This window comes from Macaca nemestrina, chromosome 3, assembly GCF_043159975.1.
Source record: "Macaca nemestrina isolate mMacNem1 chromosome 3, mMacNem.hap1, whole genome shotgun sequence".
In the NCBI taxonomy this organism is placed as follows: Eukaryota; Metazoa; Chordata; class Mammalia; order Primates; family Cercopithecidae; genus Macaca; species Macaca nemestrina.
Genome location: NC_092127.1, coordinates 141,455,654 through 142,609,086, shown reverse-complemented (window position 1 = coordinate 142,609,086; position 1,153,433 = coordinate 141,455,654). Strand labels below are relative to the sequence as shown.

The following is a 1,153,433-nucleotide window of genomic DNA, read 5'->3' as shown; positions in this document are numbered from 1 at the left end:
AGAAGTGGACATTGAGGTGGAGAATAACTGAGAGAATGTGAAATCTTGGAAGTCAGATGAAAAGAGTTTGAACAGTGTCAGACACGGAAGAGGGGGATGTGAGATGAATGTTGAAAATTAACCATTGAAGTTAGCAATGTGGAGGCCATTGGTGACCCTGAAGACCAATCTCAGTAGAATGGTATGGGAAAAAGTCAGAAGGAGTTCAAGAGTTAGGGAAAAGAAAATTAAAAACTGTGGTTCCCAGCTTCATCCATGTCTCTACAAAGGACATGAACTCATCTGTTTTTATGGCTGCGTAGTATTTCATGGTGTATATGTGCCAAATTTTCTTAATCCAGTCTATAATTGATGGACATTTGGGTTGGTTCCAAGTGTTTTCTATTGTGAATAGTGCCACAATAAATATATGTGTGCATCTGTCTTTATAGCAGCATCATTTATAATCCTTTGGGTATATACCCAGGAATGGGAAGGCTGGGTTAAATGGTATTTCTAGTTCTAGATCCTTGAGGAATCGCCACTCTGTCTTCCACCATGGTTGAACTAGTTTACAGTCCCACCAACAGTGTAAAAGTGTTCCTATTTCTCTACGTCCTCTCCAGCACCTGTTGTTTCCTGACATTTTAATGATCGACATTCTAACTCGTGTAATCCTTTCCCCATTTATTGTGAGATTGTGGTTTTGATTTGCATTTCTCTGAGAGCCAGTGATGATGAGCATTTTTTCATGTCTGTTGGCTGCATGAATGTCTTATTTTGAGCAGTGTCTGTTCATATCCTTTGCCCACTTTTTGATGTGGTTGTTTTCTTTTTTCTTGTAAATTTGTTTGAGTTCTTTGTAGATTCTGGATATTAGCCCTTTGTCAGATGAGTAAATTGCAAAAAATTTCTCTGATTTTGTAGGATGCCTGTTCACTCTGATGGTAGTTTCTTTTGCTGTGCAGAAGCTCTTTAGTTTAATTAGATCCCATTTGTCAGTTTTGGCTTTTGTTGCCGTTGCTTTTGGTGTTTTAGACATGAAGTCCTTGCCCATGCCTATGTCCTGAATGGTATTGCCTAGGTTTTCTTCTAGGGTTTTTACGGTTTTAAGTCTAACATTTAAGTCTTTAATCCATCTTGAATTAATTTTTGTATAAAGTGTAAGGAAGGGATCCAGTTTAAGCTTTCTACACGTGGCTAGTCAGTTTTCCCAGCACCATTTATTAAATAGGGAATCCTTTCCCCATTTCTTTTTTTTGTCAGGTTTGTCAAAGATCAGATGGTTGTAGATATGTGGCATTATTTCTGAGGGCTCTGTTCTGTTCCATTGGTCTATATATCTGTTTTGGTATGAATACCATGCTGTTTTGGTTACTGTAGCCTCGTAGTACAGTTTGAAGTCAGATAGTGTGATGCCTGCAACTTTGTTCTTTTTGCTTAGGATTGTCTTGGCAATGCGGGCTCATTTTTGGTTCCATATGAACTTTAAAGTAGTTTTCTCCAATTCTGTGAAGAAAGTCATTGGTAGCTTGATGGCGATGGCATTGAATCAATAAATTGCCTTGGGCAGTATGGCCATTTTCAAGATATTGATTCTTCCTATCCATGAGCATGGAATGTTCTTCCATTTGTTTGTGTCCTCTTTTATTTCGTTGAGCAGTGGTTTATACTTCTCCTTGAAGAGGTCCTTCACATCCCTTGTAAGTTTGATTCCTAGGTATTTTATTCTCTTTGAAGCAATTGTGAATGGGAGTTCACTCATGATTTGGCTCTCTGTTTGTCTCTTATTGGTGTATAAGAATGCTTGTGATTTTTGCACATTGATTTTGTATTCTGAGACTTTGCTGAAGTTGCTTATCAGCTTAAGGAGATTTTGGGCTGAGGCGATGGGGTTTTCTAAATATACAATCATGTCATCTGCAAACAGGGACAATTTGACTTCCTCTTTTCCTAATCTAATACCCTTTATTTCTTTCTCCTGCCTGACTGCCCTGGCCAGAACTTCCAACAGTATATTGAATAGGAGTGGTGAGAGAGGTCATCCCTGCCTTGTGCCAGTTTTCAAAGGGAATGCTCCCAGTTTCTGCCCATCCAGTATGGTATTGGCTGTAGGTTTGTCATAAATAGCTCTTATTATTTTGAGATACGTTCCATCAATACCTAGTTTATTGAGCGTTTTTAGCATGAAGGGCTCTTGAATTTTGTCAAAGGCCCTTTCTGCTTCTATTGAGATAATCATGTAGTTTTTGTCTTTGGTTCTGTTTATATGCTGGATCACATTTATTGATTTGCATATGTTGAACCAGCCTTGCATCCCAGGGATGAAGCCCACTTGATCATGGTGGATAAGCTTGTTGATGTGCTGCTGGATTCGGTTTGCCAGTATATTATTGAGGATTTTTGCATCGATGTTCATCAGGGATATTGGTCTAAAATTATCTTAATTCTGAGTAAACTATCACAAGGACAGAAAACCAAACATCGCATGTTCTCACTCATAGGTGGGAATGGAACAATGAGGACACTTGGACACAGGATGGGGAATATCACACACCAGGACCTTTCTTGGGGTGAGGGGAGGGATAGCATTAGGAGATATACCTAATGTAAATGGCGAGTTAATGGGTGCAGGACACCAACATGGCACATGTATACATATGTAACAAACTTGCACGTTGTGTACATGTATCCTAGAACGTAAAGTATAATAATAATAATAATAATAATAATAAAAGGTTAAATATCTCCACACACACAAAAAGAAAATTAAAAACTGTGAACACAAACAACTTGTAAAGAAAAGACCAGAGTGGAGAAGCAGCTATAAGGGGGCTCAGGAGGTCAAGAGAATTCTTCTGCTAATATTGGAGAGATAAAAATATGCATGTACACTGTTAGAAACTATTTAGCACAGAGGGAAAACAGTGATGTAGAAGAAGAGAAAGAACTGATGGAGCTATGTACTTGAGTAGGCAAGAGGTCATACAATCCAGGGTACAAGGGACCTTTGATAGGAGCAATTTGTACAAAATTTCAGGATGACAGGAATCTGGGAGGAATGTATGGGCATGGAGGCAGAGAGGTGGTTAGATGTGGTCATGCAAGCTTGTGGGAGCTCTCTCTTCATTGTTTTTATGTCCCTTGTGAAATAAGAAGCAAGATTAACAGCCAAAGTAAACATGGGAGAGGTGATGCTGATATGCGAGGATGGAGAAGGAAGTTAGAAACGGTCCTCTAGAAATGTGGGAGAGTGAATAGACTCAGGAAATGTATGTGGTTTCTGAGCAACACTAGGGGCCCATTTGACAGTGGGGCATATACATTTAAGTTGGGTACTTTTTTCCAGCCATGTTCAGCTGAGTGTAGGTGCAGAGTAATCAGAGTGGAACGTAATCCAGCTGAGGTTTTTGCAGCCTAAAATGATAAAATGAGAGAGGTGCAAGAGAACTGAGTTGTGCACAAAAGAGTGATTTTCATAATAGTGGTTTTATATTAGATAGATACATGTTTTTGTTCAAATGAATTCTCTCATCTGATGTTAGGCTTTCTATTGGAGATATCACATCTTATTCGTCTAACTATGAAATCCCAGAATCCTTTTTGTATATTTGCCCCCTTGTTATACAAATACACTGAATCACCAAGCAGCAGCTGCCTTATCATGCCTGTCTTCATCAGTTTCACTGCCACAGAAGGTAAATATAGGACCTGACAATGCATGGTGGGAACAGTGTAGGGAAAGGTGAGAAAAGCAGTCTAGGATCACAATACGAGGGTTCTGGAATTCTGGGTTAAAGAATAGCATTTTTAATTAAATGGAGGAGCCCAGGGACTTCTTACATGGTGACAGTCTTCCCAAAGTGAGCAATCCTAGAGAACCAGAAGAAGGGGCATAGTCTTTTATGATCTAACAAAGAAATCTGGGTTAAAGAGTAATATTCTTAATTACACAAGACAGCATTGATTCTTTCTGATATGATTAGGCTATGTCTCCACCCAAATCTTACCTTGAATTGTAATCATCCTCATATGTCAAGGGTGGGGCCAGGTGGAGATAATTGAATTATGGGGGCAGTTTCCTCCTTACTCTTCTCGTGGTAGTGAATAAGTCTCATGAGATCTGATGGTTTTATAAACGGGAATTCCCCTGCACAAGCTCTCTTGCCTGCCACCATGTAAGACGCACCTTTGCTTCTCCTTTGCCTTCCACCATGATTGTGAGGCCTCCCCAGTCATGTGGAACTGTGAGCCCATTAAATCTCTCTCCTTTATAAATTACCCAGTCTTGTGTATGTCTTTATTAGCAGCATGAAAATAGACTAATAATACTCTTTCAATAAAGTGAATCTTAGTAACACACATGCTTTAGAAAAATTAATTTTCAAATTAAATGATATTGGGGAGAGATCAGAGGTATGGATAAAAACAGAAGGTATGGATAAAAACAGAATTTGTTTGAGATAGGAGATAATACTAGCTAGAAATAGAGTAGTAGCATGAAAATGGAGAGAGGGTGACTGATGAAAAGATATTGAAGAGAAATAAGAGTCTTGACAGCTAGCTGAAGGTGAGTATTAGGGAGAGGAAGGAAGTTAAAACTGTCTCTCTGCATGATTGCCATACTTTGCTCATGAATTCCTGGTCAGGAATTTTTGGAAGGGCTTAGCTAGATAGTTGCTTTGAGTCTCTCATCCAGAGGCAGTCCGATGAGGACTGGGGCTGCAGTTACCTGAAGACAAAGTTGGGATAGACATCAAAGATAGCTCAACTACATGCTGGCTGCTGGCTGCTGGCTGCTGCTGGGAACTCAATTAGGATGGTTGCCTTTACAGACTATGTACAGTGTTTCTTGCATGGTTGGACTTTTTCTATGGCAGCAGGCTTCCTCAGAGTGATCGCCCATGAGAACCAGAAGGAGGCTTCAAAGCCTTTTCTTACCTAGCCTCAGAAGTGACACAGCCTCATTTCCATAATACTCCATTGGTCAGACCAGTTGTAAGCCCTCCTAGATTCAGTGGGAGGAGATTATAGACCACCAAATTCTTGGGAGAAGTATCAAAGAACTATGAGTCATTTAGAAAGAAATGTCCCTCCTGCAGTAAAATGGGAATAGCTTATTACACTTGTCCATTTTGCTCTTTCCCCCAAGTGAATATTAACTAATTAATTATACCTAATTAATACTTTCATCCTGAAAACCTTAAATCTTGACTCTGCAACTTACTAGCTGTGTGAACTTGGAAAAATTATACAATATATCTATACCTCAGTTTTCTTCTCTGGAAAATGGGAATACAGTAGTGCCTACCTCATAATATTGTTGTGAGGATTAAATGAGATAGTCTTTATAAAGTCCTTAATTCATCTTATGGTAAGCACTCAGTACATATGAGCTGTTAGTTTTTGATGAGCATGGTCAAGCAAATTCAAATAGAGAGATTCTAATGGAATGTTTTCACCATTATTTATTAAGCACTAAGTATGAGTAAGGATTCCATGAAAGCTAAAACATATTCCCCAATCTTCCAGTAATCCTTCAGGGTTGTGTTTTTATTGCTGATTTACAAATGAGAAAACTGGGTCTCAAAAACATTACACAGCTCCCTTTATATTACACAACTAGTAAACCTACACAGTGGAAACTTGAAATTATCAAGGAAAGCATTAATGGTTTTGCAAAAAGCTTTACTCTAAAGAGGGATCAGCAAACTCCAGCCTACTGCCTGTTTTTGTAAATAAATTGTATCAGCACACAGCCACGCCCATTTGTTTACATATTTTCTATGGCTGCTTTTACACTTCAACAGCAGTGTTGAATAATTGCAACAGGAACTTTATGGCCTACAGAGCCTAAAATATTTGCTATCTGGACTTTTATGGGAAAAAGTTTGCTAACTTCTGCTTTAAAACATGAAAGAAAGTGTCCTAAGTGGAAGTTTTTGAACTGATTGTGGCCTTTGCTGAGTAAACTGAACCACATAACATGTAATGGAAATCTATAATATTTACAGAGTGATATGAATAAAAAGGCCAAATTTCTCAGTGAAATCAGAGAGCAAATCTTACCCTTCATTCCCTACCTCCAGAGATGTTCCCTAAGACAAGACAAAAATACATGAACTGCACCCAGATTTAAACATTAATTTTGGGATGTTTGCCAGACCAGATGGTTAGAAAAGCTAAGTACCATTGATTTATTTCTTACCCTTTAGAAAGCAACGTTAGAGACAACGGACCTTATCAGAACAAATGAGAATAAACAACAGAATGCAGATCAGAGGAGAATTAAGAACAAATGCTATTGGATTTTATTATGCTATAATTAATTTTGTATGTAGAAAAAGCACTAATTATTAGCAAATTGTAAACTGCATCAACCAAGCTTTAATGTTGCATGTTACATTGTGACTATAATTTGCAGTACCCTGAGAATGTTCTCTTCTTGCAAATGCAATTAATCATCTATCAAATATATTTTTAGTATTTAGTAAATGTTAGAAGCTTGGAAAACAGAGATTAATAACACTTGATCTCTGCAAACATTATTGCTATACAGTAATGATTTCCATTGTAAAGGTGTGAGAGTGGCTTTTACATTCTCTTGGATCAGAGACCCTACTGAGAATATGATCAAAGCTGAAAATCCTATTTCCAGGAAAAAAAAAGTGTGCACTGGTACTTACCAAGAAAATATTACATACAATTTCAAGAGGGTTTAGATTTCCTGCAGGTCATTCATGGAATCCATACAGGCTTAACCACATTTTTAGAATCTTTGTGGTATAGCATGGGCACAAATGAAAGAGTGAGGCAGTGTATATGTATTTAGAGTGTGTGTGTGTGTGTGAGAGAGAGAGAGAGAGTTGGGAAGGAAGATAAAGCTTCAGAAAGAAGTTGTGTCTTAGCTTCTTCTGCAGGAGATGAAGATGGAAAAATATTTTCTAGGTAGAAGGACTGGCTTATGAAAAAGTAATGAGATGTGATTTGGCAGGGGAATTCAGCAAATCAAGGCAGTTTAGTGTGAATGACACAACTTTAGAGTGAAAAAATAAAGCTTTGGAAGAAGAGGCTGGAAAGAGGCTAGAGATTGGATCACAGAAGTTTCTGAATATTACATCAGAATGATAGTCTTTTATTCTTGATAGATCATACAACCCTAAAGGGGATGCACACTGTAAGACATGCCATTCACCAGAGAAGATTTAGGCCATATATTTGTTTCAGCCTGGTTGTTTATTATTTATTTTTTCTTTTCTGTGTTTCTTTTTTTAAAATTAAGTATGTGCTAATAAACAAAGATTCTTATGTGTAACATATGATAGAATTTGATTTAATTTTGTAGCAATCCTGATGAGTAGATTTCATTTTACCTGCTTTACCGGCAGGAAAACTGAGACCTATAGAGGTAACTAACAGGATCAAGCCCACATAGCTAAAAGTGGCAGAGCTGAGAATTAAATGTCTTTTTTTTTTTTTTCTGACTCTAGGTTCTATACCTTTTCCCCAGGGCTAAGATACTGAGCCTACATTTTTTTTTTCCATAAAAATTACTGATGATCTCTGGCTAACGTGGAACACTACCTTAGAGCCAGTCAGATTATTAATTAAAATCATACTTTAAAAAAAATCCAATAATTTTGAAGGGAATAGGATTTGTTTCTCTTTTCAGTGATCCCTTTACCCTTACCAGCCCTTATTCAGTTTTTTATTGTGGTAAAGAAAAAGTTGGAGGTAGGCTTATAGCTGGGGTTTAACTGAGCAAACTGGACACCTAGATTACAAGGTGCTAGGAATTTATTTCCATCACAAATTCTAAGCAACTGACAAAATTGCAGTGCAATAGAGGGACAATAACTTAAGAATTTTGAAAAGTGTTTTAAGGCTTCTTCTACAGGAGTGAAAATATATAATTACATAACCACAATGTGAAGAAGGCATTGATGGCCAAGGGATAGCAAAACTTGAAATAGTTGCAAATACAGTCTTCTCCAGTATCAAGTACGGCTTGGAAGTCTCTCTCTTAGCTTTGCTTTTTGGCATAATCGATTATTTTTAGATGGCCTTCCCAACATTTGAACCTAGTTAGTTCATCAGTTCTTATTGAAACTACATGTCAATTAAATACCACAGATTTTGTGATGATAGTACAAGGAGGAAGCGGCAATGCACAAGTAAATTTCGGTTGGGATAAGATTTAGAACACTGTCATGAGGAACATCAGGCTGAGGCACACAAGGCATGACACTTTAACATTAGATGAGTGCCACTTAAGGATATTCAAAATCTAATAGAAAAGGAAAAGATGATGATTGAAAGCATCAAAAGGGAAGAGGCTTCAGTGGATGAATCTGGCTTGGTCTGTAATTGTGCTCAGGACCTGCTCTGATTATAATACAATAAGACTCATCACTTGGTAAAATAATTTATGATGAAGCTCATGGAATCATACTGACAAGAAAGGAGGGAAACATCAAAGACACCTCCTCATGTGCCATAAATGACAGGAAGAACATCTGGAACAGAACATGCTGGGCGCTGTTTGTCTGTGTGCCCTCTTCTGTGGAGGAGAACCTCTTATCCTGTTAATTTAGAGCCAGGAAAACCAGAGCTCTGTTTACATGGAAGTTGCTGTGACCTTCCCGGCATGCTTTCCTGTCAGCTGGATCCCAAGCATAGCCCCCTTTCACAGCCTTGCATCATCTTCTCGGAACACAGCCATGTGGAGAGGGAACAGCTGGGAAGGGATGGCTGAAAAAATCCCCAAGGATTCTACAGAGGGTCTGGTAATCCTCTTTTTACCAAGTGAACTTAAGGATCCTGAGGTTACTTTTATCAAATACAATGGCAATGTGAGGAGAAAGAAAACAACAACAACAAAATGCAAGTTTGAGTGGTATGACCACATTGCAGGGCAAAACACTTTTGTAAACAAGGCTTAAAGTTTTGTATATTTTTTAACATTTGGTTATGTGATGATACACATGTTTACCAAAGCCTAAGAACAGATGCTCTTGATACAACAATAGGGCATAAAGTCCTGCAGAAAATACATACATTCTCATTGTGTTTTCATCATTGAAATCCATATTTTAAGGGTTCTTTCAATGGTTCAGTGTCATTCTTCACATTGCGACTCATTTTTTAAAAATCTCAGTTTTTTAAAAAAATGACCCTTTAGAACTATTGATGTGTCCATAATACAAAATGAAAGTATGTTTCAGTTGTTATTTAATTTTATCTTATTCCTCTTTATTGAAATAATCAATTACTAATGCATATCTCAGAAATACATGAGACAATTTTTTCCCCTCTACTTTGACTCTTTAAATGAATTTCATTGCTGCTTTATAATTGACAAGCTGGGTGTTATTGTGAAAATTTTTAATCTCTCTGTGCCTGAGTCATTGCACCTACAAAATGGAGATGATATCAGAGTCTACTTCATACAGTTGTTTGATAATTAAATAGAATAATATACGTAAAATACTTAGCAAAGTGCTTGTGACGTAGAAAGTCCTCAGTGCTACCTATAATAATCTTTATCATCATCATAATTCATTCAGATGAATATTATTTAAATAATGATAGCCTCTCTTCTAGTGGGTCAAGAATACACTAATTTTAAAATAAGCTTTATGTTTATGATAGCATTTAACTTCTGTTATTAATTTCACAGTTGTCACTACTATCTAGTTTGAGAACACAAAAAATGTCAGCACCCTCCAAATTTAGTTAGTAAGGGAGTTATAGATAATGAGGAGTTTTTGGAAAACTTATTTCAAACTCTAAAAATGTTCAGGTTTAACTTTCGGGCATGATAATATTTGAATTGTGACAAATCTGAAAATCTCAATAACTAAAGTTTGTTGATAATCATATTGGCAATCATATACTTCATCTAACCATTAAAACTAATATGTCAACACAGAGTTTTGAGGTTTTAACATTTGTTTATTCAAAGAAAACCTGGAAGCATGTATGCCATTGTGAAATGCTCAAAAAAATGTGCCAAGCAGAGGAAGTTGAAAACAATGTTTGTGAACTCCAAATGCATCTTCTTTGCTGTTTTAGGGGACCAGATTCTCAACCTTTTTGAGAAATGCTCAGAGATGAGTGGAAAGTGTTTTGAAATCAGAAATGACATGTGTCAGTGTCTATCTGCCATAGCAGGGAGACTTCCCTTTGTGTAAAGGGCAGCCAAGCATTGTCTTTGGCTCTTCATGCACGCATCCCAATGACATAAATGGGAGGGTCAAGTTGAAATCTTTCCAGACTTGGATACATCATGTGTTGAATTCTTTAGATCTAGATATTATGATAATTTCCAGGCTTAGATTTAGATGTGATGAGAATTAAATGGCCTCAGTTACTTTTCTAAAAGTTTCAAACATAACTTAATTGGGCCAACTCCTGATGTAATAAACAAGGAAAGTTTCCTACACCCCTGTGTAGAAGTATACTGCATTAACATGATTAATATTTTCGTGTTCCAGAAATTCTTTTATTTTGGCTTACCATGACCTTAGATTCCCTAATAGTCACTTGTTTATTGTTTACATATTTTTTTCTATTTTAAATTATTTTATTTCATTTTTGTGTGTACATAGTAGGTGAATATATTTATGGAGTACATGGATGTTTTGATACAGGCACGCAATGTACAACAGACACATCATGAAGAATGGGGCATTCATCTCCTCAAGTATTTACCCTTTGTTTTATATCCAGTGAAATAATCCAGTCATAACATTCATTTGTTTTAGACATTTTCTGAAAGCAGTTTCTAAGACAAAGCTTCTGTAGAGGCAGTTTACTTATGAAGCAATTTTGAAAAGCAAGAAATGGTGAAAGATTGAATAGGAAAGAGGAAAAGCAAATGCAATAATGCATTACTGAGTCCGCCACACCAGCAGTGCCCAGTTCTGTGGGTCACTGTGAAGCGCTTTATGGTATGCGCTTTAGAATTGGTCCAAAAGGAGTAGAGAAGATATCCATCCTTTAGCTTCTGTGTCCCATTGGTCAAGGAACACCTCACTGATATTTACTCCCTTGCACTTCTGAATGATGCATAAGTTCTTGCAGAATTTCCATGCAGGCACATCAAAAACAAGTATAACCACCAAACAAACAAACCCCAGCTGGAATTGAGAGATATTTAGCCCAGGCCTGAGTCAAGTGCTGTCAGGTTGCACTTTTGGGAGACTAATTGAAACCTTCAAAGAACTGATCAACACCGCAGTCTTGGAGTAGGCTATAAAGAAGATTCTAGGTAGAGCCCAAGAGGTATCATTTCTTTTACCTACAGTTCATCTTTTTCACCTCTCAGTGATTCTTATTCCCTCCAGTCCTTCACAGAATCTTTTTCAAGATAGTGGCCAAACTTGCAAGGATTTAATAACAGAGTTGAACTAATAGTAGAGTTGAATGAACTACAGTCCTCACTAGTCATAGCTAGTCCTAAAGCCATGATCAATATTTTCTCTCTTCCACCATCCATTTTGAATTTTCCTTATATTTGTCCAGTGGCTGGTCTAATTGTATGCCTCGTGGAGAGATCCCAGAACTAAGGGTTTGAAGCCCTAGTTTCCTTGCCCTTGCTGGACTGTGGTCGCCGAAGTTGCTGATTCTGTTATTACTGAGTATAGAAGCTCCAAAAGACAACCCAGTGAATCTCTTCCTTTCCAGATATATTCTTGCATGATCTCAATGTATAACAGCAATTCTAATTCCTCATGGAAATCAAGGTCAATTATTATCCCCAGCGTAGTTAACTCTTTGTCTGCTGATCCTCCAGCATCATGAGCTCAACATGACCAGTGATAGTCATAGCTTCAAGCATAGTAGAACTCTTAAAGTGATACACTGATGGAAGCATTCCATCCTAGGAAATAGGACTTCTAATACAACCTAAAATGGCAGTGACCAGAAGCATACATTCTGAAAGTGAGTCACTGAGAGTTGTGGCGAAAATCACCAATCCCACTTCTACCTTTGGTTTCCAAACCTGTGTACATTTTCTACTGGGGATACAGGACTTGCAATGGGCTATTGATTCAGAGTACAAGCCACATTCTAGGGGACTGCATCCCAACCTCACAAGATGTTATCCCTGATCTGTTGTCTTTGCAAAGCCTCTTAACAGGATATCCTATTGTTTCATCAGACTAACTGCTTCTGGGTGATGAGGTGTCTAATAGGTCCAATGGATTCTGTGGATATATACACATTCTTACATCTCCTTTGCTGTTAGTGTCTACTAGTGTGAGGCAATGTTGTATGTAATACCATATTAATGGTTCAGGTAAATAATAGTAGTATTGGAAAAATTTTCTGTAGGTATGAAATGAAAACCCAGATTCCAATTGAAATTACATAGTTGGATGGTCTCCTCAGGGATGGTGTCACATTGCTGCTAGTGTCAAGGCATTCTATAGTGGCAGCAACTAGATCATTTATGGTAAGCAAAAGCCCATGTTATTTAGTCCTCTATCCCCATTTAGTCCTGTATCTCATTATGTCGGGGTTATCCTGTATCCTTGAGTCAATAGCCATTTCATTCATGACTCATTGTGTCAGCACAACTGTGACTGAGTAAATAAGAAGGTTGACACCCAAGGGAGGGGTCATCTTGTCCAGTTGGTTGTTGGTTTCCTATTCTGTCGTGAATGTTCTCCAGTGGGCATTAGTGCGAGACATGATATTTGCATATTTGTATACTTTGTGCCCACTTCCATTATTTTATCCATTTTCTTCTTTTGCAGACTTCTCTTCCTCTGATCTTTGATTATTGTTCCTTCAGGTGCAGGAGTCAATGCCTGAATTAGGACAAGAGGCCCAGACTTTTATACCTCTTCAAATGCTAGCTTTTAAGTGAGCCATCTTTGACACCAAGTCCAGTTGGGCTTTGAGATGATTGCAGTCCCTGCTGACATCTGAGTACAACCATTTCAGAGCCCCATAGAGTAAATGGTCTAGCCAAGTCCTCGCCTAACAAATGAGGAACAAAGTAAAGTGTTTGCTTCCATAGGTTGGGGGTAATTTGTTAGGCATCAATAAAAACTAGAATTAGTTACCATGTGCCAAGTACTCTGCTCCACCTCCATGCATTATCTCAGTCAACTTCCTTACTCCTGACAACATTGAAAAGTGTTATTTTCATGTTAGAGATGAGGAAAGTGAGCTTTGAAGAGGTTAACATTCTTGCAATTCCATGCAGCTAAGAAGAGAAAGAGTTGAAATTCAAATCTAGTCTAACCGTTACCTGAGAAATAAGATTAAAAGAAAGAAATTTATAGAGTAATGCACACTCTTTAAGCAGGAAAAAAATTGGCAACATACATGATATTAATTGATTTAGAAATACCCATATTCAATAAAATAATTACAACATTTTCTAGAGATCAGCATGTGCAGGCTGGAAATGAAAAATTTGGCTGAGAGGGCCCTAGTGAAAAACAAATTTAACTATTACCATATGAATGTTGTTGCCTGAATAGTGTTGATGCCAAATTGCTGAGCAAAAGGTATTGGAAATAATCTGTAACAATTTTTGTAAAGATGTTTTGGCATGAAAATGAGGAGCCATTTTATTTTGAAATACTGAAAAGCACGAGTGAAAACATAATTAGTATCTATAAAAAGTGAATAAGTATAGTGCTTTGCTTTAAGTGACCTTTGATGAATTCTAGTTCTTTCGTTCTTTATATATTTTTTTCTTTTTGAAACAGTGTCACTCTGTTGCCCAGGCTGGAGTACAGTGGCACATGATCTTAGCTCGCTTCAACCTCTGCCTCTTGAGTTCAAGCGATTCTCCTGCCTCAGCTCCCAAGTAGCTGGGATTAAAGGCACGTGCCACCACACCTGGATAATTTTTGTATTTTTAGTAGAGAAGGGGTTTCACCATATTGGCCAAGCTGGTCTTTAACTCCTGACCTCAAGTGATCTACCTGCCTCAGCCTCCCAAAACGCTGGGATTACAGACATGATTCACCGCGCCTGGCCAAATTCTAGTTCTTTAATATGCCATTACCTATTTAACCTAACCCCCAAAAAGGAGGAATCAGTTTCTTTGCTTATCATAGTTTATAGGTCTACTTTATTATGCTTTATAGGTCTATTGTCAAAACAGAAATATCAAATTTCTTCAGTGGTTCTTTCCTATGTCCTTCTATATAATATTCAGTACTTAGGGAATAGGTTGGATGTTTAGGGTAAATTTATTAGGATTTGATTTGTTTGACCCATGGTTGTCAAATATGAGAGTGCATAGAGTCATCTCGGGATGCATAATAAAAACTGTAAATTCCTGAACCACATTGCCAGAGATTCTGATGGAAAGGCTACAGGTTGATGCCCAGAGGTCTACTTGTAAGGAAGACTCTTAGAATTTCTTTTGCATATGGCCTGAGTATCACATTTGGACAAACATTGTCCTAGATATTATGCTAGTAATTTCATTAACTGCCATCAGATTATAGGATGCCATTCACCATAAACTGCCAAATGTGTAGAGGTCATACATTTAAAAGTATATGCTTTCTAAAAAAAACCAGAAAAACAAAAACAAAAAGTTACTCTACCTTAAAAAATATTCAAAATAAATTAAATCCCTAAATTATATATAAAATGATTATTATAACTATATGGAATATTGCTTAAAATACACTTATATTAAGCGTTAAAGTTGTGCAACAACCTTAGCACAAAATTTTTTCTTTATAATATGGATTATATTTAGGTATGATTACATATTAATATGTAGTATATTACCTATGTCATAATTATATAGAAAATATAGCAGCTATATTACTATATATTAAGTAAAATAATTATTATTTAGTTTAACTTTGCTATCACCTTAAAATTGCATGAAAACTTGCAAATACAGGTAATAAAAATTAGTCAAGGTTTAAGCCATTACCTAGTACTCGCAGGCTGGCTATTTATTTATGTGTTCTCAATTGCCTAGAAGTATCAAAAGTCAATATAAAGTCTATGTATGTTTTTATTGCCTTAATAGCTCTTGGACTTGATTTATCTTTACCTATGTATCCTTGTCTTTCAGGCTTTCCCTCATGTAATTCTACATAGAATTTCCCTTTATCATCTGTGAAAGAGTTATGCCTTCTCTCAAAATGATCACCACCTGAAATGAAAACTAGAAAGGACGGAGTCTTAAATTTTTCCCTCAAGAATTCAATTTTGTATTAATTCAACAACTAATCTATTAAGTAATCTTTATTACTAGACAGTCCCTCAATACTAAGAATATAAAACAAAACAGAACATCTGCTCTCTAGAATACCTGTTAAAATAGTCCTCTGTACCTCAAAATCTTGAGTAAATTATCACAATGTTTTTTTGAAGTAATCAGTTTCCTCTTGTATCTTCTTTTGCTATTAAATGAACTAGTATAATACCTTAACAGAAGGGGCTTTGAAGTCTGCAATTTTAAGAACTTTATTCAAATCTTCTCCCAGCAATGACTTGTACTGTAGAATAAAAACAACTTTCTCATCTATAAACAATTTTCTCATCTATACAATAAAAAAGTTTCATTCCCAAAGATTTTTTTGTCAACGTAATTCAAAGACTAATATATATCTATATCTCTATCTATCTATCTATCTATCTATCTATCTATCTATCTATCTATTTTTTTGAGAGTCCCATTCTTTTGCCCAGGCTGGAGTGCAGTGGTGCTACCTCAGCTCACTGCAACTTATGCCTCCTGGGCTCAATGAAAAATATACAGAAAGTAAAGAAATATTAATTTTAAAAATCTTCTAAATCTTGGCAAAAGCAGTAAGAGCCTGTAGTATTTGAACCAAGACACACTCCCCACTTTGCCCTCCCATGTCAGCAAGATGCAAACTCCACTTCAGATTTGTACAGCTAATAACACAGGGTTGCCTCTAATCCTTGCTCCAAGTCAGAGTGCTATTCTCCTCGGAAGAGCAGGACATTAGCATTTCTTATCCTGCTTATAGCTACTTGTTCTGAGGTTAAATTCTGTGTAAGTATAATTGAGCGATGAGAGCTCCTTCCTTCCCACCTCCACAACCTCAAACCTCCCATGCGTGGAACATAGACTCTTTAACTCCTTGGGCATAACTCCACTAGAATATTGGAGCCTGTCTTTCCCTTGGCTTGTAAGCTAGAGATTCCAGGCTAAGAGAGTCAAGCTGAGAATACCTGAAGCTACTGCCTGTGCCCTTCTATTTAGTATTCAGCTTCCAAAACAGTGGAACTGCTACTCAGCGAGAGAAATGCACATTATCCCTATGCCCAGGTCCAGAACCATGGCTCACAGATTTTGCCCAGGGTGGGAGAATCAGGCTATAAAAACAATCAGAATCTCTTCAGAAGAAAACTGACTTCATTTGCAACACAGTGTGGAAAAATTTAAGCCTAAGTGTGATCTCAAAATAGTGAAGATTGTAGTGACAGGCAATTGGGAGAAAAGTGGTAGATTCTTTGGGGATATAAGATAAAATGTTGACTGGCTACTTTGTCAAACAGAGCCACAGAAAGAGACAGCATGGAGGAACGCTTCGTAGGCCAGACCAAATTTCAAACACTACCTCTGAAGCTATTCCTTCAAAGAAGTCTGCATCTGACTGGATCAGTCTGCTGAGAAATTCATACTCCAGCACATTGCTGAAAACAATAGAACAATAATCTGGCAATTATTGGGCTTAACAGCTGGGTGTGGTCAGGAAAAGAGTCAAAGAGATATCTGTCAAAACTATTGTCATTCCAGTGCAATCATAGACTCTTTAGGCTAAAAATCAGCATTAGAAGCTTCCTGAAGCAGGAAGGGGTATGGTAGGTAATATACTTCACTAAAATAATTCAGTCAGTCATTAAACAAATAAAAATCATTAACAATTTCAAGCCCTGGAGGGGATGAACAAATACCCTGAATTGCTATATTATCTATATTGTGATTTGCAACAAAAGTTACGAGACCTACAAAGAAAAAAGAACATATGATTCATATGCTGGAAAAACACCTCACATACTATAAACTACCTGTGTAAATGGCCAGATATCAGGTTTGACAAAGATTTCTAAATAGCCATTATAAATATATTCAAAGAAAACTATGATAAAATAAGAAGGAAGGTGTGATGATAATGTTGCAAGAAATAGAGAATATAGAGACAGAATTTTTTTTAAAGGAAACAAATGGAAATTATGGATTTGAAAACTTAATTACTGAAATAAAAAATTCACCAGAAAGGCTGAACAGTATATTTGAACAAGCAGAAGAAAGGATTAGCAATATCAAAAATAGATTGATAATGCAATCTGAAAAACAGAAAGAAAAGAATAAAAAGAGTACTTGAAGAAACCAATAGCTAAAATATTGCCAAATTTATTGGAAAACATTAATTTATGCATCTAGGAAGCTCAACAAATTTCAAATAGGATAAATGCAAAGAGATTCACAGACAAGTCATAGTGAAAATGCTGAAAGCCAAAGGTAAGGACAAAAATCTTGAAAGCACCAAGAGAAAAATGACTCATTATTTACAAGGGAACTTCAAGAAGATTAAAGGTAAATTCTCATCAGAAACAATGGAGGCCACAGATGGGAAGGGAGGTAAAGAAGGGATGGATAACACAATCAAAGCACTCAAAGGAAAAAACAAAGCTTTTGAAAGAAAACAGGCACATTCCTCAACCCCGGACTCAACACAAACAGGCCCAGTACAAATGCATCCCGCCATATATCTCTTAACTTCCTGAGCCCAGTACAAACACATCCCACCATATATCTCTTAACTTCCTGAGCCCAGTACAAACACATCCCACCATATATCTCTTAACTTCCTGAGCCCAGTACAAACACATTTCTCAACTCAGAGACTACCATATATCTCAACTTTAGAAAAACACCACCTGGAAAGTCTCCGATAGGGACACAGCTGTTCGTGGTTTTACTGAAAGCGCGGGAACCAATAGAAAACTGCTAAATGTATAACTTAAAATGTTAACCAATTGTAGTGCTGTAACCAAAAGAATTCCCTTGTTCCTCTGTAACTTTACGTATCCTATTTACATCGGGCTATAAAAGGCAAGCACTCGCGTTGTTCGGGGCCCTCTTGTATGCTGTGGAATGGAGGGACCAAGTTCGAACTTGCAGTAAAAGATCCTTGCCGCTTGGCTTTGACTCTGGACTCTGGTGGTCTTCTTTGGGGAACAAATGGTCTGGGCATTACACTTTCAACCAAGAATCCTATGTACAGCAAAACTATCAAATTGAAATAGGAAAATGACATGAAAAGATAAACAAAAAGTGGACTGATTTGTTGTTAGTAGACCTACCTTACAAGAAACACCTAGGAAAATTTTTTAGGCTAAAAGCAAGTGACCTCATTTTTCTTTTCTTTGATTTCTATTTTTTTTTTTTACCACAATATCTCACAAAACAGCCAAATATACTCCTGTAAAGACAGAAGGTAAAAGTAATGCTAGTTCTGTGAATTTTCTCTGCTCACATGAATCTATAAGCTTCCACCAACAGACAGAAAGAAGCTCAGTGAGAAGTCTGACCTCATTTTTTGAATCCACACAGATAAACAAAGAGTACCTGAAAAGGTAATTATGTGATTACAAGAGTATAAACACGTATTTATTCTCTTAACTGATTTAAAAGGCAACTGGATGAAACAAAATAAAATGTATACAATGAATATAGGAATGTAATACATTTGCCAATAACAGCACAAAAGAAGCGGGTGGAAACACAGCTCAATTAGGCTATGAAAATGACTCCATATGGTAACTCAAATCTACAAAAACAAATAGACCCAGAAATGATAAATAAAAAGACTAGTATAACAAAAGTTATAAATATATACTTGCTCTCCTCTCCTTTAATGGCTTCTTTAAAATGCTTAAATTGTATTGCATAATAATTATACTCATGAAATGTTGAACTTGAGACATTTATAGAATGAAATATGTATAACAATAGTATTACAAAAGAGGAAAGAAAATTGTGCTACAAGAATAACATTTCTAGATCATATTGAAATCAAGTTAATGTAAATCTGAAGCTAATTCAAATAAATTAATATATATATATAGAACAAACACTAGGGAAATAACTCAGTATGTGTAGTAAAAAATCATTTAAAAATAGTATGCTACATAAGAAAATATTCATTTAATGCAAACAACATAGTAAAGGTGAAATAGAGGGGCAAAAACAGTACAAAACTGAAAACAAAAATTAAAATGACAGATGTAAACCCAACTATAGCCATAATGACATTAAATGTAAATGGATTAAATAATCCTATCAAAATGCATAGATTGTCAGACTGGATTTTAAAAATTAAGATCCAACTTTATGTTCTCTACAAGAGACACACTTTAGATTCAAAGATACAAATATATTGAAAGTAAAAGGATGGAAAAAGATGTCATGCAAAGAGCAACCACAAGACAGCTACAGTGACTACAGTAATATCAGACACAATTGATTTTAAAACCAAAAATATTGCTAGAGATAAAGAGTGAAATTTTATAATAAGAAAAGTGTCAATAAATCAGAAGACTATAATAATTATAAATTCATTATCCACCTAACAAGGCACCAAAATACATAAAGCAAAAACTGATAGGCATGAAGGAAGGCCAAGTGTGGTGGCTCATGCCTGTAATCCTAGCACTTTGAGAGGCCAAGGCTGGAGGATGCTTGAGCTCAGGAGTTCGAGAAAAGCCTGGATAACATAGTGATACCTTGTCTCTAATAAAAATAAAATTACATTTTAAAAAGAAATGAAGGAAAAATAAATGATTGTATAATATTAATGATCTCAATATCCCAGTTTCAATAAATGATAGAATAGGTAGAGGACCAACCAGAAAATATAAAAGTAAAATGAAAATATAAACTGAGTAAGCTTAAAGACATATATAGAATACTGTACCCAACAGCAGAATATATATTCTTTACAAATAACATGTAGATCATTATCCAGTGTAGATCATATGCTAGACCATATTATTAAACAAAATTTTAATAAATCTTAAAAGATAGGGATAAAACAACATATGTTCTTTGACCACAATGGAATGAAACAAAATGGGCAAACTCATACTTAAGGGAACTCTAAACGACATGTGTCTTATTAGCCAATATGTCAAAGAAGAAAACATAGAGAAATTAGAACATATTTGAGATAAGTGAAAATGAAGAAACAACCCACAAAAACTCAGGAGAGACAGTAGAGCAGTGCTTAGAAGGAATTTATAGCTGTAACTGTCTGTGGTAAAACAGAAAAAAAAGTCCAAACCAATAACCTAAACTTTCACCTTAAGACACGGATAAAAAAGAAGAAATTAAGCCTAATGCCAGAAGAAGGAAGAAAATAATAATAATTGAAGTGGAAATTAATAAAATAGAAATACAGTAGGAAAAATCTGTAAAACCAAGAGCCAGTTATTTGAAAATATCAATAATATTGACAAACTTTATCAAGATTGCTCAAGAAAAAAGAGACTAAGAGAAGATTGAAATTACTATAATCAGATTTGAGAGGGGACACTACCATCAACTCTACAGAAACAAAAAGGATTATTAAGAAATACTATAAAATATTGCATGCTAATAAATTAGACAAATTAGATAAAAATGGACACATTCTTAGAAAGACACCAATTGTGGAGACTGACTCAAGAAGAAATAGACAATCTCAATAGACCTTTAAGTGAAGTTATTGAATTAGCAATCTAAAAACTACCCACAAAGGAAGGCCTAGTCTCAAATTGCTTCACCAATGGATTCTACAAAATATTTAAAGAATTTATACTAAATCTTCACATACTCTTTCAAAAAGTAGAGTATCAGGAAACACTTTTCACTTCATTTTGTGATGCCAGCATGATACTGACACCAAAACCAGAAAGAGACATAAAAAGCAAAATAAATTACAGACCAGTTTCTTTTATGAATGTAGACACAAAAATTCTCAACATACTACCAACAGCCTAAATCCAGCAACATATAAAATAAACTATACACCATAACTAAGTGTGATTTATCTCAAGAATGTAAGTTGGTTTAATATCCCCAAATCAATTAATGTAATATACACCATATCAACTGAATAAAAATGAGGCAAATGTTAATCTTAATAGACTACATAAAAGCATCTGACAAAAATCAACATCTTTTATAATAATAACACTGAACAAACTAGGGATAGAAAGAAACTTCTTCAGCATGATATAGGGCATGCTGTATAGGGCACATACAAAAACCCACAGTCAATATTGCATGTAATGGTGAAAGAATGGATGCTTTCCCCTTCAGATAAGAGACTAAACAAGACTTCTACTCTCACAACTTCTAGTCAACATTGTGCTAGAGGTTATAGCTAGGGCCATAGAAAAGAAAAAAAATAATAAAAGCCATCTAGATTGAAAAGAAAAAAGTAACCTCTATTCAGAGATAAAATTATCTTGCATAAAAAGATGCTAAAAAATCCACCAAAAAAGATAAAAACTCTTTTAGAACTAATAAATGATTTCATCATAGTTCTAGGGTAGAAAATTAACATACAAAAATATATTTTGATATGCTTGTGATGAACAATCAAAAAATAAAATTAAGGAAAGTCTATCTGTGATAACATCAAAGAGAATAAAATATTTAATAATTAAATAATATAACAAAACATATGCTCTGAAAACTATAAAACAGTATCAAATTAAATTAAATATCTAAATCAATGGAATAGCATTTCATGTTCCTAAACTAGAAGACCTTATATTATTAAAATGGCAATACTCCTGGTTACGAGCTGAAATGTGTTTCTGGCCCACCTTTCCACCAAATTTGTATGTTGAAGTCCTAGATCCCAGTACACTAGAATGTTACTGTGTTTGGTTATAGGGCCTTTAAAGAGGTAATTAAGTAAAAAGTCATATAGGTGGGCCCTAATCCAATATGACTAGTGTCCTTATAAAAAGAAGACATTAAGACATGAATGCTCACAGAAGGAAGAGCATGTGAAGACAGGGAGAACATAGCCATCTACAAGCCAATAGGAGAGGCTGCAGAATCCAAAATACACTAAGAATTTAAGCACATCTTGATCTTGAACACCTGGCCTTCAGAAATGTGGGAAAATAATTTCTATTATTTAAACCACCCAGTCTGCAGTACTTTGTTATGGCAGTCATATTGAACTAATATAACTCCCTATGTTTATCTACAGATTCAAAGCAATGCATATCACAATCTCATTTGGCTTCTTTGTAGAAACTGTCAAGCTGATTCTAAAATTCTTGTGGAATTACAAAGAACCCAGAATAGTAAAACAATGCTGCAAAAGAACAAAATAGGATTCACCACTTCTCCATTTCAAAACTTGCTATAAAGCAACAGTAATCAACATATTGTGCTACTAGCATAAAGGTAGGCATAAAGATTAACACAATATAATTGAGAGTCTAGAAATACATTCATGTGCCTATACTCTAGTTTTTAACCAGGATGCCAAGGCCATACAATGGAGGAAAGAATAGTTTCTTCAAGAAATAGTGCTGGGACAACTAGATAGCCACATGAGAAAGAACGACGTTGGACCCTTACCTCACACCATATATACTAATTCACTTAAAATGAATGAAAGACTTCAATGTAAGAACTAAAAATATAAAACTCTTAGAAAAAAAATAGGCCTTGAATTCATGGCCTCGAATTTGGTACTGAGTTCTAGGTATGCAAATAACAATAAAAGAGATAAACGACTTCATCAAAATTAAAAACATTTGTGTTCCAAGGACACCATCATGAAAGAGAAAAAATAATCTACAGAAGAAGAAAAAACAATTTGCAAATCACATATCTAATTAGGCATTTGTATCAATAATACATGAAGATAGACCAATGGAACAGAATGAAAGTCCAGAAATAAAGTCAAATACTTACAGCCAACTGATCTTTGACAAAGCAAACAAAAACATAAAGTGGGGAAAGGACACCCTATTTAACAAATGGTGCTGGAATTATTGGCAAGCCACATGTAGAAAAATGAAACTGGATCCTCATCTTTTACCTTATATAAAAATCAACTCAGGATGGATTAAGACTTAAATGGTAAGACCTGAAATCATAAAAATTCTAAAAGATAACATGGGAAAAATTCTTCTAGACATTGGCCTAGGCAAAGAGTGCATGACCAAGAACCCAAAAGCAAATGCAACAAAAAACAAAGATAAGTAGATGAGACCTAATTAAGCTAAAAGCTTCTGCACAGCAAAAGAAATAATCAGCAGAGTCAACAGACAAACCACAGAGTGGGAGAAAATCTTCACCATCCATATATTTGACAAACGACTAATATACAGAATCTACAAAGAACTCAAACAAATCAGCAAGAAAAAAGCAAGCAATCTCATTAAAAAGTGGGTGAAGAACATGAATAGACAATTCCCAAAAGAAGGTACATAAATGGCCAACAAGCATATGGAAAAAGTGCCCAACATCACTAATTATCAGGGAACTGCAAATCAAAACAACAATGCAATAATACCACCTTATTCCTGCAAGAATGGCCATAATCAAAGAATCAAAAAATAATACATGTTGGCACGGATGTGGTGAAAAGGGAACACTTTTACACTGTTGGTAGGAATGTAAACTAGTACAAATACTGTGAAAAACATTGTGGAGATCCCTTAAAAAACTAAAAGTAGATCTGCCATTTGAGCCAGTAATCCTTCTACATCCAGAGGAAAAAAAAAGTCCTTATATGAAAAAGATACTTATACATGCATGTTTATATTAGCACAATTTGCAATTTCGAATACATAGAACCAGCCCAACCCCCCATCAAGCAAAGCAGATAAAAAAAGATGTGTTATAAATATACCGTGGACTACCACTCAGCCATTAAAAGGAACAAAATAATGGCATTTGCAACAAACTTGATGGAGTTGGAGACCATTACTGTAAGTGAAGTAACCCAGGAATACCTAACAAAACATTGCATGTTCTCACTCATAATTGGGAACTAAGCTATCAGGACGAAAAGGCCTAACAATGATACAATGCACTTTGGGGACCCGGAGGAAAGGGTAAGAGGGGGCCAAGAGATAAAAGACTACACATTGGGTACAGTGTACACTGCTTGGGTGATGGGTGCACCAAAATCTCAGAAATCACCACTAAAGAACTTATTCATGTTATCAAACACCACCTGTTCCCCAGAAACCTACTCAAATAAAAAACAAATTAAAAAAAGAATATATGAAGAAGTTTTAGAATTCAATAATAAAAGGCAATCTGATTAAAAAACAGGCAAAGAATCTGAATAGATATTTTGCCAAAGAAGATATAAAAATGGTTAGTAGGCACATGGAAGGAAACTTGGCATCATTAGTCATGAAGCAAATGCAGACCAAAATCAGAGTGAGACACTACTTGACACCCAACAAGATGGCTACAAGTTTTAAAATTCAAGTAATAACAAGTATTGAGAAGGATATGGATAAAAAATTGATGTCCTCATACACTGCTGGTGGGAATATAAAATAGGGCAACCACCTTGGAAAATACTCTGATAGATCCTGAAGTGGGTTAAATACAGAGTTACCATATGATATATGGTATAACTCTGTGTTATATACTATATAACATATGGTAACTCTATGTTTAACCCACTATATATACTACTACTAAGTATATAACCAAGACAAATAAAAACATATGTCAAAGAAACACAACAATAAAAACTTGTACCAAATATTTATAGCAGCATTATTTATTTATAGTAGCCATAAGGTTTAAATGATGTCTATCAACTAATAAAGTGTGGGATAGTCATATAATGGAATATTATTCAGTCATAAAAAATAATAAAGTAGTGATATATGCCATAACGTGGATGAAGCTTAAAACATGCTAAGTAAAAGATGCCAGTCACTAAAGAGCATGTATTATATGATTCCATTTATATGAAATGTCAAGAATAGGTAAACCTATAGAGGCAGAAAGTAGATTGATAGTTGCTTATGGCTGGAAGACCTGGAAAAATGTCTAAGAGTTATAAGATTTCTTTTGGCCCGTGCAGTGGCTCATGCCTGTAATCCCAGCATTTTGGGAGGCTGAGGTGGGCTGATCACAAGGTCAGGAGATTGAGACCACCATCCTGGCTAACACGGTGAAACCCCATCTCTACTAAAAATACAAAAAATTAGCCGGGCGTGGTGGTGGGAGCCTGTCGTCCCAGTTACTCGAGAGGCTGAGGCAGGAGAATGGCGTGAAGCCAGGAGGCGGAGCTTGCAATGAACCGAGATCGCGCCACTGCACTCCAGCCTGTTGACAGAGAGAGACTCCATCTCAAAAAAAAAAAAAAAAAAAAAAAAAGGAAAGAAAGATTTCTTTTTTAGGTAAAAATATTCTAAAATTCACTGTGTGATGGTTTCACGTATCTTTAAATATACTAGAAACTATAGCATTGTCCACTTTAAATGGATGTATTGTATAGCATATTAATTTTATATCTCAATACAGCTGTTTTTTAAAAAAAGAAAAAAGATAACGTAGGTAAATTTCTTAAAAAATAATTTTGTTGTCTATTTCCAGTAATATTTCCTTGCAGCCTTTGGAAGCGGCTCCTGATACAGGTGGTTTATTTGCTCTCATAGGGATACTATATAGGGACAATACTAGATAGACAAAGTCAAGTTTTCTTCAGATCCTCTCTCCAAGCTTATTTATCATTCCTATTTTTCCTTTTTCCTGCTCCAAAAAGAATGCTTGTTTCTTCCTTTCACTTACAGATTAGAAAAAATTGTTAGTGGATGAAAACTGTTGATGATTTCTATAATCTGTCCTTGCCAAAGGCAGTACTGATGTTACATACTCTGTTTCTCATTCTCTCCTGGCTTACAAATTATTTCCTGCTGTAGTATGCTTTTCTGATGCAGAATTAGGAGGAAAATAACAGAAAAAGAACAAGAGGCATGAGTCTGCAATCATCAAGGGACCCATTCACCTAGTTTTCCAGAAAGAGTGAAGCCAGGGAGAGTTTGTAGCTGTATTATGTAAGAAAAGAGGAATTTAAAAAGTATGGTGCTAGAATTACATCATGATATTCAATCAATTTAAGTAAAAAGCTTGAGAACTTATTTTGAAATTAACTTTTGTTTGCTGATTTGATCTTTTGATTGATACATTTCTGAGCTATTCTTTTTTAAGGAAAATATGTGTCCAGCAGACTCTCTACTAGCTTTTTGTATGCCTGCTTCAAGTCTTTTCTGTTTGTTTGTTTGTTTTTCATACTGTATTTTGGACATATAACCACTTGGTTCAAGTAGTACTTTTTCTTTTCAGATAAATAATGTTAACTTAAATCCTAGCCAAAAAAGAGACGGTGAGAAATAGAAAGAGTAATTGAGTGAGAAATCTGGGTTGTAGTACAGTTTTTACATAAATATCCTGGTGTCTTTGGACTATCTGCTTAAATTCTTTGAGTATCAAGCTTCTTACCTGTTATCTGAGAACGATTTGGTCAGGGCTTGCCTGAATAGACCTCAGCAGGTATATGAACAACCAGAAATTTTATGCACAATTATCTCAGGACATATATTTATTTTTTTAAAAAAAATATTAACTAATTTTTAAATTAATGTATAAAAATTAAACATATTTATCAAGAACAACATGTTTTGAAATATGAATCCATTGTGAAATGGCTCAGTTGAGCTAGTGTATATATGTCTTACCTCATATAGTTATTATTTTACAAAGAGTACCCTTAAAATCTATATTTTGGCAAGTTTCAAAAATACACTATATTGCTAGTAACTATAGTCACCAAGTTGTACAAGAGGTCTCTCGAATTTATTCCTTCTAACTAAAATTTTGTATCTTTGGACCAACATCTTTCCAACCCACTCCCCCTACCTAGAGTCCCTGGTCACCACCATTCTCTTCTCTGCTTCTATGTGTTAAACTTTTTAAATCATATAGAGTTCAATCTACCTGTGAGTGAGATCATACAGTACTTGTCTTTCTGTGCCAGCCTTGCATATGGTTTGTTTTTATCAAGAAAGAGACTGTATAGCTTTCAAATGATTTTCCAGTAGGAAAATGAGTTTCTTAAAAAGGCCAAAAAAACAAAAACCCTCTGAACTAAGTGTTCTAAGGTCTCTTTTAATTGTAAAATCATAGTACCATTTACTAACCTACATTTTCTTCAGTCTTGAATATTACAAACTTGCTTACCTCTTGCCACATAAACTGCGATTATTTCTCAATTTATGCAATGTTGAGTTGACTATAAAAGAACTGGTTAAAAAATTACAAACTTCTTGTTGGAATCTCCTATTACTTATTTCTGCCTGTATACTCCTTCATTCACAAAGGATTTGTAATTGTTCGTGTACTGGTATCAAAAAAGAAGTACCATTTAGTTTTCAGTTGTGTGTTTCTGTACACAGTGAAAGAGTCATAATAGATCATTCAGTTTAGCCCTGAATGTTGAAAATAAGGAAATGAAAATAAACTGGCCATTTCACTGACTTATGTAAGACCGCACTGGGATCAGTACTCATTCCACCAATCTTTCTGGTCCATCTAGGGCCTTGTTTTTCATTCCGCTCACAGTTTATAGTTCTAGCTTACACTTGGATAGTCATTAACTATATTATCAGAGAAAGTAGAAGACAGTGGAAAACATGATAATATGATTCACTTTCAGTAGTGGGATGATATGAGAAAAAAAGATTCATTTCAAAAGCATTTGTGCTGGTATAGCTTTGAAGTTGTTTTATATCTGGTGATGTGGTTATTTAAATGAATCTTCTCTACTGACTGATACCCAGATTATATTTGTTAAGCCAGAAAGTATAGACTGTGATTTTAGTCACAATTGAACTATAATTCCTATCTGTAGTGTCTTAACTAACACTTTTTCTAGAGATGTTTGGGATGTGACTCTACACAAAATAGGGAAAGTAGAAAGGTCATTGTATGTGTAATGGTATTACACTGGTGGAAAAGTAATTGCAGTTTTTGTCATTGTTTAATGTTATACCTTATATTCATTACCTTATAGTCATTGCTATACCTTATATGCCATTTCTTAATGGCAAAAACTACAATTACTTTTGCACCAACTTAAATGCAGAGAACACACTTTTTTTTCCCTTCATGTCTGTGGTTTAGTAAAAATTACCTCAAAGTTTGAAGACCTTTATTTTTCTCAGGTAAAATCTAGCCAGATTGGGTGAGTTGTGCAGAAAACTAAACCCATTTCTCCAGTGAGACATTGTGGGAAAATATACTGTTTGAACCTTGTTTATAGGGAACAAGGAGTGTTTTCCAGATGATTGTTTCTGATATAAGCAAGAAGCATTCATAAAAAAAATTCCACATACATAAGTAACTTTTATATGACCAGTTGTGGAAGGACATAGAAAATTTAAAATACTCCTGGAGGCTTAAAAAGGCATATCAGTCAGTGTTCTGTCAGGAAAAATAAAATAAAACACTTTTTTAAGACTTTCAAACAGAAAAAAATTCGATACAAGTAGTTGATAGATGACGTGGAAGAACTGAAAAGCTTAAGGTTGAGGCAAGTTAGAGATTAGCCACAGCCAGGAACCCTTACCTTCTTAATGGATAGATAAATCACAAGAAGAGATGTTATCACCAGAACCCAGAAACTGGGACATCTGGTGAGAGGTAGAGCCATGGTACAGACTGCCTGGCAGGAGCTACAACCATGGATAAAACACAATTGCTGCAGGAATAGCCACTGCAGGCAGAAATATGCCAGCTTCTCTCCTCCTCCCTCTTTCTAATTTTCCATTAATTTCTCCCATTGATAAATGTATTAGAAAGCCAGAGAGTAGAAAGCCTCAGAAATGTAGACCAATATAAAAGAGGACAGAGCAGGGAAAGGCTGGTGAATGAGTCTGAGAGCAGATAGGCAGAAGGCAAATACTGGAAGACCTATGTGTAGAAACAATGCCAAATGCTAAAATATTAGATGGAAACATCAGAAAACATGTAACCAAGTGCTCAAAATTATACAGATGGAAACTAAAGCAGAAGTTAAGACATGAGAGATGTTTCTGGTTGGAAAGGATATGGGTGCAGAAATCAAGAAAGTGGAGATGAGAGAGAACTTGTGACTTGATTTGACCAGGAGAGAAAGCAGGCAGATATTAGAGGGTAGAGATATAGCATAAGAAAAGGCAAACATAAAAATTATCCTAAAGTATGAGGTGAGGATGGAGAAGGAAGGAAGTAGGTGGGATGGTCATTCAAGAAGAACCGAAAAATAATTCCTTCCTCTCATCTTCCTTCTTCCATCCTTAATTCCTTTCTCCACTAAATCAACAAATGTTGATTGAAAACCTTCTATTTGTCTGGTACTAATAAGTAGCCTATAGAAGGTACAGGATGTACAGTGGTAAACAAAAATGTCTATCTCTTGCCCTTGGAGAGTTTATAGTTTAGATGTAGCCAAACAGAAATAGAAAAGAAATACAAAATAATCAGTAACAAACAAATAATGTAATTTCAAATTGTGAAAAGGGTATAGAGGAAACCAACAGGGTGAAGTCAAACAGAATAATATTCAGTAGTCAGAAGGAGACCAGGGCTTTGACCCCTCATGCATAAAATGTTAATATTTTGGTCATATTTCCTGATACTGTAAAAAATGATTCATTGCAGATTTTTGACCAAGGAAGTGACAAGAAAAATGATATTTTTTGTTTTTCTGATAGGCTTCCTGGATCAGTATATTAGGTGACCAGCAATATAAACAAAAAGTGAGTTTAGATTTTCAGAAGTTGTGGTCACAGGGAGAAAACAAGTACCTGAAATATCTTAAGACTTAATGACAAACTTGAAACTAGGTTTAACCCTTTTCCCCTTTAGAAAAAAAAAAGTGCAATTCACTGCCAGTGCTCATTTAATTTTACATAAACACACTCTTTGAGGCTGAAACAAAGCTGATAGTTTTTCGATGTGAAAATGAAATATAAACACTGATCTTGGAGTTATTTCTAAATAGAACTAACATCAAAATTGTCTGAATCATCAGAATTGTCTATTTTGGAAAAATAAAATTCATGAAATGAATCTTCTGGCAACAGCTGTTTGGGAACGATATTCACATCACACACCTCCAAAAGGAATCTTGTAACTCTTAGTTATCCTTCCACCCCCCCACCCCAAGCCCTAAGCAACTACTAATCTACTTTCTGTCTCTGTAGGTTTGCCTATTCTTGCCATTTTATATAAACTGAATCATATAATTCATGTTCTTTAGTGAATGACTTCTTTTACTTAGCATAATGTTTTTAAGATTCATCCATGTTATAGCATATATTAGTACTTTATTATTTTTTATGGCTGAATAATATTCCACATGGATTTCCTCCACTTTATCAGTTGATAGACATTGTTTCAACTATATGGCTGCTATAAATGTTTGAAATAAGTTATGTTTTTATTGTTGGATATATACTTAGGAGTAGAATAACTGGGTCATATGGCAACCTATGTTTAACCCACTTGAGGATCTGTTGGACTGTTATCCAAGGTGGTTGCCCTATTTTATATTCCCACCAGCAGTGTATGAAGGTACTAATTTCTTCACATTTTATTTTATTTTTTTACTTTTTTTTTAATTTTTTTTTTTGAGACGGAGTCTCGCTCTGTCACCCAGGCTGGAGTGCAGTTGCCGGATCTCAGCTCACTGCAAGCTCCGCCCCCCGGGTTCACGCCATTCTCCTGCCTCAGCCTCCCGAGTAGTTGGGACTACAGGCGCCGGCCACCTTGCCCGGCTAGTTTTTTGTATTTTTTAGTAGAGACAGGGTTTCACCATGTTAGCCAGGATGGTCTGGATCTCCTGACCTCGTGATCCACCCGTCTCGGCCTCCCAAAGTGCTGGGATTACGGGCTTAAGCCACCGCGCCCGTTAACAGCGGTTGAGAATTACTATATTTTGTAAATGGAAAGACCACTATTAAAAACATAATGCTATAAATAGAATGATGCCTTTTGTTTCCAAAGTTGATATACTAGAGCAATGTAAAAAAAATAATAAAAGTGAGATATTTCATGGCAAAATGATCACAGGTAAATACTAGAGCCACGAGCACCACCAGCGAGTATTTTCGGGGCAAACAGGAAAAGGACCAAGAAGAAAAAGTTCAATAAATTTAACTTGAGAGGCCGGAATAATAGTAATGCTACTAATAAAGGAAGAGAAGTTGCGAAAAGAGGCTATAGGGGAAAACAATCATTTTTGAACACAATCTTAAAAATGATGTCCATTGAAGACAACTGTTGACTTAGAAAAGCGATGCAGCTGATTGTGATGTGATGGATCCATTCACAAAGTTAATAAGGAGAAGCTGGACATAGTCAGGGTATTCTTAAACACTGAAGTTACATAATATCATGCTTTCAGAGCAATGACAGACAAAATAAAAGATTGGATTGTTTTCATTCATTATAATGAAATGATTATTCATTAATAATGAAATAATAATTTCATTCAACAATAATTGATAATTTATTATTTTTTAAATTTTTGTAATCTTATCACAACTTCCACTGAAACCTGCGAAGTATGTTACTAGATTCTCAGAGATTATTCCTGGAACACAGCAATACTTAAACTCTTTATTGATGATTGATTATTTGAATTGTGCAGATCTCTGGGAAGGTGAAGATACTTTTCAGAAACATTTGGGCGCTGAGTCTTTCTTTCCCTGGATGGTGTGTGGCCTTGTAGATGCTGAACTTGATACAAAATCAATAAGAAATATAATCTGTTAACATTTATTTAAATAAAAGTGCATAGATTAGGAAACTGTTGCAGATACTGTTAGTATTCAACCCATCTCTTGTCAGGTTTCTTTGCCGTTGTCATGTAAGCTCCCAGTCAGCTTTCATTCCTAACAGCCAACACCTGTGTCTCTTGGTAGGTGGATGCTTTCAGACTTTCAGATTCCATTTTTCTACATGTATGGAGATCTAAAATTGCCTAGGAATTTACTCCACTACCTCATCACCATGGGTGGTGTGTAAGCAGTGTTTGGTCAGAGACGAATAACTCAATCTTCTTGCCATTTGACTTTGGAGAACTGACAAATGACCCACATTTTCTCCAGAGCTTCCCTATGGGATTAAAAATATTTTCTTTAAAATTTTATTGTGGTAAGAACACTTAACATGACATCCACCCTCTTATCAAATTTTTAAGTGTAAAATGTATTATTGTTGCCTCATATAGGATTGAGTCTGAGTCCTGCATGAAACATAGCATGACTCGGCACCCATACCTGGCCTCTTTTCCTTCCTGATCTCATTTTCCTACTTCCCTGAACAAGTTTTCCCGGGAACACTTCCTACTAAAACACTTTCACACGAATCCTCATTTCAGAGCCTAAAACCAACCCAAGTCAGAAGGTTTATTAGTTTTTTATTTGCTGCTGTAATAGATAACCACAAACTTGGCGGCTTAAAATAACACAAATTCATTAACTTGTAGGTCTGAAGTCCAATATGGGTTAAAACCACGTCACTGGACTAAAACCAAAGTGTTTCAGAGGTGCATTCCTCTTACAAGACTCTGGGGGAAAGTGTGTTTCCTTACCTTTTCCTGGTTCCCAAGGCCATCCATGTTTCTTAGTTCATCACCCCTTTTCTCCATCTTCAAAACCAGCAAACGGTAGTAGATTTCACAACACATCACTCTGACTTCCTCTTCTACCTCCCTCTTTCACTTTAAAGGCCCTTCGTGATTACATTGAGCCTACCTGGATAATCCAGGCCAATCTCCTTATCTTCAATCAGCTGATGAACAACTTTAATTCTATCTGAACCCTACTGCTCCTTTGCCAGGATACTTAACATAGTCACAAGTTCTGGGGATGAGGACATGGACATATTTGGGGCTGAGGACTCCTAATTCTGCCTATAGCAGTTGATAAACCCCAAATATAAAAGGCTTGTCATACCGCAAATTCGATTATTTTCTCATATCAGACATTATCCTATTCTGGAAATGTGTTAGTTTCTGCCTTTTTAGGGAATTACAGGCCTAGAAAAATTCACATCAAGAGAAGTTATATCTGTTTCTAACTGGCTCCTGTTAATTATTTGTGTCCTTGACTAATGAAATCAGGAGTTTAATCTGTTTATATTTGGGGAGACTGGAGAAATCTCTGCTTGCCAATCCACAACCAACACAAAAGACCAGAAATTCAGCAATAACTTTTCCAACTTGGAAATTAAGGATTAGAAGCAGGAGCAGTGTTCTTTGCTAATGAATTCCGTTTCGATCCCAGTATTCAAGAAGAGAGTGAGTGTTATTGTTAAGGATATTGCAATAAGAATTAAAAGCATGATGGGGATTAGACTAGAGTGTGTCTAAGATAAATTCTGTGGTATGTTTTATTATTGCAATTATATCAACACAAGGAAGATTGGCAGAGATTTGGAAACGGTCTTTATATCACAGTATAACTCAGCCAAGTCACCATTAGCAGGGCAGTTACTGGAGACTGTATCTGCAGCAGAAGCTGCCCACATTCTGACCAAAGAAATAATAAAAAACAAATTGGAGAAGGATGGAATTCTGAGTCACCTTACAAAGGAAGCTTTTGCATGTCCAGGGATGTTTGGAAAACTCTCCTTGGGGGACACAAGTAAGGTGCACAAAGCTATGAATTAAGTGCTCCTGTGAAAAAAGAGTTTAGAAGCCAGATGAAGATGGATGTTTAAATATGCTTATGCTATTTCATTTGAAGCCAAAAAAGGAGACACTAGAATTGTTTGTCATATCTGAACTGTTGCTGAGAAACTAAGAAAGGTATTTCCAAAGTAGGATGCCAGCCAACGCTGAAAAACCTTGGAGGCTGCTTGCCAAGACTGTAAACTCCATTTGTCACAGAGCCTGTGTAGTACAGAGTTTCTTCTAAATTTATCTTCTCCATTTGTTTTTGTCATAGAATTATAAACAATGTGAGGTTAGACACATGAAATTGCTATATGTGTTGCTTCTTTTAGCTCTGTTAGAAGCAGCTTTGTTTAATATCAACTACACTGCTAAAATCTAGGAGGACTCAGAGTCCATTAGATCTTAAACTTTTGAGGGTTAGGGATGATGTCTTTCTCTTTTATGTGTGCTCTAAATTGCCCCACTTATTGGTTATTTCATACTAAGTATTAAGTATTAGCTCAGACTTGTGGGAAAATGAATGAATGAAGAAAATGAATGATTTATTGACTAAAAATTCAATATAGAGGTGTTTCTTCAGTTTTGTAGAATACTATATTGAGCAAACATGGTAAAATATAAACATATACAATTTTTGATATTTTAATATTTTTAGTCTATAGAAATGACAATGCCTAGTTGGTAGGTCAACTGTCTTCCATCCCTCCACATATCATATTCAAAATAAATGATACTTATTAGGTCCCTATTAAGGACTAGGTATTCAGATATATGTTTTTCTGTGTCATCTTATTTAATCCTTAAAACAACCCTGTAATAGACAAAATTCTAAAATGTCCTCCAAGATTTCCACTTCCTGGTGTACATTTTGATACATTGTCCCTAGGACTGTGAATCTCATAGATTTTTTTAATTCTTGTAATTAGATAATGTTCTATGGCATAATTTTTAAAAAGATAGATTATCTGGGTGAGCCTGACCTAATCTCATGACCCCTTTAAATCTGGCTGTAGAGGTCAGACACAGAAGAAGTCAGAGATTTGAAGCATGAGAGAGCTTTGATGTGAGACAGACCCTCTGTTGCTGGCTTTGCAGATGGAAGGGTCACGTGACAAGAAACCATGGGCAGCTTCTGGATGTTAAGGGTGGGTGTAAGCCAATATCCAGCAGAAAAGCAGGAGCCTCAGTTCTACGACAAAAAGTAATTCTTCCAATAGTGCTTTAAAGAGGGCCCTGAGCCACAGATGAGAATCCTAGACCCAGCTGACACCTAGATTTCAGCCCCGTGAGACCCTAAGCAGATAAACCAGTCATGATGTTCCCCCAGCCTGTGATCTACAGAAACTGAGAGATGTTAAATCTGTGTGGTCTTATACCCCTAAGCTTATGATATTGGTTACACAGGAATAGAAAATAAATGTAAACTGCTATGGTTTGAATGTTGCTTCCTCCAAAACTTCTGGTAAAATTTGTCATTATAACAGTAGTAAGAGGTGGGACCTTTGAGAGTTGATCGGGCCATGAGGGCTCCACCCTCAAGGGTGGGATCAGCATTGGTGTAAAAGGGTGAGCCTGGCCTTCTCTTGCTCTCTGGCTCTCCGGTGTGCTTTCTTGGCCCTTCTTCTTGCTCTTTGCTGTGGGATGATACAGCAAGAAGGGCCTTGCAAGATGCTGGAAACTTGATCCTAGACTTCCCCGCCTCCAGAATTGTATTATAAGAAATAAATGGGCCGGGCGCGGTGGCTCAAGCCTGTAATCCCAGCACTTTGGGAGGCCGAGACGGGCGGATCACGAGGTCAGGAGATCGAGACTATCCTGGCTAACACAATGAAACCCCGTCTCCACTAAAAATACAAAAAAATTAGCCGGGCGTGGTGGCGGCGCCTGTAGTCCCAGCTACTCGGGAGGCTGAGGCAGGAGAATGGCGGGAACCCGGGAGGCGGAGCTTGCAGTGAGCCGAGATCGCGCCACTGCACTCCAGCCTGGGCGACAGAGCGAGACTCCGCCTCAAAAAAAAAAAAAAAAAAAAAAAGAAAGAAATGTCTTGTTCCCTATAAATTATCCTGTTTCAGGTATTCCGTTATAGCAGCATGAGTAGACTAAGACAGGAAATTTGTACCAGAGAATAGAGGTGTTGCTGTAACAAACACCTGACAATGTGGAAGCAGCTGTGGAACTGAGTGATGAGTAGACGATGAAAGAATTTGGAAGGGCAGGTGAGAAAAAAAGGCTACATTACTATGAATGGAGCAGGCAGAGTGATTCTGATGAGAGCTCAGAAGAGGAGAGCTGTGGTGAAAGTCTGAAACTTCTTCGAGATTACTTAAACGGTTGTAATCCAAATATTGGTGGAAATACGGGCAACAAAGGCCATTCTGATGAGATCTCAGATGAAAATAAGGAACAAGGTTTTGGAAATTGGAGGAAAGGCCATTCTTGTTACAGTGTCCAAGAACTTGGCTGAACTGCTACCAGTCCCCTAGGACTTTATGAAAGGTGGAATTTCAAAGCAGTGTGCTAGGCTATCTGTCCGAGGAAATATCTAAGCAGCAAAGCATTTAGGGTGCTGTGTGACTTCTTTTAATTGCATATAGGAGAATGAGAGAAGAGAGAAAGGGTTTAAAGACAAATTTAAAATTAAAAAGAAAACAGAATGTAGGGATTGGAAGAATTCTCATCCTAGCCCTGTGGTGCAGAGTGAAAGAGAATTTTCAGGAGAGGAAACCAAGGATGTGGCCAAGCAACCATTGGACAAGAAGATTAGCATGGATAGAATGAAGCGAGAGGCTATGGATCAAGACAATGGAAGAATGATCCTAAGGGCACTTAGGAGATTCTCCCAACAGAGGCCCAGAGTGCTGAGGCCTGGGGGAGGCAAATATGTCAAGAGGAAGGCCTAGAGTACCCTCAGGACCTTGGGGCTCACTGCCCAGCACTGCCTCAAGTCTCAACTCCCTGCATTCCAGGCCAGCCCTTCTCAGCTGCCTCAGCCATGGCTCAAACAGGCCCTGAATTTGATTCAACCCAAACTCCAGAAGGTACAAGCCATAAACTTTGGCAGTCAGTGTGGTGCTAACTCTGCAAGCACATCAATTCCAAGAGCTGGTGGGACATGACTTTCTTCACCTAGATTTCAAAGGATGTCATAGATAGACTGGCAGCCCTAACAGACTTGTCATAGGAGCAGAGCTACTGCAGAGAGTCCCCACTAGGGCAATTCCTGGTGGAACCATGGGGACAGGGCCATCTTCAAGATCCTAGAACTGTAGAGCTACCAGCCTACAATACCAGCCTGGAAGAGCTGCGGGCATGGGATTTCAACCTGTAGAAGCTGCTGCATGGACTAAGCCCCACAAAGCATAGGACCAAGTCTGCCTGAGGCCTTGCGGTTCCAACTCCTGTGCAAGTGTGCTGGAAGACAGGACATGAAGTCAAATATTACGCTCAAGCTTTAGCACTTAGTGTTGTTTGCCCTGTTGAGTTTTGAACTTGCTTTGGACCAGTTACTACTTTATTCTTTCCTGTTTCTCCCTTTTGGAATGAAAATTGTCTGTCCTATGCCTGTCCCACCATTATATTTTGTGGTTTGTAGCAACTTTCAGAGTTCGTGTAATTTTTCCTTATTTATATTTTCTTTTTTGAGTAAACAGCGTATCAAGAACAACTTTTGATCAACTGTTTTTTTCTTGTAAGTCATATTATGCAATTTCGTGATATGTTGCTATGTTTCCTATGGATCTCTAGAACTAAGAAAAGCAGCATATAGCAAGATAACCGAATAGACTCTGTATTATCAAACAATGTGTGTGTGTGTGCACATGTGTGTGTAATACCATTCTGACATCAAAACCTATGCGGTTTGCTTAGACATTCATTATTTTTTGAAACACATTTTACTGTTTTATTCCTTTTGGCAGGTAATAGTCATATTTTATATAAACCATGTAGTTAAGATAAGTCGTAAGAAGACTTTTGAAGTTACTCACAGAAATATTGTATTTAGAATTTTCACAATTATCATTACGGAAAAGAATCTTCTGTTTTTTTTTTTTTTTTTTTCTCTTCATATCCTTTTCAGTTAAGTATAAAAATTATCTGGGACTCATAAAATAATGTGTCTTTTTCCTAATTTCTGAAATAATTTGAGTACCTTCTTTTTTCTTAAAATTTCGGGATAATTTACTGGAGAACAATCTGAATTAAATACTTTCTAATGAAAACATTTTAAACAATGAATTCAGTTTCTTTAATACATTTAGCATTATTAATATTATCAATTTCTTTTGGGGTCAAAATTAATCCTTTGCTTTTCTCAGGAATTTGTTTATTTTAACTATACTGTCAAACTTGTTGGTATAAACTAGTTTTACTATAGTCTCTTCTTTCTAAGTTATATCTAGGATTTCACTGTTGTATATTCTTTCATCACTGTTACTGGTAGTTTGTGTTTTCCCTTTACTTTTTGGGCACTCCTGTTAGCATTTTATCAATTTAATTAATCTTTTCTAAGAATTACCTACTAAATTTGTTGATTTGTCCCTACCATAGTTATTTCCCCTATTCATTTATTTCTGCTTTTCTGATTTTATTTTTCTTTCCTTTTACTTTTTTTTTTTTTAGTTTGATTTGCTCTCCTTTTCCCAGCTTCTTAAGGTGAAATATTAGGTCATTGATTTAGACCTTTCTTCCTTTTAAATCTAAGCATTTAAAGCAATATATTTTCATGACTTTAACTGCAGCCAACAAATTCTGATATTTTCTAATTAAAATATTTTCTAACTTTCTAATTTATTTGCTATTTCTTTTTTGACCCGGGGTAACTTAGAAATGTGTTGTTTCTATCTGTGCTTCTCTAGGAATCATTGTAAGCAATCTCTTATTTAATTTTACTGTGTTAATAAAAATCACTCTGAAAGATTTTAGGTTTTTTGATATTTATTGAAATTTGTATCTTGACTCAGCATATGGTCTATCTTAGTGACCATCTCCTGTGCACTAAAAGAGAGCAAATATACTCCGCTTGTTGGGTTAAATGCAAGTAAAGTAAGGTGTTTGATAGTAGTATTCAAATTTTCTCTAGACTTTTTGAGTTTTTCACTACTTGTTCTGTCAATTGCTGACAGATTGGTGTTAGAGTTGCTATGAAGCTGTGCTCAAGTAATTCTTCCTTTAGTTCTGTTTTTCTCCCACGTATTCTGAATTCTGTTATTAGGTGCACATATATCTGTGATTTTTATGTCCTCTTGATGATTTGACTATTCTACCATAAAATATGTTCTCTTTATCTCTAATAAAATTCTGTAAAGTCAATTTTTATACTAATATAGGCATGCCAATTTTGTAATGCCCATTGTCTTCATGGTATGTGTTTTCATATTTATTTATATCTATTTGTCTCTTAAGATGCATCATTTATGGAGAACTTACAGTTGCATCTTACTTTTTATCCAGTCTGACAATTTCTAACATTTAAATGGAATGTTCAACCATTTTACATATAGTGTAATCAGTTCATTTAGTTGAAATTAAGTCTACCATTTTGCTATTTTCTTTTTATTTGTTCTTTCAGTTTTTTGTTCTATCTACTTTACCTTCTTTAAGGGTAACCAAACACTTTTTAATATTGCATTTCAATTTCTCTATTGCCTTTTTAGTATAATTTTTGCAGTATAGTTTTAGTAGTTGATGTAGGAACTCACATTACAAATCATTAATACAGTTAATGTTTTACCACATAACATAAAACATGAAACTTTGCAATAGTATAACTCCATTTACCATCCCATCCTTTGTGTTATTGTCAAATATCTTAACATAAATATGCATTATAACCCCTGAAATATAATGTTGTAATTTTTGCATTAGTCATATTTTTTTAAATTGGCAAAAGAAAAATACATGTAATAATCAGTCCCAGTGTTCCTTATTTATTTCTGTAATTCTGAGTTTTCATTTGGTGTCACATGCCTTCAGCCAAAAGAACTTTCAGCGTATCTTGCTAAAATTCTCCAAGTTTTCATTTTTCTAGGATGTCTATATTATGCTTTCATTTTTTGAAAAAAAATAGAAATGAACATGAAATTATTTCAGTACTTTAAAGATTTTATTTTATTGTCTTCTGGCCTCTGTTATTCCTGATGAGAAGTCTGCTATCATTTCCATTATTGCTTTTCTGTAGGTAATTTGTTGTTTTTCTCTGGTTAATTTAAGTATTTTTTCTTTTTCTGTATTTTTTATTAGACTGCTTGGTTTCATTCAGCTTTCTACATCTGTAAGTTGATGTTTTTTACCACACATTTTCGAAAATTGCTAGTATTTAAAAGTAATTTTTCCTCATCCACTCTCATCTTCTGAGGCTATGTTACATTTATAATTGATTTCTTGATATTGTCTCGAAGGCCATTGAGACATGCTTTTCCCAGTCCTTCTATTTTTCAGATTGAATATTTTCTATTGATCTATCATTAATTTTACTGGGGCTATTCCCAAGCTGCTCTTAAGCCTAACCAGTGAATTTAAAATTTCAGATATTTATTTAGATTCCAATTTTTAACTTGCTTTTTAAAAAATAGTCTCTAGTTCTCTTTTGAGGTAGTCCATCCATTAATTTATTGTGGCTTTCTTTTACTTGATCTTAGGCAATATTTGTAATAATTATTTTAAATTCCTATATACTAGTTCTGACATCTGGGTCATCTAAGATTTGGTTTCAATTGCCTGATTTTTCTCTTTATTATGTGAACATTTTTCTGTTTTTTTTTTAAGGTGTCATAATGTTTATATTATACTAGACATTTTAGGTAATATGTTGTAGAGACTCTAGATTTTGTTACCTTCCTCTGAAGAGTACTGTTTCAGTTCTACCAGGTAGTTAACTGGGCTTGACTCAAACTTTCAGCTTTGTCTCTCCTTCCCAGAAGCAATTAAATTTCTACTTGTTTCTTTAAGCTTCCAGCAGTGTTTCCTTCTGCTCTCTTTGGAGTCAGTCCATTTATTTGCAACTTTGAGTTAACCAAAGATTTAATCAGAATTGGTAGACTAATTTTTATATTTTCTTTTCTGAAATTTTGTGGCAGCCCTAAATTTGGTCCTCTGATTCTTCAAGACTATGAGTTTTTGTTTAAGTTTTAGATTCTTTATGTTATTAGAACTGGGAAATGCCCTCAGTTAAAAAGTTGTGTTAAATGTATATATAGCAGTGCAGTTCTTTCTTCTTTTAAGATTCCACTTTCTTCCAGCTTCTGCCTATTTCTAGTCATTCCAGTAGCTCAGAATGTTGTTGTTAATGTTTATATATATTTTTTATAACTATTTTACATGGAAAGAGTTAATTCAATACAAGGCATTCCTGTATCACCAGAAGTAGGATCTCTATAAGATCTCTTTAAATGTCATTTTATGTGATTTTCTCTTTCTTATCTATCACTTCCTACATTTGTATTTTGTGGTTGTATTTTGTGGTGGTTGTGTTTAATGTGTTTTTCTTCTCTCAATGTATTTGTTTTTCTCTTACAATTTGTCTTCAAGGTCTGTTGGTTCCAATTCAACTTCTTGATTTTGAGTAATTTCATCTTCAAAAAAAATGTAGTTTTTCTTTATTTTTAAAAATACAACACCTACAAAGAACTATTCTTACAGTTTCTTTTCCTGTTTCCTTGTGTATTTACTCTTGTATCTTTCACCTGTATTTTCCTCGTGTTCTGATTCTTCTTTATTTATCCTCTTGCCCGCCTAAAGAGTTTCATACTAATTGGATTGTCATTATTACTTTCAATGAAGCTATTTGTTGAAGAATCACTTGGGGAGGAATAGAAACAGTAAAATGAGCCAGTCAGCACCTTCTTGGAATTGCTGTTGCAAGTATCCTCAATAAATCTATTTTCCTTTGTCCGGGGGGCAACTTTCCAGTCCTTGTTACTGTTGTTAATGTAAGAGGTTTATTGAAGACAGCTTTTTAGGTCACAGCTTTCTGTGCTACTATCACTTTGTACTTTTCTTCCTTGATCTGCTAACACAATGAACATACAACTTCGTGATCAGCACAGTTTCCCCTTCAGCTCCATGTTCATTTGTATTTTGTGATCTCAGAAAAGGTTTATACAAGGGTCTTATCCATTCTCTCATGTGATACAGATATATTCCTAGTTCTTGTCTCTACAATCAAAGGATATTCATATAGGCCATTTAAGACAATGCTTCTTAATTTTAAGAAAAATCAGCTGGGTGTGGTGGCTCATGCCTATAATCCCAGAACTTTGGGAGGCCAAGCCAGGTGGATCATCAGGTCAGGAGTTCGAGACCAGCCTGACCAACATGGTGAAACCCTGTCTTTACTAAAAATACAAAAAAAAAAAAAAATTAGCCAGGTGTGGTGGCATGCACCTGTAATCCCGTAATCCCAGCTACTCCAGATGCTGAGGCAGGAGAATCACTTGAACCTGGGAGGCAGAAGTTGCAGTGAGCTGAGATTGCATCACTCTACTACTCCAGCCTGGGTGACAGAGCAAGACTTTGTCTCAAAAATAAAAAAAAAAAAGAAAAATCTGAGAAATAAATAGGTCAAATTTCATCTTTGCCTATATATTTCATATACCTGATATATATAGTATATAATTATATATATATAATTATACATATACATAATTTTTCATGAGTTTCAAAGAAAAAGAATAAGAAAATAGACCTTTATTCTCCTATATTTAACTAACAGTCCAACCAGTACTTTTTAGAACTTTCAATTTATATTGCACCATTTTAGATAAAGGTGATAAAAATACTGTGATGTGAAAGATTCCTGCTTTCTTTTCTCCCAGGTGTTTTAGGATTTCTTGAGTCCTCCAGTACAAATTTTAGGGTATGTAAAGTAAAACCTTCAACTCAAGCTGCACTTATTCATGGAGATAGCCTAGTAAAGAGATTAATACCATGTTTGGAAGTTAGACAGATCTCGGTGAAAGTTATATCTGCCACACACCTGTTGAATTATAATTCAGAAAATTGCTTAAATTCCCTAAATCCTAATTTCCATTTCTGTATGTTGGTGATAAAAACACCTACCTCACACAGACGTGGTAAGGATTAACTGAAATAACAGAGAGTGAACAATTGGTACAGAGTTATTGCTGAATAACAGTAGCAATTATGATTAATCTAGGTTGAGTCAAATTATGATACTAATTGTCATAAAGTTTTTTTGAAGAATTCTACCCTCCATAATCTTCCGGTGGAATAATATGTATAACTATGCCCCCACAAATAAAATACTTAGTTGGAGAAACAGGAAAATGTTTAACAATGGTTGATATGTGCTAGGATCTTGGTGTCTGAGGGTTAGGCTTGCTGCGAGGAAAGTTTTGCTCATGGAAGTTTGTGCCAGCTGGTGGCATGTTATCTTTTGTCTTGACTATACCCTGACCTTTCAGCTTTATAACTTCCAAATGTTTATGTAATGAGAACTGCCCTTTTAAAATTGACACAGTGATTAAAATTGAAAATGAGAGCTGAGAGTGTTCTCTAATAAATAGACTGGATCTGAGCATACATCTGTCCAGCAAAAATCTTCTAACCAAGCCGGCACATATTTCTTTGCTTGTATCAAAAAAGTGAAGGTGACATTTATACCGTTTAATAATTTTTCTCTCCATCTGTTTATTCAGTGGTGAGATTTAAGTTGGCAAATGCTACACTCACATTGATTCTACTCCTAGCTATCTCTCAAATATTCAACTAGACGAATATTTAGATGGATGCCTCTAAAGCTTTGTTGAACACATAGAAATTTCAATTCATAGGAAAAATGAAAATATAGTTCTCTTCTTTCAAGAAGAGACCTATAATCAAAGCAGAATGTTACCCTACTCTAGCAGTTCATCTTACCAAAAGACTTGACAATTCTATAAAAGTTCCTTTTAACAGTTCCTTTAAGTTTTTTCTTTTTAGCTATTTTCTTCACTTTCAATCATTCATATATATCTCTATCTATCTATCTATCTATCTATCTATCTATCTATCTAATTTTTCTATCTATCTATCATCTATCTAATCTATCTATCATCTATAACTCACGATTCTGAGTGACTAATGGGGAAGAAAACTGAAAGACGAATAAAACAGTCATAGTATGCCAACTTGACACTTTTCAAAGAACATAGTTTCATAGGAAAGATTTAATAGCCACAAAATATTTTTATTCAAATATGATTGAAATCAAGTCACAAATATGAACTGAATAGAGAATTTAATTTGTTTTCTTCCTCAATCTGTTTTCCTCTACATACATTTTAATCACAGTGGCCTTCTTGTTCCTTGGACAAGCTAAGGGAGTTATTTTTTATTAGTTTCAGGACCTTTTTCACTAGCTGATCCCTTTATTTGGAATACTTAGTCTCAATATTTTTGTATAAATTCCTTTTCAACTCAATTCAACGCTTCCAGGGGGCTTTCCTGCCCATTACCCTTTAACCCACTGCCCTGTATTCTTCAGAGCACTTAACTCTATGTAAAATTGTTTTATTTGTCTTTTAAAATATCTTCTTTCTTTACAATGTAATCCGCATAATAGTAGGGACTTGTGTTTTTCCGCTATCTTTCTGTGTGTAGAAAAGTGCCTGGAATATAGTAGGTACTCCATAAATAGTTTTCAAGTAGACAAATAAATGAATAATATTTCCCGCCCAGATTTTAGATTTCTGCTAAGCTTTATTGAAGTTTGAGTCCACCACCTTTTGTTTTAAGCTGAGATCTAAAAGCTAATCACCTTAAATCATGATGACCAAACTTAACTTAAGCGTGCTTTGCTCTTCTGGTAGATAGAGGGTGGCTTCTTTGATGTCAACAACATAAATCTTCTACTTGTCCTTCCACTAAGTCCTGTATTTAAATTTGAAGGCTGCATATAGTTTTTTTATTTGCATAGAAAAGAACATTAATATCACTGAATTAAATAAATGTGACTCACTGTTCACTTTCAAGTTGTTCTAATTGACACCCTCCTTTGGGAGATAAAATGATTGTCACATCTGAATATGCCAATTTAAAATATTCAAACATCTAAATATTTGAGTAACCATAACAATAGTTTTTCTATCATTCAGGTATTTACAAAAATTCAGAGAAGATGAAAAATTATCTTTGCTATATAAATGTACATTCTTATTGAAGCATGACATCATTTTTTATACTTTAAGAAAGGATAGTACAATCTGCAGGATGTAAGGGAAGGAATCCTAAAAACCAGCCAGTCCAACTACTCTTCCAAATGCTTGTATTCTCTACACAAGATGTCTTCTAAGTGATTGTCTTGTGTTGTGAGTCTATATCTGAATATCTTCATTAATAGTGTCTACATAATGAAATATGATCATTTCCATCTTTGGGCAATTTTAAGTGTGAAAAATGAGTACTCTCACATTAAGCAGTAAGTATTTTTCTGAAGTGTCTTTCAATTGTTCCATTTATATTCAATGGTACATACTGAGCAATTTTATTTCCAAATACCAAAATAATTTTCCTTTTAGTATTTGTATTGTGAAAATAATACAGGCTCATAATAAAAACGTAATGATGTAAAAGTATATAAAATAAAAAGTATCACTTTTTAACTCCATCCCCTTAGCTCTAATCAGCAGAGGTGGCCACTATCAAAATTTTATTAGAGATCCTGTGAGAAATTCTCACCTAAAAACGCGTGTATCTGCTGACATAAAGCACAAGTTGGAACATAAAATACACACTATTTTGGCTTATTTGAAATTTTACAACTGATTTATGTTTTTCTATAAAATGTATCTATGTACTTTATTCTCTTTTGTAATTTCAGGGTGTTCCATTAGAGAAATCCTGGTTGATTTAAGTTTACATGCATGCTGAGAATATGTGTAGAGTAAGTGTTTTAAAAAGGAATTATTTGGTCTCTCTTTTATTTCTGAGCAAACGTTTTGCTTTCTTAAAAAAATTTTTTGTTCTAAAAAGACAACACAAGTTTTCTTCCCAGTTTCTCCTCTTTGATAGTAAAAAGCATGAAACACTGGCAGCTCCAGTGAAAGAAAACAACAAAGAAAAAGAAAAAAGCATGTAATAACTGTGACTGAGATTAAACTTCTTTCAATTTTAGGAGAACAAGATGAGATTTTCAATACTGTCTTTAATTAGTGCCTTTGAACCCAGCTTAAGCGTACGTGAGCATGTGTACACACACATACACTAACACTGTTTTTCACATATAGCAAGTTTTTATAGAAAAAGTGTGAGATTAATTGTTGAAATGGCATAATTTTCTTTTATTGAATTTCAAAGATAAACTTCTAGAAGTACATCTATTTACATAATTTTTCTATAGTAAGTTTTAAGAACCTTTTTATTTTAAAATAAGTTTAGACTTACAGAATACTTGCAAATACAGTACAGAGTTAATGCATAGCTTTACCCAGATTTCCACAGTGTTAATAATTTACAAAATCATAGTACAATTATCAAAACCAGGAAGTTAATATTGGGATGATACTGTTGGCTGAGCTACAGACCTGTTCAAATTTCAGTTTTCCATACACACACACACACACACACACACACACACACATATGTATATGTATTCCATAATCCAGGTAGGATTCTACCTTGCATTTAGTTGTTGTGACTCCTTAGTTTTTTCTCATCTGTGACAGTTTTTCAGTCTTTCCTTATCTGTCACTACTATGACACTTTTCATGAGTACTGGTCACTTATTTTATAGAATGTCTTTCAATTTGGATTTGTCTGATGTTTTCCCCTCATTAGAATGAGGTAGTATATTTTGGAAAGAAAACAACAGAAGTAATCTGTCTTTTTCACTGCATCATAATCAGAGGAAAAAGATTTTCCCATGTGTGAATTATTACTAGTGGTATAAACCTCTATTACATGACGAAGGTGATGTTTACTAGGTTTCTTAAGTATAAAGTTACTATTTTCCTTTTTTAATAAACAAATATCTTGAGGGAGATATTTGGGGACTTTGTGAATATTCTATTTCTCTGCCAGCTTTCACTCATTTATTCACTGATGGATCTTGGTTGGAATAATTATTAACTGTCATGTGTACCTAATGATGAATTTATGTTCCTTCATTCCTCCTCTGGTAAGAAAGGGCTGATACTTCTCCATTTATTTGTTTGCTCAATTATTTATTCATATCTATATAGACCCATGGATATTTATTTTATACTCTGTGTTATAACTAAATGCTTCTAATAATTATTTTGTTTCTCATTGTTCCAAATTTGGCTATTGGGAGTTTCTTAGTTTGGCTTCTGTATCTTTTTGACATGTTTCCATCTTTTGTGCAATCTCTGTCTTGCTTTTGGTGCTATAAAATATTCCAGGTTCATCTTACAGTTCTGCCCCAGCCCTGGGATCGTTGATTTTTCCAAGAAGCTCTAGTTTCCTTTATTAGAGAATAGTATTTAGAAACCTAGATTTAAGTACTAGCCATAGTCATTGCTTTAGGAGCATGATCGCTCCTAGGTTCTTTCAGTAGACAGAAAAAAGAAATATAAATACACCAACTCACATATTATATATACAAACCTATTTGATTTCCTGTATCTATCTGAATACATATTAAAAAACCATGAGTTCACACTGATGCTTTTTATCCAATTAAACTCTACAAGGTTCATATTAGATCTCACGTTTTACTTATATATAAACTGTTTCTCAAAGAGAAAAATCCCCATCAATATATGCAACATATTCACTGTTAAATTTACACACACATGCACACGATTGTATATAAATACACACACACTATGTATATATACACACTCTACATATATATAGACACACACTACCTCATATATACAGTGTGTATGTCTGTACATACACACACACGTGGATTGAATTATATAGAAGTATATGAAGTAGTTTATATTTTACAAAATATATTAAATCATATATATACACACACACACATATATATGTATATAGTAGTTTCATGATTTTTAACCTACATCCCTATAGATTCACTTTTTATTGTTCATATTCCCTTTTGGGTTCAGTATATAATTTAATTAAAATTTTACCAAACAAGTTTGGACCCACTTACAGTCTCACAAACATTATTGAAGAATTTATTTTCCTGCACATCCACAAATCCTGTGCATTAACTGAAAAATTTTTTGGCAATATAATGTGTAAAAATTAGAATCCTATTGTGTTTTATATTGCTTTTATTTACAAGTAAGATTAGGTATATTTTCCTGAATTCATAACGAATTTGTACTTTTTATGACCTTATTCCTTATGCCATTGGCCATTTTAAAAAAATGAATTTCAGGATACAAAATCAATGTGCAAAAATCACAAACATTCCTATATACCAACAATAGATAAGCAGAGAGCCAAATCATGAAGGAACTCCCATTCACAATTGTTACAAAGAGAATAAAATACCTAGGAATACAGCTAACAAGGTAAGTGAAGGACCTCTTCAAGGAGAACTACAAACCACTGCTCAAGGAAATCAGAGGACACAAACAAATAGAAAAACATTCCTTGTTCATGGATAGAAAAAATCAATATTGTGAAAATGGCCATACTGTCCAAAGTAATTTATACATTCAATGCTATTCCCATTAAACTACCATTGACATTCTTCACAGAATTAGAGAAACCTACTTTAAAATTCATATGGAAAGAAAACAGAGCCCATATAGCCAAGACAGTCCTAAGCAAAAAGAACAAAGCTAGAGGCATCACTCTACCATGACTTCAAACTATACTACAAGACCACAGTAAGCAAAACAGCATGGTACAAGTACAAAAACAGACACATAGACCAATGGAACAGAATAGAGATCTCAGAAATTAGACTGCACATGTACAACCATTTGATCTTTGACAAACCTGAAAGAACAAGCAATGAGGAAAGGATTCCCTATTTAATAAGTGATTCTGGGAAAACTGGCTAGCCACATGCAGAAAATTAAAACTGGACCTTTTCCTTGCACCATATACAAAAATTATCTCAAGATGCATTAAAGAGTTAAATGTAAAACTCAAAACTATAAAACTGTAGAAGAAAATCTAGGCAATACCATTCAGGACATGAGCATGGGCAAAGATTTCAAAAGCAATTGTGACAAAAGCAAAAATTAACATATGAGATCTAATTAAATTAAAGAGCTTCAGCACAAAAAAGAAACTATTATCAGCATGAACACACAACCTACAGAGTGGGGGAAAATTTTTGCAATCTATCCATCTGACAAAGGTCTAACATCCAGAAGCAGCAAGAAATTGAAACAAAGTTAGAATTAAAAATAACAAGCAATCCCATTAAAAAGTGGGCAAGGGACATGAACGGACACTTCTCAAAAGAAGACGTTAATGCGGCCAGCAAATATATGAAAAAAAGAGCAACATCACTGATCATTAGAGAAATACAAATCAAAACTACAATGAGGTAGCATCTAACTCCAGGCAGAATGGCAATTACTAAAAAGTCAAAAAACAACAGAGGCTGGTGAGGACATGGAGAAATAGGAATACTTTTATGCTGTTGGTGGGTATGTAAATTAGTTCCACCATTGTGGAAGACAGTGTGGCTATTCCTCAAAGATTTATAACCAGAAATATCATTTGGCCCAACAATCCCATTACTGGGTATATACCCAAAGGAATATAAATCATTCCATTATAAAGATACATGCATGCATATGTTCATTGCAGCACTATTCACAATATCAAAGACATGGAATCAACCAAATTGCCCATCAGTGATAGACTGGATAAAGAAAATGTGGTACATATACACCATGGAATACTACACAGCCATAAAAAAGAATGAGATCTTGTCCTTTGCAGGGACATGGATGGAACTGGAAGCCATTGTTCTTAGTAAATTAACATAGAAACAGGAAACAAATACTGCATGTTCTCACTCATAAGTGGGAGCTGAACAATGAGAACACAACGCAGGGAGGGGAACAACACACACTGGCAGGGTGGGCAGGGGAGGGAGAGCATCAGAATAAATAGCTAATGCATGTGGGACTGAATATGTAAGTGATGGGTTGATAGGTGCAGCAAATCACTGCGGCACATGCTTACCTATGTGACAAACCTGCATGTCCTGCACATGTATCCTGGAACTTAAAATAAAATAATATTACATTTTAAAAAAGAATTGTTAGTGGATTTTTACCTGCTTTTTTTCCCTACAGTAAATAAGGAAATGAGCCTTCTTTCTCTTGTATATGTCACAAAAAGTCCTCAACTATTCACTTAGTTTTTTGAGTATTGAAATTCATAGTTTTTATGTGTACATTTTGATAAATTAATAGAAAGAAACATATAGAACATTTTAATTGCCCTTTTATTTTTCATTAAATTTAGAGCCTTATGAAAGCTTTCAATTTACCAATGTATTCTGGTTAGAGACTTGGGTTTACGTTGTTTATAAAAAATTTTTCTACCATAGGATTATTTCTAAAACTTTTCTTATGCTTTCTTCCAGAATTTTTATGATTTGTTTTTATATGAAAATCATTGCTTTTTAAAATGTATATCTATGTGTTCGATAAGATAAGGATTTTGATGTGTTGAACAAAATACAAATCTAGCATTATTTCTTTTTTTCTTTCTTCCTCCTTTTTAAAATGACTGCTTAGTTTCCCAGCATTGCTAAGGAAATGGCCCATCTTTTCTCCACTGATTTGAAATGCCATGTTCATCACATAACAATATATCTATGTTTGAGTCTGATTCTGACAGTCTCTTCTGTTTCAGTGATCTGACTGTCCATGAGCCAATTCCAAAATAATAGTATTAGAATATATTTTCACATCTAGTAGTTTTGATTTCTCTTTCTCATACACATTGCTTTAGGATTCTTTGCTTGCTTGTTTGTTTTTCAGAATTTTCCTGGCAAATCTTACAGCCTATTTCTTATTAGGAACTTTAAAATTGGTTTGTCAGGTTAAAATTATTCTGTTCATATTTTTATCAGTATGACATCAACTTTCTAGATTAATTTAGAGAGAAATGACACCTTTAAATATTGAAAATTCCTATCCAAGAAAAAGGTGTATATTTCAATTTACCATACTCTTTTTTCCTGGACCTCGATAATATTTTACCTGCTTTTTTATAATGGCAAGTTTGAAACATACATAAAAAAGACAGCAATTAACATAATAAATTTCTATGTTGCCACCACTCAGCTTCAAAAAATATTAATCTGTGGCAAAGTTTCTTTTCATCCATGCACCTCCCTTCAGGTCATAATAGAGGAATATTGCAGAGATATAGCATTTCAATATTAAATGATTAGCATGCATGCCTAAAAGATAAAGACTTAAAAAATAATAATATTGTCATTCCTAAAGTTAATGATTCTTTCATATCATCAATTATTCTTTATTGTTGAGATCTCCCTAATTATCTCTAGACATTAGGAAAAGAATATATTTTAAAAAGCAATTATTTCTATACAAAAGCAAATTATAAAAATTCTAGAAGAAGGCATAGGGAAAATTTAGAAATAATTCTATGGTAGAAAAATTTTATATAAACCAGACATAAACCCAAGTCTCTGACCAATTTTAATTATAATTGATTTTTCAAATCAACATTTAAAGTCCACACATTGTATTTGCTTGGTAATGTCTTTTATGTCTCTCCTTCAGTAATAATTGTAGTGAGATACACTTTATATTATAAAATTCAACCTTTTAGAGTGTATAATTTAGTGTTTCTTAGTATAGTTATGGTGTTGTTAAATTATCACCACTCTAATTTTAGAACGTTCTCATCACCATACAAAGAAACTTTGTACTCATCAGCAATCATTCTCTACTCTGTTCTTCCCCACACCCTTGGCAGCAACTAATTTGCATTTTGTCTTTTAAGACTTTTTAAACTAGAAGTTTTTAATCTCAATTTTCCTCTTACTATCTATCGCTACAGTAAACTGAGTTATTTACCCTATAGATTTTCCTCATTCTTAATGGAGTTATTCATATGCTCCTCTGTCTCTGTGTGAGCTAGAGACATAGCTTTATGTGGTTTTCTTCATTGTTGTTGTTTGTTTTGCAAGAAAACTTTATAGGTGATTTTTTCATTTCCTATTATGTAATATCAGTAGGTCCCAAATATCTCATAATCTCTCACTTCTTATTTTAAAATTAAATGGTGAGTTTGGTTATTGTCACCCTGATTTATATATTGTAAGACACTCATTGCCATTCACATAATGATGACTCTATCCTAGGTTAGTTATGATATTCAGATTTTTGACGTGGTGATACTACATGAAACTGTCATCCCCTGTTAATTTATTAGATGAAAGTTTTCTACATTGAAATTGCCCTCATCAATTAGATGATTAATGAGTACAATTTTAAAAATGCATGATACATTCTTAATTCTGCCATTTTTGGGGTCACTTTTCAGAGTAATTAGTTGATTTCTTCACATAATCCAAAAATGAATGATGGGCATTACATCTTTCTCATTAAGTATTGTTAGAAATTTATGAATGTTAATACTGTATATTGATGTATGTTGATCCATTGTAGATAGGACACTCTTTCATGTTGAGTTGTCTGTCTGAAGACTGTCTTTGACCAGTTGTCCACCTGAGGGAACTGTTTTAAATTAGACTCTTTTTTTTTTTTTTTTTTTTGATTTAGCTTGAGTAGGTTTCAATAGCCTCCTTGCTTGCTGTAAGACAATTAGGCTTATTTTGTATATTTCTTGCCACAGAGCTGGAATTAGCCATTTCTTCAAAGAGTTCTGTTCTTTTTTTTTTTTTTTTTTGTAAGAAATTATATTAAGAGACCTTAGTAGGCTCTCTAAGAATGATCAATCATTGCTTTGGGGTTGGTCATTGTTTCTAAGCCTTTTCAGTGGACATAGCTAGAAAATATGCATTTCAAAAACCATGAGTTCATTCTAACAGTTTCTATAAAAAATTTTTTGTACATTGACCTTGAGATTTTTGGGATTTCTGTGTAGATGTTCATGTCGCTTTGAAAAGAGATAGTTTTAATTCTTTCTACACCTTGATCTATGTGATTTTTCTTGCCTTATTACACTGGCCAGAATTTTAGTAAAGTGTTGAATATGAATGATAAGAGGCTCTGCTTGTCTTCTTCCTAATTTTAGGAAAAAAATGTTCAAACTTTCACTACTTATATAATGTGAGTTTTAGTTTTTTGTTGATGTTCTTTTCAAGTTCAGGAAGTTTTCTTCTAGTCTTCATTTGCTAAATATTTCATCATCAATGAGTCCTATTTCTCTACTAAATTGAGATTATCATATAGTTTCTTAAAATGCCAGTTAATATGATTACATTCATAAGTTGATATTCAATTATTAATTCCACTATGCATTCTTAGAAAAACTCCACTTGGTAAAGATATATCATCCTCTTAATATATTGCTGGATTTTGTAAGTCATAATTTAGATGAGGATTTTTTTAATGTATGTTCATATGGAGAATTGATCTGTGTTTTTCTTGTAATGTCTTTGTCATATTTTAGTATCAGAGTAATGCTGGTCCTATGAAATGAGTTTAAGAGTGGTCTCTTTTCTGAAAGCTTTTGTAGAGAGTTGATATTATTTATTCTGAAATGTTCAGTAAATGTCAACAATAGAGCCATTTTGATCTAAGGCTCTGTTATAGGAAGATTTTATCTGAAAATTTAATTTCTCTACTATATAGGAATCTAATCAGTTATTTATTTCTTTTTGAATGAGTTTTGGAAGTTTGTCTTTCAGGAAATTTGGTATAAAGGTAGCGCATAATATTCCTTTATCATGCCATTCCTAATAGTAGAATCTGTGGTAATGTTTCCTTTCATTCCCAATATTGGCAAATCGTGTCTTTTCACTATTTCTTGATCAGGTATATTATAGTTCCATCATTTTAAATAATCTTTACAAAGAACTAACTTTTAATGTCATTGACTTTCCCTATTGTTTGTCTATTTTCTATTATATGATTTCTATTCTTATGTTTATTAATTTCTTTCTTTACTTTTAATTTACCTTTTTCCCCTAGTTTCTTAAATGAAACTTAGAAATTTGCATGTGCATGTGTGTATGCATGTTTCCTGGGGCCACTTTAAGTAACCTGAAAGAGTTGCTTCCTTTTGGGTTTTGCTTTTATATTTGGTAAGGCAGGAACAGACCTGCACTTAGGGCTAATTTCCCCCACACTGAAACAGGAATCTTCTGAGTATTTTGTCAGATATCACATAAGTTATGAAAATTGTTATTTTGGCTGGTGGGAATGGAACTATTACTGACCATTTACATATATGGGGGTTGCTCGCCTTAATGCTTTCCAGTGCTTCTTTCCTTAGCTTTGTTTTCTCTCATTTTTGCACTGACCAGTACTTAGCTGAAAACACTAGAGAGACCCTCTGCAGATTTTCAGTTATCTCTCTATGTGACTATCTACTCTCTGATAGTCTACTCCAAGGACTCTGCCTACCTAGGTTTCTTGGGACTCTCAGCTCAGTCTCTTTAACTCAATGAATCTATCAGACCCTAACCTTTCTGTGCAAACTTATTTTCCCTGGGGACACTCTCTGCAGACAATAAGTTGTGGCAACTATTGTGGCTATCACATTTATTTGCTTTCTCTAAGGGATCATTGTCATTCATTTTCTGTATTTAATATCTTGATAACCTTGTGGCATATACCGTATTCAGTTTTTTAGATGTTTCATGAAGGAAGATAAATCCATTCCTAGTTACTCCATCTTGACTGTAATAAAAGTCTACCTTTGTTAGGTTTTGGTAATAGTAATATTCTGGCATTATAAAAAATTGTAAGATTATCTTCTCTATAATTTGCAACAGTTTAAAGTGTGTTTGTATTTTTACTAATTAAAAGTTTGATAAGATTTGATAAAATATTCTTCATCATGGCTTGGGGGGTGGTGGCTCACACCTGTAATCCTAGCATTCTAGGAGACAAGGGTGGGTGGATTGCTTTAACTCGGGAATTAGATACCATCCTGGGCAACGTGGTGAAACCCCATCTCTACTTAAAATACAAAAATGCCTATAGTCCCAGCTTGTTGGGAGGCTGAGGCAGGAGAACCACTTGAATATGGGAGATTGAGGCTGCAGTGAACCAAGATGACACCACTGCACTCCAGCCAGGGGGACAATGTGAGACCCTATCTCAAAAAAAAAAAAAAAAAAGAAAAAGAAAAGAAAAGAAAAAAGAAAAAGAAGAAGACAGAAAGAAAAATTTTTCATCAGTGTCTCTTTGGAATAACTCTGGCTAGTCTCTCAGTGCCTTCCACAAGTAGCTAATTTTTATGAAGCTAATTTTTTAAATTTATATTTCCCTAGCTAATCATAAACTTTTTTAAGAATTTCAAATTTACAGTCCCACCAACAGTGTAGAAGTGTTCCTATTTCTCAACATCCTGTCCAGCACCCTATTATTTCCTGACGTTTTAATGATCACCATTCTAACTGGTGTGAGATGGTATCTCATTGTGGTTTTGATTTGCCTTTCTCTGATGGACAATGATGATGAGCATTTTTTCATGTGTCTGTTGGCTGCGTAAATGTCTTCTTCTGAGAAGTGTCTGTTCATATCCTTTGCCCACTTTTTGATGGGGTTGTTTGCTTTTTTCTTGTAAATTTGTTTATGTTCCTTGTAGATTCTGGGTATTAGCCCTTTGTCAGATGGGTAGATTGTAAAAATTTTCTCCCATTCTGTAGGTTGCCTCTTCACTCTGATGGTAGTTTCTTTTGCTGTGCAGAAACTCTTTAGTTTAATTAGATCCCATTTGTCAATTTTGGCTTTTGTTGCCATTGCTTTTGGTGTTTTAGACATGAAGTCCTTGCCCATCCCTATGTCCTGAATGGTATTGCCTAGGTTTTCTTCTAGGGTGTTTATGGTTTCAGGTCTAACATTTAAGTCTTTAATCCATCTTGAATTAATTTTTGTATAAGGTGTAAGGAAGGGATCCAGTTTCAGCTTTCTACATATGGCTCGCCAGTTTTCAAAGCACCATTTATTAAATAGGGAATCCTTTCCCCATTTCTTGTTTTTGTCAGGTTTGTCAAAGACCAGATGGGTGTAGATGTGTGGTATTATTTCTGAGGGCTGTGTTCTGTTCCATTGATCTATATCTCTGTTTTGGTACCAGTACCATGCTGTTTTGGTTACTGTAGCCTTGTAGTATAGTTTGAAGTCAGGTAGCGTGATGTCTCCAGCTTTGTTCTTTTGACTTAGGATTGTCTTGGCAATGCGGGCTCTTTTTTGGTTCCATATGAACTTTAAAGTAGTTTTCTCCAATACTGTGAAGAAAGTCATTGGTAGCTTAATGGAGATGGCATTGAATTCATAAATTACCTTGGACAGCATGGCCATTTTCATGATATTGATTCTTCCTATCCATGAGCATGGAATGTTCTTTCATTTGTTTGTGTCCTCTTTTGTTTCATTGAGCAGTGGTTTATAGTTCTCCTTGAAGAGGTCCTTCACATCCCTTGTAAGTTTGATTCCTAGGTATTTTATTCTCTTTGAAGCAATTGTGAACGGGAGTTCACTCATGATTTGGCTCTCTGTCTGTTATTGGTGTGTAGGAATGCTTGTGATTTTCACACATTGATTTTGTATCCTGAGACTTTGCTGAAGTCGCTTATCAGCTTAAGGAGATTTTGGGCTGAGAAGATGGGTTTTTCTAAATATATAATCATGTCATCTGCAAACAGGGACAACTTAACTCCCTCTTTTTGTAATTGAATACCCTTTATTTCTTTCTTCTTCCTGATTGCCCTGGTGAGAACTTCCAACACTATGTTGAATAGGAGCGGTGAGAGAGAGCATCCCTGCCTTGTGCCAGTTTTCGAAGGGAATGCTTCCAGTTTTTGCCCATTCAGTATGATATTGACTATGGGTTTGTCATAAATAGCTCTTACTATTTTGAAATATGTCCCATAAATACCTAGTTTATTGAGTATTTTTAGCATGAAGAGCTGTTAAATTTTGTCGAGGCCTTTTCTGCATCTATTGAGATAATCATGTGATTTTTGTCTTTGGTTCTGTTTATATGCTGGATTACATTTATTGATTTGCAGATGTTGAACCAGCCTTGCATCCCAGGGATGAAGCCTACTTGATCATGGTGTATAAGCTTTTTGATGTGCGGCTGGATTCGGTTTGCCAGTATTTTATTGAGGATTTTTGCACTGATGTTCATCAGGGATATTGGTCTAAAATTTTCTTTTTTTGTTGTGTCTCTGCCAGGCTTTGGTATCAGGATGATGCTGGCCTCATAAAATGAGTTAGGGAGGATTCCTTCTTTTTCTATTGATTGGAATAGTTTCAGAAGGAATGGCACCAGCTCCTCTTTGTACCTCTGGTAGACTTCTGCTGTGAATCCATCTGGTCTTGGACTTTTTTGGTTGGTAGGCTATTAATTATTTCCTCAATTTCAGAGCCTGTTATTGGTTTATTCAGCTATTCAACTTCTTCCTGGTTTAGTCTTGGGAGGGTGCATATGTCCAGGAATTTATCCATTTCTTCTAGATTTTCTAGTTTATTTGTGTAGAGGTGTTTACAGTATTCTCTGATGGTAGTTTGTATTTCTGTGGGATCGGTGGTGATATCCCCTTTATCATTTTTTATTGCGTCTAATTGATTCTTCTCTCTTTTCTTCTTTATTAGTCTTGCTAGTGGTCTATCAATTTTGTTGATCTTTTCAAAAAACCAGCTTCCGTATCCCATTACTGGGTATATACCCAAAGGATTATAAATCATGCTGCTATAAAGACACATGCACACATATGTTTATTGTGGCACTATTCACAATAGCAAAGACTTGGAACCAACCCAAATGTCCATCAATGATAGACTGGATTAAGAAAATATGGCACATATACACCATGGAATACTATGCAACCTTAAAAAGGATGATTTCATGTCCTTTGTGGGGACATGGCTGAAGCTGGAAACCATCATTGTGAGCAAACTATCACAAGGACAGAAAACCAAACACTGCATCTTCTCACTCATAGGTGGGAATTGAACAATGAGAACACTTGGACACAGGGTGGGGAACATCATATACCAGGGCCTGTCGTGGGGTGGGGTAGGGGGGAGGGATAGCATTAGGAGATATACGTAATGTAAATGACGAGTTAGTGTTGCAGCACACTAACATGGCACATGTATACATATGTAACAAAACTGCACATTGTGCACATGTACCCTGGAACTTAAAGTATAATAATAAAAAAAAAAAAAAAAAAGAAGAAATCAGAAGAGTGGCTACTTTAGGAGGGAAAGAGAACTGTGATCTTTAAAGGATGCCTGGACGGTTTTGGGGTGCCAGCGATGTTCTATTTGTTGACCTGCATTATAATTACACATGTATTTGCTTTAGGACAATTTGTTAAATTGTTCATGTACGTTTATGTACTTTTCTGTTTGCATATTTATAGTTTATAATAAAAATATTTTTTAAATCGCCAAAAGGAATTTTAAATTTAATTGCATAGAATTAAGCAAAGCATTTTATTTATCTTCTTTTAATTTTCTCTGTATCCAAATTCATTTCTCTGTTCTCATGACCATTGTGTGATTTCATGCTTTCTCATTTTCATATTTTACCTTTTCTAAGAACAAACTCTGTTCTAATAGTATAGTCATTAAGAGTAAAGGCTTTGGAGTCAAACTGCCTGTTTTCAAATATCAGTTCCACTGTGGCATGACCTTGCATAAGTTATTTAAAACCTACATGATTTGGTTTTCTCATTTATAAAATGGAAATAATAATAGTTGCCTACTTTATTTGGTAATCAATAAGATTAAAAATTTTAATAAATGATTTACATACTTAAAAGAACAGTATATGCGTTTCATGTTATTATTGTTCTAGTTCATACTTTTCTGGATTTTGTTTTTGTTGTTAATGGCTTTTTTTCTGTTTTGCTTTTGTTTAGTCCTTTTTTTTTTCTTTAGCTTCATTCAAATCAATTTTTTCTCCTTAAAAAGTGTTTTAGCCGGGCGCGGTGGCTCACGCCTGTAATCCCAGCACTTTGGGAGGCCGAGGCGGGCGGATCACAAGGTCAGGAGATCGAGACCACGGTGAAACCCCGTCTCTACTAAAAATACAAAAAATTAGCCGGGCGCGGTTGTGGGCGCCTGTAGTCCCAGCTACTCGGGAGGCTGAGGCAGGAGAATGGCGTGAACCCGGGAGGCGGAGCTTGCAGTGAGCTGAGATCGCGCCACTGCACTCCAGCCTGGGCGACAGAGCCAGACTCCGTCTCAAAAAAAAAAAAAAAAAAGTGTTTTAAAATTTTAAGTAGTTTCTTAGTGTTTTTAATGTTATAAAATTTCCTGTGGAAACTATATTAATCATATACCATAGCTTCTGACATATATGTTATAGTTACAGATTTTTGGCATATTATACTTGTTCTTTCACCAGTTTTAGTTTAAAATAATTTTATTTCCCAACTTTTAAAAGTTTTGGTTTGTTTTCTATTTTTATTATTGATTTCTTGTCTCATGATCACAACATGGATTATTTGCTATACAACAATTTGACTCATATTAGTATTTTTATTGGAACTAATATATGTCAGTTTTGAAAAGTGTTGTTCACTTAAAGGAAAATTGTATGTCTTTATGGAAATGTATCATCTTTGTTTATGAAAAATATGAGAACAATCTTTCTCTTAATTCTCTTTTTAAATTTTTTCTGCATAGATTTATAAATTATTCTTTACTTTCCCAAGATACACTTTGGTTTTGATTATTCCCTATAATTTTTTTCCTGAAACAAGAATTGCTAATTTTTACTTTGCATTTGCATGTCCTAGATTGATCTATTCAGTTTTCTCGGTTTCTTTAGAACCACCAATTATAAACACGTGGCTCTTCTTTGTATGATTTCTATATCTTTTTTTGTTTTACCTCAATCATTTCTAGTCACTGCTGTGAGTTATTTAATATTGCTGTGTGTTCAGGTATATTTATATTCTGCATATGAGTGGGTATTTTTAACAGTATATGTTTGTCTTTTTGATATCTGTAATTGGGGTTTCATTTTCTGTAGTTGTTGCCTTTTTCATCTTTCCTTGCTAATTTTTACATTCTATCTGTTTTCCTATTGTAATTTCATTGATTGTTTTTTCTTGTTGCATATTGAAAATTTTCCATGTTTAATATTTATGAAAGTTTAAAATTCAGATATCCTTTTACCCAGCAGTTCTACTGCTAGGAATTTACCAATGAGTACTCTTAAAAATAGCTCCCATGATATATGCATGAAAATGCTCATTGAAGTGTTTATAATAGAAAAAATTGAAAACACCAAAGTCTTTTAGTAACAGAGTATTTAACTTGATTGTGGAATACATTGTTGTTTAAAAGAATTAGGTAGACCTATATATACAAAAAAGAAAAATTTCTAAGATATAATAATAAGTGAAAAAGGCAAGGCACAAAAAATTATGTATAGTAATATATCTTTATGTAATTTTTAATAAAAATTAATGAAGAGATTGGTAGGTAGATATATGCATAAGTTGTTTTTAAAAGAAATCACAGAAAACTCTTAGGATTAGTTGTGGAAGTGGTGACTGAGGCAATAGAAAAAGCACTTTTTTTTTTAACTTAAATGTTCTAATTATGATCTTAACTTTTTCAAGATATTAAGAAGGGTGAATTTATAGTCACTTTTTGTCTTTATAATTCTTTGAGTTAAGAAAGACCCAATCATGCCATAAGAATGGAAAATTCTTATTGGATATCTACTTAGATATGAAGAAGATTTCTTTGTGACTACTGCTTACTTTGAATTATGGCTCTTCTATTTAGCAATATGGCAGAAGTTGTAATCAGTACTTGGTTAAAAGATGTATAAATGGAAAGCTTCAGTGTAGTTATCCTGTCTCACAATGCCTTCACATTCTCTCTACCATGTACCTTGCTACCACTGTGTCTTCTTTTGGAATTAGATATAAGTGGCCTAGAGAAAAGCCCTGCGATACCATAGGTTTTGGCTTCATTATATTTTAAATTCAGATTTAGTGTTTGTATTAGTTTGCTGGGGCTGACATAACAAAATATCACGAACTAGATGGCTTAAACAACAGAAGTTAATTTATCACAGTTTAGGAGGCTGAAATCCAATATCAAGGTGTCAGCAGCTTTGGTTTTTCCCAAGGCACATCTCTTTGGCTTTCAGATTGCCACCTTCATTCTGATTCCTCACGCGGCCTTCCTCCTGTGTATGTGCATCCTTGGTGTCTTTCTTCTTATAAGAACACCAGTTAGATGGGATTAAAGCCCCACCAGTGACCTCATTTAACCTCAGTTACATTCTTAAATAGCCACTTTCCAAATATAGCCACATTGGAGGTTAGATTTTCAACATATAATTTTGGCAGGGGGTGGGAGGACACAATTCAGCCCACAATAATGTGGATTTATCTTTGGTTGACTTTGATCCACAGTCAAAACTGGCTGCACTCATGACGTGTCCTTCCACTCTGGCACTCTGCCTCTGCTAGGGCTGTCATGTCTCCCCAGTTCCTCATTCTGCCCTCTTTCTCTGCTTCTCTGTAGTGTGAAATAGCTATGGTGATACTCCCACACTCTTCACTTCTCCTGACATTCTTATTACTAGTTGAGCTCCTTGGGCTTGGCTAATCATAGGGAGACAGTATGATGTGAAAGATTGATAGGTGCTGACATCCTCTCAGAAAGCTTTCTTAATTTGGTATGAATTCCATTGGCTTTGGCAGCTCTCGTTCATAGTTTCTGATTTATTTGTGCCTTCTATGTTTTATTGCGGAATAAATTTTCTCCTCTGTTTTTCATTTTCTTTGGTTTTAGGTGGCATCAAGAAGAGTGGGGTGAAATACCTTCATTTTTGTCATTACATTCAATTTCAGATGAATTATTCAGGATTATTATTATTATGAGAGTTCTAAAGAGACAACTGTGGATGTTATATACTGAAAAATCTTTAGTCTTTCCTCAAAATATTTGTTTGTACTAAATATAATAATAACTATATTAATAGCCACCAACATTTATTGAGCTTTTACTGTGTGCCAGGTGTTATAGTGCCTACAAGGTAAACTAATCTGTTCCTTAAAACCACTCTGAAACAGGGACAACGGCATTACATTTTACAAATATAATGATACTTATTTAGGACACGCAAATGGTAAATGTTGGAGCTGGATATAAATGCCTATTCTCAGCCACTATGTTGTAGAGATTATCTTTGAATGAAAAGAAACAAAGACAAAGAAATAAACACAAAAGAACAACAGCAACAACAATAACAAAACACATCTCAGCATTTTATAATACTATATTCTTCCTGATAATTGCATTTCTAATAACACCCTTGAAATATATGTTAACTCACCTTATGCATGTACCCATAGAGTAAAACAAATACATACTTGTTATGGCTATTATTAGATAATTTTCATTGGCAGAAGGAACATATTGCCTCTACTGTGAGTAGCCTATTTGTTTTATAGTTATTTACTTCTTTATACACCAAATCTACTCTACATAGGAAATAAAGCCTTGGCACTGCTCAGTTTACACTAATATAGCCAATACAGACTGATGCAGTTTTCTCTCCATGCTCAAATATCTATTAACATGGAGAAAATCTGGATTTTCTGGTACTGAATGTGCAAAAAATGACTTTAGCATTCTGCAGTGGATGATTGAATACATCCTTGGATCAGACTATCAAGTTTTAATTGAACTGCAAATCCAAGCATAATTGTAATAGAACTCCAGTCCAACACAGGACAAAAATATTTTAAGCTTTAGTTAATGAACAGAGGCAAATGGTAACTTCTGCTTATGTTATGGCATCTTTTGATGATAGTGATTTAAAAAATACTTAATTGTAATTAAAATTAAATTAAAAAAATTAAAATTAACAGTTGCATAGTAGTAACTATATAGTAGCCATTTCATTTGTCCATAAATGAGTAAATTGTAACAACAAAATATTTTAAAATAACTTAAGTCTTTATCTGTATTTTAAGTTATTCAGAGCTGGATTGGTTGGGCATGAAGGCTTGCACCTGTAATCTCAGCAGTTTGGGAAGCCAAGATGGGAGGATCACTTGGTCCAGGAATATGAAACTAGCCTGAGAAATATAGCAAGACTCCAACTTTACAAAAAATAAAATTAAAATTAGTTGGGCATAGTGGTGCATGGCTGTGGTCCCAGCTACTCGGGAGGCTGAGGAGGGATCACTTGATCCCAGGTGTTGGAGGTGCATGAACCGTGATCATGCCACTGCACTCCAGCCTCGGTGACAGAGAAAAACCGCATCTCTTAAAAAAAAGCTAGAAGTCAAAGAGAGAGAGAGAGAGAGAGACAGAGAGAGAGAGAGAGAGAGAGAGAGAGAGAGAGAGAGAGAGAGAAGGCAGTCTAGTGTGTACAGAATACACTGACAACATTATGTCAAAAAAAGCTAGAGGTTTCTTCATACAATATTAACACAGTATTAGGTTTCTAGTGGTTGCTAAATACATGTTTTATTTGCATGTATGAATGGTTACTTTTTGGAGGAAATAGATTAATAGATGTGTTAGTTCATTCTGCATTGCTATAAAGGAGTACCTGAGACTGGGCAATTTATAAAGAAAAGAAGTTTATCTGGCTTATGGTTCTGCAGGCTGTATACAAAGCATAGTGCTGGTACCTGCTTGCGGTGAGGTCTTCAAGAAGTTTTCACTGATTGCAGAAGGCAAAGAGGAACTAGTGTGTGACATGGTGAGAGTGGGAGTAAGGGAGAGAGAGGGAGGAGGTGACAGACTTTTAAATAACCAGATTTGCAGAAACTCATAGTGTGAGAACATACTCGTTACCGTGAGGACAGCACCAAGCCATTAATGAGAGATTCTCCCCCATGACCCAAACACCTCCCACGAGGCCCACCTCCAACATTGGAGGTCACATTTCAACATAAGATTTGTAGGGGACAAAACATTTAAGCCATATCAGTAGATAAGGTATATTAGATTCCATTCATTGTAAAGGTCGTATCAACTGATTTTTTAAAAAGAAGATTTACTTACTGAAATAGAGAACATATACTAGTTAGTACTGCAGTTGCCACTGTCAATACTTTATCTGGTATATTGCATGAACTAATTGGTTTAGAATTACCAAAATTAAGACACACTCATATTCACCGAACATTGACTGAATCTCTGATAAGATTTGATAGCTGTGATGTTTATTTCTGAAATATTTATAAAAGTGACATTACTTTAAAATTCACATTTGCAAATGCATAAAAACTAAAGAGAAAAATAATTGAGTAAATTACTATGACAAAATTATAGAGATGGTGAAGAGATTAGTGGTTGTTAGGATTTTGAGATGAGAAGAAAGAGAGAGGGAGTATGGCTATAAACATTAGCATGAAGATTTCATTGTAATGGGATAGTGCTGTATCTTGATGTTTATTTCACAGATCTACACATGTAATAAAATGACATAGAGCTATGTAATACATTATAACAAATATCAATTTTATGGGTGTGATATTGTTCGGTAGTTATGTAAGAAATGGGAAGAACTGGGTGAATGATACATAGAACCTCTCTGTACTAGTTTTGCAACTTCTTGTAGACCTATAATTATTCCAAAGTAAAAGTAGAAAAAATGATCAGAGTTAACTGACTTATAAAATATTATATTTTTCGCTCAGGATTTACATTTAAATGTTTTCTACAATCCTAGTTTGAATGATGCTATTTACAAGCTGTACATATTTCCGTTTTTGACAAGCAGTTGCAGGTGCCACATCAGCTCATCAAATGCATCATGTACTCTTGTTTCTAAGTGGTGAACACATGGCATTCAATGATATTTTTCTTTGGAGGGCAGAATTTTTCAAGTGTTTTGGTTGAAACACTGTTGTGACACTTGCTTGTTTCTACCTTTATTGCAAATATGGTCTTATGTATTTCACCAGTACAATAAAAAATGTGAAGTATTGGAGTTGTCTTCATTCTTTAGTTTCTCTGTAATGTCAAGTGTTCTTTGAAACAATATATCAATATTCTGTTATCCACAGACTCTTTCCTGTGTTTATATATATTACACAGAGAGGAATGGTGTAGAGCCTCCTCATGATATATAAATAATGCTGCAAGACATATCACTGGTATCTTAGTATGTATGTATAAAAGTGTACAAGAAAGATGTAAGAATTCTATTGTCCTGCCTGTCTCTGTCAATGCTAGGAAGCCTCAACAGGAAAAAAAAAAAATCTATGTCTTTTCAATTTGCATTTTGCTGAAAGCCAGTGAAATTGAGTATTTTCATGTTTATTTCCAGCAGCGTTACTTATTGTATAAATTGTCTCGTTGTAGTGATTTACTTATTTTTTCCATGTAGATAATCGTTGTTTCCTGTTTGATTTAAAGAGTTGCTTTTATCTAATTATACAGAACTTTTATTGTGTATGTTGCAAATATTCCTCCTTAAGGTATCTTCAGTGGCAGGAGAATAAAGATGGTGTGTTTAGGGAAAAGAAGGAGAGAGAGAGAGAGAGAGAGAGAGAGAGAGAGAGAGAGAGAGAGAGAAGGAAAGAAAGAAAGAAAGAAAGAAAGAAAGAAAGAAAGAAAGAAAGAAAGAAAGAAAGAAAGAAAGAAAGAAAGAAAAGAAAGAAAGAAAGGAAGAAAGGAAGGAAGGAAGGAAGAAGAAAGAAAGAAAGAAAGAAAGAAAAAGAAAGAAAGAAAGAAAGAAAGAAAGAAAGAAAGAAAGAAAGAAAGAAAGAAAGAAAGACAGGAAGGAAGGAAGGAAGGAAGGAAGAAAGAAGAAAGAAAGAAAAGAAAGAAAGAAAGAGAGAGAAAGAAAGAAAGAGAAAGAAAGAGAGAAAGAGAAAGAAAGAGAGGCAGGCAAGTCTAATGTGTTGGATGTGTGGAGAATTGAAGAGTTAGCAGAAGTGGAAAAAACTATCAGAGATATAGAAATATGTAGGCTGTGTGAAGGACTTTAGTTTTTATCCTGGCAATAAGAAGTCATTGAAATGTTTTAGTTTGGGCTTGTGGATGGGAAGAAGTGTGGAGATGATAGTGGTGCTGTAATTGAAGTTTATTATAAAATTCAAAATAATCTATCTGAATCTCTTAGCAAAGAAAAATGAAACAAAGTAAGTATTCAACAAACATCTGTCATTCATTGTTAATATAACGATTATTATTAACATTCCTGTCAAAAGGACACTGAAGTCTGGTGAACCTAAATGACTCTTCCAAACTTTGAGAATCACAAATAGCTGTTTCTAGGCTACATCTCATTCTCATTCTAATATCTGGAATGTGAGTATTTCTAAAGCAGACAATTCATGAGCTCACAACACAAACCCAGCAAGAGGAGTGATCTTGTTACAGACCAAAACATTAGGAGTATTAACAACAAAATTTTAATCATGCAATTAAATTTAATCATGCCGTTGGGTCACTTTCATAAGATTCATACCAAGTACATGTGATTAATGTATTGGAGGTCAAAAGACCCAGTTACAATAGCATTTACGAAGAGTAGGTTTTGGGAAACAATATTATCTCCAGTATAAAGTTAGTCTGCAAGGATTTACAAGTGCCATTTTTCAAAATTAAATAATCTGCAAGCTTCATGTTCACAAACATGCATGTACTCTTTGGGCCCTCAATAAGTAGTAGCTGACTGACTGACAGATAAACACCGCCATAAACAGATAAATACTTCTAAGTGAATAGTTGCCATATATTTAAAGAGGCAGTATCAGGTCTATATGTGTATAAACTGAAGATTAAATAAATGAGAAACATAGCAAAAATGTAATAGTAAAAATGTTTTTCTAAATTGTGAGTTCTCCAAATAGTAAAGAAAGTCCAGTAATTATTAAAGTATTCCAAATAAAAGTTTTATTAAGTAACTTTACCCCACAAAATGAGTGTTCTTCAAAGATTATAAACAAATGAATTTTTATAATTTCAAATCTTTAACCTGCCCATCAATTATTGTTTTTTCTTTATTTCTTCTAAAAAAAAAAAAACAAAAACAAAAACAAAAAACAAAACAAAACAAAAAAGAAGATACCTGTGCAGAAAGTTCAGGTATGTTACATAGGTATACATGTGCCACAGTGGTTTGCTGCACCTACAGACCCATCCTCTAAGTTCCCTCCCCTCAAACTACCCCCAACAGTCCCTAGTGTGTGTTGTTCCCCTCTCTATGTCCATGTGTTCTCAATGTTCAACTGCCACTTATAAGTGAGGACATGTGGTGTTTGGTTTTCTGTTCCTGTGTTAGTTTTCTGAGGATGATGGCTTCCAGCTTCATCCATGTCCCTGAAAAGGAGATGATCTCATTCCTTTTTATGGCTGCATAGTATTCCATGGTGTATATGTACCACATTTTCTTTATGTAGTCTATCATTGATGGGCATTTGAGTTGGTTCCATGCCTTTGCTATTGTAAATAGTTATGCAATAAACATATGTGTGCATGAGTCTTTATGGTAGAATGATTTATATTCCTTTGGGTAGATACCCAGTAATGGGGTTGCTGGGCCAAATGGTATTTCTGGTTCTAGATCCTTGAGGAATTGCCATACTGTCTTCCACAATGGTTGAACTAATTTACATTCCCAACAGCAGTGTAAAAGCATTCCTATTTCTCCACAACCTTGCCATCATCGATTGTTTTCCTGACTTTTTAATAATTGCCATTCTGACTGGTATGAGATGGTATCTCATTGTGGTTTTGATTTGCATTTCTCTGATGATCAGTGATGAGCTTTTTAATATATGCTTGTTAGCTGCAAAAATGTCTTCTTTTGAGGAGTGTCTATTTATATCCTTTGCCCACTTTCTGATGGGGTTGTTTGCTTTTTTCTTATAAATATGTTTAAGTTCCTTGCAAATTCTGGACATTAGACTTTTTTCAGATAGATAGATTGAAAAAATTTTCTCCCATTCTGTAGGTTGCCTGTTCACTCTGATTATAGTTTCTTTTGCTGTGAAGAAGCTCTTTAGTTTAATTGGATCCCATTTGGTAATTTCGGCTTCTGTTGCAATTGCTTTTGGGATTTTTGTCATGAAGTCTCTGCCCGTGCCTATGTCCTAAATGGTATTGCTTAGGTTTTGTTCTAGGGTTTTTATGGTTTTGGGTTTTACATTTGAGTCTTTAATCCACCTTGAGTTAATTTTTGTATAAGGTGTAAGGAAGGGTTCCAGTTTCAGTTTTCTGCATATGGCTAGCCAGTTTTCAGAGCACCATTTACTGAATAGGAGATCCTTTCCCCATTGCTTGTTTTTGTCAGGTTTGTCAAAGATCAGATGGTTGTAGATGTGTGGTATTATTTCTGAGGGCTCTGTTCTACTCCATTGGTCTATACATTTGTTTTGGTACAAGTACCATGCTGTTTTGGTTACTGTAGCCTTGTAGTATAGTTTGAAGTCAGGCAGCGTGATGCCTCTAGCTTTGTTCTTTTTGTTTATGATTATCTTGGCTATATGGGGTCTTCTTTGATTCCATATGAAATTTAAAATTGTTTTTTCTAATTCTGTGAAGAATGTTAATGTTAGTTTGAAGGGATTAGCATTTAATATATAAATTACTTTGGGCAGTATGGCCTTTTTCACAATATTGATTCTTCCAAGACATAAGGATGGACTGTTTTTCCATTTGTGTTTTCTATTATTTTCTTGAGCAGTGATTTGTAGTTCTCCTTGAAGAGATCTTTCACATCCCTTGTTAGCTGTATTCCTAGGTATTTTATTCTCTCTGTAGCAATTGTGAATGGGAGTTCATTCATGATTTGGCTTGCTGCTTGCCAATTGTTGGTGTAAAGGAATGCTTGATTTTTGCACATTGATTTTGAATCCTGAGACTTTGCTGAAGTTGCTTATCAGTTCAAGAAGTTTTTGGGCTGAGATGATGGGGTTTTTAAAATATAAAATCACGTTGTCTACAAACAGAGGCAACTTGACTTCCTCTTTTCCTATTTCATTACCCTTTATTTCTTTCTCTTGCCTGATTGCCCTCGTAAGAACTTCCAGTATGTTGAATAGGAGTGGTGAGAGATGGCATCCTTGTCTTGTGCCAGTTTTCAAAGGGAATGCATCCAGCTTTTTCTATTCAATATGATACTGACTGTGGATTTGTCATAAATAGCTCTTATTATGTTGAGATATATTCGATCAATACCTAGTTTATTGAGAGTTTTTAACATGAAAGGATGTTGAATTTTATCAAAGGCCTTTTCTGCACCTATTGAGACAAACATGTGGTTTTTTTCTGTGGTTCTGTTTATGTGATGGACTACATTTATTGATTAGCGTATATTGAACCAGGCTTGCATCCCAGGGATGAAACCAATTTGATCATGGTGGATTAGCTTTTTGATGTGCTACTTGGTTCAGTTTGCCAGTCTTTTATTGAGGATTTTTGCATCGACGCTCAGCAGTGATATTGGTCTAAAGTTTTCTATTTTTGTTTTGTCTCTTCCCAGTTTTGGTATCAGGATGAAAGGCATCAAGATGACAGGATCAAATTAACACATAACAATACTAACTTTAAATGTAAATAAGCTAAGTCCCCCAATTAAAATACACAGACAGGTAAATTGAATAAGGAGTCAAGACCTATTGGTGTGCTGTATTCAGGACACCCATCTTATGTGCAAAGGCACACACAGGCTCAAAATAAAGGGATGGATGAAAATTTACCAAGCAAATGGAAAGCAAAAAAGCAGGGGTTGCAATCCTAGTTTCTGACAGAACAGGTTTTAAACTAAAAAGATAAAAAAACACAAAGACGCGTTACGCAATGATGAAAGGAACAATTCAACAAGAAGAGCTTTCAGTTATAAATATCTATGCACCCAAAACAGGAGCACCCAGATCCATAAAGCAAGTTCTTAGAGGCCTACAAAGAGACTTAGACTCCCATACAATAATAGTGGGAGACCTTAACACTCCACTGTCAGCATTAGACAGATCACTGAGACAGAAAACTAACAAGGATATCCAGGACTTGAACTCAGCTCTGGATTAAATGGACCTAGTAGACGTCTACAGAACTCTCAACCCTAAATCAACAGAATGTATATTCTGCTCAGTACCATGTGGCACTTATTCTAAAATCATCCACATAACTGGAAGTAAAACATTCCTCAGCAAATACAAAAGGAAGGAAATCATAACAGTCTTTCAGACCACAGTGCAATCAAATTAGAACTCAGGATTAAGAAACTCACTCAAAACCACACAACTTCATGGAAATGGAACAACCTGCTCCTGAATGACTTCTGAGTAAATAATGAAATTAAAGCAGAAATTAAGAAGTTCTTTGAAACCAATAGGAACAAAGAAACAACATACTAGAATCTCTGGGACACAGCTAAAGCAGTGTTAAGCAGGACATTTTTAGCACTACATGCCCACATCAGAAAGCTGAAAAGATCTCAAATCTACACCCTAACATCACAATTAAAAGAATTAGAGAGGCAAGAGCAAACTAATCCAAAAGCTATCAGAAGACAAGAAATAACTAAGATCAGAGAAGAACTGAAGGAGCTAGAGACATGAAAAACTCTCCAAAAAATCAATGAATCCAGGAGCTGTTTTTTTGTTTTTTGTTTTTGAAAAAAATAACAAAATAGATAGACTGCTAGCTAGACCAATGAGGGAGAAGAGAGAGAAGAATCTAATACACACAATAAAAAATGATAAAGGGAATATCACCACTAACCCCAAAGAAATACAAACTACCATCAGAGAATACTGTAAACACCTATGTGCAAATAGGAGAAATGGATACATTCCTAAATGCATACACCCTCCCAAGACTAACCCAGGAAGAAGTGGAATACCTGAATAAACCAATAACAAGCTCTGAAATTGAGTCAGTAATTAATAGCCTACCAACCAAAAAAGCCAAACACCAGGCAGATTAACAGCTGAATTCGACCAGAAATACAAAGAGGAGCTGGTACTATTCCTTCTGAAACTATTCAAAACAATTGAAAAGGGGGGGACTCTGTCCTAATTCATCATAAAATGACTTAGTCATCAGTTACTTTTTAAATAATGAAGACAGTGACCTTGCAAATATTTGTGATATTTCTTGAGAGGGGGTATATAAAGAAACAGCCTAGAAAACTGATTCGATTAAAAAAAAAAAAAAAAAAGGGCAAACTATATGAATAGACATTTCTCAAAAGAAGACATACAAATGGTCACCAAGTATATGAAAAAAATGCTCATCTTCACCAATCATCAGGAAAAAGCAAATCAAAACTACAATAAGATATCATCTGACTCTCATTAGAATGGAAATCATCAAAAAGAAAAAGTAACAAATCCTTCAAAGGATTTGGAGAAAAGGGAACTCATACACTATTGGTAGGAATATAAATTAGTACAGCCATTATGGAAAAGAGTATGGAGGTTTCTAAAGAAAACTAAAAATAGAACTGCCATATGATTTAGTGATCTTACTACTAGGTATTTATCCAAAGGAAAAGAAATCAGTATATTGAAGAGATATCTGCACTCCCATATTTATTGTATTTCTATTCAAACCTAAATGTTTATCAATAGATGAGTGGATAAAGATAACGCTGTACATATACAAAATGAAATACTATTCAGTTATAATCGGAATGAAATCCTGTCATCTGCAACAACATGGATGAGCCTAGAGGACATTCTGTTTAGTGAAATAAATCAGGCATAGGAAGATAAATATTGCATGTTCTCATTCATGTACAGGAGCTTTAAAGAAGTTGAACTCATAGACTTTATAGATACAGATATTGGATTGTTGCTATTAGAGGCTAAAAGGATAAAGAGGAGAGGAGGATAGAGAGAAGTTGGTTAACAGCTAAAAAGTTAACAGCTAGATGGGAGGAATAAGTTCTGTTGTTCTGTAGCAATGTAGGGTTAATATGGTTCAAAACAATATACCGTATATTTTCAACAAGCTAGAAGAGAGGTTGTGAATGCTCACAACACAAAGAAATCATAAATGTTCAAAGTGATGGATATATTAGATACCCTGATTTGATCATGGTATTAGCCTGTTCTCACACTGCTATAAAGAAATGCTAGAGATTGGGTAATTTATAAAGAAAAGAGGTTTAATTGACTCACAGCTTTGCATGGCTGGAGAAACCTCAGGAAATTTAAAAATATGGTGGAAGGGGGAAGTAAACATGTCCCTCTTCACATGGTGGCAGGAGAGAGAAGTGCTGAGAGAATGGGGAGAAAAATTCCTTATAAAACCGTGAGATCTCATGAAAAACCACTCACTGTCATGAGTACAGCATGGGGGAACCACCCGCATGATCTAATCACCTTCCACAAGGCCCCTCCCCCAATATGTGGAGATTACAATTTGGATTATAAATCAAGATACAATTTGGGTGAGGACATAGAGCCAAGCCATATCATTCTGCCCCTGGCTCCTTCCAAATATCATGATCTAACATTTCAAAACACAATCGTGCCATTCCAACAGTTACCAAAATCTTAACTCATTCCAGCATTAACCTAGAAGTCCAAGTCCAAAGTCTCATCTGAGACAAGGCAAGTTCCTTCTGCTTATGAGCCTGCAAAATCTAAAGCAGTTTGGTTACTCCCTTGAAACAATGGCGTTACAGACATTGGGTAAATACACCTGTTTCAAATGGGAAATATTGGCTAAAACAAAGGGGCTACAGGACCCGTGCAAGTCCAAAATCCAATAAGGCAGTCATTAAACCTTAAAGTTACAAAATAATCTGCTTTGACTCCATGTCTCACATCCAGGTGATGCTGATGCAAGAGATGGGCTCCCATGGCGTTAGACAGCTCCACCTCTATGACTTTGCAGTGTACAGACCCCCCCAGCTGCTTTCATGGTTAGTGTTGAATGTTTGCAGCTTTTCCAGGTGCACAGTGCAAGTTGTTCATGGATCTACCATTCTGGGGTCTGAAGGATGATGGCCCTCTTCTCACAACTTTGCTATGCAGTGCCCCAGTGGGGACTCTTTGTGGGGTTCCCAACCCCACATTTCTCTTCCACACTGCACTAGCAGAAGTTCTTTATGAGGGCTCTACCCCATGCAGTAAACTTCTGCCTGGACACCTAAGCATTTCCATGTATCCTCTGAAATCTAGGTGGAGGTTCCCAAACCCTCAATTCTTGACATCTGTGCACCTGCAGGCCCAACACTGTGTGTAAACTGCCAAGGATTGGGGTTTGTACCCCCGAAGCAATGGCCTGAGGTGCACATTGGCCCCATTTAGCCACAGCTAGGAAGGAGGGCACCAAGTCCTGAGATTGTACAAGGTAGCAAGGCCCTGGGCCTGGCCCATGAAACCACTTTTTCCTCCTAGGCCTCCAGGCCTGTGATAGGAGAGGCTACACAAAGGTTTCTGACATGCCCTGCAGACATTTTCCCCATTGCCTTGACAATTAACATTCAGCTCCTTATTACTTATGCAAATTTTTACAGCCAGCTTGAATTTCTCCTTAGAAAATGGAACTTTTTTTCTATTGCATCGCCAGCCTGTAAATTTTCCAAACTTTATGCTCTGTTTCCCTTTTTCAAACTGAATGCCTTTAACAGCACACAAGTTACCTCTTGAATACTTTGCTGCTTAGAAATTTCTTCCACCAGATACCCGAAATCTTATATCTCAAGTTTAAAGTTCCACAAATTTCTAGGGCAGGAGCAAAATGCACTACCAGTCTCTTTGCTAAAATGTCTTTTGCTCCAGTTCCCAACAAGTTCTTCATCTCCATCTGAGACCATGTCAGCCTGGATTTCATTGTCCATATCATTCTCAGCATTTTGGTTGAAGCCATTCAACAAGTCTAGAGGGAGTTACAAACTTTTCCACATTTTCATCTTCTTCTGAGCCTTTCAAATTGTTCCAACCTCTGCCTGTTACCCAGTTCCAAAGTCACTTTCACATTTTGGGGTATCTTTTCAGCAATGTCCCACTCTACTGGTACTAATTTTGGATTTTGGAGTTGCATGGGGCCTGTGGCCCCTTTGTTTTGGCCAATTTCTCACATTTGGAATGGCCGTATTTACCCAGTGCCTGTACCCTTATTGTATTTAGGAAGTAACTCACTTGCTTTTGATTTTACAGGTTCATAGGTGGAAGGGACTTGTATTGTCTCAGATGAGATTTTGGACTAGGATGCTACTTGTGCAATAATGCCCATTGTTCATTAACACACCATTTGAACCTCTGTCAGAAATAATTATGTGGTAAAGTACAACAACATCTATTCCCTCCAACTTTTCTTTTAGTTTCTCCACTTAACTCATGACTGGAAAATTTAGTATTCTTCATAATTTCCTCCTCCCTAAAATTTCTCTTTTTTTTCCCCAAAATTTCTAGGCCTTCTAACCCAAATCCCCATTTGATTAGAACTGCTAATATTAGCTAGAAATTGATTTAAAAAATACACACCAACATGAGACATTCATATTTTCTAAGGTATCTGCATTTGTGCAAATAAAAAATATAAATGTTATTGATCTTATTTTATAGATTGAAGTGACAAAAGGGTTCTACTGATTGGCCATACAAGATTATGGAGAGGGCCACAGTTAAAATTCAGGAAAAATTATCTTCTGAACAGTTAAATCTGCATTTTCAGAGATCTGCCAACATAAAATCCTCAAACCTGTCTTTTTAAGATGTACACAAATTATCAGCAAAGTCCCAGACCCAGAGAGATTTGTGTTATGGGTTAGATTGACTTTAAACTGTGACCCACAGGTTAAACTCCATAGCGGAGCCACCTGATATTGCAGATGATAATAAAGTCAAAAGAACAGTAAATAAAAAAGTCCTATGTAGTCAGACACAGAAGCCGGATCACTTAAGTACCTGGGCTAAAAGATGGTAAATGCCAGAAATCGGTGCAGATAAATGTAGAATACTGCATCTTGAAAAAGAAGAAAAAGAGGCAATGTTGGCAAAAAAAAAAAAAAAAAAAAAAAAAAAAAAAAAAAAAAAAAAAAAATACTGCAGCATATTGCTTGAAGAACAGATTTTGGAATTATGGAAAAATTTCTAAAGTGTGCAATGCATTGTGTAGCTTTGCAAAGATGAAGGCAAAAAGAACAGTGACACACATTTGTCTCTGAAATACAATATAAATCACAGGGAATAGGGAAGGTTTTCAGACACTCTCCAAGGAAGTAACTGAATCTCTGGAGTATGTTGCTAATATTATTAGCCAGGTCTATGAATGGAAAAGCATGGGAAGCAGACAAGACATCATAGACAATTTTAATGGCCCAGAAAATTAGAATTTAACTTTCTTCCACCACTTTTGTCAAAACAGTTTTATGAATTCTTCTTAGGCAGTGAACCAAATATCAAGTTAAATAGCTTGGGTATCTGTAAATAACTTTGCTGTTTAAAAGAATCAATATTTTGAGGTAAAACTAATCTTCTTATCCAATACATTCTTCTCAAAATAATGAGAAAAACACTATTTTAAAAATAATTCCCATTGACAAATGTTGATTTTTTTCTCTCCTTTATTCCATCTTTTCTTCTTTCTTTTTTTTCTTTCTAATAGCAGTTGATAGAAAAATGCATTTTTTCTTTTCCCTAACTCTGTATTGTTTTTATCTTTTGCCAACCACAGAAGGGGTATCCAAAAAACATATGCCTTAATTTTTCTTCCTTACATTATTAAATTATTTGGTATCTTTGCTAGATCGAACACACAATTAACATTTGGTGATTATAAAATAAATTTTACAAGGTCAATAAAGAGTGATAATCTCATAAAAATGATTCCATGCTGACTGTGTGCCAGGCATTATTTTAAATATATTATTGTAAGTTTTGGGCACAATTTTTTAAGATAAATCCTATAAATACCACATCTGCAAAGAAGAGAACTGAAAGTAAGTGGTAAAGACGATGTTCCTGAAGGCAGAAGTGTCTAAGTCTAGAGGACTTCCTATACCCCACCATACCATTGCTCCGTAGGTCCTGCAGACAACACTTAGCTCCTGTGGGAAGCTTCCAAAATGGCTCAAGGCACTTAGGAAATAACAGTACATTCTGTGGTTCCATGGTAAGTGAGGAGCTGTGTCAAGTCCTGGGAGAGAGACAGTGATCCATCACTCTGCCTCGTTCTTCTCATTTCCTTATATGTACCTGTTTGTAAAATCAAATAAGAATATATTTCATGAGAAACTTGACTTTATAAGGAATATGTGCAGCCTGCTGGTTTCATAGTATATAATATATAATATAATAATTATGACTTATTTATAAGTCAATATTATATAAAATATAATATAATAATTATGACTTATTTACTTTTTTCTATTTCTGTGAATAAAAGCAACCAAATTGAAGCTCAGTCTTCATCTTTGTCTCCCAGGTGAAACTGTTTTATCTACCAGGAAAGGCACATCCAACTTTGCCTCAAAGGTCACCTGGGAAACTATCAAAGATACATTACCATTAGGTTGAAGGATTTGAAATGAGTATAAAATTACTAAATACATGACATGGTCATTAGAGGAGTCCTGGGTAGAAAGCAAGAGAGGATATAGGCAAAGCCAAAACGATTGTGTCATCTTGTTTCCTCAGATGTCAATATCCTGAGAGCTGGTCCTTTAATTAGAATTTTTTATTCTATTTAAGCTCAATACAAAAAACTAATTGCAGTCACCATACCTAAAAACAGAGTTGGTTAGAACAAAAAGAGCTGGTCTGAAAAAAGAGAACCATGGTTATAACAGTTCAGATATATAAATATGTACATGGACTATCATTTTTTTGTAACAAATGGTAAAAAGATAGGCTGGTGACAGTGAGAGAGTCGTGTGGAGGGTCTGCTTTATCACCTACCACAGACTATGTTTCCCAAGCAGCACTCTCGCCAGTCCTCAGCACCGGGACATCATTAGTCCTTGCACATGGAAGCAATGAAGGTGTCTCTTAAAGTAAATCATTTGAGGATTTTTATAATCTCAAATAAAATTTTCTAATATTTTTTCTAAGTTTTCCAGGTTTAGGGTTTTAATCTTTTATTATTTATTGTCCAGCAGTTTTGAGGAGTGTGATGAGAAGCCCTGGATAAATAGTTGGATGGCAAAATCTGTGCTGTTTAATGGTCTATTAAAAACTAATGAATTCTTTCTTTTTCATATTATCACTGTTCTATCCTTCGGTGCCTAAAAGTTAATAGCATGTGGGTTTATAAACCTTTGGCTGTCAATCAGTAAAATTTCTGATAAATATCCTTTAGAGACTGCATGGGAAAGAAAGTCTGTATATAAATTTTTTCTTCAATCATCAGAAAGACCGTAGGCATCCATTTCAACTGAACATATTGTCCAGTGTTTCTTTTCTTTTAATTATGTTAAGATAAAAATTACATATCAAAAAACACAAGACAAAAGAAATCTACTTCAAATAGCAACTTTGAAAATTAATAAGAAAAGATATTAATAAGGCAGGTGCTGTGGAATAAAGGTAAATATATCTTACTTTGTTAGTAATAAGCATTTGATAAAATAATCATTGCAAATTTTTTTGGAATCAATCATAATAAAGGTAAGGGGGAAAGTACACTGTTCCAAATTCTTTTCTGAAAGTCTTAAGTCTCTGTATTTATTTCTCATATTTGAGTAGAATTGATTTGCCTCTGCCTGTTAAGACTTAGATATGGACATAGAAGATTGTGAAACCTGAAATGGTCTGACCCTTATCTAATGAAGGAAAACTAGACAGCAGACACACTAAGGATCACTGCAAATGTAAGATCATGGACATTGACTACTGAATTATTATTCCTGTATACACATGCATTCAGAAGTCCAACACACATAGGAAGGCAGGAAGAAGAAAAGGAGGCAAGAATGAAAGAAGCAATGTAGAAAGGAAAGGAGGGGATGCAAAAGAGAGGGAGGCAAAAAAGGAGGAAGGCCAATTATTACTGTTGAGTGTGTGATGATAACAGAGTTAAAGGTAAAATGGCTTAAGCCCTCTGATGCTTTCTAAACACAATTCTAGCCATATATTTTCAGAGTATAGAACAAAATATCATATCTATTCTTTGAGGAGTGTGATGTATTTGAAGATAAGTATTATTCCTGCTTCTCTTATACTGTGATTGATTGTAAAAAGGACTTACTCTAGTTTTGGATTATGTATGCCATTTGGACCTTCAATTTATTTGTGGCAGCAAGCACTCTGATGAGTGTACTGTTTGTCCTATAACTGCCATCTTCCAGTGAGCATTTTGTTCCATTATGATCTCCTAGAACATTTTAATCTTGAAAAGACGTGGCACAGACTGATTTTTCATTTTAAGAATTCCCCTTTAACTTCTCCAGGTTTAAAATTTAAAAATTACTTTTTGAATAATAAAAAGTGGAAAAAATGATCAGAACTGGGACATATGCAGAGTCATGCAGAGTTTTAAAGACTACCAGTTCAAGTGTTGGGTTTTTTTTAAAAATGATAAGTGAAGAATAATGACTTTAAGAGTGTTATGTTATTGGCCCCAAGCCATCTTTGTGATTTTTAAAAATGATCAGTGAGTTATTAGGAGAATGTGTACCTTATTTTAAGTACATTTAAGTCATATTAATTTTTTATGAACATTGGTTTTAGGCCCATGTGAAAGTATCTCGTGAGAAATTACTATAGAAATAACTGCTCAAAATGCACATAGTCTTCTAAAAAATGGTCTGAGGTAACTTAACACAAGAATTGCAGGCAAGTTATGAAGAAAGTTAAATAGAGAGGTCCAAATACATATTGTTCAACAAGATATGGTTGTTGAAAAAATTATAACAGGAACATATGACAAGACACTTCAATTTAGATTTACATATAGCTCTGGGATTCCTGATTGTCAGGTCAAAATAGGAGTATATTTCTCATTATATGACAAAGGAAAACATACCCAATCTTCTGAAAAGAAAAGGTAGAGTATCACCATGCAAATAATATGGTAAATAGTTCTACTTGGAAGAAGACAGTTTTGAATACACAATGTAAAGATAAGAATTTCCTAGATGTTTTTGGGAGGAGGAGGGGACATGATTGCTTCCCATTTCTATTAATTTTTTATATCTATTTATATACCTATTACATATCAAAATTGTATGTAGTGGGGTGAGCACTTCCAGTTCTGTACCTGAAATGCTGTCCTTTTTGACTCTGCTGTATTTAGGTAACATCTACTTATTCTTGAAGCCTCATAGCAAACTTCTTCTCTTAATGGGTTTCCCTAAGCATCCCTAAGCTTTCTCATAACACTCAGAGTATAGCACTTTTTATTCTGTGTTGTCATTGTTGATTTACTTCTTCCTGATAGATTATTACCTTTCTGAAGGCAAGAAATATTTTTGTTGATATTTTATTTCCATTATATAACATGGTCTTTAACACCTGGTAGATGCTCAATAAATCTTTGGTGGATAAATAGATGAGTGAATGGGTGAATTGAGGGTTGCACTGGGGAGTCGTGTTTAAATGGGTTTGAGGTAAAATGGTGAGGTAAGTGAGAAGTAAATGAGGGGAAAGGAAGCATTATATATGGAGGGGGTGGGTGTGTGTTCTTTGCATTAGAGTTCATATTTTACCTACTTCCTTGGGCAGTTGTTAAAAGTCAGTGTGAATACGAATCTTCATGAGTGCAACTTGGTAAATGATAAGAAAGGGTTTTGTTTAAAAGCTTAAGCTACTGTGAACAGAGAAAATCTTGATCTAGCTCTAGTCTATAAAATGGATTTTCTCATGCATTCATTCTTAGCCCTGTCTTAATCATATTTGTCTTTGAAGAAGGCAATTTATATTTAGCAAGAACTGCTATTAATTAGCATTCATGGGCATAGCCTTTCTTTCCGTTTGTTCCAATGTTCCAAAATTGCAAGGAAAAAATGCCTGCCGTTTAATTTTATTAAATCAGTTATGTGAACAACGGAATTCTGGCGTCAAGGACTGTATAAGCAAATTGTGCCAATTAGAAACACACAGCAAGTACCATGCACTTTCCTTTTGCATTGGTGGCTTTTAAATCATGTTATAGTGGCATAGTAACAAACACAGCTAGCATGGTATGACTGTCACATTTTCTACACGTTCATTTTTAGCTACTTTGCCTTTTAAAGAAAACATACAGTATGCTGTAGGTCTACACATAAAATGCTTCCCAAAATATAAGAGATAATTATATGCTTAAAGGGTAATATGCAAACACTCTCCTTCAGATAATTATGAACACTTACTTCTCTACATGGGAAGCTAGCCAAGAAATAAAGATATGACACACTTTGGGAAGTCATCCATTTTTAGTACATGAGGCAGTGCCCCATCAGATACTGTGAAAAGAAAGTTATCTGATTTTTTGTGATCAAATGAATGAAAAAAGTAAAAGGAACTTCCAAAATGACAATTAATATCAATCACATAATGCCCCATTAAAAATCCTATAAGAAAAAATCTGCTATAAGAATAGGTGTCATCAATCATAAAATATTCAGTTTTTAATAGATTCTAAAGATATTCATATATATCTTCAGGAATATTTTTTAAAAAATCAATGGAAATTGAAAAATGAAAACAAATTTATGCGAGCTATACTCTATATTTACACTTAAGTAAATTTTGATTAATTATGGTAAAATGTGATGGTTATAGCATTGAGTGAAAAACCTACATAATTGAAATATACATGACACTAAGTCATACTTTTGGCCATAGCTTAAGCATTCTAAAATATAAAATTGTACCAGATCTCTCTTAAGATTTTAAATGGTCTAGTTTGAGTATGAGGAAACTTTACATTGGATTTTATTCTTGGGAAATTTTATTTATTTAAAGGTAAAATAAATTGGTGATTAATTTTTAGTTTCTTTTAAAGTATTTTTAATATATTATCAAGAATTCTCTTATTTAAAAATGTTTACTAATAGTGCAATATTATCCTCTAATTTTTTAAAAGATTCTTTTACTAATTTTGATAAAATTTACATAGAGTTAAATTCACAGATTTTTAAGTGTGTACTTTGATAAACTTTGACAAATTCACACAAATATGTAACTAACATCCCAACCAAGAAGCACACTGCCATAACCCAGCAACTTCCCTCATTCTCCCTTGCTATCAATGCCCATAATCTATAGGCAAACATTGTTCTGATTTCCATCACTATAAAATAGTTTGGTACATTATTGAACTTCAAATAAATGAAATTATCCAGTATGCATTTATTTATGCTGGTAATTTGGGAGGTTTTTGTGATCTACTGACACATGCAACCAGCTAGATAAATCTCAGAAATCTCCCAAACTCCTGGCATAAATAAATCTAGATAGATTTATCTAGATTTAGGTAACCTAGATAGATAAATCCATGTGGATACGGATCTTCATGAGTGCATACCCACACTGATTTATCACTTAGTAGCATTACATTGTATGTATATATAGTAATTTGTCCACCCTCTTTTTGGTATACAAACGGATTATTTCCAGTTTGAACTATTACTGAGTGCAATGTAAATACTTTTGCAAGTTTTATACAGACATTTAAAATTTTTCCTTTGGGTAAATACTATGAGTTGAAATCTTAGGTCACAGGTACAGTCAGTATATGTTTAAGGAAGTGCCAAACAGTTCTCCAGTTCTCCAAGTTTAGGTCAGTTTACACTCTCTCCATCACGATAAGAGGAATCTAATTGCTCTGCATTCTTGCAAACAGTCTATGTTATCAGTGTTTTTACAAGTGTGTTGTTTAATTTCTAAATATTGGAGGTTGTTCTAGATATTTTGTTGATTTCCAGTTTTACTTCATTATGGCCTTAGAATATCCTTGTGTGATTTCTGTCCTTCTCTCTGTAGTAAGGTTTGTTTTATAGCACACAACTTACCTATGTTGATGAAGACTGAAAAGAATATATATTCTGCTGTTGTTGAGTGGACCTTACATCAATTACGTCAAGTTGGTTGATAGTGTTGCTCGATTCATCTGTATTCTTACTAATGTACTGCCTCCTTTTTCTACTAATTTCTAAAAGAGAGGTGTTGAAATCACCAACTATAAATGTTGATTTGCTTACTTTTCTTATCATAGTTATCAGTTTTGTCTCATGCATTTTGAAGCTCTCTTGTTAGTTGAATATATATTTAGTGTTCTTATGTCTTCTTGGAAAACTGTCCTGTTTATTATTTTGTGAGTTTCTATTTTATCCCTGATAATGCTATTGGTGTGAAGTCTGCTTTGTCTGAAATTGATACCGCTATTTACATTTCCTCATGACTAGTGTTTGCATGGTATATTTCTCCATCCTTTGAATTTTGACCTCTTTAAAGCTTTATGTTTAAGGTGAGTTTCTTGTAGAAAGTATACAGCTGAGTCATGCTTTTTTCTCCCTTTACTGCCAAACAATTCAGTGCATTTCCTAAGAATAGGCATCTGTTTTTAGGAACTCTTTTACATAACTACACTTCAGTAAAAATACTTTAGAAAATTTAACTTTGGTAGAATACTACCCTCCAACATACTACCTTTATACAAATTACGTACATTATGCTAATAATTTCCTTTTATGAAGAAACATATTCGTTTAGATACAGGATCATACCAGAATTTAGTTGTCTTTTTAGTTTCCTTTGAGTTGGAATAGCAACTTGGTTCCTTCCTTCCTTCCTTCCTTCCTTCCTTCCTTCCTTCCTTCCTTCCTTCCTTCCTTCCTTCCTTCCTTCCTTCCTTTTCTTTCTTTCTTTCTTTCTTTCTTTCTTTCTTTCTTTCTTTCTTTCTTTCTTTCTTTCTTTCTTTCTTTCTTTCTTTCTTTCTTTCTTTCTTTCTTTCTCTCTTTCTTTCTCTTTCTTTCTTTCTCTCTTTCTTTTTTTCTTTCTCTTTCTTTCTTTTTCTCTCTTTCTCTCTCTCTCTTTCTTTCTTTCTTTCTGTCTCTTTCTTTCTCTCTTTCATTCTCTTTCTTTGCAGGTGACTTCTCCAGTTTTATTTCATATTTATTGAGGTATAATTGACAAAAATTTTATACATATTAGGTGTATGAATTTGTTTGGAATATATAAACATTGTGAATAATCATCACAAACTAATTAGAAAATTTATCAACTCTCATAGTTCCCATTTTTTTTTATTTTTTTTAATGAGAACACTTAAGTTCTACACCTTCTTAGCAAATTTCAAGTGAACAATAAAGTATTGTTATGTATATTCACATTGGTGTACAATAGGTCTTCAGAACTTATTCATTTCACGTAATTGAATCTTTGTGCCCTTTGACCAACAACTTTTCATTTCCACCACCTCTAAACCTTGCAACCACAATTTCAACCTATATATCTAACAGTTTGAATATTGGGTATTTCACATATAATTGAGATTATGCAGTATTTATCTTTCTGTGTCTACCTAATTTCACTTAACACAATGTCCTTTAGGTTTATCTATGTTGCTGAAAACATCAATATTTCCTTCTTTTTTAAGGCTGAATAATGTTTCACTATGTATATATATCACATATTTACTCCATTCATCTATTGGTAGAAATTTAGTATATTTCAATATCATGGCTATTGTGAATAATGCTGCAATGAACATAAGAGTGCAGATATTTCTTCAAGATAGTGACTTCATTTTGTATGGATATATATGGATATATATATATCTCTCTCTCCAGCAATCATATATATGATATACATATATACATATATGATATACACATATATGATATACATATATACGTGTGTGTGTGTGTGTGTGTGTGTCTATATACACACAGACCATATGATTGCTGGGTCATATGGTATTTCTGTTTTCAATTTTTTGAGGAATCTTCATACTGGTTTCCAAAATGATTTTTCACCAAAAGTGCAGAAGTGGTCCCTTTTCTCCATATCCTTGCTAACGCTTGTTATCTTTTTTGTTTTTGATAATAGCCATTCTAACAAGTGTGAGGTGATATCTCATTGTGTTTTTGATTTGCATTTCTCTAATGATTACTGGGGTTTAACACTTCTTTGTGTATTGTTGGATGTTTGCATTTCTTCGTTTTATAAACATCTATTCAGACCATTTGCCTATTTTTTAATAGGGCTTTTATTTTGCCATTGAGTTGTATGAGTTTCTTACATGTTGTAAATACTAATCCCTTGTCTTATATATAGTTTGACAATATGTCTATATAATCCATTGTCTTATATAGAGTTTGCCAATATATCCTCCCTGTCTGTAGGTTGCCTTTTCACTTTCTAAATTTGTTTTTCAGTTCTGTTTTCTTGTTATTGTTGTTGTTGATGTAGTTGATTGTTTAGGGTTTTCTATATAGAGGATCATGTCATCAGCAAAAGACATAATCTTTCTTTGTTCTTTCTGATTTAGATGCCTTTTTTTTTCTTATCCAATTGCTCTGCCTAGGACTTCCAGTATTTTGTTGAAAAGAAGTTGCAAGAGTGGTCATCTTTGTATTGTACTTGACCTTAGTGGGAAAGTTTTCAGTTTATCTTCTTTAATTATGATGTTATCTATGAGCTTTTCATCTATAGCCTATATTGTGCTAAGGTAATTTCTTCTACAACTATTTTGTTGAGAATTTTAATAATAATAAATTAGTGTTTACTTTGTCAAATATTTATCTACATCTACTAAGATGATGATGTGATTTTTTCCTTTTCATTATGTTAATGTGATGTATCAGAATTATTGATCTGCATATATTAAATTATTCTTGCTTTTCAAGGATAAATCTCACTTGGTTGTGGATTCTGATTTTTTATAGCGCTGTTGAACTTGGTTTGCTATTATTTCATTGTGAATTTTTGCATATATGTTCATCAGGAATGTTAGCCTGTTGTTTTATTTTCTTATGGTGACTTTTTCTGGTTTTGGTGCTAGGATGATACTGGTCTCATAACATTTTGGAAGAGTATTAAAAATGTTATTAGTTTTTTGAGTGTTTGGTAGAATTCACCTGTGAAACCATCAGGTCTTGGACTTTTCTTTCTAGGGAAATTTTTGATCACTGATTCAGTCTTCCCCAAATCTGGGAACTTTTCATCCAACAGTTCTTTATATAAACTTTCTGTCTCGCTATATCTCTCTTCTCCCTCTTGAATTCTTAGAATAGACATCTTAGTTCAGTTAATAATTTCTCTTAAATGCCATAGGCTTTCTTCACTCTTTTAAAATCTTTTTCTTCTTCTCTGACTGCATAATTTCAAATTATATGTCTTTTAATTTGAAGATTTTTTTTTCTGCTTGATTGATTGTTAAGGTGCTCTATTGCATTTTTTATTTCATTCATTGTGCTTTACTGCTCCAGAATATCTGTTTTTTAAAAATAATTTCTAATTCATCATTAAATTTTTAATTTTATTTGTGTACTGTTTCCTAATTGTATTGATTTGTCTATCTCTGATCTCTTGTAGCTACCTGAACTCCTCTAAAACAACTCTTTTGGTAATTTTGAACTCTTTGGAAATTTATACATCTTTATTTCTTTGGGGTTTGTTACAGGAAATTCATTGTGGTTTTTGCTTTCTGGTGGTATCATGTTTTCTTGATTTTTGTTTTCCTTGTAGACTTGTGTTGATTTATGCACATATGAAGGAGCAGTCACCTCTTTTGGATTTATGGATTGGCTGCAGTGAGGAAAGATCTTTTCCTACAGGAAGGTATGAGGGCACTGGCTGAGAGGAGTGTGGAGGCTATGGGGTTGCAGGGAGAATTCAGTGGCTCTGGCCCTGGAGAAGTTCAGTGTTGCCTAATGCAGTCATTTGGGGTGGCAAAAGCTGTGTGTATTTGTAAAGAAGGTGAGAGCTGCTGAGATCTTCAGTGGCAAAGTCTGCTGGGGACCTTTTGCTCTTTCTTTCACTCACAGCGGGAGATTTTAGCCAACAGGATCAATCTATGTGACAAATTGTGCTGGGCTAGGGAAGCACTTATGCAGGTAAAATGTTTCATTTTCTTCTCTATGCAGCCATTCTTTATGTGCTCCATTGGATGTTGCAGTTTCTTCACTATAATCCAGCGTTCTCCCAGAGCTATTTTTGTTGGTTGGTAGTTATTAAATTGTTTTGTGTAAGGTACATAAACTGGAACTTCCTATTCTGCCATCTTGCTGTTGTCATTCCCCAGGTCATGCTTTTTTAACCAATCTGATAATCTTTGTCTTTTATATTGTGTGTTTACACTATTCATTTTTACAGGGATTATTGATATGGTTTCATTAAAACATACCATCTTGCTAGCTGTTTTTCATTAGTTCCATTTGTTCTTTATTTTTCATCCTCTTTACTTTTTGCCTTTTCTGGGCTTATACTTTTTAAAAATAATTTCATTTTCTCTTCTCTACTGAGCTATTATTTATATTTTTCTTAAAAATAGTAGTTGTTCTTAGAGTTTGTGTTCAAATAACATTATACCACCTTCATATGCTAATGACCTGGGATGTGCCTTTATATTCCTAATTCTTTCCTCTCGTTCTTTATGGTACTGGTATCACATATTTTTACACATGTACTGTAAACACACAATACATAGTTACAATTTTTGCTCCAAGCAGTTATAATCAAAAGAGTAATTAAAATCAAGAACCTCATACATTACTTTACCTTAATTAATTCTATTTCCAGTACTTTTCTTAAGGTAAATTCAAATTTATTATATTATATTCTTATGCCTGAATGTTTTAAGAGCCCCTTGCTAAATTCAAGTTCTAGTATCAGAGTGACTAACAACCCTGCTTTAACATAAAATGAAGGACTGCTGGATGTGAGTGTTCTTGGTGTGCCTTTCATTGGATGCTTTTTTTTTTAAACCTGGTAGATAACCTAATAACACCTACTTGTCCAACTTATGATGGGGGTTTCCTTCACACAGGAAACTTGCTTATGGTTATCCTTGTGGCTCTTGTCTGACAAGTTTCTAGTTTATGCCTACCTGATCATCATTCTGGCAGTGAGTCCAAACTCGTGTTCCCTCAGCCTAGGGAAACTCTTGGTTCTTTAGATGGAAAGTGCAAATTCAATATAACACCAAAAAAGGAAACAAGTACAAAAATCTTTATGTACAGATTCTGGGAAACTGCAGTGTGGTGAGTCAGAAGGGCAACCCTCTATCTTAGGTCATGAAAGGCAGGAATGAAGAGTTAGATGGAGAGAGAGAGAATGAAAGAGAGAGTTAGAGAGAGAAAAAGAGAGAGAGAGCCCAGCAACTGGGAATGTATATGAAGGAATATGTGTGGGTTACTTTAAGTTGGTGAGCAAATGGCTGAACAGTCCATTTAAAGGAGCTAGTGGGAAAGCAAGGAGCCCAGTCTGCTAGATGGCAGAGACACCTCTAAGTTCTTATCTGTGGCCACTGGCTTTAACTATTTGGATGTGGCATACAACTGGAAACTGTGTGCTTCTGGTATGAGAAAATTAAACTTGTATTCAGAATAAGCTAAGGCAACATAAAATTATAAGAATTAATTACATTGAAGAGCATTCTCTAACATTTCTACATTTCTTTTGAAAACATCTTCCAATAATAAATCATTCATTTTTTATTTACCTAAGAAAATCTTTATTTTTTCCTCAATTTTTGAATGGTATTTTACTAGGTATAGAATTCTGGGTTGACAGTGTTTCCCTACCAGTGCTTGAAAAGACATCACTCCATTGTATACTTTCTTGAATGCCTTCTGATGAAAGATCTGCTGTAATTCTTATCCTTGTTTCTTTGTAGGTAATATGTCTTCTTCCTCTGGTTACAAGACTTTCCTTTTGTCTTTAATTTTTAGCAAATATTTGCTGGGGTTGTTTGTGTATTTATCAATTACATATTTTGGATACAAGTTCTTTGTCTTTGTCTTATAGATGCATTGCAAAATTTTCTCCCTGGCTATAACTTACCTTTTCACTTTTTAAATTGTGTCTTTTGATGAGATGAAGGTTTTAGCTTAGATAACATTTAATGTTTATAATTTTTATAATTTTTATAATTTTGTTGTCCCTGAAAAAATCACCTATTCCAATAACAAAAACATTCTCTTACTTTTCGTAAGCACTTTGTAGTTCTAGATTTTATATTTAAGTGTATGATCCATTTCAAATTAATTTTTGTGTGTGGTATAACGTAGGAGTCAAGATTAAATTGTTTCCTCTAAAGGCATGTGTAGTTGTTTCCAGCACCATGGGTTGAAAAGTCTATTTTCTCCTGGCGAATTATGTAGAAACCTTTGTTGAAAAGTCAGTCAGCCACATGTGTGCCTATTGCTGGACTTCACATTATTTTCATTGATATATTTGCCTATCCTTAGGGCAACATCACACAGACTTCATTACTATAAGTGAAAGGTGTATCTTTGTTTGTTTATGAATTTGGACCTTTTTATTTTGTGATGAGAGGAAACTGCTGGATTCATAAAATTTGGAGTCTTGAGTCTGTTTGAACTACACTGGAAACCAAGACCTTAAATCTAAGACCTTCTATCATCTCTCCTTCTCTCTTTCCTTTATTTATTTTTTTCTCCATTTCCTTATTTTAGAAATTAAAAATATAATATATGCCTTGCCTACACATCATGCAAGAATGCTTTGAAAAATAATATTCTATATAAACTTATGGAGAGTTTTGTATTTACATGATGTGAAAAGACAATTCTTATACTTCTAAATGTTGACATGTGTACATGTAAGCTTTGGATTTCAGAGAGCTCATTAGAAGTCTTGGATATTTTGTTTCTAATTTTGACTTAAAGACAAGGAGAACTGGGAAGATAAAGTCATAGAAGAATGACTGTTGTATTTCAGCTAAAATATGACCTCTTTCCTCTCATCACCCAACACCTCCATCTATACTCAGGCAAAACCCAATTAGCTATTAATTGATGTGCATTAAAATTCATTAACTTTGCATGTGAGGCCTAGGCTATAATTAACTGTCTTTCTTACCTTTTGTTCTGAAATCTCTAGGTAAAAGATCTCATTGCTAATAAGAAGGAGAGAAATAATTTTGTGTAGTTAGTTAGACACAAGGTCTCCAGAAGGCTGGGTGACTGAGTGTCCCAAATGTCTGATCATAGCCAAGTAGCATTGCCAAATCCCTGAAATTATTTTCCTAGGTGAAATTTATTTTTGACATATTTGAAAAGGGAAAAAAAGTAGTAATAGTTGTAATAGTTTCTGTTACAATGCTATGGTTGGATTAATATACTTGCACATTTAATTACACTTTGTATACGTCCTCAATCAAATCAGAATCTAGATTTAAACTTTAGATCCAAAAATAAACTTTCCGAATGTGCAATTTTAAGTAAATAGTTCAGAAAGTAGATCAATTTTAATCTAACAGTATTGAAATCATTATATATATTTTTAAAAAGTCAACTTACAAATGAGTGATAGACAAAATAAATTTTTACCTCAGACTAAACAAAAGTTAGAATTTTCCCAAATGGCTTGCATCTGGCTTCCAAACATGATATTTGAATAGATTTACAGTAAGAGTTATTTTAGAACATGAGTATATGGGATCTACAAAAATCTCTATGATCTCAAGTTCCTTAAAAGTTGGCTATGAGAAGAATTATGTACAAACTTTATTTAAGTGAATATTTTTAACCCATTTTGCAGTTGATTCCATCCATTAGTAGACATAAAAGAAAGAAAACAATGTCCAATAAAAAATAAAGAAACTTTTTTTAATTAACCATTTTTTAATTTAAAATTATTATTTATTTATTTTTTAATTTTACATTCTGGGATACATGTACAGAATGTGTAGGTTTTTTACATAGGTATACGTGTGCCATGGTGGTTTGCTGCACCTATCTTAATATTCATAAAATTTACAGAAAACCATTAAGAAATTTTAGTCTCTCTACTCTCCATTCTGCAATTTGGACTACTGGGGCCTTGTGATTTAAATGACTTTTCTAAAGTCATGATTCTGGTAAGTGCCAGAATTGTAAGACATATCTGTTTTCTACCTAATTCATAACTAGTTCTTTCCAGTACATAATGAGCTGAACATTTAATTCACGCCTGACTCTAGAAAATTATCCCATATTTGTACATTAATCTGGATATACCATAGGTGTTTTAAACTCCCAGAAGATAACTATATGTTCTACTCATAGCTAACATTTATTTTAGTGCTATTATGTTATAGACAGTTCTATTATTGTTATCTTCATTTAACAGATGAAAACATGGAGATTCAGAGAGGCTAAGTAACCTGCCCAGGGTCTCAGCTTCAAAGTGAAGGTTGGTGCTTAAAAAGCCTATGCTTTTAACCTATGCATACTAACGTTTATGTATAATAATGGCCCATGATGGCTAGAGTAATACATAAGTCCAATTCTACAGTAATCAGCAATAATAGAGAAGTTTTCCAAACTTTAAAAAATGTTTTCAAATAATTGCCTATTGAATTACAAATTGGACAATTTCCTCTTAGGTCTTGCTGTTTTGTATTCTCATCAGTACTGAGGTGAGATAAGACTGAGGAATAAATTCTGTTTCATTACCTGTATATTTTAAATGTTAAAACATTGTTGAATAATTTGTATCCTGATTCTTCTCAGTTTCTACTGCCTGCTACTCCTGTGAGTAGCTTCTCAATGTCAGTTGTCCCAGATCCAGACCCTTGGCCACTCTTCTTCTTCCACCTTCTGTCATAGATATTTTCATTCATTTATTGAATTTTCAACCCGTATATAGGCCCAGGAAAACTAAATTTCTATCTCTAGTCATAGCCACTGAGTTCCAAATTTAGATATGTTTTTATTTGTTTTTTTGGCATATCCGCTTGAAATTCCAATAAAAAGCTCAAATTTAACACAGTTGAAGTAGAACCCCATAATCCTTTCTGCCCTCAAACACAGAGCAGGAATGAAAAATAAAAATAAAATCTGCTCTTAGCTCAGTATTTTCCATACCAGTTAATACTATCCCATCCACCTAGTTGTTCTCCCCCAAATTAGAAGTCATTCTTAACCATTTACTTCCCTTACACTCTGCATTAGCCCTTTAGCACATCCTCTCAACTGTACTTTCAAACCATTCTCTCTTATTTGTCACCTTCCCTTCTTCTTCACTGCTATCATTCTAAGCCAAACCACATACATCTCTTGCCTGAATTACTTGGTAGCCTCTTATTTGGTCTCCTTGCTTCTACTCTCCCCCCTTTATAATACATTTTCTATATACCAGCTACAGGTGTATCTTTAAAAGGTAAATCTCAGTGTGTTGCTCATATCCCTTTCCTGCTTAAAGACCTCCAATGGCTCCAATGGCTATTCACTGCATTTAGAATAAAACTCAGATCTTCATCATAACCTCAATGGTTTATGTGATCTCAGTCTTGCTTACCTGTCTGATTTCATTGTTTGTCACTCTCCCCTCACTAATTACACTCCAGCCATAAAACTTTGGTTTCAGTTCCTTGAATAAGCCAATCATGCTTGCCTCAAGAATCTGTTAATAAATATTGGGAGTTTAAGGAAAATTAGGTAAAAAAGTGCTGATGTGTTGTATATTGCTTCAACCACTTCTCGAGAAAGTAACTCTGAAGATGATTCAAAGATCATTAGGACCAACACTTTGGTTACAAAAGGCTGGGTGAAATCTGTTCAAAGATTCGGGGATGGAACTACTCTGTAGAACCATGGGCAGTGGGAGCCCTGCCTAGAGTCATTGGGTGATGCTGCCACCCTCAGTGGGCCAAAAAGATGAGACATGGAGCCAAAGAGAATTATTTTTGAAACTGAAGGTCTGATAGAATTTGCCTAGCTAGATTTTGGACTTGTTTAAGATCTGTCACCTTTTTCTTCCTTTCTATATTTTCCCTTTTCAATGGAAATGTCCATCCTATGCCTCTCTCATCATTGTATTTTGTGGGCAGATAATTTTCAGGTTTCACATGCTCACAGCTGAAGGGGAATTTGCCTTGGGATTAATTGTACTTTGAGTCTCATACATATATGACTTATATATTATTTAGCTAAAACTTTGGACTGTAGATTTTACAGTTGATGCAAGAATGACTTAAGACTTGTAGGGCTTTTGGTGTAAAATGAATGTATTTTACAGGCAAGAAGTACATGAATTTGGGGGGATTGGAAACAGAATGTTACAGACTGTGTTTTCCCCAAAATTCATATGTTGAAATTCTATTCATCAATGTGATGGTATTTGGAAATGGGGTCTTTCGGATATACTTAGGTGTAGATAATGATGGGTGATCATGATGGAATTATTGCTCTTATGAGAAGAGATACCACAGAACTCTTTGCTCTCTCTCTGCCATGTGACAACACAGCAAGAAGGCAACCATCTACAAGCCAACAAAAAGGCCCTCACCAGAAATTGACCAAGATGGCACCTTAATCTTGGATTTATAGCCTCAGAAACATGAGAAAATAAGTGTTTAAGCCATAAAGTCTATGGTATTTTGGTATGGCAAGCCAAGCTGACACGTGGTTTCCAATTTACTAACAAAAAGTTTTCCCAAGAGAAAAAAACTATTTATTTACACTTGCCACATTTTTTAAAACTAGAAAGGTACATACAACGTTACTTTTTCCACCTAATCCCACCTCCCTTCCTTGATCGATCTGAGACTGAAAGGGCAACTAGGGTTGGGAAGAAGACTGAAGAAGAGAGAGTGCAAGGAAGAGAAAGGAACTGGATAAACTCTCCCTCTGTCCTCGGGATTCTGCGACTGACTTAGGCCCAAGCTAGGGAAGAGAAGTTTTAAATTGGATAACAGATTAAAGGTTTTTTAAATTTATTTTTAATTTTTTAATGGTACTGTGCTTTTTGATATATGAAAAAGGTTTTTTAAATTTTGTTTTTATTTTTCCATAAGTTGTTGGGGTACAGGTGGTATTTGGTTACATGAGTAAGTTCTTTAGTGGTGATTTGTGAGATCTTGCTGTCCCCATCACCTGAGCAATATATTCTGCACCATAGGTGTTGTCTTTTATCCCTCGTCCCCCTCCGACTCTGCCCCCCAAGTATGTGATATCATTCTTATGCTTCACTTAAAATATACAGAACCACAGAATGGATATGAGGTAAAATATTTTTTTTTAATGGTGAGATGCACTCAAGATTTAATTCATTGTCAAGAAAGAACTATTTGACAAAGTTAGTTCAAAGGGATAGTGGTAAAATAGAATAAAGTTGCTTTCTGTTTCTTCTCCACAAAATACAGATTAACTAACCATATACAGAAGTAAAATAATATGATACCTATCATAGGAAAGCATAAAAATGTCATAGAGGAATTCATGGAAATCGTGGTAGAAGGCAGGGAGCAATTCATTTTGCCTGTTGGGTCAGTAAGGCTAGAAAGAGAAAAGAGACTTTGATCTGTGCCTTTAAAAAATGAAGATAAATGCAAATCAAAACCACAATGAGATACCATCTCACACCAGCTAGAATGACTATCATTACAAAGTCAGGAAACAACAGGTGCTGGAGAGGATGTAGAGAAATAGGCACACTTTTACACTGTTGGTGGGACTGTAAACTAGTTAAACCATTGTGGAAGACAGGGTGGCGATTCCTCAAGGATCTAGAACTAGAAATACCATTTGACCCAGGCTTCCCATTACTGGGTATATACCCGAAGGATTATATATCATGCTGCTATAAACACACATGCACACATATGTTTATTGTGGCACTATTCACAATAGCAAAGACTTGGAACCAACCCAAATGTCCATCAGTGACAGACTGGATGAAGAAAATGTGTCACATATACACCATGGAATACTATGCAGCCATAAAAAAGGATGATTTCATGTCCTTTGTAGGGACATGGATGAAGCTGGAAACCATCATTCTGAGCAAACTATTGCAAGGACAGAAAACCAAACACCACATGTTCTCATTCATAGGTGGGAATTGAACCACGAAAACACTTGGACACAGGGTGGGGAACATCACACACTGGGGGCAGTTGGGGGGTTGGGGGCAGGGGGAGGGATAGCATTAGGAGATATACCTAATGTAAATGCGAGTTAATGGGTGCAGCACACCAACATGGCACATGTGTACATATGTAACAAACCTGCACATTGTGCACATGTACCCTAGAACTTAAAGTATAATAAAATAAAATAAAATAATAGAACATTCTAAGACATAGGGTAGCAAAGAGTGGAACATTCCGAAAGGAGTAAATAACATGGGAAAAAGAAGGGAAACTTGAAAGTCCTTGAGAGCTCAGAGAATGGCACTTAGTTAAGCAAGGCTGGATAATAGAGCGTTTGTAGGAGAGAAAAAAAGGCAATTATTCTAGAAATGTAGGCTAGTACCTCATGTGCCTTTTTAAGTAATTAAACTTGCCACCAAAAGATTTTTAAATAAAGAAATGCCTGAAAATTATGTGCATGTAATCAAAGAAATTACTAATGAGACATGTAGAGAGGAACTATAGTGGAGAATTTAGAATGAAATCTGGAGAAAACACTCATAATGAGTGAACAGAGAAAGAGTATCCAATGAAAAGTCAAGAAGGAACAGGTAATGAGAAGCAGGTGTTAAGAAGGGGGTAGCCAATTATTATTTGGCAGAGAGATCAATAAGAATAGGGACCACAGGTTCCAAAGTTGTGTTTTCATTTCTCTATTTAGAAAGTAAAGGTGGTACTTTGGATAGTTGAGATGTTGCAAAACGAGCAACATGTAACCACACAACACTAAAGTATTACAATTAGCAAACCAAGATTGTAAAGGGATTAATAATAGAAATAGATTATGTTTTGCACTGTTAGAGCATTTTATCAAGTTTAGGTCTCCTAGTATACTGTGAAACTCAGGAGTATTTTTACATTGTTTTAAAGAGTTATCCCCAGAATTTGATAACTGATGATCCAATGACCTTTTAAAAAAATATTTATGTAAACGTGTGCCATTTCACCAAAAGTTACATTAAAATGGTCAAAACAAAGGCTTTTCTTTTTATGTGAACAGACTGAAACATTAAAGCTGGGGGCCTTGGGTAATATCTAGCATATTCCCCACATGCAGATGAGGAAACTGAAGTTCAGAGGGGTCAAATGACTCCCTCCATGCTACTTGAATAGTTATTGGCAGAAATGGGAATCAAAAGCAAGTCTCACGACACCTTTTTAAGAGTGTATTTTCACTGTATCACACTGGTGCTTCTTAAAAATTAGTGACTGGAAAGTAGAAAATGATCATTAGCAACGGGATGAATCCCAAGCAGATGCTCTAGCGAGGTAAAGCTTATGGCATGGAGCAGAGACACCATTAACAAATACTGCTAGATTTGCCATGAAGGAAGTGAGTTTTATGACTCAAAACAAAACCCCACAAAGGAGAATTTTGGCAGTCTCAGGTCAACTTTCAGCAGCCCTTGCTTGAGACTCAGCTTGCTTAATGGGCTGAGCTACTCTAGGACCTCCTGGGACTCATTATACAATGACTATGGTCTTTAGACCTTGAGATTTGGAGCTTAAGCTGCTTGTCTTGTCAGAGACAGACTAGCAATGAGTGTTAATATTAAAGAGCAATAGATCACTGGGATTTGAATTAGGGGAAACAATTCAAGTTCTCTTTGGAGGAAATAGAGATATTATGCAGGAAAGCATAGAATAAAAAGTATGTTGTCAACTATGTTTTAGTCACAGAGACTTGAATAAGCAAAATAGTATGTGAGCTATATCTTCTCATGGTGTTGCCTCTTAATTCCAGGTCGCACGAGTAAAGTTACTGCTTTCTACTTATTGACGAGAGATAAATGTCACATTGAAATAAAATGTACAGTAGCAATAGAGAGTTCTTTGTTCTTCTGGGTGGCACAAATAATGATGAAACCAAAGCAAAATCTAGCTCACAAATCTACAGGACAGGACAAATTCCACATAATTAATTCAGGCAGTTCTTCTAATAGTTGCTACTAATTTAACATTCAAACAATAGTACCTTAAATTTATGGCTTTCTAATCAAGACCTCTAGAACTTGTGGAAAATTAAATTATAAAATCTAAAAAATTTAGAAATGTATCCTTTAAAACACAGGAATATGTGACTCAATGGACATATCTTTCCCCAGCCTCATAGCAACTGGTGGCAATGAAACATTCTGGCCCTATGAAGAAGAAAGCGTAACATGGGGCTTACCATCATCCGCATAGATGAACTTTCCTTTCATCCAGTTGAAAGACATTTTGATGAACAAATTTCACTGTCAATGATACTTTTGAGACTGGGTGCATGTACCGATTGTGCTTTCTTTTGTTCCTCAAAGGATTTGTCCTTACGGGGCCTGCATTAGTCTGTTAGAAAACATTGCAAAAAATGGTATTAATTCAGGTGAGGGTGCATTTTTTGAAAAGGCCTATGAGAAACTTGGACTGTTCACATTTCAATTTTAAACTGAAGATGAGAATCAGCATAAATGAGAAGATGGGGCTGAGCCTTGCTGAGCTTATGGTGAAGAAGACTGGAAAGGGTGGGTACCCTAAACCTGTTGACTACTGATGTACTTCATTATGTAAATCTCTCATCCAATGGACAGCTTGCTGAACCAAGAGTTTGCTGCCTCTATGAAATTCTAACTTTCATTCTGTTGGGGAATTTTCACATTGGACTGGGATCAATATTTTGTCCTGCCAAAAATAATCACTATAGACAGTGGTGCATACAGATCTGCAATCTCCTTGCGCTCGAGATTGTATTTAAAAACGCTTTTGATATTTTCTATTAAGTAATCTATCTTGTATTCACAGTCTTGAAGGGTAAAAAATATACTATTGTGGGAAACACTGTGAAAATGTACAGCTCAATAAAAGTCTTCATTTATATATATATGAATATATGTGTGTATATGTATGGATATATACTTATATATGTATGTATACATAAAAAAGCACACATATATTTGTGTGTATCTCATTTATATACATGCATGTATAGTTATCCTTATTTTCCTAGTCATGAGTTTTCTAGCACTACCTGTAATTTCTTCCTCCTTTATTAAGCAGAAAAGAGCAAGCTAAAGTTAGAATAGTAATCAGAAAAGTGATGAAGTCCATAGTTTCTCATAGGTCACTAGAAAATATACTCAACTCTTTCTATCTCTCCGCCATTTTTAAAGCTGGGAGTTACAAGACAAAGGAGAGTCTATATTAATTTGGTAGCTGGAAGGAAATGATAGGACAGCAATGGGTATGAGTTTGCCATGGATGGCCAAGCAGAGGGCTCTAGAACAATGGCTTCTGTCCGATGTTGTGTTGCTGTTCAGCACGATGTCCTCAACTTCTATTCCCAAGTTAGTTTTGTTGCCTATAAAAACAGTGATGAATTATTGGCTCATGTTAATTGCTCTTCATTTACTTTGAAACATGTTTTACTAAGTACAATTTCCAAACTGTTAAATTATATTCCAGCAGAGGTAATTCTAAAAAGTCACCCCGTTTGGAAGATATCATGAGTGTAGTGGGAAGGAAGAAAAGGGAGAAAGGGAAACTCACAGTGCATTACACCATGGTTCTTTGAGAAATAAATTTGCTGCCAACACATGTCACTGTGACAAATTCCTAAGCACATTTTACAGCTTCTTAGAGATGTTTAAGAGGTTGTATTAGTCAGCAGCTATGAAGATCACCAATGAACAGCTGAATGATTCTCTGCTTAAGTTAGTATAAACCCAGTTAACAGAAAAATGAAGAAAAATGAAAGAACAGGGCATTGTGCTTTATTGGTTTTTACCCATGATGCTTTATGGGTTATTAAGACACCCTGTGAAGACAAAGAAGGTGTATAGAGAACCATACTCTTGTCATTATTATCTCTAAACAATGAGCAGCCCAAAATGAAAGTCTCCTTCTGATGGGGGGGGAACTTAGGAAATGAGTTTTCAGAGCAATGAAGCACTGTCATTGCCCAGCATTTAAAAAAGAAACAACCATAGGTAATAAGTATTGGTTATTCCAAGTTTGAAGAATGCAGAGGCTATACATTACTGACTTGAGGCAGAAAAGTTTTCTTCTTTTATGAAATCAATGACCCCCAAACTCTGTCATTAGTAACAATAATTAAAAGGTGCTCTAAGAAGAAATGGATGGATGATTGTCACTAAGAGGCACATTCTTATTAATTTATTACCAATTTTTAACTTTTCTTTATTAGGACATGTCTGTTGAAGGCCATTTAGGACTCAGGGGATATGCCTGCACTTCATATTGCCTCCATATTGGTTCCAGGAGGGAGGATCATTCCAGTTTGTTGTCCTCCATGGACCTATACATGCAGAGAGGTGGAGAGAAATCTATTGCCTTGTAAATTTTCCAATTAGGTAAGTGGTCAACTTCTTTAGGATGTTCTTGGAACTGACTGAGTAGGCTTTTAAGAGTCAGTTCTGGAAAACAATCATTAGTTAAGCAAACTGTAAAGCAGTCTGCATCTTATTTATGCCTCTGCCTCTGTGAGAAATAGCAATAAAACTTGTCCCTGTCTTAGATAAATTATAAATGTGATCTGAGGATCCTGAAAGCACCCAAAGCTTAAGTTCCCTCAGTGTATTTTGCTCTCTGTGTTTCAGTTGTCACATACTTCATGAAGATTGCCTTAGGGGGAGAGGATGATCTCTGAAGATGTCTAATCTTTAGAGCCATTCAGCAGGTACCACTAGATTTCATAGCATAGGGTTCAGCCCAGAGATGTTTTCTAAATGAGCTCACTTGGCAGGAGAGTTTTTCTACTTTTTAAAACTACTTCCAGTGAAATACATTATTCCTATTATCTCTCTGCCTTAGGGATAAACATACAGATCTATGTCTCTTGGTTTCCCCATAGGTATCTCTTGTGATGGAGCTGTAAAGACATAAATTGATCTATCCCAGAGTGGGCAATCACCAAGGACAATGGAATTAGGCATTTGTTGACTTTCTGTAGCGTAGTTTACTAGAGCTTGTCTTTGTCTCCTATAGAAAAGCAAGTGCCATGCCAAATGCCCTTAAACTTTATCTGAAAGGATCAACTGTTTAGGAGTCTCTAGGGTGAAATTTTCCCCATTGTTACCAATGCTTTCATCTCCACAAAGCCTAACACAAAACCTGGCATAAAGTAGAAATTGAGTAAATGAATAATTGAATAAAATGTTAATTCATGTCATGAATGCAATAGCCTTTTATATGATTTTCCTCCATTGTGCTAAGTATAGAGAATATGACCTGAGATCATTTGAAATAAACTCATGAATAAACACTGGAAATTGTGTCTGCTTTAGCTATACAACTAAAGGCAAGATTTTATTTAATTTGACTGAAAGCTTGAAAATCTGAATTGTGCTTTCAGGAATATTTTAACAAACCTATTAAAGACAAGAGAACCCCAAATTGCCTTGGTAAAAATAAATGCACAAAATGAATCCATTATCTAAATTCATAGACCACTGTTTACCAATAATTAACAAATCCAATGGTTATTAAGAACTTAGCCCCCTCTAATGGAGCAGACCATAGGGAAATATCAAAGAAGTGCTAACAGCTGGCTTGTTAATATCCTCATTCTTTTTTCTTTTACGAGAGAAAAACAAATGGGAAAGCACAAGAGCAATTATACAGTAGTGCTGCTTAAGATAAACCAGAAGAAGTAAAGTGCTAAATGAATTGATAGCATAACTATATCACAGATCATAAATGCTAATATTGAATCACAAATACATGAAATGTTACGAGCTTAAGAAATGCTAATATACAAGAAATTGATTTTATTCTTTGGTAAATACTTTTTCTGAGAGAAAGATCCAGCCACAAATCCTAACTTGGGGAGGAGCATTTATCTCATTAAGTCACTACTACATGCCATCTGTTTCAAGTCAAATCCACAGAAATGAGCCTTTTAAAGAGCAAGAAGACCAAAAAGAATGCCAGCTTTCGCCTTTCCCTCATATATTCTTTTTTATACCTTTATTTGTAATCATTGTGAATGTATCAGAACAAGTGAAAATGAAGGCTAAATAGAGTTAGTCTTTTCAAGAGAAAAGAGCTATTCCATCTTTTTTTTTTTTTTTTTTTTTTTTTTTTTTTTTTGAGACGGAGTCTCGCTCTGTCGCCCGGGCTGGAGTGCAGTGGCCGGATCTCAGCTCACTGCAAGCTCTGCAAGCTCCGCCTCCCGGGTTCACGCCATTCTCCTGCCTCAGCCTCCCGAGCAGATGGGACTACAGGGGCCCACCACCTCGCCCGGCTAGTTTTTTGTATTTTTTAGTAGAGACCGGGTTTCACGGTGTTAGCCAGGATGGTCTCGATCTCCTGACCTCGTGATCCGCCCGTCTGGGCCTCCCAAAGTGCTGGGATTACAGGCTTGAGCCACCGCGCCCGGCCGCTATTCCATCTTTGTCTTTTGGATTCCCTCTGCCCTTCCTCAACACCTCCTGACCACTTAAATAAGGTCTTTTCTGAGAAGTCACTTGGTCAAAGATGTCTTTCCTGACTCATAATGGAAAGCTCTTTGGCCACATGTATTGCATATTGCCTGGATCTTAACACTCATCATATTAATACTTATGTTCCCAGGGTGCTAAAACAACATTTATTTCTGGCACAGTTCTACTCTTTTCAGTACTCAGTAGAGTGCTGGAAACATGGTAAACATTCAATCCACACTTGTTGAATAAATGAACAAATAAATGAATGAAAAACTTAAATGGTAAAGGTGGATTGTTCCAACATCACCCTCAAATTAAGTAGAGATTTTCAGATGATATTTTATGGGTATCAATTGGGAAGGTACATTTAGTCATTTAGAAACATTTTTTAATGTTTCTTTTTGCTTATTAAGACTGACATAAGTATTCTATATTAGATAATGAGTCCAAAGACATGTCTATCTCAGTAGTGCCCAACTCATTTAATATTTTTATGTCTCTCTGTCTCTCTCTTTCTCTCTCTCTGTGTGTGTGTGTGTGTGTGTGTGTGTGTGTGTGCGCGCGCACGCGCGCGCACGTGTGTATGTGTGCTTATGTTGTGGGTGGAGATGTCAGGTGAATCTCTCCACAATTTCTTGCTTTAAGATACTCTAAGTTCCTAAAGATTTATTTATAGAAGATAAGCTTTTGAGTTTTTGTAGCTTCCAGTTCTGAGACACTGCTTGGATCTGAAGTTTTAGACTTAGACTTAGATCTGAAGAGAAACCAACTAATTATTATGAATCTGGAAGCCATCCTTTGGGCCACTTCGTTCCAGCTGCTTATAGTAATAGTTTTCCTATTGCTCTAGTCATATCAGACTACCTCACCTCACCCAGCAACTTACAGTGGGACTCAGGACCTAGGCTGAAAGAATCGATTACATATATATGCACATTTGAGGCTATGAAAGTCCAGCAAATAAAACTTAAGGCTAAAGATTGGTAAAATCAAGTTGTACTGAAAGGAGAAGCAATATGATTTATTACCTTATACTTTGTGTGGTAATCAAACTGTTTCAGCTTAAGTATGTCTGAAGAGAGTATATAAAAACCAAAATTAATGTTCACACACCTTCATGAATACTAACTACAAAATGGCTAAGACAGTAAAATAACACCAGAAAGAAGAAAAAAAGGTTCAAAATACCATTAACCTTTACTTCAATTTCCTTACTTGAAGTCAGGGGCATGCTTGGTGTACTTTCCAGCTTTTAGTCATTTTTGGTTTTGAACATTGATAGTGTAATGAGTTAAGTTGCTGCGAGACATCTTGCTAGACTTGTTTTGAAATAAGCAGAATTTACATTTAATTTCACAAGATTGAACTTCAAAATGTTTTAGTGTTTTAAAATTGCTCCTCAACTTTTTAATTTCAAGAAAATAATATAAACTTTATAAATTTGTCAACATTGTGTTTATGTGTATGTATAACAATTTCTCTTTTGTTTCATCTTAATTTTTGCATTTATGTACTAATGTATGTCAATCAACAACTTGCGAGTGATAATTGCTGTTTCTATTTATTTGTTTTTTAATTGACAGATAAAATTGAATGTATTTACTGTGCACATCATGGTGTTTTGAAGTAATAAACATTGTGGAATTAATTAATGTAGCTGATTAATGTATTCATTACCTCACATAGTTATTATATTTGTGATAATACTTATCCATTTCTTAGCATTTTTTAAGAGTATAATATATTGTTATTGGTTGTAATATTTTGCAATAGATCTCTTGAATTTATTCCTCCTATTTAACTGAAATTTTGTAGCCTTTGATAAACACCAAGCCTCCCCCCCCTTCCAATAGCCCCAGGCCCTGGTAACCACCATTCTATTCTCTAGTTCTATGTGGTCCAATTTTTTAGATTCCATATGTGAATGAGTTCATGTAATACTTTTATTCGTGTGTCTGCTTTATTTTATATAACATAATGTCCTCCAGGTTCATCACTGTTGTCACAAATAGCAGGGTTTCCTTATTTTGTATGGCTGAATAGTATTCCATTGTGTATGTACACACCACATTTTCTTTTTCTGTTAGTTTGCTGATCGACACTTAGGTAAAATCTATACCTTAGCTATTGTGAATAATGCTACAATAAACATGGCAGCACAGTACTTCTTTGTGATATTGATTTCATTTCGTATGGATATATACCCAGAAGTGGGATCACAGAATTAAAAGGTAGTACTCTTTCTAATCTGTTTTTAATTTTTTGAGGCTCCTGCATACTGCTTTCCATAATGGTTGTACTAATTTGCATTCTTATCAACAGTGTTCAAGGAATCCTCTTTCTCCACATACTCTCCAACAATTGTTATCTTTTGTCTTTTGGATAATACCAAATTCTAAGTAGTATGAGGTGATTTCATTCTAGTTCTAATTTGCATTTCTCTGCTGATTAGTAATGCTGAGCAATTTTTCAGATACCTATTGGTAATTTTTATGTCTTCTTTGAAGAATGTCTATTCAAGTTCTTTGCCTATTTTTCATTTGGGTTATTCATTTTCTTGCTTCTTGATTCTCTGTCCTAGTCTATTGGTCTATGTGTCTGTCTCTTTTTATGCCAGTGTCATGCTGTTGTGTCTACTATAGCTTTGTAGTATATTTTAAAGTCAGGTAGTATGAGGACTAAAGCTTTATTCTTTTCTATCAATTTTTGGGGGTCTGTTTGAGGATTTTTATTGTTCCATATAAATTTTAGGATTTTTTTCTATCTCTGTGAAGAATGTCATTGTTATTTTGATAAAGATTGATTGAATCTCTAGATTTCTCTGGGTAGTAAGGGAATTCTAAAAATATTAATTTTTGTTGTTGTTGTTTTTTGGAGACAAAGTCTCACTGTATCACCCAGGCTGGAATGCAGTGGCACCATCTTGGTTCACTGTAACCTCTGCCTCCCAAGTTCAAGCAATTCTCATGCCTCAGCCTTCCAAGTAGCTGGGATTATAGACATGCACCATCATGCCCGGCTAATTTTTGTATTTTTAGTAGAGATGGGTTTTTGCTATGTTCGCCAGACTGGTCTCCAACTTCTGGCCTCAAATGATCTGCCCACCTTGACCTCCCAAAGTGCTGGGATTTACAGGTTTGAGCCACTGCGCCCAGCATCAATATTAATTATTTCAGTCTATGAACATGGGATATCTTTCCATTTATTTGTGTCTTCTTCAATTTATTTCATCAAGGTTTCATAGTTTTTAGTGTAGAGAACTTTCACCTTGTTGGTTAAATTTATTCCTCAGTATTTAAAAAAACTTTCAGTAGCTGTTATAAATGTTCTTTTTTCTTGATTCCTTTTACAGGTAGTTTGTTGTTAATGTACAGAAACATTCCTAGCTTTGAATCTTGATTTTTGTATCCTGCAGCTTTACCAAATTCATTTATTAGTTCTAACAGTTATTTGGTGGAGTGTTTAGGGTTTTCTCAGTATAAAATCAAGTCATCTGCAAACAGGGGCAATTTAACGTCTTTACTTCTCATTTGTTTGCCTTTCATTCTTTTCTTTTTCCTAAATGCTCTGGCTAGGTCTTCCATTACTATTTTAAATCCAAGTGGTGAGATATCAGAGAAAAAGCTTTCAATTTTTCCTTGTTGGGTATGGTAGTTCTGAGTTTGTGATATATGGTCTTTATGAGGTACATACTTTCTATACCTAAATTTGCTGATGGTTTTCATTATTAAAGGATGTGGAATTTTGACAAATGTTTTTTCTCCATCTACTAAAATGATCGTATCAGTTTTTCCTTTATTGTGTTAATGTGATGTATTACATTTATTGATATACATACGATGAATCTCACTTGATCATGCAGAATGGTATTTTTAATGTGCCACTGGATTTGGTTTGCAAGTAATTTGTTCAGAATTTTTACATCTATGTCCAACAGGAATATTGGCCGACAGTTTTCTTTTTTGTAGTGTCCTTGTTTGGCTTTGGTAGCAGGGTGATGCTGGCCTCAGAGAATGAGTTTGGAGGTATTCTGTCCTCTTTAAATTTTTTGGGCTAGTTTGAGAAGAATTAGTATCAGCTTTTCTTTAACTGTTTGGTACATCCCAGCAGTAAAACTATTAAGTCCTAGGCTTTTCTTTGATGAAAACCTTTATTACTGAGTCAGTCTTCTTACTATTGGTCTGTTTCAATTGTTTGTTTCTTTATAATTTAATCCTGATAACTTTCATGTTTCAAGGAATTTATCCATTTCTTCTAGGTTATCCAATTTATTGGCATATAATTGTTCATAATAATTGTTCATATAATTGCTCTCTCTTATGATCTTTTGTATTTGTGTTGTATCAGTTGTGGTATCTCCTTTTCTATTTATGGTTTTATTTATTTGAGTCTTACCTTTTTTTTCTTAGTTAACATAGCTAATGACTCATAAATTTTATTTTTAAAAACCCAACTCTCAGTTTTGCTGAGCTTTTGTTCTGTTATTTTCTAGTCTCTATTTCATTTGTTTCTGCTCTGATTTTTATTTTTATATTATTTCTACTATCATTGGACTTAATTTGTTCTTTTTTTTTCTAGTCCTTGGGGTGCAGTGTTAGCTTGTTTATTTGAGATCTTTCTTTCTTCTTTCTTTCTTTCTTTCTTTCTTTCTTTCTTTCTTTCTTTCTTTCTTTCTTTCTTTCTTTCTTTCTTCTTTCTTTCTTTCTTCTTTCTTCTTTCTTTCTTCTTTCTTTCTTTCTTCTTTCTTTCTTCTTTCTTTCTTTCTTTCTCCTTTCTTTTTCTTTCTTTCTTTATTTATTGCTATAAATGTACCCCTTATAACTTCTTTTACTGTAACCCATAAGTTTTACTATATTGGGTTTCTATTTTTGTCTTTAGGTATTTTTAAATTTCCCTTTTAATTTCTTCATTGATTGATTAGTTGTCCAAGAGCATGGTTATTTAACTTCCTTGTATTTGTGAACTTCCTGAAGTCCTTTGTGACACTTATTTTTAGTTTCATGTCATTGTGGTCAGAAAAAATACTTGATATCATTTTAATCTTCCTAAATTTGTTGAGACTTTTTTGTGGTCTAACAGATCCACTGTGAATAATGGTCCATGTGCAGTTGAGAAGAATATGCATTCTTCAGCCTTTGTTTGGAATGTTCTGTATATATCTCTTAGGTCTGTTTGATCTACAGTACAGTTTGAGATTCACGTTTGTTTATCCATTTTCTGTGTGGATGATCTGTCATTGATGAAAGTAGAGCATCCTCCTATGCTTATTTTACTGTAGTCTTTTCCTTTAGATCTATGAATATTTGGTTTATATATTTAGATACTCTAATGTTGAGTGCATATATATTTACAATTGTAGATCCTCTTGCTAAATTTACCCCTTTATTATTTTACAGTAACATTCTTTGCCTCTTTTTACAGATTTTGACCTAAGGTCTATTTTATCTGATATAAGTATAGATATTCCTTCTTTCTTTTGTTTTTCCATTTGCATGGAATATCTTTTTTCATCCCTTCACTGTCAGTCCATGGGTGTTCTTCCAGGTGAATTGAGTCTCTTTTAGGTAGCATATAGTTGAGTCCTTTAAAAAGGTCATTTAGCCACTCTGTGTCTTTTGATTTGGGTTATTTAGTTAATTTACATTCAAGGTAATTATTGATAAGTAAGGACTTATTGCTACCATTATGTTAATTGACTTCTAGTTGTTTTGTCTATCTTTGTTCTTTTCTTTCTTTCTTGTTATCTTCCTTTGTAGGTAAGCAATTTCCTCTAGTTTTATGTTTGACTTTTTGGTTTTTGTGTATACATTGTACATTTTTGCTTTGTGGCTATCATGAGGCTTACAAAAACGTCTTATAGTCATAACAGGTTATTTTAAACATATAACAACTTAAATTTGATCTCAACAGAAACAAAAATACTCTACAGTTTTACTCCACTACCTTCCCAACATTTTACATTTTTGATGTCACAATGTACATCTTTTTATATTGTAAAGTCCTTAAAAAGTATTGTAGCAATTATTATTTTAGTAGTTTTGTCTTTTAAGCTTCATGCTAAAGATATAGTGATTTAAACACCAACATTACAGTATTAAGAGTATTATTAATTTGACTGTGTGTTTACTTTTACCAGAGATTTTTATCTTTTCAGATTTTTATTTTTTTATCTGAAAAGACAGAAACAAGTTTTCCTGTTACTTATTAGTGTCAATTTCTTTCATCTTAAGCTCCCTTTCAGCATTTCTTGCAAGATAGGTTTGGTGGTGATAAACTCCCTCAGCTTCTCTTTGAGAAAGTCTTTCTCTCTCATTCACTTCTGAAGGACAGTGAAGTGGTGGGGTAGGCCCAAAGCCTTGGGCTGCTGTGGACAGAAAGGTGTTGGGTTACACCCAAAGTTGGAGTCCACTGTGGCCAGCCTGCATGTCACTGGGGGAGCTGGAAGCTCAAGGCCCCCAAGGCCTACCAGGCACTGAGAGCTGTCCACTTCCTGTCACCATTAAGGGCATACTGGAGATTGAGTCTACCTCACAGGCCTGAAGCCTGAGGCTGGAGGGGTCCTACCTAGTGTGAGGGCAGGTCTGGAGGCTCAGCCTTTGGGTACTGGCCTGGATTCTGGTGCTGTGGGGCCTACCTGTTGCTGGGTTTTGCTGTGGCCATCCTAGTGTTAGGGCGCAGGCAAGGTCCTGTGCTCAATTTCCGCTCTTTCCTGACATGGACAGTATTTGTTGCTGGACTTTGCTGCCTAGGATTGGAGACGGGCAATGTGAGTAATATAAGACTATCCCTCCTACTCTCTTCAAAATTTCTTTCCTTATTGTGCTTCAAGCAGTTACTATAATCTCTCACCTGATTTCCTTAGCTCTTGTGAAAAAGTATTTTAGTGCATGGATAATTTTTCAAATTAATGTCTCTGTGGAGAGTCCCATCTTACCATTTTGCTCTGCCCCTCTGCTTTTGTTTTCTTTTTTTTTCTTTTTTTTATCTTTATTTCTTCTGCCTCTTTTATTCTTTCAGACTACGAAATCAAAATAAGTAAATGTAATCAAATGTTATCAAAAAAGGGGTCAAAATCAAGCCTAATTTTAAAGCAATATTATTAGTTATATTTTTCCCATGTATATTTTTAATGTGTAATACTTAACATAGATTTGGCATTTTTTTTAACACAGTGTTTTCAATTTATATTATGACATAAGAAATTACTAAGTATAGAGACTCATGCTTCTATTCTACTCAATCTCATATTTTTCATCTTAAATGTAGGATGACCCCTAAAGAAAAATTGCAACGTATTACAGCATCTTTGCACTTCAAATGCCAATCACTGGAAATGCTATGTTGAAGCAATATATAATATAGTCAATTTTAGTAAGATTTACATTTTTTTCCTGTCATTAATAGTCAAAGTTTTGCTCTCCCAATACACATGATATCTTGGTAATCTCTCAGCTAAACTCTGGAAGGATGGATGGGAGAGGTGTTCGCATTGACATGGGTTGAAGTCTTTCAGGGTGTGTGTAGCAGAATGCAAAGTGGATGAGATTATTGAGAATGTCTATAAATATTGAGGAAAGATTGAAATGTGTGGGTGACGAGAGAAGAAAGTAATTCAGGAGGAGTCAATGGATTAGGAAAGGTCTCTGTTAAGTCTAAGGCCTAATACAGTAGGAGTAAGGGAGTGAAAACTGAATAAACAACAGTATTTTTAAAGTGGCTAATGAAGCTTTCAGAGGTGGGACAATTCCCAGTGATGATTACATAAGAGTGAAATCACAAGGACGTGCTGTGGAAATGGAGAAGTGATCGTGGAACTTCGAATCTACTTAATTGACAAAATTGTAACTAAGATTGTGGCAGAAATTGGGGCTCAAGTACCTATGACCTGAATGCCACAGTTACCGGTGAACTGGTTAAATCCCTCGAATGTAGGTAAAACTGCAAGGGGATAGAAGGCAAAAATCAAATAGGCAGAGCTCAAAGAAGAGAGACTTCACGTCTAGTGAGTTAGAGCAATGAACTTGTAATCTGGAAGCCATAAATCTTTCCACAGTGAAGAACTATAGAGAGCCATTTTTGTCACAGAGAAAAAGTAGGCTCCACTGAAAAGAAATGTGCTTTCTTTGGAGATGGGCCAAGTTTCCAAAATGGAAAGGAGGTGGAAGGAGTTTCTTGTGAAGAAAATGAGGAAATAGAAGATACTAACAGACACTGTTTGTACTCCACTCAGATCCCACTCAATCTCTCTTACCGTTTTTATGAACCTCCATTGCCCATGTCCCAGTTCCCATGTCCCCACCTTCACAGCCCTAAGTGTGAAAGCTCAGCAACCCTTAGGGTTCCCAGATTTACTAATCAAAACACAGGGTGGCAAGTTAAATTTGAATTTCAGGTAAATGGCAAATACTTTTTTTAGTAAAAGTTTGTTGCATGCAATACTTGAAACATACTTTTACTAAAGACAATTCATGGTTGATCTGAAATTCAGATTTAACTGGATGTCTTATATTTCATTTGGCAACCTTATGATGGGGACAAACTTATATGTGTAATCTATGCTCCCAAACTCTGTGACAACAGGTGAGGCCAATCCATTGATGGTTGCCTTCTTCTCTCTCCCTACCTGTTTCCCACATCTTCTTGCAGGTCTCTCCTAGCAGTTTTTCCCTAGTGAGTCACTTGTACAGGAATCTTTGTCTCAGGGTTTGCTTTGCTGTATCTGAATTATGATGGAGAGTATATTTAAAGAGAGACCAAGTATATCATTGAAAGAGTTTCATGAAAGATTAGCAATGACACCATGGGGTCAGGAATAAGACAAAGAGAAGGAAACTACTCCCAGTTTTATAAATGAGAAAAATTGTCACTTGGTAAAGTTTAACTTGTCAAGCTAGTACAATTAGAAAGTGGCAGGGCTGAGTGCCAAAGTCTGTGCGTGTCTCCATACAACATTCCTTCTGTAAAACAAAAGAACAACATCTATGTAAGGAATGGATTAAGTGCAGGGTATTTTCAATATACCACTTAGCTCCATCCACAGTGCACGATATGCTGATGTTATGGAAAAGGGCCTGGTTTATATTTTGCGTGAGCTCTTAAAGAAATAGAGATCAGAACAATGGATAAAATCAAATGACTTCAAGACCTGAGACCTGAAATGACCATGTTGGTAAGTTGGAAGAGTCCAGAGCTCGGAGGCTGCTGGGTGTGTTCTGGGTGCTGAAACCACCGGTAGTACTCTCCAGTGGCATTGGTAGGGCCAGAACGGGAGGGAAATCAGCCTTCCAAATGCCCTTAATGTAGCACATACACATAATTTCAGAAGACCTTCCAATATGAATCGCTTCAATGTTTATATGCACATTATTGTCCCTTATTATTTACATTTTAATTATGAAACATATTCAGGGTTAAAAATCACAAACATTTTTGGGTGAAAACATGAGGACATTATTTTAAAAGTAAAATGTAGTTGCTTAAAGATACGTTAGTGATTTATGTATCATTTTCATTCTGATTTCTTTACTATGACCTATTTTTGCTTTTATTTCCATTAATACACATTCCCTAAATATGAAATATTAGGGATGTTTAATAAATAATAATAGGTGCTTTCAATTGGGAGAGAGTAAAAGTTTGTTGTATGTGTAGCTGGGAGAGGTAGAATATATCTTTGGCATTTGGACAGCTGTGGCTCCAAAATTTGGAGTTAAGAGGCAAGCAAAGAGTGTTTTATTGCCAGTATCTAAAACAAATTTTATTGGAAACTTTTATGTTTGTAGGTTTGAGTAGTTTTTATAGTGAAGAGTTCTGAAAACTGCCATAAAATTTTGCTTTGGGGGTTATGATTACATTTGTATCTTTCCCAAACTTATATAAATAAAAAAGACAGTTTTTACTGTGAAAGCTTAAAAGGTTAGGGCGGTATTTGGTCTGTGATGAACCTTTTATAGGTTTGATGTTATCAGAATTTATTTTAAAAATATCAATAAAAATACAGCTTTAGAGGTCTTGATAAAGAAATTGCAAAAAACTTGAAGTTTCCTTTTAAATGGACTCACTAATTTAATGAATTTTCTGTAGTTTGAAAACTATCTTTAATATTAGCTGATCCTACAATTTTACATGGTCTGATACATAATTTATAATACTTTTTGATGGCTGGGTAGTATTAGGGGTAGAATTTTCCTTGGGAGAGCTGTTTAAGCATAAGCTGGACAATAACTGTGCTGGGAAATTATAGAGGATATTGTAACATTGTAGAGGAGACTGGATGAACCCTAAGATCACTTTCCAAACCAGACAGTGTAATTTTTAAACTGTACAAGGAGATATTTTAAAATTAATATGTGGATATGTTCCTCTTTCTTCTTCTTCCTTTACACCTTCCTTTGCAAAAACACGTTCTAAATCAGAGGAAGAAGAGAAGGAAGTGGGAAAAAAAAATAAGGAGAATGGGGGGAAGGATGGAGGGAGGGAATTTTTATAATATAAATATGTATCACACATGATCTGAATAACTGTGAAAAGAGGGAAACATTTCTTTATTTGATGTAACTGAGTCAATGCAGAGCTAGAATTCAAACCTGAGTCTTCCTGATACCCAAGCTTGTACATTTCTCCATTATACCATTAAAAACAGTTTATTACTTAGCATGAGAGGTGATGTGAGAAGTGAGAAAGTGACATGTTATGAAGCAACTTGACAATTCATTATGACTCTCAGATAACACGGATTTGTGCTTCAAAAGTAGTTGTCTGTATATTTCTGGGTCAGTCAGTCAGACAATGTGAAAATATCTCTTGGTCACCTATTATGTGTGAGACACTTCTAGTCTCTGTAGATATGGCAGTAGACAAAGTAAATAGAGTTCTTTCCCTTAGAAAGCATACCTTCTAAGTCATAAGGGAAAATGAAGAGGAGACCAACAATGAACATAAATAAGACAGATCCAGACCTCGATAAATGTTTAAAAGAAAAAAGAGAGAGGGGGAAGAGAGAGACAACATCATGAAAAATGATCTTTTGTTTTGAAGGAAAAAAAAAAGAGGTCATGCCATGAAGGCAGCTTTAGATGTGATCAGGGAAAGGCTCTCTAAGGGGTGTCATGTGAGTTGAGATCTGTATTAGCATGAGAAGATCTAGATCAAGTCATTTCCAACTGGGGGAAGAGCAACTGCAAAGGCTCTGTGGTGAGAACATCCCTGACGAGTCCACAGGACAGAAAGTGCAGCCAGTGGTACAGGAGGAATACACATGCAAGGAAGTGGCAGCATTCAGTGAGTAGTCTGGGGCCAGTCATTTACATCTTATAGATCACAATGAAGAGCGTAGATGTTATTCTAATTATGATCAGAAGGCTCTGAAAAAGTTCAAGAATGGGAAAAATCAGGAATTTGTATTTTTGAATGATCATTCTATTCTGCAAAGAATAGGCTACAAAGAGGCAGGGACAGATTCATGGGGAGCAAGTAGGTGCCTGTTGCAATCAATTATCCAGGAGAGAGATGGACCAGAGAGGTTATAAGAGGGTTGTGAGTAGCAGTCAGATTGTGGGATTATATTTTGGAAGAACAGTTGACAGGAACCAGCGATATATTTTCATATAAGGACTGGAGAAAAGAGAGAAATTAAGGATGACCTGTAGATTTTGGAACCTAATTCCATTAGTTTTAAAAAGTGACATCAAAATGGAAAAAAATATAAAAGAGGAGAGAAAAGACAATTGGAGGATGATATGGAAATCAACAGTTCTGTTTTGGTAGAGCTAAGATTCAGACAAAGACATTTTGTCTTTGAAGCAAAAAAGTAAAATTTGGTTTGGCTATGAGTGGAAGGGGCCTTGGATGGTATAAAAAGGTTGAGTGTAACTTGTTCAGGGCGTTAGAAACCATGCTTTATCTTGTGGGAAGTGGGGGATATCACAAGAATTTCTTTCAACAAAATTACATGATTACATTTGTGTTTTAAACAGTTGCCTTTACCAACAATGTGAAGACTGGGATGGAGGCAGAAAGAAAAATTAAGAGGCTCTCAATGTCATTCAAGAAATTCAAGAAATAATGAGGAAATTACCAGGGCAATGAGGATGGAGAAGGCCAATGAAGAACAGATTTATGAACATTTCAGGAAACATAAGAATAGGATTAGTGAATGGATATAGGGACGAGGAAAATGGTGAGCTGCACAGAGTCTGGGTTTGCAAGTCTCGGGTCCTTGGCCGGGCACGATGGTTCATGCCTGTAATTCCTGCACTTTGGGAGGCCAAGGTGTGTGGATCACCTGAGGTCAGGAGTTGGAGACCAGTCTGGCTAACATGGCGAAACTTCGTCTCTACTAAAAATACAAAAAATTAACCAGGCGTGGTGGCAGTCGTGTGTAATCCCAGCTATTTGGGAGGCTGAGGCAGGAGAATTGCTTGAACCCAGGAGGCAGAGGTTGCAGAGTGCTGAGATCGTGCCATTGCACTCCAGCCTGGGTGACAGAGCAAGACTCTGTCTCAAAAACAAACAAACAAACAAGAAAAACCCAGCTGTCCTTGTCTTAGAGAGGTGAAAGATATAGAAGGAGACAAGAAGAGGAATAAGACATTTTCTTAGAGATCCTAAATTTGATTTCAGACTTGCTGAATTTAAAGCATTGTTCAGGTTAAATTTTTTCAGTGGGCAGCTGGAAATATAGTATTCTTAGAGAGGTTGGGTCTGGGAATGATAATTATGAAGTTAGCAGCTGAGATGTGTTAACTAAAGCCACGGGAGTGGATTGAAGATGATGCTGCAAAATTTAGGAGAAATGGATGTTGGTTAGGCAGTAAGAATTATCTGTGATTATCATGCTTTTCTCTGGGTAATATTTTTACAGACTAAAATAACCAAAGCTACTCGCAAAATACAGCAAACAAAAGAAATTTCTACGATGTCTGCCCATGTCTTTCGTTGCCCTATTACCACTTTTCCCCTCCTCTCACTCTCTTGCTTTACCCTTTTACCATTCAATGTATTAAAATGAATTTTCCCACTTCCCTCTTCTCTTCAATATCATTCTCTCCCTCCTCCACATGTATGCTACTTTGCACTTGGATCCAAAACACTATATAAGATATTTAGCCTTTTCATTTTTTGTTGGTGATAAAAATAACTCTTAATCAAATAAAATTAAAGTTATAGGAAGAAGAATGCCCTATACAGTATTGACCTTGTACAGACGAATAGGAAAGTTAACAATGTGTACTGGAAAGGTCAGGGAATGTGCTGCTGAAGAATCTGGGTTTCACATCCAGCATTTCTACCTACTAATAAATGACCTAAGTCATTTATGTTAAGCCTTTTGAATTTCTGGTTCTGGTATTCAATGTTTATATAAGAGTTTATCTGTCTGGTGTTAGTAAAACCGAATGTCCACAGGCAAAATAATGAAATTAGACTCATATCTTATACCACAATATCACAAAAATTAACTTAAAGTGGGTCAAAGGTCTCACCTAAGATCTGAAACTGTAAAACTCCTTGAAGAAAACATAGGGGAATATCTCCTCATGAGAATACACACCTCACAGGATTGAAACAAGTATTAAATGGAATGATATATGTGAATGTGTTATGTAGAGAGCTGTACAGATTTTAGATTTTCATCTACTGTCTTGCTTACTGAATAAATGTTTGTTGAATGAATGATCACCTCTATTAAAGAATTCTTGGATATGCTCCTATAGATCTGTCGGTTTACAAAATTTTGTCTTTAAGCATTTGTAGCTGCAGGATTTCTGGCCTTAGATATGCCTTTAATACTCCTCTGTATTTTTTATTCTACTGGCTTAAGTAACACGTGTATTAAATTATTATATGAAATGTATATAATATAGTAATTAGTAAATTATACTAACAGTAATATTCACTTTCTTCTTATTGATTCTACTTTTTCAATAATCTTGATTTCCCTTTTTCTGTAAATCTTTTTCATTCAATTCTCAACTATATACAAAGGACATAAAAATATTTAAAATACTCTATAAAACTAAACATAAATGTATAGGAACAAGAGAAGGCTATCATTTAGTTAAGTCCCCATTCAACCATGATTTTTATACGTCCTAGTAAATCATATTTACCTTCTAACATTTTTCCTTATTGTAAAATATTCAAAATTGACTTGGAGGCTTGTCTTAAAAACTCAAAACTTAAACCATGATTATGTCTTAGGTCTTCTTATAGACCTGTATATAATTTTATGACCTCAAAAAGAGCATTGCACTACACAGTCTGTAGCTTTCTTTCTTTTCTGTCAAATACAGTAAAGCCCCATTCCAAGCTCTGCTATTAAATTTGGCTAGACTGTAGTCAAAATTTAGCATAAATAAACTATAAAGATTAATAATGATGAAAATGTAATACTAGACTATAGGTTTTATGATAGCAAAGAAAATTTCACATATTTTAAATATACTTCCAATCTAGCACAAAAGTTACCCGTAAAAGCTTATGTTGAACTAATGTATTTTGTGTGCAACTACTTTTAGACAATGATTTCATAAATGTTGTTTCATGTAATTAAACATTTATTTCTTACTAATTTAGAAAGCACACTCATTGTCCACTGGCTTCTTGCTATTCTTTCAACATGCCAAGTTTGTTCTACTTCAGGATCTTTACCCTAAATATTTTTTCTTCATAGAATACTCTTCCCCTGTAGACTTTTATACAGTTTGTTCCCTCACTTGGTTCAGGTCTCTCCTCAAATGTCCTTCAAAGGGTCACCCCTTGAACACATTATTTAAGTAGTGTATCCCTACCTTGGCCCTTGTTACCAATATCTGTGTAATTTTCCTAACATATTTTTATTTATGCCATTTATCACTATAAGAAATTAAACATTTCATTTTACATTTGAGTGTTGTCTGTTACTCCCACTAGAATGTGAGATCTGTCTATGTGGACAGGGATCTTGTCTGTATGGATCACTGCTATATTCCCAAAGCTTTGAAGAGTGGCTGGAAAATATTAGGTACTCAATAAAAATTTATTGAATTCACAAATGCATTCTTGATATTTTTATTTGATTTATTTCCCAGGAAACCTGTAACATCTTTGAGAGTAGAAGTTAAATCCTGTATCTTACTAGAATCAAAGTAACTGAGTAAATATTTACATTTACTGGGGCCTTGTTCTAATTCAGGCACTTGTATTTTCACATTTAGTCCTCCCAAAAACTTTCTGAGGTTGTTATTATTATCTCCATTTCAATGATAAGGAAAAAGATTCAAAGAAGTTAAGGAATTTCTTTAGAATTATTCAGTTAGTAAGTGGCAAAGCTGATATTCAAATTGTTTATTTTGACTTGAAATCCTATGCTTTCTGTCACTCACCTATGCTCTATTTAATATGGAAGCCGTGAGAACATTCCTGAATAGAAACATATTGCATTTCGTTTCTATTTTACAATCCAGTAGCAAAAATGTCCGTAGTTTACTTAATACTAAACTTGCAATTCCATGCTGCACTCAACAATGCTGTCATACTGGGAACATCCTCTCTAACCTCTAAAAGTCTTCCTTCTCCAAAATAGTCTCTCTGAACCTAATGGCTCCCAAATTTTCTTCTACTATAATTCATTCATTCAGATAACATTAACACCAAAGCTTAACACCTGAGTGAATCTCATCTATCTGCTATCTCATATAATTCATTCATTCAGATAACATTAACACCAAAGCTTAACACCTGAGTGAATCTCATCTATCTGCTATCTCATCACTTAGGATCATATAAATGCATTTTGTTAGAATTGTGTTACTAATATACTGAGTATAAAATAATTTGATGTACAGCAGAAGTTGTTAATCCATTACTAACAAAAATAAATAGTAAATATTTAAACAAAAAATTGGACTCCAGGGTACAAAATCAAAGAAAGAATTGTCAAAAATAATTGCATGAGATAAGTAAAACAAGCAAAGGAAGACTTTATTCAAAAGTACTGAAATAGGGAAAGAGATTTAACTCAATTCTACTGTAACAAAAGGTGAGAGAGTTTTAAGCGCTGGGATGAGCTAGAAAAGAAATCCTGGAGGGTATCAGGGGAATTTGGTCAATGTGATTGGGCATCTGTACTTGCTTATTGGTACTTATTAAGGTTAGGCTCCTACCCTCCCTTAGTGAGGGAGAGATAGGAGCCCTATATTTCTTGATAACTCCATTTCAAAAGGACAACCCTCAGGCCCTTGTGAAAAACATTACTGTATTGCAGAACTGGCAAGAGGTTGAGAGATTTACATCTCATAAGAACAGAGAAAGGATTTATAAGTTTTCTGAAGTAAATATTTTAAGAAAAAGGAGGTCAGAGGCCTGTAGTCAGGAAGAAGCCTGTCTAAAATTTAGTCAAACTCTGAGAAATGTTAAGGCCATTTTGATCAACGTAAATAGGTGGTCATCAACATATACAATGTATTCATAATAATTGTGTCTTCAGCTAATATCAATACATGGCATTAAGTTTTTCTTTTGAGTTTGGCTTACAATGTGATAATTCTTGTAGCTTATCAGATGAAATAATCTTTTACAGCATTATGAAGTTTCCTTCCCTCCATTCCAGAGATTATTATCCAGTGAGAACTCTTTGTTAGACAATACCCTCATCTTCTTAACTAGCCAAAAAGGCCAACTTTGGAGTAGGAACTTCAGATCTTCTTTATGAAACATCTATAAATGGAAAGGATATTTCAGAAACGTAAAAATTTAAACACTTCACAAAATAGCATTTGTTATGGTATTCAGTAGCTGTGTTCCTGTGAGTTTTGAATATAGAAATTCTGACAATTTAATCATTTTAAATCTCCTATGGAATTTATTCATTCAATAAATACATATTAAGTGTATTACCAACTATATGCCAGTCACATTTCCACTTCCAGGCACTGAGGATTTATCAATAAAATGAAAATGACTGCCTTACTAGAGCTCACATTCCAGGTGGGCAGTGGGGAAAAACACAGTAATCAATAAAGTTAATACATAAGTAAATTATATAGGGTATTCATGTTGGGTACTAGGGCAAGGTAAAAGGAATTGAGAGAGCAAGGAGTAGTACAGGGACAGAAATAGGGTTTGTAAGGGCAGGTCTCATTGAAAGGGTAATGTTGGACAAAATGTCGCAAGAGTTAAGGGAGTTAGCTCTGCAATATCTGAGGAAACAGTGTTGTAATCAGAGAAAACAGTAGCCCCATGTTCCAAAGACGGGATCATGCTTGGTATTCCTGGAATGACAGTGGTTCATTTCAACGTGGCTACAGACCAGGGAGAAAGGGGGGAAGTGGTAAAGTTAGAAAGGGGGCAGTGAGTCCTGTACTTTAAAGGGTCCCATAGACCCTAGAGGGCAACGTCAAAGCAAGGGAAACTTAGCTGGTCGTTGAGGTAAATCAACTTTTAAAGCAATTATGTATTAAAAGAGCAAATCATATTTTGTACGTGGATTACTTCTTAAATGATATGTTTATTAGTTTGGGTTTTGGTAAATTATATTTCTGTATGAAAGCTTATCTGTATGGTATTGAGGAAACTAGATATCTACAATTAAAAGAATGAAATCAGACTCGTATCTTACGTCACACACAGAAATCAACTCAAAATGGACTGAAGACCTAAACCTAAGACCTGAAACTGCAAAATCCCTTCAAGAAAATGTAGGAGAAAAGCTTTTTGATCTTGAACTTGACAATGAATTTTTGGATACCACACTAAAAGCTCTGATAACAAAACCAAGTGGGACTATATCAAATTAAAATCTTCTACAAAAGAAAGGAAACAATGTAAAGAAAAGGCAGCCTACAGGTTGGAAGAAAATATTTGCAAACCACTTATCTGATAAGGGGTTACTATTAAAAATATATATGGAACTCATGTAATTATATAGCAAAATAACAAATAACTAGATTTTTAAAATTTGGAAAAGGATCTGAATAGACATTTCCCCCAAAAAAGACATTGAAGTAGCCAACAAATATATTAAAAAGTGTTCAGCATCACTAATCATCAGGAAAATGAGAATTTAAACCACAGAGAAATATCACCTCATACCTGTTAGGATGGCTATTACCAAAAAGATCGGCAATAACAAGTGTTGGCAATAATGTGAAGAGAACCCTTTTACATTGCAGGTAGAAATGTAAATTGGTGTAGGAATTATTAAAAACAGTAAGGAGATTCCTCAAAAAATTAAAAAGTAGAACTACTATATGACCCAGCAATCCATCTTCTGTGTATATACCCAAAGGACATTAAATCAGCACCTTGTAGAGATACCTGCACTTGCATGTTGATTTCGGCATCATTCACTGTAGCTAAGACATGGAAACAATCTAAGTGTCTGTTGATGGATAAAAGGATAAATTGTGTGTGTGTGTGTGTGTGTGTGTGTACGTGTGTGTGTGTGATGAAATAAAATACTGTTCAACCTTAAAACAGAAGAGGATCCTGCGATTTGTGACAACATGTATGAAACCGGAAGGCATTACGCTAAGTGAAATAAGCCAGACATAGAAAAAACTACTGCATTGTATTAGTCTGTTCTCACACTGCTATAAAGAACTGCCGGAGATTGGGTAATTTATCATGAAAAAAAGGTTTAATTGGTTCGCAGTTTCACAGGCTGTACAGTAAGCACAGCTAGGAAGCCTCAAGAAATTTACAATCATGGTAGAGGGTGAGGAAGAAGGAGGCATGTCTTATGTGGCTGGTCAGGAGGAAGAGAGAGAAGGGGGAGGTGCTACACACTTTTAAACAACCAGATCTCCTGAGAACTTACTCACTATCATGAGAACAGCAAGGGGGAATCCGCTACCATGATCCAATCACTTCCTAGTAGGCCCCTCTCTAACATGGTGGTTCGCAATTCAACATGAGATTTGGTTGAGAACACAGAGCCAAACCATATCATATATCATCTCATTTAGATGTGAAATCTATTTTTTTAAGTTGACCACATAGAAACAGAATAAGTTATAAGGAGTGGGGTTGGGGAAATGGGGAGACATAGGTCAAAGGCCATATGCTGCAAATATGTAGGATGAATAGGTCTCGAGTTCTAATGTACAATATGAGGACTATGATTACAATATTGTACTAAATGCTGAAAGTCTGCTAAAACAATAGATTTTAGGTACTCACCACAAAACAATTGATAACTATGCAAGGTAATGGAGGTGTTAATTTGCTTGACTATAGTGACTGTTCCACTGTGCATATCAAAACATGTGTTGTACACCTTAAGTATACATAATAAAAAGAATGCTAATAAAAAGAAAGACTTAGAAAAAAAAAGAGCTCACTGGTGATGTCAGGATTTTGATGAAAGCTGCAGGTTAACTCTAAATGAAACAAAATCAAATGCTCAAATCATAATAATAATAAGCAGTCCACTTTTAGAAAAAAACAGATTTTAGTAAATTCTACTTTTTAACTAATCGATTTGTCATCCTATGATCAGTCAGACAGATGATAGGATGGTACCTATCATCCGAGGTACTTATAATCCTTCATAGGTACCTATTATCCTTGGTACCTATGAAAGTTGTATGTACCTGCGTTTCCCAGAAAAGGCTCAAGAATAGTTGTTTGTTTTTTTAAATAACCCTATGCTGTTATCCCAGAAAAAATACAAAGCTACCAATCTATAGCAGAGGCATCATTGTTATCCCGATATTTGGAGAGAAATGCTCAGTACTTGCTGATGCCCACCCTATCCACACTTTTTGACTTCATAATATGACACCTAATTCTAAATTCATATCTATTACTTATTTTTGTTAGTAATGAAAGAACATTCTTCTGATGTTCAAGCACATTAATTCCAGAGCCTCTTGTGAAATCAGAAGGACGTATTTATGTGAATCTCATGGGATCTACCAACATCTATTTCTGTAATTCAATGACACCCCTGGACAAGACATCATTTTATAGTAGATATGCACAATGGAATGAAAATGATTATCCTCTTGCACTTTGCTGGTTTTAATTACCTTAGAAACCAAAAAAGGAACAGAAACAATTTTCATATTATTCCAGTAATTTGTTGTCAGTATCTCAAGGAAGCTATTTGAATGAAAAAATATATAAAATCATAAGAAATGTCCTCACTCAGTTAATGTCAAATATTCTGTTGTGTCTACTGTTTGAGTTGTTCAAAAATTATCTTATTACATAAAGAGAAAATTGAAAGTTTTCAGTTCCAGCTTTACCAATTTCAAGGGTAGAGCTTTTTTCCTTCAGCTCTGATGTATTTCAGGTAACATACCTCTGCTTTAGATACTTAAAAATATGACTTTTGTAATATCCTAAAATAAGACTTTGATATCCAAATAATATGATATTTAAAAGTCCAATATTTTTGCTTCTTGACTTCATCATTTGATATACAGAAATTCGTTGTTGTTTTAATATTTAAATCCTTTAACTCGCTAGAATGGTGGTCCTTAATCTTCAGTGTACATATGAATCACCTGAAGAACATGTTTAAATGCAGCTTAGTGCAGCTCATCCCCCACATCAAGGAATGATAAGACTGACGAAGAACCCAGGGAGCTGTATTTTTAACAAGATCTCCCTTGATTCTAATGTAGTTCCACACACTAAGAACAATAGTTTAAAAACATAAACTATGTGTATTTTATGTGTATTATAGAAGCATAATACACAGAGGATAAATGTACATGTTTTAATTATACAGCCCAAGGAGTTCTGAAAAATGTATAAACTGATGTAATATACCATCTGGTAAGGTTTGGCTCTGTGTCCCACCCAAATCTCATCTCAAATTGTAATCCCCACGTGTCAAAGGAGGGACCTTGTGGGAGGTGATTGGGTCAGGGAGCTGGTTTTCCCTCACTATGCTGTTCTCATGATAGTGAGGGAGTTCTCATGAGAGCCGAGGGTTTAAAAGTGGTAGTTTCCCCGGCACTGTCTCTCTCTCCTGATGCCTTGTTAAGAAGGTGCCTGCTTCCCCTTCACCTTCCATCATGATTGTAAGTTTCCTGAAGCCTCGTTAGCCATGCAGAACTGTGAGTTAATTAAAGCCCCTTTGTTCATAATTTACCCAGTCTCAGGTATTTCTTTACAGCAGTGTGAAAATGGACTAATACACCATCCTAATCAAAATATAAAATATTTATATCACCCTAAAAAATTGCCATGTACTCCATCCCTGGCAACCAAAGATCTGATTTCAATCACTATAAATCAATTTTTTTTCCTAAAACATCACATGACTAGAATCATACAGTACATACTCTTGTGTCTACTTTCTCATTCAGCATAATTTTGAAGTTCATCCATGTTATTGTGTGTATTTGCAGTTTATTCCTTTTTATTGCTAAGTTCATTATCTCAATATACCACAATTTGTTTATCCATTTATCTGTTGATGGACATTTTTGTTGTTTTACTTTTAGTATATTATGACTAAAACTACTATGAACATTTGTGTGTAAGTCTGCGTGGATCTAAGTTTTTGTCTCTCTTGGGTAAATACCCAGGAGTGAATTGTGCCAATGGTAAATGTATGGCTACCTTTATTAGAAACCGGGAAGCTGTCAATCAAAGTGGTTGCATCCTTTAACATTCCTACTGGCAAACTATGAGAGTTTCAATTGTTCCACATCCTCTACCAATGCTTGGGATTTAGTCTCTTTAATTAGCCATTATAGTGTAGATAAAGAGGGGGTATCATATTTTGGTTTCAATTTTCGTTTCTCTGACTAATGGTGTTAAACATCTTTTTATGTGTTTATTAGTGATTTGCCTATCTTCTTTTTTGAAGTGCCCATTCCAAGTCTTCTTTTCATGTTTTAATAGAGTTGTCAACCTCATTGCATTGTAGGGGTTCTTTATGTATCCTGAATGCAAGTTCTTTGTCAGACACATGTATATCAAATTCTAAAAATAACCTATTTCTATTTTCATTTTCTTGATGGCATATGTTAAAGAGCAGAAGTTATTAATTTTGATGAAATTCAACTTGTCACTTTTTTCTTTTATGCTTAATATTTTTATTTAGGTATAATCTAAGTAATACTTGCCTAACACAAAAGGCATGATTTTCTTTAGTGCTTATACCTGGAAGTTTTGTGGTTCTGTTGTGTAAATTGTGATCTATTGTCTATTATAGATTAATTTTTGAGTTTGATGTAGGGCAGGGATTGAGGTTCACTTTGTTCTATTCACACTTGAATTTCTTGAGAACACCAACACCATTTGTTGAGAAAACAGTATCTTTTCAGGGTTGAACTGCCTTAACATCTTTGTAAAAAAAAAACGTAGTTTGACTGTATATATGTGAGTCTATATCTGAACTCTCTGTTCTATTGAACTCTCTTTTCTTTCTTTCTTTTTTTTTTTTTTTTTTTTTTTTTTTTTTTTTTTTTTGAGACAGAATCCTGCTCTCTCGCCCAGGCTGGAGTGCAGTGGTGCGATCTCTGCTCACTGCAAGCTCCGCCTCCCAGCTTCAAGTGATTCTCCTACCTTAGCCTCCCAAGTAGCTGGGACAACAGGTGAGTGCCACCACGCCCGGCTAATTTTTTGTGTTTTTAGTAGAGACAGGGTTTCACCGTGTTAGCCAGGATGGTCTCAATCTCCTGACCTCGTGAGCCGCCAGCCTCGGCCTCCCAAAGTGCTGGGACTACAGGCGTGAGCCACCGCGTCCGGGGTGAACTGTCTTTTCTTATAGCCCTATTATGATATCTTAAATACTAAGTCTTGAAATCAGTGTAAGCTCTTCACCTTTGTTCTTGTTCAAGATTTTTTTCCTATCCTAGCCCCTTCATATTTTAGATCACTTTGTCAATTTTAAAAAGCTAATGGGATTTTAAACAAGGCGACATGGAATTTATAGATCAATTTGCAGAAAATAGGCACCATAAAAATTCATAAACTTTATGTATCCTTTAAATGTATATCTTTCGCCTGTCTGTTCCTTAGTTTCTCACAGTAGTTTTTGTTTTGTTTTGTTTTTCAGTATAGTGATTTATAGACTTTAGTTAAAAATTTTTAACGTAAATATTTTAAACATATGATACTATTGAAAATGATATTTAGTTGCATTTTCTAACTGTTTGCTGCTAGTCTATAAAAATACAACTAACCTTTTATATTGATTACATAACCTAAGGTATTGTTATATTCACATAAATATTAGTAGCTTTTTAAAAAAGATTCTTTAGGAAATTTTATTTAGATATTATTTTGTCTAAATAAATGTTTTTTGTTATGAATAGAAGTTCTCATTCTCCAGTTTTGACGGTTTTAACTTCTCTTTCTTCCTTTATTATACTGAATGGGACTTCCAATATAAAATTTGCTACAGAGCGGATGTCTTTGGCATGCCTCTTAGGGAAAAATATGTGATATCTCAGCTTTACATATGATAGTAGCTATATTTTTTCTAGTTTTCTGAAACAACGTATGATGATTGAATATTGTTTTTTTTCCAAGTGTTTTTTTCCAAACGTGTTGAAATAATATGGTGTTTTAACATTTATTCTGTTATGTGGTTAATTATATTGCTTGATATTCCAATTCTGACATAACCATGTTTTCACAGAATAAATTCCACTTGCTCAAGGTATGTTATTCTTTTTGAATATTTATTTAATTGATAATGATAGTTTGCTGAGAGTTTTTGAGATCAGTATTCATGGAGAGGATAATTTTCTTTCCTTACACTATTTTTGTCTGGTTTTGGTATCATGGTTATTCTAGCTTCCTAAAATGATTTGATAATATTTCCCCATGTTCTAAGATTTTATTTTAACATTTAAAAAATGTTAAACCTTTAAGTTAAGGGCTTAATTTTTAATTAAAAATTTAAATTCTTTAACTGAGGTTTAACATATTAACCTCATTTATGAGTGAGGTTCAGGTATTTTTTCTTTAAATCTTTAACAGAATTTACTAGTAAAACCATTTGTCCTTGAGTTTTATTTGTGACAAGATTTCTGATTATGAAGTCATTATCACAGATAGATTCTGGCCTAGTCATATTTTTCCAAGGAATTTGTTTATTTCATTTATGACAGTGAATATTTTGTCATATAGATTTTCAAAATATTTTATTGTTACTTATGTAATATATTTAAGATCTGTAGTGATATCACCTCTTTCATTTATGTTCCTAATCTGAGTTTCTTTTCTCTTATGCTCGATTATTCCTGCTAGATTATAAACTTCATTATTATTTTTAAATAACTAATGTTTAATTCTGTTCATCTTCATATTATCAGTCTGTTTCAATTTAATTGATTCATGTTATCTTTATTTTCTTTCTTCCAATAACTTAATTTATTTTAATTTATTAAATTATTAATAATTTGCTTTACACCACTCTAACTTTGCTTTACATCCATCTAATGTGCTGTACACCCACTCTAACTTTGTAAAGTGGAAAACTTGATAATTAACTTCAAATGTTCTTTTTTTTTTTTCTTTTTAAAAAAAAAACAGGGTCTTGCTCTATTGCCCAGACTGGAGTGCAGTGGTGCAATTTTGGCTCACTGCAACCTCTGCTTCCTGGGTTCAAGAGATTCTCCTGCCTGAGCCTCCTGTAGCTGGGATTACAGGCGTGAGTCACCAAGCCCAGCTAATTTTTGTATTTTTAGTACAGACGGGGTTTCACCATATTGTCCAGGGTGGTCTCGAAGTCCTGACCTCAAGTGATCCCCCTGCCTTGGCCTCCCAAAGTGCTGGGATTACAGGTGTGAGCCACCAAACTCGGCCAAATGTTCTTTTATAATATAACTGTAAAAGTAAAAAAATTATTTTCAAACATAGGTTTAGCTGTACTCATCCTTCAAATTTTGACAGGATATGATTTTATTATCATTTACTTTAAAATATTTTAAAATTTTCTTTGTGATATCCTCTTCAGCACATAGATTATTTAGATGTATGTTATTAATTTTCATTTTTTTTGTTTTTATGTATTTTATTATCATTCACTTCTAGTTTAGTTCTGTTGGGGTAAGATAAAATACTCTAAGATTTTCATCTTTTGAAATTCCCAGAGACTTAGGCCTAGAGTATGGTCTATCTCATAAAGCATTCCATACTCACTTGAAAAAAAACATATTATTAATTCTTAGGCACCATAGTTTTCTACAAAATTTGTTAAGGTTGTTGTACTAGGGTTCTCTAGAGGGACAGAACTAGTGGAATATATGTACATATACATATCTATATATACATATATATATAAATACACATATACATGTATATAAATGTGTGTGTGTGTGTATATATATATGTGTGGAGTTTATTAAGTAGTAACTCACACAATCAGAAGGTCCCATAATAGACTGTCTGCAGGCTAAGGAGCAAGGAGAGCCAGTCAGAGTTCCAAAATTGAAGAACTTGGAGTCCGATGGTTGAGGGCAGAGGCATCCAGTATGGGAGGAAGATGTAGGCTGGGATGCTAGGCCAGTCTCTCTTTTCACATTTTTCTGCTTATATTCTAGTCATGTTGGCAGCTGATTAGATTGTGCCCACCCAGATTAAGAGTGGGTCTGCCTTTCCCAGCCCACTAACACAAATGTTAATCTCCTTTGGCAATACCCTCACAGACACATGCAGGATCAATACTTTATTCTTCAATCCTATCAAGTTGACACTTAGTATTAACCATCACAGCTGTATTGCTTGTGAGTGTAATACATTTATTTACTATTTTTTCATTTATTTATTCTACAAGAGAGGGGTGTTAAAATGTATGATTGTGGATTTGTCTGTTTCTCCCTTTAGTTCTGCCAGATTTCACTTCATCTTATTCATCATCTGTCATCAGGTACATTCATATTTTGGCTGTTATGTCTTCTTGATAAATAATTTTTTGTTATTATATAATGTCCCCAATAATATCCTTTGTCTTGAATTCTATAATTTTTATATTAATATAGTCAGTCATACTCGCTTTTGTAATGTATGGCATTTATTTTTCCACGTTTTAAAATGTTTAGCCTTTGTATCTTTATTATTTTAATGAGTATCATATATACAGCATATAGTTAGATCTTCTTTTTATAGTTAGATTTTGTTTTTATATACTCTAATAATGTCTGCCATTTAAATATTTTTATTCACATTTAATATAATTATTTATGTAGTTAGATTTTTAAACAATGTTTTGTTAGAGATGATTTGTAAAAATTCCAAGGAAATCCCAAACCCTTATAACTTGGCAGGTCAAATTTTTAACTTTACCTTCAATGCAGTCATTGTCAAGCCTGTTTTTAGAATTTGTTATAGTGGGTCTGGAGTAGTCCTTATTCTGGGAGCACCTAAATCTAAATCTTGGCTATTCTGGCATCTTAACTGGCTGCTTGAAATTTTTAAAGTCTTTCTCCTGTGGTAGACTAGGACTTTAAAAATCCCCTGGCATTGTCTTACCTTAGTATCCCCATTCTATAGTCAACCTAATAGTGACTGCTCTCTAGTAAACCTTGTGTAATCTTGTCTTGTTCACATCAAGTCTAACTCTTGTCTAAGGACTGTGAGAAGTCTCTAACTCTTGTATAAGGACTGTGAGAAGTCTCAAACAGACTTCTGGTCCCCCTCCACCCTTGTGGTGCCACCTTTCCACCTCGTGTTCTGCTTTGCTGAATCTAGGTATTTTATCAGCTCCAAGGTGTGATCTTTGTCTCTTTAGCCTGTTAGGACATGAGCTCCATAGTCCTATGCCATGATGCATATACTATCTACATGCAGAGAGCAGAGGAAATATGGGGCTTAGGGATCATAATCCTGTACAGCCTATTGTTAAATATATAAAAACATTTATCTCATATATAGCACAGTTCTATTGCTGTTTATGGAAGAAAGGCTAGACTAGTGCTCTCTCATAGAACAAAGTAGAAGATGTCTCAGAAGAGCAATTTTTAACCTTCTTTTAGGGCACTTTAATAACATACTGAAAGCTACAGACTGTTTCCTCAGCATTAACAGTTAAATTATTTAGATTGTTTATAGGTGATATTTTTACCTTATTGTTTGGGGGAAGGTAGCAGAAGAATTGGAAGGAGTGCTTAACTTTTACTTATATCTTAAGCAATTTAAATAAAGTGTAATTTGGTGGATACAGTTTCCTGAGATTTTCACTATGCATCATACTCCTAGTTACTTAAAAAGGACTTTATTGCATTTATGTACAGCCATCTTTGTCAAATATTTATATTGCAACCTTTGTTCTTTTTATTGTACTTTAAAAAATACATTTAATAATTTTATTACTGTTGAGGAAAAGAGTCAAACTGTGTAAAATATTTCAAAAGATTTATTCTGAGCCAAATATGAGTGACCGTGACCATGACACAACCCTCAGGAGATCCTGAGAACGTATGCCTAAGGTCGTCAGGGTACAGTTTGGTTTTATATATTTTGGGGAGACATGAGATATCAATCAAATACATTTAAGAAATACATTAGTTTGGTTCAGAAAGGCGGGACAACTCAAAGCAGGGAGCTCCAGGCTATAGGAAAATTTAAACATTTTGTCATTGACAATTGGTTGAGTTTATCTGAAGACCTGGGATGAAAGGAAATGTTCAGGTTAAAATAAAGGATTGTGGAGACCAAGTTTTACTGTGCAGAGGAAGCTCTCAGTCTTCAGAGAGAGCAAGCTGAAAAATATTTCTTATCAGATTTACAAGGATGCCTGGCTCTTAGTTGATTATTTCTTGGATCTAGAAAGGAAGGAAAGAAAACAAAGGGGAAAGGGGGATTCTCTATATAATGTGGATTTTTCCCACGAGAGACATTGCTGGGCAATTTCAATTATGGATGAGAAACATGTTTTGGGGTAAAACATTTTGATTTTCCTCCTCATTATACCAGAGTCAGATTAGAAAGTAACTCATAATATAGAGGGTTAAATAAAGCCCATCTGATGAGAATTTATGGTTTGTAGGGCATAACTCCCCAGACCACTTAGATAGGAATTTGGGCAAGATAAATATATAATATTTTATCAGAGCTTAGTCCTCATTACTGTTAGCACAGAGGGAGAGACAAGAAGGAAGATGAAATGAGAGAGTGGCTCAACAGTTGAGACAGATTTATTGAGAGTAAACCTGATAAGGGCTTCCGGCCAGCAGGGTCAGGAGCAAACTTCTCTTATAACCTGAACCTTTTTTAAAAGGCCCCAGTGGAGGAAGTATGCTCTAAAAGAGGTTCCTATTGGGGAGGGGTTGGGAAAGTGTTGGCTGGACTTCAATAAGCTTTGTTGTGATTAGGGTCATTATGTTCTGTTGAAGATATGGTCAGGGTCGACATTTGCGATTTGATCAGGTGGCAATGGACAGTTCTGAAAAATAAAAACCTGATACTTTAAGATGGTGGACTCTTGTTAAGATGGCAGTCTCTTGTCCTATCAATTACCAAAGATCATTCTGAGTCTTCTTTTAGGTAGGTCTGTAGAATATAGTTGTAATGAGACTTTCTTATATTTCTTTTATCCATTCCATGTAATATGTGAGTTTATTACATTTAGATCAATCTTTGAAACAATATTTTAATTTTACTTCTGCTATCATATTTTTGGTTATTTTTGTGTGTATAAGGGTTTGTTTCTTAAATTATTATCTAGGCTTAGTTATTTTGAGTAATTAGCAAAAGACGTAGCTCTGTTTTTAATTCTAGTAGAGGTTATTGTTATAAACTTAATAATGCTAAACCTTATATTTCTTAGTCTATCACCCTCAGAAATGAAGTAATATCTAATGAACACCTACTATGAAATATGAACAGATTAGTACACTTACAGTCACTTTTACATCCTCCCTCTTCTCTGTTTCCCAAGTTGTGTTAATTTACTCTGAGATGTTTTTCCTCCCAGTCCATTTTAACAAACGTATTACAATTGGTCACATGGCTGCTTCAATGATAGCCTTAGGTCCATGTTTAAAGAGATCCAATGAGTCCTGATACTCTTTCATACCATACCTCATGGTTGGTTAATTTACACCCCCAAGGTAAATTGAAAAGATAGTCTATTCTGGGCAATGTGCCAGGAACTAGGGATCAGCAATAGGTAGGGTAGCAACGAAGTACTCTAACAACAGCTCTCAGTGTAGTAACTGGAACTTTCAAATTAGGAAAGAAAAGTTACTTTACTTTTCTTATAGTTTCAATAATGTTCATTTAAAAATCTCATTCTTTTACTTTTTGTTGAGATCTCAGTTGATATTAGGGAACTCTATGGGCACTCCCGTCTCATTATTTTATTTATGTTTCCAGGCATGCATGCTTGATGTTTTAAATTGCTATTCTATTTAATTCTCATTGCTTCACAAGCATTATCTTCAGTTTACCTCTGAGTAAAGAATTACCCTGTCTCGTCTGTTTCATTTACCCTCACATATTTGTTTTGAACATTTCAATTTGTGCTTGTTCCATGGCATGTGAGTTTGAAATGCTGGGGGAAATAATTGGACAATGCAACCCACTCAAAGTTTAAAAGCTTAATTATATGTCTAATGTTATTTCAGTTGTCAGAAGCCCATTTTGTTGAATCCCAGAAAGTTAACAGGAAGTTCCTGTTTCTTGAAAAGTATCCTGGGAATAAATTCTTAAAGCATTGTCTCAACTCATTGCCTTACAGTTCCCTTTCCATTCGCAAATCATTACCACTGCCTTCCCAAGCTATGTTGTGAGAAGGGATTCCCTGAGACATGGATTTATTTTTTTAATGGGTATCTACATTATCAAATGAGAGTGAAAGGGAAGTTCTAAATGGTAGGAAACTGTTTCACTTCTTAATCAGGAGTCCCTACCTTTCAATGGAGAGCTATGAAATTATTTTACTAATTTATATCTTGGGGAAAAGAAAGGAGGAGACGGAAAGGTTACAGCAGTTACCTTCAAACCATCCTCCTGATATCTCATGGGAATATCAAGGCCTGAATAGCTCACTTGCAAAGACATCTTGAAGGAAGTGTCACCTACACTTCCTTCAGTAAACTACATTTATATATAAAGTTCCATATAGAAATATCTTGATAAAAACTTCATTTTGCATTTCTGAAAGCTTCACATTAATATAAATTATTTTACTACATCATATGAAATATAATACAAGTAGTTTTATTGAGCCTCTCTTTTTCCAAACTTAGTTGACTTCATTTCTCCACAAATACCCAGTAACATCTTGTTGTTGTTCTAGAAAACACAGTTTGGGGAACCTTGCCTTAGGAAAATGCTTTCCTTGAAATCTGTAGCTTTGAGATTTGAGTTAATAGTTTAAAAAGGAATGAAGTGGGTGGCAGGAAACACTTTTATTTTATACTACATTCTTGACCAACTGGCACACACAAACACAAATAAATTCATATAGAAATAATGTTTCATTTAAAAATTATGTTTCAAAGTTTAACCGCTTACCCACTGTCACACAGTATGGCCAAGACAGAAGCCAAACCCAGGTAGTCAGGCTCCAGAATCCACCACTCTACAGTGACTGGGGATAGAATTTTTACCAAAACATTTGGGAGACTGAGGCAGGCAGAACACTTGAGGTCAGGAGTTTGAGACCAGCCTAGCCAACGTGGTGAAACCCCGTCTCTACTAAAAATACAAAAATTAGCTGGGTGTTGTGGTACATGCCTGTAATCTCAGCTACTTGGGAGGCTGAGGCAGGAGAATTAACTTGAACCTGGGAGGCGGCGGTTGCAGTGAGCCGAAATTGCACCACTGCACTCCAGCCTGGGTGATAGAGCGAGACTCCGTCTCAAAAAAAGAACTTTTACCAAAACAATAGTCATTTTCTTAAAAAAAAAAAAAAAAAAGAAAGAAAGAAAAGAAAAAGAAAGAAGAAAAGAAAAGAAAAAAAAGGTCACCAACAAAAATAAATGAATAAATAAAAATTCTGTTTCTATTCTTAGGCTCAACTCTAGAAGCAAGATGAGTATGTGGCTTCTTATCTCCAAAATATTAGCCACAAGACCTTATCATTTCCAAATATTAATACCATTCCATATTATTTTAATGCTTAAAAAATTAACCCCATTTATAATATTTAAACTGAAATATTATTGGAAGTAAGTTTATTCTAAAGGAGTGATTGTTTAAAAAATTCTTATTTCTAAAGGGATTACTTAAATCAAGAGGTAGAATTGAACACATGGTGAGATCATGAAGAACATGAGCAACTCTGCTGGGGCTTGAAAGTGGAAATTTGAAATTGCCTCAAGGCAGAGGTTGAAGGATTGCTACAAAGATAATCTTTCGTAATCGCACAATTGCCCAATTCTACTGAAATAGAGTAAGTCTATTACCTACTCTAGCTACACTATGCAAAATTGTACCCAAATGCAGATTTTAAAAGGGATTTCCAAAAAGAATGTTCCAATTATTATTAACAGTATGGTACACTAGACATATCTTATTGTACCCTTGCCAACATAAAATATTAGATTTTTTTATCTTTACTAGTTTTATGCAGAAAAAAATATTTTATTATTTTTCATTAAAAGTTCTTTATTATTAGATTAAATATATTTAATCTTTCTACTCTTTATATATTCTCATGAAATATATTGATGGGGATAGGAGACAGATAAATTCTAGGCAGAAAAGGGCAGGTTCCCTGATGAAGACCCACTCTCAAGTCGAAAAGCCTGAGACCCTGGCACTAAGTGAGAATTTATATCCCTCTTTCTTTTCCAGCTTGAATGTTGCCTTTTCCTAAACCACCCATAGCTCTGTGCCATCCCATCCTATACATATAAAGGCCCCAGACTCAGCCAGCAGAGGAGAGAAGCAGCTAGACCTCAAGGACCATGGCTACACACCACGAAGAAGCTGCTTGACAGCGTAACTTCGGAGAAGAATCTGGCCGGAGACGGCCGGATTTCAGGGGAAGATTACCTTCCCGCCTTGTCCTTTTTATTCAGCCCCTCTTTCTGCTGAGAGCCACTGTCACTGGCAATAAAATCCCCTGCGTTTACCAGCCTTCAATTCGTTCACGTGACTTCATTTTTCCTGGACCCTGGACAAGAGCTCGGGAGCCACGAGTAGGGATACAAAAAGGCCCACTGAGCTGTTAACACTGAAGCCATTCACAGATGTCACAGCTAAAAGAGAACTGTAACATGCCCTCTGGGGCTTCATGGGTGGCAGGTACCCTCCCAGATGGTGCTGTGGGGCCTGCATGGAGTTTCCTCCTGCTGGCGCCCCAAAGCACTCGCCCTAGCTCCAGCACTCACTCACCTCCCGCGAAGGGTGGAACGCAGCGAGTCTGAGTGAGTGGAGTTCGCTCCGGCAGGTGCCGAAGCAGCTAGGTGGTTCCAGAGCTCATGTACTCCAGCTCCTGCCTCATTTACTCGTGTGCTCTCTCCTGTAAGGAGTTGAGAGTAGCGGGATGAGTAAATGGGGCACCCTTGTCACGAGTCCTGAGAAAGGGTCAGGGAAATATCCTGCTTCAATATAGACTATCTGGGGCTAACGATTTAAACTATAATAATTCTGGCTTTTGTCTCATTTCCTTTCAATTATTCGCTTTATGAACATATTGAGTGAGGCTGACTTATAACTGAAACCAGTTTATTGTCTCAGTAACCATGGGGTGTGATTTGATTATAAAGTTGCTCAAAACTGAGATAAGACTACAGTGAGATTGTTTATATATTTTATTTACCTTGTTGTTTTTAAGATGATTAAATATTATGAGTGTCAGAAAGAAAAGATATCTGTGATCACCTTTATTTGTCCACCTTTATTTGTTTAAAAGATCTAGTCATTGTGATATAACAAGAAAATAAAATTATATAGTTATTAGAAACAAGATAAACAATATCATTTTAAAATGTAGATATTTGTGTTAAATTATGAACATAAGTGGAAAATATTAGAAATAATAAGAATTATATAAGATGACCAATAAAAAAACAGAGACAAATCAGTTCTTCTTTATATATCTATAATAATGAATTTGAATATAAGATTAGGAAAAATTTCACAGTAGTTAGAAAAAACATTGAACAAGAGTAACAGTATGTAGGAACAGAGAAGAAAAGTCTGTAACTGCCAATAAACATGAATAAAGTTTTGAATTGAGGAATAAAATTATTTTGTGCAAGATATTTAAATGTTTACTGAAATTATGCTGTGCAAGATATTGAACTATAAGACCAGAGTGACTAAAGTTATATGATAAAATAAAACAGAGAAAACTGACCATATATGCTTATTTATCACCTGTTTATGTTATATATGAGCAGATATCATGGAAGACCAGTTACTCCATAAATAGAACTGATATTAAAATATAAATCTTCTGTACATCAAAAAGATACCTAAATTAAGATGAAGAGACAAGTTTTAGACTGGGAAAAAATGTTTGTAATTGCTAAAACTAATCAAAATTTAGTATGACAGTTTTAATACACACAACTTTTATAAATCAGAAGTAAAGTGACAAAGGAATAAAAATGGGAAAGGATATACAGTTTTTAGAAGTAGAAGACTGAATGACCAATACATTTGTAAACAGATGTTCAGCATCATTTGTAGTCAGATAACTAAAAATTAAAATATCTTATTGCAAAAAAAATGAAAATATTTGTCGATACCAAGCATTAGAAAACCTTGAGAGCCCTGGGAGTCTCTCATATTAAGTCTCCTTGTGAAAAACTTTGTCAATATTCAGAAAAGTTAAAGAGGCACATATGGACTTTATAACCCAAAAAACATATACATATGTGTGTACATATATAAAATATACATATGTCTTATAGAAGCTGAGTGATAATACATAACTTGGATTTACAAGTATCACCTTTTATGGCCTTTTATGACTGCCTGTAGGGAGGGAAGGACTGTTTCCTGGGGTACTTCAATATTAATAATAATATCTAGGTGACAGGATATCATGATTACTATTTTCTTATTTGTTTATTTTCTAAATTTAAAACAATTTTTTGTAATAAAGCACATAAGTACATAAGTTATAGACAATGGACAAAACAATCAATGTCTTTGACCATCCATAAAACTTAAAAAATAGAAACATGATTGAACTTAAAACTATTTCAAGGAGAAATAATTCTCAAATATTCTGATATAAATTATTCAGATAATATATATAAGTATTTTAAAACATCTTCTAATAATGTTTAAAATTAATATGACTAGAACTCCATAAGTAGTAAGATATTCAAGTTTGTCAAGACTTTGGTTAACACATTCATTCAGGCTGACTAAGTGCACTGAAATGCATTAATTTAGGCCCTGTAAAACTCAGTAATTATTTGATCATAAATTTGAGCCTAATATAGCCAAGAAACATCTATGTGAATTTTTTTCTGGGAGGAAATAGATTTTAAATACAAATTATTCAAATTGTTTTTACTTAAAAAGAGATGCTTTTAATCTTTAAGATTGCTATATTTTGTAAATATTTAAATTTGCATATTTTATTATTCATCACTTTAAACTGAAGTGGCAAGTTAGTCTTAACAGATGTTAAAGTAACTGTAGCTAAAGTACAGAAATATTCTTGATTTCATATTACAGGCAATGAGTCTTGCGTAGCTCTTTCCAAGCAAAAGCAAGTTTCCAGGCCTGTGTTAACGCTGTCCTGTGAAACAAAGTTTCTTCTTTTGAATAGACACAATTTTTGGTTTGACTTATAAACAGTTAGTTGAATGAGGACTTTTAGAAATAACTCCAGATGCTAAAAAATTTTTCGCAACAATAAAAAGTAACATGTATTGGCATTTACCATGTGCTAGGCACTATCCATATTATCACAAACATGATGAGATAGGTGCTCTTATTAGATTCACAGGATAGCACATCTAGTATACAGTATTGCCAGTGTGGAAACCCTGGCCTGCTACCCACTCTGCCGCCCTCTGTTTGATGTTATTTCTTCTGGAAAGCCCCTTATGTCTCTCTATATGGTCTCTACATCCCTCTTATTGAGGGTATAACATGATGACCTCTCGTAACATTATGCATTTATTCTGTTCATAGCATTTAGCTCTGTGCCTATCAACCTTCCAAGACAGCATCTGTATCTTACGCATCACTGTATTTCACAATCTAACATATATACTGGACATTGTAGATGATTTTTAAAATTGTGAAAAAATGAATAATCTTCCAAAAATCTTTAGATATCTTGGATTGTGTGTATCACAGGTTTTATAAAAAAAGAAAGCCTGTCTTTCCTCACAGAAAAGACACCGTTTATCATTTTCCTCCTTGTACTAAAATTTAGATGAAACCCTGGTGAATTATTATACATAGGAAACAAATTCTAATTTCTCAGTATTCAGGGAATATGTATTCAGTCTTATTTAAGGAAAGGTTCACTGGTAGAAACAGTTTTCATATAATGACTTATTAAAATAAAGAGTTACCTGCAATTTTTAATAATTTGACCAAAGAAAAGGCTCAAGCCAGGTGTGGTAGCTTACACCTGTAATCCCAGCACTTTGGGAGGCCAAGATGGGAGGATCACTTGAGCCCAGGAATTTAAGATCAGCCTGGGCAACATCACAAGACCCTGTCTCTACAAAACTGAAAACATTAGCCGGGCATGGTGACGTGCATCTGATGCCCCAGCTACTTGGGAGGTTGAGGCAGGAGGATCACTTAAGACCAGGAGGTTGAGGATGCAGTGAGTCACAAGTGATCGCACCACTGCACTCCAGCCTGGGCCACAGATCAAGACTGTGTCACAAAAACAAACAAACAAACAAAAACCAAAAACAAACAAACAAAAAAAACCCCATCAAGACTGATAATTGGATATAGTTGTTAAACTGGTATTTTTGTTTTACACTGATAATATGTATGTGGCCACTTTTTGGACTTGCCCTGAATAGTCAAAATATTCCATACTAGAGACATGGAAAAGCATGAGGAGGAAGAAGAAAGAAATTAGGACTGTTGCAATTGTTAAAGGAATTTGTGAGACGTGGAAATGAGAAGGATAGAAATATTTAATGACATTAACAGTTAAAATATTCTACTTAGGCCGGGCATGGTGGCTCATACCTTTAATCCCAGCAGTTTGGGAGGTCGAGGCAAGTGGATCACTTGAGGTCAAGAGTTCAAGACCAGCCTGCCAACATGGCGAAACCCCATCTCTATTAAAAATACAAAAATTAGCTGGGCATGGTGGCACATGCCTGTAATTCCAGCTACCTAGGAAGCTGAGACATGAGAATCACTTGAACCTAGGAGGCAGAGTTTGCAGTGAGTGCAAATGGTGGCACTGCACTGCAGCCTGGGTGACAGAGACCCATCTAAAAGAAAAAAAAAATTTAGTATTTGCCAGGTATTTTACTAAGTGCTTAACATAAAATATAAGTTTTAGACTTCACAACATATTCATGAGGCAGGAGATATTTCTATTCCCAATCATGTGAATAAGAATATCCACAGAGAAGCTTATTGAAGTGAAATGTCTTTTCCAAGATCAAAGAGCTTAACAAAAGAGATGCAATTGGAGCACAACTCACATGATTTAGAAACTTGGAAGGTTGTTTTTTTAATTACAGTTGTATACATATGTAAATTGATTTTTATATAAATTTAAAACTCAAGTCATTTAACAAGGCATCAAACAAACTAACAAAAAATGTCATTATCTACCCTAAATCTGAAATCCTACTCCCAAACTCCAACTCTTCAATTCTTTTATCTGTATTATTTGGTCATGTACCTCAATATTTCCAAATAACAGAGGTTATATCACTATTTTAATAAAATAAAATTACTGAGCTATAATTTATATCACACAAGATGTGCAGTTTAATGAGCTTAGATATGTGTGTACAGCCTTGGCCTCACCATCCTATTCAAGAGACAAAACACTGTGATTGCCCCAGGAAGTTCCCTGTGCTCTTTTTCAGTCAATTCTTCTAGCCCACCCTGACCCAAGGCACTGATATCATTTTAATCAGCATACAATTACATATTAGTTTTATAGTAAGTCTTCTTTTGTTTCTCGCTTCTTTTGTTCAGCAAAACAATTTTGAGATTTGTTCATGCTGCTGAATGTATCAGCACTTTATTCCTTTGTATCAAAGTGTCATATTCAGCTGTGTGGATATGCTACAAGTTTTCAAATCAATTTTTCGTTGGTGGATATTTGAGTTATTTCCGGTGTTTGACTAGTAGAACTAAACTTGCTATAAATATTTGTGCACAAGTCTTGTGTGGACATATGTTTTCATTTATCTTTGTAGTGAAATGATTGGTCATGCAGTAGATATATGTTTAACTTAGTGAGAAACTGCCAAAACACTTTCAAAGTTGTAGTATTTAAACTCTCGCTAATAGTGTATGAGAGTTATCTAAAGTAGGTTCACTAATTACCAATCCCAAGGTTGCATCAAGAGTAGCAACATCATCGTTATGCCCACAACCAAGAGCAGAAGTTCTAACACTGTGCCTACTGTATCCTGGGCTACTGTTTAGGTCCACCATGCACTGGCTTCCAATTTGTCTAAGTCCTATGAGACAGAGCACATTCACACATAACAAGACTTATGAGGTGGGCTTATTACTTACAGGTAGGCAAGGGAAGTCTCAGATCCACTGGGAGCCAGTCCCAAAGGCTCAAGAAAGCTACCTAGGGCAGATGGAGTGTTGACTTTGTGTGCCCTGCTTGCATTTCGGCTGAGTGACCCTGAAAAACAACCTGCCTTGGGTTTGATAGTTTTGGGGCAATATTAATCACTTGGCAACACTTTGAAGAACATCCTGCTTCCAGAGGAGAGAGCACAAAGCCTCAGCTGTCTTGGTCAGTTTTTCCTTATCTCAAGATTTCTCAGCATGGTCAGGAACAGGACCCGGGCTGTTTCAAGCAGTTTTCCCCAACTTACGATACTGCATTCCCAGCACATTCTACGGTTACTCTTGAGAACTACAAGCAAGAAAGCGGGGAGAAATGGGTTGGTACAAAGACACGGAAGAACTGTCCTGCAAGTTCCAGTTCTATATTATCACTGACACTTGTTTTTGTCAGTATTTTAAATTTTATCCGTTATCAAGAATGTATAGTCATATCTCATGGTTTAATTTACATTTTCTTAGAAAGTAATCATTTTGAACATCTATTCATATGCTTATTGGTCATTCATATATTTTCTTTTGAGGAACAAATACTGATTTTGTTAAAGGCCAATTTATCATTTTAATTGTTTTATGAGTGCTTTTTGTTTTCTGAGAAATCTTTGCCTACCCTAAGTCACAAAGATTCTCTACTATTTTTTCTTTCAGAAGTTTTATAGTTTTAGGTTTCTCATTTAGGGATACGAGTCATTTCAAATTAATTTTTCAGCATAGTATGAGGTATGATCAAGAGCTATTTTTCTGTACTGATATTAAATTAACCCAGCACAACTTTTTTTTTTTTAAAGCCATCATTTCCATTAAATTATTTTGGCACTTTTGTCAAAAATCAATTGACCATATACATGTGGGTCTCTATCCAGAGTCTCTTTTTTGATTCATGAATCTATTTAAATATTTGTGTGTGTATAGTGCACTCTCTTAATCACTATATCTTTAAATGAGTCTTAGGTAGTATAAGCTCTCCAGGCTTGTTTATCTTTTCAAAATTATTTTAACTATTCTAGGTCCCTTTGCCACTACTTTTTGATATTTCAGTTTTAGACATTATGTATTGACTACTTAATTATCAAGATGAAAATTTGGTAATTTGTTATTTTCCCCAATGTAATTAATTCATCAATTTTTTTGTTAAATTAGTATTTAATTTATTGCTTAGTTATTGTAAGTGTGTTATATTATTTACAGATGATTCATGTGATGTACAATAATTTACATTATTTTTCTTTCAAAGAAAAATTTTACAAGGTAATATTATTTTCCCTGGAGTTTTTATTTGCCTTATCTTTACATTTCTTTAATCTCAGATGTAGCTATCTCAAATTCTTCCCTAATCCTATGTCAGAAATTTAAAACATTTTGCAATATGTTCAAATATAGCCTTGGTACTCCACTACCTTCCTGTTTTAATTTTTAATGATTTTTCTCTAAGCTTGATATACAGTTGTCATCCCAGAATTTTTGATCCCCATAAACTCTGGAAATCTTCTTGATTTACCTCCTGTGTTTGATAAGAGTTTTCAGTCTCCTGTATTTTATAACTTTTTTTTTTAACTTAGTATAGACCATATCCTCCAGTGGCTAAGTCAGAAATGTTTCACAAAAGCTACGTTTTTTGAGGACTGTGTGCTTGAAAAAATGTCCTTGTTTTTCTCCTGACTGACAATGTGAGTGGATATAAAATCATAGTATGATTTTTCCCCCTTCAGAATTGCTTAGGTATTTGCTTCATTTTCTTCTAGCTTCCCATATTTCCATTGAGATCTGAATTCATTCTGAGTCCAGATCTTTTTATAATTGTGTGTGCACACACATACATTAGAATATTTTAAAGATTATTTCATGTCCATTTATCTGAAATTGCTTGATATAATGCCTCATTGTGTCTCTATTTTATCTATAGTGGTAAGTACTTTTAGTGCACTTTTAATCTCATATGCACGCTCTTCAGTTTTGGGATATTTTCTGGTATTCTTAATATAATTATCTGATTTTTGTTTGTTATTTTCTGTTGGAATCCTATTACTCAGTTATTGAATTACTTGAAGAGATTTTCTAATTTTCTCATCTTTACTTTCCTATATTTTATATCTTGGTGATTTTATTTTAATTTCTGGATGTTTCCTCAAATTTATCTTCCAATTTTTCTTTTGTATATTTACTTTTGCCAGAGCTCTTTTTTTCTTGAAATTTCCTTTTGAATATATGCGGGGTTTATTTTTGTTTAATGTATTAAATATTCTGATGATAATAATTTCAATTTCAGTGTGGCATGAAGTTTTCTTGCCTGGTGAATGCTTGGTTATCTGTCCATATTTACAAAGTAGGTAGTAAAATGTTGTTTGGAGATTTTGTATGTGAATAAAGTTGTTGCACAGCAGCTACACTGTAGGGGGATTTGCTGGGAATACAACGTTTCGTTGGTGGTATACTCAAATGTTAATACTTAACTGTTTTTTAGCCCTTCTGGGTGATATAAGACTGGGGGCCAACAATCACTCAGCTGAGTGTGACAATTTGAGCTGGGAGGTTGGAGTGTTTCATTTTTGTATGTAGTCTTTTACATAACCCCTAAGTTTTTGCTATAATCTCTATACCCTAAGCTGAGCTGGGTGGTCCTATGCCCAGAGTCCCCTTGGTTTGACAGACAGTAAATTCTCCACTTTATGCTGTAGTGAAAATAAGGGTGGGGATGGGTAAAAGTTGCTTTGCTGTACGGTAGATGGGCAGGACCTAGGGTCTCCAGTGATGTTCTTTATTGCCTATAAAAACTGAGTGATGAGATTTGGATGTTTCTTGCCTTCAAATCTCATGTTGAAATGTGATTTCCAATGTTGTTGGTAGGGCCTGGAGAGAAGTGATTTAATGATGACGGTGGATCTCTCGTGAATGGTTTAGCACCATCCACTTGGTGATCAGTGAGTTCTTGCTCCTAGTTCACTTGAGATTTGGTTCTTTAAAAAAGCTGGACCTCCTTCTCACTCTCTGTCTCTTGCTCCCACTCTCACCATGTGACCTGCTGACACCCCTTTGCTTTCCACCATGATTGTAAGCTTCCTGAGGCCCTCACCAAAAGCAGATGCCAGCACCATGCTTCCTGTGCAGCCTGCAGAACTTTGAGCCCATTACATCTCTTTTTTTACCCAGCCTCAGGTATTTCTTTATGTCAATGCAAGAACGGCCTAATATGCTCAGTAAATATTCATTGGACTGATTGATCTTGTCTTTCAACACTAGTGAACTGATTGCTGGACTGAGGAATAGACAATTTGGACCAGAAGAGTACAGGAAAAATTTAAGCAAAAATTGATACTGTTGAAAATGAAAGTTACAAAATTGTTAGATCTCTGAAATTTCTAACTGTAACTTATTAGTGAATGTGAATAGTATGATTTCCTCACAAAGCCTTAAAAAAACCCCAGAAACATTACAGAATACATGTCCACAATATTTAAAACTCTGCAGCCACATACAGAGAAATTAGAATTTTAACTGGACAATTTTGGAGGTGAAACTGTTTAGTTTTTGCAGGTAGAATGCTAAATCTATAGGAAAACAGTTGAATTTTCCTGAATAGCTCATCATTTTTCTTCTCGGGTTTTTCACGTAAGCTATTTAGGTGAATATTAAAAGTGTGAATAAAAATATTGTGTACCCATGATGCTACAGATTGGCATCTTCAAAAGATGAGAGACATTGCCAAGTCTATTGCTAATCAAGTTTCATAGTTTACAACCTGTGCAAACTGTGGGCTGAGAACCACAGCAGTTGTGCTGAGCATTTCTGGGACATTACCATCATCCCAGCACCAATTATTAAAACCTCTCACACACATTAAAGCTATAAAGATTAAAAATATAGCACACTTGTCATTAAATATGGATGACTTCATGTAATATGCATTATATACAAAAACAATGTCCTGCCACTTGAGCTTTATCATCACCCTACGGAAAATCCACAAACCCAGAGTCCCACATCAAAGCTCATTTTGGCAAAGCCAAGGAACAACTTCCTCATGCAAAATAAACACAGATGTTCCACACTCAGGCAACTGGCTAAGAGGAGATAGTGCATATGAGGATGCACAGCTCAGTAACAGATAATGCCTCCTTGCATACCCTATGTTCTGCTCTGTAGAGGCTTCAGACGTTGTTTAAAAGGACCAATTCTGCTGTTTTAAACATTGCATTTCCTGACTGTAGAGCTGTGAACACATTGAATTAGTTCAGTATGTACACAGAGGTGTGTGAATACTGAAGACGTCAATTTGGATGTCTTTGAGCTTTCATGAAGAACTAAATTTCACATGCATCTTAAGCAGTACCTTTTTTGTCAGTGATTTATTGATTTCTGGCTGTGAAGTATAATATTAATAGCCATATTAATTATAAGAAGGTCTGAGGAAGCAAAAGTTTCTAGCCTCTTCCATTAGCTGACAGTTAATGCTGCGAGGTTCCAAATGACCAGACAGCTGTAATTGACTTCCCTTTGTTTCTTTCATTCTCAGCTAATTGCAATAGAATATCTTTGCTAAACAAATATTCCTGGGGCTCAAATACATTTTTTCTAAAAATTAAAACACAGTTGCAAAAGATGAACAACACATGCTTAGAATTTTTTATATGCATCCTAGAATTATGTTAATATTCAGTTATAGCCTATTCAAAATATCTATTCAAAATCGAGTTTCCCTCTTTCCTCATACCGTCATGTAATTAATTGCCAAGGATAGGATAGGGTAGGATTAGAAAGAGAAGAAAACGATTTGAGTGTTAATTGTGTTAATTGTGTTAAAGCTTCTGCCTTAAAATAGTTTCAGTATGAAATACATCTGAATCCCATGGAGATGAGGAGTTGTTAAAAGGACAACAAAGTCTTCTTGTATTTTTCCAGCAATGTTGTCTTGATTCTAATGGGAAATGGATCCTGGCAGTCATATTTTAATTAGTAAAAACAAATGTACAAAAAGTGTCTTAGGAAATAAGTAAACTCTTGAGAAGATGAAGTCTTGTTTATCATTTTCTACCATCTCATATTTTAAGTATCGTGCCTTAGGTGTGACAAGCAGAGTTGTTAGCCTCTGCCCTGTTTCCCTGTCATGCTACAAGTATTTGTGTTTACTTCTGCTCTCTTTATTGCAATGTCTTTTACATTTTTCTAATAGTGCACTCTTATTTATATTTTAAGCATACATGTCAAATATGTATTATTTATTGTTTTATGAGTTATATATCAGTACTATTAGACCAATATATACATTTAAGGTATACTGAAAAATAAAAATTAAAGACAGATCATGCAAAAATAAAGTTAAAGACATTTTAATTTTATTTCTTATTATTGTTTCAAAAACCTTCTTGTATTACAATTTTATTTTGGATTCCAAAATAAAAGACTGAGAGCAATGCAATCAATGTAACTAAATGTGCTTTTCATATCTGGTTTGAGCTTTGTAATACAGAAATTCAAAGCTCTGGTTCTTAAGTACTATTTATTTCCATATGTGGTTGTAATAACTGCCATGGTTGAAAAAGAGACTTTATAGAAATACATTGAGCCAAATGTGAAGAGACATTTTTGGTTGTGATTACTAAAACATCATGTAATTTTGAAATCCCATCCCCCATTAAAGTAAACTATCTTTATTGAAATTTGACTAATAAATGTTCACCTTCCCTGATGTCAATTCCTTTTCCTTGCGAAGTAATCTGAAAGTACTATATTAATGTTAACAAACTACTTCAAAATCCACACTTTTTTCCTCAATTTAAAGCATGCCCAGATTTGAAAATCTTATATATCTTTATTTATTTTTGGCTAAAAGTAATCACTTAATAATGGGGACATTTCAAGATGCCCTCTCCATTATCCAAGTTACTTTATTAGTTGTTAAAGTGCTACCTTTACCTTGAAGGGATATGTTGGAAAATTTCCCCAAAATACCTGCTAGTTAGCATCCTCCTGTCAGCCACTTGTCATCACAGAAAAGGTCAGTAAATTCGGAATGCTTTACTCTTCATAATAGAAGAATGAATAGCTCATATTTTAATTCTCAGAATTGTTTGGGCATTACCAGGAGATAAGAAGTGAACTTTCATGGGCTTATAAAAAAGCATGATTTCTTTCTGCTTAATAAAATATAATGCAATTATTCTATTATATTTAAAATATTCTGATATAATGACCATATTATAAAATATCCAATAATTTTTATATTTCTCATTTCAACTTCTTTTCTGCAATAGATAAAGTGATACAATGCATAAATTTCATGAAGGTACTATTGATCAATGTAATTCCAGAATCTCACTTCAATTTCATTTGGAGCAACTACTCAGAGTTTGGACTTTCAAAGTTGGACTTACATCACATATTGGTTTTGGTTTTATTTAAACTGTCAATACTGTTAAAGTATATCTTTGCTAGCATAGCTTTACTTTAATAGTTAATAAAAACACTTATTTATATATTTCATTATAGATAATACTATAAACCAAGATACCTGTTAGCAGGTGATTGCTGAAAAGGTAACTTGAATGAAATTCCTTCTTCTACTTCTGATTTCCAGCTGTTTGTCTCTCTGGTCTGAGAGGTACTGGGACCTAGATACAGCTGGGGTTGAGTCTCGAGACTGTGTTGTGCTTGTATCTGTTCTAGGAGAAAGAATAGCGAGTTGTTGGTGAGCTTCCACCTCATCCCTGCTGTGCCCCATCCATGTGTCCCTTCCCGGTCCCTCAGCAGGGGCTGACAGCTTGCCAGCTTCCACAACACAGGGTCACAGAGTTAGAGACCTTTCATGATATTTATACTCTTTACTACAGTCCCAGAAAGTAGAACTAAACCCTACTAAGCTGATAAAGAAAAACAATAAACCTCATAAGTGGTTCAGTAGTTAGAGAGAGGAAGAATAGTCCAAATAATTGGTGTCAGATTCAGTGAAACAGAACAGCTTGGGGAAACAGAAGAATATAGTAATTTAAAAAAGAAAGAAAAAATACAAAAACATGCACACATGCAATTTCTTAAACTAAAAATTCAGTAGATGAAGTGAGAGCAGATGATCATTGTTGATACCTGTATTAAACATACTGTTATCCATAAAGGAAATATCAATTTTTTAAAGTAGGAATTACACAAGTTACTCTCTAGTCGTAATTCAATAGAATTAGGAATAAAAAATTAAAGAGTATGATTAGTCTTACGTACATAGAAATTAAGAAATACATTTAAGTCAAAGAGCAAATAAAAAGCAAATTCTAATCTTGATTTAAGGAAATGCTGGTATGAAAACATATGATAACAGCAAAAGCTATAGAATACTCACAGAAAATTTCATATCTTCATTATTAAAGATGGATGGCCCAAAGGGAAGACACTGGATACATTAGAAGTTGGCAAAAAAGTCTGTAAAGCACATCAAAATAAAGTAAAATATGGAATTGTTAAAGATAAAATCTGAAATATTTTAAACTGAAAATCAAGAAATAGTAGAAGGAATAAATAAACCCAAAACATAGTTGTTTGAAAGAGATCATGAAAGAATTACCTCAGGAGGAAAGGTGAGAGAGCAATTATAATGATAATAAAAAGCTATGAATAAGAAAGGAGATACAATTACAGATGTAGAGGAGATTTTTAAGATTTTGATTATTCAGTGTGCAAAAATCAGTAGCACTCATGTACACCAACAACAGTCAAACCGAGAGCCAAATCAGGAACATAATCCCAGTCACAATTGCCACACACAAAAAATACCTAGGAATACAGCTAACCAGAGAGGTAAAAGATTTCTACAAGGAAAACTACAAAACACTGCTCAAAGAAATCAGACATGACACAAGCAAATGGAAAAACATTCCCATGCTCATGAGTCAGAAGAATCAGTATCATTAAAATGGCAATACTGCCCAAAGCAATTTATAGATTCAATGCTATACCTGTTAAACTACCAATGATATTCTTCACAGAACTAGAAAAAACTATTTTAAAATTCATATGTAACCAAAAAACAACCCAAACAGCCAAGGTAATCCTAAGCAAAAAGAACAAAGTTGGGGGCATTACACTATACCAACTTCAAACTATACCATAGGGCTACAGTAATCAAAACAGCTTGGAACTGGTATAAAAACAGACACATAGACCAGTGGAACAGAATAGAAAACCCAGAAATAAATCTGCAGAGCTGCAACTATCTGATCTTCAACAAACCTGACAAAAACAAACAAGGGGTAAAGACTCAGTGTTCAATAAATGGTGCTGGTATAACTGGCTAGCCATATGCAGAAGATCGAAGCTGGGCCCCTTCCTTATACCATATACAAAATTTAACTCAAGATGGAATAAGACGTACATGTAAAACCCAAAACTATAAAAAGCCTGAAAGACAACCTACGCAATACCATTCTGGACATAGGAACGGGTAGAGGTTTCATGATGAAGACTCCAAAAGCAATTGCAACAAAAGCAATAATTGACAAATGGGATCAAATTAAACTGAAGAACTTCTGCTTAGCAAAAGAAACTATCAATAGAATCAACAGACAACCTACAGAATGGGAGAAAATTCTTGCAATCTATGCATCTGACAAAGGTCTAACACCCAGCATTTATAAGGAATTTAAACAAATTTACAAGAAAGAAACAAACAACATCATTAAAAAGTGGGCAAAGGACATGAACAGACACTTCACACACACACACAAGACGTGGCCAGTAAGCATATGAAAAAAATCTGCAACATCATGGATCATTAGAGAAATGCAGATCAAAACCACAATGAGATAGCATCTCATACCAATCAGAATGGCTAGCACTGAAAAGTCAAAAAATAACATGCTGGCAAAGTTGCAGAGAAAAAGGAATGCTTTCACTCTGTTGGTGGAATTGTAAATTAATTCAAGTATTGTGAAAGACAGTGTGACAATTCCTCAAAGACCTAAAAATTGAACTACTGTTTGACCCAGCAATCCCGTTACTGGGTTTATACTTAAAGGAATATAAATCTTTCTATCATAAAGACACATGCTCATGTATGTTCATTGCAGCACTATTCACAATAGCAAAGACATGGAATCAGTCTAAATAACCATCAAATAGACTGGATAAAGAAAATGTGGTGCATATAAATCATGGAATACTACGTGGCCATAAAAAAGAATTAGATTGGCTGAGCGCGGTGGCTCAAGCCTGTAATGGCAGCACTTTGGGAGGCCGAGACGGGCGGATCACGAGGTCAGGAGATCAAGACCATCCTGGCTAACACGGTGAAACCCCGTCTCTACTAAAAAAAAAAAAATACAAAAAACTAGCGGGGCGAGGTGGCGAGCACCTGTACTCCCAGCTACTCGGGAGGCTGAGGCAGGAGAATGGTGTGAACCCGGGAGGCAGAGCTTGCAGTGAGCTGAGATCCGGCCACTGCACTCCAGTCTGGGCGACAGAGCGAGACTCCGTCTCAAAAAAAAAAAAAAAAAAAAAAAAAAAAAAAAAGAATGAGATCGGGGGTGGGGCCAAGATGGCTGACTAGAAGCAACAGCATTCAGAGGCTCCCATTGAAAAAAAAAACCATAAGCAGGTGAATTCTTCACCGGCAACCAAGATATTCAGGTTCTCTCATCAAAATTGACTAGAAGACTGGTGTGACTCATGGAGAGAAGGAAGAACAGTGTGGTGCAGCAGCCCACCAGAGAGCCATAAAGGGAAGTGGAACCCCCTCTCCCCAGCCGAGGGAGGCAGTGAGTGAGCATGCTACCCAGCCAAGGAAACTGCTTTTTCCATGGAACTGTGCAACACACGGATCAGAAGATCCCACTCGCGAACCCATGCCACGGGGTCCAAGAGTCCCAACCCCTGAACGTGCAGATTCTTACAGCGTCTCAGCTGCAATCTGCTTAAGCCTACCAAATTCCCAGGGTAAGGGGTGTCCAGCACCCCTGCCTGCTGTCTAAGCCATTTGAGCTTCTTGGTGGAGGGAAAGCAGCTAGCACTGGGACTCACAACTGCCTCACACACTAAGCTCCCTTTGCGGGGGGGAGGGCAGCATCCATTTCTAAAGCTCCAGGCTGCACTTTTCCCCTGCTGGAGACAGGGAGGCTGGACAGCTTGATCCCAAGAATTAAACTCACAGCTCAACACACCAACTGTGGCAGTCTGTGGCCAGAGTACCTCTTTAGGCCTAAACCTGACCCATCCTTAACTCATTGGGTGGAGCTTCCCTGAAGGATCTCCAATAACTCCAGCCAGAAACTCAGGGACAGAATTCGGATATCCTTAGGCTTGAGCCTCTAGGAGTAGGGTTAGCTGCAGTCTCTGTGGACCAGCAGACTTAGCCTCTCCTCCTGGTAGTTCTGAGGAATCCAGGCATCCCAAATGAGTGGGTTTCCCACCAGCGAAGCACACCCTCTCCACCAAGGTACAAAGTGCTTCATTAAACTTGTCCTGCTCCCCATGCCACCCAAATGAGTGAGACCCTTCAACAGGGGTTATCAGACACCCCATACAGGAGCAATTCTACTGGCACCCTATACAGGAGGAACCTACCATGTTGGTGCCCCTCTAGGTCAGAGGTCCCAGAAGAAGGAACAGGCACCCATCTTTGCTGTTCCCCAACCTCCTTGAGTGACTTCTCCAGGCACAGGAACAAATCAGATGAATAGGGCCTGAAGTGAACCCCCAGCAAACTGCAGCAGCCCTACAGAAGAGGTACCTGACTATTGAAAGAAAAACAAACAAGCAGAAAGCGACAACAGCATCAACCACAACAACAACAACAAAAAAGGCCCCCACAAAAACCCTATCCAAGGATGAGCAGCCTCAAAGACCGAAACTAGACAAGCTCATGAAGATGAGAAAGAATCAACAAAAAATGCTGAAAACCCAAAAGGCCAGAGTGCCTCTTCTCCACCACATAATCACAATGTCTCTCCATCAAGGACTCAGAATTAGATGGAGGATCAGATGGACAAATTGACAGAAGTAGGCTTTAGAAGACAGTTAATAAAAAACACTGAGCTAAAGGAGCATGTTCTAACCCAACGCAAAGAAGTGAAGAACATTGATAAAACGATAGATGAATTGCTAACTAGAATAACCAGTTTAGAGAAGAACATAAATGACCTAATGGAGCTGAAAAATACTGCATGAGAACTTTGTGAATCAACAGCCGAACTGATCAAGTGGAAGAAAGGATATCAGAGTTTAGAGACCACTTACTGAAATAAGATATGCAGACAAAAATAAAGAAAAAAAATGAAAAGGAATGAACAAAGCCTCCAAAAAATATGGGGCTTCATAAAAGACTGAACCTAAGATTGATTAGAGTATCAGAAGGAGACAGGAAGAATGGAAACAAGCCGGAAAACACATTTCAGGATATTATCCAGGAGAACTACCAAACCTAGAAAGACACGACAAAATGCAAATTCAGGAAATACAGAGAGCACCATTAAGATACTGCATGAGAAGGTCAATCCCAAGACACATAATCTTCAGATTCTCCAAGGTCAAAATGAAGGAAAACTGTTAAGGGCAGCCAGAGGGAAAGGGCATCAGACTAACAGTAGACCTCTCAGCAGAAACTCTACAAGCCAGAAGAGATTGGGGCCCAATATTCAATATTCTTCAATATTCAATATTCAATAATTCAATATTCTTTTTAAATTTTTTTTGTTATTATTATACTTTAAGTTCTAGGGTACATGTGCATAATGTGCAGGTTTGATACATATGTATACTTGTGCCACGTTGGCGTGCTGCACCCATCAACTCATCAGCACCCATCAACTCGTCATTTATATCAGGTATAACTCCTAATGCAATCCCTTCCCCCTCCCCCCTCCCCATGATAGCCGCCAGGGCATGATGTTCCCCTTCCCGAGTCCAAGTAATCTCACTGTTCAGTTCCCACCTATGAGTGAGAACATGCGATGTTTGGTTTTCTGTTCTTGTGATAGTTTGCTGAGAATGATGGTTTCCAGCTGCATCCATGTCCCTACAAAGGACACAAACTCATCCTTTTTTATGGCTGCATAGTATTCCATGGTGTATATGTGCCACATTTTCTTAATCCAGTCTGCCAATGATGGACATTTGGGTTGATTCCAAGTCTTTGCTATTGTGAATAGTGCCGCAATAAACATATGTGTTCATGTGTCTTTATAGCAGCATGATTTATAATCCTTTGGGTATATACCCAGTAATGGGATGGCTGGGTCATATGGTACTTCTAGTTCTAGATCCTTGAGGAATCGCCATACTGTTTTCCATAATGGTTGAACTAGTTTACAATCCCACCAACAGTGTAAAAGTGTTCCTATTTCTCCACATCCTCTCCAGCACCTGTTGTTTCCTGACTTTTTAATGATCGCCATTCTAACTGGTGTGAGATGGTATCTCATTGTGGTTTTGATTTGCATTTCTCTGATGGTCATTGATGATGAGCATTTTTTCATGTGTGTGTTGGCTGTATGAAGGTCTTCTTTTGAGAACTGTCTGTTCATATCCTTTGCCCACTTTTTGATGGGGTTGTTTGTTTTTTTCTTGTAAATTTGTTTGAGTTCTTTGTAGGTTCTGGATATTAGCCCTTTGTCAGATGAGTAGATTGCAAAAATTTTCTCCCATTCTGTAGGTTGCCTGTTCACTCTGATGGTAGCTTCTTTTGCTGTGCAGAAACTCTTTAGTTTAATTAGATCCCATTTCTCAATTTTGGCTTTTGTTGCCGTTGCTTTTGGTGTTTTAGACATGAAGTCCTTGCCCATGCCTATGTCCTGAATGGTACTACCTAGGTTTTCTTCTAGGGTTTTTATGGTATTAGGTCTAACATTTAAGTCTCTAATCCATCTTGAATTAATTTTCGTATAAGGAGTAAGGAAAGGATCCAGTTTCAGCTTTCTACTCATGGCTAGCCAATTTTCCCAGCACCATTTATTAAATAGGGAATCCTTTCCCCATTTCTTGTTTCTCTCAGGTTTGTCAAAGATCAGATGGCTGTAGATGTGTGGTATTATTTCTGAGGACTCTGTTCTGTTCCATTGGTCTATATCTCTGTTTTGGTACCAGTACCATGCTGTTTTGGTTACTGTAGCCTTGTAGTATAGTTTGAAGTCAGGTAGCATGATGCCTCCAGCTTTGTTCTTTTGACTTAGGATTGTCTTGGAGATGCGGGCTCTTTTTTGGTTCCATATGAACTTTAAAGCAGTTGTTTCCAATTCTGTGAAGAAACTCATTGGTATCTTGATGGGGATGGCATTGAATCTATAAATTACCTTGGGCAGTATGGCCATTTTCACAATATTGATTCTTCCTATCCATGAGCATGGTATGTTCTTCCATTTGTTTGTGTCCTCTTTGATTTCACTGAGCAGTGGTTTGTAGTTCTCCTTGAAGAGGTCCTTTACATCCCTTGTAAGTTGGATTCCTAGGTATTTTATTCTCTTTCAAGCAATTATGAATGGAAGTTCATTCATGATTTGGCTCTCTGTCTGTTACTGGTGTATAAGAATGCTTGTGATTTTTGCACATTATTTTGTATCCTGAGACTTTGCTGAAGTTGCTTATCAGCTTAAGGAGATTTTGGGCTGAGACAATGGGGTTTTCTAAATACACAATCATGCCATCTGCAAACAGGGACAATTTGACTTCTTCTTTTCCTAACTGAATACCCTTGATTTCTTTCTCTTGCCTGATTGCCCTAGCCAGAACTTCCAACACTATGTTGAATAGGAGTGGTGAGAGAGGGCATCCCTGTCTTGTGCCAGTTTTCAAAGGGAATTTTTCCAATTTTTGCCCATTCAGTATGATATTGGCTGTGGGTTTGTCATAAATAGCTCTTATTATTTTGAGATATGTTCCATCAATACCGAATTTATTGAGCATTTTTAGCATGAAGGGCTGTTGAATTTTGTCAAAAGCCTTTTCTGCATCTATTGAGATAATCATGTGGTTTTTGCCTTTGGTTCTGTATATGCTGGATTACGTTTATTGATTTGCGAATGTTGAACCAGCCTTGCATCCCAGGGATGAAGCCCACTTGATCATGGTGGATAAGCTCTTTGATGTGCTGCTGGATCCAGTTTGCCAGTATTTTATTGAGGATTTTTGCATCGATGTTCATCAGGGATATTGGTCTAAAATTCTCTTTTTTTGTTGTGTCTCTAGCAGGCTTTGGTATCAGGATGATGTTGGCCTCATAAAATGAGTAAGGGAGGATTCCCTCTTTTTCTATTGATTGGAATAGTTTCAGAAGGAATGGTACCAGCTCCTCCTTGTACCTCTGGTAGAATTCAGCTGTGAATCCATCTGGTCCTGGACTTTTTTTCTTTGGTAGGCTATTAATTATTGCCTCAATTTCAGAGCCTGCTATTGGTCTACTCAGGGATTCAGCTTCTTCCTGGTTTAGTCTTAGGAGAGTGTAAGTGTCCAGGAAATTATCCATTTCTTCTAGGTTTTCTAGTTTATTTGCGTAGAGGTGTTTATAGTATTCTCTGATGGTAGTTTGTATTTCTGTGGGGTCGGTGGTGATATCCCCTTTATCATTTTTTATTGCATCTATTTGATTCTTCTCTCTTTTCTTCTTTATTAGTCTTGCTAGCGGTCTATCAATTTTGTTGATCTTTTCAAAAAACCAACTCCTGGATTCATTGATTTTTTGGAGGGTTTTTTGTATCTCTATCTCCTTCAGTTCTGCTCTGATCTTAGTTATTTCTTGCCTTCTGCTAGCTTTTGAATGTGTTTGCTCTTGCTTCTCTAGTTCTTTTAATTGTGATGTTAAAGTGTCAATTTTAGATCTTTCCTGCTTTCTCTTGTGGGCATGTAGTGCTATAAATTTTCCTCTACACACTGCTTTAAATGTGTCCCAGAGATTCTGGTATGTTGTAGCTTTGTTCTCATTGGTTTCAAAGAACATCTTTATTTCTGCCTCCATTTCGTTGTGTACCCAGTAGTCATTCAGGAGCAGGTTATTCAGTTTCCATGTAGTTGAGCGGTTTTGATTGAGTTTCTTAGTCCTGAGTTCTAGTTTGATTGCACTGTGGTCTGAGAGACAGTTTGTTATAATTTCTGTTCTTGTACATTTGCTGAGGAGTGCTTTACTTCCAATTATGTGGTCAATTTTGGAATAAGTGTGATGTGGTGCTGAGAAGAATGTATATTCTGTTGATTTGGGGTGGAGAGTTCTGTAGATGTCTATTAGGTCTGCTTGGTGCAGAGTTGAGTTCAATTCCTGGATATCCTTCTTAACTTTCTGTCTCATTAATCTGCCTAATGTTGACAGTGGGGTGTTGAAGTCTCCCATTATTATTGTATGGGAGTCTAAGTCTCTTTGTAAGTCTCTAAGGACTTACTTTATGAATCTGGGTGCTCCTGTATTGGGTGCATATATATTTAGGATTGTTAGCTCTTCCTGTTGAATTGATCCCTTTACCATTATGTAATGGCCTTCTTTGTCTCTTTTGATCTTTGATGGTTTAAAGTCTGTTTTATCAGAGACTAGGATTGCAACCCCTGCTTTCTTTTGTTCTCCATTTGCTTGGTAGATCTTCCTCCATCCCTTTATTTTGAGCCTATGTATGTCTCTGCATGTGAGATGGGTCTCCTGAATACAGCAGACTGATGGGTCTTGACTCCTTATCCAGTTTGCCAGTCTGTGTCTTTTAATTGGAGCATTTAGTCCATTTACATTTAAGGTTAATATTGTTATGTGTGAACTTGATCCTGCCATTATGATATTAACTGGTTATTTTGCTCGTTAGTTGATACAGTTTCTTCCTAGCCTCGATGGTCTTTACACTTTGACATGTTTTTGCAATGGCTGGTACCAGTTGTTCCTTTCCATGTTTAGTGCTTCCTTCAGGGTATCTTCTAGGGCAGGCCTGGTGGTGACAAAATCTCTAAGCATTTGCTTATCTGTAAAGGATTTTATTTCTCCTTCACTGATGAAACTTAGTTTGGCTGGATATGAAATTCTGGGTTGAAAATTCTTTTCTTTAAGAATGTTGAATATTGGCCCCCACTCTCTTCTGGCTTGTAGAGTTTCTGCTGAGAGATCTGCTGTTAGTCTGATGGGCTTCCCTTTGTGGGTAACCTGACCTGTCTCTCTGGCTGCCCTTAAGATTTTCTCCTTCATTTCAACTTTAGTGAATCTGGCAATTATGTGTCTTGGAGTTGCTCTTCTCGAGGAGTATCTTTGTGGCGTTCTCTGTATTTCCTGAATTTGAATGTTGGCCTGCCCTACTAGGTTGGGGAAGTTCTCCTGGATGATATCCTGCAGAGTGTTTTCCAACTTGTTTCCATTTTCCCCCTCACTTTCAGGCACCCCAATCAGACGTAGATTTGGTCTTTTTACATAATCCCATACTTCTTGCAGGCTTTGTTCATTTCTTTTTCTTCTTTTTTCTTTAGATTTCTCTTCTCACTTCATTTCATTCATTCGATCCTCAATCGCTGATACTCTTCCTTCCAATTGATCAAGTCGGTTACTGAAGCTTGTGCATTTGTCACATATTTCTCGTGTCATGGTTTTCATCTCTGTCAGTTCGTTGATGGCCTTCTCTGCATTAATTATTCTAGTTATCAATTCTTACATAATTCCTCCTTTAGCTCTGAGAAGTTTGATGGACTGGAGGCTGCTTCTCTCATCTCGTCAAAGTCATTCTCCATCCAGCTTTGATCCATTGCTGGCGATGAGCTGTGTTCCTTTGCAGAGGGAGATGCGCTCTTATTTTTTGAATTTCTAGCTTTTCTGCCCTGCTTTTTCCCCATCTTTGTGGTTTTATCTGCCTCTGATCTTTGATGATGGTGACGTACTGATGGGGTTTTGGTGTGGGTGTCCTTCTTGTTTGTTAGTTTTCCTTCTAACAGTCAGGACCCTCAGCTGTAGGTCTGTTGGTGATTGCTTGAGGTCCACTCCAGACTCTGTTTGCCTGGGTATCAGCAGCAGAGGCTGCAGAAGATGGAATATTGCTGAACAGCGAGTGTACCTGTCTGATTCTTGCTTTGGGAGATCCACTGCTCTCTTCAAAGCTGTCAGACAGAGTCGTTTGTGTCTGCAGAGGTTTCAGCTGCTTTGTTGTTGTTGTTGTTGTTGTTGTTGTTTAGCTGTGCCCTGTCCCCAGAGGTGGAGTCTACAGAGACAGGCAGGACTCCTTGAGCTGCTGTGAGCTCCGCCCAGTTTGAGCTTCTCAGCCACTTTGTTTACCTACTTAAGCCTCAGCAATTGGTGGTGCCCCTCCCCCAGCCTCGCTGCTGCCTTGCCGCGAGATCGAAGACTGCTGTGCTAGCAATGAGGGAGGCTCCGTGGGCGTGGGACCCTCCCGGCCAGGTGTGGGATATAATCTCCTGATGTGCCCGTTTGCTAAGATCCTTGGTAAAGCGCAGTATTGGGGTGGGAGTTACCCGATTTTCCAGGTGTTGTGTGTCTCAGTTCCCCTGGCTAGGAAAAGGGATTCCCTTCCCCCTTGCGCTTCCCAGGTGAGGCGATGCCTTGTCCTGCTTCAGCTCTCGTTCGTCGGGCTGCAGCAGCTGACCAGCACCGATTGTCTCGCACTCCCAAGTGAGATGAACCCAGTATCTCAGTTGAAAATGCAGAAATCAACTGTCTTCTGTGTCGCTCGTGCTGGGAGCTGGAGACTGGAGCTGTTCCTATTCGGCCATCTTGCTCCACCCCCCCTCAATATTCTTAAGAAAGTAATTTCCAACCCAGAATTTCATATCCAACCAAACTAAACTTCATAAGCAAAGGAAAAAGAAAATCTTTTCCAGACAAGGAAACACTGAGAATTTTGTTGCCATCAGACCTACCCTGCAAGAACTCCTGAAACAAGCAGCTCTACATATGAAAAGGAAACCTGGTACCAGCCACTGCAAAAACACACCAAAATATAAAGACCAATGACACTACGAAGAAACTGCATCAACCAGTGTGCAAAATAACTAAATAACACCATGATGACAGGATCAGATTGACACATAACAAACTAACCTTAAATGTAAATGGCTAAATGCCCCAATTTAAAGACACAGACTAGTAAATTGGAGTCAAAACCCATTGGTGTGCTCTATTCAGGAGACACATCTTATGTGCAAAGACACACACAGGCTCAAAATAAAGGGATGGAGGACAATTTACAAAGCAAATGGAAAGCAAAAACAAGCAGGGATTACAATCATAGTCTCTGACAAAACAGACTTTAAACCAACAAAGATCAAAAAGGAAAAAGAAGGGTATTACATAATGATAAAGAGAACAATTTAACAAGAAGAGCTAACTATTCTAAATATATATGCACCAAATACAGGAGCAACCAGATTCATAAAACAAGTTCTTAGAGACCTACAAAGAGTCTCAAACTTCCACACAGTAATAGCAGGAGACTTTAACATCCCACAGTCGGTATTAGACAGATCAACAAGACAGAAAATTAACAAGGATATCCACCACTTGAACTTGGCTCCGAACCAAGTGGACCTAGTAGATGTCTACAGAACTCTCTACCCCAAATCAACAGAATATACATTCTTCTCAGTGCCACATGGCACTTTTTCTAAAATTTACCACATAATTAAAAGTAAAACACTCCTTAGCAATTGCAAAAGAACTGAAATCATAACAAACAGTCTCTCAGACCACAGTGCAATCAAATTACGACTCAAAGCCGCACAATTTCATGGAAATGGAAAAACCTGCTTCTGAATGACTCCTGGGTAAACAATGAAATTAAGGCAGAAATTAAGAAGTTCTTTGAAAACAATGAGAACAAAAAGACAATGTACCAGAATCTCTGGGACACAGCTAAAGCAGTGTCAAAAGGGAAATTTATAGCACCAAATGCCCACGTCAGAAAGCTAGGATTATCTCAAATCAACATCCTAATATCACAATTAAAAGAACTAGAGAGGCAAGAGCAAACTAATTGAAAAGCTAGCAGGAGACATTAAATAGATAAGATCAGAGAAGAACTGAAGGAGATAGAGAACGAAAAACCCTCCAAAAGATCAACAAATCCAGGAGTTGGTTTTTTGAAAAAATTAACAAAACAGATAGACTGCTAGCTAGACTAATAAAGAAGAAAAAAAGAGAAGAATCAAATAGACACAACAAAAAAATGATAACAGGGATCACTACTGACTCTACAGAAATACAAACTACCATCAGAGAATACTATAAACATCTCTATGCAAATAAACTAGAAAATCTAGAAGAAATGGATAAATTCCTGAGTGCATACACCCTACCAAGATTACACCAGGAAGAACTGGAATCCCTGAATAGATCTACAACAAGCTCAGAAATTGAGGCAGTAATTAATAGCCTACCAACCAAAAAAAAAAAAAAAAAAGCCCACGACCAGAAGGATTCACAGCCGAATTCTACAAGAAATACGAAGAGGAGCTTGTACTATTCCTTCTGAAACTATTCTAAACAATTGAAAAGGACGGACTCCTCCCTAACTCATTTTATGAAGCCAGCATCATCCTGACACCAAAACTGGGAAGAGACACAACTAAAAAAATGTTCAGGCCAATATCCCTGATGAATATCAATGTGAAAATCCTCAATAAAATACTGGCAAATGTATCCAGCAGCACATCAAAAAGCTTATCTACCACAATCAAGTCGGCTTCATCCCTGGGATGCAAGGCTGGTTCAACACACACAAATCAATAAACATAAGCCATCACATAAACAGAACAAATGACAAAAAGCAAATGATCGTCTCAATAGATGCAGAAAAGGACTTTCATAAAATTCCACATCGCTTCATGTTAAAAACTCTCAACAAACTAGGTATTGATGGAACATATCTCAACATAATAAGAACTATTTATGACAAACCCACAGCCAATATCATACTGAATGAGCAAAGCTGGAAGCATTCGCTTTGAAAACTGCCACAAAACAAAGAGGCTCTCTCTCACCACTCCTATTTCACATAGTATTGGAAGTTCTGGTCAGGGCAATCAGGCAAGAGAAAGAAATAAAGGGTATTCAAATAGGAAGACAGGAAGTAAAGTTGTCTCTGTTTGCAGATGACATGATTGTATATTTAGAAAACTCCATCATCTCAACCCAAAAACTTCTTGAACTGATAAGCAACTTCAGCAAAGTCCCAGGATACAAAATCAATGTGCAAAAATCACAAGCATTCCTTTACACCAACAATAGGCCAGCAGATAGCCAAATCATGAATGAACTCCCATTCACAATTGCTACAAAGAGAATAAAATACCTAAGAATATAGCTAACAAGGGTTGTGAAGTACCTCTTCAAGGAGAACCACAAACCACTGCTCAAGGAAATCAGAGAGGACACAAACAAATGGAAAAACATTCCATCCTCATGGATAAGAAGAATCAATATTGTAAAAATGGCCATACTGCCCAAAGTAACTTATGCATTCAATGCTATTCCCATCAAACTACCATTGATATTCTTCACAGAATTTTAAAAACCTGTTTTAAATTTGATATGGAATCAAAGAATATTCTGTATAGCCAATAAAATCCTAAGTGAAAGAATGAAGCTGGAGGCATCATGTTACCTGACTTTGAACTATACTACAAGGCTACAGTAATGAAAACAACATAGTACTAGTACCAAAATCGACATATAGACCCATGGAGCAGAACAGAGACCTCAGAAATAACACCATACATCTGCAACCATCTGATCTTTGACAACCCTGACAAAAGCAAACGATGAGGAAGGGATCTCTTATTCAGTAAATGGTTCTGGGAAAACTGGCTAGTCATATACAGAAAACTGAAACTGGACCCCTTTCTTACACCTTATACAAAAATTAACTCAAGATGAATTAACGACCTAAATGTAAAACCCCAAACCATAAAAACCCTAGAACAAAATCTAGGCAATACCATTTGGGACATAGGTATGGGCAAAGATTTCATGACAAAAACACCAAAAGCAATTGCAACAAAAGCCAAAATTGACAAATAGGATCTAATTAAACTAAAGAGCTTCTGCACAGCAAAAGAAACCATCATCAGAGTGAACAGGTAACCTACAAAGTGGGAGAAAATTTTTGCAGTCTACCTATCTGACAAAGGTCTAATATCCAGAAGTTACAAGGAAGTTAAAAATATTTACAAGAAAAAAAAAACCAACCCCATCAAAAAGTGGGTGAAGGATATAAACAGCCACTTCTCAAAAGAAGACATTTATGCAGCCAACAAACATATGGAAAAAAAAAAATTTCAACCTCACTGATCATCAGAGAAATGCAAATCAAAACCACAATGAGATACAATCTCATGCCAGTCAAGATGGCGATTATTAAAAAGTCAGGAAGCAATAGATGCTGGCGAGGCTGTGGAAAAATAGAAATGCTTTTATACTGTTGGTGGGAATGAAAATTAGCTCAGCCATCGTGGAAGACAGAATGGCGATTCCTCAGGGACCTGGATCAAGAAATACCATTTGACCCAGCAATCCCATTACTGGATATAACCCAAAGGAATATGTTATTCTACTATAAAGACACATGCACACATATGTTTATTGCAGCACTATTTACAATAGGAAAGACATATAACCAATGCAAATGCCCATTAATGGTAGACTGGATAAAGAAAATGTGGTACATATACACCATGGAATACTATACAGTCATAAAAAGGAATGCAATCATGTCTTTTGCACGGACATGGATAAAGCTGGAAGCCCTCATTCTCAGCAAATTAACACTGGAACAGAAAACCAAACACTGCATGTTCTCACTCTTGAGAGAAGTTGAACATTGAGAACACATGGACACAGGGAAGGGGAACAACACATACCAGGGCTTATTATGGGGTCAGGGTTAAGGGAAGGGAATTTAGAGGATGGGTCAATAGATGCAGCAAACCACCATAACACACATTATACCTATATAACAAAGTTGTACACTCAGCACATGTATCCTTTTTTTTTTTTAAGAGAAAGAAAAAAAGTGGGGGAGGGGTGGAGAAAGAATGAGATTATATCCTTTGCGGGAACATGGATGAAACTGGAGGCCATTATCCTTAGAAAACTAATGCAGGAACAGAAAACCAAATACCACAAGTTTTCATGTATAGTTGGGAGCTAAAGAGTGAGATCACATGGGCACGTAGAGGGGAATAACATACACGGGGGCCTATTACAAGGTGGAGGGTGGGAGGAGGGACAGGATCAGGAATGATAACTAATTGGTACTAGACATATTATCTAGGTGACAAAATAATCTGTACAACAAGCCCCCATGAAACAAGTTTACCTATATAACAAATTTGCATATGTACGCTGACCTTAAAATAAAAGTTAATTTTTGAAAAAAGAGTATGCATTTCTTAACAGAAATAGAGTAGACCAAAAAATGTACAGAATCCGTTTTTAAAATTTTTATGAAATTCATAAAAGTGAATAAATGGATAATAAATTAAAACATGGAAATTTTTAAAAACTAAAAAATAAAATTTTGATATTTTATATATGATTTTTGGGTCAGATCTTATCAGATCATCATTGTTTTTCCTTCTAATGTAGTCATAAATAAATTGCACTAAGAGTAAAAGTTTCCCATGCTTGTCTTTTAGAATTCTTTTTTCAGGCTCTCCTAATCCTACTCCAACCGAGCCCCTTCACATCATTGAAACTCCACTTGTCAACATCACCATAGCTTTCTGCATTATCTAATCCTACTCCACCTGCTGTCTTCCTCATTTCCATCCTTCTGTTTGCTCAAATAAATATCATTGGCATTCCTTTCAACTCCTATCTTTCTCTAGCATCACATGTCCAATTTGTCAGAAAATCCTGTTGTCGTCCTACTTTCAAATGTCCTATTTTCAGAAACGATATACACTGCTACCATCCTGGTTCAAGACATCATTAGCTCTATTCTGTATTAATTTTGGTTTCCTTATTTCTACTCTTATCCCTTCATGGTCTGTTCTCAATACTCCATCCAAAGCGATTTTTTTAAAAATATAAAAGTGTAACTCAAATTTCATGATTCTTCTGCTCAAAACCTTTAATAGTCTTTTGAGAAAGATAACTTGTATGTTCATCTTTGATTAGTCTCTATTAGGAGCTATATCAAATCTGTCATATATTTATACATTGTATACTATATACATTCTATAGGTGCAGTCACTAAACAATGCAGTAAATATCAGCATAATTGTATGAAAATTATCTTCAATTAATACATCTTACCTTGGAAGGAAATGTATGGATTACAACGAAGCATGTAGTGTGTATGCTAAAATTAATTATGATAATATAGGAAGAGTATATTATAAACCATGATATCTTATGCAAATATGTGAATTCATTAATTCAACCCAATTTATTGAGTACCTGTTAAGAACCAGATGCTGTTCCAGATGCTGGAGAAACAACAACACAAGATAAAGTCCCTGTGTTTATTATTTAGTTCAGTCTTCTCATTTTACAAAAAAAGGCAAGTTTGTCTAGCACAAAGTAGAAAGCTACTAAAATAAAGAATGTTAAGAAGTATAATTTCAGGACTTCTATGCACGTAGAAATACATATATAGCACAGTGTCTGTCTCATAGCAAGCATTTAATATGGTAGCTCTTGTGCTGCATATTTTCTCAATTAGTTACTATAACAGACCTATGGATGAGTTCTATTATTTTCTTAATTTTTTACTCATAAAATGAGGCTTGGAGAGGTCAAATCATTTGGCCAAATTCATTATAACCCCACAACAATGTTTAAATGTTCCCATTAGCCTACATCCTCTCCAGTATTGGTTCTGTCGGGTTTCTCAATTTGTGTCAATCTAGTAAGTACAAAATGGTATCTAATTGTAGCCTTATTTTTGCATTTTCCAAATTACTAGTGAATTACATATGTTTGCTCATATAAAAAGATGTTCAATAATTTATCTTTGGTGATATGCCTATTCATTACTTTTGTCATTTTCCTGTAATGCTGTTTGTCTTTGACCTTATAATTTTGATTAGCTATTATGAATGTTACATAACAAATATAAGGATTGGCATATACCAGTATTTTGTCCATTATATTTCATGCAAATATATTTTTCAAGTTTGTGTCTTATTTTTTAAATTTAATATAGTCAATTTAGCAATCTCTTTTTATGAATAGCACTTCTTAAATTTAAGAAATCCTTCTCTAATCTAATCTCAGAATGATATGCATTGTCTTTTAAATTTTTAAATTTTGCTTTTCATTTTTGAGTGCTTAATTTATCTATAATTGTACATTGTGAGATAGAGATATAATTATATTTTTTACATATGGTCCTTGCTTGTTCTAACAGCATTCGTTGAATAGTCTCTCCTACATACACAGATACGCAATGCTTCTTATCTAGACCAATTAGAGGTCTGTATCTTTATGGCTTATTGATAGACTTTCTAACTTTTTTTCATTTCTTATTTTATCTTATTTCTATTGGTTAAACTGTCTTAATTATTTGAAAGTTTTGACATCCTGTATTATAAACTCCTATTCTGAGTTTCCTTTTCAGGAATATTCTGGCTAGACTTAGCCAGTTGTTCTCCTTTTAGCTTGTCAAATTTCATGAAAAACTCTTTGAAATCTTCATTTTAATTATGTTGAATCTATGCATTTATTTAATACAAAGCAGCATCTTTGTAATCTTGAGTTTTAAAAAACAATTTGGGTTATCTCTTAATTTTTAAAAATATTTTAATGTCCTCTGCAAAAGTTTTACAGTATTCTGGATACAAGCTTCATGCATTTTTAAGACTTTTTCCTTCATGATTTTTAAGTATTTTGTTATATTAAATACAAAAGTATTTATCTCATTAAATCTTCTATTTGTTGCTACTATATATGCTATTTACCTTAATAATATCTTATTTCTAAAAATTTATGTATAGATTTTTCAGATTTTTAGGTACTATCATCTGAGAATAAAACATAATGTCTTCCTAACCAATCATTAAATCTTAAATTTATTTTTCTTGTCTTAGTATATTAATTAAAAGTACAGAAGAATTATCAAATAAAATTGGTGATCATAGTCATTCTTATCATTCCCTTATTCTGAAGAGAATGCTTCCAGTGTTTTCCCATTATTGATTATATTTGCTCTAGGCTTTTGTGTGTGAGTATGTGTGGAGGGGGCAGTGGTAGAGAATTAAAAGGTGTAACTTTGAAGGTTAAACATGTGGTGATGTCATTAATTAATATCAGAAACATAGGGAAATGAGAAATATGAGTAGGGAGTAGAGGGAAGAAGTTCCACTGGTGATGACATGCAAGTCCAGAATTGCACTCTTTACCTCTACTCAGTACTCAGATATGTTCATCCTTCAAAACCATTGTACAGCATTCTTAGATTCCCTCAGGAAATCTTAGACTCATCTTTTTCTACATGTCCATTGAACTCTGCATACATTAGCTTGCAGCAATCATAGCACTGTGCCGAAATAGTGTATTTACATGCCTATTGGCCAAAATTATATCAGGTATTCTTTTTCATTTTATCAACCTCACATCCAGTCTCTCAATTAAAAGTCCTGTCAATTTATCGATAAAGTAGGCTTTGAATGTATCTATTTCATCCTCATAGTCAATTGCTATATTGCCTATGTGTTTAAAAGATTGCTAAATTGACTACTTTCTTCGGTCTAAGCCCCCATTGCCTCTCTCCTGAACTGGTATCATAGCTTCCTGTATTCCCTGCCTTCACTCTCATCCCACCAGTCTGTGCTCCATAGAGCAGCCTTGGTGATCAATTAAAATAGAATTAAAATCATGCCACTTCTTAGACAATGGCTTCCTATATATTTGGAACAAAATTCAAACTTCTTACCTTGGCTTAACAATACCTATATTATTTGGCATCATTTTACTGAATGCCAGAATTACTGGCCTTCTTTCAGTTGTGTAGGCAAATCCTGCTTCTCTTACCTTGAGGTCTTGGTAGGTAATATTGTTTCTCACCAGAATCTTCTCACTGATCTTCTTATGGCAGACACTCTTCTGTCACTCAGATCTCAACCCATTACCACCTAAGAGGCCTTCCCTGTTTATTCAATATAAAGCAGATAATCACGTTTATCATATTATGTAATTTTCCATTTTAGTTTTCTGCATAGCAATTATCATCATCTAATATTTTTCATGTTACTATATGTTTTATTGTATTTTCCTTTTATTAGAATATAAAATCAATGAGAGCACAAACACCCTATTTTTCTTCAACGTTGAATCTCTTATGCCCTGGTGAATGAAAAGGACTATGTAAACTTATTGAATTGACCTGATGTGTACGTATGTCTGTCTCCTCCCCAAGCTGTGAGAATTCATGAAGGTGGGGTTAATTTGCTAACTTTTAGGCAAAAAACACTTTGCAAAATTTCTAGAATAATTCCAAGCCCCCTGATGTATACTATAACATTCTTCTCTCACAACTATACCTACAAAAAATCTGCTTGTTCTATAAAATGTTTGAAGATTCCTTATCTTTCTCTTAGTAATTCTTCTCACTTCTGGGGTCTCCCGTATCTTTTAGTGGATAAAGCAAAGGCTCTGCTCTCAGCACTGATGGTCCACTTCGTAACAAAACAAGCCAATGAAAACCAAACCAAGACAAAGTAAAGAAAAAGTACTGTTGACAAAATAGTTTAAATCCTGGTGCCTAAATTCTCTTTGTATGATCTAATGATTTTAAAAATTTTTAGTCAGTGCCTCATTAACAAAGTCAAATGTATGTTCACATACACACACACACACACACACCTCTAACTTGACTTTTTGTCCATCTAGACAGTAAAATGATGAATCACAGTTGACTGATAGAAAGTTTATTGTTTATAATTCTAATTTTTCCAGTATATATTATATATTTAATTAATATTTGTATAACTTCTGAATAAGAATATTGTCCTGAGAATCTTTCACTTTTTCCTTTAAGTCCACTTTCTACCAGTTTTTCACTCTCCTATCTTTTCTGAGAGGCTGGCCTGTATGGATTTTGAGAGGTTCTCATGTCTTCTAACGTCCCCTATGTTCAGCCAATGGGGAGCCCCAGAAGTTTAGAGGGGAGTTGCAGAATGAGGTCAGGGCATTACTTGCCTAACTCTCTCCCTGCAAGGTAAGCTGACCTTTGTCCAGGTCACTGTTCTAAATTCTCTGTAAACTAATCTCTTCTCTCTTCTCTTTACTAAGTCTTAGATTGCGACACAACCTCTCGCGGTTCCCCTATACTTAACACCTCTGTAACTAGGTCCTTTGTAGATGCACCCTCCTCCAGGTGCCTTATTTGGAGTGTGCCATCTGTTTTGTGTTGGCCTGTTGACTGATATAGGTGTTGGAGGACTGCGAAAGTGGTATCCAAAGCATATTTTTGTTAATGATATGAGGACAGATTCCACATCCTAAGCCAAATTTTATTTTTAAAAACTTTCATTTTTAGAGCTTCAGATCTCTACTTTATATACTCAGATAAGTATTCAAAATATTCTTGAAGGGCTTTGTGACAACTTTGTGTGCATGTATATGTGTGTATGCAGGGGTGAAGATGACAGGCTGAAGAAAAGATGGGGGTTTAGGAGGAAGATGACAGATAGGAGACAGGACAATTGTGTAGCTCCCACTTGGACAGACGGAACAGTGTGTGGAGACTCACACAATGGACAGACGGAACAGTGTGTGGAGACTCACACAGTGGATTTTGCTCCAAGAACCACCACAGGAATGTAGCAAGAAAACTGAAATAATTCACAGACTCTTTGAAAGAAGCAGCATGCCTCTGCAAATTCCATGAGACAGGAGAAAAACTGTGAGTTACCAAGGGCGAGAGGGGAAAACCTGCCTCCAAACACACAACCTTGTCATTCACGTCCGTGTGAAGAGACCACCAAACAGGCTTTGTGTGAGCAATAAAGCTTTTTAATTACCTGGGCGCGGGCGGGCCGAGTTCAAAGAGAGAGTCAGCAAATGTTGGTGGGATTATCGTTAGTTCTTACAGGTTTGGGATAGGAGTGGAGTTAGGAGCAATGTTTTGTGAGCAGGGGATGCATCTTACAAAGTACGTTCTTAAGAGCAGGGAGAATATTACAAAGCTCCTTCTTAAGGGGGGAGGATATTACAAAGTACCTTCTCAAGGGTGGGGAGGGTGTATCATACAAAGTACCTTCACAAGGGTGAGGGAATATCACAAACTACATTATCACAAGGGCAGGGAGGGTGTATTGTCACAAAGTCAATTGATCAGTTAGGGTGGGGCAGGAACAAATCACAATGGTGGAATGTCATCAGTTAAGGCAGGAACTGGCTATTTTCACTTCTTTTGTGGATCTTCAGTTGCTTCAGGCCATCTGGATATATACGTGCAGGTCACAGGGGATATGATGGTTTAGCTTGGGCTCAGAGGCCTGACAATCCTCACTGGGGAACCTGAAAAATCCAGATTACAGGATAAGGATCTAACCTTACCTAGAGCTGAAACAGATTTAGCATGAACTATAAAAGTAGAAGCAGTAGCAAGAAGAGCCTTGTAGGTACTCCTATTCTCCATCTCAAACTCAGAGAAGCCATCCCTGACTATATCTCACAGGGGCCCTTGGGGAAGGTAGCCAGAAGAATTTGGGAGAGGTTCAGGGTGAAAGAAGCTTCCAATTGAACATTGTAATGATTTCAACTGATGCAGACTCTTTTGAGCAGAATTGGATATTGAATGGAAACTGCTGCAGAAGGAGTGCACGGAGCTGCAGCCCACAGTGTGGGCAGTGGGCGGGGGGAGGTGTGTGTGGCCTGAACACAGTGTTTGCTTTCTCAGCAGGGAAGCTTTTAGCCTGGGGCAAGGTCTGAGTCCCATGGACAAGCTACCTGGAGGTAAACATGGCAACTTTTTGTTGCCATGTCCAACTGTTAGCAGTACACTTTGGGAATGAGACTAGCCTCACCAACTGTGTGGGAGCTAGATGAGGCCTATTGCTAGCTGCTTTCCCCCACTTCCCTGGCTACCAACCCCATTGGCTAGAGAACCACCCCACCATCCCCCTTAGTAACCATGGCAAGCCCCACCCAAGGAGATTCTGAGCTTAGATCTGCCCAAATCTGCCCCTACCTGATGGCATTACTCTAGCTGCCCTGGTAGCCCATTACAAAGACATAAATTATTGGTAAGCTTTTATCCCCTTTCTACTATCACAACTGTTGCTGTCCTGAAAGCATCACCTCCTGCTGGATGCCAATCAACTCAGGACATGATAGCAACTGATGACAGAATAACCCTGTTCCAAGGAAGAAGAAAATAATAGCAAATTCCACTGCCTGCAACATCCTGACTAACAAGAGGTCCTGCATCTGTCCACATGGCAACCTCATTGCTATCATAACCAGCATTCAAGAAAGCCAGCACACTAAACATATCTACAACCAAGGACTCTCATGGAGTCTACTTCACTCCTCTACCACCTCTACCAGAGCAGGTGCTAGTATGCACAGCTGGGAAACCTGAAGTGGATCACATCACAGAAATCATTGCAGACATTCCCCAGCACCAATCTGGAGACTGGTAGCTCCACCCACTGGGTGGCTAGACCCAAAAGAACAATAACAATCACTGGAGTCCAGCTCTCAGGAATCCCCATCTCTAGGGGAAGGGAAGATCACCACATCAAGCAATGACACTGTGGGATAAAAACATCTGAATAGCAGCCTTTGAGTTCCAGATTTTTCCACTGAAATAGTCTACCCAAATTAGAAGCAATCAGGAAAGTAATTCTGGTAATATGACAAAACAAGTTTCTATAACAGCCCCAGAAGTACAAACTAGTTCCTCAACAATGTATCCTTACCAAAAAGAAATCTCTGAATTGCCAGATAATGAATTCAGAAGGTTGATTATTAAGCTACTACTCAAGGAGATACCAGAGGAAGGTGAAAACCAATGTAAAGGAATTAAAACACAATACAGGATATGGATGAAAACTTCCCCAGAGAAATGGATATCATAAAGAAAAACAATTACAACTTCTGGAAATAAAAGACACATTTACAGAAATACAAAATGCACTGGAAAGTGTCTCCAATAGACTAGAAAAAGTAGAAAAAAGAACCTCAGAGTTTGAAGACAAAGCTTTGGAATTAACCCAATCCAACAAAGACAAAGAAATAAGAATTTAAAAAAATAAAGCCTCCAAGAAATTTGGGATTATGTTAATAGCTAAACTAAGAATAACTGGCGTTCCTGAGGAAAAAGAGAAATCTGAAAGTTTGGAAAACATCTTTGAGGGAATAATCAAGAAAAACTACCCTGGTGTTGCTAGAGATCTAAACATCTAAATACAAGAAGCTCAAAGAACACCAGGGAAATTCATCACAAAAAGATCATCACATAGGCACATAGTCATCAGGTTATCTAAAGTCAAGATGAAGGAAAGAATCTTAAGAGCTCTGAGACAAAAGCCTAAGTTAACATATAGAGGAAAACTTATCAGATTAACAGCAGATTTCTCAGCAGAAACCCTACAAGCTAGAGGGATTGGGAACTTATCTTTAGCTTCCACAAACAAAATAACTGCCAGCCAAGAATTTTGTATCTAGCAAAACTAAGGTTTATAAATGAAGAAGACAGAAAGTCTTTTTCAGATAAACAAATTCTGAGAGAAGCCACCACTCCAAACTTACCACTACAAGAAATACCAATAGAAGTTCTAAATCTTGAAACAAAACCTCAAAATACAACAAAATAGAACTTCCTTAAACTATAAATCTCACAGGGCCTATAAAACAATAATACAATGAAAAACAAAACAAAACAAAACAAGGTATTCAGGCAACAACTGGCAAAATGAATAAAACAGTATCTCACACCTCAACACTAACATTGAATGTAAATGGCCTACATGCTCCACTTAAAAGATACAGAATGGCAAAATGGATAAAAACTTACTAACCAAGTATCTGCTGTTTTCAAGAGACTCACGTGACACATAAAGACTCACATAAACTTAAGGTAAAGGGTTGGAAAAAGATATTCCATGCAAATGGAAATCAAAATTCAGCAGGAATGGCTATTCTAATATTAGGCAAAACAGACTTGAAAGAACAACATTTTGAAAAAGACAAAGAGATAATATATAAAGATTAAAGGATCATTCCAACAGGAAAATATCACAATCCTAAATATACATGCACCTAACTCTGCATAAATTTATAAAACAGGTATTACTTGACATAAGAAATGAGATAAATGGCAACAGAATAATATTAGGGAACTTTAATACTCCACTAACAGCACTAGATAGGTCATCAAGACAAAAAGTCAAAAAAGAAACAATGGACTTAAACTATATCTACAGCAAATGGACTTAACAGATATTTATAGAACATTCTGCCCAACAACTGCAGAATATAGTTGATTCTATTCATTAACGTATGGAAAATTCCCCAAAATAGATCATATTTGATGGGCCATGAAACTCGTCTCAATAAATTTAAGAAAATCAAACTTATACTAAGTATTCTCTCAAACAACAGTGGAATAAAATTGGAAGTTAACTCCAAAAGGAACACTCAAAACTATACTAATACATGGAAATTAAATAACCTGCTCCTGAATAATCTTTGGGTAAAAAATGAAATCAAGATGGAAATTAAAAATTCTTTGAACTGACTAATAATAATGATACAACTTATCAAAACCTCAGGGATACAGCAAAAGCACTGCTCAGAGGAAAGTTCATGGCATTAAATGCCAATATATCAAAAAGTCTGAAAGAGCACACATAGACAATATAAGGTCACATCTCAAGAAAGTAGAGAAACAGAAACAAACCAAACTCAAACCCAGTAGAAGAAAAGAAACAACAAAGATCAGAGCAAAACTAAATGAAATAAACAAATAAAAATACAAAGGATAAATGAAACAAAAAGCTGGTTCTTTGAAAAAATAAACAAAACTGGAAACCATTAGATAGATTAACCAACAAAAGAAGAGAGAAGATCCAAATAAGCTCAATTAGAAATGAAATAGGAGATATTACAACCAATATCACAGAAATAGAAAAGATCATTCAACATTACTATTGAGACCTTTATGTGCACAAATTAGAGAACTTAAAGGAGATGGATAAATTACTGGAAATATACAATCATGCTAGGTTAAACCAGGAAAATATAGAATCTCTGAACAGACCAATAACAAGTAACAAGGTTGAAATGGTAATTTAAAACTTGCCAACAAAAAAAGGTCCATGACCAGACAGATTTTCAGCTAAGGGAATAATCAAGAAAGATCCAAAAAAGAGGCCTTCAAAAAAAGAGTTGGTACCAATCATACTGAAACTATTCCAAAAAACAAAGAAAAAGGGAATCCTCCCTGAATCATTTTATGAAGCCAGTATCACCCTAATATCAAAACCAGGAGAGGACATAACAAAACAAAGTAAACTACAGAACAATGTTCCTGATGAATGAACATAGATGCAAATATCCCCAACAAAGTATCAGCCCAATAGCATATCGAAAAGATAATACACCATGATCAAGTGGGTTTCATATGAAGGATGCAGGGATAATTTAACATACACAAGTCAATAAATGTGATACATCACATAAACAGATTTAAAAACAAAAATTATATGATCATCTCAATAGATGCAGAAAAAGCATTTGACAAAATCCAGCATCACTTTATGATTAAAACCCTTAGCAAAAATCATCTTAGAAGGGACATACCTCAAGGTAATAAAAGCCATCTATCACAAACCTGCAGCCAACATTCTACAGAATGGGGAAAAGTTAAAAGTATTCCCCCAAGAACCACAACAAGGCGAGGATGAACACTTTCACTGCTATTCAACATTTATTGGAAGTCCTAGCAAGAGCAATCACACAAGAGAAAGAAATAAAGGGCATTCAAATCAGTAAACAGGGAGTCAAATTGTTGCTGTTCACCAACTGAATAATCTTATACTAATAAAACCCTACAGATTCATCCAAAAAGCTCCTAGATCTGATAAATAAATTCAGTGAAGTTTCAGGATACAAAATCAATGTACACAAATCAGTAGTACTGCTATACACCAACAATCACCAAGCTGAGAATCAAATCAAGAATCCACTCCCTTTTGCAACAGTTCCAAAAAAACTAAAATAAAATACTTTGGAATATAACTAGTCAAGGAGCTGAAGGATCTCTACGAGGAAAACTACAAAACACTGCTGAAAGAAATCATAGATGACACAAACAAATGGAAACACATGTTCATGGATGGGCATAATCAATATTGTAAAATAACCATACTGCCAAAAGCAATCTACAAATTAAATGCAATTTCTATCAAAATACCATCATAATTCTTCACAGACCTTGGAAAAGCAATCTTAAAATTTATGTGAAACTAAAAGGTGCCCACATAGCCTAAGCAAGACAAAGCCAAAAAAAAAAAAAAAAAAACTGTGTGTGTATATATATGTGTGTATGTGTATATGTATACATGTATATATACATATATATTCATTCAAATATATATACATATATACATATTTGAATGCATATGTATTCATTCAAATGTATTCATTCAAAAATATGTATATATGTATATACATATTTGAATGCAAATATGTATGTATATATGTGTGTGTATATATATACACACACATACACACACACATATGTAAAGATATTACATTACCCAAATTCAGACTGTACTACAAGGCTACAGTTATGAAAACAGCATGGTACTGGTATCTAAATAAGCAAAAAGAACAAATCGGGAGGCATCACATTACCCAACATTAAACTGTACTACAAGGCTGTAGTTACCAAAATAGCCTGGTACTGGTATAAAAATAGGTATGTAGACCAGTGGAACAGAATATAGAACCCAGAAATAAAGCCAAATATTTGCAGCCAAATAACCTTTGACAAAGCAAACAAAAACATAAAGGTGGGGAATGGACATCCTATTCAACAATTGATGCTCAGATAATTGGCAAGCCACATGTAGAAGAAAGAAATGGGATCCTATCTTCCACCTTATACAAAAATAAACTTAAGATGGATCAAAGACTTATATCTAACATCTGAAACCATAACATCAAAAAACTCTTCTAGCCATTGACTTAGGCAAAGAGTTCATAACCAAGAACCCAAAAGCAAATGCAACGAAAACAAAGATAAATCGATGGAACTTAATTAAATTGAAAAGTTTCTGCACAGCAAAAGAAATAATTAGCAGAGTCAATAGACAACCCACAGAGTGAAAGAAAATATTCACCAACTATGTATCCACCAAAGGACTAATACACAGAATGTACAAGGAACTCAAACAAATCAGCAAGAACAAACAAAATAAACAATCCCACAAGAATGTGGGAAAGGACATGAATAGACAGTTCTCAAAAGGAGACATACAAATGGCCAAACATATGAAAAAATGCTCAACATCACCAATTATCAGGGATATGCAAGTCAAAACCACAATGCGATACCACCTTACTCTTGCAAAAATGACCATAGTTAAAAATTCAAAAAATAACAGATGTTGGTGTGGATGTGACAAAAAAAGGAACACTTTTACACTGCTGGTAGGAATGTAAACTAATACAACCACTATAGGAAAGTAGTATAGAGATTCCATAAGTAACTAAGTAGAACTACCATTTGATTCAGCAATTCCACTAACAAAGTCATTATATGAAAACGATACTTGCACACACATGTTTATAGCAGCACAATTTGCAATTGGAAAAATATGGAACCAGTCTTAATTCCCCTCAACCGACATGTGAACAAATAAAATGTGGTAGATATACACCATGGAATACTACTCAGCTCTAAAAAGGAATGAAATAATGGCATTCACAGACACCTGGATGGAGTTGGAGACAATTATGTATTTTCATTTATAAGTGGGAGCTTGTGGACTGTAAGGACACATAGGCATAAAGATGTCATAATGGACTTTGGCAACTAGGCAGGAAGAGTGGGAAGCAGCTGAGCGATTAAAGACTAAACATTGGGTATAGTGTACACTGCTTGGGTGATGGGTGCACCAAAATCGCAGATATCACCATGAAAGATCTTTTCCATGCAAACAAACACCACCTATTCCCCCAAAACTGTTGAAATTAAAAAAAAAAATTGTCTGCCAGACAAAACAAAATAAAACATTAAAAAAGAAAAGGAAAAGAAAAGGAAAAGACAGTGTCCTTACTCTCATGAGTTTATAGCCTAGTAGAAAATATAACACAAAAAATAAGTTCCTATAATACAGCAGGTTCATAGCAGGGTTAGAAATAATCACAATGTAAGAAATTTCTCCAAATATTATATAATTAAAGCATAGGCTCAAAATAAAGCACATGGATAATGGATATTAAATTTTGACTCAGTCATTCTAGAGGGTGGTCTGAGTATTTTTTGTTGTTGTTTTTTAAGTTAATTTAAATTCGTTTAAATTTAATTGATTTTAGTGTTGGTGATTCTGATGCAGACCATCCACAGAAAATACTTTGAGAAATATCACATTAGAAGTTTAAAGGAGGAAGAGCAACCGACATGAAGTTAGGAGGAAAAGCCTGATAGAGAAATGCTATAATCTGCATTTAAAGGTGGTTTGATTTTATATGACTAGGTATGAAGAAAAAAAATATCATTTCAAATGGAAAGCAAAGGAGTGTAGATTTTCATGACATAATGGTTTCTGGATTAATAAGAAAAAGTATTAAGTATATTCTAAATCACTAAAAAATTAAATTTTAAGGTGTCAGGAATACTCACATATTATCAACTATTTTTGCACTATCGGGTAAAATGTTTTTATGCATTTCAGGTATATTATAATCATGTTATTAGCTACTGTAAGAGAATGTCAGCCTGGTGCCCTGAATTCACTTTCATCAGGTCATAGAACAACTAAGGTTGTAAAAATTATGTTACTTTCTCTGTATTGAGGTCATAAAACTGCCCTGAGTCCCAGCACAGGTGGCCACTCTCCGTGTGAAATGTCCAAGCCTGTAAAACAAGAAGGTGTGTCATGGATCTGTGGTGATGGCTGGAAACTGAGTACCTCCCTTGTTACATCTGCCTGAGAACTGACATAAGTCAAAGACTTCATGAGGCAGAAAATACAAAGATGCCTAATTAGCAAAGTCATTTCCCATTTAAACTGCATATATACTTGAGAGCTGGAGCATTGCTAAGTAGAAGTCTCTAGCTAACTTATTTTCTTTAGAATCTGATCTTGAATGCTTTTGAATGGTTTGTTTGTTTACTTTCTATGAATTTTACCAACTATCAATCACTAATCACTCACTGGTTTGATAGAACCTCCTTCATCTCTGCTAGCTAATTTTATTTCAGTGGATTCTGTGGCTACATTTTCTTTCTCATTAATCATAAATGAAGGATTCTATCATGAAATCATTTTAGGGTTAACTAACAATAAAGCTCAATATTTTAATTTTAAACATGCATTATCTTTGCCTTCACATACTTAAAAAAATGTTTTTGACAATTTTATCAGTATTTTCTTTTTGGAAGTGGGTACACTGTTCAAATATGATTATAAATTATAAATGCAATACTTATATTACAATCACCATATATGGAAATGTACTGATTTCCAGTTAAATAGGATAGTAAAAAATAGAGTATATTTGCATTAATCATTACCTTTGGTCATAATTTAGCTACTGAAGTTAACTACTAATTTCCTCTTACTATACATTCTGTTCCCTTTAAAATATTTCCCATACTGGTTTATATAAGTTCTGGGAGGTATGATCCTATACCTCTCATTTACACACTAGAGAAATGAAATATAATTGAGTTATTTATTTTATCCTTGGGAATATGATTAATGGAACAATTAGAATCCTTAAGACTGCAACATTAATAGGCTATTTCATGAGGACTTAAGACAAGTATATGCCATAGCTACCAGTTACCAACGAAAATGGAAAGACAGTTTTTAAAGAGAGAAATAAAAGTAATGGCCTTTGAATATTGTCAGTTGACTTCTCAGAACAGTAGAATCTGGAAGCCAAAGTGTTAACATCTATAAGCTCTTCCAACAAGGGAATATATACTGTTAAATATTGGGAGTTATTTAAAATGCCAGTGAGTATAATAGCAGTGCTCTGAAATAACCATTTCATCTGCCTACATTACTCTAAAATTAATGAATAATGAAGCGATGCCCTTCACATTCTCTTCCCTTTCCATTCCAAGATATATTGATCAGATGACATTTATTTAAGTTTGGGATAATGTATTAATTTCAAGATAATTATTCAATATACTTTTGTCACTGTTGATATGCTTCAATGTCATCCAGGGGCCGGGGGATGAATAAACTGTTATCTGACATTGCTGGACAGGGTGCTAGAAATAAATGCAGTTTTTCTCCTTGAGATTCACTGACTTGGGTTTTTATTTGTTGGGGTGGGGGGTGTGGATTAAAGAGGAGAAAGCTGAAGGCAGAGAGGGTATGATGGTGTAACCTGCAGGTTAAGAGGATACAGATATTTTAAAAGATGGTACTTTAGGACAAAGTGCTTTTCCATTGTTTCAGGGGTCAGACTGATCCTCAGCAAAGCTGACAGAGCCCATCCTTAGTGGATGCCACTGCAATATTAACACTCATTTGGAGCAGATGTGGCTAAAAGCATGAAACATTGAACAAACAGCTGCCACAGATCCAGTGCCATTGCATAAGCACTTATGTTCTATTAATGCAGTGGATTGCTGAGGCCAGTAGGGCAGACGTTATTCCCTACAGTTCTTTAGCAGATGGGCCAAACACAATGGCTCCTCAGAGAAGTGTTGCCCTGTTGAAGCAATTCCTCCATCTTATGTAAGATTCTAATGTAAAATCATCTACCCATAAAAAAGATGCATTAAGGTCAGATTATGCTATGTCGAGATATTTTGTAGATATACTATGTACTTCAATAGGTGCTCATTTTACTTTATTCCTTTTAACTTTATTTTGATTTTGATAGTGTACCACTGCTCAATGCTATTTCTTCCTTTCTCAGCTTGTGATTGCCTGTGTTAATCCATGATATACATAGAACTCTTGTGTTTCTACACATGAGATAAGTTGAGATCCCAGTACTTCAAACTTGCGTCTCTATTTATCTGATTCAGTGGGCTCAGACGTGGTGTTTCCAAGTCTTCACTTGCTAATTCGACATCCATATGGGCTTCTAAGATTTTCTTCCGTTCATTGAAGCAATTTGGAATTTAGGATTACAAAGCAAAAATTTCAGACATTATAGGTCATAGCTATAATTTGTTCATAATAAAAGTTAACAGGTCTCTTGCTTTCCTGTAATGATGAGACTATATATGGCTTGTATTTGCAAATTCAAAGAGAAAAAGAGCAGGTGATGATTCTAGTTTGTTCTCTCTCAGGCTGATTTGTACTGTTGCTTTCTTACTTCCCATGTAGACAAGGACCACCTGTGTAATTAATCTGTAACAGGCTGACACATTAATCTCCAGCAAATGGGTAATTCTTTCAAACTGGGCAGAAATGAGAGAAGTGTTATATGAAAATATGTTTTTATGGATTCTCAGAGAATGTTTCCTAACTACAATTGTACTTTAGCATATTATACCATCTAAGTTCTCTTCTCCAACTTCAGGATGGAAAACAAAAAAGCAAGGGAAGGACTGAGTGAGGAGAAGAATAATTGAAACCATAACCAGAAAATGTATTGGAAAGCAAAAAGTATATTATTTACTTATTCTACAGTTCTAGGGGGCACATAAGATTTGTCAAACACTATTCCAGGGGTACATTAATTAAATCAATGATCACAAGAATCCCATATTTAATACAGAGCAACTAATAAAAAACAATAAACAAATAAATAACAAATTTATCAGATAATTTCAGATTTTCATAAATGTTGTAAAGATATTAATAACAACACAGGAAAATGTATTAGAAAATACTGGGGTGGGAGTAGCATGCTGCATTAGACAGAGTGATCCGGGAAGGCTTCTCTGAGGAAGACTTATTTGAGAGCTGAGAGCTAAAGAATAAGAAGGTGCCATTGCTGAGGCAATGGGAAGCATGAGAGTCCCAGGTGGAGGAAACAGCTGGGATAAGTGTTCTATGGCTGAAACAAGCTCGGGCTGCTTGAGGAACTGAAATAAGCCATTTTAGTTGGCTTGCTTGAAGCCTCTGTCAATTCACCTTTTTGAACTATCTCTTGAGGGGAGTTGGTGATACAAAAGGAACTGTGACCTCAGTCCTGTTCAGCTAGTAGGTACCCACAAGATCCCTTCAACAGTAATTGTTCATATGGTTCTGTTCAATATTCAAGATCACCCTCCAACCCTCCAGCAGCTCTCCCGAGAGAGAGAGAGATGAGTATGTGTGACTGTCTCAGTTTAGACTCATCTTGTTTACCATCCTGACAGCATCAGCAGTATTTTCAAATACGAAGAACAATGTGAAATGTTATCATGGGCCCAGCAAATGTCAGGAGGATGCTGTGAGTAATGCATTAGAGTTTGCCCAGATGTCTCAGAACGGAATGAAGTGAGATGAGCTGAGAACGGTATTAGAAAGGAAGTCAGCTCAAAATGTTTTACGTGTTTTCCTCCCAAATCTAACATGAAACAAATCCAAAGCCAGGAAGTGGTAGTTCTAAACAAGTTGTGCTAGATGCTGCTTAGAAATGGCAAGGAGATGTGTGAAATGACTCTGCCATGTTGAAATGTCCATTGCTTCATGTGAGGCAGGATGGCTGGAGTCTACTTTTCTCAAAACTTTGGAACACAAGTGTGAACAATCCTGTGTTAGCAAATTGAAATTGTTAACAGCAAAAGAAAAGAAAGAAAGGAGGGATATGGTAACATAATTATAAAACACATATACAGACCTGAGTAAAGATGAATCAATGTATATGGGGGGTGGACAGGTGGAGTGGGGGCAAATGCAGTGCTGGGAAGAGGAGAGGACCTGAGTATGGTGGCAGGAAGAGGAGTGGTTCTATAACCAGTTCCAGAATTTTGCATATCAGTTGTTTCATACACTGTTTTAGAGACAATATATCTGTAGCCTAAGCTTCAACTTGAAATTACCACCTGGTATTCTTAGCTTTATTTTCAAGATCATAGACTCAAAAGGGTTTTGGAAAGTTAGCCTATCCAGCGATTTTCAATCTTTATTTCCTGAGTCTTAGGATTCTAGTTAAACTACTTCAAGTATTCATTCCCTGGGGATTGAGGGGAGTAACAAAAGCTTCCCACTACAGTTTTAGTTGATTCTGCTTTTCTAAAAAGCCATAGAAGCATTGTCTGTAAAGATAGGAAATTGAAGGAAGTTTTAACTAAGACGATCTGGTCTGCTTCTTCCTTTGGGTAAGTTTGCTTTGTTGGACATACATGGTGGTCCTCAGGCATAGAGAACAAGCCAGATTTAATTTGAGTGAACTTACCAGCATTTATAGCATATTTACTGGAGTCTTTACTTCCCAAAACGATCACAACCTGTCTTGTTAACAGTATTCTAATATAGTTCCTGGCTTGTGATTTATTCTAATGATTGAACTTATCATAGTAATCACCATTAGATAGGGGCAGATGAAACTCTGACTCCTAGTCTAGGGCTTTATATAATGAAGTCTTTGGAGTCCAATCTTACCCATGCTAAGTCCTAGCAATTTATCCCACCTCCTCCATGCAGTCTTCCTGTACTACTCCTGGCCTCCATAATCTTTTCTTTCCTCCTGGGCTGATTGCAAGAAAATTCTGGAACTGCATCTCCTTTAATGTTGGCTGGTAATCCTCTTGTTGGTTTTGCTCTGTCAACAAGATTGTAATATCCTCAAAAACACAGAGAGTCTGTTTTAATTTTTTAAATGTATTTCTCAAGTATACAAATTCTAGAAGAGTGCTTAATTTGATATAGGCAAGCAAGACTATTTCTTGATTGATAGGCCCTGCTCATTTCAGAAACATATTACAACTTGTTGAAACATTCCAACTTGAAAGGTATATTTTATAACATCTGTTTTCTATATTATCTCTGCTCTTTAAAGGATTTAGTTTTATAATGAATAATTTTCACTTCCCTAAAGCACATGTAATCCTATTCTGTATTGAAATTAAGAAAAGAGGCTAGTATTCTGTATTTCAGTCTTGCCATTTCAGGGGAATAGAACATGAACACAAATGTACTGACATTACTCAGACTTTTGTATACTACATCAACTGATATGTTGGATTGTGTATTAAAATGACATTCAGAACTCCTGGATTTTTATTTTAATTTTATCTCAATTTTTACATGGTCTGAATTCTAAAACATTGTATCTACATATCAGGTTTCAAATATTTTAAGTGGTTAGATAGCATTTCCTTACCAATTTGTGAGCAGTAGTCTAAATCTCACTTAAAGTGCTGCCTGTCAGGTACATTAACTGCTTTATAGAACAGAATTATATAAATACTAGAACTCATTGTTATTGTATCTCCAAGATATTATTCCAAGAAATGTAATTCTCTGGCCTCAAGTGTAAGTTAAATGTTATAACATACGCTCTGCTTGGAGCAATGATGACTGGTAAGACTGCCACCTGGCTAACAAGCCCAATGAGAAATGTACAGGGGGCTCTGATGTCATTTATAACAATGCCTATACATTGGATAACAAGGGCCGCATTGGCTCCCACCTCAGTTGGCTGTCTCCACTACTGGAAAGACTGATCTGCCTCTCTGAGCTGCTGTTGGCCATTGCCACCTGCTGACTCTGGCACACTGCTCCCCTGGCTCCCCTCCTGGTGTTGTCCTGGCAGCCTCTCCAAACTGCCAAGTTTGAGCCAGAGAGTGCAGGGGTGTTTGGAGCTCTTCACGTTGCTGAGGCTGTATCCTGCAAACCGGTTGACAGCGGGGTGTCTTGGTGCTCTCCTGGGTCATTGTGTTGACTACTATGGTGATCAGCTGGCTGGCAGCAGCAGTGATTGGAAATTGCCCCAGAGAACGTCACAAATTGGCAAAGAAAAGATACTGAGGGAACAAGTCTTTACAAGAGAAAATAAACAATGCTTTATGTGGTAGCTGTGAGCATTTTCTATTCAGCCTGAATTCATTTTAGGCATTCAAAACTTTTCTCAGAGAGAGATGCATTTAAACATTTATGTTTTAGTCTTGCAACTCTTCATTCTATTGGTTTTACTTTTAACTTCTTGCATAGAGCTTAGACGTACCCATTTACTATGTGAGGGGTCAATGCGTACATGAGCTCACACAGTGTCTGGGGGCAGATCTGTAATGAAACATCAGGCTGTTTCCCCATCCCTTGTTTTAAACACTGACACGACATACTGATATTTTTAATCATCTGTATGACAAACAAAAAGATTTTGTATACATTATCAATACACTGAAGAATCCTCTCTTAATATGGATGGAGCCATTTAAAAGCTATGGTCCAAACCAGGCTGTAAAAGCCCCAGTTGGAATCACAGCTGACTCTGCTGTGTTCTTTTAATGCTCAGCACATACAGAATCATATTAACAAACATAGCATTCCAGGAGTGTGAATCATGTCATGAGACCGGGCTTTTCTGGAGTGTTTGAAAATATAGATTTCGTTTTTATTCAACTATGGTGGGACCAACACATTAGGAGATGACTGCCATTGAAAAGACAGCTTGTCATACTCAGCCATACCAAGAGGAGGGCACATACCTTGCCATGCTGTGGGGGAGCCCACAGGGCATCACCAGAGTCAGTCAGGAAACAGAAGGTGTAGGGGAAAACATGGACAAGAGCATTGTTCCATGGGAAGGGATAAATGAGACAGAGTAAAAAGGTTTAGGGTTTCCTAGTTGGAATAATCCCAGCAGGGTCTAAGGTATAGGGGCTGTCTGTAGTTGTCTGGTACCTGGCCCTGGGGTGACTAGGATGGAGAATAGTGGCCTAGAGTATGAAAATCTGATGGATGAGGTAGTTGGGATATGGGCTCTGGATGGGTTAGTTTGCATATAAAAGACACCCTTAGAGATGTGTCATTTCTATCCCTATTAAGTAACCCTGAGAAGGGCAGTCGCTCCTGGGCTCCAGGTGTCAAGTCATCAAGAATAAAAAGTAAAAGAATATTTTTAATATGTGGAGTTAGCTAGCCTTCACACTGTCATGCTACATTGAATTTACAGCAACAGGGCTGTGGCTTCTTTGCTCTTTATATTGTCTTCAAGGAAGAAATTTCAAATCCTTGAGTCTTTTGAGTTTTCTAATAATGACTTTGGTACAGAAGGGAAAGGTATGGTGACCTCTGACACTCAAAATGGCCAGTCATAGTCATTGTATGGCTGGGTGCAAAGAGAAGGGGAAAATAAAAGAAAAAAAACCTCCACAAAAGTATAATTATGTCCAGTGAAAGCACTATGGATCATGATGGCAGGTCCATGTGATAGACCGCAAATCTAATGAGAGAGAGACATGTTAGAAAAGCACCAAATCCTAATTTTGCTTTGTTGGGCATCAGGGTACATAAATCAGAGTTTTTTAAATGTTGACTTGAGATTATTTGCCTTGTAAGCAATAGGCAGTCGTGTCTAATGTGGAGGGAGTGTGACCCGGGATGGAACCTGGCTCTGGCACTTAGGAGCTCTGTGATGTTAGGCTAACCTCACCAGATCTAACTTTCTTTATTATTAATATGGAGAAAATATATGAAGATAGCAATAGTACCTTGAGTAAGTGCTCAAAAAATGTTAGTTTTGAGTAAATCAAATCTCACTAGAAAGAGCCAACATAGGAAAATTAATTTGATCAACCTTATATCTGGTATATGTTTTTCCCTCTTTCACACTCTTACTAGTAAACATAGTACTTTCATTTTCCATTTTTATCCCCTTAAACCTGATGTTACAACATTTCCAGTCTTTCCACCAAAATTGCTTCTGAAAAAAACAGGTAATTTAAGCACATGTTTGCATTTTAAAAAAGAACATAAGAAGACTAAAGAGTACAGACATCTGCAAGGGAAGGTTAACACACCAAGAAATTCCTACAGTCTTCTGTTCTGATTTTCCTTTCACTTACATATAATAATTCACATATATTTATGGATTTTGTACTTTTTGGAAGCCATGTAGTCTCATAGAAGAGAATTAGGAAAACACTGAATAGGAGAAGGAAGAAAATATTTTAATCACCCATGGTCTTTCCATCCAAACTTATAAAATTTTTCATTTTTTTATTGTCTTTATTTTTTCAAGATCAGTGTCCTAAGGATACAATTTTTAACAAAAGATACATAATTTTCCTATTTTTATTAAATGTTGTATTATAAGTATTTGTAAAGTTGTTGCATATTGTATTATAACTGTTTTAGTGTCTGAGTAATACTCTCTTTAATACTTTTCAGGTCATTATAAGAATTATTGAGACAACTGAGAACATTTGAGTATTGAACAATGGTCCCAAGTTGATGATCCATAGGCTAGAGTTAGCCAGAAGATGCAATCGGCAAAAAGAACTCCCTTAAAGAACAAAACACCAACCTTTAAAAACCTCAAAGGAGTTTATTTAAAAATAGGAATTTGTGATTCTCTCAAAAACTTTGACCCCGACAATGCTGAACTTGTATTCTCCTGTGCAAGAATTTTTGAAAATAGAGTCCTCTTCTGACTTGGCATGAGCTTATCAATTTGTTATAATCTTCCATTCCCTCATGCTCTCACTCAATTTAACTGCATTTGAGAATTTAAAAGACTTAGGAATCAAGATAAGTGCATGGTTGAGCTAGATGTCACTAAAGCCACATCAAACAAACTGTAAGAGTTTAAGCCTTTAGTTTAGTCATAAGACCCCAGGGACAAGAATGGTAGTAGCAGAAATGAAGTGAAACTAGACAAATCATTGGATAGCAAAGATGAAGATTAGAGGATACTTATAAAATTTTGAGTCTGGAAGTGTGTGCAAAGGTCATTGACTAATGGGGGAAGATGACAAATTTGACTTCTTGTTTGTTGTCGTTGTTGTTTTTAGAGACAGGGTCTCGCGCTGTTACCCTGCCTGGAGTACAGTGGCACAACTGTAGCTCACTATGGCCTCACCTCTTGGGATCAAGCAGTCTCCTGCCTCAACCTCCTGAGTAGCTAGGACAACAGATCAATGCTGTTGATCTGTGCCACTACACCCAGATAATTTTTTTTAAGTTTTTTGTAGAGATGAGGTCTTGCTATGCTGCCCAGGCTGGTCTCAAAGTCCTGCCCTCGAGCAATCCTCCTGCCTTGGCCTCCCAAGGTGCTGGGGCTACAGACATGAGCCATTGCATCTGACCAAATTTGATTTTTATTTATGTAATTTTTTCCTCCAAAATTTGAAGAAATTCAAAGTATAAATTATTACTATGTGTCTGCACTAACTGTGTTGCTTCCTACAAATCGCCAGTAATGTCTTCCATTTCTCTTTCTGTAGTTGGGCTGAGATCATAGGAAGAACTTAACTCTAGTTGACAAAGTCCAATCATTGAGTCAGCAAAGTAACAGGCCCATTTTACGGCTTAATGATCTAATTACGCTTTGAGTATTGAGCTGAGTCATCCCATCCAAAAGAGAAAAGACTTGAGACTCTGTTACAGGAACAACCGCCTAATGAACATGACGATTTCTTTCAATTTAAGGGTGTACTTGTATAAAAAGGAGTCAGTTTCCTATGAATGACCTCAAAGTGCAAACTCAGAAATAGTAAATACAAATTGTATTTTGGCAGGCTTAAAATAAATATAATGAAGAATCTTCTAAAAAATAGAAATGTATCTGTGGAAAGTGTTAGGTTTTCTTTCACCAGAGGTATACAGTCACATGCTGGAAGAGGACTTGTCAGTGAGCTAGACAGGAGGTACAAGTACTGATTAAATGACCTATAAAATTGTATTCAGTCCTGATTATATGATTCTGTTAGCTAGCGTAACTTGCAAATAACTCCAGAGACTTTGAATTGATCAACAGAAGTAACAAACTCTGAAACACGACTTTCACTTCCAGTGGAGCTAAGAACTCCAGAGTAATCTTCCATCTCCCACTCAGCTCTCCACTGGTTGCCAAACTGCAGGGGAGTAAAAGACTGTGTTATCTTGATAGACGAGCTGGAGAATCCCACACAGCTGTGTTGTGGAAATGTTCTCAATTTCCCTCATGATAACATTGAGTCATAAAAGGAAGAAATGAACATTTATTTGCCAACTCCACCTGTCTGTTGGGCCCACCATATCTATATTAGCATCAAGGGAACTTGCCTATAGTGCTGAAATTTTTATCAGTAGGAGAGAAGCAACTGTTCTTTCCCTTAAGTTGTGGTTAAAGCCAGTTACTTTGTTTCATCAGAAACTAAATGATAAGAACTAAGACTTGGATGACTCATTTGTCAATGTTAACATTTAGTAAAATGTTTGGAACCAAAAATCTCAAAACTTTTGAGGTTCACATTTTAAAAATTCAATACTAGGGTGAGAATTACTTTTGTTCTGAATCCAGCCTGAATATATAAAACAACCTTTTAATTAGAAAAAAGGAAGAAAGAAAGACAATTTATTTGTGTTTTCTGGACAGGAGTAAGGTCAAATAAAGGAGGTAAATGAAAATGTAAGAGGGACAACAGTTTTTTTTTTTTTTTAACTCCAAAGTTCTGGGATTTAACCTTTTCTTCTCTTTTTTACTTTTTCTTTTTGGAAATTCATTATTTCTGAAATCACTGCATAAAATGTATTGCATCTGACCAAATTTGATTTTTTCCCCTTATATTATAAAAGAGGATTAATTTTAGAGTTGAATTGGAAGTGAGTTTTCAATATATCCAGATTAACTGATGCACTAAGTGGCTTTTTTCTTTTTGTTTATATTTGCAATCACCTCCTCTGCTTCCTTTACACTTTTAAGTCCAGATATTTGTTAGGCAGATTCCTTTTAAAAATTGAGCCTACAATATCACTTTGGATCCACACTCTTAAGTTGAAATGTAAGTCTCACCTGGTGGGACAACGTGTGTGTTTTTCTGTTTTTCAGAATAATGCAAACACCAAACAAAAATAATAAATAACAAAAACAAAACAGGTTCTCTGGACCACAACAACAAATCAGACTTGGCATCTGTACCCACCAGATTCACCATTTGATTGATAACTGTGATTTGCTGACTCTCTCAATTACTCTGGTTTCATTACAGTGTGAGAAATGTGCCAAGCACTCATTTGGTTTTTATTATCTTTCTAGTCTTCTGCTTTCACAAAATACCCCAAACTGGCATTTCAGGAAAAGGATAGGTAAATTAACGATAGCTGAAAAGAAAAGAGAAATCAGTTTTCTTCAGTACGACCCCCACAATCCGTATTATACAGTAGTCCTCCCTTATCCCCAGGGCTTACGTTCCATGACCCACAGTGGATGCCTGAAACCAGCAATAGTATTGAACCCAAGCACTGCAATACCACCACAGCCTGATAATCCAGAGGAGAAGTGACTAATGGGTAGGTACATTTACAGCGTGGATATGCTGGATGAAAGGATGATCCACATTCTGTATAGGATAGAGTGGGTTGGCATTGGAGATTTCATCACATTCCTCAGAAAACATACATTTAGAAACTTATGAATTGTTTATTTCTGGAATTTTCCTCTTAATATTTTCAGACTGCAGTAGACCACGGGTAACGAAAATAGCAAGAAGTGAAACCACAGATAGGTGGGGGCCATTGTATTACATTATCGCTGAAAACCATATACAAATGCACAATTACCATTCAGAACCCTACAAACTAGAGTACAACCTGTTCTGAATTCTCCAATGTATAGCTCCTATATATCTTTGGCTTTTCTTTTCTTATACTAATAAAATCCTCTTTCTGGTCTCAGGTTAACAGAGCCATTTCCAGTCAATTGTCACAATCTCCTTCCTTTGCACCTACCTGGTCACTGATCCATGCATAACATAGTTTTGGAATTAGCTTGAATCAAAAGGATGACACTGAACCTTATGACTCACGCAGCTTTTGAGTGTGTTAGAAGCCCAGGCTGTCTTAATTATGTAACACTTGGAATCAGAGCAAAAATGACAAACCAGATCCTTTCTTTCTGGACATACACATTTGAGAATATGGACTGTTTCTTGGAGCATCTTTAAGATCATGGATGGCCCAACCTCGACCTAGCGGCTGGGAAAATGTGCAAGCCTTTTACAGATTCAAATAAAACTAACTCTGGTAACAAAATGCTAGGAACAATTTTAAGGTATGAGTGAACTCTAGGTGTTTGCTAGTGTGTTCATATTTTGTTTGAAAACTTTATTGAGAACTCCAGCCCTGCCCTTTCTTTCATTTCCATATTCTGCAGTCACCATTAGGATGGTGGTAGATCTGTTTCCAAATGTAATTCAGAAAATGAACAGTCTAAATGTTGCCACCTATAGATAACATACTGCATTTTATTTTTTGACAATGCAAATTGAAAAAACAAAGAGCAGGGAAAGGAAAAATGAGAAAAATGAGTGATCCCATTTGAATTCTGTTTCCAATCTGGCTATTAGTAATTTTGTGTATATTCTCCATTGTTAACACTTACGAGTAGTCGCTCCAATCACCCTGCTTTTTTGACTAATGCCCCAGTGGGGCTCTTTACCATTAACCATATTGGAAAGGGATTTGAATGGAGAGCTTCCTCTCTGTAATAGCAACATTCCAACCTATAATTTTAAGGCTTGGCTCCTTTACACTAGGCCCATATTTTCTGTAAGCAAATCTGCCTCTTTCTCATCTTACCCATTTTTGCTTATTTACTTCCCTATATTATTTGTGAGCAATTGATTTCCTGGATGATGTAGCAAGGTATTTCAGTGTTGGGGTACTTTCAAATGCATGCTTGTGGTTTTCCCAAGTTCAAACACAGACTTTGGCATAATAAGCATGTATTAATCTTTGATATGAAAATAAATAGAATTGAAAAATTATATATATATATATCATAATGTTATTGGTCTAGGTTAATATAGAACCCATCCTAAATTTTGCTCAGTTAACATTTATCTTATTTTTCATACAAAGAGTTTATCATTTTCTTAAGATCACAAGCTTTTTTTTTTATTGATAATGAACAGAAATTTATTTCTCACAGTTCTGGAGCATGGGAAGTCCAAGATCAAGGGGACAGCATCTGGTAAGGGCCTTCTTGCTACATCATCCCATGGCAGAAAATGGAAGGGCAAGAGAGAGAATCTATTCCTGAAAACCTTTAAAAAAATGATTTTTTAAAAGAGGTGGGGGTCTCACTATGTTGTTCAGGCTGGACTGCAATGTCTATTCATAGTTACAGTTATGGCACACTACAGCTTCAAACTGCTGGGCTCAAGTTATCCTCCTGCTTTAGTCTCCCAAGTAGCTTCCTGAAAGCTGGCTCCTCAAAAACCTCTTTTGTGTATATATATGTATTCTTCAAGTTCCAGGGTACATGTGCACAATGTGCAGATTTGTTTCATATGTACACATGTGCCATGTTGGTTTGCTGCACCTGTTAACTCGTCATTTACATTAGGTATATCTCCTAATGCTATCCCTCCCTGCTACTCCCACCCCATGACAGGCCCTGGTGTGTGATGTTCCCCACCCTATGTCCAAGTGTTCTCATTGTTCAATTCCCTCCTATGAGTGAGAACATGCGGTATTTGGTTTTCTGTCCTTGCGATAATTTGCCCAGAATGATGGTTTCCAGCTTTATCCATGTCCCTACAAAGGACATGAACTCATTCTTTTTTATGACTGCATAGTATTCCATGGTGTATATGTGCCACATTTTCTTAATCCAGTCTCTCATTGATGTACATTTGGGTTGGTTCCAAGTCTTTGCTATTGTAAATAGTGCAGCAATAAATGTACATGTACATGAAGATCACAGACTTTTAAGTGTGTATTTTCTGTATTCTGAAATTAAAATGTATTTGTGTAGGGATACAGCTATTTAAAAACATCCTTAGAAAAATAAAACAAATAAAAAGCAAAAAAATAAAAAATAAAATCTCTACATTAAACTCTACTTTCCCGCAAATATATGTTTTCTACATATTTTTATTCTTTTAAAAGCCTTTCCATCCTGGCTAACACAGTGAAACACCGTCTCTACTAAAAAAATACAAAAAAATTAGCCGGGTGTGTTGGCAGGTGCCTGTTGTCACTGAGGCAGGAGAATGGTGTGAACATGGGAGGTGGAGCTTGCAGTGAGCCGAGATGGCTGCCACTGCACTCCAGTCTGGACGACAGAGCAAGACTCCATCTCAGACAAAAAAAAAAAAAAAAAAAAAAGCCTCTCATAAGCAACAGTTTTAGAAAGTCTTGTGCCTTCTCTTACAAATTAATGGATTGACTGAAGGCAAAACTGTCAATGAATGCACTCTCTATTCAGTGACAACACTAGCCTTTGGATTTGGTCCAGATTTTTATATAAAATATCTCCTGGGCATGTTTAATAACTTCAGAAAAATCACACCTGAAAAGAAATAATTCATTAAAAAATGCAAGGAATGAAAAGGCAGAGGATGTTCAGGAAAAGAAGATATTTTTAATGACTTAGGTCACATTTTTCTTAAAGTTACATATTAAGCACCGTGCTTATGTACAAATTTCACAAGGTACACATGTGGTATCACCCCTGTAATACAGCTATGTTAAGACACTACTGCCGAAGTGGTTCCTCATTCCTTTGTTTCTAATAAATTACAATGATGTATGATATTTACTCACATGGTCCTCAGTGTTTATCTGTGGGCTTGGGCCTAAAGAACCCCATATCTAGGTTGTGTGTATATTTCCTTCTTTAACAGTTGTAGCACTCCCTCTTTCTCTGTCACTGACCTTATGCTGAGAGAAAAGAGGTGAGACTCTCCAAAAATTTTATCTATTGTGTAAAAACAGATGTGGAAAGAGCAGGGCATAAGGTACAGTGTTATGATTATAACACAACTTTAAAGTGAGATGTCTAAATATTTCATTTTTCATTTAGTTATTGAGTTTTACTAAAAGTTCCAGGCACTGCTCAGTTCAGAAGCTAACATTTCCTAAAGAAGTGGAGAGCTCCGGTGAAGCTCTTCCCTGGAGACCCAGTGATAAACACAAATTCCAGGAACTCCATGAATCGTTCCTATTCTTATGGAGTTTCGAGTCTAATGATCTTTAACCTGAAAAGACATCCTAATTTTCTGAATCCATACTATGTTGTACTAGGTCAGGAATTGGCAAACTATGGCCTCAGGGCCAAATCTGCCCTACCACCTGTTTTTGTAAAGTTTTACTGGAACACAGCCATTTATGGGCATATTGTCTGTGGCGGCTTTTGTGCTACAAAAGCAGAATTGAGTTGTTGTGATAGATGCCATATGGGTTGCAAAGCCTAAAATATTTACTGTCTGGTCCTTTACAGAAAAAAAAATTGCTAACCTCTGTACTAGGTGAAATGATAACGTATAAACAACTATGTTATCTATTTAAAGCTGGTTTTACTTCCTACATCCCAATGAATCCTTTTTAACACCCCACTGTTTTTACTCTGCTGATTATTTCTTCTGTTGTGCAGGAGATTTTTAGTTAATTAAGTCCCATTTATTTATCTTTGCATTTGCTTTTGGGTTCTTGGTGATGAAGTCTTTGTGTAAGCCAATGTCTAGAAGTCTAGAAGTGTTTTTCTGATATTATCTTCTCAAATCTTTATGGTTTCAAGTGTTAGATTTAAGTCTTTCATCCATCTTGAGTTGATTTTTGTACAAGGTGAGAGTTGAGGATCCTGTTTCTTTCTTCTACATGTGGCTTGCCAATTATCCCAGAACCATTTGTTGAATAGGGTGTCCTTTTCCCACTTTATTTTTTTGTTTGTTTTGTTGAAGACCAGCTGGCTCTAAGTATTTGGCTTTATTTCTGGGTTCTCTATTCTGTTCCATTGGTCTATGTGCCTATTTTTATACCAGTACCATGCTGTTTTGGTGACTATAGTCTTATAATATAGTTTGAAGTTGGGTAATGTGATGCCTCCAGATTTGTCCTTCTTGCTTTGGCTATGCAGGCTCTTTTGTGATTCCAAATGAACTTTAGGATTGTTTTTTCTAGTTCTGTGAAGAATGATGGTGGTATTTTGATGGACATGCAATGAAGTTTTAGATTGCTTTGGCAGTATGGTCATTATCACAATATTGATGAGTTACCATTTGTTTGTGTCACCTATGATTTCTTTCAGCAGTGTTTTGTAGTTTCATTGTAGAGTTCTTTCACATCCTTGATTGGGTATATTCCAAAGTACTTTTTTTTTGGGAACTATTGTGAAAGAGGTTGAGTTCTTGATTTGATTCTCAGTTTGGCTGCTGTTGGTGTATAGCAGACCTACTCATTTGCATACATTTAATTTTGTATCCTGAAACTTTGCTGAATTCATTTACCAGATTTGGAACTTTTTGGATGGGTCTTCAGGGTTTTCTAGGTATACATTCACATCATCAGCAAACAGCAACAGTTGACTTCCTCTTTACCAATTTTGATCCTTTTTCTTTCTCTTGTGTAATTGCTCTGGCTAAGACTTCCAGTACTATATTGAATAGAAGTAGTGAAAATGGACACCCTTATCTTGTTCCCTTTCTCAGAGGTAATCATTTCAATTTTTCCCTGTTCAGTATAATGTTGGCTGCGGGTTTGTCATAGATGGCTTTTATTACCTAAAATTATGTCCCTTCTATGCTGATTGTATAGAGGATTTTAATCATAAAGGATGCTGGATTTTGTCAAATGCTTTTTCTGCATCTATTGAGATGGTCATGTGATTTTAAAAAATTGTTTATGTGGTGTATCACATTTATTGACTTGTGTATGTTAAACCATCCCTGTATCCCTAGTATGAAACCCACTTGATTATGGTGGATTATCTTTTTGATATGCTGTTGGATTTGATTTGCTAGTATTTTGGTGAAGATTTTTGCATCTATGTTCATCAGGGATATTGGTCTGTATTTTTCTTTTTTTGTTGTTATGTCTTTCCCTGGTTTGGGGTATTGGAGTAATAATGGCTTCATAGAATGATTTAGGGAACATTCTCTCTTTTTCTGGCTATTGGAATAGTATCAATAGGATTGGTAGTAATTCTTTGAATGTCTGATAGAATTCAGCTGTGAATCCTCCTGGTCCTGGACTTTTGTATTTCTTGGTAATTTTTTAATATCCATTTCAATCTCGCTGCTTGTTATTGGCCTTTTCAGGGATTCTATATCTTCCTGGTTTAACCTACAAGGGTTATATATTTCCAGGAATTCATTCATCTCCTCTAGGTTTCCTAGTTTATGCAACTAAAGATGTTCATAGTAGCTTTGAATAATCTTTTGCATTTCTGTGATATCAGTTGTAATATCTTCTCTTCCATTTCTAATTGAGCTTATTTGGATCTTCTCTCTTCTTGGTTTATCTCACTAAAGGCTTATCAATTTTATTTATATTTTCAAAGAAACAGCTTTTTGTTTCATTTATCTTTTGTATTGTTTTTTGTTTGTTTGTTTCAATTTCATTTAGTTTTGCTCTTATCTTTGTTGTTTCTTTTCTTCTGCTGGGTTTGGTTTTGGATTGTGCTTGCTTCTCCAGTTCCATGAGGTGTAACCTTAAATTGTCTATTTCTGCTCTTTCATCTTTTGATGCAGGCATTTAATGCTATGAACATTCCTCTTAGCACCACTTTTGCCATATCCCAGAGGTTTTGATAGGTTGTGTCACTATTATGGTTCAGTTCAAAGAATTTTTAAATTTTCATCTTGATTTCATTGTTGGCTCAATGATCATTCAAGAGCAGGTTATTTAATTTCTATATATTTGCATGGTTTTGAGGGTTCCTTTTGGAGTTGATCTCCAATTTTATTCCACTATGGTCTGAGAGAGTACATGCTATAATTTTGATTTTCTTAAATTTACTGAGATTTGTTTTGTGGCCTATCATATAGTCTATCTTGGAGAATGTTCCTTGTGCTGAGGAATAGAATGTTTGTCTTCAGTTGTTGGGTAGAATGTTCCGTAAATACCCATTAAGTCCATTTGTTGCAGTATATAGTTTAAGTCAATTGTTTCTTCGTTGACTTTCTGTCTTGATGACCTGTCTAGAGTGCTGTCAGTGGAATATTGAAGTCCCCCAATATTACTGTGCTGTCGTTTATCTCATTTTTTAGGTCTAGTAGTAATTGTTTTATAAATTTGGGACTTCCAGTGTTAGGTGCATATATATTTAAGAATGTGATAGTTTCATGTTGAACTAGTCCTTTTATCATTATATAGTGTCCTTCTTTGTCTTTCTTAACTGCTGTTGCTTTAAAGTTTGTTTCATTTGATGTAAGAATAGCTACTCCTGCTCACTTTTGGTGTCCATTTGCACGGAATGTTTTTTTTTTCCACCCCTTTACCTTAAGTTTATGTTAAGTCCTTATGTGTTAGGTGAAGACTGCAGAAACTTGGTTGGTGAATTCTTATCTATTCTGCCATTCTGTATCTTTTCAGTGGCACGGTTAGGCCATTTACATTCAATGTTAGTATTGAGATGTAAGGTACTATTCTTTTCATTGTACTAGTTACTAGTTGTTGCCTGAATACGTTGTTTTTTTGTTTTTCTTTTTTTTTCTTTGTGTTGTTATATAGGTCCTATGAGATTTGTGCTTTGAGGAGGTTCTATTTTGGTGTATTTTGAGAATTGATTTCAAGATTTAGAGCTCCTTTTTGCAGTTCTTGTAGTGCTGGGTTGGTACTAGTGAATTCTCAGCATTTGTTTGTCTGGAAAAGACTATATCTTCCCTTCACTTATGAAACTTAGTTTCACTGTATACAAAATTTTTGGCTGATAATGTTTTGTTTAAGGAGGCTAAAAATAGGACCCCAATCCCTTCTGGCTTGTAGAGTTTCTGCTGAGAAATCTGCTGTTAATCTGAAAAGTTTTCCTCTATAGGTTACCTGATGTTTTTGTTTCATGGCTCTTAAGGTTCTTTTCTTTGCCTTGACTTTAGATAACATGATGACTATGTACTTAGGCAATGATCTTTTTGTGATGAATTTTCTAGGTGTTAGTTGAGCTTCTTGTACTTGCATGTCTAGATATCTAGTAAAACCAGGGAATTTTTTGTCGATTATTCCCTCAAAGATGTTTTCTAAACTTTTAGATTTTTCTTCTTCCTCAGGAACACCAATAATTGTTTTGTTTGGATTTCTACCATAGTCACAAACTTCTTGGAGGCTTTGTTCATTTTTTTTAATCTTTTTTCTTTGTCTTTGATGGATTCAGTTAATTCAAAAGCCTTGTCTTTGAGCTCTGAAGTTCTTCTTCTGCTTGTTCAGTTTTATTGCTGAGACTTTCCAGTGTGTTTTTCATTTCTCTAAGTGTGTCCTTGATTTTCAGAAGCTGTGATTGTTTTTTATTTATGCTATCCATTTTACTGAATAATTTACCTTTCATATCTTGTATATTTTTTATTTCTTTAAGTTGGACTTCGCCTGTCTCTGCTGCCTCCTTGATTGCCTTAATAATTGACCTTCTGAATTTCTTTCCGGCCATTCAGAGATTTAGTCTTGGTTTGGATCCATTGCTGATGAGCTGATATGATCTTCTGGGGATGTTAAAGAGCCTTGTTTTGTCTTATTACCAGAATTGTTTTTCTAGTTCCTTCTCATTTGGGTAGACTATGTCAGAGGGAAGATCTGGGATTCAAGGGCTGCTGTTCAGATTATTTTGTCCCATGGGGTACTCCCTTGGTGTAGTGGTCTCCCTCTTCTGCTAGGAATGGGGCTTCCTGAGAGCCAAACTGTAGTGATTGTTTTTTATCTTCTGGGTCTAGCCAATCAGCAGAGCTACGAGGCTCTGGGCTGGTACTGGGGAGTGTCTGCAAAGAGTCATGTGATATGATCCATCTTTGGGCCTTGCAACCATAAATACACAGCACCTGCTCCAGTGGAAGTAGCAGGAGAGTGAAGTGAACTCTGAGGGTCCTTGGTTGTGTTTTTGTTTAGTGAGCTGGTTTTGTGTTGGTTGGCCTCCAGCCAGGAGGTAGTGTTTTCAAGAGTGCATCAGCTGTGGTCCTACATAGGGAGGATGCAAACTTGCCCTAGGGACACCTGGTTAAGTGTTCAGGTTTCTCAGGTGGTGGGCAGGGCCATAGAGCCCCCAAGAGATTATGACTTTTGTCTTTAGCTACAAGAGGGGATAGAGAAAGACTACCAGGTTGGGGCAGGGATAGGTGTGTCTGACCTCAGCCTCTCCTTGGGTGAGGTTTGCTGAGGCTGCTATTGGGGATGGGGATGTGGTTCCTAGCCCAATGGAGTTATATTCCCAGGGGGATTGTGACTGCCTCTACTGAGTCATACAAGTCACCGAGGAAGTGGGGGAAAGCCAGAAGTTATAGGCTTCACCCTGCTCCCATGCATCCCACAGTCCTAAAGGCCAATCTCACTCCCACCTTGCCCCCGCCCAACAGCACCAACTCTATTTCCAGGCAGCCAGTCACCAGGGAAGAGAACTTACCCAAGACCATGAGCCTCCCAGTTGAGAAAGCAAGCAGATTCACAGTTTTTGGCATCTCAGGGAGTCTGCAGGGGTGATACAGTTCCTTCAAAGGATCTGTGGATTCTCTTGGCTTTCCTGGTATGTTCCTGCAATAGTTCTTGTAGCAAAAATTGATAACATGAGTCTCCACATGCTGTTCCATCCATCTGAGTGACAGCTGTAAGCTAGTCCTGCCTCCTACCTGCAATCTTCTGGCATTTGACTTTCAACTGCTGCCATGGAAAATGACAAACCATGTTATAAACAACCTTGAACCTTGAAAGTGTTTTAAATGCTTTTCTTGTTACTTCTCAGATCTAAACCCTAGAATCTCAATTCTTCACATAAAAAAATACAGGTTGAAAAATAATTTTTAAAATATATGTTAAAAAACATATATTTATAAATAAAAAATTATATATATACATATATATATATATAAATTTCAGTCAACAAACCACTGACATGCCAAGCCATATGGGAGCCTGAGGCAAAAGTAAAAATCAGTAATAGTGATCCTGTCTTTGTAGTAATACTATCAGCATCACTGATACTGATACAACTGATACAGCACTGACAGCAATACTGTAGGCAGTACTGAGAGTATTACTATCAGTGTAGTATACTGATACTTGACATTTTGATATTTTGTTTATCATAGATTTTTCACACCAATTGATTCTGAAAATGTTGCATAAAGTATTTTTTATGTTTATTACTGAGTTTTTTGCACTCCCTTAAATTTTGCTTGAAAAGCCAGTGCCTCACTCACCCTAGTCCCAGCCCTGCACAAAGCCAAATATTTTAAAGATAATTGTCTTTCACTGAGAAAATTATGTTAAATAAAGTTGCAAAGAAAAAAATCATTCTGATATTCTTTTCCTGCATGACCTTGTTTTTAGTTTTACAATAGAATAAAATTTTATAGAAATATGTGTTTTTCATCTGCTTGTACTTGATAGCTGAAGTGTCAGACGAGGCTACAGAAATCTGCATGGTGGATGATAATCATTGGTGGATGTTTCACGGTGGGTGAAGTGTGAAGGCTATCTAGGAAACAGCTTTAAACTCTGGGATTGGTTCTCTTTTACCTCTTCTTTCATTTTTGAGTCGATGTAAACTACAGTCCCGGTAAGTGCACCTCTCCTGACTTTCACTCCCACGTCTATCCCAGAGTTTCTACAGAAAGGAATTCAGAGAGTGTTAGAAAGAAGCAAACTTTTCCAGCCAAAATCTGAAACCATGCCCTCTACTCCTTTTTTACTAACATTGCCAACATCTTCTTGGTTAATCTACCTCTTATGCCTTATTCTCAACTAGTTTTAAACATGAGATGGGAAGAAAGGGCTGTTGTTCTTTATTAACTTTAAATCTAATCAGAAAGATCTTTTGGTTTTAGATATTTTAACTCTAATAGTAAACTTTAAAATCATCTCTGGTCTGTCCACACTTTACTCATAATTTTGATTCCTTTACAAATGGAGAAACTTAACAAAAAGGAAGCCTTTTATTTTAAATTAAACTGAAGTATCAACAAAACAGACTATTTTAAAAACAAAACATAACTTGAAAATTTTAAATCTTATTTTCATTTCGCATATTGACCTGACCAAATACATGTTTGCTTCATAGCTGCTATGTTACATAGCAAATATATTCTGATTTTTCATTCTATATTATATCAAATATATTTTTCCATATTTACATAATCATAACAATATTTATATATTTTGCTATAACTTACCAAATCGTGTCCTATATAAACATTTTGATTTTTAAAAATTTTTATTCTAATGAAGACCATGAATATACGTATATACACACACACCCATATGCACACACACACACACACACACAATATGTTTCTGTTTACAGTAACGTTTTCTTCATATGAATAACTAGAAGTAGGGTTACTAGGTCAAATGTATGATTACTAGGTCAAAGGTATGACTATATTTATGGTTGTAGTTACCTATAGTTACCTATTCAAACTTTTTTTTAGAGGTGTGATTCTGTTTTTAAAAATAAATAAATAAAAATCAGGTGTATTTTTAAAGTCACATCTCTAAAGATGATTATATTGTGGTCATCATTTATATTTGAGCTTTCCTTTCCAAATTTCAAAATAATTTATATATTTTGGTGTTATCTTACTGATAAATACCAAAACTCTAATACATAGATAAGAAAACTGAAGTATAAAGCAATGTAAGGTATTTATTTTTATGTGTTACAAATAGTTGGATTTAAAAAAATCAACATTGAGTTACTTCATTTATATAACAAAAACATCTGAATATACAAAAGTAGACACTTTTTTTTCTAAAAATTTTTTTTAATATTTTTTATCTGGCTGTTATAATGCTATGTAAATATACCTTGTTCCCAATTAAAATATTAGTTACAAAATAGGAGCATGTAGTAAATGATGATCACATATGTTCAACACATTAAAATTGAAATAAAATGTACTGCTGTTAGAAGGTAAACGGACACATTTTTAAAGAGTTTATTTGAGCAAATAGCAGTTCATGAACTGGGCAGCTCCAACCTAAAGGAGGTTTCAGGCTTCACCAAGAGAACTAAAGAAGAAGGTTTTTTATAAGGCAAACATGGAAATAAAGCAAATATATATATATGTATTTGATTAGTTACAGTTACATAGTTGCCTTATTAGGTCTATCCTGCCAAAAAGTCTCTAGTAATACATATACTTGTAAGTTGATTGGCAGCTTCTGTTTAATTAGCCTGAAATTTCATATTTATTTAATGTAGGTAATTAAAAAAAAAAAAAAAAAAAGGCAAGGTTAAAGTAACTTATGAGACCTAACTGGCTTTGTCTGCTTGGGGATTCTCCAGGCCTGATCTCCATCTAAATTTATTTTAACATTGCTAAAACTGAGGTCAACATAAAAATGACAATTCTTATTTTATTATTGAAGGAAGACTAAGGCTGTAAAGCAGAATATAGAAAGTACAAAACACTATTTTCTAACAGTTACTAAGATTATTTTGGAATTCCTTTCCTTATTTATTATATTTTACTAAGCCAAAATTATTTTGTTTAAAAATCTATGAATTGAGTGTAACCATTAAAACATTATTTTAGTTTTCCTTTGCTCTTTTAGTTTTTGGTTTCTTGTTTCAAACTTATTCTCAAAGATTTCTAGTATCAAAACTCATAGAAACATTCAGATTTCATCTGGCACCATTTTAGATTCTTCTGTAAAAATAAATCCTAATGTGAAGACCATTGCTAATTGAGAAAAATAAGCTAAACAATGACTTTTGTAATTAAATTCCCATATCATTTTTTCATTAGTATATTTTGTTTAGGGAAATTGACTTTTGAACTTTTTATTTCAAGTCTCAGCTCTGATGGTGTAGATTGGAACTGTAAAATTAAGTAAATAAAACAAGTCAATCACCATTGTCACTCTGGCTGTTGTAGTAGTTCTTAAATTTGACCAGATTGTGTTTCATAGTTACAATATACTTCGCCTAAAAATTATCAAGATAATTTGCAAGTTATATGAAAATAGAATAAATTAGGAATACAATTACAGGTGCAACCAGCCTTTTTTTATTTAAAAAAAAAGGCAGATATAAAAATAATGTATTAAGTAGCAGATATATTATTTAATGAGTCCTTGAATTAGAAAAATTAGAAATGGGTGTATTACTATGATAAGGATTCCTTTTTTCCTAATGCGTTTTCCTATTTCCTATTTATATATTTATATAAAATATTATTTGATTTTTTAAAATTCCATTTGGCAAAATTTTCAGGAATATGTTACTTGCCCTCTGTATCAGACTCTCTGGTTATAAAACATTGGTGTTTCAAGTAGAGAAATATAAGGAATTGTATAAAAAAGTATTGGAGTGGCTGGAGGAGCAAAATGAAGAGGTGGGTTAACCCAGATATTAGTAAATACACAACATTGCTATCACCCTAGGAAGGAGAAAGGAAAATCACCCAGATCGCATGACCACTTTGTAGCTGAGGCTGAGAAAACTGCTGCCATTGGAATCAATTGGTGGAAACCAGAAGCTCACATCACAACTAACACTGCCAAATCCCAAAGCCTGTAGCTACACTCGCTGAAGCTGGAGCCCAAAAGCACTTTGCTAAAGACCACATGACGCATCTAATGCCTCCACCACCTCTACAACAGAAACCTGAGCAGAAACCTGTAATCCATACTCCTGTGAAGGAGTCTGCACCTTTGCTATCACTTATTCTACTACCACAAGTATAGCCTAAAAGAGTAAAGCAACAGAAAAATGGCATCCTTCCTTTCAGTTTATAACTTTCCACCACTTACCATTGTCAGAACCTAACAGGAAGCATGCTGGCGTGGGGAGATGGAGTAGCTGGGAAACGTAGGTTTCCAGGTTTCTAGTCCTCATGGCACAGAGCAGAGCAAAGGATGGTAAGAGTGGAGCAAAGAAACAAATAAATGATATCACAGCCTTACATAGCATACAACTTATAAATATTTTATTTCTTCTTCAAACACTTAAAAGGTATAAAAGTTAAAATAATAGTTATACTTGTAATATCAACAAATAATTATTTGATTCTTGTGCTGTAAACATGATTTAACAGGAATACTTGACTACATACATACACACAAATAAACTGTGATTAGAAAGTAGGGTAAAGTTCTTGTTGCCTCAAAGAGACAAGATGATTTTGCAATTATCTAAGAACACAGATCCCATCTGTGTTGGCTATCTCAGCCCATTCTCATTCCAGGGGAAGCTATTGCAGTTGCAGACTCTGCTCTGAACAGTTAAAATGACTTCTGATGCTAACTACCTGGAGTTAAGCCATGCATCACAGGTTCAGGGCACATTCTTCCACATGACTGCTCTCACTTCAAACACCAGCCACAAACTTAGGTGTTTCTCAGACTATCCTCACTTCTGACCAATTAACTGCAAATCTGGTGGTTTCCAATATCCCTTCCATTTTGATAATTGTCTAGAACAAATCACAGAACTCAGGAAAGTGCTATACTTAAAAAACAGTTTTATTAAATCAGAAAAGAAGCAAATCAGAACCAGCCAAAAGAAGAGACTCATAAGACGAAATCAGACAGGATCGAAATATGAAGCTTTAGATATCATCTCCCCATGAATCAGAAGGTACCCCTTTCGCCATGTGAATTACTACCATGTGAATCACTGCCAGCAGGGAAGCTTACTCAGGTTCCAGTGTCCAGAGTTCTATTGGTGTTTCATTGCATCGACATGATGGATTGAATCATTGGCCTGTGATTAAACTAAAAGCCCACATTCCCTTTGCTCCCTGAAGATCAGATTCGTATCATGTGGCTCAAAGTGTCAGTCTTCTAATCACATGGTTGGTCTTTTTGGTGTGGTTAGCCCACATTGTAAGTCACTGCCTTATTACAAACTCTCTACAGATAAATGTGTCACTTTTTAGCATAAACTACCCGTAAATGACAGACACTCCTACAACTCCAGAAATTCCAGAGATTTAGAGGCTACCTCTTAGAAACTAAGGGAAAAGTCCAACCAAATTCTGTCTTAAGAAAGCACTTTTACATTATTCTTTTACTAAATTCTTGTTGTAAAATAATTTCAACTTTTATTTTCGATTCAGAGGGTACATGTATAGGTTTGTTACCTGGGTATATTGAGTAATGCTGAGGTGTGAGTTAAAAATGATCCCATCATCCAAGTAATGAGGACAGAACCCAAAAAGTAGTTTTTCAGTCCTTGACTCCCCTCTCTCCCTTTTAGTAGCCCCATTGTTTTTTGTTCTCATTTTTATGTCTATATGTACCCAATGTTCAGCTCCCATGCTTAAGTGACAACATGCAGTATTTGGTTATCTGATCTGTTCCCATAATAATTCACTTAGGATAACGGCCTCCACCTGCATCTTTGTTGCTACAAAGGACATTATTTCATTCATTTTATGACTGCATAGATTTCCATTGTGTATATGTATTACATTTTCTTTATCCAATCCAGCAATGCTGGGACCCCAGGTTGATTGATTCCATGTCTGCTATTGTGAATAGTGCTTCCATGAACAAACAAGTACATATGTCTTTTTGGTAGAACAATTTATTTTTCTTCAGGTATATATCCAGTAATGGGATTGCTGGGTTGAATGATAGTTCTGTTTTCAGTTCTTTTTTTTCTTTTTTCTTTTTCTTTTGAGACGGAGTATCACTGTCGCCCAGGCTGGAGTGCAGTGGTGCAGTCTCAGCTCACTGCAACCTCCACCTCCTGGGTTCAAGTGATTCTCCTGCCTCAGCCTCCCAAGTAGCTGGAATTACAGGTGTCTTCCACCATGCCCAGCTAATTTTTATATTTTTAGTAGAGATGGGGATTCACCATGTTGACCAAGTTGGTCTTGAACTCCTGATCTCAAGTGATCCACTCGCCTCGGCCTCTTAAAGTGCTAGGATTACAGGTGTGAGCCACTGCACCTGGCCTGTTTTCAGTTCTTTGAGAAATCTCCAAACTGCTTTCCAAAGTGGCTGAACTAATTTACATTCACACCAACATTGTAAAGGTATTCCTTTTTCCACAGACTTGCCAGCTGTATTAGTCCATTTTCATGCTGCTGATAAAGACATACCCAAGACTGGGAAGTAAAAAAGGTTTAATGGACTTACAGTTCCACATGGCTGGGGAGTCCTCACAATCATAGCAGAAGGCAAGGTGGAGCACGTCATGTCTTAATGGTGGCAGGCAAAAACAGGGAGCCTGTATAGGGAAATTCCCATCTATAAAGTCATCAGATCTCATTAGACTTATTCACTATCACAAGAACAACATGAAAAAGATCCATGATTTGGTTACCCCCATGAGTCAATTACTTCCCATCAGGATCCTCCCATGACACATAAGAATTATGGGAGTTACAATTGAAGATGAGCCCCAGCCCCTCCCAAATCTCACATCCTCACATTTCAAAACCAATCATGCCTTCCAAACAATCCCCCAAAGTCTTAATTCATTTCAGCATTAACTCAAAAGTCCACAGTCCAAAGTCTTGTTTGAGACAAGGCAAGTCCCATCCACTTATGAGTCTGTAAAATCAAAAGCAAGTTAGTTACTTCCTAGATACAATGGAGGTACAAGCATTGGGTAAATACATTTGATCCAAATGGGAGAAATTGGCCAAAACAAAGGGGCTACAGGCCACATGTAAGTCTGAAATCCAGTGGGGCAATCAAATCTTAAAACTCCAAAATAATCTCCTTTGTCTCACATCTATGTCATGCTGATGCAAGAGGTGGGTTCCCATGGTTTTGGACAGCTCCACCCCTGCAGGGGCTTTGCAGGATACAGCTTACTTCCCCGCTGCCTTCACGGGCTGGCATTAAGTGTCTGTGACTTTTCCAGGTGCACAGAGCAAGCTGTCAGTGGATCTACCATTCTGGTGACTGGAGGATAGTTGCCCTCTTCTCACAGCCCCACTAGGCAATGCCCTAGTAGGGACTCTTTCTGGAGGCTCTGACCCCACGTTTCCCTTCTGCACTGCCCTAGCAGAGGTTCTCCATTAGGACCCCACCTCTTCAGCAAATTTCTGCCTGAGCATCCAGGCATTTCCATACATCTTCTGAAATCTAGGCAGAGGTTCCCAAACCCTAATTCTTGACTTCTGTGCATTTGCAGCCTCAATACCACATGAAAGCTGCCCAGGCATGGGGCTTGTACCCTCTGAAGCCATGGCCCAAGCTCTCCTTTGGCCACTTTCAGTCACAGCTGGAGGGATTGGGACAGAGGGCTTCAAGTCCCTAGGCTGCACACAGCACAGGGACCCTGGGCCTGGCCCATGAAACCACTTTTTCCTCCTAGGCCTCTGGGCCTTTGAAGGGAGGGACTGCCACGAAGACCTCTGACATACTCTGGAGACATTTTCCCCATCGTCTTGGTGATTAACATTCTTCTCCTTGTTACTTGTGCAAATTTCTGCAGCTAACTTGAATTTCTCCCCAGAAAATGGGATTTTCTTTTCTATCACACCATCAGCTGCAAATTTTCTGAACTTTTATACTCTGCTTCCTTTATAAAACTGAATGCCTTTAGCAGCACCCAAGTCACATATTGAATGCTTTGCTCCTTAGAAATTTCTTCTGGCAGATACTCTAATCATCTCTTTCAAAGTTCAAAGTTCCACAAATCTCTGGGGTAGGGGTAAAATGCCACCAGTCTCTTTGCTAAAACATAACAAGAGTCACCTTTGCTACAGTTCCTAACAAGTTTCTCATCTCCATCTGAGACCGCATCAGCCTGGATTTCATAGTCCATATCATTATCAGCATTTTAGTCAAAGCCATTCAACAGGTCTCTAGGGAGTTCCAAACATTCCCTCATTTTCTGTCTTCTTCTGTATCCTCCAACTGTTCCAACACCTGTTACCCAGTTTCAAAGTCACTTCCACATTTTCAGATATCTTTTCATTAGTGCCCCACTCTTGGTACCAACTTACTGTATTAGTCCATTTTCACACTGCTGATAAAGACATACATGAGACTGGGAATAAAAAGAGGTTTAATGGACCTACAGCTCCACATGGCTGGGGAGTCCTCACAATCATGGCAGAAGGCAAAGCAGAGCAAGTCACATCTTACATGGATGGCACCAGACAAAAGGAGAGAGCTTGTGCAGGGAACCTTCTGTTTTTAAAGTCATCAGATCTTATAAGACTTATTCACTATCACAAGAACAGCATGGAAAAGACCCACCCTCATGATTCAGTTACCTCTCACTGGGTTCCTTTCACAAAACATGGGAACTGTGGAAGTTACAATTCAAGATGAGATTTGGGTGGAGGCACAGCCAAACCATATCACTAGCTTCTGTTATTTTTTGTCTTTTTAATCATAGCCATTCTGACAGGTATGAGGTGGTATCTCCTTGTGGTTTTGATAGGCATTTCTCTGATGATTAGTGATTTGGAGCATTTTTTTTTTTCATGTTTGTTGGCTGCCTGTGTGTCTTTTTAGGAGAAGAGCCTGTTCCTGTCCTTTGCCAACATTTTAATAGGGTATTTTGGTTTTTGCTTGTTGATTTGTTTAGGTTTCTTAAAATTCTGGATTTCAGACCTTTGTTGAATGCATAATTTATGAATATTTTCTCCCATTCTGTGGATTTTTTATTCTGTTGATAGTTTCTTTCATTGTGCAAAAGCTTTTTAGTTTAATTAGATCCCACGTATCAATTTTTGTTTTTGTTTCAGTTGCTTTTGAGGACTTAGTCATAAGTTCTTTGCCAAGGCCAATGTTCAGAATGGTATTTCCTGGGTTTCCTTATGGGAATTTTATAGTATGAGGACTTACATTTAAATCTTTAATCCATCTGGAGTTAATTTTTGTATATGGTGAAAAGTAAGGATTCAATTTTATTCTTCTGCATATGGCTAGCTGGCTATCCTAGTACCACTTATTGAATAGAAAGTCCTTTCCCCATTGTTTATTTTCATCAGCTTTGTCAAAGATGAGATGGTTGTAGGTATGTGACATTATTTCTGTGTTCTCTATTTGATTCCATTGGTCTATTTGTCTGTTTTTGTACCAGTACCATGTTTTGTTTGTAGCTAATAGTATAGTTTGATGTTGGGTAATGTGATGCTTCCAGCTTTGTTTTTTGTTGTTGTTGTTGTTGTTGTTGTTGTTGTTGTTGTTGTTTTGGTTTGTTCATTTAGGATTGCTTTTGCTATTTGGGATTTTTTTTTTTAATTCCGTATGAATTTCAGAATTTTTTTTCTAATTCTGTGAAAAAAAAATGACATTGGTAGGTTGATAGTAATAGCACTGACTCTGTAATAGCTTTTGGGCAGTGTGATGACTTTAATGATATTAATACTTCTAATCCATGAGCATAGAATGTTTTTCCATTTGTTTGTGTCATCTATGATTTCTTTCAGCAGGATTTTATGTTGTATTTTTTTATCTGTACAGATCTGTCACCTCTTTGGTTAGATGTATTCCTAGGCATTTTATTTTTTCTGTGGTTATAGAAATGAGATTGTGTTCTTGATTTGGCTCTCAGCTTGGACATCATTAGTATATAGAAATGCTACTGAATTTTTGTATATTGACTTTGTATCCTGCAACTTTACTGAAATCATCTATCAGATTGGTGTCTTTAGGGTTTTCTAAATATAGAATCATATCATCAGTGAAGAGAAGTAATTTGACTTTTTATTGTCCTATGTGGATGCCTTTTATTTCCTTCTCTTGCCTTATCTCTTTGTCAAGGACTTCCAGCACTACATTGAATAGGAGTGGTGGGAGTGGGGAACCTTGTTGTGTTCCAGTCCTTAAGGGAAATGCTTCCAGATTTTGCCTGTTTAATATGTTGCTGGCTGTAGGTTTGCCAGAGACAGCTCTTGTCATTTTGAGGCACATTCCTTCAATGCCTAGTTCACTGAAGAGATGTTAGGTTTTCATGAAGAGATGTTAGGTTATTGTCATGCGTGTCCGTGTGAAGAGACCACCAAACGGGCTTTGTGTAAGCAATAAAGCTTTTTGATCACCTGGTGCAGGCAGACTGAGTCCGAAAAGAGAGTCAGCGAAAGGAGATAAGGGTGGGGCCGTTTTATAGCATTTGGGTAGGTAAAGGAAAATTACAGTCAAAGGGGGGTTGTTCTCTGGAGGGCAGGAGTGGGGTTCACAAGGTGCTCAGTGGGGGAGCTTTTTGAGCCAGGAAGAGCCAGGAAAGGGAATTTCACAAGGTAATGTCATCGTTTAAGGCAAGGACCAGCCATTTTCACTTTTTTTTGTGGTGGAATGTCATGAGTTAAGGCAGGAGCAGGGCATTTTCACTTCTTATGTGATTCTTCAGTTACTTCAGGCCATCTGGGTGTATACGTGCAAGTCACAGGGGATGCGAAGGCTTGGCTTGGGCTCAGAGGCCTGACAATTATCATGAAGAGATGTCAGATTTTATTAAAAGCTTTCTCTGCATCTATTGAGATGATTACATAGTTTTATTTTTAATTATGTGTATGTGGTGAATCACATTTATTGATTTGTATATGTTGAGCCATCCTTGCATGGCAGGAACAAAGGCTACTTTATTATGGTGACTTAAGTTTTTGATGTGCTACTGGATTCAATTTTCTATAATTTGGTTGAGGATTTTTGTGTCTATGTTCATCAGGAATATTGGGATGTAGTTTTTTTGTTGTTGTTTTGTCTTGCCAGGTTTTGGTGTAAGGGTGATGCTGGCTTCGTACTCAGCTTCATAAGCAGTGGAGAAATTAAAAAATTTCACAACAAGCAATTGCTAAGGAAATTCATCACCACTAGGCCAGCCTCACTGGAGAGCCTGGAATTTCTAAACATGGGGAAAAAAGAATAATACATGCTACCACAAAAACACACTTAAGTACATAGTCCACAAACCATATAAAGCAACTACAAAGCAATTACCATAGAAACTACAATGCAACCAGCTAACAACCTGACTATAGTTTGAAAACCTCACAAATCCATATTAACCTGGAACGAAAATGGTCTGAATGCCCCCACTGAAGAGACACAGAGTGAGAAATTGGGTGAAAAAACAAGGCCTATTCATCTGCTGTCTTCAAAAGAACCATATCATATGTGATAACACCCATAGGCTCAAAGAAAAGAGTTGGAGCAATATCTACTATGTAAATGGAAAACATCAAAAAAGCAGGGGTCACTATTCTTATATCAGATAAAACAGACTTTAAACCAATAATAGCAAAAAAGGATGATGAAGGGCATTACATAATGAAAAGGAGTTCAATTCAACATGAAGCTCTAACTGACTGTGTAACTAAATATATACACATCCAACACTGGAGCACCCAGATTCATAAAACAAGTTCTTATAGACCTACAAAAAGACTTAGATAGTTACACAAAAATAGTTGGAGACTTCGACACCCCACTGATAGCAGTAGACAGATCATCAAGGCATAAAGCTAACAAAGAAATTCTAAACTTCAATACTTGGCCAATAGGTCCTAATACACATCTATAGACTACTTCCCCCATCAACCACAGAACATATATTTTTCTCATCTGCACAGAAAACATACCCTACGACTGACCATGGGCTCAGCCATAAAACATATCTCAATAAACCAAAAAAAAAAAAAAAAATCAAAGTCAGACCATAGCATAGAAAAAATAGAAATAAATAACAAGAAAATCTCACATGGCTACATGTAAATTAAACAACTTGCTCCTGAATGACTTTTGGGTAAACAATGAAATTAAGGCAGGAATAAAAAAATTCTTTGAAATAAATGAAAATGGAGACACAACATACTGAAATATCTGGGATATAGCAAAAATAGTGTTAAGAGAAAAATTTATAGGCTAAATTCTCACGTCAAGAAGTTAGAAATATCTCAAATTAAGTACCTAAAGCACACCTAGAGGAACTAGAAAAATGAGAACAAACTAACTCCAAAGCTAACAGAAGAAAAGAAATCACTAAAGTCAGAGAAGAACGCAATGAAATTGAGACCAAAAATTTATACAAAAAATCAATCAAAGCAAATGTTGGTTCTTTGAAAGGGTAAGCAAGATTGACAGACTGCTAACTATTAACAAAGAAAAAAAGACAGAAGATCCAAACAAGCATAATCAGAAAAGACAAAATGACATTACAACCATTTCCACAGAAACACAAAATATTTTCAGAGATGGTTATGAACACCTCTATGCACACAAACTAGAAAATCTATAGGAAATAGATAAATTCCTGGACACACATCCTTAAAAGATTGAATCAAGATGAAATTGAAACCCTGAGCAAAACAATATCAATTTCTAAAATGGGATCTGTCATTAAAAACCTATGAATCAAATAAATCCCTGGACCAGATGGATTTATAGCCAAATTGCAGCAAACATACAAAAAAGAGCTGTTATCAGTTCTACTGAAACTATTCCAAAAAATTGAGAAAGAGGGACCTTTCCTTAACTCAGCCAAATTCTTTATTGCAAAAGACCAGTTTTTAAGCCAATCCTTAAGAGGGCACACCCTTAGAATCTATTTCTATGTCACTAAATGAGATCTGAAGTTATTTCTGTGGCTCCAAACCTGGCATACAGAACATAGCTAGTCTCCCCTCGAGGGGTTACTAGGAAACGCCTCTGCACCTCTGTGTGTGGCTACTCCAACATGTATATACTCCACCTGCACCTAAGAATATAGCTGCCTTACCTGACTCCCAATAATTAAGTTCTGCCTAAAGCCTCCCATTGTCTTGCCTTTGTTCATTTACTAAGATCTCTTGGACAATGACTGCAGCATGTATTTGGAGTGACTTTTTCCACCTTGGACAATGTGACTTTGGGCTGTAGACATTTTCTGCTCTCACTGCTACTTCACTATGGAGGATTGAAGATAATATTTGTATAGCCTATGACAAGATGAAGAATCAATTTCAGAAAAGAAGCTTCTTATTAATATAAACTTACTGGATGTTTTTGAGAAAAAAATTAACAAAAATTATTTCCTAATGACATTGAAAAGAGCCTTTTAAAATAAGTTAGAAAGGTAAGTGAGAGCTGATGATTTCCACTATGTCATTAATTTCTGTGAAAATTATTAAGCATTATAAAGTACATCACCTAAACAAATAAATGTGTGTGTGTGTGTGTGTGTGTGTATATATGTATATATATTCATTTGGTTTAAGTAACATTTTCTACTATATGATTGGGCAGATTATTGAACTGGCTTAATGTTTCTTGCTATCGGCATGTTTTAGAAAATATAATAAGAATGCTGAAACTGGAATTGAAAAAGAGATTAAATACCACTTTTCATAATCTTAAGTAGAGTGATGATAAATTGGATTATTTCATTGGTCCTTCAACAATGGGGTCTATGGCTTGTCAATTATCGATCACAATTGTTTGGTTCCCCTTAGTAATAATATACACGTGCACTTTGCCATGGATTTGGGACACACATAACGTATTTCCCTGATCCTCAGTCACGTAATTTATGTTGGACAAAAGATGTTAGTAGCAGATGTGACAAGTGGAGAACTGAGATGTGCTTTTGTGTTTGGGCATGTTTCATGCACTTCTGGAATTGCATAAGAAGAGACTCTCATAGGGAGTTATTGGCAGTTCAGCTGGGACCCTACAGTTTTGTCACATGGAACAGATGTGAGCCTAACCTACAGCAGAGACCAGAGCATGCACATACCTGACTCACAGCTTGGAGCCAAGACCAGCTGAGCTCAGCCTCAACAGTTAAGCCCTAGCTGACCTACAAACACACAAAAGTTAATAAATAATTGTTATTTTAAGCCATTGGATTGTGGAGTTATTTTCTCAGTGGTATTATTGTGGAAATATTAACTAATGCAGAAATCGGTACCTAAAAGTGGGGTACTGTCCTAACCGACATTTAAAATATGTGCCAGTGGCTTTGGAACTGAGTGACAGAGAGCAAAGAAACTTTTAGAATAGGCCGGAAAAATATTATGTAGTGGCAAAACATTTGGTAAAACTGTCACCTGTGGTTACTCTGAAGAAATAAAATAAATAATTACTGAAATGCCAGCTTTGGAGGAGGAGCATTTGAAGCAGAAAGTTGAAAATGTGCTGATTGTTATTAGCTGCATTTCGTAAGGTCCTGCGCTATTGAGAGGAGCTCAGAAAAGAACTCACAGGTCAACAAGAATAAGTGGCTGTTGTTTTAAGCCCCTGAGTTGTGGGTGATTTGTTACACAGCATTATTGTGGCAACACTTAGCAACTATGAGACTTAAAATATATGTTAGTTTTACTTCAACGGCCCCATTTTTTTCCCTCATATAAATATGGTCAAATCTCTATGCTGGTTGTTATGAAGAAGACAGAGAAAAATCATTTATTTTATGTAATTATTGATATTTATAGGTAATTAAATTTTATTTTCAGGTAAATTAATTTAAAAATTTTAAAATATATTTAATAAAAAGATGGTTAATAATTTTTAAATATAAATGTTTTATAAATATGAACTATATTATAAATATATTTATTTATATATTATAAAATACTATATTTATATATTATAAAATATATTTATATAAATAAATTATTTATAAAATAAATAAATTTTATTTATATAAATATATTTTTATATTATATAATTATATTTTTATAATTTTATAAAATTTTATATTTTATATAATTATAATAATATAATTATATATAATTATATATTATATTTATATATTAAATATATTTATATTATATAAAATATGTTTATATAAATAAATATTATTTTATAAATAATTTATACAATATATAATATAAATAATATGTCTTATATTATATATTATATATAATATAAATAATATATCTTATATTATATATTATATATAATATATTTTTATATATTATTTATATAGTATTTATATTATATTAAATTATATTATTATTAAATAATTAAATATTATATTAAAATATATTAAATATTATATATAAATAATATATAACATAAAGTATATATATTTATATTATATATAAATAATGTATAATATAAAGTATATTATTTTATATTGTATATAAATAACATATAATATATAGCATATTATTTTATATTATATATAAATAATATATACTATAAGTAAATATATTTTATAATATAGACAGATTCTGGCATCTTAACTATAAGAGATATTAAAATATTGAAGGGCTGATGAAAATTCTGAGCAACTCAACAATTACATTATGTTATGCTTACTAGTTTTGCCTCTTAGTGAGAGAATAATACATATTCTTGTACTTATTTTAATTGCTGGTAAATGCATCACTAACCAAATTAAGATACTCCAGAGTTGAACTGACCCAATATGGCCAGAGTGATTAATTTGGTTTAAATCACTACTGCAGTCTCAATTCTAGGAAGAGACCTCATAAATTCTAGCACAGTACAAGCCAGCAAGGTTGCAGTGCCAGTGTTAATGTTTATGCCTGTGTCCTGGCTCAGTACATAATCCCTAAATGAAGACCAACCAAAAACAGTCCAAATAAGAGATGGGCTGCCAGAGGGGATTTTCAGTGTTATAGCAACTTGTACATATTTATTCACTTCAGTTGTCTGATTGAGGAAGACTGTCTAATCTATAAAGGGCACCTTGCACACAGTGCTACTATGGGATTGCAATAAAGTAAGAACATAAACGTAATTATTATGTGACCACGAATTTCACTATTTGACAGAAACAAGAACAAAGGCTACACCTTATATTTCTATGGAGACATTTTGTGCACTATTTCAGTTTGTTTTTCTCCCTCTTTTCCTTGGGTACCCTATCCCTCCTAAAGAAAAATAAAGGTGCAACATGTACACAAAGCAGAACAGGAATGAAAAACTCTTACGGTTATTATAAGCCTGTGTAATAAAGCTCAAGTTTCAACTGTGTCCAACATTCCAAGTTTATCTTAAATATTTAAAAATATTTGCTCAGCTTCTTTATCCAAACATATCCAAAAGCATAATCCAGTAAAAATGATTGCCTGTTCTTCAGTGAACTTTCTGGTTTGAGTCATGAACCTTGGGAACTAGCTACACGGACACCTTACTACATGCCATAGATTTCTTTCTTTCTTCTGTAATCAGGAAAAAATAGTCTGCTTCCATTGCTTAACTTGTGTTTTTATTGTCTATGATAAACCAGATCTTTGGCTGTACTTTCTTTAAAAATATAAAATTTCCTAGAATTAAAAACTTTTATAAACGTTCCTTAAGAGAGGTTTATTGTTTTTATTTCATTTTTGTTTTGTTTGCTGGAAAATGGGATATATTAAAGCATATTATTTTTAAGGACTCATTTTAATTTGCTGGGTGATGGCTGAGCTAAAATATGTATTGTTAATATAAAATAAGAAAAGTCAGGAGACATTTGTGTATCTATGAGAGTAGGCATTAGTGAGAGTAAACAGAATGGACTTCTACAGTAGAATTTGATTCTGTAGGATTCTGTTTGTGTGATAAAAATTCCTCTTTAATACATTCCAGATCAATCAAAATATTAAAGCCAAGGTTATTTGCATCCATCAAATGTAATCACACCCACTGGCATCAGGGCTATGGAATTCTGAGCTTCACTTGCCCTGGGAGTTCAAAGGCTGTAGCAGTAATCCATTAGCATATTTCCCACAGACAGGGTAGTAGAATGATTGAATATTTAACCAATGCCAAACATCACAATGCACCTCCTCTACTTGAGAATTGAACCTGTCAGCTCCTAAATTGTTTGCATTTTCAAGCAGTTAGCACAGTTTACCATCTGAAAACCATCACATCACCCCTATTTCTATAGCAAATTGCTTCATAAATGTTAAGTTAAAGGATAATGTTATACTTCCAACCATAATTGGCAGACAGAGATAATGTGTTCCATGTATATTTTATCACTGACTTAAGAGGGAATAGCAAAGGGGAAGAGTAGGAACCACTGCTCACATTTTTGGCATAAAATAATAGCTGTTTTTTCTTAAGTCGATGAATCAAAAAACCACAAAACTTGCACTTATTTATTGTGAGTCTGACGTTATCTCATCAAGAGAAACTGATCAGGTTTCTATGGTATTTGACGTCTACAAACCATGGCATTGTTTCTACCAGCTGTTAATGCTGCTACTAAAATTAGGGCCAGGAGCTCCACAGCTTAAGCAACTTGAGTGAGTTTGGAAATAACATTTGTTCACGCTCTGTTTATATGGTTTTGGTTTTTCGTAAGTACGGTATGTTAGAGGAGCTCATTGTGAAATTCATTTTCTACATAATTAGAGTAGCCAAGTTCAAGGAGTATGGTGCCTGTTTGAGATTTCTCAGTTTCACTTCACTGGGTTGGAATGCCCCGTCCCAGTTTGGCTCAGACATGATATTTCCTCTAGACTAGAGTTGTAAAGAAAGCAATTTAAAATGCATAAACACAGTGCCTGAGTTGTACCATATATCCACCACCCAGCAGGGTATTCACACTAAAGCATTGTCTCACTTTCTAATTGCTCAAGGAAAGTTCCTACTCCCTTCCCAACTATTTAATATTCATGTGAATTTGTATCAACTGTGTCCAGGCCGAATGAAAAGCAACATATTAGAACATCATAGAATAACTGGAAATTCATAGAACCAGATTTTCCCCAGAACAAACTTTTCAAATGGAAGAATCAGGGATTCTTATTTTACCTTAATTTTTCGTGGAAAAAAAAAAAAAGCCAGAACTAGATGTCAGGATGCTTGAGTTGTAGCCTTTGCTCAACCACTAAATAATTAGATAATTCAAATAACATTTATTCATACTTATTAAGGGTTTGTCATAGTGGTAGATATCAGAATCGAGGAAATTAGTGCTTTTACAAAATTCATAGCCTGGTAGTGGGAACTAATTGGATATTTCATTTTGGTAAAACTTTACTAGTCTAACTTCTCAAAAGAAGACACATAAGCATCAGGCAAATATATGAAAAAATGTTCAGCATCTTTAATTATGAGAGAAATGCAAATCAAAACCATAAATGAGAGATGCCATCTCATATCAGTCAGAATGGCTATTATTAAAAAGCCAAAAAACAGATACTGACAAGGTTGTGGAGAAAAGCGGATACTTATACACTGTTGGTGTGAATGCAAATTAATTCAGCCACTGTGGAAAGTAGAGATATTTCAAAGGACTAAAAAACTGAACTACCTTTGGCCCAGCAATCCTATCACTCGGTATATAACCAAAAGAAAACAAATCATTCTATCAAAAAGACACATGCACTCACATGTTCATGGCAGCACTATTCATAATAACAAAGACATGGAATCAACCTAAGGGCCCATCAATGTTGGAATGAGCAAACAAAATGTGATACCTATACATCATGGAATACTATGCAGCCATAAAAAAGAATAAAATCACATCCTTTATAGCAACATGGATGCAGATAGAGGCCATCACCCTGAGCAAACTAAAGCAGAAATAGAGAACCAAATCTGCATGCTCTCACTTATAAGTGGGAGCTAAACATTGGGTACACATGGACATAAAGGAGGGAGGGATAGGAGCAAGGTTTGTGAAACTGACTATCTGGCACTATGCTCAGTACTTGAATGATGGGATCATTTGTACCTCAAACCTCAGCATCACTCAGTATACTCACATAACAAACTGTACATGTGCTCCTTAGATGTAAAATAAAAGTTTGTTTTTTTTTTAAAAAAGTACTTTACCAGTCTACACACCCCATCTGTAAGATGGAAGGGTTGGAGTAAGTGATATTTTTAACCATAATTTTATGATTTTATGTTAAAAAAATGTATCTCACAAATCACATGTTTTCAAAATGTACCATGTGCCAAGCACTGTGCATTTCACTTTGCATGCTTGTTCACCCTTAATCCCCGCACGAACACCATGAGGTTAGGTGCTAATGCAGAGATGGTATGTGACTAGTTTAATGTTGCACATCTAGTAAATGGCAGATCCAGAACTGGAACCCCAGTCTGTCTGCCTTCAAAAGCCATGCACTTGCAACTAATGAAAACCACCTTAAAATAAGAGTCAGCTAAGAGTATCCATTAGAAATATGATTAAGATGGAATTATAGCCTACACAAGAAAAAGTAATGACACATTTTCAAGGTGGAACCAATGTGTTGAGAGGAAGATTGGGAGGAAGATTGAATTTCTAGATCATGCCTGTTTAGAGATTAAGGGCAGTTATGTGCTATTTTATTCTATAATTTATGTTTTTCTTGCAGAATAAAAATCAAGAGAGGAACATGAGCTGGAACATGGTGTTTGGGAATAATAAAACATGCTATTTGTCTGTGTGCATTTACTGCTGGCTGGTTGAAGTAGAAACCGTTTAACAATCCACAGAGCAGCAGCATGATGTCACGGAAGGAGCTTGGTCTGGGGACCCAGCGCTTGCCAATGACACTGCATGGCATGGGGAACTCATTTCCTCGAACTGGGATTTGGCGCTCCTATCTGTAAAAGGAGGGTGATGGATCTGGTCCCGTTTTTAGTTTGTGTGATTGTTTCCAAAAGAATTAAACTCCATGATACCAATAATCTGACTTAGACATACAAAACCCAATATCCTTTATATACGTCTATTGATTAGCCTTTTTTTCCTGTTAGAAATATTTTCCTTTCCTTAGCCCTTGCCCAATACACACACATACTCTTCTGTCACCACCCTCCCACCCCCTGGAATCCCACATCACTTTCCTAATTCCTACTCATTTTTCAGCTCTTAATTTAGAAATCACTTTGTTAAGAAAGCTTTTACTGACTTCCAAAGTCTTAGTTAAGTGTCCTCTTACTGACTTCTATGAAAGTACTCTGTACTTCTCTGTAATTGAGTTGTATTCGATTGGATAATACATGTGCAGTGCTTGGAACCAGGCCTGGCACATAAAAGTACTAAATAACTATTAACTATTAACATCATCATCGTCACCATCATCATTATAATCGTTAAACTTATCACACTATGTGATATTAGTCTTTTTGATTATCTATATCACCTACTAGGTGTTACCTTTGGAAGGCAGGAACCATTACAGTCTTGACTTACCATTGTATCACCAGCAACTTAGCACAGTGATTGACAAGAATAAGTGAATATTTTAAAGTTGGCTGATGTTAACACATCACAATTTGCAGAAGGAGACTTTCATTCACCCAGCAAAGTAAGTCAAGGCTTTGAGCACTTATATTCTAGTGGAATAGACTGATACAGGAAATTTAAAATAATCTAATGTTATGAGGGCTGCGATGAAGTTATGAACTAAGTTTTATGGAGATATAGAAAGAGAAGTAATTAATCTTGCCTGAGGGATTGAAGTATGCAACATTTGAGTCGAGACTTGAAGAATGGGAGTCAGGGAGTGCTGGGGGAGGGATTTAACATCTATGCTCTGTGTTTTTCAAAAATACAATGCTGTTCAAAAAATATGAAATGCTTCATGAATTTGCTTTCCGACCTTGAGCAATCAGTGTACCTCTCTTTGCCTTGTTACTTTGCCTTTACAATAGCAATAATAATAATAATATCTTATTAATAATATAGCTACATAAAATATTATATAATTCTAATTCAATAACTATAATTATAATAATTCTAATTCAATGCAGTAGGACTTAGAGAATATAAATATATATAGTGCCTGGCTTCTAAGTTGGAAATTCTCATTTAATGTTGCCATTACATTGTTTGCATACTCTTTATAACTCACTCCATGGTATTCAAAGTTGCCTGGAACAGTGTCATACACAAAATTGAAATGTTTCTTAAAAAGATATATTTAAATGTGAATATGTGATAATAATATTATAATGTAATATAATAATGTAAGTGATATTAAATAATTAAAAACACCGTGAATAAGGATAGACAACTAAACACAAAATAAAATATTCTTTGATTGTGATGGTTTAAAATGCAGGTATATTTGAAAGCATAAAGCTAAACTCTGGAAGTCCTTTGCAATCCTATAATTTCATAATACAAAAGGAAATATTCCCGGTTTTGAGACTAATGCATGTAAATTTTCTATTAAGTTATATGTAGAGTAAGAGAGTTAGGTCGACATATATTGTAATTCAGATTTGCCTACTTACAGATGGTAACATTCTGTGCAATAATAATGCTCTCAAAACCATTTGCAAATTTGTCCAGCAACAACTCTGCTTTTAATGATGAAGTTTCCACAGTGGCAGATGGCAGAGTGAGCAGTGAAGGATGCTGCCGACCCACCAGGGTTATGTCTGTCACTAAAGCGATCTGGCTCCAAAAGCCAAAGTCTGTTGAGGTCATACTGGCTATTGCTCCATTGGAATGACTTGATTGATCACATTTGTGGTTGTTCTATAAATGATGACCTTATAGAAGGGATCCTTACAGTCTCATTCTGCTTTAGGAAATTGATATAGAGAAACACAATGTCTGCAGTCTATGGACATATTGTAGCATATTATAGAAACAAAGGGACAATTCCTGAAACTTAAAAAAAAAGACAGTTTACTGATTTTGCTGCTCCCTCCTTGTGTCTAAATGCTTAGGTAACCATATAGAAACAGAAATACTTTAAATGTTTATGTCACACTTAAGAATGGAAAAGGAAACCAAAACAAGAGAGAAAATATATTACTTAATAAATTTAAAAATCCAGCAAGGATTACTGTTTTAATGAGAGCATATAAATATAAATTGAGATCCAATGATTCTCTAAGCACCTAAAATTGGCAGATAGTGTGGATAAAAGAAAATAAACAAATAACTTGAGTGCCCAAGTGAACCCCTGCTATACTTTGAAAAAAAACAATGTAGTCTTCCAGGGAAGTTGAATACACACATATGGCTTATGAAGTATATTATATTGAAAGTGACAAGTTCCATTAATATTGTGACATTTCGAACTTAACTATTGTGTAGTGAGAGAGTGCACCTTTCAAAATTGAATTTACTATCAGAATATGCCTTAGGCACTACAAGGAGCAGTGTAGCTATCCCCCCTTTTAAAGGGTAACATGGAAATATACACAAGAATATTAATTCCCTTGTGTCACTTACTAAGAAACATAGCTCCTGTGAGTAAAGTTACACATTAATAGTAATAACAACAATGGTCAAATCACCTGCAATTACTTGCTTCTTGTCAGAAACTTCTAAGTGCTTTAAATACATTCTCTCTCATTTTTATGTTAACCACGAGACTTAGTTACAAATTCCATAAGGAGGAGTCAAGCCAGTGACAGACTGAGGCAGTGAGAATTTTTTCAGGGATTTTTGCAAGCGATTTGTCAAACGTGGCCAGTACTAAAACTTAAATTGTGTAGACTCACTTACAATTAAATATGTTATATTAAAACAAAGATAATAATTACTGAAAACTCATTACATCCTAATTACTTTCTTACATTTTACTATTATCTATGTTCTTCAGGGGTTTTTACATCTACCATATACATATGACACTCCATACAATGGTGTGCTAGTATATATTTCCTCCCAACTCCATGTTTCGGTGATGCTATGAAAGTAGCTTGAAATCAGCCATAGCAGGAGTATTTATACCATGGAAATTGGCAGGTGGTGTAAATCAGGGCTCTCCTTCCCCAGTAGGTCAGTTGTTAAACATTTATCAGTGCACTGCTGTGTGAGACGTGTCTTTCTGACTTCAAGACACATTGTCCAGCTGCTATCTTCTTTTGATGGTTTAAAGCATGAGTTTTAAATGATCTCTACTGACTTTGTGAGAGGAACTATGAGCATGTATATAAGTTTTTGATGGAGAGATAGTCCAGAGCTTCTATTAGATTCTCTGACACTCTACGACCTAAAAGAAATAAATATCTGATAGAAAAAAAAACTGATAGAAAGCCATATTTATAGGAAAATTTCTAGATCTTCTGAAAGCCTTATTTTTCTATGAAATAGATTGAGCAGCTTGCATTAGACATGTTCTTAAATTAAGCCCCTCCTAGTCCCTTATGTACATATTTCACTGAGCAAAACCTACTTCACTTGCTCTTTCCTTACTACTTCCAGATAAATAAGGTTCCAAACTTACCAAATAAACCCCAGACATACATTTGAATTTCAGATATATAATATTTGACAGATAATAATTCTAAAATATTGCATCTCCTTAAACTGAAATCCAAGTTGAATGAGGCATCCTGTGTTTAATCCGGAAATTCTACTTCTAAAGGCCTTCATTTTTTATTCTTCCATCTTCCTTTTCTTTACATTCGACAAAAGCCTATTGGATTAATGAACCACAGCCTGGCTTTTATATTAATTATGTGAATAAGATTTAGTTATGTCTGCATTAAATTCCAGTTCTATTACTTTGTATTTTTGATGTGGTATAAATTATTTAATTTCCCCAAGTCTCTGTTTTCTTGTGTGTAAAATAGGCTTTCTTAAGATTGTAAATAGGAGTAAGTAAAATAATATATACAAAAAGATTAGTGTAGTGTCTGCCAGCTAGCAAGCCTTCAATACGTGTTAGCTTTGCTGCTGCTGCTGATAATGATATCATTACCATACTTTCATTGTTATACACTTGTAGCCCTCTGGATTATCAATGACTTCATCTCATTTTTCTTTCTGCTCACATGTATCGCCTTTCTGGCTTTTCTGAAATAAATATCATAACTAATATAACCAGTCCCATACATCACCATCCAGGGAACCTCAAACCTTTACTAGATTTTATTTCCTGGTTTTTATGTGGATGTGGCTGAAACATGCTCATTTATGCTGAGGGATTAGAGTCAATCCAACAACAACTTTGCTAGCACTGGCCAGAGAAGTGGCTAGTAAGGAGGCTAATGATAACATTTTATTGAGTTTGAATTCTGCCAAAAATTCATGCTAAGGCCTTTTGTATATATTATTTATTTAATCCTCATAGTTCTATAAGTATTATTAGTGACATTTTATAAATAAGAAAAAGGAGAACCTTGGAGGTTAACAAAAACAAAAAAAAAGGGCAGGGGAAGAAGTTTGGACTTGGGCTTTTGATATAGTTTAGATATTTGTCCCCACCCAAATCTCATGTCGATTTGTAATCTCTAGTGCTAGAGGAGGGGCCTGGTGAGAGGTGTGTTGATTATGGGGTGGATCCCTTATGGCTTGGTGCTGTCTTTGTGATAGTGAGTTCTTGGGAGATCTGGTGATTTAGAAGTGTGTGACACTGCCCCACTACTCTCTTGTTCTTGCAGCTGTTTTTGCCATATGAAGTGCCTGCTCCCGCACCAACTTCCGTCATGACGTTAAGGATCCTGAGGCCTCCGCAGGAGCAGATGTCAGCATGATGCTTCCTGTAGTCTGCAGAACTGTGAGCCAATTAACCTCTTTTTAAAAATAAATTACCTAGTCTCAGGTATTTCTTGATAGAAATGCAAGAACTGCCTTACAAAATATTGGTGGGAAATTCCCCATGCATAGATAACTATAATACCTTGCGTTGGTGTAGGTATTATTGAAGCTTTTATTTTCCTCTAAGAATGCTCATATACTATATCACTTATTCTTACAATCATTCTGTAACTGAGGAAAAGTTGTCTCCATTATATAGGTAAGGAAACTGAGACATTGGTAGGCTAAATATGTTTCCTAGAACTATGTCATCATTAATTAGACTTCTTACCACAACTAAATGCTGGAGTGTAATGCCCTCAGTTTTTCCTACAATATCAACAAGGGCAAATAGCTTTGATCACATATGAAAATGCTAATCAATTGTTATGGGCTACCTGGAGACCCACTTTACTAAAAATTCTGAGGCCTTGTCTAGATCTATAATTCTCTTCTCTGTATGAATATGTGGAAATAATACGCATATAATGGGAAAGACCACAGGGTGGGAAATCAAGACACTATATTCTTGTTGTAACAATGTGTCAATATGGCTAACTGCCTTCATGCCTCAAGTGATTTTATTTTCCTTGTCTATTAGTTAAAAAATTGGAATAAATGTTTCATTGTTTTATTTACCAAAGGCCTTCCATGTCAAGTTACAACAAACCCATAACTTAACTTCCATGTCAAGTTAAACAAACCCATGGACCCCCATTTTCGTTCCAGTAATCTGAGACTTAGTCTCTTTACAGATACACCTTGGAGATATTGTGGGTTAGGTTCCAGACCACAGAATAAAAGTGAATATTGCAATAAAGTGAGTCACACAGTTTTTTTTGGCTTTCCAGTGCATGTAAAAGTTATGTTTACACTATACTGTAGTCTATTAAGTGTGCAATAACATTATGCATAAAAATTTACATACATTAATTTCAAAATATTGGCATACAGAGTGATACAATAAACTTTGAAGATATAGAAGAGGAGAGAGGCTGGGAGGGGCCTAAGAGATTTAAAAATGACATATTGGGTACAATGCACACTACTTTTGGTAATGGGTGCACTAAAATCTCAGACTTTACCACTGTACAATTCATCCATGTAACCAAAATCCACTGGTACCCCAAGAGCTATTGAAATAAAAAATATGTATATTAGAATTAATTAATTAGTTTAAAAGGCAAAAAGAGAACATTTAAAAATATTAATGTTTTATTGCTAAAAATTGCTAACAATTATCTGAGCCTTCAGCAAGTTACCCTTTGGCTGGTGGAGGGTCTTGCCTTGATGTTGATGGCTGCTGACTGGGCAGAGTTGTGTTTGCTGAAGGTTGGGGTGGTTGCAGCAGTTTCTTAAGATAAGACAACAATGAGGTTAGCCATGTAGATTAACTCTCCCGTTTTAAAAAAGATTTATCTGTAGCATGCAATGCTCTATGATAGCATTTTAACTCCTGAAAAACCTCTTTCAAAATTGGAGTCAATCCTCTCACATTCTGATGCTGCAGTATCAACTAAACTTATGTGATATTGTAAATCCTTTGTTGCCATTTCAACAATATGCACAGTATCTTCACCAGGAGTAGATTCCATCTCAGGAAGCAATTTTCTTTGCTCATCCATAAGGATTAAATCCTCATCCATTTAAGTTGTATCATGAGATTGCTGTAATTAAGTCACATCTTCAGGCTGCACTTTTAATTCTAGTTTCTCTTGCTGTTTTCACCATGTCTGTATTCACTTCCCCCAGTGAAGTCTTGAACCTCTCAAAGTCACGTATGAGGATTAGAATCAACTTCTTCCAATCTCCTGTTAACTTTGATATTTTGATCTCCTCCCATGAATCACAAATGGTTTTATTGGTATCTAGAAAGGTGACTACTTGTCAGAAGGTTTTCAATTTAATTTGCCCAGGACCATCAGAAGAATCACTACCTATGGCAACCAGAGCCTTGCAAAATGTACTTCTTAAATTATAAGAATTAAAAGTAGAAATTACTCCTTGATCATGGGATGCAGGATGGATATTGTGTTAGCAGACATGGAAACCACATTCATCTCCTTGTACATTTCCATCAGAACTTTGGGTGACTAGGTACATTGCCAATGAACAGTAATATTTGAAAGGGATCCTTTTTTAGAGAGTTAGAATTTTATTCTGAATAAGCTTAAGGAAAAACGTGGCTGGTTTAATGTTCTATTCAGACCACTACAGCTTCCTGTATATCAGCAATAAAGCTGCTTCACTTTCTTATCATTTGTGATTTCACTGATGTAGCACTTTTAATTTTCTTCAAGAGCTTTTCCTTTGCATTCTCTTCTTGGGTATTTGGTGCAAAACACCCAGTTTTCAGTCTTTCTCAGCTTTCCACATGCCTTTCTCACTAAGCTTAATTATTTCTCAGCTTTAAAAGTGAGATATGTGACTTTTTCTGTTACTTGAACACTTGGAGACCATTGTGGAGTTGTTAACTGGCCTAAATTCAACATTGTTTTGTCTCAGGGAATATGAAAACTCTATGAGAGGAAAAGAGATGGGGGAAGGGCTGGTTGGTAGGGCAGTCAGAACACATACGTTTATTGATTAATTTTGCTATCATATATGGAGCCCCAAAACAATGATAATAGTGACATTAAAGATCACTTTTCACAGGTCATCATAACAGAAAAAATCATAACGAAATGTTTGAAATGTAGTGAGAATTACCAAAATGTGACATAGTGACGATAAGTGAGCACACACTGTTGGAAACAAACAAACAAAAAAACCTTGCTCAACGGAGGGTTTTCAAAAAATGCAGTAACTGCAAAACATAATAAAGTGACACACAGTAAAATGAGATATGCTTGTCTATGGAGATTATTGTAGTCAGAAATATTATTTTGCCCTTAATATTTCCTCCAAGTTTTCTATATGATGTGCTTACATACACACATTTTCTCTGTATCATAAAGAATAACATTTTTGCTGCCCTACAGTTTAACCTCTAGGAATAATTTCCCATTAACTAATTTTGTATGATTAATATATTTGCAGAAATATTTTAAAATCTCAGTTCAGCTATTCAATCTGACATTTATGGACACTAAAGAATATATTATCTCTCTTTCTCTCTCTCTCTCTCACACACACAGACTGCTCCTTGAAGTCAAGGATTATATTAGATTTGTGGTTGCATATGTGACAGTATTTAACAAAGATGTGGCATATAGTAATTGATAAATATTCTTAACTGAGTGGAATTGAACACATATGAATGTATGTAATATCTGTATATGCTAAATATATAGAGCTATATAGTATATATATATATAGAATCCTTATATATCTTTGTGCATTCAAACACTCTACTGTCAAAGACACTCATAAAATAGGAATATGGCATAGTGGTTAAAAGGATATGATATAATAAACCTGGACTCAGATTCCTCTGTCATTTAGGACCTGTGTGACCTCTGGATAAATTATTTAACTCTTATAAATTTCAGTTTTCTCAGGTTTAAGTTGAGGAGAATAAAATAGTACCTACATCCTACTGTTGTGATGCTTAAGGGAGATAAAATGTATGTTGTACTTAGCACAGTATCTTGCACAAAATAAATAATTAATATTCACTAAAGGTAAGTAAAAAAATTTACATCTGTCCAAAAACTACTTGTATGTAATTTACATATCACGTTGAATTTTAAAAATATTATCTCATTAAATTCTCACAATTGTGAGGTAACTATTATGTCCATTATACAAGGAAACGATGAAACTTAAAGTTACACAGCTGCTAATCACAGTTGCAGCTGCTAAACACAAATCTAAACTAAACTATGACATAGTAAGTTCTATAATAGATACATATAATGTTTTTTTTAAAATTATTTTTTATTATTATACTTTAAGTTCTAGGGTACATGTGCATAACGTGCAGGTTTGTTACATATGTATACTTTGTGCCATGTTGCTGTGTAAATGACGAGTTGATGGGTGCTGATACATATAATCTTATATTAATTAGGTGACCAAGGAATTCAGTATGGGTGATGAGAGTACAGTTTGAATTATTTGAAAAGTAGAAGCAATAATCTCAAATATTCTCCCTTGAGACTGCGTGAATGCGAAGCAAAACCAGAGGAAGAGGAAGCAGCAGTAGGAAGATATATATGCCACAAACACACCATTCGCAGAATACTAATATGTATTATTCCAACCTTGTCACTCTAAACATGACCCCTCTCTCCAAACCCCTATAAATTAAAAACTCAGGAACTGCCTATTTCCCCCAAATAGATTAAAGAGGCATACGACATGTATAAGACAACTCTGGAAATTACGGTAAGCCTCTGTCATTATGTCTGTTCCTTGTAGCTTTCAGTAGGTCTAGGACTTGCATCTAGAAAGTGGAAAATGATAAAAATATGGAATATTTTAATTTGCTCATAATGGGAATCTAATTACCCAGAACTAACAAGTGACTCATTGTTAATGGGGTTATCTTCCCGCCAATCCAGGGGCATACAAATAATCTTATGAGGATGAAGGTGTTACATGTCAGAAGAACACCTATCTCTGTTCAGCCATACAAAGGGCAGCTCACCTTTAAAAAAAATCCTCAAAGTAAGCCACTGAAATTAAAACTTGAAATATTCAAATACATATATCGCTTTTAAAAATTGAGAATATGTAGTAGTTCCTCTGCTGAAAGATTTGTATGGAAGAATCACAGTAGCTTTTCTAAGTAGCTGATGTTGACTTTAATCATTCATTTAACGAATCTTTATTCGAGCACCAATCATAGGCCAAGCATAGTTTTCAGTGTTGGGATACACTAACAAAACAGGCCATGTTTCTGCTTTTGTGGAACTTTAATTTTAGTTGCAGAACCAGAAAAATTAATAAATCAGTAAAGGCATAACATAAAAAATGGTGTGAAGGGGTAGGACGAAAACTAAAGCAGGGTAAAGGGGAAGAGAGTGATGGATTTTGTAAAAGAAGTCGTTGATAATTTGCAATGTGTGGTCAGGGAAGGTGTCTCTGATTAAGAGATGTTTAAAGAGAAACTTGAAAGAAAGGGGATGGAGTAAAGCATAGTGATGTCAGGAAAAGGAGCATGGCAGGCAGAGGGAGCAGCAGGTGCAAGGCCCTGAGACAGTAGTGTGCTCAGCTGTGTCCAAATACAGCAAGAAGACAAAAGTGATTGGAACAGAATATAGGACATGAGAACTAAAAAAAAAAAAAAAAAAAAAAAATGTTTTTTTAGACACTCAGTTTTAAAATATGTGATTTTTCTATTGGTCTTCTTATGAAACAAAAGGACGAATTGTGTTAATCCTACAAGTGGGGACATTTTAGGAAATCTTTGCTCCTATCCAGCTTATCTTCCTCACTGTTGTGTCATGAAGGAGTCTGAATCAACGAGAAAAGGCTGCCCAAAGTCATTATGTGGCAAGCAATTATGGCTGTATTCTTGTTGCAATGTTGTAATTTAAATATTCTTTTTACAATGTTAGACAATAATCTCCAATGGCTATATGTTTTGTTTACAAAAATTTATGTCTCAATTAGAATAATTATAATGTCATTAAGAGAAAAGTTCATACTGAGAAATTTTCAAATAGTCCACATACATTGATATTTGAGATAGTTCATAATCCATTCATATAAGCTTAGACATGTATTTCAACTCTCCACTTCTTATTTCATTCAATGACCAACTCTTCCTATGACTTGTAAGAAACTGAGTGAAATATTCTTTCAATTGACTATCCATGACTATATCGTTTTCCTAATTCATGAGAGAGGTTTTTGTTTTTATAAATCATAAAAGTTTCATAAATGACAAGCTCACATATATGATAATATTTCTTGCTTCAATTGCCTCAGTGTTTGACAAATCAAGCATCAGAATCCTTTGAAATGTGTTATATAGGCAGGGGCTGTGGCTCATGCCTGTAATTCTAGCACTTTGGGAAGCTGAGGCAGGCAGATAACTTGAAGTCAGGAGTTTGAGACCAACCTGACCAACATGGTGAAACCCCATCTCTACTAAAAATGCAAAAATTACCCAGGCATGGCAGCAGGTGCACCTGCAATCCCAACTACTCAGAAGGCTGAGGCAGGAAAATCCCTTGAACCTGGGAGACGGAGGTTGCAGTGAGTTGAGATCATGCCCCTGCACCCTAGCCTGGGTAATAGGGCAAGATTCCGTCTCAAAAAAAAAAAAAAAAAAAAAGATTGGGGCCTTTTCTTTTTTTTTTTTTTTTTGACTGATAATTTAAAATTATCTTTAATTTTGAACTTATTTGATATTTAAGAACTTTCTTATAGCTATTTTAATTATGTTTTATAATTTAGGTGATAGAAATGAATGATGAGTTAAGAAACAGGCAAGAAATTGTAAATGGATTGAACATATTTATGGGAAAAAATGGTATGTTTTCATGTTATTTCTTTTTTGCTGGTTTTTATTATTATTATTATTATTATTATTATACTTCAAGTTCAAGGGTACATGTGCACAATGTGCAGGTTGGGGCCTTTTCTTACAGAGGAAATAAAGATTCCTGAAAGAATGGAACCTTACAATATTCTCTATTCAGTATTTGTTTTTCTCTGATGATTTTCTTATTATGGGAATCTGTGTGTATACATTTTAATAATAAATAAATAACTGTCTTGATTTCTAAATTAGCCCAGTGTGACCAAAAAATTCTACTGATTGTGCTTCAGAACAGTGAAAAAAACTTAGCAGTCATGGGGCCACCTTATTACAATAAAAGCTTCTTTTTGACCACGAGGTGACTACTTATCTGTTCAATTCTGACCACCTGCCTTAAGAAAGAATGAAAGGCACCAGCAGAAAACAGATCAGATGGCAGAATTTGGGAAAAAGCCAGTTTGCAAAATGTGAGATTCTACTGAATATATTATCAAAAGGTCCCATATTGAACTTTTCTGAGCATGTAGAGGAGATGGTGATGGTAGTTAACTCCAGCAACTTGGTTCAAGTTTAACCACTGGTTATTATTTCAGTGAGATTGCATAAACCTCCTTCTTAGTTTAGTGGGTATTCTGAAGAAACTCCAAAAAAAATTCAGATGTCAAAAATTCATAATTTGATAAGGAAGAGGTCCCCCACAGGTGTTAGCTTAAAAATCACAAATCATTTCATCCATTATAACATTCAACTTGATCCCACCCGTTAGATTCCCTAAGTTCCAATTTGTATGTGGGCTTATAAAATAAAAACCTTGCTTAAAGGTTTATTTTTTTAAGACATGTTTTAAGGACTGCGGGGATCTAACTTGGACATCAAAGTTTTCGTAAGAACTTCTTCTTAGATAAAACTATTAGATTATTTCTGAAAAAGGTAAAAACCTTAGCTTCCAATTTGTTTAAATGGGGTTGAAGGAAAGGAGAATTATTTTGACATTCATTAGGAATCTAAATGTACCAAGGAGGGTTGTAAAATACATTTCATTGAAGCTCATTTAGATTGGAAGCAGAGGAACATCTGTAACTACTCTGAAGGGGACCCTGGAAGAACTTTTTATGAGTAAACTGGGATTGTTGCTTTTAATTATTCGAGTGTATAGATTATTCAGTAATGTGTGTAAAGAGCTTATTTAGCTACCACCTCCAGGCCACATTACTGAAATACAAGAAGATATTTTTTCAGTTCACTTTGCTTGTGCTCTCTATTTTAAAATGCAATCTTGACGGGAACTAGAGTAAGTGCAAGTGTAATCTTTGTTTGCAGAGATGACTTGCTGTGGAACCCCTTTATAGATTTACTTTTCTGTGTGTAACATTTTGCAAGACTCAGTAATAACTGAGTTGTGTTGTTTTATATTGCATTCCAAAGGCATTTTTCCCCCCCTAAGAACATTTTTTCCCTAAGAACTACTCATATATAGTCTTGTTTAGGAATTCTTCTGCAGGGATTTCCAGAGTTAAAGTAAGTATGGCAAGCAGTTCTCTGTCTGCAAAATTATAGCTTAAACCATCTAAACTAAAATCTCACTAGGTATTTTGCTTTTGAGAATCCAACATGATGATTCCAATATTAAAAATAAAACGATATCACCTCTAAGCTGTTACATTGCACAGGAGTTAACCATTAGTACACATTTAGTAACGCATCATTCCATGTTTGCCAAGTAAAAGTGGCTAGACCACAACTTATTTTTGGGTCAGTCCTTATTTGGTAGAGAACACGCTTAATGACTGAAAGGTCATCATACTTTACCCTTTTCATAATTGAATATGTAAAAGCAGCATAGATAATGACATACATATTATTTAATTGCATTTCAAATGCTATTTTTTTGTTTCATTTTATTGATTGATATTAATAAGAGAATCACTCTAAAACTGCTGCTAAATAGCAAAGCATTAGCATGTGTTAAAAAAAGGGGGGGTGGAGGGTTTATTAAGATAAAAGGAGTCTCATTCCAAAATGTAAGATTAAAAAAAATCTTGAATATAATTATTAAGCAGGAACTGAAAATGTCTCAAATAACCAGTCCACACAAGACATTTCTAAAATGGCATCAATAATTAGTGAAAACAATGTTGCTAGCAATCTTTACATAACTTTTCTTTTTTTTAAACCCTGTTTAACTTGAGAATAACTTGGCTTTCATGAAAATTCACTAAATTATGTCTTCCTGTCCACTCTGTTTTTAGTGCTAGAATTAGGAAAGATGAATTTTCAAAAGAATACACTTTAAATTGGTCACCCTGGCATGGCAGATTTTATTATGGATGCCTACGTGCTCCTCAGAAAGACACTTCTCGACTCCCTGGGAAGAAAGCATATGACTGAATTTCAGTAGTTCAATTTTTACATTAAAATATGGCCAGTGAGGAGTTCCAATCTGTCAGGGAAAAGTGGCCATGCGGCCAGAGTTATCATTTTACTTTGGGGGTCTTATGTTTGCCAAGTGGTCAGCCAGCTGTCCAGGCTTTTAAAATGAGGAAACTAAAAAATCTAAGAGGTAAATTGGACTGGAATATTTAATATTCATTAAACCTGGAGGATTTTTAATAAGATTAAAAGAAAATTGCTGACTGAAATTTGAAATTTTCATAAGTATTCCTTTACATTGCATGTAAATAGGCAGAACATCTAATCCCCCATAGCTGTGAGCCTTGTTATGTGGTACAAAGAGGCTGGGTAAGAAGACTAATGGGCCTGACTTCAGTTTGCTGTTCCTATCGAGTTGTATAAGCTTCTCTCTGAGCCTCAGTTTTATTATCTGTAAACTGGGAATAATAATACTTAACTTGAAGAAAATGTGTTTGATTTAGAGTAAGATATTCAAATTATCTGGTAGATGGAAGATAGTAAGTTACAATTAACTATTTAAATGCACCTTAAAGGCAGAGCAGCTAGAGGCTGATTGAAAATCAATCGCTTTTACTTGTGTGGAATATCTTTGCAGAATATTGATAAGGAAAATTACCAAAAGTAGGCCTTTTCATCTGAGTAAGGAGGTTAAAAATTAAGCCTCAGGAGTAATGGCTCCAAATCAAAGAGGTTTTCTCAATAACAAGGTTAGATTTGTCTTCCTTACTTTCTTGGGGGAGCCAGGGGGAAGGCTGCAGGGGAAAGTGCCAGCCAGTCACGTTTGCATGAGATAAATAATCAGTTGTGAGCTCAGTGTGTGATTCTCGTTAAAATCCAGACATTGGAACAGCTCCCGAAACGCACTGCCACCACCACCACTACCAATCTCTTTTGCATCTCATTGGCATTTGAGGACGTTAATTGACTCATTATTGCAATTCATATTCAGGAAAGGAAGTTGATTAAGGAAGGCAGATGCAGAATCTCCAGACACAGTCATAGCTCTGTTGTTTGTCCCGGCAGTTTACTTGAGTTATTAGAATACTTAGAAAGCTACAGCCGGAGGGACAGGGAACATGTCCCACTAAGTGGCACCCTCCCAGAATAGATTTTTCCTAAAAATGATATAATTTTGAACAACCTTATCTTACCTCAAGGTCAAATAAGCAAAGTTATTTCCTTAGCTGTTTTAAACTAATTAGAGCCATTTCGTTTATTTGAATTGCTCTTAAAGAAAATTGGTTTCTGATGCTTGTATTGTACCAGGAAATATTTTTTTAAGTAAATAAAAAGTATCTCCAGATTCCATTGAGTTACAGAACATTTATAAATTACCATCATATAAAATTTTATGAACAGTTTTTAATGGTTTCCTCTATTGCAATTCTCAATTTTGATTAAGTAAGCTGTGATGAATTTATAGAGCAAATGTATTTCATTATTCATTTGAGTGGTTGCTTTCTTTTGTTATTTTGGTCATTTTAAAACAATTGAGCTAGTTCATATTTTTATGTCTAATATTGTATGCAGATAGATGCATACATAAATATATATTTGGATTAGATAAAATATTTCTATTTTAAAATTTTGAGCGAACAGTATTTCAAGTATTTAGAGTATACTGAGAAGTAGTCTTCATAAATTACTCTCAGTAATTTGGTAAACACTTAATACTGTGAGATCTGTTGAACACAAAAAGTATAGTTCATTTGCTGTTCTTTATGTTTTATTTTCTTAACAATCATTTTGAGAAAAATATATTTTTCTCTCCACCTTAGATATAAAAATATTGTTTAGGCATTACTATAAACAGTTTTATTACCTAAAAAATCAGAATTTGATTCATAAGATGTTCATCCCAAACAATTAATATTCAAAAAACTCTTGCTTGGCATTAAGAATAGTCATTATTGCCATTTAATAATATCATTCCTTCTACTATTTATTGCTCAAAGTTAGTTAATTATACCGCTTTCACTTGATCTATATTGATTAGACTGAAAGCATCAGAACAGGCGCAGAGTTAAAACATTGTTTTCACATAAATGTACAGATTTACATGAAATAGAAATGAATGGAAGAGTTTGATATGCCTCCTTTATACTCTGGTCTGATAGCTTATTTCCTCCATGAATTAATTTCTTTGGACCTGACAGCAAATGAATCAAGGCTTACTTTCCTCGCATATTAGTTATTTTAAATGTTAATAACATTTCAAAGTATTTTTCTACAAAACTTCAACTTAATTCAACAAAAATGTAATCAGCAATTATTATATACATGCCAGGAATTTAAGAGTAGGTACAAGAGATCACAGATCAATAACATGTGACTCCTACTATTCAAGAGCTGCTTACCACCCAGTAGGAGGTGGTGGGTGGCATATAAATAATTCCTTACAATACAAACCCTGATATAGATACTTCAGCTGAGGAATACGCTAAGGTAAATGAGAACTCCAAAAATGAGAAATTCACCAGCAGACATTTTTAATATCTAAAAGGAAAACCAAGGAAAGATTTGTACCTGAAACTTGAAGGGTATATATGAGATTTTGATATGAGGAAAATAGAAGTCATTCCAGGTTGGCGAAATACTATGAATAAATTCACAGAGGTACATGGTATGTCCTGGGAGTAATAAACTGTTCTGCATTATCAGAGCATAGAGTAACTGAAAGGGAATAAAGAGATGGAGCTAAAAGACAGGCAAGAATCACACTGGGGAGGTCTTTGAAAATACATTCAGGAGCTTGGACTTTATTCTATAGATGACTTAGAGCTACAAAAGTTTCAGCAGGGCTAAGATGAACATGCAGCAGCATGTGTTGACAAGACAGGTTACTTGAGCAGATAATGTCTCAGAGAGCTAATCCTGGCCCAAGGCGATAGGATGAACCATTGAAAATGCATGTTGGGGAAAGTGATTACAGTATGGCAAAAGTCTGAAGAGGTAATTAGCAGACCTAAAGGAGAGGCAGTGGGCATAGGAAATGGAGTATATGTGTTTGCAGGAATGGAGATACAGAATGCCATGTGGTAAGGAACTGGCTATTACGTTTAAGAGGAGGATGTTTGGGGAAAAGAAAGAGAAGAACAAAATGAAGATAACTGAAAGATTCTTAGCTTTGATTATTAGCTTCATAACTAATAAGAGAGGAAGAAAGGTAGAGAGAGAGAGAGACAGAAGAAGAAAAATAGTGAGAAGCAAAACCAAGAGAAATTCAGCACAATATCTCTACATGAGGAAATATCCAGCAGGGCCTTGTGAACAGGGTGGGAAGATCAGCATCAGGGCTAGAAATCTAGTGTAAGTGTCTCTCAAACAGAAATGAGAACTGAAGCTGTGGGAATAAATGAGGGCACCCATGAAGATGGTCATGCCATGAACAGAAGCTGGAGGATGAGACGTCGCAAAATGCATATGGGTTGGTAGAAGGACAGGAGTCAGCAGAGGAGAGAGTCTACCTGCTTCTATGACACTTAAGTTTATGGAGTTCTGGAAAATATGGCAAGCTTATAGATAAAGTAGTGTGAAAAAAGTGACCACAGAGACACAATTACAGGCAAAGTAAAGGCACAAAGTCTCATTTTAAAATTCAATCATCTGTTCATTTCTTCAATTGTTCAACATTTACTGAGTATCTCTATGATGTTATGTCTCAAAATATACACGATGGTCCTAAAATTCCAGACTGTTCTTGGTAACCTCATGCAATCTCTTGATGATTTTTCATACTTTTCATATTTTCATATTAAAGATCAATACTGAAGATTTTTCTCATTATGTAAAAGTAATTATCATTATGACTATAGTAAAAATATCATTTGATACTTAAGTAACATTTTTATTTGTTTATTTAATCTTTCTAACGATCTTATGAGATAGGACAAGCATTGCTATTCTCATTTTACAGATAAGAAATGGAAGTACCAAACATCTTACATGCACTAAGCACTCAATAAATATTTGTTGACTGAATTCTACAAAATGGTTATTTCTAAAATGTTCTCAAAGAGATATACTGTATTGTTAAATTTAAGCATTTTTTTCCCATGAAATGACTCCTCTAAAACTTAGAAAATAAATGTCAAGTGAGATGGTATCTACTCTATTTATGTCAAGCCGAAACATGCTGTCTCTTCTCCTCACTGTCACTAAATACTCCCTAACTGTACTTGCCCCGGCTCCAATTTTTCAACAAAGGGACATCCCTTCTAGGTCTCAGAATTCTATCGGTCTCAGATGAAAACGAGCCTTCAGTTGTTAATTACCTTCAACTTTCATTTTTTCCTGTTCCTGGAGAAAATTTATACACAGTGAGTTTTGAGTACGGTTACTCCTAATAAATTTTCTAGTATTCTCTTTCAGAGATCTTTCAAGTTAAAAATTCTATGAGGATGCTTTCTGAAAGACACTATTTGCCAGAATTGCTTAAAAACCTAATATTAAGGTAAATACCTAATGTCAACCCTTTGTTGAAGGATTCACATTTCACATTGTATTTAAAAGTAAGTCTGAAGAATAATTATGTCAATTATGATAGTTCCAATCAATTGGTAAAAGTTCCCTGGAACACTGGGTTAAGAAGCATTTTGAGGCTGTGTCTGAGTTCAGTGGGAGAAAGTGCCACTAGAAATTGTCAGTGACTGTCAAGGACACAGAAACAGGCGGAGTAATACATGTGCTGAGTATTTTACTATCTTGTTCTAAAGGCAACTTGACCCAGATGATCCTGAGATCCGATTATGAGATTTCCAGAGTGAATAGTATAATGTTTAGCTTTCTTAAGAACAAGATCAGGCCTAGTGCTAGGTGCCCCTCACCAAGAAATGCTACCTTTTATTAAGAAATCGGCATGTGATACTGAAAATGGTAGTTGATGCTTTCATCAAACTTAGAAGTAGACAACTGTTTGAGTCAATTCCTAATTGCATGTTTGCAAATACTTTTAACCTAAGTCTCAGACTTTTCTGCTTTAACCAGTTGACATTTATTGCAAAGGGAAATTTAATTCAAATGAAAACTAAGCAATTGTTTTGAAATTGCAAAATAAATATCTCTCTAGTTGTTCTCCAGAACTAGTGGGAAAGGATGTTAGAAATATGAATTCCCATACATCAACATAAACGAAGATAAGTAAACACGACTGATTAGAATAATAGAGAAAACACTTGGGAGGGCTTCATGCACTTGGGCACATCCAAATGTTATTTTTGTCTGTTGAGTTTTTCCTAGCACAGAACGTATCTGTAGCCTGCTTTTTCTGCAAAGTGGATTGCTGGTCCCAGACACTAGATCATTCTCTCCAGGGCCAGAGTTGCCTAGGATTTAGGTGACTTACTCAAGGTCATTGAACATGAGGGGCAGAATAAAGGATATTTCAAAGGCTTTTGAGTTCCAGGCTGTTGCTTACCCACTGAGCCTTACAGAAGAAAATGTAGAAAACTTGCAGATCTATTTATCTACATATTTTCTTTGACTGAAACTATGCATTTATAAAGCGATACCTGCACTCATGTCATGGTCCATTCACTTCAAAGCAATTATAAAAAATTTTACTCAACCCCAGACAATTCATGTTTTTGCATTATTCTGGGATTCTATAACTTGGCATAGAGAGACCTGTAGATTCCATAGTGCAAAATGCAGCATGAAAATAGTGTGAAAGAGAGAACAACGATAAAATAAATCAAGTATTTTACATGTTTTGATGAAAGTGAATCATAGAAACTCTCCAGATTGCCCTAAAAAAGTCACATTTATATCTTTCATCAGAAATTTTATACCACTATTTCCATCTAATATTTCAAATCTATTTGCTTTCCAGAATGCCTGTCCTGACTCCCTGAATCTCCTGCGACAGAAATAGCACATCTATAGCTAGTTTTCCTGTAACAATCAGACTCCAACCAGAAAAACGGAAACCATTGTAGATCTTTGAAATAAAAGAATTTAATTCAGGGTTACACTGGTTATGGAGGAGCTGAAAGCCAAACAAGGTACAGTGAGGCAAACCAGAGTAGCAGCAGTAAGTACCATCTCAGAACTGGAGGAATAAGGAAAGGAAGTGGTGCTTCCAGAACCCAGAAGCCAGGGCCATCAAGTCAGAGCCAGAACCACAAAGGGCACTGTCCAGGCAAAGCTGGAACCATGGATGAGGCTAGCCATTCTGGAAGTGCCACAGGAGATGAGTTTGGGGGTATGCTTTGACTTCCCTTTCTCACCCTGCAATCTTGTATCAGGGCCTTGCTTCACAAGAGAACAAGAGGGCCCTGGAGAATATAGTTGCCTGAAATGCACAGCAGGGGAAAGAAAGAAATAAATCTGAGTGCAAATGAACAGTGAATCAGCTAATTATCTTACCTGTTAAAGAATTCTACCTAATTCAAAATTCTGTATTTAAAAAAAGTCTGTTTCGATTTCTTGCCATAAATAAAAATTTGTCCTTTTTATGCTGTGGTCTCTTCCTATCCAAAAGACCTTTGTAAGACATTATTTATTTTTTAGTAGAAGTTAGACCAGAACATGGAGGAGAAGAAGTATTCAGTGACATTTGATGTAAGGGTGAAGGGTAACAAAAGTTTACTAGAACAAATATTTTCCCATTAGTAAGCAGTTGTTCCTCTTCCTGGATCCTTGCCTCTCAGAGCCATCTGACTGTTTTCATTATTAACAGACCCTCTTTTGTTCTGTTTAGAGACTTCTATGGGAATTTGATGGCTACCTTCTATATGTACACACTCCTTCACATCCCCAAGCCTGATGACGTATCTCTAAGAAGAAAATCCCATGCTCTATCTATGACTGGCTCTGTGCTACACTCCTTTATAACTCTTCTGAGGGCCTTCAAAGGTCTACAAACAAGAGATAATGTGATAGGACTTCAAGCAGTGTTCTGGAACTTAGAGAAATTGTACATTTCATGCTGCCTATGTGTATTCATGTGTATTTTTTTTTTTAAGACAGAGTCTCACTCTGTCACCCAGGCTGAAGTGCAGTGGTGCAATCTGGACCCACTTGCAACCTCTGCCTCCTGGTTTCAAGTGATTCTCCAGCCTCAGCCTCCCAAATAGCTGGGATTACGGATGTACACCACCACCACACCCAGCTATTTTTTTTTTTTTTTTTTTTTGTATTTTTAGTAGAGATGGGGTTTTACCATGTTGGTCAGGCTGGTCTCGAAGCCCTGACCTCAGGTGATCCACCTGCCTCAGCTTCCTAAAAGTGCTGAGATTATAGGCATGAGCCACCACGCCTGGCACATGTGTATTTTTAAAGGAAATTTTCAAAACTCAAAGAGTATTTAGAGATAATGTCCTAGATATTCCCTGAGGGATGTAAAATATATATATGTCATAGACAAGGCTATTTTAGGTTGATAGAGTATACAAATTGTAGGAGTATATTAAAGGTAGTGGGAAAATCTTGCAAGAGTAAATTTCCTATTTCTCTTCTACACGGCTTTTTAAAAAAACGCCACTGTGGTTCTTCAGGAGTAGTCATTATACTCCTCTTGGTTTTTACACTGAATTATGTAGTGGTCTTCATACGCTATAAGTGAAACATACAGATCTGGCTCCTTTTTCTATAAAGAAACACATAATGAGAAGTCTATACCCTTCTTTTTCTGAGTTATGAATCTGAACAGCAAATTTTATAAACAGAAACAAATTCTAAAATGTGATTGTGATCTCTACCACTAAAGAGTCATCATAAGGTCATAGAATGTCAGTGGTGGGAGGAACTTTAGAACTTATCAATTTCAACTGTTCATGTTATCCAAGGGGAAACTGAGACGTCTTGAGAGAATGTGACTTGCCTACAAGTGGTCACTTCCGTTTATCACATTCCTAGTTCCTTCTATCTGCAGTTGAAAAATAAAGGTGCTCAGCTACCATCTTACCTGTCTATTAGGGTGAATTAATAATTAACGGGAATTTTTCCATTTTCTACTAAACCCTTTGATTGAAGATAGCACTCAAACAACTCCGTAAATAATTAGAATTAATGTCTATCAGCACATTGTCCCTTTTCTCTTTCTAAAAACAAATGGTACAGGGTGTTGGCTCTTGGGTAAAACAGTTTGGGTTCAAAGTCTGTTTCATGAGGGCCAACTATGACCAAAAATGGACTATTAGTAGTTTCTTAACTTTTTTAGGATGCATCTCCTTTATCTATAAAATGAGGACAATCAGAGCACCTACTTCATAAAGGTGTTGTGAAGATTAAATTAGCAGAAATACATGGAAAGGTCATACGGCACATAATAAGTTCTTAACAAACACTAACTGTTTGTAGGTGCTTGGAGTCTTAGTATACTGGATACTCACAGTGTCCAGAAAGGAAACTGGAAAATACTGCCCTAATCACAAGCACTTGGAAACACTCAATCCTACATCTGCCAAAATTTATCGCTGTTTAAAGCTGGACAGAAAGACATTTACATTTCAGAAATGGTTAAATTGAGTTATGAGATAAGAGCCAGGCGATATGAAATTTATTCTTTATCAATGAAGGGTTCATAAGTTAAAATGAGTTGCTGGAAACACAAACTTAAAGGAGAAATGCACAAAATAGCAAACAAATAAATTCATAAAAGGTTATAGCAAAAAGCCCAAAGCCTGTCTAGACTGGAACCTTATAAGCCATTCTTTTATAGAAGATTTTGGAGTAACTGAGGTGGTTGTAGATGCTATAATAGGGAAAAATTCCAGTTTGCCTCTTCATAAGCAGAGATTTTGCCCAGATCTCTTTTTTTCCCCTTTATAATTGGGTTTTGCTTGTTGTCTTTAGCTTGGCAGAATGTGGTCACAAGGATGCCTACGGTTTCCTCCAGTCTGCCTCTCCCTACAGGGTTCTCAAAGCCTTAAATCACAAAGAGGGAAACTGTTGAAATTGTTTCTCTCAATCTCGAGGGTTTTTTTATATTACTTTTGCTTTGGCAAGTGCATTTATTCAGGCATAGTCTCGTCAGTACTCTAGAAAATGTGATACCATTTTGCACTGAATTTTTAAATGCGAAAAAAAAAATTGGCCGATTAACAAATATAACTTCTTCTGATTCTTTTCCAATAATCTTGGCGAATTGTTATACTGTAAACTCAGAAAATTAACATTGCCAGATAAACAGTCTGATTATATCTGGCATGATCAAGGTTTCACGGTGAGAAAATGTACAGTTTCCTTAGGGCCCTGACAGAAAGCCACTCTCAGACCTTTTCAAAGGTTTTCAGAAGTTATTACATGAGATTAACTATGGCATTAGCAAAAAGGTTTGAAGTCTTGTTTATAGTTAGCCCGTGGCTCTGAGTTGGCAAGTTCTCTCTTAAATGATCAGTATTTGAGTTCTGGGTGCTAATGAGCGAAGGTTAGCCAGAGGGAATGTGGATGAGGGAAGCAAAAGACTAAATCATTCTCCATAGGGGGAAAGAAGCATTAAAATAAGATCTCAATAATTTTTAGAAGTCAAATTGTGTTTTAATCACTGCCTTCAAAATAAGCTGAAGAAGACCCACTGACGTTCCCAGCCATGAGAGAAGAAGTCTGGTTTCACATTTGCATGATTTTGAAGGTCAAATGCCTGCTATCCAAGTCTTACTGATCCATATGGACTAGAAATGCCACAATATGCAATCATCATGAAGGCAGATTGTCTCCTGTAAATCTGTCCTTTCTGTAACACATTCAAAATGTACCGTATTGGCTGGATTATAAATCCTTTCAGGAAATGTGTGCACATTTGCAGAAGCAGCTTCATGTTGATGGATGATGGCATTGGTGTTCAGAGAACCCTTAAAATAATTTATCATGTGTATAAATCTGGTTTTGCATGTGCATGGATTTCCTGTGACCAGGTATACCTGTAACTCAAAATCTTTTTCCTAGAAGTAAATAAAACCATATTCAAGCTGCTCCTCATGTTTACCATAGATATGGGACCTGGAGATTTTGTGTTATTCCAGATCCCAACTTTATTTGCTAAGTAGAAATTCACTTAAACAAAACCTTAAAGTTTGAGAATGCATTTACCAAAAGATTCTTCTCAATAGTATTTATTTCCATTAAAGTAATCAATGTCCCTAATATTTTAAAAATATCATTAATTTTATTGTTATTTAAATATACAAATTTTGAGAAACAACCATTATATAAAAGAAAAATAAATCAATTTGATGATGATTCCAAAGCATTCCATTGTGCTGTGGGAATTAAAAACTTTTGCAAACCTGTTTTTGAGGCTTTTCTAGTATGTACTAAACATTACTAAACTCAACTTTCACTATTCTCTAAGTAACTTCCCTCACTTTAAAAAAAATAAACTATCTTTCCCTCTGTCTTAGAGACCATGTACGTTTTATAGCATTGATGAAGGAAGCATTTTCTATGGTCATAAATACATAAATTAGATTCACTCCATGGACACTTAGGAACAACTTTTTTTAAAAGTGAGTTCTAATTCCAATTGTTTGAAAATACTGTAGGACATCAGAATTACCAGAGGTTGCTTTCTAAATAAATGCCCTTATTTAGCAAACAAGGATACTGAAGCCCAAATTGAAGTGACCAAATAAAATCAAATGGTGAGTCTGTGGCTAGCCTGGATTTAGTACTAGAGCTTCAGTTGGCTGTCAAATTAGTGCGCATGCTCTCCCACCACGTGGTGCAAGGCCTCTCACTGCAGTAAAAAAGTAAATGAGAAGCCGAATAGATTTTCCACAAGTCGATTTTTGTTCGTTAGTTTGTTTTGTCCAAATGATGTCTCATTTTGCACTCAAATTGGTTTCCTTATAGCATTTTCCTAAAAGTAAGATATCGTTCATTCATCTATTCATTTATTCCACAAACATATTCTGAGAATAGGATACATGGCAGGCACCTTAGTGGGTGATACAAGAGCATTTATAATCTGCTAATATAACCCAGTGTACAGCGACACAAGTGCGGATAAACAAAGAGCTTCCTAATACAATCCCAGCACATGTTCCTCCAACTAACCTTAAAATAAGATGTAAACCCTGGAGCTACAGTACCTGGTCTTGTCTCAGCCCTACCACTTTCCTGCATGCCCTCAGGAAGATTACTGAACCTCTCTGCTGCAGTCTTCTAATATGTATAATTACAGTACTTACCTTATAGAGTGGCTGTAATGATTAACTAATTGGTAATTAATTGACATAACTTCAAGATTTTTCAATCATCCAGACACATAGGAAGTGTTCGATAAGCAGAATTATTATTATTACTTTTGTTACCAACCAAAAAAAATGAAAAGTTTTCCACAGATAGCCTCCCAGACAACCAGGGTCTAAACTCCATTTCCTGTTATTTTAATCCCTTCCAGTTCCCCTGTCTCCCCTTTAATTCTGACAGAGCATCTAATTTTAAGATACATTTTAATGGCTATTTCTGCAAACAGAACACTTAGCAGTTTGGTGATGAAATCAGGGCAGTTGGAGATGCCGCACGCTAACTAGTTACACTGCACAAAGCCTAACAGTTTGCTTTCTGTTTTTAAAGAAGCGTTTCGTTTAGCCATACTTGTGGCGGCACATGTAATTGAAAAGAGGCATATGGAGACCAGCATGCGAAGCCTAACAAACACTTCAGAGTGGCTTAAAAACTATGCTAATCAGTTTTGGGAAACCATGTTTTAATCTAAAAGAAAAAAAAAAAAAAAGAACACCTCCTCAAACCAAAGGTGATTTTGAAAGACACGGAGTCATTGTTGATATTAACTAACACTGGTTTATTTCCCTGTGCCCTGGCAAATGTCAGAAATAAAATTGAATAATACAAAAAGAAAGGAATGAGAGCACTCGTGACCTGTAGTTTTATGGAGCAGAAATGAACTCTTAATGGAGGTAAGCCAGGACACCAGCACATGGTCAGAGTCTGAGTGCAGACTGTCTCCTCCAGGACATGGAGAAGCGACACAGGCTCTCTTCCCTCTGCAAGAAGGCGCTGAGCATTACCTGAAAACAAGGAAGGCATCAGATGAACAGACCTTTATAACAGAATGTGCATCTGCCAAGACAAAAATACACGACAAGCTTCTGGTGCTGGCACGCTGACAGTATGAGCAAGCTGTCTTAGTAGTGATTTTGCAAATCATTTGAGTTTAAATTCTATATAGGCCGTAGGGCCCCTGGAGCATCACTTTCTATATTTGGCCTCCTCATTTAGCTATGTTTGGAATAAATAGGCTATGGATAAAAATCATGCCCTTTAAGAGTTTTGCATACACACACTAGTTCTGCATATATATCATATGTGAACTGAAGGAATAATGCAAGTCTATGCTCGCGTGCACACACACACACACACACACACACACACACACATGCATGCACACAGGCTTTCTAAATGTATTTTTAAGTTGTTTTCCTTTGTGATTTTTTTTTTCCTCTCTCTTTTTTTTTAAGTTCAGCTCTCTGGCATTTAGTAACCCACAAGCTGCTGTTTCTTTTTCCAAAGAAGTTCAGCTCGATGGAGGGGCCAAGAAAAATGAGCCCAACTGATGATTGCAATCTCGAAAGAAAATATGCTTTTTATCAGGGACCACATGTTGCCAATGCCAATTAAAGTAAAACTGGGAGATTTCATCAGATACCAACCTGGAGAGCAGACATGACGTGCCAAGTATAAGAAAGGAAAAGTATGTTTCAGGTGGAATTTCAGGGATGTCTATTTGAGGTGAAATGTAAAAATATAAGGTGGAAAGTGTAACACAGATTGCAGACTGAGCAATTGTTAACCATCAAAAGAAGAAATAGTACAAAAGCAATGTCATAGATTTTTATTTCAGCTGATCTAGATGACATTCTGACTCTGCCACTGACTGCTGGAATTATGTTCACATCTCCAAGGCTTAGTTTCCTCATCTGTAAATCAGGAATCACAAAATTCAGTTTGGATTTTTTAAAAGTATTAATAATAATGTGGATTAAGAGACCAGTTTCACAATATTTATTTGATAAATGTTAAAAGAAAGAGAGAGAAATTATTAGTTTGTGGATAGATGGATCAAGAAGGAGATCATGTTCCTTTTCAAGTGTTTATGGGTAATCATTTAGACACGTTCATCTTGCAAACATTAAGTATTCTGTTCATCGTTCTAGTGTCTTTCAATGGTTGGCAAGGAGTATTGCAATGGTATGGCATCTTCTTATAGTTTTATTTCTGACACCAACTAATAGCATATTCATAAGATCACCTGATTGTACCCCATCAACAGATTTTTACATTTGCTTTGGAGGTACAAAATATTAAAGGTTAAAGAAAGCTTCACTTAAGGTTACTCTGACTGAGTTCATTCCTAAAATGATTACGTCAACCTTGAAAGAGTATCGTATGGGTAAAATGAGAAGAACCATGCAAAATTACTGATACCCAGTATATAATAAAAATTAGTTTCTTTCTCCTTTCCCTTAGGTGAGTTGAGTGGTTTTCATATTATAAGAACTGATAGACGTTTGTTAGCTTTGAACTGGGTCTTTGTCTTAAAAATTGGGTACAAGGGCAGAAATTCACAATTGAAAGCCTGGAAACATTTTTGTGCTTTCCAAGGTGTTGAACTTGAGAGAGTTCTTTGAACTTGATGAAAATGATTATTTAAAAAGTTGCAGTGTGTTGGATATAGTAATTATGATATGGAAACCAGCTATTGAGCATATATTTTTTCATACATGTTCTTTATATAAACCTACCATGTTTCATTTTTATGCCTCTTCAAAGTTTATAGTTAGTAGAAATAGATACTTACACTGTACCCATCCATCATTTATATGAGTATTATATTATACTGATCCTGAAATTCTGGAATTTGGTCACTTCTTTCTAGAAAGATTCACCATGCATATTTATGTGAAGTAAGAAACAAGCCCTTACTCAAATAAGATTTTCCTTATTCTGTGTAGATATATTCTTTTAAGTCAATTAAGGAGTCTCCAGTTTCAAAAGGCCAATAACCAGGTCATACATGTACTAATTTGGCAAAACCTAAGGCAGTGTTAAGGTCACTGAAGGAAATGGGTTTGCATTAATGTTTCATTCAACTCCTCATATTTGGCCCCTATCACAACAATCATGTACATTTTGTCCACTTTCCTGGGTATTTTGCTCTCCTGTAGGGAGAGAATAGAGATAGAAGTTCAAATAACTAAATAAAGTGCAGCTGCTACAACTTTGGTTGAAAAGAACATGATTTGCTTGGCTGAAAAGTTCTGTGATCCTTCAGGGTGTTTCATTTGTCTTCCCACATAGTTCCAGCCTTCTGAAAATGCATTAAGACATTCTCAGTAAAACAACGTAAATGTAATTCATACTATTTATCTGAAGTAGTCACACACACGAGAAAAGCTATGTTATTTCCATAAATGTAGACTCAAGTTGGGTTCATGCAAAGACAAGAATCTACCTACTTTTTAAGCAATCTGGACCTTGTTGTTATCAGTTGTTGCACAGAACACAATATAATTTGTTTTCATAGGGTGCATATGTATGTGGATTTCTCTGTAAGTTCAGTACTGTTCATCTTTATTGTTGCCAAGTTTCTATGGTTTGAATGTGTCCACCAGAGTTCTTATGTTAAAAACTTAATCTCCAATGATTAACTTTCAGTGATATTGAAAGCTGGGGCCTAACAGGAGGCGGTCAGGTCAGGGGGCACCACCTTCATTAGTGGATTAAAGTCATTATCACAGAAGTAGGTTTCTTATAAAATAATGTATTCAGCCCCTTCTTATTCCCTCTTGCTCTCTCTTTGCACTTCTCTCATGGGATGATGTAGCAAGATGGTCCTCATCAGATGGCACCCCCTCAGTCTTGGAATTCCCAGCCTCATGAGGAATTCTCAGAACCATGAGGCAATAAATTCTTGTTCATTGTAAATTACCCAGTCTGTGGTACTCTGATATAAAAACACAACTAAGACACCTGTGTTGATGGACTTTGCTAACAATAATGAAGGGACATTGTTAACATAATTAATTATTATAGAAAAACACAAAAGTGATCTAAATATTCAATAAAGTTAAAATAATTATGAAACATTGTATAATATTACTAATGTCTATGTAATTAATGTTATTGAAATTTGACTTACAGGTAATTGTAAAAAATTTTGAGAGCTGCACCTCACGTCTATTAAATCAAGGAAAGGACTAGATAGTCTGCACTTTTAAGAAATAGATAAAGCAATTTTGGAGGATTTTGTAATAAAATGTGAGCTTAATGTCAAGGTAAGAACCATTACTGTTTTGCTTGCTTCTGTAATGCTCTATACATAACAGGCATTTAATGCATTTATGCTGGTTAAATCCATGAAGTATTATCCTCTACAGAAAACTATGTTATTTTTTCAATGATTGTTGAAAGTATACAGCACTAAAAGGTACCCCTGCTATAATACTCAATGAAAACAGAGAATAAAAATTGCATGTATTCTATGGTTACAAATATTTTAAAACATATTTTTAAATGGATAAAAATCTCACCCAAAGCATCATTTATATATAATGAGAAATGATAAATAGAACCTCAGCAAAATTAAAATTTTTCTTTGCAAAGACGCACTATTAAGGGAATGAAAAGACAGGCCCATGCTGAGAGAAAATATTTTCAAATTAATCATCCAACAAAGGACTTGTATCAAGAATATGAAAAGAACTCTTAAGCTCAACTGTAGGAAAACAAACAATTTAAAAATAGGCAGATTTGAATTTGTATTTTGCTGAAGATACTTGGATGTCAAATAAGCATAAGTAAGGATACTCAACATTTTTAATTATTAAGAAAATACAAATTAAAACTACTATAAAATACCACTACTCATATATTAGGATAACTTAAAAAATGTTGACAATATCAAGTGCTGGTGAAGAATTAGATTAACTAGAACTCTCATATACATCTAGTGGGGATGCAAAGTGGTGGTTTTTTTAGAAACAGTTTTGCAGGTTCTTATAAAAATAAATATATACTTACCACATGACTCAACAGTCCAACTTGTAAAAATGAAATCTTTTATTTACACAAAACTCTCTACATGCATGTTTATAGCAACTTCAGTTAAAATCTCCAAAAAGTGGAAACAATGCAAATATACTTAAACTGTAGTGTAGTCATTCAGTGGCATTCTCAAAAATACGAAATGCATGGTATATTTTGCCAATCATTTATAAATATACATATATGTCTATGTGTGTGTGTGTGTGTGTGTGTATGTATGTGTGTGTGTTGATCCATGCAACCACGTGGATGAATCTTAACTCAAATGCATTATGCTAAGTGATAGAATCTATGGGCAAATTGATACAACCTGTTTGATTCCATTTATATGACATTCTGTAGCCATTTATATGAGAAAGCAAAACTACAGGGGTAGTGAGTAGATCAGTAGTGGCTAGGGGTCAAGAGTGGCAGAAGGGTTTCACTACAAAAGGGTAGCATGAGGGGATTTTTGGAGGGAAATGAACTGTTGTGTTTCTTGATTGTGACAGTGGTTACATGACTGCACTTCTCAAAACTCAGAACTATACATAAAAATAGTAAATTTTATTATTATTATATTTATTTTATGTAAAATAAAAAGTAAATGTGAAAAAATGAAAGGGACTCAAAAGAAAAAGAGTGTCAATATGTTATGTTGGTGAATTTCTTTTTTACCTTCACTTCCCAATGTTTTTCCATGATATATTTAAAATATTTATTTAAGTAACAAGTAATAATTATAGTAACTTCTCAGTATCCATAGTGGATGGGTTCTGGGACCCCCATGGACACCAAAATTTACAGATGCTAAAGTTCCTGATATAAGATGGTGTAGTATTTGCAAATAACCTATACACATCCCTCTCGTTTATTTTAAATCATCTCTAAATTACTTAGAATACGTAATAGAATGTAAATGCTAAGTAAATAGTTGTTATACTGTCTTGTTTATGAAATAATGACAAGGAAAAGCATCTGTACATTTTCCATACAGATGCAACTTTTTGTGAATATTTTTGGACCACAGTCGGTTGAATCCATGGTTGTGGAACCCACAGCTACAGCGGGGTGACTCTATCATATATAAAGGGAAGAGTTCTATGGTAACATTGTGTTTAATTAGCAGAGTCACTGGTCATTTGGTCTTCCTCATAAATTAATATTGCATTTGCCTTTGCAGAGTTAAGTGTTATCTGCAATTGGATCTATATGACTACAAACCAACCAATTTTAAAAAAATAGTTAACCAACTAGATACTTTCTCTATACCACATCCATCTGTTTAATTGCTACATTTAATAAAAATATAAACTTTCTCTATATGCTCCTTCTTTACCTCAAGCTATTTGCCTCCCTCTCTTACCTGTTACCGCTACAGCTACAGTCACACCTTTGACACTTACAGTAAGACACTTCCAGCTTGGCAAATTCCTGCACATTGTTCAAAATGTGGCTTTGATATTTCCTTTCCTAGAATCTGTCTGATTCATTTGCTCAATCTTTCTTCTAAAGATGTCTTTTCTTTGCCCCCATATCAGAGTTCACATTAAACTCACCATATTTTATCAAAACACTGCTTGTGGTTGACTTTATTCACCACCTAGATTATAAGTTCCTTAAAGCAGCTTGCCTAATGCATCTTACATCCTCAATTATTAGACAGAAGCCTGGTACAGGGTAGCTACTTGACACATTTTTATTGCCGCTCTTTGATACATTTTATTGCCTGTACTGAATAAACCTATTATTTTAAGTGTATCCTACACATATTTTTAGTTTTATGGCCAATACTTTTTTAAGAAATTATTTTTAAAATGAAAAAAAATCCCTCATTGTTACATGTTAAGGTGGTTGGCCTATGTTTTATTTGAGTTGGATAGATTCTTAGAGACACATGCCTTGTTTGGTTCATTCGTTCATTAGAATGGGCCAAATTCTGACAACTGAGGGAAAGTACGTTGTAATAAACCTTCAATGATGTAACAAACCTTCAATAACCTGGTTGCTTTCTAAGATTGTCTTAGTTACTTTATTTTACTGAGTAGATAAAGATTCAAATTTCATAGAAATGAATAGATTAAATACTATACAGATAATTTGTAGGAATGATATTATGCCACTTCATAGGTAATATACTAAGTCTTCCGGCCTCCCAAAGTACATAAAATCATAAGCTCATAAAATCAAAATGTGAGAAAGCTGTCATTCAATCCCATTATTTTATTTGTAAAATAAACCATACCCATATTTTATCCAGCTAGTTAGGAGCAGAACCATGGTCAAAACTTTTAGTGACTGAAACATATGTAATTTAGTAATCCGTTTGAATTTTGAAAACAGAACATTGGGGAGAAATCAGAATGGGTTAATGTGCAATATGGACTCTCGGCATTTTTCTAAAACAAGGAATAAAAACTTTAATAAAGTACAGTGATTTACTAACGTAAATTGGGTTTTCTAAAGTACTGAAGGTGAAAAGTTTGAGAAAGGATAAGATGATTCCCAATATATAAATGACACCATACAAAGATTTTTATCATAGAAATTAGGTCAATCCTATTCAGAAGGGCAAAGATAAAGCTAATATTTGCCACGACCTGCCCACCACCACACCCCCCCCATCCCTGCATAGTAGACAAAAAGGGGTCCAGTTACTAGAATTTTCAGTTTCTGACATATCAACAAGACAAAGTATTTACATGTAATTTTTTTAAAACTGAACAACTTCTATCTTTGAGTCTTGCTATTCCATGACACTAGTTGTCAACAAGGATGACTTACAAGCTGGTTAGCGTGCATATTTTCCAAGACAGGTGGCTAAGAAACTACAACGTGAACCAGCTCCACTCCCTGCTCATCCCACAGAAATATCCACTCAGTGTGACACTTGCATTTGACCCATAAGCAGAGAGTTTCACCTGATACAGGGTGACCCCATTACAAAAAAATACCTGTCTTTTCCATCCCAAGCTTTTTGATTAAGCAACACAGCTTCCATTAAAGACATTACAGGGGCACTCAATCACTTGTCCAAAGGGAATAATGAATTGAAAAGTATGGTGGGGGTAAAGGTGGCATCTCCATGGATAACAAGAGACACATCAGACTCAGTTCAAAAGAGTAGGAGTGACAAAGCCAGTCCCTATTGACCACCTATTACTTCTAACAAAAAATAGCAGCCATGCTTCACAGAGAGACATTCTGCATCCAACTAAGTCTCACCTAAGCCCTGCTGCATGTCTTCCAGGTCCCACCACCTTTGCCTCAGTCCCAGTGCATGTCTCCCAAACACCAGTGCCCTTGAGTCTTCTGTCCATCAGAACTCTTGCAGAGGCAAGAGTTTAAGTGGTTCATATCCCTTTGATTAAAAGATTCAAGCATATCTTTCTGTCACTGTCTCTTTGTGCAAGAAACATTTTTCTGGTTTTCTTTTTTTTACAGAAATTGGATTAAACAGCGTGCTTTGTAAACAACAGATAGGAGTGCTAATTAAAGGGCAGACCTCACAATCACACAAAAAGAAGCTCTGCACAAAAGTCTTTTTCTTTCATTTCAAATGTGATGCCTGTGATTTAGAAAGACAGAGCTTATGTGAACTCTATTTACTAAAGATAGAACACCAGCAAATAGACTTAGTAGAGAAGGTAAAGTCACAAATTTAAACGATGATTTCCTTACATTACTATTATGATTTGTAATATTTGATCAGTATGAGTGAAAGTTAATGTCTTGATTACAGATACTAGCAAAGGAGGTGTTAGAAAAGCCTAGGTTCTTCAGAGAAAGGCAAAAATATAATGTTAAAATGTCATCTGACTGCTGAAATTTAAATATACTTTTTTATTATTGCTCACTGGGACAAAGAATTTGATTAAAAAGTCTTGATTTTTAAAAGCACAAACACAACAGTAACATTAATATAGTACAATCCCTATTATTTTTTTTCTAATTTGGACCACAATTATTCATTCAACATGTTGATATTGAGCGTATCAAGCCCTGTGCTTTGTACTGAGAATACAAAAGTGAAGAAGTCATGGTCTCCACTCTCAAGTATCACACTCTAGGGAGGATGAGGGTTGGGGGAGGTGAGGAAAGAAAAAAGTTAAGAATAAATTTCAGGATTTTAATTTAGGTTATTGGTGAAGGTTGGCCCCACAAACCAAGATAGATAATAAATCGAAAGTATTCAATCTTTACCGATGGCCATAAACAAAAGGCATGGGAAAAATATATATAGCATTACAGGTAGGATTAGATGTACCTATATTACATGTAGAATTAAAATAAGGATGGACATACAGCTGTTGATTTATGGTGTGCAAAACAAAATAAAATATTTGATGACATTTCAGAAACATGACTTTTTTCACATAAAAATGTATTATCACATTAGCAGAGTATTTAATTTAAATATTTCAAAAATTCCAAAATTTTGAATATATATCAGTCACCACTTCATTTCTGCTGGTAATTGCTCATATTGACACTAGCATGAACTAACCATGGCTCAGGTAGAAAACAATGCAACTGACACTATATTTTCCTCTGCCAATAACTCAGGAGGGAAGGAATCCACAAATTAGGTTGACACATGGTGTCTGGAAAGAATTAATTCCCACTCGATTCTGGGCAGCCGTACAAGCTGGGTTCCATCCATAAAGACTGATGGGAACTCTGGGGTTTGGTTTATGTGGTGATATTTTCTGTCACCATCAACAACCGGACATAAGAATACTGATCACAGAAGAACTTTTCTTTTGTTTTTGCTGCTATTTTATACCAAGACACTTGGGAATTGTTCCACACTTGGAAGTTGTTCTTAACCTGCCTTGGATAGTTTTTCTGTATTTGTCATGTTGATATCTTCTGGCAGGAACACTGAGACATTTATTGTAAGAGCTTTATCAGGGGACAAAAATATTTTGGATATGCCAAATCAAATTAGAGAGCACTTGAACAGTCATCATCCATCTTTTACCCATGATTAGCATTCATTATGCAGTATCAGAAAGATTTACATTAGAATTAATAGACATCATGGAAAAATATTTTTAAATATTTCCTGCTGAAACCAGGATGACTTAAGGAGCAGTTATTTAGCATAACTGGATTAATTATGACTGTAGTACTCTCTCAAATATTTCTAACACCTATTGGCTGGCATTCAAATTACTGTTAGGCAAAAATGGTAAAGTAAGCCAAATTTTATCTTTGGAATCCCCTGGTTTTCAATTTACTCTCATTTATTCAAAATTTGTTTATTAAGTACCCATTATGCACTAGACACTATTCTAAGCAAGAAGTCCTACCCTCACAAAGATTACCCTCGATCTTCTTTCAATTCTTCTAATTTCCAGCCTTCAGTGTTCTTTTGCTCTGGTTTTCCTAAAAGTACAAAATTCTATTTATTTTTCTTCCTCATTGGTCCATCAAGATATATCTCATCCATTAGTGACTACCTCTCCAGGGGCTTTTGGAAAAAATTGCTTATCTCTAAGATATTATTACAGCAAAGGGAAATTCAATTATGTGTCCAGCTGATGTGGGAAATATTTGAGGAAAATGGAAACAATTCGGAGTGTTCATATCAAATCATAACAGCTAGACGCTGCAGCTCCTGCACAAAGCGGTGGCAGCATAACCAGCAGGAAGAGAGTGATTTCTGAAGCCAGAGAGACCTAAATTCAAATCCTAGCTGTATGCCTTGCTAACAGTGTGACTTACCTCTCCTAAAAAACATGTTCCTAGAGTTTACTAGTGCATACTAGTAAAGGACTAGAGATAACATGTTTAGTGGCTGGCATAAAGTAAATGCTTAATCAATATTTCCTTAAAATTAAAATTATTTTATTTCCTTAAGATTAAAACTAAGGGATATGTCTATGATCAGCTCTGTTTGTTCAGTGACTATATTGTATATAGATTTTTCTCTGTGTTCATGGAAATAGTGTACCATTGGTTTTAAGATCGATGTGGTTTTGGGGGGAAACTTTGGGGGCAATTTTTGAAAATTTGAAATTATTACAGTAAAGTTGTATATTCAATACAAATAAATTTTTATTTTGCTGAACCATTTGTAAGTTGCTGACCAGACATGATATCAGCCCTACCTAACTAAACGTGCATTTTCTACAAAGACTTTTTTAACATAACATATCTAAAGCAAGAAGCTACTATTTGTAGATTACAACCTTCAGATTCTCAGGCTCTAGTCAAGTTTCCTCATTATTGCAATAGTATCCTTTATAGTAAAACGATCCAGTTAGGAACAACACATGACATTTACTAGTCATATCTCTTTAGTTTTATTTCAATCAAAACAATTTCTCAGTCTTTGACTTTTATGACTTTGAATCTTTTGAAGACAACAGGCCAGTTATTTTATTGAATGTTCCTCAATTTGGGTTTGTTTGATATTTTCTTATGCTTAGAGTCATGTTATGCATCTTTGGCAAAAACATCACAGAAGTGATTCTGCATTCTTATTGCACCCTATCTGGTGGTGCACAGTGTCAATTTGTTCTATCACTAAGAATGTTCCTTTTAGTCAAGTGATTAATGATGTGTCTGCTAGGTATCCTTACTGCAAATGTAGTTATTTTTTCTTTTTCATTAATACATATTTTCTGGGGTGGCACTTTGAAATGTTATACATTTATTGTTCTTCATCGAAATTTTAATGTATTCAGCTATTTATTTTTATACATATGTGCTTGTGGATTCCAATTTTATCTTATTTTTTGTAATCCATATGACCATTCTTTATTTTTATGGTAAAATTTTCCTGATTTGCCCAGTGGGAGCCCCTTCAAGTAGGCTTCTGAGTCCTTTTGGCATGTGTCCATAATTGTAGTAGAACCAGAAATACTCCAGTCTCATCTTTCACTTTCTTTGCCTCAGTCCTAGGAATCAATAATTTCTCCAAGAACAATTTTTCTTTTGAGTAGCAAATGGAATTAAGAAACCAGTATTTGGGTGCTAGCTGCTATTGGGGTATCTCGTCTCACAGATCCTCTCATAATATATACGAATATTTTCATCTGTATTGATTTCTATATGTATCAAAATACATTGAAAACTATGAGATTTCATCAATACTTCAATATCCAATCCAACACCGCAGAGAAGGAGAGGAAAGAAAATAGAAAGAAAGGGAAGAGAATAGGTAGGGTAAAGAAGGAGAGTGAAAGGAAGGGAAGAGAAGGGGAAAAAAGGAAAGGGGAAGAGAAGAAAAGGGAAAGGAGAAGTAGAATTCAAGAAGTTTAGAATACCCTTTTAGAAAAGCTTAGAGGAGAAAGAGGAATTCACACTCACAGCCATGAATGAAGGCACAGAGAAAGTTTTTGAAAGAGAAATGAGTGAGAAGGGTAGAAGTTTTCCTGATTCATTTTTTTTTTTCCAGATAGAAGATACTCTAAGCTTTTTAGAGCTCTTAACAATGATCATGTCTCTATAACATGGCCGATCTGGATGGAAGACAACTAATATGGTACTTTTGGCTTTTGAAAATGTATGTGGTTTTTGTTAGATGGCCAAAATAATACTGGATGAGTAATTGTTTTTCAGTAAAGGTAATCTTTCCCTCTCCAGTTTTGTTTTTGGCTCCATTATAGCACTTGAATCAAATTATGAACATGTACTAATGCCTTGTATGTTATAGGCTAGAAATTGGAGATACAAACATGAGTAAAAACCATATTCAAGAAGTTTGTGGATGAATAGAGGAGAGGCATAAAAGTAAATAGACTACTGTGATGTAATTTTAATTGGATAATGTTCGCTGTTCTGACAGAGTACTTCCCATGTGTAAAGTATTGTGCTTTAAACTTTCCTGGCACATCGGCCCCAGTTTATGTGCATCCCCAGATCCATACCACTCTGCCTGTTCCCCACCCTAATGTCCATTGCTTCCTGGTCAGAGTGGACCTCTCAAAATCTCGCTTCATTCACGTGGCCATAAAATCCTGCCTGCTGCCCTCACTTGTCATGCCAACTGGCAAGAGGAGACCATTCTACCCTTGTGGTGGTCAGACTAAACCCACAGAGGTTACAGCTTCCCTATTAGTTGCTAGACAAAATAACTTAACCTTTACATGTCGGGGAGTAAATGACTGGACCAACGGAAGACAGGAGTGTAGAAGGAGTCACAGAAACATTGCTCACCTGTCTTCTCCTGACTCAGTGATTTATGACAGATCAGTTTTGCCTCACATGACTGAACAACTGGATTTGTTGTATTGCAATGCTGTGTTTACTTCTGTAATGCACCGACTTGAGAATATGTTCTCTCTTTACCTGCCTTGTTCCTCTTTTCTTCTTCATTTGACTTCTCTCTTGCCTCACTAGGATTTTGCCTCCCTAGGATTTTGCCTCCAAATAATAAATTCACACAAAAACGCTGGCATCACTTATATGTTCCAGGAAACACAGGCTAAGAGAAGTTGTATTAACTGAATTAACTCTCATCACAGTCTTCTGCACTTGGCATAAACTATTAATGTCTCCTCTTAGGCTCATATTATTTACTTCAGTGTTCATTCATGTGCATGACCAGTAGATTGCATCATGATGGAACTAGAGACACATAATTAGCCTAGACTAAACGGTCAGAGGAGTTAGTGCCTAAGCTGAGCCTTGAAAGACTAGGAATTTGGCTGGTGAAGGGAAAAAAGTATTACAGATACAACATAAACAAAGATAAAGAAGTAATACAAAGCAAAAATATATCCATATTGTTGGAGAAGAAAAGAAGCACTGGAAATAATAAGAATAGATGTTGGTAAGGGGAAAAAGTAGATAAAATAGTACCTGAAATGGGATTTGGAACTTGAGCATAATTAAAAACTAATAAGAAGAACAAAATTAGCTGAGAGAAGTAGAATATACAAGAAAAGAACAGGATAATCAATAGTGTGAGTTTCCTGAAAAGGAAGAACAGATGAAATTCATGAAACAGGTGCAGAATTTGGCATCATATAGGGATTAAATAAAAAAGACAGTCAATGTCAAGGGAAAAAACTTTTAAATTCTCTCCTGAGACTTGTCCATGTTTGTAGTCTGGAGAAAAGAAGCCCAGAGGAAGACAGAATAGAGAGCAGATGAGACTGACTATTATCTAGAGGCTATCAGGATAAGGCTTAATTTTCTGAGACTGGAGGAAAGAGTTAAGTTGTAAATAAGTTAGCAGGAGAGAGGAGTATAATAAAGTTAAAGGACACACTGCTCCCAATGTTCTTTTTGGTTTTCGTCTAAAATTAGAGAGGTAATCTGCCAATAATGGAGGATTGCCATTTGACAGCTGGTAGACAGTAGTGGGGAAGGTTTAGACTGCTTGATGAGAGGAAAGAGAGAAAGAGCTGCTCAAGTAAAACAAATGACTTGGTCAAGTGGCATTGGGGAAGCACTGGAGACTTAGAACATAAAACAACACTGAGTGTTATTGAGTCACATAGTTTTGCATTATTTTTTCTCAGCAGTACTTAACTACCACTGCTGTAGGAATGATGAAAGTTGGTAAATTACTGACTGGTGCAGGATTGGGCTTTTGCTGGTGAGTGGAGCAGAAGAGTATTAGAATATATTTTCTAGCTAAAAGCTCTTTTATGATCTGTACAGCCATAGGACAACTTCCTCTTTGACATATTCCACAAATTAAATGTGATTCAGCACAAGGACAGAATTCAAAACAAAAACCATATGATCTCCTCAATAGTACAGAAAAAGCTTTTGAGAAAATCCAACATCTCTTTATATTAAAAACCCTCAACAAACTAGGCACTGATGGAACATACCTAAAAAAATAAGAGTCATCTGTGACAAATTCACAAACAACATCATTCTGAAGGGGCATACACTGGAAGCACAAGCCTTGAGAACTGGAACAAGGTGAGGATGCCCACTCTTACCATTCCTGTTCAACATAGTACTGGCAGTGCTAGCTAGAGGAACCAGGCAAGAGGGGGAAAAAAGGCATCCAAATAGGAAAAGAAAAACTATCTCTCCTTGTGCACAATATGATTCTATATCTTGAAAACCCTACAGACTTCACCGAAGGGCCCCTGGAACTGATAAATGACTTAAGTAAAACTTCAGAATACAAAAATCAATGTACAAAAATTAGTAACATTTCTATACAACAATAATATCCTGACTGAGAGCCAAATTAAGAATGTAATCCCATTTAAAATGGCCAGAAAAAAATAAAATATCTAGGAACTCATCTAGCTTAGAAGGGGGAAAAAAGACCTCTACAAGGACAACTACTAAACACTGCTAAAATAAATCATAGATGAGACAAACAAATGGAAAAACATGAAAAGCTCATGGATTAGATGAATTACTATTGGCCATACTGCCCAAGCAATCTATGGACTCAATGCTATTTCTATCAAACAGCCAAGATCATTTTTCACATAACTGGCAAAAAACTATTCTAAAATTCATATGTCACCAAAAAGGAGCTGGAATTGCCAAAGCAATCCTAAGCAAAAATAACAAATATGGAGGCTTCTCATTATCTGACTTAAAAATATATTATAAGGCTCCAGTAACCAAAACAGCTCAGTACTAGTGTAAGAAGAGACACATAGGCCAGTGGAAGAGAAAACATAATACAGAAATAAAGCCACATTCTGACAGCCATCCAATCTTTGACAAAGTCAACAAAAATAAGCAATGTTGTTAGGACTTCCTACTCAGTAAATGGTGCTGTGATAGCTTACTAGCCATATGCAGAAGAATGAAACTTGACCGTACCTTTTAGCATATACAAAAATTAAACAAGATGTGTTAAAGATTTAAATATAAGACCTCAAACTATAAGGATCCTAGAAGAAAACTATGAAACACCGTCCTGGACATGGGCCTTAGGAAAGAATTTGTGACTAAGTCCTCAAAAGCAATTGCAACAAAAACAAACATTGACAAGTGAGACCTAATTAAACTAAACAGCTTTTGTCCAGCAAAATAAACTATCAACGATGTAAACAGACAATCTGCAGAATAAGAGAAAATATTTGAAAACTCTGCATTCAGCAAAGGTCTAATATCCAGGATCTTAAGGAACTTCAACAGCTCAGAAGCAAAAAAAAAAAAAAAAAAAAAAAAAAAAGTTCCATTTAAAAGGGGACAAAGGAGTACAAGAACAGATACTTCTCAAAAAAGACATACAAGTGGCCAAAAACATATGAAAAAATGCTCCAAATCACTAATCATCAGAGAAATGCAAATCAAAACCACCATGAGATACTCTCTCATATCAGTCAGAATGGCTATTATAAAAAAGACAAAAACATGACAGATGCTGACAAGGCTGTAGAGAAAAGGGAACACTTATAAACTGTTAGTGGGAATGTAAATTAGTTCAGCCACTGTGGAAAAAAGTTTGGAGATTTCTCAAAAAACTTGAAATAGAACTAACATTCAACCCACCAATCCCATTACTACATATATATTTAAAAACAAATCACTCCAATAAAAAGACACATGCACTTACATGTTCATTACAGCACTGCTCACAATAGTCAAGTCATGGACTCAACCTAGGTGACCATCAGTGTTGAATTAGATAAAGAAAATGTAACAGATATACACCAAGGAATATTATACAGCTACAAAAAAGAACAAAATTTTGTTCTTTGCAGAAACATGGATGCAGCTGGGGGACATCATCTTAAGTGAATTAATGCAGGAACAGAAAACAAAATACTTCATGTTTTCACTTACAAGTGGGAGCTAAACATTGGGTACTCATGGACATAAAAATCGCAACAATAGGCACTGGGGACTACTGGTGAGCAGGAAAGAGGACAAGTTTGAAAAACTAAGTGTTGGGTACTATGCTCAGGACCTGGGTGAAGGGATCATTTGTTCCCCAAACCTCAGCATAATGCAATATACTCAGGTAACAAACCTGTACATGTACCCCCTGAATCTAAAATAAAAGTTGAAAGATAAAATAAATACAAACCTCAGCATAATGCAATATACTCAGGTAACAAACCTGCACATGTACCCCCTGAATCTAAAATAAAAGTTGAAAGATAAAATAAATACATACATAAATAAATGTTTGTTGAATGCTGTAATACCATGCCAGGATCATAATGGGATTAAAGACGTAGGCAACATAGAAACCTAGGAGTTTATGGTTAAGACGTTGAACGTTGGTATGAAATATTCTTTAGTTAGAATTGTTCCAAATAATGACAGGATTGAAGGTATGGCTGTGAAGGTAGATAGCTGCAGTGGATAAAGTCGAAGGTTGTCAGAGTAAAACAGATTTTTTAAAAAATTTCTAAAGTCAATATGTTTGTGGATTATTCAAGAAAACACTTATAATTAAAGTCCTTAGGTTAGAAAGAAGTAAAAATGCTGGGATCAAATTCTTTGATTAGTATGGTGGAATTGTAGATGACTGCAGCAGGGAAATGTAAGAACTACATAGTAAAATACCAAGGACTCCAAACGAAAAGGAGTTGTTACGTAAGATAAAAAGCAAAATGACTGAGAAATGATTAAGTACTGAGAAGACTGTTGAGTACATATTAACTCACTCTGGGAAGATCCAGCTCTCCAGGATGATGGTAAGACGTCCTTGACTCCAAAATAGAGCACCTGGAGAATAAGTTCCACCTTTGTCCTGTCCTGGGCTCATGACTTTTTGGTGCCCCTTGAAGTAGCACTTTAGAGAAGATGGGAAGAAAACTGACATGTAGACCTGCATGATTTGTATTTAGTATACCTGACCAGAGTGCTTAGGAGGAGCAATGAGTTATCAATACGCAGTGAATAGTCCTTACTTTTTCAATGTGAAAGCTCAAGCCGACCCCTTTGATACAAATTACATTCTTACCCCTCTCTGAACTCATTTTTGTCTGTAGCACAAATTTCTCAAAGTCTTCCACAGATTTTGCCCAAAGCAGAGCTAGCCACTTGAGGCTGACCATAATTTACAGCATCAATCGCATACAGTTTGTTCTTATAAAATTCTAGTACCATAAAATGGGAAATTTTAAGCAAGGACGAATAAAGTCTTAGGAATAATTCTGTTTACAGAAGCATTTAAATCTACCTAGCTGGAAAATTTTGATACTATTGGCTATCTTAATTCTTCTGAATAAAAGAATGTAAGCCATCCCACTATCCTGCTTGTTTTCTCTCTTTATTTTCTCTCTCTTCCTCCTCAAAGCTGCTGATTTTCAATCCATAATTTGACTCCTGTTTTTATGAGATAATCTCTGTATCTTACACTTCTGATATAAGATATTCCCTATCTGGTCAATATTTGCTATTCAATAGCATTCACTAGCTATGCCTCATTTATCAATCTGTCTTCAGTGTGTATATTCACTGGATTGTGAGCTTTTTACATCAGAGCATATTATACATTGTGGAAAATAGTATTCATAATTTTACTTAAGGCCTACCCTGAATGCACACCCTGTGGTTTAATAGTTCATCCCACTTGAGCACAAGGACTGGCCAGCAAGATGTCAGCAAATGGAACAACAGCAGAGGCTTTAAAAATGTATGTGTATTTCTACTTGTGCTCCTAACAATTGAGCTTGCTCATTCTTATACCTGTCTCTTCATGAGCACATGTGAAGAAGAGTTGAGGCTATTCTAGACTCGTCGTCAGCCACTGATCCCTAAGTACGTGAGAGCTCAGTCAAAATGAACACAATGACTTTCCCAACACTCAGCTATTGGTCAGCACATACGGAGCATAGCTGAAACTACAGGAACTTTCCTGCTGACCTGTAGCCTTGTGAATAATAATAATCTGGTTATTGTGATGGCCGGGCGTGGTGGTTCACACCTGTAATCCTAGCACTTTGGGGGACCGAAGCGGGTGGATCACCTGAGGTCAAAAGTTCAAGATCAACCTGGGCAACATGGTAAAACCCTGTCTCTACTAAAAATACAAAAATTAGCCAGGCGTGGTGGCACTTGCCTGTAATCCCAGCTACTCAGGAGGCTGGGGCAGGAGAATCGCTTGAGCCCGGGAGGCGGAGGTTGTTGTGAGCCGAGATTGCTCCATTGTACTCCAGCCTGGGTGGCAGAGCAAGACTCTGTCTCAAAAAAAAAAAAAAAAAAAGGAATAAATAATAATAATAATCTGGTTATTATTTTAAGCCACTGAGGTTTGGAATAACGTGTAATGTAGCATTGGTGTGTCTTATTGAATTAAAAACTTAACTAATTATACATTTTCTGCAAAAGTTAGTATTCCATAGGCATTGTTTTATTTAAAGATGGGTAAATAAACCATGGTCAGGTTTCAGGGTAAGTTAGAGGTATGTAAATGAGACCACCATAATAGTATCTCATCTCTGACTCATTACATAACCAGAGACTACAATCCATTGCCAGAAAATGAGCTTTTCCAGAGCATAATCAATGTATTTTTTGTATACCCAGTACCTAGGAGAGTCTCCGGTATATTCACAATATCATAGACACTCAGTCAATAAGTGAATGAATAAAAAGATAAATTAATTAATTCTAGTCAGTTATTTTAAAATTTGAGTACAATATTTATTTAATGAATGAAGGAATGAGGATTCAACATTGCTACACAGGAAGCTCTTTGTTTACTATAGTTGCTCCCTGAAATAAGATTAAGGAGTGGAAAACAATCCAATTAAACTAAGCCTACAAATAAAGAAATATATAGGAATAAAGGAGAGATGGGCAATCCTGACGACTGGAACATATTTTGTAATGCAAGCATCCCAGAGAAAGGAACAGTTAGGAAGGAAAAACATTCTATTTTGCTAAAACAGCTTCCCCAGAACTTCTCATGCAATGTTTTCAAAGTGAGTGTGCAAAAAGTCTACCAAGGACTTCTTATTTCTGTAAATTGGGCAACATTGCTTTGGAATGAGATGTATGTAGTTGTATTTCTTATGATTTCAACCTAAACTAATTTTGTTGTTAGTGTCTTTTGAAAATAAATGCAAAAGCTTGCCTTTCCTTTTTCAGATTCCAATTAATAGCAGTATTTTAATAGTTATTCTTGGAGACCAAGTAATGTTGATACATTACTATGCAGATAGCTCCATGTTGCAGCAATGATGTTTTGTGCTTGGATGATAATAACTGTCAAAATGCAAGGGCTTAGTGAACAGGACCCATGGGGAATGGCAGGATGACACTCTATGCAAGACATTTTGCTAATAGGTCTGAGAGCAATTACTGTATGGTTTATGATCACAACATTTAACCCTCTCACTCTCAGATTGTGGGAAACCTAGCCAGCAAACAGCTTGAGGGAAATTTTTGGCACTCTATAATGCTTTATCAGTAAAGTCTATTGAAGGAGAATGTTATGAAGACTGCTAAATATGTCTGTATATCAGAAACGTCAACTTGGTCTATAACATAGCTGCTGTACAGGAAATGAGCAAATCAGAGAAGATGGGGGCCTTTTTAATTTGCTAGATCCTGAACTAGCCTATTCCGGTTACTTGCATTTATAACTTGAAGTTCAGCTGATCAGTTACTCTTTTCTTGTTTTCATTAACTGCTCCTTCACGTCAGCGTTAAGATCTCTCCGTGTCATACCTGAGTGTTGTTATGACATTTTGCTAGTTCCTGTTTCGTTTGAAAAAAATGTAATCATATGAGTTGTGTTTACAGAAGATACTATGGGCCCTTTACCCATCATTCAATATTCTTTCCAAAATATTCTAAATCTGCTTTCTGCTTTTCTGTCAAACAATAAGATACCTTGGCTTCTCAACTCCATCATTTTTTGTATACACCAACACATGTTCTGTTATTTATTTACTCTTCATCTGCTATGAATAAAAAGGATCAAGTTATCGTCAGATTAAACCATAACTAAGAGTGTGGGGATCATAAACAAATGCGGTTATTAAAAGGAAGCTTTATAATTTAGAGATCTGGGAAGAGGGTGACAACATGGTAGAGGTTGGATGTGACATTAAGTCACTAAGTGATCTGGAGATAGACTCTGAGCCCATAGCATTCAGATGTAATACGTTTCTAATTCCAATCAGCATGCTTTGCAGAGATTGACAGTTTAAGCTGAAAATTAACAAAAATTATCTTCAAATTTGATAATTATGTATAATATAGGCATTTTATAAGTAACCACTATGAGGTCCTTCTAAAAAATTTATGTCTGGATAAGTGAGAATATAGATTTTTTCCCTATAATCTCATACAATAAACTTGGCATTCTTTTCTGCAATACTTATGCTGCATCAATTTGCAAAATAGAAGGACAATTGCCAACAACAATAAACTTCATTTTTAATGTTTATTAAAGAAAGTCATTTGAAGTACCTATCCAATCAGTTCATAAGAACCTCAGCCAAGGCTTTTTGATACATGTGTGCATTTGTAGTCATTATAGATATATAAATATATTTGTTATAATAAATTTCTAGCCTTAAGCAGTACACTTTTGTTGAGAAATGAGCAGCTTTTTAGAGTTTACACAAAGGCACTGTTTAGTCCAGCAATAAGGGTGACGTTTTCTTAGATATGATTTTTAACCCAAAATGTGAAGTCTCCAGAAGGAGTTGATACGGCGTGACTTTGTCTTCCTGGCTAGAGCTGTTTGGCTCAGTGGAGGACACCTCATGCTGGGCCAATCAGAATCACTCTCCTGGTCCATTCCTACTTGAAATCAAAAGCTACAAGGTAGTTACTTTTTGCCTTGTGATGAAGTCAAAGAAGCTAATCTTCATGAAGACAAGAATCATAAACCAATGAAGAGAGGAACAGGGAAAAGAAGGGGAGGAAGCATAGCATCTAACAGTTGGTTGGCTTCATTTTCAATGGGTTTCCACCTCCTGGCTCCGGGCACTTCTGAAGTCTGGCTATCTTTTGTTGCCATGGATTTTAGGAGATACGCACACATTATTTTAATGAAACAACTCCCTCCAATTTAAGAAAATCAACTTAGATTGAGCAGAGAATAGCAGCCTTATCAATAGAAAAATTATGATATCTGAGATGGAAAAGAACAGAGTGTGGTGAAAACCTATAGAAAAGACCTCAGACTCAAATTTGGGGAATGTAGTTATTTTCTTGAAGACAGTACCAACCCCGGGGGATGGAGAGATGGAGTTAGCCAGAAGAATAACAGAATGGACTCAAGAAAGAGAAAACAGAGTCATGAAGGCCACGGATGAGAAAGAGCAAGGGGAGTTGAGGGAAGGGAAGTAGTTCAGGTGGGTGAAAGATGAGGCTGGACAACAAAACAAAGTTCAGATTTTAAGATGACTTAAAAAACTGTCATGAAGAGTTGGACTTGATCCTGAGAGCAAAGGAGAACACCATAGGCAGGGGCCAGCCATTTAAGAGATTTGTAGGCCTTGTGGTATTCATTATTTTTTATCCAAATAGCATGGGAAGAACAGGTTGGCATTCTAGGGAGAAATAGCTACATCTAGTTAGAATTATTACAGAAATGTAGGAACTAAGTGATGAGGAAAAGCAGAAAAGTATAAAAGAAGATGGTTACATGGTTATAAGAGATATTAGTAGATAGCAGATCAATTGGATATGAAGGGTTACTGAGAGGGAAGGATCTTGGAGGAGAGCTGGCAGTATAAAATTTACCACGTTGTCAAGCAAATCCGGTGTCTTAGTTTATTTGGTGTTGCTATAAAGGAATACCTGAGGCTGGGTAACTTAAAAGAGGTTTATTTGGCTCACAGTTCTGAAGGCTGCACAGAGCATGGTGCCAGCATCTGCTTCTGGTGAGGGCTTCAAGATGTTTCCACACATGGTGCAAGATGAAGCAGAGCCAGTATGTGCAGAGATCACATGGAGAGTGAGGAAGCAAGAGAGGCAGGGGAAATGCCAGGCTCTTTTAAACAACCAGGTATCGTGGGAACTAATAAGGTGAGAATTCACTCTCCACCTCCTCACTGCAAGAGGGCATTAATCGATTTATCAGGGATTCCCCTCCAAAAACCAAACACCTCCCACTAGGTCACATCTCCATTAGAGATCAAATTTCAACATGAGATTTGGAGGGGAAAAACATCCAAACTCTAGAAAACAGTGTGTGTTTTTTATTTCCTTGAGAATCATGTTTTTCTCCCATTTCTTCACTTGTATGTTGTGATGAAGTAGAAAAAACAGGAGCTATTTAAGATAAGAGCAAAGGACCCAAATCACTATAGAACCTATTCTGTCTGAGAGCACCTTACTAGTTCCAAAAACTATCCAAGGGGTGAGGTGATCTCTGGTCTAATATAGGGAGGTGTTAACATTCAGAAGTTGTGTTTTTTGTTTTTTAACAAAAGCACCCTAGTTTGAATCCACTTACAAGGCACTATGCTAGGCTTTGGAGGATATATTGGAAGACATACAGAAGATACACTGGAAAACAAGGTATGAAAAGTAACTACCTTCATGGAGCTTATAGACTACTAGAAGAGACAGCCATTGAACAAGTAATTAAAAAAATTATTTATAGTTTGGGAACTGTATAACAGGGAGTTCTGACTAAACTGTATGTATTTCAAAAACCTTGAGGAAGTACTGCTTAGGTGGTGTTATGAACCAAATAGGGTTCCCCTTCCAAATTTATATATTGAAGCCCTAATCCCCAATGTGATTCTACCAGAAGATAGGGTCTTTAAGGAGATAATTACGGTTAAATTAGGTCACAAGACTGGAACCCTTGTCTGATAGGACTGGTGTCTTCATAAGAAGAGGAAGAGACATCATGAGAGTGTGCGCATACAGGAAAGACCATGTGAGGAAATGGAGAGAAGGCGGCTTCTGCAAGCCAGAAAGAGAGGCCTCACCAGAAACCAATCCTACTGGCATCTTGATCTTGGACTTTCTGCATCCAGCACTGTGAGAAAAAAAAAAAAAGTTATTTAAGCAGCTCAGTCTGTGGTATTCTGTTATGGTGGCTCAGGCAGTCTAAGATGGATGGCATTCTGACGGACGAGTAAGAATACAATTGTCACATGGAGGCAGGTGGGGAAGGAGCATATCCTGCCAAGAGAAGACCATGCGCCTGAGGTGAGAGACCTTGAGGGTGTTGCAGCAACTGAGTGATCTGTGTGGAAGCTTGGAGTGAAGCAGCAGGACCAGAATGGCAGCCTTGGAGCCCAGGTATGTTGATTGCTTTGCTTGTTATCTAAAAGGTATTGGAAAACCCACTGAAAGGTTTAAGTGAAGGGAGTAACATAAACAGATTTTCTATGAAAAAATTTTCATAGAAAATTTTTTATGAAAAATTTTCTATGAAGTCTTGGCTTCAGCCCAGAGAATGGGTTGGAAGGAGCCAAGACTCGATGCAGGAGGTGAGTTCAGAGGCTGGTGTAGAAACTTGGGAGTGATCATTGTGGTGGCAGTGCACGGCACAGGAGTGGATGGACTCTAGATGCTTAGGAGGGGCCATTGACTTGTTTTATGATTGGTGACATATTTTGGGATGAGCAGACAGAGGTGTAGAGAATGGATTTTTGTTTGGGGGCTTGCTTACCTCGGAAGATGGCAGTGTGACTTACTTAGGGAACCATGGAGGAAAATGCTTTTAATGGGGAATATCCTCCTTTTTTGTGGCAGGTGAAACCAAGAGTCAGGTGGGTCTGGGAACTATGTTTAGGAGTCACTGATTTTTGCATGACAGGAAACTACTATCTGCAGATGTAGTGAACAAGATTCATGTGCTGAGAGCCAGGCAGCACTCCAGGTTCAGAAAGCAAGCAGCCTCCAAAGCAGAAGATCCTCAGTTATAGGCACTGGTCAACATGGGAGTGTGCACTATGATAGGAAGAATTCAGTGCCCTGGGATCACCCTTCATCCAGATACCAAGTCTCTGGTAGCGAGATTCACTTCACCTTTCATCAGGCTGAGGTTTATATTCTTTATATGCTAAGCAGGACTAACTCAGCATCTACACCAAGAGAAGGCATGGGTGACTCCTCCTCCCTGAGCCTGCTCTCTCAGTTTCCAAATGAATGCAAGCCCCACTCTTCTCTTGTAATAATTGGCCAGGAAGCAATAGTCAGGCAGCTGATATATTTACATATGTCTGCATAAATTCTTATTTAACAAATGTTTATGCAGTGCATACGCTAGTAACTTATTTTTTCCTCACAAGAACATGATGAAGTACATAATATTATTATCATCAATATGCAGAAAAGGAAACTGAGTCATATAGAAATCTGTGACTCTTCCTAACAAACTCTAGCTATTAAGAGGCATAGAGCTAGGATTTATTTTTGGAATGCTGGTCTATTCTTACCATACCTACTACGATATTAATTGCCTTTTTCCCTTTTACATGTTTAATTAACTGGAATAACACTGAATAAGACTCAGATGTAAAAAGGCCTGCATCTAGTCCCTTGTGGTTCAAATGAGCTCCCAGAATTGGGCCCCAAGTAGGTTCCATTATCAATCCCCACATTTTAGCAGGTCCTTCTTTGGTTTTGGAGAAAAAAAAAAAATGTCACATGCCCTTTTAGAGGAATCCCAAGAATAAACCGTGGTAAATACAGTTGGTGCCAGACAGCCTACGCTAGAAACTGATTGTGTCTGCTTGGGCAGAGAACACAGACAGCCCTAGCAGAAAAGAAGTACAAGCTGTCCTCCTGTCGCCCCGGCAATGCATCCCAATTTCTACTACCTGCTGTTCCCACCTTCCTTTAGAAGGAGACAGAGAACTCCTGTAAATCTTCTGCTGGGTTTGTCAAGCCGGGTTACAGAATCAAGCAGAAAACTCCTTTGCACTCCATCCTGCTTTGCAGCTCGGTTGTAGCTGCAGTGTGTGTGTGCGTATGTGTATGCGTGTGTGTGTGCGTATGTGTGTGTGCGTATGTGTGTGCGTGTGTGTGTGCGTATGTGTGTGCGCGTATGTGTGTGTGCGTATGTGTGTGCTTGTGTGTGTGCGTATGTGTGTGCACGCGTATGTGTGTGCGTGTGTGTGCGCGTATGTGTGCGTGCGCGTGTGTGTGTGCGTCTGTGTGCGTGCGCGTGTGTGCGTGCGCGTGTGTGTGCGCGTGTGTGTGTGCGTGTGTGTGTGCCTATGTGTGTGTGTTTCACACCAAGATGTGTCTCTTAAAGAAAGGCTGCAGTGAGGTACCACGAACTGTTAGTGGAGAGAAGGGCTAGGGCACTAACCATCCGCACAACTATTACCCTTAGGGGATGTTAGCTTTCGGGCTGCTGTTTTTAAAAGTAAAGTTAAAAAAAGAAACTTAAAATACAAGAAAGTACACAGTTATAATTTGCTCAAAGAGAATAATAGAAGGATAAAATTGTAGAAATTAAATAAAGAAAAAATAAAAAACAAAATAAATAATATAGATGGCATAAAGGCAAAAGAACTGTTAGGCAAAATAAATGTAAAGCTTAATACAAGCAGCATGAGACGCATGGGTGAGCACAGTTGCAGAGAAATAAGGTATTCTGTACTTCCTCCTTTTTCCGCAAAAAGCACCTAAACCTGGTGCTTTAGGCGTTGAGGCGTGAGACTCTTGGAGGGATTGCCTAAGTAGAAAGTCTCAGGCAAAAGCACTAGAATCTAGCACCCCTGCCTAATTCAGACATGTCTTCATACCCAAGGTTTTGAAGGAGATCTAATCAACATCCTGATCCTGTGGGGCCCCTAGTATCTAGTAGTAAAGCAAATACTGATAAAAACCAAACAATCGAGCAGAAATGTCCATTGCCCTCACCTCCCTCTGGCTAGAACTTGCCTTAATTCGACTACTATTGAATAACATATAGTTTCCTTCTCAATATTCTCTTAGATTTTCAGTAAGAAGGTTTAAGGCCACCTACCCTATCTCACAGACATCAAATTTAGCAATACTATTGTTGGTATTACTGATAATAACTGTGGCATTTGTTACATGGTATTTGATTCTGTGTATGGTGGGGGGTCTGTATTTTGAACACATTTTATCTCTTTTTTATGAAATGGCACTGATTTAGGTAAGTATGTAGGTAGGTTATATTAGTGGCCCTGAGTCTTCACCATTCCCTGTGTGAAAGCCCTTTGCCATGTGTATTATTCAGGCTTTGATTGAAATATTAATCTCATCTACAAACACCTTCACAGATATACCAAGAATAATGTTTTACCAAATGTCTGGGCACCACATGGCCCAGTCAAGTTGACATATAAAATTAACTAGTCATGTGAATTTGCAGTTACTCCCACAAAAAATATAAACTGTTTTTTCACCTTTTAACTTAGATTTGGCTATGTGACTTGTTTTAGTCATTGAATGTTAGCTGGCATGTCATGACCTAAGGCTTTAAAAGCACTTTCGTGTTTCTACCTGTCCTCTTGCATCTCTGCTATCACTGTGAGATAACGTGTCTGGGGCAGCCTGCTGGTCCCTAGGGAAAAATGAGTGACTCATGAAGCAGAACTGAGTTGCCCCAATTGAACCCAGTCCAAATCAGCCAATTCCAGCTAACCCATAGCCACATTAACTAAATACAACCTTATGATTATAAGACTCTGAGAATTTGTTCGTTTCGTTATGCAATGTTATTGTGCTCCTAGTTAACCATTACAACATCCTTTCTTTAGGCCTTTAAAAAAATCTCTTCTATATGTTTAGTTGTTATAAATTTTCCTATGATATCCAGTTCTTTCACCTGATTTTTATAACAATACCCGAAATTATTGATAGCACAGATGTTTTACATAGGTTTAATAGCAACCTCATCAACGGTATAATGCTCATTTTCAGTACCGAAAGTTATGTAGGACAAGTTAAACAAAGCCGGCCCTCTGTAAGTGTATAATATAAGGGAGGATATACTTTTATGCAAAGAACTAAAGTCTGTAACACAAGATGTAATCCTGTCAGTCTCCTGTTCAAAACCCTTTGATGTCTCTCCACCAGCTTGCAGAATAAAATCTAGAATTCTGAGTCCAGAAGTCAACCCTATGCCATTTTATCCAAACTCCTCTTTTTGTCTTGAATAACCTAAATGTTGAAAATAATTAATGAAATACTATTATAAAAGTAATTTGCTTTTTAATCTTTCACCATCCCGTTAAACCTGTTCGGTATGCATACTCCTTCCCCTGCTCCTAGATGCACACTTAGACAACTTCACAACCTTTTTCTTCCTGTTAGATTTTTTCTTTTACTCCTTTTAAGTTACATGCATAATCTAAATTCTGTCACTAAATTTTCCAGTAAAACAGATGAATCAAAGCTCAAAAGTTAATGTGAAGTCAAATCTCTTTTCTTTGCCTGTGCTGGATCCTGTGAGAAACTACTGTAGAAAAGAGAGATTTTCCTTTTGGTTCATTCATTTCCTCCTTCACTAGTCAACTGCTGTTTCTGACCACGCCAAGGTGGAACCTGGAGTAGGAAGGAGAGAGAGAGGGTAAGGGAAGTCTCACTGACCAATGCTAAAATAAGATGGCTTTAGGCTTTCTGGTCCTGGTCAATGTTTACTATATCTTCCTCATATTAAGGCTCTCTGAATGCATTTAACCATGGGAGCAAGGCCTCTCCCTCAGCTGCATCCCCCAAATTTATTTCAGCTCCTAGTGGTCCCACATAACCTCTCACAGCTGGAGGTTCACTCAGTATGTAAGACTACCATCTGGGATACAATCCCTTTCAAAGCAACTAACCCACTTTAGTTTCCATGGTACGTCCTTCAAATTTACATATATCTGACTAGCTATAAGTGAAGCCGTAACTCCTATTTTGCTGCAAAGACCATGGGGCCAGAGTTTGGTTGCAGTTTGACATATCCCTGATGACAGGATACACACATTAAAGCCTCTGGTGACCCCCCATTGAAATTCTCACTAAATTGATGAGAAGTAATAATGGAAGAGGGAGAGATCCCCCAGTGCAGGTTTCTCTCAAGAAATCCTTCTGTCTAATTTTCCCACTTTTATTTTTCAGTGTTTTTGCAATTTGATATGCTGAGAAGTTCAAAAGAGTCAGATAATTGGTTTTCAGCCAAATCCTTGGAAATGTTTCATATGGTTCAGCATTCTATTGTATATGAATGCCTCAGACAAAACTTCCAATTTGTCACCTGTTTCACTTGTTTCTTAGTATTCTCATGTGGTTTATTGTTCACTTTTACATGATTCTTGTGGTCCTCCAAACTTTTAAGCGTTCGTTCTCTCTTATGAGAGTGCTGTTCTTTTATCCACCCTTTACGCATAAGGCTAAACTCTAGTCTTCTTTCAAAGATTCACACAATTGTTTTTTCTTTGATCTTCTGGTCAAAATCAATATTACCTTCTGTGTTTTCAGGACATGTTGCATCTTTGTTACAGCTCTTGATAAAGCATAGTTTATATTCGAGTTCTCAACCACCATATTTCATGAATTCTAGGATAGATTTTCACACTGAAACATATTTGGAATTGGCTTGCATCTTTCAGTGAATGCAGTGATACCTTATAATTACTTGGCAGCATTTTGTTTTGTTTTCTTCTACTCTGTGTTACGTGAAATAAGGGTGCCTCTCACAACTGATGGCACCTTAGTAGTTTGTGAATCCCTTAAGCTTCAAACTTTGCCTCATTACGTTGTATATATTGCCCAGCAATGAATACAGTGCCTCGCATAAACTAGAAGCTCAAAATTTGAATGTTGAACAAAATGTGTGTTCTATATGGAGCTGGTATACTATGATTTTCTTTAGTGTCCAAAACATTCCCTATTACAATTTCGCTCAAAATAAAGAGGCTTTGATGGGACAGTCACTACCTAAAAAGTAACATTTATTAGTCTATGTGTTGTGATTGGAGCTTTAATGCCACCAGGAAGAAGTTTAATTTGACTTCATTTTCACTCCATTAAAAACCTTGTAACAATGTTCATAAATTAGACCTCCAGAGTCATAAAAGTATATGTCATAATTCCAATCTGCACAATTTAGACCACACTGGATATTTAGCATAATTTTAGATTTGGAAATCTCTACCATTTATACACATTAATGGTTCTCATGATTTTAATGAGGGCACACAAATATATAAATTGCATAATTTTGGTCTATCCTGTTGTCAGTGACACTCCTAAACCAGGGACACGTTGCAGCAATTAGAGTTTATTTCTTTGCTTAAAATGAACACTTTTTTATTGTGAGCTCATCAGAGGCTTGCCTTGCCTACATAGAATTATAATTAGATATCATAAATACACTCAACCAGACCTATTACTTTAGGAAAAAATAAGACCTAAGGGAGCAAAATAAACTGAAATAGTTGCATTATGGAATGATTGTGATGCTTAAATGTCTTCCTATGCCCAAACCCTAATTGCCAAGATTCTCAATTTAGAATCATTCAAGAACACACACATTTACTAACTTGCAGGCAATTTCACTAGTTTAGAGGGGTGTATGAGGACCTTAGAGTGGAAAAGGGAAAACAACAATAAAGAAACGGTAAGCCTGCAGCAATAGGCCACCCTACCATACCTCAAATGTTCCCTTTCCTGAATGCCAATATGAAAACGTTTGGGACGGGAAAACTTATGTCATACATATACCGAGTGAAAACCTTCTCCTATGCAAGTAAATATGTAAGTTTCCACTAATCCATTTATTTATTCTTTCATTAACTTTGTTCTTAAGTATTTTCTGAGTTTCTCAAGAAACAAAAATAAATTGTTGGAATTCTAATAAACTGTAAGGTAGTTCATCAAAAGATTGATTACAGAAACAATACTTCCAAACTAGAAAGTTCACATTCTATTGTATAAGGTTGTTGTGAGTAAAAGTCATTAGCCATGACTAAGAATAGTTGTTTCCTAAAGTGTCCTCTTTGCACATATGCTAATCAATGTTAACAATAACCCTGGGAAAGGTGTTATCATACTCATTTTAGATTTAAAAAAGTTGAGTAAGAACTAACATAGGGTGAAGCTAAGATTTGAATCTGGGTCTTGATGTGGCTAAAGAGCACATTCTGTCTTTCATCCAGTTTCACCACAGATAAGAAATTTTGCTGTAACTCTATTTGTTCTAGAGTATAATTATTCTTAAGGTTAGTCTTAAGATTATTTTAAAAATTCAAACCTAAAGGCATTGTGTTTAAACTACATTAGCTATTACTTGGTTCACCAGGATACACTCTATGTAAAATTTTGCTTTCTTACATGAAAGAATCTTGTAATGATTTAGAGCACTTCAACAATGGGATGAAAATAATTCTAATACTGGGGCAGGACCACTGGCAGAGTTACAGAGTTACCCTGCTTTGGAAGAAAGTTTGGACAACTTAGATCTGTAAGGTCTTTTCTAATGTTCATGGTTCATGACAACATTGTATAAAGTAGCTGTGATGAAGTAAAAAGGGTAAAGGAATGATTCATAAGTTTTAGAGTCAATAGTCAAGAGATCAAGTTTGGGTTTTTAATACAAGCCTGTTTGAGGGTTACCTTATTGATAGCTCTCTGGGTCTCACTTTATTCAACTAAAAAATAAAATGGGGGGCAGAATTGTGAAGTTCACATAGTCACTATTAAAATTAATTGAGAAGTTAAAAGTGAAAACACATAATAAACTTTAATGTACTAGCCACCATATTATGTGTTGATATAAGGCATAGTGGATATGGTAATGCACCCAGAATTATTCTCTAAACCGATCTTTAATAGGAACTTGTCCATTCTCCAGAGAATTAGTCTGTTTCCATTATATAATCCTAAGCCTCTTGTATGGCTTTCATCCATTTTTTTCTTTATCACTTACTATTTCAAGTAGAAAAGTCTGTTTTCTTGTTTCTTTTTTTTCTTTTTTGTAGTACCATGTTTGAAATTTCTTTAGGAAATCAATATGGGTGCCTTCTGTCAGAATAATACAAATTTCCTTTAAGTGTTTGCAGTACATTTTTTTTTTTTCAGAAGCCTCTCTTTGGGCCCGTGGCTCCATGCTAGCCTGCAAATAACACTAGAAAGTAACTGTTCCCTATCCCATTTTAACTTGTCTCTTCTCTCTCATGCACCTACTGTTTGAAATGACTTTTTGTTCAGTGTAGAATATACTTGAATGTAATGGTTAATTATAAAGAAGGAAAAGTAACTGTTACACCTGCCTATGGTTTAAAACAAGTATACTTTACTCTTAACAATAATTATTGAAATAAAAATAAAAATATATTTGCTGCCAGACATTGTTTGTTTAGAGACCAGGTAGGATTGTTTTCTGGGTCTTAAGCCTACTCCACTTCTGATAGTGTAAGAAGGGTCATGGGGGAAAATGAAGAAAATTCCTGGGCCTCATTTCTTCCCTACTTGTATATTTACCTAACTCTTGTAAGCATTTTATAACTTAATAAAACTTATCTGAATGAGAAACTCAAATATTATAAATAATAAGAGCCCACAATGCGGGTGTTCAGTCTGTGTGGCTCAACAGGGAACAGTCATTACGAACAAGCAGTGACAAGACTGGAGTAGTGGGGTCAAAATCAGGGCCAGAGTTTAAAGGGAAGAACTTAGCTTATGAGGTGTAGGGAAGATCAGCAGTGGTCAGGATCAGATACTCTAAATTGGAAAAAAACAGGACAAAATGTCAACATTCCTTAGCTTGTATAGAACAAAGCAAGCTTGAGCCAGTGAGAAGATAGTACACAAAAGGTGGGAGGCAAAGATGTGGGTCATGATGAATTATTAAGAATAGTGTTAAGTTCCAGGCCCGGGTCAACCTGCTTGTATTCACCTATCCAAGACTGTCAGAATCCCCCAGACTTTTGCAGTAGACTAAAACAGACGAAGGGAGCAAACATTATGCTTGCATATATAAAATTGATTATTCCAAGATACTCTCAAATCAGTTCTGCCTTGCCCAAGTGGGGACTGTATTGCTCCAGGAATAACATTCAGTTGTGGCAGGAATGAGAATCCCCCTGATCTATTCCCCTGATCTATGATAGGCCGTGAGACCATGTACCCAAGTCTTATAAAGAAGCAAATTACCAATCTTAATTCTTTATTTCTTGAAGCACTAAAATTAACATTTTCGGGGGAGGAAGAAAACTGAGTATCCTACAACAAAAATCTAACTTGTCCTTGCAAGAGCACACTGACTAACAATTTCACATGCTTAAGGAAAAAATGAGCAATAGGCATCTCTTTTGGAGTCTCATAGAACTAAAGCACATATATTCTTCAACCAACTTTATTAATATCTCTAAGGGAACAGTGCCTGCTTGACATTGGTTTACAATGTAGTATCACTAAGTTACTCCAAGTCAATTCTTTCTCATTTCTCTTCTATGTCATTAGTGGTTTGATGGCGCCTGCTAGAATTGCCACAGTGAACAGACTGTCCGAGTCTTAAAAATAAACTCTTGTTGGCAAGGGTTTATATCTGCAATTTGGGGTGGAATTTTGGCACATGAAAGATCAGCTACTTAAATTATTTTTTTGCATTTGTCTGCATGATGAATTTGTTGTACAGAGTTCTCACATAAAGAGAGAATAATAAAGTGAAAGCCATGATCAGATCATCTACCTATCTCAAAATACAGCTTTTTAGGATAATTTTTTATTCAGTCATAAATTCTTATACCAAAACATTTTACCACCTTCCTTTCTTTATATTGACATTTTTAATTATAATTATTTGTGACCTCTTTTCCCTTGTCATTAAAAATACATGCACTTACAAACTGTACTTTCCTTTTAAAGATCTCATATAGATTAGAATAAAATGTAGCTCTATATTAAACAAGTTCCTTCCACATACACACTTGTATAGAAGATTGTAAGTGAATTACTATTCAAGCTTAGATAGTCCAAAATGTAAGTGGTAGTCAATGAAAATATAAGCTCATTTTATCATAATTAAAATTATATATGCATATTAAATATACATATATAAATTATATACACATATTAAATACACATATTATATATACACATATAAATTATATACACATACTAAATATTTTTTCCAACTTTCATTTTAGATTTAGTGGTACATGTGTAGGTTCATTTCAAAGGTATATTGCCTGATGCTGAGGCTTGGGTTACTATTGAACCTGTCACCCAGATATCAAGCATAATACCCAATAGGTAGTTTTTCAAACCTTTCTCTTTTCCCACCCTTCCCCGTCTTGTAGGTCACAGTGTTTATCTTTAAGTCCATGTGTTCTCAATATTTAGCTCCCACTTATAAGTGAGAACATGCAGTATTTGGTTTTTTGTTTCTGTATTAGTTCACTTAGGATAATGACCTCCAGCTGCATCCATGTTGCTGCAAAGGATATGATTTCAGTCTTCTATATGGGCTGCATGGTATTTCATGGTGTATATGTACCACATATTCTTTTTCCAATTCACCATTGATGGGCACCTATGTTTTCATGTCTTTGCTTTTATGAATAGTGCAGTGATGAACATATGGATGCATAAGTCTTTTTGGTAGAACAATTTATTTTCCTTTGAGTATATATCCAATAATATTTGAATAATAAAAGGTCACTTGTCCAAGACTGGTCTCCAACAAGCTGGCCTCTCAGAAAAGAAGCTGATTCCCTACAAATCTCCTAAAACATTTACTACTGCCCTGTCCTTGAGGAAACAGATCTTGGTCCAGCAAAGCCTGGGACCATCATCCTCCTCATCACACCAGAGGAAGAGACAGAGCTTCCCGCAACATAAATGTGGAAGTGGCAAACCCTGCAGCAAGCTTCCCTTGTCCTTCAGCTCCTCTGTGTGCCTGGGAGTGCAGCCCCCTGATTGTATAGTGTTGAGGAGACTGATGCTCCATCCTCCAAACATGTGCACTCACTTTCTAGAAAGATGAGGCTGGAGACAAGATTCCTCCACAATCATACTGCTATTGCATCCCAGCCCCTGCTCAAGCCAGGGAATTGATGGAGGGTTCTGTAATTTTCCTGCTTAAGAACTTCCCCCAACAGAGGGAATAGTCTTTCTTCCAGGGCTGGAAGTCTGGCTCAACTAGTCCTCTGTGTCTGCCTGAGAATGCATAGACAACCAGAGTCCCATCTTAGAATGCTGCTCTGGCAAGTCTGGTGTGTGTGCTATCCAGCCACGTGCCTTGTTGACATGACATTAATAACAGTCACTATATGACTATTTACTGAGCTGAAGACTAAGTCTTTGCAAAAACCCAATGAAGTAATTAAATTGTCTTGAATTTAGAGCTGAAATTAAAATAAAAAAAAAACATTAATTTACTTGCCCACATCTTCTTAGATAATATTGATGAGATCAAGTTTTTAAACTGAGATTTGTCTTTAAAGTCTTTGCTCTGAACCTACATAGTATTACTTCCATGATTTATATTTTTCAAATAGAGGAAACTTAACAACTTTAAATCCTAAACCAAAAATCTTTAAATCACTGTGAACTGAAGATAAGATTTTCTGAAATGGCTAAAACCACACAAATGTCCTCAAGGGATAAGTATTTATAATTTTTCTTGAATATGTAAAGAGGCAGGTGCTCTCATTTGTGGGACTAGAGCAAAACAACAAATGGAAAATGACATAAGACACATCTAATATTTAAAGGTTGTAAATAAGGCAAATAACTCATAAATAAAACATGTCCTATTCTCTTATCTTGATCATATACCTTAATAGCAACAAGATCAATGTATATACAAATGCATATGTATGCATAAAGCTATGTATTTTTAGATGACTGCAAGCCAGTAAAATATCAAGAGAGCTTAATTAAATTATTGTGCTTTTCTGAATGTTCTCTTTAGGCCTGCTGTGCTCTAACAAATAATAAAATGAAGATACATAATTCACAAATACATGTTTTTAATAAATTTATGTTTACCTTCATTTCAGCAAAATCACCAATTATGTAGTTGTAATCACTATTTTCACATAATTTGGCAATATTTGTAGCAATTACAGATTAGCCATTCTTTCTTGGAATATTGTAGCTCTTTGATGGTTTGTTTTAATAAGTTTCCATTTAGAGAAACTTCATTTTGTTGACAAAGTAACACTTGGGATTTTTTAATGACATTTTAAAAGTATTCCTTATATTCAGAAATTAATCGTGAATTTTACGAATTATGTTTAATCATTGCAATAGGGTAGAATTGGATGCATGATTATCATAGAATTTATTGCAAAACATTTTAAATGTATCATATAAGTCACTATCCCCTATGCAGCAATTTCACCTCCTCTTAAAGCAATAGCTAGGTTCACAGAGTATTTAAGTTTGACTTAAAAATTTTTAACACTGGAATATTATTTAAAAAATTATAAAATGTAGTATACTGCTATTTCTTTTTCAAATTTCTTTTTAATTCAAGACTACACTTGATACACAATGACAAGAAAATAGTCTGTAGAGAAATTGTTTGGGGGATAATTTGTATGTGATTCCTCTCCTCATGGTTATATAAATATTTCCATGTTCTTCTTACTTCTATGTATTTGAAGATAATGTCGTGTTGGTTATATAGTTTGAAATTTCTTATGATTTAGGAAAACCTCTATTTTCTAGATTTTTATTAAAAAACAATCTTTAAAAAGTGAAATACTCAAACTTGTATCTGCTTGGAGTTATTTTTATTCAATAACTGTGAACGGAAAAAATTCTAAATAAATTTTGTTTTCCACGAAAGATCATTATTTACTCTTTACTTGATGATCTTTTGTTGTTTAGCTCAAGGATTCTGATATGCCTCATATCTTTTATAAATTAAGTCAAATTAGTTTAACATTCATGAAATGACATTTCCTCACTTGTCCAAGAATCCTTGGGAAGAAACCCAGCAGGGAATGAGCCAAGGGAAATACCTTCATCACCTGTTCTAGCTCTCCATTGGCCAAAGTTAGTGAAAGCCAGAAAGCACAGATAGAAGCTGTTGCTATGCAGCCCAGAGCCCTGAGATCCCCCTCAATGATTTGGTTGGTGTGCTTATTCCTCAGTTGCTGCAGGTGCTTCTGCTATAGACTGACACCTGCACCTTTCTCAGAAGGCTTACCATTAGGTGATTGAGGTCACCTTACCTGGAGGTGCCTGGGAATCATACATTCTTTCCCCACCTAGGGGCCAATGGCCCAGGACTGACTGAAGAGGCTCTGCAAAGTCCCTGTTTTCTTGTCCCAAGTTAGAAAAGACTCTGCATCAGAATTTACACTCCAGAGCTTTCCACGGGATCATGCCAAAGCTAGATTTCACCTGAAACCACATTCTTCCATAGCTCCTTTTCATTCCTTGTCTGCCTCCCTCACTCCCCTGAGGGTTGCTCCTGGGAGCACTCTCTCAATATGTCATGTGTACTCAAATCCCCACCTCAGGATCTATTTCTAAAGAACTTGGCCTGGGAAACAATGGTGGCCTGTGAAATGTAGCCCTGGAGATCAGCCTCCAGAGTACACAGCAGAGTGGGAAGGGTAGAGAGTAGATCTGAAGGAGCACATGGAAGATTCTGACAAACTGGGATATTGTGCAGCTGTGGGAGGCATTGCTTGTTGCCATTTCTAAGTATGCTACTCCAGTCTTCCTCACTAACACATTCTACATTTGTTACAGAGTGAAACAGAAATAACTAGGTGTCACAATTCAGGCCAATGAGATGCAGGCAGAAATCTCAGGGGAAGAATTGTTTCTTCCTAATCAAACAAAGCTGCACTAGGAGAAAGATGTCTGACCCTTTTTCTCAACCTCTTCTTCAGTCTGGAACATAGGAGCTGGAAGCCTGGAAGGGCAACAGCCATCTGGTGACCATGATCTGAAAAGCATGAGGATGAAAGACAAGATGTTAGGATTACACAGTGAAAGAGATTTTTCAGAGTCTGTTGTGTCAGCCTGGCCTGCCTACCCCTCAATATCTGGTCATGCAAGAAAAATAAACCCTTCTCTTTTTATACTACTCTTGGTCAAACTTTCTATTATTTGTCGTCATTTGTATCTCATTCCTGTTACAGCAGCCATTAGAAGAATAAAGTAGAGTTATACCAGAGACTCAGCGTTTTATTTTGTTAGAGCAACACCCACCTATAACAAAAGATTCATACCTTTTACCTGTAAGCATTCAGTCCAGTTTATGGTTTTGCACCAAGTGCACTGAAAAATAAAGCCAAGCACTCTGGCAGGACATATCAATGTTTTAATCATGCATAGACTCAGGATTCTGTGGCCTGAGACAAACTATCTGGAGAGTATAAAGGCCACTCAGCATGCAGAACAATTTTAACAGGTGCAAGAAAATTAGCCAAATGGAAATGGGCTGAGGCTGAGGCTAATTCCTCATGTCTTATCCAAAAATTTGTCTGGGAATTATTGACCAGTACAAATTCTCCTGGCTCTGGTTTCAAATCTTGCTCAAGAGAGGAAATAAGTCTTGTCACAACAAAGTATCCAAGTGCCTTTTTGGCAGATATTGTACATGTTTTCCAGGAGGAATAGTTTTCTGGGTCAAGTAACATTCATATTACAGGGACACAGTCACAAGTGCTTTATTTAAACAGCAATGCACAATTTGATAAGTGCTAATACTTCTGACAAGTGTTAAAGTTTAGGATCTATTTTGTAAGCCCTTGTGGGTAATATCTCTTTGCCTCTACGACATATATACAATTTTAGAGTCAAGTACCAGAAGATATAACTCTGAGACTGAATTGAATAAATTGAGGGTAGGAGAATTATGAAAAATAATCAAGTAACAATAACCCAAACTAATTTATCACAGCATAAATTAATATGCAAAAGATGTAATTTTCTAGTTTTCCAGCAGAGGTGATGAAATTCTATTTAGTCCAAAAAAGATGTTTTACAAGATGTTTTTATGTTCCAAAGTAAACCATCAGAATATACACTATACATACAACACACACACACATATATATACATACACACACACTTCATATACTTATACACACCTCATCCCTCTATAATCTTTCATTTATTTTATAGCTTGAATCTAGTGTTCTCTCTAGCTTTGAATAGTTCTTTATGAATCCTGTTGCTGAAAACAAAATTCAGCCAGCATTTATAAGGGGGAGAATCAACCCTGAATGATGTAAGAAATTTATTCCCAGATAAATTATAATTTCTGGATGTAAAATGCTATTATAAGGAGGAAATTTAAAGTTTATTCTTACCAACTACAAAAACAGTGAGTCTGACTACCTTAGAAGAGTGTACAAATCAAAACTCATTTGTCTAATGTGCTTAATACAATCAATGACTACATGGACAAGCAATTGATGGACAAACAATATTTTAAAAATATTTTCAACTTTTAGTTTAGATTCAGGAGGTGCATATGCAGGTCTGTCACATGGGAACACTCTATGATGCTGAATTTTGGGGTAGAGAAGATCCCATCATCCAGGCAGTGAGCACAGCATCCAATAAGCAGTCCTTCTGCGCTCACCCCTCTTCCCTTCGGAAGTCTCCAGTGTCAGTTGCTCCCATCTTTATGTCTGTGAGAAATACTCCTTTTTGAGAAAAATGTTTGATTTAGTTTTATACTTAAAAAATTTTCACGCAAGGTGCAGACATTAGTGAACCACAGAATAGGGTTCATTTTCTAGTTCAAGTGCATAGCCTACTTCATTTCCTGTTCACTCACACATTCATTCATTTAAAACAGATATTGACTGATTACTGTGTGACTGGCTAAGTACGGGGATTTAAATGGCAAAATACCTGAAAGAGCTTACAGCCAACTTAGTAGTAAATGCAAATCTATAAGGGAACAATTACAAATATACGTATGATAGACACACACAGACAGGGCTGTGTCATTGTACAACTCTGGAGGGAAATGTAGAAAAAGACTGTCAAGAAGAGGTTCACAGAAATATTTAGGCAAACTCTTAGAGAATCACTGAGAATTTGCAAACCTAAAAATGAGTGTAAGAAGAAAATACCAAATGAAATGCATTGCATAGAATATAAAAATTGTCATGGGAATAATTGTAAGCCTAAGTCTGTGGAGTGAGGCCTGGTCATTATGTTGGTCACATAAGGATTTGGATTTCAGTGAGCAATGGAGCCTTATGGAAGGATTTTAAGTATGTAATATGAGCATTTATGTATTTTAAGAATATGACTTTGACAAAGGTAGTTATATTGGAGGGGAATGAGGGTTGAAACAAAGAGATAGCAGGGCAGTAAAAGAGTCACTTTTTGTATTCAGTAACTGTGACTAGAACAATATTCAATAATTTTTGAATAATAAAAGGTCACTTGTCCAAGACTGGTCCCAGCAAGCTGGCATCTCAGAAAAGAAGCTGACCCCCTACAAATCTCCCAAAAACATTTACTACTGCCCTGTCCTTGAGGCAATAGATCTTGGTCCATCAAAGCCTGGGACCATCTTCCTCCTTATCACACCAGAGAAGGAGATAGAGCTTAGAAACTGGACTAAAACAGCTATTTCAGTAATAAAGTGGACAGGGCTGTGAAATGTTTAGATGTAGAAGTTGGTGGGGATAAAAGCTGATAAATTAGCTTAGATTTCTACTTTGGAGAGTTAGGTAGATAATGGGGCATTCAATAGTATAGGAAATATAAAGGAAACAGGCATATGACAAAGAGTAAAGAAGATAGGTCAATTATGGTTATTCAGAACACACAGGTACAATTTTCTGGTGGGTACTGGAAAATATAAATATGAACCTCAAAAGAAAGGTAGGAAATGGAAAATCACTTGGAGTAAGAGTAGAATTTAAAGTAAAAGGATTGGATGCAATCTCCCTCATGGAATGCATTATTGAAAAGAAAAGAGAATTAATGATAGATCCTTAGAAAATATTCCCATTTAACGGTCAATCCAGGAATTAGAGGATGTTAATTTTAATTCTATCAGTATATCTACTTTACTTATGTCTCTTTGGGTGCATTTATTATTTGTTTGAATATTTCAATCTGGATAAAATTCCATCCAATTGGCCAGTACGATGGGAAAAAATGCCTGAATTCAAATTCCATATCAATAAATGTAGTAAATATTTTCAGATGAGTCTCATAAAATCAATATAAACATATATTAAGATATTATGCACTTTTTTATTTGCATCAATAATTTTGAGACTTTTGGAAGAAAAGACAGAAGCAGCATCTGCATAGTAACTTTATACAAATATATATTTTAAATTTCTCCAAACTATTTTAAGACTCTAATACACTGTTAACACAATTCTTTACAGTGATCAGACCTTAGATTATCAATTCAAGAATGAAAATCTGGAAAGCTGCCTAGGAGAATATAAAAAACATAAAACCTGTCTATGAAAAAAATCCCATTTCTAAGTATATATGTTTTAATGAATATCTACCATTGGGCTAATAGTCTTTCTTTTTTTTTTTTTAATTTTTAGGGAATCTTAAGGGAGATAAAATATTCAGAAACTAAAGGCTTCCTATTTGGAGAATAATAAGAACAACAACAATATACAGTATCTCATTTATTAATTGAAAAAGAAAAAAATTAATTGAGATGGTGATTTTGTATATATGACTTCAATAAGTTTTACTTTACTGACTTAGGACAATGTAGCTTTGTCACTGGCAGAGAGTGATAGCTTTGTAAGAGTAACTACTGTCCCAGTTTTACTTTCTTACTGTTAAAGTAGTAGACAGAAGAGAACCTTAAGATTAACATATCTTCTGGCAAAACATTTTCTAAGCCTTAGCATTTGGCACTGTTTTCCAAGTATGTTTCTGCCCAAGAAAATTCAAGAAAATCATTTATAAATTTCCTTTTTATATGTATAGTTTTATATACCACATTGCCTCATTTGATACTCAAAACAACCTATAGCATAGACAAAGAAGATAAAATTATTTCAATTTTAGTGATGAGAAAATAATAAAATAAATTAGTAATTTTTCAAAATGTAGCATGTTGCAAGCACTGTGCTATGAGCATTCTTCTAAAATTGATCTTATCTTTACAGACAACTATAAAATTAATGCTATTTTTAATTTTAGTATCCAGAGGAAGAAACTAAGTTTTAGAGGTTTGGGAAGTTGTCCAAGGTCACATAGCTAGTGAATGTTAAAAATGGGACCCAACCAGTTCTGTCCTATGCTAAATTCTGCATTCTTAACTTTTGTTCTTCTTTCTGTATATGAAATGGCTTTGCAGAGTTCTTGTCAAAGAGGAGTATTTAGGAAGAGTTAGAGAATATGGATGTTGTAGCAATTGTGAATCACTTTGAAACATAGGGCTACTAAATGGAAGAACTGGAATTGAATTCAGGTTTCTGATTCCAAATCATGGGACCACAAGTCTTAATCTCTGTAGGGTACCCTACCTACTGAAACACTTGAGTAAAACAGGTGACCAAGTTCACAATCATCCATTAACTCCTTCAATCAGATGGAAAAGTAATTGCCAACTTTGAATTTTAAATTTTCATATCATTATATGATTATCTATGCTGACACCTAGAGTAGTTAAATTTATTTAGCACTGATGTGTATTCTATCTGGGATTTAAGGACAGTTGACAAAATTTCACTTGAATACTAAACCCAGAAGAGTCATGGCAATAATTATGTCTTAGGAGTACTTTTTATGTCCCAGGCACTGAAGGTAATGATTTAGCAACATTACTTACTTTATTCTTAAAAGCATCTCCACTGTAAGTTTATTTTTTTATGTATTTGTTGTGTTGTAAGTTTATTCTTTATATATTTAAATTTCAAGAGACATCAGGTTTTGAAGGGAACCAATGTCCAGGAGATGAAATCAGGCTTCAAGAGTTAATAGAATGTCTAAGAGATTTCCAAAAGCAATATATGGAGTTTACAGTGGAGTTTACAGCAGATTTTAGTGAGACCAAATCGGCTGTATGATTAAAAAGTATTCTTGTCATTCCTACACTGGGAAGGTGACTAGAGCTGAGACATGTTCAATCGAATGGCTCAGTCCGGGCCTTCTCTGGGCAGAATGCATTGCACCCCTGTGCTGGCTGTGCTCGCTAACCAGAACCATGTTTTCAGTCCAATGACCCCCTGCGACAGTGTGCTTTCAAGGCCTCCAGCTACAAGGTTTGGAAAGCCCCTCACTTTGAAGTATATTGCAAAAATTACACCATTATGAATAACAAAGAGAAAGCATTAGAACTCAATCTTATCACAAGACAAAATGTGCTGAAAATATACATACAGGGTAACTGCCTGTTTTTATTCGGTTGCCAACTGTATGATATGAAAAAATCAGTTTGCTCACCTAGCGATTATATATGAAGAAGAGTAACAGCTTCCAAATTAAAATAATACTGTTCCTTTGGTGAGTGTACGTGAGCATAATATTTCATGGAATTTTTTTCCCCAGACAGTTAAATTAACTCATTGGAAATGTAGCATACTAAATGATTCCTTCCAAAAAGTAACATGTAATCATTTCTTTTTCAGGCTTGATTAAATTTCCTCTGCCTGTACAAATTTTATATCTGCGCCCAAATTTTATGTATCCATTTCTGATCATTGAACAGAGCACAGACCCTGCATGATCCATCTCTATTATTAGGCAAATTCAAGTAACGGCAGTTCTAGGGCATTGCACTGTATTTGGGGTTATGTTCTAAGGAATGCTATATACATAGGTATGTGAATGGCACATACTCCCCAACAAATTGTACATTAGGATCTCATTTTTATCTAGTGATAGGAGAACAGTCTAACTAAAGCAGGTCTTTACTGTAAGTGAAATGCATATCCAACTCAACCTTTCCCATCCCTGTCCCTAATGACCTCAGTAATGTGGAGAAACCAGATATCCTAAATGATCTTATCTCACCTTATCCCTGATCTCACCACCTAATATTCTGATCCCAGTGCTGCATGCTAATAAGGTAAGTTGTCCATCAATACACTGAATTATTGTTATTCAGGTTTAATATACAGGGCATTCTTATGCAGAGCTGCAGACCAGAGCAGAATCTCAAAACAGAGTCCAGTAGACAAGCTAGAATGAAAGGGAGATTCCAGTGATGGTGGCAAATTAAACCAGATTGGGAGCATTTACATTCAGAGAGTCAGCACTTATTCCATCAGCAACGTGGAGACATGCTTAAACTATGAGGACAGGCACAGGAGCCGCCGCAGCGGCAGTCCTGCCAGCCCTCCTTCTGTGATCACTTCCCCAGTCACTGCACTGACCAGCCGTTCAGCCACAAGGGGAAGGGATACCACAAACTGTTGCCAGAGCTTTGTTGTGGAATCATAGACAAGTGACAGAAATAAAAACTAAATGTGAAACTCTATAGCACTTACTATAGTTGATTATTGCCTGCTCCTTTAGTTTGAAAGCATTACAAAGTATGTAGCAAGTTTATGAAACGCTTTAACTGGTATATAAACTGATTTGGCATTTATTTTCACTCAGATGTGTGTGAACAACATTAGAGAAAAATCAGCAAAAAATGATTTTCTCTCTTAAACAAAATTAAAATTAGGGATATTAGAAATTAGCCATATCCAAAAATCATTGTAGTTTAATACCCAGAAACAATGACTGATATTTTTAAACACGCCTAACGTTCAGTGAACCCATAGTAAGAAATAAATGAAACCTTGGCGAAGCCATTGGGACATGTCATTTGAGAAAGCAATACCTGTCCTTTGGGATTATATGAGATACTCCAGTGTCTTTGTAATAAAGTCCCCTTCCTCTGCTTAACTTTGTTTGAATAGGATTTGTCATTTACAAACAAAAAGAATACCAACCAACAAACCGGAATAGTGACATTTCCCATGCAGATTTCTAAGGTTTGGGTCATTGTTTTGCAAAGGGATTGGCACACAGTAGGCATTTCATAAATGGTGGCTGTTAATGGCAGAGTAAATTGATCATCCTAGGTTGACATTTTGTGTTTTATCCTCAATGAAATAAAAGCAATGGCTATTCGGTAATGTGGGAACCACAGAAAGAGTGACAGATTGGTGAGGGATGAGGACATTGGATGTAGAAACAAAATTAATGCTGGTGGTCAATAGATGGCAGATGTTAAAGCCGCGTCACTCTCATGTCCCAGTCAGCTATGCTGCCATGTTAATTCCAGGTGTAGCTGTTCAACAACACACAGTGCCTTCAACTAGGGTTAGGGTTAAGGTTATGTAGAGAATGAGACTCAAACTGAGCTTAGTTCTAAAAGAATTGATTTAATAAAGGCTCCCTTGTAAGATTCATATATAAAACTAATAAACATTTAAGCTAACTTCCAAGAAAAATGTTAATTCTTTGTTAAAAATCAGAATGATTGGCACTCTAATAATAAACAATCTATTAAAAAACATGTTTGGCGTAAGAAATACTATACCATAATAGGATAAAGCCAGTGATGTTGAAAATAACTAAACCGTATTTATATTTATTTATTGAGACAGAGTCTCACTCTGTCACCCAGGCTGCAGTGCAATGGTGTGATCTCGGCTCACTGCAACCTCCACCTCCTGGGCTAAAGCCATCCTCCCTCCTCAACCACCCAAGTAGCTGAGACTACAGGCACGCACCACCACATCGGCGTGTATTTTTTGTAGAGCTGGGGTTTTGTCATGTTGCCCAGGCTGGTCTTGGACTCCTGGACTCAAGAGATCTTCTTGCCTCAGCCTCCCAAAGTGCTAGCATTATATGTGTGAGCCAATGCACCCAGCCATATTTTACTTTTACCATTGATTTAAATTATTGAAAAGTTGAATTATAATTATTTTATAAAGACATGAGGTTAAAAATCAGGTATCTAAACATAAAAGCAACTAAATATTAATCTTGCCTGTACACAAGACTTAATAATATGATTTAAATATGCATATGAAAATATAGCACATACAAACCTGTCCACATGGATTAGTTCAAATTGTCACCCTTAAAACTGTCTTTATGCTCTAAGAAAAAAAAATGTATAAGATAAAAAATACACACATAAGGGAAAAACAATATGTGATAAACCATGATAGTAGATAAATGCGGCTATCATCTCTGTCACACATTGTCATCATAGTCATGTAGGCATTTGTGGTTTAATTGTGTTACAGCAAAATCATCTTTATATTAAAAGGTTGAAGACTGGGTGTAGATATTTTTAATCAAAGAATTTTACCTTAAATACAAGGAATTACATATACTTGTATGCTTACGATGACTGACATCTCTAGTTCCTTTTCAAAAATAAAGCATGTGCTGTCATAATTTGAAAAATAAATAAGCAAAATACCTGGATTTTGGAGGATACACGAGCAATGCACTGAAAGCATCCCTCTATAGTTTACATCTAGTACAATTTCCAATCAGTAGAGGGCTCCCTCGTCTGTGCAAGGCCCAGAGTAAAAATGCACAGTCTGTATATGCAGCAGTCACACATCGCGTGCATGTGCACACACACACTCTCTCTCTCTCTGACACACACCATCTAGATTAATAAAGCTGTCATTTTTCATTGTTTTCAAATCACCTTTATTATCAGTTGAGTTTAAAGCCTAGTGGAAGAAACACACAGGCAGCACCCATTGGCAATATGTTAGAACATTCTCTACCTAAAAATACTGATAGGTGTTTACAAGTTTTCTTCATTTCACTGTGACATTCCTCAGCTCTGATGTGCATTTGGCTGCTTTCCTGAATTCACACATCTCTCTGTTTGCTCATGTGCTTGTGCATTTTGCAGAAGTGTCACTACCCAAGCTTTGCAAAATAACGAACTCAATCTTCTAAGTGACATTGCTGAGGCTGTGTCTTTATTACACCCTCCAAAACTTGAGAGTCAGAAACAAAAATTAGAAAAATGAAGCAACTAGTAATGTTTGCTTTTGACTGAAGTCACTCAGTCCAGCTGTATTTTTCCCCACTGAAAAATAGATGAAGACATCCTAAGTGGGTTGAGTTTTATTTGGGATTATTTTTCCCCTCTCCTTGGCCAGTAGGCTAGCTGATTCACTGATGCACAGTGAAAATGCCAAAAATATGCAAACCTCACTGGGGTAGAAATTTGTAACAGAAAGGGAATTTCTGGCGGTGTAAAAGCAGGGCTGGAATAATCTCAGACAGTACCCCCAGGCCAGTTTTCATGATACAGTTAAAAACTGGCTGGGCCGCCAGCAGAATCAACTGTTTAAACATCTTGCTGATTGTTTATGGTAGTCGCCCAATAGATGCTTAAAAACACTGGTTTTCATGGACCTCTGGTGGAAACCTCTTATACCCAGCTGATCCTCAGTTATTATTCATATATTTTCTCAGTAGCCAGATCCAAGAATTCATCTGGAAGCTCTTAAAGGAGAGAGAAGATAACGAGTCTTATGATTTTTCAATTCTAGAATCACCACGTCTGAGAAATTTTTCTTGCCCTTTTTTTAATTCTCCCCACAGGGCTTTCTGCTTAATAATCTCACCCGTTTCTTTATGTGTCACATATTTCCATTGTCTACTCTAACCTGCAGTTTAAAATGGGGCCATTTTGAAAAGAATGTGCTGCTTTTTGCCCTTTATCCCACTTGCTCTTGCTGAAGTTCAACTTTGAAATACTTCATCCCATTACCTAAATGTTTCCGGGCATTTCCAGAAGGCCTCTCACATATGCTTGAAACAGGTCAGTCAGCTCTCAGGTGACAACTACCAGATACAACAACCACTTTGGTTCAGGATGACGAAGCCTGATTATGTTACAGATCTGAACCTTGTACAGCAATCCAAAACTCCTGCCAGTGAAGCAGATATTTTGATCTCCTCTCCAAAGCTTGTGTTGATCTCTCAATTGGTTTCAGAACTGGAGTGGAAGAAAGAAGGATGGTTAATCCTATCTCCACTCTCCAATCTCAACAGCTATGTATTATGATCTTCATATAAAGATTAGTATACTTATATATAAAGATTAGTATACTTCTGCCTATAAAACATGAGATAAAAATATAATGGCCTCATAGACTGAGAGGATACACAATTCTAGGATAAAACCCAATTCTTTTCTTTTGACATTCAAAGTCACCTACTCTTGATGACCACTACCCTCACTACAAATGCCCCTATTCTGATGTGCTTTTCCATTAAATAAGATTTGCACCATCCTTCTTTGGAGCCTTTGCTCATGCAGGCCTTCTCACATTCCCTCTATTCTCATTTCTCATTCATCCAATTCTCATTCATGCTTCAGAACCTTGCCTCTAACAACTTTCACCAGCTAGCTCAGGTTTTCCTCTGACAGCTATTGTTGTAAACCTCTCAATCTGCATTTATGCATTCTTCATGTTATTTGGGAATTTTACAAGTGAATATACCATTTTCACATGTTTGGATAGTAATCTCCTGAGATTATAAGTAGTCTTTGCTATATATGTAGGTATTAAGTGAGCTTATTTATATCAGATATAGGCCATACAATCTCACCACTTATAGATGCTTTTCACTGTATTGATAGATTAATGCTCCCCTTTATACATACCTCTAAGCTACTCAAACTCTATAAATGTATCTCCATATATCCCTGCAATTCTCTTTTGAAACTAGAACAAATTAAGGGAATTGTTTCTAAAAATTTGAGCTTGAGGTAGAAAAGAGGAGGATGAAAAAATAATAAGTAACATTTTAAACTTTTTCTTACTCTATTCTATATTCAGAAAATGTTTTAATGATACAATTTTGACATCTGTAGCAAGACAAATTTCCTTTCTTTTAATCACCAGTCAAAGAATATTACCATTGAGCTGGTTTCAATGAACAATGAACTCATATATTTCCACTGACTAACAAAGGAATATTGATATCAAACATATATATTTTATTATGGATGAATATCAATACATGAGCATTCAGTCCTTAGGAAAATTTCAAATGCCGAAGTACTTTGTAGAGTATTGCATAATTGATTTTACCAGCCAGAATAGCGGATGGATCTTATGCTCTAGATATTTAAATTTTGGGGGCAACTTAACAAGTTTTCTTTCATGGTCATCATTTTTAGAAATCTTTCTATAACTTATGGAAGTGTTATAAATAATACAGGGTGGGAATATCCTAGGGAGAAATGAGAATTTCTGATTCTAAGAGGGACAGTAAATAATTTCATCTCATGAACCAAATCTGAGTGGTTGGCAGTGGCTGTTGAGACTTTAGAGTGCTATGTTGATGAGGATTCTGGGTCTGGGGCCAGGCTCTGTCATGTCATGAGTGATTAGTAATGTTTGCAATAAATGCAGAATTGTAAGGGAAAGCACATGTCATATTTTGCCACTGCTGCTGTATTGCTGAGATTCTGCCACTTTTTTTCGTTGTTGTTGTTCTTCTTTGGTGTCCAGGAAGGGCTTAGACCCATAAATGTTAATATTGTAATGCCATATGGGAGCATACAGTAAAAATATATGAAAACCTCCATGTTCGGGGTATGCCCATCCTGGGATATGAATGGTAGTAGATCATAGCAGTGTGGTGTGAGTAACCAGATTGCCGTAGTGATGGGGCAAGGGACGGGGGAGAAGGCATTTGCTGGTTTCCATGCTGTAAAGACTCTTGCCCTGGCTGATTCCAAGTCACCAATGTGGGGTCATTAAACTCAGAGCTGGAAAGACGTGTGTACAGCCCAGGCCAGTATGAGGAGGCTACAGCCAACCAGTGATTATAAGTGAACTTCTAGGGTTCAGGGTGCTGAGTAAACCCTGGGCCATAGAAAGGAGGATAGACATAAGGATCCAAGGAAGGACCAGAAGACCATAGACAGATCAGCTGTGTGCAGCTGGGGAACAGCATCAGTTATAAATCAAAGCTCAGGCCAACATTTCACAGTTATAACAACATAAGAATCAGTTTCAATGCCACCCTCCAAAAGCATACATTTTACCTTATCTGCTGATACAATGTGTCTTCCAGGGCCATATGCTGGGACAGCACAGTATATCAGTAATGAGCATTTTTTGTTGTTGATTTTGTTTTTTGTTTTTGTTTTTTGAGAGGGAGTATCGCTCTTGTTACCCAGGCTGGAGTGCAATGGAGTGATTTTGGCTCACCGCAACCTCTGCCTCCCAAGTTCAAGCGATTCTCCTGCCTCAGCCTCCCGAGTAGCTGGGATTACAGGCATGCGCCAACACGCCCAGCTAACTTTGTATTTTTAGTAGAGACAGGGTTTCTCCATGTTGATCAGGCGGGTCTCAAACTCCCAACCTCAGGTGATCCACCCGCCTCAGCCTCCCAAAGTGCTGGGATTACAGGCATAAGCCACCGCGCTCAGTTCTAAGTGTATGGTTTTTACAGTCAGACACCATGGGCTTAAATTCTAGCTCTGCCATGTATTAAATATTAGGTCCGAAACCTTGAGAAAAATACTTACCCTCTCTGTGCCTCAGTTTTCTCATCTATTAAAATAGGAATATTAATAGTACCATCGTGTCATTTCAAATTAAATGAGTTAGTAACTGTAAACTGCATAGAACAACATATGCATTTGCTGCATGGAGACTGATGCATAATTGCATAATTAAGGTACATAAAATGTAGATTTCCAACTTTTATCAAAATACCATTTTCAGTATATAATTTACCCTTGAACTTAGGACAGAGGCACAGGATAGCTATGATAAAAACGCTCACTAGTGTAACTGATTAACTCTACTTTTATAAGCATAACAATTTTACTTGTCCTTCTATATCATCCCATTTATCTTGGGAAGATAAGTAGGAATAACAATTATAATAGCAAATACACACCATTTTTAAAGTTCCATTTTATAGTAGCTTAGATTTTTTATGGCAAACTTAGTAACAAGGCCAAAATTGAGATGTTTTTATTCTTTCAAATTTCATTTTACATTGAAAAGTTGCACTGTTTTTCTTATGTTGAAGAGTTTACTGAAAAACTTCATATCAGAGATTTATAGAGTTTTAATCTATAATAGATTGTGTATATAATAAAGGACATTTTTCCTATTGAAATTCTAAAAAATATGTCAATTTATCAAACATAAATTCATAAAATAAAAATTCTGGCAGTGGTCAAACTCATTATACCACAGTGACCCTGTTTTCCTCAGCACTGGATTGAACTTTCTAACTCTGTAAATTTCACATTTAGCCAAGTTTTTAACTAAAACAAGTTAAAATAGAGCAGAAAGAACCGTTTCTGCCAGTTCTATTCAGTAGCATGTTAATCAGATTGCAGTAATAAGTATGAAACAATGCATGCAATTATCAGTGGTTAATTTGAAACTACTCCATGTCAGTTTCTTTCAGAGCAATACGTTAGTAGAGTAATTATTTATTACCCTGAGGACATGATCAATGATATCCTTCCACAATAATGTCTGCAAAAAGAGTGGGCATCTTCATTTACATAAAGAAGAAGCTATAGAAACTGGGTTTTTTTTCCAGCTAAATAAAAGCAGAAAACTGTTTCTAAGCTGTTTCCAACCATTTCATTAGTAGTAATACATAAGCAAATCATTTGTTACACTTCAATATTTTTATGGTAACATAATGCTGAGGGGAAAAAAACAGAATTAATGATTTAAATCCACAAAGACTATCTTTACTGAGAAAGGGGAAAATGACCCATTTCTAAATGTCATTGTCATCATTAATGCATATGTGCTAGTCCCCTCCACATACATGATAATTCACCAGTTCCTTAGCTAGAGCTTGAGGATAGAATTTATGGCAAGCCCTGAGTGATAACAAACACATGGTCTACACAGCTGAGCCATGGTTGTGCAAAGGCAAGACAAAGATGTCAGGTTAACCAGGTGGCCACAATTAGATGGTGCAGTTAAATAATTGGGAAGTTGATATTAGAAGATACCATCTTGGCTTTCAGAGTTCACTGTATATTAGGCAAGAAATCCTGTAGGTCTTCATATCCAATTAAGTCATCTTATTGTATAAAATACCCATCTTTCCGAGGAGGACAAGAAAAGAAAAATATCTCACCTCTGGAAGTAGTTAGTCTGGACAATGGAAGAGAGGAGACGGAAAAATGGAATAGGCTGGAAAGGCCTAGTGAAGCAGAAATGGTTAGAATGATGCACAAGTCTGAGAAGGATCCTCCACATTTTACAATCCCAGGAGCCTCCATTCATCTGGAGAATGGCATTCTACCCATTGGGCAGTCGACAGCCTGCACATCTACATGTGAGGGACCCAAACTGAGATGATGATTTGGGGCAGAGGTCAAGGTCAAATTTCAAAGTAGGAGGACCAAATGAAAGACACAGGCAGGTTTTGGAGTTCAAGTGAGGTAGGGGTCTACAAATGCTATTCAAGATATCCTCAGTATTTAGCCATTTGTGGAAGAATTCATAGCTCTAACAGAGTCAAAGATAAAGCTAAACTGGTGAAATTACCAGTCATATGGTACCTTACATGCAGAAAGTTAGCAGAGTATAATGTGGGAAAGAAAGAAATTTTCAAATGTATAAAATGAAAATAGCCAGGTGCTTTGTTTGGCTCACGCCTGTAATCCCAGCACTTTGGGAGGCTGAGGCAGGCGGATCACCTGAGGTTGGGAGTTCGAGACCAGCCTGACCAGCATGGCGAAATCCCGTCTCTGCTAAAAATACAAAATACATAGTGGTGCATGCCTGTAATTCCAGCTACACGGGAGGCTGAGGCGGGAGAATCGCTTGAACCCAGAAGGCAGAGGTTGTGGTGAGCTGAGATCACGCCATTGCACTCCATTCTGGGCAACGAGAGTGAAACTAAGTCTCAAAAAAGAAAAAAGAAAAAATGAAAATAATAATCTTTAATAAAATACAAATATTTGCTTTTAAAGGTTTGAAAGGATTACATGAGAATTGTGTACCTGATGGACTCTATGATCCAACTGTTCAGCTCCTTTTCGTTTTTCCAGGAATAGTATTCCCTTTCTATGAAAACCATCCTCCTTCCACACCATAATTTTTGCTGGGTATTGCTATACTTGTTATTACTCAGGCAACTTGATCCTATATTATCAATGTGGGTATGGAAGCTACCTGCCCTGTTAGGCTAGTTTGAATTCTTTTTTGCAATGTTTTGCATTCAAATAGGGAAAGAAAGTAGCATCTGGTGTGATACTCATGAAATGTAAAATGAAGAGCTGTCAGCAGCGATGTTCCCTATCATATGGAGGAAGATGGTCTGCAGTAGGACAGAAGAGAGCTGGCATGGAGAGAAGGAGAAAGTCCTCATGAAATTCAGGTCCCTATCATTTTATTTTTATTCTTTTAGGGACAGGGTCTCATTCTGTCATCCAGGCTAGAGTGCGTAGCATGATTATAGCTCACTGTAACCCCGAGCTCCTGGACTCAAGCAATCCTCCCACCTCAGCTTCCTGAGTAGGTAGGACTACAGGTGCACACTACTATGCCCAGCTATTTTTTGGTTTTGTAGAGATGGGGGTCTTGCTATGTTGCCCAAGCTCTTCTAGAACTTCTGACCTCAAGCAATCCTCCCACCTTGGCCTCCCAAAATGCAGGGATTACAGACATGGCCTGTCTGCTTTATCGTCTAATTCTCGAGGTCCAGTGGAACCCTTACTCTGACTACAGTTTATTTAGTCAACTCTTCTTTCAGTATTGTTACACACGCCAGTGTCTTTTCAATGAATCACCTTCTCTGCTTAAGCTGCTTTGAACCAGTTCTCTGAGTAAAGCAGAATGCAATATACTCTGCTTAGCATGAAATACATACTAGGTCTAAAGAAAAGAAAAGAAGATGAGGAAGAAAAATAGAAAAAAGAGCAACATATTGAACATAAAATCCTGTTAAGCTTATAGATAGTTCTTTGTAGATGAGTTTTTAATTGCTTTTTAATTGTTTCAGGTATATTAATCATGCTTTACTAAATAGTATTTAACTCTTTAAAATAAGATTCTATATGTTGTATATTAAGTTATCTCAAATAATATCCACTACAGTTCCAGGCTAAAAATATTTTTTAAAAAATCTAATTAATTGATCTAATAATTTGCTTTTGTCCATTCACTTTTTAACTTTTCTAAGACTCTGGGTTACTAATTGATGCACCAGAAGTAATAACTTCCTAATGGTGTACCACTGATAGACAAGATCTAAGGTATCTCTGAGGAACCATTACCACTTTTTCCATCAGATTTGGCACAATATTTGCATGATTCCATGTGTTACTAATTTGACAAGAATGGTTTGACTTCATGAAAACCTGAAGCATAAAGTAGAATTTGGGGCAGCTTCTTAGTTTATCCACCAACCAATAAACTTAGTAAAACCTAGAGTAATAGCCAAGTCCCAGACATCTAAGGAAAAAAGTCCTGAGAATCAAGTTGTTGAGATTTTTTTAGACTTCTCATCCAGTAAATGGGATAAGTTCAGTTAGCAGCAATAGAGAAATGCTTCCTATTTGATTTTATTAACTGATTGATATGAATTAATGCATTACGATATTTGATTGTGTCATAAAATGTGTATATGAGCATCATGATTCAATTTAATGTACCTATTACTGGTTGATGTGCCATTATATTAGGCTAAATTAAAAGCTTTTATGGAAAAAAAATTACAATTAAAGACTCAAAATTGATTGCATTCATAACTTAAAAGAAGATATTCTGTTCCATTAATATTTTGAATAATTAAAATAATATATCAGAAAACAATGTGGAAAAATTGAAAGGTAGACACGGTAAAACAAAGACAAACAGATATAAAGTCAAAAATAAAGTTCACTTTCTAGGTTAAATCAATATTTTCTCTTTAGTTCAAGTTTTTAAGAACTGGAAGAGCAAGAAAAGTCACATGGTTAATTGCTTGTCTCAGCAAGTAAATTTCAGGTCACATTGTCATAAAAGAGATGAATATCCCTTCTTTCTTCTTCCAAATTGCAAAACAAATTTATTCCAAATAAAGCATTTTAATTTTTTAAAATAATGTTTTCATAGGTATTAAGATGACACTTTGAACAGACCATGAAAACTCTCTTCATGCAACATGTGCCTTATGAAGGGTGGCCAACTACTCCATTTGTCTAGGACCGAGGGATTTCTGGGTCATGAGACTTTCAGTGTTAATATGAAGACAATCCTCCTGGGAAACTGAGGTGGTTGGCCATCCTATATGAGCAAATTACTTGACTTATTTGTAAACATAAGTATCCAGAAGCAGATTTATTTTAATGTTGTGATTTACTCTTGAAGACTTAAATTTGCTTCTCTCTCATTTTAAGTAGATAAAGACTGATTCCTATAAAGACATATGGCATTGACATATTGGGATTTTTTTAAGATTTCTTATTTCTCCTAATTTTAAGGATCAGGAAATATTCTACCTTTCCTACTGGCAGTGTAGTCCATGGACCAAAAGCATCAGCCTCACCTAGGAGTTTACGAACAGTTCATAATAATAAAATTAAACCCAGGCATACTGAGAACACAGAATATATATTATTAACAAATTCCCAGGTGATTCATATATGCAGTAAAGTTTAAGGGGCACTGATCTAAGTTCGCTTAAGAATTTTCTACATGGACTCCAATTTTTCTCTATTGTCAACTTTCTTTTCAATTCCTATCTAGTCCACTACAAAGCCAATATAGCCTCATTAGCTCAGTTGCAATTAATTTGAGATGTGTAATCATTTGACCTGGGTTGAACTCATGATTTTGCCCTGCAACCCTTGCCCTACATATGAAAAGGAGTTATCTAAGTAAGAGGTCAGAGTTGGAAAAACCTACCCTTTTAACTTGTTAACAAATTAATTCTTCATAAAGTATTGAATGCTATCTGGAAATTAAAATAGGCCTAACAGGACCTTTATTTGAAAACTTTTTGTTTGCAGGCAATTCAAATTAGTGAAAGAAAAAGAACTATATGAGATTAAAAAATATTTACACAGCCATCCCCCAGTTGGCCTGATTTTGTGAAGTTTGATTGAACATTTTAGCAACTCTTGTCTAATTAGTTAAGCTCATTTAACATACTTTCCTGGTACATTATACTGCAAAATTGAGTCTAATTCTTGGAAGAAGCCGTACTCTTTTTGGTCTTCATGCTTTCTTTTACTTTTTGTTTTCTGATTAGGAATCCCCTCCCCACCACCCTCAAGCCCCATACCTGTTTTCTGACTGGAAAACTCATACTCATCCTTTAAATGTCACTTTAAATGCTATTTCCTATGTAATCAATCTTTCAGGTTTAGGTTCTCCCCTACTGTGTCACTCTCTTTCTGTCTTTGAATAGCTTTTAATATTTATTACATTGAGTGATTAAGGTTTGTATGTGAGAGATCCTCCAAATGGACTATTGAGTCCTGCAGACAAATTACCTTTATAGACTTAACAACCAACTCCGACTATGGGCTTAATAGATATCCATTGAATGTCTGAATGAATGAAAAACTGAGTGAATGAATGAATGTGTTTTAAATGATGAAAGCTCACTGAGAACAAATATTTTGAATGTTCTTATATATTTATTTCAATAAATTCTTACTGTCCTAGAAGAACCAGAAGACAGGAGATACAGACATGTGTGTCTAGAAATCTGATGCAGGTCCATCATTTCAGTACACATAAACATCTTACGTAAGCTGAAACTGAAGTAATTGATGGTTTTTGCATTATTTCTTCAAAGTTTCCTTTGTTTAAAAAGTCAGCCTATTTGTACCACATGGCAGATTGTTCTATGGTTTGCTCCAATTTCCACTAGTCCTGTGCTATGATGACGGGGCACACACTAGCTTGGTCTTTCCAGTCTCATTGTAACAAGATAGACCTTTAATCTCCTAATGCATTACCTGAATGAAGAATGGTGACTGAGATTTGTTGACAGTGGCAAAAATGCCATTTAAAGTTTACAAAGCGCTATGAACTTCAAGGATGAAGACTGAAATTTAATTTTAAAGCAAATTGCACTTTTGGAGAAGATTAATGCAAATTGTTAGATGTGAATTTAAGTCAAATGCTTGCCCATAGTTTTTGGAAAATACCTACCTACCTATATGTATGTCTTAAAAGTAACAAAAAAGCACCATTCCAGATCAAGAAGTGTATTTTTTATTTAGTAATCTAAATTAACTATATCTTAGTCTACTTACACCCTTGCAGATTTGGGAGCAGGGATTGAATCTCAAATGTCTTCAGAGAGAAGACTGATAAAGTAAATGAGTGAAGTGAGCCAGGTGGGGCTTGAGGTAACCCAAGACTTTATGCTATGTTGAAGGGACAACATTTACTCTGTTTCAACAGATTATGATCATGCAGAAATCTGACTTTAAGATTGCTATATATTTTTGTTTTTCAAAAAAAGCTAATGTTCTAGACATTTACACAAAATATCCCATCATCTAAATGTTGGCAAGTAATTCATAATTTTAAACCTATGTGAGTTAAATAGAATATGTCTGCTAAGTGGATATGGCTCACGAACTAACAGTGTATACCCTTTGCTATACAGAAATGTCTCTCTTTGAAATCTGAATTTAGGCTGTTCTGACTCATAAATAATTGGATGTCTTTGTATGGTAGAATGTGTTCTGTGAGCAGGTCTTTTCTAGTTGTAATGCTTAGTTAGAAAAGACTACAAAAGGGTCATGTAGACTCTGTCTGGAAAGAAACCAGTCAAGGATAAACACAGTGCAATCTGGAATGGATGGGTGATGTGTTACTCAAGGTAATTAGTTAAAAATAAATAATCCACACTTCAAAAAGTGTATTTCAAGATTCCAGTGATAGTTCTTCTAGGGACATCAAAGTCTGTGTGGGTGTTTCCCCTATGGAAAATGGTTGCTTTAAGTATGGCCACTTTTAATAGGTGATGAAAGTTTCTCTACACCACACTTCACATCCATCGTCCCTGAGTCTTGTTTACAGTTACAGCATGATCTCTTTTGTGCTATGGAAAGTTTAAAAACACCTATACCATGTTTTAGGAAGAACAGTTAGTGAAAGAGCTGTGCCCTTTCCCTAAGACCATATTGGAAATTCCAGCAATAGCTATCAGTGAAGAACTGTTGTACCCAGCAATAGAAATCTATTAATAGTTGGTCATAGCAAAGGCAGCAGCAAAACACAGCAATAAAAGGCAAGAGAATCCAATATAAAGAGTTTCCATGAATAAGCACACTGGGAGTTCTCCCTAACCCCCAAATAACTGGACATATGTTGGCAATCCAATTTTTGACAATAAAGCTTAAAGGGGAGTAATGTCATTATCACATATATTTTAAAAATTGCTTCTTGTATTATATTTTTAGGATGATGAGGCTTATAATATATAGGTTACACTTTACAACATAAATATTTCATAATATAATGCTTTAAATTTTGTGAAACTCAATTAACAATTTTATACATCTGCAAACTAATGTTGACATTTCCTAATATCAGTATTACTGATGTCAATTTTACAAGAGCAAAGTATAAAATATGTGGCTTGTCACCCCCGTTTTCTTTTGGTTCAATTCATTGGTGCTATTCTTACAGCTTAGCACTCTGATAAGCCCAAAATATTGCTTCTGCTCCCTGCCCTTCCGGAACCCCATGTATAGCACCCCATATGCAAATCTACAATACAAGATCACTTTACTAAAATAAACTGAATGAATGTTATAAGCTATATGAATAGCAAGATATAATATAGAATCTGTCCAAATTAAATGATTTATTTTGAGATGTTGGCATCATCATCTTTTGCTTCTTAATAATCATAATATCCTTACAAAAGACATCATCACAAAATGGGCACAAATACAGGATTTATATTTTGTTTTTAAAGACCAGCTCTGTTTATTGTAAAGCACTCACTCTTCCAAGATCTTCCACTGCCTCGTTTCTCTAGCTCTTCTGCAGATAGTCATTCTCTTTTCCATTCCAGTGTATCAAAAGAAGCTTGAACCCTATTTCTTACATTTTCATAATACAAAACATTTCTTAGACTGATTTAAATGACTCAAACATATAAGAATTGGATGACCATAATTTTCAATGCTTTCTCATACGTCCATTTGGTCAGAATACAATTTGACCAATGGACTCTTACGCATAAGCATTAATTTCTGCTATTAAAGACGCAGTGTGGGACATTAACTCAACTTCTCATACAGATTTTTTGAACAACAGACGGCTTCTTTAATATAGCAGAAATTCATGCATATGTGTAAGAGTCCATTGGTCAAATTGTATTCTGACCAAGTGGACGTACGAGAAAGCATATTGTCTTTGCCTATATTGTTTTGTTATCTATTCTAATAGAAGATAAATAAGGCATCTCCAAGTTGTTATCTGATTAATTACTATCTATTTTCACATCTTAAATAAGGCATCTCCAAGTTTTTGTCTGATTAATTACTATCTATTTTCACATCTTTAGAGAAATTCACTTTTAATGGCATTTTACTGAGAAGCAGTATATGGCTTTGGAAGAGCGAAGGCAGGAGGAACAGTCAACAATACTAGAGGACTTTACCTCTTTAGAAAATGAGTAGGACAGGGAAAGATACATTCATTTCAGGCTGAATCATTACCACATTGGTTCTGTTCCTCTGTTTCTAGGTGATAGAAACAACTAAAATGGAAATCTAGTTCAAAGGAGATAAAGAAGATTAGGTCACTGCCCATCACTCTGAATATCCAGACATTAGTTCAGCGTGATTCATCTATCTACACTGAAACCAGTCTGGAGGGCTGAAGTTCTCACGTATCTATAAACGATCATTTGTTTTATACTAAAAGCCTAGTGTTATATCAGCTGTATTAATTGCCACCCAAATTAAAGTTTAAATATTATTCTGTTTCCATTTTGATTGGGGGAGGGACGGCTGTCGGGTTTCTTTCTATTCTAGCAACCAGGAAAGACCAAGGTGACTTTGGAGAGGAAGTTGCCTTGTGATACTATCATTATCAGTAATTAGCCACAGTTAGTAAGCTTCTATTAATCAAATCCACATCTGGAAAGACTTTAACTAATTCTGTGAGATGAACAGTGTTTGCAAAATTTAAAGCATGGAAGGTAACATTGCGTAATTTTGCAAGCCGATTCAGGGCAGAAAAGAAAAAAACTCTAGCATTAAAGCCTAAATAACCTTGTTTAATTAAGCCTATTATCTATAAAATTATATATAACATTTATATACATATTTAGAATAAGTATAACTATTCCCTTTTACAAAATTGGAAACTCAAAATAAAAAAATTTAACTATTCTACATATATCCCTCTCATATATTAGTTAATGAGATGCTATAGCAAATGTCTAAGCATATTGTAAATAAATAGGCAAACATAAAAATCTTAATTTTAAGGGACTATGAGTGTAAATCCTTGGCATTTCTAGGCAAGAGGGAAATGTCCAAATTCTAAGGAAGAATGTAAGGGGTGAAGATGTGATATTACTATCCCTTTCCTCTGCCCTAGGAAAGGAGAGATGAAATATGAATAGGAGGCGCGGCTGCACCTACTCTCCTGCACCTTTAGCCAAGTGTTATGGGGACACCGGACAGGTATCAATCCATTCCAAAAAAAATAAAAAGTCTAAAACTTGGAATTTTTACTTTCAAACACGGAGCAATTTTATCCCTGAAAAAAAAAATCTTCCCCTTTGACTCATCTTAGTATTAGCCAATTACACAACCCCACGTGTACTAGTCAGGGTTCTCTAAGGGGACAGAATTAATAGGATATATGTATATATGAAGGGGAGTTTATTAAGAATTGACTCACACAATCACAAGGTGAAGTCCCACGATAGGCTGTCTACAAACTGAGGAGCAAGGAAGCCAGTCTGAGTCCCAGACCTCAAGAACAGGGACGCCAACTGTGCAGCCTTCAGTCTATGACCAAAGGCCCGAGGGCCCCTGGCAAACCACTGGTGTAAGTCCAAGTGTCCAAAAGCTGAAGAACTTGGAGTCTGATGTTCGAGGGCAGGAAGCTTCCAGCGTGGGTGAAAGATGAAGACCAGAAGACTCAGCAAGTCAGCTCCTTCTACCTTTTTCTGCCTGGTTTTTTCTAGCCACACTGGCAACTGATTAGATGGTGACCAACCACACTGAGGGTGGGTCTGCCTCTCCCAGCTCACTGACTCAGATGTTTTTCTCCTTTAGCAACACCCTCACAGACACACCCAGGAACACTACTTTGCATCCTTCAATTAAATCAAGTTGACATTCAATATTAACCGTCATATCATGCTTTATTTAATTTTAGTACTTCTTAATCCAAGGCTTCCAATAAACTGTATTTATACCTAAATTAGCACAGCACCTACTGTATCTGCTTCCTGGTTTAGATGTAATGAAAAGAGCATCAAGTCTTGAGGCTACCATTTTCTAGTCAGGGAATGTTGGGCAGTTAATTAAACCTCATTGAGTGCTGTTTTTCTCTTCTACATTTTTTGCAAAAGTCAAATCATTTCATTCTTTCTAAATTGCTCTACGAAGGAAAAATAGTAATACTCTCACAAAATAGATACTGAGGGATGATTGTATTTGCTTGTATATTTTTTCTTTTATTGTTCCTTTTTCCTTCTAACTCTATCTGAAACTTGCCTCTTTCCCTAAGACATTCTTTTCATCATAGCATTGTCTCCTTCGCTTTTTTGTCACCATGACCATGGAGGTATGGCAGATGTCTTCCTTGCTTCTTATAGCTACTTTCAGATTACTGTCTTCCCCTACTCCCTGAAATCCCTGGATTTTAAGCTTATACCATCAGAATATATCACTCCTATCCTTCCTAATAGACTTGCAGCACCTTGGTCCACTTGCTTTCATTCTTTAAAAAATATTAGTCCCCTATTCACTGTCATTTCTCTTACATACTGCAGCTTTACAATGATTATTTTAAGATTCATAAAAACAATATTTTCAATAACTTGTCCATTCATTTATAAGTCAAATAAAAGATTAGGGCCTCAAATTTGTCAGGCCCTAATCTTGAGGTGGGAAATAGAGAAGTAAAGCAAAAAACAAAATCACTGCTTTTAAGGAAATGGTTTTCAAGTGGAGGAGACAGAAAATAAATAAAACCAAAAAGTAAAAAAATAGTATTTCAGATAATGATAAGGGCTGAGAAGAAGAAAAAGATAAACCAAGAAACGTAGCTACGTAATGTATATTTTTGGGGGTGGGGTGATGGGGCTTTGAAATTTTAAGAGTGGTCAGAAAGAATATCACTAAGAAGATGACTTCTGAATAAGGATATGAGGGAATTCAAAATACAAAGGCTTTTTAGTTCCTTGACCTTCTCTCCTCTGACAGTCTGTTGCCTACCGTACCTAAGCAATATGTCCCCATAGACACAACTTACAACTTCTCAATACCAAGAAATGTACCCTTCCGTTCTCTCAGTTCCAAGCATGCCACTCTCTGATCACCACCCCTATCATTCCAACCCTTACCTTTGTGCATTCTAGCTCATACAGTCCTTCATTCCCACTGGATCTAGGGTTAGTTAATTGTTAGTTAATTATTTCTCATCCCTCCTTTTGTTTTTACTTCCTTCCTTAATTAGTTGGTATTAATGGCCCACTACTAAAATCACTTTATTGTATATAATATTAACCCTCAACTGCCCTGCCTCCTCCCTTTATTGTGCCCACTTGGCAGAATTCCAATCTTGATTAATCTACTCAATCTTGCATCTCAACAGCTAAATATGATAATTATCTCATGCATACTTCAATCTTCTCAAATCTTTAATAGTTCCTCTGACTCCCTCAAACTCAATCGAGGATTATGTGTCTTACATTTCTGAGAAACTTAACTTCTGCGTATTTCCAATATTACATTTACCAACTAACCCAAATACAGCTAATATACTCTGCCTTGTTGCTTCTCAGCAAGAATAAACTGTCCATGACTTTTATTTATTTATTTATTTGTTTATTTATTTACCTATTTTTTTTTTGAGATGGAGTTTTGCTCTTGTTGTTCTGGTTGGAGTGCAGTGGCATGATCCTGGCTCGCTGCAACCTCCGTCTCCCAGGTTCAAGTGATTCTTCTGCCTCAGCTTCCCCAGTAAGTGGGATCACAGGTACGTGCCACCACACCCAGTAGAGTGGGGTTTCATCATGTTGGCCAGGCTGGCCTCAAACTCCTGACCTTAGGTGATCCACCTGCCTCAGCCTCCCAAAGTGCAGGGATTACAGGCGTGAGACACCACGTACAGCCCATGACTTTCTTTAGGATGAACTCCTCCTTTAGTAAACATAAATTATTCTCTAATCACATTAAATGATTCATTTTACTAAACTCCCCATCAGCACACAAGCATACTATTATATTTTATATCAAGAGAAAGAAAGAAAAGAAACAGAGAAAGTGAAAGAAAGAGAGGAAAGAAGGATGGAAGGAAGGAAGGAAAGAAAGAAAGAAGAAGGGAGGGAGGAGAGGGAGGGAGGGAGGGAGGGAGAGAGAGAGAGGAAGGGAGAGAGGGAAATATTTTTCAATTTCATATTCCTCTTCAACCACTATACCGTATCTCTGCTTCCATTTATGGAAAAGCTTCAAAATAGTTGTGTGTACTCATTATCTCCATTTCCTCTCCTTTTTTCACTCTGGAACCCACCAAGATTAGGCTTTTGTTCTTGCCATTCCAACAAAAAGCGCTGGTCAAAATCCCTGCAATATCCATTTTGATAAATCAAGTCCTATATTCATAATTTTTATCTTAATTCAACCTATCTGTGCCTTCCACACAGTTGATCAGTTCTTATTCTAGTACCCTGTTCATTTGGCTTCCAGGACACTCTTCTCCTTTCATCTTATTTACTGTACGTGGTTATTTTACTTTTCTGGTCTCCTATCATCTTATAATAATGAACTTTTCCAGGGCTTAATCATCAGACCTCTTTCCTCTTTTTGGCAAAACCTACTGACTTTCATTTCACCCTATGGATGTAAATACTATGCCTACACTGACACTTGCAAAAATTCGTATTTCCATTCAGTACCCTTCCTTGAACTCCACGTTCTTATTTTCAACTAGTCACTTTACCTCTCCTCTTAGATATCTAATATATAACTCAAATGTAACAGCTGCAAAGGTGACTTCATTTATTTTCTTCTTCCTTCCAAAACTATTTTGCTTTTCTGAATCAGTAACAACTATTTCTTTTAAATTGCTCAGGTCAAATTTCTTGGGACCATTTTCACTTTTCTCTTTCTTTCATACTCTAAACTGTAAAGGAAAAAAATGCTCTGGAGTGATTCATCAGGCAAGGAAAACTATTCAGCTCAGTGCAGTGTCTCCCACCTGTAATCCCAGACCTTTGAGAGGCTGAGGTGAGAGGATCACTTGAGCCCAGGAGCTCAAGAGCAGCCTGGGCAACAGAGTGAGACCCTGTCTCTTCAGAAAGAGGAAAAAAAAAAAAAAAAAACCTAGCCAGGCATGGTGGCATTCACCTATGGCCCCAGCTACTTGGGAGGCTGTGATGGGAAGGAAGTTGAGGTGATAGTAGTCATGTTCATGCCGCTGCCTTCCAGCCTGGGTGCAGAACCAGGTACCATCTCCAAAAAAAAAAAAAAGAAAAAAAAAGAAAAACTTTACTCAACACTACTACAACGAGGATCAAGTCCATTGCAAAAGGAGAGATAGATTGAAACAAAAAGTAGGAGAGATATTAAGCTCAGGGGTGAGATAGTCCAAAAGTACTGGAGAAAGTTAGCCAGGAGGTTGGTCAATGCCAGTAGGCCATCTGTGTTTGCTAATTGTCATTTATTGCTCCTCTTCCCTTTCACAGAGACTGGGAGATAAGGGCCCTGTGTTTCTAGCTTATTACATTTAAAAGAAAAGGTGTCCAGTTCTTTTGGAGAGACTTTCCTGGGTTGTAGAAAATTTACATTTTGAAGAAATAGAGAAGGTCTTTAAGATTGCAAAATTTCTAAAGGAAATGCTCAAAGAAAAGGGAGGCCAAGGGTCTATACTCAGAAAAAAACCTGTCTAAATTTAAGTCAAGATGAAGGGAAGTCAAGGCCGTCTTGGTCAATATACAATCAATCAATCACATATCTATCCACAAAATTCCCTTCTTACAGGTCTTTGCTCAAAGGTCACGTGACTAGGGAGTTTTCTTGATCTCCCTTTATAAAATAGCAGTCTGCCTCACAATTTTCCAATACACATGCACACCTGTCCATCTTATCACCCTTCAAGTTTTGATGCAATTTCTTTATTTATTTAGTTAGTTCATTTATTTATTTAGTTAGTTCATTTTTTCTATTTTATACATTTTTATTTTATTTTAGATTCAGGGAGTATATGTGCAGATTTGTTACATGGATGTTTTGCATAATGGGGGTTTGGAGTTCTATTGTACTCATCACCCAAATAGTGACCATTATACCCAACAGGCAATTTTTCAACCCTCATGTCTCCCCCACCCTGTCTGCTTTTGGAGTCCCCAGCATCTATTGTTTCCATCATTATGTTCATGTGCACCTAGGGTTTAGCTCCCACTTATGAGTTAGAATGAGCAATATTTGATTTTCTGTTTTGGAGTTAGTTCACGTAGGATAATGGCCTCCAGCTCCATCCATGTTGCTGCAAAGGACATGATTTCATTCTTTTTCATGGCTGCATATTATCCCATGGTGTATATATACAACATTTTCTTTATTCATTCAACAATTGTACACTTAGGTTGATTCTATAATTTTGCTATTGCTATTAGTGCTATGATAAACATACAAATGCAGGTGTCTTTTTTTACATACCAATTTCTTTTCCTTTGGGTGTATACCCAATAGTGGGATTGCTGGGTTGAAGGGTAGTTCTATTTTTAGTTTTTTGAGAAATCTCCATACTGTTTTGCATACATGTTTTACTAACTTACATTCCCACCAAAAGTGTGTAAGTAAACCCTTTTTCTGCATCCACAACAATATCTGTTGCTTCATGATTTTTTAATAACAGCCAGAACGCAATTAATAGAAATTGCATCAAAACTGTAGACTGCTTTGGGCAGTATGATCATTTCAACTATATTAATTTCTTAAATCCACGAACTTGGGATGTTTTTACATTCATTTGTATCATCTATTATTTCTTTCATGAGTGTTTTATAGGTCCTCTTAGAGATCTTTCACCTCCTCAGTTAAATGTATATGTATGTATTTTATTTACTTATCTTTGTATCTATTGTAGGAATTGACTTCTTGATTTGGTTCTCAGCTTGAATGTTACTAGTGCATAAAATTGCTACCAATTTTTGTACATTGATTTTTGTGTTGTGAAACTTTACTGAAGTTGCTTATCAAGTCTACAAGTCTTGGAAGAGTCTTTTGGGTTTTCTAGATATAATAAGATTATGTTATCAATGAACAGAAATAATATGACTTCCTCTTTTCCAAATAGGATGACTTTTATTTCTTTCCCTTACCTAATTGTTTTGGCTAGGACTTCCAGTTCTATGTTGAATAGAAATGGTTAAATGGGATAGCCTTATCTTGCTCCAATTCTTAGGGGGAATGCATTCAACTTTCCCTGGTTCAGTATGATGTCAGCTGTGGGTTTGTCATATATGTCTCTTATTATATTGAGGCACATTCCTTCAATGCCTAGTTTGTGGAGGGTCTTATCATGACAGTATGTTGGATTCAGATGAATGCTTTTTTTCTGTATCAGTTGAGATGATCTATGGTTTTTGTTTTTAATTCTGTATATGTGGTGAATCACATTTATTGATTTGTGAATGTTGAACCACCTTTGCATTCCTGGAAGAAAACCCACTGGATCATGATGAATTATCAATTTAATGTATTGTTGGATTCAGTTTGCTATTATTTTGTTGAGGACTTTTGCATTTGTGCACATCAGGAATTTTGGCCTGTAGTTTTCTTTTTCTGTTATGTTCTTGTCTGATTTTGTTATCAGGGTAATAGTGGTTTCATGAAATGAGTTAGAGAGGAATACCTCCTACTTTATTTTTTGGAATAGTTTCAATAAGATTACTATCAGCCTTCCTTTGTATGTCTGGTAAAATTTGCCTGTGAACTCAGCTGATCCTGGGATTTTACTTGTTGGAACATTTTTTTATTACTGAATTACTTTCATTACATATTATTGGTCCGTTAAGAATTTCTTTTTCTTCCTGGTTCAATCTTGGGAGGTTGCATGGTTGCAGGAATCTATCCACTTCCTCTGGGTTTCTAGTTTGTATGTATAGAGATGGTCCTAGTAGTCTATGATAATCTTTTGTATTTCTGTGGTATCTATTTTAATGTTGCCTTTATCATTCCTGATTGTACTTATTTGAATCTTCTCTTTTCCTCATGGTTAAACGAGCTAGTGGTCTATCAATTTTGTTTATCCTTTTAAAGAAACAGCTTTTTGTTTTGTTCATCCTCTTTATCATTTTGTCCATCCTCTTTATCATTTTGTCAGTCTCAGTCTCATTTGGTTCTAGTCTGATCTTTGTTATTTCTTTTCTCCTGCTAGCTTTCAGTTTGATTTGTTCTTGTTTTTCTTTCAGTTGTGACATTAGGTTGTTAATCGAGATCTTTCTTTTTGATGTAGGCATTTAATGCTATAATTTTTTTTAGGACTCCTTTTGCTATATCCCAGAGATTTTGCTATGTTGTGTCTCTATTTTCACTCATTTTGGAATTTTTTTTTTTTTATTTCTGCCTTGATGTCATTGTTTACCCAAAAGTCATTCAAGAGAAAGTTGTTTAGTTTTCATATACTTCTGTAACTTTAAGATTTCCCCTTAGTACTAATATCTAATTTTATTCCACTGAGGTCTAAGAAGATATTTGACATGATTTTCATTTTTCTGAACTTATTGAAATTTACTTTATGGCTAAGCAGATGGTCAGTTTTGGAGAATGCTCCACATGCAGATGAAAAACATGTATGTTCTGTTGTTCTTGCATAGAATGTTCTGTAAATCTCTATTAGTTCCATTTGACATTGAGTCCAGTTTATGTCCAGAGTTTTTTTTTGTTGACACTCTGACCTATCTAGTGTTGTCAGAAGGGTGTTGAAGTCCTTAACTATTATTGTATTGCTGTCAGTTTATTTTCTTAGGCCTAGTAGTATTTGTTTTATGAATCTGGATGCTTAAAACATTAAGTGTTAAGTGTTGGATGTGTATACATTTAAGAGAGCTAAATCTTCTTATTGTATTGAACACTTTATCAACATACAATGCTCTTCTCTTTTTTCTCTATACTGTTGTTGGCTTAAATTTTCTTTTGTCTTCTATAAGAGTGTCTACCCCTGCTCACTGGTTTTCCATTTGCTTGACAGATCTTTTTCCACCTCTTTCTTTTGGGTCTTAGGTGTCCTTATGTGTGTCTCTTGTAGGCAGAAGATTATAGGGTTTTTCAAATTATTAATCAGTTTGTGGCATTTAAAACTATCTGACATATTCAGATACATAATACATTTACTAATTTCTTTCATATTTATCTCCCCCTACTTGCCTGTAAACTTCATGAAGACGGGTACTGTTTTGTCTACTGCTAGTTCTCCAGTATCTGAAATAGTGTCTGATACATAGTATCCACTCAATAATTATTTCTGAATGAATTAATGCATGAAATGCCAGATTATTTCTGGCAATTAAATACAACTTACTTGAGCCCCAAAGTGCCAAATTTCACATTATAAGAATCTTTGAAAAATCTGATGAAAACTGTATATTCTTTCCGCAGAATAATACACATGAAGACACACTCACTTGATTTTTTGCTTATAATTTCATAGAATAGTATGGATTTCATAAAGTCCTAGGGTTTCATGTAAATGCTAGGATCTCATTGATGCCAGGGAAACCTCTCCAGACTACCATGTACCTGCAACTGTCTAAACATTTTGAGTCCCAGCAATCACATAGGCTTACTAATTTATACCAAACATACTTCTACTGCAGTATATTTCAACTTAGGAAACTGAAAGTAATGCATTTAAAGATCACATTCAAATCCTGCTAAATTGTCCGCAAATGGGATGGTGTCAAGATTTCTTATAAACTGCTTCAGGAAAAAATGTTTTTAATATTTGAATACTTCATAATACACTATTGGTATAATGTCAAGTAAGCATATTTTTATTTTCCTCTTTGAGAAAAAGTATAGTACATATCAGATTCTTAATTTCATGTCTATATCTTCGACAAAGAGCTGCGATCAAGGACAATCATTTCTGTTATACTATTTAATGCTGCAATTATTAATAACTTAAGAATGTATGAAAAATGCACAAATATCAACTTACTGTTCATAAAGAAGAACCTGTTTTAATAAAAACACACCCAAATATGCATGGCTTAATTATCCATTTCCAGAATGACTATGTAATTGTATCAAGTGATTCAGCATTTAAATTCATTGATATAAAAGCCTACATTCACTTAATAAAGCCCTTTCTCTCAGTTTGCACACGAGTTATTCAACCTGCAGAGGCTTTTGTTAATCTGAGGTACATTCTTTATTATATTCTTGGAGAGCAACCTGATGCTGCTTTTAATAGGCTAGAAAAATAAATTATGTAGTATGTCATCAGAATGAAGGTTATATGTTCATTTAAGAGTGTGGAGTTCCCGGAGTTCCAAGATGGCCAAATAGGAACAGCTCCAGTCTACAGCTCCCAGCGTGAGCGATGCAGAAGATGGGTGATTTCTGCATTTCCAACTGAGGTACCAGGTTCATCTCACAGGGGCTTGTCGTACAGTGGGTGCGGGACAGTGGGTGCAACCCACCGAGTGTGAGTCGAAGCAGGGCAAGGCATCGCCTGAACCGGCAAGCACAAGGGGTCGGGGAATTCCCTTTCCTAATCAAGGGAGGCTGTGACAGACAGCACCTGCAAAATCAGGTCACTCCCATCCTAATACTGTGGTTTTCCAATGGTCTTAGCAAATGGCACACCAGGCCATTATATTCCCAGCGGGCCCAAAGGGTCCCACGCCCACAGAGCCTCGCTCATTGCTGGCACAGCTGTCTGAGATAGAACTGCAAGGCGGCAGTGAGGCTGGGGGAGGGGCGCCCACCATTCCTGAGGCTTGAGTAGGTAAACAAAGTGGCCCCAGAAGCTCCAGCTGAGTGGAGCCCACCACAGCTCAAGGATGCCTGCCTGCCTCTGTAGACTCCACCTCTGGGGGCAGGGCATAGCCGAAAAAATGCAGAAGAAACCTCTGCAGACTTAAATGTCCCTGTCTGACAGCTTTGAAGAGAGCAGTGGTTCTCCCAGCATGGAGTCTGTGATTTGAGAATGGACAGACTGCCTTCTCAAGTGGGTCCCTGACCCCTGAGTAGCCTAACTGGGAGGCACCCCCAATAGGGGCAGACTGACACCTCACACGGCTGGGTACCCCTCTGAGATGAAGCTTCTAGAGGAACGATCAGGCAGCAACATTCGCTGTTCTGCAGCCTTCACTGCTGATACCCAGGCAAATAGGGTCTGGAGTGGACCTCCAGCAAACTCCAACAGACTTGCAGCTGAGGGTCCTGTTAGAAGGAAAACTAACAAACAGAAAGGACATCCACACCAAAACCCCATCTGTACATCACCATCATCAAAGACCAAAGGTAGATAAAACCACAAAGATGGGGAAAAAAACAGAGCAGAAAAGCTGAAAATTCTAAAAATCAGAGCACCTAACAAAGTAGGAAGGAAAATGACTTTGATGGGTTGACAGAAGAAGGCTTCAGACGATCAAACTTCTCCAAGTCAAAGGAGGAAATTCAAGCCCATTGCGAAGAAGCTGAAAACCTTGAAAAAAGATTAGATGAATAGCTAACTAGAAAAACCAGTGTAGAGAAGTCCTTAAATGACCTGATGGAGATGAAAACCATGGCACAAGAACTACGTGATGAATGCACAAGCTTCAGTAGCCAATTCAATCACCTGGAAGAAAGGGTATCAGTGATTGAAGATTAAATGAATGAAATGAAGCAAGAGAAGTTTAGAGAAAAAAGAGTAAAAAGAACTGAATAAAACCTCCAAGAAACATGGCACTATGTGAAAAGACCAAATCTATGTCTGGTGTACCTGAAAGTGACAGGGAGAATAGAACCAAGTTGGAAAATACTCTGCAGGATACTATCCAGGAGAACTTCCCCAAACTAGCAATGCAGGCCAACATTCGAATTCAGGAAATACTGAGAACACTACAGAGATACTCCTCGAGAAGAGCAACTACAAGACACATAATTGTCAGATTCACCAAAGTTGAAATGATGGAAAAATGTTAAGGACAGCCAGAGAGAAAGGTCGGGTTACCCACAAAGGGATGCCCATCAGACTAACAGCAGATCTCTCAGCAGAAACTCTACAAGCCAGAAGAGAGTGGGGGCCTATATTCAACATTCTTAAAGAAAAGCATTTTCAACCTAGAATTTCATATCCAGCCAAAGTAAGCTTCATAAGTGAAGGAGAAATAAAATTCTTTATAGACAAGAAAATGCTGAAATATTTTGTCACCACCAGGCTTGCCCTACAGGAGCTCCTGAAGGAAGCACTAAATATGGAAAGGAACAACCAGTACCAGCCACTGAAAAAACATGCCAAATTGTAAAGATCAATGTTAGGAAGAAAATGCATCAACTAACAAGCAAAATAACCAGCTAACATCATATTGACAGGATCAAATTCACACATAACAATATTAACATTAAATGTAAATGGGCTAAATGCTCCAACTAAAAGACACAGACTGGCAAAGTGGATAAAGAGTCACGACCCATTAGTGTGCTGTATTCAGGAGCCCCATCTCGCATGCAGAGACACACATAGGCTCAAAATAAAGGGATGGAGGAGGATCTACCAAGCAAATGGAAAATAAAAAAAGGCAGGGGTTGCAATCCTAGTCTCTGATAAAACAGACTTTAAACCAACAAAGAGCAAAAGAGACAAAGAAGGCCATTACATAATGGTAAAGGGATCAATTCAACAAGAAGAGCTAACTATCCTAAACATATATGCACCCAATACAGGAGCACCCAGATTCATAAAGCAAATCCTTGGAGACCTACTAAGAGACATAGACTCCCACACAATAATAATGGGAGACTTTAACACCCCACTGTCAACATTAGACAGATCAACGAGACAGCAAGTTAAAAAGGATATCCAGGAATTGAACTCAGCTCTGCACCAAGTGGACCTAATAGACATCTACAGAACTCTCCACCCCAAATCAACAGAATATACATTCTTCTCAGCACCACATCACACTTATTCCAAAATTGACCACATAATTGGAAGTAAAGCACTCCTCAGCAAATGTACAAGAACAGAAAATATAACAAACTGTCTCTCAGACCACAGTGCAATCAAACTAGAACTCAGGACTAAAACTCAATCAAAACCGCTCAACTACATGGAAACTGAATAACCTGCTCCTGAATGACTACTGGGTACAAAATAAAATGAAGGCAGAAATAAAGATGTTCTTTGAAACCAATGAGAACAAAGACATAATGTACCAGAATCTCTGGGACACATTTAAAGCAGTGTGTACAGGGAAATTTATAGCACTAAATGCTCACAAGAGAAATCAGGAAAGATCTAAAATTGACACCCTAACATCACAATTCAAAGAACTAGAGAAGCAAGAGCAAACACATTCAAAAGCTAGCAGAAGGCAAGAAATAACTAAGATCAGAGCAGAACTGAAGGAGATAGAGACACAAAATCCTTTCAAAAAATTAATGAATCTAGGAGCCAGTTTTTTGAAAAGATCAACAAAATTGATAGACCACTAGCAAGACTAATAAAGAAGAAAAGAGAGAAGAATCAAATAGATGCAATAAAAAATGATAAAGGGGATATCACCACTGATCCCACAGAAATACAAACTACCATCAGCGAATACTATAAACACCTCTACGCAAATAAACTGGAAAATCTAGAAGAAATGGATAAATTCCTGGACACATACACTCTCCCAGAGTAAACCAGGAAGAAGTTGAATCCCTCAATAGACCAATAATAGGCTCTGAAATTGACGCAATAATTAATAGCCTACCAACCAAAAAAAGTCCAGGACCTTGAGGGTTTCACAGCTGAATTCTACCAGAGGTACAAGGAGGAGCTGGTATCATTCCTTCTGAAACTATTCTAATCAATAGAAAAAGAGGGAATCCTCCCTAACTCATTTTATGAAGCCAGCATCATCTTGATATCAAAGCCTGGCAGACACAACAAAAAAAGAGAATTTTAGACCAATATCCCTGAAGAACATCGATGCAAAAATCCTCAATAATATACTGGCAAACCGAATCCAGCAGCACATCAAAAATTTATCCGCCAACACCAAGTGGGCCTCATCCCTGGGATGCAAGGCTGGTTCAACATACACAAATCAATAAATGTAATCCAGAATATAAACAGAACAAAAGACAAAAACCACATGATTATCTCAATAGATGCAGAAAAGGTCTTTGACAAAATTCAACAGCACTTCATGCTAAAAACTCTCAATAAATTAGATATTGATGGGACGTATCTCAAAATAATAAGAGCTATTTACGACAAACCCACAGTCAATATCATACTGAATGGGCAAAAACTGGAAGCATTCCCTTTGAAAACTGGCACAAGACAGGGATGCCCTCTCTCACCACTCGTATTCAACATGGCCAGGGCAATCAGGCAAGAGAAAGAAATCAAGGGTATTCAATTAGGAAAAGAGGAAGTCAAATTGTCCCTGTTTGCAGATGACATTATTGTATATTTAGAAAACCCCATTGTCTCAGTCCAAAATCTCCTTAAGCTGATAAGCAACTTCAGCAAAGTCTCAGGATACAAAACCAATGTGCAAAAATCACAAGCATTCTTATACACCAATAACACACAAACAGAGAGCTAAATCATGAGTGAATTCCCACTCACAATTGCTTCGAAGAGAATAAAATACCTAGTAATCCAACTTACAAGGGATGTGAAGGACCTCTTCAAGGAGAACTACAAACCGCTGCTCAATGAAATAAAAGAGGACACAAACAAATGGAAGAATATTCCATGCTCATGGATAGGAAGAATCAATATCATGAAAATGGCCATACTGCCCAAGGTAATTTATAGATTCAATGCCATCCCCATCAAGCTACCAATGACTTTCTTCCCAGAATTGGAAAAAATGACTTTAAAGTTCATATGGAACCAAAAAAGAGCCCACATTGTCAAGACAATCCTAAGTCAAAAGAACAAAGCTGGAGGCATCATGCTACCTGACTTCACACTGTACTACAAGGCTACAGTAACCAAAACAGCATGGTACTGGTACCAAAACAGAGATATAGACCAATGGAACAGAACAGAGCCCGCAGAAATAATACCACACATCTACAACCATCTTATCTTTGACAAACCTGACAAAAACAAGAAATGGGGAAAGGATTTCCTATTTAATAAACGGTGTTGGGAAAACTGGCTAGCCATATGTAAAAAGCTGAAGCTGGACCTCTTCCTTACACTTTATACAAAAATTAATTCAAGATGTATTAAAGACTTAAATGTTAGACCTAAAACCATTAAAACCCTAGAAGAAAACCTAGGCAATACCATTTAGGACATAGGCATGGGCAAATACTTCATGTCTGAAACAACAAAAGCAATGGCAACAAAAGCCAAAATTGACAAATGGGATCTAATTAAACTAAAGAACGTCTGCACAGCAAAAGAAACTACCATCAGAGTGAACAGGCAACCTACAGATTGGGAGAAAATTTTTGCAATCTACTCATCTGACAAAGGGCTAATATACAGAATCTGCAAAAAACTCAAACAAATTTACAAGAAAAAAATAAACAACCCCATCAAAAAGTGGGCAAAGGATATGAACAGATACTTCTCAAAAGAAGACGTTTGTGCAGCCAACGGACACATGAAAAAGTGCTCATCATCACTGGCCATCAGAGAAATGCAAATCAAAACCACAATGAGATACCATCTCACACCAGTTAGAATGGCAATCATTAAAAAATCAGAAACAGCAGGCGCTGGCGAGGATGTGGAGAAATAGGAACACTTCTACAGTGTTGGTGGGACTGTCAACTAGTTCAACCATTGTGGAAGACAGTGTGGCGATTCCTCAAGGATCTAGAACTAGAAATACCATTTGACCCAGCCATCCCATTACTGGGTATATACCCAAAGGATTATAAATCATGCTGCTATAGAGACACATGCACATGTATGTTTATTGTGGCACTATTCACAATAGCAAAGACTTGGAACCAACCCAAATGTCCATCAATGATAGACTGGATTAAGAAAATGTCGCAAATATACACCATGGAATACTACGCAGACATAAAAAAGGATGAGTTCATGTACTTTGTAGGGGCATGGATAAAGATGGAAACCATCATTCTCAGCAAACTATCACAAGGACAAAAAACCAAACACTGCATGTTCTCACTCATAGGTGGGAATTGAACCATGAGAACACTTGGACACAGGAAGGTGAACATCATACACTGGGGCTTGTGGTGGAGTGGGGGAGGGGGGAGGGATAGCATTAGGAGATATACCTAATGTAAATGACAAGCTAATGGGTGCAGCACACCACATGGCACATGTATACATATGTAACAAACCTGCATGTTGTCCACATGTACCCTAGAACTTGAAGTGTAATTAAAAAAAAAAAGAAAGAGTATGGAGTTGGGCAGGGCGAAATGATGTGTGTTAAGGAAGAGGGTAGCGATATAATGTTTAGGGTCAGTGAAGAACATCCAGGCTATGATACTGTTAAAAGTCGAAAGGGCCTGATTTTCTCTTTTCGAACTTTGAACCAGTGGGAAAAAAGGAAAAATTGTGAAGCAGATACAATGAATGTATTGCTTTTAATCCTAATAAAAGCTTAGGTTATTACACACAGATTAAGTTTGAGACAATTAAGGATTTCCTAATTCTAAAGCCAAAATTATTTCCAAATCACAGGCTGTGCTTGACTTTCCTTGTAGGGACTTGATGCTATAAATTTATCATAATGAAGAAACTAACAAAAATAAATGCTTCCTCTGATCAGGTAGGTCCTATGAAGAATAGAAAAAAATGCATAGCTTTGCTGCCTCGGTTTCTAGGAGGACAGGGGTATAGAAGAGATCATTAGCATTGTATTAACATATTCACAGAAGGGGACATCAGAAATGGGGTGTTAGTGTTCACATTTAATTTGAAAGGATTGTGCTATGTAGCCAAGGTGGACCACCAACAAGGAATTTGTAGAAAACAAGAATCAAGCAAAAAGAAACATGAAAGCTTATCCAAGAATGAGGGTCAAAGAGATCATGGACAAGGTAGCAGCAGACTAGAACCCTCACGAAAATCATTCTATATTTTCAGGTAGCTTTTCACACGTGACTATGACTAGACCTCATACAACCAACTTTTTATGCTAACATGTAACTTAGAAACCATTTATTTATTAGAATCATGTTTCTTATTTTGACACAATACTCCTTTTGCTAGAATTTTTATTTCACTCACTTATGATCTAAGATCTTTAGCATTCTTTAAATGCTTCTCATTACACATTTGTTTTTTAAATATTCAAAAATTCTACTAGGTAAATTCATAATTTGAACCTAGGAGAAGTAACTTCTAATTTACAATTCTATCCTGTTTATGCCAATCATTGATTACTGCCAAATTCTTTTATACAATTTTTAAATTTAAAGACTGACACAATGCAGATAAGTGGGAAGATAAAGAAAGCTCAAATAAATAAGAATATATGTATGCAATCAACTTCTCCACCAAAGGCAACCATTCTTTATATTTTAGTGTATATCCTTCCAGTATCTTTTTTGTTCATTATGCTTTTACTTTTAATCAAATGGTAGCACTTTTTAATATTATTTAATAGCAACATTCAGTATGTATTTTCTTATGATAAAACACATTTTCATTCACAGACACCTACAAATTGAACTAACATTTACTGAACTCTTCCCATTTATCAGGCATTGGGGTTAAGTACTGGGTCTATGGGGATGAACGAGAAAAACAGGCATAGGCATAGCCTTCATGGTGCCTAAAATTAATGGAGGAAGAGACAATAAATAAGTAAACAAACAAATTAATCAACAAATACCCTGTGAGCCAACATGCTATTATATATGATATGTTCTTGTTTTATTTTCTTATTATTTATTGAGATGTACAATTGGCCGGGTGTGGTGGCTCACGCCTGTAATCCCAGCACTTTGGGAGGCCGAGGTGGGCGGATCACGAGGTCAGGAGATCGAGACCATCCTGGCTAATATGGTGAAACCCCATCTCTACTAAAAATACAAAAAACTAGCCAGGCGTGGTGGCGGGCGCCTGTAGTCCCAACTACTCAGGAGGCTGAGGCAGGAGAATGGCATGAACCCAGGAGGCAGAGCTTGCAGTGAGCCAAGATTGCGCCACTGCACTCCAGCCTGGGCAAGGAGCAAGACTCCGTCTCAAGGAAAAAAAAAAAAAAGAGATATACAATTGATTTTTACATATACCAATTAATGGTGAATTGAAGATCTACATGTAATAAACAAAACAATAACTACCTGGTAAGTGGAGTAAGTACAGTCTACCTCATCTCTTCTACTGAATATAGCTATGAAACTTGGACAGAATATGTGAAGTTGAGAACTCTGAAAGTAAATAATATAAGACAGATGAGAAAGATGACCAGAATTTGAAATATCAAACTGGCAGTGGGTTTTACCCAGAAGGCACTGGATCACAGAGATCACAGTATGGAAATCACAGAGAGGGAAAATTTAGGAAAATAACCATAAAGTTGCTTGTGAATGCCTGGGCTCACTCTCCACCTGTGCATGAATGGATCTAAGCTTAAGCATACCAAAAACCTTGAGAATTAAACTAACAGATACACCACTGCCCAGATTCCAGACTGGCCACTGAGGCAGTGCACACAGAAGAAAATGTCAAAATGGGATATTACTGTTCCTATTTAATCTCACAGTCAATATCGGAATGACACTGCAAAGACTTTGAAACTGAATTGACAAGGGAACCACAGCCTACAGAAAGTGTGTCAGAACTGGTGAACTGACAAATCCAAATAGCTTGCCAATACAAAAATTGTCAACATTCTCTATATAATTCAAACAAGATGCAGAGTCTCACATCATATGCAATATATCCAGAATACAATCCACAATTACTCAGCATTTGAAGATCCAAGAAAAGCTCACAGAAGCCAGAAGAAAACAGAACAAACTGCAAGAAAAAAGCATCAGCCAGGTGTGGTGACTCACACCTCTAATCCCAGCACTTTGGAAGGCCAAGGCAGGTGGATCACTTGAGCCCAGGAGATTAAGACCAGTCTGGGTGACATAGTGAAACCCTGTCTCTACAGAAAATTTTTTTTAGAAAGATAGATGGGTGTGGTAGTACATGCCTGTAGTCCCAGCTACTCAGGAGGCTGAGGTGGGAGGATAGCTTGAGCCTGGGAGTTTGAGATTACAGTGAGTCAAATGGTGCTACTGGACTCCAGCCTGGGTGACAGAGCAAGACCCTATCTCAGGAAGAAAAAAAAAAAGGGAGAGAAAAATTAAAAAAGAAAAGAACTATCAACTCAAAATTCCATATTCAGTAAAATCACTCTCTAGCTGAAATTAAGACACACTCAGATGAAAGACAGTAAGAGAATTTATTGCCATAATACCTGCTCACAATGAATTACTAAAGGAATTTGTTTAAACAAAAGAGAAATAGTGACAGAAGAAACTTAGAACATCAGGAATAAAGAAGGGGTAGATGTTCAATATATTGATAAATGTAATAGCTTATCCTTCTCTTTTTGAATTTGAAAAATATATTTGATGATCAACTTCTAGCAAGACTTAAAAAGAAAATTCTGAGGTATAAAGGGAAAACAGAGAAGACACAAATTACTAATATAAGGCATAAAACAGAGGACGTCACTGCAGGCACATCAGACTTTAAAGGAATACAAAGGGAATACTATAACCAATCTGTGCATATAAATTTAACAATGTAGATGAAACTGACCAGTTCATCAAAAACCTCAAAATGCTAAACCTTACTCTTTCCAGATGACATAGATAACCTGAATAAACCTATTTGTTTAATATCTTTCCCCCAAATACCTTTAGACCTAGAATATTTAAGTAAATTCTATGAAACATGTAGAGAAGAAATAAAAAAAAAATAAAAATTAGAAATAATAACAAAACTACACAATGTGTTTCAGAAAACAGAAGAAGGAAAAACACCTACTAACCTTTTTTTTTTTTTTTTTTGAGACGGAGTTTTGCTCTTGTAGAACAGGCTGGAGTGCAATGGCGAGATCTCAGCTCACCACAATCTCCTCCCGGGTTCAAGTGATTCTCCTGCCTCAGCCTCCCGAGTAGCTGGGATTACAGGCATGCACCATCATGCCTGGCTAATTTTGTATTTTTAGTAGAGATGGAGTTTCTTCCACATTGGTCATGCTGGTCTCGAACTCCTGACCTCAGGTGATCCACTTGCCTTGGCCTCCCAAAGTGCTGGGATTACAGGCGGGAGCCACCATGCCTGGCCAACACCTGCTAACCTATTTTATGAAGTCAGCACTACCCTTAGAGGAAAACCAAAGATAATACATATTTTTTTCATGAACACATATACAACAATTTTTGAAAAAAAGAAAACCAAATTCAGCAATATAGAAAAAGTATTATACACTATAAGCAAGTGACATTTATCCATATTATGCACTACTAGTTCAATATTCAAAAATTAATGTAATCCATCATTTTAACAATCTGAAGAATATATTATATCTTACTCAATGGTGAAAGATTGAGTCCTTTGCCTCTAAGATCAGAAACAAGGGAAGGATATCCATTCTTACCATTCATATTCAATGTTAGATTGAAAGCAGTATCAACTATAACAAAGCAAGAAGAGAAATAAGTTATACAGATTGGAAAGGAAGACAATCTCAAGGAACCTGAAAGCAAACAAACAAAACTCCTAGGAATAATAAATGATTTTAGTAAAGTCAGAGGACACAATGTGAACACACTAAAATCTATGGTATTTCTATGCAAAATATTAAAAGAACACTTAAAACTCAACAATAAGGAAACAACCCCATTAAAAATGGGCCAAAGACCCTGACAGACAACTTACTGAAGAAGACATACAGATGGCAAAGCATACAGAAAGATGTTCAGTATCATGTATCATTTAGGAATTGCAGATTAAAACAATGAGACACCACACACCTGTTAAAATAGAAAAGAAATGTGAACACTGATGACATCAAATCTTGGCAAGGATGTGAAGCAACAAGAACTCTAGTCCATTGCTTACCTTGTGATCCAGCAATCACGCTCCTTAGTATTTACTTAAATGAGTTGAAAACTTATGTTCACACAAAAACGTGCACACAGATGTTTATAGCAGCTTTATCTGTAATTGCCAAAATTTGAAAGCAACCAAGGTATCCCTCAGTAAGTGAATGGATAAGTAAACAGTGGTTGATTCAGACAATGGAGTATTGTTCAGTGTTAAAAGGAAATGAGCTATCATACCATTTCCATGTAAAGACATGGAAGAAACTTAAATGCATATTAGTAAATGAAAAAAAGACAATCTGAAAAGACTATACAATGGTATGAGTTCAACTGTGTGACAGTCTGGAAAAGGCAAAGCTGTGGAGACAGTGAAAATATCAGTGGTTGCCAGGGGTTGGGAGGAGGGAAAGATGAATAGGCACATCCCAGAGGTTTCTAGGGTAGTGAAACTATTCTGTATGATACTTTAGTGATGGATACATGTCATTATAAGTCTTTTTCAAACCCACAGAATGTACAATAAGAACAGAGAACCCCAATGTAAACTATGAACTTTGGGTGGCAATTATGTGTAAATGTAGGTTCATCAGTCATCACAAATACATCACTCTGGTGTGGAATATCAATAGTTGGTAGGGTGTGCATATGTGGGGACAGAGAATACTATATACGGGAACTCTCCTAGTGTTTTCTCAGTTTTGTATGAACTTAAAACAGTTTTAGGAAATAAAGCCTATTAACAAAAATCTCAATGGTCACATTAAGATTAAAAATGTCTACTCTTTGAAAGACATAATTAAGAAAATAAAAATGCCAGTCACAGAATAAGGTAACATATTCACAGTCTGTCTATATGTACTTCTACTAAATATATATATATATATATATAGGCAGAAGACATATTCGGAACAGATAAAAAACTCTTAAAAGATATTAAGGAGAAAAGCAACTGTATAAAATGGGCAAGGTCTGGGCATGGTGACTCTTGCCTGCAATTCCAACACTTTGAGAGGCCAAGGCGGGAGGATCACTTGAGGTCAGGAGTTTGAGACTGGCCTAGGCAACATAGCGAGACCCTGTCTCCACAAGAAAAAAAAAAAACTAGCTAGGCATGGTGATGGATGTCTGTTGTCCTAGATTCTTGGAGACTGAGGCAGGAGGATCACTTGAGCCCAGGAATTTGAGGCTACAGTGAGCTGTAATTGTGCCACTGTGCTCCAGCCTGGAAAACAGAGTAAGACCCCATCTCAATAAAATAAAATAAATAAAATGGGCAAAACATTTGAACAAACACATTGTAAAAAAGATAAAGTGCCCAATAAGCACATAAAAAGAGGCTGAACATCATTAGTCATTAGGATATGAAAATTAAAACCACAATAAAATATACCCCAGAATGGCTGAAATTTAAGACTGACAATATAAAGTGTTTGCAATTATGAGGAAACATACTCTTATACATTGCTACTGGAAATGTAAAATGGTGCAGCTGCTTTGAAAATAGGTTAGCAGTTTCTTATAAAGTTAACCATTTATGTAAGACTGAGCAATTTTATTTCTAGATATTTACTCACAAAGACTTAAAAACAAATTCTCACAGCAGCTTGACTCAGAAGAGCCAATAAATGGAAATAATTCAATGTTCATCAACAAGCAAATGAATAAACAAATTATGGTATGTAACAATGGAATATTACTTAGCAATAAAAAGAAATGAACGAATAATATATAGAGAGCAACAGAGATGAGTCTCAAAAACATTATTCTATAAGGCAAGAAACCAAACACAAAAGAGCACTTATTGTATGGTTTTATTTATATGAAGCTCTAGAAAAGATAAATCTAATTTTTAGTGATAGAAAGCAGATCAGTGGTTGCCTATGGCTGAAAGTTGGAGGCAGATTGACTGGATAAGGGAGCAGGGGAATTTGGGGATGTTAGATATCTTCTATGTTTCAATTGCGGTCAGAGTTACATCAGTAAATAAACTGGTAAAATTCATTGGAAATATACAAAGTATATGCATTTTATTGTATTTAAATCATTCTGCAACAAAGTTAATATTTAAAAACTCTCAATGGTTTTACTAAGACTCTTGCTTTCATGATATTGAATACATCTTAAATTCGAGCAACAAAAGAATTTATTAGCTCACATAGTCAAATATATACTTTATGTACTCATACTATAGGAAAGGCAGCTGGGAAGCCTACCTCAAATAAAACAAGAATTGGGAACTCAAGTATTGACAAAACTGCCTCCATTTCTCTTCACAGGACTCTCTCTATTGCTGGCCTTGATTCCTCAAGATGGCAGAAACTAGGACAGCTGACAACTCCTAGACTTACATTCTCATGGATTCATCAACCAGATAAAGATCTTTCTCTGGGGGTCAAATTTGAAAAATCTGGAGGAGGACTTCAGTTAGCTCCACTTGAGTCATGTGGCTATCTCTGGATGGACCACTGTAAGGGTTGAGTTACTATGATTGGCTCAGATTGAGGTAAGTGGCGATTTCCTAACCAAACATTCTGATGAGAAAGACCAAGTTATATAAGAAGAAAGTGGGTGCTTTTAGCATATAAATTAAAACCAGAAGCAAAAGAGACTTTTTATAAAAAGAAAGAAATAGTATAAACAAGGCTACTGAATCACTTAAAACTAAAAATCCCTTCTTATTTATTTTTCCAATAGTGAATATTAAAGAAAAATATTTTAAATTCTCGAAGCCTGTATCTAGCTGAGACAACAAATTCATAAAGCATTTATTTCCATCTCTAAACTTCTTATTTACTAAGAATATGAACATTTTATACCACCAGAAGTTGATCAGGCTTTTTTACTCATGTTATGAGGGAAGAAAACAGTTGTTCCTATAATCATAAAATTGCTCAGCTCAAATAGAGAGATGAACCCACTGGGGCCATCACCAAGTCCCTTTTTCCGTGCATACTGTAACATTGTTACACTGTTGGATTCCTCTTCATAAGTTGGGTTACATTCACTGCAGATGGTACATCTGACTTTAGAGCAGGTGTTGTAGCAGGCCTGGCCCGCAGCATCCTGATGCTTATCACCTGGACAGTTTCCAGCCACAGATTGGTCTTTGAGTTGTTGAGGAGATTGTCAGGGAGATTGATAGTGTGAGCCATATTGGAATTACCCATGATAAATGACAGGATTTCCCCCACTCTTCTCAAGAGACAAGCTGTGAATCACAACACTGTTCAGCTAAACTTGATGAGTACCTCTTTCCACGTGGAAGTTGCCTAAAAACACATTTACATCCAGACTTGGGTCACCTCCACAAATCAGAGCATTTAAGCTCCAATGACTCACTCTTGGAATATGGAAATCAACTAACTGAGTATAAGATTTGTAGACCTGAAAGATAGTTTTGGTAATTTTTTTTTGTTATTTACTTTGCCAACTATTACCTATTTTATGTTTAGTACGGTGCCAGTTAGGTTAAGCTAGGCTAAAGTAACACATAAAGGCTGAAATATCAATGTTTAGATATAATGCAATTTGTTTACTCATTTAACAGTCAGATGATATTGCTAAAGTGGGAGGGAAGGACCAGTAGTAGAATCTACACCAACCAGTCATTCAGAGACATGTTTCTTTTAATCCTAATGCCTCTGAATTCAATATGTCCCTGGAATAACTATTGGAAGAGGAAGAAGATGACAGATTATATGGGAGAGATATTTATGGGGCATATCTGGAAGTAATATTTACCATTTCTACCACATTCATTGTCTAAATCTGGATTACGTATTCCAAATTTAACTGCAAGGGAACAGAAAATGTGGTTTAACTGTTTAACCAGGAAGAAGAACAGGGAAATGGATATTGGTGATTATTAGCAATCTTCGCTACACAGGCACTGCAGCAATGCAAATGGGAAAATAGCAAGTTGATTGAAAACTGAAATTTACTGGAATGAAGTCAGTGATTTTTCATCTACAAGGAAGTCTCATACTTTTATTTATTTCTTTATTACTATTGGATAAAATTCTCTTCTTAGAATGGGTAAAACTATTTCTCAAATCACAAAAGTAAAGTATGTAAAAATCTCCAAAATTTCAATAGTCAGCTCAGCTATCATAGAGAATGATATGTGATTTACCAACTTAAAAGATTCTTGGCCGGGCGCGGTGGCTCACGCCTGTAATCCCAGCACTTTGGGAGGCCGAGGTGGGCGGATCACAAGGTCAGGAGATCGAGACCACGGTGAAACCCCGTCTCTACTAAAAATACAAAAAAAAAATTAGCCGGGCGCGGTTGTGGGCGCCTGTAGTCCCAGCTACTCGGGAGGCTGAGGCAGGAGAATGGCGTGAACCCGGGAGGCGGAGCTTGCAGTGAGCCGAGATCGCGCCACTGCACTCCAGCCTGGGCGACAGAGCGAGACTCTGTCTCAAAAAAAAAAAAAAAAGATTCTTAAAACAAAAGGCAAACTAAAATTCAGTTAATAGACTTATCAAGAGAGAAAAGGTGCATTTATAAAATTCTCAATTAGGCTGGGCATGTTGACTCACACTTATAATCCCAGCAATTTGGGAGGCCAAGGCAGGGAGATCATTTGAGGTCAGGAGTTTGAGACCAGCCTGGTCAACATGGTGAAACCCCATCTCTACTAAAAACTAGAAAAATATTAGCCAGGTGCTGTGGCCCACACCTGTAATCCCAGCTACTGGGGAGGATGATGCATGAGAATCGCTTTAGCTGGAGAGATGGAGGTTGCAGGGAACAACAACAACAACAAAAACCACAGAGAAACCAGTAATACCATTTTTTATTTTATAATAGCTAAATTACATATAAATTAAAAATAAATTATAAATAAATCCACAATCAAGAAAAAATATCTGTATTGTTTACTTCTGATCTCTTTATTATGCCCTTACCCCAACCCTCTGAAAGTAGAAGCATAAGTGATTTACTTATGGCTAAGTATGGTGAGAAGCTGGGAGAGCAGTTTACTTCTGAAATGTCAGAGGAGACCTTGATCATGATTGCTGGGGCCTTAGTAATTACATGGCAGTAATGTTGATCCTAATCCAGACTTTATCCACCGTGGTCTTCCGGACTCATCATCCCCATATCAAACCTTATAGTGATGTACTTTTCCTGGCCTGATAGGTAATTAACCAACTTTCATTCATTCATTCATGATAAGTTTTTTTTTTAAATTAATTTTAGGAAGAAGAAAAAGAGGGAAAAAGAGAGATACCAAAGAGAGAAGCATATATGTGAATACATTACAGACTTAGATTTCTTATGCAAATTCAATCCACTAGTAACAAAATACAATAGAGTATTATGTCATATTTACCAAGTACTCATTTTTCATGAAGCATTATTCTAAATGCTTTAGAACAGCAGTCTCCAACATTTTTGGCACCAGGGACTGATTTTGTAGAAAACAATGTTTCCAGGACCAGGTGGTGGGAGATGGTTTTGGAATGATTCAAGTGCATTACATTTATTGTGCACTTTATTTCTATTATTATTACATTGTAATATACAATGAAATAATTAGACAACTCACCATAATATAGAATCAGTGGGAGTCCTGAGTTTATTTCCTGCAACTAGACGGTCCCATCTGGGGTTAATGGCAGATTGTGACCGATGATCAGTCATTAGATTCTCTTAAGGAGCATGCATCCTAGTTCCCTCACATGTGCAGTTCACAATAGAGTTTGCCCTCCGATAAGAACCTAATGCTGCTGCTGATCTGACAGGAGGCGGAGCTCAGGCAGTAACGTGAATGATGGGGAGCAGCTGTAAATACAGATGAAGCTTTGCTTGCTCTACCACCACTCACTTCCTGCTGTGCGGCCTGCTTCCTAACAGGCCACAAACTGGTACTGGTCTGCGGCCTGGGTGTTGGGGACCCCTACTTTAGAATGTCTAACATGTGTCTAACGTTACTTGGCATCACTATTATCTCCTTCCAAGGCCTCCCCTGAATGGCAGAAGTGAAGCTGGGAGATTTGTTTTCCAGAATCCTTCTTTCTGTAAGATTCCTGGTTAGAGTTTGTAAATTACAGGAAACTGAAACCAATTAGGAAGACATAGGTGAAGGAGCTCTTAGTCTCCAAAGGCTGATCTACTCAGATTCATAGGCTTCCTGATGAATCATTGACAGCCATCTGCTTTGCTGCTACAGACAGAAAAATTGATAAAATATTCTCAAAGACTCTGGAAAATTGCAGCAACTTCTCAGAAGTTTTATGAGAACCACACTATTTGTTGCTTTCATATGACATCTTCAGTGATTGGTTCCCTGATATTGGAGGCAGCTTATTGGACTTCCAATGGGGGTTTGAGGGTCAACAATCATGAACGTCTCTATTTTGATATTAAGCACTTATTATCCAGAAAATATGTGATGACTTCTGTTTAACTGACCACATAGTACTTTGATACAAATAATCAAAATCATTTTGTAATATAGACATACAAGCACATCACCTACATTTTTTCATATGAAACAAAAGCTTAGAAATGTAAATATCTTGTTAAAGTTTTCACAGCCAGAATTCAAACTTAGTACATTAACTCACGAATTACGCTTTTCTTATAATGTTCTACTCTCAATTAAGTCAACACCGATAAGAGATAGACAGAATTTTATAATAAAACAATAACTCAGCAATATTAAGCATGTACCTTCCTATCAGCCACCATTCCTCTCCTTTTTCCTTAAAAAAAAAAAAAAAACTTTCTGGAGTTTCTTTTCCACAGTATCAATATTAACGGTTTGCATTAGCTTTCTCATTAATCAGCCAGCATTCTTCTCTTTTTTCCTTTAAAAAAAAAAAAATATATATATATATATATATATCAATGTTAATGGTTTGCATTAGCTTCCTCATCATATCTACAATCTATCAAATTTATTGGTAAATATTGAAATTTCTAGACTCCTAGATTTGCTCATAATCACCTTAAACTATTGAATGCTCAAGCATTGTAGTTTCTGCTTAAGTGGTAGTTACAAATGTGAACACAAAAAAAGAATCTTATTTTTTCAGTAATTGTTTCTCACAGGAAATTGCAATGAGCAATTAAGCAGGGTAGAATCGCAAACTAACCTGTAAGCTTTCATGAGAAGAAATGTTTCAAAATAAAAACAAAATAAAAAGATAAAATAGAAAAATTTTATCATGTAATCAGGACAAAAAACAAGGTTCTCAACTTAGAAGAGGTGTTAATAATTTGGGGGTCACTTTAAATTACCATTTCTTTAGAACATTTATGTTCACTTTTCCATTTCCTTGAAGAATGAAAAATAAAACACGTGTAAACTTTAATTGTATGCAAGAAAACCTGTTCATTACGAGCCATTGATCATGTGTTTGTGGATATAATTTATTATAACAAGATTGTGTCCTAGTTCTTCTAGAAGAAATAGACACAGACTTGAAGAACTCTTTTCTCTGAGTCCCATAATTGGAAACTTTAAACAAAGTTCCTTTAAACAAAGTTATAATTTAAAATTTTAAATTTAAATATTTAAATATTATTAAATAATTGATTATGTAAATTATTTTACATTAAACATTTACATTTAAATTTAAACTTATTATTTTAAAGTATTAGAATTATTAAAATATTTAATATTTAAATTATTTAATTTTTAAATATTAAATATTATTAAATAAATTTTAAATATTACTCCTTAAATATTATGAATATTATGAATAGAAGCTTCTAGAATGCTTATGACTGCAATTATAGATAGGATAAAATCTTTCCTTCCAGACGAGATGAATCAGTTACTCTAATATATTTTCTTGTGCTTTATGATTTTTTCCTTGAAGTCTCATGGCAGACTTTCATTATCCTCCTCATTTTAAAAAATGAGGACATTGAAACCCATACTAGTTTGCTCAGAATGACTGAGAAACCAGGGTAAAACTATACCCAATTCCATTTCTCTCGCTAAATCCTCATCAATAATGCCATAGGAATACTGAACTAATGGAAAATAGTCATACACAAGGGGAATACAGAGAAAATATTTGCCATACAACTTGAACCAAAAGATATAATATTTATTTATTCAACAGTTTATCTCTCATTTGTCTCATGCAATCCTTTAATTAGTTTTCAGCTCTTTCAAAAATAAATTTGAAGTGGCTTATGCCAACATCACTCCATTAAAGAAGTTCTAGATGAGTTGATGTTAGTACTGTCCCACATTCATTAGATTACTATTATTGCCTTTTCCTAAAATTTATTTTGATGGCAAATGTATTAAAGAACTTGCAATATAAATCTAAAATTCCAAATGTTAGTATTTAGATGTCAAACTTGAACTAAGCCTCCTATTTCCTCGTCCCGATAAAGGAATGAGACTAGTTCATATTGTGTCTTTGGGAGAGCAAGAAAAAGTCTTCCTCTGGAGAGAGGCCGGCATATGGTTGGAAGGCTGGGCAGGCAGACAAAGTCATGGTGAGTATCAAGAAAAATGTACCCCTTCTTCCTAGTGGATATAGGCCCACATCAGATGTTTGGCTTGGCAAGCAGACTATGGGCTGTGTTGTAGCTCCCACTCACCCCCGACTCTGGGTGCTTCAGTTCAAGGTATTAATACAACCAGCACAGATAAAAGTAGTAACTCTACATAAGCACCCTTCTTAGCCCTCAGATCTCTGATTCTGCATTACAAAATACTGTGTTTTTGGGGTTTTTTTGAGAATGCAATAGATTGTTAACTTTTATTCTTGTTTTGTCATCTACTTACTTACAATATTTTAAATTTTACATTCTCTTACCATTTAGAGGACAATTTCTTTGCAAATGAGCCCTTTTCTGAGTCCTTTGATATTCATTGGTAATGTTATTCTTTTGTTCACTTCTTGCTCCCTCTCTCTACCTGATTTCCTTAATTATCCCAAGTTGTACCTACTTTCCATTTACTCTCAAACCCAAATTCTTCCCTCTTTGTCATTAATAGCCTCTCATTTTACTTAAGTGAGACAACAGTACAATCATAAATGAATTTTAATTTTCTTCTCTTCTAATTTAGAATATCTCTACAATAGTATTCTAAGCATTCCTTTTCTGTGTTAGAATTTTTGAAGTTTACTTTTGAAAACTGAACCACCACGTTTATTATTTGTTTTGTGTTTTTTCACCATGTTTATTATTTGAATACAAATGTATTAAGTGCTCATGTGTGCCTGGTCCTGTGCTACCTGCTGGGGAAACATTGGCGAAAGATATTCATGTGTTCCTTCATAAATACACAATCAGATGGGAAAGTAAACAAGGACTAGGCAATTGATGATCATACAGGGTAAAAATTTTCTCTGACAGAGGGATGGAATATTGTGTAAGGACAAATTAGAGACATCCACACCAGGTTTGGAATTGGGAGAAGTTTCTTTCTTCTTCTTCTTCTTTTTTTTTAGACAGGGTCTCATTCTGTCACCCAGCAGGTTGGAGTGCAGTGGGGCAACCATGGCTCACTGCAGCCTCAACCTCCCCGGCTCAAGCAATTCTTCCACCTCATTCTCCCAAGGAGAAGCTCCTCAGAGAAAGGATTGATCCCTTCAGAATGAAGAGGAGATGGCTGAGCAGAGATAAGGGAGGTAGGAGTAGTTTGCACATTCCTGGGAGAGGGAGGAATGGGTTTAAAGGCCTGGAGATAAGAGACATTGTGATTGGCCTTGAATATAATTCAACAACAGAAGAGAGCAGGCCTTCATGATACTAAGGGGAATTCTGTATAATTGGAGCATGGAACACCATTGAAGAATAGTAATAGAAGAAAAAACAGAAGTAAACAGGGATAGATAACTCAGGTTTTGGAAGCCATGTATTAATTTTAGTTTTTTACTGATAACTTGATTTCAATATTACAATCTTTTCATTGTTTTTTAGCAAATACTTTTCAAGCATCTATTATGTGTTAGACTGTATTCTGTGCTAGATATTTAAGATATATCTACAATATGCTAGATTTCCAAGATACATCAGTGAACAATAGAGCAAAATATTCTCTGCCCTTTTGAAGTTTATAGTTAACAAAGAAGATGCGGTATACCTAAGAAGGCATATCATATGATAGAAGTATGAAGAAAAAGAAAAAGAATAGAATGAGGGCATTGTGAAGGGCATGAAGTTGTGTTTGAAATGCACAACTGTGGATTAGCTTCATTGGGTATCTCTTCCCCATCTCTCTGTGCTCTCTAGTTTAATTGAGAGCATCACTGTCCACCCCGATACTGGTGTTAAAGCTCATTGGTTGCTAAAGTCTTGGACTCTGCTTCTCCTTTTGTATTCCCATTGCCATTGCCCTACACCACAGCATCCTGAACCCTCATTCAAATTACAACTACCAGTCTGTTGGTCTCCATTCTTTCTCCGTTATAAATTCTTCTTCATCCTTGATCAGAGCCTTCGTTCCAAATAACAAGTAGCCATGCCACTCCTTTGTTCAAAACCCTTTCCCACCTCTATATTGTCTACAGATAAGGGTCCTGACACCAAGTATGGCATTTAAAATCCCCCAAAATGTGACCTCTGACTAGCTATGGAACTGCTTTCTAAAATTTTTTCTCCTGTAGCCCACCAAGCTAATAGAGCATTTGAGCATGGACTTTTCCTTCTTTTGGACAATATTTTGCCTATAATGTTTTGTCTTTTATGGCTCCCTGTCTCTCCTCATCATTGTATGTTTTGCAGTCAAAATCTCCTCTATCTCTAAAGCCAGGTCACATTTGCTTTCATTGGTGAAGAGTTTCCTATTTCTTCCCACTCATTCTAAATAAGAGTTCCATTTTATGTTCTCCCATGGAATTATGTTCTTTTCCTTATGGCATCCAAGTCTTGTAGTTTCATTCTGAATAATTCTGTCTGTAATTGTTACAGACAGCAGACAGTGCAGCCATTAGACTGTAAGCATACTCAGGACAGGGACCTTCCTATTGCTCCTCTCCTGGTTTTCCTGCTATAATTGTAGCTCAATGTTTTCTGTAGAGTATGGGCTCCAATAAGTGTTGAATTTAAATTCATTTTCTTAAACTCTGGTTTAGGCAATATTTTATTTTGGAGGTCAATGTATTAGCGATCTCATTCATAGAATTAACATGATGGATAAGAACATTTTTAACAAGCATCTTTTAATAATTATAAATGCCAGATTTCATCAGAAGCCTAGAGCAAGTATTATCACTGTGAGACAAACTAAATGCTACATGTGTCAATATTTACACAAGCAGATTACAACAGTGTGGTCTCATCAGTTCAGCTATTGTGTCTTGTGAGCTTAACTAAATTTCAAACTCCATAAGGAACTGCATTTTCCCCTGAAGTTATTAAAGGGTAGATTTCTTTTAATTAAACTCATTTGCATGACTAAATTAGATTTAATTACTCTCATTCATTTCACTAATACCTTTCTTTGATTGGAGATGGAGAACTTTTATAATTGATTAAAATAGCATGCTCTGGCCTTCTCCATTGATTCTGGAGAATAGCTCTAATTTATGCTTTTAAATGACTAGGGAAACAAATTTTTTGGATCTAGTGCTACCACCAACACTCTTCATGAACCTGGGATGGACACACAACCAATCTGCTCCTCAGCTTCTCCCTCTGATAAGCACTGTAGCACTGATGGTAATGATACTTCTTTTGGCCTACAATGCAAAGGCAAATGATGCTTTCAATGTGGAAGGGCTTGAAACATTCCTACAGATTATAAGCCATGAATATTATTGAAATTATTAGTGTCAGAAATTAAAGCTTTTGTTTTAAATGTTTTCTAAAAATGAAGTTCTTCTTTACCTTTTGGGTGGTGATCATTGTTTTCATAGCTTTAGATTATCAAAGTTTACTATTGTATTCATTCATTCACTCATGCCTGCGTGCATTTATTCAGTGTAAATTTGTTTTCATGCAATATTACAGATACGGTGACTGTCATTGGACAGAATTATATAAAAGCTTAACAAGTATAATAAAACATATTCCTCCCTCAGGAGTTCAGTCTTGAGAGAGAGAGGTTAATATGTAAAGAAATACATTTTGAGGGCTGGGCGTGGTGGCTCAAGCCTGTAATCCCAGCACTTTGGGAGGCCGAGACAGGCGGATCACGAGGTCAGGAGTTCGAGACCATCCTGGCTAACACGGTGAAACCCCGTCTCTACTAAAAAAATACAAAAAACTAGCCGGGCGAGGTGGCGGGCGCCTGTAGTCCCGGCTACTCGGGAGGCTGAGGCAGGAGAATGGCGTAAAAACCCGGGAGGCAGAGCTTGCAGTGAGCTGAGATCCGGCCACTGCACTCCAGCCTGGGCGACACAGCGAGACTCCGTCTCAAAAAAAAAAAAAAAAAAAAAAGAAATACATTTTGATAAATGGAATAAAAAAATTACATACAAGGTTCATGGTTGAAAAAGGGGAAGTTTTTAACTCAGCTTGAAAGTACCTAAAATAGATCTTATGAGATAAATGCATTTAAAAAGATAGGAGAGGAAGGACAAAGGAATTCTAGGACATTCTAGGAATTCTAGGACAAAGGAATTCTGTGTTCAAAGGCACTCAAGCAAGAATAGAATGACATATTTGGAAAACTCTAGATTAGTTTGGCTTAAGTTTTGGCTTAGAGCATGAACTGATAGGGAAGGAGTTTGGAGAATAACTCATCCTGGGGGTGATTTGGCTTAAAGCAGGTAAGTAAAATGAATATATTTAAGTATTAGAATGATAGTGAAATAACAATATGGAAAGTAGATTCAAGGGAAATAAGTCCTGTTGGGATATTCTTCAGTTCAAAGATAACGTATACCTGTAATAATGTAGTAACAATAAATTTGGAGAGAAAAAAAACAAATGTAACGTATTTCATTGGTATTTATTTAGCAGACAGAATTGTCAGGCAGAAGTTTAAGGTATCTTCTACGTTTCTGCATTGGATGATATTTTAAGTAGTGGTAGCACTACCAAAAGCTTAAGAAGATAAATATATTTAGGGGTGTGACTAGGAGGAATTCTAATTCAAGTTTTGGGGATGTAATTTTGAAATGAAGACAATACATTTGTCTGGATCCTAGGATAAGGGTATAGAAAAACATTCTAGATTTGAGAGTTGCCACTGAGGTTTTCATGTGTTGTTTTGTTTTGAATCTACTCTTTACTTTCTTTTATGAAATGCCCCTTTCCTGAGTTACTGATTCTGGTTTGACTATTAAAAGGCCACGCCTCTCCCTCTGATGGTGGAGGGCACTTGAATCAAGTCAGGCCAATCAGAAAACAAACACAGGTACTGGTGAGGATGCTGGAAGAGAGGTGGTCGTGTTTATTTTTTTCAGTGGAATTACTAGCTGTTAGAATAAGTAAGCCCAGAGTAACCGGTGGTGTCTTTGTCTCCGTATAGGTAAAGTCTGCAGATGAAGACGATACAGAAGTTAAAAAGCTAACAAAAGAAACAGTTCTGCTGATATTTTTGCACTACTGGATCCAGCCAAGTCTTTAGTTAACTTTCTCCTTAATGTTTTAGATATGTGAGCTAATAAATTTTGAGTTTCATGCCTTACGCATGTTTTTATTTCTGTTACTTGTATCCAAAAGCTTCTTAACTAACTCAGAGGTTTTCACCAAGTGAGTTGTAATTCACGTTGGGAGGATGAGTGTCATAGCTCAGGTCAGAGTGTAGTAAGTGAGGAGAGAAAAAGATTAAGATAGAATAATCAGGGGAAACGTGAAAATTAAAAGATAGATGGAGGAAAAGAATCCCACAAAGAAAAATCAATTAAGAAGCCTAGCAAAGGGTAGTATGATAGAAGCCAAAGAAGTAACAAAAACATCAAGAATAATGGAATGTCTTAGGGAAGAGGTGAGGTCCATATTAAACAGGACAAGATTGATCAAAATGTCTGTCTGATGTAGCAATCTGAAGGTCATAGATGACTTTAATAAGAACCGTTTCAGTAGAGTGGTGGGTGTAAGACAGATGGAATACATGTGAGAAAGTGAATTCAGTGAACTGATTTTGTCTCTCAAGATTATGTGTAAAGGGGCAGTGGGAGATTGAGCTTTGTCTTCAGTGAAATGCATAGTCTTTCTGAGGCTAGAAAGAGGTTTTTTTTTCCCCCCCCTAAGTTGGGAAAACCAGCACCTCTATAAGTGCTAAGAAAACACACCATTTTTCTTCTGCCCTTTCTTGTTTAAATATGGTACTTTTAACATGGCTTTTACAAGGAATCTTGTGGTGATTACCAACATAAAATGCCAAATAGATAAGAATAGTGACAAATATAAATCAGAGGCCTGTTGGTTTATTTCATTCACTTAGGCAAGTCCTAGAGGTTTCCCATATTCTGATGCTTCAGTTTTCTTTCACACTAAAAAGTAGAAAATCTTTTTGTAACCAAAAAATGCATACTGAGACATAGAAAATCATAATTTGTGCCCTGCATCCATATCATGACACATAGCCAGCTAATGACTGGCTCCTGCAAATATTTTCAAAACAATGGTCTTGATTTCAAAAACTGCTTTGTTACTGAACAGAACTGTTTTCCCAACAGAAGATTGTCATTATTCATTTTAAGATATCCATGTTTGCTGAAGTTGATGTAATATGATTTATCTCAATAAACTAAGCTCAAAGCTTTGCATTATTTGGTGCCATTTATACTCATTAAATGTCATGTTTTTAATCTCTCTATTACAATGTATAAGTAACATTTATCAAACCACCTAGGATATGAATCTATTTGTCAGTTTCATGTTTTCTAAAATATAATAATAGTAACTATAGAAAAGAAACATTTAAAAATAAAGCATAGTATTGCTTCTTAAGTAAAGCATCACATTGTTAGTAAGTGGCCTATTTACTCTTTAAAAAGAGAAAATTCTCAAATATTGCATAAGTAATAATGTACTAATAGTCTTGTCTGTCTCTTCCAGCCTATAAACAAAATCTAGGGTAGGATAAGCCAAAATAACTCACCATAATGGATCAATTTTTGGAGAGTTAAAAAGCCTATCTGCATTCTGGATGTAGACACCTGATTCCTAATCAGGAAGAGTTTTGAGGTGAGCACCTTCCTTTTCAAGCCTGCATTTGGGTATTTGGCTTGGGTGTACACAGTCATAAAAAGGAATGTGTCATGGAAAGAAATGGAAACAAACAAGCCACAATATCAAAAGGAAGAAAAAAAATACCACAAGCCACACTTTCACAGTCCTCTATTTATACTAGCACATTCTGGGAAAATCACTCAAAAACCTGTTACTAATCATTTAAACCTTAGGCTGTCGACATTTTTCTGCTTTGCTAGCCAAATAGTCATGTGCAGCAGCCAGAGGGTTAAAGAGCCAGATTTCCTGTCCCATACTGTAGCTTTGTGTGAGCAATATGGAGGACCCCATCATCGCTGCAGAGGCTCCTGTTGAACATGAAGAGGTCTATCCAGGCAAAAATATGTGCAGCCTTCTGGGCCAGATTTGCTCCGGAAGGGCTTCTGAGTTGGCTGTGCAGTGAACTAAGCTGTCCAGACCTGCTGCTCTGCAAAGGCCAAGATTCTCCCTTTGTGCGTCTAATTCAGTCACCAGACCATACAAAGCCTACTTTCCCTGGGTCCAGACACCTTACACAATCATAAAAAGGTCTTTGTTTTGTTTCAGGAATAAAATACACAATTTAATATGAATTTGATTATTTAGATTTTGGTAGACTGAAGACAAACATTTCAATATTCACATTGAAATAAAATAAGGGAAATCGAACAAATAACTAGATAGTTCTGGGATTTAGACTGTGGAACACAGTACAATTTTGTATTACTTGATTAAAAAAATTACTTACCGTCTGTCAATTATGCAACAGTTTTATCTCCAGTGGCCTAGGCACAGTGCTTTATTTGTATTATTTTAATGGAAGATTTATGATATGCTGATAATAAGTACTATGTCTTATGTCTTTAATACATACATTAGGAGAATTCATTGTCAAGGGAATGGGAAATTAATGCTCTCAAGACCCTGGTCACACATCATGATTGTACTTTGTGACTTGGAGTGAGAATTCTTGATTTTAATTTTCTCTAGGCTCTGCTCATTTAACTTGTGCTCATCCCTGCTTAATAAACAAAACAAGGACAAAAATACTTAAAGCCAGCAATATTTTTTGTACAATTATTAGTATTTTTCACTTCATAAAAAATCAAAGTTCAAATTCTTGTCAAAGTTCTTTGACAAGAAACCCACCCACACTACCTCCTTCTATGAAGTTCCTCACTGACAGTCTGAAAATCTAGTCTCTTCTGCAATAAGAGACAACAGAAACCTATAAAAACAAGCAAGAAGTCTGTGTCACACACAGGCTATAGCTGAGGACTGCTCTCTTCAATACTCGTGTGATTCAGTTATCGCAAACAGAAATTTGAAAGTACGCCTTGAAGGTGAAACCAAAACCAGTGAAACATTTGATTTGTCTTTGACATCTAAACATCATATCCTGCTTGTCTGGAAATCTGACTAAACGAGATCGATGATACGTCCTGTTGTAGTCAAAGCTCAGTGATCTAGAGGAGGCAAAGTTTGACTCAGGATCAGCATAAGCCACTGTGAGTCCTTGGAGTCAGACTCAAAAACTTAGATTCCATCATGCCCTTAATTATCAAATGTGTTTCCTGTGAAGAAAAGAGTACTGTTTAAAATGTTTGATAATCTGACAAGGCCATAAGGCTTAATGGAATCGATGATTACACACAGATGGACGATTAACTCTCGAGGTTTAACGTTAAAAAAAAAAAAAGAAACTGTGCTGGATTGCTACTTAATGGAATTACACTGCCCATATGGAAAAGAACTATACCCTAAATATACCCAGAATGATGGAACAGGTGGCAGAATCTGGGCAAGACTGCTTGGAATGCACAAAAGCATTCTGAACTTGTAACTGCCAGAAAAGATTCCTGGAGAAAAAAAAAAGGGGGGAAATCTTTGAAAGTGTGTTAACTTTTCTACATTTTGGAAATATGAGTTGCAAAAATAATTACAAAACTGAAACCCAAAGTACATTTTTACTAGTAGGTCTTTTTTCTATACTATCTTTTGGAAACCCGCACACTATGTCTGACTGAAGTAATGTTACGATGCATGGATTAGTATTTAGCTCCAACATAAACTCAGCAAGGGCAGAGACCATGTCTTTCTTAGTCATAGCTTGATCCTTCAAAAAATATACTTGAGGAAGGGAAATTAAAACTATTAGCAAAAATAGTTTTAAATGAAGATTGGGCATCATTTCTGAATTTCCTATTCCCTACTAATGTTTTACGTCCCCCCTTCCATGAATAAACAAGAGCTGCATATGTGAAAATAGTGGCAGGATATGAACACAAGTAAGCATTTACATATAAATAAGCAAATGATAAGGTAATATAATTCCAATTAAGAAACTACTGCTGATAGAAGGTAATTTATTTGTGATGTTTTGCTCCAACTCAGCAGGGTTTTTATTTTAAATATTAATAACCTTTCAGATCACACAGACTCCATCCTTCATGGACATGGAGGGGCATGAGGATAGAATCTGGAAGGCCTTAGTAATAATAAACTTAGCAGGGAAGTGGCCCTGAGCACTCACTATGTGCAAGAATTAATTTATTTATATGCATCTTTTTATTTAATTCTTAATATGGCCCTTTGTGTTGTTTCCCTATTTTACCAATGAGTAATCTGACATTAAGTAGCTTCCTAAGGAAGGGGAGGTCACAAAGCTAGTAACTGATAAAGTTGGGACTAAAATAAGAGACTGGTCTTGTCGAAGTCCTTTCACATATAATCATTTTTGTCGATGCTTATTTAGCATGATCTCTCCTTGCTTCTGTGTTACTTCTCCAGGTTTGCACACGCCTGAGCATTCTTGGACTCCTTCTTGTGCCTGTTGCTTTCCATAAACATTATGTTTGCCAGGTGTCTGTTATTAAGATCTTTAGAAAAGTCATAAGGATAGAAAAGACAAGAGAACCCTACCCACAACAAAATAGTTAACCACAAATTATATATATATATGCTAAATGATGAAATGAGTGTGAAGAAGCTTTACATTTGGTTTCTCTTCCACAAAGTACTAAGTTCCTTGTTGTAAAAATTAAATGTTAAATTCTTAAAAAAATTTTGTTGGCGTCTCTGCTTTATTGATGCCTATAGCATATGTTTGTTATGCCTACTGCATAATTCAGGAAATCTCTATTCCTGGATCTACTAAACAATTCTTGCTATGGACTGAATATTTGTGTTCCCCAACCTCCAAATTCATATGTTGAGGCCCTAATCCCTATTGTAAGGGTATTTGAAGGTCAGGCCTCTGGAAAATAATTAGGTCATGAAGATGGAGCCCTCATCAATGGGATTAGTGCCCTTATAACAAGAAGCATGAGAGATATGACCTCTCTCTCAAACGTGCGAGCATACATCAAGAAGGTGGTCATCTGCAAACAAGTAGGAAGCTCCCCACCAGACATCAAATTTGCTGGTACCTTGATCTTGGACTTCACAGACTCCAGAACTATGAGAAATAAATGTCTATTGTGTAATCCAGCTAATCTACAGTATATTTGTTACAGTAGCCCAGGGGAAAACCATTCCGAAAAATTGGAAAATAACTACCTTGGTTAAACCAATCACTGCATTTCATCATATAATTTTGGTAAATTAATACTTTTAGATCCCTTTTATGACTACCATGAAAGTGGAACACACTTAATTGTTCTCCCTAAAAGTAGTCTTGACATAATCCCACAGACCAGTTGACTACTAAAATTATAGACACAATTTCTTCTAACTGCTTTCTCCTTAACATTCTATATGCGAAGGATTTTTTATACATTTTTACGTACATATAAGGTCAAATATTTTTTTCAGACTTTTTTTCCTACTCAGAGAAATTTTATCACTGACAATATACAAAACAAAACAGAGAACAGACTTCTGCTCCAGTGAGAAGACCTCCTTTTAGTCTTTAATATTTTATTTTCTGCCAATTAGTTGTAAACTTTTTCTCTTACATGTTCCAGGCTTCCATTTTTCTCTTAGGATACTTACCTTCATTATATCATAGGAATTACAAGAAAAATTAAGAGTGAAATATGGAAAATTACTTGAAAAAAAATGTAGAGTAAATGAGCTGTTGAAAATTGGGGACAATATGCTTTCCTTCCTCGCCGCACACTGCACAGTTAGATGTTCAGTCAGCGTCTATCACAGATAAATGAAAATAGTTCTTATCCAAATAGGTTATAAAAAACTTGAGAGTAAGGGGCTTACCTTACAGTGGGGCCACAAAAAAGTGTTGCTTTTGATAAGGGATTATACAAAATACAATGACCAGAGTAGTATAGAGGGCAACAAAATCCAAATACTTTAGGTAGAAAATATATGCACTTTCTTTTGCATTTGCACTATTGACATAGTGTCCTTTGTTATTGTGGGGATTTTTTTTTTGGAAAATAAAGAGTATTTTATCAAGGTAATATAAATTATTTATACTACTATCAAACTTATTTTGTGCCTATCTAGAAATCTTGAATTTCTAGAATTCTAGAATTTCTAAAACATTTTGAATATCAATTATAGTCTTATTTTTCAATAATTATTATAGCTTCCAGTTCTACGTAAGATATTACTTCAATTTCCCAGCAAACAGCTTACTGTTTTGATGATGTGGAGTAAGGGAAATACATTGGTAGAAACTAGTGTTGAATTATATCTTTATCTTTTTACCAATTGATAGGTGTACTTTTAATAAGATATGTAGAATCACTAGTATCCTTAAAACATTTAGTATTTCATCAAATTGGACATACTTTGAAAATTTCTTATTAGTGGTTTTTAAATGGTAGGCTTGTTTTATTTATTCATTTTTGATACAGTGTATTTTTTGCTTGATAGATACTCAGTCTTATAATTGAAATGAAATCTTGAAAACTGATTCTAGCCCAGAGTGACTGTCTCAAGGTAACTATTATGCTACAATATTTAATGCAAGATTAACTAATAAGGAAAAGTCCTAAGGCAGCCTGTGAGATGGAAATCACCCAAGGACTCTTCCCAAGAGTAGATGGGTTGGTAGAAATGCTACAATTGCCCAGATAGAGACAACGGAAATAATGGTATTCCTTTGAGACTGATAGCAGGCTTTCTATTTAAAGGCACAGTTTTCACACTGGGAACTTCAACACATTTTGCTTTTGTTTCTGTAGGTCTAACCACGGTCCTGAAAATGACCCTGATCACTTAATTCTTGGTTGGTCCAAGTATATGACTGCCCCACTAAAGGCCAAATAGAAGAGAAAGAATGGTGATTTGTCTACTGGATGGGCTTCAAAACTAAGAAAGTAGAAGTGGTTGTTTATTGGTGATATAGAAATATCATCAAAGAAGATGGGAAATAGCCTCTGGAGAATACACACACACACACACACACACACACACACACACACACACACATTTCAGTCAGTCAAGGAACAGAGGGTCAAGTAGAATGAACAGTACCATCCAGGTTCCCTGTCATCTACAGAACATTATCAGACATGGCTTTTCTTAGAAGAGCCGAGGAAAGAATATTTAAAAGATCACAGCTACTCAAAACCCAACATGGTGACTTCTGAATCTACACCATGGGAAAGTATAGGAGTGGAGAAAAATACAAGAGCTTAAAAATTCTGGCTTTTGATGCTTTTGAACCAATTCTCTTGGCAATTTACACCACAGCCAGCAAGACACATCTCAGGCATTTCTTGTGCAGAGTAAGACTTTCCCAACAAACAGCATAATCGCTTCAACCCACACACGATGAAAACAACTTTATCTTGATTGTTCTTCCTTATAAGACATCAAAGGTGGAACAGAGCAGAATAGTCATGACACAGATGGAAAAAAATAATCACCAGTGCTTGTTTCTACCATCCTCCACCTAAATGTTTTCTTACACTGTTTTCTTTCCACCTTAACCCCTCTCCAGGCTCTGTTATCCTCCCTACACTCCAACTACACTACTCTGTTTTTGCATTCTGAATATCTTTATGCTTTGGTTCTAAATCTCCTAAAACAGGTCCTGATATTTCATATTTAGATGTATATGTACATAGTCTCTGTTTTTACTTATCAGTGTACACACACACACACAAGATACAGAAAAATGAGAAAAAGTAATATCTCAATTAAATTATGATTAGCAATTTTTCAAAGGCAAGGTTGTAAATGTCAGATTCAGGGAAGCTAGCATAATAAAGTGTTCCTAATTTTAGTTTCCACTGAAGATGAGCGGTCTGTGGCTAAAGATTAACATCCCTCTCTAATCAGAAAAATCTGAGACACTTTTTATTCAGGTATGCCTAGTTCTTTTTCTGTAGATGATTCTAGCATAGCTTTATATTTCATGAAAGTCAGTCTATGAAACCTCCTATTTCTTAACCCGTAGTAGTAGTCCCTTAGATAGGACGTCTCTTCATCCAATCACCAATACATATACAATTCCAGCATTCTTTAATTCAAAATCTGGATTTTTTTCATCCTGTGGCTCCAGTGAAACTGGTGTTTCACAATAATCTACCCAAGTGATATGTTCAGTACCATTCACTTACATCTGAATGGTCTGTTCGATAACCATGAAAGATAACTGGAATGCATTGTTACAGAGAAGCAAGACAAAATCTAAGTCCTATGAGCCCTATCACCCCCTAAGGTCCAATTTTAGGCACATTAAAGGTTTTGTATATATTTAAAATATTCATTATTCTTTATTAATTCACTTTCAGAATTCCTTATTTTCCCATAGCTTCTGGGAACCAATTACATAAAACTTAGCACAAAATTCTTTTTTTTTTTTTTTTTTTTTTTTTGAGACGGAGTCTCGCTCTGCCGCCCAGGCTGGAGTGCAGTGGCCATATCTCGGCTCACTGCAAGCTCTGCCTCCCGGGTTCACGCCATTCTCCTGCCTCAGCCTCCTGAGTAGCTGGGACTACAGGCGCCCGCCACCTCGCCCGGCTAGTTTTTTGTATTTTTTAGTAGAGACGGGGTTTCACCGTATCAGCCAGGATGGTCTCGATCTCCTGACCTCGTGATCCGCCCGTCTCGGCCTCCCAAAGTGCTGGGATTACAGGCTTGAGCCACCGCGCCTGGCCAGCACAAAATTCTTGTACAAATTTACCTTTGTGCATTTATTGCCAATCATTATATGTCCTGTTGACATCCTAAACCAGACATGCCATTTAAATAGTAAGCTATTATAAGAAATATGTTATACAAACTTTTATCTTAATATAATGTCACCTATATGTTGCTGCGAACCTGGATTTGAAAATATAATAAGATGGCTATTCTAAGGCAAGAGCGAGAGGGAAGTATAAGGTCTTTACAGGTACCTTCAAAAACCTAATTCAAGCATAAATGCGGTGACTGAGAAGTGTTTATTTTATTCTTTAACTGAAAGTTATTCTGGGGTTTATTTTGTCATTTTAGGGGTCTTCTTTTGTCAATTAAACCATCTATTTGGAGAGTTTTTAAAATATTTTTTTCTTTGTCAGCTATTGGTTATTAAATTGTAGTCCTCAGCTTGTGACTGCAGTGACATATGTCTCCTAGTTGGAGTGAGGTCAGAAGTTTCCTTTTGCATGAATGTAAGGAAAATATACCAGTACAACAGAGCAAAAGGTATCTATGTCCTAGGCAGCGGAAGAAGTCTGCTCAGGATACGAAGTAGAGATAGGACGTTAGTGCACTTAATCACTTTTGTGTTTGGCCTAAAATAATTTAATGACTAACTTAGAAACCAAGGAAACAGTCATAGGAAGTTGACAATTTCATCCATGTAATTTTCTCTTAAAGTGTATTTCACTCATGTTAGCAAATAATACTAGGGAAAGCACTGTTCTTTCACATCCCTTAAGAATTATGAGTGTGAAAGTATTTATTAGCAAAATTGAAACTGTCACTTCAAATTTCACTTATACATTTCCACATAGCTCACCTTCAGTGTGATACTATATTTATGCCTGTCTAAGCTCAATATCTTTCAATATTTACTTATTCAATTTCACATTTACTGAGTACCTTTTTATGCCATAAAACATACTGGAACATGGCATCTGCCTTGTGTCTTGAGGATGCTATATAAAGAGATAGATAAATATAGATATAGATGGGAGGATTGATTTATAAAAATAAATTCAGAAATGAATATGTAAAAATAAGCGTAATAAGGTGATAATACAGTGTGGCTCTTTAGAGAGTACAGAGCTTATTTTAAAATGCTTTTCATTTTAATATATTTGTCTTGTTATTTAACAACTATTTATTTGTAAGCCTGGCAATACAGTTGTCATAATTCATACATATTATCGAAACTTCAAAACAGTAATGATTCCTAGATTCTGTTCAGTAGTTAGAAATTGTTATTAGATTGAAGGCCAATTCATGTCTTACGGAACAGCTCCATTTTCAGAAACTCACAAAAAATGTCTACCAATCAAATCCCAAAGAAGATCCAATCATTCATTTATCTTGAAAAAAACTGGCTCAGTTTAAGCTCTTTTGTACTATACTTTTTATTCTCTAATTCCAGATTATTTCTATTATTTTCTTCTCCAAATTTAGTTTTTTTTTTTAAATTTACTTTTTGTGTTGTTTTGGAAATAGCTGTATTTTCTTTTCGACAATCTGAAAGCTAATTCAGGTGCTTTCCTCTCAAATAAAAGGTCAACATTTCTAGATTTCCCCCATGGAATTTTCTTACATTGTTATCTATGTTGTTTCAGTGTTAGGAGTTCTCTGACAAAGAATTTAAAGTACCAGCCAATCCTAGGACACAGTGCTAAGGGACAGAGGAGAGAGGCTAACTCTCTCTACCACTTGAAATGAAATCTCTGCTAAAGCTTCCTGGAAGTTGTTATGCCCAGTCCATCAGGAGCCATATTATCTGATACTCTCCTAACTGACATCTTGACTTCTTTATTACTTTGTGAAGCTCCTACAGCCACGTTAGATGAATTATCTGAAAAGCTATTAATAGGTTCATTCTGAATCCATCAAATAATCACACGCCCTGTCACAATTCCATCAACGCTGGACTCATTGAAAATGCAAATCATGAATTGTTTGCCAGGGAAATATGTGATCTATTTTCAGTGTGTGCTGGGGTTCAGTAAGATGCTGCAAAACTAGAAATAGAAGAGTGATTTTTAAATTGAACATAATATTTTCTTGAGCTACCAGTAGATTCAATGCACTGCAAAAAATACAAATATGAATAAGAAAAGCCTAACTCTCAAAGATGGAGACTTCAAACTGATAGCACAGGAAGAATTTTTAAGACATGTATTAAACCACCCTGTATATAATAAATGGTAGAGAATTTTGGTAAAGGGAGAATGAAGGGCTCATGAGTTCAGGGTAAAAAGGCAATTAAAGAAAGCTTCAAACAGGTGACATTTGCGTTTGACTTCAGGGGAAGACAGTGAGTGGAGAATATTTCAAGCAGCAGAAATCAAATGAGCAATAAAAGCAGAAAAGTGAAAATGCCTGATAAACATTTACTGAATGAAATGGTCCCACTAACAGTCAAATCTTTTTTTCTTCCTTTTGGCAATGGTAAGGATTTTCCCATCGTAAACTCTGAATTTTTGGGGTGTTGAGTGTATTTTATCACTTTTTTTAAATTTATTTATTATTATTATACTTTAAGTTGTAGGGTACATGTGCATAACTGATTCCACAGAAAAAGTGGTTGTTTCCATATCTGTCCATCTGCTAATCAAGGATCATTTTGGAATTAAGTGTAAGGAAATTTTTTTTTATAAAAGGAGACCATGAAGCTGTGTTACATCTTGAAGTGCATTAAAATATAAAAACAAAAAATAGGAACACACTCCAAATGACTCATTTGTTTTTCAGTATTCCAGAACTTAGCGACAATAACTGGCAGTGGAATAATTTCACAGTGTCATTCTGGTGGAACATAGGGTTCTCATAAGAATACATTTCTACCTCCTGCAACATCACTATTAAAATGACTTACTTGTTTCTGATTCATTAGGACCCGGTTTCTTCCTTCTTGGCATTGCGTTTTTCCTCCTGTTTGTCTATCTGGACAGGCTAGATCTGCGTGGGCATGTACCAGTTTGTGAGATACTGGATCAGAACTCAGTGGCTTTGCAACAGTGATAAACGTAACTTCTGGTGACTGTGAATTTGTGTTCCAAAGTGCCACAAACCGCACGGTAAGATGCCACAAAAAGGAGCAGTAACTAGGTCGAGTTTTTGGCAGTCTCCATGGAGCAGTAGCTCCAATGCTGGCATGCCAGTGATTAAATAGAGCTACGAAATATTTTTTCCTTATCTTCCTTTAGCAGAACAAAAGAGCTCAGATTAACTGATGGGGAGTGCAGAGGAAAAAGAAATCTTTTTAGAGAAGAGGAGTGTAACTGCCAGCTATCTAAAATCTAATTATTTATGTCCAGTATGAACAGAACTCAAACAAGGGTATACCATGGGTATAGCCAGAATGTGTGTGTATGTGTGTGTGTGTGTTGGGGGAGGGGTTTCTGTTAGAATGGGGTAAAGGTGAGTCTTCTCTTGCTTTCCCACAATGCTGTCATAGCCTACGGTTTGCAGCTGTCAACAAAGTCTTCAGAATAATGCCATTTCCCTAGTACTTTTCCTTAGATCATCATTAGGTAAGTGCTAAGACATTTGCTATTTTGGAAAAGCAAAGCAATGTGCTAGACTTAGTGGTATAACATTGAACTCCAGGAGAGGCTAAACCTCCTTCCTGGGAGCATGATAGGAAGTTCACTGTAGCGCACGCTAATCAGAAGCGTCATTGCTGTTAATATTTTTCATATTTACCCCATGCAAAGATGTACCCAACTCCCTAATTCTGAATGTACTCTTTCCAATGAGTTCATGACTCCCAATAATTAAAAAATAAATATGTAAGAAAGCAAAAAACTAAAACAAAACTGGTGAGCAAACATTTGGAAAAAAAGCATTGAGAAAGCTCATTGACATGCTTTGTAAAATGCCAGAATTATTACCTTTCTGTGTGTTTAGTAAAGAAATTACCTTAAAATGTAACACTTCTTTCTCTATTCATCCTAGTAAATCCAGTCGACAGGATTTAGCGCTGGGAAGAAACCCAGAAGGTTTGAAATCCTGTAAGAAAGAAAAGTATATTTTTAGAATTATGGTAACAGCTGCTAAGAAATGTATTTCTATTTTGTAGTTAGTCTGAGCTGCCTAACATAAACGTGTGGTAGAAAAAAGATAACAGAGATAAGGCAAGTGGAGAGAATTATAGCAAAGTGAACACTATCTTTGGTGAAAGAAGGAAAAATTGAGTACTAAAGATGGCATTTTATCAAAATAAAACTATATATTGTACATCTAAGAGCTAGAATTAGATGTCTATCCTCTCCCTCTCTTTTTCTCTCCACTCTTCTCCTCCTGTCCTTGTATTTCTTATCTATTTTTAAATCTTTTCCTAATGGAGTCTTAGGGAGTATTAACATACTAATACTGATCTCATTAAGAATCACCTTCTAGTGTTCCCAAATCTGCTACCAACTGTCAAATACACAATCTATCAAAATTTTACATTAAAAATAACAAAGATATTTAAATAAAACTCTAAGAAGTCAATTATTCTGCAAACGACCAAGTAAAAATTTTATTATTGTTTATTTTCTCATGCAATTTTTATTTCTTAGATTTTATTATTAAAGTATAGGGTAAGTACAAATAGAAATAAAAATGCATTGCAATTTCTTCACATAATGAAATGGGTATAATATTTTATATTTTGTCTTGCCTGTGATTGGGTTTGTTAAAAAATAGTGACGTCGGTCATGCATGGTGGCTTAGGCCTGTAATCCCAGCACTTTGGGAGGCCGAGGCAGGCAGATCACGAGGTCGGGAAAGCGAGACCATCCTGACCAGCATGGTGAATCGCTGTCTCTACTAAAATACAAAAAAATTAGCTGGTCGTGGTGGTGCAGGCCTCTAGTCCCAGCTACTCGGGAGGCTGAGGGAGGGGAATCCCTTGAACCCGGGAGGGGGAGATTGCAGTGAGCCAAGATCGTGCCACTCATTCCAGCCTGGTAACAGAGCCAGACTCCATTTAAAAGAAAAAAAAAAATAGTGACATCACATATTTGGGGAATGGTTAAATATTATCAAACAAAATATATATTTGTGTTATGCTTCTACCTCTTGGGTTTATTTTTTTTCTTGGATTTGATGGAAAGGGCCACTTCTCCAAATGAAAGAAAATGGATGCTTTTTCTTTGAGGACTTTTCAATCTAGTCTCCACTGGGAAACAGCCTGGGTTTGGTATCAACATGACATAATGTGCATGTGGTTTGTAACCTAGGGGCTGCTATAGAAATTTAATTTATTGTCTCATAAATTAACTACATTAATAACATACATATTGTCGTTATTGTTAGTAACAATTATTAAATGAATACCTGGGAGGGTCAATATTTTACAGGTTGAAGAAATCTCAAAAAATGCTCTTAATAATTATTCCTTGGTCTAGAATAACACATTTTAATTAGTTCTTAATTTTGCTTTCCTAGATTTTCTTGGAAATATTCTATGGCTTTTTCTATATTCCATACACATGTATAAAAGCCAGCACACCACATTTTTCTCATTCATACCCTAGAAGATGAAACTTACCATCATTATCAGTGATTACTCCTTCTACTCCCTTCCCCAACAGCTCAAATTTATGTGCTTATTCTCATTCCCTTTCTCTTTCACTGTGTCCTTCTTGTGCTATGCTGTTCTGACCACCATAATTTTTATAAGGGAAAAATAAGTGACTAAATAGTATTCGGACCTTTGAAATATTGAGAAATAATGATACATATATCTGCATGCACAAAATATCTATTTTCAGAAACACACTTTATGAATCAGAGAGAAGAGGATGAGAAAATAATATTTATCACGGTGAAAAGTTTGAACACTGAAAGATTGGTTGAGAGATCAGACTTATTTGAAAAGAGCATATTTTTTAAATGGCCACAATTCTTTTAAAATTGCCACTGTTTAACTGTTTTTCTTTCTCTCCCTAAATCCCTCCTCTTCACTGTGATGTATTCCATAGATCTGAAAGGGTACTCCTCAGACGATACAAAAGGTTTATGCAATTTGTTTAACATATTGCCCACCTCCAATCCCCATACCACAACTTATTCCAGATTTTACAATGTCATTTTTATCCTCTATTGGCAACCAGTAAAGAAAAATAAATAATAATAATGTTGTTTGTATTTGACAATAATATATGCCCAGGAGCTACTTAAAAAATTATTGTAGTCAACATGGTAGCCCAGGATAAGATGATTATAGGGAATCTTTGCACTGTATTGTTAGAACCGTGTGTTACTCTTCCTTATACTCACGGCATCTATCACAAGGACTAACATAGCAAAAGATAGTCAAATATCTGTTGCTCAAAATTTTGTTTAATTTTGTATTTCTATTTTGACATGTAAATTGAACATTTCAAGTTTAACTTTCCCAATCAGTACAGTTTACTGAATTCCAAAACATTTTTCTCCCCAATTTAGTTACATGATATAACAGAGACCCCCCCCAAAAAAAAATTAGGATAAAGACTGGTCAACTGAAAGCCAATTATGGACGTTTGGTTGTTAATCAAAACATTATCTGTTATGTATTGAGTAATTCTATATGTTAGGAACTGTTCTAAGTGTTTTACATATTTAACCTCATTTAATGCTCAAAACAAAAGTATAAGGCAGGTACGATTATTATTTCTAATTTACAGATGAGGAAATTCAGGATAAGCTACTTGCCCAACAGATAGAGTCAGGATTTGAATCAATGAAATCTACATAGAGAGTGAACAAATTTAAAACTAGACTTTCAGGTTTATATGGCAACCTGGGACAAATTTGATTTTGATTTCCACAGTAGATAGTAACATATATTTATATGTTATAACAAATTTGGTTTCCACAGTAGATAGTAACATGTATTTATAATACCAAACAGGACACAAAGTTTAATTATTTAAACTTTCTTGTTCTATACTGTTGTGACCACCATATTTTTTACAAGTGAAAAATAAGCAGTTGAATAGTATAATGACCTGTGAAATGCTGAATAATAATAATACATCTGCATGCACAAAATATATATTTTCAGAAATACACTTTATGAATGAGATAGAAGAGGGTAGGAAAATAATATTCATCATGGTGAAAAGCTTGAAAACTGAAAGGTTGGTTGAGAGATCAGATTTATTTGAAAAGAGGAGATTTTTTAAATTGCCATAATTCTCTTCTCCTTGAATTTGAGTCTCTGCTACTTCTTCCATCAAGAGAATTCTATTTCTCCATTTCTTGAATTGAATCTTGTAACTTGATTTGGCAAATAGAATGTAGTCAAAAGGATCTGCCAGTTCTGAACCTAGGTTTCAAGGAGTTTTCCATGATTCCACTCTTGCCCTTGGAGCCCTGCAACTACCAAATAATCAAACCCTGCCTACCCTGTTGGTTGTTAAGAGAAATGTGGTCCAGTAGCACCATCACTCCACCCAACAACCAGTCAACTCCCAGAAACAGAGTCACCTAGATGACCTGCTAACTGAACATAAATGCATGGGCAGGTCCAGTCAAGATAAATCAGGCCTGGATCCGATCAACACAAAAGTCCATCTGATCCATAGACTTGTGAAAAGTAATACATGGTTATTATTTTAAGGATCTAAGTTTTGGAGTGGTTTGTTATGCAGTAATAGGTAATGATACAGCATGTATCACAATGACTTAGATATCAGTAGTGCTGCTTTAATGTGAAAATGTGCTTGGTATTTTCCTGGAATGCCATGACTCAATATCACTCATTTTTAGTTGTTTAAACTTTTTTTTAACAAATCAAAATGAAAAGAAAATTTGCTTATCTGAGAAATTTCAGCTTTACTGTCTATGGCAGTGGCATTACCCGTAATGATTTGTCATGCAATTTTATTTTCAAAGCCCAAAATTAATTACAAACATGAAACAAATCATGGTGTTAAGACATACATTAAAAACAAATTATGATCTCAAAATGTACAATTTACAGCTTGGAAAATTAATTGATTAAACCCAAAGTGTGTAAAAATAATTGAAAAAACTGAGGACTGAACAAACCAATGACAATGTTATCTAACTGAGCAGAGAATAAGGTATAATGAGCAAAAATCACAGCCAAAAAAAATCAATCGTCGTAATTAAATCATAAGAACCTGGGTGGAAATAGGTTGAAATTCCAATTTGGGGATATCTCTATATTACAGTTATGGGCACAAGAAATCAAATCCCATCTTTCCAATAAAGTCAAAATAGAAATTATAATATTGGCATCAAAATCAGTCATAATTTTTTAAAAAGATATGCAATAGATTTTACATATTAAAGCAGCACTACACACAAGTAAGTAATTTAAATGTGCTCTATCGGTTATCTATTACTGTCTATTCTATTCTTTTCATGTTCTTTTGACCTGACTTTTGTGAAATATATATGTACAAAATGTATTCAAGATATTATCTATAAATCAGAAATGATAAGAAAGTAGAGCAAATAATACAGCATTTTTATAGCAAATAATATTCTAAGCTTTTTAGATTGTTTAATACCCATTTTAAGAATGAGGCAGATTTGAATTTTAATATTTAGAATTAATATTATAGGCATTGAAACATATCTGATGGTCAAAGAGTATGTTTCAAGCAATTGTCTACATGTTAAGGTTTTTAGGTAGTCAAATTTCCATTTTATGGTGTATAAAATGTGTTATGAACAACTTCACAGAGAAGTTCAACACAAATAAAACATTTAATCATCATTGTTTTCATAACAACCTTCAATTCTTCTTATATTTAATAATGAAAAATTGAAGTAGACTAGGTTATTTAATTTATCCGTAAAAGTTTCTATGGGCTCAACTTTTTACCAAAAAATCCAAACTCCATATTTGGATCCCCTTTGGTCAGAGTTTGGCAGCTTTTCAGAGGAATTATATCACTAATTCACCCATGCTTTCATTTGGATTTGCCCCATAGCACCTGGAAACCAGATCTTATATTCAGGTACTTTATTTGGGATTGATTCAGGCAGCAAAAGTGAGTGAATGGGTAAAGCGAGAAAGGAAGGGTGAACAAAAATCAATAAATAGACACGGATTTACATTTTGCCATTGTTAGCAACTGGGACTTAATCTTTCTGGACCTGAATTATGTGGAGAGCAGTAAAATCCTGTGAACTAGCTGGACTCTCATTCCCTGTGGAAAAACTTGATAAACTCCGAGTGTTATTTGAAGTCAAGAGTTACAAGTGCTGATTATAAGGACACTTATCAAAGTCTTTGGTGATTAACTTAATCTTATTCTTGTATAGGAGACCTATAAATATGTATTTTGTACTTTACTAAAATATGTAGAGTTATGTGATTCCTGAATTTATTCATGCTATCATTCAAACATTGTTTAGTGAATAGCTTTATGGCTGTGGGTTGTTGTTAAGAACTCTTATGAAGGCAATTCAGGAGAGAAAGGATAGTGTTTTCCAGAAGTAATGTTGATACAATTGGCCATCCATATGCAAAAACAAAAAGCCTTCAAACTGTGCCTCACATCATACACAAAAATTAACTAAAATGGATTATAGATATAAATGTAAAACTGCAAATGATAAAAGTTTGAGAAGAAAACTTGGACAAAAAAATCTTTGTGACTCTGAATTAGGCAGTTTTTTCAATATGATGCAAAAATAACAATCCCTAAAAATTAAAAGTGATATATTTTATCTTATTGAAATTAAAAGCTTCTGCTTGTCAAAGCAACTTCAAGAAAACGAAAAGCCATAGACTAAAAGAAGATATTTGCAAAGCATATATCTGATCAAGGACATATATCCAGAGTATATAAAGAACTCTTAAACACAACAATAAAAAGCAAACAACCCAATTAAAATAAGCAAAATATGTAAATGGACACTTTACTAAAAAAGATATAATAATGGCAGATAAGAACACAAAAATATGTTCAACACGATTAATCAACAGGAAAATGCAAATTAAAACAATAATGAGATATGGCTACACACCAATGAGGGTGACTAAAATAAAGATTGATCATATTATGTCTTAGGGAAGGTGCAGAAGAACTAAAACTTTTATACATTGCTACTAGGAAAGCAAAATAGTAAAACTACTTTGATAAACAGTTCTTCAGTTTCTTAAAAAATGAAAAATATAACCCCAATATTATCCAAACATTCCAATTCTAGATATTTTCTGAAGCTTACATTTATGGAAAGACTAGTACGTGAATGTTCATAGTATTAAGAGTTTTATTTGTAAGAGCCAAAAATTGGAAACTATTCAAATATCTATTGACAGGTGAACAGGTGAACAAACTTTGGTATTTTCATACAATGAAATGTTATTAATACTTAATAATAAAAAGGAATGAACAATTGATGCACACAACATGGATAAATCTTAAAATTATTATGCTGACTGAGAAACTTCAGTATCTACTATGTGATTCCATTTAGCATCTACTATATGGTTCTATTTACATAAAACTATAGAAAAGGCAAATAATCTATAGTGACATAAGTTATATCAGTGGATTCCTGGGGAGAGGGAAAAAGAATGGGTGGAAAGGAAAGACTTAAAAGGAACACTAGGAAACGTCTGAAGGTGATGGATATGTTTCTTATCTTGATTGTAGTGATTGTTTCACAGGTGCAAACGTCAGTCAAAACTTATCAAATTGTACATTATAATTTATTATACATTAACCATGCTTCAATAAAGCGGTTAATAAAAGAACCCTGTTCTGGTATAGGTTGTGTCAAGCACATATGGAAATTATAGCCCTATTGGTCATAAGAATATTAATTGCCCAAACTGAAAAAATCTGGATGTGACTAAATCTGTCTGCAGGGCAGAGAGGTTGTCCTGAGAAGGGAATACCAAATGATACAGTTGAAAGAAACATCACAACTAGAAGACAGTGGTAAACTAGGACTGAGGGGATTGATGAATGGCCCCAAGAAAAAAATACAATCTAGCTGAGACACATGGGATTTGTCCCTCTCCTGACATTTAATATTTTCCTCTGTGCCATCTTTGGCTACTGTCGCCTGCCCCACATTACTGCTACCAAAATTCTAAATATTGCCATTTCAAGTGAATTATTGTTTTTTTTCCAATATACAAAAGAATATACTGGCAATATGAACCTTTCTACAAGTGCAAATAATAAGTTCTTTGTTTTAGAATTTGAAATCAAATTTGGTAAGTAAATGTGTTAATGTTCAGGGAACTTTATGTCTGAGATGATCATGCTACTATAAAGACACATGCACACATATGTTTATTGTGGCACTATTCACAATCACAAAAACTTGAAACCAACCCAAATGTCCATCAATGATAGACTGGATTAAGAAAATGTTGCACATTTAATGGCTATGCAGCCATTAAAATGGATGAGTTCAGTTCCTTTGCGGGGACATGGATGAAGCTGGAAACCGTCATTCTGAGCAAACTATCACAAGGACAGAAAATCAAACACTGCATATTCTCACTCATAGGTGGGAAATGAACAATGAGAACACTTGGACACAGGATGGGGAACATCACACACTGGGGCCAGTCGGGGTTGGGGAGCAGGGGGAAGGATAGCATTAGGATAAATACCTAATATAAATGATGAGTTAATGGGTGCAGGAAACCAACATAGCACATGTATACATATGTAACAAACCTGCACGTTGTGCACATGTACCCTAGAACTTAAAATTAAAGTATAATAATAAAAACAAAAACAACAAAAAACACGTTTGATCACTCAGCTGTCAAGTTGAATACTTCCTATCCTCCTTCCCAAAATCAGCAAGTTAAAACTATTAAAATGACTTACTGAAACATTGTGGTCAGTAGTTGCCTCTGGAGAGAGTGTTCATTTAACACAGGACTGTAAAACTTTAAAACCAGCCCATGCTTCTTCCTGACATATAGCTTCAACACCCGTTTCCCTTTCAGCTAAAGCTCTTTCTTCAATTTAATTCGCCTTCAGACTCTTTTAGACAGAGTGCTATACCGTATTTTGTTGTTAAATCATGAAAAATGATAGAATCTCTACCCTTTTGCAAGAGTCATTGTCAAATTATACCCTCCAATAGGTAATATACAGCTTGAGTCAGTAATTTCAACTATTTGTATGCATTTCAGGTTTGCCAATTACCCTTCCAAGCTGTAAATTGCCTATTTTGAGAGCATAATTTGATTTTTTATGTTTGTCTTAACAGCCTGATTTGTTTTGTCTTTTGATTTGTTTCACATTTTAGTAATTAATTTTAGACTGAAAATGTCTCTCCTAAAAGGAAGGTGGAGTTTGGAAACGCTTGAGAACTACAGCTGTTTGATACTGATATAAATTTCTGTCTAGGGTCATAGACCTTAAGCAAAAAATGCCAGGCTCCATTTTCTTTTCTTTGGAAAGAAGTCATCACTTCTTTTCCAGGAGATGTGCTATTTTGAGTTTCAAATGCACATTCCATAACCCCCCAAATATAAATACACATGAATTAGCAAAATTGGCCGTAAGAAATATACTCAAAACAGAAGTGATATTTTCCAAGGCATCAGTCTGAAAATAAAGACTAAAACATGTCTTGGGGTTATATAAGTGTATTTGTTCTCACGTGTCTTTTGAATTCACTCTGCATCTTTAGCCTACTGACAAAAACTGTAAGGTGAAAGCAAATCTGTGGTTCCCGGACACTGTAAAAATTCTGTTACAGTTACTTGGGAAACACTAACACTTTTGACTTAGATCTATAGCCTGTAATACCCTCAGTAACATTTTTAGTTAGTTCTGTGGGATGCAACAAGTTTTTCCTCTTATACCTTTTTTTGAGAATGAGTGTAGCAATGAAGAAGGTAACCAAAAAGTAAGATGTGTAAAAGCACGAGAAGGCGATCATAGCTGATGGAGGAGGGGGAAATAAGGGACACTCAGGATTAGAAATTGGAAATAAAATTGGAGGGTAAAGCTTTCCATGACTTGTAAAACATGTGAGGGAACCTCACCAAATCATTTAATAATTCCCTAATGACACCAAATTGCCAAACTCTAAAAAAGTTTGATTTTTGCTCTATTTTTGCAAGAACATAGAGTATCCAATGTCTTATAACTGGTGGGCAAATTGAATTGGAGGTTTTGGGTTTTTTTATATTTAATGGATATTTAATGTCAATAATACATTCATGAAAGACAGAGTTTCTTTCCATGTGCAATATGTAAAATGTGCATAAATTATAAAAAGAGAATGATGTCTGAATGTATCGCCTGTTCCAAATGAGGAAATCTTTCTATATTTCAAGTACTATTTAAAAGTATTGGACAATGTAGATAGGACAGAAGAGCAACTAAATGGTTAATTATCAGTCTAGAGCACACATGTTCTCCTGGAACTATGTGTTGGATATTTAACACTTCAATTTACTGAATTCAAACATTCCAAAGTACTTGTGTTTGAGGAGTTGAGAGTGAATTTGAGATCTTTTGGGGGATGACTTTTTTTCCCACAACTACTTGTTTTATGATGATTGTAGATTCACGCAGAATTGTAATAAATAATTTTGAGGAATCTCATCCATATTTCTCCAGGTTTTCCCAAAGGCAATATCTTGCAAAATTATAATACAATATCACAACTGGGATACTGACATTGATGCAGTAGAAATACGGAAACTTCCATCGTCACAAGGATTCTTCATGTTGCACTTTTATTTTCATACCCACTTTTCTTCCACTCACCCCACCCCCTCTTTAATCCCTAGTAACCACTAATAATCTTCTCAATTTCTATAACTTGATCATTTCAAGAAAATTATATAAATGAAATCATAAAGTATATAACTAGAATCAACTTATTTTCACTCAGCATAATTCTCTAGAGATTTACCAGGTTGTTGCATGTATCAGGAGCATTTTCCTGTTCATTGCTGAGTATGGTATGGATGTATCATAGTTTAGTCATTCATCCATTGAAGGGCATCTAGATGGTTCCTAATTTTTTCCTATTATAAGTAATGTTGCTATAAACACTACTAATGTACAGATTTTCATGTGAATCTAAGTTTACATTTTTCTGGAATGAATGTCTAGGAGTACAATTGCTGGGTTTTATAATTGCACGTTTAGTTTTTCAAGAAACTGCCATACCATTTTCCAGACTGGTTGTCCACTTTACATTTATACAAGTAAATATGAATGATACTAGTTTCTCTGCATCCTCACCAGCATCTGGTGGTGTTACAATTTTTTGTTTTAGACATTTTAATAGGTGTGTAGGGATATCTTCTTGTGGTTTTGATTTGCATTTCCCTAACAGCTAATGATGTTAAATATATTTTCAAGTAATTATTTTCAACTTTATATTCTTTGGAAAAATGCCTGTTCATGTCTTTTGTCCACTTTCTAAATGGATTATTTATTTTCTTAATTTTGAGTTTTGAGATTTCTTTGTATGTTCTAGATACAGGATAGATACTAGCTTCTTGGGAGATTTGTGATTTGCAAACATTTCTCTTAGTTTGTAGATTGTAACTCTTTGCATAGTCCCAGATCCCAAAGACTTTGTTTTAAGTTTTATAGTTTTACATTTTATATTTAAATCCATAATCTATTTTGAGTTAATTCAGTTTAGAGATGAGGTTTAAATGGAAGGGTTTTTTCTTTTTTGCTAGAGATTTTAAATAGCTCCAGTACTATTTGTTGAGACTCTATCTTTCCTGATAGATTTGTTGAGACTCTGTCTTTCTTCTGTTGTATTTCTTTTACAACTTTGTCAAAAATCAGTTGCATTTATTTATATAGATCTATATTTTGGGTTCTCTATTCTGTTCCACTGTTCTATGTGTCTGTCCCTCTGCTAAGACCACACAGTCTTGATTACTTTAGCCATATAAGTCTTGAAATCAAGCAGACTGATTTCTCCCATTTTATTCTACTTTTTCTAAATTGTTATGGCTACTCTAGTTTCTTTATTTTTCACATAAATTTTGAAATAATCTTACCTATATCTATAAAAGTAGTGTTATGTTTTGATAGAAATTGCATTAAATCTGTATATCAATTTGAGGAGATATGAAATTTTTAGCATACAAGTCTTTCATATCTTTGGTTAGAGTTACACCAAAATATTTCATTTTTTGAGCAATTGTAAAGAAAATTGTATTTTTAATTTTACTGTACTTATGTATATTACAAACAAATATTTGATTTTTGTAAGTTAACTTAGTATTCTACAAACTTGCTTAACTCATTTATTAAGTCTAGAAATTTTTTGTACATTACTTGGTATTTTCTACATAGACCATGCTATCTGCAAATAAGTACAGTTTTATTTCTTTCTTTCTAATCTGTATGACTCCTTCTTCTCCTTTTGTTTCCTTCCTGCAGTGGTTAAAACTTCCCATACTATGCTGAATAAGAGTGGTGACAGCAGATAAGTCCTACTTGTTAATAGAATTGGGGAAAGCATTCAGTCTTTTACTATAGAGTGTAATTTTTGCTGCAGATTTTTTTGCTTCACATATTTTGCACCTCCATTGTTTGGTTTATAGACATTTAAAATTGTTACACCTTCTTGATAAGTTGATCCTCTTTATCATTATGCAATCTTCCTTTCTGTCTCTGGCAATTTTCTTTGCAGGGATGTCTATTTTCTCTTATAATAAATAGAAATATTCCTGCCTTATTTTGATTAAGGTTTGCATGATGTATTAGTCTGTTCTCACATTGCTATAAATACCTGAAACTGGGTAATTTATTTTTTTTAAAAAAGGAGGTTTAATTGGCTTGCAGTTCTGCAGGCTGTGCAGGAGGCATAGTGGTTTCTAGGGAAGCCTCAGGAAACCTTTACTCATGGCAGAAGGCAAAGTGGGAGCAGGCATCTTTATAGGGGGCCAGGGCAGGGAGAAGAGGGAGAAAGGGAGGTGCTACACACTTTTAAATCACCAGATCTCTTGATAACTCCCTCTTGCCACACCACCACTAAGGGGATGATGCTAAACGATTAGAAAGTGCCCCCATGATCCAATCACCGCCCACCAGGCCCCACCTCCAAAATTGTGGATTACAATGGAACACGAGATTTGAATGGGAACACAGAGCCAAACCACATCACATGATATATATTTTTTCCATTACTTTACTTTCAACTTGTCCATTCTGTTATAATTGCAGTGAGTTTCATGTAGGCAGCATATTGTTGTTTCATATTTTTAATTCACTCTGCCAATCTCTATCTTTTAATTGTTATATTTAGACTATTTCTATTTAAAGTAATTATTTATATGTTAAGGCTTAAGTCTGGCATCTTATTTTTCATTCTGTTGTTCTTTCTGTTTTCTTTTAAAATGTTACTCTCTTTTTTTCTTGCCTTTTTGAGGGTAAACTGGAAGTTTTTTAGAACTCTATTTTTATTTTATCTATATGGTGTTTGAATGAATCTCTTTGTGTAACTTTTCTACTGTTTTCTCCAGGCATTATATATATGCTCTCTCTCTCTCTCTCTCTCTCTCTATATATATATATATATATATTTATGTATGTATATAAAAATATGTATATATTATGTATTATATAAATATTCAATAGATAGATGATTGATCGATTGATTGATCGATTTCTCTAGTCATACTTTTACAATAGCCTAATGGTCACACACTCATAGTTTTCCTTTACCTGAATATGCTTTCATTCTCTTCAATTTCTGATAGACATTTTCACAGAATGTATATAAGCTGACAGTTCTTTCCTTTCAGCACACACACGGAAATGTTGTGCCACTTCCTCTGTCACAAGGGTCTGAAGAGAACACCATTGTAATGTCAGTTTCGTTTGTCTTTTCCCCCTATAAGGTGACATTTTGATCTTGATGCTTTCAAGATTTTTAGGTCTTTAGTTTTTAATTATTTGTTTATGATGTGCCTTGATAGGAGTTATTCAGAGATTTATCCTGTTTAAGTTACACTCAGTCTCTTAATCTGTAAGTGCATATTTTACCCAAAATATGGAAAATTTTGAGCCATTATTTTTTAATACTTGTTTCATTCCACCCACTTTTTCCTCCCCTTCTAGGACTCTGATTACATAAGTTTTAGATGTCTTGTTATAATTCCACAGATCTTTGAGGCTCTTTTTATTTTGTTAACTTCTTTTCTCTATGATTCACTTCAGGTCATTTCTGTTGTTCTAATGTTCTTTCCTCAAGTACACTGAGTCTTTCCTCTGATCCTTTTATTGTGTTATTGAGTCCACTCATGTTTTCATTTTGGTTATTATATTTTTCAACACTAAAATTTTTACCTACTTCTTCTTTATATCTTCTATTTCCTCATTGAGATTTCCATTTACTTTATTTGCTTCGAGTGTGTTCATCATTCCTTGTTAAAGATTTTTTTTTTTTTTTTTTTTTTTTGTGACTGCTTCAACGTTTTTGCTGGATAACTGTGAGAGCTCTAACATTTTGGTTTTGGAATCTATTAATTTTTTATTACACTTAAGTTGAGATTTTTCTGGTTCTTGTTATGATGAATAATTTTTTAATGAAACTTGGACATTTTAGATATATGTTATGAGACTGTATACTTTATTTAGACTTTCTGTTTTAGCTGGCTTTCTCTGATACCACTCCAGCAAGAGAAGAGGTGAAGGTTGTTGCCTCATTACTTCCAGGTGGAGTTAGAAGTCCAGGTTCCGCACTCAGCCTTCACTGACACACAAGGAATGGTAGAGCCCTCTTTGCTGTTGGGTGGTGGTGGCGGTTTGGCTCCATACTAAGCTTTCACTATTACTTTTCTGGCTGGGAGAAGTAGGAGTGCCTCATTACTGTTCCCTAGATGGCCAGCCATGGGAGTGATAGTGAGATTGCCTTCTTACTGTTGGGCAGCAGTGAAAGTCAGTGGGGGAATAAGCATCTCATTCCTGTTAAATCAGAGTAAAATTATAGGCTTCCTACTCAGCCTTCTCTTACACCATCCCAGTAAGAAAATTGGGGTAACTTGTTTTATCTTGGCAAAAATGAATGTGTGAGGTCCCCATGTGATCTTTGCTAGTATGGGTGGAGTGGGGCCACAGTTTTTCTCTGTGGTGTTTAGCTGAAATATAGTAGCTTTTCTCTAAAACATTTTTGTTATCCTGCTAAGTACCTTTTCAGGCTTAACTAAAGAGAGAAGGCTTTTGTTGGAGCTGGGTGTTTTTTCTTTGTTGTTTTTGTTGTTGTTGTTGTTGTTGTCTGTCTTCTACCATTTGTGTTTCTTGATTGCTGATTACTTCAGGTCCAAGTCTAGGATATATGAGGCAATAAATACCTATCTACATACGTACATTCACATGGAACTCACCACCATGTACTTCCTTGGGGCTCATAGTCCCTAACTGGTCTGCCTTCCTTTCTCCACATTTCAAAGTCTTCTATTTGCCTGGCAAATAATTTCCAGGGTTTTTGTTTATTTAGTGAGAGGAATAGGAAAAATTAAATCTATTCTATTTTTAAATAGAAAGTACTGAATACCACTTTCTCTTGTCAGTTTTAAGTTACTAAAGGAATATGAATCCCTTTACCAAATTGTTCTGGTGGTAAAATCTAAAAATCACTTTGGTCATAACACATTAATTAAAATAGATGCAAATGCAATAATTGCAAGTGAGAAATTCACATTAGTTTATTTATATCAATAATGTATTCATATTAATTTATCTTGAAATGGAGATAATTTTAGTAATATTTTAATACTTGACTTTTAAACTGAAAATTAGAAATAAAAATAAGTCAGACCAAGATACCACAATTAAAGAAAAACAGAAAATTATCTCTTTACCTGGGGCTAAAACTTTTCCTCCTCCTAATATTTTCTAAATTTCTTATATCATTTGTTATATATTCATAACTTAAGCAAAATAACACACTTTAGTATTTGAAGAGCTTAGCAATATAGATGAGGCAAAGAGACATTTTCTCAATCAACTTAGTGTTTAGATAAATCCTAATACTCTGAAAACCTAGTGTTAAAGTGAACCTGCACTGTCCATTAAATTTCATGGAAGATAATATGAAGGAAAAAAACAATAATTTGTGTCATTTGTCGCAGATATGAAATAATTATGAGATTTTACGATCTTGTAAAATATTATTCTACAAACTGCATAACTTCTAAAAAGAATGTATAATTTCACAGTATCTTAACAAGCATTATTTCAAAGTCCTCCTAAAAACAAACAAAGACGTCTAAAGTGATTTCAACAGCACAGGACAAATACCCTATTATTGGTAGGCTAGTGTAAGTATCTCCTCAAGGATTTTCCATTTAGCTTAACTTCTGAAGGACATGAAAGTTCAAATAAAAGGGAAGAATGAAAACAATTATGCCAAGATACACTATGTTACTACAGAGAAACAAGAGCCAAGATCAGTCTAAAGAGGTACCTGTGTTTAATATAGTTTATGTAAATAACGCTAACTTACTGTTATAGCCTGAACCTTTGTGCCCTTTCCATCCCAAAATTCATATGCTGAAACCTAATCCCCAATGTGATAACCTTAAGAAGTTAGAGCCTTCGAGAGGTGATTGGGACATGAAGGCAGAACTCTTATGAATGGGATTAGTGTAAGCTAGTTTGCTCCTTTCATCATGTGAGGACACAGTGAGAAGTTGGTAGTCTGCAAGCTGGAAGAGGGCCCTAACCAGAACTTGACCATGTTGGCACCATCATATTGCACTTCCTACCCTCCAGAAGTGTAAGAAATAAATTTCTGATGTTTATAATCCATACAGTTTATGATATTTTGTTATAGCAGCCTGAATCTACTAAAACAGTTATATCATGGCTATATAAGTAGTTTTCCAATAAACGAAGCATTGTAAGCATCACCTTATCCTCTTCAAACTCTATTGTCTTACATAAATACAGATGTTTAGCATTTTTCACTTCCTTTCCTCTTTATATTTCTTGCCTCAGCTTAATGGAAGAGGCAATGTGCTATAAGGAAGCCATGAAGTAAACGTTCAGTATTTCGAGCGGTTTACCTCCTGCTTCTTTGCAGATTATCTTATCATTAGCAATCCAAATGAACCATTCTCCTTTGTTTAGATAAAATGGGGTTGATAATAATAATTAATGATAAAAATAATCACAACAAAAACAACTACTACCAAAACAATGGTCTGCCTGCCTTAAAAGCATTAGCTTCTCGAATTCTAGAGCATACCACAAGTTGTTCTTTTTATGGTACATGTTTATAAAACAATCAACTTGGTCCTTAAAAATGAAACCAGTCTCATCCATAGCATTGTCACTGATACAAGCGCATTTTATTTGCACTTATGTAGCATGGAAACCTTTTATGGTGATAAAATAACTTCTTAACTAGGGTGAAAAGGGAAAACTGTTAACTTGGGTTTACAGGACTAATGCTCACCTGTAATTGTATCTATATATGTCCTAGATGCTATGATCCCTCCCAAATGTGTAATCCTCCTGTTGCTGTCAATCCAAAACGCTCTGCTCATGTTACAGTGTCTCCTCTACATCCTCATTGTAAATTCACTTTCTGAGTTACAGCAGCTGAACGTCTAGTCCTCAAACAGCTGACTCCAATTTTTCCTTCCCTGTCCATTCCTACCCTCGCTGTCATAAGATGGGCACGTTCTTTGTTTCCAAGAAAGATGCTTGCCCCTTGTCTTGTAAAACAAACAAACAAAAAAATAAAGAACCTAAATAACATCTCCCCGAATATAACATATACTGGAGAAATGTTTGTTACATTGAACTAAATTGCATTCCATAGAAGATAGAAGAGGGTATCATGAATGTATCAAAACAACTAAGTTAAACATAAAATAAACTACAAATCTTATTTCATGCCTGAATCTATCTTCCTTTTTTTACTTTTCCCTCCTCACCAAAATACTGAACAGGAATGAAGCAATTCAGATATCTAGATCATAAATCTATAAATTTTAAATTTTCTGTCAGTATGAATAAAGTAAAGCAAATAATGGGCAGAATTTTTGAACATGTACTTTAGAAGTGTTTTGTTATTTCTATATCTGTACATTTTATAATTTATTGAATTTCAATATTTTATTCAAAAATATATCGTGATTCAATCCAGCAAAGTTGTAGAGAGTGACATGCCTCCAACATAGGACTCACTTAGTTTAAGCACATCAGAGACTGTATCTTCAGTTGTCCCTCAGTATCTGTGAGGGATTGTCCCAGGATGTCTGCCCTAACCTGCGCTGCCCCTGCAGAATAACAAAATACAGTGATGCTTACGTCACTTATATAAAATGGCATTGTGTTTGCATATAACCAACTCACATTGTCCCCTATAATTTAAATTATCTCCAGGTTACTCATAAAATGTAATACAATGTAAATACTATGTGAATAGTGGTTATACTGTATCATTTTTTATTTTGTGTTAGTTTTATTGTTGTACTTTTTTTTTTTTTTTTTTTGAGACGGAGTCTCACTCTGTCACCCAGGCTGGAGTGCAGTGGCCGGATGGATCTCAGCTCACTGCAAGCTCCGCCTCCCGGGTTTACACCATTCTCCTGCCTCAGCCTCCCAAGTAGCTGGGACTACAGGCGCCCACCACCTCGCCCGGCTAGTTTTTTGTATTTTTTAGTAGAGACGGGGTTTCACCATGTTAGCCAGGATGGTCTCAATCTCCTGACCTTGTGATCCGTCTGTCTCGGCCTCCCAAAGTGCTGGGATTACAGGCTTGAGCCACTGCGCCCAGACAACTATTTTTTTTCTGACATTTTCAAAGGCATGATTGATGGAAAACATGGATACGAAACCCATGGATATGAAGGGCTGACTATAGACTTATAATGCTTGGGTGTAATAAAAACATAATAATGCTTCAGTTTAGAATTTTGATTTTAGCATCTGTTTCCTAAGATGAGAAGAAAAAATATGTCTTCCTTTGCTCTGCGTGGTTTCATCTTTTCTTTGATGTTTTGGTAGGAAAAAAGATTTTAACTCAATTTTAATAGTTGTAGGAATATGCCTACTAATAATTGTACTGACTTCTCCAGAGCAAAATGAATTGTATATCCAATTCTCTTCAAACTGTCATGCTTATCTCAGTGTGTATGTGTCACTATAAGATGAGAAAGCCTGTCAACACCAACTTCTTCCTTTTAAACAAGAACACTAGGATGTTCATTTCTGGTTGAAAATTTGGATTTCTGAGCTGTCTCCTTCCCTTAATTCCTACCCTCCAACACAGAACATGCCTGACATCAGACCCTTACTCCTCAGCCTTTTCCCACCTCATTCACCTGACAGCCTCCTCCACAACAGACATCTTATCAGACGTGACTGATTGCTATAATCTGTACTCTGGGCAGCCATTAAGCAAATTACCTGAATCATTGCAAGGATTAGTCTCATTAACACATGATTAGCATCAAATTAAAATAATGAGTGTTTAACTTCTGATGTCTTCCAGTTGTTTGAACAGCTTGATCAGCCACACCAGGCTGGCAGGGAGGTGGGGGTGTCAAAGAGCCACAGAAAAAAAGGGAGGCAGCACTATGCATGACATAGTACAGCTCACCAGTAGAATGAGGTAAGATCAGACTCAAACTGTCTGGATGAAAGGTTTCTTCCAAACAGCAAAGATGCCAGGTCCAAACAGAGGTGTGTCTCTCTCTCTCTCATTGGCACTGTACTCCTAACCATTCATCTGAATCAAGGCTTTACATACTAATGGCGCACAACCTCACCCGCTCCACATTCTGGATATTTTATTTCCACTGGGCTTCCTTGTCTCAGAGAGCACAGAATGCGCTTTTCTCTTTCCTTTTCAAAACTTTATCACACTTAAGACTCCTAATGTGCTGGGAATATGGTAGACTGAAGATCAGAGCACAGATCCTCCTGTATTCCCTCATTTTTACCTGAAAATGGCTGACCAAATATCAAACAAAAGAAAGCTTGCATCAGCTCTGGAAACTATTAAGAATATCATCCACATATAGAAAGTTAAAAGAATCTTCTAGATCCTACATAGACTGGTCCCAACTTATGATGGTTTGACTTATGGTTTTTTGACTTTAAGATGGATTTATTGGGGTATTAAATGCATTTAGACTAATGATACTTTTGATTTATGATGGATTCATCCAGATGTTACCCCATTGTAAGTCAAGGAGCATCTGTGCCCATGTCGAAGATATGATGGAAGCCTAAAGGACCAGCTCACTTTTGTCCTACCTGTGGAAGGTCAGCATTTATGGAAGGTAGGCAGGTAGCTTACAGTGACCCTTTCGCTCCAAAATGTAGGGCACCTTATCTGTCCGGTGATAGTCAAGACAACCAGAGAGCCTGGATGAGCTCTTTTTGCCTGAGCTAGTGAATAAAATAAAGAGCTGTTGTGATAAATTTATCTATCATTCCCTTGAAAAAGATTAACACGAGGAGTGTAATGTTGTGGAAGAAACAATCTAAGATCAGGAAAAAAGTGTGAAGATAAAAATCATCACTAATATGAACACCCACAATTAGGTATTTGAGGAGAGGAAAACAACAAATAATTTCTTCTACTCATCTTAGGTTCTCCAGCAGAGGCCCTGTGAATTAGACTAGCCAAAGACAGATTAATTAGAGACAGACAAATGAAGTTTTCTCAGTGGCCTTTAGCAAAAAAAAAAAAAAAAAAAAAAAAAAAAAAAAAAAAAAAAAAAAAAAAATTGTACTCCAAAGAGGCATACTTTGGAGTGATATATTCTAGTACCCCTCAGAATACATTTCTGTCATATAAAGGAATCCCATGAACCATAAAGGAACAAAAAAACAGACTGTCTCTGGATCAGACTTTATTTGCAATATTAAATGCTAAGAAAAACAAAGGAATGAAATAATGTTTACAGAGCTTTGGGCAGAAAAGATTGAGATCCAAGGCATATTAGTTAAAAAAGCTCATATTTATATGCTAGAGCAACAGAAAGTTGTTTTTAGATACGCTAGACTGAGAGGCAATGTCATCTAAAATTCTTTGTTTAAAAAAACTATTTGACAAGTCACTTAAGTCAATTAAGAAATAAATATAAATAACTCGGCAAATAGAATTCTTAGCTCTATAGAGTGATTAGCTTTAAAATTTCAAATGTAGTGCTTACAAGATAAAAACACATAATATTAAGCTCATAATTAATAATAACCTGGATCTGAAATCTGAGATTACATCAGCAAATCAATGTGAAGGAAAAATAGAAATGTGAAAATTATACCAAATGTATCATCTGAGCTGGAGGGATGTGAATGACAATAGTTACTGTTTTACTCTGTTCACAGATGATGAGAGAAAAATAGACTCAAGTAAGTTTTTAAAATGTTTAGAGTTTAGAAAAGTGTACTTTCTGTGTTTCTGTATTAGGGTTCTCTAGAGGGACAGAACTAATAGGATAGATGTATATATCAAGGGGAGTTTATTAAGGAGCATTGACTCACGATCACAAGGTGAAGTCCCACAATAAGCCATCTCCAAGCTGAGGAGCAAGGTAGCCAGTCCAAGTCCCAAAACTTCAAAAGTAGGGAAGCCAATAGTGTAGCCTTCAGTCTTATGGTCAAAGGTCCAAGAGTCCAAAAGCTAAAGAACTTAGAGTCTGATATTCGAGGGCAGGAAGCATCCAGCATGGGAGAAAGATGCATGCCAGAAGACTCAGCTGGTCTAGTCTTTCCACATTTCTCTGCCTGATTTTATCCTAGTTGCACTGGCAGCTGATTGGATGGTGCCCACCCATATTGAGGGTGGGTCTGTGTCTCCCAGCTTACTGACTCAAATGTTCATCTGTTTTGGTGACACCCTCACAGACACACCCAGGAACAATACGTTGCATCCTTCAATCCAATCAAGTTGACACTCAATATTAACCATCACAGAATCCTTTCCAAATCCCTAAAAGAAATAATAATAATAATAATAATGTAGTCAATATAATAAACAACAGCTAGAAAAGAAATAGGTAAGCAACATAGAGAATCTCTGACAAGATAAAAAAGAATAATATAATTAGTGTAAAATAGTTTAGTAGTTCAATTAAAACTGAAGACTCTCAAACTAAAATATTATTTTAAAATCTTTACTTAATAGAAAAAGACCAAAAGTTAAAAGTCAGAGAAGTAGTAAGAAATTTTTTAAATGGCAGAAATACATCACAAATACAAAGAAAAATAAGGAAAAATAGCAATCACAATGTAGAATAAAATATAATTCGAGATAAAATTGGTGAAGAACCACAGCAGGAACACATCAGAAAAAACAAAAGAATTCACAGACCATTTGAAATAAGCAGCTTGCCACTGGAAACTCCATGAGTGCCAAAAAACTGAGTGCCTAAAGTGTGAGGGGGAAAATCCGTCTCCGAACACACATCGGCCCTGGAGAACCTGAGAATCCAAAAGACGGAAGAAGAGTTTAACCTTACCTAGAGCTGAAATGAATTTAGAGAGCCGAGCGAAATAGAAAAGTAAAAGAAGAAGTGGGAAAAGAATTGTAGGCACTCTTGGTCCCCAGGGAAGCCAAGGGTAGCCATTCCTGACTTTATCTCACAGGGGTCCTTGAGGAGGGCAGCCAGTGGAATTAGGGAAGGTCCACAGGGAGAAGGAGACTTCCAGCTGAACTTCGTAATAATTTCCAAAGAAGACAAATTTTCCTGGGCAGTCCAGGGGGTTGGGGTGAGGGAATGGGAGGTACAGAGAGGAGCACAGAAGCCGCAACAGGAAGGAAAGGGTGACAACAGAAAGCCATGCTTGCTCTCTCAGCAGGGAGGCTTGTAGCCTGGGGAAAGATCTCAGCCCTGTGCACCGGAGGCCTGGTTATGAATTTGGCACTGTTGGCTGCTAGGGGTGTATGGTGGGAATGAGACTGGCCTTGCTGGCTACATGGGAGCTGGGTGAGGCCTGTCACTGATGGCTTTCCACCACTTCCCTGGCAATCTGTAGGAAGCAGCAGAGGCAACCATAATCTACCATGGAACATAATTCCATTGGCCTGAGAACCACCCCACATCCTTCACAGTGGCCACTGCAAGCCCAAGGAGAGTCTGGTCTGAGACCCGCCTAACCCTGCCCCCACCTGATGGTTTTCTTTCCCTGTCCTGGTAACCAGAGACAAAAGATAGAAACTTGTGGGAGCTCTATGGCCTCACCTATTGCCTGAGACGACCGAATACTTACCCTGACCAACTTAGGGCAAGCCTGTATCCCCCTTCTACTACTGCAGCTGATGCTCTCTTGAAAGTGCCACCTCCTGGCTGGAGGTCAACCAACTCAAGTCATTACAGCATCTTAGAACAATCCTACTCCAAGAAAGGAGAAAATACCACCTGTAACACCCTGGCTAGCCAGACGTCCTGAGTCTGTCCACATGACAACTTCACTGCTAGCAAACCAGCATTCGAGAAAACCTGCACACTAAACAAACTACAACCTGTACTCTCACAGAGTCCACTTCACTCCCCTGTTACCCCCACTGAAGCAGGTACTTTCATCCACAGCTGAGAGACCTGAAGACAGGTCTTCACAGGATCATATCACAGGAATCTTTGCAGAGACTTCCCAGTACCAGCCCGGGCCCAGTAGCTCCACTGGGGGCTAGACACAGAAGAGCAATAGCAATCACTGCAGTTTTGCTCTCAGGAAGCACCATTTCTAGGGGAAGAAAAAGAGAACCACATCAAGGGATCACCCCATAGGAAAAAAAAGTTGGATTAGCAGCCCTTGAGTCCCAGATCTTTCCTCTGAAATAGTCTACCAAAATGAGAAGGAATCAGAAAAACAATTCTGATGATACGACAAGGCAAGGTTCATTGACACCCCAAATGATCACACAAGCTCACCAGCAATAAAAAAACAAATAAAAACAAAAAAAACAAGGTAGTCAGGCAACAACTAGCAGGATGAATAGAATAGTACCTCACATCTCAATAATAACACTGAATGTAAAAGGCCTAAATGCTCCACTTAAAAGATACAGAATGATAGAATGGATAAGAATTCACTAATCAAGTATCTGCTGTCTTCAAGAGACTCACCTAACACATAAGGACTCATATAAATGTAAGGTAAATGGATGGAAAAAGATATTCCATGCAAATGGACACCAAAAACAAGCAGAAGTAGCTATTCTTTTATCAGACAAAACCGACTTTAAAGCAACAACAATTTAAAAAGACAAAGAGGGACATTATAGAGTAATAAAAGGACTAGTCCAACAGGAAAATGTTACAATTCTAAATATATATGCACCTAAAACTGGGGCTCTCAAATTTATAAAACAATTACTCCTAGAATTAAGAAATGAGATAGGTGGCGACACAGTAATAGTGGGTGACTTCAATACTCCACTGACAGCACTAGACAGGTCATCAAAAACAAGTCAAACAATGGACTTAAACTATACCCTAGAACAAATGGACTTAACAGATATATTCAGAACATTCTACTCAACAACTGCAGAATATACGTTCTATTCATCAGCACATGAAACGTTCTCCAAGATAGATCATATGATAGGCCACAAAACAAGTCTCAATAAATTTAAGAAAATCAAAATTATATTAATATGCTCTCAGATCACAGTGGAATAAAATTGAAAATCAACTCCAAAAATAACCCTCAAACCATGCAAATACATTGAAATAAAATAATCTGCTCCTGAATGATATTTTGGTAAACAGTGAAATTATAACGGAAATTTAAAAATTACTTGAACTGAATGACAGTAGTAACACAACCTATGAAAACTTCTGGGATACAGCAAAAGGTGTTAAAAGGAAGGTTCATAGCATTAAATGCCTACATCAAAAACCCTGAAAGAACACATATAGACAGTCTAAGGTCACACTTCAAGGAACTAGAGAAATAAGATCAAACCAAACCCAAACCCAGCAGAAAAAAAAGAAAAGAAAAGAAATGAAAAGAAATAACAAAGATCAGAGCAGAACTAAATGAAACTGAAACAAAAGAATACAAAAGATAAATAAAACAAAAAGCCAGTTCTTTGAAAATATAAACAAAATTGGTAGACCATTAGCAAGATTAACCAAGAGAAAAAGGGAGGAGATCCAAATAAGCTCACCTAGAAACATAATGGGAGATATTACATCTGATAACACAGAAATACAAAAGATCATTCAAGTCTTCTATGAATACCTTTACACACACAAACTAGAAAACCTAGAGGAGATGGATAAATTCCTGGAAATATACAAACCTGCAAGATTAAACCAGGAAGAAATAGATACTCTGAACAGACAAATAACAAGCAGCAAGATTAAAATGGTTACAAAAAAAAAATTGCCAACAACAAAAAAAGTCCAGGAGCAGATGGAATCACAGCTGATTTCCCTCAGATGTTCAAAGAATTGGTACAAATCCTACTGAAACTATTCCAAAAGCTAGAGAAAGAGGGAATCCTCCCTAAATCATTCTACAAAGCCAGTATCACGCTAATACCAAAACCAGAAAAGAATAAAAACAGCAACCAAAAAAACTACAGACCAATATCCCTGACAAACATAGATGCAAAAATTCTCAACGAAATACTAGCTAACAAAATCCAACAGCATATCAAAAAGATAATCCACCATGATCAAGTGGGTTTCATATCAGGGATGCAGGGATGGTTTAACATCTGAAAGTCAATAAATGTAATATATCACATAAACACAATTAAAAACAAAAATCATAAGAACATCTCAACAGAAAAATAATAAACAAAATCCATCATTCCTTTATGATTAAAACCCTCAGCAAAATTGGCATAGAAGGGACATACCTTAAGGTAATATAAGTCATCTATGACAAACCTACAGCCAACATTATACTGAATGGGGAAACGTTGAAAGTATTTCCCCTGAGAACTGGAACAAAACAAGGTGCCCACTCTCACCACTTCTATTCAACATAGATGGGAAGTCCTAGCCAGAGCAGTCAGATAAGAGAAAGAAATAAAGGGCATCCAAATCAGCAAAGAGGAAGTCTATCTGTCACTTTTTGCTGATGATATGATCATATACTTAGAAACCCTAAAGACTCATTCAAAAAGCTCCTAGACCTGATAAACAAATTCAGTAAAGTTTCATGATACACAATCAATGTACAAAAATTGTTAGCTCTGCTATACACCAACAGCGACCAAGTTAAGAATCAAGTCAAGAACTCAACCCATTTTACAATAGCTGCAAAATAAATAAAATACTTAGGGATATACCTAACTAAGGTGGTGAAAGACCTCTACAAGGAAAACTACAAAACACTGCTGAAAGAGATCATAGATGACACAAACAAATGGAAACACATCCTGTGCACATGGATATGTAAAAGCAATATTGTGAAAATGATCATACTGCCAAAAGCAATGTACAAATTCAATGTAATTCCCATTGAAATACCATTATCATTCTTCACAGAACTAGAAAAAGCATATCTAAAATTTATACAAAACCATAAAAGAGCCTGCGTGACCAAAGCAAGACTAAGCAAAAAGAACAAATCTGGAGGTATCATATGACTTAACTTCAAACAATATTACAAGGTTATAGCTACCAAGACAGTATGGTACTGGTATGAAACTAGGCACAAAGACCAATGGAATAGAATAGAAATCTCAGTAATACATGCCAAATAGTTACAGCAAACTGATCTTCAACAAAGCCAACAAAAACATAAAGTAGGGAAAGGACACCTTATTTAACAAATGAGGCTGGGATAATTGGCAAGCCACATGTAGAAAAATTAAACTGGATTCTCATCTCTCACCTTGCAAAAAAAATCAACTCAAGATTGAGCAACTACTTAAATCTAAGACCTGAAACCATAAAAATTCTAGAAGATAACATTGGAAAAACTCTTCTAGACACTGACTTAGGCGAACATTTCATGACCAAGAACCCAAAAGCAAATGCAACAAAAACAAAGATAAATAGATAGGACTTCATTAAACTAAAAAGCCTCTACACAGCAAAAGAAAAAACCAGCAGAGTAAACAGAAAACCCACAGAATGGGAGAAAATCTTCACAAACAATCATCTGACAAGGGACTAATATCTAGAATCTACAAGGAAGTCAAATAAATCCATGAGAGAAAACAAGTAATATCATCATAAAGTGAGCCAAGGACATGAATAGACAATTCTCAAAAGAAGATATGCAAATGGCCAACAAACATATGAAAATTTCTCGACATCACTAATGATCAAGGAAATGCAAACTAAAACCACAATGCAGTACCATCTTACACCTGCGAGAATGCTCATAATTAAAAAATCAAAAAATAATAGATGTTGGCTTGGATGTGGTGAAAAGGGAACAGTTTTACACTGCTGGTGGGAATGTAAACTAGTACAACCACTATGGAAAATGATGTGGAGATTCCTTAAAGAACTAAAAGTAGATCTACCATTTGATCCTGCAATCTCACTACTGGGTATCTACCCAGAGAAAAAGAAGCCATTATATGAAAAAGACACCTGCACACACATGTTTATAGCAGCACAATTCACAATTGCAAAAATATGGAACCTGCCCAAATGCCCATAAACCAACAAGTGAAGAATGAAAATGTTATATATACACGCACACTATGGAATACTACTACTCAGCCATAAAAAGGAATTAAATAATGGCATTTACAGCAACCTGGGTGGAGTTGGAGACCATTATTCTAAGTGAAATTACTCAGTAATGGAAAAACAAACCTTACATGTTCTCACTTATAAGTGGGAGCTAAGCTATGAGGGTACAAAGATGTAAGAATGATACAATGGACTTTGGGGAAGAGTGAAAGGGGGTTGAGGGGTAAAATACTACACATTGGGTAGAGTGTATACTACTTGGGTGATGGGTGCACCAAAGTCTCAGAAATCACCACCAAAGAACTTATTTATGTAACTGAATACCATCTGTTCTCCCCAAACTATATTTTTTTGAAATTTAAAAATTGAATATTTAAATGTACTTACTCTGTGGAAGGGACTTTCTATGCACTGGAAACAGTAATTAACAAAACAGAAAGTGACCCCTGGCTTCATGGAACATCTTACTGATTTGAATAGATGAGGACGATCATGATGAAGATAGATAGATAGATAGATAGATAGATAGATAGATAGATAGATGCAGTTCTGCAGGCTAGAAGTCCTAAGCCAAGATATTAGCAACGTCATGTTCCCTCTGAAGCCTCTAGGAGAGGGTTCTTCCAGGCTTCATTTCAGCTTTTGGTAGTTCCAGGCTCTTTTTGGCTTGTGGCAACACCACTCTACTCTGCCTCTGTCTTCACATGGCTGTCCTCCCTGTATGACTTTATCTTTTCTTCTTCTTATAACCACAAGTCATATTGAATTCGTCCCCTCCCCCGCCCCACCAACAACCTCATCTTATTTGCATCTGCAAATATTTTATTTCTAAATACGGTCACATTCACAGATACAGGAGTTAGGACCTCAGAATATTCTTTGGAGAGACAAAATCTAACCCATCATATCTCTCAAGAAGCTAAACAAAACAAAATAAAGCAAAAACACTGAATTAAACCAAAAGAATAAAAATGTAAGTAATAAGTAAACTTGAATCAAAACCTCACCAGCTAGAAAATAATGTACAGTAAAGTAAAACAAAATAAATAAAGCCAAAAAGCAGTGCCTTAAAAACACTAAAAATTTGATTGACTTCTGAAATTGAAGACTGAAATGAAAAGATAAATCACAAACACCATACAAATAATAAAGTGATAATAAGGGTACAGAAAAAATACCTTATGCCAATAAATTAAAAAATTAAATGAAATGAAGAAATACTTTGTAAAACAACAACTTAAAATTATAAGAATAAATTAAGAATATAAATAGTCCTACATTTACAAAAAAAAAAAATGCTAATTAAGACTCTTCCCTCAAAGCAATCTCCTGGCTCAGATGACTAGTAAATTCCTCCAAAATTTTAAAGAACAAAAGTCCAACATTACATGAAATATTTCAGAAAAGAGGAAAATTGAAAACACCTCCCAAATTAATCTTGATACTAAATCCCAAATAAGACAATAAAAGACAGTTAAATGACAGGTTAGTTTCTCTAGTAAATGCAGATGTAAAAATTCTAAATAAAATATTAGCAAATCACATCCAGTAATATACAGAAGAGAATACACATCACAGGCAAGTTGCTTTTATTCCAGGAATGCTGGCTTTGTTGAACATTAGATATCCAATTAATGTTATTCACTACATTAAGAGAATAAAGGAGGAAATATATAAGAACTTTCCAATAATCACTTGATAAAATTTAGCACCAATATATGAGTTTTTAGAAATCAGCATACTAAAAAGTGAAGAAACAAATTTTAATCATAACCATTCTTGTTGAAAATCTGAGATTACTCTGGAGATTGTGAATTAAATATTGATAAACACTATTACCACTTTTATTGAACGTTGTAAAGTAAGACCAGGACAGTGCAATAAGGCAAGAAAAAATGAAAGAAAGAAAACAAATAAAACTATCAAGATACCAACATCATTTTTTTTTTTTTCAGATGGAATCTCATTCTGTGGCCCAGGCTGGAGTACAGTGGCATGATCTTGGCTCACTGAAACCTCCGCCTCCCAGGTTCAAGCAATCCTTGTGCCTCATCTTCCCCAGTAGCTGGGATTACAAGCATACACCATGATGCCCTACTAATTTTTATATTTTTAGTAGAGACAGGGTTTTGCCATGTTGGCCAGGCTGATCTCAAACTCCTGACCTCAAGTGATTCACCTGTCTTGGCCTCTCAAACTGCTGGGATTATAGGCATGACAAGTATCAAAATACTTAAGGATAAATGTAATAAAAGATACATACAGATGTTATTCTAAAAAGTGTAAAATAATATTGACAAAAATTAAAAATCAAAGCAAATAAAGAATATCATTTCACTCAACAATTCCACTCCTAGATATATATTCAAGAGAAATGAAAACAAGTGTTCATGTTTTCATGGACTTACACATAGATGAATATCTTGGCATTTTTTTATAGTAACCAAAAAGTGAACAAAACCCAAATGCCTATCACCTGATGAATGTGTAAAAAAAAAAGTGATATATCTATACAATAGGATATTATTTGGTAATGAAAATGATAAAGTTATGATACATGCTACAGCATAAATGAACCTTGGACATACTGTGCTGAATACAAGAAGCCAGTTACAAAAGGCCATACTGTAGAATCTTATTTATATGGAATATTTAAAACAAGTGAATTGATATAAACACAAATTAGTTTGGGGTTTCCAGGAACTGGATGGAGGGGCATGGGAATGAACTGTAATGAATGGGTGGGTTTTCTTTTGGGGTAATGAAAATATTCTAGAGTATATTTTCTATTTATGATGATTGTAAAAGTTTGTGAATATATTAAAAACCACTGAATTGTATACTTATGTAGATTGTATGCTAGGTTAATTATAGCTCAGTAAAGCTATAATAAGATAAATTATTTTATTTATTTATTTATTTTTGAGACAGATTCTCACTCTGTTGCTCAGGCTGGAGGGCAGTGGCATGATCTTGTCTCACTGAAACCTCTGCCTCCCAGGCTCAAGCAATCCTCCTAGTTCAGCCTCCTGAGTAGGTAGGACTACAAGCATGTGCCACCACACCTGGCTAACTTTTGTATTTTTAGTAGAGATGGGGTTTCACCACATTGGTCATGCTGGTCCTGAACTCCTGACCTCAAGCGATCCGCCCACCTCAACCTCCCAAAGTGCTGGGATTACAGATGTGAGTCACCACGCCCGACCTAAAGAAGATAAACTATACACTATGATTATGGATTAGAAAGCCAACTATTTTAAAGATATCAGTACTTTCAAATTAATCCACAGATTTAAGAAATTCCAATCAAAATTCAAAAAAGTTTTAGTAAAAGTGAACGTTATTCTTAAAATTTATAAGAAATATAAAGGATCAAGAATACCCAAGACATTGGGAGGCCAAGATGGGTGGATCACCTGAGGTCAGGAGTTTGAGACCAGCCTGACCAACACGGTGAAACCCCATCTCTACTAAAAATACAAAAATTAGTTGGGCATGGTGGTGGGTACCTGTAATCCCAGCTACTCAGAAGGCTGAGGAGAGAGAAAGAATTGCTTGAACCTGGGAGGTGAAGGTTCCAGTAAGCTGAGATCTCAGCATTGCACACTCCAGCCCTGGCGACAGAGCAAGACTCCATCTCAAAAAAAAAAAAAAAAAAAAAAAAAAAAGAAAAGGAAAAAAAGAAAGAATAGCTAAGACAATCTTGAAGAAGATGAATAAAGCTGAATGACTCATACTACCAGGTATCAAAGTTTATTAAAAAGCCACAGTAATTAAGACAGTATGGCATTGTACAAGTATAGAAAAATGGGTCAATAAACCTTAATAGAAAGTAAACAAAAAGATCCACATGTATTCAGTCATTAGATTTGTGGCCAATGTAAAACTGCAGAGCAGTAAGGAAAAGATTGAGGTTTTGTCTATAATGAGTCCATCAGATGGCCATATAAGCATACATTTTTACCCTTACATTATATGAAAATCTATTCCAGATACCCTCTACATCTATATGTGAAAATGGGACAATTAAAAAAAAAATCTAGGTGGAAAAAAACAGAAACCTTTCCTCATGATTTTAGAATAGGCAGAAATTTCCTTAACAAGAAATGAATTACAAAGGGAAACAAAAATAACTGTACAAAGGAAGAAAAAATTGGATGTACTCATGAAAAAGAATGTAATTGTCCTCTTATCTTTCACCATACAAAAAAAAAAACCCCTCAAAATAAATAATAGGACTTAAACCTAAGGCCCAGAGGAAAAAGAAAAAGCTTCTTAACATTGATATTGGCAGTGAATTTTTGAATATAATATCAAAGCACAGTTAACAAAAGCAAAAAGACAAATAGGATTGCATCAAACTACAAATTTCTGCACACCAAAGGAAATAAGCAAACCCTTGAAAAGTCAGTGATGTACAGAATAGAAGAAAATATATGCAAATCATATATCTGATAAAGAGTTAATATATAAAATATAAAGGGAACTTATATAACTAAACAGTAACAAAACAAAAACCTGATTAAAAAAATTGGGCAAAGGATATGAACAGACATTTGTCCAAAGAAGACATACAAACAATCAACAAGTATATAAAAAGGTACTCAACATCACTCATTATCAGGAAAACATAAATCAAAACCACAATAAGATATTACTCCATGCTTTTTAGGGTGACTATTATTAAAAAGACAAAAGGTAAGTATTGGCAAGGATGTTGAAAAACAGGAATGCTTGTTGGTGAGTATGTAAATTGGTACAGCAATTATGAAAAACAGTATGTAGGATTCTCAAAAATTAAAAATAGATCTACCATATGTTCCAGCAATTCCACTAGTGGGTATATATCCAAAGGAAATTAAATCAATATGTCAAAGAGATATCTGCATTCCCATGCTCATTTCAGCATTATTAACAATGGTCAGGATACGGAAATAATCTAAATGTCCATTGACAGATGAACAGATTTTAAAAATGTGGGGGGTGTGTGTGTGTGTGTGTGTGTAATGGAATATTATTCAGTCTTAAAAAAGAAAAAAATCCCCTGCTATTTGCAACAACGTGGATGAACCTGGAGAACACTGCTAAGTGAGATGTAAGACACAAAATGAAAAATATTCCATGATCTCACTTATGTATGTGATTTAAAATAGTCAAACTCAAAGAAGCAGAGTGTACAATGACGGGGGAGAGGGAAAGTAGGAGGTCATGGTCAAAGGTACAAAGTTTTAATTATGAAAGATAAGTTATTGATATCTACTACTGTAGAGTTAGTGCCTTTATATAACATTAGAGTATATAAATATATATTCTATATATACTTGAAATTTGCTAAGAGGGTAGATCTTATGTTCAGTGTTCTTACCGTACACAACAATAGTAGTAGTAGTAGTAGTAGCACTAATAATAAAGGTGGACAGAGGAAACTTTGGGAGGAAAAAGATATGTTTATGGACTTGATGGCAGTTATTGTTTCAAAGGTGTGTGATTATCCCCAAATTCATCAAGTAATACATATTAAATATGTACAGCTTTTCACATGTCAATTATCTCTCATCTAAGTGATTTTTAAAAACTTACACAAGATTGTTTTGGTTATTCTAATTACTTTGCTTACCCAAATACATTTTAGATTCAATCTGGTAATTTCCATCAAAAATATTGCTGAACTTTAGTTGTGATTGTGTTTAATCTATAGATCAACTTGAAGAGAACTGATACTTAAAATTCTAAATCTTCCACTCCAAGAACACAATATATTTCCCCATTTATTTATTTTAATCCTTCTATCAGTATTTTGTTATTTTCTGCAGAGATTCTGCATATTTTGCAAGATTTATTCATAAGTATTTAATGATTTTTGTTGCTGTTACAATTGGCACTTTATTAATTTTAATTTCTAATCTCTTATTGTTAGTATTTAAGAACATAAACGACTTTATATGTTGATCTTGTATCCTATGCCCTTGTTAAACTCGTTTACAAGTTCTAGTAGCTTTTTTCTTATACTTTTTGGATTTTCTACGTAGGCAGTCATGCCATCTACGAACAAAAACAGTTTTAATTTCCTTTTATACACGTGTGTGTGTGTGTGTGTGTGTGTGTGTACACACCAAGAAAGGTAAATGGATGGACACATATTATTGGATTATTAATGGATGGACCTGTATTATTATAATTTTGCTGCATAGAATTTAAGTGACAAAAATATAAAAAGTTAAATCTATGTTAATGAACACACAATACATAAAGATGTGATTTGTGACATCAATAACAAAATGGCAAAGTGAAGCTGTAAAGGAAGTAGTTTTCGCACATGATTGAAGTTAAATTGTTAGCAGTTTAAAACAGACGGCTATAATTTTGAGATGTTTATATAATTATAATAGCAACCACAAAGAAAACATCTATAGAATACCCAGAAAAGGAAATTAGAAGATAATCAAGGCATATCATTACAAAAAATCAAGAAAACACAACAGAAGGCAGAGTGAAGCCAGAGAGAAAATACAAAAAACTACCAGACGATACAGAAAATAATTGACAAAATGGCAATAGTAGGTTTTTCCCTATCAGTAAATGTAATGGACTAAACTTCCCAATTAAAGGCATAGATTGGCTAAATGTGTTTTCTAAAAAAATAGAGCTTAACTGTATGCTGACTATAAGATACTCACCTTAAATCTGGACACACACATACATTGGAAGAGAAAAAATGGAAAATAATTTTCAATGAAAACAGAAACAAAAGAGAGCAGGGGTGGCTGTACTAACATTAGACAAAATAGCAAAGCAAAAACATTTATAGGAGACCAAAAAATAATATTATTTAAAGACAAAATGGTCAATTTACCAAGAAGATTTAAAAATTGTAAATATTTATGCATCAAACCTCAGAATTCAATATATGAAGCAAACTCTGACAGAACTGAAGGGAGAAATAAACAGCAACAAACTTATAGTAGGAGACCTCAATACTCGTATTTTCAATAATGGATAGAACAATCAGACAGAAGACCAATAAGGAAATAGAGAACTTGAATACTACTGAAGATTAATTGTACCTAACAGATACATACAAAACACTCCACACAACCACAGCAGTATACACATTGTTCTCAAGTTCATATGGAACATTCTCCAGTAAAGAGCACATATTACCCACAAAATAAGTCAAGAAATTCGAGATTGAACTCATACAAAGCATCTTTTCTTATTACAGTGGAATGAAACTAGAAATCAATAGCAAGAGGAAAACTGGAATATCCACAAATATTGGAAATTAAACAGCACACTCCTAAACAACCAATGGGTCAAGGAAGAAGTTACAAGGGAATTTTAAAAATGCCTTGAAATAAATATAAATGAAAATACAACATACAAAATTTCATGGGATGCATTGAAAGCTGTGCTAAGAAGGAAGTTTATAGCCATAAATAAATATATTAAAGAACAAAAATCTTGAATTGATAACCTAACTTTACATTTCTGGGAATTTGGAAAAGAACAAACTAAATCTGAAACTAGCAAAAGGAAGGAAATAATACAATTTAGAAGAAAGATAAATGAAATAGAGAACATTTAAAAATCAACAAAGAATTGTTTTTTTGAAAAGACGAACAAAATTGAAAAACCAGTACCAAGATTAAGAACAAAATGAAGACTGAAATAACTAAAATCAGAAATAAAAGAGGGGTCATTAAAACTGATGCCATAGAAATACAAAGAATCATATGAGAATACTATGGACAATTATACACCAATAAATTAGATGACCTTGAAGAAATGAAAAAATCCCTGGAACACAAAATCTGCCAAGATTTGTTCCTCAAGAAACAGAAAATCTGTAAAAACCAGTAACTAGTATAGAGATTGAATCAGTAGTCAAAAAACTCCCAGCAAAGAAAAGTCCAAGACCAGCTGGCTTCACAGAAGAATTCTACCAAACATTTAAAGAAAAATTACCACCTTCTTTCCTCTAACACTTAAAGAGATTGAGACCATCCTAGCCAACATGGTGAAACTCCGTCTCTACTAAATATACAAAAATTAGCTGGGAGTGGTGGTGCGCACCTATAGTCCCAGTTACTCGGGAGGCTGAGGCAGGAAAATCGCTTGAACCCGAGGGGCAGAGGCTTCAGTGAGCTGAGATCGCACCACTGCACTCCAGCCTGGGTGGCTGAACAAGACTTCATCAAAAAAAAAAAAAAAAAAAGAAAGAAAGAAAGTGGGACAAGGACATGAACAGACATTTCTCAAAGGTAGACACACACGCAGCCAGCAAGCATATGAAAGAAAACTCAACATCACTGATCATTACAGAAATACAAATCAAAACTACAATCATATACCATCTCACATCAGTCAGAATGGCTATTGTTAAAAAGTCAAAAAATAACAGGCAAGGTTGTGGAGAAAAAGAAACATTTATACACTGTTAGTGGGCAGTAAATTAGTTCTACCATTGTGGAAGACAATATGGCATTTCCTCAAAAACCTAAAGACAGAAATACCATTCATCACAGCAATCCCATTACTGGGTATGTACCCAAAGGAATAAAAATTGTTCTATTATAGAGACAAATGCATGGGTATGTTCATTGCAGCACTATTCACGACAGCAAAGACATGGAATCAAACTAAATGCCCATCAGTGGTGGGCATATGGAATACTATGCAGCCATAAAAAGAATGAGATCACATCTTTTGCAGGGACATGGAAGGAGCTGACGGCCATTGTCCTTAGCTAACTAATGCAGGAACGGAAAACCAAATACCACAAGTTCTCACTTATAAGTGGGAGCTACATGATGAGAACACATGGACACATAGAGGGGAACACACACTGAGGTCTTCTTGAAGGTGGAGGGTGGGAGGAGGGAGAGGATCAGGAAAAATAACTAATGGGTACCAGGCTTAAAACCTGGGTGATGAAATAATCTGTACAACAAACCCTCATGAATTTAATTAAGGTTTGCTTGCAATAAAAAAGTAAAAATACTTGACATTTATTTGCACTACTGAAATCATTGTATAAATAAATACGCATATTTTCCATTTTTCCCCTGAGACAAAAGGAAGAGATGAAGCTATAAAATGTCTCATTGGTCAAAATGTAATTGAATAATTTTGGTTCCCATTTATATCCAGAAGAAAGCCACATATCCTTCATGCTTAGATTGTTTCTGGTTCAGTTTCTCCAGAGAATAAATCATGTTTCCAGAGAGGCAAATGAGTGTTAATTGCCTGACTGCATGATTGGAGAGAGGGTAAGGAGGGTGAAAACCTAAATTACCGATTATTCCATAAGTTGACATTCAAAAGATACTTTTGATCTCAATTCTTTTCTCCAATCTTGGCTTTCCTGGAATCAGGTGGTTCCAATTTTTTTTGAGATAAAGTCTCGCTCTGTTGCCCAGGCTGGAGTACAATGGTGTGATCTCGGTTCACTGCAACCTCCACCTCCCAGGTTCAAGCGATTCTTTCTCCCACCTCAGCCTCTTGAGTAGCCGGGATCACAGGTGCCTGCCACCATACCATCACACCTAGCTAATTATTGTGTTTTTAGTAGAGATGGGGTTTTGCCGTGTTGGCCAGGCTGGTCTTGAACTCTTGACCTCAAGTGATTCACTCTACTCGGTCCCCCAAAGTGCTGGGATTACAGGCATGAGCTACCACACCCAGTCTGTTTCCAATTTTTGAGCTTTTCCTGGAATTATTCTGGAAAAATAATCACTGTTTGGCAGTATCCACAGCTGTGGAACACTTAGGAAGGATGTCCCAATTCTGCTAAGTAATTTATCATTCCCACAATCTAGTTGGCTTACCAATGCCTCCTATTTTCTCTCTATTGTTTTCCTTGAGTTCTTAGAGTAAGCTTCGAGAGATGAGAAAATAAAAGTACCTTCAAAATGGGTGTTTCCTACCATATCAATTTAAAATTGAATCTCTAATGAGTTGAAACAGTGGTTCAGTTGAACAAAATTCAATCTGAAAACAATGTTTTCAGCACATATGTGGTACATTTTCTGGAAGTGTGCAGGACAAGCAATGGTCCAGGAATGACTGTGTTTCAGAATTTAAAGAACTAATTTTTTTCTTTAATATAATGAAGGGAAAAATCAAAGCCTAGAACAATTAGTTGTGCCCAAAATCATATGACAGGGCCACATTCAGGTAACACATATATTATTCACTGATCCAGTAGTCTAAATGGTTTTCTATGATTTAACTGTTATGTTATAGATCATCATTTTTTGGTCTTCGTAAGAATCAAAATAAAACCTGATTAATTAATACACACATGTTTTATAAAACCTCTTCATCAAACATATTTAAGTCAGCCAAGCAAATTGTTCTACATATCTTATCCATAAATTGTGAAAAGATAAAGATTGCATTTTGCTTTAAGGAGACAGATACAGGGATGATATGGTGGGAGTGAACTGCATATCATGTTACTTCTTCTGGTCTCCCATACCTCTCTATTTCTTTGGGAGTACTGTTATTCAGTTGATAATATTTTTAAGACTGTAAGTTTCTTATAGGCTAAGATTGATAGTCATTTTACTTTAAATTCAGAAACAATTCTAATCAGATTATCTGAGATTCATAGGAATTATGTGAGTAATTTGATGATTTGTGGTTTCCATAAAATTGGAAAAACAGCAAAGTTCTCTTTCTAACATGGACCATTAAAAATGGTCATATCCAATTCGTTTTGTGGACAGAATTGTAGTCATATGGGTACATATAGGCGAATTACTTAAAGAGCTATAACAACATGTGAGTCACATTATTTAACTATTCACCAGAAACAATCTAAAAATCATAGGTAAGATATTTTTATGTGGAAGAGTTTGCTGTTCTATTAATTTCCATTGAACTGTACAAAATGAGATTTAAAAGTAAGAGCAAACTAAGACTGGTTAAAAATAACTGAAACTAACAAACAACAAACAACCATCCCCACCAAAGTCCCGTTGTGCTTTGACACTCAGAGACTTTCAGAAGAATCACATAGAATGTATTTAAGATGAAGTATTAAGACTCGGGATTACTTTGCCTAGCTGTGGGAAGCCAAAAAGCTTCTTAGATATTATAATGCCAGTTCAAACTTCTGAAAGATGACTGATAGCCGGGTAATAAAACAATAAAAAACAATTTTAGAGAGCAATAGTCATGAACAAAAATTTGAAGGCATAAAATAGCAATGATGAATATGTGGAACAAGAATATATGTTAAAATTACTATTAAATTTTATTTCATTGAACGAGCACTTATTATTTGCCAACTACTGCCAGACCCTGTGCTAAGCAATGAGACTCTCTAGAGAAGAGAATACACATGTTTCTTGTTCTCATGAGGCTTACTCTGTACCTAACTTAGGACGTCTTATTTCGTAAAGAAGTTTTCATTTTCTCCATTATTTTAACATTCACAAGTCCACTATTTTCAGTAGTACATCAATATTTGTTTAATAAATTAACATATTGAGGAAAAGATATAATTATGCTCATCATATAAGATTAGCGGTATGGTTTAATAATAGAGAGTCAACACTGCAACTTTTAAAAATTCATCTAATGTCAGGCTTGGCCCTAAAGAAAGAGAAGGATCTAGAAAATTAGGAAAAACTCTAATGGAGTATTGTTTTCAAATTTCACATTTTCTCAAATGTACCTTCAAAAACTGATGTAACATCAATATGTTATTTCATATAACTTATAGTTAATTACTATAAATAAGAAAAAATCCCTACATTGGATAATCTCCTCAATTGTTGATCATGTCTTATTTGGCATCATAGAAATCAGTTAATTCTATAATAACTGATTTGGCAAACAACATGATTATGAATAATTGGAAACAACTGATAATTAGAATTATAGAAATCACTACTTTTGATATAAAAAGGCAAATTAACAAGATTTACTTAGATAATTTATTAATGCATATTTACAAATCATATTTTAATATGGAAGAATCAATGCTGAGCCTGTCAATTATTTTTAGTCTGGTTAGGATTTGTGAGTTTAAGTATCAAAATACGTCTGCATAGCAACAAAATTTATATAGCTTTTATTTATAACAACTGTACTAACATCTTTAGGGCATTCGTTTGACTAAGTCAGCTCTGGTTTCTAGAATGAGATTTTGGATGCTAAATGGCAACCGAGGTTAAAGAATTATATGTGAATAGTAATATGTACGTTAATATAAATAGTTTAGATAAAATAAGCGTGTCAGATTAGGAAGAGATGACTATTAAAAGATAAATTGCCTTCACCTTTAAATTGAGTTAGTGAAAGGGAACAACTATTTTTAAACATCATAAATTTTTTTATGAAAGTAAAAAGTTGCTCCTTGTCTCAATGGAAATTGAAGGCAGCATTAATTAAGGCAAAGAGATACTTTAAGCCACAAAACAGCAAGCCTCATAACAGAAAAGCATATAGACTTTTAACTACGATAGCATGTATGGCAAATGACTGCAATAAGCAGGGAGAAGTGTTCTGTGTGGTGCTGCTGTGATAAATATTCATGGAATAGAAGATACTAAAACTAGAGCAGTAAGCTCTCTTGTCACCACTTGAGTCTTGATATGTCTTCATTGCCTGTAAATGTACATGCTGAAAAATTCAGGGACTGTGTCTGAAAAAGAAATGTGATTTTGTCATCTGTCCACCCTCTGTCTTACCCATTACAGTATATATTATCACGTCATTTGCTCTATCAGTTCTTCATCTTCTCTTCATTATTTCTTTTGAATACAAATGTCATATATTATGTGCCTATATTAAATTTCAACTTAAAAAAAATCTAGTGTTTATCAGACTAGCAGGTAAATGAGACTTCCGTGCTGTAGTTAAAGAAGGAACGTGATGTCATTACATAAATTGCAGTCTGAAATTAGTTATGGACAGGGCTTTTTTATTATTATTGTTCCTGATTTACTGACTCTGTAAAAGCATGCTAACATATTTATCACCCAATGGAATGTGCCCTTGCTGATTAGAAAACAGCAGAAATATTGTATAAAAAGTAATTCCTCCAAATATTTGAAAGTACATTTGAAATTTTGTTTTGCTCTGAAGAATTTTATAAAGAGTGTTGGGATGAGACCAATGAGCCAACAGAAAACTTGCTCAAAGGGCTCAAGAACCCCAATTAAATTGTGATGCCAAAATGTGGTGTAACTAGTTATTTGCCAGTAAAACAACTGAGCCACTCAAAGATAATCGACCTAGATGTATTTCTCTATTGTGAAAGGTTACTTAATGTGACCTAGTATTTCCTAAAATCATTATTATCCTGATGTATCCAATGGCAAAACAGATGTTTCTCCCATCAAGAATCACTTCCAACTGGTAACAAAGGCAGAAGACACAGAAACCTGAAAATGCTAACAGCAAACCCATTTTATAGATGGAGAAACTGATTCCAATAGATCTATAAAATTTAAGATTTAAAAGGGAATTTAGGAATAATCTACTGCAAGCTCCTCATTTTAATAAGTGAAACTATTGAGGAACAGAGAAGTTAAATATTTACTGCAAAGTCATATGCTAAATAAACTCAACTCAAATTAATCAGAAAACTATAGGACTAATAAATTCCTTTGACAGTTTCGTATATTATTCAATTTCACATGCCTAGTTTATTCTGAATACTTCAGCCTATGTATGGGATCCTTTACTAGTTTAGAACCATATTTTCAAATACTAAAAATATGGTTAAATCAACTGTAACGTGATGAAATACAAATGGTCACAAATCAAAAAGGCAAGTTAAGATTTTATTTCCAGAATCAAGGCTCAGTACAGCTCAGTAGGACACATATGGATCTACTGAAAACATTTGACAATTTGAACACATTTTCTGTGTTTCATTTCATTTAGCCTAGAATTTTCCTAGATCTGGCTCTGATTAAAGACGGCATGTAGAGGGGCATCTGGAGAGTCCAATTCAAAAATGAAAAACATAATTCTCTTTCTCCACTAATTCAGTTTTCAGTGTTAAATGAAATAAAGTTCCAATTATGAGTATAAGAAAGATTCAGTAAATAACTACGCTACAGATTTTTATTCTTTTTTGATACAAATTCCTCTATTATCATGGAGAAAACCATGGTCTTCTCTCTTTGTCTCATATCTCCATTTTATTTGCCAGGCTTGCCAACTTGCGGTAATGAATCCAGAAGCTGTGCGAAAGGCATCAAATTATTCCACAAAGGAATGGAACCAATTATGTTTTGCCTTCTTGTTCCTTCCCTCACTGAAAGACAGAATATTTCCTCATTCAGTCTTCCATGCCCTGTTTTCTTGAAATTTCCCCCTTCTCCACCTCTGGCTGCTTCCCTCTGTTCCTCAAGATGTGAAGTATATCAGAACTTGACTGAAAATACCTCAATCTTCAGAGGTGCCCTCTATCCATCAGGAAGTGAAGAACTTTTGTTCCAAACCAAACATTCTTTAATAAAAAGTTTACCTTAAACATCACATTGTACAAACACGTCTGTTATCCCCATACCTTAAATAGCTTACAAAGAGGATAAAGAAAAATCCTTAATTAATTTTAAGAGGAAGAAATAAATGTTCTTTTCTGGTATTTGATATTTTTACACAATTTTTGCATAATTGAGTCCAGATGTTAAGTAACAATAGTCTCAGTGCTAATTGTGAATATCACTTGGGCTATTCAAATACTGAATTTACATTTTATGTAACACCTCTCAAACTAAATCTGGTGCTTCTTAGTGATATTACCTAAAAGCTTCTGGAATAACTTACATTTATTCCTACCAAATCTGTACAATTTAATATGCTTTATTAATTAGGGTTAGGATTCTTTTAAAAGTAGAGTATGTTTAGTATGGCAACGTCCATAGCAGCACTGTTCACAATAGCGAAAAGTGGAAACAGATCAAATGCTCATTGATGTATGGAAGAATAAACAAAATGTGGTATTTACAGACAATGGAATACTATTAGGCCTTAAAAAGAAATAAAATTCTGGCTGGGCGCAGTGGCTAACACCTGTAATCCCAGCACTTTGGGAGGCAGAGGCGGGCGAATCACCTGAGGTCAGGAGTTCAAGACCAGCCTGGCCAACATGGTGAAACCCCATCTCTACTAAAAATACAAAAATTAGCTGGGTGTGGCCGTGCGTGCCTGTAATCCCAGCTACTCGGGAGGCTGAGGCAGGAGAGTCACTTGAAGCTGGGAGGTGGAGGCTGCAGTGAACCGAGATTGTGCCACTTCACTCCAGCTTGGGCAAAGAGTGAGACTCTGTCTCAAAAAAAAAAAGAGAAAAAAAAGAAAAAAGAAAAGAAAAGAAATAAGATTCTGACCCATGCTACAAAATGTATGAACCTTGCAGATATTATGCTAAGTGAACTAGCCAGACAAAAACGATTATGTGATTCCACTTACATAGGGTGTCTAGAGGCATCAGACTCATAGAAATGAGAAGTAGAATGGTGGTTGCCAGGAGCTGGGTGAAGCAGACATGTGGAGTTAATGTTTAATTAATACAAAGTTTCAGTTTGGGAAGAAAAAAGGATCTGGAGATGCATAGTGAGGATGGTTACACAAATACAGTGAATGCACCTAATGCCACTAAACTGAACAGTTAAAAATGGTTAAAATGGTGGCTTTTAGGTTATGTATGTTTTACCATAATCAAAGAGTGAATTTAGTGATTAATAAAGCTTTGTATTTTGATATTCACTGATTCTTATAATAACAGCTGTAGTTACACGTCACCCTTTTACAAGGTAGATGTAAATTATCTTTGTTTCACAGATGGGGGAAATATAGGATAATTACCTCCAGAAAGCCTTGGAAGACATCAGTGTCAATATTAGAACACATTTCTCTGATATTTATTTTCTTTCCACTATAAGAAAATATGGTCATAAACCAAAAAATGTAAAACTAATCTTTTGTAAAATTGAAGTTGACCATCTGTATTTTCCTGACTCCTCCCTTTAGAGTACAACCTCTAATGACCAATTCCTTATTTTCCATGCATTAACTCAAAGGCAAGATCCCTTCAAACCCTCTCCCCATACTTAATCCAGTGTTTCGAAAACTCATTCAGACCTACCCTCTCAGACACCGGAATTAATCCCACTTTTTCCTGGTTACTCACTCAACCTTGCTCATACTCCTCAAGCTAAATTACTCTGGCCTCCTTCTGCCTAGACTAATCTAATAAATGAAACAGTGTTCAATTATGAATGAATAATGATGTAATAGTATGGTTATTCCCTCCAGAAAAAAAAATTCTAAGGTTTTCAATATTTTGATTTAAAGAGTCAATTAATTTGAAGATTTCTCATGTTAAGCCAATCCTTTCAAGGTGAATTTTTTTGAACATAGGAAACGTTTGACACCACCTTGGATAGGTGACTGTCAGCCCCACCAGACCTTAAGCCAAAGGTCAAGTATACACACTGATTTCTTCCTTACTCTTTACTGACCTTGTAGAGGTCATTCAATATCATTATGGAGAACCTATATTGACAAAGGGGACCCATGCTGAATAATGCACAAGCTACTCTGCCTTCTAGAACCTTACAATTAAAAAAAAAAAAAACCAGCATACATGCATTAGAAATAAGATGAGAAATATCTGTAAGGATGCAGATAGTATTACCAGTCATCAGAAAAGAGATAGATAAATATTATTTTATAAATCCAGTAATACTTTACAGAACAGATGATTCTCAAATATATTACCTTATAATCTCAAAATAATTTTGTGTTTTATCTGTATCTGAACTAAAGTACTTTATGTCAAAAACACTTTTGAAAAATAAAATAATTTTCAATTTTTACTTTTTAAAAATGTTTATATATTGCTTAAATATATATTTAAAATTTATAAAGAATATAATATTTCATTTAATTTTTAGGGTTCTACATGGTATTTAAATAAAATAATGAATACAAAATTTTAAATGTTCACGTTAAGATAAACAGTAAACAAAACCACAACTTTTACTAATGCCTAGCTTTGCTTTCACACTTTTTGATGAATAGAGAAGTATATGTGGACATTTGCATGTGTATACATATATATATATTTGCATATATTATTAAAAACACAAATGGATATTATACACAGTGGTCTGAGACTTATTTTTTTAACTTAACAATTCATCTTAGAGATAATTTTTATTGAAACATATAAGCCACACTATTGTTTAAAGATCTACAAGGTATTTATTATATTATTATGCCACAATTTGTATAATCATGAACATTTAATTTTTTCCCCATCCCTTTCTATATTTAAACCAATACTGTAATTAATATTCCTATACACACATCTTTCTATAACAATATGGTTTTAACTTCTAGAAAATACTTACAATATCTGTAGGTTAAATTTTGAAAAATAGAATTACAGGATGAAAGGATGCGTATATTTAAGCATTATTTGTTGGGTATTGCCACGTTGCTCCAAAGAAGTTGCACCAACTGATATGCTAACTCACAGTATATGAAAGTATACTTCCCCCACACACTGGGTAATTCTTATCTTTTCCTCAAATTTATGATCTTGTTGTAAAATGGTTATCTCATTAACGGTTTATTTTGCATTTCTCTAGTCAAGGAAACACAGAGCATTTTTAATATGCTGATAGGCCATTCATACTTCCTTCCTGTGAAATACCTGATCAAGTCTTTTCCTACATTTTCTTCAGGAGAAAAGTAAATCTAGGAGAGGCCGAAAGCTTGATAAGAAGCCTAACTGGCATCTATTGAATGAATGTCTCCACCTGATGATACATAGGTAAAAATTAACACATCTTTAAGAAAGTCCAAAAAGAAATTAGTGAAATTTTGCATCTACATATGCATCCATTTAGAGATGACAATTCTTAGCATGAACTACGACTCTAAGAAGTGAGTCCATGGGGAAGAGGTAGGAGAGGAGCATGGAGAAGAGCATCAAAAAGTGGAAAATGCAGAAAATATGAGAAAGGAGAAAGAAGACAGACAAAAAGAGACAGAAGAGGAGAGAGAAGGAGAGGTACATGGAGGAGAAGAGAAGCAGCAGGGGAAGAAAAATCTGTCTATGTCTAAACTGATTTTGCCCCACTGGAAGAGTGTTGTTAATAATGTACAAATCATTGCCTATATAGTTTTTCTGAATTTTGCTTTTCAGGCTATCAGTAGAAATATTAGGAGTTTTGGTATATACTCAGCAAACTTACACATAGCTTTTCTTCTAAAGCTAACATCTGTTAGCTTATAGTTTTCTGAGATGTCTAATTGTTACTTCATTCTTATTTGACACAGAGTCTGTTTCTTGTAATGAATACAGTTTGGACCTCTTAAGGCAACACACTGTAATACTTTCCAACAGAGTCCTTTTATGTCTTTGTATTCAAATCATTGTGGATGGGGTCAAAGAACAACTCATCTTATGTTTCATTCACTCCAGCCAAGAACAGTGTGCTAGGAAAAGCCCAGTGAATCATTGTAATTATATTGTTATAATTAGTTTCAGATTTAGAGCAGGAATTCAGTCACTTTTATGTAAGTTACAAAGCATACCATTTTATAAAATTCTGATCCCTTTAATTGTTCATCCTTTGTTTGATTTTTTTTTTTTCAAATTGCTGTATTTAGTGTTTCTGTTTTCTAAAGAACTGTGACAGAAGCAGCAGCAGCATGAGGTCCATACTTTATCCACCTGTGTTTTGCAAAAACCCATAGTGATTCCAAGAACAATGCATCTCTGAAAGAACAAAATTATCTGGTTATTAGGCTGTAACTGCAAGAGAGAAGATAATTAGTGGCTTTGAAAAAGAAAATTGTTAATAAATTAAAAAGAAAATTTTTATTTGGCAAAATGTTTAAGAGTTTTGAAAGAATTCATTTTAGAGAAGACATCCAAGTAATTAAATTATAAACCTTCACTAAACAAGTACAAGGAAATGTAACACTAATTTTTGTGATAAATTAAGTTGGTAATATTTAGAAAGGTATTAAGCAATTTGGAAGCCTGACTAAAATAATTGAAAATTTGTGAGTGTAACAAATATCACAAGGGCAGGTGATCTGCCCAAAGCATATTTTATTTTTCATATATCTTTTCAATATTGTATAAGTAGAGCATTATATCAATGCACAAATAATCTGCTGGTAAATCCTTGGCTCTTCTTGACTTATACAAAAATTTACATTAACTTGAAATAAAATGCTAAGTGCTTTTCTCTTCCTTTTCCAGACAACACCCATTGCCCTACTCTCAGAATTCTGTGTACTATAGAAAAGTCATGAAGCATTGCTCCAGCCTAAGAACGTGTCATGAGTCAAATATGTATTCCTGCAAAATGAGATGACCAAATGGAATTTCTGTTTGAGTAAATGTTAGTATTTAGGGCCAAAACGGAATTCTATCATCACAAATTCAACTGAAAAGTGAAAGCATCAACAAAGAGAAATATTTAAATATTTAAACCATTTATTGAAATATTTATCAACATAATTTGCTTTACCAAAAATCAACATACATCATATTTAAATCTGTTAGTGTGAGAGAGTAAGACAATGGAAATGAAATTCAAGCTTTGTTGTTATTTTTTTTTTAACATCTGTCACTAAACAGATATATGGCCCTGGAAAAATCACTGTATCTAGGGCTTCAGTTACCTATCTGTAAAGTGTAGAAGTTAGACAAATAATTGTTCCCAAAATGCATTTTATGGAGGCTTCTATAGAACAATATTTGATAAAGTAGCCCTCCATGAAAATACACAGTAAGTTGTAACACAGTAATGATTCAGAAAATCCCTTTAGGAAAGAAACCTGCAGGGCATTGCTTATCCCACTGTTCCCACACTTATTCGACCATGAAATTTTCTTCAAAGAAAGGCTACAGGCATCCTAAAAGTACTTATTAATTTAAAAAAACAAAGGAATCCTAAGTTTTTTTAGCTCTAAAATTTTATATTTTAGAAGTTATATAACTGAAATAACATACTCCTGATTATTAAAATTTAACATTGTACTTTAAGAAATAACCTTAGGAATCAGTAATCATAATAATGTATGTAAAAACCAAACAATTTGTATCAAAATTAATTATAATCATGCACTTCTAATTTTGATCATTCAAAGTTGAAGGTTTTCAAAATAACGTGTTCATAGACTAGCTCAGTAGATGACCTGAGTCAAGACATATCAACATGTTTCTGCTGAAAACCAGGAATGTTTTAAATAATCAAATACATTTTAGTATTCTGCTTTTCAAAGAAACAAAGTGAAAAAATTTTTCATGTGGTAGTAGTAAAGTAAAACATTAAATTGTATATTATAACAACAAAATAATTTTTATTTAAGAAAAATTCACCAAATATCGAAAATCTCAAACTCTTTCTTATATGCTTTCCTGTGGTTTGCCCTTTGTGAGTGTGTTGTTGGTACATGAATCAAAAATCCCTATTACACATTTATATTACTGGTTCTTAATTATAGAACACAGATTCCACTGAGAAGAGATCTCTGGGTGCTTAAAGCTAATCAGGTAATCTCAGAAAGTCCCTTCTGACTGCCATTCAACGCTTAATCATGCATTTACCATAAATTAAGCATTCAGCCTCTGCCAGCCTTAGAGTGGTTTGGAGGTGCAGGCTTGCTATTTACAATTTTGACCAGTTACCAAGCAGTTCAGCGCACTTGCAGAAAATGAAAGCTTAAAGGGTCGATACTTAAATGTAGGCTAATGTAAGTTTAAATTGGTCTTTCCAACACTGGCTGATTAGAAATTTCTTAATATTTGTATCTAGCATCCTTCAATGATCCAAACCTGTCTCCCTAGTTTATCAAAAATCAAAACTGCCTGATGCATGCCCTCTTCCTGTATCCTTGACTAGGATAGAACACTCCACCGTGCTTAAGTGATAATGGGAAAAGAGATTTCCAAATGAGACCACTAAGATCCAAACTCAATCCACAGGTGTCATGACAAGCTGTGTGGTCCTCTCAGAGCATTACTCAGGGAATATTTATCTTTCTCCAAATCCTGAAACATCCTCACAGAAAAAGATACTCAGGTAATCTGATTTTTATGATAGCTTCATATTCCAATAAATCGCCTACTTGGTGAATGAATCTTTACCTCTTGAATTGTACAAAAATGTGTGTGTGCTTTTTGTGTTGTTGCTAATAAAGGTTGATTGAAGCAATATAATAGGAAATCTGGACAGGATGTCAGAGTCATTCAAATCAACCAAGTGACGTGTTAGAGACACAGAGCTCGTTTCTTATGAACTGCCTATTTTTACTCCAACCTATTAACATATACTTCCATCTTTCCCATCCCTACACACTCCTTATAATCATCTGTCCCACTCCAATGTTATAATAGTTTTTGCTTAACCATTCTTTCCTTTACCCTCTCACCTTGATTTGGGAACTTACTGCTTCCTGAGTGAATTACAGCCACAGATGCTTCAATTTTCTTTACAAAACCAAACTTTCCCATCTCTGACTCGGGTATTTACAAGCTATTTTATAAACAGTGTTTTCATCATGTCATTTCTGTAATCAAAAGATTGAAGTCTTATTGACGAATACACATTATTGATAACCCACATATAGGAAAGAGATACCAGCCTTAGTCATTCCTACCTCGTCTCATCTTCCTCAGCTGTTGTTCTAATTTGTTACCTACCTACGCCTGTCTCTGCTTCTAAAGGAAAACAGATTACTTCTCACTTTGTCTCCCACCACAGCAAGAAACTTGAAGTCAGCAGGTGTGGATTAGTTCACAGTTTTGCCTTTCCATACTTACCTACATTGATTACAATTATATTCCTCTCTTCCATCACTGAAGACAAGCGGTTTCTCTACTTGTTTATTGCTAATTCCTATCTTTGTCTGGGCTGTGAGTCATCTTCTGCAGACTGTTCAAGAATTGTGCTCCATGAGTTATCCCCTCCCTCTTTTCTGTTTTCTCTCTCCCTCTAGTGGTCCTTTCTCCTCGTCTTATAGACCTGCTCAAATCTCTCCCATCATTAAAAATCCTTACTCTTCCCAATCTTCTGACTTTCTTAGTCAAGACACTTAAGTCATTTGTCTACACTAAACTCCACTTACTTATTTGGTATTTGTATCTCAACCAATGGAATCTGATTTCTGTGTCTACTACTCCTCTAAACTCTACTGGATACTCTACTGGAAAAGGTCACCAATTGTGGTGGGCAGATTTCTTAAGAAAAACCTTCCAATGATCTCCAATGCCTGGTACTCATGCCCTTGTGTAGCCCCCTCCCCTTGCGTGTGTTTCTGACCAATGGAATACTACACAGGTGATAGGATGTCTCTTTCATAGTTAGGTTTCAAAAGATTGTGACTTCTGTCAGCCTCTTCTTATTGCTTTCTTGGCTCTTGTGATTTGATGAAGCAAGCAGCAATGATGGAGAGCCCATGTGGCAAGGAGCTGAGAGCAGCCTCTGGCCAACAGGCAAAGAAGAACTGAGGCCCTCAGTCCAACAACCTATCAGAACCTAAATCCTGCCAACAACCACATGAACTTGGAAGTGGATTCTTACCAATTTGAGCTTGTATATGAAACCCAGTTCTAGCTGACACCTTGACTGAAATCATCTAAGAGTCTGAAAAGATGCCTTGCTCCTGTTCTTTACTCACAAAAACTGTAAGAGAATAATTGTGTTGTTTTGTACTGCTAAGTTTTGGGTTGATTTGGTATTACACAGTGATATATAATTTCTTCACAATCAATTCTACATTTTCAAATTAATTAAAAATCTCCCAGATTTTATCTAACTTAACTTTTATATCATTTTATTTTAATGACCATTTTTCTCCCTTGTTAAATTCCTGTTTTGTTTGTTTTTCATGTCTCCACTGTCTAATTCTTTATACTTACCTTTCTTTATCTCCAAATATCCTGAGCTTTTTCCACTGAATTCTCTTCTGTGTACACACTAAATTTTGAGAAGGTTGACCATTTGTCTTCTGTGTCCTTCTCCTTTCACTCTGTTTCCTCTCCTTGGGAACTCAAACTCCTATGATTTGGGCTAACATTTTCATTCTGAGTACAAAACTAATGCATCTAATTGCTTACTATACATGTCTAGTAGATATTTCTGCTTCACACTCAATATATATAAAATGGAACGCATTACTTTCCCTTACTAATGTATTTTAAGAACCATATCTGACTAGTTATCAAAAGCTTGGCAGTTTTATCTCTTGTATCCAAACTTTGTCTACCACTTCTATTGCCTTTCCCTTGGTTGTGGCCCACATTATTTCCAGCCCGAATTATTTCAATCCTTCCTGACCAAATTCCTGCTTCCATAATTATCCTCCTTACATCATTCTGAAGGAGAGTGGGTTATCCCACTCTCTGTAATTATGTTACAGATCTGCATAAAATTCTTTGATGACACATAGTACCAACAGGCGAAAAATAACTTTCTTAAAGGAGGGATGCTCCTTGTCTACTCTCAGCTGTTTTTTCCTTCTAGCCACTCTGATCCGTCTTTCTTTTTCCCACCCCATGGACACTACCCGACTATTGATAGTTTAGTATTTATTTAGTTTATTAATAGTTTCCTGAACACAGTATGTTATTTGAAGACCAAAGATTCTTTCTGCTACAAATTCCACCCCCTAACCCCATACCTAATTACTTGCAACACTCCTGATAATCCAATTCTGTCATCATTTCTATTCAGTATATTTAAGTTAAGTAAACACATGTGGTTCAATATTTACACACCATGCATGAGACGAGGTCCTAGTGAAACTAACAATAATCTAATGGAGCATTAGAAAATTTACAATTTCATAGTAGCACCATGCCCAGAGTTCTGTGAGAAGAGCCATTAACCCAGATAAGAGATTCAAAGAAGATCTTCTGAAAGTGATTTGTCATCAGTTAAAAGTAAGACATAAATAAGTGGAGTGTTTTAGATACTACAAGCAGTTTAGTAATTTGAGCTTTTCTCCCTTCATGTCTCTCTTTTCTCTCTGCCAAGAAAAGGCTAAATATTCCTTGTAAGTACCACATCTTCCTTTAACACCCTTCCATTGTTGTATTTTGCACACTCAAGTGGTCACCATTAGAATTATAATATTCTTAATTTGATTGTGAGCTTTTGCAAGTGGGGACTAAAGCTGAGTTATCCCTGTAGTGAAGCTACTAGTCCCCGTAGCTTCAGCGACTAGTGTAATTTTGGTAACTTTATAGATGCTCAATAATTGCTTATTTTATTCTAAGTCAGGTTTATCGAAGTATAATTTACGTAAAGTAAAACAAAATTTATATACAGTAAAATGCACGTAATTTAACTGTACAATTCAATGATTTTAATGGTTGCCTCTTGATTAAATTAACTTTGCAATCTTTTGCCATCTGTTATTTCTCTGACAATTTTCTATGCATCAAAGAATAAGATCCAACCACACAGTTTCTTATAAATTGGATGGGCTCAGTAGTTTATTAATAAATGAACAAGCTCACCAAAATGTTTCCAAACTATCAATTCATTGTTCATAAAGGGAGAAAAAGAATAAAAAACATAGTAAAGTTAAAAAATATATATGGTCATGTTACAGGGTACTGACAACCCATGTTAAATAGTAAAGAAAAAAAAATGTAGTAATGTTACAGTATACTGATAACCCATGTTAAATACTCAAAAATAATTTTCCTATGTCCCAGAATCTAGACTGGTCAAAACTATCTTTAAATCAAAACTGAATTCTTTGGCATTTGTAATTTTCTATAGTAATTTGTTAATAAGCTGCTTCAGAATCAAAATATCACTTACTTTCTACTCACCACAAATTTAGAAATTACTCACAAGTAGGCAATTACCTGTGCCACAAATCAACTACAAAAATTTGGGCTGAGTTTTTGCCAATCACTATGGCAATTAATTACCCCACAAAGACTGGTTGGCACTGGATCAAGTAAAGCCTCATTGATATGCAAGGCCACTCCTATTAGAAAGAAAACAGGAAAAAAAATTAAGATACTTAGTTCAAGGAAAGGTAATGGGAAGAGAAAATACATTTCTTTAATGTTTCTTGGACTCTCACAAATTTCTAAGGACTCTAGTCCCACCTGGATAATCAGAATTGGCACACAAACTCATCCTGCAGATGGATCAGGCCAACGTCATCTGAAAAGAAAGCAGAGACCGTAGCTGCCACGCAGGTGTTTGGTACTAGGTTTGCCCCCAAACAGAAGGTAGTCTTGGGTGATGGTAGTGGAAGGAAGGAAATGAACTAGTAACATAAATCATAATTTTTCAGAGTGATATGTGTGTCAATTTTCCATTTAAGATAAACGAACACTGGGAACCATTGCACACTAGAGTTGATCCTCTTCGATTTGCAATCCATTTTTGTTAACAATGGATGTTTAGAGGAGAAATGATATTAACACTTTGCTTTTATCTAGGATATTTTTATCTGTGCCAAAAAACTGAAGTGGTACTTTTTGTCCATGTACCATCAACTTTTCTCATTCCTCCTCTCCTGCATTTTTTATGCTTTGAGTGAAGACATATTTTCAACAGAGCCTCTATTTCTCAATACTCCTTTGGTATTTTGGAAGATATTTCATCTTAATAAAGTCACTGGAAACCAGAAATAATTAAATAACTCTGGACTGTAAATCTGAGTTACTCTAGGATAAAAACTATAGAGGATATTTGAATGGGTACAAGTATGCGCAAATGTCATTAAAATGGTTAATAAACACATAATCAAATATAACGATGCATTCTACAGCTTATTTTTTTTTAAAAAAAGTGATTTACATTGTCAGCAACTTAATCCAAAAAGCAACTTTTAGGGAATGTTATAGACCCTTCTATTAAACTTAAATTTTCTTAAAGGAAGAGAAAGTGTGTCCCCAATAATTTTATAGTGGTTGACACATAATAGATGCTAAATAAATGTGAAAGAATAAATGCCATAAGAGCACGTTAAAACAAAAAGCAGGTAATGATTTCTTGTACAATGAGAAAGTGAAGTTGATAACAGGTTGTATGAATCAAAGACAAATTAAACAAAGTTCAATATATTTTTCTGACAATTATATTTTATCATCATCCTTTACTTACGTTTGCATAGCAAAATGTCTCATGCAGGTAATTTTCTTACCACACACACACAAATAGCTCTAAAAGTGTATTCAAGTCACTCACCTCCTACAACACAGAAACTTGTTCGCAGTTTTAGAAAATACATCTCTTAACCTCTATGATTCTCATTAAGGTGTCAAAGATTTGGGGGCCAGATTTCATCAAGACGCCAGCTCTAAGTATCATTGCTTTTTTAATAATCCTTTCTTCTGCTTGAAGAAAACTGCCAAACATATAACCTAGGAATGGAAGATCCACCCTGAGATTGTAGCAGAGGTCCATTTATCCTTTTCACATGTTGCTCCAGAAATATCTCTCTTTTTTCCTTTTTGTGTTAATTCCTTGAATACACAAAAATATTATCTATCTCTAAAAGGAGCATGTAATAAGATCTTAGATGATAATTCATGCAAAAACATGAATACATTCACAATGAAATACCAATAATCCAGTGTCATACAAAGGCAGAATTTCCAGGCAATTTGAGAAGAAACAACCTTCAAGATTAATTTTTTCACACAGCCCAAGAGAACAACAGCCCAAATCAAGACACCTGTTAAAACAAGTTGGGGAAATCAGAGTCCAAAAACATGCAAGAGAGAGGATTAAAGAAGTTAGAAGCTCATAAAGTAAGGCACATATATAAGAATTGAAATGCTCTAAATATTATCTGGCAGAACAATAAGGAAAATCACAGATTTAAGTATATCAGAGAAGGACAATAGGAGCACCAGTATTAGGGCGCTGGTAAGAAATACAGATGTTCCTTGACTTCGGATGGGGTTACATCCTGATAAACCCATTTTAAGTTGAAAATATCCTAAATCAAAAATGCATTTAGTAGACCTAACCTACTGAGCATCATAGCTTAGCCTAGCCTACCTTCAATGTGTTCAGATCACTTACATTAGCCTACAATTGGGCAAAATCTTGTAACACAAAGTCTATTTTACACTAAAGTGTTGAATATCTTATGTAATGTATTGAATACTGTACTGAATGCATATCACTTCTGCACCATTGTAAAGTCAAAAATTATAAGCCAAACAATCATGAATCAAGGACTGACTTTGTAAGACAGTTTATACACTTCTGAGAGGAAAGAAAGAAGCTAACTTGAATCACCAAAGTAAGTGGAAGACCACAGCTGGAGTGAGAGAGAACCAGGGACTATAAAGTCAGCTCCAGACAAAGCAGGAACTGGCAGACTGGAGCAGAAAACATTCACTCCATTAATTAAAAAAGAAAAGGTATCATAGGCTCTGAGAAGCATACTACCCAAAGTGATACAACATGCTCAGTATAGCTGAGAGGAAGCCTTTCAGCATTTTGTCACATGGATCGTCCCATCTTACCTGAGTAATGCTTTCCCAATAAAGACTCTCTCTCTCTCTTTATTTTTTATGCTAGAAAAAGTTGAAAGTCAAATTTCAATGAGAATTTCTTCATGACTAAGGACAACTGCCCTCCTCTATCATAAATAGAAATGTGCATTTAGGTGAAATGGGACTGAGAATTTATTTGATGGCAGTTTTAAGCACTAGTTCTTGAAATTGTTACTGTCTCTTGATGCAGTCTGAGAAAGATATATTGACACTATAAGCTCTGACACTAGAGTGACGAGCAGACATTACAGCCTGTTTTGGAGTATTCATAGGGGATCTTAATTCACACAAAACAATCTGCAAAGAAAATCACTAATAAGGATTCTCTATTACTGAACGCCTCATCACCTGAAAAAAGTCTTACGCTGACATTTTCATTCAATGATTTATTTAAAAAGTTTCAAGATCCTGTAAAGCCTATTTCTGTTATATTTAAAACATCACATACCATTGAAAGAAATAGACTCTATTAAAAAAAATTGACTTGGAAATTAAGTAACTCTGTTTGGAATTTCTACTGCAGCCAAATCAGCAAAATTTAATAACAAAAATGAGCAAATCTTATCCATATGTCTTTCTTGTATAGTCAACTGAGCAAACAATATTGCTGTTAAAAATAACATTAGACCAGTCCCATAATATAAATGCAGGGGATGAAAAATTACAGTGAAATGAAGTAAATTTAAATAATTGGTTCAAAATGTTTTTTAAAAAATTAAATGAACGTTTTTAAAAATTTCTAGAATTGCACTATTGATAACATAATTGTATCCTTTGCCAAAGTGAGGCCATTACCCCTATCTCCATTTCATCTTTTTCTTCTTCTCTATAAAGCTAATTAATTCTTGAAAGGGCTCTTCAGTGCTTATGCTAGAAAAGCAATGCTGGACAGAACATTGAATAGATGTCACTCCTGGGGTCCAACTCCCTGAATTCAAAACCTGTCTCCACCAGTTAGCAACTTAGTAATTGTGAAAAAGTCACTTAATAGTTTCAAACTTATATTTGTTGTAAGAACTAAATATAATCAGCATTTTTAAAACACCCAATGAATATTAGCTATTATTATTAGATATTAGATACTGTTCATTGCGAACAAAGTAAGTCGGGGTAGTTTGTTTTTGTCTTTTAGATCACCTGCTGAAAATTTACACATAACACAATATAGAAACAAAGGAAAATAAAATATAGATAAATGCAAAAAAGATACCAGAGCAAACAAAATTTCCTTAAATGGATATGGGTAATCACTGAGATTTTACTAAAGCTTGTGGTCACTCTTCTACAGTTTATTGCCTCGAGCTTACAGCATTTGGATCTTTCTCTTGGTGTTCTCTGTTAACACTAAGGCTTGAAATATTACAAGACCTAGTGACATTTCATTCAGCGCAAAACTAAACAATAGGAATTTAGTACCCAGTGTAGGAAACTGACTGCTGTTTGATGGAAGCAAGCGAACAAATTTTTCTCCTTTCTTCCCACTATATAAACTGTATGTGGATTCAGGACCTTCATTGACTTCCTGAAGAGGTCTTCCAAGACTGAGTAGTCATTTTGTCATGAAGTTATGATCATCTTGGTAACACACTTATTTATATTTATTCTTTCCCCTTCCTACTTCAGTTCCTTTTTTTTTTTTTCTCACACTTCTTTACTTGGGATGGCATTGCCTAATAACTCGTTAACACACAGGTTTTGATTCAGGTTTTATTTCCTAGGAAAGCTAGTCTAAGACAGTAGAGAACCAGAATGACCCTAAAAAGAAGATCCTCAACATATTTTGGATATGAATTGCCCACTAGTCTAAATTTCTGGTAGTAAGTGGGGGTGGTGATAACCCTTGTCATTAACTTGTGTTTGAGATGAGGTACTGATAGAAAATGAGTTTACGGGATATGCAGTGGTTGTTGGACTTGGAGGTGTGGTAAACATTGTCAGTGCCCTACTCTTAACCTCTCACATTTTCAGTGTGCTCTGCCATCTTCCAAGTGACTGCATCTGCATCTGTGAGCCTACATGTGTTTCCTCATGATGGTGGGAAGTGTTAATGCTATGTGCACAGCAGATTGAAAATGTCAAGAATTAACTCTTCTACAAGAACCTTCAAACAAAGACTCTTGAAAATAGCTATATAATCACCCCAGTTCCCTTGTCATTGGTTGGAATAATTTTTGAGGTGTGGATTTTATCATTTCCCAAGGACAGTCTGTGGGATAAGCTCCAGATGCCTACTATAGTAGTTGACTTAATCATGCACCCCTTATTTTGTACGTTTCCTTTTCTACTGGTGAAAGATGTACTTCCTAATAGAATACTTGCACTCAGTCCTGGTTTCATGCCCTGCTTCTGGGAGAATCTAAACTAAGACAATCATTTTGGTGGAGATAATGATTATAAGGAATGCAATGTGTGGGATGGGTGCTTTTGATGGCATTAGATGCCTTGTAAAAAAAAATGTGCAAATAATTAACTGTCAATTAAGACACACACTGGGAGCCTGAGTACATCTATGGTAGCTTGCCTTCTTTAAGCTGGAGTTGACAGGATAATGCCATGGAACTGGGCTCCCTAATATCTGCAGCTCTTAATCATCATAACACTAATAAAGACACACAGTGTCTTAGTGGGCTTCTTTAACGTTTACGAGTAGCATAAACCACATGCGGGAAGACTAATCTAACCCATTTTTTGTGTAACTTGGAAGACTACCACTTTCAAATGGGGTCCATAGCAAGAAAGGGTTTTGAAGTCCAAGCTTTGTTGCAAGCTTCCTTGTTGCTCACACCATGTTATCTAGCATATCAGTCATGCTGGAAGAATCATTGATGTGTAGAGAAATACTCTGGAATCTCTGGCAAGCCACAATAGGAAAACTGCAGTGCAGATTATAAAGTGTTTTAGGGGAAGGCCATGCCTTCTGTGGCCCTAAATTCTTCATTTTACCAACAGTTTCTAATAGTGCCCTATTACAGCACTTGATAATTGCAGATCGTGATTATTACAGGCTGCAGTAACTTTGGTAAGGAATAGACATGAAAATAATTGCGCTAGAGTTTAACTTTTTTTTCAAGATTTTCTTTAGGGTAGTTTTCATATTGCTTTTGTAATAAGCATAAGGTAAAAATAAGGGTGATAAACAATGCTAAATGAGAAGACATAAAGACAGCATGGTCTGCATGTTATAAATTAGAAGCTGGGGTTGTTTTATGGAATTAAAGATGTGATTCCCTAACGTAACTTCAAATGGGGGAAAGCTTAGAGAGAAATTAGTTAGAAAGGCATTTTACTGCTGATTTCACTACACTTGCCCCGAATTCTCATGAATCCTGCTCCACAGCTTTCTCTCTGGCATCTTCCTTTCTATAGACGACAACAGTCAGCCCCTTCAGAGAAACCAGAAAAGTCAATAAGTGGCTGGAGTTTTCCACTCAGCATCACCATCAGTGTGTGCTAGTTCTGTGATTGGTAAGCTGAAGTAATAATTCTAACCCTTGCACAGTAAGGTAATATAGATCAAAAAGGCAAATGTTTCCAAACTGTCAAGTGGTACATAGGTCTGTTAAAACAACGGCCATAATAGTAAAACTTTGGAGTCTGGAGAAGAGAGAATTGTGCCAGAGATGATGAATATATTTGACTCTGGAAAATCAATTTAATTTTCTAGTGTTCCTTACCAACTCTGCTAACTCCAGAGTTATAAAGAATGTTGAAGGAGGTGTTAAAGATACTCTGAATAAAATAATAGAAATCTAGGGTTTTTCTAAATCACTATTGCTCCATACTTTCCACAAGGAAGAAAGGCCTCAGGTGCAACCAGATTCTGAGGGATATATCTGATTTCCTTACATATTTATTTCTCACTTCTACCTTTACTCCTTTTTTCTTCCATCTTTCCCTTACTCTTTTCCTTCTTCTCTCCCTGTTAATTCTTACTATTAAATGAAAAGAAAAAAAAAGCATATTTACCACCAATATACCAATTCAGAATTTATTTCTAAGCTATTCTCTCTCCACTGGTAACATTTATTCTTAAGGAAGGCAGAAGGAGATAAAACAAAAGACACAAAAGCAAACAAACAACAAACAAAGACATTGTCCTTGTCACCTCCCTTTTGGGAATGTTGGGGAGCAAAGACTTCTATTTTCTTTTCAAGGTCATTTCATGTGTGTTATCATTTGCTTGCAGCATGATAGTCTTCTGCTCCCTGGTGCTTTCTTAAGTTTAAATTAGTTTCCAATAAAGATGCTTTTGCACCTTGCACGGGGAAAGCATTGTTTTTAATACACTTGTAACTAATGCTCTTGGTCCTTGGGGAGTTTCAAAGGACCTCAAAGGCAATAGTTCTCTACCCGGGAGCAAAGAAGCCATTACAGCTTGTACTGGAAGATTTAATAGGTGTCATAATTTATCATGTAAACCGAAAAGTGTTTCTTAATTAAGTGCGTACGTTAATGAATTTTTTAATTTGATCCCTGTAAGTACCTTGCTATACTAATTGCAATATTCTACACATTAGTCATCCGCTGTTGCCCTTGGCTATTTTCTACCCTGAGAGGAAGAGAAAGAGAGCTTTTCAGTTAAAGTTCATTTAACTCTTTCCACCCAACAAATTAGATTTAGTCTGATGTTGGAGTGACAGCTGTAGTTGAATTTCTCTGAGCTTTCACAGTACTTGCATGTGGGAACCAGCTTACATTTCTGTTATTTTCAAATAATAGGAATTTGGGGTAACTGGCAGAAACTGAAGCCTTTTCCTAAAGGGGTACTTATTTCAGTTCTCTTACGACTGAAGAATTGTATAAGGGGTAAGATGGAGAAGGGACACATTTTCTTCTGTTCTGCTGTAACAGTCTTACATAGCACGATTAAGGAAAGGCTTAAATTTATATAGTACATCCCAAACCCAAAAGAATTAAAGGAAAAAATAAACTTAGGTGTATTTACTTGACTGGACATTATAGCTACAATAAATGAAGTGTTATTTGTAATAAAAAAGGAAGTACTTATGATATAATATAAAGCCGAAAAGCACCGTTATCATACACTGTGGTACAATATTATTGTAACTATGAAAAAAGTGTTTACAGGGAAAATATTTGGAAAATAATATATTCAATCATTAGAATGACTGCATTCTGTTGATAAAGTTATGGGTAAGTTTTTTCTTTCTCTGTTTTCTAAATATGATGTTCATGTGTTATCTAATAGGGAAACCCCTTTATTTTTAAAAAAACTAACAAAATATTATTGTATGAGAAGACGTTGGACTTCAGTCTATTTCAGTTAGAGATACTCTTCATTTAAATAGCTATTATATAGATTTTTAATATTTTTCATATGTTCAAATTTGTCCACAGTTAACAAAAAAAAAAAATCACCATTACAAGGTATTATTAAAGGATAAAAAATGAAGGAAAAAACACCTGTAACTTTTTTTTTTTAACTTAAGTGGACACATTAGTTTATTCAGAAGAAAACAATTGTATTGAATTAAACTGTATTTGGTTTTCTTACAGTTAGAGACACATAATTTTCTCTTTTATGTGCCACCTACAATAACCTGATTGAGCTGCATATGAAAATCAACAAATGAAGAAAAGTAGAATATCATTTAATTGACACAGGTACCAATGCCTTACTTTTTATATATTTACATTTTACAAATAACTCTTGTATCAAGAAAACTCATTTTGAATCTTAGTTCCGATATGTTTAGCCATAGATTTTTAAAAAGAGATTTAAACTGAGTCTCTGTTATTATGTCACAGGAAGAGAATTGTGAAATAAACTACAGGATGCCCAGTTAAATTTGAATTTCAGATAAATAATGAGTAATTTTTAATGTAAATATATTGCATATGGTTCGCTAAATCTGTCAACCCTACAAATGAAAGAATTAGGATGCATCAGAATCAACTAGATAATTTCTGTTATTTCATTGTCATTGCTGCTGTTGTTGTTTCATATGCACACCTCACTCCAGAATTTTTCTCTTCAGGGGTTGAGGTTCACTGATCTGAAAATAAAAGATTATTACTCCAAATGATTTTTCATAGGGACTGCAATCTAATGTTTGGGAACCACTGTTGTGCAGCCGAGCTACTCACACTTTAATGTAGTTAAGAATCACTGAAGGATCATATTAAAATGCAGATTCTCATTTGTAAATTGGGTTGGGTGTTGAAAGTCTCCATTTCTACCAAATTCCAAGGTCATGCTGATGCTCCTAGTCCTTAAGTCACATTTCAAGTAGCTACAGAGTTTAGATGATCTCCGATGTCTCTGTTAGAATTCACTGATTCTATGATTCTGTTTTCACATACATTATTTCATTGTATTAAAATTGTTGTGGATGATGACAAATTTCTCATAATCAAATTCTTATGCAGTACATTGGAACTCAGAAAATTCAGTATGGTATTCTAACACTAGGCTTTCATCGTAATTCTCGTCTTGACCAGATAGTAACAATAAAAGTTGATCCAAAATATCAGAACTATAATATCACTCTACATTTTTGAGATTTGTTTCTTTTTTAATGAGCACTTATTGTATCCCTGCTATGTATCAGACTCCACTGTTGATCAGCAAGGGAAACTATTCGGAGAAATCTATAGGCTTATTTAAAATGGGAAAAGTTGAACTACATTTCTAACCTTGTGATTTCACCACTCTTTCCCATCATTTTGTGATCAACTTGTTCCTTTCCTAGACTCTTTGTGCTGGAGCCCTCCTTTCCTATGTATCCTTATATAGTTGGCTCTTTCTCACCACCAAAGTCTCAGGTCACAATGTCAACTCCTTAGAGATGGTTTCTCTAACCGCCTCTAGGCAGAAAAGTACTTTAGTATATACCAGCCTACCACTGTTTTGTGATATTATTATTTTTAATGATCTGAAATTCTTTTACTTATTGATGCATTTATGTATCCATGTATGTACATGCTATTTTCTGTACCCTGCCCCACAAGTGAATAGCAACATTGTATGTTTTGTCCACTGTGCTATTTTGTAAGCACTTGTGAATTAGATGAGTCTTTTAAAATCTAAGCCTAAGTCAATTGAAATTTGCATTTATGTAAGTAGAAGTAGAAACTTCAATAATGATAGGGCAGTTTTTGTAAGAGTTTTGTTTCTTTTATGCAAGACCATATGGATAATCTAGTAACTGTCTAATTCATTGTTTGATCTTGGAAATTTTTATATATATTATTATTGGGGTCACATATAAATAGAATTTATATTAAATTGACCCTCTATATTTATAATGCCATTCTGAATATTTTGTGTGATATTTTTCTGAATATTTCCAGAAAAAGTGAGGAAATTTCAATAAAAGCCAATATGACAGCAAAAATGTTTTTCTTTATACTCAAACAACAGGAATTAGATTGGTAGAACAGATAGAGGAAGAACAATAGAGCAACACAGAGAAATTCAACATCATTGACAACTTTTAATTCTTAAATGACACGAATAAAAACGCTTACATAAAAGTAGTCTCAATAAGTGCAGTAAAACAATGTCTGGGCTAACTTCCATTTGATAGTGTGTTCAATTTTACACATATGCTTTTAAAATGTAAAAAGCCACTTGATGATTTTTAGGCCATGTATTTGAACATTCATATTTCTGGACTTCAGGTTATAGGGTACATAATTACTGACTAGACTAGCAAATCTCCTCATGATAATTTGGGCTCTAATATATGGAAGCTGGTCTCCTAATTCGCTCACACTGTCACTTAATCAGAACCCGCATCTCAAATCCTGACCATCCAGCTCCAGAAGCTATTGGCCTAATTATTGGCCAGGTCACCAAGACTCACAAGCGACTCAGCCAGCACGTTCCAGAAAGCTGAAAACTTCGTTGTCAGTGTCTTCCAACTGTGCTCTGAATACATTATTGATTCATTTAGCTGGAAGTTCTCCTGCAAGCTTATGTATGCAATTAAGTGGATTACAGGGAACATGTTAAATAGCCTAAGAACTTCTTAGGCTGGAAAGGCTTTGGGCATCAGCTCTGATTCACTCACTTGACTCAGTTACTCACAAGCAGGACCAAGGAAATTCTAGCAACCATACAACATCCTGTACTTCATGAAAGAAAAGCTCTCCTTATGGGTGGCTGTCTCTTGCTTTGAAAAAAATTGAAAGTTTTGCAAAAGTTGTTTCAAACAGATTCTTCCCTCACCTAGCCTGACATCATTGTCTATTGTACTATGATGAAAAAAAAAAGTGTGCACCAACTAAATCCTTATTATTTTAAAACACCATTTATACCACCTAGGTATTTGATATTCAGCATAATGCCTCCTTGAAGAGCTTTCTTTCTCTCTACTTTCTAAATACTTTAATGAATGCTTTTACTCATTTCTATGGTTAATCATACAGTATATATCAATAGACTAATATAACAAGGTAGTATTAACATTAAAAATAAATGTGAAGCTCCTTAGTTAAGGATTCTGATATTATAGTCAAGAGTTTTGTTCCTTCAACCTTTTTATCTGTACCTAAAAGCAAAATTTAAATAAAATAAAAATGAAAGTAACAGTCTGACTTGTATTGTTAATTAAAAACACATAAACAGACCACCGTAACAATAAGACTTCAAAGCATCCAGTTGATTATTACAGTCAAGCTCAAGAATTACATGAAGAAAGCCTCATTGACATGATTTGAATGTCTTTAAAATGATCCATATAAAATATGGGATTTTTCAGTGTCTTCAGGAACAGTAATAATGTGTGGGAAAATGGGCCTTTGATGTACACCCTAACCGTTGTTGTTACTGACTGTAAACACAAGACCAAAAAGCCACTTTGAATATATTGGAGTACAGTTATTAGTGATATGTTAACATGCTGCTACTCTTTTTGTGAATTTTGGTTGGCAGTAACTGCAGCCAACTTAGAACTCCTTAGAAAAAAAGAAGTCATAAGAAAAATTATGTAACTTATTTTTGATTTACCTTTAGCTCTAAGTGAAACGGTATAAAACAGGATGAAAAACCAACAAGCTATTAGAATGATAAAAACAGCGGCAAACCTATTACACTCCGATATCTGAGACCTGCTGCTTAGGCACTAGTTGCAGTTGAAAAACACTGCATTGAGAGAGAAACTGACTTTAGCCTAATGGTTTAATATTGTGGGTCATAGCTCTCTTTCTTCTATCAGATCACATAAAAACTGGATATGCTCTCAGTGAATAATGGCTTCCCTGGTTCTCTGAATAATAATGTTTTAAGATGGTAAAAGAATCTCGGGTTCTTCTCCCACCTATAGAAGACATTTGTTATTCCTTTCATGGTCTTCAGTATCTTGTGTGAATACAGGTTATCATATGTCTTACATGAATATTATTGTGTGAATATGAACTATTCTATAAATTTGGTATTGGTGAATCCAGGATAAAAGTTAAGATAAAATAAGGGTTTTCTTGATAATCACCTTTGTGTAAAAATCGAACTGGATATTCTTAATCTAAATTTTTCTAAAAAGAAAGGGAGATGAATTCTACTTGAAATAGAAAAAAGCAAATAGAAACTGGAAGAAGTTTATGCCTACCTTGCTCCATCACTAGACAGTAAATTTTGTTAGGGCAGATAATATGTCTACCTTATGTATTCCTTAAGGGAAGATTTTGATACTAGACTAGGTTCATGCACATAATCTTTGGGAGTATACAGTCCTATTATACAGATATAAGTGAAATGAGTCACAGACTTCTGCTTTTAGAAATCTTTCTTTTATTAACTATGATTTCCCATTGAACCAGACTACTGGGAATATTTTGACATAAGCTATCTCATACTTTTTCTGAAAAGATATGCAAGTCAACACAGTCAGTTAAAAATGATAGAAGAAGGGGGCATACCACTGGTAAAGAAAGCTCTATAGCCAGAGCTGAGTTAATAAAATATCAACTTATTGAATTGAATTATTGAATGCTAGATTTGAAAGGAAATACATTCAGATAGTCTTTCTCTCTTCATTCCATGTAAAAATCCACCTAAATCATACAAGGGATGTGCATCTATCCAAAGTCTCAGGAAACACGGCTTTAATAGAGTTGAGTTTAATCTCTCTCCCCTATTGCAATAGTCTTGACTCTGATTGCAACAGTCTTGAATAAATATTTCTTGCCTATTTAACTCTATTCAGTACAATTTTTCGTTGTGCCCTGAAGAGCTTCTTTCAAATTACATAGTTTTGGCAGTATGAAAACATCAGGTTTTAATTCAAGGCTCTCATGTTAGGGTTCTCCGGAAACAACAATCAGATGTATACATATATAGAAAGAAATGTAAGCAATTGGCTCATGTGATTAGGGAGGTTGAGGTGTCCCAAGATCTGCAGAGGCACCAAGATGGAGACCCAGGAGAGCCAATGGCATAGTTTCAGTCTAAGTCTGACGGTGTAGTTCTACTCCAAGTTCAGAAACCTGAGAACCAGAAGAACTGATGGTGTAGTTCCAGTCCAAAACTGGTGTACTCTCACTCTGAAAGCTCGTGACTCAATAACCAAGAAGAGTCAATGTTTCCATTTGAGCCTGAAGGCAGGAAAAACTAATGTCCCAGCTTACAGGTAGTCAGTAAAAGGAGAGTCAACATTTTTGTTCTATTAAAGCCCAATTGATTGCAGAGGTCTCACTACATTAGGAACAGCAATCTGCCTTACTCAGTCTACTGATTCAAATGTTAATTTTATCCATAAACACCCTCCAGATACATGCAGAATAATGTCTGACCAAGTGTCTGGGCATCAGACAAGGTGACACGTAGAATTAACTATCACAGCTCTGTTTAAGAGAAATTGACTTGAGTTTATTATTGTGAAATATACTTTATATAATTAGAACAAAATATTTTTCCCATGAGTGATATTTTAATTATATAAAACTTAAAAAATCAAGATGGCACAACCAAAGAAGTGTAGGTGAGAGTAAGATGTACTAAGAATATTTGTCATTACGGGAATTTGTTTCACGTGCTTTGCAGAAGTTATTCAAACTCACCCCAAAATTTGATTTTCTGCAAACTACAAGAAAGTCTACATGCTAACCTTTAGTGATTCATTTTATTATTCATGAAATCAGATGATTTATCAATAAGGTGAAAGGATTTTACTTACTAAAATATAAATATTCACTATGCAATATAAGCAAATATTCTATCTAGAAATCATGTGCCATTTTTCACATTTTATAACAGAAAAGTCAATGATTTCATTTTGAGCTTTCTGTTCTTCTGTTATCCATTTCCCGTACATCATAGCAACTGTAACTAAAATCCTTGAACTATGCCAATACATACCATACTTGATGCATAGTACAGCTACTTCTAACGTATTACACAATATTTGTTTACTCCTAAGGTTTGATGAAGATTATGTTTAATCTTCAAAATCTGTGGAGAAACTATAAAAAAGTTTCTTACATTTAGTTCTCATTTGCCAAATTTCTTGGCCTTTCCTGGGACTCGACTTTAAGATGTAAATTACATGTAACATGAAATTAGCAATTGAGTCACATTCACTATAGGGCCAAGAAAAGCCCCAGTTGGAATTGACACCAACAGTTGAAGATGCTACTATAATCTAAGTAGTTGAAAAATCATTGTTTTCCCATGTGGAAGTGAATTTACCTTTGCTTACTGTAAATCAAGGATCCCAATATTACTTTAGAAATTAGTGGCCATTCATGGTCTCTTTATACTTCTCAACTTTGCTGTTTTGATTTGAGCCAGAGAAAACATCTACTGGTCCCCTCCACTGCTGAGAATTGAGAGATTGACCATGTTCCAATTCTCCCCTAGCATTCATTTTCAGAGTTTATATTTTTTTTCTTTCTTCATCTTCTGTGGTTACTAGGGGTCAGGAAAGAGTTGTTTGTTCTATTCCCATTAACCTTTGATTCTCCAAAGTTCTCCATCATGAAAACCTGGTAAGTCATTCTTGTCCCTGATTTAGATCCAGTCACATTCACAGTATGAAGCCGCAATAAATGTACCTATACATCAAATCCACATACACATACCTTGTGCTATTCTTTCTTTCTGTATTGTCAACCTGATTAGTCTTCTATTAATGGAGGGAAAAAGAAGAAAAAAGTTATAAACAGACATTAATAAAGTCACTAGTCAGCTTGAGTAAAGATATGGGTTTCTCGTTTGTCTTTTAGTTAAGAAAGAGAACAAGGTATCAACTATGCAAAGACCAAAGAGACCCCAATATACCTTAAATATATAAATATTTAAGCAGATTGCCCCCATACTTTTTAACAACATACGCAAGTGTCTCCTTTAGCTCATAAGAGCCAATTTTCTCCCCTGGATTTCAAGTACCCAAAGTCTCTGTGTGGTGATTAGTGGATTCCGTGCATCCCTGGGCCTGACTCCAATCACTTTCTCCTTGAAAATTGCTGAAACTTGATGCAGCAGCACAGCACACGGCAGGTCTTGTCACTGGGGCTTGGTTCTCATTACAGCCCAGAGACTTCAGGAGATTGTTTATGTGGCTGGAACATCTTCCTTGCGGGTGGCTAATTAGTGTTTCCCCAGGGCTTCTGCTCTGTGAATACTTAAGGGTAATCATCACCAGCTAACTGCGTGGGGAGTGTATCTAAGCAATTTTACCAAGTCAACTGACAACAGCTTGAAGTAATATTAGCCCTGTTACATGAAGACAAGTGCTCTCCACCCAGTGAAGCTGGAGACTGGCACCACTCAATAAATCACTGCAGCATCCTTGAAAGCTTAGCGTCGGTTCTGAGCTATTAATTTCAGTGAGGTCTTTTGACAGATGTTTTGAAAGCATGCAATGAAAGCATGATTTCTTGAGCTAAGTTATAAAGAGCAAATTCTTCTAAGTTACCAACCTGGCAACCCATTTAGGTCCTAGGGCTATCAAATATATCTTTTGACATATTTTTTAATCAAAGAATCTTATCATTCAATATGTAGAGAATAACCTTCCTTTAAACAAGAATATAATATGGAACCCTACCTAGTTTCTACCTTAATAGAATTACCTGAAGTTTCAAAAACAGGTATCTGAACATTTGGATAAGACAAGATATGCATGAAATTTCCTTCTATTGTCCAAACACCAACCAATGTTACCAAAAATGTTACTTGATGACAAAATAAGTTTATCCAGAAAACTGAAAGTGAAATGTCGAAGAATAAACTTATAAAAGCTATGCTAAGAATAAGTTAAGCTGGGCACAGTTGCAGGGGCCTTTGAAAACAGTATGCTGAGAATAGATAGGGCTCAAGGACAGTATCTCCAATTGAACTTTTAATGAACTCCCGTAGGCGCCAAGAAGGCGGGCAGATAAGGAAGAGCATAGAAACAAGGAACTGAGTAGAAGGTTACATCTGGAAAAAGAAAGTTTGTTTTGCATTGCATTCTTTCTGCTGACGTGGGGTTTACGGGGTATAAATAAAGTGAGGCGGAGGCTCTGAGCGCGGCCGCCATGTTCTCTGTGTGTCTTTGTCTTTTGTGTGTTCTTTCATTCTCCACCACCCCCGGCACGGACCCCAACAAGTGGTGCAGCGAGCAGGGTCAGCACGGGTGAGTAGGGGAGAACAAGAATGGGAACCCCCTAGGGGCGGGTAAGGCCCGGATATTGTTAAGGGGAACCTTCTTAAGCTTTCATTATGGGAATTCCATCTCTCTGGCCTCAGAATATTTACGCCTGTTTCAAGGACTGTTGCTGTCTATAGGAGTAGAAGTGAAAGAAAAAGACTTTGAAGTGATTGTTTGCCCATGTTGAACAACATTGTTACTGGTTTCAGTATCAGACTAAAGTGCAGCTGAATCGCAGAGAATGGTTACAGGTAGTAAAAGCTCTGCTTAGAGCTCTCCAGTTAGGGGATATTATGCCTCTAAAATTGTGGACCTTGTGTAACTCTATCACTCAGACATTAGAGTTACTTGAGACTGATTCAGAGTGTGGTGATGTAGCCACAAGAGGAAAGGTATCTGAGGATTTGGGAAAAAAATAAATCTGAAATGGAGCCCATTTGTGCCAGGATAACAGAGGATGGGGGGGTAGCAAAAGGGGAAGAAGAGAAAAAGCCAGCTTTTCCTTCTTCTAAGGGAAATTCTGACATGCAGTGTATTATGGAAATGCTTCAACAAATATTACAGATATATTCTTCTAATTCACCTTTGCGAGCTTTCCCTGTTTCTTTTCCTTCTGCCCTGTTAAAAAAGGATTTTCCAGAGCCTCCAACCCCCCGGCTTCCTTATCTTTACCTTTGTTTGGCAAAGTTGAAGCCCTGTTCACATCAGACATACTTTAAATTTATACTAAACACCTGTTTAATATGTCAAAACCAGTGTATATGTATATCTTATTGTTTGTTAAAATATTATGAGTATTTCAATAGTCAATAAATAAGCACATTAATATTAACTATTAATATTAATATAGTATTAATAACCCCAGCTAGGGAATTGTTATGTTATAGGGGTGCATAGGTTCCACCAATTTACACTCCAAACAGAAGTTGAGTATTCGAGTTGCTTAACACATTAACTACCTCTTGATATTTTCTCTGTTTTTAAATTTTAACCATTGTATTGTGTATGTAATGATTCTCAATTTGGTATTAATATACATATTTCCTAGTGAGTAATGATGTTAGACATATAGGTTTATTGTCATTTCCTTGTTCTGCTACTTTTGGTTGGGTTATTTGCCTTTTCTTATTAATATGTTGGGATTCTTTATATTTGGGGATATGAGTATTATTATATATTATATATACTTTTAATTAAAAAAAAAATTTTAAGGAGCTGGATCTGTTTCTAATTATTTGTGCTTCTTTCGCGCCTAATGCTCAGCTTTCAAATGGTGGCAATAATGTCCAATTTAATGCCTTACAAATTAAATTTTTAAAAGAAATGAAAGCTGCCATTTCTAACTATGGACCCCTATCCTTGGTCTTCTTGATATTTTTTCATCAGAAAATTTGATGATTCCTATAGACTGGAAGACTTTGGGGAAGGCTTTTCTTGATCGTTCTCAGTGGTTATAATTGCACAGCTGGTAAATGGACAAGGCACATGTACAGGCTAGAAAAAATGTTATGTGTTGTCCCCCTGGACCCACTGAGGAACAACTCACAGGCACGGGCCAATATGCTACTCTTAATGCTCAGGCTGGTCTAGATGATGTTGCCTTTACTCAAATCAAGACTTTGTTTTTAAGGGCCTGAAATAAGGTAGAGATAACAGGAAAATCTTCCCTTTCCTCTGTGAAGATTTTACAGGGCACAAATGAACCCTATCCACATTTTGTAGCCCGTCTTCAGGATGCTGCCTTGAAAATTTTGAGTGCTGGCTTTGCTTCAAAAATTTTGTTACAAACATTGTCTTTTAAAAATGCTTATGCTGACTGTCAAAAATTGTTAAAATCGTTAAAGGCCAATGGGGCCAATTTAGATAAATATATTAAAACTTGTGTTAGTGTTGGAGGGGCTATTTATAATGCTCAATTATTTGCTGGAGCTTTGTCTAAAGCCTTAAAAGGAAATAACAAACAAGGTATTTGCTTTCAGTGTGGTAAACCTAGACATTTCAAAAAAGAATGTCATAAAAATTGAACACTTTTATCCCTCGAGGCAGAAAGCTGCCTTCAGAGGTGTACAAATGTTGTGATAAAGGTCGACATTGGACAAATAAATGTCATTCCAAAACTGATAGAAGTGGAAATTTACTGTCTCCTCTCCTGGGAAATGGGAGTTGGGGCCCACAGGTTTGAGGCCCCAACAATTACAATACAAGTCTACTACAATATTCAGTGAGCAATGCCTACAACATCAAGGAATAAATTCAAGTCCTCCTTAAGGATCCCACACCTTACTCCAGTTTCTCAGCTTTATGCGGCAACTAAGCAGAGCGCCGCTGCTGACTTAGCTATTACTCAGCCTTATACTTTGTCTCCTAATAGAGGAGTATATAAATTAGTTATTAGAGTGTGTGGCCCTTTGCCAAAAAGACATGTAGGACTTTTGTTAGGTCAAAACTACAGTGCTATATGGATCTTGATGTTACTAATAAAATTCTTATTATGGTACAAGTTCACAATTTATATGCCTAGAGGCAGGGGAACGTATTCTCAATAGGGAGGGTTTGGTAGCACAGAAAAAACTATTTTTTGGGAAACTTTAGTTTCTAATCAAAAACCCTTATGTCCATTGCATATTAATGAAATAGTTTTTAAAGGGTTAATTGATATGGGGGTGAATATGTCTATTATTTGTTTAAATTAGTGGCCTATACAATGGGAAAAAAGATAAGTTTCAGTTATACTCACTGGCTTGGGTGCTGCTTCTGTGGTTTATCAAAACATAGAACCTTTAACCTGTGTCGGTCCTAAAGGTCAACAAGGTCAAGTGTTTTTTTATATTATTCCTATCAATATTAATCTTTGGGGACAAACTCTTTCATAACAATTTGGTGCTTTTTTAAACATTCTTCATATTTCCTCAGCTGTCAAAAATATGATGTTCAAAATGGGCTACAATCCTTTAAACTCATAGCCACTGTTCACCAGCCTCAAGTTTTATAATTAAAGTGTAAAACGACCACTCCTCTTTAGGTGAAACAGTGGCCATTATCTAAAGAAATACTTAGGATTTTAAAAGAGTAAGTCAAAAAACAAATGGCCGAGAGGAATCTAAAGCCACGTACTTCTGCATGGAATTCCCGTCTTTGTCTTGTTCTTGAAACTATAAATGTTTACATTCAACCTAGGGAAAGTTTACAGCCCGGTCTTCCTAATCCTGCCCTTATCCCACAAAGTTAAAAATTAATGGTCATAGATCTCAAAAATTGTTTTTTCTCTATTCCATTACAACCTCAAGATTGTAAAAAGTTTGCCTTTATTATTCCTAAATATAATAATGGACAACCTATTCAAAAATATCAGCAAAAGCTTCTTCCCCAGGGTATACTTAATAGCCCTACTATATGTCAAAAATTCGTGCATAGGACTTTAAATCCTGTAAACAATCAGTTTCTAACTGTGTTAATTTATCATTGTATGGATCTTCTCTGTCCCTGTTTTTAATAATTTTCAGCCACTTTCTCGATATCAATGGAAAGTTTTACCTCAAGGTACGTTAAATAGCCCTACCTTGTGTCAAGAATTTGTCCATAGGGCCTTGGATCCTGTTCGAAAGCATCATCCTTCTGTTTTTTTATATCATTATATGGATGACATTCTTCTTGCTGCACCCACCAGAGAAAAGCAGCAAGATGCTTTTGTATCATTACAAACTCAGCTTTCTTTCTACTCACTTAATATTGCCACAGAAAAAATTTAACTGGATTTTCCTATTCAATATTTAGGTTATACCTTAAGAACATATTCGACCCCAAAAAATTCAAATTCGACGTGATCATTTAAAAACATTAAATGATTTTCAAAAGCTTCTAGGAGACATTAATTGGATGTGTCCTGTTTTAGGAATACCAACATATCAGTTATAACATCTTTTTTCTATTCTAGAAGGAGACAGTCACTTGGACAACTCACGCCATTTAACTCCTTTGGCTTTACAGGAACTCCAGCTTGTTGAAGAGCAACTTCAAAAGGCCCTTCCTTTTGTTTATTTCATACTTTACCTTCTCCCACAGGAATGATTCATCAAACTAGTCGACAACTAAAATGGATCTTTTTGTCCAATAAAATATCTAAACGCTTGGCTACTTATATCGATCATTTAGCTGAACTGATCATCAAAGGACGGCATCACTGTTGACAACTTTGGGGAGGAGATCCTTCCTTAATTATTCCTCAATTCACTCATAATCAGATCACTTATCTTCTTGCAACTTCTGATTCTTGGCAAGTTGCTTGTGCTTCTTTTGTTGGACAATTTTCTACCCAATATCCTAAGTCTCCGATCTTTTCATTTTGTAGGCAACATTCTGTGTTGCCTTTCTCACCAACTTCTGTATTTCCTGTTCAAGGTCCTACCTTTTTTACTGATGCTAGTAGCAATGGTAAGGCTGGATATTGGAGTGTTCATCAATCTCGAGTTACAGTTTATCCTTATCCCTTGGTGCAACAGGGAGAACTGTTTGCTATTCTCATGGTCTTACTTGATTTCACTACTACTGGTTGTAACATTGTTAGTGATTCTCAATACGCCATTTATGTTACTACTTATATTTCTCAGGCCGCTTTACCTCTTTGTGCTACTTCTTCTCTTCAAAAACTCTTTTCCTTGTTATCTTCTACTTTGAGCCAACATCGAGCTCCTTTATTCATCACTCATCTTCGTTCTCATTCTCAATTTCTTGGACCATTAGTTCATGGTAATACTCAGATTGATTCGCTTTTAATCGGCCACCTACATGCTGCAGAACAAAACAAGCTCGTTCTCTTATTCGAGCTTGTCTTTCCTGTGCTCCTTTGAGCATTCCATCCTTCCATCCTGGGGTTAATCCATGAGATGTCCCTTCTTTTGGACGATTAAAGTATGTTCATCATACCATTGATACCTTTTCTCATTTTCAATGGGCCACTCCGTTGCCGTCTGAGAAAGCTGATTCTGTTATTACACATCTCTTGGTTTGTTTCGCCATCATGGGCATTCCTCTTATACTTAAAACTAATAATGCCCCTGCCTATGTCTCTCATAAATTACAAGTTTTCTTACAGCAATACAATATTCAACATATCACCGGTATCCCGGGCAACAGTCAAGGTCAAGCCATCATTGAGCGCGCAAATTTAACTTTAAAAACTCAACTACTAAAACAAAAAGGGGGAAATGAGCCCCCCAGAAACCAGATTTTGAAGGTTCTTTTTACCTTAACTTTTTTGAATCAATGGAGACAATTGCAAGATTCCGCTGCCGTAACCCATCTTTCCTCACCTCCCTCGGTGATAGTCCCCGCTGACAATTTAAAGGTTTGGTATCCTAATGAAGAAGGTAAGTATGTTCAAGGGCAAGTTCTAAAACAGGGACGGGACTATGCTCTTGTCCTTACAGGGAGCGGACCTGAGTGGTTTCCTACAAGACGATTGAAACCCTGTTGAAAAGAAAACTGGATTCAGCATGCATTTCTTCCTTTGTTGGATGTGCCTCGGCAGGGGACTTATTTCTCTTAGTGAGGCTTTGTATGAATATTGGACTTATATTCCCTTTCCGCCCTTGTATCAGGGAGTCGCCTGGGAGGAGGCGGAAATTAAGGTTTTCACCAATGACATTACTTGGATGCCGTCCCCCTATATGGACAAGGACAACATAGAATGGGAAACAGGAATTATAATCAGTACATGCCAATTTGGAGTGAAAGGACTTCCAATATGTATGGGAAATAGTCCTCATTGTCTCCGAAAATCACATGAAGCTTGGGCTGTTCGCTATAATCATAGTCATGTGGCTGCTAATACTGTTATTATTGTAACTAGAAGCTTTCAGTATAATCATACTGTATATAGTAATGAAACTATTCCTAGTTCCTTACTTTTTTGTCCTATTCTAGAGGTTTCTCCTAATATTGAGGTGCTGGAGTGACAACAATGTCGGGGAACTAAACCCTGGATTTTATTAGAATACAATGGAATGTAAATAACTGATTGGAGTGTGCACGGTGATTTTCAAATAAAATTTAGTCACATACCTTTGAAATGACACTGGGTAAATAAAAGTATTGCCGCTAACAGTAATGAAACCTTGGTACGGCGTGAAGGAGGCCTGAAGTACAGAGTCATCTTTGGAAGTTGTTAGCTGCAGGCGATGCCATTAGCACTTTTGTGGGGAATATGTTCCTTAATCTTTCTAACCCAAATAACTCCTTTCATATTCAGTTATATCGGAATACCTCCCGATATATTATTGCTTGTGTCTGTAAACCCTACCTATTATTAGCGGGGAATTTGACATGTGATAATAATACGGGAATTGTTAATTGTACAGATACGTGTACATTTTTGTCTTGCCTCAATCATTCTTGGTGGTACAACTTTACTGGGGATATTTATATCCTCAGGGCTCGTAAGGAAATTTGGCTACCTGTTAACCTTACGTGACCGTGGGGGGCATCACCTCTTGAAACTTATACTTGGACTTCTCTCCAGCGAACCCGCCGTGCCCTTGGACTTATAATTGCCTCGGTGATGAGCCTTGTCACCATCGTCTCCACTGCGGCCGTAGCAGGGCTCGCTCTACATCAAAGTATACAAAATGCTGAATTTGTGCAGCAATGGCACGAACAATCTCACTGGTTATGGCTTCAACAACAAAACATTGACTCTCAACTTGCTGAAAGATTGGACAACATGGAGCAAGCATTGACATGGCTTGGAGATCAGCTCACTGTACTCAGTACTCGGATGACATTACAATGTGATTGGAACTCCACTCAATTTTGTGTAACGGCTGTGCCTTTTAACATCTCTCAAAATTGGACCGTAATCCGAAAATTATTAGTAGGCCATAAAAATATTAGTTTGGACATCCAAGAGCTCACTCAGAACATTTCCGAAGCATTTCGACAACAATTACATGTGTTGTCTGGAACCGTAACCCTGCAGAAGCTGGGTCAGCGCCTTGCTGCCTTTAACCCATGGACCCAGATGAAAACATGGATTTCTACAATCTCTGGAAGTATATTGCTTTGGGCACTTGGATTGGGTCTACTTCTTTTGGTGATTCGATGCTCCCTCCATCGCCTCCAAAAACAAAAGAAAACGCAGGAACAAATATGGGCTACCTTTTTAGGATTGAGGCAAAACAAAAACAAAAAGGGGGAAATGCAGGGGCCTTTGAAAACAGTATGCTGAGAATAGATAGGGCTCAAGGACAGTATCTCTAATTGAACTTTTAATGAACTCCCGTAGGCGCCAAGAAGGCGGGCAGATAAGGAAGAGCATAGAAACAAGGAACTGAGTAGAAGGTTACATCTGGAAAAAGAAAGTTTGTTTTGCATTGCATTCTTTCTGCTGACGTGGGGTTTATGGGGTATAAATAAAGTGAGGCGGAGGCTCTGAGCGTGGCTGCCATGTTCTCTGTGTGTCTTTGTCTTTTGTGTGTTCTTTCATTCTCCACCACCCCCGGCACGGACCCCAACACACAGTGGTTCATGTCTGTAATCCCAGCATTTTGAGAGGCCAAGTGCAAAGACTGCTTGAGGCCAGAAGCTCAAGACCAGCCTGGGCAACATAAGCAAGATCTTATCTGTGCAAAAACATTTTAAAAAATTAGATGGGTGTGCTGGTACTTGCGTTTAGTCCCAGCTACACAGGATGTTGAAGTGGGAGGATCCCTTGAGTCTCCAGGAAGTCAGGGCTGCAGTGAGTTATGACTATACCAGCGCACTCCAGCATGGGCAACAGAGCGAGATGCTGTCCTCCAAAAGAAAAAAAAAAAAATAAGAAAGAACATGTTAACAATGAGAGCAGTGACAGCACTCTTACAAGGGCGATGTCCAATAAGAATCTTGCATTTAAGTAGCACTTTTTTTGTTGTTTCACAAATATATGTCTTACTATCGACAAGCACTCTAGTAGGTACTGGGATATAAAACATTTCAGGGAATCTCGTAGTAAAAATATGTTAATCCAAGAGGTTGTATGACAACTTTCTCTATAAAATAGTCAGTTTATCATTTCATGAAACATTTTAAGAGAGTGACCACTGTCCATATCATAGGAAGTATGATAATTTTGGTAAAGGGGAATGGGAGGTTGGTAAAGATATCAGAAAAACAAGACACAAATCTATCCATGGTTGTCTCTCTGTTTGCCTATATGTCATCTATCTATCTATTCATCTACCGTCTATTATCAATTGTGATGGTTAATACTGAATGTCAACTTAATTGGATTTAAGGATGCAAAGTATTGATCCTGGGTGTGTCTGTGAGTGTGTTGCCAAAAGAGATTAACATTTGAGTCAGTGGCTGGGAAAGGAAGAACCCCCTCCCCATAACCTGGGTGGGTATCATCTAATCAGCTGCCAGTGTGGCTAGAATATAAAGCAGGCAGAAAAATGTGAAAAGACTAGACTGGCCTAGCATCCCAGGCTACACCTTTCTCCCGTGCTGGATGCTTCCTGCCCTCAAACATCGGACTCCAAGTTCTCCAGTTTTGGGGCTCAGACTGGATCTCCTTGCTCCTCAGATTGCAGATGGCCTATTGTGGGGCCTTGTAATTGTGTGAGTTAATACTTAATAAACTCCCCTTCACATATTATATATATATAATATATATGACTATATATATATTCTATTAGTTCTGTCTCTCTCTAAGAACCCTAATACATCAATCTGTCTACCTATGAAACAATAGAAATGAGAGATACTAACTTTAGTTAGAAATGCAAAAAGCATTAAGTGTTTGTCAAAGTAATTTATACTTTTTTCAGGAAAGATACAATAGACTTGTAGTTATTTTTTTCAATGATGTGGGGTAATCTTATTTCTTTTTACAATCAATGCATAAAAATGAAAAATATAAATCTTTTTTTGAAAGAATAGGTTTTGAAATTAAATATACAGTCAGTTTCAACTCTCAAACTAAAAGAACAGATATTAATATTTTAGAGCCTGAGAGTAAAAGAAATCTTAAATTTGGTGCCATACTTTATAGCACATATTTAATAAATATAATAATGTACAATGAGGCAGGGCTAGGACTCTGGTGAAGTGAACAATTAGCCAAATATCAGCAATATGTAGTAATTTAATAATAAAAGGAAGATCACTTTGAAAACCTTGTAGCATTAACAAAGCACTAAGATGATTAAATGCATTTGATGAATTTAAGATAGACAGAGGTATGATAAAAGTAAGTTTTGAAGATCATAGTAATATTAAGTCTATAAAATTCTTGCATACACTTACCCAAAAGTCATTTGCAGCTTTTTCCCTCCAATTAAATGATAGTTCCAAAATGCATTATTTTTATAATTATTTTCTATAATTTAAATTAGTACAACAAATTTAAAATATACATTTTTATATTAAGAAAATAGATTTTAAATTATTCCTTAGTCTATGTTTAAGACTTTTTTCTTTACATAAGGAAAAATAGTGCTGAATTTGTCATTCTTTCAGATGTCAAACAAGAAACTTTTGAACATAAAAGAAAAGCATATTATTTACTTCAAATATTTTTGTGAAGATTTCTTATAATACTTTCTTTACCATTAAAGAAATTTTTTTTTTTTTTTTTTGAGACAGAGTCTGGCGCTGTCACCCAAGCTGGAGTGCAGTGGCCGGATCTCAGCTCACTGCAAGCTCCGCCTCCCGGGTTCACGCCATTCTCCTGCCTCCGCCTCCCGAGTAGCTGGGACTACAGGCGTCCGCCACCTCGGCCGGCTAGTTTTTTGTATTTTTTAGTAGAGACGGGGTTTCACTGTGTTAACCAGGATGGTCTCGATCTCCTGACCTCGTGATCCGCCCCTCTCGGCCTCCCAAAGTGCTGGGATTACAAGCTTGAGCCACTGCGCCCGGCCAAAGAAATTTTAAACTAAGATAAATTTAAATTTGGATATTTACATCCACACAACACTTGATTCCTTGGCCACTTGAATGAGGACTTTTCAACATAATTATTCATATTTTTTATAATCTCTGGGATTCCCTCCCTCTCCACCAGTAATGCATAATAGGTACAACGTATTTTGGACAAGTGAAGATTTCTGCGTTTATTGGCTTTGCTCTATTTACATACTTCCATAAAATGGCCAGTTTATTCAGAAATATGTGACTAACGACTTACACAATAGTGACAGCATTCCTAACTTCTTTTGCTTCTTTGGAAACCTTCATCACTACTAAATCCAAAATATGTAAATGACCAAGTGTATTAGTCTGTTCTCATGCTGCTATGAAGAATCACTTGAGACTGGGTAATTTATAAAGAAAAGAGGTTTAATTGACTCACAGTTTTGCATCACTGGGGAGGCCTCTGGAAACTTACAATCATGGCAGAAAGCACCTCTTCACAGGGCGGGAGAGAGAAATAAGTGCCCAGCAAAGGAGCAATCCCCTTATAAAATCATCAGATCTCGTGAGAACTCACTATCACAAGAATAGGATGGGGGAACCGCCAACATGATTCTATTACCTCCACTGGGTCCCTCCCATGACACGTGGGGATTATGGGAACTACAATTCAGGATGAAATTCGGATGTGGGCACAGCCAAATCATTTCACCAAGTACATATAATATTCATTCACTTTTCTACTTAATTTTTTCTTTGATTTCATTAAGTTTTCTGTGGATTTGGTGGTACCATTATAAGCCAGATCCTTCACTCTAGGCAGACAAATTTACACAGATATATTGGCTAATAGTGAATTTTATAACTGTAAGTTGGACGGAGATATGTGATAAAAAATTAGTCAATTCCCCCAAATATCAATATAATTGGCATTTTTATGTAACTTCTATTATTTTATTACAGGATTAGTTGCTTGTTTTATTACTTACTATCAAATAAACTGAGGATACACTGATCTTATTAAAAACTTATGCTTACAACAGTTTCTTCTTTATTATTCAAAATATTTAATTTAGAAATTGAATGCTTTTCAAGAGTAAACCATAATTCATGATAGAAATACTTCCACTCCTTTCTCTTTTGCTCCAAAGTGCAAAACTTCAAAAAAAAAATTGCCTTTAATCACATATTAAATAGACTTGGCTGTACTTTTAGCAGAAACTGTTGTTTTACAAGAAATAAACTGTTTTCTACTGTGAATTTCACATAAATTTAATTTTTCACTTGGTTTTGAGAGAACAGATGATAATTTAATAGCACATTTCTCCCCCAAATGCAATATTAAGTGAATCTCACCTCTTTTTTGCTTTTTGAATTTTTTAGAGTTTTGATTCCAATTATAAATTCCTTATGTTTTTATTTATTCTTCTCTATGGTTGAAATTTTGTTTGAAGAAAGATAATGGCTTATCCATTAGGTGACCATATGTCTCAGTTTTCCTGACACAGTCCCAGATTATATCTATTATCTAGGCATCCATCCAGGTTAGCATTTTTTCCTCTAAATTTTGTGTTTACAAAATAATTGCTGTCATTATTAGATGTATAAAATAAGGCAGGATGACTTACACCTCTCTCCTATTCTTCCAGAATTTGCCATGATTTCACCTAGTTGTTTGTGAGAAGCATTTGCAGCAACATTGTGGTTAAATCTACAGAGTGATGAAGAGTAACCATCTCTCACCTTTTAATATTTTCAACATGCGCTGTAGCAAGCAGCTGTCTTTTAAGGGAGACATACTGAGCATGCAAAGATCAAATAGTTTAAATTGGAAGACCAACAGCCAGGAACAATTAACTCTTTCTGGTATTGGGTGGTAGTGAGGAAAGCATTTGTCAAGGCTAAACCAGATGTCCACTTAGGGTTCTATCCAGCCGTTTTGCAACACATGCCACAACCTAGAAAGTGCATATAGCCATGAGGTCACCAATAGTTGAGGTCAGAAGAAATGTACAGGTTACTTTTGCATGCAACTAGCCTCTAACTACAATGTATGTATATAGGAAACAGAGACTGAGTAAATCTGTTGTTGACTATACAGAATTGTGCTGTCCAATAGGTAGCCACTATCCATTACTATTTAAATTTAAAATAACTAAAATGAAATAAAACTAAAAATTCAATTTCTTAACCACATTAACCCCATTTTAAGGATGTAATGACCATATCTGGTTAATCCTATGAATATTGATATCAAAAATGTGTAACACCCAAAATTAAAGCAACTAAATATATAAAGCAAACATTAACAGAACTGAAGGAAGAAATAGACAGCTATATTATAATAATAGTAGGGAATTCCAGTGTCCCACTTTCATTAATGGATAGATCATCCAGACATAAAATCAATAAAGAAATAGTGGACTTGAACAATACTATACACCAAATGTACCCAGCAGACTTTTACAGAACGTTTCATACAATGGGAGCAAAAACACACAATCTTTTCCAGTGAAAGTGTCATATTGTTTGGGAGATTGAAATCACATCAGGTTTATTTTTAGACCACATTGGTAAGAAACTAGAAATCAATAACATGAAAATTGGAAAATTCAGAAATAAGGGAAAATTAAACAACCCATATCTGCACAATCAATAGGTCAAAGAAGAAATCTAAAGAGAAATCAAAAAGCATCTTTATAAAAAGAAAAATGAAAACACAATATACCAAAATTAGGAACTGTAACAAAAGCAACTTTAAGGGGGTGATACAGTGATAAATATCTACATTCTTACATTCCTACATTAAGAAGGAAGAAAAATCTCAAATAAACAACCTAACTTTACACCTCAGAGAATCAGAAAAAGAACAAACTAAGCCCAAATTTAGCAAAAGGAAGAAAATAGTAACATTCAGAGCAGAAATAAATAAAATAGAGGCTAGAAAAACAATACAAAACATCAAAGAAACTAAGTGTATGTTTTTGAAAAAATAAACAAAATTGAGAAAACTTTAGATAGACCAACTAAGAAAAAAAAGAGCAATTACTCAAATAAATAAAATCATTAACAAAAGAAAAGACATTACAATTGATACCACATAAACACAAAGAATCATAAGAAACTACTATTTACTACTTACAATACCAAAGACATGGAATCAACCTAAATGCCCATCAATGATAGACTGGATAAAGAAAATGTGGTACATATTCACCATGGAATACTATGCAGCCATATAAAAGAATGAGATTATATCCTTTGCAGCAATATGGGTGGAGCTGGAGGCCATTATCCTAAGTGAACTAACACAGGAACAGAAAACCAAATCTATACAAATGAAAAAAAGTAAAAATAAGAAAATAAATAAAATAAAATAATAAAAAATAAAACACTATTATAACTAATGAGCTAACTTAGGAAAATTTCACTATACAGAATTAACGTACAAAAATCAATAGTATTTCTATACACTAGTAATGAATTATCTGAAAAAAATCTGGAAAACAATCCCATTTACAATAGCTACATATAAATAAAATATAATAATTCAGAATACATTTAACCAAAGAGGTTGAAAAAAATCTGTACACTAAAAACTGTAAAACATTAATGAAAGAAATGGAAGAAAACACAAATAAATTTAAAAATATTACATGTGTATAGATTGGAAAAATGACTATTAAAATTAAATGCCTATTTTAAAATGTTAAAATGTCCATACCATCCAAGCAAGCTTACACATTCTATACAATTACCATCAAAATTCCAATAATACTTTCACAAAAATAGAAAAACACAATCCTAAAATTCACATGGAACCACAAAACATACCAAATAGCCAGAACAACCCTGAGTAAGAAGAACAAAGCTGAACTCATCACACTTCCTGATTCTAAGGTTTACTGCAAAGCTATAGTAAGCAAAACCAAATTTTACTGGCATGAAAGCAGACATATAGACCAATGAAACAGAACAGGTAGCTCAGAAACAAAGTAATGCATTTACAGGCAACTGACTGATCTTTGACAAAGATGCCAAGAACACACAAGAGGAAAAAGACAGTCTCAATAAATGGTGTTGGTGAAACTGGATATTCACATGCAAAAGAATGAAATTGGGCCCTTATCTCATACTATAAAGGAAAGGGCTTCTTGATACCGTTCTGGGCAATGATTTCTTGGATATAATCTCAAAAGCACAGGCAACAAAAATAAAAATAGACAAATGAGATTGCATCAAACTAAAACGTTTCTGCATAGCAAAACAACCAGCAGAGTGAAGAGATAACCTATGAAATGGGAGAAAAATATTTGTAAACCATACATCTGATGAGCAGTTAATATCCAAAATGTATTAAGAACTCAAACAATTCGATCGCAAGAAGAAAAAAAAAACCCGATTTTAAAATGGGCAAGAGGTAAACAGGCATTTCTCAAAGGGAGACATAAAAATTGCCAAATGGTACATGGAAAAATGTTCAACAACATTAGTCATCAGAGAAATGCAAACTAAAATCAAAATGAGGTATCACCTCACATTTGTTAGAATGACTATCGGGAAAAAAGACAAAAGGTAACAAGTGTCAGTGAGACTGTGGAGAAAAGAGCACCCTAGCCACTGGTGATGGAAATGTAAAATAGTACAGCTGTTCTGAAAAACAGTATGGACATTCCTCAAAAAATTGAAATTAACTATCATATCCAGCAATCCTACTGTTGGATGATATCCAAAGGATATGAAATCAGTATGTTGGAGATATATCTGCACTCCTATGTTTATTGTAGCATTATTTCCAATAGCAAAGACATGAAATCAACATATGTCCATTGATTAATTAATGGATAAAGAAATGTGGTATCGGCCGGGCGCGGTGGCTCAAGCCTGTAATCCCAGCACTTTGGGAGGCCGAGATGGGCGGATCACGAGGTCAGGAGATCGAGACCATCCTGGCTAACACGGTGAAACCCCATCTCTACTAAAAAATACAAAAAACTAGCCGGGCGCAGTGGCGGGCGCCTGTAGTCCCAGCTACTCAGGAGGCTGAGGCAGGAGAATGGCGTGAACCCGGGAAGCGGAGCTTGCAGTGAGCTGAGATCCGGCCACTGCACTCCAGCCTGGGCGGCAGAGCGAGACTCCGTCTCAAAAAAAAAAAAAAAAAGAAAAAAAAGAAATGTGGTATATATACACAGTGGAATACTACTTATCCTTCAAAAAGAAAGAAATCTTGTCATTTGCAACAACATGGATGAACCTGGAAGACATTCCATCAAGTGAAATAAGCCAGGAACAAAAAGACAAATACTACATAATCTCACTTGTAAAAGGAATCTAAAAAAGTTGAACTCATAGAAGTGGAGAGTAAAATTGTGGTTATTAGAGATAGGAGGTAAAGGATTGAAAGGATTAGAGAAATATTCATCAAAGGATACAAAATTTCAGTTAGACAAGGGTAATAAATTTATTATAATATCCATATAAGAGACATTATAATGACTGCAGTTAGTAACAATGTATTGTGTACTTGAAAAGTGCTAGCAGAGTAGATTTTAAGTGTTCTCACCACAAAAGAATGATAAGCATATGAGGTAAAGCATATGGTAATTAGTTTTATTTAGCCATTCCACAATGTATACATATATGGAAACATCATGTTAACACCATAAATATAAACAATTTTTAATATTTAATTTAAAAAATAAAGAACCTCTTAGTTTGTACACACAAAAAGATATTAGACTTTATAATAAGAATATTGTTGTGCAAGTCTTTTCTTTATCTTTTTAATACCTAAAAGTAGAATTGTGATACATAGGACAGTTGTGTTGTACCTTCTCACCATCAATGTTTGAAAATTGACCCACATCTGTAACATCTAGTGTTGGTATTCTAGTGGATATGAAGTGGTAACTCATTGTGACTTTACATTTCCTTAAGGACTAAGGCACTTTTCATGCACTTAAGAACTTTTTCACATACTTTTTGGATATTTTTATATCTTCTTTGTGAAGCATATTCTGTTTGTCTTTTAATTGGGTTATTCAAAATTTTTATTGTCTCCTTGGAGAAGTTCTTCATATGTTCTTAATATAAGACCTTTCATATTAATTTTCAGCTTGTAAATTTGGATGAGTAGAAAATTTTAATTGTGATGATGTTCAAATTAACAATATTTTTCCTTCATGGTTTGTGTTCTTCTTGTCTTCTCCAGAAAATTCTTGCCTACACTGAGGTTGTAAGTACATTACTTTATGTTTTCTTCTAGAAGCTTTATGATTCTGTATTTTCCATTTAAGTCTATGAGCCATTTCCATTTCTTGTGTGTGTAAGAATAGCATAGGGGTTTTCTATACGGATGTTCAATTGTTCCATCAGCATTTGTTAAAAAGACCTGCCTTTCCCAATTGAAATTTCATGGCACTTTTTCCAAAAATTGATCAATCCTATATATGTTTATCTATTATAAGCCCTTTATGCTATGTCTGCATTCCAAAATCACACTATATTCTTTCTTCTAGTTTTATATAAAATCTTGAAATCAGGTAATGTAAGTCTTCCTTGTTAATTTTTAAAACTGGCTATTCTATATAATTGGCATCTTCATATAAATTTTAGAACTAGCTTGTCTATTCCTTCAAAATAGCCTATAGGAATCTGTACATAAATTTAGGAAAAAATAACAGTATTAAATTATCTAATCCACTCCTTTTGTCTAGAAACCAGTAGTGGCTTCTGTACAATGTACATTGCTAAACATTGTTTTTCTGCTTTTTCTCCAATGGGAGGTACGAACCTTTAAGGACAATAATCCATAACCATAGCACAATTAATAATCCATAGTTGACACTTAAGTAGCACAAAATCCCATGTTAGACTCCAAGCTTCACCACTTAATAACTGTCTATCCTTAGGCAAATTCCTTGATCTTTATGTTTTTCAATTTTCATGTCTTTAAAGTGGGGATAACAAAACTCTTATAAAATTGTTTGGAAGATTAAATGAACTAACCCACGTAAAGCTCTTAGAATACTGTCTGACATAAAATAAGCCCACAGTAAACGTTAGCTATTAGTCTGGCCAATATTTTTATTCTTATCTTTAATAATTTAATACTTCTCTCAGTTCATAGGTGTGGCAATATCTTAACCATTCTAAAGATATTTATCTTAGGAATCTTAAAAATTGCCATAAAAAAGGTACTTCTTAACACTGTAATGATAACAGCTTTAGATCCTTTTAATTAAGTCTTACTTTTTTAAAGATGATCAAGTAGCTGTTTTCAAAGGCTCTCTTTCAGTACTTTACATTGAAAAAAGGTGAAGATAATTATTGGAAATCATTGTTCAAGTTTTCATGTTCTTCAGTCGTTGTTAAAAGAAAATAACTTTTCTTCAGTTATTGTTAAAATAAAATTGCTCTTTTGATGTATTAAATGTAATTAAGCCAGGCATTTTGCAAAGGACCTAGCATCAGATCCAGCCAGATAATTAATATTTCCTTTTGGAAGTCAAATAGACCTACTGAGGCCCATTCAACTAGGGATAAAATAGTAGCTTTTCTAATAGAGTAAAGAGTAATATATGATGCAAACACGTTGGGAAGAAATGACAAACATCTGAAAAGGTGCCAAAACCAAAAATCCTGACTGGAGTAAAGAGGAACCAGTGAATTTGTAAACACAGAAGTTGTCAACATTACTCCATACTGCTTTGTAAATTGTAAAACGCCTGTGATGAAGTTGTGCCAAAAGCAAGCATTTCAAAGTAACAGTTTACATTGTGTCTCTCCATGCATTGACTGTATTTACGGTATCATGCAAGTAAGTACCCCAGAAATACCAGTGGGCTAGATTTTCCCAGCTGTATATCTCTCTATGTGAACATGGCTTATATTTCTTTCTTATCAATGTACCTCAAGAAAAGCATTATAGAAAAATGACCATCTAAGTGAGTAGAACGGCAGAACTTCCACTAGTTTTGATAAAATTGAGGAATTTTCAAAAGGGTCCATTGCATTTTCAGAAAAAAAATTAATTAGAATATCTCTTTTTTAAAAAAGACAGAACTCCAAACATACACTCATTTTGTGGAAGTATTATTTTCTATCAGACTTGTTTAATGAGATAATTACAAGTGACATACAAGGCTAATTTGTCTCTCCCTATGGGTTTTAATCTCTTAATGTCTAATCTTTAATATTCTTATTGACAAAAAGACCAGCAAGGGTATCAGAAGTCTTATCCCCAGTGCCGTTATGCAGAATAAACTTGGTCAAGTCACGAAAACTTCTCTAAGCCTCAACTAGTTCATTACTGTGATGAGAAAAAATAAATGTCCATCCCCAGCATCTTTATACAGCAATCATGAATTTCACCTAAAAAGTACAAGTATGTGAAAAGTAAAGAATGTAAGATGCCTCACTGGGGAGTGCCGGACGATCGGTGCTGGTCAGCTGCTGCAGCCCCACCAGCGAGAGCTGAAGCAGGGCGAGGCATTGCCTCACCTGGGAAGCGCAAGGGGGAAGGGAATCCCTTTTCCTAGCCAGGGGAACTGAGACACACAACACCTGGAAAATCGGGTAACTCCCACCACAATACTGCGCTTTAAGCAAACAGGCACACCAGGAGATCATATCCCACGCCTGGCCGGGAGGGTCCCACACCCACGGAGCCTCCCTCATTGCTAGCACAGCAGACTGTGATCTACCGGCAAGGCAGCAGCGAGGCTGGGGGAGGGGCGCCCGCCATTGCCAAGGCTTAAGTAGGTAAACATAGCCGCTGGGAAGCTCGAACTGGGTGGAGCTCACAGCAGCTCAAGGAAACCTGCCTGTCTCTGTAGACTCCACCTCTGGGGACAGGGCACAACTATACAACAACAAAAGCAGCAGAAAACTCTGCAGACGCAAACGACTCTGTCTGACAGCTTTGAAGAGAGCAGTGGATCTCCCAACACGGAGGTTGAGATCTGAGAAGGGACAGACTCCCTGCTCAAGTGGGTCCCTGACCCCTGAGCAGCCTAACTGGGAGACATCCCCCACTAGGGGCAGTCTGATACCCCACACCTCACAGGGTGGAGTACACCCCTGAGAGGAAGCTTCCAAAGCAAGAATCAGACAGGTACACTCGCTGTTCAGAAATATTCTATCTTCTGCAGCCTCTGCTGCTGATACCCAGGCAAACAGGGTCTGGAGTGGACCTCAAGCAATCTCCAACAGACCTAAAGCTGAGGGTCCTGACTGTTAGAAGGAAAACTATCAAACAGGAAGGACACCTACACCAAAACCCCATCAGTACATCACCATCATCAAAGACCAGAGGCAGATAAAACCACAAAGATGGGGAAAAAGCAGGGCAGAAAAGCTGGAAATTCAAAAAATAAGAGCGCATCTCCCCCGGCAAAGGAGCGCAGCTCATCGCCAGCAACGGATCAAAGCTGGACGGAGAATGACTTTGACGAGATGAGAGAAGAAGGCTTCAGTCCATCAAATTTCTCAGAGCTAAAGGAGGAATTACGTACCCAGCGCAAAGAAACTAAAAATCTTGAAAAAAAAGTGGAAGAATTGATGGCTAGAGTAATTAATGCAGAGAAGGTCATAAACGAAATGAAAGAGATGAAAACCATGACACGAGAAATACGTGACAAATGCACAAGCTTCAGTAACCGACTCGATCAACTGGAAGAAAGAGTATCAGCGATTGAGGATCAAATGAATGAAATGAAGCGAGAAGAGAAACCAAAAGAACAAAGAAGAAAAAGAAATGAACAAAGCCTGCAAGAAGTATGGGATTATGTAAAAAGACCAAATCTACGTCTGATTGGGGTGCCTGAAAGTGAGGGGGAAAATGGAACCAAGTTGGAAAACACTCTGCAGGATATCATCCAGGAGAACTTCCCCAACCTAGTAGGGCAGGCCAACATTCAAATCCAGGAAATACAGAGAACGCCACAAAGATACTCCTCGAGAAGAGCAACTCCAAGACACATAATTGCCAGATTCACCAAAGTTGAAATGAAGGAAAAAATCTTAAGGGCAGCCAGAGAGAAAGGTCGGGTTACCCACAAAGGGAAGCCCATCAGACTAACAGCAGATCTCTCGGCAGAAACTCTCCAAGCCAGAAGAGAGTGGGGGCCAATATTCAACATTCTTAAAGAAAAGAATTTTAAACCCAGAATTTCATATCCAGCCAAACTAAGTTTTATAAGTGAAGGAGAAATAAAATCCTTTACAGATAAGCAAATGCTTAGAGATTTTGTCACCACTAGGCCTGCCTTACAAGAGACCCTGAAGGAAGCACTAAACATGGAAAGGAACAACCGGTACCAGCCATTGCAAAAACATGCCAAAATGTAAAGACCATCGAGGCTAGGAAGAAACTGCATCAACTAACGAGCAAAATAACCAGTTAATATCATAATGGCAGGATCAAGTTCACACATAACAATATTAACCTTAAATGTAAATGGACTAAATGCGCCAATTAAAAGACACAGACTGGCAAACTGGATAAAGAGTCAAGACCCATCAGTCTGCTGTATTCAGGAGACCCATCTCACACGCAGAGACATACATAGGCTCAAAATAAAGGGATGGAGGAAGATTTACCAAGCAAATGGAGAACAAAAAAAAGCGGGGGTTGCAATACTAGTCTCTGAAAAAACAGACTTTAAACCATCAAAGATCAAAAGAGACAAAGAAGGCCATTACATAATGGTAAAGGGATCAATTCAACAGGAAGAGCTAACTATCCTAAATATATATGCACCCAATACAGGAGCACCCAGATTCATAAAGCAAGTCCTTAGAGACTTACAAAGAGACTTAGACTCCCATACAATAATAATGGGAGACTTCAACACTCCACTGTCAACATTAGACAGATCAACGAGACAGAAAGTTAACAAGGATATCCAGGAATTGAACTCATCTCTGCAGCAAGCAGACCTAATAGACATCTACAGAACTCTCCACCCCAAATCAACAGAATATACATTCTTCTCAGCACCACATCATACTTACTCCAAAATTGACCACGTAATTGGAAGTAAAGCACTCCTCAGCAAATGTACAAGAACAGAAATTATAACAAACTGTCTCTCAGACCACAGTGCAATCAAACTAGAACTCAGGACTAAGAAACTCAATCAAAACTGCTCAACTACATGGAAACTGAACAACCTGCTCCTGAATGACTACTGGGTACATAACGAAATGAAGGCAGAAATAAAGATGTTCTTTGAAACCAATGAGAACAAAGATACAACATACCAGAATCTCTGGGACACATTTAAAGCAGTGTGTAGAGGGAAATTTATAGCACTAAATGCCCACAAGAGAAAGCAGGAAAGATCTAAAATTGACACTCTAACATCACAATTAAAAGAGTTAGAGAAGCAAGAGCAAACACATTCGAAAGCTAGCAGAAGGCAAGAAATAACTAAGATCAGAGCAGAACTGAAGGAGATAGAGACACAAAAAACTCTCCAAAAAATCAATGAATCTAGGAGTTGGTTTTTTGAAAAGATCAACAAAATTGACAGACCACTAGCCAGACTAATAAAGAAGAAAAGAGAGAAGAATCAAATCCACGCAATTAAAAATGATAAAGGGGGCCGGGCACGGTGGCTCAAGCCTGTAATCCCAGCACTTTGGGAGGCCGAGACGGGCGGATCACGAGGTCAGGAAATCGAGACCATCCTGGCTAATACGGTGAAACCCCGTCTCTACTAAAAAATACAAAAAACTAGCCGGGCGAGGTGGCGGGCGCCTGTAGTCCCAGCTACTCGGGAGGCTGAGGCAGGAGAATGGTGTAAACCCGGGAGGCGGAGCTTGCTGTGAGCTGAGATCCAGCCACTGCACTCCAGCCTGGGCGACAGAGCGAGACTCCGTCTCAAAAAAAAAAAAAAAAAAAAAAAAATGATAAAGGGGATATCACCACCGACCCCACAGAAATACAAACTACCATCAGAGAATACTATAAACACCTCTACGCAAATAAACTGGAAAATCTAGAAGAAATGGATAATTTCCTGGACACTTACACTCTTCCAAGACTAAACCAGAAAGAAGTTGAATCCCTGAATAGACCAATAGTAGGCTCTGAAATTGAGGCAATAATTAATAGCCTACCAACCAAAAAAAGTCCAGGACCAGATGGATTCACAGCTGAATTCTACCAGAGGTACAAGGAGGAGTTGGTACCATTCCTTCTGAAACTATTCCAATCAATAGAAAAAGAGGGAATCCTCCCTAACTCATTTTATGAGGCCAACATCATTCTGATACCAAAGCCTGGCAGAGACACAACAAAAAAAGAGAATTTTAGACCAATATCCCTGATGAACATCGATGCAAAAATCCTCAATAAAATACTGGCAAACCGGGTTCAGCAACACATCAAAAAGCTTATCCACCATGATCAAGTGGGCTTCATCCCTGGGATGCAAGGCTGGTTCAACATTCGCAAATCAATAAACATAATCCAGCATATAAACAGAACCAAAGACAAGAACCACATGATCATCTCAATAGATGCAGAAAAGGCTTTTGACAAAATTCAACAGCCCTTCATGCTAAAAACGCTCAATAAATTCGGTATTGATGGAACGTACCTCAAAATAATAAGAGCTATCTATGACAGACCCACAGCCAATATCATACTGAATGGGCAAAAACTGGAAAAATTCCCTTTGAAAACTGGCACAAGACAGGGATGCCCTCTCTCACCACTCCTATTCAACATAATGTTGGAAGTTCTGGCTAGGGCAATTAGGCAAGAGAAAGAAATCAAGGGTATTCAGGTAGGAAAAGAAGAAGTCAAATTGTCCCTGTTTGCAGATGACATGATTGTATATTTAGAAAACCCCATTGTCTCAGCCCAAAATCTCCTTAAGCTGATAAGCAATTTCAGCAAAGTCTCAGGATACAAAATTAATGTGCAAAAATCACAAGCATTCTTATACACCAGTAACAGACAAACAGAGAGCCAAATCAGGAATGAACTTCCATTCACAATTGCTTCAAAGAGAATAAAATACCTAGGAATCCAACTTACAAGGGATGTAAAGGACCTCTTCAAGGAGAACTACAAACCACTGCTCAGTGAAATCAAAGAGGACACAAACAAATGGAAGAACATACCATGCTCATGGATAGGAAGAATCAATATCGTGAAAATGGCCATACTGCCCAAGGTTATTTATAGATTCAATGCCATCCCCATCAAGCTACCAATGAGTTTCTTCACAGAGTTGGAAAAAACTGCTTTAAAGTTCATATGGAACCAAAAAAGAGCCCGCATCTCCAAGACAATCCTAAGTCAAAAGAACAAAGCTGGAGGCATCACGCTACCTGACTTCAAACTATACTACAAAGCTACAGTAACCAAAACAGCATGGTACTGGTACCAAAACAGAGATATAGACCAATGGAACAGAACAGAGTCCTCAGAAATAATACCACACATCTACAGCCATCTGATCTTTGACAAACCTGAGAGAAACAAGAAATGGGGAAAGGATTCCCTATTGAATAAATGGTGCTGGGAAAATTGGCTAGCCGTAAGTAGAAAGCTGAAACTGGATCCTTTCCTTACTCCTTATACGAAAATTAATTCAAGATGGATTAGAGACTTAAATGTTAGACCTAATACCATAAAAATCCTAGAGGAAAACCTAGGTAGTACCATTCAGGACATAGGCATGGGCAAAGACTTCATGTCTAAAACACCAAAAGCAACGGCAGCAAAAGCCAAAATTGACAAATGGGATCTCATTAAACTAAAGAGCTTCTGCACAGCAAAAGAAACTACCATCAGAGTGAACAGGCAACCTACAGAATGGGAGAAAATTTTTGCAATCTACTCATCTGACAAAGGGCTAATATCCAGAACCTACAAAGAACTCAAACAAATTTACAAGAAAAAAACAAACAACCCCATCAAAAAGTGGGCAAAGGATATGAACAGACATTTCTCAGAAGAAGACATTCATACAGCCAACAGACACATGAAAAAATGCTCATCATCACTGGCCATCAGAGAAATGCAAATCAAAACCACAATGAGATACCATCTCACACCAGTTAGAATGGCGATCATTAAAAAGTCAGGAAACAACAGGTGCTGGAGAGGATGTGGAGAAATAGGAACACTTTTACACTGTTGGTGGGATTGTAAACTAGTTCAACCATTATGGAAAACAGTATGGCGATTCCTCAAGGATCTAGAACTAGATGTACCATATGACCCAGCCATCCCATTACTGGGTATATACCCAAAGGATTATAAATTATGCTGCTATAAAGACACATGCACACGTATGTTTATTGCGGCACTATTCACAATAGCAAAGACTTGGAATCAACCCAAATGTCCATCAGTGACAGATTGGATTAAGAAAATGTGGCACATATACACCATGGAATACTATGCAGCCATCAAAAAGGATGAGTTTGTGTCCTTTGTAGGGACATGGATGCAGCTGGAAACCATCATTCTTAGCAAACTATCACAAGAACAGAAAACCAAACACCGCATGTTCTCACTCATAGGTGGGAACTGAACAATGAGATCACTCGGACTCAGGAAGGGGAACATCACACACCGGGGCCTATCATGGGGAGGGGGGACGGGGGAGGGGGGAGGGGGGAGGGATTGCATTGGGAGTTATACCTGATGTAAATGTCGAGTTGATGGGTGCAGCACACCAACAAGGCACAAGTATACATATGTAACAAACCTGCACATTATGCACATGTACCCTACAACTTAAAGTATAATAATAATAATTAAAAAAAAAAACAAAAAAAAAAGAAAAACTTTTAAAGCAATAAAATTTCCACTGCTCATTAAAAAAAAAAAAAAAAAAAAAAAAAAAAAGAAAATGTTTAAATTTACCTGTAGCCTGGAAGACCCTCCTTTGAGTTGTCCCACCTTTCTGAACCAAACCAATAAATGCATTTCTTAAATGTATTTGATTGATGTCTCATGCCTCCCTAAAATATATAAAACCAAGCTGTACCCTGACCACCCTGGGCACATGTTCTCAGGACCTTCTGAGGGCTGTGTCACGGGTCATGGTCACTCACATTTGACTCAGAATAAATCTCTTCAAATATTTCAAAAAATAAAAAATAAAATAAAATAAAAAGAATTGCATGAAAATGTCATCTCTAGATTAAAGGAAAAAAAAAAAAAAAAAAAAAAAAAGAATGTAAGATGCCAAAAATGCTACACTGCTAGGGCCTGGCACGTAGTGGCCACTCAATAAATATTTGTCAAGTAAATGATTACCTACCCAATAAATGATTTACTACTAATATTTGAGAAAAAATGGAGTAAAATTATTTCTGTGCTCTCTGATGATATTTTTGTAAAGTCAGTGCAACAGTGGGACAATCACTTAAATAATGCAGATCTAAAATAAAATAATACAGATTGTCCAAAATGGAAGTTTTCTTTCCTTGGATCAATTTTCTGCATGAATTTAATTTGTAATTACTTGTTCACCCACTTTACATTTTTAGTGACTGTAAGATCAATATGAGACCAATCAATGAGGAATTGATTCAGATAAAACATAGCCAGAATGAATTTCTTCCAATGAACTATAGAATCAGTTAACAAACAAGGGTATGAACAAAGAAGCAAGACTTGGATCAGTAGTTCCACTATCAGTTACAGATGAAATTTAAAAGGGGCAAGAGTAATCAGGAGATCAGTACATAGAAGGGCAAAAAACAGTTGGGCAAAAAACAGTTGGCCAAATATCTTTAGCAAAAATTTCAAGATATAGTAAAAACTAGGTAGAATATACACCAAGTAGGGTAGGCAGCTTGTGGTGACTTAGTTAGAGGTTCTCATTTATGGGATCAACTGAACAGACAACAGCAGTCAGATAAAAATAGAAAGTGGTAGCCATATTTTCTGACCAGGATATACAATTCCTATAAGAACTGGTGACAAGACAGGAGCCAGGTGACTGAAGAAGTGGGGTATGCAGCAAGAAAGCCACTAAACAAGGCCTGTGACAGCAGCCCACACTGGGGAAATGGAAACAAAATTCACGACTATACTGACTCGAGGTTGACCAATGGACAATGGCTAAGGCCACCTTACTATATATCGTTTCAATGCAGGTCAGTATCAGGCTTTGGCTTAGAAGAAGCAAGAACAATGGAGGAGAGTTATCCAGCCCTGTCTGTTGCTAAGATTGGTGGGCTACAGGCCAAGACATAGTCTTTTCCAAAAGATTTCCAAAAAATAGAACTTGACCCAAGAACTGGGTCCTATCATGATAGAAAGATCAGACAGGAACAGGAAAATCATCATGAGTATTCTACCAAGTATGAGAGAAAAGGTCAAAAATAAATAGCCTCTAATACGTCAGTTTAAAAATTTCTCTCATTTACTTTTCTCAACTTTGTTCTAAAGAATAAAATGCATTTACTAGCAGCTAGTAATGACATTTATATTTTTTGATATACCAAGCATAATCAATAGCATGTTAACTGACTACTTATACCACAGAAATATATTATTATTCAGTCATCAGTGAACATTTGTTACTATCTTCAGAGAAGCATTTTAGTATGGTAATTAATAATGCCAAGTTTGGAGTCAGATTGCCTGTGTCCTAACATAAGATTCACTACTTACCAACTATGTGACCCTAAACAAATTATGTGACCTCTCTGTCCCTTGTTTTCCTAAGCTATCAAATGGGGTTAATAATAGTACTTGCCTCGATAATATTGTTGGAATTAATATGTATCATTACTTAGAATAGTAACAGGCACATAGTAAGTATTTTACATGTTGGCTCTCTACTATTATTATTATTATTATTATATGTTTACCATATATTCAAGAAATATTTATTGAGTGTACTTTAGACTTGCTAGGTGTTACAAGCAAGATTCTCTGGAAATAGACACTGGGACAGTGTTTGTTGTACAGGATATTTACAAGGACCTAACATAGCTGGAAAGAAGGAGGAAGAACCAGAATTGGGCAGAGGGAGAAGTTGAACTACACCTCAGGCCAATCAAACCTTGGCCAACAGCACAGAGGTCTGGAGTGTATATAGAACATGAAAATTGTCTCACCAAGAACTGACATGGTCAGACCTCCATGCCCCAACCATGATCAATCAATAGATGGGCAAACAGTTCCTGAATTGACCAAATATCTTGGTCCATACTTCATAACTAAATATTTAAAATTATAAATCAAATTAATGAACTGTCAAATCAAACATAATCTACTCCATTCTACCTTGACAAATACACATCAGAATAACCTGGAAGTTTGAGCTAAAAATTAAAATTCTCAGGTGCTCAAATTTCCCTCCAACATTATGGAGGACTGGGGGAAAATTGACCTCTGGCCTGCCCCAACCCACAGCCCTGTATCTTCTCGTTCCTAGTTCTCACCCAAAATGTGAGAGATCTCAAGTCACAGGTTTGGACTCCTGGCTGAGGTCCAAGTTCAGTCCACCTTCCTTGGAAACAGTTGTCCTTTGGTCATACTTGGCTGGGGGTGCACATAGTATCTGCCCTGTCTGCCCTGAAGAAGATAGGGCAAGGGAAGAAGGCCTGAGCAGTCCTTGAGAATGGGCTCAGCTCCATGCATGCAAGGAATTCCAGAGTCCCTGGGACAGAAAAGGAGGGGACACAGGCTCCTCTTAGCCTGGTGGACTCCTCATCCTCAGGGAAGGTCACTGACAGCTGAGGACTGGACTGGAGCCTTAGAGTATGTGGCCTGTGATAGGCACATCTCTTTTCCATATCCAAAGAGGGTCTATGTGGCCAACAGCCCAAACAGTTTGCCCCTAACTTCTTCAAGACAAAGTGTAGCATATAATACTTCTTTCAAAGATGGTGTGTCGGCCTAAAACAGAGTGGTGATTTTGAAAGCACTATCTAAACTGTAAAGCAATATTCAGATGTTAGCAGCTGTTTTTATAGCCAGGCACAGAGGAAAATGGAAGTATTTCCAGTTAGAGATCAGTAAACTCCTTCTACAGTCCTTCTATAGAATTTAGACTTGAAAAATGGAAAGCATATTGAAAGTCCAAAGTGTGGACTGTGCATGAGACAGAATTTCCAGCCAAAAGAATGACAGGAACAAAATCATAGAGATAAGAAATTATTGTATTTTCCATAAAAAGCAAGTGGTTCAGACTGCCTGAGGTGGAGGACCTTTGCTCAGACTAGTGTGACTTATGTTCAATGGGAAAGGTGGACTGGGCAGAGACTGGGGTGGGGGAGTGTGGGAGATTATGTGTGTGTGCATGAAGAGTGGTTGAATACCAGTCTCAGAATAATTACCAAGACATAACTAAATTAGGATAGTCTTCATATTTTCAGTTTCTGATTTATATGCATACACATATAAAATATAAAGTTAATTATTTTAAACACAATTATACACTTCCTCAACATTTTGCTTAAGAGTGATTTCCCAAGAATAGAGCAGGTGATTAACCTTTTTGCCATATTTTCTTCTTTCTCTTTATTTTTCTGCTTTGTGAAGATTTGAAACCTAGATTCAGCCCTGAAGACACTAGATGCATGAACTTAGGTAAGTTATTTAACAACTCTGAGTCTCAATTTTCTCTTCCATAAGATGGAGATATCATGACCATATTATGTAGTTCATGGAACGATATGACAATTGTTAACTTCTTACTCATTTGGGCACATTTTCTACTGCCATCCATCCTTGTCTTTCTCACTCTGTCACTTCCCTACTTCCCTGTTGAAAGTGGCATTTATATGTTTTCCCTTTCTCATTGCTTTAATATTCTTGGAGAAAAATGCAAATATAAATATTTTTTAAAAGCATTTGTAAGCAAATGCTGGGCAAGGCATTTTGGAGGAGGAGAAAACTTGGGAAGGCAAAGAAATTCAGTCAGAGATACAACTGATCAAACACTGGGCATGGGACAGTGCTACATGAGCTGTACTTGCACTGAAGTTTTAAATGCAATATAATTACAAATCATAGCTCTTGTATCAAATTGATAGAATGTCAAAATATTTAGGCTAGTGCTTTGAATATCTGGCAAATATTCATTATGGGAGTAATCCTTATATCACATGAACTCTTTCAATACTTTATCCTCACTGCTCTTCCACACTTACCAATGTCTACTTTGCACTGGTTTGTAAAACTAGTTAACTCTGCCACCTTGCTCCTACTTGACCACATGCCCTTGAAAGGCAGATTTACATGTTACTTCTTGCAAACACAAGAATGGATCATTTTACCTTGTAAGTAATACTTAACTATTAAATATTGAATAAACTCTTGGATAATTCTTTCCTAACGTGGAGACTCTTTTTCAGACACCATGCTAGGTGATTATAACACAACGGAAAGTACATTGGTGAAAATATAAGGAAAAAGTGACGAATGGAGTCTAACCCAGACTGGCAGACCTACTGTGGGGAGCAGAACCGGGGTTAATGCTAAATAATGAAGCATTTGGTTAGGTCGAGGGCTGGAGGAAAGATGGAGGAAGAATGTTACAGGCTAAGGAGACAGCATGAGCAAAGCCCAAAGAGGAGAAAGAGCTGGATAATTCATATTTCTGAATGCAGAGTACACTGTTGAAAAGATACAAAATATGACTTTAGAGCAGCAGGAAATGAGACTAGAGAGGAAGATAGTTCCCCCAACATAGAGGATGGTATATGGCGTCTGAAGAAGCTCAGAGTGTAATGTGCAGTCAATGAGGAGCCTTTGAGGGGGTTAAGTAGAAGGATAGCATTGTCAAAATAGACATAGAGCTGGCTGTTGTGTGGAATTCGGATTTGAGACAGACAAGGCTACTGGTAAAGGGGCCTGCAGTTACAGACTATTACTGCAGTGTGGTTTGGAGATGGTGAGGGTGAAACCAGGGCAGAGGAGAGTTTCTGAGTGAAAACTCTCACACTAGAAAATAGAATGAGATATTTAAGAGTGAAAATCGGATGGACATGGAGAGTAAGTGAATTTGACTTATATAGAAAAGGGAAGGGTCAAGAATGACTCACAACCTTCTGATTAATTATATGCCAATGATTTATAGAGAAAGCAAATTTATTAAGAAAAATATGAACTTTTTGGACACACTGAATTCAAAAGTAGGTCAATTGATATGAATGTACAGTTGGCAGTTAGCCATGCTATGCTTGGGCTTGGAAAAGATCCAGGTTGTAGTTCCAGTATTATAAGCATACATGTATTAATACATTAATAAAACATATGCTTACTCTATTATAAGCACACATATATTAATAGGAGCTGAAGAAAACTGCCCAGGAAATCCATGATACAACATGAACAGTGGGAACAGAATGGGAACTAAAGCATGGACAGATGAAGAAATGCCCAGGAGAGAAAAAATAACAGTTGATAAACCCAAAGACTAGTTTTTGGAAGCCAGGGGTTGGAAAGTTTAGAAGAGTGAGTGATTAACAAGACTAAATGTCACAGAGAGATTAGATAACATGAAGACTGAAAACTATGAGTGGATTTGGGAATTGGGAGATCATTACTGACCTTTGTAAGAGCATTTTCAGAAGACTTGTGGAAACTAAATTTCAATGCATTAAAGAATGAATGAAAGAAGAGTGAAATCTTAAGACATTAAGGATAGACTACTTCGATGGGAAGGGAGAGTTTGAATGAAAACAAAGAGGTTGAAGAGAATGATAATGAATGGGTGGCACAGGATGAAGGTGGTTTTTGTAAGTTTTTAGGTGAAGGGAGACTTCAGCAGTTTTAGAGGTTGGAGTGATGATAGTAAAAATTTAGTGATATTTTTAAATGGCTAAAATTTTTAAACACATACGTGGGGCACTGCACTAGATGTTTATATGCATGATTTTATTTAATGCTTATGACAATTTGATGCATAATCATTTCTACAAAGGAAGAGACTGAGGTTAATAGAGATTAAGAGAAACCTCTAATGATTAGAGAGTTAGTAAGCAGTGGAGGTAGAATCTGAGCTTAGTCAGCTGAACTTAAGGTTTTGTTCCTGGTCACTACTCTGTAATGTTTCTAGAAGGGAAACAGACAATGAAGAGATGAGAGGAGAAGACAGTGAAAGAGTAGGTGAGACGGAATGAGGCCATGAGCACAGGTGAGACGGCCTCCCTTAAGATGAAGGAGAGCTGCAACAGTCTCTGAGACTTAAAAGGGGATAAAAGGTAGAGTTTTAGATGTATTTGTCTGTATCTCTGGAGCAGAAAGAAAAGGATAAGTTTCTTTGTATCCCAACTTTGTCAATGAAGTGACAGAACATTGTCCATGACTTAGAGTAAAGGCGTGGGTGTTGAGAGACTTGAGGAAAGTAAGGAAGACCTGTAACAGATGTTTGAAGGAAAGGGAAGAAGGTAATTGACCAAGTTCAAGTGAAAGAGTAACAAATGGCCTTGGAATAAAATATTAATCAGCATGGCTGTATTTCTATCAGCAGGACTAAGCTTCATGGATATAAAGAATAAATAGGCAGTAAACTTTAGGAGGCCAAGGTGGGAGGATCACTTAAGCTCAGGAATTTGAGACCAGCCTAGGCAACATGGCGAACTCCCATCTACACAAAAAATATTAAAGTTAGCCAGGTATTGTGATGCCCACCTGTAGTCCCAGCTACTTGGGAGACTGAGGTGGGAAGATCCATTGAGCTCTGGAGGTTGAGGTTGCAGTGAGCTGTGATCATGCTAGCGCACTCCAGCCTAGGCCACAGAGTGAAATCTTGTTTTAAATAAATAAAATAAGTAAGTAAGTAAGTAAGTATGAGTGGGTAAACTTTTTCTTTAGTGAGCCAGAGAGGCTGTGTGGTCCATAATGTCTCTGTCGCAACTAGTCAACTCTACCTTTGTGATGGAAAAGCTGTCATAGACAACATGTAAATTAATAAGCATGACTGTGTTCTAATAAAACTTTATCCATGGATACTGAAAGCTAAATTTCGTATAATTTTCATGGGCCATAAAATATTATTCTTTTGAATTTTTTCAACTATTAAAAAATGTAAAAGCCACTCTTAGCATGCAGGTTGTAGGATAAGTGGTGGGCTTAATTTGACCATAGTTTGTTGACCCGTGGGTATGTAGCACAGAAGTTGGGCTATATATTTGATCTAGGGTTGGGGTTTTGCTTATCCAGAGTAGTAGATAGTACAAAAGAACAAAGAGTACTAGTGTGTCAGTCATTTGCCTATTGTACTTAGATCACTTCCTGTCCTTCCCTTACTCTGTGAGGAATTATTTTCCAGGTTCCCTAGCTTACTGGTTTTAGGTACATTTAGTCAATAGGGAGGAACTAGTGGAAGATGGTGACAGGGGAGCAAATGGTTGTGTAATTAAGTTAATATTTCTTAGCCCCAAACCCACCCTTTTATAGTCTGCCCTGTTAAGCTAAATTTCTGACTCCACAAACTCTATTTCTCCTTTGCCAAGAGACTCCTGTTAGGCTTTGTAACTAGGGAGTGCAAGGAGAATCCTGTAAGGCAGTAAAAGGGGGAGCAGCTGAGTTCCTTCCTATTTGCTTTCTGTTAGTGACAGCATGACTACAGCAATGAGTTTTCATCCAAAAATGACAGTTTCTTCAAGCAGCCATTGATTCTAAGTTCCAGGTGTTTTTGTTTCTTATTTTTGTTTTAGGCACTTCCAGAAACAGTCTCGTCATCACACTTCATAAAGGATTCAGCATAAGCTGGCAAGCAGCCCCTCCTCAAAGATCTGGGTTCCAGCCTACAGGGACCTTTGCCTAGGCCCCTGAGGTTACAGCAGCAGCTAGCCATTACCCACCTTGTTCCCCATTCAGAGGACTGAATTTCAGCCCTGCATGACCCGTCTTCAAGTCCCTAGCTTCCAATACTCCTAACTTCTTTCTTTTCTTCCCCTGGCCCTGGGGCTAGTGGTTGCTTTCTTCAGTTACTATCTCTGCACTGCTTCAGTGTCCCCTCATTAGTATTTCAGTACTTCAATATCTGTAAGTCCAATTGCCTATATTAAATTACCTCTGTTAAAAATAATTGTTATGGGTTCTCTTTTTTCTGACTGTACTCAGTTGTACATACCCCAGGGCTATTTTTTTCTCTTGCTCTGCTTTGATTGGTCTTTCTAGAAGCAGCTGTATCTTCTCCAACTCTTTCTGCACATACCCTCCCTTCATAATACCAGCTCTGCCAAGCAGCCCTCACCATGGTTTTACTTCTGTTCAGTAAGCTTTGACTTTTGGACTACAGGAATGCTACTCTTTCATGCTTTCTATCCAGCCCGGGGGGTGGTGGTGACTTCCTATTTTTGCTTACCTGAGCTGTGGCACGATACTTTATTTGTTTTTTCAACTCACCTGTCACATGTCATTAATGCTTTATATTAAATTCCATGTGTTTTAAATATCTAGTCTGGCTTCTGTTTTCTTGACTGTACCCAGACTTATACACCAGTGAAAGTATAGTTGAGATGATCAGTCATGAGATTCAAGGTATAAATGAAAGAGAGAGACAAGAAGGGGTTTATTACATTGTGAGAACATAGAGAAATCACAATAATGACAACCTAATGGGGTCAAATAATAGTGTCTTCGGAATAAATAATAAGCAAGCTGCTGACAATGAAAGGTTTCAGTATGTGAGATATTTGAGGTTTTGTTTTAGAATAATAAAATATTATTTAATGGATTTTCTATCAATCTCATTTAAGAAAATTTTATTTTGAAGTAAAGAAACCAACTCAAGCATCTAGAGAAAATAGGAATAAAACTGCTTATTTGCAAAGTCAATTTTAAATGAACATTAAAATTGTTATTTTCCAGCTTTATCAAATTGTCAGTTAAAACATATTGAAAAGGAAACTGCTGCCTGCTCTTACCAGATGTTCTGCAAATATTCAGCATCATTTTATACGTATTAAGTCACGATGAAAAAGCAGTGCTGGACCTCAAAGGTATTTCTCCTGCCAATTTTTTAAAAATTGAAAACAAATTTTATATGTTTTCAATGATTAATTTTAATTAACTTTTTTAACAAATTACTATTTTTTAAAAAAATTATTGCAGGTTATCACTAGATACTAGTACTAAACTCAGATACTATTATAAAATCAGAATTAATAATTCTGATAATTTATAATTTGTTATTCTGATTTTCTCATCCTTGAATAGGAAAGGCTGGCAGTAATTTTGCATTGATTGACAGATGACATAATAATACAACTTATTTTGTTAAGTGAAAGAATTTCATTACTGAGTTTACTAAAGTGTTTGACCAACTGCATATTATTTTGCATATCTTTATTGATCTCTCTGCCGCATCAGACAAGTAGATGATCTGCTTTTCACTGAGCCTCCAGAGTATCATACTCTCTTGCGTTTCCCCTACTTTTTAAATCTACATTCAAATTTCTTCTCTTTTCCCAAACCCATTCATATTGATGTGTCCCAGTTCACTGCTCTGGACCTTTCTCTCTTCTAGCTATACTTACTCACTAGAGACTCTCATTTAGCTTCTTGGCTTTAAATGCCATCCATACACCTCACACCAACTCAAACTACGTCTGTATCCCATGCCTCCCTTTTGAACACTGCACTTGTTTACCAGGCTGGCGAGCTGGCATTTCCACTTACAGGTCTAACTGATGTCTAAAGTGGAAACTGTCTAGAATAGAGCGCTTTATACCTGCTCCACTTGTAATCTACCCTACCTCCACTGATGGTAGCAACTTTCTCCTTTATATTCTTTGGCCCAAAAACTTCAGAGTCACTCTTGAGTCCTCTCTTTTTCTTAGGTTTCATTTCTAATCCATCAACATATCCTACTGACTCTGCCTTAAAAATACATCTGAAATTTGAGCACATTTCACCATCTCAATGTTTCCATCTTAGTCTCAGTCACCATGATTCTTTATCTAGATTACTTCGGTAGCCTCCAGCCAGGGCTCCAAGTGCCCCCACTCCCCCCATCTTTATAGTCTTTTTTTTTTTTTTTTCTCAAGACAGCAGCCAAAGTGATACTTTTTAAATTAGATAATGTCATTCTTCTGCTCAAACTTTCCAGTGGCTTCCTGCTATGATCTGAATGTTTGTGTCCCCCTAGAATTCATAAGTTGAAATCCTAACTACCAAGGTGATGCTAGCAGAAAGTAGGACCTTTGGAAGGTGATTAGGTCATAGGAGTGGAGTTACATAAATGGGAATAGTGCCCTTATGAAAAAGATCCCTCATCCCTTCTACAATGTGAGGACACAGAAAGAAGGCACCAATTAGGAACCAGAAAGTGGGCTCTCTCATATTTAATTGACTGGTGCCTTAATCTTCCACTTTTCAGCCTCCAGAACTGTAATAAATTTCTGTTGTCCATAAGCCACCCCATCTATAGCATTTTGTTATTGTAACCCAGATGGAGTAAGACACTTCCCATTCCCCTTATAGTTAAAGCTGACATCCTTACCATGGTATGAGAGTGGTACAACCTCTGCCTCCTCCCATCACTCTCTAACTGCTGCTTCTCTCCCCCTTGTTCACTCCTTTCCAGCTACCCATCTCCTTGCTGTTCCTGTTTTCTCAAACTATTCACTGAGGTGTTGACATGGTTTGGCTGTTTCCCCACCCAAATCTCATCTTGAATTTTAGCTCCCATAATTCCTACATGTTGTGGGAGGGACCCAATGGGAGTTAATTGAATCATGGGAGTGGTTTCCCCCATACTGTTCTCTTGGTAGTGAATAAGTCTTAGAAGATCTGATGGTTTGTAAGGGGGAGTTTCCCTGCACAAGCTCTCTGTCTTGCCTGCCACCATGTAAGACTTGCCTTTCACCTTCCGCCATGATTGTGAGGTCTCCCCAGCCACGTGGCACTGTGAATCCATTAAACCTCTTTTTCTTTACAAATTATCCAGTCTTGGGTACCTTTTTATCAGAAGCATGAAAATGGATTAATACAGATGCCCTGGGATGACAGAACAAACTCACAAAGGTATTGAAAGACATCTTACAATTTGAAAGGAAAAACAAGCAATGCTTGACATCTGCCAGAAACCATATCAACTACCAGCTTGAGATAGCTCACAGCTCAGCAGTAGATTGTGCCCTATTCTTTTCAATGAGCTCAAACCTTTGTGAACCTGAATTTGGGGTAGTTTTTATGGTAAAAGTCTTATACCTCACAAAACTAATGAGGAACAAGAAATTATGATGTTAATGTTCACCTAACTTTAAGGTTTGAGAAGCTACAGAGTTCTCAATAGGCATACGTGTTCCATTCATAAATAATTGTAATTTATAAATAAAATTAAAATATTCATTTTCTTACAATATATGTGTTTTAGTTTTTCAAATGACCACTAAAGTATTTGGGAAAAAATTCATGTTGATTGGGACTAGCTACTTAATGAATGAAACTGTTTATTTTGCTTTAAAGACACTGTGAGCTTCATGAACCTAAAAAGTTTGGGACATCTGCTTTGGTCATTCTCTGGCTTTAGGGCCTTTCCACTCTGTTCTGTATTCCTATAAAGCTCTTTTGTCACACACCTGCATGGCTAACTTCATCATTTCCTTTCAGTCTCTGCACAAATGTCACTTCACAATGATGCTGACTGTGTGAATTCTATTTAAAATGACAGTCAGCTTCTTATCTCCATCTTGGTACTTCTGATTTTACATAACTCATTCTATCTTATTTCCTCCCCCCATATTGCACATCACTTCGAGCAAACTTAAAATTCTTTAATGTTCATTGTTATTCCCATTGGAATACAAGGAAGAATTTGTCTGCTTTGTTTCCTGATATATTTCAAATGCCTAGAGTATGCCTGGACCATAGTTAGTATTCAGTAAGTATTAGTGGAAGGCATATATTTGTTTCCCAGTCTACAAAAATAGCCACTCAAAAAAAAAGCAAAAATATAAACAGAAGAGATCTACTAGCTTAGTATACTCATTCAAAATTTCCCATACTTCTTAATATTTAGGTGAGACAAGAGGATATTTCCTTGAATCCCAGGCTAAGGATTGATTTTTACCTATATAACCATAAAAGGAAGTAGATCTTTCTTTAAAAAAGAACAAATAAAAACCTCTTTGTGTTCTCTTAGCTTTGCCATTCAGGATGGCTAAAAATAATGGGAAAATGATAGGAGGGGTAATAAGATTATAAATAATAAGTGGGAGTCATATCAATATTATAAGAGTTTTCTTAAGTACACCAGATATACTAACTGATCTTCAATAATGTGCAAGCTGCATATTAAAAACTGTGTGATATGTAAAGACCCCAGACCCTATCCTTGAAAAGTACATAATCATGTATATAAACAGCTACTAATATAGAATGGAAAGTTGTTAGTGACTTGAGACCAATATAGACAGAGTTTAATGGGGGTTAAGAAGAAACAGGAGGAAAGAGGAATTTGGAAAACTTCAAGGAGAATTTAAGTAAGCTTTTAAACAAGGTTTAGAATTAGAAATGCACAGATTGTGGGGTAGGAGGGAGAATGGATATTCCAGGCAAAAAAGAGGAGAAATATTTTTAAAGTAATTAGAAGGATAAAATAAAGTAAGCCTTGTTTGGCCAGTTGTGAGTAGATTTATATAGCAGTCACTATCCATAAATATAAATATGTAAATTTGCCTTCATTTATTTGAAGGGCCATTTTGAATCATTTTATAATATTCTTATTTTTTTAGTACTTGTGTCAGTCTTGAGCTTCTTTGCCCCCAAAGGCACTCCCTGTCCTTCTCCTGCTTCGTCTGCAATGCAAGAGGACTGACTCCAGCCAGCCAGGCGGTAAATAATTCTTAGGCTCCTGCATCAACTGACTTCTGCCCAAGTTTAGCCATTAGGAGGTACGAGCCATTAGGAGGAATGAGACTAACAGGTAAGAGTACTCTCCCTTCTTTCTCTGTCTGGAACACTAATCTATGGTAGCAAGTGTGTTTCCATTGTAGTTTCCTTTTTTTCAGGCACTCTAGGCAGGCCGACGTGGTTCCAGCTTCCACTAGGTGATGTCATTATTGCCTATGTTAGAACTACTTCCTGTTTTTGTCTGTTCACTCTGGGCTTATAAGGGGGTTCCTATTTTTTGATATTTGGATTGCCTCACCATCTTCTTTAAGTTGGCAACTCTCCTATCACCCATAAAATCAATCCCTTGCTTTAAATTGTTTCCATCGCAAATAATTGAAGTGCTTTCCATTTTGCTGACTATAACGAACCCTGACTGATTCAGTAATTATTACAGTATCTGTTATGGGGTAAGTTGTGTCACCCCCAAAATTTATGTTGAAGACCTAACCCTGTACCTCAGAATGTGACTATATTGGGAGATAGACCCTTGATGAGGTAAAACAGGTAAAATAAATTCAAACCAGTGGTCCCAGTCCAATATGATTGGTATCCCTATAGAAAGAGGAGATTAAGACAAACACACACAGGGTGAAGACCACATGAAAATAAAGAGGAGAGTTGGCCACCTATAACCCAACAAGAAGCCTCAGAGGAAAATTTTCCATGTTAGCAAAGTGTATTTTCTGTATTCTAACTTAATCAGAATTTTTCTACAGGTAATCTGTTGAACGTGATACTCAGAAAGACATACCACTGCATGTAGCCACCAAAAAACCATGGATTCTTCTAATTTATGGGACAGTCTGCTTAAATATACCCAGGAGAGATAAGATGTAGCAGAAAAAGAAAAATGTTGTAATAATAGTGATTAGCCTTTCATAGTTATTTTTAAATGCACATACATCCAACTGAAAGAAGAGATTTAGAATATTTGACTTGGAAGAGGAGATAACTAAGGTGAAAGAGGAGAAAGAAAAATAGCTATTCCAAAAAACTAAGGAGAACTCCTCACTGATGCGTTCGAAGAAGTCAGAATTACCCTGATACTGAAATCTGGCAAAGACATAACGAAAAAAGAAAACTACAAGCCATATCCCCATGAGCACAGACACAAATATCCTCAACAAAATATTAGCAAACTGAATCCAGCAGCACATCAAAAAGTTAATTCACCATGATTACATAGCCCTTATTTTTGGAATGCAAGGTTGGTTTTACATATGTAAATTGATAAATGTGATTCAACACATAAACCAAATTAAAAACAAAACCATATGACCATCTTAGTATCTGCAGAAAAAGCATTCAGTGAAATCCAACATCCCCTCATTATAAGAACCCTCAACAGATTAGGCATTAAAAGAACATACTTCAAACTAATAATAGCCATCTATGATAAATGCATAGCCAAAATCATACTGAATAATCAAAACCTGAAAGTATTCCTCTTGAGCAGTGGAACTAGACAAGGATGCCTACTCTCACCATTCCTATTCAACACAGTGCTGGAAGTCCTATCCAGGGAAATCAGGCAAGAGAATGAAATAAAAGCCATCCAAATAGGAAAGAAGACCCTGAAGACTCTGCCAAAAGGTTACTAAAGCTAATAAGTGACTTCAGTAAAGTTTCAGGATACAAAAATTAATGTACAAAAATCAGTAGCATTTCTATACACCAATAATAGTCAAGCTAAGAGCCAAGTTGAGAACAAAATCCTATTTACAATAGCCACATATTACAAAATATATTGGAGTACATCCAACCAAGGAAGTACATAAGACCCCTGAAAGAAATCACAGGTGACACAAACAAATAAAAAAAGTCCATATTAATGAATTGGAGGAACCAATATCATTAAAATGACCAGACTACTCAAAGCAATCTACAGATTCAATACTGTTCTGATCAAATGACCAGTGTCATTTTCCACAGAACTAGAAAAAAAAAAAAAAAAAGGCCAAATAGTGAACAGTCCTAAGCAAAAAGAACAAAACCAGAGACAGGCTGAGCGTGGTGGCTCACACCTATAATTCCAGCACTTTGGGAGGTCAAGGCAGGTGCATCACTTGAGGTCTGGAGTTCAATACCATCTTGGCCACCGTGGTGAAACCCTGTCTCTCCTAAAAAACAAAAATACAAAAATTAGCTGGGTGTGGTGGTGGGCACCTGTAGTCCCCAGTACTCAGGAGGCTGGGGCAGGAGAATCTCTTGAACCCAGGAGGTGGAGGTTGCAGTGAGCCAAGATGATGCCACTCCACTCCAGCCTGGGAGACAAAGCAAGACTCTGTCTCAAACAGCAACAGCAACAACAACAACAGCAAAAAGAACAAAGTCAGAGGCATCACATTACCCAACTTCAAACTATACTATGAGGCTATAGTAATTAAAACAGCATGGTACTAGTTAAAAACAAAACAAAACAAAAAAATAGCACATCGACCAAAAGAACAGGATAGAAAACCAAGAATTAAAGCCATACGCAGACAACCATCTGATCTTCAACAAAGTTGACAAAAATAATAAGCAATGAGCAAAGACCTCCCTACTCAATAAATGGTGCTGGGATAGCTGGCTATCCACACACAGAAGAATGAAACTGGACCCCTACCTATCACCATATATACAAAAGATGGATTAAAGACTTAAAACATAAGACCTCAAACTATAAAAATCCTGGAGGAAATCTAGGAAACACCCTTCTCAGCATCAGCCTTGGCAAATAATTTATAGCTATGTCCTCAAAAGCAATTGCAACAAAAACAAAAATTGAGAAATGATATCCATTAATAATTTAACTATATAGTTTCTGCACAGCAAAAGAAACTATCAAGAGAATAAACAGACAACCTACAGAATGGGGGAAATATTTGGCAAACTTGTATCCAACAAAGGTCTAATATCAAGAATCTACAAGGAACATAGGCAAAAAACACACAACCCCTTACAAAGCGGACAAAGGTCATGAACAGACACTTCTCAAAATAAAATATCACACAGCCAACATGCATATGAAAAAAAATGTTCAACATCCCTCATCATTGAGGAAATGCAAATCAAAACTACAATGCAAATCAAAAGACACAATGAGATACCATCTCTTACCAATTAGAGTGGGTATTACTAAAAAATCAAAAAATAACAGATGTTGATGATGCTGCAAAGAAAAGGGAACACATATACACTGCTGGTGGGAATGTAAATTAGTTCAGCCATATGGAGAGCAGTTTGGAGATTTCTGAAAGAACTAAAAGTAGAACAATCATTTGACCCAGCATCCCCATTATTGGGTACATATCCAAAAGAAAACAAATCATTCTACCAAAAAGACACATGCACCCATATGTTCAAGACAGCACTATTCACAATAGCAAAGATGTGGAATCAACCCAGGTGCCCATCAATGGTGGACTGGATAAAGAAAATGTGGTATATATACACCATGAAATACTATGCAGCCATAAAAAGGAACAAAATCATGTCCTTTACAGCAGTATGGATGCAGCTAGAGGCTGTTATCATAAACAAATTCATGTGGAAACAGAAAACCTAATACCACTTGTTCTCACTTTTAAGTGGGAGCTAAACATTGGATACACACAGCCATAAAGAGGGTAACAACAGACACTAAGGACTACAAGAAGGCAAAGGTTAACTAGAGGGCCAAGGACTGAAAAACTACCTATTGGGTACTATACTCACTACTAGAGTGATGGGTTCCATTGTACCCCAAACCTCAGAATCATTGCAATATACCATTGTATAAAACATATCATTGTAATATAATGTATTACAGTGTATACAATATAGCATTGTATACCATTGTAAAAAAAAACTGCACTTTTACTTCCTGAATCTAAAACAAAAGTTGAAAAGCTAGAAAAAAGAAAAATAGCAAGAAAAACAGAAGTAAAACAGTCAGCCTTCCACTTGCAGGTATACTTGATCTTAGCCATTCGTTCCCTTCTAAAAGGTATTACAATCTGCTATTTGTTTACCTTTATTTCCTCAGTTTTTGTCTGACTTACCCTCTAGAACCTCACTAAGGCAAGCACTGTGTCTGTCTGGAGGAATTATATTCCAGAAGCTAGCCCAACAACTATTAAATAGTTGATATTCAGTAAGTATTTTTTGAATGAATGAAAGATGAAATGAAGAAGAGCAAAAATATGGATTATTATTCTTGTGCATAATTCACTACTGAGATTATAAAATGCATAAAGCAATCCTTTCCCATCAGGTATCTTACACTGTAATCAGAGAAAAAAGAATACAAGATGTAAAGAGGAATCGAGAGTGCTGAATGAAGAGACATTGCATGCCTCAGAAGTTCAGAGGAAGAGCAAAGAGTACTGATAGATGGGATTACTAAGGATATTTATAACTAGCCAACAAAAAGAGAAAAGAAAAACACTGGGATCCTTCGTCATGATCAACCTCTGAATGTTTTCCGTACTGCAAAAACCATCAGAGTTTCTCTAATATGCTATTTCATGTCAAACCCTAGCTGTCACAGTGAAAGAATTACACTTTCAACACTCTGTGAAACCAGGGGTTGGCAGGAAGTCTACCAGTCACTTCAGTGATGACCACCTGCAAGACCCTCTAGGATGTCACTGAATCCCTGGCCTCTGTGGGTCTATTAGCCCATCTGATGAAAAGGAGGAATCTCAGGGCACCTGGTGCTCTGAAGTATGCTACTCCTGTCCCCTCAGGCTGACTGGAGTGCCCATCTGCCTTAGTTTTCAACAACTGCAAAGAAGCCCAGCATGCAGGGAATGAAATATCTACTGGGTAAGGGGGACTGTCAATTCTTAAAATGCTTGTCAGTTAGTACAACTGCCTCTAAGGGTCTTTGTAATGCACCGTGGTAATTTTTATGCACCGTGGCAAAATATTTTTCAACCTAAGTCCAAACATTTGGCAACTTCCTACACAGCGTAATTCAGTATCATTAAGTATGATGATTTTCTAATTTTATCTACATTTTTAGATGATTATCACAGACTTTTCATTTTTGTTTGTGGCTTTTTGCTACATTTTCAGCTGATAAAGCATTAGACCAATACGTATGTCTCCTAGTATTGAGATTATTCATTATTAATAAACATTATCAGTAAATATGTATTAGAATAACAAATATGCAATGAGTTCACTATGTATACTTCCATGTGATGTATGTTGTTCTATCAATATAACAATTCTAACAATAGCTGTTGGGAGGACACCAGTAACAATAGCTGTTGGGAGGACACCATTTCATCATTTTAAATTATACTTAATTATTTGGTCAATTCATTTCTTCTTTCTTTTTTTTTTTGAGATGGAGTCTCACCCTGTCATCCAGGCTGGAGTGCAATGGCACAATCTCAGCTCCTTCAACCTCCACCTCCCTGGTTCAAGCGATTCTCCTGCCTCAGCCTTCCGAGTAGCTAGGGTTACAGGCACACACCACCATGCCCAGCTTTTATTTATTTATTTATTTATTTATTTATTTATTTATTTATTTTGTATCTTTAGTAGACATGGGATTTCACCATGTTGGCCAGGCTGGTCTAGAACTCCTGACCTCGTGATCCCCCTGCCTCAGGCTCCTAAAGTGCTGGGATTACAGGCGTGAGCCACCACGCCTGGCTGGCCAATTCATTTCATTCTAAACACTTCAGCAAGATAACACAGAAATTGATATATAGCTCTTGTTTTGCACTATAAAACGTATTTTTCTGTCATTTGTCATCTCTGTAAAATTAAATTTACATGTTTCCCCTAAGCTGAATAAAAATTGGTAAAATGAACTCTAGTCTACTGAAGAATAGTTTGTCCATGTATGACTTAACTGTTTTGGTGGATTCAGAAAATTTCCAGGGTCACCCTAGAAATTTCTCTTTTAGTACTGCCTAATTATCAGAAACAAAGTAGTAAATATTCAAAAAGATTCAGCATTAAGCTGAACTGTTTTGATGTCTATTTTAGGATATCCTTTAAAAAATGTAATTGTTCCATCAGAACCCTAAAGCGGAGTCTAGATTTATTTGTGCTTCCAATAGGAATGGTGACCTCTGAAACAGCCACCTGAAGATCACCTGAGAGTTTCAGGATGACTATATGGTGATGTAAATGCCAAATATATGTTCTGTTTTCCCTAAAACCTGATAAACCCTGAAAGTTGGTTGGGCTATCCAACTGTCTATCAATAAGTAATACCTATTAAATGGTTCTATATGCCTAGCATGATGTTAAAATGGGTGGCCAAGACAAACAGACAGGGAGCTGCCTTTGTGGGGCTTATATTCTGAACAATTAATTCAAATGTAACAAATGTAAGAAAACAGAAGAACAAGGTTCAACAGGGAACTGTAGCAAGGTGATTTAGCTATAGTTAAGGGTTCAAGAAAGGTTTATTAGAGGAAGGAAAATGAGCTGAAGTTACTTTGGAAAATATATACATAGGGGAGAAGGTGGAATGTCCAAAAGGTAAGTCAGCATAAGGTTTAAGCCTACTGGAACAAATTAACAAGCATGTGGCTGTTTATCAGTAGACAGTGGATTGTGTCCAGATCATCTAACTGAGAGAACAGAACTCTATCATTCCTTAGAAACGAATACAAAATAGAAGTCTCTGTTCCACCCATGACTACATTTTGGAAACTGTCTAGGACTAGAATGAGACACATTGGTAACTCAGGTGACAGAGTCTATACCTAGGTCTGGACTTCATGGTAATATTCACCTTTAGTGACAGAATATTGCATATGCAATAGAAGAAAAGCCTACCACCATCCTGCTCCCAATACAGCAGGTCTCTCTCAAAATGACATCACCTGTCTAGTCATTATCTGAATGAAAGTTGGCAACCCTAATTTACACATTACCTTTCAGGGTTATTAACATTTCTTAAATAACACTATCAAAATGTTATGATAATTTTGATTGCTGCTTGAACACAATTTTTCTTTCATTAATTTAAAATAAATATCAAGTTTCATTAGACAATATTTAAAAAAAAATCTTTAGGTTTTAAGAAGACGAGGAGTTTCTTTAGATGTTACCTAAATTTTACCATTGAAAAACAAAGTCAGAGACGTGATTTGACTTGCTAAAGATCATAAAGCTAGAGTCAGAGCTGGAACTAAAATTCTAATTCTCATTCTAATGTAGTTTTCATGATTATATATAAATATTTGTTATATGTACATTTTTTCTCTCAAGCAAATGGGATAATGACAGGATATAGACCAACAACCATATTCAGGAAATAACTACTGGTCAACTTATTAATTAGGATTCTATTATGTGACAACTGTAATTTTATAAAATAGAATGAGATCTTAATATTAATAATAGTAATAGTGTGGGTTTGAGTCACAATTTGCAGTGATCATAAGGAATGACTATAAGAAATGAGAGCACAAACTCTGACAGCAAAAGATGTTTAATATGGCTTTAATAATGACCCAGTGACAATAACCCCAATTTTCCCAATTCAGTTTGACCTCCACGCTCTGTAGCTTTTTTATTCATTTTGTTGACATATGCAAACATTACACACAAGAAGTGCAAGGAAACCTTTCCATCACATTGCCTTAACACACTTGTTCTGTAAAGTATGTGCAGGCATTTCACAGAAAACCCACTAGAAAAATACTCCGCTGGAACGCTTTACTAAAGGCAAATTCAATGCTCAAGGAAAGGCCACAGTCACTGATTCTTGTATGTGGCAGCACTCTGTCCCCCATGCTTTTCACAGAGCATCTGCACGCTCTGGGTCTCGTGCAAGGGACATGATCAAAACAGTCTTTTGTTCTTCTACATCTCTTCTTCTCCATCCAGGTAAGAAGACGTAGAATTACACGGTAGATAATAAGTGGATGGAATCAAATGACACCTGCCATCTGCAGGAGTGTCTATTTTGCTCACTTAGCAACAACGAACCGTAGTGTGCCTTGAAAATGATACACATTCCCCTCTCCATCTCCAATATACATACACACATACACACATTCCGAGGAAAGGTTTAAAGCTTTTTTTTTTCTCTCTCTCAAAACAAAAAAAAAAAAAAAAAAGATAGAGGTGGGCAAGAATGAGCATCTTTCACATTCTGCATTTTCAGAGTAAGTATCCAATGCAACTTGCCATGATAACTAAATTTATTATTAACTGTGTATTTCATGATGTTAGTGACAATATGTTAATGTGATTTTTCACGTCCTCCTGCAGTGAACAGATGGCTCCTTTTACTTTACTTTCCACATCAAGTGTGATTATTTCTTGGTGCCAAAAGCCACCTGCCGCTCCTCGGTCTCCAGTCTAATTTTTTATGTTGGTAAAACACAGCAGGACTTGTTATCAGTTGGATGGCGTCTTAATAAAAGGAGACATGCCAACATATTGACATCATGTTCAAGGGGAAATTTCAGCCCCTTCAAACCCTTAGCCCCCTTTTCCCACCTTCTTTCAAAAAGTGAGGGAAGAAAACAAAAAAAAAAATTTAAAAATGAAAAATAAATGCAAAGATCCCATCAGTTTCAAGATGTTTGATTACAATTATTGGGCCTAGAGCCAAGATGCTGAATTGGTCTCCCTTTGTTCCTAAACCCAAGCACCTCACTCAGGGCTCTGATCTTTCATCCTGTGTAATGATAATTAGCTGTAACATATTCCAAAGTCAAATGTAAGCAGGAATACATTAACATTGAGATCAGTGTCAGGGCAATTTTCACTGAGAAAATGACAAAGAACACACACACACACACACAAAATCAATCAAACATTTCAAGATTCAAATATTCATAAAATCACTTCCAGATCCGTGAATATTAAACTCATTGGCTTGTCTGTCATGTAATGCTTACCTAAAATGCCAAGGGCTCCTAATGTGAATGCAGTGGCTCCCACGGCCCATGCATAACAGAGAAAACATGAGTAATAAACCACGGTAGCTTGCTTTAATTTTTCCTTTCTTCATTAGAACAAAGAGGGATAGTACGTTAGGTGATTTGTGGTCCAAGAAGAGGTCTTCCAGGCGATTGGATGGCATGGCTCTCAACAGCTGGTCCAGCACATTTGGGAACAGCATGTAGAAAAATGCATCAGTGTTTTGAAGATTACCAACTGTGATGATGCATTGGTTATGACACGGTTTAAAAAAGTCAAATTTGCTAGCCACAAACTATATAAATGAATGCTCTTACCATCAGGTTACATGCTCTCAAATTCAACACTAAGATAAGCCCAAATTTGGTGAAATCTAAACTTTCCACTGATTCCACTCTTGAGACTGAAAAGAGTAGCAGCATTCTTAGATGTCTGCAATTTCTTTCTAAGAGCCAAGGCATTAAACAGGCAGCTGTTTCCTAGAATTTAAAAAGTTTATAAAAAGCAGAAGAAAATGCTTACAATAAAAGTATAACTATCTTAATAAAAATCATGCATAATTAATGATTTTCTTGGAATGAACAACTATAACTAGATTATTCTGCCACAGAGTCTCTCAAATTGATGTAAACATAATAGTGACATTTTATTCCATTCACTCAACTGTCCCTCCAAATAAAAGAGCCTGTATGAAATAAGCCTCTTTGCACTGTTTTGCAGCTTGATTAGCTGTTATTTACATCACACTTTCCTAATATTTTATTATGAAAATTTGAAAACATATGGAAAGTTGAAAAAACTTTTATCAACATCGTGTCTACACATATATTATATAATTATCATTTTATTATACTACTTTTATCATATCTTTCTATCTTTCCAATCCTCTATCTCTTCATCAATCCATCTTATTATATCAGATTGAAAATGAGGCCTGGTGCGGTGACTCATGCCTATAATCCCAGCACTTTGGGAGGCTGAGGCGGGCAGATCACTTAAGGTCAGGAGTTCAAAACGAGTCTGGCCAACATGGTGAAAACCCGTCTCTACTTAAAATACAAAAAGTAGCCAGGCATGGTGGCAGGCCCCTGTAATCCTAGCTACTCCAGAGGCTAAGGCACGAGAACTGCTTGAATCCTGGAGGTGGAAGTTGCAATGAGCTGAGATTGTGCCACTGCACTCCAGCCTGGGTGACAGAGCTGTCTCAAAAAAAAAAAAAGAAAAGAAAAGAAAAAAGGAAAAAGAAAAATGAATAACCAATAGCCTATCCGGCAAGCAAAATTAAATTTATCTTGACTTTATGATGATTGCTTAATATAGTCAGAGCCATATTTAGTGGTGCTCATTAATCCATTCAGCAAATACTTTTTGAGTTCCTGCTTTGGGTGTAAGTGCTGAAAATACAGGATTGAATAAAATAACCAAGGTCCCTGACTTCATTGAACTTACAATTTAGTGTGCTTAACAGGAAAAAAAATAATTAAACAAATGGCTCTCTAAAACATGCACAGGAAACTACGTCGTTAAGATAAGTACATTTAGCTGGTACCGTTCTTAAAGGTTATAACAAGGGCAGTAAGAATGTTTGATGCACCACTATATCAAGGCTTATAATGAAATCCATAGATAGCAACTCTCAAAACATATTCACCATGTTACTGACTGAATCAGCAAATTTTAAATGTTACAATGTGAACATTATTTAAAACCTTCAATACTAAGTAGCTGCACTTTAGACGAGTAGCCTTAAAGGTAAATGAATAATATACAAAGTCAACTATGTTAACAACTCTAGTGTTTAACAACCCCATAATAAAAGACTTTTTGAAGAAAATCTCCTGATACATTTTTTTTGTTGTTGTTGTTTCGACTATTCTGAACAGTATGTTCACCATTAAAGCATTTATGATTTTGTGGAATTTAATACAAATGAAATAACAATTTGCTTGTAAAATTGAATGCCTTCACAAATAAAGTAGTGCCACCAAATATTTCAGAAGTGCTTAAATCCTACATTAGAATATAAAGAAGCTATTATAGACAACCAAAAACTTTTGTTTTGTTGATTTTGTTTTGTTTTGTTTTTGAAATAAAGAAGATAGTGGCCTTCATTTAAGCTCCTTAGTTTTCATTTGTTTGTTTAAAATACTGCTTATCAGCTTTGGTTAAACCCATCAGTAGTTTGCAATTACTCTAAGGAAGCTATTTCAATTTGGTAAACTTTCTAAACTAAATTGAGATACTTATTATCTGATTATTTAGCGGCTACAATTTATTATCAGTGAAACTACTATATAAGCCAGTTCTTTATAAGCAGAACTGATGATTTTATAAATAAGGTATTTGTATTAAAGACAAAATACTTAAAGTATTCCCAGACTCATAAACTAATGGAATTAGAACATTTGTTTGTAAATATTGGTGTGGCCGGTGAGAAGGGATGTAGAAAAGAAGCTTTGGGTCAAATTTTTTTATTGCGTACATTAATCTATATACACAATGTTTACTCTTGCCAAATACCTGGAGAGAAAAAAGTTAAAACAATGTAAATACAAATTTGTTCCATGAAAATGTAGACATATTATGGTTAACTGGCATATGTGTAAATGTTGCCTCTAAAATTTTGTTTGGAAAAGCTTTGATAGAATTTTAAAAACAAAGACACGACCAGGAAAATCTGATCCAGTTTTTAATGATTTCTATACCTTACTTTGCAAATTAAGTCTGGATGTTCTTTCTTTCTCAGACTTCGTATTATTTCCTGAAGGGTTTTTGCTTAAAGAAAAAACATGACCCAGTTAAAATAGTGAAATAATAATATCACAGTTAATTTTTATGTTATTTTCTATCTTGTTCTATTTGTTTTTACTAAAGACAAATGGGCCTTATCCTTGAGCTAATTCAGAAATGTAGCCTATGCCCTAATACAGAAAATTGCCATTCATTGGCTGCATATTCAATATATTTTAATTAGTGATTAAATAAATCTTTATTCACCAACTTTACAGTTAATCTGAAAATTTAAGTTTCCATTTAGTGGAATTCCACTCTGTCCACGATGTAGTAAAAAGGATTTGGATTTACCTTTTCATCTAAAACAATCAAAAATGGAAAAAATAGATGAAATAGTTCACATAATGTGCAAAATATGCAGCAACAGTTCACAAAATGTTGGATATCAGGGAATGAAAGGCAGTAATTTCTTTTTTTTAATTTTTTAAAAATTTTTTTAGCTCATACAAATAATATTTAACGAAAAAAACCTATTATCCAAAACAAATAAATTTATGAGAAGAGTAGCATTGTTTTACATTTCTGAAAATGTCTTTAAAATGTTTACTTGAAGATCACTGGGTTCTCATGTCTGCTTCTTCATTCATCTGTTGCAATTTGTTGTTTGGGTTGAAGTATGTGAAGAAATTTTGCTTCACAAAAATATGTAGTTAGAAAAGACAGGATCTTGGGGACTTCAAGAGTCTTTATCAGAGAACTATTGCTTTATGTGGTTATTACAGTTTAGTCCTTATGGATATGTACTGTGAATATTATATGCAGGCCATCATGCTCTCATTTTAAAAGAATCACCCAAATTGATAATACATCTCCACCTGTAGTTCCTTTTGGCTCTCCATCGTTCATTTTTTGTTTCATCTTTACTGACTACTTAGTGATATTTTTGGTGCCATTATCCCCATTATGAAGGGGCTTCTTCAGATTCCTAAAGGATTGTTGGTATTTATCTTAGATTTCCTCAGCCAGTTTCTTAAAGGTGTTTCATAAATTTTTTCTTTTTTTTTTGGAATGGAGTCTTGCTCTGTGGCCCAGGTTGGAGTGCAGTGTCGTGAAAGGCAGTAATTTCTAAGAGGTGAGAAACAAATGACATGACTACTAAGATTTCCCCAGCTTAGTTTCTTGAGAGAGTTTTGAAGCCACAGCACAGAGACAGGGAACCCAGTTGAAACTCAGTAGAAACCTATGGCAAGGAGATTAAGCTGAGAGCCTAGAGAAACCAAAGAAGCTAGACTATGCCAGGCATAGCACTGGAGAAAAAAGAGTTGCACAGAGAGAGAACTCCAGAGAGCTTTAGAGGGTCCCCAGTGAGTACTTAGTTGGGTATTGATCAGTGCATGTGTATGAGAAAACTACTGAGGCTAACGAAAGATGCAGCTGGAAAGACTAGAGATAACAGTATCCAGTGGTCACTCAGGGCTGGGAGGAATTACTGTTCCAAACAGTCTCATTTGTCAGGGGTGTTGGGTAGCATACATAGAAAGATATCTTTACAGTAAAGAGGAATAATTAGCCCCAGACTGAATACTGTCCTTGCGCCATCTAAGAAATCTTAAAAGCAGACGCAAAAGAATTGAACTGTTTCCAAGTAATTTATCTGTATCCCAAAACAAAAATCAAGACCATTTATAGGACTACAAAAATATCAAGCACCCAGTCAGGTAAAATTCACAATGTTTGGCATCTAATTAAAACTCATCAGGCATGCAAAGAAACAGGAAATACAAGCCATAATAAGGAGATAAGCAATTAATCAAAATTGAACCAGAACTGACACAGAGGTTAGAATTGCAGAAAATGAAATTAAAAGTTATTCTAACTGTATTCCATGTGCTCAGAAAGTTAAGTAGATATTAAAAAATCCTAATTGAGCTTCTAGCGATGAACACTACAATATGTGAGGTGAAAAATTTACTGGATGAATTAATAGCAGAGCAGACATTGGAGAAGAAAAGATTAGCGAACTTGAAGAGATAGCAACAGAAACTATCTGAAATCAAGCACAAGGAGAAAAGGTAATTATAATGAGTGGAGTACCTAAGGGACAGAAGAGACAGAATCAAATACATTTGAAGAAATAATGGGCCCAAAGCTTTCCAAAGTCGATGAAACCTCTAAACCTACAGATTCAAGTAGCTCAGTAAACCCCAAGCAAAGAAAATAAGAAAACTATTCCTAGACACTTCATGATAAAACTGAGCAAAATCACTGACAAAGAGAAAAACTCTAGAGAAAAATAGACATGTTAAAAATAACAGCAAAGTTCCCAACTGAAACAGCAAGAGTAGAAGGTAGAGCAACAGCTCCGAGGTCCTGAAACTTATAAAGAAAAAATATGTCAAATAGAATTCTATACCCAGAGAAAATACCTTTGAATATTACTATGAAATATATTTCAGATGTTCAAATTTGGAAGAATTCATCTCCAACAGACCTGCGCTGCTAAAAAGGAAAATGATAACGTGTAGATATAGATCCACACAAAAGAATGGACACTGGTGACTGTAATTACATGGATAAATATATGATTTAAAAAAAAAAAAAAAAAAAAACTTGAATCTTAGAAGACAACTGAGTGGCTGGGTGTGAGGCCTGGGCTGGAGGGGTGGGGTGAGAAGGCGCCGCGCCAGATAAAGGGCAAAGGTTGCCTTGCGCCTGCGCCTTGTGTTCCTGACTGGCTGCGCTCCCTGCCCCCAACACCACTGTCGTCTGGGAAACGGTCCCAGAGCTGCTGAGCCGACCTACTGGTGTCATGGCAGACCCGAAGACAGCAGCTGTGGGGCCGTTGGTGGGAGCGGTGGTCCAGGGCACCAACTCCACTCGCTTTCTGGTTTTCAGTTCAAAAACAGCGGAACTACTTAGTCATCATAAAGTGGAATTAACACAAGAGTTCCCAAAAGAAGGATGGGTGGAACAAGACCCTAAGGAAATTCTTCAGTCTGTCTATGAGTGTATAGCGAGAACGTGTGAGAAACTTGACGAAATGAATATTGATATATCCAACATAAAAGCTGTTGGTATCAGCAATCAGAGGGAAACCACTGTAATCTGGGACAAGTTAACTGGAGAGCCTCTCTATAACGCTGTGGTGTGGCTTGATCTAAGAACCCAGACTACTGTTGAGGATCTTAGTAAAAAAATTCCAGGAAATAGTAACTTCGTCAAGTCTAAGACAGGCCTTCCACTTAGCACTTACTTCAGTGCAGTAAAACTTCGTTGGATGCTTGACAATGTGAGACATGTCCAAAAGGCTGTTGAAGAAGGTAGAGCTCTTTTTGGTACCATCGATTCATGGCTTATCTGGAGTTTGACAGGAGGAGTTAATGGAGGTGTGCATTGTACAGATGTAACAAATGCAAGCAGGACAATGCTTTTTAATATCCATTCTTTGGAATGGGATAAAGAGCTCTGTGACTTTTTTGAAATTCCAATGGACCTTCTTCCAAATGTCTTCAGTTCTTCTGAGATCTATGGCCTAATTAAAACTGGGGCCCTGGAAGGTGTGCCAATATCTGGGTGTTTGGGGGACCAGTGTGCTGCATTAGTAGGACAAATGTGCTTCCAGGAAGGACAAGCCAAAAACACCTATGGAACAGGTTGCTTCTTACTATGTAATACAGGTCGTAAATGTGTGTTTTCTGAACATGGCCTTCTGACCACAATAGCTTACAAATTAGGCAAAGAGAAGCCAGCATATTATGCACTGGAAGGTTCTGTTGCTATAGCGGGTGCTGTTATTCGTTGGCTAAGAGACAATCTTGGAATTATAGAGACCTCAGGAGACATTGAAAAACTTGCTAAAGAAGTAGGAACTTCTTATGGCTGTTACTTTGTCCCAGCCTTTTCAGGGTTATATGCACCTTATTGGGAACCCAGTGCAAGAGGAATACTCTGTGGTCTTACTCAGTTTACCAATAAATGTCATATTGCTTTTGCTGCATTAGAAGCTGTTTGTTTCCAAACCCGAGAGATTTTGGAAGCCATGAACCGTGACTGTGGAATTCCACTTCGTCATTTGCAGGTAGATGGAGGAATGACCGACAACAAAGTTCTTATGCAACTACAAGCAGATATTCTGCATATTCCAGTAATAAAACCCTTTATGCCTGAAACAACTGCACTAGGAGCTGCCATGGCAGCAGGAGCTGCAGAGGGAGTAAGCGTTTGGAGCCTTGAACCCCAAGCTTTGTCGGTTCTCAGGATGGAACGATTTGAACCACAGATCCAGGCCACAGAAAGTGAAATTCGTTATGCCACATGGAAGAAAGCTGTAATGAAGTCAATGGGTTGGGTTACCAGTCAGTCTCCTGAAAGTGGTGATCCTTCTATCTTCTCTAGTATGCCTTTGGGATTTTTTATAGTGAGTAGCATGGTAATGCTAATTGGAGCAAGATATATCTCAGGTATGCCGTAATAATACCAGCCAGGGAGTCCCAAGGTGTAAACATTTTACATAATGAAAGCATACAGCAGTTCTGCCTCTTAATATAATGACACTATTATAGACTCTGATTTTGTTTTTAAACCACCTGCTACATGACCCATGGAAACCCTGGACTTGTAACCTGAAATAAAGAAAACATGTTAGAAGAGCACTGTAGAAATACTGAGTGTGTTTTTTAACATCGACAGGGTTGGGCCAGCCATCTTGAAGGCTGACCCCCTCGATTGCCATAACATTCTGCCCCATTCTTTCTAAAATATAAGCTATTAAGATTGTATTCATGGAATCTTTTTATCAACTATTCTCTAACACTTATGGACCCAGATTTGGTTCTTTGTGTTACACACACTTAAGAGCTGTAATTAATCTGCTAAAATTAAGGGACTTTTTGTCATTGTTATTCTTGTTTTTAATAGGCTACAAATCCTCTTTTCTACATATTAGAGCAACTACATCTTCACTGAATGTTTAAGGGAAATATTTGCTAAATTCCTACAATAGATATTTAGTATTTTCATATTTTAGATATTTTCCTGAAAAATATTTTTCAGATTGAAATTTGTCAGACAATTTACATGATCTCACTAATTACCATTTTACTGAATTATTGTGTGAATCCTAGAGGGACAGGGACACTATTTACCTTTTTTATATCATCTGTATCATATAGAGTAGCTCATTTATAAGTTAAAAGTACATTGTAGTCAGTAGATTATAACATGGATGGTCCTAAATACTTTAAGGTAAACAGCTATATACATTTTGGGGCAATGTGTATACATATTATTTATCAGGAGAAACCAACAAAGGCTACATGTTTTATGTATGTATGTTTTATGATGCTACAAAAAGTATGTTATGATTACACCAGTATTTCTTATAACTTACCCTTTTAATATATTAGCTGGATATACGCTGGGAAAAAAACACTGGAATATTTCAGCAAATATTGCTTTCAAGTAGGAAAAAACAAATGACTGTTCAAACAAAAATAATAATATAGTATGAAATTACAGCATGTCTTAAAGAAAACAATAGCAAATAAGGGGATAAATGAAGGTGTAGTAGTTTGAGACTCATATACTGTGTGGGAAATGATATATCACTTGAAGTTATAGTGATAATGAAAGATATATACTATAAATCCTGAAATAACAAAACAAAATGTTATAATTAAAAGTATACATTAGAACTAAGAAAATATTTAATTCTAAGATACAAAACAGATGAGGAACAAAGAAAAGGTAGGAAAATATGTTTAACCCTAACCATACCAACAAGCACATTAAATGCAAATAATTTGATTACCCCAATTAAAAAGGAAACTTGTTAGATTTAAAAAGCAAGACCAAAATACACACTGCCTCCAAGAAACATACTTTACACATAAAGGAAAAAATAGGTCAAAAGTAAAAGGATAGAAAATGGATATACCCTGTTAATAACAATCAAAAAGAAATATCAGAAAGTAAATTTCAAAGCAAAGAACATTAAAAGTGATAAGATCATTTGCGGTGATAATGGGGTAAATTCAAGAGGACATAACAATTCTAAATATTTATGCATCTCATGATGGAGCTTCAAAATACATAAAATCTTATAGAACTGAAAGAAAAAATAAAAAATTGTGCAATTACAGGAAGATATTTCAATACCTCTTCCTCAATATTTGATAGAAAAAGTAGTTAAGAATTTACTAAGATATGGATTTTAACAATACTATCAAACAACTTGACTTCATTGACATCTATGGAAAATGCCACCCAACAATAGGAGAATACATATTCTTTTCAAGTGCACAGTGAACATTTACCAAAATAGACCATATAGAGCCAAAAAGCAAGCCTCAAAAAATTAAAAAAGATTTGTAACAAAGTATGGTGTCTGAGCACATTAGAATTAAAAATTGACACTAGAAAAATCTTTAGAAAAGTCCGCAAACATTTGAAAACTAAATGAAAAACTTTAAAATAATTGGTAATTAAAGAGGTAAAGAGGGAAAATAGAAAGTATCTGGAACTGAGTAGAAATGAAAGCACAACATATTAAATTTTATGAGAGATTGTTAAAGCAGTACTTAAGAAGAAATTTATAGAACTAAATGCCTGTATTAGAAGGGAGAAAAGGTCTTAAATCACTAACCTCTGCTTCTGCCTTAAGAAATTAAAAACAGAGTAATAAATTAAGCCCAAGCTAAACAGAAGAAGTAGAGAAATAGTAAAGATGAGAGTAATCAATTAATTCTAAAGAAGATACAAAACAGATACAGAAAATAGAAAACAATCACAAGATGGAAAAATTGATATAACCAAAACTTCGTTCTTTCAGAGTGTGAATATGATAAACTTTTAACCTCCACTAAAAAAAAGGAGAGAAGACAAAAATTATCAATATCAGGAATGAGAATGACATTACTACTACAGGTCCTGTAGGATATTAAGCATAGTAAAATGAGAATATAGAAATATTATGAAAACTCTATGCCAGTAAATTTGATGACTTGGATAAGATGAACAAATTCATTGGAAAATGCAAACTTCTTAAACTCAGGAAAATATAGATAATCAGAATGGATGTGGCTCCAGTGGTGCAATCGGTTAGCGCGCGGTACTTATAAGGTAACCAGAATGGCTCTATATCTCTTAAAAATATTAAATTTCTAGCTGAAAACCCCTCTTACAAAAAAAAACCTCAAGCTCAAGTGGCTTCTTTCACACTTATAAGGAAGACATAATGTCCATTCTACACAAATTTTTCCAGAAGACTGTAAAGAAGGGAACTCATTCTATGAGGCCAGGTTTATAGCATTATCCTGGTTCCAACGCCAGGAAAAGAAGATGTTACAAGAAAAAACAACTGTGAACCAATATCTATCATAAACATGGATGCAAAAATTCTAAACAAAATTTTAGCAAAATTAGTTTATCAATATTTGAAAAGAATAATACATCATGACCAAGTTGAGGGAATGTAACAATAGGATAACGAGTCACTGTAATTAGAAAAATCAATGTACTTCACCAGATTAACAAACTAAAAAAGAAAAACTACATGAGATAGAAACTACACAGTAACCAGAATACCTAAAAAACAAAACAAACAAAAAAAGAGTGACTCTACCAAATGCTAGTAAAGATGTAGAAGAACTTGCCTTTCATATGTTTCTTGTGAAAATGTAAAATAGTATAAGCATTTTGGAAAACAGTTTGAGAATTTCTTCAAAAATTAAATATACATATGATCCTAGGTATTTACCCAAGAGAATGAGAACATATGTCCATACAAATACTTGTTCACAGGACTTGTTATGGCCAAAAGCTGTATACAACTCAAATGGTCATCAACAGGTGAAAAGATAAACAAACTATGATATATGCAGACAATGGGATACTATTTAGCAATAAAAAGAATGAACTATTGATAAAAACTATAACATAGTTGAATTTCAAAATAACTAAAGGAAATAAGCCAGAAGAAAAGAGTGTAGTATGATCCTATCCTTAGAAGATTCTAGAAAATTCAAAGTATTGTACAGTGTCAGCAGATCAGTGGCTGCCTGGGAACTGGGAGAAAGGTGATGAGAAATTGGCAGGAAGGCTTAGGAGGCGTGATTTTAAATGGGCACAAACAAAATGTGGGCAGTGATAAATATATTTATTATAGTAATTATTGTAGTGGTTTGGAGGATAAATACATATGTCAAAATTAATCAAATCAAACACTTTAAATATTTGCAGTCAATAATACCTCAGTAAAACTATTTTTTAAAGGAGAAAATTATATCCAGACTCTGAAGGAATATAGCCAAAGTTTATTCAAGTAGCTTAATCTCTGCTCTTTATTATGCATACTGATGTATCCTCACTGAGTCTGCAGTGAGCTAGCATGGGGTGTACCAGTTCCTCTCTAGCAGGTCTGTGAGCTCGATTTGAAGTCATTTGTGTGATTAGGCTGGAGAAGTACATGATAATGTCTAGTATCATTTAAAACAAATTAATTTCTCATTTCATTTATCTGGTCATAATTTTCCATCTGGGACCTATTCCAAATGACCTTATGAAGAGTTACAAACAAAGATATCATAAGAAAATCAGAAATAAAAGTCCTCAAACTCAACATCTCACTCTCACTCCTTCCATATACACTTTCCTGTGCTTATCAGCTTACCTTTTTTTAGGTATCTTTACCTTTAAAAGTCTCATTTTCTTAACTCATAGGAGATTGGTAAATTATAATACTTTACCCCAAGGCTATAAAGGAGCTTCTGTATATTTTATTATAAAATTATCTAATTAATAATTTCTCTATATTGCCACTAAGCAGAACTACATGGTGAAATTATGATGATGGGGTCTCACTACATGCATGTTATGAAACAGCAGGTCATCATTTAATGTCAGGCATATGTGCAAGTGAGAGGGCATGAACTGGAACACTAACCAGAAGAAACAAAAGCATCTAATTCCGATGCTATTTTCCAAGAAGCCATTTTATAAATTTAAGTGTGGCTGGGAGGGGAGGAGGCCAGTAAGAAAGAAGAGTCAGAGAGAGAAAAAGTTGGGGGACAGAAAGAGAAAGAGAGAGAGAGAAGAAGAAAAGAGAAACTAGGCGAGGAAGGGAAAGAAATGTTAAGGTATCTGAAGAGAAGTCAGATGTATTATTGAATCTAATTAAAAACACCTCATGTGATATCAATGTAGAAGCAGCACTAAACAGCTAGATCATTTCTAACTGAGTTCTGGGAATGGAAACCATATACAGTGCACTGAGAGAGATAAGCATCTCCCCCTCCCCACCCTACTCAGAATCTGAATTGCTATCTGTTTGTGCATGATTTCTGGTGCTTATATTATCATTTTGATATTAATATTCATAATCTACCAAGGAACCTATTGTTTCAATCATAGTAAACCCTCGTTCTCAACGCATGAGTCTAAATGTTATATTATACAATCCTCATTTTGGTGGGAAATTATATACCAACTGTATGACTGCTGTATATGGAAAATTTGCTTTCATGCCTTTTTTTAAATCTTGTGAACTAATAAGATCCCCTAGGGTAATCTTCCAGCAAAGTCTAGAATAAATACAATACCATCTCAGTAAGTCACCTACTTTAACCTCCCAATGAAATGACAGCTCTATAGTCTGTCTATATTCTGATTGTTTCAATCAATACAAAATGAATAAACTTAATAAACTTAATATTTAAATAGCCCCCATCGTTTCCATCAACAACCGTTAAAGCTCAATTTATTTGAGCCTTGGAGAAATTGCATGTGATCCTTGTTCTCTATGTGTTTAGCGTACATTATACTTCATTATCATATCAGCCCTCAAGAAAACGATTTATTTCAGAAAACAAAACAAGAGAAATGAGAAGGCCTTGACCTTTGGTGGGAAAAAAACCAGAAAAATACAGTCTTACAGTGGTAAGACTGTATTGTTAATTTCGTATTAAACTATATATGAAATTCAGTTTACTGTTAAAAAAAACCAAATCTTTCTTATATTCAGTTATTAGAATATGTTTTTCAAGTGTCAAAGGAAAGTAAAGTTTGGAAAATATTTATAACGCCGAAAATAGTAAGGAAACACTATACTGTCTATACCAGTAGCTTTGAAAGAGAGTTGAGCAAAACCAGGACAAAAATGTTCTAGTAACTGCAAATAATGGTAACTCTAATTTGTTTAGATTTTTCTCTAAACAGAAGTAGACAATATGCTTAATTGCACCTCCCTGTTTCCATCTTTGTGTGGCCTCAGCAATGTGACCAGAGCAGGGCATGAATAGACACCCTGGGAAGGAAACTTTAATTAGGTGTTCTCTCTCTCTCTCTCTCTCTCTCTCTCTCTCTCTCTCTCTGTTCACTCTCTCTCCTTTGAGAAAAAGTTTGGCCTCACTTCACCGAATCAACTGATCATTTCTTCCACATTCTCTTTCAAATAGGTCATGGATATTTACCGTTACCTCAGTTTTACAATTAACAACATTAAGGGAAATAACAAGAAAATCATCTTCACAATCCAAAAAGTTATAGCATTAGTATTTAGGAGATGATTCATCTGGGGAATATGATTAGTTCCATAGAGTTTAGTATTCTCAGAAATACAGTGTTCTCGAAGAAAACTCCAAGACTACATTCATGTGCCAGAAGAGGTTGGAGTTAGGTAAGGTTCAAGAGCGGTGGCTCACGCCTGTAATCCTAGCACTTTGGGAGGCCGAGGCGGGCGGATCACGAGGTCAGGAGATTGAGACTATCCTGGCTAAAATGGTGAAACTCCATCTCTACTGAAAAAATAAAATAAAAAAATAGCCAGGCGTGGTGGCGGTCGCCTGTAGTCCCAGCTACTCGGGAGGCTGAGGCGGGAGAATGGTGTGAACCCAGGAGGTGGAGCTTTCAGTGAGCCGAGATCATGCCACTGCACTCCTGGGCAGCAGAGAAAGTCTCTGTCTCAAAAAAAAAAAAAAAAAAAAAAAAAGAGAGAGAGACAATCTAATCCAACATCATCTAATACAACGAAGTAGGTGAAAATTTTAAGTCACTTACTAGATGCCATTAAAACATGTTGAAACAAAGATTAGAAAAGAAGTTTTTCGATTTTTAATGTTCCTCTAGTTTCACCCAATTGATAGTGCTTTTCTTGGACTACATCTACCTACACTTCATACTTTCTAAAAGATGAAAGTAAAGGTAATAATAACCATTTATTAGACTTCTTATGAAACTTAGGTAATGTCTTGACCAATGAATAATTTGGGGCACATTTACTTACTCATACACACATACAAATTCTATGGCCCATTAAGCCATACACATTCTGGAAGATTCTGAACTATAATGAAATAATTCTCTGTTCACTCATGACTTTCTATTCCTGAAAAGAAAACATTTACAGATGATCTGGGGAATCCTTTCAGTTGGCAAGTGAACTGGCAGGTGTATCATTCTTTTCTAGATACAGAGCTTGTTACTAACTTCCATAACATTTGTTTCCTTTCAGATTTACCAGTTCATCCCTTCCTATCAAAGAGAGAAGGAAATTTCCTTCTCCTTCTCCTCTTTGTCTCCTTCTTTCCCCTTCTTCATTCTCTTCTTTTTCTTTTTCTTTTTTTCTGAAACAAATTCATTGAGTGGTATCATATGGTATTTACTACTCGTATTCACAAACATCAAAAGGATGGCAATCTGTTTAATATCCTGCAGATGAACATGCGCTAAAAAGTGGCATTGGCAATTGGACATTTGCTGCCCACTGGGCACCAAGCAGCGATGTGCTAAAGATTTGGCGTGCTGTTCCATAGAGAAGAGTGACATTCATTACAGTTGTATCAAAAACAAATTATCTACCAAATGTTTGCCTCAATAAGTACTTGGACAATCATTTGTCTGTCTTTCATTCATCCCTTCACAGCTTCTACCCTTCAGCTCTTGTCAATGTCCAATACTTTGCATTTGTGTTCTTCTCTCATTTGTTTTTGTGAGTTCACTACAGTTTCACTTTCTTATACCAGGCCCAACATGTATTATGAGAATCATGCAATGCCCAAATAAGAGGAAAAACGACAAAAACAAAATATTTTTATAACATCTCACAGTGGCTCATTTTTGTCATGTAACATATAGCTGCTACTGGAGAACTGCAGATGTTTACTTTTCATTTTCCAGATGTCAAAGACTGTTATAAGTTAACCTACAATTTAGAAAGAGAAACTTTTACATATAAAAATATCCCATCGTAGTTCATTTTGCTCCTATAACAGAATACCTGACACTGAGTAATTTGTAATAAACAGAAATATATTGGTTCACAGTTCAGGATAAAGGGAAATCGTAGATCAAGGGGCCAGCATCTTGTGAGGGCCTTCTTGCTGTGACATTGCATGGAGGAAGGCAGAAGGTAAGAGGGAACAAGAGAGGGGACTAACTTGCCCTTTTATAACAGCACGAGTCCCACTCATCAGGGTGGAGTCCTCATGGCCTAATCACCTCTCCCAGGTCCTACCTCTTAAGGCTGTTACGATGGCAATTAAATGTCAACATCCGTTTTGGAGGAAACAAATGTTGAAACTATAGCATATACCTCATGAATTTTAGCTGGAAATTAGAACTCATAGATGTCAGACCCCTTATCTTAAAGACTTAGAAACTGTGTTGCAGAGGAAGTTATGGTTCCAGGTCCAAGGACTGGTTTGTGCCTGATAATGCAGGGAGTAGAACCCAGGGGAGCTTTCTTCTATATGACACTGCCAATTTTCCTTGAAGATTTCAATTTTTAAGAATAAAAACAGTTTTCTCCAAGCTCATATTTGGAGATATTTGTAAATGCAGTAATAATCACACAGGGGTTTCCCTCCAACGTTCAATTAATTCCTGAGGAAAGAGGTATGTCGGGGGAACTGAATTTAAAATTGCTTTTCTCTTCCTTCCCCTTCATTCACACTTTTAGTTCAGGCATCACTATTATCCCCTGCCTGATATAGTACAGTAAACTGATTATCTTGTTCCATCTGTAATTTATCCTCAACATTTGCAATATGATTCTTCCTCCATTCCCATTTCTTCCCCTTCTAATCTCTGGCACCATTGGATTTTAACATCATTTTCCCCCCAGGTCCCCAGATTCAGCTTGGAAAGATTACAATCCCTCACCTTATAACCCCTAGAAAGTCCCTGGTCTTTTTATGTTAAGACAGAGCCTTCTAGGTTTTCCCATGCTTTTCGGAAAGGAAGATCCGAACTCCAGCTCCACGTTCTCTCAAAGCCCTCCTGGTTGTTTTCATGGATGTTTCTTGAGCATCTTCTTCCCTAGTCCTTGCTCATCAGCATGATGTTTGTGGGCGCTGGTTGGTGTTGCCACAGGTGTTCTTAATAATCACAGATCTGGATGATCAAGGCAACAATTCATGCCTCCAAGGAAGGAAAGTGATAAAAAGGCAAGAGGCAGTGAAAAGGCAAGGCACAGATTGGGCAAAAATAGTTGCAAATAATTTATCTGGTGGGGGATTAATATCCAGAATATATAAAGAAATCCTACCACTCAATAACAAAAAAACAAAAACAAAAAAAAGCAAACAAATTAAAAACTGAGCAAAGGACTTTAATAGACATTTCTCTAAAAAAGATATACAGATGGCCAGTAAAAACAGGAAAAGATGCTTAACATCATTAGTCATTAGGGAAATGCAAATCACAATCACAGAAAGATACTATTAGGATGGCTATTTAATTTAAAAAAAAAAACAGAAATAAGTGTTGGAAAGGATGTGGAAAAATTAAGACCTTTGTGCATTGCTAGTGGTAATATAAAATGTTGCAGTTGTTGTGAAAGACAGTATAGCAGTTCCTCAAAAAGTAAACATAGAATTACCATGAGTCAGCAATTCCACTTCTAACTATATACTCCAAAGAAGTGAAAACATGGGTTCAAAAAGATATATGTGCATCAATGTTCATAGCAACATTATTCACAATAGCCAAAATTTGGAAGGAACACAAATGTTTGTGGAAACATTAATGAATAAACAAAATCTTCTATGTACAATCAATGAAATACTATTCAGCCTTAAAAGGAGTAGGATGCTTACATTTGCTACAAAATGAATGAGCCTTGAGAACAATATACTCAGTGAAATAAGTCATACACAAAAACACAAATATTGTATGATTCTATTTATAAGAGGTGCCTGGAACAGTCAGATTCCTAAAAACAGAAAGTAGAATCATGTCATCAGACACTAGGGAAATGGAGTAATTATTTTTTAATGAGTATGCAGTTTCAGTTTGGGATGATGAAAAATTTCTGAAGATGGACAGTGGTGATGATTGCACAACAATGTGAATGTACTAAATGTCACTGAATTGTACACTTAAAATGGTTACAATGATAAATTTTCTATTGTGTATATTTTACCACATGAGAACTTTACTTTTTTGTGGTTATGACCCATCCAGGGCTGATATAAGTGACATCTAATACCACCTCATGGATCATGCCTTTCATGTAACAAATAACTTAAAATTATCATTATGCTAACAATTTCTAAATAGGTTGTTAGCCCTTCTCCAAATTCATATATCCCCCTGGTTATTGTTTTTTATTTAAAAAAAAAAGTCCTCTTCTCCAAATAATAAAGTCCAGAGGTGATGTTTTTTTCAATAGGCATTTTAAAATAATATTCCCTAAGAAAGATGGTAATATTTGCTACCCTGAAAACTTTCTACAGTCCAAGTGAAATTCTCTCATCAGTCTCATGTTATACAAGTGTACTAGTTTAATTGCATTGAAATGAAAGTATAGTTAATTACGAACAATAGGAGAACAAAAAAAGGGAGAGATTGAAGGACTCATAGCAGAGTTCTCATTAGAATGCTTCAAAAGAAGTCTTAACACACAGGGTTTATCTTAGTTCAATTATTCTTGTCTTCTGGGAAAATACATGCTAATAATAAAGGACTTGACTTTACGCGCTAAAATATATGCTCTAAAGCTAGTTTGTCTTTAAACGTGGTACATTATCCATAAAGCATTAGTTTCAAATTTTAGTATTCTTCGCATAATAACCCTGAAATAATATGCATTTTAGTTTCCAGAATCTTCAAGAATGTAAAGAGAGATTTTTTCACCACAGAGAGCTTTACGCCCTTCTCCCTGATCCTTATCTGTTCCCTTTCTCACATTTCCTGGAAAAAGAAAAAAGTGGGCATGACCCCAAGTGTGGCTCTGAAATTGTTGCTCTGTAAAGATATCCATCTGTTCCTTTCATTGTCTTCCTAGTCATATTTGACTGGGTTTGGGATGTCCAAATACATTTCTGTTATTGTCAATACTACAGAGCCAAGAACTCTTTGGACAAGTAAACTGCATTACAAGCAATTGCCTTATGTGTCCTCAAAAGAATTGCCCTTGCCGGGATCCAGAACCTTTGTTGCCAGAGAGGATGTGGAATACTCAGTAGGAAAAAAATGCACTTGATATTAGACCTGCTATCAAAATGGCCATTTTAAAGATCATACTATGTAACAGAAAACAAAACTCATCAAATGTCCAGTGAATATGGCATTTTAAACTTGACCTTTCCTAATTGGCTGATATTTCAGAAATTTTTATTTGTCATGGATGTTTTCAATAGTTTATATCTCATACATTTTACTTGATATAACTACACAAGGTTAAACAATATATAAACTATATAAGAAGACATAATTCCTGTTTATTCTTCTCTAGGGTATAATTGCAGGGCCAATTTTTAAAAATGCAACAGAAAATTCATTGAGCTGGAGGTATTTTCTTAATGAATAAGCATAGACATGAGTTTTATTCTTTTTATTCCCAGAGACCTTCTGGATCAATCTTGAGTTATAACTTGCTTCTGAGTTGCTACCTCTTAAAGAAGAAATATTTATAGAAGTATGTTTTTGATAAGTACTCCTATTTTTACAAATAGAAAATTTTACAGATTTTAAATCCAGATACGGAAAATTCGAGACAGTGGTCCTACATCACTAGATTCATTAATCCAGTTATCATTACTGAGTGTCCTGTATACACCAAGTATCATGTCATCTAGACATTGGGAATATGAAGACGAATAAGATAATTTACCTATAATAATGTATAGTTTTATAGCAGAGGCAAGCACACGTATTAAATAAAAATGTGATAGCTATTTCCCCTGGGCCACATCAGACTGGGGATAAAACCAAAGAAAATAATAAATATTATTTCTTGAAGATGTCTCATGGGAATGCCATCTCTCATGCTCTTCCCTTTGGTCATGTAGGGCTGCTCCAGCATTCACATTAACATTTGCCTTAGAGCAGAGGCGATGATGAGAGTTCTGTTCACAAGAGTGCCATTTGTTTTGCTCACTATTCTTTACACAGTCTTACCTAGACATCTTCCTTTATAGGTATGTAACCTTTTTCTTCCTCTCCACATCTAAAGAACATTTTAAAATATTCATGCCAGAACCCATCACCAGAAATTTTGACTTAATTTCTTGGCATAGTTTTTGAATTACAGAAGTGATTCTAATCTGCAGCCACGTTTGAGAACTGCCCCAAGAGACTTCCCACTGTAATAGGTTTCTTGACCCAACCAACCAAGCCAGCACACAATTAAGCCCAGCCTCCTAGACCTAGAATCATTAAAAGAATGTCTGGCCCCTGGCCTTTTTCATCCCTTGCTTCTCAACAGGGCTGAAAGAGACTGAGATGAGAGAGGCTTGACCTAGTCTACCAAAATGGGGAACATTACTCCTATTGATCTGCAATTTTCTGTACTCAATTCCAAATAAAAACAGGGCAATTGTTCAGCTATGTGAGCAAATAAATCCAGTTTCAGCTGCCAGTTAGAGCTGGAATTCTATCATATGCAACTGAAAAGACTTCCACTAATATAACGTCCTTTCCAGGCTAAATTTTGTGTTACCTGCTTGGAGTTCCTATAAATCATTGTACACTCCTCTAGGAGCAGTTAATAAATAGCATATTAATTAAGTGTTTGTCTGCTTTGTCTACTAGACCACAAGCTTTCTTAAGCTAGAAGCTCTCTTATTTTTGTGTCTATGTGTGTTTCTTTCCAGTAGAGTTTGGCAGAGAATAGATGTTCAATTAAAAAGAAAACAAAATGTGATGACTGGGTAAAAAATGAATAGCTCCCTAATGTTTAAAACCTTTATATTATTTCTTCAACAGAATTAACACCTAAAATTCTAAAATGTCTCTAAAGAAACTTTTAATTAAAACATTTACAAAATAATATGGCCTGCCACTGTGGCTCATGTCTGTATTCACGGTGCTTTGGGAGGCCAAGACAGGAGCATCATTTGAAGCCAGGAGTTTGAGACCAGCCTGTGCAGCACACTGAGACCCTATCTCTACAAAAATATAAAAATTAGCCAGGTATAGTGATGCATGGCTATAGTCCCAGCTGCTCAGAAGGCTGAGGCAGGAGAATCACTAGAAACCAAGAGTTTGAGGCTGCAGTGAGCTATGGTAGTGCCACTGCATTCCGGCCTGGGCAATAGAACAAGACCAAGTCTCTAAAAATTACAATCATAATAATAATAATAAAATAATAATATTAATACTGCTTAGCCCATCAATAGTAAATCTTAAATTCTACTTAGCTGTCTACCCCACTGTGCTATCACATTCTAGAACTGAGTACCTGTTAGCAAGTTGGCAGTATTTTAAGTCATGCATAAGATATAGTAAAAAAATAAATCTAAGCCTAGAATTCTGAAGGTACCATGTTTTACCCATTGTAAACACCATGTTTTGAAAAATTGTACCTATCACTGAATAAATCTTCTGTTAAGTCTTTCTTGATTTAAAGTTAATGGGTCAATAAAATTACTCAAACTATGGTCAGTCATTGAACAGACTAAAGTTGATTATATAATTTGTTTATTTATCGGTACTTATTTTTCTCTGAATTTTCTTCATGCAAAATGTAGCACATTTCCCTAGTAAACCCTTTGTTATTTTATTAAAGAATCACTGAGTGTAAGCATATCGTAGTTGAAAAAATCAATATTAGCTAATAAAGTTGCAGCAATTGAACAGTGGGATATTAACAGATATCTTGTCTGCAAAATAAAATCCAAAAGTGCAAATTCTTCTATTATATAACCTACAAAATTTCATGTGTCATAATAGGTTATCACTCTTGTGAGACAATCACAACAAGTTCTAATTCATCTTTGCTCCAGTTGATTAGAAAATTCCAATGTAATGAGTATCAGCCAACTTTAAGATGCAATAGACTGAGTGTTTGTGTCCGCTCACCCTAATGTATGTGTTGAATGAAATATCAACCTTCTATATGATGAGGTTAAAAGGTGGGGCCTTTGGGAGGTAATTACGTCATGAGTGTGGAGCCCTTGTGAATGGAATTAGTGCCCTTATAAAATAAATGCTAGAGAGCTCTCTTGTCCTCTTCTTCTGCCTTGTGACGATACAAGGGGAAGACTTTCTGCAACTTGGAAAATAGTTCTCAGAATTGGAATCTGCTAGCACCCTAACTTGGACTTCCAGCCCCCAGAACTGTAAGAGATAAATTTCTGTCATTTATAAGCCACTCAGTCTATGATACTTTGTTTTAGTAGTCTGAACTAAAACATACTATTAACTTAAACTTTTTCCTGACTTTTAGCAATTTTATCTTAAATTTGGGTTTAATCTTGAACTTATACTTTAGACACTTTGCAATAAGTTAGATTGAAATGCAGATTATTTGCATAAATATTTAATTCTCAAATAAAATAAAATATTCATATGCCATATTAGCCAATATTTTGGTTGCAAGTATTTTATTAAAGCTGATAGAAAAATGAAGGATTTTAAAATCTTCTTTAGTTCTATTTCCCCCCATTTTAAAGCAATGAAAGGCACTACTTTTGTAATAAGGTGAAAATCTACAAAAAAAATGACAAAAGCAATGAAGTATTACAAACTTTAGGTATGGAAAGAAGACAAATAAAGAAATTAGACTACACTAAATAGCTTTATTTCCTAACATGATCCACTTGAAGTGTCTTCTATTTATCACAATGAATGATGTCACTATCCAGTCTTGGAATCCAGAAACCTGAAAATCCTATTTAACATCTCTGTTCACCTTACCACACAGCTCCTCGCTCTCTAAACTATATCCATGTTGTCATAAAGTCTTGCCAATCTTAGATCATAAATATTGCTTAAATCTATGTATGTTTCTCCAGCTCTGCTACTGATACCCTAGTTCAATATATTGCTGTTTCTGACCAAATATTTACTTTAACAGCATCCTAACTATTGTCCTCTCATCCTTCCAGGTGTTCACCACACCACTATCCCCTTTAGAAACAAGTGAGGTGCAATTTAAAATGAAAATTTAATTACTTCTCTTCTCCTCCTCTCTTTTTTTTCACTATTCTAGGATTAATACCAAAACCTTTAATGTGACCTTTCAGGCTCAGTGTGGTCTGGTCCCGCCTCATCTCCCAACGAGAGCCCTCTCACTCTCTAAGTTCTAGATATATGACCTTCCTTTAATTTCTGTAACATAGCATTTGTCTACAGTGTTTAGTTACATGTTTGAACCCATGTCTAACAAAGCACTGTGCACAGGCTCATAGGCAATAAATATCCTGGTGACAGTGCAGAATGAATAAATTAATTCATGAATAAATGAAGTATAATATTGCAAGGTAATGTCACATTAAGTGGATATGTAGAAGCCGAACTTCTGCTCTGTCATGCAAAATACATATTTTAAGTTGTATTCTTCAAAAAATAAGCCACTAGTCAGCACCATTGCATAACATATAAACAACTCATTACAACTCAAAGCAATAGTTCTTTGATTCCCATGACAGGGGATATTCATCTGCACTGTGATTAGGAATACAAAGGGCCCTTACATATCATATGCATTAATTAAAATAATATTCATTTTTAGTAATCTGTAGAAAATATCTTCACAAAGATGTTAAAAAATTCACACACAGAAAAACTCATATTTTGACTGAGAAAGACACAGATGCATTGGAAAGTAAAAATAACTCGAATAACAATTTCTTTGAAATAATACAATTTTAAAATAAATGTGTGGTTCAGGCTGTTTTCTGAATGAGATGTTGAAGTGACTCTAAACTGAGAAAGTTGTAATCTAATCTGGTCCATGTATCCTATGACTCAGTGGATAAAAATCAATTGTATGGAGGAAAGGAAATTAGAGGAAGGTTAAGTATCTACCATTAATTACACAATGTATTAAGGATTTAATATATATTATCTCTCTTAATCCTTGCAGCAACCTGGAGTGTTACCTACTGTTGTCTACAGTTTACTATTAGGAAACAGAGCCTGGAAATTACACAAATTTTAAGGAGCAAACATAGTATTTGTTTGACTTTTTTAACAACATCTCTTGATTTCCTGTGATTAATTGCAGAGCTCTCCTTTCTGTATTTCTTCTTTTAAATAACTACCATAGATTATTTTAACCTTTGGGAATTATTTTCCAATACAGATTTCCAAGTTACTGTCCCCTTCTAACCCTTGTTATGAACTCTACTTTAGTGTTTTTTTGATAGCTTTGTTATCTTCATTTCTACAATTCTCTGAATGAGATGATTTATCAAAGAGCAATTATGGATTTAAAAGTATTTTTTCTTTTGAAATTTGTCATTTATCTGAATAGTAAATGCTGAAATTTTAAGATTTTGATTTCATCAAAGATGTTTGATGTAACAATACTCCTATATATCTTTTGTCGCCTATCTTTTAAATTATATTTAACATAATCTACCTCTAAAGACCATATGTTAAAGGATTATTTCTGGGACACTGGTCAAATTTCCTATATTTTAATCTTAACTTCTCAAAATAAACTACAAATTCTGAAGAAAATTACTTTAAAACAAAAACTATTTATTCTTATAATAAAAAATATTTAAACAAATGGTAAAACATTCTGATGCCTTTTACACAGTGTAAAGCATTAGATGTTTAGATTTTGGCTTAATGTTATTAAGTCATAGTCAATCATAGGGATGATTAGCTTATTTTGTTACTTTTCAATGAATAGTCTCTAATTTTAGAAGCAGTCGTGTTTGAATTAACCAATTAAAATGTCGACTCCAGTTTCACATAACCAGTAACTAATCATCTCACTTCTAGCTCTTTCTTTCTTATTTTTACGTAAGAAAATGGTTTGTTTTTGTAAAAGTAACACATCATCATTGAAAAATAAATCATCCAAATCATCAACTTTTTGTGAGCACTAATTTTTTGTGGATTAATGGAAAGGTGATAGGAATAACACATTTAAACTTGAAACTGCACTACCTATAAACTGTCATCAAAAATAATTCAAACTTAGATAAGGAAAGACTTTACTCAAAAAAAAAAAAAAAAGATTATTGCAATAGAGAAAATGCTCCAATCTCAGAAATCTCCAAGCATCTCAAAATTAAACAGAAAAAGTATTCTTTTTTCCCATAAGGTAAAGAAAGGTATTATGAATTAAATGTGTTCCTCCAAAAGATGTGTTGAAGTTCTAATCCCCACGACCTCAGAATGTGACCTTATTTGGAAATATGGTCATTGCAGGTATTTAAAATGAGGTCACAGTTGACTAGAGTGAATCGTTAATCCATTATGACTGGTGTTATGATGAGACTGTGTAGACAGGAGGGAAGAATGCCATGTGAAGTTGGAGCAGATCCTGGAGCTCCGTGTTAAACATTCAATCTCAGTTTGCCCTGGTTCACCGCATGCCATTTCAATCTGCAAATTCAATTCTTTTTTAAAAAAAATAAGTATTTATTTATTTACTTACTTATGTTTATTTAATTTCTTTTGTTCTCTTCTTTTGGGGTACCAGTTATGCATTTATTGGATCCCTGTGGATAGTATTTTATTCCTGTTATCAAGTATTTTGAGTGATTTCCTCAAGCCTATTATTTTGTGTCTTTGACTTTATTTTATTTGTATTTACTTTAGTTTTGTCATTCTAATATAGCTTTCATGTTTCTATTAATGCTTATTTTTGTCTTCCATTTCTATCTTAAGATCTGCCTGACAACTTTTAATCTTTTGCTGCTTTATAATCTCCTCTGTATCATGGTGTCTCCTTTTATAGCTCTTTTTTCTCTGTATGTTTGTATATATGTGAATGTATGTATGTGTATTATAAATATATGTGTATATATTACATGCAAATGTAAATATATTGTTTGTAATTTCTTTGAAAGTAAAAGCAGTTACTTGTCAGACAACTGTCTGTGTCTTTTTTATAACTACTTTGTGATATGTGTCTAACACTTATTGAGCATTTACTATTTGCAGACACAGCTCTAAACTCTTAATGATAATTATATGATTTAACATAAATGCTTTATTTGCTTTGCATATACTATTGTACTTCTTTGTTTTTTTTTATAGAGATGGGGTCTTGCTATGTTGCCCAGGCTGGACTTGAACTCCTAGGCACAAGGGAACCTTCTACCTCAGGCTTCCGAGTAGCTGAGACTACAGACATGCCCCACTGCACTCAGCCACATACTTTTTTTTTTCCATATTTCTTCCAATTATTAGCTGTCTTTGAAAGAATAGGATGAGTTACTTGGAATTACGAAGCAGTGTGGCCAGGAGGGGATTGTAATGTAAACTGAAGTTTCAGCCAACTCTATTGGGCTTGTTGTCTTGTCTCTAATGCCTCCTTCTTTCCTCAACCAAGCTCAATCTCAGACCAAGGGTTGCAAACTCAGATGCTTACAAGCACTATGTATACATAGGCATTACAAGTATATGATAAGCTTATGATAAACCAGTCTACTTTTTACATTTAAAAACATTCTTTTTGTTAAAAATTATATACTAAGGTATTTTTCTCAATATTCTTACTCAAAGTTCAATAGTTACAAACAAAAAGATTAGCCATATGCATACACACTCAAAAAAAAAATTTTAAAAATAAAAAAACTATGAAGAACTGAGACAGCACACTGATCTCAATGAAATAAGGGAAGCTACCCCAATGCTAAATCAGACTATTAAGTACACCTGGCAAATGTTGAGAAGTTATCAGGAAGCTGAGGCAGCGTGCAGAGAAGCAACACAATCCACATCTGACCTCAGGTAGAGCACATTTCTTCCCTCAAAATAAGTGTCTTCATGCTGAAAGGTATATCCAATAATCTGTATATCTATATTTATATTTTAATTATTCAGTGCTTTTCTTCCTATTGCAGTAGTTTGCATAGTCACCTCTTTGGAAATCATATTCCCATTTTTTTTTAAGTTGGGAGAGTGAATGATACCACACACTATTAATTCTACTCTACTTATCCTTATAAAGTTTAGCTGTTATCTACCAGTGTATTAGTTGTGAATTTGTAGATTTCAGAGTTTTTTTCACATGTCAACACATGGAAGATACATCATGTGTTTTCTTGACAAATTGGAGGGAAATAAATGAGCATAAATTTTCCTTTCCACTTTGGGTGAAATATTACTAATTCAGAGCAACAACACTGATATCTAATGTTGATCTGAAGATTTTATAGCAGTTACTATGTTTTGATTAATTTTTAAGCTGTGTGGCATCTGAATTGTTTGTTGACAAATTCAGGTTTATTCTTCTATAGATTGATGATTTCAAATTAGGGGACCCATGTTCATTGCAGTAAATCTTACTGTTATATAATAAAAAAAGTTCAAAACAATGTAAGTGACCAACAATATTGAAATTTTCAAGTGTATTATATAGTCATTAAAAATAATATTATTAAAACATTTAATAAAATGTAAAATGTTCAGAATATAATCATCCAAGGAAAGAAAATGGATACAAAATCATGCTTAAATAATCTTGACTTTAGAAACAATATATAAAAATATACATAAAGCAATTCAGACAGGAAGTCTATTAGTCTGTTAATTGTGCTTATCTCCGAGTCGTAAAATTATGGATAATTTTTAATTTTCTTCATTGTGTTTTCATTGTATCTTCTAAATTATCTCCATTAGACATAGATTTTATCATAAGAATAAATAAAATTGGGGGGGCGGAGCAAGATGGCCGAATAGGAACAGCTCCAATCTCCAACTCCCAACGCGAGCGACACAGAAGACCCGTGATTTCTGCATTTTCAACTGAGGTATTGGGTTCATCTCACTGGGGAGTGCCGGACCATCGGTGCTGGTCAGCTGCTGCAGCCCGACCAGAGAGAGCTGAAGCAGGGCCAGGCATTGCCTCACCTGGGAAGCGCAAGGGGGAAGGGAATCCCTTTTCCTAGCCAGGGGAACTGAGACACACAACACCTGGAAAATCAGGTAACTCCCACCCCAACACTGCGCTTTAAGCAAACAGGCACACCAGGAGATCATATCCCACACCTGGCCGGGAGGGTCCCACACCCACAGAGCCTCCCTCATTGCTAGCACAGCAGTCTGTGATCTACCGGCAAGGCAGCAGCGAGGCTGGGGGAGGGGCGCCCACCATTGCTGAGGCTTAAGTAGGTAAACAAAGCTGCTGGGAAGCTCGAACTGGGTGGAGCTCACAGCAGCTCAAGGAAACCTGCCTGTCTCTATAGACTCCACCTCTGGGGACAGGGCAATAACAAACACAGCCGAAACCTCTGCAGACGCAAATGACTCTGTCTGACAGCTTTGAAGAGAGCAGTGGATCTCCCAACACGGAGGTTGAGATCTGAGAAGGGACAGACTCCCTGCTCAAGTGGGTCCCTGACCCCTGAGTAGCCTAACTGGGAGACATCCCCCACTAGGGGCAGTCTGACACCCCACACCTCACAGGGTGGAGTACACCCCTGAGAGGAAGCTTCCAAAGCAAGAATCAGACAGGTACACTCGCTGTTCAGAAATATTCTATCTTCTGCAGCCTCTGCTGCTGATACCCAGGCAAAAAGGGTCTGGAGTGGACCTCAAGCAATCTCCAACAGACCTAAAGCTGAGGGTCCTGACTGTTAGAATGAAAACTATCAAACAGGAAGGACACCTACACCAAAACCCCATCAGTACATCACCATCATCAAGACCAGAGGCAGATAAAACCACAAAGATGGGGAAAAAGCAGGGCAGAAAAGCTGGAAATTCAAAAAATAAGAGCGCATCTCCCCCGGCAAAGGAGCGCAGCTCATCGCCAGCAACGGATCAAAGCTGGACGGAGAATGACTTTGACGAGATGAGAGAAGAAGGCTTCAGTCCATCAAATTTCTCAGAGCTAAAGGAGGAATTACGTACCCAGCGCAAAGAAACTAAAAATCTTGAAAAAAAAGTGGAAGAATTGATGGCTAGAGTAATTAATGCAGAGAAGGTCATAAACGAAATGAAAGAGATGAAAACCATGACACGAGAAATACGTGACAAATGCACAAGCTTCAGTAACCGACTCGATCAACTGGAAGAAAGAGTATCAGCGATTGAGGATCAAATGAATGAAATGAAGCGAGAAGAGAAACCAAAAGAACAAAGAAGAAAAAGAAATGAACAAAGCCTGCAAGAAGTATGGGATTATGTAAAAAGACCAAATCTACGTCTGATTGGGGTGCCTGAAAGTGAGGGGGAAAATGGAACCAAGTTGGAAAACACTCTTCAGGATATCATCCAGGAGAACTTCCCCAACCTAGTAGGGCAGGCCAACATTCAAATCCAGGAAATACAGAGAACGCCACAAAGATACTCCTCGAGAAGAGCAACTCCAAGACACATAATTGCCAGATTCACCAAAGTTGAAATGAAGGAAAAAATCTTAAGGGCAGCCAGAGAGAAAGGTCGGGTTACCCACAAAGGGAAGCCCATCAGACTAACAGCAGATCTCTCGGCAGAAACTCTCCAAGCCAGAAGAGAGTGGGGGCCAATATTCAACATTCTTAAAAAAAAGAATTTTCAACCCAGAATTTCATATCCAGCCAAACTAAGTTTTATAAGTGAAGGAGAAATAAAATCCTTTACAGATAAGCAAATGCTTAGAGATTTTGTCACCACTAGGCCTGCCTTACAAGAGACCCTGAAGGAAGCACTAAACATGGAAAGGAACAACCGGTACCAGCCATTGCAAAAACATGCCAAAATGTAAAGACCATCGAGGCTAGGAAGAAACTGCATCAACTAACGAGCAAAATAACCAGTTAATATCATAATGGCAGGATCAAGTTCACACATAACAATCTTAACCTTAAATGTAAATGGACTAAATGCTCCAATTAAAAGACACAGACTGGCAAACTGGATCAAGAGTCAAGACCCATCAGTCTGCTGTATTCAGGAGACCCATCTCACAGGCAGAGACATACATAGGCTCAAAATAAAGGGATGGAGGAAGATTTACCAAGCAAATGGAGAACAAAAAAAAGCGGGGGTTGCAATACTAGTCTCTGATAAAACAGACTTTAAACCATCAAAGATCAAAAGAGACAAAGAAGGCCATTACATAATGGTAAAGGGATCAATTCAACAGGAAGAGCTAACTATCCTAAATATATATGCACCCAATACAGGAGCACCCAGATTCATCAAGCAAGTCCTTAGAGACTTACAAAGAGACTTAGACTCCCATACAATAATAATGGGAGACTTCAACACTCCACTGTCAACGTTAGACAGATCAACGAGACAGAAAGTTAACAAGGATATCCAGGAATTGAACTCATCTCTACAGCAAGCAGACCTAATAGACATCTCTAGAACTCTCCACCCCAAATCAACAGAATATGCATTCTTCTCAGCACCACATCGTACTTACTCCAAAATCGACCACGTAATTGGAAGTAAAGCACTCCTCAGCAAATGTACAAGAACAGAAATTATAACAAACTGTCTCTCAGACCACAGTGCAATCAAACTAGAACTCAGGACTAAGAAACTCAATCAAAACCGCTCAACTACATGGAAACTGAACAACCTGCTCCTGAATGACTACTGGGTACATAATGAAATGAAGGCAGAAATAAAGATGTTCTTTGAAACCAATGAGAACAAAGATACAACATACCAGAATCTCTGGGACACATTTAAAGCAGTGTGTAGAGGGAAATTTATAGCACTAAATGCCCACAAGAGAAAGCAGGAAAGATCTAAAATTGACACTCTAACATCGCAATTAAAAGAACTAGAGAAGCAAGAGCAAACACATTCGAAAGCTAGCAGAAGGCAAGAAATAACTAAGATCAGAGCAGAACTGAAGGAGATAGAGACACAAAAAACTCTCCAAAAAATCAATGAATCCAGGAGTTGGTTTTTTGAAAAGATCAACAAAATTGACAGACCACTAGCAAGACTAATAAAGAAGAAAAGAGAGAAGAATCAAATTGACGCAATTAAAAATGATAAAGGGGATATCACCACCGACCCCACAGAAATACAAACTACCATCAGCGAATACTATAAACACCTCTACGCAAATAAACTGGAAAATCTAGAAGAAATGGATAATTTCCTGGACACTTACACTCTTCCAAGACTAAACCAGGAAGAAGTTGAATCCCTGAATAGACCAATAGCAGGCTCTGAAATTGAGGCAATAATTAATAGCCTACCAACCAAAAAAAGTCCAGGACCAGATGGATTCACAGCTGAATTCTACCAGAGGTACAAGGAGGAGTTGGTACCATTCCTTCTGAAACTATTCCAATCAATAGAAAAAGAGGGAATCCTCCCTAACTCATTTTATGAGGCCAACATCATCCTGATACCAAAGCCTGGCAGAGACACAACAAAAAAAGAGAATTTTAGACCAATATCCCTGATGAACATCGATGCAAAAATCCTCAATAAAATACTGGCAAACTGGATTCAGCAACACATCAAAAAGCTTATCCACCATGATCAAGTGGGCTTCATCCCTGGGATGCAAGGCTGGTTCAACATTCGCAAATCAATAAACATAATCCAGCATATAAACAGAACCAAAGACAAGAACCACATGATTATCTCAATAGATGCAGAAAAGGCTTCTGACAAAATTCAACAGCCCTTCATGCTAAAAACGCTCAATAAATTCGGTATTGATGGAACGTACCTCAAAATAATAAGAGCTATTTATGACAAACCCACAGCCAATATCATACTGAATGGGCAAAAACTGGAAAAATTCCCTTTGAAAACTGGCACAAGACAGGGATGCCCTCTCTCACCACTCCTATTCAACATAGTGCTGGAAGTTCTGGCTAGGGCAATTAGGCAAGAGAAAGAAATCAAGGGTATTCAGTTAGGAAAAGAAGAAGTCAAACTGTCCCTCTTTGCAGATGACATGATTGTATATTTAGAAAACCCCATTGTCTCAGCCCAAAATCTCCTTAAGCTGATAAGCAACTTCAGCAAAGTCTCAGGATACAAAATTAATGTGCAAAAATCACAAGCATTCTTATACATCAGTAACAGACAAACAGAAAGCCAAATCAGGAATGAACTTCCATTCACAATTGCTTCAAAGAGAATAAAATACCTAGGAATCCAACTTACAAGGGATGTAAAGGACCTCTTCAAGGAGAACTACAAACCACTGCTCAGTGAAATCAAAGAGGACACAAACAAATGGAAGAACATACCATGCTCATGGATAGGAAGAATCAATATCGTGAAAACGGCCATACTGCCCAAGGTAATTTATAGATTCAATGCCATCCCCATCAAGCTACCAATGAGTTTCTTCACAGAATTGGAAAAAACTGCTTTAAAGTTCATATGGAACCAAAAAAGAGCCCGCATCTCCAAGACAATCCTAAGTCAAAAGAACAAAGCTGGAGGCATCACGCTACCTGACTTCAAACTATACTACAAGGCTACAGTAACCAAAACAGCATGGTACTGGTACCAAAACAGAGATATAGACCAATGGAACAGAACAGAGTCCTCAGAAATAATACCACACATCTACAGCCATCTGATCTTTGACAAACCTGAGAGAAACAAGAAATGGGGAAAGATTCCCTATTGAATAAATGGTGCTGGGAAAATTGGCTAGCCATAAGTAGAAAGCTGAAACTGGATCCTTTCCTTACTCCTTATACGAAAATTAATTCAAGATGGATTAGAGACTTAAATGTTAGACCTAATACCATAAAAATCCTAGAGGAAAACCTAGGTAGTACCATTCAGGACATAGGCATGGGCAAAGACTTCATGTCTAAAACACCAAAAGCAACGGCAGCAAAAGCCAAAATTGACAAATGGGATCTCATTAAACTAAAGAGCTTCTGCACAGCAAAAGAAACTACCATCAGAGTGAACAGGCAACCTACAGAATGGGAGAAAATTTTTGCAATCTACTCATCTGACAAAGGGCTAATATCCAGAACCTACAAAGAACTCAAACAAATTTACAAGAAAAAAACAAACAACCCCATCAAAAAGTGGGCAAAGGATATGAACAGACATTTCTCAAAAGAAGACATTCATACAGCCAACAGACACATGAAAAAATGCTCATCATCACTGGCCATCAGAGAAATGCAAATCAAAACCACAATGAGATACCATCTCACACCAGTTAGAATGGCGATCATTAAAAAGTCAGGAAACAACAGGTGCTGGAGAGGATGTGGAGAAATAGGAACACTTTTACACTGTTGGTGGGATTGTAAACTAGTTCAACCATTATGGAAAACAGTATGGTGATTCCTCAAGGATCTAGAACTAGATGTACCATACGACCCAGCCATCCCATTACTGGGTATATACCCAAAGGATTATAAATTATGCTGCTATAAAGACACATGCACACGTATGTTTATTGCAGCACTATTCACAATAGCAAAGACTTGGAATCAACCCAAATGTCCATCAGTGACAGATTGGATTAAGAAAATGTGGCACATATACACCATGGAATACTATGCAGCCATCAAAAAGGATGAGTTTGTGTCCTTTGTAGGGACATGGATGCAGCTGGAAACCATCATTCTTAGCAAACTATCACAAGAACAGAAAACCAAACACCGCATGTTCTCACTCATAGGTGGGTACTGAACAATGAGATCACTTGGACTCAGGAAGGGGAACATCACACACAGGGGCCTATCATGGGGAGGGGGGAGGGGGGAGGGATTGCATTGGGAGTTATACCTGATGTAAATGACGAGTTGATGGGTGCAGCACACCAACATGGCACAAGTATACATATGTAACAAACCTGCACGTTAGGCACATGTACCCTACAACTTAAAGTATAATAATAATAAATAAATTAAAAAAAAAAGAATAAATAAAATTGTATAAACAGTGATTTCTAGAAGAAAAAATGGAGAAAATAGCCTGTGGTAACAGAAAGGTTTGTAATTACTATCTTAATGTCACAGTAAAAATCAGCAAGGCAAAAGAAGAAGTAAATTTATCATTCCATATCTTTTTTACAAGATGACAATGACTCCTGAGACTCTTTTTAGATACAACGCTGAACAAATCATGGTTACTTACCCAGCCTAGTAGATTGTTTAGTCTTAATGTGAAAAGAAGGACATGATATACATCCTTTGATTCCAGAAACAAAAAATGGTAAAATGAATAAAATTAATCAAAATATTTAAAGAAATTGTAATTTTTTTAAACATTATCACTTTTTCTCCCTTACATTTTGTCTTTCAGTATGTTGAATAAAATACACTCAGGTAAACTTTTGGGTTAATATATCCTCCAACATTTGTGCCATGATTGCTAGTAACAACAATAGTAACAATAATATTATTAATAAATCCAGTGTATTGAAGCACTTGTGAAATAAAACTCATATTATACAATTCAGTTTTGCTTTAACAAAACAGCTAGAAATTCTTAAATACTATATCATCTCAAGTGAAACAATGAACATTTAATAAACAAATAATTTAGTTCTTAATTGAAAGTGTCATCGAATGCCAAATACAGATTTTGTATTGGAATAAGTGAGCCTTTCAATTTAACAGAATTGTTATTGCATTTTCATGTTTTAGGTGAAGAAGAGTTCCCCAGGCTCAGATTTTAAGCATTGTCAACCCTCACAGTTCAATGAATAGATGAAATTGTAGATGAGACCAAGAGTAAAAGTTAGCACTCCTGTTAGCCTTCTGTTTATTATTCTGCTTAACATCATTCAGGATTAGTTACAGTTACAAAAAAGTTCTCTGACAAGTATTTGATTAGTTGTCTTTAAACATCCAAGTATTTCAAAAAGTCATCTAAACTATATTTCTGGTAGACCAGACACCCTTTAGTAATGGTTGCTTTGTAGCTACTTGCTTTTACAAAAAGTATTTTGAACAATTTCACTGTGAAAACTTTATGTGCATATATATATACACACACACATACATATATTCCAGCATGAATTATTCTCTAGGGGAGCCTTTACCTTAAAGCATTCCTGTTTGTTTCCAAGGCTCTTGTTTCCATTCAGAAAGAAAGGTGAGGTCAGGAAGGGAACCTCAACCCCATTCAGCATGAGGGTCTTTGTCAGCCATCACCAACAGCAGCAGGGTTTATGACAAATGAGGAGCCAGGCTTCCAGCTGAATTTCAGTTTAGTTATTTTTGTTTTAATGTATGTGTGAATCAATTAATCCTGTCATAGAAGGGCATCGTAAACTGTGTGCCAGAGTTAATGAGTCAGACATTATCACATCATTACACCAGCTGGCATAATGTAGCATGTGTTGTTTGTCATAATATACACTGCCATGCTTAACAACCATTAATTGTTTACACGAGCAGTCATATTTTTCTTCAAAGAACCTTCAGCGACTGGATGATATTTTGAAGGCTTTTTAAGTGAATAACTATTTCAAGAAAAGGATATCCTCACTAAAATAGTCTACAATGTAAGAAACTGAATCAAGAGGAAGACATTTAGATGACAGTGAATGTCTTGAGGATCAAGACATTTCTTTTTTTCAAAGAAAACCCCCATGCTGCAGAATCAGCTAAATGCTAAGACTGAGTTACATGATTGATTCAACTATTGTCAAGAAACTGTTGGTGAAGTAGAATTCTCTAGTGGTACATTTTTTTAGAGGATCAATGAGGCTCATATCTAGGATACATGTGTTACCACTAAGACTTTCTGATAGAAGATACAATCATGGATTTACAACAGTTTTAGAAAGTGTTATAAAAAGCTTGGCTATTTTTGTTTTCTTGGCTGATGAAAGGCAGCATGTGGTCATCACAGCCTAAAGTTATAGTTTACCAGCTCTCTATGGATTGGTTTCAGGCAACTTCTGCACATTTTCATTGGCCATATGGCTTTTTCCGGCCAAACATGAACACCACAAGTTAAGGTAAAGTTTTCAAAAGAGTCATAGCATAAATCATGGTAACCTTTAACCCAGAGCTGATTTTCTCACTGGCTATTTGGTCATAGGTCAATAGTGTCTCAATTAGCCAAAGAGATTTAATAGAAAAATGAATTTACTATAAACACAAATGATTTTTACAACGAATGAGCAAGTAAGAAATTAAACTAAACGCAAGAAATGAACACAAGGAAGAAGTAAACTAAATGCTACTGATGAAAAAAGATCTGATAACCGATATGAAAGCACTTTGCAAAGTGCATACACTGCTATTGCACTAGAAAGTGCTACTATAATTATTGCTCCATTTGGACCGGTTTTCATGAAAACTGTTAAAACTGCTTATGATTATTTGTATGATTACAGTAGAAATAAAGAAAAAATAATAATCTTATGCAGATCAATTCCATAGTTTCAAAAATATTTTACATTGCATGGAAGAAGAAATAGTGATATTGTGATGTACTGAAAATATTTCAAAACACTATTCTTTTTTTACTTTTTTGGTTTTCTATTGATATATAATATTTGTACATATTTATGTGATACATATGGTATTTTGTTAAACGCATACAACATGAAATGATCAAGTCAGGGTATTTAGGATATCCATTGTCTCTAGCATTTATCATTTCTATGTGTTGGAAACATTTCAAATTCTCTCTTCTAATTATTTTGAAATATACAATACGCTATTGTTAATTATAGTTACCCTACTGTGCAATTGAACATTAGAACTTAGTTCTTCTATATATAACTCTATCTTAGTTTCCATAGCCTGCCTTTCTTCATGCCCCCATGCCCTCCAATGCACACATCCTTCTCAGCCACTGGTAATTATCATTCTGCTCTCTACCTCCATGAGGTCAACTTTTTAAGCTCACATATATGAGTGAGAACGTGTAATATTTGTCTTTCTGTGTCTGTTTTATTTAACTTAACATAATGTCCCCCAGTTCCACTCATGTTACAGCAAATGACAAGATTTCATTCTTTTTTATGGCCAAATAGCATTCAATTGTATGTGTATGTGTGTATTGTCCGTATCTATTTATTTATCCATTGATAGGCGCTTAGGTTGATTTCATGTCTTGGTTATTGTGAATAGTGCTGCAATAAACATGGAGTATAGGTATCCTTTTGACATGCTGATCTTTATCCCTTTGGATACATACCCAGTGGTGAAAATGTTAGATTGTTTGATAGTTCTATTTCCATTTTTCTGAAAAATCTTCATACTGTGGTCCATAATGGCTGCACTAATTTACACTCCTACCAACAGTATATAAGACTTCCCCTTTTTTGCATTCTCACCTGCATCTGTTAGTTTTTGTCTTTTTGATAGTAACTATTACATAACTCAGGTAAGATTATATATATCTCATTGTGGTTATGATATGCATTTCCCCGATGATAGTGATGTTTAGCATTTCTTTGTGTATTTGTCGGCTACATGTATATCTTCTGAGAAATGTCTGTTCAGAACCCTTGCCTGCTTTTAAATGGGATTGTTTGATTTTTTGCTGTTGAGTTGAGTTCTTCATATATTCTGGATATTAGTCCCTTGTCAGATGAATAGTTGGCAAATACTTTTTACTATTCAACATAGGATAAATGTACAGATTTATCCTATCCAAATATTTTTTCCTATTCAACATAGCATAAATGTACAGAATGTTGTCCATACATTCTGTTTATTGTTTCCTTTGCTATACAGACAATTTTTAGTTTAACATAGTCCAGTTTTTCTATTTTTATTTTTGTTACCTATGCTTTTGATGTCTTAGGGATAAAAATCTTTCCTTGACCCATGTCATGAAGTGTTCACCCTGTTCTTTTTCCTCAAGCAGTTTTATAGTGTTAAATCTTTTGTTTAAGTCTTTAGTGTATCTAGACTTGATTTTTGTATATGGTGAGTGAGAGGGGTCTAGTTTCATTCATATGTATACGAATATCTGGTTTCCCAGCAACGTTTATGGAAGATGGTGTGTTTTCCTCAATGTATGTTCCTGATGTCTTTGTCAAAAATCATAATTTTAAATATGTGGATTTATTTCTGGGTTCCCTATTCTGTTCCATTGGTTTGTGGTACCTGTTTTTATGTCAATACCATGCTGTGTTGGTTACTAGAGTATTGTGAAATATTTTGAAGTCAGATAGTGTGATGCTTCTAGCTATCTTCTTCTTTCTTAGAATTTTTCTGGCTGTGCAGGCTCTTTTTTGTTCCAAATAAGTTTTGGAATTTTTTTTTTTAATTTCTGTGAAAATGTCATTGAGTTGTTGGGGTTTTTTTTGTTTTGTTTTTTGTTTTTCGTTTTTTTTTTTTTTTGATACAGAGTCTCACCGTGTCACCCAGGCTGGAGTGCAGTGGTGCGATCTTGGCTCACTCCAACCTCCGCCTCCCGGGTTCAAGCAATTCTCATGCTTCAGCCTCCTGAGTGGCTGGGATTACAGGTGCCTGCTACCCAGAACCAGCTAATTTTTGTATTTTTAGTTGGGATGGGGTTTCGCCATGTTGACCAGACTACTCTCGAACTCCTAACCTCAAGTGATCTGCCTTCCTCAGCCTCCCAAAGTGCTAGGATTACAGGCGTGAGTCACCTCGCCTGGCCAAAAGTCATGATATTTTGGTAAGGATAGTATTGAATCCATAGATTGCTTTGAGTAGTACTGTCACTTTAATGATATCAATTCTTCTAATCCGTGAGCATAGGATGTCTTTCCATTTATTTGTGTCCCCTTCAATGTTTTTCATCAGGGTTTTATAGTTTTTTTTCTAAATAATTTTCCCCTCTTTGGTTGAATTTTTTCCCAGGATTCTGTGTCTGTGTGTGTGTGTGTAGCTACTGTAAATGGAATTTGCGTCTTTGTTTTCAGCTAGTTTGTTATTGATGCCTAGACATGTTATTGATTTTTGCATGTTAATCTTGTATCCTGCAACTTTACTGAATTTATTTACCAGATTTAAGAGTTTGAATGGGCATTTATGGGTGTAAACATTCCTCTTTGCATGCTTTTGCTATATCCCATAGGTCTTGGTATGTTGTGCTTCCATTTTCATTTGTTTCAAGGATTTTTTGTTTCCTTCTTAGTTTCTTCATTGACCCAATAGTCACTCAGCAGCATGTTATTTAATTTCTGCATATTTTTAGACTTTCCAAAATTATTGTTATTGATTTCTAGTTTCATTCCATTGTAGTCTGGTAAGATACTTGATATGAATTCCGTTGTTTTAAATTTTTTAAGACTTCTTTTGTGTCCTAACATATGGTCTGTCCTGGAGATTGTTGCTTATCCCATTGGGAAGAATGTGCATACTGTAGCTGTTGGATAAAATATTTTGTAAATACCTATTAGGTCCATTGGGTCCAAAGTGTAGTTTAAATCCAATGTGTCTATGTTGATTTTCTGTCTAGGTAATCTGTCTAATGCTGAAAACTGACGCCCCAATTATTATTGTATTTTAGTCTCTCTTTCCTCTTTGATCTAATAATATTTGCTTTATACATCTGGGGGCAAATTATATTTGCATGGAATACCTTTTTTCATCCTTTTACTTTCAGTGTACAGATGATGAGTTTCTTGCAGGCAGCATATAGTTGGCTCATGTTTATTTAATTCATTCAGCCAGTCTATGTATTTTAAGTAGATAATGTAATCTGTTTACATACAAGGATTTCTATTGATAGATGAGGACTTATTCCTGGTTTTTAGATTTTTTTTTTTCTTAGCGTATCCTTTGTATACCTTTTGTTTCTTTCTTTCTTACTGTTTATCATTGTGGTTTGGTGGTTTTCTGTAGTGGTAACATTTAACTCCTTTATCTTCCTCATTTTTGTTTGTTCTACCAGGGAGTTGTATACTTTTGAGAATTTTCATGATGGTAGATACCATCCTGGTACATACTACTTCAAGGTGTAGGATTCCCTTATGCATTGTTTGCATGGCCAATCTAGTGATGAATACCATGTTTTCACTTACCTAGGAAAAACTTTAGTTCTCCCTTCACTTTTGAATTATAACTTTGCTAGGGTATAGTTTTCTTGACTGACTTTTTTCCCCCAGCACTTTGAATATATCATCCCATTCTTCCCTTGCTTTAAGGATTCTGTTGAGAAATTTACTGTTAGTCTGATAAGGGTTCCTTAATATGTACTTGATTTTCTCTTGATGTAGTTAAAATTCTCTCTTTGTTTTTGACTTTTGACAGCTTATCTGTAATTTTCCAGGGAGAAGAACCTTTTATGTTGTATCCATTTGAGGATCTGTAAGCTAACTGTATCTTGATGTCTAAATCTCTTGCTATACTTGAGAAGTTTCCAGCTATTATTACTTCACTAAATATCTAATATTATACATATGGGGGCAGGTCCTTGGGCCCCTAGGCAGTGTGCAGAACATCATTAATGGCAGTAGCAATGTTGGAACAACTCTTGAGGTCCCAAGAAGCATGCATTGGTGTTAGCAGTGGTGGTAATGAGCTGGACAGGCCACTTCCCAAGTGACATATGTGAGTCAGTTATGGTGACGGTGGCAGCAGGCTGTGTGGGCCTGTCCTCAAGACCCCAGTAGGGGTGCATGGATGCTAACTATTATGAACAAAGTGGGGTAATCTCCAGGCCTTCAGACCGCATGGTTGGGTGCCAGTGACAGATGACCTAGGTTGTTGTTAGGCTCCTTAATGGTATGCACATGGACCTAGGGTGACCAACAGAGTGAGGCAGTCCCAAGGCCCTTAGCTATGTTGGGCAATAAGGGGGTCAGTGCCAGGCAGTGCAAGCCTGTCCTCACGTCCCTCTGAAAATGTGCACAAGAGAAGGCTGTGGTGGGTGGGGCTGTGGTTATCCCCAGGCCACCAGACAGCATGTTCAGGTGCCAGCAGCAGACAAGTTGTGCCTTTTGTCAGACCTCCTCACAGTGCATCCGCATGCCCAGAGTGACAGATGCCACTGGAATTCCTCCAGGTCCCCAGGCAGTGTGCTTGAACGCTGGGAGGGGCGGCACAGGCACAGGTATAGGCTGTGGAGGGCAACTCAGGGTCATTCCCAAACCCCTAAGAGCATGATCAAGTGGTGGCAGTAGCACTGGTAGGTAGGCAGAATCTATCCTCAGGGCATGTGGATATATGCTGCAGCGGGGCTGGTGGGGTTGCTGTCAGTGGCAGTGGTCCCCAGCAGGTGACTTTCAGGCTGTGTGTTGCATTGCTTTGGTTCCCTTAGACCAGGGGCCAACCTCTCGAGTGTGCTGTTACCACCTGTTACCTGGAGTGTAGGACTGTGTGGGCTACAGTGCTGGAGACCTGGCTGTACTCACTGCTGGGCCCACCTTGTGTCATGCCACTGCAACCTTCCAGGTGAATATTAGGGGATGTCACTAGGACTCCAGGGATGTGAAGATATAGGGGCTATTCCCCATGTCAGTATGCAGTCTAATGGAGGCTAGGCTCTCAGATTGGTGCCATGTTGCAGCTGCTTGGGTCTTGGGTGATGTGGGACCTAACATGAGATTCCTCTCCGGAGCAATCCCATCTCATCAACTCCAAGCAGCTCCCTATAGTAGTCTCGGGGCTTGTGAAGGCTTAGAGGGCTTTCCCATGGCTAGGATTTCAAGAGTCCTCAATAGGAATGTGGACTACTGGGGATATGTCACTTTCCTCACCCTGCCTCACACTGAGGATCTTCTGTGGGCTCCCAGGCTATCCCAGAGGGCTGGCTGCCTTGCTTCACTCTCCTTCCCTGCCTCAGGCGTTTCTTGAAACCTCTCTGCTGAATTCCAATGTTGTTTTTCAGAGGTTCTATTTGAACTGATTTTTTACTCACTGTTTTGGTTCTTCTTTGTGGAGGAAGCAAGTGCTGGGTGCCTCTACTCAGCCATCTTGAAACTCTGTTTTAATATTGGAATTTTGATGCCCTAATGTAACAAAAAAATAAAAAGTGAAAAGTATGCACAATTCCCTTACATGTTTTGATTATCCATATTAGGTAAAAATATTTCTATAAAGCCGAATTTTCTCTACAACAGTTCAACACTTTATGTGTGATAGTGAATGTCATTAAAAAATAAGTCTTTGCTTTTCAATTTATTATCCAAAAACATTCCAGGGATAAAGTTAGCACTAGAAATCTTTCAGGGTTGACAGAACAAATAGAAATATGCAGATGGAACCAAGTGAAATTGTAAGCAATCATGTTTTTGACCCACAAAATAGTAATTTTATGTAGTTCAACCTAATATCAGCAGTGGAAAATATCTAAACCACATACTGAGTCCTGAACTTAGAATCACCAGCACTGGGAGGCCACATTGGTTTTTCTAAACAGGATAATCCATGAAAAAAGGAGTAATGAGGACAAAACAATCCTTTAGTTTGGGGGGCAGGGGGTGGGGGAAGCAAAAAAAAAGCACAAACACAAAAAATAACAAACAAAAACACTCTAGTAGTTACTCAAGTTGTATCTCACATCATGGATGAAATAGAAGGGGAAATGTGAGAGTTCCTTGAAAGTGAAGCAAACGAGATCCAAGACTCTTTCTTCTCTTGGACTTCTCCACACTCTGTTTCTTTCTCTGGAATATTCTTCACTCAGTCTTCTAAGTGAGTGACTTAAGTCTCAAATTAAATGTCACCTCTTCAGAGATGCTCTTTAACCATGCATTTTAAAATTAGTCTTCCCTAGCCCATTCTCCTCCACTGCACCTATTGTTTTTCTTCACACCACACATTACAATTTGGACTATATACTTGTATCTTTGCTCATGTCTCAAATGTCTATCTCTCCACACATGTATCTAAGTTTAAGTAGTACAGGAACCATGTTTATAAGTGAACAATAAAAATGTGTTACATGAATTAGCTGGTTAAGTCTACTTCTTTTCCATTAACATACAAATATCTCTCTTTTTTTTTCATTTTAAGTATTTAGTAACAGCCCAACAGGCCTAATGGAAAGGTAAAAAAGTAGCTTCAAATAATTATATTGCATGTAAATAATAAAGAAGATCAAAAATGAAATCACTTTATAAACTATTGACATCATATACTATATAGTGTTATTCTTGTTGGAAAGATATTTTGTCATGTTTTACAAACACTATACCTTGCCATAAAACCATGAAAACCTATTTTAACTTTAAGGATACGTATACAAATTTAAAGAGAAAAGAATCTAACACATTTGACCAAGTAGATATGTGAACTTATTGCTTGGGATAGAAAAAAAGTAAAATAATTTGCTCACATCATTACTGATTTTCTGGGGTACTGATTGCCTGGCTACCTTCTATGGGATACAACTCTAGGAGGAGCATCATCTAATATTGCTGCATACATAATGCTGGGATGTATTTCAGTCATGAGATGTTGCTCATATAGCTGCTCTTCTGAAATTTAAACAAAATCAGGTATTTCATACAGATAAACATAAAAACATACATAAAAGATAAAAGTCAGGAAAGAAAACAAGGAGAGAGGAAGGGAAGAGAGGAGAAAAAGAGAAGGAAGGAGGAGGAAAGAAAGATCACTCTAGAAATAAATTAAAGCAGAAAAAATACATAAGTAAACGATGTTATCTATAATTTCTTGAGAACTATTGAAGAATTCAATATTTGATTAATTCAGGAAAGCAGAATACTAATTTCAGTGAATCTGATTCCTGTCTTTCCTTTTTAATTTATTTTTCTATTTATAATTGGCACATAATAATTATACTTATTTACAGCAAACGATGGGATGTTTTAATGCATTTATACATAGTATAATGATCAAATGAGGGTAATTACTATAACCATCACCTTAAACATTTAGCATTTTTCTGTAGCGACAACTTTCTATTAAGACATATGGGCATTTTTAAACTGCTCTAGTAATTCTTGTTAGTCAACTTTAATCCTGGTATTTTAAAGTAATTACTGTAGTTCTTCCTTAGACATTTTTCTTAATTACTCCTATGAGTGTTTATGAAAATATTTTTATTGGAATTGCTAGAAAATCATTATACTTTTAGAGGAATCGTGAAAAGTTGATCTGAACTAGATTAAAAACTATTTCACGGGCATAACAATTTTCAAAATCTTAAACTTTAAGGCGAAAAAAGTGGCATATAGAGTCCTGTTCAGCAGTCTTTTTGCTTCTTTATGGATCTCAAATTTATTAGCACACTAAATTACATAAATTGAATAAATATCTAATCTTATTAACAGTTCTTTTTTTCACACAAGTTATAAATATGTGGAAAATAACACTGAGATGAGAGTTTTAGGCTAATAGAAGAACCCTGAGATCTAATGTGCCCAGTAACCATGCATCTCTGTAGTTAGGTTATCACAGTCAGCACACGGCTTTTTGCCTCATTATTTGTGAACCTTAGAATAACATTCTGAATTCCTGACAGACTTTCATAACATCGCTCTTCCTTACTTTTAAATTATTAGTATCCCATGGATGGAAAATAAAGTAACACTATTTTTTTTTTTTAGTAAAACTATAGAAACACTTTCTATGTCATTCTCAATTATGAAAATCACAGATCACATCTTAGCTTCTAATTTCAAATTGCCTCAAAATTGCCACAGAACTCTTTCAATAGTGGATGCATTTAGTGGTTCTAATTTCTAATTATCCGAGCCACACATTATGTTTTCCAAGTAAATAATTTTATTTTCAGGTCTATTCCCAGTTTAAGTTCATGGGACAAGCCTGATAATTGCCAAATTGTGACTTTGATTCAAAGGGTGCAATATATCAGTAAGCATCAAATTGAAGTCATCAAAACAATATGGAAGTTAGCTTCATCCAAGCACTCTCCTGCCTCCAGATCTTTGCATCCTCCTACCTAGAATGCTGTTCTCAAGATAGCCAGAGCTTCTTCCTCATATATATGTATACATATACATACATACATTTATACATACATATGCAGGTATACACATTTACAAATACATACTATATTTACATATCATGTTTATCTATCTACTCTCACTGGAATGTAAGCTTCATGTAGGCAGTGTTTTTTTAATTCTTCACTGCCATTTTCCTAGTATCCAGCAGTTGTGCAACTAATGTTTATTGAATGTATGAATAAAAACATGAACAAAGTGAATAAATGAATGAACAAAAATGTCTAGCAAACAAAATCATACCCTTTGATAACAAAATATAAATATCTAGGAGAGGTGTATAACACAGGTGATTTTGTGTTATGTTAGAAGGCAACAAGCATGCATACACATATATTTTCAAAGAAGGACTTGTTAACACCACCTTTGTAGGGAAAAACATCTGAAAGTTGTAACTGACCACAGGCAAATATGACTGCAAACAAAAGCCAAAGACTAATTTTCATCCATTATTTGAAATTAATCAGACCTGTGTTAGAAACTTGTATTTTAAGTATAAAAATGTCTAAATACTAAATACCAACAATCCACCGAATTAATAAGTGTTATTCAAATTTGATATTCATAAATTAAAATTAATGTACCATTAGAATTTACCAAATATTTAATGTTCTGCTAAGAAGTCTGGTTGCCACACAATAGTTGGCAATGTCACAAAGCTTTTACTGGGCACACACATAAAAACAGTTGAAGTTCCCACTATTTCAATGGGAAATTCTTTGATTTTGATGCATCATCAGTATTATTTTTTCTGTTTAACTTAAATTTATGTTACTTTAAGCTTCATCATATTCAACTGTGTATCATTTATGCAAAGTTTGGATATATATTTTCATAGAAAGATTTTCTGTCCTTTATGGGTTTTGTCGTATAATTATTTAATAAAAAATGTTTCAAAATATAAACCAGTGTTCATTATAAAAAGCTATTAAAAGAATGAATAAGCAACCCAGAGAGAGGAAGAAAATATTTTAGCACATATACCCAGCAAAGGACCCATATCCAGAATATATAAAGAGCTCCTATAAGTAAGTAAGGAAAACCTAAGCAACCCATTAGAAAAATGGTAAACAGATTTTCACAGATGCTTCACAAAAAGGATATTCAGATGTCCAATAAATAGATGGAAAAGTGTTCAGCTTTATTAGTCATCAGAGATGTAAGCATTAAAACCACAATGTAATACCACTACACAAACATCAGAATGGCTGAAATTAAAAAGGCCTTATTTCAAATTTTGGTTAGCATGTGGAGCAATAATAACATTCATATACCACTGATTTGGGTGTAAATGTGTATAACAACCTTTAAAAACTATTTAACAGTACCCATTAAAAAGAAACATATGCATACTCATGCTTAGCAATTCCATTGCTATGTGCATACACAATAGAAATAGATTCCTACATATAGTCACAAAAAATATAGTACTAGAATGATCACAGCAACATTATTTCATAGCAGCACTGTTTGTAAAATATCCCAAACATTGGAAACTATTCAAATGCCCATAGACAAAAGAATAGATTGAAAATTGTCATATGTTCACACAATGGAATCCTACACAGCAATGAGAGTGAATGAACTACAACTGATTGGAATGACAGAGATGACTCTCTCAAACATAATTTTGAGTGCAAAAAACCCAGACATAAAAAAGTATGTATTATGTTATTACATTTATATAAAAACATATAAAACTAAACTAGGCCGTTGAAGTCAGGATGATACTTAACTTGGGGTGGCAGAATGTAAGTAACCAAAGGGGACACAAGGGGGATATCCTGGATGTAAATAATTTGGTTTTCTTATTTGTTTCTGGCTGTTTGTGAGTATTTAATTGTGACAATTTGTAGAGCTGTACACCTATAACATGTGCACTTATCTATATTACATCGTATTTCAATAACGTTCTAATATCTCAATAGGCAGAAAAGATAAATACACAGCCTAGCCCCTCCTAATGTACATATTCAGTGGCACTTCATGGTTATTATCAAGGGCTTTATGTTTTGTTTTGTGAAACAAAAGTGAAATAAAGAGGTATTTAGTTCTGCCTGCATGGTAAAAGAGCTAATCATCAAAGTTACAGATGAAAAGGCTAAAGGTAACTCCAGGGTCCACTTCATGAGAATGAAACCCATGCAGTCACACAGGCGATTGCTTTAATGATCTGCTGTCGCCATCTTGAAATTCTTAATATTTCTTGAACATGGAGCCCACATCTTTATTTTCCACTTATCGCTGCAAATTATGTGACAGTCCTGCGTAACTGATTTACTTTTTTTAAGTATCAGAGATAGTCTCTACATTCAGAAATCAAGAAAAAATAAGCTTGTATTATGATGATAAATACTTTGGAAATAAGAAAGGACTAGTACTTCAGTGAAATAGTTACTTACATATGGATATTCAGATAGATGCACAAAAATGAATTACTGAAAGAAACAGACTAGTGGGGTGAGTATTGACAATTTCAAAACGATTATTAAAGAATGATTATTGGGTAATTTTTGTGGAAAGATAGGCAAACAGACCAAACAACATGGTATACCCTTCTTACCTGGATAATTCTGTGAAACAATTCAATAACTTCTCATTAATTTGTCTTAGCATATCAGTAAAACTATTATTTTATTTATTTATTTATTTATTTTTTGAGATAGAGCCTCCGTCTGTCTCCCAGGCTGTAGTGCAATGGCGTGATCTTGGCTCACTGCAACCTCTGCCTCCCGGGTTCAAGTGATTCTCCTGCCTCAGACTCGTGAGTAGCTGGGACTACAGGAGCCCACCACCATGCCCAGCTAATTTTTGTATTTTTAGTAGAGATGGGATTTCACCATGTTGGCCAGACTGCTCTGAAACTCCTGACCTCAAGTGATCCACCCGCCTCAGTCTCCCAAAGCGCTAGAATTACAGGCATGAGCCACCACGCCCGGCTGGAGTAAAACAATTTTTTTACAGAAAATACTCCCTTGGCAATATTGAAAATGTGGGTTAAAAGTGTGAGTTACTTCAAAGGCATGAGACTGACTCATTCATCCATCCATCTATCCTTTTACTCATCCATTCATTCCTCCACTCATCTATCTATTCATCACATTGGAAGTAAAAGAAATACAAAAATAAACCAGGCCTGCATTCCATCTTAAAGAAGATACAGCATATCTATAAATAAATGTCAGACAAGATAGAAAATATGTCCTGAGTGATACATTTTTTATTTAAAAAATTTGGTGGAAAAGCAATTACTTCAGGCTGGAAAAAGTCAGAGATGCTTTTATAAAAAAAAATAGCTTGTATATTGGAATTTGAAAACTAGATAAGATTTGGATGTGCACAGAAGTTTGGAAAATGTTTTATTCTTGTTATTTCTATAGCTAACTCACGAATCCTCTGCTTTAGGAAATTTGCCCTCACTCTTTTCTACTTATCATCATAGCTAGACTGAGCCTTAGAGTCATGTAAAAAATGGAATAATTTTAAGGACAAAAACAAAGAACTTGTAACTATACATTATGAATTCAAATAAAATCTGTTATACATATTAGGAATCCAATACAATTTAAATTCAGTAAAGGTCAACTACTTAACTAAAACATTCCTCCAAATTCTTTGGCTTTGAGGTGTAGCTAGTGATTCAGAGGACAGACTCTAGAACTTTAAATCCGTACGGGTTTGAATTCTAGCTCCAATTCTCACTAGCTTTGCAACCTGAGGTAAGGTGCTTAACCCCCTACACTTCTATTTCTTCACCTATAAATTAGAGATAACAGTATAATTTTTAGGGATTTATTGTGAGGAAAAGATGAGTTAGCGTATTTAAATTCTAGTTATTATTATTATTATATTAATTCAGAAACTATATTCAGTCTTTCACACATAGTTCATGCTTTGTATAACTTTAGAGACATTGGTAAGGATCCTTGCCTTAAAAGCCACCTTTCCTTGTTTGTTTCTTGTTGCCTTAATGTCTACCATCACAGATTCATTTTGTTGCCTTAAATATTGTATGTTTTTCAAAATTTAATTTCTAATTTGAGCTTGAGGAATAGAATAATATTTTTCCCCTTCTCTAGTTCCTATTATATTTTCCTCACCCTTGCCTGTAATAGACTTCCTTGAACCAAATAGCTAGAGTGATCTGTTAAAAGTGAAATTGATTGGCTACCATTGTGAGACAAACTCCACCTGGAAACATAGAGACTTTAAACAACAATGATTTATTATTTCTCATGATTTCGTGGGTTAGTTGGTGATAGGTTTGGCTATGTCTCCACCCATATCTCAACTTGAATTGTATCTCCCAGAATTCCCATGGGCTGTGGGAGGGACCTCAATTACCTAATTGAGCCATGGGGGCCAGTCTTTACCATGCTATTCTCATGATAGTGAATAAGCCTCATGAGATCTGATGGGTTTATTAGGGGTTTCTGGTTTTGCTTCCTCCTCATTTTTCTCTTGCTGCCACCATGGAATAAGTGCCTTTTTCCTCCCACCATTATTCTGAGGCCTCCCAGCCATGTGGAACTATAAGTCTAATTAAACCTCTTTTCATTCCCAGTTTCGGGTATGTCTTTATCAGCCTCATGAAAATGAACTAATACAGTTGGGTTGTTCTTTTGCTAGTTTTATCTGGGCTTAATCTCGCATTCAGCTGGAGGCAAAGCTGGGCTAGAAGATCCAAGATGGCCTCACAGGTCTGGTAATTAGTTTGCCTCTTGGCTGGGAAAACTAAGTTCTCTACACATTTTAATAAAATTTTAATGAAGAAAGCTGTAAAATAATGCAGCCATGTTTGTCAATCTACCTCAGTCCACCCTCCAATTATGACAACTTGTGTTCCTCACCCATGCAAAAAATTGCTCATCCTTCCCCTCCAACTCTCATCTCATTACAGCATCAGGCTGAAACTCCACTATCTCACAATCTACAACTAGTTCAGATATAGGCACAACTTCTTGACTGCATTTATGTGGGTCCAGAGAGCTGTTTTCTAGAGACTAATTATTAAGATATCCATCATAAAATGATGAGAGAGAAACTGGAGAACTCCATTAGACACTCCCCTTCAAAGAGAACAACAGAAAGCACCTAGAACACCTAACCTGTAGCAATTCTATAGTACAGCTAGCCATATGCTTCCAGTTCCCAAGACAAAATGGTAGGTACAAGATGGCCTCTGGGATTCCATCATTCCCTTCATGTGGCTTCTCATCCTCCAAATAGCCAGACTGCCTTCAGTACATGGTGATCTCAAGGTAGCATCCAAAGTGAGCAAAAAGAAAGATGCCCCTTGAGGCTTAGCCATGAAAATTAAATAACATCACTTTTGCCAAATTGAAGCCTTGTGTTGATGATTATGTAATTTTCACTCAGATCCAAACTCACCCTTCTATACTCTGCTTTGTTGTAATGGTGGAGGTGGCACTGAGCAGATGATGTTTGACTTTGCCAGTGGGATAAGAGTAACAGAGAGAGATTGCAAAACTGGAGAAAGAAAAGCAGACTTGCTTCTCCCAATTTGGTCCCTATATTCTTGTGGTTCACATGAGTGCATCACTGCATCATCACTTCTTCACCCCCAGTATCAGGTCCTTCTCATGGCAGGAACCTAATCTAGCTGATCGTTTTCTCAGCACATAGTACTGGTCTGGTCAGGATCTCTCAGAGACACTGACAAAAGCTGGCCAGCATTCCCTCCTCAGAGGTTTGATTTGTTTTGCTTCATGGTACACCTCCTCTAACTTGCTAAATTGAAATATTCTAATCTCTTTTGCCCATCCCTAAGGGACGTAGCTGCTTCCTACCTCACTGATAATTTACTGTTCTGTTTTTTAACCCATTGAGTGACCTACTTAATACTTTTATACTTGGTTATAAACATTTATTTATATTCAGTTATCTCAAGTAACTAGGTTTCTACCTCCAGACTGGACTCTGAATGATATGATTTCATCTCTTGCTAGGAAGAGCTACAAAATATTGTGGTTGTGTTTTTCATTCTACCACAAATGGTGAGACAAATCATGACATTTATTTCCTTAAACTCTCCAAGGCCTTTTCATCTCATTCAGAGTAAAAGCTCAAGTCCTCTCGAAGGCCACAATGGCCTCCTTGCTGTCCTTTGAACATGTTATACTCCTGCCATAGAGATTTCATGCTTGATTTTCCATCTGCCTGGAAGATTCTTTCCCCAGATGGCTATAGGGCCCACTTTCTTCTGCTCTCAAGTCATTGCTCAAATGTCACTTTCTCACTAAGGCCTCTCTTGAACACCTTATTTAAAACTGAAGCAATCCCTCCCAGCCAATATCTAGTACCTCCTATTTCTCTTTCTTCTTTCATTTTTTTCCATAGTATGTATAATCATTTAACATATTTTACAATTTATTTACTGCCATCCTCCACTTCTCACAACCTTAGAATTTAACGGACAATATTTTTAACTGTTTTGTTCTATGCTGTTGCACCCAGAATTCAGAGAAGGGTTTATCACAGAAGAGATTCTCGTTAAGTTTATAAAGAAGTTGTTCTTTAGACTTGTTGAATTAAGATTGTTTTCCAATATAGTCATGTGTCACATAACAACTTTTCAGTTAACAACAAACTGCATATAAAATGATGATCCTATAAGATTATTTCTGCATGTTTAAAGTAACTTTTCTATGTTTAAATATGTTTTAATACACAAATACCATTGTGTTACAATTGCCTACAATACTTAGTACAGTAACATGCCAATACTCAGTACATAACATGCCTAGGTTTGCAGTCTAGGAACAATAGGCTATACCATATAGTCTAGGTGTGTAGTAGGCTAGACCATCCATCTAGGTTTGTGTAAGTGCACTCTATGATGTTTGCACTACAGTGCAATTTCCCAATGATACATTTCACAGAATGTGTCCCTGTCATTAAGTGATGCATGACGTACATTAAATTATAAACATTGCAATGCAAATGAGTTTATAAGAGCTTCTACTTAAAGTCAAAAGGGTGAAATGGAGAAAACATTAAAACATTAACACTTTAAAGTGTCAAAGAAAACAGGCTACATAGGGGAGCCCCAAAAGAGCTTGATGGTGAGAGTAAAAAGTACGCAAAACCAATCAGCTATAATCCTATTTACAAAACTAGGATGCAAGATATATGGGAAGTGCCTTGGAGTAATCAATATTACATTTGGAGTAAACTATCCCATTTTGTGGGGTTCTTTTTTCCAACTCTACTGCTTGCTATAAATAACTTTAACAACTTAGCTTTTCTTGCCCTTGAGTTCTACATTTCTAAATTAAGAGAAATAATTTTATCTAGCTTTTCTCGAAGGATTGATATAATAATCAAGTGAGATCATGTATGTACAGTGTATGCGCAAATATAAAAAGGTAGGCTACTGCTGCTGATGATGTGACCTCTACTAGATGGAAGTAGGATAGCTACAAAGACAGAATATGCCAAAGAAGTCCCTAGTAAACCCTCTGCCAAGAAAAGTTGAGGCATAGCCATCTTCAGCTTCAGGGTTACTGACTCTTCATCTGGGATGCAATTAGAATGATTACTTCTTAAATCTGTTATGTATTTTGTGTGTTCCATGCGCTTTCCATTGAATTGGAATTCAACTGTGGTCATTTACCCTATTTAATTAATTTTATTTTATTTTGCATATTTGGAATTAGGGGCTCAGGAATGTCATATGCAAAATATGCAAAACCGCATGCAAATTGGTATTGAGAGCCAAAAGCCAGGGTTTTTTTGTTTGGTTTTGTTTTGTTTCCGACAGGAACATATCATTGGAAAAAAATGTCCTGCTCACAAGCCTACTGGGGTTTAGCTGTTTAGAAGACTCATCATTGTTTAATAGGAGCTTATGGCTACAAATGATAGGAATAAACCTTTATACCATATTTAATATAGGAGAAGCTCATAAAGTTAGCAACTTTGGTGCAATTGATCTTATTTTTCTTCGTGACTATTTCTGCAGCTTTGAAAACTTAGCTGGAGGAGAGTCCCAGTTGATGGGAAATGGGAATAGGAGAAGTGGCTGCTGTCTCTCACACCTGACATGCCATATGTCAAGCCACCAATTCACACATTTCTGTACAATTAAATGATAAACACTTTTTGTTTATTTTTATAGTTAAATGAAGTCTGAGAAAAGAGATATAAAATCGGTGGACTTTTCTGCTCCGTGCTGAGAAAGCGATCTTATTCTACAGTTAAATTTACAGTAATTGTATAATGCCCGTGAATCTCTGAAAATTGTAAAGAACCTATAACGTAAATTTCCTTATATAAGCTATACTATTATTTGGAGTATACTTAAGTAAATGATAGATTCTTACTAAGCTCAAATTAGTGCAAGCTTTTGATACAGATCACCCAAAATGCTGGATTAGTTACAAAAGGAAATGCCTGAATTCTGAAAAGTCATTAGGATGGCACACCTTTATTATTATTTTTGTCATACTAAATCATTTTTTATTAGTCTGACTACTAGCAAGAGAAAGCTTATATACCTATTCTAAGTAAGACTGTATTTATATGCTTTTGAAAAATTTTAAATTGCAAAAAACTGACTTCACATAGCACTTCATAATTTCCCTCATCAAATCCTAAAGACTATATTAAAACATCTGTTTTTAGAATATCTTGCTGACAGTAGAATGCTATACCCCCAGGGAGTCTCCTAGTTTTGCATACAATTTGCATACTCATAAATAAGTTAACATTAGTAGGGGACAAGTATATTGACTGCAAACAATGCAGGTATTTTCCATAAATTATTTTTATACTTGACTTAGAATGCAGAAATCCTAGATTTTTTGAAAAATGATTTTCTCTCCAATGATACCTTTGAAATTATACTATTAATCCTTTATAAAGATTTTTCTCTCTGAATTTTTTTTACCCCGCCCTAAAAAATCCAAAGGTACCTCAGGTTGTCTCAATATTCAGGGCAAAATTTATTGCAGCTGTGGGCAAATAATATTTAAAGTGCGGCATATATGTTAGGCTCTAAAACCAAATTTTATCATAATTTTATAGTAATATATGCGTATCCTGGATTGTAAGACATCTGGAGTAAGGCTGATCCTCATCTTCTCTTATCCTGGCACACAACAACTTTATACTCATGCAGTCGTAGCAATTTACACAATCTAGTCAAGTACCAAGACAGGATACCATGCTTTTTTTTTTTCATTTAGTTAACTGTGCTTTCAACTCTCTGAGCTTGAAAGGAAACTCACCTTCTCCAATGTTTATTTTAGTCTCACACAAGCTTAGGGAATAAAGGAGAATAACAGGAACATTACTCTATATATGTAGACAACTGTCAAATCTGTTTGCTACAGTCAGTATTATTACATTGTTAATTAATATTATTAATGTAACAATTATTACATTATTGCCGAAGACTGTTATTCTGATATAATGAGTAGGAACTAGTTCCCTGTGGTCAGGAGGCATTGCTGTGTGGCGGGAGAGGTCAGGATAAAGGTGAAGAATCAGGTACTTATTCCCCACATCTGTCCATGAGAAACTGCTATTACTACCATCGGATCTGCACTACATTTAAATCTTCCTTTATTGGTAGCCTGGCATCAGCGGGCATGGAAGTGAACTTAGACTCCTCTCAATTCATTTTCTTGCCTTCTAACTCCTCTATTTTAAAGTAACCCTACCCCACAAAAGTCTCTCTTCATGTAAGATTTAACTATACTGGATTAGGGACACAGTGGGGGATGCGGGGTTTGGAGGAGAAACGTATGCTAAGAACTGTGAAGGATCTGAAATTTTACTGCACTTTCAGTCTAACAAGTTAGATTACTGTGGTTTCATGGATATTGGCCAAAGACTTAAGACTCCTGGTTCAAAGACCAGGGACCATTTAATACTTACATAACAGGAAGAGTCAGAGAGTCTGTATTTGTGCTAAACTCTATTTTCCACAGGGACATGCACAATGGGGTAGATGATAGCTGCACTTGTAGTGGATTGCAAATTGCACAGATAAGCCCTGAGTTTAGAGAACTAAAATCTTTTTTTTCCTATTTTTTATTATACTTTAAGTTCTAGGGTACATGTGCACAAAGTGCAGGTTTGTTACATATGTATACTTGTGCATGTTGGTGTGCTGCACCCATCAACTCGTCAGCACCCATCCACTCGTCATTTACCTGAGAACTAAAATCTTTTATACTGGAGAGTAAGCTTTGCTCTGGGGGAAGATGTTCACTATAGAAACATATCTTTAAAAAGCTAGTACAGAAGAAGGAAAGTAAGCCTCCCTGCTCATAACATGTGCAGTAACATGAGGGAACCAAGCAAAATGGTCTCCCAGCAATATTTAACTCCATTCTTCTAGGTGCCTTACTAAAAAATAATTTCTAAGAAGTCACGGCCATCATTCAAGCGCCTGAGTGTTTGACCTTGGAAATAGAAATAGGAACAGGGTAGAAAATAAGAGAAGGTAGCAATAATTATTGGAAAATCTCTTAGCCATTTTTTCCAAGGGGAAATGTAAGTATCTTTGTTAAATGCAAATGTCTTTGGGGAAATAAGCCGTTATAGCAGCTATATTATTAGCTTATGAAACAGCTATTATGGATGTTTAATACTAGAGTTCTGAATTTGTTATATATTTTACGTTTCATAGGTTTATTCTACCTATACAACAACCCTGCATGACAGGCAAGTATGGACCTATTATGCCATTTTAAATCTGAGCAATCTTCTGTGTCTCTGAGGCACAGAGAGGTTAAGTAACTTATTTGAGGTCAAAAATATTATATTTGAATCATTCAATTATATGGTAACATGGTTAGCAATATAGTAACATATTTTGTCCTAGAATTATAAATATATATATTGCCCAACCCTTAATGCATAAACATATAAATATAAAAATATACGTAATAGATAGAATTGAGTGTCGGATATACTTTTGTGGTGCTTAGAGGGCAGATTGTATTATAAAAGCACTGCTTCAGAGCAGAACAAAATTTTCAAAAGACAGACCCTCAAGTTGTTATCCTGGAGTATATTTCCTGATTAACAAGAATATCAACCAAGTTGTTTAAATTTCACAACTTTAAAGATATTATTAATGCTAAAATTTATTGGTTTCTTGTAAACTACTTCAAGCTCCTCCAATTAAAGACGGTTCCTTAGTGAGGTAGCATCAACTAATCTGCCAAATTGAAATCGTCTATAAATGAGGAGACCAATTCTGTTTATCATTTAACTAGAAAAAATTCATCAAACTAAGTGTATTCAAATCATTTGGTGAATATCTGTAAAAAAAGAGCAGATAAAAACTCTTCAAAGGAGGGGAGGGAGATTTGTTTTTCATTTATGTTAGAAACAAAAGCCTATCACAAAGTGTCATAGTGTCGTGTTTCTTTTTTAAATCTGTAACATAGTGGCAGATTGCCAAAAAGGGTTAAAGACAACGTGGTCCATGACTTCTTTCAGCTCTCAAGAGTGTGGCAAAATGTATTATTTGGCGTAATCATGACACAGATCTGCATGTGTATGTCTTCAATAATTCATGTTGCAGCTTGTCTCACTGTGGGGACAGATGTCAGTGAAACCAGTGACAGCCGATCATGCTGATCCCATACATAATCACGTGTGGCTGATCCCACAGTGACACAGAGCCTTGACTATATGCCCACTAAGTTCTTTGGAAGCTAAGAAAATATGGGCCGGCAAGTTTGAGTGTCTTCATTTTGTAATTACATGAAGTGTACATTTTTATATGTATGTATGTATGTATAAAAACATCCTACTTCCATATGATTTTCTAAGGATTTAGAAATCTTTATAATTTGAACCGGTTATATGTGGAAATATTCCTTACCTTTGAATATCATATTTATTAGGTCACTAAAAATATACATAGAAAATGTTGCTGACAAAATCAGTAATTTATCATTATTTTTAAAATGTATGCGTCTCCTCCAGGTGATTTATAGTATTACCAACTTTGATTCATCTTTCATCACTAATTCATGTATAGTATATATATACAAACATTACATATTCCAAAGATTAAACAAACTGTTTTGACATATCTTTGTTTCTCATAATGACTAGTTTTTTTTAACATTAGGCATTAATTAAAAATCATCTTATCGTAGATACTTTGAAAGCAGTACAAATGTATATCTGTCAGTAAGTGTTTATGAACATTAGTTAGAATATAGACTATAGAACATGGAATATAGAAACATTCCTCCTGCCCTATTCCTTATGCATAAAGAATTACAAAGCTAGCCATTCCAAATCCTTTTAAAAGCCAAAGTATTGTATAGCATTTTCAAATACCAAGATGAGCTCCATTTATTTGTTTCTTGAATGGTATTAGAGAAAAATGTCAAGCTCCATTTATGACCTGTAGTACCTCTGATTAACTACTAGCAAACACCATGTGTATGTTTGTGTGTGTATAAATGTATGTACACATATATGGATAAATACATATTTGTATGTATGTGTATTTATTTGTATATGCATGTATATTTTGAAATATTCAGCAGAACAAAACATTGACATTTATGTTTTCTTTAGTAACATGATATGTTATTTTGCAATTTTTGACTTGTCCTTAGACATAAGGCATTTTGATTAGCTTTTGAGTCATTTCATTTTTCTTGATGATTTTTTGTTTTGCAGAGGAAGTTACTGATTTATTCCTAATGATTCTTTTAATCTGTTCTTTCCTCTCTAAGATCAGTACACTTAGGGAAAAGACATTGATTTTTCATTATCCCAGGATTAGACTGTTTTTGAGGTACTCTCTGTGTCAGGGAATCTCATTGATGCTATCAGGCAAACTGTTGCCCAACACTGGGTACCATTTTTCTTTGGAGGTGCACTTACATAAACATTTCTAATCACAGCTTCGTAAAGAGACACGGTATAATAATTCATGACTTTTAGGTAATATGTCACATGAATCTTAACATATGGCATTGCACTCTACAATGGCAATCTTGGCTTCAAAAGGGACCTGGAAAACATCCAGTGAGATGAGAATAAGCCAAACTTGAAAGAAAACCATATCGATGCTAATCCAGGTTTGCACCTTTCATTCAGACTCGGAACTCTCTAGCAGATGGTTCAGTGTTGAAGCACTAATGTTAGCGAAATGTCAAAACTATTTTGCTAGACTCCCCAATTGTTCATACAGACAATTTTTCAAGTACTTGATATCAAAATAATATTAATAAATCGTAGCACTTGGGTCTCTGATCACAAGTGCAGGGTTTTAGTTTCAATTTCCAAAGACAATCTGTCTTTGCACCTTTGGAATATAGCCAATTAGTTTTTACAAAGGAAAATCAAATTTAGAAAATTTCCCCTTAATTCTTTAGCCAACAAGGACCTACTCAAAAAAGACAAAGGAATGCAGGAACTTTCGGCAGATAGCATTGCTAGTAACTGCTATATCAATGTAATCATCCACACCAATGTCGTGAGATAGAGACTCTAAATCCAAGTTTCTTATTCTGGGATTCATGGGCATAGAGAAGAAACTAAATGGGCTTCAGAGAGTCCAAAAAACATTTGAATCTGGAGGCAAACATGGGTGTGGGGGTGCATGCGCCTGCTGTTCTGTGTACATACACATATACAATGAATATATAAATGAAAATGAATGAATGAGACCCTCATATGAGGATGTAGCAGTGGTTTTAGTATGTTACAGAAAGTCAAAATTACATGTGTAAAACAAGAGTGAATGTATCTGCATCTAGACAAAAACATTTTTAACCATTAATTGATAACCTAATGTCTATTAACATCTAAACTGTCTCTAAGTATTTTTTCTTCTACTATTCAAAAATATCTCCTAAAGTACAAATTAAGAGCCCTGTTTTGCAGATAGCTAGCCACTAATGTCTCACAGGGCTTATCTGGAGTCCCCAAATGGCTACTCCAGAATTAGTCTTCCTGATTCAGAATTTCACATCTACTCCTTTAATGACTGCTTCTACTTCAGTATAGCCAGACTATAATCCCAACAGCAAAACACAGTTTGCCAAGTCTATGGAAGCACAGAAAAACATACACATAGGAGACCACTTTCAAGAAATATTTTTTCTCCCAGATTTTTTTATGGAACTCCAAAGGATATCAATGTTATTATCATCAAGAGGTGTGTTTCTCTTTGCAAACTCCATATAGCAGCCATTATAGTATATTTGTCTGTCAGTGTTAACCGATAAAACAGAAGTGGGAATTTCCGACACATCTGTTCAAGTCTTGCCCATTAGCCCAATGCAAAGCATGTAGGCATACCACCCTGGGAGTCAGTTCATATCAGGGCAGCTATTTATCCTGTTCTTCTATGACTGTGTTCCCAGGAGTGAAGTCACTGATAGAAAGATTCATGTGTAGCACCTCAGAGGCTAGGCCAAATAAAAACTGAATAATGATTAGGAAAAATTAATTTGAGAAATTTAAGAGTTGAAAAGAGGGGTCATGTTCAAATTAGACCTAGTCATTCAAGACTAATTCTATACAGTGAACCTGCACAAAGGTGTCACTTGTACGTCACTGCTAGACTGACAGCGTTGTTCCAATTTTGTAACTCTTATATAAGTGACTGCTTAGATATTTTCCTCATTTCCAAATCTTAATTTGCTTTTCTTACTATATCTATTAGGATTAACCATGGTTTTATTTTCATATTTGTTCATTTTCAATTGCATCCCTGAAGACTGTCCATATTTCTTTAATGTTGTGACAGAAATTCTTTGCTGAAGCTAAAAAAAAAACAAACAAGAATGAAACAAGCTAAGAGAATAACACTGTATCCCATTTTTCATTTAAAATATGTTACAAAACAGCTTTCAGTTAAAAATTTTTTGACAGTGTATATTCAATTTTTCAACTAACAGATGCACGTACATAAAATTATATGATTGAAATTCAGTGTCAGCGGCTTTAGTCATTTAATTTGGGAAAACCCAAGGCATTGGTTCATAATATTGCTCTTGAAATATCCCTATTTAATAATGGGATGGTAGAATATCTATGAAATGGTAATATGGATATATTTATTAAATTTTAAAATGATAGTTGATATGAAAATTGTAAAAATAAAATTACCGTGATCTATTTTTTGAATTAAAAGTGATTTTCTTTGTTTTTTGTAAGAAAAAAAAGTCACAAGAAGATTGAGTGAGCAATATATCACTACCATAAGAAGAAACCAAGTTGTCTTAGGACTTCTGTTTCAGAGTTCTTCATTCTAAAACCTCAATGATTGCTAATGTGCTTATTAATTGAGAAATATTAGGACTATTAACTATTTAATGTTAAGAAAAGGAGGACATTGAGAAGTATTTATGAGGTTTTCTTCATGTTCTTATAAAGGTTGAGAGAAATATAGAGAATAAGTGGCCTTAATAAAAGCAACAGATAAATGCTTTCAGCAAAGACAATCCAGCAGGGAAGAACGTTTGAAATCGTGAAGTCTTGTTTGAAAGTGGTCTACAGCAGTCTTACTCAAAGTGCCAGTCTGGGAATGTAAATCAACTACATCAAAAGCACACTGTTTGGTTCAGCTACATTTTTTTCTTTTCATTATAAGACATTCTCAATCAAGGATGCAATGTGTTGTTTTACATTCTGGGGCAAGCTCCCTTGTGCATGATGAACTGGTAACAAACTGTTTAGATATTGTCGCCAGTTGGCTAACCACTTTGTGTAGCATGTGTCTAAAGAAAGACAATTTAATGCACCGTCACTGTCAAATATTTCTTCCTAATCAAGACTTAAAAATCACTTGTGAACAACAGTGGGACTTTAAGATAGCTGATTCTTTTTCTAATCAATTGTGTTTTTTCATAACAAATAACTGTAGGAGAGTTTTAGAAAAGTATACTACTCTTAAGGGAAAACTGCAAGTACAAAAATAAAATTTAGAGAGTGAGCACGAAAGACCAAAAGTTCACATATGTTAATTGTATTATCTTCAGTGATCTTCCGACGATTAATAGACAGAGGGAAGTTGTGAATGTTTATTTTCTTTTTATTGTGAATTAAACTGTCCTATACCTAGGGTTACAAGTCAAGCAGCATTGACCATTTTCCACTCAGGAATGAAGGGATTGAACTCAACAAGCGCCTGTCTGTATCAGCTTAGGCCTTCTTGGTTATGTAATGGCAATACAGAGAGCGGCAACTAAAGTATACTTGTCTACAAATAGTATCAAATATATGTCTAAAATATTCTCAAGCTAGAGACATGTTATGATAACTCTAGGAGGGAAATGCCATCTTCCTGCAGGGAAATATAGGCAATCCACTATTTTTATAATTTAGGAAGATAATCTAGTATACACCTAAGAATCCAAAGTTTTCTCACACTCTCTTATGTTTTTAATAGCCAGAAATACTAGCTACATAATTTATACAGTAACTAAGATTATTTCCAAAGACAGCAATTTTGCAATACCAGTTCCCTTCAGCATAGAGCAGTCACTGGGCACTCAGAGTCAGATGCCTTAGGGCTTAGTTTCATCATCTGAATTCCAACACAGACTGGATGATCTTAGGTAAGTTACTCTGTCTTCTTCTGCCCAGTTTACCAGTCTAAAAAATTGAGTTGATCACAGGATTTACCTCCAGAGTAAGGATTATACGAAATAACTGAGTAAAGAGTTTCGCACAACAGTGGTAAGCTCTCAAGAGATGTTGCTTTTGTTATTCAATACGATTATTCCACTTACCCCAGGAGGCTTGGTTTCATAAAGGTGCCAAGGTTAACTAAGATTTTGGTGTCCTAAATAGGGGTAGGCATTATTATTTTTAAGGATGCATCAACCTTAAAGAAGTGTGTTTTTCCTACAAACTCAACATGACCACCAACAAATATTATACATTCAATAGTTTTAAAGAAAAAACTGAAAATATATTTTACCTTTAGCTTTTGGACCTTTTGTTGGAGACATGGCTCTATCAGAAACAACGGCTTTGTTATAAAATATTTTATTCTAGGAAAGGTGGTTTTGAATATTCAATAGGGCTCCAGGCTAGTGATTTTGTGGTTAGGTTTCTTGTCTTTCACGAAGCCCTTGACAAAGGTCACAAACAATTTGCTCATTCCTCTTATTAAAATAAAGATGGAAAGCATTGATGATAAGTCTGCCCAGCAGCTAACTTCATCATCTGTAGTGGTTTCAACATATGCTTGTGAGATAATGAAAAATATAGCATTAAATACAGTGGCAGATTGAATCTTGTTTCAGGGTAAATATAGTAAGTCATTTTTTTCCCCTCTTCATTTTCTCAGAACCTGTTTAGCATTAAACTGTTAATATCATTACTGATACATGACAAGACCATTGCATAATATACTGCTTTTGAGACAACCCCCCCATAAAAAGGAGCAACGGAAAGCTATGAACGTGAATCCAGTATTCAAAATAATGAAGTGCTTCAAGCCAACCCTCTTCAAAAACCTTCCCTTATATAGTTTTGTAGGACAAACAGTTTTATAAATCTGACATGGTTTTCTGATCCCATTTAATATTATGAAAACCTCATTTTTCAGGGTTAGAGTCAATATGAAAAGTTTTTAAACATCTATTCTGTAGCCAATAATAAAAATCTCCTATACAATCTCTATGATATAATCTTTTATAAAAGTATGTTTTTTTCCTACAAAAAAAAAAAACCACGTAAAGTTTGTCAATACTGGGAAAAAAGGAAGAATTACTTGTACTTTAATATTCAAGGGTTAAGAAAATACGCATAATGATTTTGAGCAACCAACATTTTATCATGGTAAGTAGGATTGCCTGGGGAAATTATAGGTATTTAAAGAATATATGTAGATGTATGTGTATGTATGTGTAAGTGTGTATGTGTGTGAGTGTAATTTTAAATTACCAGTGATAAAAACATTTAACTCTTAATTCCAAAACAAATCAGGTAAGTTAACAATAATTGAAAATGTGTTTGTATTAAGAACCATATCTCAGGAAAATGTTCTATATACACAAATAATTTTTTTTTAAATCTCATAAAAATGAAAATATTTCAGAATAGAAATATTTATTTATATTATTAAGAAAGAAACTGAATTCATTGCTGATATTTTATTGACATTGCACTTTGGTTGGTGACTCCAGCGAAATCTGGGTCTTAATACTGCTTCTGTGTCATGGTTACGTTTCTGTTCCTGTGTCATGGTTACGTTTCTGTTCCCACACCCATGTCCCTCACTACTAGATGCTAAACATATAGCCTCTCTTACGTTGTTTTTATTACATCAAAGGTCAGTCCAACTCCCTCACTCTGAACATCTCTCCTATGCTGTCGCCATTATATTCCCCTTTCAGAAATGACGTTCGGAAAAACTGCTTCCCTCTACTGGCTGTCGTTTACAGAAGCAATAAATGGCTCAGCTGCAGCCATTACTTCGGGATGTAATTAAAACAGGGAATTGCAGATGCTATGGTTTCTTTTTTTTTTTTTTTTTATGTCTGATGATACAAGCAACTGCATGAAGCACATATGTTTATTTTTCATTCTTTGATAAGGACCACAGAGAACCTGAACATGCAACGAGCACAGGTTGTAGTATGTTTTTTAGTGATACTAGAGATCACATGTTTTTAGAAGAAAAACAACAATCAACCAAGTGACTTGGCACAGTGTAGCCTAAGATTTAATGCCACCTTTGCCTTGAAACTTGAAATCTATCACGTTATCTATCCCAAATCTATTCTGGATTATGCCTATCTAGTCTTTCATAAGGGAATATTTTCTATGTGTTTATTTCAGATTTCCATGTATCTTTTAATTGTATATTTTTACACAAACTGATGTATAATTATAATACAGTGAAGCTATAAAGCATAATAACATGGCGAAGCCCCGTCTCTACTAAACTACAAAAATTAGCCTGGGCGTGGTGGCGCCTGCCTGTAAGCCCAGCTACTGGGGAAGCTGAGGCATGAGAATTGCTTGAATCCACGGGGCGGAGAAAACAGTGAGCCAAGATTGCTTCACTGCACTCCAGCCTAGAAGACAGAGCAAGACCCTGTCTCAAAAAAATTGAAAAAAAGGTACGCCTGTAATCCCAGCACTTTAGGAGGCAGAGGCAGGCGGATCACGAGGTCAGGAGATCGAGACCATCCTGGCTAACACGGTGAAACCCCGTCTCCACTAAAAATACAAAAAAATTAGCTGGGCGTGGTGGTGGGTACCTGTATTCCCAGCTACTTGGGAGGCTGAGGCAGGAGAATGGCTTGACCCCTGGAGGCGGAGCTTGCAGTGAGCCAAGATGGCGCCACTGCACTCCAGTCTGGGCGACAGAGCGACGGTCCGTCTCAAAATAAAAGCATGATAATAATAATAATAATAAATAAAAATAAAATAAATAAAAAAAGGAAACCTAGTATTTAGATATTTTCCAGTATCTTCTCTTATTGATTTATATTTTAATTTCATTACTATCAGAGAATATATATTGTACAATTTGAATCTTCTTAAATGTATTGACTTATAGTTCAAAAGATCGTTTATTTTGGTAAGTTTACTATGTGCACTGTGAATTCTGCTGTTTGGGGAATTGCTCTATAAATTTTAATTAGGTAAAGTTAGTTGTCGGTGTTGTTAAAGTATTCTATATCCTGACTAATTTTCTGCCTACATTTGTTCTGTTCTATTCGTTATTGAAAACAACATATTGGCAGAGCGCGGTGACTCATGCCGGTAATTTCACCACTTTGGGATGCCAAGGCGGGTGGATCACGAGGTCAAGAGATCGAGACCACCCTGGCCAACATGGTAAAACCACGTCTCTACTAAAAATGCAAAAATTAGCTGGCCATGGTGGCGCACGCCTGGAGTCCCAGCAACTCGGAAGGCTGAGGCAGGAGAATCTCTTGAACTCAGGAAGCAGAGGTTGCAGTGAGCCGAGATCGCACCACTGCACTCCAGCCTGGAGACAGAGCGAGACACCGCCTCAATAAAATAAAATAAAATAAAATAAAATAAAATAAAATAAAATAAAATAAAATAACATCTCTAACTAGAATTGAGGGCTTGTCTATTTCAGTTCTGTCCATTTTCGTGTCATGTATTTTGAAGCTATAGTATTAAGTGTGTGAAACTTTAGAATTGTCCTTTCCTATTGGTGAATTTACCTTTCTTATTATAAAATGACTCTTTATCCCTGATTATAGATTTTCATATGTGGTAGGTTATTTCTCCATATATTTTTTATTTTTCTTCAGAGGTGTTTTGGTTGCTCAAGGTCCTTTGCTTGTTATATGTGTTTTAAAATTATCGGCCACCTGCGGTGGCTTATGCCTGTAATCCCAGCACTTTGGGGGGCTGAGGCAGGTGGATCACCTGAGGTCGGGAATTTGAGACCAGCCTGACCATCATGGAGAAACCCGTCTCTACTAAAAATACAAAATTAGCCTGGCGTGGTGGTGCATGCCTGTAATCCCAGCTACTCAGGAGGCTGAGGCAGAAGAATCGCTTGAATCTGGGAGGCAGAGGCTGTGGTGAGCCGAGATCGTGCCACTGCACCTCAGCCTGGGCAACAAGAGCAAAACTGCATTTCAAAAAAAAAATTATCTCGACAATTTACCCAGAAGTCCCTATTGAGGTTTTTAAAAAATATTTTTATTTATTGATACATATTTGTACATATTGTGGGGTACAGTTATATTTTGCTACATGAATATAATGTGAAATGATCAAGTCAGGGTATTTTGGATATCCATCACGTTGAGTATTTATCATTTCTATGTGTTGGGAACATTTTACATACTCTCTTCTAGCTATTTTGAAATAGGCAATAAATTGTTGTTAACTATAGTCACTCTACTTTGCTATCACACATTAGAACATATTCCTTCTAACTGTATACTTATACCCATTAACCAGCCTCTCTCTGTCCTCCCCTACTCCATGCACACACCAGTGCTCTGGTATCTATTATTCTACTCTATGCCTCCATTAGATTAACTTTTTTAGCTTCCACTTATGAGTCAGAATGTGTGGTATTTGTCTTTCTGTGTCTGGCTTATTTCACTCAACATAATAACCTCCATTTTCATCCATGTTGATGCAGATAACATGATTTCATTCTTTTTTATGGACAAATAGTATCCCATTGTGTATATATACCACAATTTCTTTCTTTATTTGTTAATGAATACTTACGTGGATTCCATATCTTTCCTTTGTGAGTATAAACATGAGAGTGCAGGTATCTCTTTGATAAACTGATTTCCTTTGTATAAATGTCAGTAGTGGGATTGCAGGAGTGTATGGTAGTTCTATGTTTATTTTTTTGTGAAATCTCCATACTTTGTTTCACAAGCTATACTAGTTTACATACTCACAGTATATGTGTGTAAGAGATATCTTTTCTCTGCATACTCTCCAGAATCTGTTATTTTTGGTCTCTTTATAATAGCCATCTGATATAGTTTGGATATTTGTCCCCTCTAAATCTCATGTTAAAATTTGATCACCAGTAATGTAAGTGGTGGTTAGTGGGAGGTGTTCAGGTCACGGGGGCAGATCCCTCATGCATGGCTTGGTAAACACCCCAAGGTAATGAGTTCTATAATGCTAACATAGTTCTTGCTATATTAGTTCACACAAGAACTGGTTATTTTTTAAAGTGTGTCACTCCTCCTCTTGCTATCTTGCTCTCTCTCTCACCATTTGATGTGCCTGCTTCCCCTTCACCTTCTGCCATGATTAGACGCTTTCTGAGGTCTATACCAGAAGCAGATGCCAGTGCCATGATTCTTGTACACACTGAAGAACTGTGAACCAAATAAACCTCTTTTCCTTATAAATTACCCAGCCTCAGGTATTCCTTTATAGCAATGCAAAATGGACAAAGACACCACTCTAACTGGGGTAATATAATATCTCAATGTGATTTTAATTTTCATTTCCCTGATGATTAGTGATGTTGAGCATTTTTTCATATACTTGTTGGCCATTTGTATGTCTTCTTTTCAGAAATGTCTATTCATCTCTTTTTCCCACTTCAGAATAAAGTTATTTATTTTTTTACTGTGAAATTGTTTGAGTTTCAACTTTTTGCTTTCAATGTGATATTAACCATGACTTTGTCATAGATGGTGTTTGTTATGTTGAGATATGTTCCCTCTATGCCTAGGTTGTTGAGAGTGTTTAAAATGAAGGGATGTTAAATTTTATCAAATAATTTCTCCACATCTATTGAAATGTTCATATTTTTTTCTTCATTCTGTTAATGTGATGTATCACGTTTATTGATTTGCATATGTTGAACCACCCTTATATCCTTTGGATAAATTCCACTTGATGATGCTATATGATCTTTTTAATGTATTGTTGGATTCAGCTTGCTAGTACTTTGTTGAAGATTTTTTTTTTCTTTTTTCTTGACAGAGTTTCACTCCTGTTGCACAGGCTGGAATGTAATGGCACAACCTCAGCTCACCACAACCTCCGCCTCTCAGGTTCAGGCGATTCTCCTGCCTCAGTCTCCCAAGTAGCTGGGATTACAGGCATGCCCCACCATACCCGGCTAATTTTGCATTTTTAGTAGAGATGGGGTTTCTCCCTCTTGGTCAGGCTGGTCTTGAACTCTTGACCTCAGGTGATCCGCCCACCTCAGCCTCCCAAAGTGCTGGGATTGCAGCTGTGAACCACTGTGCCCAGCCGCATCTATGTTTATCAGCGATGTTAGCCTCTAGTTTTCTATTTCATTGTGCTCCTTTTTGGCATTGGTATAAGCATAATGCTGGCCTTGTAGAATGAGTTAAAATAATTCCCTTCTCTTCAATTTTTTTTAGAATCATTTGAGAAGAATGTTCAAGAATTCCCTCCTCTTCAATTTTTTTGAATAGTTTGAGACTAGTGTTCTTTTTTATAAACTTGGTCGAATTTGACAGTGAAGCCGTTCGGTCTTGGACTTTCATTGATAAGAGACTTTTTATTACTGATTTAATCTCATTGCTTATTATTGGTCTATTCAAGTTTTCTATTTTTTTTTCTGATTTAAACTTGGTAGGTTGTATGTGTCCAGGAATTATTGCATTTCCTCTAGGTTTTCCTGTGCATTAATGTATAATAGTTGCTGATGATCTTTTGTATTTCTGTGATATCAGTTGTAATGTCTCTTTTTGTTTCTGATTTTGTTTGTTTTCTTTATTTTTTATTTGTTAGTCTAGCTAGTGAATTATAGATGTTATCTTTTCTCATTGTTGAACCTTTGCATTTTTTACTCTCTATTTTGTTTAGTTCTGCTCTGATTTTTATTATTATTTTACTAATTTTGTGTGTGGTTTGTCCTTCCTTTTCCAGTTCCTTGAGCTGCATTGTTAAATTGTTTATTTGAAATTGATTTCTTTTGATGCAAATGTTTATTGGGTTTAACCATTTCACTTAGTACTCCTTTTGCTATAAATTTGGACATATTTTGATTCTGTTTTCATTTGTTTCCAGAAATTTTTTAATTTCTTTAATTTCTTTCTTCACCCAATGGTCATTCAGGATCATGTTTAATTTCTATGTGTTTGTAGAGTTTCCAAAGTTTCTTCAGTTATTTATTTCTAGTTTTATTTCACTGTGGTCTGAGAAGATACTTGATATAATTTTGACTTTTAAAAATTTGTTGAGACTTGTTTTGTGGCCTAAAATACAGTCTATCCAGGAAAATTTTTCATGTGCCAATTAGAAGAACATATATTCTGTAACTGTTGGAAGAAATTAGATCTAAATGTCTGTTAGATTGATTTTGTCTAAAATGCAGTCTACTTATTTTTCACTTCTTTATTTATTTGTTTTTATATTTCATCTTTTATTTTAGATTCAGGCGGTACATGGGTAAATGTACAGGTTTTCTACCTGAGTATACTGCATGATGCTGGAGCCAATGCTTCTATGATAATTATCTGTCTAGGTGATCTGTCTAATTCTGAGAGTGGCATGTTGAGGTCTTGAAGTATTGTATTATGGTATTTGAGTCTACCTCCTCCTTAAGATCTAATAATATTTGTTTTACATATCTGAGTCATACAGTGTTGGTAGCATATATGTTTAGGATTGTTCTATCGTCCTGCTGAATTGATACCTTTACCATTATATAATAATCTTTTTGTCTTTCTAAATTTTCTTTGATTTAAAATTTGTTTTATCTGAAGTAAGTAGAGTTAATTCTGCTCACTCTTGATTTATGTTTGTGTGGATTATCTTTTTAGTAATCACTTTACTTTCAGTCAATATGTCTTTGGAGAGGCCAACCAAGATGTCAGAATAGAAGTCACTAATTGTCCCTCTCACAAGGACAAAAATGTAATGACTAATGACTATCTACAGAATGGTTTCGTTCATCATAAGAACCAAAAATCAGGTGAGCACTCACAGTACCTGGTTTAAACTTCATATCACTGAAAGTATAACCAAAGAAGATTTAAAAAAAAAAATCAGTATTGAAATAGCTGGCACCCCAACCCCACTTCCCAGCAGCAGTGGCATGGTGTGGAAAGCATTTCAGAGTACTAGGAGAGGGAAAGTGCATATTATCAGAGAAAATTACCTTTACAAAAAATAAGACAGGAAGAAAAAAAGGAAGATAAGACCACAAAACAAGCAGACAACAAATATCAAAATGGTAGGAATAAGTCCTTACTTATCAATAATAACATTGAATGTAAAGAGACTAAACCCTCTAATTAAAAAACATAGACTGGCTGAATGGATAAAAAAGCAAGATCCATTAATCTGTTGCCTACAAGAAACAGTGGACTTAATCTGCACTGTAGATCAAATGGATCTAAAACACATTTATAGAACATTTCTTTTTTTTTTTTTTTTTTTTTTTTTGAGACGGAGTCTCGCTCTGTCGTCCAGGCTGGAGTGCAGTGGCCGAATCTCAGCTCACTGCAAGCTCCGCCTCCCGGGTTTATGCCATTCTCCTGCCTCAGCCTCCCGAGTAGCTGGGACTACAGGCGCCCGCCACCTCGCCTGGCTAGTTTTTTTTTTTTTTTTTTTTTTTTTTTTTGTATTTTTTTTTTAGTAGAGATGGGGTTTCACCGTGTTACCCAGGATGGTCTCGATCTCCTGACCTCGTGATCCACCCATCTCGGCCTCCCAAAGTGCTGGGATTACAGGCTTGAGCCACCGCGCCCGGCCTAGAACATTTCACTCCAAAGCTGCAGAAGACTCATTCTTTTCCTCAGCACGTGTATTATTCTCAAGGATAGGTCATATGTTGGATCACAAAACAAGTCTTAAAACATTCAAAAAAAAACTTGAAATAATATCAAGCATCTTCTCTGAGCACAATGGAATAAAACAGAAATTAATAACAAGAGGAATTTGGGGAACTATACAAATACATGAAAATTAAACAATCTGGTCCTAAATGATCAGTGGGTAAGTGAAGAAATTAAGAACAAAATGAAAAAAATTTCTTGGAACAAATGATAATGGAAACAGCATACCAAAACCTGTGGAATACAGAAAAAGCAATACCAAGAGGGAACTTTATAGCTATAAGTGCCTACATAAGAAAAGGAGAAAAACTTCAAATAAACAACCATGAAATGCATCTTAAAGAACTAGAAAAGCAAGAGCAAACCAAACACAAAAGTAGTAAAAGAAAAGAAATAACAAAGATCAGAGCAAAAATATGTAAAATTGAAAGGAAGAAAAGAATACAAAAAGTCAGTGAAGCGAAAGTTAGTTTTCTGGAAAGTTAAACAAAATTGACAAACCTTTAGCCAGTGTAAGAAAAAAAAAAGGAAGACAATCCAAATTAATAACATCAGAGATGAAAAAAGACACATTATAACTGATACCACAGAAATTTAAAGAATCATTAGCGGCTACTATGAGCAACTACATGTCAATACATTGGGAAATCTAGAAAAAATAGACAAATTCCTAGACACGTGGTTCAACCTATCAAGATTAAATCATGAAGAAATCCAAAACCTGAACAGACCAATAAGAAGTAACACGACCAAAGCCATAAAATGTCTCCAGTAAAGAAAAACTTGGGACATGATGACTTCACTTCTGAATTCTACCAATGACTTAAAGAAGGACTAATACCAATGCTACTCAAACTATTCCAAAAAATAGAGGAGAAGGGAATACTTCCAAACTCCTTCTACAATGCCAATATTACCCTGATATCAAAACCAAAGACACATCAAAAAATAAAACTACAGGGCAATATCTCTCATAAATATTGATGCCAAAATCCTCAACAAAATACTAGCAAATCAAATTCAACAGTACATTAAAAAGATCATTATTATCACAAAGTGGGATTTATCCCTGGGATGCAAGGTTGGTTCAACATACAAAAATCAATCCATGCTATACATCATATCAACACAGTAAAGGATAAAAACCATATGATCATTTATATTGATGATGTAAAAGCATTTCATAAAGTTCAACAGCTCTTCATGATGAAAACCCACAAAAAAACTGGGTACAGAAGGAACATACCTCAACATAATAAAAACCATATATGACAAACCAACAGCTAGTATCATACTGATTGGTGAAAAACTGAAAGCCTTTTTTCTAAGATTGGGAACATGACAAGCATGCCCACTTTCACCACTTGTATTAGACCATTTTCATGCTGCTGATAAAAACATACCTGAGACTGAGCAATTTACAAAAGAAAGAGTTTTAATGGACTCACAGTTTCACATGGCTAGGGAGGCCTCACAATCATGGTGGAAGGCGAGATGCACATCTCACATGCTGGCAGACAAGAGAAGAGAATTTGTGCGGAGAAATTCCCCTTTATAAAACCATCAGATCTTATGAGCCTTATTCACTATCATAAGAATAGCATGGGAAAAACCCATCCCTGTGATTCAATTATCTCCCACTGGGTCCCTCCCACTGCACATAGTAATTATGGGGATTAAAGTTCAAGATGAGATTTGGGTAGAGACACAGCCAAACCATATCATTCTACCCCTGGCCCCTCCAAAATCATTTCAAAACCAGTTTCAAAACCTCACATTTCAAAACCAATCATGCCTTTCCAACAGTCTCCCAAAGTCTTAACTCATTTCTGCATTAACTGAGAAGTCCAGTCCAAAGTCTCATCCAAGGCAAGGTAAGTCGCTTTGGCCTATGAACTCATAAAATCAAAAGCAAGTTAGTTACTTCCTAGATACAATGGGGTAGAGACATTGGGTAAATACAGCCACTCCAAATGGGATAAATTGGTCAAAACAAAGGGGCTACAAGCCCCATGCAAGTCCAAATTTCAGCAGGGTAGTCAAATCTTAAAGCTACAACATGGCCTTCTTTGGCTCCATGTCTCACATGCAGATCACACTGATGCAAGTGGTAGGTTCCCATGGTCTTGGGCAGCTCTGCCCCTGCAGTTTTGCAGGGTACAGCCTTCCTGTCTGCTTTCATGGGCTGGAGTTGAGTGTCTGCAGCTTCCCCATGCACAAGATGCAAGCTGTCAGTGGATCTATCATTCTGGGGTCTGGAGGACGGTGGCCCTCTTCTCCCAAATTCACTAGGCAGTGCTTCAGTGGGACTCTGTGTGGGGGTACCCACCCAACATTTCCCTTCTGCACTGCCTAGCAGAAGTTCTCCATGAGTGCCCCACCTCTCCAGCAAACTTTTGCCTGGACACGCAGGCATATCCATACATCCTCTGAAATCTAGGTGGAGGTTCCCAAACCTCAATTCTTGACTTCTATGCACTCACAGGCTCAACACCACATAGAGGCTGCCAAGGCTTGAGGCTTGCACCCTCTGAAGTCATAGCCCCTTTTAATCACAGCTGGAGTGGCTAGGAAACAGGGCACTAAGTCCCTAGACTGCACATAGCAGAGGAACCCTGGGCCCAGCCAACAAAAACATTTTTTCCCCCTAGGTCTCCAGGCCTGTGATGGGAGGAGCTGCCACAAAGGTCTCTGACATGCCCTGGAGGCATTTTCCCCATTGTCTTGGGGAGAATTAACATTGGTTCCTTGTTACTTATGCAAATTTATTAGCAGGATTGAATTTCTCCTCAAAAAAATGGGATTTTCTTTTCCATCACATTGTCAGGCTACAAATTTTCTGAACTTGTATGCTCTGTTTCCCTTTTAAAATGCCTTTAACAGCACCCAAGTCATATCTTCAATGCTTTGCTGCTTTGAAATTTCTTCTGCCAGATATCCTAAATCATTTCTCTCAAGTTCAACATTCCACAAATCTCTAGTGCAGGGGCAAAATGCCACCAGTCTCTTTGCTAAAACATAACAAGAGTCATCTTTGCTCCAGTTCCCAACAAGTTCCTGAGACTAACTCAGCTTGAATTTTATTGTCCATATCATTGTCAGTATTTTGGTCAAAGCCATTCAACAAGCCTCTAGGGAGTTCCAAACTTTCCTGCATTTTTCTATCTTTTTTGGAGCCCTCCAAACTGCTCCAACATCTGCCTATTACCCAGTTCCCAAGTTGCTTCCACATTTTGGGTATGTTTTAAGGAGCACCCCACTCCACCAGTATCGATTTACTGTATTAGTCAATGCTGCTGATAAAGACATACTCGAGATTGGGCATTGACAAAAGAAGTATTCAGATTGGATAGGAAGAAATCAAATTATCTTTGTTTGCAGATGATATCATCTTACATTTTATAAAAAAACTAAAGACTTCATATGTTACAAAAAACTAAAGACTCCATGAAAAAGAAAAACTATTAGAACTGATAAACAAATACAATAAAGTTTCAGGACACAAAATCAGCACAAAAAAATTAGTAACATATCTATATGCCAGCAGTAAACAATCTGAAAAAGAAATAAAAAGGTAGTCTCATTTACAATAGCCACAAATAAAGTTAAATACCTTGGAATTAACCAAAGAAGTGAAAGTCTCTGTAATGAAAACTCTAAACACTGATGAAAGAAATTGAAAAGGACTCAAAAAAATGGAAAGATATTCCATGTTCACAAATTGGAAGAATAAATATTATTAAAATGTTCATACTACCCAGAGCAATCTACAGATTAAATGCAATCCCTATCAAAATACCAATGACATTCTTCACAGAAATAGAATAAAGAATCCTAAAATTTACATGAAGCCTCAAAAGATCCAAAGCTATCTTAAGAAAAATAACAAAACTGAAGGAATCACAATATCTGACTTTAAATTATACTATAGAGCTATAGTAACCAAAACTTTATGGTACTGGCATAAAAACAGAAACGTAGGCCAGTGAAACAGAATAGAACAAATCTACACACCTACATTTACTCAAATGTGTACATTTGAACTTATTTTTGACAAAAGTGCCAAGAACATACACTGTGAAAAAGTCTTTTCAATAAATGGTGCTTGGAAAACTGGATATCCATATGCAGAAGAAGGAAGAGAAACTCCTATCTCTCACTATGTACATAAATCAAATAAAAATGGATTAAAGACTTAAATCAAAGAACTCAAACTATGAAACTACTACAAGAAAGCATTAGGGAAGCTCTCCTAGACATTGGTCTTGACAATTATTTCTTGAGCAATACCCCCAAAACACAGGCAACCAAAACAAAAATGGACAAACGGAATTGTATCAAGTTAAAAAACTTCTGCACAGCACAGGATATAATCAACAAAGTGAAGAGACAACCCAAAGAATGGAATAAAATATTTACAATCTACCCATCTGACAAGGAATTAATAACCAGAATATATAAGGAGCTCAAACAACTCTACAAGAAAAAAAGCTAATTATCTAATCAAAAAAATGGGTAAGAGAGACATTCAGAGAATGTCTGAATTAGACATTTCTCTAAAAAAAACAGGCAAATGGCAAACAGGCATACGAAAATGTTCTCAACATCACTGTTTGTCAGCAAAATGTAAATCAAAACTACAATTAAATATATCACCCCTGTTAAAATGGCTTATTTTCAAAAGACAGCCAATAACAAATGCTGGTGAGGATGTGAAGCAAAGGGAACCCTTTTCCACTGTTGGTGGAAATGTACATTATAATGTACAATCACTATTGTGAACACTTTGGTGGTTCCTCAAAAAACTAAAAATGGAGCTGCCATAAGACCCAGTAATTCCACTGCTGGGTATATACCCACAAGTTTAAAAATCAGTATATTGGAGAGATATCTGCAGTCCCCTGTTTGTCACAGCATTGTTCACAATAGTCAAAATTTGGAAGCAAGCTAAGTGTTCATCAACAGATGAATGGATAGAGAAAATGTGGTAAGTATACACAATGGAATATGAATCAGTCGTAAAAAAGAAAGAGACCCTGTCATTTGCAACATGGATGGAACTGAAGATCATTATGTTAAGTGAAATAAGCCAGGCATAGAAAGACAAACATTTAATGTTCTCACTCATTTGTGACATCTGAAAATGAAAACAATTGAACACATGGACATAAGGCATAGGATGGTTACCAGATTCTGGGAAGGATAGTGGATGGAGGGATAGGGGTAGGAGGGAGATTAATAGGTACAAAAAATTAGTTAGAAATAATGAATAAGACCTACTATTTGATAGCACAAGAGGGTAACTATAGTCAATAATAATTTAATTGTACATTTTAAAATAACTAAAAGAGTATAATCGGACTCTTTGTAACACAAATGATAAATGTTTGAGGAGATTGATATTCCATTCTTTATGACACGATTATCATGCATTGTGTGCCTATATCAAAACATCTCATGTACCACATAAATATATGCCCTTACTATGTACTCACAAAAATTAACAGTAAAAAGTTACAAAATAAATAAATATGCATTTCCCTTAGAAAATATGTCTTGACAGGTGAGATGAGTTCCCTGTAGGCAGCATGTAATCAGGTCTTTTTTCTTTTTTCTTTTTTTTTTGAGACAGAGTCTCAGGCTGTCACCCAGGCTGGAGTGCAGTGGCACGATCTCGGCTCATTGCAACCTCTGTCTCCTGGGTTCAAGTGATTCTCCTGCCTCAGCTTCCTAAGTGGCTGGGACTACAGGTGCATGCCACCACGCCCAACTAATTTTTTGTATTTTTAGTAGAGATGGGGTTTCACCATGTTAGTCAGGATGGGCTCCATCTCCTGACCTCGCGATCCACCTGCCCCAGCCTCCCAAAGTGCTGGGATTACAGGCATGAGCCACTGCGCCTGGCCCTGGGCCGTACTTTTTATCCATTCAGATAGTCTATATCTTTTAAGTGGAAAGCTTAATTTGTTTACATTAAAGGTTGTTATTGATATGTGAGGGCTTATCCTTGTCATTCTACTAATTGATTTCTGCTTGTTTTGTATATCCTTGGTTCCTTTCTTTCTCTTTTCTTGTGTATCATTGTGGCTTGGTGATTTTCTGTGGTAGTAACATTTAAGTTTTTTCTTTCTTTTAATCTCTGTGTTTGCTTTACCATTGAGTTTTATACATTCATGTGTATTCAGGATAATGGATGTAGTCCTTTTGCTTCCAGCTGTAGGACTCTCTTATGCATTTCTTGTAGGTCTGGTCTAGTAGTAATGAATTTCCTCATCTTTTGCTTTGCTTGCATAGGAAAGATTATTTGTCCTTCTTTTAGTAAAGAATAACTTTGCTGCATATACTATCCTTTGCCCGCTGCTTTTTTTTTTTTCTTTCTACACTTTGAATATACTATCCCTTTCAGGACTTTATATATAAAATTCCACTCTCTCCTTCTTTTTTTGACTGAGAAATCCACTGTTAGTCTGATTGTGGTGGGTGAGATCCCCTTATATATGACTAGGTGTCCTTTTCTTGCTGCCTTACAATTTTCTCTTTGACTTTTTTTGACGGTTTGACTATGATGTGTTGTGGAGATAAAATGTTTGAATTGTATGTATTTGAGATATTTCAGCTTCCCATTTCTGGATGTCTAAATATGTTGCTAAACTTAGAATGTTCCAACTATTATTTTCTCAAATGTATTTTTATACCTTTTTTTCCTTTTGCCTTCTAGGACACAAAATAATTTGAATACCTGGTTGCTTTATGGTGTTACATAAGTCATGTGGATTTATTCCTTCTCTTTTTTAATCTACTTTTGTCTGACTGGGTTATTTCACAAGACCTTTCTTCAAATTCTAAAGTTCTTTCTTTTGCTTCATATGGTTCATTTTTGAAGCTTTTAAGTGTATTTTTTATTTCATTCAATGATCTCTTCATCTCCAGAATTTCCATTTGAATGTTTTTATTATAACTATCTCTGATTAATTTCTCATTCATATCTGGTATGGTTTGGCTGTGTCCCCACCCAAATCTCATCTCATATTGTAGTTCCCATATCCCCACCCAAATCTCATCTCATACTGTAGTTCCCATAATCCCCACGTGTCATGGGATAGGCCGGGTGGGAGGTAATTGAATCATGGGGGTGGGTTTTATCTGTGCTGTTCTTGTGATAGTAAGTCTCATGAGATCTGATTGTTTTATAAAGGGCAGTTCCCCTGCATTTGCTCTCTTCCCTGCTGCCATTTAAGACATGGCTTTGCTCTTCCTTTGCTTTCCACCATGATTGTGAGGACTCCCCAGCTATGTGAAACTGTGAGTCCGTTAAACCTTTTTCTTTATAAATTCCCCAGTCTTGGGTATTTCTTCATAGTAGTATGAAAATGGGCTAATGCAATATCCTAGATTGTTTTTCTGATCTCTTTGTATTGCTTATTTGTGTTCTCTTGTATTTCACGGACTTTTTTTTTTTTTTTTTTTGAGACAGAGTTTTGCTCTGTCACCCAGGCTGGAGTACAGTGGTGCGATCTCGGCTCACTGCAATCTCTGCCTCCCAGGTTCATGCCATTCTCCTGCCTCAGCCTCCCGAGTAGCTGAGACTACAGGTGCCCGCCACCACGCCTGGCTAATTTTTTTTGTATTTTTCATAGAGACAGGGTTTCACCATGTTAGCCAGGATGGTCTTGGTCTCCTGACCTCATGTTCTGCCCGCCTCGGCCTCCCAAAGTGTTGGGATTACAGGCCAGAGCCATCGTGCCCAGCCCCTCATTGAGCTTCTTTAATATCATTATTTTGATTTATCTTTCCAGGACTTGAAAATTTTGCTTTTCACTGGAATCTGTTTCTGGAGAATTATTTTCTTTCTTTGGAGGTGTCATACTCCTTGATTTTTCATATTTCTTCTGTCTTTATGTTGATATACATCATTGGTATAATATAATTGATATTTGATGTAATAGTCACTTCTTCCAACTTTTTGCATTTGCTTTCACGGGGGATACTTTCCTGTAGGTGTATCTATGGTGTTGGTTCTATAGAACATTTTAGCTTTGATTCTGGGTGCATGGAATAGTGTAGTCTCTGTGTGATTTCTTTGGCTATAATCAGCATCACTGGTGTCTGTAATTTCCTCAGTGGCTTAGGGTGTGACTGTTAGTAGTGTCTGTGTGAGAGTTTTGCTAGGGATTGGGATGCCACGTAGCCCATTTTACAGTTCCCAGTGGTGGCAGTGGCAGGTTGAGCACGCCTATTTTTTTGGTCCCAGGGCAGCATACACTAGCACCGTTGTTAATCTGTCCAGGCAGATCAATTACTGGGCCTCTGGGAGGCTTTTCATATGCCAATAATGGCAGTGGTGGGCTGGGCAGGTGGGTGGGTACTTGGGCCTCTGGGCAGTGGACATGGTGTGGGCAATGGCAGGAGGAGTGCTGGGACAACTCTATTGATCTCAAATGGTCTGCATTGGTATTTTGGTGGCTGTGATAAGCTGGATGGGCCAGTCCCCAGGCCTGCAGTTGGTGTTTTCAGGTGGGTGCAACCAGGGTGTCAGCAGTAGGTTGTGCGTGCCCAATGTCAGGCCCCTGAGAGGTGTGCTTAGGTGCCAATGGTGGTGGACTGGGCTGGGTGATCCTCAGATCCCTGTACAATGTGCTCAGGCACTGGAAGCAGGAGCGGGGGCTTGTCTGGGAAGACCTGTTCTAAAGTCACCTGGTAATGCATGCAGGTACTGACTGTGATAGGCAAAAGCAGGATGATCACTGGCAGAATGCTTGGGTAGGGGTAGCAGGAGTTACAATATACCCCTGCTACTAGAGAGGGTGGCATGGCTTTTAGTGGCAGCAGCCATAGACAAGTGGCTGGGATATCAGCCTCAGGTGGAGGTTACAAGTGGGATATCCTGTTATTAGGGCCCTCGTAAATGTGCTGCATTTCTGCTGGTGAGGGTAGGTCATGTTTTGGCCTTGGTGGAGGCAGCCTTCCACCAAGGTGGTAGAGTTTGTGGTAGCTGGTCTGCTGCTAAGGTGAGAGGGGTCAATGCCAATGGTTCAAGCTTTGCCCCTGGCAACAGCAACCAACCATGGTGGTGGCTGCAGGCAGGGGATGTTAAAGGAGCTCCAGAGATGCAAAGATGCAACAGCTTTTGAACCCTATGGCAGGATGCAGTCTGGTGGGGGCTGGGTTTTACATTTAAAGACAATGTAAAATATAAGGTGAAAATAGAAAAAAAAGAAATTACACATTTGTCCACCTTTACATATAAAGTATTAAAAGTAATAAAATAATTCTGTGAGTCCATTGAATGACATTAATATATAAAACTATTAGAAAATGTAATTCAAGGCCGGGCGCGGTGGCTCAAGCCTGTAATCCCAGCACTTTGGGAGGCCAAGACGGGCGGATCACGAGGCCAGGAGATCGAGAGACGATCCCGGCTAACACGGTGAAACCCCGTCTCTACTAAAAAATACAAAAAAACTAGCCGGGCGAGGTGGCGGGCGCCTGTAGTCCCAGCTACTCGGGAGGCTGAGGCAGGAGAACGGCATAAACCCGGGAGGCGGAGCTTGCAGTGAGCTGAGATCCGGCCACTGCACTCCAGCCTGGGTGACAGAGCAAGACTCCGTCTCAAAAAAAAAAAAAAAAAGAAAGAAAATGTAATTCAAAAATTACAATATCAATAAAAATAAGGTATCTAGAAATAAGTTTAACAAATGATGGGTAAGACAAATAAAAAAATTGTAAAATTGTATTTAGATATAAATTCAAATTGTTGATGAGAATGTATACAAGATAAATTATCATATCTTAATTGCAACTATATGTGATAAAACCTTTTTGGAAACTGTTTATCCTAACTTCACAGAGTTGGAAAACATACGAGGAATGCTTACAGTTATAAGAAATTAAACAAGAGGCATATTCAGGAAGATTTATTTACAAAATTGTTTCATGGTAAGTAGGATTTCAAAATGGTCCTCAGGATTTTCACCCCTGGTGTACACACCCTATATAATGACCTCACCTGGAGTGTGAGGAGTACTGCTAAACATGATTTCTCACTCCTATGATTCTACTATGTTTTATTGCTAGAAGAATTGTGCGGAGACAGTTAAGGTATTTAATTAGTTGAGTTAATCACAAGGAATATCACTCTTGGTGGGCCTGATATAATCAGAGAGCCCTGAAAAGAGGTAGGAGAGATTGAAAATTAGAGGTATTTCTTCTGCTGTACTCGAATAAGCAAACGTTTATGTTGTAGAAAGGTTCCTATGGCAGAAAATAGTAAGTGGCCCCCAAAGTTGTGAAAGGTCCCAGTTAGCAAGCAGCAAGAAAAGTGGGGATCTCAGTCTTACAACTCTAAGGAAATTAATTCTACAAATGACTTAAATGGGTTTGAAAGAGGAGCTCGAGCCTCAGAGGAGACTGCAGCCCTGACCAATGCCATTATTTTGGACTTGTGAGACCCTAAGTAAATAAACTCACCTGAGACATGCAGTGTCCAGACTCTTAACTCACAAAATTGCAAGGTAACACGTTTGTGGTATTTAAGTTTCTAAGTTTGTGATAATATGAGCAATGGAAAACTAACACATTTTGTAATAGAAAAAAAGTCTTTGAAATAATTCAAATGTTTATGGGTGACACATGGATAATAAATTATTTCAATAAACGCATGCAATGGTATATTAAACCCAAACCATGCCAAAATTAAATGAACCATAGCTTTGTATGCCTAACTTGAATAAATCTAAAATCTATTGAGAAAAAAATGAAAATTATGAAAGTATACACACTATCATTCTGTTTATATAATTATTAAAACACAAAAACTTGAATAATTCATCATTTAAGGACATAAATAAATAAATAATTTTAATATACTAGTCTGAATAGAGATTACATGTAGAGGCAAAAGATATTTGAGAGGGTTATTAAAGCAGTTTCCAAAGTGGTGTTATTAGTCTATTTTTTAACTCAGTGTTGAGTACATAGGTGTTTATTTTATTACATTTTAAACTCTGCCTATATGTTATATACATTCTTTTATATGGAAGACATATTTTACGTATCAAAAAGTACCCAAATTCTAGAAAGTTAATCTCTTGTCTTCCCAGATTATACATTGAGTAATAAGTTCCTCAAGTGGAAAAAATTATGTAAGGCTCTCCAAAGTCATTTAAATACAGCAAAAGCAGTAACAGCCATGGTAGTAGTCATCTCTTCACCCTAATTAGTGATGGCAGTTGAGATAGATTAGCAAAGTGAGCCAGGAGACTAGTGACCCAAGTGTCATCTTTCTTTCGTGTTGTATGCTTTGCATGTTCAATCTGTACTGTGTTGGGGAAGTGAAACTGAGAGAAAACCAAGGAGTTAATGACAATGAGAGAGAAAGATACAAAGGCAGAAAATTGGAAAAGAAAAAACATAAGTATGCTTCACATTTCTTGAATTAATTGGAAAGTGAATCATAAACTTGAGTTTAACTGGTAATATAACTATGGGTGGATATCCAGTTGAACATTCAGCTTGTGTTCCTAATATTGAGCTGTTTTGCTTATACAGCTTGACTGCTGTGTTGGGTACTCCTTGATTCAGGAGGATTACCTTAATAAGGGCCCTGAGAAACTCCATCAAATCTGTATTCCTGAATTATGTTGATGAATGATTGAAATGCAAAGCATTTCTATGTTTTTACACCAATTCTCCAAATCTACTTCTACTCCTCCAAAGCCAGTTCTGAATTTGATCACTATGGCTAATGTGCTTAATCTGACCTAGAGCCATCACAGGAAAATACTTTGCAATAAGAGTCTGTATAGATATACATATGTCTCTTGCATTCTCATCTTTTTTTTTTTTTTTTTTTTTTTTTTTACAAGGAGTCTCACTCTGTCGCCTGGACTCTGGAGTGCAGTGGCACCTCCCGGGTTCATGCCATTCTCCTGCCTCAGCCTCCCGAGTAGCTGGGACTACAAGTGCCCGCCACCACGCCAGCTAATTTTTTTTTTTTTTTTTTTTGTATTTTTAGTAGAGATGGGGTTTCATCGTGTTAGCCAGGATGGTCTCGATCTCCTCACCTCGTGATCCTCCCGCCTCTACCTCCCAAAGTACTGGGATTACAGGCGTGAGCCACCGCGCCTGGCCTCTCATCTCTTGTAATTAAGCAATGCTAAATCATATTTCCCAAAACTTAATCCCGATGATCAGCAAGCAAGGATCATTGTGTATGCCCATATTCCTAGACATTGTTAGCACTTTCTACTTTGCAAATTAATTCTAGCCTAGAACTAGGGAAGTTAGTGTAAACAGAGTCATACTGTGTAACTGTTATTACTGTGGCTTGAAAAAGATAGAAAACTATTTATTACAAAGAATTGTCACTGAAACTGAGGGAAAAATATCCATCAATTTTTCAGTGTAAAAATTTTCACAATCATTTTGCTGTAGGGTTTAAGGACATTATTTTCACTTAGTAAATTCCAACTTAATATTAAAGCACTATGCCACTATATCATCCCTCTCCATTTTCACTCCCAACAGCCCACTCCAGCAAAAGCAACATTTATCTATGCTAAAATAATATTCACAGAATTTTAGAGTTAGAAAAGATCCAAACTATCATGTGGTTCGACCCAACAATAAAATTATATTAGACATGGTCATTAAACAAAATTTCTTTTTGAAAGAAACACTAGAAAAGAAAACAATATTCTCTGTAGACGGTCATTTAAAAGGTTTATTAATTCCCTGAGTTTGAGAAAAAAATCACTTTTTAAGCAACTAAATTTTGGCACACACACACACACAAAATAATTGAGTCGACTATCAAAGTGACAAGACCATGTAGAATGGAGATTATAAAGGAACAACATTTATAAATGTTGGCAACCAGTTGTATACCAGGAAACCAAAAGCAATTTATGTAGGAGTTTGGCATCCTAGATTCTCTCTAAAATTCTATGACTAATTTCTCAAGTGGTTTTATTTGCTCTGACTTAATCACTCTACTACCTACTTCACAATATAGATGACGGCATTTGATCATAACCAATGCTCCAGGGGACATTGGAACAAAATATGTCAGTAAGGTTTTAAACAGGAATTGTCCAATAACTGACAATGGAACACATTGTAAGATTTAAGTAGGAAAATGTGAAATAAATTAGTTTTCTCCTCTTGTGTGTTTTCGAAAGCTAGAGGCTATTGTTTCCTTGCCTCTTTGTCATTCCAGTACTACTTTTTCTAATCTAGTTGTTTAAAAATCCATTCATAATTTCTGCTATGCTGCACCTGCTATATATACTGTGCTTTGTTCAATACTTTTGTTCTTATCAAGTATATCTATCAGTCAGCACTTTCAGGGCTTCAAGATGACTTCTTCCCTTAAAAAAAAAAATCCAATAATAATCCTTTATACAAAGCCTTGTATACATTACCACATTTTATTCTCAAAGCAAAGTGGCAGAGGTATATAGATTTCTACCCTCTCTGTGGTAGAAAAGAGCCTGAAAAGTTAAGTGGCCTGCTCCAGATCATAGTTCAATAAGTGATTGAACCAAGAATAAAAGTCAAATTTCTTCTAACAATGTCCAGAATGATTTCTTTCTTTTTTTTTTTTTTTTTTTTTTGAGATGGAGTTTCGCTCTGTGCCCAGGCTGGAGTGCAGTGGCACTATCTCGGCTCACCAGGTTCAAGCTATTCTCCTGCCTCAGCCTCCCGAGTAGCTGGGACTACAGGCATGCACCACCATGCCCAGCTAATTTTTGTATTTTTAGTAGAGACTGGGTTTCACTATGTTGGCCAGGCTGGTCTTGAACTCCTGACCTCATGATCCACCTGCCTCGGCCTCCGAAAGTGCTGGGATTACAGAAGTGAGCCACTGCGCCCAGCCCCAGCATGATTTCTTAATGCCGCCTTGTCTCTTTAGCTGTGTCAGTTGGTGCTTGTTCATCGCTCCCTCTCCATTGTCACTCTTCACTCCCACATATATTTCCATGCAATAATCTTATACAAATTGATAGTGACAACAATACAAGTTGCCAGTGACTTCTATCTTCAAAGCCTTTGTAGTAGCTGACTTCCCAATGGCACTTAGGTGCCATTGGAACACTTACACGGAAATAATCTGGACCTGATGGAAGAAACTTCTGGTACCTCTGCTGGCAGGAATTATGTGAGTTTAAAGAGGGTTTCCCTTCTTCTGCTCAAGAACCACGGATTCATCATTATTTCTGAATATTTTGCCATATTGTATCATTCATTAATGGCTAGATTATTTAGGTTCCATATATTGAACTGGGAAAAATAATGATAAAACTTAAAGTTATTAGAAACGTAGCCAATTGTTATAATTCGTATATCAGCTGGGGGCCAGGCAGAAACCATTCTAGGTGGTTAAATTGAGAAAATTTTAATACATAGGTAATAATTAAAGAAAGAGCTGAGAAGCCAACAGGGGATAGTGAAGCAACCAAAAGATGAGCAATTGTATGAAGCCACTACCACGTCTAAAGCTGGGGTGGCAAAGGTAAAAGTCTTATTACCAGAGACTAGAAGCCAGAATTGCCTGGTAAGGACTAGAACAGAGCAAAAGCTGTCTAGTGGGGAACTAAAACCACAGAGGAAAACCATCCACTACTGTAAAATGCTACTGAGGATGAACTTGTAGGGGAGAAATACCCTGGCTTTTTCCATTCTTCCTCTTTTCTACCACCCTACCCCCACCTCTCATGAGCTAATCTACCTGGAAGCCAGCTGGCAATGAAATCTGAGAACCGTAGTTTGCAGGTAAAGGATTGAAAATGAATATTAGCAGAATAAACAATGACCAACTCACTTCCCAAGTCATGAAAGAGAAATTTAGAGCTGTTAACTAATTACTAAATTATGTTCAATTTACTTTTCTTTTAGATAAGTGAAATGATCTGCAAATCTTTGAGTAGCTTAAACATTGTAGCATTTGGTAGATAACATATTTGGTTAGTGAAACTACTGCTAAATATAAGAAGTTCTGCACCATAAGTACCATTATATTTTCTCATTACATTCTTTAAACAATAATAATGGATACTATTACACCGAAATATGTAGTATAATTACACAATTTATTTGAACTTCATAAGGAAAAGTTTTGTGTATCCTGTCTTAATATATTTATAGCTCCATTTACAAATGTGTTCTATAAGCAGTCACTCAAGACCTATGCAGCACGGAATGTGCTAGTCCCTAGAGAAACATCTATTTTCATAAGACAGGCTCCTGTCTTCAAGAAACAGCAAAGAAATTAAGACTACAGCATGAAATACACATATGACGTAGATATGCGTTAAAGTGGTACACAAATCAGGAAGCAATTCATTTTGCCAGAGGGAAGGAAGTCAGACAAGGCTTCACATAAAAGGTGACATTTTAGTCAAATCTGAAAAGATAAGGGAGAAGCAAAGCAGTTGCTATGTCTCTCTGAATCCTGCCTAGGCTCCTCTCCCATACATAACAGTGATCATTACTTTGGATCAACTGTAATGCATAATTACCTGGATACTTTAAGAAAATTCCTGAAATAATCCATCACATTACCATCCACTTGGCAATGCAAGAAACCTAGCAGAAATATTCACAATTTTAAAGATTGTCAACCTAAATAACTGACAGAGAGAGGCTCTGTAAAAGAATATTAGATTTATTCAGGAATGGGCATTGCAATGGGAATACAAGTACCATAGTTAACTATGTGCATATTCAGTAAAGTAAAATAAGACAGATTTTTTGTTTGTTTGTTTTTTGAGACAGGAGTTTCGCTCTTCTTGCCAAGGCTGGAGTTCAATGGCGTAATTGCGGCTCACCGTAACCTCCACCTCCCGGGTTCAAGCAATTCTCGTGCCTCAGCCTCCCAACTAGCTGGAATTACAGGCATGCACCACCACGCTTGGCTAACTTTTTGTATTTTTGGTAGAGACGGGGTTTCTCCATGTTAGTCAGGCTGGTCTTGAACACCCGACCTCAGGTGATCTGCCCAGCTTGGTCTCCCAAGGACAGATGTTTTTAAAGAAGAAATGAGGTGGATTACATAATTGTTTTGAAATAATTATTCTTAGTTACAAGGATCAGTAACAAGAGTGGCACCAGTTTGGGGCTGGAAAGGCAGTTGCTTTTCTTTAAGGTTGCAGTGGCCTTTGTGCAAGGTTGTGATTTTTGCATAGTCCTTTGTGATCGTTCTTATTATCAGGCATTCCTGCATGAGAACCCTCCTTTCATGTCCTTCCTGGGCTCCATTTCTCGTGGTTTTTAACATAAGTGACTTCACTTTTACTCTAACAACTTTCATAAGCTCTTCAAACAGTACACGCTACAGCGTTACCTTCCTTTTGTCATTTATAACCCCATCCCTTTCCTATCCTGCATCTCTGATATTACTAAATATTTTATCGAAGTGGCTCCTTGATCTACTTTATTTTCTTTCCCAGTAAAACCCAGGAGCCACGTAGATCTCCAGTTTACATTAAGGCAAATTCCTTGAGGCTATAATGAAAGCCATTCTTTGGAAAAAGGATTTAGATATTTTATCACCGGAAATCTGTCCCTATCCAAGATGTTGATGTCCTCTTGCTAGCCACTCCTTCACTGGAAGATAAGATACCTAAATCTTCTTGTATAGACATTTTGTGCTACAAAACTTTTTTCCTTTTTTTGAAATGGAATCTCACTCTGTCACCCAGGCTGTAGCACAGTAGCACGATCTTGGCTCACTGCAACCTCCACCTCCCAGGTTCAAGAGATTCTCATGCCTCAGCCTCCAAGTAGCTGGAATTACAGATATGCACCACCACGCCCAGCTAACTTTTGTATTTTTAGTAGAGACGAGGTTTTGCCATGCTGGCCAGGCTGGTCTCGAACTCCCAATCTCAGGTGATCCACCCACCTCGGCCTCCCAAAGTGCTGGGATTACAGGCGTGAGCCACCGCGCCTGGCCTATGCTACAAAACTCTAACAAACATGTGGTTTTGCCTGTCTCAGATTCATCACCTAAAACATTTCATATGTATTCAGAAGTGAGATTTTTTCCTAAGAGAAAAAGCAATCCCAAGGTCCTAAGACCCGCCCAAATTTCACAAATGTCCACTCTCTCGCATATGGCCAGCTATTACTGACATAGTATATTAAATATGATTCTAATATGACAATTCTAAGTGCACTCAATTTAAAGTACTATTCCAGAGTCATGACCTTTGGCACAAGAAGCCGAAGAGGCTTTTTACTCTTTTAAAGAATCCTTGTAGAGAACTCCAGCATTAAGTCTCCTTGATAATCATTGAGTCAATACATTTTTCACAAAGAAACTGTTTAAGGTATGAGCATATGTTCATCAAGACAGTGACCCACTGCTTAATATAAGTCAGTTCTCCCCTGACTTAAGTTGCTGGTTTGTTTCCTTTCCTGCAGCTGCTATTATGATTGAGACTTCCTTTACTTTGGCCTTAAGCACCTCTCCGCCTATAACTATCTCCCACACACTAACAGCACTCCTAAAGATGTTAACAGTGGTGAATCTGTATAGGTCTGCAACAGCTCAATTCTTGCCACCTTGGAGGAAAGAATTCAGCTGAGGAGCAAATGGCAGAGTGAGAGACTGAGGCAAGTTTTAGAGTATAAAAAGCTTTATACCTGGGAAGCTGAGGCAGGAGGATCATTTGAACCTGGGATGTGGAGGTTGCAGTGAGCCAAGATCACGCCACTGCACTTCAGTCTGGGCAACAGAGCAAGACTGTGTCTCAAAAAAAAAAAAAAAAAAAAGCTTTAGAGTAGAAACAAAAGGAAGTAAAGTACACTTGGAAGAGGGGCCAAGTGGATGACTTGAGAGATCTGAAACCACCGGTGCAAAATATAACTAAGACAGTGAAAGAGATCTGACCTAATCAACTCTATCTTGTTTCTAACCTCCCAGCTGTCCCTGTTTATTCCTCAGCCCAGGCTGAACTAACTTTGGGAGGAACTTAGTTTACAGTCTACAGTTTAAACAAAGATGATAACAGCCCTTACCCAAAATAAACCTCCTTCTTGCCTGGGGACTAGACTTCCTTTGTAGGACTAACATATTAGTCACAAGACTAGAAATTATGGTTCAAGAGTCATGCAGCTGGAGACTACAAGATTCTGACCCTCCCTAAACTGCTCCTGAGATCAGTGCTTGAGATGTTTTGCAGACCCTGCACTTGGTGGATCAGCTGGCACCACCCAGATCAATAAATTGGCTCATCTCATCTTGTGGCCCCCACCCAGGAACTGACTAAGCACAAGAAGACAGTTTCAACTCCCTATGATTTCATCTCCAACCCAACTAACCAGCATTCTTGACTCACTGGCTGCCCCCAACCCACCAAATTAGCTATAAAATCTCTGATACCTGAATGCTTGAGGAGATTGATTTGAGTAATAATAAAAACTCTAGTCTCCCTCACAGCTGGTTCTGTGTGCATTAGAGTTTCTCTATCGCAATTCCCCTGTCTTGATAAATTGGCTCTGTCTAGGCAGCAGGCAAGGTGAATCCATTGGGTAGTTACAGATCCAAGTGCACTGTATGGCCCTTGACTTGGGGTTTTACACATTGGCATGCTTCAGGGATTGTAGTTTATCCTCTCTTGATTTTTCCCTTGGAGTGGACTGTCCACAGGCACAGTTGCCTGCCAGTAATTGGGAGGGGCCACATGCACACTGTGTTTACTGAAGTTGTGCACATGCTCATTTGAGGTGTCTTTCCCTTACTAGTTGAGTGTACCTAGAGGAAGGTCATATAGCAGTTAAACTCTGACATTTTGCCCCTTAGTTTACATGCTTGAGCCTGCTCACCCAACTCCTAGAGATCTTACCGGGAAGCGGCTGATCACCAGGTTCAGGTGTTTTATATCTATTGGGAGCCCGCCGTTCCCTGGTGCCAGCTGCAACCAATTATTATTTTAAAGAGACAGTTTAACAACCACACGACTGTCACCTGATGGTTACGGGGGGATTTCTCTTGCCCTGCTCATGTCTGCCTCGCTACCTACTAAAAAAGACACACAATCACATTTTAATGCTAGCTTAACCGCAATTGTATTATTCTCTGTTTACCATTGGCTTATACTAAACCCAGCCTCTTTTCTTCTGTTTCAATGGAAGGGAAGTTTCCTGACTGATTTATCATCACTGCCCACTATTCAAACAAAATATTAACTTCTAAACTTTTTTTTTCAAAATTATGATCTCATATTTATATAGACATGCCCTGACAATGGCATGATGAGAAAAAAAAAAAAGTTGTTTTGGAATATACAGTAACACGAGAGTGTAGAAAATATTTTGTTATCTACATGATTGAATTTATAATCTCTGATATTGTTTATGATTATAGACAATGGAGAAAACAATGAGAATCTATCCTCTCAGTAGGTACTAAAATTGTCCATTTATTGATAATCTTTTTATATGTTATACAATTCCTTTATAATATAGCTGTTATAAACTGTGTTGCTCTGCAAACATCTTCAGCATGAAAATGTTTGACTCTCATGGCAGCCAAAGTAATGGCCTTTTTCTCTTTCTGGGTTCAACCAGTTGCCTCTGAAAACTCTCTCTCTCTTTTTTTTTTTTTTTTTTTTTTGAGACACAGTCTTTCTCTGTTGCTCAGACTGGAGTGCAGTGGTGCAATCACGGCTCACTGCAGTCTCCACCTGCTGGGCTCAAGTGATCCTCCCACATCAGCCTCCTGAGTAGCTGAGACCACAGGTGTGCACCACTATGCTTGGCTAATTTTTTTGTTTTTTTAATATATGTTGGGACATGGCCCTGCCATGTTGCCCATGTTGGTCACAAATTCCTGAGCTCAAGCGATATTCCTGCTTTGGCCTCTCAAAGTGCTGGGAATGCAGGCGTGAACCAGTGTATCCAGACTGAAAACTATTTCTGTGTTTGACTTTCTTTAAGATTAGGCCTCAGATTCAGAATTAAACAGAATCAAGCAAACAAACAAGAAAAGCCTTACTGATTAATGGGATGCCCTTTCTTTCCAAACTTGTTTGAACCCACAATTACTTATCTTGCTTTAGTGGCTCATGGAATAAGAAAGGCAGAAAAAAGAGATGACAGTAAAAATAACAGATAGTTCATATGCTTCTAATTCTTCCAAATTGGTCAATTTTGTTACATTTTCCCCATTTGTCAGGCCTGTATTTTAGGAAGTCCAGTAAAGACACAACCCATTGTTGTTAGGGTCATTTATAAGTATTAGGTTTGTTTATTCACACATATGAAGAAAAAATGTTCAAATGAAAGTGTTTAGGAAATGTTTTATATTTTTTTCAGGTACGTAATGTAGTCTTACACTAAACCTGATAAAATTACTCAGGGTGAGGGGGGTAATAAAAAGCTATTTAAGGTCTCTTTATAATATTTGGAATAAACTTGTTTTTTACTAGTAAGAAGAAAATTTAGTTTGCAAGTCATATTGTAAAGTAAGTGTATATAGAAATTATTTATTCATCCACTAGCACCTCAGTGATATATAGAATTCATACAAGAGATAGACGAGATGTGCAAACATAAGGTTAAAAAAAAACTTAAAAAAAACAAGAATGGTCTAATAACTGACAATTATAAATTATAAACTGTGTTGCTCTCCAAACATCTTCAGGAAAATGTTTGACTCTCACTGCAGCCAAAGTAATGGCCATTTTCTCTTTCTGGGTTCAACCAGCTGCCTGAAAACTCTCTCTCTCTCTCTCTCTCTTTTTTCTTTTTCTTTTTTGAGACACAGTCTTTGTGCAGAAACCAGGCTCCAATAATCATATATCTTGCCCTTAGATCCTATAGGCATGAGATACAACGCCAGTTAGGAAGATAGGAGCTTCCTCCACATGAAATATTATAGATATGACATAATATCTGACTAGAACTCGAGGAGCTCTCATTTACAAGACATTTATATATTAGATGGCTTTTTGCTAAATTTTTGCAAAACATTAATGAAGATTGCCAATGCCCTTTACTTATGATAAAAACATACCACATACAAAACCTGACAAGACATGCTAGATCTACAGTCCAGAAATTAGAAGCACATTATAATTCATCAGAGAACATTTATACTTGACCTCAGTAGGAGGGGCCAAATTAAGTACCACTTAATACCAACACCTCCTTAAGTGTCAGAGTTTTAGTTTTGGATCCATGCTTTCCCCTGCAGTTGAAATGAATATGCAAATGCTAAGGATATATGATAGAAACTTCTCTGTCAAAAAAGAAGAGAGTCTATCAGAATATAACCAGTTTTTGCATCTTTTGTCTTAGTGGCTGTGGTCATTGCAACTGGTAGACACTTCTTCCATGACAGAGACATTGTCATCATATTCTTTCTATGATTATATATGTATAAAGATCACATTACTGTATATTAAAAATCATGCTTATTACTATTGGTTTTGGTACCACGCCTACTCTAGAATAAGTCAAGTAAACCGCCCAACCCTTGGGCATTAAGCCAGCAACTATTCTATATGGAAGGATGTAGTATCTGTAATGAACCTGGCTGCATTTAAATTAACCCTGTCAAAGAATACGGTGCACTTAAGTTTCAATAGTGTATGCTTTTTAAAAGAAGAACCCACTACAGAAGAATCAACAAAATGACTCTTCTGGATCATGCTTTTACTACAAATTATAGAGCCCCGTCCATGGTGTCAGGCACAACCCAAAGAAATTTCTGAATGGGAATAATACTGGTGAACAACTTTTCCAATGTATAGAGCCTATCAAAAAATCAGGGAGCTAAAATGTTTATGTAAAATCTTAAAAATGTATTAATAGAAACTGCCAATTGTCAAAATGCAACAAAAAATAGTGGCTATTCAAGCTATGTTTCACAGATCACATGGCTCTAGGTTACTGTAGCTATTAAAGGAGGGTGTACCCTCATTTGAAAGAAAGCTGCACACATATTCTAGATGAGTTAAGAGTGTATCCATGACCTGGCTAACTACAACATAATTCATTTTGGTAACTGAGCTCTGAGCTCTGCTCGGAAACTGGGAAGAAAGTTTATACGAGACACACAGATAATTCCATTTGTGCAAGTAGTGCTAATAAAATGTGGCTTCCTTGCACTATTAAATACCCCAAATCTTGCTTCATCTAGACGGCATACTACTTATTCTTCTTCTGCAGGCTGGGGTGCAGTCATGCAGTCATCGTTCACTACAGCCTTAAACTCCTGGCCTCAAGTGATCCTCCTGCCTCAGCCTCCCAAGTAGCTGAGATTACAGGCATGAACAACCACTGCCAGCTAAGGTGACATTAAAATCTTTAAATGCATCTAGAAATAAAACGTAGGATTTATGACAAAGGTAACAATGCAGTAATGTGAAGAAAGGATGATAATCTTTTTTCACAAAATGATGTAAATGGTGCTATTCGAATTGCATATCCACACAGGAAAAGAATATCGGGCCCACCGATACCTTACAGCATATACAAAACTAAATTTCAGTCAATTGCAGATCTAAATATAAAATCTAAAACTAACAATCTTAGAAGAAAATATAAAAGAATGCATCAATCACCATGGAGTAGGCAAAGATTTACTAAACAGAACACAAAAAGCATTAGCAACCAAATTTTAAAACTGGAAAAATTGAACTATATTAAAATTCATGCTTGGTGTCAAAAATCACCATTAAGAAAGGGAAATATCAATCAATAGAAAAGGATGATATTCATTACAAATATTATCTAACAAAGGACTTATACCCAGAATATATTTTTGATAAAACTCAAAAATTAATGTGAAAAAGACACACAAGTAGAAAAATGAGCAAAAAAAAATCTAAGGAGCCATTTACAAAAGAGGATACAGTATGGCTAATAAGCATATAAAGTGCTCAACTTTACTACTCATCAGTGCAATGCAAATACAACCACAGTGTAATAATTCTACCGCTACAAAAGAATGGCTAAAATAGAAACAATGGGGAAATAGCAAATGTTGTTGAGAATGTGGAGCAACCGCTCTGAAAAAGTGGCAGTATTTATAAAAGTTGAACATCATTATATTCACTGGCCCAGGAATTCTAGTCCTAGATAAATACGCATTTGTTCCAACTAAAGACATGTCTAGAATGTTTAACTACCCTAAGGGTACTATTCCCAAACTGGAAATGACAAAATGGCCAGTAATAGTAGAATTGATTAAAAAAAAAAAAGGGGGGACATATTTAGGCAATACAATATCAAACAAGGAAGACCATAAAGAACCGTCAGCTATACACGAGGTGGCTGAAACTTACAAAGAGTGAAAAAAACCTGATACAAAAATAATACATGCACTATGATTCCATTTATATAAAGTCTGTCAGAAGTCTAGGTAATCGTTATTTTTGGGACGTTGGAAGCGGGTACTGGAAGGGGACAGGAGGGGCGGTTCTGGGATACAATGTTCTTTATTTCCTCTAAGTTCCTGTTATATGGGTTTCTCCAGTTTGTGAAAAATTATTCAGATATACCCAAATCAAAAAGTTAAAACTTAAACAAATAAAAATAATAATTGCAATGGATCACTTTATTTAAAACCAAGGAGGTCACAATGAACTCCTGTCTCCCCACCCCCTAACCCCTGCGCACGCAGACGCACAATGAAGTGAAACCTCATTGGCTGGGATCAGTGACGCACTTCTGAAAGCCGCAGCTTAGCACCATCTTTTCCATCTCCTGCTCGTCTGCCTTCCCGCTGTCTGGCCTCCACGAGATTCAGCCCGGTGGTGTTAGCCCCCTGGACTTGATTCCTGAGGCAAACAGTGTCCCTTAAGGTCGGCAACAGCCTCTTCTGGGTTCACTGCAGTCCAACCGGCTCCCTACCCGCCGCCATTATGAACATCCGCAACGCTCGGCCAGACGACCTGATGAATATGCAGCACTGCAACCTCCTTTGCCTTCCTGAGAACTACCAGATGAAATACTATTTATATCATGGCCTTTCCTGGCCCCAGCTTTCTTACATCGCTGAGGATGAGGACGGGAAGATTGTGGGCTATGTCCTAGCCAAAATGGAGGAGGACCCAGATGATGTCCCGCATGGCCATATCACCTCACTTGCCGTGAAGCGTTCACACCGGCGCCTCGGCCTGGCCCAGAAGCTGATGGACCAGGCCTCTAGGGCCATGATAGAGAACTTTAACGCCAAATACGTGTCTCTGCATGTCAGGAAGAGTAACCGGGCAGCCTTGCACCTCTATTCTAACACCCTCAACTTTCAGATTAGTGAGGTGGAACCTAAATACTATGCAGATGGGGAAGATGCTTATGCTATGAAGCGGGATCTCTCGCAGATGGCAGATGAGCTGAGACGACAAGTGGACCTGAAGAAGGGCGGGTATGTGGTCCTGGGCTCCAGGGAGAACCAGGAGACCCAGGGCAGCACACTTTGTGGTTCTGAAGAGGCCTGTCAGCAAAAGAACCCGGATACCGAAGAAAGTGGCAGTGACAGCAAAGAACCTAAGGAGTCTGTGGAGAGCACCAACGTCCAAGACAGCTCAGAAGGCTCGGATTCCACCTCCTAGAGCATGCTTAAGGTATTCTGTCTTCCCTGACCTAGTACTTCCCTCTCCTAAATCCCTGCATCCATCCCCCCTTGGCCTGCCCAATTCCATCCTGTCTTATCCCATTCTGGCCCTGCGAGGTTTTACAGTAAAATCCACCCGGTGACCTTAGGGAGAAGTTAGAGTGAGTTGAGGGAGACTCATTGCACGCTGTTGAAAGTGAAATACGATACTAACTCATGCTGAAAGTAGATTAATTTCAATGAAGAAACAAGCATTTATCCCGCTTTCTGGGCATGAGTTGTATTTCAGGGTAATCACGTAGTTGATGGAAGGCATTTTTTTCTTTATGGAATTCCAGTTAGTAATAATGATAGAAATATAAAATCATCATTTTGCAACTCTTGATGAAATAATGGACCCAGCCAAGAGTCATCAGTGGCTAATAGCGTTAGATAAAAGTTGGAGCACTTTGTAGTGATGGATCAGACTGACAATACTTGAACTCAGTGTAGTCCGTCTTCACTAAATGTGGAGACAAATACTTGTCTCCTTATGCAACAGGAAGTGCACAGTACTACCTATGAAATATTCTTTCCAAAAGAAAATTATGAGATCTAACTACCATTTTACAGAAAATAGAGGGACTTGTTAAACTATACCATGATGCAAACCGTCAAATCCAGAATTAGAGGTTTTTACAAAACAAATGACCTGGTTTCTTCACAAATAAATGGCACTGAAAAAAAAAAAAGGATGAAGCATTTTCTATTAAACTTTACAGATACGTTAACTAAACTCAACTGTTATGGACATTGTTTGGATACTGATTCAAACCATGTATAAGACATTTTTGAGATAATCAGGCAAAATTTGAACAGGGATTGTATTCTAGTAAGGAATTATTAATAATTTTATTAGAGGAGCTAAATGGTATTGTATTATTATGTTTAGAAAGTCCTTATCTGTTAGAGATACATACAGAAATAATTATAGCTGAAAGACTAGGATGCCTTGGATTTCCTTTAAAATAGTCTAGCAAAAAAGAACAAGATTGGAAGAGGGAAAATGAAAGAAGAATGGCAGTTATTGTTGGGTTGGGAAATGGGTACTTAGGGGCTTCCTTGTGCCATTTACCCTTTTGAATGTGTGGAAATTAACATGAAAAGTTAAAGAGCCAAAACTTTTTTTTTTTTGAGACAGAGTCTCGCTCTGTCGCCCAGGCCGGAGTGCAGTGGTGCGATCTCGGCTCACTGCAACCTCTGCCTCCTGGGTTCAAGCGATTCTCCTGGCTCATCCTCCCAAGTAGCTGGGACTCCAGGAGCCCGCCACCTCGCCCGGCTAATTTTTTTTTTTTTTTTTTTGAGATGGAGTCTCGCTCTGTCGTCCAGGCTGGAGTGCAGTGGCGCTATCTTGGCTCACTGCAAGCTCCGCCTCCCGGGTTCACACCATTCTCCTGCCTCAGCCTCTGGTGTAGCTGGGACTACAGGCACCCGCCACCAAGCCCGGCTAATTGTTTGTATTTTTAGTAGAGATGGGGTTTCACTGTGTCTTAGCCAGGATGGTCTCGATCTCCTGACCTCGTGATCCACCCGCCTTGGCCTCCCAAAGTGCTGGGAATACAGGCATGAGCCACCGCGCCCAGCCTAATTTTTGTGTGTTTAGTAGAGACGGGGTTTCAGCATATTGGCCAGGCTGGTCTCGAACTCCTGCCCTTGTGATCTCCCCGCCTCAGCCTCCCAAAGTGCTGCGATTACAGACGTGAGCCACCGCGCCCAGCTCTTGTACTTCTTAATACACACTTATGCTAATACTAAAAAACCACTAAAACTTAAGTTTTAAAGGATTGGTATGTTAGAAACAACTTAATTGTAGTAATATAATACTACAGTATTTCTTCCAGCAAAGAACTTTGTATCACCTTAGGAGTTTCTAGGGGCAGTGAGCTATTGGCAGTTTACAGGCTTTAACATCTTAATCTAGTCACCTTACCCTTACATAGTGTGAAAGGCAGCAACTTTCTCATGGCAAAATCTCGTCATAAATAGTGTATTCTGTATATAATTTCAATGCGTGCTATTTGATTAGTCATTCATAAAAGTATTTATTTGTCAGGCATTAGGCTTAGCGCTGAGTATACAGCAGTGATCAGAACAGACTGACGTTTATATAGCATGTAAGAATAAATGGACTTTTTTTTGCATTTTAATGGCAAAACCCAAACTATAGCACACTAATCCCATTTTATTTTCATTCAGTTACAGTTCAATAGGTTATAAAAATTTAGATACAGTAAGTCTTTGGTAATTAGAAAGAATCTGTCCTCAGAGGAGGTTTTGCATTTGACTTTTAATAACCTGAAAGTTTCACAATGACTGATTCATTTGTTCTAATGCTAAAATAAAGGCAGCAGAACAGTCTAAAAGAAAAGATGAAATTAAAGAAAACTTGATGCCTTGAGAAAGCGTTGTCAAATTTACACCTGGCTTGTTAACCCTGGAGGGTTCTATCAAGACTCTTTGAATCAACAGACCGTTTTTAAAAAATTTCAACTTTCAAATTCCTTCATAGGACTTACACAGTATTGATCTCATCTTTGTAGTTACTTGCTTCTCTTCAGTGTTAAACTCTAGCTGAGAACAGAGCTAATCAGAGGTGGTTTTAAAACCATGTATGTATATACATATTTTATATATATAAAGCCATATATATAAAACCATATATATATGTATTATGTACACACACATCTATAAAACTTTGATGAATTCAAAAGCACTTAACATCTGCTATGAGAAACAAAAATAATTGCCACTCTAGTAAAAGAAGAGAGAAATAATAAATAAGAAAATTCATTGTTGTGTCACAGTTATAAATTTCAGCATACAAATTCAAGAATAATTGAACTGTCTTTATGATACTGTAATTGAACTTTATTTCTAAGTTGAAGGAAATGTTTCCTGGACTGAACTTCACCCTCTTTCTGAGTTGTTATCTGCTGAGATATATTCAGTGGCCGCATCCAATCTTTGATCTTCAGGATTCACTTCTGGGTCTTTTCCAGCCAGAGGTCTCTTACCATTTTGGTAGCAAGGGTGTATGAGTATTAGTCTGCACAGGCTAACTGGTCTAAAAATTAACTTCCAAGTCTCAATAACTTAACCCAGTAAAAGCTTATTTGTCACATCATAGTACGATGTGGGTCATCAGTGTGATGGCGATGTGGAGTGGAGGGAAAAGATGGACCCTACTCCATGGAATCATTCAGGGATCCATTTAGAACAGGGATTCTTAATTTTCTGTAGCTCCCTTTGGCAATCTGGTGAAGCAGAAAAATGTTTTTAAAAGATGTAAAAATTTCATCAAATTACAAAGGAAAACAATTATTGATATACAGTTATCAAACTTTTTAAAATATTTTTGTTATATGTGGTTTTTGTTGGCATATTGAATAGCCTAGTAACTATTACTTCAAAGTAAATTTTAGTATAAATGATATTTAAGATATCTTAAGTATAATGTGATATGAAAATACCTATGATTTTTATTGGTGACAAAGTCTCAAGTATTGCTAATACTACTGTGCATTGATTCCTATGTTCATAATTTAAAGAATTGCCAGACTTCAGTTAGAAGTTGATGCAAATTACAGAGTTGTTTTTGTTCCATATCCAAGGTCATGGTTCTCCTACATTTTATTAAATAGATCCCAGGTTAAGAACTCCTAATTCAATGACTCTTGTCATTTTTCTAGAATCATAAGACCTTCAACTGGTTCATATACATTCAACTAGCAGATGAGAGAAGAGAATGTATATAGTGGTTCATAAAGGTTTTAAAAGTCAAGTCTTACCCAACTAACTGCAGGGGAGGCTATGATACTTAGTTTAGCTTTGTGCTCAGGAAAGAAAAGGAGTTCAGTAACGACACAGCATAGTATCTGCCACAATAGGAAACATCCTAGTGGTGCTCTGGACTATGAGAAGTTTTGCTTTCATGCCTGGTTAGGGGCATGGGATCATACAGCTGCTCTCACTCCATGACATGGCCCAGGGAACTCTGTTAGGCTGTCTGAGGTTGTCTACATAAACGCCTGACATATATTTCTTCTGCTGTTTCACAAACGGGCATGGAAAACGATGGGATTCTGTTATCTTGCTGCCATTATGCCTCTAATTAAAACCTGGAACAAATGACCCCTCTCCTCTGAAGTCCCCCAAACTGTGTAAATCTTCACTTCCATCCCATTTAATGGGGATTCACCAGCACATAGGTCTACCTCCCTGAATGGGGAAGGGCTACATTGAAGAAAGAAAGAGCAGGAAAAACATTTAAAAGGCTCATACTGCAAAAGTACTATCCTTCTATAATTGTGGTGCTCCCTCCTGTGGAGCTGGAGTTCAAATACCTATAGAAAAATGTCCTAAAAAATATTTTTCATTTTCTCTCTCTGTACTTTTGGATTTGGGAACAGAGACAGAGTTAGAAGTGGTGCTGAGCAGGACAGTTGGCGAAGAACTGGTTGATTTCATCTGAAAAATGGTAACAAAAATTACTCTTAACCCTATGAAAAGGCACTGTTTTGCAGGTATTAATTCTAAGCACTGTTAATGATGTGTTTCATTTATTCCTCATAATAATCCTGTGAGGTAGGTACTATTACTCCCTTTTGTGGTTAAGGAAATCATATCACAAAGAGGGCTGCATGTTACACAGATAGTGGAAAACAAAGATGCAAACTCAGGTGGTCAGACTCCATGATTGAGAGGATTAAATGAGTCAATCTGTGTAAATTGCTAAGCACAACTCCTCACACACAGTAAAATAGTCCATAAATTTTGGCTCTTAATATAATCGATAGTAAGAGTAACTTTTCAGGTTCTCCTCTTCTCCACGGTAATCAAATAATAAAATGTTGTGTATGAGCAGCAACAGTTTGCAGTCTTGGAAGGGAAATGCATCTTAATGATTAAAATAGCTTTCACTGACAAGCTAAATGTCAAAGCATTCAACTGAATCAACGCTCGTCAATGGCAGTGTTTCTAGGGAGCCATAGCAATGAAGACAGGTCAGTTCAAAACATGCTGGGTGAGGCAGGAATGTCATCAAACTGCTGTTTGTTTCCTGACAAGAAATATGTGGTTGATGATTAATAACAAAAATGAAAAAAATGCAAAATCTTAGCGTTTTCAATTGAGCTGACAACATTGAGTTAAGTAAGGTTACTTCAGTGACTCTCCCTTTCTGGTTTATTGTTTGTGTTGCTAAACTGTCGTTTTAACAAAAAGTAGTTAAATGTTCACATGAGCATTCACTGAAATAGACTGTTCTTAATTTTATCAGACAACTAATTATAACTGTAATGATATAATGAAATATGGAAGAAACCTACAGACTGACAGGTCTGGTAAATTCCTAATATAACCTTACCCCAGATATGCCAAAAACCATAGATTTCAAATGCAACTGCACTCTATGAAGATAAAGAGGGGTTTGGGAAGAGATAAAATATTGTTTTGAAATACTAATCAGATAGATGCCATTTGTTGAATTATTTATAATCTCTAACAATGTCACCTTTCAATCAGTGTATGATGACTGAAATGTAGGATGTAGGATGACTGAAATACTAACTTTTTCAGAAGTAACTGATAAAAGCAGAGGTTTTTCCTAAATTTTGTACTCTCTGCTCTAGTATATGAAATCTAATGAGCTTTATGGTACAGGAGGTTAGATAGAATATTTAAAATTCTTTGAATGGGCAATGATTCAAAGAGCCAGCATAAAAGCCTTTCTGAAAATACTCTACAATGCCATTTCTGTAGATAAATATCGTTAGAAAATTATGGGATTTTTTTAAAGTAAAGCCATAATATTCTCTTTCATGTTTATAACACCATATCAACAAATAGCATGTATTTGTCAGGCTTCCCTAGCCCACCTTTAAGAAAACCTGATAGAAAACTTTGAACTTAATAAGCTAAGACATTGAGGACTTGGGCTGGGCACAGTGGCTCATGCCTGTAATCCCAGCACTTTTGGAGGCCAAGGTGAGAGCATTACCTGAGGCCAGGAGTTCAAGACCAGCCTTGAAAATATAGCAAGACCTGATCTGTACAAAAACTGAAAAAAATTAGCCAGCATGGTGGTGTATGGTGGTGAGTGCTTGTAGTCCTAGCTACTCAGGAGGCTGAGGCTGGTGGATCACTTGTGCCCAGGAGTTTGAGGCTCCTGTGAGCCATGATTGCACCACTGTGCTCCAGTCTGGGTGACTGAGCAAGACCCTGTCTCAAAAAAAGGACTATAACACTAACATTTTAAAGGGAATCTTTATGAAAAATACCTATACTCTTAAACAACAAAATATCCTATAGCCTTTATTACAGTGTTACTTGACTTCTTCAGTTTAATTTCTTAAAATTTTCAAGCAGTATTTACTGAGATAACTAAAACAGCTATATAATGTTTTTATATAACTTCTTTTGCATGCCTGTATTAAAACGAAAAAGGCAATGATGATAGTCTTTCTGGCCTATTCCTCCATATCTTGTATCTCTTTTGTTATAACAAATATACTTTAAAAAATAAGATTTTACATAATATTACCTCTTGCAACTGGCTTCACTTGTTATTCTGGCAACAGAATTTTCTATAACAATGATTCTGTACAAAAATGCTTTTTAACTGCTCTGTGCATAATAGTCAACCTCAATCCCATTTACTTCTGTGCATATGATAGATGGGAAGGTACTCAGTAAATCTTTATTGAATGAATGAATGAATGGATCTCTCAAATTATCCATATAATAATTTTTTTAAAGGAGAGAAAAATAATGTATGTATGATACTACTTCCTTTTACCTGATGTAATTAGGGTACTTTAATTTGTGAATAAAGAAACATAATGGTTATTTTGGTTTCCTGTCCAGGTCTCACAGAAAGAAAATATGACTTATAGAGTAGGACACATTGCATCTAACTTATCAAGAGCTAAAAAGGCCTTTCATTTCTTTAGAATTGGAATAAATTTTCTTTGGAGTGGAGTAGGATGGGATAGAATTTAAAGATGACAAGGAAAATTATCTCAGTTTCTTTATTTTAAAATAGGTTATTTGGTGGTAAATCCCAGTTTTTTGGTGTTCTTTCCGTCCCTTTCTCCTGGCAGAAACATCCTGTAGATGTCAGGAAAGGTTCATGTGTTCTTACGGCAGGGAGGAGAGAGAGCCCCAGATCTGCGTGTGGCCTTTGTGCAATCATCTGAATTCTTAACTGACTTCCATGGAGATATATCTAGTCCAAACTAGTTACTGAGTGTCTTTATCTGCTACTTCAGTCTGTCATTAACTAAACCAGTATTCTTTCAGACTTGTCAGAGCTTAGAGCTCTCCCTTTCTCATTTGTTTTCTTCTCATTTTTCAACAGCATTGCAGGTCCTCATGTCTCAACCACATCTACCCTGTGAACCCTGGCTTAGTCTGTCTGCTCTGCAGCATCTGCTGTGGGGATCATCTCACAGTGACCAAAATGGCTTCTTACTCTCAACTCTAAACAACCACCTTTCACGTATCCTGCTGGGATCATGAAGGAATACCTGGACACAAGAGCTGCTGCACAACAGCCAACGAAGTTTGAGACCTGCCATTACAGAACCTTTCTTGGCCTACTCACACGGTGCTGCCGTTTTATTCTGTTTGTAGTAGTCCTCTGTTGGGTGTGGTTATCCTGCAAGTTTTTCTCCTTTTAGAATGATGAACAGGAAGCAGGGCAAACTCTTAAAGCTTTCCAGCTTTCAGTTTTTTGTTTTTGTTTTTTTTAAACCATTATTTACCTGGGTTTTCATCCATATTTTTTTGCCATTATTTTACCTGAGTTTTCATCCTTGAGGAGGTGAGCTAGTCAGGACCATGAAGTCAGACCTTATGCCCCCTTCCTCCTCTTTCCTGGAAGAAGTATTCTGTTTCTTTTTCCTTTCTCTGGGAACTCCTCCTTTATACTATCCCCTACAACCTTTTTTTTTTTTTTTTTTTTTTTTTTTTGAGGAGGGCATCACTTTCCCAGTGGGAAAAGGTGTTAAGTTAGGGGCTTCTACTGTACAATCAGAACTTGGAGATTTTAAGAGAAGGACAAACGGTAATTAAATTGGAATCTCTAATATGCTTGTTTGTGTTAGTTTTTTTGGGATGATGTCACTTGGCATTTATTGAGTACCTGCAGTGTTCACACACAATGCCAGGGCCTTCATTAGTAATATATTTAACCCTTTAACCCTCTCAGCAACCCTGTAAAGTAGATATTATTATCCCTGTTTTACATATGAGGGAACTGAAGCTCAGAGAAGTGAATTAAATATCCAGGATCTGAACCCAATTCTGTTTGAATTCAAAGCCAAAGTTCCTTCTACTTTCCTGTTCCTACTCTTTGAATTTTATTTATAAATGTGTTAAAATTTTAGCAAAAATGGAGAATCTGCTGTTTAAAAATGTGTTTGCTTAATACATGCCTACTGTATGTCAATTGTGAATATATAACCTACAATTATAATCTACTTTTATTATTTTTCTCTAGTAAAAATAAGTGAAGACAAAGTACTTTGACCTCTGCAATAAAAGTCACCAGATAAATCCAGAGTTATCATTACTTAATGTTGTTTTTATGTTCACTGAATGTGAATTACCAAAGTATATAACATTTTTCATGTTTAAACTTTTATGAAAACTGTTGTGTATGGATTTAAGTCAAAGCCTGGACTTTATCTGGTGACAAGAGGTAAGTCTTTTCTGTGTAATCATCATTAGCCCTGCTAAGCACTTCTTACAGATCTCCCCCATTGCACTCTAAGAATGTCTACCTAATGGTAAATGATTGCCTGAGGCAGATATAAAAGTTTTTCCCTACATGAAAGGATTTACCATTTCTTGTGCTAATACAGTATGATACAGTCTATCTTTCCATCTTTTCCTTTTTCTTTTTAATTTTCTATCTCCATGCTAAATTATTTTATTCTTTCCTCTCAACCATGTGTTTCTCTCTTTATTTTTAAATATTACAACCTTCTAACATCTGTCTCCAGGGCAGCATAATCTTACTGATGAAATATTCCGTGTTTTCCTTGAGCTTTTGTCAATATGTCTTTGTGTTAACAGCTTAGCAGATGGAGAAACAGAAGGAGCAGCCTCAGCTTACCTGAATGGTTTTTCTCCAGCACCAGGCACATTGACTTGCTGTCTCTAGTAACTTGATAAGAGTTGGAGCAATTGGCAAATGAGAAATGATATATGACTTCTGCAGTGTTATTTACTAAAATAATTGGCTGCATTTCTTTGTTATCATTATATCTTCTTTCCCAGTCTCGTACCAGGAGAAAGCAGAATTATAGCACTGTCTGGTTTGGGCTATCCCTGTTTAGATAATAAAAATAAAATAAACAATAATACTAACATTGCTTTGGGCATAGATTAGCATGTTCATGATGGTTCCAGGATAGTAGTAGTGATTTAGCAGCAGCAGTGGCTTTTTGAAACACAAATTGTGGGAGCGTGTGGCACCATTTTTTTCGTAATAGCATTGTTCTTTTTACACAGGAAAAGAGTTTTTTTTTTTTTTTATTCTGAATGGACTGACTACTTTTTACTGAAGCACAGTCCTAGAGAGAGCAAAGCAAGGCTTTGAAGCAAGGAGGGAAGATAGTAATGGTGTGAATACCCTGGTACTAGCTATATTTTATTCACTTGCAGCTTTAAATAAACTGGATGTGCTCAGGTCTGCTAGCAGATTATTTAAAGATAATGATCAGGACGCTAAGTTTTCTTTGGTTAAAAGAAGAAAACTTGTGAATGAAGCCTGTGAGTTCCTAGTTAGAGTCTGTGTGGGTTTCCCTTTGGAGATAAGAGCAAGAGGCAAGAGATGACCATCTGAAATAAAAATAATGGGGTGTGTGGATATATGGGAGAAATGGGGACTAGTAGTGGGAATTAGTCCAAAGCCAGGAAAATTTAGGATGGATCCAGATTGAAACACTGGAAGGAAAGTTTTCTTTATTTTTTTATTTTTTATGTGCAGCTAAGTCATTTGGGTATTATGTTAAAAATGCAGACTCTTTTTCAGTATGTCTGGTGGGGCCTGAGTATCTGCATTTCTAACTAGTTCCTACATTGCTCATGTTGCTGGTCCGGGAACCACACTTTGACTAGTAAGGGTCTTAAAGCTCATCTCCAACTCTTAGACTGGGGTCCAAAACACCTGTGACTATCCAGTAGGTCATTTTATAATGGATTAGACCCTAAATAATTCAGATTCCCCATCTTAAATACACATTTACATAAATCCTGTTTGTCTTTGAGATTGTGTCTTGATGGCCTAATAATTTCAATAAAAAGTTCATTAAAAATCTGTACAACAAAAAAGTGTGTGTGTGTGTGTGTGTATATATATATATATATATAAAATGTATCGATAATCAACATTTTATCTGTTAGCATGCTTTGATATAACAATTTTGCCTCATTGGCTTCTAGGCAAGTGAATGGTGTATGAGATTTTTAAAAATTTCACTTCTAACTCTCACTCAATTTATTGTGTTCATTGGTTGGTAAATTAGCTCAGACACAAATTGTTTTCCATGCTGACATTTGACAGGATTTGAAAAAGACTACTGAGTCTTTTTTTTTAATTTTAAGGAGTAGCAGACCTATGTGTGGGTTCAGGTGGTCTAATAGAGATTTTCCATCCAGGGATAAGAATTTCTAGCCCATTGTTTCTCAAAGTACAGTTCATATGCTTATTTATTCAGAATCACCTGGGTGCTATGTTAAAAATGCAGTTTCTTTGTCTCTGGCTTAGACTTACAAAATCAGTCCTGTATTTTTAACAACCCTGCAGGTGATTGTTTTGCACACTGTCATCTGAAAATCACTGATCAGTACAAGGCATTGAATTCTTCATAAAGGTAATATGAAGGGAGCTTTTTTCCATGGTAATACTCTCCAGACAAATTAATTCATCAAAAGAAGCAAATAATTCAGAGCAGATATAACAAATTTTTATTATAAAACATGGGAAAGGGTGAGGTGGTATATGGTAACTGTTTACTTTCTGTAAACTTAAAACTTCTAAAAATAATTTATAAATTAAAAATATTTTTAAATTACATAAATGTGAATATTTGACACACATTTTCCATAAGTATTTTACAGAAATGTGAGATCATGTGTGTTATTTTTTGGGCTTTTTTGGTCATTACTTTCCTCCTCATCCTTTCTTTTCAAGCAAACCATAGCTACAACTTGGCAATGGCGGTATACAGCAAAAGCCTGAAGGATGAGAACATTCACAAATGACACCATGAAATTTGTCCCCATTTGTTTCCGGAACAGAAATCTCAAATACTGCAGTGTCTTATTAGGAACCAGACACCTAGCATGTCTGGAACCACATGTCCTTCCATGCATGTCATTAGCTTCTCATATCCCATCACCATCTGGGCATCTTGAGTTAGAACTTTTAAGAACACAGTACCCAGCCAAAATCCAATGAAACAGACTAAGTGACTTATCAAGATCCTTTTTCATATTAATACTTTTTCCTAGACATGAATGCTTCTTTTGAAATCTAGAAAGACACAGATCATTTCCTTGAGGTGCACTTGAAGGGTTATTTAAACACCATGTTTCCTTATTAGGGCATGGGAATTACATTTTGTGAAGTTCTGGGGAAAAAAAATCTTTTCATTTAAAATCATACATATATTGCTTTCCTAACCAAAATTAAGATAGATTTCACACCTTTGGAATATTGTCATCACCTCAACTGCATTTTATGGAAGCTTACCTAGAGAACACAGTCTTTAGCAAGTTGAGTGATTTTCACAAGTGGTGGTTCAATAGAGTGAGAAATCACAGAGTGAGGAGTCTAACAGCTGAAATTTTAGTCCTAGTTTGGCTTATTACCACCTGGATGTCCTCTGGCACATCAGTTTTCTCATTTACAAAATAGAGATAAAAACTTTGTGCTTTTAGGGTTATTGTGTAATGAGTTAGTGTAAAAAACAACTGCATTGTAATTTGTAAAAAGAAAAATGTTACTGTGAACATGTTAACTTTTTAGACATTTTTACCCCTCAATTTAAACTGGTATAGAGTAACAGTGATCTTTGTTTGTTTCCTCTGTAATGGTCCAGGAAAGAACCAGTGTTTCAGAGAATTTATCATCAAACAATAACTGTGTCAAGCAATGACAAATATATGCATGTATGTGGATATTTTAAGGGATAAAATACGGAGAAGGTGAATTCCTGTAAATATAGCAGGCCAACTTTCTATACATTCATTTAAAAAGAAAAGACTCAATAAAAGTTATCTTTTACTCTCTATGACCTAAGCATTCATATGTAATATATTTTTCATGTAAAGCAAACTGTACTTAATCTCCTATTTACATGGTTTTGAATAAAAGAAATTCACACACACACACATACAGTGACCAAAATTTTTACATATTCAAAAACTAGTAAACTGGCCGGGTCTGGCACCTCATGCCTGTAATCCCAACTAATCAGGAGGTGATGTGGGAGGATCCCTTGAGGCCAGGTGTTTGAGATCAGCTGGGGCAGCTAAGCAAGACCCCAACTCTTTTTTGTTTTATGAGATGGAGTCTCGCTCTGCCACACCCAGGCTGGAGTCCAGTGGCACAGTCTCGGCTCACTGCAACCTCCACCTCCCAGGTTAATTCTCCTGCCTCAACCTCCCGAGTAGCTGGATAGCTGGAACTACAGGCGTGTGCCACGACGCCTGGCTAATTTTTGTATTTTTAGTAGAGATGGGGTTTCACCATGTTGGTCAGGCTGGTCTCAAACTCCCAACCTCAGGTGATCTACCCGCTTTGGCCTCCCAAAGTGCTGGGATTACAGGCATGAGCCACCGTGCCCGGCCAAGACCCCCAACTCTTAAATAAATAAAACATTAGTAAACCATGATAATACATTAGGGCAAGCATCTGGCTGGTTTTTCATTACCAGAACTCTAAAGAGTGTTAAGTCTCATAGTCTGGCTTTTATTCCTGAAAGCTGGTACACAAGTTAAAAGTTTGACTGTTTGTTAAATAACAAATCTTATAAAGAATTGTGAAAAATCATGTACTCTCTTGTATAAGGAGGCTTTTAGGAAACAAATATTTCTAATTGCTCCTTTGGCAATCAAGACATTTTTGCATCCTGGGACTGTGTCGCTTAGTAAGATTCCCAGTGGGTGAGAGTTAGATCTCTTTTGTAAAGTGGCAGATGGATTAATGTGAAAGAAAGGTGAGAAAGAGGCAGCCCCATAGAACTGCTCTTAGGCAAATCACTTTAGAAAGGCATACATATGGAACTTGAGAATGCAGAATTTGAGTTCCTTAAAATTACTTAGGTCTGTGTAGTCCATGAAAGGCAATAATCAAATATATATATTTTTCAACATTTAATACATGTTCTTTAATTTTGTTATCTTCCTTATAATTGTTGGGGGTGGGGTAGATTAAGCTTATATCCAGTAGGTATTTAAGCTGAAACGTCACAGCTTTTGTGTGCCTAATTAGCATCATTGCCTCAACTGCATTGAGTTAATAGGTGGTAGCATCACAGAGGTTAAACTCATTCACTTTAGGGTATACCTAGAGTTACACCCTAAGGTACCTGCTTTGGAAATGTTGAAATATGTAATTGCGTATACCTTCCTTTATAAAGATAGCAACCCTATCAAAACTAAATCCTTGGCAGGCTAATAGGAGTGTCATGAAATAACCTGAAATTGTCATTGGTCAGCAGATGATAGAAATCTGAATTCAGAGTTAGAAAACTGGTTTAGGAGTGACAGTGTACGAAGGAGAAAATTGTCAGCTATTAGAAAGTCAAAGATGCTATTTTTATAAAAGCAAGGTGAAAAAAAGACTATGACAGTTGTATTGGATCCTTTCTTTTCTTTGTTCAAGAAAAAACGTATTTTTAATTACTGACTTGAATTTTATTTTCATAATGTAAAGTAGTTTTTATAATAATTGGGTACCCTGAATAATTAAAACAGACTGTATTTATAGATTAAATTTTTGCATGCTGTACAATTCTTATTAAAAGACATTTGGGTCAGTTTTGCTAAAAAACAGAAGTTCCTGTCTTTAATGAGGAAAAAGCATAATAGTGGCTTAAATTAGAATGTAAAGCTTTTGGAATCACCCCGTAATTCATGGCTTATCCCTGAGAATTCAAAGCTTTATAAATTATAAATCTTTTCCAGGACACCATACACACTGTCTTAAGTCAAATAGTGCTGGGCTAAGCCAAAGTCGTAAATGAATTCTTCACTCATCCCTGGTGCCCAGTATTATTTTTTTCTAGCTTACATTATACACCCTGGCCGAAACTAGAATTCCTTCAAAATAAGCCACACTGCCATATCACCTTTTCACTTCCTTTTCTCTTTCTGCTACTTCTTCCCACAGTTAAATCTATCAGTCAATGAAACCTACATTATAGCTGGTAATAAGCAACTTTTATAAATTATTAATAACTGGCAGACTTGCTCCTATAAATAATATTTAAATTTAATTCAAATAAACCTCCAAGTGGTTGATTAAGCCTACCTAACCAATACCATTCTTACTTTACCTGTTTCAAGATCTAAACTGGGACTCCATGGGGTGTCCTGCCATCTTGAGCCACAGTTTTCAAAAGAAAGGAAGGAGGTGTTTCCTGTCTATAAGCAAGTGCAGGAATTAAGGTGCTAAGTAAGCGAGCATTGTTGTATTTGAACCCCTGAAACTTTCTTTTCTGCATCTTTCTTCCAGTACCTTCTTGTTTCTTCTATATCTTCAGCAATTCTAAAGTCTCAATTTCCACATCCACAAAATAGGAATAGGAATAAGTTTGCTTTAAGGACCTGTAGAGTTGTTGCAAGGGTAAAATAAGGAAATTCACAGAAATAAACTGATAACCAGAAAATATTAAGGATACCAAAATATTGTTTCAGCTACTTCCTTTTTAGTTGTTGAGTAAACATTTTAATAAGTCTAATCATTCCAATACGTGTTTTTATGTTTGAATATTATTTTTGGCAGAAAGATGACTAAGTGATCATTGACTGTTTTTGTCTTTCCAGTTTTTTCTCTATTGTCTAACTTGTCTCTGAATGTGCCCAGGCAATAGCAGATGCTCAAGTAAAAGCACGAATGAATGAAAATGAATGGTTCACAGATGAGGAATAATTGAGCCAATAAAAATTATAATGAATCTCATTTTATATCAATAACGATAGAATAGGCTGGGCGCGGAGGCTCACGCCTGTGATTCCAGCACTTTGGGAGGCCGAGCCGGGCGGATCATGAGGTCAGGAGATCAAGACCATCCTGGCTAACACGGTGAAACGCCGTCTCTACTAAAAATACAAACAATTAGCCGGGCGTGGTGGCGGGCGCCTGTGGTCCCAGCTACTCGGGAGGCTGAGGCAGGAGAAGGGCATGAACTCAGGAGGCGGAGCTTGCAGTGAGCGGAGATCTGGCCTCTGCACTCCAGCCTGGGCGACACAGCCAGAGACTCCCTCTCAAAACAAAACAAAGACAACAACAACAACAACACCCGACAGAATAAGAATTCTTTTCAAACAATAAATATTGTGTATAGAAGAAAACATTCCAGTGCTGTTTTATGCCCATAGTGAATTATGTCTATTTCCATACCCTGTTTTCAATTCTAAAAAGCAAATATCTTCCTAACGTGTCCTTGGACAAAAGGTAAAAATAAGAGGCACAGGTAAATAGAGAACACATCAAATCTCTTAATCAAGATGTGTTTTACCAAATATAACAGCAAACCATAAGCAAACGTGATGATCACCAGCGAAATCCTGAGCATTGCAAATCCAGTTTTCAGTTTGGAAATACAGCTAAAATTATATATGAAATGCTTTGAAAATACCACAGTACAATGTGATTTTCATCGGTGTTTATGTTTTTGAAAGGAGAAAAATGGCTAAAGTATTATTTTAGTCCATGTGCAAAGCAAATTCTGTTTCATCTGTTAAAAAAATAAATGAGCAATAATCTCCAAGAAATCATCTTGACCAGCATTAATGACTAGTTTGGTAGCTAACAGCCCCAGGCATAGCCAGAGGCTATTAAGGCTCTTGGGGGAAAGAAAAGGTTGGTAGATTGTGGTTTACCAGTAATTAACTATAGGTATGAATCAAAACTTCCTAAGAAAAGAGATTAAAGTTACTTTGGATGACCTTATGTGTATGCTTATCTTTTCATACATCCCCCTCCCATACCTCTTCTAATAAACAGGAAAAGAAGATGATGCCATCATTTCACAAACCAAGTTGAAATGGAAATAATTCATGTAATGAAACAGGAAACACATGGGACCAATTAATGCCTTTTCAAGCTTGGACTATATAACTATAAGAAGCACATAAAAAAAAAAACTCAGTCTAACACATTAGTTGATTGTTGGTGAAATGAAACTCAATCATGAGATCATAAGGATTTTTTTAAGCTTTTTTTTTTTTTTTTTTTTAGTTTTTAATCCTATCTCAATAAAAGTAAATACATAAGGATTATACATAAACCAAATCTGAAGTAATATAGATTGGGGAAACCTCAAGAGGGTCAGGAGATAATGAAGATTATACCTCAATATTGGGATTATGATGTTGGTTCTTTATTTCAATAAAAGTGGATAGAGATCTTTCATATCAGGGACAGGGCTTAGCTGTAAGGACAAAAGTAATCTTCTGGGAATTATGCATACAGGCTTGACATCATTTTTATTGGATGGCTGATGAACTGGAAAACTCCAGGATAGCCAGGCTTTAATTTGTAATCTTAATTTTCATATAAATCGGTACATTTCAGGGGGAGGCACGGGGGATGTGGGGACATTGATGCTTGCCGGCCTTGTGGTAATAAGACGGCCCTGAAGCACAGGCAGCAGTACTAACTCATCCAGTATCTGATTCTGTCTTTTCCTCTATCCATCTGTCTTCCATCTTTGCATCCATCATTTAACGAAATTTACAGCCTGCAAATACCAGAGAAGCTAATGTTAGTGCAATCTTCCCTCTACCTCCTCTCGGAATGATCTATAGTAATCTACTTATCATAGACATGCACACTATAAAGCACAATAATTTAGTTTTCAGCCAGGAAAATGACTGCCATTGTTTTGCAAGCATACATTAATGAGGATTTTTTTTCCCCCTTCTTCTTCTTTTAATTTTTGTAAAGGATATAGGGCATGAGAGAACACCAGTTTTCCTTCATAAAATAATTATTTTGGTGTTTCCCATATATAATTTCATATCCATGGGATTACATAGGGGCAAAGTTATAAAACTAGAACATAGTGGAAATTTATTTGGATATATGGAAACTTGGTCCATTTATTTTCAATATAGGATCTATATGTCCTTTACATGGTCAAAGAAGTAAAATGCTGTTGAAAGGAATGTTCTAGAAATATATTAAGAAAATAGAATTTTCTTTCTGGATTGTTCTAGTCTCTTACAATATAAATAAAATTAAATTGTTTGTGCAAAATTATTCTTATCAAATGATATTTTAGTTGAATTAGCCACAGGAAACAAGCAATATACTACCTTCTTACATTGTTGTTATTGTTTTGAGGTTTTTTGTGTCTCCCAGCTCTATCAGGTTTTATGTGTCTCTGCCATTTGTTTTACCTTTGTCTCATTATTTTTTAGCTTTTGAGTGATTTCTTATAAAAGAAAAGGAAAGATAATAGTTCCTACTCCATCATTTTTAAACCAGAAATCATATGTAGCTTTTTGATCTTCTAATAACCATGTGTATGTAAAGAACATATAAGGCTCATATTCTACCATATAAAAGAAGAAATCCTCAGCCAAAGCTAAAAATGCAGAACTTGTTACACATAAGAACATTTTCCAATTCTGAGTATTTCTGAATGGCTCTGGTTTTAGATTTTCCCCATGATTTAGAGATGTTTTTATTTTTCAAAGACAAATCATCTGTTCTCAAGACTGTTTTCTTTGTTTGTTTTCTGATGTCTTCCTAGATGTACAGTGTACTGAAATGTTGAGATACTACCTTCGGAGCAGAAAATAGATTCTCCCAATCATATCTTATCCTCTTATCCTCCAAAGCTCCCAATTTGCTCGTGAAGTAACATGAAAGTTGATATAGATAAATACTGTGACCGTAATCCCAATTGGAAGCACACTCATCTCTTAAACAGTTCTGTCAACTGGGATTTATCTGCATGGAAGGCATATAAAGCATCGTTTACATAAATAACTTGGAGTTTTGAGTTGGACATATATCAGGGATGAGTAACTGCCCTGGAGTATACCTATTAAATCAATCACTACGCTCAAACAATCAGAAAAGCATTGACTATAGCCATACAAAACTTGATCACAACATAATCTTCCTCTGCTTCTTGATGAGGTAACAAAATATGCTGTGTTCATTGAACAGCTGCTTTCATAAGGAGAGCAATAATGAAAAAAATCTCCCAGAACCTTCAGCACTTGCACATGAAAACAAGGTTTCCAGTGAGAAAATTAAAATGCCAACAAGATTTATACTTACCTATGCAGATGTCCTGTAGTCTTAAACATGTTGTCTTCCTTTTAAAATGTAAGAAACAGAGACAGTGTCATTTTTCAAAGTACTATTATTGAAAAATAAAAGTTATAACCATGATTTCTGTTATGGGCTGAATTTCGTCCCTCCCAAAATTCATGTGTGAACTTCTAATTCCTACTATCTCAGAATGTCACTATTTGGACATAGCACCTTTAAAGAAATGATTAAGTTAAAATGAAGCCATTAGGATAGGCCCAAATCTGATTTGATTGGTGTCCTTATAATAAGAGGAGATTAGGACACTTATAACACCTAGAGAGGGAAGACTGTGTGAAGATACAGGGAGAAAATGGCCATCTGCAAACCAGGGAGAGAGGCCTTAGAAAATCAACTCGGCCAACACCTTGATCTCAGGCTTCTAGCATCCCAAACTGTGAGACTACATAATTCTGTCCTTTAAGTCACACAGTCTGTGGTACTTTGCTATCACAGCCCTTACAAGCAAATACAATACAGTTCTCTTTCTTGTTTAAAGATAAATAAGGAAATGAAGATAGAAAGGCCCAAAGTTAAGTCATCTGTAACTTGCTCAGACAAAATTGTGACACTTGGTGTAAACTTCCAGCTTTTCATTGATTCTATATGGAAATCAATGTTCCCTTAATTGCCTGAACTTAGGCCGTGAATATTCTTCCATCATAACTTCTCTATTAAGAAGAGTGAAATGTCAGATAGTTAGCTGGAACAGGGCTTGCCAGACCTGCATAAAGCAAGCGTGAAAGCATATTCCCCAGGAAAACATCTGCTTTTACAAATAAGTTAACTGAAGAAGTAGATATGTAAGTAGTATATGCTAATTAATTTCAAAGGAGACGTAAAGAAGAGAAATGTACAAATTACTAGTAGAAAAAAATGATGAAAACTAGATTTCTGAGGATCATTATGTTATACCATTTGAGACTCTTTTAATATACCTAGAAAATGAGGAAGAGGCCTGTTAGAGATCCTCTTATTAAAGAGGAGAAAGCTTTTTTCTCACCAAACATTCTATTCTTTTAAGTGTCCTTATAATAGATAATCAAATGATAAGATCACATCTTCTTGTTTCTGTGTTCATATGAAAAGCTTCCCCATCTCACTGCTTCCTATCAAATGAGAGCAGGAAGTGAAAAAAGCTTTTGTGAATTAGGACATCCCGCAGGTAAAACAAACATGTGCCAGCATGCTACCCAGATGCACAGCTTAGGAAGAAGGCCCTGTTCATTGAGCCATACCAGCTTTTCTAGAGAAATTGAACAATCTTTCAAATGATTTGTGAAATTTTAGGCACATAAAACTTCTAGATCTCAGAAACGTACTGATGATCGTACTGCCATGGCAGTCATGTTTTACTTTGTGAAATACGTGGAATATAACTTTGTAAAAGGCAGTATAGTATTAACAGCCTCGTTTCTCAAGATTTTTGGATAAATATTTAAGATCTATGTAAAGTATTTTACAGTTATTAATCACCACTTTATTTGCATACACGGTGGGAGAAGAGCCTCTATTTGAAGATAAAGTTTCTCTATGGCCTAACATGGTCATGTGTTAGTGGTGATCCAGAAAAGACATGGGTCAGTCCCAGCAGCATTCTCTACATGAACAACCAAAGAACATCCTGAGAAAGAATTCAGCCCATGAAGACAGGTGACTGCTCCTGTGACAGAGACATGAGGTACCACTGCCAATCTGGGAGAGCTTCTTAGTGCAGCATGTGAGATGTGGTGGGTAGAGAAAGAAATGTAGTCTCTTTATTCCTAGGATTATATTCACCTATGTCTGCTCCTTGCCACAGGAACCCTGGCCTCTCAATATTACTCCTTTTCACTAACAGAGTTCTTTTAATTTGCACCCAAACAGGTATAGCATACCCACGATATTAGGGCAAGGGGCTCAAGAGGGGTTCTCAAATCACTCTTACAGTCTGCCTGAAACCAGCACCCCCACCGTCACTACCTAGATTCAAGTGTTTCATTGGGTTTAATACTCTCATACACATGATTTCTAGGTAGTATGACCATATAAAAATCCCAAATGAGGATATTTTTGAGTATGAAATGGAGCAGTAAAAGTAGTTGAAGTTATATAATTTCTTTAAAATACACATATTGGACTTACAATTTAATATCGTTATTTCATTGGTTGTCCAATGAACTTTATTCATTGCTGAAAATATAAAAATATTCCTGCCAAAGTATAAAACAAACATTTCTGTTATTAAAGGAAAATAAAAAATGTCCTTATATGAATTATTGGAATCTTTAAAAAAAATGGGATAATTCTTTTTGGTTCACATACACATTCTTAATCATTTTCTTAGCCTGTACCTGTTTCTAACACTGTGTCATTGGCAATTTTCTGAAGAATATATTTTGCAATGTTGTGCTGTTTTACATTTTTTAATAAAATTGCTTGCAATTTTCTTCAAATTTGTATTTTGTGATGAATACAGTTTAAATTGCTGACACTCAGTTGAATCTCCTCTGTAGACCATAATGTTTTTGACTGGGAAAACTACTATCTACAGATGCTGAGGTTCATGATAAGATCAGAGAAAATTTGGCTAAATAAAGGATCTTCTCAATTCTAATTTTATTGAAATATGTAAACATCTCAGTCCAAATATGTTAACAATTAAAAGACGAAAGAGGTGCAAAAACAGAAAAACAAATGATAGTTGAAGAGCTGTTGAGCTGCCACTAAGAAAAGTATGCCACAGAGCAGAGGAAAAATAACAAAATGAATCAACATGAGTTTTTAAAAATTAGTAAAACAGTCATATATTTAAAACAAAAATGTGATATAAAGACAAAAGAGGTCAGAAAATGTGTGGAGATTTCTCTCTCAGTGAGGCCATCTAGGCTCATTAGAGACATTCTATCATTTTGATCCTTAAGTAAAAAGGTCTGTGTTTTCAAACTCGTCCTTCTTTTGGTTCCTATGCCAATCTGCAAACTTATTCTCAGCAACTTTTAAACCTACCAAGGAGTCTGACAGAGTGGTAACGTCCATTACCCAAGTCAAAAGAATACCAATTACATTCTTCTCCCAAAACAAAAAGGGACGCATTATTGACTTAATTCTAGAAGGTTGCCCAAATGTTTTATCTCAGACCAAAGCCTATCTGCTCCAAGGAGCCTTCCTGTCTGAACAGCTAGCTACTTTCAAATGGCACTGTGTTCCTTTCCCATCTTCCCTTAAATTGAGTCCAGTTCACCAACTCTCCCACTATGTTACCTTCATCATCATTGTGAGTAATAAAGGTCAAGAAGAACGGGTGTAGTGATGCGTACCTGTCGTCCCAGGCTTCCTTGGAGTTTGAGGCTGCAGTGATCATGATTATGCCACTGCACTCCAGCCTGAGTGACACAGCAAGACCCCTACTCAAAATAATGTAAAATAAAATAATAAATAAAGGCCAAGAAGAAATTATCAAATTTGCATCTGAAAATAAAGAAGAGTGACTTTGCCATGTTTTTCAGATGGTCCATGTTAGCAGTAAAAATTGACCTGTACATTTATCTCTCATGTTGTTTCCTTCCGAACTAGGATTGCTTTTTTGCATGCTTTTTGAAAATATTTATGTTGGAAGGTTTATATTTTAAAAAAAGCCTTGAGAGAACAGGAATGAAAAGGGAAGGATGCCCAAATTAAAAAGTCAAGATGGCAAATATATTACTTTGCACGTATATTTTAAGCAGCTGTGACAACAACAACAACAAAACCCTAAAATTCAAAGGCTCAAACACAATCAAATTTTATTTATTTCTTATCTAATGATCCAGGGATGAGCATTTCCAGGCCAGTAGGGAAGCTCCTTCCCTATAGATATCTTGTTACTCTTCCATTTTCTCCAGCGTTCTTCTCTGTATTGGTTGAGGTTGGATTACAAATACTAGTCCATGTTCCATTTTGTAAGAAGGGAAAAAGAGATTAATGGCAAGCAAGCAATTTCTTCTTTAAAGCATTTTACTTGGAAGTTACACATATCACTTTTATTATGAAGTAGTTGATGCTGTAGATATGAAATAAATGTGAGTATGTATACACAAATGTATATATGTATATAATGCAAATATACATATATAGAATAAAGATATATACATTACAGACACATATGTTTATACAGTCCCAGACAATGCAATGACACACAAAAAATGAGACTTTGTTATGAAGGATTTGGGTGTCTTTGTAGAAAACATATTTAAAATTTGTCGGGTTAATATTAGTCAGCAACTGCACATCCCTTAACATTTTGTCCTACCATCATTTTGATTATTTTATAGATTTTTACACTGGCAACCTAAAATTAACAAGAATAAGTCAGTGACATTTTCCTTGAATACTTATTGTGTAGAAGAATTAATAATACCTTTCACAGAATAGAATACCAATACATTTGGGAAGATTGACAGAAGAAAAGAGAAGATATGATTTAGATCTTCCAAAGAGAAAAAAGATCTAGATCTTTTGTGAAAAATTCACAAAGTTATTAAAAGCAGGAATCTGTAATATAATTTCAATTTCTACTCTATGTTATCAATCTACATTAAAAGCGCATATTTCAAAACAAAATTCCTCTGATGCCTTTGTATCCCATATACACATTCATACTCTCAAAATATTCCATGTCATTTCAAAAAATTATTTATGTATTTCTACTAATGCAGGACCAAATAAACCAACTCAATAGAATAAGAGGAAATTAGTTTGACCAGTCTTTTCTTTTTCTCTAGTTCTGCTATGGAAGCATTTTAGCATCTATTTTTTTCAAAGAAATAGAAGATTCCTTAAAGTAAGACTGACTGCCTTCCATTCCAGACAAAATAATGTTAAACCTCTTTTAGAATACAGTAAATTGTAAAATAAAATTAGCTATTGTTGTAAAGGGTAACTTTGCCATGCAAAGACAAATTAAATTCAAGTATTTTTTGTGAGCTATTATAAAATGGAGTTGGCTCCTCCACACTTGGTCCCTCGAATAGCTGGAGCCCTTGTACTTGCTGGTCCCCTTGCTGGAGCCCTTCTGCTTTTCCATGGGTGTCCAGCTTTTATCACCACCATGTACAGAAGTATTTTTAACTTACTGTATTTTCTTCTTAAAGACCTTGAACTGAGGAGCTAGAAGTGGATTCTGTCACCAAGAAACGAGCCCGAAGTAAAATCACTTCCTCTGGTTAATACGCATTATAATTTATTTAATGCTGATAAACAGGATTTGACATATTATCGATCAGAAAATTGTATCAAAGAAATATATTTAACAGCATGAGGTAAATGCTAAGTGTCTCTTGGTTAGTATAGATGATCAATATTTTTAAAATACAGAAGCAGGAAAGATCATTTTGCACAGGACTATTCAACGAACTCTTCATAGTGGAATGCAATAGAGATGGGCAGATTTCCACAAGGCAGAGAAGCAAGTGGAAAGAAAAATAAACTTGGAGGGGAGGATATTCTGATCAAATTCTTCAACCATCTTTCTTAAAACTTCTCCACAATAATATGAAATGTTTATTGAGTACTTACTCTGTGGCAGGCATTTTAAAACATTATTTCATGTGAACTAAGAACACACTTTTAACTTGAGTGCCAAGATAATCTCCACTTTAGATATATGGATTCTGATGCATAGATCAGTTTGCTAATTCATTTAAGGTGACATAGCTAATAAATGGCAGGGACATGATGCAAACCCGTGTGTGACTCTGGAATTCACATGCTTAACCACTGTAATATAAGGACATTCTTATTGCAAAGTCATGGAGTGCATCCCTTTCATCTCACTTCTGCTATCAGTGATTACCTTTCAGGCCCTTATCATACCCAACATGAACTGCTATTACAACCTTCTTAAAGTATGGCTTCTCTCATTTTAATATCTGTCTCTCTAGCTTATCCTTCATAATGCCCACCTTATGTTCTGCTCATTCTTTCCCTATTCAAAACCTTTTAGAGGCTCCCAATGCATTAAAAATACACACACACTTAAATAACATCTTTTGATGCCCTCATATAACCCAATTTACTTTTCAACATTTTTGCCCTCCCTACTGCTCACTCTACTTCAGATCAGATTAATTTATCTACTTGCTTGTCTTTCCCATTAGATTTCCATTACTTAAGGACAGAAGAAATGCCTTCTCTTCCTGCCCTCTATAGTTCTTAGCAAAATTCCAAACATATGGTGGACATTTATCAAATGTTTGTTTGTTTGAATCTTGCTGAATCGGCATGTTGTAAGCATAATGAGTAGTCTGTGTTGACTAAAGCAGATAAGATATGAAGGGAAGAAGCAATAGAAGTGCAGGGTAGGGGGGCCATATTGTGGGGACACATCAAAGATCAATGTCAGAAGTTGGGACTTTAACTTGAAATACGCAACAAAATGTGATTTGAGATGAAATATGTTAAAGTATATTGGAAGGTATAAAACCAAATTTCATTGTAATGTTCCCTCTGTTGCCATTCTTTCCTCCCACATACAAATGGTATGCATTTTGCCTAACACCTTAGGAAAATCATTGCCTACATCCTGTGAATGAAGCAGTTCTCAATGTTATTCCATGTCATTTTTACAAATTACAAATTCTCAAGATAGTTCTACTTTTTCAGTGCCTGTGAATACTTGCCCCTATGAGCATCAATGTCTCCTTGAGAAGGTACAACAGATTGCCACTAGTATTATAAATGGGCATGTTAAAGCATGACATTTCCATCACCTGAAAGTGAATGGGGAAACCAAGCTGAACCAGGCCACAGCTCACTGGCAGTGGTGGCTGGTTCAGACATTCTAGCCCCTGTCACTTGCAGTGTCCATTGCTAACAAAATCATTCCTTAGATATTGTAGATATTGTAACATCAAGATGTTAGAGTTACCATCTCTTGAGGAAGCAGAATGTCCTGGTATCTACAATATGAGAACAGATTCCTCCTGGCTACTCTCCAGGTTAAGGTCACCATCCTAATATTGACGAAGTTGCTTCCTTTGAGATTCTTTATCCATAAAATGAGGAAACAATGCTTATATATGCTCTATCTGACAGTTTTTATTTTGGGGTTTTTGTTTGTTTCGAGTGGAGAAGAGGAAATGTCAACTGATATATAATAAATATCAAAAACATTTAAAGTATAAACCAAGATTTGGTATAAAGAACCTTTTTTAATAATCAAATTCTGTAATTAGTTGGAGATATAAAGTCAAAACATAAGTACAACATTGGGGCCTTGATATTCTTATAAAGCCTTTTTAGCCTCTTTCTGCTCGACAAGTGACGGGTATTCTATGAGAAGATAGCCTGATAGCCTCTGGAAACTTCCAAAGTCTTTCATCTTGTTGTTATGAAACTTCTCCGTCTTTCAGAAATGTAATGAGGTGACGTTATGTAGAAGAAAGGACTCAGGGTTGGGCATAATATTCGTGAAGACTAGGCACTGGTGTGTAGAAAGTCTCAACTTCTCTATGCCTCAGTTTTCTTATTGGTAAAATATGGCAGGTAAGTAAAATCATTACAGGAGTCCTTTCCTGCTCTAAAATTTAGTGGTTCTGTGATAGCAAATTTTCTCAAAATCAGTCTCACAAGTAAGAAAAATGTTGAATGTATATTTGGTGACAGTCTGACAGTATATCCATGGATTTTCTGTGTGTTCCATTGTTAGTTCTTAATAAAGATAAGTAAGATTTAGTCCTTGCTCTCAAGATGTTTATAACCTAGTAAGTAGAAAAAGACAAAGGCATTTACTATAAAGCAAAATATGATGAACTATTACTTGAATCCAAAGAGAAATAAAATATGGTCAGGTAAAATCAGTGGACAACGTGTTACTAAAGCCACTGGGCTCTGATAAAAATGAGCCACTGAGCTCATTTCACCCACTTGGAAAGTAGACTGCGCTCGGTTTATGCCACTGGTCTGGGTCTCATGCTTGCCAAGGGCGAGTCAGGCATGGAACAGTGAGGGGTGTGTGAGCGAGTGTGGGGTCTGGCCACTGTGCACAGTCAGACACACCAACTGCTGTAGTAGGGTGGGAACTCCAGGTGCTGGCACTGGTTCTGGCTCTCTGCAAGGCCACAGCCAGACCAGCTGCACCACAAGCAGCTTCCACAGCTGGCACTAGGGGATGCGGTGCCACCTGGAATCTTGGAGATGCCAGGAACCACAGGACCCCAAAGAGGGAGTCACAGTCCCGGCTTGGGGAACTCCTAGGTCTGGGATCCCTAAAGGGCCACAACTCTTCTCTCCTTCTCTTCTCCCGCATCCTGGCAAGCAAGGGACATGCTTCAGGCATGTTCGTACTACTGCTCTTTTAGCCTTGCTATTCAATGGGTCCTGAGTTCTTGTCCTGTGACCATGAAGAATGAGATATGCAGACAAGTGAAGGGCGAGCAAGACAAAGAGGAGCGTTACTGAGCAATAGAACAGCTCAGGGGAGACCTGCAGGGGGCAGCTCCTTTCTGCAGCCAGGGTGTCCGGATGAGTGTTCAGCTCCTAGCAGAGAGGACAGCACCTCTCTTCAGGCAGGTAGTCCCAACAAGTGTTCAGCTCCCAGCAGAAAATGTAGCTCCTCTCTGCAGCTGGTCTTCCCATCATTTGCTCTGCTTTGGCTGAGCCCTGGGCTTTTATGGGCCTCAGTGGGGAGGAAGTACATGCTGACTGGTCCATGGGCAGCCATTGGTGGGCCCAGAAAAGGCACCACAAATTCCCACTGTGGTCTGCAGGACTGGCAGCCTGCCCCCCAGCCTTCAGGCCCTTCCTAGCCTGAAGGTAGGGCCTCAACATGGACCCACCCCCTTCCACACATGAGCCTGTCTGCCTTCTGCTGCTGTCCATGGCACCCAGGCTGCCTGCACCAAGGGGCACCTGCAGGCCAGCGCCGAGCTGCCCTCAGACACCTTTCAACTCCCCCCCCACACCACATGCTTATTGCCACCCAAAGTCTGGAGGGGGCAGAGGCATCAGGGGGCTGGCATGTCAGCAGTACTCCGAGTGAGTGCACACCTGGATGGGCTGTGACAGAACCTGGGCTTGGCCCCAACCCTGCTCTGAGATTGGAGCAGGCACCAGGAATAGGGAAAGGCAAGTCAGTGGGAGCAGACTCTGCCATGCCGGAGGGGATGGGGGACCTTCCTGGGCTCCTGAGCATGCAAAGTGCAGAGATGCCCAGGTCCTGCATTTGGGAGGGCAGAGCTCTCACCCACTCCATGGAGTGTGCAGCAGCACCAGCTCCACCTCCTCACAACCTGGGGCCGGGGCTCCAGGTCCTTGCCGTGGCCCTCTCTGCCCACTCCTCTGTGCCTGACCACACTGCTCCCAACCAGTGAGTGGCTCAGCCTGGCTCCATCATAGTAGCCCCCAGGGCAGTGGGCTCCAGGGAGGCTCTCGCTTGTCCCTCATTCCCACCAGCTCTGTGGAGTGCAGCACCACTCCAGGCCCAGCTCTGTTCCTCCCCACACCCTCCCTGCAGCGGTGGCAGGCAACAGCGGCAATTGCATGGCCAGGGTGCAGAGCAGCAGAGGCTCTGGACCTGGGAGCAGGTCCTGCCTGGCCTCAGGAGGGTGGTGGCAGTGCAGTCCACTGCTTGGGGACACAGGGCACAGGGGACCCACTGCTGCCATTGATGATGTTCCCACAGCTGCTCCTGTTGCCCCTGCCTGTGCCTCCCTGATGACAGCAGCTGCTCTGGATGGCTTGCCACTGCCATTAATTTAAGCCTTAAAGAATCAATAGCCTTAATCATAAATGGGGATTAGATGGGAATGAGAATTCAGGAGCACACAACAGCAAAGGAAAAACATTCAATGGTCTATGGGTGAGGATAAATGTTAAATCATAGGGCATTCTATGACAACACTGAGTAGTAGAATTTGGCATACTGGCCTCTGGCCGACAAGAACTAAGATAGGCTAGGACAAAGAAAAGAGAGCCTTCAATGCCAGACACAAGAGTTCAGAGGTAATGGGGGGTCCATGGTCAATTTTTGAGCAAGGGAATTAAAGAGAAGGTCAAAACTGTACTTGAAACTGAGTATCAGTTGAAGATTGAATGGTGAAATAATGAGGAGCTCTTACCCAGATAAGGAAGGCCAAGGTGTGAATCTGGCTGCAGAGGTGAGAACAGAAATAAAAGGAGGTACGTTCTAAAGCTTAATAAGTGCTCTGTTTTATAAATGTTCCGTAAGTGCCTAATAAGTTCTAGGCACTGGGTAAGGTGTGGGAATACAAAGATGAACAGAATATTGTCCTCTGTCAAGAATGGCTTATTGATTAAAAGGATGACTTCCAGAAGTTGAAGCTTGACTTCATAGTTTTAAGCTGTGTAACTCTGGACAAGTTGCTTACCTTCTTTGTGCCTTAATTTCCTTATGTGTAAAAAGGGGATCATTAGTAACATTCCTCAAAGTATTATGATGAAGATTAACTAGGTCAATGTAAGGCAAAAGATTTTCTGTCATATAATAAAGGATTCAATATATATTTGCTACGTCTACTTCCACACAGAATGAAGTAATTTCAGAAGGAAGAATTTGGTTTGGTGAAAGTAAGACATTTCAAATAGCAAAATAAAAGAAAAGGGATATCTTTTAAAAGTGGCAAGAATCCATGTATTAATATTAGTTTAGCTCAAGAATGAATACAAACGACTAGAGAGGTTTCACCTAATCTAATACTTTAAAGACATGTTATTTCTCAGAGGAAAAGAACTCTCAGAGCAGAAGAACAAATTATATATTTCATATTAAATCAATAAGAAGTTCACGGTTATAATAACTCAATCTGTTCTACACTACTTTATCAATGACGGAGATGGAAAATACTATGAGAAGCATGATACTTTATCCTTGACTAGTTTTTCTAATCTGTCTTTTTAAATTGAACAACAAAGAGTTTTTTGCAATTGAAGAGTGTTTCTACTACCTATACTACCCATTTAATGTCTAGCATTTTGAACATTTTCTCTCCTGCTTTTTTAAAGTAATACAATTTCTCAGTGTTTAGCACAGGGGATGTTATGGTTTGGGGGGATAAACCAACTCCTGAGGGTTTAAGTTTATCTACAAGTCCTTCCTTATGTGTCTAAAAGTAAACTCTGGACTACTGTTTCAAGTAGCATTATCAAAGCTGCTTTTGTGTGTCAGCATTTATTTTAGCTTTTGTTGTCAAAGATCATGCAGTTTTTTTTGTTTCTATTTATCAACCTAAATATCCCTTAGTCACCAATCTTTTCTGAAAGCCTGTAATCCTGAAACCAATTTCCTGAGCAAGATGGAGTTAAATAAAACACTCATTTTCTAGGACTTGGAACATTTGTCCTAATTTCACACCTTATGCTGCAGCTCAGTCAGTGCTTGAAAGGCAAAGCATGCAGCCAAAAAGCAAGTTCCAACGTCACCTCTTCTGTTGCATTGCACCTTTGACCCCCTAAGACAGAATAAGATGCGCTAACATGCCTCTTTGCTTTACAGCGAAGCACTATTTGGATTATGTCAAAATCAGAGACCTGAAGAAAGATGCCTAATTTACATGCAAACCCTGTTTCAAACCTTGTCTACTATATTCTTTCTGAGCCCCTTTATTGTTTCAAAAATAATTCTCAAAGTCGCTTCAGTAATGGAAAGCAATTTATTCACACAGCAAATATTTATTAAACACCTACTATATCCATATCGCTGAAATCACTATAGTATGGGGTGAGGGAATGGGGATAAACTATAGGCGTAAATTATATAAAAATAGGCAATAAGAAGGTTTTTCCTTGAAGAGTTCAGAATCTAGTTGAAAATATAAATAAGAGTATACAAATTGTATTATTAGAAAACTATAGATCATCATTTTTCAGTTTTACCTTCATGTCTATTTTCAGATGTACAGAAATGCTTACAGATATTTAAATTTAAAATCCTCTTTCATCAAAGATAAAAAGTAATGTTTAATTTATTTATAATAAACTGGATAAAAGAACCTTAGAGAGTGATTTGAACAAAACCACCAGATAGAAACAAAAGACAGGAATCTTTCCTAGCAAATATTAGAAATGTCAAAGATTAAATGAAATTGATTTTAATAAACAGTGATTAGTTTCTAATTTGCATTTAAACATATTCATAAACATTGCCTTTTATGATTGTCAAAATTTTATTTGGATATGCATTGTCTCTATCCTCATTTAGCAATGTGTATATAAACTTCTATTTCTTTCCCAATCACTGATGTAGGAAAATCAGTATGTGCCCTCCACAAACATTGGTTAATTGTTTGAATCTAGTTTTCACAGTTAGATTCTTCTTTACCCTGTATTTCTGTTCCTTGATTGTAGGGTAAATTCAAAGGGAGACCATGTGGTAATGAGTCCAAAGGGCTTATGAGTCATAGGCTAAAACCTTAGCAACGTGGCAGATGAGTTGTGCTTAAAATGTATAAATGGGCTCAGCATTGATGTATTATGGAACCCATATCTGGAATTTCTACTTTGTCTTAGTCCACTTTGTCCTATTACAACAGAATACCACAGACTGAGTGATTTATAAATAAAACAATTTTATTTCTCACAGTTATGGAGGCCAGGAAGTTCAATATCAAGGTGATGGCATCTGGCAAGGGCCTTCTTGCTGCATCATCCCATGAAGGTGAGAAGGTAAGAGAGGGTTTGAGAGCAATGAGGACAAAGGGTCCAACTCATCATTTTATCAGGAAACCACTCCTGAGACAACTAATCCATTCCTCAGATAATGGCATTAATCCATTCAGGAGGGCAGAGATGTCATGATCTAATCCCCTCTGAAAGGTCCCACCTCTTAACACTGCTGCACTGGGAATTTAGTTTTCAACGCATGAATTTTGGGAGACACATTTAAACCATACCATACTTTTAAAAAGGAAGTTTGTGGAGGAGAGAAAAATGGACTAGTTGGTCATTTCGATTTCTCACTTGTTCATTACCATATTCTCATTAGATTGAGTTTAATTCATTTTATATATTTTCTGGGTTGACCATGTAAACATAACTAGCACAGTGGTTAAGAACATGGACTTGAACCAAATTTGCCAAGTTTGAACTATGCTTCTACCATACAAGCTTGAATAATTTTCTTCCATTTTGTCTTCATTTTCCTTATCTGTATGATTAAAATAATGGTATCAACTTCCAAATGCTTTTGGGGAAATTAATTGAATTGATATAGGTAAAGTTTTTAAAGCAGTGTCTGTCCATTTTAAGCATCTCTAAGATTTTGCCATTACTATATTGTTATTCCTTAAAATAATATTGGGATTCTTTACTGTAACTTTTTGCTTCACATACGACTTTAGTAGAGCCAAGAAAAGTTGGCAGCACCAAATGAGGGAAGAGCAGAGTCTTTCCCTTTGTTTTTAAACACTAAGGTAACCATTTTTTAAAATATCTAATTTCTGTGACATGACCAGTCACCAAAGTTTCTCTTTCCTGTGGTTCAAATGAGGTCTACTTCAGTAATCACAATTTAGCAAGAAGTCAACAGAGGGAATGCAAAACACAGTGTTAAAAAAACACTTTCACTCTTATTTATACAACAGTTTATATTGAGTGTTAATATTTAAATTCTTTTAAAAACTATACTTTCTTTATTTCATCAATATAGACAACAAATATAATTTCTTGTGTCTATTTAAAAAGAAGAAAAAGAGTAGATAAGCAGAGAAATTTAACACTCCTCTGAAATCTAAACATAGCATCTTTTTAATCAAAAACAACAGGTTAATCCTGGCTTTGGAATCAGAGAAATCATATTAAAATGCATACAGTGTGATTCATTCAAAACCTGAATATAACAACATATAATCCTATAAAGCCACAGAGATTTTTAGATCAAAGCAAAAAAGGTAAATCAAACCTGAAATGAATGGATTAACAGAAATGGGAGCGTTACTGTAATATCCCTTTGTATTGAGTAACAGAGAAGCAGATTTTGTAAAATCTTGCTTTCTAATTCCCATCTGGAAAAGCCTTCCTCTGGAAATGAACAGGTTTGAAGGAATGCCTTTGACATCTGTAAAGTTAAAAAGCATCAATAATTGGAATGGGCTTAATCCCTCATTCAACAGCAGGTACTTTATACACAATCATAAGAAGTGATGAAAGTCAGGCACAGATGTACGAATTGTTAGATTTAATCAGATTGGTCCTCTACCCCTGGTTTAGTCTATTCTGTTTTAGCTTCTGCTTAACCTGAGTTAATGGAAGGAAATGGTCATATATGTAAGGAACAAATCCAGGTCAAAAATCAGTTTGGAGATGTCCGGTGACAACTGAGTTTAACCCATGAACCACCAGATATAGGAAGTTTTCATTAATAGTTCTTTGTGTATCATCATTCATACTAGTCTATATTAAACTGATTCTGTGAAAAGGGCCTCGTGTTTGCTCCTCTGAGATTCTGCAATAAGAAGAGGCTGTGTGTCAAAGAGACACAATAGTGAGTGGTAGGGGCAAAATAAACGGAGGAAATAGACCTGAGACTTAAGGGTTGACACCACCAACTGTTTCTGATGTCTAAAATATTTATTGGAGCAGCACACACATTTAGATGCTCTGAAATTTATTCTGTTTTCACAGTTCCAGCTGCTAAGTAGTCATCTCTCTTTCCAAATAGTGGTATGGAGATGGAGAAAAGAAGATGAAATTTGTAACTGCACAATCAAATTACAGTATAGATTTAACTAGAAATTGATTAAAAAATGTATGCTTATCTACCAACATCTCAAATTTTGGGGAAGCATTTTTATTTCAATTATTTACTATTAGTATGTCCTATTGGAAGTCTAAAGAAAAACGTGAAAATAGTCTATTACATGTTTCATCAGAACCTCTAAGCATATTATTGCCTGCTAGTTTTTTTTATTTTATATTTATTTTTTGTTTTATATTTATTATATTGTTTGTTTTTTGAGATGGAGTTTCACTCTTGCTGCCCAGGCTGGAGTGCATTGGGGTGATCTCGGCTGACCGCAACTTCTGCCTTCTGGGTTCAAGTGATTCTCCTGCCTCAGCCATCTGAGTAGCTGGGATTATGGGCATGCACCACCATGCCCAGCTAATTTTGTATTTTTAGTACAGATGGGGTTTCTCCATGTTGGTCAGGCTGGTCTCAAACACCTGACCTCAGGTGATCCGCCCGCCTCAGCCTCCCAAAGTGTTGGGATTACAGGCATGAGCCACCACACTGGGCCCAATTCTTTTTTATTTTTAATTTTGAGACAGGGTCTCACTCTGCTCACACTGGAGTAGAGATGCACCATCATAGTTCACTTCAGCTTCGATCTCTTGGGCTGAAGTGATCCTCCTGCCTCAGACTCCCTAGTAGGTGGGACTACAGGCACACACCACCATGCCCAGCTGATTTTTGTGTTTTTTATAGAGACGGGGTCTCAATATGTTGCCCAGGCTGGTTCCTAACTCCTGGTCTTAAGCAATCCTCTTGTCTCAGCCTCCCAAAGTGCTGGGATTATAGGCATAAACCACCGCACGTGGCCCAGATTCTTTATATGATGCTGTACATGCTCTTGTAAAATAAACCAAAAACTTGGATAATAAATTATATAAGAACTAATACTACTAGAAATGGTACTATTTTATTTTGTTTCCCCATTTGTAGTAAAACTCTTTTTTTCAAACTCAGTAATATATGTGAATGTGCTTTTAATTTCTAACATGCCATATTGTACATACATATTAGCCATCAGTATTCTCGTACTTCCACAATGATAGAAATATCTTAAAATTAGGAATTTAATAGTCAAATAGAGATTTACATTCGGAGAAAAGAAAAATACCCTTTTCAGTTTTGTCTCATTTTCATGCAAATAATTTTTGTTCTTATTCCTCCATCTTCATTAAATCTTAATTTCAGTATAAAAAATCTGCAAACTCCATATGCAGCAAGTTCTCTCCCTCTTCTGACCTCAATCATACACAAAACTTTAAAACAGAATTATTTCTTACCATATGGGATCTGAGACTAAGATCAAACCCAACCTAGACAAATGCCATGCAGCAAGTTGACAACTGTTCCTGGAGTCCTGGGCAATGCCTGGGAGAGTGCCTGCCAGGGCCTACTGTTTTCAAACGAGTTTCATTTCTCTAACAATTTAAATCTGCCAAGAAGAAACCGAGACAATCAAGCTTCGTGCCAAAAAGCCCCAAGCTTAAGCGAGAGATGTATCCTCTCTTTAGCCTGCTGATGAGAGAGAGAGCAGAGGGAGAGGAAAGGATAAAGATTCATAATGAGTAGGACAGAGGCTCATATGCTTTTGGAATGCCACAACAGGACAATTTCTGGCCCTAATGATGTTACTTTGTTGAGCTTCATATCTGGAATACAGCACATCCTTTTCCTTTTTCTGTTCTAAGTTCCATCACATTTGGGATCGAGTATTATCTATGCCATATCTTCCTTCCATTTCCCCATCTTAACCCTCCCACAACTATGTCACCAGAGAAACATCCCACTATAGAGGCTCCTGGTTCAGTTTTGAACATAAGAGTCTTGGGACCAAGGAAACCTTCCCAGAGAGACCCAACATTCTCTGCTGTCAGTTTCCCGGCCCTTTGCTTCTTTATATCACCTCAAATTCACTTTCAAAACGGAAGTAAACAAGAAAGTCAGAATGTCTATCAGATGCACTACAATTTGTGAGAAAAGGAGAGCAAAAGAGAGGGCCTGGTGGTCGCTTTCTACCCCAAAGAGCCATATGCACTGAGAACGTCTGAGAACCTCCTCTGCCAACCTAGCAGCAGCCTTCCTAACACCTTGTGTTTGAGAAATGAGAGACCTACTGTTTATTATCACAGGTCCAGGTGGTAAAAATCCAAAGTTTATCCAAGCAGATATCTTCAACCGTAATACCAAATGACAATAAATTGAGGTAAAATGTTCATGTTGTAAATATACAAATGAGCTACACTGTGTACTATTTTGAGGTACAACATTTTCAGAACTACAAATTTATGATCCTTCTAGTAGCTGAAATGTAATCTTTTGAATCATACTGTTCTGGATTCAAATCCCAGCTTCCCACCAACTGGCTGTGTGACTGAGCAATTTATTTATAAATTGTCTGAGTTCTGGCTTTTTCTTCACAAGAAACATCAGAAACATATTCCACAGGGTAATTTTGTGAGAATAAAAAAATGAAATAATTGATGTAAAGCACATAGAACTATTGCAAAGTTATCACTGATGCATGGTAAGCACTCAGTAAATAATAGCTATTAGTAGTTTTCAATTTGGGTTAAATGTATGATGTTAAATGAATTTGCTTACTTTGGCCTTAAGACGATCACTGTGAATATTTTGCTTTTGAAATTGTTTTCAGATTTTTCTCTCAATTGTCTTCCATTTATCCTGAAAAAATCAATTACTTATGACATAATATCAGAGTCATGTAGAAGGCAGATTAGAAAGAAGAGCTTTATAATCACAGCTGAGAGGGAATTTGAAATCGACATTGTGTTGGGAGTAAACTGCTACACCTTTCTGGAGGACAATTTGGCAATGTCTGTCAAAGCAATCAGAATTTCATTTCTAGGGATGTGCCAAAGGGCATTATGAAGATAAAGCTCTAAGTGACATCCATTGCAATTTTTTAAAAATTAAAAACCATTTGTATGTCCCTTGATGGAAGATTGTTTAAATACATTATGATACATCATACCAGTGGAATGTTATGTAGCCATTAAAAATATCGTAGAAAAATATTGAATGACATAAAGAATAATCACTTAATAAGTGAAAAAGTATACAAAGACAATATTACAGTATCCTGTTTTTCATAGAGAAAAAGTCTTCAGAGGATATGCACCAACATATTAACATCTTATATCAGCATGGTAGGATTATGAATGATTTTATTTTAAGGTTTCTGTTCTTGATTTTCTGAAATTTAAATGATTCCTTGAACAAACATGTATTGGTTAGTAATTTTTAAATAATATAAATAAGTTTACTTGAGTTTTAAATTTTGCTATTTCATTGAAAATTCAGAAATGTAAATAATGATGTCTATAAAGCCAAGCATAAATCCACACACAAATTTATCCACACGTATTTATTCATATTTTCTCTAAAATGCCAGTATATTGACATATATTATGTTTGCATACACAAGCATAGTAACAGATGAAAACTTCCTACCAATTTCTCATAGAAAATCTGTGTATTTCTTCAAATATTCATTTAAATCCCAATTTAAAGCTGTATTTAAGAAATAGTTGCAGAATATCTTTTAATGCCTCTTCCTTGTAAAGTCTTCAAATGCTGCTGTCCTTGCATAATAATTTTTTTCTTACAACATATTAATTATTATTCTGGCACCTCTGGCCTACTCATGAAATCAATGAAGTGTGAAATGCCTCTGCGCAGAGTAATATTTCATATTTGGTACTTTATGTATTAATTACTTTTCTGTTTCTGCTAATACAGTCTGGGGGAAAAAACACCCCATTCTGCAATGAGGTGTCAGTGGGGAAAGAAGGAAAACAGCAAACAAATAATTCCAATTTGCTGACCTATCGAAAGAGAAGAAGGAGAATCTTCTGCACCAGTTCCCTCTGTTGGGAGTGTCTCTGTCCGTAAGCCTGCTGCTTAGCAAGTGAGGGGCTTTCTCATAGTGGAGCCTGGCTGTCTTGTGTTTAAAATAACAGATGTGAGGTTTGAGAAGCAAGTCACTCCAGTCACACCTCATTGTTTTGAGCCTGACATACAAAATAAAATCCAAAATCCAAAGTTCAACTCAATGTCAACCAAAGATGGAATACAGAGTGCAATTCAAATATTAACAATTTACCAAATTATAATCTGCAAAGAGAAAAAATGTTGGAAAATGCTAGTCTATTAAGATTCTATTTAGTTGCCACTTCAGCTGTCCAACAGTTAAAACATAAATCAGTTTGAGACTCTGAAAGCAGCAGTTTTAATCCTGAATTCTAAGGGTGCGTGCTCTCTCTCTCTCTCTCTCTCCCTCTTTCTCTTACTCACACACAGACAGACACACATGCCAGTCATTCAGCCTGAACAGAATAATTCAGGTGTGACATTTCTTGATTCAAGAGCTGTGTTAAGCAGTTATAAAGCTGCTGTAATTTACAGCAAATAATAAAGCTAACCTGAGAGACCTCAGCCTCAGTTTGCTAAAACTTATTACACCTCATTGGCCACTGAATAGCCAAAAGAAGAAAAAAGAAAAAAAAAATCTTACCTGAATAAGAGACTTGACAAGTATTAGCCTAGTGAGAAATGATTGGCTTAAAATTGCTCCGGCTACATCGACAGGTTCAGATTAACACTATTTATGATGTTATGATTTCCTATTTCCTGAGTTATGTCAAAGCCAAAGGAGCTACTGGAACTATACTAATGAGTCGATAGATGTTTTCAGATGTCTGTTTGACTCCTGAGTCTAATTAAATGTCTTAATATGACATATGTGGTTCTCCACTGAATATCCCAGTTGTGGAATTAATACGTTACAAAAATACATATACACAATTATCTCAAACTACAGTGAGTTTGAGGCTATAAATATAGCAATTAAATTGAATTCACTAACATAGCACTTTGTAAAGTGCTATAAACATGCTAAATAAATGACCAAGAATGTGTGACTATTAATAACTAGCCTCTTGTTAATGACACCTCAAAGCCTTGTGAAGGAGAGTGCACTGCTTGAGTTTTGTACTATACCATCTTTAATCCATATTTTTCATAAGAATTTTTTTTGTAGCAACATGTATTCCCATGTACCAAAATGTTTTGGGGGTGATGCAAAAGATGGGGGTAAAGAACTCATGGGCAAAATGTTATAATGTCAAAGAAAAGTAACAAATGGCTGCTTTACCCTAAATTAACAACCCAGTCCAAAATAATTCTAACAGTCTCAGAAGTTATTCTATAATGGTAAATTTGGTGAGGTGAAATATTTACCCACAACTTTCAAAACCTTCCATTATGTATTAGCAGATATATAATACATACTCTTTATAGTACAAATCCCTCATTGACAGTGATTACTATACTCGAAAAGAAATAAAAATTTAAAAAGTTATTTGAGTGAGTCACAGCATTTTTACATGTGTATCAATCAATTGTAATCTCATGTGACTGGAGATTCTCAGATCTGATAACTTTCTAAAATATGATTCAGATATTAAAAATTACATTCATGACTAAAGAAGTAGGAGACATTCAAATATATTAAACACAAATCTATAACACATATACTTTGAAACATCTATAAACACTTTCTTTAAGAAACATGTAGAATAAACAAGGCATACATCCCTTCACCTTATTCGCCCACCTCACCCTCATTGCTCGTGTTCATTATCAAGAGGTTGGTGTGTATTTGCTTTCTATTTTAGATTGCTTACTGTGTCACAATTTGTATACTGGTACAGTTTATTCATTTATTAAAAAATCAAGTGTGTATATTAGGATGATTTTAAGTAAGTTTAAAAGTAATCATTTCTAGCTATTGTGGGTTTGTAGAATTCTCTTAAGTTTAGTTGATCTGAGGATTATTAAAGAAAGTGAGCAACATATGTTCTGCTTAGAACACAGACAGTACAATTTCAGAGTAAAATCAGAAGACTGTTGAATAGAAAGAGGACAAAGGTTAATGTTGGGAAGCAGAAATCATTTCTCATAAACCATTGGCTTATAAACATAAAATGCTTATCCCTTTCTTTTGTTCAAGGTGTAATTGTCCATCCTTGATACTACCCATGGCAGTTATATAATACACTGTTGGGAGAAAAAAATGGAATATTTGAATGCCCAAGGATGCATGCAGTATCGTTCTACCAAAGCTTTCAACATTGAAGTGTTTGTATTATTAACACCCTCTAAAATTTACTATAGTGACTAATTTGCTATAGTCACTGGACAGAAATCATGTAGCATGATTTACACTACTACAAAATCTTTACTAACTTGGGCACCGTAAATTTGATCATTTAATAATTTAGTACTAAATCTCTTCTTTTAATGAAAGGAGAGTGATCATGATTATTATTAATGCTATTTTTAGTTAGTTTTAAATTATGCCATTATGATAAAACATTCTACTTAATTTAATATTTCAACTCAAAATTAATTTCCAAAGTCTTTAACTCTAGTCAGTCTGCATAATTACAAGGTATTGTAATACTCTTGCAATTGAATTTCAAAAGTGCGTTTAACAATAGGGAATGTTAAGTGAATACCTTATTTAGGTATTGCAGCTTAGAGTTGCTCTTGATTTTTCAGACTTCCAACAGACAGCATTCTAAATCAGAAATTAATTTTTTAATTTTTGAAGAAAAGCTAACAATAGACAAAGCCATTTATATCCGTTTCTGATAAAAGCATTGCATGGTTGTAAAGTACTGTGATGAATATTCTGTGTGTGTTCTTTCAGAACAGTGCTTTTGAAAAATAAACAACAGTTAACATGTCACCTCAAAATGCTCTCATGTGCCACCTTCATCCAATTTATGGCATCTGATAAATAGAAAAGTGAATTTCGACATTTTGTTGAAAGCAGTAATTATTTCACATGCTGACAGGTGTTAGTGTAAAAGCAACTTGCAACTTAAGACCACCATCTACTGGTTCTGTCCAATGCTGCAAAAGCTACAGTGTAATATCTAACTGATTGATTTTAAATGCACCCCACTAAAGAATCTACCAACACTCTTTCAAAAAATTTGCTAAATTAGTCACCTACCTCCTAACCAATACTTTAATGTTCAGTATGCACATTCTTAACGACCTCAATCATTCTTCAAGACATCAATCATTCTTCAAGAAACAACAATAACTAGAATCTGTTATGCTAGAGGCTGTTAACCTATGATGACTAATGGTAGATTTTTAAAAAATAATCAACCTGATACTCTTGAATCAGATTTGAGTGATAGACATGGATGTCAAAATTTATGTTCTACCTGAGAAGAAGATACCCTATGACAGTCAAGATTCAAGAACTAAATAGAAAAACATTTTGTTGATGAGACTCCTTTATACTGCTTCATATTGCCTTCCATTACTCCAGAGCCATGGTTAAGCACTGACTTTGGTGGGATACTATAGCCCTGAAAGGGACGTGGGATTGTTTCTTAGGGTCACAACCTCTGTAGAGCCTTTCAAATTAATATGATAGTAATTTACAGAGTTGAATAAAAGTTGAGCTAAATTTCTCAAGAGTTTGCTGCCTTAGGGCTGTTGCCTCCCGCTGGACTTTTGTTTCTGGGTTTAGAGACAAAGCATTGCATTTATGAAAGTTTTGTTTCTTTCATGTACTGCCCCATCTATCCTGAAAATATGTAATTTCTTGTTTTCCAAGTTCCTCAAATCACTTCATTCATTCATTCCACAAATATTTGTTAAAAGCCCTAAGCTCTGTGGCAGGTAATAGGGATGGATAGGTAAGGAAAAAATATAATTCCAATTAACATGACAGGATTAAATATATTTATTTATTTATATGTTCTGTGGTTCCACAAAGAATTAAAGTATACCACTACAACCAATTTTCTAGTACAGATATTTTTTAAAACTTTTCAAATTTTGCAAAATTATATATCCCCTTCCCCAACTTCTACCACTTGAATGATATGCATAGATATTGAAATCACTTTTTATCACAGACAGATAAAGTGACTATACAGCTCTTCCAAGGCCTCTGCTTCTCTATATATGTTTGAAGTTAGCATATACCCTTAGAGATTTTGTGTTGGTGTGTGTGATTTGTTCCATTATTTTCTTAGTTACCCAGACTTGAAATTCTGCCTTTGCTTTTCTGATTAAAATAGAAGCAAACACACAGAAATTCCCTCATCTTACCAACACAAAATATACCAATCTACCTGCATTGCTACCTGTAATCTCTACCTTTCTTGCTGTTTCAATAAAAGATGTGGTCCTCTTATCAAAACCCAGATCTCCTCTGTACACTCCACCACTTTCCAGCCTTCTAAAAAAAATTACCTTCTGTAATTATGACATTATTAACTTTTCTTCCTCTATTTGATCATTTTCATTAGCATTAAAAAACCTGTAGGTTTGTGCATTAAAAAAGAAAAAAACTTCTTGACATTTTACTCACTGCTATCCCTTTATATTACACCCTTCACGGTGAAAATTCTTGACAAGGTTGTCTATGGTCTCTTCTCTATTGCATTACCTTCTATTTTCTCCTCAACTAATTCCTGTAGGCTTTCTGACTCACCTTCCACTGCGACTGCACATTGAGATCACCAATGATTTGTGTGTTTTCAAATCGAACAGTAACACTTTTGCTTTTATATTTAGAGACTTCTCAGCAGCATTAGCCATAGTGAACCTTCTGTCTTCAAAAGGCTCTCTGAGTTTGGCTCTCAGATACTTCACTCTACTTCCTCCATCCTTACTGGCCATTCCTCTGCTGGTTCATTCTCTGCTAGATTTGAAATATTGGAAAGCCTCAGAGTTTGTAGCTGGAGATCCTTTTCTTCTTTATTCTACACTCTCTCACTAGGCAATTTCATCCAGTTCCATGGAATTAAAGAATTCCCTATTTCCAGTGATGTGAAACTTATTTCTCTAGCCTTGAACCTCACCTGAAATAGGCTTTTAGAATCCAATTGACCTCTTGACATTTCCACTGGAATTTCTAATATGCAACTCAACTCATTAACGTGCCTCAAACAAAACTTCTGAGATTTACGAAACTTATCTTTCTCCTTGGTTTTTTAAACAATCATCAATACATCACAATCTATCTGTTTGCTCTAGGAAATTTATTAATATATCCCAATCTATCTAGTTGATCTAGGAAACATTTAGAAAACCTTTCCTTCCCTCTCTTTGCTATATCTAACCCATTAGCAAGTCTTGTCAATTTACCTCTGAAATATTTCCATGAACTCCATCTCAATAGCTACAAACTGGACTCCTACTATTGTCTCCTAACATATTTCATGGCTTCTACTCCTGTCATGCTATCATTCCTTTTTCACACGTTGGCCAGAGTGACTTTTTTAAAAAACAGAATTTATATTATGTAATTGTTCTATTTAAACCTTCCAAATTAAAACCCCTAAGCCTGTCATCCAGCATCTTTGTATAATGTGGGCTATGTTTACTTCTCTGCCTTCACCTCTTTATACTCTTTTCCCATTACATCCCAGACACACTTGCCTAACTTGGGTCCTTCAAGCAAGCCAAGCATGCCACTCATTCTTTTCTTGGGGCTTTGTGCTTGCTGGTCCCCCTGCCAGGATTCTTTGTCCCTAGATCTTTAGAAGGTTGGTTAATTCCCATCATTCAGGTCATTGAAAGAAGTTTTGTTTCTTTCATGATAGTACCACACATCCTGGAAAAATGTAATTTCTTGCTTTTCAAGTTCCTCAAATCACTTCATTCACCCATTCAGCAAATATTTGTTAAAGGGCCTAGAGCTTGTCCAACCCACCTTATTTTGTTGTTGTTGTTCTGTTTTGTTTTGTTTTAGGCTTTTAGAAGCCTGCAGCCATGGTGTTTAGTTTCTGTCTCTCTGAGGAAGGAGCTTTATTGGCCTAATCAGAAACAGAAACTAAGAACCCATGACTGTATTCTCTCCCTTGGATAGCCTGATAGGTTCTGTGGCAGATAATAGGGATATAATTCCTCATTGTGTACATGCTAATTCCTTAGAGTCGGAGAGGCCTTCCTTGAGTACTGTCTATGTAATCAAGATCCTAATCCGTTTCTATCACCTTATTCTTTTATTTTCATCATAGCACTTATTGCTACCCGATATTATTTATTTATTTATTTATTTATTTATTTATTAGTTACTTATCTTGTTTTAGAATATAGACTCGACAACAAAGAACTTGTCTGCCTTGTGCACTGTGGTATCACTAGCAGATACAACTGCATGATATTTGGTGGGTACTCAATAAATGTTGATGAAATTAGTGAATAAATTACTAGCTAAGTATTTAATGGGCCTTGATTTTATCTTATATCAGCCCACATCCAGTGAGGCCAAGTCCTGACAACTCTTACTTTATGATATATATTTATTTATCTATGCCTCATCATTTCTACAGTTGGATTCTTTACTGTCTCCTTGAGAATGTTTTTTTTTTTTTCTCCCTCTGTATAGCCATACTATGGAGGGAGACAGTAGAGTGTAATAGTTAAATGCTTTTCAGACTGCCCATGTTTGCCATTTGCTGTTTGACTGGTAAATTGTTTGGCAAGTCTGTGCCTCTGCTTCCTCATCTGTAAACTGGGGATAAGATAATGATGGTACTCAGCTGTAGACAGTTGTGAGGAATTGGTGAGTTAATTGCTAGGAAACATTTGCACTGCAGCCTGGAAAGCATTGATAAGTGTTAGTTGTTTCTTTGCCTGTTCAGTTAACCTTCCTAAAACACTGTTCTTATATCAATCCCTCACTCATCACACCCTGCAACCTTGTGTGCAAAAACTTCCAAGACTTCCCAATGTCCCCAAAATTGAGGCTTCAATCTGTCTTTCAAGGCCTTCCTCAACGTAGTCCCTATAACTTTCTTTACATTACTTTTCCTCATCCCATCACTTGAATACTTCCACTCAACCCAGTTCATGCACACACATTTTATTTCAATTAATATTAATTAAAATCATGTGTTAGAGCCAGGCATTGTTGCTGGATATACACAAAAATGAAAGGACCTTTGTCCTCAAACTCCACAGAGTTTCCTAAAGTCCCTATATCAGTCAGGATTCTCCAGGCACAAGAAACAGAAACTGACTCTTAAAAACCTAATAGGAAAAAAAAAATGTATCAAAATGTATCAGAATTGAAGGAAAAGCTAGAGCAAGAAGAAACAACAACAAAACAAAACAAACAAGCAAAAAGCCATGACAGACTCAGAAAGGATAACAACCAAAGTAGAACCTAAGTTATAGGAACTAAAAGATAGTATTCTCAGGGTCCTAATGCCAGAAAAAGTGAGTGTCAGCAACTTTTCGGCCTTGCATCACTCTTTGTCTCAAAAACCAAATCCCAGGAAAATAACATTTAATTAACCTGGACCGGGCTGCATGCCTACTCTTTAGTTACGGGAGGGCACAGTGATTCCTGGTCTTACATGGTATCTGGAAGAAGAACTGTGCCTCTTTTCGAGGCACAGTTCAAACCTTACTGCCTCTCTAAAGCCTTCACAATCTGCCTGATTTCAATCATCATTGTCTTCTGGAAACTCTTATGGCAGTTATTAATTTGCATCCAATATTCAGCACTTAGCATTACTTGCTCGCATTGTAATTTGTATATTTTATGTAAATATTATAGATCCTTTAAAAAATGACTCAGCTGTGGCCTCCTTGTGGAGCAGCATTATTATACATTCAGAACTTTTCTTCGTGCACCCCAAGAGGAAAGTGCCAAAACATCCATGAATGTTGCCCATACTGGCTATCTGAGGGGAAATAGACACATCTCCCTGAACAGATCTTTAATCTCTGCTGTGTTCTTCAAGTGCACCCCCATCCTCTCCCATCTCCCCAGTAGCACCAGGGATTTGATTTAGGCAGAAAGGCTGGGGTATTGCTTAGTATCTATGAGTCCTGGGGTGCCTCCTCTAAGGTTTGCCAGCTAACACTTCAGAAAGCAGTGATGTTCTACAATAATCAGGTATGAAACAGGTTTATAACATATTTTCACCTTTATTAACTCATTTAATTCATCATGTCATTTCACCAAAATATTCTATCTGGCACACACGGGAGGCTCTGGCCAGCTCTGGATTCACAAAACCAAGACTGGTCATTAGAGTAACAAAGCAATGACCCAGAGTTGAGATATCCCCAATATCACCTTCCAATCTACTATACAATTAGCTTAGTTACTATGTTTGCTTTTTATTTTCTGTCACTTCACTAGAATATAAGCTCCTCAAGATCAGAGATCTTTATGCTTTGTTGCCTGATGTATCCCAAATTTCTAGTTGTGTTTAGCAGAGCACTTAAAAAAGCTGGTCGGACTTGCATTATAACCCTGGCTCCATCACTTGCTGTGACCTAAAGCAAGTTACATATTTTCTCTGAGCCTCAGTTTCTCATTTCTTAAATGAAAATCAAGTAGTGCTCATCTCCTAGATTTGTTAGGAGAATTAAATGATAAAATGTATGCAAAGTACTTAGTATAGTGCCTGACACATAGAAAAATGATATACATTACTATAATAGTCAGCATTTATATTTTTATCAAACAAGTATTTATTGGGGACCTACTGCTATACTCTAAATGTGTTCCCCAAAATTCATGTGTTGGAAACTTAATCCTCAATACTACAGTGGAAGGAGGTTAGGTATTTTGGCAGGTATTTAAGTCATGAGGACCCTACCCTCATGAATGGATTAATGCTACTATAATAAGGGCTTGCAATAGCAGGTTCAGCCTATCTTGCCCTTCTGTCTTTTACCATGAAAGGAGGAAGCAAGAAGGCCCACACCAGATGCTGACGTCTTGATCTTGGACTTCCCAGACCTCAGAACTATGGGAAACAAATTTCTGTTCTTTATAAATTACTCAGTCTGTGTTACTCTGTTATAGCAGGACAAATGTACTAAGACGTGTTATAAAGGATGTTGAGAATCCTCATATCAATAAGATGTGATTTTATAGTAGCTTTCAAGTATCTCACAGTCTAGACCTCAAACAGATAAACTAAATACAAGATATGATATGATATAATGTAATATGATATGATATGTTTGATATGATATGAGTAAGGCCAAAATACAACACAGGGAAAAGAACACTATTATGCCCTGAGTGGTCTAGAAGGGCTTCCTGGCAGAGGTAAATCTGGAGAGATATCCATAGGATTATTTAGGAGCTTTTCAGGCAAAGAAATATGAACAAGTCATTGTCATCAAAGATAACAGAATTAATAAAGTGCAAGATGATTATAAGCAGTTTAGAAAAAAATTTTCAAAGTAGGGAAAGTGAGAGATAGGATTGAAGAGGTCAGAACTAGGTAATTAAGAGCTTAGTACAAGATGTTTGAAAACTTGAACTTTCTTCTTTTGGCAATATGGAATAATAAGATTTGTTTAAGAAAGAAAACAGCGTAATGAGATGTTCATTGGCTAAGTCACTGGTAATTGAGTGGAAGATGAATTTGAGGGGACAAGACCAGGTAACGGAGATTTCAATTAGAGTTACTACAAAAATGAAAGTAGAAGACAACAAGGGACAAAAATAAGGTAGTGGAGAGGAGAGAAGAGGTTAAAGAAAAATTTTAAATCCCTAGGACTAGCTAATTGAATGGGGTTTAGGTTGAATTTGGTAAGGAAAGTAGTCATGGGGAGTCTAAGAAATGAAAGCACTGAAAAAGGAAGCTCCTTCTGGCCAAATTCTTTCCAAAGCTGTTTTCAAAGAAATAATTCCAGGACACCTGGTGAGACAGTGTTCATTTTCTTTTTTCATATTTTCTTTTCAATTCTCAGCAAGATAAGGTACTTCTATATAGAAGGGTGCGCCCTTACAGATGGAGCAATGGCGAGCGCACACTTGGACAAGGGAGGGGAAGGGGTTCTTATCCCTGACAACGTGGCCCCTTCTGCTGTATTGTTCCCCTATTGGCTAGGGTTAGATTGCACAGGCTAAAGTAATTCCAATCGGCTAAAGAGAATGATGGGGTGAGTGCTTTGGCGGGAGTCAGAGCAGAGCAGGTAGCAGGTAATCAGAATGAGTCAGGGTGGAGCAGGTGATGGGAGTGAGTCAGGGTGGAGCAGGTGGTCGGAATGAGTCAGGGTGGAGCAGGTGATCGGTGTGAGTCAGGGTGGAGTAGGTGATTGGAATCAGTCAGGGTGCAGCAGGTGATCGGAGTGAGTCAGAGTGGAGCGGGTGGTTGGAATGAGTCAGGGTGGAGCAGGTAATCGAAAAAGATTGCTTTATGAGGAAGTTAAGTTTAAAAGTAAAAGGCAAAGGACTGAACATACTGACATATTAATTCTTGGAATAGAAATTTAGAATTCATATCTAACAACCCCTCCCCTTGTATTTCCTTACAGCTTTCTTTTCAAACTTTTTAAACATGTATTAGCTTAGTTGTTTTGCTTGATTTTCTAAAAGAAGCTTCTCTGGGTAAGGTGGAGGATAGTTAAGGGAGGTTTTATGAAGCACCATTTTTATAGGCCTCTGCATCAACTTACGGATGCATGGTATGACACAGCACCCAACAAGAATAACTACACCTGTTACGGCTGTGGGGGAAATAAGAAATTGAGGCTATTATTCCTTTCCATTTACTGAACTACTTTTCTAGCCATCCTGTAAAGGGGTCATTTACCCCTGAGTTGCTGGCTAACTTGTTGGATAGAGCAGTCAGACCTTGCAGTGCCTTTGTTATACTTCCATTAGGGGCAGTGTTGTTTGGGATGAAGGTGCAACATTGAATTTTAATCATGATGCAAACTCCTCCTCTTTCTGCTAATATCATGTCTAAGGCTATCCTATTTTCCCAAGCCATGGGGCTAGTAGCCCCTAATTGTTCAGCTATTCGTTTAACAGCATCTCTAGTGTAGTTAATAAATCACTTTGGTTGTAATAGATGTAGTTTATCCAATCTACATTTTTACTAATTGTCACCCACCAAAATATTGACTCAAATCCTGCAGCTATTTGATTTTGGGCTTTAAATTGATCTTGTATTCCCCATGGGACTCCAATTGCGTCTAAATAGACGTGAGAGTCGAAAGACCCATAAGAGGCTTCTCTCACTTTATGACGTCTTGTTTTTCCTCCCTCTGGTTGATGAAATGCCAGGGTGATAGGGATAGCCAACTGCACTAAAGCACAAGTGCCACTCCAGTTATTCGACAGAGTATCCAGTAAAGGTCCACCACAATACCACCACATATCTCCTGAGGGATGAACAAGGGCTCACTTATTGGTAAGACCTTGAAAGTTCTTAAGCTCACTGCATCCCTTCAGGTCTCCAAGGAATGCTGTTTCCTCCCTGTCATGGGAGACATGAAGTCACCTTAGTGTTGGGAGATGGAAGCTGGATGGCCTTCAGGGGCTGACCCTCAGGATGCCAAACTTCGGGCTATAGCAGAGAGAGAGCTTGGCACGACTTATTATTCCAGGCTGTAGACAGTGTTCATTTTCAGCTAACCTAATAGTATCATATACCTGTCTCTTGCTTTCTGATGGCACAGATATGTCTTTGAGGACTTACCAGTCTCCATTGTCTTTTACTGTCTTTTATGGGCAGCGTTTGCATTTTAAATGTGTTCTCTTTAAAATGCAAGAATGAGATCAAAAGAAGCAAATTTCTGAGTAGGAGCCAGAAACTTGAAAGTCATTCTTGTTTCTATTAAGTACTGTAAAATGGATTCAATACTCTAGCCTCAGTTTCTATGGCTGATAAAATAGTAGAATCCATGCCTTCCCCTCATGTTGAGCAATTGAGCAAGACATGTAAGAACTTTTAGCAACAATAACAAAAATCATTTAAAAAATCTTGTCCTTTAAAAATATCAAATATATTATCAAGGTGATTAAGCACTGGTTTGGTTAAGGTCTCCTCCCCCTTTTTGTAAGGTTTTTAAACATACTTAAATTAACAAGCATTTGTTGTTATCCAACAGCATGTCAGACTCACTGGCATTTAGGATGTTGCTTACAGCATATCCTTTTAAGTTATAACTCACAGAGCTCTGAAAATTGTCACATTTTTATTGAAGCCTTTTCAGTTTTCCTTTCCATTAGTTTTCACATCTCAGTTTTATAATCCTTATCCCTAGGAAACTAAAACCTTGCTCTAGATCTGTGCACACTGAGATTTCAGGATAACCTATTAGCTTCACATAAATATCAAATATAAATTTCAAATCGATAGAATGCACATGAAAATCAGTGTAACTTTGCAGGATCTATGTCCCATTCTTATTCATTTTCCTACTATACATATGACAGAAAGGAAGAACTCATGCATTTTTTGAATGAGTGAGTGAAAATACTGTCTTACTTCAGGACAAGGTCTAGATCTGGTGGACTATAGTTTCTAAAATGATATTAAACTAGTAGGGCAAAAAATGTGCCTCAATTTTTCCCTTTCTAATGACCAGAATTCCTTCCAATTCTTCATCACTTCTTCCTATGGCAACTATTTATCTTCTTTGGCAATCCCTATCATGAAACTATATACCATGACAACTGTATTCAGAGACAGAACTTGGTCTTTATTTTCTCTAAATCATGAGGCACAAAGAAAATACTATATTTCATCTTGGCAATGTGTGTGTGTACTGTGTAACTTCATGAGTATCAGAAAAAGAAATCTACAGGAATCCTATAGGAGGGGAAAAATAAGTGTTCTTGTATAGAAAAAATAAGTATTAGAATATAGTTACTTAACAGATTTAACAACAACATTTTTCTGAGTAATTTTTATTCATCTTGAACTACATTCAGACTCATAGTTTCATCAAGCCATCAACAACTAAGACCTGAAGTAGGATCTGGGCTGCTTCATAGGTCTTAGTTTTCAGTCTTTGGGAAACTAGCACATAAACCTTATCTTGGAAAGCAAAAGAAAAACGGTAAATAAACTATTTTAGATTTATGCTATATACCTGGCTGTAGATTAGATATTTTTATGAATATTACACTAAGTTGTGATCCCTATGTGAGCAGCCATCTTGAATGTGCTGCTTGAGACTATATCCAGAGCTTAGTCATGCCAAACACTCTGTATGGGATCAATAATAATAACAGCAACTAAGATTGGCTGGGTACTTTTTACATGCCATGTGCTATTCCAAGCACCTTTCATATACTGATTCATTTTATTCTCATACTGATAGTATACTCTCCATTTTATAGTAAAGGAAACTAAAGCTAAGATGCGAGAATAAAGTAACTTGCCCAAGGTCACATAGGTAGGAGGGCTAAGATGCAAATCTGAGCAGTCTAACATTATAGTCCATCGTTAATCGCTGTATTAGGCTTGTTGAATGAATAGGTTAACATTGTGCCCTTTAGGAACTAGTGACTTTTTATACTGGGATGGTTCTGAGGTTGATGCAAATGTACCTTTTCCAAAGCCATAGAGCTTGCCTTCTGTTACCCAGATAAAGCAGTAAGTTTTCTTTCTTGCTTTGTAAATTTCAGGTAAAGCCTTTTTCCCCCATACTTCACCTCTTGTTCTTCACAGCTCAGTACTAATCATCAGCCCATAATGCAGTGTGGAATTGCCAACACCATCCTGATGATGTAGTTATTTCCAATTGGCACTTGGGAGCAGTGAGGATAGGAGGCATTACTCATAGCCAAGAGTACAGATGTTTCTAATTGCTTTCCATTACCAAGAATAACAGCTGTTTACATCTATCAGCAAATAATTCACAAGAGCTCCAGACTATTAAGATAACACACCCCACCTGGTCACCATCACAAGTTGTCAAGGCCAAGATAGAGGCTGCCAGAATTCCCTTCTGCATCTCTGTTCATCAACTGACAGCATGTGTCACCTTCAGATATCCTTATGCTTCCCCACAAGCTCTGGCTTCTTGGTGGCCTGACACATCAAATGGACATATGGATTCTTCATGGCTTTGCAGTAAATGTTTTATGGCTATCTTACAGCCAAGGGCAGCTGACATGGAGAAGCAAGGGACTTGCAAATAGCCTGATGAAAGAATTTCTGCACTTTTTTCACAGAAGAGGAATACATGTTCTGCTTAGAGGAGTTTCACAGCTGCAATATGCTTAACTTCTTTAATGCACCCACAAATTGCATTAGGTGATAGATTATGCAGTTCAGTAGCATCCCAGGCACCTGGTCACATGCTTGGATACAATCCCCAAAATGGACAATGTTCACAGTTCAATAAACTTTATCACATAGTTTTATTGACCACAAAAGAAGACAAATATTAAAACGCATTGTAGATATTAGGGTTAAAAAGAACAGTAGTACCTCCTTTCCAATACAACATTGACCCATACTGCATACTTTTCTTCCAGACTAGTTTAAAGTGACTCAGGCATTTAGTCTGTATTATTTTTTCCATGGAGACAACTTCAGAGTCTAATACAACATTTTGTGTTCCTGCTGCACCTGAATTTATGTCTGAAATTGGCTTTCTACAGATTCAGACACATTTTTGTAGTTCATGGATTTTAACCTACTAAAAATAATGGAACACCATCTATTTAAAACTACACATGTGTTTACAAAGCTATATTAACTAAAAAATTTCCTTATGGCTTGTGGTAGCTTCTCTCGAAGGTGCCCACCATCAATTCTTGCCTTCTATACATGTACTTGTATGTCACTCCCCCATCGAAAGGTGGAATCTATGGAGTCCTTTAAATCTCGGCTGGCCTCTCATTGCTTGAACCAACAAGATATGCCACAAGTGCTGCTTTGCCAGTTCTGGGCTTAATTCCTAAGAGGACTGGCAGTTTCTATTTTTCCTGTTTTGGAACTCTCTCTTTGAGGGAATCCAAATGCCATGTGACAGCCCTTACTACCCCAAGGCCTACAAGCTGTTAGGAAGCCCGGAGTAGCTATGTAGAAGAACTGTGTGGAGAAAAAGTGGTAATAGTGCCCCCCGCCCCAAATGTTCCAGCCACTCGAGAATGCCAACCATTCCAACCATCTCTAGCAATTCAACTTGTCCCAACTGAGGCTCTGGATATCATGCAGTACGGATAGATTGTTCTTGAATTATTGACCCACAGAATGTAAGCATCAGAGAAATGTTCAATGTTATGCAACAATTGGTAACTGGAACGTAGCCCCCACCTCACTTTCCATGAACCTCTGTTAATTTCTTAGCATTGCTCTATAATACTGACGACATAACTCATGAGATAAAAACCTCTTTACTAAATCATAATTCATATGCTAAATATCATTGTAGTTTCCAATCAAAAGAAACAAAAAGACAAAAGTTAAGTGCTTATAATGCACCTTACTCCTTTTCTTTTCCTCTAAATCTGTGTCTCATTCCATTGTCAATGAAGAGTTTACTATATAGTTTTCCCCATAAAACAAGCTATTATATATTTTAGGCCTCTGCTTCTGCACAGGATATCAATTCAAATCACTGTACTTAGTTTTTCTGGTCTAAATATATATCTGACAGTCTGGTTTAAATTAGAATAAAATCCTCACTTCCTTCCAGGAAATTTGGTTCTTTTAATAGAAATCCAACAAGTTTGGAAAACTGTACAAATTCTCTTTTCACAACATCAAATATGAATCAGTAGATGCTATTGGGAAAAGTACTAGTTTTAAAACCTAAAAAAGTTATCATATTACTTACAAATACATTTTTTTATTTTCTTTTATTGACAGAGGGGAAAGTTCAAAATCTGTGGAGATTTATTTGTATATATAGCATACTATACATGCATATATACACATACGTATATATAATATGTATGTGTGGTTGTATATGTATGTGTGTATCTTATAGGTGTGTATATATCTGTGTGTGTGTGTGTGTGTGTGTGTGTGTGTGTATATATATATATGCTTGTCAGGAAGAGTTATAATACACATTAACAAATTCATGGTATTCATTTAGTCCCTTTACATCTGCTTAATGATCATGAGAAGACTACTGCATTACAACATAGATTCTCTGGAGTCTAGCTCACTATGCCAGCCTCTCTACCACATCCCCTACCTGGTTCTTAGAAGACTGGCATGATACCATGAGTTCCCCTTTACTTCTCTTATTCTAACAAAATTTTACTGTATTTTCATACCTCATTGCATATACATTAGCCAAATGAATTTACACAGTCTAATTTCTATTATACAATATTTTAGTAAGAAATTCAACATTTCGACATTACTTAGACCAACATTGTTTTCTTAATTTGGTCTAATTTTGTAGCAAAATTAGGAAACAGCTAGTTAGTTTCTTCTTAATAACTTTGGGGTGCTACAGTACCAATATTAGCTCACTCTTTAAGTTGAAAATAATTATTTCCCCCAATTAAATTTAGTTATTTATCAATGGCACAAATTTTCTTAAACTATCAAGAAATCGCACCATTTATTATTCACAAGGAAACAAATTTTTATGTTCTCCTTTACCAAAAACAACAACAACAACAACAACAACAAAAAAAACCATAGTGTCCTTAATTACTCCTGAATATAGTTCAATTTAGAGGAAGAAAATATTCCTTATGCAGTCATTTGATCTAACATCGACAGTCTTCAAAGTAAAGATGTCCAAGATACATATTCACTTCTTTTGGAGTCAGTATTTCTTTTGAAATTGCAAAATTACTTGTGCTCCAATAAAACACCAACCCTTTACTCACCAACTGCCCAATCTGAGTACAGTAAAGAACTCTTCTCCGGGATAACTTTGGGCAGGATGATGAAGCAGAGAAAGGTCTAGCCATTAGCCTCCTTGGCAAGTCGACATTCTCCTCTCGTAACTTTACTCTCTCTCAATCTTTCATTCATACTAAAGTGATCTTTAAAAGATCTAATGGAATCAGAGTTCCAATTTTCGATATGAACTTTACAATTATGAACTTTGTAAATACCAGAATTGATGTTAAATAAACTACTGATTATTCTATTGATATGTGAGGCCATCCCTGAGTTTGTATCATATTTTTTAAACATTTGATTTTGAAATAATTACAGATCCACAGGAAGTTTCAAAACAGTAAAAATAATCCTTTGAACCTTTCCTTCAGATTCATCAATGCTCCACAGATTTTGAAATTTCCCTTTTCCATTGTCCATATTAAAACGTCAGAAGATAAGTAGATCCTTAATAAACATGACAAAGTTGCTTTCACATTTGTCTTCAAGGGCTGCAGGAAGACAGCTAGTTATTAATTAGATTGCAAGTAGGATGATGCTAATATAGTACTGGTGAACATACTTGTTTCCAGGCTGGCATGATATGGCATGCAAGTTGGCATGCAGTGTTATATGAACATATGGCAGGCAGAAGCTGCTGTTTCCTCCTAGGAAACAGCAACGCAAACGTCAGCTTCCACAGTACTGAAGACACACACCCTAAAACTCTCCAGTGCTGTTGAGGGCTTAGTGCACATGCCATTTCCCAGTCATCAGGATGTGAAATAAACTCTACCTGTGGTGTTCCACTAACAACTATAGGAACTGAAAGTCTGTTTCCCCAAGAATAGGAGGACACAACCAGAAGTTCTCACTGAAGCTCTTGTGTCAGAGTACGATCTAGGGGACTTGTATTTGCAGTTATGAGATTCCCTTATAAATAAGCTTTTGCCTGGGAAAACTTCAACTACTCAAATAGTTTACTCCTTTGCCTCCAAACAAGTATATGCTTAAAACTTAGAAGAAACCACCACCTTCATTTTGCAGTAGAGAAAACGGAAGCATTCTATGACCTGTCCAAATGTTCAGTTTGAATCTCGTTAAATATTCAAGGCTTTCCACTTTTTTAGAATTCTACTACTAAAGCAATTCATCCTTCATTACTAAGCCTCTCCCCAAGTGTAATAATCTTCATTCTCTGAAAATTCATCCAACTAGTACCTAAATCTCTACCACTGAAATCCATTTCCTTTACTCTATTCTCTGTGGCAGAAAAGCACATTTAATATGTAATAAGTCCACATCTTTTTGAAGACCTTTATTAAATTTTCTCAGCTTTCCCTTCATCAAACTATATAAATGAATTTGCTTCAGGAAGAAGGTTATAAAATAGGTCTATGTTCTTGATTATTTATATCTACTCAAAGGATTCCTATTTGCTTAAAAATATAAACTTGATACAATGTGGGTAAATTATCCACATTCTATGAAATATACTATACAAAGATAATTTAGCTAAACATCTTTTTGTCTTTTACTGTGCTTTTTAAACAAACACTTTAAAATCTATGATTTGGCGGAATATGCTATTAGAAAAGACCTTACTCGTTTAATGGAAAAATTCTTACTGAAAGAGTGAAGCCCTAATTACATTCCATAAATGTATCTTTTCCTTCCTCTTGGTCTCAGCTTTCTACTCCCAAAGGCAATAGTGACTCAAAAAAGCTAGTAGAGAACAGTAAGGGATGAATCTTCTGTGATTCACTTACCCCCCAAAATGGAAAGTTCTCATACCAGTTATTTAGAAGAGTTCTTCAGGTGCCTTCAACTGGAAGAATACGTTTTATAAAATTAATTCTTCCCTTGTGCAAAAGGATTCTTCTGTGTTGCAGAGTGCAAAACTGTCAGCTTCTGTGAGAGTTTTGCTTCTGCCTGCCTCTGTTAGCCAGTTGCAGGGACCAGCACGCCAAACTGTAAGAGAGCAGGGGACCTGGGTTGCCTGAACTAGCAATTCCATCATGCTGAGGGGCAAAAACCTGAACAATCACTGTGACTCAAAACCAGGTTTCTTTTGTCTGTCTTCAGGCTGTCCTGAGTATTTGTTTTTTATTCCTGTGGCTGTTATTGTTGTTGGATGTTTCTATGTGATTTGTTGTTTTTCCAGAGGGGGAGAGTCCACATCAGGTTGCCTGCCAGACAGAGCAGAATGCCATTAGGAAGAGAGCTGTGGCCACTGCTCTGTGTGAGTGAGCTGCCTCCATCACGGGGATTTATCTCTGCAAGTGCCGATCATAATGGATTCCTTCACTAAATGACTTTGGATGAGCAGGGCTTTGGCAGAGGCCCTGCAAGTCCCACATTCTGTTATAAAACTGAATGCCAATGTAATGGATGCTAAGGAGAAGTGGGGATGTGAGGGCAGGTGGGTGGGAGAGAATTACGTGTACAGTGGCATAGACAGCCACCCTGGAGAGCTGGAGTAGAGGAATGTGAGGTTGATATTGAGTTTTCCCAACTGGCAAAAGGACCAAGCGTGGACCCAACTAATTCAAAGGAGCATCAGTCATAATTCTAAATGGGAGAAACAAACAATAAAGAAACACACGTTTTAATAAGTGGATATAAAGTGCTCTAAAGAAAAATATAGCTGAGGCAGGAGGATTACTTGAGCCAGGAGTTTGAGACCAACCTGGGAAGCAAAGCAAGACCCTCATCTCTACAAAAAAATTTAAACCACCAGAAAACAAAGAAAAAGGCAGAATCTGGGGATAAGAGAGTGAGATAGGGCAGATCAGTGTTATGCCATAAAACTTGGTCATAAAACCCCTCTCTGATAAATTGAAATGTGGCAAGGACTGATGAGGTGAGGGAGTAAGCCATGCATTTAACTGGAGAAAGAATTTCAAGAAGAAGAAACAATAAAGGCAAAGGCCCTGAGGCATGAGTGCAATGGCTGCTGAGCAGGAGAGCTTATATGTTCAAAGAACAGCAAGATACCCCTGTGGGTGTAAGCTAAAGAAAGGGCAATAGGGGAGAGTCTGGTAGGTAGCAGGGGCCAGATCAGGTCGAGCCAGGGGCCAATGTAATAATTCGAAGTTTTATTCTCAGTGAGAGGAGTATCAGCGGAGAGTTTTGAACAGAGGACTAACTTGTTTGGACTTAAGTTTTAAAAGAAATTACTCTGCTGCTGAGTGGTGAGCAGATTTCAGGAGAGCAAAAGCAGAAACAGGAATACCAGTTTGGAGGTCATTGGAGAAGTCCATTAGAGAAATGAGGGTGAGTTGGAGCAGGGTTGTATTAACAGAAGTAAAGAAAATGGGGAGACTTGAAATATGATTTGAAGGTAAAGCCAACAGGATTTATTGATAAATTGGATGCAGAGTTCAAGAAAATGAGAGGCATGAGGATGACTCCAGATACTTTAATCCGACCAACTGGGAGGATGGGATTGCCATTTATTGAGATAGGGAAAATTGTAAAAGGAAAGGTTTTAGGAGACAATTAAGAAGCTTATTTTAAACATTTTAAGTTCAAAATGCCAATTTGCTATTCAAACAGAGAACTTGAGTAGGCAATTGGGTATTTGAATATGGAATTCAAAATGCAGAGACCTTATCAGTGGGATCTAGCAATAATAAGGAAGTTGGAGATGGAGTTTCAGTAGAATAGAGATGGTCACTAAAGCTATGAAACCAGATCAGATAACCTATGAAATGAGTGTAGGTTAGAAAAATTTCAAGGATTGAGACCCAATGCATTTAGAGAAAGGTAAGGATGGTCCATTAAATGAGACTGAACAGAAGTGCCCAGTGTGGCAAGGAAAACAAAAAAAGAGCACTGCCCTAGCAAACAGGGAGTGTTTCAAGGAGGAAGAGTGAAGACTGTGCTAAATGCTGAGATAAAGAATTACACATGAGATTTCGCTGTGTGAAGATCACTGGTGAGCTTGACAAAGTCGAGTATTTTGGAGTGGTATAGATAAAAGTCAAAATCATGCAAAGAGAATAAGAAGAAAGTATGTGAAAGACAGTGAGAATAGACAACTCTTTTTGTTAGTTTTGCTGTAAAAAGATAAGAGAAATAGAGTAGGAACTGGAGGAGAATGATAGATCAAAAGAAGTTTATTTTTATTTTCAGATGGGAGCTTTTACAGCCTATTTTTGTAGTGATGGTAATGATACAATTTTTTTTAATGTTATAAGAGAGGAAATCATTGTAAGAGAGAAGTCCTCAAAAGGAATAGAACCTGTAGTATAAGATTCAACAGACATAAAATCAACTCTGTCAAATTGTTATAAAAGTTTCTATACATTTATTCTCCATTTCTGTACTGTCTCATCACCGACTAGTAACAGTTTACTAGTCCATGACCAAGAATGGTTCATGGTTGTACTTTAGTGCTGATCTAGTGCACAAGGGGAAGTGTTGATTTAAACAGGAGAAGAGACAATACATGCAAAGTTAAATATTGGGAAGGCAAGGCTGGGCACAGTGGCTCATGCCTATAATCTCAATTCTTTGTGAGGCGGAGGTGGGAGGATGCTTAAAGTCAGGAGTTTGAGACCAGCCTGATCAGAATGTATGGAAGGCAGAGTATATGATCTCAGAAAAGATAGAAATGGTAGACTTCTAGAAGCATGTGAAGGTTGTCTTCTTTTAGCTTTGATTTCCTCAGTGAAGATAAAGTTGAAGTAAAGATGAGGGATGGGGTGTTGGAGGATTCAGAAGACAGAAGATGTAAAGCAATCTAGAAAAGTGAGAGTATAGGGGGGCGGAGCAAGATGGCCGAATAGGAACAGCTCCAGTCTCCAACACCCAACGCGAGCTACACAGAAGACCGGTGATTTCTGCATTTTCAACTGAGGTACTGGGTTCATCTCACTGGGGAGTGCCGGACGATCGGTGCTGGTCAGCTGATGCAGCCCGACCAGCGAGAGCTGAAGCAGGGAGAGGCATTGCCTCACCTGGGAAGCGCAAGGGGGAAAGGAATCCCTTTTCCTAGCCAGGGGAACTGAGACACACAACACCTGGAAAATCGGGTAACTCCCACCCCAATACTGCGCTTTAAGCAAACAGGCACACCAGATCATATCCCACACCTGGCCGGGAGGGTCCTACACCCACGGAGCCTCCCTCATTGCTAGCACAGCAGTCTGTGATCTACCGGCAAGGCAGCAGCGAGGCTGGGGGAGGGGCACCCGCCATTGCTGAGGCTTAAGTAGGGAAACAAAGCTGCTGGGAAGCTCGAAGTGGGTGGAGCTCACAGCAGCTCAAGGAAACCTGCCTGTCTCTGTAGACTCCACCTCTGGGGACAGGGCAATAACAAACACAGCCGAAACCTCTGCAGACGCAAACGACTCTGTCTGACAGCTTTGAAGAGAGCAGTGGATCTCCCAACACAGAGGTTGAGATCTGAGAAGGGACAGACTCCCTGCTCAAGTGGGTCCCTGACCCCTGAGTAGCCTAACTGGGAGACATCCCCCACTAGGGGCAGTCTGACACCCCACACCTCACAGGGTGGAGTACACCCCTGAGAGGAAGCTTCCAAAGCAAGAATCAGACAGGTACACTCGCTGTTCAGAAATATTCTATCTTCTGCAGCCTCTGCTGCTGATACCCAGGCAAACAGGGTCTGGAGTGGACCTCAAGCAATCTCCAACAGACCTACAGCTGAGGGTCCTGACTGTTAGAAGGAAAACTATCAAACAGGAAGGACACCTACACCAAAACCCCATCAGTACATCACCATCATCAAGACCAGAGGCAGATAAAACCACAAAGATGGGGAAAAAGCAGGGCAGAAAAGCTGGAAATTCAAAAAATAAGAGCGCATCTCCCCCGGCAAAGGAGCGCAGCTCATCGCCAGCAATGGATCAAAGCTGGACGGAGAATGACTTTGACGAGATGAGAGAAGAAGGCTTCAGTCCATCAAATTTCTCAGAGCTAAAGGAGGAATTACGTACCCAGCGCAAAGAAACTAAAAATCTTGAAAAAAAAGTGGAAGAATTGATGGCTAGAGTAATTAATGCAAAGAAGGTCATAAACGAAATGAAAGAGATGAAAACCATGACACGAGAAATACGTGACAAATGCACAAGCTTCAGTAACCGACTCGATCAACTGGAAGAAAGAGTATCTGCGATTGAGGATCAAATGAATGAAATGAAGCGAGAAGAGAAACCAAAAGAACAAAGAAGAAAAAGAAATGAACAAAGCCTGCAAGAAGTATGGGATTATGTAAAAAGACCAAATCTACGTCTGATTGGGGTGCCTGAAAGTGAGGGGGAAAATGGAAGCAAGTTGGAAAACACTCTTCAGGATATCATCCAGGAGAACTTCCCTAACCTAGTAGGGCAGGCCAACATTCAAATCCAGGAAATACAGAGAATGCCACAAAGATACTCCTCGAGAAGAGCAACTCCAAGACACATAATTGCCAGATTCACCAAAGTTGAAATGAAGGAAAAAATCTTAAGGGCAGCCAGAGAGAAAGGTCGGGTTACCCACAAAGGGAAGCCCATCGGACTAACAGCAGATCTCTCGGCAGAAACTCTCCAAGCCAGAAGAGAGTGGGGGCCAATATTCAACATTCTTAAAGAAAAGAATTTTAAACCCAGAATTTCATATCCAGCCAAACTAAGTTTCATAAGTGAAGGAGAAATAAAATCCTTTACAGATAAGCAAATGCTTAGAGATTTTGTCACCACTAGGCCTGCCTTACAAGAGACCCTGAAGGAAGCACTAAACATGGAAAGGAACAACCGGTACCAGCCATTGCAAAAACATGCCAAAATGTAAAGACCATCGAGGCTAGGAAGAAACTGCATCAACTAACGAGCAAAATAACCAGTTAATATCATAATGGCAGGATCAAGTTCACACATAACAATCTTAACCTTAAATGTAAATGGACTAAATGCTCCAATTAAAAGATACAGACTGGCAAACTGGATCAAGAGTCAAGACCCATCAGTCTGCTGTATTCAGGAGACCCATCTCACACGCAGAGACATACATAGGCTCAAAATAAAGGGATGGAGGAAGATTTACCAAGCAAATGGAGAACAAAAAAAAGCGGGGGTTGCAATACTAGTCTCTGATAAAACAGACTTTAAACCATCAAAGATCAAAAGAGACAAAGAAGGCCATTACATAATGGTAAAGGGATCAATTCAACAGGAAGAGCTAACTATCCTAAATATATATGCACCCAATACAGGAGCACCCAGATTCATCAAGCAAGTCCTTAGAGACTTACAAAGAGACTTAGACTCCCATACAATAATAATGGGAGACTTCAACACTCCACTGTCAACATTAGACAGATCAACGAGACAGAAAGTTAACAAGGATATCCAGGAATTGAACTCATCTCTGCAGCAAGCAGACCTAATAGACATCTATAGAACTCTCCACCCCAAATCAACAGAATATACATTCTTCTCAGCACCACATCGTACTTACTCCAAAATCGACCACGTAATTGGAAGTAAAGCACTCCTCAGCAAATGTACAAGAACAGAAATTATAACAAACTGTCTCTCAGACCACAGTGCAATCAAACTAGAACTCAGGACTAAGAAACTCAATCAAAACCGCTCAACTACATGGAAACTGAACAACCTGCTCCTGAATGACTACTGGGTACATAATGAAATGAAGGCAGAAATAAAGATGTTCTTTGAAACCAATGAGAACAAAGATACAACATACCAGAATCTCTGGGACACATTTAAAGCAGTGTGTAGAGGGAAATTTATAGCACTAAATGCCCACAAGAGAAAGCAGGAAAGATCTAAAATTGACACTCTAACATCGCAATTAAAAGAACTAGAGAAGCAAGAGCAAACACATTCGAAAGCTAGCAGAAGGCAAGAAATAACTAAGATCAGAGCAGAACTGAAGGAGATAGAGACACAAAAAACTCTCCAAAAAATCAATGAATCCAGGAGTTGGTTTTTTGAAAAGATCAACAAAATTGACAGACCACTAGCAAGACTAATAAAGAAGAAAAGAGAGAAGAATCAAATTGACGCAATTAAAAATGATAAAGGGGATATCACCACCGACCCCACAGAAATACAAACTACCATCAGAGAATACTATAAACACCTCTACGCAAATAAACTGGAAAATCTAGAAGAAATGGATAATTTCCTGGACACTTACACTCTTCCAAGACTAAACCAGGAAGAAGTTGAATCCCTGAATAGACCAATAGCAGGCTCTGAAATTGAGGCAATAATTAATAGCCTACCAACCAAAAAAAGTCCAGGACCAGATGGATTCACAGCTGAATTCTACCAGAGGTACAAGGAGGAGTTGGTATCATTCCTTCTGAAACTATTCCAATGAATAGAAAAAGAGGGAATCCTCCCTAACTCATTTTATGAGGCCAACATCATCCTGATACCAAAGGCTGGCAGAGACACAACAAAAAAAGAGAATTTTAGACCAATATCCCTGATGAACATCGATGCAAAAATCCTCAATAAAATACTGGCAAACCGGATTCAGCAACACATCAAAAAGCTTATCCACCATGATCAAGTGGGCTTCATCCCTGGGATGCAAGGCTGGTTCAACATTCGCAAATCAATAAACATAATCCAGCATATAAACAGAACCAAAGACAAGAACCACATGATTATCTCAATAGATGCAGAAAAGGCTTTTGACAAAATTCAATAGCCCTTCATGCTAAAAACGCTCAATAAATTCGGTATTGATGGAACGTACCTCAAAATAATAAGAGCTATTTATGACAAACCCACAGCCAATATCATACTGAATGGGCAAAAACTGGAAAAATTCTCTTTGAAAACTGGCACAAGACAGGGATGCCCTCTCTCACCACTCCTATTCAACATAGTGTTGGAAGTTCTGGCTAGGGCAATTAGGCAAGAGAAAGAAATCAAGGGTATTCAGTTAGGAAAAGAAGAAGTCAAACTGTCCCTGTTTGCAGATGACATGATTGTATATTTAGAAAACCCCATTGTCTCAGCCCAAAATCTCCTTAAGCTGATAAGCAACTTCAGCAAAGTCTCAGGATACAAAATTAATGTGCAAAAATCACAAGCATTCTTATACACCAGTAACAGACAAACAGAGAGCCAAATCAGGAATGAACTTCCATTCACAATTGCTTCAAAGAGAATCAAATACCTAGGAATCCAACTTACAAGGGATGTAAAGGACCTCTTCAAGGAGAACTACAAACCACTGCTCAGTGAAATAAAAGAGGACACAAACAAATGGAAGAACATACCATGCTCATGGATAGGAAGAATCAATATCGTGAAAATGGCCATACTGCCCAAGGTAATTTATAGATTCAGTGCCATCCCCATCAAGCTACCAATGAGTTTCTTCACAGAATTGGAAAAAACTGCTTTAAAGTTCATATGGAACCAAAAAAGAGCCCGCATCTCCAAGACAATCCTAAGTCAAAAGAACAAAGCTGGAGGCATCACGCTACCTGACTTCAAACTATACTACAAGGCTACAGTAACCAAAACAGCATGGTACTGGTACCAAAACAGAGATATAGACCAATGGAACAGAACAGAGCCCTCAGAAATAATACCACACATCTACAGCCATCTGATCTTTGACAAACCTGAGAGAAACAAGAAATGGGGAAAGGATTCCCTATTTAATAAATGGTACTGGTAAAATTGGCTAGCCATAAGTAGAAAGCTGAAACTGGATCCTTTCCTTACTCCTTATACGAAAATTAATTCAAGATGGATTAGAGACTTAAATGTTAGACCTAATATCATAAAAATCCTAGAGGAAAACCTAGGTAGTACCATTCAGGACACAGGCATGGGCAAAGACTTCATGTCTAAAACACCAAAAGCAATGGCAGCAAAAGCCAAAATTGACAAATGGGATCTCATTAAACTAAAGAGCTTCTGCACAGCAAAAGAAACTACCATCAGAGTGAACAGGCAACCTACAGAATGGGAGAAAATTTTTGCAATCTACTCATCTGACAAAGGGCTAATATCCAGAACCTACAAAGAACTCAAACAAATTTACAAGAAAAAAACAAACAACCCCATCAAAAAGTGGGCAGAGGATATGAACAGACATTTCTCAAAAGAAGACATTCATACAGCCAACAGACACATGAAAAAATGCTCATCATCACTGGCCATCAGAGAAATGCAAATCAAAACCACAATGAGATACCATCTCACACCAGTTAGAATGGCGATCATTAAAAAGTCAGGAAACAACAGGTGCTGGAGAGGATGTTGAGAAATAGGAACACTTTTACACTGTTGGTGGGATTGTAAACTAGTTCAACCATTATGGAAAACAGTATGGCGATTCCTCAAGGATCTAGAACTAGATGTACCATACGACCCAGCCATCCCATTACTGGGTATATACCCAAAGGATTATAAATTATGCTGCTATAAGACTTGGAATCAACCCAAATGTCCATCAGTGACAGATTGGATTAAGAAAATGTGGCACATATACACCATGGAATACTATGCAGCCATCAAAAAGGATGAGTTTGTGTCCTTTGTAGGGACATGGATGCAGCTGGAAACCATCATTCTTAGCAAACTATCACAAGAACAGAAAACCAAACACCGCATGTTCTCACTCATAGGTGGGAACTGAACAATGAGATCACTTGGACTCAGGAAGGGGAACATCACACACAGGGGCCTATCATGGGGAGGGGGGAGGGGGGAGGGATTGCACTGGGAGTTATACCTGATGTAAATGACGAGTTGATGGGTGCAGCACACCAACATGGCACAAGTATACATATGTAACAAACCTGCACGTTATGCACATGTACCCTACAACTTAAAGTATAATAATAATAAATAAATTTTTTAAAAAAAGTGAGAGTATAAATTGACTAAGAAAATATAAAGGGATTTCCAAGTAATGCTAAGTGGACGGAATAGGAAAAGGGTTGTATTTAACCAGATTCAGAGAGCATATGACAGAGGGAAAGAAGGCAAGGGAGGAGAAAGTGTTTTTTGGTAAAATCTCCCAGATAAATTCATAATCCTATGATCCTGTTGTCAGCGCTCTTGTAAAAGCACTGACTATTAACTAGCTTTCCTCTGCCAGTATATTCTGCATGTTACAACCAGATTAGTCTTGCTAGAACTCAACATTTATGGTAGCATTCAGTTAGCCCAAGAATTCTCAATGCTTCCTTTTTGTTCCAGATACAAGCTCTGCTTGCTGTTCAGGAACTCCCAGAGCTCAAACTTTCATTTTCTTCAGCATGCACTTGGTCATTTCTTCTAGTCATTGCTCATTGTTAATTTTTTTAATTTCATACTTTTACACACCCACACTCATCCTTCCACACATGCATGCAACTATATATATACACACACACACACACCCTACAGGAATATATATATGTATATATAAAATATATATATACCCTACAGGAATGTTTTCCTGCTTCTTTTTTTTTTTTTTTTTTTGAGACAGAGTCTCACTCTGTTACCCAGGCTGGAGTGCAGTGGCCGGATCTCAGCTCACTGCAAGCTCTGCCTCCCGGGTTCACGCCATTCTCCTGCCTCAGCCTCCCGAGTAGCTGGGACTACAGGCGCCCACCACCTCGCCCGGCTAGTTTTTTGTATTTTTTAGTAGAGACGGGGTTTCACCGTGTTAGCCAGGATGGTCTCGATCTCCTGACCTCGTGATCCACCCATCTCGGCCTCCCAAAGTGCTGGGATCCTGCTTCTATATGTCATCCATATCTTGTACTTCCTTCAAGATTGTTAAAGTCATATTTTAATTTTATGAACTTTTATTGAATATCTATTATGCACCAGTCACTGTGTAAAGGAAAAAAATTACCATGATTTTTCTTGTTGTCTTTTTGATCCAGACAGTCATTGTTCTCTCCCTTATCTAAATTATTATACTATTCATAGTTTTTAACATGTATCTATGTATTTTGACTATTTATGCCCTAAGTATTTTCTAGCCATTTTATTTGTTTAAATCCTGTCATCCCTTTTATATGTAAGTTTCGCAAAGGTGGGGAGAGTTTCGTATTTCTTTTATAGCACTAGCGTGGTGATAGATATATAATACTCTTTTAATAAATATTTGGTGACTCTCTAACCTTATTAGGACTTGAGCACTGCATGTCTTTGGAATAGTAGGACTCACAAAATATCCTGATATTTATGCCCTTTAGAATACATTTACTATATAAACTCGGGTGTGTTTGGCTTCTATCAACAAAAACTCAGCCAACAATGAATTAAACAAATAGTTTCTTTTTATTATAAAAGTCCACAATTAGGCAGTACTCATAATTGGTTCAGCCACTTAACAACACAGACTCTACTACCATTTTGTCCTTAGGCTTCTGGTAGCAAGACTCGTGCAAAGAAAGCATGCAGGACTGAAAATACTTGCAAAAGTTAGATTTCTCCTTGTTGCTGAATAACAAGATGTTTTTCACAAATTTCCCTATTCCTTCTTATATATTACTAACAAGTACTTAGTTACATGGCCACCCATAGCTACAAGTGAGACTAGAAAAGTGACTAGATTTTTTCAACCTTCATTAAAGATGTGGCAAAGGCAGAAGGAATTATGAACAGCTATATTGATCAAACATTTGTTTGTTTGCAATATTTGTTTAGCCTGTTTCTTCTAAACTCATTAATTCTTTGCCTAGATCTCTAAGTCTAAAACATCACACTATTCTATTTCCCATATCTAGAACTTCTTTTCTTATGTTTTACTAGCTTGTCTTTGCATGTTTTTCAGCAGAGGTTCTAGTTCTTTCTTGTATCCACTAACATAATTGGAAATGTACACCTTTCATGCCTTGATTATACAATTTTAGGCACTAAGTATCATTAGAATTGCTTAAAGACTGGATATGAATCAATTGACCACTTTATTCCCACAAACTTTCAGTCCACACCATTATATTCAAAAGATGTTATGTTCCCCTCAGATATCCAGTTCTCTCTAATGTTTTAATAGTCTTTTGAAGAAAAAAAAAAATGAGAGCAAGTGAGTATCATCAGGAAACACTAGATTATAGATGGATATATAAGCTTCTTAACTTTAATATTTTTCAGCTATTTTTATGCGCTAACATTTAGTCAGCTCTTCAAAAGTAATATATAATATCTAGTGTTTTCAACTATTTAACTGCATGATTTACTTTTTCAGAGAACATTTTTGTAGAACCATTGTTTAAAGGAAAAATGTTTTTAGAATGCTGCTCTAGATACTTCTACAAACTTGGATGTCATTTCTGTACCAGACCTGAGGACTCAGGACTTTATTTTAAATGGCATAGAACACAATTACACTACCTAGGTTAAACTTCATGGTCTCACTGGTTTCAAAAGCACTATATTCTTCCATGTTCAACTTCTGAGTAATGATCTATTTCCCAGTTGATTCAGGTACATGGTTTTAGCTCTAGCGCAGGATATAGGTGCACTGTGTTCCTATTCTACCCTTGCCTCTTCTCCCAAATCAGTATTAAAAGTTAATGTAGGGACATGGATGCAACTGGAAACCATCATTCTCAGCAAACTATCACAAGAACAGAAAACCAAATACCGCATGTTCTCACTCATAGGTGGGAAATGAACAATGAGATCACTTGGACACAGGAAGGGGAACATCACACACGGGGTCCTATTGTGGGGAGGGGAGAGGAGGGAGGAATAGCATCAGGAGATATACCTAACGTAAATGATGAGTTAATGGGTGCAGTACACCAACATGGCACATGTATACATATGTAACAAACCTGCACATTGTGCACATGTACCCTAGAACTTAAAGTATAATAATAATAATAATAATTTAAAAATCATGGTCACCTGAGATTTTTCTATTCTACTGATTCTTAGACCCTATCCTTTATATAGTTTACTTGGAGAATACGGTGACTACAGTATCATACAACTCTCTGAAAATTCACACTGTTGCCTATTGAAATAGTAGAATCTTAGAAGGGGTTTCAATCACTTGGTTTCACACTCAGCCAAAACAACACCTGAAGCATACAAGGAAGATAGTCATGTGGTCCAAGGATATCCAGACACACTAAAAGTAGAAGAGCCCAAATTTTCCAGTGTCATCAAGAAGGGGGACTGCATTAAACATAATAACAACTAGGCTATTATCTGTGTATAATAAAGTCTTTGTTAGAGCATCCTCAAATGTCTTAATGGTGCCACTTTATTTTAGCCCTTTCAAAAGACATTAATTTAAACCATATATCAATGTGCTCACAAATGTAATTGTTAACCTCTCTTTTTCATTTTCACTTCAAGGCCTCCTGATACAGTTCTGAAAAATGACATAGAGTTCTAAGGCCAAAGGGGATTTACAATTGGTTTTTATAATACCATAGTTGTAATATTTTAAAAAGACTTTACAAAAGTAATTAAATGCAAAAATGATTTGCTGGTTTTAAAGGAGCTTTCTAAAACAATGCATCCTTTGTTCTTTCCCCCAATGTTTCTAGCTCAGTAAAGATGGTGTTTTTAGAAATGGAGAAATAAACTAAATTTCTTCATTTGGAGGACTATAAATGACTCCGCCAAAGTCAAAGAAAGAGTAGGTGCATCATCAGGATTTCCGCTCTGATTTTCTAGATGAAGTTGAGTTTCCCTTTCTTTCTTGTTAAAGTTTATTTCCAGGTTAAGCCTGTGTTCAGATTAGTTTCAGTCAGTGTTCAGCAGAGATGGAAATCAGCTGGCTACAATCCTGCACATGCTTTCCTAGCCTAGAGGATGGAGAGTCAAAAGCGGGACTCCATGTACACTGTACCTAAAATCCAAATCCATCCTACCCTTCCCTACAGAGAGCCCCAAAATGGTCTAGTTGGGTGCCAATCAAATGCTTGTTGTTGGGGTTTGGATAATCTGGAAACTGATTTAAAACAGAGGATTGCATTATGGAAAGATGGCAGCTGTGGTGGCAGCATAGTTTTTGCATCTTCCAAGATCCTCACATTAAAACAGATGGCAAAACCAAAACCAATGGACATTTGCAACAAAACTAAATGACAAAGTATTCCCATTAACCTCAAAATAAAAATGGATGAGGACAAACCACCAACAGTCACACAATGTATGTGTTACTGGCATCTGCCAAGGAGAAAGCAGAGGAAGCAATGGGATACCTTATGGGGACCTCAGATTAGGATAACCCCCAAATACCAAACAAAGATTCACTGGAACGTGCAGTGAGCCAAATCAATGCAGAATATAAAACTGTGAAAGATTTTGCCCAGTCCCATAGAGGGAGAAACTAACAAGCCTACAATTAAGCATAAGAGTCTTTTGCACTTTGGACCCCATGAACTCTCAAAAATAACCCATTAGGGCTTACATCAAAGACAAGTCCCCATACTGAAAAGAAACTTCTGAGTGAAATGAAAACAAGCAGCCCAGAGACACCTGAAATGAAGAAATGTGAAGGTTTGGATAAAAGTCAGGGAGAAAAACAAAACCAAGAAATCTCAGAAAGCTGTCTGCACCAAGCCTTTTTCTATGACTTCAGGGAAACTAAATATCCCCAAATATGAGAAAGAGGAAAGTACCAAGTTCTATATTTATAGAAAGTTGTTATAATATGACACAAATTAACATGTATGTTTGAAGGATCCTTGAGGTGTTACCTTTCTGGCTGGAAACCTCTGTGGCTGGTGGCGTGTTTGCCCAAGTTTTGCTTGGGCCTGCTGTGCTTGTTCTGCTCACTTGGCCTGGCAGGCCGCATTCGGCTCATGCTACCAGTCTGGATCGCATGCCTGCCAAGGGTGAGGCAGGCAGGGAGCAGTGAGGGGTAGTATGAGTGAGCAAGTATGGTGTCTGACCACTATTCACAGTCAGGCATACTGGCAGCTGCAGCGGGGCATGCAGCTCTAGGTGCCAGCATGGGTGCCAGCTCTCTGTGAGGCTGTGGCTAGACCAGGTGCACCATAAGCAGCTTCCATGGCTGCCATCAGGGAATGTGGTGATGCTCAGAAGCTTGGAGACTCCAGGAACTGCAGGGCCCCAAAGAGAGAGTCACAACCCTGACTCAGGGAGCTCCCGGGTCTGGACTCACCAAAGGGCCACAGCTCTTCTCTCCTCTTCACCTGCAATGTGGCAACCAAGGGGCATGTTTCAGCTGTTTGTGTCACAGCTCTTTCAGCCCTGCCATTCTGTAGGTCCTGAGTTATTGTCCTGCATACAGGAAGAACGGGGTACACAAACAAGCAGAGGGTGAGCAAGGCAAAGAGAAGCTTTACTGAGGGACAGAATAGCTCAGAGGAAGCCTTGGAGTGGGTACCTTTTCTCTGCAGACAGGTCGTCCCATTGTCTCTGCTGCTGTCATCAGAGAGGAGGCCCTGGAGTGGGTAGCTCCTCTCTACAGCTGGTCGTCCTGATGTCTGCTGCTCTTAGCAGAGAGGAGGCCCTGAATGAGTAGCTCCTCTCTGCAGCTGGTCGTCCTGATGTCTGCTTAGTTCTGGCTGAGCCCAGGGCTTTTTTGGGCTTCAGAGGGGAGAAAGTGTGTGCCAATTGGTCCATGGTTAGCATGGGTGGCCCAGAAAAGGCACCACAAGTTCCCACTCCAGTCTGCAGGACTGGCAGCCTGGCCCCCAGTCTTAAGGCCCTCCACGGCCTGAAGGTGGGGCCTCATTGCCCTTTTCCAGCCAGGAGCCTGTCTACCTCCTGCTGCCATTCATGGCACCCAGGCTATAGGTGCCAAGGGGTGCCTGCAGGCCAGCACCAAGCTACCCTCAGTTCTTCCATCATCTTCCCTCCTATGCTCATCAGCACCCAAAGTCCAGAAGAGGCCAAGGCAGCAGGGGGCTGTCAAGTCAGCACTCCTTGACCATGTGCACACCCAGCTAGGCTGTGACAGCACCTGGGCTCAGCCCCGACTTTGCTCCAAGATCAAACTAGGTGCTGACAGCAGGGAGAAGGCAGGCAGCTGGAATAGGCACTTCTGAGCCTGTGAGGGCAAGGGGGGCTTCCCAGGGCCCCCACAGGGCAAGGATGCTTGGGGCTGCAACCACAGTTTGGGTAGCCGCCACTGCACCCAGGATCAGGGGTCCTGCTCTGTGGAGCAGGAGACCCGGGTCTGCAGCCACAACTTGGAAGGCTGCAGCTGTGCCCAGGGTAAACGGGCATCTGCCTGCTCCCCGAACCCCCAAGAGCACCGGGAGGCCTGTAGCTGACCCCGGGGAGCTCCTGCCCCACCAACTTGGAAGGGACAGGGTTCCCACTTTTCCCTGGCTCCCGCTGGCTCTGTGGCATATGCAGCCCCGGCCACACCTTTCCACTGCAGCTGGTATAATGGCAGCGGCTGCTCCAGATGGGCCACTGCTGCTATCATATGCATTACCTCACATATGTTAATTTGCTTCGTATTGTCTTGTAGTGATTCTCATGTTGTACATGAATAGATAGAGACAAATTTATCTGTCTGTTTAAAAAATAGGATTAAACTAAAATTTTAACAGAGAATATGAAGCAGACTAACATCCTTCAGGCAATAAAATTATGCCACAAAAATATGCTCAAATATAGATTAAAATGGCAGCATGCATTCCAAAATTAGTTAAAATGTATTCATAAAATAATACAATATATGAGATAACAAATTAGAAAAACTCAGAAATTAGGTGACAGGACTCAAGAAGAAATTAGAAATTTTTAAAAGCTTTTGAAATAAAGATCAAACACAAAAATGAATATACGCAGAAATAGTGGCTTCAGATAAATATTCAGTAAAAAGAAATTTGAGAATCAAAAATAAACAGAAGAAATAAAAAGGTTCTGAAAGTGGCACATTTTGAATATAGGCAAAGAGAATCCTCTTACGTATAATAAGCGACCTGACAAAGAAAACCAAAGCAAAAGAACTAAATACTAAACTAAAAGCAACAATTAAAAATAAATCTCTTGCAAATTAAAATATTTTTAAATTTTTGAAACTACACTTTAAAACTTCACACTGTATACCCCAAAATATTGAAACAGAATGACCTACACCAAGGTATATCTAGAAAACATGCTTTCGACAACCGAAATGACCAAAGAAAGATCAACAAAAAGACTGGTGGTGAGCATTAAATATGCAGTTAGTGGTGTAAATAAGACTGAGAATTTAAGAGTATTTAATGTAATGGCTGTGTGCTTTGTCAATGTAGTAATAATACAACTATAACACATAGGGGAGAAATAGGGAGAGCATATGCAAAAGAACACAACAGATTTCAAAGATTTAATAAAAATAAAGAAAATATTTCATTAACAATTTTACACTGATTACATGTTAAAATGATAGTATTTTGTGATGTATTGGGTTAATGAAACATGTATATAATATACTAGAATTAATTTTACAAGTTTCTTTAAACTTTTCTGACATGGCTACAAAAGTATTTACAGGCCGGGCATGGTGGCTCATGTCTGTAATCCCAGCACTTAGGGAGGCCAAAGCAGCCAGGAGTTTGAGACCAGCCTGGCCAACACAGTGAAACCCTGTCTCTACCAAAAAATACAAAAATTAGCCGAGTGTAGTGGCATTCACCTGTGGTCCCAGCTACTCAAGAGGCTGAGGCATAAGAATCACTTGAACCCAGGAGGTGGAAGTTGCAGTGAGCCGAGATGGCACCCCTGCACTCGAGCCTAGGTAATGGAGTGAGACCCCGTCTCAAAAAAAATTTTTTTTAATATACATATATTTACATATATGGTTCACTTTAATTGAGTTAATATATCACCATTTTAGAACCCTCAAAGACTTAATGGATCTAATCACTGAGTGTCAATAGCTGCTCACACAAAGACAGAGTGAATTTTATGTTTTCTACTTGTCTCTGATGAAAGAACCCAACATCATTTTTGTGTCTGATCAAATCTCTAGATCCAGAAGCCCATCTGCAGAATAAAGAAACACACTGAACTGAACTGTAAGTGAAACAATACTCAAAGTCAGAACTGCAACATTGAGGGCTACAAGGAACATTTCCTACCCCTCAATTCAATTTTTTCATGTGGTTTCCTGGATGGGGTCACGCAATCACTCACCAACTCCCTTGGCTGGGGAGAAATTACTGTAGTTCTTGAAATACGTGAAATAAATAGTATAAGAAAGTATAACTAAAACCTTAATGTAAGAGAAAAAATTAAATTGTAAAAATATCTCATAATTCCAAAATAAGGCAAGAAAAAGGGAACAGAGAAACAAGGAATACCTGGGGCAAATAAAAAGCAAATCCAAAGATAATTTAAAAAACCCAAATGAAGTAGGAGGCAGGACTCAACTCCAGAGGTGGGGCTCAGACACCAGACCGACTTGAGGACTAATTAAATTAGGGCCCTGGTGGAAGCAGCTTTCAATCAGAACCGACCACCAGTAAGCCATATCAATTTACTATTGCCATGGCAACACCTGGGAGTTCCTGCCCTTTTCCATGGAAATGACCCAAAGTTACTACCCCTTCCCTGGAAATTTCTGCATAAAATACCTTTTAATCTTCATGCAATTAAAAGTGGGCATAAATATGACTGCAAAACTGCCCTGAGTTGCTACTCTGTGCCTACAGGGTAGCCCTGCTCTGCAGGAGCAGTCATAGAGCTGTAACAATCCTCTTTCAATAAAGCTGCTTTTTTCCACCTCTGACTTGCCCATGAATTCTTTCCTGGGCAAAGCCAAGAACCATTACAGGTAAACTCCACTTTGAGGCTTGTCAGCCCTGCATCACAGCTATATCACTAATAACATTGAATATAAATAAATTAAACAATCCAAATAAAAGATTAATATTGATTTTTGGTAAAAAGACCATTAAATGCAGTTTACAAGAGATAGTCATTTAAGGACTCATTTAGGATAAAAAGCTACAGCACATAAATACTAACCAAAAGAATACCAGCATTATTGATAGCAATATAGAATACTGATATTAATATCAAAGAAGAGTTTGAAAAAGAAATATACAGCACACAAATACTAACACAAATACTGGTATTACTGAAGTAATAGAGAATATTGATATTAATATCAGTAAAGAAGAGTTTAAAAAATTACTGAGACATATATGCCCACCAAAGACATGTACAAAAATATTTAGAACAATTCTTTTCATAACAGCAAAAATTAAAAACAATGCAAGTATTCATCAACAATAGAAAAAGTTGTTATAATGTATGCTTTTCTCAATCCCTCTTCCAATCACCACCACCCCCAGTGTGATCATTATCTTGACCTCCGAAACTATAGATCAGTTTTCCCTGTCTTTGAAATTCATATAAACGAAACCATACAGCATGGAGTATTTTGTGTCTTCTTTTTTTCACTCTACACTTTGTTTGGGAGATTCTTCAACATCATTGTACATAATTATAGTTCATTATCATTTCTGTATATCATTTAATTATATAACTATTCCACATTTATGTTCCACGCCACTGTTAGTTGCCTACGTTTTCTCATATGTAAAATACTGATAATAATACCAACTTATGAAGTTAAATGAACTGGTATTTGTGAAGCAATTCTTACATTACTTGTCATATAGCAAGCTCTATGTAAACATTTGACTAAAAATATATGGTATATATGTCATTTGGACTTACGTATTTTCTTCAATTTTTTTCTTCTAAGAGAAAGGACAAATCCTTTTTAAATATTTCTTTAAGTTCCCATTAATCCTATAGCGTTATGTATCTTATTCACAAATTAATTCACTTAAAAACATTAAACACAATATATTTCAGACTCTCTCTCTCAGGGAATCTGGGACACTATGTGGACACGTATTTACAATATAATAATTGCTATGTTATACAAACTAGATTAATCCATGGTTTACCTTGTTCTTTAGACCTTTTTATTTTAATTTTCTCTCTTAGTGTCAAGGATAACTTAAAATGAGAATTTAATGACTACAAAAATGTATGTTTTTATCGGCCAAGAGGATGCAACAGGAAGTGAGGAAACCATTGAAAGCATCCTTGATAGATATGAAAATGTTTTGCTCCTCTTTATGGATTATGACAGGCTGCTAGGGACCCCCTTTGTGATGGACATGCGATAGATAAACAGAAATGCTTCCCTCTTGAAAGATGTCTGTACAATCTAATACAATTAATCTTGCTGGAGTGAGTCAGCTCTAATGGTGCTGCCTGGCATAGGCCATCCATCAAAGCTCACCAATCCATCACACAGAACAAGCTACACTGCTTGGCAGGCCTGCCACTCCTGCCACATGCCTAGATTCCTGAAAATCTATGTAAGGCAGAGCAAGCCCTGTGAAGTTATTTATGTTTGTCTTGAAAAAGGGAATCTGAAGCTATTCTTATTCAATGCTACTGATTCTAATGAAGATGTCAACCAGACACTACCTCCCCTTCTGACACAAAGCTCATCTATTTTGACAAATAAAAGTCTGGCAATGTGTTCTCCTCTCAAACTCAAAAGTCTAGGCATGACAGATCATCCTTGTCAGCATAAGCACATTTTCTAATATCGCTCATTAAAAAACTAATAAAACTTTCACTAGAGATGACAGCCTCCTACAACTACTGCCTATTTTCTGATCCCTATTTTTAAAAACATTCCTTTACTTTTCATTTCTTCTTGAATATTCTCTAGTAGGATTTCTATTTCTTTGTTGAAATCACTCATGTTGGCTCACTAATGACACCCTTCTTGCCATGCTCAATAACTAAACTTTAGTTCTCTCTTTCTCTCTCTCTCTCTCTTTCATCACTTGTTTCACTTCTCTTCAACTGGTTCTCCTCTGATTTCTAAATCTTCTTTGCTGGTTTCTGTCTTTTTAGTGGTTGGATGTTGGTATGCTCCAGAACTCAGCCCTCAGCCTCTTCTCTTCTCTATACTTACTCCTTCGGTCATCTCATCTTGTCCAATGGCTTTAAATACTAGTATTGTGCAACACATTCCACAATGTAGCCTGGACCTCTCTCAAACTCCACATTTTTATATTCAACTGCCTATTTGATGACTCTACTTGAATACCTAAGAGGCATCTAAGCATATCGCATTCAAACTAGAACTCTTGGTTTTCCCCCAAAAACATGATTATCTCCTAGTCTTTACCATCTTGGCAAATGTTGCATATCCTGACACAAATGCCTAAAACCTTGTAGTCACATTTCAACCCTCTCTTATCCTCACTACACTTCCTATAAAACCAACCAAAAGTCTTGTTGACTTAAACTTCAAAATATATTCCATGTTGGGCTACTTCTAACCACTTCTACTACTACTTCCCTGATGCCAGTCGTATCACCTCTCACTCTGACAATTCCAGAGACCCCTAACTGGTCTCCCTGCATTTTCTTTTGCCTTTCTTCAGTATATTCTTTTTTATTTTATTTTTTCTTCTTCTTTTTTTTTTTTTTTTTTTTTTTTTTGAGACGGAGTCTCACTCTGTTGCCCAGGCTGGAGTGCGGTGGCGAGATCTCCGCTCCCTGCAAGCTCCGCCTCCCGGGTTCACTCCATTTTCCTGTCTCAGCCTCCCGGGTAGCAGGGACTACACGCGCCCACCACCACGCCTGGCTAATTTTCTGTATTTTTAGTAGAGACGGGGTTTCACCGTGTTAGCCAGGATAGTATCCATCTCCTGACCTCGTGATCCGCCCGCCTCCGCCTCCCAAAGTGCTGCAGTGTATTCTTTATTGATATGCACTTTTTGAAAGTATGTATCATGCCTTTTCCTTGCTTAAACATTTTAATGGTTCCTGTTGCATAAGAATCAGTTTCAGACTCTTCAGCCTGGCCCTCAAGGACCTGTGTGATATATGCGTATCTCTTTAACATCGTCTGTTTCCACTTCTCTCACTCCTCTTCACTGCCACTGGCCTCCTTGCTAATCCTGAAATGTTTTTCTGCCCTCCAACTTTGTTCTCACTGAATTTTCTTTGGACATACTTCCCTCAGAGCTGCAACATGAATTTCTTCTCACTTTAATTATCTGATCAAATTTCACTTTTTACAGAAGACTTCCCTAATCACATTCCTTTCTCCCATCATTCTCTATGCCATTACCATGTTTTTTTCCTTGAAAGCATTTACCTGCCATTTATATAACATTTTTATATTTATTTTATTGTTTATTATCTACCCCAATAAAATATATGTTCCATGAGGATGGGAGCTCGACCTCTTTTATTCATCTTTATTTCCCCAGTTTTTAGAAGACTGCCTGGTGCATTTTAGGTGCTCAATAAGTAAGTTCAATGAGTGGGGTTTAAAAAAATAGATTTAGGGGTACAAATAAAGTTTTGTTACATGGATATATTGCTTGGTGGTGAAGTCTGGGCTTTTAGGGTTCCCATCACTGAAGTAGTATCCATCATACCCAGTAGGTAATTTTTCATCACTCATTCCCCCTCCCCATCCCATCTTTTAGAGTCTCTAATGTCTATCATTGCACTCTCTCAGTACATGCAACCCATTGTTTAGCTTCCAGTTATAAGTGAGAACATGCAATATTTGACTTTGTGTATGAGTCATTTCACTTAGAATAATGGTCCCAAGTTCCATCTAAATTTTTGCAATCACATTTCATTATTTTTTATGGCTGAGTAGTATTCCATAGTTTATATATACCACATTTTCTTCATCCAATCATCTGTTGATACATATTTCGGTTGATTCCATGACTTTGCTATTGTGAATAGTGCCATGATAAACATATGAGGGCAGATTTTTTTTGAATGAGTGGATTTTTAAAATGAAAGCACAGGGATAAATAATCTAATAAGGTTTCTCCTTTTTTGAAAGAGGCATAATCAGTTTTATTCATATGAATCTGGTGGTTAAGGGAAAATAAAATATAAAGCACACTACATAAATTATTATAAGTGGGAAGACAAGTATGTGCAGCACAATTGGCCAGGTCATTTTTCATTTTTAATTTTTTTTAGAAGAAGCTAACAAAAGGTGTTTTTTTTTTTTTTTTTTTTTTTAATTCACTTTTATTTTAGGTTCAGGGGTACTTGGGCAGGTTTGTTACACAGGAAAATTGCCTGTTTTGGGGGTTTGGTATACAGATAGTTTCATCAGCCAGGTAATCAGCATAGTTCCCAATAGGAAGTTTTGTAATCTTCGTCCTCCTCTCACCCTCCACTCTCAAGTAGGCCCCAGTGTCTGCTGTTCCCTTCTTTGTGTCCATATGTACTCAGTGGTTAGCTCCCACTTATAAGTGAGAATATGAGATATTTGGTTTTCTGTTCCTGTGTTAGTTTGCTTAGGCTAATGGCCCCAGCTCCAAACCTGTTGCTGCAAAGAACATGATCTTATTCGTTTTTATGTCCATGTAGTATTCCGTGGTGTATATGTACAACATTTTCTTCATCCGGTCTACCATTGATGGGCATCCACGTTGATTCCATGTGTTTCCTGTTGTTAATAGTGCCTCAGTGAACATACGGGTGCATGCATCTTTTTGGTAAAATGATTCATTTTCCTTTGGGAATATACCCAATAATGGAATTGCTGAGTCAAATAACTCTGTTTTCAGTTCTTTGAGAAATCGCCAAACTGCTTTCCACAATGGCTGAGCCATTAATAGTTTACATTTCCACCAGCAGTGTATAAGTGTTTCTTTGTCTCTGCACACTCACTTGCATCTGTTATTTTTTGACTTTTTAATTATAGCCATTCTGACTAGTGTGAGATGGTATGTAATTGTGGTTTTGATTTGCATTTCTCTAATGATTACTGATGTTGAATATTTTTTCACATGCTTGTAGGGCCCATGTATATCTTCTTTTGAAAACTCGCTTTTCAAGTCCTTTGCCCACTTTTTAATGGTGGTGTTTTTTTCCTGTAATTTTGTTTAATTTCCTAATAAACGCTGAATATTAGACCTTTGTTGGATGCATAGCTTGCAAATATTTTCTCCCATTCTTTAGGTTGCCTGTTTGTTGATAGTTTCTTTGGCTGTGCAGAAACTCTTTACTTTAATCAGGTCCCACATATCAATTTTTGTTTTGTTGTAATTGCTTTTGGCATCTTCATCATGAAATCTTTGCCAGGTCCTATGTCCAGAATGGTATATCCTAGGTTACCCTCCAGAGTTTTTATACTTTTAGGATTTACATTTGGGTCTCAATCCATTTTAAGTTGATTTTTGCATATGGTATAAGGAAGGGGTCTTTTTCAGTCTCTGAGTTCCTATGGAACTCAATCATCTCAGGTGGTCTCCAGCCTGCTGCCGCTGGCCAGCTGAAATTCCAGCCAGTGGGTCTTAACTTGTGAGGTGCCATGGGAGTGGGGCCCGCTGAACGTGGCCTCTTGGCTCCCTGGCTTCAGCCCTCTTCCTATGGGAACGGACAGATTTCCCGCCTCACTAGAATTCCTGGGGCCGGAGTTTGCAAAAACTCCTGCATCTCCGTGCATGCCCAAATGACCGCTGAGAATCTACACAGCTCTCTCTGCCTCAGACCCAAGGCCCTGGTGGCATGGCCCTGGTGTATTGCAAAGATCTGTGGCAGAAATGTGGTTTCTGGGCGGGATCACACAATCACTCACCAGTTCCCTTGGCTGGGGATGAAGGCTCCCTTTGCTCTGTGCTGCTTCGGGGTGGGCCATAGCCGCCCCCTACTTTTCCTCACTCTCGATGAGTCATACTGACCACCTAGTCAGTCCCAAAGCAAGAACCTGGATACCTAGGTTGAAGGTGTAGAATTTACTCACCATTTTGTTCTTCTCTGTGAGAGCTGCAGACCGTAGCTGCTTCTAATTGGCCATCTTGGCCCACCCAATATTTTTCTTTCAATTTTGAAGAATCTGATGACTGTGTGTCTTGGGAAGGTATTCTTGTGTAGTATTTTGCGAGGGTTCTCTGCGTTTTCTGAATTTGAATGTTGGTCTTTCCAGTAAGGTTTGGGGAATTTTCATGGCGATATCCTGAAATATGTTTTCCAACTTGTTTGCTTTCTCTTTCTTTCAGGGACACCAATAGGCCTTTCATTTGGTCTTTTTACATAATCCCTTATTTCTTAGAGGTTTCATTTATTCTTCTTTACTGTTTTTTCTTTATATTTGTCTGACTGTGTTATTTCAGAGAGCCGATGTTTGAATCAGGAGATTCTTTCCTTAGCTGGTCAATTTTGCTGTAAATACTAGCAATTGTATTCTGAAATTCTCAAAGTGAGTTTTTTAAATCTATCAGATGAGTTTGGTTCTTTCTTATAATGGTCATTTGTTCATCAGTTCATGTATTGTTTTATCCTAATCGTTAGATTCCTTGGATTAGGTTTCAACTTTCTCATGAATGTCAATGATCTTCATTCTTATCCATATTCTGAATTCAATATCTGTCATTTCAGCCATTTCAGCTTGGCTAAGAACCATAGCTGGGGAAGTAGTGTGGTCATTTGCAGGTAAAAAGACACTCTGGCTTTTTGAGTGGCCAGAATTATTGTACTGGTTCTTTCTCATCCTTATGAGGCAGGTTCAGTTGATTGGTTCCTTTCTGGAAGATTTAGGGGGCCAGGGCTCCACTCAGGACTCTGGGGCCATGGGCTGTAACTCTTGGGAGGTGGTATTGGCCTCCCAGTTTTGTTCTCTGGCCCCACACAACCTGCTGCACTGGGGGGTGCTCAAGTGCTCCCAGACTGCTCCTGACAACATTCCAATGGGTGGTGCCAGCCAAAGTGCTTTTTAGGCAGTGATAGTAGGATCTGTGCTCACTTGCATGTGTCAGTGGCAGTGGCAGCATGGCGGAGTGCATGTGTGTGAGTTAAGGCAGAGAGCTGGTGGGTACAGTGCAGTGCCAGTCTCCTGCACGTGTTCACAGCAGCAGTGGTGGCAGCATGGCCACTGTTCTCCATGTGCAGGCTTATGCAGGCAGCAGTATTAGCACAGGGGCAGGGAACTGGTAGGTGTGGGGTTGGTGCCCTCTATGCGCATGTTCATGCTGATGGCAATGGTGGCACGGGGTGGGGAGTGGGGCCATTGTTCTCCAGGCACAGGTTTGTGCCAGTGGTATCAATGCAGGGGTAGAGTGCTGGTGAAAGTGGTGCTAGAGGTCTCCACACTTGCAACTGTGCCAGTGGCAATGGTGGCACAGAATGGCAGGCAGGGCTTCTGGTCTTATGTGCACCGATGTTGGCAATGGTGGCGCAGCAGGGGGCAGAGTGTGCTCACACTGGCAGCAATGGCATAGTGGGGTATATATGCAAATACCTGCCAGTGGTAGGGGAAGAGAAGGAAGGTCCACCTGCTCCCACATGACCCATCAAACGATTCTCATAGGTGTGTGTGTGCTGGCAAAGCTGTATGGGGGAGGTTGCAGTTGTGGGAGGATGCAGGCGGGCTGCCGAACTCAGTGGGGTTCCAGTCATTCTGCTGGAACTCTCTAACAATTAGGCCCAGTCTACCTGTGCATGAGCTATGACTTGGGCCCCAGGGAGGCGCCACAACTTGGCATCTGAGGCTGCACTGCAAGCAGGTGTGGTCAGGCCAGGGCCCTAGGAGAGGCCAGTAGACAGGGAAGTGCTCAGGTCAGACTGGCCTCATCTCATAGGCAAGATTGCCCTGCTCTGTTCAGGTCCAGTAGTTCCCACAAGGCTAAAGTCTCCTAGGGGAGCAAGGCAAGCCTTGGGAGACGGCATTCCTGGCCGTGCTCCACTACAGACACTCCTGCACCAAATCCTCTTGGATCTGTGCCAGCTGGAGTTCTGCCCCTACCACTTCTCTAAGCTGTTCTCTCCACCAATTTAAGTGTCTGTGGGGTCATGGGGTCTTCCGCTGCCAAGATTCCTGAGACCAGTGGTGAAAGCAGATTGCTTAACTCATCCTTCTCCAGGACTTGCTCGGGGCCAGGAATGAGTTTCAGTGCATGGTAGTCCTGGGCAGTGTTCCCAGCTTTCTCCCCCTTCAGCCCAGCATCTCTGTCCTCCCTCTGCTCTCAATGCCTTCCCTCTGAAGATCTGCTTGGAGTGCGCCAGTCTAACCGATGTTCTGGTCACTTGGTAGCAGATGTTCCTCCTGGCTGCATCTAGTTGGCTATCTTGCCTCCAGGCCTAAGGTCTCTTCTAAGTCTCAGTTGTTGTGGTTCTGAATCATTAAGTATTGTCTCCATATGAACTGTTATTGTGTCTCAACTTCCTATGAAGTAGATGTTTGGAAGAATATGGGAAAATGGCAAAGGAATTTTGTGATGAATAGATTGTGAGGAAGCCAATACAGGGAAAACTGAAATGTAAGTGAGATAGGAAATTCTCAGAAATGTAGTGAAGAAGCTAACAAAAAAAAAAATCTGGAAAAAATAAGCTTCAATGTGAATAACCGAATGTTTATAATATAGATTTAGTAATTACCTTTCTTGTATATGGCTTCCTAAGCCAGATAAATACACCACTCTCCCCTGGACTTATAAAGTCAAGCAATCAAAATTCATAATGATAGTTTCAACAATTATTCCAAACCCCTCCAGCCCTGCCATCTGTTTTCCAGTGTTTTCTAAGCCATATCCACCTCTGAACTCCTGGCTTTAGAGCCCTAACCTCAGGTCTTACTTCTGCGCCACTACCATTGACGTTTGACCTCACTCATTCCTGACTTGACTTACAACTCCAGCTCTCTCCAGCCCTTGACCTTCAGTGAGACTATTCTTGTTTTACTATTTGCCTCAAGAAACCAAAACTGGGTCCCAAAGAGCCACTATCTCCCTGGACTAGCCCTGATTCCCTTGAGACAGGGTGATTCTGATGGATTAGAAAACCAAACTTTTATATCAAAGGAATTTGAATTCTAAGTGAATCTCTGTAATGAATTTAGAAAGTAATGATCAGTGGATTTAGTTCCACTCCAGGCCTTTCTGCATTCTTTACATAACATACTAATTAATTAAATGAAAGAATGCATTTTAAGTGCTTAGCTCACTATTTAGCACTTACTGTGATTATTAGTATATTATTGTAAACTGCCTTAGGAACAGAAGTAATCAGGTTCAATTGATGGATTTAATCACATTTTCAAAGTGTGTTAAATAAGTCTGCTTTAAAATTTTAATTGCTAGTTACTTTTCCAAAGTTGATCCTTTCTTTTTCCTGAAGATACCACTAAACTTTTCTTTTTACATATCCATTTAGCCTACATACTTAATTGTATTTTAAAAGATTCTTTAAATTAATATTTGGAGCATTTCTATGTTTTAAAACTGCTCAAATCCTTATTTTCAAGAGCTATAATAAAATGCTTACATTTTAGTTTACTTAGTAGTAAACTAGTTAATTTTAAAAATTTTATCTTGGAAACATAGTGATGGGAACATTAACAATTACTCCAATTTCAGTTTCCCAAATACTATTTTACCAAGAATCAGATAACAAATACTAAGTGAAAAAGACAATAGGCAAAGTACTAAATGAAAAATTGGGCAATATATCTTTCATTCGTTTAACACACATACTGATGCCTATGGCTTAGTATTACTGGAATTAGCCCAATGAAGCGGGACCGGTGGGACTGTTATAGGCAGTTAGGCATGAGCAGGGCAGGAGAGGGCTCTCCCCGCCCCACCCACTAGAAAAGTCAGGTGATGGTTTGGCAATTATTGCATTGCCTCTCTAAAAGCTATAACTTGGCAGCCAGAGCCAGGGAGAGGCCATTTCCTGATGGTCCACACCTGTTAACACTAAAGTGTTAATTAAACGCAGGCCCCAGGGAGAAGTAACTTCCTGGTCATGCACGTTAAGATACAAACATGGCATAGTATGATCTTCGGGGTACACTCCATTGGAAAAAGGAAGAAAGCCACAGTTGGGCATGCGTATAACTCTCTAAACACAATGCGCGTGCTCAATTCCCAAGGATAAGGAGAACACTGCACATGCGGAAAGCCCACCCTAAGGGAAGAATCATGGGAAAGAGGCCAGCGTATGAAGTCCCAGAATCGAGGTTAAAGGCCCTTTTAATTTTCTCTTTGACATTCATGTACCCTCTTGGATCTCTTCCAAGTTAACTTTCCTTTCTTTCCTGTTCTAAGGCCTTTTAAATAAACTTCCACTCCTGCTCTGAAACTTGCTTCAATCTCTTTTTCTGCTTTCTGCCCTTCAGTTGAATTCTTTCTTCTGAGGAGACAAGAATTGAAGTTGCTGCAGACACATATGGATTCGCCACTGGTAACTTGAGGTACCTTGGATCTCTTCAACTGCTAACACATCAGTAAACTTGTGTTATTTAAAAGACAGTAAACGTACAATGAATGCAGTGGTGATTAAGACAGAAAAGAGATTTGCTCTCACGGAGTTTATGGTTTAGTGGTGAGGGAAGGGGTAGAGAACATGCAAGTTAAAAAAATGAACGAGATAATTTAAAAGATTCAAGTACTTCCTAATCATCTATCTTTCAAGCATTATTGGTGTAAGCGCATATGTGGGGGATGGACATGAATCCCATACGACAATTTTGTCAAGATCTTTTTAAGATAATTGAGGAAAGGGAGCACCTTTCCTTATCTTCATTATTTCTTTATATTATTTGAAGCTGTTCAGGAAGTAAATAACCATCCAGTTGGTCCTTTTCCAATTGAGAACATGTTATGAAAGTCAATGAAAGAGTCCTGAGGTCTTCAAAACCTGGGGACATCTTTCTTGACGGGTTGTGCTCCAAGGTTTTCTCTCTACCATGTATGCTTCTGAGGAAGCCTTTCATCGATCTCAGACCACTACCCAGAAATTTCAAACTTGACCCAACCCCAGAAAATCACTTGGATAACCTGAAGAAGCATTTAACCTCCAGTGTTAGTTCATGACTAGAGGAGATCCCATTCTTGAGTATGTCCAGTAAGCAGTGGAATTCCTTAAACTATCCAAAGCTTAATTCTTATCTCTAACGAGAAGTAACTCAAGGGAACCCTAAGCTCCTGTCCTTCCTGAAAAGCACTGCACAGGTTAGATGTAACCCAGCCTGATGGCTGTGATATGAATGCTGTAACTACCATATAGCCAATAGGTCTACTGCATTCCTGGTGTTTTCTATTCCAGACTAACAACTGAACCCCAAAGTGGATAATAAAATAAAATCCCTAAAATATTTGGAATAAAATCTCTTCTCTTATGCATACAATCTTTTTTCCAAATCTCATGGATAGGTAGTGTATTAAGATGGAATGAGACAGAAAACACATTAATTTGAACAAGGAATTTTAGTATAAAGATTATAAACAGAATTAACTATAGAGGACTAAGGAGGATCAGGGTGGAGGAAGAATACCCAATGAAGAAATAAATGTGGAAGTTCCTCTCTCTAAGTCTGGGGTTCAGACTTCATTGGAAAAGATATTGTTGGTACCTTTGGATGGCAGAGAAGTTCACTGGGCTTTTCCAGGCCAGACTAATTCACAATTGCTGGGTAATCAAGAAATACCCCTCCATATTACAAGTGAGTTGAAGTAGGCAGACACAATTGCAGCTAGACCTGGCAAACCAGAAATACACTTCCAAAGTGCAGGTGGACTGAGACTGGTAGGCAGGGACCCGGAGCTGGAACTACAGCTGGAACTAACAAGAAGGAAATCCCCCTCCAAGGTGCAGGTGGGCCACAGCTATGAAGCTGACTGCTGCAGTGCTTACAAGACTCATGAGGAATCCACTCATAGAGGTGTGAACGGAACTTGACAGGAAGCTATCTACAGAATTACCATTTAAACTCTCGAAGGGGATGAGTACTACTAGATGCCTCTCATGTGTGTCACTGGCAAACAAGCATGAGGAGCAAGTAGAAGCATCTAGAAACACATTGGAATCGGAGAGAAAAGCCCCTTCTTCCTCACTGTTCCTCCAGTGCCCTCTACTGACAAAGTTTAACATCATGCCAACTACAGAGGATACATGCTTACAGGTTCCATCTCCATTATTAAAAAGCATGTAGTGATAGGTGAATTTGGAGCTGAAAGGTAATAAATTGATAGTTGGCACAGATCACCAGACTACCTCTTTGGCTACTCAGTTTCCATATGCACCCTTCTAACACATTTGAGCTTCTATACCACATTAAAATAACCCTAAATTTCCATCTAACAAGATTCAACTATTTTGCTTACAAGTGATGCAGTTCTTACCCTTTCCCCAAAATGAGGAGAGACATAGTCCCAGCAGTCATTGTATCCATCGCCTACTATATTAGTTATTCCTCAAACTCCTCCATAGCTCCACTGAATATGCTGTTACTTAAAGACTAAGTTATAAAGTTAATCTCCACCAGCTAGTATATAAAAGTAAATGGAAAGAAGAAAGAAAAAAGAATGTTAATATATACAAATATTAGAAACAAAAAGCATATATGCAAAATTATTATGGTCCTTGTTTCCGTACTTGTACAGTTGACCCTTGAACAACAAAGGGGTTAGAGGTGCCAAACATATACCATGCAATCAAAAATCTACTCTAACTTTTAATTCCCCAAAACTTAACTATTCATACCCTACTGTTGACTGAAATTCTTACCAATAACATTAACAGTTATATAATGTATATTTTGTATGTTATATGTATTATATACTGTATTCTCACAATAAAGTAAGCTAGAGAAAATAAAATGTTAATAAGAAAATCATAAGAAAGAGAAAATATATGTAAGTGAAAGTGAATCATAAAGTCTTCATCCTTGTCATCTTCATGTTGAGTAGGCTGAGGAGGAGGAGGAATAGGAGGGGTTGGTCTTGCTGTCTCAGAGGTGGCAGCTGCAGAAGAAAATCTGTGTACAAGTGGTCACACAGTTCAAACCTATGTTATTCAAAGGTCGACTTTAGTTTATATCTAAGACTTCCTTTGTCCACTAGCCATATCGCCATATCATATTTGCTTTGCCCTTAGCCAGAACCACAGCTGGTTGACGGTTCTTTACCTGGTGGAATAAACCAAATGTTCATTCCTGAAGTGTCTGAGTCCTCAGTTACCCTGCCTTTTTGTTGTTGTTGTTTTTTAGTTGCTATACTTTTCTGTTGACTTTTGCTATTGAGCATGAATATACTAAGAGACACCACAGAGAATGTACCATATTTCAAACATGGTCCTCCTTATCTGCATTGTGTAACAGCAGCCCAGTTTCTTCTTGATTATTGGAATTGATGATTCCAACCAGAAAATTAACTTCCTTTTCTTTTGACATGTTTCTTCAGTGACATAAGAAGCCCAAAATGACCAGTTGGCAGTCTCATCTCCCCATTCAATGGAAGCATTATTGTTTCCACTGGTGGAAGTATCTTCCGTGCCTCATTCCCTTTAGTTACCAGCATCCATAAACAGCCAAAATGCAAAGTTGCAGGACAGGAAGCAAAAATTCTGTGAGTAGGGTATTATGTGATATTTTGAGAAGAACATTGTCAGTCCTACCTTTTGATTTCCAGACCCTTGTATTCTGGCTATAGAAAAGGAATCCTTATATAATGATCTCTAACTCAAAGCATATACTAAGTATGTCCTGTAAAATAGAGCCTCATTCCTGTATTATCTCTCACCTGACACCATACCTGACTGGTTTAGCAAGCCATTCCATCTTTAAATTGGTCCAGCCACTTCTGAGTGATGGGGGATGTGGTAAGGTAACCCATTGCTACGTTTCTTTTGCTTTGAAATGAGTTCCTTGATCACACACAATTATATGTGGAATGCCATAAAGAGGATAAGTTATTCTGTGAGTTCAATTCTGGCAGAAGCATTAAAGGAGGGAAAGGCAAATCTGTATCAAAAATATGTCTATTCTAAGAGACAAATATCTTCCCCCTTTATGATGGAAGATATCCAATGTAATTAATCTGCCACCATTTCCTGGTACTCCCAGGAAATGATGCTATATTGGGGGCTCAATTCTTCTCTGTTGTTAGCAGATTAGGCACTCAGCAGTAGTGCAGCCAGGTCACCCTTGGTAAGTGCACACCATGATGTTGAGCCCACTCCATCACCTCCATCACTGACTTTGCTCATAGGCTCATCGTACAGGCAGTGGGCTAGCTGAGGAAATGTAGCTGACTGACCACTAGAGAACATGTCTCTGACCACTAGAGAACATGTCTTATCCTCCTCACTATTAAAGTAGACATCCCTAGGTGGGCATTAATATAGAAAACAAATATCTTCACAGTTTGTGTCCATTATAAGAGGATCATTCACATACTTTTTTTTTTTTTTTCTAAGACAGAGTCTTGCTCTGTCACCCAGGCTGGAGTGCAATGGTACTATCTTGGCTCACTGCAGCTCCACCTCCTGGGTTCAAGCGATTCTCATCCCTTAGCTTTCTGAGTAACTGGGACTACAGGCACACACCACCATACCTGGCTAATTTTAGTATTTTTCTTTAGTAGGATGGGGTTTTGCCATGTTGGCCAGGCTGGTTTTGAATTCTTGGCCTCAAGTGATCACCTGCCTCAGCCTGCCAAAGTGCTAGGATTACAGGTGTAAGCCACCGTGCCCAGCCCATTCACATACTTATTCTCAGCCTTCCTTGTCACCAATCTCCCAATTCTCTTCCTTCCAAGACCCTGATCATCCAGCTAAACTATTAACAACTGCACATAAATTAATGTATATCTTTATTTCTGGCTATCTCTTGCTCAAGACATAGTAGACAACCAAAATAGTTATGTTTATATAATGTTAATAATTCATGCAAATTGAATTCTATAAAGTGAATGACACTTCATACTGAATCCAGCTACAAGACTCCCTAGATTCATTTAGTACTAGCTGACTCCCAAGCCTTGCCAACTTGCTCAATGGAATCCTACCAGCTGTCGCTGTAACACTGTCACCTTTCACTTAATATTTATCACTCTCTCAATCTTTCCCACAGTGATGTCTAGACTTACACATAAGTCTATGGCTCCTGCCATGGAAGAAGTTACAGCAAATTTACCAGCTCCTGTCCAACTCAATAATACCATAGTATGGGAAGTATGACCTGGATTTCCCAATAGAAGTCCAAGTGGCCAGGTAACATAACTCAGAATTGCAATGACATTAGTGTCCATGGCATAAACCTTGACCAAGAGAACTACAAGAGGCAAGTATATACTGGCAAATAAATCTATTAATTTCCTCCTGCTGCTGATTATTCCAAGGCACAGAGATTCTAGACATCATCTCAGGGGACATCCCTTATGACTGAACAGCTGCCATTTTTGGTGTGTGAACCTGTACTTGACTAGTTGGGAAATGATTTTTTATTTGTGTTCCTTTTTCCCTATTATTATTTCCCATTATTAACATATATGCTTTGTCTCAAGCTCTGTATTCTAGGTAATCTGGGCTAATATATATCATATATATTCTAAGCAATTTTTTAAAAGGGAAATTTTGATGAATCTTGTGTGTTGCTACCTGCTCCTCACTTACTCTGTTATATTGGATTTCCCTAAGTTGTACTTTAAAATATCATTCCACAATTTATTCCAAGGTTTAAGTTATAATGATTTTTAAATTATAAGATATCTTCTCAACAGTGGTTCAGTGGGGGCAGAAAAGGAAGAAGAGATTTACAGAAAATCTAAATTAAATCACATGGATTATCATAGTTTACTTTTTTAATTCAGAAAATTGATTTTAACAGCTAAAATAATAGGTCCTTATGGCATTTAACAAACAAGTGCTCTTCACCAGTATTCCCAATGGTTTTACCCACTGGCATTTATTGAATAGCTAAAGACAATGCTAAAATTATGCTTCTTTTGGCCAACAAATGGAAAACCCAGATGCCAAGGTGAAAAAGATTTGTTCTCTGGTAGTAGCTACAGCACTGTCTACTTGGCATATTCCTTAGAAAGCTTCAGAGTTGCCTAGGATACAGACTTTGTAAACCGGGATCCTGCAGAGCCTTTAAAAAGACTTTTTTTGTTTAATGCAAGACCTATGTCGACATTAAATTAGCAATATAGTTTCTAATCTACACATAAACACATATGCATTGATTTGCAGATCTATGGAAACAGGGCATATAATGAATAATACAAAATTATGGGATCAAATAAACTGTACATATTTTCTCATGACAAAGAAAATATGACCCACATGTAGCTTGGAAGCTTTACTTTAGAAGTAAATGTTTGACGATCATATTCCTGAACAGCTTTTCGTCAATGCTTAGACCTAAGTTTCTGCACTAATCAATAATTATAAAAATTTAAAAATTATAAATAATTACAACAATTATAAAAATTTTATAATTATAAAAATAATTATAAAAAATAATTACACAAATATCAGTAATATTAATTTAATAATTTAGTTTAATGAGCAAGTAGAAATCAGATTAACACAATCCTAATCACAATATGTTATCAAACACTGTCAAAATGAAGTAAAAGGTGACAGGCATCAGTGTTTGAATCACTAAATTCTATACCTAAAATGGGTAAATTGTCGTGTGTATTATACCTCAACAAAACTTTTTATAAAAATAGAATTAAAAGATTACAAATTATTGTAAAGAAAACAGTAGATATATGGGAGCTTTCACACACTCAAACATGTGTGCACACACCTTCTTCTGTAGGCTGAAATTCCAACATCTGTGTCTTAGCCACTTAAAACCATCTCTAGACACCTAACTCCACATACATACCACTGTGTGAATGAGCAGCTAGGAGTGGCTGTTTTCAGACTACTCCTAAGTTCACCATCCTTGTAACTTGGCTGTAATCACCAGAAACCTCATGTTGTTAACCTCTATAGCTGATCAGATATCCCCGGGTATACAGCAAATTTTGGTATAAATAAAAGACAGTTTTACGTTACCCAATTTAGGCACCTGTGTCTCAACATTTTAGATCACTGGAATACACTAGTGGCTTTTTCTTTCATAAAGAATATTGCATGTACTCTGAGAAAGGGGAAATACTGAGTCAGGCAAATTGATGCTATTTTACACTGAAGAAAAGACCTTTGAAAGATTGCCAGGCTTTGAGAAAGGGTCAGCCAGAGCCCCCCAAAGAAGGTAGTTTTCCCATCTTCCTGTCAATAATACTTAGCATGCTGAGTTGTTTTATCAGACAGATGGTGGACTAGGCACCATTATGACCAATACAGTGTTGTCACTTGTACAAAAGGGTCCCATGAACTGTTAAGCTCCTCTGCCACCACAGAGATGGCTCTGTTTGTGCAACCCTTTACAATTTTGCTGTATTAATTCTCTGTTCCTAATGTCAAGAAGGACACATCATAAGGAAACTTGGATGTTAAAATCAACTTTGAAGACTTTAATTCAGTTTTAACAGATTTTTGACTTATCAAAAATGTATCAGCAATGATACAATTAAGATTTTAATTAACTCATATAATTTTTTCAAATTAAAAATTCTCAAATCTATGTTAGCATTCCAATTGATGTATAATTTCTTCTGAATGTAAAAATTAGTTTTAAAATGAATTTAGATGTTCTAAACCTGAGGGGGGAAAAGTCTTTTATTTTCCATAAAATGCATTTTGCAAATTCTTCAAATTGAAATTAGAGGTCCTTTTAAATTTAAGTGGAGGTTTGTTATTTTTATCTGAAACTTATTTACATTCATAGAGTTCCTAAAATAAATACTTCTCAATAAATAATTTGGTGAAAATTTTTCTGACACTTAAAAAACAAAAAGATGTGAAATTGTGGTCAGTGGATGCAATGGATGTATATGAACTTATTTTTAAGGTGAAAAACAAATAGAGGCTTAGTAAGTAAAATATCTGTAATTTTGTCAATACTTTCTCTTTGCATTGGATAGAACAAATATAAAATGTTAATCAAAGAAATACACATTTTATAAGACTTATGTAGTTATAAGTAGGTTATAAAATTAACCTATAATCATTTTTAACATGAAAGAAGCTGAGTACTGAAGGTAACTTCTTTGTATAAATGTGATTATTTCTAGAAATAGATAAAAATTAAATGGTTAGAAGTGTTGGATGAACCTGGAGACAAATACTTCATCACTTCCAGTAATATTCCCATATAATGAAACTATGATCTATCTATCTGATCCAATTACCACAAATTTATATCTTTACATTCAGAGAAAGCATGAGCAGAAAGATACACTTAAGGTTTTCCAAACAATGTGTGGTGAAATTGTTAAAGTTCTGTTTTCCCAAAATCGTCAGTAACTATCCTGTTAACAGCAACAAAAGGGAACTATTCACACTACATTAAGTTCACATTTAAAACAGGAAAGCATCATTCTTTCTCAACATAGTATAATTGATTTAAAAGCATTAACAAAATATTGGACAGGTAAATATCTCTATGTGGAGTCACCAAGGTAGTCACTGTACCCCAGGTTTTTTTGAATAATTGGTTTATATGGGTATTTGCTTACATAGATTGGATTCTGAATTTTTTTTTTTCTTTCAAGCTGAAGCTGTTTTCGTTCACACTTGGGGTCCTCCATCTGTCGATAAAGCCTGTTAGCTCACCACCTCACTGGCTCCGAGGTGCTAGTTTTCCATCTGGTAAAGCCCTAAAGAGAACCCCAGAGTCATGGAAGCGTGAATCCTGTGGGTGCTCTCAACTCTAGGGCTTATGTCCCCAAAGGGATGGGGTCTTTTTGACAGCAGCAAGTGTTTAGAAGCAATACAATCGGAACCTGCGCATGACTTCTTCTAGACCAAAACACAGCTAGTGGCAGTCCAGGCAAGACACTGGACTAAGCTGTTAAGTGAAAAAGGTCAGCTTCTGGTATCTTCCCACTTTCCTTTTCTTGCCCCTTTCTCCCTTCTTGGCCAACATTTCATTATTAACTAATTAACAAGGACTCTTCATGTAGATATTTACAAACTGTTCCACAATGCTATGTGATAAACTAAAATTAGTTAGGAAATTGGGATAAAAATAACTGGTAAAAAAAATCATTTCACCTTATTAGAATTAAGTCATAAACTGAATACTGAGTACCTTAGTAGTTTGTTCAAAGAGAAAACGTACATGATTAATGGTGTTCATAACATTTTAAAAAATAATCAATTGATATGAAAAAACCCAGACATTCCTAGCACTGAGATTTGAAAGAAATTATTTTCATGGATTCTTATTAAAAGGTAACTGCATGGAGTAGAGAATGCAATATCATCCAGGAACTACAAGTTTTATGTGGCTATTGTTAATAATGACACTCAGTAAACTAATAGCAATGCTTTGGAATATAGTTTAACAAAAGCAAAGCAATGTGGCCTAAATTCACCGCTTTCTATTGTCAGCATGAACCCAAAAACAAAGGTGTCTGTGAGTTTGAATTTATACCGTCTGCAAAGTACCTGACTGTAGTTCTTTTTCTTGGCCAATTAAGCATAGATCATATGCCCTGATAGTCATTCATCCTGGAATTAGGGTTGACATCATTTTAGAAAATATGAAAAGACTAACTAGACATTTGTCTAAATAGAAAGCCACTGAACTTCTTGAGAATGTGCCAAGGGGCAAATGGATGGCTGCTTACAAGACCGAAACTTTACTCAAATAATTAACAATTCTGGATTTAATCCAGAGAGAGAGAATTTGTAATAAAAAGCCCCAATTTTCTATAGCAAAGGATAACTTCAAAATCATTTTAGGCAGGGAAGATTTTAAAGAAACATCACCTTACATGAAGAGTTGCTTTATTTATTGGTTTTGCAGTCTTATCTTTTCTGGCAAAGTGTTCTAGAAGAAAACAACTTAGTCTTACTGACACAAAAGATCGCAGTTACCATTACGTTTCTCAGCTCTGTGTTCTTCTGCACTGGTTTCAGCTTCAGGTAGACTTCCCCATTTTGACAAGATGACATATTCCCTGAGTGACATTCCCCAAGAAACAAGATGACCACCAGACATCCCAGACATATATTCTGCCAATTTAGCTACCCCAAGTAAAACAGAGTGCATCTTCCTTAACTGTAATAGCAAAAGTTATGGACCTGTTTCTAATTGGTTCAATTTAAATCAAATTCCCATCATGAGCCAACCACAGTGGCCAGATGGACACAGTATACTGTTAGCAGTTCTGGATCATGTTGGGGAATAGAGTGCAGGAAAAGGTAATTTTCTCTAAATTTTATATACCAGAGGTAAACTGTGGTCCACAAGTAGGCTACCAGGTTATGAAAATAAAGGCTTGTTGAAAAGTATTGCCATGTATATATTTGTTTGTGAATAGCCTGTGGTTGCTTTCAGGGTACGATAGCAGAGTTGAATAGTTGCAACCAAAACCATGGCCCGAAAAATCTCAACTGTTTACTCTCTAACCCTTTAAGAAAAATTTTTCTAACCCCTTACATAAACCAAAAATGGGAATGAGTGGTTGTCAAAAGAAAAACAAAGGATTCCTTTTTTAAAAAATGAGTAAAATAAATACTATGTAGACAAAATCAATATATGCCTCCAAGACAAAATGGTTACAAAAGATATGGTCACAGAACTAAATTAGTAGAGTTGAATTTAGAGGCTATCTTCAAAAATAGTATTTGATTTTCAAAAATTGTCTTCTACAGTCACTTTAATTGACAGTACAGTCATTCTGTATACACATGGAAAGGTGGCTTTCTGTTCTCAAGAGAAGGGACAGAGAAAATGAAACACTTGAATCCGACTTACATCAAGTAATATCAAGGCATTGACATACAAGTTAAAAAACAGGAAAAAAAAACTTAGTTAATAATGACTAAGGCCAGGTGATGATAGCTTACACACGTGGCAGACATTGTACTAGGTACTTATATGTTTTCTCATTGAATCCTCACCATCAACTTTATGAGATAGATACTATTATAACCATTTTACAGAACAAGCTAAAATAGGACAAATAATTTTCCTGGGCCATAAAAGTTAGTGGTAGAACTAGTATCCGAATCCATGTTTCTTCTTACTCTATTATACTGTTTTCCCTATGAAAAATAAATAATAATTCGTGGTGAGGCTAACAGAGCATGACCCAATCCAGAGTTGATTGTTCTACTGCTGTGCTCAGTTTTATTCCCATGGCAGTTGTCAAGCATTCAAGGAATGTTGGGGCTGTCAAATATTATACAAAGGTCTCTTTAACAGATGTCATCCTCATGAACAAATTCTCATTTCATATGATATGCCAGGAGCCTAAAGGATTTGGGAGTTTATGTGAATCATCTGACTCACAACACAGTAGGAACCTAAACCAGTGGATAGAGAACTTGATTGAAAGACTAGAGAATTGGATTCTATTCCTGGCTTTCCCAGGCATCTGCTCCATAAATGTGCAACAAACTATTGTCTTTGACATGTGGATGAAACTTTATATGCTTCTGAAGAATGCTGTGAGCATTAACATAGGAAAGAAACCTGGGTTCTTATGGAAGGCATTATGTGTTTCAATGCCACGCCACAAAATTTTAGAAACAAAACAGAACTAGGGAGAGTTGTGGAAACGGGAACAGTTGTTTTGGAGCTAAAGAAAAACTTTCAAATGTAAAATCATTATTTTGGTGATTTTTAAAAAAACTTTTATTGTAGGAATTTTCAAGCATACACAAAAGCAGAGAAGAATTATTTATAACATGTACTTAGTCCCAGTTTAAGCAACTATCAATATGTGTTCAATCTTGTTTTATCTAAACCTCAACAATATTGTGCCCAGTGTGGGTTATTCAAACAAACCTCACACATCATATCATTTCATCCATGAGTTCTTCAAAAACACACATCCAAAAGATAAGAAATCTGTCAAAAAGCACACAGAGGGGATGTGCCCAGGATGGCCAAATAGGAACAGCTCCAGCCTTCAGCTCCCAGTGAGAGTGACACAGAAGATGGGCGATTTCTGCATTTTCAACTGAGGTACTGGGTTCATCTCACTGGGGCGTGTCGGACAGTTGGTGCTGGTCCACAGGTGCAGCCTGACCAGCGAGAGCTGAAGCAGGGCCAGGCATTGCCTCACCTGGGAAGTGCAAGGGGGAAGGGAATTCCTTTTCCTAGTCAAAGGATATTGAGACTAACAACACCTGGAAATTCGGGTAACTCCCACCCTAAAACTGCGTTTTACCAAGGGTCTTAGTAAATGGCACACTAGGAGATTATATCCCACACCTGACCCAGAAGGTCCCATGCCCACAGAGCCTCCCTCATTGCTAGCACAGCAGTCTAAGATCTAACTGCAAGGTGGCAGCGAGGCTTGGGGAGGGGTGCCCACCATTGCTGAGGCTTAAGTAGGTAAACAAAGCCACCAGGAAGCTTGAATTGGGTGGAGTCCACCACAGCTCAAGGAGGCCAGCCTGCCTCTGTAGACTCCTCCTCTGGGGACAGGGTATAGCTAAATAAAAAGTAGCAGAAACCTCAGCAGAGGTAAATGCCCCTGTCTGACCGCGTTGAAGAGAGCAGTGGATCTCCCAGCACGGAGGTTGAGCTCTGAGAACAGACAGACTGCCTGCTCAAGTGGGTCCCTGACCCCTGTGTAGCCTAACTGGGAGACATCCCTCACTAGGTGCAGACCGACACCTCACACCTCACACGATGGGGTACACCCCTGAGACGAAACTCCCAGAGCAAGAATCAGATAGCAACACTCACTGTTCAGCAATATTCTATCTTCTGCAGCCTCCACTGCTGATACCCAGGCAAACAGGATCTGGAGTGGACCTCAAGCAAACTCCAACAGACCTACAGCTGAGGGTCCTGACTGTTAGAAGGAAAACTAACTAACAGAAAGGACACCCACACCAAAAACCCATCAGTACGTCACCATCATCAAAGACCAAAGGCAGATAAAACCACAAAGATGGGGAAAAAGCAGTGCAGAAAAGCTGGAAATTCAAAAAATCACAGCGCATCTACCCATCCAAAGGAACGCAGCTCATTGCCAGCAACGGAACAAAGCTGGACGGAGAATGACTTTGACGAGTTGAGAGAAGAAAGCTTCAGTCCATTAAACTTCTCAGAGCTAAAGGAGGAACTACATAACCAGTGCAAAGAAATTAAAACGTTGAAAAAAGAATGGATGAATGGATAACTAGAATAATCAATGCAGAAAAGACCTTAAAAGAACTGATAGAGATGAAAACCATAACACAAGAACTGTGAGACAAATGCACAAGCTTCAGTAACCGACTCGATCAACTGGAAGAAAGAGTATCAGCGATTGAAGATAAAATGAATGAAATGAAGTGAGAAGAGAAGTCTAGAGAAAAAAGAGTAAAAAGAAATAAACAAAGCCTCCAAGAAATATGGGATTATGTGAAAAGACCAAATATACGTCTGATTGGTGTGCCTGAAAGTGAGGGGGAAAATGGAACCAAGTTGGAAATCACTCTGCAGGATATCACCCAGGAGAACTTCCCCAACCTAGTAAGGCAGGCCAACATTCAAATTCAGGAAATACAGAGAATGCCACAAAGATACTCCTCGAGAAGAGAAACTCCAAGACACATAATTGTCAGATTCACCAAAGTTGAAATGAAGGAAAAAATGTTAAGGGCAGCCAGAGAGAAAGGTTGGGTTACACACAAAGGGAAGCCCGTCAGACTAACAGTAGATCTCTCAGCAGAAACTCTACAAACCAGAAGAGAGTGGGGGCCAATATTCAACATTCTTAAAGAAAAGAATTTTCAACCCAGAATTTCATATCCAGCCAAACTAAGTTTCATAAGTGAAGGAGAAATAAAATCCTTTACAGACAAGCAAATGCTTAGAGATTTTTGTCACCACCAGGCCTGCCCTACAAGAGATCCTGAAGGAAGCACTAAACATGGAAAGGAACAACAGGTACCAGCCATTGCAAAAACATGTCAAAATGTAAAGTCCATTGATGTTAGGAAGAAACTGCATCAATTAGCGAGCAAAATAACCAGCTAATATCATGACAGGATCAAGTTCACACATAACAATATTAACCTTAAATGTAAATGGATTAAAGGTCCAATTAAAAGACACAGACTGGCAACTTGGATAAAGAGTCAAGACCCATCAGTTTGCTGTATTCAGGAGACCCATCTCACATGCAGAGACACATAGGCTCAAAATAGAGGGATGGAGGAAGATCTATCAAGCAAATGGAAAACAAAAAAAAGCAAGAGTTGCAATCCTAGTCTCTGATAAAACAGACTTTAAATCATCAAAGATCAAAAGAGACAAAGAAGGCCATTACATAATGGTAAAGGGATCAATTCATCAGGAAGAGCTAACTATCCTAAATACATATGCACCCAATATAGGAGCAGCCAGATTCATAAAGCAAGTCCTTAGAGACTTACAAAGAGACTTAGACTCCCATACAATAATAATGGGAGACTTTAACACCCCACTGTCAACATTAGACAGATCAACGAGACAGAAAGTTAGCAAGGATATCCAGGAATTGAACTCAACTCTGCACCAAGCGGACCTAATAGGCATCTATAGAAATCTCCACCCCAAATCAACAGAATATACATTCTTCTCAGCACCACATAGCACTTATTCCAAAATCGACCACGTAATTGGAAGTAAAGCACTCCTCAGCAAATGTACAAGAACAGAAATTATAACAAACTGTCTCTCAGACCACAGTGCAATCAAACTAGAACTCAGGACTAAGAAACTCAATCAAAACCGCTCAACTACATGGAAACTGAACAACCTGCTCCTGAATGACTACTGGGTACATAACGAAATGAAGGCAGAAATAAAGATGTTCTTTGAAACCAATGAGAACAAAGATACAACATACCAGAATCTCTGGGACACATTTAAAGCAGTGTGTAGAGGGAAATTTATAGCACTAAATGCCCACAAGAGAAAGCAGGAAAGATCTAAAATTGACACTCTAACATCACAATTAAAAGAACTAGAGAAGCAAGAGCAAACACATTCAATAGCTAGCAGAAGGCAAGAAATAACTAAGATCAGAGCAGAACTGAAGGAGATATAGACTCAAAAAACCCTCCAAAAAATCAATGAATCCAGGAGTTGGTTTCTTGAAAAGATCAACAAAATTGATAGACCTCTAGCAAGACTAATAAAGAAGAAAAGAGAGAAGAATCAAATAGACATAATAAAAAATGTTAAAGGGGATATCACCACCGACCCCACAGAAATACAAACTACCACCAGAGAGTACTATAAACACCTCTACACAAATAAACTAGAAAACCTAGGAGAACTGGATAATTTCCTGGACACTTACACTCTCCCAAGACTAAACCAGGAAGAAGTTGAATCCCTGAATAGACTAATAGCAGGCTCTGAAATTGAGGCAATAATTAATAGCCTACCAACCAACAAATTCCAGGACCAGACGGATTCACAGCCAAATTCTACCAGAGGTACAAGGAGGAGTTGGTACCATTCCTTCTGAAACTATTGCAATCAATAGAAAAAGAGGGAATCTTCTCTAACTCATTTTATGAGGCCAACATCATCCTGATACCAAAGCCTGATAGAGATACAACAAAAAAAGAGAATTTTAGACCAATATCCCTGATGAACATCAATGCAAAAATCCTCAATAAAATACTGGCAAAGGGAATCCAGCAGCACATCAAAAAGCTTATCCACCATGATCAAGTGGGCTTCATCCCTGGGATGCAAGGCTGGTTCAACATACTCAAATCAGTAAACGTAATCCAGCATATAAACAGTACCAAAGACAAAAACCACATGATTATTTCAATAGATGCAGTAAAGGCCTTTGACAAAATTCAACAGCCCTTCATGCTAAAAACTCTCAATAAATTTGGTATTGATGGAACGTATCTCAAAATCTTAAGAGCTATTTGAATAAGTAATTAAATGGATGGAAGGCAGGAGGCTGATTTCTTACTGATGGAGTAGGAATTTATAGATATAGCAAGCAGAGGAGCTAGAATAATTCACGTGGTAATGAATTAGTATTGGAGACATTACCAAGAATACATATCATTTCATATAAATATATATGAATGCATATAGTTTCATATGGATAGAGCTACAGACATATTTTCAGACATATATTTCTTTGTTCTGTCAACTGAGAGGGCCTAAAATAAATGACATTCCAATAGCAACAAGTGTACCTCATATCCAGATCTTGACTTCTAACAACATTCTCCAATATACCCAAAGGATTATAAGTCACGCTGCTATAAAGACACATGCACATGTATGTTTATTGTGGCACTATTCACAATAGCAAAGACTTGGAACCAACCCAAATGTCCATCAGTGACAGACTGGATTAAGAAAATGTGGCACATATACACCATGAAATACTATGCAGCCATAAAAAGGGATGAGTTCGTGTCCTTTGTAGGGACATGGATGCAGCTGGAAACCATCATTCTCAGCAAACTATCACAAGAACAGAAAACCAAACACCGCATGTTCTCACTCATAGGTAGGAATTGAACAATGAGATCACTTGGACACAGGAATGGGAACATCACGCACCAGGTCCTATTGTGGGGACGGGGGGAGGGGGATAGCATTAGGAGATACACCTACTGTAAATGACTAGTTAATGGGTGCAGCACACCAACATGGCACATGTATACATATGTAACAAACCTGCACGTTGTGCACATGTACCCTAGAGCCTAAAATATAATTTAAAAAAATGCACACAGAGTTGCAATAGCATTATCATAATTTGGAAAACTAATAAATTTTTAATGTCACTAAATATTCATGTATTGGTCAAACATCTCATTATGTCATATATATTATTTCATATATATGTGTATATACATATGTTTGTATGCATATATATATATATGAATGATTTGTCCTAGAAAATGGTCCATATTCAGGATTTTTGCCGAATGCATCCCCATCGTGTTATTTTACGTGTTCGTTTTTGCCTTGTATTTCCTGTAAACTGGTGGTGGATCTAGAAGCTTGGTCACATTTAGGTTTCATTATTTTCGACAATAATAAAACATACAAATTATATGTTTTATCTCCCTACTGTATCTCATTAGGATGCACATATTATCTAATTGTCCCTTTTTTATGCTAAAAAGATTGATTAATACGTTCAGCTGTGTCCCTCTGACTCCTCCATTAGAAAGTGTGGGACTCCTGTTAGGGATGCATATAAACTTTCAAGGTATAAGTTGGCACAGTTTCAAAAAGGACCAATACCTTTTTGGAAAAGGTTGTGTCCCTGCTACCAGCTATGCTGTTTTGCCATCTATTGACACAGGATTTGGTTGTGAGGATTCTGAAATGAGAGGAGAAAAAATTCTGAGGTTTTCCAGTGTAACGAGGGAGGACGACTTTCTCTGAAATATCCTTCTTATTATTGTCAATAAATTAAAGGCCAATCCAGTACCTCTTCCACTAGCAGTTCCCTCTCTTCCCAATCTTCTCCCTCATTATTTCACCAGGAGAAAGTTGCTAATTCTACCTATTTATTAGACTATCACTCTGCCAGACCAATAGGTTTCTTTTTTCTAGAATAACAAACCGTTTCCAAGAATTAGTCTTTCTTGAAAAAGTATTGAAGGAGCCATTTACATTACTGGCCCCAATTGCTCTCTATATCAGTTTGTCTGTTGAAACACATTTCTGGAACATTTCATATGTATAGGCATTGTACTAAACTCTGACAACACAGATACATTCCTACTCTCATGAAGTGTTTTAGAGAAGATATACCTTAAATAAGAAGATAAAGAAACAAAATGTGCAAAGTGTTGATAAGGAAGTAAAGATCTTATGATAATATACAACAGGGGGCTCTAATAAAATTTTGGGAGTCAAGGAAGGTTTTTTTAGGATAGCTAATTCCGATGGGAGAGTAGAACTATGGATCTGGGGCTATTAAATAATTTTCCAGTTCCAAATGAGTCTCAAAGTTCATTAGCACTTTCTCTGTTAAGAGTATCATCTCACATGGTCTTAATATTCAGGACCAGAAGAATTGATATTAAACAACATATAAGAAAACAAAAAAAAAACCCTCCTTTAGTTATTACTGCAAATGAATCTAACAAACAAGGCCAATGTCACGGTAGCAGTCTCTGCTGTGAACTTCAAAATGACATTCTGATCTGTCTGATCATTTCTCCACCAAAAGACCAACCTTGTTTTTAACAATCTTTCATAAGCAACTCTCACAGTGCGTATGCATTTATGTGCTTACATGAGGTTTCTTTTTGTAGGTATCAAAAATTAGGAGATAAATGTGGACATAGATTTAATGCTAAAAGACTTTATATAAAATCTCTTTAAAAATCCATAAAGATACAATACAAAATATGGACTAGGTATCAATTAATGTGGCAGCATCTTGATTTGTTTCACAGTTAGACTTCCCATTGGCAGAATAGTGTGATGGTTAAGAGCAAGTGGGAGGACCTGAGTTCAAATTTCAGCTCTTTTATCTTGTGACAAGGCATCATAATAGCCTCTCTAAAGAGGGGAAGTGATGCTTAAACAAGATGACACATACAAAGAACTCAATATCATACCAAGCACATGGCAAAAAGTTACTAAATGTTAGATATTATTATTAATAAATACAGACCAATGGATCACTGAAACCCTCAAAGCTGGATCCAGTGGTGACTAAAAGTAGAGGGAAAGTGAGTGTAGGTCTAATACTCAAAAACATTTTTATGAGTTCATTAACTAATCTTAACTCATGTGTGTATACAAGATGATGTTGAACAGGTTACTTAACCTCTTTGAAACTAATTTTCTCATCCATCTAACACATACATTAAAATCTATTTTACAAAGTAGATACATAGATCAAATAGACAGTCCAGAAATCGTCCCACTTATATAAACTTCATTTATTTTTGACAAAAGAGCAGAGGTATTTTAATTGACAAGGAGAGTCTTCTGAAGAAATAGTACTGGAACAATTGAATATTCACATGTAAAAGATGAATATCAACTCCTACCTCCTGCTATATAAAAAAACTCAAAATGCATCACATATTAAAATGTAAAATATGAAAATATAGAATTTCTAGAAAGAGACAATCGGAGAAAATCATTGTAACCATGGGTTAGGCAAAGATTTCTTACATATAACACCAAAAGTGCAATTTATATAAGAAAATGTTGCTATATTGGACTTCGTGAAAAAAAAACTTCTGCACTACGAAAGACACTATTAATAGAGTGAAAAGAAAAGCCATAGACTGGGAGAAAATATTTGCAAATCATATATTTGACAAAAGACTGGTAAGCATATAAAGCATTTAGAATATTCCTACTTGCTGTGAGACTGAAAAATAGAATGGCTATCTTGGAAAACAGTTTGGTCATTTTTTACATGGTTGAACAAACATACATATACCATATAATTCAGTAATTCCACCTGTAAGTATATACCCAAGAGAAATAAAAACTGATGTTTATACAAAAAAAGGTACATGAATGTTTATAGAAACTTTATTCATAACTGTCCAAAACTAAGTACAACCCAAATGTTCTCCAAATAGTGAATAAACCACCTGTGATACCACCATTCAATGGGTACTCCTCAGCAATGCAAAGGAATAGACTACTAAGGCACACAGAAACATGGACAAATCCTAATGCATTACTCTAAATGAAACAATCAAGACACAAAATGCTACATACAATATGATTCGATTTATATTCCATTCTGGAAAAGGCAAAATGTTAGGGGCAGAAAGTGGGGGAGGAAAACTATTGACTATAAAGAGCCTAAAGAAATTGTTATTAAAACCATTCTATATTTTGATTGTGGTGGTGGTTACATGATTGTGTGAGCTTGTCAAAACAAATAGAACTGTGCACCAATGAGAATGAATTTTAATGTATGTAAATGATACCATAATAAAATAATTTCCAAATTATTAAAAACAACAATTCTTTAGTGTTCAGAGTTGTATGGTAGCTGCAATAACAGTACTAGTATTAGTGTTGGAAAATCCTGTCAAAAATTAACAATATTTCTCCAATGTGTTTTATTTTATGTAATTAATACAATACTCAGGCCAGAAAACAAACAAACAAAATGACCTTATAAGAATGTTCAAAAATTAAATGAGAAGGCAGCCAGCCAGCACCTCAATACACTCTACCAACAGGCATTGAGCAATAGGCACACAGTAAATGGTAGCTGTTGTTACTGATTTGCAAGGCCTTTTATTAATTTTACCATAAACCACAAGATGGAAAAGACAACTAATATACGGACATAGTCCAGTTCCAGAAGACTTCTGGACTTCAAATTATGGAATAAAATCAGCATAAATTTACATAAAAAGAAATGAAATACCTACATGTTTTCATAACTCAACCAAATGCATGATAGAAGTGACTTGTTTTTATGGCAATTAACATGAGAAAGCAGGGAGTTTTTTGCTGAGAAGCAGATCAGTGTGAGTCAGTGGGATGGTCTTGTTACTTAAAGAAAACATAGGCTGCATTATTTAAAACATTCTCAATTTAACGGAAAAATGTTTCACAACTCTCTACACTCAGCAGGCCTCACCTGAAAAACAGTGTCCATCTCTATACCAGATTTTACTAGGGACACTGAAGAGTTGGATGCGGCATTTGGATAAATGTAACCAAAATGAAACCATCATCTCCTTCTTCATGCAACATGCTCTTCTCCTTGGTTTCTGGGATACCACTGTCTTCATAACCCTCATATTCCTCAGTGACTCCTCTTAGTCTCCTTTGGCTGCTGGTTGGCTTACAAAATCCATCCTCCATTTCTTCAACAGAAGTCAAGATTTAGCTGGGTATATGGCCACTAACGCCTCCCTACAGCTAGCTCTGGACCCATGATGCTCAGAAGAGATGTGTGCAACTTTCATGCTATTTTCTTAAAAGGAAACTCCTGGACCTCAACTCTCTCTTTCTCCTTCTGTAGATGAAAAGCCAATGAAGATCTGAGACAGTACAACCTAAGGAACGGTGGAATAACAGGATGGAGAACCTGGGTCCATGAATGCTCTCATGGAGCAGAGCTGCTTATCCATCTTGAAATATGTGGCATTCGCTTAGTGTTCAAGAACTTAGTGGCAAAACACACACACACTCTTATACACGCAGATTTTGAAGCTTGGAAAGTTGATAACCCTTGTTATGCTATGATAAAATACTCTATAAAACTGACATGAGCTAACTTGGGAAGGATATAACTTTGCCACAGAATCTATAGTATGGGGGCAAACCATTGGAAAGGGCCGGAATGTGTGTGTTGACAGTGCCTTGATATTTTTAATAAGATGCTATAAGACAGAGATGGATTGACAATTGACCAGTTTGCCGGCAGCTTTTTAATGGGAGATCCCGCATGCCTGCAGCCTATAATCTGTATTAACTAGGAGCAATTAACTTATTCCCCCGTAGAGCTGGAAAAGCCAACTACTTCTACTCCCCAAAGAGCAGAAAGTAAGTCTCCAGATTTAAAAGAAAAGAAGACTTCCCTTTTAACTCATTAAGTCCTCTAGGCCAGAAAATGTGACCTGGCTCAGTGGCAGACATAAGGTTAAATGTGTTGCTTCTTCTCTCAAACCCATAATTTCAAGTGGTGTCAAATTACCGCTGCTGTAATTTTACCCACAAACTTGATACTAACTCCGATTATGCCATGCTGTCTCCACTGCCTGATCCTTGTTCCAGTTACCATCATCTCTTGCCAAAAACATTAAAAGAGCTTTAAAACTGAATGTCCTCCATCGACACTTGCCATTCAGAGGTTGGCACCTCAGCCACAGTGACATTTTACGTAAGGTAAAATGTAATCATGGTTTATCTGTTTAAAAAAATCACAGCTCTTAAAGTGAGTGTATTAGAAAAAATCGCTAAAATCTTAAACAGTTTATGAGGTCCTGCAAGGTCCAGCCCCCAACCACCACCCCTCCTGCATACTTTTTAGTAAACTTATTTTTTGAATGGTTTCATATTTACAGGAAAATTGCAAAAACAGTACATAGCTTCCATCTACCCCACATTGAGTTACCCCTATTTTTAATAGTTTACATTGAGTATGGTACATTTGTTATAATTAATCAACTAATATTGATATAATATTAGCTAAAATTTATATTCTGATCTCCTTATTTTTTTTCCTAGTGTCTTCTTACTATTCCAGGATCCCATGCAGCCAACCACCATACCTTTGGTTGTCCATCTCTTAAGCTCCTGTTGACTATGACAGGTGCTCAGAAGTTCCTTGTTTCATGATCTTGACAGTTTTGAGGAGTACTGGTCGGATCTTTTGTAAACCATCTTTCCATTTGAATTTGTCTGATATTTTTTGTATGCTTAGTCTGGGGCTGTGGATTTTTAGAAAGACCACAGTGGGAAAATGCCATTTTCATCATATACTAGCAACATGATTGATCACTGTTGATGCTGACCTCGTTCACCTGATCCCAGTATTATTTTGTCCCAGTCTTCATCTCAAAATTCTGTTGTATACATTGCTCAGACTCACCACAATCCCTTCATAACATATTGCTCCCTCTCTCTGGAGCACTCACTTCTCCAGCCTCCATTTCCACATAATTAGCACCAAATCAGCCCTCTGATCTCTGTTCCTGTCTCTTTCTCAGCAAATACTTCTCAGAGGGCCCCAGTCCAAGTCAGGTTTATATTGTTTGTCTGGTTGGTTGCTTTTTTTGTCTTACACTTTCGTAGAATCATAGAATCATGTTTAGTGTACTTATTCGTTTGCCTTGGTTCAATCGTCATGTGATTACTTAATTCTGTTGCTGCCACTAAAGTATAAACACCATGTGAGCAAGAACTGTAGGAGATGTTATTGAAGCTGCAACGTGAACACAAAAAGAGCTTATGTTGTTTATACTGAAGATTTTTGACATTGGTAGTCAATTGAGTTTTGCGACTTGCCTCTTGACCCCAGTAACACTACCCCAGTGATACTAGCAATAGCTAGTGTCTGTAGCAGTGGCTGCCCTTGGACTTATGTCACCTGGAGCCACATCCTTTCAGATTCTTGCCTGCTGAACATGCTTTACCTCTCATTTCACACAAATACCTGGTGACTCTTGACTACCGCCATGTGATTCTTAGACTTCCGGGTCTAGAATCCTGCCATTCATACATGTGCAGAAGAATTGATACCCTATGAAGACTTGTTTGCTTATTTTTAGAAAAGAAAACGCTGAAAGGATAAGAGAGAAACTAACTAAAATTGTTACCTACAGCAGCTGAAGTAGAGAGAAATATAGTGAGAGATATAAAAATAAAGTGAGAATTTCTATGCATACTGTCATATATATATGTAGACTTTTGAACCATGTAAATCTTTTATACAAAACATACATTTAGATAAAGGAGCAAACTCCCAAATTGAAAGCAAATAAATCTAACTGTTCATGTACTCAAATCAGTAACATAACCATGCAAAAAAAAAAAATTATTTCAAGTGACTTTTGAGCACAATATTCTGGCTATACCTCCTAAGTGGGATGTAGTCTAAAGAGAAAAGTAGCAACTGGCAGAGCAATCTTAAACTTGATTTAGATACAATATTTTAGGTGTCGTAATTTAGAAACTATTTTATGCGTATTATAGAAAAATGCAATTAAATTAATGCTATTAGGTACCAAGACTTTCAGACACTCAGCATGAAGATTACATATAATCATATACATTATTTTTATATATATCTTCTAAAAGGTAAGAAAACCCTATATTACATTTGAAGTGTAACTATTCATAGAAATTCAACACACACACACACACACACACACACACACACACACACACACACCCCTATTCCATTGAAAAGTCACAGAAAGCCTGGCACAGTGGCTCATGCCTGTAATCCCAGCACTTTGGGAGGCCAAGGCAGGTGGATCACTTGGGATCAGGACTTCAAGACCAGCCTGGCCAATATGGTGAAACCCTGTCTCTACTAAAAATACAAAAATTAGCCGGGCGTAGTGGCACGTGCCTGTAATTTCGGCTACTCGGGAGACTGAGGCAGGAGACTCACTTGAACCCGGGAGGCGGAGGTTACAGTGAGCCGAGATCATGCCACCGCATTCCAGCCTGGGTGATAGAGTGAGACTCCATCTCAAAAAGAAAAAAAAAAAAAGAGAGAGAGAAATCACAGAAGTAATGACAGTCTTGTAGCAATGAGCATGCTAGCCCAAATCTTACTCCTGAGCTTCTTGGGACAATGGTTGACTTCAGACCTAAGACAAGAAAGTATAAGGTGAGCTCAAAATATTTTATTATGCTAGAAAGCAAAGCAAGGCTCAAAAACTAATGAAATATTGGTTGGATATGGTTTGGTATTTGGGGACAGTTGGAGAAACTTGAACATAGACTGGATATTATCGTTAATTTGCTGATGATACGATGCTTGTGTAGGAGAATGGTTTATTTTAAAGGAATATATGTTGAAAATATTCATTCAGGGATGAAATGTTGTGATACAGGTGACTTATTTCCAAATGGTTCAGAAAAAATGTATATATACATATAAATACAGACAAAGTAATATAGCAAAATATGTGTAATGACTGAATGTGAAATGAAGGTATATATGTGATCATTGTATTAGTCTTTCAACTTTTCAGTTTGTTTGGCATTTCTATATTTAAGAGTTGAAAAAATTATATCAATGCATATCAGATAGCACAAATAACAGGAAATCAAGCTTGTGTTTCCCCTAAGGTCCATTGTAGTCCTTTGATTCTAGAATCACAGAAAAGGAGATTGCGAATAGTGGTTACAGATAATAAAAGAAAAATGGAAGGATTAAAAATCAGCTTTCTATAAGCCAACATCATAACAGCTTGCTCATTAGATTAGTGTGATTACTTCTTTATTAGGCCTTATTTGAGCTGTCATCTGGTATCAATTAGGTCAGTTATAGTCTGTCAGGTCTACCGGAGGGAAATGGAGCAAGGTCCATCATGGTGAGGATGGCATAATTAAAGCAATGGAAATAATGGCTACTCTTCATTTAACCCTCATCCAATCAACCAAGCTCACATTGGCCTTCCACTCATGTTGAATGCTAAAGATGTGGAAGGAGAGAAAAAACACTTCCAAAACAGTTTTTAAAATCTTGTTTCAATTTAAAGTCAAATCAAATCAGGAGTTAGATGACACATTATAAAGAAAACATATTGAAATATTACTATAGGGACTTAAAAAAGTAAAAGGGCATAACCCATTTATAAATATGTTTCTTAATGATTTAATTCTATACTTATATGTGTACACATGTTATATATCATGTATTACATATGTATACACTGTTAATATTTTTCAACAAAAAGGAATAATAAAAGTGAACATCTCTGAATATTTTGCTAAAAGTGCAAAAATTTTGCATGGTAGTACAGAATTAAAAGAAGACCATTGATATGAATTGAATTCCGCATATACATCTCTTGATCCTTAAAGAATCTAAGCAAAATCCTGAGACCAAAATTGTGGCTATGTTGAAAATCTTTCCAAAGTAATTTGAAATCAGGTTGATTTTATTCAATTACACTTTAGTTGTAAACGTAACAGAAGAAGCAAAGAAGACATAGAAATTCAATTCAGTCTAGACATTAAAATATTAGAAAACAATGGAATTGAGGTTGGGATAATTACTCCGAGAGATTGAACTATGGTGAAATTTCACTTTTATACTCTTGATAGGTAATAAAGTATTTGGACTAATAGTTATCATATATGACATACGTGGGTTATCAATTTTAAAAACTCTTGGTTTTATTAGGTTTTTAGACCTAAATATACTTCAAAATTCACAAACCTTTAGTGACTCAGAAAGCTTTTTAGTATTTTACAGAGTTGTGTATGTAAAAATAGAACTAAATATGTAGTCACCATAGACTATGTTGTCTAAATTATTTTTCCAACCAAAAAAAAAAAAACTCGTAAGAACTTATTTGTCACTTCCTTCTTTCCTAAATAAGGTACAAAAATGGGGAATATGGAGGTGGGGAGCACATCACACACATGTTTAAGTTATGTTGTTAATTTTTATTACAAATTAATGATGTCTGGCTGAGTGAGGACACATGATATTGATCTGTATTCTCTAACCCCACTGCTGCCATGAAAGTAACTATCTTTGACAACTCAATCTTTCTGGGCCTCACTTATATCATTTATGAAATGAGGAGAGTATATATTACCAGATAATCCCTAAGTTACTACTCAGTTTTAAATTCTGCACCTTTTATAACTTTGTTACCTCCCTCTAAAGTCATTTACCTTAACAGGAAGGAAATAGGCAAGCATCAGAGAAGGAAAAGTAACATCAGATACTTCTACACATGTATTATTTCTTCCTTCCTTCTCTCTTCCTTCCCTCCCTTCATTTCTTCCTTTTCTCTCTTTTAAGATTTGGGGATTATTTCTTGTTTAACTGATAAAATTACCTAAAATGTAAGATACTATGGTAATTATAATATCCTGTCAAATGTTCTACATTGTCACAAAATTTGCAGGTCTTACTTCCCATATGAATTTTCTAAATCTTTTATCATCAACTGATATCAGCTACTGGCATAGTTGCACCACAGCATCTTAATTAGCTTAGCTCAAGTTTAATTTTGCTATGATAAAGCTATTCACTATAATAATTCATGTGCTTATATTTTTCCTTTGATCTTCCCAAAATTCTGATAAAATATTGCTTGAATCTTTACAATTCAAGAAGCTATTAGTGTTAGACACAAGATTAAAGATTGCATCTACGTCTGTTTTAAACCTTGATTTTTTGTTCATACAATCCTTTTTCTGTTGACTCTGCCAAGTAATAGTAGTAGAAGCAAGTTTTAATCCCAAGTTTTTGGAAAAAATGAGGTAGTCATCAACATTACCACCTAAAATCATGGCAAAGGTATCTGCTATCCCAGTCTCTGGCAGCTCTTTCATAGCTTTTCAACTAGATTTTGATAGGTAGTAGCTTTCCATTGCCTTCCAAATGAGCCTAGGAGGCCAGTTCACCAGGACTCCCTGCAGTTCTAACAGAACACAGACAAGTTGATCTGCATCCCAAAGCCTGCCACTAGGGCTATATGAAAATGCTGCCTCGCTAATAGAAACACAATATGCAAGATGCCAGTGCATCTCTGTGATTTACAATATGTCTAATGAGCAAACCCAATGAAGAGGTTTGTTGTCTACCATAAAACCAGATGGATGTAAGCAGTGATTAGAAGCAATTAACTCTGTTCAGCACTAAATAACTTTCCGTCATTAATGTACATTTTTCCACCTCATTAGAGGTACGGAGAGCATGAGGTAAGGTGCACTCAATTTGAATTTCAGATATGCATATGTTTGGAGGAAAAAAACCATAAATTTGTAAGGAAAACAGAATACATGTTAACAGAGGCCTTGTATTGAAGCCATTTTTATTCCATCAATACTGGCTTGGGCATGTACTCAATTTTACCAGCCATCCACCACTCCTTAGGTGAATAGGAAGCTCATGAAGTCAAGTTCTGGTAAGAAACACAAGAAGTGGACAATAAACTAGTGACAATGAAGGTAGACTTTCTTTTTATTTGCTGTCAATGTAATAATCTATTCTTTTAAATGATTAGTGATGCCATTTAAAGGAATAAATCTAGAAAATATAATATTGATTATTTAAGATACTTTTTGGGAATTTCAGCGTAAGACATCCAAAAATGTCACTCAGCCCTCCTCTACAAATATCAAGTATATACAACACCATTTCAGTCATTTGATGAATTTATTAAAGAAGAGAGTTTGGCTAACTGATAGCATTAATTAAAAAAATAAACTTTGACTCCACTCACCAAAAAAAAATCTTTCAAAATGTATTGACTTTTAAAAATAATGTAAGAGATGTTCTGGGTCACAGGCTTATAGTATAATATTGAATGAGTAAAGAAGATATACTATGATCTCATACAAACAAAAGCAAGCTCAGGAAAAATGTGCAAATAAATAAAGTATAATAGTATTAACAGATATTCTAGAAAATGGGACTCTGGATGGTTTTATTTTCTTCTTTATTACTGACATTTCCCAACTTTTCTATAGTATACAATTTTTTGTTCACTTATCTCCTACCTTGCTCCCCAAAGGACTGGATACAGCTTAGAAAGTAAAGTAATTGAGATAAAAAGTAAACATAATTGAGATAATATTTTTAAAATAAAAATTATTATTTGTGTTTATAAATTTTTATAAAGAAGTAATAGAACAGAGTGCTTAAGAGCATGTAATACATGTGTATTTATTCTCTTTGGATGATTATGAATCAGCAATAGTTATGGTTTAACAAAGTCAGTAATAGTCAATAATACAATTCTTCTAAAAATACATTTTAAAAATAATACTTAGAGCTAATGTGTATAATACTTATTCTTTGCCAGGTATTTTTCTAATTTGTACATATTCATTTATTTAATCCTCACTCAATAATTCTATGAGATAAGGACTACTGTTATCCTCATTTTATAGTTCCTGACTACTTGGACTACTTGTATTCAAGTCCCAGCTCTTGCACTCGCTAGCTGCATGAGCATTTTGAAGCAGATTTGCTGTTTACTGGTTATCGACTTGCCTAAATCCAGTAAAACAGAATATTCACACAGATGACAGGTTACATGCAGCAGGCAGTAAGCAACAATTGGGAGTCCATACCTGAAGGCTCAGGAAAGCTGCCTGGGGTGGATAGAGTCTTACTTGTTCATGCTCCACTTGTACCACAGCTGAGGAACCCCAGAAAACAGCCCAACCTGGGTTTTATACTCCAGGATAGCATAACTTGCTGGGATAAAGCATTAAGGGACATCCTCTTTTTAGGGGGCACTGGAATAGAGCCTTGGCTGTTCTGGCCAGTCTACTCTTTTCTCAGGATGTTGCATTCCCAGTATATTTTAGTTATTCTTAAGAACTTCCACTAAGGAAAGGGAGGGAACTGGGTTGGCCCGAGGCTACCCAGAGAACTATCCTGCAAACATAAACAAGTCATTCAATGTCTCTGTGCCTCAGTTTCTAGATCTGTAAAACGAGGCATATTAATCCTTATTTATAAGGATTATTAACTAAGTAAATATGTGTAAATTGGTGAGAACAATATTTAGAAAAGAGCAGGTACTATATACATTAGCCATTAGTATCACTTCAAAAATAATTTTTAGAAGAAAATTATCATGGACTTTGATGAACAATATGAGAAATTCATGATCAGCAAAAGGAAATAAATACGCTGTCTTAGTCTGTTGGTGCTGCTATAAAAGAATATAATAGACTGGGCAATTTATAATGAACAGATATTTATTTGGCTCACTGTTCTGGAGAGTAGGAAGTCTAAGATTGAGGAGGTGGCATCTGGCAAGGGCCTTCTTGCTGCGTCATCCCCTGGTGGAAGGCAGAAGTGCAAGAGAGCATGAGAAATAAGACAGGACTGAACTTGGCCTTTTGTGTGTGTGTGTGTGTGTGTGTGTGTATATATATATATATATATATATATATTTTTTTTTTTTTTTTAGATGGAGTCTCACTCTGTCACCCAGGCTGGAGTGCATTGGCACCATCTTGGCTCACTGCAAGCTCTACCTCCTGAGTTCATGCCATTCTCCTGCCTCAGCCTCCCAACTAGCTGGAACTACAGGTGCCCACCACCACGCCTGGCTAATTTTTTGTATTTTTAGTAGATACAGGGTTTCACTGTGTTAGCCAGGATGGTCTCAATCTCCTGACCTTGTGATCCGCCCACCTTGGCCTCCCAAAGTGCTGGGATTACAGGCATGAGCCACCACGCCCAACCCTGATCTTGGCCTTTTATAATAAACCCACTCCCACAGTAATGGCATTAATCCAGTCAGGAGGGGGGACCACTTATGGCCTAATCACCTCTTATTAGGCCCCACCTCCCAACACTGTTGCATTGGGGAATAAGTTTCTAATACATCCTTTTGCAAGGCCAGGGGGTGGTTCATTCAACCAATAGCAAACATATATATCAAATACTGTGAAAGATCCAACTAAATTCCATCATATTGGTCTCCAGTGCATTCATATTTGTTATCAAAATCAAGAGTCCTTAGTACTTCCTTTCAGTAGTAGAGGAATATTTCTATTTTATATGTTCGTGTATCACAATGTGTACTGAAAATCAAGCATTTTTTTGCAAGTCATCACCATAAAAAATACTCGTGATGGTGTGTTGGTAAATGTTCAGCAACTGGCTCATAGAGGGACATTTGGAACATTTGCCAATTTCTGTGTTGTGGTGGTGTAAATAACCCCACCATGGTTAATTTAAAGCTACCAATGATTTACCATCCAGAAGGCAAAATTCCTGAAAATGTAAGTCAGATAGTAAGAAACAGTACTAGCCAGCCCCAGGATATCAGTATTTATTAAGGGCCTACTGCATGTGCTACAAACTGGGCACTCCATAAATAAGTGGAAACATGAATGACTTGTGTTTCTAAAATGATGTCATTGGTGTTTCTGTGAAGGTGAGCAATTATAATGAATAGAGCTAGTTGTAAGCATAACCAAAACAACAAATGGAGAAGTAAAGGACATAAGGGATTCCATGTACTTGACCCTCATCTAGTTTAGAACCAGCTTGAAAAAGAAAATAAATAGCTGGATTTTGTTTAGAAAGATCAGCAGATAAATGATGTCTTCTCCCATATGATATTCTGGCATATAAACTATAAGATAATCAACTAAATTGAAACACACAAATAAATAAGAGTTTAACTATATTTTAATCATGTGAAGTTCATTTTATATGAGTCATATAAAATGTAAAACAAAAGCTTCCTATTCTTACCATATTATGCATAAATGGGATAGTTTATGCTGATAAAATTTCAAATATTAATTTTAGGAAAAGGGGTTTTTCCAAATCTGAATTTATAAAGTTTTGAAATGACAGACTACATGGTATCCTCAAGCCATGGCTCTGATTATCGGAATCCCTAAAGAAAAAAAAAAAAAAAGTTAACTACACATCACATCAACTGATGACTTTTACTGCTTATATTTCTGATCCACATGTACTTGCCTGCCTATACATATTAATGTTTCAGCATGTAGCAAAATAACTGAGTCCCCGAAGCTCTTAGTTCATTACTACTACTATCTGTCCCATGAATACAGTTGTCACCCAGTGCTTTTGGCAGTTGCTGAAGTTAATTTGTTAGCTTGATACTCCCATCCAACACGTTGCTCTTTCATTGTGATAATAATTAACCAGTATAAAATTTTTTATACCCTGGAATCAATGTAAAAGTAAGTGAGTGTCCAGTTTATGAGTACTGTATTTGGTGTTATGAAGAATAAAGAAAATGGTATATAATATGATCACTGTTCCAAGGAGTTTACAATCTAATTGTGGAGATAAGATTAAGCTTTATGGACAAAATGACACTATACAGTTATAATATAGTGGTCCTCCTTTACCCTTGGGGGATATGTTTTAAGACCACTAATGCATGCCTGAAACTGTGAAGAGTACTGAACCCTTTATATACTGTCTCTCTCTCTCTCTATATATATATATATATATATTATATATATATATATACCTATGATAAAGCTGAACTTATAAACTAGGCACAGTAAGAAATTAACAACAGTAGCTAATAATAAAATAAAACAATGATAATAATACATTGGATTATACATTATGTGACTATGAATTCTCTCTTTCCTCTCTCAAAATATTTTAATATTTTTGGATTACAGTTGACCATGAACTGAAACCATGTAAAGTGAAACTGTGGATAGGAGGAGACTACCGTGTTCAAGGAAGATTTAGCCTTTCATTAACCTCATCTTTGACAACCCACGAAGCAAACAAACAAGCAAAATCTTTGCAAGGCTTTGCAAAGGCTATGTACATGACAAGGCCTTTGCAAGAAAGGAAGCCTTGAGTGCTCACTTGGCAATTATTTCCTACTTTTATAACATCCCAACAAACTAGGCTACGTAATTCAAGCCAACAACGGATTTCGAAGTATCAAAATAGACCTTGGGAGAAATAATGGCCCACAGTAAAAGGAAAAGAAATACTTTAATAATAGGGAAAATAGAGCCTCTCGGTCCTCGGTCGGTACGGTCTCTGCACCTCGCGCCCCAGCAGGTAAACTAACATGGATTTTTCCAAGCTACCCAAAATACTCGATGAAGATAAAGAAAGCACATTTGGTTATGTGCATGGGGTCTCAGGACCTGTGGTTACAGCCTGTGACATGGCGGGTGCAGCCATGTATGAGCTGGTGAGAGTGGGCCACAGCGAGTTGGTTGGAGAGATTATTCGATTGGAGGGTGACATGGCTACTATTCAGGTGTATGAAGAAACTTCTGGTGTTTCTGTTGGAGATCCTGTACTTCGCACTGGTAAACCCCTCTCTGTAGAGCTTGGTCCTGGCATTATGGGAGCCATTTTTGATGGTATTCAAAGACCTTTGTCGGATATCAGCAGTCAGACCCAAAGCATCTACATCCCCAGAGGAGTAAACGTGTCTGCTCTTAGCAGAGATATCAAATGGGACTTTACACCTTGCAAAAACCTACGGGTTGGTAGTCATATCACTGGCGGAGACATTTATGGAATTGTCAATGAGAACTCGCTTATCAAACACAAAATCATGTTACCCCCATGAAACAGAGGAACTGTAACTTATATTGCTCCACCTGGGAATTATGATACCTCTGATGTTGTCTTGGAGCTTGAATTTGAAGGTGTAAAGGAAAAGTTCACCATGGTGCAAGTATGGCCTGTACGTCAAGTTCGACCTGTCACTGAGAAGCTGCCAGCCAATCATCCTCTGTTGACTGGCCAGAGAGTCCTTGATGCCCTTTTTCCGTGTGTCCAGGGAGGAACTACTGCTATCCCGGGAGCCTTTGGCTGTGGAAAGACAGTGATATCACAGTCTCTATCCAAGTATTCTAACAGTGATGTAATCATCTATGTAGGATGTGGTGAAAGAGGAAATGAGATGTCTGAAGTCCTCCGGGACTTCCCAGAGCTCACAATGGAGGTTGATGGTAAGGTAGAGTCAATTATGAAGAGGACAGCTTTGGTAGCCAATACCTCCAATATGCCTGTTGCTGCTAGAGAAGCCTCTATTATACTGGAATCACACTGTCCGAGTACTTCCGTGACATGGGCTATCATGTCAGTATGATGGCTGACTCTACCTCTAGATGGGCTGAGGCCCTTAGAGAAATCCCTGGTCATTTAGCTGAAATGCCTGCAGATAGTGGATATCCAGCCTATCTTGGTGCCCGTCTGGCCTCTTTTTATGAATGAGCAGGCAGGGTGAAATGTCTTGGAAATCCTGAAAGAGAAGGGAGTGTCAGCATTGTAGGAGCAGTTTCTCCACCTGGTGGTGATTTTTCTGATCCAGTTACATCTGCCACTCTTGGTATCGTTCAGGTGTTCTGGGGCTTAGATAAGAAACTAGCTCAGCGTAAGCATTTCCCCTCTGTCAATTGGCTCATCAGCTACAGCAAGTATATGCGTGCCTTGGATGAATACTATGACAAACACTTCACAGAGTTCGTTCCTCTGAGGACCAAAGCTAAGGAAATTCTGCAGGAAGAAGAAGACCTGGCAGAAATTGTACAGCTTGTCGGAAAGGCTTCTTTGGCAGAAACAGATAAAATCACTCTGGAGGTAGCAAAACTTATCAAAGATGATTTCCTACAACAAAATGGATATACTCCTTATGACAGGTTCTGCCCATTCTACAAGACAGTAGGGATGCTGTCCAACATGATTGCATTTTACGATATGGCTCGTAGAGCTGTTGAAACCACTGCCCAGAGTGACAATAAAATCACATGGTCCATTATTCGTGAACACATGGGAGACATCCTCTATAAACTTTCCTCCATGAAATTCAAGGATCCACTGAAAGATGGTGAGGCAAAGATCAAGAGCGACTATGCACAACTTCTTGAAGATATGCAGAATGCATTCCGTAGCCTTGAAGATTAGAAGCCTTGAAGATTAGAACTGTGATTTCCTTTTCCTCAACAAGCTCCTATGTGTATATTTTCCTGAATTTCTCATCTCAAACCCTTTGCTTCTTTATTGTGCAGCTTTGAGACTAGTGCCTATGTGTGTTATTTGTTTCCCTGTTTTTCTGGTAGGTCTTATATAAAACTAACATTCCTTTGTTCTAGTGTTGTGAAGGGCCTCCCTCTTCCTCTATCTGAAGTGGTGAATGTAGTAAATATATATTATGGTTACACTACTGTAAACTTGTATGTAGGGTGATGACCCTCTTTGTCCTAGGTGTGCCCTTATCTCTATTAAATTGTAAACAGGACTACTGCATGTACTCTCTTTGCAGTGAATTTGGAATGGAAGGCCAGGTTTCTATAACTTTTGAACAGGTACTTTGTGAAATGACTCAATATCTATTGTGGTAAGCTCATTGGCAGCTTAGCATTTTGCAGAGGAATTGCTTTGCAGGAAATATTTAATTTTCAAAAAACATAATGATTAATGTTCCAATTATGCATCGCTTCCCCCACTATAAATCAGGAATATTTGTGAGAAACTATTGGGAACTATGCTCTTTTTATTTTTTATTTATTTTATTTTTTTTGAGACAGAGTTTCACTCTTGTTGCCCAGGCTGGGGTGCAATGGCACGATCTTGGCTCACTGCAACCTCAGCCTCCCGGGTTCAAGCGATTCTCCTGCCTCAGCCTCCCTGGTAGCTGGGATTATACAGGCATGCTTCACCATGCCCAGCTAATTTTGTATTTTTAGTAGAAACGGGGTTTCACCATATTGGTCAGGCTGGTCTCGAACTCCCAACCTCAGGTGATCCGCCCGCCTCGGCCTCCCAAAGTGCTGGGATTACAGGCATAAGCTACCACGCCCGGCCGGGGACTATACTCTTTTTAAAATAGACATTTGTGGGGCTCACACAATATATGAAACAGTACCCTCTAAAAAAGAGAAGAAAAGAATCAGGCGGTCAAACTTAGAGCAACATTGTCTTATTAAAGCATAGTTTATTTCACTAGAAAAAATTTAGTATCAAGGACTATTATATACTTCATTACTAGAAGTTCTTTTTAAAATTACATTTAAAACAATCACTGAAAACTTGATCCACATCACACCTTCTTTATTTTCCTTAAACATCTTGGAAGCCTAAGCTTCTGAGAATCATGTGGCAAGTGTGATGGGCAGTAAAATAGCAGAGATTTTAGTAGCAATTAAAGGCTGTTTGCACCTTTAAGGACCAGCTGGGCTATAGTGATTCCTGGGGCCAGAGTGGCATTATGTTTTTACGAAATAATGACGTGTCACATGTTTGCATGTTTGTTTGCTTGTTGAATTTTTGAACAGCCAGTTAACCAATCACAGAAAATATTACTTTCTTTCATATGGTTTTTGGTTCACTGGCTTAAGAGGTTTCTCAGACTATCTATGGCCACAGCAGCATACCAGTTTCCATCCTAATAGGAATGAAATTAATTTTGTATCTACTGATAACAGAATCTGTATCACATGAAAAAAAAAAAGATCATTTTATCCATCTTTTAAGTATATGTTTAAAATAATTTATGTGTCTGCATATTGCAGAACAGCTCTGAGAGCAACAGTTTCCCATTAACTCTTTCTGACCAGTAGTGCTGGCACCATTGCTTCCTCTTTGGGTAGAGGAAAGGGTGTGTGAACATGGCTAACAATCTCAAATACCCAAATTGTGATAGCATAAATGAAGTATTTATTTTATGCCTCAGTATATTATTATTTAATTTTTTAGGTAATGCCTATATGTTGATCTATTAAGGAAAGAAGCAATCAGTAGAGAATTCAGGATAGTTTTGTTTAAATTCTTGCAGATTACATGTTTTTACAGTGGCCTGCTATTGAGGAAAGGTTTTCTTCCATACAACTTGTTTTAACCTTTGAGAACATTGACAGAAATTATGCAATGGTTTGTTGAGATGCGGACTTAATGGTGCTGTTTAATCAGTTTGCTTCCAAAGTGGCCTACCCAAGAGGCCCTAAGACTAGTAGAAATTAAAAGGATTTCAAAAACTTTCTATTCCTTTCTTAAACCTACCAGCAAGCTAGGATTGTGATAGCAATGAATGGTATGATGAAGAAAGTTTGACCAAATTTGTTTTTTTGTTGTTGTTTTGAATTTGAAATCATTCTTATTCCCTTTAAGAATGTTTATGTATGAGTGTGAAGATGCTAGCGAACCTACGCTCAGAGATTCATCATAAGTCTCTCTTCACCTGTTACAGAATTTCAGATTGGTCATTGATAGTATGTATTTCTTTAGTAAGAATGTGTTAAAATTACAATGATCTTTTAAAAAGATGATGCGGTTCTATATTTATTGTGCTGTGTCTGGTCCTAAGTGGAGCCAGTTAAACAAGTTTCCTATGTATTTTTCCAGTGTTAAATCTCACACATTGTACTTCAAAAATTTCCTTCCATCCTGAATAACGAATAGAAGAGGCCATATATATTGCCTCTTTATCCTTGAGATTTCACTATGTTTATGTTAAAAGTTGTGTATAATTGTTAAAATCTGTGAAAGAATAAAAAGTGGATTTAAATTAAAAAAAAAAAAAAATAATAATAATAATAATAGGGAAAATAGTCCTATATATTTTAATGAAGCATTTCAAAGAGCACTACATTTGACTAATAAAAATTATTGTTCATAATGTTGACCCTGAATCATCAGGAAACTGTGAAATTAGAATAATCTGTTTTAAATGGCAAGGAGGCATGTAACATGTCTTTTGAAAATGTTTCATTCAAAACAGCTAAGTTGTAGTGCTTATGACAGGGTATCTGCTATTCAGAATTTCTTATGCTCCCTGTGTTTAACATAGCAAAGGTTTCACTGTATATTTTTGTTCTAGAAAATTCCAGGGAGACACCTGGCATTGGCAGAATCTTTTTAAGCTTATGAGAAGAGCCCTGAGTCAGAAAAGTTGACATGTCTTTCTAGACTATCTTCCAAGATGAGATGTTTATAAACTCACAACTTTGGGGAAGTTTACCAAATGGTGATAAGAAGATGGTCAATTCTAGACCCATTAAAATGGATGACGTTCTAAGGAATTTACCTTGGTTCTTCTGTTTTTCTGCAAAGTGAGCCATTCAGGCATTGCATCTTCTGAAATTTCCTCGCCTCTTTCAGGGAAGCATATTGGGACAGAGCTTGCCAGCTGTCTGCTCCCTTTGCCTTCTGCTGCCATTATCCTGAGGTACCGCCCCACCTTCTGGCCCTCCAGCTTGTGGGGGGGTGGGGAATAGGGAGGAGAACAGAACTCTCCCTGCCTCTGACATGCATAACACAATGAAAAGAGCAGAAGGAATGTATATCTATACATATATTTGTCTCTGTCTACATATAGACATACATAGACTGATAGTACGAGTGTGTGCATGTATATGCATGTGAATCCACATGCCCAATGCCAGAATATCTCTATATGTATATATACACGGTATATATTCCATATGCTCTTTCTTTCTGCAGCACACATATGCAGCTGGGAATAACTACTGTGAAAAAAAATTACATACTCACCAAAGACAAATTATGAAGCAGAAACAAGAATATATGGAATGTAGCTATTATAAATTCTTCTCATCTGCTGCCTGCCTTTATTAGAACATGCTCATGTAGCTTAAGAAAATATCTAGCGTTTTATATTGCATGCATATAAAACCTCCTCTTTTCCCTCAGTCTCATGTTTTACACAAGCTCAGCCAGTCACTTAAGCTGGTTCTGGACTGACAACTAATGTAATCAAAAGGTTTAAAGAAACATAATAAATACTTAATGCTGAATTAGAATGGTTATATAGATTACTGGGCAAAAAAAGCACTGTACAGTTTGAGCAAATAAAAAGATGACAGGATTCCATAATAGACAAATGTGTGTAATGACTACTATGTGCAAGTCACTGCACAAAACACCCGGGCATCTACTGTGTCGTTTAATCCTCACCTGCCCCTATGCGGTTATTACCATTACTCTCGCCATTTTACAGATTAAAAAAAGCGGGGTTTAGAGAGACTAAATAACTGACCTATTGGGCCGGGATCTGGCTACAGTATGTCTGCCTCCAGAGCCTTTCTTCTTAAACACCATCTTATGCTGCCGCTCACCCAGGGTATATTAAGACATCTAACATATATAGAAGCATGTGCTGTGCATATAGGAATATAAAAGCATATGATACTAGTCTAGGTGGTGGAAGCTAACCCTTCCTTTTAAATTTGTGTTTTTTCATTCCTTTACCATAAGTAGTTGATAAATTTCATGATGCACAATTTTGTAAGGTCCTCTGAGCAGGCTACGCCATGGTCAGGCCATTATGACCCCTGTGACCCACACGTACACATCCAGAAGGTCTCCTGGAGCCAGAAAGTCTGGGACAACAGGAAAACTACTAAGGAAGAAAGAACAGCTAGTTCCTGTCTTAGCTGATTAGCCAACTTTGCAACATTCTACCATTGTAACATGCTCTTCCCTAACTGATCAATCGACCTCGCAACACTGTGCCCTGTGACCCCTCCCACCTTGTGATAATGTACCTTGTGACATTCTTCCCCTGCCCGCAATAAATGGCCCCTAACTGTAACTTTCCACTGCTTAGCCCTAACCTATAAAACTAGCTCCAATCCCACCACCCTCCACTGACTCCCTTTTCAGACTCAGCCGGCTTGCAGTCGAGTGAATAAACAGTCTTGTTGCTCACACTTAGCCTGTTCAGGTTGTCTCTTCAATCAGACGCACGCATAACAAATTTAATCAGTGGTTTTTTTTTTTTTTTTTTTTTAGAACAAGTCTTGTTCTGTTCCCCAGTCTGGAGTGAAGCAGCGTGATCTCAGCTAACTGCAATGTCCCCCTTCCAGGTTCAAGGGATTCTCTTACTTCAGCCTCCCTAGTAGCTGCAATTACAGGTGTGTGCCACCACGCCTGGCTAATTTTTGTATTTTTAGTAGAGATGAAGTTATGCCATGTTTGCCAGGCCTGTCTCCAACTCCTGGCCTCAAGCAATCTGCCCACCTCCATCTCTGAAACTATCCGGATTATACATGTGAGCCACGACGCCCAGCCCTGACCAATGTAATCTAAACTGGGTTATTGAGGGTTCAGTTACAATGAATCTGATGTAATTTTTAACTCAAATTTTAAAATAACTAGAAGTGTGCAACTTAAATAAGCATTAAAATTGTAAAAACAATTCCTTTTTTTCCTACTTATATATTAACTCTTATTATAAAAATTTATCAGGATAATAGTGGCTTACTGACTCAGAGTGACAACAATAAGCTGAATACTTTCCCCGCATTTGCAATGGTCCCTCTGGGGAGTTGGGTTGGGTGTTCAGTGGATGTATTAACTATTTTGGGCCACCACAATACACTGAATAGCCTTTAATGGCCTGAAAATACAGGTGATTAAGCATTCATAGGCCAAGTGACAAATGGCAGCAATCCCAAACCATTTCTCAATGGAGACTTCTTGTTTAGGAATTTATAAGGAAGTAATCACTTAGTAAGATCTATCACCCACTTCAAATGCTTCAATTATTCATCTCACTAACACATTGAGCTTAATTCTCCTCGGTGTCTAAATTGCTTCCTGATATTAATTTAAGGGCTTGAGGAGTGATCCTAACTCATTTAGGCCACTTGCTGCTGTTAAGACTTGTGAAATGTATTTCAGGATATGATGCAATTCAGCTGACATTTTCAAAAATTGTTCAGCCCACAAACTTCTCACTAGCCTGTCCATTTACAAAGTTCAGGCAGTTAAGACAGTAAGTTTAGTACATAATCCCTGCAACTATATAAAATACATTATTATTAGAAAAAAATTATGCAAGCCTGAAAATTGTGTTCCAGAAGCAAAGGGCAGTTTTGGTTTTTTGGGTTTTTTTTTTTTTTGGCAGTTAGATAATTTTTTGAGATCACTTTCAATCTCCTAATCTCCACATTTGGGGGGAATTTTTTGATTTTATTTTATTTATTTTTATTTTCTTTGGATTTTATTTTTAAAATCCAAATTATTAGTTTTAGCTGGAATTCCTTCATTTTTTTTAAACTTATAATCTGAATTTCCATAAAGAGGTATTATCCTATTTAGCCAAAATATTCATACATGGAATATGTATAACCCTATGCAAATGTATTACTTTAAATATAAAATATTAAGTTAATAAAGCAATGAATATTAGGTTAGGAACAAAATTGAGTTTGGAAAAAAATCTAGAACTACTTCCTGGACTTAATCTCTCCTTTTATAGATGCAGAGTAATCATCTGTGCAAGAATAAATTTAGCTTAGAGGCTTTTCTTTCATATGTGGGCTAAAGCCCACCCTTTGTCCAATAGAAGTGAAAAGCATGTATATCTATTTCAATCAGAAATGCAAAATATCTGTACTGGAAGTCCTTTATAGAAAATATAACCTTGAACTTTCAAATAATCATGGTACTTTATAACTATGTTGCACCCTAGCAGCTAAGTCTTATGGTAGGTTCTCATTAAGTATTATCACGTATTATTAAAAAAACAAACAAACAAACAAACAAAACTTGTTAAGAGTGTTAATATTATTATATTATTTTTCAGATTAGAACACTGAGGCTTATAGAGTTTAAATGCCTTTCTGGAAATGATTTAGCTAGAAAGAGGCCAAGTGAGGAAAAAACCAGGCCGCTTGATTCCAAAGTTGGAGCCCTTGCAATATTCTGTTCCTCCTGTCCAGTTCTTACTGAAAGGCAAGTTTTGCGAAAATGCACTTATTTAAAACTATCTGGAAGTCAGGTAGCTCTTCTATTTCTGTAAATATTCTGTTTCAACTTTATTTATATGTCATGCTTAAAAACCATAATTTGATCTTTGTACAACTGCTTTAAAAGGAATTATCCTTCAATGTTTGATGCTCACCTACACTGAGGATCATATTACAACTGGCATATAAAATTCATAATATAGAGAAGATGTTGAAGATATCATCCACCCCATAAAAAGACAGTCCTCCTTTTTTGTTTTTTTAAATGAAGAACAATGTTCTTTTTCTTTATAAAACAATATGTCATGGAAGAAAATTAGAAGACAGTAGGAAAAATGAATGTTAAAAGCACTCATAATCCCAACATTCAGCGGTCACTAATGACAACCCTTTGAAGTGTAACTTTCTTGATTAGTTGAGTATGCTAACATATTAAAGAGCATGTTAGGTGTATTAGTCTGCTTGGGCTGCCATAACAAAATTTCACTTAAACAACAGAAATTTATTTTCTCATAGCTCCGAAGACTAGAAGTCCAAGATCATCATGCCAGCAGAGTTGGTTTCTTGTGAAGCCTCTCTTCCTGGCCTGAAGATGTTGACTTCTTGCTGTTTGCAATCATCCAGGAAATGCAAAAACAAAAATAGATGTTGGCACAAATGCAGTGAAAACGGAGAACTTAAACATTGTTGGTGGGAATGTAAATTAGTACAACCTCAATGGAAAACAATGTGGAGATTTCCCAAAGAACTAAAAGTAGACCTACCATTCGATCCAGCAAACCCACTACTGGGTATTGACTTAAAGGAAAATAAATCACCTATATCAAAAATACAACCTCACTTATATATTTATTGCAGCACATTTCACAATTATAAAGGTGAATCAACCTATGTTCCCATCAACTGTTAAGTGGATAAAGAAAATGTGGTATGTATATATAACACAGATGAAAGAAATCATATATATGTAATTTCTTTATATACATACACACACACACCATGGAATAATATGTGTGTGTGTGTGTGTGTGTACACACCATGGAATATTAGCCATAAAAAGGAACAAAACAATGTTTTTTGCAGCAAGTCGGATGGAACTGGAGGCCATTATCCTAAATGAAGTAACTCAGGATGAAAAATCAAATACCGCATGTTCTTACTTATAAGTAGGAGCTAAGCTATGGGTATGCAAAGGCATACAGAATGGTATAATGGACACTGGAGACTCAGAAAGGGAGTGGGTGGGAGGAGGGTAAGGGACTAAAAATGAACTACTATGTACAGTGTGCACTTTTGGGTGACAGGTACACTAAAAGCCCAGACTTCACCACTAAACAATTTATCTGTGTAACCCAAAACCACTTATACACCTAAATTTATTGAAATAAAAGTAGAAGGTGAGAAGGAAGGGAGGTAGGGAGGAAGGGAGGGAGGGAGGGACGGAGGGACGGAGGAAGGAAGGAAGGAAGGAAGGAAGGAAGGAAGGAAGGAAGGAAGGAAGGAAGGAAGGAAGGAAGGAAAAAAGAGGGAAAGGAGGGAAGTTCAGACATTCAACTTATGAATTTTGTGGGCACACAATTCAGTCTGTACATTAGGTATAGAATAATATTTCATATACTGTGTTGTAACCTGATTTTTCTCTAACCATAATATTGTGTATATCTTGTCCTGACAAGAAATATTATCCATAGTTTTATTGTTATACTGATAATATGTGATGTACCATAATTTATTCAAATAAAACCTTCATTGTTGTGTAAATACATCTGAATTTTCCTTAGTGTAAACAACACTGTCATGAGCTTTTTTGCAGCTACCAAATATTTGTTTGTATCTTGGATTATTTCCTGATATCATATTTCTAGTAGAAGAATTGCCAAGTCATATAGTAAGCAGGCTATTAAGACTTTTTATATACATTGTCAAAACACCTTTCAGAAAAGTTCTATCAGTTTACATACTCAGTAGCAGTGCTTGAGACTGCAAGTTTCCCGAATCCTCACAAAAATGAATATTATTTTAATTTACGCCCATTTAATATGCAAACATTTTCCATTTGATGTTCCAATTTGCACTTCTATTTCTAATGATAAAAGAGTTTTCTAATTTTTTTAGTCATTTGTATTTTCTCTTTTGAGGATTGCCTGTTCATATCCCTTGTCTCTTTTTCTATTAAAAGGTTCACTTTTTTGTCATTGAAATATGTGAGAACTATTAACTCTTTGAGTGTCACATCTATTTCAAACATATTTTCAGTTTACTTGCTTTTTATTGTATATAAAATGTTTTCTGATATTTTTAATATTTTTGAAGAACTTGTCTACTGAACTTTTTCACTATGATGTCTGCCCCTGTGGTTATACATAGAAGAAGTGCCATAGTTAGTGTTCTCTTAAAAAAAAAAAAAAAAAAAAAAAAAACAGGGAAAAGCTTTTGCTTAGATCTCAGTGTCAGAAATAGTGTGCTTCTCCAGAACAATGGTGTGTTTTTGTCTTACAAACACTGTGCATCTTATAATTGATTTTCTTTCTTTCTTTCGTCTGACTACAAGTAGAAACAAATTTATAACCTACCTCCAACAACTACATAAAACATGTAGTGTGGGTACTTCTGTAGGATAATACAAAGGATTATTTTCTTACATTTATTTCCACTCATCAAAGTTTCCTTAACTATTTACAATACTTTCCTAATGTGTGTGCATGTGTGCATGCAGGTGCATGTATGTGTTGCAAGATGCTTCAAATGCCTTCGGAGTTCAGAATACATTCATTTGACTACCCTTAATGGATTCAAAATTTCATTATTTGATCAAAGATATTAAATAAAAGGAAATCAACTGAAGTTTGAAGCCTTTTTTTTGAGACTTGGATATTTTTCCATGGTTTATAAACTGGTTTGAAGATAATTCTGCAAGCAAAGCTTTATAAATGAAAACACATCATTAGAAGAAATACTTAGAAACTCCAGAAAAAAATTAAGCACAAAAGTTTTAATTATGGCTTTACATATATGTTTGAAATCAGCATTATGCTTTCACAGATCAACTTGTAGCCATACATTTGGCTTCTAATACCCACATGCAATGTTTTCAACATACCTACATTCTATATGCATAGCAATTCACAGTACTTAAATAGAAAGATTGTAGGTTTACCTCACTAATAAGACTACATTAAAGAGTGTACCAAATGATTGTATGGCTCTAATAAAAAATCTGAATAGCCATAGAAATGAACTTTAGCTTTCAACTGTTTTAAGTGCAACAATGCAACAGAAATACATAACAATTCTAAATCTGTTAGAAAGATTCCTATATATTAACAATCAGGTCAGGTTCAGTTACTTGGTGGTTCACATATCCTGAATAATTACACAGATATATATTTATATATTATAGAATATATATATTATATAGATATATAAAACTATATATATGGATGTGTGTGTGTGTGTGTGTGTGTGTGTGTGTGTGTGTGTGTGTAAGTTTACATTATGGCCAATGAAAAGACTTTCAGAAAATGAACTCCACTTTATGTTCATAAAATCAAAGACCTTAGGTCCAGTTGAGAAAAACACTATAAACTCAGGGAAGGGTAAACAACGCCTACACGTCTCAGGACTCATCTATTTTAAAATATAATGAGGACAACAGTATTAGAAAGAACACTGCATAACATAATGTCCTACAGATTCATCCACATTGCAAATGACAGAATTTTATTCTCCTTTATAGATGGATAGTATTACATTGTATACATACATACCACATTTTCTTTATCCATTCATTCATAGAAAATAAGCCAGGCATAGAAACACAAACATTGCATGATCTGACTCATACACAGAGTCTAAAAAGGTTGATCTCATAGAAGTAGAGAGTAGAATGGTGGTTACCAGAGGCTGGGAAGGATAGAAGTAAGGGAAGGAGTAGGAGAGGATTTTGAATGTTATTACCACAAATAAATGATAAATGTTTAAAATGATGGATATGCTAATTACCCTGATTTTATTATTATATAATGTATTCATGCATTGAAACTTCACACTGTACCCCACAATATGTACAATTATTATGTGTCAATTATAAATAAAATAAAACTTAAAAAAGGAAAGACATTACAGGATGAAGCTGAAGTTATTTTTTTGATAACTTTACAGTATTGCTAATATTCTTCATTGGGAAACTACTCTAAATAACTCAATAGCTATTTGAAGGTGCTTTAAAAATTCATTATATATTTTACGTATATAAATTTGAGCCTAAAGTTCATAGTAATATTTTAAAGAACTGAAAGAACAAATATTCACATGGAATATTTACAGGGAATATCTAAGGCAAGTGGGGAGGATTTCAATCACGTAAAAATTTAAAAAGTCCCAAACACCAAAAACATAAGCAATGTCAAAATAAAAGTGAAAAACTGAAACATACATATGACAGGCAAAGGGTTTTTACCTTTAATATAAAAAGAGTTCTTAAAAAATCAGTATGAAAAAATTAACATCCTGGTCCAAAACCTGGCAAAGATCAGATTCATAAAGTAAGTAAAATAAATATGAACAGAGCAAGTATTAATGTAAATTAAAACAAGATTCTATGTTTTAGTTATCAGTACTCAATATTGTTGAAAAACTATTGAAATCAGCAATCTCATTTACTGCTGGTACATTCGATGTGGTATTTCTGTAAAGAAATGTTGCTATGCGTATAAAGAATCTTAAGCAGAAATTCATTGTTCTTGACGTAGTAATACTACTCCTGAGAATCTACCATAAGGAAATTTGCCCAAAGAGTTTTAGAAAGATGTTTTTACAGCATGATTTATAATGGAGAATTTGGGAATAATCTAAAGGTTCAATGGGTAAATAAATTAAGAAACAGCCATGCATTATATTTTGAAATAGTTTAAAACCTTATTTTCAAAGAATAGCATGAAACATAAGGAAAAATTTGTGAAGAATCTTAAGAAAAAAACCCAGAATATAAAATGCTATATATGGTATAAAAGCAACTTATAAAAGTTATAAATTTAACATAGAACTGTATATACATACATAAAAATACACATATGTATAATATATATGGCTTATTACACATCTATTTTCATGTATTTTTGAATTGGGACTTTTATTTGACTTCTCTGAATACAATAAAGTGCAGTGGAAAACAATTTTGTCATGAGCTAGGAAAAAATACCAGAAACATCTGCATCAATGAAAAGCCCAGGATTTCACTGTGAGTTGCATGGGTGAAAGGCTTGGAAAGCATAGTAGGGTCTAACTGGAAGAACAAGAAGAATCAATGACAAGAAAACTCAATTTATAATCAAACTATTTTTATAATTGTTTGAGTCATTTCCAGCCACAGGGTCTCTAATTGCAAGTGCTGTGCAGTTTCCCACGTTAAACCTTTCATCTCTCCCACGGCTTCTGTAGGGAAAGCAACTTCCCTAAATGTTCTCCTAGTATCTCTTCTAAGTAACTCCTACCCATCCTTCGGATCTCAAATATCACTTCTTTCAGGAAGCCAGAAACCTACTCAGAACAGGTCAAGTTTCCATTTTATACAATACCTTTGCAGTTTTATCCTTCCCTATTGTAGTTAATTCCAATGTAATTTAATAATTAAATGGATGATTCGTTGCTGAATGCCTTCTTCCCTCTTTCTCAGAACAAAAATTCTATGAGGGTAGAAATCAACCCCGTCTTGTTCACTACTCTGCCCCCAAGGCCCAGCAAATAACAATAGGCAGCACATTACTATGTGTCAAGTATTCTTCTGAGTTTTTTAGGTATATTAATTTATTTAATCTTCATAACAATCCTATAAGGGAGTTATAATTATCTTCATTTTACAAAGGAAGGAACTGAGGCACAGAGGTCCCAGGTCACACAACTAGCAAATGTCTGGGCCAAGATTCTAGCCCAAGCTGTCTGGCCTCCTTAACCATGATCTATGCCTTCTCGTTGTAGGTACCCCATAAATATCTGAATAAATATTTGAAGAAATGAATGAGGAAGCACATTAGCAATAAAATGTGTATTTGCTATGAATTAAGCACCAGCAGAAACATGCCCTATAACAGCTGTAGCTCATCATTTCATGGTCACCTGATCATAATAGATGCAGAGGACTCCAGTCCTATAATAGGAATACCATGAACAAAGCTCCATAGACACCCTCATTAGAAATTCAATTATAATGATTTCCTTAGAATAATAGACTATTTGAGACTTTAGATTTTAGTGACAGAAATCTGAAATTAAAAGATTTGGAGAAAGGGCATAAATGGGTTTATAACACATATATGCATCAACTCTAATTATAACAACTGACCATCCACAAAGCTCTCGCATTTTTGTATGCTCTTATTTCTTGTTGAAATCAGCTTTGAAAGAGGGTCTGTAATTGCAAACAAGTTGTGCAGAATAAACAAGCCATTATTGTAATGAGGATAATTCTTGCTGAGGATTATTTTTAAAAGCCAAATTATAGACTCCTAGTCTAAATTGTATCTGTTTTTTTGTCGCTTGCTTTCAAATTTGGTACTTATTTGCATTTTGCCTGACCTGCTAGTTAGAGCACAAGTTCACAGAGTCCCTTCTGAAGCCATAATGAGCTAAGGTAATAACCACCACATAATTGTGTTCAACTGCATACAAGTGTTTACTTTTTACTGCTGTGCGTCTGCCTCCAAGATTTTTGAGATGCAATTATGCATCGCAAAATTTGCAAGTTGCCAGCCTTGCTTGGACTATTTTTGCTATGTTTCACATTTAAACTGCTTAAGTGTATAAGTGGAGGTATAAAACAGCCAGGTTTTTCAGACTAGAAAATTACTGTTACTTAAATGGCAGAATTTCTGCTCTGTGGTTTCCTATTTCCATGTCTTGCCTCAGCTACATATCTTTTTAACCATCTGTTTCTTTCTGGCGACCAGTTACAGGGAGGCAAGCAACTGTATCTGCATTACTATGTGGTTTGACATCTGGTATCTAAATCCAACCATGGTATTTATTTGTGAATTGTTTAAATATGAGATCATATTAGTTACACTTGCAGATCCCTCTTCATTAACATTTCCAACCCTGCTCATGCCAGAATTGCATGCCATTTGCCACAGAGAAAGAGTATGCATGTTTTCCTGCAGGTTGCATAGAATTTGGGTATGTGAATATAAAATTTTTTAAGTAACAAGAATATATTACACAAGAATTAAAATTGGAAATTTCAGATATGATAGTGAGAAGTGTTAACACACATCTCAGTGTGCACATGCTCTTAAGTATTCCCAAGACCGCTCTTGTTGAACAAATTCAAAAACTGTTGAAATCATGACATATATCAATCTTTATAGACAAAAATACTATTGACCCATGATAATTTGGAAAATGTTGCTATTCTCCCTAGAAGGAAAGGATTCTGCACTGTCTCCTCTTTCCCTTGCTGCTGAAAGTGTGCATTTGGAAAATGGCCCAGGGTTAGGGTACAGGAGGATACCCCAGACCTCAGAAAACACCAAAACACTGAGGAAATAAAACAATGGCTTTGGTCTCATGAGCACCACTCATGATATAGTTTACAAATGATAGTCATGATGTTCCCAACAATCTCTTAATTCTTCTTAGTTATTGATTCCCATGCTTAATTAAGACCACTTGACAATCCAAGTGAGCCAAGAACAATTCAGATGGAAAGAACAATTTTGCATTAAAAATAATCTCAGAAAAAAGATGCATGATTTTGGTAGCATCCTCTTAACATAAGAAGAGAGACAGGAAATTGATTCTGCCCACGAAGGAGGCATAGAATCTACCTGGGCCATGAGGGACCTCTTAAAATGAGTCCCTCTTTATTTCTTGCTTCTTCCACTCTCTCACTCCCTTAAACATAATCTTGTAATTATCACCTCAGAAAGCAGACATGAGATCTGTTTAACAAACTACTTGGGAAATATTACTTTTCACATTCTATAGAAAAAGTATCAAAAAAAAGCAAACTCCAAATAAACTAAGGGCATATTTAGCAGCTCCTTCAGCTGAAACTAAATTTCCTTTAAATCTGCTTAAAGTTAGTTTACTTACCTAGCATAACCTTTCCCATCTACTCAACCACACCTTTTATTGACCTAGAGAAATCATATTCATCCTTTATGATTCAGCTCAAATGTCATTTCATCTCTGAAGACTTCCTTGATTCTCCCAGAAAGAGTTAGGTGCTTTGACACAACTCTCCTTTATACTTGAAATACCTCTATGATACTGCATATGTTTCTATTCAGGTGTGTTTAGATCACGTGCTTACATGACAGTACCAATCAAGAACTGTCATAATAAGGTTGGATAACAAACTCAGTAACACTACTAGCATAGAGCAATAAGTTTGCTTTACTCACAGGTCTGGGGCTCAGCTAGATATTCTGTTTCAAGTGCTCCGTGTGTTATCTAGGCTAGGGAGCAGATGACAAGGAGAAGCTTCTCTGAAGTAATGGCATGGCTCTTAAGCTTGGCTCAAAACTGGCACACTCACTTCTGCCCACATATAATTGAGCAAAACAAGTGCAATGGCCAAGTCCAAAGTCAAAGCATAAGAAAGTACCCTTCATCCATAATGAGTCCATGGTAAGAAGATAGATGCAGGGAAGACTGATAACACTGAGCCATAAAATTAAATCTATCATAACGTCTACTACAGCAAATGGCACACATTCAATAGACGTTCATTGGATGAATGAATAAATAGAACCCAAAACATTCAGAGTAAATCCCAAATTTTGTGGAAATAAAATATGCCTTTAAAAAAAAATACTCAGTACTTAAATTCCTCTTTAGTAAGCTTTAAATTATCAATGTAACATTGTTTGGACTTAAGTACATGCATTAGTTTCCTATTGTTATGGTAACAAATTACCACAAATTCAGTAGCTTGAAACAATACAAATTTATTATCTTATGGTTGTGGAGGTCAGAAATCTGACTGTGTCTCACTGGACTAGAATCAAAATGCTAGCAGGACTATATACCCTTTGGAGGCTCTGGGACAGAATCCTCTTTTCTTCTCTTTTATCTTTCTTTCTTTCTTTTCTTTTCTTTTTTTTTTTTTTTTGTCTTTTTTTTTTTTGTCTTTTTCATCTTCTAAAAGAGGCCCACATTCCCTGGTTCATAGCCCCTTCTATCTTCAAGGCCAGTGATGGCAGCCAAATCTTTCCATAGCATATTGCTCTGACACTCTTCTGTTTCTCCCTTCAACATTTAAAGGACTCTTGTGATTACACGGGACATACCTAGATAACCCAGGATCATCTCCCTATTTTAAATTTAGCTAATTAGCCACTTTAATTTCATCTACAACCTTAATCGCTCTTTGCCATGTAACCTAACATATTCACAAGTTCCATGGAATAGAATATGGACATCTGAAGAGGGGAGGGGAGCAGATTTTCCTGTCTACCACATGGCTACAACATATTCTAATGAAAAAGCACAGATCCAGGAAGCAGTTCTAGTTTGAGTCCTACAACTAACCAAAAATAGTAAATTGGACAAGTCTCCTAAAATTTCAATTATTTCTGGTGAAATGACGAGGTGGTTCTAGCTGATCTCTAGGGCCTTTCCAACTCAAATTCCCTTGATTCTGTGAATATAGTACATCTAATTATACCTTAGAGTTAAAAGAGATTAAAGCCTAATTCATTAGCATAGAAACAAAAAGAGTTAAAAGAGATTAAAAGAGTTAAAAGAGATTTCAAAAGCCTAATTTATTAGCATAAAAACAAAAATTCAGGAGAAAGCCTAGCAGTGTTTCTGAAACATGGAGGAGGGTCATTATTAATTCTCTCTGGGTATCTATAGGGGCTTCATGGAGGAGGTGAGATCTGAGCTTACACACCCCTGTAGTAAGGAAACTGATATTCTGAGCATGGGAACCAGAGGTAGAGGGCACAGGAAATGAAGGGCACAAACCTTATAGGGGCACAAGCCATGTAGAGAATAGTGAGAAATCACATGTGGACAAAGCAAAAAGAGGCAGGAGGAGAGACTGGAAGTGTAGTGTAAGGTCAAATTGTGTGCATTCTATGGAGAAATGGGAGTAAATCTTTTTAGTAAGTAAGGAACAGGCATGGCAGGTGTATTAGTCCATTCTCACACTGCTAATAAAGACATACTCGAGACTAGGTAATTTATAAAAGAAAGAGGTTTTTTTTCTTTTTCTTTTTTTTTTAATGAGACAGAGTCTTGCTCTGTTGCCCAGGCTGGAGTGCAGTGACCCAATCTCGGCTCACTGCAACCTCCGCCTCCCAGGTTCAAGCAATTCTCCTGTCTCAGCCTCCTGAGTACCTGGGACTACAGGCGCATGCCACCACGCAAGGCTAATTTTTTGTATTTTTAGTAGAGATGGGGTTTCACCATGTTAGCCAGGATGGTCTCGATCTCCTGACCTCGTGATCTGCCCACCTCGGCCTCCCAAAGTGCTGGGATTACAGGCATGAGCCACCGTGCCTGGCCAGGAAAGAGGTTTAACTGACCCACAGTTCAGCATGGCTGGCAAGGCATCAGGAAACTTACAATCATGGAGAAAGGAGAAGCAAACACGTCCTTCTTCATATGGCGGCAGCAAGGAGCAGTGCTGAGCAAAAGGGGGAAAAGCCCGTTATAAAACCATCAGATCTTGTAAGAACTCACTATCATGAGAACAGCAGCATGGGGGTAACCACCCCTACGATTCAATTACCTCCCACTGGTCCCTCCCAGGACACATGGGAATTACGGGGACTACCATTCAAGATGAGATTTGGATGGGGACACAGCCAAACCATATCAGTAGGTTTTGTGTCTCTTATAAAGATAATGCAAGAATAATGAGAGAGGGAGGGTTTTTTAGCTGCTTTATTTTATTTAACATTTTAGCTAATAGTGTTGCATTAAACTAGCTTACCAGATACCACAGATTAGATTTTCTTAAAGATTTTAAAAGCCAAAGGAAAAAACAGTGAAGAATATTTGTGTCTCAGCTCACCAGTGGTTTTCATATGTAAAAAAAATAGTTATATATTTAGAATAAAAACATATTTTAAAACTGTATTTTAAAAATATAATTATACAAACTGAGTAAGGTCACCCACATAGAGTTTAGAGAATTAAATAAACTTCCAACCCAAAAATCACACTCAGTCCCATGCTAAGTGAGCATTTGCTGTATTTATCAACTTCTTATTGACAAGTTGTTCTCAAGATTCCAATTCTGTAGACTCTGTTTATTCTCTTTGTTTTAGCAGTTAGAATCCAAAGCTCTGGGGTAGCTAATTACCCATTAACATTATTTCATCTCTCATCAAAAACACAGGTATCTTGAATGATGGGAATGTGTTAAAATCACACAATTGAATCTCTCACTTTTATCTACCAAAGAAGTATTTAGATTAGATAGGACACTTTTCTTTCTGTCTCATCCTTTTTTTCTCTGCTGCCTTGAAGATTTGAGCCTTTCCCACAGGACAGCAGAGTGGAGTCCCTGGAGTTCCTCAGAGCATTCTTGAGACAAACCACCTGGACTCAAACCTATCTCCAGCATTTGTGTGACCCTGAGCAAGTTACTTAACTACTATATGTCTTGGGTTTTTTTTAATCTGTAAAATAGGGATAAAAGTAATACACCCTTCAAAGGGTTGTAATAAGTGTTAGATAAGTTAATATCTGCAACAAGCCTATGCTTAGAAACCAGGCACTATGAAATGTGTTTATTAAATAAACACCCCTGGATTGACATGTATGTGAGAAAGACAAACTCCTTACTTGCTTAAGCCCCTAGAGTATAATTTTCTGTTGCTTATGCCAGAATATAATATTAGTTGATACATGTGCCAGATAAGGCTTTTCAAAATCAGGCCTTTTAGTTCCTTTCCAACCTCATTTCTCTTAACTCTTTGGCCTCTCCACTTCCTATGCTCAATTTCTCACCTCTGGACACATGCCTAAGCACCCAGAGTCACACTATTACACTTCCCATTATCCTTACAGACCTACACTTCACCTTCAACATCATATCATTCAGAAAACCTTTCTTAACTCTTATTCTACACACTATGTTGTAATTATTTCACTACATGTATGTTTCTTTTATTAAAGTGTTAGTGTGCTGAGAAATCAAAGAAGACATAAATGGAAAAACATCCCATGCCCACGCAAAGGAAGAACCAATATCATTAAAATAGCTATACTTCCCAAAGCAACTTATAGATTCAACACTATTCCTATCAAATTACCAATGACATTCTTCCCAGAGCGAGAAAAAAACTATTTAAAAATTCATATGGAACCAAAAAAGAGCCTGAATAGCCAAGGCAATCCTAAGCAAAAAGAACAAAGCTGGAGGCATCACATTACCCAACTCCAACCTATATTACAGGGCTACAGTAACCAAAACAGCATGGCACTGGTACAAAAACAGGCACATAGACCAACGAAACAGAGTAGAGAGCCCAGAAATAATACCACACATCTACAATAATCTGATCTTCAACAAAGCTGACAAAAACAAGAAATAGGGAAAAGACTCTCTATTCAATAAATGGTGCTGGGATAATTGGCTAGCTATATGCAGAAGATTGAAGCTGCACCTCCCTCCTTACACCATATACAATAATTAACTCAAGATGGGTTAAAGACTTAAATGTAAAACCCAAAACTATAAAAATCCTGGAAGTCAACCTAGGCAATATCATCCTGAAAATAGGAACAGACAAAGATTTCATAACAAAGACTCCAAAAGCAATCACAACAAAAGCAAAAATTGACAAGTGGGATCTAACTAAACTTAAGAACCTCTGTACAGCAAAAGAAACTATCAACAGAGTAAACAGACAACCTACAGAATGGGAGAAAAAATTTGCAAAATACGTATCTGAGAAAAGTCTAATATAGAGCATTTAAAAGGAACTTAAACAGATGTACGAGAGAAAAACAAACAACTCCATTAAAAAGTGGGCAAAGGACATGAACAGACACTTCTCAAAAGAATACATACCTGCAGCCAACAAGCCTATGCAATAAAAAGCTCAATATCACTGATCATTAGAGAAATGAAAATCAAAACCACAACAAGATACCATCTCACACCAGTCAGAAAGGTTATTATTAAAAAGTCAAAAAAAAAAAAAAAAAAAAAAAAGCAGATGCTGATGAGGTTGCAGAGAAAAGGGAACACTTACACACTGTTGGTGGGAGTGTAAATTAGTTCAGCCATTGTGGTAAACAGTGTGGCAATTCCTCACTGAGCTAAAAACAGAACTACCATTCAATCCAGCAATCCCCTTGCTGGGTATATACCCAGAGGAATATATATCATTCTGTCATCAAGACACATGCACGCGAACGTTCTTTGCAGCACTATTCACAGTAGCAAAGACATGGAATCAACTTAAATGCCCATCAATGACAGATTGGATTTTTAAACTATGGTACATATACACCATGGAATACTATGCAGCTATGATGAAGAATGAGATCATGTATTTTGTAGGAATATAGATGGAGCTGGAGACTATTATACTTAGCAAACCAATGCAGGAACAGAAAACCGAATACCGCATGTTCTCACTTGCAAGTGGGAGCTAAATAATAAGAACTTATGAACATTAAGAAAGGAACAACAGACACTGAGATCTACTTGAGGGTGAAGGGTGGGAGGAGGGAGAGGAGCATGAAAGGTAACTATTGAGTACTGGGCTTAATATCTGGGTGAGGAAATAATCTGTATCAAAAAACCCTGTGACACAAGTTAACCAATGTAACAAACCATCACATGTACCCTCAAACCTAAAATAATAACATCGCATGTACCCTCAAACCTAAAATAATAACTTAAAAAATTAAAAAAATTAAAAATAAAGTGTCAGCTCCTTCAGGGGAGAAATAGGTCTTTCATTTATCTTTAATGTCTGGCACAGCAACTGGCACAGCATGATTGTCAGCAAATGTTGGGTGAATGAAGGGCTCACTTTACACAGGTTCCTGCCATCAGGCTTTAATTGCTAAGTAGTTAACAGTTTAATCTGTGTTTTTTTTTGTTTGTTTGTTTGTTTTTTTCAAAGAGGGAGCGAGACAAGGAAGCAAAACGTGGTAAATGTTTTAAATTGCCATACTCCATTCGTTATCAATATTTTATTTTTGTATTTGAAAGGCTCTTCATATACAAACTTTTAAAAAACTGATTTTGCATATGAGGCCACAGAAGATTAAGTTTATTTAAAAATACTTTTTCAAAACCTCATCTCTGTGAAAATATCCAAGAAGAATAAGAACTTTTTTTCTTCTAAACAAATTCAATTTTGTCCTTTAGTTTTGCAGTACATAGAATAACTTTCAAGTTTCTATTACATTTGAAGTGGATTTTTCCTGAAATTGTAAAATATCAATATCAATAAGACAAATGACGTTTGAAGTGCTTTACACATGATAATTTAGCTTCCTTCAGGTTTTTTGTTTCTGCTGTTGTTTTTGTTTGTGTGGGTGGTTTTTTGTTTTTGTTTTGCTACCCAATGTCAATTACAGCATCCAGCTGACTTGAAACTTTTTATAGTTCTCTGCAAGCCTTCCACACTTTTCTGGTCTCAGTTACAGCTATCTCCACCATGCTCATCAAGACTCCTAGCTCAGCACCTTGCTCTCTCAATTCATGAAGTCTTTGCTCTATCAATTATTTCTTCTCTTTTCTGTATCTTCAGACTTGCCCTTTCCATTAACTCCTGCCTGTCAACAAATTCTGTCTCCATCTGGGATCCTTAGAAACAAACCCTTAGACAAGAAGTCAGGTACAAGTATTCAGATAGGGGATGGCAATGTGACACAGGGAATGGAGGAAGTCAACAAAGGGGGTGTTACTAATCAAGTTTCTAATCAAGTAAGAGGATACAGTGTGCACCTGCAGCTATATCTTCTCGGGGACTCTGGCAGACAGAACACAATGTAGGCCTCAGAATTACCTGCAGGGACATGGTGAGAGCTCAGGGGACATGAAAAGGCCACCAGTTATGTCTACTATTCCCACTCTGAATTCCACTTCTGCCCACTGTTAATGTCTGTCCTTTTCTCCTCACAATCCAGCCAGTCTTTTAGAAAGAATAGCTTTTTAAATTGTCTTTTTTCCTCACTTCCTATTGCTTCCTCAAAATGTTGCCATCTAGCCATCCCTTTTAGAAACACCCCATCATTGTTCTTTCCAATATTTCCCTCTAAGCAATCATTAGACCCTTTGGATCCCTTAGCTTAATTGATTTCTGCTACATCCTGCATCCTTTCTTCTCAATCCTCTCTAGTTCACCAGTTCTCGGGTCACCTATCTCAATTCTCCTCTTGTCTCCTTGGAATATCTCTGCCCCCTTCACAAGTTTCTTATATTTCTCTTCTCACTGTTGGTGATCCCCAGGGCAGGGTCTGACTTGGCATTTTCTTCTTTGCCCTTCATTCATTTTGTCTTGGGTGAGCTCAGGCCCACCCCAAGCTTCCAGTGCTACCGAGAGGCTAAAGACTCTCTTCTGAAATTCGACAGTAAATCATTTATTCATGTGCTGACTAAATATTTCTCAAGAATCTACTATGTAAAATAAAACATGTCAAGAGATGAATCATAGAAACAATAGTAAGTTTTCATCACATTTATATCTCCTAAGTGTAAAATTTTGTCACTATTATGACTATGTTTTGTTAAACAGATTTTTTTTTTTTTTTTTTTTTTGAGGTGGAGTCTCACTCTGTCGCCCAGGCCAGACTGCAGTGGCGAGATCTCGGCTCACTGCAAGCTCCGCCTCCCGGGTTCCCGCCATTCTCCTGCCTCAGCCTCCCTAGTAGCTGGGACTACAGGCGCCCGCCACCAGGCCCGGCTAATTTTTTCTATTTTTAGTAGAGACGGGGTTTCACCGTGTTAGCCAGGATGATCTCCACCTCCTGACCTCGTGATCCGCCCGCCTTGGCCTCCCAAAGTGCTGGGATTACAGGCGTGAGCCACCCATCCCGGTCAGAAGTTTGTCTTTATGTTGTTAATTAACAGTCTTTTTACATCCCCCCCGCCGATAAAATTAATTTTCATTGTTTTACTTGCAGCTTGCTGTTTCAATGACAACTTTGTCGTATTCAAAATAAAGCTGAATGCCTAGTCTAATTTTAGATAAACAAAAGGAAAAAAATTCAAAAAAGGAGAGAAAATTTGTTACAATTGAAAACATAAACAATCCACATTTAAAACTGGAATTCTGTTTTGTTGTTGTTAATGCATATCCTCAAAAGCATTTCTAAGTATTAACAACTAGAAGCAAGTTAAATTTGCTAAAATGCATGAATGGTCTGCACTTTAAATAACTGAAGGTTAGAGAAATAAACACATCTTAAAACTCCTCCCCAATAAACCCAAAGAAAAACTACATGCCATCAAATGACACAGTTGGAGGTACCGTTTCCAAACCCAGTATAAATTGTTAATGTTTTATACCTCAGGACTAACTGTCACGGTTAGTATTTAAACAACCTCAGTCAATGGGCAGAAGAACTGAAATGTTACTTTTCTCCATGTAGCACTTTTTGATTTCTTATTTGTCTTGAATAATATGAAATGCTACAGTTCCCCTGTAATGCCTGTGAACTGAGTTATTAAATAAATGACTCCAGCCCTGGGCAGCAGTGGGCCATGACATGCAGCTATTTGCACTCACAATACAAATTCAGCTGGATGGATGAACCTGGCACGGTACATCCTCATTGGGATGTTCATTAGCCTCACTTTACAGCTGTCAGAAATGATATCTGTTATTCAGCCCACACCCGGGCTCTGAGAAAGAATTCTAAAGCAATCGATGATAAAACATGGGAAATTATTTGAGAAAATGCAAACCTATTTGAAAAGCTGACAAACTAAATGTATAAAGGAAAATCAGTCTTGGAAGATTAAAATGTAATAATAAAAATAATAATTACAGATTAGAGCCAGACAAAGGATATGCACTCAACCTTACCTAAAAGAGTCCTGTGACAGTTTATTACACTAGTCCCCAAGCCACACACTTAATTTGTTTCTAAGCCTGCATCCTATCCCTGTGAGTTATTCAAGTATATAAACCTCACTGTGTTCATCGTGCTTCTCAGGTGTTATATGTATTTCAATGTTCAGTGGAGGTTTGGAGCCTCACAGGTGCTGCCATGTACGTTCCAGATAATTTCAGGGATTTAAGGAATTGAAGCTGGCTTGTCGTTGGTACTCTGCAGCCCACCAAGACTTCTCTATCCTTGGAACTCCTATAAATATTTTATCTCCACTTGACAAAATCCATCTCTTTTTATCTTTTTTATCATTAGTGTCTCCTCCTCACTAGAATTACAGTTTTAGTACAGCTGAGAATGTGTTTATTTCTCCAACTCAGTGCTTGAAGTAGTGTTGTTCATTGATTGGCTTTTAATAAGTTGTTTAAAACCTTTAATATACGGTTATTCAAAGCAATAAAAATGATAATGATGCCCCTGTCCACAGTCCTTCATCTCCAAGGAGGCCATCTTGTTCCCAAAGTCTTTACGTTGTTCAATAGAAAACAAGTTTTCCCCTATCATCTGGTGAATTAAATGTCAGCTCCAATATTCCTGTTGGCAAAATGAATCTTGCCAACAGGTTCAAATTCCTGAATCATTCCAAAGTATTTCTGTACTCAGAGATGTTTAGATTCATATTTTGATTCACCTTTAACATATAATATCATTACCATTGTAGCCAAACTCAACAGGTATTTTGATAATATATTCATAGCCTTTTAAAAGAAATTTCAGTATATTCAGGAGGCGGGGGGAACACCTTTTAAAATGAGTGGGCTTGTAGCATTTTCAGCACAATGTTTTCTGAACAGCAACTGACCTGAAATATCTCCACATAGACCATATTCAACCTTTAACAAGATGTTTCTCAAGGAAACAGCACCCCAGAAACACATACATGTGCGAGGACACACATACCACTCACACACAAAACACTGTTTTTAATAGCCAAGGGCACTTTGGCACAATGTAGGGCGGTGGTTGTCAACATAAACAGATGGTCAAAGAAGTGGGCAAACACTTCGTGTGAACTAGTTCCATAAATGAAGTTTTTTTTTTTTTATTTCATTCTAAATGCCATACTTACTTAACCAGCTTTCAGACAAGATGATACATGTAGCCAGTTGGAAAGAGTTCCCTGCCAGGCTTCTGTGTTTTTATGACAAAATTAAAAGTCCACAGATGGAATAACTCAAAGCTAATTCTTACAGAGTTTGTTTAGTTAGAATGGGGTGGGGAGAGAATACCATATTGCTTCAAATTAAAGCCACATCTACAAAATGAGAGACTTTTAATTGGGGAGGAAAGATGTAGAAACAGCTTTTTGAAGAAGTAACATGTCTGTTTTTTAAACGAGTGGAATTATTTATCCATTAAAATAGCAACTTCCCCCAAAGAGTTTTAGGATCATCTAGGAAATTCCCAATTCCAAACTCCACTCCCAAACATCTCAGTATCCTTTCAACCAGGGCTTTGGAAAATGCCACTTTGGCTGCCTTCTAAAGATAAACAATCTTCCCATCATGTCTTCACTAGCCATTAAATCTTGAAACCCAAAATAATGACTCCTGCATAAGAATTATGGGGAAAAAAAGGTGCTGTCTGAGGAAACATAGAAGAGACCAGTTGCCTTGGCACTGTGTGTTCTCTGAAAGATTTGTGACTTTATTAGAGTATTTAGCTGATTTATTTAGTGAGAAAAAATAGAACTGATGTTTTATCAAATATAGTGGCCTATGATAAGGCATGAAAGGTATACAACGTTAACTACTGGGGAAAAATAAAGAAAGAGAACCTACGATGAATAAAAAATCTCTTATATTAGCCCTGTCAATGGAATATATTATCCAATATTCCAATTAAAAAAACAAACTCGGGCATGAAAAATTCACTTACAAAATCTAAACTTTAAAAAGAAATTTTATGTACAGCTTTTTCAATTTCAGTGCAGTAAATAAGCACTCAGAAGTCCAAATGTAAAAGGAAAAAGATGTAGTTAATAAAATAATTGGTCTACCAAGTATAAAAAAAAAACTTTATTTTTTGCCAATTAATCAATTTGATATAATTAGTTTGCTTGTGTCAGGTAAATCTTAGTGTCTATGTGCTATATACAGAGTAAACTTATATACCAGCTTTTATTTCTCCTCCAGAAATACACATACTTATTTCCACAAAAGACATTTTTCACAGCCAAAGTTGGGGGAAGGGGAGTTCCTAGCATAAAACTATGTACATTTGCGAGGAAACAGCTGCTCTTCTTCCAAGATTCCACTCTGCTCCCCCAGACAGAGCCTGAGTAAACTCTAAGCAATGCTGTATAAATCAAGACTTCGAAGAAAACAACCTCTACCTAGCATCCAGCAGTTAAAGTCACAGGTTCTAAAGTATTTTATAACCACAGAGATCTGAGTGAGTAGAACAAACCGAATCAGAAGTTCTTATATTACTTACTGACTGCTTCACCTGTGATTTCAATTTCTTTACAGAGAAAACTGCCCCTTTAACTGATCTTTCCTATTTTACATGTGATTATCTTTTATTTTAGGAGTTCTTTTTAGTGATTTTATTTGTTTCCTCTAGGCTACTTACCAAATAATCCAGGAAGCATCCTTGCGGCAGTTCAGCATATTTTTCAAACCTCCTTGACATTAGAAAAGGGCTGTTTTTAAATCTCTATTTATTATTTGAAAAAAATCACTACAAGGTTCACTTAAAATTAACATTTATCTTAATACAATATGGGCTTTATCAAAACAAGTTGCAATATTTTACTTCTTATTTGAAAAGTGTTCTGTAGACATTAGTGTGCCAGGAGAGGCAGACTTTGGATATGTTTTGATAGTTGAAGAAGCATCAGGTCTTTAAATAAAAAGCGGAAGCCATCTTTGTGTTATGTGGCTCTTAATAGAAATGTAGATAATACTGAGAATGGGAAAGCTAGTATTTTGGTTTCTTACAAGTACATGTTGTTGTCAAGGTAGAGCACAAATGTGAAAGACAAAACTCAGCATGTGACATAACTTAATCCTCATTTAAACATATTTTTGATGAAAACTGGAAATTGCAAATATTGTATTATCACAGTGAGAAATTTAAAACATCCTTAGAATCCTAGAGGAACAGGTACACTGCAAACAAGATAGAAAATGGTAGGATACAATAGATCGTATTTTCCTTAGGAAGAGGAAAACAAACTGTTCAGTAGCAAGGGGAGGCTGAATAAAAATCTTGCAAGTTCAGAAAAAGATGGCAGGCAGAATAAAAGCCAATGATAAAAAAAAAAAGAAGGTGGGCAATACTATAATTATGCACTTCTTCAGGATATTAGAATATATAACACAAGAGCATCCTAGCAAAATCTTGAGGGAATCGTCTTTCTGCAATGGTCAAGAGTTCATCTTTTTAAGAGAAGAATGTCTCCCAAAATGTTCATTGTTGATACATGGGGGAAAAGAATATTCCCAAGACATTAGAGTTTCATGGGACTCACTAAAACACACAAACAAAACAGTAAGTAATAGTGTATTTTTTTAGGCCCCACTATTTCTAACAAAACTTCATTTGCCACCTGAATAGCAAGGACTTAAAAAACATTAACGTTACAGATAGTACTTTGGCATAAAATTTGTTTCTTGCATTTTAGATCCTTGAAATTGTATGCAATGCCAAAAGAGAAACTTTTTTTCCCAAGGTGACACAACGTATAAGAAGAAAGTAGGGAGAGGGTAGAAGTTGTATTATTCATCCTAGTAACCTCTCACAGATTTAAACTTTTACAGCTGTTGATTTTCTTCACACAGAGAGGATTCACATATTGCATGACATATTGCTAGGTCTATGCAGTTGCTTTAATGGAGTGTAAATTCTATGTTGAGAAGGGGAAAATGTTACCACCCCAAGAAGAATAATCAGATGCAAGAAAAGTACTTTTCTAAACTATATTTAGATAATTCGTGTAAAGATATATTAGAATAAAGTTTCCATGAGGTCAAGGGCTTTGTATACTAGTTTCCTGAGTCTAGAACAGGTCTTGGCACATGGTAGAAGCTCAATAAATATTTGTTAAATGATTGATTCGATGAAATAATCCAAAATATTGAGTAAAATGATTATAGTATAGGATGGCAGCTTATATTCAACTCTAATTTATTGAGGATAGCTTAGATAATAGAGAAATGATTGTGTGTCGTATAAAGTTGACATTGGCCCCCCCATTGTTGAGGAGCATTTTATTATTCTTTCCTAGTGTAAATGCATCCATTAGAATGATGAGTGAAGCGCTCATTAGTCAACCTGAATACTAAAAGTGGTGGAGGTTAGCTCACTCAAAGCCTGACCTTTCCAACATTTTGCTTCTTAAAAAAAAGATACCACTTCCCTCCCTAATCTTCACTCTTTGATCCTCTGGTTAATTGGGGAACAATCTCTCTTTTAACTTTGCCAAATATTGCAGAGTATTTTCAGTAAATGTCACCATAAATTGAAAGCTACATTAACATGGTAGAGGTGTTTCGCTTTCTGATCACGTGTAACGAACTTAGTCATTGCTCTTGTGCTTCCCCCATTAGTATTGATTTTCCTAGTTGATAATGGGTGGCAGAAAAACACTCATTTAAACATTCTCACCCTTTGGCCTGACCAGGAGCTTAATTGTTGCTGTGAATACACAACAGACATATTTTTAATACGTTAAAGATAAACATTTATGCTTTATTCTGATTGTGTTATGCCCTCGTTATCTCTATATTTAATATTGCAAAAATGATGGCTTTAGCATGCTGGTGAAGCAAGGGAAAAACCGACAAGTCTATGACTGCTAATCTCACTCACTTATAAGACATTCCCTGCCCTAATAGTTATTACTTGTGACTCTGAGTAAGTGATTTAATTTCTCTGAGCCTTGGTTTTATTCCTAAAATTGGAATATTATCTAGCTCATAGAATTTATTTAACAATTAGTTCAGAAAACACAAGAAATGACTTCTGTGAAGATATCTCTAAGTATTTCCATTCAGATGCTTTATCTGGAGTTTGTGATAAAAGTATGCGTGTATCAGAAGATAATTTTCAACAGAACTACACTTTTTAAAAAATGAATCCAATACTAGCCACAGTTAAAAGTGGCCACAACCCCTACACACCAATTTCAACCCCACATTTTAGTGTAAAATCAGTGTAATCATAAGTTCAGTGTTTTATTCTTTTCCTTCTTTCAAAAGCAGGCAAAGCAAGAGGACACTGAAGCAGGAGCAGGTTTCAAAGCTGCAAATCAGCAGCACAAGGTCAGAGACTAATAAACTACGAGACTGTTAACCAAGAAACTTAACCATAATGTGCCCCTGGAGTAAAATTTCCCCTTAATGGAAACCACCTTATGGTCTCTTAGTCTCCTTCCTGTTCACTGTAGTCAATCATGACCACCGCGTGTGTAATTTCTTCCTTGAACTTTCTAAGGAGTGAAGGAAAATCTCAGAGCTGGCTGTAACTTTCTACTCTAAACCTTAGAGGCAAAAGCACAGAGTCCACTGCAGCTCCACAGCAGTGCCTAGACCGAGCCAATCCCACTTGCTTAGTAACTCAGGGCAAGAAAGTCACACCGGATGTGAACAATAACGCACCTCCCTAGCCACTTCATCTTTGCCTTTTCCTACGGGAAAACTGAGAACCAGAGAAGTGGACAAAGGCTGTAAGGCTTTTTCAAGATTACTTACGGATTCGAGACTCTGGTTATATAAACTATAGATTTGTGAACACAAAAAATATTTTTCACTTTTAGGAAAAACACGTGGTCCATATACATTTCCTGTCATATTTTATAATTTCTTTTATCAGTATAAGACACCTCGTTTTTTAAAGGATAGAATATTATGATTTTTTTCCTCCACTTGAAGCAAGAAACTCCATTCTTTCATTTACAACAAGTTAATTTAAAGAATAGATACAAACAGAATCACCATTGATATAGTTAGGCTTTCTGTCCCCACCCAAATCTTATCTTGAATTGTAATCCCCATAATGTCAAGGGAGAGACCAGGTGGAGGTAATTGAATCATGGGGGCAGTTTCCTCCAAGCTGTTTTCATAATAGTGAGTTCTCATGAAATCTGATGGTTTTACAAGGGGCTCTTCCCCCTGCACTTGGCACTTCTTCCTCTTGCCACCTTTTGAAGAAGGTGTCTGCTTCCCCTGTGCCTTCCACTATGACTGTAAGTTTCCTGTGGCCTGTCCAGCCATGTGGAACTGTGAGTAAATTAAACCTCTTTCCTTGATAAATTACTCACTCTTAAGCAATTCTTTATAGCAGTGTGAAAATGAACTAATACAACCATGAAACACTCATGATCTTTCACGGGAAATAGTAATGCTCTTAATGCTTCATTTGCATTGGGTTTCTGCCTGATACAGAACCAAAGAAATATTTCCTTACACTTCCGTGGGAAGCATTATTTCATCATGACATCCTCCATATGCTCTCTCCTTCTCCTGTCTTCCCCAAAAGTCTCTGAAGGAACAACACCACCGTGCAATCAAACAAAATAGTAAACAATAACTTTGATAAAATGGTTTGGGAATGATATTTTGAAAATCATGGTGTATATTTATAGATTACCTTTGAAGAATAGTACTCTTTAATAGACCTTTAGAAAATATATAGTCATATCTTCTTGGATCACTGCCTTAAAAATAGCTTTACATATGTCATTAAAATTGAGAGTTCTGGCATGGAAAAGAAGGGCTAAGCAAATTTCTCGAGGTCAAATTGTAGAATTTCCCCTCTCTCTTAGGTAATTATTATAGATAACGGCTACTTCTCTACCAAAGTTGACTCTAAAGAAAATAAAAAGAAATAAGAATATCATATGTCAAAGAATAACAAAATACACTACATTTAAAACCATGAAATAAATAGCATGAGCTTTCACCTTTGCCTGAATGGTCATATACATGTCCTTGTGAAAAACCTTTCAATGGCTTCCACTTGCATTTAGAGTAAGACACTAATGCCTGGAATGGTCATGATGATACAGACACTACAAGTCCAAACCCCTTCTCACCCTTCAGCCCCTACTATCCCTCTTGCTCTCTGGGCTCCAGTCCCTTGGCTGCCTTTCAATTTCAGAAATTTGCCAAGGTCTTTCCTGTCTTAGGGCTTTCACACATGCTCTTCTTTCTCCCCGTGATGCTTTTTCTTTCATTCTTTGCACGGCAGTCTCCTTAACCTTCACATCATAGCATAAATATCAAATCACAGAGACCATTTCATGATCTTCCTGTATATAGTCCACCATCCCAACCACCACCACCAAGGTTATTCTCTCAAACAGCACCAAACTTCTCTTTCATAGCACTCATCACAAAGGTCATGCACATACATGTGTGCATGTATGTGTGTATACTGTGTATCTTCTCCACTGGGCTTGAAGTCCCACAAAAGCAGGGACCATGTTTCTGCTGTATAAAATGATATTCCTAGTATCTAACACAGGACATAAGGCACATAGTAAGCCATCAATAAATATTTGTTGGATGAATAGAAGCTCTTTCTGATCTATGATTATTCTTCCTAACATATATCTCCAGAGTATTTGACATAGGTCATCATTTGAACTATTCTCTAGGACTTGTATCAAATTCGCAAAATGAACATTTGAAAATATCTGGTAACTGATTTAGTAATTCTCATATTCTCTGGAGAAGTTAAAGACTCTGAATTTAATGTCTGTATCATAATATGTTTTCCCAGAGCACGCAATTATTAAATATTGTTTTCCATTTCCCTAGTTCATACACTGAACTCGTATCACCTATTTTACAAATGAAAATGGTTGTGATTCAAAGACATGCCTTACCATTAAATATGGACAAAACTAAAAATAAAACAGGCTTTGTCTCTAGTCAAATTTCTGGGCCATGGCAGCTAGCAAAGGAAGTTTAAAATTTGTTGTGAAAGTTAAGTGCAAATATTTCTAAATATTATTGTTCAAAAGATATCTTGCTTCATTTGTTTTGCTCAGTTTTACTTTTAATGTTCAACTCAGATGCTGATAACATCTCCCAGCTATGAGAACAATTAAATTAGACTAGATGAGAAATATCTCCAAAAGTTATAAAATTCTCCCCATATGATATTAGTATTTACGTCTCTGTAATGTTTTTATCTGGTTATTAGCATAGTTATTTTGGGAGTTGATCTCATGCATAATAAGACAAGTAATAGACTTCTCCTCTTAATTCATGTGAGGGAAATTATCTTTCCCAAAAAGCCAAACTACCTATAAGAGAAATTTATTTCAAAGGACCAGTTTATTGCCAGTAAGATACAGTTTAAATTCTCACTTTCTACAGTATAATCTGACCTGTTCTTATTATTACTAAAAATATAAAAATCTCATGGGATATAAAACAAAATTAGGCTTGGTACAAGCCCACTTCAAAAAAACAATTACACTGACCTCATTTTCATATCATTCATATTAATAGTATGACTCAAATGAGCTGATGACTGCTCACGTTCTAAGAACAGTAGAGCCCTGGACTTCCATTTTCAACTGATGCATGAAAGGACATTTTTTTTTTCCTTCAAATGCACATTCCTTCTTCAGCTTGACATTTCTTTCCATGTTTATGTGTTTTTTTTTTTTTGATAAGTCAAAAAGAGGGGGCCCCAGTTAGATTAAGAAAGCTAAGAATAAAGGAGGAAGCCCAGAACGTAACAGGGGAGACGCAGTCTTCTGGGCCTAGTTTTGCTGTTGGTTCAGATGCTCCCAAAGGGAAGAGAAAATTCAACTAAAAACATAAAATGTAGTTCACCCCCAAAGCATTATGAGCTGAAGATAATTTTTTTTCTATTTATATATACTCACTGCCTTGGTAAAAAATAAAAGTTCATATACACAGACACACACATATACATATACAGTGTTCATATTTTATAATTTCAAAAAATTAAAATTATTTCTGTGAGGCAGCAACCTCATTTCTTACTTCAAGATAAACATTAAAGTTACTTTCTAAGTGACTATTTAATGAGGCTTACAGATGTCCACTAATACAGGAAGTTCCACTCCCCCAAGAAATAGAATGGGACAACAGAACACCAGGTATGACAACTGAGGGTGGACAGTGGAGGACTTCCTGAGTTTATATGCAGTAACAGTCCACAGCTACAATTTTAAAACGTAATCTCTTGTCCTTGGGACGTGCATGGAAAATAGAAGTATTGCCTGCTCAAATGATTTTCTACGCTTTTGTAAATCTCTGAAGGGATACTAAAGTATGGGTGTTGTTTATGTAACATTAAGGAGTATATGTGCACTATGATAGACAATTCTATGTGTCAGTTTGTATAGGACGAAGTACCCAGGTATTTGGTCAAACATTATTCCGGATGTTTCTGTGTAGGTGTGTTTTGAATAGGACTAACATTTTAATCAGTGGACCTGAGTAAAGCATTACCCTCCCTAATCTGGGTGGGCCTCAAACAATCAGTTGAAGGCCTTAATAGAACAAAGATGATTTCCCCCTAGAAAGAAGGAACTCTGGCAGCAGACTGTCTCCAGACGCAAACTGCAACTCTTTCCTGAGTCTCCAGCCTGCCAGCTTCGCCCATCAGATTTTGGATTCACCAAGCCTCCACAATTGCATGAGCCAATTCCTTAAAATAAATCTCTCTATACACATATACATATCCCATTGGTTCTGGTTTTATGAAGAATCCTGATTAATACATGCACACACAAAAGAATTGATCTATTAACCTCTATTTTAGATCTACTTCTATAACTGATTTTTAGATATTATCTGCATATCACTTTGTAATAGCCTTCAGCTTATAAAGGCTTGAGGTCAAAACCAGCAGGCTCTGGAGAGCCACATGTTCTTATTTTTTTATGAAACCAGTTGGTGGGGATACAAGTTTATTTGTCATCTGATTCCTTTTTATTTGAGTCAAGATCAGTTTACAGGGGACTAGTCTATCCAAAAGACAGATGATTTCTGAACCCTGTAAGGAAAGACAATGAAATAGGGACAAAGCAGCTCTGTAGTGAGAACATTTTCCTTCTAGTTATTGCATTAAATACAGCATCAAGAGCAGCTGGAATTAAGGGAAAAGACAGCTCTAGCACCTACTTAAGCACTAACCTTAGATGTAGTTTCTATTATCAGGCAAAATGCCTTGGGCTGAATTGATGTCAACTCACATTACATTAGATGTATAAAAAGGAGCAAGACAAAACTTATAGGAGAGAAGAATAACACTGGAGCTGGTATGTGTGTGTGTGTTTTGTTTGTTTGTTTTTAACAGTGATTACCTCTGAAAAAGCTGTATGCATAGTCTATTGAACATTGTGGCCAGAACTCTCGGCTTCAAGGTCTCCATGTCACAGATGGTTTATCAGGAGAAAAATGATAACGGCTGAAAACTGCATGGGTTTTTATTGTTAACGGGGGCAAGGATAGGAACAGCCTGATATACCAAGAATAACGAGAACATCATTCTCATTGTTATACAGCACAAATTATAGATGAAACAAACTGCTAACTTCAGGTACATTGCTTGTTGAAATAAGAACTTTTATGACGTTAAGGAAGACAAAGAAAGAAGAAGACCTGTTTCTTAGCTCCACAACTCCCTGCATTTGTGATTCCTTAGGCTACTTGATTAATTTCATATGTCATTATCCAGGGAAAAGAAAGGGCATGATAACTTGAAAATTTCTCTTAATGTTTCATGATGCATACACTCAAACATCTTCAGTTTTTATTTAGTAGTAGAAATACATCAGCTCAGAACATAATGCAATCAGACACATAAGTTATTTGATGCCGAAAGGTACTTAAAATGACCACGCTTGGGGTTAGAAGGCCGATTTCTTTTTGTATGGGGTATTTAGGACTTATCTTTCTTTGAAGTTGACCATAGTCAAGAACTTTAGAGACACAGTTTGCATTCAGAAATGAGCAGCAAACTGTTCCAGCTGACGCCACAGGGGTAGCATGTGATGGTTTAGACACTCAGAGGATTATTTGCCAGGACTTATGTACTTCAAGAAGAAATTATGTTCCCTTCTTTCAAGAAGAGCCTTTTTCTCTTAATTCAATAGAAATGAAATTATTCAGTTGGTATAACTATTCCTTACATGTTCAGGAAAAAAATGAGAAGACAGACAGTTCCTTTTGTTTACTATTTGCATTGGGATAAGACGTCTATTTCAGTTCTTTTGTCTGTTTCAGTTCCTGGCTACCTCCTGCCTTTATATAAATTATCATAAACATTGTTTGCATGGTGACTAATGTGATTTTCCCTTATTTAGAATTCACAGATGTTTTATACCATCCTTGTTAATGTACATCTTGATTTATGTCACAGTTGATGTTTCAAAGCTAAGGAGGCAACTGCTAAATGAGCTGATGCATCCAGTTGTAACTCAGTCATGAGTAATTTTGCTCCTGAAATAGTCTGGAGTTTTTAAATATAGATATTTCCATGGTGACTTGATTTGTATGTCGCAATGGCCAGTAAATTGCAAGAAAAAGGAGCCACAGCAGGGTATAACCTTTATACTCTCTATCTGCGACTTTATATTGTTGCCAGTGATCCACAACATAAAATCCTGTACATGGGCTTTCAAAGATGGGGACACCCAGAGAATATATGAATAGTATTAAGAAACTATTTTCCCACCCCCCCTCACTTTGCTCTTGTCTTAATACTTTAGCAGCAGAAATGTGCTGCATTTAAGGAGCCGATAAGTAAATATTAATATATAGTTTCAGAATGTCTAATTCTCAGAGAAATTGCTCCAATTCTTCATATTCTTTAAAAATATTTTAACTTTTCTTCAAAACCTAATGACTTTTTCCAAAATTGTATTCTATCTCATCTACAGTGATTATCAGAAGTTCCCACAAATTTATTCCAAACGCTTTGTTCTTCACATAAGCTTTGGGTACCTAACCAAATTTTGATGAATGGGATCACAGATGGCAAGAGCCCAGGCCTGAACTGACAGGTCAATGAACGGGGAGTCTCCCTTCCCCTGACTGTCTTAGGCCTTCTTTACCTTCCTTTCTCCTTTAAATGTTGTTGTCCTAAGAGACCAGCTTCAGTGCAGCTCAAAGGCCTCACTGTCATTACCAAATCCCCAAACTTTAGTGGTTCCAATTTCCAGCTCCAGTGCCAGCCTAGGCATTAAGCCTTTGTAAAATCTCACTTAACCTTATAAATAATATATATCATTCCAAGTAAAAAGAAATAAAGCTAAGATTGTCTTCTCATTAGCCCCAGAACACGGGACATACCTTACTAATGCCCACCTCTTTGCTTTGGCCATGCTTCCTCCCCTCCTAGCCCTTGTTCTCCCCCACAAGAATATCTTCTCTTTTCTACTTCTTAGTGGTTCCATTCTCAGTATCTTAAACTCATTTTCTATGAAGTTTTCCCAGGTGGTTACAGCCTCTTTCCAAAATCCTAGAGATTTTATTTGTTGTTGTATTTATCTACGATCTTAATCATACATTAATAACTTATTAGATCAATATGTATTAAACATCTAGTATATACCAGGTACTGTTCTATGTATGAGATAAGATAGTAAACAAGACACACAAGGACCTTGTGAAGGTTACCAATCTACCTAGTTTCAATATATCTTCTGCGTGTTTTTCCATCTCTCAGTGAGGTTATAAAATGTGGTGCCAGCCATAGAGTACCACCACGTGATACTTTTATTAGCTCATATAGAATCTAGTTCAATACATAGCTGATTGAATGATTAGAGACTGGCACTGCAACAGATCAATGTTGCCTGTGCCACTCACACTTCCTGTCCCACTATCCCCACAACCCTTCACCTTGTCATCTAACCCTCCAGTTCGTATAATTACATCAACTGAGGTTACAAGAAGCATTCTGTCTTCTATTAGCAGAAATTATCTTCCAAATCTCCTTTTCGTTCTACCCACAAAAGTATATCCATCTTGGCTTGCTGGAGTTTCCATATTGGTGTTATGTGCACTATCTAATATGAACTAAGGGAGCAGCAAGTGTGGTCTTATGGAAAAGAATGAAATGTGGAGTCAGGAGACAGCAGTTCTGGTTAAAGTCCTGCCAAATTTGAGTTGTTGAAGCTCTCTGTGCCTCTGCATTCTTAGCTGTAAAATAACAGTTGAGCAAGATTGCCTTTGATTCCCCTTCTACATCTACTAGTATTCTAAGATTGCTATTCTCTTTCTCTAACTGCCCAACTAATTCTGACTTACAGTTTTCAGTCTCAGGAATTAAAGGTGAGGTAGGGTGTTTTACATATATATTTAAGTGCTTCTAAATCTAGATAAGAGCAAAGGATATGGACAGCTTGAAAAAGTTACCCCAGGTAATTCTGGTAACCTTTGCCACCCTCATCCCAACCACATTAGAGACCCCCTTGTGTACATGAAGGAGAGGGTGTAAAGGAAACATTCTTTTATTATTATTATTATTATACTTTAAGTTCTAGGGTACATGTGCATAACGTGCAGGTTTGTTACATATGTATACTTGTGCCATGTTGGTGTGCTGCACCCATCAACTTGTCAGCACCCATCAACTCGTCATTTACATCAGGTATAACTCCCAATGCAATCCCTCCCAGGAAACATTCTTAAAATAAACTTTGAGTGTTATTGACTTTCATCATATGTTTAAATAAAACTCATCTGTGCGAACAACCAGAGACTTAGGGGAAAAAAAATCCAGAAAATAAATAGCTGCCTGGCATCTGTAGGGAAGTGTTTAAAGCATATAATTAAAATGCCAACTGTGTTCTCAGATAAACTGATTTTTCCCTTGAAAAAAAAGTTAATATGCAGTTTCACAACACAATTAGGGGTCCCATTAATTAAAAAAAAATACTTAATTTTGAGAGTGGTTCAAGGAAATGGTTCCAGTATCAGTAAACAGATCTTGAGAGGGAAATTTTTATTATTAGGAGGGAGCATCTCCTCACTGATTTATTTCATTTTATATTCTGTAGAGTTGTCACGAAGACTTTGAAAGCATTGTTTTTCCAATGTGTAAGTGATAAAAACCACAGATTATGACTCAGAATGAAAGAAAAAATATAAATTTACAGCAAAATAGACAAGTTCCTGATTTCATACCTTTTCCTGTCAATTTTATTATTTTCTGCCTTTCCTATTGTTCATATTCTTCTTAATGTCCTAAGTTTCTGAATCTAATCAACTTTCTACACCCATAAAGTAGAGTACTTTTTAAAAGTAGAAACAAATAAACCAATAATTAATGCATACTTATTAGAATTTATGCTAGGCACTTTCCCTTACAGAATCTCCAATAACAGATCAACCAAATGTTATTTGTATTACATTTTGTGATTCATTCGGGTAACAGTATTTTATAGTAGATTTGTCCCTTTAGTAATTTGCTAAGTATTCCTAAATATGTGTCACAGAATTAGGAGATAGGCAATCTAAGATTAAATATTGATCATAAATAAGCCACAAAGTAAATAATCCATAGTAACATTTTCCTTGAAATTATAAGATCTATGTTACCTTATCCAATAATGGTGCTATGTTCACATTGAAATAATCACTGACTTCATTCTAAATCCATATTAGATGCCTCAGCACATGTACCTCCCCGTTCAGAGTCTTTACTATATAATAACTATATAATTACTGCTGTACTTGCCCATATTTTATCTACAGCCTAAATGTCCATTTTATGCTGCTATAGCAGAATACCCAAAACTGGGTAATTTATAAAGAACAGATTTTGATTTCTTACAGCTCTGGAGGCTGGGAAGTCCAAGATCAAGGGGCCCACATGTGGCGAAGACCTTCATGCTGTATCATCTCACAGTGAAAGGTGAAAGGGCAAGAGAGTAAACATGACATGGAGAGAAAAGAGAGCCAAACTCATCATTTTATCAAGAGCCAACTCCTGTAATAACTAACCCACTCCCAAAATAAATAACTCACTCCCACAATAACGACATTAATCCATTTATGAAGGCAGAGCCCTTATGACCTCATCACCTATTAAAAGTCCCAGCTTTCAACACTGTTGCCTTGGGGATTAGGTTTCCAACACATGAACTTTTGGAGACACATTCAAACCATGGCTATATTCTAGATTCTTAACATCTCCAGAGAGCAGAGAATGTTTCCAGGACCAAGCACTATGTCATCAACATGAGAAGAATATAACAAATATATATTAACTGAATGTATAAACAAACTCTAAAAGAATCTTTCATAGCTTGGATTTTAGTGAATGCTATATTTTTTTATTTGTTTTTTGTGAATGCTATATCATTTAAATATTACTTTACACAGCCATCTCAGTTAATCAAAGGTGTGTTTTTCTTGTATTTACACAAAACAAGTGTTTTGGTTTTTTCTCTAACATTTAAGATTATGTTTTTTTTTAAAAAAAAAAAAAAACCTAGATCACAGATGTAAAATTATTCAGAGGGAGGAACAGAGGAAAAGGAAAGAAAGCCTGAGTCTGGTAATGAAGAAATGAAACTTCTAAGCCTTAATTTTTTGAAAAGACAAATAAATATATTTTCTTGGCCGGGCGCGGTGGCTCAAGCCTGTAATCCCAGCACTTTGGGAGGCCGAGACGGGCGGATCACGAGGTCAGGAGATCGAGACCATCCTGGCTAACACCGTGAAACCCCGTCTCTACTAAAAATACAAAAAACTAGCCGGGCGAGGTGGCGGGCGCCTGTAGTCCCAGCTACTCCGGAGGCTGAGGCAGGAGAATGGCCTAAACCCGGGAGGCGGAGCTTGCAGTGAGCTGAGATCCGGCCACTGCACTCCAGCCCGGGTTACAGAGCAAGCTCCGTCTCAAAAAAATAAAAAAAAATTAAAAATAAAAATAAAAATAAAAAAAAAGAAAAGACAAATAAATATATTTTCTCAAGTTTTCTTGAAGTTTTTCTAGGACTTCATATGCAAACTTTAACCAATTACAAAAAGACATTAACACAGTCCCTGAAACGGAGCCAAAATGCAAAGTCCTTTCTGACCTCAGGGTCTTTGAACATTCTAGCTTCTAGCTTCCCCAGTATACACTTGATTAGCTGTTTTATAGACTTCAAGTCTTAGCAAAAATACGGCTCCTCAGAGAGGAGAAACATCTGAATGTCCTCTCTTTATATAGCACTGGAATCTCCACATGGCTTCTCCATGTCTCCAGCATGATGTCTACAGGCATGCAAGGTATGTGTCCCAAGTGATAGAGAGCCAGGTGGAAGCAAGGCTGGTGACATAATTTGTAAAGCCCAGTGGAAACTGAAAATATAAAGTCCCTTGTCCAAAAATACCAAGAATTTCAAAACAATAACAGTAGAGCATTCAACCAATATGAGGCCCTTCTGAGTGCAGGACCCTGTGTGATTGCACAAATCCCATGCTCGTGAAGCTGGCCCTAGGTGGAATGTATTGTATCTTAAGATCTAGCATCACTTTGTATCATTTGTGATGCATTCTGTTGATTAAGGCAGTCATAAAGACCCACCCAAATTCAAAAGAAAGGGAAATAAATCCACCTCTTGTTGGGTGTGGCTATGATCCAGAAGAGCATGTAGGGTCAGAAATACTGCTACGGCCATTTCTGAAAATAGAGTCTACCATGTTTGCTATAAACGACTTGGTCACCTTTGGAGAACAGAAACATACATGTCTGATATGGTTTGGATCCATGTCACATATAATTTGTGTCATCTCCAATGTTGAAGGTGAAGCCTGGTGGGAAGTGATTGGATCATGGGAGCAGATGTCCCCCTTGGTGCTGTTTTCATGACAGTGAGTGAGTTCTAATGAGATCTGGTTGTTTAAAAGTGTGTAGCATTTTGTTGCCATTGCTATTGGTGTTTCAGTCATTAAGTCTTTGCCCGTGCCTATGTCCTGAATGGTATTGCCTAGGTTTTCTTCTAGGGTTTTTATGGTTTTAGGTCTTATGTTTAAGTCTTTAATCCATCTTGAGTTAATTTTTGTATTAGGTGTAAAGAAGGGTTTGAGTTTCAGTTTTCTGCATATGGCTAGCCAGTTTTCCCAGCACCTTTTATTAAATAGGGAATCCTTTCCTCATTGCTTGTTTTTGTCAGGTTTGTCAAAGATCAGATGGTTGTAGGTGTGTAGCATTATTTCTGAGGCCTCTGTTCTGTTCCATTGATCTATATATCTGTTTTGGTTACTGTAGCCTTGTAGCATAGTTTGAAGTCAGGTAGCATGATGCCTCCAGCTTTGTTCTTTTTGCTTAGGATTGCCTTGGCTATGTGAACTCTTTTGGTTCCACATGAAATTTAAAGCAGTTTTTACTAATTCTATGAAGAAAATCAATGGTAACTTGATGGGGATAGCATTGAATCTATAAATTACTTTGGGCAGTATGGCCATTTTCACGATATTGATTCTCCCTATCCATGAGAATGGAATGTTTTTCCATTTTTTTGTGTCCTCTCTTATTTCCTTAAGCAGTGATTTGTAGTTCTCCTTGAATAGGTCCTTAACATCCCTTGTAAGTTGCATTCCTAGGTATTTTATTCTCTTTGTAGCAATTGTGAATGGGAATTCGCTCATGATTTGGCTCCCTGCTTGTCTATTATTGGTGCATAGGAATGCTTGTGATTTCTGCACATTGATTTTGTATCCTGAGATTTTGCTGAAGTTGCTTATCAGCTTAAGGAGATTTAACTAAAGAGCTTCTGCACAGTAAAAAATCTATCATCAGAGTGAACAGGCAACCTACAGAATGGGAGAAGATTTTTTCAATATATTCATCTGACAAAGGACTAATACCCAGAATCTACAAAAAACTTAAACAAATTTACAAGAAATAAACAACCCCATCAAAGAGTGGGCAAAGGATATGAACAGATAATTCTCAAAAGAGGACATTTATATGGTAAACAAACATGTGAAAAGGAGCCCATCATCACTGGTCATTAGAGAAATGCAAATCAAAACCATAATGAGATACCATCTCACACTAGATCGAATGACAATCGTTAAAAAGTCAGGAAACAACAGATGCTGGAGAGGATGTGGAGAAACAGGAACACTTTTACACTGTTAGTGGGAGTGTAAATTAGTTCAACCATTGTGGAAGACAGTGTGGCAATCCCTCAAGGATCTAGAACCAGAAATACCATTTGACCTGGCAATCCTATTACTGCGTATATACCCAAAGGATTATAAATCATTCTACAGTAAAGACACATGCACACATATGTTTATTGTGGCACTGTTCACAATAGCAAAGACTTGGAACCAACCCAAATGCCCATCAATGATAGACTGGATAAAGAAAATATGGCACATATACACCATGGAATACTATGCAGCCATAAAAAAGGATGAGTTCATGTCCTTTGCAGGGACATGGATGAAACTGGAAACCATCATTCTCAGCAAACTAACACAGGAACAGAAAACCAAACACCACATGTTCTCACTCATAAGTGGAAGTTGAACAATGAGAACACATGGACACTGGGAGGGGAACATCACACACCAGGGCCTGTTGGAGGGTAGGGGACCAGGGGAGGGATAGCCTTAGGAGAAATACCTAATGTAGATGATGGGTTAATGGGTGCAGCAAACCACCATGGCACCTGTACACCTATGTAACAAACCTGCACGTTCTGCACATGTATCCCCGAACTTAAAGTATAATAAAATTAAATAAATAAATAAAATTTAAAGAGTAAAAAAAAAAGTGTGTGGCACCTCCCCATCTCGCTTCTTTCTGACCCAGCCATGTGAAGTGCTGGCTTCCCCTTCCCCTTCCACGACGATTGTAATTTTCCTGAGGCCCCCCAAGAAGCTAAGCAGATGCCAGCCTCGTGCTTCCTGTACAGCCTGTGGAATCATAAGCCAATTTAAACCTCTTTTCTTGATAATGTACCCAGCCTCAGTTATTTCTTCATAGCAATGAGAGAATGGACTGATAATATCAAACTTGGAAAACTCATACTGACAACTACAATAGCTACCACATATTAGGAAACTTTCTCTAGGTGGGGTACTGATTGAGCACTTCAGAAACATCATCTCATTTAATCCTCATGACTCCCCATTTAGTAGGTACAGTGCAGATACTATTATCCCTATCATAGAACTGATGTTCTTAATGTCTATCCCTATCATTGGACTTGATTTAGGACTGATGTTAAGAGCTTTTATAACTGTTAAGTGTTGTTGAAGTAAATTTCCCAAGACATAAGTCCTGATGGGACTGTACTCTTCCTTGGTTTCTTACCACATGTCTCTCTTTCTCTCTCTCTCTATACACACACACACACACACACACACACACACATATTTATATTATATATGTTATATATTTATTATATATTATATATTATATGAATCTATATTCATATATAACATAAGTTGTCTATTCTCTCTCTCTCTCTCTATATATATATATATATAAAATAAGTTGTCTTAATAGCTCACAATTTCCCTTCCATTTCCCTTTCTTTGGTGACATGGTGACTCCCCATACCTCATACCTCCATCCTCCAGCACCCATAATCATGTGACTAATTCCAGTACCCTAGCTATAAGAGACAAAACTGGGCCAAAGTTTCACCCCTCAAATGGGAGGTAGGAGAAAGAGAAACAGAGACAGATGACAAAGATCAGATGATTTTAGGCCAGGCATGGTGGCTCACGCCTGTAATTTTTTTTTTTTTTTTTTTTTTTTTTAGACAGAGTCTCACTCTGTTGCCCAGGCTGGAGTGCAGTGGCATGATCCTGCCTTACTGCAACTTCCGCCTCCCAGGTTCCAGCAATTCTCCTGCCTCAGCCTCCCAAGTAGCTGGGACCACAGGCGCATGCCACCATCCCTGGCTAATTTTTGCATTTTTTAGTAGAGATGGGGTTTCACCATTTTGGCCAGGCTGATCTCGAACTCCTGACCTCGTGATCCGCCTGCCTTAGTCTCCCAAAGTGCTGGGATTACAGGCATTGTAATGCCTGTAATCCCAGCACTTTGGGAGACCCCAGACAGGAGGATCACTTGAGGCCAGGAGTTCAAGACCAACCTGTCTCAAAAAAAAGTAATAGGTAGGTATGGTGGTGCACACCTATAATTCTAGCTATTAGGGAAACTGATATAGGAGGATCAGTCTACGAATTTGAGCTGCAATCAGCTATAAGTTATGTTTGCACCACTACACTCCAACCCCCACATCAAAGTGAAGCCCTGCCTCTTAAAAAAAAATCACTTGTTCAGCTGGACCTGAAATAATAAAACTGTGCACTATAAGAAACTCTATTTCCCATCCTGTATTCTAAGAACAATAGAACATAGGTGTATAGAAGGGGAAAAAAACATGGTTAGAAAGCAGCAAAATGTGCAAGAGAAAGATGGTGCTAACAATTTTCAGTTAAGATTATCAGTTTTCTCAGTCTATTCCTGAGGTCCAACTATATCTCTGATCTTGAGATTCTTGTGTGTCACCAGGATAGTTTCATGTTTTGCTCTTGTTGGCTTAAGTACTTCTCCGTTATTGCTAGCAAAATAATCCTACCACCTATAGGTAAAATAACAGCTTTCTTCAATTAATAGAGAGCAAATTCTAGAAATAGATAATGTGCTTGCTAAATAAAAGAAAAGAAAGTCATCCTTCTTTAAAGGCTCTGTAAATTACTGAGGCAAAACCAAGTTACCACTTACTTTTAGGCAATAACTAAAAGTCAAAAGACTATGTACCAACAGTTAGATGAAGTAGATACTTTGTAGTCACTATTAAGAATAAATTTAAAATCACAGCCAAGTCAATCTAAGTTGTTTCCGTCTGCCTTCAGGATTGCAAAACAAAAACCTTTACCTCTGCAGAAGAGATTTTCCTCCAGTCTCTGCAGCCCATTTTGAGGTGAGCTGTGAAAATGATTTATACATTTTGTAGATATCTCTCAGTTTTTAAAAAGAAGAACATTTGGTGAAATGTGCTTCTCCACCCTCCCCTAGCATACTCACTTTAATTACTGATTCATTATCCAATTCTACATATATTTCATGGTAGCTTTGGCATCACTGGAGAAGCACTCCAGCACGTGTCAACGCAACTTCCTCCAGGTTCTGTGCAAAGGGGGAGTAACAGGAAGAGCTCTACTCCTGTCTGAAGAGGCTTGCTTTCCTTCTCTCATTCTTTGCATACCCTGGGCCTCCAGCTTCTTCATTTGGGGAACCATTTCCCAAGCCTGCAGTTTAGAGTGGAGGGGATGGGAGGAGGGGCTCAGACTCTGGTGAACAGCTGGGGCCCATCACTTCTCATTGCAGGTCTTGGGGAGATGTGGTTGACAGAGTGATGCACAGAGCCTGTCCCAGTTAATGACTTCACCATTCTCCATCATTATCCCCATCATTAGGAAATTAGGAGGACAGAAGGTATTTACTGTAAACCTGCCACCTCCCAAGGAGAGATAAATAGAAACTGATAAATGGGCTCTTCTGGTGCTGTTCGTCTATTAACCTTCTGCTTCCCAGCTCCGGCATATGCATGCCATCCTGCCATTAATATCCAGTAATTGGCATGGCAGCAGGCAATACAATCATACCTTTACTGTGAGTGTTCCCTCCGTGTGGTGTGCCTGTGCAAGCACACAATTATGCTCATAATGAAGCTTTGCTAAACAGTCCGGTTGAAAGACATTAGGCAGTTGTTCCCCAGCTATAACACTAGCCTCCCACAGTCATTCAGTGCTTAACTCTTCACTAACCTGGGTATGAGCTGCCATTGCTAATCTTTCTGCTGTCTTTGCACACATTATACTCTTTACCTTAAAGGTAGATACATTGTGTTAACAGCTTCTCTTTCTTAACTGTTCCTTGGGAGCAAAGTCATGTATTGCCAGATTATGAATGATTTGAAACCACTTCACCTGGTTGACTGACTGGCATGAGGGAAAAGTGGAGTTTTGTCTGTGTTAGGGCCACTGGTGGCCACCTGGGGCTATTTGTCATCAGTTGAGAGCCAAGCTGTTTAGCAGTGTTTCCCAAGGAGATTTTGTATTCTTTATCACATTTCTAGACAAACAGGGAGTGAAAGAGTGTCTCTCATCAAGCGTATTTTCTGTGTGATAACAGAGGAGACAGGAAGGTAATAACCTTGGTGTCTTAGAAAGACACCGTCCTCAATGTTCGTCTGCTCAAAACACTTGGGAATTTTGAAGGAGCATGAATCCCAGGAGATCCCAAAAGAGTTCACAGAAAACCAAGACCCACAAAGAAAGCCACTTCATTCTGTTACCCATCTGCTCACACCGTGGCTGCAAAATGAACATTTGGTCTCTGCTTCCCTGACCTATTTCTCCCCCAGTTAAATTCCTGTGTTTACTATGAAGACTTTACAATAGTGATTGCAGTGGGCAGGCTGTTTCACAGGATGAAATATGAAAAACCAAGATGAATAACTTCTTAAAAGCACAGGATGGGTTCTATGAAATGAATCAACCTGGTCCTAAACATGGCCCTAAAAAAAAATACAGTAGCAAGAGGGAGGTGAGGTTGGGGAAAGGTAATATCAGCAAAGAGATAAAAAGCAATAAAAAGACCGAGAAGAAAATGACATGACAACCTTATTACTGGTGTTCAGGAACCATAGCCTCTCTGTCAGAAAAATACCAGATCACCCATTTGAGAACTTCATAAAACTAAATGATCAATAGATTATAGCTCTGGCCCTTCTTCCACACGGCATAAAACAAATAATAATATCTCCAATAAATATAACAAATAGGGTAATCTTTCCTATCTCCTGCAGACCCCTGACAGAATGTGCTACAGGATCTTTTCATTGTGTCTTCAGGAGGATACTAAGCAGCTTGCCAGACTCCCAGTCAAGCACAGCCTCTCCAGCTGTCTTCCAAGCATCCACCTTTAAATACAGAATCTGGATGTATGTAATGGCCTTGCACCCCTGGAAGCTTTCATTCTGCAGAAATACCTGGGAACAAACCTTGTGTCAGTCAGCATTCTATTAACTAAAATTTCCAAGTACTGATGCCAGCACATACCTCTAGTACAATGCTAATATTTGTAGTAATGACCCAGTGACAGGCTAAGAAATTGATGTCAATTCTGCCTCTTCTTCACCATTCCTTACTTCTATCTGCTTTATTTATTTTTTCATTTTTTAACCCTCCCCACAGCCCCACAGTTCTCATGGAGGAAAGGGCCTGCTTTATGTTTTTACAAAGCCCTTTCACATGATCTCTTCTAGTTCACAGCAAAGCCTCATGCAGTAGTCAAGAGATGACATTAGAATTCCTATTATACAATTGCGGAAATGCACATTCAGGAAGGGTGACTTTCTCAGTTCACATAGCTAGGACCCGAGTCTTCTTTTCTTCTCAGGGCTGCTGTGCTGCCAACTCTAAAAGACAGCATTCACGTTGTATTCTGTGTGAACAGCACTCCTGAATTTGGGCAACACAGATGTCCTGAAAGTCAACAATATGGTGGAAATAGGAGGGGCTTTGGAATCAGAGACTTAGTTTTACCACTTATACCAGCTGCATTACTCTAAATAATGTTTAAATTTCTCTGAAGTTTGTTTTCCTATCTGTAAGATGCGATGCTGGTAATGAGAGTTCCTACTTCACAAATATAACACATATATTGTTAGTATATAATAATATATGAAAAATACTTCCTAGAGTATTTACTTCTATTTATCTTTCCCTTTCCTATTACGGACACTACCATGTCGCCTCTTTAGTCTAAGAAAAGCTTAATGGAGATACATTTTGCAGTAGGAATACTGCAGTAGGAATGCTCTTTGGATATCAGTAGACTATGTAACATAATGCTGGCTCTCCTTTTAAATAGATTAAGATTAACCAGAATTCCCATGCCATGCCAGATTAATATAACCTCAAATTGACTCAGTTAAGAAACAACATTTTTGGCCGGGTGCGGTGGCTCAAGCCTGTAATCCCAGCACTTTGGGAGGCCGAGACGGGCGGATCACGAGGTCAGGAGATCAAGACCAGCCTGGCTAACACGGTGAAACCCCGTCTCTACCAAAAAAGACAAAAAACTAGCCGGGCGAGGTGGCGTGCACCTGTAGTCCCAGCTACCCGGGAGGCTGAGGCAGGAGAATGGCGGGAACCCGGGAGGCGGAGCTTGCAGTGAGCTGAGATCCGGCCACTGCACTCCAGCCTGGGTGACAGAGCGAGACTCCGTCTCAAAAAAAAAAAAAAAAAAAAAAAAAGAAACAACATTTTTTTTTCTTTTGTAAAATGTATAACATACACAAAGGTGTCATAGGCTCTGACTAAAGGATTAGTTATAACCATGGGATATTTGTGGACAGCATAAAATAAAAATACACCATAAGACCATTTACAATTCTTCTGCCATTCTCATCACAAAAATTTCTCTCTAATTCACTCCTCTTTAGTACTCACTAATCACCATGAGTGCAGTTGGGTGACTCTTTCAGGTGTATCCTTTTCATCCATCTCTCTTCTTCCATGTCAAGAGGCTCATCAATCTCAATTTTAAGCACTGACAATTCTAAGACCCCCAGTTATTTTAACTAGGCAGAACTATTTAGTTCTCTGGGATTCAACACTTACCTTTCAGATCATGCTCAAGCTCTCTTCACTTAGGCAGGATACTACCTTTCCCAACCTAGAAGCTTTTGGAAGTACATGGGAATGTTTACTGGTTATCACAATGACAGGGGCCAAGTTCAGCAAGATGGCCGGATACAAGATCAATATACAAAAATAAGTTATCTTTCTACATACTAGCAATAAATATTGCAAAAATAAAATAAAGAAAATAATTCCACTTATAGCATTAAAAGAATAAAATATTTAGAAATAAGTATCTCAAAGAAGTGCAATACATGCATACTAAAAACTACAAGACACTGTGGAATGAAATTAAAGAAGAACTAAGTAGGCCAGGTGTGGTGGCTCATGCCTCTAATCGCAGCACTTTGGGAGGCTGAGGTGGGCAGATCACAAGGTCAGGAGTTTGAAACCAGCCTGGCCAATATGGTGAAACTCTGTCTCTACTAAAAATACAAAAATTAGCCAGGGGTAGTGGAACATGCCTGTGGTCCCAGCTACTTGGGAGGCTGAGGCAGAAGAATCGCTTGAACCCAGGAGGCGGAGGTTGCAGTGAGCCGAGATCGTGCCACTGCACTCCAGCCTGGGCGACAGAGTGAGACTCCCATCTCAGAAAAAAAATAAATAAATAGAAAGAACTAAGTAAAAGAAAGATATCACATGTTACATGGATTAGGAGACTCAATATTGTTAAGATGGAAATATTTCCCAACCTGGTCCACAGATTCAATGCAATCCCTATTAATATCTCAACCTTCTGTTTTGTGGATATTGACATGAAGATGGTAAAATTTACATGAAAATTTAAGGAATCCAGAATAGCAAAAAAACACACTTGTACAAAAATAAATTTGGGGGTTTCATACTTTCTGACTTCAAAAATTCCTACAAAGCGATAGTAATCAAAACAGTATGCTATTGGCACAAGGATAATCATACAGGTAATTGGAATAGAATTTAGATCCAGAAAGAAACCCTTACATTTAAGATCAATAGACTTTTGACAAGGGCTCCAGGATTCTTCTGAGGCAGAAGAATTGCTTGAACCCAGGAGATAGAAGTTGCAGTGAGCCGAGATCATGCCAATGCACTCTAGCCTGGGTGACAGGGAAAGAATGGGAACGGGAAAGAATAGTTTTTTCAATAAATAATGCTGGGACAACTGAATTTGCTAAAGAAGGAAGTTGGATACCTACTTCACAACATAGACAAAAGAAAATCCTCAAAATGAATCACAGTATAAATATAAGAGCTAAAAGTATAAAGCTCTTGGAAGAAAACCTAAATCTTTATAATCTTGGATTAATCAATGGTCTCTTAGACATGATACCAAATAAAATACACAAACAGAAAAAGAAAAATAAGTAATCGGACTTAACCCCCCCAAATTTACTTAAACCCCCAAATTTATTTTTTTCCAAGGGTTTTTTTTTTTTTTTTTTTTTTGCTATTCTGGATTCCTTAAATTTTCATGTAAATAATATATAAAATTGAAAACTTTTATGTTTCAAAGAACATCATCAAGAAAGTGAAAAAGACAGTGCACAGAATGGGGAAAAATATTTGCAAATATGTATCTGATAACAGGCTTATTGCCAAAATATATAAAGAACTCTCACAACTCAATCGTTTAAAATTTTGATTTTAAAATAGGCAAAAGATTTAAATAAAAATTTCTCCAAAGATATACCAACAGCTAACAGTCACATAAAAAGATACTAAAAATCATTAGTCATTATGGAAATACAAATCAAAACCACAATTAGATACAATTTCACATCTATAGTCATTGTTGTAATAAAAAAGACAGGCAATAACAAGTGTTGAGCATGTGGAGAAATTAGTACCCCATGCATTACTGGCGGTGGAAAATGGTGCATCTGCTGTGGAAAACAGTCTGACAGCTTCTCAAAAAGTTACCATATGACCTAGCAACTCTACTCTTAATAATATATCAAAAGAATTGAAAACATACGTCCATAAAAAAAATGTGTATACATATGTTTATAGCAGGATTATTTATAATAGCTAAAAAGTAGAAATAACTCAGTTGGGCACGGTGGTTCATGCATGTAATCCCAACACTTTGGGAGGCTGAGGTGAGTGGATCACCTGAGGTCAGGACTTCAAGACCAGCCTGGCCAACATGGTGAAACGCTGTCTCTCCTAGAAATACAAAAATTAGTTGGGCATGGTGGCAGGCGCCTGTAATCCTAGCTACTCGGGAGTCTGAGGCAGGAGAATCACTTGAACCTGGCAGGCGGAGGTTGCAGCGAGCTGAGATTGTGCCATTGCACTCCAGCCTGGGCAACAAGAACAAAACTCTGTCAAAAAAAAAAAAAAAAAAAAAAAAGAAAGAAAGTAGAAACAACTCAAATATCTATCTAGATGAACAAAAATATCTAATAGATTAACAAAAGTTAATATATCCATTTAATTGAATAGTATTTGGCAAAAAGAAAAAGAAAAAATGATTGACACATACTACAACATGGTTGAATTTTGGAAACATTATATTAAGTGAAAGAAGTCAGTCACGAAAGGACACATATTATATAGTTCCATTCATATAAACTGTCCAGAAAAGGTATATTTATACAAACAGAAAGCAGATTCGTGGTTTTCAAAGAACAGAGGGAAGGATAATGGGGAGTGACTTCTAATTATTAGGTTGGTGCAAAAGTAATTGCAGCTTTTGCCATTGCTTTTGAAAATGGAGGAAACTGCAATTACTTTTCACCAACCTAATAGTATAGTATTTCTTTGGAGGCGATTAAATGTTTTGGAAATAGATCATGGTAATTCTACAACTTTGTGAATATATTAAAAACACTGAACTGTATACTTTAAAATAGTGATGTTTACATTCTCACCAGCAGTGTAGAAGCGTCCCTCTTCACTGCATCCAAGTCAACTCTATTATTTTTTGATTTTTTAATAATGGCCATTCTTGCAGGAGTGAGGTAGTATCAAATTGTGGTTTTGATTTGCATTTCCCTGATCATTGGTGATGCTGAGCATGTTTTCATGTATTTGTTGACCATTTGTACATCTTCTTTTGGGAATTGTCTATTCATGTCCTTAGCCCACTTTTTGATGGGATTGTTTGTTTTTTTCCTTGCTAATTTGTTTGAGTTCCTTGTAGATTCTGCATATTAGTCCTTTGTCAGATGTATAGATTGCCAAGATCTTCTCCCACTCTGTGGGTTGTTTGTTTACTCTGCTGACTGTTCCTTTTGCGGTACGGAAGCTCTTTAGTTTAATTAAGTCCAGCCTATTTATCTTTGCTTTTCTTGCATTTGCTTTTGGGTTCTTGGTTGTGAAGCCAATGTCTAGAAGGGTTTTTCTAATGTTGTTTTCTAGAATTTTTATGGTTTCAGGTCTTATATTTAAGTCCTTTGTCCATCTTGAGTTGACTTTTGTATTCTTTCTACATGTGACTTGCCAATTATCTGAGCACCACTTGTTGAACAGGGTGTCCTTTCCCCACTTTATGTTTTTGTTTTCTTTGTCAAGGATCAGTTGGCTGTAAGTATTGGGGATTATTTTTGTGTTCTCTATTCTGTTCCATTGGTCTACATGCTGTTTTGGTGACTCCAGCATTATAGTATAGTTTGAAATCAGGTAATGTGATGCCTCCAGATTTGCTCTTTTTGCTTAGTCTTGCTTTGGCTATGCAGGCTCTTTTTGGGTTCCATATGAATTTTAGGACTTTTTTTTAGTTCTGTGAAGAATGATGGTGGTATTTTTATGGGAATTGCAATAAATTTGTAGATTGCTTTTGGCAGTATGTTCATTTTCACAATATTGATTCTACCCATCCATGAGCATGGGATGTGTTTCAATTCATTTGTGTTGTCTATGATTTCTTTCAGCAATGTTTTGCAGTTTTCCTTGTAGAGGTCTTTCATGTCCTCAGTTAGGTATATTCCTAAGTTTTGGGGTGTTTTTGCACCTATTGTAAAAGGGGTTGAGTTCTTGATTTGATTCTCAGTTTGTTTGCTGTTGGTGTATAGCAGAGCTACTGGTTTATGTACATTAATTTTGTATCCTGAAACTTTGCTGAATTCATTTATCAGTTCTAGGAGCTTTTTGGAGGTATAAGATCATATCATCAGCAAACAGCAACAGTTTGACTTCTTCTTTACCGATTTGGATGCCCTAGTTTCTTTCTCTTGTGTGATTGCTCTGGCTAGGACTTCCAGTACTATGTTAAATAGAAGTGGTGAGAGTGGCCATCCTTGTCTTGTTCCAGTTCTCAGAGGGAATGCTTTTAACTTTTCCCCATTCAGTATTATATTGACTGTGGGTCTGTCATAGATGGCTTTTATTAGCTCTAGGTATGTCCCTTTTATGCCAATTTTGGTGAGGGTTTTGGTATATATACATATGTGTGTACATGTGTGTGTACTCGTGTGTGTATACACACATGTTCAGTGCATATACACACATATACACATGTTCAGTGTATACACACATATGTGTGCGTGTATGTATACATATGTACACACATATTTGTACATGTGTGTATATACATACACAGACATATGTGTATGTGTGTATAGATATGCATAGACATATAGACATATGTGCATATATACATACATATATGTGTATGTATATTCCATCATGTACATATATATATGTGTGTGTGTATATATATGTATATGATGGAGTACCACTCAGTCACAAAAAGGAACAAATTAATCGCATTGGCAGCAACCTGGATGGAACTGGAGACTAATATTCCAAGTTAAGTAACTCAAGAATGGAAAACCAAACATTGTATGTTCTCACTCATAAGTGGGAGCTAAGCTATGAGGATGCAAAGGCATCAGAATGATACAATGGACTTTGAGGGCTTAGGGGAAAAGGTGGGAGGGGGTGAGTGATAAAAGACAGCAAATTGGGTTCAGTGTATACTGCTTGAGTAATGGGTGCAACAAAATCTCACAAATCACCACAAAAGAACTTACTCATACAACCAAATACCAACTGTTCCCCAAAAACCTATGGAAATAAAAAATAAAAAATGATAAAATGGTGATGCTTATGGTATGTGACATATTTCAATATAACTGTCATATTTTTAAAAAATAGGAATCTACTACTGTCAATTTAGCCAAGGATCATGTACACTAGACATTCTGAAATGTCGTAAGTGTCCTGTTCAATAGACTTTTTAAAATGAAACACTGTTGGTATTTAATTCTGAGCCACTTATTTCTGAGCTAAATTCTTCTTTTTCTTCTCATTACCACAGTTGTGAAAAATCAGTAGTCTGTGGCAGAAGACATCAATTAAGAAATAAGAAGATTTGGATACAAGTCTGAGCTCAATTACCAGAAGCTCAGGCAAGTTATTTAACTTTCTTGGGCTTCTTTTATCATCTAACAGATGTATGATAGTGAATTTTGTGTCAAGTTGTCTGGTCCACAGTGCTCATATGTGTGGTCAAACATTATTCTGGGTGTTTGCGTGAGGGTGTTTTGGGACGAAATTAACATTTAAATTGGTGAACTCTGAGTAAAGAAGATTGCCCTTCATAATTAGAATGGGTTGCATCCAATCTACTGCAGGCCTTAACTGAACAAAAGGCTGACCTCCCTGAGCAAGGAGAATTAATTGTGCCTGTAGACACAGCATAAGACCCTTTTCCTGGGTCTCCAGCCTGTTGGCCCATCCGCAGATTTTAGACTTGCCAGCCTCTGTAATGGTGTGAGCCAATTACTTAAAATAAATCACTTCATATATACACAACACATATATAAATATATATACCCATATGAATATATATACACACACACAGACACACACACACACATCCTATTTGTTCTATAACTTTAATACTCTAATATACAGAGTATGCCCTGTAAAGCTCTAAGGTTTTTGACATCTCCACCAATTTCAGCATATGGGTTTCAAATATACGTATGTGGGTTTTACTATAAATATACATACGTGGGTTTTACTGTAGTTTTTAAACTATACAGGTATTAAAAACTCCAGGTGCATCCAGAGCACTTTGGAAGTTCCAACTGACCTTATCAACTCCACTGAGAAAAGATAGCCATTTGGTAATTGACTACAGAAATAATGCTTACATTGACTCACCTGCCTTGTAACTGTCCTCCAAATCTGAGAATGAAATATGTTTCCTAAAAGTCTATGTGATCAGAATAAAAAGTACATGTTCATAGAGTTTAAGGATAGCCAGACCTACCCAGCACACCTGAAACAAATAGCACGTATACAACTATTTACTTTGTCCATGAGTAAAATGAGTCCGATAACAGAGCAGGAGATGTCAATCTTCTTCGTCATCAATCATAAACACTAAGTTCCTAGTTTTAAGATATAGTTAATTCTGTTATTTTGTAACTGACTATCCACATGTGTATTATTCAGAGCTCTTCATTTTCTTTTTATTTGGCAACATGTGTTTTTGCCATTTCACAGCTCATTTGTACTTCCACTAGCTTTGATACACTCATTACTATCTCTGGCAAAAGATTTGGTGAGAGAGGCAGTTGATACAAATGAGATTTTTAGATGATCCACACTCTCCCTTTCTATCATGATCATGGATAATCAAGAATTCACTGTGCAAAGAGCATAGAATGCAGTTAGGCATTAGATAAGGAAAGCTTCACACATAAAATCACTAGAAATGTTTTAAAGGCAGTATCAAAAAAAAAAAAAAAAAAGGTGCACCCGTGAAAACAAGATGATGTATCTTGTTAATGCTGCCTGACGCCTTCTGAAATGTCTCAAGAGAAATGATCATAAAAAATTATGGGCCAGGCGCAGTGGCTCACGCCTGTAATCCCAGCACTTTAGGAGGTCAAGGCGGGTGGATCACGAGGTCAGGAGATCGAGACCATCCTGGCTAATACGGTGGAACCCCATCTCTACTAAAAATACAAAAAATTAGCCGGGCATGGTGGTGGGCGCCTGTAGTCCCAGCTACTCAGGAGGCTGAGGCAGGAGAATGGTGTGAACCCAGGAGGCAGAGCTTGCAGTGAGCCGAGATTGTGCCACTGCACTCCAGCCTGGCTGACAGAGCAAGGCTCTGTCTTAAAAAACAAACAAAACATTATGACAGTAATTCCTCAACCCATTTCACAGTAGGGAAAACACCTTCATTGAGTGGTAGTGTCTAAAGGATATACGTTGATTTTGTGGTGCTGTCAGCAATCATCCCATTCAAAAAGTGTGCAGTTAAAGCCTACTAAGTTTCTGACAGAGCACGAGTAGGCACTGAGGATATGAAGATGGTAAGACACAGCTCCTGCTTACATTACTTATCTGCTTACAGAGGCAGATAAGTAAGTAAATTTTTTCAGTTTAACAAGGCTAATTCTATTACAAGGGAATTCCAAAAGTGCTAGGAGAGGAGAGAGGGACATTTATTCAAGTCTGGCAAGTCAGACAAGCCTTTTGGTAGGTGGTGATGTAAAGTAGTAAGTGATGATTAGAAGTTAAATGTTTTATGAAAAAGTAAAGATAATTTTAGACAGAAATAAGAATATGAACAAAAGCATGAAGAATTAGGAGAACTTCATGTTTAGGGATAACCATAAGTAGTTCCATATCCTCTATCCTAAAGTATGAATCATGTAGAATCAGGTAATGAGAAAAAAGACATGAACCGGTGGTGAAATTACCTTAACTAACTTTGCTAAGAAGCTTGGGCCTGATCCAGTAAATGATAAAAAGCCATTGAAGAATTTTGACTGTGAGTGATGTGGCTAAACGGGTGTTTTAAATTGATCGTTCCAGATAGATAGAGTGGGCTTTATTAGTGGGGAAGAGGATCTGAACAAGGAAAACATGTTGAAATTGTCACAAAAGCCAAGGTGGTAACATTGTAACTAAACAAAGATAGTTCAGGTAAGGATAAAGGAAAGGACTTGAGAAACATTTAGAAAGTAAATTGCCAAGACTATTGAATAATTGAATATAGTAGAAGAGACAAAGGAAACAAAAGACTGTAACTATTTCCAAGATTCTAGAAAGTAAACATGGGACAAAAAACAGGTGGAGGACACTTGGTGTTTGATGAGTTCAGTACTGGCATGTTGAGGCCATCCAAGGAGAGATGAGAGGCATGCATCTGCACCTTCGAACATGAAGCTCAGGTAAAATGGGAGCGGATGATACACATTTGGGAGTCATCAAGATAGTCGTTCAAATTATGAGAGTGAATGAACTACCCAAGGAGTGTAAAATACTGATTCTCAACACAGGCTGCACATTAGAATCAAATGAAAAGGTACTTATGCCAAGGATTCCCTCAGATCACTTAAATCAGAATTTATGAGGTGCAGTCAGGATCTGGTATTATTGCATTAAGGAAAAACAAAGGCAAGCCCATGACTTTTTCTTCATGCCTATGCAGAAAACCAAAAAGAAATGGACAGAAGTGTATGAAGGAAACCAGAAGAAAAAAAAATAATGCTACTACTTCTGTAGTCTCAATTGTATTCACTAGAACAGGATGAATATGACATAAATATTGTTTTAAAAATAAATACTGTGATGTACTATCATTTCAGAAATCCTTGATCACCACAATAGCATCCCATTTTAAGAGCTCAAGTCCATTTTACTACTATAATATCAATTAGCTGGTTATGCTCCATTATAAATGGGTTTCCAAAAGTTTTTATTCCTTTAATCCACGGTGAAGCATATATTATTTTAAAACTAAGCAGATGTGTTCAACAATTATAAGAGGTCCAAGATAAAACTGAAGCCTTTTGTGGAAAAAATATTTTATTCCAGAGGATTTATCTGTTTAGATAAATCTTGGTTTTCTTTGTTATTCTTTAAGGGCTGTTAGTTGGGGAATGGGGCAGAACTTGAATCCATTACAGATTGAAATGTAAAATCTGATGTACATATTTATACCTGTATTTATAATAAGCAACATTCAAGGTACTAATGGCATATTTGCTCCCAAAAATTATATTATAGTTTTATTTTTTGAGGCATTGCTTTTGGATGCAACTGAAAATGTGATTATGACCTCTAACAATGGTAATTTAAGTATTAATTTCCAGTCCTTCTCAGCAACTGGCAGCATCCATCAATTATACCATTAGCTTCCCAATGATTGCAGCTGCAAAAAGCAGAATCAGTGTTTAAGCTACTGTCACTCACCTGAAATTTTACAGTTCTAATCAGTGAGCCAAGAAGGCTGTCAACAACTAAATGCCAAATAATTGGCTTGGAAAAACAGCACTTCCCAACCCTTCCCCAGACTCACTCATCCAGTGTTGTTATGTCATTTCCTCCTAGTTCAGAATTCGAACTGTCAGAAAACTCTTTACTTTCTGTTTCTGGTAATATTTCTTAACAAGTATTAATAAGACAATGGACAGACAGATCACTTAAGCCCACCTGCTGTCTATAGAAAAGTTGTTTCATACTCCTTTTTACCTTATATCTTTGCTTCTGTCAAATCTGATACTGTACTTATTATTTTACTTACGTGCCAGACACTTTGCTAGATATTATACATACACAGATAAGGAGTAGGAAAAGATACTTGTTCTCAGGGAAGTTACATTAAAAATAGAGAGTTAAACACATTGACAGGCAGGTAATAAATTTAAAAATATATCAAAAGGATAGGTTCTGTGAAAATAATTAGAGTTATGTGACTGACAGCGAGTAGAAGTCTACTTTGAATGTGGTAGCTACAGAAAACCACTCTGGAGATATGTCAGCTTAGTCATGCAACATGAAATGGAATCTATATTCAGAGCCCAAGGAAGAATATTCTAGTAACAGGGTAAAAAGACTTTAGGGCAGGAATGAATAAAAAAACTGAATATTGAGAAAGAGAAAAAAGGCCATTGTGGACCATAGTGGGAAAGGGTGATATCAGTTTAAGATGAGGTAACAGATATGGTCAGAGGCCAGAGCAAGTAAAGCTTTGTAAACTGCGGTTTAAGGAGTTTGGATTTTATTCGAAGTATAGCAAAATGTCACTGGAGGGTTTTAATTTGTGTTGTAAAAAGACAACTTCCTCTGGCTGCCGTGTAAAGAAAGGATTATAATTCTTGAGAAATTCTTACACATGAACAGTGAGAACATGAACAATAATGCCCATAGAAATATTGGTGATAATAGCAAAAACGGAAATAATAGAATGAAAAATCAATTTTGTGACAGTCTTAAAACAGACTACTATATGGTCACTTAAATTACAACTACGGTGGAACAACATATGAATATAAAGCAAAAATAACTATGATTGGAAAAGAAATTGAAGAATAATATATACAGGATGATTCCACTTACATAAAATTGAAAATCATATATAAACTAAACAATATCTATTTTAGGATATACACATATATAGTGAAAAAGTAAATCAGTGTAAATTGTGGACATATCCTAGGATGACCCTCAAGGAGTCACACCATTGTATAGTCTGCTTCCTTGCAGTGTGGGCTTCTAACCAATAGATTATTGCAAAGGCGGTGGAATGTCATTCTTCTGTATTCACAGACAGAAGTGAAACATTATCTTACTGACCCTGAAGTAAGTTGACACGTTGTGATGTTGTAAGTCTATGGCAAAACCTATGTGGCAAAGGACTCTCAAGAGTGAGTCCTTTGAATGTGGTAGCTACAGACACTGGAAGTGTCCCCAAGCCAATGACTGGTAAGAAAACAGAAACCTAAATCCTATAACCACATGAAGAGGAATTCTGCTAACAACCTATGGTATCTGGAATTAGATCTTTCCCTGGTTATGCCTTTGATGAGAACACAGCTCAGCCAATCTTAATCTTAATTGCAGCCTTGTCAAGCTGTGAACAGAGGACCCAGCTAAGCCATGCCCATATCCCTGACACACATAAACTGTGAGATAACATGTGTATGTTGTTTTAAGCTACTAAGCTTGTGATAATTTGTTACATAGTAATAGTAAACTAATTCTGAAATAATAGACACTAAATTTGGAGTAATTAACACCTCTGGGGGAAGGAGATGTAATTAATGGCATTACAGTGTGGACTTCAAAGTTGTTGTTAATATGTGCTTTCTTATTTTTATATCCTCATATTTTCTCTTGCAAAGAATATGTTGTTAGATGTTTTAAATAAAATCTTACAGTTTCTCACTTTAATTGACTAGATTAATCCATTTATATTGATTGCAATTTCTATTATTTTAGGACCTAATACTACTATCATTTAGAAGTATTTTTTTTTCATTTTTTATACTTTCCTTGCATTTCTTTTCTTAGTTTATATGTTCTATTACATAAATTTAGTGTTCTTATTCTGTTTATATAATATTTTCTCCATTTGCTCTTGTAATAGACTTAAGACCCATTTAAATTGCTTTGCCTAATGAAACAAGTACTACAGCATTCTGGCATATTCCTATGTACTCCTCTTGTCTATTATGTTAATTTTGTCTGTAATTTTATTTTGAGTTCTAAAATTTCCCCAGAGCTGAGGGAGGAATCCAGCTGCCTATGCTGGTTTGCCATTTTGTTAGGATAAGAAACGTTTCATTATAATACTTAGTTGTCTATTTCTTCAGCTATTTGCCAGGCACATAATTGTTTTATCAGCCTTTAAGTGTCACATGTATATCATAGTAATCTGTATGAATCATTTATTTCATTAATATTTTGAATAAAAATGTATCTGGCACAATTGGTTTTTAATAAATATTAGTAAATTTAAAAGTGGAATACCAAGAACTGAATAATTATTCTCTTGATCACTATTTCACAACTGCTCTGGTGACACCAACAAAGTTTAGAAATTATTCCAATAGGTAAGAAAGATCTTGTCCAGCCTTTCCTTTTTATCTAGAATCAGTGAGGTTGCTATCACATCTACTTGCTTGAATCATTGATGCCATTCTGTTATTAGTTTGTGAAACATGAGTTTGCTTATTCCAAGCACTTTCAGCTGCTTCAGGTATATTGCCTTTAATTGAGCACCTGTTCTATGCAAGCCATTGTGGTTATTAATGTGCAGGATATGAAAAATGATTTGGCAGAACCCACAATGAGCTTCTCTTCTAGTAACGGGAGATAGATATGCTCACAAATAATCATAATAGAAGATTAATGTGACAAATGCAAAAGAAGGATATAAATAGATTAATGGGAAAAGAGAAGAGAAGGCTTTATAAAAGATGTTTAGGCTGGGCCTTTGAAGAAGGGTAGAATGTGAACTCCATGAATAAATGTGTTCTTTTTTCTTACCTCTGAGCCGTCATAAACACTATTTTAAGTACATATACACTCTTAAGTGTCCGTGTAGCCTAGCTAATTGACACTTTTCCTTAGGTTCTCAGCTTTGTTGTATTGTCTTTCAGGAATCCTTCCAGCTCCCCATGCTCACTTTCGTGAGCTTGAATTAAGTGCTTTTTCCATGTATGCCCCCAAAACCCTAGTAAGTAAACTTTGCTGTAGCTTTTACCATGGTCTGTAGTAATTACAATAAAATTGAGAAGTTCCTGTGTCTGCTAAAAATGTTAGCAGAGGTTTGCAGACATCTATTTGGGTTAATTATTTGTATTGAGGGACAGAGACCTGTGAGAAGAAATGTTTTATCAGAGCCAAAAAAAAGAGAGGGAAATGGAGAAGAGAACATGCATCTCTTCTCCAGCTTTACCCCAGGGGCTGGATTGGACAGTACTTTGTGAGACCTGAGGCATAAGTAGTGAGGCTTGGTAGTTCAGGTTACAATGCACAACTTAAAGGTAAGGCTCAGAGCATTTTCACATTCTGCTGAAAACAGCATGTTACGCCAACCCAATGGCAATGTGGTACCCTGAGGAAATTGCAGGGTTTGGAATATAGGACATTGAAGAGTGGGAGGGGCAACATACATGCAGAGGCACCACTAGCAGTCAGAAGTGCCTTTATGGGAGCCCAAAAAAGAAAATTGAAGGATTCCGTGAGCATATATGAGGTATCCTTGGGAATTCCTGAGTAACTCAGGAAGATTACAAGGAAAACTGATATTCATCACTTAAGAAGGTCTGAGGCAATAATTTCCAACATTAAGGTTAATATAAATTTATCTACATCTAAGAGATAGTGAGGCCTAGAGATTTTTGTAGGATTATTTCTATATCTCTACTTCCATAATTGGATTATGATTTCCTGAGAGGAGAGACTGTGCCTGGTTTACTGTGGGGTTGCTAGAATTTGGCACAGTATCTGAAACATATGTATTCATTTAATAATTACTGCCTAAATGAATCATAGATGTCATTAGAACTGAAAATTCAGGACTCTTTACCTGAATTAGTATTGAATTGACTCCTGATTTCCTTTATAAAATACTTGTAACTGGGCCTTTGAAGAAGTGTAGAATTTGTGCTTCGTAAATATGTGTGTTTTCCTCTCTCACCTCTATGCTTTCATAAACATTATTTTAGTGGATATACACTCTTGCATCTTCTTAGCCTAGCTGATTTTTCACTTATTCTAGAGGTTCACAGGCATCTATTTGCATGAATTATTTGTATTGGGAAAAAATACCTGTTTCGCATGGGTAACTCACTTTCACATGTGTGAATAAAAACAAAGTTGCAAGCAGATTAAAGATAGTAAGTGAATTTTCAAACATTCTCCTCAGTCTGTTTCTAACAACATCCATTAAAATACAGTGTTATCTGGTAAGAACAGATGGGTTTTCAAACAAATATAATCAATTTCTACTATAATTTGGTTAATGCTGAATGACAAAGTTTTGAAATTGTGTATAAAGGGTTTTCTCTGTAATTCCCCCAAACAATACTATTTGGGAGTGAGTCTCTATTCAGTGAATATTATCTCCTTACATTTAAAACTACACCACATGTGAACATTTCTACACATACTATATGCTGCATTAGATGTTACATAAATAACAAGGTACATTCAGAGCATCATGCAGGTATAGAGGCTGGCATGTCTGAGGTAGCATTTTCATTTACAAGACTGAATCTGTATGTTGTGGTCAGAAATCAAAGCTAATGTCAAAACTTTCCTATAAAAAGATTTTTCATAGTGATGAGAGAATTTATAGCAACCAAACTGATTTATTAATTTACTAGACAGTGTGTCATTAAATAGTATGTATAGACTGTGAAGTACAAGAGAACTACACTCTTGCACAGGCTTTCATGAGCTTATGTGCTTCTGCTGCAGAGCTGCCTATGGGCTATTGGGGCTCCTGGATGGTCTAGCCATATGTCTTCCCAGGAGTATATTTAAAGATTTATGCAAAAATCTTTATGGCACCAATAACAAGCTGGATTCTTGCACTTCCACTGTCAAAAAAAAAAAAAAATAGCAGCAAGCTGTGAATGTAGCAGTAGATGTTTGGCTTGGGAATGCAATGAGAAACAAATGCCCCAAAATGACATTTCTTTACTATTGGGGAAAAAGTATCTTTGCTTAAAATGAAATAAAACTTTTCCCATGTAAAATATACGTATATAATAGAACTAAAAATAGTTTATGGGAATAATAGGATTCCTGACACGTTCAGCTAGAGTTGGGTGTCTGACCATTTTATAGAAAAGTAAGATATTCTATGTGTATCTCCTCCATCCTCTGACAATCTATGAGACACCCTTGCTTTGACAGGCTCCCAACTAGAGAGTCAAAATATTAAGAAACCATTTATAAAGGGAGGTGACTCATCTGAAAATATTTGCATTACACTTCCCACTGAGCAAGAAGCTTAAGGAAGAATTCCAGTAACTTAGAAATAACAATACTTTGGAGAAAGCCAAAGTAGAGTTTAAGGAGAACTCAACTTGTCTGTAAAGGCAAATACTGCACAATTTGATTCCTACAGACTGCTTAAAATATGTATGTCCATATTTTCCTTATAGTAAGGTGTAATGCTTGGATGAAGGAAACTTCCCATTTATCTTTGTTTTCCATCATACATTTTCCTCATTTAAAGTTTACAGGAATTCCAATCAGCACTCTTTGGGGGCACCTTTCATTTTTCTAACATCATATGAGAGTCTTAAAAATGTAGGTGTATCACAAGAGAAGACTCTCAGTCTCAACTTTACCTTTTCTTCATATGGTGACTCTGTGCCTTGTTCAGACTGGTTTTTCACTATTCACCCAATTTTTGGTTCTGTCTGCAGCGTTCTCACTTGCTTAGCTTTCTTGCTAGGACAACACAATCCTTATATCAGCCATGGCAGATGGCTTTTGCTGGTGGCATCATTTTTTTTTTCCCTCAAAGCCCAGTACTTAAGAGACATCATTTCCTATTTTCCCACAATAATTCCATGGAATAGATGTTCTAGCATTTCTGAGATGCTGTGTTCCAAGGGACTTGATCCATGTGCTTGTCCCATATGGAACCCACAATCCTCCCTTCCATCTACCAGGCAGAGATGGCATTTATAGTTGTGTAGTGGACACTGAATAATAGAACCTAGCATAGGTAGCCAGTGGAGGACTGGAATTTAGCTATGCTCCACTGGCTAAGGTTGTGTCTTTGTCCTGGGCTGCATCTGCACAGAGTAAACCTTTTTCTAATTTACACGGAAACCTCGTATAGGTCAGTAAGTAATCATCCTGCCGCACAGAATAACATCCTCTAGATTTAAGCCACCTTCTCATCAACCTCTTGGGTAGGTTCCTTTCTTGGATAATCCATCTTTAATTCCTTTAATGGCACTGAAACATAAAGAACTATTAAGCCCTCCCTGCCATCACAGTTTCCCTACCCTTGCTAAGGAGAAGCTGGACTTTAGAAGTAAAGATCTAGTTGCTATCGTAGGTGACAGAGGACACAGAAAGAATAGAGAGTTCCTTTCAAATGAATCTAGAGTACTGAAAGAAAAAAAGACAACAATTAACTTCTTACTCTGTGCCAAACACATTATCTAATTTAATCCTCACAATAACTAAGAGATACTATAATTCACAGTTTATAAGGGAGGAAACTGAAGTATAGAGGGATTACCCAACATCCTTAAAAATCATGTACTTAGTAAATTATAGAATCTAGACTTGAACCCAAGCCTTCTACTTCCAGAGCCTGTGCAATTAACCATTAAACAATAATTCTATAACTTATTCTGTCACAAAAGTAATTTGGGAAAATTGTTTAAAAACACTGTACTTTAAACAACACAAAATAGGGGCCGAGCACAGTGGCTCACCCCTATAATACCAGCACTTTGGGAGGCTAAGGCAGGTGGAGTGCTTGAGCCCAGGAGTTCGATACCAGCCTGGGCAACATGACGAAATCCTGTCTCTACAAAAATCAGCCAGGCGTGGTGGCACATGCATGCAGTCCCAGCTACTTAGGAGGCTAAGGTGGGAGAATCGCTTGAGCCTGGGAGATCGAGGCTGCAATGAGCCATGATCGTGCCACTTATTATATTATCCAGCAATCACTCCTAGATATTTACCTATTTAATTTGAAAATTATGCCCACATAAAAACCTGCACAGGAATTATAGCTTTAAACTTAATTGCCAAAAGCTGGAAACAACCAAGATATCTGACAGTAGGTGAATGAATAAACAAACTGTGGTACATCCTTACCATACAATATTATTTAGTGATTAAAAACAAATGAGCTGTCAAGTCATAAAAATATACAGATAAATTTTAAATGCATATTTTTAACTGAAAGAAATTGGTCTGAAACAGCTATGTGATTCCAATTATATAACATTGTGGAAAAGGCAAAATTATAAACAGTGGTTTCCAACGATTTGTGGGGGGAGGGGTGTTAAAGAGATAATATGCAGGAGATATATTAGGGGAGTGAAACTATTCTGTACGATACTGTAATGATGAATAAACACGTGAAGTATGCATTTGTCAAAATCCATAAAACTTGACAGCACAAAGAGTGAACCTTAATGTAGCCAAGTTTGTTTTTAAAAAAATCACTTAGATTAGGGAACCTCAGGAAGGAATGAAGACTGTGACAAGAGAGTATAACTATAATAGAAATGTATAAAACAACCTTATTCAAGAGGGTGGGAGAAGACATACTGACCTAAGTAACTCTGGAAAAGAGTATTTCTTTTTTTTTTTTTCTTTTTTTTTAATTAATTTTTTATTATTATTATACTTTAAGTTCTAGGGTACATGTGCATAACGTGCAGGTTTGTTACATATGTATACTTGTGCCATGTTGCTGTGCTGCACCCATCAACTGGTCAGCACCCATCAACTCGTCATTTACATCAGGTATAACTCCCAATCCAATCCCTCCCCCTTCCCCCCTCCCCATGATAGGCCCCGGTGTGTGATGTTCCCCTTCCCGAGTCCAAGTGATCTCATTGTTCAGTTCCCACCTATGAGTGAGAACATGCGGTGTTTGGTTTTCTGTTCTTGTGATAGTTTGCTAAGAATGATGGTTTCCAGCTGCATCCATGTCCCTACAAAGGACACAAACTCATCCTTTTTGATGGCTGCATAGTATTCCATGGTGGAAAAGAGTATTTCTAAGACTGAATGAAACAGAAATTGCACACAAGCAATGTACTTTGGTTGATAAAACTCTTCCTCACAGGTGTAAGAATTAATGATGCTGATACTTCTATACAAGTATGGACATACCCCATTTTATTGCACTTCACTTTATCATGCTTCACAGATATTATAGTTTTTACAAACTGAACATTTTCGGTAATCCTGCATCAAGCAAGTCTATCAGCACCATTTTTCCAAGAGCATATGCATACTTTGCGTCTGTGTCACATTTTGGTAATCCTTGCAATATTTCAAACTTTTTCATTTTTTTAGTGATCTGTGATCAGTGATCTTTGATGTCACTATCAAAAAAATTGTTTTGAGAGGCCATGAACTGCACCCATGTAAGATGGCAAACAATTTATAAATGCTTGTGTTCTGACTGCTTATTGACCAGCCATTTCCTAATCTCTTTCTCTTTTGCCTTGGGCATTACTATTTCCTGAGACACAACATTATTTAAATTTGGCTAATTTAATAACCCTACAATGACCTCTAATTTTTCAAGTAAAAGGAAGAGTCCCACACTTCTCAATTTAAATCAAAAGCTAGAAAGTATTAAGCTTAGTGAGGAAGGTATGTTGAAACCTGAGATAGGCTGAAAGCTAGGCCTCTTGTGCCAATGGTTAGCTAAGTTGTGAATGCAAAGGAAAAGTTCTTGAAGAAAATTAAAAGTACTACTCCAGTGAACACAGAAATGATAAGAAAGCAAAACAGCTCTGTTGGTGATGTGGAGAAAGTTTAAGTGCTGTGTCTAGAAGATTCAACCAGGCACAACTTTTCCTTAAGCAAAAGACTAATCCAAAGCAAGGCCCTAAATCTCTTTAATTCTATGAAGGCTGAGAGAGGCGACAAAGTTGCAGAAGAAAAGTTTGAAGCTAGCAGAGGTTGCTTTATGAGGTTCAAGAAAATACATCATCTCCATAGTAGAAAAGTGCGAGGTTAAGCAGCAAGTGCTGATATAGAGCTTGCAGCAAGTTATCCAGAAAGTCTAGCTAAGATAATTGGTGAAGGTGGCTGCACTAAAAAACAGATTTTAATGTAGACAAAACAGCCTTCTATTGAAAGAAGATACCATCTAGGACTTCCATAGCTAGAGAGGAGAAATCGACACCTGCCTTCAATGCTTCAAAGTACAGGATGACTCCCTTGTTAGGGGCTAATGCAGCTGGTAACTTTAATTTGAAACCAGTGCTCATTTACCACTCCAAAAATCCTGAGCCCTTAAGAATTATGCTAAATCAACTTTACCTGTGGTCTGTAAATGAAACAACAAAGTCTGGATTAGAGTACATCTGTTTACAGCATGGTTTACTCAATATTTTAAGCCTACTGTTGAGACCTACTGCTCAGAAAAAAAAAAGATTTCTTTAAAAATATTACTGCACATAACATTGCACCTGGTCACTCAAGAGTGCTAATGGAGATGTATAAGAAGATGAATGTTGTTTTCATGTCTGCTAACACAACACTCATTCTTCACCCCATTGGTCAAGGAATAATGTTGACTTTAAAATCTTATTATTTAAGAAATACATTTCAGAAGGCTTTAGCTGCCAAAAGATAGTGATTATTTTAGTGGATCTCGGAAAAGTAAATTGAAAACCTTCTGGAAAGGATTCGCCATTTTAGATGATATTAAGGACATTTGTGATTTATGGAAGAAGGTCAAAATATCAGCGTTAACAGGAGTTTGGAAGAAGGTGATTCCAACTCTCATAGATGGCTTTGAGGGGTTCAAAACTTCAGTGGAGGAAGGAATTGCATTTGTGATAGAAATAGCAAGAGAATTAGAATTAAAAGTAGAGCCAGAAGATATGATTGAATTGCTGAGATCTCATGATAAAACTTTAATGGAAGAGGAGTTGCTTCTTAAGGATGAGCAAAAAAAAGTGGTTTCTTGAGATGGAATCTACTCCTAGTAAAGATGCCTGGTGAACACTGCTAAAATGAAAACAAAGAATTTAGAATATTTCATAAACTTAGTTGATAAAGCAGCAGCAGCAGAGTTTTCAGAGAATTGACTACAATTTTAAAAGAAGTTCTACTGCAGTTAAAGTGCTATCAAAGAGTATCACATGCTACAGAGAAATTTTTATAAAAGGAAGAGTCAATCAATGTGGCAAATGTTATTTTAGTCTTTTTTTTTTTTTTTTAAATCAACAGCATTTCATTCTCTCTTGAGTAGCTGGGACTACAGGTGTGTGCCACCATGTGCAGCTAATTTTTTATATTTATTTTTGAGAGACAGGGTCTCACTATGTTGTCCAGATTGGTCTCAAACTCCTGACCTTAACAGATCCTGCCTCAGGCTCCAGAGTAGTTGGGATTGCAGCCACAAGCTGTGTGCTAGCCCACTGTAGTCTTACTTTAAGAAATTGCCACCGCCACTCCAGCCTTCAGTAACAATACCCTCATCAGTCTACAGTTATCAAAATTTAGGCAAAATCCTCCATCAGCAGAAATATTACAATTCACCGAAGGCTCAGATGACCACTAGCATTTTTTAGCAATAAATTATTTTTAATTAAGATATGCAGATTGTTTTACAGACATAATACTATTGCACATTTAATAGAATATAGTATAATGTAAACATAACCTTGATATGCATTGAAAAATCAAAAAATTCGTGTGACTCACTTTAGTGCAACATTCACTTTACTGCAGTGGTCTGGAAAAAAACCTGCAATATTTCTGAAATATGCCTGTATACTAGAACTGAATAAGTAATTAAATGGATGGAAGGCAGGAGGCTGATTTCTCACTGATGGAGTAGGAATTTATAGATATAGCAAGCAGAGGAGCTAGAATAATTCACGTGGTAATGAATTAGTGTTGGAGACATTACTAAGAATACAAATCATTTCATATAAATATATATGAATGCATATAGTTTCATATGGATAGAGCTACAGACATATATTTCTTTGTTCTGTCAACTGAGAGGGCCTAAAATAAATGACATTCCAATAGCAACAAGTGCACCTCATATCCAGATCTTGGCTTCTAACAACATTCTCCAATATACCCAAAGGATTATAAGTCATGCTGCTATAAAGACACATGCACATGTATGTTTATTGCGGCACTATTCACAATAACAAAGACTTGGAATCAACCCAAATGTCCATCAGTGACAGACTGGATTAAGAAAATGTGGCACATATACACCATGGAATACTATGCAGCCATAAAAAGGGATGAGTTTGTGTCCTTTGTAGGGACATGGATGCAGCTGGAAACCATCATTCTCAGCAAACTATCGCAAGAACAGAAAACCAAACACTGCATGTTCTCACTCATAGGTGGGAATTGAACAATGAGATCACTTGGACACAGCAAGGGGATCATCACACACCAGGTCCTATTTGTGGGGAGGGGGGAGGGGGAGGGTAGCATTAGGAGATTTACCTAATGTAAATGACAAGTTAATGGGTGTAGCACACCAACATGGCACATGTATACATATGTAACAAACCTGCACGTTGTGCACATGTACCCTAGAACTTAAAGTATATTTTTTAAAAAAGGAGGAAAAAAAAGAAAAAAAGAAACAAAGAAAAAAAAACAACAACAGCAACAACAACAAAGACAAGTTGTCTCCCACTGAGACAGACCAGAATATCAAGCAAACCAGGATACTACAAGTAGACCATCTGAGAGAACGAACTGAGAGAGGGTGAAGAGATGACCCAGGTGCTGGAACTGAAGTAGAAGATGAAATGAAGTGGAAGAGAGATGACTCAAAAGCTGGGAACCCTGCACAGGGTTGTCAAGTATCTGGACACATTCCAGGCCCTGAAAAGCTCCCTAAAAATGGGTGGCTCTGACCTGTGTAAGTTGCTGGACCTGGAAAGAGCAGGGCTGTCTTTGTTGCAGGACCATGGAGAGTGTTCTCTGTGGAACCTGCTGTCTGGCAGCTACTCCCAGGGTCTCTGCCTAGCTGTGACTGCATGCAGTACAGCCTCAGCTACCCTGCTGGAACACTTTTCCCAGCAGGCACCATCTCAGTGATTCTGCCGCAGGCCTCACTGCCTCAACAAAACACTTTTGCTGACAGCCTCCCACCAAAACATGTTTGCCTGAAACTCCACCACCACCACCACTTCAAAGCACATTTTTCCACAGTGCCACTGCCACCCCTTCAGTGCACTTCCCACCTACAGTAGCCTCCACCCCTGGTGGCCTTCCACCCAATTGCCTCCCACCAGTGTCACCCCTGCTGCCCCAATTGGAGCACCTGCAGTGGCCCTTCTGGAATGCCTCCCATCCATAGCACCCACCTCAGGAACACCTCCCACCGTGGTGCCACCCTGCCACCATCACAGCATTTATGTCCCCAGCTCCCACACCATCCCCCCAAGAATGCTGTTGCCAGCAGTATTGGAATAACTTGGCCACTCCAGCCCAGGTAGGACTTGGCCTTGAGGGACCAGAGGACAAAGCTATAGACCCAGAGTTAGAGAATGCAGCCAAGGAGTATGGAGCTGAGCCTATGCCCTCTGAAAGCATCCAGAAGCAAAGTCACTCAACTATAAACAACTTGCATTACAGTCAATCCCTCAAGGACAATAAAGACCGTAAAATCAAAAGCTCCACCCAAAGGACAGTAACTTCAAAGGATAAAGGAACATGAACACTCACAGATCAGAAAGAACCATTGTAAGAACTCAGGCAACTCTAAAGCCAGAGTGTCTTCTTACCTCCAAACAATCACATTAGCTTCCTGGCAATTGTTCTTAATCAGATTGAATTAACTAAAATTCCTGACATAGAATTCAGAATCTGGATGGTGAGGAAACTCATTGATATACAAGAGAAGGTTGAAACCCAATCCAAGGAAAACAGTAAAATGATCCAAACATTCAAAGATGACATAACCATTTTAAGAAAAAAAAAAACACTAAATTTCTGGAAGTGAAAAATTTTGCTACAGAAATTTAAAAATATAATTGGAAGCCATAGCAACAGAATAGACCAAGCTGAGGAAAAATCTCAGAGTTGGAAGATTGTGCCTTTAAAGCACAATGGGCAGACAAAAATGAAGAAAAAAGAATTTTAAAAATGAGCAAAACTTCCAAGAAATATGGTAGTATGTAAAGACATCAAGCCTAGGACTCATGGGCATTCCTAAAAGAGGAGAGAGAGCAAGTAACCTGGAAAACATAATTAAGGATACAGTCCACCCATAAAATTTTTCCCAATCTCGGTAGAGAAATTGACCTGCAAATTCAAGAAATTCAGAGAACCTCTGCAAGATGCTATGCAAGATGACCATCCCCATAACACACAGTCATCAGATTCTCCAAGGTCAACATGAAAGAAAACATCTAAAAGCAGCTAGAGAAAAAAGGGGGAAAATGGCAGATAGGAGACAGGACTAACTTGCAGCTCCCACTCCGACAGACAGAGCAGCATGTAGAGACCCACATCGTGAACTTTTGCTACAAGAGCTACCACAAGTACATACCAAGAAAGCTGAGAGAATCTGCAGACCCTTTTGAAGAAGGTGGGTTGCTGCTGCAGGTTCTGTGGGACAGCTGAGGAACTGTGAGTCAGCTTTCTTTCTCAGCTGGGAGGCTTGTACCCTGGCGCAAGTTAGCCCTGCTCACTGGCTGCCTGAAAGTAAACTTGGTGCTGTTGTGGGGCCATGGTGAGAATGAGACCAGTCTTTTGGGCTATGGACTACATGGGAGCTGGATGAGGCATGTGGCTTCTGGCTTTTTCCCACTACTCTAGCAACCTGTGTGACACAGCAGAAGCAGCCATAATTCACCTGGGAACATAACTCCATTGGCCTGGGAATCACATTCCCATCCCCAACAGCAGCTGCAGCAAGTCCTGCCCAAGGAGAGTCTCACCTCAGACATACCTAACCCTACTCCCACCTGATGGTCTTTCTCTACTGGCCCTGGTAGCCAAAGACAAAGGACTTAACCTCTTGGGACATCTATGGCCCTAGTCACCACTTGACACTAGAGCAAACTTGTATCTTCCCTATACTACTGCAACTCCACCTAAAAAATATGAAATGACAGAATGGATAAGAATTCACCAACCAAGTATCTGCTGTCTTGAAGAAACTTACCTGATACATAAGGACTCACATAAACTTACAGGGGTAGAAAAGATATTCCATGCAAACAGACACCAAAAGTGAGCAGGAGCAGCTATTCTTATATCAACTGAAATACATTTTTTAAGCAACAGCAGTTAAAAAAGACAAAGAGGGACATTATATAATGATAAAAGAACTAGTTCAACAGAAAAATATTACAATCCTAAATATATATACACTTAACAATGGAGCTCCTGAATTTATAAAATAAATATCCATAAAATCTTTGCCCATGCCTATGTCCTGAATGGTATTGCCTAGATTTTCTTCTAGGGTTTTTATAGTTTTGGGTTTTACATTTAAGTCTTTAATTTGTCTTGAATTAATTTTTGTGTAAGGTGTAAGGAAGGGGTCCAGTTTCAAATTTCTGCATACAGCTAGCCAGTTCTCCCAGTCATTTATTAAACGGGGAATACTTTTTCCATTGCTTGTTTTTGTCAGGTGTGTCAAAGATCAGATGGTTGTAGATGTGAGGTTTTATTTCTGAGTTCTCTATTCTGTTCCATTGGTCTATGTGCCTGTTTTTGTACTAGTACCATGCTGTTTTGGTTACTGCAGACCTGTTGTGTAGTTTGAAGTCAGGTAGCATGATGCTTCCAGCTTTGTTCTTTTTGCTTAAGATTTTCCTGACTATACAAGCTCTTTTTTGGCTCCATATGAATTTTAAAATAGTTTCTTCTAATTCTGTGAAGAATGTCAATAGTAGTTTAATGGGAATAGCATTGAATCTATAAATTGCTTTGAGCAGTATGGCCATTTTCATGATATTAATTCTTCCTATCCATGAGTATGGAATGTTTTTCCATTTGTTTGTGTCCTCTCTGATTTCTTTGATCAGTGGTTTGTAGTTCTCCTTGAAGAGGTTCTTCACTTCCTTTGTTAGCTGTATTCCTAGGTATTTTAATCTCAATATGGTAATTTTGAATGAGGGTTCATTAATGATTTGGCTCTCTGCTTGCCTGTTGTTGGTATATGAGAATGTTCATGATTTCCGAACACTGATTTTATATCTTCAGACTTTGCTGAATTTGCTTATCAGCTTAAGAAGCTTTTGGGCTAGCTGATCTGGTTTTCTAGATATAAAATCACATCATCTGCAAAAGATATAAAATCACGTCATCTGCAAACAAAGACAATACCATTAAGGACATAGGCATAAACAAAATCTTATAATGAAATCGCCAAAAGCAATTGCAACAAAAGCAAAAATTGACAAAGGAGATCTAATTAAACTAAAGACCTTCTGCACAGCAAAAGAAACTATCAACAGAGTGAGCAGACAACCTATAGAATGAGAGAAAATTTTTGCAATCTATCCATCTGACAAAGTTCTAATTTCCAGAATCTACAGGCAACTTAAACAAATTTACAAGAAAAACAAACAACCCCATTAAAAAGTGGGCAAAGGACATGAACAGATACTTTTCAACAGAAGTCATTTATGTGGCCAACAAACATGAGAAAAAGCTCAACATCACTGATCATTAGAGAAATGCAAATCAAAACCATAGTGAGATACCATCTCACACCAATCAGAAAGGCAATTATTAAAAAGTCAATAGGAACACTTTTACACTGTTGGTGAAAATGTAAATTAGTTCAGCCACTGTGGAAGACAATGGCGATTCCTCAAAGGTTTAGAACCAGAAATACCATATGACCCACCAATCCCATTATGGGTAGATGCACAAAGGAATATAAATCATTCTATTATAATGATATATGCACATATATGTTCATTACAACACTATTCACAATAGCAAAGACATGGAATCAATCCAAATATCCATCAATGATAGACTGGATAAAGAAAATGGGGTACACCATGGAATATATTATGCAGCCATAAAAAGGAATCAGATGATGTCCTTTGCAGTGACATGGATTGAGCTGGAAGTCATTATCTTTAGCAAACTAACACAGGAACAGAAACTAAGCATTGTATGTTCTCACTTATGAGTGGGAGCTGAATGATGAGAACACATAGTGCTATATGTTCATTACAGTACTATTCACAATAGCAAAGACATGGAGTCAACCCAAATGCCCATCAATGATAGACTGGATAAAGAAAATATGGTACATATACATGATGGAATACTATGCAGCTGTAAAAAGGAATGAGACCATGTTCTTTCCAGAGGCATGGATGAAGCTGGAAGCCATTGTCCTCAGCAAACTAATGCAGGAACAGGAAACCAAAAACTGCATATTCTCACTTATATGTGGGAGCTGAACAATGAGCACACATGGGCATGGAGATGGGGAACAACACACACTGGGACCTATCAGGGGAAGGTGCTATGGATAGCATCAGGAAAAATAGCTATTGTGTGTCAGGCTTAATATCTAAATGATGGGTTGATAGATGCAGCAAACCATGATGGCACATGTTTACTTACGTAACAAACCTTTACATCCTGCACATGTACCCCAAAACTTAAATAAAATAAAAACAATTACTACTAGACCTAAGAAATGAAATAGACAGTAGTACAATACTAGTGGGGGACTTCAATACTCCACTGACAGCACAAGATAGGTCATCAAGACAGAAAGTCAACAAAGAAACAATGGACTTAAACTATCAATTAGAACAAATGGTCTTAACAGATATTTTCAGAACATGCTACACAACAACTGCAGAATATACATCTCTCAGATCACAGTGGAATAAAATTGGAAATCAACTCCAAAAGGAACCCTCAAAACCATGTAAATACATGGAAATTAAATAACCTGCTCCTGAATGGTCAGTGAGTCAACAAGGAAACCAAGATGGATATTAAAAAAATTCTTTGAACTGAATGATAATAGTGACAAAACCTAACAAAACCTCTGGGATACAGCAAAGGTGATGCCAAGAGGAAAGGTCATTGCATTAAATGCCTACATCAAAAATTCTGAAAGAGCACAAATGGACAACTTAAGGTCACACTCCAAGGAGCTAGAGAAACAAGAACAAACCAAACTCAAACCCAGCAGAAGAAAAGAAACAACAAACATCAGAGCAGAACAAAATGAAATTGAAAAAACAAAAATAACAAACAAAATGACACAAAAGATAAATTAAACAAATAGCTGTTTCTTTAAAAAGATAAAATTGATAGATCATTAGAGAGACTAACCAAGAAGAGAAAAATTCAAATATGTTCAATTAGAAACAAAACTAGGGATATTACAACTGATACTACAGAAATACAGAAGATCATACAAGGCTAGTGTGAATACCTTTATGCTCATAAACTAGAAAACCTAGAGGAGACTGATAAATTCCTGGAGATATACAATCCTCCTAGATTAAACCAGGAAGAAATAAAAACTCTGAACAGACCAATGACAAGCAGCAAGATTGAAATGCTAATTTAAAATTTACCAACAAAAAAAATTTTAGGACCAGATGGATTCCCAGCTGAATGCTATCAGACATTTAAAGAAGAATTGGTACCAATCCTATTGACACTATTCCACAAGATAGAGAAAGAGGGAATCTTCCTGAATCATTCTATGAAGCCAGTATCACCCTAATATGAAAACCAGGAAAGGACATAACGAAAAAAGAAAACTACAGACCAATATCCCTGATGAACATTGATGCAAAAAATCCTCAACAAAATACTAGCTAACTGAATTCAATAGGATATCAAAAACATAATCCACCATGATCAAGTGGGTTTTATACCAGGGATGCAGGGATGGTTTAACATCTGCAAATCAATAAATGTGATACACCACATAAACAGAATTAAAAACAAAAACCACATCATCATCTCAATAGACACCCGAAAAATGTTTGACAAGATCTAGCATCCCTTTATGATTAAAACCCTCAGCAAAATTGGCATACAAGGGACATACCTCTAGGTAATAAAAAGCCATCTATAACAAACCCACAGCCAACATTATAGTGAAAGGGGAAAAGTTGAAAGCATTTTCCCGAGAACTGGAACAAGACAAGGATGCCCACTTTCACCACTTCTATTCAACACAGTACTTGAAGTCCTAGCCAGGGCAGTCAGACAAGAGAAAGAAATAAAAGTCATATGAATAGGAAAAGAGGATAGCATTGGCAAAACCCTTCTAGACATTAGCTTAGGCTAAGACATCGTGACCAAGAACCCAAAAACAAATGCAACCTAACAAAGATAAATAGATGAAACTTAATTAAACTAAAAACCTTCTGAAAAGTAAAAGAAATAATCAGCAGAGCAAACAGACCACCCACAGAGTGGCATATTGGAGGAACCAGCCCCCAATATTTCAACGTAGGTCCTTTCTATTTTCCATAAGTGTTGGCCAGTCTGAAAAATAAAGAGAAAGAGTACAAAGATAAATTTTACAGCTGGGCCTCTGGGGTGTCATCACATATTGGTAGGACTGTGATGGCAACCTCGAGGTGCAAAAACAGCAAGTTTTTATTAGGGATTTTGAAAGGGGAGGGGGTGTACGAACAGAGACTAGGTCACAAGGATCACATGCTTCAAAGGGCAATAAAGATCACAAGGCAAAGCAAAATTAGAAGTACTGATGAGGGTCTATGTCCCGCTGTGCATGCATTGTCTTGATAAACATCTTAACAGGAAACAGGGTTTGAGAGCAGAGAACCAGTCTGACTAGAATTCACCAGGCTGGAATTTCCCAATCCTAGTAAGCCTGAGGGTACTGCAGGAGACCAGGGCACATTTCAGTCCTTATCTGAAATCTCAACTGCATAAGACAGACACTCCCAGAGCAGCCGTCTATAGACATACTCCCAGGAATGTCCCCAGGGCTATTCCTTGCTGGGAAAAGAATTCAGCAATATTTCTCTTACTCGCTTTCTACAAGAAGAAAAATATGGCTCTATTCTGCCCGACCCCGCAGACAGTCAGACCTCATGGTTATCTTTCCTTCTTCCCTGAAAATCGCTGTTATTCTGTTGTTTTTCAGGGAGCACTGATTTCATATTGTCCAAACACACATGTTTTACAAACAATTTGTACAGTTAACACAATCATCACAGGGTCCTGACGGGATATACATCCTCAGCTTACGAAGATGATGGGATTAAGAGATTAAAGTAAGACAGGCATAAGAAATTATAAAAGTGTTAATTTTGGGAACTAATAAGTGTCCATGAAATCTTCACAATTTATGTTCAGAGATTGCAGTAAAGACAGGTGTAAGAAATTATAAAAGTATTAATTTTGGGAACTGATAAATGTCCATGAAATCTTCACAATTTATATTCTTCTGCCATGATGCTAGCTGGTCCCTCTGTTTGGGGTCCCTGACTTCCCACAACATCTCTCCCTTTCTTTTTATATAAATGTGCCATGGCGATGAAGGTTTGTTCGTTCTCTCAATTTTGACGCAGGATTCTTCGACTGGTCCAGCACACTAAAAACAAGCCGATTAAACAGAGAAATGTAATTCCAAAATTTACTACAGTGGAGCCCCCAGTAAACTTAATCCAAGTCATGGGGTTTAGTCCAGAAAGACTTTCTGCCACCTAATCTAATGTCTCAGCTCCAGGCACAATGGATAAATGAGCTTGAGAGGCTCCAAAAATTTGTTTCTTTAATTTAGTTATGGCCATTGATAAATTATCTTCCCTACCCAGAAGGTGTTCTTTGACCATTTCTCATGATCAGTCTCGTTGTAGGAATATGGTGTGATACAGAAATCAGAAGTATTCCAATCACACTGCATTTGCGTGCGATGTTCAAGACTCACTACCCAATCTCGAAGCCAAATAACAGACTGCCTTAAATCATTAATTTGATTAGCCAATTTTTGATCACTGCCCTGTTGAGAATTCCACATTTGGGTGGAATTGGCTTGCCAATCATTAACAAAATGAGCCGTTTGAATAGATTGATGCAACACCATTCCCGCGTGGTGGCCAGTGCAGCGGCTGTAATTAGGCCCATGATCACAGCGATTAAAATGAAACCAAATCTCTTAGATCTTTTGAGAATTTGCTGTAACGCTTCATTAATTAAATGTACTGAGGGGGAGGATTCCCAAGGTCTGGGCAAAGTTACCAGAATCCAGATTCCTTCTCGAGCTCGAACCAACATTACGCTTTTCCTGGAGTCAAAACGGGAGTTAACACAAGTGTATAAATGACAATTAATGCACTGGAGAGTTTGATTGTCCAAATTTTGATATTTCCCACTAACAGCATGTAAGGAGGCTTAGCACAACTCTGGGAATTGTCAGGTTGGAGGTAAGCAAAGCAGAATGTCTGAATCTACATTGATACTGAGGGAGAGGAATGGTAGCGAGGACAACAGACAGAATAGTTTCCCCTTCCCATACTCGCAGTCCAGACATGGCAATAGCCAATTTCCAAAGTTCTGGGTGTTCTGGGCTCAGAATGGGGAATATCATACAAGGCCTCGGTGGGGGGTAATGCCTTTATCTTCCCGTTTTAAGGGAAAGAATGAGCTGAACCTCCTATGCAAAGTAGAATGATGATTCTCATTCTCCTGATAAGAAATAAAATAAGTAGCCTCCAGGCATTCCCTTCTGCCAGAGGAGCAATTGTTTTTTAAATCACCCTTTGGTGCCCAGTCTATTCCTAAACCATATGAGTCATTTTTTAATATTACTGCTTGTGCATTAGCACAAGCTTCCCAAATTAAAGTTTTAGATGGTCCCTCAAAAATGTTTAAGGCATGTTTTTACTGCAGGTTTATATTGAAAGTATGGGCTATCTCCCATTACTCCCCCTTTCATTTGTCTTAAAGGAGAAAGGGAGAGGCCGGAGACCAAATGTCCCAGTTTCTCTGTAGCTAATCTCTCTGGAAGATAAGCAGCCCAGACTTGAGTTTCTAGATGGATACAACCAGGTGCTTGTCCAAGGCACAGAGGTGGGTATTTATAACCCATAGTAACATTGAATGCAGTGCCTTCTTCTCCTGGTTGAGCAGGGCAATGGTCATCTGTAGCTCCAGGCATCCACACACTATCGTTAGTGTAGATTTCCGCAGGAGCATCCATGCAGGTGAGAGGTCGAATAAGTGGAGGAAACGGCACATAGCCCAATAAAAAGTCATTCTACGAAAAAGATACTTGCATATGCATGTTTATATCAGCACAGTTTGCAATTGCAAAAGTATGGAACCAGCCCAAATGCCCATTAATCAAAGAGTGGATAAAAAAATGATATCTATATCATGGAATCCTACTCAGCCATAAAATGCAAGGAAATAATGGCATTTGCAGCAACCTGAACGGAATTGGAGACTATTAGTCTAAGTGAAGTAACTCAGGACTGGAAAACCAAACATCTTATGTTCTCACTCATAAGTGGGAGCTAAGCTATGAGGACACAAAAGCATAAGAATGATCCAATGGACTTTGGAAACTTGGAAGAAAGGGTAGGGGAGTGAGAGATAAAAGACTACAAATTGGGTTTAGTGTATACTGCTCGGGTGATGAACGCACCAAAATCTCAAAAGTCACCACTAAAGAACTTATTCATGTAACCAAACAGTACCTGTTCCCTAAAAACCTATTGATATATTAAAAAAAAAAAAAAAAAAAAAAAAACGAAGGCAGCTAGAGAAAAGGGGCTGTTAACTTACAAAGGGAATAGTAATACTTCCATCAGGCTAATAGAAGAACCTTCAGCAGAAACCCTTTAAGTAGGACAAGGTTTGAATCCCACATTCTGCATTCTTAAAGAAAAAAAAGTTCCAACCATAAATTTTATATTCAGCCAAACTAAGCTTCATAAGTGAAAAAGAATTAAGATCCTTTTCAAACAAGCAAATGCTAAGGAAATTTGTTACCACTACACCTGCCTTACAAGAAGTCCTAAAAGAAGTGCTAAACATGGAAATGAAAGAATGATACCTGCCCTGAAAGAAAACACACTTAAGCACATACCCCATTGACACTATGAAGCAGTTATACAATAAAGTCTACATGAAAACCAGGTAACAGCATAATGACAGGATAAAATCACACATATTAATATTGACCCTGAAGGTAAACAAGAAGAATGCTCCATTTATTGTTGTTGGTATGATTTTAATTTTTTAAAATCTGTTGGGACTTGCTTTGTGGCTGAGCATGTGGTACAACTTAAAGCATACGCTGTGTAGATGGTAAGAATGTATATTCTGTTGTCTTTTGATGGAGTATTCTGTAGATGTCTATTAGTCCAATTGGTCAAGTGTTGAGTTTAGGTCCAGAATATCTTTGTTAATTTTGTGCTTCAATGACCTGTTTAACACTGTTAGTGCGGTGTTGAAGTCTGCCGTTATTATTGTGCAATTGTCTAAGTCTCTTCATAGGTCTCTAAGAACTTGTTTTTTGAATCTGGGTGCTCTAATATTTAATTTAATTTAATTTAATTTTAAGTTCCAGAATATATGTGCAGGATGTGCAGGTTTGTTACATAGGTAAACGTGTGTCATGGTGATTTGCTGCACCTGTCAACTTGTCACCTAGGTATTAATCCCCACATGCATTAGCTATTTATCCTGATGTTCTCCCTTCCCCACACCCCCCGACAGGCCCCAGTGTGTGCTGTTCCCTCCCTGTGTCCATGTATTCTCATTGTTCAACTCCCACTTACAAGTGAGAACATGCGGTGTTCAAGTTTTCTGTTCCTGTATTAGTTTGCTGAAAATAATGGCTTCCAGCTTCATCCATGTCACTGCAAAGGGCATCATTCCACTCCATTTTATGGCTGCATAGTATTCCATGGTTTAAATGTACCACATTTTCTTTATCCAATCTATCATTGATAGGCATTTGGGTTGATTCTACATCGTTACTAGTGTGAACAGTGCTGTAATAAACATGCGTGCACGTACCTTTATAATAAAATGATTTATATTCCTTTGTGTATATACTCAGTAATAGGATGGCTGGGTTATATGGTATTTCTGGTTCTAGGTCTTTGAGGAATCACCACACTGTCTTCCACAATGGTTGAACAAATTTACACTCCCACCAACAGTGTAAAAGTGTTCCTATTTCTCTGCAACCTTGCCAGCATCTGCTTTTTTTCTTCCTTTTATCTTTTTTTTTTTTTTTTTTTTTTGTTGAGACAGAGTCTTGCTTTGTCACCCAGACTGGAGTGCAGTGGCCGGATCTCAGCTCACTGCAAGCTCCGCCTCCCGGGTTCACGTCATTCTCCTGCCTCAGCCTCCCGAGTAGCTGGGACTACAGGCGCCCGCCACCTCGCCCGGCTAGGTTTTTGTATTTTTTAGTAGAGACGGGGTTTCACCACGTTAGCCAGGATGGTCTCGATCTCCTGACCTTGTGATCCACCCGTCTCGGCCTCCCAAAGTGCTGGGATTACAGGCTTGAGCCACCGCGCCCGGCCCTTTTATCTTTTTAATAGTCGCTTTCTGACTGGTGTGAGATGGTATCTCAAGGTGGTTTTGATTTGCATTTCTCTAATTATCAGTGATGTTGAGCTTTTTTAATGTTTTTTGGCCACAAAAATGACTTCTTTTGAAAAGTATCTGTTCATGTCCTTTGCCCACTTTTTAATGGGGTTGTTTGTTCATTTCTTGTAAATTTGTTTAAGATCCTTGTAGATTCTGGATATTAGACCTTTGTCAGATGGATAGATTGCAAAAATTTTCTTCCATTCTGTAGGTTGTCTGTTCACTCTGATAATAGTTTATTTTGCTGTGCAGAAGGTCTTTAGTTTAATTAGATCTTGTTTGTCAATTTTTGCTTTTGTTCCAATTCTTTTGATGTTTTGTCATGCAATCTTTGCCCATGCCTATGTCCTGAATGGTATTGTCTAGATTTTCTTCTAGAGTTTTTATACTTTGGGGTTTTACATTTAAATCTTTAATCCATCTTGAGTTAATTTTTGTGTATGGTGTAAGGAAGCGGTTTAGTTTCAATTTTATGCATATGGCTAGCCAGTTTCCCTAGCACCATTTATTGAATAGGCAATCTATTCTCCATTGCTTGTTTTTGTCATTTTGTCAAAGATCATATGGTTGTAGATGTGTGGTCAAAATCCCCCATTTAAAAGGCATAGAGTATCAAGTTGGAAAAGAAGCAAGACTCAACTGTCCGCTATCTTCAAGAGACACCTACAGCTTCACATAAAGGAATTGAGAAAGATCTATCAGGCAAACAGAAAACAGAAAAGAGCAGGTTGCTATTCTTATATGAGATAAAGCAAACTTTATGTCAACAATGATCAAAAAGTACAAAGAAGAACATTACATAATAATAAAGGGCTCAATCCACCAAGAAGACTTAACTATCCTAAATGTATATGCATCCAACATTGGAGCACCCAGATTCAAAAAACAAGTTCTTAGAGACCTATGAAGAGACTTAGACAATTGCACAATAATAAGGGCGGACTTTAACATCGCACTAACAGTGTTAAACAGGTCATCAAGGCACAAAATTAACAAAGATATTCTGGACCTAAATTCAACACCTGACCAATTGGACTAATAGACATCTACAGAATACTGCATCAAAAGACAACAGAATATACATTCTTACCATCTACACAGCGTATGCTTTAAGTTGTACCAATGCTCAACCACAAAGCAAGTCCCAACAGATTAAAAAATTAAAATCATACCAACAATACTCTCAGACCACAATGCAGTAAAAATGAAATCAATACCAAGATCTATCAAAACCGTACAATAACATGCAAATTAAACAACATGATCCTGAATGACTTTTGAGTAAACAATTAAATTAAGGCAAACACAAAAAATAATTCTTTAAAACTAATGAAAACAGACACACAACCTACCATAATCTTTTGGACACAGCTAAAGCAATCTTAAGAGAAAAGTTTATAGCACTAAACACCTATATCAAGAAATTAGAAAGATCTCACATTAACAACCTAATGGCACATCTAGTGGAATCAGAAAAACAAGAGCAAACCAACCCCAAAGCTAGCAGAAGAAAAGAAATAATCAAAATCAGAGCTGAACTGAATGAAATTGATACATGAAAATCCACACAAAAGATCAACACAACCTAAAGTTGGTTCTTCAAATGATTAAACAAGATTGATAGACTGCTAGCTAGATTAATAAAGAAAAAAAGGGAAAATTCAGGCCAGGCGCGGTGGCTCACACCTGTAATCCCAGCACTTTGGGAGGCCGAGACGGGCGGATCACGAGGTCAGGAGATCAAGACCATCCTGGCTAACATGGTGAAACCCCGTCTCTACTAAAATACAAAAAAATTAGCTGGGCGTGGTGGCGGGCGCCTGTAGTCCCAGCTACTCGGGAGGCTGAGGCAGAAGAATGGCATGAACCCGGGAGGCGGAGCTTGCAGTGAGCCGAGATCGTGCCACTGCACTCCAGCCTGAGTGACACAGTGAGACTCCATCTCAAAAAAACAAAAACAAAAACAAAAACAAAAAAAAAAGGGAAAATTCAAATAAATCCAAACAGAAACAACAAAGGTGACATTAAAACTGACCTCAAGGAAATACAAAAAGTCCTTAGAGACTATTATGAATGCCTCTGTGCACACAAACTGGAAAACCTAGAAGAAATGGACAAATTTTTGGAAACACATGGCTTCCCAAAATTGAACCAGGAAGAAATTAAAGTCCTGCACAAAACAACAGCAAGTTTCAAATGTGAATCTGTAATAAAAACCCTACCAACCAATAAAGGCCCTGTATCAAATGGATCTCAGTCAAATTCTACAAGATGTAAAAGAGCTAGTACCAATCTTACTGAAGTTATTCAAAAAAAATGGGGGGGGGGGAAGGAGAGAAGGAGGAACTCCTCTCTAACTCATTCTATGAAGCCAGAATCATTCTGATACCAAAGAATGGCAGACACAACAAAAAAAGAAAACTTCAGGGCAATATCCCTGATGAACACAGACACATAAATACTCAACAAAATACTAGCAAACTAAATTCAACAGACATCAAAAAGTTAATTCATCACGATCAAGTATGCTTTATTCTGGGAATGCAAGATTGGTTTAATGTAAACAAATAAATAAATGAGTTTTGCTACATAAACAAAATTTTATTAATAATCACATGATCATCTCAGTGGATGCAGGAAAGGCCTCTGAAAATTCAACAACTCTTCATGTTAAAAACACTCAACAAATTAAGCATTGAAAGAACATACCTCAAAATAATAAGAGGCATATATGACAAACTCACAGCTAACATCATACTGAATGGGCAAAAGCTGGAAGCAGTCCCCTGAGAACTGGAACAACAACAACAAAAATGTCTAATCTCACCACTCTTACTCAGTGTAATAGCGAGAGCAACCTTGCAAGAGAAGGAAAGAAAAAGCATTCAGATAAAAAGAGGAAGTCAAACTATCTTTCTTCATGAACAATAGGCTTCTTTACCCAGAAAATCCTGAAGACTCTTCCAGAAGCCTTTGAGAACTCATATCAATGTACAAAAATTATTACATTTCTATACTCCAATAACATCCAAGGTCAGAGCCAAATCAAGTATACAATCCTATAAAAAAAATAGCCACAAAGAATAAAATACCTAGGACTACAGCTTACCAAGGAGGTGAAAGATCTCTAAAATGAGAATTGCAAAACACTGCTCAAAGAAATCAAAGATGACACACAAAAAATAGAAAAACATTCCATGGGGGGCGGAGCAAGATGGCCGAATAGGAACAGCTCCAGTCTCCAACTCCCAGCACGAGCTACACAGAAGACTGGTGATTTCTGCATTTTCAACTGAGGTACTGAGTTCATCTCACTGGGGAGTGCCGGACGATCGGTGCTCCTCAGCTGCTGCAGCCCGACCAGCGAGAGCTGAAGCAGGGTGAGGCATTGCCTCACCTGGGAAGCGCAAGGGGGAAAGGAATCCCTTTTCCTAGCCAGGGGAACTGAGACACACAACACCTGGAAAATCGGGTAATTCCCACCCCAATACTGCGCTTTAAGCAAACAGGCACACCAGGAGATCATATCCCACACCTGGCCGGGAGGGTCCTACACCCACGGAGCCTCCCTCATTGCTAGCACAGCAGTCTGTGATCTACCGGCAAGGCAGCAGCGAGGCTGGGGGAGGGGCACCCGCCATTGCTGAGGCTTAAGTAGGGAAACAAAGCTGCTGGGAAGCTCGAACTGGGTGGAGCTCACAGCAGCTCAAGGAAACCTGCCTGTCTCTGTAGACTCCACCTCTGGGGACAGGGCAATAACAAACGCAGCCGAAACCTCTGCAGACGCAAACGACTCTGTCTGACAGCTTTGAAGAGAGCAGTGGATCTCCCAACACGGAGGTTGAGATCTGAGAAGGGACAGACTCCCTGCTCAAGTGGGTCCCTGACCCCTGAGTAGCCTAACTGGGAGACATCCCCCACTAGGGGCAGTCTGACACCCAACACCTCACAGGGTGGAGTACACCCCTGAGAGGAAGCTTCCAAAGCAAGAATCAGACAGGTACACTCGCTGTTCAGAAATATTCTATCTTCTGCAGCCTCTGCTGCTGATACCCAGGCAAAAAGGGTCTGGAGTGGACCTCAAGCAATCTCCAACAGACCTACAGCTGAGGGTCCTGACTGTTAGAAGGAAAACTATCAAACAGGAAGGACACCTACACCAAAACCCCATCAGTACATCACCATCATCAAAGACCAGAGGCAGATAAAACCACAAAGATGGGGAAAAAGCAGGGCAGAAAACCCGGAAATTCAAAAAATAAGAGCGCATCTCCCCCGGCAAAGGAGCACAGCTCATCGCCAGCAACGGATCAAAGCTGGATGGAGAATGACTTTGACGAGATGAGAGAAGAAGGCTTCAGTCCATCAAATTTCTCAGAGCTAAAGGAGGAATTACGTACCCAGCGCAAAGAAACTAAAAATCTTGAAAAAAATTGGAAGAATTGATGGCTAGAGTAATTAATGCAGAGAAGGTCATAAACGAAATGAAAGAGATGAAAACCATGACACGAGAAATACGTGACAAATGCACAAGCTTCAGTAACCGACTCGATCAACTGGAAGAAAGAGTATCTGCGATTGAGGATCAAATGAATGAAATGAAGCGAGAAGAGAAACCAAAAGAACAAAGAAGAAAAAGAAATGAACAAAGCCTGCAAGAAGTATGGGATTATGTAAAAAGACCAAATCTACGTCTGATTGGGGTGCCTGAAAGTGAGGGGGAAAATGGAACCAAGTTGGAAAACACTCTTCAGGATATCATCCAGGAGAACTTCCCCAACCTAGTAGGGCAGGCCAACATTCAAATCCAGGAAATACAGAGAACGCCACAAAAATATTCCTCGAGAAGAGCAACTCCAAGACACATAATTGCCAGATTCACCAAAGTTGAAATGAAGGAAAAAATGTTAAGGGCAGCCAGAGAGAAAGGTCGGGTTACCCACAAAGGGAAGCCCATCAGACTAACAGCAGATCTCTCGGCAGAAACTCTCCAAGCCAGAAGAGAGTGGGGGCCAATATTCAACATTCTTAAAGAAAAGAATTTTAAACCCAGAATTTCATATCCAGCCAAACTAAGTTTCATAAGTGAAGGAGAAATAAAATCCTTTACAGATAAGCAAATGCTTAGAGATTTTGTCACCACTAGGCCTGCCTTACAAGAGACCCTGAAGGAAGCACTAAACATGGAAAGGAACAACCGGTACCAGCCATTGCAAAAACATGCCAAAATGTAAAGACCATCGAGGCTAGGAAGAAACTGCATCAACTAATGAGCAAAATAACCAGTTAATATCATAATGGCAGGATCAAGTTCACACATAACAATCTTAACCTTAAATGTAAATGGACTAAATGTTCCAATTAAAAGACACAGACTGGCAAACTGGATCAAGAGTCAAGACCCATCAGTCTGCTGTATTCAGGAGACCCATCTCACACGCAGAGACATACATAGGCTCAAAATAAAGGGATGGAGGAAGATTTACCAAGCAAATGGAGAACAAAAAAAAGTGGGGGTTGCAATACTAGTCTCTGATAAAACAGACTTTAAACCATCAAAGATCAAAAGAGACAAAGAAGGCCATTACATAATGGTAAAGGGATCAATTCAACAGGAAGAGCTAACTATCCTAAATATATATGCACCCAATACAGGAGCACCCAGATTCATCAAGCAAGTCCTTAGAGACTTACAAAGAGACTTAGACTCCCATACAATAATAATGGGAGACTTCAACACTCCACTGTCAACATTAGACAGATCAACGAGACAGAAAGTTAACAAGGATATCCAGGAATTGAACTCATCTCTGCAGCAAGCAGACCTAATAGACATCTATAGAACTCTCCGCCCCAAATCAACAGAATATACATTCCTCTCAGCACCACATCGTACTTACTCCAAAATCGACCACGTAATTGGAAGTAAAGCACTCCTCAGCAAATGTACAAGAACAGAAATTATAACAAACTGTCTCTCAGACCACAGTGCAATCAAACTAGAACTCAGGACTAAGAAACTCAATCAAAACCGCTCAACTACATGGAGACTGAATAACCTGCTCCTGAATGACTACTGGGTACATAACGAAATGAAGGCAGAAATAAAGATGTTCTTTGAAACCAATGAGAACAAAGATACAACATACCAGAATCTCTGGGACACATTTAAAGCAGTGTGTAGAGGGAAATTTATAGCACTAAATGCCCACAAGAGAAAGCAGGAAAGATCTAAAATTGACACTCTAACATCACAATTAAAAGAACTAGAGAAACAAGAGCAAACACATTCGAAAGCTAGCAGAAGGCTAGAAATAACTAAGATCAGAGCAGAACTGAAGGAGATAGAGACACAAAAAACTCTCCAAAAAATCAATGAATCCAGGAGTTGGTTTTTTGAAAAGATCAACAAAATTGACAGACCACTAGCAAGACTAATAAAGAAGAAAAGAGAGAAGAATCAAATTGACGCAATTAAAAATGATAAAGGGGATATCACCACCGACCCCACAGAAATACAAACTACCATCAGAGAATACTATAAACACCTCTACGCAAATAAACTGGAAAATCTAGAAGAAATGGATAATTTCCTGGACACTTACACTCTTCCAAGACTAAACCAGGAAGAAGTTGAATCCCTGACTAGACCAATAGCAGGCTCTGAAATTGAGGCAATAATTAATAGCCTACCAACCAAACAAAGTCCAGGACCAGATGGATTCACAGCTGAATTCTACCAGAGGTACAAGGAGGAGTTGGTACCATTCCTTCTGAAACTATTCCAATCAATAGAAAAGGAGGGAATCCTCCCTAACTCATTTTATGAGGCCAACATCATCCTGATACCAAAGCCGGGCAGAGACACAACAAAAAAAGAGAATTTTAGACCAATATCCCTGATGAACATCGATGCAAAAATCCTCAATAAAATACTGGCAAACCGGATTCAGCAACACATCAAAAAGCTTATCCACCATGATCAAGTGGGCTTCATCCCTGGGATGCAAGGCTGGTTCAACATTCGCAAATCAATAAACATAATCCAGCATATAAACAGAACCAAAGACAAGAACCACGTGATTATCTCAATAGATGCAGAAAAGGCTTTTGACAAAATTCAACAGCCCTTCATGCTAAAAACGCTCAATAAATTCGGTATTGATGGAACGTACCTCAAAATAATAAGAGCTATTTATGACAAACCCACAGCCAATATCATACTGAATGGGCAAAAACTGGAAAAATTCCCTTTGAAAACTGGCACAAGACAGGGATGCCCTCTCTCACCACTCCTATTCAACATAGTGCTGGAAGTTCTGGCTAGGGCAATTAGGCAAGAGAAAGAAATCAAGGGTATTCAGTTAGGAAAAGAAGAAGTCAAACTGTCCCTCTTTGCAGATGACATGATTGTATATTTAGAAAACCCCATTGTCTCAGCCCAAAATCTCCTTAAGCTGATAAGCAACTTCAGCAAAGTCTCAGGATACAAAATTAATGTGCAAAAATCACAAGCATTCTTATACATCAGTAACAGACAAACAGAGAGCCAAATCAGGAATGAACTTCCATTCACAATTGCTTCAAAGAGAATAAAATACCTAGGAATCCAACTTACAAGGGATGTAAAGGACCTCTTCAAGGAGAACTACAAACCACTGCTCAGTGAAATAAAAGAGGACACAAACAAATGGAAGAACATACCATGCTCATGGATAGGAAGAATCAATATCGTGAAAATGGCCATACTGCCCAAGGTAATTTATAGATTCAATGCCATCCCTATCAAGCTACCAATGAGTTTCTTCACAGAATTGGAAAAAACTGCTTTAAAGTTCATATGGAACCAAAAAAGAGCCCGCATCTCCAAGACAATCCTAAGTCAAAAGAACAAAGCTGGAGGCATCACGCTACCTGACTTCAAACTATACTACAAGGCTACAGTAACCAAAACAGCATGGTACTGGTACCAAAACAGAGATATAGACCAATGGAACAGAACAGAGTCCTCAGAAATAATACCACACATCTACAGCCATCTGATCTTTGACAAACCTGAGAGAAACAAGAAATGGGGAAAGGATTCCCTATTTAATAAATGGTGCTGGGAAAATTGGCTAGCCATAAGTAGAAAGCTGAAACTGGATCCTTTCCTTACTCCTTATACGAAAATTAATTCAAGATGGATTAGAGACTTAAATGTTAGACCTAATACCATAAAAATCCTAGAGGAAATCCTAGGTAGTATCATTCAGGACATAGGCATGGGCAAAGACTTCATGTCTAAAACACCAAAAGCAACGGCAGCAAAAGCCAAAATTGACAAATGGGATCTCATTAAATTAAAGAGCTTCTGCACAGCAAAAGAAACTACCATCAGAGTGAACAGGCAACCTACAGAATGGGAGAAAATTTTTGCAATCTACTCATCTGACAAAGGGCTAATATCCAGAACCTACAAAGAACTCAAACAAATTTACAAGAAAAAAACAAACAACCCCATCAAAAAGTGGGCAAAGGATATGAACAGACATTTCTCAAAAGAAGACATTCATACAGCCAACAGACACATGAAAAAATGCTCATCATCACTGGCCATCAGAGAAATGCAAATCAAAACCACAATGAGATACCATCTCACACCAGTTAGAATGGCGATCATTAAAAAGTCAGGAAACAACAGGTGCTGGAGAGGATGTGGAGAAACAGGAACACTTTTACACTGTTGGTGGGATTGTAAACTAGTTCAACCATTATGGAAAACAGTATGGCGATTCCTCAAGGATCTAGAACTAGATGTACCATATGACCCAGCCATCCCATTACTGGGGATATACCCAAAGGATTATAAATTATGCTGCTATAAAGACACATGCACACGTATGTTTATTGCAGCACTATTCACAATAGCAAAGACTTGGAATCAACCCAAATGTCCATCAGTGACAGATTGGATTAAGAAAATGTGGCACATATACACCATGGAATACTATGCAGCCATCAAAAAGGATGAGTTTGAGTCCTTTGTAGGGACATGGATGCAGCTGGAAACCATCATTCTTAGCAAACTATCACAAGAACAGAAAACCAAACACCGCATGTTCTCACTCATAGGTGGGAACTGAACAATAAGATCACTTGGACTCAGGAAGGGGAACATCACACACAGGGGCCTATCATGGGGAGTGGGGAGGGGGGAGGGATTGCATTGGGAGTTATATCTGATGTAAATGATGAGTTGATGGGTGCAGCACACCAACATGGCACAAGTATACATATGTAACAAACCTGCACGTTATGCACATGTACCCTACAACTTAAAGTATAATAATAATAATAAATAAATTTAAAAAAAAAAGAAAAGAAAAACATTCCATGCTCATGGATAGGAAGAATCAGTATTGTTTAAATGGCCATATTGCCCGAAGCAATTGACAGATACAATGCCATTCCTATCAAACTTCCAATATTATTTTTTTCACAGAACTAGAAAAATCTATTTTAAAATTCACATGAAATCCAAAAAGAGCCCAAATAGCCAAAGCAATCTAAGCAAAAAGAACAAACCTTGAGGCATCACACTACCCAACTTTAAACTGTACTATGAAGCTACAATAACCAAAATAACAAAAACAGCATGGTACTAATACAAAAACAGACACATGTACCAATGGAACAGAATAGAGAACCCAGAAATAAAGCCAAATACCTACAACCACCCGATCTTTGACAAAGTTAACAATACCAAACCATGGGGCAAAGACTCCCTGTTGTGCTGGGAGTCAATAAATGGTGCTGGGATAACTGATCTGCCATATGCAGAACATTGAAACTAAATCCCTTTCTTTCACTTCAGGCCAATATATCTGACTACTCTGGGAAGCCCTGAAAAAAAAAAAAACACATATTTTTAAATATCAGTCACATTAAAAAAATCTTTCCTATTAAGTCCTTTGAAAGCCCTCAAATGTATTAGAAGAAATCAATGCTACCTCTCAATATTTGACCCTGGGCATGCAAAGAGCATGGTAGTCAGCCAGGTCAGCACACAGACCTGGGTCCTGGCCTTGCAGCTTCAGGTGTGCAAACCTGAAAAACGCTGCTCAGAATTTGCTAGAGGTAAAAGAGACATTTTGATTCTAATATGCCTAGCCAGCACTGCACTTCAAGATTTCGAAGCTGAATATCTCAGTTATGATATTGTGCTACAGTTTTGTAAGATAATCTCATTGAGGACTCTGAGTAAAAGGTATAAGGGAATTTCTCTGTAATTTCTTACAACTGTATGTAAATCGATAATTACCGCAAAATAAATTGTTTAATTAAAAATATGAAGTGGTTGAAGCATTCAAGGTTTATTCACCCATTCATTCATTGAATATTTCAGAAATATTTATTGATTATCCATACTATTATAGATGCTAGGGATAGAGAGATCAGTATGATACATATGACCTTTGGCCTCATATAATTTAAAATGTAGCCAAGAAGAGAGAGGATTAATTAGTTTAAAATGTGAGGAACATTAAGAGGACAAACGGGAGTATCAAGACCACATATAAGAAAGAAGCCTAACGTATCACTGAGCCAGAAGAAGGGTCAGAGAATGTCTTTACCCGTGGCACATTCTCCCCAAGTGTCTCCCAGTTAGTTCTGAATGCTGGCGAGTCCTCTCCAGATTGTCTGGAAATTTTCGTTTCTTTGGGATATTATAATAATAGATTAATTAAATATTTACTTTGTGCCAGACCCTGTGCAAAGTGCTTTAATGACTTACTTCATTCAATACTAAAAACATTTTACAAATGAGAAAACTGAGGCTTAGTGAAGTCAATTAACTCGCCCAGAGTTGCACAGAAAAATAAATGGGAAAGCCAAAATTAGTACCGGGTAGCCTGACAACAGAGCCTAGACTTTACCACTGCTTTTTACTGCTCCTCTGTCACAATGCAATTGCCAAGTAATCTGTTCCTTCAAGATATTCATCTCAAAAGCTAATATAATAAAGGAATGCATTTATTTGGGCTACTGTGGCTACTGGTGTAATGGTGTACCACCTAAATAACATATCTTCATTTTAACATTTGTCTAGGAAGAAAACCATGGCTGCTTTACAATTGATGTTAGCTAGCTGGCTATTTACTTGAAGGGAAAGGAGAAAATATTTTATTTGAGTCAACACTGTCCAGTATCTGATCTCCACCTTTGAAAGGCCAGGAAAAAAAATGTATACACCCTAAAATACTTACAGTAAAAAAGAAAGAGAACTGCAAAATAAACCTAAGGAAATTGAAACAAAGGAATTAGTTAAGATTAAAACATAAAACAATTGTTCATAGTAGCTTTTTTGTGATCCTTTATATTTCTGTGACATCAGTTGTAATGTCTGCTCTTTCAATACTGATTTTATTTGAAATTTCTCTTTTTTCTTCATTCTGTAAAAGGTTTGTCAACTGACTTATATTTTTAAAAAACAACTTATAGTTTAATGTTTTTCTATTCTCTATTTTGTTTATTTCTGCTCTAATCTTTACTATTTCCTCCTTCTGCTAATTTTGGGCTTAGATTATTTTTCTTTTTATAGTTCCTTGAGGTATAAAGTTAGGTTGAGATCTTATTTATTAATGTAGATGTTTATTGCTATAAACTTCCGTCTTAGTACTACTTTTGCTGCATCCAATAAGTTTTGATATGTTGTGTTTATGTTTTTGTTTTTCTCAAGATATGATCTAATTTCTCTTTTAATTTTTTCTTTGACTCATCGGATATGCAAGAGTATATTTGTGGAATTGTATTTGTGGAAATATGTGGAATTTAAACATATTTCAATTTTCTACTTTTTCTTCCACTATTGGTTTCCAGTTTCATTCTATTGTAGTCAGAAAAAAATACATGGTCTGACTTCAGTCTTCTTAAACTTATTAAGGACTTGTTTTGTGACCTAATATGTGATCTATTCCAGATAATGTTCCATGTGCACCTAGAAAAATGTGTATTCTGCTGCTGTCAAGTGGAATGTTTGATATATGACTACTAAGTCCATTTAGTCTATAGTATTATTCAATTCCAATGACTCCTTATTGATTTTCTGTCTAGATAGTTTATCTATCCTTGAAAGTGAGATATTGAAGTCTCCTACTATTATTGTACTGCTGTCTATATCTCCTTTCAGTTCTACCAATCAATGTTTGCTTTATATATTTAGATGCAATGATGTTGGGTGCATCTATACATATAATTGTTACATCTTCCTGGTGAATTGATCTTATTATTATTATAAAATGTCTTTTTTAATCCATTCAGCCACTTTATGTATTTGATTGATGAGTTTAATCCACTTATATTTAAAGCAATGAATGATAGAGAAGGACTTACTATTACCAATTTGTTCATTGCTTTGTCTGTCTTATAGTTATTTTGTCCCTCTTTCTCTTTCTTGCTGTCTTCCTTTGTGTTTCTGTTAATGTTTTGCATTAATATACTTTTATTCCTTTCCGATATTTCGGGTATGTTCTATAAGTATTTTCTTTGTTGCTGCCATGGGGCTTACATAAAATATTTTATACTTATAATGGCTGATTTTTAATCTGGTAACAAGTTAACGTAGAGGAAATGAATATACATTTTTAGAAACATATTACTTACTAAGACAGAACCATGAAGATATAGAAAATCTGAACAGACCTATAATTTTTCAGTAAGGAGATTGAATAAGTCATCAAAAACAACAAAGAAAAGCTCAGAATTAGATGGCTTCAATGGTAAATTGCATAAATTATCTCAAAAGAAACTACCATTAATTATTCTCAAACAACAATAAAAGCTTGAAGTGGAGAGAACACTTCCAAATTTATTTTATGAAGACAGCATTACTCTGATACCAACTAAAGACAGACAATGACACTAGAAGGAAAGCAAACTACAGGCTAATATCCCTGATGAACACAGATGTAAAAATCTTCAATGAAATATGAGAAAACCAATTCAACAGCACTTTAAAAGCACCATTCACCATGATCAAGTGGGATTTATCCCTGGGATAGAAGGATGACTCAATATACAAAAAAAAACAGAAATTATTTGTGTTCTGTATCCTAATAATAAAGTATTTAAAAACAAAGTTAAGAAAATGCACATTTACAACAGCATCAAAAAGAACCAAATACATAGAAATAAATTTAAGGAGGTGAAACACATAAACCTTGAAACATAAAATATTAAAGAAATTAAAGAAGATACAAATAAAAACATATCCTATGTTCATAAATTTGAAGTATTAACATTTTTTAAATATCTATAACTACCTAAAGTGACCTAAAGATTCAGTGAAATCCCTAACAAAATTCCACTGGCATTTTTTACAAGTATAAAATAAACAAAGGACTCTTAATTCAAAAGAATTTTTTATTTTGAGAAAAAAGAACAAAGCTGGAGGCATCCCACCTTCTGATTTCAAAATATATTACAAAGCTACAGTAAATAAAACAGCATAGTACCAGCATGAAAACACAAATAGACCAATAGAACAGACTCCAGAAATAAACCCACACATTTATGATCAATTCATCTTCAACAATATTGCCAGGAATGCACAATGAGAAAGAATAGTCTATTTACCAAATGGTGCTGGGAAAAATAGGATATCCACATGCAAAAGAATAAAGTTGGACCCTTATCTCACCCCTTCTACAAAAATAAACTCAAAATGGATTAAATATTTAAATGTAAAATATAAAACCACATAAAACTACTAGAAGAAAACCTAGGGTGAAAGCTTAATGACATTGATCTGGGCAATGATCTGTTTGATATGACCCAAAGCACAGGCAATAAAAACAAAACAAAAAAATGCAAACAACATAACATTAAAATAAAAAATGTCTGCACTCAAAGGAAACAATTAACAAAGAACAATGCAACCTATGGGAAAGAAGAAAATATTTATAAAACATATATCTCATAAGGGGTTAATATCTAAAACATGCAAAGAACTCAGAACTGTCATCAGTGTGAACATGCACAAAGGGCACACACAGTCCTGTGCCCACCAGCACCCTGTCCCCATGCTAACATCACCACCAGTGTGAATGTACACACGATCATCAGGGAGAACCCCCAATCCCTTGTGCTATACTGTCACCACTGCTGCTGTGAACACCCACATGGAGGCCAGCACCCCCACACCTGCTAGCACCCTGCTTCAGCTGATGAGCATGCAGCTTTCTGCATGGTCACTGTCACTGCCACTGCCACTGGCACATGTGAATGAGGATGAATCCCGCTGTCACTGCCCTATGAAGTGCTTTGGCTGTCACCACCAATTGGGGTGCTATGGCCAGCAGTCCAGGAGTACCTCAGCCCCTCTAGCACAGCAGATTCCTAACCTTGAGGACCCAGAGATCATCTTTGATATCAGAACATGCAGTTCAGGAGTCCTGAGCTGAGCCTTGGTACCCAAAATCTTTCAATAATGAAGCCAATCAACTGAACCCAGTTTATATATCAATCAAACACTCAACATTATCCAATAGGATAAAAGAAAAAAAAATCCAAAAGAGCAACTTTAAGGATTGAAGGAACTCAGTGTGCAAAGATGAGAGAGAACCAGTGCAAAAACTCTGACAACTAAAAAAGCCAGAATGTCTTCTTTTCTCCAAATTATCACAATAGTCCTCCAGCAAGTGTCTTAACTGGGCTGAGATGGTTGAAATTACAGAAATAGAATTCAGAATATGAATAGACAGGAAGATCATCAAGATTCAGGTGTACAATGAAACCCAATCCAAAAAATTGTATGCATCTGTTTTCATACTGCTAATAAAGACATACCTGAGACTGGGTAATTTGTAAAGGAAAAGAGATTTAATGAACTCACAGTTTTACATGGCTGGGAAGGCCTCACAATCATGGCAGAAGGTGAAGGAGAAGCAAAGCCACATCATATCTTACATGGTGGCAGGCAAGAGAGTGTGTGCAGGGGAGCTGCCCTTTATGAACCATCAGATCTCATGAGACTTATTCACTATCATGAGAACAGCATGGGAAAAACCCACCACCATGATTCAATTACCTCCCACTGGGTCCCTCCCATGACACGGGTGGATTATGGGAGCTACAATTAAAGATGAGATTTTGGTGGGGACACAACCAAACCATATCAGAAGCTAAGAATCACAATAAAACAATACAGGAACTGGCAAACAAAACAGTTAGTATAGAAGAGCATGTAACCAACATTAAAAAAGCTGAAAATTTTCCTAATGAAGTCACAAGCATTAACAGCAGAATAGATCACCTGAGGAAAGAATCTCAAGCTTGAAGACTGGCATTCTGAAATAAGGCATCAGACAATAACAAATTTTAAAAGAATGAAAAGAACAAACAGCAACTGCAAAGAATATGGGATTATATAAATAGACTGAACCTATGACTCATTGGTGTCCCTGAAAGAGATGGGGAGAATGGAAAAAACTTGGAAAACATATTTTTGGATATCATCCGTGAGAACTTCCCCAACCTAGCTAGAGAGGCCAACATTTAAATTCAGGAAATGCAGAGAAACCCTGCAAATTAATTCACAAGAAGATCATCCCAAAGACACATATAATCATAAGATTTTCCAAGGTTGAAATGAAATAAAAAATGTTAAAGAAAGTACAGATCCCTGCAAAGGAAAGCTCAACAGACTAAGAGTGGACCTCTCAACAGAAACCCTATAAGCCAGAAGAGATTGAGGGCCTATATTCAACATTCTTAAACAAAAGAAATTCCGACCAAGAATTTCAGATCCAACTAAACTAAGTTTCCTAAGCGAAGGAGAAATAAGATCCTTTTCAGACAAGAAATGCTGAAGGAATTCATTACAACCAGATCTGCCTTACAAGCGCACCCAAAAGAAGCACTAAATATGGAAAGAAAACACCATTACCAGCCACCACAAAAGAACACATTAAGTACACAGACTAGTGACACTACAAAGCAACCACACAAACAAGTCAACATAATAAACAGCTAATGATATGACAACAGAATCAAATCCATACACATCAATAGTAACCTAGAATACAGATGGGCTAAATGTCTCAATTAAAAGGCATAGAGTGGCAAGCTGGATAAAAAAGCAAGACCGAATGCCCAATGGTGTGCTGTCTTTGAGAGACCCATCTCATATACAGTGACACCCACAGGCTCAAAATAAAGGGATGAAGAAAAATCTACCGAGCAAGTGGAAAACAAGAAAAAAGCAGAAGTTACAATCATAATTTCAGACAAAACAGACTTTAAACCAACAAAGATTAAAACACACACACACACACACACACACACACACACACCACAGAAGGGCATTACATAAGGGTAAGGGGCTCAGTTCAATAAAAAGGACCTGACTATCCTAAATATATATGCACTGAACACAGGAGCATCCAGATTCGTAAAGCAAGTTCTTTCAGACCTTCAAAGAGACTTAGACTCCCACACAATAATAGTGGGAGTCGTCAACACCCTACTGTAAGTACTAGTCAGATCATCCAAGCAGAAAATTTACAAAGATATTTAGGAGCTGAACTCAACACAGGACCAAATGGATTTGATACACATCTACAGAACTATCCATCCAAAAACAAAAGAATATACACGCTTCTCATCTGCACATGGTGCATACTCTAAAATTAGTCACATAATTAGACATAAAACAATTCTTAGCAAATTCAATAAAACAAAAATAACATCAACACAATTGGACCACAACACAATAAAAATAGAATTCAATATGAAGAAAATTGCTCAAAACCACATTTACATGGAAATTAAAGAACCATCTTCTGAGTGACTTCTAGGCAAATAATGAAATTAAGGCAGAAATAAAAAAGTTATTTGAAACTAATGAGAATAAGGATACAACAGGCCAGAATCCCTGGAACACAGATAAGGCAAGATTAAAAGGGAAATTTATAGCCCTAAATGTCCACATCAAGAAGCTAGAAAGATGTCAAATTAATGAACTAACACCACATCCAAAAGAACTAGAGAATCAAGAGCAGACTAACCCCAAAGCTAGTAGAGAACAAGAATTGATCAAAATCAGAGCTGAACTGAAGGCAATTGAGACACATACAAAAAACCATTCAAAGGATCAATGAAGCCAGGAGCTTGTTTTTTGAAGAAGTTAATAAAATAGATGGACCACTAGCTAGACTAATAAGAAAGAGAGAAGATTCAAATAAATATAATAAAAGGAACAAAAAGGATGTCCCAAAGAAACACAAAGAACCATCAGAGACTATTATGAACACCTCTATGCGCACAAACTAGAAAATCTAGAAGATATGGATAAATTCCTGGATACATACACCCTCCTGAGACTGAACCAAGGAAGAAACTGAATCTCTGAACAGACCAATACTGAGCTCCAAAATTGAATCAGTAATAAATAATCTACAACTGAAAAAAGCTCTGGACCAGGTGGACTTACAGCCAAATTCTACCAGGTGTACAAAGAAGAGCTGGTACCATTACTATTGAAACTATTCTAAAAACTTGAAAAGGAAGAACTTCCCCCTAACTCATTCTATGAGACCAGTATTATCCTGATACCAACGCCTGGCAGAGAGACAACATAAGAAAATGTCAGGCCAATATCCTTGATGAACATCGTTGCAAAATTTCTCATTAAAGTACTAGAGAACTGAATTCAGCAACACACTGAAAAGCTAACCCACCCTGATCAAGTAGGCTTTGTTTCTGGGATGCAAGTTTGGTTCAACATACACAAACCAATAAATGTGATTCATCACATAAACAGAACTGAAGACAAAGAAACACATGATCACCTCGGTAGATGCAGAAAAGGCTTCTGATAAAATTCAACATTCTTTCATGTTAAAAACTCTGAACAAACTAGGTATTGAAGGAATATACCTCAAAATAATAAGAGTCATCTATGACAAACCCACAACCAACACCATATTGAGTGGTCAAAAGCTGGAAGCATTCCCCTTGAAAATCAGAACAAGACAAGAACGGCCCCTTTCACTACTCCCATTCAGCATAGTATTGAAAGTCCTGGCAAGAGCAATCAGGCAAGAGAAAAAAAAAAAAAAGGCATTCAAATAGGAAGACTGAAAGTCAAACTATCCCTGTTGGCAGACAGCATGATTCTCTATCTAGAAAACCCTATAGTCTCAGCCCAAAAGTTCCTTAATCTCAGTAAAATTTCTGACTACAAGATCAACAAACAAAATTCACTAACATTTCTATATACAAATAACAACCAAGCTGAGAGCCAAAAAATGAACACAATCAAATTGACAGTTGCCACAAAAAGAATAAAATACCTAGGAATACAGCTAACCAGGAGGAGAAAGATGTCTACAAAGAAAATTACAAAACACTGCTAAAAGAAATCAGAGATGACATAAACAAATGGAAAAACGTTCCATGTACAAGGACAGGGAAAATCAATATTGTTAAAATGGACACTGCCCCAAGAAATTGACAGATTCAGTGTTACTCCTACCAAACTACCAATTACATTTTTCACAGAATTAGAAGAAGAAAAATACTATTCTAGAATACATATGGAAACAAAAGAGATCCCAAATAGCCAAGGCAACACTAAGGAAAAAGAACAAGCCAAGAGTATCATACTACATACTAGTGTAGTGACTTTGAACTACACTACAAGGCTACGGTAACCAAAACAGCATGGTACTGTACAAAAATAGACATGTAGACCAAAGGAATGGGTTACAGAACCCAAAGCCAGATACTACAATCATCTGATCTTTGACAAGATTGACAAAAACAATCAATGGAGAAAGGACTCCCAGTTCAATAAATGGTGCTGGGATAATTGGCTAGTCATATGCAGAAGATTGAAACTGTACCCCTTCCTTATACCATATACAAAAATCAACTCAAGATGGATTAAAGACTTAAATTTAAAACCTCAAATTATGAAAACTCTGGCAGACAACATAGGTAATATCATTTTGGACATAGGAACTTGATATATTTCATGACAAAGACACCAAAAGCAATTGCAACAAAAGCAAAATTTGACAAAGGAGATCTAATTAAACTTAAAAGTTTCTGCAAAGCAAAAGAAACTAGTGAAAAAGAGTGAACAGACAATATATAGAATGGGAGAAAATATCTGCAAATTATATATTTGAGAAAGGTCTAATATCCAGCATCTATAAGGAACTTAAACAAATTTACCAAAGAAAAAAAACAACCCATTAAAAAATTGGCAGAGGACACAAACAGACATTTTTTAAAAGCAGATGTACATGTGGCAAGCAAGCATATGAAAAAAAGCTCAATATTATTGGTCACTAGAGAAATGCAAATCAAAACCACAATGAGATATCATATCTTGCCAGTCAGAATGGCTCTTAGAAGTCAAAAAATAACAGGTGCTGGCAAGATTATGGAGAAAAAGGAATGTTTATATACTATTGGTGACAGTGTAAATTAGTTCAACCATTATGGCAAATTCCTCAAAGACCTAAAAACAGAACTACCAATCAACCAGCAATCCCATTACTGGGTGTATACCCAAAGGAATATAAATCCTTCTATTTTTTTTTTAAAAAGGCATATGTTCATTGCAGCACTATTCACAATAGCAAAGACATGGAATCAACTTAAATGCCCATCAATGGTAGATTGGATAACATAAATGTGGTACATATACACCATGGAATACTATGCAGCCGTAAAAAGAACAAGATTAAGTTCTTTGCAAGAATATGAATGGAGCTGGAGGTCATTGTCCTTAGCAAAGTAATACAGGAATAGAAAAACAAATGTCACATGTTCTTAGAAGTGGGAGCTAAATGATGAGAACACATGGACACATAGAGGGGAACAACACACACTGAGGTTGGAGGGTGGGACTGGGGAGAGGAGCAGAAAATATAACCATTTGGTACTAAGCTTAGTACCTGGGTGATGAAATAATCTTGGTATCAAACCACTATGGCATTAATTTACCTATATAACAAACCTGCACATGCACTTTTAAACCTAAAACAATTTTTTTAATCAGAAAAGGGAACTCAAAATACTAAATAGCAAGGAAACAAATGAACCAATTAAAAAATTGGTTTCTTAGATTTTTTGTGATCCTGCAACATAATACCTGAGACTAGGTAGTTTATACACAATAGAAATTAATTTCTTACACTTCTGGATGCTTGGAAGTCCAAGTTTAAGGTGCTGACATTCAGTGTCTGGTAAGTGCTGCTCTCAGCTACCAAGAAACCCCTTGTCACTGCATCCTCAAAAAGGGACAAATGCTGTGTCTTCACATGGCAGAAAGGTTTTATAAAAGGGGCAAAGTGGGTGAGCTAGTCCCCCCACCCCTTTTATGAGGTTACCAATTCCATTAAGGAAGGTTCTGCCCTCATGACTTAATCACCTCCTAAAGGCCCCACTTTTAATATTGTTCCATTGGAGATTAAGTTTTGACGTGAGTTTTGGAGGGGACACCAACATTCAAACCATAGCAATGGGCAAAAAGCTTGATAGACATTTCCCAAAAGAAGACATATAAATGGCCAGCAGGGCAATGCAAATCAAAATCACAAGGAGAAATCACTTCATACCTGTCAGAATGACTATTAACAAAATGACAAAAGGTTAGGTGTTGACCAGGATGTGGAGAAAAGGGAACCCTCATACACTATTGGTGGAAATGTTAATTGCTATAGCCATTATGACAGACAATATGGAGGCTTTTTGAAAAATTAAAAATTAAGCTACCATATGATACAGCAATCTCACTACTGGGTGTATATCCGAAGGAAATTAAATTGGTATCTGTTTCTTGCTTTCAGCATGAAGAACTTCCTTCAGTCCTGGTAGCAATTAATTTTTTCACTGCTTTTTAAAATTTGTGAATGTTACCATCAGTTTTCAGAGGTAGCTTTGCTGGATATAAGATTCCCGGTTTTTGTGGGTTTGTGGGTTTTTATTTGTTTGGTCTGTCAGCACTTTCCATTAGTTATCCCATTCTCTCTGGCCTCCACTGTTTCTGATAATAAATCACCTGTTAAGCTTATTGGGACTCCCTTGTATATGAAGAGTCAATTTTCTCTTGCAGTTTTCAAGACTTTTTCTGTCTTTTGACATTTTTACTATGGTATGTCTGATTGTGGACCTCTTTGTGTTTATACTGCTTAGAGTTTGTTGAGCTCCCTGGATGTGTGCAGATTAATATTTTTTGTCAAATTTGAAAAGTTTTCAGCAATGATTTCTTTTATTATTAGTAGTAGTAATATACTTTAAGTTCTGGGGTACATGTGCACAATGTGCAGGTTTGTTACATAGTGCCATGTTGGTCTGCTGCACCCATCAACTCGTCATTTACATTAGGTATTTCTCCTAATGCTATCCCTCCCCCAGACCCCCCACTCCCAGACAGACCCCAGTGTCTGATGTTCCCCTCCCTGTGTCCATGTGTTCTCATTGTTCAACTCCCACCCATGAGTGAGAACATATGGTGTTTGGTTTTATCCTCCTGCATTACTTTGCTGAGAATGATGGTTTCCAGTTTCATCTGTGTCCCTGCAAAGGACATGAACACATACTTTTTATGGCTGCATAGTATTCCATGGTGCATATGTGCCACATTTTCTTTATCTACTCTATCATTGATGGACATTTGGACTGGTTCCAAGACTTTGCCATTGTGAACAGAACGTGTGCATGTGTCTTTATAGCAGAATGATTTATAATCCTTTGGGTATATACCCAGTAATGGGATTGCTGGGTCAAATGGTATTTCTAGTTCTAAATCCTTGAGAAATCGCCACACTGTCTTCCACAATGGTTGAACTAATTTACACTCCTATGAACAGGGTAAACACGTTCCTATTTCTCCACATCCTCTCCAGCATCTATTGTTTCCTGACTTTTTAATGACCATCATTCTAACTGGCATGACATGGCATCTCATTGTGGTTTTGACTTGCATTTCTCTAATGACCAGTGATGATGAGCATTTTTTCATAAATCTGTTGAATACAAAAATGTCTTTTTTTGAAAAGTGTCTGTTCATATCCTTCACCCATTTTTTGATGGGTTTTTTGTTTGTTTGTTTGTTTCTTGTAAATTCGTTTAAGTTCTTTGTAGATTCTGGATATTAGCCCTTTGTCAGATGGATAGATTGCAAAATTTTTCTCTTATTCTGTAGACTGCCTGTTCACTCTGCTAATAGTTTCTTTTGCTGTGGAGAAGCTCTTTAGTTTAATTAAATCCCATCTGTCTATTTTGGCTTTTGTTGCCATGGCTTTTGGTGTTTCAGTCATGAAGTCTTTGCCCATCCCCATGTCCTGAATGATATTGCCTAGGTTTTCTTCTAGGGTTTTTATGGTTTTAGGTCTTACATTTAAGTCTTTAATCCATCTTAAGTTAATTTTTGGATAAGGTGTAAGGAAGGGATCCAGTTTTAGCTTTCTGTATATGGCTAGCCAGTTTTCCCAGCACCTTTTATTAAATAGGGAATCCTTTCCCCATTGCTTGTTCTTGTCAGGTTTGTCAAAGATAAGATGGTTGTAGATGCATGGTGTTATTTCTGAGGCCTCTGTTCTGTTCCTGTGGTCTATATATCTGTTTTGGTACCAGTACCATGCTGTTTTGGTTACTGTAGCCTTGTAGTATAGTTTGAAGTCAGGTAGTGTGATGCCTCCAGCTTTTTTCTTTTGGCTTAACATTTTCTTGGCTATGTGGGCTCCTTTTTTGGTTTCATATGAAATTTAAAGTAGTTTTTTCCAATTCTGTGAAGAAAGTCAGAGGTAGCTTGATGGAGATAGCATTGAATCTATAAATTACTTTGGGCAGTATGACCATTTTCACGATATTGATTCTCCCTATCCATGAGCATGGAATGTTCTTCCATTTGTTTGTGTCCTCTTTTATTTTCTTGAGCAGTGGTTTGTAGTTTTCCTTGAAGAGGTTCTTCACATCCCTTGTAAGTTGGCTTCCTAGGTATTTTATTCTCTTTGTAGCAATTGTGAATGCGAGTTCACTCATGATTTGGCTCTCTGTTTGTCTGCTATTGGTGTATAGGAATGCTTGTAATCTTTGCACATTGATTTTGTATCCTGAGACTTTGCTGAAGTTGCTTATCAGCTTAAGGAGTTTGGGCTGAGATGATGGGGTTTTCTAAATATACAATCATGTCATCTGCAAACACAGACAACTTGACTTCCTCTTTTCCTAATTGAATGTCATGTGTTTCTTTCTCTTGCCTGATTGTCCTGGCCAGAACTTCTAATACTATGTTGAATAGGAGTGGTGAGAGAGGGCATCCTTATCTTGTGCTGGTTTTCAAAGGGAATTCAGCCATGATTTCTTTGAATGTATTCCGCACCTTCGTTTCCTCACCTTCTGTTACTCCCATCATTAGTTTTTTGGTGTGTTTAATGGTGCTCTACATTACTCTAGGCTTTGCTTATTTTTCTTCATTCTTTTTTTCTTTCTGTCTCTCATACTGCATAATCTCAATTGATGTATCTTCGAGTTCACTGATTCTTTCTTTTGCTGACTTAAATCTGCTATTGTAGCTCTCTAGTCACCCTGAGGTGATTGTAGTTTTGGCAGGATTCTCTATTACTACTTCTTCTCTGACCTCTGTTAGAATGTCTGCTCCCATTGATGCCAAAACCAGCTACTAGATGCCATTAATTTTGTTGGTTGCTCTACTGTTTTGGACAAATTGTCTGGGATGCTCATTGCTCTACAATCTCTTTCAATTAAATTTGGTCCCTTTGCATGGGCACTTTTTAAAGCTAGTCTTTGAGATTTGTTCTGATTCTAGAAGAGCTCCTGTTAGTTGTTTCTTATGCTGTTCTTTCTGCTAAACTATCTGTCTTTACGGAGATTTAGTAGATTTCAATGAATAAATATTACTTCATTTGCTGTATGCCCTTAGGACAATTTTAGAAGACATTAGGTCATATGTAATATATATAATTTCCTTCACTTTCGGTTGTTTTTCTGGGGAGTGGGTTCATGGAGCTACTTTTGCCACCATTCTAGAAGTAGAATCCTCAGCAAATTCTTGAAGGAAATTCTGAGCAGCACAGCTCTAGGGTTGCCACTTCAGTTGAATTACTAACACCTGGGTTCAACAATGGCCTATGCTGAATGAAGTTGAGATGGCAGGATTTGGGGTATTATGTAGAAGAGGGAATTTAAAAGATATGAATGTTGGAGCAGATTTACCACATGCAACCAGTTTACTCATGTCTAATTAGGTACCGGAGAGGGTTCGGAGAACACTCTCTTCACCAAAACATTGAAAGTTACATTGGCCAGGGGAACATTAGCATTCTTGAGAAGCCCTAGAGTAGTGACTGTACTCTGGGAATAAAGATGGGAGAGGTTGCACTTAATTACCAGAGGTAAGGCAGACATATAGGCAGACATACGTACACAAGGCAGTTGGGTCAGCATGGTAACCAGGAGGATTTGAACGACCAGAATATTTGGCTGTGACTAGTTGATCCTGGTATCCCTCATACTGACACAGAAGGTCACCCACTTTGGTCCTATGTGGTCCATATAACTCTAGGTCTGGAATGACTGGTCTTTAAAAGGGAAAATAGAGTTGCAGCTCCAAAATGGGGCAGGGAGGAGTGTGTTTGGATCCATTGTTTGGATCCATGCAATGGATCCCCTTGAGCATTTCCTATTACACCCACTCAATGCTGAAGTGGAAGATTATTGGGGGAACCCACCCCCAATATTTCAATGTAAGTTCTTTCTATTTTCCATAAGTGTCAGCTGGCTGAGAAATAAAGAGAAAGAGTACAAAGAGAGGAATTTTACAGCTGGGCTGCATGGGGTCACATCACATATCAGTAGGATGGTGATGCCCACCTGAGTCTCAGACCAGCAAGTTTTTATTAAGGGTTTTAAAAGGGGAGGGAGCATAAGAACAGGGAGTAGGTACAAAGATCACATGCTTCAAAGGGCAAAAAGCAGAACAAAGATCACATGCTTCTGAGGGAACAGGACAAAAGGCAAAACAGAACTACTGATAAGGGTCTATGTTCAGCTGTGCACGTATTGTCTTGATAAACAACTTAAACAACAGAAAACAGGGTTTGAGAGCAGAGAACCGGTCTAACCAAAATTTACCAGGGCAGAGTTTTTCCCCATACTAATAAGCCTGAGGGTACTGCCGGAGACCAGGACATATCTCAGTCCTTATCTCAACCACATAAGACAGACACTCCCCAGAGCAGCCATTTATAGACCTCCCCACAGTTACACATTCCTTTCCCAGTGTATTAATATTAATATTTCTTGCTAGGAAAAGAATTTAGTGATATCTCTCGTACTTGCACGTCCATTTATAGGCTCTCTGCAAGAAGGAAAATAAGGCTCTTTTTGCCCGACGCCACAGGCAGTCAGACCTTATGGTTGTCTTTCCTTGTTCCCTAAAAATCACTGTTATTCTGTTCTTTTTTAAGGTGCACTGATTTCATATTGTTGAAATACGCATGTTTTACAATCAATTTGTACAGTTAACACAATTATCACAGTGGTCCTGAGGTGATGTACATCCTCAGCTTATGAAAATAACAGGATTAAGAGATCAAAGTAAAGATGGGCATAAGAAATTATAAAAGTATTATTTGGGAACTGATAAATGTCCATATTAAAATGAAATCTTCACAATTTATGTTCCTCTGCCATGGCTACAGCTGGTCCCTCCATTTGGGGTCCCTCACTTCCCACAACGAAAGATGTACATACTCAGGATCCAGCAAATTATCTTCTATGTTTCTAACCTTGAGAAACTCTGAATCATGCAAGAAATGAGGCATATATAAGGATGTTTAATGTAGCACCGTTTATAAAAAAAGAAAAAGTGAAACAATTCAAATGGTCCCCAGTTGAGAAATTGTTTATTCATTCAATAAAATATTGCAAAACAGTTAAAACAGATATTAGAGCTATGTTTATGAACATGAATAAATCTTAAAAATACAATGTTGAATGAAAAAACGTAATTTGCAAATGGACGTATACAGAAGGATGTCATCTATGCAAATTTTCAAAATAGCTAAAGCAAATCATATATACTCTTTTGGGTTACATGAATTATGTAGTGAAAACATGTAGCTTAATAGCAATGATTCACACCAACACCATGTGAGTGATGTTATACCAGTAAGAGAAAGATAAATAGATGAGGGAGGGCATTAACTTTATCTGTACCATTTCATGGTTTTTGAAATAGAAATTTGAAGCAGATATAGCAAAAATGTTGACATCTTTTTCATCAAGGTTGTGTGCTTACAGACATATGTTACATAACTTGGGAACTTTATCCTTAAATATTTCATAATTCAAAATAAACACTTTAAAAAGGAAATTGCTTCTTCATATCAACAAATTATTTGTAAAGAATTCACTGACATACAATATGATGTAATTATAGAAGGTACCCCTTTTATTTACCCTTTATATCTGAAAGATAAAGAGATGTGGGGTGTGTAACCCAGAAATGCAGGACATGTTAAAAGTAAATGATACAAAGTTTTAGGGATTAGGTCTTGGAGAAATGCCACCTGTCTACTTCCAAAGCTTAGATTAAAAGTTAATGGATTTTCAAATGGATTATTTCGCCATCTACAAACTTATAACCAAATGTAATGATGACCTTACACTATGGGTAAGTGCAAGAGAGTCATCTTTGCTATTTGGTCATTCATGTTCCCATAATTGGCAGGAAATATGATTCTCCACCTGACAAGTAAAGAGAACCCTTTGAGAAACATGAGAGGTGTCACTATTATCATCATTGCATATTATATAATTGCTGGCACCCAGCAGTTATATAAAATAGCAGACAGTTGAGCTTCAGCAGATCCTCTAAATTTTCTAATTATACGGATCAGAATATCTATCTGGAAAGTGGAATTCTATGTCTAAAATCACCCCTGAACTCTACAGTAGGTTGGTTTTCTTTATTGGCTTTTTTAGGGAGAGCAAAATGTTCCATTTATTTCCTTGTATATAATTAAACATAGAGTAGAACAACAAATAAAAATTGAGTTACTGGAGGCAGTGTACTCAAGTCCTATGCCTCATAATGCTATTTCAACAAAAGTATAAATCTCCATGGTGATTCATTTACTCTTCCAAATTATCCTATGAGATATTTTCCCAGGACTTTTAACATTAAAATGTACTAGGTCAAAGTGCTTAGCTATTGTACAATATAATAAGATTTTAAATTATGATAAATATTCTCATTTCCCCACAATAAATATTTTAAAGTACTACATATTTTTTAAATTATGTACTTGTACAATATTGTACACTTGGCCCCAGTGCTGTGGTTTTAAATTATCTAGAATTGGGGGTAATATTGCCAAATAGAGCTGTTTCTAATTCTAACTCACTCTGTAATAGATACTTCAGGAGCACTAAGTATGTGATAGGTGAAAGAAAACCAATATTCCTCATCACAAACATTGTGTATTTGCTATTGAGGAGAGAGATGCTGGGCAGGTTAGCACCCCTGTAACTATTAAAAAATTTAAAATTTATCACTTTTTTAAAGCTACTATTTATGTAGCTAAAATCAGACAAAAATTATGAAACCATTTCAGATATTCTGTAATATTAGCCAAAAACTTAATTTTTCATCAACATGAGAAATATAATCATATTGCTCTGCCCAAATACTTATGAGTTACATTTCTCTCAAATATTTTAAACTATAGACTTGCTTGTTTTTGTTCTTCTCTCTTCTTCTACTGTCAGAAACTTTGCCTTCAAAGTGCATGTTTCTTTTTATTCTTTTGGCAAATCTATGATTCTAACATCTTAAACATATTAACTTCTTGGGTCAACAAAAAATTTTCTCCAGTACAATTAATCTCAGTAATATGATGATGATATTTCAGTAGAAACCATCTGCAATTTAAAGTATTATTGCCAAGAGCAGAAAATAGGCACATTAATTTGTCACATACAATAAAGACCTTTCTCAGCTTCATTTCCTTGGTAGACGCTTTTTGGGGGCAATACTTTAAAAACCCAACACAATGCAGCAGAACTATCCAAAGTTCTCATGGAAACAAAAGGTACCAGAGGAAGTGCATGAGCGAGGTAAGAGATGGTGCAGCACGCCAGGCCCTCTGGAGCTGAGTGAGTGCTCCCAGCAGCAAGGCTGCCAGGCCAGTTTGCTTCCCTGGCAGGCAGAAGGGCCTTCCAGCATTGATATAAAAATGGGAAGACAAAAATGAGGGACAGAAAAGGGAAGAGGTTGTTTTAACACACAGGGAAAAGAACTGAGACGGAACATGGACTAACAAATGGTTCGTGTCAGTCAGACTAATTCTTAGCAACTAAAACTTCTTAACTTCTTAATTTCTACTTCAGACTATGACACCCATAGCTATGTGGCTAGTGATTTCAAATTCATTCTAATACTGGAAAGAAGGAAGCATAAAGCATCACTGAAACTATTGACATGAGTTTGCTATTATTTATTATAGACACACATGTAATTATTGTGAAAATACAATGTACCGCTGCTTAAATTTCCCTGTCTTACTTATGATCACATAACCAATGGTCTCCATATTTACTCTCAATCACCTCTACCTCAAGTTCATGGTGTTGAGTTCCCATTAGTATAGTTGCATTAACTTGCCAGACTATATTAATTTAAAATATCTATAAAAAAATAAAAGATAAACCACTCTAAAATTAGATTACAAAAGAAGTTATAACTAACCTAACTGGATAGCCAACAAAGATCCATTTTCCGTGAATATTTGTAGTTAGAATTGAAGCAGACTTTGAAAAATTCTAGTTTTAAATTTACCATTTGCATTTGGGAATGGTGATTATGCTAAGGAAAACAATGTGGTAATGGGGGAATAAGGAAGAGAGAGAGAAAGTTCTAAGAGCTGTGACTTGCATTAGTGAACTGGTCATCAGTAATGTTTATATATGACTGCTGAAATATTTTAAAAAAATCAAAGCTCCTTCAAAAATACATTGTATGTGCAGTTGTTTAAATGTTGTATAAGAAAATCTTGTTCAATGATACTTTGTATTTCAATAAATTATACTCTCCAGCTCAGTAAACAGAAAAAAAAAAATCTAAACTCTATGAGTCAGATAAAATGAACTTTAGGGAAAACATTTTGTAAATATGTTAATAAAATTTTGGTATAACATTGGTGACACCACTCAAAATCAAATACTATATTGTTTTATTTATTTTTGTTTATAACTTTTCTGTCATTTGTAGGGATTTGAGTAATAGTGGAAAACTGCAATTTCTTGGTCTTCCATTTGAACCTAAGATCTATAAACCACTAACCACTTAAAAAGAAGTTTTTTAAAAAAAATCTGTATTGATAATTCTTTATATTATTTAAAAAATACCAGTTTTTGAATACACCAAACATCAAAAACATAATTAAGCCTGTGTCATAAAATATAAAGTGGATATACAAATGAATTGTGTGAAGTAGCCTTAGAGGACAATATTAAAACCTGCTCCCTCAGTTCTTATTTTAAACTTCTTAGATTAATAGTTGTTGAAACCTTTCAGGTTTTCTTCACCTTTCTTCTCCAACCAATTACGTCCTTTCTCCCCAGCGAAGTTCTGCATTTTTATACAATGACAGTCAACATAAATGATATATGATTATAGATAAATGGATTCCATAAGCAGCACATGGAAATCATACCTACATACCATAGGACATTATGTTTGAGACAGATGGCTTTTTGAGGCCTGGTCTCCTCTGGGATAGTAGAGACAGTTGGATTAGAATTCTGGATGTTTAAAAAGCACACACATACAAATAGACTATGGCTTTAATGGAGGAAAGAGTACATGGGTTCTTTACTGTCTCACATGATGATTCTCCTGACCATGTGTCTTTTGTCAACAGGGATTACTTATATTTAAAAGGATTTTTAAGATGCAAGATTCATCAGCATGATGCAAGAAGATAAAATGCTTTCATGTTTCAATGGGTGACTTTCATGTTTAACAAGCTGTTTTAAAAAGATACAATCGGGCTTGGTTTATTGCTTAATCAATGAACTAAAATGAAAGAAGTAGAGAGTTCTGACTTGTGTCTTCCCTAGGATATCCTAGGGAAGAGTAAGACTAGATTAAGCCTTAATGACTTAATAATGACTAGAGTAAGCCATTTGTGTTACTGTAGAAAAAGTTGTGTTGAGGCTTTTTCTCTGAGGAGGAATACCGAGAAACCAGGTCTACTAAGAAAAGATGGACAATGGCAGCTGCTGAGAAGGGTGGGGCACCAAGAAGCTGTGAGGACTCAAAGTATTGAACGCAGAAATCAGTGCCAAAAGCTTTTTTCCCCAAGAACCATTTTAGGATGAGTTACATGTTATATAAAACAATGACTGACAATAGTTAAAACTCCTAAATAAATTCTATTCTAAATAACTTATTCTTCAACAGTTCTGTTAGTATCAGTAATTGATATGCAACAATTTAGTAAAAATTATTTGTATTTTTATTTGGTAAATAGAAGTTATTTTAAAATTAAGAAATTTTATTATAATGTTTATATTAGTAAACACGCAGTGTGCTGCAGTAGGGAAAAAAATCACAAAATACTTTGGAGTAACATTATCAGGACATGTGTAAAATGTAGGAAGAAAGGGAAGTACAGAAGATAACATAAATAGATGGAGATAATTAACGTTTCCCAAATAAGAGGACTGAGCCTACAAAGTGGTTAATTTCACCCAAAGCAATCTGTGCAATTAATATGTTCTTGGTCAAAATAACAATGGGATTTATGGGTTTTTTTTTTAAGATTTAGTGATGTTTAAGATTAAATTTTAAAACTATTGAAAAGTCAGAATAATGAGGAATTAATAATGTTACCGAGTATTACAAAACGGTATAAAGTCATAATAACAAGTTAGTGTGGTTCTGAGACAGGAAAAGACAAATAAGTAAATGAAACAAACAATGGTTCAGAAGTGTTCATGTGGGAGATGCAACAATAGAAACCAATGGGGAAACATAAACAATGATTCTGCAACCAAATATAAGCTAGGTGGAAAAAACTTTAGATATTCACCTCATATATTAAACAAAATTAAATTTTCAATGAATTAAACTGCTAATTCAAAAAATCAAAATACTTGTATAAAAAATATATAGACTAGTATTTATCTCTCCATGAGAAATAATTCCAAGCTTAAAAGAGTAAAAGAAAAATAAAGGAAGATGCAACTTGGTTAACTACATAACAATAAAAGATATTCGTATGGAAAAACATAATATAGAAAATCAAGAGTAACATAAAACTGAAGAAATATAAAAGGGTAAAAGTTTTCTATAAATAATGAAGCATAGAAATGCAAAAAAAAATCAATGAATAGTTTAAACTACCAATGGATTAGAAACTATCAGAAGAAAAAAACGTTAATTTCTTTATAAAATGCAAATATTATTGAGATATCATTCATTTAACTGTAAAGTTAGCAAAGATTTAAAAGTGTAATACAGAGTATAAAATGAAAAAGGTATACTGTTCAGAATAAAATGGAAAAATTTGTGGGAGGAAACAGTTTGACAACTTGCTTCAAGAGCCTTAGAAATACCTTTATCTTCTCATCACCATTTTATTTCTAATAATAAGAAAATAATCATATTTAAACAAAGATTTATGCACACAGATGTTTGGTGTAGCATTAGTTACACTAGTGAAAAAACAGATACAATATGTATGCCTATTAGTGAAATGTATAAACTGTTGTTATAAAGTAGAAAATTTGCTCCAATTATAACTAGAACCATAAAAACCCAAATAATTACATGAAAACTGTTTACGACACAGTGAAGGGCCCTTGTGACTGGGCCTCATGCCAAACAACTTGTTACAAAAAAAGTTAGGGTCCCAGACCATGCCACAGCTTCACGAGACCTCTCCTCATCTGTGCATGGATGGGTAGCCAACTCTGGAGCCCAGGCTGTTGCTTCCCAGTCTGGTGGTGAATCCCCTCCATAGTATGGTGAGTGTAGCGTCCAACACTGGAGCCCAGGCTGTTGCTTCCCAGTCTGGTGGTGAATCCCCTCCATAGTATGGTGAGTGTAGCATCCAACTCTGGAGGCCAGGCTGTTGTTGCTTCCCAGTCTGGTGGTGAATCCCCTCCATAGTATGGTGAGTGTAGCGTCCAACTCTGGAGCCCAGGCTGTTGCTTCCCAGCCTGGTGGTGAATCCCCTCCATAGTATGGTGAGTGTAGTGTCCAACTCTGGAGCCCAGGCTGTTGCTTCCCAGCCTGGTGGTGAATCCCCTCCATAGTATGGTGAGTGTAGTGTCCAACTCTGGAGGCCAGGGTGTTGTTACTTCTGACTCTTGAGCCCAGACTGTTGCTTCCCAGTCTGGTGGTGAATCCTCCACAATCTGGTGAGTATGATGTCCGACTCGGGAGCCCAGGCTGTTGCTTCCCAGTCTGGTGGTGAATCCTCCATAGTCTGCTGAGTGTAAATATATACATATATATACATCTTTTCCTTCTCCCCTTCCCATTGCAATTTACTTATTATATCAATCTGCCTATTATATCAATTTGCTTATTATATCATTTGCTTATTATATCTGCATTGCCATTTACATGGGATAAAGGTTGTTCACCCTTAAAGGTATTGTATGTGTGTCTTTTCTTCTTCCCTCATGCATTTCCTGCACAGAACAATTAGCAGCTGTGTGACCCTTGAAATAAACATAAAACAACGTTAGAGGGTTGAGTTCTTTCTTTTACTGTTAAGACAGAGCAAAGAAACACGTAAATAATATCTGGAAATCAAGCCTCATATTGAATATAATATTTACACTGGTTGGAAATTATATGAGTCATTACTGGTAGAGAATATCAATTGAATGTTTTTAAAGTGCTGTGGTAATTATTACTGACATGTACAGAGAAAATGTCCCACATATAGATTTTACCTACTTTTAAAAGAGAGTCTTTGATTCAATTGGTAAGTTATTTATAAATTTGGCAAGGTAACAAAAAGATCCCGGGCATTATTTCAGCTCCCTTACAAAATACCTACAAATGCAACACAGTAACATTGTCAGTAGAAAATCATTAATGATAAAGGATTGTATCATGAATTTTCTTGCAAGTTCAAGATGATGTTGAATTGCACGAATCACTAATAAATCAGATTAGTCCACTAGGTTATCTGAATCCACAGGACTTCTCCGATAGCGGCAAGCTACGGTTTTACATTTCTATTCAAATTAGTAGAAACACTTAGTAAGCTTTTTATCTATTATATTTCAGTCAGTATCAAGTGCCAATAGCCATGATCACAGTTCTTTTTAGTCTTATTTCTTAAAATTGCTACATTTCCTTGCTTTATCATATTTTTCAACTTAATTACTGGCATCTTGGGTCTGTAAATAAGCTTTGATAGAAAAGACACACCATTATTACTTTGTCCATTTGAAATGATTAAAGGGTGTCACTCCCTCAGTTGGAAATTTTACTCTAAGACATCTTAATCCATTCAGAGGTTCTAAACAATTTGAAAAGCTATGTACCTTAATTTGATTGTTGCCATGAGACTGAGATTTAATCAGCTCTTATGACTTAAAATTCTTCTCAGTTTTATATTTTATTAGTTGGAGTTGAGAAAAACTTTCCTCTTTGATACTGAAAGACACGGAATTCATGTACTCTATTTCCATTCATTCCTACTTGTAACCTAATTCTTTCCTGATCTTACTTCATATAATTCCCTATCAAATGCAGCCAACATCAACTAACACACACTACTAAAGCTATTTTAACCACTTTTCTGAGAACGACAGGTTTATTAGGTAAATTATCTTATTTTCACATCTTTATCAAAAATAATTTTACCAAATATTTTGCAACTGATTAGCATTGATTATGATTCAGCATTCAAAATAGTCTTTTCACTCCCTCCCACCAGAAAACTAAGCCTGTGTCACAAATTTTGACATTTCCCTTTGAATATCAATTTTTATATCTGTCAGAATAGGCTAGGATACACTACAGTAACAAACAAAAATCTCATGGCTTATCACATAAACATATATTTCATGTCCAAAGTGAGTCTGCAATGGCTGTGTTCATCAGTCTCCCAAGGACTTGGAATGATAGAGATTTAATATTAACATATGCTTTTTAAATTCCTGCAAAAAGGAGAAAGTAACATGGAAAATCATGCATAAGTTTTTAGGTTTTTCACAAGGAACTGACACAAATCACTTGGCTAGAGCAAACATAATCATGCCTAATATCAATGGAGACAGGTAAGTGCAATCTTACTATGCACACAGGGGGAGAGCCAGAAATATCTGGTGACCTACACTAATGGCATTTGAAAACAGACAGAATTAAATAACTATTTCCTTCTTTTTCTTATTACTATAATTTTGCTAATGCAATATTTACAAATAATATGAATAGAAAAGAGGTGAAATGGCAAAACAATATTGTATTCCTCAAAAAAGGCATGCACACCCAGTGTAAGATTCTCAAGTTATTAACTCAAGTTGTCAGACCAAATCACAAGTTGAAAACAATGAACAAAAAATGTAATCTCAAGATCTTTTAAAATTATTGATATGTCCCTATAGCCCTGTCTAAAACATAATGATAATCAATGATATGGAAGAATAAAATACATCAAATAATTTTCTAAACAAAGATGAGGTAGGATTGTTTCTATATAATTCTTTCAAATACTTATCATTTAGAAAACCTTCAGCTAATATATTACTATTTACACAGCATTCAATCAGTAACTTAATTACAAATATATAGCCATATTCTTTACTGTTTCATAAATAAACTACTGCACAGGGTAGTAATTGCTGGTATATATCTCTTATCTATTTCTGTTAAGATTATAATTCACATATAATGCAAAGTGTTCAACCAACTAATCTCAAATTTTTTAGGGCTCCTCACTGTGTCATCTTTATAGCTGTTAGTGGCAATAAATTACTTACTTGAATTATTAGACTTAAAAGCAATGGGACATACCATGACTACATGCAGTAAACAAATACTTAAATTTATTTCATGAAATCTTGCAGTCTTACAAACCCTGTTTGAAAATTTTCTTTAAATTCTGCAGAATTATAATAAAATAGCAGGATCTGTATATATTGAATATAAAAGACTATGGGTTAAAATGTTTTTTAGGCAAGGGAAAGGTTTCAAAGGATAGTGCTTAATTTTTCTCAAAAATAACAGAGATAAGACTGCTCTCAAGAAGGCCAACTAGATGCATCCAGGAGGAACATCTGCCACCAAGGGTCCAGGACATTAGGAAGACTGGCACACTCTGAGCACTGTCAGTGGACAGAGGAAAGACACATAAGCTGGGCTGAAGGTGGAGGAAACTGGGAACCCTGCATGGGGCTACCATGTACTGGGACTTGCTTCTGGCCCCTGACAACTCCTGGGGAAGTGGTGAGTTGGGCAGGCAAGGAGCAACCCACCAGGCATCTCTGGAATTCTGGCAGCAGGAGACCCCATGACCCCCATGGATACCTGAGCTGGCGGGGAGAGCTGCTTAGAGAGATGGCAGAGACAGAATTCCAGCCAGTGCAGAGCCCAGAGGCCTTGGTGTGGGAGTGTCTGTAGTGAAGCCCAAGAAGGGATATCCATCCCCCTAGGCTCACCTTGCTCTCCTAGGAGACTCTAGCCCTAGGGAAACTGTTGGACCCAAACAGTGAAGGGTAGTCTTGTCCATGAGATGACACCAGTCTGACCTGAGTGCCCCACTGTCTACCAGTCTCTCCCAGGATCCCAGCCTAGATGCACCTGCTTGTAGTGCAGCCTTGGATGCTCAGCTGAGGTAACTCCCAGGTGCCTGCATCAGAGTACCTACACTGATAAATCATGCCTGAGCATCAGGGAGCTCCAATAGAGCAGCCCCCAGTACCATGCACCAAATTAACTGCTCCCTCCCACCACCACAGCCTCTGCCATGCTGGTTTGCCTGTGTGCACTTGTCCATGGCTTCCCACCACATCACTTTGCCAGGGAGTGTATGCAGGAAGACTTCACCTCCTCTTCCCTGCCAGTGCGTATGTGCATGTGCGCCCCATCATGACACTGCTGCCCAACATGAGTATACCCCATACACCCTGTCCAACATGGAGGAGCACAAGGAGACTAGTAGCCCCACCCTCCTACTCTGTGCTGTTACTGCTGCTTGTGTATTATACGCACACGGAGACCACCAGCATCACACCCCCGAGTACCTCACCCCCATGTTGACACAACCTCCAATCAAAACCTATGCACAGAGACCAGCAGCCTCACCCCTCATCCTGCACAGCTGCTACTGCCCACATGAATGAGTAAATGGAGAGTGCCAGCTCCAGGCCTGCCAACAACCCCCAAGCTGACCATCACCAGCACAAATACGTGCATGGATGCTGGCAGGCTCCTGCCACCCAATGAAACACTTTGGTTGGCACCACCCACTGAGTGTTGTAACCAGAGGTCTAAAAACACCTCAGCCCCTCCAGTGCAGCAGATTCCTAAACTTGAGGGGCTAGAGAACAAAGCAAGGGGTCTGATATTAGCCCCTCAGAGTTAGGGCACACAGTGCAGTAGTCCTGAGATGAGTCTTGGCTCCCTGAAATCTTCCAGAAATGAAGCCAGTTGACTAAACCCACCTTTATAGCATAATCAAACCCCCAAGGACACTAAGAGGATAAAAGAAAAAAAATTCATCCAAAAGACAGCAACTTCAAATATTGAAAGAACATTAGCCCATGAAGATGAAAAAGAACGAATGCAAAAACTCTGGCAACTCAAAAAGCCAGAGTGTCTTCTTACCTCCAAATGAAAGCACTAGTTCCTCAGCAATGGTTCTTAACTGGGCTGAAATGACAGAAGTAGAATTTGGAATATGGATAGGAATGAAGATTACTGACATTCAGCAGAAAGTCAAAACCCAATTCAAGGAATCTAAACGTTATTGTAAAATGATACAGGAGCCGATGAAATGTCCATTATAGAAGGAACCAAAGTGATCTGATAAAGCTGAAAAGCACGATACAAGAATTTCACAATGTATTCATAAGTATTAACAGCAGAATAGGCTAAGCTAAGCAAAGAATCTCAGAGCATGAGAACCTGCTCTACAAAATAATCAGACAAAAATTTTTTAAAAACTAAAGAAGAGTGAATAGGCAACCTGCAGAATAAGAGAAAAATTTTGCAGTATATCCACCTGAGAAAGGTCTAACATCTAGAATCTACAAGGAACTCAAACAAATTTACAAGGAAAACACAAACAACCCCATCAAAAAGTGAGCCGAGGATCTGAACAGACAATTCTCAAAAGAAGACATTTATGCAGCCAACAAACTTGTGAAAAAAAGCTCATCATCACTGGTCATTAGAGTAATGCAAATCAAAACCACAATGAGATATCATCTCATACCAGTTAGAATGGTGATCATTAAAAAGTCTGGAAATAACAGATGTTGGCAAGGATGTGGAGAAATAGGAACGCTTTTACACTGTTGATGGGAGTGTAAATTAGTTCAACCATTGTGGAAGACAGTGTGGCAATTCCTCAAGGATCTAGAGCCAGAAATATCATCTGACCCAGCAATCCCATTACTGGATATATACCCAAAGGATTATAAATCACTCTACTATAAAGACACATGCACACATATGTTTATTGCAGCACCATTTACAATAGCAAAAACTTGAAACCAACCCAAATGCTCATCAATGATAGACTGGATAAAGAAAATGCGGCACATATACATCATGGAATACTATGCAGCCATAAAAAAGAATAAGTTCATGTCCTTTGCAGGGACATGGATGAAGCTGGAAACCATCATTCTCAGCAAACTAACACAGAAACAGAAAACCAAACACCTCATGTTCTCACTCATAAGTGGGAGGTGAACAATGAAAACACACAGACACAGGGAGGGAAACATTACACACTAGAGCTTGTTGGTAGGTGGAGGGAAAGGGGAGGGACAACATTAGAACAAATACCTAATGCAGTGGGACTTAAAACCTAGATGACGGAATGATAGGTGCAGCAAACCACCATGGCACATTTACACCTATGTAACAAGCCTGCACATTCAGCACATGTATCCCAGAGCTTAAAGTAAAATAATAATAATAATAATAATAATAATAATAGAATCAACAAAACCTCTGATAAATATGGGATTATATAAAGACACCAAATCTGTGACTCATGAGAGAGAGAGAGAAAGGAAGAAACTTAGAAAACATATTTCAGGCTATCATCCATGAAAATTTTGCCAATCTTGCTAGGGAAGCCAACATTCAAATTCAGGAAATGCAGAGAACCTCTGCAAAATACTACGTAAGAAACCCATCCTCAAAACACACAATCATAAGATTCTCCAAGGTTGAAATGAATGAAAAAACATTAAAAACAACTAGGGAGAAGGGTCAGATCACTTACAAAGGAAATCCCATCAGGCTAACAACAGACCTTTCAGCAGACACCCTACAAGCCAGAAGAGATTATGGGGAGGGGGGGCTATATGCAGCATTCTTAAAGAAAACAACTTTCAACCAAGAATTTCATATCTAGCCCCACTAAGCTTCATAAGTGAAGAACAGTTAAGATCCTTTCAGAAAAACAAATGCTAAGGGACTGAATTACCACCAGACTTGCCTTATAAGAGATCCTGAAAGGACTGCTATATGTGGAAAGGAAATACTAATACTTACTGGCCACTTCAAAAACACTTAAGTACACAGACCAGTGACATTATAAAGCAATTACAAAAACAAGTCTTCATAATAACTAACAACATGATGACAGTATATAAATACTAATTTTCAATGTAAATAGGCTAAATGCCTCAAATAAAGACACAGAGTGGCAAGCTGGATAAAGAAGCAAAGCCCAGTTGTACGCTGTCTTCAAGACACCCATCTCACATGCAGTGACACACATAGGCTCAAAGTAAATGAAGAAATATCTACCAAGCAAACAGAAAACAGAAAAAAGCAAAGGTTGCTATTCTAATTTCAGATAAAACAGACTTTAAACCAAAAACATTTAAAACAGAAGCAAGGCATTACATAATGGTAAAGGGCTCAGTTCAACAAGAAGGTCTAACTATCCTAAATATATATTCACCCAACAAAGGAGCACCCAGATTCACAAAGCAAATTCTTGGACACCTATGAAGCGCTTAAATAACCACATAATAATTGTGAGACTTCAACACTGACAGTATTAACCAGATCATCAAGGCAGAAAACTAACAAAGATATTTCTGACCTGAGCTCTACACTTGACCAAATGGACCTAATAGACAACTACAGAACTCTCCACCCAAGAAAAAAGAATATATGCTCTTCTCATCTGCACATAGCATATACTCTAAAATTGACCATACAAAAGGGCATAAAACAATCATCAGCAAGTTCCAAAAAAAAAAGAAAAGTATTATACCAACTACACTCTTGGACCACAGTGCAATAAAAATAGGACCCATTGCTGAGAAAATCACTGGAAACCAACAATTACATGGAAATTAAGCAACCTGCTTCTGGATGACTTCTGGCTAAACAATGAAGGTAAGACAGAGAGATCGAGAAATTATTTGAAACTAATGAGAACATACATACAAAATGCACGAATCTCTGGGAACAGTTAAAGCAGTGTTAATAGGGAAGTTTATAGCACTAAATGCTCACATCAATAATTAGAAAGGTCTCAAATTAACAACCTAACATTACAACTAGAGTCACTAGAGAGACGAAAGAAAACCAACCCAAACTCTAGCAGACAAAAAAAAAAAAAAAAAAAAAAAGAAAACCAAAATCAGAGGTGAACTGAAGGAAATTGAGATTCAAAAGACCACACAAAAGATCAAAAAATCCAGGAGTTTGTTTTTTGAAAGAATTAATAAGTTATATAGACTGCTAGATAGACTAACAAAAAAAAAAAAGAGAGAGAAGACTCAAATAAACACAATCAGAAATGACAAAGGGAATGTTACCAGAGAAATAGAAAAAAGCTCTCAGAGATTATTATAAAAATTTCTATGCACACAAGCTAGAAAACCTAGAAGAAGGAGATAAATTCCTGGAAACATACAACCTCCCAAGATTGAGCAAGGAAGAAATGGAATCACTGAACACACCAATAATAACCAACATTGACTCAGCAATAAAAAGCCTGTCAACCTAAAAAAAAAAAAAAAAAAAAAAAAGGCCCAGGACCAGAAGGATTCACAGCCAAATTGAATAAAGAAGAGCTGGTACCTTTCCTACTAAAACCATCACAAAAACATTGAGGAGGAAGGATTCCTCCCTAACTCATCTTATGAGGCCAGCATCATCTTAACACCAAAACCTGGCAGAGACACAACAAAAAGGAAAAATTTAGGCCAACATCCTTGATGAATATAGACATAAAAACCCTTTACAAAATACTAGCAAACCAAATACAGCAGCACATCAAAAAGCAAATCCACCACAATCAAGGTTTATCCCTGGGATGCAAGGTTGGTTAAACATACGCAATCAATAAATGTGATTCACTACATAAACAGAACAAAAAACAAAAGCCACGTGATCATCTCAATAGATGCAGAAAAGCTTTTCATAAAATTCAATATACTTTTATGTTAAAAACCTTCAATAAACTAGGAATTGAAGAAACGTACTTGAAAATATTAAGAGCCATCTATGAAAAACCTACTGCCAACATAATACTGAATAGGCAAATGCTAGAAGCACTCTCCTTAAAACTAGTTTGCAGATGATATGATTTTATATCTAGAAAACACCATAGTCTCTGCCAAAGCTCCTTGATCTAATAAACAACTTTAGCAAAGTTTCAGGGTACAAAATTAATAAACAAAAATCTGTAGCATTCCTGCTGAGTGCTGTGGCTTACGCCTGTAATCTCAGCATTTTGGGTGGCTGAGGAAGGTGAGTTGCTTGAACCCAGGATTTTGAGACCAGCATGGGCAAAATGACAAAACTGTCTCTACAAAAAAATACAAAAATTAGCCAGATGTGGCAGTTCATGTCTGCAGTCCTAGCTCCTCAGGATGCTGAGGTGGGAGGATTTATTGAACCCAAGAGTTTGAGGCTACGGTGACCTGTAATCATGCCAGTACACTCCAGCCTAACAGAGCAAGACCCTTTCTCAAAAAAATAAAAATAAAATAAAAAATCAGTAGCATTCCTATACACCAACAACATCCAAACTGAGAGCAAACTCAAGAATGCAATCTCATTTATAATAGCCACAAAAAGAATAAAATACCTACTAATGCAGAGTGCCAAGGAGGCAAAAGACCTCTGCAATGAGAATTCTAAAATGTTGCTCAAAGAAATCAGAGAAGACACAAATGAATAGAAAAACATTTAATGCTCATGGATATGAAGAATCAATATTGTTAAAATGGATATATTGCCCAAAGCAATCGATAGATTCAATGCTATTCCTATCAAACAATCAAAATGATTCTTCACAGAATTAGAAAAAAAACTACCTTAAAATTCATATAGAATCAAGAAAGAGCCCGAATAGCCAAGGCAATCTTAAGCAAAGAGAACAAGGCTGGAGGCATCACAGTACTCAACTTCAAACTATTCTACAGTGATACAGTAACCAAAACAGTATGGTGCTGGTATAAAAACAGACACACAGGAAAAAAAAAAAAAAGAAAAAAAAAAAAAACAGAACAGAGAGCCCAGAAGTAATGCTGCATATCCATCTGATCTTCAACAAAACTACAAACACAAGCAATGGCGAAAAGATTCCCTATTCAATGAATTGTGCTGGGATAATGGGGTAGCTACATGCCGAAGACTGAAACTGAACCCCTTCCTTACATCATATACATAAATCGACTCAAGATAAATTAAGGATTTAAATGTAAAATCTACTAGAGTAAACACCCTAGAAGATAACCTAGGAAATACTATTCTAAATACAGGAACTGGCAGAGGTTCCACAATGAAGATGCCAAAAGCAATTGCAGCAAAACCAAAAACTCAACAAACGAGATCTAATTAAACTAAAGAGCTTCTTCCCAGCAAATAAACTATCAGTGGAGTAAACAGACAACCTACAGAATGGGAGAAAATATGTGCAAACTATGCATCTGACAAGGGTCTAATATCTAGTATCTATAACAGATTTAAACAAATCAACAAGCAAAAAACAAACAACTCGATTCAAACACGGACAAAAGGCATGAACAAATACTTTTCAAAGGAAGGCATACATGTGGCCAAGAAGCATACGAAAAAAATGCTCAACATCACTAATCATCAGAGAAATACAAATCAAAACCAAAATGAGATGCCATCTTACAACAGTCAGAATATCTATTATTAACGAATCAAAAAATAACAGATGCTGGGAAAGTTGCAGAGAAAAGGGAATACGTATACACTGTTGGTGGGAATTTAAATTAGTTCAACCACTATGGAGAGCAGTTTGGCAATTTCTCAAGGAATTTAAAACATTATTACCATTTTACTTAGCAATCCCATATTGGATATGTATCCAAAGGAATATAAACTGTTCTATCACAAAGACACATGCACACACATCTTCATTGCAGCACTATTCATGATAGCAAAAACATGGAATCCACCTAAATGCCCATCAATGGTAGACTGGATAAAGAAAATGTAGTACATACGTACTATGGAATACTATGCAGCCATAAAAAAAAATGAGATCATGTCCTTTGCAGTAGCATGAATGGAGCTGGAGGCCATTATCCTAGGAGAACTCACAGAGGAACAGAAAGCCAAATACCACATATTCTCACTTATAAATGGGAGCTAAACATTGAGTATATATGGACAGAAAGAAGGGAATAACATATTCCAGGGCCTACTTGAGGATGGAGAATGCAAAGAGGGTGAGTGCATTAGTCCATTTTTTCATGCTGCTGATAAAGACATACCTGAGACTGGGAAGAAAAAGAGGTTTTAATGGACTCACAGTTCCACGTGGCTGGGGAGGCCTCACAATCACAGCAGAAGGGAAGAAGAAGCAAGTCACATCTTAGATGGATGGCAGCAGGCAAAAAATGAGCTTGTGCATGGAAACTCCCCATTATAATAATCATGAGATCTCATGAGACTTATTCACCATCAAGAGAACAGCATGGGAAAGACACCCCCGCCTCCAGTGATTCAATTACCTCCCACTGGGTGCCTCCCACAACATGTGGGAATACAAGATGAGATTTGGGTGGGGACACAGCCAAACCATATCAGTGAGGATCAAAAAACTACCTATGAGGTACTAGGCTTATTATCTGGGTGATGAAACAATCCGTACACCAAACCTCTATCACACGCAAATTACCTATATAATAAACCTGCACATTTACTCCTAAACCTAAAACAGAAATTTAAAAAATAAAATAACAAAGATAAAATATGGATTATATACGTAACCAGGCAGTAGGAAAATAAAAATCTGTACCTTTATAAACAGCATCCTTAAGGAAATTTAGATCAGAATGAAGTGCTCAGGTTTAATCATCTTAAGTGAATCAACCTTCTTTCACCTACTTCAATTAGAGAGAAATGGAGAAAGGTAAAATAAATGTAGAGTTTAGTCAACATTGCCAAGGCCCAAGGTTGTTTTTCTGGGAATGCAAAGCCTACATCTACAAGAAGTTTATATCTTGATGGGTAAATGAGGCCAGGAATACAAATAAGAATAAGAGTCTTTTTGTAAATGCACTTGAAATAAAGACTTAGAAAATCCAAATATTATAGAAAAATTTTAGAGAAAATCCAAAAATATTCAGGCTGCCAATTAATTTAAACTCTATCCTGAATAAGTAAATTCAAATAACCTTTTGGTTTAATTACAGATTTTTTCTCTTATTTTTTGAAAAAAATTCAAAATATTCTTGGTTGCTTAGAATAATAAACTGATTTACGAATATGAAATTTTAAAGTAAGTAACAATATTGAGAAGATTGGGTCAACGTGGGAGGCGTAGTATTTATATTTATCTCTATTCCCATTCCAAATTTTCTAACATGACAGGAAAAATTTAAAAATAAATAATAGTTCTGAAAAACAAGAAAAGATGCCATGAGGGCAAGGGCAAGAAGTGTTGAATATTTTAAAAGATAGAAAGCAAAAGCCCTGGATTAACACAGAAGAAACAACACAGAATACCACCCTTTTAAACTAATGCAAGAGAGGGTCAATGGTGAGGAATGATGTAGTATACAAATACTCCACAGATAATATTTATATGAATTGAAAAAAATAAAATAATTATTTAAATATGCCATAAAACATTCAAAAGCTGACAGAAGCAGTAAAATAATTTAATATTTTAAAAAGTTTACCTGACGAAGTATAAATTTTGGCTTTGTCAAATCTTCTGGCCTGAGGGCACAACCTAATCTCCGCAGCTACAGCAAATGATGTAGGGAAAAACCATAGGCATACTGGTAAGGTGCTAGATCCGGGAGCTTGGAGCAAGAAAAGCAGCTACAAATTTAAAGGAGAATCCTGACAGTAAGGGAAACATACATTGTCCAAATACCAGGCTGACAGTATGGTAAAAAACACAGGAACGGACTGAAGGGAAATCTCCTCTTAGAAGATAAAACCATACAGAATATGAGTGTAATACTTGTCTTATCTGATTATATTTTCAAATTGTGCACAGCTTGACCACAGAAAGCTTAATGTGTCAGAGTACAGAGCCCAAAAGTCATAGAGCAGCTGGAAATTATAGAGAAATACACATAATTAGCTAGATGAGCTCAACAGTAGATAACGAAAGAAAGATAATGAAAAACACTCTGTGAGCTTAAAATAAATCTAAATAATTTCTCCAATCTGAAGAACAGAGAAAAAAAATAATAGAGCCTATTAATTCATCTAGCATGCATGGAAGTAGAATTATAGAAAGAAAAGAGAGGGACAAATAAGTAGTAGGAGAAATATTTTTAGAATATTAACTAAAAATTTACAAATTTGGTAGAATACAATAATTTACAGATTCAAAAAGGTCAACAAATCCCAGTCAAGATAAATAAAAAGGAATCTCCTGGCCATATCAGGAACAAACTGCTATAAGCCAAAGGTAAAGAGACAATCTTGAAATAAACCAAAACAAAATATTTCAAGGGGCTTAGAGAAAGGGAATAGATGACAAAATTTAATGGCTGACTTCTCATGAGAAATGCGGAAGCCAAATGCCATTGGAACAATATGCTGAAAACACTGAAGGATAAAAGATTATATGCACACTTTTAGATAAACAGAAAATGAAAGAAATTATCAGGAATAATAGTTATAGATAGATAAAATGCATATATAGATATGTATATGCATATGTGCTGCATATATATATAAGCACTATAAGAAATCCTAAAAAAAAGTCCTCAATATGAAAGTAAATGGCACTAAATGACAACTCAGATCTATAGAGAAAAATAAAGAGTATTAGAAATGTTAAAATTATAAATAAATATAAAATTTTTCCTCTGGATTTTTAAAGTCATATAACTATATAAAGAAAAAGTATACATTTAATGTAATTATTGATATGATTAAATTTTTGTCTGCTATTTTACTATTTGTTTTTTAATTTTCTCATTTAGTTTTTTCTCTTCATCTTTTTTTTGCCTTCTTTTGTATATTAATCTATTGCATTTAAAAAGCTATTTTAATACCTTCACTTGCTTTCTATTTCTATCTCTGCATGTAGTGGTTAAACCAGAAATTATGTATGTAGCTTCTACCTTGCCAATCTACTTGTGGATAATTTTAAGTCACTTCTAGTAAAATGTAGGATCATTGTAGTAGTATATATTTCCATTGTATTCCCCTTCTTAAATCTATTGTCATGAATATTATGTCTGTTTACCCTATAAAGCAATAAGTAAAATGTAATAATTTTTTATTTTTATGGTTGTAAAACTTACAAGGCTGGGACTGTCATGCTAACACCACCAGATGAGCACAATATAAAAAAGAAAAATACAAGCCAATATTCCTGATGAAAATATAAGCAAAAGTTTTCAACAAGATACTAGCAAACTAAATTCAACAGCACATTAAAAGGATCATACCTATGTCATGTGAGATTTATCCCTGGAATGTAAAGGGTAAAGGTGATTCAACATACACAAATAAATAAATATAATTCACCACATTGAGAGAAGAAAGAACAAAAATCATATGATCATTTCAACAGGTGCAGAAAAAGCATTTACAAAATTCAACCCTCCTTTAATAATAAAAACTATCCACAAATTAGCCAAAACAATGAAAGCCATATATCACAAGCCCACCTCTAACATCATACTCAATAATGGAACATTGAAAGCTTTTCCTGTAAGATGAGGAACAAGATAATAATGCACATGCTCACCACTTCTATTCAACCTAGAACCACAAGTGCTAGCCAGAGCAGTTAGAATAAAATGAAAGACATCCACATTGAAAAAAAGAAGAAAAATAGTCACTGTTTGCAGATGACATAATCTTATATAGAGAAAGTCTTAAAGGATCCACACACACACAAAAAAACTATTAGAAATAATAAATTCAGTAAAGCTTCAAGACACAAAATTAACAGACAAAAATTAGTTGCAATTCTATACATTATGGATAAATTATCTAAAGCAGAAATCAAGAAACAATTCCATTTATGATAGTATCAAGAAGAATAAATACTTAGGAATAAATTTAAACCAAGAATGTAAAAGATCTATAGACTACAAAGTATAAAAATTCATGAAAGAAATTGAAGAAGGCACAAATAAATAGAAAAATATCCTATGTTCATGGATCTAAAAGAATCAATATTGTAAATATGTGCAAACTACCCAAAGCAACTACAAATTCAATTCAATCCCTATCAAAATTCTTTTTTTTTTTTTTTTTTTTTTTTTTTGAGATGGAGTCTCACTCTGTCGCCCAGGCTGGAGTGCAGTGGCGCGATCTCGGCTCACTGCAAGCTCCGCCTCCCAGGTTCACGCCACTCTCCTGCCTCAGCCTCCTGAGTAGCTGGGACTACAGGCACCCGCCACCATGCCCGGCTAATTTTTGGTATTTTTAGTAGAGACAGGGTTTCACTGTGTTAGTCAGGATAGTCTCGATCTCCTGACCTCGTGATCCACCCTCCTCGGCCTCCCAAAGTGCTGGGATTACAGTCGTGAGCCACCGCACCTGGCCAATCCCTATCAAAATTCTAATGACATATGTTACAAAAATAGAAAATAATCCTAAAATCTGTATAAAACCAGAAAAGACCCTGAATAGCTAACACAATCTTGAACAGGAAGAACAAAGCTGGAGGCATCACACTTTCTGATGTTAAATCTTATTACAAAGTTATAGTAATCAAAACAGCATAGTACTGGCACAAAAACAGACATATAGACCAATGGAACAGAATAGAAAGCTCAAAAATGAACTACACATATGTAGGCAACTAATTTTTGACAAAGGTATTAAGAATACACAATGGGGAAACGATAGTCTTTTCAACAAATGATGTTGGGAAAACTGGATACGCACATACAGAATAATAATTTTGGACCCTTATGTCACACCATATACAAAAATCAACTCAAAATGGATTAAATACTTAAAGGTAAGACCTGAATCTGTAAAACGACTAGAAGAAAACTAAGAGAAAAGCTTCATGAGATTAGTTTGGGCAACGATTTTTTGGATCAAAAAGCAAAAGCAAAATAAACAAGGGAGAATACATCAAACTAAAAAGTTTTGGCACAGCAAAAGAAACAACTGACCAAATGAAAAGGCAGCCCACAGCATTGGAGAATATATTTGCAAACCATATATTTGGTAAAGAGTTAATATCAAAAATATAAAAGGAACTCATACAACTCAATAGCAAAATAAAAAAGCAAATAATCCATATTTTTTAATGAGCAAAAGACCTGAATAGACATCTCTCCAAAGAAGACATACAAATGGCCAAAAAGTACATTAAAAAAAATGTTCAACATCACTAATTATCAGGAAAATGCAAATCAAAATCACAATAGATTACCACTTCGCACCTGTTAGGATAACTGATCAAAAAGTCAAAACATAACAAGTGTTGGCAAGGCTGTGGATAAAAGGAAACCCTATACCTTGTTGGCTGGAATAAAAGTTGGTACAGGCTTTATGAAAAATATTTTGGATATTATGAAAAAATAAAAAATAGAACTACCACATGATCTAGCAATCTCACTTCTGGGTATTTATCCAAAAGAGATGAAATCAGGATCTCACAAAGATATTAACACACCTATGTTCATTGTAGCACCATTTACAATAGCTAAGATGTAGAAACAAACTTGTTATAGAATACTACTCAACTTTAAAAAAAAAGGAAGGAAATTCTGTAATATGTGACAGCATGGATGAATCTTGAGGACATTACGCTAAGTGAAATAAGCCAGTCATAGAACAATACTGAATGATTGCAGTGATATGAGATATGCAAAATAGTCAAATTCATAAAATCAAAGAGCAGAACAGTAGTTTCCAGGGGCTGGGAGGAGCTGGAAATCAAAAGTTACTAATGAACCATAGTTGGTCAAGCAAGATGAATAAGCTCTAGAGATCTGCTGTAACATATTGCACCCATAGTCAACAATAATGTATTAGACACTTAAAAACTTGTTAAGATGGTAGAGCCCATATTAAGTATTCTAACCACAACAAAATAAAATAAAATAGAAAGGAATCAAGTACTGGTATACACAACAACATGAATATGTCTCGAAAGTATTAAGCTAAGTGAAAAAAAAAAAAAGGCAGGCACAAAGACTCCATACTGTATAATTCCATTCATACGAATTTCTAGAAAAAGCAAATCTACAGTGACATAAAGCATATAGGTGGTTGCCAGGGGCAGGATGTGGGGAGAGGTCACTGACTGCAAAGAAACACAGAGTGTTAAAACTAAGGGTGGTAAAACTAGCCTGTTATCATTATTGTGGTGGAGGTTACATAACCATACACATTTATCAAAACTAGTTAAATTGTACTTTTTGAAATGGCAAATTTTATTGTGTACAAATTAAACTCCAATAGAAAAAATGGCAGATATAAAAAGGAAAGGAAGAATTCACAATTTTTCAAATGCAACAAAAGTTAATAACAAGCTAAAATAAATTAAATTAAATTAAATTAAATTAAATAGCAAAGACCAAAATGTGGTAACATGTGAAGACTTAGATTCAATAGTTGAGTCAGGCCATCTAGCAAAGATCTAGGTCTATTTCCTGTTAAACAATAATAGATCAAAGGAAATCAAAGGGTATAGAATGAGTTTTCTATTCCCCTTACTTAATCGGAGCCAAAACTTTGGTAGGTATGTTCACCAGGGCTGGGATTGAGGCACAGTGTGGTGAAGTCAGGCCAGGGATTCTCTTTCATGTTTATAGTGACAGGGATAAAGTCAGAATTAAACTTTTGGACAAGAATTCGTCGGCTTTATACACTCCATTGAACCAGGGTCTGGAACAGAGAGGTCTTGGCCATGAACTTCCACAAGCATTTCACAGAGACTCATCAGGGAGGGGTAGGATACGACACCCCAGGTGGGGATTTTCCTGGCATGTTTAGTTAGGAACTTTACCAGTGTAGTGTATTATCTGGGGCTAGAGCTAAGGAGGAATCCCATGTGGCTGAGGCCCATAGTGTGTGTCAGGGCTTGCATGTTTCCAGACTGGTTACATACAGGAGATTAAGCAAATAAGTAAACACATTATGATAGATAAGAGCCAGATTTCTCACTGTTGGAGAAGGGATTTATAAATATGAAAAGAGAAAAGGCTAAATATGTTACATTAGATTGGAATTGGAAGTATTAGTTCAAACTCAAGTTGTTTCTTAAAAAAACAGACGTATGACAGACATACATAGATGACAGATGTTTGTATGCATGCATGTATGTATGTAATATAAATATACATATATTTTCTGGGTTGATTTTCTGAGAAAGCCTAGAAGCAATAATGCAATAATGCACCATAACAATGAACACACCCAGTGCACAGATCGTGGTTTATGAACACTGCTCCCCAATAAAAAGAACTAGGGCTCCTTAAAGAATTGGTTGATTCAAGGCTTAGGTAGAAAATGTCTAAGATGATCCTGGAACCTCTCAGCTTCTCAGAAAATAAAGAAGTGCTAGAAAGAGGAAGAGGACATGTCAAGAAGACATGGGAGTATCTTTGAAGAAACTTCCACTGGCCAAACATGAGACAATTAGAGCATCAAAATAAATAATAATCGTAAAATATAAGTCAGTGAATAAAATCAGTATCCTTGAGTTCATATTGATATAAATAGATAATTATTAAATAAATAAATGGGAGAGATAGGAAAGGCCTTCCTTACAGTCAATTATCAATAAATAAATGTAGAAGGAACAACAGTATAAGAAAATAGCTATTTGGCAACTATGAAAAAAAATTGTATCACAAAAGCATCATCAATGGATGTTAACACTAACAGGTGACAGTCTAATGAGAAATAAAATATTAACATAGTTTCAAAACTCTCCCCATAAATACTTCATAATTATTTTTTAATAAGTATGAAATACTTGAACAGTGGAGAAGCCTGGCAGACAACACTTTAATCAAGTGATCAAAGTGTAGCTACCAATCAGGGGAAAATTTGTCAGAGGGTACCTATTGTTACACACAGAAAATGATACAACATTATTTCTGTTGCATTCCTGCCAAATATGCATAACCTAAATTTAGTTATGTGGAAACCTCAGACCATCCCCAACTGAGGGACATTCCACAAAGCCACTGGCTCATACTCTTAAAAATTATCAAGATCATGAAAGACGAGAGAAGACAGAAATTTTCCAGACTGAAGGATATTTAAGAGACATGACATTTAATACAGCAAATGGTTCTCTGTCGAATCCTGGACCTTTAAAAGATATAACTGGAATAAAAGGTGGAATTTGGACTGTGGATTACATGGTGGATCTATCAATGCTAATACCTGGATTTTGATGGTTGTACTGTTGTTATATAGGAAAACTTCCTTGTTTTAAGGAAATACACACTGAAATATTAAGCTTCAATATCTGCAATAATTTCAAATGGTTTAAAAATAAATAAGAGTATATTCATACAATAGAGAAAGAATGAAGTAAATATGATAAAACATTAATATTGGAGAAGCTGGGTAAAGAGTATGTGGGAATTAGTTGTGTTATTCTTGTAACTTTTCTATAAGTATAAAATAATTCTCAAACACAATATTTTTAAAAGTGTAGTTTGTGTTGAATGTATTGGAAAATGTTTTTTAAAAGCTTACTAGCCAAACAAATGAAAAGACAATAAAAAAGAATAGAAGTTTCATGTAAAATTACCATGGTTACCAGAATGGGTTTATTCTTCAGATTTTTTGGCATCAGAAACGCATATTCATGTGTGCAAAACTGAAGGATGCAAATTATTACAGAGCATAAAGTGAGGAACACTGAGCTAAAAACTAGGAGTCCCAAGGCTTAAATCTCAGATCTCCAGCAGAATGGCCTCAGGACTGTCATTTAACTTTCCTGAACCTCAAGATAACTTAGCTATTGAGTTATTAAATCATTAAGTCCCCTTAATTTATAAAACTCTAGGATTCAAATTTTCCCAAATAATAGTTTAAATCAAATTACCAATACCTTAAATATTGACTAAGTATTTAGTCAATAATCAAAGGCTGTTGGGATTTGATGATTTTAGGATGATCGTAAAGTTTGTTTGACAACGTGGCAAAGAATCTAAAACTACTTCCATATGTAAATGTACATATTTGGTTGTTTTAAAATAAGAATTCTGTCCCATTTCTCAGTTGAATTCCAACGATTTCCTGAATCGGGTCTCAGAAGAAGTGATTAACGAACTGGTCACATTTTTCTTCTTAACCCTTTGATGTACCCTGTGCTCACTTAGCATAGCTGATTAGGAGATCATACTAACAAGCTCATGGAGTCATCATTCAAATGACAGTAAACTCCCACCCTTGCCAACCATCTGACATATGCTTGTCATTGGTAACAAGGTCAATTGAATGATTTTATGCGGATATATCACTGCAAATTCATCACCGATAGGAAAATAATTCACAAAGCACATCCAATTCACAATGGGCTAGCAACACCATTTTGTTGTATGATCACAGGATATCAAATTAGGTTTCTGGTGCTCTCAGCATATGCTATTAATCTCAAAATCCTCCTCTTAGATTTGAGACTCTGCTAAAATTTTACATCCCTACAAGTATCACTGTGCCCTTCAGTGATTAATACCTCTTTACTTTTGTGACTCTTTTGAGAAGAACTGGGAAGCAGAAAACCTAAAACATATATATTTCTAGTTCTGCAAAATTTGTATACCTAGAAGAAGGCACTCACCTTTTCAATTGTCCCCAAGTGATTGCATCAACAATATAATACACACAAAGATGCTGATGTGAAGTGAATACCACTCTAATGGATCATGGCAGTAATATTATCATCAGGTTTTTATTCATATAGTAATTTACACAAAGCTAAATTTTTAAATCAGATGTTGATGTATTCAAATATGTATTTTAAAACTTATTAGCCCAGGGAATAATGAAGAAACAAAGATTTAGTATGGCATTCTCTCTGAAGCTTCAAATAGTGATGTCTTGTAACTGCTGTCTTCTAAATGTGACCTCTCATGTGAGATAACATTGGGAATCAAAAGATAATATATTTACAACAAAGCAGTTTCATAATACCCTAAATAATATGGCAATGGGAGATCTAAAGCACAAACCTTTACACAGAAGAAATGCACTTCTAAAAGAAGTAAGGCTCTGGAAACTGGTAGAACCCTCAGATGAAGAGAGGATGGCTCTGCGATTGGTTATGTGAGATATAGTTCCAGTGTGTTCTAGCTCTCACTCCCACTATGCCAGAAAAAAAGCGAAGATACGAGTATATAAGAAAGATCTTATTCTGCCTGAATATTACACTAACCTATGAGCACTACTGCTCCCTTGGTCAGCTTTTTCAGAGCCTGCTGGCACTGCAGCACTGCTGACCTGGTAGGTCTGATTATGAATGATCAATGTGCCTATTTGCAATAAAACTCTTTGCACAGATCTGGACCCTCAGCCCTTATTCACTCATGCAGATAATAACAGCAGTTCAAGGCACTTGCCCATAACTCCAAGCTTCATTAAACAAGGGGAATGTCACCAAAAGTCCCTTTAACTGTCTTTATGCTGCTAGGCAGGCAAAAATTGGAAATTCTGAGGAAGTGGAATTTACAGTGTTAATAAAATAAGGATTTGTATATCCCTGGGCCCTATTTTGTACATCTTTCTTGAGCTTCTTGTGTTAAAATTCACCACTTCAGTGGTCAGCAGAGTGAGAAATGTGAACAAAGGATATTGTATGCCTGAGGTCAGATTCTGCTTCAGAGAAAATATTTCAATGGAATTTTTCAGGTCTGTGACAGGGAATGGGGTGTTGCCACTCCTCCTCATTCATTATAGACACAACTAGTGTCAGGCTGGTGTCTCAAAGGGCTGGAGGTTGGAAAGAATGGTGGGGGAGGCACCAGAAGAGTTCTGTGCAAACTTGAAAATAGGGTCCCTCTGTGGTGCATCGAGGCATGAAGTCTGCCTAGTCTCCAGTCTTTAAAGGGTGTGAAGATTTGGTTACTCATTTTCTCAGGCAAAACATGTTAACAAGTTGTTGGTGTTTGAGGAAAATGTGAGTTGCAGAAGACCTAATGAAGGATAGTCCACTTAAAACACAGTGCCCCACGCACGACCTGCTTAGGGTCCTCACATAGACGCAGCACTTCACTCCACATCCCTGACATCACTCCTATATTAACCTACAATGCATAAGTTTTCCTAACTAATTAGAACAACCATTCACTTTCTTTTATAATTCTCTTCCTTAAAATTAGATGTTAAGGAAATCCTTAATTTTTTGCCTGAATAACCCTGCTACCACTTAAAACACATAGGGAAATAGAGTTTCAAATGATACAATAATTCAAGTCAAAGCTTAGGTTTCTTGAAGATAACTAGGTGGTCATTTCTGAGTAATAATTGGTATTTGCACCTCAACAGTTGATAGTGCCTTAGGCAATACCAGTTCAAGAAAAATAAGAACAATGGACAAATGAGAAATTACCCTGCACAATGAATAACACATAAAATTTAGTTAAATTAACCCCGGAATAAAGCACCTTTCTACAGAGAAATATGTTTTTCCTGCTTCAATCTATAAAGATAAGGCCCAAGATACACACATATAACCACATGAAAGCTGATAGACCAGTTGTTTTGTGGCAATTCACCACTCAATGCTAAGAAAATGGGCTCCCAGGTTTTCTTGCCCACTCAGAAATTGTTTAGCGGGCAAATTGCATACAGTAGTGGTCTGCAGAGCATCCCTATTTACCACAAATAGCTTTTCCTCTGAACATCTCTCAGACCTTAAAACTCTATGTATCCATCTGTTCATGCAATGCCCAACACTTGTTTATGCCCCCCAGTCACCTTGCAGCAATGTTGCATGGGAAGGGAGATGTGGAAAAGATTCAAAAGAGTGTGTGGCACTAGGATGGGATATCACTGGTAATTAAATAAAACACAGAGAAACATTCTTTCTGAGATACCCTCCTGGAAAATATGTCATGTGAAGAATAAATGTAGATTTGGTATGACTTTGTCTAAAGGTCAGGAACAGGATTAGTGATAGAAGTTGTAAGGTAGTAGATTTTGTCTCACCATTAAAAAAAAGAACTTTGTAATCATAAAAAGTGCTAAACTGTGGCTTCCTCAGGAGGTAAATGTGCTTCCTATGACTATGAGGGATGCCTTAGGAGAAGACATTACCAAAATGAGGGGGAGATTATTCTTAGATGATTTGAAAAAACATTTCTAACTTTAAAAATTCTATAATTCTACGATGAGATAGGAGCTAAGACGCTTTGCAAAGTGCACAAATAAGAAATTTAATTAGCATATATTAATTTCTCTATTGTCATCTTCAAGGGAGGCTTGAGTCCTGTTTGGCAATTTCACTGGGACACAAGTCTCTCTTCTAAACTGAGCAATGACATGAGCTTTAGTTTTGTTTAAAGAAACTTCTTTAAAAATTAAGAAATGACAGTGTGCTATTCTGCAAGGTAATTCCATTTGTGGAAACTCTGTGGCATTAACATGGTTAGGTTTAAAGTTAAGAGTTTCTTGCCTATTTGGAACAGGTTAGTCATCTCAATTCAGTTTGAATAAACAGCCCATTGTTCCCATTTTAAAGTTCAGGGATAAGATATTAATAATATATCCTCTTCCCTCCCACACTCTGCCAAGGCCCAAGAAGCTTCTGCTCAATGCTATCCATTCAAAGTGAAAGACTGGCTAAGCTATTCAAAGCTCCCTCTCCGACTCTTAGGGCTTTGTGCTATTGTTCAGCTGTATAATACTTTGGTGGATTCTGTGGTTCAATCTGTTCAGATATACCTCCCACCAGCCGGAATACATGTCTTTAGCACTACGGTCTCCTTTCCATTATTTTTAATCTAGGCAGTTCAGGGTTTGTTCTGTTTTACTTTGGGCTTTGTATTCTATCTTTGCTTTCCCAGTATTGGAATTTTCTTCAGTATATTTCTACCAGAATATAAATGCCTATGGATGAAATTGTTCATATATGATATGTAGGAACTATGTATGTCTTAGTCTTTTTGCATTTTTCACAGCACTTGTCATAATGGCTTGAACACAATAGATGTTAAACCAAGGTTTATAAAATTCAATAAGCCATTTTTTCTACTCAAGCGTTACCTAGAAAAGTAACACAAGGCCAAAATGATGACATTTACAAAAGACCATGTACTAAAATTTTTGTTATTCTTCATCCGTTTCAACAGTGATTGATCAATTTACTACTGATATCTATTAACACATTGAAAGTACCTGATCATCTGTCATTTAAAATCAATAATCTTGGTTTTTCAGAATGTAAGAAGAAAGAAGAAAAAAGCCTGATCAAAAGAGTAAGATTGATTTTTGAGCAACTTCATGATTTTCTTACATTGGCACTCTTTCCGGTCTGCTATATGAGTACCACAGGGGTTACAGGAGAAATACAGAAGAGCAAGGCCCTTTTCTCTTCCTCAGAAAGTTGAGTAGACATTGGCTACCTCTAGTACTGCAGTCTGGGTCTCTGCAGTGGTGGAACTTGCCCACTGAGTAATAGATGATAATGATGTATTGAGGACATTTATTACTACGCAATTTTCCACCTTGAGCAGGAAATTTCCACTCTGTTCCCTAGGAAACAAAGCATGGAAGGATTACTTCAGCCTCTCCCCCAGCTACCTCCTTTCATGGGAAGAGTGTCTTATATAATTGATGAATTTGGGAGAAGTAATTGAGTACATTTGGCTCAGCATCTGTTAGGTCCATCTATTTAAGGGTCAGCTTGACTGTAGTACGCAAGCTTTGGGGGCTCTTCTCTCATGTGATAGCTTAGCAGGTCTACTTCTATTCCTTCAAAGGGAAGCCTGCAGCTCTGGGAGATGGGAAAGGCTCATATTAAGTGATATATTAGCAAGCCCTCTCTGGCCATAAATTTAAAGCAATATTCACTAATTCAAGCTGTTGTGAGTAATAATAATTTCTATTTGTCTGATCCCTGTATCCTATCTCAGTTGTTTCAAAATTTGCAAGGAGAAAGAGATGAAAGGAATAGAGAAATTTTCCATTTCTAAGCTTGTATATTAAAGAACTGTAATATGAGCAGTTCTATAAAATTATATCAATTTTTAAACCAATATCAAAAATTATTAGGTAACTTAGGTTCATTCAACATTAAAATAATCTGTATTCTATTTTTATAATATACTCCATTTATTAAAACAGAAAAATTTGGGCCAGGAACAGTGGCTCACAACTATAATCCCAGCATTTTGGGAGGCCAAGGTGGGTGGATCACCTGAGGTCAGGAGTTCGAGACCAGCTGGACCAACATGGTGAAGCCCCATCTCTACTAAAAATACAAAAATTAGCCAGGCGTTGTGATGGGCGCCTATAATCCCAACTACTTGGGAGGCTGAGGCAGGAGAATAGCTTGAACCCAGGAGGCAGAGGTTGCAGTGAGCCGAGATTGCACCATTGCACTCCAGCCTGGGTGATAGAACAAGACTCTGTCAAAGAAAAAAAAAAAAAAAAAAACAGAAAAATTTGAATTGTTACTGCTAAAGTTGGTACTATTTCTTGCAAAGGAAATTGGTATCAGTCAGTACATTAAATGTGCATGTAAATTTGTTACTTGGGGATCTAGACAGCAGAGTAGTTTTAGCAGTTTATTTATTTCAGCATCATAATAGACATTAATTCTCATGCTACTGGTGACGATATTCCCAGGCACACCACATCTGAAACATAACCATATACTTTGAACTATCATCTTCACCATCATCTCAATACATATCGTTGTATGGTTTTCAAAATATTTTCATTTACATTCTTTTATTCAGTCTTTCAACATCCCCAGCAATTGGATGGAATAAGTAGTTTCATCTATGTTTTAATGATGAAAAAGCTCACAAAGAGAAATTATGTGACTCCTCAAGTTACTCAGTCAGTAGTGATAATAGTGCCCAAGTGTCCAGCCTCCTATTTTTTCCTTTCTTTCTCTCTTTCCTTTTCTTTTTCTTTCCCTCCCTCCCTCCCTCCCACACAGGCTGCAGTGCAGTGGCATGAACTTGGATCACTGCATGCAACCTCCACCTCCTGGGCTCCAGTCATCCTTCCACCCTAGCCTCTAGAGCAGCTGGAACTACAGTCCTATAGGGACATGCCACCATTAATATCTAATTTTTGTAGAGAAAGGGTTTTGCCATGTTTCCTAGGCTGATCTCTAACTCCTGATCTCAGGTGATCCACCTGCCTCCTCCTCCCAAAGTGCTGGGATTACAGGCGTGAGCCACCATGCCCAGCCCTACCTCCTATTTCTGCAAAATTTTTATATACTTTGTATGTTCTCATTACATTATATATTTATAATGGCAGCATTACTTGCATGTGACTAAAGGCAGTGTTATCTGCAGCATATTATAGATATTTCTTTATATCTATCATTTTCTGTCTACAACCATCAGGACAGAGGGGACAAAATAGTTTATTGTTCTTTGTTTGGTTTCCAAGAGCATACTAATTCAATGTAATTAAAAATATTGATTGAGTATCTAAATAATAATAACAGTAATAATAATAACAGGAGGCTCTAAATATGTTAAATAGATGAATAGATAAGTGGGTGAGTGGATAGAATGGTGGATGGATGGATGAATGGATAGATGAATAAATATATGATATGCATAAAGACAGAAGAATAAGATGTGACTCCTAAGAAGGACAAATGTAGTGACACACAAATATCTAGAATACATGCTGATTTGTACTATAATAGAGACAGGTACATTATATCAGGGGAACAGATGACAGAACAATTCATGGTATACTACATTTTAAGATCTCTCTATAAATGTTGTGCTATAGCCCCATTGTTATGTTCTTTATGTTGTAAAGAAAAGAACCGAGCGTAATGAAGCATGCATGGATCATTGTAAGAATTTTTTAAAGAAATCACTTTAGAATACATTGAAATCAACAAAGAATCTAGGAATTTAAAACCCTAAAGAACTTAAATAAAAAACCCAGCCCTACACATTTTATTAGAGCAGGGACACCCAGATGGGATGGAGGGAGGAGGGGAGATGCCAATGTCATATACATTTATATTTAGTAGTTAAAGAAAGCATTAAGCCAAGGCATTAACCAGACACATTTCTAACCTTGACACAATTTGCTGATAAAATGGCCCTTAGGATAAACAGCACAATTGGCCTTATTTTGACCTGGGTCAGCAGGAGCTTTTAGCGGTGGGGTATTTGGAGTTCTGTCATGTAAATGCCCTCTTGAACAAGAACAGAACACATTGTTCAGGTTGCTCAAACAGAGCTGGCAGTCAGTAACTGACACAAGGGAACTTGAGTAGAGACAAAACAGAAAGAGGATCTCTTTCAGGAGGAGTGGTGGGTGTTAAGGAAATTTAACAGGGTGAAAGGAAACTATTCTGGGAAAGATAATGTCTGAATCCAAAATACTTTACACTTTAATCAAATATGCTGCTTAGGGGAAAAGCATAGTCTGCACCCCAACACCTGCTAGACCTAATGGACTCTGAAATGTTGTTTCAGAATTAATCAAGTCATTTAAAATCATAGCTGCAGTCTCCATTCACTACTCCTGTGCGTAAATGTGCTGATCCTGATACTAATCCATGTCGGGTGACTTGAGCAATATATCACCATAATTGCCATTTTAGGGCTGCAAATTGGAGCTAAAATAACCAGATGCAAAAGAGATGGCCGTATCATACTCTCAAGATGGATCTTCAAAGTTCAAGGAGAGTTCAAGCATGGAAGAGGCAATAGAAAGGGGTCAAGTGTAAGGGGATTGTTCATGTTCAAGAGGAATTAACTTTACAAATATATTGTTTCTGAGGTGGTAATTGTCCCATCTTACAGTTATTCATACCTCATTTACTCATTGCATTCTTCTCAAGCATTTAATGAAATGAATTTGATTTTGACAAAATATTCTATTTCAAAATTGCCATTAATTTTCAAGATTTTTTATTCTCCTCTAAATTATCTGTTTTAAAGGGATAGAGACTGGATTCAGGAAATCTAATATTTCCCTAGGTAATCTTCTGGCAAAAATTCATGCCAGTTTCAGATATTTCCTTCCTAGCTCAGTAAATTAAATCATTGAACTAAAAAACATCACCAACATTCCAAACATCTCAAACTCAAAAGGCCAAGACAGAATTCTGTCCCATGCGAGGAAGACTAAGGCAGTTCTCTAAGCTTATCTGTCACAGTTCCTTACTTAGGTGACCATAAAAGTATGTAAATGAAAGCCTACTGCACACGTATTTGTTTGTATAAAATTAAGACAGATTTGGAAAATTGGAAAAAAAAAAGTACCCCTGTAACTACTTCAGTATCAAAGTTGCTAAAAATGCCACTATTACTTGCTACTTAACTTGAGTCACCGTTCTGCTAATATCATATAAAATAAATCACCATATAAAGGAACCAAAATATACCACTTTTATTTCAAAATCCAAATTTGTTAATGTAGCACTCAAGGACCTTCACAATCTGGAGCAAACCTACTTAATTTAACACTTCTTTCTTCACAAACTCTTGCTTTTCAGCTTCTGCAACAGTAAATGGCTCATCATTTCCTCAAAAAAATAGGCTTGTTTAAACCTCTGAGCATTAGAAAAATGCTCTTCTCCCCATATGACATATCTCTCTTCCCCATTTCTCTAACTAGTACACTTATTTTCAAACTTTAATACCCAGCTGAAATGTCACCACCCTTCTCTGACCAGCCACCCCAATACACAACATTTAGTTTTGTTTTTGCTACATGGTGCACAATGAAAACCTCCATTGAAGAATTTATCACAACATATTATTGCTATTTCTTTTGTGTCAATCACCCTCAATTAGATTATGAACTAATAGAGTAAATGGACTTATTTTTACAATTTCTTTAAGTAATATATTAAACATAGGTAAAAAAAATTTGCAAGAATCATGCTGCAGTATCAAAATTATTGTTTTACTATTTTTATTTCTGAAAACAAGCAGTATATCACAGTGTATTATATATATTTCTTTGTGTATATCACTTTATATCTAGTATAGCAACTCTCAGAATAGAGGAAACAAAATATTTAAAAACATAATTGTCAAAAATTTTCAAAATTTGATGAAAATTATATACCTTCAATTTTAAGATTTTAAATAAAAACAGTACAAACACAAATAAAACTATATTAAGGAGTATCATAAGCTGATTGCTCAAACTAGTAATACAGAGAAACTTGAAAAACCAGCCAGTGGGGGAAAAAAACAAGTTACATACAACAGGGAAACAAAGATAAGAATAACCTCAAACACCAACAGCCATGCAGTTGAAAAGACAATGCAATGACCTCTTCAAAGTAATGAAAGAAAAAAATGATAAAACTAAAATTTTATATCTGGAAAAAAAATCTTCAAAAATGAAGGCAAAGGAAGTATATATATATATATTTTTTTAAATCAAACCTTCAACTTTTTGGCGTCAGACTTCCATTAAAGAAATGTTAAAAGTAATTATTCTGGCTGAAGGAAAATAAACTCATCTGGAAATTTCAATGCACACGAAGAAATTTAAGAGTGTCAAAATGGTAAATATGTGGTAAATATAACAGATATTTTTGTCATTTTAAAGTTTTCTTTAAAAAGATAAGTGATAGTATTTCAAGGTTTATAACATGTAAGAAAAAGTGTGCGCTAACAATAGAACAAAAGATTAGAAGAAGGAAATGGAAGTATGTAATTTGTAAGAATGTAGATTATAATAAAGTAAACACATACACTAAATGAAATAAGACAGATATTTTGTTAAAAATTCAGAAGTATTGCTAAAGACAAAAATTGTAAAATATTCAAACTAACTCAAATAGAAGCAGAAAAAGAGTAAAGAGAAGAAGAGAAAATATAGGCCAAAAATAAAACAAATAAGAAAATGGTAAACCTAGCCTGAACCATAGTAATAATTATATTACATGTAAATTATCTAAAGTTTCCAATAAAAAGCAAACATTTTTTAACTGAATAAAAAACATGACTAAACCATATATTGTTCACAAGAAATTCACTTAAAATATAAAGATTCAGATTAAAAATAAAAAGATTTTTAAAATTAGAAAAAAATTCATATACTAGTCAAAAGGAAACTGAAGTAGCTATATTTATATCAGGAAAAATACCCCTCAGAAAAAGGGATATCATAGAATTTAAAATAAATATTTCAAAATGTCAAATGTGACAATTAATTAAGACAGAGTAATCCTAATTATATATGCTCTGAATAACAGGGATTCAAAACACATAAAGCAAAGCTGAAAAAAACCATAAGGAGACAAATCCACAATTATAGTTGCAGATTTCAACACTTCATTTTAATAAATTAATAGATTAAGTAGACACAAAATAGTAAGAGTATATAAGCCTTAAACAACACAATCAACCATCTTGACATAACTGACATTGTATAATACTCAACCCAACAAAGCAAGCCTAAATAAACTTAAAAGTATTAAAATTATACAGTGTACTCTGACTATAATGTAATTGAATTAGAAATTAATGATAACAATCTGAAAATGCCATAATATTTGCAAATTAAACAACACTCTTCTGAATAACCTGTGGATCAAATGAGAAGTTAAAAAGGAAAATTATAAAATATTTGGCGTTCATAAAAAATAATGAGATCATGTCATTTTCAGGAACATGAATTGAGCTAATGGCCATTATCCTTAGCAAACTAACACAGAAACAGAAAACCAAATACTGCATGTTCTTACAAATGGGAGCTAAATGATGAGAACACATGGACACAAAGAGGGGAACAACAGACACAGGGACCTACCCAAGGGTGCAGTGTGGGAAGAGGGAGAGGATCAGAAAAAAAATAACCATTGGGTAGTAGGCCTAGTACTTGAGTGATGAAATAATCTATACAACAAACCCCTGTGACACAAGTTTACTTATATAACAAACTTGCACATGTACCCCTGAACCTATAATAAAAGTTTTTAAAAATCCTCAAATAATAATCAATTAAAATTTTTTAAAAATAGTAATAAAAAAATTTGGCTTTAATAGAAATGTAAATGCAGACATCAAAATTTGTGGTATGCAACTAAAGCAATGTGTGATATTTTATACATATGGTTTTGTCCACAATCTCTGGCTCATAACCTCCATAGCCCTTGTTACAGTCTTTGTTATAATGGTGCACTTTAGGCCTAAGAAGCAGACCTCAGAAGACAAAATCTCTCTCTCTCTGACCTTCCCTGGCCTCCTTTCACCAGCCCAAGGCAGGACACTAATCTTCCCCTGTCTTTCTGATTGTAGGTCATAAGTTTCACATTTCAGAACAAATTCTGCCCCATACCCTGGAGGAAGGAATGCTGCACAGAGAGGCCAAGAAAAATCTGAACATGAAAACCTTGCTGGGTTTCCCCACTCAGTCTATTAGCATAAGATTATACCGTTTTTGTCTAATCACATTTCTACATGGTTGTCAATCAAGCCTATCTAAAGAAGTCTCCATAAAACGGCCCAGGAAGACAGGGTTGGGAGAGTGTCTGGAATGCTGAACACATGGAGGTTCCTGGAAGATGGTGTACCTAGAAAGGGTATGGAAACTCTATGCCTCTTCCCACATGCCTCACCCTGTGCATCTCTTCATCTGTAGCGTTTGGAATATCTTTTATAATAAACCAGCAAACATAAGTTTCCTTGAGTTCTGTGAGCTTTCCTAGCAAAGTCATTTAACCCAAAGCAGAAATGACAACTTGAAGCTGGTTGATCAGGAGTTACAGGGGCTGAGGGCTTATGATTAATGTTATTTTCAGGTAAATAGTGTCAGAATTGAATTGGAGTACATCTAGCTGGTGTTCACTGCAGAATTGATTGCTTGCTTGGTGTGCAAGGAAAACAATCTCATAGACTCGCTCACAGAAGTATTCTGTGCTGATTGTTGCGATGTGAGAACAGAGAAAAAGCAGTTTGAGTTTTACCAGTGACTCAGAGTGCTTAAAGGAAATTTATTGGCTTAAATACATATGTTGAAAAAGAAGAGTCTAAACTAAATGATCTGAAGTTCCCTTTTAGGCATATTGACTATAAAAAGCAGAAAAAAATGAAATAATATTTATGAGATGATAAATCTAATAAGTATATATCTCATTAGTATATCAAGATAACTTTAAAACAATAAAAAAAAAGCTACCAGGCACCGTGGCTCACACCTGTAATCGCAGCACTTTGAGAGGGCAAGGCAGGTATCACCTGAGGTTAGGAGGTCGAGACCAGCCTGGCCAACATGGTGAAACCCCATCTCTACTAAAAATTCAAAAAAAAAATTAGCCAGACATAGTGGTGCGCACCTGTAGTCCCAGCTACTTGGGAGGCTGAGGTTGGAGAATTGCTTGAACCTGGGAAGTGGAGGTTGCAGTGAGTCTAAAATGCGCCACTAAACTCCAGCCTGGGTGACAGAGCGAGACTCCATCTCAGAAAAAAAAAAAAAAAAAGAATAAAGCAACAAAAACTAAAACTGGTTTTCTGAAAAATAATTTTTTTTTTTTACTGTCAATAATTATTTATTATTATTATACTTTAAGTTGTAGGGTACATGTGCATAACATGCAGGTTTGTTACATATGTATACTTGTGCCATGTTGGTGTGCTGCACCCATCAACTCATCATTTACATCAGGTGTAACTCCCAATGCAATGCCTCCCCCCTCCCCCCTCCCCATGATAGGCCCCGGTGTGTGATGTTCCCCTTCCTGAGTCCAAGTGATCTCATTGTTCAGTTCCCACCTATGAGTGAGAACATGCGGTGTTTGGTTTTCTGTTCTTGTGATAGTTTGCTAAGAATGATGGTTTCCAGCTGCATCCATGTCCCTACAAAGGACGCAAACTCATCCTTTTTGATGGCTGCATAGTATTCCATGGTGTATATGTGCCACATTTTCTTAATCCAATCTGTCACTGATGGACATCTGGGTTGATTCCAAGTCTTTGCTATTGTGAATAGTGCTGCAATAAACATACGTGTGCATGTGTCTTTATAGCAGCATAATTTATAATCCTTTGGGTATATACCCAGTAATGGGATGGCTGGGTCATATGGTACATCTAGTTCTAGATCCTTGAGGAATCGCCATACTGTTTTCCATAATGGTTGAACTAGTTTACAATCCCACCAACAGTGTAAAAGTGTTCCTATTTCTCCACATCCTCTCCAGCACCTGTTGTTTCCTGACTTTTTAATGATCGCCATTCTAACTGGTGTGAGATGGTATCTCATTGTGGTTTTGATTTGCATTTCTCTGATGGCCAGTGATGATGAGCATTTTTTCATGTGTCTATTGGCTGTATGAATGTCTTCTTTTGAGAAATGTCTGTTCATATCCTTTGCCCACTTTTTGATGGGGTTGTTTGTTTTTTTCTTGTAAATTTGTTTGAGTTCTTTGTAGGTTCTGGATATTAGCCCTTTGTCAGATGAGTAGATTGCAAAAATTTTCTCCCATTCTGTAGGTTGCCTGTTCACTCTGATGGTAGTTTCTTTTGCTGTGCAGAAGCTCTTTAATTTAATGACATCCCATTTGTCAATTTTGGCTTTTGCTGCCATTGCTTTTGGTGTTTTAGACATGAAGTCTTTGCCCATGCCTATGTCCTGAATGGTACTACCTAGGTTTTCCTCTAGGATTTTTATGGTATTAGGTCTAACATTTAAGTCTCTAATCCATCTTGAATTAATTTTCATATAAGGAGTAAGGAAAGGATCCAGTTTCAGCTTTCTACTTATGGCTAGCCAATTTTCCCAGCACCATTTATTCAATAGGGAATCCTTTCCCCATTTCTTGTTTCTCTCAGGTTTGTCAAGGATCAGATGGCTGTAGATGTGTGGTATTATTTCTGAGGACTCTGTTCTGTTCCATTGGTCTATATCTCTGTTTTGGTACCAGTACCATGCTGTTTTGGTTACTGTAGCCTTGTAGTATAGTTTGAAGTCAGGTAGCGTGATGCCTCCAGCTTTGTTCTTTTGACTTAGGATTGTCTTGGAGATGCGGGCTCTTTTTTGGTTCCATATGAACTTTAAAGCAGTTTTTTCCAATTCTGTGAAGAAACTCATTGGTAGCTTGATAGGGATGGCATTGAATCTATAAATTACCTTGGGCAGTATGGCCATTTTCACGATATTGATTCTTCCTATCCATGAGCATGGTATGTTCTTCCATTTGTTTGTGTCCTCTTTTATTTCACTGAGCAGTGGTTTGTAGTTCTCCTTGAAGAGGTCCTTTACATCCCTTGTAAGTTGGATTCCTAGGTATTTGATTCTCTTTGAAGCAACTGTGAATGGAAGTTCATTCCTGATTTGGCTCTCTGTTTGTCTGTTACTGGTGTATAAGAATGCTTTAAAACCTCCAGCTAGACTAATAAAGAAAAAAGGAAAGAATACACAGTTAAACTCAATAACTTATATGAAAGAACAAATTCCCAAAGGACAGAAATTATCAACACTGGTTAGCACTGTATCTAAAACGGAGATTGAAGTTTTCAGTAAAAACTTTCCCACAAAGAAAACTACAAGATTATATTTACTGGCTAAAATCTAGTGAAAGATTGAGAAAGAAATTATTCTACTGCTACAGAAGGTATCTTAGAAAATAGAAAAGGAAACACTTCCGAATTCATTCTAAAAGGCCACTTTAAATCATTCTCTTACACCATACACAAAAATCAATTCAAAATGCATTAAAGACTTAAACACAAGACCTGAAACCATAAAACTACTAGAAAAATGCATAGGAGAAAAATTCCATGGCAGAAAAAAAAAGCTTCTGCATAGCAAAAGAAACAACGAACAAAATTAAAAGGCAACTACAGCATGGGAGAAAATATTTGTAGGCTATATATCTAATAAGGGATTAATATTCAAATATATAAGGAACTCATACAACTCAATAACAAAAAAACAAACAACGTGAATTTAAAATTGGCAAAAGACCTAAATAGATGTTTATCTGAAGAAAACCTACAACTAGGTAACAGGTATACAAAAAGATGCTCAACATTACTAATCATCAGAGAAATGCTAATCAAAACTACAGAGATATAACCTCACTCCTGTTAGAGTGGCTGTTTTTTAAAAAACTTTTAATTGGGAGCTAAACATTGAGTACACATGGACACAAAGAAAGGAACAACAGACATCAGGGGCATAACTTCTAAGAGATTATAAAAGGTTATAAAATCTTCATAAGCTTTATGTCAGGAATTTCTTAGATAGGATACAAAAGTGCCTTTGAAGAAAAACTTGATAAATTGGATTTCATCGATATTACAATTTTTGGCATCAAAAGTTTTCCAAAATATAAAAATAATTCTCACAACATAATAAAAAGACAAATAACCCAATTCTTAAATGGGCAAAAAAAATTGACAAGATATTCCATAAAGTAAATATATGAATGGCCAATAAGGACATGAACAGACGTTCAACAAAACTTATACTTCTGGCCAAGATAAAGTTACAGAGGAAAGATTATTTTGTCATGCCTGAACAACTAAAAACTCTGAGACAATTTCTGAAACAATGGTCTTCAAGAATTCAGAAATCAGGCAATGAGAGACTAGCTAATCTAACAAGATGAGCCCTGCAATAGCTTTAATATACCACCTGGAGAAAAATTCTAGGACATGCGCATGGAGGGGGAATCAAAGAAAATGCAGAAGACTCGATGGGTTGAAGAAAAATTTGGAAGTTTGAGGAGTCTGAGGCAACTACAATTTGTAGGGTAGAGTAATTAAAAAAAAAAAAATAAAGAAGAACTGCTAATACAGAAAACTCCAGAGATCTGAAGAAGGTGCACCCTGAGTATTCAGGATTTATGACAATGATCCAGCAAATACTGGAGAAACAAACAAACAAACAAACAAATACCACAAAGCATTAGAAGGAACAATCCTTGGGGCCTAAACAGAGCCAGAATTAATTCCTGTTTTCACCAGGCAGAGTGTACAACCTTATTCTTCATGAGATATTTAAGTAGAGTATTCAGAAGAGCATTCTCTCAGGTTTCAGGAAAAAAATATCCAAAATAACATATAGTCATGACCAAAAATTTAAGATCAAGAACTACAAGAAACAAGCTATTTTTAAGAAACTTAATCACAACACAAATGAATAAATATTCAAGAATATTTATTGGAATGCAACATACCAAGAACACATTAAGCTAAAATTCACAATATTTGACATCAAATTAAAAATCAAAAGGTGTGTAAAAAAAGATGATAATGAAGAAAAAAAAGTAAGTTGAATCTAAAATAAATATGACACAGATTATAGAATATACACATATAACAAAAAGAGTTACTATAGCTATATTCAATGTGCTCAATAAGCTAGAGAAAAAATAAACATGTTGAGACATGAAAGATATATTCATATAAAGTACTCAAATTGAATTCCTAGAGTTGAAAACATATGAAACAAAACATACCATAAATGGAACTAATAGAGGTTGCACAAGAAAAGATTAGTAAGCTTAAAGACAGCCAAAAAAAAAGCTATCAAAAGTAGTAATATACATAACATACTACATGTAATATACATAAAGTATATATCTATAAGATATCTCTTGAAGATAGACTGTGATACATTAATGATGTATACTTTAAATTCCAATGCAACTACTAAAATTACAAAACAAGTAGTTACAAGTAATAATAAAACAAAGAAGATACAATTGAATCATTAAAACATCTCTATTAATGCAAAAGAAAGCACAAGAGAGAAAGGGGAGGAGTAATAGATGGAACAAGCAGGAAAGAAGCTAGAATTAAACCCAATCAAATCAATGTAAATAAATAGGAAAGTCATAGATTCAACCTAAATGCCCATCAATGGTAGACTGGATAAGGAAAATGTTGTACATATACAGCATGGAATACTACACAGACATAAAAAGAATGAGATCATGTCCTTTGCAATGATGTGGATGGAGCTGGAAGCCATTATCCTAAGCAAACTAACACAGGAACAGAAAACCAAATACCACATGTGCTCACTTATAAGTAGGAGAGAAACACTGAGTACATATGGATGCAAAGAAGTGAAAAACAGACACCACGGCCTACGTGAGGGTGGAAGGTAGGAGGAGGGTGACAATCCAAACACTCAGATATATAGTTTGCTTATTATCTGGCTGACTAAATAGTCCATACATCAAGCCTCTCCAGTGTGCAGTTTACCTATAAAACCTACACGTGTGCCACTGAACCTAAAATAAAAGTTTAAACACACACACACACACACACACACACACACACACACACACAATCAATGTAAATGGCCTAAATACCACAAAGGCAGAAATTAATAGATTAGAAAGGACAAGACCCAACTGCAGGCTTTCTATAACAAAAACTCTTTTTTTAATTTTTATTTTACGTTTGGGGGGTACATGTGAAGGTTTGCTACAGAGATAAACACGTCACAGTGGTTTGTTATACATATTATTCCATCACCTATGTATTAAGCTCAGTACCCAGTAGTTATCTTTTCTCCTCCTCTCCCTCCTCCAGCCCTCCACCCTCAAGTTGACCCCAGTGTCTGCTGTTTCCCTCTTTCTGTTTATGTTATTTTGCACCCACTTACAAGTAAGAACATATGATGTTTGGTTTTCTCTTCCTTCATTAGTTTGCTAAGGATGATAGCCTCCAGCTCCATCCATGTTTCCACAAAAGACATGATCTCGTTCTTTTTTATGGCTGCATAATATTCCATCGAGTACATGTACCATGTTTTCCTTATCCACTTTGTCACTGATGGGCATTTAGGTTGATTCCATCTCTCTACTATTGTGAACAGTGCTTTAACGAACACTTGTGTGCATGTGTCTTTATGACAGAATGCTTTATATTCCTCTGGGTATATACCCTGTAATGGGATTGCTGGGTCAAATGGTAGTTCTGCTTTTAGCTCTTCAAGAAACTGTCACACTGCTTTCCACAATGGTTTAACTAATTTACACTTCACCAACAGTGTATAACGTTTCCCTTTTCTCCACAACCTCGCCATCATCTGCTATTTTTGACATTTTAGTAACCAATCTGACTGGTGTGATTTGATATCTCATTTTGGTTTTGATTTGCATTTTTCTAATGATCAGTGATATTGAGCTTTTTTCATATCCTTGTAGGCCGCATGTATGTCTTCTTTTAAGAAGTATCTGTTCATGTTCATGTACTTTGCCCATTTTTTAGTAGACTTGTTTGTTTTTCTCTTGTAAATGTGCTTACATTCCTTATAAATGCTAGATTAGACCCTTCTCAGACACATAGTTTGCAAATACTTTCTCTCATTCTGTAGGTTGTTTACTCTGTTGATAGTTTATTTTGCTGTACAGAAGCCCTTAAGTTTAATTAGCTCCCAATTATCAATTTTTGCTTTTGTTGCAATTGCTTTTGTTGTCTTCGTCATGAAATCTCTGCCTGTTCCTAGGTCCAGGATGGCATTACCTAGGTTGTCTTCCAGGGTTTTTATAGTTTCAGATTTTACATTTAAGTCTTTAATCCATCCTGAGTGGATGTTTGTATATGCTGCAAGGAAGAGGTCTAGCTTCAGTCTTCTGCATGTGGTTAACCAGTTCTCCCAGCACCATTTATCAAATAGGGAGTCTTTTCTCCAACTGCTTGTTTTTGTCAGCTTTGTCAAAGATCAGATGGTTGTAGACATGCATCCTTATTTCTGGGCTCTCTATTCTGTTCCATTGGTCTATGTGCCAGTTTTTATACCAGTAAGTACCATGCTGTTTTAGTCACTGCAGCCTTGTAGTATAGTTTGAAGTTGGGTAATTTGATTCCTCCAGATTTGTTCTTTTTGCTTAGGATTGCCTTGGCTGTTCTGGCTCTCTTTTGGTTTCATATAAATTTTAAATTAAATTTTTATAGTTCTATGAAGAATGTCTTTGGAAGGAATAGCATTGAATCTGTTGATTGCTTTAGGCAGTATGGCCATTTTAATGATACTGATTCTTCTTATCTAACAGCACGGGATGTTTTTCCATTTGTTTGTGTATTCTCTGATTTCTTTGAGCAGTGTTTTTTAATTATCTTTGTAGACATCTTTCACCTCCCCAGTTAGCTGTATTCCTAGGTATTTGACTCATATAAACTTAAAGTAAAGAGGTGGAAAAAGATATTCCATGCAAAACAGACACCAAAAGCGAGCAGGAGTAGCTATTATTATATCAGACAAAATTAACTTTGAAAGAACAGCAGTTAATAAAGAGATACATTATATAATGATAAAAAGTACTTGTCCAACTGGAAAATATCAAAATCCTAAATATATTTGCACCTAACACTGGACCTCCAAAGTTTATAAGACAATTACTACTAGACCTAAGAAATGATATAGATAGCAACAGAATAATAGTGAGACCTCAATACTCCACAGACAGCACTAGATAGATAATCAAGACAGAAAGTCAACGAAGAAACAATGGATTTAAACTATGCCATGGAACAAATGGACTCAACAGATATTTATAGAAGATTATACCCAAAAGCTGCAGAATATACATCCTAGTTATCAGCACATAGAATATTTTCCAAGGCCACATAGTAAGTCTCAACAAATTTAAGAACATTGAAATTATAGCAAGTACTCACTCAGACCACAGTGGAATGAGATTGGAAATCAACTCCAAAAAGAACCCTCAAAACCAGGCAAACAGGCAAACACATGGGAATTAAACAACCTGCTCCTGAATAATCACTGCGTCAACAATGAAATCAAGATGGGAATTTAAAAATTCTTTGAACTGAACAGTAGTTACACAACATATCAAAATCTCTGGGATACAACAAAGGCAATGCTAAGAGGAAAGTTCATAACATTAAATCCTACATCAAAAAGTCTAGGAGAGCACAAATAGACAATCTAAGTACACACCTCAAGGACTAGAGAAACAAGAATAAACCACACCCAAACCCAGCAAAAGAAAAGAAATAACGAAGATCAGAGCAGAAATGAATGAAATTGAAAAAAAAAATACAAAAGATAAATGAAACAAAAAGCTGGTTCTTTGAAAAAAATAAAATAAAATTGGTAGACCATTAGTAAGATTAATCAAGAAAAGAAGAGAGAAGGTCCAAATAAGCTCAATTAGAAAAGAAACAGGAGATATTACAACAGATACCACAGAAATACAAAAGATCATTCAAGGCTACTATGAACACCTTTACACATAAACTAATAAACTAGAAAACCCAGAAGAGATGGATAAATTCCTGGAAATACTCAACCCTCCTGAATTAAAATAGGAAGAAATTGAAACTCAGAATAGATCAATAACAGGCAGAAAGATTGAAATGGTATTTTAAAAGTTACCAACAAAAAAAGGTCCAGGACCAGATGGATTCACAGCTGAATTCTATCAGACATTCAAAGAATTAGTATAAATCCTATTGACACTATTCCACAAGATAAAGGAGGAATCTTCCCTAAATCATTCTATAAAGCCAGTATCACTTTAATACCAAAAACAGGAAAGGATATAACAAAAAAAAAGCAAAAAGAAAACTACAGAGAAATACCCCTGATGAATATAGATGCAAAAATCCTTAACAAAATCCAACAGGATATCAAAAAGATAATACACAATGATCAAGTAGGTTTCATAACAAGGATGCAGGGATGATTTAACATCTGCAATCAATAAATGTGATGTATCACATAAACAGAATTTAAAACAAAAACCACATGACCATCTCAAAGGACACAGAAAAAGGATTTGATAAGATCCAGCATCACTTTACGATTAAAACCCTCAGCAAAATCAGCAGTTAAGGGACACACCTTTAGGTAATAAAAGCCATTTATAACAAACCCACAACCAACATCATACTGAACAGAGAAAAGTTGAAGGAATTCCCCCTGAGAACTGGAACAAGACAAGGATAATGGGTGCAGCACACCAATATGGCACAAGCATACATATGTAACAAACCTGCATGTTATGTACATGTACCCTAGAACGTAAAGTATAATAATAAAAATATATATATATATAAAAATAAAAAACAAACAAACAAAAAAAAAATAAAGGGCATCCGAACTGGTAAAGACGACATCAAAGTGTTGCAGTTTGCTGATAATTTGTTCATATACCTAGAAACTCCTAAAAATTCCTCCAAAAAGCTCCTAGATCTGATACTTGAATTCAGCAAAGTTTCAGGATACAAAATTAATGTACACCAATCAGTAGCTCTTCTATACATCAACAGCGACCAAGCTGAGAATCAAATTAAGAACTCAACCCCCTTTACAATAGCTGCCAAAAAAATAATAAAATAAAATACTTAGAAATATGCCTAACCAATGAGTTGAAAGACCTCTACAAGGAAAACTACAAAACACTGCTGCAAGAAACTGGAAATGACGCAAACAAATGAAACACATCCCATGCTCATGGATGGGTAGACTCAATATTGTGAAAATGATTATACCATGAAAACAATCTACAAATTCAATGCAATTCCCATAAAAATACCACCACCATTCTTCACAGAATTAGAAAAAACAACCCTAAAATTCATATGGAACCAAAAAAGAGCCCACATAGACAAAGAAAGGCTAAGCAAAAATAATAAATCTGGAGGCATCACATTACCTGGCTTCAGACTATACTACAAGGCTATAGTTACCGAAAAAGCATGGTAAGGGTATAAAAATAGGCATGTAGACCAATGGGACACTGGTATAAAAACAGGCATGTAGAAAACTCAGAAATAAAGCCAAATATTTACAGCCAACTGATTTTCAACAAAGCAAACAAAAACATAAAGTGGGGAAAGGACACTTTATTCAACAAATGGTGCTGGGATAACTAACCAGCCACATGTAGAAGAATGAAACTGGATCCTTATCTCTCACCTTACACAAAAATCAACTCGAGATAAATCAAAGACTTAAATATAAGACTTGAAACCATAAAAATTCTAGAAGATAACATCAGAAAAAAAACCCTCTAGACTTTGGCTTAAGCAAAGACTTCATGACCAAGAATCCAAAAGCAAATGCACCAAAACAAAGATAAATATATGAGAATTAAACTAAAAAGCTTCTGCACAGCAAAAGAAACAATCATCAGAGTAAACAGACAAACCACAGAGTGGGAAGAGAGCTTTGCAATCTATATATCTGGCAAAAGACTAATATCTACAATCTACAAGAAACTCAAACTAATCAGCAATAAGAAAAAACACATAATCCCATTAAAAAGTGGGCTAAGAACATGAACAGACAATTCTCAAAATAAGATATTCCAATGGCCAATAAACTCCTGAAAAAGTGCTCAACATCATTAATGATTAGGGAAGTACAAATCAAAACCATGGCATGATACCACCTCTCTCCTGCAAGAATGGTCATAATCAAAAAATCCAAAAATAATAGATGTTGGCGTGGATGAGTTGAAAAGGTAACACTTTTACACTGCTGGTAGGAATGTAAACTAGTACAACCACAGTGGAAAACAGTGGAGATTCCTTAGAGAACTAAAAGTAGAATTACCATTTGACCCAGCAATCCCACTCCTGGGTGAAGAAGTCAATAGAAAGATGATCTCATAACCACAAAATTACATGGAAATTAAACAGCCTGCTCCTGAATCGATTTTGGGTAAACAAAGAAATTAAAGAAAAAGGAAGAAATTCTTTGAAACTAATGAAAACAAAGATACAATGTACTAGAATCTCTGGGAAACTGCTAACGCAGTGTTAAGATGGAAGTTTATAGGGCTAAATGGCCACATCGAAAAGTTAGAAACATCTCAATTTGACAACCTGACGTCACACCCAGAAGAACTAGAAAAAACAAGAGTAAACCAAACCCAAAGCTAGCAGAAGAAAATAAACAACCAAAATCAGAGCTGCATGGAATGAAATTGAGATGTAAAAAAACATGTAAAAGATCAATGAGCTCGGTGCAGTGACTCACACTTATAATCCCAGCACTTTGGAAGGCCGAGGTGGGTGGATTGTTTGAGCTCAGGAGTTCAAGACCAGCCTAGGCAACATGGTGAAACCCTGTCTCTAAAAAAAATGCAAAAAATTAGTCAGTTGTGGTGGCAGCCATTTGTAGTCCCACCTATTAGTGACACTGAGGTGGGAGGACTTCTTGAGTCCAGGAGACGGAGGTTGTGGTGAACTGAGATCATGTCACTGAATGCCGGCCTACGTGACAAAGTGAGACCCTGTGTCAAAAAAAAAAAAAAAAAAAATCAACAAAACCAAAACTTGGTTATGTTAAAGAATAAATAAGCTTGATAGACTGCTAGCTGGACTAAGAAAGAAAAAAGATCCAAATAAACATGATTAGAAGTGACTAGGGGACATTACCATTAGTCCAAACTGCATCATTATGTAAGCTCCCTGAGTTTTTGCAGATCTTGGTCAAAGTGAAACATTTCATGGGGGTTCGGGCCATGAGAAACAGCTTGCCTAATGCCCTGACCACAAGGCAGGCAAAGGCCCAACTAAAGAAACATCCCTATCATATTCTGCTGGGAGAAAGTACAAGGAACACCACATTCTGATGGAACAAGGGCCAGAACCACCTCATCATGGGAACATCTTAACATCCTGATGGGCAGCAAGCCATACGGCCCAGACCCCTCCCACCCATACCTACAAGTACCCCAGCCTGTAAGCAGTGGTGGCTCTGGCCTTAAGCTGGTCCTCCACTTCTGCAGGTTTCTGCAAGATACTTGTGTTGCTGTTTGAGCCACCGCCTCTCTGTATATATCTTTAACCCTTGCCTTCCCTTCAAAACCTAAAAATCATCACAAACCGAGAGAAATTAAAAAAACAAAAACAAAGAAAAAAAACCTCAGAGACTGTTATGAACAACTCAATGCACACAAGCTAGAAAACCTAAAAGAAATGGATTAATTCCTGGAAATATACAACCTCCCAAGATTGAACTAGGGAGAAATTAAAAATCTGAACAGACCAACAAGAAGTTTCAAAAATGAATAGTAATAAAAAGCCTACCAACCAGAAAAACCCCCTGACTAGATGGATTTACACCTGAAGACTACCAGACATATAAAGAAGAGCTGGAAACCACTCCTAGTGAAATAATTCAAAAAAAAAAAAAAATGGAGGACGACTTCCTGACTCATTCTTTGAGGCCAGAAACATTCTGATACAACAATCTGGCAGAGATATACCCAAAAAAGAAAACTTCAGCAGCCAATATCACTGATGAACATAGACACAAAAATCTCCAAAAAAATACTAGCAAACAAAATCTAGCAGCACAACAAAAAGCTAATCTACTATGATTAAATAGGCTTTATTCCTGGGATGCAAGGTTGGTTCAACATATACAAATCAAGAAATGTCATTCATCACTTAAACAGTACTAAAAACAAAAACTACATGATTATCTCAATGCAGAAAAGGCCTTTGATAAAATTCAACATCTCTAAACATTAAAACCCTCAACAAAATAGGCATTGAAAGAGCGTACCTTAAAGTAGTAAGAGTCATGTGTGACAAACCCCTAGCTAACATCATACTGAACAGGCAAAAACTGGAAGCATTCCCCTTGTGAACTGTAACAAGACAAGAATACCAATTCTTACCACTCCTATTCAACATAGTACTGGAAGCCCTAGCCACCGCAATCAGGCAAGGAAACAAAATAAAAAGCATTTAAACAAGAAGAAAGGAAGGTAAACGACCTCTTTTCACAGACTATATGATTTTATATCTAGAAAACTCCATAATCTCTGCCCAAAAGTTGCTGGATCAGAAAAACACCTTCAGCAAAGTTTCAGGATACAAAATCCATGTACAAACATCAGTGGCATTTCTATACATCAACAATGTCCAAACTGACAGCAAAATCAAGAATGCAATCCCATTCACAAAAGCCACAAAAAAAAAAAAAAAAAAATACCTAGGAACACATCTAACCGGGGGTGGGGTGAAACATGTCTACAAAGAGAATTACAAAACACTGCTGAAAGAAATCAGAGATGACACAAACAAATGGAAAAACATTCCATACTCATGGATAGAAAGGATCAACATCATTAAAATGGACAAACTGCCCCAAGCAATTGACAGATTCAGTGCTCTTCCTATCAAACTACCAATGACATTTTTAACAGAATTATTTAAACAAACAAACAAAAAACTATTCTAAAATACATTCGGAAACAAAAAAAAGAGCCCAAATAGTCAAAGCAATACTAAGCAAAGAACAAAGCCAAGGGCATTACACTACCTGACTTTGAACTATATTAGAGGGCTGTAGGAACCAAAACAACATGATACTGCTACAAAAATAGACACATAGACCAATGGAATGGGTTTGCAAACCCAGAAAGCCAAACAACTACAACCGTCTGATCTTTGGTAAGGTTGACAAAAATAATTGATGGGGAAAAGACTCTCTCTTCAATAAATGGTGCTGAGATAACTGGCTAGCCTTATGCAGAAGATTGAAATTGAACCCTTTCCTTACACCATATACAAAAATCAACTCAAGATGGATTTTATTTAACTGCAAAAGCCATCCAGTTTTTACTTAACTGTAAAAACTGAAACTATAAACACCCTGGAAGAAAACCTAGGCAATATACCATTCTGGATCTAGGAACTGCAAAGATTTCTGACAAAGTTACCAAAAGTAATTGCAACAAGAGCAAAAATTGACAAATTGGATCGAATTAAACTAAAGGGCTTCTGTACAGCAAAAGAAACTATCAACAGGTAAACAAACAACCACAGAATGGGAGAAGATATTTGCAAACCATGAATGTGACAAAGGTGTAATATCTGGCATCTATAAGGAACTTAAACAAACTTACGAGAAAAAAAAACACACAACCCCATAAAAAAGTGGGCAAAGGACATGAACGGACACTTTTCAAAAGAAGACATACATGTGGCCAATAATCATATGACAAAAAAGCTCAACATCACTGATTATTAGAGAAATGCAAATCAAAATCACAATGAGATATCCTTTCACAGTAGTCAGGATGGCTATTACTAAAAAGTCAAAAAACAACAGATGCTAGAGAGGATGCAGAGAAAACACCATTCATATACTGCGGTTGGAAATGTAAACTAGTTCAGTCACTGTGGAAAGCAATTTGGAGATACCTCAAAAAACTTAAAACAGAACTACCGCTCCACGTAGCAATCCCAGTACTGGATATATACCCAGAGGAATATAAATTGTTCTACCACAAAGGCAGACACAGGAATGTTTTCACTGCAGCACTATTCACAACAGCAAAGACAAGAATCAACCTAAATGCCCATCAACACGGAACTGGATAAAGAAAAGGGGATACATATACACCATGGAATACTATGTAGCAATAAAAATGAACAAGATCATGTCCTTTGCAGCAACATAGATGGAACTGGAGGCCAATATCCTAAGTGAATTAATGCAGGAACAGAAAACCAAATACCTCATATTCTCACTTATAAGTGGGTGCTAAACATTGAGTACGCAAGGGCACAAAGAAGAGAACAGACATCGGGGCCTACTTGAGGATGAAGGGTGAAAGTGGGGTGAGAATCAAAAATGTACTTATCAGGTACTATGCATATTACCTGAGTGACAAAATTATCTGTACACCAAACCCTGTGGTACATAATTTACCTACGTAACAAAGCTACACAGCACAGCTGCCCCTGAACCTAAAATAAAAGTTGCAAAAAAAAAAAAAAAATTGAAACTGTATACCTTCTAGATGAAAATAAGAGAAAATATTTGTATGCTTGGGTTATACAAAGATTTCTTAGGTATGACACCAAAGGCACAATGCATAAACAACAATTGATAAAACAGATTGTATATAAACAAAGTATTTTCTGTGGCTATGACATTATTAAGACAATAAAAGACAGGCCACCAACTAGAAGAACGTATTTGCAAGTCACCTAATTATATCCCAAATACGTAGAGAACTCACAAAAGTCAATAATAAGCTAACAAACAACCCAATTATTTAATGGGCAAAAGATTTGAAAAACAGTTCACCTAAGAAAATACAAATTGCAAATAAACACTTGAAAAGATGCTCAACATTATTAATTGTTAAGTTATGGACAAACAAAGCAAAACTACAATGTGACATTCCTCTATATTATTAGAATACTAAAATTAAAGAGCTTCACCTTTCCAAGTGTCATTGAACATGCAGAGCAACTGGAATTCTCATATTCTGCTGGTGTTGATGGGGAAATCTCATACTCTGCAGCACTTTGTTGTATTTTTCTTTTCATTTTTTATTTATATTTATTTATTTTTAACTTTTGGGGACATGCACACGTATATTACATAGGCAAACTTGTGTCAAGGAGATTTGTTGTATAGATTATTTCATCACCCACTTATTGAGTCTAATACCCATTACTTATTTTTCCTGGTGCTCTCTCCGTCTTTCCAACCTCCACCATCCAAAAGGCCCCAATGTGTGTTGTTCCCTTCTATGTGTCCAACTGTTCTCATCATTTAGCTCCCATTTATGAGAACATGCGGTATTTGGTTTTCTGCTCCTGCATTATTAGTTTGCTAAGGATAATAGCCTCCAGCTCCATCCATGTTCCCACAAGAACATGATCTCATTTTTTATGGCTGCATAGTATTCCATGGTGTATATGTACCATATTTGCTTTATTCAGTCTATCATTGATGGGCATTTAGGTTGAATCCATGTCTTTGCTACTGTGAATTGTGGTCCAATGAACATACACATGAATGTGTCTTTATAAAACAATGATGTATATTCCTTCGAGTATATATCCAGTAATGGGATTGCTGGTCAAATGGTATTTCTGTCTTTAGGTCTTTGAGGAATCACCACAATGTCTTCCACCATGGCTGAACTACTTTACAATCCCACCAGTAGTGTATAAGCATTCCTTTGTCTCCAGAATCTTGACAGAATCTGTTATTTTTTTGACTTTTTAATAATAGTCATTCTGACTGGTGTGAGACAATATCCCACTGTGGTTTTGATTTGCTTTTTTTTTTTTCTTTTTTTTTTTTTAGATGGACTTTCACTCTTGTTGCCCAGGCTGGAATGCAATGGCGTGATCTTGGCTCACTGCAACCTCCGCCACCTGGGTTCAAGCAATTCTCCTGCGTCAGCCTCCTGTGTAGCTGGGATTACAAGTGCCCACCACCACACCTGGCTAATTTTTGTATTTTTTTTCTTTTAGTAAAGATGGGGTTTCACCATGTTGGCCAGGCTGGTTTTAAACTCCTGACCTCAGGTAATCCACCCGCCTCGGCCTCCCAAAGTGTTGGGATTACAGGCATGAGCCACTGTGCCATTGCTTTTTTTCATATGACTGTTGGCTGCATGTATGTCGTCTTTTGAAAAGTATCTGTTTATGTCCTTTGCCTACTTTTTTATGGGTTTTTTTTTCTTGTAAATTTAAGTTCTTCATAGATGCCAGATATTAGACCTTTGTCAGATGCATGATTTGTAAATATTTTCTCTCATTCTATAGGTTGCCTGTTTACTCTGTTGATAGTTTATTTTGCTGTGCAGAAGCTCTTTAGTTTAATTAGATCCCATTTGTCAATTTTTGCTTTTGTTGCAATTGTTTTTGCATCTTCTCATGAAATCTTTGCCCATGCCTATGTACTGAATGGTATTGCCTAGGTTGTCTTCCAGAGTTTTTACAGTTTTGAATTTTATGTTTAATCCATCTTTTTAAAAAAATTCCAAGTTTCATTTTAACTTCAGAGGTACATGTGCAGTATGTGCACGTTTATTACATGGGTAAATGTGTGCCATGGTGGTTTGCTGCACAGATCATCCCATCACCTAGGTATTAATAAGCCCAGCATCTATTAGCTATTCTTCCTGATCCTCTCCCTTCTCCACTCCCTGCCCACCAATAGGCCCCAGCATGTGTTGTTTCCCCCAATGTATCCATGTATTCTCATCATTTAGCTTCCACTTATAAGTCAGAACATGTGGTATTTTGTTTTCTGTTCCTGCATTAGTTTGCTAAGAATAATGGCCTCCGGCTTCAACCATTTCCCTGTAAAGAATATGATCTTGTTCCTTTTTATGGCCACATAGTATTCCATGGTGTATATGTACCACATTTGCTTTATCCAGTCTATCATTGATGGGCGTTTAGGTTGATTCCATGTCTTTGCTATAGTGAATAGTGCTATAATGAACATATGCATGCATGTGTCTCTATTATAGAATTATGTATATTCCTTTGGGTATATACCCAGTAATGAGATTGCTGGGTCAAATGGTATTTCTGTCTTTAGGTCTCTGAGGAATCACCACACTGTCAGCCACAACGACTGAACTAATCCACATTGTTACCAACAGTGTAAAAGCATTTCTTTTTCTGCATAACCTCACCAGCATCTGTTGTTTTTTGATATTTTAATACTTGCCATTCTGACTGGTATGAGATGGTATCTCATTGTGGTTTTTCTTTGCATTTTTCTAATGATCACTGATGTTGAGCTTCCTTTTATATGTTTGTTGGCCATATGTATGTCTTCTTTGGAGAAGTGTCTGTTCATGTCCTTTGCCCACTCTTTAATGGGGTTGCTTCCTTTTTCCTTGTAAATTTATTTAAGTTCCCTACAGATGCTGGATATTAGACCTTTATCAGATGCACAGATTGGAAAAAATTTTCTCCCATTCTGTAGGTTGTCTGTTTATTCTGTTGATAGTTTATTTTGCCTTGCAGAAGTTCCTTAGTTTAATTAGATCCCATTTGTAAATGTTTGCTTTTGTTGCAATTCCTTTTGGTATCATCGTTATGAAATCTTTGCCCATGTCTATGTCCTGAATGGTATTGCATAGAGTTTCTTCTAGGGTTTTTGTAGTTTTGGGTGTTATAATTTTAGCCTTTAAATCACCTTGAGTTGATTTTTCTATGTGGTGTAAGGAAGGGGTGCAGTTTCAATTCTCTGCATATTGCTAGGCAGTTCTCCCAACACTATTTATTCAATAGGAAATCCTTTCTCCATTGCTTGTTTCTGTCGGGTTTTGTCAAAGATCGGGTGGTTGTAGGTATGCAGTCTTATTTCTGGGTTCTCTATTCTGTTTCATTAGTCTATGCGCCTGTTCTTGTACCAGTGCCACGCTGTTTTGGTTACTGTAGTTCTGAAGTATAGTTTGAAGTTGGGTAGCTTGATGCCTCCAGCTTTGTCCTTTTTGCTTAGGATTGCCTTGGCTATTCAGGCTCTTTTTTTGGTTCCATATGAAGTTTAAAATAGTTTTCTCTAGTTCTGTGAAGAATGTATGGTACTTTAATAGGAATAGCATTTAATCTATAAATTGCTTTGGGTGGTATGATCATTTTAACGATATTGATTCTTCCTATCCATGATCATGGAATATTTTCCAATTTGTTTTTGCTATGTCTGATTTCTTTGAGCAGTGGTTTGTAATTTTCCTTGTAGAGATCTTTCACCTTCCTAGTTAGCTGTATTCCTAGGTATTTTATTCTTTTGGTGGCAGTTGTGAATGGGAGTTTGTTCCTAATTTGGCTCTCAGCTTAACTGCTGTTGATGTATAGGAATGCTAGTGATTTTTGCATATTGATTTTTTGTATCCCAAGACTTTGCTGAAATTGTTTATCAGCTTAAGAAGCTTTTGGGATGAGACTATGGGGATATTCTACATATAAGATCATGTCATCTAGCAGGCACTTTGAAAAACTGTTTTGGCAGTTTCTTAAAAAGCTAAACATACTCCTAGCACATGACCTAGTCATTCTGCTCCTATGTGTTTATGAAAGAGAAATGAAAGTATGTGTCTATATAGAGACTTGAAAACAAATGTTTGTAGCAATTTATTTGCAATAGCTAAAAAGTGGAAACAATCCAAATGCCAATTATCATCAGGTGAATGGAGAAATAAATTGTGGTGTGGACATACAGTGGATAACTACCTCAAAATAAAAAGATATGAGCTATTATACACACAATGTGGATAAAAATTAAAATAATTATGCTGAGTGAAAAACAAACAAAAGTACATACTATTTGACTCTACTTATATATAATTCTAGAACATTCAAACTGTTTATAGTAAAAGAAAGATTAGTGGTTGCCTGGGGATAACGTCAGGAAGGAAAAATTATTTCCAAGGCACACAAGGAAACTTTTAGGGTGTAGACATGCTCATTATCCTGATTATGTGATGGTTTAATGAATGTATACGTACGTTAAAACTTATCAAATTGTATGCTTGCAATATATATAACTTGTTATACAAATTATGCCACAATAAAGCTGACTTTAAAGTAGATGCTTAGCATCTTTAATCTTCAGAGAAATACAAATTAGAACCAGAATGATATACCACTATACAATCACTAGAATAGCTAAATACGTGTAACAATACCAAGTGTTAGTGGTGATATGGAACAACTGGAATTAGCATTTATATTGCTGTAGAAATCTGAATGTTAAAAATCACTTTAGAAACCAGTTTGATAATTTCTTTAAAAAGGTAAACATACACTTACCATATGGACTAGGAATTCCACTTCGTATGTGAAAAAATGTTTACACAAAGATTTGTGCTCAAATATTTTAAGCAATTTTATAAGTAATAACCGAAAACTGGAAACATTTCAAATGTCCACAAACAGGGATATGGCCAAGGAAATTGTGGTATATCATATAACGTAATGCTACTCAGCAATAAAATGGAGCTGGCTTCTAATATACAGGATAATGTGGAAGACTTAAAAAGCATTATGCTACATGAAGGAAACCAGTCTAAAAAGACTACATACTGAATGATTTCATTTCTATGAAATTCTAGAATAGGCAAAACTAGTTTATAGTTATAAAAGTAGAACAAACATTGATGGGGTTAGAGATGTGGGTGTTGGTTAAAAGGGGGTAAAAAGAAACTTACTGGCATGATGGAACTGTTCAATATCTTAACTATGGATGTGATCATGTATATGTTTGCCAAAACGTATCAAACTTTAAAGAATTAATTTATTGTACCTAAGTTCTATGTCAATAAAGCTTATTTTAAAATAATCTTCACAAATCACCAGTTTTCTAAAAAAAATCACTATCAAAATTAATTTAAAAGATAGAAAACTTGAAATAATTTCTATAGAAAAAGTGTGTCAATAATTTTATGAAAATTAATTTTAAAACCTTTATGATATTGAATACTTTACAAGAAAATATGTAAATGACCAAAATCGAGGACACAAAGTTCTAGAAAATAAGAAAAAAGTACATTTTTAGATTTCCAAAGATTTAATTCCCAAAGACAGTTTTATGGGGAAGTTCTTCCAATCTGTTCAGGAACTGATCGTGTCTGTTCCATAGCACAGAAAAACATAATTTATTTAGTCAAGTTAGTAAAAAAATAAAGTTAAAATTTGGTAACAATATCAAATCCATATAAAACTACAAAACAAAATTCTACTCTGACCAAGCAAGATGTCTTAAAAGAATTCAATTATTATTCAGTATCCTAAATTGTTTTATCATACAAATAAGCAAAAACAGGAAAACTATATGTACATTTTAATCAATGGCCAGAAAGGCATTAGCTAAAGAGATATAGTTCTGACTTACACATTTTAAACTATGAATAAACAACTTTTTTCTTACTACGCTGAAGAAGTAAATCTAAAATTAAAGATGACACTTAACATAATGGCAAAACAATAGAAACATTTCCATTCAAGTTGAATGAGTATATCACAACTGTTATGAACACTGTCATGGAAATGTGAATCAATACAATGAAACAAAAATAAACAAATAAAAGGTATGAGTGCTGGAAAGGCAGAAAAAATCTTTTTTGGAAGATGTGTTTTAAGAAAATACCAAGAGATTCACTGAAAAAAATGTATAAAAGTAATACAAGAATTCAATACGATGGCCACTTATAAAGTATACATACATTCAAGGACGTTCCAACATACCAATAATAACCACTTAAAATAATCAATTTTCATCTTGTATTCTGGAAATTGTTAGATTTCAAGTGTTCTCACCACAGAAAAATCATAAATATATGAAGTAATGCATATGTTAACTAGCTCTATTTAGCCATTTCTGATACATACACATTTCAAAACATCTTGTTGTACTTGATAAATATATATAATTTTGTTTGTAAACTAAAAAAAACAACCCTCAATAAACAAAAAATATCAAATACCTAGAAATCACCCTAACATGATATGTGAGAAATTTCTACCCATAAAAGTTTTAAATTTTACTGAGGAAAAGATAAAAATAATTTGTTATATATAATAGCAAGACTGAATTTTTACAATGTTTATAATTTCATATTAAATTATAAATATAATCTAGGTTAAAGATACTCTCCAAATGGTATCTTGTTTTTATTTTCTACATTGAGTTTTGGTTTGGTTTGGTTTGGTTTTTAGAACTTAAAAACATTCTTCTAAGCATTATATGAAGCAATAAACTTAAAAATAGATGAAATACTTTTGGTGGGTACAAGTATAATTTAATGCACTCCTATAATTTTTAAAGATCAAATTAGTATAATTGGGATATGTATCACCTTAAATATTTGTCTTTTTTTATGCTAGAAACATTTGAATTATCTTCTAGGTATTTTGAAATATATAGTAGATTATATTAAACATAGTCATAGATCTATGAAACACTAGGTCCGATTTCTTCTATAAAAACTATATATTGTATGCATTAAATAACCCCTCTTCACCACCTCCTCCACCCTTCCTGGACTCTAGTAACCACCAATCTACTCTATCTTCCTAAGATCCACTTTTTTAGCTCCTACATATGAGTGAGAAGATATAATATTTGTCTTTCTGAGCTTGGCTTTTTTTACTTAATATAATGACCTCCAGCATTGCTGTAACTGACAGGGTTTCATTAGTTTTTATGGCTGAATAATATTCTATTGTGTATATGTACCACATATCCTTTACCCATTTATTCACTGATGGGAACTTAGGTTGATTCTATATTTTGTCTATTATGAATAATGCTGAAGTAAACATGAGAGTGTAGATATCTCTTTGATATTATGTTGGAATATATACCCAGAAGTGGAATTGTTGGATCATATGGTGGTTCTATTTTTAGTTTTTTGAGGAACCTCCATAATGTATTCCACAGTGGCTTTACCAATTTACATTTTCTCCAACTGTGTACAAGAGTTCCCCTTTCTCCACATCTTCACCAGCACCCATGATTGCCTGTCTATTTTATAAAAAACATTTTAACTGGGATGAGCTAATATTTAATTGTAGTTCTTATGTGCATTTCTGTGATGTTTAGTGATGTTTAGCATTTTTCATTTATTTGTTGGCCATTTGTATGTCTCATTTTGAGAAATGCTTTATTCAGATCTTTTGCCTATTTTTAATTGAATTTTGGGGTTTTTAGCTACTGAGTTGCTTGAGCTCCTTATATATTCTGGTTATTAATCCCTTGTCAGATGGATAGTTTACAAATACTTTCCCCCATTCTGTAGCTTGTCTATTAACTTTGTTGATTGTTCCCTTTGCTGTACAGAAGCTTTTTGCTTGATGTAATTTCATTTGTATATTTTCACTTTGTTTGTCTGGGCTTTTGAGATCTTATCACAAAAAACTTTTACCCAGTCCACTGTCATGGAGTTTTTCTCCAATGTCTTCTTCCAGTAGTTTCATAGTTTTAGGTCTTTAATCCGTTTCTATTTGATGTTTGTATATGGTGAGACATAGGGGTCTAGTTTCATTCTACATATGGTCATCCAGTTTTCCCAGCACCATTATTAAAGAGATTGGTCTTTCTCCATTGGCTGTAAATGCATGGAATCAAATCTATGTTCTCTATTCTGTTCCATTGGTCTATGAGTCTGTTTTTATACCAGTGCCATGCCGGCTCTGTAGTATAATTTGAAGTCGGATAATGTGATTCCTCCACTTTTGTGCTTTATGTGCAGGGAATTTTGACTATTCTGGGTCATTTTGTGGTTTCATAAGAAATTTAGGACTTTTTTTTTCTATTTCTGTGAAGAATGTGCTTGGTATTTGGATAGGAATTGCATTGAATCTATAAATTTCTTTGTGTAGAGTTGCTATTTTAAGAATATTAATTCTTCCAATCCATAAACATGGAGTAGCTTTCTTCTTTCTTGTGTGTCCCCTTCAATTTCTTTCATCAGTGTTTTATATAGATTTACTTGTATAGATCTTTCACTTAATTTGATTAAATTAATTCTTAGATATTTTATAATCTTTGTAGCTATTGTAAATGGGATTGCTTTCTTGATTTCTTTTTCATATTGTTCACTGTTGGCATATATAAATGTTACTTATTTTTCCACATTGGTTTTGTATCCTGCAACTTTACTGAATTTATCAGTCCTAATAGTTTTTGATAGAGTTTTTCGGTTTTTCTAAGTATAAGACCATGTCGTCTGTGAAAAAAACTGATTTGACTTCTGCCTTTCCAATTTGGATGCTATTTCTTTCTTTCTTTTGCCAAATCATTCTGGCCAAGACTTCCATTATTATACTGAATAAAAGTGTTAAAAATGGGCATCATTGTCTTGTCCCAGATATTAGAGGAAAGGATTTCAATTTTTCCCCAATCAGCACAATGTTCGCTGTGAGTTTGTCATACGTAGTTTTTATTATTTTGAGGTATATTCCTTCTCTACCTAGAGTTTTGAGTGTTTTTATTATAAAAGGATGTTGAATTTTATTGAATTCTTTTTCATTATCTATCGAAATGATTATATGGCTTTTCTTTTTGGTTCTCTGCGTGTGTATCATGTTATTGATTTATGTATGTTAAACCATCCTTGAATCTCTGGGATGAATCTTATTTGATCATGGTGAATGATCTCTTTTACATGTTGTTGGATTCAGTTGGCTGGTTTCTTATTGAGTATTTTTGCATCTATGTTCATCAGTGACTTTGACCTGTAGTTTTCTTTTTTGTCATGTCCTTGTCCAGTTTAGCTTCAGGATAATGCTGACATTGTTCAATGAATTTGGAAGTATTTTCTCCTCTTCAATTTTTGTTGAAGAGTTTGAGTATAATTGATAATAGTTCTTCTTTAAATGTTCAGTAGAATTCAGCAGTGAAGCCATCAGGTCCTAGACTTCTTTGGCAGGACGCTTTTTATTATGGCTTTAATATCATTACTTATTTTTTTGTTGAGGTTTTATATTTCTTCATGGTTCAATCTGGTAGGTTGTATGCATCCTGGAATTTATCCATATCTTCTGAGTTTCCCAGCTTGTTGGTGTACAAATTGATCATAATAATCTCTAATGATTCTTTGTATTTCTGTGGTCTCAGTTCTTATGCCTCCTTTTTCATTTATGATTTTATTTATTTGGGTCTTCTCCCCTTTTTCTTAGGCTAGCTGAAAGTTTGTTGATGATTTTATCTTTTCAAAAAGCCAATTTTTCAAGTTTCATTGGTCTTCTGTATTTTTTTCAGTCTCCATTTATTTCTGCTCTGATCTTTACTATTTCTTTCCTCAACTAATCTTGGATTTGGTTTGTTCTTGCTTTCCTAGTTCCTTGAGAAGAAGAAATAGACCGGCAGAAAGGCAAGTACAGCCAGATCTTTGTACCCATGAGTTTCACATCTGCAGATTCAACCAACCACAGATCAAAAATAATCAGGGGAAAAATATAACCAAAAAAATACAAATTTTGAAACATAGTATAACAACTATTTACATAGAATTTACATGGTATTAGGTATTATAAGTAATCTAGAGATGATTTAAAATAAGTGAGAGGATGTGTGTAGGTTATATCCAAATACTATGCCATTTTATATAAGGGACTTGAGCATCCTTAAACTTGGTATCCATGGGGGTCCTGGAACCATACAGGAAATGTGGAGAGGAATCGTGAAGTATTTCCATACTGGAAATACTAGAAGAAAAGTAGGTGGCAAAGGGAAACCCACTCCTACCCCAGAAGCACAGACAAGTGTAAATATGTATTATTTATGCTTACCTTCCTTTTCTCCTTCAAGCATTAAAAGAAAAAGAGCAATTAATATTTTTCAATCACTTAATTATATTTACAAAGTTGGTACTCAGATCGCACTTCTCAAAGCCACATGGACTGTACCATATAATTACCCCAATTCTAATCCCTTGGTACTTGAGAGGCAGTGATGCACAATGATGAAGAATGAGCTTGTCAGACTCCCTGGGTAAAGCTCTGGATCCACCTCCACTAGCTATACAACCATGAACAAATTACATAAGTCCTCTGTGCCTGTTTCCTCATGTATAAAATAAGCATGTAGTTAGGATTAAATGAGTTAGTACAGGCAGGATGTGCTTAAAACAGCCTATAATAAGGGCTATATAAGGTGCTGGCAAAGGAAAAAAAGTATATCCAGGACATAGAGCAAATACAGTTTTTGATTAACATTTATCACAAACATGGCACCATAATCTGTGATCCTTTTTCAGACATATATACTGGTTAACTAATCCATCCTGACAAAGCATTCATAATCATGCATTGGAAAAAATCTTTTACAAATTAAATTAAATCTAAATAGATTTTCAAGGCTTTTAATTTTACATAAGCACAAAAAGCAGTCAACCTAAATTTTATCACATGATTTGGACACCAAATCGGAATAACACAGAGAATTATGAATCTAAAGTAGAGGGTATTCTATTGAGAAACTTTCATGGTAAATATTTAATTATTCTTCATCAAAATACTTCATCAAATTACAGCTTTATCTTTATTGTTCTTTATAGAGCTAACAAATGATAGTTTAAGGTTATAGACAAAAATAGTTAAAAGACTTCTTTCTAGTTCCTTTCTTCTACCAGGCATTTGCAAACTTATAATTTCTACAGTAACTCAACTCTCAGGATCAAAGAGAGGCTATAAATAGATTTTAGTGTTTGATGCTTGTACTTGCTCTCTCTCTTTCTCTGTGAGTGTGTGTACGTGTGTGTGTGTGTGTATGTGTATCTCCCCAACAATTCCTGCATGTCAAGAGAAAAATAGTACTTAGAGGAAAAGTTGGTGTGGAAACTGGGTCAGAGGCACAAAATTACATGTTTATGACAAGGCACAAACTGTTGTTCTCCCTCATCAGCAAGAGTTTGTTTGTTTTTTTCTTTTTCAGCCTCAATGGAGTCTATATTCAATATTAAATGCCAAACAAGCCCCCTCTGACATTCTGGAAACTCATCTTATCTTAATAGAGGCAGAGTCAGTGACTCAGAGCAGCCCACATGGGCCGAGGGAACTCATGACAGCTGCAGCTGAAAGAGTGAGAGAAGAGACACTTGCTTTTTCTAAGCATAAAATGCCTATGATGGCTCCTCAGTTCAACTAACCCTTTAGCAGAGCCTCTATATACTAGGTGTATAAAATAGTTATTGGTGGCTTGTTTAAAAAATACAAAGAAAAAGTAAAAGGAAATACATTTTATTTAGCCATAGAGTTAAGAGGATATGGGGGTGTTTAGTGCCACCTTTATTATTAAATCAAATATAATTTAAAAACAAGAATTGTCCATTTCAATGTCAAATGAGTTTCATTCACCACATGTCTGTTCTTTACTCTGCATGTTAGGTTTTATGCCTTCTGGAGAAAAATTTAAGTTTAGAGTGAAACTAGTCCTATATATAAACATATCTGAAAACAAGAATATGTAGGAAAATCCCCAAATGTCTAAGATTTCCGTTTCTGTCATAAATACTGTCATTAATTAAAATGTACTGGGAAGCCACCAGATGCATAGAACTATTCCAGGAACAATATAATAAGATTTGACCTGTGTCTCTAAACAAAAAACAAGCTTAGGGTTTAAATATTTCAGGCAAATCTTTTACTTTTTCTTCCCTAAATTACCCAAATTATTGCATCAAATGTTCACTTACAGTTTTGATAACAATTCAACTTATATTATAAACAGTTTGAACTAAGTTATCAAAAAATCTCCTGTTGGAATGAAAAAGAAAAAAATATAAAGCAAAACAAAACCCTTCTGCGATCACCACCACTAACAATTTCACAGCAAGAACAAAACTAATCCTACCAAAAATTAGTGGTATTTAAATAACAACATATTTTGAAAGTTCTAAACATTTTATGGATATTAGCTAATTTGTCTATCATGGCAGAAGGGATGTGAGTTTATTAACATTAATTCCTTTGAAACCATAGTTATAATTGAGACCATTTTATTGAAAGAGTGTTATATAATTGCAATATCTTTGTAATATCGCAGAATAAAAGTCAAAGTTAACAGTACAATTATTCATATCTATGTGCTCCTATTCTTCACTTTTTAAGACAGTGAGTTTAGTTAGAATTTACCTGAATTTACCAAAGCCACCTTCAGGCACATTTGGTCCCCTAGAGAGGAATCTCTCCTATACCTTCATGAGGTATGTCTGTGGGGGTGGAAGTGAGGGCAGGAAGGTGACTTGAGATAATCACTGTTAAAATGTTTTATTTGCAAATGATAATTTCTCCTTTCATAAATATCAGTAAATATGCTTCTCTCTTCCCCCTCTCTTTCCCTCTCTCAGGATATCAGGCAGATAAGAGTTATCAGTAAAGGTCATCCTCAATTTCTGTACAGAAATGATCTGTCTCCGGTATGTAATAAACATTTATCCATGCCTTTATTAGCTATATTGAAGCTGACAGTTCTGTTAAACCATTTTCTTTCATTTTGCTAGGTCATGACGGTTAATGCTGCTAAAAAATCTCATCACTGCTTTTGATCACTGTATTGTCTTCCCTGTATTATCAGAATTTTGTGAAGGTAAGCACTGGCTGGAATGACCTATTAAAGTCACAGCCCGTTAAATCTCTAGCTGTTGTTTTTTTTTTTTTTCTTCATCACAATAAAAAGGCAAAGGAATGCAAAGAATAAGTTTTCCTCAGAGGGTATATTTAGTTGGATAGTTGATGTGTTCAGCCAACTCTGAGTTATTCCTAGTAAAAAGTACCCAAAGCATCAAATACAAATGAAAACCACACATAGTCCAAAATCTTCATTTTGGTTGAATCTTTTACCAGAGTATTCTCAAGATCTACAAAGACAACCTCACATTTTACGCAAATTCCTTTCTCGTCTCCAGGGATCAGTTCTCAGGATGCAGGCAGGAGAAGAAAAATCAAAAGCAAAACCTCATTCATTGAATACAGATCTCCAGATAATTGAGATGTGCAATGGGAAAACATAATTAGGGGAGGGGTCGTTTGCATCTGCATTCTTTTCCATCTTTCCCTCTTCCAGACCACTTAACCTCTCCCCTTGCTCAAATCAACTTTTAAGAATGGTTTGAGAAATCAAAAACAAAACAGCCATGAAAATGTCTGCCCTTGTTAATGGATTAAAGATCTTATATAAAACTTGCCAAAAAAAAAAGGTTAGTTGTCAATTTCAAGGAAACAGTTCAGATCAGTTAAGAAATAAACCATCTGAAATTTCAAACACGTTTTCTTTCAGTCCAACAAACATTTATTGAGTTCCTATTGCATTCCAGGTACTGTGGGAGATTCCAGAAATATAAAGACATGAAGAACTCATTTCTTCTCTCAAGTAGCTCAAAAGGAGGCAAAAAACAGATATTGAAAATTCACAGGGTAAAATTAAAGCACAGAGAAGCACCTTCCCCAGCCAGGAAGGTCATGGAGACTGAGGGAAATATGAAGTACAAACTAAACCTTGAAGAGCTGGCATAGTTATTCAGGTAAAGAAGTAAAAGCAGAGGAAAGGGTATCTCAGGCAGAGGGAATGGTATGAGCTAAGGCACAGATGCATGACAGTTATATGTATGCAGAGAACCACTGGAATCTCTAAGTTGTCCAAGCATAGCAATCATAAGCATGGGAGACAAGAAAGGAAATAAAAAGACAACTTATTAAACTGGAAAGCTAAGGACAATACAAACTTTGGGGGCTGTGTAAGAAGCTTAATTAGTAGTATTTCCAACATCATTAATATGTAATAAAGCAAGAAACAGTATGGCACTTTAATACCATTATCTATTCATTCTTTTTTTGATTTATTTAAAAAAATATATGTTTTGTGTCTACTACATGCCGGGCACTGTTCTAGTTGCCAGTTGTATGCCAGTGAATATAATAACCAAGTCCCTGAACTCAGGGCATGTTCATTCTGATGGCATGAGACCGACGAGACACTAACAGCAATGACAATATATGTCAGTTGGTGATAAGCTCTACTCTGTAGAAATAAATTAAGGCTGAATAAATGGGAGAGCAATGTGAGAGGTGTGAGAATAGGGAGCACGGTGTACTATTTTATAGAGTGGTCAAGACAAGGAATCTCTGAGAAAGTGGTATTTGAGCACAGACCAAAAATTTAAATTAAAAGAAATGAGGACAGGAGCCATGTGGTATGGAAGAATTGCTTTCAAAGCAGACCTGATCACCGGTGCAAAGATCCTGAGAGGGAAATGTGCTTGGCAAGTTGAAGGGAAAGCGAAGAGGCTGGTTTGGAGCAGAGTAAACAAGAGAGAAGGTAGGGCAGGTAGAGTAGAGTGCAGAGAGATGCAGATTAATACTGAGCACAGGGTTTTCATTTTTTTATAATGATCCAAATATACCTTACAGCTATGTATGAGTGTCTTAGAGATAGATACTGAAATAGAGATGTTTCAAAGTTTCATAAAACAATATTATATCCAGTGTACTCTGCTATTCTCAATTCTACTTTTTAAAAATTCTGGTCGTAATCTATTAAATTTACTTTACAACCTACTAATAGGTCACAATCCATAGTATCAAAAACACTGAGGCAGGGCCATGGAGGCCAGCTGAAAAAAACACATATTCTTTCTAAGGTACACAATACCTTGCCCAATGCCAGGCACACAGGCATCCTAATATTATTTGTTGAATAAATGAATGAACGTAATTAAATTAAATGTCCAAAGCATAAAGACCTCAAGTTGTGCATTTCTATGCCAAAACAAAACTCTAAGAACTTCACGATCTTCAATTTATAGTTTGTCACCAGGTTCATCAGAATGTATTCAGAATTTAACACAATATCAGTGTTAGTCACTTGTTAGAGTGGACAAAAAGTTCTCAGGAAGACCATTTACTGAAGGTAAGGGGAGGGTACTTAAAATTTTCTTGTCAAAAAGTATGTACAACTTCTGAAATGCAAATTCTTTTTTCTGAATTAAAAAAATAGGTTGAGAGTAAGTCCCTAAAGAAGTTCATTCTTGTTTTGATGGAAGTTAATCTCTTCTACCCTGACGATTTGCAACACAGGATTAGAAAATCTTTCGATATAAATGGAAACATGTGCCAGAATTTCTGACTAACACATTTGATTTGATTATTTTGTGAATGAATTGTATGTGAAGGGAACAGCCACCCTCATGAAGTTAGCTATGCATATTTCCTTAAAAAAAAAAAAAAACAGAATTGAAGTTCAAAAAATTTGATATTTATTCTGTACAATTATAATTGCTAACACTTACACAATGTCAAGCACTGTTGTAAGTAAATACAAAATTAATTAAATTCTAACAATAATCCTATGGAGGAGTTACAATTACTACCTCTATTTTACAGACAAAGAAACTGAGATATAGAGAGCTAAAATAACTTACTATGTTCCAAGGATTGCAACACTCTATATATGTTAACTTATTTAATCTTCATAACAAATTTATTTTACAAGTAAAGAAACTGAGGCACAGGGAGCTTTAACTTGCTCTTGTTCATCCAAATAGTAAGTCATGGAGCTGGGATTGAGCCCAGGGCAATCAGTTCCGGAGTCCACACTCCTGACTACTATGCCACTCTGTGTCCTTTAGCTGCAATATCTGTGCCAAGTTAGCACTGTAAAGTAAGACGACAATTGCCAAGTGAGATCTTAAAGAAAGTGTGAGCTCCTCAGGAGAGAACAGTAGCCCTGCTACACATATTTGGCACCAATCATTCAATCAGAATTTTAAAATATCACGAAGGACTTAGTGAATGCAACTTACGAAAATTTTATCTTATACTTTGCCTAATAAAATCCTATACAAGAACTTTTAAATCATCTTGAGCCCAAATTAATCCAATTATTAATGTCCTTCTGTATGTTTTGTTTTGCTTCTCTCTTACTCGCCTTAGCCCCAAGTTTGGAACAATATGCCATTAAGTTAAAAATGCAAATACCACATGAAAGAGTCTATGTGTCTATTTCACATTCATTTTTAAAATTTGGTAATTAGATGTCTTTAGGTGTTTATAAAGAAATGCAGACATCTAGACAAATGTCCACCTCAGCATTCATGGCTCTTATTGAAAAATAATTGCTCTCATGCTCTCCTTCATTTGTTGTTTTTTTGTCCAGCGCTTAACACACACACGTATGCATACAAGGGTGTTAACCTTGATGGTCTGCTCCTTAACCTAAACTACCCTCTTTGTTATCATGATAATGGTCATATTAATGGTCAGGCCTATTTCTTAAAGAGCCTTTGTTCTCCATGGAGACTCAGCATAAATATACCAATAATCATCATTCATGTTCAGATGTTCTATCAACCTACCTTGGAGATGAAGGCTGGACCCAGCAAGGATAACTCTTTTCACCATCCTGAGTAAAGATGCAGACAATAGAAGTACACAGAACACCATCATGACCTCTGACCTTCATGCCTGAGGTCACTGGGCTCCAAAACAAGACACAAGACCCATGTGGTCATGGGAATCTTAAAGAGACATTTCTGACCATAACCTGGCATTTCTTAATGAGCTCACATTACTTAAACTCTAAGTTATGGTCAAAAGAAAAACATCTCTTTATCAATAGATAAAGATTTTAAAATCCTAAAATAAATTCAGCAGTTGAAAAAAACAAATAACTGAAATATCCACTTTCCCATGGCAATGTGGTATTTTAAGCCAGGCATTTTCTTTGAGAGTTTCCCATTGTTTGGATTGAAATCAATAAAAACAAAGAACCAAATGCTTAATAGCTCTACTAATATTTCTTTTTCATTTTTAAAGTGTGTCTTGGAGACAACTAGTGATAATCAAAAACTACATAGTGATTAGGTTCCCCTAATTTAACACTTCACTCTAACATTCATAATCTTAGATAAACCCCCATTTCCCAGTCTAAATCAATTTTGCAAAGAAGAAACTATATTAATTTTTTTTCCTTTTCTCTCTTAGAAATACCCTGGAGCTCATTGTAACATCTATTTTCCCAATGTTCATTGCAGTACAATGTTATGGTAAAAAGTATAACAAAATCATTCATGTACTTCAGGGATAAAGACTGAGACAAATCCTACTTATAGTATACTCTGTACCACACTATGCCAAGGTTATCTGGGCTTGTGAATCTTTTTTAAAATGAAAATGCCTTAAAGACTTCAGGGAGGGTATCCTCTACATTGATACCAGGAAAAATACAAGAGTAGGAATTACATGAAAAAATAATCTGCCTCTTCTGTTTAACATCTTTAACATAACAGCTTTAAATCCTATCTGATATTGAGCAAAAATCTAGATGAAAGAGTTAAATCCACTGCTTAAAATATATATATATCTATTGAGCCACAAAGTACAGAACAAACAGAATAAGGCCATCGGCATGTGGCAACTCCAATACATCTAGAGTCTGTATCATTTAGTGACTGTGTAACCCTTAGTTTTTGAGAGGAGGCAAGTAGTCAATAAGATGAAAAACTATTGATCTACCAACAACTTTAATACACCTTGAAAGAAATTCTATTCAAAACCCAGAAGCCTCCCTCAGTGTAGTAGTTAAATTACTGACTCCTAGGCAAAACAAAAATCCTGCCCTTAGGCAATTATCAGCATGATTCTTTATTTGAAGTCTTACAGGCTGTTCAAGGGAGACGCTGAGAGTTTGGCCGAAAGGAAACAACATGTCCAGTGAGTAGCTCCATACAGGCCAAGCAAAATGGAGCCTCCCAGGATGAGAATATTAAATTATTATGGCTACAATGGGGGGTACACTTGTTAGTGGCCCCCTCCCACTTACATTCCTGCTCCTCTCTTCCCTGCTGTGAGTGCTCATTGTCATACCTAATATTCAAATGCTTTGATAATAATAAAATTGTCAAGATAATAGCAGGAAACTTTAAATAGAAACTCAACTTTTAAAAGCCAGCTGTGTTCTTCCCTGATTGATCTTCCTAAGATGTCTTCCAAAAGCAAATTTTTTTATTTAAAAATTAGAACAAATATCCTATTATATGTAAATATGTATACAGGGTCTAAGTTTAGAAGCACGAATTGCACATCATAAATTCAATACTATAAATGGTCAACAGAATAAATGCTACGAGAGAGATAGGCAAAGGAAATTGGCTGCGTAAGGAATGGGGCAGTAGAATGGGAATGAATCTTTCTTAATTTAACATTCTGTTTGAATGGGTGTATTTTCTTCTATCCAAAGGCCTTTAAGTGGATGCATGAAATAGACAAGCTCTTAAATCAGGGAACAATCGCCCATGTGGGCATTATTGATGGCACCTTGTTCGAATAAGCAATTTGGGCTTCTTTATTTCCTTTCATTTGACATGACATTCCACTCAATAGAGCCAGTGAGGTGAGGTGTAATGTGGTTTTTAGGAAGAACACTAGTATTGTTAACATGTTCAATATCTGTACTTCTTAAGGTTGATTCAGAAAACTTCGCTCTTTTGTCCCAATAAAATAATGATTTCAGGAAAACACTTTTGCTCTCTTTTCTTAGTCAATGCTGTTTGGTCTACAGGCATTTTAGATAAAAAGTACCAACGGATCAGAAGAAAAAAAAGTAGCAGCTGGACACTAAAGCTCTGTAGGTGGCTGCTGATAAATACAGTATTGTAACTTGCTGGCATAAGCCCTCTCAGAGTGCTCTGAATACAGGTCAAAAGGCTTGACAAATTCAGAAGTCAATTTTAAATTATAATCTATATGCAAGTAAATTCTTATTCCTGCCACCCAAAAGGATATTTTTTTTCCTTTCTTGGTTACATTGATATGAACCGACTTTTGTTTACCTTTCCATACAGACTCATATCAATATATCCATCAGAATCACCAAAATGGAAAGTTACTTCAGTTTAAAGCACTGGCGGTCATTGCTTTAAGGGGGAATAATCTGTTGGTTTTTTTTTATATATTATATATGTAAAAGAATATTCCTTAGTTAAACTTTTTGAAATAACTTTTTGGAAAGAAAAGCATTATAGAAAGATAAAGGATTGCTTATTTCCATGGTGTTATCATACGGTGCCGGTAGGTACTCTTCCTCAATTCGTATCATTTGGCCACATTTGCTTGATTGTTCTTTGTCTTCTAGCACATGTGCTTTCCATTTTCATGGAATTAATTACTAATTGTTTGTATTCCTCTTCAGAAGTATTGTCTTATTCATATATTCTTCCAATCTCCATATTGAAGTTTTCAATTTCTCAAGGTCAAGGAACCATGTGTTTTATTGACTCTTTGCATTTCTTCAAAGCAAGCCTCTCTGTTCAATGTGAATATTTAGCAAAATAGTTGCCAGTCTATAAAGACCAAAAAAAAAAGAGATATAAGAAGGTTGTAAAACAATTTCCGAGCAGTGGTCATTTTTGCAGAAGTAGAGTCAGAGGAGTGGAGCTACTATATAATTCTGATGTGTTTGATTTTTTAATTATGATAATATATTGTTTTATAATAAAAAAAAAAAGTAAAATAATCTTTAAAGAAAAGAGAAGATCTGAAGAAGCACACTAATGTTCACCTTGAATGTTCCAATCCAAATATACTCCCACCTTATTAATGAACAGCATAAGTGATAAGATAAGGTGAAGAGATGGAGATAAACGTTATAGAGCTTGCTGCAATATGAAAAATGAAGAAATTTTTGCAAAGACGGTTTAAAGAAAAAAAAATGAGGAGTATGTACCTTTTAATCTGGACCTTGACCTTAACCTATGCAAGTGGAGAAAATAAGTGTGTTATCTTGAAAAGATATGAAATGGCATCACATGATATGCCATCTACTAATGTTGGCATTCATTCATTCGACAATTTTTTTAAACATCTACTATATGCCAAGTATTTTTCTAGGCACTGAGAATTAGTAGTGAATAAAACAGGTAAAATATTATTGTCATCACTGAATTACATTTAGTTGAGGGAAATAGACACTAAACACTAAATCATTTAATAAAACAAGGTATGGTGATAAGTGCATTGGAGAACAATTAGGAAAGGGCAACTGGAAGTTCAGTAGGTAGTGAGGAGGGTTGCAATGAACAGCTCTGTGAATTCCAGGTCTTGTCTCCTTATCTCGAATGCTGCCTTGAAGCTTTACTTCAGCCCCCGCAGGTGTAAGAGACTCAGGTTACACAGATGACAAATGCATGTAAAAGTTGCTCAATCGTCTCCAACAACAGAAACCCCTGCAACCTCTTGCTCTTGCCTTGGAGCCACACAGAGATGGCCTACTGCAAAAACACTTCCTTTTTGTCAATTACAGAATAATAGAACTTTAGGGAAAACCTAGAATCTCTTCTACCAATAGCACAAAATTCATAGAATTATAGTATGTTCGGGGTTCCTTCAAATTCCGTTTCTTCCACACCTAAAATGAGTTTCATGAAAACAAGTTTAAACCTAAAGACAGCCTGGATGCCTTAAAAACGTTTACCATTAAGTGGGAGTTGATGGAGGTTTTTATAGGACCTAAAGCTTATACAATTTGGGAAGAAAAGTAATATTAATATATGAACAAAAATTAGATATAAAAGTGAATATGTAAATCAGAAAATAAATTAAAGCAAATTATATAATTGAAAAGCTGACAAACACCATAAATATCACAGAATCTAGAATAATCCAGTCTAACTTCTGACTTAATACATTTTAAATCTGTTTCTCCTTCATACCCACATATTCTAATGACAGGCATCATAGAACACAGCCTCTGGCCTTGTTCTTTTGTATCATAATGAGAGATAAATCAGCACAGCATCAGAAGATGTTTTTACACCAAGACATCCTACAATAATTTATCCCTAGAAGTGACTGCAAACTTATGTCCCACTAAACCCAAACAAAATGTGTCTCCAACTTAACTTCCCTTAGCCATATTCCAAATGTCCCATGGCCACTCAATACCACTCAACTATAGTGGAAGTAATAATCTCACAAGATTTCCATATTTCACAGAGAAACTGAAGCTCAGTTTGACCTGAAGTAAAAACAACAGCAAACTTCAAGGCTGGAATTTCAAAACTGGTTCTTTTTACTATGCTAAGTGTGTTTTTTTCACTGAAAGCTTCAAATAATTAGCAAATAAAAGTGAATATAGAAGAAAGACAAAAAATAAAAGAGATGAATATCACTAATGGAAGGATTTTAGTAAACAAAAGCTAAAAACTGGAACCAGGTAGTCAAGGATAATATATAAACAAAGTGCAATTTAAAAATACTACAGAAATCAACAAAATAGATTCTGGCCTCCAGAATAATCTTTAGAAAAATTATTCAATAGATGCAAAAGTAGAGAAGGCAAAAAGAGAATTCAGTTCACCCAACACCTTTCTCTATCACCAACTCCCAACCCAGGTCATCACCCACCCTTTTATCCTTTTGTGATAGCTTTCCCTATTCAGCTGTCTGGCTGGAACAGGCTGTTTCTCACTGTGCCTCTCTCCCAGCTTGTCAACTGAAATCATCTTGGAATTATAAGGTCATTGGTATATTCCTGAAATAAGGTATTATATCAAACACTTCCCATGTCTCTATGACAAAAACACTAAGAATTTTTGAAAGAATCAGCCTGTCAAATAATATGTATTGAGGGCCTAGTACTGCTAGGTACTGTTCCAAGCTCCAGACTACCACTGGGAGCAAGACAAGCAGACTCTGTCCTCAAGGAGGTTACATTCTAAGTAGAAGCCAACAATGAAATACATTAATTAAGAAAACCTTTTGAGATTGATAAATGCTATGAAGACAAAATAGTTATAAGGAGGACTGGGTGAACTTCTACAGAGAGAAGAAGTGACATTTGTGTTGAGATGAGTGGGATAGGAAGAAACCAACCACAAGGAGACCAGGGAAAAGAACTTTCCTAGAAAAAGGTACAGCAAGTGCAAAGTTCATAAAGGGAAGATGAATTGTATATGTTCCATTTACAGCAAGAAAGTCAGTATAGCTGCAGCTTCATGGACAAGACAGACATTGAGGGAGATAATGTCAGAGAGATAAGCAAGACTAAAATTCATAAGACCCACAGCTCTATGAGCTTAGATTTTTATTAATGAGCTTGAATTTTTTTCTGGTAACAAAAGAAGTCATTGGATGTCTTTAAGCAGTAAGTAATGTGATCTTATTTCCACTCTAGAAAAATCATTCTGCTGCATAAGAGAAATGGTGTAAAAGAGTGGGGAGAGAGGGGTGGGCACGAGAGAGAGAGAGAGAGAGAGCGCAAGAGAGAGGCCAGGCCAGAAAGAAATAGAAGTTTGAGAAACAGTACACCTTAAAAATTGTTTAAAGTCATGGCACTGCCTGAGATCATCTGAAGAAAAAGGTTACATTTAGTAGAAAGCAGGCCTGAGGAGAGAACCTGCCAAAGTTTAAAGATATGGGAGAGAAGGCAATTGGAATTAGTCTGATGCCCTAATTCTCAGGCCAATGAGACAAATACAACAGGTAGTAGGAGTCTCTATATCTGAATATTATGTGGGAATTGGACATAACTACCCTCTTCTAACTGTCCAGAGGTAGAGTAAGAACGATGTGAATTAAACTTTTTCAATGCTAATATCTGCACTGAAGAGACTTCATAGATAGGGCATACATGCTTGGGTTTCTTGACCGAAGAGTCTCATGACTCAGGGTGATCAGATGTTACATTTGTAGAAGACAGACTTAAAGGCCTCAGAGAGATAAGCAGATGGGATGTAGGAGTAGGAGAATAGGGATAATTAAGGGAAGAAAAGAGGCAGAGCAGGGAGAAGTGAAAGATGGAGGAAAAAAAAACAGTACAAACTGAAGGTAAGAGAATGGCATAAGAGTATAGAGTAGGTTATTGTTGGCAGTACACAGATTCTTAAAAATATTTACGTATTTAATTTTACAGTTGTCTTCTCTTTCGGCAAGTTGTTTTTGCTTTGTATTTCCAGGAGTGATACAGAGTTTCAAATTTTTAAACATTTATTTAAGAAAAAATACAAAATCAGTCTAAGGAAAAACAATTAAGCATACCAATTTCTTAATCTACAGAATCCTAAGGAGTACCATGGAATATAACCTGCTTTTCAGGATTGCTGTGATGATTAGCAATGGGGGTTATAAATCATCTAGCACAACACCTAGGAGGTTTTCAATAATTATTAACTAATATCATTACTATTAGTATTTTAAGTACCTAGCATGTGCCAAACTTAACAAAAACTATTTTATTAATGAAGCCATAGAAAAACAACAGGAGTTTTTTAAAAGAGAAAAGAAACTGGAGAAACAATTAGATTATATGATCAGCAAAAAATAAGAATGGTATTAATGATAATACAAAAATGAATTGGAAGTAAAGAGTTGTTTAGAAGAAATTAAGGGGATAGGAATAAAATTAGGAGTCAGGAAGTATAGGTAACAAGATGGTGACTTATGATTTTTAGATGGAGCTGAAAGGTCTGGTGCCAAGATGGGGCCTGACTGATTAGGTTGCTCACTAAGCATAGAAGAACAGAAACAAGTGTTCTTGACCTGGGAACCATGGGTGGGTACTGGGAGATTACTAAACCTCTAAGACCAGGTGATAAAATGTTATGTATGCAAGTATGAGAGCAAGTATTTTTCTGAGAAGAGGATCCCTGGCTCCCATCAGATGTTCAGAGATTTGTGACCTCAAATTTTTAAATACTGCTGACTACGAGCAAGATCAACTAGTCCACTGAAAGTATCTGAAGGCTGTATCTCTGTATAGGCAGTGTCCCAAATTTGCCACGTATTGGAATGATGCTGTACTTAAGGTAGCTGGAACAGAGGGGCCAAGTGTTGAGCTGAATCTATTATGAGCAAGTCATGGTCCTATCACCAGCGTTTTTCAAAACAGACTTCTGATAAGCCATGGCCAGATCTGTTATAGACCTGGTAGGCAAAGAAGCAATTAGTATAAGAAAAAATGTCACCATGGCACAGCAAGATTTCCCTTAGAAGACAATGAAATTGATCATCACATAATGAGATTCTAAGCATTATAGATGGTGGTGAGTGTGCCTAACTGAGTTCCCGTCTCCACAAGGGCAGCCCTGACCACCAAACCTTGGGTGTACCTCTGAGGAAAAGGCAGGGAAAGGAGAGCCATTTTCACACACTTGTACCCCTAATCTCATTGTGCTCTTTTCACTACTTGTTTTCTGATTCAATAATAAACGGAAATTACCAGCAACCTTAGACCAGCAAATCAAAGGCATCTTCATACCAGGCAATCCTTAGGGAACCAAGAGCCAGCCAGTCCCAGGAAGCTCTGCAGAGCTATTTGGAGATTGCTTTGGGTCTGTTTTATCACAACTCGGTACTCCCATAAATATCTTTAATTTCAAAAGCAAACTTACAATTTAGCACTTTAGTTGAAACATTGATGGAACTTATTTCCATCGTTGTATAAATGGCTCATCCTGAAAAATGTCTTCGTTATTTATTTAATAAACTTTAATTTATCCAAACAAGAGAAGCAAGAGAAAGTGAGGCCCTCCCATAAAAGAGGCCAAATTTAAAAGGAAAATATATTAATAGATTCTAGAATATATTTTGAAATATCTGTCTTTCCTAAATATTCCTAAACATTTAAAATTTTCACCCTACTGGCCGTTTCTTACTGTATGTTTTAAAGATGAGAAAAAATGGTGAAGGTCTCATGGTTGAAAGGGTGCCACAATGCAAGCTCTGTAAAGACTCCAGTAGCAACTGTTAAGAAACAAAGCTATCAGAGCACCAGAAGAAATTATGGGACATTAATAGATACATAAATGATTCAAACAACATCAATGACTTAAGATGTTGATTTTTTTTTTTTTTTTTAATGTCAGCTCAGCATCCAGCTCTAGTAAAAAAGTGACACTTTCTTGGCTTGTTGTTGCTTTGTGAACAACAAAAAAAAACCTACAAAACTCTGTTTCATAGTGGGTTAGGAGGACTAATTCTTGATAAGCTCATCCCTTGAAGACAAGGTTCCTTACTTCAAGAACTAGGAGAAACAGAATCCAAGCAGACATTATTAGCATAATTTTATATAGAACATTTTTAGTTTTGTATATAAATGTGAATTTCTCATCTTGGAATGTATATTTTTCTCTCAACTTGTTCCATTTATAGCTAAGAACAAAACAGGGGGTCTTGTATAGTAATGTGTAGGAAAAATATAAAGGAATATATTTGACAGTGCCAAGTCAAACAGACATTCAGAGTCACATACATATCAAACCTTCTTATGGGAATAAAAAACAGTGATATCTTCTATTACCATGTTTCCCCTCCCAGGCAGAGCAATGAGGAGCCTGGAGTATTTGGTGACCTACATTGAAACCCACATTGGAAGGGCTTCCTCCCCTGAAAGGGTCTCCTTTCTTTCTCTGAAGTTCCTCCTGCAGATAACAGTGTAGGCTCAGAGAGGTGCGGTGTGGGACAGAGAAAGGGAAAAAACCCTTTCTTCACACTCGTGCTGCTCTGAATGCGGACCATCTGTGCCCCCAGCTGGAGCGCCGGCAATGGTCTGGCACTTGAACCACACCATATTTACAGATCTAAACACAAATGGCTACTGCCTGATTGTTTCATGATTCATTAGTCAGACAAGCTCTCTTCTCCCGCCAGCACAGCTGTTACAGAGTAAACCTTTGTCACTTAATAGGCCTGATTATTACTTTCCATCAAAGGTATTGATCTGTGTCACCTCTACTTAAGGGAATGGGGGAGAAGAAAAGAGGGGAATAAAATGTACCAGGAAAACACGAAGCAGAAGAAGGAGGAAGAGGGCAAGCGAGGGGCATTGGGCGAGATCGGCGACAGTGGCTTCCTCCCTTGCTCTGTCCTGCGTGCCCTGAATATCTGGATTCGTGACTGGCTTTCTTGGAAAGAAGAGCCATGCCTCACATGGCGGACAGCCCTGCGCCCCCGAGACCACTGCAGTCACAAACTCTGACCACGCAGATCATTGCTCAACTGCGGGCGCAGGGTGAACTGAACCGGAAATCTGTATCAATTAATAAACCAAGCCAGTGTGCACATAAAGTACAGGCTCTGGAGGGAATTTTTTATAGCTCCTTTAATTATCTCCTTTTGTTTAACAAATAAAGTGAAGCTATAACCCTGGGCTGTTCCCTGCCTGAGACGCAGGGCAGTCGCCCCTCTCGAGAGGTGCTCCTGCCTGGCTGCCAGGCGGCACGGAGCGAGAGCCGGCCGTGTGGACGCCAGCTTGGCACCCTGCCGGCGCCTGCATGCTCTCTTTCTCTAGCGCACTGCCCTGGCTCTTTCCATCACTTTTCTCACTTTTTCCTTTCTTAAAAAATACTCAAAGAAACACAAAGTGGGAGGATTTCTTGGGTAGAAGACAAAAGCTCTCAGAAATTAGAGTAACTCCATAAAAATCCAGGTAAAGATTCTTACCATCACCACCATAGCAACTATTTGAGAAGCATGAAATTTAAAAAGGGAGACCAGAAGCATCTATCCAGCTCTCTGATTTGCCCACCAGCAAAGGAATCTCAGAGAGACTAGGAAACCGCCTCTTGTCACACAGCTTTCGGGGTGGTGCACCTGAGTCTAAGAGAAAAGTCCCTACTAATTAGTTCAGAGCTCTTTCCATTCTATCAACAAGCCATCCAAAAACGAGTATCTCAATTCAGACCGCAATGCTTTTAACTAATACTATAGTTCCCACAGCCCTATAAAAACATAAGATCATAAAAGTATGAGACCTTTGTTCAGAGCTTGTGGAATCAGCCTCAGTATAGTCACACTTTTGCAACTATATTCATATCATAGAGGAACGCCTTACTTCATATAGTACACATATGTATATGCATGGATATTATACACAAGGAATCTGAATGCATCCATGCATGAAAAATCGGCCTTGTTCTTACAACCACTTAACAGCTCCAGCCCTCTGAGATTCCAAGAGGCTAGTTCCCTTCTCTTTTGTCTCCATACACTCATTGTAACTGTTACCCAAATCTAGTATATTAATGAGATCTTTATGACTCTTTTTCCCCAGAGCTCATCCTCCAATTGTAAGGACATTGTCATCCTAGTTCAAAAAAGGTCAGCAGCTTTGCTAAGTACATCACTGCTTGTGTTATGGTGTTCACCACAGATGACAGATTGACCAGCCTGAACATTGAGATTTTCCACTTGTGTGATTGTCAACAGAAGCAAGAGACAAGGCTCACCCTGCCAACTCAGTCCATTCAGAAGGGAATGGTCCAAACACGGTTTGCTTACGTTTCTATTTCCAAAGACATTGTTAATGAGTACAGCATTGATATATGAATGGGCTGTGACCCTGGGGAGCTGAACAGCCCATTTCATACTTACTTTACTCGCAGTAGGCCCCTGGCCAAGGGTACGATGCTAATGGCTTGAGAGTACTTCTGACCCAGCCCAGATTTTACTCAGTAATCTGGCAGTGAAAGACCCTCTGTCCCAGTTCCATGCCTATAGTTCTCTAGGTGGTTTGATTGTTATACTTGATATCCATGTCCAGTACCATCTAGACTTCTCGCCTTCCTTCTTCCTAGCTCCCAAATGGCAATGGGAATTTTACTTCTTGGAGCAAAATATAAATGAGGCATGTAGTGTGTATTTCAGTACCCCTAAAAAATGTTTCACTGAAATTTTATCCTTAATTATTTCATCAGAAACAGAATGCAGATACGGAAGCAAATGAAATCTTACTAATAGCCAACTTTCAGCTTTGGAGCTTTCCAAAATCAGAGTTTCTTTTTGTAAGTTATGTCTATCAGTTGACAGGACCAATATGATTTTATATGGGTACAGTTTGCCAAACAGGAACTCCACATAATATAGTGCACTTGAAATTCATATAAAAAGAAAGCTGTCAGCAAGTGAAAACATTAAAATAAAGGGCATTTGTTCTTAACAGGGAAGGAAAATCAGCTTATAACCACAAAAAAGAAACTGATTGGCAAGAACTCATGTCAAAATGCCAAAGTACTAAAAATACACTTTGATATTTGCTCTGCTTATATTCTGCTTGATAATTTGGCTTTGAATCTAAATATGCATTTCTCCCAGCATATCAACAAAACGGACCTTACCTAGAAATCTACGTATGGCAACAAAGAGCACTTGGAAGTATCCTCTATTAAAAAAAAAAAAAAAATCCTTAAAATTTTTTAAAGACATCTGATCAATGGTTGAAGGAGCTTAAAAAATCTTGGTGAGGCAGGAAGTATAGGTATACTCTCTGCATTTTACAGATGGGATTCTGATGTGTTAAAAAGTTCAACATAGAGAAATATCATGAAACAATCTTTTCACAGTATATTTAAAGCTCCTACATGTGGGGATCCACCACGTGGAATGCAAAAACGCTGTGATCAGAACTCCAGGAAGACCTACGTGATTGTATACAAAAATAAATATCACTAGAAAAATGATGTCCAAGATCATCCCAAGGCCTTTGTCTTTGGAAAAAGCATGGGAGAAAATCAACTTTCTGCCTTCCAGTGTGTCACATATTCTGCAGGTAGCCATGCAGAATGGGCTTGAGTCTGGGTACTTTCTACCCAGAGTAAAATAAAACATACATGTGCAGTCAATTAAAACAATGTGCCTTTATAAATAGGCATAACACTTGTTCTTACATAGCTACATTACTTAACTAAATATACATTGAACAGCTGGGACTAAAACCCAAAAAATACATATAGCAGATTGCAATGAAAACCTACGGTTGTATTTAGTTACCTACACATTTTAATCTGTTGCATGCAACCAAAGCCAACAGTATTCAGAGTTGGATAATTGTGCTTTCTTGCTCTTAGAAATGTCAACACCAAAGCATGTTCTGGAAAATGCCTTTTTCTTTAAATATTTTTTATTTATTTTTTCTACATTTTTATGGGGTGAATGTACACAGACTTTTTTTAATGCATTGCATTTATATTTCTCATTTCTAAGTTTAAAAGCTAACACAGTGAATCCTAAAATGTCTCCAGTCAATGTGATATGGGTGTGGATTATAAAATAAGTAAGTGTATAAATGAGTGAATAATAGCCAACACAACTCACTATGCAATAATTACACATACATTAACTCATTGAATCAAAAGAATACCCTATGAATTAAGTTCCCTTATTAACCAAATTTTACAGACGAGTAAACTGAGTCACAGAGAGGGTAAATAACCTGCCATATGATACACAGCTGTTACGTGGAGCTGCTGGAATTCAATTCAGGTTGTCTGGTTCTGAAGTCCATGATCTTGAACTAAAAGTTACAGATAAAGATAATAAAAAGAAAGAACTAATGAAGGAATGAACTAATGAAGAAAGAACTAATGAGAAAAGGAGGGAGGGTAGGAGGCAGGAAAGGAATCAAGGAAGGAAAAAGAGGGAGGAAGGAAGGAAGGAAGGAAGGAAGGAAGGAAGGAAGGAAGGAAGGAAGGAAGGAAGGAAGGAAGGAAGGAAGGAAGGAAAGAAGGAAGGGAAAGGGAGGGAGGGAGGGAGGGGTATTGCCTCTATAATACAATGGGGAAATTTGAAAAATGTTCCTAAGGAATGAAAGCAAGTCTTTCTGAAAACCAGAAGAGATCTTTTTGGAGAAAAGGAGGAAAGAGGGGTTTTGATGCCAACTGAACCCACTATGAGAGGAGCTAGGTAGAGGAGAAATGACTGTAGATTTGGTCTGCCTGCGCCGGCTCTCAGGGCCTCCCTTTCATGAATGCATCCATCTGCCCCAGCATCCTAAACATTTCAATCAATACTCTTCTCTGCTTGGAGTTAAGAAGATGTCAAGGAATAAGACACCTGGAAACCTAAAATGCAAGTGTGGTAATGCATGGTCATTTTGCCATGGTGAGTGCGCTCAGATTCATGCCAAGGAGTGGAGCCTGCCTTCTTGCCAGCAGTCCAGACATTCAGCAAACAGACCACACAGCAGAAGCAGCAGGCACAGAAGCAGAAGGGATCTGTCCACCAGAAGAGAAATCTTCCATACATCCATGGGAAAAAAATATATATACACGATGGGAAGAATAGACTAACGCTGACAGTAGCGGCAGAGTGTTTGTGATGAGAGAAAGTAATTGGAACTCGGCAGTAATGCTGACTGGCAACAGAAATACCAGAGAAAAACACGTCATTCAGTGTAAACTCAGAAGCAGACCACACAAATAACAGAAACATCAGTCATTGTTTTTTGGACTTAGGCAGAGCAGGAAATCAAGACCATCAGAAGCTTTAGCACAGATGCCTGAGAGTGCTGAGGTTTGAAGGAGCTGAGGGTTTGTTTTAATTTATTTTCTTTTTTCTTTGTTACAGTAGGCTCCTTTGGGGTAGCTGTATCTGGTGTTTTAAAGAGTAGAAACAAAGACTTTATCCATGTGACCCTATTCGGAACCTTTTACATTTATATTGATGCAGGTGTTTTCAAATAAAGCCTTCCAATAAATTATGACCTTCAACTTCTAGATGAAGTAGTGTTGTTTTTCACTGTGGTAAATATATCAGAATATTGAGTATAGTACTAAGAATTAATATAGTTATCATTTAGGGAATGCTTACTGTGGACCTTTCAGGCATGGTATAAGGGCTTTATGTACATTAATATTCACCAAAATCCTGAAGGAAGTGCTGTTACCCTGTTTTCTTAATGCATGTTGTTGGGATTAGCATATAGTGAAGGCAAGAATTTTACAGAAAATAAAATTGAGACTGAGAGAGGTTAGAGAACCAGGAAATGGCAGAGTCAGGATTCGACCACAGGTTTGTTGGGATCCAAAGTCCTTGCTCATAAAAGATGTTGCCTTCAGAATTGTCATTAGAAATATTAAAATAACTACAGTCCAGATAGCATTCCTGAGGTTTACTCTCAGTGCACCCATGATTGGGCTGGCACTCATGACTGCTTGAACCTTCAACCACTAGAACAAGCAGGGGCACCACAACAGTGCGACAACGGGAGTACTGGAAGGAGCCTTGGATGAGATTTCAGAAGAGCTGGGTTTGGGGCCTGACTAGGCTTCTAATTCTTGATTCCCTTGCACATGTTCTCATGCCTCTGAACTCAGAGTCTAAATCTCCACAAAACGGTGATAAAGAGACCTACATTATTAGACTTGACATTGGGTGATTAAATGAAAAATATGATATAAAACACTCCAGAAATGAATGTTTGAAGTCTATATAGCTATGTGATACTCTTAGATAGTAACTCTTCGGTTTACACTAAAATACTCAAACACCCAAACAGAGGTCAGTGTCTTCCCCTCATCGCTGCTTTCTCTCAGACAGCAGCCACAGGCATTAGATGCTACCATGGGAAACATTCTCCAAATGCTAGAAATTGTGCAGGATGAGCAAGAGCAAGATGACCATAAATTGGGTGTCAGCCCAGCCCTGCGACAAAGACAGAAAAGGAGTTGGCAATTTTTGAAGTGTTCTGCATTATAAAGGACAAAAAGGGATGAATAATTCCCTATTTTCTTAATGCATGTTGTTGGGATTAGCATATAGTGAAGGCAAGAATACTAAATCTTGTTGCCTTCTGACTGCATCATTATACAGAATGTAAACATGCATGTATCTATGGGGTATTCAAAAATGCCCAGGCTTATCAAAATTTCATTTTTGCCTCCAATTTCAAAATTGTGCCCTTTTTTCCCAGAAAGCTGCAAAATCAGGAACCTTACTAGATCTTGTGGCTTTGTATCCCTTGAATTACATTTAAATGTAGTTTCAAAGTCCCCAGATTTCTACCAACGTAACTAGAAGTTTCAAGGATTTAACTTTTTAAATTAGGGCTCCTTTTGAAAATCTGTTAAAAGTTATTAATCCTCTTCCCAGATAAAGGCTCATGCACACACATACACACATGCACACACAGCTGACTGTACAGGAAGTTGCAGATTCTCTGAAGTCCATCCATGAGCCCTTAACGATTTATGGGCCCCAGGATACTCCCAGACTTCACATGTGCTTCTGCAGATGAAAATACTGCACGATAACGCTTGGCCAGGGGACAAAGTGGGGATTAAAATCTATTCCCTGTACCACTCACCAAGTCATGTGGTGTCCACACAGAAGGGAGTTTGTTTTCTAATTTCTGCAAAGGTGCCAAATGGCCAACAGTGGTATACTAGGGCCAGCTCACACCAGCTCTCAAGCTGAGTACATTGTGTAGTCTCCTCCCAACTCCATGTTCAGTGACAGTCACAATAGTGGTTTGAAATCAGCCATAGTGGGACTATTAACACAATGGAAATCAACAAAACCTGCAAATTAGGACCACCCCCACCAAGAAAGCCAGATGCTGAAGATTCACCAGTACACCACAGCATGTAGGAGAGTAGAGGCCCTGAGAACTCATCCTATGTCATAAGAGATTTTCAATAAAAACCTGAAAACACTATTTTTAAACCTACATTCTAATTTCCTTTCAGCCTGTCCTAATTGCCTTTAGGTCAAGGGCACGTGTGCCCTGGCTTGTTTTGAGCACAAATTTAATAGTTAACAGATGCTAGAGGAAGTATGCAGAGAGAGCTGTGGAAAAATTGATTCCCATTTGATCCCAGATGGGTTTAAAGACAGCATCCACAGTTATCAACCTATGTTTAAAGCATCTGCAGCACTGATAGCAGTAACTGCCACAAGAACCATTAAAAAAACAAAACAACTAATGGTTGCATATAATTTTTAAGGTAGGGATTATAAAGAAGAACTACGGGGGAAAATAAATCTGAAGACTCATTACTCCTTAAGATGGCAAGGAAGAAAAGACCTACCCATCGCAGGTATAAATTGTTGTGGACTGGTATCAGGTGTCTTCTGTAGGCTTTTTGAAGAACAGCTCTCTTTACTACTGAATTCTATCTTGAGCTAAGCATTCTCTTAGCAAGGAAAAAGAAAGAGTCAGGTCAAACGATTGATTCCATTTCTGAATTACAGAGGGCTATTGATTTTTCATTAAGGTTCCTGTGCTGCCCTCAAGAGCAGGGAGAGAGAAGGGAAAGTAATTCATTGATCAGAGCGGAGGGCCATGTTCATTTATTGGCTTCCTGCCACATCCCATTATTACCGGTTCTAAATGTATATTGAAGTCAGTTTATTTTCATCACAGCCTCCTGTCATCAGAAATGTCTCCCAGTAACTATTAGTTTAATCATCCTTTTCTCACAATGGTAATGAATGATAATATCCAACGTGATCCTGGATTCACAGATATTATTCATTGGATTGCAGCGATGCCCCTCCCAAAGCTCTAGTTGAGGGTCTGCCAATGCTTTCATAGTCTAAAAGACATAATAGCTTGAGAATTTTTAAATATATGTATGTATTTGAAATAGTAGTGCTTTCATCATCATTTTATTTATTTATTTTTTAATTCCTGGAAAATTCATGTTTGTTAACCTGTCAATTACGATAACTTTAGGGAGTACAAGAAACCCACCCAAATCAAGTATCATAAGTCTACACCAGGACACTGGAAACCAATCCAGAAAATCATAAAGCATGTCCAGAATAAATCATGTATTCCACTGAGTACACTAATTTTATTTGTGGAAACAATCTTGAATTACTTTATACGTCTTGACTTACATTTGAATTTTTATTTTACATAATAGCAAACTGAGGTCCCAAAAGACGGAATGGTGCAGGATCACCCAACAAAGTGGCACCGTGGGGACCAGGACTCATGTTTCCTGGCTTCCCAGTCACTGTTTGTCCCACAATACCATTCTAATAATCTGTCATCCAATTTCAGGTGATATTTATAATGCATAAAATCATAAGCTGATATTGACTTTAATATCAAATCCTGGAAATGCTACTAGTGCTTTTTTCTTTTTCCCCATCTCCAGATAAAAACTATTGCCTATTAAGTTCTGCCTCACACCTAGGTAAATTAATCAGCTGCCCACATTGTATAATAAGAGTGCCTACTCTTCTGAGTGGATTTTCCCAACACCCTGTGAGAGGCAGGAAGAATTTTCCCATTTCATAGATAATTTGGCCAAGGCTACATGGGAAATAATTTGCAGAGCCTGGACTCAGATTCAGGCCTTCTCAATGATGAGGGCTTTTTCCACTACACTACAGCTCCCTCTGGTGCTGAAATTAACAGTGGGAACTATTAAAAACGACTATGAAAAACTATTTTAAAGATGTATCCCAGTAAATTGAGCTAGAAAATATAGTAGAATAAAATATCTTATTCAGAGTAGCAATCTATACAAAATGCCTATGAATAACCATGACAAAAATATGTATGGAACTTATCTGACTAAAAATAGACAGTTTTACTGAAAAAAAATATAAAATAAGATCTAACTAAACGAAGAAACACAAAATACTTAAGTATGTCAATTCTTTCCGATGTAATATTTTGGAAGAAGGTAGATAGCATTATTCTAAAATTTCTGTGGATGAAAAATCAACACACACACACACACACACACACACACACACACAAAATTTGGAAAAAAAAAATTAATGAAGGAGCACTCAGTCTATCAAATATAAAAATGAAATTTAAAACCTCAGTATTTGAAACTAGTCAAGAACCTGTGTAAAAATTAACAATTAGAGGGAAAACTATTACATATTTGAAAAAATTAAATTTATTCAATTCAATTTTGAATGCTTCTTTTACAAGGTGCACCAAAATGTATTTTAGATAAAGAGTTAATTATTTTGGGTTTCTAAAATACTATAAAATAGGAAGAAAATAAAGATAAATATTTAACTTCCATAACTATTTTATCAATATAAAACCAATAAAAAAGATAAAAAATAGATTTTACTATATTAATATTTAAAACGATGATTCAAAACATCACAAACTACAAAAATTAGAGATGCAAATCACACACACATGCAAAAAATGCTTTATCTCACTATCATTCAAAAACATTGATTAAAATAACATAACATTTTATAATCTACTGAATTAACAATTATTTTAGATAATAATAATCAAGACTCTAGTGAGACAGATTCTATCATACTATTGAAGGGAGAATAAATATTTCATTATTTTAAAAAATATGATCTTATGGACCTGAAATTGTATTTCTAGAAATTTAGCCTAAAGAAATGACCAGAGATGTTTTTAAATACAAATGTGTACAGAAATATTATTTATAAGAGCCCAAGAGGGGAAATAATCTAAGTAAAAATAGAGGGACTTTTTTTCTTTTTTTTCAAGACAGTCTCACTCTGTTGCCCAGGCTGGAATGCCATGGTGAACTCTCAGCTCACTGCAACCTCTGCCTCCCAGGTTCAAGCGATTCTCCTATCTCAGCCTCCCGAGTAGCTGGGATTACAGGGGCCCATTACCACGCCCAGCTAATTTTTGTATTTTTAGTAGAGACGAGGTTTTGTCATTTGGCCAGGCTGGTCTCGAACTCCTAACCTCACGTGATCCACCCGCCTCGGCCTCCCAAAGTGCTGGGATTACAGGCATGAGCCACTGCACCTGGCCAAAATAGAGGGATTTTTAAACTGGACACAACCATATGATCAAGTAATACAAAAATGTAAATATCATGTTTGTTTTAACTTTTATTTAGGTTTGGGGATGTACATGCAGGTTTATTATATAGGTAAATTGTGTGTCATGGGAGCTGGGTGTACAGATTATTTTACCACCCAGGTAATAAGCATAGTACCCAATAGGTAGTTTTTCAATCCTCACGCTCCTCACTCTCTCCACCCTCAAGCAGACCCCGGTGTCTGTTGTTTCCTTGTGTCCATATGTACTCAATGTTTAGCTCCCACTTATAAGTGGGAACATACAGTATTTTGTTTTCTGTGCTTGTGTTAGTTCGCTTAGGATAATGGCCTCCAGCTCCATCCATGTTGTTGCAAAAGACATGTTTTCATTCCTTTTTATGGCTGCATAGTATTCCATGGTGTATATATGCCATATTTTCTTTTTCCGGTCTACCACTGATGGGCATTTAGGTTAATTCTGTTTTTGCTATTGTGAATAATGCTGTAATGAACATATGCATGCATGTGTTTTCATGGTAGAAAAAATTTATATTCCTTTGGGTATATATCCAGTAATGGGATTGCTGGGTCAAATGGTAATTCTATTTTGAGTTCTTTGAGAAATCACTAAACTGCTTTCCACAATGGCTGAGCTAATTTACATTCCTACCAACAGTATGTAAGCATTCATTGTTCTCAGCAACCTGGCCAGAATCTGTTGATTTTTGATTTTTAATAATAGCCATTCTGACTGGTGTGAGATGGCATCTCATTGTGGTTTTGATTTGCATTTATCTAATGATTAGTGATGTTGAGCATAAAAATTGTATTTTGAAGGAAATTTAATAATGTGGGGAAATGCTCATTCATAAAAAATAAAAGAGAGAGAAACATTGTGGGACCAAAGTTGTAAAGACTGAAATAGCAATGGGAATGAGGAGAGAGGGATGAATGGGAGAACAATTTAAGATTTAGAGGAATGGGATAGGATCCTGTTACTAAAAGCAAGTGTGGAAATAGGGGTGAGCACTGGATTATGCCCAGGATATCTGCTCAGGTGTTTGGGTGAGTAGGGGAGGCCATTGCCAAACTAGGTAATACACACGGAAAGGTCGAAACTTGACCTGGCTCTCTCAAATATCAGTATAAGCAGTCTGCTTAATATCCATCTTTCTTAATCTCATTGGATTTTTGTCCCTACTACCACCACATGAGCATTTTAGGTATTGGGAAAGCTTGCTATGTCTTGCCTCTTTCTGACATAGCAATTATGTCATGCAATCTACTGACATTGAAATTATGTTCAATGTAAAACTGCAGCTACATGGAGATGCAGAAAGATATCCATGTTATTGCTGCACTGAAAGCTCAAGTGGGGGTTGTTCTAAAAGGTTCAGGAATCAAGAAGAATGTACAAAAGATAAGCTTACCAAAAACGTTAAATAATTACTAATCCTCTACAGTGCACATAGCACTCATAACTATGTGAGAAACTGTGTTTATGCTTCAGTAGCTTTTGCCACTAAAAGTCTTGAGAATATGAGGAATCGTTTGAAAGAGAGATATTTATTATAATCTGCATAACTTCTTTAATTAAGCAAAATAAGTATTTATATTAATAAGAACTTAATGTAGTATTTATTAGGTTTAATAGATTGGATAATCCATGTGCATGTAATTAAAACTAGAACTAGAAAGTGTGTGACAGCTTGTGTGCAGTATCCATGATCATAACTTCCTCCAAATTTCTCCAAATTATAACTGGTTTCAACTTAACCATATTGCATAAATTTTACACTTATGATTCAGTGATAATATTAATACTTCTTCCCCCAAAGAACATATTTGTAGGCTAGAGAATGGTTCCTTTCTGCATACTATTAAGATATTTGGTTCCATTAAGGTTAAAAATTTTTCCATGAAAATTTTGGACTCAAGTATTCGTATGACTGTTTCCTTTTTAAAGTTTCCCTTTCACAGGAATAACAATAGTTCTAATACTGAAGCATCAACATTTAGTGAAATGAATTACAGCATGAAAGCTAACCCTACCTACATTTCAATCTCAAATCTGTGTTCATGGGCAAGACTTTAACTTCTCTGATGCTCAGTTTCATATCTATTAATAGTGCAAAATTGTACCTTTCCCTAATTTGAGTGAAAAAAATGACTTGCCAGAGTTGCTGTAAAGACTAAAGATATTGTAAAGTATCACCATTAAAATAATTTACTATTCTATGTATTTTGTCTCTGTTATGTCATTTAATTCTCAGAACAATCCTATTCTTTTCCCCATTTTAAAAATTAGGAAGTCAAGGCACAGAAAGGTCAAACAAGTTGACCGAGGTCATATACCTACCAGCAGAGCTGGGATTCAAACCTGCATGGTCTGACTCCAGAGCTCAATCACTACACCAGCCTACTTCATAAGAGCATCCTTCAAGTGGAAGTTGTTAGAAATAATAACTATCATTGTTGTTATTGTAGTTGTTATGACTTGCATCAACAGTGGTGCTTGTCAAAGAACTCCTTACCAGTTCCTGTTCTCACAAGCAATATTGTTTTATATTTGTTTTCGTCTCAGAACTAGAATATCATAAATATGTGTGCATTTGTTAACAATAACTCCTTAAATGGTTAAAAGTCTTACAAATATAAATCCAGAAGCTATCGCACCTTACAGTTCAAGGTAAAAAAGAATGGCTGATGTAAATTATGTCAGTGCACCATCAACATAAACCATCAGGACACTATATATTACTGAGCAACCTCCACTCTGTACATATATCTTGATACAAGCAATACTTTTGACACCAATCACTTCCCAAGATAAAATACAGTTTGTAGGGGAATAATTTCAGCAGCACATAAAATGGCACTCTCCCACAAAAGAAACATTTATTTTCATACAAAAAATATATGTTTGCAGTGTTGAGTAATACAGTCACCAAACAGAAAATAAAGGCAGTTCTTTACTTCTCCCCAAATGGCTATATTTTGTCTGATTTTTCCAACCTAAATAATAATTTCTTACCCACAACAGAAAGTGATTGTTGAGATTCAGTCCTTACCAAACATTTAGATAACTGAATATTTCCTTTATGCTCTTTTTTATTTTGGGATTCAGGAGAATTTCTTAATCAAAGTGAAACATCGTTCTAAACAATAGATGTGACGCTACTTGTTAACAACAGAAAAACTATTTCAGTATATAGCACATACCTCTCCCCTACTCACCTTATCTCACAAGTGTTGCATGGATAACAGGTATCTACTATTTGTTGTCTTATCTAAAAAGGCGTTTTCATGACCAGTGCATTTAACACATTCTGCGGCCAACGTTAAGGTTGTTGTGTTTTTATCTGGTATAACACTCAGCACGTGGCATATTTCAGACATCTAAGAATGCCACATACCACAAAGGCATAGATTATTACCATCCAACTACGACCAAGAGAAAACACCTGGTGGTAAGAATCAGAAAATGGCTTTCAAAAACAGAAAATGAAATTTGCATATTTTTAAAGCTTAATTTGGTTCCTTTAAATAAATTAAAAAAAAAAAAAAACTCCATGAGAAATTCACTTTTAGGTATTCTTATAGTGTTCCCTGCTTTTATATTTCCCTTAAAAAGGAAAAGCAACTCTCATCCTGAAGCAGCACAAGTTACTGAAATGCATCAGGTCTGGGAGCTAAGCAGACCTAATTCAACAATCAAATCTGTCAGTAATTTTCTTAACTTTACTCTATACCATAAGCTATATTGATGGAGCTGGAAGCAAACCACAAATAATGCTTTGATTTTATCAGTCTGTTTCTCTGAAAAAGTGTGAAATCAAAGTGTAGGCCTACACCAGTATTTCCATACCTCTCCTATTCTAAGAGCACATGGATAGGTAAAGCCAAATCAAATAAACTCTGACCATAAACCATTTTGCTATGATTCACAGTAGCAATCACAATTATGTATTTGAAGTCATTGAATATTAAGAGAAGCACAGACCAACAAAAGGAAATATATTTTTAATCTTTATCAAAATTAGAAAACGTTATCAGCCTTAATCCTTTAGGTTTTGCCTAGAAATAAGAATATTTCTTATTGACTCGCATAATTTTCTCAGAAAAAGAAAATTATCAACATTAGAACCTAAAATTATTATATAATCCAACTACTACGAGAAGCAAAGAGTGGATTGGAAAAGAGGGGAATTACATACTTCCAGATATCCTATAAGAAAACAATTACAATGTCAGACTTTATGACTAATTTATGGTGCATACATAATTGAAATAACTACTAACTTTTTTAAGAAAGAGCTTTGGACCACACCACTTGTTGTATGATAAGGAATTTGGTCTTTTTTCCTTGTTCCTGGCATGAAGACTCTAAATCCTTGGAACTTCCCCAATAAAAGAAGTGTCTTTGTTATTCATAAGTTCCTTGGATCACACCTGGGTTTGTGTTAATGAGGTGACTCATGGTGGGACCCCAGATAGCTTCAGAATGGGGGCTGATAGTGTTATTAGAAGACTGGGGCTTTGAACCACGTGATATCAGCCCAACTTCTGGACCTTCAGGGAGGGTAGGAAGACTGAAGATTGAGCTCAAATACATGGACAATGATTTTATCAATTATGCCTATATTATGAAACCCCAATAAAAATTTCAAACACTGAAGCTTGAGGGAACCTTTTGGCTGATGAACACTTTGATGTGCCAAGAGTTTGATACACTCTGAACCCACTGAGAGACAGCATGGAAGCTTTGCAATCATGATCCTCCTAGCCCTTGCCCTCTGTGCCTCCTCATTTGTCTGGTCCTGACTTGCATCTTTGATAATAAAACTGTAAGTATAGCACTTTCCTGAGTTCTATGAGTTATTCTAGGGATTTGTCAAACCTGAGTTGTAGTCATGGGAATCCTCTGGATTTGTAGCCAGTTGGTTAGCAATGCAGGTGGCTTGGGGCCCCCCCAGTTTTTCACCTGGTATCTGAAGTGAGGGCCACCATGTCAGGGACCATGCCCTTAAAACTGTGAAGTCTGGTGCTCACTTTGGGTGCTTAGTCTCAGAACTGTATTGCAGCACACCACCACTGAAGAAGAGAATGCATCCTGTAGGTATTTAAATGCCTATGGTTTTACCTGAAACTGGTTAAGAAAAAAACTAAGAACAGTGTGTTGACTGTTGTAGTTACATAACTGGAGCATGTCAGAAGAATGAAACCTGACTCTCCAAAGTTAGAATGCTTCTAACACATATTATACCATTAGATCATTCATGCTTCTATCATGTTAGATCCAGTTTTAATATCCCCCAAAAATATTTTGGCAATGTTCTTTTATAACTCTGCAAGACATCAAGTTTGATACTGGTCTCTAGAGGAAAAGATCGTAACATTGTTTTTAAAGAAATTTGAGATAGATAATGTAGTTTCTATTTTCACAATTCATAAAACACTGACAGGGATATCTACTTACTAGATTAAAACATAGTTGCCTTTTTAATTACCTAGAATTCTTTGGACATATCCATTTTCTGCTTCTTGATTTTATTTTCTAATGCTGTAGTATAAAACAGACTGAAACTTTACATTCATATCACAGATGAATTCCAAATATAAGTCGAATTTATAATCTACAGTCCCGTTTAGTTTATGTAATGGCTGTACAGGGAAAGCCACCGTGCAAACAAGAATGTAGGCAAAATGAATTCTTTCATAATCAAATTCTCCAGTTATGTTTGGACTTATCGCTTGAAAATTATTTTCATTTGTTTTTGTTTTTGGAAAGCTAAAGTATATTAAAAGCCAACATTATAGTGTAATGATTCTAGGTGTTACCTTGGATAATAACATAAAGCTATCTCGCATCAGGGCACAGTGGCTCACAGCTATAATCCTAGCACTTTGGGAGGCTGAGGCTGGAGGATCACTTGAGGCCAGGAGTTCAAGACCAACCTAGATAATATAGCAAGACATCGTCTGTAAAAATAATAATAATAATAAATAATTATTATTATTATCTGGGTGTGGTGGCATGCCCCTGTAATCCCATCTACTTGAGAGGGTCAGGGCTGCAGGGAGCCATGATCGCGCCACTGCACTGCAACCTGGGCATCAGAGAAGATCCTGTCTCTCAATAAATAAATAAAGCTATTTTCTTTATTGCAAAATAGTCATTACTAAACTCTTCTTCTCATTAGAAATTATTCTAATTTATTTTTGTCACATGTTTCTTTTAGGCAAAAACTTTCTAAATTTTGCATTTTTAGTTATTTGTGAAATATTCATCTTCTTTCTTGAAAAATCCACATATAAATATTTTTCACTTAGTAAAAAAATAATAGAATCACAGCAATGAAAAAAAAAGTCTCAGAAATGAACAAAAGGAAACTGAATGATTTACTCAAAGGTACACCACTAGTGAGGCTAGTAAGTGCCAGAATCTAAGATTTTTGCTGCATAATTTGGGGCTTGTTTTACTACATTATTACTGTTTTTCCATCATTGGCTATTGTAGTCAATGACTTCAAAGCATGTTTTGAAGAAAACAATTACCGAATACAAGTTCCTTTGGGTGAAAGAAAAAACTAAATTCTTGTCTTATGCAATATTTCATTTTGACCATCTTCAAATAAATCATGTTGAGAAAACAAATGTTAAGCATAGCTTAACAATAAGACCTGCCAAGACTATGTATCAATGTGCGAAAAGGCATGGGAATACTACCATCAAGTTATTGATGACAAAATGTTATATTGGGGAATGGAGGACAACTTTAACTGTTTTACCTTGAATATTCTGCATGGTTTGAATTTTTATAGCAACTGTCTTACTGTTGTAATTGTGTTAACTTTGAAACTCAAACACTATAGAAGACTAATTGTTTTACAACATTTTAAAATTGGTTTGGATCCAGCAGTTTCTAAATCCTGGCTAATTTACTTTTGCACAGTGAAAAAGAGCAATTAACAAAGAATACATTCCTCCACAACCATAGTCTGTTCATTTCTGGGACAGTGTTTGTGGCTCTGGATCAAAAAACATCAGAATAAACCTAATGGTATTTCAAAAGTTTCAGGGATGAACACCTAAGAAACGAGAGGCATCGTTATATTTCATTCTGTAACTGCAGAACAGATGGGATATATCATTCAAATCTATAAAATCACAAAGGATATAAATAGATGACCATTGATTCAGTCACCATACCTTGAAAAACTAGGACTGAATCTCACCAAAAGCAAACAGAGGAAGCTTTTAAATTAAATATGATACTCCTCAACATAGCTAGCAGTGGTATAATTTATCCTACGAAGGATGTTTTGGAAGAAACTATGAGAACTCAGAATCTAAACACAAGAAACAGTTGAGACCAATTTATAGATATATCTGTAATAGGATATAAGAAGAGTTAAATACAAATTAAATGGAACCTCAGAGTTCAAAACACTCTTTGCCGCATGTTTTTCAGTAACTAAGCACTGTTTAAAATGGGAAGAGACGCCAAAACAGAGGAACAGTAATTATAACATATTTATAAAATGCACACATTTAACAAATTAACACGTTTAGCAGAATAACATACAACATAATATGACTGGGCTAGTCACAAGAAAGTAACAGAATTTTAAAACACAGTATAGTTTTGAGATCTGATAAAGGACTGAGGTTTTGTGGTGAACACCCTTCACTGTTGCCAGCATGGGACCTAAATATATAGGTCCCCAAAATTGGTACCATTTATGTACTGGAGATCTGAGCCCAGAGTGCCCCCATCCCACCACAGTGACAGCTTTTGAGTTACATTTACTTTCTGAAGGTTACTATGAGACTTTACAACACAATTCCGTTGGTGTCCCTGCCAGACAGAGAATATCGCATTAGATTAAACAAGGATCAGAGGTATTTTTGTATTTATTCTCTTAGGTAGACAGAGTTAATATGCCCTAGTAGCAACAAAATTTCTAAAGAACCTCACTGAAATGTTACAAATGCAATCTCTATTTCTCTCTCTCTTTTCTCTCTCTCTCTCTCTCTTTTAATGGAGACAGGACTCTCTCTCTGTTCCCCAGACTGGAGTAGAGTAGCACAATCATAGCTTACTGTAATCTCAAGTTCCTAGACTCAGGCAATTCTCCTGCTTCAGCCTCCTATGTAGCTAGGACTACAGGCATGCACCACCACGCGCAGCCAATTTTTCTCTTTTTTGTAGAGATAGGATCTTCTTATGTTGCCCAGGCTAGTCCCAAACTCTCTGTGTCACATGATCCTCCCACCTCTGCCTCTCCATGCCTGGCCCAATCTCCATTCATAAACCTACTTTCTCTGTTCTAGAAACAGACTAATATTCAAATACTCAGAATAAGCATTCCAACATTATGGTATCAGGGTCAAATAATCTCAGATGCCATGTACATTGGCAAGCAAAGATGAAACAGATTCAATAAATGTTTGTTCAGTGAAGATGAATGAATGAATATCTGGATAAACAGAAGAAAGAAGGAAAGGAAGGAGAGAAAGGAAGGAAAGAAGGGAGGCAGGGAGAGGGGAGGGTACTAAGAGAGAGGGTGGAAGTAGGGAAAGAGAAAGAAAGAAACAAGGAGAGAAGGAAAGAGAGCCAACAGTCAGCTGTCCATTTGGGTAGTACAAGGAATCAAACTGGATAATTCATGCCTGAACTCATGGGCACAAGTATAGAAATACTGGAGAGAAGCAGTGATTAGGTAGAAACATGACTGATTTCATGTCAAAAGATTTGCCCCTAACTAGCATTGTGACCAAAGACAAGCACTAGCTTTCACCTCAGTTTCATCTTAAAATGAAGGCATTAGGGAGGATTGTCTTTCTATTTCCTTCAAGATCTAATATAGTGTGATTCCATTTCTCTTTTTGCTGTGTAGCAATGGTAATCAAATCAATGGACAGAAAAGAACCTCAGCAGATTATCAAATTAATGAGGATAAAATGAAATTGAAGATTTAAAAGCTCCTTAAAAAGTATTATATGTTCTATAAGCATTAGGTATTATTATCTCCATTATTAATACAAAGTGTCTGATGTAGAAATTCTAAAATAAAAAGCACTTTAGATAAAAATTTTCCAAATGCCTAAAAGCAAGGCCATGTATCAATTTAAGCAAGTGTCAAATTTGAAATATATTTATACTTAATCTTTTTCAAATCCTTCTTTACCGTGACTTTGAAGTTCCATAATAAATAAGTCATTTATGTTTAATTTTTCAACTTGATTGTAAGCATCTTAAGAGTAGGGATCATGACATTCATCTATGTATATATATAACCAACAGCATGAGATGAAATACAAATGAAAATTACTTATAAACTGCAAAGAGTTCTATTGACTTTATACTCCTTGTAAACTATAAGCAGCAATATACACTGACCTCTAAACTGTAAAGTACAGAAAGAGAAGGAATAGGTTCTCAATACATGTTGGTTAAATTTAAATTACTGGAACCAAAGGATCTTGGTTCAGAAAGTTATGTAAAATAAAGGTGTGATCTATATAACAATGAGTCTACTAAAGAATTCTGCTCACAAGTTCCTTCCAAAAAGTATTAACTTGGCAAAGATATCTAGAGTACATAACAGTCTTGTATCTCTAATGCTAATAATAACCATAAAGTGAAGAATCCTGCAATAAAAAAATGTTCATGAAAATAGAAAAAAGTAAGTGAAAAGCTACATTGTGTAAGATGACTAAACAACAGCTGTTCCCTAGTTTATCAACTCATCTGTGTTTCTGTAAAATGCCTGAAAGTAAAACAACTGGAATTCATTTATGAGCCCCACTTTCCATAATCTCATATTTTGCCATTGTGTCAGTATTACAATGATACAAATATGAATTATTTGGCTCACTGTCAACATAAAATTCAAACAGGAAAAAAATGCAACAGAATGAAATGTTTCAAAAAGTAAAATAAAACTTTTTTTCTGTGTGCAAAAACTCAGTGTCCAATCTACCCCTTGCAACAATCTCTGATTATACAATTTGACGAAATTTATGTGGACTTTGTTTATGTTACCAGTCTCCCCAACAACATTTTAATTACTATAATTTTGAGTTCCTACCTACAAGATTTATGTAAAATTCTTATGATTTCTTTAATTGATAGCCATCATTGGCTTGTTTTTTCCATCCTATCACTTTTAATTCCTAGTCTTGCAATTATTGCTAAAATATCTTCTAGAAAGAAAAGGGGGGAAAAGTAGCTGACTCTAAAATATTAATATAAACTGTTCAGTAATAGAATTCAACACACTGAACATTTTTACAAGTAATTCTAATATTTTCCTATTTGCTTTATTGGGCACATTTGGGTGTTCAAAGAAATTTGCTAACAAAATGTCTGTTATAGTTAGACATAGTAAGTTAGCCTGTAATTTGGAGGTACAGGACCTTACCAGGCTTCATTGGAAATGTCTGCCTTTGATCTGTTTACTAGATGAGAGAAAGCAACCTGCATTAGGGGAGAAGTTCAAAATGTCAACTAGTAGAATGCACGTGATACCTGTGTAATGGCAATCAATTTATCATCAACCACTTTTTCATGATAACTTCGTCAACTGTTTATTCATTAGTTTCTCATGCACAAACACACAGACAGATATCAAATCATAACAAATGCCAGCTATTAAAGGGTAGGAGAGACAATGTAAACAAGACTTTCAAATAATAGAGGAATGTAAAAAAATTAAAAATTTAAAAATCTAAACATTTTTCTCGTGATACTTTTAGATTCCATACCTCAAAAATCCCATTTTAAAAATTTATAGCAACATTGCTATGGTAATTTATTATTACTAATATTATCCTTCTGATGAGTCTTGTATTAATGCTGTTAATCTTTATCTACATCATTAAAATAATCATCATATTTATAGAATATTCCACTGAAAGAAACTCAAAATAAATGGAAATAGTACTTCCAAAACCAATGGATTTAGAGAATATTCCCTTTAAGATTATAATATTTATAAGCTGGTTGGGGGATTATTTTTTAATTGAAAATTCTCCCAATGGATTTAGTATAGGATTTAACTTGAAAAGCATTTTAAATATAACTTATATATGTACTACTAAAACCAACATTACTAAAATTCATGATTTAGTCATATTAACTGCAGGTTTCCTTAGATCATTGCTCTCACCTAGGTCCTGTCCACCATATTATCCCCACAGCATAGCAAATGTCCACTTAATTAAAGATGAAAAATACTAGCTCTGAAAATTTAATGAGCTCTGCTCTGTAAAGTAAGTTTGAAGGACAAAGGGCTGTTTTTATTGTGTGTGTGTGTGCGTGTGTGTGCATGTGTGTACTTACAAATGTTGACTGATAAATATGTAGTGCTTATCCCATTACTATTTACCCAAAGGAAAATAGATCATTCTACCAGAGAGACTCATGCATTCATAGGTTCATCACACCACTATTCATAATACCAAAGACATGGAATCAATCTAGATGTCCATCAATGGTGGATTGGATAAAGAAAAGATGATACATATACACCATGGATTACCATGCAGTCATAAAAAAGAATGAAATCATGTCCTTTGCAGCAACATGGATGCAGCTGGAGGCCATTATCCTAAGTGAATTAATGCAGGAACAGAAAACCAAATACTGCATGTTCTCACTTTTTAGTGGGAGCTAAACATTGGGTACACATGGGCATAAAGATGGGAAGAATAGACACTGGGGATGACTAGAGGCAGGAGACAAGGAGGAGGGGAAGGACTGAAAAACTACCTATTGGGTACCAAGCTCGCTACCTGGGTGATGGCATTGTTCATACCCCAAACCTCAATATCATATAACATACCCATGTAACAAACCCGCACATGTACTCCCTGAATCTAAAATAAAAGTTGAAATTATTTAAAAAAAACATAAATTAAAAATAAAATGATGACCAGATATTTTATATAATTTTGCCACTATAAATAAAATTTTACCATTTTATTTTCTATTTCAAAAAACCAAATATGTAATGCTTATTTTCAAACTTGCATAATCAAGATTTCTCAGGTACCCAAGCAAAGAGGAAAGAAAAAAAAAATGGAATTATCCCTAAACCTCATTTAACCATGTAATGTTAATGTTACCTTCTCCTACTAATACCTGCTAACAACTAGCTAAGCCAAACGTTACTCCTTCTTCTGTGGTGACCAATAAGAAATGAAAGTGACATCTGAAATTCAGAACAGGAGTTAAAAAAGTGCCCGTGAAGTATGGATAATCCAAAAATCCTAAATAACCTAGAGGTAGCCACATTTTACTAACTTCTGAGAAATAAAGGTCTATTTCATTCTCATCTTTTATTTTTAGGCTGTGTGCATTTCTTCAAAGATAAGGAAGACAGAGTAATCTTATTATCAAAGACTAAAGGAAGAGGTGTTCACCTCTTCCATGGTGGTGTCATTTCATACAGTTTAATATTACAAGTTTACACCAACTTCTCTGCCAAACTCAAAATACATTGCAGCCTCCTACTTTTGCAGCAAAACCTCCTCCTTTCCATGATGAGACCTAAAATGTATATTTCTGAAAGTCATTCCAAAGCTTTCTTTTTTTTTTTTTTTTTTTTTTTTTGAGAGGGTGTCTCACTGTGTCGCTCAGGCACAATCTCAGCTCACTGCAACCTCTGCCTCCCCAATTCAAGCGATTCTCCTGCCTCAGCTTCCCAAGTAGCTGGGACTACAGGCGCCCACCACCAAGCCTGGCGAATTTTTTGTACTTTTAGTAGAGACAGGGTTTCATCATGTTAGCCAGGACGGTCTCGATCTCCTGACTTCGTGATCCACCCGCCTTGGCCTCCCAAAGTGCTGGGATTACAGGCATGAGCCACCTATATATGTGGCCACATAAATCAAATAACGTAAAGCAAAATCTGCATTTCTGGACATTCATTCCAACTGAACAAACATTCATTAAATGCAGTGGTTAAAAGCAGAGGGTTTTGTGATCAGAGACCTGGGTTCCAAGTATGACTCAGCCTTTTATTAATTACATGAGCTTGGACAATTTACTTAACTTCTTTGAGTCTCAGTTTTCTCATGTGTAATAGTGGAATAATAAGATTATTATTGTGAAGATTAGATAGAATAATGTACATAAGCTATCAGCATTTTCCTTCTTGACCTCTAGAATATAGAACTCCCACCCACTACAGGAGCCTTTATACAAGCTTAGTTTGTCATTGTTCTATGTGTCATACATTTGTACTTATAGATGTAAAATATACATATGTAAAATTTCTGATTAATCATATTTATCTTGGAAAGATATATATAAAAGTATATATATATATATATACTTTTTCTTCTTCCCTTTTTGATTCATCTACTTTTTTCTCTCATTCTTGGTTTCTCCCTGACCACTTGCCAAAATCTTTCTTTCTCAAGTGAAAGTCGACACCTTAATGTGGTGACAACGAGTTAGTAAAAAAGTGATCAAAAAAATTTTAAGTCAATTAATCCCCCATTTCTTTCATCTGGTAAACAGATACTTACACATACTTACACACACTCACACACTTAGTACCTGGCCTCAATTCATTCAAATGACTCTAAGCAGCATAAGACTCTTAAGCTATAACATTGGCCCATATAGCAAAGTGACCAAATCTGAGTTACCAGTGTTGCATCCATATCTATCAGCAGACTTAAACCCTTGGCTCTAGTACCTCTTACCTTTAGCAACAAAACCTTCTCAAAATGAGACAACCAAAGAAGAAAAATCACTTTTGAGTTACCAAGTGAGGCTAAATCATGTGATTACAGTTAAATATGTAAAGACAGACAAATGTATATGAAATTAAATCCCTGGGCCCCTGTAGATTTCACATCAAGACATCGTACATGAAAAGATAGTAAAAATTGGACTATAATTTTTTAGAATGAGGGAAGGAATCAGAGAAAACCCACAACCTGCTAGTCACACAAACAGCAGCATTTGATTCTGAAACAACTTTCACTTTGATATATGAAGCATATATATCTACATATATAATCTTCTAAAATATTAGAATAATATAAACACTTTCAAGATAAATATTACTATTCAGAAATTTTACCATGGAAATACTCTAATAACAAGAAAAGAACTTAGCTCCCAAAATTAGCATGAACTGATTTTTATTAATTTATTGAAATACTCAATTCTACATTTTAGAAATACCAGTTATGCAAATTATTTTGGATTTATTTCTTCCAAAAATTGAAAGTAGAGAATCTAAGTCACTTAGTTTCCTTCAAAAATAAAAATATAACTACTTCGATTAATATAATCTGCTCAGTCCAAAAGTCCTGGTAGAGAAGAAATGTTCTTTGATTTCAGATCATTGAAATAGAGAGTATGGGGATAACTGTTTTAATCGCCTCTTCACTTTGCTGCTGGAAGCACAGCTAGTATCTTCAAATAACCTGACTCAGAAAACTTTATCCTCTATGGCTCCAGAACATATTGGCAGATTAGTATTTTTTCTTGGTAGAAGCACACAAAAGTATCTATAATAAAAACCCATAATACAAGAATTATTTTGTAAATGCCATATCATGTTTCTATCCATGTGGATACCTTTAATGACAACAATGATGATATTATATTTAAATTAGACTTGATTGATTTAACACTTGTGTTGCTCTCTATTCCCTTACCTGTTTAGTAGATAAAGACTTGGGCTCTATTTTCAGCTTTGTCTGGTATGTTGACCAAGTCTCTTTACCTCCTCTACCTCTGTCATCTGTACAATGGATAAAATACCTTCTCTACATATATCACAAAATTGTGAATCTCAATTCATTTTGACAAACAGCTACTAACTAAAGGGGCAGAAGAGCTTTAACTGTCTTGCGTATTCCACAAGAACATATCATCGTGACATCTACCTAGTAAGAGCCAAACAAAATCATTGTACACCGATTCCTATAGATCCAGAAACACATTTTCTTTCCTATAGGAATTCTTCAAGAGCCTTAGTTTTACAATGGTACTCCCTTATTTAATTCCATTTACATTTTGGTAAACATAGAAGCAACCAGATTATAATATAAAAATGGGTATCTCTTCCACAAGTTTTCTTTCTTAACTGTCATATATATGGATATCTTTTTTCTTCAGCTAAATAAATAATAAAATCCATCCCGCATAGACCATACTTTTTAGACCCTCACATAGTGCCTGACATATAAAAGTACACAGCAAAAATTTTTATTCATTTGTCAAATATTTATTGAGCACTTATTATGTGGCATCTCCTAAGTTGGCGCCAGGAATACAGCACTTGGACACAGATTCAGTCTCTCTATCCCTATAAAACTTACAGTCTAGGAGACTTAAAGCAAACAGTCACTCATCAAATATTTGTGGAGCACTCACTGTAGTTCAGGAACAAATGATTACTCAATATTTCTGTATTTACAACTGTAATCATTGTTCTTAATAAAGTAAACAAGGGGCCGTGAGTTCATATACGTGATGCATTTAGTTATCACAGCAAGTCTTTATGAATTCAATCCAGAAATATCTACTGATCTTACACAGGTGAGAGGTTTCACAGAGACCTCAACTGATCCTCTCTCCCAGGTGAGAGCTCTCCAGCTGCACCCATGCCTCTGCCAAGATGCCCTTTTACCCTACATGCATGCATTCTTTACCGTGACTGCTGCTGCAGTGATCCATTTTCTCTGTGATAAAATCAGTCTGAAAATCGTAAAAGCAAAATTTGGATACATGAGTCAGGTAACAAAACCTTGCTTTTAAAAAATACTGTTAAATTTTTGGCTAATTATTAGATGACTTAGAAAATATTTTAGTGGCAGATAGCATATGCCCTACTGAAACCCTCACCACAGTCTATTATGAAAGGAGGCAGCACGAGAAACAATATCTATATTAAGAAACTGCTTGGGAAGCTGATCCACTCAGCTTTGAGATATATCTAGTTCAATGAGGGAGAGGGTGGACCGAGGGCAGGCCCCTACAGATATAAAATATGATTCTAAAGTGAGCTAAACTGCTTCTAATAAAGACCATCTATTAATAACCCTTCTGGATTTGATGGATCACATCAGTGGGACAAATAAAATGATGTTCTTGTGAATGAAAGGTGGTGGTTCTTCCTTCCTAAAAATCAAAAAGGAGTGACCCAGCCTACCTAACCTGTCACTTTCATCCCATTTACAAGTGGGAAAGCAGCCTCCGGGGCCTCCAAAACAATTAAAGCTGGATCTGCTGTCTCAGGAAGGGAGGTCTGCAAGTGAGAGCCTGCAGGCAAGGCAAATCCCTTCCACCAGCCAAGTGCTGGCAAAAGGACTAAGCTAGGACATTACATGCTAGAGGACAAAGTCACAAAGCAACGTGGAGAAAAATTTAAACCCTGCCCTCCTTTTTCATTCCTCCTTTTTCATCCTTCCAAAATCTAGCCTTCAGTTTCCCAAAGTGGAATCTTCAAAACCCCCTCCTCCCCAAAACATATTAAACAAGACAAAGAGGCAAGCAATGAGACTGGCCCACCATTGAGTGTGCACATGAAGACGGGCCAGAAGGGTATGTCGTTTCTTTGAGCTCATCTCACATGCAGCCAGCTGAATATAAATTTCCCTCTATCTCATCAAGCTCTCGCTGTTTGGCCTCCTCTGACTGATATTGGCTCATCATACTTAATCTAGGGTGAAATTTCCTCGTCTGAGCTAAATTACTTGCAGCCATCAAGGGAAGCGATATTTATTTTTCGTGGGGCTAATGACCTGTCCCCCAGACCCACCCACTGATGGTTATTTACTGGGGCCCAGATGCTTGAGCTCAAAATGAGTGCTAATGTCAGCAGGTGCCATCCCTCATTCAGCTCAGTGATTGAATTGGAGCGATCCCATTGACATTGACTCTGTGACTTTTAAGGCCATTACCCTCAGCCAGAGATGAACCTCTCATCATGGTGATGACAGTGACAGCTGATTAGCGACAAATTACAAGCAGGAAGGTGCAGAGGCTTTATTGGGCAGGGCAGGACCAGTGGTTAAGGGTGAGAGGTGTGGGGATAAAGAGCAGAAAGGAAAGAGAGAGACATGAGGAATATGAGGGGAAGCAGAGAGAAAATAACACACATTCTTTTTCAGTGTATTGTTTGATCAATTCTTAACTGTGGCCCCGTGAATATTTATATTTTATAACTATTTAGTACAGTTAAACACACAGAGATTCATATTGCTACAGACACTCATGGCTCAGCACATAATCCTTGAACAGGCAGGAACTCATATCTAGTGAAATTTAGGCTGTAAAAAGAATATAACAGTTTAGTATATAGACTATTCAGGCACAAAGAATCTTTGAACAAAGCAAATAATTTTTTCTGTCTATTCTTTTTGTGTATTTGAAATCACACTGACAAAAAAGTCTTACGGATTTTTTTTTTTTAATTTTCGTGGGTACATAGTAGTTGTATATATTTGTGTGATTCATGAGATATTTTGATACAGACATGCAAAGTGAAATAATCATGATGAGAAACGGTATCCATCCCCTCAAGCACTTACCCTTTGTTTTTAAAACATTCAGACAGATAACTGAAGTAAAATTCTACGTGGATTGGTGTTTGAAGAACATAAAATGCAAAGTTCTAATATTATCTTAAACCAGGCTCATTTTTAAAAAAGCCACTCAGTTCCTCAAACTGTCTACTCAGTAGACTTAAAATCAAAGTCTTTTTGATTTTTAACCTAAATATAAGAATTAAAAAATATTTCCTGAACACTCAAGTTGAAAGCATTTTTTCTTTGCTTTGTGTTAGGGGGATATGGATTGGCTTGAGATGTTTTATAATCGTGCCCATGGTTAAAATCTTAACATGCTGAGTGTGAATGTCTGATTGAGAATTATAGGTAAGTAACTTGGGATTCTGGAAAAACAAAACCTGAAGATGCCAAACACTGACATTGATTTTTGAGGTCTGGACACTTGTTACTAAAGAGCAATTGGACAAAATGCCCCGGGTTCCAGCACTACATGGAGCACCCAGAAAGTGGATCTCGACAGCAGCTGCAGCACCTGTGCGGCACAGTAGCCCGGCCAGCCGCCTTATGCTCAGCTAGTTCACCAAGCAGTGGCAGGCAACAGCCAGTCTGTTGAGAAACATCAACGCCCACCAGCTCATGCAATGCAAGGCACTATGAAAAAAATTAAGGAAAAGGATAATAGTATCTATCTCCCCTGCCTCTCAATGCCTATAATTAATCTCTCCTTTTTCAACCTTTCCTCCTTCCACAACTCATGACCTCCTTGAAAGCAGTTCTTTCTTAGAAGTACCTTCCTCCTGTCTGGGACCACTCCCAACATATCTGGTAGCAAATATGGCAAAATCCTTTTTTTTTTTTTTTTTTGGTCAAAAATACAACAAAGTCTAACATCTCTTACAAGATACCATTGTGCATGGTTGAAGCTGGCTAAACATCTTTTCCCAGCTCTGTGATCAATGAAGTCAGACTGGAAGCTTGAAATTGGCCAATGTGCCATCAGAGAAATGCAAATCAAAACCACAATGAGATACCATCTCACACCAGTTAGAATGGCGATCATTAAAAAGTCAGGAAACAACAGGTGCTGGAGAGGATGTGGAGAAATAGGAACACTTTTACACTGTTGGTGGGATTGTAAACTAGTTCAACCATTATGGAAAACAGTATGGCGATTCCTCAAGGATCTAGAACTAGATGTACCATATGACCCAGCCATCCCATTACTGGGTATATACCCAAAGGATTATAAATTATGCTGCTATAAAGACACATGCACACGTATGTTTATTGCAGCACTATTCACAATAGCAAAGACTTGGAATCAATCCAAATGTCCATCAGTGACAGACTGGATTAAGAAAATGTGGCACATATACACCATGGAATACTATGCAGCCATAAAAAAGGATGAGTTTGTGTCCTTTGTAGGGACATGGATGCAGCTGGAAACCATCATTCTTAGCAAACTATCACGAGAACAGAAAACCAAACACCGCATGTTCTCACTCATAGGTGGGAACTGAACAATGAGATCACTTGGACTCAGGAAGGGGAACATCACACACCGGGGCCTATCATGGGGAGGGGGGAGGGGGGAGGAATTGCATTGGGAGTTATACCTGATGTAAATGACGAGTTGATGGGTGCAGCACACCAACATGGCACAAGTATACATATGTAACAAACCTGCACGTTATGCACATGTACCCTACAACTTAAAGTATAATAATAATAAATAAATTAAAAAAAAAAAAAAGAAATTGGCCAATGTGGAAATAGTGACACCACTGACATTGGCAAATGCTACAAAGACTTGTTTAACATTTTGTTTTGTTCTCTCAGGGAGCCAGCTGTTTAACATTTACCAGAACACTGCATGTAATGCTGTCTGTTGTTTAGAAACATATTTGAATGTTGGGGCAAGGCCGACCTTTCAGAGGCTGGGAGCATAGGTAGAGAGAAATATGGGCCAGCTATATGCTTTTCTATCTGCTTACTGATAAATCTTCATTGTGAGTTTCCATGGCAGATGTATCTATTTAAGATTGATCGCCAAAAGGGCAAGAAGCATGCTTTATGATTAAGTACTATTACACAAGTATCCATGGTGGAACCAATACATACTTAATAATCATTGTCTTATAATAAAATATAACATTTATTCATATCAGTTTGTAGTTTGTCTCATATTTGAAAGGAGTCTTTCCTATTGCGAATGTTCAATGTATTCAAATAAAAAACACCACCTCGGCTATCCCTAGGCAATAAAGGAAGCTGACTAATCCACTGATCTTTTTGAAAATGCATGAACTGATAGTGAGATTAGAAATCTTTTGTTCATGTTAAAACACAGAAAACATTTAAGCTTTCATCAAAGAGTAAATATTATTTTCCATTACTAAGGAGACTAAAAATTACCTGTCTCTCTGTACACATTCGTTCTCTATCATATCCTCTCCCATGGCTTCAACTGCCACCTGTATGCTGTGGACTGCACAAGCCCCTCTCCAGTCATATCCAGCTGCTTACTGGACAGGTCCATTTGCTGATCTCATGAGTACCTCACACTCAGCACATGCCACTCAAAACTCAGTCATGAGATTCCCCCAGAAATCCGATGCTCCTCCCATGGTCTCTATTTCAGGAAATGGCCGTATCATCCACTCAGGTGCCCAATCACTACCCTAAAAGGCATTCTTAACACTTCATTTGCCCTTGGCCCTTGAAGCACATATCCAGTGAAGAGTGGAATCCTGCAGCTCTTATCTTCCAAATAGTCCATCCACTTCTCTCTTCATGAAGCTAGTACTGTAATTCAATGCACTGTCACATCTCATCTTGATTAATCCACAACCTACCACTGGTTTTCTAGCCTCCAAACCTGTAGTTTTCCACACTGTTCTGTTCTCTACTAAGCAGTCCCAGCAATCGCTCTAAAACAAAAAGTTGACCAGGTTATTCTCCTGCTCAAAATTCTTCAGTGGTTTTCAAAACCCTTAACATGCATTACAAGCCCTAGATGACCTGACTCCTGCTTTCCTCTTCATATTAAATCCCTCACATTCTCCATATCACTCTAGGATAAGGCCACACTGAACGGCCTTCAGTAACTTTAGTCTACCTTGGTCTCTTTTACCTTTGCGCTCACAAGCATTTTACCTGGAATACTCTTACTCCTCTCCCAAAATTTTGCTGACCCCTACTCATCCTTCGAATCTAAGTTTAGACATAATTGTCTGCAGGAAGCTTTCCCTGACTTCTCAAGGACAGCTGGTGAGATGTCCCTCCATCCTTGATATTCCTACTATGCATGATGAAAATCACATTGTATTTTGATGGCTAATCTCCTTATGTTTTCGGCACTAGTATGTAAAGTTTGTTCATTATTATATCCTCTACTCCATGCTCATGCTGTGTACACAATAAAGACTCAAGAAATATTTATTGATTGCTTAGATGAGCAAAATGAATTAAAATTAACAGTGAGTCCTGGTAGCTAGGAGATGGTTGTCAGACTGCACATTGAGAGGGCTGTGCCTTCAAGACAGAAGAGGTCCCAGATTTCAAAAGAGCTCTTGAGACTCTTCTGCTTTCAAGAACTTCCTCTTCATGTATTTCTGCTGTCTTTAACTGCATACTTTCCCAAGCTTTATCCTGATGTTTACCCACGTGAAACTGATTTCTACGTTGGACTCACCAACACAGTGACTAATGTGCTTACACCCTGACTCATTTTTGGTGCCCTCCACATTCTCCCTGATTTAACTCTGGGTACAGATATCCTAGCCTCACCTTGACTACTCCTACCTATGCACCAACTGCAGCGCACAATCATCTACTGGGCCTTTTTCTCCAAAAGACAGAAAGTCATTGCTTTGTAAATAAAGCAAATTTCAAAAGGCCATCTCAGAGGAGTACTTTCTGACTAGAGAATCACATAGCTATTTTGAACACTGCATATATGAATTTACTGTCTACAAACCCTTTGAATTGCATTTCTCTCCTAGGAAGAAAGAGAGAAAGATTAAGTTCTGAGGAACCAAAATTGCAGCTGCTATGGTTCGAGTGTGTCCCCCAAAACATGTTAGAAGCCCAATCCCAAACGCAACAGCATTGAGAGATGAGGCCTAATGAAAGATGAGTAGGCCATCGGGGCACAGTGAATGAATTAATGCCATTGTCAAGGGAGTGGGTTCATTACTGCAGGAGAGAGTTCCTTATAAAAGATGAGCTCAGCCCCTTTTTGTCTGTCTGTCAGTCTGCCTATCTGTCTGTCTCTCTCTCTCTCTTTGCCCTTCTGCTATGTGTTATCTTCTTCCATGGGATGACAGTGAAAGAACACCCTCACTCACCAGATGCCATCACCTTGACATTGCACTTCCCAGCCTCAAAACCTGTGAGCCAGTAAGTTTCTGTTTGGTTATACATTACCCCGTCTCAGATGCTCTGTTATAGCTGCACAAAACATAGTAGGACAGTAGCTGATATTTATAACCAAGGTAACTTGGACTACAAAGCCAAGGAAATAAGCAAGGTAAAATGCTGCACGGCAAAGCTAAAGTGTAAAAAGAAACACGCAGAGTTCAGAGGATCATCAAAACAGAGCAGGATGAAAGGCATCTATCCAGGTCCAGGTATGAAACCAGAGAGGAAGGGAAGCAAGCACAAAGGAATCAAAAGGAAGGTGGAAGCTGTTTTAAGGCAGTGTCCTGGAGTCTTCATTTTTATAAGTCACTAGGGAACACTGACAGTGTGGGTCAGCCCAGCCTAAAAAGACAGATGCACAGGTGAAGCATATAAGAAACTGTGGGGTATTTATGATTATTTATTAAAAGTGTGACCCTAAACAAGTCATTCAACCTGTCTAAACCTCTCCCTTTTTACCTGAAAAAAACAGGATTATCGTATATACCAAGTAGATTTACGGTAGGAACTGAGACAATGTACATAAAGTGCTTAGGTCATAACCTGGCACATAAGTGTTTAGTTATTAACAGTAATTATTGTTACGATTATTACAATTTAGTTTGAAATTAAGAAAGTTGCACAGATCGCACCCACATAATGTGTGTCTCCATGTACCAACAGTAGTATTAGCTACATAATTAAGATTCATTACAACAGTTCTTAGGCCTGTTGAGATTTGGTAGGTCAATAATGAAATCACCCTGTCCCCCTTCTGAATTTAGAACTAATAGAAAAAAAATGATGCAAAATTCAAACAGATGGAGATCAAAATGTCAATTGTGTTAGTGATAAAGTTGGGCTAGAAAACTTGGGCGAGGTTTGCAGCCACAAGGCTGGCCGACACTCCCCTGAATCAGACTTAGGCACCTGGGCACCTGAACCTGCACCAGCACAGCTCAAAGCTGTGCTGCCAGGTTCACGCCGGGCAGGAAAGCTGGCTGGACTGCATCCTCTATGTGGGCCTGAGAGGGACTGGGCCACACTGCTCACTTCTCCTCCCAACTTAACCATCAGGCCAGGCTCTCCTCCTGCTCCAGGGGCAGAGAGAGGCTGGTAGGGTTTATCTGATCAAGTTCTTCCTGAGGGACAAGAGAAGTGGGGATTAAATTCTCCTATCTAGGATGGCTACAGCCACTGTGCCCTAAAATGCTTGGTTCAGAACTTACCTTAGAACATACATGTCTTCAGTCCACAAAAGCTCATGGAACTGTGGACTTCACTAACCTAACTCTGCTCTCTCGAAAGAGCACTATTAAACTGTTTAATTGTATACATTAGTGTAAGACATAAAAGACAAATAATATTCCACAGTGGCCCTTTCATAGCCTTGTCCCCTCAAGTTGTTTCTCCCTACCCTTCTGAGACACAGGCTTAGTCTCTGTTCTTTCCAGCCCTCTTAAAAGATTCAGATTGCCTAATAATGGTTGTTCATTCAGAGAACAATGTTTACCTCCTCTAAGAACCATCCTTAACCAAGTCTTCCAGAAACTGGCTCAACTTCTGTCGGCCTCATCCTGCTAACATCCCACATCTTTCTCTAAGTTAAAATACTCCTTCAGAGTTTCCTCAAGCCCAGTGTTCTCAAATAAAAGCTTAGACTAATGGAGCTCTGGGTTTCTTTTTCCACGTTGGTATTCTGTGTGGGATCAATCTATCTGACTCATGGGCTCAAACTGGCCTGTGGTGCAATATTACTGCAATGCATTTTAAACAACTGCTATATGTGAACCTATCAAACTAAGGCATCCTAGAAATTTAAAAATTCTAGCACTGAGAGAAAGGGGCTGTTGGCCTCACAATAAACTGAGTTTCCTTAAATGGTCTTTACGGTCTGAAGCTGTTAACTGCTTATTTAATTGTAGCCTTCTCAGCAAATTCAGGTTAATCTATCAATCTCAGTGTAATTTTAAGTTTGGTATGGCAAGATTATGTATGCTAGGAAATGCACCAAAACTCAAGGATGATGAATAAAAAAATAAATTTACTTCACCAAACAACAGAATCCCTTTATCCACAGTACTCATCTTTTCAAATAAGTCAAAATATTACTTGCTCAGAACCTATATTGTACAGTAAAAATCAAATGGTAGAAAACGATGATGGCAATGCATTTTCTAGTGCTTCAGATAGTCGTGCAGCCAAACTGTCCCTAAGTCTCTGAATCCAGTCTGCTCTAAGTTAAAACAGTAGCATTATCAGAGAATGAGGAAAGACAATGAGCCTATGATCCCACGAGGGGCCCATTCACCATGGTAGGTTTGTGAGATGCAGTATTTGAACAAGATAATGTTCTCCTCACCATTCTGACTGGTCAATTTGGATGACATATTTTGGGCATCTCTGCTGATTCCATGACTGCAACTTGTACACCGTCCACAAATCCCCATCTGCAGCTACAGATGGTCCACAATTTTTTCCAGGGTTTATAACAGCTCTTGGAGGTGGGGGTGGGGAGAATGAAGGTTTCACAGCCAAGCTGCCCTAGTCAGGTGAGTGCTCAGGCCTGTTGAACTACAGGGCATCCAAGCTACAAATTGACAGAGCTATACTTATTCAGTACTGGCAAGCCATGTCTCAAGAAATATGCTGTAAAATATACACTAACACTGCCTAACAGAAAATCATCTTTGGTTCACTGCATACTATTGATCTTTAAAAATTGTTGAATTATTCTTTTAGAATAATTTACACCTCCAATTGCAACCTAGGTGCCACAAGGCTATGCTCTCCAATATAGTAGCTACTAGTCAGGTGTGGCTACTTAAGGTAACTAACATTAAATAATATTAAAAATTTAGTTTCTCCATTATGCAAGGCACATATAAAGTGCTCAATAGTCACATGTGGCTAGTGGCTACTGTATTAGACAGCACAGAAATGGAATACTCTATTATTACAGAAATTTCCTCTGAAGAAAATAGATTTATCAACAGTGGATATTTTTGCCATAATTTTTACTGACTCTTAACATCTTCAAACTTCCACAGTGCTTTTTTTTCTGTCCCACAAAGATCCTGCAAGACATTTTTACAAGAAGATCCTTGGCTCCCTTTTAGAAGGCACCATAGTGACTCTCCTAACATATCTTGAAAATCTATGGTGACCCATTGTCTCTAGGCAGTTAATTAACCGAATTTTACATTTTAGACTCTTGTTTCCTCTGCAGAATTGAGATGACATATAGACTTAGAACAAATGCATTACTGCATTAACTTTCTAAACCTAGTCTGGCCAGTTTACATTTGTAAACAACTAACTGGGGAAAATTTCCCAATTTATCTCACTTAAGGAACATAATAGGTAGCAGAAATGCTAATCATTCCCTATTCTAATCCAAGATTAAGAAATTCACTCAAAATCACACAACTACATGGAAACTGAACAACCGGATCCTGAATGACTCCTGGGTAAATAATAAAATTAAGGTAGAAATCAAGATGTTCTTTGAAACTAGTGAAGACAAAGATACAATGTACCAGAATATTTGAGATACAGATAAAGTAGTGTTAAGAGGTAAATTTACAGTACTAAATGCCCACATCAAAAAGCTAGAAGGATCCCAAATCAACACCCTAACATCTCAACTAAAAGAACTAGAAAACCAAACCCCAAACAAACCCCAAAGCTAGCAGAAGACAAAAAATAACCAAGATCTGAGATGAACTGAAGGCTATAGAGACAGGAAAAACTCTTCAAAAACCAATGAATCCAGGAGCTGGTTTTTTCATGACAGGTGTATTCTTCTTATTGTATCCACATCCCATTGTATTAATGAGAAAATTAAAACTTAGAGGGGTTAATTAACTTGTAAAAATAATTCAGCAGAGCCAAGACACGAACCAGGTCTATCTGATAACAAACTTGTTGCCCCCAATCGCTACACTAGACAGCCTCTTGCTGAGTTAGGTGCCTTATGAAAGCTCATAGGAGCTTATCCAAACAAAGGATCTGTGAGCACACCTATATTATGATTGCTTAAATCTTCCGTAGAGTTTATGATGCAAGAAAGAAACATGCTTTGGTAGATATATTAGTCATTGGCTCCCAAACCTTATAACTGTTATCTGTAACCAGAATCATGAGTAAGGAAAACTTCCTGTAAATACAGGGAGATTCTTAATTGGTCACCTGACACAGCAAATGACAATAGTTTGTTTTCATACATACGAACAAAAAGGTTTGGCAATCAATGCTTACAGGTTTTACCTTTTCTTGGTGAGTTGTTTCCCCTATTCCCTTCTGTGCAAAAAAGTAATATTGATAGTAAAATATATGTAAGAAAGACTAATATGTATGTTAAGACATGACTGAAAGTTTGCCATTTCTCCATCAAAAATTTAATCATGCAGTTTTTCACAAGGAAATTGACTCATATTGTTGGTGTCATTAGCAAAATTTCCTTTCAGCCAACTGTTGTACTTCCTGTTATGTGCCACTTGGCTGCTATCTTCCATAGCTGAGGCAGCTGCATTTCAGCAGTGAAAGAGGCACAAAGAAATTGAAAAGCCTACTGGGATTTCTTATGAAGAAAGGAACTGTATGCCTGTGTGCATGCACAGAAGAGGATATAAACAAACCTTCTTCAAAAAGAAAGTACATATAGGATAGTTGAAAACCTTAAATAGAAAACTTTTGAACAATTGCCCTACTCTTAGTGATTAGGCCTATCATCTTCATATGACAATGAAATATTTTTAAATTTTAATTTGTTTTATTTCCAAATTTTATTTTAAATTCAGGGATACATGGACAGGATGTGCAGGTTTGTTCCATAGGTAAATGTGTGCATGGTAGTTTGCTGTACAGATCATTCCATCACCTAGGTATTAAGCTCAGCATCCATTAGCTATTCTTCCCGAGGCTCTCCCTCCCTGCAACCCCTGCTCTGACAGGCCCCAGTGTGTGTTGTTCCCCTCTCTGTGTCTATGTGTTCTCATTGTTCAGCTCCCATTTATAAGTGAGAACATGCAGTGTTGGGTTTTCTGTTCCTGCGTTAGTTTGCTGAGGATAATGGCTTCCAGCTCCATCCATGAACCAGGTCTGCAAAGGACATATCATTCCTTTTTATGGCTGCATACTATTCCATGGTGTATATGTACCACATTGTTTTTATCCAGTCTATCATTGATGGGCATTTAGATGGATTCCATGTCTTTGCTATTTTGAATAGTGTTGCAATGAACATACATGTGCATGTATCTTTATAAGAGAATGATTTCTATTCCTTTGAATATATACCTAGAAATAGGATTGCTGGGTAAAATGGCATTTCTGCCTTTAGGTCTTTGAGGAATTGCTACACTGTCTTCCACAAAGGTTGAACTAATTTACACTCCCACTAGCAGTGTAAAAGTGTCCCTTTTTCTCCACAAATTCACCAGCATCTGTTGTTTTTTGACTTTTCAATAATAGCCATTCTGCCTGAAGTGAGATGGTATCTCCTTGTGGTTTTGATTTGCATTTCTCTAATCATCAGTGATGTTGAGCTTTTATTCATATGTTTGTTGGCTGCATCTATGTCTTCTTTTGAGAAGTGTCTATGTCCTTTGCCCACTCTTTAATAGGGCTGTTCATTTTTTTGTTGTAAAGTTAAGTTCCTTATAAACTCTCAATATTAGGTCTTTGTCAGATTGGCTAGATTGCAAAAATTTTCTCCCATTCTATAGGTTGATTGCTCACCCTGATGACAGTTTCCTTTGCTGCGCAGAAGCTCTTTAGTTTATTTAGATCCCATTTGTCAATTTTGGCTTTTGTTGCCATTGCTTTTGTCATTTTCATCATGAAATATTTGCCTGTGCCTATGTTCTGAATGGTATTGCTTAGAGTTTCTCCTAGGGTTTTTACAGTTTTAGGTTTTGTACTTAAGTCTTTAATCCATCTTGAGTTAATTTTTGTATATGGTGTAAGGAAGGGGTCCAGTTTCAATTTTGTGCATATGGCTAGCCAGTTCTCCCAGAACTATTTATTAAATAGGAAATCCTTTCCCCATTGTTTGTTTTTATCAGGTTTGTCAAAGATCAGATGATTGTAGGTGTGCAGTCTTATTTCTGACTTCTCTGTTCTTTTCCATTGGTCTATGTGTCTGTTCTTGTACCAGTACCATGCTGTTTTGGTTAATGTAGCCATGCAGTATGGTTTGAAGTTGGGTAGCGTGATGCCTCCAGCTTTGTACTTTTTGCTTAGGATTCTTTTGGCTATTCAGTCTCATTTTTGGTTGCACAAGAATTTTGAAATAGTTTTTCTAGTTCTGTGAAGAATGTCAATGGTAGGTTCATGGAAATAGCATTGAATCTATAAGTTACTTTGGGCGGTATGGTCATTTTCACAATTATTGTTTCTTCCCATCCATGAGCATAGAACACTTTTCCATTTGTTTGTGTCCTGTCTGGTTTCCTTGAGCACTGGTTTGTAGTTCTCCTTGAAGAGGTCCTTCACTTCCCTTGTTAGCTATATTCCTAGGTGTTTTATTCTTTTTGTAGCAATTGTGAATAGGGGTTCATTCATGATTTGGCTCTATGCTTGCCTGTTGTTGGTATAAAGGAATGGTAGTGATTTTTTCACATTGATTTTGTATCAGACTTTGCTGAATTTGCTTATAAGCTTAAGAAGCATTTGGGGTGAGATTATGGGGTTTTTCTAGATATAGGATCATGTCTTCTGCAAAAAAAAAAGATAGCTTGACTTCTTCTGTTCCATTTCAATACTTTTTATTTGTTTCTCTTCAGTGACTGTCTTGGCCGGAACTTTCAATACTATATTGAATAGGAGTGGTGGGAGAGGGAATCTTTGTCTTACGCCAGTTTTCAAGGGGAATGCTTCCAGCTTTTGACCATTCAGTATGACATTGGCTGTGGGTTTGTAATATACGGCTCTTATTATTTTCTGGTATGCTCCTTCAATATCTTGTTTATTGAAAGTTTTTAACATGAAGGGATGTTGAATTATATCAAAGACCTTTTCTGCATCTATTGAGATAATCATGTGGCTTTTGTCTTCAGTTCTGTTTATGTGAGGAATCACATTTATTGATTTGCATATGCTGAACCAAACTTGCATCCCAGGGATGAAGTCAATATGATCATGGTGGATAAGTTTTTGATGTGCTGCTGGCTTTGCTTTGCCAGTATTTTATTAAGGATTTTTGCATCAGTGTTCATCAATGATATTGGCCTGAAGTTTTCCTTTTTTGTTGTATCTCTGCCAGGTTTTGGTATCAGGACAATGCTGGCCTCACAGAATGAGTTAGAGAGGAGTCCTCTAAAATTGATCACATAATCAGAAAACACTCCTGAGCAAATGCAAAGGAACTGAAATCATAACAAGCAGTCTCTCAGACCACAGCAGAATCCAATTAGAACTCAAGCTTAAGAAATTCACTCAAAATCACACAACTACATGGAAACTGAACAACCTGATCCTGAATGACTCCTGGGTAAATAATAAAATTAAGGTAGAAATCAAGATGTTCTTTGAAACTAATGAGGACAAAGATACAATGTACCAGATAAAGTAGTGTTAAGAGGTAAATTTACAGTACTAAATGCCCACATCAAAAAGCTAGAAGGATCCCAAATCAACACCCTAACATCTCAACTAAAAGAACTAGAAAACCAAACCCCAAACAAACCCCAAAGCTAGCAGAAGACAAAAAATAACCAAGATCAGAGCTGAACTGAAGGTGATAGAGACAGGAAAAACTCTTCAAAAACCAATGAATCCAGGAGCTGGTTTTTTGAAAAACTTAATAAAATAGATAGACAGCTAACTAGGCTAATAAAGAAGAAAAGAGAGAAGAATCAAATAAACACAATAAAAAATGATAAGGGCGTTATCACCACTTACCCCACAGAAATATAAACAACTATCAGAGAATACTATAAACACCTTTATGCATATAAACTAGAAAATCTAGAAGAAATAGATAAATTCCTAGATACATACACCTTCCCAAGACTGAACCAGGAAAAAACTGAATCTGTGAATAAGCCAATAATGCATTCTGAAATGGAGGCAGTAATAAATAGCCTAACAACCGAAAAAAAAAAAAGAAGAAAAGAAAACAAAACACCTCAGGACCAGACAGATTTACAGCTGAATCTACCACAGGTACAAAGAAGAGCCAGTACCATTTCTACTGAAACTATTCCAACAAATCTTTTTAAACTTTTGATTGAAAAAATACATATAAAGACACGCCCTTTTGAGTCAAGTTATAAAAGCTGTCAACCATAAAATTGCTCATTTATTATTTGTTCAAACCACAGATATTTGTCAGATGTCTGTTTTGTGTCTGGAAACATGTTAGATACTGGAAATTTCACAATAATTAAAAATCGAGGTCAATTTTAAGTCAATCATGAATGCAAAGCAACACCAATAAAAATATGAACAACATTTTTTACAAAAGAAGTCTATATAAAAGTTCATATTCAAAATAAAATATGCAAGAATAAACATGCAAGAATAACTACAAAAATAATTAAAAATAAAGCTATCAGAGGAAGTAGACATATGAGATACTAAATATATCATAAATAAAGAGTAAAGGCCTAGCACATGAATAATTAGACAAGAAAAACAGAACAGAAAGTTCAAAAACAGGCTCAAATACACATGGGCATTTACTACATAATTTAAGTAACATCTCAAGTCATGGAAATAAAAAACTCTTTTTGTAAATTATTTTGATACTACAAAATATCTATTTGAAAAAAGATAAAATAGGATCTATTATCTCACACCGTACACAAAAATAAACTCCAATGCATAAGACATGTAAATATATATAATGAAACTATACATATATGAAAAGAAAGCAGGTGGGGAAAAGCTAACTATGACTTAAAATCCAGATTCCATAAAGGTAAACAGTGATAAATGTTAATACATACAATTTTAATGAAACAACAAAGCAAAATCAAAAGGCAAATAAGAAACAGGGAAATATGTATATTTGTAATATATAAAATGGAAAAAGAAGCTACCATCCCTAATAAACACAGAGCCCTTACAATTCAGGAAAAGACCCAGCACCTGATGGAAAAGTGGCCGAAATACACAAGTAAACAATTCACAAAACATAATATAGAAATGGCTCACAGACATATGAAAAGATGTTCCACCTCACATATTTTTAAAGAAAGGAAAATTAAAACTATGCTGATATTTCTCACCTGTCAGATTGGGAAACATTCAAAATCTCGAATATACTTTGTTGATGAGGCTATGGGGAAATAGACATTCTAATACATTGAGAGTGGGAATGCAGAATGGTACAATGTGGGAAGGGAAGTTTCATGATATTCATGAAAACTGTATATGCATTTACCCTATAATTCAGCAATTAGACTTCTCAGAACTTAACTAGAAGACACACCTCCAACATTGCAAAACTATATATCTAAAAAGTTATTCATTGTGTCCTTGTCTGTAATTTTGAAAAGTGGAAATAGCCTAAGTGTCTATATATAGAGAGAAGACTATTGAATAGACTATGATAAAACCACTCAATGCAAAAAGAGTAAGATTTCTATGAGCTTATGGGAAGTGATTTGCTAGCTATATTGTTGAGTGGGGGAAAGGATATACAGTAAATAAAAGGGTATAAAGTATATGAGATGTGCTGTCTTTTGTGTAAGAAAGGTGGGGAAAATTTTATACACACACACACACACACACACACTCATTTTTCAAAAATAAAAGGAAGAGAAACAAAAACAAAAACAAATTGGTTAGCAGTGTGTGGGGGCAGCAGGTAAGAGAGCATGTCAAGAACAAGGTAAAAGGGATGAAAAGAAAGGGGTAACTTTTATGAGTATTTCTTTTGGTATAGTGCTGATATTTGGAACCATATTTGCGTTTTATATATTCAAAAATATATTTAAATCAATAAGAATAACAGAAAGTATCAAAAAATAATTATAAACTTTATTCATTCAAAAATTAATACCAGTTCTACTTAGATGAATAACAACCACACCAAAGTAGGAGGAAAAAAGTCCAAAGAGCATTTCATCAAATCAATTTGCCTTATACTCTCAGTCTAAAAAACAGAAAGAATGATTTAAAAATATTGAAATCTACTGAGTAAATTTGATGTCAGTGGAGGTAAGGAAGAAGGCTTCTAAAATTGCTTAATCTGTATTGTATAATTAAGCAATTGAGTAAATAGAATAAATAAATTGATATTTTGTGGAGTCAGGGCTTTCAGTGTGGCAGAAAAGACATATTATACAAATAAGTAACAGGTAAATGTAGTGAATAACCTTGTACTATTGGATTGGAATTCAAAGTATCAAGATGAGAGAAAGAGAAAAAGAAATAGAGAAAAAAGCAGAAATAAAAGGAGAGACAAATACCCTAGCTCTTTCTGCAAAAAATAAAAAAATTTGGGGGTGGATCTAAAAATGATACTGCAATAGCCATGAGCATATCTGGTATCCAGATCTTGGTTTCTAAATATCATTCCCTACTGAAAAGAATCAAGATTCCTTAGAACGTGACATTCCAAGAGTATCTTTTTGTTGCAGAAAGCAATAAAGTCCTGAAAAACTAGGGAAACATAAAAAAAGAGCCGGCTCAAAGGAGCTCTCATTGGCCAAATGTGGGACAATTTGAGCATAAAAGTGAATAGTGATCATAATTAATTATAACCAGTTTAATTATAAAAAATACCTAAGACCATATTGCTATAATAATTACTTAAGATGGTATAAGGAAATTTTTTATAATAAAATGCCAACTAACAAGTGTAGAATAACTGATATAGTTAGAAAACTAATTATTTTACAAACATCATAGCAATAGTTGATTCAGACAAGAACCACAAATAGATGCTAAAGCCACTGAGTGAAAGCTTGATGGGAAATAGAACACTACACAGTCTTAGACTATTTCTCCACAGATCAGTTATTATATTGAAAAGGGAAAATCATAACTATACAGTAGAAAAATTAGTGAACAACATGTAAACCCAAGCAATCAAAATTAACATAACCAATAATGGAGCAAACTGACACTATTTGCCCTTGATGAAATACACAAGAGGGACATAACATTACTTGTGTCCTATCACTGACAAAAATGCATAACTTAATCATGAGGAAACAATCAGACAAACCTCAACTGAAGAACATTTTACAGAATAACTGGCCTTCATCCTTAAGAAAAAAAAAAAAAAAAAACTGTTGTGACAAAGAGACAAAGAAAATCTGAGTCCTGAATCAGACTCCATCTTGAAAAATAAATAAAGAAAAATAAATAAATAAATAAATAAGAGGCTGAGGAGATCTAATCACTGAATGCAATGTGAGATCCTGAACTAGATCTTGAATTGGGGAAATTAAGATATTATTTGTGTAAGTAATAAGCATGACTATGTTAAACATTAGCACTGCTTCAAAATTAAATTTCCCGAATTTGATCATTTTTACTGTGTTTATGTAAAAGAACTTCATCATTCCTGAGGACAGGCAGAAGTTTTTAAAGATGAAGATGAATGACATCTGAAACATATTCTAAAGTTGTTTAGCAAAAACATAACAGTAATAATAATATGTGTGTGTAGAGAGAGAAAACAATAAAGCAAAAGAGGAAAAATTATAAAAATTGATAATCTAAAGGAAAAGTATACAGTAGTTTATTGTATTATACTTTCAAATTACTTAAGTTGAATTTTTTATAATATGTAATTTTTTTAAGTAGGCATTTTTTCTGTCCAAAAAGATCTCAAAAATCATTCTAATGCAGAAAAGAATATTAATTAATTACAGATGCATGCAAAGTAGATTTAATGCTCCACATTATGAATTTTGACTGAACAAAAATCTGCTATATGAGGAAGCCATTCTTCTACTTGATCTAAAAGATGTAAATGAAAACTTGTGATTGAGTTTTGTGCTCTCAAAGAATTGTAAAGGTTCCTCTCTATTCCCTCATAAGGAAAGAATTGAGAACTAGAATAAAAATATGACGAGATCTGATGTTCTAAATTGTATTGTGTCCACAAGAGTCACCTGCAGAAATTAACTCAAGGCTCACTTCACAGGCTCCACCAACAGATTCTGATGTAGGTCTAGGGCAGAGAGTAACAAACTACATTTGTAAAAAGTGCTCCAGATGATTCTGATAGACTGTCCAGGAACCATACTTTGAGAAATACTGCATTTAGGAGCTAAAAGAGAGAGCAACTGGAATATTGATAAAAGTCATGATTTACACTGTGGGCTTTAAACACCAAGTCTGAAGACCATTCTAAAAGTGCCCGTGGGTTGCAAAATCAAAGCAACTAAGTGAGAAAGCAGATGATGTTCAAGTGCCTGTTAGATTGTTTTTATTGAAACGATAAAGAATAAAAAGTTAAAATACCAAGAATCCTATGAGATAATATTTAAAGAGTGATCTAATAATCAACAACACTAAAGGCTGGCTCTTTAAAATAACTGATAAACACTAAAAAATAACCCATGCCACAATAAATCAAGAAAAAGAAAATTCTAACTAAATAATATCAGAAATGAAAACGGGACTTGACTACAGAGAGAAAAAACAAAGAATACTATGAACAACATTATGCCAGCTTATTTGAAAGCTTTCACAAAATAGAAAACTTTAAAAAATATAACTCACTAAACATAAAAGAAATTAAAGTTGTAGCTGAAATACTACCCCTGCCCTACTCCCCCTCTTCCCCACCACACACATGCAAACTAATATTCCCACAATGTTTTATAGGTGAATTAGATCAGAATATCAAGAGATGGATAATTTCAATATTTAAAATTTCTAGCAAATAATTTAAAAATAGGGAATACTCCCTAATTACTTTATGAAGCTAATACAACCTTGAAAGTAAAGCTATACAAAGCAGTATAAGAAATAAAAATGTATGCTAATCTCACTTAGATTATTGTTGTATATGTGACAAACAGAAAAAATTTTAAGTAAAATATTAGCAAACTGATTAAGCAATGCATAGGCAATGGAAGGTTGGCCCAACATTTTTAACAAATGTTAATGTAATTTACCACATCAACAGATTAAAAAAGAAAAAAATATGATATTAGTAGATGCAGAAAAACCATGAGAATATTTTTTAACTATTGTGAAGGTTGTAATGACTCAAATAAATGGAGAGATATTTTGTAAGTGGATTGAAAGATTAAATATTATGAAAATGTTAATTCTTTAAAAATTAATTCAGGAATTTAATGTAATTCTGTCAAAATATTGACAGGCAATTTCAAAGAACTTTACAAACTGCTCAAAAAGTAAATGGAAGAACAATGAGTGAGGCTTTTTCTTCCAATGATGTTACATTAGCACTTTGGGGCTAAGTGAATCAACCAGAAAACTAGACAAAATATTTTTTTAATTTCTTTGAAAGCACTGGAAAGCTAATAGAAAGAGTGAGGGATTACTTGGCTCAGAATCAGGTAAGGAGACCCTGGAAAGCAATTCAGTTCTCACGGAATAATTGAGAGGCTCAGCAGAGTTTTGACAGAGACTCGTGGGCAGGCAGAACTGATACTGAAATCTAAAATCAATCAAGAGGGTCTCTGTGAAAATTCCCTCATCTGAGTAACCTATAAATATTCAAGTTCTTCCTGCATGTCTGATTATAAAATTATATTAAAGTATCCTGATTGATAGCATTCTATGTGCTTAGGAAAAGCAAACAGAAATCCTCTCTGAAGAAAATTTCATCCGAGTCATTAAGATAGTTGTACAATTTTGCAAATATGTTATCTGGCACAAAATTTAAAATAACCCACAAAATTAAGGCAGTATGCCTGTAAGGTATTATGTAATTTGAACCAAAACCAAGAGAAATGACACACACAAAAATTTGAAACGAACCCACAGGGGCTCCAGATGTTAACGATTTTCAGGCACATGCTTTATTTTTATTTTAGGTTAAGTTCTGGGATACATATGCAGGATGTGCAGGTTTGCACCATAGCTAAACGTGTGCCATGGTGGTTTGCTGCCCCTATCAATCTATTACCTAGGTATTAAGCCAAACATGCATTAGCTATTTTTCCTGATGCTCTACCTCCCTGCACGCCACCCCAACAGGCCCTAGTGTGTGTTGTTAATCCCTGTGTCCATGTGTTCTTATTGTTCAGCTCCCACTTATAAGTGAGAACATGCAGTGTTGGGTTTTCTGTTCCTGCATTAGTTTGCTGAGGATAATGGCGTCCAGCTCCATTCATATCCCTGAAAGGACATAGTTGCTTTCATTTTATGGCTACAAAGTATTCCATGGTGTATGTGTACCACATTTTCTTTATCCACTCTATCATTGATGGGCATTTGGATTGATAACGTGTCTTTGCTATTGTGAATAGTGCTTCACAATAAACGTGCATGCATCTTTATAATAGAATGATTTATATTCCTTTGGGTATATACCCAGCCACGGGATTGCTGGGTCAAATGGTATTTCTGGTTACAGGTCTTTGAGGAATCACCACACTGTTTTCTACAATGGTTGACCTAATTTATATTCCCACTAACAGTATTAAAAGTGTTCCTATTTCTCCATAGCCTCGCCAGCATCTGTTGTTTCTTGACTTTTTAATAATCGTCAGGCACATACTTTACATATCTAAGCTTACTACGTCAAGAAAATAAAAGAAAAAATTGAAAATTTTGGCAGAAAACTGAAAACTATTAAAAACAAATGGAATTTCAATAATATAAAAATACATAAACTAAAAATAAGATTAATAGATTTAGACAGATGAAAGGAGAATTGTTGGAGAAGAAATGGGTCAGAAAAAATCTAAACTGAATCAAAAAGAGAAAAAATATACAAAATGCAGACAACAGTTTAAGACACATGGAGAATACAATGAGCGGATCTATCCTATATAATTGAAGTCACAGAAGGCAAGAAGAGAGAAAATAGAACAGAAGCAATATTTAAAAAGATAATAACTAAAAACATTTAAAAACTAATGAAAAACATGACATCATAGATTCAAGTGAGATTTTATCCCTAAGTGGGATACAAAGAAGAAATTCACATCTATGCATATTGTGATAAAACTACTGAAAATCAAAAATAAAGATAAAAATTGTAACAGCCAGAAAAAATGAAAGGTTATCTTACAGGAGCCAAACTTCAATTTTCAGTTGAGTGTTTTCAAAAGAACAACATGTAGATTTACAACTCACTTTGCAATAAAAACACCAGGAAAAGATAACAAGGGAATGATATCTTTAACATACCAAAAGGAAATAATCCAGAATTCTAGACACAGTGGAAATATTCTTCAAGAAAATGTGTGAAAGGATATTTTCCAGACAAAATATTTATCACCTGCAGGATACAATAAAGGAAAATGAAAAAATAAAAATGACCAAAAATGGAAGATTAGGGAGGCAGGAAGGAACAAAAAACAAACTATTGCAAATATATGCATAAATTTAAATAAACATTGACTATATAAAACAATATTAACAGTGTGTTTTGGCCTTTAAAATATAAAAATAATTAAAACTGAAGTTGCAATGGTATACAAGTTGGGAGTGTTATAAATAGAGCCAAAGTTAGAAGGTCCTTCTATTGTCCAGAAAAATGACAACAGTACAAATTAATAGTATATATTTATATCAAGCATGCATGACATAATTTTACTAATAGTAAAAGAATATAACATTCAAGCTAACATAGAAAAAAGTAGAATAGTTTTCTAAATTCAATTTAAAAAGCAAGAAAAACCAAAAGCTGGTTCTTTGAAAAATATTAATAAAATTATTAAATTTCTAACTATAATGATCAAAAGAAGGCAATAAATAAAATGAATCATTTGAAAAGGTAAGACAAATAAGAAATACTTAATAAGATATATTTAAATACACACACATACATGTATTAATATAATGTAAACATACTAAATACTCCAATTAAAATATATTAACTATATGTTATTCATGAAAAAAATCCGAAACATAAAGTTTAAAAGTCAAATGGGGGCTGGGCATGGTGGTTCACACCTGTAATCTCAGCACTTTGGGAGGCCAAGGCTGGTGGATCACTTGAGGTCAGGAGTTCAAGACCAGCCTGCAAACATGGTGAAACCTCATCTTTAACAAAAATACAAAATTAGCTGGGCATCGTGGCATGCATCTACAGTCCAAGCTACTTGGGAGGCTAAGACAGGAGAATCACTTGAACCTGGAAGGCAGAAGTTGCAGTGAGCCAAGATTGTGCCAATGCACTCCAGCCTGAGTGACAGAGCAGAATCCATCTCAAAAAAAAAAAAAAAAAAAAAGTCAAATGGAAAAGCATCTATAAAGAAACTCAAACCAAAAGTAAGTTGGTATGGCTATTTAGCATAGGAGGCCTCAAATCAAGGAGTATTACCACAGATGAGAAGGAGCATTAATGGTAAAATGAACAGCGCACCAAAAAGACATAACTGTCCTAACACTGTATGTACGTACTAGCATCAAAATATATGAAAAAAAATTGACAGAACTGAAAGGAGAAACATGCAAATCCACAATCACAGAGGAAGAATATATATCTTTTAGTAACTGAAAGAATTAGACCAAAAATTTCAAAAGCATATAAAAAATAAAACTTAAATTTCAAATTAATACATTTGACCTAATTGACAAAAATAGAACATACTATTGCAAGTATGCTATTTGCATATCAAACACATATTTTTTACAAGAATAAACGTTTACCAAAACTGTCCATATGCAGGCCCATAAGCCAAGTCCCAATGAAAGGTGACAATGTGCTAGCAGCCCTCACTCTCAGCACCTCCTTGGCCTCAGCATCCACTCTGGCAGTGCTTGAGGAGCCCTTCAGTCTGCCACGGCACCGTGGGAGCCCCTCTCTGGGTTGGCTGAGGCTAGAACCTCCTCCCTCTGCTTGCGGGGAGGTGTGGAGGGAGAGCCGGTGGGAACAGGGGCTGCGCTCAAGGGCCAGTGTGAGTTCTGGCCCGCACTGCTGGCCCAGGGCAGTGAGGTGCTTAGCACCCAGGCCAGCATCTGCGGAGGTTGCCCCCGGTTCCCCAACAGTGCAGGGCCTCCAGTGCCACACTCAAATTCTCACTGGGCCTTAGCTGTCTCCCAGCAGGGCAGGACTCAGGACCTGCAGCCCGCCATGTCTGAGCTCCTCCCCTGCAGTGGGCTCCTGCAGGGCCTGAGCCTCCCGGAAGGGCACCATCCCCTGCTCCGTGCCACCCAGTCCCATCTACAGCCCAAGGGCTGAGGAGTGTAGGCATGGCTCGGCACTGGCAGACAGCTCTGCCTGCAGCAAGGGGTGCAGGATCCACTGGGTGAAGCCAGCTGGGCTCCTGAACTGGATGGGGACTTGGAGAACTGTTATATCTAGCCGGAGGATCATATGTGCACCAATCAGCACTCTGTGTCTAGCTCAAGGATTGTAAATACACCAATAAGTACTGTGTCTAGCTCAGGGTTTGTGAATACAGAACCAATTGGTACTCTGTATCTAGCTAACTAGCACGCTGTGACTCTGTCTAGCTCAAGGATTGCCCTAATCAGCACTCTGTCAAAATAGACCAACCAGATCTCTGTAAAATGGACCAATCAGCAGGATGTGGGTGGGGCCAGATAAGGGAATAAAAGCAGGCTGCCCAAGCCAGCAGTGGCAATCCGCTGGGGTCCCCTTCCACATTGTGGAAGCTTTGTTCTTTCGCTCTTTGCAATAAATCTTGCTGCTGCTCACTCTTTGGGTCCACGCTGCCTTTATGAGCTGTAACACTCACCGCGAAGGTCTGCAGCTTCACTCCTGACAGCAAGACCACCCACCACAAGGAAGAAGCTCCAGACACATCTGAACGTCTGAAGGAACCAACTCCAGACACACCATCTTTAAGAACTGTAACACTCACCGTGAGGGTCCCTGGCTTCATTCTTGAAGTCAGTGAGACCAAGAACCCACCAGTTCCAGACACCCCGATAAATATAAAAGGACTTAAGTTATAAAGAGTAGTTGATTAGTCAGAGTTGAAATGAACTGGAAGTGAAAAACAGATATTTAGAAAACTCTCATATGCTTGAAAATTAAGCAATACACTTATAAATAATCCACAGATAAAGTATAACTCACAATAGCAGTTAAATAATATTTTGAAATTGAAATTAATGATAATTAAAATTTAAAAAATCAAAATTTATGAGATATGGCTAAATCCACACATTTAAAAAAAAAAGTGTTTAGCTTTAAATGCATGTTGGGAAAAAAAAAGAAAGACTGAAAGACATTGAACCGAGACCGATTTCAGGAAATTATAAAAAGATAGCAAAGATAATACAAATAAGTTAAAAGATAGGAAATAAAAACATAATGAAATAAAAATAAATATACATTAAGATCAACAAAGCCAAAAGTTAGTTCCTAGGGGAAAAGAACCTATTAAAATTACTAAACTCCTGCTAAAAGAGCAAGAAAAAAAAGGGAGGAAAATATCTTAAGTCAGGAATAAAAGAAATGACAGTACTATAGATCCTACAGATACTACAAAGCTGAAAAGAAGATATAGTGAACAAAATATTGAAAAGAAATTAAATTAACAGAAATAGATTTCTAGAAAAACACAACTCACCAAGATTAATACAACAAAAACTTTTTAAAAAACTGAATATCCTACAAGTGACTAAATCTACAATTTATTATTTCCAGGAAATAAAGATGGGAAACATGTTAACTAAAAGACCCCTAGGGATCTATCAACCAATCACAATGTATGGATAAAATAAGTTTTAAATAAGATATTTATATGGCAATGTAGAAAATGTGAACATTGTGTTTATATCGGATAATGTTACCAAATTATTGTTAAATGACCTTGTTTAGGTGGGATAAGATATTGTGTTTATGTTTCAAAAATATTCTTTGCCTTTATTGATCTATACTATAATATGCACAATTGAATGAGGCATAGAAATTTACTTTAAATGATCAGCTGTTATGCACTGGTAGGGTTTTATAGTAAAATAATATTTGATATGCTTTAATAATTGTTGAAGGTAGGTCTTGGTTATACCAAGTTCATTAGAATAGTTGCTCTACTTTGTATATATTTGAAATTTTCCATAATAAAACCTTTAAAAAATATTCTCTAGAACCAGATAGATTTACCAAAGAATTCTTCCAAACATTTAGATAGCAATAACATCAGCCTTACACAGCCTCTTCCACAGAAGAGTAGAAAGAGGGAGCAGAAGGATTCTGAGAAGAGAGACCTCGGGCAGGATCATATTCTTTTTTAATTTACTCTAATTTTCTTGTAAAAAAAAATAGACACATAAAATAGAGTACAAAACCAAAAACCCACATAGAACATCTATAAAAACTAAGTGATATGTTATCTTCAGAAACTTCAAAATATAAGTTGGTATAGACAAATCACCAACCACTGTAATATCAACTACACGACCATTGTAGTATTAGAAAAGGCCTGTGAAGAAACAAAGAGAAAGCAATAAGGATTCTGATAGCTTCAGACTAAGAGACTAAGTCTCAAATTTGCCTTAGCCCTAGACTAACTCTCAAGCTTTCCAACAATTACTCCCTGGTAAATGCAGTGAGGCAATATGAGAACAGCATCTGAAACTGGAAGGATGTTTTATAGGCTCTAATACATGGGTGAATTCAAGTGGACAGTGATAAGATATGGCAGTTCTGGAACAGTCTTGGCTCAATAAACTATCAAAATTTGTATACTGACTCTCATTTCTAGAACAAAATAAGAAAAATCTGCTTGGAGTATAATCTAATGGAGCAGAATAGAAATAATAGGAAGAAAAGATAAAGAAGGTCCAGATAAAAGTGTGGGAGGAAGCAGAAGAATTCAAGATGTACAGAGACATCATGGTATGAAAGCAGTAGAACAGAGAGATCTAGAGCAGTGGACCTAAATAAAAGTATCCTGGCTCATCATTCTTTCTTAAAATTATGATAAAACTCATAAAATGAGCAACAGTAAAGGGTCATATTCAAATTTATCACAAAGTTATTTACAAAAGTAATAATCATCATCAAAATAGCATCTCTCCAAAAATTGAAAGCATGCCAGAAAGATGTGTCACAAAACAGGTAGAAACTGCAACCTTAATAGAGCAAAAGGATGAAGATAAGTGACATAAGCATAACTGAAAAACAAATTGGAATTTTAAAAAAATACATATGAGGTCATTGATGGAACATTTGAAAAGAGAGGGAACAGCAACTTTAGAAAAAATAGAAATAAAAGAGAAAATTACCATTTTTAGATTTTAGGATTTTAGAAAAGAAAACCAAACTTTAAAGAACACAAGAATGAATATTCCCATTTGGCAATGCCCTAGTAGAAAATGGAAAGAATGAAAATGTCAAAAATCAAAAAGAAATACGGAGTTTTTTAAAAAGGTTACTTTTTTTAAAGGTAAAGGAGATCCAACATGCATATAATAGCAGTCTCTGGAAAAGAAAACCAAAGCATTGGAATGAAACAAATACTAAAAACCATAAACCAAGAAAAATTTCTTGAAGTAACAGGTGACCTGAAGTTACATATTGAAAAGACAAAGTATTTGCTGCTGAAAAGTCTGATGACAGTCTGATTTTTTCCTTGTAAATAACTCATGAACGCTCAAAAGATAGTTAAATATACTCAAAAATTAGTCTTAAAATATGAAAAAATTAAAAGAAAACTAATAATATAATTTTATATCTAACTTGTGGGATAAACCTTGCAATAAACAGTCTGACTCCATTTGTTAAGTATTTGACTGCTGACATATTTTAAGCTTCACTCCTCCCTTGTCTTTCGCTCCTTGTCTATCTGCCCTACATCTGGACAAATGACAAAAAAAGCTCAGGTGCTTCCTCCTTAGGCACCAGTGGGCGGTTTAAATCCTGCAAAATCCTACCCATGCATGGAAGCCCTTATACCTGCCCACTCTCTAATCACCATCAAAACTCCAAGCCAGTCTTCTTACTCTTTCAAGTCATTTTTTGACCAGCTTGGAAAGACTGCTCTACTCTCTCAAAAAAACTTCATGAGAGTGCCAAGCCTTTTTATATTCTCTTGGAGTACATGTAGTTTTATTAGTCCCAATACCCAAACCAAATTTTGGATGAAGATCCATCTCATGTTTAAGGAATGGCCACAAAAACCTCACAAGGAAGAACTATTACAAGTGAGGTTAAAACATACCTTGACATACGTCTCTACATCATATATCCTAACTGGGAAGACAGCAAAATCAATCAATGTAATCTATATTAACAGAATAAAGGAGAAAAATCACATGATTGTCAAAGAAAAACAAAAGGCAATGACAAAACTTAACATCTGATCATTATTTTTTAAAATATAAGCAAAAAGAATAGAAAGAAACTTCCTTACATTGACAAATGTACTGTATTAGTCAGGATCACAGCAGAAACTAGCACAGTCAATGAGGTTAACAATAGGAAATGGGAAAGAGAAGCTGTTACTATTCCTGCAAGAATAATGAGATGAGCTTGTAGCTGCAGAAGAGTTCTGCTGAAAGGAACTATGACTTTGGTAGATAAATGCAGTTACTGCCTCCTCAAACCCAACAGGGAGGTCTCTGAAAGGATGAAGACCATACTGTTTTCCTTTCATCCTCCTGATTTTCTGTCACTGCCTATCCTCAGCCAAACACAACTAGAAACCAGTAGACAAGGGGTCCTGTAGACACAGGGTAGAAATGAAGATCAGTCTACTGGGGAAAATCAGAGTGAAGGAACATAAATGAAAGAAATGAAGATTTAAGCTAACTTCAAAATATCTACAGCAAACACTACATTCAAAATATTGATAGCTTTCCTTGCTTAAATCAGAAAAACTATAAAAATTTCTGTTATCATGGCTCCTATTTAACACTGTCCTGAAAGTCCCAACCAGTACAATAAGATGAGAAGAAAATAATAATACGTGAGTATAACTGAAAGTAACAAACAGAATATTATTTTTAAAAGATGCACTTGTATATTTAGAATATCCAAAGAATCTACAGATAAATTATCAAAATAAATGAGTTTAGCAAGTTTACTGGATTCAAAAACAATATTCAACAATTAATTTTATTTTATATGCCAGTAATGAGCTAAACATTATTTTCTTTTAACAATCTGAAAAAAAGGGCCAGCTGCAGTGGCTCATCCCTCTAATCCCAGCATTTTGGGAGGCCGAGACAGGCAGATGACTTGAGGTCAGGAGTTGGAGATCAGCCTGGCCAACATCATGAAACCATGGTGGCACATGCCTGTAATCCCAGCTACTTAGGAGGCTGAGGCAGGAGAATCGCTTGAACCCAGGAGGTGGAGGTTGCAATGAGCTGAGATCGCACCACTACTCCAACCTTGGTGACAGAGTGAGCTCTGTGTCAAAAAAAAAAAAAACTTCCCACTTACAATAGCACCAACACTATCAAACATCTAGGAAACATTTTTTTTTTTTTGGTTTTTTGTTTTTAAAAAAAAGGAAGAAAGAAAGGCAACACACCTATACAGAGGACCTGCTCTATAAGATATCAATACCTTTCATAAAGCTAAAATAATTATGAAAGTACGGTATTGTGCAAGGATTGACACAAATAGATATTGGAAAGGAGATATGTATGAATGTACACTTAATTTACAACAAATGTGTAAGGCATTGAGAAAATAAAAAAAATAAGCAAATGATGTTTAGCCCATAAGACACCCACATGAAAAAAAACTAAGCTTGACCTCAACCTTACACCATACACTAAAAATTAGTAAGTAGAATACAGATGTAAATATGAATGATAAACAATAAATTTTCCAGAAGTTACTAGAGTCTTTTGATGACATCAGGTGGGGATGACTTATTAAAAGGCATGCAGACACTGATTTTTCATCAATATGACAATGTTAAAATTAAAAACTTCTGTTCACCAAAAAGACACCATGATGATGGCAAGAAGGCAAATATATGTATAAGAAGGTATTTTTTCAACAGTCAGAAATGAAAAAAGGCATATGTATCATTTGCATACAGAACTCCCTTATACATTAAAAAGACATACAGGCCAACAAAAAATATGAACAGGAAACACGTGCATGCATTTCACAAAAAGAGATATCCAAATAACTGGTAAACTTCTGAAAAGATGCGCAAATTCCAACTTAGATGGACAACAGCTTCACTAAATTTGAAAGGCTGAAAATACCAAGTGTTAGCAAAGATAGGTGAATATTGAAACTCTCACACATGGCTGGTGGGAATAAAAACTGGTACAACTACGCTGAAAGACTACTTCATTATACCTACTAGTGTTAACCCATAAATTCTATGCCTGAAGTACACTCAACAGAAATTAATATATTTGTACACTAAAAGGCATGTAAAAATTTTTCAAAGCAGTATTATTCATAATAGCCATATATAATAAATAAAATGTCTATCAATAGCAAAATGAATCAATATTTCAAGAAATGGTATTGAAACCTGATCTGCCTGAAATGATTGCCCTCAGGTAGGCAGCAAAATGAAGTTTTGTTAGAGATACACACAAACACATTTATCCATCAAACATGCACCATGCCTGCTGTTCTGGGTGTTGAGGGAAACCCTGATCTTCACAGCTGACATTTCCTTCTCAGTAGAGATGCATCCATTAGTGTAACATCCCCGGCCTCCTTCTGCTGCTCTCTCACTTCTCAAGGTAGGTGAGGTTATTTACCCAACTGATGAGTTTGGAAGGAGAAATGAAACATGAACAGCTTAGGCCCTTCCACTTTTCCTCCTGAGAGCTTGATGGCCAAGGAGAACTAACACTCTCTTCTCAGCACCCTAAGTTTACAGGTGCAGGCACCCACATGGGAAGCTCATGGAGCATTAGTACTGTCTGTGACAGAGTGTTCAGTCTAATTCTGGGATGCTATATTAAGAAGTCCATTGTTACTGCATATGTAAGTCATCCCTTCAAGCCAGTTTTTGTCGGTAATAAAATTTATATACCTATATATAAACTTTATATGCACATGCATACACTCACACACACACACACATTCATTGTGCAATTGGCTCTGAACTGGTTCTCAGGCAGGAAAAGGTGGTATTATTTTATTGGATCCCTTCAGATTCAACACTGGACTCTGAGGTTGTGGGTAGGGAGAAGGGAACTCATTGTTCCATTTATAATAAGCTGACTCTTTACCAAGGTCTCAGCAAGTTCTCACAACGGTGATAGGTCAGTGCTAGCATTCCTGTTTTGCTGCTATGGAAAATGGAGCTTAGTTATGTGTCTGGAACCACCAATAACAAGCAGTAAAGCCAAACTCAACACCAGGTCTGCCTGCTGCAGAAACTCTTGTCTCCCTCTACATTACCCTATCTCATACAGGTAAATAGTAGAGAGTCCCTGTCCTTGAGGAGCTCTAGCTTAGCCACAACCTGCTATTTTAGCCTGGCTCCTGAAAGCCTGACACTTCTGCTATGTTCCTGGGAAGGCATCATGGCTTTATATTTCTTCAGAGTAACAAACTGAAGTATGTAGTACTAGCTTCATATGACACATATATACTGAAATAATTTTAAATGTACTGAGGGAGAAGGATTGCTATTTACTTTATTTGTAAAGTAAAGCACTCTTCAGTAATTCAAATATTTATCATTTATGTTTTTATAAATTTAAATATTTAAATGGCATTCCTTTCATTAGGACATATCAATTCTGTAACTATTTTTATTGCAGAGCTATTTTTTAACATTGATATAAAAACCGAAGTACTGTACTTTTTTTCATCTTTACAATTACAAGGTTGGACTTGAAATAGATGTTCGAAAAGGTTGCATGAAGCTTAAAAGTCCTATTTATTAATTTCTTAACTTTGCAAAGCAGTTTACACTTGTCAAAACATTTTAGCATGCATTCTCTTGTTAAATCCTGACAACAACCCTGATGAAGCAGAGTGCAGCTATTATTATCTCTCTGTTCTTAATGAGAAAATATGTTTCAGCCCATTCTGTGATGTAGCTCTGGTTGCAGATAAGAGAAGCTGAGAGCTCAGGTTTTGAAATGTATCTCTTGAATTCTGGATCTATGCTGAGAAATAGTTCTCTCTTCAACAGTTGGAAAAATGTAGATTTGCCAGCATATAGTGCTTAAAATCAATTTGGATACTGAGCTTAGACAGTCAATAGTCAGGACTGCTGAGGCAGAGGTTTTCTGGAGGAGGAGGAGGAGGAGGAGGAGGAGGAGGAGGAGGAGGAGGAGGAGGAGGAGGAGGAGGAGGAGGAGGAGGAGGAGGAGGAGGAGGAGGAGGAGGAGGAGGAGGAGGAGGAGGAGGAGGAGGAGGAGGAGGAGGAGGAAGAAGAAGAAGAAGAAGAAGAAGAAGAAGAAGAAGAAGAAGAAGAAGAAGAAGAAGAAGAAGAAGAAGAAGAAGAAGAAGAAGAAACAGGCTTTAAACAAAGACATGAAGCAAGATTTGGACTGACATTCGCATCAAGGTCCCCAAAATTTGTTCCACCTGCCCAAGCCCTGAAGCCCAGCACCCTACCCCATTCCTACACATACACACATGCGCGGGCACACACACACAGGTCATTGGTCTTGCAGACAAAGTTCTTTCTGCACCTTATTCAAAATGCAGTTCCAGGCCATTCTACAGAAACAGGAAGGAGTAAAGAGCCAAAGACACTTGAGGCATGCTGAGAGAATGTTAGAACCACTTAAGAACATTCAGTGCTCTGAGTAAAAAACATAGTGAGCAGCTTGGGAGTCAGTACAGAAGCAATTAAAGTTTGTTTTCTTCTATGTCCTTAAAAGCTACTGAGTGAATGCTGGAATGAATGATCAGGGTTCAGTGTATCTTCCACACAGAAGAAAGTATTTTAAAAGGTTCAGTCTGTGATAATGGCACTTAGTTTGAGATATTATGCATCTGATTGTATCTGGGAGCCTTTTTTTTCTTAACCAGTGCTCTAAATATAATGGAGTTTATTATGCATAAGTAGAATATAAACTTATTGGATCTTCATAATTGTGCTGGAACAAACAATAAAAAGAAAAATAGTAACAAAAGGTCAGATTAGAGGTATGCAGAAGGCAATACATGTGATCCTTATCCAAAAAGCTACATATTTTTGCAGAGGTTTATACCTAACATTGGAATGCATGTTATTTTTAAAAATAATTTCAAACACAGTTCCCCCAGTGATCTTATAACAAGCAGGCATTTGAAGCAACTTTTTAATTGAACTGAATATCATACATAATAATTTAATATACATTTAGAAAAGTACCCAGATCATAAGTTACATATAGCTTGAGGAGTTTTCACATAGTGAACACACCTGTATGACTATTACCCAAAAGAAAGAGACCATTGTCAGCATCCCAGAAGCCCTACAGCTACTAACACCTCTCCTGTCACTTCCTTCCTCCAAGGTAACCAGTATTCTGACCCCTCACAGCACATTTTGTTTTGGCATAAGTTCAATTTTCATCCTAAGGATGAGGAGCCAAGGGTTCAGGAAGCTGCCGTGACCCCCTCCATGGTCACACAATTCTCCAGCCAGCCAGATCCAGGTCTCATTTCCAGTCCTGGGCCCTGTCTTCTATCCCATACTGCTACATTTCCCTTCAATCTTCTGGAAAATAGAGATGATTTTGTACCATACTTGTTGTTCATATCTATTTAATACTAACAGAAAGCTGTGATGATCATCCTGAATATGGATGTCCAAATAGGAATTTTATAAGAATATTCCAGGCAGCAAGCACCACTCCTTGTTGTAGCCTTTCTACCCCTTCTTATGAATGGAATCACGCTGCAAAAATCAAAGCTCTTACCAATTTTCAGTCCTAATGTCACACAGCTAAATAATTACATTCGTGTCATCTTTGGAATGCAACGTGTTGCTAATATTTTTTTCAAATCCTGGTGAAATAGCTCAAATATTGGTAAAGGGGAGAAACTTCCAAGCAAGTGGCTGCAAGAGACACATAAAAACAGTGTAATTCTGATAATTACCAGATAATAAAGTTAGTGGTGTCTATAAATAAATTATACCTTTCTTCAAAAAAGTTAATGCAAATGATTTTTTTTTTTTTGCCTCACTTTGTTTTCTCTAATTAGCTGACATTTAAGTGGGTTGACCTTACTCTCCACTTTCCCTTTGACCTGGAGAAAAAGAATTTGTCAGACACTGCTGATTTTTCAAAGTTATCACCTTACAACTTCCAAATTAAGCTTCTGGATTAAGCTTGGTCCAAAACTCACCTTAAAAAAACAAATTATTTATTTTCAACGTAGAGCAATTCTGATACTGAGCTAAGATCAGAATTTATATGAGCTATGTTTTCTAAAAAAGAGAAATGATGGATATTTTGCTAATACATTGCATATAACTGTAGATAATGAGCCTACAATAGCTGAAGACTATTAAAATTATGCAGGAAAAAAAATCTCATCCCTAAAAGAATGGGTAAGCAAAAGCTTCTCCCCCTCTATAATGTCAGCATTAGAAAGCAACCGGAAAATAGAAAAAGTAAAAACTTCTGAATGAGGTAATACAGAAACACCATTCTCTCTATTGCACTGAATTATTCAGAAATATAATGAAATTCCAGGAAACATCAGATGCTGCAGGTACACGAAGATAATTTTGTTTTTTATAACCAATTTCAGGCAGATAAATACTAGAATCCTTTCCAATTTCTCCCTTATGAAACTGAAGTGTCACCAAGATTTACAGCCCCCTCAAGTTCCCTTTTCAGAGGAACAATTCATTTACATAAACAGATAATCCTAGATAAAAATTTCCATTAGACAAAGGTGAAATGGATCAATTTTCTCTGCCAAGACAAATCTTAAATCTTGAACAGATAGGGTCATTATTACACCAGCCCCATTTCAGAAATAATGTATTTTTAAAAAATCAGCCGATAGCAGCCATTTCCAGCTTTCCAATTATCTTTAAGAAAAGCTTATTCTGTGGACAATAAAGCACATTACTGCACAATATGATACAGTCCATAAAGATCACAATGTTTTATGAAAGGTTAAAGAAAGCTCAGCACATTTAGGGGAATGTCATAACCCGCAAAGTCTTTCAAGACTTCAGCTGAAGCTGAGGGCATGCTGTGCAAACACGGTACAAGGCAACTCAGTATTCCTTTCGGTATCAAAACACTGAAGGAAAAAGCATATGCTAGGATGATTCTATTATGAATTCTGCGATTCCTACAGATAAGATGGGAGAGAAATCAAATCACAAGAAATATCTCTCTTTGTTTTTGAAACAACCGGATTCACTCATATGAGAGTTACATGTCCAGAAGAAGGCAAGTATATTTCTTGGTACTCAGTGTCTCGCTGTCTCATTGCTCTCTTTAAGCAACTCTTTCATGCTGTTTCATTAATATTAATAAAACTATAGAGAATTAAGAAGTTATCTGGTTTCCCCCCATTCTTTGTAAAATGCCCTAGTAATTTTAAATGACTAAGGAGCAAGGGATGTGTGCAATGATACTCACATAATAATTACACAAAGGAAGTCCAAATTCTTGGACGCCTCATATACACACACACACACACACACACATATTAGTTTCAGTATGAGTCTCGAGATTTAGAGCTCACTCCATATTTTCTTCTGTACCAACCAACAACTGTATGAAACTGTTTCAGAGGCTAATGCTTTCTTATCAAATTAAGAGAGAAATAATTCACTGTGCCTGTAACAGGCAAGGCTACAAAGGGGTAAAAGATAAAGGAGACCCAGTCTCAGTCCTTTCAGGAACTTATGCGCACCATGGAAGGTGTGGGGTGCAGGTTGGGGGCAGACTACTTAAATGTGAAATTCAGATTAAAATTAGAATATAGAACTGGATGAAAGAAAATTCCACCAGATTCATTCAAATTGCCATGACCTTAAAAGAATGTGATTCTGCAAACTCCCAAAATTATAGTTTGAGGTGAATAACAGCTTTGAAGAAGCTTGAGACAGTTTTTTCCACGCTATCCAGAGATGGGGAAATACCTAAATTTTCTGAATACTATTGTATGAGAGAATCCACTGAAGTCCTGGTTATTATTTTTTAAATGATTTTTACATAAAATTCATATCAAGTACAGTCTTCTACATTATGTAACTAAAACAAGATTCAGTTCAGGAAATAAATTACCTTTAACACAATCATAAATTAAACAGATATTTAAGCTATATTCAAATATTTTATTTAAAGGAAACTAAGCAGAGGCAGAGTCAAATACACTGTTCATTCTTCTAATAGGACAGACCACCTAGGAGAAGTAAGAAGTGGAGGGAGGAGAGAAAATTAATCTGCCCCATATTTCCAAAGGCCAAAGTTTTTATGTAATAGGCCAAAATAGCAAGGGAAAAAGAATGTGGCTGCCTAGTTGTCATTTGAATAATAGAGATTTACAGGTCAAAAAATAGATGAGGTTAGATTGCATGGTTCTGGGGTTGAGCCAGGTAGATTGAATATAGGCAAATTCTTCTCCTGATTGCATGTTCTCATGTTACACCAGAGACAGGAAACTGATACACCAGCATTTCCCCCTCTAAAACAGTTGTCCATACTGAGCTTCTTATTAATGCTATTCTTCCTTGCTTGCTTCTTTTTTTCACCTGCCCAGAAGACACGAATATCAGGAGAAAGTTCAGAAGAAACTTCCCTTCCATGTCCACATAACAGGTGCATGCCTGTGATCAAAATACTTAGTAGGAATAGAAAATAAGTCTTCAGTCCTATAATGAGATGGGAAAAATAATTTTATACTTAAAATTGGCACCAGACTCTTTGTTGTGGGGTGGGAAGGACACCTTGATAACTACTTGGAATAGAAAATGAGACCTCAAAGGATTAGGCTATACTCTGAATATGACAAGGAAAGAAAAATATGTCTTTCTAACAATGAGAGGAAGATAAAGCAGGAGTGGGGAGCAGAAGCAGGTGGGGCTACAGAAATGGCAGAATGCTGTAAGGAACACAAAGTGACTTGCCACTAAAATCCACAACAAACTCACCAAATGTTTGATGTGAGTGAATTTCATACAGAAACCAATAAAGGAGCAAAACAGTAAACTGAAGTGAAAATAGCAAAGCCTCTTGCAAAGGCAGGAACAGACCACAAGCACATGAACCAATGAAATCAGTAGAAATCTTCAGGAAGCTTAGAACCCTAAAGGGTAGTGGGATTCGAGGTTGGAGGCTATCCTACCTTGCTGTCAAGTTTGGAGAATTCCCAGGTGTCTGTCTGGAACAAGATTTCTAAGCTACCTTTTGTTTGCAAGGGGTCTTTACAAGTCAATAGAAGGAACATGAAGGAGAAACTTGTGGCATTGCTTTTACAAGCATACTTTTCTAAGTGTACGTGCACCTTAAATGTCATTTTAACTTTTTATGTGCATGTAAATAGCTATTATTTCAGTTGCTGGAATATTAGTCACAACATCTAATGATGTGGAGATTGTTGCCTTATAAAACTCACAGCTGGGTAGCTACATGGCTCAAGGCAAAAGCCTATTTTAAAATCCATTGCTTTAGGAGGAGAATGTTTATTAAAACATATATCTATTAAAAATATATGATGCCTCATTGGTCATTCTCTGTGTTGCAGTGCCAACCACAGTTTTTCCAGCAGGGCTGAGTTGATACCTGAAAACCTGGCAAGGTCCACAGCCTCATAATTTACCAGTCCATCAAAAAATAAATAAATCCCAATAACCAGAAAGTAAATCACCAAAGGTGCCTGCACAGCAGCCCATAAACTCATGTTTACACAGGCTCCATGGGGGTAGTCGTTGCTGTCAGTCAAATATTTCTAAGCGTGTAGGCAAGTGAATGCTCAAAAAGGAATAAATGCTTGATCTCCTTGTAACAGAAGTTAAATGAATTAATAATAAAGATACAGTAAGTGGGACTGATATTTGTAAAATGTAGAAAAGTGTGCTGGGGACAATAAGGAAGACTAATAACTGGTGTTACAAGGACTGAAAAAACATATAGAAAGACTGGTAACTTCATGTAATTAAGCTACAATCTACCTTCAGTAGTTCTCACAATGTTGCTTAAGTTATTAGAGGAAGATAATTTTTTCACCAACAGTAACAAACTAAGAGTAATTTGTAGGGATAAAGTATTTCCAAATAAAAACTCCTGCCTTTTAAAAATGTACCATTAGTCCAATGTCTACCCTTGTTTAAAAAGTAGATTACTTAATCTCTAGATATTCTATCATCTAAAATAAATAGTTGAATATATATATTTTGTCTGAACCCAGTAGAGGTTCCATAAACATATGGTTCACTGAATCCAAGTCCTTTAATTGTGCTTATTTTCCTTTTTGCCACCAACTTTGCACAATTACTTTGCCTTAATACTATTTCCATCAGGGTAAATCCCAAAAAAGGTAGAGATGGAAATGTTTAAAGAGGGTGAAGGTAACAACGCATCTGAAGATGTTTTTCAACAAAGTTGTAAAACTAGATTTAGAATAAGGCTTATCTTTGACTTTCAACTATTCTAATTCTCTGTTTTTCACCATCATCATGATATAGAAGCAATGGAAAGGTCATTCAACTGAAACCTAGAGACCAATGGAACTAATGAATTGACCAAGTAACTTTCGCAAAGCCAGTGGCATAGAACCTCTAAATCTATCTTTCTGGAACCCAATTAAGGGCTCTATTTCATGCTGATCCCATGTCTCTGCTTTGCCTTTATGTACACGCATCCAGGGGTCTGTAAGAACCCTGGAGTACACCTACCAGCTCCTTCCAGCTACCCACTTTGAGGCACTCATTTCTCCAGTTGCCTGGATGTTCCAGGTGCCATTGGTTCACAGCTGAGTCCCTCCCTGGGCATTACCCTCAACAGAAGGGAGCTGGCTCACCCCAAATAAAGCAATTTCCCATGGGGCAGCCCCACAGCCAGTAAGTAGTCAGTATGGGCATACAACCCCCTAGAACCTGACCTATAATAGGGTTTCTCTTTTAACTTACAGCAAAATTTGACAGAAACCTGAGAGGAAAAGCCCCATTGAAAGCTATCCAACGTCCATCCATTGCCAATTTTTTTGTGCGTAGTTGATCTCTATTGTTCCACATATGGAATGCTCTATTGTTAATAGCCATCCCTTTACTGAGAGAGAGAAATTATATTAATTTTATAGAAAAGTGGGATTAACTCTCTACTGAACTCAGTAGAGAATTATTTCATATCTCCTATCAATACTACCTTATTCATGCCCCTTCCTCAGTCAATTGTGGCCATATTCCTAGAGTAGAAAGAAAAAATAGACCTGAAATTGAATCGTTTATGAATACTTCCATAGGAAATAGGCCAATTTTAACCAATTTTCACCTTTATAATTCAGTAACTCCCTTGAATGGAGATGTCTACTGTGGCCTACCTGGGATGTCACAAGAACTAGCAATTTTGAGGTTTTCTTACCTGTTGGAAGGTCTAGATCACCTCCACTCACCAAGTCTTTTCTCCAACTACCAGGTTGTAATAGGTAAAATTATTCTTCCATCCTTAGAGTTGTTCATCCAGACTTATTTGGAGAAATAATAAATGTTTCAAAATGTAGGGTTTTTACTTTGGTAGCCATGGTACATTTGTTTCCTATCACTGCTATACCAAATTTCCACAAATGTTGTGGTTCAGAACAATGCAAACTTATTATCTCACGATTCTGTAGTTCAAAAGTCTGAAATATGCCTTACAGGCTACAATAAAGGTGTTGGCAAGGCTGAGTTCCTTCTGGAGGCCGTAGGAGAGAGTTCAGCTTACCTTTACTAGCTTCTAAAAGCTGCCCACACCCCTTGAATCATGGCCCCACCCTTCATCTTCAAGGCCAGCAGTGTAGCATCCTCAAAAGTCTGTCTCTCTGCTTCTGTCACAATTTGCTTACTCTGACTCTCCTGTCTCCCTAGTATAAAAGATAACCTCCCATCTCAAACCCTTAATCACATCTGCAAGATTCCTTTTGTTGTGTAGTTTAACATATTTGCAGATTCCGAGATTAGACCATGGACATCTTTGGGGGACCATTTTTCAGCCTACCTTACATGGCTGTTTATTTTTCCAAGGAAAAGAAAAATAATTACCTGCATTCTCTAGGAGAACTAGTTCTAAAGTTTAGGTCACAGTCACACCTCATAAATATTGGCTCAGGCTTTTCTCCCCAGTTCTGCAGCTGCATAACCAAACACCATAGTGCTAATAGAAGCTCATCCACTCAGCTGCATAACCAACCACCACTGTGCTAATAGAAGCTCATCCACTCAGCTGCATAACCAAACACCACTGTGCTAATAGAAGCTCATCCACTCAGTTGCCTGGTTTCTGCTAACTCAGCAGGGAGCCTATAAATTTGGTGAAGCTGTATTTGTGGGAATCCTTTCCCAGGTTTAGAGGGGTGGAGAGTTAAGACTACAACCTTCCTTTAAACAGGCAAAAACTGAAACTATTTAACTGAAAGTACTGTCAAATATTTTCTTGTATAACTCAAGAATCAAAGAAAATGAAAATGTAGACTTTTATAACTTGCAGGGCTCTTAGGGGATCTATTTAATGAATTCTCTCATTTTACCAGCAGAAAGATCAAGTCAAGCTCACCAGCCTCTGAGTAGCAAACCTGAGACTTGGTCTCCTTATCTTCTGCCCCACCGCCAGGAAGGAAGAAAGGAAGGCAGTAAGTAAAAAGGGAGGGAAGGAAGGGAGGGAGGAAAGAAAAAAAGGATTAAAATCATTTGGGCATCCATCCTATACCAGATTCATACAAACCACTTTGCTGCATATTATATCATGTTATCCCTACAAATACCCTGAGCGATATAGGGGTGCTGACTTGATTTTTACACATCAGATAACCAAAATGCAAAGAGATCCAGTGAGTCCACTCAAGTGCAGACACCTGATATAGTCAGCTCTTGATTAATGAGGATAAAGGTGAAGAGAGATGAAAGTCATGTATAATTCAAAACCCTGATTAAAACAAAACTAGTCTGAATCTGGTACCAAGTAAATTTATATAAACATATTTTATTGTAATTATATCTAATATTTAGGAACACATTTACCACTCCACAGATGCCCAAAAGTGTAAAAATAACCCTAGTGCAACTCATTAGGAACACTAAACACCAAATGTGTCACTTGATGAGAAACTGCTAAAGGCTTTTTAATAAATAGTCTAATTTCTATTTGCTTCCCAGTTAATCTCTTTTTTAAAATGTTAGAACACAACTAAGTTGGGTAGAGGTGTAATCTCAATGTTTAGATCTTCCTCTGTTTTCTCCTTCTCACTTAATTTCTCAACCCTGTCTTTAGAGTTCTTGAATCCATGATCCTCCTAATTCTATTTGGTTTTGCTTACAGTAAGCAAAAACTTCCTTTCTGAGGGACCATTGACTCTGGGATGGAACCTAGAAATAACCTAGTGGTCTCACTAGAGGAGTTCTAATGATTACCAGGAACCTGCAATAGAAGCCTTCAGATATGTGGATGTTTGTACTGATTGGGGATAATTTTTCTATTTTATGCATTTTAATGCATTTTCTATTAATCAACAGACAGAGAACACAACCCCAAGTAACTGGGCAATGATCAGGGCTACAAAGCTGGAATGTGAATTCAGCTTTCCAGGATTCCCAAGCTTGTTACTGCCCATAAAGCAGGACACAGACACACAGAGATATGTGCTCAAAACCTGTCTTAAAGCCATATACAAAGACAGCATCACTTTGAATTATTCTACAAAACAGTGCCTGAAAGTTGTGCATGAGGTAAATTTCCATTAAAAGAATCACAAATTGATATTTTATTTTGAAGCTATTTACAGAGGTGTGTTATACAAGTCCTGAAAATGTGTCTCCCTGACCATGTCACATGCATGGGTACAGGAACACAGGCACACACAAGCACATATACACACGCCCCTTCACCTGGCTGACTTTTTCATCACTCCTCATCACTTCATCAGGCAAGCCTTCCCAAAACCCTCCAGACTCAGCTCAATCCCCCTCATCTTCTCATTGTCTCTGCAGCTCTTACCACAGTTGCCAACTGGCTCATTATTTGTTAGCAGAATAGGATAGTGTTTAAGTGTCAGATTCTCAAGCCAGTCTTCCTGGGTTCAAATATCAGTTCTGTCACCTACTGGTTGTGAGATCTTGAGCAAGCTCTTAACCTTGCTTTGCCTCAGTTTCCTCACCTGTAAACTAGAGATCAGAGTTCCATCTTCTGGGATTACTGAGTGGAATACATGAGATAGCACATGTTGTAAAATATTTGGGAAAGTGTCCAGTATAGAGTAAGTTCTATACAGGTATTTGCTATTATTATTTATCAGCTGTGAACATCACTCGTTATGCTGTAAGGTGCACAAAGGCTGGAATTATTTCTGTATTTCCCACTCCTCGTATCTGCTTTCAAATAGTTTTTGGAGGAAGAAAGCTGTGAAATCCCAAAGTTTCCTCTGCCATCACTAAATGTCTTCATCTCATTCACAGCTCTTCCATATTCTCTATGGTCACCACCATTGGAGCTGCTGTTACTACAGCTACCACAGCCCCTTTACTGACACATCCAAATACCTTAAGTTCAAAAGGCTGTGGCATCAGATTCAGAAAGAAGAGTGCTAATTCTAAAAGATAGCCATTCGAGCAGCAGCAATGTAACAGATATTTTGTTGATTCAGCAATTATTTCAAAGGTAACAAAAACTCAACAATAGAGGAGGCAGGAGCTTAAGCTCCAGAAGAAACACACCAACAACTACAAATTCACAGCCACTATCCACCAAGGAGGTACTAAATAATAGTCAGAATAACAATAACAAAAACAACAATGAAAGCACGAAGACGCTTTCAAGGGAGGCACCATAGCAGAGTCATTACGAGCTCAAGACGTTGATCCTGCCAATCTGGGTCTCAAGCCCATCTCTGTTACTTACTAGCTGTGAAACACTGAGCTGTTTCTTAATTTTTACGTGATTTAGCTTCCTCATCTGAAAAATGAAGATAAAAATAGTATCAGCACCACTACAGTACTACTATAAGGACTAAAGAATTACCTTTTGTAGAGAACTTGGAACAGTGACTGGCACATAAAAAGTATTCAATTAATGTGGGTTATTTTTGTTAATTGAAAGTTTTTACAGACATATCTCAAAGGACCAGCACTGAGAGTTTCCACACATATATTATGCAGACACACACATACCCAAGACCTCTTCCCCAACACCTCACATTAACACTGCACTTTGAGACAGTAAGTGTGTACCCTCTCAGGCCCTTTCCTCGGGCTCTTACACAAAGCCAAGAGTTCTGCCTGTTGCTCTTTCCCTTGATGTGACTATTAACTGTGTGAAGACAGGTATCTTAAATCAATCTAGGCATGGCTACCATTATTTCAATGCAGAACATGGACTAATAGTCCCAGCTTTACTTCTCAATCGAGGCTTTGTGTAAGAAGAAGAGCTTCCTATCCAGGTTTTCTTATGAACACACAAAGACCAATCTTTTATCCATGGCCTGCCCCAGTGTTTACCAAACTTGAATACATCTGAAGACTTGCAAAGCTCTATCACTTTCTGTCTGAGAGACATATTCCAACCCTTAAATTTATGAAAGACTCAACAAGCTGAAAAAGCAAGCAATACAATTTCGGAGGAGTAGTTTATCCAAGCATACACAGACAGTAAAAAGTAGAACTATGCTTTAAAACACTTCTTTTGACTTTAGTACAATGTTTTCTTTTTACATTTATTTATTCAAGAAGTTTGGAATTTAGAAATCGTGGAGATGATTGGGCAAACCTAATACTAAAGGAAAAGTCAGATAATCCATAAAATCATTGCTTTTTATCCCCTTAAGAAAGCTGAGAACACTAATAAAGCTAACTTAACTAAAATCTATATAGTTATGATCCCGTTCTATAAAAGATGAGACCAGTGAATTTTTCATCCCTGGTGGAGTAGCAGGAAACAGAATCTACCATAGAAAAGAAAATGAGAAACTACATGAATCCTAAACAACTATTAAGACCTGTGTGTGAACTGGCTTGACATGCTGGAGTCCCAAGGAACCCATCCACACCCTCAAGCTGTACTCACCTGCCAGCACTTTACCACAGGTCTTCACCAGGCACATAGGAGGATTATCCTGAAGACTGAGGGAAAGTCAAGAAATCTGACAGAGAGATCCTTGAGGCATGTGAACCTTCCCTAAGTGCAAGGCAGCATCCCAGTGAAGACTGGAGTCAGGGCAGAAGAGTTAAAAGAAATCTGTCTGAGAAAGACTAGGCCTTCACTAGGTCAAAACAGTTGCAACTGAGGCCAGAAATAAGGCAGAAGAACTGAGAACAGTTCCTCAGAGTGTTGTGAACTTTCATTAAGTACAAAGCACTGGATGCCAAAGGCTTGAACTAGCAGAGCAAAAAGAAGAGAGACCTCCTGAGATTAATAAAGTCAGAAACAGGGAAGGAAAAAGAACTCCCTAGCAACCAAAACAGTCTGTGAGCATACAGAGATCTCTGAAATCTTGCCAATGCTCACAAGCCCTAGTGACAGAAAAGACCTTATTTTGTTTTCAAAACATTTGAAGTCAGTCGTAAACTAATCCAACTAAAGCTGAAATAAAACCCACATACCTCAAATATACAACAGATTTCCTCAACTTTCCCAAGCCAAGGCCTAACAAAAAAAAAGTATGCACTTTTCTAGGGTAAAAAAAAATATTAATTTTCTTAATCTCTACTTTTTTCTCACAATGTCCAACATACAGTAAAAAATTTTGAGACACACAAAAAGAAAAAAATGTGAACAATAATCAAATGAGAAAACAGTCAACAGGCTGAGACTCTAGAAAGTACAGATGTTAGATTTATCAGGGGGTAACTTCAGCATAACTATGATAAATATGTCAAATAATTCAGTGGAAAAGGTGGATATACATGCATGAATATACAGAGAATTTCAGCAGAGTAATGAAAAGTATAAAAAGAAAGCAAACTGAAATGTCAAAAATTTTTTAAATACACTATCATTAAAAGTGAATACATATTAGGAGCCTAAGAGGCCACGAAACACAACAGTAGCCTATTAACAGCAGCAAAAAGAAGCAATAAACCTGAGGACAGGTCAATTATCAAAAATAAATAAATAAAAGGGGGAATGAGTAAAAAACTTGAGTCTATGATCTCTAGGACAATATTAAGTAGTCTAGTAAATATGTAATTGCATCCGTGAGAGATAGAAAATGGGTCAGAAGAAATACTTGAAAACATAATGACCAAGAATTTCTCAAAATCGATTAAAAATATCAAACTTCAGCATCAAGAATCATAGTAATCCCAAAAAAGGATAAACACAAAAACAGAACTAGGCACACCATATTCACTCTGTAGATAGCCAAAGACGACACAAAAATCTTAAAAGCAGTCAGAGAAAAAAGAAACATTACACAGACGAAAACAATGATAAAATTGTCTGATTTCTCTTCAGAAACAATGAAGGCCAAAACAATAGAATGACATCTTTAAAGAGCTGAAAGTAAAACATGTTAGTCTGGAATTCTGTATAGGATTCTAAATAGATTCTACATAAAATTGTAGCATAGTCCTATATCCTACAAAAATGAAAAATAAAGACATGTTCATACCCTTCTCCCCAAACCAGATTTTTTTTCTGGGAGATCTACACAAGAAATGCTAAAAGAAATTCTTCAGGGCCGGGCATGGTGGCCCACACCTGTAATCCCAGCACTTTGGGAGGCCGAGGCAGGAGGATCACGAGGTCAGGAGTTCCAGACCATCCTGGCTAACACGGTGAAACCCCGTCTCTACTAAAAATACAAAAAATTAGCTGGGCGTGGTTGGGGGTGCCTGTAGTCCCATCTACTTGAGAGGCTGAGGCAGGAGAATGGCATGAACCCAGGAGGCGGAACTTGCAGTGAGCCGAGATTGAGCCACTGTACTCGTCTGGGTGACAGAACAAGATTCCGTCTCAAAAAACAAAACAAAACAAAACAAAAAACCCAGAAATTCTTCAACATGTACATAATAGACACATAAAATAGGTAAAACAAACCATCTGGCAAAATCCAACATCCATTCCTCATAAAATGACTCAGTGAAGGAGAAACTGAAGAGAATTTTTTCAACCTAAAGAAAGCACCTATGAAAATGTATTATACTGGAAGATAAAAGACCAGAACAGGACAAGAATTTCCACTCTCACCACTTCTATTCAACTTTGTCCTGGAGGTTTCAGCTAGTACAAAAAAAAAAAAACCACAGGAATCAGAAAAGAAGGAATAAAACTGTCTTTATTCACAGAGAATATGATTATTTGTATAGAAATATGATGGAATCGAGAATAAAAGTTACTTGTACTAATAAGTAAGCTTAGCAAGATTTTGGGATACAAGATCAGCATATAAAATCAACTGAATTTCTATATACTAGCAATAAGTTATTGGAAACTGAATGTTTTAAATGTCACTAATGATAACACAAAAATATATGAAATAGGGATAATTTACATAAAAGATGTGGAAAACTTATAAATAGAAATCTCAAAACATTGTTGAGAAAAAAATAAAGAAAAAACAAAATAAATAGATATATTAATTGGCCAGTATTATATAAAATATTACTCAATATTTTAAAGATGTCATTTCTTCCCAAATTATTCTACAGATTCCAGCAAATTCCAATTAAAATTCCAGGAGGACTTTTGTAGAAATTGACAAAACACACATGAAAATGCAAAGAACCTAAAATAGTCAACAGCAATGTTTTTTTTAAGCTCAGTGGCAAGAAACAATAGCAACTTTAAAAAAGAACAAACAAGTTGCAGGGTTAACACTATTTGATTCAAGACTTATTGTAAGTAATCAAGTAAATGTAGTACTTGTAACATACACCAGTAGATCAATGAAGAAATAGACCTGGCCGGGCTCAGTGGCTCGAGCCTGTAATCCCAGCACTTTGGGAGGCGGAGGCGGGAGGATCATCTGAGGTCAGGAGTTCAAGACCAGCCTGGCCAATGGTGAAACACCATCTTTACTAAAAATACAAAACAAACAAACAAACAAACAAACAAAAAAACTAGCCGGGCATGGTGACATGTGCCTGTAATCCCAGCTACTCAGGAGGCTGAGGCAGGAGAATCACTTGAACCCAGGAGGCGGAGGTTGCAGTGAGCTGAGATTGTGCCATTACACTCCAGCCTGGGCAACAGAGCGAGACTGTGTCTCAAAAAAAAGAAAGAGAGAGAGAAAGAGAGAGAGAAAGAAAGAGAGACCCACACATACATGAGCAAATGTTTTCCACAAGGATGCAAAGAAGATCCAATAGAGAAAGGATAATCTTTTCAAACACAATGCTGGAGCAACTGCATATCCAAATGCAAAAAAGAAACTTGAATCTGCCCCTTGTGCCACATGCAAAAATTAATTTAAAATGAATCATTGACTTAACTGAAAATAAAATGACAAAACTTCTTTTTAAAATAGGAGAATAACTTTTGTGACCTTATGATAGGCAGATTTTTTAGATATAACAAAAATAATCTATGAAAGAACAAACTGACAAATTGGACCTTATCAAAATTAAATGTACTGTTCTTCAAAAGATACTGCTAACAGAATGAGAAAATAAGCCACAGGATGGAAGGATATATTTCCAAATGATTTCTATGATTTAAAAAAAACTAGTATCCAGAATACATAATGATTCAAAACAAATTGAATCACTATATTCAAAACAAATAACACAATTTTTTAAAGGACAAAAGATTTGAACAGACACTTCAGCAAAAAAGATAATGAGTGGCAAATAAACACAAGAGTCTCAACATCATTAGTCATTATGGAAATGGAAATGGGAACCACAATAAGATGCCCCTTCATACCTGTGTAAATGGATAAAATTTTAAATATTAATAAACAAACAAATAAATAGAAATTGACCATAGAAAAACTGGAACTCTCATACACTTGATGGCAGAATTATAAAATAGTATAACCCATGATCACTGGAGGAAACAGAATAGATGTTCGTCAACAAATTGAAAATAAAACAACCATATGATCCAGCAATCCTACTTCCAGGTATGTATCCAAAGGAAATGAAATCAGTAAGTCAGTGAGATATCTGTACTTCTATGTTCATTGCAGATTATTCACAATTTCAAGACATAGAATCCACCTAAGTGTCTATTAATGGGAATAAATAAAATGTAATATATATACACAATGGAATAGTATTCAGCCTTAAAAAAGGAAACCTAACCATTTGTGACAACGTAGATAAACCTGGAGAATATTATGCTAAGTGCAGTAAGCCATGCACAGAAAGACAAATACTGTATGCTCTTACTTATATGTGGAATCTAAAAGAGTTGAACTCATAGAAGCAGAGAATTGAAAGATGGTTACCAGGGGCTTGCGAATGTGGGGACAATATGGAGATGTTGGTCAAAGAGTGTAAAGTTTCAGTTAGACAGGAGAAATAAATTTTGGAGAACGATTACACAACATGGAGACTATAGTTAATAATAATATAAACTTGAAATTGCTGAAAGAGATTTTAACTGCTCTTACCACAAAAAAAAGCATGTGAAGTGATAGATATGTTAACAAGCTTGATGTAATCACTCCACAATCCATACATATATCAAAACATCACACTGTACATCATAAATGTATACAATTTTTATTTGTCATTTAAGATATAGATTTGTAAATTAAATAAAATCAGAAAATACTACAACTACTTTGAAAAATAGTAGACTTTTTTAAGATTACCACAAAATCCAGCTGTTTTACTATTGGGCATTTACCCAAGAGAAATAAAAGAATATGTCCATATAAGACTTATTTTTATTTATTTATTATTTATTTATTTATTTATACTTTAAGTTCTAGGGTACATGTGCAAAACGTGCAGGTTACATATGTATACATGTGCCATGTTGGTGTGCTGTACCCATTAACGCGTCATTTACATTAAGTATATCTCCTAATGCCATCCCTCCCCGCTCCCCCGACCCCATGACAGGCCCCAGTGTGTGATTTTCCCCTTCCTGAGTCCATGTGATCTCATTGTTCAATTCCCACCTATGAGTGAGAACATCGGGTGTTTGGTTTTTTGTCCTTGCGATAGTTTGCTGAGAATGGTTTCCAGCTTCATCCATGTCCCTACAAAGGACATGAACTCATCCTTTTTTATGGCTGCATAGTATTCCATGGTGTATATGTGCCACATTTTCTTAATCCAGTCTATCATTGACGGACATTTGGGTTGATTCCAAGTATTTGCTATTGTGACTAGTGCCACAATAAACATACGTGTGCATGTGTCTTTATAGCAGCATGATTTATAATCCTTTGGGTGTATACCCAGTAATGGGATGGCTGGTTCAAATGGTATTTCTAGTTCTAGATCCTTGAGGAATCGCCATACTGTCTTCCACAATGGTTGAACTAGTTTACAGTCCCACCAACAGTGTAAAAGTGTTGCTGTTTCTCCACATCCTCTCCAGCACCTGTTGTTTCCTGACATTTTAATGATTGTCATTCTAACTGGTATATCATTGTGGTTTTGATTTGCATTTGCATTTGCATTTCTCTGACGGCCAGTGATGATGAGCATTTTTTCATGTGTCTGTTGGCTGCATAAATGTCTTCTTTTGAGAAGTGTCTGTTCATATCCTTCACCCACTTTTTGATGGGGTTTTTTTCTTGTAAATTTGTTCGAGTTCTTTGTAGACTCTGGATATTAGCCCTTTGTCAGATGAGTAGATTGCAAAAATTTTTTCCATTCTGTAGGTTGCCTGTTCACTCTGATGGTAGTTTCTTTTGCTGTGCAGAAGCTCTTTAGTTGAATTAGATCCCATTTGTCAAGTTTGGCTTTTGTTGCCATTGCTTTTGGTGTTTTAGACATGAAGTCCTTGCCCATGCCTATGTCCTGAATGGTATTGCCTAGGTTTTCTTCTAGGGTTTTTATGGTTTTAGGTCTAACATTTAAGTCTTTAATCCATCTTGAGTTAATTTTTGTATAAGTTGTAAGGAAAGGATACAGTTTCAGCTTTCTACTTATGGCTAGCCAGTTTTCCCAGCACCATTTATTAAATAGAGAATCCTTTCCCCATTTCTTGTTTTTCTCTGGTTTGTCAAAGATCAGATGGTTGTAGATGTGTGGTATTATTTTTGAGGGCTCTGTTCTGTTCCATTCGTCTATATCTGTTTTGGTACCAGTACCATGCTGTTTTGGTTACTGTAGCCTTGTAGTATAGTTTGAAGTCAGGTAGCGTAATGCCTCTAGCTTTGTTCTTTTTGCTTAGGATTCTCTGGGCAATGCAGGCTCTTTTCTGGTTCCATATGAGCTTTAAAGTAGTTTTTTCCAATTCTATGAAGAAAGTCATTGGTAGCTTGATGGGGATGGCACTGAATCCATAACTTACCTTGGGCAGTATGGCCATTTTCACGATATTGATTCTTCCTATCCATGAGCATGGTATGTTCTTCCATTTGTTTGTGTCCTCTTTTATTTTGTTTAGCAGTGGTTTGTACTTCTCCTTGAAGAGGTCTTCACATCCCTTGTAAGTTGAATTCCTAGGTATTTTATTCTCTTTGAAGCAATTGTGAATGGGAGTTCACTCATGATTTGGCTCTCTGTTTTTCTGTTATTGGTGTATAAGAATGCTTGTGATTTTTGCACATTGATTTTGTGTCCTGAGACTTTGCTGAAGTTGCTTATCAGCTTAAGGAGATTTCGGGCTGAGATGATGGGGTTTTCTAAATATACAATCATGCCATCTGCAAACAGGGACAATTTGACTTCCTCTTTTCCTAATTGAATGCCCTTTCTTTCTCCTGCCTGATTGCCCTGGCCAGAACTTCCAACACTATGTTGAATAGGAGTGGTGAGAGAGGGCATCCCTGTCTTGTGCCAGTTTTCAAAGCAAATGCTTCCAGGTTTTGCCCATTCAGTATGATATTGGCTGTGGGTTTGTCATAAATAGCTCTTATTATTTTGAGATACATCCCAACAATACCTAATTTATTGAGAGTTTTTATCGTGAAGGGCTGTTGAATTTTGTCAAAGACCTTTTCTGCATCTATTGAGATAATCATGTGGTTTTTGTCTTTGGTTCTGTTTGTATGCTGGATTATGTTTATCGATTTGCATATGTTGAACCAGCCTTGCATCCCAGGGATGAAGCCCACTTGATCACGGTGGATAAGCTTTCTGATCCTGGATTCGGTTTGCCAGTATTTTATTGAGGATTTCTGCATCAATGTTCATCAGGGATATTTGTCTAAAATTCTCTTTTTTTTGTGTTATGTCTCTGCCAGGCTTTGGTATCAGGACAATGTTGGCCTCATAAAATGAGTTAGGGAGGATTCCCTCTTTTTCTATTGATTGGAATAGTTTCAGAAGGAAGGGTACCAGCTCCTCCTTGTACCTCTGGTAGAATGCGGCTGTGAATCTCTCTGGTCCTGGACTTTTTTTGGTTGGTAGGCTATTAATTATTGCCTCAATTTCAGAGCCTGTTATTGGTCTATGCAGGGATTCAACTTCTTCCTGGTTTAGTCTTGGGAGGGTGTATGTGTCCAAGAATTTATCCATTTCTTCTAGATTTTCTAGTTTATTTGTGTAGAGGTGTTTATAATATTCTCTGATGGTAGTTTGTATTTCTGTGGGATTGGTGGTGATATCCCCTTTATCATTTTTTATTGCATCCATTTGATTCTTCTCTCTTTTCTTCTTTATTAGTCTTGCTAGCGGTCTATCAATTTTGTTGATCTTTTCAAAAAACCAGCTCCTGGATTCATTGATTTTTTGGAGGGTTTTTGTGTCTCTATCTCCTTCAGTTCTGCTCTGATCTCAGTTATTTCTTGCCTTCTGCTAACTTTTAAATATGTTTGCTCTTGCTTCTCTAGTTCTTTTAATTGTGATATTAGGGTGTCAATTTTAGATCTTTCCTGCTTTCTCTTGTGGGCATTTAGTGCTATAAATTTCCCTCTACACACTGCTTTAAATGTGTCCCACAGATTCTGGTATGCTGTATCTTTGTTCTCATTGGTTTCAAAGAACATCTTTATTTCTGCCTTCAGTTCATTATGTACCCAGTAGTTATTCAGGAGAAGGTCGTTCAGTTTCCATGTAGTTGAGCGGTTTTGAGTGAGTTTCTTAATCCTGAGTTCTAGTTTGATTGCACTGTGGTCTGAGAGACAGTTAGTTATAATTTCTGTTCTTTCATATTTGCTGAGGAGTGTTTTACTTCCAACTATGTGTTCAATTTTGGAATAGGTGCAATGTAGTGCTGAGAAGAATGTATATTCTGTTGATTTGGGGTGGAGAGTTCTGTAGCTGTCTATTAGGTCTGCTTGGTGCAGAGTTGAGTTCAATTCCTGGATATCCCTGTTAACTTTCTGTCTCGTTGATCTGTCTAATGTTGACAGGTCCACATAAGACTTACACACAAATGTCCACAGCAGCTTTATTTTTAATGGCCCAAACTGGAAAGAACCCAAATGTCCATGAGTAGATGAATGGATAAAGAAAGTATAGCATACCTATACAATGGAATATTACTCAGCAACAAAAATGAATAAGTTATTGGTATGTGCTACATTATAGCTGAGCCTCAAAATAATCAGGCTGAATAACAAAATTAGTATAATCTGGCTGGGCGCAATGGCTCACGCCTGTAATCCCAGCACTTTGGGAGGCCGAGGCAGGCGGATCACAAGGTCAGGAGATCGAGACCATCCTGGCTAAAACAGTGAAACCCCATCTCTACTAAAAATACAAAAAATTAGCTGGGCGTGGTGGCGAGCGCCTGTAGTCCCAGCTACTCAGGAGGCTGAGGCAGGAGAATGGTGTGAACTCAGGAGGCAGAGCTTACAGTGAGCTTAGACGGCGCCACTGCACTCCAGCCTGGGTGCGACAGTGAGACTCCGTCTCAAAAACAAACAAACAAACAAACAAAAAGAGTATAATCTATATGATTCCGTGTGTATAACATTCGAGAAAATACAAACTAATATACAGTGATCCAAAGCAGATCAATGATTGCATAGGAACTGAGTAATGTATGGAAAGGCTAAAGGAAGGGATGACAAAGAGACCATGGAAAATATGAAAGGACAATGGACATATTCATTATCTTGATTGTGATCGTTTTGTAGATGTATGTATATCTCAGAACATCACACTGTAAACTTTATGTGCATTTTATGGTAGGTCAATGTTATGAACTTAATTGTATCCTCCAAAATTCGTATGTTGAAGTCTTACCCACTGCTATATCAGATTGTTACTATATTTGGAGATAAGACCTTTCAAGAGAGAATTGAGGTGAAATAAGGTCATATTGGTGGGTCCTTATCCAATAAAACTGGAATTTTCTTGTTGTCGTTGTTTTGGAAGAGAAGATTAAGACACAGACCATAGGATGACCATGTAGGGACATAGCAAGTAGGTGGCCATCTGCAAGCCCAGGAGAGAGGCCTCAGAAGAAATCAATCCTGCTGATACCTTCAACTGAATTTCTAGCTTCCAGAAATGTGAATAAATAAATTTCTGTATGTTTAAGCCACTCAGTCTGTGGTATTTTGTTATAGCAGTCGTAGTAAAGTAATACAGTCAATTATATGTCATTGGGGCTATTAAAATGAAAAACAGGCCATGCATGGTGGCTCACACCTGTAATTCCAGCACTTTGGGAGGCCAAGGTGGGTAGGTCAGTTGAGCCCAGGAGTTCAAGACCAGCCTGGGTAACATGGTGAAATCCCGTCTCTACCAAAAAAAAAAAAAAAAAAACAGCTAGGCAGGGTGGCATGTGCCCATAGTCCCAGTTAATAAAATAGTTTGAATACGCTACAATAAAGAAACTTCCACAAGTCTCTTCGTGCACATGAGCTAGTGTATTTTTAGAGGCAAAAAGTGGAATTTGATGATCAAAGTGTTTGTACCTAGAGTCTATGAACACATAAGGCATTAGAAAAAATATATATAGCCTCTATAACACTACCGCAATTGATTCCCTTCTTAAAATATAATAAATACTTAGTTGTGGTTTTTTAAATGTCCACAGTATAGTGAGAAACACACATACAAATAATCACAAAATGACGGAGTAAAAATTACAGCATAGGTATATAAAGCTTTCCTATGGGTAAAAAGTAGGAAATTGCCTAAGAATGTCAAGGGAGGTTTGCATTTTTTTTTTTAAAGGTATTTGAAACGAATCTTAAAGAACATGTAATCTGCCAAACTAAGAAACAGATAAAGGGAAGTCTTAGAAGAGGGAAAGAGCATAACATATCATCAAAAGTGTGGCTGCAACTGTCTCTTCAGATACTATCTGGATGCAGAGTCCTAGTAACTTCAGGAAAATCACAGATGTTATTCAGAGCTGGAAATATTCTTCAACCAGTTTTGCATTTTACAGATGTTGTATCTGAATCCCAAGCCCAGGTTGACTTTCACAAAATCATAAACTTGCTCATGAAAAACTCAAGGGCTGAATTTATGTCCACTTATTCTTAGTTCACTGCTTTTCTACTATAATAATCTGCCTCCATAAAGCAACAAGGATGGTTTTTTAAAAACAAAAAACCATTCCTACTGTAATAGATATGCCTTTATCCTAAATCTATTAGGTTCAAATAGACTGTTTTCAAACAATATACGAAGATAATTTTATGGTGTCTCTCTAGCCCCCAAAAATTCTAAATAGTCTTCTAACTTAGAATAGGTTTTATGGTTAAATACGGCTTTTTTACTTTAATTTTTTTAATTGACAAACCATGAGTCCTAAGTAGAATAACTCTAGGTTTACCAAAATGTTATTTTAAATTTTTTTCTTTTTGTAGGGACAGGGTCTGTCTATGTTGGCCAGGCTGGTCTTGATCTCCTGGACTCAAGCAATCTTCCCACGTTTGCTTCCCAAGGTGCTGGGATTATAGGCCTGAGCCACTGCACCCAGCATTACCAGATTATTATTAATAGAAGATTAATAAATTATTTATGAAATCAAAAACTCCATATTGAATGTACGCTATGTGAAGTACACTGTATTAGTCACACATTGAAACTGGGCACCCAGTGACCTATTCTGCAATTTATTTGTGTTACTTAGTAGTTTAACTCATAAGATATGATATCAGAAATATTTGAGTTTCTATCCTGGCTCCACTTACTTGCTATGTGATCCTGGCAAATTTTCAAACATCTATATAATGAGCTAATAATACTACACAGTTCATGAGTTGTAATTAATATTAAATAAAATGAATTCAAAACACTCAATATATTGCTTGATACACAGTCAGTGGTCATCAGTAGGTATTAGTTGACATAATCCTAACCATCAGTTTTATCATCTTCACCTTGACATGATGATCTAGGTCAAGGCCTTAGCTTAGGTTCTCTAGAAAACAGAGCCTGAATCAAGAATTAAGTGTTGATGCTTTCTTTGGGTTGTACGAACCAGGGGGGAAAAGGGAGATGTAGCAAAGAAGGATGGAAAGCCATGTAAAATGCTATTACCCTGCTGGTCACTGATTCCCAGTGAGCCATAAATAGGCATAGCAGATCACTCAGCAAAAGCACCTGCTTGGCCATACAGGACTTCAAATGAGCTTTGTGTATCTGTAATTGGAATAGTGCATGGGAAGGAGTAAAAAGGGGAGAGAGGTATTTGCTTTCTTCCTCCCATCTTCAGTTTCCCATAAGTCAAATATTGCTCCATGGGAATTAATACTATCACACCTCTGAGCTGTGTCATCTAGCTCTTCTGATGGCCACTTAAGATGTCAGTCACCACACCAAGTACTATGTAATTTCATCAGAGCGAATTTCAACTATGCATTTGTAAACTGGAATTAGAAGTTCAAAAGTCTAAAAAACTGATGGGAGGAGTAAGAAATTCTGAATTGTAGCCAGTAAACCTGGCTGCCCTGTAGCTACTGCCCAGCGACAGCATGAATCACTGTCAAACCATTGACAGCATGGGCTGAGAAACAAACCTGCTGAGGGAATCTAAAGCAGGACATAAGATCTGGGTCATATACACTCTGGTTCTCACATGTCAACAACCTGTAATTAGAGACCTATAATAAAGGTGTATTAGTCAGGTTTTGCTGCATGACAAACAACTGCCAAATCTCCATGGCTTAAAACAAAGAAAATATTCACTTCCACTTCTCCCTCAGAGGTCTGCAGGTCAGCAGTGATTTAGCTGGGCTCAATTGGGCTCAGGCTGGCTCAAATTCAGGTTGGTTTCTTGTATCTCTGATCCTGGGACCCCAGCAAAAGGAGCTGTGGCTAACCATGGTGTGTCCTTCTCATGGCAGATGGTAAGAGCATAAGAGAGGCCAATGGAAACTCTCCATGCCTCCTAAAGCATTGGCTCAGAGCTGGCATGCTGGCACTTCTGTGAAAAACAGCAAGAACAACTCAAAAACTCAAGTTTATAATCCATATTCTTCTAAAATGCCCCTAATATAACAAACTTCCATCTTTGATATTTTCATTTTTTCAGGATAATCCATACTCATCAATACCTAAAGTAGCATGAGCATTTCTCTTAATTAATTTGGTTTTCACAGTCACATTCGGAATCCTTTGAGGTGTCTATTCTTCTAAGTCATCCTCCTTGTACTGAAATTTCATTTTTGAACACAAAAACAATTTTACTTCATTAAAAACACCATTTGTTCCTGTTAACATTCCCAGAGACAAAGGACATCTAGAGAAATGTAGAACTCCAAGTACTATGCATTCATAAACTGGAATTAAAAGTTCCTAAGCAATAGGGTTTTGGATACCAAGAATAGCCTAGCTGTTCCCTAGCCTTCTTCCAAGCCCCATGTGTTTGCTTAGTTAACACACTAAACTTTTTTTTTCTTTTCTCTCTCTCTCTCTCTTTTTTTTTTTTTTTTTTTTTTTTTTTTACTACTGCCAGCATTGCAAAGTCAAAATAGCTGTGGAGGAACAAGCTGTTCTGCCTCATGTCTCATCAACATTCCTTGCTCAGTGTATCAAAACACAGAGAGCATACAGAGCAAATGCAACAACTCTTCAAAAAGTTCTCTGTTGGGGATTTTCTTCCCGGGAAACCATCCACAACTGCCTACTTAAAACATCAGAAGAAAGGTGGGTCTCCTACTCAAATCCAAGTGAAATCACAGCAAGCAAGTATGGATTTCAACTTGGGTTATAGATTTAAAGTATGGATTTTTGCCACTTGAAAAATAAATATATAGGCCTGCATGAACTAATATCAAGATTAAAATGTACAAACAAGTTTTCTTTCCAAAAGACCAATTTAAAATTATGAGGTAAAGTTATTTCACCAGGTCATTGAGAAAAAATGTAATTGAACTAACATTTTAACCCAACTTTCCTGGGAAGAATTTTGATTTCAAATAGCAAGTATATTGCAAATAGTACTAAGCCAACTATATAAGATGGGTCCATTTAAAGAAAGCTAAATGGAAAGGTTGATAAGATGATCAAAGTCATTTCCCTTCAGATCACAGATCAGCTAATCACCTTTGCCTTTTAAGAGAGAGAAAAAAAAATTAACAGGAGAATGATTAACCTATTTGTCCACATTTAAACATATATAAAATTGAGTATTCAATTTAGTCTTTCTCTTATTCATGATCTGACAATTAAATTAATACTTATCCTAAAGAAATAGTTTCTATTTGCATAGTTAAAACAAATGATATTTCATTTAACACAAAAATAGTTCACAGTCAGAATCTGGTTGATATCGGAAATGATACTTAATAATCACTACTACTATAACTTACAGATCAGTGGCTGCAACAATAGTCAGAGAGAACACTTGCTAGAAAGTAGTGAGTTTTGAGCAGAACTCTGGCAAGAAATTGCTTCCTTCTCAGTAAAAACCAAGACAATCTAAACCACCGTCCACTTCTACCACTGCCTCTACCTCCCTGTACCCTAAAGGGAAGAGTTTCCCAAGTATTCTTTTCAAGTGACAATTCAACAGACAATTGTGCCTAGACACATGGGAAGAGAGCCATATACCCTACATTCCAGCAAAGCAATGAAATAGAAAGAGCTATAAGAGGAACAACACAGTACGAAATGTAATACTTTAAGTCTAAAATGTGAGCCATTGCATTTAGATTATAGAAACTCATCATCCTGGGAGCATAGGCCATCCCTGAAACAACAAATGCCAACTTGGAGTAGATTATGAGGATTGTTATTTAGTACAGAAATTACAAGAGAAAATAGTACAGAGAAAAGAAGAGACTGTGAACAAGATGGACCTAAAGTTGTTCATATCTTCTTCTTACTTATGGCTGGGCACAGTGATTCATGCTTGTAATCCCAGTGCTTAGGGAGGCTGAGGAAGGAGGACTGCTCGAGGCCAGGAGTTTGAGACTAGCCTGGGCAACAGGTAAAAAAATTAAAAATTAAAAAAATTAGCCATGTGTGGTGATCGCACGACTACACTCCAGCCTGGGTGACAGAGCAAGACCCTGTCTCTTAAAAAAAATCACTTATATTTTAGTAATGAGATATTAGAAGACAACATAGAGGTGACTGGCACAAAGCCTGGGCCTTTCAGGTCAGCCCCTCCTTATCTCAGGATGTTGCATTCCCAGCACCTTCTACAGTTTCTCTTGAGAACCACACACAAAAAAGGAGGGAGAACTGGGTGGATCCAAGGACACCTGGAGAACTGTCCTGCATGTGGTGGGTCAACAAATATTTTTTAAGTGCTTACAATGCACTGCACAGTGGTGAAAATGGGTAACAAGAATGACAGTGAGATAGGGAAACATCAGGCCTCATACTGAGTATAACACAAATGCATTTTTTTTAAGTTTGTTGTTTTAACTACTACATGAAGAATTCCTTGATTAGGGCAAAAGGCTAAGCAGCTAAAATAAAGACACTGAACCATACTTTAAAAACAAAAGTTTGTATCTCTTCTCAAACAGCTCTGAGAAAAGCAATCCAATTTGGTGGGGTGGCTCTGCTCCACTTTGTCATTAGGGTTTCAGATTCCTTTCATCTTGTTCCACCCCCTTGGGCATCACTGTTACCTGCACAGTTGAAGCCCAGAGTTCAGCTGGAGGAAAAGGGAACACATGAAAGAGGCACTTCCACTGCCTTCAGGACTGGGATCAGGGTTTAGACGCCTCACTTCTCACATTCAATTGGTGAAAACTTAATCATTCCTGATGCAAGGGAGTCTGAGAAATGTGGTCTAGCCTCATTTTTTTTTCTTTCAGTCACTATATTGGTGGGTCTCCTTACTGTAGCAGCTTAGTCTTTTGCCCTAATTACAGGTACATGGAAAAAGAGGAGAACAACTTTTGTTGGACAACTGCAATCCAACAAAGAATTTCTACGGAATGTCATGAAAAAAGATGATTTTATATAGTACATTTTGAGTCCGTATATGAAAAATTATTTCTACTCAGAATCTGGTCCTATCCTAAGAAAAAATTCAAAGACAATTTATAATTTCAGAAATAATCTAGAGTAAACCTCTATCACAACAGAAAAATGAGGCCCAGATAAATGAAGTTGTCTACTCAAGCAGTTGGTAAGAGAAGCAAGACTGCAACCCACATTTACACATTCTTCTCAAGCTTGGCATGAATTCGCTAAATCATGCACTTGCTTAAGTCATATGAGCTCTCTAGACAGTCAACCAAAACGGCTTAAACTCTAAAGTGGATTTTTGTCCCCTGCCAAATTAGATGATTTGGCTTTCTAGCCAATTCCGAAGTCCCCGTAACTGCTAATGCTCTGTTTTATATTTTAACATAAAGAATGTATTTATGTGACAGAGGAAGTAGGAAAGATTTTTAAATATCCTTTCCTTGAAGAATCAGAACAATTCTGATGTAAGGTGAATTTCTATTCACCATTAACTCTCCCCATTGCAAAGCAGAATATTCTCTGTTCATTGCCACAAAAAAAAAAGGAATTTATGATGGCAGAAAGCAAAGTGGAAAGACATATCTTTCAGATTCTTTTTGTTTCAAGGATCTAGGCTTGCTTCTCAACAGTGGCACTAACAACATTTTGAGCCAATAATTATTTGTGATAAGGGTCTGTCCTGTGCACTGTAGGATATTTAGCAGCATCCTTGGCCACTACCCACTAGACGTCAATAAAACCCCTCAGCTCTCTAGATGTGACAACCAAAAATGTCTAGAGATTGCTAAATGAGCTCCAGTTGAGAACTGTTGATTTAGGATGTTAAGGGAAGAGAAAAGAATCAAGACATAGACAAAAGATCTTAGAGAAAACATTATGAGTAGGCAAGGATTTGCCACTTCCCCACCCTACCTTCAAAACAAGGCTAGGAAAACATTCTTCGGCCAGAGTGATAGAAACAGAGTCACAGAGCAAGTAAGGAGAACATGCATCAGCAAGAAACCCAGAGCCATTCCTTGGACCAAGTCCTGAAGAGGTGGCAACACCCCCAGATAGGTTTGTGGGGTTCAAAAGCAGAGACATCTTGCAATCCATTGTCCTAGTAAAGTGCTGATTCTGGGAGATGTCAATATCCCAGACATAAGATAGTTGCTGAATCTATCTATATAAACCACAGTATGACATGGGAGCAGCAGACTAATTCCTGGTCACTCAAGAGTGGCCTGGAAATAGCAGAGAAAATGGCAGACCAGAAGGGGCCATGTCAGTGGGAGGAAAGGTCATCTCTGCAGCATCCAGGGAAGAGCACTGATGGTGAATCAAGCGAAGGATGCTCAGGGACACCAGGGTAGCTTAGTGATGTTAAGAATTTGTGGACCCTGCCCCAACATCACATCTTACTGCTACTTAACACAACTGCAGAGAAAGAGAAAGGATTGTCCAAATCAAATGAGATTGTCTGCCACTCTAATTTAAAAAGGGACTCTGAATTACCACAAATTGGTAACAACAGAAACTTATCCTCTCACAGTTCTGGAGACGAGAAGTCTGAAATCAAGTTGTCGGCAGGGTCATGCTCCCTCTGAAGTCTCTGGGGAAACAACTTTCCTTGCCTCTTCTAGTTTCTGGTGGTTGTCAGCATTCCTTTGTATTCCTTGACTTGTAGATGAATGTCTCCAATCTCTGCCTCCATCCTCTCACGGCTGTCTCCCCTGTGTGTCTGTGTCCAAACTCCCTGTTCTTATCAGGGCACACCCTGACCCAGTCTGACCTCACCTTAACTTGATTACCTCCACAAAATCTCCATTTTCAGATAAGGTCACAGTCACAGATTCTAGGTGGACATCAATTTGTCAGGGGTAGGGGGACGGGGAGGGGCAGATATTTAACGCAGTTCAAGCTGTAACAGAAGTTAAGCAAGCTTTAGAAAAATAGTTATATCTTTTGCCTGCCTGAGTTTGTAATTTAAAGTTTGTACCAATTGTAGGCAAAAAAGAACAGTGTTACCATACCAGCGATTGCTAAAAATAGTATATTCCAGATCTTCAATAATAAACCATTCCTCTACTATGATTCTGAGAAAGATTTAGATTTTCTTTCAGCTATGCCATAACATGTGTTAAACCATCCACTATAAAGGAAAATCACTGACACATATAATTAGTACTTAAACCCTTTTTTGAAAAGAAAAACTATGTTCAGATAAAAAGAAGATAGTACAAAGAACTTCCACCTCACTTGCTAGGAGAAACTGTTCTGTGTCATGCGCTTTTCTTCTCTTGCGAAACTGGTCAGGTATATCACGGTATTAACACTAAGAAAGAGCATTCATGTTTAGTATGTGACTATTTTGAGAAAGGTAAAAGAGGAGAGGTCAAGAAAAAGAAAACAGTCTCATCGACAAAAAATAAAAAGTTATATGACTCATAAATGAACACCCAAATATGCCCACATTGATAGTAATTCACATTTCCTTCTATTTTAATCCATAGCAGTAAAATAGTCATCTAAAGCTGGGCACAGTGACTCATGCCTCTAATCCCAGCACTTTGGGAGGCCGAGGCGGGTGGATCGCCTGAGGTCAGGAGTTCGAGACCAGCCTGGCCAACATGGTGAAACCCTGTCTCTACTAGAAAAAAAAAAAAATAGCTGGGCATGGCAGCAGGTGCCTATAATCCCAGTTACTCAGGAGGCTAAGGCAGGAGAATTACTTGAACCTGGGAGGTGGAGATTGAAGTGAGCTGAGATTGCAACACTGTACTACAGCCTGGGTGACAGAGTGAGACTCAAAAAACAAAAAAAACTCATGTAAAATAAGAAAACATCAGCAACACCCCAAGCTGATGTGGGAAATTCTGAAGGAAAAAAAGCACAGGGCTTATTATAGTAGTAACATGTCTTTTCTTAAAATCTATGTATCTGTTTGCAGAAGGGAGGACTATCATAAAGAAGTTAAAACTAAAAAAGACAAAACTGTCATTCCCCCACTGACAGGCAGGCTGGGTGGTGGCGAGCAGAACTGAGTAAACAAGCCACCCCTGGGTAAGGAGCAGAGTGAAGCCTGCGGTGTCACACTGTCCTTCCCATACTGCCCTGCCAGCACCATGACTACTACCTCCACCATCAAAGACATGCATTTACATATACTAGGCACAAATCAGATAGTGGGAATGTGTGTGAAGCAGGTTCACTGTGCACTGGCTACCAATTTGTCTGAGTCCAGTGAGACAGAACACCCACACATACAACAAGTTACATGAAGTGGATTTATCACTTACAGATAAGAAGCAAGAGACCAAAAAAAAAAAAAAAAAAAAAAAAAAACCCTAGGATTCATGATGAGCCTGTCCCCTCAGGGCTCAGGAAAGCTGCCTGGGGAAGATGAAATCTCATCAGTATGTGCCCCACTTGCACCACAGTCGAAGGACCCCCAGTAGGCAGCCTGCCCTGGGTTTTATACCATAGGGACAATATGACATGCGGGGCTAAAGTGACATTTTGTTTACAGAGGGGACTGGCACAATGGACTGTTCAGGTCAGTCCCTCCGTATTGCAGGATGTTGCATTCCCAGCACATTCTACAGTTTCTCTTGAGAACTACACACAAAAAAGGAGGGAGAAATGGGTGGGTCCAAGGCCACCTGAAGAACTGTTCTGCATGTAGTAGGTCAACAATATATCGTAAGTGCTTACAATGCACTGTATAATGGTTTTGCACAGTGGTGAAAATGGATATCAAGACTGACAGTGAGGTAGGGACAAATCAGACAAAGGAGACGTGATCTGAGAGACTGTATATACCGGGGCACTATGGCCTGGCAGTACCACTTGCCAAGTCAGTCCCATCACTGTCACCCTAATGAGTTGGGGAATAGGAGACTAATGTCAGTTGAATATGAGCCCACACATCTTTTTAGAATTTTTCTTCTCCCCTTACTTCCTCCCTAATCATGTCATTGTATTGTTCTAATCACATGCCATTTTCACCAAAGAGAGAAGAAATATAAAGAAACCCAAACTTTGAGGTTTGTGGAGATCAGTTTACCTGCTAAACCCTAAATGTGATTCTGACAATATTTAGCACAGATGAATCCTTCGAAGCAGAGTTACAAAAAATTTCTCAATCATATTCACTATTTATTTTGTGTTAATCCATCATTCCAGTGTATTGTTGAAAAATGTGGCAAACCGAATCAGTTTCTAATACATCCAAACATAACATCTAGAGGAGTTACTAGTCTAGTTGTTTGATTACCCAGCTGTGTCCTTAGTACATTTAAGTATTTAGTAAATGGTAACTTAAAATTACCTCCTATTCATAAAGAGAAGCATAATTAAATGATCTATTCATTTATCCATCTATCCAGCAAGTAACCCAGCCAATAATACTTATTAACTACCTAATATAGACCAGACATTCCCCTAAGCAATTAAGGCTATCAAGAAGAAAAGAAATAATCTATGTCCTCAAGAAATACATAATATTGAACAGTAGACTCAAATATGTTTCATTGTACACCATCATCCGCTAAAAAATTTAAGCATATATACCCAATACCACAAATGTATATTTATTATTTCTAAATTACAAATAAGTACTCTCATAATAATATGCTGCATGTGTAGATAATATATTTAAAACAATGCTAATATTTTGATACAGTAAATATATAGAGATATAATATACACCAGGAAAAAATGACACAAAAATTATAGTTAAAAGAAGTGAAATAAAAAATAAATAGTTCTAAGTAGAGTAAGAGAAAGAGTTCCAAAAAAAAAATGAACCAGACCCTTAAATCAGCAGCATCAAGGACAGTATCCAAGAAAACAAGTGACTGCCTTTTGGCCAGGGTACTTCTGAGATAAGATCTACTAGATACCATTTTCTGCTTAACCCAGACTACCCTTTCCCATCATTATAATTGCAACATACAACCTCCACATTTTAAGGAGTGAGAAGATCACTTTCACTGGTCCTACATAAATAATTTGAAATTCTAACTTTGGAGATACAGAAAAATTTTACTTTGGAAAATCTAAGATCTCCTTAGGTTTAATTTGATGTGGAAATTTAAAAGAGACTTCAGAAAACTGGCTGAAGCTTAAGTAGAAAAAATGTATTTCCCATAATTTCTCCGGTGCAGTCATTAATAATATAACAATGAAAAGCCAAATTCTGCCACATTATTGGCAACCATCCTTCTATCACTAAAAAGAATGATCTTATCATTGACAGATGCTAAGACTCAGTGGTTTGAATCACACCATGTGTTACAAATTAAAAGGACGAACATAACAATAATACTAATCTTGAAAAACATAGGAGAAAAATAATTGTTAGGAGCTGTAGGACCAACATTTAAACTAACCCACATACAATAGTCCAAAAAAGCCACACATAAGATAACATATTAGTCCAGTTAGTTCATTCAGCAAGTCTAGGTCCACTCTGCCTAAAGCATTAAGCCATATCTATAATGTTTTAATTTCTATGAAAGAAATAGATATTAGTTTATGCATAGGAAAAACTATTTTTAAAAACATTATTTGTATATGGGAAGGGGCTGGAATAAGAATTTTTAACCTTCTTAAACATCCATGTCTCTAAGTTTAATTTTTTGTAAGGATAATGTACCATTCTTACAAGGAAAATATATAACTTTTTAACAAACAAAAAGCTCTATTAAAAAAATAGCATGGTGCAACAAAAACCATATCAAACTAAAAATCAGAAGACTTTGGTTCTAAAAAATCAGTGCTGCCATTCACCAATCACGAAATAAATGGCAATTAATATTGGTGGTGGTTGTGGTGCTAGTTCTGGCTCTGGTGCTGGTTGTGGTTGCTGTTACACTGGTCGTGGTTCTATCAGTTGATTCCAAAGGACACCCTAAACTTGCTCAAGTCTCCTCTTCTGAAAGGCTACCTTTTCATGTATATCGTGTGCCAGTATTGCCCCCTACCAACGAGAGGTTGCATCACAGCCTGCTCAAAAAGAGATGGTTTTTCCACCTGTTCCTGCTGAGGCATGACTCCTCTAAACCTGAACAGCCCTGATTTCTAGTCTGGCATCCACCTCTAAATAGCTGTAGCACCTATGACAAGTCCTCTAACTCTCTGCTTGTGAGAATGTCCCAGGCACATATGTAAAAGTGAGACTGTCTTTTCTCCTGTACTGTATGAGGTAACACAGAGTGATTCGTGGGTAGCTTCTTAAATTTTATTTCAGCAAACATTTAGCAAGTGCTATTATGTGCTGCATACTGTGCTAAGAGCTGGAGGTATGAACATGAATGAAATATGGCCCCTATCCTTAGTGTTCACGGTGTCTCAAGTTTGTATATGGAAATAACATTTTAATTGTATATGGAAAAGAACATTTTCTTTCACAAGTTCATTTGTTCATGTTAACAGATGAAAAAGCCATGGGTGTATGCTCAAGGAGCTCACTTATTAACATTTGGTTTATAATTCTGTACAAGAACAGAAGCGAAGGGTGCTTTTATTAATCCTCCAGTGAGTCAATGCACATTTACTGAGCATTTACTATTTGCAAGGCACTAGGCTTGCTACCAGGGATTCACACAAGATGGGAACTACTTTCAAGATGACAGGAAACAAGTTAGGGAGTAGGGCAGTAAGTGCTCTGACTGCTCAACCACCTCTTCCGGGAGGATTTGAGGAATTCTCCTCTGAGGAAGGACACTGGATAAAATCCTAAACAATCATTGCTTGCTAGTAAGAAGGAAAAGAAGGTGGCCAGAACAGACCAGACAGATGGGGGTAGGAGAAGGACAAAGTTACACAAAAGGTCCCGACTGTGTCAGCCCTTAATCCAGAAGAAAGAAGCACGCTAGAATTCAGAGTTCCCTTAAGTAAGCAGCGGAGACCTTATTAAAATGCACTAAACTTGGGAGGATTCTCAGATCATCTTTACTGAATAAAGACTCTGGGGATAAGCTTTAATTAATTGAGAATAAAGAGAGTGGGAGATCACTAACGATATCCCCAAGTGGAAAAGGATAGTAGTTGGAGGCCAGTACTAAAATCAGACTTTTAATTTGTGCTCAGGGAACCGCTAGCTCCTGAAAGCACTGTTTTCTCATGGTTCTGAAACTTCAGTGAGGGCAAGAATGACTAGTTTCTTTTAAATCCTTCATAGTCTGGCTATGTAGCTGGGAAAAGGCAGGTCTAAGATTTTGTTTTATTTTTGTTGTTCTTAACATACATCCTAGTGATTCAAAAGCAGATGATCAATAAATAGATCATACTCTAAGAAGCAGTGCCTTACAGCGCTATACCAAGGGGTCTGATAAAATAGTTAATACCAATTCCAGAGCTCTGAGCTGTATAATTCTAAATGTTTCACATGTGTGCCAGACAACTAGATGCTATCACTGGATGTGACATATTGACTTGCCAGAGCCACATAAGAGCTAAAAGTGTTTTACACATTTGCCCAGAAGCATAAAGAAAGCTATGCAAGCACAAAACAGTGTCTTTGTAAATATCATGGAATAGTAATAATGAAATTGCTATTTCTGGGCGTGTTGTTAATTCTGCTTTATCTATCTATACCTGCAGGTTTCTGACGGTCTGTACTCAGCGCTAGCTGTGGCCACACTGTGGAAGGAAAAGCTGAGTCCCAGCTGGACCAGGTGAGCCTGATGAACAGTGGCCTGCCCAGGAACCAGTCAGATTTCACCAGCTATTCATCTCCCCAGCCTCAATCACCCTGAGCCCTCCAAAAGAGGAAAGATGAGCCAGAGATTAGGTAGAGAGGGAAGTTCAAAGTGAAGCACAGGGGAGGAGAAGAGCTATTTATCCATTTTCTGAGCTGAAGCTTGCCTGTCAAGAAAACATTCTTTGTTTCAGTTTTCCTGAGGAAAATAGAACAGCAAATTATGTTCCATTATGATAAAGATAAAGGCAAAGCTGCAAAACCATTGAAAAATTATGTGAACTTAATTACTAAGTTTTGTATTTTAAAAACTCTTTAAATTTCTAGTGGGCTGAATTATTCATATTTAGGAATTTCAATTCATACATAGATAATTTTTTTTTAATCATAGTGTATCAACCTTAAAATCACTCATTTCTCACCCCTATCTCAGTGTAAGGCTCAAGCCGAGAGAGCAAGAGGTGACAATTCTGCAGGAGAAGAGTGCCATCTGCAGGAGGATTGTATAATACCTGGCAAAATCCTCAGAGTTAACAAAAATGAGACAATTCATTAGTGGAGATTCCACACTCAGCAAGTTGTCTGGTATACAGTAAACTCAATAAATTATTATTGCTATTTGCATGGTAGTAAGGATGGCAATATATAATTTTGCACTGAATCTCTTGAAATTGAAAAACAAAAACAAATCAAAGCCCAAAGAAAGAACCAGAGTCTATTCAGCTTAGTCAGATCATTCTCCTGGTTTTCATAGGAACACTTCCAGATATGTAAGAGTCTATATCATTTTTAAAAGTCTTACAGAAGGAAATTCCACAACCTCTTATATTTATACCCATGGCTCTACAAACTTCAGCAGGGTCAGGGTTAGGAAAACTTAGCGATGTAAATTTAGTTTGGAATGCTCTCCTTCCTCCCCTTTCAGAATTGATACCAGCCCTCATTTTAGAACATACGTTCTTTCATTTGTTCAATAAATATTTTTGTGCACCTGCTATGTTCAAGGTGCTGTGATATTTAACCTGCATACAATGGTGAACCCACCATATTTCCTGTCTTTCAAAAGATTACAGCCAGTTGATCCTATAAGACTCCAGGATGCTCCTGCTTCCTTTTCCCTGTCTCTCACTTCCTTTTTCAGCTCCTTCTTCCTTCTTCCTTATAAATACTTCATGCTAGGAACTTCCCACAATCCCCCTTACTCCCAACAAAACTAAACTGCCCATACTTTATTTTCTCAGGGTTCTAATCTAAGTAGTGACTAGCTAATCCAGTAAATGATTTCATGACAATTGCTAATTGATCTCATCAGCAAAGCAATTTGAATACATTTTAGTGAGGTATTTCTGAAGACACAACAAACATGTAGGCCTCTGTGTTGGACTAATGGAGATGATCTTCTGAGTTAGGCAGGGCCTTGTGGTGTATGTGGTACCTGATACTCCAAAGAGCAGAACGAACCTTGATTTTTGGTTTTATGCCATCATTTCAACCTATTTCTAAATTTGCCACAATAGAGTTAAAGAATTCTATTGAAGATGTGCCCAGTCATTTTTTAGTACAGAGCAGCTCCTTTAAATTATTGATAAATGTAAATCTCTTCTCATGCTTTTCTCTGATAAAAACAGGCTCCCAGTAATAATTAAAACCACGATTGAAAAATGAAACATTACATTAACTTGCATTTTTCATTTTTATGCATATTTTCCTAAACTTTACATAGCAAATAGATGATAAAGCCACCACTGAACTTCCTCAATTTTATAAGTTCAAATCAGATAGGAGATTATTGTAAGCTACTACCCCTGTCTATTATAAGAGGTGATTTCTAGTATAAGTGGTTCCTGATGCATGTTCTTAACCATTCTGCAAGATGGTGTTTGTTTAATTCTGGGCTCTGCAAATGGTGGTCCTGTTTCTGACAGCATTTAATTATTAAAAATAAAACTACATCAGCCCAAATTAAGACAAAAATCCCTTCATTTTCTTGAACTGGAGTGTATATATATTCATACCAAAAAAAAATAAGAAAACAAGTAATAAGAACATATGGTTTGTATCCCAAAATGTAAACATTTTCAATAAGGAATAGATTATGCTTCTTTATTTTAATATCTATCTCTAATTTTAAGAAGGCCCAGTGGAAACTGCATCAACTGCCTTTGAATATTTCCTTGGATATGATTGGGTTGTTAAACTTACATGTTCAAATCTCCTGGATAAGAATGATCTGTAACAACCCACTACAAATTTGGGCAACATTTATAAATAAGCCTTGGGAACTTACTCCTCGGAAAGTTTTAAATGCCATAAGAGAAGGGAATTGAATGTTATTGATGATTTTTCAATGCCAGGTACTTTGTATATGTTATTTCGTGTGACGTCAAACCCTGTCAAGTTATTTAGGTTGTTTAGACTTATCCTCATCTAATAGATGAGAAAATCAAGGCCAAGAGAAACTCTGTAACTTGCCAGTAAGTTTTATTGTTCAGACTCAGCCTCACGTCCATCTGGGTCTAGCATGTGTTCCTTCTGTGATACATGAAGACCCTTATTATAAGTGCTGGCTATGAATTTCAAATGAAAAGATGGTCTTGGCATTGGGATGAGATGATGTAACCAAGGCAAGGACTCTGGTGGAGCACCCTAACATGGAACACAGTAATGGACTACCATAAAAAACAGGAAAACATCTTTAAAGAGCATGTGGTTACTTATTTAATATACATTACTCATTATCAAGCTATGTTTACCATTTGTGGGGGTTTTAGATCTAATTTTCAAAGTGTAGCCATTTGGAGATTAAATATTATAGTGTAATATCTGTACATTATTTCTGGTGAATCAGACTTCACTATTGCTATAAATACATTTTAGGCTAAAAAACCCTGACTCCTAGCGTAATGAATAAGCTTATCCCCCACATTTAAGCTTTATTGATTTCTGCTTTGCATTATGTTTCAGAATATTTAGAATGTCATTTTTGTAGTTAATAGGATTGCCTGTGCAGACGGTAAAAATACATTTATTCAAGCCCCATCTTCATTCCAAAGATTTTGGTATAACATTATTTGTTCATTTATTTATTTATTGAAAATTTATTGTAAAACCTTTTGGTATTTATCATAAACCCAAGCATGAAACTACCATCTGACCATGACCCAGCAATTGCACTTTGGGGAATTTATCCCAGAGATAAGAACAATTCGATTTTCACAAAAACCTGTACAATAGTGTTCACAGTAGCTACATTTATAATAACCCAAAAACTGGAAACAACCCGATGTCCTTCAACAAGTAAAGGATTGAACAAACTGTGATATACCCAATCCCAAAGGGTGACATACTGTATGATTTCATTTATATAACATTATCAAAACAACACAATTATAGAAATGAACAAATCAGTGGTATCAGGGGTTAAGGAGTGGGTGGGCAGGAGAAAGTAGGTATGGCTGAATCCACAACATAAGGGATCTTTGTGGTGATGGATCTTTGTGGTGAATGATACCACACCTTGACTGTTATCAGTGTCAATATCATGGTTGTAATATTGTACTATATAGCTTTTCAAGACGTTATTATTGGAGGAAACTGAGTAAAGGGTACAAGGGATCTCTGTCATTTCTTAAAATTGTATGAGTCTACAACCTCAAAATAAAAAGTTTAATTTTTTTAAAAAAAGGTCAAGCATGGTGGCTCATACCTGTAATCCCAGCATTTTGGGAGGCCAAAGCAGGAGGATCACTTGAGACCTGGAGTTCAAGACCAGCCTGGGCAACATAGCAAAACTGTGTCTCTACAAAAATAAATAAATAAATAAATAAAAAGTAGGGTTATTTTTTTGAGGGGAACTCTGAAATAAAAATAAGACGAGGCCAGGCGCGGTGGCTCACGCCTGTAATCCCAGCACTTTGGGAGGCGGAGGCGGGTGGATCACGAGGTCAGGAGATCGAGACCATCCTGGCTAACATGGTGAAACCCCGTCTCTACTAAATATACAAAAAATTAGCCGGGTGTGGTGGCGGGCGCCTGTAGTCCCAGCTTCTAGGGAGGCTGAGGCAGGAGAATGGCGTGAACCCGGGAGGCGGCGGAGCTTGCAGTGAGCGGAGATCGCGCCACTGCACTCCAACCTGGGCGACAGAGCGAGACTCTGTCTCAAAAAAAAAAAAAAAAGACGAAAATAAGAAAAAAAAGTAAAACAAAAAAAGTTAGCCAGGCATGCTGGCACATACCTGTGACCAAAGTTACTCAGGAAGCGGAGGCAGGAGGATCGCTTGAGGCCATGAGGTTGAGGCTGTAGTGAGCCATGTTCGCACCACTGCATTCCAGCCTGGGCAACAGAGACATTATCTCAAAAAAAAAAAAAAAATAGATAGATAGATAGATAGATAGATAGATAGATAATCACATCAAAAGCACTGGTACTACAAATAGAATAAATATCCCTTAAAAGACATCATATATTGTAGTAAACATCTAGAAGAAAGCAGGCAGTTCCCATGCAGTATGGCAAATTCAATGCTACAGTTTTCATAGAGGCCAGGGGACAGACAGAGGTAAGAAGTCAGATTGCCATGAGACAACGAACAAAAGGAAAGTTAGAAATGGAGACAATAAATGTAGACTGTTTCTAGAAATATGGCTGAGAATGGAAGGAGAGAAATCTATAGTTTCAGAATAACATACCAAAAAAGAGAGAGAGAGGTTTTCTCACAACTAAAATCAGAGAAGTGAATAAAACTGAGACCCAAAAGTCCATACAAGAGATCAATGAAACCAAGAGTTGGTTCTTAGAAATAATAAACAAGACTGATAGACTGTTAGCCAGATTAACAAAGAAAAAGAAGAGAAAATCCAAATCAGAATGATCAGAAATGACAAAGATGACATTACAACTGATCCACAGAAATACAAAAGATTCTCAGAGACTATTATGAACACTTCTATGCACACAAAGTACAAAATCAAGTGGAAATAGATAAATTTCTAGAAACACACAATGCCCAAGATAGAATTAGGAAGAAAGTAAAAACCTGAACAGACCAATAACAAGGTTGGAAATTGAATCTGTAACAAAAAAACCTACAAACCAAAAAGAGCCCTGGACTACATGGATTTACAGCTGAATTCTACCAGACATATAAGGAAGAACTGACACCAATCCTACTGAAACATTTTTTTCAATCAAGGAGGAAGAGCTTCTCCCCAACTCATTCTACAAAGCTAGCATCATACTAATACCAAAATGTGGCAGAGACACAACAAAAAATGAAAATGTCAGGCCAATATCCCTGATGAACACAGATGTAAAAATCCTCAACAAAATACTAGCAAACTGAATCAAATGCAGCACATTAAAAAGTTAATTCACTATGATCAAGTAGGTTGTATTTCTGATATGCAAGGTTGGTTTAACATACATCAATAAATGTGATAAGCAGAATCAAAAATGAAAACCATATGATCATCTTAACAGATGCAGGAAAAGCCTTCAATAAAATCCAGCATCTCTTCATGGTAGAAACCCTCAACAGATTAGGCATTGAAGGAACATACCGCCACATAATAAGAGCCATCTATGATAAACCTACAGCCAACATCATACTGAACAGTCCAAAAACTGGAACCATTCCCATTGAGAAGTGAAACAAGATGAGGATGCCCACTCTCACCATTCCTATTTGACATAGTACTGGAAGTCCTAGCCAGGGAAATCAGACAAGAGAAAGAAATAAAAGGCATCCAAACAGGAAAAAAGAAGTCTTTGCTGAAAATATGATTCTATACCTAGAAATCCCTAAAGATTCTGCCAAAAGGCTCTGCGAACTGATAAACAAATTGAGTAAAGTTTCAGGATACAAAATCAAAGTACAAAAATCAGTAGCTACATTTGATGTAGAGAATCAGTTCTCTACATCAATCATGTTCTAGCTAAGAACCAAATTAAGAACACAATCCCATTAACTATAGACACAAAGAAAATGAAATACCTAAGAATCCATCTATTAAAGGAAGTGAAAGATCTCCATAATGAGAACTACAAAACACTGCTCAAATAAATCAGAGACAACACAAAGAAATATAAAATATTCCATGCTCATGGCTTGGAAAAATTAATATGGTTAAAATGGCCATACTACCCAAAGCAATTTACAGATTCAACTCCATTCCTATCAAAATACCAGTGTCATTTTTTACAGATTTAGAAAAAGCTATTCTAAAATTCATCTGGAACCAAAAAACAGCCTGAATAGCCAAAGCAATAACTAAAAGAACATATTCAGAGACATCACACTATCTGACTTCAAACTATACTACAAGGCTACAGTAATCAAAACAACATGATAACGGTATAAAAACAGATACAACAGTGAACAGAATAAAGAACCCAGAAGTAAGCCCACATACCTACAACCATCTGATCTTAGACAAAAATCAACAAAAACAAGCAATGGGGAATTGTGCTGGGATAAGTGGCTAGCCATATGCAGAAGAATAAAACTGGACCCCTACCTTTCACCATATATAAAAACTGACTCAAGATAGATTAAAGATTTAAATGTATCACCTCAAACTATAAAAAGCCTGGAAGAAAACCAAGGAAATACCCTTCTCAACATAGGCGTTGGCAAGAAATTTATGTTAATTATGACAAAAACAAAAACTGACAAGTGGTACTTAATTAGAGAACTTCTGCACAGCAAAAGAAATTACCAACAGATAAATAGACTACAGAATGGGAGAAAATATTTGCAAACTATGTATCTGACAAAGGACTAACATCCAGAATCTACAAGAAACTTTAAAAAAATAAACAAGCAAAAACCAAAGAATCCAATTAAAAAATGGGCAAAGGACATAAACAGACACCTCTCAAAAGATGACATACAAGTGGCTAAAAAACATATGAAAAAATGCTCAACACCAGTACTCATCAGAGAAATGCAAATCAAAACCCCAATGAGATATCATCTCACACCAGTCATAATGGTGGCGATTATTTAAAAGTCAAAAAACAACAGAGGGTGAGTGATATGGTTTGGCTCTGTGTACCCACCCAAATCTCATCTCAAATTGTAATCTCCTCATGTCAAGGGAAGGACCCTGTGGGAGGTGACTGGATCATGGAAACAGTTCTCCCATGCTGTTCTCATGATAGGGAGGGAGTTCTCACAAGATCTGATAGCTTTAAAGTGGCAGTTTCCACTGCGTGCTCTTTCTCTCCTACTGCCATGCAAGAAAGTGCTTGCTTTTCCTTTGCCTTCCACCACGATTGTAAATTTCCCGAAGCCTTCCCAGCCATGTGGAACTGTGAGTCAATTAAACCTCTTTCCTTTATAAATTACCCAGTCTCAGGTAGTATCTTAATAGCAGTGTGAAAGCAGACTAATAAAGTGAGACTATGGAGAAATGGGAATGCTTATATACATTGTTGGTGGGAATGTAAACTAGTTCAGCCACTGTAGAAAGTGGTTTGGAGATTTCTCAAGAAACCTAAAACAGAACTACTATCTGACCCAGCAATCCCACTACTGGGTATATACTCAAAGGAAAATAACTCATTCCATCATAAAGACACATGCACCTGTGTGGTCACTGCAGCACTATTCACAATAGCAAGGACATGAAATCAACCTAAATGCCCATCAACAATGGATTAAAGAAAATGTGGTACATATACACCACAGAATACTGAGTAGTCACAAAAAAAAGAACAAAGTTGTTCTTTCAGCACTTTACAGGAACATGGATGGAGCTGGAGATCATTATCCTAAGCGACCTGACATAACACACAAACAGAAAACCAAATACCACGTGTTCTCACAAGTTGGAGCTCAACATTGAATCCACGTGCTTGTAAAAATGGGAAAAAGAGACCCTGGGGATCACTAGATGGAGGAGGGAGAGAGGGGGGTGTGGGCCGAAGAACTACCTGTTGGGTACTATGCTTACTGCCTGGATGGTCTGAAGCCTCAGTGTCATACAGTTTACCCATGTAAGAAACCTTCACGGGTAGCCTTTCATCTATAATAAAAGCTGAAATGTTAAAAAAAAAAAAAAAAAAAAATCACAGAGGATTTTTTTTTCTTTTGCAAACTATTTGCAAAATAGTTTGCAAATATTTTCTCTCATTCTATAGTCTGTTTACCCAAAGATGCTTGTTTGCAACATGTTTAAGTACCAAAGGAAAAAAAATAGAGAAGGAAAGGTTGGAGATACATCTGAGAGAAGGATAACTGACAGAGCAAGGTCCATTAGGAAACTAAGGGGAGCCTGATCCAGAAAATAGGTAGCAGGGTTGACCTTAAGTAGGAGGTGTTAAAGCAGTCATTTCTATTGAGACAGAGGAAAGGAAACAAAGAATGGGCTTTAATTATGAGTGAACTTACAGGTGGAAGGCTAGCAATAGAAAGTTGAGAGAGTGCCTACTCTATGAACTCTATTTTCTCTGTTAGATAGGAAAGAGCTGATCTGCTAAGGAAGCAGGAAGATGGGCATCTATCTTTTTTTTACTTGAGATATGATATCAAGTAAACATTTAAAATATCCAAATGATGTTGACGGTTCTGTAGAAATTGTAAACAATCTGTAGAAATACCAATCCACGCCATCCTGTCATTTTCTTTAGCAATATGGTTGTAGAATTAAAGAGGACACAGTTAAATTGATGAACTGCTTCCTTGTTTTTTCAGATAAGCTTAATTAGGCAGGGGAGTTAAAAATCATTGACAAGGAACTGGTTGCAGTGACGGGGATGGAAGCAAAGGATGTTACTAATAAAATTGTGTCAAGGGAAGAGATGACTGCAACACTTTTGGCTTAACAGGGTGAGTAAATAGAGATTTAGGGATGTAAACAGATTTAGGAGAAAATATTTTTAATATTTTTAATATTTCAGGTTTCTATATCCAGGTCTACATGCAAATCCAGATGCATAGAAAGGAAATCTGACCTGAAAAAGATAGTAACTGAAGCCATGGAAATATAAAGGGAAAAAATAGAATTTACACCACTGAAGAAGGAATCCTGAAAACACTCTGAAGGGTCAGAGAAATAGTGGCTTAAAGTCCCCTGGGACTTTATAGACAGGCCAGAAAGATAAGGAAAAGAGTCCAGATGAGGGTGGTCCCAGAAGTCCAGAAAAGAGAGTTCAATGGTAGAGTGATCAAAATGTCAGTGCTGCTGAAATTGGCAGAGGTTGTTGTCTAAAATTTGTCTTATTCATCTCTGTTAGCATATAGGAAAATGTGTGACACATTGTCAGAATTCAGTAAATGTAAAGTTCTGTGTTGTGGACATCCCAATACCTGTGAATCTCACTCCAACACTGTTTGAATTACAGTAAATGCAGAAAGTGCAAGGAGGGAGAGAGGAAGGAAGGAAGGAAGGAAGGAAGGAAGGAAGGAAGGAAGGAAGGAAGGAAGGAAGGAAGGAAGGGAGGGAGGGAGGGAGGGAGGGAGGGAGGGAGGGAGGGAGGGAGGGAGGGAGGGAGGGAGGGGACGGAAGGATCTGTCTTACCCAAAGGCCCCATTCAGCCCCCATGTCTCCTGTCCCCAGGCTCCTGCTCCCACTTGGAAATTCAGGACTTCAGCTCCTTGAGAACTGCATCCCTGTCCCATCCACACCACCTCAACCATCTCTAAAATCCAGGGTTTCTCTCACAGGTGTTCATGATAGGGTGCTGCCATTTTCCCATTATCTCTGGGCAGTTCAGTTCCCCATCTTGCCACTTCAAGAGGCACCAAGGTCTCCTGCTGGATGCTGTTGATCCCCACCTATCACAGATGCTGGTGCCTCACCAAGTACATCAACAAGTTTTATTCTTCCATCAGACATGCTGCTGAAGATCTCTGTTAAGCACCATGACTAAACAGCCAGAGCCCTCAAAGTGCCACAATGTTGTTATCTGTGGGGAAATGTGCCCTCTCATCTCTGAGTTACCCTCTGTTAGAGGTGTCCCAAAGCAGTGTTGCTCCTGCTTCCGCTGTCATACAAACTTGAGTGGAAGAGCTCTTTCCATTTCTATTATTTTGTTTTTTTACCTATAGCTCTCTTTCTCACTCTAGGACTCAGGCATGGATTGTTGCTATATCTACCTTATCATATTTGTTCATGCATTTCATAAGTGGCTTTTTTGTTGTTGTTGTTGTTGTTGGTTTTTGAGACAGAGTCTCGCTCTGTTGCCCAGACTGGAGTTCAGTGGAGTGATCTCAGCTCACTGCAAGCTCCGCCTCCCGGGTTTACGCCATTCTCCTGCCTCAGTCTTCCAAGTAGCTGGGACTACAGGTGCCCGCCACCACACCCGGCTAATTTTTTGTATTTTTAGTAGAGACAGGGTTTCACTGTGTTAGCCAGGATGGTCTCGATCTCCTGACCTCGTGATCCGCCTGCCTCAGCCTCCCAAAGTGCCATTTTTAGTTCTTTACACTAGTTTCCCATCATTATCATAACTCAGCTACTTTCTGTGTGTCTGATAATCTCTGGGCATCTTTCTACATTGTTTCAAATAACAGGCTAGGGATTCTCTTCCCACATCTCCAGGTCAAATTCCTAACCAAGTAACCGATTGGTCAAACTAATTACCGTTGTTCTTGAATGGACATTTGTGCCATCACATGTCACAGACTACTAATCTACTTGTGGGTCAGCAATAGCCTCAAGGTAGTATCATATGGTACCAGCAAGAAATACATGCAGAAGGAACCTCCTAGAGGAGGTCTGTAGGAGTGGCAGGCAGGCATTCTCAGGCATGATCGTCCTACACTGGGAAACGAGAATTTCTATGCACAGTAACCTTCAGTAGAGACAATGTACTGAGCATGTAGTAGGTTCTCAAACATTATTTTTAGCTCCATGACTTAAAAAATAAGTCTCACTTCCTTCACAGGACATTTAAGTCCACTTAGGATATATCTCAATTTACCTTTCCAGTTTTATTGATTATTTTTCCTTGAACTCTCTACATAGCTCACATTTGTTGAGTGCTAACACTATGTCTGGTACTTTTCTAAGATTGTTATATGGATTTAGTCATTTAATCCTCAACAACACAAAATACTGTTATTAGTCTTATTCTACCAATAAGAAAACTGAGGCTCAGAGAGGTTAAGTTACCTGCACTAGGACATGTATTAATAGTTAGTCAATGATTGAACAGAAATTCAAACTTCAGTACATGGCTTCAAAGTCCAAGATCTTAATCACTAAGCCATACTGCTTCTCAAAAATTAACTAATATTACTACATAATAAGAATAGGTATTATGAGTGATTATTGTATGTTGTCAGGGTTCAGAACACCACACCCCAAAGTTTGGTGCTTTGACATGCTGAGTTCTTTAAACTAAAGGAGACTGGGAAGGCCTCAGAACTAAGGTCTCTCTGAACTTCTGTCTGTCCTCCTTTCTTCCTTTTCCTGTTCTTCCCAAGTGGGTCTTACAACCTAGAATTTCTCTCCCTAAAGCAATCCATAAAACCTAGTAAGGGGCTAGGAACGGGGCATAGTGGCTCACGCCTGTAATCTCAGCACTTTGGGAGGCCGAGGCAGACAGATGGTTTGAGGTCAGGAGTTCAAGGGCAGCCTGTCCAAGATGGTGAAACTCCATCTCTACAAAAAGTACAAAAATTAGACGGGCGTGGTCGTGGGCGCCTGTAGTCCCAGCTACCCGGGAGGCTGAGGCAGGAGAATCGCTTGTACCTGGGAGGTGGAGATTGCGTGAGCTGAGATTGCGCCACTGCACTCCAGCCTGGGCATAAAAGTGAGACTCTGTCTCCCCCCACCAAAAAAAAAAAAAAGAAAAAAAAATCTAGTAAGATTACTTTCTGACCGTCCCTGCCTTTCCGTGGTCACAAAGGAATTCTGACTTACCTCACCTGCAACTAGGTCATAAAACCCTCATTCTAGAGAATTCCTGCCCTATACTCTGAGGCCAAGAATTTTAATGAACTGGCCTTTCTAGGTTCCCCCCTCAGTTTATCATTAGATGATGCCCCTTTTCAATCATGTTTCTCCACAACTATCCACTCCTTTCATCAGACTTAGCATACATTTTTTCCTGGGTCTTTGTGTCATTTCTGAAGACTCCTCTGTCATATAAAACTTTGTTAAATAAATTTATTATGCCTTTTCTTGTTAATTTTTATTACTTATTTTTTGAGACAAAGTCTCGCTTTGTCACCCAGACTGGAGTGCAGTGGCACAAACACGGCACACTGCAGCCTCGACCTCCCAGGCTCAAGCAATCCTCTCGCTTCAGGCCTCAAACTCCTGGGCACAAGCGATCCGCCTGCCTTGGCCTTCCAAAATGTTGGGATTACAGGCATGAGCCACCTGCGCCCGGCCGGCTTCTCTTAATTTTTTTCATAGGAATGTCAGCTATGAACCTTGCGATAAGTGAGGACAAGATATTTTTCTTGCCCTTACAGTGCCAAACAATGGATAAGGGTTCTATTATACATGCGGTACTCAAACTGATGTTTTGCCCTGTTGCCACTATAAGTAAACATTTGCATCACAGTACACAGCCAGAAACAAAGCTGTAACATTTCCTCTAAATGCTACTATAGCCGCACTCCACAGGATTTAATATGTTCTATCTTTATTATTCAGTTAAGTAGATATTCTTATTTCCATTGTGATTTCTTCATCAGCCCTTGAAATATTTGGTGTATTGCTCAGATTCCAGGCGTGGAGATTTCTAGTTTTCTTGTTACTCTAGTTTAATTCTACTGTGATCAGAGAACATAACGCTGAACGGGGTCGCAGTTTTGAATGCGCGGGGGCTTTCCTTTAAAGCTCAGGATGTGCTGGATGCTGGTGTATGTTCCATGTGCATCAGGTTTCCTCTCTTTCCAACTATCGTGCTAAGAGCTGACTTCAGCTTAGAAATCCTCAAAGTCCCTTCTGACACTAAGTGCGTGTAATTCCAAGCAATAAACTAAACGGTAATTACCTCGAACTCTTCTTCCTGTTAACTCTTTTCCTCTTGGTTTTTCAAAATGCAGCAACTATTACTTCTAATAAAAAAACAGAAAAAGAAAAAAAAATCCACTTGTATTCGCCTGTAGCTCTGTGCTTTCGGCTCTTCTCCCAGGCAAACGAACACCCCGGGCGCCGCCAAACCACAGGGCCAGAGACGCCGGCACCCGGGCAGCCACCAGAGCCCGCTGGAGCACACGCCGGCCCGCGCCAGTCCCCTGCCCCTCCCAGCGAGGGCTGAGGGGCGGGGCCGCGGCGGCGCGCTGACGTCAGAGGAGGCTGCGACGCCGCCGGGTCCGCCGCGGCGCTGACGGTAGTGGCGGGTGTGAGCGCAGAGCCGGGCCCTGGGCAGCGGCGGCGCGGTAGGACCTCGCGCAGCGTCCGCGGACTCCGGGGCGGGGGCTCCAGCGGCAAAGCCCCCTCCCCGGGGAGGCGGGGCCTGGGGGAGCTCCCTACCCAGGGAGCGGCGGCGGCCGGGAACGATGCATCAGAAGCTGCTGAAGAGCGCGCATTACATTGAGCTGGGCAGCTATCAGTACTGGCCGGTCCTGGTGCCCCGTGGCATCCGCCTGTACACCTACGAGCAGATCCCCGTGTCCCTCAAGGACAACCCGTACATCACCGACGGCTACCGGGCCTACCTGCCGTCCAGGCTGTGTATCAAAAGGTACGGTCTGGCCGCCTCCGCCTGGAGTGTCCCCTTCTCTCACCTACACCCTTTTTGTCTGGTCCCCCTTCTGCTTTCCCCGCCTTTCTGCTTGCCCATCATTTCCTCCCCGCCCCATCCTTTTCATCCCTTTTTACCGCCTCTCCTCCCCCGTTATCTCCCCTTACCTGGCCGGGGTACTTGATCCACGGAATAATCATGATAGTAACAGTGATCATAATTACAACTCTCCTATGGCGCTTTGCTGTTTACAAAGGGCTTTTACATCCTTTATTCGGTTTATTCGGCTCAATGAGATATATGTTGGAATCGGGCTGAGCCATATTTGCCCGGTGTATACCTAAGCTTGCTTTCTTTTTAGAGCAACCCTCTGGGAATTCAGTAGCTTTGGGCCAGAAAAATGCCTGTATCATAGGAAACAAGTTAACATATACGCCCAAGATTTATTCATGTAGCAAATACTTATGGAGCCCATGCAGAAAAAAAGCAAACATGGCCCTTGTTCTCATGAAGCTACTAAGGTGTAGCCTGGGTAACAGACATTAAAGAGATAATTACACAATTACATAATAACCATTGTGGGAAAAAATGCTGTGTAGGAAAAGCACTGTGGTAAAGAGAGCCCATAACGGGCACCGAGTCTCCACTAGAGCACCACAGAAGCATCTCTAAGAAAGAAATTTCTTTATCATTCTAAACCTTTAAAACCACAGTCTCTTGAAAACCTGTGTTTAAAAAAAACAAAACTGAAAAATAACTGTTCTAGTTCTTGGAGTAACTGTCCAAACTTACTACCTGTACTGAAATACAGGACCTCTGCTTTAGAAGAATTAAGATACAGATGTTGGTTAGCTCCAGGTCACTGTAGTGGCAAACCCTAGTGCCAGAATGTGGGCTGTTGAGTTGCTCAAGCGGCAGCCACATGTCTGATTCTTGATTTTTCCAGCATTATCTTTTCCTGTCCTTCTTTCCTTTTGTCCTGCCATGAAAGTGTTTCTGTGACTCATGGTCACAAGGTGACATCACTGTCATCCCTACTTGGCTTGAATGGATGGCCCTTAGGATTCACAACTTGAAGCGTAATTACCGTTTTCCTCCCCAATGCCTCCTGTTGCATGAGTAAATTACACAGCTGGGTTCTGCTGTGGATCTGGAGTTCCACAAGAATAGGGCAAGCAGTGAATTGCCTTAAATATTTTCTACCCAACTAGCAGTGGTCCTCTGCATTCTGATGTTAGGGTCCAAATCTCATGGAGTGGAAAATTAAGTATAGAGCATTAGCTCTTGAGCTATTGAGTTAAAGACTTTAGTATCCAGATCTGCCACTTAACAGTTCTGAGACCTGGAGCAAAAATGGAACCTCACTGAGCCTCATTTTACCCACATGTAAAAATGAGGGTAATCACAGTATCTGCTTCCAGAGGTAAAAAAGGATTCAATTAGATTCTGTGTGTGAAATGCTATACATGGCCTGGAACCTAATAAGCCCTCAATAAATGCTGATTGTTGTCATCACCAATGATTTTGAAGCTGAACAGATGATGATAATGAAGATGATTATTGATTTTAAAACTGAACAGAATATGAAGATGTGGTGCTGGACTCCTGTTAACTTCAATAAGGATGGCACCAGATTCGAAAGACAGAAGAAAAGACCCAAAGCCAGTAAACAAGACATAGGGTTTTACTAGGGTAATTTACAGAGAGGTCCAGTGGCAGTGACCTGAATGGGAGAACCTCTGCCGCCTGCAGAAAGCATGCAGTTTATATAGCATTTTACTTAACACCCTTCCGCCTGACGGTCTCCACCTGGTAATCTTCATTTACAAAACAAAAGGCCTCCATCCCATGTACAGTCAGCATTCCATGAGAAGGGACACGGGCTCAGATGTTCCTCATAGATAAGGAATCAGTCTAAGGGTTGGCCATGCTTGCAATTGTAAACACATTCAAGTGTGTTTTTCATATAGGGTCATTCTCAGGATATGCTTAAGTTACTGCTGTCAGGTGTGTCTACTGTGCAGGAGACACCTAACTTTTCGTACAGTAAGAGTAGATTCTTTATTAGAGGTGTTCTTGCTTTCCCACCAGCCTTAATTTCTCCAAGTTCAGCCTTTGCCCTCTCTCCTTTTGACTTTCAGGAGTGACTGGGACAGATTTTGGATGTAATCTGAGGAGGTTTTGTATGTCATAGCAGTTTTGCGAGTCCACTGTTAGCTGCAGGGAACATGGAGAGGTTGCGCCTCTCAGTTAAGTTAGTCAGGTTATACTGGATTTCACAAAAAGAAAAGTTCTGAAGTAATAAGCAGAGCATAGTATTGATTGTCAAAACAGTCTTGTAGTTATATGTTTCAAGCACATTCGTGCATCCCTTCCTCCAGTTATAAATAGTCTTTACACTTTGTACATGATAAAGCCTGAAATTCATGATCCAAGATTCATTTTATTCTTGATGATCATTTGATAGTTTTGACACCTTGCTATATACATCATGTATCTGGCCTTCACTGATTCAGAAATCCTTACTAGTAAGTGTTGACATATAACTAAATTTGTAGCAGTCACTGTGGTTCTTGCTTTTGCTTTTACAAGAAATGAACTTAAGAGAAGCAAAATAAATAGGAAATTCCATTTCTTATAAAAATGAGAACGTGAGAACCACAGTGACTGCTACAAATTTAGAATTATATGTCAATGTCAATATGTCAAGGATTTCTGAATCAGTGAAGACCAAAAACCTAAATTTAAGCAAAAATACTAGATTTTGCAGACAAATGCAAGAGTAGTATTTTAATCTTTAGTCATGATGTCACCTTTTAGTAAATAATCAGATGAGTCCTCTCCACATCTGGAGAACCATTTCCCAAAAGTAAGAAAGGAGCTGGAAGAAAGTTGCAGCAGCATCTAATGTGGCTCCATTACTGTGTCGATGAAGAAACTGAAGCCCGGAGAGGTTAAGTGACTTGTGTGGGGTGGGGACAGTGAGCTTCTTGACTCAAGGTGGTACACACTGTACCAACCTGTGCTGCCAAGACCAGTTAGCCCAGGGCATTTTGAAAGAGGGCACATAGTACCCACATTAAAAGTAAAGTCCAGTTGTTTCTGAAAATGAGAAACTTAAGCCACCTGGAAACTAGACTGGTTTTAAGACATCCACAGCAAAGTTGTTCTGGCATGCCTGTCTTAAAGAACCTTTCCAATGGATCAGTACATATTTATTTTGCTTCTGTTAAGTCCATTTAATTTTGCATTTGTATTTAATGAGCTCCAGGAAAGTATTCTAAGTTCATGCCTAACCTTGCACTGAGCAGGTTTTCAGATACGTATTATTGATAGAATATGCTAGCTAACATCCAGATTTCCTCTGCATGTTCATTCCTGAAGACCTTTAGTTTTTAGACTAATCTGAGCAAGGCATTGTGAACAGTGGGGTTATAAAGACGAATGGTACTGACCATTAGGGAGTTGATAGGCTGGAAGATGAGATGGAATTTGTATGTAAATCTCTTAATACAGAGAAGGAAATGGTAAGTATGATAATAGAGGTGAGCACCCAAAAAACTATGGTCCCAAGATTGTTGGCAATGTGGAAAAACTTAGAATAATTTGATTAGATAATATATCAAATTTAGAAAGGTACAGGTGGGGTAAGAGCTTTGGAGCAAGTATTAGGTAACACCTCAAAATTGTCCCTAACCTTTGAATGTGACAGTAAGTTGACCAATGTGAATCTCAGTTGCATGTATGTTTATTTTCCAGTTTGTTTATTTTATCTAATGAGACAGTAAACATCTGGAGTCATTTGCTGGGTTTCTTTCTCTTCTTCACCCTGGGAATATATGACATGACATCTGTGTTACCTTCAGCAAGTGCGTCCAGAGAAGATTTTGTAATTTGTTCTATTTGTCTTTTCTGCTTCCAGGTAAGTCATTTCACAAATACTGCTATTGGTAAAGAGAACTTTTTGTCAGGCAGGCTTGGTCAGGTGACCTTACCTCGGACCTACCACTTGCTTTAAAGAGCCCTGGAATGGCATGTTGGTCAGCTTATTGATTTTCATAACATAAACACCAAATAGTCTGTTCTTATGAGAGTATGTTTGAAATCCATTAAATTACAAAGATGGAGAAAAATTTGTTTCTCTCCTCTTCTTTTTGGGCACCTCTGCTTTAAGATTAATTAAAAAAGTAGGAAGCTTTGATTGCATTCTATTAGCTGGCTGAAATATAACACTAGTGTCTACTTAAAACTTGTTGGGGAAGATTTCTCATCTCTTTCCTGTTTGCATCTGTGATTTTTGTATTTGTTATTTCCATACTATATTTTACTGTCCTGTTTTGCTGGTATTGATTTTTTGCTCTGTTGCTTTAATGTTAATTTATTTTGAACTCACTGGCCTGGCTTCAAATACTTTCAGTTTATTTTCCTCTCTACCTCCTATATTTGTTAGTTCCATAGCACTGGCATTTTTCAAGAACCTGTAAAAATGTCTTTAAAAGTTACATTTAGTAGATTTCAAACAGATAATTTTGAAACAGAAAACAAATGTGGGCTATAGTTCTATTGACATTTAAAACAATTTTTTCTGCTTCAGAGAATATAGAAAAACATAAAAATAAAAAGAAAAACTTATTATCACCCTTTCTCATGACAGACACAGACTAGCTATTCCCTGCAGTTAGCCTGTTGCTGCTGAGTTTGAGAGGTGAACCTCATAACTCAGCTGCACAAATGTCGCTTTCGTTGTGTATCATTTTATTTCAGAGTGTCATCGCTTTACTCAAGTTTAAACTTTGGACTTAAATGGCCAAGAAACACAGCAAAACAAATCTCTCTTCCCCTTTTTTATTAATTCCAATTTTTGGAATAATATTTTAATTTTCTTTGAGGGAAAGCATAACCTATTTCTGTTATTAGAAAATTATTTTTCCTTCAAATATTTTTTAAAAATATACTCTTTCTGAGGTTTAATTTTTGCCCTGATTTCAGCCAAAATGTCCCTTACAATCCATAACCAATTTTGTAATGTAAATGAATCAATTTCTTTTTAAATTTTTAGGTGCATCTCAGTATAGATTAACATGCTCTTAATAATCATTAAGTAAAAACTGGCTTCTATTCTTGTTAGTTATGTGCATATTATCTACTTTGAGAATCCCTGCTCTTTTCCTTTATGCTGAGGCCTATTCTTTATGCCTTCACCACCTGCCACAGCTGATGTTAGTTCAGAGAATGTGTATTAATTTCAGTATTGACGTAAGAAGACAATACATTGCAAAACTAAAAGGATAAATAATTACAACAATTTCCAATAAAGAAATAGAGCCAAAGTATTACCATGACTTGCCCAGGATTATTCAGCAGGGCAGTAAAATCCTGTTCTCCTAATTGCTAGTGCAATGATCATTGTTACAATATATGCTGTACAACTTACTCAAGACAGATGAGCACATCTTCCCTACTTGAAAAGACCACTTCTTATCAAATTATAACTTGTTCACCTGAGTTTTTCAGATTCTTAGGGTCAGTGGACAGTGTAGTAAACCATAAATATATTTATTAATATTGATTTACATTTAATATTAAAAGACGATTTACATTTAATATTAAAAGACATAACATTTTTCTCACTCCTATGCTTCTATATGCTTTAGTGCTTTCCTCGCAATCAGATTAATAGAGTACATTCTGAACAGTAGAATGTAATTCAGGGGCTTTGAACCTTCCAGGGTATTTGTATTTTGGAGAAGAATGTCAGAATACAATAATGCCTTTTGCTAGATTTGATCCATTTACATTCAGTTAACAAATATTTGTTGAATGCATCCTATATACATCCAGATACTATGCTAGTATCTGAACAGTGCTGAACAGAACCAACCTGGTAGAAAGGTCAAGCCACTTGTAGGCGTGCAGAAGAGACAGTGAGGTGGCATTTAAGCAGGAAAAAAGAAGCAAGACTCACTTTCTTAGCACTTTCTGGACTTGCAGGTACTGGTTTTTGTGGTTGAAACCTAGGAAAATGGAGAAAGATAAGGCTGGAGAGATTGGCAGGGATCAAATCATTAGGTATTTTCTTATCATGCCAAGGAGCTTCGATGTGGGATGTAACACTGTAATTATCTGTCTACCTTGATGGAGTGAGATACTCCATAGAAGGAAACTTTCCATTATAACTGAAACATACCCAATTTCCCAGATTATCTTTCAGTCCATTTTTAAAGGAGCTCTAGGAATAACATATTCCTTCTTAAACAGGGCATACTAGGTATGGGTTAACTTTAAAATCTGGGGTTTTCTGTTAACACTCTTTTACTTTTCCCTTAGATACCATAGTTTTCTTTTTCCTCTTTTTATTTTCTTTTTCACAATGAAGTGAGCTTTATTTTTGTTTCTAATTATTACTACAAGATATAATCATGTAGAAATTTAGGCAAACAGAAGTTTATGGAAGAAAACGTCACTTGAAATTCCACTTTTCAGAGGTAACTACATTGGACATTTGCGTTAAACAATGAGTTTAACCCAAATGTGTATGTTTGTGTATGCATAGCTACCTTGCACCTGCCTACCTGCCTGCTCACTTACCTGTCTACCTACTTCCAAGCTACAGTCATCCCTGCTTGCTATTTTGCGACCTGCTCTTGTGTCATTCAACATTGTGGCAATGGGATGTTTCCCCATCAGTGAGAAATATACGCTTTTATGCTCTCCTGATTTATGGTGCTTAATCTCAAGGATAATCTGAGAAAACAAATAACCAGGCTTCTTAGAGTTACGTTTAAATAACGAACTTAGAGTTAGTTACTGGTTGGTTGCTTAGTAACCAAAAAGCTATCGACTATTAAGGATTTTAGACAATTGATGAAGCAATGAAGTTGTGACAAAGTACATTGTTACTGAATATTGATATTGAGTCTATAGTAACTAGATTTGTTTAATGACCAGAATATAAAATATTAATAGCTGGATGACCATGTTACTGCCTTAGCAATTGCTTACAAAATGTTTATCGGTTGTACCTACTTTATATTGTTTGTTTGTCCCATTGCCTGCACCCCACTGTCACTGTCTCAGTACGTGCTCTCCAGGGCTATTCCTATAACCTCCTGTTTCAGCCCTTCTAGTCCACACCTCTGTAAGGGGGCACTTAAAATTTTCAGGCATATCATATTATACCCATAATATTGAAGTTAAAACCCATTAATGTGTAGGACATGTCATAATCATATTATAAAGAATATGATGCTTTTCCTTAATCTCTGCCCCCCAGCCGTAAATATGTGCACACCTTTTTTTATGTCCTTGGTGAATGCCAGCCCAACTTTTAAAATCCGCCTCAGGTGAACAGCCCTTCTCTGATGCTCTTTTCTTCCCACCAGTCCCACCCTCCAAATGCACATGTACCTTCACAGAGTCAATATCCTCCCACCTTTTCCAATTATGCTCTGTACTGAAGTACAGTAGGATTTGCTACTGTACTATTCAGTGATTCTGTATCACCTCCAATGTATGACACACGGCAGGTGCTTGATGGCTGAAAGGCATTCTGCCATAGACACCTCATCATCAGAGCAGCTGATTGAATCAGATTAGCTTTACTCCCAGTTTGGCAACCATATAAAGTTAGCAAGTCATGATTGTTTTTTAAATTATTGTTTTTTTTGAGACAGGGTCTCACTGTCACCCAAGCTGGAGCATAGTGGGGCAGTCATGGCTCACTGCAGCCTCGATCTCCCAAGCTTAAGTAATCCTCCTGCCTTAGCCTCCCAAGTAGCTGGGACCACAGGTGCATGCCACCATGCCTAGCTAATTTTGTTTGTTTGTTTGTCGTAGAAATGAGGTCCTCCTATGTTGCCCAGGCTGGTCTCGAACTCCTGTGCTCAAGCAATCCTCACACCATGGCCTCTCAAAGTGCTGGGATTACAGGCATGAGCCACTACTACACCAGCCTGTTTTTTCTTGAAGGCAGTAAAGCTGTGTTTACCTTAGAAATTAAAAGTAAACTCTATACAGTGAATCTCATACAGACATGAAAATTCTTAACTGAAAAAAAAAGCCAATTGTGGAACAGAATGCATAGTGTGATTTCATTTAATTTTAAAATGTGTGTGTGTGTGTGTATATATATATATATATATAATGAGTGCATGTGTACAGACTAATATATCACAGGTATTTGACATATGTATTCAAAATATCTGGAAAGACACATTAAAAATGTTATCACTGGCTACCTCTGGGGAATAGATTAAGAGTGGCTTATATTTATGTTCTTTGATTTTTTTAGGGATATGTATTGCTTCTATAGTAAATACTCTTTAAAAACAAATTCATGGATCAAAATAAGCCTCAGATGATAGTTTTAAAACATTCGCATTGTATAACTTTCCCATTACTGTGCTATTTATTTATAATTTTCATTTTTTAATGTAGTTATTTTAAATTTTCTCATTATTATCTCCATATTACCCATGAGGAAATTGAGGCTTTAGAGTAATGACATGGCTCGCTCTACTGTAAGGCACAGAGCTAGAATCCAAGCCCATAAATGTTTGAATTGAAAACCTAGCCTTTTAACTATTTCCCTGAACATCATGCATAAGTTGCTTTAGTTTCTTTAGTCACTTTGTTAAGATTTGTTTTTATTTTTCACAGGTCTGTATGCTCTGCTCTGTGGGCTATCATCTTTTTTCCTGCCATCGGTCAGAAAAAACATGTCGAAGATGGATGGCATTAGATTATGCAGGAATTTCTATTGGAATACTGGGCTGCTATGTCTCAGGAGTATTTTACGCATTTTATTGTAATAACGTAAGTAGATTGAAACATTTTACATTCTACCTTTCGTATAGGTCTTGGGTTTTCTTGCCTTGGTTCTTTTGAACTTCTTAATAAGTACATAATTAACTTATAGAATAAGTAGAAGAGTTTCGTATAAGCATAAACTTATTTTTCAAAATGGCCCTGTCATCTCTAACATCTATTATCAGTTCTATACTTATTTTACTAATTTTTTATTGGAAAATATATATACAGTTATTTTCTGAAACTTAATGTAGACATTAAATTATTAATGTTTTCACTAAATCTATATGGCTGCATGGTTCCTCAAATATTCACATTATTTATCTTTTATTTGTGTGTTTATAGAACTGAAGTTAAAATTCACACTTGTTAAAATTATGAGGTTGGTTACTGCTTTCCATTTCTTTTTTCTCCTCTCAGTGAAAAAAAAAAAAAAAAAAAAAAAAAAACAGGAAAATGTGTCTGCATTTATTAGCCCATATTCTTCTCTAAAATATGTTTTCCTGTCTTCAGTCTTATGTTTGGGGTAGGCTTGTAAGACAGACCAGATAGGAGTGAGTGTCTTTAACAAATGTGAGATGTGTCTTTTCTGAGTTCTGGATCAACTCTGCTTTCTGTCCCTAAGTACACACAAAAGTCAGTTTTTGCCTTGTGCAAAGCAGCATTTGCAACACTGTAATCAGATAATACAGCACCTGACCTAAAAATATTGGCCAACCAAACCTTATGGAGTGAACCCTAAGTTATCACCTCATGTTCCAGCCAAGAAGACAAACTGAATGTTCCCATGGGGTCAGTACATCTCAAGTTCTCCCTTTCAGAAAGTCCCCTTCCACCCTACTTTGTTTTCTTCCTGTTTTTCTACCATACTCTTGTTTTTTCTTTTGCCCGTTTAGTTACCTCCCTTTCAGAACCAAAACTGAGCTTCTCCCTCAGGAGCAGTATACCTACTAGTTATTTCTAGTCCTAATCACAAAGAATAGAGCCTGTCCTGCCCAAGGCCCACCATGTAACAGGTGCTCTAAGGCAGGTATCTGCAGGTGCCCTACATATCTGGGGGTCACCAACCCCCAGAACCTGTCCGTGGCCTGTTAGGAACCAGCCCATGCAGCAGGAGGTAAGCAGTGGGCTGGTGAGCCAGGGAAGTTTCATATGTGTTTACAGCCACTCCCCATGGCTCGCATTATCACCTGAGCTCTGCCTTCTGTCAGATCAGCAGCAGCATTAGATTCTCGTAGCAGCACAAACCCTATTGTGAACTGCACATGCAAAGGATTTAGGTTGTGCAATCTAATGCTTGATGATCTGTCACTGTCTCCCATCACCCCCAGATGGGGACTGTCTAGTTGCAGGAAAACAAGCCCAGGGCTCCCAGTGATTCTACATTATGGTGAGTTGTATAATTATTATATATTACAATGTAGTAATAATAGAAATAAAGTGCACAATAAATGTAATGCACTTGAATTATCCTGAAACCATCTCTGCCTGCCTCCCCGCACCACGATCCACGGAAAAATCATCTTCCACAAAACCAGTCCCTGGTGCCAGAAAGGTTGGGGACCACTCTGAGGCACAGTCCTCAGCCTTCACTTATTGGGAAGATTGGCCACAGTGTGGAATTTCTCAGATTGCTTGGGATTTTTCAGTAGGACCTTTGTCTCTACACAATGACAGAGAAGACTGTCAACATATCTGGTGTCAAAATTAGTGAAGAGAAAAATCATAAATTTGACTTGAATACGTAAGAACATTATTAATTGTAGCTGCTTAAACGTGAGCCATTTGCTTTTTAGGCCTAATCACTTTGGAACACAAGCACATAATTAAATATATATGCAGGTAACCTTGTTGTAAATTGACTTGATTTTAGCTCTGCCCAGCTTTCATAACTTAACCATTTTGCATGAAACGGTTTATATGTTTTTAAAAAATTAGAGCATACTGATAACCAGGTGCTTGTGAGTACAACCGTGTAATATCTGAATTCTTTTGCTTATTTTATTCTGTATTTCTCTGAAACTGTTTTCCTTTATCTCTTGCTAAACATCAAAGTGAGATACTTTTTGTAAATCTCTTACCAGAAAAACTAAAAGTCCAAGATAGATTAAACAGATAAGGGAACTACTGGAGCTGATACAGTCAGTCCATGATCATTGAAAAATTGCTTTCTTCCATCTGGTTTCTAATCATTTTCAAATACTCAGTTGCTGTAGACCTATAAAAGACTCGTTTTACCTTTTAAGGAACACAGCTGCTTTCAGAATGAGATTGAAAACTGTGGACCCTAGATCCAGTAGAATGTACTTCTGGGCACACACTTAAACAAACAATCTGACATTTGATTTCAGGAAGTTAATAGCCCCAAAAAAGTCCTTGGTGCCCAGATTAAGAACTCTTGTCTTATGTGACTTTTGACTTTAAGACCAGCTAAGTGCTTATTTAAATACCTACATATCTCATAAGCCCTTCAAACCTAAGCTAAGTGTGTGCTCTCTCATGCCCCTGTTCTCTTCCCCCATCACACACACAGCAAACCTGGATCATCTTTGTTCATTTGCTTCATTAATAGAAGCCATTTATGTGGCCTTTCGGGCTAAAAACAGTCAAGCTTTCCTCTACTGCCCTCTCACACATCCAGTCAGCCATTAAGACTTAAGCTTATTTCAAAAATGCCTCCTAAATCTGGCGCTCACATCTACTTTATTCAACAGGAGTCCAAGCCCCCACTCTCTCTTTGAATAAACTAAACTAATATCTTTCTAGCTGGTTTCCTGTCACCTATTTTCTACACTGATGTCAGAGTTGTCTTTCCAATAAGTCAGTTTGAAAAACAGCTGTGTCATCCTATTCTTAAAGAATTCTGCTGTTCCTCCAATGCCAGTGTGGTGAAGTTCAAAACATTTAGCCTAACAGTATGCCTTTTCAGCCTTTCTTCTCAAAACTTCCTGCTGCGTTTGCTGTTCTCTTTCCTCACGAGCTCTGTCTTCCCACAAAATCTTAGATGTCATCTCCTCTATGAAGCATTTTTTAGCTACCCCAAGTAAAGTTAATTGTTCCCTCTTCTGTGGTTCTGCAGTGTTCTGTTCCTCAGTTACAGTATCTACCATAAGATTATAATCATTTGTTGACATGTCTGCCCCTCCCATAGTCTGTGAGCTCACTGCTGGGAGAGTTCATGTCATAGTCATCTTTGCTTTTATAGGACTTGAACTGTGCATGGCATGTAATAGGTAATCAGAAAATGCTATTGTGTGAATAAATGTAGTCTTTTACCAGCTCACTTTGGAATTTGGTTTGTCATTGTGACCAACCTAAAAGTTGTATGGAACATATTTTTTAAGGAAGGGAGATAATCTGAATTTGAAATGCAAATACCAAGTAAATAGAGTTTGGAATTTGTAGTGTAAAAGCCAAAATTACTTTTTCAGTTCCCTTATTGTTAATAACAGAATTAAACTGTGATTTCCTTTCATTCTAGTACTGGCGTCAGGTATACTTGATCACAGTGCTTGCTATGATCCTGGCAGTGTTCTTTGCGCAGATTCATCCCAATTACCTCACGCAGCAATGGCAAAGGCTCCGTTCTATCATCTTTTGTTCTGTTTCGGGATATGGAGTGATTCCTACTCTTCACTGGGTTTGGCTCAATGGAGGAATTGGTGCTCCTATTGTACAGGTAGGTTGAGTGTAGTTGATATTTTTCTCTTTTTTTTTTTTTTTTTGCCTTTCAATCTTACTCTTTGTGGGTAAAGTAGTATAATCAAGCCAAGTGGGTGGATGTTTGTCATTTGAGAACATATTTGTAATTGCATATTGATGCCATAATTTTCACAGCCATATAAATAAGCATACCTTGCAGAAGTTGAGGTAAAATCTGAATACTGTTTTTCTCTGAGTTGTCTTTCTGTAAAAAAATACATTATTATTCTCTGTTACCCGTAGTATATAAATACTCAAGTCCTTATTTGTGGAGGAGGACTCCAAAGTTTCTAGCTTTGTCTGCTGGATCAGTGATAATGCCAATGATAACACAAGTATAGAAATAGGAGCAGCTGATCTTTAGGGGGTGAAGGGAAGTTGGGAAGGATTTTATGTTGGACCCGATGAGTTTGGGGTACCCAAAGGTAGAGATAGGATCTGGGATTTTAGCTAGAGTTTGACACTGGCAATAAAGATTTGGAAATCATCATTGTATTGGTAGCTGGAGCCAGGGAAGCATGTTCAATCCACTGACGACAATATATTGAGAAATAAAAGCTCTTTGTTAGAATCAGGTGTTATGGGGGAACAGTTGATGTGCATTTGGAAGAGTCTCAGTGAGCACTCAGGATTCTTGAGAAAAGGATTTGAAATAAGACTTACATTCTTAGAGATCATTGTAAAAATGCTCTATGTATGCACTAGAGAGTAAACTTGAGAATTTTTAATACAAGTAAATACGCCAAGAAATCTGACAGAAATCACATATACTCGTTGCAATGGTACCTTTTTCTAGAATGTGTGACTTTAAGGGTGGGTTTTATTCAAAAGAATCAGATTTTATTAGAAGAGGAGAGACCATTAGTAGGCCTACATTTATTTGCATGAAGTTGGCAACAGCATAGTGGAAAACAGTTGGGTGTACAGCTGAAAAGAAAGGAAGTTCTGTGACAGAGTCAATTGAGTGATATAATGTGGCCACTTGGCCAATTTGAGGACAAGGGTAATGATGTCTTCATACATTAGGATATTGGGAGAAAGGTGAGACAGTAGTGATGAGGGACATCAGTAATCCTCCTATCTGTGAAAACATCTTTCTGACAATTTTGATTCCCTTATAATAAGAAAATGGAATGGGGAACTGCCACTGTAGATAAATTCCAACTGGAATAATTGTTGACATAGAAGTGACCAAAATTTTTGGATGTGATAAACACATTCCTTTTAAGCTTATAATGACAAAAAGAATAAGACCCTAATGGGTCTAATAGTCAGTGAATTTTAGAGAAGTTAAGGGAAAAAAAGGGATTTTTTTTTTTTTTTTTTTTGTATTCAGAAATCTTAAAACGGAAAGATGGCTTAGATAATAGTTTTCAAAGATGGAATCCTAATATGATCACAGATCATTCCAGTGAGGAAGCAAAGGGAAACTTTCACAGAATTGTTTGATAAGCTCTAATTTTTAAAAAGATGGAAAGACGGGCACTTTAACAAAGATAAAAAGTTTTGGAAGGGTTAATCTTGGGAGGCAGGATCAAATTGTGTTCTAGAATGTTTGAGAAATCTGAGGTTGATTAATCTGAAAAATATAGGAGTTCGGGAGGGTTATGATGATTCTCATATTTGAAGAGGAAGGAGAAATTTGTCTTTATTTTTTATTTCTTTGAAACAGAGTCTCTCTATTGCCTTCAAACTCCTTGGCTAAAGCAGCCGTCGCACCTCAGCCTCCTAAGTAGTTAGGTCTATAGGCATGCACCACCATGCCCAGCTAAAAAAAAAAAAAAAAATTTGTAGAGAGAGGGGTCTTACTATGTTGCCCAGGCTAGTTTTGAACTCCTGTCCTCAGCTAATTAAAAAAAAAAAAAAAATTAGAGGGAGGGGTCTTACTGTGTTGCTCAGGCTAGTTTTGAACTCCTGTCCTCAAGCGATCCTTCTGCCAAAGCCTCCCAAAGTGGTGGGATTACAGGCATAGGCCATGCACCCAGCCTGTCCTTATTAAATGAGTTCTTGGTAAATTAAGTTTATAACCAGTATTAGGAACAGTATGTATAAGGATAGCTTGCGGGCCAGGAAAGTCTTTTCAATACTGTGTCAGCAGTGAGACAAAGTGCTTCATATAGTAGTATTCAAGAGGACCATTTATCTGGGATATTGGAACAGATTTCTGTCTTGGGGAGACCCCTTAGGTCTTTTCCAGCCATAAGTTCCTGTTCTTCAGTGTCTTTGCTTATTTACCTGCCAACTCTATTTCCATATGCATTCTACCCATATACCTATGTTGCAGATGGAGTTGGGTGCCCTTAGGAACTTCAGCATGTTAAAGCTCCAACCCCTTTAGGAGCCTGACCATTAGAGCACTCTCTGTGCTCCATTCTTGCAGACTGCTTCCTGCATATGAGAACAAGTTTCATTATTGGAGACAGTCTGCAAAACAATTCAGATTTAACAATCTTAAATCCAACTATTAGATTCGTAATAAATCTGGAGTTCAGTAACAGGAAGATCTGTAAAAAAACATGTTTTGCTTTTCAGGACTTTGCACCCCGTGTAATTGTGATGTATATGATTGCTCTTCTTGCTTTCCTATTCTACATTTCCAAAGTCCCAGAGCGGTACTTTCCAGGTAGGTGTCTCTTTTATAGCAGTTTTGTATTGTTATCCTAAATATATGCCCAAGGTGTATGCATCACAGCATCAAAACTTAGTTTCATTTTTTAATACTATTGATTATGGAAATGATTCCTCTCTTTCCAAACGTTACCTAAAACTTTCAAAGGGCTTTCATAACTTCTCCTTTCATCCTGACCATGTGAGTTGAGTCCAGTAGGTGGAGTTGTCACTGTTTTGTGGTTATGAACTAGTGACAAAGCTGACATTAGACTTTTGAGTCTTCTGACTCCCAACCACTATTTCTTTTAAAAAGTAGAACACCGTCAACTACCATTTACTTCTTTATATGCCAGCTGGTTGTTTAAAAGTAATTTATATATGCAGAGATATATAAAGCAAGAAATAAGAAGCAAAGGACAGTAAGAAAAAGATACTGAAAAGAAGTGAGGTGTAGGATCACTTCACAATATGTACATCAAAGGGGTCTATAAAAAAGATAAAGGTAACAAACCTGGCTTTAGGCTTCCTGGCACCCAGCACTAGGAAGAAAATAGTGAAAGTTAAGAGTCTTTATGTTTCCAGAAAAAGATAGTGAAAATAAGTGAGGTGTAGGATCACTTCACAATATGTACATCAAAAGGGTCTATAAAATAGATAATGGTGACAAAGCTGGCTTTAGGCTTCCTGGCACCCAGCACTAGGAAGAAAATAGTGAAAGTTAAGAGTCTTTGTGTTTCCAAGATACACAAGCCAATAGATTTTTTTGTTCTTCATTCCAAAGAAAATATTTTCAGATGGAAAATAAGAGGACACTGGGTGGAGTGAACAACAGTCTCCAAAACCTGTATTTGCTTGTTTGAGAACTTTAGCTCTGGAGTCAGACTGCTTGGGTTCAAGACCCACATCAACCACTTTCTAGTTACGTGAGCTAAGTAAGTTACTTAAGCGCTCTCAGCTCCAGTTTCCTATCTAAAACATGGAAATACTTTTTTCCGCCCCCCTGGGGTTATGGTAAGGAGTAGATGAAAAAATGCATATAACACAGTTTAATGAGGATTAGATGAGAAAATGCACATATCATGTAACCAGGTTTCTAGCAATTAGTAGGGACTGAATAAATGACAGCAGTTATTACTATGTCCCCCAGCCCTGGTCTTATAAATGAAATATGTGGTTTAGTGAGAGACAGAGTGACGCAAATCCAGGTAAGTTTTGGCATGGGTCAGAAATAACATTTAGAGTGCATAAAACTGATGTTTTTTTCAGTTTGGAGAGCTAAAAGTCAGGGAGCAGTTTAAATCTAAACTGCAAATTTATCCCCTCTTCTTCCTGGGTTAAGAATCACTTCAACGGTGAATCAGAGAAGGGATTGTCCCACTCATCACGTGTGTTGGGGAAGAAGAAAGGGTGAGAAACCCTGGCCTAAACAATGCATCCCATGGATCCTCAGGCATTCCTCTGTGTACTTGGTTTTTCACCACTGAGCTTTAAACAAGAACGGAAATACAGGGGAAAACCTGAGTTGTAAACAGGAGGATTTGGGAACAGATCTAGGACATGCCACTGAATTGAAGACCACCCGTCTTCCAGGCAGGGCCAGAATTTCCCTCAGAAAACAATTCTGGTAAAACATATTTTTGTATCACTTTATTAATAATTCTTTTTAAAATTCTATATTTTCTTTATAATAGATAAGTAGAACACCAAACCATGAAAATTCTCTATGTGATTATGACCATAGTGGGTTTTAGGCCTTAAAATATTCAGATCAGGAGTTACCAGTCGTTTAATATAGAACATCTATAAACAATCAAACTCGTTGTAACTTAACCTTCCCCAAGACATACTTGACATAAAATGTGCCCTATGTAGCAGAACATGTTGAGTTCGGGTACATGAGAGCAGTGGAGATACAGAAACTAAAAAATTAGAAGTCTTTACAGTGAAAAGTGATAGTCTCAAATGTTCATGTACAAATGCCTTAGAAACTATCTCTGGCAAGTCCTCATGTATGAGCTGGCCACTGGGAAATAAAATAAATTTTAACCTAAAAGTTCATTCAGCTCAGGTCGAATGTTTAAAAATGTATACACAATACAATGGCATTTGATGGGTCCAAGGATCCCCAAGGTGTGTGGATAAAATTGAGTGGATCTCTGATAGTTGTATTAGATAATCAATATTTGCTGTATTTTGTTTTTTAAAAAATGAGTCTGTAGGCTTCACTAGACTGTCAAAAGAGTCCATGGTACAAAAAAGGCTAAGAATCTTGTTGACATACACTTTAAAATCTATGTACTGTACTGATTGGTAAGAAAAAAGAGAGGTTAGAGAATATTTACATTATATGACCATAGAAGTACCATGAGTATGTTATTTACATTGAAATTATTATAGCTCTGTATTTTGTTATTTGCTAAGAGAGATCAAGAAGTTTTCCATATGTTAATTGTTTAATCTTCTTAGAATTTAACATTTGACCACAAAGAGATTAAATTGTTCTCTGAAGTTGTATATGAAATAACCTTAGTTAATTAAGCCATTACTAATTACATCCTGCAGATTATTCCATTAGTTAGAGAGCACAGGATTCAGGTCAGCACTTTTTCTTTGCACGCCTGCTTGAAATAAAAAGTGCTTCTAGTAGGTTTATATCTAAACCCAACAGTATATCTGCTTCTCGCAGATTTATACCTAAATCACCCCATGATTTTTAACATCTAGTTTCTTTTGCCTCTCTCAATAATTTGTTGTTGTTGTTCGTTCTGCCAGATGTGAGACATGGGAGGCATAAGGTCAAATTCCTGAAATTAAGTTAGATTTTGAAAACACACTTGGAAGAGCATTTCTGAAGTTTACCTGTGTACTTAATAAATAAAACCTTAAAATTAGACCCAAATATGAATTGATCCATTTTTAAAAACGTTTGGATCTCCAGTTAGTCTCTAGGCACTCTGAGACTATGAAAATTTTTCTGCTAAACTATACTTCCAAGAAATATATTTTTCCTTTAATGTCAACATATTGAAATCAATATTATTTTTTTTCTACCTTCTTTCCAGGACAACTAAACTACCTCGGATCAAGCCACCAAATATGGCATATCCTTGCAGTAGTGATGTTATATTGGTGGCATCAGTCAACAGTGTATGTCATGCAGTACAGACATAGCAAGCCTTGTCCTGACTATGTTTCACATTTGTGAATTAGGTATGGCCACCTGGTGAATTCAGTTGTTAAGCAATATATAATGGGGAATTGTATACCCCACTATTTCTAAAATTCCCATTCGTTTTCCCTTTTTCCTCTTTGAGTAGCGCTTTATAAAAATGGGGGAAAAAAGTATACTTAAGGATCTGTAGTAATAGCTGCTTTACAAAACCCTTAAAACTACTAATTTGCTGCTTGTACAGAAAGTGAAAATTAGTTGGCAATCATAAGAAATATCTGAATAACAATGATGAATGGGAAACTAGTGTTGAAATAGGATTCATTTTACTTAGCACCAGCTTAATTTCCTTAGGAAGGGCTCATCTCCATTAGAAAATGGAGTCATCCTATGTGCTTAACTATTTTCAGTAAATTACCAAGTTTAAGTGCCTAATCAAGTCAAGGGTTGTTTCGGCCTATGCTTAATGCAAGCTAGGATAGTGATTTTAAATAATCACTAGCTTTTAAGTACATGATTTGTGAGAAACTGGCACTTCAGAGATTATATCCTTTAGCTATAGGTTCTTCTCTCCCTAAGAACATTAGATATTTTAGTTTTCCAGAACAAAAGCTTTAAACTTCTCCTGCAAGTTGAGAGAAGGTTTGAGAAGAGGAAAAGAACATGTCATTTTCTATCAGATAAGAATCACATTAGAAACTAAGTACAGGATTAGACAAATTATGTGATCAAACAACATAGTCATTAGCCACCTAAACATTTTAATTCCAGATATTAATTCCATATAATAACTGAATTCTTGTGAGTGGATTACAGCAGGTTTTTGATCCCAAAATTCCAGAGCTTTCAACTCTCTGAATTTTTAGTCCTGAATATCCAGTGATGGGGGTTCCCAGCTTTATGGGTGCTACTTTCAAGGCCATAGAATCTAGATGGCCCTGTCTTGACCCTGAAATGAACCTTAAGCCTTAGAACAACGTCATGCAGATACCCCATTTGATAATACGCTTATTCACCTGTGCTCTAGTCCTTGGTTTCTGCATGTGTTAGCATTGCATTGATAACTCAGAATCTTGATAAACACTTAATATTTGGACCTGAAGCATTAAACTTTCTCTTTATTGTATATACTTAAAAAAATAGATCTCACTGCCCTATCATACATTGTAGCCCTCTTATTCTTTGGTCTTTCATATGCATTAAATCCCTTAAAGCAGACATTCATAAAAACTTACATTGTTTATTGGAATATAAAATATTACCCAAGTTTCTTAATGAGTTGACATGAGCTGTTTTAAATATTGGTGTATTTTCAGAACAGCAAAATTACTGAATATCAGAAAAAAATGTTAATTGATGATGAAGCTTATTCCCAAAATGCCTTTTGTACATATGATATTTGGAAAGTCACTTTAATGTGCCTCAGTTAATACATCAGTGAAATGTTGTGTTTCTTTTCCAGTGTAGTGTTTTTGGAATATAAATTCCCCATGCTAGTATCTCAGCAAAGAGAATTTCCCCCCAGGAGGCTCAGTAAAGGAATACCATGTCTTACCCATCGTGATGATGGAACCCTGCTTTGAAAATGGCTATTTTACCTTATAAGGTTAAAATTTGGATCCATATGTTAAGTGATAGAAGATTTTGGTGCAACAGTAGTAGGATATATTTCTCCTAGAACATCCCTTATTGGCTTACATGATTTTATTGCCTTTAAATAGATATTTTGTCATTTTGGCCAAACAAAAGACACTGAGTAGTTATACTTAAGTTAAAAATGAGAGGAAAGTCATTATTTTAGGTGTGGAGCCATTTTTATTAGAAAATTTTGTCAAAATAAAAAAAATTGAATCATTTCAATTTTTGCAATCCCTGTATTAGTATATGAATTAATACTTGCCATCTGAATTAATACATAAAAAGAGCATACTGTGTTTTTAAATCAGTGTTTCTTTGAATTTAAAGGGTGTACAGGTCTTTCTGTAGGAAAATTGTTCCGTGTAAACATTTCAACTTTTTATGAAAATGTTAAATATTGTAAGAAAGTTATCCTCTCATTTTTTCACTGCTTTGATGTATTTATTATAAAGTAGGGAATGAATGAATGAATGTGGATTGCTGTCAACTAGAAACACTTCTGTATGTCAGTCAGCATTTAATGACCACCTACTGTGTGCACAGCACTACTGGTAAAATTTTGAAGACATTGTTAACATTAAAAAATATTTTAAAGTTGTCTACAAATCTGAGCCTTGTAATGATGTATATTTATTTTTGTTTTTATAGATTAAAATAAGATTAAAATATACTATCCAGTTACAGTACTAAAAAAGACTGGTTTTAATTTTACCAATGTGTGAACTATAAAAGCTTTTGCCTACAGATTTTACAAGTACATTTTAAAATTATCTATGGCTGTTTTAAATTGTCTCGCAATTTATATGGTTGTGGTTAACTCATTTAAGAAACAATTATCTTTCTATATTAAGCCATTTTCAAATAGCAAGACAGTGCTTGTCTTTTTTTGTTATTACACTAACTGCAATTCAGTAAGCTGCATGACAAAATATGTATTATGTAAATAAACCGGGTTTACTAAATATTTTTAAGTGCTGCTTGTCATTCTTTGTAATACATAACAGCTTTAAAATCATATTTTAGAATCAGGAACGAAGATTCAGGGAATGTCTGTCACATCTTATGGCATCCCACCTGGACAGAATATCCGATTTGAAGATTGTGATTGACTGCCATAAAACTATACAACTCTCCATTTGGCAGGTACCTACTAGATAATACTTTGCCCTGTATTAAATGTCAAGGGGCAAAGCGTATTCCTCTGAATTCCTGCTAGTTGCTTTGCTGCATTAGGTCCCTGTCTACTCTAAATCATCATTCCTGGGAATTCTACCTCTGCCCAAGTGTGTAAAGAATCAGCTCACCTATTAGAGAAGGGGTAGAAATACCTTCTATGTGTATTATCACAAAAACTGTGTTTACACTGAAGAGGTGTAAATACGGTCCTCTGAGATCTTGTACCAGAATTCCCAGGTAGTGTAATGAGATAATGATCCAGAACTGAAACTACCCTTAAGAAAACATTTTTGGAAGGGAGAGGTAAATAGCAGTAGGGGGTTTCCTGTGAAAAATTAACCTCCATCCTCAAGAGAGCTGAAATGAACAGCCGCCAAGGTTCTAGTCCTGCTCTATGAAATCTGAGATCAAAATACTACCTAACATGCATGTAATCTCAGTTGTGGCAACCATTTGAACTATCTTAATATGTAACACCAAACGTTCAAGCTTTCAATATGAGAATATTAACTACATGTTACATGTGATGCTTGAGCTGGGCTTCCTTAAAAAGGTATTCATTATCCAAAATAAACAGCTCAAATTGCAGCATATATTCATCTCAAATAAGTTAACTATAACTGAATTTGAACAGGAACACTGCAAACTATTCTTTGTTAATAGAACTTTTCTGATCATTTGTGTTATTTTGCTGCTTTGTACCATTCATTAAAAAGATACAAAGCCCCCTTTTTCACACAACTTCAAAAAAAGTTCATTCATAAAAATAAGATGAACCGTTCCACAGGCTACCAATCTAAAGACTCCAGTTTGTGGAATAATACATAGTATGATAACCTTGATGCCAAACTTAGTCCGTCAATCCAATCAACAGGTTTTCTCTTTAATGTGTCATAGCCTCTCTTCTGATATAATTGAGGATTACAATGTTATTTAACCAAATAACCAATATTAATTCAACCAAAGATGTTACCAGGTTTTAAGGATTTTTAAAAATTTATAATGTGGAAGCTACAAAACAAGTTATTCAGAAGGCATTACAGAATAGTTTTTGCCTACTGTCATCACTCTGAGTATCAGTAATTACGACTCACTGAAAAAGTCGTTCTGTTAAGTGTTCTTGTAGCAAAAACTCTTTAAGTCAAATGGGTTTTCTTACCTAAATTGTAAACTGTGAGCTCCTTAAGAATAGGGATCTAATCTTACAAACTTTTCTATTCCACTAGCTGCTACATAATAGGTCCTTAATGTTTGTGGTGTGAATGAAATAACTGAATTTGAATAGAAGTTTACATTCAAAAGTCGTAATAAGACAAATAATGAAAAACTCCAAAGTCACTGATTATAAAGAATATGCAATCCATTTGGGATTTATTGCATTTAAAGAAAACAGATTAAAACACGTATGATAAATAGAGTAAGAAAATAACTTTAAATTTCAAACAAAATATAGTGAATCAGGGACAGAATTCAGTCAAAAAGAATAAGCAATGTAAAGGCAATAAAGTAATAAAATCAGTTAGTGCTTAATTAGATATGGCAGGGGGAAGGGGATGGCAGGGGGAGACTGAGTCTATCTCATAACTGTTTCCCAGCGATATTTGAGGACTGAAGTTACTTCAGCAAGTATGTTTTGTAACAAGTAGAAATACAATAAAGATGTAAATCTGATTTATTTAAAGGTTAAAGTTATTTGCTTAGTGGTACATAAAAGGCTTCAGAAAATTCAAGTTTAACAAAAAATGGAAGTGTAATCAAAGAAAGTGCACTTAAAGCTGTTTGCCAGCAATTAAAAAGTAGCTTCTATACAGCTTCTATTAGATGACTTTTCAATCACAAAAAGAGCACAGTCATAAAAACAATTCTTTCAAAAGTAGCACTATAAATTTTAAAATAAAACAAAAATAACCCCAAATCATGACCCTTTGCATTATCATCTACCTTATTCTCTTAGTAGCTTTTGTAAACCCTCACTAGGAGTGAATGTTCTCTTAGATATGATTGTGGTTGCAATTCCATTTTTTAAAAATTCACATTAACTCCACAGTAGAGAGATGTGACATGCATGTGTGTACATATTTTTATCTTAATATATAAAACACCACTGAGTATAAAAGTTCTCAAACTATTCATCATTTATGGTATTCTCACAGTAGATATGTCATCTCATTCTCACAGTAGACTGTCAACTCAATAATTGGACCTAAAATAACAAGTTTGCTAAAAAGAAAAAAATGAGAGAAAAAAGTTTACTGCACATTCTAAATATATTAAAAACAAATGTACCCAAGCTCCTCAAAACTAGTGATATTAATACACTTGTACCTTCTAACAGTGCTTACGTGAAGTACCAAAACCTAAAATAAACCAAGCAGAGTAGCTGACTTGTAACAAAACCGCTCTGCCTGGTGAACTTCAGCAGAGAAGAGTGGGCTCCACCTTAGATTTTCCACCAGCAAGAGAACAACAGTCTATCACTCTTAAACAATAGACAGGGTAGGAATGAAAGTTGTGTCTATTTGCAAATCCAGATAATGTCATAACTATGCGCAACACATACACAGGGATTGGGGTAAGGGAAAATAATTACACTCCTGAATAAATGTTCTAGTCAGTTAAATTTTCATCCAGCCTACAACCTTTCCTCCTCCACCTAATATACTTACCATGCAATTTTTGTGTCTTAGCAGATACATTCTTCAATGCCATAAAAAGCTGATCTTTTTAATACTAACATTTTACTGACGTGATAATATTAAAATAAGCAAATGGTCCACTTTTTAAAGGATTATTCAAAATCAACAAGCATTATTAAAGCTGTTAGGAAACAACTTTGGCCTCAGATTTTTGCTAGCTTCATAATAATTTACTTCTCTTAGTGATGTTCAAGTATAACAGGTTTAGTTATAACTACATCCTAAAGAAGCACAGGGGACACCCAAATATTAGGGGAAAAAACCCATATGTGTGTGTGTGTGTGTATTTGCTTAGTGGTAAATATAAATATATATATATAACCTTTCTTACTTCCTTAAACCAGAATTGAACCATCCCATAATAGAGCCAAACTTTTACTGAGTGCTCTGTGCCAGGTACTGTGTTAAGCACTTTCACATACCTTGGGAGCTTTATTCTCATAATTCTCACAAGGGAATAACCTGAGCATCAGCTGTGTGGAGTGACCTACACCTTGACCATGATTCTGGGGGATGATGAATGAAAATGCAAAATATAAATCTATACTCCTTAGGAAAATGCCTCTACTACAACACAAAGGAATCTCTCCATTTATATCCTGTTGAACCCCCAATTGAATCCTGTATCTTTTCTCTGAGCTACAATCTTGAAAGAAGAAAGTCACTGTGCTGTGTTATAACATTAAGAATGTAAATATTTTAAGTTGTCAGAGTTGTTTCCTCAGAATTTATAAGCCAAAAGGTCTACATCTGTGTCGGAATCATTTAAAATTATTCAGTGTATTGAAAAGCAATTAAAACTCTAGGTATTTCATGTTTACATCTGAAGGAGACCACATTAGTTCATCCTCTACCCCTTTTCTAAATGATGAAACTCATGAGGTCTAGCAGAGACCAAGGACTAATACAATCAAGAAGCATATTGTGTACACCTCAACAGATTTTCATTTAAAAAAACTGTTTGATACAAACCTACTGTAGTTCATGAATTTACTATGTGTAATCATCAACTCTTCACTTTTAAAAGAAAGTATCACTTGAATCTATTTTGTAAAGTTTTTAAACATCTACTTGAGCATTTGCATTAGCAATATTAATCAACCTGAGAATCAGAAGAAAAAAAAAAGGTGCGAACACATTTGCCTTTGGCACGAGGACAAGTAATTGGTGCAGTCCAGCTCTAAAAGTACAACTCTAAATAATAATGTAATGCTTGGTCTGCCTCTGCTACATTGTGATTCACATATTGCTTCCCTATCCACAAATTTGTATTTGATTTAGCATATAAAAGAAGGGAAAAAGCAATAAAAAGACAAATAAGTGGTTTAGTTACATATACTTTGCTTCTTTCCAAGTTCAGAACTGTGAAAAGAGGCAAATAGCTTATCCCATTGGGGCACTATAATTAAGAGATTCCTAATAAAATTACTCATAAAATATACTTTAATTGGGTTCGAAGAGAGTTAATTTAAAATATAAAAATCAAAGAGAGTGCCAGTTGATGAGTGTCCACTCCTTTCTGTAAATAGCATTAACTGTTCTAGAAACTTCCAAATGTTAATCTGATAGCACAGCACAATTATAACTTAAAATAGTTACAGACACAGGAAGCACAGATACTATATTCACATTAATTCACATATGTAATCTCTATCATTAAATGATTTCTATAAAATCTCAAGTTTCTAATTAGGATTTGTGGTGTAAAAAAAAAGGCAAATTGGTAGCTGGGTTCTCTTCAGTAAAGACACAATCAACTAGCAGAGTTAAGATGCTAGTCCACCTTATATGCATTTTAAGATCTGGTGTATTAGTGCAGAGGTACTTGCAGCAGGATGCATGAATCCTGCCTTTATATAAGGCTTTGTGGGTGTCACCGTTCTGTGCACTTTATTAAATCTACTCCACCCCCCAAACCTAATAAAAATAATTGTTGCTTATGATTTGGGGAATATTTGGTGAAGTTGCTAATAAAGTACATTATTAAATGCAACATGATTTCACATTGTAAATGTCTTGAAAATTCAGTTTCCGCTACATTATTTTCTTATAAAATTTTTATATAACCCTTGTCCTCACTCCAATTTTTCCAATAATCTGCTTTATTACGGCCATGACAAAAGTTTGGGGCAAGAAGCCATTCATAAAGTGTTTCTAAAGTAGTGAACATTTTCTATTCTATATCATTTTTTCTTCTTATAATTTCTTTGCAAATGTCAGGTGTTTCTCATATTTTTGTTCTAGGCTTCTATGCGATAGTCCATTTTTTAAGTTCTGTTTTAATTGACAAAAATTATATTTATCATGTATAACATTGCTTTGAAATATGTAAATTGTGGAATAGTTAAATTGCGCTAATTAACTACACATTATTTCATATGCTTATCATTAGATATTCCATATTAATGGCACTTGTTTTTAAAAATGAAACAGAGTTTTAGGCACAATAGTCAGTTACTTCTGGCTCTGCTTTGTGGAGAAAGGTGTATGGACTGAAATCTCTGCACTCTCCAGATAATTACTTTCTAATGCTTTAAGATAATTAGACTGTTTTTAACTGTCTGGAAATTAGAAGAGACCTTAAAAAAATTCACAAGTGTAACTAGTGTATGTACAAATAACCCTAATTTTAGGGATATGCACACAAAAATGACATTCTGATATCAAAAATAAGTTTTACTGTCCCTTCTCAGTGGCTACACACCTGGAAAGGTGCCATGTGCTTTCACTGGAAGTACCACACTTGCATTTCTGTATTGTGATGTCAGTAGCAGAAACCCTTCGTTAGAGCTTGCAGTTTAGCTCCCTTTCTCCTGAAGAGGCATCACGTTCCTACACTGCAGAGATACTTCATTTTTCTATTTGGTTTATTTAGAAATCACCTATTCTGATTGATCTTTAAGAATGAATGATATAAAGAGCTACCAAATTTTCTTTCAAATTCATAAAACTATTCATACTTTCTTGAAACAGGAGTTAATGCCAAGAATCCATCAGAAGTATCTACTGTTTAGAAGGAAATGGAGCAGCACCAAATGGGTCCAATTCGACTGGTTGGGACTGTTGGGACTGATGTGGAGTGATGCTTTGCACCACAAGTTCTGTAAAGGGCACGGCACCAAAATCATCCATTTTCAATACATCTGCACTATGGAATGACCCATGTAGTGAATTTTGTCTTGGCCGCCCTGGCAGGACAGTATTGTGATCAGCACGGATGTCGCTCAGGCCCTGATGTGGAGGGTGCCATGACAGGTCTGCAGAATGGAACGGTTTGGCACCGAAGGGGTCCAACAGGCTCTCCTCAGGTTGTAAGACATTGCCCCTATCTTTCCCATCAGTCAGTGCAACACTGATGTTCTCCTTGGAGTCTGAGATGGTTAAAAATTCATTGCTACTTTGAGAGTCTCGGCGGCCCACTTTTTTGTGCCTGCGAGCCCTCTCTGGAGTGCGGTAGGTGGGCTTCAAAGTCTTCTTTGTGCTAGTTGGCGTGCCATGATGCCGCTTCCCATTGCTTTTGGACATATCCTGCTTTGTGCGCCTTTGGCGAGAGGACAGTTTCTGTAAGCTGCGCTGTTTGACTTTTTGCTGCTGGCTCCCCGTTATTTCATCAAAGGGCACAAGCCCAAAAAGGTCCTCGTTGCTTTCACTTTTACTTGTTGATGTGAGGAAGGGTTGAAATGGAGTGGAGCCAAATACATCTACACTTTTGGGATAACCAGGGATAGTATGTGCCTCAGGCCCCCCGGCATGGCATTCTTGGACATTCACCTTCTTGCTAAAAGGCGCCTTTGTGAATACATCAAATTCCTCCTGCTCGAGTCCTGCAGCAGGAAACCTGTGTTGAGGGAGGTTCTTTTCATTCTTTTCTTGCTGGGGCTGTTGAGCACGCACTGCAAAGAAGGGGACAGCGCCAAATACATCGAACTCCTGTTTGGGAGTCTCCACCTCAACATCAGAGGATAATTGGGCTGAGGTGAGGAGTATTGTATTAAGATCTTGGGTTGGTCCACTGCCAGATTTGTCTCTGTAGACAGAGCTCATGTCACTGTACTTTGCTTTAGCCTGCTCATAATCAGAATCAGAGCTATGTTTCTCCTCTTCTTCCTCATCTTCAGAATCCATGAGGAGAGGCCTGTGACCCAGATTTTCTGGTTCAGTATCATCATCATTAAAATCTCCTTGTTCCCCCTGAAGAACTTCTTCATCATCTTGCTCTTCCTCTTCACTGCTCTTAGGAGAAGGGGGATCTGATTCAAAATCACTTTCAGATTCATCATTCCCTTTTTGCACTTGACCCTGTACTGAGGTTTTCTTTCCAGTCCGCTGATCTTTAGATGCTGGACTTGTTTTGCCGTTCTTGAGAGCGTTTGCAGTGCCATTTTCTTGATTTATAGATGAACGTTCAGCTTTCTTTTCAGGAGAACCTGCAAGTTCAAAGAAAAATTATTACAGCATTCCAATGCATTTCAAAATCCTCTTGCACTAAATGTTAATATGTATTACACACAGCATTACAAATCCCTCATACGAGTTCCCTTAGAGGAAAGAATAATGTTGTCAATTCTTTGTCAGTAGACCTAGAGAATGCATTTGACCTCAAGTAGATGGTTAAGTCTTAATGTAAACAGACTTACTCATATCTGGACCCTACACCCTGCCTCCTCATCATACTCTGACAGCCAAATTTTATTTATAGCACTCAGAATGTAGTAGACTAGCAAATTTTCTTCACCCCACCACCAAAATAACATTATTCTGCTAATTCTGAAAGCTCAGATCTCACATTCACTAAACACCTTCTGCTTATATTTCAACTGTTGTAAAGTTTTCTCATGGAGATCCACAAGCATGAACAGCCTGCCTGCTCAGTTACATATTTGTTTCACTATTTGTTTTAAATCAGCATTGTATTTTTTATAAACCAGTATCTTTTGAAATGAGTTAGCATGAATGGCCTGATCAAAGCTAAGGACCAGATACTAAATGGAGACTGTACCAAGAACATCTGTCTTCTCTAGATGACATATCTTCCTTTAATTATAATATCTATACATTACATTAAAAGCGAGATGCTTTTAAAAACAAATATACACCATCTGGAGATGTTTTTAGCTCAGAATCCATTCAGTCACTTCATTTTCTGAGTTCATTCAACAAAAGAAATATAGGGCACTTTACTATACACATAGTACATTGGTGAGTAGAAGAAACATGGTTTCTGCTTTCAGGGGTTTATAATCAGAGGTTGCAAGTAAACATAAATTGTGACCAGTGCTCTGAAATAAAGGAGAACAGGGAAATGGGTGCATAAACCTACTTTGGACAGTCGGTGAAGACCACCCTAAGGAGATGACAGGACTGAACAATGAGAAGCAGCCAGGCATGCAAAGGATAAGCTGGAAGCTGCTTCCAGTAAAAGCAATGGCATATATGAAGACATATTTAAGGGGCTGAAAATAGGCTATTGTGGCTGGAACATTAGTGAGCAAGGGAGGATCAGGTACAAGATGAGGTAAGGAAGACTGGAAAGGGCCACACTGTGAAGGTCCTTTAAGGCCACAATAAGCAGCATAGATTTTATTCAAAATTCAGTGTATAATGGAAAGCTACTATTAAAATGGGTGTCATGACTAGGTTTCCATTTTAAAAAAAAATGACTGCTCTATAGAAAAAGACTAAGGGGGCCAGGTACGGTGGCTCACCCCTGTAATCCCAGCACTTTGGGAGGCCAAGGCGGGTGGATCACAAGGTCAGGAGTTTGAGACCAGCCTAGCCAACATGGTGAAACCCCATCTCTACTAAAAATATAAAAATTAGCCAGCCATGGTGGCGGGTGGCAGCTGAGTCAGGAGAATCGCTTGAAACTGGAAGGCAGAGGTTGCAGTGAGCCAAGATCGCACCACTGCACTCTAGTCTGGGCGAAAGAGCGAAACTGTCTCAAAAAAAAAAAAAAAAAAGACTAAGGGGAGATAAGAAAGGGAGTTTAGGCAAAAGGAAATTATAGTAATGCAAATTAGAGATTTTGGTGGCCTAGATGACATGACAGTGGTGGCAGAGTGGATCAAAGTAGAAAACATAGAGATGGAAAACTCTTGGTGGATGGCAGTACCATTAACAGAAAGGAAAGAATGAGTGGCATGATAGAAACCCATTTACCCTGATGTGATTATTATGCACTGTATACCTGTATCAACATATTTCATGTACCCTATAAATGTATATACCTACTATGTACCCACACACACAATTTTAATGAGCATAAATTTTTTAAAAAATGAATAGCTGGAAAGTGAAGAGGAGTACTAAAAATTTTGTTTGGAGACATTAAGCTTGATATATGTGTGAGACAACATTTAAGTGTACAGCACTTAGGTATCTGTGACTTGAAAACAATGGTTACTTTTTGGCTGAAGAAAATAGATTTGGGAGTTATCACCATGCAGTCGGTATGCAGGGAGAGCTACAAGACTAAAGGACATCACCTCGGAAGAAAACATAGAAGAAAACAAGATCCAAAACTGAGCCCTCAGTATAAAACATTCAGAAGTCAGCAGAGGAAGATGCACACGCAAAACAAACTACAAAGTAACAGCCAGAGAGGGGGAAGAAAACAGCTGAGTGCAATGTCACAGAAATGGAGAGAGAAGAATGTTTGCAGGGAGGTAACAGACAACTGAGCTGGATGGTGCAAAGAGGTCCGGTAAACTAAGGACATAAAAGGGCCACTGGATCTGGTCATCTTGTATAGTTTGTTGGCAATGTTGACATGAGTTGTGGTGGTAAAGAATGTGTGGGAGACAAGTATGTGGAGAATACCACCAGGTTATACTTTAATGCAAATATAATCTTCTGCCAGTTCCTTAAAACCAGCCAAGAGCTACATGCTGTATTTGTTATCCTTCCAGATTAAAAGCAAATCAAATGCAGATTCTCAAGTTTGACTTCTTCCCTATACCGCATATTTATGATATTAAAAACAAAGTTAATTTTAGATTAGTGAATTTATTCTCATGAATTTTTATTCAAAAGCAAAATATAGGAAGAGGGGGAAAATAAAAAAAAAAAAAAAATATGTACGGTTCCAGATGATTTCCCATCATCCCTGACTGGAACATTCAACGTATTATTCCTCGAGCTGCATACCCACCCACAGCCACAACATTCACACCTCACGCCTGCTCACGGACACCTCCAAGTAACATTCCAATGTTGCCCAAAGTGTATCTGCAGAGGCTATTTCCCTAACAAGAACCAAGCCCAACAGTTCTGTGGTCTCAAGCAAACAAGTCTATGAAATGGGGCACTCTGCATTCTGCCTCCACTCCTACTCACCTGGAGTATGCTCATTGAAGGGGCTAATGAGTCCTACACAAAAGAATCTAATTTTATGAACCCTAGGATTTCCCAAATTGTCTTCACTACCCTTTTATTTACATGTAATGCCTGTTAACCTTTAAAACCAACTGTGCAAAAGTGCTTTGGGAAACGCTGCTATACAACTTACCTTGAAATTTTCCATTTCTAGGACACTTTAGTTGTGTTCCTGAAGTTCTTCTAGAACATTTAACATAGGACAGATATTTCATCTTGGAGAATGTCATTTGGAAGTGAATTTAAATTCACCTTTTTAAAATTACTGCATTGTAATCCCTGGTCTTCTTAAAATGTACTGTTTTCATTATCCAACTGGTTGCCATTACTTTCAGAAGACATCTGTCACTTTATACTTCCCATTCTGTCGGCCTTTGTCAGTTTATCGAAGTTGTATTAATATAAATACACATTTATAACTGTCCGTGTGGGCATAAATCTGTGGGTTTTTAACTTACTATTTTTAATGCATCTTTTCAGGTATCAACATAGTCCATTATTTATTCTGACAGAAATATGATAAAATATTGCATATATAACTGTTCACTATTTAGCAATAGAACATTTAGGTTGTTTCTAGTTTTTCGGCATTTTAGAGACAACCATGATTCATGCACTGTTTCCTTCAGGGAGTAAAAGGGAAACCCTCCTTTTTTAGTATCAATTTCACTTTATTTATATACTATTATTCCCTCCTTATGGGTAATTAACACAGCTAATAAAGCTAACCCGATAATAATCCTGACAAGGTCACCACTATTCCACTCTTTCTTTCTACACAAAATGGGATAACACATTTTATTTCACAGAGCTGTTGTGAAGAAAGGACTTAAAACGCTGCCTGACACATAATAAGCACTCTACCATCTTCATGTCCAGGGAATGGCCAAATTCAATTATTCTATCCATCACACTCAGCACGCTTCTAGTAACTTTTCTGGGCCCAATGGCTGCAGGTGAATATAAATGAGGGAGAAGTGTGGGGAGAAGCAAGTCCATGGCTAATTCAAGAGGAGCTGAGATCCACTTCAGAATTGACCAGAAGTAAGTAGACAAACCAATGTATATCCACACAGCATAAGGGTGCATTTTAGATCCTGGAAATTATATTTTTGATTTTTAGACAGCTATATTTGGGAACACAGTATAAGAAATGGAAACACACTTTCAAAAGAGCAAGAAAAGAGACAATCATCTATACCACCTTTGTGGCTTCAGATTACATCTGCGAATAGTACAGGCAATTGGGGAAATTTTCTGTTGATGTAGATAGACTGGTTTTAATTATTTTGCCCCCCTACATAAAACTAAAATAACAATCAAAAATATTTATCCAAATTCCTGTTTTCTCCCATATTCTTGCAACCCACACTGACATTGTTTAAATATCTCACTCTACACTTTTACTGCTGTCATAAACTTATAAAAAGAGCAATAATGAGGCTCTCTGAAAGCATACTAAGAGAAACTATTAATCCTTTTATCTCTCCAGCACCTACTACTGAGGAAGAGTTAGGATCCAGGCTGCAAGTTACCATGATCCAAGGTAAGTTTCTCTTTTCTGCAGTAGCAGTGATCTACTTAATCATCTATTCATTATGAAACTATAGAAGAGCTGGGAAAGAAAGGTGAATTACACAAAAATAAAAAGTATTTCAGTATATTCTAAGGCTTTCAGTCCTATTCCAGAGACATAAAAGACTGTCAGAGTATTTTAAGTTATAAAGTTGGTTATAACCATACGATGCACAGCACTTTAGAATGTGACCTCTAGCTAAGAATGCCATAAACATTTATACTCTATTTATTTGCCTAAACATATTCCTGTAATTAAAAAAAAAAAATTCAGATATTCCCACTATTTGTGTCTGGGGCCAGGTTCCCACTAGTTGTTAAATAATACACATATGATGTACTATGAAATTTAATCAGGATTATTTCACTGCTAAAGTTAATTTCCCAAAAGTATAAGCCTAAATATGTTGCTTTATAATTCAATATATCCTAAATCCTAATAATCCCCATATTTACTGAGATCTGTTTTATTAACACAAAAAATAGCTGTTCTTCAAGTAGGTGGGAGACGGGGGTATAATATTTAGAATAAGTACTAAGAACATGTATTTACAGCATTAAAAACTGTGTAGATGGTGCACAAAATCATAACTCATTTACATTATTTTAGTATACTGTAAAATTTCATATATTCACCCATTGTTTTTATTTTTGGCTCTAAGAAAGGTATTTCTTTTTTTTTTTTAACTAAATACAGTAGAATGATATTTTGATGGTTTCTAGTCAAGATATTCTTTATTTATGTTTTTGTGCTTTGGAACTATGAACTAAAAATTTTAGCTTTTTTATTATTAGGAAGTTGCATGTTAATTGGTGACACAAAGCAAGTTCACTAATTATGCAGTGATTTAGTAAATAAATGCCATGCAAAAATCTATATGATCAACCAATATCTGTAAACAAAACTTAACAGAGGGTTAATCAATTAATTGAGAGCTGTTACTTCAAATGCTGTTCCCCAACTAAGAATGAACCAACAGACCATTAGTCAAAACATAATACTAAGTAGATTTTTAGGGAAAAAAACTCAAAATAGGAATACATTAATATATTCCACATATTTATACAAAAATACAGAATTAAATTTTCTTTAGGCAGCTTTGGTACAGAGTTACTAAGAACCAAATTTTCAAAGATGCATTATTGTAGATGGAATTATAACTATCTTATTTTCAGAGCCTAGTTAAAATAATAAAATCATAGACTTTCACAATATATAATAATTATGCTGTTATTAAGCCATAATTAATAATTAAGTCATTTCAAGTAGAATTTAAATGAAAGTATACATCTACTTAACAGAAGAACTTGGAACAGAATACAAGTCTCAACATCAAATGCAGTGCTCTTTCAATTCTTTATTTCTGTTGAATTCTACTATCTGAAAATGAGAGCAAATCCTCATCTTTTCAGGTTGAGTCTGATTGCTGGAAACCATCAAAATTCATTCAGAGCCAAATTCTGAGAATAAGGTGAGTAACTAAGACAATGCAGATCTGGGCAATTTATTAAGAACAGCAATGATAGGTTATAAACTTTTAAATTATCTTGTATGGCTTCTAAATAGTCTCTCAGGGAAATTACAAGTATTGCAAAAAATGTTTGAGCAATGAAGTACCACTCAAATAAGTGTCAAGAGGACACAAATGGTACTTGAATCAGAAATGAATCAGAGGAAATAGGAACTAATATCCTGAAGCACAGTGCCAAGGGTTTTTCATATATTACCTCTTATCTCCCTACTATTAGGCTCCCACAACATTTTAGGGCAAAAAATGCTCTGTAAGGTTTACTATGATCTTTCTTAGAGCTTTTTTCTCTTCAATCTTATTAACCACATTTTCAGAAACTTTCCTTGTGTTCCATGTTAGTTCACTGTCATGACTTCCTACCATTTCAAAAATATGCATTGTTAACACTCAAAACTCAGTCCTTGGCTTTCTCTTAGCTCTTTGCGCTTTTTCCTTTTGGTGGCCTTAGTACTCTTTCATAGCTCCAATTATATCTTGAAAGCGTAAGAAAGGATTTTGGGAGATTTAGTCTAACTTTTTTTATACATAAGAAATTTGAGACCTGCCCAAATTTAAGGCTATATATCAAAGCCATAATGATTTCTCTGCTGACACTAGCTTAAAACTCTCATCTGTAAATTCTACAATTAAATTACCAGTAGAATATTATCACCAGCAAAAATTCAACATGGTTTATCACCAACACACTACAAAATACAAACACAGACTTATCTTGCATTTATTTTATATCTTCATTAAAAAACCATACCCGAAAAATAAAAATCACAAACAGGATGAAGACTCTTTTGTTGAACCTGTATGACGAGTACCCGGTATTAAGAGGTTGTTTTTTTTTTTTTTTTTATATTCTGTAGGGTTAAGTTCTAAAAATACTATCAGGCTTTATCAACGAACAAAAGAATACTCAACTTTACAAAATTTATGAGAGAGAAACATCCAAATAAGCCTGAGTTTTCTCATCTAGAAAACAGAGCCAATAATAGAACTTACGTGATAGGGCTGATGTTAATATAATTCATTTTATTTAGTGAATGTTCACTAAATATTGGGTAGGAGTGTGTGTTAGATTATGAATGTGTATTTTGACAATGAATTCATTCAGCAGGGTACCGTATGGGATACAAAGATGAGTAAGACAATACCTGACGACTTCAAGAAGCTTATTCACTTAAAAATTTGTGAAATAATTATGTACATTTATGCATTCAGAAACATGCTAATCTGACTCTAGTGATCTGGAAAATGAGTGACCAAGGTAATAACAATTGGATAATTTTAAAAAACAAGCTTATATTCACCAAATAAATGTAAGAACATGAATTTGCCCATTCTGTGCTTATAAGTCTTCATAAAAGGCTAATTTTAGGCCTTTTATGAAGGTGTTAAAATTTGACAATGAATTCATTCAGCAAGGTATTGTATGCCATACAATACCCTGGTGTTAAAATTTCAGACTTCATAGCCTTGCACAGTCCAAATAAGGATTCTAAACTCAAAAGTTAAAATTTGTAGTCAATGCCTAAAACATTTCTTAGGCTACATTTTCATATATTTGTTATAGCATTTTTTTAAACAAATACTTCATAAAAAGAATGAGATCCTAGTTAATGCCACACTATTTTAAACAAATATTGCAATATATTCTTAAATAAACCTTTATAAACTATACCAAAAAATTCAAAATATTTAGAAAATATCCAATGTGAAGAGAGCAGCATGTTTGCATCATACTATGCATATTACCACTCTTCTAGAATCAGGTTTCCTTTTAGAGGGCAGTTGTTCTTTTAGTCATAAAACAGGTGGTACATTTTTAATCATATAAGAAGCTTCCAGTGTCAAGGAAATTTTGTTTTGATGTTCTTTTCTTAGCTGTCAGATTACAGAAGATAAATGGCTTGAAACTGCTATTGTAATTACATGCCTTCTGTTGTCTCATCATTGAGGGTGTAAGGGAGGGGCTATAAGACTTTAAAGTTCACTTTGAATTGGCAGCATACTGCCTGCCATCATCTCCCAGCAATTTACCATGTTAGTCCCAAGGATTAGTGGATTAGGAGGTTTTATCAAAATCTGTACTGCTTCTCAGAAGGCAGGCCAAGTGACAGGGTTTGAGTATAAGAAGAGAATCCTAATAGTTGTGAACAGTATTTCCCAGCCAGATGAAAAATGCCATAAAACTGATATTTCCATTATGTTCTCATATTAATTTTTATTTAAAATAGATTAATGCTTTGTTTTGCTATTTACAGACTAGAGTTTAGAATGAGACAAAGCCAGATTCCTACTTATAAACTGTGTAAGCTTAAGCAAGTCACTGAACCTTTCTGAGCCTCATTTTCTACTCTATGTATACAGTGGAATTCAATATATCATAACTATTATTGCTAACATCCTGAAGTTCTTCAAGAATCATACACTAGAATCTAAAATAAACAATACCTCATTGTAGCTTAAAAAATGGCCCAGCATTTGGACTGACAATCTGTAAATGTTATGTTCCAACAAATATTTGCTATATGTAATGTAATGTTTCCCAATCCTACGGGGTGGGTCTAGGGTCTTTGGGAGCATTGAGGAAGTTCACCAAACCTAATTAAAAATTAAACACAATATAAGAAATTTAAAACTTCAGTGACCTAATTAATATGGCCTACATGTCACTAAAAGTCTTCAAATACAATTTTAGAATTTCAAGAACACTACGTTTTAGAAGTTGTAGGTGTATTAAAATTGGGTGGTCCACACTACATTATATAATTCACAGAGCCACCTATCCTATGTTGGTATACAAACTAACTGTAAAACAGTGCCCTGAGGAGAAGAAACGGAATGGGTTTCAGGAAAGGGAATGAATACCATGCTTTAAATATGATTTTTATGAGTATACTGTAATGAACACTGGTAGTTAATCCTTTAGTGAAAATAGGAATGGCGCTATTTTAAACAGATACTGGTAGTGGAAATCCTCACAAACAGGTTCTATATTTTAACGGTTTCATTCAGAAGAGAACACTAACATAATAGTCACTCATTTAACCCTTTCAATTATCTTATCAAGATAGCCAGTACTATCTTCAATTTAAGATAAATTTTACAAGAAGTTTGGGCTGGGCACAATGGCTCTAGCCAGTACTATCCTCAATTTAAGATAAATTTTACAAGAAGTTTGGGCTGGGCACAATGGCTCTCGCCTGTAATCCCAGCACTTTGGGAGGCTGAGGTGAGAGGATTGCTTGAGGCCAGGAGTTTGAGACAAGCCTAGGCAACATAGTAAGACCTAGTCTCTACAAAAAAAAAAACAGTAGCTGAGAATGGTGGTGCACACCTATAGTCCCAGCTACTTAGGAGGCTGAGGGAGGAAGATTGCTTGAGCCCAAGAGGTCGAGGCTGTAGTAAGCCTATGATCATGCCACTGCACTCCAGCCTGGGCAACAGAGCAAGACTCTTATCTCAAAAAAGGAAAACAAGTTTCCAATACTCAATATCAAATGGTTAATCTGTGATAGAACTAAGATTTTAACTCAGGGTTTTATAATTCCAAAGTCAATGGTCTTTCTGATAAACTACATTACTAACATCAGTTTTGTAACCTGACATAAAAGGTAAATATAATTCATGATAATTAAAATATCAACTTATGGAATAAAACATAACATTTGCATACAGCAGATTATTGATACAATTATTTGATTCTTGAATAAATGGATCATTATAAATTTAACTTTCCCAGAAATCAATGTTTAAAATTAAGAAGAGAAAAAACTAGACTTGATTCATTTTAAGACATAGTCTGCCAAAATGTTATATTCGCTAATTTTCCTAAAAGTCTGGAAATGATATCATAAACTAAGGCAACAAATAAATCAGAAAGATCATTCTTTGTGGCCAAAGTAAGGTAGGCCAGCTGACTGCACCAGATTGTAAATACATGAATTATCCTTAATTTCCTATCACAAACCTATTCACAGCTGTTCCCAGTCTCAAGGAGAAAAAATTTTGTCTTGTTAGACACTCATTTTTCCAACTGTGCTACTGACTTTCTCTCTCCAGGATACTGTTCTTTAATCCATCTCCTTCCTTCACTTTCAATCTTTCTATATACAGTTGAGCCTTGAACAATCAGGGGATTAGAGGTATCAACCTCCGACCACCGTCAAAAATCCATGTGTAACTTTTAACTCCTCAAAAACTTAACTGCTAATAGCCTACTGCTAACCAGAAGCCTTGCTGATAACATAAAGAGACAACTAATACATACTTTGAATGTTATATTATACACTATATTCTTAAAGTAAGTTAGATAAAACAAAATGTTAATAAGATATATTTACTACTAATTAAGTGAAAGTAGATTATCATAAAGGTCCTTATCCTCATTGTCTTCACAGAGTAGGCTGAGGAGCAAAGAATGGGGGTTGTTCTTGCTGTCTTAGGGATAGCAGAGGCGAAAGAAAATCAGTGTATAAAGGAATCCATACAGTTCAAACCCGTGTTGTTCAAGGGTCAACTGTATATATAAACACTCCCATATCGCATAATTTTCTTGTCTTGCCCATGTAAAATCTAAATTCTTCCCTTAATCCTTACCTACCTACCTTTCTCTGTTCTCAGTACAGCTGGACTCTTCGAAAGAATAATCCGTTGCTCAACTTATTCAACTCCCATTCACTTCTCAAATCCACTGCAATCAGGATTCCAACTGTATTATTCTTGCCAAGATTAAATAATTACTAAGTGCTAAATCTAAAGGACTATTCCCAGTCACCTTACCCCTGTGAACATTTCAAAAGATATGCTCAATATAAATATATATATATATATATATTTTCTTTCTTCAGCTCTCTTGTACTTCTCCTGTCTCTATGGTCTTTCTTTCTCTATCTCTTTTCTTATCTCCTTTGTCTTGCCTCATCACTGTTAGAATTAACCTGAATTTTCTTCTCATCCCTCTTCTAGTCTCTTCTAACTGGCATGAACTACCACTTTCTTTATGGTAAACTGATGGCCAAGATTTCTGTCCTGGATGTCTTCTTTTGTGTCTAAATTCCTACTAAAAAGATTCCAATGCCCCTACAGACAACTCAAACTCAACCTATGTGCATGTGAACTCTTTTCTTGACCTACCCTATATTCTCCCTTTCCAGAAAAGAACTTCACCAATTTTGCCAAAACAAAAGTCTGCTAATCGTTTTAAGTTCCTCTCTTTCCTTCAAGGTCTCCTGCTCCCTCCCATATGGTTACTAAATCCTATATATTCTGTCCCTCTCATCTCTCTCAGGCTGTTATTTCAAGCATGGAGTCTTTTGCAATAGATTTATTTTAAAAGAAGGAGTCTCACTATGTTGCCCAGGCTGGAGTGCAGTGGCTATTCATAGGCATGATCCCACTACTTATCAGCACAGGAGTTTCATCCTGCTCCACTTCCAACCTGAGCCAGTTCAGACTTCCTTAGGCAACCTGGTGGCCCCCTTGCTTCCAGGAGGTCACCATATTGATGTCAAACTTAGTGCGGACACAGGATCAGCATAGGGCATTGCAGTCCAGAACTACTGGGCTCAAGCAGTCCTCCCACCTAAGCCTCCCGAGTAAGCACATGCCACCGCACCAGCTGCAATAATCTTTTAATCACTACTTCTCACACTGAAGTAGTGAAACAATAAGTTTATTTCTTATTTTTGTTATTAATTCCCAATTCACATTGTCCAAGTGATTCAATACATATCAAGTTATTTCTCACTTGCTTTCAATTTCTGTAGTCATTTTGTTGCAGACCACACTTTGAGGAGCACTGCTCCAAATGGTTTTTTTTTTTTTTTTTTGAGATGGAGTCTCGCTCTGTCACCCAATGGAAGGACTTTAAACAGGAAAGGAATATGATTAGATATACAGTCTAGAAAGATTACACTGGAAAGACTTTGTAATCTTTCTAGACTGTATATCTAATCATATTCCTTTCCTGTTTAAAGTCCTTCCATTTCTGTCTATTGCCTCCATTGTCTCCACAACATGATAGCCCCTGCCAACCTCTCCAGTTTAATTCAATATATCATAACTATTATTGCTAACATCCTGAAGTTCTTCAAGAATCATACACTGGAATCTAAAATAAACAATACCTCATTGTAGCTTATAAAATGGCCCAGCATTTGGACTGGCAATCTGTAAATGTTATGTTCAAACAAATATTTGCTATAGTAATGTAATGTTTCCCAATCCTAAACTCAATTTAACTTCCTATTAGATAATAAAGCCCACGGGGTGGATCTAGGGTCTTTGGGAGCATTGAGGAAGTTCACACCAAACCTAATACTGCCATCCTCAAATACCTGCAATTCTCTGAACATACTGAATTGTCTCAGAACTTTGCTCACAACTGTTCTCTCTGCTCTGAATGCCCTCTTCATTCCTACAAGTTCACATGCATTCACTTCTCAGGGACTACCGTAAGTAACATCTTTTCCATGAAGCTTTCCTCATTTCCCAATCCCAACTCAATGAGAATAAAGCAACTCTCTCCTTTGCACACCAACAGAATAATTTATCTCCTCTAGCATTTGCATCTTAATTGCATGTAGTTTTCACGACTCTCTCAACCAATCTCGAAGTCCTTGAGAGGCAGGGGCTGTAATCTTTGTAATAATCCTTTTAGATTTTCAGATAAAACTCTATCTTGTAATAGCAATAGCTCCTGAATTAACTTCTGAGACTATGCCGATATTAATCAAGGCTGGGAAATTAGAAGGTAGAAGAAATAAGAGGCGCCAATGCAAATATGAATTAAAACAGAAATTATCTGTACACAGCAGGATACTTAGCGCTATAAAAAATGCTATGAAAACACAGAAGTAGCAAGAAAAAGGATCAAAAAGTTTTACATACACTATACTTAACAAGTATAAATATGAGACCTACAAGGAAAATGAAGTAAATGGTTCAAAATTCAAATAGTTGTGCTCATATAATGAGATTGTGTTTTTCCCATATTATTCAAAGTTTTATGATATAGTTTTCATTATAAATTTTTAATTCAATTATAGCATAGACACATTTGTACATTCCTACATAATCTTCACTTCCATCATTTTAAAAACAGCATTAAATTTTAATTACTAAATAAGCCATAATTTAATATTTCACCTAATATTTTATATTTAGGGTGCTTTAAATTTTGTTTCTACAACTAATGCTGTACTGAACATTTCTGTAGCTGCACTTTTCCCTGAGATGTTATGTTATTTTCTTAAGGTAAGTTCCCAGAAATAAGGCTTAAAAAAAAAAAATCAAAAAACATTTTATTCGTAAGTTGCTCTTAAAAAAAAACTTTTACCAATTTATGCCATCAGCAATATCTTATGCTAATTTTACTCCATATTTTAAGCATTATATATCTATCTCTCTCTATATATATAATCATACTAAAGTGTATTTACTTACCAGCTCCATTGTACATTTTCCCCCAAGCAATGTATTTCAACAGAGGAAACTATCAAAACTCTAAGATTAAGCTTCTCAAGTAAATGAGAATTTTTTTAAAACTTCCAGTGTGAGCATAAATCAGTGTATTCATTCTGTAGGCCCATCTAGCAATAAATCCATTCTGTAAATGTACATGCTCTTGGCCATTAGTCCTCCTCTAGGAATAATGTCATGTGCCAAATGTTCATGTGTAAGGATGTTCAATAAAGAATTATTTAAAATACTGCAAACTCTTCTTGATGGATTTGCAAAAGCAGTAGCAAAGAAACATTGTGATAAAAAACAGTTTAAATATTAAAAATTTAACAACTTCTAGAAATTCCCATAAAATTGAAAAGGTAAGTCATTTGTAAAAATCAAGTAGACATATTAGTCTGATAGTTGAGATCTCACTGCACTGCATTCACCATATATAATAATCATGATAAAATCTAACGTTTCCTGAAAAACTATGTGCCAGGCATTTTTTGTGCTTCACCAATATTTTTCTTATTAATCACTAAAAACCCTATGAGTCACATGTTATGGAATATTACCCCCATTTTATAGATGAGGAAACTGATATACACAGCAAGTAGGTGATTTGCCTGGGTCAAACGCTAACAATAGACCTTAAACTGAACCCAGATAATTTTAACTTCAAGAATTTACTCATGTAATTTTTAAATATAAGTACAATTAAATGTTATTTCTGATCCCTACTTTTTCAATACACACGCTTTGAGTATTTTATAATATAGGCATTTGTATAAAAAACTGCCAAATTTGATAGTTTGATCATTGGCTCACCAAGCCCAATATTCAATCTCTGGTAGTGACACTAGGATTATTAGTTGTGAGAAAAATGAAGGTCATTTATAATCTTGGCTGCAAAAAAGTTAGGTTATAGATTCATAAAGGTAAGGAAAGAAAATTAAAAGCACCCTATGTTTCAATTAATTAAACACTGTATTTGGATTTGGCAGGATGGCTCACACCTGTAATACCAGCATTGTGGGAGGCCAAGGCAGTAGGATTGCTTGAACCCAGGAATTCAACATCAGCCTTTTCAACAAAGTAAGACCTCGTCTCTACTAAAAATTAAAAAATTAGGTGGGCGTGGTAGCTTGTGCTTGTAGTCCAGGCTACTTAGGAGGCTAAGGTGGGAGGACTGCTTGAGCTCAGGAGTTCAAGGTTGCAGTGAACCATGATCATGCCACTGCACTCCAGCCTGGGCAAAAAAGCAAGATGCTGTTTCAAAAACAACAATAAAAACTGTGTTCATATAAAAATTAGAGTGGAGTACAACTGGCAATGATATTATAGTCCTTTTGCTCCATAAAATTTTCTGATGGTTTTTATTCTTTAACAATAGATATGAGCTAAATTCCCATCTACATCCCAACTTCCATTAATAAATCTACAGATCCATCTTCTTATTTTTTCCCCAAGTCTCACTTTCAACTTTTATTTCATTACCTCTTTTTTTTAAGTGTCAGTTCTTTTATTTCTTCTAGTATCATTTACTCCAAGGGAATCCTCAATGTCAAGTATTTTTTAAAAATTTATCCTAAACCCTCTGGGATTTCAACCTTTAATCAAAACACTTTCTGAAATTTGTGAGAAATTAGAAAAATTATAAACTATGTGGCAAATTCAGCACATCAAAATGTGTGAAATGCAGCTAAACAGTGTTTGAAGAGAAATCTGTACCTTAAACCTTATGTTTTAAAAAGATCAGTGTAAAATTAAATACAGGTGTATGTTTTTATATTGTGCTGGACTTCACTGCACTTCCAAGATTGCCTTTTTAAAAAAATTAAAACTCTGTAGCAAGCCTATGTTGAACAAGTCTATCACTGCCGTTTTTCCAAGAGCATGTGATCACTTGGTGTCTCTATGTCACGTTCTGCTAATTCTTAAAATATTTTAAACTTTTTCATTATTTTATCTGTTATGGTGATCTGTGATCAGTGATCTTTGATGTTACTACTGTAATTTTTTCGGGCTCCACAAACTGAGCCCATATAAGACAGCAAACTTAACTGATAAATGTTTATATGTGTTCTGACTGGTCCACCGATCAGTCGTTCCACATCTCTCTCCCTTTCCTTGGGTCTCCCTATTCCTTGAGACACAACAATACTGAAATTAGGCCAATTAATAACCCCACCATGGCCTCTAAGTGTTCAGGTGAAAGGAAGAGATGCATCTGTCACTTTAAATCAAGAGTTAGAAATGCCTAAGCTTAGAGAGGAAAGCATGCTGAAAGCTGAGATAGGCCAAAAGCTAGGCCTCTTACACCATTAGCCGAGGAAAAATTCTTGAAGGAAAAAAGTGATACTCCAGTCATCAGTGACGAACGATAAGAAAGCAAAACACCCTTATTGCTGATATGGAGAAAATTTTAATGGTCTGGACAGAAGATCAAACCAACCACTGTATTCCCTTAAGCCAAAGCCTTAATCCAGAGTAAGGCTCTAACTCTCTTCAATCCTATGAAGGCTGAGTGAACTGAGAAACCTGCAGAAGAAAAGTTTGAAGCTAGCAGAGGTTGGTTCATGAGCTGTAAGGAAAGAAGCCATCTCTAGAACATATAAGTACAAGGTAACGTAGGAAGTATAACAAGTTATCCAGAAGATTTCATTAAGACCATTGATGAACGTGGCTACACTAAACAACAGATTTTCAGTAAAGGCAAAACAGCCTTCTATTGGAAGAAGCCATCCAGGACTTTCAGAGCTAAAGTCAATGTCTGGCTTCAAAGATTCAAAGGACAAACTGACTCTCTTGTTAGGAGCTAGTGCAATTGGTGACTTTAAGCTGAAACCAATGCTTACTTGCCATTCCAAAACTCCTAGGCCCTTAAGAACTATGCTAAAACTACTCTGTTTGTGCTCTATAAATGAAACAACAAAGCCTGGATGACATCACATCTGTCTCCAGCATAGTTTACTAAATATCTGAAACCCACTCAGAAAAAAAGATTCCTTTCAAAATATTCCTGCTCATTGACAATGCACCTGTCACCCAAGAGCTCTGATGGAGAAGTACAGAAGATTACTGTTGTTTTCATGCCTGCTAAAATAACATCCAATCTGCAGCCCATGGATCAAGGAGTAATTGTGGCTTTCAAGTCTTATTAGCTGGACGTGGCGGCTCACACCTATAATCCCAGCTACTCTGGAGGCTGAGGTGAGAGGACTGCTTGAGGCCAGGAGTTCAAGACCAACCTGGGCAACATAGTGAGACCCGAACACTAAGGAAAACTTTAAAGAATTTCGCAGGTGTCTTAGTACATGCCTATAGTCCCAGCTACATTGGAGGCTGAGGCGGGAGGATCACTGGGGCCCAGGAGTTCGAGGCCACAGTGAGTTATGATCATGCCACTGCATTCCAGCCTGGAAGACAAAGCAGGACCCATTTTGATAAGTCTTATTATTTAAGAAATACATTTCATAAGGTTATTAACTGTCATAGATAGTGAATCCTCTCATGAATCTGTGCAAAGTAAAACTGAAAACCTGAAAAGAATTCACCATTCTAGATTTCATTAAAAATATTTGTGATTCATGAGAACAGGTCAAAATACCAACATTAACAGGACTCTGGAAGTTGACTGCAACCCTCATGGATGACTCTGAAGGGTTTAAGATTTCACTGAATTTTGTCATGGAAAGAGCAAGAGAACTAGAAATGGAAACTAAAAATGTGACTACATTGTTGCAGTCTCGTAATCAAACTGGAACAGATGAGGAGTTGCTTATCCTTGAGCAGAGAAGTGGTTTCTTGAGATGGAATCTGTTCCTGGTGAAGATGCTGTGAACACTGCTGAAATGACTCAAAGAATTTAGAATATTACATAAACATAATTCATAAAGCAATGGTATGGTTTGATATGGTTTGAGGGAACTAACTCCAATTTTGGAAGAAGTTCTACTGTGCATAACAACTGATATCAAACAGCACTGCATGCACAGAGAAGTCTTTCATAAAAGGAAGAGTCCATTGACTTGGCAAACTTAAATCATTGTCTTATTTTAAGAAGTTACCATAGCCACCCCTTCTTTCAGCAACCACCACCCTAATCTGTCAGCAGCCTTCACTACTGAGGCAAGACCCGCCACCAGCAAAAAGATTACAACCAGCTGAAGGTTCAGATGATCGTTAGCATTTTTTATCAATAAGTTATTTTTAAATTATGGTATATACACTTTTTAGACATAATATTATTGCATACTTAACAGACTACAGTATAGCATAAATGTAACTTTTATATGCACTGGGAAACAAAAAACAAAACACTGTGTGTGCCTCTCTTTATTGCAAAATATTCACTGCAGTATCTCTTAAAATAAAACATAAAAATTTTAGCATATGTCAATAAATAAAGACCAGATAAAGTCAAAAGTTGGTTCTTTAAAGAGATTAATGCCTTAGCAAGTTTGATAAAAAGGGGAAAACACAAATTATTACTATTAGGTATAAAAAAAGGAATATCAAAATAGATCCTCTACATTTTGAAATGATGATACTGGAACATTATTAAAAACTTCATGTCAATAAAACCCAGTATCTCAGATGAAATGTACAAATTTCTTTAAAAATATAAATTTCAAAATTTACAATGTAAGAAAACTGAACATCTAAACGGCCCTATAACTATTAAAGATATTAAATATGTAATTAAACCTTTTCACAAAGGTAAATTGAAGCCCAGTTTGCTTCACAGGTGAATTCTAAATATTTATGGAAAAAATACACATCATACACTAACTCTTACAGAAAGTTGAGGTAACATTTATCAACTCATTTTATGAGACCAACATAACTCTGAAACAAAAGTCTAAAAAAGAAAACAAAAGTTCAATATCCTTCATGAATAAAAAATCCTTTTAAAGATTGAAAACAGCAATATATTTTTTATAAAAGAAATCGTGGTCAACCAGGGTGTTTCCAAGAAATTCAAGGTTGGTTTGGCATTTCCCACTAGTCTCATCCTCCCCCACTTCTCCATCACATTTTAGACTCAGTAATCTATATCAAACTAAAGGATTTCTCAAGCCTGGGAAACACTGTATCTAATAAGCAAACTTCTTTACATCCTTCAGGTCTCAGTTTAAGGCTACCTTCTCTGGGAAGAAAATAATTTACGATAATTTGCTGAAACTCTTAGAGTGAAAGAGAAAGAAAAGAGAAGAAAACGTGTGGAAAATGTGCAAAACCAAAGTATCCTCAGACAAATTAAAATACGTTGCATCCAATAATATGTTATTTGCAATTAGAAATAATGTCTGTAATATAAAGCCAAGGAAATTTCTAAGATGCAAATATAAAAGACGAAGAGCTAGAAAACAGAGGGGAACAAAATTTAAATTAGAGGTTCAATCCAAAAGGCACAATATCCTTTTGTAAGTAAGAGGACTGATTTTAAAAGAAGAACGTACAGAAAGAAGAAGAAAGAAAATTACCAAAACATATAAAGCAAGAAAATATAAGTTTCCAGACTGAATAAGGCCCACAAGGTACCCAGCACAGTGAATAAAAGGTACAACATCTTGAATATTCAGAACAAGTTAATACACATGCTAAAAATGTTCATGGTGGGGTGAGAAAGGAGGAAGAGGAGGAGCAGCAGGAATAAGAAAAAGAGCAAGAAGAAGAAACCCACCACAGTTCACACATAAAAGATCAGAAAAGACAGTAATATCAGATTTCTCAACAGAAATATAAGAAGCTACAATACTTTGAAGGAGTGCCTCTTAAAACTCACAGAGAAAATCACATCTAACCTAAAATTATTTGCCCTGCCAAATTATCAATCAGGTATCAGTTTAGGGAAAATACAAACTTTTAGGCAGCAAAGTTTATTTTTTATTTATTTTTGTAGAGACAGGGTCTTACTATGTCACACAGACTGGTCTTAAACTCTTGGCCTCAAGCAAGCAATCCTCCCACTTCAGCCTCCCAAAACGCTGGGATTACAGGCATGAGCCACCACACCCAGCCTAGGCAGCAAAGCTTAAACTTCCTCTCGTGCATATTTTCTCTAGCAACAACTAGAGGAGTTGCTTTACTAACAAACCAAGAAAAAGGACGAGAAGAGATCCAGGAATTTCCATAAAGATTGGTGGGGAAAATACTAGAATTATAAGTGTGTGGCAGCTCCAGAAAGCAACCAATTCTGATTGCAAAGCTCTATGAGAGATGTAATGAAGAATGAAAATGATAGCCACCTTAAACTGGGAGGAAATTTACACTTCCAAACGGAGATTAATCAATGATAGGGTACATAAAAAACTAAGCAAACAAAAAACACAGTAATTATAAACACAGTAATTAACTCCAGGAAAAACAAGGACAGGAAATGTGATCATGGGATAGTAAGCCTCAGTGGTGACAAATATTTACATATTAAAAAAATGTAGACACTGAACACTGATTCAACCAAAAACTGTGTCAAAAACATGCTGGAAGGATGTAAGGAAAGGACACGTGTGTGTGTCTGTGTGTGTGTGCGCGCGCATGGTTGTGTATGTGTGAGGTGGACAAACTATAAAATATCTAAATCAAAACCAAAAAATCTCATTTTCCATAACAGAAAGTTCACAGATACTGTTTTTAAAAGTGCAGAGGTAAGAAATACCATAATTAGCGTGATATATTAAAATGCCAGAAGTGAAAAATTACTTCTAAGGAGTTTAAGTAGAAGAAGGGGACTGGGAGGGAGCAGGGAGGGAAGTGATTTTTTTTTTTAAAAACCTTGTTAAATCTGACTTTTTAAACTATATATATACTTTAATAAAGTTTCAATTTACAAATTACTTTGTAAGATTATGATGAACTGCAGAAAAAAGGTATAAACTAATCTATTACAGTATCAAAGATGAGACTAAAAGTTTTCACAAAAACTTTTTCTTTTAAAATAAAAAGAGCACGATTCCTAATAAAACCAGTGTAAGGAACACTAGATTCAGGACAGTGGTTCTTCTTACATTCACATTAGCATTAGACTTAAAACTTAACTAAGTTCCTGTAAGCATTCTGCAGCATAATTAAATTCATTTTATTCTCAAGTAGCATTCTCTATATGGTTTACTAAAAATTAAATTCTGTTTGGTAATTGTCAACTCTAAAATTCAAATAAGATGGTTTATCGCATACACTTATCATTCTGTATTGTATATATACACATATTCCTGGGAGTAGTTTTTTGCCTTTCTTGAGTACTAGTCCTGGAAATCTCCAGATGCTTTTTCAGTCTCACAACGCGAGTAGAATGAATATTTTCACTGGATAGAACTCCTCTTTCCAACTTTTTCCTAAAGCTTATAGGGAGGTTAATTTTTGTTTCAGTAGGTTCAATTATTCTGCTATTAAAGAAAAATGAATGCCCCCAAATACTTTACCTAAAAATTATACGTGACAAAGTATTTCAAAGCTTTATAATAAGTAGCAACATATTAGATTTTTTAAACTTAATTATATATTTTAGATCTGATATATATTAAATTAACAGTGCTAATTTTGCAAGGTGATCACTTTTTCTTCTTTCTCTAGAGATGCATTTCTCCTATGACCATACTCTCCTTTATTCCAGTCTATATACTTAAATTTTTTCATAACCAAATCATTCCAATGTTTACATTCACACTGTTTAAAAAGATTTCTTTAAAAGGTAGCATTTATATTAATGGGCATTTTTTAAGGTCACTGTCCTAAATCTAAGGAATATGAATTTTTACAGATAGTCATAACTTTGTTTGTACATCCAATGTTTGTATTAGGTACCTACTGGGTTGGATACTGGGCAGGATTCAAAGATAGGCAATTCATATTTCCCACCCTCAATAAGCATAAAATCTAATATAAATACCCATAGTAAATAGTTAAACAAAATAGCAGCAATCAAGCTTAAATCTGTGAACATGTTGCGAAGTACAAAATCTTTAAGCCAACTCAAAATAAGGGTGTCCAGAGAAAAGACCAATCATTGATGCTTACTTCAGTTCTCCTGACTCTACTATTCATTTCCCCAGGGTTCTCTCAGATACTATTAATGAGCAAGAAGTAGCTGTATAGATCCATGCAAACCTGAAAAGGATAATGTAATTCCTTCCAGAGGATGTAAAACAGCTAGTACTGAAACTGCTTTCTGCCACACATAGATCAGTATCTCAAGTCACTGAATACTATGTTCTTGAGAACTTACAAAGACTATTTTGAGTTGTTATAATTTTAAAAAGTAGTAAGTCCATGACCCAGGGTATTGGGGGTATAAGGGAACACACTTATGCAGAATAAGTAAACAGACACAGTAAGCTATGTTCCCCAGTTAATTATGTCATTTATGAAAAAGAAAACCTGAAAGCAGCAAGCAGAAAATAGCAAGAATAGGAACTGTTTTTAATACATGTCAAAGACAAAAATATGGAGTATGAAAGCAATGAAAAACAATCTTGTTTACTATCCTGTATATTCTAGATAACCAAACAAGTCTGAATGTTGAAAAGTTGTTCAATGTACTCAGCAGAAATCCTAAACATTCAATTCTTATTTTGGCTTTACATTTGTAAGTTTTCTTTTGTTGTTATTCCTGTAGTTTTTAAATGGTGTTACATATGTAACTTGCCTAAGTGAGAAATAAAAGTAACAGAACTGAAGAACATGGCTGACAGTTACCATGAATATATTAAACTTTTACCTTCTAATAAAGCATTATTTCTTCTAACATATTTCCCTGTGCCCAGATTAAAACTCTTTTTTCCACTATAACCATATATACATGAAAATTCATTTATGCCAATGCACGATCCTGTTCCATCCTAGTATCTTCCAAGTGTTAACTGGGTAATTTGAAATTATTACTGAAAACTTTTAACTGTGAAAAACATCAATATTTAAATTCTGGATTGAATCAAAAGCAGGGATATAAGAAGAAAAGAGTAGCTAAAACAAAGTGATTGTGACAAATACAAAATTATTAAGACTTTTAAAATGCATCTACAAAAGAGCATGTACAAACTAGGAAAATATCAAATTTTTAAGCAAAAGCCAAGTATAAAAATATCTTTAAATATTTTTTTCAATAGTATCCAATAATGAAGATGAAAAGAAGCAGTTATGTTTCTATTACATAAATCGGCATTTTTCTATGTTGGCAAAGATACAACTGAATAATAACTCAATGCAAAGAACATCATTAAGAAGAGTAGGATAGCTAAAGGTTAAAATATTTTCTACTTTCTGTAGCTAATATCAGAGTCTTACTTCCACTTTATAAGATTTTGCTGTTGTTCTTGTGTGTTTTATTTGCGATAGTGATGATGTTACATGTGTAACTTGCCTGAATGAGAAATGAAAGGAACAGAACCAAAAGGATCTTCTGGAGGATGGTTATGTGGAGCAGAAAGTGAGTCTACATTCTTATCTGAGGATGCTCTCTCCTCGAGCCTATCTGCAAAAATAAGATGAAATGAAATAAAAAATGAAATAAAAATGATCTTTAAATTAAAAAGTGATATACAACATAAATAAAAGTGAAAATTAAAGCACCAGCCTTTTTGAAAAATATTAGGTTCAGAATCTATCATTCTAAGTATTAGGGAGTAGTCCTGAATTTAATACATATTTGTTGCTGCAAAAGCAAGTTTAACAGTATAATCCATGATAGGTTTCACTAAATACAATTAACCTAATAATAAACTTACTCTGGTTCATTTAAATACTACTTGTCCTCAGCTTTAAGATATTGGGCCTGAACTCAAACCCAGCTAAATAAAAAGAGACATATTTGACAGACTGTCTCCAAAAATAAATTTAGAAAAAATCTTGCAAATGGTCATTCATCCATAAAGTAGGTAAATCTTACTTCTCAATAGCAATAAAAATTCACTATATTTTACTTTTTTGTTCATTTTTCATACTACTTTATATTATCAAACCATTCTCTCTCACACACACACACACACACACACACAAACACACATGTCCCTCCCCACACTCACAAAGACTTACATAAAAACAGAGTTTATTGATTCACCCAACAAGTAAATTTGAGTATCTACTATGTGCCAATGTGCCAGGCACTATTCTAGACAACTGGCATGTAATGTCAAACAAAACAAAGACCCCTGACCTTATGCAGATTATATGCTGGTGTGGAAAAACAAATAATAGACAATAGACATAATAAGAAATGCATATGGTGTGTTAAAAGCTATAGAGAAAAATGTAGTTCAGGGTAACAGGAATTCAGGGAATGGGTAGAGGTTTTAGTAGTAGAGTGATTCTAATAGTCACTAGGTAAGAAAAGACTTGAAGGAAGGAAGGGAGTGAACACCTAGGAAAGAACAATCGGGAAGAGAAAGAGCTGGAGGCCCAGTGTGTTTGAGTTGATATATCCTGACTCCCTAGTAATGATTATCTTTTCCCTGCTCTTAAACTCTCCATATAGGTCAGGGATGTGGGCTCACACCTATAATCTGGGAGACCAAGGCAGAAGGATTTCTTGAAACCAGCCTGAGCAACACAGAGAGATGGTCTTTTGATTTTTTTTCACCAAGCATGTAACGAAATTTGGATCTCTCCTGATCTTTACAGAATGTTAACTTCACAATATTCTATAACAGTCAATAACAAACACAATACTTTAAGAATACAAAAATACTACTAAAAATTGAGGCTGCAGTGAGCCAAAATTGTACCTGGATGACAGGGAGACCCTGTCTCTAAAACAAACAAAAATCTCTCCACATAGTAGACACATACTAGTTGAGAACTTCCTGATTTTTGTAGGATGTCTCTCTAGCCTCCGATTCTTGGCAATCAAAATTCTATTTGAGACTCATTCTACCTCCTTTCCAGATATTTCGAGCATTTCTGCCAGCAGACCTTTGGTCCACAGCCATTTGAAGAAATCCAAATCATGTTTAGACTGACCTATATTCCAAGAACTCCATGGTAAGCTGTACTGGTTTCAACTGAGTTTTAAGGGACTGCAGTGTAGGGGAGGCGGAACCCAAGTAGAACTGGAATTCCCTAAAAATGACTTTTAATTTGGAGTGAAGCAAAAAGCCCCAAGTTCAAGCAGCATCTCTTCTAACAGTGCTGTTTACATTGAATGTACATTTCAGTTACCTGGGGATTTGTTAAAATGTAGACTCTGATGGAATGGGTTTGGGGAGGATTCTGACATTCCGCACTTCAACTAGCCCCCAAGTGATACTGATACTGCTGTCCAAGAAGTACACTCTTGAATAAACAAGGCCCTAGAGTCTATAATATTCTAAATATAACTACTCCTATGGGCAACTAATTCTTTCAAAACCTTTATGACAATAGTACAATTACCAGCCTTTACAGTTAACATGAATTCTGCAGTATCTATATGAAACTTTGGATTGTTTAAATTTTTACTTAAAATTTTGTTGAAACACTATCAAACATTTTATGGAGGCACTAATATTGAGTTACTAAATACATCTGACAATTGTTTTATGAACAAACAAAACTTCCTAAACTTAAGTGCTCTTTTCAAATCCAACACAGCAATGGTTAACAATGAAAATTTATTTTGGGTATTATTTTTCAAGGTATTAACTGTATACTTATGCAGGAAATCAGTAACAAATGCTCATTTTACTAAAAACTTTATTAATTTTGCTGTCAAAACACCTATTAAAGAGAAGCCAGTCCCATAACATCTTTCTGCAAAAGGTTAAAGAATAATTTATATAACGAAGGGTCCCTAACTTATTGTGGTGGGAGGCTGCAATCAAACCTTAAGGAGAGGATTCAGATTCACTGAGTGAGATTACATGTGGTTATTTATTTATTCAGGCCCTGAATGCATTTATGGAGTAACAGTAAAACCAGTAAGTATGCCTTGTATCAGAATCCTCCTGGACTCCCCCACTCTTCTCCATTTCCCAAATTCCAGTATATAAAGCACTGAGGACAGAGAAAAGAGGGGGTGAGGAAGAACAAATGGAAGAGACTGACTCAGAGTGATGATGACAGCATGTCAATATCCAAGGGCCCTCATTCCTGAAAATTAAGACCAAAAGTATAAATATTTAAGTCTGAATTAGAAACAGACTTTATACCTCAACCATCTGCGTCATAACTGCTAGGATTTCTGTATAAAATGTAGTTACCTGGACCCTACCACAGACCTAATGAATCAAGTTATCTGAGCAGTAACTCAGGAATCTGCAATTTTACATACTCTCTGTTTTTATTTTTGTTTTATTTTATGTTTTGAGACAGGGTCTCACTCTTTCACCCAAGCTAGGGTGCAGTGGCATGATCATGGCTCGCTGTGGCCTCAATCTCTCAGGTTCAAGCAATCCTCCAATCTCAGCCTCCCAAGTTGCTGGCACTACAGGCACAGGCCACCACGTTCAGCTAATTTTTTATTTTTTTGTAGAGATAAGCTCTATGTTGTCCAGGCTGGTCTCAAACTCCTGGACTCAAGCAATCCTCCCAAAGTGCTGGATTACAGGCATGAGCCACCACACCCGGCCTCTCAGCGCATGTTTGTTTTTGAGACAGAGCATTGCTGTTTCACCCAGGCTACAGTGGCATGATCTTGGCTCACTGCAACCTCTGGCTCCAAGGCTCAGCCTCTGGAGTAGCCACGACTACAGGCACACCACATTTGGTTAATTTTATTTTTTTAATTTTTTGTAGACACGAGGTCTATATTGCCCAGGCTAGTCTCGAACTCCTGGCCTCAAGCAATCCTCCCACATCAACCTCCAAAGTAGTAGAATTACAGGCGAGAACCCACCACACCCAGCCCTCTCGACGTATTTAAACCACTACTATACTAATAAGTCCCAGCTTATAAAACTGAAGTTATCACTAAGGTTCTTTAAATTCTCATGCACTGGTATATTACATCCATCAGTCTGTGGTAAATTTATGGTAAGGATATAAACAGTACTGTGAAATTATGACAAAACTATACACATTATCATGTAGGGGTGAACTTATTTTTATATGGGGTCCCTATAAGTAAAAATATGGAAGATACTGCTCTATGCAAAGTTCATTTATCCAGTTATTTCAAAATAGGAATCAGAATAAATTCATTGTAAAATGAATGTTATTGTTCCATAAAATGCAGAATCAACTTTTCAATGGAATTTTTAAAAAATCATTTATGTTTCTAAAGTTCACCTGAAAATGTGGGTCTCAGGACACAAAATACAAAATAAATATACACATTAATTTTGTAATTATTAATTACCTATAAATAAAATCTAATGATACACAGTCATCCCTAAAATGCTTTTAATTACATTTTCAAATGACTGGTTTTCTTTAGATTAGAACAAAGCTTGATTATCCAATATAAGAAACTTACCTCCTGCCTTCACAAAAGAATTATGTTGGTGAATAAAGACAGTATCTTTTCAATAATTTTAATTGATACAGATAGCGAAAATACAGGATTTTAAAATCTTTTTTTTTTTTTTTTTTTTTTTTTGAGACGGAGTCTCACTCTGTCGCCCAGGCTGGAGTGCAGTGGCCGGATCTCAGCTCACTGCAAGCTCCGCCTCCCGGGTTTACGTCATTCTCCTGCCTCAGCCTCCCGAGTAGCTGGGACTACAGGCGCCCGCCACCTCGCCCGGCTAGTTTTTTGTATTTTTTAGTAGAGACGGGGTTTCACCGGATTAGCCAGGATGGTCTCGATCTCCTGACCTTGTGATCCGCCCGTCTCGGCCTCCCAAAGTGCTGGGATTACAGGCTTGAGCCACCGTGCCCGGCGGATTTTAAAATCTTAGAATCAGAGTATATTCCATAATATCATCACGAAATTAAAATAGTCTACAAAGTTAATTCTGCTGCTTATATGGATAATGGTGTAAAAGGCTAAAAGGTTAATGAATAAGCTTTAAAAGTACAGTCGTCATGTGATACTCTTGAAACTGGTCTAATATACTTGAAAAGTTCTGTTATTCTGCACTGAAGGAACAGTAATAGTTATGAATTTGCTTAAAAAGATGAGGGTTAATATTTTACAATAAACTGTAGATTCAGATGCTTATAAGCCATTATCATTCTGTGGCTTCATAGATGAAACAACAACATTCAGTGGAATTTATAAAGCAATCACAATATCTTTACTATCTTCTATTTTTCCTTTTAGTTATTTTGATCCAATTTTAAGCAGAAAAAATCCACCATCAATAAATGAAATATATTTCATGAAGTAATAGTTTTAATTAACAGGTACACAACTATTTGCACAAATATAAGTTTATAAATTCCCCAAAGCAAGCATCTGTGTTCTAATTAGTTTAATGTATTAAATATTATGTCAATGTTAAATTGTCATATTAAATATTAAGATACTAAAATATTATGACAATTAAATTGCTAAAGTTTACATACTAGTCTGGATATTCTGGTACAAAAAAGTAAAAATACAAACTTAAATTTTTAAAAATATCATTCAGACAAGCTTTATTATTAATGCTTAAATTTGATTTAATGTTTTCTTCTTACTAAAATTAAGAACAGGTAAAACAATTCTGAACCATAAATGGTATTCATTTATAGTGAAGGTGAAAGCAAGAAGAATCTAGTTTATTTTACATATTAAATCCCTTTGCCTAGTATATGGAATCTACTGTTTTCTTAAAGATCACTAAACAACGTTGTTATCAATTAGTAATATTTTAGAATTTTGATATCTCAAAATACTATTATGATTTGAAAATTACTTTCTGGATAATACACATAAAATATTTCCTAACCAGCATATTATTTTCCTTTTTTTTTTTTTGCTTTTAAACAAATAACCATGAATCATTTTCAAAATAAAACCCCAAATGGAAAAGTATTATTCTGAATAATCATTACACTGGCAATACCTCTACTTTTAAGGACCATATAAAGGCTTTCAGTTTCTCAGTGGAAACTGTTTTATAAATCAAATATAAATTATTTTAGAAAAGACTTTGGAAAATTGTTAATACCTGTGGTCAAGGAAAAGGGTACAAATATCCTACACGGCATTTCAACTACATCAATAGTTTATTCATTTTGGAAAATGACAGGATTTATCTTATACTGATGGGCAAATTTTTGGAGTTATTGAACCCACTATTTCGGAATTCAAAAAAGTAAAAGTTATTAAACTTTAATAAAGTTTAATATAATGACCAACTATCAATTTTCATTGCACAATTAGTCTTCTAATAAACTCTTAAGGTTCTGAAAGAGTACTTTTGCCCATCAATATAATATAAACTCTATCAAATAGATCAAATATTAGGTATCTTATTGCTTCTGAAAGAGGTGCTAAAGATGACTAAATTTTACAGTTAAGTTAAACTGAGAGGAAATCTTTCTATACTATATTTTATACACAACTTTATAGTAGTTACAAACTTCTTTATTAAAGACATTTCACTTTTTTGAATCCTAAAAGGGTGGGTTCATTGACCCCAAAATGTCACTGAACAATGAATATCAATTATTAAGAGAAAAACAGACACTTTTCCATCAACTTCCTTGCTATCATTTGTCACTTCTGCTTTTGATGTGTTTGCCCACAAAGCCCCTACTAATTTGACGGTTACATCACCACTGAGAAACTGATAATTTAAATACAATTTTTAAATGCTGGCTAAAAGTCAAAAACCTCTTAAATCATGACATAAAGGCTTATACAGAAAGTGAGAAAAGGGAAAGTGGCATTTATTTATTGAGTGCCCAGATTTAAAGGCATCATTTAATTATCTGGACAACCCTATGAAATAGGCACCACTATCGCCAGTTTACAAATGCGAAAGTGAGACTGACAGCAGTTGAGTGACTTATCTGAAATTACAACCTAGTTAAGTAACATTGCCAGGGATCAAAATTTATGTTTTCTGCCAAATTAAGTGCATCAGACTTGCGACAATAATTTCAGTAGCTCATGGACCATCTATGTGTTTTTCCAAAGGGCTAAGGTTGCTCCAAGTCTAACCTTCACATAAAATTCCTCCTGCACTTTCCTTTGGAACTTAGTATCTTTCTATAATTAATACTGCAAAGTCTGAACTCTCTTTGGCATACACATGTGCACACAGATACATGCACGATTTACAACTGCTATCTGATCATGAAGTTTAAAATTCACACATTATCTGATCATGAAGTTTTAAGCTATTCTTAAAAATAGCTACTTAAGAATTTTACGTACTCAACACAATTTTTATGAAGTTATATACATATAGGCATATTCATATGTCACTCTTGCCTATGCTAAGTAAATAAAACTAACTTTGATGTCATTACAAATTCTAGGAAGCTTAGAATAACACATTTTTATAGGATACAAAATAATGTGAATACTCATTTCATAAATTCATTTTTTAAAAATAATTTTTTACCTAAGCAGTTGAAAATACTAATTTAGCAAACCCTGATCAGTACACATTAAAATTAATATATTTTGCTTTAAATATAGTCCTATAAATTATAATGATTTGGTTACACCCTGTGTCTACCTCTTCCATCACTCTGAAAGAGCTGGGCGTGGTGGCTCACACCTGTAATCCCAGCACTATGGGAGGCTGAGGTGGGCAGATCACCCGAGGTCGGGAGTTTGAGACCAGCCTGACCAACATGGAGAAATCCTGTCTCTACCAAAAATACAAAATTCGCCGGGCATGGTGGCACATGCCTGTCATCCCAGCTACTCGGGAGGCTGAGACAGGAGAATCGCTTGAACCCAGGAGGCGGAAGTTGCAGTGAGCCGAGATTGTGCCATTGCACTCCAGCCTGGGCAACAAGAGCAAAACTCAGTCTCAAAAAAAAAAAACAACTCTTGCTTTTGGGCCTACTCAACATAAATTCTAGGAAAATGCCAAATAAAAAAGTGGTGGTTTAAAAAAAAATTGTTTTAGTAAGATATGATTGGTTTTATTAAGAAACCTTTATTAACAGTTCAGAACATATTTTTATATCGCATTTAATCATCAATTTTCATACTCATATAACCAATATGTAAAATACAAATTTAAATCCCAAACAACTATTCTTACAGGAATTTTATATAAAATATATACCAATTCAGAACAAAGTATTTCATCTATTAAACATTCTCATAAGGCCAATTACCTAAATGAAATAGTACCTAGGAACTATAAACTAGGGACTATTAAGACCTTCTTTTCACATGCAAAAGGGGAAAACACACTTGTTTTGTGTGCACACCTGCATACACACACACACACACACACACAAGCCTCAGAAACCTGAAAATTATCTACATACTCTAGAAGTGAGCTTTTTGCTCCTATTTTGCGACCTACTCAAAACACTCGCATCATTCTTTCAAAAAAAGGACATTTCTAAAATGTGTGGCAAAGCTTGACATATATTAGGTAGTTCAAAGAAAAGCAATGATTACAAGTAAAAACATTGAGATATCTGATTTAAAGTGAAAAAGAATTTATTTAATTTTTGCCATATCAGGACAACAAAGCAGCCCTTTTATGTCACCACTCATTAAAAGGGCATTACAAAACATTAACATAATGTAGTAGCCCATGTTTTCTTTCAGGCATTTTCAAAGGGCATCTCAGACCCACAATATTTTCTATTGAGTGTGCAGAAAAACAGAGTTGCACAATCATTACTAAGGCAAAATAATAATGTCTCCCTTTTTATTGAAACATCAATGTTCCATGTTTTGGAGATATTCTGAATTTAACATTTATAGATATGCAATATTTAAGTTTTAGGATATTAGCATACTATCAGCAATATTGGGTTTAATAGCTACTATCAGGTAACTGATTTCTAATGCACACAACATAATTTGATAGTATAAGAAGATGGCCTGAATTTTGCCCTCAAATGCACAAAAAGAATTTCCCATATACATTCTCAAAAGTCTTTGGCCTTGCTGAATAATAATAGAGCTGTTATTTTACTGTGAAGCAAAATAAGCCTTCAAGTGTCCCTTACTTGATCTTAGAAGGTCAAATTCTCTGTCCAATAGTTCCTCTTCAGTTAACTTAGAAAAATTATCCTCTCCAAAAGGATTCCACCCTGACATATCAGGTGGGTTGCTGATGTTCTTCTGATTTGTGAAATTTGCAATGGCCTCTTTATCAGCAACTGACCTATAGTAATAATTGAGAAAGAAAAAAGAAGATGGAAAGCAAAATTAAAATTAATAAAAATTCACAATGCCCTAGTTTATACTTTATAAATACTTAGAAAACCAAATCATTTCCTTATGACAGAGAATGACAGACAAAGGCATGAGATGGAGAGAGAGAACATATGGGATCTAGATCACCTGCATAAGGTATACTAGCTCCATAATCACCTACTTAAGGTACACTAGCTGTATACCCTTGGGCAAGTTCCTTAACTTCTCTGCCTCAGCTTCATCTGTAAAAAGGAGTAATAGTATCCACCTCATAGGGTTACTGAGAAGATTAAATAATTTAATACACATAAAGCAAAGAGAACAATATCTAGTAAAAATAAGAATAAGTATTAACTGTTATTATCATAGGAAATAAGCCTTAAAGAAAAAATCAGTCACCTATCAGACAGTATCACTCTAAAATCACTACTGAACACAGTGATCAAATGCCTTGGTTATGCTGGGACACCACAGTAATTTTCCTTTTGACAAAGGCATTCCCTATATATAGCTACTAACAAAAGATGAATTGCTAGGACTGCTTTAAAAGTTAGCTAAAATTAAGTGAGGGTTATTTTTGTATATAATAAATTATTTATAGTATTTAAAGTATCTAGAGTCTGGAGCCTGAAACCACTGTTCTATGAAAATTATCTTACAGGGCTCTAGGCTTTTAAGAGAAGATGAGAATCTAAAGATTTCTTAACCCGAGAATCTCTGTGTACCTCTCCCGGCAACCCAGCCTGGAAATATAGTCATGTACTACACGATGACCTTCCAGTCAACAATGGACCATATATATAATGGTGGTTCCGTAAGATTAAAACAGAGCTGAAAAATTCCTATCACCTAGTGATATCGTAGCCATTGTTAACACTATAGCACAACAGATTATTCATGTGTTTGTGGTGATGCTGATTTGAAGACACCTACTGGGCTGCCAGTTGTATAAAAGTATAGCAATACAATTGTGTACAGTGCATAATATTTGATAATAAATGACTGTATTCTGTTTTATGTATTTACTATACCATATTTTTGAGTTATTTTCAAGTATACTCCTTCTACTTATTTTATTTGAAGTCGACTGTAAAACAGCCTCAGGCAGGTCCTTTAGGAGGTATTCCAGGAGAAGGTATTGTTATCATAGGATATGACAGCTCCAAGCCTGTTATTGCCCCTAAAGAACTTGCAGTGAGACAAGATGTGGAGGTGGAAGATAGTGATATTGACAATCCACACCTTAGGCCAGGACTAATGTGTGTGTTTGTGTCTTAGTTTTCAACAAAAAAGTTTAAAAAGAAAAGTTAAAATAGAAAAAAACTATAGAATCATATAAAGAACATACTTTTGTACAGTTGTACATGTTTGTGTTTTGTGTTACTACCAGAGTCAAAACATTTTTAAAATTTTTAAAGTTTATAAAGTAAAAAACTGAAGTTAATTTATTATTGAAGAAAAAAATTTTACATAAATTTAGTGTGTCCTAAGAATGCAGCGTTTATAAAGTCAAGTCTATAATACTGTACAGTAATGTCCTAGGCCTTCACATTCACTCACGACTCACTCACTGACCCACCCAGAGAAACTTTCAGTCCTCCAAGCTCCATTCATGGTAAGTGCCCTATACAGATGTACCATTTTTTATCCTTTATACAGTATTTTTATTCTACCTTTTCTATGTTTAGATACAAAAATACTTACCATTCTGTTACAATTGCCTATAGTACTAAATACAATAACATGCTATACAGGTTTGCAGCCTAAGAGCAATAAGCTATATAATAAAGCCTAGATGTGTAGTAGGCTATACCATCTAAGTTTGTATAAATGCACTCTATGATGTTCATACGATGATAAAATTGCCTAATGATGCAATTTCTCAGAACATGTCCCCGTTGTTATGCAATGCATGACTGTATAGCATAAGAATGAGACAATGTAAGAAAGCTATTAAGTTCCTTTCATAATTCATATCCAAATCCACTTAACAGTAGTAATGAAGGGAGAATCCTAATGTTCAAAGTGGTATCCCAATTTCGCAAGTCTTAACTGATTCCCTAAATTTACCTAACTGTTGAGAGCTCATTGTCATTGCCACCAAACAGGTCTTAGAAGAGAAAGAAAAAGGCAAAAGTCATCCATTTAATCCCTTAGTCCAAGCCCCTTCAGTATATCTAAGCCAAGAATAGGATACTTAAAAACTTACTGAAGGCTAGCATATAATAGATGAAAATAAACATAGTAAGTTATCTACAAGTAGACAGACTTGCTTAGTAAGTAGAACTTACTATCTTAATTTTAAAAACAATTCAGTTTAAAATCCATTCTGGATGCATTAACTGCCAAGCAGTCTGAGCCTGCCTCCTGTGACAGAGTCCCATCTCTAATTCCAAAACTATCTCTAAGAATTTTCAGTCCTTAAAACACAGATCAGGTATGTTTTTATCCAGAAAATTGAAGGGAAAAAAAAAAAACAAATCAGAGTGTGTAAAACTCAGAGAGAGATGGTGGGCATTCCCCCTCCTGTCTGTCAATGATTCCTTTTAGAACTTTGATTCCCTATATGAATCACCCTCTTACTATTCCCAAAATAAATTTACGGATTCCCATTAGCAGGCTGTAACTCAATAGGGTATCACCTTAACGTAGTTTAAACAGGTATTAAAATATGTCTACAAGTTATCTGACATTCCTCCCTTCAAAGGGTGAAACTGAATTTCGCTGCCCTTGAACATGAGCTAGATCTAGTGACCCAATTCTAACAAATGAAACATGGCACAAGCAGCAGCCCATGACTGCTGAGACTAGGTCTAAAAAGACATTTCAGATTCCTCCTTGCTCTGTCTCTTGGATCACTTGTTGAGGGAGAAACCAGAATCAATAATTCCTTGTTCAAAATAATTTTTGCCTTGCCAAAGAGAAAACTCAAGCAGTTCTTTTGGAGAAATCCATGTGGCAGGGGACTGAAGCCTCCTGCCCAAATCCATGTGAGTAAACTATCTTGTAAATTACATCCTTTAGCACCAGCCAAGCCTTCAGAGGAGAGCCGAACCAGCCTTACCAGACACAACCACCCTGTTAAGCCACTCCTAAATTTCTGATCCAAAGAAAGTATGTAAGATAATAAATGTTTACTGCTGTTTTAAACCACTAAGTTTTGAGATAATTTATTAGGCATCAACAGATAACTAATACAGCAGGGCAATTATAAGAAGATAACGTATGCATAGAAAATGTTTATTTTAACTATTATTGGAATATAAAACAATAATACTCTCTGATATTCATAGTAAAGATAAATTAACATGGTGGAAGAGTAGAAAGTTTAGCAAAAGACAGTGGAAAAGGAAATAATCATTTCAACAAAGATAGTGACTCTTTTCCTCTAAGGAACTACTTAGTTTCTTATATTCTACTCAAATAGCCCCTTACCCACTTAGAGACAAACATTTAACCCCAATTCTCTTCTTCCACTGACTTAGTTATAAGCAGGAACATTAGTGTAGAGCTCTTTTTAAATTGTTACAGAAGACATTACACTCAACATACAATCTGATGTTAAATAGGTATAATAATATTAATGCAGTAGCACTGACGTACCAAGTGTGGCTGGAGCAATGTTCACACATGAAGTTCCACATTTCTAACCTTTAGTGGCTGAGTGTATAATTTTTTCTACCATATCCTTAAATACATAATTTCATAGGAGTGGAGTAAAACAAGTCTTATGCACTTTCCCAGATATGCAACCCAATATTTCCTAACCTGGGGAATGCAAGATGATTTTTGTGATAACTTATTTTTTAATAGTTACACAGAAATTAAAAGAAAAGTATCTAATGTATCAAACCTGTGATTTGTCGAATAGCATCACTACAAATGAGAACAAAGCAAGCCATGCTACAGTAATTAATATACATTACAGGTATCAGCACCTTGCATGCCAGTGTATGCCTCAAATCCCTGGATATCCAACTTTCTTTGTAACTAATCAGAAGTTTAGACAGATTTCCAATTCATCATCCCATTCTCATCAGTGACATAACTTTGCTTCCAGGAGCTGACAGACTTTTACAATATGAAGTATACACAATACCTATGCTATGTCAGAGAAGACAGTTTAATATCTTTTCTACTTTCCAACTAAATACACTAGATTTGACATGTTTTTATGCTAGTTAGCTTCAAAAGTGGAAAAAAGCAATCATCTAATTAATACAATAGACTCATCGGTATCTTAAACTAAGCAATCATCAAGCAGAATATCCGATTTTTAATGAGGAAAATTATTCCATTCTTATCACTAGCGGACTTAGCAAATTTATTAGATTACAATTTACATTTCGTACTTTATATTTTAGTGGATCTTATTTGTTTAAAATGTATAATGTTTTAATTTTATTATACACAATAATGTTCCTAATTATTAAAGAAAAAAAGCACTACATGAATAAAGCAAAACACTTTAACTAGAGTAGATAAATGACAACGAGTTTGGCAAATACTGATCTGAAGGTTTTGTTTGTTTGTTTGTTTGTTTGTTTTTGTGAGATGGATTCACCAGGCTGGAGTGCAGTGGCATGATCTCAGCTCACTGCAATCTCCAACCCCCGAGTTCAAGCCATTCTCCTGCCTCAGCCTCCCAAGTAGCTGGGATTACAGGCGCACACAACCACACCCAGCTAATTTTTGTATTTTCAGTAGAGACAGGGTTTCACCATATTGGCTAGGATGGTCTTGATCTCCTGACCTCGCGATCCACCTGCCTTGGCCTCCCAAAGTGCTGGGATTACAGGCATGAGCCACCGCACCCTGCCTGAGCTGGACATTTAAACTGGCCTTTAACCATATACTCTGCTTTCTCCCTAGACAAAACTGTCCTAATTCCTCCACCCCAATTCTTACTTTAGAAAAGAAGTTCAAGAAATCAGTTCATGTTTCTGTCTTCCTCCCTACCATACCCGCCCCACCATCTGTCCCTGGTGCATGTGTGCACACATGCACACACACGCACGTGCGCGCACACACACAGAGGTTGGGAGGCATTCTATAGCAAACTGCATACTTTAGCTCTCTCTTGAGATGCAGTGTACAAGTATGCTACTGATGCTGCTGTTTCTCCTGCTCAACTCTGAGCCAAAGCTTATAGACACCTTTTCTCAGCTATTGTTTCAAATCCTTAAATAGCATTGTATGAGAACTTCTTCAGTGTTCCTGTAACAAAAGTCTAACAGCTCCTACCTCCTAAGTATCTAAAAACATTAGGAGGCATTCATGATGATTCTTAACTACAAGATGCCAAAGCACCTGCCATTTTATATGTAAAAGAAAATTTGTACCAAAGTTTTTTAATTTATAACTCACCTAATATATCTAAATAGCCAAAATATACTATTCCCAACTGTTATAGTAACAGTATGTTTACTATATATCATCTTAAAATATATATGTGTAAAAATGTTTATACCTATTTAAATTAAATTATACAACCTTTATGAGTAAACAGTAAAGTTAATCAAAGGTAATAACATGTAAATAGAAAAAGTCTATGAGGATTTATTTTTAACTGCTAAAGTCACTTGTTAGGGTGTTGTTTATACTTACATTACAAAAAATGCCTATACACACAAGCCAATAATATCCTTAGCCCTAAATGCTATTAGATGTTGCTACACCTTACCTACAAATAACAGTAAGCAGAATTAACTGAGGAAATGGAAGGATGGGGATGCGAAGGGACCAGAAGACAGGACTAGGAAGAGAGAATGGGTGGCTCTACAGAAAAAATAAGTCCAAATTAATTTAAGAGAACTTAATGACCGACGATTCAACAATGACTTCCACTTCCACAATAATTTCCTTTGCTTTCACTGGAAAAATACTTGCCTATTGGCACTATAGGAGGAGTCCATTATGGTTCCAACCTGAGCTGGAAGTGATGAAGTGTAGGAAACTAAGGCTGGTGAGAACTCTTGAGGGGAGGTAAGATATTCAGGTGATGCCTGCTGTTGAGACGGCTGATGTTGAGCTAGCATCTGCTGTTGAAAGAAAGCCTGCTGATACTGCTGCATCTGAAAAAAGAAATGATATTATACAAAACAATACTCCAGTCCTAAAGCACTGTCAGCACTGCATCTATTTACTATGTTCCTTCCTTTCACATTGGTGACAAAATCAGAAACCTAAAAAACAATCACCTGCAGAAGCAGCTCTACTACTGGAAAACTACAGCAAGATGAAATAAACCTTTTTAAAAAGTTGTGAAGGTAGGCTCACTTGGCCAGAATCAAAAATCCTCTTTTAAATATTTCAAGAAAAAGAGTAGCTTAAAGTCACTAATACAGTGGTTGCTGTAAAAAAAAAAAAAAAAAAAAAAAAAAAAAAAAGGTCAAATTATTCTCTGAAGCAAATACACTCTCCATTTGGGTTTCATTTTTTTACTCAATAGATATTTGCTGAATGAAAGAGACATGTGACAAAAGACTATAGGTAAGACATCATTTCCCTTACACAATAAGTGAAGTATGTTATCAGTCAATTACTATGTGCCATATTTATGTGCCATAGTTCAGTGCAATTTAAAGTTGTTTGAGAATATATGACTGGCTTTGATACATGTCAATTAACTTGATTTTGAATTATTAAATTCTGCATAATATGATTCATACTGTGAATTCCAACACCATAATGTATACTAAGAGAAATCTCTAGAAATTATTTAAGTTACCATTGTTGGATACTGTGATGCAGAAGGTTGTGGTTGATATACCGAATGCATTAAAAACTGTTGCTGAAGCATCTGTTGCTGCTGTGTTGCATGTTGATACTACAATGAGAAAATCAAACAAATTAATAAATGTTATTCATGCCTTTTTTGTGTCAGAGCCCTTTTTCAAAGTATTGATCTTACCATAATAATGATTTGAGAAATCAGCAGTCCAAACATCAACACAAAATAGTTACACTCTAAATTACTATAATTTATTAATAAATATGCTTATCATCAGAAACCTAAAACCAATCATCTGCAGGAACAGCTCTATTACTAGAAAACCACAGCAAGATGAAATAAACCTTTTTAAAAAGTTTTGAAGGTAGGCTCATTTGGCCAGAATCAAAAATCCTCTTTTAAATATTTAAGAAAAAGTCACTAATACAGTGGTTGCTATTAAAAAAAAAAAAAAAAAGGAGCAAATTATTCTCTGAAGCAATTCTCTGATCCAGAACTAGTTTCAAAATTATCAACAAAACATAACAGAGATTCAATTAAAACCACTTGTAGCACAATTTAAGAATGTTTAGAAGAAAGTTACCAAAACACATTTACCACCTTTTCCTAGAAGATAAAGACACAAGAAGTGACTTCTAACCAAGATCCATTACACTAAATTTACACTCTCCTTTTATCTCCCCTCCAGTGGTGTCCTCTGGGCATCCCATGGTACCACCTACTTACCACCCTCCACTCTGGATCTATCAACCAAAACCAGGTGACAAAAATCTAAGACAATGTTACTTCTGCAAAGCCTAATATCACCTTTCCAACAACAGCATTATTAGTCTGTGAACTCAAAATGTAACCTCAGATAATATTCATTATAAACTGCAGTACTTATTTGTGAATACTAAATGTTTCAGATGAACATTCTTTTCTTTATAAGGCCACAATGCAACCTATTTTAGAGTATTCTTAAGTATTTCACTGATTGCAAATTAAATATTATTTCATAATCAGAAAATTGGGGAAAGTGTTTACTCAAATCTAGAGTTCAAGGCGCCCATGATACAAAAAGGAATTCACTGATACTCAATTTGCTGCATCAATTTCACACTACTTCCATATCTAAAGAAACAAAAAAATTACCTGCTGCATATAAGCATCATGAAGTAGGTGGTGGTGGTGGTGGTGGTGGTGGTGGTGGTGCTGCTGCTGCTGCTGCTGCTGCTGCTGCTGCTGCTGTTGCTGTTGCTGCTGCTGCTGGTGAGGATGACGATGCTGTAAATGGAGTTGCTGTAATCTCCAATCTCCCTGCTGTAGTTGCTGGAGTACTCTATGCTGCTGTGGTGGTTGCTGAGGAAGTCCCTGACCCAATAAAATTTCAGGGCCATTTCCAGGTCTTAGCGCCCCTAGAGACAAGGTCCCAAACACTTACATTACCATACTAATGATTTCAATTAAAAAGCTGGATTTCAACATGCTCATTTCAATAGTAATTTAACTAAGGCATTTATATCCTTATTTATAATACAGAAACTTCCATATGCATAGAGTTTATAGGGATTTATTTAATTATAAGTACCGAAGAAGCTTAATTTTGTCATCTACAACTTTGAACAAGTCAACATCTTAGAAACACTTCATGTTTCATGCTTCAGCTCTCCATGAACACAATATCCATGTTAGTTTGTTCTACACTGTTCAACTATATCATGTACTATCATGAGTATGTATCATTACCAAAATAATTCTCAGTCTAGAATGCCATTTTCCACCTAATGAAATTCTTAATCTTTAAAGTTTAGCTCAAATCTCTCTTCCTTGTTCCTTCAACTAGCACTTCCACTCAGTTTATTCCATTTTAGTCTGTCTTGCACATATTAATGACTTACATGGCTATTTCCTAGCCAGGGACCCTGAGTGAAAAGATGATGACTTACTCATCTGTTAAGAGTCCCAAAAAACCTTTTATACAAAAGATGATTAATAAATGCTCACTGTAATGAATCTATTAACACTGTCTCCTAAACGGATATTTATTTATAAGCTCCATAAATTATGCCCTAGGCAAATCCTATATATAAACTTTAAACATTAACTAAAAAGTAAGATATACACTTAATGCAATACACTAACACACTATAATTTCTATATTCTCCTCTAACTTACCCTACATTCAAATGCAACTGTTCAATCCTAGAGGATAGAAAGAGTGGGGAGAGAGTGCAAGGAGGGAGACAAGGGTTCTTTTTTCATCAGTGTTAGTATCCTCAAATTTCCTCAGACCTAAGTACAACAGCTTTATGAACATAGTTTTATAACTATTTCTAACTTTTCTACTTATAAGGAAATGCATGTTCATTTTAACTATCCTTGAAAATACTTATAAAAATGTAAGTTAAAAAATGAGAATCACAAATCCACCACACAGATACAACCATCGTTAGCCTTTTAAGTGTATTTCTTTCCAGGTGAAAGAGTATTAAAATAACCACTCAAAAATCATTCACCTTGAAATTTTTTTTAATTGACAAATAATAAGTGTACATATTCATGGGGTATATATTGATGTTTTAATACATATTTTGCAAAGTGATCAGATCAGGGTAATTAGCAAAACCATCATGGCAAGCATCGTCTTTTTTTGTGTGTTAGGAACACTCAACATTCTCTTTCTACCTATTTGAAATTATACAAAATATTGTTAACTAGTCATTCTAAGTGGTAGAGAATACTAGGATTTATTCTTCCTATCTAGCTAAAATTTTATATCCTTTAGTAAATCCCTCCCTACCCCTCACTTCCCCTATCCTTCCAGCCTTTAGTATCTTTTATCTCCTTGAAAATTTAATAACAGTAAGTAACTTTAATAACTTTATAATAAGTAACTTTAATAACAACCTAAGTAACTTATAGGTTAAAAAAGAAATAACAAAGGGGCCAACGTAGAGCTCAAGCTGTGGCTTCAGAGAGTGGAAGCCCCAACCCTTTTAGCAGCTTCCCTTTGGTGTTGAGCCTGTGGGTGCACAGAAGTCAAGAATTGAGGTTTGGGAACCTCAGTCTAGATTTCAGAAGATATATGGAAATGCCTGGATGTGCAAGCAAAAGTTTGCTGCAGGGGTAGGGCCCTTATAGGGAACCTCTGCTAGGGCAGTACAGAAGGGAAATGTGGGGTCAGAGTCCCCATAGAGTCCCTACTGGGACACTGCCTAGTGTAGTTGTGAGAAGAGGGCCACCATCCTTCAGACCCCAGAATGGTAGATCCACCTACAGCTTGCACCATGCGCCTGAAAAAGCTGCAGACACTCAACAGTCAGCCCATGAAAGCAGCCGGGAGAGACGCTGTACCCTGCAAAGCCACAGAGGCGGAGCTGCCCAAGATCATGGGAATCCACCTTTTGCATCAGCATGTCCTGGATGTGAGACCTGGAGTCAAAGGAGATCATTCTGGAGCTTTTAAACGTGACCACCCCACAGGATGTCAGACTTGTATGGGCTCCGTAACCCCTTTGTTTTGGCCAATTTCTCCCATTTGGAATGGCTGTATTTACCCAATACCTGTATCCGCATTGTATCTATGAAGTAACTAGCTTGCTTTTGATTTTACAGGCTCATAGGTGGAAGGGACTTGCCTCATCTCAGATGAGACCTTGGACTGTGGACTTTTGGGTTAATGCTGAAATGAGTTATGACTTTGGGGGACTGTTGGGAAGGCATGATTGGTTTTGAAATGTGAGGACACTGGCCGGGTGCGGTGGCTCAAGCCTGTAATCCCAGCACTTTGGGAGGCCGAGACGGGTGGATCACGACGTCAGGAGATCGAGACCATCCTGGCTAACACGGTGAAACCCCGTCTCTACTAAGAAATACAAAAAACTAGCCGGGCGAGGTGGCGGGCACCTGTAGTCCCAGCTACTCGGGAGGCTGAGGCCGGAGAATGGCGTGAACCCGGGAGGTGGAGCTTGCAGTGAGCTGAGATCCGGCCACTGCACTCCAGCCTGGGCTACAGAGCGAGACTCCGTCTCAAAAAAAAAAAAAAAAAAAAAAAAAGGAATGTGAGGACACGAGATTTGGAGGGGTCAGGGGTGGAATGATATGGTTTGGCCTTGTCCCCACCCAAATCACAACTTGAATTGTATCTCACAGAATTCCCACATTGTAGGACGGACCCAAGGGGAGGTAACTGAATCATGGGGGCCAGTTTTTCTCGTGATAGTGAATAAGTCTCATGAGATCTGATGGGTTTATCAGGGGTTTCTGCTTTTGCTTCTTCCTCATTTTCTCTTGCTGCCACCATGTAAGTGCCTTTCACCACTCACCATGATTCTGAGGCCTCCCCAGCCATGTGGAACTGCAAGTCCAATTAAACCTCTTTTTGTTCCCAGTTTCTGGAATGTCTTTATCAGCAGCAAGAAAACGAACTAATATGTATGTACAGTATGACTCCTTTTATTTTATTTTATTTTATTCACTTACTATTTTTGAGACAGAGTCTTGCTCTGTTGCCCAGCCTGGAGTGCAGTGGCATGATCTCGGCTCACTGTAATCTCCGCCTCCTGGGCGCAAGTGATTCTTGTGTGTCAGCCTCCCAAGTAGCTGGGATTACAGGCATGTGCCACCACGCCCGGATAATTTTTGTATTTTTAGTAGAGATGGGGTTTTGCCATGTTGGCCAGGCTGGTCTTGAACTCCTGGCCTCAAGTGATCCACCCACCTCGGCCTCCCAGACTGTTGGGATTACAGGCAGTGAGCCATTATGTCCGGCCTCCATTTATTTTAAATACAACATGAATTATTTATATCTGTATATATACATGTAAAAACATAAAAAAGGACTGGGAAGATGAACATTAAACACTGCTGGTTAACTCTGGGAAGAAAATGGAGGGAGATGTTCACATTTTCACTGAATACTACTGTATAATCTGAATATTTTAAAATACAATACTCACATGTTAATTTTTGTATTCTTTTTAAAGGGTAAAGAAATGTTAAAAAAAAAAAAATGCACTTATCGGGGGAAAAAGAGGAACATTTTTCCAACTTAAGCTGAAAGCATGTAAGAAAGAGAAACATGGCCCCTGACATCAGGAGTAGGCCTGGCAATCACAGCTAAGTCTTGGTGCTCTCCTGTTGAATAATCTCATACAACATTAGACAAGGCCACTATGATTGTGATGGATCAAAACAAGACCACTCCAAAATCATGTCTGAACAGCAACAAAACCATGAACATTGTCCAAACCCCAAAAATGTCTCAAAATGTTTAGCTACTGAGGCTTTAGCTTCCTTCCTTCTAGACAAAATTTATATTAAGAAACCTAAACATATCATAACACTGTTTTTTTTTTTGACACAGAGTCTCATTCTGTTGCCCAGGCTGGTGTGCAGCAGTGCAATCTTGGCTCACTGCAATCTCCACCTACTGGGTCCAAGGGATCCTCCGCACCTCAGCCTCCGGAGTAGCTGGGACTACAGGTGAGCACCACCAAGCCATTGCTCAGGCTGATCTTGAACTCCTGGCCTCAAGCAATCCGACCTGCCTTGGCCTCCCAAAGTGCTGGGATTACAAACGTGAGCCACTGCACCCAGCTTCATATGCCCTCTTCTTGACAGTATCCAATACAGAGCAAAGCCTACTTCCTTTCTTCCTTTTTTTTTTTTTTTTTTAAGATAAGGTCTTGCCTTGTCATCCAGGCTGCAATGGTGCGATCACAGCTCACTCTACCTTTGAATCCCTGGGCTCAAGTGATCATTCTACCTCAGCCTCCTGAGTTGCTGGAACAGGAATGAACCACCCTGCCTAGCTAATTCTTTATTTTTTGTAGAGATGGGGTCTCACTATGTTCCCCAAGCTGGTCTCAAACTCCTGGCCTCAAGTGATCCTCCCACCTCGGCCTCCCAAAGTGCTGGGATTACAGGCATGAGTCAGCATGTCTGGCCTCCCACTTCCTTATAGCCTCTCCAAAATTACCCCAAACAAGCCCAAATCCTTTAATATGTCTTTTCAAGCACCGTCTTCCTGAGACACCCCACAGATCTGAATAGTTTAGGAGTAATAAACATAACTTGTTCAACAACAAGTGTGTTTCTAGCGTTCTCTGACTGGGGGACACTAATGCATCATAAATAAGACTGATAGGGCCTCCAACCCAAAAAGCTATAAAAAAGACGAACTAACATTGAATGTTTACTATGAGACAAAATTTTCATAGATATCACACCTTATTTACTCCTCATAACAGGAAAAGTAGTTGTTATTCCATTTTACATAAGAGAACAGTGGGGTTAAGAAATGATGAAATAGGAATTAAACACAAATGATTTCAAATTCACATTGTTTTCCCTTTTCCATGGAATACTCCTCCAATTATTGTACTTGTTTACCAAAGAAGTACATAGCAATATGCCAGATAAAACAGGATGGGTGCAGTGGCTCACGCCTTTAATCCTAGCACTTTGGGAGGCCAAGATGGGAGGATTGCTTGAGCCCAGAAGTTCAAGACTAGCCTGGGAAACATAGGAAGCATAGGGAGACCCAATTCTAAATCTATGAAAAAAAAACTAAAAAATTAGCAGGCATGGTGGCCTACACCAATAGTCCTAGCTACTCAAGAGGCTGAGGTGGGAGGAACGCTTGAGCCTGGGAGGCACAAATGCAGTAGCATGATCATGGAGTGCCACTGCATTCCAGCCTGGGTGACAGAGTAAAACCCTGTCTCAAAAATAAACAAATAGTAAATAAACAAACAGGTCGGGTGCGGTGGCTCACGCCTGTAATCCCAGCACTTTCGGAGGCCGAGGTGGGCGGATCACCTGAGGTCAGGAGTTCGAGACCAGCCTGGTCAACATGGTGAAACCCCATCTCTACTAAAAATACAAAAATTAGCTGGGCATGGTAGCAGGTGCCTGTAATCCCAGCTGCTTGTGAGGCTGAGGCAGGAGAATTGCTTGAACCCGGGAGGCGGGAGGTTGCAGTGAGCTGAGATGGTGCCATTGCACTCCAGCCCGGGGGAAAAGAGTGTCAAAAAAAAATAAAAAATAAAAATAAACATTACCTTTCCTGAACATATACTTTACTTGATAACAGTAGTTAACAGTTAACATTTATCAAAGGCATATCATGTATCAGGTATCATATTAAACAGCCATTTAATCTTCCCAATAATCCTATTAAGATAGGTACTAGTACTTTTAGAAGCTATATTTTAAAATGGGAGAAATAGGACTCAAATCAGGTCCGTGAGACTCAAAATGTAGGCTCTTAACCATTAGGGTATCCCATTAAAAACATTTTAACATTAAAACACGACAGATTGATCATGAAATAAAGTGCAAAACAGGATTTCTTTAAGGTGAGTCTTCAGGTTATACCCCAGATCCTTGAGAAAATAAGTTTACTCTAATGTTAGGGATATTTCTTTGGGGGAAAAAAATTTTTTTAAAGTACCATGCTGTACCATCATGCTTAGAAGATACTTTAGATAAGTAAATTTTTCTCAAAATCAGGTAAGTTTTTATGTTGTAATGTCCATAGCGATGGTTCAAGATAGTCCCTCACCAAGACTTTAGGTGCAATGCAAAGACATATAACTTTGTAAGACTAGTGTTTCAACTTTCTTTCTTTCTCATATAACATAGATTTTTTCCATACCTTTGAACTTTATTCCCAACCTCAAACCCTACTACTTGATGATTCTAGGGATAAGAGTTTGTATTTATAGTATCAAAGCAAATTGTGAGTTTTTTGTACCATACTTTCATATTGCCAGTAACTCCCTTTGCCTACAACAACTGAATTGTTGAGAAACCAACTGAATTTAGTAGACATCAGTAGAAAGTTTCTGAAAGCATTATGTTATCCGCTTTACAATATTAAGGATCACCTGAGGTCAGGAAATCAAACCATAAAAGGTTTATTCACATTAACCTTTAAGAGGATGAGATTGGCAGGGCTCTATTACCTTTTGGTCTATGGTTACCAAATTCACCAGGAGCAAGGACTTTAACAGGTGTTGCTGAACTTTGAATGGTCAGCACACTGGGAGTGGCAGTAGTAGTAGAGTTGGCCTTTGGTCTTTGTCTTGGTGCAATTGAGGTTTCTGTTGGTCCAATGGTATCTGTTATTCTACAACAGAAGAATATATTTCATTCTAAATATTGGGATTATTTCTAATTTACTATTTATTCTATAAAGCATCCAACTCAACAGATGCATTTTAACTATTACTGATAATCACGTTAGTCCTCATCTTTCTCCTAAGGCTCATTTTCAAGTATCAAATGTTTAATAAAGATAGAAAAACAAATAAAACTAACAATTTTCCTTAAAACAGTACACAACCATTCATAGTCTGCTATCAAAACCAGCAGAAAAAGAACATAGTCCCAGAAATTGCTCTTAAGGAGATGAAATGATACTGAAAAGAAATAAACAGAAACCTTTTCATAAGGTTTTGGACAAAACTGGGAGCCACTCTCTGAACTTGTCAGGGAAATAAAAATAAGAAACAACAAGGAATAATCTCCCTTTGCTTGGACTCCAAGGCATAAAAAAAGAAAAGACTGTGGCCTAGGGCATGTTAAACAAAATAAGCCAAAACTTTTAACAGGTGCCACCTGCTCACATTCAACTTATTGAATCTTTAACTTTGCTTTACTCAGAACACAGAATGGAAAGCATATAAAATTTATCCCACTAGGACTTAGTTTAGGCCCCAGATGTGGGTAGTTAAGCAGTAAACACAGTTTTGAAATCAAGAGACCATAAATATAATGTGAGAAGACACCGACATTGCTTTTTTTTAAACAAACAAAAAAAAGGTAAAATATATTTATCAACATGCTTGCTTTCTATAAATTAAGTACAAAAATTCAAATACTTGTTAATAGGACCATATGTTCACTTTCCAACAGGATTCACAATAAAATATCTTTATTAAATCCCCTTACACATTTTCAAGTGAATACTTAAATTTTTACATACATATGATTTATGAAGCACACATCTGCTGCATTTGCATCTATCAACAAGTGCACAGATCCAGTTATTTCCCAGTATCTGTATGTACCACAAGAGGGAACCCTACTAACAACTCTTTCCAAGAGGAACAAAAAAAACGTGACACAGAATCAAAAGATCTTAGAATTACATGTATGCTGTTTTCTGAAAATAATACTAATGCTCTAGATGGGATGGGGATGGTAAAAGACATGAAAATTGAACTAATAGGCCAAATATATACATATATATATATATATATATACACACACACACACACACAGATATATATACACACTGTACATCTGTATATATACATATAATCGGTATATATATATAAAAAATCAATTATATCTTGTTTTAATGATAATCAAGTATTTACTGACATTGAATTATTGATGTGCCATTACAACCAATGCTATACTCCCTAAGCTCAAGTAATTTGGGGGAAATATTGTACACAATCTCTCTGTTTAACTATCCCTTCTGTATTAAGTGGCTAGGACAGGCCAGACCTGACATTGCCTTGTTGCTGATCTAAACCCTCTTTAGAGATTCACAACACACGTAGGCATAGCAAAAGCCCTAAGAAGCATATTAAAAGTCTGTATACTTTGTTCACTCTGACATCTCCTGTTTTACCAAAGTGCTAATATGTATTGTACATTTACTGATATCCAGCAAAACACTGCACAACACCCTGTCCTCAAAGAATTTACAGTATACCTAGGAAGACAGGGCACATGTTAGTGGAAATGTAATAAATATAAGATAGTAAAAATCATCAGTGCCAAGCTAGTGCTGTCAAGAGTTTATGGAGATGTAATTGTACTTTTAACCTAATCTGGCTACAGAAGGCTTCAGGTAGAAACTGGGGTTTAAAATTTTCTGAATAAGTTTGATTTCATTAGGCAGTGACAGAGAAACCAGGTATTCTATGGGAAGGAATGGGAAGAAAATGCCTGGGCAGATTGGCATAGGGAGATACAAAATTGACTGAAGTTAAAAACAGTAATTATTGCATCAATACTGCCGCATAGTCTCATTTTCACTATTACAACAGTCACGGAGCTGTTTTTCTGCTTCCCTTCTTTCTCCTCGCCATCACCTGAACAAAATCATTGTAGTTTTCCTAAAACTCAGACTCACACTCTCCTGCTTAAAATCCTTCAATGTTTCCATCTGCCAGGCCAGTGATTCTCAGTGTCTCCATATTTAAGACATGTCAGATAAATTTCACATCTTAAGCCATACCAAGAGCAGATGCAAAGTTCAGGGAGATGAGAGCGACCTTTTAAGAAGGCAAAGAGTACCACAGATTGAAGGCAGCTGAAAAACCCACAGGTGCTTTTTGAAAACATGTAATGAAACTGCTAGTAAATGATTTCTCCTCCCAAAATATGCTCTTTACATGAAAAAAACTAAATTTTTTAATATTAAGCTTTGTATACATTAAGATTTTTTCAAGTTTTCACTAATATTCATAGACTAAATTTATATTAACCAGTAAGTACCAATCAACCTTATTTTTTAATATACATAATGTTCAGATTTAACATACTATAAATAAGCACTGTGAATTTTAATAGTACTATTTCACTGTCTTGTAACTCCACAGCTATAACTTGCATTAGGGTGAAAAGAAAACCAAATCATCATTCTTGTTCAGCTGACTTATGCTTTTTAAAAAAAATCTGCACCTACTTTCTCAAAGATTTATTTACTAATTATTTTAAAAAACAGAAGTCACAATAAAATTCAACTGACAAATCCTACAATAATTCCTAATTGCCACTCAACTATAACAGTGGATGCTACTTAAAGCTACGTCATAGATAAGATCCATTGTTGGTCAAGCTGGATTCCTGCAGGTTAGATATAACCTTACACCTTCATCTCTTCTCAAAAGAACATTTTGAAATTCAAGTGAATGAAGATATTTTTAGAGTAACACCATTTTTGAAAATAAGTCATTCACAAATGAAATTTTAACATTTATAAGTAACAGATCATTTACAACACATGTCACAACCAAGTCTCAAAGAGTAGAACTGACTAGAAGGTTGAAAATTAACTGACCTATAGGCCAAAGTCCAAATTTCTCAGCATGATATATAAACAAAGTTGTTCATGACGGGCATTTATCTACCTCCTGTATACGTCCCCCTTTGTCCTAGTCTTGTAGTTTCACAAGGGTCATTCTTGCCTAAACTGCCTGCCTGCTATAATTTCACTCCCCACCCTTCCAGGTGATTGACTATTCACCATTCAAGGAGGAGTGCAGCAACTCCCACCCGCAGGGAAAGCATTCTGTATGTGCTCCTGTTTTCTCTGTTCCCAGTCTTTCCCTTCCTCCACACTCTCAAAGTAGCCTAGTATCTATCAGGCTGTAATTGTTTACTTGTCAATTAGAATGTGAACTCCTTGGAAATAAAAACTGCTTTTTTTCCTTTGTGTTTCAATTGTCTATATCTTGCATATAAAAAGCATATGAACAAATATATTTTTGTATTGGGTAAACAAACTTTGCATAAATAACATACAATACAAAATTGCTGTGACCAAGAAATCTCCCCAAATATAATATTATACCTGTCTGATAATCTAAGATACAATCCTGCTTATTAACTTTTAAATTAAAAAAAGTGTGAGGGGGGTAAAAATCAGTCATTAACAGATTCAGTCTTAACCTACATAATATAGTTCAAACTTATTAATAATATAATAAATACACTGAAAAATAAGATTGAAAACATATTTACCAGCCCTAAAAAGTATTATAGTTATAACCACTCATTACAAATTCTACAAAGTACATACATATTCTATATATTCTAGTTGCCTGTAAGAGCTATTTTTTCTTTCCTTAAATTTAAAAAATAAACATGGTATTTATAAACTGAAAACACAGTATTTCCTAAATTAAGAGTTGCTGTGTGATGAAAACGACAACCCCTGTCCAAAAAAAAGACCCACTCTAACATCATCAAACAATCACTTGTCATTGAGTGAACAGTTCCAGTGAGATGATGCCAAACTCTTTATCTAGTATTTTTAAAAGCTTATTTTGTATTTGCTATCTCAATTATACCACATACAATAAGCAACACAACATCTTTTGTGGATGAAGATGATATTTAATCAATTATACTTGCTAGGAGTAAAAACAAAACCTATCATTTTTTTTTAATGCCTTTTCAATTTTAGCATAGTTTTGCCTACCTGGCTTTTATTTGGCTTTTCCTAGCAGCTGCTTCACTAGCAGTCATCGGTTCAGGAAGAGCTGAAGGAATAGAAGAATTCTTGGAAGGAAAAAAATAAAACCTCTCATTTTAGTTTTTTAATTGCAGAAAGTTTTTGTAAGCTATGGATATATTATTGAACTTTAAAAGGACTATGAGACGCTATTACTATCATATCAGATACCTATAAATTGTTCACATATATTCACCAGATCTAATCTGCAAATATCACTACATGTTACACAAATGTCAATTTCATATTCATGTGCCACAGAAACCTTGGAAAATAAGCAGAAGAACACCATTGTGTCCATTTATAAGTGGGTAAATCTCGAGTAAAAAGAAAGATTATATTACACTTGTAAATCAATGATTATTTTGCATTTTGGAAAAAGCAACAAACACCAAGGATAAGCATCAAGTGTTGTTTCTACATACTACAGATAATTTTCAAGACACTCAATGTAAGGCCTGGAAAATCAGGGCGGAAGGCCTTGTTCATTTGTTTATACTCAATGTTTAGTTCATTGTAGGTACTCAATAAATACTTGCTGAGTAAACGTCGAATGAGTCTACTTATCTACTTTTAGAACTGCAAAGCTTTCAGCTTCAACAGAGAAAATAATACATCAATATGGCAAGGGCTTCAAAAAAAGAAAGGCACCACATTCCTTCTTTTTTTCTTAGTGGGGTAGATTAAGTTACACATAAAGGAAACCCTACAGAAACAGGTCAGGCCAGATGATCTTTACAAAGTCAAGAATGGCTTATATCAGTGATGATTCTAGAGACCTTTATTAACACTGGCAGAGACTTGCCCTACACGATTCACCTAATGTAGTTAAATGCACTGTACAGACAGTGAATAAAATTCAAAGCTTTTAAATAATACTAACTATTGCCAACTGAGCACCTTCCATGGACTAGGCACTGGGTTTTACATGTAATCCTTGTAATTACTATCCGTGTTTTACAGAAAAAGAAATGGACATTAAAGTAACTTACCAAAAGATTCAAAGTCAGTCACTGATAAGGACAAAACTGAATCTGGGTCTCTCTGTTTACACTGCCTGTGCTTTTTTAAAAAAAAATTTTTTTTAAGTTTTAGGGGATATAAGTGCAGTTTTGTTACAAGGATATACTGCATAATGGTGAACTCTGGGCTTTTGTATGACCATCACCCAAATAGTGTACATTGTACCCATAAGGTAACTTCTCATCCTTCATCCGCTTCCCACCTTTCTAAGCTTCCAATGTCTATTACTTCACTGTCTATATCTATGCATACACATTGTTTAGTTCCCACTTAACAATGCCTGTGCTCTTTAAACCAAAGTTCCCCAAACTTAGTTAACACAGTGCTCAGTATCTCAGTAATTGTTTACTTCTAAGAAAAAAAAAAATCTAATAGTCCTGTTTATTAAATGGTTAGGCCCAAATAACTTAATAAAATTAGTTTGTGCTAGGTCACAAAGATGTCCCTGTGTTTTCCTCAAAAATGCAAAATATGCTGCCTGAGTCTGCTGCAGTTCCCCAAGGTATCTCAGTGCATAGTCTGGGTACTGAAGCTTTGTACCACAAATATAATCAAACACACAATCAGACCACTTGTCATGAAACAAGCAACTCTGTAGTTTAACAGCAGCAACAAACAAAAAAGTAACTCTGAAAGTAAATATATTCACATATGATAAAATGAATTTTAAATTCATATCCTACTTGAAAACCTACTTACATTGATGTTGGAGACTGGACAATCCTTTTTGGCAAATTTAAATGCAAAATATGATACTTGAAATATATCAGGTCTATGTTCCGGATCTGGTTCAAGCATGAACCCTGCAAGAATAGATAAAAATGTTAAGAAGTTTTATGAAACACACATTATACTACGTAGCGGCACACATTATAAGATAAAAAATACATATTTTCTGTTCCATTCTAAGATCAGTGATGATTCTAGCAAATTTTTTTTTTTAAGTCAATAAATTTTTATTCAAGGAATTCCATGTTGTGATTTCTTCCACTGTCCATCAAGGTCCCTTTAGATCCTCTAAAGAGCTGGAGTCATCTTCAAGTTTGCCCTTTTTAATGAAACTGATCCAGTTGTCATGTGAGCCCACAATTACTTTGGCTTCGTCATCTCCTTTTAATATGGGTATACTGAGGAAGACTTCAAAATTCACCAAGAATCTCTGGGATTTAATTTATTCAACCAATTTACTTTAGGGTCCTTCATACTGTAGGTGGTGGGGATCTGCCTGGTTCTCAATCTGACACCCTCTCAACATGAATGAGTTCAAATCACATTCATTCCTAAGCGATCACTCAAGAATGGTACAGATGTGTGGAATATGCCAATACCTAAAGTAAAAAAGTAGATTATCTGGTTTTTCATAACGTTTAGTAACTGTCTTTTTCAAACTTTTAGCAACTGTCTTGTAGTTCCTTCCCACAGATCTAACAATAGTCCTGTGAGTAAAGTAAAACCACAGAGTTACTCTATGAGGCGTTTCCAACGACGTGCAGGCTACAGGAAAAGCCCCATTGGGACAGACCTCAACCGATTCTAGCAAACTTTATTCATACCTAAAGAAAATGCAGAAATTGCTATTTTATAAATAAAGCATTATCCCAAGCTAAGGGTAGATCAGTCACAGAACAGGCCTACACTACAAGTATGAATGACAAACATGATTATTGACAAAGTGACACAAAAGAAAAAGTGAGTTTAGTGAACACTGGGGAATTATTCAAGAAAGTTCCAAGGCGATAGTAAAAAGGTCCTTCAAGATAATTCTACTCAAAATAATTCTATTCAAAATAATTAATACCTGTATTAATTTTTAAGTGATCCTGAACCATTGAGAAAAGTCTCAATTGTGTACATTATAATCTAACAAAGTAGTTAATGATTGGCACTGTCGCTTTCCAAAAACATGCTCTCTTCCCATACTGATGCTAACAACATTCACCATAGTTCTGTATCTTAACATGTTATCCATATCATGCTCAGAAATATGGGCAGAATTTTATGGTTTTTATGAACAGATTTCAAAACAACCTTACAGCATTGCTTGAAATGCCTGATCTTTTTTCTACCAAAATGACCACTACCATTTGGTAGTACTCTATTTCTTGGATAATTTTTAATTCTAAATTTCACAAGGTTGACATTTATACTCAATTCCATAAGTAAAAGATTTTGTTAAGACATCTCAAAGTCTACCTCTGCTTCATTAATTAACACTAAGTTGTTATAATGTTTAAATCCTTTTTAAACTACTTAAAATGTAAAATTTAAAGAATTGGATGATATTCTTAAGTTTACTAATAAAAAAATGTATAGAGAGATCTTAGTATGTAAATGGGTTACATAAAATTATAAATCAAAATGAATTAAATCTTCCCTTCAAATTTAAGTAATATTTTGAATACAGAATGTGTGATACATCTCCAATGACATGATAAACTTATTTTGGCTAAAAACACAGTTATGTGGAAAGTTATAATTTACTTGAGAGATTCTGAGCTCAGTGTAAAATATACAAAAACTCTGAATGTAACTTGATTTTAGATATTTATAATGCTAACATATATGACTTATAAAATTGATTTTTTAATAATTTTTACCACCACTGCTAGATTGAAATAACTAAAAACATTTTAATTCTAATATTTGCTAGTTTATATTCAAACTCAATCCAGAAAAGATCTGAGGAATCCACAAAGTTTATTTTATCTTGATACCAACAGATATTAAATGTTTTTAACATAACACCCGTACACAAAATCGGGATAAATTTAAACATACTGTTAACAATAAATACTTATTCATTCATATAATTTTAAAAACCAAACAAATCACATGAAATCTACCTAATTCACAAACGTATAGTCCTATTTTTCTATTCTAACAAATTTATTTGGCTTTTAAAATCTAATTTCAACAATAGCTAATTATACATATTTAGTCCTATAAAGAACTTGAAGTGGCACACAAAACTAAGATTTTTTTTTTTTAATATATAAAAAAATTAAAACTAACCGAAAAATAATGGCTTGGGGGTTGGACAGGATAATGAGTTAAGTTATAAACTACATATAATTTGGTCATAAATGCAGGCCCAAAATGTGCTCTCCATTTTTTAGCTGTCAATATAAACAGGGCAATATGATCCATTACATGAATCACAGTGTATCTAATACAAAAACAAATCAGGTGCTAAGGAAAAACACTATTCGTGATACTGAAAGCTAGAGAGCAAATTCTCCGTTGAGTCTTTCTAAAGATAGCTCACACAAAGTGAACAACATCCTTAGGAACAGCAGTGAGTGACACAGGGTCATGTTTTAAACACTCTATCAGTATGGACTAGTGGCCTAAATGCCATGCAGTAAAAGAAAGGGGTATGGTATAAGAATGTATTTCTTTTGTGGCCTGGCTTAATCCAAGAAAAACTTTTCAAGTATCCAGAGAGGAATTAAATGATAGTTCAGGCATTCCTGGTTTTTCTTTGTTTTGTTTTCTTTCATAGCAGTTGAGAAGCACCAAGGGAGAAAAAAATAAATTTGAGATTTTGTGTCCTAACCTATATGGGTATAAGTATTTCTGTCACTCAAGTTAAGCACACCATATCCTCTAATGATTAGGTAGCTAGGTTGCAGGTAGAATTGATATTATCTTATAAGCAAACACAAGGACCTCGCATTCCCTGGGTCATGTTTTCATGTGGGAATATATCTGCTGGAGCCAGTTTAGTCTGCCTAACTGTACTGATCCCATTTATGTGACATAAAATCAACTCAAAAGGTCAGAACTACTATTTATTTTAATAAAGAAGAACAGAAAATATTAGAGTATATTAATATGGTAAAAGCAATATTTCATGAAATGTGATTCAGTTTATGTGTGTATATTCTGTGTGTGGTGTGTATACCAGGTCATAACTAAAATATATTTTTTATTAATATATTGAATCACAGTCACAAAAAGTTTGAAGCCACTGTGCTAGTGTAGTGCCACGATCTCTATTACTATAACTCATTCTCCCCCATGGGAAAGATAGTGATTTGTCATATTGCTAGACTAGAAAAAAGAATGAAGCAACTCCATCCGTCAATTTCTGGTGATCTTTCTTTCAGAACAGGTTATTTTAAGAACATACATGTTCTCTGCTGAGCCATATTTTGTAAGTAACCTGCCTCTGTGAAAGAAGTCGAAGGTTTTTCAGCATTGCCTATGACTGGATGTTTGTAAATTTGAAGGTTGCGAACACAGAAACAGGATCCTTTGGCTTTAGATCTAAATTTCATTCTGCAATTTGCTTTATCAATACTAAAAAGTTGACAGTTTTACCTGATGAGCTCCAGTGGACCATCTCTGACTTGGTTCTAAATTCAAAGTATGAAAAGATGAATAATCATACCTAAAACCCACAGGTAGAACTCTTGGCTACATTTTTATCTCTGAATATTTCTAAATTGAGTATTATCAGCAAGTTAAAAAAAGGAAAAAATCATGAAGGCATCTTTAAGCACTTAAGTAAGATAATATAATTTACTGAACTCTTCAAGAGAATGGGTTGCAAAATGTACTACTGGATAACTGAAGGATGTAGTCTAGAGTGCAGAGGTCTCACATTTAATACAGCTAAACACTGACTGAAGAAGGACAATTTCACTCAGGCATGGTGACTCTCGCCTGTAATCCCAACTACTTAGGAGGCTGAGGTGAGAGGGTGGCTTGAGCTTGGGAGTTCAAGGCTGCAGTGAGCTATGATCTCACCATTGCAAACCAGCACAGGCGACAGAAAGATCCTGCCTCTTTTTTTTAAAAAAAAAAAAAAAAAAAAAAAAGGCAAGAAATTGACCCTTCAATTTTTATAGTTTTTCTAAAGCCATTTTCTCCTGCAAATAATCAAACCTCGAGTTTAGTGTTTTATTAATTGCTACTTCATGACAATAAAACTATATCATCTATTAACAAAATATGCTTTTGGGGAAAAGAAACGGATTAAGGAATCTATGTGTTCAGTTCACCTAAAAGTAGTATTTTGTGATTAGGTCTAAAAACAAACAAAAAAGGCAGAGAAGCTAGAATACACCCTAGTTAACTCAACTTAAAATGATCACGTGAATCATCACAAGACCATTACCACTGAATCTGATTCTATTATAAATATAAAATCAACTTTTTAAAACTTAGCCACAAGAAATAATATTCCTCTGCTCACTCAATTGTGTAAATCTTTCTATTGACACAAATACTACTAACACAACCTAAGAACACAAAATAGAGCTTCAGTACTGAAGGTAGTATATGACTAAACTACAACAATATTTCCTATTGATGTAGACTCTGGTCTGAGGCAATTCAATTAATTATGCCTCTACTAATATTGCATAGAAAAGCACAAAATCCCTGCACATTCCAACAAAAATAGAAGCTAAAGGAGTTGCTGTTGCAGCAGTCAATTTATATTATGGTTTAGTCAAGGACCCAAGCCAAAAATTAAAGTAGTTACCATCAAGTTACACAAAACAAAGGATCCATGCCTGGGCCTAAATAAAGTTAAGCCACCATCTCTAATCTAATAGCTCAACAAATTTAAAAAGAAAATACTTTGGATAGAAGTCTCAAAACAATTTTTCTGCTTAAAATTTGTTTGGTTTTCCCTCCATAAAGACACATTGTTCTCTCCTACAAACTTCAAGTTATTACCCTTAATTTCCCTGAAATGGAAACATCCACTCTAATTTTCCAACCATAAATATTTCATGCATCAACATTATTTCTATCTGTTAACCTAGACATTGTTATGGAAACTTACATGTTACTATGTAACATGTGTCCTACATACCTTATTATACGGGTGCTGAAATGAAACTAAATTTAATAGCTGATAATATGTTCAATCATAACTAAAACATTAAGTAGCACTAAATAATGCCAGGATAATACATTTGGAATAGTCCTAGTAACTACCCCAAAAAGTTACTGATCAGAGCCCTCTCTCTACAGCTATTCAAGTAGTAACCCAGAGCCAATGATTGAAAAGCTCCAAGGAAACCCTATCTTAATCTTTCATTTCAAAGGTACTTTGAAGTAGCTGAGATTCTTTTTTTCAAAAATAATATAGGAGAAGAGGGTGGGTGAGGTTACAGAGGAAACAAGAATGGCCATGAATTGATAACCACTGAGGATGGGTGAGGTATTTTCATGAGGTACATGAAAATTTATTGCACTGCTCTGTCAGTATTTGTAGAAATTATTAAATTTCCGTAATAAATTTGAATTTAGTAAAAACAAGCAAGCAAATTCCTGATTTCCCACAATATGGGTATTGAAATAAATTTAAACCTAATCGAACCAGTCACAGTGGCTCACACCTATAGTACCAGTTACTCAGGAAGATCAGAGCCCAGAAGGTTGAGACCAGTCTGGGCAACATAGCTAGATCCTGTCTCTAAATAAATAAATAAATAGCTGGGCATGGTGGCTCATGCCTATAATCCCAGCACTTTGGGAGGCTGAGGCAGGCAGATCACCGAGGTCAGGAGTTCAAGACCAGCCTGACCAACATGGTGAAACCCTATCTCTACTAAAAATATAAAAATTAGCCAGGCATGGTGGCATAGGCCCGTAGTCCCAGCTACTCAGGGAGCTGTGGCAGGAGAATCACTTGAACCTGGGAGGTGGAGGTTATAGTGAGTCAAGATCACACCATTGCTCTCCAGCCTGGATGACAGAGTGAGACATGGTCTCAAAAAATAAATAAATGATAATAAAAATAATAATAAATTTAGCCCCAATACATGAGCTCTTAAGAGCAAAGATAAAGAAACCATAAAGCAATAAGTGAGAAGACCCAAAAGTTTAAAAAAAAAAAAAAAAAAAAACTTTTACCTGGTGTTCATCACTACCTTACTGTACAAAATAAGGAGATAAGAAAAATAATCTTAGTAGTTATATTTACAGTATATTCTAGAATAGATGATAATTTATGGTAAGCCTTTGGTAGATCCACCATTAACCCATGAAACCAAATTCCACTTCAAAGCATCCGAAGACATTTCTGCAGGGAAAGTATGCTCTAGTATCTGACAGCATGTCCTGCCCCTATCCAGAAATCAGAAATTAAGTTAGATAAAGAATTGTAATATTGATATCAAGAGTAGTTGTAGTGCTAGTTGTTACAGTAATAATGACTGCAGTATTAAAGGCTATCTCTTACTAAAAAGCACTTTTCGTCTTTCATTTAATTCTCACAATAACCCTAAGAGGTGGGTACTTTTTAAATGACCCTTTTAGAAATGGGAAGACTGAGATAAATGGAGGTGCTCAATGTTCCATACCAAACAGACAGAGCAGATGCAATCCAACACTGGCTCTAGAAGTCTTGCTCTTAATCTCTGCAATGTACTTCTTTAATCACCTTACAACACAGGAGCCAAAAGAAAACTGAGGCAGCCAGCTTTCGGTACATTATTCATAACCATTCAGTAATCCTGTTAGTTACGCTTCTCATTCTCCTCTAAATGGTTCTCTAAATTCAACTCTTGGATCTGGAAATGCAAAGTGCTTCTTTCCTCATCCCCCATGTTGGCCCCATTATTTGTCTATTGGGAGAGTTAACAAAAGCTAAGAAAAGTTCTAAACAATTGACTCCATTACTTTTAAGAGGAAAAGTCTCCAGGAAAGAAAGAACTTAATAGTTCAACTAAGCTTTATGAAGAGTAAATAATGGTAACTACTCTTGACCTAAATTAGTAACAAGAAAAAGTATATTCAAATTCTTAAGTAACCACAAACCATACAGTTTTAACAAAGATTTGTCAAAGCTATTTCATTTTCAAAATTTCTGTGTGCTATGAAATGGATGCAAATGGAACTAATACTAAAAAGATGTATATCTTCTTATGCTTTATCTTATGTTAATATATGGAAAAAACTACATTGCATGAATACACAACTGACAAAGGTTTCACATTCAAAAACTACGAGGGAAGCTAGGAATTCCTGATTTTCTGAATGTAGGATTTATTTAAAAGTAATATAAATCACTAACTACATATTATAAACACAGAGACACTGAAAAAAAATGGCAAAAGACACAAAAGGCCACATTTGAAAAATATAAAAAATAAAATCGCACGCCAGACATGGTGGTTCATGCCTGTAATCCCAACACTTTGGGAGACTGGTGGCAGGACTGCTCAAGGCCAGGAGTTTGAGACCAGCCTGGGTATACAGCAAGACTCAATCTCTACAAAAATTTAAAAAATAGCCCAGCACGGTAGCACATGTCTATAGTCCCAGCTACTCAGGAGGCTGAGGTGGGAGGACCGCTTGAGGCCAGGAGTTTGAAGTTACAGTGAGCTTTGATCACACCACTGTACTCCAGCAGGTCCTGGGCCACAGAATGAGACCTTGTCTCTTAAAGAAGACAAAGCAAAAGAATAAAATTGTGAAGAATCTAAATATTTTCTAAAACACATTACATTACAGGTAAGTACATTATGGTTTTAAAATCTCTACTTTATTAAGCTTTTACTACTCAATACAGTATTTTAAAAGTCTATAAAGCCCTCTGACAGGAGGTAAAATACCAGAAATATAATTTCAGATTGACTTGAATGCTTTTATGTTTTTTCAACCTTTCGTTATTTTTGCCTAGCTCTCAGAAATAAGTCCAAAGACATAATACACGATCAAATTTATACTAGCAACGATAAAAACTAAAATTAGCACATTTACTGACAAATAAAGGAAGCATATAATATACTGTAATGCATCAATTAACTAGAGCCTAATTAGATCTAAAATTATCAGTAGTATTTATTTTTTCCATCTTACCATCACAAACACACATAACTCCACCACACTCCCACATACATACATACACACACACACAGAGAAAAAAAGAAAAACCTAATCACAAGAAAATAAGATCCTACTACTGTAAGCAAATTAAATCACAAGTCAGACTAGATTTCTTCTATGCTCCCTTTTTCTTTTGGGCATTTTTTATCTTTTTTGGAATTTTTACCCTTTTATGATTTACACAACCATCAAAAATTATAAAACTTAGACACATCAAATGAGTAACAAATATTTCTAATTGATGAGTTTGGGTTCATGAGTCTGGGGGAAATATTAATGGTTTAAAGTTATATGGCAATGCATTAATCTTTTTTTAATACAGTTCCTGGGATTAAATGTCTAGCTTATAAATTCCATATTCTACTGTTATAATAATTTCACACTTATTTTCTTCAAGTACATTTGTTTTATTTTTATATTTAAATCTTTGATTTATCTGCAATTTTAGCATAAAGAATGAAATAGAGATCCAGTCTTATTTTTTGCCCACAAATGGCTGAGAAAGTTGAACTGCCATCTTCATCACACAAACCTCAAATATATTTCTATTTCTCTCTTTTCTATTCCAGTGAGCTGGAAGCTACAACAAGGGGCATTTGAATGCAGAAAACAAAGCAGAAACGCTAGACACACTTAATGCTAGACACACTCCATGTTAAGAGGAGCTGTTTAAATATTGTAGCTTCCTAATTTAATAGCTGGTGGTCCTTCCCCCTCCTCAAACCTTTTTAATAAATTTTACCGTGTAGATATATAAAAAGTTAAATTACAGTACCTACCAAAATGGAAGAAAAAAATCTTAAAGGAGGTTGGAAGAAAAACTCAAGTATTCTTTTGAAATCTAGGGCCTCTCGGAGACTAGCCCTTCTGACATTATCCCTTGGTGTGTGCTACTAAATCTTACTGAGGGGCTTAAAAACATCTATATTAATCAATAATTAGGTTGCTTTCATTCTTATGTAAGTTTTCAAACACCTTTTTAAATATTTTTTTCTTTACTATAGTTTCACAAAATTATAATATATGAAATACAGACTGGATTTAAGTAAAGGAATGTAAATAGTAGGCCCTAAGTACAGTATCCTACAATATTTTCATATATATTTCCGAATACTTACTTATTAAGCAATGTATGTTATAGGAGTAACGAGAATTGTCTGGGATTGTGAAGTTGCCATCACAGATAGCAACCTGACTCTCACCAAAAGGAAGAGTGAAGAAACAAAGTTTATAGAGTAGACATCCCAGTGCCTGTAAACCAAAGAAGCATGAATATCATTAGAGCTCAAGTAAGCAAGACATAAAAAGAGCCAAAAACTAAATGTTATTTTTAAAAAGCCATGTTTCTATACTGCAACAATCTTTTTACAAATTATTTCTCAAATTAATACATTTAATTTTTGAAAAGACATTTAACTATCATTTCCATGATCATCTATCACATCTGTGGCTAGTTGGCCGAATTAATGGTATCATAAAAATTAGAAGTAGCTTGTTCCTTTTGGAAAAAAAATTAAACTTTTATTTCTTCCACAGGAAGATATATACTTAGTACAAAACTAGCATATAACCAACAAAGTACAAGGCTTCTTCTTTAACAGTATTTTTACAAATTCAGTACAAAGCATGTTTAAAAGTTCTGGGATTCCAAATACGAATTAGCCAGCACAGTTAAACTTATCAGACAACCATCAGTAAATTCTTACTATTTACCAGGCACACCTCATTATTTTACACTATAAAAATTAAGTTCTCTGTTTCTAGATATAACCCTCCAACTTCTACTGCACATTATACTAATTATATTTGTATTTGTAACCTGGGTAATCTATATTAAAATTCAAAAGGGAAGTGCTCTGTCTGCTTAACCTGCATGGCTTCGTAACTATCAACGCACCAATAAATCTACTTGCTGACAATGAGGGCAAAACACCCTAAAATACCAATTGCATCTATAAAAGTAGCACAGGAAATTTCTAGCTAAGGTGCTAACAGCTTAAACTTGAGAAGGAATTTTTGTAAGTGATTTTTTGGCTCAAGAAATCATTACTTTTTCTCAAGAAGTGTCACCTACAGGCCTTAAGAGTGTAAGGGGTATTTCCAATTCTAACCAAATTGTATAAAATTATCCAAGTTAGTATACACTTACATCAGCAATACTGAAATTTAGCCTTATTATCTAAAAATTAGCAAGTCAGCTTTCCTTTGTTAAATTTTCTCCACGTATCAACTTAGTAAACTCAGCTAACAAGTGCACTAATTTTTATAATTATTATGAATTAATTTTTATAATTATTATAATAGACCTAAACACCCTTGGTGAGTTCAGTAACAGTAATTTACAAAAGATTGTTTTCAATATTGTAGCAATATTCCAATGAAAACAGTTCAAAAGCTCTAAAAATTTTAATGTTAGTTCAAAAAAATTACTGGGTTATTACATGACAAAATTATAAAGATTTGAAGTAGGGATAACCAGTTCTGTATGGTTACAAAAGATTTATGGATGCTTTTTTCTTGAAGGAAGATATTTTCAGCTCATATACAGCAAATTGAACATAAGGCTCCCTTAACAACACATAAAAAAAAAATGCTATTAATAGTATAATGTCCACATTAGATTACATCTTTCTTTGCACTGTCTAGATGATAGTCTAGGCAAAAAAAAATCTCCATTTTAGCCAGTTTTATTTTGTCAATCAAACTTTAGGAATTTGTCTTGTGTTAGAGTAAATATTGTAGGGTTCCCAGATAACAATTTTAGCAACACAAGTATACTTTAAAAATATATAAATCTAAATACTCTGCTTCGTAAAGTGTGAACACAATGAGGTATACTAATTTTTTCACATCAAAGGTATTTCCCTTTTTATCCATCTCAATGAGAATTGTACAAGAAACAGGAGGGAACCAGTGAATTTTCTAATTCACTAATTAATTTTCTAATTAGAAAATTCAGTGAATTTTCTAATACAATTTTCTAATTGTACAAGAAACAAGGGAACCAATGTACAAGGGAACCAATGAATTTTCTAATACTTTATAAAATCAGCATCCTAAATCTCAGGATAAAAATAACAACCTAAAACAAACTTCCAAGCAAAAAAAAAATTTTTTTAATAATTATTTTCTAAAATATGAAGTGCTAAATGTTTCAATATCATACTTCAATATCGTAACTCTGAATCAGTACTACGTTGAAGCAGGATGAAAGATATAGTTCTTGGCCAATGTGAATTGAATATTTTTTTCTGGATATTACTGAATTCACACCTAAAACATAGCAAACTTGTGTCTCAGCTGAGCTAAGTAAGACAGCATAAAAATGGCATCATGGAAATTAAAATTCTCCCTCTTTCAAGCATACAAACACACTGTTCTCTAATTATGGGTTTTTTGTTTTTTTGGTTTTTTTTGTTTTTGTTTTTTTCCCATCACGGAATCTCTACTCCGTAACTAATATATAAACAGTACAAATTTTAAAAGTATCACTGACAATTTAGTATGCTACCTCACTGGCATACTAAGTCTGAGGAAAAAATAACCCAAAAAAGGATCTCCTCCTTTTTGTTAAGGTATTGGATAACAGTCATGTGCTCAGAGAATAATTTTTTTTCAATAAACCTTCAATGGCTTCAAAACGAAAAGTATGATGCCTATTGTTTATCTGCTATTGAAATACTCTTTTCAGGTAATATGGAACTCAACAGCAGCACAAAATTAGGCCAGAAAAGACCTCCATAATCACCTCTTCTAATACCTCGATTTTATAAATTAAGATCCAGTTTAATTTGCTTTCTACATTATAATAACCTTCATCTTTACTATAAGCCATTCAATGAGTCAAATGCTAATGCTGCAGAAAGCAAACGAAATTTGAGTTATGTAAGCTGGAGATCTAATTAACTAATAAACCTATTGTTAATTGATTAAATTGTATATATGATTTTTTAAAATTCATCTACCACAAGGAATTACTGCTTGGTGAATGTATAAATGTTATATAGATAAAAAGATATTAAAGATTTTTTTTAATAACCTTACAAAAGAATATTTGTCTCTCAAGACTTTGGTACCCCAACCCTAAAAGGGAGGAGGCCAGGAAAGGAAAACCAAGGAGACACTCATTTGGTTTCACACATTATGCCTGACAATTTTCTGAACATTATGTTTTCAAAACAAAATAAATCTGATATTTCTGTAAACCCTGGAACTATTTCCAAAGAATTTTATTCCTCAATTCCTAACATGGTCACTTGTGATAGATACAGCTAAATAACTGTTGAATTTAAATGAATTAACACTTAAAATACTCTTTTCCTAGTTTATTAAATACAATCACAAGCATATTTTACTTATAGAATATGTTCTAAAGAGATGTCTATATTCTAACAAAGTTCAACTACAAAGAAATATGGTCTATCTCAGTAATTATATCCAGATATACACAGGCTAAATGATAAAGACCTTCAATGTACAGAAGCTAGTCACTGGTATGTTTATACTGCAATTAGAAAAACATTTATTCATATCAATTTCCATTAAAAAGATCCTAAAATATTCCAGAAAATTATTGTATAATGACTTAATCGTTATGTCGAGCTTTTCTGTATTTTGATCAACCAAACTTCCACTCAAAAAAATGTTAACACTCATATATAATCTAAATCCTAAAAAAATACTGTGGTTAAAAAGTTACATTATACTGAAGTTTTTTATGTTTTTTGATACATAAGCTTTCCATCTCAGGATTGAGAAGATAAAATGTTCTAGTATTTTTCTTCTCCCGAATAAGAAGCTCTACTGTACATCACTCTCTTCCACTTATTACGAAATGCCGTTTGGGGAGCAGAGAAAAAAAAATCAACTGAACTCAGATTTTTTAATTTGGTTAGAGCAAGTTTCAGCCTTTCTTGGCCTTACCCAGATATCAGCCTTGGTGGTGATGGGTTTCCCTCCATAAAGGTTGATCATTTCAGGGGCTCTGTATGACAGAGTCGTATACCTGGCAGTAAATGAGTGAAATGGAGTGGAGATATATATATAAAAAAAAAAAAAGACAGATAATACATTGTTTCTACATAAAACACTACAAAAAAAGTCTTTTAGGCTCAATAACATTATATAGAATAATACTCTTTGTAAAAAGCTCATTAAAAAACCCATCAAGGATTAAACAATACAAAGCATCTATATACATTTTTATTCAACAAATACAACAGTATTTCTAATAATCTAAAAACTTAATTTTCTTTATTAGAAAAATCTTAAATAATGACAATATATTGGAAACAGTTCTCCTTGAATTTCTTATGTGAAATAACACAATTTGGCTATTATAGTCTCCTTATCAAAATATTTTAGTCTATTAACTTAAAAGTAAAACTTCCACATTCTCAAAAACTTAATTTATATATTTACTAAGGAATTTATTTTTATGGACTTCATGTTACATTATAAAGTAATAGTGATGATGCAGTCTTAACACTTTCATTTTCTACATACTTTTCAATGAATAAAAAAGTCAATCCTTTTAACATTAAATAAGAAGTAAAAGCTTAAATGTTTTCAAATTTACTTCCTTGACATAGTAGTAAATCTCTTTTGAGTTTGTTTTTATAATTGTTTTAAAAGTAATCTAGTTGCTACAATCTAACTGCACTCATTAAGTATATTTCTAATACTGACTGCCATAATAAGCTATTTGAAATCAAAAGGTATTGTGAATAAATTTTTATCCACAGAAAACCCCCATATTTATTATGAACAGAACATTTTAAGGAAGCAGTGCTCAAATCTCATGTTAGAAATGATCAGAATATGAATGGATATCCTATATCATGGCATAATTTAAGATTCGGATTGAATGGTCTTACATTTTATTTTGCAAGAAGTATCTTAAAACTCAACATTCTACTATCTTACTTTTTCCAAATCACTCTGACTGGTGAGAGAGTCTGAATACTACTACTATGGAGGAATGACCTAAGAAACCAGAAATATAAACTTCACCAAAACAGGATTTTTATTCACTATACCCCCACCCCAGCATCAAGAAAGTGTTGGCCCTTAATAAATACTTGTCAATTGAATGAAGTTAGTCCATTAATTGAGCCACAAAGGACCAGAGAACCCCTTATGAACTTTTGTTCATCGCTAATAAAACATTCAATTGAACCTCATACTTCAGAAGGCAACAGCAAGAAATAAAATGTCTAGCAGGTCAGGGATGCTTGGACAGAAACCTATACAGCAGCCACTAAACATCACAATCCAATAAATTTTTTAAGTTATATACATATATTTTCCAATAAGCCAATTCAATACTTTATTATTCTTGTGTTCTTCAGGACTTTATATATTTACTAACGTGTTTGTTTTTATTAAATCTAACATAATCATCATAGGCTAAGTTTCCTGAGTAGTAGTATGTAGCATCGAAATCCACGGTATTATACAAATGCGCCAGAGTAAAATCAGCTGTATTTGAACTATTTCAAAATATTGCAGTTCAAATGATGGCTCTGACATAGTATTAGGCAATAGGGAATTTGTGAGGAAGTGATGAAAGGCAATTCAGAAAAGCTAACTATTTAGAAAGTCCTATTCTGAGAGATCTTTCTGCATTCTGTATCACTTTATTAAGATAACCTAAAATTTACAAACAGTTCCATTTTCTAAAAGTAGAAGGCAGAAAAGTCAGCAAAAGATTCTAACAGGTACTCTAGCAACCACGGAAAGCACAGGATTAAGAGAACATAAAGTAGACATGACATATTTCCATTCCAGAGCTTTCCAGTATATCATTACAAAGTAACAGTGATGATGCAGTCTTAACACTTTCACTTTCTACACAGTTTTCAGTGCATAAAAAAGTCAATTCTTTTAATATTAAATAAGAAGTAAAAGCTTAAATGTTTTCAAATAATTTAACTTTTTCTTAACAAGCACAAACCCTCAGTATCAGTAAAAACAAAGATGTTTAACTGAACTCAAGAATCATTTCAAACTCCCTTTAACAATTTCACTAATTACTACAGCTTATTTAACAAATTTCTTTCTAAATCTGTTTGAATGTAGACTAAAAAATCGGCATCTATGGCAAAACATATTTCCTACTGAGCTAGATCAGACATGAATTAATCAAATCTATGGCACAGAAATATTCCAAAGAAATCTATAAATGAAATACCTAAAATCTGTATTTACCAGTGCTGGTCAGAAACTCGAGTTAAATAAAATTACCATGACAAAAGTGCAATAAAGACAAATACTTACTTTTTAATTTCTTCTTCTACTATATTAACTCCATCTTTTTGAGGATTAAGAAATTTATTAGTGGCACTGCCAAAGTCACAAAGTACATAGTTCCCACCATCATTCAACAAAATATTTTCTACCTTAAGAAAAGAAAATCAATAATTAGTATTTTCAAAGTGAAAATTAACTTTTTACAACCATTGTAAAAAATGGTTATTTTTACAAACAGTTTATTTTTACACAATAAACACTGAACGGTCTATGCCATATACAAAAATATGTAAATATGTGTCTCATATATATATATATATATATATACACACGCACAGTACACACAAACATATATAGACATAAAATACCCAAATTATGAGGAAGAACAAATGAACGGGAGCAAAAATATACGACGTCTACTGCTTCTCTTACTAAGAACAGAGAAATGCTTCTTCCACCCCAGGTTGATTTGTACAGGGGCAAAGGAACCCTAAATCCTCCCTAAAACTGCTTTTATGAAAGAGAAGAACTAGTACCTGGCAGAGTCCAGCTTCTCTCTTTTACTATACTTCCACTTTTCTCCTTTTCTGACACTTTTGCTTCTCTATAGGTATAATGGAAACCACTGGAATTCCATCTTTGACTTCCAGTACCATTTTTATTTAAAATACTACACTGAAAAATACAAATTTGACTTAATTTGGAGATCAGGGTTGTAGTAACTAAAATAAATTATTATAGTCAGTTTCTTGAATAGTAAAATGTGGGTTCAGAGCCCAATCTGCTACTAACTAGTATATGGACCCTTGGACAATCTGCTTAACCACTCTTGTGCTATAGTTTCTTTATGTAAAATACGGACAATTAGAATATGAATCTGCCATATGGAACTGTAGTGAACATTAAATGAGTTAAAATATGTAAAGTGCTTAGAACAGTCTGGAATATGGTAAGCACCTAATAAATTACTATTACATGTTTTTTCACAATGTCTTTTATTTTTATGATAGTCTTAGATAAATAATTCATTTATTTCCATTTCATCAAAATACTGTTTCATTATAACTTTTCTTCTGTATTTCACGTTAGTATATTTTAAAAATTTGTACAAAATAAAGATTCAGAAAGAAATCTACTGAAAACATATATTTTTTACATATGTTTACACATATAAAAAGAACTAAGCATATAAAATATGGACAATACAAAATTATGCAGTTAAATGTTTTCTGAATTTAAAGAAGAGTCAGCTGAAGATATCAACTTTGTATGCAAAAAAATTAATTAACCATAATAGCACAAAAAATCGTATCAAATTATTAGGGGAAATGGAAAAGCTGCACATTCAAAAGAACTACACTGGTTATCCAAATTAAGGCCAGAGGCCTGCAGTTAAGCATTTCAATCCTGCCTTATCTCCTACTATCATAGGTTTTCTAGATGATATTTTCATGACTAACAGCCTATATTCTTAGTGACATTTTCTCTTTTATCTTACAAGCATTTTATAATAAAATTTCATAAAATTCTGTATAATCAGTCAGAACTGGGATTCAATCATTCAATATTTATTAAGACTCTGCTGTCTACCAGGCACTATTTTAATGGCTTAAACACATCACTAAAAATGAAAAAAAAAAAAAGTCTTGACCTTCATGGAGCTTACATTCTAGAGGGAGAAGGCAGAAAATAAATAACAGGAATAGTACATAAGCAAATTATACAGTATCACAGGAAGTAATACGGACTAATAAAAGGTACAGCAGGTTAGACTGCAGTGATAAATAATGTGGCTCACAATGGGACTCACTGAGAAGGTGAACCTGAGCAGACCTGAAGGAGTGGAAAGGGTAGCCAGGGGACTATCTAGGCATAAAGCAATTCAGGAAGAGTAATCAATGTAACAGGTGGGTACCAATATAAGAGGTCAAGAGTCCACAGACGATGAAGTGACCTTCAAGGCAACCACCACCAAATTAGAGAAAATAACAGAAAACTGTACTAAATTATAAAGAAATAGAAAAAGAGACCCACTTATGGTCTCCTCCAGTATCCCTTGAGAACACCTTGATGCTTAATATGGATTACAGGAAATAGGAGGAATGCTGGCTGAACTGAGAGACAATAGTGTGGACAGACGTTTAACAAATATCAGTGAAAATCACATTTCTGTTCAAACGAAACCTTTTAAAGAAGCCTACTATAGAAAACAGGGATGCAGGGTAGAAGGTACAAAATCTGCCTCCACAGCCACGCTAGAAATCCTCAAAGTCAAGTAAACCACAATTTCAAATCTACAGTCATTCTTTACATGACCTCAGGAAATGTAGAAGGGGAGGGAAAGACCAATCTCAAAGCTAGTTTTTACACTGATTTAGATGAAAATAGTCTAAGAACATTTTAACTCCAACTTATTACTTAATCCATAGGTATTCTAAAGTTCTTACCTTCAGATCCCGGTGAATTATTGGAGTCTTACACTGATGCAACCTTGCAACAGCTTCACAGGTATCACAGAATATCTGTAACACTTCTGGTTCTGTAAAACCTGTCTGTAGCTTCTTATTCATTTGATTCACTACCTGCCCAGCTAACCAAAAAAGTAATTTTGAGAGGACATATTTTTAATAAATAAAGTCTATTCACAAGCAAATTAAGAAATGTCTTTATGGCTTCAAGTAATGGGAAATTGGCTTTTTCATAATTCTCATGTAAGGATGCTTATTACATCATACTGTATTGATTCAATGACCCATTTTTTCACATTTTACATTTCAGAGATCATCTTAAAATAAAGATCTTATTAATGCTATTGCCCACTTTTTTTTTTTAACATCTCTGAGATCAAAGCATATCTTATAATACTGGTTTGAAGAAATAGTTATTCAACACCATACTATTTATGGGCTAAACAGTGGTGAACAAAAATAAGGTTTCTGTTATCACAGAATTACAGTCTAAAGGTAGAAGCAATCACACAAATAGATATATAGTAATAATTGTATATCATAACAATAATATGAAAGAACATATTATATAAGAAACCTAAATTTAAATTGTGAAGGAAGATGAGGAAGAGAGGGTATCAGATCAGGTCTAAGGAAGTGATACTTGAGATTGAAGGATAATTAGGAATCAACCAGGCAGAGACTTGCGAGCACAATATACTAGCGATAGTGAGTACTATGTACAAATGCCATCAGTTTAGGAAAGAGCTTCATGACTTTGAATAACTCAAAGAAAGCCAGTATGCTTTCTTTACAACTTAATGAATGCTGATATACTCTAGGAAGCAGAGGAGACAGTAAGGTGAGATGAGACTGGCAAGGAAGACAGGGATCAGCCATATCTTAGATTCTATCTTGAGAGCCAAAGAAACTTCCTCATCTGACTTTCAAAAAAATTTCATCTAGGGTTAGGGGAATCAAAAGAGTCAAAATGGGCTAAGGGGTAAAGTCTATCCAGATAAGAGATAATGGACCAAAATAATTGACTAAAATCAAATTGCCACACATATACAATTAAGCCCTGAGAAAGTTACATATTACAATGTAGAAATTGATAGTCTAATAATAATTCTTAATTATTAACAAAAGGTTAATCATCATTATATTTTAAGAATGCAAATAAATATGTGATTCACACAGAAATCAGTCTAATAAAAATTGAGTTTAGGAATTCAAAAAACATAAAGCATTCATTAACTTGCAACTTTCCTTTAACAAGGTTAGATAAATGAACATATGCTATTTGACAATCTATAAGAAGGTACATATAAACTTGTTCCTTTTATTATTACTGTCTAAGCAGTCTTGTCTTTTCTGAGAATATTTTTCTCATAGAATTTTAAAGCAAAAACAACATTAATTTTACCTATGAATCCCCAACTTTAAGAAAACTCAAGTGTAATTAGTTCAGATTATCTCAGAAGACTGGGGCACCTGACCATGCAGCAACTTCCACCACTCCCTCAGTTGGCAGACTCCCTGTCTTTTAATTAAACCCAGCCTTCTCTAGTTTAAGAATAATTAAACAAGATTTTTAAAAGTGCTTTCTTGGTATATATTCACATCCTTGAAATATCCTATCATAGCTAAAGAAATCATAACCTTGAACTCACTCCACCTATTCCAAACTTCCAATGTTATAATAAGCAGAATAAACTTTAAACAAACTTTAATTCCCTTTCTTCTATCCAGAAACCTTTGAAGTAGAAATCCTCAATCACAAAAAAACAAGTCCCCAGAGAAAACCAAAAACTATATTTGGGCTGAATTTCAAATGAAATCAATAAAATTTCATTACTCAAAATCAGAGTTTTCTGAAAATTAAAGCTTAAAAGAAGGTATTCTAATAAAAAAGGTAAAAAGTCAGATTTCGAAATCAAACATTATATACTTAATGTCTTTTAAAATGAGATGCCCCACCTTTAAACAAGGGGCTTGCAACTTAGCTCACGCCCGACCAATCAGGTAGTAAAGAGAGCTCACTAAAACGCTAATTAGGCAAAATCAAGAGGTAAAGAAACAGCCAATCATCTATCGCCTGAGAGCACAGCGGGAGGGACAATGATCAGGATATAAACCCAGGCATTCGAGCCGGCTACCCTCTTTGGGTCCCCCCCTCCCTTTGTATGGAAGCTCTGTTTTCACTCTATTAAATCTTGCAACTGCAAAATAAATAAATAAATAAATATAAAATGAGATGCCTACAACTCTCAATTCTTTCCATATTTCCCAAAGAGGTATCATTTCCAAAACAAAAGCTTTTTACAACTCTGCCAAATTTCATCACTAACATTAAAAAGTCAACATTTTTCTAACCTCTTAAAAAGGTGTTCAACAACCTCCTCTGAGTACACATATTAACACTTAGTTTAAAAAAACCATAAATGCAACCTACTATTCCATTTAAATTTTGATAATGTGACTTTTTTTCTTTTTACAACTGTGATGGTTAATACTGTCAACTTGATTGGATTGAAGGATGCAAAGTACTGATTCTGGGTGTGTCTGTGAGGGTGTTGCCAAAGGAGATTAACATTTGAGTCAGTGGCCTGGGAAAGGCAGACCCACCCTTCATCTGGGTGGGCACCATCTAATCAGCTGCCAGCAGAGCCAGAATAAAAAGCAGGTAGAAGAACATGAAAAGACTACACTGGCTTAGCCTCCCAGCCTACATCTTTCTCCCACGCTGGATGCTTCCTGCCCTCGAACATCTCTCCAACTGCTTCAGCTTTTGCGGTCGGACTGGCTTCCTCGCTTCTCAGCTTACAGATGGCATATTGTGGGACCTTGTGATTGCATGAGTTAACACTCCTTAATAAGCTCCCCTTTATATGTATATCTATCCTATTAGTTCTGTCCCTCTAGAAAACCCTGACTAATACAACAAGATTATTCAATTTTATCTGTAGTAGATTGCATTACTGGTCGCAAACTTTCAAACTTGACTTTTTACAAGCCCTTTGTCATGTAACTCTGCAGTTTGTCCCAATAAATGAGGCAGATAAATTTCCTGCTCTTTGATTTGGGCTCAGTCATGTGCTTTTCTTTGGCCAACAGAAAAAGGTAAAAGCATCACTGTCCTAGTCCCAAGACTAGGCCTTAAGAGGCCTCATTTGCTTCTACATGCCTTCTTATGTTTCTATCATCCACATGAGAAAACCATCCCCAGGACAGCTTGCTAGTGCCAGAAAGAGGATGATGGACACGTGAAGCAGAGCTACTCCAACTAATTCCAGCTAACCACTGTCATGTGAGCAAGCCCTGCCAAAATCTGCAGTGTCACCCTACCAAGCTAAGTTGAAAGCAGCTGGCCCGTGGATACACAGGTGATAGATAATAAACGAATGTTATTTTATGCTATTGAATTTTGGGATTTTTTTAATTAAGCAAATACTAACAAATATATAATCCATGGGAACATACGTAGAATACTTCCTAAAAACAGACATTAAAAATCCATAAAGTTTCATAATTTATTCATGAATTATTCATAAAATAAATGTGATCAAAATACCAATAATGATTTCTAGAAGTCTGAGACCTAAAGTACATAATTTCTCTTTATATATTAGCAAATAAAGCAGTACCAAATCACAAATTTACAAAGACAAAAGATGATTACACTTGACAAAAGATGATTGTAAACACTGGATACCTAAAACCACGTAAGGGGATATGAGCTATATAACATATTCTTTTACTCTCTATACAGTTTTATCCCTACATAATAACCAATGTCTCTGAACTATATACATTATATAGGTTCCCTTACTAAAATACCTTGTTAAACAATTTTATGTAATGCAATTAGCTGTTACAGAGGAAGTAAGGGAAGAGTATTTAGTCCTCTATTTTTTGTCCCTCCAAATCACTCCTTCCCCATGAGAGAAAAAGGAACTTATCTAATTGATTCCTCTGAGAAATGAGATTGCATATACTCCATTGAGAAAAATTGAGCATACTCCATTCAGGCCTTCTGGATTTCTTCTATTAAGAAATAATTGCCCACTTAGAGGGTACAACTGATCTGCAATACATATAGTAACATTAGCAGGTAAAACATCTGAAGAAAACTTTGAACAAAAAAAGAGAAAGCATGGTTTGGCTGTGTCCCCACCCAAAGCTCATCTTGAAATCCCACATGTTGTGAGAGGGACCCATTCGGAGGTAACTGAAACATGGGGGCAAGTCTTTCCTGTGCTGTTCTCACGATGGTGAGTAAGTCTCACGAGATCTGATGGTTTTAAAAAAGGATGTTCCCCTGCACAAACCCTCTCTCTTTATCTGCTGCCATCCATGAAAGATATGACTTGCTCCTCCTTGCCTTCCACCATGATTGTGAGGCTTCCCCAGCCACGTGGAACTGTAAGTCCAATTAAACCTTTTTCTTTTGCAAATTGCCCTGCGTTGAATATGTCTTTATCAGCAGCAAGAAAATGGACTAATACAGCAAGCAAAAGAAAAAAAAATAAAACTAAAATTAGCTGGGCACAGTGGTTCTGCCCTTAATCCCAACACTTTGGGAGGCTGAGGTGGGAGGACTGCTTGAGGCCAGGAGTTCCAGACTACCCTGGGCTACAAAGTGAGATCCCGTTTCTATAAAAAATTAAGAATTAAAAAACTGGCCGGGCATGGCCATGTGCACCTCTAATCCCAACTACTCAAGAGGCTAAGGCAGAAGGATCACTTGAGTCCAGAAGTTTGACGTTGGAATCGTATGGATGACAGAGTGAGACCTTGTCTCAAAAAGAAAGAAAGAAGGGTCAGGGGTGCAAAGAAAAAAAAATGGACACACTGAAATTAATATCCACAGACAACAAAAGATTTGCAGCTAAAACAAGAACGAGGTGTATCTTTTTCCCCAATATCCCTACATGGTAACAAGGTGTATTTCAGCAAAGAACACTGAGAGAACAAGAAAGAGTCAAGCTGGGAGTGGTGGCTCACACCTATAATCCCAGCATCTAGGAGGCCGAGGCAGTGGATTACTTGAAGTTAGGAGTTCAAGACCAGCCTGGCCAACAAGGCAAAACCCTGTCTCTACTAAAAATACAAAAATTACTCAGCTGTGGTGGTGCACACCTGCAATCCCAGCTACTCAAGAGGCTAAGGCATGAATGAGAATCGCTTGAACCCAGGAGGCAGAGGTTGAAGTAAGCTGAGATGGCGCTATGCACCCTCTAGCTTGGGTGACAGAGTAAGACTATGTCTCAAAAAAAAAAAAAAAAGTCCTTGGAAATTAAAAATAATATAATAGGAATACAAAATTCTATAGGAGAGCTAAAAGATACAGAGGAATGCTTCCAACAAAAAAAGAATAAAGACAATAAGAAAGAAAAGAAAATCAGAGGATTATCAATCTAGAAAGCTCAAAACATCTGAAAGAAAATGAGAAGTCCAGTAAGAGACAACTGAAAATGGAAGACAAAAACTCCACAAAAAGCATACCAAAAACAACAAACACTAAGGCGCATATATCTTGAAATTTCAATACGTCGTAAAGGAAAGATTCACACTAAAAGTGTCCATGGAGAAAAGATGTCACATGAAAAAATTAAGCAATCACAATAACATCAATTTCTCAACAACACTAAGAAAAAAGTGGAATGATATCTTCAAAATTCTGGATCAAAATTATTTCCAACCCATAATGTTTTAGCCAGCCAAAGTAACGATCAATGTGGGCACTGAATAAAAATATGTTTATATATGCAAGGTTTCAAAAATGCTTCTCCCAAAAATCCAGTCAGAAAGCTACTGAAAAACACACTCCTCCAAATTAGGGAGTGAAAACAAAGGTGTGGCGCAAGTAGCAGGGAATCCAAGACAGAAGGGAGGCAAAGGGAATTTCCAGAAGGACAGCTAACCGCTGTTCAAAATTAAGCACAATGATGTCTCCCCAAGAGGTGTTTTTAAAGGAAGAAAAAATGAAATCAACACAAATATTAAAATGTCTAAACATACTGCATAATTATTTGTATGTCTATTGGAAAATGTGGGACTAAAATATTAATATACATGAAGAAAATTAGGCAAATGAAAAACGAGATAATTACTAACTCCAGAAAAACAAAAAGTATAAGAAAATACAATTACAGACACCATTAAATGGGAAAATAAACACTGATTTGGTCCAAAACCTGAGCATATCTATACTAGAAGTAAAATTCCTATCTTTTCTTAGAGACAATATCTAAAACATCAAATCAAAAATAGCACTAGAAAATTTTCTTTCAAGAGCCTCCTCATGCACAGAATTACATACACACTTCCCTTGATTTTCTAAGTTCCTATGTACCCTTAGGAAATCACTAAAATTATTGATTCTCTTTTATATAATGCAGTGTAGAAATATGGAAGTAAATATAAGAAACATCTCAAATATTTTAAAGGGACTACCTCTGAAGAGGGATGAGGCAGAAAGGTACTGATTTAGCCACAGCTTAAGAGAACTATTTGACTTTTTTTATTTTTTATTTTTTTGAGACAAGAGTCTCGCTCTGTGCCCAGGCTGGAGTGCAGTGGCGCAATCTCGGCTCACTGAAAGCTCCACCTTCTGGGTTCACGTCATTCTCCTGCCTCAGTCTCCTGAGCAGCTGGGAATACAGGTGCCCGCCACCACGCTCGGCTAATTTTTTTTTTTTTTCTTTTTTTTTTGTATTTTTAGTAGAGACGGGCTTTCACCGTGTTAGCCAGGATGGTCTCGATCTCCTGACCTTGTGATCCGCCCGCCTCAGCCTCCCAAAGTGGTGGGATTACAGGCGTGAGCCACCGTGCCTAGTCAACTATTTGACTTTTTAAACCATATACATAAATTACTTTGATAAAAATTTTAAATTTCATATACCGCAGAGCTTGATGATTTGAATACCGGATAACTATTTCTAAAAAATTTTTAAAACAAAATAATGCATTCCTCAAAAAACAGATATGATCACTCTCTTACTTTAAAATAAAATTTGCCCCTAAAACTTGAAGGTCATTTGATTCCCCTTTTAAGATGTCTTCTAAGTGACAATTAAATTTATCCAGGGTTATGATTATGCTTGATTCAAATATCTTTTAAAAGTCACAAGTAGGCCGGGCGTGGTGGCTCACGCCTGTAATCCCAGCACTTTGGGAGGCCAAGGTGGGCGGATCACAAGGTCAGGAGATCGAGACCATGGTGAAACCCTGTCTCTACTAAAAATAGAAAAAATTAGCCGGGTGCAGGGGCGGGCGCCTGTAGTCCCAGCTACTCGGGAGGCTGAGGCAGGAGAATGGCGTGAACCCGGGAGGCGGAGCTTGCAGTGAGCCGAGATTGCGCCACTGCACTCCAGCCTGGGCGACAGAGCGAGACTCCGTCTCAAAAAAAAAAAAAAAAAAAAAAGAAAAAAAAAAAAGTCACAAGTAGTCAAGGGCTATGAGTAAACTCTAATCTAACTAAGAATTAGCACTATAAATGCTAGAATTCAGGAAAATGGGGTAGAAAAAAATGAGTATCTTCTCCTAAAAGAGATCACAGTACAGTACTTTACAGTAGAGAAGATATAAAGAAAAAACGATGGAGAAACATCTGTTTGTTAAATATTGTGTATGGAAATAAGTTACAAATACATCGCAGTAGGCATTGTTACATTGATTCACTTCATTTCCCCCATCCTTCCCTCCTTAAAATACTGCAGTAAACAAGATCATACTCTCTCCAACATCATCATCATATCCCTCTTCCTCCTCAACCTTCAGGAAACTGTAAGAGTTCCTGGGATAGTAATTAACAATCATTACTGTCTGAAGAGAATGTAAATGTAAACCAGGGCTCCCTAGAACCACAACTGCCAAATATGGCTTGCAAATTTGTAGGAAATAGAATTTTGCCTCCACCTTTCCACACATTAAAATTTTAAGGCTGGGCACGGTGGCTCACGCCTGTAATCCCAGCACTTTGGGAGGCCGTGGCGGGCAGATCACGAGGTCAGGAGATCGAGACCATGCTGGCTAACACGGTGAAGCCCTGTCTCTACCAAAAATACAAAACATTAGCGGAGCGTGGTGGCGGGCGCCTGTAGTCCCAGCTACTCGGGAGGCTGAGGCAGGAGAATGGTGTGAACCCGGGAGGCAGAGCTTGCAGTGAGCCAAGATCACGCCACTGCACTCCAACTAGGGTGACAGAGTGGGACTCCATCTCAAAAAAAAAAAAATTAAATGTCAGGAATTTTTTTATGATGATGATGATGATGAAGGTATGCTACACAAGTATTTATTTTAAAATATCACATTAGGCCCAAATAAAATGTGATTTTCTATATTCTAATGTTTACAAACAACACCAAGAGACTACAAAAAACAGGTTTATATAGATCAAAATGCATCCTCTAAATTTGTTATATTTAATGTTTACAATAACATAGTAGAGCACTGGAAAAATCTTACAACATTAATATTGACACATTATGCTCTTCTTGGTTGGATTTCAAAAGAATTCTACGGAGAGCAAGAACTGTAACTCTGTACCTGCTTAGATTTCCTATTTTAAACTCAGTATCACTTTTCTCATTCTGCATTTACATCATGCTCATATCATAATTGCAGCAACTATGACTAGGTTTTAAATAATGTTTTAACAATATTCCTAATGAGATAATGAAAAGTAAGATTACAATAAGTGACTAGAATAAGTTAGCAGCTGCCCTGGAAACAACAAAGGTATCTAGTAACCCATTTAAGGATAAATTTTTTATTATAATACAAATGCAAAAAATACTTACCTCGACAATATTCCATTAAGATAAGGACTTCCCATACATTATCACTAATTGAATTAACAGCACAGTCCAAATAACCCACAATATTTTTGTGACCAGATAGCTCTTTCTGGAAAGAAAAAAAAATGAAAACTGGAAAATGCACATTTTAGAGGTATAGAATTAGCAATGGTTTGAAGCCTAAATTAATGTAAAGAATTTGAAATGGCAAGAATTAAACATGAGTATAGAATCTAACATATTTCAACCAAGCAAAGGCTTCTATGGTTTCAATAAAAAGTTTACCTGCATGTGACTGTAATTTTCTAACAGACAAATATGAAAATTATTTTTAAATTCAACTCTGAAAATGGTTCATTCAAAAGTAATAGTTCCCAAAAGTGTACAAAGAACTTGAGAATAAAATATTAGAACTTTTATATTTGATTTTATCTAAAAAATAAAATAACTAAGCTCCAATAACAATTACATTCTCATTTGTTGTGCCTGCAACATATTGCAATTTACGTGTAGCTATTACATGAATTTATAGATACATGCACTTTTAACTAAATAACCTATAAAAATGACCAAGTGGCTAAAAAGATTTCTAAAAAGAAACCATAAAGATAATGCTAATACAAATATACGGAAATAAGAAAATGAAAAATCTGAAACTTTTGCGTCTTTAACAAGATAGTCATCAGTATACAATGAGGTTAAGAATAATAATCTACTCTGTTCTACTGGGAAATTTAAAAACAACTATTAAAAATATTATTTAAAATAAATTTACATCAACTATCATTAGCAATAAACCTAGTTTTAACTATGCAACGTAATTTGAAATAAGGGCTAAGGGCTACTGAACATGGGAATTATTTATAAGGAAGTATACATAATGGGGATGAATCATCAAAAAAGTTGACAGACCACCATTCTAAAGAACTAATCTCCCTAAAAAAATGTTCAAAACCATAAGATTTGAGTGTGCTGCTCCTCATATATCTCTCAAAATCATACAAATTCTATCGAAAGGAAGAGAGAAGTCTTGTACAATAGTACAAGACTATAATATCTCTACTCAAGTTAGAGAACTTAGTCTAAGCTTCTCCATTATCTTGAGGTAAATCTTTTTACCCTTCTAGCTAATAGCCTTACTTTTAAAAAAGTAAATGCCAAAGCCTACTCATCTCGAATCTAGCTAAGGAATACAGAAAATAAAAGCAGAATTCAAAAACGTCAGATTGTGCAAATGCACTTATTTGCTAACAAAAGGGATTGTAATACGTGTTAGTAAAGACGTTGATACAAAATAAGAAATCCCCCTCCTAGCAGGTGGATAAGTAGGACTGACATTAATAACAAGTGTTGGCAATAACATGGAAAAAGACTTTCCTTAGAACATAAAATGGTTCAGCTGCCTTGGAAAATAGTCAACATAAACTACATATGACCCAGCAATTCCACTCGTAGGTATATACCCAAAACAACTGAAACCAGGCACTCAAGCAAATAGATGTATGCATATATTCATGGCAGTATTAATTATAATACCCAAAAGACAGAAACAGCCCAAATGCTCATCAAATAATTTTTTTAAACTGCATCAACAGATGAATGATAAATTGTGTTACAGTCATATAATGGGATATTATTCAGCCATAAAAAATAAAAATACTATAATTATGTGAATTTCACTTCAACAATCTTCAAATATACATATGCACCTGTGTGTGTGTTTGTGTGTAAGCACTCAAAAAACCATGAAGAAAGAGAAAAGAAGATGAAGAGGAGGGGAGAAATGAGAGGACAAGGAATAAGAACAAGAACAAGAAACCATCCAGAGCACTGAGCATATGCAATCCTAGAAAAGAAGGAAATTTTTATTCTACTTTTTTTTTTTTTTTTTTTTTTACTACTTAGGCTAGTTAAGTTAGAGTCACTGAAGTTTTTAATGGCCTATGAAAATATTTTTCACTTTTCCTAATATTTAAAAAGAAGTTTTCCCTTGTTGAAAGATGTCTTGCTATTAGAGTTCACAGAAAAACAATCAACGTTAGAGCATGATATTAAAAGTGAAAAAGAAAACTAATTGCTGTTTGTGAATGAAAACACATACAGTGAATGCACAGGAACAGTAAACACAGAATTCAGACAGTAGGATTTTTTTGGATAAGGAGAATAGCAAAGGTGTACCTCATTTTATTGTGCTACATTTTTTAAAGTGGTACTTTGCTTTATTATGCTCTGCAGATACTGCATTTTATACAAATTAAAGGTTTGTGGCAATCCTGCACAGAGCAAGTTTATAGGCACCATTTTCCCAATAGCATGTGCTCAGTTTGTGTCTGTCATATTTTGGTAATCCTCACACTATTTCAAACTTTGCCATTATTATAACAACAGTTATGATAATCTGTGATCAGTGATGGTTGATATTATTATTCTAATTGTTTCATGGCAACACAAACTGTGTCCATATAACACAGTGAACTTAATCAATAAATGTTATATGTGTTCTAACTGTTTCACCGGCTAGCCATTCCTCAGGCTCCCTCTCCTTGAGGTTTCCTACGTCATAAAATACAACAATACTGAAGAGTCCCACAACTCTTGTTTTAATCAAAAGCTAGAAATAGTTAAGCTTAGTGAGAAAGGCACATGGAAAGCCAAAGAAGGGCAACATCTAAGCCTTTTATTACACCAGTCAGCCAAATTTTGAATGCAACGGAAAAATTCTTGAAGGAAGTTAAAAGTGCTACTCCCATGGACACACAAACGGTAAAAAAGCAAAACAGCCTCATTGCTGACATGAAGAAAGTTTCAATGGTCTAGACAGAAGATCAAGCCAACCGCTACATTCCCTAAAGCCAAAGCTTTAACCTAGAGCAATGCCCCAACTGCCTTCAACTCTATCAAGGCTGAAGAAGTAAGGAAAGCTGCAGAAGAACAGTTTGAAGCTAGCAGAGGTTCGTTCATGAGGTTTAAGGAAAGAAGCCATTTCCAGCACACATTAAGTACAAAGTAAAGCAGGAAATGCAACAAGTTATTCAGAAGATTTACCTAAGATAATTGACGAAGGAGGCTACACTAAACAATAGATTTTCAATGTAGACAAAACAGCCTTCTATTGGAAGAAGATGCCATCTAGGATTTTTAGAGCTAAAGAGAAGAAATCCATGCCTGGCTTGAAAGTTTCAAAGGACAGGCTAACTCTCTTGTTAAGGGCAAATGCAACTGGTGACTTTAAGTTGAAACCAGTGCTTACTTGCCATTCCAAAACTGCTAGGCCCTAAAGAACTACGGTAAACCTACTCTGTTCTCTATAAATAAAACAACAAAGCCTGAATGACATCACGTCTGTTTCCAGCATGGTTTACTGAATATTTTAAGCCCACTGTTGAAATCTACTGCTCAGAAAAAAAGATTCCTTTCAAAATATTACTGCTCACTGACAATGTACCTAGTCACCCATGAGCTCTGATGGAAATGTACAAAAAAATTAATACTGATGGCTGGGTGCGGTGGCTCTTGCCTATAATCCTAGCACTCTGGGAGTCCAAGTGGGACAGATAACTTAAGCTCAGGAGTTCACGACCAGCCTGAGCAACATGGTGAAACCCCATCTCTACTAAAAATACAAAAAATTAGCCAGGTGTGGTGGCACCTGCCTATGGCCCCAGCTCCTCAGGAGGTTGGGGCATTAGAATCACTTGAACCCAGGAAGCTAAGGTTGCAGTGAGCCAAGATCACACGATCACACTCCAGCCCTGGACAACAGAGCAAGACTTCATCTCAAAAAAAAAAAAAAAAGAAAGAAATTAATATTGTTTTCATGCCTGCTAACACAACATCCATTCTGCAGCCCATGAGTTAAGGAGTAATTTTAACTTTCAAGTCTTATTATTAAAAAATATGTTTCTTAAGACTATAGCTGCCATAAATAATGACTTATCTGATGGATCTGGGCAAAGTATATTAAAAACCTTCTGGAAAGGATTCACCATTTTAGATGCCATTACAAACATTCGTGATTCATAGGAGGAAGTCAAAATATCAACATTAACAAGAGTTTGGAAGAGGCTGATTCCAATCCTCACGGATGATGCTGAGTAACTCATGACTTCAGTGAAGGAAGTCACTGCAGACATGGTAGAAACAGAAAAAAAAAAAAAAAAAAAAAAAAAAAACTAGAATTAAGTGGAGCCTGAAGATCTGACTGAATTGCTGTGAAATGAGGAGCTGCTTCTTATGAATGAGCAAAGACAGTGGTCTCTTGAGATAGAATCTACTTCCTGGTGAAGATACTGAGAACACTGCTGAAATAACAACAAAGGATTTAAGAATATTACACAAACATGGTTGACAAAGCAGTGGCAAGATTTGACAGGATTGCCTCCAATTCTGAAAGAAGTCCTACTGTGAATAAAGTGCTATCAACCAGTATTGCATGCTACAGAAAAAGCTTTCATGAAAGGAAAAGTCAACTGATGTGGCAAACTTCACTGCTGTTTAAAATCCACTTACAACCAGTGTTCCATTATTGGAACGCTAAGCATGTGGGAGTTATTTATATCCTACTGCTCAAGGTCATTGCCAAGGTCTGATTTTTCACTCATGCGAAAATTCAAAAAATTGCAACCTCCAGCATAAATGGGTTAAGAAATTTCCACAGCTACCCCGCCCCTTCCTTCAGCAACCACTACCCTGATCAGTCAGCAGCCTTCAACATCAAAGCAAGACCCTCTATCAGTAAAAAGAATGCACTTTGCTGAAGGCTCCAGTGATCATCAGTTGTTTTTTAAGAACATTTTTAAATTAAGGCATATACCATTTTTAAGGCATAATGCTATTGTACATTTTATAGACTACAGTGTAGTGTTGTGGTGTTATGATACTATATTGGTTTTTGTCCACAGTTCCTGTTTCATAACTCCCAAAGCCCTAGTCACAGTCTTTGGTCATAATGTTGGGTGTCTTAGGCCCCAGGAAGTAGAAACTTTCTCCTGCCCTCCTTTTACCTGCCCCAAGGCAGGACTCTAATCATTCCCCACCTTTCTGATTGTGGGTCTTAAAACCCTCCCCAGAGAGAGTCCTGCACTATACCCTAGGGGAAGGAATGCTGACATCATGAAGCTTCCATAAAAACTCAAGAGGACTGGGTTCAGGGAGCTTCCAGACAGCTGAATATTTGAGGGTTCCTGGAGGGAGATGTTCCCAGGGAGGCAAAGAAGCTCTGTACCCCTTCCTCCATACCTCATACTCTATGCATCACTTCATTTGTACCATTTGCAATATCCTTTAAAATACACCACTAATCATAAGTGTTTCCCTGAGTACTGTGAGCCACTTCAGCCACTTCAGCCAATTAACAGAACCCAAAGAGCAGGTGGTAGGAACTGCAACTTTAAGTTAGAAGGTGAAGGCTGGAAGACTCAGCAAGTCTGCTCTTCCATCTTCTCCTTCCTGCTTTATTCTAGCCATGCTGGCAGCTGATTAGATGGTGCCCACGCAGACTGAGGATGGGTCTGCTCTTGTGCTACCTGGAGAATGCAATAAGGAGATACTCTTAAGCAGGGAGCCTCTTTACCCCTAGGGCTGACTCTGGAACTGTGTGAGGTGCTGCTGGATTCTACTGGACACTTGGACAGTGCACTATGGACAGCTCTTAATTGACCAACAAGGAGTTACTTGGTTTACAGACAGCAGTTCCAAAGTGAATGGACAACATTCCGTTTGGATGGCTGCTACTTTGATCAAAGAAGGTAAAAACGTATCAGCAAGGTGGGCTGAATTGCATGCAGTTTTTTTTTTTTTACTTTTTATTTTTTTTAACAGTAATGGCAGAACTGAACAGTGGTGGAAGCCCCTGTGTTTGAGTTTTTTTACTGACTCACAGGCAGTGATCAGTGGCCTGGCCACACAACCTATGGAAATTTGAGGGGTGCATTAAAGTAGAACAAGTCAGTGCCCATCAGAAGAACTCCCTTCCAGATTGGGAAAGTGACTGGAATCAGCAAGCAGGTCTGTCCGTGTGCTCCCTGGAGGTGGCCACCTGGGTCCATGAAATGAGCGCACATAGGGGTACTGCAGCAGTGCAGACATAGGATGAATAAAGACGTGTTCTTTTCGCACCCTCACAGGCACATAATGCCGGTAAGAACTGTTCTAAGTGTCAGCAAGACAGACAGAGACTACCAATGGCTATGGATGAGATTCCCTGATAGGAAGGCCCTCAACATAGCTGGCAAGTGAGACTGATGCTGGTAGCCCTCGGGGGGCTATGAATAGGTCTTGACAGGAACAGACATTGACTCTGGACTGGGCTTTGCTTATGCAATGGAAGATAAAAATGCTCAGAATGCCATTTAAAAAAAACAAAAACAAACAAACAAACAAAAACCAAAACAAAAGAGAGTGTATAGAGTTAGAGGGCCAACTAAAATTTCTTCAGACCAAGGAACACAATGTACAGTCCATAATGTGCAACAATGGGGCAGAGAAAGGTCCTCCACAGAGTAATAGTTTGATATAGAAGAATAGGGAACTGAAACATTGGTCTAAAATGGGGAGATAAAAACTGTAACCATAACTGTTGTATGCACTGAGAAGCCAAAAAAATTGTGTGACTTGCTTTCTTGCAACATTCACTTTATTGCAGTGGTCTGGGACCAAACTCGTATCTCCAAGGTATGCCTATACAGAGATACAGTTGAGGAGGAACACACAGAAGGCTCCAATAGTATTTGCAGAGTTTAATTTCTTAAGCTGGATGGTGAACAAGCTTGGTGTTTACTATATAACTCTGTAAATATTTCTATCCTGAAAATACTCTACAATTAAAATGTATTTAAGAACAAAAAAGAAAGAAAGCAGAGTAGCTTTAAAGTATACAAGATGATGTGTGTAGGTTACATGCAAATACTACATTTTACATAAGGGCCTTGAGCATTCTCAGATTTGAGCATCTGCAGAGTTTGGTATCTGCAGTGGGTCCTGGCACCAAATCCCCATAGAAGACCAAGGGACGACTATACTACAAATCACCAGATTATCTTTTAATTTAATGATCTTTAAATATTATTATAAATAAGCAGCTTGCCTAATAGCTGGTTAATGTTATAGAAAACAAAACAGGCCAGGTACGGTGGCTCACACCTGTAATCCCAACAGTTTGGGAAACCAAGGCAAGCAGATCACTTGAGGTCAGGAGTTCAAGTCCAGCCTGCCCAAGATGACGAAACCCTGTCTCTACTAAAAGTACAAAAATTAGCCAGGTATGGTGATGGGCACCTGTAATCCTGGCTACTTGGGAGTCTGAGGCATGAGAATTGCTTGAACCTGGGAAGTAGAGGTTGCAGCAAGCTGAGATCATGCCACTGCACTCCAGCCTGGGCGACAGAGCAAGACTCAATCTCAAGGAAAAAAAAAAAAAAAACTTGCCAAATTTCTGAAAGAGAATTACTCTTTCACTTACCATAATTGTAATTTCCCTTTTACAAACATTGAGGTCTGGCACGTTATTGACATACATTCGCTTCAATGCACATCGGATTCCACCGTGAGTACGCACGAGGAAAACTGTGGAGAATCCACCTAGAAAAACAAAGCACCAATTAATTTAAAAGAAACAGAAACAAATGCCAAAATCATGTAATATAATTGTAGAGCTTAATATTGGACGAAAATAAACAATAACTGTACCCAAGACAAAAATAAGTGCAATGTCACTAGTAGATTAAATGCCAAAACACTGGCTTCCTAAGTCAATCATGAAGTAGTACTTAGAGGAAAACATGCTTCTCGAATAAAAATGCTTCCTCTTAAAGGCTAAAATTTCACCTTTTGCACTAGACTACCTCTTATGTAGTATAATGAAAAATGTCACAATTATGTTACTAAAGTTTGGTATATACAAGTGATTGCCTATGTATTAGAATGTCCCTCTTAGATAACAAAACACTGATGTTATTTAATATGAGACATCAATGGGATCAGATAGGTGCTTCCCTCCTCCAGTTCCAGAAGATGAACCAATACTGTTCTAAGCCCATCACAGGAATCTCATTTCCCCTTATCAGTAACTGATTTAGGATTGGGTATGTAACTAGTTCTCGCTAATTGAACATGTAAAGTCAGCCCGAGTTGCAGGGAATGATTTTCCACAGATAAAAGAGACTGGTAGAGAAGGCCCTGCTCTTTTGCTTTTTAATTTTGTTGCCTATGATGTTTACACCTAAAGAAGTCATCTATGGCCACAATGGAAGAAAGAATCAGAAAGAAAATGATCCAAAACACAGACATTTGGCTTACTCAATCAGCCAACTCTGGAACCACCTCCCTCTAGAACTCACATAGTAAATGTCTTCATTACTTAAGCCATGGTTTACAAGGAAATTCTGGTTTTTGGGTTTTTTTGGTTTTTGTTTGTGAGAGGGAGTTTCACTCTTGTTGCCCAAGCTGGAGTGCAGTGGCACAATCTCGGCTCACCACAACCTCCGCCTCCCAGGTTCAAGCGACTCTTCTGCCTCAGCCTCCCAAGTAGCTGGGATTACAGCTGCCTGCCACCACACCTGGCTAATTTTTTGTATTTTTGTAGAGACAAGGCTTTGGTATGTTGGCCAGGCTGCTGGTCTCGAACTCCTGATCTCATGATCCGCCCGCCTTGGCCTCCCAAAGTGCTGGAATTACAGGTGTGAGCCACAGCACCTGGCCGGAAATTCTGTTAACTGCAGCTAAGAAAGCATCTTATCTGAAGCACTAGGTAGATATTCTAAAGAACAATTCTGTCATATCTAAACAAAGATTTCCACATGAAGTTTTTTAAATTTATCTTGACACAGAATATGCTATAGCTTAATTACTTTTTTAAAAAATGGTGTATCACTTGCATTAATTTGATAGCCTTTAAAAAGCAGCATCCTGAGCAATAATAAGTCACCTGCACTCAGGTCAATACAAGTTGTAAAAGGAAAAAAAAAAACTATTAGAAATACACAATAGGGGAAAAGAGCTCTGATATGATTTGGCTGTGTCCCCACCCAAATCTCACTTTGAACTGTAATAATTCCCACGTGTCAAGGGCAGAGCCTGCTGGAGATAATTAAAACAAGGGGGCAGATTCCCTCAGACTGTTCTTGTGGTCGTGAATAACTCTTACAAGATCTAATGGTTTTATAAATGGGAGTTCCCCTGCATAAACTCTCTTGCCTGCCACCATGTAAGATGTAACTTTGCTCCTCATTCACCTTCTGCCATGATTGTGAGGCCTCCCCAGTCACATAGAACTGTGAGTTTATTAAATCTCTTTCCTTTATAAATTAGCCAGTCTTGGGTATGTCTTTATTACCAGCATGAGAACAGACTAATACAAGCTCCTAGGAAACTCCAGAATCAGTACATACTCTTTCCAGATTCTCTACATCTTCCATGTCCAGTTATAAGAAACTGTACAACTTTCCATTTTGTAGATCTGGATTTCCACATATATAGTGTTAGGGAAATCAAATCAACCACCCCACAAGGCAGTTCTAGGAATAAATCAGATGATGACGATGTCTGGGAAAGGTACTTTATGTAAAATCTCTAACAATGCAGAGCATTACTTTAAAAGAAACTCACTTAGCACTAATTTCATATGTAAACATTAACAAGCCAGAAAGTAAAAGACCTAATAGAAAGGGCCACTTAAACTACCATAATTTTATTTGGTTACAAAAACTAAGGAAAATGTGGAAAGAAAGAATTTATCTAGATAAGGAGGTGGTACAAGTACAGCTGAGAGAAATCATTTAAATAGCATTTGTTTTGAGACATTTATCTATCTAGGTCTAGATTATTCCCCTAAAACAATGCTTTCCCAAACATAGCTTTGCATCAGAATTGCCTGAGGTGGTCTGTGTATGAATTTATCTTGAACAGTTTCCAAATTCTGGCCCCAAGTCTGAATCAGTAGGTCTAAATGGGGACCCCATTTATATATTTATATAGATATACAGATATAACTATATATAGAGAGAGAGAAAGAGCACTAAAAATCTCCCTACTTGTTACACTATTATACTTTTGTATATGTTTTAAATTGTTTATTAGATGGAAAGGGGAAAAGAGTTCCCCTAAATGGTTCTGATGCACAACCAAGTTATGTAGTCACTGAACCAAGTTCCCAGAGGAACCATGGATCCTATATACCTATTCTTACCCACCCACAGAACAACGTGATTTTATCCCTGTGAATCAGAGAAATGAGAAAAAAAAGTATCAAGTAGGTTTTCTTCACAAAAACCATTCCCAAAATGAAAGTTTTCCAATTCTACTAACCCTAATTTAGACAGATCTTATCAAATGTTAAGTTTTCTGAATACAGAAAACACGTTCAACTTCAAGAAACGATTTCTACCTAAACATGGTAAACAGTGATCGTTAATTGTATCTACTTTGAGAATAAAATGTAATAAATATTTATGCTTTCCCCAGTACTATCTTTTCAAGAATTTTCCGATAAGCTAGTATTATTTCTGTTTGAAGAATGCACTTACGGAGAGGTAACCAGTTAGAACACTATAGTAGTCCAAGAGAGGAGTGTAATACTTGCCACCAATCTATAGCTTATCAAATTCTTAAGTATTTCTTTTTCCTCACAGAACTCTTTCATGTTCATCACTCACTCAGGTACTTCTATCTAGAATTTGACTATATTATCATGTACTTCAGTTTTCTACAAATTTCTGTACATAAATCATAAGATTATTGGCAGTAACCACAGACTCTACATATATATGTACAATTAATACTGTAAAGCACAGTTGTTATATTAATGTTAAATTGTATAATTCCAAACATGAAATTATGAGAGTATTATAAAGCATTCTAAATGTTCTCAAAAGACCATAAAAGCAAAATTATGACAGATATTGATCTGATGAAATAAAATGGGAAATAAATGTGTACTCATGAAAGTAAGAAAAATGATTGGTATCTTTTGCACTCTATAAACTATATAAATTGTATAACTAAATATAGAAGTTTCATTCATAGGCGTATTCTTTAAAGAGCAGTAATTCTCAGCCTCCTCCAGCTTTTTTCAAGGGTAGGATATAAGATTTACACATGAAATAATTTCATAGGACACCTAATTGAAATCTTACCTCTGGTCTCCACACACACACAAAAAAAGGTAACCAGATTAAAATGAAAGAGTAGCTTTGTTAAGCCAATCTAAATTTGTTTCAACTAAGAAGAATCATAATGGACAATTCTCCATCTAATCTCAAGTGCCAGCCACCCAGGATATCTCTCAATTTTTATACACTGTAGTATGGTAATAATAAAATAAGGACAACACAGTTTACACTCACTTGGAAAGCACTGCTCTCGAGATGCCAGGTCTCTGTAGTAACTATATATGAACACATGGCATATACTGCTACAGACTAACTTCTTCTGGTAAGCCATTATTTATTGCCTCTATTAAGCAATTATTTCTCCTTGCTTTAATTTGTCATTTCCATGTGTTAATTAAATCATTTTAATTTACTGATGCTGTACATATTTGAACTCTCCACAAATTCACTTAAAAAGATAACACAAAAGGATGAAAAGTGATAAAGCTAACGTATCTATCCTTCGTATCTTTCCCACAGTTCCTCTGGCATAGTTATTAATTGATCAACCAGAGGTACCCAAAGGAGTAGAAATTGATCAATAACAAAATAATCCTTAAAACGCGGCTAAGTAGTTCACCGGCAAATAGGAAAACTGACTTGAGGTCAGTCAGACCTCTTGATTCACTACCCCATTCCCCAAAGCCAGGCCAACACTCGCCCCTACGCAGTATTAATTAAACTAGCAGTATATACGAGACATCAGGAAACATTTTGGGGCATGGGAATAGAAGAAAGGTGAGTGTAGTCCTGAATTAAAAAAAAAAAAAAAAAAAAAGAATTAAGTAAATGCCTACTGAAAACAGAACCCCCCACCTGAACTCAAGACCACTGTTCCCAGCTACAAGAACACTGGCAGCGAGACATACAAACAGAAATTGGAGAAAAAAAAATTTTTCTGGGAAACAGGAAAAAACATACAGATAATGAAATGTCGGAGTCATAGAATTTAAAAGTGGCTTTCCGCATCGTCACACTAAAGTGAAGCCCCAAGTCAAGAAACTTGTCCCATTTACACAAATGGCTTCCATCATCATCACTTTAGAACTTCATTCTATAAAAAGAACAGACACAAAAAGATGATCAGACGTTCAAAGAAACCCTTTAACATGACAAGAGATTTAAAAAAGCAAACAGAAAAAAAGAACTTTGAAGAGGTGGTGGGAGCTAAAGAAATCATCCAAAGAACCTATAAATATTCTTAAGAGTAGAAGACAGACATTGCAGTCATGAAATAAGAGCAGAGTTCTATAAAAGGGATATTTGGAGAATGAGAAATTACTTTTACAAAATAGAATAAAGAAATCAAAAGTTAAAGCTTCCACAGAGGAGCTAGAAGATAAAATTAAGGAAATATTCCACAATTTTTTCAAAGGATAAAAGACTGGAATATTAAAAAACCAGTTCAGACCGAGCATAGTGGCTCACGCCTGTAATCCCAGCACTTTGGGAGGCCGAGGTGGAAGGATCACCTGAGGTCAGGAGTTCAAGACCAGCCTCACCAACACGGTGAAACCCCATCTCTACTAAAAATACAAAAATTAACTGGGTGTGGTGGCACATGTCTGTAAACCCACTACTTGGGAGGCTGAGGCAGAAGAACTGCTTGAACCCGGGAGGCGGAGGTTGCAGTGAGCCATGATCACGCCACTGCACTCCAGCCTGGGCAACAAGAGCGAAACTCCGTCTCAGAAAAAAAAAGTCTAGTAGATCTAATATCTAAACAACAGATGCTTCAGAAAAAGAAAAGAGAAATTGAGGGGGGAAAATGTATCAAAGATATAACACACACTCTCACACACACATCAAACTTGAAGTACATCAGTTTCCATATGAAAAGGGCTCACCAAGCAAATACCCAGCACATAGAACAAAAAGATCCACATCAAGGCTCATCGTCATGAAATTTCGGAAGGCTCAAGATAAAAACAAAATCCTAAAAGTTACCAGAAGAAGAAAAAGATTGCATATTTCCCTTAGAATGGCTTCAGCGCTATATCCATACCCAGTCATCTCACAAAGCAATGGATGAATGTGTAAGCACAAGTAAGCTAATACTATTATTAAGTAGGCATATCATATACTGATGGCATTTTACCAAATACTTCCTGCTAAATTTCTAAATTTCAGTTAGACTAAAATTAGCCTAAAAACTTTTAAAGTTGCTTCAAGATTTCTCCATTTTCACAGTCATTATAGTAAGATAACCAACATAAGATAATTGTACAATAATATTAATAATGCCAGTAAGTCATAGTAAGAATATCCAGAAAATACACTGGAATCCACACCCTACTATTAGATGACAAAAAAAGACCTAGATATTATATACTGGGCAAGACTGAGTATTGTAAAATCATTTCAAAGAAGTGACCAACAAGAAATGAAAGGATTCTGTCCTTTACATTAACAGTGAATATTATGGGGGTTGGAGGTTTTGAAGCAATAAGCACTTCTATGTATAATGCCTGGTAAGTGAGTAGGCACACAATATTATTTATTGAATGAACAAATTAATGAAAGATGGAAAAAAATGTTCCGCTAAATTTCTTCTTGGAATCCAGCATATCAAGGGGAAGAGGGAAGCAAGGCTTTTGGAGTCAGACATAAAAGTAAATACTAACTCCACCATTACTAATTGTGTGACCATAAGCAAATTAATTTCTGAGCCCCAGTTTCCTTATACATTCAGCAGAGATAATAAGGTCTCCTCACAGGACTATTCTAAAGAATAAATGAGATTCTGTATGCAAAGCACTAGTACAGTTCATTTCATAAATGGCAGCTTTTGTAACTACTACTAATACGATCAGTAGTATTAGGCTGCTGCTATAACTACTTGGCCAGGCATGGTGGCTCACACCTGTAATCCCAGCATTTTGGGAGGCCAAGGAGGGCGGATCGCCTGAGCTTAAGAGTTCCAGACCAGCCTGGGCAACATGGTAAAACCTTGTCTCTACTAAAACTACAAAAAAATGAGTCAGGCATGGTGGCATGCACTTGTAATACCAGCAACTCGGGAGGCTGAGGCACAAGAATCGCTTGATCCTAGGAGACAGAGGTTGCCGTGAGCTGACATCACACCACTGCACTCCAGCCTGTGCAACAGAGCAAGACTCTGTCTCAGAAAGAAAGAAAGAAAGAAAAAAAAACACTGCTTCATATTATGAAGGTTAGAGTTAAACTACACATTCTAAAAAAGAAGACTGGAAACTAATACATTGCTTGACAAGCTAACATAAAGACAGTAAAATTCAAGGAGACTATACTTACCTGCTTCACCATGCCCAAGTCATACATGCATAAAAGTATAAATAGAAGTACAAAATAAGTTATTCAAACCTCAAATCAGCTTATAAAATACTTTTTTAAAGAACTGGAAATGTGAGGTGTTAAATGAAGGCTAAGATCATCTCTTTTTTCCAACACCATTTGAGAAATGCAAATCAAAACCACAATGAGATACCATCTCATGCCAGTTAGAAAGTCAGGAAACAACAGATGCTGGAGAGGATGTAGAGAAATAGGAACGCTTTTACACTGTTGGTGGGAGTGTAAATTAGTTCAACCATTGTGGAAGACAGTGTGGCGATTCCTCTAGGATCTAGAACTAGAAATACCATTTGACCCAGCAATCCCATGACTGGGTATATACCTGAAGGATTATAGGTATTATAATAGGTATATACCCTCAGCAAACCACCATGGCATGTGTATAAATATGTTAACAAATCTGCACATTATGCACATGTACCCCAGAGCTTAAATTTAAAAAAATAATAATAATAATAATCTCTTTTTTTAAACACCATAATTCACCTCTATGTTTTGGCTTTGTTTGTCTAATGGAATAGCAATTCAATATAGCCACTCAAAATAAGATCTAAAGGAATGCCTCCCCCATCCATTTTAGGGAGGAAAAGCCCTAAAATTGTATTATGTTTATTAAAAGCATCACTCTGACTCTATTACCATAATATGAGAAAAAATATATGTCTGTTCTTTGTTCCTAGTTTCTGGTACAGAACTTCAGAACCACTTAGAATTCCCTAGTAGACATTTATTTGTTATGCTAAGAGGTTAAGTCATCATGGGGCCCTACATAGCTTCAGAATGGGGCCGATCATCAGAAAACCAACTAGAGGTTAGAAAGATTAGATTAGAGGGTTGAAACCTTCAGCCTCTCCCTTCCCTTTCCCCCTGCCCCCTATCTCTCCGGATAGGAGAGAGACTAGAGATTGAGTTCAATCATATGGCCAATGATTTAATCAATCGTGCTTATTTTGTGAGACCTCAATAAAAACTCTGAATATGAGGTTCAGAGTTTCCTGGTTGGTGAACATACTGCTGTACTGGCAGAGTGGTGTACCTGGCATGAGGATAAAAACTTCTGCACTCAGCACCCTTCCAGACCTTATGCTACGTACCTGTTCTCGTTCATTCGTGTCCCTTCTAATAGAAGAGTAATTGTAAGCATAGCACTTTCCTGAGTTCTGTGAGTCACTGTAGCAAATTATCAAACCCAAAGGGAACCCCCAAATTTGTAGTCAAGTTTATCAGAAGTACAGATGACCCCCAAGGCTTAGAGCTGGTGTTTGAAGGGGGGGTAGTCTTATTGGACTATGTCCCTTAACCTGTGGAGTCTGTGCTAACTCTGAACAGTTAAGTGTCAGAATTGAATGGAATTGCCGTATACCCAGTTGGTGTCAGAGAATTGTTTTTGGAACACAGCTATCTACTCAGGAATAAGTTATGGGTGTATTATATCTTCTGCTTAGGAGGATGAGAAGTATGCATTCAACTACCAATTAAGAAGCTTTAAATCTATCCATTATTCAAAACTGATTGTCAAGAAGCCAAACAGTCCTCAAAATCAGTACCAAATATTTCAGAGACATGTAATACTGAATTAATGAGTACTTGATAAATTTTTAAATATTTGTGTGTCCATACAATTAGACTTCCTTTCAGGTTGTACCGCATTTCTTGAAAACACAAATTTCTGTCCAGACCATATAGCTGACTATCAATATGTCTCTTCTGCTATGCGTTAAGCAACTTGAGAAGGGCTTCATACAATAGTAAATACACGATGAATAATCAACGTGTCCAGTCACCTATGAATTAACCAAGCTCCTCTGATTTCCCATAAGAAAAAGAGAGTTTTTTAAATGCTTTATTTTAACTAACATACACTAATTTCTTTGACATGACAAGTAAAAGTGATCAATTCACTACAAGAAATTAATTTAGTCCAGCATAATTTGCACTTAGTGAACATCTCTCAGGTCTTAACCAGTACTTTATTTGCAAAGAACTGAAAATCGACCTTGGAAGAAGTCAAATAAAAGTAGATACCATTAAATGTTTTCTGTAACTGTAGTTTTCCATGCATTTTCTTGCCCAATTACTCATTCCCAAAAATGACAAGACACTGTTAGTGAAATTGGGAGAAAAAGTATCAAAGTGCGTAGAAAAAAATGAGTAAAATATTTAAAAATTGATGCCCCAAGGATCATCAATGTATGCTAAAATCATAGATGAAAGGTTAATAAACAGGATATTCATATAGTACCCAAGTATGAAAAGAAAAACATCACTTTCCAAGGGAGAGATCTGGTAGTCACTAACACTGGGACAAACTGACATTATGTTTCTTAACATGTGATGCAGTATAAAGTAAACAGCATCGCCTATGAAGTACCCTTGCCAAAAAACCTTTAGCCTGAAAAAACCTTGAGGTTTAACTTCACATTACCAAAAACATACAGGAGCCAGAATAAGGAAAATGATTATAGAAAGAAGAAATCAGACAAAGCTAGACGTGGAACACTATACAAGATAACTAGACAAAGAGTCAATGTGACCCATTTTTTAGAGTGAGTGAGGGTTATTCTATGCAATACGTAATCCTTGACTGAATTCCAGTTTCAAAGAATCAACTGTAAAACATGTTTGTTGTTGGTGCTCAACTACCTGAAAGCAATCTGTACACATCATGTCACTTTACTCGTTAATGTTTTTTTAAAAGTTTCCAGCCTTCATGAACTTCTTGTAATTTACTCATTAATACTTAATGAATACTTAAACACATATACATCCTAAAAGTCCATATATTATTCTATATAACTATAGTACTCTCTGTCCTACCTAAGAAAATAATTATTATCTTGTACAGTCCCTATTCAAAATTACCCACATGTTGTAAAAATGTATAAAGGAAATGTAGTAAAATGTTATTAGTAATTGAATGCAGATGATGGGCATATTATTCACTGTATCACTCTTTCAACTTCTGTATATTTTAATTTTTTTTCACAATAAAGTTGGAAGAATAAGAACAAGAAACAAAGTATGTTTTTCCCCAGGCGATTTCTCTCTTGCCATGCAACAACTTCACCATCACCACTGAGAATTATCTGCTGATTATTCAGACTTGAAACATCCCCAAAGGCACCAGAAGTCTCTTGCCACAGAAAATGTTTATGGTATCCCAGGGACCTACATCCCTAGGATATAGTTCCTATATCTTAGGTCCAACATCCCAACACAGGCAGGCACTGTTTGTTTATTAAAGATTGGGCTGTTAGTGATATTTACTCCTATCAAGTTTGTTTTCCTAGGGACTTGAAGAAGAGAGATAGATGAAGGGATAAAATTACACATGGTCTTTCTGTGCTGTATTAATCATCAAACATCATGCAAATCAGTAAAACAGAGGAAATACCAAACTGTCCCACAACTTCTGGTTTCAACCATTGCCAAAGAAAACAATGTCATTTGAAAACAATCTTCAAGATAAGTGGAACAAGCACTTATTTGCCTGTGGGGTCTGAGCCAAAGGAAAGTTCCTCCTACCCAGTGACCAGTAGCCTGTGATACATCAGAGCATCGTTACTTTAGACTAAGGCAAGGACTCCAGGAGTTTCTTTAAAAAGTGGAAATACTCCTAAAGAGTAATTAGTAACTTAAATTCTCACCAAACTTAGTACATCAGTAAGTGCTATCTCTCACAAGGCAATGAAGGAATGAGTTGGTACATCTGACTGGGCCAAGAACAGGAAGAGAAGAAGAAACAAAAAATATACTGTCTTATTTTATTCTCAACACATGTGAGGCATTTATCTTGTTATCCCCATTTTACAGATGAAGAATAAACCAAACAGTGAAAATGAAGGAAAAGAGCCAGCCAACATAAACCAGATATGATGGAGACAGAAGGACTTCTGGTCTTTTCCCATACAAATCTCACAGTTTAATGATTTTTACAGTCTACAACTACCCTTGTTAGAGTTAGGCCAGAAGAAAATCTAGATACATAATTACAAATGGGAAGACGTGGGAATAACAGAATTTAGGAGGAACAAAAAGAAAATGAAGTAATCAAGAGAGAGCAATAGAGTCTCTAAAATTTTATTCTAAATAGAACCTTAACAGGCAGCACTCCCTATATAAAAAAGGCCTGCAGGCCAAAAACCATGTTTGCTTTGGACTACTCAGTGCCTTAAAAAAGACTGTATTATATCAGATGACAATCTAGATTTTTCAGCTTTTCTTGAAAAACTTAGAAATAGAGAAACAGTAGGCCCTCATTCTTACATGAGATCAACCAAATGGCATTAGTTGCTGTAGCCTTTACACAGGGCATGTGCTAATGCAGTTCATCACAGCCCCCTCTACCCTCCATTGTCTCAGGGCACTGTCCCAGTTTACTCGTTTACATTACACGCCTGGCCTTTACAGGCATCTGAGTTTACAGGCCCTACAACAAGAACTTCTAATAATTTACACACAACAGTATTTAGGCTTGAAATACTTATTCAATGCCTCTCTTGTCCATTAGGACGTAAATTCTGTAAGGGGAGAGACTGCGTACACCTTATTTATCAGAGTATCATCGATGCTTACCACTTTGTCAGACACTGAAATATCTGTTGAGTGAATAACTTAAAATCAATGAACTACTTCTCGTGGGAAGTTGTTCTAATTGACAAGCTATAATTGCTACATTGATCATTTATGGAAAAAAAGCAATTAATCTCTGATTCATTATTTTCCCTTGACATTTACTACATTTCTAATATACTATTCAAATTCTGAAAACAGAATTTAATTTCTTTACCACATAAATCATGTTTAGTCTAATTATTACATGACAAACTATAATATTAAAAACCTTTTGAGTTCATCCTTTAAAAAGTACTTCAAATTTGACAATTAATTCTTAATATTACTTCACATTAGGCTATTATCTCTTATCCTCCTGAAAAGAAATTACCTCTTTATACTTAAAAAGATGTAAATCAAAATATTTTATGGGCTTTCATGTACCAGGCTTCATGCTATATCTTCACATAATTACGTCATTTAATTCTTAACACATATTTTTGGTATTAACTTTATTCCTCTACTTTTTAAAAACAGAAATGATAATAAGCTCTGAGGATTTTAGCAAGTTCTTCGAGATCATGACTATCAATAGCAGAGCCAGAATTAAACTACCAATTTCACACCAAAGTGTATAGTTTCGACTAACCATAGTGGTCTAAAAATGAAACAATATGAGGCCTAAAGATAAAGTAGCAACAGGAGAAAAGGAATGACCTTTATCTTCAGGAAATGCATTCTTTCTTATCATTACCCTGAAAATTGGAGTCTTCATCTAATTTCATTTATTGCTCTTAAAGTTGGAGTGTTCATCTTATTTCCCAAATTGGGGAAAAGAACATTGAAAAATTAGGTAAGCTCCTTTATCAATCAGCCAAATGAAAGAATCTTAGAATTAAGCCACTATGAAATTAAAATGCCAGTCTCTAGATGTGAATATAATAATATCAAATGTAGTAAAGGCATCAAGAGCAGCAAACTATATATTTTTTAAAAAGTTATAAAAGGGAAAACATCCATAATATATCATTTTTTTGCCCTTGACAAGTGTATTAGTCTGTTCTCACACCACTAATAAAGACATACCCGAGGCTGGGTAATTGATAAAGGAAAGGTTTAATTGACTCACAGTTCATCATGGCTGGAGAGGCCTCAGGAAACTTACAATCATGGCAGAAGGGGAAGCAAGCTCGTCCTTCTTCACATGGTAACAGCAAGAAGTGCTAAGCAAAAGCGGGAAAAGCCCCTTATAAAACCATCAGATCTTGTGAGAACTCACTCACTATCATGAGAACAGCATGGAGGAACCTGCCTCCCATGAATAAATTACTTCCCAATGGGTCCCTCCCATGACATCTGGGGATTATAGGGACTACAATTCAAGATGGGATTTGGTGTGGACACAGTCAAACCACATCAACAGGCTAATGTTTTAAAAAGAACACAAATATATGAAATGATTAAAGAATCCACTACAGAAGATAGAACCTGAAAGATGGATAATAATAGGACAGTAAGGGAGGAAGAGCTCAAGCACAGGGCAGAGAATAGCATTTGCAACGGCATGAGCATGAGAAAAAGAAAATACCATATTTGAGAAGTGTCTTTTCATATCCCTTGCCCATTTTTTGATGGGGTTGTTTGTTTTTTTCTTGTAAATTTGATTGAGTTCTTTGTAGATTCTGGATATTAGCCCTTTGTCAGATGAGTAGATTGCAAAAATTTTCTCCCATTCTGTAGGTTGCCTGTTCACTCTGATGGTAGTTTCTTTTGCTGTGCAGAAGCTCTTTAGCTTAATTAGATCCCATTTGTCAATTTTGGTTTTTGTTGCCATTGCTATTTTTTAGACATGAAGACCTTGTCCATGCCTATGTCCTGAATGGTATTGCCTAGGTTTTCTTCTAGGGTTTTTATGGTTTTAGGTCTAACATTTAAGTCTTTAATCCATCTTGAATTAATTTTTGAATAAAGTGTAAGGAAGTGATCCAGTTTCAGCTTTCTAGATATGGCTAGCCAGTTTTCCCAGTACCATTTATTAAATAGGGAATCCTTTCCCCATTTCTTGTTTTTGACAGGTTTGTCAAAGATCAGATAGTTGTAGATGTCTGGTATTATTTCTGAGGTCTCTGTTTTGTTCCATTGGCCTATATCTCTGTTTTGGTAGCAGTACCATGCTGTTTTGGTTACTGTAGCCTTGTAGTATAGTTTGAAGTCAGGTAGCAAAATGCCTCCAGCTTTGTTCTTTTTGCTGAGGATTGTCTTGGCAATGTGGGCTCTTTTTTGGTTCCATATTAACTTTAAAGTAGTTTTTTCCAATTCTATGAAGAAAGTCATTGGTAGCTTGATGGGGATGGCGTTGCACATGAAAAAATGCTCATCATCACTGGCCATCAAAGAAATGCAAATTAAAACCACAATGAGATACCATCTCACACCAGCTAGAATGGCCATCATTAAAAAGTCAGGAAACAACAGGTGCTGAAGAGGATGTAGAGAAATAGAAACACTTTTATACAGTTGGTGGGACTGTAAACTAGTTCAACCATCATGGAAGACACTGTGGCAATTCCTCAAGGATCTAGAACCAGAAATATCATTTGACCCAGCCATCCCATTACTGGGTATACACCCAAAGGATTATAAATCATGCTGCTATAAAGACACATGCACATGAATGTTTATTGTGGCACTATTCACAACAGCAAAGACTTGGAATCAACCCGAATGCCCATCAATGATAGACTGGATTAAGAAAATGTGGCACATATATACCATGGAATACTATGCAGCCATAAAAAAAGGATGAGTTCGTGTCCTTCATAGGGACATGGATGAAGCTGGAAACCATCACTCTCAGCAAATATCGCAAGGACAGAAAATCAAACACCGAATGTTCTCACTCATAGGTGGGAATTGAACAATGAGAACACTAGAACACAGGAAGGGGAACATCACACACCACGGCCTGTCATGGGGAAGGGGGAGGGGGGATAGCATTAGGAGATATACCTAATGTAAATGACGAGTTAATGGGTGCAGCACACTAACATGGCACATGTATACATATGTAACAAACCTGCACGTTGTGCATATGTACCGTAGAACTTAAAGTATAATAAATTAAAAAAAAAAAAAAAGAAAATACTTTTTTTTTTTTTTTTTTTTTTTTTTTTTGAGATGGAGTCTCGCTCTGTCGCCTGGGCTGGGCGCAGTGGCCAGATCTCAGCTCACTGCAAGCTCCGCCTCCCAGGTTCACGCCATTCTCCTGCCTCAGCCTCCAGAGTAGCTGGGACTACAGGCGCCTGCCACCACGCCCAGCTAATTTTTTGTATTTTTAGTAGAGACGGGGTTTCACCGTGTTAGCCAGGATGGTCTCGATCTCCTGACCTCATGATCCGCCCGTCTCGGCCTCCCAAAGTGCTGGGATTACAGGCTTGAGCCACCGCGCCCGGCCAGAAAATACCTTTTTTAACTCAAAAAGGAGTAATTCTTGAGGACAGAGGGAAACAGATGTCTATACCATGTCACCACTGCCAAAGAACATTTCCCTACCTTCACTCACTACCAAACTCTACTTTTCATCTCATTCCAAGTCCCCATTTTGCTTTTTCACACTCCCCTACACTCATTCTTACATTGCTGGAGCATCTGCTCCAAGTCAAAGAAACTACACCATTTAGTCATTCATTTATTCAATCAACAATATATATTAAATGCTCAAAATGTGCCAAATACTGATCTACATGCTATGAACAAAACTAACTACAAACAAATCAAAGAACTGACCTTGTGAGCTTACATTCTAGAATGACTGAAGCAAAATAAACAAGTAAAATATATAGTACATAGAAGACAACGATAAGTCCTGAGAAGAAAAAAATTAAAGCAAGAATAGATGGTCCCTTGGAAAACTGTGTTGGGAGAAGGATGGAGGAGGCTGAAATCTTTAATCAAGGTACATGGGGAAGGCCTGAGGTGACTGTGAGTAAACATAGGAAGAAAATGAGGGAATGGGCCATGCAGACATCAAGGCAAGTACATTCCAGATAAAGAGAACAGGAAGTGCAAAGGCCCTAAGGCAGGAGGCATGGTTGATAAGTTTGAGGAACAGCAAAAGGATCAGAAAGCCTAGAGCAGAATAAACAAGGGGGAGGAAAACAAGAGAGGTCAGAATAAATAGAGAGCCAGATCATGCAAGGTCTTACTATGGATGAGGGTAATGTCACTGGCTTTTGCTCCAAGAGAAATGGAAAACTACTAGAGGGTTCTCAGCAAAGGAGTGACATGACTGGACTCGAATTTTAATATGACCGCTGTGTGAAGAACACAGTGAAGATAGACAAGATCAGAAGCAGGGAAATCAGTAAATCTGAAATAATTTTGTCGCAAGGTAATAGTGGTTTTGACCAGGGCAGTGGGAATTAGTGAGAAATAAAAGAATTCTAGATATATTTTGAAGGTAGACCTGATAGGATTTCCTGAACGATTGGATATGAGAGAAAAACAGTTTAAAACGACTGCAAGGTATTGGGGCTTTTGGACTGAGGAAACAGAAGAACAAAGTCATTAAATGAGATGGAGAAGACTGTTGATTTATTTAACATGGGTCTCATGCATTTCTGCATATATGTATTTTTTTCCTTTTGAGAAAAGGTCTCACTGTTGCCCAGGCAGGAGTGCAGTGGCATGGTCACAGCAAACTGCAGCCTTGATCCTCCAGGCTCAAGCGATCCCCCAACCTCAACCTCCCAAATAGCTGGAACTACAGGCACACACCACCATGCCCGGGTAAGTAAAATTTTTAACTTTTTGGTAGAGATGGGGGTGTGGGGGGTCTTACTGTGTTGCCCAGGCTGGTCTCCAACTCCTAGGCTCAAGCGATCCTCCTGCCTTGGCCTTCCAAAGTGCTGTGATTACAGGCATGAGCCACCACAGCCATAATAGTTTTAGCCAGATTAACAGCACTTTGCTTCATTTCTCAGAGCCTTAATTCCCACAGGGTTATGGGAAAGGGCAGGTGATACCTTCATATGCAGTGGGTTGCACTACATGAAAACAACCCTGAGTTTAGAGAATCAGAATCTTTAATGGGTAGTAAGTCTTCCCCTGGGGCAGGAGACTTAGTATGGTAAAATCTCAGACTTTTAACAGGTCTTGACAGACAACAGAGAAGGTGTGGGCAGAATATCAATAGCACAGTTTTGGACATACCATGTTAGAGATGCCTACTGGACATCCAGTGGGAGATGTGAAATTGGTGATTAGAATTCCAAGAGTAAAGTTCACAGAAGAGATAAAAACAAGATATATATATTTGGGCATTACCCCTATTTGTAGCTTAGTTTTTAAGATCTATTATCATTTATAGCTGAGAGGAGGGGAATTATTATATTCCTGCATCTTAAAGAAAAAAAAAATTCCCATTAAAGGCCAGGCGTGGTGTTTCACACCTGTAATCCTAACACTTTGGGAGGCTGAGGTAGGTGGATCACGTGAGGTCAGGAGTTTGAGACCAGCCTAGCCAACATGGCGAAACCCTGTCTCTACTAAAAATACAAAAATTAGCCAGGCGCAGTGGTGCACATCTGTAATCCCAGCTACTCAGGAGGCTGAGACTGGAGAATCACTTGAACCTGGGAGATGGAGGTTGCAGTGAGCCGAGACCATGCTACTACTCCACTCTAGCCTAGGTGACAGAGTGAGACTCTGTCTTTAAAAAAAAAACTTTTTAAAAAATAACTTCAATGCGGGAAATTTCTCACTTCGTGAGACTAGATAGAATTTCAATAACAGTTATAAGTAATCCCTAACTGAGTCAGTTAAATGAGGAGAGAGAGTTTTTGATGGAGGAGGGAAAATAAGGGTTTTTGTAAGACAATACATGACAGGTCAACAAATTAAGCTGTGTATTTTATAAACTGGCCGAGAGAAATGTCTTAAATGATTTCCAAAATGTTTTGTAAGAAATATCTTTATAAATGGATAAAAATAGACCTGCTTGCTAACAATTACTTGATAAAACATCACTCATTTGTTTGTATATTTAGCTAAAAGATTAAGCTTATTACCTTATACACACATATACATCAATTTTGTTGTTACTTTCATAAAATTCAGAAAGAAGAAAAGGGAGAATATCCCATTATGTTTAAAATTAACTAGCCTTGCATCTGTAATCATGTGGTCTCACCTGCATATGTATGTATGTCAAATTCTAATAAGACAGACTTGTTTTCATTTATAAATATCTAGCAGTACATATAACCATAACTTTAATATAAATAGCATTAATAAATATAAAATTATTATGTACTACACAATTAGTAGAAAGCATATTTTAGAGACACACCTGCCACAAAATACTCAGTCAAGGGTTTACTTGTCTCACCCTCTCTCTAGGCTTCATACTCCTCATTTGTAATTCATGTTAACAACTCAGATAAACTCCAAGGATTCTTCAGCTTTTAGGAATGAGAGACAGAAAGTATTCTAAAGTATCCCACAATCTAACAGGCAATAAGTATAAACAAATGAAATACCACAACAAGTGCAGTAAAAGAGTTATGTTTAAGGCACACAAAAACAAAAAGTGAGGTATATGCAGGGAAATTAGAAAGGTATCACTGAAAAAGTAATACTAATACGTGAACTGAATCTCAGAAGAGTACATAGTACTTTACAAAGAGGTAGGCAAAGTAACACTTGAAAGAAAAAATTAGTATAAAAATATCAGAAGTGAAGCACTTACACAATGGAGAAGCAAGGACCTCCAAAAATGTGGTCCTTTATTAAAAAAAGCAATAAGGATACTGGCAAAAATTGTCAAAATCAACTTTTTCACAACACTAGAAATTAGCTAAAGCCTTGTAACAATACATTTTTACTCAAGAATATTGGATGAATCTCAGTAAAAACAGCAAGCTTTGCAGCATTTTAACTTGTTTTATTCCCATCCTTCTCTCTCCAGCTCCATGACAGCCTTCAAGTCATACAGCTCACAACTGCAGTAGCTGTGAAAACTACCAACCTAGCATCCACTGGAGGAAACAAAACAGGTTTAGAGCTCACCAAAAAGCCCAAGATTTGTCACTGTTAGACCTGTCAGGCAGCTACCTAGAAAAGCTCCATTCTCCAGGTTTGTCTTTATGTGACCTGATTCGGCACTCTGTGCAAAAAGCCCTATCACCAGGGCATCTGTTTAAAACAATCAGCAGCAATTGTATAATATTGCAGCTGTCATAGGCAGTGATAATAGCCACAGATAAAAACAGGTTGACCAAAAAACTTAAATCAAAGTAGGAATGAGATATCTACAGGGGCTTCAAAAAGCTCTTTGAAAAGCTCTAGCTCCTAGTAATGTAGAGGCCACGCACATGTATAGCAGAGTGTGCATGCCCAGGAAAGAACTGAGAAGGACCTAGCCTCTTACCTCTGTACGTCTTAAGGCTCTGCAAAAGAAAGGAGCTATAAGGAGCTATAAACTGCACTGGAGCATTGAAGTCATGCCCCAACACACACCCTCAGCAAAAGCTAGAAGACTTATTGGTCCCAGGTGTTTAAGGAAACCTCTGTCCAATCATTAGTTGACCGCTAATCTGAGCAGACTTCAGTGGCAACCCACAGGGTAGGGGATCAGACTTCACAGAATTAGTACAGGAAAGTCAGTAAACAAAGAGCGACAACAACAAAAAAATCCTGGCAGTAGAGAATCCAGTTTCCAGAGTTGCCACATTACAATTATTTCAAATGTACAATTTTTCAACAAAAATTTACAAGACATGCAAAGAAACAGAAAAGTATAGTGCATACAAAGAGAAAGCAACTTGACAGAAACTGTCTCTGAGAAAACCCATGTTAGACTTATTAGACAAAGACTTTAAATCAGCTACAACAAATATGCTCAAAGAACTGATAAAAACCATGTCTAAAGAACTAAAGTATGAAAATGATGGTTCACCAAGAATATTAATAAAGAGACAGAAATTATTTAAAAGAAAAAAAAAAAAAAACACTTTAGGCCAGGCACAGTGGCTCACATTTATAATCCCAACACCCTGGGAGACCAAGGCAGAAAGGTCACGTGAGCTCAGGAGTTCAAGTCCAGACTGGGCAACATGGTGAAACCTCGTCTCTACAAAACAACAAAAATAATTAGCCAGGTGTGGTGGTGCATGTCTGTGGTCCCAGCTACTCAGGAGGCAGAGGTTGGGAGGATTGTTTAAGCTCAGGAGGTCAAGGCTGCAGTGAATCAAGATCCTACCAACAACAACAACAAAAACACTTTAGATTAAAAGGCACAAGTAGATTAGAACTAAAAGGATGGTACCATGCATATAATAACCAAAGGAAGGGCTAGAGTAGCTATACTAATATCAGACAAATTAGACTTTCAGACAAAAATTGTGACTAAAGACAAGGAAAAGCATTAGAAATAAAAGAAATGACAATAGAGCCAATCCATCAGAAAGATGTAATAATTACAAACATACATACACTAACAACAAAGCCCCAAATGCATGAGGCAAAAACTGACAGAATTGAAGAGAGAAACAGATAATCACACAATAGTAGTTGGAGAATACTCCACTTTCAATAATGAATGGAACAAGGAGACAGAAGATGAACAAGAAAATAAGACTTGAAAAACACTATAAACCAACTAGACCTAACAGACATTTATAAAACATTCCCCTCAACAACAGCAAAATGCACATTTATCAAGTCCACACAGAACATTCTCCAGGATAGAGCATATGTTAGAACATAAAACTGGCCTCCATAAATTTAAAAAGACTGAAATCATATACAATATGTTCCAACTACAATAAAATTAAATTAGAAATCAATAACAAAAAGAAATTTGAGAAATTCATGAACACATGGATATTAAAGAAAACACTCAAATAACCAATGCATCAAAAAAGTAATCACAAGGGAAATGAGAAAATACTTTTAGCTGAATCAAAATTTAAAAAACAGCATACCAAAACTTAACGAAATGCAGTTAAAGTAGTTCCTAGAGGGAAATTTACAGCTATAAAACACCTGTATTAAAAAAGGAAGAAAGATCTCAAATTAATAATGTAACTTCTGATGTTAAAAACTAGAAAAAGCGGTGGCAGACGCCTGTAATCCCAGCTACTCGGGAGGCTGAGACAAGAGAATTGCTTGAACCCAGGAGGCAGAGGTTGCAATGAGCCAAGATCACACCACTGCACTCCAGCCTGGGCAACAGAGTAAGACTCCATCTCAAAAAAAAAAAAAAAAAAAAAACTAGAAAAAGCAAGACATACTATTCCCAAAGTAGAAGAAAGGAAATAACACAAATTAGGGTGGAAATAAGTGAAACAGAAGTTTTAAAAAAAATTATAGAGAAATCAACAAAACTGAAACTGGGAAACCATTAGTTAAACTGGCCAAGAAAAAACTAGAAAAACAAATTAATATAATCCGGAATAAAAGGGGATATTACTATTGACATTAAAGCAATCAAAAGGATTATAAGGCAATTACAGGGTAAATAATTTTATGCCAACAAATCAGATAACTTGGATGAAACTGATAAATTCCTAGAAAGACACAAATTATCAATTTGATACAAGAAATAGAACATTTAAACAGACCTATAACAAGTAGAGATTGAGTTAGTAATAAAAGAAAAAAAGAAAGGAAAGCCCAAGATTAGATGGCTTTACTAATAAATTATCTCAAATGTTTAAAGATGAATTCACACCAATCCTCAAAAAATTCTCCAAAAAAATAGAAGAGAAGGGAACGTTTTGTCACTTATTCTATGAAAGCCAGAAAAATACATCACAAGAAAAAAAAATACAGACAATTATCCCTTGAGTATAGATGTTAAAATTCAACAAAATACTAACAAACCAAATCCAGTATACATTAAAAAAAGATTACATCCATGACCAAGTTAGATTTACCCCAGGAATGCAAGGTTGGTTCAGCATCCAAAAATCAACCAATGTAATAAAACATTAACAGAAGAAAGGGAAAAAAAATCACATGATCATCTCAATAAATGCAGGGAAAAAAATCTGAAAAAAATCCACCACCCAGCCAGGTGCAGTGGCTCATGCCGATAATCCCAGCACATTGGGAGGTCAAGGCAGGAGGATCACCTGAGGTCAGGAATTCAAGACCAGCCTGGCCAACATAGCTGAACCCCGTCCCTACTAAAAAAATATGAAAGCTGGGCGTGGTAGCAGTCATCTGTAATCCCAGCTACTCGGGAGGCTGAGGCAGGAAGAATTGCTTGAACCCGGGAGATGGAGGTTCCAGTGAGCTGAGGACGTGCCACTGCACTCCAGCCTGAGTGATAGAGTGAGATGCCATTTCAAAAATATTTTTTAAAAAAAGAAAAGATCCACCACCGCTCATGATAACAACAGTCAACAAACTAGGAATAGAAGGCAACCTTCTCAATATGATAAAGGAAATCTACAAAAATCCCACAGCTAACATTATACTTAATGGTGAAAGACTGAAAGCTTTCTCCCTGTGATCAGGAACAAGACAAGGATGTCTTTTCTCACCACTTTTTTCTTTTAATTTTGGTTGATACACAGCAAGTATATATATTTACGTCTCACCACTTCTATTCAATATTGTGGAGAAGTTTCTAGCCCAGGCAATTTAGGTGGAAAAACTTTAAAAGATCAACCAGATTGAGAAGAAGTAAATCTGTCTCTATTTGTAGATGTCATCTTATACATACAGACCGGGCATGATACCTCATACCTGTAATCCCAGTGCTTTGATAGGCCAAGGCAGGAGGACTGCTTGAAGCCAGGAGTTCAAGACCAGCCTGCATAACATAGCAAGACTCTACCTCTACAAAAAAAATTAAAAATTCACTGGGCATAGTAGCGTGTGCCTGTAGACCCAGCTATTTAGAAGGCTGAGGCTGGAGGAATGCATGAGTCCAGGAATTCTAGGTTGTGCTACTGTACTTTAGCCCGGGCAACAGAGTAAGATCCTGCCTCAAAAAAAAAAATTATCCTAAAAATTTAAATATATACATAGGAAAACCTAAAGAATACACACACACACACACACACACACACACACACCCTGTCAGAGCTAATAAACAAGTTCAGCAGGTTGCAGGATATAAGATAATTAGGTAAAAAGCAATTGTAGGAGCACATGTTCTCAGGATCTCCAGGGGATGTCTCACAGGCCACAAAAAATGAAAAAAAAAAAAAAATTAAAAGCAATTGTATTTCTTTTCCTTTTTTTTTTTTTTTTTGAGATAGAGACTCACTCTGTTGCTCAGGCTGGAGTGCAGTGGCGCAATCTCAGCTCACTGCAACCTCCACCTCCCGGGTTCAAGTGATTCTCCTGCCTCAGCCTCCCAAGTAGCTGGGCCTACAAACGCCCACCACCAAGCCTGGCTAATTTTTTGTAGTTTTAGTAGAGACGAGGTTTCACTATGTTGGCTAGGCTGGTCTTGAACTCCTGACCTCGTGATCCACCTGCCTCAGCCTCCCAAAGTGCTGGGGTTACAGGCATGAGCCACCGCACCCAGCCTAAAGCAATTGTATTTCTATGCACTAGCAATGAAGAATCTGAAATAAATTAAGAAAACACTTCTACCGACAAAAGCATCAGAAAAAATAAAATATTTAGTAATAAACTTAATAAGACTTGTATACTGAAAACTTATAAAACATCACTGAAAGAAATTAAGGACCTAAATAAACAGACATTCATCACTCATAGACTGAAAGACTGGATTGAAATACTTCAAAAATTCTTCAAATCTCTGTCTTTGCAGAACTGGACAAACTGATCCAAAAATATATATGAAAATTCAAAGGACTCAAAACAGCCAAAACAATCTGGAAAAAACCAAAGTTGGAGGACTCACATTTTCCAATTTCAAAATGTACTGCAAAGCTACAGCAATCAAGACAGTGTGGTACTGGTAGAAGGTAATACTTACGTAGATCAGGGAAAAGAACTCAGACCCTAGAAATTCGCCGATACATTTATGATCAGTTGATTTTCAACAAGGGTGCCAACAGAATTCAATCAGGAAAGACTAACCTTTTCAATAAATGGTGCTGGAACAACTGGCGATTAGCATGCAAATGAATGAAGTTTGACCTATAAATAACATCATATACAAAAATTAACTCAAGATGGAACAAAGACCTAAATAAGAGCTAAATTTATAAAACTCTTGGAGGAAAACATAGGTATAAATCTTCAAACCTTGGATTAGGCAAAGATTTTTTGACACTAACATATCAAAAGCATATGCAACCAAAAAATAATAAATTAAAATTCATCAAAATTAAAAATGTTTTAGGACACTATCAAGAAAGCAAAACGATAATCCAAAGAATGGTAGAAGATATTTACAAATTCTATATCTAATAAAAATCTAGTATCGAGAATCTACGAAAAAAGCTTATCCCTTTACCATAAAGAGACGATTAACCCAATTTTACAAAAAGCAGAATAGAAATTGGTCCAAAAAAAAAGATACACACATGGCCAATAAGCACATGAAAAGATGCTCATCATCATCAGTCATTAGGAACATGACTGATGAATCAAAACCATAAAGAGATACCACTCATACTCACTAAGATGGCTATGATCAAAATGACGGATGACGTGCTGGCAAGGATATGAAGAAATTGGAAAACCTCATAAATTGCTGGTGGGAAATTAAAATTGTTCAACCATTATGGAAAAGTATGGTAGGTCCTCAAAAAAGTTAAACATAGAGCTACCATATGACTCAGAAAATCTACTCCTAGGTATCAAGTGTAGAACAATCTAAAATATATATCCACTCAAAAACTTGTATATAAATGTTCGTAATAGCCAAAAAGCAAAAACAAGCTAAATGTCCACTAACTGATGAATAACCAAAGTGTATCATTCATATAAAGGAATATTCAGCCATAAAAAAGAATGAAGTACCAATGCATGTCAAAACATGAATGAAACTTAAAACATGCTAAATGAAAGAAGCCAGGCACAGAAGGCCATATTATCATATGATTTCATTTACATGCAATGCCCAGAATAGACAATTCCATAGAGACAGAAAACAGACTAGAGATTACAAGAGTTTGGGGTGGGGAGGGAGGAATGGAAAGTAATTTCTAATGAATACTGGGTTTCTTTGGGGGTTGATGAAAATGTTCTAGAATTAGTGGTGGTGTTTCACAACAAAGCAAATACACTAAAAATCACTAAGTTTTTTACTTTAAAGGGGTAAAGTTTATGATATGTAAATTACGTCTCAATAATTTAAAAAATCAGAGTGTAAGAGATTCAGTTCCAGACTGAATCTAGTTCCATATAGCTGAAGCACAGATCTCAGAATATGAAGTTATGGGAGATGAGGCATGATAAAGAGGTACACATGATTCTAATCATGAAGGATCATCATATATTATGCTTTTAGGTTCATACTTCACCCTGCAGGAGATCAGAAAACAACAGAAAAATGTTAATCAAAGGTTTATATTCATCTGATTTGTTCAGGAAAGTAATTCTCTAGCAATGGCATTCCTATTAAAAAGTAAACGGTCAGGCACGGTGGCTCACGCCTGTAATCCCAGCAATTTGGGAGGCTGAGGTGGGTGGATCACTGGAAGCCAGGAGTTCAAGACCAGCCTGGACAACATGGCGAAACTCCATCTCTACTAAAAATACAAAAATGTGCAGGGGTGGTGATACACTTCTGTAATCCCAGCTACTCAGGTGGCTGAGGCATGGGAATCGGAGGTTGCAGTGAGCTGAGGTTGCACCACTGCACTACATCCTGGGTGACAGAGCAAGATTCTGTCCTCCCCTGCAAAAAAAAGTAACCAAGAGACGCTGAAACAAAAATAAAGATACTATTTTAATAGCAATTTTTAAAAATCAAGGATTAAATCAAATAGAAGACACATGAGAGCTTTATGAGGGAATTATAAAACTTTAATAAAAGACATTAAAGAAAAGTTACCAAAAAAGGAGGGGGTATATGTATTTTTACATAAAATGTAAAGGAATGTTAAAGGAATAAGATGAAGTGGGGTAAGTCACTTTACCAATTATCAAGATTATAAACTCTGGTCCAGTGTAGTGGCTCACGCCTGCAATCCCAGCACTTTGAGAGGCCGAGGAGGATGGATCACTTGAGGTCAGGAGTTAGAGACCAGGCTGGCCAACATGGTGAAACTCCATCTCTACTAACAATACAAAAATTAGCTCTGAGGCAGGAGAATCGCATGAACCTGGGAGGCAGAGGTTGCAGTGAGCCAGGAATGTGCCACTGCACTTCAGCTGGGCAACAAAGCAAGACTCTGTCTCAAAAAAACAAAAATCAGAACAAAAAAATATAAATGCTGATAAGATTATATAATAATGGTGCAGAGATAAACAAAGGGCTACAGAATAGAGCAAGCTCAGAAACAGAGTTGTGTATACATAAAAACTATAAAAAGTTGATAAATGACATCAGAGATCATTGAGGAAGGAACCAGTAAACATTTTGCTAGAACAACTGGGGTAGACAGAGGGATTTGATCTTGATCTCATAACACATCAAATACAAATTTCAGATGACTTAAAGATGTAACTATTAAAAGATAAACATTCCAGGTCTTAATACATACATAGGAGACTGTATATAACTTCAAAGTAGAAAATAATTTCTTATTTAGATATAAAAATCTCAAAAAGATGAAAACTTCTATGTTAGACCATGTTGAAATTTAAATTGCAATTTCTGCTCCTAGAAACATGGCAGACTATAGGTTCAGAAAAAGCTTTCCTGGAAAAGCAGTTTTTAAAATTCTGGATAAAATAATCATGGAAGCAGACTAAGAGAATTCTTTGGAGACAAAAACAAGAAGAAAGTATCAATCCATAAACTGGATGACAGCCAAAAGCCAACATAAGGAAGAGTAAGAAGGTCACACTGGGATCACCACATAAAGTCTAGACCCACAACGCACTTTAGCCTCAATGTGAAATCGCCCACAAAAGCAATTGGAGTAACTACCAACTTCTCAATAGCAAAACGAAGAAGGCAGTGAAATGACATCTTCAAATGCTAAAAGAAAATAACTATCTGCAGAGAAGTCTATATCCAGCAAAACTCCTTCTAAAATGAAGTTAAAATAAAGACTTCTCAAGCTAACAAAAAATGACCTTCACTAAAGGAGAAAGTGTCAGACTGAAAGTAATTGAGCCTAGATGGAAGATCATACAAGACCCTCTTTCTCAACATACAAGAAAGAGTCACAAAGATCACAGCTGTTAAACACTGACTTGTAAAATAAGTATAATTTCTAATCTGTAGATTTTTTAAAAAGTGACGATAGATGTAAAATCACAAACAATGTCATATCATAAGAACAACAGCACATCCTCTCAGGAGGAGAGAATGACAGCGATAGGAGTTAGAGCATTCTAAGGTTCTTACACAGGTGAGGCACACAGTTTTACCTTTTTTTGGGATAAACCAACACTAAAACAACAGAAAAAGTATACATGTCTTCCAATTAACGGAGGGCAGGAAATAAAATGGAAAAAAGAGAACCTTAAGTATTCCAAAACAAAGCAAGAAAAAGAATTAAAAAGATAATGAGAAAGCAGTGTTTGAAGAGATTGACAAGGAGTCAAGATCAGAATTGGGAGACAAATTAGAAAGCTATTTCAGCATGAAGAAAAAGGGTCTCAAAACAATACAAATGACTTAAGAGGGGAGTACGGGCAGGGAAGGGTGAAGAACTTTTGCCTTACACTATTTATCTTACAAGGAAAAGTTATTTCTCTATTACTTATGACACTCACATAAACACACACACACACACACACACACACACACACACACACACAGCTACTTCAACCATCCAGGCAATAAAGATAATTCACAGAAAAGACACAGCACGTGAATTCGTTTCTCACTTGAGTGTCTAGGATTGGGCCACCTATTCAAACAAGAGAAGTTGACTTGGTGAGAAATTCAGGTATGAAAATCTAAAAATACATTTTAATAGTTAGATAGCATGTCTACAATAGAAGCAAGGAAGCCTGGTTTATAGAAATAGAGATATGGGTAATTTGTGCATAGATCTATTACACAGAGAGACTGCAGGGGAATAACTAACAGGTAAAACACCAACACCAGGTAAAGGAAGACAAGTTCATTGAGCATTATGGAATAAGCTACCTCCATCTTAAAATATTTTAGACAACTGCTAATAGGGTGAACAGAAAATCTTTGTTAAAAAAAAAACTTTTGAAATACCCTGAAAGAAAAGATCTATTAAACGTTTAAATGTATTCATCCTCTAAAAACTTCTCTACATGAAATACAATTTCAGCATTTATATTTGATACTTAATAAATGTAATATTACATTTATTGTATTTAGACACTTGTATACAAACAAAACAATTCAATCTAAAACCATTAACATGAGTTGAGTTTGCCATTTTTTAGATGTTTATAACACATATTCTAATTTTATAAAAAAGAGCTCTATTTCCAAGCTTTAAAGACAGCTATAGTTTAAACTATTCCAATTTAAAGTATTAACATGAAATTATTATAGAATATAAAATTAAAAATTCATTTTTGGAACATCTAGAAATTAACCTGACACTAAACAATTTACAGACATAACTACATTCTAGTATACAACTCATTAAAGTAGAATTAAAACTATATAGGACAGTTTAACATTAGCAAACAAAGACCACCAAAATTTGTGTTACTGAATGTGTGTGGGTAGGTTAGGAAACATGGTAATTAAGTCATTGAAGATACAGTGTGTGCTATATGGGCTTTGTTAACTCCTCCTGACACTATCCTGTATCACTATACTAGCCCTAACATGTTGATGCTTCTGCATGCACTTTGTGTAACTACCTCAAGTGCCAAGTAAACACAGTCTTCTGAAATTACTTCAGAAGGGGGAGGAGAGGACTACTGAGAAAGTCTCAGCACAGAGCCAAAGTATCAGCATAGAGCCACTATCTGTTACTTCAAGACCTGATACCCAAACCATGGCCCAGAAAACAGATACATATTTATACATTCTGCCTGAGCCCAAAGAAAAACACACTCTACAATTATTCAAATAGGTTTATCTTGATGTTACTAAAGACAAACAAGACTTTCAAATTGAAATAGTAAAAGTTTGCATAATTTCTCCTTTGCAAAGAGAGCTCAAGCTTGTCAGAGTACAGCATATCCTTCTCACCAACTTCCACTATTCCCTGCACTGAATATTCCATCGACTAAATCTGTATTTATCCTACTAATGAAAAACCACCTAGTTATTATTGTTGTTTTCTAACAACTTGGCCAGCCCACTGGGTAAATGAAGTCTACTTTCAACCTGAGTTGACAGGCAGGGACCTTCAGGCTACTTTGAGGGGTGGAAGGAAAATCATCATCTTGGCACACCTATAACCCATTTATGGCATATCACTGTAACCATAGCAAATGAGTAGGCAAGATTTAGTCAAATTATTCTGATACTCGGACATAAGTCTAGACATAGCCTTACAAACATCTTACGTACTTTTGATAGAAAAGCCAAATCACACTAAGATAAAACTTGGATGTAAAACTCTACGTAAACAAATACACACATTTGAATCAGCACCAGGAACTCCATTTGTATGTAAGCTAGAAACACAAATTCTTATACACTTTCACTTTCCAATATTTTCATGCTGATTATAAATACCTATAACCACTATGAAAAACATCTAAGTAACTAAAATGCAAAACCTGCATGCCAATTTTAAATTGTAAACATTATAAGAAATCAAAGAATATAATGCAAGGGTATTTATGTAAAGTCTATGCACCATCTGAAATCACATGTAGGTTTTATATGCAAATTTTTCTGGGGAAAGGATCTACAGAACTTTCATGATATTCTCAAAAAAACAAATCAAGTTATTTTTTAGTATCTTTACTGAAATATGTAGCAAACAGAACTTTTTCGTAATTCTGGTCCTACATATGTTTATATATCTACTTCTTTAAACTGTTGATGTAAATTGGCTTCTAAGGGTACCTGACCTATGTTGGCTCAGATTCCTTCTTATAAAAACGAGAACAGCACCGTTGCCCTGTCTTTTTCAGAAATGTTGGGCATATTAATTTGTCTGGAGTAGAAAGTTCTCCAGACAATTAGAAGTTTCTAATAAAATGTCAATATAAAATAATTTGATAATGTTGTTATGGATATTCCCATGTGTGTCAGCATGGTCTAGAAAGACATTTAAAATTTCAGACAAAGTAAGTGCCATAAAAAGAACAAGGTTTGTCTTAAAAACACTGATACCCAGATTTTAATTCTCTCAGCTTGTGTTCTCTCATTCAGCACTTAGCCTCAATGTGAAATTGCCCACAAAAGCAAATGGAGTAACTGTCAACTTCTCAACAGCAAAAGGAAGAAGGCAGTGATCTTGTAAATCTTTAACATTTAGGTTTATATTAAAATATATTTCAATTAAAAGAACAGTAGTTATGTGTACTTTTGGGTTAATGATGATTACAGCGAAATTCTCAAGTCAGAATTCCAAGTATCCATTGGAGTTTCCCTAAAGAATATTGCCCATCCTAAAGTGACATGCTGGAAGACTACTATAACAGTCATTCCTTTGAGAACACATGATCATAGTTTTTCTAAGAACAAATTGTTTTCAGAGTAAAATAATTTGTTTTTATGCTACAGAAAGGAAGCTAAGAAAAGAAAACTGGTTATGTTCTCCCTGGATGAGACTCTACATATGTATTTCTAAAACTATTCCTAATCAGGATGTCCCCTTCGACCCACCTTTGAAACCCTTAGGTCAGGTTCCTCACAGGCATCCAGCAGCTATCTCCATCTCCTGTTTCTTTCAACCAAAATCTTCTACAATTTCTTGCAACGCTCACCTTTATGACTTGAATATGGCTTTCTCTATGGACCTGGCTTACTGGCACTTGAGGAAACTAGTTCATTAAAAACATACCAAATTCCAAGACCTTCCTAGGCAGGAGCTGTCTTTCTGATTCTTAGGCCTAAGTGATAAGCTTATTATAATACATTCCCGCCAAATGCAGTGGCTCATGCCTTTACTAATACCAACAGTTTGGGAGGCCAAGAGAGGACTGCTTGAAGCCAGGAGTTTGAGGCCTGTCTGGCCAACGACGTGAGACGCCCCCATCTCTACAAAAAATTTTAAAATTAGCCAGGTGTGGTGGCCCACACCTGTGGTTCCAAATGAGGAGGAAGTATTCCTCAATTGAGCCCAGGAGTTTGAGGCTGCGGTGAGCTATGATCATGCCAATGCACTCCAGCCTAGGCAACACAGTGAGACGCTATCTCTAAAATAAAAAAGAATACGTTCCTAATCAAAGACAAATTATCTTCAAGATAATCAACATAAAACTTTCTCACACTGCTGAAAGGTCAACCCATTTACAAAAAAATATAAAACATATGAGACAAGTTTATAAAGCTGCAAGACCTAAATGAAGAATAACTTTACTGAGAGAAACTTTTAAAACTTAATAAAAATGATAAGACATACTATATTTCTGGAAAGCACTACTTAATACTTTCAATATGCCAATCCCTCCAAATTAATATGGAGTTTTCATATAATGCCAACCAAAATCCCAATACTACCAAATTACCTAGGGTATTTATTAAACCTGAAGTTTTCTGGACCTTTCCCTAAACCTGGAATTGAATCTCTGAGATTCAAGTCAAGGAATCTGTTCAATAAAGCACCCTAGATGAAATTTAAGAATCTCTGCATTACGCCTGTTAGCTACTAATAATCCATCTGAAGGCCATTAACAAAGCCGATATTCATAATGGACTGATTTGATCACTTTTGGGGGTTAAGTTTTTTCCTTCCTTTTAGGAGACTGGCTAAGGAAGAATGCAACCTGTGGAAACAACAGAACTGGCATCACCTGAGAGCTTGCTGATAATGCAGAAACTCCGGCCCTACCCAGATGTACTAAATGTAAGCAGTTTAATAAATCCCAGGTGATTCATATACTTATTAGAGTTTAAGAAGCACTGTGTTAAGGACTAAGACTCCCCAAAAAATATGTTTTAAAAAATTAATATATTTATAACAGGCCAGAGGCATTCATAGCACTCTTGAATTTCCCTGCTTATCACTAGTCTCTAGGGCCCCTCATCACAACTCTCATGCATAAAGCTGAAATGAAGGCTAAAATGAAGCCACTACCTTTTGACTTTCCTTTATTGCCAGTCACAACATCCTTTCCCCTACTTTATATCCACTTTATTTCCCGCAGTAGAACAGTCACATTTTAGAAGTAATACCTTTTTATTTTAGCAGAACTGAAAAAGATTACACATTTAGTTCTCTACTAATATTACTCTTTCTCCCTTTTTACATATCAAAACTCCTCCATTCATAAATACAAAGCCTGGATATAGATCACAATCATCCGTTTCACAACTTCCTTCTCACCAGAATATCAGGACCCCCAAAAGCATTAAATTTTAGTGAACTCTTATATATTGCTGTCCAAATTCAGCATTATGCCAACCTCTCCTTGGGACTCCTTTAAGTGGCCTTATAACTGTTAAGTACAAAAATACCTCACCTCTTCCACCAGATTTCCTAAACAGCATCTGCAACTCTTTAACCCATCATCTGTTTTCTCAGATCGCCTTCAATGTTCCCTTCACCCAGTGACCATACTCAGTCACCTCACCTAAACTGCAATTATCTCACAACAGTTAGATAATTAGAGAGCTCTTCCCACGTTCATTTTGTCAACAAATTTTATTAAGTGTCTGTGAAAGTCTCGGGAACACGTTTTAAATAGGACACCGTATGTGTGAGGCTGTAGTCTATTGAGAGAGAAAGACAAAAAAGTTATTATGGCACACTGCGATAAATGTGAGCAAATGTAACTGAAGGACAAACGGTTATAATGAAATAATGATGCTTGGAGATACATAATTCAGCATTCTCTCTTCACTTCAACAAGCCCTGAAATTTCATTGTTTTATGAAGTCTTTTTTGATGAGAACTGATCACATAAGTCAAGAATCTATTGCATACACAGCATCACCGACCTATTTAACTAAACAGGCAAACACTTAATTCACATACCCTCCAATTCAGTGGCTTGTTTATATAATCCATCTTATGATTAAAGATAAATAGTAAACAAACATCCCATAACTTTATGGCAGCTAGCATGATGGCTCACACCTATAATCCCAGCACTTTGGGAGGCTGAGGTGGGAGAATCAACTGAGTCCAGTGGTTCAAGACCAACCTGGAAAACACAGTGAGACCTCGTCTCTATAAAAATTTTAAAAATTAGCCAGGCGCAGTTGCACGCACCCGTAGCCCCAGCCACTCAGGAAGTGGAGGTGGGAGGATCGCTTGAGCCCGGGAGGTCAAAGCTGCAGTGAGCCAAGATCATACTACTGCCATGACAGAGCAAGGACATCTCAAAAGTAAAGGAAAAAAATATATAATTACTACTTTAACACATGCTTAATCTTTTCAAACACTATTAATGCTGAAGTTTAAAAACATATCTCATTCGATCAGGTTCCCAGCATGAAGTGAATGAATCTCCAATTTACTAGTAGATTGTGTTCTGACAGTTTCTAAGTCTACTTTCGGTATTCAGAGTATTTTCCCACAGAAACAGTCTTGTATGTGATTCTTAGGTTCTCAGGTCTGTTTACAGTTTAATACTAACAGTACTATAATACCTAATGACGGTCTATTGAAACTTTTCTATGGAAACATTCATTCAAGGTTCCAACTTGAGAGGCCAAGAATGCATCTCATTGCACCCCAGCAACACAGATTTCACTCAGCCTACCAAACTCAGAAAGGGATTCCCCCCAGATCCAAGATACAACCAGTACCCAAAAGTAACTACAAGCAGAGGTCAGGGAATGAGTCTATGAATTTTACAGCAGTTTCTCGCTTTTCTTTGGTCACTTGGCCTTTTGGGAATATGATGAAAACCATAAGCCCTCTCCCAAGAAAACTGCACATGGATGTCTATGAACCCCAGGCTTATATAACCCCAACTGCAAAGTGCACACTATACAGTGTAAACTGTACACTATAGATCAGCACTGTCTAATATGTCCAATATAATATGAGCCACATACAAAATTTTAAACGTTGTAGTAGCTACATTAACAAGGTAAAAAAAAGTAAAATTAATTTTAATATGTTTTTGGCCCAATATACCCAAAATATTATCATTTCAACATGTAATCAATAGTATAAAAATATTAATAAGGTCTTCTATATTCTTTTCTCAAATCAAGGCTTTTATATCCAAGTGCATTTTATATGTACTGCATATCTCAAATCAATGCAGCAACACAAATTTTAAGTACTCTATAGCCACATGTGGCTACTAGCTACTGTATCAGACAGTTTTATTACACTATACATTGTAGACCCAGACACTCTCAAAGTCTTTTGGCCTCAGGATCCCTTTACATTCCTAAAAATTATCAAAAACCAGAGTGCTTCTGCTTACATGGCTTATATAAATCCATATTACATTAGAAATTAAATCTTAAAATTTTTAAACCTTTATTAATTCATTTAAAATAATAAACTCAGAGCATAATATTTTAATAAAAAATGGCTATCTTTTCAAAAGAGAGACTACAGTGGCACTGTTTAACATGCTTGCAAAACTCTAACATCTGGCTTAATAAGACTGTTGGATTCTCACACCTACTTTGACAGTAAATCTATGATATGTTGTTTTGGTTGAATGAAGTACATAAAGATAATTCAGTCTCACGCAGGTAGGTAGAGGAAAAGGTGAACACTATTTTATAGTCTTTTCAGATAACTATGAATAGTCTATTCTTCTTTGCTATTGTAGCAAAACATTATAATTAGTACTTCTCAAAGGTTCGTTGTAATATGGAATCTAAAACCACATCACTGAATTTTTGGCAATTACAATTAAAATCCAGTGGTCAATCTTGTACTTTGTATTTGTAACATCATGCATTTGGAAAATATAAGTTATACAGATATTCTATTACAGAATTGTTTTAAAAATCACATTTGTTAATATTTATCACCTATATCCTCAGAAAGGCTATTAAAGTAATAGGGAACTGTCAAGCTCACAATGGCTGACACAAGTTTTCTAAAATTCTGATTTTCTTTGAAAGTTCAAATTCCTACATTAATAAGACATGTAATTTGTTTTCCTTGAAGTGACAGGCTCATTTCATCTTTTGAGAAAATGTGTGCCAAATATCCAAGTCTAAATGAATAATCATAGTTTGTCACTGTTTCCAATAAAGATGATACTCTATGAAAAAGGCAGCTACTTCAGCACACAACTCCATCACCCAAGTGCTCTTCCTCAATTACACCATACTGCTTCCTTATGCAGCAAAAGTGCTTTGTGTGTATTTCCCATTTTTTCACATAAGATATTAAAAAGGCATATACTTAAAAATGGCCAGTAAGCACATGAAAAGATGCTCAAAATCACTAATCATTAAGAAAGTGTCCATCTTTTATGTTCTTCTATAACAATATTGTGATTTTCTTCACAGAGGTTCGCACATTTCTCATGAGATAGATAACACTTCATTAGGATGGCTATTATTAAAAAAAGAATTGCAAGTGTTGGTGAGGCAAGGATGTAGAGAAATTGGAGCCCATGTGCAACGCTGTTGGGAATGTAAAATGGTACAGGAACTGTGAACAACAGTAGGGCAGTTCCTCAAAAACATTAAACATAGAATTACCATATGATCCAATAATTCCACTTCTGGATATACACCAAAAAGAAATGAAAGCAGGAACTCAAACGTATACATATTTGTACACCCATATCTACAGCAGCATTATTCACAACAACCAAAAGGTAGAAACAACCCAAATGCCCACAGACAAAATGTGTTATGTATGTACAACTGAATATTATTCAGTCTTAAAAAGGAATGAAATTCTGATGTAGCTACAACACAGATGATACCTTAAAGACATTTTTAAGTAAAATAAGCCAGACACAAAATGCTAAATAATGTTATGATTCCACTTCTATAAGATACGTAGAATAGTCAAATTCATAGAAATGGAAAGTAAATCATGGTTATCAGGGTCTAAAGGAAGAGGGGAAGTGGAAAGTTGGTGTTTGATGGGTATGAAGTTTGTTTAAAATGAAAATTTTCTGGAAATAGTGATGATGAATGCACAACAATTTGAATGTACTTAATGCCACTGAACTGTACACTTAAAAATGGTTATTACGGTGAATCTTATGTATATTTTGAAAAAAAAGAAAAGGTACTCAAGGGCCAAGAGTAATAAAATGCTTTTCACTACCCTTGACTAGTGTTAAGGTGCTTGCAGTGTGAATGTCAATACAGTGTAAACGGTAATTATGTCTTAGCATTATTATGAAAATATTTTTTACCTGATAGACCCTCTATCAAAGGGTCTCGAGGATCCTTTCCCTTGGGGTCCACACACTGCACTTTGAGAACCATTACCAAAATCTATTTTTTCAGAAAGGTCAATTAATGAAGGAAGGAAAGAGTAGGAAAGACCACAAAAGTTTTATTTTTGTTTGTTTTACCTTTTGAAATTAAACAGGCTTACAAGTTGAACAGGATATAAACTGTTCAGGGTATAAACTGGTATACCTTAACAGGTATAAAAAATATTGAGGAACGAGTAACAGTAAGAGAAAAATCAGATAACTGATGGAAAAAAATGGGGGAGAAAAGATGACCAGGGGCTCAGCCTCTAGCTAAAGTGGGAAGGAGAGACAAATATTAGAGCCAGATGGGAGGGGGGAATGGGTTACATTTTTAAAAATTTAATATTATTATTATTATTATTGTTATTTAGACACAAGGTCTCACTCTGTCACCCAAGATGGAGTGCAGTGGCACAATCACAGCTCACTGCGGTCTCGAACTCTACCTTGGCCTCCTGAGGTGTAGGCCACCACGCCAGGCTCTACATTTTGACTTACGAAAAAGCTCATTTTACTCAGAAAAACATATAGACACTAGATGAATGCTGCTTGATAATGATGGTGATACTTCCATAGTTTGAAATATATTAGAAATATTATCTTTTTTTATTTTTTGTACTGAGTTTATTTAGGAAGATATAACATATTGACAATATTGAGTCTTCTTAGCTGGTAACATGAAATAGCTCTCCATTTAGACAAGTTTTATTTTATGTTCTTCTAAACAATATTATAATTTTTTTCACAGAGGTTCTGCACATTTCTCATGAGTTTAGCTCTTAGATGATATATATAGTTTTGCTATTACGAATGTAATTTATTTTCTAATTCATTATTACTGAGATGTAAGAAACTATTAAGCTTTATTTATTTTGTAATTACTACTCTACAAATATTTCTTATAAATCCTAGATGCTTTTCAATATTCTTTTGAGTTTTATACCTAAACAATAATGCCATTTCCAAATAAGTTTAGTTTAGAAAGGTTATCCTTTAATGTTTTAAAATCATAAATCAAGCACCATTCTATTTTAACTTTTTACTTGCCTGTGTATAAAAACATGCCAAATGTATCATAAAAGTAATGCCGTGTCATTTTTAAGGAAACTGTTTTATAATATCATAGGAATTTATATCACTGTAAAGATTCAGATATTTTGTATTCCAAGTTTAAGTCTAAAGCATTTTTGCTGTCATCTAATAAACAAAAACTTAAAAGAACCTTGTTTTCTTTTTACTTTGAACACTACACAAATTTACTAGGTAAAATGCAAATAGGGATCTGATATTACAGCACTTCAGATTCCACGCGTGATAACATTGAACTAGGAACAGAAGAAAAGGGGAGGATAAGAACTTAGCTATATCTCTTCCTCTTTTACCCTCCTCCTTACCGGAGGTCCTCCGTGTTGCTATGCTATATTCAACTGAAGAAGCTAAAGTATTGCACCTTTAAGCTACATACTTTACAGTTCACAAATATATTATTTCATTTATGACTTGTCCTCTCTAGACTGAGAGAACAGTCTACCCTGGGAGAAGTTGGAATTTAAACTTTTAAAATTAATCGTGACATCTTAGCTCAAATAACTGCAGCACATGGTTTGATTGCCTTAGGAAAATACAAAGCAGAAAAGTTTTAACTTAGAAACTCAAGCAAAAATGTTTGAGAATACTTCTTCCACCTCATACTCCTCATGCACCCGGGAATACTGCAGCTGCCTTCAGACTATTAAAAGTCCCCAGGTCCCTTAAGCCAGTTCCAAGTACCCACCCCAATCAAAAGACAATGCCCATAAATACAGGAACTATACCTATAGCTACAGGCCAATGCCTATACAGCATAGGAGCTAATTAAAGAGGCCATAAGTAAAAGTACTTAGGCATAAGGAAAAAAATGAAAAAAAGAAAAAAAGAAAGAGGCCATAACTACTAGAAAGAGTGCTGGTCACAAGAACTAAGTTCTACTCTCCACAATGAACACTAATAATGTGACTTTGGGTTCATTCACTACTCCCTTTTCTCATTGTTAAATGAGGGAACTAAATTTGGACAATCACTACAATTATGGGAAATTTAATGAAGCACTAGTATTTTCAAAGAAAGACTATGAGTCCAACAATACCAATTGCGATTAATATAATACTTAGGATATTTTCCGAAAGAGGCTCCGAGAACGTCCTATTTTTAATTCAGGTTCTTACACATCGTTCCCTATTATTTCGTCTTCCAAAGCAAAAGAAAAAAAGAAAACAAAAATCGTGGAATTGACCTTATACTATCCATAATGGCCCACCACAACTTTTTGAAATACCTTTAGTGTATTTAAAAAAAAAAAAAAAAAAAAAAAAAAACAGCCACTATTCTAAGATGATAACAAATCTGAACTTTGAATCTGTATATAAGGGTTTCTCAAGTTAGAAATTTATGGGCATTAGTTACATCCAACCTTGAACACTATGGCTTCATACAGCCCTTACAAATGCACTTCCAACATTTCCTATGGATAGGCAAAAAATACCATACACAAACACATATTTTAAAAAATAAAACTCATGAGTTTGCAATATTTCTGAAGTTCCCACTGCACTGAGGTGAAAAACTATAAAATCCTTAACAGCTACCTTCACTTGTTTAAAAATAAAAACAAGTACCAATTTGGGTTGACATCCTTAGAATTTCTCCTCTGGGTTGTACAAACAACATTTTGCTAAAAGATGAAAATTTACCAAAGATTTAGCAATCCAGTTAACTATTCACTAGGATTTAAACTGAGCTGTCTAGATGAGTTACCTATAATACTGCGCTAATGAAACTAAGGATCTATTCCAATTTCAATTTAGGCCTATTAGGTAGACAAAAAAAAAAATCCTTAGATCCACATTACTGCACGTAACAGTTAACTATCTTACATACGCCTGTTAGTGATCATAGAAGACACCATAAAAAGCCTATGCACAGCTGAGCATATATACACCCAACCTCTGAAGAAATAATTCAGAATACATGTCCTACTGATCATGAGTCAGTAGCAACTTTTTTTTCTATATCTGTGTAAAAACATAGGCCATTAACATTCAATGGAAGAGAGTCTGTGATGCAGGCAAGAGAATGAAAAAGTGGGTAATTGCCAGTGATGCATAATTCCACTTCCTAGAAAAATAGTCCTGACAAGATTCAGAAAAAAAAAAAAAAATTACTTATTAGTAGTATCTTTATGATTCAGAAAGAATAGTAAAACCTAACCACACCACTGACAATCTCATTCAAAAGAGAATACTTATGTAAAAAGTTCCAGGCAGCCCTAACAATGGTCCAATTAGCACAAAGCAAAATAAGTAAATATAACATTTAGGCAACGGGAAGTAGTGTACTGGAACCCTCTCTTCCAGAAAATGAAAGAATAGTCAAGGATGGTTTGCTACCTTCTGACCTTTAGGCCAGGCTTACAAATTTCCTAATCTAAAAGCAAACTCAATGTCTTTCTACCTAGAAAATAAGTACCTTTAATATCATACAGTCCAGTTAGAGGAATCCCCAAAGTTAATGCTCACTTGTTTCCCTCCCCAGGAGCCTTAAGGAGATGAGATCCCCTTCTTTTTCCTAATCCCCTCATCCTCTTAGACACCATTCATCCCATTAAGCCTTGGTACTACCCGCCACTCAAGATAAAGCCATACACAGCTGACCATCCCCAAAACTGTTTCTTCTTAAGATTAGTTATCCAAAGCACATACTTTACACCTACCCAGCTCCCATTCTGTCTAACGGTAGTGGCTCAAGGGAACTCAGGCTAGAACATTTTGAGTCACATCTAATACAAGCAATGCAGTACCCACAAAACAAAGATGTACTATACATGTCACCATAACAGAAATAAAACAGGCTAGGAGTCCAAAAATAAATCTGGTAGTATTTTTTCATCCATCTATTTAAGGTTAGAACTACATTATTACCAAATATCTCTATCTCCTTACTTTAAAATGGACAGAACTTCAAAAACAGGGTCAGCCTTCTCCTAAACATCAACTGAACAGTTTGATATGTCAAGTATGGCTGCTATCCAATTGTTTCATAGTAATTTGCAGCAAGCCCTCTGATTACTTTTCAAAACCGAAACTCAACCTCTTACAGAGGTACTGAATACTATCACGAATACAGCACTGCAAGAGATAAAAGATGAATACAAGGCCAAGCATGGTGCCTCACACCTGTAATCCCAGCACTTTGGGAGGCCAAAGCAAGAGGACCATTTTAGGCCAGGAGTTCAAACCCAGCCTGGATAACAAAACAAGATCCCATCTCTACCAAATATTTTAAAAATAATGAGGGGGAAAAAAGAATGAATACAAGATAAGCTTTAAAAGAATTAAATTTCAAAGTAGAGAAAACTACACATTTTATTAGCATTGAACAAAGCTATTTAAGATAAGTGCTATATGAGTAACAGTTGCTAAGCAGAGCAAGGGAAGGCATAATTACACTTATTTTATTGTAGATAGGGTTTCAGGAAAAAATAAAGATTGCAAAAAAGTAACTATTTTAAATATATCCTACAAGACCCAATTTTTAACAGAATGGTGGAGGCCAGTATTTGCATTCTGGGCAAACATAACAACATAAGCTAAAAAACAGAAATGGGAAAGTGTAGCAAGGTGGCACATGCCTATTGTCCCAACTATCTGGGAGGCTGAGGCAAGAGGACTGCTTGAGGCCAGTAGCTCAAGGCTGCAATGAACTATGATCACACCACTGCACTCCAGCCTAGCCAACACAACCTTGTCTCAAAACACACACACATACGCGCGCACACACACACACACACACACACACACAGGCACAAATTGGGTAGCTTATAAGCAATAGAATGTCTTACTGTTATGGAGACTGGAAATCCAAGACCAAGGTGCTGGCAAATTCAGTGTCTGGTAAGGGCTTGTTTCCTCATAGATGGCCATCTTCTAACTCTACCCTCAAATACTGGAAGGGATAAGGGATCTCTCTGGGACCTCTTTTATAAGGGCATTAATTCCATTCATGAGGGCTCTTATGACCTAATCAATTCCCAAGGGCCCCATCACTAAATATCATCACCTGGGGGGTTGGGATTTCAACATACGAATTGGGGGAGGAGTCACAAACATTCAGACGATAGCAGAAAGCTGGAGAGAAGTGCAGAAAATATCAAGCATAAGAGTGTAATATACATAGGGAGTAAGAGTGAGAGATTAAGGCTAGAGAGGTGGGTTGGAGGTCACACTGCAGAGGGTCCTGAATCGTAGAGTAATCAGTTTGTACTTTACTTGGTTAGGCAAATAAGAGAGTGACATGAGCATAAGTCCATTTTAGGAAGAATAAGCTGAAAGGAATACAAGAACTGGTTTGGCAAGGAAAGAGTCTGAAAGAACAGTCCAAATGCTAATATAATTCTCTAAATGAGATGTATTAAGGACCCAAATTAGGGCTGACAGCATTGGAAACAAAAAGTACCCAATTTCCCATACATATCATGGGTAAACTTTCTATCTGTAAACTTAATCGGAGAAAGTACTGTCACACCTCCTCCTCATATATTCTTTTTGAATAAAAAGGTTTTGTTACTTTCTAATACTCTCTAAAATATATATATTGTGCATGAGTCTCTTAGAAAACACAATCAAGATAGTAAAATGAGCAATTAAGGTGGCATGCCCACTGAAACTAAATAGTATTCTGAAATGTCACACAATTTAATTTGAGTTTCTACCCAGATCTCAAGGAGTAGCATGTAAGGCAACTTCTTTGAAAAGACCTTTTTCCAATGATTAAAAAATAATTTTAGGTCGGGCACAGTGACTCATACCTGTAATCCCAGCACTTTGGGAAGCCAAGGTAGGCAGATCACCTGAGGTCAAAAGTTAGAGACCAGCCTGGCCAACATGGTGAAACCCCATCTCTACTAAAAATACAAAAATTAGCCAAGTGTGGTGGCAAGAACCTGTAATCCCAGCTACTTGGGAGGCTGAGGCAGGAGAATCGCTTGAACCCAGGAGGCAGAGGTTGCAGTGAACCAAGATCGAACCACTGCACTCCAGCCTGGGCAACAGAGCAAGACTCCATCTTGAAAATAATAAAATAAAAATAATTTTATACTTTAGGATTAAAAAATAAATTGCCATTCCATTGTAAAGTCTGTCAAAGAACTCAAATTGTATAACGACCAAACACAATCCTTTCATTACGGTCTCAATCCTGAAATTGTTCATTGCTCTTCCTCCCTATCCCATGCTCCTCACTTATCAAAAACAGCAGTAAAAATCAGTTATATAGACAGAATCCAAGAATACTAAAATGGAACAGGATGTTACAAACTCATTTTATCCACTTCATTTTTTTCTTGAGGAAACTGAAGTCAAAACGTCACAATGCAAGTTAGAGGCAGAACAGGGATTACCAGCTGGTATTTTTCCCCCTGACAGATGCGTCCAAGAAGGCACTATTTCAAAGATAATTAAAAATGTTAAAATGGGCAAACTAGTAGCAACAATCATTCTATATTTTTAAATAATACTGACTGCAAAACGCCTCTAATGTTACTGCAATTCTACAAGACTAGGATAAACCAAAAACAAAGTCTCTCTGTAGAAAAGGCCTTACAACCACTTTCCTGCAGAGAGAGACTTTTGAAACAGTTAGCAGACATGTGCTGACTGACCTCATTTGTAAAGCTGATACACATAGACAAAGAATCTCCAAATTAACTAAGTGCCTAACTATTTAAAACAGCTCAGTCATTAACTACTCAACTTCCCAACTTAGTCTCCTAAAAATAGCAAGCTGTGGGTAGATGAATGGTTCACCAGATGCATGCAAGATAAAACTAAGGAATAAACAGTCCCAATCCCTTGGAGATGAAATATTATACCCGACCACTAGAAAAGTGTGGCAGCTTTGAAATGGTAGTTCAGGACTCTTAATTTTGGAACCCCAAGTCAAGGCTTTAATCATTTTGATAGCTACCAAATGAGCTCTAATAGATGTATATGAAACTATTTCAAGTTTTGACAAAAAAATAGGAGGGAAATGGTGAAAGAAAACCGAGATAATATACAAGATCAGAAAGAACACTATAGAAAACTCAGGATCAACATAAGGACATCCATCTCACTTTCTAATACGTTCTCTAACATTAACATCATCAAGGACCTTTCCAAGTTTCCCTCCTGTGCACCCCATGATCAAACATACTAACAAATATTAATTCATTTTCATTATTTTTAAAATATCAAAGACAGAGCCTTTTCAATCTGCCCAGCATGAGAATGTCAGTATTAACCACAATAGTCGACTACAGCCTAAAAGCAAAGATATTCGGCATGTTTGTACAATTTAGCACTTTTATTTTTATATATATATATATATATATATATATATATTTTTTTTTTTTTTTTTTTTTTTTTTTTTGAGACAGCATCTTGCTCTGTCACCCAGGCTGGAGTACAATGGCTCTATCTCACCACACTGCAACCTCTGCCACCCAGGCTCAAGGGATTCTCCTGCCTCAGCCTCCTGAGTAGCTGTTATTACAGGCACATGCCACTATGCCTAATATTTGTACTTTTAGTAGAGACAGGGTTTCACCCTGTTGGCCAGGCTGGTCTTGAACTCCTGGCCTCAAGTGATCTACCTGTCTCGGCCTCCCAAAGTGCTGGGATTACATGCGTGAGCCATCATGCCCATTCTGTACAATTTAGCTCCTTTACTGGAGATAAATGCACTATAAATTTCCACTATTTTTTTTGGAACACTGAAAATTTAGAATTGTTTTAGTGTCAGTAGCTTGTCATTGAATAAAACTGCTACCTCTAGAGGAAATACATCAATGGACAATCAAAATTACATCCTAGGAGCTATCACTACAATAATAACATAACCCAAAAGACAACCATTTGTTAATAATATTGTATATAGTGTCCTTTGTTGCAAATAATTTCCATTTTATTGTAAAATCATATGCTACTATAAAAGTCAAAATTTTATACAGCTGACTGAAACTTGAAAATTCAATATGGCTGAGGTACACATAATTATCCAACAAACTATTCAGATATTTTGCAAACATAAATGTGATATTTATTCAGGATAAATGTGACACCAAATATATAATCAAGTCACTACAATTTCCAAATCAGATTTCACTGAAAGCTTATAACTAAATCTGAACTTAAAAGTTCACTCATATTTATGAGAAGATTTGTCAATGCACTGTTAGGTACTGTCACACATTATCTTCTCTAATCTTCATAATAGATATTACCCCCTTGTTTCAGAAGAGGAAACAATGTTTTCTAAGAGCTTAATTAAACAACAAAAAAAGGTGCTGAGTAAGTACTACCGGACAACTGAAAGCACAGGCGAACAGACCTTGTTTCTACACTCAAAAAGCTCAGCACCCAAAAAAAGCTGCCAAAATCAACCACAAAATGTAAAACAATTTCACAACTGCATGTAACATACTTTTTTAAAAACTCAGTCACCTTTGTAGGATAAATAAAAATATAACGTCAATAAAGCAAGATAACTACAAGGGGGCATCTGGGTTATTTTTTTTTCCTTTCCTGTTTCAAGTTGCTAAGTGAAACTACACTGCCTTAACTGCTGTTTGTCTTCACCAAACTAGAAAGTTCAGAGCCCTCTGGCCTAAGTACAAAACCTCTGATGGTCCAGTAAAGAGCCCTCCATGGGTGCTCTTCAATTTGCAAATTAGGCCTTAAATTCTACTGAAGATCATCATCTGATTAAAAAGAAAAAAGAAAAAGAAAAGTCAAACATCATTTCCTTTGAGAAGTAGCTGAATGTTTACAGTATGGCCAACTTGTGTGATACAGTATCAATTAAAACAGAGTCTGTCTAGCCTTAAGAATTTTACTATCTGGTAGTGGAGGTGACAGAGGAACAGTAGTTAACAACCTTAGTGTTTCTGGGTGCTTACATAATTCCATCTCAAGACAGGTTAAATGTGACAAGAGGGGAAAAAGCAAATAGTTACAAGCGTCTACAGAAAGGAGGAAGTGATCATAACCATTACTTAGGAAACAGGGATTACAAAGGCGAAGGCAGAGTGCTAGGCAAGTACAAGATTGTGGAGCACATTGCGCCAGGCGCAAAGAGTATTCACCCAGCAAATAATTACAGGTAAGCTTTTAAAGATAAGAAGTGAGCATGAATAACTGTGAATGCCAGGCCAAAAAATGTGATCAAGTAAGATGACTTTGCAGCAACACAACTGTTCACTCTCTCCCCTTCTTGAAATACTCTCAAGTTTCCAGGTACCAGAGCATCCTGGTATTCCTCATACCTCTCTAGCACCTTCTTCTTAGTCTTCTTCGCCCGCTCTAAATCAGTGGTACTCAACAAATGGTTCCTGAACCAGCAGCATCTGTATCACTGAAAGAGTGGGCCTCACTCAGACATAATCAAAAGTTGAGGACTGTCCTCAGCACATTGTGTTTTACCAAATCCTCTGAATGTTTACAATGAATACTAATGTCTGAGACGGATACACTAGAGGAGTCCTTCAATGAGCACCTTCTCATTCCTACACTCTCCCTACATCCATCCTCTCCCAGGGCTTTAAATAACAGCCAGGGGCTCACTAATCAATCAGAAGTACCATCTCTAAGCCCAAACACCTTTGCTGAGTTCCAGACCACATACCCAACTTCCCATTTGATATTTCCTCTCAGATATCTCATACAAACACGTCTCTAAACATGTCTAGAACTACAGGCTGTCCTCCAAACACCTCAAAAAAATAAAATAAAAAATCTGTTCCTTCCTTATGTTCACAAATGGTACTTTCACCTGACAGATACATAAGCAAGTCATTCCTAACACTTCCTATGACCACCACAAGGTCTTCCCATTTAAGCATTATCATCTTCATCTCCACTGTCACCATTCTAACCTTATAATTTGTATACCTCTCTACACAGCAATCAGCATGATCTTGTAAAAATACAAATCAGAGCATGTCACTGCCCCAATTCAAATCCTTCAACAGCTTCCCGTTGCATTTCAGATAAAACCTAAACTCCTCAGCATGGTATACTAAGCCCTGGACCCTGGTTACCTTGCCAACATCATCTTGGATCTCTCTTACATGTGATTTATTCACTGTAGTCCACAGCTCTGAGCATATTTCAGTTTCTGAAACTTCCTTCCCTCGCATAGAGACTTCAGTCTTCATGACATACTTCAGGTCACCCCGACCTCACACCTCTGTTTTTACCTAACTTTTTTCATCCTTCAGGTTTCTGCTGAAAGATCAAAAAGGCCTTCCTTGACCCCCCAAACTGAATTGTCTCATAAAACCCTGCACATTGTCTTCACAACACATATCAAAAATCTTAACTATAGTAACTTGGTGATTTTGGTTTGCTTGTTTAGCATTTATCTTCCACACTAATCTGTAAGTTTCATAGGCCAGAAGAATACCTCCACTATTGTCCTCTACTATGTTAAGTAGCACCTAGCAGTGCTTAGCACACAAAAGGCATTTAACGAAGTTGTGTAGTAGTTAACAGTTGTTGATATTTTTATTTGATCCTCCCCTTCTTTCTATCCTCTCTGTCTTCTCTTGGGAATGTTAACTTAGAAGTTACTGGGCAGCCACAGATTGTTTCTGCAAATGAGATGTAACGCTTAAATCCATCATTTCCCTACTAATTTACAGTGCAAAATCAGATGTATAGCACAACCTTCCTGAAAAATTAACAATGAGAACTGGCTAATACTTTGCTTATCTAAGCATTTAACTCTAAGAGAAATACCGAGCTATTTCTAAAGAACCCTGTAGTAAATTCCTGGCCTCCAATTACTACCAAGCCAATAACCCCCAACACCCATCTCAGTAAATCTTACCCACATCACCATATTCACACTATCATTCTATCCAGCCCCCATAACCTCGTGATTACATTATCTCAACAAGTTATCTCTGCTCTCCCAGTCTCAACACCCCATTTTAGACCGACTTTGTACCAAGGACATTTAGAGAAAACAGTGTCCCCTACTCAAAAACCAACTTATTATCAATCAGTACTAAATTCCTCAGACTAGCACCAAAGGCTTGTTATGCAAAGGTGATGCCTGTGGTCAACAAGCCAATACTAGGTTTTAGTAAAAACCTGGAAGGTTACATTGAATTAATTATATGAGCCTGACAATTTGTCACTGTTTGAAGCTAAAACCAACATATGGCTCTCCCTCATTTCTACAGACCAAAGTTGGGATCTGCTTAGCAAAGACTCCTAAACAGTTTTTGAGAAAAAAACATGAACTGCCTCACTATGCTATCAGTCCTTTAAACCTTGAGGAGGAACTAAAAGGTGCAAGTTCTATTTTCAGACATTTATGTGCTTGACTACAAAGATATTATGATGCAAAGTATATATAATGTTTCAGAGAGAAAACTTTTTAACAGTTTAGTTATAACATACAACCTACCCCTGAGAATATGCTTTTTAAATTATAGACATAAAATGTGTATATACATATCTACCTATAACAATGGTTGCTCCTCATTAGTTGGGGATACTATATTTGCAAATTCATCTACTCACTAACATTTGTACCCCCAAAATCATTACTCATAGCACTTCCACTGTCATCTGCAGACATGTGCACAATTGTGAAAAATGTGAGTCTACTGACGTGCACATTCTTGCTTCAGCTTACATACTGTAAACAAGTGTCCTTTTCATGGTCTATTTAGTGCCATGTTTTTCTCATTTTTGTGCTTGCTATTGGTGATTTCACTGTTGAAAACAGTCCCCAAACATAGTGCTAAAGTGCTGTCTAGTGTTCAAGGAGCAAAGACTACAGAGAAAACACAAATGTTAGATAATCTTCATTGAGGCATGAGTTACAGAGCTGTTGGCCATGATTTCAATGTTAATAAATCAACCAAATATATTAAATAAGGTGCGTTTTAGGCTGCAACACACATAAAACAAGGTTGTATCTTAATCAGTTGACAAAAATGATGTGACCAGAGGTTTTCAGGAATCTAATACTGTAGTAGGAGCAGTGCTTCAGTATTTGCTAATCCAGTTTTCACGGTGACCTTTTGGAACGTAACTAATTATATACAAATAACAAGAGAGATGGACTGATTTATTGAAAAGACACTGCAGAGGTCATTATAAGTAAGCTACCAATGTTTGCAGGAGCATGGCAAAAACACTTCAGGGCACAGCATCTACCGGGTCTTCCCAACTCTGTTTAAAAAACTTTGGGCCAAAGCAAAAAATGCAAAACCTACCAAGTTTGTGCTTTGGTCTGTCTTAGCTTCCACCCCTTTTCCTACTCAGTGGTATGCCTCTCCCCAAATCAAGTACTCTTAAATTTCAAGGCATTTTCACAAGCACATGGCCCAATCTAATGATCAGGCAGATCTATCAATTATTGATTAATCAAACTTAAATGCGAACTACACTTGTGCTTAAACATCTTGTCTAAATTGTGGCACTATTTGGAAGGGAGAGGGGATATTAAGCATCTGAAATAAGAACAGACCGGCCAGGATCAAAAAGTAAACTGATTATACATAGACAATTTCAGTTGTGTGGGTGATGGAGACAGAAAAAACATACAAGGAAAGAAAAGCTAGGCCTTGGCCTCCCTTCCAGGAAATTAAAGCTGGGGTGTAGCATGGAGAAGTTTCATCTTCCAAAAGGATTTCTTCAACCCTTGCTTCCTCCTAGCATTTGATTGTCGATTTTTCAAAAGAAAGGATACATTTATGGCAAAAGTCAGTGGAACACTCTAACAGTGACATTAGCGCTTGAAATAAATTTTTATTCTTCGCTGTGGTTGAACGAACTCTCCTTTTGAAATTCATCTTTATTTTTTATTTTCCAAAATTATTTTTTATTGAAAATGGCTTGCTTAGGGTAGTGATAAGATATGCTTAGGGTAGTGAGTGATACCAGTTACAAATTCAAAACCTAGTTTGTGAAATGTCAACATTTTTTTTTTCTATTAAATAAAACACCCTTTTGGGATCTGGTGGAATGAAGTGAGTGTAACACTACTCAAGCTACACTTCAATTAGTTATTAAAACTATTCAAAGACAGAATATGGCATTTGAGTTAATAGCCATGTGTTTTTAAAACCTACAACACAATCTAAACCAACAATTGAAATTCATGTGTAATAAAGAGCTAGAAAACTTCATAGTATAGTAAATCTTTAATAAGTACCACTCACCACATATTCATTCTTCTGAAAAACTAAGGATCCTCCTTCTCCCACCTCTCCAAGTTTCGGCTAAGATCATTATTCTGAGCAATGGTTCACGACACAATGTGTACAACTCAGTAATTCACGATTTCTTTCTCTTTCAAATATTTTATACAAAAATATTCAGGTTTTTTCCCTTGTGCTAATTTACTGTTGTTTATAGCATTTCAAAAATACAAGCAAAATCTCAGTCTACTGTTTTCAAACCACATCAACGTCTAACTCTCGGAGAACTTAATCCACTCTTCGATTTCTTTTATCTTAACTATAGAACTCAAAAGGGCCATTTATCAACAAAAAGTATTTCTTTTAAAGAGTTCATTTTGTAATGTCATTTTGCAATTAAAAACTCAAAGGCCAATGAAGCATGAAGCACACAGGGCAAGTATTTTCTACAAGGCAATTATGCCAGAAATACAAAACTAAATTCCAAGTTTTTATTTTAAAATGCAGTAAACTTTTTTTGTAAGTAGACTTCTACCTGCCGTCATAACCTGTTCCAGGTCATGAAGGACCGACCACAAAACTTCGCAAAAGAAAATTAACCTGCTTTCATATCACCTTTTAAACTACTATCAGAGAGACATACTGGGAGGGCATGAATAGCACCTTGTCCAACAGAGAAGATTCTAAATAACAAACACAAATGGGCTTCAAGTTTATCTGCTTCTCAGTGCAACCTACTAACTGAATTTAGAGCAAAGGATCACCTCCAACACGCACACATGCACACAAATACATTGTTTTTCAACATATGACTGAACTGCAGCAAACCCGAGCTTGACACCAGGGGCTGCAGGGTCCTATGCCCTGCAGCGCGGGTGGAGGCTCAGATGAAGAGGCCAACGCATGACACTCGTCTGAGCCACAGCTGGCAGAACAGAGCTTCAATCCTGCTCGATCTGACCCTCTAATGAGTCACTGGCCCAATCACAACACCTACCCACTTCCTAGCACGTCTTCTATCTATTTTCTCGCGTCAAAAAGCACAGAAAATGATTTAAACTAGGTATGAGAGAACTGTGCACCGGCCAGATCAGCCAGCGGCAAGAAAAGCCAGCTTAAGAGAGAAAGCCCGAGTCACTCTTTTAAGAGTCCCCGCTGGCCCGGCAGCGGAGGAACAACGGGGTATAAAAGTCAGTTCGGAGGGCGATGACCCGGAGAAGCCGCCGCCACACCCCAACCCTCCCTCACCTGCCTGTCCGAGCCTCCCCGGACGCCCGTACCTTCGGCCAGCGACTCTTCCAGGGTGACCTGGTGGCGGCCGACCGCGAACACCCGGACCCCTACGGACGAGCCGCCGGAGCCGCAGCCGGCCCCGGCCCCGCCAGCCCCGCCACCCGCCGCTCCGCCGCCGCTGCCGCCCTCCGACTTGGGCATCCGAGAGAACTTCTTCATGGTCCCGCCGGCGTGCTGGAGGGCGCAGGGAGCGCGCAAGGGCGAGGGAGAGGGCAAATCCCTGGCCCGGCGCGCAGCCGGGCGTCCGCAAGGGGTCGCCGCCCCTGGCCGGTCCAAGCGTCCGTGCGCGCTGCGGCCCGCCAAACCTCACATTCTGCGCTCCCCAAGCGCACAGCCCGGGCCCCGCCGCCCGCTCCGCGGCTCCGCTGCAGCTGCCCAGCTCCCGCAGAGGGCGGTGGGGAGGGTGGGGACGGGGCGGGGCGCGAGGGGGCGGGTCTGATTGCAGGGGCGACGCCGCCGCCTCCGCAAGTGCCCCAAGCGCCCCGCCGCCTCACTAAGCGCCTGGAGCGCAAGCCGGGGTAGAGGGAGAGAGCGAAGGAGGCGGGGCGGCCGGCCCCTCCAGGGAGTGGGCTGGACGTCTCTGGCCGCAAACCCGCAGTACCGCAGCCCGTCGCGCTGCCGCCGCCCCAGCCGGACCAGAGCCGCCCGCCACTCGTGGCCGTTGGCGGGGGTGGGGGGCGCTGCTGCCTACCGCTCACTGAGGCCGGGCGCCTCGCGCAGGCGCGCTGCCCGCGCCGCCGGAAGTGACGGTTCCGGCTCTTGTCACGTGGAGGGGGACCAAGGGAGGTGATTGTGGGGGTTGGGGACTAGGGCAAAGTCGGGGGTCCCTGGTCCGGGGTTGCGCTGGGAGGGTACTGACCAGGCCCGACTTCGAGCAGGGAGGTGGCCCTGGGACTGGCTCCCGCGCTAGTCACGCACCCGGGTCCGTCATGTCGGCTAGGAGTCGGTATGTCACTCTAGGGGCTTAAAAATGCCGCCAACAACTTTACCCATGCTAAGGAACTTCTCGCTTCGTTTCTTAGCCAGTTTTCCAGGCCTTCTCCCTTGAGAATCTCCTTCCGCTCGCCCACCCTGAGCGTGGGACGTGGGAGCAGGACGGAACTGGAGTGGTTTCCAGTAACTGGACTTCTAAAGCCGACTCGGTGTCGTCGCGCTGTGTAGCGGACGCTTGTGCTGGGAAGCGTTTTGCAGTTTATAAATTACTTAGGAGTACTTTAAACATCTCACTCCTGGTGTACGACAGCCATATGGGGGTATTCAGAGCAGGTATTAAGGCCGTTTTACAGACCATTTATCACCCTTCGCTAAAACTTAACGGAGTCGCCCAAGGTCACACAGCTGGCTCGCGGTAACTGGGGACCATTCTTTGATTCATAATTTTTTGCTTTTGGCCACCCTGAAGAAGTAGGTTAGGGTCAGATCGTTGACAAACGGGCAAATCTAGGGCTGTTTGAAAGCAAAAGCGACCACTGCGTCCCCCTCTTAAAGAGATTTGCACCCCCTGCCAAAAAAAAAAAAAAGCCCCGTTGCATCAATTTTATAAACTTCAGGAGTCTCCTGACTGCAGGGTGAAGCAGCAAAATAAATACGGGAGTAAACGTTCAGGAGTGGTAGGGAATGGAAAACTGTAGAGCCTATGTAAAGAGAGCAGCCAATTCTGAGCTCCAGCCTACTTTTCCACAGAAGAAGATATGCACACACACTGCTCAGAAGTTACAGTTTCTTAAGAGAACCAAAAACCTGGAATTTTTTCTAATGTGGCATTTTCCTAATTTTTAAAATATAGACCAAATAAATTGTATCTGCAGGGCTCCAGTATGCACCTTCTATGAAAGTAGGTGAATGTGGTTCTATCCCCACCCCATTTCTTTATTTTTAATGAGATAACGGGTAGAAACATTACAAAATGTGCTTAGACAAAAACTTTGAACTTAAAATCCTTGTTCGTTCTTCTCTGCTATTTGAAGAGAAGCTATTTCTGCCAACACTAAAACAGTGCTCTGGATTTAGGCATTTCTGCTACATAACCCACTAAACTAAAATTCTTCATCCAGAGACCTGACCTTTAAAGTAGATTCCAGCTCAATAGAAGTGAGATTATATGTCAGATGATTGATGTGGTGTGGCAGTTGGGGATTTCCATTTAGAAACAAGCTGACCACTTTCGTTGCAGTGGGCTTCATCGTGGAGTCTCATTCCTCCATTTGAATTGTTTTGAATTGTTTTTTAAGCAGAATAATGGAGAGATTAAGTCATTTCATGCAATTCAAAACTGGAGTCAGACAAACATACAAAGTTTGGGCCTGATATAACTTCACCTGATCACAACAAGCCTGCTATAATAAGTTTCAAACTCAGTTTACGAGGATCACTTGAGGCCAGGAGTTCAAAACCAGCATGGTCAACATAACAAGACCTCATCTCTTTAAAAAAAAAAAAAATTGTAAATTAGCCAGGTGTGGTGGTGGTGCACCTGTAAACCCAGCTACTCAGGAGACAGAGGCAAGAGGATGGCTTGAACCAAGGGATTCAAGGCTGCAGTGTGCTATGATGGCACTACTGCACTCCAGGCTGGGTGTCTCTTAAAAACAAGAAGTTTGACCAGTCGAAGTGGCTTACACCTATAATCCCAGCACTTTGGGAAGCCGAAGTGGGTGAATTGCTTGAACTCAGGAGTTCAAGACCAACCTGGGCAACATGGTGAGACTTCCCATATCTACCAAAAACACAAAAATTAGCTGGACATGGAGGGGTGGTGCAGGCCTGTGGCCCCTGCTACTTGGGAGGCTGAGGTGGGAGGATCACTGGAACCAAGGCAGTTGAGGCTGCAGTGAGCTGTGATAGCACCAACTGCACTCCAACCTGGATGACAGAGAAAGACCCTGTCTGTAAGTAAATAAATAAGTCAATATACAATTAAGTGGTAAAGATTACTTGTATGTACCAATGTAACTTGACTTTTGATATTAAAATGTATAATTATACTAAATGTATAATTAAATGTGTAATAATGTATAGACCCCCTCTGAAAGATGAGGGTAACACCAAGCAATATGTTGATTTTTTCACCAAGCATGTGGCAAAATTTGGATATCCTCCCATCTTTATAGTACACTAATGACTAATGTCACAATATTCTGTAACACCCCATAACAAACATATAACTTAAAAATGGGAAGACTACTAATCGAAAACATTAGCAAGATGTGGTAGTGCAGACCTATGGTCCCAGCTTCTCAGGAGGCTTAGGCAGGAGGATCGTTTGAGCCCAGGAGGTTGAAATTGCAGTGAGCTGTGATCACACCACTGCACTCCAGCCTGGGTGACAGAGCAAGACCCTGTCTCAAAAAAAAAAAGCAAAAATATTGTAGAGTATTTCCCCCCCTTATCCAGGAAGGATACATTCCAAGACTCCCAGTAGATGCCTGAAAGTGAGGCTAGTAACCAAACCATGTATGTATAATGTTTTTTCCTGTATATACATACCTTTGATAAGGTTCAGGGTTTAAATTAGGTACAGTAAGAGGTTAACAATAATAAATTAGAACAATTAGAACAATATAACAATTTCATGGATGGAAGATTCATTTTTACTGTAGATCTTAGCAACCTCAGCATATGATTTTTTTTTAAATTAAGTTGAGAACTTCACCTTTTCATTTAAGGAAAGCACTTTATGCCTTCTCTTTGGCATATTCGAATTGCCAGCATCATTATGCTTGCACTTGGAGCTATTAGTAAGTAAAATAAGGGTTCCTTGAACACAAGCACTGTGACAATGCATCTGAAAACTGGGAAGGCTACTAAGTGACTAACAAGCAGAGAGTGTAGACAGATATACTGGGCAAAGGGATGATTCATCTACCAGTCGGGCTACTCAGAACAGCATGCAATTTAAAATTTACCAATTCTTTTTCTGGAATTTTCTATTTAATATTTTCAGACCATTGTTGACCACAGGTAACTGAAACTGAGGAAAGCAAAACCGTGGGGATGGGGGATTACTATGTTACTAATAACAAGAAGGCCAAACATTTACAAACACTTTTACTACCAAAAGATGTTAACATCTATTGTTAAATCATATTCTTCTAGCAAATTTGTGAAATAATAATGTGTAACCTGAAATCAATTTTTAGGCAGAAATTTAGATATTAAGGGCAGGCTGTAACCAGCAGAAAAACTATATTGAAATTTCTCGTCTTTCAGATTTTTTTCAGAAAATTTTATAGCCATATGTTACTTTCTTACTCCTTAAATTTATTTACTGGCTTACAGTAGATTAAGCATTGTAAAGACTTTCATTTTAATGAATCATGCAATTCTTGGACATAACAAAATACTTTTTATGAGTTAAAAACCTTCATAATACACTGGCTAGTGTTTAGAACAAACTAAAATGCTATGACGTGATCTGAAAGTTCGAGAGGTACAAATATAGAAGTCAAATCCCAGACCCCAAAGCAAACTTTTTTATCAACATACAATATTAAACATGTAGTGTCTTTTCTAATTAATATTAGACTATTAAAATCTGTGCTTATGATTTTAAGAGGTTCCATACATTTTGACCTTTAACATTTTAATGAGTCAACATAATAGAATATTTATTTAAGTAAATAGATCTTTTCCAAATATTCATGTGTGTGTGTGGGGGGGGGGGGGGGGAGTTACAGTCAGATGATCTTCCCAGCATATACTGCAAGGATTACTGAACCTAGTTGCATCACAGTATATATACTCAGAGTGCCCTAATCATCATTATTTGGATTTGAAGGCAAAAAGAATGGGCTCAGTGGTTCAGAGGGAGAAATTTTAGTGAATACAAAGATGTTGGAAGGCCAGGCCTGGTAGCTTACGCCTTGGCACTTTGGGAGGCCAAGGCAGGAGGATTGCTTGAGCCCAGGAGTTCAAGACCAGCCTGGGCAATACAATGAAACCCATCTCGACAAAAAAAAAAAAAAATTTAAAAATTAACTGAGCGTGGTGGCGCATGCCTGCAGTCCCAGCTACTCGGGAGGCTGAGGTAGATCGCTTAAGCCCAGAAGGTGGAGGTTGCAGGGAGTCGAGATCACACCACTGCACCATTGCTAATGTTGAAAAATGAAATGTTTCCAATGTCTATATCCAGGAAAACTCTCTTGTGTATTTGGAGTTCCATGCAGAAGGCAGTCTCAGGCATTGTGTTGGTGGAGACATAGCTTCTGTTTCTCTTAGTTACAGTTGAAGTTCCAAGTTCTATAAACAGTTGTAACGTTTCTTGTTGGCAAAGAGAGTTTTTTGCTTTTTTTTTTTTTTTCCAAATGTCCAGATGCCATTCTTTGCATGTTCCCAACCACCTCCCAGTAGTAGTGACCAGGTGAATCAAGATGAGCCCAGTGTACAAACTAATCTTTCGGTGCACTTTTTGGGCATTCTTCAGATCATCAGAAATGATGAGATTATTACTGTGTCACCATCTCATGTCATATCCAGTTTTCTGGTTTATTATTAAAGATATACAGCTCAGGAACAGCTGCGTAGATGAGATGCATAGGGCAAGGTACAGGAAGTGGTAGTGCACAAAGCATCCATACTTCTCCAGGTGCACCACCCTCCCACCACCTTGATGTGTTTATCAACACAAAAGCACCATCTTCTAGTTTTACACTCATTATTAGACCATGGAAGAACATCCGATGTGGCTTTCTGTTGGAAAATGAAATTTCTACCAAAAAAAAAAAAAAAAGTAGATATGTAGATTCTGGCCATCTTAAACAATGGCATTGAGGTGACTTACAGTCAAAACACAGATATAGAATAGTTTGAGAAAAGTAAAAGATTATAATTTTATTTCAATTTGTTTTAGATATATCAATCTTATATATTTATAACTGTATGACTATAAAAATAGATGGAAAGTTGCCGTATAACGAAGATTCTTCTTTAAAAAAATAGATTGCTTCCCTTTACACATTTCATGTTACACATTTCTGATAAAGTCAATATATGATCGTAGCTAACTGCAGGATTCTGAGATCCTTAAACGGGAAGAATTTTGACAATGAGGGAAGAAAGAGTGATTGCTACATTTTGTCTTCTACTGGAAAAATATAACCTAACCCCCATGTATTTTGCATTAAGGTGGCTCTCTAAGACCTATGAGAAGTGAGAAAGACTGACACAGATTAAATAAATGTCCTTATCCCGAAAGGCTTATTCCACTGCCACAGTGACCTTCATAAGTCATCTCTCCCAATACTTGATTAATCCTTTTTCCTCATAAGTCAGTGTTTTCCTTTGATAACATGTCTTCTATCATCATTAGCCTCACTGTGTTTTACTGTTAAGAATAATTATTTTTCCTTGGCCAGGCATGATGGTTCACACCTATAATCCCAGCACTTAGGGAGGCAGAGGCAGGAGGATCATTCGTAGCCAGGAATTTGAGACAAACCTGGGCAACGCAGTGAGCCTCTGTCTCTACAAAACATTTCTTTTAACTTTTTTAAAATAATATTTTTCCTGCCTAATATTATTATATTATACCAAGTTAAATGGTCATGTCTTTGCTTTCCAAAAAAGTAAAAGTTATAAGGTCTATTAAAAGAATATATATGCCTCCATTATTAAAACAAATGTTTTTAAGGTATCAGTAATATTTAAATCCTCTGTTAAAACTACTCCATATCATCACTATACCTTATAAAATTTCATATATGCCTAAAAAAAATCTGATTGTATAGTGCAAAATACCAAGATACTCGCAAATATTCTTAACAGGAAATCTGACTCATCTGACATGAAATACAATTCTGTGATAGAGTTTTGACCATGCTTTTCAAAACAGCTTGACGATGCTTTTCAAAAAGACTGCAGGATATAGGCATCTTCACCACCAAGAGAGGCGCTTTCGTCCTTACCCAGCAAATGGGGTGGGGGATAAGAGGAGTTCTGTACCTTGTCCTCACGCCTCATGACAGGGATAGCTTTCTCCCTAGAGAAGTATCTGTCCTAGAGTAGGATTACAAACATATTTCTGGATATGTTCTCACCCCCCCCCCTTTTTTTTTTTTTGAGACAGAGTCTTGCTCTGTCGCCAGGCTGGAGTGCAGTGGTGCGATCTCAGCTCACTGCAACCTCTATGCCCTGGGTTCCAGCAATTCCCCTGCCCCAGCCTCCCAAGTAGCTGGGATTACAGGTGTGCGCCACCACACCAGCTAATTTTTGTATTTTTAGTAGAGACAGGTTTTCACCATGTTGGCCAGGATGGTCTTGATCTCCTGACCTCGTGATCCACCCGCCTCGGCCTCCCAAAGTGCTGGGATTATAGGCGTGAGCCACCACGCCCAGCCCTCCCTCTTCTTTATAGCCCTGCATTTCCTTCCTGTAGACAAGCTACTACCTTGCTCCTGTTAACATTTATGTAAAACTTTAGCAGAGTACAAAGTAAGAACTAACTCTTATTGGGCACTTGCAATGTGCCCATGCTATCCTAAAATGCTTTACATGTATTAACTCAGTAAATCTTTCTGACAACACTATATGATAGCGTCTATGATTACTCTTACTTTACAGAACAGAATACTGATGCACAAAAAGATTAGGCACAAGCGCAAGGTCTTATGACTTTAAATAGGGTTCAAAAACAGCTATTATGACTTTATGGCTCATGCTTTTAACCACACCATACAGATTCTTTGAAAATACATGATAAATGACATGACAGCTACAGTCTGAAATGATAAGGTACCTGCTGCTGTACCCTCCATCTACTTATCTTAGATAAGTGTGCCGCCACAGCTTAGGGAACCCTACTATAATAAGTGGGATTATGTTTAATTTCTGATTAACTGAGTATTTTTTAAATGTTTTTTAATTTCTTTTTTTTCTTTTTTTAGGTTTTCACTATTTATTTATGACAAACTTTCCATATCCATGATTCTCTCCAGTCAAAAATTTTTTCAGATGATGCCACTGGCCTTGGCCAAGCACAGAATGTAGTCATCTGACATACCCACCCTGAGAATGACCTCGCAGATAGCACAGGTTTTAAACTGGCCGTTAAACCTGCCTATGACCTTGTCAGCCTCCACCACATTCATCTGGATGGATGCATGGTTCTTGACACCAATGATGCGATTACTAGCACAGCCTTTCCGCTGCATGTACAGGTCCACAAGCTCGCCGCTGTAATTCTGCATCTCAAGACCATGCCTGCTGCCACCACACTGCACGCGAGTAGAGAAAAGAAAACAACTTGGTGTCTGTAAAATTTAACAAATATTTGCTAATTATCTGAAAAGGGTAAAGCACTGTAGATTGGGGCAGCTAGCAGCAGCTGAACAAGTTGAATAAAACAAGTCATGGCTTCAGAGTTTACACACTTTTGGAGGGGATAAAGTATGTACAGGACCATATAATAGAGACGGAGACAAATTAGGGGTGGAGATAAGGCTGACTCTAAGTTCTGTACAAATGATGGGTTCTAAGGTCATATTATTATGGTACGTTGCCTTCAAGTCTCCTCCTGGCAGTATGGTGGATGTTGTGATCTTACAAACTTCTGGAGACAGAAAAGCAGCTCTTGTCGGTTTGGAAGCAAATGGACAATTCCCCTGGAAACATATTAAATTCTGCCTCAGTGCGTGGAACTGATACTGAAACTCTATATATTCATGACACATATATGCAAAAGAATTGATTCAAGTTACTGTAGTTACTGTAGAGGGACAGAGAAGAAAGTATTGAAGTTCAATTCAGCTTTTGCTTCAATTATTTATTAAAATTTACATCTTGTTTTACCAGCCTTCTATTAAATGTGGTAGAGACTGTTAACTGAACATGAACAGTGTGCCAAGTAGTGTGTGAACCAGTTCACAATCAGAACCCATACAGTGTGATAAAAATTACGGAATTTCAGAGGTGGAAAGTGATATAATCAATTGGAGAAACTGAAAGGAAGCAGAAAAGGAACATTTTTTTTGAGCACCTAATATGTCTCAGACATTATGATTAGCACTCTCTATATGTTACCTCTTAATCCTCTAACAAGTGAAGTAGATTTTATTACCACTACCTTGCAGCTCTCTACTCCAGCCAGACCTGAAACACTTTCATTTCTTACCAAGCTGTTTCAGGCCCTAATGCTCACTTAGGTTAGAATATCTTGTTCTTTCTCATGATCACCTGATTCAATGGGTGACTATGTGGATCCCAGGGTAACCTCTCCTCTGAGAGCTTTCCTGAGTTCTGCCACCTACCAATCCAGGGTTAGAATGGACTAGGTTCTAGTTTGTACCCCACACTACAGTTTACAGACCCTCAGAACTACATCTATCACTTAACTACAGGGGCTTCCTTACATAGCTGTCTGCCTCTACTGAACTGTAAGAGCTTTGAGGAAAGGGAGCATGCCACAATGTTGCCTTAAAACCCATTGTCGGTTGGGCACAGTGGCTCGTGCCTGTAATCCCAGCCCTCTGGGAGGCCGAGGTGGGTAGATGACCTGAGGTCAGGAGTTCGAGATCAGCCTGGCCAACACGGTGAAACCCTGTCTCTACTAAAATACAAAAATTAGCTGGACATGGTGGCGTGCACCTGTAATCCCAGCTACTCAGGAGGCTGAGGCAGGAATGTTGCTTGAACCTGGGAGGCGAAAGTTGCAGTGAGCAGAGTTCATGCCACTGCACTCCAGCCTGGGCAAAACAGCAAGACTCTGTCTCCAAAAAACAAACAACAACAACAACAAACCCAGTGTCAAGCAGCATGCTTGACATATACTAGGTGTCGAATAAATGAATGAATGACTTAGCCAAAAATCTAATAAGTGGTAGAGTTAAGGGGTTGAGACCAGGGTGAAATCTCAGGTCTGTCTGAAACTCCAAGGTTAGCCTATCTGCACCTAAGTTTTGGTCGTCTTTAAAAGAGGAAGAATCTGGTTGTTGTTTTTTGTGGTGGTGGTATGGTTTTCTAAGGGGGTTTGGAGGTAGTGTGATCTGTGAATATTAAATAATAATACATAATTAATACCAGTCATAGTTCTGGACACATCATAGATAATCAAGAAATGCCAGTCCCGGCCGGGCGCGGTGGCTCAAGCCTGTAATCCCAGCACTTTGGGAGGCCGAGATGGGCGGATCACGAGGTCAGGAGATCGAGACCATCCTGGCTAACACGGTGAAACCCCGTCTCTACTAAGAAATACAAAAAATAGCCGGGCGAGGTGGCAGCGCCTGTAGTCCCAGCTACTTGGGAGGCTGAGGCCGGAGAATGGTGTGAACCCGGGAGGCGGAGCTTGCAGTGAGCTGAGATCCGGCCACTGCACTCCAGCCTGGGCTACAGAGCGAGACTCCGTCTCAAAAAAAAAAAGAAAAAAGAAATGCCAGTCCCCTCTTCTTTCCCTGTATCATCTTGTTCAAAGTTATATTTGAAGTGACAGAGTAAAGACCCAAACGACTCTACCATGCTACCCTTTCGTCACAGATGCCTCACAGGTATAAGCTATTCATTCTTATTTTTGGTGAGTTTTTAGCCTTCTTAGCATTTATCATTTCATTTTATTTTTTCCTATTTTGGCAAACTTAAAATTGCAATTGTAGGCAGACTTGAGGCAGGAAAGAGGCTTTACCCTGGCTAAAAGCTTCCAAAGGGCAAGAACCATGGCTTTTCCATCTGTATATATGCCTGTTCCCAGTAAGGGCTTAATAAACATTTGCGGACTGAAGTGCATTGGCCAACTTAAGCCTGGATCATGTCCCGGATCTTCAATGCTAGTCTTAAGAGAAAAACATGCTGGCAGCTAGATAAAAAGAAAAAAGAAAAGAAAAGAAAAGAAAAAACAGGAAATGGGCAACTGTTCAGTGTATAGAACTATATAAGAAAGGATATTCTGATTCTAGAGTGAAAAGCTTATGCAATAAGGTAAAATCAGGACAGCATGACCAAGAGAATGCTATAAGTAAAATCATCAACAAGATAAAGATAGGTGAGAAACTCTGAAACTTGACAGTTGTAAATTTGAAAGCAAAGCTTGGGGATATAAAAAAGACTGGTCCCCACCACTCCAAACACACAAATCTGCTTTAGGATGATGATTAATTTTCCCCTGCCTAAAATATCTCACCTTTTTCACTCTTTTTGTTCTTGCTGTTTCCCTAACCTTGACCACTGTCTTTTCCTCCTCACCATCCACTTTAGGCATTTACAGCATTCCTAATTTGCTTTACCTTCTCCATGTTTTTTCCCAACTTCTCACTTCATAATAATACAACAATTCTCAGAATTACCATAGCACTTTTGTCTGCATACAAAGCCTGGCATACTGTGTTCTTTAATTGGTCACTATGCATAAGTCTTAACTATGAAACAAAATGCATGCTTTTTGTTTACGAAACAAAACGCATGGTTTTTATTTTTAGGTAATCTCATTGCATATGTAGCCCAATACTAGGCATATTACAGGTGCTGAATACTTTAGTGCCTGGATAGTAAATGCCACTTTGAATTGACATTTTGAGATGTGTGGGGTTTTTAAATTGCATTTTGGATAAAATGCAGGAATAAAATGAATTAAAGACAAATACTTTGAAGGGGGAGTTACAACTGAACAGAGTCTAGATAAGCAGAGATAAGTTTCACTGCACTGGTGTTTTAAAGTAAAAAAGAAGTTCCTATTGTAGATCTTTTCTTGAAAAAAATCTCCATGAAGTATGAGCAGATATTACCTAAAAACAATTTTTATTATTTGTTTTCATCTTGTTGAAGATCATATACCACCTTAGTGTATATTACAAGTTACAATGGAAACTATATGTACCCACTTCTTAAATCATATTACTTGCAAATTGCTTTTTATTGAATGTTTTTCAATTATGCTATTTGTGTATTGCCCTGAAAATAATATTTAAAGGAGTGATTCTTTTTTTTTTTTTTCTTTTGATACTGAGTCTCGCTCTGTTGCCCAGACTGGAGTACAGTGGCGTGATCTTGGCTTACTGCAAGCTCCGCCTCCCGGGTTCACACCATTCTCCTGCCTCAGCCTCCCGAGTAGCTGGAACTACAGGTGGCCACCACTAGGCCTGGCTAATTTTTTGTATTTTTAGTGGAGATGGGGTTTCACTGTGTTAGCCAGGATGGTCTCGATCTCCTGACCTCGTGATCTGCCCACCTCGGTCTCCCAAAGTGCTGGGATTACATGCGTAAGCCACCGTGCCTGGCCAGGAGTCACTCTTAAAAGGATAAGTACAATAGTTCCCCCTTATAGGTGGTCTTACTTTCTGAGGTTTAATTTACCCGTGGTCAATCTCAGGCCAAAAATATTAAATGGAAAATTTCATAAATAAACAATTCATATGTTTTAAGTTGCACACAATTCTGAGTAGCCTGATGAAATCTCACGTGATCCCACACCACTGTGAATCATCCCTTTGTCCAACATATCCATGATCTATATGCTACCCACCTATTAGTCACTTAGCAGGCTTTTTGGTTATCAGATTGAAAAAACATAATATATAATAGGATTTGGTACTATCCTTGGTTTCAGGTATCCTCTGGGAGTCTTGGACCCTAGCCCCTGAGGATAAGGATGGGACTATTATATACTTTTTAAAAGTCTTTTAGTTTTTCATACTTCAACATGACACCTTATTTCTCTTCTCTCTGTTATCTGCTGACACGAATGGGCCTACTTATACTGACAGATAACATTTTCTCCATTTACTGTGGCAACACCCAACTAATGTTTACTGATAAACTAGCAGCAGCAAGTCAGAGCATCTACAAAATGCAAGAGGAATTTGCACTCCTGAGTTAACTTTAATTCAAATGTGAAATTGTGTAGCTAAAATAAACTCATATAATGTAAATATTTTACAAAAATGCTTGTCACTTTTACACAAATAAAATATTCTCTGTTGAGTCCCCATACCATATCTATATTATAGACAAGCACGTTTGTAATTTCTAAACTTATAAACTTTTTTTTCTTTTTTAGAGACAGGGTCTCACTGTGTCACCCAGGCAGAAGTGCAGTGGTGCAATCGTAGCTCACTGCAGCCTTGAACTTGTGGCATCAAGCAATCCTCCTTCCTCAGCCTCCTGAGTAGCTGAGATTACAGGTGTGTGCCACCATGCCCAGCTAATTTTTAAATTTTTTTGTAGAGATGAAGGTCTTGCTATGTTGTCCAGGCTGTTCTCAAACTCCTGTCCTCAAGCAATCTTAATGCCTCAGCCTTGCAAAGTGCTGGGATTATAAGCATGAGCCTCTGTGCCTGACCAAACTTATAAACTCAATATAGATATATGTATGTCTGTGTATATGAGTATATTTAGGCAGCAGTGCATTAAAATGTCCATTCTGTATTCACAGATGCCAAATTCAAATTTTATGTATATATGTGAACACACTTCCTCATTGAAAATGTGCCTAACAGTACATTTAAATCAAAATAATTATTATGAGAAAAATTAATGTCAATATTTTGCACCAAAGAGGATTAATCATAGATTTGGCACACTTAAACTTTGAACTTTCTCATAATAATATGACAACAAACAGGTGATCAAAACATTTAAAAATTAAACAACTAAACTAAAATCAAACAACTAAAATTGTTTCAAATAATTTTACATAACAATTTTAATTTTTGTTGAATTTATCACTTGTTTTGATAACATTGACCTACAGCCTCAAAGACAGAGTAACTAGAGCCAGCTGCTTGGCTTGCCCTATGTACATAATTAAATTAGTCAAATACATACTTACTGCAGGCCTACACACACACACACACACACACACACACAGCATTGTACTAGTCACAGTAGGAAAATAGAAATAAGCCATAGCCATATTCTTTGCCAAACATTGAATCTAGTGGGTACAGGCATGATCTGTTGTGTAAGTTGTCATCCTGTACTTTTTTTGCATTTGTTCTGCCTCTGACCATACATTCATTCTTTCATTCACCATTGTTACGTTTCTCACTTATGACTTAACTACTTTACTTCCCTATAATTATAATAATGTTTGTCTAATAATGAGAATGCTAACCTTAGCAATTAAACTCCTCCTAACTGATTATATTCTATAGTAATGCCCTGCATATCGGGAATAAAATTTAATTAAAATGTATACTGTATGTACATTTTGGATAAAAATAAGTACCTTTAAGAGAAACATCAATGTTTCAGTTTAATAAAATATATTAAGAATGCAAACACCTTTCCTTATTTAAAAGAGGTTTGCTTTAAATTCTTCTTCATCAGAAGAATCCATCATTAGCAATTCTAGTAGAACATTCATTAATATTTCATGTTGTCACATCTCTTTTCAAAAAAGCAACATTAGTCACTAATTCAACCAATTCAATCTACTGAATTACCAAGAATTTATAAGCACATTCTAATTAGGTACTAATTAAATCTTTAAATTCTAAAACTGATTTTTTTTAAAGAAGTAAAATGCAGAAGCTACATTGTACTTTTAGTTATATGATTGTTTAAGGAAAGGCTTTTGTTCATACCTATCCTTCAGCATACCTACAGAGTGTGTAATCAAACTCAGTTTTATAGCTATGCTTTATCTGGTAGTATGAGTATATGGATATTGTTTGTGACAGCACTTTCAAGATAGCAGGTTATCATCTTGTAAAAAATACAATTTCTTAGCCAACGAGTTTTACTGGTTGTAGTGCATGTAAAGCAATATATTTTGTGAAAGAAACAGAGAAGAATATAACTTGATTATTTCTGTGGTTTTTATTCATTGGCAAAGAGAAACATAAAGGTTGACAACTTCACATAAATCATATTTTCTTAAATAAAAGCGTGATACTATAAAAAGGCAATGGTGTTAGTTAGGGTGCCTAAATTCTAATGTATAATGGTTGATTTAGTAGACTGTATGAATAATGCGTTTTATCTCTGAAGACAAATTTAAGTTCTCGATGATGCCATTATTTTGCTTGATCTGTCTGGCATGTTCATATCTGGTATTTGTTATTAGAAATCCAGGAAGAGCAGAAAATAAAAACTTTCTCCAACAAGCATTTATTATCCCTCTAGCCCTATAAATGTTAGCAGAAGGGACCAATGTAAGTGTGAGTGGAAGATAGGCGTTCAGTATCTACATACTCACTTTATATTTTTGAATCCTAATATCAAGATTGTCTTTTATAAACAATCGAGCACTCTGTCAATTCACGTTTAATTTAGGATTCATTATTCAGCACACACTTATTAACCTAGCCCCTATATGTGACTCTGCACATTGATTAAATGATTAATAAGGCACATTCTCTTTATTAAGGAATTATACTCTGATGAAGAGTTAGATGCATTCACATCTAATACAAAGCAGGTGCTGAGTGTTGCAGTAGAGCTGGGAAGTGTGATAGGACCATAGAGGGAAGGATTAATTGTAATAAGGTATTGAGCAGGATTGTATGGGGGAGGTGGCATTTGAGATGAAGATTGAAGAAGAGCTAAGACATCAACAAATGGTGATGATGGGTCAATTTTATATGAGTGACTCCATCTGGCCCATACCTCACATCTGATCCCCATATCACCTGTTCTGCTTCATCTTCTTCATATTTTACATAGTACTCATCTTCTAACATATTTTACAATGTATTGAATTTATTTTCTGCCTACCCCCACTAGAATGTTCTGATAGACACTTTCATTTTGTTCACTGATGTACATTGGTGCCTACTAGTTCCTGCTCATTGTGGATGCTTGACAAATATATGTGGAATGAGTTAATGAGAGGAAAACATAAGTAAACCACTGAGGTAGAAAATGCAGATTTTTTTTTCAAATAATAAAGGATCCAGTGTGGCTGTTAAGACTAGGAAAGACCTTTTGATGGCCATATAGTACAAGCGGGAAGAATGCTTGATGTAGAGGGAAGTGGCCTAAATGCTTTTCCTTACTTTTCCCCACAACCAAGCCAATTTCTCTGTAGCTCAATTTCTCATTTGTGCAATTGACAATTCAACTATAACACTATGGATTTTATAAATAGTTACTGAATAAGTTAAATGATAAGAAACTCCAGTTCTGACATCTTTATGATATTGTTACCATCTCCCATTTTATTTGCATCTATTTTCTTTGTATATTGGTTTTGCTGCTCTGAAATTGTACTCTCTTGCTAAAGTTGCCTCTATATCGCTTCAGTTTATTTTTTAAAAATACTGAAGTCTATAAAGTATATGAATCCCCTCTATCAAATAAAATGATGTTGACTGAATATGTCCAACATTTGCTGAAGTCAGATGACACCAGAAGATGACATGCAATGTCAGAGTAAATACACACTACTCTCAGCTGCTACATCAGTTTTTACTGTTCCAAATTGCACCAACCTATGGGAAAAGGGATGGTCTTAGAGACAGACCTAAGCAGACTATAATCACTAAAAATATAATTTGTGGTATGATAGTGGGTTTGGTGTTCCTTTTGGAAATTTGCATTGTGAATAAATTCATATCCCTCCTCTTTCTGTCCTTCACCGTGTCATTTATTCACTCATCTGTCTTATAGTATTATTTAACCATTTTGTTTTGTTTTGTTTTGTTTTGTTTTGTTTGTTTTGTTTTTTTAGAGACAAGGTCTGGCTCTGTCACCCAGGCTGGCGTGCCGTGACTTGATTGATCAAAGCTCACTGCAACCTCAAACTCCTGGACTCAAGTGATCCTCCCACATCAGCATCCTAAGTAGCTAGAACTAGAGATGCACAGCACCATGCTTGGGTTCTTCCCATATTTTTTTGTGGTAGATCAATATTTAGTGGTATCATGAACTACTTTTGTTCAAACTAAGTCAACTTTGTCCAAAAGACCTTCACATATGCTCAAAATGTTCTGTGTCTGCAAAGTCCAATATGGTAGCCACTAGACTACCATTCCATTGAGTGCTCAAAATATTGCTAGTATAACTGAAGAACTGGATTTTTTCTTTTGTTCAATTTTAATAAATTTAAATGTAAATACTCCCATATAGTTACCAGTTCTATCAATTGGACAACACAGATCTAGATATTGTTCTTTCAGAAGGTTCAGTAAAGACTATCTAGTTATTTAACATTTTTAAGGAATAAAATATATTACAGAAGCTTCTATGTCTAGGAAGACAAAGCAGAGGTGCTTTTCTCTATTGCTATTTCTTTATTTTCCCCTGAACATTATATATAAAACAAACATAAGAAGACTCCGAAAGGTGAAGAGAGGGCAGACCAGCTGGGGACCTTTGGACCCATGGAACAACGTAGCAGTGAGTTTACTGGGTTTTTTTTTTTTTTTCTCTCGTTATATGTTCTAGACTTAAAACTGAAGAAGCAAGCAACCTAGGATGACAATGGCGAAGACCAAAAAAAATCCCGGTAAAAGCTTACTTTCTCTAGCCAAAGGACCAGGAAATAGGTCCCTAGCAAGGCAGAAATTTTTGACATTGATTGCTGTACTTCAGTCAAACTCTGACCCCCCCAACCCCACCCATATCAGTAAAAGCTGAGTGGGGATCCTGGACTTCCATTTTTGTAAGGTTATAAGGATACAGCCAGATTTTCCAGGGACTGATAGAAGTTCCAATAGAAACCAGGTCTTTCATCCCCACTTGCCTGTAAGGAGTGCTCCATCCCCCTGTACTATCAATGGGGACCACATGGGGGGCCTGGATTTCCATCCTTTCCTTGCAGTAACAAGACATCCCTTCCCATTCCCACTGAGGTCATATCAGAGAAAGTCTAGTGGAAAGTCAGGCCTTTTATGACCACTCAGCAGTCATGAGGCCATCCACCTGTGATGCCAGCGGAGACCATTTGGGGAGATGGGACTTCCACTCCACCAGCATTCATGAGGAGCCTGCCCCCAGCAGAGGACAATGGAAACGAAGTAGGAAATGTTGACTTCTACCCCTACCTGGCTGTAAGGAGGTGGTGCCCACACTTCTCCTGCCAGGGTGGTTTCAGATAAAACCAGTTAGAAGATAAAATTTAAATAAGATCCAGAATCTCATAATGCAAAAAATTCAGGTTTTATTCAAAAATCCCTAGTCATATAAAGGAGGAATATTTCAAACTGATATTATTTCAGATATTCAATAATAAATGAGCCTCGATTGAATAAATGAATCTCAAACTCAAATGAAAAAAAGGCAATCAGTAGATGTCAATGCTGAGATAACGGAGATGTTGGAATAACCTAACAGAGATTTCAAAGTAGCCACGAATTTTTTGAAATAAAAGCTTCAATGAGCAATTATAACACACTTGAAACAAATGTAAAAATAGGAAACCTCAGAAATTAAATAGAAGATACCAAGAAGAACCAATTGGTTAATTTAGAAAATTGTGGGGGAAATACAATAACCAAAATAAAAAACTCAGTAGATGGGCTCAACAGTAGAATGTAGAGGACAGAGGAAATAATCAGTGAACTGAAAGAAAATATTTGCAAACCACATATGCAACAAGGAACTAGCATCTGGAATATATAAAGAACTTACAAAATTCAATAGTAAAAAAACTGACAGTCCAATTGGAAAATGGCCGAAATATATGAACAAACATTTCACCAGAAGGGAGTAAGAATGCAAATGAAAAGATGTTCAACATCATTAGCCATCACAAAAAGACACATTTAAACCACAGTGCAATAGTAATACACACCTATCAGAAAAAAAAAAAAAAAAAGTGACAACACCAAAAGCTGGCAAGAATGTAGAAAGTGAATTACTCATACATTCCTGGTGGGAGTGTATAGCCACTCTGCAAAACAGTTTGGCAGTGTCTTTAGAAACTAAATGTGCAATTACCATACAACCCAGCAGTTGTAACCCTGAGCACTCATCCGGAAGAAAGGAAGTCTAAGTTCCCACAAAAAAACTGTACATGATTATTTATTTATAGTAGCTTTATTCATAATAGCCAAAAACTAAAAACAACCAGATGTCCTTTAACAGGTGAAGATTAAACAAATTACAGTAGATCCATACTATGGGACACTATTTTAAAAAAAGGAAGAAAGTATTGATATATGCCACAATTTATATGAATCTCCAGAGAATTATTCTGAGTGAAAAAGCTAATCCCGAAAAGTTACATGCTGTATTATTTCATTTATATAACATTCTTTGCGATGACAACACTATAGAAATGGAGAACATATTAGTGGTTCCCAGGAATTAAGGAGGTATTGGGGGACAGAGGGAAATAGGTGTGGCTGCAAAAGGGCAACATGAAAGATCCTTGTGGTTTCAGAAATATGCTATATGTTCACTTATATCAGTGTGGATTCCCTGGCTGTAATACTGTACTATAATTTTGCACGATATTGTCACTGGAGGGGTTCCCTCTGTATTCTTTCTTTCTTTCTTTCTTTCTTTCTTTCTTTCTTTCTTTCTTTCTTTCTTTCTTTCTTTCTTTCTTTCTTTCTTTCTTTCTTTCTTTTTTTTTTTTTTTGAGACAGGGTCTCCCTCTTTTACCCAGGCTAGAGTGCAGTGGTGTGATCATGGCTTACTGCAGCCTTGAACTCCAGGACCCAGGTGATCCATGCCCAGCTAATCTTTTAATTTTTTGCAGCGACAGGATCTCTCTATGTTGCCCAGGCTTGTTTCAAACTCCTGAGCTAAAGCTATCCTCCTACCTCAGCCTCCCAAAGTAGGGGAATTACAGGTGTGAGCCACTGCACCCAGCCTCTGTATTATTTCTTACAACTGCATGTGAATTGGAATCGTCTCAAAATTAAAAGTTTAATTAAAAGTAAATAAACAAATATGTCTCATGATTAAGTCCACATTAAGCATTAGAATTACTCGAGTTTAGGATTTTGGATTATTTTTTAACGTAATGAAGTGGGACTTTTTATAATCTTTTCACTTCTAGCTGCCAATTAAAAACAGATTCAACTTAGCTGTATTTATCTCTAATTTATCAAGCAGAGCACAGAACCATATTAGATTGTTTCTCTCCCACTGGTACCCATTTTTACTTTTGGATTTACTTGTGTTTTCGATTGCTAGAGGTTTCTACTTCACTCATCATTCAAATATTGTTTTAATGAACAATTGACAGTCTAAATAGAAAAAATCACTAGTTTCTTCATAAGAGTTACTCAGTAGAACAAATCTTGTCATACTACTTATTCCTTTATTCAACGAAGATTTATTGAGTGCCAGTTATGTGCCACGCACTATTGGGGAAACAGCAGAAAACAAGACAAATCTTCCTATCTTCATAGAGTGTATACATTCTAGAAGGAAGATATATACTGATAATTAAAATACATAGAATGTCAGATAGAGATAAGTGCTATAGGAAAAAAAAACTGCAGAAAAAGGGACTGTGGAATAAAGGCGGTTGGGTGCATTATTAGTGTGATCAAGAAGATGATCACTTCTAACGATGAGCAATCATACTGTAGCAGAACTAAATATAAGTTTTCCAAAGAAGATTACAATTCACAATAAAAGAGAATAACTATAGAACAGGAATTTTCAAGCTTCTCCTTCACTGTGATGCGTGTGACTGATGACATTCATATGTGTCACACACTTCCATAGGTAAACCAATGAGACTTCTTGTGTGCTATGTGTAATTGCTGGTACCTGGCTGTAATCTTCCTTATTTTCTCTCAGATCAGCTCAAAAAAGTCAATGAGTGAGAATGTATGTTATTACAATAGTCTTAAATTTGAATGTTTAAATTACATGTTTAAAAAATGTAGTTTATCGGCCGGGCACAGTGGCTCACGCTTGTAATCCCAGCACTTTGGAAGGCCGAGACAGATGGATCACCTGAGGTCAGGAGTTCGAGACCAGCCTGGCCAACATGGTGAAACACAATCTCTACTAAAAATACAAAAAATTAGCCAGGAGTGGTGGTGCACGCCTGTAATCCCAGCTACCAGGGAGGCTGAGGCAGGAAAATCAATTGAATCCAGAAGGCAGAGGTTGCAGTGAGCTGAGCTTATACCACTGTACTCCAGCCTGGGCAACAGAGCAAGACTACATCTCAAAAAAACAAAAAATATACTTTATTGCTTGCAGTAAACAACTGATTTTAACACATCTGCATATTGAATCATTGACAATGAGAGTAATAGTAATTGTACGTGTATAGTAATATCCCTTTCACAGATATTCCTAGGGAATATGCAATTATAACATGGATCTTACAAGCAGGGAAAGATGAGATGCAAGGCAAAAACTGTAAGAGTCAATTTTAGAAAAGCTTCAAATCAGCACTTTTGATGAATACTTCAACGGGGCTAAAATTTTGGCATTAAAGTAAGTGAATACTCAGTGGACTGGATGACTGAATTTCGCTACCCAAGTGGGCAAATTTTCCTGGCTTAAAAATACAATAAATCAATTGTTATTATATTACTATTTAGTGTTACTATTCACTGGTTCAAAAACATTGTAGATGAGAAAATATCAAGCCATGAATTGCATCCAACCAAACAAAGCCCAAGGTAACATACTTCTCATCATAGGAATTATTTTCTTTTCAATGTAATGAACATCTCTAAAATGTCCACTATGGGCTAGGCACTGTGTTATGTACTTGAGGCCAAAGGAAAATTAAGATCTTTGTTTGTTGATTTAAAATAGATCTCATTTTTATTGACTAATAAACAGTCCAACAGTTTTGGCCTTGATGTCTTCTATACAGTAGATCTAAAATCATTTGATGAATGATAATGTCAAATAGGTCATTTCCATCTGAGAGCATGAGTGAAGTATGGGACAGGGGTTAAGTGAAGAGTCCCTTGACCCCATACTTAGTGCTGGTCATCTCCAGCAATCCTAATTCCTCTGTGAAGTGGTCCTCAAACTATGGGATTCTACCCTTTCTAGTTTCACAAAAATAGGTGCTTAGCTTAATACATTATTGCTGGACAAATGAAAAAATGAGTCTAGCTTCCTGGCTACAGGATAATCCTGTAACCCAAATCAAAATCTGCCTGATCCATTTTAGGGTCTCCTGAAATGGCTGTAAATCCCCCGCCCGTATCACATTGCAATGGGAGTTCTGTGTTCAGGTTTGTGGCCCTCTGTGGTGCACCACTTCTGTATAGAGCTTCAGGAATCCTCCATTTTAGTGGCATCTCACACCTTCCAGAATGTAAGGCCTGAAGCAGAAATTAGAGGTTGAGAAATGCTAGAACTTCTCCAAATAAGGCAGCTGCTTGGTGAGATCCAACAGCTGTTCAATGGCCAGGTCTGTATAGAAAGAAAATGAAGGGAAAGCTTGAACCACGCTTATCTCCGTTAGGCCTTGGGGGCTCAAATTTATGAGTGAGATGGATTCTGTAAGCCAGCAGTAGGCTCAGGCATTGTCCTCTGAACTTTAATTTCCCTCTGGGGTGAGGGAATCCGATGATCTTGGATTCCTAACTAACGAGGAAGCATCTTGAAAGTTACCTATCTGTCCCTTCATCCATTTTTAAGAATCAGAGTCAGTCTGATGATGTTTCTCATGCAAATTCAAGCCATGGTGGGAAACTCCTCAATGGGGGCACCTGAGCTTCCACTGTGATAAGTGGTTTCTTGGTCTACAGGGTAGATGAGGGGCTCTCAGAGGTTCCCACAGCCACCTCAATACTTACTTGCCTGTCAGAAGCTTGGAAGAAGATGGACTTCCTTAGCTCTTTGCTTTAGATATATGAGAGTTACCACGGATTTCCTGAAGCTTATGTCTGAGGCCACAGAATACCATTCTGTCTCTGTCTCCTCTCAATCCCCCAAAAGTAATTTGACTGTTCACCCATTGTCCTCCTAGTCAATAGTAGATGCCAATTCAGGGTACATAAGGACTTGGAAATGCTGAGCATATCCTTTAGTGTTTATTCTAATTCTCAAATATGTGTTCCAGAGTAAGCACAAGAGAAGCTACCTGCCAAGGTTGCTGTGGCTGATGAGAACTTCCCCTGTCTCCCTGAAGAAAGCATAATTCTGGACTCAGTTGGGCTCCCTGGTGGCAGAGAGACTCAGTCAAGGAAAATGTTTCCAAATGTTGAGAGTTTGGAAAACTGCCAAATAAATGATACTAGTTCTTAAATCTTAATCATTATATGCATTATGAGTAAATTAACATATTTGGACATTTTCATTTTATACACGTATTTAATGACAAATATATGTAGTCAATCAATGTGTAGCCTTGTAATAGATTTTTCTTGGTTAAACATTTTCCCAGGTCTTCAAATGTTTATTTCTAGAACAAGAAATAAGGTATGTTGTCCATGTTATGATGAGCAATATAAAATTAGGCATTCATTTATTATTTCAGTAATTGACTATTTGTTGAATGCTTCCTATGTGCAAATCACTGAGTTGAAATTAATTCTATTTTAAGCGTTTTTCCTATTTACTGTTCTTCATTTGTCATGGATGACTGAAGTGGCTGAAGTCTGTCACAGGCAGTTACTTAGCTGGTCTGATCAGGCTACATTTTCCTTTGCTATTTTCTTCTCTACATTACCAATAATGGCCCTGTTATGACTTTTGCTTTACGTAAACATTTCTGAGTGCTTGTGATATGCAACAATGTAGAATTTTAAGTCAGAAGCTACCTCTAAGTTTCCTCATTTATTGAAAAGAAGGAGAATGAACTTTAAAACTTTTTTTGCTCTTAGACTTTCGGGATTTTATGATGTTAGTTTTTAAAGGCCAAGTATAAGGGAAAACATTTTTGCCAGCAAAGTTCTAGAAAGTCTTTGTTAAAATTAAGCAGGTGAAATTTATCTTTTCTAACATTTCTCTTTCTGTTTTTAGTACCAATCTTTTCCTCAAAGGCCCCAATATCCTTGTCCCAAATGGAAGGAGTGAGTAAGGAGGACAACTCACAGTTTTGCCACTTAATAGCTATATCAACTTGAATAAGGCATTTATTCCCTAGGCCTGAGATTCCTCATCTATAAAATAGGCATGATCACAAAAAATTCCTCATAGTTACTGTGAAGGTGTAATAGAATATCGAATGCGTGTATATCCATTAAAGATTAACAAAAAATTGCTAGCTTTTTATTTTGTCAAATACAGACATTTAAAAAAATTCAACCTTCATCTACTATCATAATCATCCCATAACAGAAATGACATGATACCATCCAAAAAGAAGGACATTATCTCAGAATTATAATTTTACAATTTTAAATGTATAATTTTAATTAGAAATTTTACTACATTGTCCCTGTTGCTCATATTTCACCAAAAATTAATGAGTACCTTTGTCTAATTTGCAAACCTGTATTTGAAAACCACTGTTGTGACCTTTCCAATTTTCTTTTTTTCTTCAAAATTTAGAAATTTTGAGGGAATGAGGCCTCATTCCCTCAAAGCTCTGTCCTTTTCTAACATTACAGCTATAGTGTTAACCATCACTGTCTGTAGTGAATATTAATGGCTTAATGTATTTATCTTCTCAAGAACATGTTTATATTCTAAGATAGGGGACTTTATCCAAATAAGTGATAGTAGTGGTGAAAATTTCAGACCAGTTGGTAAGTCTAGGGGAAAACGAATTTGGTGCAGGTACCCTTTTCAGCATCCTGAATGTCTACCTGCTTTATGCATGTATATGGCTGACCCTGTACCCTACCTTTCTTAGCTTTAGGATATTAAGGCCTGTCACAGATAGGCTAGGACTTTGAATGGTTTCCTCAGCAGCACCTGTGAAATACACTTAATGTTAGGTAACATTAAGTGAAATCAGGGTTCAAAGGTTTTTTTGTTTTGTTTTGTTTTGTTTTTTGAGACGGAGCTCACTCTGTCGCCAGGCTGGAGTGCAGTGGCCCGAGTGGCTCAATCTCAGCTCACTGAAACCTCTGCCTCCCGTGTTCAAGCGATTCTCCTGCCTCAGCCTCCCCAGTAGCTGGGACTTCAGTCACGTGCCTCCAGACCCAGCTAATTTTTGTATTTTTAGTAGAGACAGGATTTCACCATGTTGGCCAGCATGGTCTCCATCCGTTGACCTCGTGATCCGCCCGCCTTGGCCTCCCAAAGTGCTGGGAATACAGGCATGAGCCACCGCGCCTGACCACAAAGATTTTCTTCCTTAAGTTTATGCCACTTCTCCTGATTAAAGCCTGTGGTATCAAGTAAAGACACATCCCCTCCTCAGTAGATCTTTGACCTGTCATGACTCTAATGGAAAAAGAAC

The 1,153,433-nt window shown here is 36.3% G+C and overlaps 5 protein-coding genes, 4 long non-coding RNA genes, 1 other non-coding gene and 3 pseudogenes across 26 annotated transcripts; 8 read left to right on the top strand and 5 right to left on the bottom strand.

The window, feature by feature from the left end:
• Window positions 1-412,603: 412,603 nt before the first annotated feature.
• Window positions 412,604-420,391, top strand: LOC139362409 (endogenous retrovirus group K member 7 Env polyprotein-like). Its single transcript, XM_071093552.1, has 2 exons — window positions 412,604-412,942; window positions 418,384-420,391. Exon 2 carries the CDS (start codon window positions 419,514-419,516, stop codon window positions 420,177-420,179), a length of 666 nt encoding a protein of 221 aa, XP_070949653.1. The 5' UTR covers window positions 412,604-412,942; window positions 418,384-419,513; the 3' UTR covers window positions 420,180-420,391.
• A 39,193-nt stretch (window positions 420,392-459,584) lies between these two features.
• Window positions 459,585-464,859, bottom strand: LOC105463304 (uncharacterized). Its single transcript, XR_976244.2, has 5 exons — window positions 464,720-464,859; window positions 463,169-463,418; window positions 462,271-462,335; window positions 459,878-460,039; window positions 459,585-459,735 (listed from the first exon to the last, which is right to left on the bottom strand). It is a non-coding gene; the product is annotated as an uncharacterized lncRNA (long non-coding RNA).
• Window positions 464,860-465,054: 195 nt separating this feature from the next.
• On the top strand, window positions 465,055-466,943 carry LOC105463303 (glycerol kinase 2). Its single transcript, XM_011710331.2, has one exon. The coding sequence runs from the start codon at window positions 465,103-465,105 to the stop codon at window positions 466,762-466,764; it is 1,662 nt and encodes a 553-aa protein (XP_011708633.1). The 5' UTR covers window positions 465,055-465,102; the 3' UTR covers window positions 466,765-466,943.
• An 85,649-nt stretch (window positions 466,944-552,592) lies between these two features.
• On the top strand, window positions 552,593-560,940 carry LOC105463302 (N-alpha-acetyltransferase 11, NatA catalytic subunit). The gene is made up of 2 exons (XM_071093551.1): window positions 552,593-553,309; window positions 560,696-560,940. Exon 1 carries the CDS (start codon window positions 552,608-552,610, stop codon window positions 553,295-553,297), a length of 690 nt encoding a protein of 229 aa, XP_070949652.1. The 5' UTR covers window positions 552,593-552,607; the 3' UTR covers window positions 553,298-553,309; window positions 560,696-560,940.
• An 8,950-nt stretch (window positions 560,941-569,890) lies between these two features.
• On the bottom strand, window positions 569,891-962,485 carry LOC105477232 (uncharacterized). Of its 8 annotated transcripts, XR_011621262.1 has the most exons (6): window positions 962,243-962,485; window positions 953,523-953,620; window positions 952,994-953,086; window positions 925,099-925,152; window positions 571,871-571,908; window positions 569,891-570,317 (listed from the first exon to the last, which is right to left on the bottom strand). It is a non-coding gene; the product is annotated as an uncharacterized lncRNA (long non-coding RNA). The 8 variants fall into 8 exon arrangements; XR_011621263.1 differs by lacking the exon at window positions 925,099-925,152 and having other exon boundaries at window positions 962,243-962,482; XR_011621267.1 differs by lacking the exons at window positions 569,891-570,317; window positions 571,871-571,908; window positions 925,099-925,152 and adding exons at window positions 662,417-666,472; window positions 688,454-688,514 and having other exon boundaries at window positions 962,243-962,484.
• Window positions 669,226-670,878, top strand: LOC105477226 (V-type proton ATPase catalytic subunit A pseudogene; annotated as a pseudogene).
• Window positions 669,838-671,078, top strand: LOC139362407 (V-type proton ATPase catalytic subunit A pseudogene; annotated as a pseudogene).
• Window positions 962,486-962,538: 53 nt separating the features above from the next.
• LOC105477230 (progestin and adipoQ receptor family member 3) lies at window positions 962,539-989,893 on the top strand. Of its 6 annotated transcripts, none has more exons than XM_011733632.2 (7): window positions 962,539-962,935; window positions 966,695-966,857; window positions 971,594-971,749; window positions 975,225-975,422; window positions 977,978-978,068; window positions 983,886-984,005; window positions 989,708-989,893. In XM_011733632.2, the coding sequence occupies exons 1-6, from the start codon at window positions 962,751-962,753 to the stop codon at window positions 983,969-983,971; spliced, it is 879 nt and encodes a 292-aa protein (XP_011731934.1). In that variant the 5' UTR covers window positions 962,539-962,750; the 3' UTR covers window positions 983,972-984,005; window positions 989,708-989,893. The 6 variants fall into 6 exon arrangements, with proteins under 6 accessions (XP_011731934.1, XP_011731932.1, XP_011731936.1 ...); XM_011733630.2 differs by lacking the exon at window positions 989,708-989,893 and adding an exon at window positions 981,118-981,265; XM_011733634.2 differs by lacking the exon at window positions 983,886-984,005.
• Window positions 981,965-1,128,937, bottom strand: LOC105477229 (BMP2 inducible kinase). 3 transcript variants are annotated; one of them, XM_011733628.3, is made up of 16 exons: window positions 1,128,268-1,128,936; window positions 1,077,651-1,077,769; window positions 1,070,195-1,070,300; window positions 1,061,388-1,061,530; window positions 1,058,968-1,059,089; window positions 1,056,613-1,056,694; window positions 1,052,808-1,052,940; window positions 1,043,539-1,043,642; window positions 1,041,784-1,041,863; window positions 1,037,525-1,037,688; window positions 1,030,707-1,030,969; window positions 1,029,570-1,029,668; window positions 1,028,729-1,028,913; window positions 1,022,650-1,022,807; window positions 1,014,020-1,014,130; window positions 981,965-991,161 (listed from the first exon to the last, which is right to left on the bottom strand). In XM_011733628.3, the coding sequence occupies exons 1-16, from the start codon at window positions 1,128,437-1,128,439 to the stop codon at window positions 989,738-989,740; spliced, it is 3,465 nt and encodes a 1,154-aa protein (XP_011731930.2). In that variant the 5' UTR covers window positions 1,128,440-1,128,936; the 3' UTR covers window positions 981,965-989,737. The 3 variants fall into 3 exon arrangements, with proteins under 3 accessions (XP_011731930.2, XP_070949650.1, XP_011731931.2); XM_071093549.1 differs by lacking the exon at window positions 1,128,268-1,128,936 and adding an exon at window positions 1,084,345-1,092,296; XM_011733629.3 differs by lacking the exon at window positions 1,014,020-1,014,130 and having other exon boundaries at window positions 1,128,268-1,128,937.
• LOC139362408 (uncharacterized) lies at window positions 1,003,128-1,014,125 on the top strand. Its single transcript, XR_011621269.1, has 3 exons — window positions 1,003,128-1,004,463; window positions 1,005,660-1,005,750; window positions 1,013,995-1,014,125. It is a non-coding gene; the product is annotated as an uncharacterized lncRNA (long non-coding RNA).
• LOC112425855 (small nucleolar RNA SNORA18) lies at window positions 1,044,236-1,044,367 on the bottom strand. Its single transcript, XR_003017010.1, has one exon. It is a non-coding gene; the product is annotated as a small nucleolar RNA SNORA18 (small nucleolar RNA).
• Window positions 1,128,938-1,129,066: 129 nt separating the features above from the next.
• Window positions 1,129,067-1,151,394, top strand: LOC105477234 (uncharacterized). Of its 3 annotated transcripts, none has more exons than XR_011621271.1 (3): window positions 1,129,067-1,129,226; window positions 1,145,473-1,145,539; window positions 1,151,145-1,151,394. It is a non-coding gene; the product is annotated as an uncharacterized lncRNA (long non-coding RNA). The 3 variants fall into 3 exon arrangements; XR_984575.2 differs by having other exon boundaries at window positions 1,129,069-1,129,226; window positions 1,145,476-1,145,539; XR_011621270.1 differs by lacking the exons at window positions 1,145,473-1,145,539; window positions 1,151,145-1,151,394 and adding exons at window positions 1,141,257-1,141,380; window positions 1,144,872-1,145,461 and having other exon boundaries at window positions 1,129,072-1,129,226.
• Window positions 1,136,165-1,136,463, bottom strand: LOC112425802 (small ribosomal subunit protein eS21 pseudogene; annotated as a pseudogene).
• Window positions 1,151,395-1,153,433: the final 2,039 nt, after the last annotated feature.

Bases quoted from the DNA above. Each gene is read 5' to 3' on its own strand.
- LOC105477230 (XM_011733630.2), top strand. From the start codon at position 962,751: ATGCATCAGAAGCTGCTGAAGAGCGCGCATTACATTGAGCTGGGCAGC. The intron at 962,936-966,694 runs GTACGGTCTGGC...TTTATTTTCCAG, and splicing joins TCCAGGCTGTGTATCAAAAG to TTTGTTTATTTTATCTAATG. The intron at 978,069-981,117 runs GTAGGTGTCTCT...CCTTCTTTCCAG, and splicing joins CCCAGAGCGGTACTTTCCAG to GACAACTAAACTACCTCGGA.
- LOC105463302 (XM_071093551.1), top strand. From the start codon at position 552,608: ATGAACATCCGCAACGCTCGGCCAGACGACCTGATGAATATGCAGCAC.
- LOC105463303 (XM_011710331.2), top strand. From the start codon at position 465,103: ATGGCAGACCCGAAGACAGCAGCTGTGGGGCCGTTGGTGGGAGCGGTG.
- LOC105477229 (XM_011733628.3), bottom strand. From the start codon at position 1,128,439: ATGAAGAAGTTCTCTCGGATGCCCAAGTCGGAGGGCGGCAGCGGCGGC. The intron at 1,059,090-1,061,387 runs GTAAGAACTTTA...TCTTTTCTTAAG, and splicing joins TAATTCACCGGGATCTGAAG to GTAGAAAATATTTTGTTGAA. The intron at 1,022,808-1,028,728 runs GCAAGTATTTTT...TTATTACTATAG, and splicing joins TCCTCCTATAGTGCCAATAG to GTCAGTTGCTGATAAAGAGG.
- LOC139362409 (XM_071093552.1), top strand. From the start codon at position 419,514: ATGAGCCTTGTCACCATCGTCTCCACTGCGGCCGTAGCAGGGCTCGCT.